At 38.9% G+C, this 1,153,433-nt stretch overlaps 3 protein-coding genes, 1 non-coding gene and 2 pseudogenes across 7 annotated transcripts; 1 reads left to right on the top strand and 5 right to left on the bottom strand.

Moving 5' to 3' along the window:
- Positions 1–107,636: 107,636 nt before the first annotated feature.
- Positions 107,637–158,657, top strand: LOC126081575 (magnesium transporter NIPA2-like; annotated as a pseudogene).
- Positions 158,658–227,584: 68,927 nt separating this feature from the next.
- On the bottom strand, positions 227,585–231,959 carry FZD1 (frizzled class receptor 1). The gene has a single exon (XM_049894165.1). The coding sequence runs from the start codon at positions 231,542–231,544 to the stop codon at positions 229,592–229,594; it is 1,953 nt and encodes a 650-aa protein (XP_049750122.1). The 5' UTR covers positions 231,545–231,959; the 3' UTR covers positions 227,585–229,591.
- Positions 231,960–278,416: 46,457 nt separating this feature from the next.
- On the bottom strand, positions 278,417–971,668 carry CDK14 (cyclin dependent kinase 14). 2 transcript variants are annotated; one of them, XM_049893961.1, is made up of 15 exons: positions 971,363–971,668; positions 963,395–963,426; positions 794,565–794,810; positions 778,893–778,987; positions 735,845–735,924; positions 654,071–654,165; positions 609,706–609,768; positions 593,536–593,659; positions 560,195–560,315; positions 528,840–528,933; positions 465,389–465,452; positions 433,735–433,783; positions 390,169–390,308; positions 383,364–383,507; positions 278,417–281,789 (listed from the first exon to the last, which is right to left on the bottom strand). In XM_049893961.1, the coding sequence occupies exons 1-14, from the start codon at positions 971,451–971,453 to the stop codon at positions 383,392–383,394; spliced, it is 1,410 nt and encodes a 469-aa protein (XP_049749918.1). In that variant the 5' UTR covers positions 971,454–971,668; the 3' UTR covers positions 278,417–281,789; positions 383,364–383,391. The 2 variants fall into 2 exon arrangements, with proteins under 2 accessions (XP_049749918.1, XP_049749919.1); XM_049893962.1 differs by lacking the exons at positions 963,395–963,426; positions 971,363–971,668 and adding an exon at positions 827,337–827,484.
- Positions 395,987–399,438, bottom strand: LOC126081831 (protein tyrosine phosphatase type IVA 1-like; annotated as a pseudogene).
- Positions 971,669–1,023,008: 51,340 nt separating the features above from the next.
- LOC126082311 (U6 spliceosomal RNA) lies at positions 1,023,009–1,023,113 on the bottom strand. The gene has a single exon (XR_007518548.1). It is a non-coding gene; the product is annotated as a U6 spliceosomal RNA (small nuclear RNA).
- A 118,929-nt stretch (positions 1,023,114–1,142,042) lies between these two features.
- CLDN12 (claudin 12) lies at positions 1,142,043–1,152,905 on the bottom strand. Of its 3 annotated transcripts, none has more exons than XM_049894099.1 (3): positions 1,152,819–1,152,905; positions 1,151,077–1,151,164; positions 1,142,043–1,146,810 (listed from the first exon to the last, which is right to left on the bottom strand). In XM_049894099.1, the coding sequence occupies exon 3, from the start codon at positions 1,145,514–1,145,516 to the stop codon at positions 1,144,782–1,144,784; it is 735 nt and encodes a 244-aa protein (XP_049750056.1). In that variant the 5' UTR covers positions 1,145,517–1,146,810; positions 1,151,077–1,151,164; positions 1,152,819–1,152,905; the 3' UTR covers positions 1,142,043–1,144,781. The 3 variants fall into 3 exon arrangements, with proteins under 3 accessions (XP_049750056.1, XP_049750055.1, XP_049750054.1); XM_049894098.1 differs by having other exon boundaries at positions 1,142,043–1,145,549; XM_049894097.1 differs by lacking the exon at positions 1,151,077–1,151,164 and having other exon boundaries at positions 1,142,043–1,145,549.
- Between the last annotated feature and the right edge of the window lie 528 nt (positions 1,152,906–1,153,433).

Below are 1,153,433 nucleotides of genomic sequence, written 5' to 3'. Positions count from 1 at the left end.
GATTGGAGGAAGACTCATTAACAACCTGCATTATGCGATGACACAACCTTCCTTGCTGAAAGTGAAGAGAACTTGAAGCACTTACTGATGAAAATCAAAGACCACAACCTTCAGTATGGATTACACCTCAACATAAAGAAAACAAAAATCCTCACAACTGGACCAATGAGCAACATCATGATAAATGGGGAAAAGATTGAAGTTGTTAAGGATTTCATTTTGCTTGGATCCACAATCAACACCCGTGGAAAGAGGAGTCAAGAAATCAAAAGACGCATCGCACTGGGCAAATCTGCTGCAAAAGACCTCTTTAAAGTGTTGAAAAGCAAAGATGTCACTTTGAGGACTAAGGTGTGCCTGACCCAAGCCATGGTGTTTTCAGTCTTCTTATTTGCATGCAAAAGCTGGATGATGACTAAGGAAGACAGAAGAAGAATTGACGCCTTTGAATTGTGGTGTTGGAGAAGAATATTGAATATACCATGGACTGCTAAAAGAATGAACATATCTGTTTTGGAAGAAGTACAACCAGAATGCTCCTTGGAAGCAAGGATGGGGAGACCGTGTCTCACATAATTTGGACATGTAGTCAGGAGGGATCAGTCACCGGAGAAGGACATCATGTTTGGTAAAGTAGAGGGTGAGCAAAAAAGAGGAAGGCCCTCAAAGAGATGAATTGTCACAGTAGCTGCAACAATGGCACAAGCACAGCAACGATTGTGAGGATGGTGCAGGACCTGGCAATGTTTTGTTCTGTTGTGCATAGGGTCACTATGAGTTGGAATAGATTCAAAAGCACCTAACAACAAGAACAACAACAACTACCTGTGAGACTAAGTCTGAAATTTCTCTCTAGGTAGCTCTGGGGCCGTATAAGTTGTCTTTTTTTTCCCTCCCACAACTCAATATTTAATGTTATGTTACTGTTTGTCATGAAATAGATGTAAATTACAGTTAACACACATAAGATGGCTCCTGCCTGTGGCCAAAATGAAAGGCATAATTAGATTTATCACATGGTCAGATGCTGAGGAAAGCTAGGAAAGGCAGCATAGTGGGTAAGTGACTTGGAGGAAGAGAAAGTCCTATTTTCTGAAAACAAAGCCAGTGAGACACAGGACGTAGGCTTGGAAATATTAGGGGTCATCTGGAACTGAATTTCTTCTGAGAATTTAAGTTGTTTTGCAAACGTAGATCAATCATCATATTATTATTTTTTAATTAATTTGAAAATTAATTTTTTTAACTTGGCTATTGAGTAGTATCTTATACTACAGAAAATAATGAAAAGAGTATTGTCAGTTCTCCTGTCTCTGTGATGGGGCAGAACAGTTCTCAATCTTAATTCTTTCAGAAGGAAGATCCATAGTCAGTAATATCTTAGGCTGGGTTCTCTAGAGGAGCAAAACCAGTAATGTGTATATATATATAAATATAGAGAGAGATTTATCTCAAGAAAATGGCCCACTCAGTTGTGGAGGCTGGCAAATCCCAAATCTGTGGATCAAGTGTCAAGGTCAAGGTCAGATGTTAATTTACATTTTATGACTAGAGTTTTTCCCTACCAAATTTTCAGAGCACTTTGAGATGATAAAAGTTTCCTTGCATCAGAATAAAGTCGAGACTCCAAGAGAATATATATTTGGATGTTTCATTCCCATAACATTTTAATCCTTCAAACAAGTCTAATGCAATTGGATTCCCAACAATGTAAAAACAAAGCAAGCACTGCAGAGAGCCCTAAAAAGCCCCCGATTGTCAAAGAGGGGAAATTCCTTTCTTTTCTCCAGAGGATCAATTATCCAGAAATGCCTTTTCTAAATACCGTTAGCAATGAATTAATCGTTTACCTAAAACAGTGCTTCTTAATGCTAGGGTATTTTACTTTCTCCTTGAAGCCTAAGTTATCCAACTGTAAATCACATCAAAGAAAATTCAAGGTAGTAGGTAAATATTCTGATTTAAAGGTTCTTCAGAAACCTGTATCATACAATAATTTTCTTGAAATGTGCATGTTATATGCATGCAGTATTTCACTGGCTTTAAATAATTTCTATTTGCTTCATTGGCTTGTGTCAGTGACGTTCATGTTTTAAAAAATAGTAGCAGCAGAAATAATCCTATCCAAAACACGCGTCCAATTTTTTTCTTACAACAGCACCTATTTATTTTTCATTCTAAATAACTTTAAAATTTATTCAAGCAATAAGTATCCTGTGGGGAAATACTAGAATATATAGGTAAACAGAAAGAAGAAAATTCAAATAATCTCAAAAGTGGTGAACTAAAGATAACCAGCATGTGCATTTTGCCATGTAGCTGTTCAGATGCTTTTCTGTTGGCATATATATATATTTTTTTATATATGCATGTGAAGAGGTATTTTAGTGGAACCTTTGCGTACGCCTACATTTTGTAGCCTGCCTTTTTATTTTCAAACTTAATATAATATGAACATCTTTCCATGTCAATACATGTACATCAGTTTTAATGGTTACTTTTAGTCCTTCAAAGTCCTTGGATCACATTTTCCTTGTAAACTCCCTTGGAGTTTCTTCTTTGACTCATTGGTTGCTTCAGAGTGTGCTGTTTAACTTCCACGTATTTGTGAAATTTCCAATTTTCTTTCTGTTACTGATTTCTAGTTTCATTCCAGTGTGTTTGGAGAAAATACTTAGTATGATTTCAATCTTTTTAAATTTATTGAGACTTGCTTTGTGACCTAACATATAGTCTATCCTGCAGAATGTTCCACGTGGACTTTCAAAGAAGGTGTATTCTGTTGTTGGGTGGTGTTTTGTATATGTCTGTTAAGCCTAATTGATATTTAGTGTAGTTCCAGGCCTCCCTATTCTTATTGTTCTTCTTTCTAGTTGTCATATCCGTTATTTAAAGTGGGGTATTGAAGCCTATAACTGTAGAACTATTTCTCCCTTCAATTCTGTCAATTTTTGTTTCATATGTTTTGGCTCTCTGTTGTTAGGTGTGTATATATCTATAATTATGATATCTTCTTGATGTATTGACCCTTTTATCAACACATAATGTTCTTCATTGTCTCTTGTAAGAACACTTGAGCTAAAGTCTATTTTATCTGATTATTAGTATAGCCACTCGAACTCTCTCTTGGTTACTACTTTAAAGGAATATATTTTTCTATCCTTTTTCTTTCAACCCATTTGTATCTTTGGCTCTAAAGTGATTCTCTTGTAGACAGCATATAGTTCAATCATATTTTTTTAATAGAGTTTGCCAATCTCTACTTTCTAAAAAAATTTCTGTGTTATATTTTTATTGTTAAATATGTATGCATATAATACAATATTTGCCAATTCAACATTTTTTCTTGCATAAACTTTAGTGATACCAATTACATTAATCATGTTGTGCAACTATACCCCATAATCATAGTTAAATTTCCCATTACTGTAAGCAGAAACTCACTATTTCCTAAACAATTCCTCTCCTTTTTTCCCTCTCTTCCATCTCTGGTAACCTCTAATAAACTTTGGTCTCTATATATTTGCCTATTCTAGATATTTCATATAAGTGGAATCATACAATATTTGCCCTTTTGAGACTGGCTTATTTCACTCAGCATAATGTTTTCAAGGTTCATGCAGGACATCATTTCTCTTTATGGCTGGGTTATAGTCCACTGTATGTCTGCACCACATTTTGTTTATCCATTCATCTGTTGATGGACTTTTAGGTTGTTTCCACCATTTAGCTGTTGTGAATAGTGCTGCAATGAAAATTGATGCATATGTATGCGCCATCACTGCTTTCGAGTCTCTTGGGTCTATACCTAGGAGTGTAATTGCTGGGTCATATGGTAGTTCTATGTTTAACTTTTTGAGGAACTACCAAACTGGTTTTCACATCAACTGTGCCATTTTGCATTTCCACCAGCAGTGGATAATGGTTCCAATTTCTCCATATCCTTGCCAACATTTGTTGTTTCCTGATGTTTGGATCTTAGCCACCCTAGTGGAAGTGAAGTGATCTTATTGTGCTTTTGATTTGCACTTCCCTAGTGGCTAACAATATTGAGAATCTTTTCATGTGCTTGTTGGCCATTTGTATATCTTTAGTGTAATGGCCCCCCACGCGTCTGTCAGTTTGTCATACTGTGAGGTCTTGTGTGTTGCTGTGATGCTGGAAGTTATGCCACCGGTATTCAAATACCGGTAGGGTCACACACAGCAGACAGGTTTCAGCTGAGCTCCCAGAGTTAGACTAGGAAGAAGGGCCGGCAGTGTACTTCTGAAAAGAATTAACCAGTGAAAACCTTATGACTAGCAGCAGAACATTGTCTGATATAGTGCTGGAAGATGAGCCCTTCAGGTTGGAAGGCACTCAAAATACGACTGGGAGAGACCTGCCTCCTCAAAGTAGAGTCGACCTTAATGACTTTCAGGACCTTCATTTGCTGACGTGGCATGACTCAAAATGAGAAGAAATAGCTGCAAACATCCATTAATAATAGAAACCTGGAATAGACAAAGTATGAATCTAGGAAAATTGGAAATCATCAAAAATGATACGGAACACATAAAATCGATATCCTAGGCATTAGCGAGCTGAAATGGACTGGTGTTTGTCATTTTCTATTGGACAATCATATAGTCTACTATGCCGACAATGACACCTTGAAGAGGAATGGCTTGCATTCGTCATCAAAAAGAACATTTCAAGCTCTATCCTGAAGTACAATGCTGTCAGTGATAGGATAATATCCATACACCTACAAGGAAGACAAGTTACTATGACTATTATTCAAGTTTACCCACGAACCACTAAGGCCAAAATGAAGAAATTGAAGATTTTTACCAGCTTCTACAACCTGAAATTGGTCAAACATACAATCAGGATGTACTGATGATTGCTGGTTATTGGAATGTGAAAGTTGGGAACAAAGAAGAACTGGTAGTTGGAAAATACAGTGATAGAAACGATGTTGGAGATCACAGGATTGAATTTTGCAAGACCAATACCTTTTTTCACCAATATAAATGGCCAGATGGAATACACAGAAATCAAATTGACTGTATATGTGGAAAGAGATGTCATCAGTCAGAACAAGGCCAGGGGACAACTGCAGATCAGACTATCAATTACTCATATGCAAATTCAGGTTAAAACTGAAGAAAATCAGAACAAGTCCACGGGAGTCAAAGTACAATCTTGAGTATATCCCACCTGAATTGAAAGACCATACCAAGAATAGATTTAAGGTTTTGAACACTGATGACCGAAGACCAGACGAGTTGTGGAATGACATCAAGGACATCATCCATGAAGAATGCAAGAAGTCATTAAAAAGACTAGAAAGAAAAGGCCAAAGTGGATGTCAGAAGAGACTCTGAAACTTGCTCTCAAATGTCAAGTAGCTAAAGCAAAAAGAAAAAATGATGAAGTAAAAGAGCTGAACAGAAGATTTCAAAGGGTGGCCTGAAAAGACAAAGTATTATGATGACATGTGCAAAGACCTGGAGGTAGAAAACCAAAAGGGAAGAACATGCTCAGTATTTCTCAAGCTGAAAGGACTGAAGAAAAAATTCAAGCCTCAAGTTGCAATACTGAAGAATTCTATGGGAAAATATTAAATGATGCAGGAAATATCAAAAGAAGATGAAAGGAATATATACAGAGTCAGTATACCAAAAAGAATTGATCAACATTCAGCCACTTCAGGAGGTAACATATGAGCAAGAACCAATGGTACTGAAGGAAGAAGTCCAAGCTGCGCTGAAGGTAATGGTGAAAAGCAAGGCTCTGGAAATTGATGGAACACCAATTGAGATGTTTCAACAAACAGATACAGCACTGGAGGTGCTCACTTGTCTATGCCAAGAAATATGGAAGACAGCTTCCTGGTCAACTGACTAGAAGAGGTTCATATTTATGCCTAGTCCCAAGACAGGTGATCCAACTGAATGCAGAAATTATTGAACTATATCATTAATATCACATGCAAGCAAAATTTTGCTGAATATCATTTGAAAGGAACTACAGAAGTATATCAACAGGGAACTTCAAGAAATTCAAGCCGGATTTAGACGAGGACGTGGAACCATTGATATCATTGCTGATGTCAGATGGATCCTGGCTGGAGGAAGAGAATACCAGAATGATTGTTGTTGTTGTTAGGTGTCGTTGAGTCGGTTCCGACTGATAGCGACCCTATGCACAACAAAATGAAACACTACCTGGTCCTCGGCATCCTTACAATTGTTGTTACACTTAAGCTCATTGTTGCAGCAACTGTGTCAATCCACCTCGTTGAGGGTCTTCCTCTTTTCTGCTGAACCTGTACTTTACAAAGCATGACATCCATCTCCAGGGACCGATCCCTCCTGACAACATGTCCCAAGTATGTAAGACGCAGTCTCACCAACCTTGCTTCTAAGGAGAACTTGGGTTCTACTTTTTCCAAGACAGATTTGTTCATTCTTTTGGCAGTCTATGGTATATTCAATGTTATTTGCCAACACCACAATTCAAAGGCATCAATTCTTCTTTGGTCTTCCTTATTCATTGTTCAGCTTTCACATGCATATGATGAGATTGAAAATACCATGCCTTGGGTCAGGCGCATCTTAGTTTTCAAGGTAATATCTTTACTTTTCAACACTTTAAAGAGGTTCTTTGCAGCAGATTTGCCCAATGCAATGTGTCTTTTGATTTCTTGACTGCTGCTTCCATGGCTGTTGATTGTGGATCCAAGCAAAATGAAACCCTTGACAACTTCAATCTTTTCTCCATTTGTCATGATATTGCTCATTGGTCCAGTTGTGAGGATTTTTATTTTCTTTATGTTGAGGTGCAATCCATACTGAAGGCTGTGGTCTTTGATCTTCATTAGTAAGTGCTTCAAGTCCCTTTCACTTTCAGCAAGCAAGGTTGTGTCATCGGAGTACACAGGTTGTTAATGAGTCTTCCTCCAGTTCTGATGTCCCATTCTTCTTCATATAGTGCAGCTTCTCAGATTATTTGCTCAGCATACAGATGGATTAGGTATGGTGAAAGGATACAACCCTGATGCACAAGTTTCCTGAATTTAAACCACTCAGTATCCCCTTGTTCTGTCCGAACAGCTGCCTGTTGATCTACGTAAAGTTTCCTCATGAGCACAATTAAGTGTTCTGGAATTCCATTCTTCTCGATGTTATTCATAATTTGTTATGATCCACACAGTTGAATGCCTTTGCATAGTCAATAAAACACAGGTAAACAACCTTCTGGTATTCTCTGCTTTCAGCCAGGATTCATCTGATATCAGACAAAAAAAAAAAAAAAATGATATCCCTAATTCCACATCCTCTTCTGAAACCAGCCTGAGTTTTTGACTGTTCCCTTTTGATATACTGCTACAGCCTTTTTTGAATGATCTTCAGCAAAATTTTGCTTGTGTGCAATATTAATGATGTTGTTGTGGAATGACATCAAGGACAACATACATGAAGAAAGCAAGAGGTCATTAAAAAGACAGAAAAGAAAGAAAAGACCAAGATGGTTGTCAGAGGAGACTCTGAAACTTGTTCATGAATATCAAGCAGTTAGAGCAAAAGGAAGAAATGCTAAAGTAAAAGAACTGAACAGAAAATTTTAAAGGGAGGCCGAGAAGACAAAGCAAAGTATTATAATGACATCTGCAAAAAGCTGGAGGTAGAAAAACAAAAGGGAAGAACATGTTCAGCATTTCTCAAGCTGAAAGTACTGAAGAAAAAATTCAAGCCTTGAGTTGCAATAGTGAAGGATTCTATGGGGAAAATATTAAACGATGCAGGAAGCATCAAAAGAAGATGGAAGGAATACACAGAGTTATTATAACAAAAAGAATTGGTCGATGTTCAGCCACTACAAGAGGTAGCATATGATCAGGAACCAATGGTACTGAAGGAAGAGGTGCAAGCTGCACTGAAGGCATTGGCGAAAAACAAGGCTCCTGTAATTGAAGGAATATCAATTGAGATGTTTCAACAAACAGATGCAACGCTGGAGGTGCTCACTTGTCTATGCCTAGAAATATGGAAGACAGCTTCCTGGTCAATTGACTGGAAGAGATCCATATTTACGCCTATTCCCCAAAAAGGTGATACAACTGAATGTGGAAATTGTAGAACAATATCATTAATATCAGAAAGATGTTTACCTGTTTTATTGACTATGCAAAGGCATTTGACTATGTGGATCACAACAAATTATGGATATCATTGGAAAGAATTGGGATTCCAGAACACTTAATTGTGCTCACGAGGAATGTGTATGCAGATTAAGAGGCAGTTGTTCGAGCAGAACAAGGGGATGCTGCTTGGTTTAAAGTCAGGAAAGGTTTGGGTCAGGGTTGTATCCTTTTGCCATACCTGTTCAATCTATATGCTGAGCAGATAATCTGAGAGCCTGGACTGCATGAAGAAGAATGGGGCATCAGGATTGGAGGGAGATTCATTAACAACCTATGTTATGCAGATGACACAGCCTTGCTTGCTGAAAGTGAAGAAGACTTGAAGCACTTACTGATGAAGATCAAAGACCACAACCTTCATTATGGAATTACACCTCCACTTAAAGAAAACAAAAATCCTCACAACTGGACCAATAAGCAACATCATGGTAAACAGAGAAAAGAGTGAGGTTGTCAAGGGTTTCATTTTACTTGGATCCACAATCAACAACCATGGAAGCAGAAGTCAAGAAATCAAGAGATGCGTTGCATTGGGAAAATCTGCTGCAAAAGACCTCTCTGAAGTGTTAAAAAGCAAAGATGTCTCCCTGAAGAGTAAGGTGTGCCTGAACCAAGCCATGCTGTTTTCTGTCGGCTCATATGCATGTGAAAGCTGGACCATGAATAAGGAAGACCGAAGAAGAATTGATGCCTTTGAATTGTGGTGTTGGTGAATATCTGTCTTGAAGGAAGTACAACCAGAATGCTCCTTGGAAGCAAGGATGGCAAGACTGCGTCTCATATACTTTGGACATGTTGTCAGGAGGGATCAGTTCCTGGAGAAGGACATCATGCTTGATAAATTAGAGGGTCGAAGAAAAAGAGGAAGAACCTCAATGAGATAGATTGACACAGTGGCTGCAACAATGGGCTCAAGCATAGCAACAATTGTGAGGATGGCACAGGATCGGGCAGTGCTTTGTTCTCTTGTGCATGGGGTCACTATGAGTCGGAACCGACTTGATGGCAGCTAACAACAACAACAGTGTAATGTCTGCTCAAGTCCTTTGCCCATTTTTTAATTGCGTTGTTTGTCTTTCTGTTGTTAAGCTGCAAGAATTCTTTATATAGTCTGGATATTAAACCCTTGTCTGATATATGGCTTCCAAAAATACTCTCTCATTCTATGTGTTGTATCTTCACTTTGTTGTTAAATTCCTTTGTTGAACAAAAATTTTTAATTCTGATAAAATCCAACATATCTATTTTGTCTTTTGTTGCTAGTGCATCTGATGTCGAATCAAAGAATCCATTGTTAAAAACTAGGTCCCAAAACCATACCCATCTAGGAATTTTATAGTTTTATTTCTTATATTTGGGTCTTTGATGTATTTTGAGTTAATTTTCATGTATGATGTCCAGCTTCATACTTTTGCATGTGTTCAGCTTCATACTTTTTGTATGAGTTCAGCTTCATACTTTTGCATGTGGATATTCAGTTTTCCCAGCGCCATTTGTTAGAGACTATTCTTTCCCCTTGGCATGAATTTAGCACCCTTGTCAAAAATAGGCCAATTGAAATTATCCAGTCTGAGGAGCAGAAAGAAAAAAGAATAAAGAAAATAAATAGAACCCCCAGAGACTTGCAGGACACGCCACCAAGCATACCAATATGTGAATAATGGGAGTCCCAAAAGGAGAAGAGAAAGAGAGAGAAAGGCTTCTGGATGTGGGAATAGGAAATGGACATAAATTGAGTTAAGATTTGATTAGAATTGGTTTGCATTCCTCTGTCTACTTCTTTTAATTCACACTTGATCATTAGTATCAAGCTCAAATTATCTTTTCAAGGGCATTGTGTATGAGAATGAATGGTTATGTCTCCCAAGAAAAATACGGCATCATTTACCAAATATCCAACTCTATCCCCATTTATTCATCCATTCATTATTTATGAATTGCCTATATACACCAGGAATTGGGGTGCATGGTGATGAAAGAGGTGTGTGTTATTTTCAGAGACTGTCATATCAGAATTTCAAGGTCAGCGTGCTTCTGCCAGATACCATGGAAATAATCAAGACTATGTCTAACCTTATAATCTTCTACAAATGAATTCAATATAAATAAAAATGCACAAATATTTTTAATTCACTCAGATTGTTCTCTGTGTAAGAGTAAAACTTGTTTTAATTTTTTACTTTTCATTCAGTTATTTTGGAAGCACTTATCTCAGCCTTAGTCTGAAATGTGGAAGCTAAGAGTCTTAGATGTGCCAATTGGAAGTGAAATCATTTTGTTCTTGCATTAAAATCTTTTTCCTACTGGATCAGGTATTCCTGCAAACGATTTCTCAATGAAGTATGTACTCACTGAAGATTTTCCTGAATCACAATTTAAAAAGATTTAACAGTTTCTTCCTTTTATTCTCCAATTTCTGGCATGAGTTCCAAAAATTTCAAGGAGGGCTTACAGAATCACAGCTCACCCAGAAAAAGAAAGCACCATAAATCCTCTTAGGAAAGTGTATTCTTGCTGATGCAGAAAAATTCAAATTTTGGCTCTTTGCATTTGTACCCAAACATTACAGAGATTTTTGGAATACAGTTTCTAAAACCTTGGGTGGTTCATTCATCTTCAATAATGGCGTTAAGATTTACTGAATGGGCTAGCCAGAGGCAGTGGAAAGAAGTTGCCCACAATTTTGCTCAGCATTTTTGGAATGGAGAAAGTGTCAAGTTAGAAAAATCGTTGGTTATGAAGTTGCAACATGCTTTTTCTCTGTAAATAAAGCCCAGTGTGACATTTTATATAAGCTACATTTCAGAAAATAAGAAAATGGCATCTTTTATCTCTAACTAGATTCTGGGATTAATTTGCTGGTTTTTACTTGTATCAATATATTTGTCCTCCAATGGTATATGCTTCATCAGGGCAATCATGTGGGAAACTCAGACACAAGAAAGTGTTTCTTGCACGAGAAGTGTGAACAGGGCATTAATGTAATTTTGATGCCAGATAAAGTACTTTGTTATAGCAGAGAGCATAATAATAAGAGACATACAGATGGCCTGGGTTTATTGGTTGTTAGGTTGGTTACTTCTATGGTAGAGCAGTAAAGTTGGCTTAACCATATCATAAAGCTGGGTATATTGTAAGTATTTTTTAAATTATTTTCTCCCTCTGAATTGCTATAATAATTTCATAAAGTTTTAAGGATTTAATAAAGGATTTTGCCATGCAGACCTGGTTCAATAGGGTACCAATAATGACATGCAGTTGCTTTTATCTTGAATAGTTTTTAATATGGAAGATACACTCCACAATGAAGTTCATCAGCCTTTGGGATGGAGGATAAACCTATAGAATAATTTATAGCTACGCTAACAAAACATTATGCCTGAAAACGGGAATTTATATGAGTGATTCAGTTCCTATAGACACAGTACAAGAAAATAAATATGAAGATAGTGGCAATATTTTGATCGGAATGAGGTTATGAGGGCTAATCCACACATATTTCAGCATCGTAAGAAAATCAGAATGGTGAAAAAGAAAGATCAATGGCTGAAAAATCAGGAGACTGGATTCTAACGACAATCCAATAACTGAGCTACCAAGACCAAGTGACAGTGGTAAAGTAGGTATAATAATGGTTTTTCAAGTTACTTATGGCAGTTGTGTGCATTTGATGTACTAAATAATGATAAAGTTCCTTGATAACTGGAATTTACCATCAAGGCAAGCTTAACAACCAGAGATGGACAGATCTTGCTAGCCTAATCTAAAAAAAGAAAAAGTATACTCTATTAATGCATATGATTAAGCTAAAAAAAAAAAAACCCAGTGCTGTTGAGTCGATTCCGACTCATAGAACATTCCACTAAAATATAAGCGGTAAAAACAAACAAACAAACAAACAAAACCATACCACCTACTAAATCTAGGACTGTTAACTGTGGTATCTTACGGTTTCATATTAATATTCAGATTAAATGTATACTTCTATGCAGTTTCTGACATCACAACTTCATTTAGTGGGAGGCTCAAAATGTAAGCTAAAGGAAAATCTGCTCTTTTTGTGCACTCTGTGAATTCAGCTACATGGAAATGCGGTGGAAATATTTTAGTAAGATCTTCACTGTCAGGCTGCTTCCTAAGAGATGACTGGCCATGTGCCTCAGATGATTCATGGATGGAATCATACACCTGGTTAAAGTGGAACTAAATTGAAAGATACTCAAATTTAATGAATTAAGTGGAATTATTTTTAAAAATCAGATCTTATTACTTTCTAAGAAAATATTTCAATTTGAAGACTTATGGTTCAAGATAGAGTAATTATCAATCAAAACGTTGCCAAGTTGAGACTCTGGTGGGTCTGCTTTATTAGTAGAAATGAATAGTTTATAGTCAGCTTATTAATTAATACTCATTTCTCTGTTGTGTTCAAAAAGAGCGTGTTGTCTGGTAAGTATAATGACATGATATTTTAGTTTTACTGAGTTTTCTTAACAACCTATTCATTAGTCAAAGATCAACTTCTACCTAGCTTCTGCTGACTTATTTCTAAATCCCAAATTAATGGAGCTCAAACCTTTCCCGGTAGTCTGCTGAACTTTAGAATATAGGAAAATAAAATGCATCATCATTTTTCATTCCTCCAAAATTTGGCTGATTCTATGATTTTATCTTACTTTTCAATTTAGAAAGACAGTTATTTAAGAACCAAGAGAATGGTTCTTTTGACAATGCTTTAGTCTAGGGGTAGACTAAACATTAAGCAAGGTACACACGGGCTTACTTGTGTTTAGTTACTAATCCGTAGTGCATAATTTCATATAGATTTTACCACATCATTTGATGAGGTGAAAAACAGGTGAAATTGTGCACTAGAGATTAATAAGTAAGCCCATGTATACCTTGCTTATTGGGTAATCTGTCCCTGCTTTGGTCCAACAGGAAGCTCTATAAATACCTAAATACATCCCACTCCTCAAATGTTACCAAGACTTTTTGCAGATCCAAGATATTGAGATAGTCATAATCAACCTAATTTCTCACATCCTTTGGCAGTCAGAGCTCCGGCTATAATAAAATATATACATAATAAAAAATGAAAAGTAAAAAAATAATTTTAAAAGGCAGGAAAAGAGAAACAATGAATCATCAGTTGGGTCAGGAAAACCTTAGTTGTTTATCCTGCTGAAACCTCTATAATTTTTCATTTTCTTTGAAAGGTTGCTGTTGTTGTTAGGTGCGGCTGAGTTGGTTCCAACTCATGGCGACCCTATGTACAACAGAATGAAATACTGCCCAATCCTGCACCATCCTCACAATCACTGCTATGTTTAAGCCCTTTGTTGCAGCCGCTGTGTCAATCCTTCTTCTTGAGGGTCTTTCTCTTTTTCTCTAACCCTCTGCTTTACCATGCATGATGTCTTTTTCCAGGAATTGGTCCCTCCTGATAACATGTCTAAAGTAAGTGAGACAAAGTCTCATCATCCTTGCTTCTAAAGGGCATTCTGACTGTACTTCTTTCAAAACAGACTTGTTTGTTCTTTTGGTGGTCCATGGTATATTCAATATTCTTCACTAACATCATATTTCAAATGAATCAATTCTTCAGTCTTCCTCATTCATCATCCAGCTTTCGCATGCATATGAGGCAATTGAAAATATCATGATTTGGGTCACGTGCACCTTAGTCCTTCAGGTGACATCTTTGCTTTTGAATATTTTAAAGAGGGCTTTTGCAAAAGATTTGCCCAATGCAATACGTCTTTTGATTTCTTGACTGCTGCTTCTGTGGGCATTGGTTGTGGGTCCGAGTAAAATGAAATCCTTGACAACTTCAATCTTTTCTCCATTTATCATGATGTTGCTCATTGGTCCAGTTGTGAGGATTTTTGTTTTCTTTAATTTGAGGTGTAATCCATACTGAAGACTGTAGTCTTTGATCTTCATCAGTAAGTGCTTCAAGTCTCCTTCATTTTCAGCAAGCAAGGCTGTGTTATCTGCATATTAAAGGTTATTAATGAGTCTTCCTCCAATCCTGATGCCCCATTCTTCTTCATGTAGTCCAGCTTCTAGAATTATTTGCTCAGCATACAGATTGAATAAATATAGTGAAAAGAATACAAAACTGATGCACACCTTTCCTAACTTTAAATCACACCGTATCCACTTTTTCTGTTGGAACAACTGCCTCTTGGTCTATGTACAGGTTCTGCATGAGCACAATTAAGTGTTCTGGAATTCCCATTCTTTGCAATGTTGTCCATTAATTTGTTATGGCCCTCACAGCTGAGTGTCTTTGCATAGCCAATAAAACACAGGTAAGCATCTTTCTGGTATTCTCTACTTTCAGCCAGGATCCATCTGACACCAGCAATGATATCCCTCATTCCGTGTTCTTTTCTGAATCCAATTTGAATTTCTGGCAGTTCTCTGTTGATGTACTGCTGCAACTGTTTTTGAATTATCTTCAGCAAAATTTTACTTGTGTGATATTAATGATATTGTTTGATAATTTCCTCATTAGGTTGGATCATCTTTCTTTGGAATGGGCATGAATATGGCTCTCTTCCAGTTGGCTGGCCAGGTAGCTGTCTTCCAAATTTCTTGGCATAGACAACTGAGTGCTTCCAGTGTTGCATTTGTTTACTGAAACATCTCAGTTAATATTCTGTCAATTCACTGAGTTTTATTTTTCACCAATGCCTTCAGTGTACCCTGGACGTCTTCCTTCAGTACCATTGGCTCTTGGTCATGTGCTGCCTTCTGAAATGGTTGAACATCCACCAATTCTTTTTGGTACAGTGACTCTGTGTATTCTTTTCATCTTCTTTTGATGCTTGCTGCATTGTTCAATATATTGCCCAAAGAATCCTTCAATATTGCAACTAGAGGGTTAAGTTTTTTCTTTAGTTCTTTCAGCTTGAGAAATGCTGAACATGCTCTTTGCTTTTGTTTTTCTAACTCCAGGTCTTTGCACATGTCATTATAATACTTTGTCTTCTCAAGCTGCCTTTTGAAATCTCCTCTTCGACCCTTTTACATGATCATATTTTCCTTTTGCTTTCGCTAATCTACATTCAAAAGCAAGTTTCAGTCTCTTCTGACATCCATTTTGATCTTTTCTTTCTTTCCTGTCTTTTTAACGACCTTTGCTTTCTTCATGTATGATGTCCTTCATGTCATCCTAGAACTGGTCTGGTCTTTGGCCATTCATGTTTGATGTGTCAAATCTGCTCTTAAGATGGTGTCTAAATTCAGATGGAATATGCTCAAAACTGTACTTTGGCTTTCTAGGACTTGTTTTAATTTTCTTTAGCTTCAATTTGGACTTGCATATGAGCAACTGGTTGTCTATTCCATGGTTGGCCCCTGTTCTTGTTCTAACAGATGACATTGAGCTTCTTGGTGGTCTCTTTCCATAGATGTAGCTGATTTGATTCCTGTGTATTCCATTCAGTGAGGAATGCAGTGAAGCGGGGACAATAGATTGAAAGACTGATATGAGTCAATATTCTGGCTTCTACTTTTTGTTGCCCTGTTCTTGCTTCTAGCCAAATTTCCCCCTCAACCAAATACTGAGATTTGGAGTGTATTGTTGGGTGAATGTTTATATAGGCTTAAGATTCTTGAATTAAAGGTGCTATAAAGGAAAAGAATATTATTGTTATTACTCATGAGAAATAATTTTAATGCTGGTTTTGTCAGAGGCTGGCTGTCTCAGTTGGCTGATAAAGGAAAGTCAACACAGATTCATCAAGCCCATTTCTCTGCACTAGGTATTAACAGTATATGAGCTCCCAGGATGGATTTTAAAAATACTTCCTTTAGAAGCTGATAATTGAGTATGAATAGTCTTTCTCATGACAATAAAACAATTAATCTACCTACTCTTGGTTAAATTCCTGGTAATATGCTGGGCACTAGTAGACAATAAAGACTTGTTGAATGATTTTTCCTTTAAACCTGGCTAACTCCATCCTTTATCCAACCCATCTAAAGCAGAGTAGATTACCCAGCAGGAGTCTTTATAAATAATTATTATTTCTCTGCTCTGAGCACCACATTTCCCGCTAGAGAAGTTTACAGGGAATAACCATGTTTCAATAGCTAAATGCTTCAAAGCATTTTCACAGAAGAAAGGGTGTGAGGATGGTTTACCAAGTATAAAGTTAGAGTTTCTGTCACCCAAAGTTTCAGCTAGACATGCTCAGCTATAGGTAATAGGAAACCCCCATTCAACAGGCTTAAATAATTTACTATTTCCCAGGGCTTTTTCTCCACCTATCTGACACTCCTTTGGTTCTACAATGCTTCCATGCTGGTTTACTTCTTAGGTGGACATTGATGACTACAGCTGTTCTAAGTGTCACATCTAGATATGGCTGTGTCAAGAGGAAGTAAAGGGCCCATATCTTCCTTCTGAACATTTTAGGAGCAAAGAAATCTTTCCAGAAGGCCCAAACCCACCTAGCTGCATCATTGGCCAAAATCAGATCACATGCCCTTCCTAAACCTAAGAGGTAGGCTGAATGGGATTAACATGACTGGTAGACTAATCAGATGGTGGAGAATTAATGCTGGGAAATTGTCAACATGACACCTATATTTGAAGAGTATTCGGTTTAATTTTTCTTAATGTAAATCCCCTGAAGTACAAATACTATAACATGTCAATCCAGAAAATACTCTAATTTTAGCAGAGGCTTGAAATTGCTTTTTTTAAGTAACCAAGGCATTAAAGCACCCACTACTAAGAGTTCTTCTCCATAGAACCAGTGTTTTATGGATTCCACAAGAAAGAAACTAAAGAAAAAAAAAAAACTGAAAGGAAAAAACAAAGTGCTGTGAAGGGTCCACAGCTTTAAATATCTTCACTACAGGGCCTGGGACTTCTCATCCAATGCCACCTCTCAAATGCCAAAGCAAAAAAGAGGATAGGAAGGGCAGGTGAAAATAACTATTCCCATTTTAACTAAGGCCTTCAATCTCTCAGTGCAAAAAAGCATCTTTATCAGTCATATTAATTGAACTGAAGTAATGAAAAGAGCCTGAATAGGGACTTGGGGAACTTAGATTCCAGAGTTTTGCTATATGTGGATGTGGCCTGTTGTGACCAAGGAGGTTTCCTCTATGTGACCTTGTGCTTGGGTAAAAAAAAAGGGCATGATCTGGGGTCTCTAATGCCCTTTTTTCTAAGAAAATATAACTTTAACATCCTTTAATTTCTATTATCTCTCCTTGGAAGAAGGTGCTAATGAGGAGATAAATTACCTCAAAACAGACAGCCCAAGAGAAGACAAACCCTGCCAGACAGGACTGGGCCTATCATCACTGGAATAATTGAGTACGGCATCTCAGAATGAGCCCATGACTGAAAGCATTGTAAATTATAAGTTTCAGAAGAAACACAGTAACTGGATCGCAAATATCTTTATCAGTATGTATGTGAGAGAGAAACAGGGGAAGGGAGCATCTTTTATGGGAAAACATAAATAGAATAATATAGGAAACTTTCCAATTTTTTTCCAACTCTCTTCAATTTATGAAACATTTCTATTTGCTCATTTGATCTTCATCACAAAGTGGTGACGTAGAAAGAAAATGTCCTCATATTACAGATAAAAAAATAAAAATAAATAGAAGACTCAGAGAACCAAAAGGTATTAAATATCTTCACTACAGGCCCTGGGACTTGTCATTCAATGCCACCTCACAAATGCCGAGGCAAAAAAGAGGATAGGAAGGGCAGAGGAAAATGTCTATTCCCATTTTAACTAAGGCGTTCAACCCCTCAGTGCAAAAAGGATCTTTATTAGCTGTATTAATTGGGCAGGACCCTGAGCACTGGCTTTGCCAGTTTTGGATGTTTTCAATTGGATGTGTCTTTCAGAGATTCTACCTATTTTTTAAACCATTAAGATGCTCATATTTTTAAGATACTTTAAAACTCTAGGGATTGTTAGACAGATTCTAATTGAATTTTGGTTGGTTGGGTTACACATTCCTCTGTTCAATTAATATTTATTGAGTACCAACATTGTGCCACCCATGTTTAATGATGTCTCCATATTGAAGTATGTTTATTCTTATCTCCTGGATCTTCCCTCTTGTTCGAAAAGCTTTCTGGTTGACTGAGATATTTTGACCTTGAGTTTAAATCTTTTCTATGATACTGAGTTAAGTGATTATTCTGACCTTTCTATTCTATGCCTTTAAAACAGGAAATAGAGTGACTAAAGAGCAAGGCATTTGCCCCATTTCATACTTAAATGTCTTCTTGGCAGGGTACCTAGTGGAGCTTTTCGCAAACTACCTCTGCAGTCAGAGATAGAAGCAGTCTATGTTGCTTCAAGGCCTTTCAAGTTGCTGCACCTACTCTGCTGTAAAATTCTTGGGGCAGACGAACACTGCTTTTCCCAGTTATCTTCAACACCGTTATTCCTGCTCTTTTAACCTATAGTCAGTTTGGCTAGGCAAGTTCATCAATTTGTTTCATTATTATGAATTCATGCATATGCCAGGCAATTAAATAGCAAAACAAAGCTTTCAGAATGATGATTTAACCCCTCTTATTCCAAGAAAAAAAATGCCTGGGGAAAGGATGGAAGCAAGTCCCAGCAGGTAACAGTAAAACCAATGTTTTCTTCGTAGACCATCATGATGCCTGTAATTACTGTCACCTAAATCAAATGATTGAAGTAGAATCCTGTCCTTCCAGATGCTTAACATATACCTCCTCACAGTAAATTAAAGTCACGATTAAGCACACGAAATGCCTATAATTTGAACCACAGCTGTAAGAAAAGTCACTGAATTGTGAGTTTTTTAGACCATATTTTATTGCACCAAATGTAGGTTTTCCTTCCCAAGATCCCTATTGCCCCCGCTGGGATAATTTTTAAAAGAATGACATTTACTCATGTTCATAGCTACCCCATGACTAAAAGGTGGTAGGTTAAATAGGAAAACAAATCTACTTTGGCAAGTAACAGCTTTTAAAAATAGAATTAGTCCCACGTTTCAGATTTGGACGGTTGAAAGTCTACTGTTTATTATAAACCACCTCTCTCTCCTCCTCTACTCCTTACACAAACATACACACTTACACACACATACATCAATAGTGCCAAGATGTGGAGAGCTTGTTATAAAAGATTTTAGGATAATTATATACCCATTATTTATTTATTTTTATCCTTAAGATATTTTTTATTCTAGCATTTTTTAAATAGAGACATAATTTACATAACAGTTCAAAGGGTAGTTCGGTGGATTTTAGTATATTCAATATGTTGTGCAACTATCACCACTATCTAATCCCAGAACATGTCCATCACCCCAAAAGGAAACTCCACACCCCTTAGCAGTCACTCCCCATTCCCCTCTTCTCTCAGCCCTTGGCAACTACTAATATGTTTCCTGTTTCCATGGACTTGACTATTCTGAACATTTCATATAAATGGAATCATACAATATGTATCTGGCTTCTTTCACTTAGCATAATGTTTTCAAGGTTCATCCATGTTGTTTGTTGTTGTCGTTTAGTGTCATTGAGTGGATTCCAAAACATGGCCACCCTATGGAATAGAACTGCTCCATAGGGTTTTCAAGGTTGTGATCTTTCAGAAGTAGATTGTCATCCAAGGCACTTCTAGGTGGTTATGAACCACCAACCTTTTAGCTAGTAGTCAAGTGCTCAACCATTTAAGCCACCCAGGGACTTCTTATCCATGTTGTAATATGTATCAGAACTTCATTTCTCTTTATCAACAAAACCTGTTGCCTTCGAGTTGATTTTGACTCATAGTGACACTATAGGACAGAGTAGAACTGCCCCATAGAATTTCCAAAGAGCGCCTGGTGGATTCAAACTGCTGACCTCTTGGTTAGCAGCTGTGGCACTTAACCACTACACCACCAGGTTTTCCTTTCTCTTTATGGCTGAATAATATTCCATTGTATGGATATACCACATTTTATTTATCCAATGATCTGTTGATGGACATATGAGTTGTTTCCACCTTTTTATCTATTGTGAATAGTGTCTCTATGAACATTGATGTACAAGTATCTGTTTGAGTCCCTGCTTTCAATTCTTTGGGTATATGCCCAGGATTAGAATTGCTAGGTCATATGGTAGTTCTATGTTTAACTTTTTGAAGACTCTCCAAACATTTTTCCATTTTGGCTGCACTATTTTATATTCCCAACATAAAACATATTTTTTGTTCCTAATTTCTCCACATCCTTGCAAACACTTGTTAGTTTCCAATTTTCTTTTTCTTTTTAATTTTGTTTTAGGCGAAAGCTTACAGCGCAAATTAGTTTTTCATTCAAAAAATATGTATATAAATTGTTTTGTGACATTGGTTGCACTTCCCGAAACGTGTCAGCACTCTCCCCCTTTCCCTTTCCAACCTGGGTTTTTCATGTCCATTCTTTCAGTTTTCCTGTCCTTTCCTGCCTTCTCGTCCTTGCTTTTGGGCAGGTATTGCCCATTTGGTCTCGAATACTTGATTGAACTAAGAAGTACATTCCTCATGTGTGTTATAGTTTATTTAGAGGTCTGTCTAATCTTTGGCTGAAAGGTGGACTTCAGGAGTGGCTTCAGTTCTGAGTTAGCAGAGTGTCCAGGGCCATAGTCTCAGGGTTTTCCCGAGTCTCTGTCAGACCTCTGAGTCTGGTATTTTTTTTGTGAATTTGAATTTTGTTCTATATTTTTCTCCCACTCTGCCCGGGACCCTCAATTGTGATCACTGTCAGAGTGGTTGGTGGTGGTAGCTAGGCATCATCTAAGTTCTTCCAGACTAAGTTTGGTGGAGGCTGTGGTTCATGTGGTTCATTAGTCTTTTGGACTAATACTTTCTTTGTGTCTTTGGTTTTTTTTTCATTGTTCTTTGCTCCAGACAGGATGGGACCGATAGATGTATCTTAGATAGCCACTCACAAGCTTTTAAGATCCCAGATGCTACTCACCAAAGCAGGATGTAGAACATTATGTTATGCCAATTGACCAAGATGTCCCCTGAGACTATGGTCCCCAGTCCTCAGCCCCAGTAACTTGGTCCCTCAAGGTATTTGGATGTATCTGGGAAGCTTCTATGACTTTGACTTGGTCAAGGTATGCTGATTTCCCCTATATCCTGTGTTGTCTTTCCCTTCACCAAAGTTAATATTGTCTACTGTCTAGTTAGTGATTTCCATTCCCCACCTTTCCCTCTCTCGTAACCAAAGATTGTTTTTGTGTGTGTGCAAACCTTTTCTTCAGTTTTTATAATAGTGGTCTCATACAGTATTTGTCCTTTTGTGATTGACTTATTTCACTAAGGATGATGCCCTCCAGATTCATCCATGTTGTGAGATGTTTCATGGAGTCATTATTCTTTATTGTTGCATAGTATTCCATTGTGTGTATGTACCATAATTTGTTTATCTATTTATCTGTTGATGGGCATTTAGGTTGTTTCCATCTTTTTACTATTGTGTGTAATTCTGCATGAACATGGGTGTGTATATGTTTACTGCTGTGACGGCTCTTATTTCTCTAGTTTATCTTCTGGTGTTTGTGCATTGTTACAGTTGTGTTGTATTTATACCATGTATTAGGATGTCCCCCTTTTTTCCTGTATGATCTTTATCGTTTTATCATCTTTGACTCATTTCGGATTAGTTTTTTTTTCTATAGTGTGGGGTATGGGTCCTGTTTCATTTTTTACAGGTGGGCACCCAGTTTTGCCAGCACTGTTTGCTAAAAAGACTGTCTCCATTTAATGGTCTCCGTTAATAGGTCAATGGGTTTACATCTGTATTCTCAATTCTGTTTTGTTTTTCTATGTATCTGCCACTGTGTCAGTACCAGGCTATTTTGACTACCGTAGTTGTATAGTAGGCTCTTAGATCAGGTAGTGTGAGGCCTTCTACTCTGTTCTTCTCCTTCAATAATACTTTGCTTATCTGGGGCCTCTTTCCATCCCATATAAAGTTGGTGACTAGTTTTTCCATCTCATTAAAGATTGGGATTTTGTATTTGAATTAGGATTGCATTGTGTCTGTAGATTGCTTTGGATAGGATTGACATTTTCACAGGTTGAGTCTTCCTATCCACAAGCATGGTATGTTTTCCCATTTATGTAGGTCTCTTTTGGTTTCTTGCAATAGTGTTTTGTAGTTTTCTTTGTATGAGTCTTTTATGTTCCTGATTAGTTTTATTCCCAAGTATTCTACCTTTTTAGGGGCTATTATAAATGGTATTGTTTTTCTGATTTCCTTTTCAAACCTCTCTTTGTTCGTGTACAGGAATCCAACTGATTTTTTTTTTATGTTGGTATTGCATCCTGCTACTCTGCTGAATCTTTCTATTAGTTCCAGTAATTTTCTTATGGAATCTTTCAGGTTCTTTATGTATAGGAAGGATCACATAATCTGAGAATCAGGATAGTTTTAGTTCTTCCTTTCCAATTTAGATGCCCTTTATTTCTTTTTCTTGCCTTATTGCTCTAGCTAGCTCTTCCGGCACAATGTTAAATAGGAGTGGTGATAAGGGGCATCTTTGTCTTGTTCCTGTTCTTAAAGGGAATGCTTTCAGTCTCTCTCCATTGAGAATGATGTTAGTTTTTTATAGATGCCCTTTATTATGTTGAAGACTTTCCCTTGTATACCGATTTTATTGAGAGTTTTTATCAGGAATGGGTGTTGGACTTTATCAGATGCCTTTTCTGCATTGATTGAGATTATCATGTGATTCTTTTGTTTTATTTATGTGGTGGATTATGTTGATTGATTTTCTAATGTTGAACGATCCTTGCATACCTGTGGCCTGTGGTGAAGGGGTGGGAGTGGGATACAGGACTAGGTGGAAAGGAGAAAGAAAAAGAAGAAAGGTAATGAAAAAAACAAAGTCAAAAAAAAAAATGTGGCAGGAGCTGGTGGGTGGGGGCAGGTGGACCTGGGGTGATGGTGGGCCAGTAGCTTTCTAGCTGAGTAGCATGGCATGGCCTGTGGGGAAAGCGTAGGGGTAGTGTGTGGGGTTAGGTAGGAGAAAGAAAAGGAAGAAAGAGGAAAAATAGCTTGGCAGGAGCTGGAGGGTGGGAGTGGGATGGACCCAGGGTGATGCTGGGCCAGTAGCTCTCTAGCCAAGCAGTATGGCATGGCTTGTGGGGAATTGATAGAGGTGGTGTATGGGACAGAAGGGTGAGCGGTGGGAAAGCATGTTTCTGTGCTTGCTGGGTGCTCTGTCTTCTATTGAGAGCTCTGTGAAGTCGTCTTCCCATACTTCTTTCCAGGGCTTTTGCCAGGGTTGTTGCCGACTGTGCTCCAAGATGGCAATGCAGTGCCATTTTAGTTGGCAGGGACCTCCTCTCCATATCTTTCTTCATTCTCTATTTTCCTTTAGTTTCTTCTTCCATTCGGTGTTTGATCTAGTTCTTTATCCCTTATTTGATGCTTAGGTTTCCAGGATTGATGTTTGTATATGTTTTACTTAGTTTTTTGGGTCTTTGTTGCAGAGGGATGGCATGATGCATCTGTCTAGGGTGCCATGCTGGTTCTACCCTCTAAATCCACTATTTAAATAACAATTTCCATTTATTTCCACAGATAAAGCTATTTGCAAGTATCCAAGTGAATAGGTTTGTTAACCATGACCTGCTTTCTTTCAAGTGTCCAAGCTTCTCCTCCAATGGAGAAATAGAGTAATGGCTGTCAGACAACCAAAGGAACAAGAGAGGCAGGGCAGTCAAATAATCCACAAAGAGAATAATTGTTCTTTGAATTACCAAATTTGATTGTACTTCTGATTAGCTTAAACTAATACTAAAGAAACTCATGAATTTTGTTAGTGATTCACTAAAAACTAGTGCAGGAGGTTCTTCTATAGTTTCCTCAATCATTTTAGAGCCTAGAAATTAAATTGCTTCACGGATAGACCATCAAGAAAGAGTCAACTTCTTAGCCAGCTAACTCTATTATATAAAAATGGAAATTTGTACTAGTATGAATTCAAAATGGATTCAAAACTGTTTTAAAAAATTTAAAAAAAGCAAGTGTGTTCTGATTTTTTTTTTTTTTTTTTTTAGTCTCAAAAGGTGGTATATCTTACATGCATTTTTAACGGTGGGGAAAGCTGGGACTGGTTAATGAATATTTATTCTTCATAGAAAATGACTAATAATTTGGCAAGTCAAGTCATTTATTATATCTTTCTAGGCATCTCTTCCAACATTTTCAATGTCTAAACCATAGTCCAATAATCAATTATGCTATTCTTAGAGATCAGAGGCCAATTTCCATCGAGACAGAACTGCAGACTTCTCCTTCAATAAACCTTCTAAAGCCCTGGTTCTCACACCAACTGCACATTACAATCAGTTATAAAGCTTCTAAAAAAATCCCAGTGCCTGGGCCCAATCACACGGGCAATTAAAATGACAATATTTGGGAATGTAACACAAACACCAGCATTTTTTAAAAGCTTTCCAGATGATTCTAATGTGCAGCCAAGTTGAACAGCTCTGATTTGGTCTAACCGATTACTTTATGGATGAGAATATGCGAGTTCAGAGAAGTAAGGTGTCTTGTGCCAGGTAATACAACTTAGTTAATGTCAAGAGTTAGGACTAGCACTCAAGTCTGTCTGCCTATATACAGCCAAATTGTTACACCATGTACAATGTCACCTAGCATGTCTGATTTTTTAAGTAAATGTTTTAAGGTATAATTTACATACAATAAAATTCACACATTTTAATATGCAGATTGATGTGTTTTGACAAATGTGTATAATTTTGTAACCACCCCTCTAATCAAGATATAGAGCATTTCCATCACTCCACAGCCTCAGCATCTTTTGCAGTCAATCCCATTCTACCTCCTGCCCCAGACAACCACTAATCTGATTTCTATTGCTACAGATTATTTTTGCGTGTTCTATGTGCCTTCATATAAACAAGGGAAAAAAACAAAAACAAAAATAGTATGTACTTTTTTGAGTCTGACTTCTTTCATTTAGTATAATGCTAATATGTTTACCTACTTATCTGTTGATGGATATTTAAGTTGTTTCCAGTTTGGGACTATTATGAATAAAACTGCTAAGAATATTGGTGTAAAAGTCTTTTGTGGACATGTGTTTTCTCTTCTGTGTAAATGCCTGAGTAGAATTGCTGAGTAACAAGGTAAAGTTTTTATTTAACTACTTTGTTTTCCAAAGTGATTGTATGATTTTACATTCCCACCAGAAAGTATGAGACTTCCAGTTTCTCCCTATTCTCAGCAGCACTTGGTATCATCTGTCTTTTTAATTTAGCCATTATAAAATTGTGGTTGTAATTTGCATTCAGAGGAATGATGAATAATGATGTTCAGCAACATTTCACATGCTTACTGGCATTCTGAAAAGTTGGTGTAAAATTCGTAATATTTGGGAAGGTTTAATTACAAAGTTTAATATAAATTCATATTACAAATTCCTTGAAAAACTCATCTAACCAAAATTGACTCAAAAAAATATGAACAGCTCTACAAATACATGGCTATTCATATTTTTTGAGTCAATTTTGGTTAGATGAGTTTTTCAAGGAATTTGTCCATTTCATTTAAGTTGGTGAATTTATTGCCATAAAGTTACTCATGATATTCCCCCATGAGTATTCATTCCTATCTGTAGCGATATCTCACCTCCATTTCTGATATTGATAATTTGTGCTTTCTCTCTCCCTTTCTTTAATCTTTTATTTTTTTTTCATTCCTTTTTGCTCTTACCGTTATTATAGCCTTCCTTTTACTTACTTTGAGGCTATGTTGCTCTCCTTTCCCTAGTTTCTTAAAGTTGAAATTTAAATAATCAATTTTTAACCTTGATTTTCTAGTATAGGCATAAAATGTACAAATTCTCCTCTAAGCGCTACTTTAACTGTCTTGCATATTTTGATATTTTGTTTTTTCATTATCTTTCAGTTTGAATTGTTTTTTATTTTTTTCTTTAACCCCAAAGTTATTTATAAATATGTAATTTTATTGCCATTTTATTGATAGCTTATTTTTATTTATTTCTGAGGTAATTACTGCATGGTCAGAGATATACCTTGTACGAATCTAATCTTTTGAAATTTATTGAGATTAATTTTATGGCCCAGGATGTCTTGGTGAGTGTATCATGTGCACTTGGGAAGAATGTATATTTTACAATTATTGGATATAGTTTTTTATTAATGTCAATTAGGCAAATTTGCTTGTTGGTTTGTGAGGACATGTATCCTTACTGATTTTTTTTTCTATTTGTCTCATTAGTTACCAAGAGATATGTTCTAAAATCTCTAAGTAAGATTGTAAATAGGTCTATTTTTTTTTCTCTCTTAATTCAGTCAGGTTTGTTTTATGAGTTTTGAAGCTGTCTTAGGTGCATGAATGTTTAGGAATTTTAGGACTTGATGAATTGTCAATTTTATCATTATAGATGTCTTTCCTTCTTTATCTGTTATAATACTTTTTCTTTTGATGGTTCATATTTACATCATCTGATATTAAAACTGCCATGATAGTTTTTTTATGTATACTATTTTTATGGCATATCTTTTTCCATCCTTTTACTTTTGTGTATTTAAGTGCATCTTTTATGTTTTTATATGCATTTATTATAGACAGCATTTTCCTTGCTGTTTACAAGAAATGCATATAAATATATTTCATATTTTAAACATACTTATGTGCAAATATATAAATGTATTTTAATATATAAACACGTTTACAAACATTTGTAAAGTATGTAAAACAATATATATTTTACATATGTTGTTATTTCTTTTTCTTGTCCAATTTCATTGCCTAGACCTCCAGTAAAATGTTGAAGAAAAATGGCAACAGTGTACATCATTGTCTTATTCTTGACCAAAGGAGGAAACCTTAAAAAAAAATTAGATATAATGTTGTAGAGTTTTTATTTTTATTCTATCAGGTTAAGAAGTGATACCTTTATTCCTAGCTTGCTCTCTGTTTAGCTTTGAACTGTCTTACTTGATAAATTACCATTTAGGAACAAGCCTATCGTATTTCTGATATAGTATCAAATGTAATCACTCAAAGAATGCAGAGCACGTTCTATGTGGTCGGTACTATTTTAGACACCAGGATCCAAAGGCAGATAAGACACAGTCCTTGTCCTGAACCACCTAGTAGTCTAGTAGTACAGACAGACATGCAAAAAATAATATATTACTGTGATAATAGAGTTATGTACAAAATGTTATGGGATTGTTGAGAAGAGAAAAACTCACTTTAGTAGGGAGGATTCAGAGAAAGTAATATTTGAGCTAACTGTGCAGGTAGACAGCTAAGAAAATGACATACTGGTTAGAAGTCACAGCTTATGGGATTATTGAGAAGAGAAAAACTCACTTTAATAGGGAGGATTCAGAGAAAGTAATATTTGAGCTAACTGTGCAGGTAGACAGCTAAGAAAATGACATACTGGTTAGAAGTCACAGCTTAGAAATGTGAAAGAACATGGAGTACAAGATGACAATATTACCCTGTATGAACAATGAGGAAGGATAGTGGGACATGAGGCCAGAAGGGCAGGTCAGGTAGACAATAGAGTTCTTATGATCATGTTAAAGGGTTTACACTGAGTCCTTTGGTAAAAGGAGCCCTGGTGGTGCTGTGGTTAAAGAGATCAACTGCTAACCAAAAGGTCGGCAGTTTGAAACCATCAGTGGCTCCACGGGAGAAAGATGTGGCAGTCTGCTTCTGCAGAGATTTACAGGCTTGGAAACCCTATGGGGTCATTATGAGTTGGAATCAACGTGACGGCAGTGTGTTTGGTTTTTTTTTTCTTTTTTTGTAGACAGAAGGGAGCCATCAAAGTGTCTTAGAGAGAGAAGTGACATGATAAGCTCTGTATTTAGGAAAGATCATTTTGCTGACAGTGTAGATGATGAAATAGACAATGAAAGAGATTACAGTTGGAAACTAGTTAGGAAGCTAGTGGTGGGGACTGAAAATAGGGGATATATGTTCAAGAGGAAAGGATGGAATATAGTAAGTTTTAGGAAGTAGAAACAACTGAACTGATTTCCTAAAAGAATGTAGAGAGTAAGAGAAAGAAGTATTAAGGTTTCTGTCCTGGCTACCTGGGTTGTTGGTAACTTTAACAAAGTTATGGGGAATGAGAAAGGGTGACTATGCTGGGCTTAGTTTTACACAGGCTACATCTGAGAAAGCCCACCCAAGTGGATGTCAAAAAGGCAGCCGAAAATGTTGGCCTCACACTCCTGGTTACTATTTAAGAGCAATCCTGGTGATATCTCTGACTCAAACAATGAATTATTAAAATAAGTCTAGGATTGGTGCTAACCATTTGCGGGATTTATAGCTAGCTGTAACTTTAGAAGGTTGCCAACCCTATGCTTTCCCCTATTTAGGAGTCTTTAACCATATGTGGTATGGCCATCTGAGGGTACTGAGACCCATTATATCACTCTTTTCCAGGCTTAGGCACTGAGTTATTTTGACCTCTGTACTTTGAATCCCATCTATCCTGATCTGTGTCTGACTTCAACCCAAACATGGAAAAGCCTCCATGAGATCTGCTTTTGCCATCAATACAACCAATACAAATACAAATAAAATTCTAGAAGACTTCGAGGAGTTATGTGGCTGTCTTCTGTAGGCATTCCTGAATGAGAGGCATGGACTTTAAACAGTGCACCACACAGCAAAGCATCTTAAAATTTCTTTTCAATCATTCATCGTGCCAAATTCTCTACATCAACTGCCTAAAAAAAATTCTCTTCCCTCTATACCTCCCTCATACTCACCCTCAAAACCCACATTCCCACCCCTGTAGTCTGCTCCCTACCACTCTGGGATCTATTTCTATAGGGATGGATTAAAAAAAAAAAACACATATGCTATGAATCACTACTGATCCCCAAATTTCTCACCCAATGGAAGGAAATAAGACATGTGTACATGTAATTGAAGTGTAATAACTGAATATAGACCAGAAAACTGGACTAAATTATGAATTAGCTAGGGCGAGCAGGAGTGTTGTGTAGAAATGAAAAAATTGGCAACATTTGGAATTACAGGAAAAGGAAGGCTGTTGAGAATGGGCAGTGAAGGTACACAAGAGGAGGACGGTCATGCCAAACAGCATAGCTGTGATGTTAGGCTTTGTTGGACAGAAAGGTTCACAAAGAACATCAAGGATGAACTTTAAAGATATAACCTGAGACTGATACAGTCCCATTTTTTGTCTCTCATAGTTGGTAGTGGGAAGAAATCAGGGAATTTTGTCTTGCTTCTCAAATAGTCTTGACCACAACTGACTCAGTCCTTCTGTGATGATCAATAATTTGTGGAGATGTGGGTGGTTGGTGGTCAGAGAACCCTCTAGAGGTGATTAGGAAGTTGAGACTCTTCCTTTCCCCAGTGCTTCTTGCCTTTCTAGTCTTCCCCAGACCAAATACGAACAGTAGAATTCAAAGAACACGAACACATTCCTTTAAAAAGATTACAAAGGTCTCACCAAGCAATACCACATGGCTGTTGTTCTTGTTGTTAGGTGCCGTCGAGTTGGTTCTAACTCATAGCGACCCCACATACTACAGAATGAAACACTGCCTGGTCCTGCACCATCCTCACGATAGTTGCTATGTTTGAGCTCCTTGTTACGGCCACTGTGTCAATCCATCTCATTGAGGAGTTTCCTGTTTTTCACTGACCCTCTACTTTACCAAACATGATGTCCTTCTCCAGGGACTGGTTCTTCCTGACAACATGCCCAAAGTATCTAAGACACAGTCTTGCCATCGTCCCTTCTCGGGAGCATTCTGGTTGTACTTCTTCCAAGAAGGATTTGTTCATTCTTCTGGCAGTCCATGGTATATTCAGTATTCTTCGCCAACACCATAGTTCAAAGGCATGAATTCTTCTTAGGTCTTCCTTATTCATCGTCCAGCTTTTGCATGCCTATGAGGCGATTGAGAATACCATGACTTGATTGAAAATACCATGACTTATGTCAGGCACACCTTAGTCTTCAAGGTAACATCTTTGCTTTTTAACACTTTAAAGAGATGTGCAGCAAATTTTCCCAACTCAATATGTTGTTTGATTTATTGACTGCTGATTCCATGGTTGTTGATTGTGGATCCAAGTGAAATGAAATCCTTGACAGCTTCATTCTGTTCTCCATTTATCATGGTATTGGACCAGTTGTGAGGATTTTTGTTTTCTTTATGTTGAGGTGTAATCCTTACTGAAGACTGTGGTCTTTGATCTTCATCAGTAAGTGTTTCAAGTCCTGTTTGCTTTTAGCAAGCAAGGTTGTGTCACCTGCATATTGCAGGTTGTTAATGAGTCTTCCTCCAATTCTGATACCCTGTTCTTCTTCATATAGTCCAGTTTCTTGGATTATTTGCTCAGCATACAGATTGAATTAAGTATAGTGAAAGGATACAACCTTGATGCACACCTTTCCTGATTTTAAACCACACATTATCCCCTTGTTCTGTTAGAACAACTGGCCCTGGTCTATGTACAGGCTCCACATGAGCAAAACTTACTGTTCTGGAATTCCCATTCCTCATAATGTTATTCATAATTTGTTATGGTAACACCAGATTTTCTGGTTCTCTCCTAGCACAAAAAGTTGTGAGGAACATTGACTTAAGCTTTCAGAAGTAAGGTGTACCCCCCATGGACTATTCCTCTTTTCAACCCTCTTTAACTCTCCTCAATTTCCTCTCCTGTCCTCTCTTATCTCTTTCTTTCTAGACCCTCAACTCAGTGCCCTATACCCATTTTTCAGGAACCTCCATCCCTCCCCATTGAAAGAAGAGTTTCCTCTACTATGTTCTTTCTGGTGTCATGAACTCAAGCTCCTAAGGATTTGCAGACTGAAAAGGGGGAAAAAAAACGGGTTCTGGATCCATGAGTTGAAGAGACAGAAAATGCCTTAATTCAATTTTTCCATTAGCAAGAGCTGTGGTTGATCTCCTCTGGCCCTAAGAAGCAGGCATCTCCATCACAAGAAGCAAGCATTCATTTCCCCTTGCAACCTCCACCCCACAGTCTAGTCTCATATGAAGAGAGCATATTTCTTGGGAGATCATAACCTTGACATCAATATTCCAAGGAGCATTTGACCCCTTCCATTATGAGAGTCACCACTTGAATGCGAATGGCTCCATCTGCAACAGATAGCTCTAATTCCAATTAGATTCTTATCTCATGTGGAAGTAGATCAGTATGTGTGTGCTGTGTCTCAGTTGATTTTTCAACAATAGGTGCCATGTATTTTTGTCATGCACTTTGCAAACTTAATCCTATGTAATAAATGACCCAGTAAGGTTCTTGTCTTAGGCTGGACCCTCTAGAGAAGCAAAATCAGTGAATATATATATAGATAAAGATAGAGGTTTATAGCAAGGAAATGGCTCAAGTGGTTGTAGAGGCTAGAAAGTTCCAAGTCTGTGGGTCTTGGGCATCAGGTGTCAGGCTTCAGGCTGGAGGCTTCTCCTAACTTACATAGCTGCAGGGGCTGATAAACCCAAGATTGGCAGGTCAGATGGTAGGCAGCTGGCTCAAGTTCCGAGAACTGGAGGTCAGATGATGATGAGCCAAGTGCAGAATCCAGAGCAGACCAAAAGCCAACAAGCTTTGCCAGAAAGTCCTTATATATTAGATGAAGGCCATATCCCCAAGGAAACTCCCTTTCAACTGACTGGCTGCTCATAGCAGATCTCATCACATAGGTGATTAAACTTTATCACATCTCATCATGGGAGTGATTATATCATCATGTAGCTGTCAAACTACATCATAACTGCCAAACCACTGAGAATCATGGCCCAGCCAAGTTGACACACAGCCTTAATTATCACAGTTCATGTAGGAAGAAACTGAGGATCAGTGAGTTAGAACATTTCCCAAAGCCACACTGATGATGAAGAATGCAGCTGATATTCGAGCCCAAATCTATCTGCCTCCGAAGTCCATAATATTCTCACAGTATTGTGCCATCTCTTAACACGAGGTAGGCAGAGATAAAAAACAAAAGAAATATCACAGGATTCTGAACTTTTACACTAGATGCCCATGGGCTTGTTAGCTCTTACAGGGAGAACTAAAGCAGAATACTTTCTCTCTCCCCCTTCTCCTTCCATCCCTCCTTCTCTCTTTTCTCTCCCTTCCTCCTTGCCTCCCCCTCTCTCTCTTTCTTTCATTGTGAAACCCCAATAATAATCATAGAAAAATCAGAAATTATAGAGCGTAAAACTGCCTCAAACTGATGTCCAGGTAAAAAGCCATGAAAATATTCTATTGTTTTATGACCCCATTTAGAGTGAACATTATATTTACAGCCTTTCCCTTGAATACACTTTAAGGTAATACTGATCTTTTGGTAAAAATTATACCCTACATCTGTGCTGACAGCTCGTTTCCTGCTCACATATCTTTATCTACTACTTTCAGCTTTCAATATTTTCTCCAAAGAAGTAAGTTAGGACATTAAAAAGTCCAGAAAGAAATGTAAAACAGATGGGACTAGATTTTTGTGGGAAGTGGCAGCCATATTGAATTTAATGCAAATGTAACCAGAGGGAGGCCTGAGAGGAAAACCCATGAAGCACACACAGGGAGGACCCTTGCTTGGGATGGAATCTCAGGAGTATACATCTAGCTTACTAACGTAGGTTGTCCTTGAAGTTGGATGTTCTTTAAGATGGAATAAGAGATCGGTTGTAGGCCCTTTCTATGACATGAGGCAAATATCTTTGGCCATTGAACAGTACTGATCTTTTGTGAGTTTAGCGTTGATTCATTTTACATCCCAACCTGGGCAATTGAAGAGCCTGGGGCTCTGACCCAGAATGAGGCCCCCCAGATCCATGATTAGGTATTGGCTGTTGCTATGGTCTTGGAGCAAATTGGAAGTGAGTTTGAAGGTCTGAACTGAACTGATTGCAGGAAGCAAGAGACCAATAAAGTCTGAAGGATTGTCGAGAGGCTTGGTCAAGACGGAGGTTGTTGGTTCAGGAGGCTGAGCCTGGAGGCAATGCTTGGCAGAAAGAGGAATCTTTTTCTGTAGTGTCTACTGATAGCCAAGAAAAAGTAATGCAAGGAGTCTGAGCCTGCAATTAGTATAAATTTATACCAGCAGCAGTGTGCATTCTTGGACAATCTAGCCAGTGAGCCTTTTTCTTTCTTGTGTTTTTAATCCCATCCCTTCTACTGGATAATTCCCATCATTATTTAAATATCATCTAGTCTCTCCTCCTTAATAATAAGAAAAGAAGTCTCATTTAACATCACTTTCCTTTTGACTATCAGTCTTCACAATAAAATTTGTCAAAACACTCTAAATTTACTTTCTCCATTTCTTCACATTCCACTAACTCCTCGAAGACCAATTTCATTTTGGCCTTTGTTCTTTAACAAAATGGCTTTTACCAGAGTTACCTGTGACCATCATATTGCTAAATCCAGCAGGCAATTTCCAGTTCTTATCTTATTTGAAACTGAACAGCATTAAATCCTCACCACAGATCACTGACTCCATCTTGAAACACTCTTCCCTTGGCTCCCCTTACCTCCCCCTTTTCTTGTTTTCCTCTTACCTCTCAGGCTGCTCTTTGCCAGTTCTCCTCCAATCACTAAATGCCCATGACCTGGATGACACCAATGGTGATGACATCCCTCTCCTCTGAGCTCTAGACCTATATCTAACCACTTGTGCGACATCATCATAAGTGGATGAAAGAGTCTCAAACTCAATATAAGTAAGACTAAATCCATTACCTTTTCTTTCACATGTGGTTTTCTCCAGTGCCATCTTTCTCAGTGAATAGCATTACCATTCACCTAGTTGCTAAAAGCTGTATGGAAGTCACTCTTGATCCTTCTTCCTTTCTTGCACCACATACTTGATTCATTAACAAGTTGCCTAGATTTTTACCTCCTAAATATGTTCGAAATCCTTTCATTTCCATTCTCCTCCATGTTCACAGCCAACATCCTAATCCAAACTACCATGAATTCTCACCATGGACCACTGCAATAGCATCCCAACTTATCTTTTACTTATCTCCACATGCAGCCTGTTCTCCATAATGCAATCTATGTGTCTTTCAAAAACAAAAACCTGACCATATTCCTGCTCTCTGATCTCCCTGCATAGTTAAAGCCACTGAAAGGCCCTTCTCTACTTTCAGGTTAAAGAACAATATCCTTAACACACTCTATAAAGCCCTGCATAATCTGCACCCTGTCTAGCTCACCCCTTTTCCAGCTCCACTCTCCCTTCTGTGCTTTATTCTTCAGCAATGGCATTCTTTCAATTTCTAGATCCTTCCATGTTTTCTTTTCCTCCAGGCCTTCGCTCCTGTTTTCCCTTTGTCCTAGAACATGCTGCAGTCACCCTTCACTTGTCCACAGGAGATCATTGCAGAAAACCAGTATGCGCTTGCAAGCTGTACTTTGAAGAACTGAAATACTGGTCCACGCTCTAAACTAAGCCTATTGTCCTGAGTGAACCTCAAGTAGACACACATGACTTTAATAATGCTCAGGCCATTCCTTCCTCAGATAAGTTACCAAATCAAACTTAAAAAAAGAAAGTAACATAAAACAATAAAACTTCCCAGAGTTTTATTAACTTCTCCATATTTAACAGACTATCACAGATTAATGAAGATTTAAATTGTATTACTCTAACTAGATAATTGGGAAGTTTCAAACCAGTTGCTCGGAGGTATGAAATGACTATCTTATAGCAACATTTGCAATAAATGTTATTGTTATTGCTTTTTCTTAGCACACTTTTTAAAATGATACTGACAGAAGCAGTACAACAAAACCCTTGGTCTCTGGCCCTCTTGATACCAGGCAAGTTGAAATAATAGGTCTTGGTCCTAACAAAAAAGGCTTGAAGTAGGCAAGGAGAGTGAGTTAATGAGATCTTGTAATCTGATCTCCAGCCGACTTGAACTGCTGTTCTCACAGCCCTAATGAACCCTACACCTTCACAGATCACTGCCTGGCAGAACCCGACCCTGGTGGGCTCAGGCAAGTCCCGACACCGTGGAAATGGCTTTGCTTCTCTGAATAACAGGGATCTGTTATCATGAGATTACCCGTCTGTAAAATGCCTATTTATCTTCATTACATTGCCTTTTGGGGATAGGAGGAGGGGCTGAGTGTTAGCGTGTGAGATGACGGAATTAGGAGAGGAGAAAGATGTCTCCGACCTATAGTGAAACCTGCTTTAACTCAATGGGTTTCTTCCACAGAAGAAACCCATTGAGTTAAAGCAGGTTTCACTATAGGTCAGAAGAAGTCCATAATGCTGAATTACTGGTGTTGAGCTCCCTTTAGCACTACAAACTAGTTTCTTGAAAAATAATGTAAGGGCAAATTCAATGAAATTCATTGGAATTACAATGCCACACTTTGCGAATGAGAATAGGATGGTAGTATTCAATCTGGTTTCCTTCCTTCCTTCCTCCCTCCCTCCCTCCTTTCCTTCCTTCCTTTCTCCCTCCCTTCCACCCTTGCTCCCTTCCTTCCTTCCACCCTTGCTCCCTTCCTTCCTTCCTTCCCTCTCTCTCTCTTCCCCTTTCTCTCTCTTTCTTTCACCAAATATTTGAGTGACTACTACATACCAGGCACTGTACTAGGCAAAGGCTACAGAGTGGTGAATAAAGTAGACTCTGTGCTTGTCCTTATGGAGATTTAAGTCTAATTGGGACAAACAGACAACAAAATAATCAAATAAACATGTCATTATAAATTGTGATAAATTCTACAGAGTGGAAGAATCAGGTACCATGAAAGAGAGTAACAGGACGAACTTGCTTCAGAGAGAGAAATGGCTTTTAAACTGACATGTGAACAGTAAACGAAGTCAGCCATGCAAAGAAGGAGGAGTCTCTGGGGGTTGCAAATGGTTAAGTACTGGCTACTAACCAAAATGTTGGAGGTTTAAATCTGCCCAGAGGCACCTCAGATGAAAGTCCTGGCAATCTGTTTCCCAAAGTGGTGGTGGTTGTTGTTAGGTGCCATCGAGTCACTTCTGACTCATAGCTACCCTATAGGACAGAGTAGAACTGCCGCATAGGGTTTCCAAGGAGCAGCTGATGGATTTGAACTGCCAGCCTTTTGGTTAGCAGCCGAGCTCTTAACCACTACACCACCAGGGCTCCTCCCAAAGGTTAAAAAGCTTACAGCCGTGAAAACCCAATGGGGCCCGGTTCTGATCTGTAACACATGGGGTTGTCATGAGTTGGAACTGACCCAAAGACAACTGGTTGTTCTTGTTATGCAAAGAAGGGGATGGGTGGGGGTAGCATACTATACCGATGAATCTCATTTCATATTTTAATCCTGATTTTAATATAACATTTAAATATGAAATGCAATATACTTATGAAATACTCATTTAACCAAAATCAAATAATGCCAAAGTATATAAAGTAAAAAATAATTGCTTCTTGTCTGTCTCCCTACAAAAATCCCATTCCCTGGAAGAAAGTGTGGTTAATGGGTTGGTGTGTTGAGGAAATCTTACCTGATTATTTCCCATCTGTGGAAGAATTCAAAGGGCAAGACTCTTCCTTCGGAAAGAATGAGCAAACTGGCTCTAAAATAACAAAAGCAGCCTATTATGAATGTCAGAGCATCTTTGCAATATCCTAGTGTGTTTTCAATTGAATGATTATTTGCATCTGTGAATAATCAGTGTACAGAAGGTTCTGTACAGTCTGCATTCTGATCGTCACATTCCCAGATCTTCTGGAAACTTACTCGAAATAAAGTTTATAACGGTTATCTGCCTGACAATCAGAGCTTGTAAAAATTGTTTTACTACTTGTTTAGGCAGCTCAAATCTTAGTTTTGAGTCATTCAACATGCCTTTGTTTTTGCTCACATTCGAATGATTTCTGCCACAATGGTGAATGCAGAAATAAAAAAGTCGCCAAAGTGGACACATGCGGCATATCATATTACCATATGATAATAAACAGATGACATTCAGAATATCTGATCAATAGCACCCTGTATTTCAGTAAATAAAAATATATACTTCAAAATCTCCTGGATTCCTTTTTTAAAGTACAGTAAAGAAGTCAATTACAGACTCATGATATATTCCATGAGGAGAAATAAGTCCAAATTTCCAAAACAGAGAATGCTGAGCTAGCTCAGCTTCACATGAAATGAGAAGTATCTTAGGACCAGGAGTTACACTTATTTCTTAACATTGGAGGTGTCCCATCAAGTGCTACACGCACAGAGCCTAAAGTATCAGGAGTTCGGGGCCTCAGGAGAGCTCGGACCACAAAGAAAGGGAAACCATGGTGTACCCTGAGCCCCTGAGAAAAAGTGTCCAATGTGTTCGATTTATTTTTTTTAACTGTTTAAGAAAACAAAACCAAACCCAGTGCAGTCAAGTCAGTTCTGACTCATAGCAACCCTATAGGACAGAGTAGAAATGTCCCACGGGGTTTCCAAGGAGTGGCTGGTGGATTCAAACTGCGGACCTTTTGGTTAGCAATCATAGCTCTCAACCACTGCGCCACCAGGGCTATCTGTCTGTCTGTCTCTCCAGCTATCTACCCATCCATATCCGTCCATACATACATATATGTCCTGGTGGGGCAGCAGTTAATGGCTTGCTGGTAACCCAAAGTTATGCAGTTGGAACCCACCCAGTAGTTCTGTGGGAAACAAACCTGATGATCTTCTCTCGTAAAGATTACAACCAAGAAAACCCTATGGGGCAGTTCTGCTCTGTCACATGGGGTTGCTATGAGTTGAAAATCCACTCAACAGCACCCGACAACACTATATATATATATATATATATATATATATACACATACACATATGTAATTGATTTTTAGGTGATGATTTTCATATTCAGCAAACTTGCTAAGTTCTTTCATTAATTCCAAAATTTTATTTGTATATTCTTTAGGCTTTTTAGGTACAGAATCATTATCCTCAAATACTGATATCTTTATTTCTATTTAATCTTTGTACTATGTTTGTTTTTTTTTTCCCCCATTCTTTACTGCCCTAGCTAGAACCTCCAATACATTTGATTAGAAATAGAACATTCCTTTCTATTCCCAGGGTACTGAATTTTAAAAATCATAAATAAGTGTTGAATTTTATTAGATTTTTTTTGTACCTCTGTTGAGCATCAGTTTCTCTGTTATTCTGTTAATGTGTTAAAACTACATAGATTTTCAAACACTAAATCAATGTCGCATTCTTAAAATAAACCCAAGATTTGCTTTGCTGATTTTGTTTTGCATCCCATTCTTATGAAATTGTCCTTTTCTCATGTATCCTTTTCAAGGCTGACCTCACAGGATGAATTGAAGAACTCCCCTCTTTTTCTATTCTCTAGATAGAAATAATAAGTTTGACAAAGTGTAAGATTGGACTTACCTTTCCTTGAGTGTTTGTAGAACTTGCTAGTGAAGCCATGTGGACCCAGGTTGTCTTCGTGGCAAGGTTTTGATCACTGATTCACTTGATTTAAAGGTTATAAAACTACTTGGGCTACCTATTTCTTTTTGAGCCAGTTTCGTTAAATAAATATTGTTTTAGAAATCTGTTCACCTCATCTAAAGTTCAAATACACACATAATTTAAAAACTGTAACTTATTTTCTGTTAATATCTTGAGAATCTGTGGTGATGTCCCCTTTTTTATTCCTTATAGTGGTTGTTTATATATATTTTCCATCCCTTTATTTTCTTGATTTGTCTTGACAGAGGCTTATCAATTTTATTAGTCTTTTTAAAGAACCAACGATTGGCTTTGTTTATTCTCCCTTCATTCCACTTCTTTGCATTTATTTTGGCTATCTTTTCTCTACCATCTTGAGTTATATTCTTAGCTCACACATTTTCAGGCTTACTTTTAATTAGTAGTAGAAGAGTGTCACTTAGCTACATTTTAAGTGAAAAAATTATGAGCTCTCCTTTGGGTAAGGTGGTGGGGAGCTGGAGGGATTGAATGTCCAGCTACCTTGTGCTTTCTTTCTTCTTTCTGCAATTACAGGACCTGTTTGGATAGTATTTACTTTTGTGTGAATATTATTACATATAAGTGGTTAGTAGTAACATAGTAGTTACAAAAAAATACAGCTAATATTTATTAAGCTTTCCTTATAAGCCAGGTACTCTGCTAAGTACTTTATATACATTATTTCATTTAATCCTCATGATAACACTATGAGGTAGCCCCCATTACTACCTTTTTTTAACAGATGAGGAAACTAAGGCCTGGGTGGTTTAATATATTCTAGTTTATTATTAATAAATTCCCACAGGTGGTAAGAGGTGGAACCAGGTTTTAAGCCTAAGCAGTCTGGTGCCAGAGCTTTTACTCTTAATTGTTAAATTAAATATAATCTGATTTGGCTGTGAGAAGAATCATGCATACACTTCCGAATATTTTGGTGTTGTCTTAAAGAAAATTTAATGCTGTATTAGTATTAGAGTGTTTTAATTTTTGTTGGACAAGTCATTTTTAGAAGACCTTCAGGGCAACAGGTGGGCTCCTTGTAATTGTGGACTCAACTCTGAACAGGGCTAACAGAGCCCTGTTCCTTTTAAGTCAAATGATGGAACGTGACCCACATTACAGACACCTACCCCAGGTATTTGTCTAGACTGGTAGGTGGAAGCACTGAAGGATCACCACTGAGCTGCTGTGGTATTTCCTTCCTCTCCTTTCACAGGACGTTGGGTAGCCATCTGTTTACCTTCTAAGTATCCAGTATTTTTATCAGTGATGTATGTGGAGGGAAATGTAGTCAGTGACTCTCTGGGGAAAAACTCTGCTCTCAAAGTTAAAAAACTACTGGACGAATCATGTGTTCCTATTGCATACCCCCACTAGGCTGTTTCAGTGCACGTGGAACGAAAGCTGGTCTGAATCCAAACACTATTACGGGAATCCTTACAGATCCAGCATAATTTAGGAAGAAATTCTTCAAAATCTCTAGCAATCACAGGAAGGTGACATTGCCTATGGTTCTTCAAATGAATTGCAATAGCTTCTCTTTATCTTTCAGGCCAGGATTAAAACGTTGTCTTTTAAAAGTAACTATACCTTTGTTGGGGAAAGCTTTTCGTTAAAGGTACCACAGAGTTATTAAAGAGTCTGAGGGAACAATGATGAAATGAAGCTACCCATAAAAATCCTATAATTTTTTTTTTATCTAAAGGATTTCTCTCTTCAGTTCCCAAACTGTGCAATCTACATTGCCTTTATGAGCAAGTGCCATTAAGTTTTTCTCTACCTGCAGTACCATTGAAAATAAACCATTGTAGTGTTTCCACAGTGAAACCATTAGAATCCTATTCATTTCTAAGCCTACGCTATTTGTCACCTTCCCAAGCTACCATATAAAGATACTCAAAATCCATTTTTACGTGAGCATACTCTATTACTCTCCTCTTGTCATGGATTTTTATTCCTTGCTGTGATGCTTCAGTTTCTTCTTAGGGAAACTCAGTGCAGATAGCCCAAATACATGGGTCCTATTTTAGACTACACTACCAGTTGCATTTACCACCCATCTGTCAGTTTGTCATCCTGTGGTGACTTGTATATTGCTATGATGCTGGATACTGTGCCATCAGATTTCAAATACCAGCAGCATCACCAATGGTGGACAGGTTCAGCAAAGCTCACATACTAAGACAGCCTAGGAAGAAAGGCTTGCAATCTACTTCTGAAAATTTGCCAATGAAAACCTTATGGATTGCAACAGAACATTGTTCGATTTACTTGCATTGGACATATCCTCAGAAGCAATCAATTGCTAGAGGAAGGCACCATGGTTGGTGAAGTAAAGGGGCAACAAGGGCGTGGGAGACTCTGGGTTAGATGGATTGGCGCAATAGCTGCAACAATGGACTTGAACATGCTGGTGATTGTGAGGATGATGCAGGAGTGGACAATGTTTCATTATGTTGAACATGAGGTTGCCATGAGTTGGAGTAAACTCCATGACAGCTAACAACAACCAGTTGCATAACTTTGCCTTGCTTTTCTTTCCTGTGAGACAAAGGAAAACAAAGCCAGCCAATTGTGTACTAAGAGATTTAAATATCTATTCCATCTTCTTGCGATCTTGGATTTCCTCTTAACTAAGTTTCCAGGCAAGAGGCAGATAAGCCAGTCAAACACATGGAGGATATTAGAATCCACAAGTGGAATGAGATGAAGGGATGAGTCAGCCCTGTTGGGCTCATATAGGAATGTCTCACGAAGCAGGCAGATTCAAGAATCATCATTAAAAGTAACCACAAGGGAGAGATAATGGAGTTGGACGTTGTTCTGAAACCATACATTCTGACCTAGGTTTACACATAACCTTTTCTATAAGCAGTCTGTCACCGTGATCTTTTCAGCAACATATTCTTGGTAGCTGGGTCATGGCAACAACTGGGTATTTTGACTGTTAACTGGCCAAATAGAATTGCAACACACTGCAGTGATTTTATTCCAAGCCTTCTCATTTGGGAGAGGCACAGCCACATCCTCTTCAGTAACACAAACATGTTGAGCATAACAGCATCTTAGGGTCTAGCACGATGCTTGGTGCATAGTGGAAACACCACAAATGTTTACTGAATGAATGCATGACTGACTGAATATATGAAGCAATGAGATTTGTTTTTCCCAAAGATCCTCTGGTTCTGTTTGCTCTTACTGACTCCTGGTGTGAATTGTAATTTGATTGAAAGATTTCCACTCTACTTCCCTAGCTGCTCAGTCCAAGTCTAAAATCCCAAAGGGGGTCAGGACCAAAAAGATCATCACATAGGGCTGGCCTGATGGAGGGAGCCCTGCTCAGAGATGTAGTGTATTCCAAAATCAGTGGACTGGGCTGAGCTCAGAGTTGGAGTGGGAAGAGCCTATTTGTTACTTTCTAGTAATCCAGAAAGAGGAATCAGAATAAATGCATCAAACCAAGGATCAGGAGCAGGAGTGTATTAACCAGTTAGCAAGGTTTACTTGTGTTTACTTACTAATCTGTAGTGAACAATTTCTCATGGGTTTCACCATGTCTTTGCTGTGGTGAAAACAGGTGAAATTTCTCATCACAGATTAGTAAATACGTGTGTACCTTGCTTACTGGGTAACTAGCCCTGGTCAGGAGTGGATGTGGAAAAGATCAGAAAAAGATAAGAATCAGGAAACCAGAGTCAAGAAAGGGGCAGAAGTTCATGAGTGAGCAGAGGTCATGGATAATTACCTAGATAGGCTGTTGTCTGAAGCTCTGTGTGTGCCTGATGTAGTGTGGTGAGAGAAGGGTTCCCCAGCCTGGCAGCCTAAAAACAAGTGACAGGTAACAGGACTTGCTTTACTCAGCACCTGGTCTTAGCAACTTGAACTGTGAACCTGGATTCTGTTTGTAGCTCAGTGGACACGGGCTTGGTGGGATTCCAGATCTAGAATCAGACATCTTTCCATCTAGAATGAGGAAAAGCAACCTGACCCTCATTCCTTCATGAGACTGAAGGGAAAATATGATGAGATGAATGTGAGTGGGGAGGAGAATGAAATGAGCTATTGGTGCCTAAGATGGATGACAGCGTAGGCTTATCACCCTAGATGTGTTTCACCAAAATTCAAAAATCAACGTTTTTTTATTTCTTAAGAGGAAAAGACAATGAAAGCTACAAATTTAGCAGTTTTCCTAAACTAATTCACTACTTGGAAATTAATGAACTAAAAGTTGAATTCTTTATCTCTAGCTAATTATTTATTTGGTGAATTTTCTATGGCTCGGTTTCTTCCATGTAAAACTACCCACTACGCTACTATGAAGCCCAATCCAGTACACACAAATTATGTAGACTTGTGGTGGTGGTGGGGGGGGGGGGCCCGAATTACTGTTTAGTAGAAGTGCTAATTACTCAGAAAATAACAACGATGCTCATAAGGAATCATTTTGTGGGAAAAAAGGGAAATCCTTCAAAGATTAGCAAGAAATAAGCTACCTTTCCACTTTGTTGCAGAAATAGTTCTGACTTGGGACATTTGAGGACTCACTTGAAGCCTCCCTTTCTCTTGTGTGCTTTGGCCCCTCTCCCCACCCAGCACTAACAGTATGTCCAGCATCTCCAGGTGGGACCTTCTCTGGGATTTTTTGGCCAGATAGTGCGACTTAACTTGGCATCTGTTTACCAGTTCCCTGTAGGGTAAAAGTAGCTTCCAATTCCCATCATCCTTAGCCTTGCTCCTCATGGCACCAAACTCAGCAAGGAAATGAAACTGCCTATCCATGTTTGATTCTTAAATTCTCTACATTTCTTCAAATGTGTGAACAGAATGAGGGACTCCATTTGTCTAATTGATTAACACCCCCAGCAACATCGTGCCTTATTAATTCCCTGTTGATAATGCTATACTTGGCAGATATGCCTTTTTTTTTTTTTCTTTCCTAGACTTGTTCTTTTTCTTCTCTTCTTTGTATAAAGGGTATGTACTGGCTTTGTGAAATCCCTGTAGCAAGTTGTGAATGATGTATGAAGTGAAAAGTCTTTACTTGGGGCACAGTAGGAATACAGAAAGCGCTGTGCCTTTACTGCTGGGCTAGTTTTGACTGTGTGCTGTAGTCACAGACATCCGCATTCATCCTACTCTGCCTCAAAATCCCTGGAGCTCGAGACCAGGTGGCAAGGGGCACAGTCCTGCAGAAAGGCAGAGAGATGAATTTATTAACCTCCAAAAGTCTTTCTTGGCACTGTGATTCTGCATTCCCTACAGGTAGGGTTTTTCCCCCCCTCCCCCGGTAATTTTACAAAAAGAACTAGAATAGGAATCCAGAGTCTGAGTCCAGAGTATAGAAAATAAACCTACTCTCTGGCCTGTGATATGGGAAGATGGGGGACTGGTGGTGGTTGTTGGCGCTTTGCAGGCAAACATCACTTGGAGAGGGTACATCTCTCCTCCCTGCATTGAGAGAGGAGCCAGAAGAGATTTGGTCTTGCATTTTATGCAATATCTTCCTCTCATCCAGGAACCCGGAATTCTTTGGGAATCATCACAGTTTTCCTGTGAAGTAATTGTCATATTGGTAGTTGTTGTTCGTTGCAGTCGAGTCTGCTCTGTGAACTCATGGTAACCTTATGTATAACAAAACAGAATTCTGCCCAGTCCAGTGCCATCTCCATGGTCTTTGATGTGTTTGAGCCCGTTGTTGTGGCTCTTGTGTCAATCTATCTCATTGAAGTTTTCCCTCATTTTTGCATGATGTAAAATTGTCCCATGTTTTAAAACTAGATGCTTAATTATCCAACAAATATGCAATCCATCTAACATTGTTTAGTGTTGAATTAGCTGATTTATAGATTAACTGTGGTTCATGTACAGCAGGGATGTGGAGCACACCACTTCTATGGGAGGGGGAAGCTGAATAATTAGTCAATGGCTGATTATTGCTAATTTTAACTTCTTTGGAAGATGAATGAAGGGAATGAGCAGAGGTATTTTGGTGGATGCAGAGGGAACAGAACCCTCCCACTCACTTGTTTCTTTCTCCCAACAGGAAGTCCAGTCTCAAGCCTTGGCTCCTCTCTTTTGGGCGGAGGGTGGAGTAAGAACTAAGCACCCATTCCTTAAGTGTTAGGCAGTACTCAGGGTGAGTATGTCATACGTGCTGCTCCTTAACCACACTACACTAATGCTGAATAATTGAGTAATGACTCTAGTTTCATTTTTATCTTTGATTTTATATTTTCCATGATGACCCTCTCATTCCCACTCCAATCTCACTCACTCAATCCAGTAAGGGTTTACTACTTTACCTCTCTAGTCTCATAGGACAAGCAATTACTATCCAAGTGGATAGACCAACATTCTAATAGAATCACTGACTTTCCAAAATTTATCTTTTCTTTTTTCCAGTCTCTCTAAGCATTTATAATTAGATTTTAGATCTTCAATTCAAGTCAGACTATATAGACTACTTGTTACACATACACACACACATACACATGACTGAGCAAAAATAAACTGGTGCTTGTCATAGTCTCAGCCTTCTACTTGAATTACCACATTCCATACTCTCATTCACAGTACGGAGTGTAGTGAACCTTGGGAAGACCCATGAAGGAGCAACAGGCCTTAAGTAAAGCTAGGTGAAGTAAATCGTGGGCCCTTGCATCTGAAAGAGAAGAAAGCAGAGACATAACAATGGTTTTCAAGCACCACAAGGAAAGAGATCCCAAAGACTATGGGGAGCATCTGTGTTGAGATCATTCTGGAAAGAGGGAACAAGTTCAATTTACATCTAGGGAGATTTGTGGAAGAGTCATTATGAAAAATCCACCTAATTCTTACAAGCTCTTGCTTTTGCTATGGAGAGGTTTTGTTTTATTATTATTATTTTTGGGTCAATTTTTCAAGCTAGTTAAAAATAACAGAAAAGGCTCAGTAGAAAAATACATCGCAGAATAGATGGGTCAAGACATTCAGGAATGGTATTGCTTCTCATTGTCTAAGGGTTAGGACAGAGAGTAGATACGGCTTCTAGCTCCAAAAAGTTTGGTAAGTCTGCTTTGGGAAAACAAGTACTCTCCATGCGTGCACGGTTTTCTGAGTTGAAGTAAAATGGTATTATGATATTTCAGGTTCCCATCTCAACCTTTTCTTGCCCCTAGGCCATTTACCCACACCTTTCCGAATTAAGCCTGGTGCCTGCAGGGTTCTCAAATATGCCTCTGGAATTCTATTTCCTATTTTCTCCTTGTATGTCTATTGGTGGCTATTGGTTACTCATTTATCCATCCATTGCTGGCAAACATTCCAGCCACAAAAGGCATAAACCAAAATGGCAAAAAGGAGGAGGGGGTGGTAGTAGGGAGGCCTGCCATTTAAGTTAAAACAACCTATTTTATCTCCAAAGGAAAGATCCAACCTTAGGCCTCCTTTATGCCTACGAATGTATTTTCCTACTGAGACTTTTAAGTAGCCTGAAAAGAACTGGTCCAAGGCATAAAATGAAAATTCTGTATATCAAAAGCAAGAGCCTTAAGCAAAGGTGGTAACAAACCCTGAGATGCTTAGGTTTGTATGAACTCCAAATTCAGCAGGGTTCCCTCACTCAGAATGTCACAGAAATCTGAATCAGGTTTTGAAAATAAAGACTGTGGGCTCTGGATCCATTAGGAGCATATTAAACTGCTGAGATACAAAACATTTTTCTCTCTAGTAGCAAAGATCAAATAGAGTCCCTAATGCAAATTTACCCTATCTCTTCACCATCAGATCATGTCCAACAACTAGGCAAAGCTTGAGGAAGCAGTTGAAAGCCAACAAGCTTTAGGAAGAGTGGTGTCCTAACTGTAGTTTGGGCTCCCTGTGACAGTGAATTCAACAAATTTCATGCTTATTTCTAGCATTATTCTCAAAACATTCACTGCGGAGACCACATTCTCCAAAGAATGTTACTTAGTAGAAGTACAACCTATTCACACCCTCAGTGGCAAGAGTTTGCTACCGTCCATGGCATGCAATGTGCAGAGCGCTCCCTCACACCAGCCCTCGATGATTTCTCACAGGTATTTACTTTTGCACATGGCATATAGAACATTAAAGGGGTTTTGCAAAATCCCTCAGTGTTTCAACTTCTGAAGGATTATTAACTTCAAAGTCTGAAGAAATGTCGCCCTTCTATCTTTGGAAATGCCAGGAGCCTTTGCATATCCTTACCACAGTACCAAGCAACCCCCAGCAGAGAAGAACGATTACTGCCTTGGTGGCAAGAGGATGGCTTTTGATCTCTTAACATATTGGAAATTACTTAAAGGTAAGCCATCTGCTAGCTGAGGAACAAAAACAGATTACATCACACCCTGCTAGAAAGATTGTGTTAAATCCTGTATATCAAGGCTTTTAATAATTCTATATTAAGTCAGCTAATAGGATTAGGTACACATTTTCTTTAGGGTTATTTTCTCAAATATTTAAAAAAAAAAAAAAACGTTTTGTGTGTGTCTGACGATCTACAACATTCAAGGGTATTCCACTGTGAGTAAAAAGGGTTCTTTCAAGAAGGAAGCATTTCTTCAGATCGCCACTGCTCTCCAAAGAGATGCACAGCAGAAATGCTTCTCCATAGCAATTTGTTGGGGAGGGAAAACCAGTGCACTTCCGTTATTGCCAATGTGACTCATCGCCTGTGTGTTATAGACCTGCCTACAAGAGCTTCATACCTCCAGTGTCCTTTTCCAGAGGTTCAGGAGTGGGATCTAGGCAGGTAGAGGAGGTGAAGGTGCCGTTCCCCACCCCAATAATAGCAATTAATGGTAACCATGGTGACAGTCCACCAAAGTTGGTGTGGTGCAAGTATTAGCGATGATAAAGGAATGAGTCTTGATTCATGAAGGCTTAAAGCATCTGCAATGCTGGGAAATACTTGAGAAATCTTGTGTTCTAAAATTATGCTATATAATCTACACCATGCCTAAATCAAACACGTTGTCCTCCCTATCTGTGTCCCCCACGTCAAGGGAGTACTAGAATATATTCACTTGTTGACACCTGAAGGATGAAAAGAAAAGGCCTTCTTTAACAATTCTTCACCATTTCTTTCACTAATTTGTTTAGTGTTCTTCTAAAATTCCAGAGCATTAAATATACACATGATATAAAAGACCCTCCACTTACTGCTTTTAAATCTTGTATAAGAGGTTCATTTACTCTGTGTTTTGTACATCACTTTGGGATAGTGGGAGTTGAAAAAAGTTATAGCAGTGATAGCAACAAGCACCTTTATCTTTCATTGGTCCTTAAAATAGGTCTTTAAAATAAACAAACAAAAAAGTCAGTTTTCCTATGATGAGGTCATTCTTAACTTGCTGACGTAGGAGCCAGAGTTCAGGCACTCTACCAGGCGTCGTCCTGCTCTTCATTGCATTTCCCATAAGATTTCCAAGGCTGTAAATCTTTATAGAAGCAGATTGCCACATTTTTCTCCCATGGAGCAGCTGATGGTTCGAACCACTGATCTTTTGGTTAGCAGTCCAGCACTTAACCACTGAACAACCAAACCAAACTAAACCCAACCTGTTGCCATTGAGTCAATTCCAACTCATAGTGACCCTATAGGACAGAGTAGAACCGCCCCATAGGGTTTCCAAGGAGCAGCTGGTGGATTCAAACCGCCAACCTTTTGTTTAGCAGTTGAGCTCTTAGCCACTGAGCCACCAAAGGACTCCTTAAATCTAGTATTTGTACCCATTGCTGTCAAGTCAATTCTGACTCATAGCAACCCTACAGGACAGAGTATAACTGCCCTATTGGGTCTCCAAGGAAACCCTGGTGGTGTAGTGGTTAAGTGCTACAGCTGTTAACCAAAAGGTCAGCAGTTGGAATCTACCAGGCACCCCTTGGAAGCCTATGGGGCAGTTCTACTCTGTCCTATAGGGTTGCTATGAGTCAGAGTTGGTTTGGTTTTGGTGGGTCTCCAAGGCTGTAATCTTTATGGAAGCAGACTGTCACATACTTCTTCCACTGAGCAGCTGGTGGGTTTGAACCCATGTCTTCTCTGTTAGCAGCCAAGCCTTTAACCACTGTGGTACAAAGGCTCCTTCCTTAAATCTAACAATAGGTACTATCGATGGAGCCCTGGTGGTGCAGTGGTTAAGTGCTTGGCTGCTAGTGGAAAGGTCAATGGTTCAAACCCACTAGTGGTTCCGCAGGAGAAAAGACCTGGCAATCTGCTTCTGTAAAGACTGCAGCCTAGAAAACCCTATAGGGAAGTTCTACTCTGTCCTATAGGGTCGCTATGAATAGGAATCGACTCAGTGGCACACGACAGCAACACATATTAGGTATTTTGTTCATTAGCACTTTGAAAACACTACCTCTAATCCTTAACAGCATTTTGACAGCTGGATATTATCACCCCCTGTTTACTGATAAGGAAACCGAAATTCAGAGTGGTTTAAGAGAACTTGCAGTGAATGGAAGAGTGAAGATTCGAATTAGGGTCTGATCCCAAAGCCTATGTCCTTTCTGCCTAATTTGGCTGCTTCCAAATTGGTAGGGGCCAAAGTCAGGTGTAGTCCTGCTCTTCATTTGGTGATTCAGCTCAGCTTTCTTTGTGTCAAATCTTTGAAAGAATGGCCAGGTGATGCCATTTCCTGTGAGATGCTCAGAATTCCGTCCAGGGATCTTACATTGTTCCCACTATGTTTCTCCAAGATAGATAGTGATGCCCCTTCTGCTAATTAGTTTGAGGTAGCCAAAGCAAAGTACTGGAAGTCTTCCCCCGGGTCAGAGAATTTTTTTTTTTTAGAGCCAACATTAAGTTTTCAAATTTAAGCTTTTCTCCCATATTTTTAAAAACTTTTATTATCTTACTTGTTTGCTGTAGAATCCTAGTAAAGGACAAAACAAACATCCAAACGAACAATAAGAGAAAAGCTCAGAAATGTGGTTCAAAATATCTTACACATTACCAATTGTTGAAATGAGGAGACCTCTATTTGTAGTAACACGATCATATTATCTGCTAGTAGAATTATTCCTAGGGAAGAAGGAATTAAATATATACTACTACTATGGGGCAGTTCTACTCTGTCCTATAGGGTCACTATGAGTTGGAATCGACTCTACGGCACTGGGTTTTTTTTTTTTTTACTACTCAAATAAATATTTGTTGACTATATATATCAGTACATGTATTAGTTAGGGTAGTATTAGCTGCTGCAGTGGACAAATCCCCAAGTTTTAGTGTCAACTTTATTTGTTGCTCATGTGGGATTCCAAGGAGGGTGACCTTCCAAGTAGCCATTCAGGTTCATGGGTTATTCCCATGTTATGGTAAAGTTGTATCAAACATGTGGCTTTAGAATCACCAGGGTCATCTAAATGTAGGTGGAGAAAGGGGAAGAAGCATGGAGGATACCTCAGTCGGAGATTTCTACGGGCCGGGGAGGTAGTGGTATCTGTCACCTCCACTTAATTTCCATTGGCTAGAATTCAGTTACACGACCACATCTAACTGCAAGGGAGGCTGGGTTGCAGCCTGTGTACTCAGGAGGAAGACATAGGCTTGGTGATCAGCTGGCAATCTCTGCCATGGTATTCCCTAATAATCTGTAAAGAGAAACTAGGCTTCCAGGTGCTCTGAAATGTGAATTTCCTTGAGAATGAAAATGTAGAGCTATAAGCATTATTAATGTTGAAATTCCTGCCCCAGATGGCCATTTGTATTGAATTGCAAAAAATTAGAGGAATTACCATAAGCGCAAGGCCATTTTGATTTGATGAATGCTTTTTTTGGGTGATGAAGGATTATGAGTTGGAATCAACTCGACAGCCACAGGTTTGGATTTTTTTTTCCCCCTTTGGTGTTTTGACTAAGGAATAAGAACTCCTTCTAGCTATGCTGTTTATCCCTTTATTATTATTATTTCTTATTTTCTTCAACTCCATCACCTAGCACAATTCTAGTACCAAGGACACATTCAATGAATGTGTCCTCAGTGAAAGAATGAACTTTTAGAATTGATTATACATTGGATAATGATTATGGCCCAAATATCACAGTGAGTCAACTCTACTTTTGTTGTCGTTGTCGTCGCTGATTCAGCCATGCTCTATGGCAACGGTCTTAGTATAATACATTCACTGCTCCAAAAATGCACATCAACTCTATAACACCTTCCAGTAACATGTAGGATTTTATTAAAGTATGCCATTGATTATCTAGACCCTTGGGAGTGAATCAGCAGCCACGTTGTATGGTGGAGAGAGTAGAGAGGAACCTAGATTGATTACTACCTCAGCCTTGTCTTAGGCTTTACCCTTTTCTCTTTGAGACTCAATTTCCTCATATAAAAAGTGAGCATAGTAACACCCACCTTGCAAAGTTCTAAGTACCAACAATTTGTAGATAAAAAACCTAGAACGAAGTAGGCACTGAATAAATGGTAGTCACTGTCATCATTAACAACAATGATTAATTGTTCATAATGTTAGCATTCATAACAAAAATTATAAACATCACTCAGTTTCATTTCCTGTTAGATGTATTAAGTAAGAAAGCGCTAACATTCAGAAGAATAATTATGACAGAATCCTAATTGGCGCACAAGTCTTCCCAGCCCCCTCCTGTCAGCCCTATTGAGCAGATACATCCCTGAGGACAGATGGCCATCCATCAGAGGCCATATCAGTTCAAATCTGGAGCTGCCACTTTCGCCTCTATTTACGTTGGATTGAGTCAATCTGCTTTCACCTTCCACCAGAGTAAACAGCCAGCAAACCAACGAAGCTCCTATGACTCATAGCCCCACAGAGCCTCATTAAAGGATCCTACCTATTTCAATAAGGAGCCCAGGTTGTTCAATGGTTAAGCACTCGGCTGCTCACCGAAATGTCAGTGGTTTGAACCCACCAGTTGTTCTGAGGGAGAAAGATGTTGCAGCCTGCTTCCATAAAGATTACAGCCTAGGAAACTCTGTGGTCAGTCTTACTGTATCCTATAGAGTCACTATGAGTCAGAATCGACTTAATGGCACCCAATAACAACAATAACAACCTATTTCAATAACTGCCAACAGGTGTAAAATATTAGAATGTGTGCCCTGGGATTGACTGCTGTCTTGAATTAGCAACCTTGGCTCAGAAATGACATATGTTGTATTTAGAAAGAGCAGAAACCTTTTTGTTCTCTCTTCACTGATGCATAACATTCTAAAAGGCAGGAATGGCCTTCAGCTAATACAGATCAATTTCCATTCAACTTCAATCACCATTTAATTACTGTTGGTTTCTATAACCTTTTCTCGCTTCCTTTATGGATTATATTTCTTTCTGCTCTATTGCCATTTAGTTTATTTTTTGACATAATCAAACTTGAAATTATGTGATAAGGTTTCACATTCTTCCTTTTTCATGACTTTTTTGAACTGGATTTTTTTTTTTTTAATTCAAATTATTTCTAGAAGAAGGAAAAATTTTAATAAACTGACTTTTTACTTTATATTCGCCTCGTCTATCCTAATGTTGTAAAAGAACACACTTCGATTTCCTCCATGAAAAACATTTCAAGATGATGAGAGCCTACATAGGTCCCTGGAAAAGAGTCTGCCATTCCCTTTAATATTCCTACAATATTTACTTACATACATAATGCACTGCATAATAAATTGCAGATTAAAAAGAAAAGCTAAATTTTAAGGTGAAAACTAACTGTTGATAGCTCAAAACGGGTTATCAGAATGATACGGGAAAAGGGGTTGTCTTCTTTCTGAGCACTTACTCTTATCATCATCGATCCAGGCCAAAAGATGTAGGGGAAAGAACTTGCACTTTAGAGTTAGACACTTCCTGGTTCAAAACCTGGCCATGCTACTCATGAGCTGTATGTTCTTTGTCAAGTTCCTTGACTTTTCTGAACTTGTCTAGAAAATACAAATAATTATTCTACCTTTCAAGGTCATTATCATGGATTGAATTTTGTTCCTCTAAAAAATATGTTGAAGTTTTAACACCTGTACCAATGAATGTGACCTTGTTTGGAAATAGGATTTTTCTTTTGTTATCAGTTAAGTTGATGAGGCCATACTGGAGTGGGGAGAGTCCTAGCCTTAATTCTTTCTGCGTGGTACTTATAAAAGAGAAGAACAGACATGGAGAGAGGGTCACACACAGGGGAAAGAAGATCCATCTACAAGCCAAGGAATGCCAAGAAACACTTGGGGCAAACAGAAGCTGGAAGAGACAAGGAAGGATCTTCCCTAGGGTGAACAAAGAGAAACTTCCTGAATGTGGGCTTCTGGTGGTACAATATTTAAGCACTCAGTTGCTAATCTATAGGTTGGTGGGTCGAACCCACCAGTAGCTCTGCAGAAGAAAGACCTGGTGACCTGTTTCCGTAAGGATTATAGCAAAAAAAAAAAAAAAAAAAAACCCATGGGACAGTTCTATTCCATCAAAAGGGGTCGCTACAGCACCCAACAACAACAGCTTCCAGAATATGAGAAAACAAATTTCTGTTCTTTAAAGGCACACATTTTGTGGTATTTTGTTATGGCAGCAGTAGGAAACTAAGACAGTCATTATGAAGATTAAATGATATGAAATATGTAAAGTGCCTGCCATATACATTCTCTCCATCTAAGTAAGTACATTTGAATTAACCAGTGGAACGGCAGCCTTAGCCTGAGTTCTCCCAAAAAGCGGAGATCTGGACAAGGGTTTCTGAACTAGTATTTTCTGGGGCAGAAAAATCCCAGGGAGCTGGAGAGAGGCTCAAAGAGAATGAAGCAGGGATGGAGAGCCAATATGAGTATATGTAATCCAGAGAGCTGCCACTCAGTTAGTATTTTGATACTGGATATATCCCTCCCTGTCTGCATTCTGAAGCAACAGCTCAAACTCCCTGTGGTAATCAGGGATGATTACCAATTCCAATACAGTAACTCCTTTCTTTGCCTGCTGGTCCACTGGTATGAGGAGTCCAAAATGTGGTAGTTGAAAGCTTCAAGTTTCAGTGAAACCCTTTCTGTGTACTTGTGGAAGTGCCCCTTCCTTTCCCCTACCTGCAGTGGAAACTAAGACCTTTAAATTGTGGTGACCAAAAGTACAAATTTCACAAGTGTCATGTGTTACCGATTGAATTGCGTCCCCCAAAAATATGTGTTGTAAATTCTAACCTCTGTGCCTGTGGTTATAATCTCATTTAGGTGGGTTGTCTTTGTTATATTAATGAAGCAGGATTAGTATAGGGTCAATCTCTAGTGTGCTGAGTTAATCTCTTTTGAGATATAAAAGAGATTAAACAAGCAAGTGAGAGAAGCAGAGATGGGGGAAGAGAGATGCCAAGCCACATGAAGACAGCCCAGGAATGGAAGCTCAAAGAGACAAGGACCTTCCTCCAGAGCCTGCAGAGAAAGAAAGCCTTCCCTTAGAGCCAGCACCCTGAATTTGGACTTCTAGCCTCCCAAACTGTGAGAAAATCAATTTCTGTTTGTTAAAGCCACCCACATGTGCTATTTCTTATAGCAGCAATAGATAATAAAGACAGTGTGCTATATCTACCATGTGAAGGTAAATTTCTTTTTATCCTCCCTTTTTATGGGCATTGAGAAGAACACAATCACTGTATTGTCAGATACCAAGAACCAGGGGCTTTGTTAATCCACTCCCTGTAAAGATGCCATATTTGGCATAGCAGAAATAATTGGGGCTGACACCTAGTTGGTGGGTAGATAATGGCTAGTTCACCATCAACCACATGATTACTAAGGATTTTTCAGGGCCAGACAGGTGAATTGAACCAGGAATATGATGGAGACATCATATTCTTCATGTCTTTGATAGCAGTGTTAATCTCTGCAATTCCTCCCAGAAGGCAGTGTTGCTTCAGAATTATGGTCTTAGCCAGGGATAGAGGCTGTTTCCAGGGCTACTCTGTGACCCTTCCTACCACAATAGCCCTTAAACCACAGATCTGAAAACCAGTGTGAAAGTTGTATCAGCCGACAAGTATATTTATTATCCCAGTTGTGTTCTCTGGGTGCAGGAAATAACCTCGGGATGGGTCTGTGAACACTTTGGACCCACTGTGAGACAATCTTGGGCCAAAACTTCATTATCACTGTGCCCCCAAGAGCTTCCACCCTAACTGGACATCCTTGATGGCATTTCACATCTCACAGTACCATTTTTAGCCCCAACTCTTTACTGACAGACTTTAAAAGGTCTAGATATCCCCCTTTAAACAGCGCACAGCTACTGTAACAAATGGTCACAGATACTTTTGGGGGAGAATAAGAGGAATATTTACTGTATATACTTGTGGTGGCACTGAAGGATCCTTCTTCAAGAAACCCTGGCTTCCTCATCAATCACTGGATTCTGGGTCTATGAACTATGAACTTTGGGTCTATGATCTGGAAACTGTGTGATAAGCCACGATTTTCTACCATGGTGATAGATGGTAGTATTCCTTTCATCAAGCTTCAAGACCAATATCAACAGACTATTAGGACTGCCAGAAGAATGAACAAATCTATATTGGAAGAAGTCCAGTTAGAATGCTCATTAGAAGTGAGGATGACAAGACTTCATCTCACATACTTTGGACATGTTATCAGGAGACCATTCCCTGGAGAAGGACATCGCGCTTGGTAGAGTAGAAGGTAATGAGATGGATTGGCACAGTGTCTGCAACAGTAGGCTCAAGCATAACAACCATTGTGAGGATGGCACAGGACCAGGCAATGTTTTCTTCGTTGTACATAGGGTCACTATAGTTGGAATCTACTGGACGGCACCCAACAACAGTACCATTAGGATTGGGTACAGGGGTTCTTTGTAGAACATTGAATCCTGATCATGGATGTGTGCCCCATGTCAATAAGTTTTCCTCCTTCCAGACTCATTATCCGACTTCTTCAGCCCAGTCCAAGACCCTCAAATTCTATGCCCACATTTGTAGCCTCTATTCTTGTGTGTCGTCAAGTCAGCTCTGACTCTTAGCAACCCTGTAGGACAGAGTATAACTGCCCCATAGGGTCTCCTAGGCTGTAATCTTTATGGAAGCAGATCACCAGTGCTTTTCTCCTCCAAAGCTGCTAGTGGGTTCGAACCACTAACGTCTGGGTTAGCAGCCTAGTTTACCAGATTATATTAGCTAGTTCCTGAAATTCTTTTGGCATGTAAGCTGTTTCTGATAGAACTAGTGTTTGGGCTTGCCTGAGACTTCATATTATTGGTTAACAGTCTAGAGGCAATGAGGAGTGCTGGGGGCAGGTCTTAAGGAAAAAAAATTACTAACTTATGAGGTACCTGCCTTAGGGGAAGTCATTGCAGCCACTTCTCTCCTCCGGTAGGGGTCAGGAGGATTTAGTGGCATCTGGGAATTCAAGATTTTCAGCCTGGTTTACCCAAATATTCCTATCAGTCTTTTTCTATCAACATCCTGACTTTGATAGAGGAGATCTGTAGAGGCTATGTGTTCACTCTTCTTTGCAGTTCTGCCACCTGTACAAGTAGATTCTGGGGTTGATCTTTAGGGTGGCCTTCCCTGTGGTTCCTGGAGATGATGGTCTCCACTCAAGCTGCAATAGAACATTTCTGGCTTTAACAGCATGATTTGAGTTGGCAGTTGATTTCCCTGAGGTTTTTTTTTTTTTTTCCCACAAGGCTTCCAGTGCAGTTAATAGCAGTCATGCCCATTCCACAATTTCTATCATTATATATATATTTTTTAATAATTTAACCTCCTCATTTCAATTTGTCATTCTCAGCATAGTAGACCAGATGATTATCTGATGCAAAATGGCCAATACCAGTCCATTTTACTCACTAATGCCTAAGATATCAATCTTTATGTTTTCATTTTAGTTTTGATGACTTCTAGTTTTTTAGATTCATACTTCCTACATTCTATGTTCCAATTATTAATGGATGTTTGAAGCTGTTTCTTCTCATTTTGAGTCATGCCACCTCAGCAAATGAAGGTCCCTAAAGCTTTACTCCACCCACATCATTAAGTTGACTCCATTTGAGGAGGCAGCTCTTTTCTTCCCCAGTTGTATTTTGAGTGCCTTTCAACATGAGGGGCTCATCTTCCAGTGCTATACTAGACAATGTTCAACACTGTTCTTAGGGTTTTCATTGGCCAATTTTTTCAGAAGTAGACCAACAGGTCCTTCTTCCTAGTCTGTCTTAGTCTGGAAGTTCAGCAGACACTTGTCCACCTTGCGTGACCCTGCTGGTGTTTAAATACCAGTGGCATAGCTTCCAGCATCACAGCAACACACAAGTCAAAACAGTATGACAAACTGACAGATGCACTGGGAAATTAGGAAGTTAAATTATCAAAAAAAATTATAGTTATAGAAAGCCATGGTATTTTCCTTTTTTTATTGTACTTTAGATGAAGGTTTATAGAGCAAACTAGTTTCTCATTAAACAGTTAGTACACATATTGTTTTATGACATTGGTTAACAACCCCATGACATGTCAACACTCTCCCATTTCAACCTTGGGTTCCCTATTTACCAACTTTCTTGTCCCCTCCTGCTTTCTAGTCCTTGTGCCTGGGCTGGTGTGTCCATTTAGTCTCATTTTGTTTTATGGGCCTGTCCATTCTTTGGCTGAAGGGTGAACCTCAGGAGTGACTTCATTACTGAGCTGAAAGTGTGTCCGGTGGCCATACTCTCAGGGTTTCTGCAGTCTCTATCAGGCCAGCAAGTCTGGTCTTTCTTTTTGTTAGAATTTTGTTCTATATTTTTCTCCAGCTCTGTCTGGGACCCTCTATTGTAATCCCTGTCAAAGAAGTCAATGTTGGTAGCCAGGCACCATCTAGCCATCTAGTTGTTCTGGGCTTAGTCTGGTGGAAGCCATGGTAGATGTGGCCTGTTAGTCCTTTGGACCAATCTTTTCCTTGTATCTTTAGTTTTCTTCATTTCTCCTTGCTCCTGAGAGGGTGAAACCAGTGGAGTCCTAGATGGCCACTTACACGCTTTTATGACTCCTGATGCTACTCACCAAAGTAGAATGTAGAACATTTTCTTTATAAACTATGTTATGCCAATGGAGCTAGATGCTCCCCAAAATCATAAAGCCATGGTATTTTCAATTGCCTCATATGTATGCAAAAGTTGGTCAATGAATAAGGAAGACTGAAGAAAAAGTGATACCTTTGAATTATGGTGTTGGTGAAGAATATTGAATATACCATGGACTGCAAAAGAACAAACAAATCTGTCCTGGAAGAAGTTAAAGCCAGAATGATCCTTAGAAGCAAGGATGGCAAAACTTCATCTCATATACTTTGGACATGTTATCAGGAGGGACTAGTCCCTGGAGAAGGACATCATGCTTGGCAAAGTAAAGGGTCAGCAAAAAAGAAGAAGATCCTCAACAAGGTGGATTGACACAGTAGCTTCAACAATGGGCTCAAGCATAGCAATAATTGTGGGGATGGTGCAGGACTGGGCAACATTTCATTCTGTTGTACATAGGGTCACTATGAGTGGGAACTGACTCAACAGCACCAAACAACAGCAGTAACCTTCTCGTTTACCAACAATTAACCTTCCACCTGTCCCTCGGCCCAATTAACCACATTTACTGGTGCGACAGATAAGCACTAGGCTGCACACCTAAAGGTTGGCAGTTTGAACCCATCCAGTGGCTCTGGGCGAGAAAGGCCTAGCAATTTGCTTTCATAAAGATTACAGTGAGAAAATTCCTATGAGGCAGTTCTACTCTGTCACATGGGGTCGCTGTGAGTCAGAATCAACTTGAATTCACCCAACAACAACAACTTGGGTAGAAATGAGCTATTGCCTAATTTACCCAGAAAAGCATTTTTTGGGTGCACCATGCAGCTGACTCATCTTTTGCTCTCTGTCTAGAAATCCTCATGAATTTTACCTTCATAAACATAATACCATAAGACATACATCAAAATGAGCCTGGAAGCTACTCTATAATAAGTTGAATGTTAAGACATTTTTTGTGGTGTTCTATCTTCAGTTTTACCCCCTTCGGTCTGCGTGTTTGTTTTGAGACTGGAAGGGACTTGAGTGTGGGAAGCAATTGAGGCTGGCCAGACATCAACCATGTCTGTAAGTCCTGTCCTGCCATTTGGATTCAGCTTATTCCTTCTGATCATTGCAGAGACATTACTCCAAAGTCTAATTCAAGGAAAGAGCTATGCCATTTGTCCCCATATTTTCTTCAGCCTCTAGGAGATATCCAGACACAGCAGCTCTTCCATACAACTTTGTTGAGGGAATACATAAAGAGGCCTCCCCAAAGACAGACAAGATGATCCTCCCCTTTGCAGAAGGTAATATATTTTATTAAATGCCCTTTGCCAAGTGAAGCAATTTTCAATGAGTAGAGTCACCTCAGACATTAGGAAGAAAATTAGGGAGGGCTTTGTATATGTTATAAAGTCCGCCCGTGGGTTTCATAACACCCTCTTAATCTTCTTTTCAAAATATCAAGTACTCACATGATGGTGCCAGGCAGCTAAGGAAATACAAAGATTCAACTGCCTTTTCTGTAATAGCCATAATAATTTTGTGGCAGCACTAAAAGCTTCCTCTTAGGAGAACTTGTAATTTACCTCTGTATTGGGCACATGAGACTGGTATCATTAGCCAGTGCTTCCCTGTGTGACTTGTACCATTTATGTGATATCACCTTTGTGGTAACAAGGCCCAGGAGTGGGAACTACTAAACATACTTACCCAGCAGTTAATCGCCACTATGCTTCCTACTTCGACTATAGTAGCCAGTGCCAAGCAGGCGAAACAGGGGTCATGAATTGTTCCTAAGGGTTGAGGCCAGTGCTGTCACTAGCATTGGTGTCACCCAGTGCAATAACTCATGGTGTTACCCTCCCCATTGTATCTCCTCTTGTACCAAACCATACAGAATCCTTAGTAATGTTTTTTTGTATTAATGTTACTCGTAAATCATAATTCCCCAAAATCACTCCTTCTTTTTCTTTAATTACTACTTCATTCTCAAAAAATTTATTGATATAGGTCTATAAATATTAATTACCACAGTATTGTAGCTAAAACACCAGATAATTTGACAAAATCAGCTACTATAAAAACACCGGCAGCAACGAAAACAACAGTGTGTGCTTGCAGACAAAAACCATGTAATTCGAAGTGTTGTTGTAATTGGGTAATAATGACAGCTCTGATGGGAGTGCACTGGAAGTTTCAACAAGTAAATTAGCATAAAGTTTCAGCCTTGTATGTGTATTGATACATGCAAGCTGGTGTCATGGATTGAATTGTATCCCCCCAAAATCTCTGTCAACTTGGCTGGGCTATGATTCCCAGTATTGTGTGATTGTCCACCATTTTGTCATCTGATGGGACTTTCCTATGTGTTGCAAATCCTATCTCTATGGTGTTGATGAGATGGGATTAGTGGCAGTTATGTTAATGAGGCAGGACTCAATCTACAAGATTTAATTGTGTTTTAAGCCAATCTCTTTTGAGATGTAAAAGAGAGAAGCAAGCAGAGAGACAGGAGGACTTTATAACACCAGGAAATCAGCACTGGGAGCAGAGTGCATCCTTTGAACCCAGGCCATTGAGCCTTAGAAGCTCCTTGACCAATGAAAGATTGATGAAAAGGAGTTTCCTCCAGAGCTGACAGACAGAGAAAACCTTCCCCTGGAGCTGACACCCTGAATTTGGACTCATGGCCTACTAAACTGTGAGAGAATAAATTTCTCTCTGTAAAGCCATCTTCTTGTGGTATTTCTGTTATAACAGCACTGGAGGACTAAGAGAGCTAGGCTTATGAAATATGTTTTTGATGTTATAAGTAACTACAGGGATATTTTTATAGAGAGTCATTTTGGTGTCGCCCCCTCTGACAGTGTCACCCCATGTGGTCCACACCCCTGGCATCCCTCTAGTGATGCCACTGGTTGAGTCATGATGAGACACTTGGTTTCACCAGAAATTTTTTTGTTATTTTCTTTTTCTTGATAGATATTTTCCAAGACTTCCCATCAGTCATTAAGAACACTTAAGTTGGGTGAGGACTGACCTATTTTCCCTAAGCTATTGTGAGGTATTGAAACCTTCAGCACCAGTCCTAAACCTATGCAAAGCATGCTGGTGTAGGTTGGTGACTAAAGTTATGTGATCGGGAGCCTGATTATCTGGGTCCAGATTCTGCTTCTGCCACTTACCAGCCGTGTGATAATGGGCTTACTACTTACTGTTATGGATTGAATTGTGTCCCCTAAAAATATATGTTGTAAATCCTAACCTCTATGCCTATGGTTATAATCACATTTGGGAATGGGTTGTCTTTGCTATGTTAATGAGGCAGGATTAGTGTAAGGTGTATCTTGAATTAGTCTCTTTTGAGATATAAAAGAGCTTAAACACAAGCTAGAAGCAGGGATGGGGTAAGATAGATGCCAAGCCACATGGAGATCTCTAAGGAACAAGGAGACAGAAGCTGAAGAGACACAGAGATTTTTCCAGAGCCAACAGAGAGAGAAAGCCTTCCCCTTGAGCTGGCACTGAATTTGAACTTCTAGCCCCCTAAACGGTAAGAGAATAATTTTCTGTTTGTTAAAGTCATCCATGTGTGGTATTTTCATTACAGCAGCACTAGATAGCTAAGACACTAAACAAAACCAGTAAAGCATATAAATATATATGGAGAGAGATTTATGTCAAGGAAATGGCTCACATGGTTGTAGAGACTGGAACGTCCCAAGTCTGTGGGTCAGGCTGGAGGCTTTTCCTGATTCACATCGCCGCGGTTGCTGGCGAACCTAAGATCGGTAGGTCAGAGAATAGGGCTCTTGCTCACAGGCTGCAAAGATCGACAAATCCCAAGATTGGCAGGCAAGACCACAGGTAAGCTGCTAGCACAAGTCCCAAGAACCAGAGGTCTGATGAAGAGGAGCCAGCTGCAGGATCCATAGCAAGAAAAAGTCACAAGGCTTGCAGAATGTCCACTTATATTTGATGCAGAACACATGCCCAAGGAAACTCACTTTCAACTGATTGGCTACTCACAGCAGATCCTATCGTGGGGGTGATCACAACATCATATGACTGCCAAACCACTGAGAATCATTGCCTAGCCAACTTGACACACAACCTTAACCATCATAGAAACTTTCCCTCTCTAAGCCTTAGTTGCCTCAACTATAAAATGCAGATAAAAGTAGCGTGTACCTAATAGGATCATTGTAAGAAATAAATAGATGAATCCAGGTGAAACACTTAGTCCAGTGCTTGACATGTAAGTACTCAGTTAACAGTTGTTGTTGCTAGGTGCCATTGAGTCAGTTCTGCCTAATAGTGACCCCATGCACAATAGAAGGAAACACTGCTTGGCTCTGCGCCAACCTCACAATCATTGCTATGTTTGAGTCCCCTTTTTTGCCGACCCTCTACTTTACCAAGCATGATGTCCTTCTCCAGGGACTGGTCCCTTCTGATAACATGTCCGAAGTACGTGAGAGGAAGCCTCACCATTCTCACTTGCAAGGAGCAATCTGGCTGTGCAATTAATAGTATTATTATTGGCCATTGTAAGCTGGAATAACTACCCCAAACCTGCAGTGACTACCTTTGAGAAATGGTCCACAAAGAACTTTTCTCAGATAAGATGTGGTTGTAAGAGGAGCACATTCCTGGAATTTCTTTGAATGTTTCACGTCTCATGGAAACCCTGGTGGTGTAGTGGTTAAGTGCTACGGCTGCTAACCAAAAGGTCTGCAATTTGAATCTGCCAGGCGCTCCTTGGAAACTCTACGGGGCAATTCTACTCTGTCCTATAGGGTCACTATGAGTCAGAATCGGCTAGATGGCAGTGAGTTCGATTTCACATCTCATATCTTCCTCCTACAGGTACCATTCATCACAAATCACAGAGGGAGTTTAAATGAACATTTCTTTATATTTCCTCAAAAGATCAGCCCTTATTTGGGGTAAGTGCTAGATTCCGGCTAAGAAAATTCTTTCAGATTGGCTCACTCTGTCTCTATGTTGAATTGATACTACATATAGTTCAGTCACTATAGGCTCCCACCAGACTGTGAATTATTTTCTCAAAGATGAGAGCAACAAGAGGACAAGGTCAGTGTTACTCAACAGAGTAGTTTTTAGTGATTATTCTTAGTAACACTGTTACTGAAGCAGCTTTGTTTAATAAAAGCTCACATCTTGAGCCAAACAAACCATGCCTTTATTTATGGCTGCATTTCTCATGTGGTCCACATGTATGACCTCTGAATCAGACCCACAACAGTCTGGTGTGTCTAAAAGATATGCAAGAAAAAATTAATACTTAAACGCTCATAACAAATACTTATAGATCTGTATGTACATGAATAGTACATATGCATATATAATATACCTGCCTTTTTACATATAGAGAGAGAGTTGGTCTTATATTTTGCTTGCAGCAAATTCTTATCTATACTTTGGTTTAATAATTAAACAATTAAGCATCATTTATGATAATTACACATTACAATAAAGTGGTAAATAGGCATTAACTCACACGAGAAATATGTTCTAATTTGAGCCAGTCCAGCATAGCAGCCAAAGTCAGGAAAGCATTAGTGCTTGTCACATGGCTCAGTGTTAGCATTTATAAGGATGACAACTCTCCAGTTACTGAACTCAAAATGGGAAAGGCCTCATGATCAATCTGAACTGGCAGCGCATAATGGTCCCTCTCAAATGTTGTCTTTACTCTGTTCATTCCACTTAAAAGTGGTTCTGTTGATGGTGATGGAAAATTGGGCAAGCGATATTGGTGATGGTTGTACAACATGATTAAAATAATTCGTGTCACTAAATTGTGCTTGTGAAAAATCATGAATTGGCAAATGTGCCATATATGTCTTCAAAAAAAAAAAAAAAGTTCAGGAGCTGTCAATTCTTATGCCCTTCTTGGGGATTTAGGTAGAGCACGCACATTTGCTCAGTTCCGCACATGTTAGAAAATGTTCTTCATTTATCTTAAATCCAGTCATGTGGGATTTTAAGACCATTAGACGTGAATTAGAGAAAGGAAAATCCTGCTTACCTGCTTATCCTACACTGAGCTTAAAAATACCCCCATGAGTCTCAGCTTTGCAACTTGAGAGATTCAGGCTGCACTGCCATATGGCTCCCAAGGGAAAAGGAAGTAAGGGATCTTTGAGTTGCTACACTCTAGCCCTCACCACCTGGCCAGTTCTTTCTAAGCTATGTGTTGCCCCATCCCTGCAGGGGGGGATTAACCAGTAAATACGGTATCCACCAGCTTATCCACCAGCTTACAGTAAGCAAGGCACTCAGGGACTTGTGTTTATTTACTAATCTGTAGTGCACAATTTCTCCTGGGTTTCACCACAAGTAGTCTGTTCCTGCATCCCTGCCAGCAACTTGTGACTGATCAGAGCTGAGTGCCTCCAAGGGCCATGAGCAGGCCCTGCCCTCAGTGCAGGAGAGGTGAGGCATTAGAAGGATTGAAAAAGTCTCAGCAAGATCATCATTCTAAGACAGTACACAATATTGGGAAAGCCAGCACGACCTGCCTAAGGCAAGGTCATGGAAGCTCCATAAACACATCCAAACTTCCTGAGGGACGAAATTGCTGGACTGAGGGCTGTGGGGACCATAGTCTCGGGGAACATCTAGCTCAATTGACATCACGTAATTTATAAAGAAAATGTTCTACATTCTACTTTGGTGAGTAGCATCTGGGATCTTAAAAGCCTACAAGTGGCCATCTAGGATACTCCACTGGTCTCATCCCCTCGGGAGCAAGGAACAGTGAAGAAAACTAAAGATACAAGGTAATGATTAGTCCAAAGGACTAATGCACCATGTCTACCACGGCTTCCACCAGACTGAATCCAGTACAACTAAATGGTGCCTGGCTCTCACCACTGACTGCTCTGACAGAGATCACAATAGAGGGTCCCAGGCAGAACTGGAGAAATATGTAGAACAAAATTCTAACTCACAAAAAAAGACTAGACTTGCTGGTCTGACAGAGACTGGAGAAACCCTGAGAGTATGGCCCCAGGATACCCTTTTAGCTCAGTAATGAGGTCACTCTGGAGGTTCATCTTTCTTCCAAAGATTAGAAAAAAAAAAAAAAGATTAGAGAGGCTCATAAAACAAAAATGAGACTAAAGGGGCACACCAGCCCAGGGGCAAGGACTAGAAGACAGGAGGGAACAGGAAAGCTAGTTATAGGGGGCCCAACGTGAAGAAGGGAGAGTGTTGACATGTTGTGGAGTTGTTAACCAATGTCACAAAACAGTATGTGTACTGTTTAATGAGAAGCTAGTTTGTTCTGTAAACCTTCATCTAAAGTACGATTAAGAAAAAAAAAATCACACCCTCATTGGTCTGTTAAGAGACATAGAAATTTTCACATTCCTCACATCAGTTAGGAGCCCTGGTGGCACAGTGGTTAAGTGCCCAGCTTTTAACTGGAAGGTCAGCAGTTTGAACCCACCAGCTGCTCTACAGGAGAAAAATGTGGCTGTCTGCTTCTGTAAAGATTACAGCCTTGGAAACCCTATGGGGCAGTTCTATTCTGTGCTGTGGGGTCATTATGAATCAGAATCAACTCAACAGCAATGGGTAGAGATGCAGAATTCACAAATATGGGTTTTGTTGTCTAAACATCATCATTTATTCTACTCAAAACCAGAGATGTTATGGGTGTCAAGCTCCCATAATGGTGGTTTGTCCAAGACCGTCATCACCACCAGCTGAAAGAAATTACCAGACAGCAAAATGACCACAGGCTGACTGCTGATCGAAGACTATGAAACTCGTGGTCTTTGCCCTTTCCCGTAGAAACAAGTAGAACCTAAAGCAGGAAGATGTCTGTCTTTCACTTAATGTGAAACTAGAACTCAGGTGGGTGGATCGTTCTTGTTTGCATCCTTTAGAAAGATCTCAGAAATAGGGCTGAGACGAGGAGAAGTGTTGGGGTCTGCAGAGCACATGGCAATTCCTACTTGGCCTTTGTCTGCAGACAGGGGTAATTTGGTTTGAGATAACCAGGATTCTTTAAATGCCTTCCTGGAGCCAAAATATACCCCATATCAAATATGAAATCATCAAAATTGGACCGCACGCTCTCTCATTTTAAAGCTTGTATTATGTAAATGGTATAGCTGGAATTTTTGGTCTTTAATAAACAATTCCAACCAACATTCAGAAAGAATTTAAAGCAGACCAACTAGACAAGGGAAAATGGATGTCGGTACAGATAATACGAAAGAAGACAAGTCCTGCTATAAGCCCTCTACAAGCCTTGGATTAATAGACCTGCTGGTCCTAAAAGAAAGTCCCACTCTAAAAGGATCAATGAACTACTCAGTTGCTCCATTCTCAGTTTAAATTCAAAGCAATTGAATGTGAAAACCTTTTTTTTTTTTTAAACCTCTGATTTTTGAATGTCCAACCGACATTTTTATTGTGATATAACATTCCATGCTTCAAAATAGCTTTGAGAAATTAATGTTTTGCCTCATTGTTAGATTGCTGATTTGGGGCAGGGTTGAAAGGATAGTAGCCACTGTTGTTGTTAAGTGCCATCGAGTAGGTCCCAACTCATAGTGACCCTGTGCACAACAGAACGAACCACTGCCCAGTCCTGCCCCATCGTCACAATCATTGCTTTTTGAGCTCATTGTTGCAGCCACTGTGTCAATCCATCCCACGGAGAGCCTTCCTCTTTTTCGCTGACTCTCTACCAAGCATGATGTCCTTCTCCAGGGACTGGTCCTTCTTGATAACATGTCCAAAGTACGTGAGATGAAGTCTCACCATCCTCCCTTGTAAGGAGTATTCTGGCTGTACTTCTTCAGAGACAGATTTGTTCTTTCTTCTGGCAGACCACGGTATATTCAATATTCTTCACCAACACCATGATTCAAATGCATCAGTTTTTCTTCAATCTTCCTTATTCATTGTCCACCTTTTTCATGCATATTAGGTGACTGAAAACACCATGGCTTGGATCAGACACACCTTAGTGCTCAAAGTTGTATCTTTGCTTTTCAACACTTTTTTAAAGAGGTCTTTTGCAGCAGATTTGCCCAATGTAATACATCATCTGAATTCTTGATTTCTGCTTCCATGAGTGATGATTGTGGGTACAAATAAAATGAAATCCTTGAAAACTTCAATCTTTTCTCCGGTTTATCATGATGTTGCTTATTGGTCCAGTTGTGAAGTTTTTTTGTTTTTTTTTATGTTGAGGTGTAATTCATATTGCAGGCTGTAGTTTCTGATTTTCATCAGTAAGTGCTTCAAGTCCTCTTTGCTTTCAGCAAGCAAGGTTGTGTCATCTGCATATCACAAGTTGTTAATGAGTCTTCCTCCAATCCTAATGCCACATTCTTCTTCATACAGTCTAGTTTTGCGAATTATTCGCTCAGCATACAGATTGAATAAGTACGGTAGAAGGATACAACCGTGATGAACACTTTTCCTGATTTTGTTCTGTTCAAATGACTACTTCTTGGTCTATGTACAGGTTTCACATAAGCACAATTATGTGTTCCGGAATTCACATTCTTCACAACGTTATCCATAATTTGTTATGATCCACACAGTTGAAAGGCTTTGCTAAGTCAATAAAATACAGGTAAACATCTTTCTGATATTTTCTGCTTTGAGCCAAGATCCATCTGACATTAGCTGTGACATCCTTCATTCCATGTTCTCTTCTGAGTCCTGCTTGAATTCTGGCAGTTTCCTGTCAATGTACTGCTGCAATTGTTTTTGAATTATCTTCAGGAAAGTTTTACTTGCACATGATATTAATGATATCATTTGATAATATCTGCATTCTATTGGATCACCTTTCTTTGGAATGAGCACAAATATGCATCTCTTCCAGTTGGCTGGCCAGGTAGCTGTCTTCCATATTTCTTGGCTTAGATGAGTGAGCGCTTCCAGCATTGAATCTATTTGTTGAAACATATCAACTGGCATTTCGTCAAATCCTGGAACCTCTTTTTTTTTTTTGCCAATGCCTTCAGTGTAGCTTGGACTTCTTCCTTCAGTACCATTGGTTCTTAATCATGTGCTACCTCCTGAAATGGTTGAATGTCAATCACTTCATTTTGATACAGTGACCCTGTGTGTCCCATCCATCTTCCTTGGATGCTTCCTGCATGAGTCAATATTTTGCTTGTAGAATCCTTCACTGTTGCATCTTGAGACTTGAGTTTTTTCTGCAGTTCTTTCAGCTTGAGAAACGCTGAATGTGTTCTTCCCTTTTGATTTTCTAACTCCAGGTCTTTGCACATTTCATTATATTATTTTACTTTGTCTTCTTGAGCCACCATTGAAATCTTCTTTTCAGTTCTTTTACTTCAACATTTCTTGTTTTTGCTTTATATTTTACTTACAAGAGTAAGTGTCAGTGTGTCTTCTGACATCCATTTTGTTTTTTTTTAATTTCCTGTCTTTTTAATGACCTTTTGCTTTCTTCATGTGTGATGGCCTTGATGTCATTCCACAACTCATCTGGTCTTCAGTCACTAGTGTTCAATGCATCAAATCTATTCTTGAGATTTTGAATCAAACAATCATATGGTCTACTGCATTGGAAATGATAAATTGAAGAAGAATGGCATTGAATTCTTTGCCGAAAAGAACATTTCAAGATCTATCCTGAAGTATAATACCATCAGTGATAGGATAATACCCATATGCCTATAAGGAAGACCAGTTAATAAGACTATTCAAATTTATGTGCCAACCACTAAAGACAAAGATGAAGAAATTGAGGATTTTTACCAGCTTCTGCAGTCTGATGTTGATCAAACGTGCAAACAAGATGCATTGAAAAATACTGGTAATTGGAATGTGAGAGGTGGAAACAGAATAAAGACCTGTAGTTGGGAAATATGGGCTTGGTGATAGAAACAACACTGTAGATTGCATGACAGAATTTTGCAATACCAGCGACTTCATTGCAAATACCTTTTTTGAACAACATAAGTGTGGCAACTACACATGTCGACCTCATGATGGAATACACAGAAATCAAATCGACTACATCTGTGGAAAGAGACGATTGAAAAGTTCAATATCATCAGTCAGAACAAGGCCGGGGGCTGACAGTGGAACAGACCATCAGTTGCTCATATGCAACTTCAAGTTGAAGCTGAAGAAAATTAAAACAAGTCCATGAGAGCCAAAATATGACCTTTAGTATATCCTGCCTGAATTTAGAGACCATTTCAAGAATAGATTAGATTTTGGTGGCCACAATGCTCACCTTTAATCCAATCTAATAATTAGGATATCATGTGAAGACAGTTATTTAACATGATTCAAGTCCCAATGACGTTGCAAGATTTCCCTCAGCAGAATCAAGTAGGAAAGGCCATTGGGTAGTTTGCCAAGAGTCCTGGGTTGATTGTTTCACATTCCAGATGGGCCTCAATTTCCTCATTCATAAAATGAGACAAGGATAGTTTCCCTTATGTCCCTTTCCAAGTCTGTAGCATTCATCACAGCCACCAGTTTTTAAAACAGAAAGTGTTTAAAAATTATTGTAGTATATTCACCTGAATCTTTACAGCACCTCTTTTTGAGGAGTCCAAAACATAATTTTCATTCATTTCTGCCACTTAAAAGATAGGTTAGGTTAACAACATAACCCCATTTCATAGAGTGAAATTGAGAGCCAGCAAGTTTTCCAAGTGACAGAAATAAAAGTAGGAGGCAAGACCAAAATACTAAGTAACTCAGTTTTTGTCCTGGGGAAAACTGAATCAGGGAAAATCCATCTCTGGCCTCTATTTGGAAACCCTGGTGGTGTAGTGGTTAAGAGTTTAGCAGCTAATCCCACTTTGGAGAGTGGCTTCTCAGGTCTTAAACACTAGCAAGCAGCCATCTAAGATGTCTCAACTGGTCTCAACACACCTGGAGCAAAGGAGAATGAAGAACACCAAGGACACAAGGTGATTAGGAGCCCAAGAGACAGAAAGGGCCACATAAACCAGAGACTACATCAGCCAGAGACCAGAAGAACTAGATGGTGCCCAGCTACAACCAATGATTGCCCTGACAGGAACACAACAGAGAACCCCTGAGGGAGCAGGAGAGCAGTGGGATGCAGACCCCAAAGTCTCATAAAAAGACCAGACTTAATGGTCTGACGGAGACTAGAAGTACCCTTGTGGTCATGGCCCCCAGACCTTCTGTTACCCCAAGACAAGAACCATTCCCAAAGCCAACTCTTCAGACAAGGATTGGACTGGACAATGGGATAGAAATAGATACTGGTGAAGAATGAGCTTCTTGAATCAAGTAGACACTTTAGACTATGTTGGCATCTCCTATCTGGAGGGGAGATGAGAGGGCAGAGGGGGTCAGAAGCTGGCAGAATGGACATGAAGAGACAGTGAAGGGAAGGAGCGGGCTGTCTCATTAGGGGGAGAAAAATTAGGAGTATATAACAAGGTGTATATAAATTTTTGTATGAGAGACTGACTTGATTTGTAATACTCTCACTTGAAGAAATATAAAAATTAAAAAAAAGAATTTAGCAGCTAAACAAAAGGCCATCAATTCAAATCCAACAGGCGCTCCTTAGAAACCCTAAGGGGCAGCTCTACTCTGTCTTACAGGGTTGCTACGAGTCAGAATCAAGGGATGGCAATGGGTTTGTTTTCTTTTTTGGCCACATTTGAATCCCACTTCTTGTTTGTTTTTTCTTTTCTACAGAAAGGGTAATGTTCTCTGTTACAGTAGTGGTTTTTAAAAACCCCTCCAAGGAACGTTGTATGCTAATAGAGGAGTCTAGAAAGTGAAAAAAAAAAAAACCTTCACAATCCAATTGTGGGACCTCAGGTAAGAAAGGTATTTTGGTTAAGACTCGGGTCTACTAGCAACTGTATAGGCTACTACACTCTGCCTTCATGTCTCAACTTGTCTTCATGAATAAATTTAAAAACAACAATTGGAAATGTACAAAATACAAGACTCCAAAACCCTTCCCTTTCCTCCCTGTAACAGCTTCTGAGGTTGGTGTCATGGATTGAATTGCTCCCCCCCAAAAGCATATGTCAACTTTGTTAGGCCATGATTCCCAGTATTGTGTGGTTGTCCTTCATTTTGTGATTGTAATTTTATATTAAGAGGATTAGGGTGGGATTGTAACACCACCTTTATGCAGGTCACCTCCCTGATCCTGTGTAAAGGGAGTTTCCCTTGGGTGTGGCCTGCACCATGTTTTATCTCTCAAGAGATAAAAGAAAAGGGAAACAAGCAGAGAGTTGGGGACTTCATTCCACCAAGAAAGCAGCACCAGGAGCAGAGCGCATCCTTTGGAAACGGGGTCCCTGCACCCGAGAAACTCCTCAGCCAGGGGAAGATTGAGGGTAAGGACCGCCTGCCTCCAGAGCTGACAGAGACAGAAAGCCTTCCCCTGGAGCTGACACCCTGAATTTGGACTTGTGCCCTACTGTGAGAAAATAAACTTTTCTTTGATAAAGCCATGCACTTGTATTTCTGTTACGGCAGCAGTAGATGACTAAGACAGTTGGCAACTCACTTCTCTCTGAAACTACCATGATAAAGAATGGATGCCAGTATCTGGGACTTTCTGTCTCATATGTTTTCTGCCTCCATCTTCCAACATTCTTTCGAGGTTTCTGACTATGACTTGTTGCTTCTCTAAGGAGAAACCAATCTTTGTGCAATTGATTCCAACTCATGGCAACCCACATGTATGTCAAAGTAGAATTGTGCTCCACAGGGTATTCAATGGTTGATTTTTCAGAACTAGATTGCCAGGACTTTCTTCTCAGGCACCTCTGGGAGGATTCAAACCTCCAGCCTTTTGGTCAGCAGCCAAGCATTTAACCATTTGCACCACCCAGGGTTCCCTCCAAAAAGAAGCTATCCCAAATGGTAACTTAAACTATACTTGACCAGTGCAAATGTTATTAATTTCATTAATCTACTTCTAATAGACTTTTGGATTTATGAAGGGAGCATCAAAGCTCTGGAAAATACACTACAAATAGCCTCACAATAGTAGCAGGATGATATTTCAAAAGAAGGCATCAAAGAAAGCTCACCAACAGTGATACTTTTTCCTAATGGTTCTGGAAGGATAATTAAGTTGTTTATCACCTTTGATGCTTAACACAGGTGTTCCCTGGAAACCAATTAAAAATACTTACAACTGATGAAGAGTGCCTTTCAGCTCAACAAATTTACTAATAATTCCAATCCCACTTGGAAAAGAATCTTGTCAGGTCTTTTGACACCAAAAGACAACTTTCACACTCATTTACACTTCAGTGCCTATAGTGATAAGCACACACAGGGTATTTACTCAGCCTCCCTTGATCTCAATAGAATAGTCCTCCAGAAAGCTTCCCTTGGCTATTGAATAACAACTGTAGTTTGAAAGTATGAATTACGTTCAGTAGTGTGGGGTTTCCTGTGGAAGGAAATGGACTAGGATCTCTCAGATGGTATCTTTGCCAAATTGTCGGGAAATGGTGGGGTCTTGAATCTATTTTTCTCATTTTGTAATCTTCAGTGGATATCAACTTGATTACCTTTAGTTTCTTTGAGGACTCATGGAAGAGCGAGAGGGTTCCTTGTAAAAATCGCAGTGGCAAGAGGTGGCTCATGTGGCAGAATCATAGAAGGTGGAGCCTCAGTTGGTAGTTTATAGTCAGGACCCATTGGTTTCCTCATATACTGAGGAGAGTTGTCACACCAGGCCTCCAGCCCTGGCCTGTCCATGTTCATTGACTATTATGATAGTGTCTGTCTATAGAAGGCCTTTTCAACCTGGTTGAAAAGTTCATTGACAAGGTTTTCAATTCTTGTAACTGAAGGTTCACTAGTTGTCTTGTGGATGTGTTTACCACTGGGTTTATGGGTTGGTTTCAGCTCATCTTCCCCAACCTCATTCTGATCAACTCCTCTGTAGCTTTAGAACTATGATGACCCACAGTTCACTTTCTTTTTCATTAATTGTCCTCTCTTCAGCTGGGGCAAGAACCCTGACTTTGGATTCCAGCACTCCTAACTCTGCTGCTAAATAGCTGTATAACTTTAGGCAGTTCCTTTTCCTCTCTGGATTCTTACTTCTTCATTTTCTTATTTGGGGGAAGGAATTAGATAGGATATTATATAAAGGACCTGTTCAGCCCTAAGTTTATATAATATTTTTATATTGTATAGATTTTCTTGTTCCTTGCAAATGAAACATTATTTCTCATCACTTATGCTCTTTAAAACTAGTTATTTTGCAGTAAATTCTAATCAAGCCTTTTAGACCTGAAAGTATAGTTATATTTGAGAACTGATCCCTGGCCAGTATGGCTGCAGTTGAGAGAATGAGAGAGAGAGGTGTGAGATAACACAGGAAACAGACGATGGGGTCACAAAGGAAACTAACGAAGAATTGTAAGCAAGTGGAGAAATCACTTTAGCTGTAAATGTGAAGACAGATGGGAAGGAGGCCTGAGTCACTGAATGTAGGTCTTTTGGTTAAGAAGCTATTGCCATGGTCTAGCAAGAGGTAATGCTCCTTCATACTAAGAAACTATGGAAATGAAGAGAAACTAATATATTCAAAAGGCACTTGGGAGGTAAGGGAGTTGAGGATGGCAGTTTTCTGTCTTGTGCTATTAGATGCATGGAGGTGTGGAACAATGGAAGAGGACCAGGTTTAGGGTAAGCAGAAAAAAAAAAAATTTTTTTTTTTCTTCTAAAGATGTCTTAATTTCAGTCTTAGACAGTTTGAGATAACTTTGAGACATCCAATGGACAGGCCAAGTAGGCAATTGGATATATATGTTTGGAACTAAGAGGGGAGTTTGAGGCTGGATATTAAAATTTATCAGCAAATGAATAGTCATTAAACTATGGGCATAGATAAGATCATCTGTGGGAAGAACAGGGTAAAAGGAGAACAGGGGCTAGGACTAACTCCCAAATGTAATGGTCTGGTAGAGGGGGACAAACAGGAGCGATTATAGAGGTAGAAAGAAAACCAGAAGAATTCCCATTGCCAGGGAGACAAAAGGCACAGTTTCACAAAAAAGTGAGGGAGGCAAAAAATGCCCACACAATTTAATAACACGGAGGTAATTGATGACTTTAGCTAGAGCTGTTTTGGTGGAGTGAGGAGAGCAGAAGCCAGACTGGAATGGGTAGCAGAGGAAGTGGGAGACGAAGTAATGGGGACAGTGAGTGTTAAGCTCTTAAGAAACCTGGTTCTAAAGTGGAGGAGAGAGTTGGAGCAGTAGGTCCAGGGAGACTGTGGGGTTGACTGACAATTATTTTCAAATGAAAGAGACTCAAACATTTATTTATTCATCAGATATTTATTGAACACTTACCTCATGCTAGGCACTGTTTTAAGCAATGAGGATGCAGCAAAGAATTTTAAAAGTTCCTATTTCCATGGAACCTAGTGGAGTGGGGTGGGGGGGACAGTAGAGGAAGACAAACAAGAAATAAACATATAAATATATAATATACCAGGAGGTGATAATGTATGAAGAAAAATCAAGTAGAACAAGAGGGATAGAAAATGTTTGGAGGGGAATATGTTGTTATACGGTGGATGGGTTGCCAGATTTAGTGGAAAAAATGCCTAGTTAAATTTGAATTTTATAAACAACAAATGATTTTTCAGTGTAAGTATATCTTATGCAACATTTGGGACAAACTTATACAAAAATTATTTGTTGTTTTTCTGAAATTAAAAGTTAACTAGATGTCCTGTATTTTATCCAGCAAGCCTATTCTGGTGAAATAACATTTTTGATGTTTAACGACATTGAGAACACTCCACTTAAAAGGGGTCCGTTGGATATAAAGGAGAGAAGGGAGGTTATACTTGAGAGTGGAATAAAGTTCCTAAGAACTCATTGAGGGTGGGATCCAAAGCCCAGATGGAGGGGTGGTTTCTAGATAGGAGAAGTAAGAGAGGTACATGCTGATGGGTGTAATTTGTTTCCTAGGTTACCATAACAAATTATCACAAACTTGGTGACTTAACAGAAATTTATTCTCTCACAGTCCTAGACGGCAGAAATATGAAATTAAGGTGTTGTTAGATTGGTTCCTTTTGGAGGCTGTGAGGGAGAAGACATTCCATTCTTCTAGCTTGTGGCAGTTGCAGGCAATCCTTGTTCCTCGGTTTGTGGCTGCATTGTTCCAATCTCTGCCTTTGTCTTCATGTTGTTTTTTCTTCTGCGTGTCTTTTCTCCTCTTTTCTTGCAAGGACACTTGTCACTGATTTTAGGGCCCACCTTAATCCAGGATGGCCTCATCCTGGGGTTCTTACTTTAATTATGTCTATAAAGTCCCTTTTCCCAAATAAGGTCACCTTACAGGTTCTAGGTGGAGATATATTTTGTGGGGGCCATAATTCAGCACACAATGAGGAAAGATTTGTAAGGATCATAGGGTGACGGAGAAGGGCTCCTGCATGATGTCTTTGATGTTTCTCTGTGAATATGAAGCAAAGATAGGAGGTGGAAGAGAATGGAGATATGAAGGTACCTGCAAAGAGGAAGAACATGAGTTGGCCTGACAGATTGAGAGCTCTAAGGCTGCTATGAGTCAGAATCGACTCAACAGCAATGGGTATGGTTTTTGGTTTTAAGGTTGGGGACATGAAAGAAGCCGATTGTTCAAAATCCCTGTTATCACTACTGAGTGGCCTAAAGGTGTGAGAGGGGAAAAACGCACTCTGCTCCCCCATTCTTACCTGTGGCTCCCATAGTGACAGAGGCTGTCGAATACTTACTCACAGCTACTTACTGCAAGGGGTTAATGAACAGCAGCATCTGCAGAGAACTGGGCCCATTAAGCATTTAAGCTGTCTTACTTTAGTTGGAAAGATTGTTGCTACTGTAGAAGCAACTTTAATAGCCTACTTTGGAAAGATGAATTTGAAGATAACTTCAAAAGAGCCATTTATGAGGCATCTAGTTTTGACAGAAGCTCCGTCTACACAGAGATTTGGCAATTAGCCTGCTGATTTGAACAATATTGACAGCTAGTCTGGACAGACGATACATTGAACTTGACTTTTTGATTTTTGGCTCATGTGTCTGTCATGTTCAGATTTCTGCCTTTCACACACTCCTTCAGTGTGGCATCGTTCCTGGTTTTGCTTGCATACATTGCATTTTAAGAAAGAGGCAAATAATTTTGGACAAGTTAAAACTCATTTTATTCATTATAAACACTTTACATTTCATAATCACATTGTTGCATTCTTAAGCATAATAATTACTTTGCATTATTTCATCTATATGCAGAACATTTTTATGACATGTACCTTCATGTTTTATAAACACAAGACTAAATACAGAACTCAGGATTCCAAGGTGAGGGTAACCTTTCGTGTTAAGATTAGCTCAGTGGACCATTACCACTGTGTTACTTGTGTAAAATCAAAGTGGCGTTTAGTGACACTTGCTTCTACAATCATTTAGGGGCACATGAGATCAGTTTTCAATAGGACAGGTGTAAAACTTCACCAGTTGGCAGGGAAGCATTACATGTAAACAGCCTTCCCTTCTCCCACGGTGAGGGCAGCACTGGAAAACTTCAGAAATACATTTTGGGTGAGTTTAAATACAGAGAAGGAGGCTATTTGTTAAAGACATTTATTCAGCAATCTAAAGCCCAAAAAGAGTGATGAGTATGAGGGAATTTGATATTCAAATATTTGACATTTGGCCTCGTTGGCTTCCTTGGGTCCTGTCCTCTACTGGCCTTTCCCTGGATGAGTTTTTATGTGAAAAAGAGCTGGATTTCTACCTATGGTCCATAACCATCTCATACAAATGCAGTTTTATGCATAAACAAGTGAGGAGGCAAAGGGAAATTTTCTCTAGGCCACATGTTAGGTGTGGGAGAGAAAGCCCACTTCTGAGCCAGGCTTCTGGATGTTTCCATACAAAATCATTCTGGTTGATCAAAGCACCCTGAAGAATTGGCACCTGATCGTGGCTGCGATATTTATCGCTTTCATAGAGTCAGAGAATTCAGATGTGAAAAAGACCTGAATAGTTACCTTGTCCAGAGGTCCTGAGCCTTTACACTGGGATATGTCAGCAACAGTGTTTGCACATTAGAAGGATTAAAAATTATCCCTATGTTAAGGCCACTTTCCCTCACTTGCATTCTGATGTGTTTCCTTGACTGGGAAAGGAAGTGAACCAGCAGTTTGTTGTTGAGTGGATTCCAACTCAACAGAATGTGTCAGGGTAGAACTGTGCTACATAGGGTTTTCAGTGGCTGAGTTTTTAGAAGCAGATCAGGAGGCCTTTCTTCCCAGGCTCCTCTAGGTGAACTTGAACATCCAGCCTTTTGGTTAGCAGCCAAGCAAGTGAAATGTGCCAGGAATTTTGCCTTACAGTACTTCCAGTAGCCTGTGGATGCCTGAGACCCCCAGCTGTGCCTGTGAACATCCACCAGGTATGATATGGAGGAATAAAGGTTGAGAACCGCAGCCACATGTCACCATCAGCTGTGACTGTGTCGCATCCAAGCAGGTGGGGCTTCAGCCTCTGCTGCAGCATTGGTGATGCTCCTTCTACTTGGGCCCTTGTTCTCAGAGGTCTACAGTTTTTTACTCTGCCAGAGTGGGGGGCAGTGGCAGAGGCCACCTACCTTTGAGCCTGTCTTTCAGCCCTCAGATACCAGGGCTGCAATGGGTTGTTTGGGGACTGCAAACCATATAGCCCACTCTTGTCTTTAGCAGAGGGTCCCAATAGTTGTCACCACTTTCCTGAGGTCACTGGAGTAAGGCAAATTCTGTTGTGTACCTCCTCATATGCTTTACACAGATAAAATGGAGTGAAGAACAGTCCAATCAACCAATGCTAATTAATGCATATGAGGAACTTGGGAAATTAAGGCCAAGAGCTACATATTCCCCTCCAAAGCAGACTTGTTGGACTTACAGTGTACCCAGGTGAGAACTTTATTGCTCCATTTCACTTTAAATTTGTAGAATGTGTATCAAGAATAGAAAAACCAGCTTTAATTTTCTTAGTAAAAATTTTAATTTTTGTTTCCTGACAAAACACCTGAGAATGCTCCAGTTCTAGTTAGGGGCAATTTAAAAGAAAATAAAACAAACCTAACACAGGCACACGTAAGACAAACAGACAAACAGCCCCTCTCTAGTCTGTGTATCTGATGATATCAATACATCTTTCTCACACATGTTGCTTTATAGTTCCTAACCTTCCATTCTTATTTACTTACAAGACTAAGGTGTAGGATTAAAAAAAAATTATTTTTATTTTAGAATATAAGATGAATAAATAAAGTCTACTCATTGGTGAATCAAATATCAGATGAATAAATAGAGGCTACTCACTGGATAGAAATGGATTTTCCCCTCTGAAAGAAGTCAGTAGATGTAGCATTGTACATTCAATCATCAACAGTTCTTCCTAGATCCATGAAATAAATCGAATTTTCACATAATATTGGTGATTCCTATTCTACAAAGTGTTAAATATTTTGAGTTTAGACGCTAAAAGCAACACAGGTTTTTCATATGTATTTGGTCAATAATCAGAATAATGCACTATATTTAAACCATGACTTATGGTTTAAAGAAAAGTTTATGTATTATCTTCTTTGGACCTTACAAAAGACCATTAAAAAATGAATTGTTGAACAAATTACGTAACTCCCATGGAATGGACTATTTTGCAAAGATTACAACAGGGTTAGTACGAAGTGGGATGATGCCATATTTTTAAGTAAAAGAAGTTTCAGAACAATAGGTACAGCATGATTCAAGTTTTTAAAAAAAATTAAAAATATGAGTTTTGCATAGACATAAATAATAATACGTACTTGTATGAACTGGAAGGATATGCATCAAGCTTTGGGGTGGCACTAGAGGAACAGAGAAGAGACGCTTCTACTTATTATCATTTAAACTTCAGAAAGTACAGTGGAATTATGGGTTATTTAATATTTTATAGTTTTCTGCATTTTTCCACATGAAAATGTGTCATATCACCTTCATTTTGAGGATAAAAATCAAGGCTCAGAGAGTTTAAATGACTTTTGAAAGACATGTAGCTTAATCCTGGAATCCAGGCCTCTGGGTTCTTAGGCTGCTCTTGCCACCATATCCCCAGAACAAAGCATGTGAACTGTACACTACGTTGGCAAGAAATCACAAGCTTCAAACCCCACCCTTTGGTGTACTATCACATCAAGACTTCCTGGACTACAGCAGTGGTGTCATAGCCTAGTTAGCATATAAAAATATGAGATGAAAGTTGCTAAATGCTTGTATTTTCTCTTTCTGGGAAGAAGAAGGCCTAGTTACCTGACTCTCCTGATGGAAATCTGGAGCTTTGTGTTCCTACCCTCATCGTCTGTGGTGGGCGAACCACCGAACACTGTGTGTCTCAGTTTCCTCACCTGTGAAAATATTGTGCTGACCTACTTTCTCGGGAGAGCTGGGTGGGCTACTTCATGATTTAAACTACTTTGAAAATACAAAGATCCATTGAAATTGTTTGTCAAGAGTTCCTCCTGGCTGACAACTTTCTTCCTCCTCATGCCCCTCTCTGGCATAGAAGCCCTGTAGTCTTGGTATTTTTCTATGTCTGATATAAAAGTCTACAAAATTAGGCAGTACTTTTCCAACTGGAAATGTGTCCTCTGATATTTGGTGCAAGTGAGAATGGAATTGGCAAAGGGTTATTTCTCCCAAACCTGAATGGAAAATGTGGGCGGGGGGGCAGTGGGTGGGCACGTGTTTAACACGCTCAGGTAGAAGCCCGTTGGGCCTGGAGACAGTCTTGGATGCTGGCATCACGTGGGGATGGCCCTCTGGCTTCATTTGGCATTGTGAGGCTTACATCAGCTGGACAGGCAGCATTAGTGGCACAACCTAAGGGGGGAGAGGAGGCAGAAACCATTATCTCTTTTTTCTACCTTCTCCCCTTCACTTTCCCTGCCTGTCAGTCTCAGGGAAAGCCAATAAGGCCGCATGGAAATAAAGAAGAAGGAAAAGAGATCAGCGAAGCAAAGCCAAGCATTTACATGAGCTATTGCTACCAAATAAAGCATTGTTGAGTGAAAGTAAAAGCCTACACAAAGAGTTCCTCCTCATTGTACCCCACCTCAAACCCTAACCAGAACCGAGGGGTGAAGTAGAAGAGGATGTGGGTTGTCATATTATAGGCCCACACCAGTAGAACACTTAAACACACATATGAAAAGGATCCAGGGAAGCCAAGCCTTTTAAGTTATGTCAGGAATCCTTTTCAATTGCTCCCTTTTCTTTGATATTTGAATATTTCCAAAAACTTCCTCACTGTTTACCTTAAAAATTTCTGGTTAGTAGAAATGTCTTTCTCCATATATATTACACTTTCCTTGGGTCATAAATATCTTGTAACTCTCCCAATACCTACAACAGTGCCGTGTACATAGCAGGCAATTCAGGATGACTAATAAAAAAATAGTTCTAAAGGAAAAATTGTTCTAGATGCTGCCCAGTGTGTGGTGACTGTTGTGTGAATCTGGGGTTGTATCTCCAGACTCCAGACAGTTTACTGTGGCAATATGTATGTTTGGGGGGCTTTTTTTGGGGGGGGGAGGTTAGTGATCAAAATCATGCTGGTGCCCCTTAGCACATTCACAAAGAACCCACAAAATTCACCTTCTAAGAGAAGAACTTAACTTCCTTCCTCTCTGACATACTCCTAGATTCTTTTAGGTTGTGTATGTGTGTGTTTAACTTTTGAGGAAGAAAGTAATATCCATGATCTTCTAGCCCACTCACCTGCTGGCTTTCCAAAGTGCCTCTCAAATTCTCTGTGAGGTGCTCTCCCAGCCTCTGGCTGAAGCCCACCAGAGACAGAGCCCACAGTTCCACCTGGGGCAGCCCTTTCCCTCTTTGAGCATCTATGTCTGATAGAAAAATCTCTACCATACTGGGTGGAAATATGTCCACTCTGGGGCTTTGCCCCATGTGATTATGAAGAATAAGCCTAATCTCTCTTGAAGATAACTCTCATGTGTCTCCCCCATCTTACAAACCATCCCCACATCTTCACTCCTTCTAGCAAACCAGTCTTGCTTTCTTCCAGCAAACAGCTGCATGGCTGCTGCAGGTGTCATGCCTGATGGGAGAGACATGAAATCCCATGATCCCCAGAACCCTGGAGCAGACCTATTTTATGAAAGAAATGTGTGCATTCCATACCTCCTCTACTTTTTGCTTGATGGGTCCATGGCCAGTACAGCAGTTGAGGGTGGGCACTCAGGAATGTGCCAGGGAGGATGGCCTCCCCCCGCCCCCGCTGCCACCCACCCACCCAAATGTCCCTGGGAAGCAGGCCAGTGCATACTTCACACCTGATCCCTCCGCAAGGCCTGGACAAGACCGAAGGTTGGTGTGATGACTGCAGATAGTAACACTAATGCTCCAAATTCTCATTATTCCACAGCTTAAAAAACAAACAAAGAAACCAAACCCGTCGCCATCAAGTCAATTCTGACTCACAGTGACTCTACAAGGCAGAATAGAACTGCTCCATAGAGTTTCCAAGGAGCAGCTGGTGGATTCAAACTGCCAACCTTTTAGTTAGTAGCCGTAGCTGTTAACCACTGGCTCCACAGCCTGGAAGCTCATAATTCAGAGTGTGAGGAGAGTATGTTCTTTCTCTAATGTAAGCATAATTACAAGCCATTTGAATGTTTTGGGTATGGTGTACATCTTGGTGAGGGAGCCTTATGTTCTTCATGACTGAAGATATTCATAAAGACAGCCAGGGGGAGCAAACCAGGACTGAATAAAGCCAGGCTAGTGGGGGTTTTGTTTCTGGTTTGGTTTTAAAGTTAGTCATAGAATTATGGCCTGTGGAGATTAAAGCAACTAATCACGTCACCAAGTCCATTCCTTAACTAATGAAGGAGAAATAATTAGGTAGTACATTCTATTCTCTTCAGGCTCATGTGGTAAACATTTTGATTTAGGATGGTTTGTGTAAGACCGTGGTAGGCATATTCAAGTATTTTATATGAAGTATCCTGTAATCTTTAATCCTGTGGGAAACATGTTGAGAATTATCTAGAGCTGGAGCTACCTAGAGCAGGAAATTAAAGCTCTGGTCTGTAATATTCAGCCAATCCAATTCTCCTGATGTCTTCACACCAGCAATGCCCCTTGGCAGCAAATCCAGGTAAATTGCAAATAACTAAAATGTTTCCCATCTGCCCTATTTGAACTATAAGAACAAATGCCAAAAAATTATCCCCAACACACATACCCACAACAACAAAATCTAAAAGTGTAGTATGGAATCAACTTTGGTAGATCCTTTGGTGCATTTCCTTCCTTCCTTCCTCCCTTCCTCCCTTCCTTCCTTCCTACCTTCCTCCCTCCCTCCCTCTCTCCTTTCCTTCTCTCCTTCACTTATCAAATATTTCTTTAACACCTGCTTTTGCCAGGCATTGTGCTGGAGCACTTGGAATTCCAGATGAGCAAGACCTGACCTCTGCCTGCAGGGACCTCATAGTTAACCCAAACCCATTGCCATGGAGTCAATTCCAAGTCATAGAGACCCTACAGGACAGAGTAGAACTGCCCCATGACGTTTCCAAGGCTGTAATCTTTATGGAAGCAGTCCGCCACATCATTCTTCTACAAAGTGGCTGGTGAGTTTGAACCATCAACCTTTCAGTTAGCAGCCACGCACTTAACCACTGTGCTGCCAGGGCTCCTCTCATATAGTTGAGGTGGAGTGAAAAATGAAAGACAGACAGGAATGAGCTATTGAAATCCAGTGTGCTGACTGCTAGAACAGAAGGTGCTGAGAGTACACCAGGAAGGAAAAAGAAAGGGGCTGAGTAGTGAGGGTAGGATGGAAGGCTTTGGGGTAGACTTTGCTCATGAACTGAATCTTGAAGGATAAATAGGAGTCAGCCTGATGGATGAAGTAAAGAAGGTCATTAAGGGAGGAAAGAATAGCATATGCAAAGGTACTTTCAGGGAGGTAGGAGGAAAATCAGAAGCATGGGGCGAGAGATAGGAAAACTAGGAAAGAGAGATGATTAACAGTGTCAAATGTCACTGGGGTCAAGATTAGGACTGAAAAGTATTCCCTGGCTACTAGGACGTCATGAGACTCCTGTCACCATATACCATATACTAGCCTGTCACAGTTAGAGCATTTGTTGCATGAAATTGCATAGAGTTGGGAGATATCTTGAAGCTCCTGAGGTCCAGCCTCCCTTCCAGTGTGTGACTGGGGCCTTCAGTCTAAGTCTGATCACTTCCAGAGTCAGGGAGCCCCACCTAACCTCATGGCCAGGCCAGCTTCAGTGGTTAACAAGTTCTTTACACAGACAGTAGGCGGGCACTTATATTTGAGAATAGCTACCCTGATACTGTGTACCTACTTGAACTTCAGAATATGGCTTTTCCCATTTCATCTTAGGTCCACAGTACCTGATAATCACAACCGTTACCATTTATTGAGCACCTATTATATGCCAGACACGAGAACTGTGTTAGGGGCTTTATATATACTTTCTCATTTAATCCTTTCAGAAACCCTGTTAAGGTAGGGGTGTAGTTACAGTTCCTTGTTTTTGTAAACCCCACATAAACTGATTCAGTTAACTGAAGCAAAAACCCAATCTGTTAGAAGAACATGAGGTTGCTCATGGACTTGAAGAAGAAACTGAGCAGTCAGGCTCCAAGACGCACAGGAATCTGGGTGGCTCAGGAAAGTCAGGCCATAGGAAATGATGGACAGTCCCTTCAGGGTGCTATCTTCAGAAAGAATAAGCTCCAGTAATTTTCCATCCTTAGGTCATTCTACTCAAGATTAAAATTCCAGGGAGGCAACATTTGATTGTCCAGGGGTAGGTAGGACACCATGACTGACACCAGGACTCTACTTGACCTGGCAGAAATCAAGTTACTTTTACTAGGGCAGAGAGAGAGAATGTTGAATGGACAAAAACAACAGCTGTTCTTTAGCACAGGACAAATTATCTCCATTATACAGATGAGCAAACTGCAGCTCAGAGAAGCCAAGCAAATCTCCCAAGTTTACACAGATAGTAAATGACAGAATCAAGGTTTCAACCCAGACCTTCCTGACTCCAAAGCCCATGTGCCTTCCTTTCCTCCATGCCGCCTGATTGCCTAACTGCACATGGATATTGCCTTTGGACTCAAGCCATGCCTGATAGGTTGTAACTTTGCTCTCAGTGCCAGAGCTGAGTCAGCTTCTCATTTCCCACCCCAGTTCCTAGAGGATAGCTCCAGAGACAGCTTCCTGTCCCCCCACATGAGCCTATCTTGCTGTAAGGAAACAGCCATGCTCTGCTGCCTGAGTGGGAAACAAGAGACTATTAAACCCCAGTTTGTCTTTCCAGTGTCTACCCCTTCACCCTATTTTGCCCTTGGGAACAACACACAATACTCCCTTCTTCGTATGCTGACCCTCCAAGTATTTGAAAAGAGCTATCTGTTCCACCCAGGTCTTCTCTTCACAAGGCTAAATATCTCTGTTTCTCTAATGATTCCTCATACTGCTATCCCGTATGACCACATGGGGATAATTTCCATATGTCGGCTAATTCTCCAAGACTTACATCAGATGCGATTCTGGCCCTGTATGAAAAGAAACCATTTCCCGTTGCTTTCTCTTTCTTATTCATTAGATTTCACATAAACCTTCCTGATGACTACCTGCTGTTTTCAAATTCAGCTGCAACCCAATATGACTCACTAGGCAAAATTCTCATTCTTCCAACTTCATCATTTCCCACCAACCCAAGGCTCCAAAAAGCACCTTTGGAGGCCATAGCCAATGGACAATATGCCTCCATGAAAAATATCAAGTTTTGATGCCTTGTCATTTTTTAGTTTATATATAGTCATATGACTTTTTAAATCAAGTTTTTGTTCAATGTAAATAATTTTAAGTTTGAACAGCTGTAATCATATCCTCCAAAGAAAATACTCTGAAAGCTGATTAAGCGTGTTGTATGCCAGACCCTGCCCCTAAAACTCTCTTTAATTTTTCTTTTTCTTTTTTTAAGAAAGTAGGGATTTGAAAATTATCTTGAGGTTTTGAGTATTTGCAGGGCATTTTCTCACAAAGGCGTCATTTGTGCTATTTCTGAAACAAAATGTCTGATTTTATAAACAGTCACGGAGCCTCAAAGTTTGAGTAGGAAGAAAAGGAAAAATAAAGGACAATTGCAAATGTAGGGAAAGGAGTTTAGGATTTTTCCTTTTGGAATCTTATAGCTAGGTAACTCTGAAGACATGGAGATGGCACACTGAATTAAATAAATACTGGAAGAGTCGGACTGAATGAATCCGTGTCATAGGCTAGGCACATGACTCAGACACAGTCAAATATTCCCATGCTACTGCTATTCAGGCCATAATTCAAAACTCACCATTCACAGATCTGCATGCCTTACAAAGAGAATTGTACTCAAGCTTTGGAGCTTATTGTCTGGGCTTTGCCATCAATGAATTATGTTCTTTTAAAAAAAATCACTATGTTATTTTGAAAGTCCCTTCCACAAAATTCTCGGTCAAGCGATCATCTCTCCAGAGAATCTCTCCAGAGAGATAACCATATCTCCAGAGACATGATTTTAAGAATGAGCCTGTGGTAAGAGGAAGGGTTTCAAGTTAGCTCAGTTATGCAGGAAGTTTCTGTTGCTATACTGTGTTGTTCCACCTGGAACAAAGGAAAAGAAAGTAGGAGAGGCAGACTCTCCCAGTTTTATGCTTGACTTACCTTAGTGTGTTCATGCTAAGGAATGAGTTTTGAAAAGAATCTGGTAGCTTCTATAGTCACTGGCCATCAGTTTAGTGAAATCATAGAATCTCAGAATTGGAAGGTTCATTAGAAATCATCTGCTACAAACTTTTGCCTGATACAAAAATGACTCCACAAGAGCCTTATCATTGGTGTCTAAGATAGTGACTGTTTGAACACATAGGGGTAGTGCTTTTGTCACCTTCCAAAGCAGCTCACTCTGTTCTGAAATGGACAACAGCTACCATATTTTTGTGTTTTAATTTGAATAAAGAGAACTGCCTGTCTCTCTTCCAGGAGGAACCAGGTTAGACTTACTTAAAGGCTAGTAAGTTATGCTTTAACATGTTAAACTACGTGGAAGCATCATTGCCAGGGAATAATTTAGGAACTTGGCAACTTTGGCTTAACATGTATTGTACTGATATTTTCAAGTGCCTTTGTAATTCATTAACTTTCTTAGATCTTTTGATTAGTAAAGGAAATATTCATAAATTAGCAAAAAAAGTAACTGGTGCTTTGACTCAATACATTAAGTAATCATCTGAAATCTGTGTAAAATTATCTCTGATATGGCACCTGGCTATACAGCTGAACTGGATAATTTACTAATTACTTTGGTGTTACTGTTCTAAGTGATTTTCTAGTGAATGGGTGGGTGGGGGACTCTAGTGGAATGAAACAAAGCTGTTGAGTTACTTTTGATCCCTTGAAAAACCCTGTAATTTTACCTCAACATTTGCAGCCTCCATGACCAGACGTTGGCTTGGGCCTTGACTAATAGGGGATCCAGGTTATGTCTCCACAAGGGCCCATTTGCAAGGTATGACTTGACTCTCTGAAAAGTGCTGTTGACTGGCAGGCATGTCCCTCTAAGGACAAGAAAATCTGCTAGTGGATTTATCATCTCTCTCACCACTTCCGGTTTTAGTGAAACTAAGTTAACGCGAAGATATTTTTCATGTTATCTGGCACTGTCTTGCACAGAACTGTATCTGTTTCTGTGTATGTTTGTGTGTGTGTGTGCATGCACACGTGTAGACATGTCACATTCTTCCATCATATACTTTCATAAATAGCCAGGTGACTGCAGAGGGTATGGCCAGTCAGCCTTCCAGTTCCTGGCAAGGAATTACAAACTCAAGGAGATCAGCTTTAAAAGCTTTTTTGGCCCTTGGCATCATTACTAAGCTAAAGCTAACCAGGATATTAGGGGGAGAAAGGAAGCAGCATACTTTCCAAAGAAACTAGCCTGAAACTATTTAGAGACATGGTATCTATAATTTCTATTAAAAGAAAAAGATTCTTCAATACTTTCTTCTCTTTCTAAGACTGGAAATCATCCTGAAAGCCAAGATATTTACAGCATTTATTTCCAGTCATCTTCTACTTTTTAGCCTTCTCCAATCTCAACCTCACATATCCCCCACCACCAGAAACCACCTTATTTAAACTAAAAACAACTACCGTAAAACAAAAAGGAGAGCAAAGACTCATATATGAGTCTAATTCTTAGCAAAGATGAACAGTTTGTTTCAGAAGGATAGAAATTAAATTACTAACAACAAAATCTGTTCTTTACTTGGTGGTCCTGGACTGACTTTTTCCCAGTGTTGTCACTGAGAAGGGGATACCTATTGAGGGACAAGATTTTGTCCATAAAAAAATTATGATTCACAGAGCAGATTAAATACTCACCAACATGCTTTTCATCTTTCCTAAACTTTTCAGACCAAAAACCTCACTAGACGTTTTTCCAGGAACTCCTACACGAGGATTTCACCAGGAGCCTAGGCTGTCTTCTTTTTCGTTCCTATTATACCTGTTGCTGTCGATTGGAATTCTCCACTGCTGAGACTTGACAGTTTTGCTCACTCTAAGGACTCAGAAGATAGGAGTCACCACATTATGAAGTTCAAGGCTTCTGTAAGAGAAGGAAGGTCAGACTGCATGACCACAACTAGTTAAATAAAGGTCCAGAGAAAAAAGGCAAAATAATTCTGGAGAAAACTCCCAGGTTTTACAGAGGGCTTGTTGATTTTAGTTTTCCTTTTTGTTTTTATTCAAATAAAAGGTTTAGAGTAACGTGTTTACATGTGGCTTCTTGACCTTCCAAGTGATTATTGAAAAGTATGCAGCGGGAAGACTTTAATCCCAAACTACCTATCTCTACGGCAGCAGATCGTTAAAAATTTCTGGTGCAGAGATGACAAGCAGAGTAGAACACTCCGTTGTAATGAAATTTACAGTCATGCTTTGCTTAACGTCCGTGATATGGTCTGTGAAATAGGACGTTACGTGATTTGGATGTTGTGTGAACATGCCTAACTCAAGAGCAATAGCAGTCACTGGTTTTCCACCTTCGTGTTGTTTGATAACATTTTGTTTCACTTCCTTTGCCTTTTGCTGCTTCTGCCACTAGACTGGTTTTGCTGTGTTTGGGAGCCATGATGTACTTCATGTACTATTTCCTAAAGAAAATTAAACAGAGAGATAATGCTACAACACTCATGAGACTCATGATATACAAGATTAGATGCTGCTGCCTACAAGTCAAATCATACACTGTTACATGGTAAACTTTTTATTTGTAGGTAGTGAAAGTTGACATTAAAATAACAATAGAAAGTACAGTTCAGCACATAAATAAGCCAGTAGCATAGGTGTTTATTATGACTATCAAGACATATGTATTATAGGTTATATATATATATATACATATATATATACACTGTACCACTGTATGCCTGGCAGCACAATAGCTTGTGTACAAGCAACATGAGATACACGTGTTGAGCGTAGGAAGCTGTTGCAGTCTCTACATCAGGTTATGCCCACTCTGTCCTGTTCTCTAATGGGGATTTCCGAACTCTGTTATAACTATATGGGACCACAGACATATATGAGATCAGACATTGCCCAAATGGACATTATGCAGTGCATGACTGTACTTGTTATTAGGCCTGTCTCTCCCTTTCAGCTAGAAACTTTATCAAAGACAAGAACTTGCTCTTTGCATTTTTTTATCCCGAAATCCTCATTTGGTGCCTGGTGGCACATGGCTAATAATTATTTTCGAGTAAATCCATAAAGGTACATTGAAAGTATTGCATTAGTGTTAATTGTTGCTATTGGCAAGACCTTCCGTAGGTGAGTAAACAGTCCCGCTAATGGCCCTGGTAACCACAGTGTGTTTCGAGGCCCAATGTTAAACCCCTTTTCATTCTCCTTGCCAAGCATGGGGCCCATGAAGGCCTAGGTTGGATTTCCATATTTGGATCATGCTGAGTGCAGACCCCAGCTCTATAATCCATTTCTTTCTAAGGCTGTTGGCATCTCTGAAGTCAGGAAGTAACATCTGTTCCAGTGAGCTGATTGCCAATGAGAAAAAAAAGAGGTAAAGGCCAACATTAGGTGGGGTCTGGCTTAGCTTCAAAGCAAGCATATGGCTTGTATCTTAATGAGGGAGTTTGCATATTCAGAAAAGATCCATCTGAAGGGCGAATTAAGTGGCTCAAGAACTGAGTACCTACATACAGTGTTGCTGATCAGATTGCCCTGAGTCAACGGACATTGTGTCATAAAAGCCTCACATTGATGCTCCCTCTAAGCTCCCGCTGCATCAACCTGGTTGGAGCCTTGCTTGCCTCAAACCTGGATTACTATAGTGGCTCCTCACATGGTCTGCCTTTGCAGGATGTCTCTTTATACTAAATCCTGCTCCACAAACTAGAATGTTAATATCCTAAAACACTATTTTCATTTGCTCAAAAACCTTCAAGTTTTCTCCTCTATTCCTGGCATTGAAGTTTCTCCCTGAGGGCCTGATCTTAATCCACTTTTCCATTTTACCTCGTAACAGGGTTCCATTCCAACGCTTCATTTTACCAGCCGGGTTCACTTACTCATACACAGTTCCTTGTTTATTTCTGCTATGTTTGTTTGTGATTCCCTGTGTGTACAAAAATCCTGTCCACATGGTTTCACTATCCCAGTTCTACTCACAGTGCCAGGTTCAGTTTAAGTCTCATCTATTCCATAAAGCCAACATCCTGGTCCTCAACAACACTTCTTCCACTCAACAACCGTAGAACTATCAGACATTGGGAAGGTACTAATGTGTATCTATATTTTAAGCACCCTTTGATTCAAACATCATTCAGCACAGGTTTTTTAGAAATCACAATGTCAGCTCACAGAGTGTTCAACATGGGAGCCTCCTGTGGTGCAGTGAACAGAAACTAAAAATAATGAGATGAGGGAAGTATGGCAAGATGAGGTGCTGTCCCTATGTCCTTCCCTTTGTTGCTCCACATCATGTTCCTTTTAACCATAACAATACATTAGTGTCTTGAGGAATGAGCAGTATTATCCAGAGAAATGTTTTTGTCTTAAGAGAGCACCACTTTGAAGAAAGGGAGGATCCAGGTGAAAAGAACTTGTGGATTTGGATCTGAGCAGCAACAGTTTGAAGTGGGACTTGTTGGCTTTATATGGAGTAGTGGCAGAATGAAGCTGAGGTCCTCAGAGGGAAATTGGTAGAAAAGGATGGAGGAGGGGAACCCAAGGGAAAGGGGTTTCCCAGGCATTAATGCAAGGCAAAGATAGCACAGGAGAAGGTAGCTTGAAGAAAACAACAACTATAACAAACATCTGCTCTAGAGTTCTGGAGGGCTGTGAATAAGATTGGGTTGTTTCTGGTGGTAGACTGATCGTGGATCCCATTTACAGGAGATGCAGAGAATGAGAGCAGTGATATTGCCACATGTAAGGGACTAGATCTTGGGGCCCTTGACAGAGAGATTCCCTATTAAAATAGGAAGAGACTGGTGGTGGCGGTGGTGTTGGAGATGAATATGACATCAGAGGAATGTCCAGCTGATTGGTTCATGCAGCCATAACAAAATGGAAAACCATTACCTAGTGGCAGCTACATAAATTTTAGTGGAAACGCTTAGAAGAAAATAACCTCTAAAGTGCTAGACTTCTAGCTTAAAGCCTAACTTTTGCCACTTATCCCATGGGCACTCTTGACATTTATAATGTATAAGACCTTGTTTTTTTTAGAGCATGTTTTTCAAACATTGTTGTTGACCACCCACAGGGAAAAATATCTTACACAGGCTAATGCTGCATGAAATAATACTTATTAAGGATAAGTAAGACACATTTTGGTGTTTTCTAATCTTGTCTGGTCTTTTAATTCAAAACAGTGTTGGTCAAGACCTACTAAATTAATTTCACAACCCACTAATGAAAAAAACCAAGTTAGAGCAATTAGGCATGGCTGACTTCAAATATCACAGGACAAGAGCTGGGAGAGTCCCAGCCAGTCTAGCTCCATGTATGTTCTGAGGAATTTCCAGGGATACTGCTGCTAGAAGATTTTAAACATTTCTTATAACTTTTTAAACTTTATCCTTTATTGTTTTGACCCTGTAGCTGCATGTAAACATCTTAAGAAGTCACACAAAGATCAAGGGCATACTTAGGGATAAGGTAGTAACCTAGAATCTGATAAGCTGTGTCTCATCCCACAGTTATCCTTGGAGGAAGAATAGATGGTCACAGAAGACCCATCCCAGAAGCCCACGAGGAGAAAGAAAAGAGGAAATGGGGGTGGGGTGACATGATACCAAAGAGTTCTGATACGACACCCAGTTTCCCTCACCCTTCCATCTTCCCCCAACCCCCTCCTATTCTTCCCACCCTCCTACCTGGCACAAAATCTCGAGGCAAGGCTGCATGAAGGAAGTGCTCAATAAAATGTTCAATCGGACAATTTGAAATTAATAAATTCTGGAAAAGTGGAGTTTAACTTTTTAAGCATATTCTCCCCTTTCATAATCATGTGCACACAGTTCTGATCATATACCCCAAGTTTCTGATACTATACCCTCTTCCCCTCTACTCCTCCACTGATGAATGCCTGCTTTAGAAGATGAATAGAAGAGAAAATGAACATTGTTGCATTAAGCTTCAAACACATAGCATAACTTATCTCATTTAAATTGTTTTATGAAGCAGGTATTATTATCCCCATTTTAGATGGAGAAACTGGAGCTCCATGAGGTTAAGAGATTTGACTAAGGCCACAGAGCTGGGGTGTACCAAAGCTAATTTATCACACCCTCTTGAAGTAACAAAATACAGTTACAGCTATTAAACAATCTTATACTTGAAATTCATGTAGGGAAAAGTATTTAGTTATGGTCTGAAGCAAAACAGCCACAGCCTCCTTTTTCCCATTGAAACCATTGTTTTTGTAATACAGGTTTTCTTAGGGAGTCAATGATTATATTCTAGAAAAACAGGTTATATTTTGTTCAACAAATATCTGCTAAGTATTCTGCATGTGTGAGACACCAGACTTGAACAAGACATGGTCTTTGCTCTAAAGAGCTAATAAGAGAGACAATGAAAGCCAATAATGAAATAGCACAATCTAGATATATAGAGCTATAAGTTAATTTGAAATGGAGTAAAAGCTCAGAGCGAGCTTTATATAAACTTAAAAACCAAAAACCTACTGCCATCTAGTCGATTTCAACTAGCAGAAAATCTATAGGACAGAGTAAAACTGCCCCCTAGGGTTTCCAAGGAGCGACTGGTAGATTTGACCTGCCGACCTTTTGGTTAGCGGCTGAGCTCTTAATCACTGCACCACCAGGGCTCCATATATAAGCTTAATATTTATATCTTAAGTAATAGGTGGTGATTACTTCTAGTTCGGGGAGTGAGGGTATGGAAGACTTTGGGAAATGCAGAAAGACTCAGGAAGGTGGCACGTGAGCTGAGCCTTTGAAAGATGGATATTATTCAGACTTATAAAGAAGATAGTAATAATACATGATAGGCAAAGAAGGCAGTGAGAGAAAGGCACTGAGTGGGGTGTGAGTTAGAGTGAGTAGCTCTCCCCAGTGAGGATTAGCAGTTTACAATTACATTGTTTAAAAAAAACAAAAAACCTTTCCAGCCACAAACAGAAAATCCATTATAAACTGACTCTAAAATGTGAGTCATTCATGAATATTAGCTATTTGAGTAAAAAGATACTACATACAAACAATTAAGCAAGATTGAGAATACCCAATAAGAATCTCCACTTCTCTGAATGTACGACTTACCAAGGGGGATAATGAGAAATAATGAGAAACAGAAAGCTCAGCAGAGGCCACGTAGTGATGGACTATCAATGTTAGGCAAAGGATTTTGGCCTCAACTCTCCAGGCAGTGGAGTTCTGAAACAAAGCTGTGGCAAATTGCAGGATCTCTTGCCTGTTTGATATGGATGGATCTAGACTTTGTCCCCAGAAGGACTTGAGGTGGATGGAGGCTCTTTGGAAGGCTATTGTCCAGGCAGGAGTTACGTTTGCCTGAGCTGTGATAGTGGCTGGGGGAACTATAAGGAGAGAACGAATAGGAAATGTATTGCTCAGAGCAATGGTTGGGATTTGATATGCTTCATGTCAATCATTTGTAGCCATAGCCCATCTGTTTTAACAGCAATTCCCCTCAGGAAAGTAATTTGTAAATCATTTTTGATCGTAAATAAACATAAAATTATTTAGTAAATACAAGCTGGCTTCAATCCCTTGATTTCCAAGTACTGGCTATTGCACTGCCCCATTTTCAGAGCTGGACAACACCTTAGAGAGCAACGTGCTCTATAGTTTCAAAGCTATCTCAGCTTCCACTCAAGCTGTCCCATTTTTATTTCGTTTACCTATTGGGCTGCTATGTACAATTTCCTTTGTGCAAAGAGTTCCAAAGCTATAGACTAGTTTGAAAATCATTAACTAACCCCAGCTTTATAGATGAAGGAACTGGAAGGATACACTGATTTCTGGACTTCAGGTCAGATCATGAAAGAAAGAGATAATAAACCTTTTTTTCAATATGATGAATTCCCAAATTCTCTTTCAATGCTCTAACCCCCTCTGTGTCATTATTGCTGTGTTATTCATCCTGGCACAATATTAACATCAGAGCTGGTTATAGATTTATCAGTATTCAGATGTAGAGAAATCAATCATTTACAAAAAGAATGCCAATGTCTAATGGAAAGCTGCGGAGCCACAACTGTGGAAGAGGAGAGATTCTTGCCTGAGTGTTTTTTATCTTGTTTAATTAGTTGTGTATAGGACCTTTTAACTCAGATAGTTAATATTCAATTAATAACTTGCATTATAGAGTTGGGTTATGACGGGTTTTCTGTTTACCAGTAGAAAGTTTGTTTTTTTAAACAAAATATTTACAACCTGCTAATCCTCATTGGAGAATGTTGGCATAATCAAAAGATAATTCAGAAATCAAAAAAGGGGTCTGAAGAATCAAAGTGAAAAGACAAGTAGAAATTATTATCCTTTTAATAAACTCACACTCTCTCCAGAAATCTGAAACCAAGCTAATATTATTATAAAAAATACAAATTACTAAATTTCTAAGGAGGATTAATGGAATGCAGCTTTGGCAAAATTCAGTTGAGCTCTTCTGGTGCGCCACATTTTGTGACAACTCTATCATGTGTTTTCCCCCCTTCTCCTCACACTGCACCAGGGCTTCTCAAACTCAACTGTGCACACAGATCATCTGGGTATCTTGTTAAAAGGCAGATTCTATTTCAATAGGAGCTGAGGTTGAGTCTGAGATTCAGGTGATACTGCAGGTCCAGAGACTACACTTTGAGTAGCAAGGCTGTGCATACTTTCTTGTTCTGTCCCTGTGGAGTCTGGCCAGCCTCACAGGGTCTCCTATGTCCATGCTGCAGACAATTTTTTCTTAAATGGTGTTCCCTGAAAATCTAGGCATTGCTAAGGGGAAGAAGTTGGAGTCCAGAAAGAGACTCACAAAAAAGAGCTCAGGCTCTATACCACTTCTGCCAGAGCAACTACTTTCGTGGGTTTTACATATAGCCTCTTGTTTGAAGAAAGAGCTCCAGTGCTTAAAAAGGGAGGAAAAATCTGGAAGTAACACCTCTAGGCTTTTCCATCGTCTCTTCTCTTCATCGGTGGAAGCTAACACACAAAAATCAATTATGCTTTTATATACAATGAAGACCTGGGAACCAATGTTTTTTAAAGACATACAATTTATAACAGCTCTAAAAACAAAATATCAATACATGTAACAAAGCATGTACAACCACATGCTGTAGTTGCTATAAGTTCAACTACAAAATGCTTATGAAAGAAATCAAAGAAGATCTAAATAAACAGAAAGACATACTGCGTTCCTGAATCATAAGACTCAACACAGTAAAAATGTCGATTGTCCCAAAGTGAGCTATAGATTTAATGTAACACCAATCAAAAGCCCAGAAAAACTTTTGTAAGTATAGATAAACTGATTCTAAAATCTATATGGGAGAGAAAAGGAGCTAAAACAATTCTGAAAAAGAATAAAATTGGAACTCTTTTGGTGTAAGTTTTTAAATATTTACTATCCAAGTTATAGTGTGAAAACAGTCTGGAATTGGTAAAGTGGTAGGCATATCAGTCAGTGGAACAGAATAGAGTCCAGAAATACTTACACAAACATTTACAGTAGTATAAAAGATATAAAAGACTTAGGGATAATGCTCACAAAACTATAAAAAAATACAGAGAAAACTTTAAGGAGGCTTGAATAAATAGGTAAACATACAGTATTTACAGACTGGAAGAATCAATACTGTTAAGATACCAGTTTTCACTAAATTGATGTATAGGTTCAACACAATCCAAACTGAAATCTCAGCAGGCTTTTTTTGGACAACTTGAGAAGCTGGTCGTAAAAATTTATATGGAAATGCAAAGGACTCAGAATAGCCAAAACAACTGAAAAGAAAGGATAGGTTGGAAGACTTAACACTACCTGAATTCAAGGCTTATTATATTGCTAAAGTAATTGAATAGTGTGGCATTGGCATCAACATAGAAGTAGATCAGTGAAATAAAACAGAAGGTCCAGAAAGAATCACTATTCAGCTATTATTTCATGAAATATTTCTTCTTTTTCTCTCTTCTCTTTCTGGGATTCATTTTTACATCTATTTTGGCTCACTTGTCATTGAGACTCTGTTAATTTCTTTCTAATTTTTTCCTCCTGTGCTTCAGTTTGGATGACTTCTATTGATCTGTCTTCAAGTTCATTGATCTTTTTCTTTTTTTTCCCGTTTTCTCAATTTGTCATCAATCCTATTTATGATTTTTTTTTTTTATTTCAGATAATTAATTTTTTCAGTTCTAGGATTTCTGTTTGGTTTCTTTTCACAGTCTTCGTATCTATCCTGAAATTACCCATCTCTTCACCTATTTATTATCTGTCTAAATCTACCTGTCTATCTCTCTCTTTCCTGTGACCCCCTTAATATAAATATTATAGTTATTTTAAAGTCTTTGCTCATTCCAATGCCTGGATCACTTGTCAGTCTGTTTCTACTGACAGATTTTTCTCTTAACTGTGCATAGCATTTTACTTATTTATTTGCATATCTAGTAATTTTTTATTCCATACTGGACATTGAGAATGATACATTGTATAAACTGTATTCTGTTCATTTATTCTGGAGAGTGGCAAGTTTTGTTTAAGTAAGTAGCTGAGTACTAACAGATCACCATTAACTTGTGGAGTCTTGGTTTTGTTTTGTTAGATCTATTTTTCTTTTCCCTTAGTCCCAGGGTAAATCCATTGGTTCTGTTATATGGGCCTTTACTCTTAAAGTCCTTCTTGTTTTCGATGGAAAGTCCAAAGTGTTCCTTCCTGTTTTCGATGGAAACCCCAAACTCTGTTACCCTGGTGGTGGCAGCAACTGAAATCTTTCTTCAGCTCTTTTCACCTCCTAGATATCATTTTCCCCTTGGGGTTTTGGAAGTCCACTCATGTGTGCACTACTCAGAAGTCAATTAAGGATTTGAGGAGAGTTTATATGCAGAATTTAGGGCTCCTCCCATGGCTTCCTCCTTTCAAAGATTCCCCCACCCTCAATTTCCAGCCACTCTGTCTGTCCCACACTCTGTTCTCTGTCCCTTTAGGACAAGAAGGCTGTGAATTTTTTGCTTGAGTTATAGAACCCCGGGCAGCATGCACACTGGGGATATCTCAGAGGAAAAGCTTCGTACTTTCAAAGGTCAGATGCTCTTCAGATGCTCTTATGCATCTGCCTACTTCTGGTCACTCTCCGGTGCCTTCAAGCTGTTGTTTTTTTAATGTTTTTTCCAGAATATTTAATTGTTATCTACAAGAGCATTAGCCCAATAAAAGCTACTCTGCCCATGCTGGAAACGGAACTCTAATATGCAGTTTTGATATCAATTGCCCTGATTCCTTTACAGTATCTTCTTCTAGGGATCTTTTTCTACCCCTGGTTCAAGGGTTGCTACCTAATGGTTTGTGAAACTGCTCCAAACTCCTTGCAACCTTCAAACCAGTTATTTTGTGTTATAAACAATTACTTCAATGACATTTTATCATTTTTTATTTTTATTTTAAAGGAACATATTATACAACATAACTCAGAGAGTATGTCTGAAACAAGGCTCCAGCAACTCAGAGAAACTATCTTTAGGCACAGCAGCTCATTTTCAGTATATAATATTTTGAATTATGAATGAAGATTTTATTTCATTCCACACTAAGGGCAGTGTGGAATGAAGAGTTAGCCCAATTCTCAGACTTCTATCTGACAGGTAGTAAATGATCTGTCTTTCTGAGTGTGGAAAGGGAAGGAAGATAACGTTTTGGCATTCTCTCTCCACCAGTTTAGCCTGTTCAGGATAAAATAAAGATTCCTCTACAAATCAGAGTCTTTCTTGCTACAGAAACACCACTTCTTTCAACCTCGTTGAAGATTGCAGAGTAAATTATAGGAGGAATAAGAGTTGGGAGGTGTTTGTAACTGTTATTCTTGGCTATTCTGCAATTGGAAGAGTAATAATATGAGATGGAAACCCAGGGTGTCATCTGAAAGGCAACACAGGGTTGTGGGAGAGGAGTTGACTTGAACTTGGGAGAACCAGCTATGATCTAAGATCCATCATCAGTGTGGTTGTTGGTAAGTCACCCTCTACAAATTTTCTTTTTCTCTTATCTCCAAAAGGGGGACAAATAATACACTTTAGAAGGTTGTTTTGAAGATTAAATTAAAAGACAGATGTGAAACCATTTTGGAAATTATCAGGCATTAAACAAAGGTAATGTATTATTTTATTGAAAGTATCTTTCCCATTCTAAAACATACCTTATTGGGCTAGCAGAGGAAAAAATAAATCTGATTTTGTTAGGAAAATAATCTGAAGGTAAGGTGGGCCTCCATCTTAGGTATTTTATCACAAGGTCACCAATACCTTGACCAGAGTCACCTGGTCAATTAGGTAATGCATCTCAGTTAGGTCACATGATAGCTTTTGTAATGATTGGGTCACATTTTTGCAAGAGTAATTCACAGTCCGTTGCATCCAGCCACTTTTTCAATCTTCACAGTCTGGTTTGCTGTTGACTCAAGGGAAAATACAACCATTTTTCTGCTTCTGAAGTTTCTTAGTCATTTCCTTCACGTTCCCTCTCTTGTGAAATTGGTACAGCAAATCCATGACAACAAAGCCACATAACCTCTCTAAATTGTAAGATTGAATGGGTCAAATATGGAACAAGAGGGCTCTGGGAGAACTATCAGCGGACAGTTGCCTGAATTCTAATCAGTTCTGTGGTGATTCCTTCAAAAACACTGTTGAAAACAAAGCTATGCTGATCCCTACCTTCCCCCTCCTTCTCCCCCATCCAGACTGCTTCTTGTCCTGTATTTTTGTTTTCAGTAATGGGTTATATCTATTGGGTAGAAAACTGGACTGGGAAAATATTAGCTACCAAATATTTTTGCTATTGTAATGACAAATTCAGATTTCAGTATGGGTAAACCAGATGATTTGGGCCTTTCCTTTAAATGTAAAATAATTCAATAGCTATTTGTCAGGCCTCCTCTATGTCTCAGTTTTTTCACTACGTTTTCTTTTATATAGGAAATTGAGGAATTTCAAGCACTTCTCCTCTAATCCACAAATGACTTTTCCCCATACTATTAACCTGGAATAGATGGTCATAAGAGAATGCAGCCATTTCCTCCCAGAATCAGGTGATCTTTGCTAGCATCTCATTCATCCCCTAGTGCAGGGATGAGATGCAGGACGGCTGTAACGTTCCATATTAGAGTAACTTTGCAGAGACAGCAGCTAGCCCATTTAAAGGACTCATGAACAAGCAAAGTGGACAAAAGAAATTCATACGTTGTTTAACTGTTGGTTGGTGTGGAATGCTGTAAATCAAGAGGCCTGGGTCCTAGTTCAGGTTCTCCCGTTTACTAGACGTGTGACCTTGGGCAGGTCCTTCAAGGACCTAAGGCTTGGTTTTCTTGTTTATAAAATGAGAGAGCTGGTCTCAGTTATTTTCACAGTCAGTTCTAAAGGAACTCTGTTATATGTGAAAATGTGAACCCGTAAGAACTGTCTGACACTCCTCAGCTGAATTGAAATACAAGGGAAATATTATTATTTAGGTAATTGATGAAATAGAAGTTCTTGTTTTTGATCACGTTGCTGGGACAAACTGAAGTTTGCTTTTTGAGAAGGAGTCTTGTACATTTTGATGGATATTTTAAAAAATTGAAAAGATGTTAATAAAAGATTAATGTAAGTTTCAAGTTAAGAAACCCACAATAACCCTAATAAGAGTTGTACACATTTAGTGGCACTATAAATAAATAAACAAAAGAAAACCTGAAGTGTTATCAATTATGGCAGAATTAATTATAATCAATAATGTCCTTTCCATGTGGCCTGGGGGAAATCAGGATATGTCTAGAATAACTATGTACTTTCTCCTTTAAAAATAGGACTTTCCAATTACTGTAGATCCTTCAAAACACTGGTATAACCTGTAATAATTTACCACTAAATTATTTTCAAGAATGTTCTCCTCTAGGCTTCTTTTCCATCTCTTCTTTCCTAACTGTCTTTTAATTCAGGGATCAGACATTCCTCCTTCAGACACTTCCCTGATCCCCTTCTCCTCCACAATAACCTTGCCTAGCTTTTTTATTGCAGTTATCACATTGTTTCAATAAATGCAAATTCAAGGCCGTGCTGGCATCCCCTGAGTTTTTATAAGCAGTGTTTTGTGGTCATTCAGTTCTAAATATTTCATAAGTTCCATTGCTATTTCTTCTGAGACTCATGAATATGTATAAGATTATTTTTGTTTCCAAACATATGGGGGATTTTCAGGGCTCTTTTTGTTGTTGTTGCTGGTGTCTAATATTATTGCATTGTAGAAAGAGAATGTGGTCTGTGTTATCAATTCTTTGGTATTTCTTGGAACTTCTTTTGTGGCCTGGTATGTGGTCAGTGTTTTCAATGTGTTCTTGAAAAGAATGTAAATTTTCTATTTGAGGAATACAGGCTTCTATATGCATCTCCTTTAATCTGGCTTGTGAGTTATGTTGTTCAAAATGTCTATATCTTTACCAATTTTCACTTCTTAATCCATTTATGACAGAGGAATGCAAAAATGTTTCCCATTAAGGCAAATTGGTCAATTTTATTTTATAAGTTTGAAGCCTGTTTTGCTAAGACCAGAGATTCAGCATTACTATCACTTTCCTGTGAATTGTTCTTTAATCATTAAATCATGACCTTTATTCCAAACGATTCTCTCTCATTCTCCGCCTCTTTTGCATTAATAGTGCTTCTACAACAACATTGGGCTTTATCTGGTTTATCTTTTCCAGTCCCGTCAATCTTTTAGGTCATCATGCTTTAGATATAACCCTTATAAACAGCACCTAGATGGATTTTGTTTTTCAAAAATAATCTGAGGATCTCTGCCTTTGAACAGACTAATTTAATATGTTCATATTTACTGAGATTACTGATATAACTAGACTTTTTCTACTATATTGCTTTGTTTTATTCTATTATGCCTTTTGTTAGCTTTTTTAAATTTTCCTTCCTGCTTCTTGGAAACCCTGGTGGTATAGTGGTTAAGATATATGGTTGCTAATCAAAAGGTCAGCAGTTTGAATCCACCAGGCGCTCCTTGGAAACTCTATGGGACAGTCCTACCCTGCCCTACAGGGTTGCTATGAGTCGGGATCGACTCAATGGCAATGGGTTTAGTTTTTTTTCGTTTTTTTGGTTTCCTGCTTCTTATTAAGTCAATCTAGTGTTCTTTAATCCTTTCTTTTCCATGTACTTCTCTGGAAATTATACATCTTTCTCCTATTCCTTTAGAGGTTATCCTTAAAATTTTAAGGGCATACTTGCTTAAACTGTGAAGTAAAACTGTCTCTATCTTCCTCCTGAATAATACAGTGAACTTGAGCTCCAGAGAGCCCATTTTCCTTGTCCATGTTACTGTCATCTAGCATTTTAGTTTCTTGTTATTTGACCAACACCTAATTGTTCTTCTTTTTTGTTAAACAGTGCTTCCTCAGATTTGCAAACATGTTTACAAATTTCTTTGCTTACCATTCCATCTTGCACCCCTCTTTTTACTTTGGGGTTAAAAATGTCTATTTTCCAAAGGAAATCCATTAATAGTTCTTTTGATAAGGAGCTAAAGCTGATAAACTCAATCTTTGTTTCACTGAAAATGTATTTCTTTATTGCACTGCACATTTGAATGATAATCGAGCCTGGTGTATTTTTCTAGGTTAATATTTTCTCTCAGCATTTTGAAGATCTTATTTTGTTATCCTGTGGCATCTGTTAATGCTAACGGGGAGTCTGATGCCTATTTAATTAGCAATTTTTGCATAGATAATCACATATTATTTTATAAAGTTTTCATAATTCTTTATTCCATATAGAAACCCTGGTGGCGTAGTGGTTAAGTGCTACAGCTGCTAACCAAAAGGTTGGCAGTTTGAATCCACCAGGCACTCCTTGGAAACTCTGTGGGGCGATTTACTCTGTCCTATAGGGTCACTATGAGTCGGAATCGACTGGACGGCACGGGGTTTTGTTTTTCTGGTTTATTCCATACATCTCTAAAACAGTGTTTCTTAACTGTTTTTGGAAAAGGAGATTAAGAGAGTCCTAGGAGAGTCTGATGGTAGAAGTTATCCCTGTGTTCTACTCCATACAAGATCTGGAAGCTCAGGGACCCCTGAAGTCTATCTTTGAATCCTGATAAAAATCTCTGCTTAGAACTGCTCTGAAACAAATAAAGTGCTCAAAAAATATAGGTTTGTTAAAATAGTTAATGACTAGAAGGGCATGAATAGATGTCGGCATGAGTGAAGCAATGAATGCTGGGTAAATGCCATTTGGAGCACTGGTGGCGCAGTGATTAAGAGCTTGGCTGCTAACCAAAAGGTCAGCAGTTCAAATCCACCAGCAGCTCCTTGGAAACTTTATGGGGTAGTTCTACTCTGTCCTATAGGGCTGTTATGAGTCATAATAGACTCAGTGGCAATGGGTTTGGTTTGGATTTTTGGTAAATGACAATTAATGCTAGGCAAAAGTGGAAAGACCTGGAGTTAGAAAACCAAAAGGGAACAACACACTCAACATTTCTCAAGCTGAAAAACTGAAGAAAAAATTAAAGCAAGTTGCAATATTAAAAGATTCTGTGGATAGAACATTGAACGATGCAGGAAGCATAAAAAGAAGATGGAAGGAACATGAACTCACGGTACCAAAAAGAATTGGTGGATGTTCAACCATTTCAGGAGGCAGCATATGATAAAGAACCAATGGTATTGAAGGAAGAAGTCCAAGCTGCACTGAAGGTGTTGGCGAAAAACAAGTCTCCGGGCACTGCCAGAATACCAACTGAGATGTTTCGATAAATTAAAGCAGTGCTGGGAGCACTCACTCGCTTATGCTGGGAAATTTGGAAGACAGCTACCTGACCAACTGACTGAAAGAGATCCATATTTGTGCCCATTCCAAAGAAAGGTGATCCAACAGAATGTGGAAATCATCAAACAATATCATTAATATCACACACAAGTAAAATTTTGCTGAAGGTCGTTCAAAAATGGTGGCAGCAGTGTATCAATACGGAACTGCCAGAAATTCAAGCCAGATTCAGAAGAGCACATGGAACCAGGGATATCATTGCTGATGTCAGATGGAAACTGGCTGAAAGCAGAGAATACCAGAAAGACGTTTACCTGTGTTTTATTGACTATGCAAAGGCATTTGACTGTGTGAATCATGACAAATTATGGATATCATTGCCAAGAATAGGAATTCCAGAACACTTAATTGTGCTCATGAGGAGCCTGTTCACAGACCAAGAGGAAGTTGTTTGAGCAGAACAAGGGGATACTGCACAGTTTAAAATCAGGAAAGGTGTGTGTCAGGGTTGTATGGTTTCACCATACTTATTCAATCTGTATGCTGAACAAATTATCCAAGAAGCTGGACTATATGAAGAAGAAAGCTGCATCAAGACTGAAGGAAGACTCGTTAACAGCCTGTGATATGAAGATGACGCAAACTTGCTTGCTGAAAGCGAAGAGGATTTAAAGCATTTACTGATGAAGATCAAAGATTACACCTCCACATAAAGAAAACAAATATTCTCACAACTGGACCAATAATCAACATCATGATAAGCTGACAAAATATTGACATTTTCAAGAATATCATTTTACTTGGATCCACAATCAACACCCTTGGAAGCAACAGTCAAGAAATCAAACTACATATTGCATTGGGCAAATCTGCTGCAAAAGACCTCTCTAAAGTGTTAAAAAGCAAAGATGTTACTTTAAGGACTAAAGTGCACCTGACCCAAGTTATATTTTTAATTGCTTCATATGCGTGAGAAAGCTGGACAATGAATAAGGAAGATCAAAGAAGATTGATGCTTTTGAATTATGGTGTTGGCGAAGAATATTGAATATACTATGGACTGCCAGAAGAAAGAACAAATCTGACTTGGAAGAAGTTCAGCTAGAATGCTCCTTAGAAGTGAGGGTGGCAAGACTTCATCTCACATACTTTGGACATATTATTAGGAGGGATCAGTCCCTGGAGAAGGACGTCATGCTTGGTAAAGTAGAGGGTCAGCAAAAGAGAGGAAGACCCTCAACAAGATGGATTGACACAGTGGCTACAGTAATAGGCTCAAACATTGCAACAATTGCTAGAGTGGTGCAGGGTCAGGTGCTGTTTTCATTCTGTTGTGCATAGAGTTGCTATGAGTTGGAACTGATCTGATGGCACCTAACAACAACAAGAACAAATGCCATTATTTCAGGCATTCTTGCCTGTCTATTCTGTTATTAGAAAGCTGAAGATATGCATAACCTACAACCCAGGAATTCTACTCCTAGGTATAGACACAAGAGAAAGGTGTGCATACATTTATCATGAAATATGTATTACAATATTCATAGTAGCTTTATTCATAATAAACCCAAAATGAAATTATCCAAACGCCTATCAACAGTAAAATGGTAAATAAACTGTAGTGCTTTCACACAATGGCATGCTATAGAGCAATGAGACTGAACAAATGGCAACAACATGGATGAATTTTACAAAGGTAAATCTTACAAACAAGCTGTTGAACGAAAACAGCTAGATACGAAAGAGTTCACACTACATTATTTCATTTAAAATGACAACAAAGCAGGTAAAATTAATCTCTGCTAATAGAAGTCAGGTTAGTAGCTACCCTAGGAGGGAGTAGAAACCAGAATGGGGACGAGGGGACTATTGAGGTCCTGGTAATACTGTGTTTCTTGCTCAGGGTGCTGGTTACGTGAGGGTGTTCAGCTTGTGAACTTTACAATTGTGATATATGTACTTTTCTATATGTAGATTTACATCCAATAAAATTAAAAATACTTGTCTGTGCCCAAACTTAACAACTTAAATATGCATGTCCACGCAAATATGCATATTAGTTATGTACTTGTCCATTATGAAGGGATTTGAAGGCCTTAAATAAATAAATAAATAAAGTGAGTTACTCTTCTTATCTACCAGCTGTAACTGGAAGCTGTGCCTTTAACTTGTTCTTTTCATGAGATATTATGTTAGTGCTTTCCCAGCAAACCATGCTAAGATCAGTAAAGGAATTATGTAAATACAATAGCCAGCCCTGATGAAACAGCGATCGTGTATCTTAGCAGCTGTGTGCTTCTGCTCATGACAGATAATTAGCCAGAAAATTGTTTGCATAATTATTTTATGGAGCATTTGGTGACTTAACCATTTAAATCTGAAGGTTGATCCAAAAGTCATTAAACAGTTTAAAATGGTAGAGATCACAGTTGGTGTTGTTTCAGCAAACTTAACAAAACCCAAATGGCTTCAGAATTCCATGGATCTCTTCTGTGTAACCAGCCATTGCAGCTGGCAGGTCCGAGCTAGCTTTTGCTTTTTTTAATTTAATTTTTTCCTCTTTAAAGGACATGTGCATCAACTCTTTTAAAATGATATACAACCAAAATGAGTTCTTGGGCCTGCCATTGCTCTTTCTGATTAGATGAAAGTATACATGAATCACTGCCTTAGTTATTGAATCCATGTGCTTCACTCCTTGTTTGTGAATAGGAAACACTGAGAAAGAGAAAGTCGAGAGAGGATGCAAAATGTGGGGAGGGGAGCAAAAGTGAAGTAGGGAAAATTGACCTTGGAGATTGGTTTGGGAAATTCTCCTGGCCCACAAAAAGTATTGTCAGCCTTATAACATTTTAATAACCTTTATACACATTACTAATGGCATAATAACAATATATTTGATGACATGATGCTTCAATAGGTAAAATTTTTAATTTTGTTTGTTTAGCTCAAGAAATTGATTCTGTGTATCTGGCAAGATGCTAAGGTAAGTCATTGATGGACTGACAGAGGCATGTTACCTGGTTATAGCATAGAGTTTGGGGCCCAAACACTTGCATTAAACTCTAATTAGGCCCCTCCCATAATATGTGACCTCTCAAAGCCTCAGTCCTTGCCTCTAAAATTAGAACACTGGAAGCAATTAGAGCGGTGCTTAAAGTTCACATTGGAATCAAACTGCATATGTTCATATCTTAGCTCTGCCTGTACTAGTTCTGTGACCTTGGACTAGTTGTCACTTAACCTCTCTGCATTTCTATTGCCTTGTTTGTAAGATGGGGCTAATTGTACCAGTACCTGTCTCATCTAGCAGTGGTTAAGCGCTTGGCTGCTAACTGAAAGGTCAGCAGTCTGAACCTACCAGTTGCTTAGTGGGAGAAGGAGCCACCCCCTGGCTCCTTCCATAAGGCTGGCTCCTTCCATAAGGATTTATGGTCTTGGGGAGGTGGGATGGAGCCAACATCATGCTGTGGACAGACATACCACACCATCCCTCTGCAGCAAAGACATGAAAAACTAAATTAAACAGTTAAAAACATCAGTCTAGGACCCCTAAGCATCAAATGAAGGGATAAAGAACTAGAGCAAATATCAAATGGAAGAAGAAACTGACAGAAAACAGAGAACAAGGAGAGATACAGAGTGGAGGTTCCCTGCCAAGTAACATAGCACAGGGTCATGATCTTGGAGCACAGTCAGCAACAGCCCCAGACAGGGAGTATAGGAAGGCAACTTCATGGAGCTTCCAACAGTAGACAGGCACATGGTAACCACAGATGCACATTTTCCTACCACTCACCCTTCTACTGCATTAGCCACCATCACTTCTTCCCAACGGGCCATGCCATATGCACTGCTTAGCTAGAGAAACACCATCCCGCCGCCAGCCCAGGTCCACCCCATCCCCACCCGCGGATCCTGACATGCCATTTTTTCCCCCTCTTTCTTTCTTTTCTTTCTGTCTCTCACCTAGTCCTCTATGCCACTTCCACCCCTCCCTGCCAGGCCACGCTATGCCACCGTGGCTAGATAGCCACCAGTCTGCTGCCACCCCAGGTCCACCCTCCCACCCATTGGCTCCCGCTGTGCTGCTATATATATATATTGCTTTCCTCTCTTTTCTTCCCCCCTACCCAGCCCCATAAGCCATCTCCCCTCATTTTCCACAGGACTCTGGGTCCACCCCACCCCACTCACAGGATCCCTCTGTGCTGACATTATTATTTTTTCTTTTTTCCTTTCATACTTTTCTTTCTCACTCCAACCTAGCCTCATAAGCCACCTCACCACCCCTGCTCTGGATGGCCCCTGCCACGCTACTGCAGATAGAGTGCCACCAGTGCACCAGCCCACTGCTGCCCCAAATCCACTTTGCCCCACATGATGGCACATCACACCACCATTTATTTTATTCTTTTTTTTTTTTTTACCTACCACCTAGCCCCATAAACCACTTCCCATCCCTTCCCACCAGCCCTCAGTTCTGCTTCACCACCACTTACCTTCCCCCACCGTGCAGCCGTTTTATTTATTTATTTATTTTCATTTTTAATTTATTTTTCTTTTTTTCTCTTTCTACCTCTTCTTTCACCCTCCCACATAGCTCTGTATGCCACTTCCCCATCTGCTGGACCCCACTGCACCACCACGGTTAGAGAGCCACTGGCTCATCAGCACACTCATGCCCCAGGTCCACGCCACCCTACCTGCAAACCCACCATGCTGCCATTTTTTCTTCTTTTTTTTCTGTATATCTTTCTCTTTCTTTTCTCTCTTTTCTATCCACCTCCCACCTAGCCCAGTACATCACTTCCCCTATCTTCCCACTGGCTCCTGGGTCTGCCTCGCCGGCACTGGGCAGCTCCCACCACACCATCAATTATTTTATTCTTTATTCTTTTTTTTCTGCTTCCTGCATAGCCGCATACACCACCTACACCCAGTTTTCACAAGCCATCAGGTCCACCTAGACCCACTCAGAGCTACCTTTCTTTCTTTCTTTCTCTCTCTTTTCTGTTCGTCCTGCCTACCACCTAGACCCATACACAACCCCTCTTCCCATCTGCCACAGTGGCCAGAGAGTTCCCAGTGCACAGACCTACCACTGCACCAGGTCTGTGCTACCCCACCCTCCCCCCACTCAAGTAGCTGCTGAACAGTAGGAAGCGAGTCCATACCACTCCCTATCTGACACCCTCACCTATCTGGCAAGAGACTATGGATCCTCCCAAATTGTTGGACAGCATTGGGAAGCAGACAGCACCCACCCAGTCCTCCCTCAGCCACCTCGCCAAACTAGTGTACAGCAAAGTGCACTTACCATGCCTGCTGCTGCCCTGCCCACTTGAAGAAGGTGGTGACAGCTATCATGCCCATAGACTAGCAAGCAGAAAAGCACACCTGGCCCACCCATCCTGACATATCAAAACAAAACAAGCAGGATTAGACAAATATACGATCAATAATAAAGAAATTATTACCTTAATGAATGTCTCAGAGACAGAAGACAATATCAAAACATATAGAAAAAATAAGGCAAGGCGGCTCCAGCAAGTGACCAAAATAAAGAATCAGATGACATTCCAGTAGAAGAAAAGGGAGTGGAACTACCCATTAAGGAATTCAAAAGACTAATATTTAGGGATCTCCAAGAGATTAGGAAAAAGATCAAGGTAAACACAAACAAAATCATGGAAAACATGGACAAAAACAATGAAAACATAGCCAAAATCAAGGAAAACAGAGACAAAGCAATTGAAGAATTGAGGAAAATAATACAAGAACAAAGAGTCAAAATGAATAATTAGAAATCAAATGAAAACAACAACTAGAAATGCAAAAGACAAACAACGAAATTTCAGAAATGGACAACTCATTAGAAGGTTTTAGGAGCAAATTTGAAACAATGGAAGACAGAATCAGAGACATTGAAGACAAATCCATGGATGCCACTTTGAGGAAAAATCTGAGACAGCAATGAAGAAAAACTAAGAATTACATGGGACACAATCAAAAGCAAAAATTGGCATGTGATTGGAGTTCCAGAACAGGTAGAGAAAATGCAAAACACAGAGAAGATTGTTGAATAATTTGCTGGCAGAAAACTTCCCAAATATCATGAAAGATGAAAAGCTGACCATCCAAGAAACTCGAAGAACCCCGTATAGGATAGGCTACGAAAGAAAGTCACCAAGATATATCATAATCACATTTGCCAAACCAGAGACAAAGAAAGAATCCCGAGAGCAGCTCAAGAAAAATGAAAAGTCACTTACAAAGGGGAACAATAAAATTAAGCTCTGGTTAAATCAGCAGAAACTATGCAGGCAAGAAGGAAGTGGGATGACATATACAAAATCTAGAAAGAAAAAACTGCTAACCAAGAATAATATATCCTGCAAAACTCTTTCAAATACAGTAGCAAATGAGGACATTTCTGGATAAACAGCAAACAAGGGAATTTGTAAAAACCAAACCAAACTTATAAGAAATATTAAAGAAAGTCCTTCAGTTAGAGAACCAACATCAGACAACAACCAGAGTCTAGAACACAGGACAGCATCAGCCAGATATCAACCTAGGTAAAGAACTCTCAATAATAAAACAAAGCTAAAAGACATAAAGCAAGGAAACAGAGGTGTCAGTCTGTAGATGATGACATCAAAACAATAAAAGGAGGAATAAACAGTGTAGGTAAAGGACTTTCAAATGGAGAGGAAGACAAGACAATATCAAGTAATAAAAGACTGGTTCAAACTTAGGGAGGCAAGGGTAAATTAGGTAACACAAAGAAAGTTAATAAGCCTACTCATCAGAATAAAAAAGAAGAAAAACATAAAAACTCAGTAAATACAAAATCTATAGTAACAAAAGAAAATCCACAAACAAAAGCAACTCAGCACAGGAAAGTAAGAGGAACAAAGAAAATGTTAGCACCAAAAAAAAAAAAAAAAAAAAAGCACAGCAATAAACTCATACCTATTGACAATCACACTGACTATAAGTGGCTTAAATATGCCTATAAAGAGACAGAGAGTGGAAGAATGGATTTAAAAAAGTACAAGAGACATCTTAGACACAAAGACATAAATATATTAAAAATCAAAGAACAAAAACAAATATGTCCAGAAAATAGTAACCAAAAAAGGGCAGGAGTGGCAATACTAATGTCAGATAAAATAGATCTTAAGACAAAATCAACCATAAAAGACAAGGAAGGACATTATATAATGATCAATGGGACAATCCACCAAGAAGACATAACCTTAATAAATATTGATGCACCCAACGACAGGACTCCAAAATACATGAAACAAATTCTAACAGCACTGAAAAGAGAAATAAACAGTTCCACAATAATGTTAGGAGGCTTCAACACACCACTCTTGGTAAAGGAAAGAACATCTAGAAAGAAACTCAACAAAGATACAGAAGATCTAAAGGCCAAATTCAAACAACTTGGCCTCAGAGGCATATATAGAACATTCTACCCAACAGCAGCAAAGTATACATTCTTTTCCAATGTACTTGGAACATTCTCCAGGATAGACCACATTTTAGGCCACAAGGCAACCCTCAATAAAACCCCAGACATTGAAATAATACAAAGCATCTTTCCTGATGACAACAACATAAAAGTAGAAATCAATAACAGGAAGATGAAGAAAAAAAATCACTTACATGGAAACAGAATAACACCTTGCTTAAAAACATCTAGGCAATACAAGAAATCAAAGAGAAACAAATTTCCTAGAATCAAATGATAATGAAAACACATCATACCAAAACCTTTGGGACACAGCAAATGCAGTGCTCAGAGGTCAATGTATAACAATAAATGCACATATCAAAAAAGAAGAGCAGGACAAAATCAAAACACTAGTACTACAACTCAAAGAGAAAAAGAACAGCAAAAAAAAAAAAAAAAAAACCCAAAATGCACAGCTATAAAAAGAAATGAAATAATAAAGATTAAAGCAGAAATAAATGAAGTAGAGAACAGGGAAACAATAGAAAGAATCAATACAACTAAAAGTTGGTTCATTGAAAAGACTAACAAAATTGAGAAACCATTGGCAAACTGACAATAGAAAAACAGAAGAGGAAGCAAATAACCCACATAAGAAATGAGACTGGGGGCATTACAACAGATCCAACTGAAGTAAAAAGGATCATAACAGAATACTTTGAAAAACTGTACTCCAACAAATGTAAGAAGCTAGAGGAACTTGACAAATTTCTGGAAAAACACTACTTAAACTAACACAAACTGAGAGAAACCCATAATAAGAGAAGAGATTGAAGAAGTAATAAAAATAAATAAATAAAAACTCCCCTGCAAAAAAATCCTGGCCTGGATGGCTTCGCTGGAGAATTCTACCTAACATTCATATATCTCACACCAGTACTACTCAGACTATTTCAGAGCATAGAAAAGGAAGGGGTACTCCTGGATTCATTCTATGAAGCCAGCATAATCCTGATACCAAAGCCAGGAAAAACACCATAAAAAAAGAAAATTAGAGACCAAAATATCTAGTGAATATAGATGCAAAAATTGTCAACAAAATTCTAGCCAATAAAATTCAGTATCATATAAAAAAAAATACACCACGACCAAGTGAGATTCATACCAGGAATGCTCAACATTAGAAAATCAATCAACATAAGCCACCATATAAATAGAACAATAGAAAAGAATTACCTGATCATCTCAATCAATACAGAAAAGGCATTGTTATAGTCCAACACCCATTCTTGATTAAAAAAACACTCAAAAAAATAGGAATAGAACAGAAATTCCTCAACATAATAAAGGGCATCTATACAAAACCAATAGCCAACATCATTCTCAATGGGGAGAGGCTGAAAGTATTCCACAGGAAAATGGGAAAAAGACAAGGATGCCCTTTATCATCACTCCTATTTAACATTGTGCTGGAAGAGCTAGCTAGAGCAATAAGGCAAGAAAAAGAAATAAAGATCATCCAAATTGGAAAGGAAGAAGTAAAACTATCCCTATTCACAGATGATATGATCCTATATGTAGAGAACCCAAAGGTTTCACAGGAAAACTACTGAACTAATAGAAAGATTGAGCAGAGTAGCAGGATACAAGATTCAACATACAAAAATCAGTTGGATTCCTATACACCAACAAGGAGAACTTTGGAAAAGAAATCAGGAAAACAATACCATTTATAATAGTCCTTAAAAAGATAAAATACTTAGAAATAAATCTAATCAGAGACATAAAAGACCTATGGGAAGAAAACTACAAAACATTATCACAAGAGACTTAAGTAAATGGAAAAACATACCATGCTCATGGATAGGAAGGCTCAACATTGTGAACATGTCAATTCTATCCAAAGTGATCTACAGATACAATGCAATCTCGATCCAAATATCAACAGCATTCTTTAATGAGATGGAAAAAGTAATCACCAACTTTATATGGAAAGGAAAGAGTACTGGATAAGCAAAACATTATTGAAGAAAAAAAAAAAAGTAGGAGGTCTCACACTACCTGATCTCAGAACCTACCATTCAGCCACGGTAGTTAAAACAGCCTGTTACTGGTACAACAATGGACACATTGACCAAAAGAACAAAATCGAGTACCCAGACATAAATCTATCTGCTTATTGTCACCTGATCTTTGACAAAGTCAATCAAATAAAGACTGTCTTTTTAACAAGTTAAAAAAAAAAAACCCAAACCCAGTGCCGTTGAGTCAATTCCGACTCATATCGGCCCTAACAAATGGTGCTGGCAAAACACATGTCCATATGTAAAATAATGAAAGAAGACCCACGCCTCACACCATACACAAAAACTAACTCAGAATGGATCAAAGACCTAAATATAAAACCTAAAATGATAAAGATCATGGAAGAAAAAAAAATAGGGACAATGCGAGGGGCCCTAATACATAGCATAAATTCAATACAAACCATAACTAACAATGTACAAACACCAGAAGACAAACTAGATAACTGGGAGCTCCTAAAAACAGTTGAGCTCATCAAAAGACTTCACGAAAAGAGTGAAAAGAGAGCCTACAGACTGGGAAAAAATTTTGGCTATGACATATCCGACAAGGATCTGACCTCTAAAATTTATAGAATACATCTCAATAACAAAACGACAAATAATACAATTAAAAAATAGGCAAAGAATATGAACAGACACTTCACCAAAGAAGACACTCAGGCAGCTAACAGACACTTGAGGAAATGTTTGAGATCATTAGCCATGAGAGCAATGAAAACCAAAACTACAAAGGGATACCATTTCGCCCGGGCATTACCGATATGAATTCAAAAAAACAGAAAATAACAAATGATGGAGAGGTTATGGGGAGACTGGAACTCTTATTCACTGCCAGTGGGAAAGTAAAATGGTACAACCACTGTGAAAAATGATGTGGTGCCTCCTTAAAAAGTTGTAAATAGAAATACTATATGATCCAGCAATCCCATGCCTAGGAATATATCCTAGAGAAATAAGAGCTGTCACGGGAATAGACATGTGCACATCCATAACCACTGCAGCATTATTCACAATAGCAAAAAGATGGAAACAACCTAAGTGCCCATCAACAGATGAATGGAGAAACCAATTATGGCACCTACACACAATGGAATATTAAGCAATGAAAAAAGGCAATGATGAATCCACAAAACATCTCACAATATGGATGAATCTGGAGGGCATTATGCTGAGTGAAATAAGTCAATCACAAGAGGACGAATTTTATATGAGATCACTATAAAAATCCAAGAAAAGGTTTACACACAAAAACAATCTTTGATGGTTACAAAGGAGGGAAGAGGTGAGGTGGGGAAATCACTAACCAGATGATAGACAAGTGTTAACTTTGATGAAAGGAAAGACAACAGGCAATATTGGGGAAGTAAGCACAACTTGACCAAGGCAAAGTCACAGAAGCTTCCCAGATACATCCAAACAGCTTGAGAGATGGAGTTACTGGGGCTAAGGGCTGGGGACCAGGGTCTCAGGGTCTCTAGGTCAATTGGCATAACATAGTTCATAAAGAAAATGCTCTGCATCCTACTTTGGTGAGTAGTGTCTCGAGTCTTCAAAGCTTGTGAGCAGCTGTCTAAGTTATGTCTACTGGTTCCATTACCTTCAGAGCCGAGGAGAATGAAGAAAATGAAAGACACGAGAAAAACATCAGCCCACAGGAACCACAGCCTCTATCAGCCTGGGCCCAGAACTAGACAGTGCCTGGCTACCCCCACCAACTGTTTTGACAGGGAATACAATAGAGGATTTCATGCAGAACAGGGGGGAGCGGGGAATGTAGAACAAAATTCAAATTCACAAAAAAAAAAAAAAAAAGACTAGACTTACAGGTCTGACAGAGATTGGAGGAACCCCCGAGACTATTGCCCCGACATCCTCCTAACTCAGAACTGAAGCCACTCCCAAAGTCCACCTTTCAGCCAAAGATTAGACAGGCCTATAAAACGATGACACACAGGAGGAATGTGCTTCTTAGTTCAATCAAGTATAAGAGACCAAATGGGCAACACCTGCCCCAATCAAAGACAAAAAGGCAGGAAGGGACAGGAAACTTGAATGAACACAGGAACCCAGGGTGTAAAGGGAAAGGGGGAGTGTGCTGACACATGTGAAGATCGCAACTAATGTCAGAAACAATTTTTGTGTAAGTTTTTGAATGAGAAACTAATTTGTACTATAAACTTTCACCTAAAAGACAATAAAATTAAGACAAAAGAAAGATCTAGCCTCGGAAACCCTATGGTACAGTTCCACCCTGTCCTATAGGTCCCTGTGAGTCGGAATCAACTCAACGGCGGTGGGTTTTTGGTGTTGTCTCATCTGCTGGTTGAGGATGAGTTAAGCATGTATGCGATGTGCTTAGAACTGCCCGCCACAGAAGAAGCACTTTACAAGTGATGGCTACTGTTGTTATTTCTGCGGTTGTTTGAGACATAAAAATAGCACTTTGTATGTGAAAGTGCTACTTGAGATGTAAATCCTAGAAAAGCTGATTCCCACAATCCTGTTATTTCCTGATGATGACCCATTCACAATTCTGTAGGGAACAGGTCAGAAGTAATTCAAAATCAAATTTGCTAAGCTCAAGTTCTAGTTAGTGCCCCTATGGGAGAACACCCAGCTGCATAAAACCAAACCAAACCCGTTGCTGTCAAGTCAGTTCTGACTCATAGCGGCTCTAAAAAAAAAAAAAAAAAAAAAGGCACCATCAATTAATTAAGCCTTCACAGAGAGCCCACTGCAGACAGAGCTCAGCTGGAAGATAGTGGCTGAACAGTGAAGTCCAGGGAAAGAACAAAAGATATGCAACCATTTCTCAAGAAACAGAGAGTCTGCCGTTTTAAAACTACCCCTCGAGAGTGACTGTTAATTGGTACCGGCTTTCTTTTGGGGTGATAAAAACGTTCTAAAATTGTGTGTGGGATTGTTGCACAACTCTGTGAATACACTAACAACCATGGATTTGTACACTTTAAATGGGTGAATAATCTGATATGTGAGTTGCATCTCAATAGAGTTATTTCAAAACAAAACAAAACTATCCCTTGAACTTCAATTCATACCACAGTTTTCTCAAAAAAAAAAAAAAAAAAAATTTAAAAGCGAATGCATTTGCCTGCTTCTGGAGTGGAGTGTGGCGGCTGGCTCAATGCTAGGCTCAGCAGCTTCAGCACTGGCCACCTAAATGACTCTGGCAGGTATCTGCAGGCCCTGGCAGCTTAATAGCCGCACAGGACCCTGGGCAGACAGAAAAGAATGTCAATTTCTTTCTTCCCTGCCACTCCCCACCAACTCCTATTTCTTTCTGAGTAAGAAAGCACAATTTGGAAGAAAAAGGCCAACTGCATTTTTTTTAAGGATGTATTCCCACTGCCCCTGTCAGACATAGGGGTGGGCTATCCCTCCACATTCACAGGGTAGGAATTGGAGGGGAAAGGAGCTGGGGTGAGCACCCACAGGACCATGGTGGGAAGACCCCCAAATGGGCAGGGACTTCTCCTGAGAGGTGTCTGTAGTCCTTATGGTACAACTTTTCCCAAGCTGTTTGCATTTTTGTAGGTCTCTTCAAGAGTAAAAAGCCTGAATTCTCACATGGTGACAGGAGACCTTCTTTTCCTTTCCAATGGCCCCCTACTGACCCTCACTCTAGTCCACGAGTTCAGACTCAGGGCTCAAAGCTTAAGTTCCTGCCAGAGAGGAAAGTTAGCGATTTCCAATGTAAACAATAAGAAGCCGTCGTAAAGAGATCTACAGACATGAAAAAACTAAAGCTCTGCAAACCCCTTCCCCCCCAAACCAACCACCAGCCTGCATTCTCAGGGATGGGAATAAGACGGGGAAAGGAGATTTTCTGGAGGCTGGCACTGAGCCAGTTTGTCCCAACTGCCAGCCTGGAGGGCTGTTTAAAAGATTTCTCTCCCAGTGGGAAAGGAAGGAATCTTTAAAGACAGAGAGAGCTCCAGAGACACCCAGAGAGAACAAGGCTATGTCATGGGCTTCCTCCTATGCCTCAAAGTGTACCCTTCTCATATATGGCTTTCTAGGGAGACGAGCTTTAATTAACAGTATATCTGTGTTCTTTTTAGCCAAAAGTTACCAAAAGGGGCGAGTTTGATAATATTTTTAAATCTTGAATATAAATCTAGTGGGTCAAAGTTTGAGGAGAAGCCTGATACTTACATAGTCTCAAAATATCTCCTTACAAGATTTTTATTATGAAGAGAAAAATAGCATCACAGGAATAAGACAAATTGACATCCAGGGCCTCCTGATACGATACACTAAGAAAGACTTAACATGTCTTCTGTGCCATTCCTGCTGAAAGGCATAACCTGAAAATGGTTATGAGGAAACATCAGACGACCCCAATTAGGGGACATTCTGCAAAATAACTGGCCTATAGCCTTCAAAAATATCAAGGTGCTGAGATGCAAAGAAAGACTGAGGAACAGTTAAAGATTGAAGGAAACTTAGTTGCTGTAGAGTTGATTCTGAGTCAGAGACCAAATACAATGCCTGATCCTGGATTGGATCCTTTTGTCATAAAGTCTATCATTTGGACGAGTGGTGAAATTTGAATAAGGTCTGAGGAATAGATAATAGTGTTGTAGTGGTGTTAATTTCCTGATTATGGTAATTGTACTGTGTTTATGTAAAAAATACATACTGAAGTATTTAGGAGTAAAGAAGCGTCAGCTCTGCAACTAGCTCTCAAATGGTTTAGAAAATAGTAATGATTATAATTATATATAATTAGAGAGAGAGAATGGGGAAGCAAATGTGCTAAAATGTTGAGATTTAAGGAATCTGGGAGAGGGTATATAAGAATCATTTGTACTCTTATTGCAACTTTCCTGAAAGTTTGATATTATTTTAAATAATACCATTTAAAAAACATTAAATTTCCAAAAGAAAAAAAAATGAAATAAATCCTACGTGGGACACTGCTCTGACTTTTGTATGTAGAAAAAGGGAGGATGCTGATTTGGATAAAGAGCTACTTAATGGAGGCTCCACATTCTGGACTCTATTCCGGCTGGAATTTTGGAATTCCAGAGAAGGCTCTTTAACGAGACTGCTCTGCGGGTTGCAAACCGTCCCTTCCCAAAGGAAGCCAAACTGTTTCATGGTCAGGAGAATGTGAAACACTCCCTTGACACTGAACATTTGGAAATAATATCTAATGTGTGATAGAGAGGCCAGGGACCCTGTCCAAGGATATTATTTCCCATCCTCCTTCTGTGTGAGGCATTGAAGAGCTGTTGTTTTGGGTTATTAAGATAATGAGATGCAGATGAGAACTTAAATTACAATGCTATAGACTCGAAACTTATTCTTACTCTCTGCTACCCCCTCCCTCTTCCTGTCCAATTTTCTTTTTATCTGTTTTATGTTTACTAGAAGAAGGTCATTAACTGCTAGTCCCAAGACACTATAGGAAGAACCTTACGACTTTGTAATTCATAGTTTCCATCATCTATCATTTGCCAACTGCTTTTAGGAACTTCAATATCACAGCATCGCCCATCCCCAAGTTTTGTTTCTAATTGGTGAATGGAAAGAAATAGAAAAGGAAAGGAAGGGAAGGAAAGAGAAAGGAAGAGAAGTAACAAGTGATTACACCAATATCATTTAACTCTCACACAGTCTTAGAACGTAGGTACTAACATCCAGTGACAGAAGGAGACAGAAGTTCAGAGAGGTGAAGAAACTCCCCAATGCCATACAACTCATAAGGGGCAGAATAGAGGTTCTACATCCAGGTTTGTCTAATTCTGGGACTATTTCCACTCTACCATTTAATACTAATGAAATCTGATTTGTTCGTTTCTCTTTAAAAATAGCATTGTGTTCTACTTAAAGGGAGATTACATAGCAAAAGCATAGAAACCTTACAGAAAAAACACAGTAAAAAATCCATTAATCCTATCACCCACAGTGTGATGGTTAACGTTCTGTGTCAGCTTGGCTGGGTCATGATTCTCAGTGATTTGGCAGTTGTCCAATGATGTAGTTTGACAGTTATGTAATGATGTACTTATCCTCCATTTTGTGATATTATGTAATCCATGATGCAGTCTGATAGGATCAGCCAATCAGTTGTAAAGAAAGTTTCCTCAAGGGTGTGGCCTGCATCCAATATATATGGGTGTTCTGGCAAAGCTCACTGACTTTTGCTCACTCTGGATCCTGCATCTGGCTGGTCATCATCTGACTTCCAGTTCTTGGGACTTGAGCCAGTGACCTGCTGTACTGCCTGCTGATTTGGGGACTTGTTGCCCTCTGAGCCTGTGAGCTATCGGTCTGCTGTCTGACCTGCTGATCTTGGATTTGTCAGCCTCTGTGGCAATGTGAGTCAGGAGAAGCCTCCAATCTGATGCCTGACCCACAGACTTGGGACTTGTCAGCCTCTACCACTGTGTGAGCCATTTCCTTGAGATAATCTCTCTCTATATATACAAACGAGTTACTGGTGTTGTTTCTCTAGAGAACACAGCCTAAGACACACAGTCAACTGTTTGTGTTCTTGATTGTTTTAATTTAAAAAAATCATTTGCAAATAAAATTTTTGGGTAAAGACTTAAAAACAAATTTTGTGTCTGGCAGTGTTATGATAAATCAATACACAATTATTTTTCTATATTCTTATACTATCATGTGTACCATAAATAAATTTTTAGAAACTAAAAAAAAAAAAAATCTAAATTTCCTTTCTGTATATCTTCAGTAGTAAGATATTTTTCTTAATAATCCTTCAAAATCATGGCCTCACTGAGATGAATTATATGGGACAATTCATACATCTTGCAACTTGCTAAAAATGATAAAATTAAAGTTTATATAAATACAAAAGACGTTGATAGTGGCAAGTGATAATCACAGTCCATTCTTGATCTTCAGCGGCTTTACGTCTGTTTCATCAGATTTATTTTTACTTCCTATTTTAAGTACCAAGTCCTAGAGAAACTAAACAAAGCATCTTCTCTGACCATAAAGCCATAAAACTGGAAGTCAATAACAGAAAAAATCAAGGAAAAGAAATCAAACACATGGAAACTGAACAACACTTTGCTTAAAAACAATTGGATTATAGAACAAATTAAGGATGGAATAAATAAGTTCATTGAATCCAGTGAGAATGAAAACACTTCCTATCAGAACCTTTGGGACACAGACAGAGTAGTGCTCAGAGGTCGATTTATATCAATAAATGCACACATACAAAAAGAAGAAAGGGCCAATATCCAAGAATTATCACTACAACTTCAACAAATAGAGAGCAACAAAAGAAACCCTCAGGCACCAGAAGAAAACAAATAACAAAAATTAGAGCAGAATTAAATGAAATGGAGAACAGGAAAACAATTGAAAGAGTTAACAAGACCAAAAACTGGTTCTTTGAAAAGATAACAAAATTGATAAACCATTGGCCAGACTGACAAAAGAAAAACAGGAGATGAAGCAAATAACCCGAATAAGAAATAAGATGGGCGATATCACAACACACCAAACTGAAATTAAAAGAATCGTAACAGAATACTAAGAAAAATTATACTCTAACAAATTTGAAAACCTAGAGGAAATGGACAAATTTCTAGAAACATATTACCTACCTAAACTAACACAAACAGAGGCAGAACAAACAGCTAAATAAACCCGTAACAAAAGAAGACATTGAAAAAGTAATTTAAAAACTCTCAACAAAAAAAAGCCCTCACCCAGACGGCTTCACTGGAAAATTCTACCAAACTTTCAGAGAAGGGTTAACACCACTACTATTAAAGGTATTTCAGAGCAGAGAAAAGGATGGAATACTCCCAAACTCATTCTATGAGGCCAGCATAACCCTGATACCAAAACCAGGCGAAGACTCCACAAAAAAAAAAAAAAGAAAATTAGAGACCAATATCTCTCATGAACTTAGATGCAAAAATCCTCAACAAAATTTTGGCCAATAGAATTCAACAACATATCAAAAAAAAAATTATAATTCACCGTGACCAAGTGGGATTCATACCAGGTATGCAGAGATGGTTCAACATTAGAAAAACAATCCATGTAATCCATCACATAAATAAAACAAAAGACAAGAACCACATGATCTTATCAATTGATGCAGAAAAGGCATTTGACAAAGTTCAACACCCATTCATGATAAAAACTTTCAGCAAAATAGGAATAGAAGGAAAACTTCTAAACACGATAAAGGGCATTTATACAAAGCCAACAGCCAATATCACCCTAAACAGAGAGAGACTGAAAGCATTCCCCTTGAGAATAGGAACCAGACAAGGATGTCCTTTATCACCACTCTTATTCAACATTGTGCTAGAGTCTTAGCCAGAGCAATTAGGCTAGATAAAGAAATAAAGGGCATCCAGATTGGCAAAGAACAAGTAAAGGTATCTCTGTTTGCAGATGACATGATCTTATACACAGAAAAACCTAAAGAATCCTCAAGAAAACTACTAAAACTAATAGAAGAGTTTAGCAGAGTATCAGGATACAAGATAAACATACAAAAATCAGTTGGATTCCTCTACATCAACAAAGAGAACATCGAAGAGGAAATCACCAAATCAATACCATTTACAATAGCCCTGAAGAAGATAAAATACTTAGGAATAAATCTAACCAGAGACCTAAAAGACCTATACAAAGAAAACTACAAGACACTACTGCAAGAAACCAAAAGAGACCTACATAAGTGGAAAAAACATACTTTGCTCGTGGATAGGAAGACTCAACATTGTAAAAGTGTCTATTCAACCCAAAGCAATCTACAGATAAAATGCTATCCAAATACCAGTGACATTTTTTAATGAGGTGGAGAAACAAATCATCAACTTCATATGGAAGGGAAAGAGGCTCCAGATAAATAAAGCATTGCTGAAAAAGAAGAACAAAGTCGGAGGCCTCACACTGCCTGATTTTAGAACTTATTACACTGCCACAGTAGTCAAAACAGCCTGGCACTGGTACAACAGATACATAGACCAATGGAACAGAATTGAGAATCCAGACATAAATGAATCCACATATGAACAGCTGATATCTGACAAAGCCCCAAAGTCTGTTAAAAGGGGAAAAGACAGTCTCTTCAACAAATGGTGCTGGCATAACTGGTTATCCATCTGCAAAAAAATGAAACAAGACCCATACCTCTTACCATGTGCAAAAATGAACTAAAAATGGATCAAAGACCTAAATATAAAGTCTAAAATGATAAAGATCATGGAAAAAAAATAGGGACAATACTAGGAGCCCTAATACATGGCATAAACAGCATAAAAAACATTACTAACATTGTACAAACACCAGAAGAGAAATTAGATAACCGGGAGCTCCTAAATGTTAAACACCTATGCTCATCCAAAGACTTCGCCAAAAGAGTAAAAAGATTACCTGCAGACTGGGAAAAAGTTCTTAGCGATGACATTTCCAGTCAGCATCTGATCTTTAAAATCTACGTGATACTGCAAAAACTCAGCAACAAAAAGACAAATAACCCAATTAAAAAATGGGCAAAGGATATGGACAGGCACTTTACCAAAGAAGACATTCAGGCTGCTAACAGATACATGAGGAAATGTTCATGATCATTAGCCATTACAGAAATGCAAATCAGAACTACAATGAGATTCCATATCACCCCAACAAGGCTGGCATTAATCCAAAAAACACAAAATAACTGATGTTGTAGAGGTTGTGGAGAGACTGGAGCACTTATACACTGCTGGTGGGAACGTAAAATGGTACAATCTCTTTGGAAATCAATTTGGCACTTCCTTAAAAATCCAGAAATAGAACTGCCATACAACTCAGCAATTCCACTCCTTGGAATATACCCTAAAGAAATAAAAGCCTTCACACAAACAGATATATGCACACCCAAGTTTATTGCAGCACTGTTTACAATAGCAAAAAGATGGATGCAACCAAGGTGCTCATCAACAGATGGATGGATGAATAAATCATGGTATATTCACACAATGGAATACTATGCAACGATTAAGAACAACGATGAATCCGTGAAACATTTCATAACATGGAGGAATCTGGAAGGCATTAGGCTGAGTGAAATTAGTCAATTGCAAAAGGACAAACATTGTAGGAGACCACTATTATAAGAACTAGAAAAATAGTTTAAGCAGAAGAAAATATTCTTTGATGGTTACGAGGGCGGGGAGGGAGGGAAAGGGATATTCACTAAGTAGATAGTAGACAAAAGTTTTTTTAGGTGAAGGGAAGGGCAACACATAACACAGGGATAGTCAGTACAACTGGACTAAACCAAAATCAAAGAAATCTCCTCAGTACATCCAAAAGATTTGAAGGCCAGAGTAGCAGGGACAGGGGTCTGGGGACCATGGTTTCAGAACATCTAGGTCAATTGGCATAACAAAATGTATTAAGAAAATGGTCTGCATTCCACTTTGGTGAGGGGCGTCTGGGCTCTTAAATGCTAGCAAGCGGCCATCTAAGATGCATAAATTGGTCTCAACCCATCTGAAGCAAAGGAGAATGAAGAACACCAAAGACACAAGGTAAATATGAGCCCAAGAGACAGAAAGAGCCATATAAACCAGAGACTCCATCAGCCTGAGACCAGAAGAACTAGATGGTGCCTGGCTACCACCAATCACTGCCCTGACAGGGAACACAACAGAGGATCCCTGATGGAGCAGGAGAACAGTGGGATGCAGATCTTAAATTCTCATAAAAACACCAGGCTTAATGGTTTGACTGAGACTGGAGGAACCCTGACAGTCATAGTCCCCAGACCCCTTGATAGCCCAAGATTGGAACCATTCCCGAAATCAACTCTACAGACAGGAATTGGCCTGGACCATAAGACAGACAATGATGTTGGTGAGAAGTGAATTTCGTGGCTCAAGTAGACACATGAGACTATGCGGGTGACTCCCATCTGGTGGTGAGAAGAGAAGAAGAGGGGGACAGGAGCTGGTTGAAAGGACATGGGGAATACAGGGTGGAGAGGAGGAATGTGCTGTCTCATTAAGGGGAGAGCAGCTGGGAGTGCATGGTGGGGTGGGTATGGCTTTTGGTATGAGAGACTGACTTGATTTGTAAATTTTCATCTAAAGCACAATAAATAAATTTTAAAAAAAGAAAGAAAGAAAATATAGCTCCATAGACCAATCCCAGAGTGCTGTCAAGGTTTTAATAAGATATGAAAGATAAATGAAAATTCATGTGTATTATTGCATATTATAAAATTATTAATAACACGGGCTTGAGTTATATTGTTCTAGGTTTGAACTGTAGGACCAACACTTTCTGGCTGTATGACCTTAGACAAGTTACCTAACCTCCCTGTGCCTCAATTTCTTCCTCTGTGGAATGGGGGTAATGATAATACTTACTTTATAAGGTTACTGTAAAGAAGAAATTATATGTATTACACATAAAGCATTTAGTGTTAATGAATGATAACTGTTTTATATTTCTAAAATAAAGCACAAAATTTAACAAAAGTCTAGTTGATAAATAAACCAAAGAGAATTAAAAACACCTTGCATCTGTCAGGAGCCATGGTGGTGTGGTAGTTAAACTGTTCAGCTGCTAACCAAAATGTGGCAGTTCAAACCCATTAGCTGCTCCTCGTGAAGAAAGATGTAGCAGTCTGTATCTTAAAAATTCACAGCCTCAGAAAACTTATGGGGCAGTTCTACTCCATCCTTTGGGGTCACTATGAGTTGGAAATAACTCAGCAGCAGGGGTTTTTTTTTGTTTGTTTTGCATCTGTCAGTTTGTCATACTGTGGTGACTTGTGGGTGTTGCTGTGGTGCTGGAAGTTATGCCACTGGTATTTCAAATATCAGCAGTGTCACCCATGGTGGACAGGTTTCAGCTGAGCTTCCAGAATAAGACAGACTCAGAAGAAGGACAAGGTGGTCTACTTATGAAAAAATTGGCCAGTGAAAACATTATGAATAGCAGTGGAACATTGTCTGATATAGTGCCAGAAGATGAACCCCTCAGATGGGAAGACACTCAAAATACGACTGGAGAAGTAAGCTGCTTCCTCAAAGCAGAGTCAACCTTGATGACGTGGAAGGAGTAAAGCTTTCAGGACCTTCTTTTGTTGATGAGGCATGACTCAAAATTTAAAGAAACAGCTACAAACATCCACTAAAAATGGGAATGTGAAATATATGAAGTATGAATCTAGGAAAATTGAAAGTCACCAAAAGTTAAATGGAATGCATACAGATCTATATCCTAGGCATTTGTGGGCTGAAATGGACTGGTATTCATTCATTTTGAACCAGACAATCATATGTTCTACTATGAGGGGAATAACAAATTGAAGAGGATTGGCGTGGTATTCACTGTCATAAAGAACATTTCAAGATCTATCCAGAAGTACAATGCTGTCAGTGATGGGATAATATCCATACATCTACAAAGAGGGCCAGTTAATACGACTATTATTCAAATTTATGCACCAATCACTAAGGCCAAAGATAAAGAAATTGAAGATTTTTACTAACTTCTGCAGTCTGAAATGGATCAAACATGCAACGAAGATGCACTGATAATTACTGATGGTTGGAATGCAAAAGTTAGAAACAAAGAAGAAGGATCTATAGTTGGAAAATATGGCATTGGTGATAGAAAGAACACTGGAGATTGCGTGATAGAATTTCATAAGACTAATGATTTCTTCATGACAAATACCTTTTTTCACCAACATAAATGGTGACCTCACCACCTGGAAAACACAGAAATCAAATCAACTACGTCTGTGGAAAGAGACAACAGAAAAGTTCAATATTGTCAGTCAGAACAAGACCATGGAAGACTGCAGAACAGATCATCAATTGCTCATTAGCAAGTTGAAGCTGAAACAGAAGAAAATTAAAACAAGTCCACGAGAACCCAAATACGACCTTGACTATATCACACCTGAATTTTCAGACCACCTCAAGAAGAGATTTGAATACATTGAACACTAATGACCAAAGACCAAATGAACTGTGGAATGACATCAAGGACATCATACACTAACAAAGCACAAGGTAGTTAAAAAGACAGGAAAGGAAGAAAAGACCAAAATGGATGTCAGAAGAGACTCTGAAACTTGCTCCTGAATATAGAGTAGCTAAAGCAAGTGGAAGAAATGATAAAGTAAAAGAGCTGAACAGAAGATTTCAAAGGGCAGCTCGAGGAGACAAAGTAAAGTACTGTAATGAAATGTGCAAAGACCTGGAATTAGAAGACCAAAAGAGAAGAACACAATTGGCATTTCTCAAGCTGAACTAAAGAGAAAATTCAAGCCTTGGGTTGCAATTTTGAAGTATTCTATGGGCAAAATATTGAACATGCAAGAAGTATCAAAAGAAAATGGAAGGAATACACAGAATCACTGTACCAAAAAGAATTGGTTACAGTGCAGCCATTTCAGGAGGTAGCATGTGATCAAGAACTGAAGGTACTGAAAGAAGACGTCCAAGCTGCACTGAAGGTATTGATGAAAAACAAGGCTCCAGGAATACCAATTGAGATATTTCAACAAATGGATGCAGCACTGGAGCTGCTCACTTGTCTAAGCTAAGAAATTTGGAAGACAGCTACCTGGCCAACTGAAGGGAAGAGATCCATATTTGTGCCCATTCCAAAGAAAGGTGATCCAACAGAATGCAGAAATTATTGAATGGTAGCATTAATATCACATGCAAGTAAAATTTTGCTGAAGATAATTCAAAAACAGTTGCAGCAGTACATCGACAGGAAACTGCGAGTAATTCAAGCTGGATATTCAGAAGAGGATGTGGAACAAGGGATATCATTGCCGATGCCAGATGGATCTTGGCTGAAAACAGAATAGCAGTATTTTATTGACTATGCAAAGGTATTTGACTGTGTGAATCATAACAAATGATGAACAACATTGTGAAGAATTAGAATTCCAGAACACTTGGGTGCTTATGCATAACCTGTACATAGACTAAGGAGCAGTGGTTCAAAAAGAACAAGGAGATACTGCATGGTTCAAAATCAGGAAAGGTGTGTCAGGGTTGTATCCTTTCACCATACTTATTCAATCTGTATGTTGGGCGATTAATCCAAGAAGCTGGACTATATGAAGAAGAATAGGGCATCAGGATTGAACAATGCAAGAAGTATCAAAAGAAAATGGAAGGAATACACAGAATCACTATACCAAAAAGAAGACTCATTAATATTCTATGACAGCAGATGACACAACTTGCTTGCTGAAAGGAAAGAGGACTTGAAGTACTTACTGATGAAGATCAAAGACTACAGCCGTCAGTGTGGATTACACCTCAACATAAAGAAAACAAGAATCCTCACAACTGGACCAATAAGCAACATCATGATAAATGGAGAAAAGATTGAAGTTGTCGAGGATTTCATTTTACTTGGATCCACAATCAGCAGCAGTCAAGAAATCAAAAGATGCATTGCACTAGGCAAATCTGCTGTAAAAGACCTCTTTAAAGTGTTGACAAGCTAAGATGTCACTTTGAGAACTAATGGGTGCCTGACCTAAGCCATGATATTTGCATGCAAAAGCGGGACAATGAATAAGGAAGCCTGAAGAATTGATGCCTTTGAATTATGGTGTTGGCAAACAATACTGAATATTCCATGGACTGGCAGAAAAACCAACAAGTCTGTCTTGTAAGAAGTATAGCCAGAGTGCTCCTTGGAAGTGCGGATGGTGAGACTTCATCTCACTTAGGATGTGTTATCTGAAGGGACCAGTCCCTGGAGAAAGATATCATGCTTGGCAACGCGGTGTCAGTGAAAAAGAAGAAGACCTTCCATGAGATAGATTGATTCAATGGCTGTAACAGCAGGCTCAAATGTAGCAATGATTGTGAGGATGGCGTAGAGCTAGGCAGGGTTTCATTCTGTTTTTCACACAGTCGCTATGAGTCAGAACCTACTTGAGGGCATCTAAAAACAACAGCATAGTTGGTGAGAGATGAGAGCTAAATCCTCTACAGCACAATGGGATTGAATATGTCACTTGAGGGGATCCTGTAGCAACTGTCACCACTGGTCCCATGCAGCCCTCAGAACAGAGGTTATTAGCATGTTCCTTTCTGAGAGGAGAGGGCGCTTTCTCAAGCCTCCCTGGTCTTGAGTGCATTGGCCAAAAGCCCAAACCAAGATGGCCCTGTCACACACACCAAATCCAACAAGACAGTCTTACTGAAGGAGAAGTTTTAAAAACAAAGACAAGGCTGTTTCTAAAAACTTCCTTTCTACTTCTGTGTCCAGACCTATGATCACTAATTTTGTACATAGGTGGCTCAAGTAAAATGATCAAAGCTCTTTGCCACGAGCATTTGGAGTCTCCTGTCATTAATGAAGATAGCAGCACCAGGGAATGAATTATTCAGAAGTCAGGGCTAGTTAAAAATTGCACACATTTATCAGTATTAAGAACCTAAATCTGATATTGGCCACCTTTACTCTTCCAAGTACAACAAATTTCAGGTGAAAAAATGCATTTTGGGTAAACAGGCTGTAACTCTCATTTCATGCATGAGATCACCTCCATCTGACAGGGATAGGGAAACATAAACTTCGTGAACTAAAAAATAGTTGGACTATTGTTACTGGGCGCCGTCGAGTTGGTTCCAACTCATAGCAACCCTATGTGACAGAGTAGAACTCCCCCCATGAGGTTTTCTTAGTTGTAATCTATTCAGAAGAAGATTGACGGATCTTTTCTCCCTCAGAGCCACTGGGTGGGTTTGAACCACCAACCTTTTAGTTAACAGCTGAGCTCTTAATCACTAGGTAGACTAGATGACTCCAAAGGTCCTTCTCATATTTTATGATATGAGGGTCTCCATTTGTGTATATTTGTTTCACTGTGCTGCTGACCTGGGTTTCTAAAAGTGGAACTCACAGTTTTTCTGTGTCCAAAAAGGTAACCATCAAAACTTCTACCAAGTGATGAAAGAAAATTTTGAATATGGTACCAATCCATCTGTCGTTCCCAGCTCCCTTGTCTAAACGGCACTATAGAGTAGTTAGGAATATGGGCTTTAGAATCAGATAGTTTTGGTACTGAGTTTGAGTTCTACTGCTTTTTAGCTGTGGGACCTTGGGAATGTTATTAAATCTCTATACTTCCTTCCCTCTTATGTAAAATGGAGGTAATTTTAAATAATAATTGAAAATAATTCATTGAGGAAATGTATGTAAAGTGTTTTGCACAGTACCTGACACACAGTAAGCATCTAACAAATGGTACATATTATTATCAAGAAATGCTGATATCGATGTGGCTTTCCACATCCTATAATGAAATAAGTGTAGGTTCCTGAGTAAGACAGAAAAAGGTCAAATTTTAGCATAGTTCTTTTACTTACTAGCTATATATAATCTTGGGCAATTAAAGAACTCTAGGGGCCTCAGTGTCTCATTTGTAAAATGTAATAATAATGATTGAAACTCAGGTTCGTTTGACTCAAAAGCTTGTGTTCTTGGCTGGGGACCATGGTCTTGGAGGACATCTAGGTCAATTGTCATAACATAGTTTGTAAATAAAATGCTCTATATCCTGCTTTGGTGAGTAGCATCTAGGGTCTTAAAAGCTTCTGAGTGGCCATCTAAGATATATCTATTGGTCCCATCACATTAGGAGCAAAGGAGAATGAAGAAAACCAAAGACACAAGGAAAATATTAGTCCAAAGGACAAATGGACCACATGAAACACAGCCTCCGCCAGCTTAAGACCAAAAGAACTAGTTGGTGCCTGGCTACCACTACCAACTCCTCTGACAGGGATCAAAATAGAGGGTCCCAGACAGAGCGGGAGAAACATGTAGAGCAAAATTCAAATTCACAAAAAAAGACCAAACTTAATGCTCTGACAGAGACTGGAGGAACCTCCAAGACTGTGGCCCCTAATACCCTACTAACTCAGAAGTGAACCCACTCTCAAAGTCCACCTTTCAGCCAAAGATTAGACATACCTAAGATAAACAGTAGCAGATACGAGGAACATGCTTCTTAGGTCAATCAAGTGTGTGAGACCAAATGGGCAACACCTGCCCAAAAGCAAAAATGAGAAGGCAGGAAAGAACAGGAAACCTGGACAAATGGACATGGGAACCCAGGATGTATAGGGAAAGGGGAAAGTGATGACACATTGTGGAGATTGCAACAAATGTCAGAAAATAATTTGTGTATAAATTTTTGAACGAGAAACTAATTTTCACTGTAAACTTTCACCGAAAACATGATAAAATTTAGAGAAGTCAAAACCATAAAGACAGTGAAGAGATCAGTGGTTTCCCAGGGGGAAGGGGAAAAGGGGGAGGGACGAACAGGGGCTTTTTTAGGGCAGCGAAACTATCCTGTAGGATACTGTAAAGGTGGACATTTGCAATGAAGCATTTGCCAAAACCCATGGAATGTACAACACGGTGAACCCTAGCACGAGCATAGACTTTAGTTAATAATGACCTATCGATACTGAATCGATTGTAACAAATGTAGCACAGAAATGGACGATGTTAATAGAAGAAACAGTGTATGGGGGCAGGGGGAAAAGGGGAACCCTGAGTACTTTCTGCACAATTTTTCTGTAAATCTAAAACTGCTCTACAAAATAAAGTCTATCAAATATATTTTTTAAAAAAGCTTGTGCTTTCAACTACTATGCTGCAGTGGTAAAAAGGATTCCTGCAGGGTAAAAAGTGACTCCTAGGTAGGATGAACTCAATGTTGGCACACACGGTAGTGATAGTAGATGTACTAGTAGTTGTTATGGCTGTTGTCACACTTTTGCTCATCATCATCGCCCTCCTTCAGCTGTATAGGATGATACCGAAAGGTAGAAGCAGGCCTGCCTGAGAAAGTGGTTGGGGTTGAACTCGTGGAGACACAGCACTAACATGGCCCTGGGGGCAGAATATGGCCAGGCTAGCTCTCCATACATTTAATGAAGAGGAGATTACTTATCCTATGTTTGCTTGTGTGTTTATGTGTTTGTGTGACCTCCCCTAAAGAGAGAAAAATGGCTTTGAAAACCGTGGAGGTCTCTTCTAGCGTTTGAATTCTCAAATTGAATATCTAATGAAATCATTTAGGATAACCTGGTTCTGAGCCACTTAACCAGTTCGAGTCTGTTTCCTCATCCATCAAATGGTGATAATGCGACCTACCTCCCAGCTCCTGGCAGGAACCATTTCTTCCCCTGTGTATCCTGAAGTCAGTGCCTGACTCTGGGAGGAGAACCCAGGCCCATGCCCAAATGCTGAAGAAAGAAAGGGAAAGAAAAAGACAAGCCCCAGCGTAGGCATCTGTCCATGTACTGAACTCCATTCAAATGAATCACAAGCAGAGCAGAGGTCACTCATCAGATCTCTGTGAAAAACCTGCAGCTCCTCACAGGGAAGCTCCCTTAAAAGTGGAGAATGCCAAGGGGACAGGAGCAAGCAATAGAGGAAACGGGCCTGAAAATTTTGGAAAAAGATGCAAAAACTTAGCACTGCAGCATTCCACCTGGAAGATGCCTGCTGAGCCTCCTCTCTTGGTGCTGTCCAGATGGGAACACGACACCCGTGAGGGGGCGGTAAGCTTGACCTTGATGGCCAAGTCCAACCTCCTTAAGTGTTTCTCCATGCTGCCCACCACACCCCTACTGGGGATATTTTTCAGCATTAATGAAATTATAGCTTCTAGTTTTATGCTTCCACCTCACATTCTCCCTTCCTCTCCAGCTCACATCATCATCATTCATTGCCTTTATTAAGCGCACATCTGCCTGACCTTTGGCATTTGATGCACAAAAGTGAATATAGGTGCCACTCGTGTCCTAACATGATAAGAAACTGTTCCCCACAAATCCTAGGCTTCAGTGGTCCCCATCACTGGATTTACCTTGTTTTGATACCCTCTCCCTACCACAAGCACACGTACTCACACGTGCGCGCACATGCACACACACACACACACACAGACACATACTTTCACTCACAATTCACTATTTTCAGTCAAAGGGTAGAGAGCTGGTTAATATGCACATGTTACTGGCGATTTAAGGACTGGGCTGCTAAACAAAAGGTCAGCAGTTTTAACCCCCCTGTTACTTTTTGAGAGAAAAATGTGGCAGTCTGCTTCCATAAAGATTATTATAGTCTTGGAAACCTTATGGGACAGTTCTACTCCGTCCTATAGGGTCTCTGTGAGTTGGAATCAACTCAGCAGCAATGGGTGTGGTTTGGGGAAGGGTTACTGGAGATTTAAAAAAAAAGTCACCATCAAGTTGAGTCTGACTAATGACAACCCCATGTGTGCCAGAGTAGAACTGTACTCCATAGGGGTTTCAATGGCTGATTTTCCAAAGTAGATCGCCAGGCCTTTCTTTCAAGGTGCCTCTGGGTGGACTGAACCTCCAACCTTTCGGTTAGCCCGTGAGCATATTAGTCATTTGCACCACCAGGAACTGGCGGTTGAGACAAAGATCTGGAACAAGAAGCAGGCCTAGAATACACCACTGTGAGAGGAGTTGTGATAGGGTCTTCAAAATCATCCTGCTTTTATCCAGACTCGGCCTGTCTCTTCCTTCTAGATATTTGCAATGATACTATTGCTGGGTTCTGTCAAGTTGATTCTGACCCATAGTGACCCTATGTTTTAGAGTAGAACTGCCCCATAGGTTTTCTTGATTATAATCTTTACAGAAGCAGATCACCAAGTCTTTCTCCGGAAGAGCCTCTGGGTGGGTTCGAACTACTGATCTTTCAGTTAGCAGCCAAATGCTTAGCTGTTGTACCACCAGGGCTCCTTGATATTTGCAATAGGACCAAGATAATTATCCCCAAAATTGAGCACAAATAAAAAATGGCATTAAAAATAAAAATGTGAGCAATGACATTTCTTGGGTAAAATCTTCTCCACCAGAAAGGAGGGTGTGTGTCTCTGTAGCCCAGGCCAGGCACAGCTGTGGAAAGACAATGCTCACGCTGAGTCCACTGCCCATCCACTCTTACCTCTGTACTTGGCAACAGCCCTGAAGTAGCCAAGGGCCAATGGGGAGCCCCCTGCTGGTTTGACTTCACCCTCCCAACACCATGCAGTAGTGTCAGGTGTGGAAAGGAAGGGAAAGGCAACACTGACAATGAGAAAATACTTTCTCCTTGAAAGAAAAAATGTTCTCTACTGAACAATTCTTAGAGTGTCAGCAATCTTGTTATTCATTTCCTGCAGCAAAACCTTGGGTCCTAGTGCTTTCGTTTCTACTGTGGCCTCATGATCCTCCCATACCACTTCATCTGGATGGGTGGCAGTGCCATCTTAACCCTGATTTCTTAATGACATATTTCCTATTCTTGCCCTTATGTGAAATGACAGTTTTCTTTTTGGCTGCATTTCCAAGGAGCCGGAAATGCTGCTGTCTGACTTCTTGAACTAACAAGTTCACTCTTGGGACAGCACAAATAAAGACTGGTGCTTGGGACATCTTGGCTCACTTTCGAAGGGTGTTGTTTATGAGAGCGTCTTAAACAGTGATCAGAGAAAGACAGCAGAGAGCTATAAAAAGAACTATGTATAGTCATCTGGGGTAGAGAGACGGGAAAAGCTCAAATAATCTTACTTGAGAAGTCCCTAAACAAGATTACTAAGCTTCAAATGTACAAAGACACTCAAAAGAGTTGATGTTTTAAAGTCAAAGAGAAAACAAACTAATATGGGAAAATGTTTGAATGAGGAGGTATTGTATCTGATTGTGCAAATGACTTTCAAGATTCTGAAGATGGAGAGAGTGGGAATTGTTCTTTTTAAGGTTTTAATTTTCTTCTTGGTGTTCTTGTAAAGGGAAATCAAATCTGTCCTTGGGAGAACTTGTAAGACAGCCTTCTCTTTAAAAAAAAAAAAGCTCTGAAAACAGTTAAGTGCCACAAAACTTTGAAAGAGCTAAGATCAACATGGTGTTTGACAAAGCTAATATAAGAATGGTGATCAATCCCTTGGCAATGGAAATTTTAAATTTAAAATTAGCTTCAACAAAGCCTTTGAACCTTCAAACACTTTATCCTTAAGAAATTAATGGGTCCCTGAAGAAGTCACATTTCCTTTCCTGTCTTTTTAATATATACTTCAATTACATTGATCAACAATGCAGCCAAATAACTGACACCAAGCAACTGCCAAGACTCCTTCCAAATGCTCCTTCTCTTCAGCGAAGACTTAGCATTTTCAAATAGCTCACTGAGGTTTATATAAGCACAAATAAATGTTTGGTGAAGCAGAATTTCCTAGCCTATTGGTACCTTTTCTCACCCCAGATTGGTTTTCTACCCTTTTTTCCTTCTACTACCATTTTTGTTGAATGCTGAAGAAGACATTAAGTTAAAACTTTCTTTCAATCACAACTACCACAGCCTCCACCAGACAAAGTCCAGAACAACTAGATTGTGCCTGGCTACCACCACCACCAGCTGCTCTGACAGAGATAACAATAGAGAATCCTGGACAGAGCTGGAGAAAAATGTAGAACAAAATTCTAACTCACAGAAAAAAAAACTGACTTACTGGTCTGACAGAAACTGGAGAAACCCTGAGAATATAGGCCCTGGACGTCCTTTTAACTCAGTACCGAAGTCACTCCTGAGGTTCACCCTACAGCCAAGGATTAGACAGGTCCATAAAACAGACAATAATACACAGAGTTCAATCATGTACATAAGACCAAATGAGCAGACCAGCCCAGGGACAAGGATGAAAAGGAAGGCAGGGACAGGAAAGCTGGATGAACAGAAAAAGGAAATCCAAGGTCAAGAAGGGGAGAGTATTGACACATTGCGTTGTTGGCAACCGACGTCACAAAATAGGCGTATTAATTGTTTAATGAGAAACTAATTTGCTCTGTAAATTTTCACCTAAAGCACAATAAAAAAAAAATTAACAAAACAAAACCTTGTTTTGATAGTAACTAAGGAGCTGCTGAGATACCCATCAGATATGTCCCGATTTAAAACCAATTTTGTGAGACATTTTGTTTCCCTCATGGAAAAATCAACTGAGGGGTTCCTGGTGCTCTGTGCTGTCCTCTGCTCTGGACAAAATAAAAAATCAAGTCTCGTGACACCCATCCTTTGAAGATGTGATCTTCCTTGTAAATTGGCTCTTGCTTTTTATTATTATTTTATTATATCTACCCTTGAATCTATTCCTAGCAGAGTTTTGACTTCACTCAACTTTCCTCATGAGTTGTAATCGACTCGATGGCAACAGGTTAAATGAGTTTAAATTTCTTCAGAGAAAGTGACTCCAAGATTTCTGTTGCTGTAGTTTTTTCCTTTTTGATTCTCTCTCCCCTAAAAGTGGAAACCTTAAAAATAATAGGTTCCAAGCTTTAATTCTATATATGTAGTATTCTAGGAAAAAAACCCTAAATCTTAAATTTTCCATTTGCGTATTTACCTCTTTATTTGGGGGTGATAATATCTCTCCAGTGGGAGAACATTTCTCCTTTAACAAGTAGTCTATAAGAGAACTGCATCTCGGACTTTTCATATTGTTAAGACGATCAGTCTTGCTTTGGAGCTTTTTCAGCCCCCACTGGAATTTCACATCTACTGTCTCCTCTCTGCTGCGTGTAGATACTGAGTCCATTTCCATGAGGCCCTTGCTCTCGGATACTCACTGTCTTAGAAAACAGTCTGAAAAATTTACCCCATCCGAAATTGAATTTACCTCTCCCAGGGACTTTTGATTTTAATGGGGAATCTTCTAAGAAAAAAAAAAAAATTTTTTTTTTTTTTTAATGGTGGAATTAACTGCCAGGTCACTATAAGGGATTTTTGGATGGGTTGTGGAATAAGGTAGCCCTTTAAGTCATATAATTTCAGCAGTGTTTTTAAGCCTACGCATTTGCAAGGCTCATCCTTTGTAAAAGTAATTATGGATTATCCATTATTTCAGAAGTGCCATTATTTATAGTTCAGATATACTGAAAGAAAATTCTGTGTTAAGGGAAATGTAACCTGTGGTTGAGACTTCAAAGGTTACTCATCTTGTTTTCAAATCTGGATATTTGGTACCACACAAACAAATCGTCTGTACACTTGGTTAGCTGTTTTTACTTTGCACATTGGCATTTTAGTCAAAGAGCCAAAGACATGGAAGTTCATGGTTCAAGCTGATAGACCTCTCTGCAATCTTACCTTGCCTCTCTTTCCTTTGCTGGAATTAAGGTATTTGAATGCCTTTCCTCTACCACCTGAGAGTGAGAAGGGCTTTCATGTGCTCTTTTCTTCTTACTTTGAATATGACTTCTGTTGTGGCACACACGTGTTTTGGTGGCTTTCTTCTCTTTAATAATTTGTATGTGGTAGTACATGTAAATAGGCAGAGCTGGATGAGAATATCTGCCCGCACAACTGCACACAAAGAGGAAGTGTTGGGTACAGGTCTTCACTAGAAATGGAAACTGGAATTCAACAAGAGGCCTCTGTGTACTGATATGGGTTCAAGCCATAACCAGCGTTCGGGCACCCCGGGAGGAAACACTGCACATTCAGCTACTCAACTTGGCCACAAGCACTTCTTAAGGAACCGCATGCTCGACTCTTCTACAATCTATGGGAAAATGAGATGTTACATGTTCTTAGCAGGAGCTGACAATTAAGCTGAAGGAACAATCATGCGAGGCAGGGGAGAGGGAGTTCATGCTGGTTAGCCTCATGCCTCAGGTGCTGGGTTGAGTGTGAGGCCCAGGGCCAAGTGCTTTCAACCACCCAAGAAGCCGGGAATCCTGAAACCTACCACCCTATGGCATGTTCCTCTGTTTATTATCCTGGAGACGGCCCCGTTCCTTCCAATGATTTCCTCTGGCATGATAAGGATTTTGTGAGGTGCCAGGGGAGATATGATTCATTAGAATCAAGTAATGATTTGTAATACTTAAACTATTCCATTAAACCAGGAAGCAGGTCAGAAACTAACCTTTAAATACAGCCAAGGGAGAAAGTCAGCCCAGCAGCTTAAAATATATATCTTTCGCAGGAAGCATGGAGTATATAATTAACTGTAATTTCTGCAACTGCAGTCAGGAAGCTTTATTTTTTGGCTGATAGGCAGTGTTATCTCCTGATGGCCTGGGAAACCAAATCCCAGGGTTACATTCCTGGCTCCCGCCTAGACTCTGGTGGGTGGCTTTTAGGGGAAACTAGGCAATGAGAGGTGCAAGGAAAAGGAATGGGCAGGGTGCGGCCCAGAGCTGGAGGAGTTGTGGGGAAGAATCAGAGTGATAACCTCTTTGATTCTTTTGTACGGAGACTCTGGAGTTTTGAGAATTATATTTAAACATATTCTGATTTCCAGCGTGATCATTTCCCCAGGACATTTTTAATGCTTAATATATGGGCAAAAGCTATCCTCCTTGGCTCCTGCTGTTAGTTGTGGAGAAGTTAAATGTGCTACTGTTAGAGGATTGCTTTTAATTTTGGCTGCTGCAACGAGCAGAGATTTTTCTTTTCCAGTGGGCAAGACTCAGTCTGGTAGAGGCATTAAGAATTAGTAAAGGTGGAAATGCTTTGAAACATTTGATCTCTTCTCAGGGAAGCTGAGCAGAGGGGAGGGGAGTCCCTCAGGAAGCCTTGTTGTGTGGAAACATACACACCAACAATGAGATTCTGTTCAATACCTCCTCTGACCTTGAATTCTCCCCTCTAGTCAGGCACCAACAAGACGGCACCAAAGTGGGGGAAAAACCCAGCCCTCTTCTCTGACATTTGATCTCAATCTCCTGAAGTCACAGGAGAGGCCAGAAAGGCTCAGATGGGGGACAATTGAGCAAAAACAGCAACATGTAGTACCTAAATCGGATTTCTGTCCACCCCAGCTGAGGCTGGTTTGTTTTGCTGGGAAAGTGAACGGTCTTGCTTCTGTTTTTCTGGAGACTGTCAAAGCCTGATCAACCTTGCCCTCTGAACCACACCAACTAACTAACCAACCAACCAACCGACCAACTACTCAGCCAACAATCAATGAACAAAAATCTACCCTGTCCTTAACAAAAATGACGGGAATTGGAATTTTTAAACATCATCTCTCCCAGTTATTTGCAGTGCATCAAGCCTCTTTCCTAATTATTTATAAAAATTGTGCAGTCCATTTGGGAAAGAAGGAATATGATTTTAAAGAATTTCATCTTAAAAATAAGTCTATCCTTAGCCTAAAAAACTAAAAAAATATCCTTAGCCTAGCACCAGAAAAATCCAAATATGATTTCTCGCGTCTGCTTCCTGGGATGATCTCCCTTTGATGGGGATCATGTTCAGATGTGTATTATTCTGATGGTCTCCAGATAACACGTCTTGAATTACAAACTCGGGCCATCTCCCAGGTACTGAGGAGGAGAGGATAAAGCAAGAAAGTGAACACTCAGATGAGAAATGGAAAAGCAAGAGGGCATCTTTCCAGAGACTTCCATCACCAGCATTTATCCTACAGCATCCACAGTATACAAATAATTGCCTCCAAGCTCGGACTGTCAGATAAATCTGCTCACTGCCTCCTAGAAAATAGCCCGAGACACTTTCTCGGAACACTTGCATCTCTTCCCCAGCAGCTGCTCATCTCTAATGTAACAGTGCTGTGCTGTCCTCCAGAGCAGAGCTGCATTGTCCCAGCTATGAATAAATCATTAACCCTATTTTATTAATAAGGCTCAGCTAACAACACTCCCAACCTGGCCCTGCTCTTCCTTTCCTGCAGTGCCTCAGAAACGTGTGCTATTCGGCTCTTCCTGTGCTGAAAGAGGCTGTCAGCCTCAAGGATGCAACTTGTGGGACCTGGAGTCTGCAACAGGAGCCAACTGTTGGTGGATGAGACCTATCTCTGAAGCCTCGGAGGATTGCAGCTGATAAGACTGGGGTTTAAAGACAGCAGTTTCTCTGGGATGCCCACTGCTTCTATGGTACCACCTGAGGGAAGGGAGCTATGCAGTGTCACAGGGAAAGGTTGGGTAAGGGGGCCGAGAGGGGAACAACTTATCCTGATGTCGGTTTTTATAAAGAAGGAACTGAGCGTGGGGTTTCCCCCTCTTAGGAAATAATATTTCTATGTAGTATCCCCTCATATGGTGACTGACTTCAAATCATTTGTTTTTTTGGAAACAGGTAGAAATAAATTATAAACTTTGTTGTTGTTGTTGTTGTTTTTAATGCTATCAATTTATAAAAGATCTTGCTTTGTCATTAATTCAAGTCTGTTATAATGCTATGCTATTTGCTGAGTTTTCTTATTTTGCTCGGAACTGTTTTGGAGGCAAATGACAGAAATTCAACTTAATTTAAGCAATAAAAAAGGAAGAGAAGTTGTAGACTCAGGTAATGGAAAAAGTAAAGGGGTGGTATGGACTTTAGGCATGGCTGAATCTAGGAGTTCAAAGAATGTCACCAGCTTGTTCTCTACCCTTCTCCATCTCTCAAGTTAGACTTCATTTTCAGACAGACTTTTTCAGATGGTGGCAAAGATGAAGTTTTGGGACAAGCACCTGCTCTCTGGAGTAGCTGGGGAACTGGCTTGGAAGAACTCTACCACTTAAAATTTCCATGGGAAATCTGAGGAGGAACTCAATCCTGGGAACTCGTGAACCCCCAGACCTGCCCTTCTCTGAGTCTCCCCACTCTGCCGATGATAACCGATATCCACCTGGCACTTTACCAAGAACCTTGGGGTCATCCTTGGTTCCTCCATTTTCTCCACCCTTATCCTCCAATCCACTAGCAAGTTCTGTCAGCTCCATCTTTGGAATGTGTCCTGGGTCCAACTATTTCTCACCATTTTTTCTGTCACTACCCCTACCAAGACTGATTCACCATCATCTCTTGCCTGAACAGTGCAGAAGTCTCCTAATGTGCCTCCCTACTGTCACTCTTGATCCCCTAAAATCTATTCTCCACAGTTAACTATAGTGATCATTTTCAAGGGATTGTAAGTGAAACCATGTCCCTATCTGCTTAAAACCTTCAAATTCTTCTCATTAAACTATGAACAAAATCCAAACTCCTTACCTTGTAAATCCAAGCTACTTACCTTCTTCCTCCCACTCTGACTTCACATATTTGCACTTTCTTCCTGTTCACTCTACTCCAGTCACACTGGTCTTCTGGCCATTTCTCATACACACCAAATTTATCTTGCCTCAGGGCCTTTGCTCTAGCTATTCCATCTACCTAGGCTGCTTTTCCCCCTGATTTTCACTTGGCTGGACCTGTCTTGGAAACCCTGGTAGAGTAGTGGTTAAGTGCTATGGCTGCTAACCAAGAGGTCAGCAGTTTGAATCCACCAGGCACTCCTTGGAAACTCTATGGGCAGTTCTACTCTGTCCTATAGGGTCGCTATGAGTCAGAATTGACTCGATGGCAGTGGGTTTGGTTTTTTGGGGTCTTTTTTGACCTGTCTTTCCATTTAGGTCAGCTGAAATATTATCTCCCCAAAGAAGCCTTTCTCAACTGTCCTATTTAATACTATGTTCCCTTTAGTGTATTACCCTGTTTTAGTCTCTTCCTAGCATGTATGGCTACTGAAGATTATATTAACAATGTATTTATTTATTGGTTTACTTGTTTGTTGTCTGTCTCTCTCCCTATAGTGTAAAGTACATGAAAGACTTTGTTTGTGGGCCATTTATGAGCCCAACATTGACTGGGCCTGGTGCTTTTCAGATTCCATGTCTCTCTGTTTGGAATTATTTTCCATTCTCCACAGCTTAGGCAAAATTTACCTCTGCCGCTGTCAATCCTGAACAAATAATCATTCTTCTAACTATCTCAAGAAAATAAAGGTCATTCAAACTTTTCTTTATTTTAAAATGTCTCTCTCCTCTGGCTTCTACCTCTCAACTTCCAAAAGAATAAGGTCTGTACATCTCTTTTCATATAGTGACATAATCCTGTCCTTACATGGGGTACATTTTCAGGATGAGAAACCCAAGTCTGCCCTCACTTAATTCTTTGCCATGAATCTTAGTTACCTAGTGCTCCTATGACAGAAATACCACAAGTGGATGGCTTCAACAAATAGAAGTTTCTTCTCTCACAGTCTAGTAGTCTAGAAGTCTAGATTCAGGGCATCAGCTCCAGGGGAGGTCCTTCTCTCTCTGTTTGCCCTGGAGAAAGGTCCTTGTCATCAATCTTCCCCTTGTTGAGGAGCTTCTCTGCACAGGAGCCCTGAGTCCAAAGGACACACTATGCTCCTGGTGCTTCTTTCTTGGTGATATGAGGTCCCCCAGCCTCTCTGTTTGCCTCTCTCTTTTGTATCTCAAAAGAGTTTGGCTCAAGACACAATCCAATCCTATAGATTGAGTCCTGCCTCATTAACATAACTGCCACCTATCCCACCTCATTAGCATCCTAGAGGTAGGATTTACAACACATAAGAAAATCACATCAGATGACAAAATGGTGGACAATCACACAATACTGGGAATCATGGCATAGCCAAATTGATACACATACTTTGGGCAGACACAGTTCAATCCATAATACCATGTAAAATGTATTTCAGGATTCTAAATAATCCTTATTCATGTACGGGTATAACTGTTTGTATTTTGGGGGTGGCTGATGCTTATGTACTATTTAATTGCTTTAGTCTATTTACGACTCAGCTCTTTTCATCTGCCTGAGCTCAGAGCTCAATTTCTCTGACTTTTTGTCACTGGTATTACCTTGGCTGTCTATGGTATCTCATCTCCACAATGGCCCTGATGAACCACACCTCCAAGTAGTCATATCTTTGTGTAGCCCCCTTCTCTTGAATCAGAACTGACCCTACAACTCACTTTAACCAACAGAATATTGGTTCAATTGCTTGTACAATTTGAATTTCTTTTTCGGGAGCTTCTTCCCAATCTTTTGAGACTCAGCCCTGGGCTGCCATTCAAATATTTGCCAATGATCTTATAATTTTGGCAGTTGTACTTTGCCTGATGTTTGTCTAGGCCTCATTTATATTTAAATTACTTCAATATGGTTATAGCAGTTGTGGTCTAAAACACAGAAAGTCATTTAAAATTAATGTGTTTTGATTGCTATGAATGCCTTGTCTGATACTGAGGTAGTTCATAAATGACACACTGAGACCATTCCTCCAGGATTTCAGGCTGTCCCATCAGTATGTTATTTCTAGCAATGTGCTGCAGGTTTTTGAAAGTAATAGTCTATGATGCATGCCAGGGGAAATGCCAATTTGAAGAATTGAAAGAAAAGTATAATAAACTACCGTATTTCATAACATTTTGATGTACCAAAATCTTTGTAAAATTTCAAGTGCAATCCATTTCCTCAAGCCTGTACATACCAATGTGGTAACATTATAAATCAGAATTCATAGGCTTTTGCCTGTGGAAACACTCCCAAAGAATTTCTGGAGTCCTTAGTGAGGGTCTCATGCCTACTCTACCTTGGGCCCCCATTTCATTGCCATCTTTCACCCAAGCACCTTGTAGTATGGTGATGAACTCCTAGAATGGCTGTTTTCCCCTCAGCTGAGGCACTGGAACCCTCTGCTTGATAAAATGTTCAGTGTTCTGTTTTATTTCATACTCCGTTAAGTAGACCTATAGCTGTGCTTCTTGGCACAAAGTTTTGCAAAGTTTTCTTGAAATAAAAAATTCAAATGTACTCTGTTTCCCTACTGACCACAGGACTCACATATAGACTCACTGGATCTGGAAGGTGGGGCAGGAACAGCTAGTCTTTTTTTGGGGGGGGTGGGGGGAGAATCTAGGAATCAGCTTTAATAATGGGAAAACTGTGACATGAACACAAAATACTTTGTTTACTCAAGTACCTTTGTGTGCTAAGAAGAAAGCTCATTTTAATAACCAGCAAAGTAGACAAAGAACATTAGTTAGTTAAATGATCAATTAAGGATAGGTTTGTTCTGGGAAGTCTTTATGTATGATATCCCAGATTTATTATTTCTTGGAGGGGACTAGTCTTGATGGACACGGGGCAACAGACACCACCCTGTCCTCTAAACTACCCCCTCCCACTTCCCACCCCTAATCCTGAAGTTTTGTAACCAGGTCATACTTATTGAGCTGCTTCTTGCCTTTGGAAGAGGCTTTCCAAGTCCCTCTATTCATCTAGTAGACAGTCTTCTGGCCAGACTGACTACCAGCTCAGAAATGTCCAACTCATCTGAACACTAATTATATAAATTCAAAGTAGGATTCCAACCACAAAAACAGAGTAACTAATTGCATGAGATGCTGAAGACCTGAAATGTAGGAGTAAATAGTTCACTGATGGCTCCGTGGCAGGGAATGCAAAGAACATGGAACCTGGAAACAAGAGGCTAGCTATCTTCCTACCTCACTTACTTACTTGCCGGATAACTCAGACAAATTAGTGAACCTCTCCTAGCCTCAGTTCTTAGAGGATTGATTTCCAGTGATAATGGCTCATAATTTTGTCTGATGATTCAATAGACAATAGACACGGTTTCTTTCTCTCTATGCGAGAACACACCTATCTTGGAGACGGACGCAGGCTCAGCAAAGCCATCGCTAATAGTGTGATGATATAGGTGAATAGCCTAGGCCTTAGGGGTCAGCATGGAAACAGTGAAGCAACAAAATGCAAGTACAAGACAAGGAACCTTGACTTTCTTTTGTAAACCAAAGTGTAAAAAAATGAAAAAGAGTCATTCCATTGAAACAAATAAAGATAACATTTCTTGAACTTCCTAGTGGGCTAAAATATGACATTCTTTTTAAGATTAAGATGGAGAAAAGTTATTCCCTCAGGGGCATAAACTGAAGGGGTCCTTCTCAAGACTTCTGTCAAGAGTAGCTCCGTTTGTTTGCCTAAGGCCAGAAAGACTCTACACAATAAAAACAGCAGCTAACATATGGAACACTTACTACATGCCAGGTACTGTTCTAAGCATTTTGCATATACTGATACATTTGATCATGACAACAACCCCATGGCATAATATTACTATTGTCATTCAAGGAAACTGAGGAATAAAGAAGTTAAGTAATTTACCCAACATCTACAGCTAGTAAGATGCAGAACCAAGATTTGAATTTAGGCAATTTGGAGCAAGAGTATTTAAATCTTGTGACTCCAGGGTTTCTGAACACCCACACTATTGACATTTAGGGACAGATAATCATTAATTTTAAAGCAATCGACTGTTAACCAAAAGGTCAGTGGTTTGAAACCACCAGTAGCTCTGCAGGAGAAAGATGTGGCAGTCTGCTTCCATAGAGACTCACAGCCTTGGAAACCCTATGGGTCGCTATGAGTCAGAATCGACTCAATGGCAGTGGGTTTTTAATCATTAATTATTTGTTTTCAGGAACCTTCCTATGTTTTGTGGGATGTTTACTAGCATTCCTGGTCTCTATCCATTAGGTGCCAGGAGCCTCCCTCTAGTTGTGACAGTCAAAAATGTCTCCACACATTGCCAAATATCTCCGGGTGGGGGGAGGGAGGAGGGTGCAAAATTGCCCCCTGTTGAGAATCACTGTGTGGCACTAAAAGTCCCCACAGTCTGACAATGGATGGCCCCTATTGCAACTCTGACCAGTAGCCCCCATCCTCAGCTTTCTTGACATTATAAAGGAAGTGGCGCACAGGCATTTGAGTTAATATAGTAAGTACATGGTAAGCACTAGCTAAGTGTTAGCTATTATTATTGCTGTTGTACTTTGTTGTTGTCATGACAGGAAAGGCAGCAGAGTTGTGTGGGAGGCTTTAATGGACAGTGGGAGTTTTGGGGAGTGATTTTCCCCCCTGTTGGGCTATCAAAACCAGGGTTCCAGTGTGTGAAAGACCAACCAGTCAGTGACCAGCTCCTGCAGCCATGAAATGGTCAGTGATAGGAGCTTTGTAAACACAGGAAGACATTAGTCTTGTCCAGGCAGAAAATAAAATCATCAGGAAAAAAAATTACTTTCAGGGAGTTTTTATTAACAAGTCATTCTGAGTATAACTTCCACATTCTTGTAATTAATCCTTTTTACTGGAGTCTTGGGTATCTCCCACCTTGATGCAATCAGCCATTGGGCTTACTGAGGAACGTGTCTCATGTCAAACAGACAGTGGCTAGGTCTGTGTAGGAGCAAGAAAAGAAGACCAAGTTGATGTATGAAGGGGCAAAACAGTCAAGGGAATCATCATATTTTCTTGCCTAGTTGTCCATAGAGAATGAGTTGACAAGTAGGCAGCCATCTTTAATTGATGACACGGTAAAAGGAAACAGATTAAGTCAGGGAGGCTAGAGTGTTAACACACCTATGTGAGTTAAGCACCTGGACTCATTCCAGAAGCAACCACAAAGGGCTTTCAGGAAACGTGGAGATGCTGAGATGGTAAGTCACCCTCAAGACAGCTTGTGAAGTGCTAGCAAAATCCACCCTACACCTTAACAGCTAAAAATAAGATGGACAGACAGGATTCAATGGCAGCAATTACTTTAAAGCAAGAAACATATAACAGCAGGGAACATGAGAACACAGCGCACACGAAAAGATTTTGCCATTTTCATTAAAAGCATCTTGTCAACTTGATAATGCTTACAGACTTTGAAAAGCCAGGTTGGGGCTTCATAGGTCAGGGTTGTGAAGATGTCTGTCCACCACAGTTAAATGGCCACCTTGCCATATATCCAACTTAACCTCCCTGCATCTCAGTTTCTCTATCTGAAATCATAAGCAATGTTATGTATGGTTTTATCCTTTCACATGTAATATTTAATTTATATTATCATAAGTAATATAAGTTACTCTTCTTAACTAACATAAAATTATGACTCAGAGAGATTAAGTAATTTACCTAGAGTCACATGAACAGTCCTAGATATACCAGACTCTCATAAGTCCTGTGCTCTTTCTAGCATCCCGCTCCTGAAAAGCAAACACTGTCTCTCCAAGGCCTCTTTCAGTTTCAAAATTCATGACTTTATGGGCCCTGTTATTTTTTAAACATATCTGGCCCTGTTTAAGAGCCCTGATGGCACAGTGTTTAAAGTACTCAGCTGCTAACCAAAAGGTTGGCAGCTTGAACCCACCACCTGCTCCATGGGAAAAAGATGTGACAGTCTGCTTCCATAAAGATTTACAGCCTTAGAAACCCTATGGGGCAATTCTACTCTGTCCTATAGAGCTGCTATGAGTTGGAATCGACTTAACAGCAGTGGGTTTTTTTGGTGGGGCCTGTTTACTCATCATCATCCTAAGCCCATTGCTGTTGTGTTGATTCTGACTTAAAATGACCCTATAGGACAGAGTGGAACTGTCCCACAGGGTTTCCAAGGAGCAGCTGGTGGACTTGAACTGAACAGAGCCTGTTTCTCTTCTATCCACTGCCTGTCTCTTTTTGCCCCACCCCCAAGAGGAGAAGAACTGGAAATGGGCCCCAAATTTCTGTTTTAGGTAAATGTTTATTTAAATAAAGAGGCTTACCTCAGAAAAGAAACATAGAGGGGAGGTTAGCTCTGGGAAAGCATACTTCAGACTGATGCTGAAAAGAGTCCAGCGCTGACAGGGAACACTCTGGACCTTGTGGCACTTTAGGAGTGAATGGAGGGTAGAGCAATACAGTTTTGAAAATTAGATGAGTTGCTATTCCCTCTGAAACAGCTGGGAAGAGGCTGATATCTTCCATATCCAGCCAGTCCTTCACACAGAATCTTGTGGGAAAAAAAACAAACTGTGTTACTTTTTGACTGAAATGTCTCCTTGGGGGTCTCAGTAACTTGGAGTAAATCCAAAATCCCAAACACTGCCTTCAAGACCCTCCAGAACCTTATTCCAAGTTCCTTTTGTGGCTTTAACTCCCCTGCATGTCTATGCTCATATCATAATGGAATCTTGGATATTCTTCCAACAAGTTGTTCGCTGTGCTGGGAGAGGCTTGTCCCAACTCTTCACCATGTGAGATACCCCAGCCTGCAGGATCCAGCTCAAGGTCACCTCCTTCTCTTTAGGCACTAGAGTACTTTGATCCTACCTTTAGTAAAACTAGCTACTTTGGATGTCATTATATTTCTTTGTCTTCACCATGGGTCCTTATCTTTGTCTTCTTGCTGTGGTGCAAAATATGTGCTCAGTAAGTGTTCAAATAAATGTAAAATGTTTAGAGATGGTCAAAGTAAAGTAGTAATAGAAGATAAGATCATGTGCCCTCATTGCACTTTATCTTCTTTGCCTTTTTTTTTTCTTACTTTTATTTTGGTATTGGTTTATTTGCATTAGAATTAATAGTATTGGTTGATTTATGCTAGACTTCATTCATTGCTTTAGGTTTTATATGGATCAGGGACTGTCATGTCTATCCTTTATAGCCCCTACAAAGTCTCTTCTACATAGAAGTGCTCAAAAATCAATTTCTACTTGAAAAACACTAAATGATGCTGGTAGAATCACAATAATTTTTGGTTTGGCACTCATGTCATGCACTTCTATGCATCTGTCCACAAAGAGCTGCTCTCTGTAATCTAAGAACCTCTCTTTTACTTTCTCCTCCAATCCTACGATGAGCCTCCATGGATGGTTTCCTAACCTGAATAACTCACCTACACAGCTTCCAATCCCTTAACGTTCAACTTCTAAATAGTTCTCAAAGAGATCACTAATCAGTGGGGATAATACACAAATGTGAGAAGCTAGAGAAGACCCCTCCCTATTCCCACCGCACTCCAGGACTTTTTCCTCCCCTCCAGCTTTGCACTTTTCAAGAGCAGCCTTCTGGAGTTATCCCTCTTTTCTTTTTACTGCCCCCAATAATACAGCATCGGACAATGCACATTCACAGCCAGACCAGATGAGGAAAAACATGCGGGTGAAACTTACAGATTAAAGAGGAAGCAGAGCAGCATCCCAACAGGCCAGCAGAGAGAGGTGGGATGACCCAGGGTGCACTGGAACACGCGGTTTGGCAGGGGCCCTCATATGCACCAGGCAGACACAAAGATCGATATTATTTGTACAGAGCATAATTCGCTTCTTTTGTTTAAGAAAAGTATTTATGGATCAATAATAAAAATAATAAAACCTGTGTTTGAGTCCAGGCTCCACTACTTTCTCACTTTGAGACCATGAGTGAATCATTTAACTTTTCAAGTCCTCAATTTCCTCATATGTAAGATGGGTACATACCTCATAGGATTGTGGTGAAGACTAAATGAGATAATACAAAGTGTTAGCGTGTTACAAGGAGTAAGTGCTCAATAGATTTTAACCATCATCATCATCAACGTCGTTATGACTGGCTTAAGATTCAAATCAGGGTGAGTAACTTGCAAAGGGGATTTTTAAACCAGGAAAATATTCCCTGATCTATTTCTTCCAGATTAACCAAAGCATAAGATTACTTCTGAAATATGCTGAGAATTAATTGAACATATATTCAAACCATTTCACATTGTTTGGGCACTATTTAAAAAATAAAAATAAAAAACCGTGGCTACCATGAAGAACAATTATGTCCCAAGGCTGCTTGTCATTGTTCTGTGGGCAGCTGATATTTTGAGTCATCTCAGCTGGTCTGGCTGTGAATGTGCATTGTCTAATGCTACACTGGGGGCAACCAATTGATGCAGTTTAGATGGAAAGCTCTCCTAGGGCAAAGACCAAGACCTCTTCTCTTGCAACCCCTGTGATGCAGAGCATAGAATAGAGCAAAAGTATGTGAGTAAGAAACACATTTTAAAGCAATGTATGAGTTAAATGAATATTGTTATGAAAATTCTGGACCTGATTCTCTCCAAAATAGTGATTCTATGATGCCAATGAGAAATAAGGAACCCCGAGAACTCTGCTGCTTTTGTGTGCAGCTGCAAGAGAAAAGTGCATAGCTTTGGTTTCCTGTTAACTTGCTCTCCAAATACTAATAGACATACGTCAGGCAATCTAGCTTCTCTGAATCTGGATAATACAATTCATCTTATAAGACTTTGTCATTGGATGGTTTCACATATGTAAACAATTAACACAAAGCCTGGCCCATATTAGGTGCTCAGCAAATGGCAGAATTTTTTTTCACCCTTTCCTCCCTTCTACATAACAAAACAAAAGAGAATGAGAGGCAAGGAAAAATATCCCTCTGGAATGCAGTTCAAAATGGGCCATTTAACTAGGGAGCAGAGCCAAAATGGTTTGCAGGGTTATTTTAGAACATAACATGGGTTCTTAATTCAGCAAAAATCAATTTTGTAAGCCATGAAGACTATCTTGAGGTATGTATTTTGGACTTAAAAATTTTTTTAATTTTGCCTTTAAATTAAATGCCAAGATTAAAATATTTTCAGAGTACAGTGATGGTTCACTGTTAGAATGATGGAGGGGTGTACGCATAGCCTGTGGGCTCCATAAATATTAATGAAGTACCCAGATAACAGATGATAACCCCAGTGGTGTCTTATGTTTGTACCCAAAGGGGTTGGCTATGATTTCACATTTAAAGAACAGGGCTTCATGATACAATATATCAGGCTCTATGATGTATATCTTCCTACTACTGAACAATGAATTCTATAAACTCACAGTCATATATATATACACACTGAAATCAGCAAAAACCAAAGTGGTTAAATTTGTGCAACTATTTATTCTGTGTCTGAGTTTCAATTTTTGCCACAGGGACTAAATGTTTTGCTTCAATCTGATTCTTTTGCTGATGTCTAAAAAGCCTGGATATGTTGGTTTCTGAGGAAGGTAGCTATTGTTCCTGGCTTTTCCCCACTCTATCCCAAAGTTTCCCATACTTTTCAGCTGCAATAATTCCTTTACCACCTCCCCACCAACACATGACACTCAATTCTGTCCTCTGTTTATTCATAAGATTATGGATACAGTCCTTTAACAATGAATTAAGAACCCTTTCACCTATATATGTGTGTGTCTTCACGACCTAGGTCTTCACATGTACACAGGCCTGAACACATATACTACTTGCTGCTGGTCAGGTGGTGAGATACCATTTTCAGGCTGAATGGGGAGACATAGCCTCCCTTGTCTTGCATCCACACTACACAATCCATAGGAATCATCTAGATGTTTTATAATATAAACTCCAAAGCAAACTCAACACATATGCTTGCCTTCTGCTATTATACAAACCACCCAAAAGCCACTATGCCCACACAAAATAATTAGCTTGAAATCACAAATTTATAACTGAAAATTGCCAAGTAGGTGAAAAAATGACCATTCTCAATTGTACTTTTTAACAGCAAATAATAACTTACATCCTGGAACTGCAAAAAGATAATTTGACAAGAAAATCATCTGCATATAGCATGACTTTTCATTTCTAGGAGGGTCTTAAATTATAATATTTCCTCTGTACCATGGGAATGGGAAACCCTGGTGGCGTAGTGGTTAAGTGCTATGGCTGCTAACCAAAGGGTCAGCAGTTTGAATCCATCAGGCTCTCCTTGGAAACTCTGTGGGGCAGTTCTACCCAGTCCTATAGGGTTGATATGAGTCGAAATTGACTGGACGGCACTGGGGAATGCAGGAAATATGTAAAAACCCTTAAAAACAAAAAACCCACAGATACATTCATGATAGTTACTACTGATATGACTTTCTAGGAGACAATATGAGAACACGCATCCGATTTTAAATGCACAGAAATTTTGACTCAGCAAGTTCACTTCTAGAAACTTATCCTAAAGGTGTTGTAAAAGTGTGCAAAGATGTAGCCACAAGTATCTAAGCTGCAGAATACTTTCTAACAATAAAATAAGAAACCATACAATGAATTCTAGGAAACAATTTGAGAGAATAATATAGAATTATGGACATGAAAATTTGGATGTGATATGTTTTTAAATAAAAAAATAGATTTTTGAAGGAACGTATTGTTTTTTATGCTGTGTGTGCATGCACATACATATATAGAAGAAAATCTAGACAGATGTTTACCAAAATGTTTTAATGGGTTATCAGTGGGTGATAAGATTGAGGGTTATACCAAGGACGCAAGGCGATTACAAGCCCAAGAGACAGAAAGGGCCACATGAATCAGAGACTACATCATCCTGAGACCAGAAGAACTAGATGGTGCCTGGCTACAACCGATGACTGCCCTGACAGGGAACACAACAGAGAACCCCCAAGGGAGCAGAAAAAAAGTGTGGTGCAGAACTCAAATTCATGTAAAAAGACCAGACTTAATGGTCTGACTGAGACTGGAGGAACCCTCAAAGCCATGGCCTAAACCCAGAACTAAAACCATTCCCAAAGCCCACCCTTCAGACAAATATTAGACTGGACTATGAAACATAAAATAATACTTGTGAAGAGTGTGCTTCTTAGTTCAAGAAGACACATGAGACCAGATGGGTAGCCCCTGGCTGGAGGCAGGATGAGAAGGCAGGAAGGGATAGGAGCTGGTTTGATGGACACAGGAAATTGGGGGTGGAAAGGGATAGCGTACTGTCACATTATAGGGATTGCAACTAGTGTCACATAACAATATGTGTATAAATTTTTGTATGAGAAATTAACCTAAGCTATAAACTTTCACCTAAAGCACACTTATAAAAATAATAATAATAAGATTTGATAAATAATAAATAAATATAAGGGGAAGTACAATGATAGGAGGTGACCCACAAATATTAATGCCAAATTAAAATATATTAAAATCTACCATCAACATCTGTAACCACAAAATATCAGGGGCCTACTGTAGTTATTGAAAACCCCCTCTGTGTTCACCCGTAGCAACCCTATGTACAACAGAACGAAAACCTTCCTGGTCCTGCACCATCTTCACAATCATTGCTGTGCTTGAGCCCATTGTTGCAGCCACTGTGTCAATCCACCTCGTTTAGGGTCTTCCTCTTTTTCACTGACCCTTTACTTTACTGGGCATGATAGTCTTCTCCAGGGACTGGTCCCTCCTGATAACATGTCCAAAGTACCTGAGACAAAGTCTTGCCTTCCTTGCTTCTAAGGAGCATTCTGGCTGTACTTCTTCCCTCTGAATTACTTCCAAGAAATTCAATGATGAATGAGGTAATAATCAAATAAACAGGTACTAAATATGCTATTGGATTTTATAGACTTTTCCTCCACTTTTCAGAAGGGAATTTCTATTACTTTCACCTGTCATGTATGTTATCACGTGTTTGAGAATTACAAAGGGGAAAAATAACTCTAGAAAGAACAAATAGCGCTTACCATGGACTGATACAGCAATAATAATTGGCAACAACAACCACAGACATTAACCTGCAGTGCTGAGCCACACAGAAACGAGTGAAATTAGTTCCATTTCAGTTGTAATAACAACAGGAACCAGGCCCACATGTTTGTATATTAGGGAAAACAGGGAACGGATCGCAAAGCAAGTCTAGATTCAATGATCAGACAGGAATGAAGCCCTCCTCCTGAAAATCAAAATGAAATAATTGCTAGTGGCAGCTTGCATGGGTTTTAAGAGTTAAGAGGCAATGTTTTTGCAAAAGGAGCCATAGGGAAGCAAAATGAAAATAAATTGCTCCAGTTGTAGGCATTCTTGTGCCTGGGCACTGGCTGTCTCAGGCACAATCCTCAGAAGAATGAGTGGTTCAAAAACAGACAAAAACAAACAAACAAAACATAGAGCATTGGAAGGGCAATATTTGTGTGGCTCTGAATGAAACAGATCAAGTCTTCTAGGCCTTGAAAACCCTATGGAGCAGTTCTACTCTGCATACATGGGCCATGAGTCAGAATTGACTCGATGGCAACTAGCAACAAGAACAAATCTGTTGTCTATAGTTTAATAAAGACTATAGAATATACACTGTAATTTTTCTAGCTCTTTCTCTCTACAATTGAGTCAAAAACGCAAAGAACCCAAGTTGTAATAGAAAGTTCTAAATTACTACCAGAATAATAAAAAAAAAAGAAAGAAAGAAAATATAAATCAATATTGGTGACTTTTTAAAAAAGTGAACGTCTATCTTGCTTTTATTAAAAAACAACAAAAACAGTTGTCATCAAGTTGATTCTGATTCATGGTGACCACATGTGTATCAGAGCAGAACTGTGCTCCACAGGGTTTTCAGTGACTGATTTTTTGGGAGTAGATTTCCAGGCCTTTCTCCCAAGGTACTTCTGGGTGGACTTGAACCTCCAACCTTTTGGATAGCAACTGAGCATATTAACTGCTTCACCTAGGGATGTCTTCGTTTTTATATCACCCTGAAAACAAGCAGCCTGGAGAGGTCTGCTCACTTGGATTTGAGATCTGCCCTTCCCACTTCTGCCAAGTTAATCCTCCCCCTCCTTTCCACTCCCACTCTCTGGCCTTTTATGATTTCCTCCCTCCTTTACACCCAAATGCAGAAGTGAAGTGCGAAAAGCTGTTCAAGTACTCTTAACTTACTGAGAGAGGAAACTATCTGGCCATTTTTTTATATTTCATGATATTAAAGTAATTCATCTGAGTTTGCACTAATGACAGTAAATCTCTCATGCTGACAAGCTGTGGACAATTATCCTTTCTACAGCCTTTTAAATCCAAAGCACTAGGAAGTGCGTCAGTATTGGAAACTTGTGGCTTACTTATTCAAACTGAACGGCCAACCAACTTGAGCAGCTCCCTAAAAGGTGCGCCACCACGCTCCTAGTCCCAAAACAGCTCTCTCAGGGACCTGCAAATGCTGGGACGCTTCCGCTGGAATTTATGTCCATGGAGGATGCTGTTTAAATAAAGTGGTGTGTCATTTATCCCTATAATGAGTAGTTAAATAGCAACAATTAGGAAGGAAATTCTACAAGCCTGAACTCCAGTTACTTATTACTGCCACTGAAAGTCAATTAAAGTATCTATGTAATTACAGGCGTTGGGATCATCTGGCAAATCATACTAGAGGGAAGAGCCCCTTGGTTTGTTCTGAAAGTATGTGATCTAGTCTCCATTGTGTTGGTTAATTTTCGGACAAGGGAGCATGTGAGGGGGCTTGCCCTAAACATCTGTAGATCTGTTCACCTGGAAAAGCAACAGAAATGTAAGTTGAATGTCCATGCAAACTCAGCAGCTGTACAAAGAGCAAGTTAGACAAGTAGTGGATGGGGAGGGGGGTGCCTATTCAGCTAGATCAGTCACCCAGAAGACTGCCCTTCAACTCGAGATTCTATAGCGGCTCCTTGTTGCTGACTATACCAAGTCCTTAGTCCCTTTCCAGCTTCAAGGTCAACCTACTCCCCTACCAGTCTCCCATACCTCATCTCAATCAGCTCACTGTCTCACAAACATTACCATCATGATTTAAAATGTTTCTATGCTTTTTCTCAGCATGTTGCATAAGATGTTTTCTTCCCTTCTCTTCTGCCTACCCAAATCCTTTTCACCTCAGAGCTCAGCTCTGGTCAACTCCTCCTGGATGCCACATCCAATACCAGACCTCTCGTCCATGAACTGTCTATGGTATCGGAAGTTTATCACTCAGTGGTTCTCAGGTTGTGAACACCTAGCAGGGCCTAGGAAACCCTGGTGGCAGGGTGGTTAAGAGCTACGACTGGCTGCTAACTTAAAGGTCGACAGTTCAAATCCACCAGGTGCTCCTTGGAAACTCTATGGGGCAGTTCTACTCTGTCCTATAGGGTCGCTATGAGTCAGAATCAACTCGACGGCAGTGTGTTTGTTTTTTTTTTTTGGTTAGCCGGTGCTATGCCTTCAGTCAGCTTCCCGCCCAGCATCTGGGTTACATTATGCCCCCAAAGTGATAGCTTTCTGATTGTTGGTTTCTGTTGGTATACTTTAGTCTCACATTTTTGGTGACTCGTGTTAATCAGGCCTAGCTGGCTTGCCTTCATTTTTTCACTCCTTTATTCATTCAGCAGCTTGTTCTGAATGGCTCCTCAGTGCATGCACAGCACCAGAACCATTGCTTCTGGGTCTGATTCTGGTATTTCCTCCTCTACCACATTGCCTCAATGGGAAACTGCATTTACTCATACCCTGGACAAATCAAGGAGTCATCATTTCTTCACCACTTGCTTATCATTTCTTCACCACTTGCTTATCATTTCTTCCTCAGCCAACACTTACAGGGAAATGGTTATAAAATCACTTATAAATATAGGAAAAGTGAGTTCTCTCCCCTGCGGTTCCACACAGCTCTCCTCAGAGGTCTCTCAGAACAAACCAGAAGATAAAGAGAAGAAAATATTTTCAAGTGATCTTTCGAATGACTCTGGGGGTTACAGAAGGTTCAGGTTTGGTTCAAGGGCTGGGCAAAATCTTGGGTCAGCCAGCTATGCTAGGGCCAGCCAAACCTTGGGGTCAGCCAGCCACATCTGGGTTGAATCCAGGACATTTGCTATTCTTCACATCCCAAGACAGATTTTAGAACTTTAACTTGCTTTCTTGCAGCCGCTTTATGTTTTAAGCATTCATCTCAACTTGGAGGAGGCTTCCCAGAGGATCTCTTTTCTCACTCGCCCCTGTCATGGCTGGTGCTTTGGCACCTCATGCTCTCCACATGTGATGTTTAGACTTCATATCCCCCAGAGTCATATCCCCCAGAGGTGTAACTAAGGTATGAGAGGAGGGGCACTAATGAGCAATTTCTATTGGCCATGGGCTTTCCATCACCAGCTGTGAGAGATCATTCAGTAATTTAAAACTAATTGCCATCGATGCTTTTTCCATAGATAGGCCCCTGGTATCTCCACAACTATTTGCCCCCACATGCTGTTTGTGTAAAAATGAAGATGCTATGTGTGTCCAAAGAAATCAACCAGGAGGAAACAAGAAATCTGACCAGTGGGAAGATTCATAAAAAATTTTTTTATTAAAGCTTCTTACTATTTTTTGCAGGGGATATTGTCCCTATCAGTGCATTAAAAATAGGATCTTCTCAGGCAACAAATATAAAGGCAAGAATGACAAGTTCAACAACATCTGATCATATCGAAGGACTGCTTAAAACCCTTCAACCTCTCTTACAGTACTCAGCACATTGCACTGACACAATTGTACCTACCTTAGACCACCCACACCAACAGTTAGAGCACAAGTTCCATCAGGCCAGGATTGTGCTGAGCCTCTCCCTGATGGCTGTGCCTGGCACAGTCTTGAGAATGATGACCTAGGTTAGCTCTGTGGGACAAACAGCAACAAACTATTAGTCACCATTATGTGAATAGCCAATACATTCAGGTCCTTCTCTTAGGTTCTCTGGGAGAGGCAAAGTAAGAAGTAAACACTGCCTCCCTTCCCCACTCACCCCCAAGGATGACCCTAGGGGAAAGAACAACTACAGGGACAGGCTCTCTCAGTGATGGCAATTAATGAAGGTTATTTTCTTATAATATGTTATCTTGGTATTCTAGTGCTGCTGTAATACCATAAGTGGGTGGCTTTAAAGAACATAAATTTGTTTTTCTCACAGTTTAGGAGTCTAGAAGCCCAAATTTAGGGCACTGGCTCTAGAGGAAGGCTCTCTCTGCTCTGGGGGAAAATTCTTGCCTTAGCTTGTCTATTGTTCTTACCTGGAGTTCCTTGGAGACTTCCATGTGGCATCTATCTTTCCTCCATTCATGCTGTGCTTGCTTTTCTTGGTGTCTGATCTGCTTTTTACACATCTCAAAGGTGCTTAGCTTTAAGACACACCCTACATCCATAAGGGCTCATTAACATAACAAGGAAAACCCTATTCCCATATGGGATCACATCCACAGGTAGAGAGGTTAAGATTTCAACACATATTTTGGAGGGACACAACTCAATCTATAACTTATGTCTTACATGGAAAATAAATAAACTGACAAAACTGGCAAAGCTGATCATAATGGGCGGAATAAGCTTGGGTCATACTTCTCATGGTCTCTTGGTAGGGACCACAGAGTGACCTCGACAGCAAACCAAATGCAATTCTCCAACTGAACCTGATTCCTGAATTCCATCCTGTTGCCTGTTTCTGATTGTTACCTAGCCCTCTTTGCTTGACTCTACTATCTGCTGTATGGTTAAGATAACTCATTAAAGGATTTATTCCACTATTATATAATCCAATATAACATTAACAGCGCATTTGACAGCAATCAGATGAAAATTTCTGCTGCCTTTCTGGATTAGTAACTCGGCAAGTTTCATTTTGCAACAACAAGCTGCCAGAGAACAAGGTCAGCAAAAGGCGTCTTCATTTTCTATGCAGGTACAGGACCTGAAATTTATCCCTGCCACATCCTGACAGGAAAAGGCCAGGGGTTCAATAGTGTGGACACTGAGCTAGCACATCACTCAGGGACACGGTCCCTTAAGGTGTGTCTGAGAGACAGACACGTGGCTCAATGACACATACAGAGAACTTGTCCTGACCACAGAAGAAGGGAAACAAGTCCTAGAAAAATAAGCAGAAACAAGTGAAAGCTTTTAGTGTGTAATAGCCTTGAAATTCTGCTTGGAAGTGTTTCTGGGAGAAGGACCATTTTATCTAAGTTTAGCGAGTATTTGGCCAGGTTTTGGTTTGTTTTTCCTCTCAGAGACAACCTTCTTCTATGTGGTGGCCCCAGGTATTATCAGAGGAAGGTAGGCAGGGTAGGGGGAGAAGAAATGGACTGACCAATAAAAAACCAGACCAAACCCAGTGCCATCGAGTCGATTCCAACTCATAGTGACCCTATAGGACAGAGTAGAACTGCCCCCAGAGAGTTTCCAAGGAGTGCCTGGAGGATTTGAACTGCCAACCCTTTGGTTAGCAGCCGTAGCACAAAACCACTAAGCCACCAGGGTTTCCAGTGGACTGACAAACATGCCTAATCTTTTATCAGAGCATAGTTATTCAAGAAAATACACCTGCTGGCCATTATTTCCTTACAGTCACAATTGGAAATTAACAGTTCTAAAAGATTGTTTTGAAGAAGGTGGCATTTTTGGATGACTCTCCCCTTACTGTCTCTTGGATTAGGAATCCTGACCAAAGCATACTAAAAAAAGATTTTATTGGGCCCACTGAATTTTACACATACATGTACAAATCCAGAACACCTCTTAAGTAATCAGTATGGGAGACTGGAGCTTGGTGGTGCAGTGATTAAGAGCTTGGCTACTAACCAAAAAGGTCGGCGGCTCAAATCCACAAGCCGCCCCTTGGAAACCCTATAGGGCAGTGACAGCAATGGGTTTTTATAGACTATGTGCTTGATGGGAGCCCCCTCCTTATAAAATGAGCTTCACAGCTAAGGACACATGAATTTCAACCACGAAATACATATTTATGGATGTCTATTTACTTTTTTATTATTACAAGAGGCTCAAACAGTTAAGTGCTCAGCTACTAACTAAAAAGTTGGTGGTTTGAATCCAACCAGAAAGGCCTGTCGATCTACTTCCAAAAAATTACTGCCTTTGAAAACCCTGTGGAGCACAGTTCTGCACTAACATACATGGGGTCACCTACTCTGATACACGGGGTTTGCTTTGTTTTGTTTTTAAAAACAAGGCTCAGAACTAGGTACTGATCTCGATATAAAAAAGACACCATCTGATGCTGGCAGTGGCATCAAAGGTGGCCAGGGATCATTCTGGGAGATTCAGCTTGGTGTTTCCCCAAGGAGAAGAGCCTAAATGCAGCCCTGGAAATGCTCACTTCCCACTGGACGTAGATGAAGAAGGGGCAGGAGGGGCCTGTGGTGGCTCCTGCAGCCTGTGTAGGGATGGGAATGTCTGAGATTTGAAGACTGAATCACACTGCTTTCAATATCAAGTCTCTCTTCTTCTCTGATCACTGTGATACACAGGAGCTTCCTAAATAGCAAGCAAAATAATGAGCCAGGGGGATAGAAACTATGATGTAGGTCTGGTATTGACTATGAGCTCCACCATTTTGTTTGGCTGGAATTGCGTTTCTTAAATTAACAAAAATAAGACCTCCTGCAATTTGCCAGTGCAGGTTCCATAAGAGCAGGTCAAAGTGTCTATGCATATCTTAAAGGATGGCTGTGGTGGGCTGGACTGCTCCAATTGGGAGCTGGTGAGTTCACCAACTGTGCTGTGTCTGCATTGGAGCAGCCACTTAGCACCTCAGCACCTCCATTAGGAGCTCTCATTGTCTCATAAGTGTCTACATTTATGGTCATTCATGCTCCAAAAGAAAAGGAAAGACCTTAAATGAAATGCCTTGCAAGCTAGATGATCCATGTTTTGTGGTTTTTATAATACTTGGAATCATTACATCTTTGTGTTAGGACCTCACCATGAAAAATAAACATTCTTGGTACAGAAAAACTGGTTTGTAAATGGAGCATTTTTGGTCTGTTATGTTAAATGCCTGGGCATTACTTTAAAGAAGTTTTTGCTGGAAAAAAAAGAAGTTTTTGCTGGAAAGCCTCAGCAGAGATATCCCTTAACTTGGATTCCACTGCTAAACTTCACAGGCTGTGTAAGCACAAAGATTAATTATCTAAACAGGGCCCTGGATGTATGGAACCCTTCTATAATGTTGACTCCAATGTAGTTGACTCCGATGTATTATGTATTCTTTACAGCATCAGTTCTTTGGCTCTTCTTTTTAAGGAGGGTCAAGACATGCCTGTTTATGGCATTATTGATGCATTGAGTGACTTCCTTAAAATCATGTGGAGATATCATTCGTGCATGCCTCTAAGGTATCTGTTTGTTTTTAGTCTAGCAAGACTGCCTGTGTCTTTTTGAGAAGATGAAAAAACAATGAACTGCAATCTCTAATATTCTCAGTAATAATGACTAAAGTTTCACCTGTGGAATTGAACATGTCTTAGGCTGGGTTCTTCAAACTCATCCTTACAATTTTGTTTCTCTAGAACCACTATCAGTACCAAATGTCTTAGGCTGGGTTCTCTAGAGAAGCAAAACCAGTATAATATATATACAGAAAGAGAGAGATTTATATCAAGGAAACAGCTCACATGATTGTAGAGGCTGGAATGTCCCAAGTCCTTGAACCAGGATAGAGGCTTCTCCTGATTCATGTAGCCACAGGGGCTGGTGAACCCAAGATCAGCAGGTCAGAGAGCAGGACTCTTGCTCACAGGCTATGAAGATCCATGAATCCCAAGACTGGCAGGTAAGCTGCTAGCTCAAGTCCCAAGAACTGGAGGCCAGATGGAAAGGAGGCAGCTGCAGCATCCAGAATGGGTAAAAGCCAGAACATCCACTTATATTTGGATGCAGGCTACATGCCCAAGGAAACTTCCTTTCAACTGATTGGCTACTCACAGCAGATCCCATCATGGGGGTGATCACATATAAACACCAGGAATCATGGCCCAGCCAAGCTGATGCACAATTTTAACCATCAAAAACATCCCAAATAACTGGTAATTTGACGGTTTTTTGAGAAAGATTTAATTAAAACATTATTTTGTAATTCTGCTACAAAGAAGAGTTTGAATTTCAGAATGTGCCTGAAAACAACAGTCCTCTTAATTAATGTTCTCTAGAGAAAACCTTTTTTAAGATTTCATTAATTTGGATATTTAAATTATGGTAACTAACTAAAATGACCTCAGTCTGTGGCTGGTTTCAATATCTATTTACACAGTATTAATGTATAGGAGTTTTAAGTTTTGATTTGTCCACAAAGAACTAATACATTAATGACAATTCTAAATGTAACAAATAAATGCTTTAATCCCTCATCAGTGAAAATAAAGACACACGACCCAGCCCGCATGCAACCTACTAGTAAAATGACAGTAGAACTTAAAAAAAAAAAAAAAAAGGTATTATTGCAAATCTGTGTTTGTTCAGGGGGAATTAGTTTGGGGAGACTTTTGGAAATAGTCAAATGATGTGCAAACAGTTTGGGAAGATAAAGTGGATTATCAAACTTGGTAATAACGTTTTGAGTGATTTGTGATTATGATGAAAAGACGAATTTTCCTTCTGACTCAAAGACAACTTTTCCAAAGGGAAATTTGGAAAATGTGTGGAAAAAGGGCAGTACCATCAGAAGAAACATGTACTAGGGTAAGTCAAAAAGTATTGCTACTAGGGTTTCAGTTCATACATGCACAGGTTTATTCCAAACAAAACCAAACCAAACCAAACCCAGTGCCGTTGAGTCGATTCCGACTCATAGTGACCCTAGAGGACAGGGTAGAACTGCCCCATAGAGTTTCCAAGGAGTGCCTGGTGGATTCAAACTGCTGACCCTTTGGTTAGCAGCTGTAGCTCTTAACCACTACGCCACCAGGGTTTCTAATTCCAAACAAAGCTTGTTTAAACATGTCTCTGCAATCAGTGGATAGCTGCAGACAAGTTCACTCAGGAATACACTTGTCTTAGTCTCATTAGAGTGTCTTCAAAAAAAAAAAAAAGAATACTTTTTGTGCCATGGGAAAAATAAATGATTTTTAGGCTAGGGCTTATCATGGATTGAATTATATCTCCCCCAAAATGTGTGTATGAACTTGGTTAGGCAATGATTCCCATTGTTGTGGGTTGTCCTCCATTTTGTGATTGTAATTTTATGTTGAGAGGATTAGGGTAGGATTGAAACACCACCCTTACTTGGGTCACCACCCTGATCCAAGGTAAAGGGAGTTTCCCTGGGGTGTGGCCTTTACCACCTTTTATCTCTCAAGAGATGAAAGGGAAGCAAGCAGAGAGTTAGGGACCTCATTCCACCAAGAAAGCAGCACCAGAGCAGAGCACATCCTTTGGACCTGGGGTCCCTGCACCTGAGCAGGTCCTAGACCAGGGAAAGATTGATGACAAGGAATCTTCCTCCAGAGTTGACAGAGAGAGAAAGCCTTCCCCTAGAGATGATACCCTGAATTTGGACTTGTAACCTACTAGACTGTGAGAGAATAATTTCTGTTTGTTAAAGCCATCCGCTTGTGGTATTTCTATTACAGCAGCACTAGATGACTAAGATGGGGCTTATACCAAATTTTTAACAAAACTCAAGTGGACATCTTTCCAAATCATTGAAGCTGTGCAACAAGTTAAGGGAAATGCTGCCCCACATAAAATAACCATTTTTGATGGATCAAAACTTTTAAGGAAGGTCAGGAAGATCTCAAAGATGAGCCAAAAGAGGGAAGACCACTCAGAAGGTTATGGCGACAGTTTTTTGAGATTCTAAAGGCGTAATCTTGATAGATTTTCTCAAAGGACACAGGACAATCACAGGAACTTATTATGAAGAGTTTTAAGAAAACTGAAAACTGCACTGGTGAGAAAAAGGCCAGGAAATTTGCACTGAGGAATTTTTTTCCATCATGACAATGCACCTGCTCGTTTTTTGAGAGTAACAAGGGCTGTCCTACGAGAATTTCATTGGGAAACCTTACCCTATTCACCCTACAGCCCTGATCTTGCCCCTTCAGACTTCTTTTGTTTCCAATATCCAAAGAACATTTAAAAGGAACACTATTTGAGTCCCTTAAGGATGTCAAAACTGCCATTTTGAAGTGATGTAAAATGAAGAGCACAAAATTCTTCAGGGAAGGGTTAGAGAGATGGAAAAACCACCTTCAGAAGCATATAGACCTAGATGGAGGATATGTCTAGAAACAATAGCTTCACATTTTGATATTTTTGTTAAATAAAAGTTTCCATGATTTTGTAGCAATATTTTTGACTTAGCCTCGTATGCTCTCACCACGTGACTGGCTTAGAGGTAGCTCTCATTTAAACTTAAAGATTCTGAGATGTTTACTTAAAAATCATCAAGTTCAAGAATAGGATGGGAGAGGTCATGTTTAAAATATCTGATTATTAAAGGTGAGCCATTTTATTGTTTAAGAAGATAAAAACACTTTCTTTTTTTCCAAACAATACCAGAGAGAAAAAAAAAAATTTTTTTTAAAGAGAGAGAAATTATTCTAAAATCGCATCTTGGGCAAGGAATCTTTTTTATTTTCTAGGTTTAAAAAAAAAAATCCCACACACCCAACATTTACCTCTATCCCTACAAGATTAATTTCTCAGCGCTGTGGATGATATCAATGAGGTCATTCTGGGGTTAATCAAAAAATTTAATGCAAGAGATATATGATATGGGAAAGCTGCTATATACATGCCGCGATTAACTAAGAAGTGTTTTCTTCGCAAAAGTAACCATCCATTAAAACCTTAAAAAAATCACCTCCACAAGCAGCATAATGAACATGTGTTCATCCTTCACCCTCAGAAGCTCCCTTATGCCCCTTGCTAATCCCTCCTGTACCTCAAACTCTCCCTTCCCCAAATAATCACTAATTTCCTTTCTGTCACTAAAGAGTAACTTGAATGTCCTGTAAACAGAATCATACACAGTCTTCCCTCTCTTGCCTGGCTTCTTTCATTCAGCATGGCTATTTTGAGATTCACCCATGTTGTTCTATGTATCAGCACTTTATTCTTTTTCATTTTAGAGTAGAATTCCATTATATGGACCTACCGGAGTTGGTTTATCCACTCACCTGTTGATGGACTTTTGGGATGTTTCCAGTTTTGAAATATTATGAATAAAACTGCTATGAACATTCATGTATAAATACTTGCATAAACATATGATTTCTTTTCTCTTGAGTCACAGGTATGTGTATGTTTAGCTTTTTAAGCACCTGCCAAACTGTTTTCCTCACAACTGGACCGATAAGCAACATCATGATAAATGGAGAAAAGACTGACATTGTCAAAGACTTCATTCTACTTGGATCCACAATCAATGCCCATGGAAGCAGCAATCAGGAAATCAAACAACATATTGCATTTGACACATCTGCTGCAAAAGACCTCTTTAAAGCACCAAAAAGCAAAGATGTCACTTTGAGGATTAAGATGCACCTGACTGAAGCCATGGTATTTTCAGTCACCTCATACTTCTATGAAAGCTGGACAATGAATAAGGAAGACTGAAGAAGAATTGATGCCTTTGAATTATGATGTTGGTGAAGAATACTGCATATACCATGGAGTGCCAGAAGAACAAGCAAGTCTGTTTTGGAAGAAATACAGCCAGAGTGCTCCTTGGAAGTGAGCATGGCGACACTTCATCTCAAGTGTTTTAGACATGTTATCAGGAGGGACCAGTCCCTGGAGAAGGACATCATGCTTGGTAAAGTTGAGGGTGAGCAAAAAAGAGGATCTCCGTGGCTGCAACAATGGGCTCAAATGTAGCAGCGATTGTGAGGATGGCACACAACCGGACAGTGTTTCCTTCTGTTGTACGTAGGGTTCCTAAGAGTCAGAACCAACTCGACAGCACCTAACAACAGTTTTCTAAAACAAAGCTGTACCACTTTACATTCCCACCAGTAGTGTTTAAGAGTTTCAATTCTTTCATATCTTCTCCAATACTTGGTGTAGTTGGTCTTTTTTAATTTTAGCCACTGTAGTGGATGTGAGGAGCCCTGGTGGTGCAGTGGTTAAAAGCTACAGCTGCTAACCAAAAGGTCAGCAGTTCAAATCCACCAGCTGCTCTTTGGAAACCCCATGGGGCAGCTCTACTCTGTCCTATAGGGTCATTTTGAGTCAGAACTGACTCAACAGCACCGAAGAACAACAACACAGTGAGTGTGAAGCCAGGCAGATTATCCAATAGACAAAGCAAGCACAGTGATTTCCATGATTACCGGATCATCTGTAGTGAACAATTTCACATGGGTTTCACCACATCAAAGATCTCATAAGACTAAGAGAAAATTACCCAACAAAAATGGGAAAAGAATTTGAACAGACACTTCACTAAAGAAGAAATATAGATGCCAAATAAACACATGAAAAGATGTTCAACATAATTGGCCATTAGGGAAATCCAAACCCAAACCAAAATGAGATATCACTTCAAACCAGGGGCAGATTATCGCATAGGCAAAGGTGTGATGAAATCCATGTGAAATTGTTCACTACAGATTTGTTAGCAAGCATAAGTAAGCCCATGCTTACAGGTCATTCGCTCCTGTCAGGGATTGTAAATTTGGAAAGAGGCTTTGATTCTGTAGGAAAGTGCTGTGGGGTTGGGAGAGAAACAGATGCCAGCCATACCTAGAAGCAGAATCTCTGATGTGGTGAAAAAATGTGAAATTGTTCACTACAGGTGATCTGGTAAGCACGGGAAGAACCACGCTTACTTTTCCTATTGGATAATCTGCCCCAGGATTGAAGTGGTATCTCATTTTGGTTTTAATTTGCATTTCCTTAATGGCTAATGATATTGATCATCTTTTCATGTGTCTATTTGGCATCCGTATTTCTTCTTGAGTGAAGTGCTTTTCAAAGTCTTCACTCATTTCTGTTGGGTTATTTATGTTATTCCTGGGTAATAAGAGTTCTTTATATAGTCTAGATAAAATCCTTTTGTCAGGTATATGTTTTGCAAATATTTTCTCTTAGGCTACGGCTTGCCTTTTCCTTTTCATAACAGTTTTTTTGAAGAGCAAGCATTCTTAATTTTGATGCGTGATTTTCTGAAGATCATTCATTAAGACTGTGGCAGAGATAGACTAGAACCCCAGTCCCCTGAACCTCCACTTCACTTGTTGCCAGTTACTACTTAATGCTGCGCTACAATGTGTCCAGAGTTAAAATCGCCACGTGCGTTGGTACAGAACAATTTTAGAAGAGACATATAGTGATTTCCTCACAAAATTATTACTAGTGGACTGAAAGGGTTAGCAAACAATCTTCTAGCAAATAAAATTGAATTCTTTATAGGTAGCTATTAAAATATTTGGAGGTAAATGTGAGGGGTGAATTCATAACATTTATTGAGTTTTAAAAGTGAATAGAAAGAAGAAGATATTTATGTATTTGGCTATGTAAAAAAAATCTCAGCCGATCAGAAGACATTATAAACTAAACTTTTTAAAATGAGACAAATTAGGAAAAAATGATAGGCTACGTGATAAGCAATGCATAGGCTAAATGATAATACGTTATCATATATTATTACAAATCACCAGGAAAACTGTGAACACCTCAGCAAAAAACGGTCAAGTGGTATATATAAGCATGTCTCAGATAAAGAAATGCACATAGCCATTAAACAAAAGGAACGATTCTCAAACTCAATAGTAATTAAAGAATCACATCTTAAAATAATGAGTTTTTTTTTACCTCTAAGATTACCAAAGATTAAAAAAAGCAATACCCCTCACCTTGGTTAGGGTGTGGGAAAAGTCACCTTTTCATATATGCTGTGAGCATAGTATTGACACAACTTCCCTGCAGGGCAATTGGGCAATTTGGACGAAATTTCTATGAAACTTCTATGAAATGGTTGACCTAGAAATGCCATTGCCATGAATTTATCTTATAAAAATACTTGCACAACTGCCTGAAGATATTTTTTTTTATAAATGTATATCATAGGCTGGGTCGTAGTATTAAAAATTGAGGAACAAGCAAAATATCCACTCATTGATGAATAAATAGAGAAATGATACATTCATATCACATGCTCTGTTTAAAAAAAAAATGAAGTTATTCTAAACACATTACCTGGGAAAGTGCCAATGACACATTAAGTGAAAGAGCAAGCTATAGAACAAAATGTATAAAATGATGCTATTTTGTAAAAGTGTGTGGAGGTGTTTGAACATCCATGGAAGAAAGTCTTACTCAAGAACCTTAGTTATAAGTGACAGAACCCAGCATAAACTAGCTTAAACCAAGAGAGATGGTTCGGCTCTGGTCCCTGGGAACCCATGGGTAGAGCTAACCCCAGATGCAACTGGATCTCAGGGCTCAGGTAATGTCTCTCCATCAACTCTGCTTCCCTCTGTTTTGTCTGAATTCTCTCTCTTTTCAGATAGCCTCCACCCTTGTGTAGCTAAAAAATATGGCCACTGGTAAACTAACTTCAGATCTTAACTAATAGAATGGTCTACAAAAGCAAGTGATAGGATTTCCCACTAGCTCTAGCAAGAAGCCTGGAGAGAACTCTGAAAAAAAGTTTGTGACCAAGTCCTTCCCTGAAGCAATTGCTGGGGCTGGGGCCAGGACTCATTCTCACTGGCCAGTGAGGCTCCAGTAGGAGCCCAGAGGTTGGCAGTTCAAATCCATCAGCCGCTCCCTGGAAGCCCTATGGGGCAGTTCTACTCTGTCCAATAGGGTCGCTATGAGTCCGAATCGACTCAACTGCAACAGGTTTGGTTTGGTTTTTTTGTTTGCTTGTTTGTTTCCCAAAGGAAGGGATTCTGGTAAACAACCTATATCCACTACACACTCCACATCTTTAATAACAATAATTTTATGCGACTGGCAGCCTGCCCACTATCTTGAATAATCAAAGGGCTGTGCGTGCTATCTTCTGTGATATAAGAACTAACTCTCCGTCTTTAATCTATCTCCTTATTTAGGTATGATTCCTGTTTCTGGCCAAGTTGAGGAAAACAAGAGACTGGGGTTGCAGGACCAGCTGACACTGGCAAGAACTAGATCTGGTCCGCCTGACATGCACAGAACCATCAACCCCATCCTCTGGATGACCCTGGAACTCTCCTTCCACCAGTCAGAACCAAACTTTAGTGGCTCAAGATTGAGGGAAGCCTTCAGAAGTGAGGGAACCAAGCCTAAGATCTGGTTTGAGAGAGTCCCCCTTTTTTAGACTGAGCAAGTGCAGAAAGGCCAGGCTGCCCCAGAAATGTCTTCTTGGGCCAGAGCAGTCGGCAAGCTGGTCCCACCTTGAGGCGTTCCTGAAGACACCAGGCCTAATTTACTTCACCCATATAAACCCCTTGGGCTATTTTTCTGGGACCCATCTTGGAGACAAAAGTCCTATTGTGCCCCTTTGTTTGGCCAATCAAATAAACCTTCTTTCGCTTTCACCCATTTCGTGTGTCTATGACCAAGCTAAGCAGGCCTGGAACAGTCCAGTTACATTTAGGGAGTTAGTTACTTCTAATTAAGAAATGCAAATGCTGGGGCTGCAGAAAATGGAATTTAAAGAATACAGACAAAGCCACCAAACCTGAAAGTCCACCTCATCTCTGTTCTGATCAGGTGCCCCCTTTCACAGTTTAATAGAACACACACACACTTTTCTATTATTTGATCAAATGATGGACTATGTATCTCTTGGCAATAAAGTGGTTACCTTCTCCTGGAAAGAATCTGGGAAAGGATTTTACTGAGGAGGCTGAGTCAACCTTTTCTATGAGCAGAGACTTTCTTAGCTTTTGTGAGATAACTGAGGGGAACTTACAGGCCCATGTGGGTGAGTGCCTCGAAGGCTCTGTGCAAGCTTGTCCTGCAGATCCCCTCAGGCAGGAGAACTTGAGGGCAGGGCCAGCCTCGTGGCTCTACCACAGTCCTGGGGGCTTCTGAAAGCTTCTCACTGAGCTATAAAGACCTCCAGAATATAATTTCTCTCTAGATAAGCAGTTTGTCCACTCTGCGCCACACTTTTGGCTGAGTGCCTTCTTTTCTCAGTAAAGGCATGTCAAAGAGAAACCAGGAATGTAAGACTTAACAGTTAACCTCATTAATCTGGAATCCATAAATGTAGAATTTGAGATAAATTAGATTGGAGCTATAATCAACTTTCCCTATCTACTATATCTGAATTAAAGATTTATTTTGAAAATTATAGACTAAGTAAGATTATAGAGGAATGGGGAAAACTATTTTTCAAGCACCCTTCACTGTTGCAGAAGCATCCATCAATAGGTCATCAACTAATAAACCAATTACTATTATAAAACACTACTATCTAGTGAATCAAAAATTTTTTTTAACTTCTTTCGATCTGGTTCCTAGTTACAGCATATATCCTACAAAGTAATTAAGCAGGGTATAATTTAGAATGTTTTACTTATTCAGATTATTAGATAGTTTTTATTGTAGGATGGCTAAAACCAGTTTTCAGAGGTGATATCTAACATAGTCGTAATGGTTAAGATCTCTGACTTTTGATTCAGACAGGTCTGGTTCAAGTTCTATCGTTTAATATGATCTTTGGCAAGTCACTTGCCTCTATAAACCAGTTTTCTCATCTGTATAACGGGATAACAATACCCACCTTTGGGATTGTTGTGAGGATTCTGTGGGAAAATAATATAGACAAATATAAAGCTTGGCACATGGTAATCCATCAATAAATACTTTAATGTTTTTAGTCAGACATTGTGTTTTAAACATGACTGACTTTCCTATGTCCCCAAGACATTAACTTTTCAAAATTTTAGTTTAGTGAGAACAGAATAGGGTCTGGCCCTAAACACATGTGTCTTCCAAGTACTGAACACCCTCTTTGTTCAGTATAGCAGGTCATATAGGCTCTGATGAAAAAAATCGATCATTCTGAATCAATCTGTCAACTTCTCAGTTCATTGATTTCCCAGGACCTGTCAATTCTCTCTCTCTCTCTATATATATACATACATACTTTTTTATTTGGGTAAAGTTATACATACCCAAAGATATACCATTTCAACAGTTTCTACATGTAGAATTCAGTGATGTTGATTTACACTCTTCAAGTTGTGCTACCATTCTTGCTCTCCTTTTGGAAATTAATCCACTACAATTATCTTAATCTCACTACCCCCTAAGTTTCCCGTCCAACCTTTTGAGTGGCCATCGTCAATTTCTCTCACATCAATTATTCTTTAAAAGAGCACAACGCTGAAAGCAGACGCACTTTACTAATTAAGATAAACTATTTTTTGGTTCAAAGAAAACTCCAGGGAATAGTTTTGGTAAAAGGTTTAAAGTTTAAAAATTATCTCAGGGCAATAGTTTCAGGGGGTTATTCAGCCTCAATGGCTCCAAGAAGTCTAGATTCCATTGAATATTTGAAATTTTGTCTTGCATTTTCCCTCTTTTGATTAGGATTCTTCTATAGAATCTTTGATCAAAATGTTCAATAATGGTGGCCAGACACCATACATTACATTGGGCAAATCGGTTGCAAAAGACCTCTTTAAAGTGTTGAAAAGCAAAGATGTCACCTTGTGGACTAAGGTATGCCTGATCCATTCCATGGTGTTTTCAATCGCCTTATATGCATGTGGGAAACCTGGTGGCAGAGTGGTTAAGTGCTACAGCTGCTAACCCAAGGGTCGGCAGTTCAAATCTGCCAGGTGCTCCTTGGAAACTCTATGGGGCAGTTCTACTCTGTCCTATAGGGTCGCTATGAGTCAGAATCGACTCGACGGCACTGGGTTTAGTTTTTTATATGCATTTGAAATCTGGGCAATGAGTAAGGAAAACTGAAAAAGAATTGATGCCTTTGAGTTGTGGTGTTGGTGAAGAATATTGAATATACCACAGACTGCCAAAAGAATGAACAGAACTGTCTTGGAAGAAATACAACCAGAATTCTCCTTAGAAGCAAGGATGGTGAGACTACGCTTCACATACTTTCAACATGTTATCAGGAGGGATCAGTTTCTGGAAAAGGACATCACGCTTGGTAAAGTACAGGGTCATGGAAAAAGAGGAAGCCCTCAACAAGATGGACTGACACAGTGGCTGCAATGATGCTTTCAAGCATAGCAACAATTGTGAGGATGGCACAGGACCAGGTGGTATTTCATTCTATTGTGCATAGGGTCACTATGGGTTAGAACTGACTCAGTGGCACCTAACAACAACAACAACAGGGACCATCCAGTTCTTCTGGTCTTATGACAAAGAATTTTGTTCATGGAGGCAACCAGACACACGCTGCATTCTTTTTTAAGGCAGCAAACTTCACTAGTATCTTGTACCATTTCTCTATTAACGAAAAAAAATTCACATTTCCTCCATAGAGTTAGGTAGTATTTTGATCTATTCAACCTCGAGGGAACCCACCAACATAAATCACTCCCATTTCAACAACATTCTGGTTCAGGGGATATGTAGGCAGTGTTTACTAAGGGATAGCACTGAGTGATGAGCCAGGAAACCAGGAAGAAGAACAAGCAACTTGATAAAGAGGAATGAGTGACCACAAAGCAAAAACACAAGTAACAGATTGGGAAAGAAATACTTGCCACACATATTGGAAGCAGAGGCTAAAAAATATGAACAAAAGAATGCAATTAAAAAAAAAACTTATTCATCAATCAGAAAAATCAAACAATTCAACAAAAGAATCAACCTAGGTTATTTTAAGCCAAGTTATAGAAGAAATTCAAAGGGCCAAGAGCATATGAAAAGACACTGAGTGTAATCAGGAGTCAACGAAATTCAAATTAAAGCAACAGTGGCTCACCATTTTTGACTATAAGATTTGAAAAAGTTAAAAAAAAAAACTGATAATATTTAATGCCAAGAATTTTTAAAAATAGGTATTCTCTTACACTAATTGCAATAACTTTCTATTGCTGCCATAACAAATTTCCATAAACTAAGTGGCTTAAAACTAATTTATCATCTTACAGATCTGAAGGTCTGCTGTCTGACAAGTGTCTCACTAAGCTAAGATCAAGTTGTCATACTGGGCTGGTTTCCTTTCTGAATGATCTAGGGTAGAATCTATTTCTATGTCTTTTCCAATTTCTAGAGGCCACCTGCATTCCTTGCCTTGGGATCTCTATCTTCCATCTTCAAAGTCAGCAACATTGCATCTATCTGTAGTCACAACTCCCTATCTGACCACAGCTGGGAAAGGCCTATCTGAATAATCCAGGTTAATCTCCCCATCTCAAGGTACTTAACTTTAACCACATCTGCAAAATTCCTTTTGCCAAGTATTCATGAGTTCTGGGGATTAGGACATGGACATCTTTAGGTGGTCATTACTCTGCTTACCACAATTGAGAAGATAACGCAGCCTATTTGGAGGACAGTTTGGCAGCATTGATCAATATTTATAATATGCATACCCATTGACTCAGCAATTTGACCTCTGGGCATCTACCCTACAGAAACAGTTGCACTTGTGCACAAAGATGCATATTCAAGGTGGCCATTGCAGCATCATTTGTGAAAGCAAGAAATTAAAACAGTTAAATATGCTTCAGAAAAGGATGGTAAAATAAATCATGATTTGTCCATGTTATGTTACCAGGTAGTAGTAATTAAAAATAGAAGTAGATCTCTGCGTGTTGATACCACAAGATCTTCAGAATATACTGTTAAGAGAAAAAAAAAGTTACAGATATATCTACAACACAAATTTATATGTATAGTTAAATTTATAGTTACTTTGGGAAATGTCTGTAAGGAGGGAGTGATTATCTCTGAGAAGTGGTACAGAATTGATATGTGTATGTTCTATACATATCTGTGGAAACCCTGAAGGTATAATGGTAAGTGCTATGGCTGCTAACCAAAAGTTTGGCAGTTTGAATCCACCAGGCGCTCCTTGGAAACCATATGGGGCAGTTCTACTCTGTTCGGTAGGGTCACTATGAATCTGAATCAACTCAATGGCAATGGGATACGTATCTGTAATGCTTGAATTTTTACAAGAGTATATTTTACACATTATTTGTTTTTCTTTAATATTAAATTCTTTAAAAACAAAGCGGACTTCAAGTCATGGGCACAGCTGTGTAACTTGGGTTACTCATTTTATCCCTCTGGGATTGAGTTAACTAGTCTATAAAATTAAGGGTTTGGACACAAGGATTCCAAATTCCATTACAACTCTAGGCTTTATGAACAGATGCAGCAAAAAATAAAAATAATTACTTAATCTAGTAACAAAATCTGTATTGGAAGAAGTACAGCCAGAATGCTCCTTAGAAGCAAGGGTGGCAAGACTACATCTCACATACTTTGGAAATGTTATCAGAGGGGATCAGTCCCTGGAGAAGGACACTGTGCTTGGTAAATAGAGGGTCAGCGAAAGACAGGAAGACCTTCAATGAGATGGACTGACACAGTGACTGCAACAATGGGCTCAAACATAACAATTGTGAGGATGGTGCAGGGCTGGGCAGCATTTTGTTCTGTTGTACATAGGTTTGTTATGAGTTGGAATCAACTCCACAGCACCTAAAAACAACAACAGCAATATTTTGGTTATCTGTGAAAAGGGAACCAATAATATATTGACCTTTTAAATCATGTCCTAAATTTTCTGGAATAATCTTGCTTTAAAGTAATTTTTACTTTTGATCCTGTAAATATATTAGTACTCGTCAAATTGTATTTCTCAGTTTAATTCAGAAGAGGCTGCCTGTAGAGATTCTAGTGATAATGTACATTGATACAACCTTCCTGAAAAGCAAATCACAATAGGCAAAAGCTTTAATTTTTGACCTGGTAATCCCACTTTTAGAACTCTATTCTTAAACGTCAAAAAGTAGGAATATGGAGGAGGCAGGGCCAAGAAGACAGAGCAGTCAGATGCTTCCGGTGAACCCTCTTACAACTAAAAAAACCCAGTGAAACTAAGACCTGAAAAAACAAGTGAAAAGATTATATTTATGACAAGCTGAGAGCTCTGAACATCAAAGGCAAAGTTAGGAAACAGACTGAGCGGTGGGGGAGAAAGAGATGGTTCAGAAGTGGAGAGGAGTTGTGGGACCTGAATTGCCAGGAACCCTCAGGCTGCGGTGGGCTGGTGGTAGCATTGGGCTGCAGTTTCCTCAGGGAGAAACAGCCAGCCACATAGCCTACTCACACCTCCAGAACCAGAGAAAAACGTCACTCTCAGCAAAAGCTAAGTACTTGCATATATTTTCCCATGCTCCCAGGCCCCAAGCCAGCTTCAGTAGCTGTCAATTTCCCTGGGCCTGAGACAGGTTCTGCTGCATGTTCTGAGCCATTCTCTGGCCTTGGAGAAGGAATAAACTCACAACTGGGGAAAAGATAATCTGCCAGCTCCACTAACCTGGGGAGCTCAGGACAGAAGCAGCTTCTATCCAGGCATAAATGGTCCATGGACTTTGAATACATTTCCCTCTTGCATGGATCTGTGTGGGCCTATTTCAGGAGAATAGGCCCTTGTTGGCAGGCTGAAACTGTTTCAGCTGTGTGGTGGAGAGGTGGATGTTTGATGTTTGACACTGCTTTGCCTATTAAAAAAAGTCCTCACCTACCCACATGAGGGGCCTAAGGACTGGTGGCTGCACTCAGGTCACCCGGCCACCCATGACAGGGGTCCAGGGATAACTGGTACCTCACAGTCCTTGCAACCAAAAGCATTGGGTGCCCATGGTCCATTTGTAGAACTTACCCACTTGTGAACTCTAGGGAACAGGGATGCGCTTTCCTCACAGACACTCAGGGAATGGTTGTCAGCCCCCTGCCTTGTTCAGAGCGTGACTCCCTGCTGCAACTGGATACTGGCACCTACATCAATCATCCCTGCCCTTCTAAGACTGTAGGACAGAGCCTGTACCACACACTTGATGACCAACTACCTGGACACCTGAGCTGAATCCATACAAAAAAAGTGAATGGACTCCTAGGCTCATATGCCTGATAACAGCTCTAACCATCTGGTGACAGGGCGTTAGAGCTCCAAAGGCAAAAATAATCAAGTTAGCTCACTCAAGCAACCTATTTGGACATCTCAAAACAAAACAAAGCAAGAAGCTAGGATACAGTAAGCAAACATAAAACAAACTAATTAGTAACTTATAGATGGCTCAAAGACAACAGTCAATATCAAATCACATAAAGAAGCAGAACATGACAGCATCAACAAGCCCTCAAAACAAAGAATCCAGAGATCTTCTGGATGAAGGTCCCTTCCTTGAATTACCAGATGCAGAATACAAAAGATAAATATACAGAATTCTTCTAGATATCAGGAACAAGATCAGGAAGGAGATCGGGCAATACGCAGAACAAGCCAAGGGACACACAGATAAAGCAGTTGAAGAAATTAAAAAAGTTATTCAAGAACATAATGAAAAACTTAATAAGCTGGAAAAGTCCATACACAGCAATCAGAAATTCAGAAGATTAACAATAAAATTACAGAATTAGACAACTCAATCAAGTCAGAGGAGCAGAATTGAGCAAAGCAATGCAGAATTGGTGAGGCTGAAGATAAAGCACTTGGCACCAATATACTTCAAGGAAAATCACATAAAAGAATTTTTTAAAAATGAAGAAACCTTGAGAATCATGTGGGACTCTTTCAAGAGAAATAACCTACAAGTGATTGGAGTACCAGAACAGGGAGGAATAACAGAAAATAAAAAAATAATTTTTTTTTTTTTTTTACAGAAAATACAGACAGAAATATTGAAGATTTGTTGGCAGAAAACTTCCCTGATATCGTGAAAGATGAGAAGATATCTATCCAAGATGCTCATCGAACTCCATATAGGTAGGTCTTAAAAGAAAGTCACCAAGACGTATTATAATCAAACTTGCCAAAACTGAAGACAAAGAGAGAATTTTAAGAGTGGCTAGGGATAAAAAGTCACCCACAAAGGAGAGTCAATAAGAATAAACTCAGACTACAGAAACCATGTAGGCAAGAAGGCAATGGGATGACTTACATAAAGCGTTGAAGGAAAAAAATTGCCAGCCAAGAATCATACATCCAGAAAAACTATCTTTCAAATATGAAGGTGAAATTAGGACATTTTCAGATAAACCAAAGTTTAGGGAATTCATAAAAACCAAACCAAAACTGAAAAAAACACTAAAGGGAGTTCTCTGTTTAGGAAATCAATAATATCAGATATCAACCCAAGACTAGAACACTGGACAGAGCAATCAGATGTCAACCCAGGCAGGGAAATCACAAAAATAAGTCAAAATTAAAATATGCTCAGAACAGGGGAACAACAATGTCATTATGTAAAAGAAGACAACATTAACGCAATAAAAAGGGACTAAGAAATATAGCCATAGATCTTTAATATTGACAGGAAGACAAGGCAATACAAAGAAATAAAAGTAAAGGTTTAAACATAGAAAAATGGGAGTAAATATTAAGGAAACCACAAAGGAGACTAACAATCCTACTCATCAAAATAAAATACAAGAAAAAAATAGAGACTGAGCAGGAATAAAATCAACAACAACAAATAAGAGGAAAAGACAATATATAAACTACTCAGCACAAAAAATTAAGTGAGAAAAAGAAACTGTCAACAACACACAAAAAAGGTATCAAAATGACAGCACTAAACTCACACCTATCCATAATTATGCTGAATGTAAATGGACTAAATGCACCAACAAAGAGACAGACAGTGGCAAAATGGATAAAAAAAATACTATCTGTCTATATGCTCCCTACAAGAGACCCACTTTAGACTTAGAGACACAAACTAAAACTCAAAGCATAGAAAAAAATATATCAAGCAAACAACAATCAAAAAACAGCAAGAGTGGCAATATTAATTTCTGACAAAATAGACTTTAAAGTTAAATCCACCACAAAGGATAAGGAAGGACACCATATAATGATTAAAGGGACAATATACCAGGAGGATATAACCATATTAAATATTTATGCTTTCAATAACAAGGCTGCAAGATACTTAAAACAAACTCTAACAGCATTGAAAAGTGAGATAGACAGTGCCATAATTATAGTAGGAAACTTGAACACACCACTTTCAGTGAAGGACAGAACATCCAGAAAGAAGCTCAATAAAGACACAGAGGATCTAAATGCCACAATCAACCAGCTTGACCTCATAGACATATACACAACATTCCACCCAACAGCAGCCAAGTATACTTTCTTTTCCAATGCACATGAAACATTCTCCAGAATAGACTACATACTAGGTCAGAAAGCAAGCCTTAGCAGAATCCAAAACATTGAAATATTACAAAGCATCTCCTCTGATCATATGGTCATAAAAGTGGAAATCAATAACAGAAAAAGCAGGGAAAAGAAATCAAACACTTGGGAACTGAACAATATCACATGCAAAAATGACTGGGTTATAGAAGACACCAAGAATGGAACAAGAAATTCATAGAATCCAATGAGAACGAAAACACTTCCTATCAGAATCTTTGGGATACAGCTAAAGCAGTGCTCAGAGGTCAATTTATATCAATAAGTGCTCACATCCAAAAAGGAGGAAGGGCCAAAATCAAGGAATTATCCCTACAACTTGAACAAATAGAAAGACAGCAACAAAAGAAACCCTCAGGCACCAGAAGAAAGCAAATGATAAAAATTAGAGAAGAATTCAATGAAATAGAGAAGAGAAAAACAACTGAAAGAGTTAAGAAGATGAAAAGCTGGTTCTCTGAAAAAATTAACAAAATTGATAAGCCATTGGCCAAAATGACAAAATAAAAACAGGAGATGAAGCAAACAACCTGAATAAGAAATGAGATGGGCAATATTACAACAGACCCAACTGAAATTAAAAGAATCATATAGATTAGTACGAAAAATTGTACTCTGACAAATTTGAAAACCTAGAAGAAATGGATGGATTTGTAGAAACACACTACTTACCTAAACCAACACAAACAGAGGTAGAACAACTAAATAGACCCATAACAAATGAAGAGATTGAAAAGGTAATCAAAAAACTCCCAACAAAAAAAAAAAAGCCCTGGCCCAGATGGCTTCACTGCAGAGTTCTACCAAACTTTCAGAGAAGAGTTAGCACCACTACTACTAAAGGTATTTCAGAGCATAGAAAAGGACAGAATATTCCCAAACTCATTCTATGAAGCCAACATATCCCTGATACCAAAACCAGGTAAAGACACCACAAAAAAGAAAATTACACACCTATATCCCTCAGGAGCTTAGATGCAAAAATCCACAACAAAATTCTAGACGATAGGATTCAACAACATATCAAAAAAGTGATTCACCATGACCAAGTGGGATTCATACCAGGTATGCAGGGATGGTTCAACATTAGAAAAACAATTAATGTAATCCATAATATAAGTACAACAAAAGACAAGAACCACATGATCTTATCAATTGATGCAGAAAAGGCATTTGACAAAGTTCGACACCCATTCATGATAAAAACTCTCAGCAAAATAAGAATAGAAGGAAAATTCCTCAACATAATAAAGGGCATTCATACAAAGCCAATAGTCAACATCATCCTAAATAGAGAGAATCTGAACACATTCCCTTTGAGATCCAGTACCAAACAAGGATACCCTTTATCACCACTTTTATTCAACATTGAGCTAAAGGTCCTAGCCAGAGCAATTAGGCTAGCTAAAGAAATAAAGGGCATGCAGATTGGTAAAGAAGAAGTATCTCTACTTGTAGATGACATGATCTTATACACAGAAAACCCTAAAGAATCCTCAAGAAAACTACTGAAACTAATAGAAGAGTTCAGCATAGTATCAAGATACAAGATAAACACATGAAAATCAATTGGATTCCTCTACACCAACAAAAAGAACATTGAAGAGGAAATCACCAAATCAATACCATTTACAGTAGCCTCCAAGAAGATAAAATACTTAGGTAAAAGACCTATACAAAGAAAACTACAAGACACTACTGCAAGAAACCAAAAGAGACCTACGTAAGTGGGAAAACATACCTTGCTCATGGATAAGAAGACTTAACGTTGTAAAAATGTCTGTTCTACTAAAGCCATCTATAGATACAATGTGATCCCAATCCAAATTCCAAGGACATTTTTTAATGAGTTGGAGAAACAAATCACCAACTTTGTATGGAAGGGAAAGAGGCCCTGGATAATTAAAGCATTACTGAAAAAGAACAAAGTTGGAGGCCTCACTCTACCTGATTTTAGAACCTATTATACTGCCACAGTAGTCAAAACAGCCTGGTACTGATACAACAACAGATACATAGACCAATGGAACAGAATTGAGAATCCAGACATAAATCCATTCACCTATGAGCAGCTGATATTTAACAAAGGCCCAAAGTCAGTTAAATGGGGAAAAGACAGCCTCTTCAGCAAAAGGTGCCGGCGGAACTGGATATCCATCCACAAAAAAAATGAAACAAGACCCGTACCTCACACCATGCACAAAAACAAACTCAAAATGGATCAAAGACCTAAATCTAAAATGATAAAGACCATGGAAGAAAAAATAGGGACAACACCAGGAGCCCTAATGCATGGCATAAACAATATATAAAACATTACTACGAATGTAGAAGAAAAACTAGATAACTGGGAGCTCCTAAAAATCAAATACCTATGCTCATCCAAAATTACCTACAGAATGGGAAAAAGGTTTTAGCTATCACATTTCCGATCAGTGTCTGATCTCTAAAATCTACATGATACTAGAAAAAGTCAACTACAAAAACACAAATAACCCAATTAAAAATGATCAAAGGATATGAACAGGCACTTCACTAAAGAAGACATACAGGCTGATAACAGATACACGAGGAAATGCTCATGATCATTAGCCATTAAAAAAAAAAAAAGAAATGCAAATCAAAACTACAGTGAGATTTCATCTCACTCCAACAAGGCTGGCATTAACCCAAAAAACACAAAATAATAAATGTTGACGAGGTTGTATAGAGACTGGAACACTGATACACTGCTGGTAGGAATGTAAAATGGTACAACCACTTTGGAAATCAATTTGGTGCTTCCTTAAAAAGCTAGGAATAGAACTACCATAGGATCCAGCAATCCCACTCCTCAGAATAGATCCTAGAGAAATAAGAGCCTTTAGAAGAACAGATATATGCACACCCATGTTTATTGCAGCACTGTTTACAATAGGAAAAAGATGGAAGCAACCAAGGTGTTCATCAATGGATGAATGGATAAATAAATTATGGTATATTCACACAATGGAATACTATCCATTGATAAAGAACAGTGATGAACCTGTGAAACATTTCATAACATGGAGGAACCTGGAAGGCATTATGCTGAGTGAAATTAGTCAGTTGCAAAAGGACAGATATTGTACGAGACCACTATTATAAGAATTTGAGAAATAGTTTAAACAGAGAAGAAAATATTCTTTGGTGGTTACGAGAGCGAGGAGGGAGGGAAGGTTTTCACTAATTAGATAGGAGATAAGAACTATTTTAGGTAAAGGTAAAGACAACACATGATACAAGAGAGGTCAGCACACCTGGATTAAACCAAAAGCAAAGAAGTTTCCTGAATAACCTGAACACTTCGAAGACCAGCGTAGCAGGGACCGGGGTTTGGGGACCATGGTTTCGGGGACATCTAAATCAATTGGCATAATAAAATCTATCAAGAAAACATTCTGCATTCCACTTTGGAGAGTGGCGTCTGGGGTCTTAAATGCTAGCAAGCGGCCATCTAAGATGCATCAACTGATCTCAACCCATCTGGAGCAAACGAGAATAAAGAACTCCAAAGACACAGGGTAATTATCACCCCAAAAGACAGAAAGGGCCACATAAACAAAAGACTACATCAGCCTGAGGCCAGAAGAACTAGATGGTGCCCAGCTACAACCAATGACTGCCCTGACAGGGAACTCGAGGGTGAACCCCTGACAGAGCAGAAGAGTACTGGGATGCAGACCTCAAATTCTCATACAAAGACCAGACTTAATGGTCTGAGACTAGAAGGACCCTGGAGGTCATGGTCCCCAGACCTTCTCTTAGCCCAAGACAGGAGCTGTTCCCAAAGCCAACTCTTCAGACAGGGATTGGCCTGGACTATGGGATGTAAAATGATACTGGTGATGAGTGAGCTTCTTAGATCAAGTAGACACAGGAGACTATGTGGGCAGCTCCTGTCTGGAGAGGAAATGAGAGGGCAGAGGAGTTCAGGAGCTGGCCAAGTGGACACGAAAATAGAGAGTAGAAGGAAGGAGTATGCTGTCTCATTAGGGGGAGAGCAACTAGGAGTATATAGCAAGGTGTATATAAGTTTTTGTATGAGAGTGGCTTGGTTTGTAAACTTTCATTTAAAGCATAATAAAAATTAAAAAAAAAAGAAATAATCTATATACTGAGAAGAGCTATATACACAAAGATACTTATCACTATATTCTTATAATAGCAAAGAGATGGAAATAAACCAAATGACAGAGAGTAGAAAAGATAGTAGAGGAACTGTTAAATAAGATGTGGTATATTCACTTGTAGAATTTAAGTGGCTATTGTCAATGATAATTACCAAGACAATAGAGTAAACTGAAAAAAATACTTAGGACATAATGTAAAGTGAAAAAAAATCAAGATACAAAGTTAAATGTATACACTGATTATAAATAGTAAAATATCGTGCAACAAAAATACAAGAAAAAAATAGGGATATGGTTCTATAAATTATGCTGTATGCATGAAAAAACCAAACCAAACTCAAGGCTGTCGAGTGGATTCCTACTCATAGCGACCCTACAGGACAGAGTAGAACTCCCCCATAGAGTTTCCAAGGAGCGCCTGGCGTATTTGAACTGCCAACCTCTTGGTTAGCAGCCGTAGCACCTAACTACTACGCCACAGGGGTTATTATTATAGAACTACTGAAAATATCTCAAAGAAGTTAATGATGTGTGGAAATGTTTACAATCAAATACAGGTATCTCCCACTTTTTTTAAAGTTCAGTGTATGCCGCTTCGTCTACATCAAAGACCTGCATAAGTACTGCTTTCGATAACCGAAAGAAAGCAGAAGAGGATTTTTGCTTTTACAGAAAAAGGCAAAGAGAGGAAATAGGGTTCAGTGTTTGCCTTGAGTTGAGCCATTAAAGAGGCAGTGTGCACCCCCAGCAGCGAGACTGGTGTCACCAAGCTCCTTCCTTGGAACCTACACTCTGAATCTTAACGTCAAGCCGTCATAGCCTTGAACTATGTGAACATCTGTGTTTTATCGCGATTTATTTTGGTTTGATTCGGTAGGTTATTTTTTGGGTCTGGGAATGCTCAGAAATTTTTCCCAGAAAATTAATGGTAATTGCTTCTTCACTTCACCCCGTTTTGGCTTATGAAAATTTTCGTACTTTCAGATACAAGGAAAACCTGTTTTGGGTGAAAAAATATAGAGAGATATGTATATATCATATGTGCTCTACCGAGGTTTTTTTTTGAGCCCTATTGGTGCAGTGGTTAAGACCTTGGCTGCTAACCAAAAGGTCAAGAGTTTGAATCAACCAGCTACTCTTTGTAAACCCTGTGGGGCAGTTCTTCTCTGTCCTGTAGTGTCGCTATTAGTCAGAATGGACTCCACCGCTACCGAGTTTATACGGGTTTTATGCACATGGGCCAACAAAAAAATTTTTTAAGGAAATGTACCAACATGTTAATGACTGATAATTCCAGGTTGTGATTTTTTAAATGCGTTTCTACAGTTCCCAGCCTTTCCACAGCAAACTAGTGTTGCTTTTATAATCAGAAAATAAAAATTTTAAATGTTCTCTGAACTTACAAATTAAAATAAACTCTTCAAATAAAAAAATTTCACTGAGGATTTGTAGAAGGATCACTAATCTTTTCTAACAGACAATAACCTATTTTTCTTTTTCTGAAGAAAAAAGTTCACTTCATTTTAAGTTGAACGTGGGTTTGTGGTGGCTGAAGTTTATTCAATTTTTGGCTCCTCTTTGAAAAATAATACAAAATTACCTATGAATGTGAATATTGATTTAGAATAAGAAACCATAACAAATTAAAAGTTTTTAAAACCTGATAAAGACCACCATCACGATTCTAAAAAAAATAATATACTTTTATTATCTACCTGAAACACTGTATTTATAAAAATTTTTATTGAGATATAATTCATATACCTTATAATTCACTCTTTTAAAGGTACATATCAGTGGTTTTCAATATATGCACAGAGATGTACAAGCATTATCATATCTAATTTTAGAACATTTTCATCATCCTCGAAAGAAATCCCAGTCCTATTAGCCGTTGCTCCATATTTCCCCTCTCCCCTCCCAGTCCTGTAAACCCTTAGTCTACTTTTTTTCTCTATAGATTTGCCTCTTGTACAAATTTCATATAAATGGAATCATATAATATGTGGTATTTTGTGACTGGCTTCTTTCTCTTGGCATAAAATTTTTAAGATTTGTCCATGTTGAAGCATGTATTTGTACTTCATTCCTTCTTATGGCCAAATAATATTCTATTATATTGCTATACCCAGGGCTGCATTAAGGCATGTGAGACCCCTGAACCCTGATAATCTGTGGTTCCCCCTCCTCTTCTTACTCATGCATCAAATGGGATATGTGCGTTTTATACATATACATGTATATATGTATATATATATAACTCACATATGTGTATGTATACATGTGTATATGTGATGTATGTTGTCACTATCCATGATGTAACCTCTTTTTAAATGTGACTATAATATTAGCAATTGGACACAAAAATAGCATATGCCATTTTAGCAGAATGAGATGAACTGAGTTATAAAATTTTTAGTGGATGCTGGGTATAAAGATTTTTACTATATACCACATTTTCTGTAAAAAGAATTTCAAATATTCTACAACAAAGAAAATGAATTTAGTTGTTTCAACAATCAATGTAAAATTCTGTTGATCTTAATTGTGATGAAAACATTGAAGAAGTTTTAAGAGCAAAGAATAGAAATAAATATTCTTAATTATAACATATTAGAGATGAAAGATCTATCTAAAATTAAATATAATAATTTGTTGTAATGTTTGTTTTCTGGTCATTAAATTTTCTCTTATGATGTCTTTTCATTTGTTCATTTATAATTACAGCATTTATTATGAAACAAGTATCAAAATAACTCATCCTTGCCCAGTAATGAGCAATTTAAAGAAAAGTTGATGAAAGTTTTTCACTGTGATTGAATTCATTGCAATGACTGACTTATTTGAGTTCCCTCACTTTTGCATGTTATCTGGGACTGGAGTTCCCACTGGTTGTTTAGCAGGATGTGCACAAGAGCATACCCTTGTGTGTGTATCATGGTCCTCCTGGCTGGAGTTGGTGGATCAGCAGACATGGATATATAAGACAGTTCTCTCAAAATGGGTCAGAGGCATGTTATCTATTAATATAACTCATCCTTGCCCAGTAATTGCTCATGTTGGATCCAGTTGCATATTGGGTGAATGTAGCAAAAGCTGGACTCAACAGCCCGCTTCCACCTCTTGTTTATTAGAAAGAAACTGTATACTCCCAAGAGACCCGATGAGATAAGGAGTTTCAATTACACGGGAGGGAACCATAGGAGACAGTGTCAATGAAGGTGTCGAAGTGGTAGGGTCCTCATAGCTTAAACAACCTTGTGCATGGGCCCCCTCATAACCCTGCGTGAACTCTATTTCTGGCCGGCACGTACACACACGCTGGAGCTGGTATCAATTTCATTTAGTGCCCTGCCAGTTTTCTTCCACTGCAGCCTTCGCTTTTTCTTGTGTCCTCTCTGTTTGACATCTATGGGTCTTTGATTTAGAAAACTGGTGCCCCTGTTTTGTTGATGCCCTAAGCAAGTGCTTCACTTGCTTATTGGGTAATGTGTCCCTAGCTATACCACATTTTGTTTATCCATTTTTATTCAAGCACCCAACCATTATTGTTGTCTTTATTCACCTTTCAGTTCTGCCAGTTTTTGCTTCATGTATTTTGGAGGTCTGTTGTGCAAATATGTTCGTAACTGTATGTCTTCTTGATGGATTGAGAGAGATTATCAATTAACACCTGAGAAGTTCAGAAGCAAAGTGAAATTCTCTTGTGTCCCAAGGTGGAAGGAAGAAAGACTTGAGACGGACTCTGATAGGTGAGTAGGAATCAGGTCAGCTGCAAGGAGAGGGTACAGGTTTGTGTTCAGGTGGGAGGGAGGGCAAAGGAATCATGATCAAAGTACCCACAGCAAGACAAGCCAATCAAGGCCAGAAAGGAGGATTGTGTCCACCTTGTAGGGAGCTCTGAAAGCCAAAGGAGCCACTTTCCTGTTATATAGAGACAAGGAAGTCTTACAATCCAGTCTATGAACTTGACATACACATAATTAGCAACCTAATTTATTAAATCTGACTGACTGGAGAAAGCACACAATGGGGGTAGGGGGAGCAAAGTAAATTTAGAAAGCTCAATTTACATAATTTTCCTCTCAGTATCAAGCTAATGCAGTGACTCCTGAGCTTTCACCACAAGGATGCCTTGAATTATTTCCCTTTACAATCTAGAGCTTCCATAATTTGGATCTCTTTATCAAGTAAGTATTAATTTGCTTCCTCCCTTTTTAATTGTTCAGACATATATAACCACAGATACTACTGAACCACACATATCAGGACTTTTCGCTACGTAGGTATCATTCCAGCTAAAAGCAACAAAAACCAATTTAAGCTGTATTACCATGGGTTAATATAGGACATCTGGAAGGCCTTTAAAAATAGTTCATGGGTACTTGTTAGTGTCATCCAGGACTTAGGGACCCAACCTGGGAACTGCCAAGCATACTGAGGAGATAATAGTCCGGCCTCAACCCTTCCTATGTCAGAAGAGTATATTCTTTGACTCCTTCCTGCTAGCGCTGCACTAATGACATCTAACTTTCATTAATTCCCATGTCCTGGAGAACTTCTAATTTCTATTTAGGAATGAAATGAAGAGATAAAATAACCAGATTAGCTCTTTAAGCAGGAAACATGGAAGCTTCATTTCACATAGGAGTTTTTGAAAGTGATGCCCGTATTCACTGAGATTTCCCCAGTTTTCATTTGGCAGCTCATAAGGTGATTTTATGTGCAACCAAAAAAATGTAAATACTGCTTCCCACAGTGCTTTCAACAAGCCATAATGCATTTTCAGATACCAAGGGCTGTGGGGAGATTTCCTGACAAGCTTGAATAAAGGTGGGAATTTCAATTTTTTATGAGATTCTTTAAGCATTGACTTTAAGGCAGAGCAGGCTGGCTCTTGCTGGCAATGAGCACGTTGTCAACACCCTAGCTGAAGAGGGGTAAATGAGAATTCCAGGGTCTGCAAAATGAAAAATACATATGCAGTTTATGTGTCACAGAAGCAATTATTCCTCAAGCTTTAATATCTTCAGGAAGTGAGAAGGGCAAACCACCCTGTATGTACACATTCATATACACAAATTTATATAATGTATAACACACCACTTTATATTGCAATGGCTTATTTAGCCATGGACTGAAATAGAAAGTGTGGTTGACATATAATAATTTCTATACGGCTTTCTTAAACATGTGTATCAGTTCAATTCAAAATAGCATGGTGTTAGGCAGATCTGAACTTGAGTCATGGTGCTGGTACTTACCCTCACTGTAACTTGATACAAGTCATTTCATCTCTCTAAGCCTCAGTTTCCTCACCTGAAAAATAGACTTAATAATAATATTGACCTTACAGAGTAATTGAGATTATGAATCCATGTGCTTAGCACAAGGTTGATACATATTAAAATATCAATAAAAGAGAGCTATTAATAAAAAATTATAACAGCAACAATTCTGACCACCTGTTACATGCAAACCAGTGCACCAGGACCTAAAGACAAATGAGTAGATGGAACATATTGAACCCAAATATGCTTCCAGGTAAATATGAGAAGTAAGGAATAATAACACACAGAATGTTGATGCAGATCAAAGCAAATCTCAGTAGAAAGGGAGAAATAGAATTGAGGTTGGAAAATGCCTGCTTAACTGATTGTCAGCTTAGTAATGAAAATAAGTTTTTTTTTCTCCACTATACTTGTACTTTCTTCAATACACTGAAGAAATACTATTAGTATTGGTTGGTCTTTGAGCTCAACATAGATTACCTTCATTATTAAAAGAGATGTTTGTTTAAAATTATATGTAAAAATATTTATAAAGTAAATCATGTTTTAAATGGTTCAAAATAAGCTTTGTGCTTTCTAGTTATCATACTTTTGTTCATTTCACTCTCTACTTAAAATATCTTCCCATCTCTTCTTTGCCAACCCAAATCCTACCCACTCTTTTAGGGTCGCCACTTCTTCTCTGAACCCTTGAAGGCCAAGCCAATTCTCAGTTATTTCTCACCCATGTGAATTACTATAATACCTGCCTTTAATTGCGAAGAAACTCAGCAAGTAACAATGAGCCAGGTACTGGATTCAGTGTTGGAGATGTAAAGATGAAGAAGACACAGTCCCCGCCCTGCTCTCCTGGGACTTAGAAGCAGTGACAGGAGACAAACATATTAAAAGAACCATTATCCAAAGGAATACTTTTTATAAAATAATGAAGGACAGATTTATAAATAACTACATCATCAAAAAGAGAACAAATCGCCCAATAATTTTTTTGTTTGTTTGGTTGGTTGCTTTTCTTTTTGGTCAATCTGGGTTTTCATCTGGAGCATGGTGCTCAACCAGGCTTTATTATTATTATTTTCCCAGAGATGAAGAAGTGGTCATTTAAAAGCAATTTTTGGTTTTCTGTCTCTACAGATAGAGAAAAAAATTCACCTTGATAGGAAGGCTTCAGTTTTTATCTTGAGAAAGTATTCTAATATTTTGATTGCACAAAGGTAAGGTCTTGGAGTGGGGACAGCTGGGATACTAAGTAGCCAGACTGCTCTGCATAGCGATGCAAACATTTGACTTTACTGTGGGCACAGTTACATCTTGTATTAATCAGCTTTTACCACAATAATGGTGCATAACAAGCAACCTCAAAACTCCATGACTGCAAACAATTATTTTATTCTCACAGATCTGTGAATCAGCTGGGGTGATTATGCTTCACATTTTAGATCTGCAGGTCTGGGTCCTCCCCACATGTCTCTCGCCCTCTTTGGTCCCAGTGGACTAATAAGTGCACTCTCAGGGTGATGCCAAAGGCACACCAAAGGCATGCCCAACCACACCAGTGCCTCTCAAGCTGCTTTTTGCATCACAGTTGCTAACAAACTACTGGCCACAGCAGGACACATGGCCCAACCCAGGGTCAAGAGGCAGGGAGGTACACTTTGCCTTTAATAGGAAACCCCAAAAAACCAAACCCCGTGCCGTCGAGTCAATTCCAACTCATAGTGACCCTATAGGACAGAGTAGAACTGCCCCATAGAGTCTCCAAGGAGTGCCTGGCAGATTCGAACTGCCAGCCCTTTGTTTAACAGCCATAGCACTTAACTACTACGCCACCAGGGTTTCCCCTTTAATAGGAGACAATGCAAAATTACAAGGGAAGGGGTATGAATATAGACAGTAATAAAGAATTGGTTAGCACAAATGGTTTGCAATTGACTACTAGCCTAAGGTTTGGCAGTTTGAACCTAATCAGCCGCACCCATTATCTCACCTGCTGACTGAAACCTGGAGGTTCTAATCCACCCAGAGGCGCCTTGGAAGAAAGGTCTGGCAATCTGCTTCCTTAAAGATTACAACTAAAAAACCCTAGGGAGTGGTTCTACTCTGTAATCCATGAGGTCACCATGAGTTGGAATTGACTTGACAGTAGTGGTTTGTTTGTTTGTTTTATGATGGATCATGATAGAGGAGAGCTACTTTCTATTGGGTTGTCAGGGAAGGCCTCCCTAAAGAAGAATCTTTTGAACAGAGCACTAAATAAAAACCAAAACAAATCAGGTGCATTGAGTCGATTCCAACTCACAGCAGCCACATATGTGTCAGAGTGGAACTGTGCTCCTTAAGGTTTTCAATGGCTGATTTTTTTTGGAAGTAGATCACCAGAGCCTTTCTTCCAAAGCAGCTTTGAGTGAACTAGAACCTCCAACCTTCCGGTTAGCAGCCAGGTTCGTCAACCATTTGCACCACCCAGGGACTCGAACTAACAAAGGAAAATAATTGTGCAAGGATGATCAAAGGCAAGAGCAAGAGAGGCAGAGGGAATAGCAAGTGCAAAGGTGCTGAAGTGGGCATGATGTTGGCAATAGGAAATATCAGCTCATAACATTTCCTCTCATCACTTGCTTAATTTAATAAATCAGATTTTAACCACTCATAATGGAAAGAGTCAATGACTACTAGCCCAAGGCTCATTATGTTTCTTAATATTTTTCAAGGTGGCACTATCTTTGAAATAGATTTTGAAGACAGTAGAATAAGACTGTGTCTGACATTTTGGAAATTTAATACAATTAAAATAAAAGAATGAAATGTACCATGAAGTTGCAATTCTAAAAGAATGGAGAAGCCTTGGAACTACTCCATCTTGTTTCATCCTTTCCTTTCCTGTTCTTCACTTCACACTTGAATTGGACAAAATCACCTCTTCATGCTGAAAAACAGCCCAAGCAGCAAACTTCCCTCCTTTGCTTACTTTCTCTAAACTTGCTGCGGAGTACACTTTCCTAAAGATACCCCAGGCTGGGAAGAAGAGGGCTAGCTGAAGAAGATGAAAAAGTTCTTTGGAAATGCTAACTTACCCCAGCAGTGAGGACTAATACCAAAACTCCTACTCTTCTAGCTCCTATAGGACTGCAGATTGCTAGAAGAGCTTCAGTTAGGAGTGGAGGGGTCCCTGAAAAAGTGGGTAATGACCTACAACTGAATAGTTTCTGGCCCACAGCCTACCAATGACAGCTAAAAGATCTCCACTATGGAGCCCTGGTGGTACAGTGGTTAAGAGCTCGGCTGTTAACTAAAAGGTCAGCAGTTTGAATCCACCAACTGCTCCTTGGAAACTCTGTGGGGTAGTTCTACTCTGCCCTGTAGGGTTGCTATGAGTCAAAACCAGCTGGACAGCAATAGTTTGTGTTTGTTTGTTTGTTTTTAATGAACCCACAAAATAGACACTGTATTTCTAGGTAACTGATTTTAGACTTTTTAAGTATGTAAGACAGTATCCTGCACAAAGTAAAAAAAAAAAAAAAACACAAAGTAGGCACTCATAATTATTTGTCGAAATAATGAATGAATGATTAAATAAGTGAATAATTCCATCGGTGAAGAATGTGGAAGTATGTTAAAATAAAACGTAGGATCACAATAAGTAACCCCAATGTTTTCACTGTTCAAACTTTCTTTTTGCAACCTAAGAGTATAACCATGCTAGTTTCTTATTCCAGATTTCCTGACTCCATCCTCAGTCTATTTCGGGCCAACTCCACTAAGCTGAAATAAGAGGCTTAAATGACTAAGTCATGTTAAAAGAAAATCCATGGGACTTTAAACAGAAGGCAAAAAAACAAATCCAAAAACCAGTTATGCCTCTAGCAGGGAAAAATTTTAAGAATGTTAATTGGAACAAATTGTATATTGTAATCTTTTGTCACATTGTGAAATAATTCCTAACCTACTGCAGGGATTCTGTTACTCAGAAAGCATTGTTGTTGGCAAAACTTGGGTGTAAGGAGGATAATGATTGTATTCATTTCATTTAAGGAAATTGAATTGATACTTGCATATGGAAAAAGATGGCAGATTCAAAAAAATATTATGTACAGTTTAAAACTTATTTCAAAACTAAAGTAGGCAAAATAGTAGTCTAAGGGATTACTCTATAGACTACCATTCTTATTTCTGGTTCATTGAATATGTAAAGAATATGAAGAGCCCTAGTGTACTAAATCCTAATAAATTTTGAAGGGAAGATATCATGCCATGTCCTCTGATGACAAGTCAATTAAATTAGAATTCTATAGTAAAGCAATAGGGGATGTATAACCCACATATTAAGAAACAAAAATGCATTCCTAAATAATTCATGGGTGAAATAGGAATTCTCAAAGGAAATTGCAAATATTTGGGGATAAATAATAATAACATTACTAAGTATAAAAAATGTGCAGATGTAACTAAAAATTCCCTAGGGGAAAATTCATAAAAATGTATTAGAATTCGTTAAAGTCAATAAATTAAGTAGTCAATACAAGAAGCTAGAAAAATAAAAACAAAGGGTAAATTTAAAAAAATAGAAGGGAACAAATGAAAAGAGCAGATATTAGTAAAATAGAAAACATAAAGCAGTTGAGATGATCAAGGAAACCAACATCTATTTGAAAAAGCTAAAAAGAAAAAACAGATCTCCCACAAAACTGATAACAAAATAAACAGTATTACGATAAACGGGCTAAAACTACAACTAAGCACAGGGTCACTTGAGTTGGAACCTACTCGATGGCACATAGCAACAAAGAAGCAGAAATTTATAATCATAAAAGAAACACTATGAACTGTCTAATAGCAATAATTGTGAAAGCTAAGATGGACAGTTTTCCATAAAAACATAACATACCAAAATATTTTAAAGAAAAATTATTGCTGTTGTGTGCCATCAAGTCAATTCCAGCTCAGAGCAACCCTATAGGACAGAGCTGAACTGCCCCATAGCGTTTCCAAGGAGTGGCTGGAGAGTTTGAACTGCTGACCTATAACCACTTGCACCACCAAGGATATAGATGAGAAAGTCCAAATTAATACATTAGCAAATGGGATTCATCAATTTATGTTATAAAAATTGATTATGATCAATAGGATTTAACCCATGACTTCAAGGTCAGTTAGATATCAGAAAATCTGTTCAATCTATTACATTAACAGAATAAATAACAATGCAACATATATAGAATAAGCATTCAACTTGCTGGCCTAACAGAGACTGGAGAAACTCCTAGAGTATGGCCACCGGATACCCTTTTAGCTCAGTAATGAAGTCATTCCCAAGGTTCACCCTTAAGCCAAAGATTGGACAAGCCCATAAAACAAAACAAGACTAAAGGGCTACACCAGCCCAAGGGCAAGGACCAAAAGGCAGCAGGGAACAGGAAAGCTGGTAATAGAGAACCCAGGGTTGAGAAGGGAGAGTGTTGACATGTCATGGGGTTGTTAACTAATATCATAAAACAACATGTGTACTGTGTAATGAGAAACTAGTTTGTTCTGTAAACCTTCACCTAAAGTACAATTAAAAAAAAAAAAGCATTCACTAAAAAAAAGTAAGGATTAAAACTTTAAAGATCTATGACAAACATGATACATAATGATAAAATTTTAGAAAGATTTCCATTACAGTGGGAAAAAAAGATAAGAATGTCCATTATCACCTGTATTTTACAATATTGTAAGGGAAGGGTTGTCAAAAGAAAAAGAAATGAGATAGAGAAATAGAAAAGAAAAAACAAAGTTCAAATAATTTTTAGTTGATATAATTGTCTACCCAGAGAGAGAGGTTGAGTTGTGATGATGTCCTAAAGAAAGGCCTCAGCAACCCCCAGAGAGTGCTGGACCTAAGATGGATCTTCAGAGTTGTGCTGAGCTGGGGCAACAGGGTTGGGCCTTTATACCTCCACCTTAATCAGTCACTGAATGTGGCTTCTCCTGGATGGATAAATGTATGACATTAGTCAGAGCAATTTTCTTCAGTAGAACTCCCCGCGGGTGAGATACTAAGTCTTTTCTTCCCAATGGTAGATCCAGGCTGCTTATCAGAGTATCCACCATAGTCCACTCCTTGCACCACACAGATCTGCTTTTTTGTAAAGGATCTTGGAGCAGTTTCTCCAGGTTTCCAGTGGACCTCTCTTCGTGGAGGAAACTTAGACAAAAAAGTTTACAGAACTAACTACAGCCCACAGCACTGAAGCTGGCCTCATTGGTGCCACAACTGATACTCATTATCTCTTTCTTGTTCTCCATTCTAGATTCCCCTCACCTCACCCAACCTCTCTACTGGTCTCAGTGACTGACCCAGCAGCATGACCCAGACCCTCCTCCTTAAGGGCCCCTGTATCCCAGCACTCCCTACTTCTCTTCCTTCTCCTGTAATATATCTCTGTTCTCCTGAGAAACCGGTACCCTGCTCCCCTGGCTACCCACTGCCCTTCTGGGGCCTGGTCATCCTTGTTGCGGGATTCAATAAAATACTTCTTTTATTTTCCTTTTATGTTCCCCAAATAAGTAAAGTGTGTTAATATTAAAGAGGCAGAGTAGTTACTTTGTTCAGTTCCTCTAGCCCTCACTCCTGCCTCCATTTTATTCTTACCTCTGCCATTAAATTATAAAGTAATTTTTTTAACACTGTCCATCAACTAGGGGGACAAAAAAAAAAAAATATGAAACTCTGATTAAAGCAGATTGGGAGAAATGATTTTAAACAGCTACAGAACAGCGTGCCCGCATGTGTCTGGTTGCTTACGAGGCAGTTTGCTTTTCTTAGTAAAACCCTCCCTGGGCAAATGGAGCCCCATTTCTGAGTGTTCCTTGACTAATGCAGGTGTTTGTTTAGTAGTTGCCCTCTCCCGTCTTCCTGACTGGATTCAACTGCTTTCATACTTGAAAAGAACTCCCTTAAAACCTCCCTTGTTTTTTCCCAACAGATTAGTGTATTTGGAGTAGTAGCATGAGTCCAGGCTCTGGGACATGTGGTGAGGGCGAAGCTTAAACTGACTTCTTAAAACTCAGTTTTCAGTGGAAGTTAAAAACAAACCAACCTAGTGATGGAAATACATTTTGTATCTGAGGAAAATATAAATGTCATCCTTTCTAAGCTGTGCAGAAAATGCAGATTACAATCTTCTCAGTCAGAAAAAGAGGCATTTCCAACATGTGACCTCTAGACATAGTCATTTACAAAGGTTAGGTATCTGAGGCTTTTTCTAGAACATTTATTCTCCTACCATTTTATTTTCTGCTTCCCTTTTCACCATCAATCTCCCACCATGTCCACTGCAACCCATGACCATCCATGCTCTAATCCACAGATTAAAATGTTTCAGTTGGGAGTTATATATATTCCACAAGATGACAGGAGTTCACTGCTGAAGTTTATGTAGCTGAAATATCCAGATGCTTGTCATAATTCTTCCCTTTACTTTTTAGTATACCTGGCTATTCTTTTTCATTTTATCTATCATCAAAGAGTTTTGAAAGTCACCCTCTCCAGAGAATTGAAAAATGAAACTTACAAGTAGTTTATTCCAAACCAAAATTAGAAATTACACTTAAAATCAAAAAGCAAGTTTTTAAAAACAAAAATTGACTTAAGTAAGGTTTGTATTTTCTCAGGGAAGCAGGATGAAGGACCACCAACTTGACTTTCCAGATTTACATGACAGTAAAGATGGGGGAAGGAGATACTGGAGGTTTGAGGAAAGGCAAGGAATCAAACAGTAAACAAATGGGACAGAGAATGGGCTAGAGAGGCATAGTGTTATGGATTGAATTGTCTCCCCCCAAAATATGTGTTGAAGGGTAAGACAGTACACAATACCAGGGAAGCCAGCACAGCTTGTCCAAGGCAAGGTCATGGAAGCTCCATAGACACATCCAAACTCCCTGAGAGACCAAATTACTGGGCTGAGGGCTGTGCGGACCATGGTCTCAGGCAATATCTAGCTCAACTGGCATAACATAATTTATAAAGAAAATGTTCTACATTCTACTCTGGTAAGTAACGTCTGGGGTCTTAACAGCTTGTAAGTGGCCATCTAAGATACTCCACTGGTCTCAACCCATCTAGACCAAGTGAGAATGAAGTAAACCAAAGACAGAAGGGAAAGATTAGTCTAAAAGACTAATGGACCACAAATACCACAGCCTCCACCAGACTGAGTCCAGCACAACTAGATGGTGCCTGGCTACCATCACCGACTGCTCTGACAGGGATCACAATAGACGGTTCCGGACAGAGCTGGAGAAAAATGTAGAACAAAATTCTAACTCACAAAAAAAAAAAAGGCTAGATTTACTGGTCTGACAGAGACTGGAGAAACCCTGAGAGAACGGCCGCCAGACACCCTTATAGCTCAGTAATGAAGTCGTTCCTGTGCTTCACCCTTCAGCCAAAGATTAGTCAGGCCCATAAAATAAAACGAGACTAAATGGACTCACCAGCCCCGGGCAAGGATGAGAAAGCAGGAGGGGACAGGAAAGCTGGTAGTAGGGAAACCAACATCAAGAAGGGGAGAGTGTTGACGTGCTGTGGAGTTGGCAACCAATGTCACAAAATGATATGTGTATTAATTGTTTCATGAGAAACTAGTTTGCTCTGTAAATCTTCATCTAAAGTACAATAAAAAATTAAAAGCAAACAAACAAAAATGTGTGTTGAATTCCTGGTCCTTGTACCTGTGGATGTGATCCTGTTTTGAAATAGAGTTTTCTTTTGTTGTGCTAATGAGGCCATACTAATGTATGGTGGATCCTAAATGTAATCACTTCTGAGTGATATAAAGACACAGAGACACACAGGGAAGACAGACACCATGTGAGGATTGTTTACACCCCAAGGAATGCCAAGGAACCAAGAAGCACCTGGGGCTACTGACAGGGAAGGAATTGACACAGTTGAGATCCTGATTTGGACTTTTAGCCTCTGGAACTGTAAGAAAATAAATTTCTGTTCTTTAAAGCCACCAACTTGTAGCACTTGTGATACAACCCTAGGTAGCAGCCCTAGGTAATTAACATGTATAGTATGATTATTGTGAACACTAAGGGCTCACTTGAGCTTGTGCTTATGAATTTAAAGTAAGACCAATTACCATGGCTGTGCTCTTCTCCAGCCATGTTAAACTGCCCAGGTGCAGGTACAGATTAGGCACGAGAGCTGGATTTAGCCAGTGTTGCAATTTTGTCAAAAAGGACAAACCAGAAGAGGGTCAAGGAAACTGAAGATGTGTGCCACTGTGATTTTTGTGGATGGAATTCAGCTAGGGAAGGAAGGGAGTGAGAACATGAAAGGAGGAATAGCAAAAAGGTGGTAGAAATATTGGAGGTCCCAGTGGGGTCAAAGGATTATAGTCAGGATTCAAGAGAAGGTAATCTGGAAAGTCAAGAGAAGTTGATCAGAGAGTGGGCTAGACGACTTCGAGTGTGATAATGAAATGGTCTAGCAGGTCCTGCCCATGGGAGTAGGTGAATGAAGAGAGGGAGGATAATACCAGTAGGAAAAAAAGAGGTCAAGGAACTGAGAACCCAGGGCATTGGAAGGATCTTTCATCTGCATATTGAAATCACCAAGAAGTTAAAACTCTAAATGGCAAATTATGGTAAACAAAATTATGATACAACTGTATGATAAAATATTATGCAGTCATTAAAAATAAGTTTTTGAAAAAATGTAAAGACATGAGGAAATGATGAAAGGATGCGAAGGGGGGAAATCCAAGATACATAATTTTATTAGCAGTATGATCCCGTTATTTTAAAATATATCCTTATGCGTAGAGAAAAGACAAGAAGAATACAAAATAAAATGTCAAAGGGGTTTATCTGTAGGCGAAATTGCATGCAATTTATTTTTTCCTTGTATCATTTGCCATTTTCTAAATTTCCTACAAAACACAGGAAAAAACATATTAACAAAATGACACAAGAAAGTAAAACATTATATAACTAGGGTATTAAATTCCCTAAGAGCATTTTTCACACACAAAAAAGAAGAAATTTAGTCACAGTTTCCAGATTTTCCACTGCCACCGACATAACAGTTTACTTAGATTATGTGAAATGTAAGACAATTTTGTGGCTAGAGTTTGAATTTTCTTTCATCTTCAGAGGATTTTTTTTTTTTTTCATTTATAAGAGAATTTTTCAGTCAATTACAACCCTAGCAAGTCACCTTTCCGTCCAAAACTTTTATAAATGGATGCTCAAATTTGAAATTATCTTTCCTTCTAGATCGGACAAATGTCTCTTCTCAAAGACATGGGAAAACAGTAGCTAGGTTTCTAAAGTGTAAGCACCTAGATATGGCACAAGGAAGCAGAATGGCTATAAAAGGTTACTTTTGTAAAGGTTGCTACCACTAGGGGTTAAGTCAGGAGAACAAAACGTCTGCTATGGGGCAGAGTTTTTGGCCCTTCTGAAAGTATACTGTGGCTAGGTATGTGTAAAGGGAATGCTAGTTGATTTTAAATTTTAACTAAGTCCGGTTCAAAGTAAAAGCAAACACACATATACACACACACTTTTCTTCACCCAGGAACAAATACATGTTTGTGTTTATGGAACTAGTGCTTGTCTTATGTTGTTTCACTTTTACTTCTAGCTTTTCTCAAAGCATTTTTTCCTGACCTATTAAGGGAAACTCCACAGGGGATAAGAAACAGACCTCTTCTTGTCTCTCAGCCAAGTAGATTTCTACCAGTCCTTATCTCTAACACCCTCTGTAGCCTCATGTTGACAACAGAGGAATAGGTTAGGAAGATATTATAAGAAAAAATTCAGGGTCAAGTAATATGACATTTCAGAAAACATTAATCTCATACTGACCCAACCTGAGAAACAAATTCCATTTACCATTTTAAAGATTCATTTTCTTTGCAATATGAAAGGCAAAGAGGAAAACTTATTTTTACTTTAAAGGCAATTTACAATACAGTTGACAAAAGAAAACGAAAAAGAAAAAAATGATTGAAATTTAACCATCGAAAGCTTGTGTGTCTGATCTTCTCTGCAGAAAAATCTCTGGTGTAATTTTGAGAGGAAAAAAAGATTTCTAAAAGCTGAAAAATATCACTTTTAAGCATGAAATTTGTTAAGTCATGAGGGCCTAGAATCACTTGGCTATTTCCCTGGCTACTGAATCCTTCAAATCCTTGACAACCTGTCACAGATTGAATTGTGTCCCCAAAAAATGTGTGTCAACTTGGCTAGGCCATGATTCCCAGTATTGTGTGATTGTCCTCCATTTTGTGATCTGATGTAATTATCCTTTGTGTTATAAATCCTAACCTCTATGATGTTATTGAGGCAGGATTAGAGGCACTTATGTTAATGAGGCAGGACAAAATCTACATGATTAAGTTGAATTTGAGTCCATCTCTTTTGCGATATAAAAGAGAGAAACAAGCAAAGAGAAGAGGGGCCTCATACCAGCAAGAAAGAGGATCCAGTAGTGGAGTGCATCCTTTGGACCTGGGGTCCCTGCGCTGAGACACTCCTAGGCAAGGGGAAGGTTGATGACAAGGACCTTCCTCCAGAGCCAACAGAGAGGGAAAGCCTTCCCTTGGAGCCTGCACCCTACATTTGGTCTCCTAGCCTCCTAGATTGTGAGAGAATAAATTTCTGTCTGTTAAAGCCATCCACTTGTGCTATTTCTGCTATAGTAGCACTAGATAACTAAGACACTGTACCAAAACCTAGTGCCTACAGTCTGGCCAGCGTGGGAGGCTGGAGTTCATGCCTGCAAAGTGTTGCCCGTATCTATTTTGCCATTGCCTCTATTCCTAATTACAAAGCCAAGGCAAGTGAGGGGAAAAAAAAAAAAAAAAAAATCCTGTTTCTACACCAAGTTTAAATTAAACCTTCAATTTAAAAATAAAAAGTTTGAAGCCATTAGGGAACTTACAACCTCTTCTTATTCCACTTTTATGGTACAATAGGAAACCTGAAGGAAGGAAAAAAGACCTGAGAGGTAATCTAGAGCCTACTTTTGCAGAGTAGGAAGGTACATGGCTTACCCAAGGTCATGTGGCTAAATGTTGTTAGTTGCCATCAAGTCAGCTCCAACTAATGGTGACCCCATGTATAACGGAAGGAAACATTGCCCAGTCCTGTGCCATCTTCACCATCATTGATATGTTTGAGTCCATTGTTGCAGCCATTGTGCCAATCCATTTCATGCAGATTTTCCTCACCTTCACTGACCCTGTACTTTGCCAAATTTTATATCCTTCTCTAGTGATCAGTCCCTCCTGATGACATGTTCAAAGTAAGCGAGTCAAAGTATCAGACGATATTTGTGATTCATAGGGTTTTCATTGGCTGATTTTTGGAGGTAGATTGCTAAAATCAAGGCCCCAAAATTAGGTACTCTTATGTGTGTATATCTGCAGTATAAATTCTCTCCTTCTCACACACGCACACGCACACACACAAACACGCACGCACACATATATTTAAAGTCTTCAAATATCTCTATATTAAGGATCAAAAGAAGTAAAAACTAAAAACTTGGTTATCATTACCGACTCAGCCATTGCTTACTATAAATTGGAATTCCTTCTTATTTAAATGTAAATTTCAATTGCAAGAGTTTAGATACTTTGTATTCTGAACAATCCTAAATATACAAATATTTCAAAATTTTGTGTTAAGTAGAAAAACTTGTCTTTAGTACATGAACATTGAATTTTCCAATTTCTTCTTATGCCAGTTCATGAGATTTCTATTGATTTTCAATAGAGTAAGAACTAGGCTGTGCCATACAAAAATGCTAAGCACCTCTGGCCTGCACGACTAAGGTAAATGGAAGGCTGACAACCAACATAATTTTGGCAAAAAATAACTTTTTATTAAAATAGCTATATAATTATATAAAGAAGTTGTGTTAAAACTAAAATCAACAGCAGTAATAACTAATATTTACTGACTGATTATTATGTGGTAGACGCCATGCCTAGTATTTTACCCATATTATCTCATTTAATGTTCCCAACAATCCCACAGAGTAGCTACTGCTATTATGTTCATTTTACAGATGGGGAAACTGAGGCCTGGAAAAATTGTCAAATTTGCCAAAATAACAAGCTAGTAAGTAGCAGAGTTGAGATTGGAACTCAGGCAATCTAACCAATTCATCCATCAGGATAGCATAGAACAGTTATTATCAAAATAGAAAAGTATGCCCTTGTACAAATTTCAGTTCTCAGTTAACTGATGAATGACACTGTGATTAGCTTTGGAAATGGTGTTTGTCAAGCAGAGAGAAGTAAAATGTTACATTTGTGAAGTAACATGTTGTATTTGTGCTTGCTCTTCTATTCTCAAAGCTAATTAATGTCTTAAATACCACTGATATGTTAAGACAGTAACAAGGAAAGAATTAAATAAACAAACCTCTAGGTTAAGAGTCTACACAAGCATGGCCTACCAATTTCCAAAAAATGGTAGAAATTTGTGGGTTGATGGACTTTAACCATTGCATAAAAACAGCCCAAAGTGCCATTGTAAATCATTGTTGAAGTCATTACTCATTACAGATTGTGCTTCTCGTTGTCATGCCACATGTAAAATCTCGACGAGATTTGCCCGAAATTCATGCTGGCTCTTACAGCTCAAGCAGCATGCTTCCCGGTGTGTCTGCAGGTATTTCTCTATCACAGTGAATAATTACATCAAGCAAAGACAAGAAATATTCTAACGCTGACAAAACCACACATCTGAAATCTGTATTTCTGACCTTGGGAAATTAAAATCTACATGTATAGGAGCTTCAGTGCCCATGTCTTGGGGCCATTGCAGGTTTATAAAGAAGAGTTTATTCTTTAGGAGCCCATGGATTCCAATAATATGGGAAATTAAACTGTATTTATAGACTGGACACCAGCAGGCCAGCATGCTTTCTTAGCTCTCTGTGTCTCCTAACAAAAATAAAAACACTAGCAATCAAACGGGTGAGCAAGAAATGACAAGTGTTTTGACAGCTCTAGAATACTTTGAGGTATTTTTAGCATCTTTCTGAGTCGTATTAGCTTAACCTGTAACAGAATATAAATGAGCCCATATGGCACAGATGTAATTATGCCCCATGTGAGAAATCCCTGCAGTAGGTTGGGGAGGGAGTGGGGGAAAAGAATACGCCAGCCGGGCCTCCCTCCCCACGTTCTCCCTCTCACCACGTGTGCCTTCTGGAGGGCACGGTTTACACATCATTTGCATTGAGAAGAATATGAAGAAACACAATGCTAACAACACAGCTCTGAAAAGGGCAAGCCAAAGATTGGGGATCCCTAGGGGTGCTGCTCTCTGTGACTGACATCCAGTTTGGAGTCGAGGCAGCTGCCCCTCGGGAGCACATTTGACGAAGCGATCTTTGATTATGTGGGCACAGCAATCAGAAGGCGTAATTATTATTACTGCAAGAGAATGGGAAACAAATCTCCGGGGAAAGCCTCTGTCACAGACACTTTGCTGGCGCAGGCTGGAAGCGAATGTTCTCCCAAGGATCATTTTCATTCCAACCTGATATTTAGCTGAAGCTTCTTTGACTACTAGTCATGAAACATTAAATATAGATTAAAGCCAGAGAGATGTTGAAAGTTGAAATTCACCGGAGGTGCACGCCGGCGTCCTTGAGAGACAACCCCGAATGCTGCCCAGATGTTGTAGCATGGAGGCGGGAGGGTCCCGAGCCGCAAGGAGAGGGGATGCTTAGCATTCCACCGGCCTTCTGTCGGGTTTATTTGTACTACATTAGTTTTGCAGTGAATCCTAACAGGCTGTTAGTGGTAGATGTTGCGAAGTGTTCACCACCCCGAAAGAATGAAGAAATGCTTTTGCTCCAGGAAAGGGAGTCATTCAAAGCATGTAATTGATTTTCTACAGTTGCAAACTGTGAGAAGACTAAGGTTAGCAAGAGAAACATATGTTAGCAGTTTCTCAATGAAACAAAGAGAGAGAGAGAGAACCCCCAGAACTAGTAGATGGTTAACTTGCTTTGAACATCTCACTAGATATTAACAGACACTTGCAGTAGAATTTGGAATAAACTGATCTGCTGGGGAGCAGTTTGCAGAAAGGCAGCTGTGCTGTGAGAAGCAAAATTCATACCCAAGTGTCTGGTGGGAACACCTCTTCTGTTTCCTCAATGAATTGCGTGGGAGTGCTGCGTTTACCTGGGAGGCTCTGTCTCCCAACGCCCACCCCTCCAACCTCACCTGCTTTTAGCAAGGCATGATCAGAGGGAGACTCTTTTGGTCTAAGTTAGAAGCATATAACTGGCTTCACACGGGGAAGACTCTTGCTCACTAGCAGTCCCAGTAAACCAGAGATATTACACCAGTTGCCCTGGAGGAAGCTTACCAGCTGTTCTTTGTGTTCACAGGAAACTGAGCTGGAGGAGATGAGGACAGGAGCAGCAGGCAGGATAGGAAGTGAGAACTAAGAAAGAATTCCTTGCCAGTGAGGGCTGACAAGTGCTGGCTTGGATGAACAAAGGATTTTTCACTCCCACAGACCTTTAGAAACAGGAGGTACTGGTTAGTTCCTTGGGTCTTTCTAGAAGCAAAGAGCTGGATTAGATGACATGCTGACCCCCCTTTCCAGCGCTAAGGTTTTACTTTTCTATCAAACTATCTCACTGAATTGCTAAATCTCTCTCCCACCAAAAAAGGGGAAAACAAAAGCTCTGTCTAAAGTTGAAACAGTCACTGGGGGTCTCTGTTCATTGTGCTTCAGGACCTAAGGTGATCATTAACAGTCAGCAAGGCAAGCGCCTGGAGGCACGAGTAGGTTGACGGCTGTCATGACTCTTACCTTTTAAACATTCCTCCCTAGCTTGCCTTAAAGGCCCCTTCTACAATGCCAAATCTTGTGTTTATATTGATAGTGGAAATAAATTTGTATGGAATAACCTTGAAGACGTGTTAAACAAACTCAATTCACCGAAAAGGGGGAAGAAGCCAGTTCCTGACAATTTTCATCAGTCTTTGCCCCATTTATATAAGAGCCCTGGTAACTGGGTGAAGCACCACCAGTCTATCAGTTTGTCATACTTGTGGCTTACATGTTGTTGTAATATTGGAAGCTATGCCACAGGTATTTCAAATACCAAGAGGGTCAACCATAACAGCTAGGTTTCGGCAGAGCTTCCAGACTAAGACAGACTACAAAGGAAAGCCTGGGTACCTAATTTGAAAAGTTAGCCAATGAAAACTCTATGGATCACAGAATATTGGTCAAGACTTTGAGTGGCTTAGTTTGGATTAGTCATCGTGAGGGACCAATTGATGGAGAAGGACATCCTATTTGGTAAAGAAGAGACCCAGTGAAGAGGAGAGACTCCCTCAATGAGATGGCTTGACACAACGACCACAACAATGGACTCAAACATACCAATGATCATGAAGGTGGTGCACAGTCATCCAATGTTTATACTTTTGATCCAACAACTACACTTGTCAAATATATCCTAAGGAAATTACCCAAACTATTTAAACTCTGTGCAAAGATATGTCCACTGTAGCATTAATTATACTGGGAAAAAAAATTCTAAATGACCAAAAATTGAAGCGTGGTTAAATTATTGCTTTAGACATACTGTTAAGCAGTTACATAAAAGAACAAAAGAAGAGGCATAAGAATTGGAAAAGGGGAGGCAAAATGGCCATTACTTACAAATGATTTGGATGTACATGCAGAAAACACCAAGGGAATCAACTGAAAAACTACTAAAAGCACTAAGAAAATTCCATTAAAGGATAGATTATACAATTTGTAAAAAAAAAAAAAAAAATGACAGTTTTCTTACATACAATGTACAACCAGTTAGAAAATATAATACAAAAAAAAAAAAAAGAACAAACTCCTTGTCTAGAGGACATAAAATGATTGAATAAATAAAAAGGTATATTCTAATTGAAAAAAAAGTTTAAATACACTATTTTGGGGAAAGATGACTCAATTGTACAAAAAAAAAGTCAATCCTGTCTAAATTAATCTACAAATAGCATGAGTTCCCCCAATAAAGATACCAGCAGGTTTTTTTTGGTAGTGACGATTTTTGTTTTTGTTTTGGATTTGGATATGCAGTGATTCTAAAGTTCATGATGATGGGGTTAAGAGGTGTTGACATTCAATAATAGTCTGAAACTTTTTATAAAATTAAAAAAATAATGAAAAGGGACTGGTCTTATTTGCCATAATATTTCAGTAAATAAAGCCCTTAGGCACTGGTAAGTAAGTTCACAGCCAGATCAGTGGAAGAGAATAGAGAGTTCCGAAATAGAAGCAAATACATACTGGAATATTTAGCATCTAATAAAATAGTCCAGCATTGGTATGGTCTTAAATTCTGAGGATGTGAAAGTCACTTCAGAAGCTGACTTGTGGATTTTGAGTAATTATTTGCCTACTGGAGAATATTATAATTTGGTTCAGTTCTTTACACTAGGCAGGCGTGGAAGTATACGTTTCAATACATTTATTTTTGCCAATTGATCTATATCAGTAAATACACGAATAGCTATATATATTCCCTACATGTGTATTATAGTACAACCTGATATCTAGTGTGCACCATACTTTGACATTTTTGCTTAATGCAGACATTCCTGGGCGCCCAGAGAAATTAAGCCATTACGTTATCATCTTTAGCAAAAGGTTTGATAGGTGAGGCACTTAAAACTTCTGGCAAAAATAAGGTTTGGGGATTATTAACAGATTTAATTTCTGCAAGCCAGTCCCATGACACATTACCATGGCTCGCTAAGCATTAACTGGATTTTCCATTCCTTTTTCCATATTGTTGGGCTCAACCTTAACTTGTCAGCTTGGGCAAATCCCTTAACCCCCGTAAGCCTCAGTTTCTTCCCCTGTCAAATGAAGGCGTTAGGTGAATTGATCCCTCCGGGCCCTTCTGACTAAAAGCTTCTGTTATTCTGGGTACAGCAGCCCACTGCTGTACTCTGTTGCATGAAGCATAAAATGAAACAAAAGAAGTGTGCTTAGCCAAAAACAGTACATGTTTTAATGACAGTGGTTATCAGTAAGAACAAGTTTCCAACATATTTTGAACTTGCAGTTTTGTGTTTAAAAAAAAAATGTTTTTCAATATTCATAAATATACTTAAATATTATACACATTTACAGCTATATATGTATTAGGGCATACTGTTGTTGTGTTTCATCGAGTCAGTTTTGACTTCAGTGACCCTATAGAAGAGAGTGGAACTGCCCTAATAGGGACCAAGGTATTTAATGGCAAAAACAAGAATCTTCTCTAGGATTTTGTTTTTCAGTATGTTAGATGCCATCAATTAATGTGTGGTGGAGAGGCAGTCAAATACGGTAAAAAGAAATTCCTGAATGTGAAGTCAGAAAACCATGGTTTGAATCCCTGCACTGACAATTGGTGGACCACCAACAAAAATGCCACCTCCATGTCCCCAGGGGCTTCCACAACCATGCTTGTATCTTAACTTTTGGTGCCTTAGTTTCTTCATTTGCTAAATACAGTTGATATTGCATACCCTGAGTACCTGGCACTAATGTCAATTATAAAAATTATCAAATGCACAAATAGTATAAATTCCAACCCAACTTAATTTAACCTTCTACAACCTACCTGATTCTTACACACACTTAAAAAAAAAAAAATCTTACATTAGTAAGACATCTAATTAGGCAAAGAAACTGGGTTCAAAAGTTTTCTGAGAATAAAATTGAGATTCTCTTCTTAGTGACATGATTTATTCCCAGATGTTTTTGTTGGTTGTCATTCAGTCGATTTTGACTTATGGTGACCCATATGTTACAGAGTAGAACCGCTCCATAGGGTTTCTTGACTGTAATCTTAGCGGAAGCAGATCTCCAGGTTTATCTTTCATGATACTGTTGGGTGAGTTCAAACCACCAACATTTTTAGATTAGGAGCTGAGCACATACTGTTTGCACCACCTAGGGACCTTATTCTCAGATAGACAATAGGTATTTTGATCACAGGGCCCTCTTACCTGTTCTGCTCACATTCTGCTACTTCATCCCTCAGCAGTGGCCACCCAGCAGCTCACCACTACGGTGATCCTCCCTGGCAGGACTTGGTCAACCCATCTTGGGCACCAGCTCATGCTCTTTCTTTCTGCCTCATCATCATAATTTACTTGCCTGTGGCCCATTCTCTCAGAACTTTGAGGTCTCATCTCCAAAATAACAGTATCCTTGTGAAATTGTGGTGGCATAGTGGTTCAGAGCTACAGCTGCTAACCAAAAGGTTGGCAGTTCAAATTCACCAGGTGCTCTTTGAAAGCTCTATAAACCCAGACCCAGTGCCGTCGAGTCGATTCCGACTCATAGCGACCCTATGGGACAGGGTAGAACTACCCCGTAGAGTTTCCAAGGAGCGCCTGGAAGCTCTATAGAGCAGTTCTATTCTCTATTATAGGGTCTCTATGAGTTGGAATCCAGTCAGCCGCAATGGGTTTGGTTTTTGGTTTTTTTGTGCAGATGATATAAATGCTATTCACTGATGATAGGTTAATGTGTTATCTCCCCCACCTTCCCCAGGGCATCTGCATTTTAATAGAGAATAGATACCTGAACATACAATGTCTTAAGTCAAATAAATAGCGAACTAATGGTTGAATTGTAAATGAGCTCCTCAGGGCCATTTGACTTTAGCTCTCACCTCATTGTCCTTGCCTCTGCTGTTTCCAGTTTCTGCAGAGCTCATTGTTGACCCCAACCCCATATCCTTGCAGTCAAATGCAAGCCTGTCCCAGGAGGCAAGGACTACAGCATTCTGAGCAACTGCCTTTCTCCACAATCAGATGGACCAGTATGAACCACTGTTATTGCTTCTCGGACTCAGGGGTGCCCCCTACTGGGCTCCTTCATTGTTCTCCAGTCTTCCAGGGTGTCGACCTCTCTGCTTGCAACTGAATGTAGCTGGCATTTATTGAACTCTTGCTATGTGTTGGAGCCCTGGTGGTGCAGTGGTTAAGAGATTGGCTGCTAACCAAAAGGTTGGCAGTTTGAATCCACAGCCACTCCTTGGAAACCCTATGGGGCAGTTTTACTCTGTCCTGTAGGGTTGTTATGAGTTAGAATTGACTTGACAGCAATGGGTTTGGTTTGGTTTTACTATGTGTCGGGTCCTACTGTAGGTGCTTTGCACATATTAATTCATGAAATATTTGAACAACCCTGTGACACTGAAATTATATACCAGAGTGGAAGCCAGCTGAATATCAATCCCAGGTACGGGTATTATTGATATCCACATTTTAAAGATGATGAAATATTATTTTATTTATAAAATATTTTTGAGCTTCTACTATGAGATAGGTACTGTTCCAGGTCCTGGGGATACTCCTGTAAACAAAAACACAAAGATCCTTGCCTTCATAGTTTAGATTACAACGAGGATCAATGAAGAGAATTTCTAGAAAGGCTTCTGTCAGAGATCTTAAATCAGACCAGATAGTCAGCTACTTCTCCTGCTGGGCCTTGCTTTTTATAATCGACAGCTACTTCTCAACTTTTCTAGAACTATCAGAGGTATAGCCATCGAATCGGCAGCATATCTGCTGTCATATATGTCATCGACTCCACTTTTATTTGTACCTTTGTGGACTCTATAAGCTGCGTTGCCAAAGTCTTGTCTCTCTAATAATGCATTAGCTGAAGGAATTAGGCTGAGACAATGCCAGGAGAGTGCATAGTTCGATCTGTACCTGCCCTAGGGACAGAGGAAGAGTACAATTTCTCAGATGCTGAAATTGTTGAAAAGTTATAGAGCCACTTGGAAAGAGTTTAAAACAAAACAAGTACACTTTGCAGTGGAAACTTCCAGCTAGATGTTAGAATTCACTAACATCAAAACCTCGACTTAAAAAAAAGTCAACTTTTCTTTGTGAATTAGGAACAAATTAAATTAGGATTTCTGTCTCTATTTATAAAGGAAAATATACAAATACTCTAAACATACAGTAAAATCTGCAAAAGCCAGAACCTGTGTAAGGTGGAAACCTGTCAGACAAGGAAAACGCAAATATTTTCCACTAAAACAAGCTATAGAAAAGTGGTAAACTGCACCCTGTCAAAGGCAGAAAATTTGCAAGACCCAGAAAAACAAAGCAGTCCTGTCGAGTTCTGGTTCTCACAGGTTTCGCTGTACACAGTATATCTAGAGAGAGAGAGTACCCATAACCCTTTCATATATATTTTATTTATAAAGAAATGTTCTGTCGGTATCTTGACAGAGCTGATGTGGCTGGCTGAGATGAGGAAGCATTGTTTTTCTAAAGTTGGCCCCTAGATATTTTTCTTTTTTAAACAGTTTTATTGAGATATAATTCACATACCATACAATTCACCCATTTAAAGTGCACAATTTAACGATTTTTAGTATATTCACATATATGTGCAGCCATCACCACAATCAATTGAAAACATTTTAATCACCTCAAAAAGAAACTCCCTACCCTTTAGCTGTATCCCTGCCCTCCCATTACCCTCTCCCCCACTCCACTCTACCCCCCACCCCAATGCTCCGTCCTAATCTACTTTCTGTCTCTATAGATTTTCCTATTCTGTACTTTCATACAATACATGGACTTTTGCGGCTGGTTTCTTTCACTTAGCATAACATTTTCCGGGTTCATCCAAGTGGTAGCATGTATCAGTACTTCCTTTTTATAGCTGAATAATATTCCATTTATGGATATACTAAATTTTGTTTATCCGTTTGTCTGTTGATGGCCATTTGGATTGTTTCCACCTTTTGGCTATTATGAATAATGCTGCTATAAACATTCGTGTACCGGTTTTTGTATGAGCATATGTTTTCATTTCTCTTGGATATATACCTAGGGGTGGAATTGTTTGGTCATATGGTAATTCTCTATGTAATCATTTGAGAGACTGCCAGGCTATTTGCTAAAGCAGCTGTACCATTTTACATTCCCACCAGCAGTGTATGAATATTTCAGTTTCTCTACATCATAGCCAACGCTTATTTTCTCATTTGTTTTATTATTTCTATTATTCTAGCCATCCTAGTGAGTGTGAAGTGGTATCTCATTTTAGTTTTAAATTGCATTTCCCTGATGGTTAATGATGTTGAGCATCTTTTCATTAAATGTGTATCAGATTCTTTGCGTCTTTTTTAATTGGGCTATTTGTCTTTTTATTATTGAGTTATACGAATTCTCTATATATTTTAAATATAAGTTCCTTATCAGAATATATGATTTTCAGGTATTTTCTCCCATTCTGTGGGTTTTTTTTTTTTATTTTCCTGATGGTGCCCTTTGAAGCATAAAACCTTTTAATTTTTTTTTTTAATGTACTTTAGATGAAGGTTTACAGAACAAACTAGCTTCTCATCAATTAGTACACGTATTGTTTTGTGACATTGGTTACCAACCCCACAACATGTCAACACTCTCCCTTCTCCACCTTGGGCTCCCTATTACCAACGTTCCTGTCCCCTCCTGCCTTCTAGTCCTTGCCCCTGGGCTGGTGTGTCCCTTTAGTCTCGTTTTGTTTTATGGGCCTGCCTAATCTTTGGCTGAAGCATGAACCTCAGCAGTGACTTCATTACTGAGGTGAAAGGGTGTCTGGGGACCATACACTGGGGGTTTCTTCAGTCTCTGTCAAGCCAGTAAATCTGGTAAAATCTTTTTAATTTTGAGAAACTTCAATTTATCTATTTTTTCTTGTTGTTGTTGCTTATGTTTTTGATGTTACATCTAAGAATCCTTCACCAAATCCAAACTCAGAAAAAATTTACTGCTATGTTTTCTTCTAAGGGTTTTATAGTCTTAGCTCTTACATTTAGATCTTTGATCCACTTGAGTTAATTTTTATATAGAGAGTGAAGTGAAGGTCTAACTTCATTCTTTCGTGTGTGGTTGTCTAATGGTCCCAGAAACATTTGTTTAAAAGAATATTCTTTCTCTATTGAATGCCTTGGCACTGTTGTCAAAAGTCAATTAATCACAGGTATATGGGTTTATTATCAGGCTCTCAATTGTATTTCAGCGATCTACATATTTATCCTTGTGCTAGTACCACACTGTCTTGATTACCATTTCTTTGTAGTAATTTTGAAATCAGGAAGTGTGAGTCCTCTTACTTTTTTTCTTCTTTTTCAGGATTATTTTGGCTATTCTCTGTCCCTTGCAATCCCATATGAATTTTAGAATCAGCTTGTCAATTTCTCCAAAGAAATTAGCTTTTTCTGCATCTGTTGAGATGATCATGTGATTTCTTTTGTTTTTTTGTTCTATTGATATGATGTATTTCATTAATTGATTTTTGGATATTGAACCAACCTTGCATTCTTAGAATAAGTCCCACTGGTCATGGTGTATAATACTTTTGAACCAATCTTGCGTTCTCAGACTAAATCCCACTTGATCTTGGTGTATAATACTTTTTATATGTTGCTGGATTTGGTTTGCTAGTATTTTTTTGAGAATTTTTTAGTCCGCATTCGTAAGAGATATTGGTCTGTAGTTTTCTTGTAATATATTTGTCTGGTTTTGGTATCAGAGTAAACTGGCCTCAAAAAATGAGTTGGGAAGTGCTTCCTGACCCTCAGGCTTTAACATGCAAAATCCGTTTGGACCTTAGAAGGCTACTGTCTCAGAGGGAAGACAAGGGAGACAGTAAAATTAAATAACTAAAATGGGGCACAAAAGAAATACTGGGGCTATGTGTATGATCATGCTAAGCCAGGTGGACCACTTTGGGATTACCAGTTGATGATGAATGTTTTAAAGACATAATTTCCTAGACTAGAATGTGGGGGTGGGATGTTGGGGACTAGGGTCACCATAACAATGCAAACGTGCTTCTATCTTTGCCCTGTCACTCCCTGGGATTTCTATTCCCTTTCTTTCATTTACATATGTAAGTTACATAAATTTACATATTTTCTGATTAAAAAAAATATATGCTTAATATAAAACTTCAAATATTTCACTGTTGTCTCCTAGCCATCAATAAGTTATTGTATTTATTTGCTTTATGTTTGCTTACTGTGTCATAGCTTCTTGTTTTGTTTTGATATGCTCAAATAGACTGCTTGAGTGAGCTAGTTTGATTATTGGTGACTTTGAAGCTGTAACATTCTGTCACCAGGTGGTTAGAGCCATTACTAGGTATGTGGGCCCAGAAGTCCATTCACTTTTCTTGTATCGATTCAGCTCAGATGTCAAGATAGTCAGTCACCAAGCGTGTGGTGCGGGCTCTCACCTACAGCCTTAGATGAGCAGGGATGATTGGTATAGGCACAAGTATCTGGGTGCAGTAGGAGGTCACACACTGAGCAAGACAGGGGGCTGACAACTGCCCCTGAGTGTCTGGGGGGAAACATGTCCCTGTTCCCTAGAGCACGCAGGTGGGTGGGTTTTGCATCCGGACTGTGGGCACGCAATGCTGTTGGCTGTAAGGACTAGAAGTCACCACTTATTCTTGGACCCCTGTCATGGTGGCTAGGTGTCATGGGTGGAGCCACCAGTCCTCAGGCCCCTGATATGGGTAGGTAAGAAGCCTGCTTAATAGACAGAGCAGTGTCAAATGTCACCCACTTGCCTCTCCACCATGTAGCTGAAACAATTGAAGTTAGGCTTCAGGTATACACCCTGTTGTACAGTGCTAATGAGGGCCTACACTGTTGAAATGGGCCCACACAGGTCTATGCAGGGGTAAAAGGTATTCAAAGCCCATCGACCCCTTATGCCTGTGCCTAGGCAAAGGAGCTGTTTCTGCCCTGAGTTCCCAGCATAGGGGAGCCAGCAGATTATTTTTTCCCTGTTTGTTAATTTGTTCCCTCTCTTTTTTTTCCAAGGTGGGGAGAATGGCTCAGGGCGAGTGCAGGGTCTTTCTTCCAGCCCAGGGGATGCAGCTGGCTGGGACCCAGCGTAGAGCTGGAAGGGAGAAGGTAAGTGGGAGAGAGATTTTTCCCAAAGGGGTATTTTTTGATCACAGTAGGTTAAACGCAGGTACTTACTGTTTGCCAATTGTGGGTCACTTCTTGCTGGTTCTGGAGGGTTGAGCAGACTCTCCACCTCTCGTTCTTTCTCGGTGTGGAAAACACATCCTGAGTGCCACTGTATGGAGCTTCTGTAAAGCTACACTTGTGACCCCTCTGCTGCCTCCGTAGGCACTGGGCCACCTCCATTTACTGTCAAAGCCAGTCGGCCCCACCTGCACTGATGATGCAGTAACATGATAGCTCTACTGAAACAAATGCACCAAAATTACTGAAGATGCCAATGATCCAAACCTTTCAGCTCCTTAAGGTAACAATGGATTCTCCAGTGAAGTAGGGCATCCCTTTCATGGTGCAGTTTTTTAGGCTGATTCCAGTGCAGTGTAGCAGTGTGCTCTTACTGTCTCTAACAGATCTTTCTGAAAACAGGTCTTTTAGCATTCATTCTTAGACTTCCTTCTTGTTAAGGTTTAGGCATGATTCCATGAGGACCAGTCCAAGGGTACTATGCATGTACACACCACTGCTGCTACTCCAGCACTAATCTTTCACTAAGCTGGGGTGATATGACTCTCAGCCTATAAAGTGAGCTGTTTTCCAGGGGGTGCCTTGGTCCCTCATTAAAATAGAATTCTGGTAGTCCTCTAGATATGCAGGCCTGTTTGAATCATAGAATGATGTCATTTGTCACATGTAATCACTTTTTGATCTATGCATGTTCTTAGTCCTTGTTCTCTTTATCTTTAGCCTCATTTGTTTTTCCCCCTTCCACATTTTCTTGACAGTTTTTTAATCCTTATGGTGCTTTTTTAGTGTAATGTTTTTTTCATTTTCTTAATTTTTGTACTTTAAATTTTTTTTAATAGCGGGGAAGAAATCTTTCTTATCTAATGTCTATTCAACGGTAAATTTCTAGAGTATGCATATAGATTCTTAATAACTTCTGCTATGACTCAGAAAAGAAAACTGGGGATTTAAAATAAATGTTTCATTTTATTCACTTTTTGACGAGCATAAATGTAGATGTAAAGATATTAAAAATATTGGGTGAGTTCAAGAAATAGAGATGTGTTTTATTTTTCATGGCAACCAATAGCTAACCAAAAAGATAGAAAGCAGACAGGAACAGTATTTTTGTCTCCTTAATAGAAACCCAAACCCATTGTCTTCGAGTCGATTCCAACTCATAGCAACCCTATAGGACAGAGCAGAACTGCCCCCACAGAATTTCCAAGGAGCACCTGGTGGATTTGAACTGCTGATGTTTCGGTTAGGAGCCATAGCTCTTAACCACTGCATCACTAGGGCTTCCTTTGTCTCCTTAGGATCTGCTAATAAGAAACCTACTTTTCATGAGGGTTGCTCACGTGAATGTATATTCAGCAAACAATATCTGAAAAACTTCAGTTTTGTTAGCTTTCCACTTCCTGCATTTTTCAGTTTTGGTGTTCCAGAAGTTTCTCTTTCCAGGCAGCCAGTGACTGGCTGTTGCATTCTGATGATATATTTAAACGTAAGAATTCAGTGCAAGGTCATCAAAAAAGAAGGCTCTCTGAGAACTAGAGGGGGCGCCCACAGCCTGCCCGAATTCCTGTATACAACCGCTCTGCATTCCCCAAGACCCTGGCTTAATTTCCCAAACGGGACAAGATCATTTCAAGCAACCATAATTGCAGTGCAGCATTTTGTTGAAGGAACTGAAATTCTGTGCTAATTAGGAATATTTACATCGTGGGGATGCCTTACAGAGTGGAATTTTTAAAAATCAAATTATACTGCATTCTCACCATAACACTCTCCTCAGGTTTCCCACTGTGGGACCTCCTTCGAGGTGTGAGTGGCTTTTAATAAGATCCTTTTAATGTTTCAGGAATAAAAACCCTTGAATCGTGCCTAAGGTGCCCCAACTGACTCAGCATTGCAGCCTAGAGTCACGTACAAGTTTCAAGGCAAAAAATAAAAATAAACCTTGGAATGATTAAATTTCAAATTAATGTTTTATTTATTGATAAATGGTTATAGTCTACATAATAGATTTTAAATTTTGCTGAATATAATTATTTAATTTGTTGTGGTAAACTGAAAACGATCCTATCAGAGAAATAATTTAATCTGTTGGCTGCCTTAACCGTCCCTGAAATTGTTTCTCTTGTTACTTTGAGCTATAAGTGTGCTCCTGTTTTAGTTACTGACACAATGGTGGAACTTTATGAAAGAACATAGTACTTATACATATTATATACAAGGAGCCCTGACAGTGCAGTGGTTAAGTGCTCAGTCACTAACCCAAAGGTTGGTGGTTTGAACCTCCCCAGCGGCTCCTTGGAAGAAAGAACTGGCGATCTGCTCCTGTAAAGATTACACCCAAGAAACCTCTATGGGGCAATTCTACCCTGTCATACAGGGTTGCTATGAATCAGAATCGATTTGACAGCATGTAACAAACAAACAGCATATTATATAATTGATCTGAAGTAGATTAGACTCAAATAAAATTTTAGCCAGGCATTTTGCTAGGTTATTGAAATATTGAGTACAGCTAAGTTTGTAGACTGATAAGGGAGAAGGTAAGGGAGAAAAAATACGACCAACATATTCCATAGAAGTAAGGATGGTGAGACTTTGACTTGCTTACTTTGGACACATCTTTAGGAAAGACCAATGGCTAGAAAAGGACATAATGTTTGGTAAAGTACAGGGTCAGGGAAAATTAGAGAAACCCTTAATGAAATAGACTGAGAGAACAGTCACAACAATGGACTCAAACATACCAATGACCATGAAGATGGGGAAGGACTGAGCAACACTCATTCTGTTATAAATAACAGAACCATTAATCAGAGCCGGCTCAATGGCATCTAACAACAACAAAGGGAGAAAGACAATTATACAAGCTATTACATAAAATGTGGCAAGCTCTTTGATACTAGAGGTACAGGAAGTTAAGAATGGATAGTATGGGCACATAAGCTAGTCTTTGGGGATCAGGGAGACATATCAGGCACGGAAAAAAAAAACCTGTTGCCGTCAAGTTGATTCTGACTCAAAGTGACCCTATAGGACAGAGTAGAACTTCTCCACACAGTTTCCAAGGAGTGCCTGGTGGATTCGAACTACCGGCCTTCTGGTTAGCATACATAGCTCTTAACCAGAGGCAGAAAACACATATATTAAATGATGATGTATCATTTTCCAAGGCTAGCTAAAGAAAATCCATATACATCTTTGGAAAACATGTTGGGGTGGGGAGGGACAATATTTTAGAATCTTGAATTAGAAGAACAAAAATTTCTCAATAAATAACTAGACATACTGGATTTTCTTCTTCCCCACTAACACAAAATTACATTAAATGGGCAAATGTACATATTTTACATTGTTCTCCTCCTAAAGTCAGGTGACATCAAACTGGGAGATATAGTGAATATATATCAAAACTGAAATTTATCCTTTTAGTCTGAGAAGATGAAGTTATCTCTTTTTATTCAGGAAAGAAGATTCTCTTTAGCAGGGTACATATACCCAAGACCTACATTTAGATTCAGAAGTAGAAGCTGAGGAAAATCAACTTTGTCTAAAAAAAAAAAAACCAGTTTGGCAAAGACTTCTGTGATCCTATAGGGAAAAGGCCCTGCAATCAGCTACTGTATCGAGTCAATTCCAACTCTTAGCGACCCAATAGGACTGAGTAGAACAGTCCCATAGAGTTTCCCAGGAGCAGCTGGTGGATTCGAACTGCTAACCTTTTGGTTATCAGCTAGACTGTTAACCACTGCACCATCAGGGCTCCCCTGTAAAGACTACAGCCTAGGAAACACAAAGGGACAGTTCTTCTCTGTCATATGGGGTCACTATGAGTCAGAATTGACTCTATGGCATCCAACAACAACATAGTGAATGCTGGGTGGTGCAAAGAGTTATGTGCTCGACTAACAAAAGGTTGGTGGTTCGAACCCACAGAGGCGCCTCAGAAGACAGGCCTGAAGATCTGCTTCCGGAAGTTTTATTGTCCTGCAAAAGACTTTATTTGATTATTACTTCAACTATCTCTAATTAATTCAGAAGCTTTCTGTTGTAACTTTTTTTTAAGCCTCATGAAAGTGAATTTTGTTTGTCTTAGCCAATTTGTTATTTGGAAGGAATGACTGTTAAGTGACCATCTAATAGTCAACTCTTTCTTTTTTCTGAAGAGTTACAACCTGACCTTTGAATTAAGTTGACAGATTATTAATTAGATCTGATAAATACTTTATCTTTGAAATTCAATATCCATCTTTAGATAGACAATAAAAACATATTAACAATAAAAAAGATTGATCAAAACTTGTTTTCCCATATTCCTTAGCTAACATGGCACTCTATGTACCTGAAGGAGGTATTTCTTCCGGGTATATTCCACTGGCCAGTACAAAGAAGAAGGTGCTGAAAACTTTCTAAGCTACAGTAAGTTCTATGGAATAAAACGACTTCATTCTAAAAAGATTTTTGACAGTCCTCTCCTCTGCACTCTGATTTTTTCCTATGAATCAAGTTCTTAACATGCTTAAGACAACATGAGTTTAGATATCTCACTTTTGGATTTTTTTTTTTTTAATCTCGTAAAATCAGTTGGGATATATTTTAGTCCTGTGTTACTCACATTTCCTAGTTACCTGGATTAATTGATGTGAACAAGAACAATGGCGCTTTGAAGCGCTCGGGTGCAACAGTGGAAATGATCACATTTTTTAGTTAATGAATGAATTGCTCTTTCATAAGAATGTGTTTATGGAACTCATTAGAGTATTGCCTTGATTAATGAATTCCCTGGGAAGGAAAGGCCTTCTAAGAAGTTGGTTGTATTAAAAACCTAAACAAACAAAATGCTCAGAAATGATGGGAAGCTGAGCTGCCTGTGAAGCCTCCATGCAGTCTCTGCCAGCGGCAGCTCCCCTGACAGCACAGACAGCCCACCCTCGGGGAAAAAGGAGGCTTTTGAAGTCCCTCCCTTGTCTGCCTAGCAAGCCTCCACCTGCTGCACTGTCTCCCTCTCTGTGGACGCTATTAGAAGTTATATCTGATCAAGAGAGAATCTGTATCCTTCTCTTTCACTATTTGGTGGTCAGTTAACCTATTCTACTCTGATAGTCTTCTAACAAAAGGGATAACTCTAAGCTAACCTCTAGTTGTGGAATGAAACCAACCCATTTTTTTTTTTTTTTAAATGAGTGTTAGAATTTAAACCTGTTTTTTTTTTTAAACTTAACTCAGTGGAGTTCCTACGTGGTATGAATGGTTGATGCACTCAGCTGCTAACCCAAAGGTTGGATGTGCATATCCACCTAGAAGGGCCTCAGAAAAATAGGCCTGGTGATCTATTTCTGAAAAATCAGCCTCTGAAAACCCTGTGGAGCACAGTTCTACTCTGACACTCATCGGATGACCATGAGTTAGAATTGACCCCACAGTAACTAGTTAAGCCTCTCTGCGGCCTTGGAGAGGGGCCTGTCATACACACCAGGCTGGCACTTGGCTGTTCCTGATTTACACTTTGCAAGGACAAAGTCAGTAAGTGCAGGTAGGACAGGTCTGCTTCCTATTGAGGGTCCTCACAATTGGTTGTCATAGTTTTCAGGCCCTGAAGAACCTATGTCCAGTAACGTTTCCAGAAAATCTACATGAGGGGTTTGCCACTGGGAGGCACAGCTAGGTTTGCTAAACACTCCCAACAACCTTGAAAAAGATCAATTGTCCCTGTGAAAACTGGGGAGGGGCCGATGGGGTGAAGGGCCCTAGTGTCACTGCCACTCCTATGTACTTTGTCACCAGTTCTACCCAGGAACACCCAGTTCCCACCAGGGCACTCCACCTTAAGACCATCTCCCCGCCCCAGCTGAGTGCGTTGGAGTCCTTTTCCCCTTCCCTAACTTTACCTAACCCAGGGTTCCAAAGAGCAATTCAGAAACCTCCAGCATCTGAACTGCCACAGTGGAAATTCCTGAACCCCTCCCTGAGCCAAAAATCCTCATATTTAACAAACTCCCTGGGTGATTTTTATGTGCGCTCAATTTTAGAATTCCTGTTGCCACATCTGACAAATATTTTATATTTTGGGGATCATCCGGTTTTATTTTAGTTAGCATTGGACAGAACTTATCTGAGATCCTTGAACACAGCCTGTACCACCTACACTAATTCTATACCCTACACCTCCTCCAGTCAATTGGTTCTAATGAAGCTGTAAGGAGCCCTGGTGGTGCAACAGTTAAGTGCTCAGCTACTGACTGAAAGGTCTGCTGTTCTAACTCCCCAGAGACTTCACGGAAGGAAAGATCTGGTGATAGGCTCCCATAAAGATAACAGCCTAGGAAACACTATGGGGCAGTTCTACTCTGTTTTACAGGGTGGTTATGAGTTGGAACTGACTTGATGACACACAACAACAACAGTGAAGTTGTATATTATTAAAATGCATCCTCTTTATAGATCTATTACTGAATTCAAGTGACCTCTGATCTGTTCGTGAATTATCCCTACTTGGAAAAAAAAGCTACAAAGTGGGTGAATGATGTAAAAATTTTAAAGAAAGATAAATGATAGCAGCACTAGAAGATAACTTTGTAAGCATACTTTAATTTACTGCTGATTTCTAGAAACTTTACTACGTATCAATGTAATTCCTCCAAATTCATATACTTGAAAATAATGCATATTTGGGGGTAACTATGAACATTTTGGAGCCCTGGTGGTGCAGTGGTTAAGAGCTTGGCTGCTAACCAAAAGGTCAGCAGTTCGAATCCACCAGCCGCTCCTTGGAAACCCTATGGGGCTCCTGGGAAACTCCATCCTATAGGGTTGCTATTAGTTGGATTTGACTCGATGGCAATTGGTTTGCTTTGGTCTGGTTTATGAACATTTTAATTCTTTCTTCTTAAATAACTGCTGAAAAGGGCACATTTTTTTCAGACAGGTTTATATGTAGGTGGGAGGAAAATATATACTTTTAGCCATAATAGTCTAGATAGGAAAAAAAAAAAAATCTTACAGCTGGTTTCTAATGTAGATTAGAAGTTACATTTTATAGAATATTTTTGAGGATGCATTTGGAATGCTAGAAATTTTTCTTCTCCAAAAATGTCAACATAACATTTTAAACCAGGGCAGGCGTATTCGTTACCTAAATTTGTATAAACTGCAACCGAGGCAACTGGGATTTTTCTCTTTTTTGACAGAACATTTAAAGATTATAAAAACGTTTTCTTTATGGATATGCTGGTAACTTCATAAACAATTAAAATCTCTAAATCACAGCTCGAAATACAGATTGGATTAATCAGAGATGAGATGAACTATGTAGAATATCTTTTAACCCAGCCCCTCCCCAAAGGGCAAAATGCAGTCATTTGACAGGTGCATTTCTGATGAAAGCTATATTGTTATATCACCCGTAGTGAAAAATTGTGGGATTGTATGTGCTCACTTGGGAGAAGAAGGCTGACTTTAGTCAGTCTCCATCTTTTCCTGGCCTATTTCTGGGACAGACACAAAATGGGAATCTAGAGGGATATGTACTGAAAAAAAAATGAGAAGGGTAGCAAAGGAGTAGCTAGGTAGCCGGGAAGAGGAGGAAAGATGACATCTGGAATATAATGGAAACTGGTAGGGTTAGAGGATTGGGACTGATCTGCAAAATTTTTCAAAGAAAATAGGGCAAAGGGAGAAGGGGAATCAATGAGGAATTGACCACTGACAGAATGAAATGGAGAACAGAAAAAATTCAGGAAACCAGTTTTTTTTTTTAAAAAAAATAAAACTATAAAAAATGAGAGCATGGTGGGAATGCTTCTAAAAGAAAAATATTCTAGCTATTTCCAGTAGCTGAATCTGGGTGTGTTTGGCAGAGGGGTTAGGCAGAATAATGGTCCCCTCAAAATGTCAGTGTTCCAATCCCCTGAACCTGTGAATATGTTACCTTACTTGGCAAAAGGGATTTTGCATATGTGATTCAGGTAAAGGACCTTGAGGCGATTATCCAGGATTAATCTAATCATGTATGCCCTTAAAATCAGGGAACCCTTCCCAACAGGAGTGATTCGGACAGCGAGAGAAAAAACGATCCAATTTTGTTGGCTATGAAGATGGAAGAAGGAGGCCATGAACCAAAGGCTGCGAGCAGCCTCAAGGAGCTGGAAAAGGGAAGGAAACAGATTCTGCCCTACAGCCTCTAGTAAGGAGCACAGCTCTGCCAATACCTTCGTTTTAGCCCAGTGAGGCCTGTGGCAGACTTCTGACCTACAGAAATGTAAGATCATAAATTCATGCTGTTCACTTTTCTGGTAATTTGTTACAGCAGCAATAGAAAATGAATACGCTAGACCGTGGGGAGGACCAAGGCGGCACAATGGCCAGCTGCTTTCTGTATCAGAAAATAATGTCAAGACCAATGGTCATGGATTCAATTGTGTCCCCCCAAAATATGTGTCAACTTGGTTAGGCCATGATTCCCAGGATTGTGTGGTTGTCCTCCATTTTATGATTATAATTTTATTTTAAAGAGAATTAGGGTAGGATTGTGTGACCTTACGCAGGTCACATCCTGATCCAGTATAAACGGAGTTTCCCTGGGTGTGGCCTGCACCACTTTTTCTCTCTCACGGGATAAAAAGGAAAAGGAAGTGAGCAGAGACGGGGACCTCATACCACCAAGAAAGCAGTGCCAGCGGCAGAGCGCTTCCTTTGGACCCGGGGTCTCAGCACAGGGAAGCTCCTAGTCCCCAGGAATGTTGATCAGATGACCGACTGTGAGGAAAAAAAATTTCTCTTTGTTAAAGCCATCCACTTGCAGTATTTCTGTTATAGCAGCACTAGGTAACTAAGACATCAATCGACTGCTTTATTATAAGCCCTAACCCTGTTTGACTTCATGTGTCAAAACATATTCAATACCTATGTGTGTATCAAAGAAACATTAGAATAAGCTGCCTTCGACAATATAGTCAACAAGGACAAACAAAGGCTTCCTGTAATTCTATTTGTTATCAACCTGACAGAGGAACATATTTCTGAAAGGAAGCCATAATGCTTTTCCCGGTCATGATTTAGAGTGGCCTGAAGGCCCTGCTGCCACGTTACCCGCGTGTACAGCCTACCAATTAGGTCAGAATTGTCAGCAGCAGTAAAGGAATTGAATTTGAAACAGTGTATCCCAAAGTGTGCATGAGTGCATTTGTACTTTGAGAGCAATATCACAAGCTGATTAATATAAAATACATTATTTGTGTCATTTAACCTCAAGGTTACCCATTAACTTGATCTTTTATACTAATAAGCCTTGCAAAACACTTTAAGCCTGAAAGAGGAAGCAGGAAAACTATGACATTAGTTTGCAACAAGGCCCTTTCAATTTTCATCAGTGATAATGGTGAGGAAGAGAGGCGAGAGGGAAGTTGCAGAAGAGAAAAGGAGGGACGAGAAGATAAGAATAGGGAGAAAAGGAAGAGAAAAAAGAAATATATAGGAGGAAGATTTATAGATGACTCTAGTGCTAAAAACACCATCAAATACATTATTTCTTTGATCCTCCCATCAGCCATGTGAATTAGTGAAAAATTGTTATTACCATTTTAGATAAATGGATCTGAGGCTAAGAGCCAGTGGAGACTCAAGCCAGGTTTTACAGGTCCAACATTGTTTCCAAGATGACATTCAACTTCTCTCTGTCCAGTTCCCTATTATCTTGAAATTGATTTTTTTTTTTTTTTTTTAAGAAGAAGAAGAAAGGAGGTTATATGTACAATTCAAGGTTTTTTTTTTTTCCTCTATTCTAGAGACATTTCCATTCAGACCCCTCCACTCACTTCCACCAGGGCTAGCCCCAGGAAAGAGTATTTGACTTTGGTTTTCTTTATACTCCTTTGTCCACGTTTTACTCCTTCAAGTATCAAATGACACCAGTGTGTCTGTCTCCAGGACATAATGCAGTCCCCAAGCTGCTCCTCACAGCTACCCCAACTTATCAATGAAGAGTGAGCTAAAACAGCTCCTGGGGTATTGGGCCACTCGGTGAGGACTCTCAGTCCAGAATGTCTGCCTGAATTCACCACATTTGGGCCTAGAACATACACACTTGGTTCACCTCTCCCCTGACCTGAAAATATTCATGTAGCAGAATCCTTGTCCCAGAAGAGTCCTCTCAAACATGCGCCCCCTTCTCTTAACTAGGACTCAACCTCATTCAAACTGCACTGTAGCTGCACTACAGGCTGATTCATGTTGAATTTCACTACTGCCTCATAAAGATGGGCAAAAAGTTTAGGTGTGTCCAGGAGAGCCCAAGTGCAGTGGTAAAGTCAGGGGACAGGTGGCCAAGAAAACTATGGACATCTCCCAGTCACCTGAGTCACTTCAGAAACTGGAACTTCCTTTTCTAAAGGAAAGGCATCCCAGCAGAGGCCATCGGCCCTCTCAACTTACACCTTAACTGGCTCAATGTGAGCGATAAAGAAAAATCCTCACATTTGTACAGAGCTTCACTGTTTATAAAAGGCTCTCGCATCCATCAGTTCATTAGTATCCCCACTTGATTCATGAGATCCTGAGGATCAGGAAAGTTGATGGAATTACCCAAGGACCCTGAACCTGATAATTAGCTGTTATGGATTGAATATGGGGCCCTGGTGGTGCAGTGGCTAAGCTTTTGGCTGCTAACAAAAGGTCGGCAGTTCAAAAACACCAGCAACTCCTTGGAAACTCTACCCGGCAGTTCTATTCTGTCCTATATATAGGGTCACTATGAGTCAGATGTGAGTCAGAATAGACTCGATGGCAATGGGTTTGGTGTTTTTTTTTTTGGTATTGAATGTGTTCCCCAAAAAGATATTGAAGTCCTAACTCGCCATACCTGTGAATGTGACTTGTTTGGAAATAGGGTCTTTGAAAATGTTATCAGTTAACAAGAGATCATCCCGGAGTAGGGTGGGTCCTAATTCAACCTGAGCAGTGCCTGTTAAAGAGAAGACCCAGATACACAGAGGGAAGAGTGCCATGCGATCACCAAGGCAGAGACTGGGGTTAGGCTGCAGCTGCCAAGGAACAGTTAGCACTACCAGAGCCTGGGAAAGACAAGAAAGAATTTGCCCCTAGAGCCTTCAGAGAGAACGTGACCCACCGACATCCTGAATTCAGACTTCTAGCCTCCAGAACTGTGGGAAAATAAGGTTCTGTTCATTAAGCCACTTAGTTTGTTGTACTTTGTTACACCAGCCCCTGGAAACAAATACAGGACCCCAGTCAAGACTGGAACCCAGGTTTTCTGTCTCCCGGGACAGAGCTCTTCCTTCCCTTCAACTATGCAGGGAAATGCATGTGTAAAAGAAAACGAAAATGTGGAATGTGAAATATAATAGCATAATACTAACAAACACCTTTAAGAGAGTTTTCAGTGAACTCATTGTCTAATGTTATTTACATATTTTCCACTGAAATTATGATACTGTATGACAGGGGTTGCTATGAGTCAGAATTGACTCGAAGGCATTGGGTTTGGGTTTGGCTTTTTTTATGACAGGGACATACTGTGTGACCAGGAAACCCTGGTAGAGTAGTGGTTAAGAGCTACGGCTGCTAACCAAAAGGTTGGCAGTTTGGGTTTCTTTTTTATGTCCCTGTCTAAAAAAAAAAAAAAAAAAAAAAAACTGTCTAGATTTAAGTAATAAAAGCAGATTTATTTTATTGACTATTATGCACTATCAGGAAGCCCTGGTGGTGCAGTGGTTAAATGCTAGACTGCTAACCAAAAGGTCAGCAGTTCAAACCCCTCCAGCTGTTCTTGGCGAGAAAGGTGTGGCAGTCCGCTTTCTGCTTCTGTAAGGATTTAATAAAAAAAAAAAACAAAAACCTTGCTGTGGAGTTGATTCCGACTCATAGTAACCCTATAGGACAGAGTAGAACCAACCCATAGGGTTTCCAAGGAGTGGCTAGTGGATTCAAACTGCCAATATTTTGGTTAGCAGCCAATTTCTTAACCAACAGCCTTGGAAACCCTATGGGGCAAATCCACTCTGTCATATAGGGTTGCTATGTGTTGGAATTGACTTGAAGGCACACAGCAAAAACATGCAATATCCTTAGGCTATTCAATTTAAAACAAGAAATGCAGGTCAAAAATAAAGCTTATGCTGTGTGAATACACAGTAAATCCATATTTTTCTCAATTGTATTTTATAAATTTAATATATTTTACTATTTAAAAATGTATATTTCACAATTTTAAGTATTTTTCTACAGCAAGGTTTCTCAGCTTTAGCACTGTTGACTTTTTGGATCAGATAATTCTTTGTTGTCAGGGGCTGTCCTGTACAGTATACAACTTTAGTAGCATCTTGGCTTCTACCCATTAAATGCCAGTAACAAAAAAAACCAAACCTGTTGCCATCAAGTCAATTCCAACTCATAGTGACCCTATACAACAGAGTAGAGCTGCCTCTTAGGGTTTCTGAGAAGCAGCTTGCTAGATTCGAACTGCTGACCTTTGGGTAGAAACTACCAAATCATGACAATAAAAAAATATGTTCAAATATTGCCAAATGTGTCCTGAGAGGCTAAATCACCCCCACTGAGCATCACAGCTCTAGATCCTAAAGTGTAGGTACCTCCTAATGTAATTACATTATCTGTGTGTCTTTTTGCTTACAATGGTTTTCATTATCCTTAATTAAAAGATAGCAAGATAGTATTGTGATTTCAACAACAAAAGCAGTAAGATTTAATGTGCATTTGCAAGAAGGATGACAGCTGAATAGGTTTGAAAAGCCAACCTTTCGGTTAGTATTCAAGCCCAAACCATTTGTGCCACCGAGGGACCTTTGATATCAAAAAGGGTGGACCAACTCTAACCGAAGAGTTTCGTGTGTATAGGTGAAGGCCATGCATTGCATGGTCTGCATCCTACATTCTAGAATTCTCTGTAATCACAGTAGAATATTAAGACCTAGTTTATTCTTTTCTTTTCTGTAGGATGACTCTCCATTTAGGAAAAAGTATGGGTGCTAAACCTACTCACTTCTGAGAAAAAGTATGACAATTAAATCAGGTGTCGATACAAAGTCATTTGGATCAGCCCATGCTTGAGTTTGTAATCTAACTTCAAAGAACTGTATTATTATGCAGGAAAATAAAATAAATACAAATACATACACAAAACCCTAATAGTTCCTTATAATCTGATAAATTTTAATATCAAGTTAAAAAAAAAAAAAAACCTCTCCTCTATTTCTTCCAAGGGAATATTTTTGAGTCTTTTATAAAAACAGTTACTTAACCAAATTTCATAAGTTGCAAGAACAGGGCTTGGTGACCAGTTGGATTCCGACAATCTATGTCCCATTTCTTCTGGAGGAAAAAGACTGAAGGCAGAATGGCTAAAATAACCAGTGTGATTTGTTGTATTATATCTTCATGTTCCACTCAGCTTCTGTTTATTAATATGCACTGTGAAGACCAATGAAAAGGATTGTGTTAATTGGCTTTTCATCTGGCAATGAAAAAGGTTAAAGCTACGGTGGAATACTTTGAATGCTGGACCAGTGACCAACATGTACGTTTTTACTCTATTTTACTGGAACACAATTTAATGTGTGGAACAGGGTGACTCACTATCTCAGTTTGTCGGTACTTCCCTGGTTTTAACACTGAGTGTCTGATGTCCCAAGAAACCCCTCAGTCTTGGGCAAACCTTGACAGTTGGTCACCCTGAGTTACGAGTTTTTGACAGAGTATTTGTCGAAGCTAACTTCTAAAAATGTTTTCTAAGAGTTGGAAAGATAGGGTAAAAACCATTCCCTAAAGCAACCTTTTTAGAGAAAAAAATGATTTTTACTGGTAGGAGAAAGTAATCAGGTAACACTTGGCGTTTGGAATATGCATCTAACTAGCAGTGAGGGCCTGTATGACTCCTAGGTATTTGCTGCTGCATTTGTGGAGACAAGCATTTCCAAGGGCAAGAGAACAGTGTGTCTCCAAGTGCTTCATTTAAACAAGGACACGCTGCCAACTTGAAAGGAAATAAAGCCCACACTTTGTCTATGGGGGGATCCTGCAGTTATTCCCCTGCAAATTTAATTCAAACAGGTATTGAGATCTGAAACATGGAGATATCCACAAATTAGAGGGTCCTTGGTTTTTAAAAAGGAAAGAAAAGAAATCCAGGCCACAGAGAGCTATCTCAAAGCAGTACTAGTTTCTTTTCATGTTAATCACTAAATTGCTATGAACATGTTTTGAAAGTATATACTGTGAAAAAAATTTCATGAATCTTTATAAGAAATATGCATATTATACATTTTGCTGCTTAAAAATTTTTTCAAGGAATTCTATTTAATTAAAAAAATAACATAAGTGTGCAAAATGTGCAAATCAATGCTATTGCCATACTTTGCTTCTAGAAGTATTAGTTACACAAATATGCCATTCGGCTAGTGTATTAATGAAACCTAAAGAAATTGTTATCATTCAAAACCACACCTCTTCAGAATACTACCACCTTAAAATTAAAGGATTTACTTAAATCTCTACTGGAAAATGGTATATTTCCAAGCAGTTAAAGAATCTACATCACTCATAAAACTGGTGATGACCCTCAAAATATTTATTATATGTTCACTGTAGGATGTACTCACAGATCGTACTCAAGCCTATTCACTACATATGAGAGATTTCTGTGAGAAATCATTTTTATTTGACTTATTATGATAGGGCCCAACTCTACCTATAAACAGAAGTCCCTAAAGGAAGTGTTACTATATTTAAATACAAACTTAATTCTGCAATGGAATAGGAACACTTGTCATCACAGATTACGACAAAACTTAGGAAAATTAGTCTGGAGGCTGTCTTCTAATTACCAAGTTCTAAGTAAGCTATTTTGTCACTGTAATTGTTATGGCTTAAACTGTCCATTGTCAAAAGATGTGATCAATGGGAATAAAAATATTTAAACCCAAAATGTTTAAGGGAATTCTGAGTCATGATATAAGCTCAAGTACTGTTTTTCAAATTGTATGTGCTATTGGCATCTGCCAACAGTTTAAAATACATAAGTTACCAAAATAAACTTTACCTTTTCAGCACTTCCCTTGTAAAACCCCATTTCAAATGTAAGGGTTTTAAGATAAAAGCTTTTAATTTAAGGTAGCATTGAATTCCTTTTTAGTAATGTAACTGACGAAGTTTACATTCCATGTAGACCATATCTTATTTCAGATCCTACAGGGTTAATCCTACAAGATTTTGACAGTAGTGTATTCTGCGAAGTATTTCATAACAAATTCAGTAGTGACCACCTCTAGACATATGAAATGGCCACATTGTATGTCTACCCTGAAAGGTCCAGTTACACAGAATATTATAATTAGAAATATCAGGGATACCCAGTGTCATGCCACTGGTTTTAATTAGTTACATGTAGATGACATTAACATGGCCTAAAGCCAATAGATGGATTAGAATGAAATAAAAGAGTGGCTGAAGTTAAACACAAACACACAAACACAGAAAATATGGCACCATATCTTGAAAACAAATGCGTAACAAGGCTGAAACATGGTATCAGGAAAAGTGATCTGAAGCCATGTCCTGAAGTGGTTTGTGCTTTAGAGGATTTTTTACCTAATTGGTCAACAACTCTTCACTGTGGCTTCCTTCTCTAGTTAAATCCTGGACTGTAGGAATGATACAGCTTCAGGGGAAGGCTTCACTGCTCCGTGGAGACCAAACAAAAGGACCAGCACTATCAACTCAGGCTGACAAGTGACTACCCCAGGACCAGCTGAAAAATCCAGTTCAGCTCTTTTGCATAAACTTGCACTGACTGGCTTTGAAATTAATTATATGACTCTGCCTCTACAAAGTTTAGGTTTAAAAAAAATTTTTTTTTTGTAAGAGCATCAGAAAGCTTTTATACTACATATACACTTACTCCAAAAGCTGAACCAAATTGACTCCAGTTGATAGCTGGTTTAAAAAAAAAAAATTGGCAAATCCAGCCATCTGAAAACAGGGCTTGTCAAAGGAACAGCATGCTAATGTGACATTATCCCTAGTAGCTTTATGGTTTTCCAGGCAGGTCCAGTTTTGCCACCAGTATTGTAAAAAACAAAAGAATACACTGGTTTTCTATATGCTACATAATTTAAAATAGTTTTCTAAAAACAAAGTCTGATAGTATTTAAAGATCTTTTCTAAAACTATTTAAATCCAAAATATAAACCATTCTGCATCAAATTTATAGCCACACTATGCTAAAGACACCCACAGTTTAAAAAAAAAAAAAAGCAGCTTTGATATTTGTTCTTTAGGGGAAGGCTAATAATCTTTAAAAAAAAAAAAAAAAACAAAACTTTTTTCCCCAGAAATTATTAAATCAAATTAACCTAGTGAGGTGGCTTGTTTTAATTTGGCCCAAGTATTACTATTTTGGGGTTCTATACAAAACCGTTTTGGGTATCTACTATGTTAGATTAATCTAACAAAGACAAAGAACCTAATAATTGCATCTTGCTACTTAAAACTGAAGGATATATTTGTTTTATCAATTAAATTTTTTTTCATTTGCCTTAAAATGAATAACGATAATGACTTAAAATCATAAGACAAACTACCTTGTAAACATGAAAGTAACTCTATTGTATCAATGATTTTCATTTTAGGCCCTTGTCATATTACCATAAAATGTTTTCATGGGAAATTTAACAAAGATATTTTTATTCTGTAAAGGAATAAGAGACTTGTTTGCCAAAGCTATTTGAGGTTTTCCATCTGTCATTTTCCATTTCTCATAACCTTATTTCCATATTACAAAATGTACAAGTACACTTTGCCTTTCTATTTTAGAAAGATTGGTGTGTATACTTGTGTGTGTGTGTATGTATCTACACATATACATACATCCATATACATAAACTCTAAGGGCAGACCAATTAGATAAGTCCTCTGGAGAAGGCTCTCTGAACGGTATAAAATGGCATCTTCAGAAGCAAACAACAAAACAGTTTTATAACCCAGCTGCTGCTAAAATGCTTATAAACAGTCACTTAACCATTTATTGCCTATTTATGTTTTCAGAATATCCAAGATTATAGAAAAACTTAAGACAATATCTCATAAAAATCGTGATGAGTGATGGCTGATGATTTAAAAATAAACCTCCATATTATAAAAAGTCATGTAAATTTACCTTTGAAAGAAAAAAAAAGTTTTACTATTAAAATTAGAGTTCTTTTAATAATCCTCTTTGAGTAGAGAAATAATTTTCAAACTTCTATTTTCCACTGTCATGAAAACCATCTTTTCTTGGGACTTGACAAGGTGAATTACAACAATGCAAACAGAATAATTCTTTGGAAGGGCTGGTCTGAAGGTTTAAGTAGACTTTCATTGAATTCCTGAATTTTTATGCTGTGAGATTCACTTATGAGACACTGAAATGTAAAGAATAGTGCAGACAGTTCAAACTATTATTTTCAGGCACAAAAACCACATAATTTTGTACAAAACTTTGATTTTTTTATTTGCGAAATTAAAAATATGGTATTTTATATATATAAACTTCTATTCCTCTATAAATATAGATGATCTTGTGACAGTGAACAGAATAAATGCATACCAAATTCAAAAACCATAGTCATTTTAGGGTATGACACATAAATTTAGTTCCTAAGTACCGCGTTTGATAAACTGTTGAAGTCTAAAACAATACAATCAAGAGGATTGTTTTTCTCCTCCTTTTCACAGAGAACTGAAAAGAATATTTTAAATGGCTTTGAAAGATTTACATTTGACAAATTTCTGTAAATCTGTAAAAGGAGCACACAGGATTGAGCGCAGCAGACCAGCATATATTTTCCTTTAGCATGCATGTCAATATTTTGTTCGTCTATTCAAAAAACCTAACCCCATCAATTTTTCCCTCTCCTTTACCTCCTGTAATATTACCAGGTTATTATTTGTGGTGTCTATTTTCCCTCCCTAGGGGGTGTGTTGCTGAATAACAACCATAATAATAAGTTGAAAGTGTACTACTTTTACATTTTAAGTTTGTGATATATGTCTCATTATTGTTTTATTAAAAACAAAACAATAGCACTTCATTTGAAGGAAGTCCATTTCACTGAAATCTTAAAGTTTTCATATCCAGTTTGTTTTGCTGTCCTGTTAATGAAGGCAAAAAAATCCACTCCTTAACAAAGCTTCCCAGGTGACCTCAATATTTTCATTTTACGGAAGGGTAAAATCTAAATGCTTGGGCTGCCTATCCTAGAGGCTGGCTGCCAGGCATCAGTACGCAATTAGAATTAACATTTTATAAACCCCATCTTCAGTCTATCCCAACGCACACAAAGCAAAGTACCTCTTCACAAATCTCAGTAACCACATCTTTCCATGATGCTGGCCAAAACCATACCATGTTCTACCCATTGCCAGTCAAGTCGACTGGACACATACAGACCCTGTAGGACAGAGGAAAACTGCTCCACGGGGTTTCTAAGGCTGTAAGCTTTACAGAAGCAGACTGCCACATCTTTCTCCTGGCTGGTGGGTTTGAACCATCCACCTTTCAGTTATCAGCCAAGCGCCTTAAACACTGCACCACCAGGGCTCCTATCCCAGGTTTTAGACACTAGGAACTGAAATGACCTCATGCTCCAAATTTTAGACTTTAAAAAGTTTGGCATTGGTTATCCTACTCACCCTCTAACTTACTTAGGTGGAGGGAGGGAGTGTCTGGGCGTTGGAGGCAGCGAGAGGAAGGCTGGGACTGCCAGCATGCAAACCCCTGGGCCACTACAGAGCTGGGAGAGAAAGTTCTAGACATAGAAAAGTTACCTTCAGAAAATCAAAGGGACAGGCCTTCAAAATCTGCCACCCAGGCGAGGGCGGAGCTGGGAGGGAAAGGGAAACACCCCGGACTTTGGAAGCTTTGCGGAATTCTGTACCTTAAGAGCCCCCACCCCAAACACTGAAAGGAAGGAGGAGGAAAGAGGAGGCAGGAAGTGACCCCATCAGAGCGGCCCAAGCTGCACCCCCGCAGGGCTGGACTCGCCCTGGAGCAGGTCTTGGGCAGACCGAAGGATGCACCCTGCGGCAGGGAGGGGTGCGAGAGCAACCAGCGAGTGCAAGGGGTGGATGCGCTTGTTTTTCCCCTCTGTAGAAATCTGAAAAGGGCAAGAAGAAAAGCCTCAAATAGATAAACTGCTCTAAATAATTAAAATTAAAAAAAAAAAACGCGTGATCGGCTGTCATTTAAATACAAATATACTTACAAAAATCTTACACAGGGTATTTACAACCATGAAAGTGTACAGTCCTGGTAGGAGAGTGAGAGCAAGAGAGGACAGTCCATCTCCCGTCTCAGCAGTCGGGCCCCTTGGGCCCTCTGCCCCCAGGGACGGATGCTTTTGCAGGAGCTGCGTTGTTGAAAGAAGACTGTGAAAGTGAGTATTCAGTGAGGAAGCCGGGCTTGCAATGGACTCCTCGGGGCCAGCTTTTGGGGAGTGGCTGGGACCGGGCTGAGGGCTGGGAATGGGCTGAGCTCCCTGGTCTCAGACGGTGGTCTCCCCCTGTTTGCTGTTGGTGAGCCTGGTGTAGAATTTCCTCCAGGAGTTGAGGGTCTTGCCCGACCAGATCCAGAAGCCTGACGTGATGCCCACGATCAGTGTCATAAGGTACTTGATCATGAAGACTGTGAAGTCTGGGCTCATGGGCGGGTGAGGCGGGGCGCCCCCACCCGCCTGGAGGTGGGGGCAGGGGATGGCGTAGCTCTTGCAGCTCTGGGCCACCCAGCTGCGCTCCCACTGGTCCCGGAAGGCCTGCTCATAGAAGTAGCAGGCAATGACGATGGTGGCTGGCACCGTGTAGAGCACGCTGAAGACCCCGATGCGCACCATGAGCTTCTCCAGCTTCTCGGTTTTGGTGCCGTCGTGCTTCATAATGGTGCGGATGCGGAAGAGCGACACGAAGCCAGCCAGCAGGAAAGACGTACCTATGAATAAGTACACGAAGAGGGGCGCCAGCACAAAACCGCGCAGTGCGTCCACGTTGTTAAGCCCCACGAAGCATACCCCGCTCAGCACGTCGCCGTCCACTTGGCCCAGCGCCAAGATGGTGATGGTCTTGATGGCCGGCACCGCCCAGGCGGCCAGGTGAAAGTACTGCGAGTTGGCCTCGATGGCCTCATGGCCCCACTTCATGCCGGCCGCCAGAAACCAGGTGAGTGACAGGATCACCCACCAGATGGAGCTGGCCATGCTGAAGAAGTAGAGCATCATGAAGAGGATGGTGCAGCCCTCCTTCTTGGTGCCCTGCGCCACCGTGCGCGCTCCATCCTCGGTGAACTTGTCGTTACACACCACCCGGTCCTCCAGCAGGAAGCCGGCGATGTAGGCCACGGCCACAGCCGTGTAGCAGCCAGACAGGAAGATGATGGGTCGCTCGGGGTAGCTAAAGCGCCGCATGTCCACCAGGTACGTAAGCACCGTGAAGAGTGTGGAGGCGCAGCATAGTACCGACCAGATGCCGATCCAGGTGCGCGAGAAGCGCAGCTCCTCCGGCCCAAAGTACATGAGCCCGTACACCTTGGTTGGCTCACAGGGCGCCCCGCAGTCCTTCTCCCCCAGAAAGTGGTAATTGAGGTACGAGGGTACCTTGAGGGCACGAGGGCACGAGAACTTGCCTCGGTCCGACGCGCCGGCGCCCCCCAGGAAGCCGCCGCCGCCGCTGCGGTGGCCCCCGCCGCCGTACTGGGGATTGCTAGTCCAGAACTCCGGCAGCAGCGAGGGCGTCGGAGTGCCTTTGTCGGACGTGTTCTGGCCCACGCACAGCTCGCCGGCGCCGTGCACCGGGAACTTCTCGCACTTGAGCGTGTCGGGCCACTGGAAGCCGAACTTGTTCATGAGCGCCTCGCAACCCTGGCGCGCGCGCTCGCACAGGGAGCGGCAGGGCGGCAGCGCCTGCTCCAGCACGGTGCACACGGGCGCGTACATGGAGCACAAGAAGAACTTAAGCTCAGCGGAGCACTGGACCTTCACCAGCGGATAGAACTGGTGCACCTCGAGGCCTGCGTCCTCCTGGTTCGTGTGGCCCAGCAGGTTGGGCATGATGGTCTGGTTGTAAGCGATGTCCGTGCACAGCGGGATGGAGATAGGCTGGCAGTAGCCGTGGTCCGGAATGGAGATGCCTCGCTCGCCGTTGTACTGTTGCCCGCTCTGCTGCTGCTGAGGCGGCGGCGGCGGGGGCTGCTGGCCTGGCCCGGGCCCTTGCCCCGGCCCCTGGCCCGCCGCCTGAGCCTGGACCCCCAGCAGCAGTGGAGCCTCCAGCAGCCAAAGCAGCAGCAGCAGCCGGCGCGCCAAGCGCCCGGGGTCAGACGGGGGGCGGCGACCGTTGCCCCTGTCCCCGCTCCCCTCCGCCGCCCGCCGGGCAGGGAGCGCCCCCACACAAAGTTCCCAGCTCCCGCCGCCGGCGGCCGGGGACTTCTTAGGCGCCTCCTCCTCAGCCATACTTTTTCGGCTCCTTTCTTGGCGCCGCTCCGCTAGAGCTGGCGGTGGAGCGGCGGGCGGCGGCTCTCCTTGCGCCCGGGGCGATCTCCTCTGCGCCGGTGCCCTACGTCGAGCCCCAGCCGCACTCGGCCCGCTCCCCCGGCTCCCGCTCCGCGTCCCGCAGCCGCCGCCGCCGCGGAAACTTGCGATTCATGAAGCGCGGGCGGCGGGGACAGCCTGGGTGGCTCGGGCGCGCCGGGGTCGCGTCCTGCCTTCCTGCCCCTCGGTTCTCGGGCTCCTGGCTGGCGGCGCCGCGCTAGTGGCCGCGGCCGGGTAGGGCGCACAACTCTGGGCAGCCCAGCGGCCTCGGCTCCCCCCCGCGCCTCCGCCTCCTTCTCCGCCGCCGCCGCCTGACCATTTGTGTCAATCCCTCAACTCGCTCCCTCTCCTCTCTCGCGCGCGCCCTCGGACCAGTTTCCAGGCGCCCCGCAGTCTGTCTTTCACCAGGAGGGAGGAGCCTTGAAACCGACGCGGAACTGGAGGCTCAGGGACCGTCCCCCAATCGCGGCACCGGCTTTCCGGCGCAAAGGGCACCAGCCGCCTACTTCCCTGGGCGAAAGCCGGCTACCGGCAGGAGGAGAAGGAGGGGAGAGGAGGAGGGCGTAGTGGTGATGCAGGGGCACTGCTCAGGCACAAAGAGCAGGTTTCCTACGAAGCGGGACAGGCTTGGTTGCTTTTGCTTTTGCAGAAGAAAGGGCACTAGGACAAGTAGGAGAATGGTCCCATATGCTGCTGGAAATAATGAATAGGAGCCGGCGGACCGCGCGACTTGGCTTTTCTTTCTTTTATGCGTTTTCATGTTTAAAAATCCTGCTCTTCACGCTGGTTACAAACTGCAAACCGAGCGCTGCGATCAGAACAGATGCCTTTAACTTAAGGAGCGCACGGCTTCCCTTTGGGTTCGTGTCTGTCGAGGTTTTGTTTAAAATATTAGTCCAATAAATCCTAGAGCCCCCAGCCTGGGTTTGGCGGGCTTTGGATGCGCCATTTCCCCCATGGAGAAGTTATCGGGATCCTGCCAAGGGAAGAAAAGCAACACCCACAACGAAACAAACACAAACTTTAAGAAGAAAAGTCAGAAGTGCGGTCGCTACGATCCTCCTTGTAGTCAAATTCTTTTTTCTCCTCTTTAGTCAACTCAGACACAAAAGCAAAGAAAACTATACATTAAATATTTATAGATAAAAACTTGAGAACACGACGAGGAGGTGGTGGGGGCGCCTCTTAGAAAGAGTCCTCCTCCAGCAAGGAGGAGAGACCCCAGAGATGGCGCTGGCCAGAGCCACGCACGCAGGCAGCCCGGGCCCTTGGGGAACTGCTAGGAGCCTTCCGGGAGCCCGGGGGACGCCCACCGCTCGGTTGAGACCCCTGAGAGTGTTTTACCCTGGCCAGTAGGGTTCCACAGGCTGGGCTGCTGCAAGTCTTGGACCGGTAGGCTGGGCTGGGGACGCCAACTTCTAAAAAACGGAGTTAGAGAGCAAACTGCTTATTTCCTTCTTAGTCCCAAAGTAACACTATCCTTCTAAGGCAGACTTACATTCTTCTTGTTGGTGTTTCCGTGTAGGATTTTTAAAAATGATATTTTAGCTACGTGACCCAATTTTATCAGTAAAGTGCTGTTATATTATTAATTGTACCAAGAATTTGTTGGCCTATGATTACAACTCTATCTCGGGATACATTTCTCTATTTTCTATCATTCGTTTATACATTGTTTTAAAAATAAAAATTTACCAGAAAAGCCAAACGCATTGCTGTGGAGTCAATTCCCACTCATATATAGCAGGGTACGAAGACGAACAAGACATGTCCCCAGCTTTAGAGGAAGGCGCGGTACAATGGGGCACAGACCTGTAAACTAGTTGTCACCATGCTGGCCCCAAAACTGACAGAGCACAGGGGAAGCAACCACCTAATGTGGAATCCAGGTAGGAGTGGGGGCTTTAATGGAGAGGTGAGTGAATGGTGCAAAAGATGGGAGCTCAAATGTTCCTAAACAGCTGAACTTGGGGCAGGGGGGAGTGGCTGGAGAGGTGAATGTGGCCAGGACATTGTGGGGAGAAGAAGCAGGAGAAAGGATCTCATCCCATACTAAAAAGAATTTTGCATCAAATTATATAGACAATAGGAAGCTATTAAAAGTTAACTTTTCTCAGGTAAGCAAGCAGTTTAAGAGGATAAGATTTATACATTGGAAAGATAACTGGCTTCAGAATGACTGAAAAGAGAGAGCCTGGGGCAGGCTGTCACTGGAAAGCTTTAACATTAGTCTAGATATAAAGGTCACTAAAGATGGGTGTTACTTGTAAGGCATGCTAACACAACACTGAATTTCATCATCATGCATTCTCTCTAAAGAATGTGTAGTCATATCTTTACCTGTTAAAATGACATTTGTCCCAGATACATGTATTATTGTTTTTTAATATCCATATATGTAAGCCAGTTTCCATTGAGTTGATTCTGACTCGTAGTGATCCCGTGCGTGCAGAGTAGAACTGCGCTTGTTAGGGTTTTCATAGCTGTGAACTTTTGGAAGCAGAGCCCCAGGCCTTTCTTCCAAGGCACCTCTGAGTGGATTTGAATCACCAACCTTTCGGTTAGTCACCTAGAACTTGCTAATTCATTAAATGCGTATTTGTTTTAAAGCATTTCTGAATTCCTAGTTTTTTAAAAAAGAAAAAGCAGCACCGTTTCTAAATGTACAACAGGTATCATATGTGAATGTGTGTGTGTGCGCACACGAGCACATTCACACACTGGCAGTAATCCATGAAACATTTTGATGTCAAAAAGGATGTTGGGAAGCACAGGTGCTCTCTGAGGTCCTTTTGAACACCTACATTGCATAACTCCGTTCGTTTTACGCTTCAGCATCCTGACCCGTAGGCTCCCATGGACACTTTTTCTCTAGCTCTCCACCCTACTGCTCCTTCCTCTCCTGAACAGCACGCCATGCTTAGGAACTTTCCTGAGCCATCTTCCTTCTACCACCCCTCTCTCATAAAACCTTATCTGTCTCGTGTTCTGTCCTCTAAAGGCCATTCTACGTGCCTGGGCTGGCTGAAAAGTGAATTGATTCTAATGTATTTATTACCAAGGGTAATCACATGTGTTGAGCATCCCTCCCCATCATCACCTCAGTTGCTTCCCTATCTCACCCTCCCTGTGGGGGTAGAGATATGCTGCACCCCCAGGACCTCCACCCGCCACCCTAGGGGCAGAATATTCCCTGTGGTAGGAGTGCCAGTTCTGTTCCTCAGAGGAGGCAATACTCAACTGGTTCAAAAGCCCATCTGTTGAAATTCTTGAGCTTGTTTTCTCTTCTACCCCACAGTGAAGTTTAGAGTGGAGGCTTAAGTAGTGACCTTGCCAGGGTTAAAAAGAAAAAAAAAAAGTGTGTGTGTATATATATATATATATATATATATATTTTCCCCCCCTACCAGATCAAGATGCTGGAAAGAACCAAAGACATTATCTAGGAACTTGTTCATTTTATCCCATTTGTAAAGAAGAATACTAGGCCCAGAAATGTTAAGGGATGTGCCTCGAGTGGAATGACTTTGTTTGGTTTGAATTTTAATTCTTTCCATCTTCATTTTCAGGAGCCCTGTTGGTGCAACGGTTAAGTGCTCAGAAGCTAACCGGAAGATGGGCAGTTTGAACACACCAGCCACTCCGCAGAAGAAGGATGTGGCAGTCTGCTTCCGTAAGGATTGTTGTCGTTCTCGTTGTTAGGTGCTGTGGGGTCAGCTCTGACTCATAGCGACCCTGTGCACAACAGAACAAAACACTATCCGGTCCTGTGCCATCCTCACAATTGTTGCTGTGCTTGAGCCCACTGTTGCAGCTACTGTATAAATCCATCTCGTTGAGGCCCTTCCTCTTTTTCGATGACCGTCTTCTCTACCAAGCTTGATCCCTCCTGATAACATGTCCTAAGTTTGTGAGACGTAGTCTTGCCATCCTTACTGCTAAGGAGCGTTATGGTTGTACTTCCTCCAGAACAGATTTGTTTGTTCTTTTGGCAGTCCATGGTGTATTCAATATTCACAATTCAACACCACAATTCAAAGGTGTCAATTCTTCTTCTGTCTTCCTTATTCATTGTCCAGCTTTCACATGTACTGTAAAGATTATAGCCTTGGAAACCCTGTGGGGCAATTCTACTCTGTCTTCTAGGGAAGCTATGAGTCAGAATCGACTCAACAGCACTGGGCTCATTTTGTCAGTTATGTTCCTTTTTGTAACTATTGTTCTTTTATTTTAAAAATATCAATTTCTATACATGATTCCCTTCTATGGATTATATTAAAAAAAGACCTTGTAAAATAAAAAAAAAAAAAAATTCTTTTCTGAGAGCTGTCACCCAAAGCTTTATAAAAAAAACTAGACTTTCTATAAAATAATATTTCATATATCAAACGTCTGCAATACAGGGGAAGCTATTAAAATCAAGAACAGCTCAGGACTGTAAGCAACAGCAACCAGTGCTATGGAAGGTGTTCTTTTGGGGAGGTAAGGAGGGCATTCGGTAACAAAATATTACAGGAGAAATATGAGCAGCATATTTTTACTTTAGACAAAAATGCGTTATTTTCTCAGGATCTAAAAAGGTTTGTGATCTACAGACAAAAATTACTAAATAAGTGTGAACTCTTATGAACTTTGTAAAAAAAAAAAAAAAGGTTTCAATTAGTCAAACTGTAAACATAGCCTGAATTCTACTTGAACTTGGTTCATCAAGTATTAGACCTGTGTGATCTCAGTCAAATTCTTATATCAAAGATCTTGTCTTATCAGGCCTTTCCCAAATCTTCTGAAGTTTCTTCAGACAAATATGTTAGGCTGAATGTGGATAATTACCAAGGATAGAGATCCAATTCCAATTAGATTCGGTTGAGTGCACATAGACACACAAGTACTCAGGTGAATGCTTCAACTATGACTCCTGGACCTTAAACTTTTAGATGAATTGTTCTGCTGCTGGCTTAAGGATGGCAGCCTTAAATTGTCTTTGTCGAATAATACCTATTATAACACAGGTTCGACTATATTTTTGAGCACCTACCGTGTGTACTTAGCATTGTTTTGCTTAATGTACACTAGGTAAACATGAGGCATTGGTGGTTCAGTGATAGCATTCTTGTCTTCCACGCAGGAGATCCAGGTTCAATTCCGGGTCAGTGCACCTCATGTACAGCCACCACCTGTCTGTCGGTGGACTTCTGTGTTGCGATGATGCTGAACCAGCTTCAGCAGAGCTTCCAGACTAAGACAAACTAGGAAGAAGGGCTTGGTGATCTACTTCAAAGGATCACCGTGGTGCGATTCTCAACGGAGCGGTGTGCTTGAGGCTTGCTCAGTGGCAGCTAACAACAACAAACACTAGGTATACATACCTTGTATCATTCTTTGAGGTAGGTGCTAACATTCTCCATTTAATAAATGAAGAATCCAAGACCCAAAGCAGTGAAGTCATTTGTCCAAGATCCCACAGCCGGTAAGTGCAGAAGTAGGCCTGTGTTAGGCCAAAGTCCATGGATTAACTGTGTAATAACACTATGTGAACATGTCTGCTCCTAAAAATTATACAAGAAAACTATGTTTCTGAGTATAGATCATGATGACTTCTTAGTATTTAATGTAGTTTTCTATCTCAGGATGTGTATGGTAGAGAGATATGCTGGGACTCACTGATGAGCTAGACCACCATTTCCCAAATTGTGTTCTGTGAAATACAGTGTCTCCTCCAAGGGTGTTTTGGGAAATAAATTTGTTCAGATAAATTCAGAAAAAGGCCATACTGTATGTCCTTATTGGTGATTTGCATTAGCCTAATAAAATCTGAAAGAAGTCATTATTACACAAATCTGTTGTTGAGATTGGTGAGATAGTTCTTGGATTCACTCACACAAAGCTTCAATTTATAGACTCTCTTTGAAAGGGCCATCATATTTCAACAGTTAACTTTCCCTACAGCAATTTATCAAAAGAGATAGTTTGATTATCATGACTTTTATCACTTACAACTGATTCATATCAAGATCTTAAACTTACTATTTTTTTGAGTCAGCCCATAATTTGTTAAAAACTACATGTTAAACATAGTGAGACCCAAAAAATGAATATAGGTGGGTGTGTTTAGTAAGTCTAAAAATGAATCATGGATTACTTGTACATAAATCTCATGAAACATTCTTGTGAAAAAAATACATAGAGATGTGAAAGGAAAAAAAAAATACCATTACTGAGCTACCAGCAACAATGTTGGGTAATAATTACCCAAAATTTTCTTATATTTCAAAGATTAACCTATGAAAGAAGATACTGCTAAATATATTACTTAAATCTCAGTTTCTCAAAACCACCCTATCTCATGATTCTGCTTTAATTAGGTCTGTTGTCACTGTACAGTTGGAAATAGCATATACTCTCTGGGAAAACTTTTGCAAAACACAGTTATTTGCATTAGACTTAAATCTGTACTGCCCTGGGAAAGAAATACAGATGATCCCTTGTAAATTAAAACCTTGTGCCTCCTGTGCTTGAAGAGTCCTCTCTGATTGGCTATGCTGTGGGGAGCTGAGTTTGGAGTCATTTTGGTGCAGAAAGAAGTTTTTAGGAGACAAAGTCAGACTTGTGCCTCTGTAAGTGAGCATTTCTGCTATCCCTTCTAGGTAAGTTGACATTTCTTGTGTATGGGGGGAAATAACGTTATACATCTTTTAAAATCACTGCCTGATCAAATTGTTTTCTTTTTGTTTGTTTCTTGCTTTAACCTGAAATCCCTTGGCTGAAAGTAGCATGCAAGGCAAGCCATGGTTTCTAGGGCTTTGGTATGATTTCTTCTTGAAATAGCATCTTCTGAATTATGATTAAGAACAAAGGGAATTGAGTATCTGTTTATAGTAATGGAAAACTTGGCAATGAATACTGGTGATGGTTGCACAACATGACTGATGTAATCGGTATCACTGAACTGTGATGTAAAAAATGTCGAATTGGCAAATTCCATGTTGTATATATTTTTACAACAATAAGAAAAAAGAATAAACAGAGCATGCATCCAGGCATTTTCAGATATGATAGTATTTCCTCTGGCCAGGGTGAAGAAAAGCATTGAGTATTTCTACTTTATTAGAAATCTAAAAGAAAGAAAATAGTGTTTCCCATGAAAGTTGTCATCATATCATGTTGTTGTGAGTTGCCATCACGCCTCTGTGTTCAGCATCACAACAACACATAAGCCTCCACTCACAGCTGGTGGCTGTGCTTGAGAGGCATTGGCCAGGAATGGAACCTGGGCTTCCCATACAGAAGGGGAAAGTTCTACCACTGAAGCACCACTGCTCCCATTATCGTATTGTCGTGCCTGACTTAATCTTCACAACAATGCTAACTTGGGTAGCAGGGTGATCATCCTCACTGAAGATGCGCAAGGAGTTTGTTTGCTCGCACATCCTGTCAGAGGGACAGCCAGGAGTCACAAGCAGTTACCACACACATTACCACAACTGTATGCCCAGGGAAAGGATATAGATTGTACCACTTTTTTAATCTAATTAAAGAAAGTTCATTAGGAAATACAAAATTCTTCCAAGAACCTGACTCTAAGATATTCATTTGGATCTTTTAATGTAAAGAATGTCAAACACCATACGGGCAACGTCAGATGGCTGGCTATTTCTTAACAGCTGTTACTGTTCGGTGCCATTGAGTTGGTCTCAACTCATAGCGATTGCACGTGACAGAGTAGAGAACTGCCCCATAGGGTTTTCTAGGCTGTATTCTTTACGGTAGCAGATTGTTAGGTCTTTTTTCCCACAGAGCCACTGGGTAGGTTTGAACCACCAATCTTTTGTTTAGCAGCTGAGCTTTTAACCACTGTGCCACCCAGAACTCTTTCCTTACACTACACATGATAAAAACTCAGGGTATCATGATGAATCTCAGTTCAGGGAAGGTGTTTCCATAGGGAGGTAGATGTAATATAGCTTTCCTGTGGTCTGACTTGATCCAGGGTTACTGACCTTCAGGGTAGAAGATGCATTCACCTTTCTCACATTTATTTCTGCATTAGAAGAAAGGTCTGGACATTGAAGAATTCTTTGGTGTTGGGTAAAAGGCATTGTTGTTTCTTTTACCATAATGAGTTTTCCTGCTTTTCTGAGCCTCAGTTTATAAAATGTAGAAACTCATTTATAAAATTAGGAAGATGTATCTTGGTAGCTTTAATATACTGCAGTTCTAATCACAGCAAAGAGGTATGCTTGCTTGTATTTGAAAGTCAGAATATCAATCAGTAGGTAAGTGCATTTGATAAAACTATCTCAGCACATTGTTTTTAGGAATCTCTACATTATTGATCTGATAGGTTAGAATGCAATTGGGGGATCTGTTTAAACCAAAGGCTTTTATTTTCAGCTTTTATTTCCCCTAAGTTCTCTCAAGAACAGAAGTTAAGAGAAATGTCTCTCTACCTAGGCTGGTGTGCCTCCCCTGGGGACCTCCCAGTCTGTGGAGCTCATATGGCATTCTGTTTCCTGCATGCCCTTCAGATTAACACAGAGTTTTCAGCTTTGGAAAAAAACAAAACAAAACTTTGCAATCGTTAGAAACTAGATATATATTTGACAAATAGGCACACAGATCACGATTAGATCTAATGACTTTGAAATGGTTAAATTTTCCCTTTTATTCCATCATTACCCCCAAACTGAATTATTTTCTAAATATTCCATCTACCTATTGCTTCATAGAAAGAGTCCTGATGGCACAACAGTTAAGAGTTCAGCTGCTAAATGAAAGGTTGGCAGTTCAAACCCACCCAGCAGCTCCATGGGAGAAAGACCTGATGATCTACTTCCAAAAAGATTACAGCCAAGAAAGCCTTAGGGGGCAGTTCTGCTCTGTCACATGGGGTTGCTATGAGTTGGAATCGACTCAGCGACACACGACAACAACAAAACAACAACATTGCTGCATAACAAACTACCCCAAAATTACTGGTGTAAAATTATAATCATTTTTTGTCTTTTACACTCATGGATTCATGGGGTCAGGAATTTGGACAGGGACAGTGAGAATGACTTGTCCTTGCTCCACAATGTCTAGGAACTCAGCTGGGAGGACTCCAACAGCTAGGGGTGACTTGGGCAGCTGAAAGCAGAAACAGCTGAGGCTGGAGGATCTACTTCCCAAATGCCTGGCCCCTTGGCAAGGATGGCTGAAATCTGATGGGACTGTCAGCCAAGTGGCCACTCCAGCATCGTAGCCATAGGATAGTCAGACTTCTTATAGGGTGGCTTAGTGTTCCAGCAAACAAAGCAGAAACTGCATGTTCTTTTATGACCCATCCTTGGAAATCACAGTGTTACTTCCAGCATATTCTAATGACCAAAGCAATACAAGCCTTTCCAGATTCAAGTAGAGGGGACATAGGTGTCCCCTCAATGGGAAAAATATAAAGGAATTAATAATGGCTTTAAAAAACTAAAAAACTACCACTTTAAGTAATCTGAATTTATAAAGTAATAGTGTTATATTATGGGGTAAAAGGCAGCTGTAAAAATGACATTGAGTGGGAGCTTACTATGTCCTAGTTAATTTTCACAGCAATTCTGTGAGGGATCCTTATTATTATTCCCATGTCACAGAGGAGGAAAGTGAGGTTTAGCGAGGTTAAGGAACAGGTCATACCCTGAGGAACAGGAGAATAGAGGTTTGAACCAAGACTGTCTGGCTGTAGAGTCTATAAGCGTAAGCACTGGGCTATGTAATTCCTCCATGGCTAACTAAAGATTTTAAGAACTTTTAAACAAAAATTTTAAAGGTATGGGCTTTTACTAGATACTAAGAAAAATTTAAGATAAAATTGTTACTAAAACAGATTTGGTGGTCTCAGCCCCATAGCAATTGAACAAAATGTCTCATCTCTACATAAACCCACTGCCTTCAAGTCAATTCCAACTCATAGCAACCCCATAGGACACAGTAGAACTGCCCCATAAGGTTTCCAAAGCTGTAAGTCTTTACAGAAACAGACTGTCACAGTTTTCTCCTGAAGAGTGGCTGGCGGGTTCGAACCACTGACCTTGCAGTTAGCAGTGGAACAATTAACCACTGTGCCACCAGGGCTCCTTTCACCTCTACATAGACACCTGTATGTTGGCAGAGTATTTTCCTGACAGGATTGGACAAGCTCAGACTGGCAGAACTCTAAGGTTCCCCAAGAAGAACAAAGTGCGTCATGAGCCCTGAGGGTTGCTGTACTGTGACTGCTGACTTGGGAAATCAGGCTTTCCTCCTTGACTCTTAGATGGATATCATTCCATAGTTCAGAGATTGTTTTGCTTCCAGAATTTGTCAGTTTTTAAGACACATTCTAATGCTAAGTTGTTTCATCATTCAGGGCAATTAGAAAGTCGAGAACTAAAGCACAGAAATTATAATGTTCCCATTTTTGGAACTCAATTTTCACACATCAGACCAAGTTATCTAAGCAGGTTGGTGTCCTACAAAATCCTATAAAAGTACAAAGAAACACACCCCTGTAATGAATTAAAAACTGCTATCCCGCTATGGTACCACTTCTTACTACAACAGCTCAGCATATAGCTGAGATAGTGTAACCCTGGTGACACCAACCTTGGAAGTGCCAAGAGCTTGGGGAGGAAGGAGCAACCTCAGAACTCTGTGGCTTTAGAACCTATTTAGATACTGAAATTTCAACTTTGTCAGCCCTATTTCCAGTTCTCCTCATATGTGGCAACTGGTGTACATAAGACGTGGGACCTCCCCTACCTCCTCATTCCCATACTCTTCCAGTAGCTCTCCCTGCTGCATATGGCCCAGTCATGGCTGCTCCAGGGGCTCTGCCAGGGTTATTCCTGCTATACAACTGTATGTAGGGCCCACTGCATCCCAGAGCTACTATCCTCCCCTCCCAGACTGCCCAATTTTACAGAGATTTTCCCATCTATGGTAAGAAAGGAGTCCTGGTGGTACAGTGAGTGGTTAAGGGCTTGGCTGCTAATCAAAACGTCGGTAGTTTGAATCCACCAGCCGCTCCTTGGAAACCCTGTAGGCTGTTCTTCTCTTTCGTATAGGGTTGCTATGAGTTGATTCCTTGGAAATCCTATTGGGCAATTCTACTCTGTTAGAACGGTTAGTCAGAATCGAGTCAAGGGCAATGGATTTGGTATGGTAAGAAAGCTCCTTCAGCCAATCTTGGCATCCAAAGTAGACAGAGCTTTTATACTTTACTCTTTCTGCCATCAGATAATATATGATGATCTCCAAAAGTTCAGCTATGTGACTACATGAGCAATTCAATCTGACATTTCCATTCAAAGCATCTCTCACCACATGGAATCCATACCCAAAATTGTCCCTTAGCCCTCCCATCCAACCATGGTAAGGTCTCACTGTTTTTCAGACACTTCCCAGAGTTGCATAGTTGCATCATTCTTGAACTTTCATTTATTCATTCATTCAGGAAGTATTTCTGGAGCGCTGGTAATGTGCCACGCACTTTGCTTGGTGCTCAATGTATAACAAAAAACAAGCCAGACACCTTCCCTGTCTTCATGGAGCTTACATTCTGGCCCTGAAAAAAGAACATAGAACAAATACTTACACCATTCACTCACACATGCATGCATGAGTTCATTCCAATTGGGAAAAATTTCATTAAGTCTTTTTATGGGAATTATAGACAACTCTGGATAGCTTCATCAAAGGAAAGAATGAATGCATGGGAAAGTCACGGAAGTGTCTCAGTCAAAGAAGATATAAACAAGCGCAAGAACCAAATTAACTCCCTTCGTCAGGGCCTTGTGGAGCTTCCTTCTCATGTGCTTCCAATATTGTGACTTAATTGTCAACAACTCCAAGTCTTTCAGTTCCAAACAGCATCTCTTTTGTCCACACTGAGGGTTTGTTTGCCCCTGAACTCCTCGGCCAGAATCTGGGAAGCTGGCCTTAAGATACGGACATGGCTATTGGGGGCCAGTCCTGAGTAATGGGTTCAGGTCCCAGAGAAGGAATCAGGCAGCTTCCGCAAAACTGTCTGCACAATTCGTATGAGTTACCCCAAAAGCATCTAACCCAATTTTGAGAAGGGGGGGTGGGAATCAAAGAAAGTTTTCCTACGGATAAGAAATATAATCTGAGACCTTTAAGGATGAAAAGGGGTTAGCTAAGGCATAAGGGAAAGTGTGGGAAGGAGAGAGTGTGGAAAATCGTGATAAACAGGAACGGTGTATGCAAAAACTCAGAGGCAAGAAGAGTAAGATACATTTGAGGACTTGTAAAAAGATTTGATGATAGCCAAAGACGTAACTCTGATGAACTGGAGACCTCATCTCCAGCCCCAAATCTCTCTCAGCAATTCTCCCAGGGAGCCATTGAGACTCCTGGTGGCTGTAAAGGCACTCCCGAGTTCCTGGGTAGAACATCCAGAGCAGGCCCTTCCCTAGTGTTGGTAATAATGTGAGCTTACATCTCCGATTTGTGATTTTTTCTGCCTTCTGGAAAAACAGAGCTTCATTATGGAAACATACTGGCTTTTCTTTTAGAAAAAAAGGTTGACTAAAATTCACCCACTTTCTCCAGATTTTGTAGATAAGCCACCTGATCTTTGTATCTCTAAAACAGATCTATATAAATTCTAGCAGAATTTTAAATAGTTTTTAAAGAAGCATTTGAATTTTAGGATTTTAAAATTAAATTTCTATTAACCTGAGGCCAGAAATTGAACTGTTCTTATTATTTTTGACAAACAGTAACTACTAGGAGTTGTATAAGATGAGAATCTGACCCAGATTTATTAAACGAATAATTCCAAATAGATATCGTGAGAACTGTGGTGATTTGAGCCAAGCAAATGTGGAAGTCTGTGGTGTTAAAGATGGGCATAAACTCTTTGCCATTCTTCCCAACAAGAGATGGGATCTGTTTCTTCTTTTCTTGAATCTGTGTTGATCTTGAATCTTGCTTTGATTATTTGTAGAATGAGGAGGAAATGACACTGTATTGATTCCAGGCCTAAGCCTTTAAAAGGCAGGCAGCTTCTATTTTGTGGTCTTGGAGGCCAGTTGCTATGCTGTCAAGAACCTCCAGGGAACTGCTGAATGGTGAGAGGCCACATGGAAAGGTCCTGGAAGTCAAAGGACCATATTGAGCATACCAATGTCAGTTGTGCTCCCAGCCAAATATAGCTGCCTGAGTGATCTCAGCTACACTCAGTGGAGCAGAACTGCCCAGCCAAACCCAGTCAACCCGCAGAATTGTGAGACATAATAAATTGTTGTTGTTTTAAGTCATTCAGCTCTGGGGTAGTTTGTTATGTAATCATAGACACTGAAGCAGCTTCCATGTGGATTCCTTTTCCTTTTCTTTAGGATGCAGTGGATTCCCCACCTCCCCTCCCCCCCCCACTTAGGATTTTTGTTTGTTTGTTTTACTAATAATTTTTACTAGTAAAAATTCTATTGTTTTAGTAATAATGCAAAAAAAAAAAAAAAAAAGCTTCCTCTTAACCACTTCTCTTATTTTCCCTTAGCCAACCAGTTCCACTCCTAGAAACACTACTTTTGGCAGTTTCTCAAGTATTTAAACATGCTTTTTTTAATCATATATATTCCTTTGTTTTTCCTTTTCACTTCTTTTTAAATGCAGATGGTAAGTTTCCATATACATACTTTTACATCTTCCACTTACCAATGTATTTTGGAGGTAGTTCTATAATCAACACATATAAAGCCTCTGCAGTCTTTTTAATGACTGCATAATATTCCACTGCATGGTATACCACAATTTATTTAATCAGTTCCCTATTCATGTGCATTTGCTGCTAAACATTTATTATAAATAAAGCAACAATAAATATCCTTGTACCTACAGAATTGTGCACATGTGCAAGTACATGAATGTATTCCTAGAAATAAAATTATTGGGCCAAAGGGTACGTGCAGTTTCAATTTTGATAGCTGTTACCAAATTATCCTTCATATAAATTGTATCAAATCATACTCTCCCCAGCAAAATGTGAGGATACCTGTATCCATATACATTAGCTAACACATCTAGACCAAACTCTTTCATTACTTGTTATAGTTTTATAGTTTATTATTTAAGATTTTCTGATAGTCATAATTTTACCTCTTTTTCTTTGCTATTTTATTTTAGGCTTCACTTTTTTCTCTTGTTTACTTGTGTTGGCTAGTGCTTTCAGAATAATATTTAATAATATTGGCGATATTGACCATATTTGTCCTATTCTTGATTCTAATGAGAACATGTCTATTGTTTGCCCATTAAGGATAAAGCTAACTTTTAAGACGAGAGAAATTAACTTTATCGTGTTAAAGAAACAGCATCCATGTGTTCCCATCTTATTGAGAGTTTTTAAGCAAGAGTGGATATTAAATTTTATCAAATACCAACATCTATGGAGATTGTCATATGACTTTTCTTCATCCTTTTAATATGATGAATTGTATTAATAGACTTGCTAATGCTGAGCTTTTCTCCCATTCTTAGAGTAAACCTCATATACTCGGTCATATGTATTAGCCATTTGATGTTCTTCCGGTTCCTTTTCTAAAATTTTAATTTAGGGCATTGCATTTTTGTCTTTATCCATAAAATGAGAGTGATCTGTTGTTTTAAAAGAAATATTCATTCAGACATAAGAGTAATAACAATGTGAATGAATACATCACCAAATGAGGAGATGTGGAGAATAGAGAAAAGGCGAAGGGCAAAAAGTCAGGAATTCCTATGTTTTGGGGTAAGAGCTGGATGATGAGTAAATGAAACAGAGAAGAGCAGAGAGAAGAAAGCCAGACTTTAATGTCTTAGAAGCTGAGAAAGGAGAGTGTACCATAAAGGACAGCATAGTATTGAGGAACAGAAAAGATTTAAATCTGTTCGTGGGTAAGGGGATGTATTCCAGTAAAGAGAGAAAGATTGAAGTACACAGTGGGATGAAAATGGTGGGGGGAACTAACTAGTTGCCATCAAGTCAGTTCTAACTCATGGTGACCCCATGTGTGTCAGAGTAGAACTGGGCCCCAGAAGGTTTTCATCGTATCATTTTTCGGAAGAGGATTACCACAGCTTTCTTCTGAGGTGCCTCTGTGTAAGTTTGAGCCTCCAACCTTTAATTTAGCAGCCGAACACTTAAACCATTTGCATTACCCAGGGACTGTATGTTGGGGAAGGGAGTGTTTGTAATTGATGGAGCCAGCTCTCAATGAGTTGAGAAGAGACAGTTTTTCTAGAAGAAGTGGAGGTTTTATTTAGCCTTGGAAGGGCAGCGGCCACCTCTTCCTGTCAGAAAGGGACTGGGAGAGAAAGCCCAGGAAATTCTGAGATGGCAGAGAGGGAAACCAAAGAAGCTCACATCAGACAATTGGATCCCAGTCAAGTGGAGGCAAAGATCTTATGCAGAGGACGGAAACCAATGGTTGCAATAATGACCTATTTGGAGAAATAGCAGATCACATGTATAATAAATAAAGAGGCAAACTAAATGTAAAAAATCTTACATTGCAGTATTTTTTATACAGTAAATATAAAAAAATTTATTGCAGTGAATAAGTGGTAATTCGCTGCAATTTTCACAGCCACTGGAAGAGAGAGAGAGAAAAAAAAAAACATTTAAAGGAGAAAGTAAGAGTTGGCAGATTTGACCTTCAGGGTCCAACACCCAGCCCATACATTACTCATTCAAGTGAATTGCCTTTTCACTTCTTCTTTAAAAAAAAAATAGTGGGGTGATTTCTCCAGCACACAGGTCTATACCAAAGGAGAAGGAGCATGTTCGTCCCCAGAATGAGGAAGATGGCTCTTTTTGGGACCTAGAGCTGGCCTTCACCCAGGCAGTGGGCACTTGGGAGATGAGTGGACAAGTAAACAAGTGAAGTCCCAGATTTGGTGGCAGCAGCCTTATGGAAGTCTTTCTCCTTTCTTTGACCCTGGGCAGCTTATTTTATGTCCTCTCAAACAGGAGATGGAAACTGAACCTGGAAATCATTAAATGTTCCCAAGTGTCCTGAATGTCTGCAACCCTGAGGAGAAATCTCTTTGACTTTTATTTGTTTAAATGGATGATTTTAGCAATGATGTCACCAGAAGCTATTAAGCTTAATGTGAGATGAGATCATTACAATGCTTCCTAACATATGACAGTAGATACACCACACTCTGCTCCTGTAGCTCATTAGATGGATGACTTTGGACAAGTTTATTTAATGAACTTGAGCCTCAGTTTTCTCATCTATGAAATGGCTGTCATAAAATAGCTTCCCTGGTTACCTCACTGGCTGTTGTGTGAAGATCAAATGAGATCATGAATGTATATAGCATTTTGGAAACCATAGAGCACTCTCCAAACACAAGTATGTTGCGTAACTTACTTGTGAAGAATATGTTTGCTTACTACAACAAGTCATCCCAATTCTGGGGCAAATTCTGGTGGGAGAATTTCACTCCTTTTCCTTTCCCAAAGAACAAATGTAGAATGGGTTTTCTTTCTCTTACAGTTTTGAGTGGTGCCCTGTTGGACTCTGAGTGGAATGGACTGATGAGCAGCTGAGCTTCTGATACCCTCTTTTGAAATCTCCTTTCCCAGCCATTCAGAGTACCAGCTAGTCACCTACCTAGGACAAAGCATAATCAGAGGAGTGAGGATCATTGGCTAAATGGCAAGATTCTGCCTGGAATAGGGTTAAAACATTAACCAGTGGCATAGGCAAAAAAAAGCTTTGGCTAGCACGAGAAAGAAATAGAACATCTTTGACAAATAACTATGAAAAGCCTGATGAATGCAGAATATTATGTTTAAGGGCATGAACTCTGGAGCCAAACTGTGTGGAGCTGATAACTTGCAAGTTATCTAACTTCTCTGTGCTTTAATTTCCTTACCTCTACAATAAAGAAACAAACAAACAAAAAAAAAATCCAACCGGTGCTATAGGACAGAGTAGAACTGCCCCATAGGGTTTCCAAGGAGTGCTGGTAGATCTGAACTGCTGACCTTTTGGTTAGCACCCAAACGCTTAACCACTGCACCACCAGGGCCCTACAGCAAGGAAAGTAATGGCAAATTCAGCCATTCATAGGGTCATTATGAGGATTAAATGAGTTAATATTTATAAAGCACTTGGAACAGAACCTGGCACATATAAGTGCTACATGCAGATTTATTAAGTAAGTACAAACAGATGACTCCAGTCCGGAATTAGACTGCTATGATTGTGATTATTGCTAAGTAGAGAAGGCACAGACCATTGATTCCACACTGAATACACGGTTCAAAGATTCTCCAAGTGTATAGACCTACATGTAAAACGTTTTCAGAGACATTTTCAGTATTTAGTGTGAAACCCCCACACAAACACATTTTGGATACTTTCTTTAGACAACGGCAAGCCGGGCTTGAGATCTGTGATTTCAGATGTGATCTTGGATTGGGCAACAAACTTAACCTCTTCATGTCTCAGCTGCTCTCTCTGTAGAGACGCAATGAACAAAATGCTGGCTTCTCAAGGGCGTCGTGAAGATAAAAAACGAGATAACATTTGTAAAACTCTCAGTGCTTGCAGAGAGGCGCCACCTAAATGCAGATTGTAATTATTAACATCATCTCATATCCTAATGGAGCCCGGCTGGAATGTCATTATCTTATTAAATGACTAAAACCAATCTTGGAAATTACAACGTTGGGGGTGGGGGATGAATAGTTAGGAACGTAATGCCTGGCAGCTTCCCGCAGGAAAGAGGTTGCAAAGGCGTCACCAGACTTCACTGAGCTAAAACTCACTTGTAGCCCTCCCGGATTTCCCTGGGGCAGACCCTAAGAGGAGCTTCAGCAATTTGCAAATATGGCTCTCTCTGAGTTCCCTTTGTGATTCATGAACCTCGCCAAGCCCACAGGAATCTGGATCGGGAAGATTTGGAACCTGAGTTTCCCCCCTGAAGTTCATTAGCTACTTTGGCTCACAAAGCTCTTTAGAGTAGCTTAAAAGCCTTTGTGGAACTCCGTGATCCTAATCTTCTGCCTGTTCTATGTTTATCTGGGTAGATAGTAGTTGATGAGTACCCAACCAGTAAATTAAGAAGCTGAGAGAGGTAGAAAATCTTCTTTTGAAATTCTGCTGCTCTTGGGAGTAGAGTATAGCAAAATGGGGAACACATACAATTGGTAATAAGCAAGACGATTTTAGGTAGAACACAGATAGTGTACACACACACAGATACATATATATGTATATATATATATATATATATATATACATGCCTATTGCCATGGAGTCGATTCTGACTCACGGTGGCCCCATAGGGCAGAGTAGAACTTCGTGACAAGGTTTTCTAGGCTGTAATCTTTACAGAAAGGAACCTTGGTAGCACAGTGGTTAAAGCAATGGGCTGCTAACGGAAAAGTTGGAGGCTCGAAACCACCAGTGGCTCCTCAGGAGAAAGATGTGGCAGTCTGCCTCCGTAGAGATTAACAGCCTTGGAAACCCCATGGGGTCGCTATGAGTAGGAATGGACTCCATGGCAGCCAGTCTGGATTTGGCTAATCTTTACGGAAGCAAACTGCTACCCCTTTCTCCTGCAGAGCAGCTCGTGGGTTCAAACCATCCATCTTTCGGCTAGTAACTGAGTGCTTTAACCACTGTGCCACCAGGCTCCTTATATGTATGTATACATATATTAAATACCAGGACAGCAAACTTGTGTATTCATGGATATAATAATAGGATAAAATTGGTAGTTGAAAAAGATGGTTGGTAAGAAAAGAATGTATTTGATTTAAAAAGATTAGGTAATGAATAGCAGTAAGTAATAATAATGATTAAAATTAGGGAAACACAGCCTTAGAAAAAAACAGTCCCTTGGTTTCAAATGTCTGAGTATGGGATTTAGATCCCAGGGCAGGATTTAGAGGACGATAATTTGTTACATCGAGAGTGGTTGCCACCGTTTGTAGGGTACTTTTACATGCTTTCACTCTTTTTCAAGATAGGTGTAATTATTTCTGTTTAGTTGCTGAGGGAAAGATACTGTGCCCTTGAAGGGCTGCACGATAGCTGGTTGGCAGGTGAATAATAATGTACATATGTGGTGACACTGTTTAGGGAAGAGAATCACAGATTAAGTGGTTTTTACGAAGCGGAGAACTATTTACTAAAACTAGTGATCCTTCATTAAACTTTTCGAAAACTTAAATTTCTCATGGGAGTCCTGTTTATTCAGCATCGTTCCTCTACCAGTGAGCTTGGCTGCTAATCCAATGGTCAGCAATTTGAACCCACCAGCTGCTCTTTGTCGTCAAGTTGATTCCTTTTGATTCCAACTCATATCAACCCTATAGGTTAGAACTGCCTCATAGGGTTTCCAAGGACCGTTTGGTGAATTCAGACTGCTGACCTTTTGGTTAGCAGCCAAGCTCTTAACCACTGTGCCACCAGGACTCCCCATAAAGATCTACAGCCTTGGACATCTTATGGGGCAGTTCTACTCTGTCCTACAGGGTCACTATGAGTCGCAATGGATTTGATGGCAGAGGGTTTGGATTTTGGTTTTCCTCTACCATGTGCCAAGCTTTGTGCTTGGAGGCTGAGGACTCAATGGGGATCACCCATCTGTTCTTTCAGGGCTTAATTCTGGACAGAGGTAGCAGCACACTGCTCACTCAGGGATCAGTTAGGGTTCCAGTCCTGTTTTGCTTGAACGGCAGAATGTTAAAGATTAAAAGAAATGTGTTGTTAGTATTTAAGAATCTCGGGATTTCACATAAAAATCTGGCTGCCTGGCTTCTCCTACAACCATGTGAAGCTGTGGCAACACCAGGTCTGGGTTCCTGCTCAGCTAGCTTTTGACGGGGCTGTGTACCCCTGCAGACCAGCATAGCTCTCCTTGGCACAGTCCTTGGTGGACTCTCTGGACTCGTATCTTTCACTCACTTACGTTGGAAGCCCAGGTCCAGTTGTAAGGCAGACAAGCCAGCAACTCTTACAAGTCCGCTCACATTGTTGTTAGCTGCCATCAAGTTGCCTCCAACTCATGGTGACTCCATGCACAACAGAATGAAATGTTGCCCAGTCCTACGTCATCCCTGAATCGATTGTGGATCTGAAGGTTGTAATCCATAGGACCCTCATTGGCTGATTTTTGGAAGTAGATCACTAGGCCTTTCTTCCTAGTCTATCTTAGTCTAGAGGCTCCACAGATACCTGTTCAGCATCATAGTGACACGTAAGTCTCCAACGACAGAGAGGTGGTGGCTGCACATGAGGTGCGTTAACTCGAAATAGACCCTGGATCTCCCAAAAGGGAAGCGAGAATTCTACCACTGAAACAACACTGCTCCCATATTAAGCAAACCAATTGCCACGGAGTTAATTCTGACTCATGGTGACCCCACCACATGTGTCAGAATAGAACTGTGATCCACAGGGTTTTCAATGGTTGATTTTTCGGAAAGTACATTGCCAGGCCTTTCTTCCGAGGAACTTCTGGGTGAATTGAACTGCCAACCTTTTGGTAGGGGACACAGGAGAAATTAGCACAGAAGACAGGGAGAGTAGCCCAAGTTGGGGGAAGTCACATTATCTGTAAATTATGTTTACTGCTTTGGCTATTTACAAAATTCTCACACATCATTTGTCATTCTCACTACAACTTTGAGAAATAGACAAGGCAGGAATTGCTATCCACATATTACTGATTAGGAAACTGAATGTCTAAAATCAAACAAGTTTCCCAGAAGCAGAGCTTGAAACAGGGATTTGGGTACAGGCCATTTCTTGAGAAGTGCTCCTTAGGGAAATTCTGTGAGGGAGTGAAGCAGGAGAGGGAAGGGGAAGGCTGGGGTCTCAGGTACAGTCTAGCTTTGGCTCCACATGGGGAAGGCTCTGAATCATTAACTGCCCCCATAGAACTGGTCCTTGTTGAGGCTGTCCTTTTGTACCCCACATCAATCAGTCATTGTCTGTGACCTTCCTGTTCCCCTCAAAGCTTCTAGGGTTAGGTAAAAAAAAAAAAAAATTCTAGGGTCAGGTGGCTCCTATTAAAAAACAAAAAACTGTTGCATTGGAACCTGTTCCAACTCATAGAGACCCTATAGGACACAGTAGAACTGCCACATAGCGTTTCCAAGGAGCAGGTGGATTCAAACTGCCGACATTTTGGTTAGCAGGCTTAGCTCTTAACAATTTTCCCGAAAGAAAGCCTTGAGCAGCCAACACTCACAACACTCAGAGCAGCTGGGGGCGGGGACACCAGCCCAGTAAACAGGATCCAGGAGGGGCGCCCAAACAGCATCTTCCACAAATACTGAACACCCAGCAATTCAGAGAGAACCACTGAGGTTCAAGTAATAGCACTCTCTACCCAGGCAGCTACACGTGAGCGCACACACACCCCCCAACACACCTCCCCCATACCCCCCATACCCCCACACACACCCCCCCACACACGCCTCCTCCCACACCCCCCCACCCACTCACCACAGTGTGTTTCGGGGGGTGGCAATTTAAGGAAATATACAAGGGTTCCTTCCAAAACCATAAAGTTCTCAGTCTACATTTTGAGGCTTTTGAGAGGAAATGGCACTAATTTTACTCAATCCAGTTTCACAGCTTATTCTGAGCAAAATATAGAAATAACTGATAATTAAGCCTAAGATTTTATAGGTAGATATGGATACACACATATACACACATAGAATATATTTGTACAGATATATAATATATGGATGGATGGATGGATATGTAGATACAGATATGATTATTAATGTTTGGGAAAAATAATCTTGCCCCAGAAAGTGGAAAAGCTTTGTATGCAAAGCTCTTAGAAAATAAATTCTCCTTCCACGGAGCCTAGCCCCTTGGGATTTATCATAAGAAAGAAGAGAATATCGAAGAAATAATCAGATTGTCCTTCTGGCATATTCCTACTTTGTTCTGAAACAATTTGAGCTCAGCCACACATTTCATTAAGTATAGAAGCATAGGTTTTGCTAAGTGTGAATTAAAAAAATGGGAAAGGAATCTAAGGTGGTACGAAGCAGGATTATATTTCCAACCTTTTAAGAATTTCTAGGTAAGATATTTTATAGAATTCTTTTTATTGAAGGATGTCCATTACATGTACATCCTAGATGATGCGAGACTGTCAGTATTAGCAATTGTGGCACATTAGGGGAAGCTTGTATCCTGTTGGTAAAATAAACAGGCAAAAGCGCAATTTATAATTTTATTTCTGCCCTGATTTCTTTGCATAACACCTTCCAGAGACTATTCCAAAGCTATTATTGTAACTGGCTGTTTTACATAATGGGAAACACAGGCCCCTCAGATCTTTTGCATGACAAATGCTTAATTAGAAAAGTAATAGAATGGAAATGAAATTTGTATTTACTATGACTGGAACAGAGAATTGTCCTGGAGAAGAAAATTTGGTTTTAATTCACCAAAGGCAAAAGGCAAAAGGAGAAAAAGAAAAACAAAAGTAAGCAAGCAAGAAGAGAATGTCACACAATGAATGCAGAAAACAGATTAGAGACAGAAGTGTATGGCTTGTGCCTGTAACTGGGGGGTGGAATCTCCTTCTCTGTTACACACACACACACCCCACAAAGCCTATCACAATTAAAAAAAAAAAAAAAGAATGTGATGTTAAAGTTTTTAGACTAAAGAAGTCCTTTTCAATTGCTCTTGAAAAATAGGCCCTGTAAATGTTGCATTTCCTTGAGACTAGATACGGTGTGTATCAAATTAGTGTATCGTCCAATTCTGTACGGCATTAGCAGCCTCATTATAACTGTGAAATAATTCAGTGTGGAACCATGTGATAAAATACGGTAATTGCTATACTATGGTTTTTGAAGAATAAGTTGTGTTCCCTTGCGTCTTTTTGAGTCATTGTTGGTGATTTGTTGCCTGTGGTCAGTGAGTCAGAGACCATAAGGTTCCTTCCTTCTCAGCACAGAATGTAAGAATTTTGTAAGTTCCTTTGCATTTATTTGCAGATCTTTTCTTCTTTAATGGGACATCTTGTCATCCAAAAAGCTGACAGGGCTCCACACAAGTATTTGTTCTCGAATCCTTTGTTCATCTCAGTCCTGCTGTTCTGGGTGGTGGATGTGGAGTGGGGCTTTTGGTTACACAACGTGCTGTCATTTCCAAGGTGCTTCGTGTAAAAAAAAAAAAAATTTTTTTTCTTTTTTTTTTTTCGTGTAGAGGGACAGGGTCTGGTTCTCATGAACTGTCATCCTCAAGCAGGCGGGCACACCTGTCTGTAGGGGTGGACATTGTAAGCTTAGTGCTCTGTGGTAGACCCAGCCGCTGGTGCAGAAAAGGGAACCAGTAAGAGAGGAGAAGGAGCTGTAAAGATGCCTTCTGTACACCTCAGCCCACAGCAGGTCCTTCCCCCATCCCAGCCCAATCCCACGACTCACTTCCCGGGCCACAGAATTCGTGTAGTTGAGGGACACACAACTGAGTGGAAAGTCTCGGGTATCTCTGTGTGTGTTTGCCCAGTGCAACTTGCACCATGCCACCAGAGTTTGGCCCAGTTTTTATGGGCTAGGAAATTTCTCTTTTTTAGGTAAACAGTCTGAGGTAAATAACTACTTGGTGTCAGTCAGTGTTCTAGTGTCAAATTCAAGTCAGAGGAGATGATGATAGTACACATCAATGAAAGAGTGTCTGCACAGTGACAACCAGATTGCTCATATCTCAGGCTTAATAAGAGCATCTGGCTTTATGCATCTCCCTTGAATGTGGGCAGCAACCGGTCTGCAGTGGTCAGGGCATGGATCTTGTTAAACAGGAGGGAAATTGGAATCAGTTCATTCAATCTTCCATTCAGCATTCCTTTCCTGAGTGCCTACACCTGTACTGTGATACGGAGTAGGGTGGGGGACTCAGATAAGTTTGAAGGTCCAAGATCAGAAGGAGCCATTGTTGTTGTTAGGTGCTGTTGAGTTGGCTCTGACTCATAGTGACACCATGTATGACAGAACAAACCGTTGCCTGGTCCTGCACCATCCTCACAATAGTAAGTATTACATTTAAGCCCATTGCAACAACAAAAGGAGTCATACTCCAGGGCATATGAGTCTCAGACAGGAGCCCCATGCCGTGGATCCCGGGCTATAGGTGCAGGGACAGAGGGAGGCATTCAGCAGATGGAACCACGTGGGAAAAACAGTGGAAAGTCCTCTTTTTCCTTCCCTAACGTCCAAATTCAGGCCAATATTCCCTCTTACCAGAACTACTGGAATAGGCTTCCAACTGATCTCCCTGCCCCAGTTTTATCCTCTCAAATGCATCCTTGCAGCTTCCAGGATCGTCTTTCTAAAACACAAATCAGATAATTTCTCAAACTTACTTAAAATCCTTCAGTGGCTCCCCTTTGCCTTGAGTACCATGGCCAGGCTCATCAGCAGGGCCTGCATGCCCTGGCCCTGCCTACCTCTCTCCTCACTTCACCCCACACTTCATGAAACCATAAAACCAAACTGTGAGTGCCCATCGCACCTGGGCACTTTGGGTGCCTCCATGTCACCCAGCCCGTGGTTAAGACCCTGGCCCTTGTGCCAGACAGCTTTGGGCTTGACCACTGGCTCTCCTGCTACCTGGCTTTATGACCATGTGTGAGCAATTTTGCTTTTTCAGCCTCAGTTTGTAAAACCAACCAGTTGCCTTTGAGTTGATGCCGACTCATGGAGACCTTCTGTGTGTCAGAACTGTGCTACATAGGGCTTTGAGTGGCTGATTTTGGGGAAGTAGATTGCCAGGCCTTTCTTCTGAGGTGCCTCTGGTAGACTCGAACCTCCAACCTTTCAGTTAGCTGCCAAGTGTGTTAAATGCTTACACCGTCCAGGTACTCCTCAGTTTGTAAAGTGGGATGATAATAGAATGTGCTTCATAGGATTGTTGTGAAGATTAAATTAAATAACCAATCCTTGTCATAGTTCCTGGCATATAGTAAATGTTCAGCATATTTTACCTATTCTTACTATTATTATTGTTTGTTTTTTTAGTTTTTTATTTTTAAGATTTAGCTTAGGCATAACGTTCTTCAGGAAGTTTGGCCTGACTTGCCTCCAGTTGACCAGGCTGTATTAGACGTTCCTCCTAAGTGGCCCTACCCCCAGGAATAGCCTCTATTGTAGTGTACCTTACCTTCAGTGATTGTTTCAGAACTCTCTTCTTCAAGACCGTGAACCTGTGAGGGCAGGGACCACGCGGTAGTCATCCCCAGATCTGCAGTGTCTGCCCTGTGCCTAGCACAAAGCGGGAGCTCTGCATGTGTTTGCACACAGTGGACACGGCCCCAAGAAGACAGTTGAGGCAGGAAGGAGCAGATACGTGCTTTGCCCATACAGAAGGGATGCTTTGTAGCCAGGAGATGGGGTCGCAGAGGGCCAGGCACCGTGGGAGGTACCCAGGTGGGAAGATGACAGAATCCATCATCTGAGCCTGGACAGCAGGCCCAGGACACAGAGGCGGGGCAGTGAGATGGAGTCTTAGTGAGGCAATGTCTCCCTCTTCTCCTTCTGGCAAGGCCCAGGGCCATGGAGGCCTCTTAGGTTCATCCTGGCTAGACTTGGGAGAAAGAGCCCTGGCAAAGCAATGGTTAAGTTCTCGACAGCTAACCAAAAGGTTAGTGGTTCAAACCTATCCACTGGCTCCAAGGGAGACCTGGTAATCTGTTCCTGTTAAAAAAAAAAAGGGGGGGGGGCAACAAAAGGCATTGATATTGAGTTAATGCCAACTCATAGGGACATTGCAGGACAGAGTAAAACTGCCCCACAGTGTTTCCAAGTCTGTAATCTTTCTCCTTTCTCCTGTGGAGCAGCTGGTGGGTTCAAACCCTGACCTTTTGGATAGCAGCTGAACACTTAACCAGTGCACCACCAAGGTTCCTCCTATAAAGATTACAGCCTAGAAAATCCTATGAGGCAGTTCTACTGAGGCACATGGGGTCACCGTGAGTCAAAATGGTCTCAATAGTACCTAACAACAACAGACTCGGGAGGGGGGCAGGAAGTAGGGCAATTGTTCACAACAGACACTGGAAAAAAAAAACAAACCAAAAAGCTGGAAAATCACCAAAGCTTTCTCTACCCAATTAACATTTTCATTTTATAATTTGCAAAATTGTGGAGAAGATGTAAATTTTTTTTTGAAAATTCTACAAAGAACCCAATTGGTGACCTGCAGAAAAATGGCCATCTCAGTTATGTGTCCCACATTATGATTTTGTAGATCCATGTTTCGACCTCGAAGAAGGAAAAAGACTTCTGACATTGTTCATGGCCTTTGCAGGTGCCCTGGCTTAGCCTTAACCACACAGAACAGTGTAGGGCAGGGGGCTTATACTGGGAAAAGAAATCTGACATTAGCAGAGACAAACTTCTCTTCTCCCGATGGGTCACAAAATTTGTGTGACTCTTTCATGGGCAGGCCTGGTTTTGGCATATTTTTCATGCGACCCACAGAAAATAAACAGAAAGTCAGATGGACTGAAAGGCAGGAAGTTCTGAGAGAGGCTTTATGGTTATTGTTACTAAGGAAACCAATTCTTTAGTATTCATGTGTTCAGGGGACAGCCGCACTGAGTCTCTAAGGCTAAGACGATATCACAAAATGGTATGAGGGAGAAGGGGAGATGAAAACAGTCAAACAGATAAATATGTAAACTGTTTAAAAATATGTTGGTAATTTAGCCACCAACTATGGTTTCTAGTGGCTATAAAAATGAGATCACTGTCAGCATCAGATAATGTAAGGAGTGATCAGAAGCCTGTCTTCCGACGCATTTATATAATCGTATTCACATACCATCGCCATCCTGGGAAGAACAGCCTCTTCAGAGAGGACAAAGCTCCTTGAAATGTGGTTCCATTTTGAGAAAATCATTATTGCGTGAAAAAGGTCTCTGAAATTTGTCTGTTCTCCCTATTTCCCAAATCCTTTACTTTAGTATCTAAAAATGGAGGTGCCAAAGGTATTGCTAGTCACCTCAAAGCCAACACTTTCTCTAGCAAGAGAACGAGAGCAGTTAGTTATTGGCTGAGCATCAGTCTCAAGATATATAAGAGAAGTCATTTCCACAGAAGTCACCCACAAAGGAACCCACAATTCCACTGACCAGGCAGTAGGTACTGATAAATTAATGGGAGGCAAAGGCCTTCAGAATATGAAAGGGCAAAGTCGGGGAACAAGGAACCCTGCATGGCTGATCACAGAATCTTTGGGTGGGAGAAAAAAGCTGGAAGGAATTGGGGAAAGAGAATTACTTACCACGCCTTTCCCATTTCACTCCCAAAGGATAGGAATAATGTTCAATGAGTGTTGCAGTAGAGATTGTGACCAACTGTTCATCCCTCTGATGAGAATTTGAGCATGGGGACAGCTAAGAACTCTTTCTCCCCTAGAGAAATTATTTTCTAAACTAAAACTTTTCTTAAGAGGAAAAGAGCTTCCTGGCCCCTTCAGTTCTTACCTGCTCGTCCTGAGGGAAATCACTGAGGATTGTTGGGGGCTCTCCTGGTTTGGAGACACAAATAGCCACTGAACTAGACTACCATTAACATTCCAGTGCAAGGTCACATCATTTAGGTTCTTTCCACATATTAAATCAATATTAATTGAGCACCAACTGCATTCAAAGCCCTATGATGGGTGTGGTGAGCTGTAAAAATGAGTATGATTCAGCCCGGACCTCAAAGAGCCCACAATCTGGTGAATAGTAAACAGGGTAAAAAAGGTTATTCTGAGCAGATCACATCCGTCCTTAATATTCTTTAAAATTCTGTAAAATGGCCTGAATTTTCTTACATGATCTGGTCCCTGACCAACTTCCTATCTTCTTATCCATGGTCCCACTGGCTTTTTTCAGTTCTTCCCAATCCCGTCTTGTCTTCTCAGCCTTAAGATCTCAACTCAAAAGCCACTCCCTCAAGGAATGTATTCTTGATTCCTCAGGCCAGGCTCCCTGCTATATCTTATCATAGCACTTTCTTTCGTCTTTCATTGCAGTAATCACAGTTTGATTATATATCTGTGTGATTATTTGATATTGTCTGTACCCCAATTAGACTCTGAAGCGGAGTTCAAGGCAGCTTTTGCTCATCACTGAGTCTATGGCTCCTATCATGTTGTTGTTGTGTGTCGTTGAGTTGATTCTGACTCATAGTGACCCTACAGGACACAGTAGAACTGCCCCATAGAGCTTCCTAGTTTGTAATCTTTATGAGAGCAGATTGCCAAGTCTTTTCTCCCACAGAGCCACTGGATGGATTCAAATTGCCACTGGCAGTCAAACACTTACTCATTGAACCACCATGGCTCCTCATCGTAGGCCTGGTATATTTCTTGAATAAATGAGTAATTGTCATGGATTGAATTGTGTCCCTCCAAAATATCTATCAACTTAGCTAGGTCACGTTTCCCAGTATTGTATGATTGTCTACCATTTTGTCATCTGATGTGATTTCCCTGTGTGTTATAAATCCTATCACTATGATGTAATGAGATTGATTAGTGGCAATTATATTGATGAGATCTATAAGATTAGAGTGTCTTAAGCCAATCTATTTTGAGGTATACAAGAGAGAAGGGAGCAGAGAGACATGGGGACTTCATACCACCAAGAAAGCAGTGCTGGGAGAAGAGCCTGTCCTTTGGACCTGGGGTTCCTGCTCTGAGAAGCTCCTAGTCCAGGGGAAGATTGATGACAAGGACCTTCCTCCAGAGCGGACACAGAGAGAAAGCCTTCCCCTGGAGCCGATGTCCTGAACTTGGACTTGTAGCCTACTAGATTGTAAGAAAATAAATTTCTCTTTGTTAAAGCCATTCACTTGTGGTATTTCTGTTATAGCAACACTAGATAACTAAGACACTGTCCATAGTAACATAAGCTAGAAGGTAGAAACAAGGTTCTTGAAGCAGAGGGCCATTAAATGTTTCTCTCCCAAACATTTGCTATGTACACAGTGCCCTGCACATAGTATATTTGTGGAATGAATGAAATTAAATTAATGAATGAATGGTGAACTGGGCAAAATCATCTCTCATTCTCTTTTGTTTGTTTGTCCAGATGATTATACTTTACATAAACAGTAATGCTCCAAAACCCATTTTGGAGGACCCCAAAACTTTTTAAAGAAATGATTCAGGAAAAAAGGATAGCCAATCAAAAGTCCAGGATCCACCTTAGCAACATCTTTGCCATTTCCAGCAAAAATAGTTTCTGGCCCATATGCATCTGCATTGCAACACAGGATAACTTCAATTTTTCAAAAAAGAACTTCGCTTTGGCAGTGAATACTGATAAGATTCTGTCTCATATATCCTTAGAGCGGGAGCTACACTTCATTGATTCATTCAATACACATTTATTGAGTACCCATCATATCCCAGTTATTGAACTATGTGCTATGTGCAGGGAAAAAGATAGTCCAGACCTCTCGCCTGAGGGAGCACAGTTTACTGGAAAAACTTGATCTATAAAAAGATGTCCCCAGCCAAGCATGAGAATTGGGAAACATATGCCTTCAGCACTAGGTACTTCCCCATTTGGAGCACTAGTCAGACTTATTATCCCACTTTCACTGGTTATGAGCTTCAGTGAAAAAAAAAACAAATAAAAAAACAAACCCATTGTCATCAAGTCCGTTTTAACTCATAGTGGCCCTATAGGACAAAGTAGAACTGCCCCATATGGTTTCTAAGGCTAAAATTTTTACAGAGGCAGACAGCCACATCTTTCTCCCCTAGAACGGATGGTGGGTTTGAACCACCCACCTTTCATTTTTCAGCCAAGCTCTTTAACCACCGCACCACAGGGCTCCTAGGGCAAGCCTGCTTCTGTCTTATTCACCTCTTTACCTCCAACAACTAGCACTATCTCTGGCACCTAGAGGGCTCTCAAGGAATATTTAACAATTGACTCAAAACAGCTAACATGTATTTGTATTATATGAGCCAGTCATGTGTTCTGCATTTAACATGCATTGCCTCATTTAATCCTCATATTATTGTACAACGTAGGTACTATTATCCCCATATTACGCATGAGAAAACTGAGCCATAGAGAAGCTAAGGAGCTAAGATCACACAGCTAGTGAACAGCAGGGCCTGTTCTTGGTCTCTCTCACATTGAGGCCTTTGCTGTGTACCCTTTATGCTTCACTAGAGCATAAAAACACCACATTTTAGTGTAATTGTAGGAGAGCCAGTATTCAACTCAGATCTCTCTACATATACCTACTATGTGCTCCTGATTTTCTATAAAATTGAACCATAGGAAATTGTTGATATTTGATGCTATTGACCTACTGAAATGGCCAAATGTGTAAGATTCACCCTAATAAAAATGTTGTTAGGTGCTGTAGAGTTGGTTCTGTTGAGTCGGTTCTGGCTTATAGCGACCCTATGTACAACAAAACGAAACACTGCCTGGTCCTGAGCTATCCTCACAATCATTGTTATGCTTGAGCCCTTTGTTGCAGCCACTGTGTCAGTTCATCTCGTTGAGGGTCTCCCTCTTATTCACTGACCCTCTGCTTTACCAAGCATGAAGACCTTCTCCAGGGACTGATTCTACCTGATAACATGTCCAAAGTATGTGAAACGAAGTCTCGCCATCCTTGCTTCTAAGGAGCATTTTGGCTTTACTTATTCTAAGACAGATTTGTTTGGTTTTCTGACAGTCCATGGTATATTCAATACTCTTTGCTAACACCGTAATTCAAAGGTATCAATTTTTCTTTGGCCTTCCTTGTTCATTGTCCAGAAAACCTGGTGGTGTAGTGGTCAGGAGCTGCTAATCAAAAGGTCAGCAGTTCAAATCCACCAGTTGCTCCTTAGAAACCCTATGGGGCAGTTCTACTCTGTCCTTTAGGGTACCTATGAGTTGGAATTGACTTAACAGCAACAGGTTTGGTTTGGTTGGTTTATTCATTGTACAGCTTTCGCATGCATATGAGGTGATTGAAAACACCACGGCTTGGGTCAAGCGCACCTCAGTCTTCAAGGTGATGTCTTTGCTTCTTAACACTTTGTAGAAGTCTTTTCCAGCAGATTTGCCCAATGCAACGTGACATTTGATTTCTTGACTGCTGTTTCCTTGGCATTGATTACGGATCCAAGTAAAATGAAAACATTGACAACTTCAGTCTTTTCTCCATTTATCATGATGTTGCTTATTGGTCCAGTTGTGATGAGATAAAATATGTGAAAAGATAAGGGTGAAGTGCTAGGGGAGAGAAGAGGGGCAAAAGCCAAGCATGGCTTCCTGGGACAGCCTTGCACGGTGGCCAGGAATTAATTGGAATTTCAGGTGAAGGGAAGGAAGCAGCATGGGGATTCCTCCCTCCCTCAACACATATTTGTCATGGGCCCACAGTGTGCCAGACCCTGTGCTCATGCAGAGAGCAAGTAGAGCTTGGAGTCGGGCAGAGAGGACAATTACACTAAAATGTGGTACTTTTTATGCTCTAATGAAGCAATGTGGTTAAAGCACTTGGCTGCTAACTGGAGGGTCGCTGGTTCAAATCCACCAGTTATTCTGTAGGAGAAAGATGTGGCAGTCTGCTTCTGTAAAAACTATAGCCTTGGGAACTTTATGGGGGTGGTTCTATCCTGTCCTACAGGGTCACTATGAGTCGGAATTGACTCAACAGCAAAGGGTTTTTAGTGAAGTAACGAGTGCCCTGAGAGTACAGAGCAAAGGCCCTTGATGTGACAGAGACCAAGAACAGACCACTGGTTGTCATGGAACAGAAGTGGAACATTAAAAAAATTAAGACTGTTCAGCAAAAGGCTGTATTCTGGTTAAGGGCATAACCATAGATTTAGAAATGTTCTTTAAGATTCTTTGATCAAAAACAGGATTGGCCGTCAGTCCTACCCTGACCATAGTTAAGGTAATCTGTTAACCTGATGGCTCTATATGGTCATGAGCAAACCTTTTGGATACAGGTGGCCAGTGGTAAGATCCTCAGCTCTTATCCTGGGAAGCTGAACAGAAAGGAAGCAGTGGAGTAGCTAATTGTAACTTTCATTCAAACATTAGCATTCTGCTGCTGTTGTAATTCCCACGATCTTAGCCAACAAAATTCCCCCAAAACAATGAAGCATCTTAACTTCCTGAAGGTGAATCTAAAAATCGCCTTTGTGGGAAATAGTTACGTCTAAAGTCCCATCCACAGCAGACAGCAGCAGTGCTGGGAATCCTCCAAGAAAGGATTTATGTTGCCATCTGTCTGCTAGGTTTAAATGTTTATGTCACCATTAGCTGTAGGATTTTGGCAACAATATTGTTGATACCCACGAAGGAAAGATGTGATTGCAATTAGGAGACTAAGAGCTAGAACTTGATCTGATTTGAGATGATATTTTGTTATCATCAAAAAACAAAACAAAAACAAATCCCAAAAAACCAAAACCAGTTGCCACTGAGTTGATTCTAACCCATGGTGACCACATGTGTGTTAGAATAGAACTGCACCTCATAGGGTTTTCATGGCTATGACTTCTCAGAAGCAGATTGTCAAGCCTTTCCACCAACCTCCCCCACTCATCTAATCTATACCAGATCAATGATCTCTGAAGTTTACCTTGGATGAGTCTTTATTTCCATATCAAAAACATCATATTCTGTAAACAACACTTATCAACAGCAGAGAGGAGAGAGTGAACAAGTTGGCATTCAAGGAGTCCTGGAACAACGCATACCCATGTTCATTGCAGCACTGTTCCCAATAGCAAAAAGATGGAAACAACCTAGGTGACCATCGACAGACAAATGGATAAACAAATTATAGTACCTACACCCAATTTTTTTTTCTTACACACAATGGAATAGTATGCAATGATAAAGAATAATGATGAATCTGCGAAGCATGTCACAACATGGATGAATCTGGAAGGCACTATGCTGAGTGAAATTAGCAGTCATAAAAGGACAAATATTGTATGACACCACTATTTTTTTTCTTTTTTAATAATTTTTATTGTGCTTTAAGTGAAAGTTTACAAATCAAGTCAGTCTGTCACATATAAGGTTATATACACCTTACTCCATACTCTCGCTTACTCTCCCCCTAATGAGTCAGCCCGCTCCCTCCTTCCAGTCTCTCCTTTCATGACAGTTTTGCCAGTTTCTAACCCTCTCTACCCTCCCATCTCCCCTCCAGACAGGAGATGCCAACACAGTCTCAAGTGACACCACTATTTTACGGGAACTCAAGAAAAGGTTGAAACACAGAAGAAAACATTATTTGATGTTTATGAGGATGGGGAGGGAAAGAAGAGAATTCACTAACTAGATAGTAGACAAGAATCATTTTAGGTGAAGGGAAGGACAACACACAGTACAGGTGAAGTCAGCACAACTGGACTAAACCAACAGCTAAGAAGAGTCCTGAGCACAGCCAAACACTTTGAGGGACAGAGTAGCAGGGGCTGGGGCCTGGGGACCATGGATTTGGGGGACATCTAGGTTAATTGGCGTGACAAAGTTTATTAAGAAAATGTTCTGCATCCCACTTTGGTGAGTGGCATCTGGGGTCTTAAAAGCTTCCAAGCGGCCATCTAAAATTCATCAATTGGTCCCAACTCACCTGGAGCAAAGAAGAACGAAGAACACCAAAGACAAAGGAAAATACTAGCCCAAGGGACAAAAGGGCCACATAAATCAGAGACTCCATCAGCCTGACATCAGAAGAACTAGGTGGTGACCAGCTACCACCCAACGACCGCTCTAATAGGGAACATAACAGAGAGTCCCTGACAGAGCAGGAGAAAAATGTGGAGCAGAACTCAAATTCACGTAAAAAGACCAGATTTAATGGTCTGACTGAGACTGGAGGAACCCTCAAAGCCACGGGCCCCAGATGCTCTGTTAACCGAGAACTAAAACCATTCTAGAAGCCTACTCTTCAGACAAAGACTAGACTGGACTATAGAACATAAAATAATACTCGTGAAGAGTGTACTTCTTAGTTCAAGCAGATACATGAGACCAAATGGGCGGCTCCTGTCCGGAGGCAGGATGAAAAAGCAGGAAGGGACTGGAGCTGGCAGGAAAACCAGGGTTGGAAAGGGGGTGTGTGCTGTCACATTATAAGAATTGTAACTAGCGTCACATAACAATGTGTATAAATCTTTGTATGAACTTTGCCATAAAGCACGGTAAAAAGAAAAAAAAGAAGCTCAGGAGCAATAGAACCTCAGCAGTCAGAACAACAACAACATTAACAAAAAACTTTGAAAGTAAATTTCACCTCACAGCTCTCTCCAAAGCTTTGTGTACTTCAATCATTTCTCTTCTGGTCCAACATACAAACTGCAATAACTTTGGATTACTCAAATATCTTTCACATTTCTGCACAATTTATTTTAATATAGATTATTCACTGAATGAAAAATATATATGTTATTTTCTCCTGAGCCACTTACTCTCCCTAAGGGTATGAACAATGGGATCTGTGTTCAGGCAAGTTGTTAAAAATAAGTCCTAGGCTTTAAAAGTGAATCACATGTGTCTCAGTTATTTAAAAAACAAATTAATAAATAAAGTCCAGAGAGAGGGGACAGAAGAAATATGGCTTAAGGGGTAAAAGAACAAATAATGTATTTTTATTAACTGCAGGAAGACATAGTATACATACAGGAAAGGATACTCCAGTCAGCTCTGAGGGTAAAACATCACTCCCCTGGGCCCCTCCCACATCCACCTCCACACTTTCCTTTGTCAGCCTGCAAAGAACCATCTCTGCACCCCCAGAATTTCTTTACATTTGGGAAAATTGATTGTATACTATTCTAGCTATGTTCACAAAACTTAACATTTCACAGAATCAAAAGCTTGTAGATTTTGTTGCGTTGGATGAGGTGGGGTTGAAAACTAGACTGTCTGTCCCAAAAGGTGTTATTTTAGTCTCCTGTGAAGCATTTAAAGCTAGACCGTTGCTTATTTAATTCTTTGGCACTGTGGGGTGTTTAAAAATTAGTATTAAAAAGCTACTTACCGAGGCTGATAAGTCAAATCCAAGTATTAGCAAGTCTTAGAGACGAGGGGTAGGGAGTGCTCCCTGTTGGTTGCTTGATGAGGATTACTTTTCCTTTGGGACAGTGGCTGTCTGGCTCTGGAAAGTAGGACACTAATGAGGGGCAGAGAGCAAAACTCCTCTGATCACATGTGGTTTCTTGTGATGCAAGTAGGAGGACTTCAGGCAGTTATCACCTCACGGTTCAAAAGCAATAAGGTAGGCAAAGGTTTCCCAACTGCTTATGGGGGATAACATTCAGCTGTAGGTAAGTTTAAACACAGGTCACTGAACTCCCAGAATTCCAGGAAGAGCACAGCCTGGGATTTTCTCTCCAGTGTACCAAACTCATTCTGATTAGCAAGCAAACACACATTAGGGTGTGACCTCTATGTTGTTCTACCCCAGAGGTGTGGTGGTTTTAAAACATGTCTGTAAATTATGTGAAGCACATCCTATCAGGAACCAACCAACCTGTTGCCATCAAGTTGATTCCAACTCATGATGACCTCACGTGTGTCAAAGTAGAACTGTGCTCTATAGGGTTTTCAATGGCCGATTTTTCAGAAATAGATTGCCAGGTCTTTCTTCTGAGGTACCTTGGGGTGGACTTGAACCTCCAACCTTTCAGTTAGCAGTTGAGTGCATTAAATCTTTGTACCACTCATGGATTCCATCAAGAGGTGGAGTCTAATTTCTCTCCCTTTAAATATTGGGCTGTCCTTACTGACTCACTTCTAATAAAAAGAAGGTAGCAGACACCATTCTTTGTAAATTTCAAGGCTAGTTCATAAAAGGAGATACATCTTCTGCTTGGCTCTTGCTTGGGGCATGTTCCCTTGAAGCACAGAAATTACTGTGCTGGAGAAATTACATTGAGAGATCACATAGAGATGTCAGAAGAGACCTAGCAGTTCCAGGCCCAGATGTTCACATCTCCCCAGTCCAAGTGCCAGATGTGTGAGTGAAGAAACCTTTGATTTGACCCCAGCCCCAGCAACATCTGACTGCAACTTCATGAAAGCTCGTGAGCCAGAACTACTCAGATGAGCTGATCTAGAATATTGGATCCACAGAAGCCATGAAAAAAAAAGAACATTGTGTTTATAAGTCACCAACTTTGAGGGTGATGTGTTTCACACCAGTGGATGAATGGAACATTTTTGGTATCTAGAAGTTAGGTATTGCCATAACTACATAAAACATGTGGCTGTGGTTTGGGGACTGGTGGAGGGTGGAGGTTGGGAGAGCTTTGCAGAGGCTGTCAATGACGGATGAAAGGAAAGCGAGGAAAATTTATTGGAAACTGGAGCAAAGGAGATTCTTGTTATGAAGTGGTGAAAATCTAGAAATATGGTAACAAGGACAGTAGAAAATATGTCTAAAACACTCATAATCAAGTAAGGAGTTTCCAGGAAGAGTGTTGAAGGTGTTGTCTGGCTTTTAGCTGCTCATAGTAAAATACGAACTCCTGGAGGTCTGCTGTGAGATGCTCTCATAGAAGCTGTAAAAACCCACTTGTAAGTATTGGTCCACATTTGCAGACTTCCTCCAGGTTACTCTTGTTTTCACCTCCGTTCTCTTTGCTACTTTTCTACCTTGATTTCATGTGACACCAATCCTCAAGTCTAATCCCTAATACCTTGGCTTTACTAATCTCTTTTGGATGTTCTAGCCTAGTTCACCCGGGGATTTCTCCCTAATATTACCCTGATAGACACCCTCTAGCATTGTGCCTAAGAAGACAACAAATGGAAGCCCTTTCTATCTTCATTTCCAGCTCTTCCCTGTACGATGAGGGACCTCACGAAGGTGAGACAACCCTAATCCACACATCCAAGTTACATTTCCCTGCCACGTGAACAGCTGACCCTGGCCTACTCCTCAGGTATAGGAGTGCACAGAATGACAGCAGACATGGTCTGCCTTCAGGAGAACAGGAAAGAGGCCCAGGCAGCTCTGGGAGGGCTCGTGCTCTTGCCCTTTAGAGTCCTCACATCATGGGGAGGGGCAGGCCAGAGAAGGGCTGGATCATGGCTCTCTCAAACATAGGGCCCAGGGTAGAGCCCCTGGTTTCCCTGTGTTAAGGGAAGTGCTGCCCAACACTACCCACTGAGAACGTGGATGAGCTGCACATCTAGTGGTCCCTACTCTCTAAGGCCCAGCTGGGCTGCTTAGCCAGAGTCATCCCCTGTTCCTGAGAGCAGAGAGGATGGCCAGAGACTGGCTTCAAGCGTAACAGAGAAACTTCAAACACATCATATATCTCCTGACTTCTGAACCAGCTACTTGTTCTCTACAGTTTTTGTTTATATTCAGAATTCCATAGTCCAAAAAAAAAAAACAACCTAGCTCTAGTAAAGTCTGGAGGCTTGAAGTGATCCTCCTAAGGCCAGATAATTTCCTTAGTTAGAGCCACAACTCAAGGGTGCCCATTCATAATATCTGCCAAAGAGTTTAAATATAATGCTGAAGCCATCATAAACAGAGGACTGTAGCTTGAAGACTTGACTGTAGTTTAGCTTAACCTCCAAAATGACTAGACCAAGGCCTTATTTTCATCGCTTAACTAGTACTGTGACCTTGGCAATATGCATCTTTCAGGCATAAGTGTGCGCTTAGAGGGCTCCCAAAGAAACTGCCTGTGCTAAACAGGAAACTACCCATGCCAGCCAAGCTGTTTACCCTGGTCAGGACCTCGGACCAGCAGCCTATGAGCTCCGTGGAAAGACGGCAACATTCTAGTCAAGATGCACCTACGTTCTGAGGGTCCACAAAATGAGATAATTTAAAATCCCAGGATTGTGATAACAAATTTTGAATAAAACTTGAGTGTTAAATGACATAGGGTGATGAGCAGTAGTGAGGGTCCTTAAAAGACATTTATGGAGTACGATGTTGTGTTCTCAATTCTGGTAATGACTGAAAACATACAACCTCACCTGGATGCTAATGACCAACAGTAGAAAAAAAAAAACCTGCTCTCTCAGCCTGCTGTCAATTCTCTGGTACACTTGGCAGATGATTGACATGGAGGTTGATGAAAAATTCAGCCAGAATGTGGCTTTCCTCTGGGGCTTCAAGTTGGCAAGCATATCAGAACACACTGCAACTCCAGTTCCTTATCAGAGGTACATACTGGTTCACAGAAAACAGGAAAGGATTGGGAATTTCATTTTTTCTCCCATGAAGACATGGGAAGCAATTTGTCAATAGACCCTCTTAGTAAGTTTCTATGTGCTTAAAGTGAATCTTCCCTACTGTACCTCAAATATCTAGAGATAACTGAATTGTGTTGTGTATAAGCTACCAAAATGAGATGAGTAAGAGTGGATCTCCACCCTTAAGGAGCTCAGGGTCCTGAGTGGGATCAGAGAAGTACTGCCTTAGGCGGACAAGGAAGAGGTAGAGCTTATGCAGAGTATGCAGAATTCTCTGGAGGTATTTATTATTTTTTAGGAGATCTGGTGGCACAGTAGTTAAGAGCTCAGCTGCTAACCAAAATGTTGGCAGTTCGAATCCACCAGGCTCTTCTTGGAATCCCTATGGGGCAGTTCTACTCTGTCCTATAGGGTTGCTATGAGTCGGAATCGAATGCAAGGGGTTCTTGTATTCATTACAGGTTAAGAGACACTTTGAATTATACTGCCTAGTCCTGATAAATTGGGAAACCCTCATGTTTGTACTACAGAAATCTGGAATTGGGGCTGAATTAACACGAGAGGAATACGTGCCACTTTAGCCCTCTATTTGAATTTACTTGTCCGTTCATCAGGAAAGCCTACCATGTTCCCTGAAAACTCCTGTATGTCCTTCAAAATCTCAAAGGGTATTAGCCCTCTGGAAAGGGCTCTGAGGACATCCTCCCACCCAACTCCCATCTCTTGCCTTGGAACACAAGCAAAATATCATACCTTCTTTGTACTCTTTCCGTAACACTTACTTACGTCTTCTGCTGCATGGACATGTCTTTGGAGCTGTCTCCCCCAGCTAGACTGTGAGAGAAAGGCAGTGTCTTATTGGTTTACGTACCTGCAGTGCCCAGCACAATACCTGCATATTGTACACATTTATTTTATTTTTTAAAAGTTTTTATTGAACTTTAGATGAAGGTTTACAGAACAAATTAGTGTCTCATCCAAGAGTTAGTACACACATTGTTGTATGACATTGGTTAACAACCCCATGACATGTCAACACTCTCTCTTCTCAACCCTGGGTTCCCTATTACTAGCTTTCCTATTCCCTTCTACCTTCCAGTCCCCGCCCCAGGGCTGGTACCCCTTAAGTCTTGTTTGGTTCCATGGTCCTGCTCTATCTTTGGCTGAAGAGTGATCCTCAGGAGTGGCCTCATTACTGAGCTGAAAGGGTGTCCGGGGGCGATACTCTCAGGGTTTCAGCAGTCTCTGTCAGGCCAGTGAGTGTGGTCTTTCTTTTTGGGTTAAAATTTTGTTCTACTTTTTTCTCCAGCTCTGTCCAGGACCCTCTATTGTGATCCCTGTCACAGCAGTCAGTACTGGTAGCCGGGCACCATCTAGTTGTACTGGACTCGGTCTGGTGGAGGCTGTGGTAGATGTGGCCCATTAGTCCTTTGGATTAATCTTTCCCTTGTGTCTTTAGTTTTCTTCATTCTTCCTTGCTCCCAAAGTGGTGAGGCCAGTGGAGTATCCTAGATGGCCGCCCACAGGCTTTTAAGACCCCAGACACTACTCACCAAAGTAGAACATTGAACATTTTCTTTATAAACCCTGTGATGTCAATTGAACTAGATGTTCCCTGAGACCGTGGTCCCCACAGCCCTCTGCCCAGTAATTAGGTCCCCAGGGAGTTTGGGTGTGTCTATGGAGCCGCCATGGCCCTGTCTTGTACAGGCTGTGCTGGCTTCTCCCTTCACCAAAGTTTCCATTTATCTATTGTCTATTAAGTGTTTTTCCATCCCCGTCCCTCCCCTCCCTTGTAACCATCAAATATTATTTCTTTTTGTATGTAAACCTTATCAAGAGTTTTTAGAGTAATGGTCTCATACGATGTTTGTACTTTTGTGATTGACTTATTTCACTCAGCATAATGTCCTCCGGATGCACCCATGTTATATGATGCTTCACAGATTCATCATTGTTCTTTAGCGTTGCATAATACTCCATTGTGTGTATGTACTAGAGTTTGTTTATCCATCCGTCGATGGGCGTCTGGGTTGTTTCCATCTTTTTGCTGTTGTGAACAATGCTGCAATGAACATGGGTGTACATATATCTATTTGTGTGACAACTCTTATTTCTCTAGGACATATTACTAGGAGTGGGATTGCTGGATCATATGGTACATATTGTATACATTTAACAGATGTTTGTGGAAAGGAAAAATGGTAAGCAACCTGTGCCAAAGTGATTGCTTCCAAAGCAGGGCTCAGATTGTGCCATTTTCTTGCTCTACAATTCTAAGTGAATTTCACGCTCCTGTAGTCTGGCAACCCAAGGTTTCATGGCATGGTTTTAATTCTTACTATTCTTTTTCATAGGAGTCCCTGAGTGGCACAAATGGTTGAGCACTCTCCACTACTAGTCAAAAGGTTGGCTATTCAAACCCACTCAGAGGCTCCTCAGAAGAAAGGTTTGGTGATCAACCTCCAAAAAATCAGGCACTGAACACCCCGTGGAGCCCAGTTCTATTCTGACACACATGGGTCACCATGAGTCAGAGTCAACTAGAGGGCAATCCTTTTCACAAACCTTGTGCTCCAGCCAAACTGGAGTTCCTAGATGTTTCCCCAAATACTCTGCATTTCTCATATTTGTATCTTTATTCCTGTTCCTTTATTCTAATATGTTTTCTGCCCTAATTCAGCTTGTCTGTTAAAATAGTAACCCATTTCTGAAAAGCTCAGCTTAGATGACACCCTCCATGAGGCCTTCCCAGTTACTTTCAGCTAAAAGAGATGTCCTCCTTTTTTTTACTCTTTCCTACGTTATGTCTCATAGCCCCTGTCACATTACACCTTGTGACATCATTCGTCTAGCTGACACTTATTGAAAATCTGCACTGCACCAAGCTCTGATCTAGGAACTAGAGGTGTTGTTGTTAGGTGCCATTGAGTTGGTTTTGACTCAGAGTAACCCTATGCACAACAAAATGAAACGCTGACCCGCCCTGGGCCATTCTCACAATTGTTATGCTTGAACCCATTGTTGCAGCCACTGTGTCAATCCATCTCACTGAGGGTCTTCCTCTCTTTCACTGACCCTCTACCTCACCAAGCATGATGTCCTTCTCTGGGGACTTGTTCCTTCTGATAACATGTCCAAAGCATGTGAGATGAAGTCTGCCATCCTAGTTTCCAAGGAACATTCTGGTTGTACTTCTTCCAATACAGACTTGTTCATTCTTCTGGCAGTCCATGATATTATTCAATGCTCTTTGCCAACACTATAATTCAAATGCATCAGTTCTTCAGTCTTCCTTATTCTTTGAGATAAAGATGAAAAAGATCCAGTCTTACCCTCAAAAACTCAATCTAGTGTGAAAGGCAGACGCATAAAAAGGTAATTATAATAAAAAGTACAATGGTAGAGATGCTTAGAATTTCTTCATTAGCACTTACCACTACTTGAAATTATGTTGCATATCTTTAACATTTTTCTATCTCACTACGAGAGAACAGTGCCTGACACATGGTATACCAAAACCCATTGCTGTCGAGTTGACCGTATAGGATAGAACGGCTCCATAGGGTTTCCAAGGCTGTAAATCTTTGCAGAAACAGATTGCCCATCTTTCTCCTGCAGAGAGGCTGGTGGGTTCAAACTGCTGACTTTTTTGTTAGCTGCTCAATGCTTAACCACTGGGACACCGGAGGACATAATGGCACTCGATAATTATGTGTTGAAAAAATCGGATTAGGATAATTTTTTGAAGTAATTAAGTAACTGTGGTAAGCACAATAATAGCCCCTAACATTGTGCACGTCCTAACCTACAGAACCTGTGAATATGTTAGGTTATGTGGTAACAAAGAATTAAGATATCAGAAGCAATTAAGGTTGCTTATCAGATGGTTTTGAGATGGGGAGATTATTCTGGATTATCTGGGTGGATCCAGCGTAATCACAAGTATCCTCAGAAGTGGAGAAGGGAGGCAGAAGAGAGCAACAGAGCGACAGCATCATGAGATGGACAAGGTCGACCTTGCTGACTTGGAAGATGGACGAAGGCGGCCATGAGCCAAGGGGTGTGGATGGCCTTTAGAAGCTGGAAAAGGCAAGGAAACAGAGGGACAGGAGATAAGGCTGGAAAGAAAGGTAACAGGTGGCAGTGGTATGCTGGGGAGCTTGTTCTCAAAATAAATAAAAGAAAGAAAGAAAGGTTTGATTTGTTGTGTTTATCAATTTCTGTGGTGTAAATACTCCCAACTTATTTCATACTATCAGTGGTTGCAGAACTGGCTCACAAAATTCCTAAATATTTAACTATTGGTTCTTGTGAGCTTGTACCAGATGGCTCCAGTATATGATTAACAGGAAGCCAGAACCTTTAATTCCAAGAAATGTTCTGAAAAAAATATTTTGCCTTTGCCTCAGAAGGCTGCTGTCTCATATTATGGTGGGACTTGTTTCTATGAGGCTCCAACCACCCACCAGTAGTGCCTTTAAACCCAAGAGAGAGGGACCCGTGTTTTAGTTCTCATGCTTAGAGGGCCCCTGCTCTAGAAGTCCCCCGCAACTCCCCTGCAGAGGATGAGGCCTCTGTGGTGCTGTGCTCATCAGGAACTTACCTTTCCTACCTTTACTCCATGCTCTAGATGGCCAGTACCATGGAGTTCTCCCAGAAAATGTCGTCCCCCCCTCCCCAGTTCACCCTCCCTGAGGGTAGGCACCTGATTCCCAAGGGCTGGCCAAGAAGGGGCTGTTTGTTGAGGGCACAGATGAAGTATACCAGAATACAGGTGTGAGGGCCAGGATGTCCACACACATGCAGCCCCTCACATTGAAGGTGGAGCTGAGACTTTGAAGTGAAAAGAAAGGGGTGGGTCTGGAGCAGGACCAGCTCTCTCCACAGTGCCATGTTTTGGTGAAGAACTTCTAGGAGTCCAAGAATTCTAAGTACATAATGGCCTTCCAGGTAATTTTGAAGCCTATTTGTCGAGGTAAGAGAATAGAACATATTTAATATTTTGTCAGCTGGAACCACACTTTTAAACATTTAAACAAATAGTATCTGGGTTTCTGTTTTTACTCTTACAGTAGGCCCTGCAAATGAGCCTAGTCTACCCTATGGCCATTGAGTGAACTTGGGCTCATAGTTACCCAACCTGTGTCAGAGTAGAACTGTGCTTCATACGGTTTACAATGGCTGATTTTTCTGAAGTAATTGCCGGGCCTTTCTTCTGAGGTGCTGGGTGGACTCGAACTGCCAGCCTTTCACTTAGCAGTCAAACATATCAACCGTTTGTATCACCCAGGGACTCCATTCTTGTTGTTGTGTGCCATCTAGTCGATTCTAACTCACAGCAACCCTATATGACAGAAGAGAACTGCCCTGTAAGGTTTTCCGGGCTGTAACCTGGAGCAGAACACCAGGTCTTCTCTCCTGTGGAGCTTGGGTGGATTTAAACTACCAGCCTTTTGGTTGGCAGCCAAGCCTTAATCATTGCATCATGGCTATATTCTAAGCCAGGGTCAGCAACAAGTACAGCCTCAGGAAAATTCCTGTCCACTGTTCATTTTTATACCATCTGTGAGTGAAGAATGGTTGTTAGATTTTTAAATTGTTTTAAAAAATCAAAAGAAAAGAATATTTTATGGCATTTGAAAATTACAAAAAGCTCAAAGTTCTATTAAACTATTTCGTTGGAACGCAACTGCACTAATTCACTTACAGGTTGTGTACGGCTGCTTTCACGCTACGAAGGCAGGGTGAGTTGTGATAAAGACTGCATGGCCTGCAAAGCCTAAATTATTTCTTATCTGCCCTCTACAGAGAAAGTTTGCCGGCCTTTGCCCTACAACAAGCAGGCAGGCAGGAGGAATGGAAGAGTGTAGCAGTTCTCATCCTGCCTGCACACTGGGATCACCTGCTGAGTTCTCAAAACAGACAAAAGCCAGAGGTCCACCCTCAACACTTCTAGAATGAACTGGTCTGGGGTGGGGGTTTGCGCATGAATGTTTTTTAAACTCCCCAGTGATTGTAAGAAGAGTCGGTACTGAGAGCCACTGGGCTGAGGATACAGATAGACAAAGCACTGTTTACCAAATGTGCAGAATGGTTGCGGGTTCCTCTGCCCTTCCCAATGGTCCTAGTGGACTGCACCATTCCTTTGAGGAAGCGAGGTACCCCATTACCAGATTTAGTTGGAGAGGAGAGGGGGAAGAGTCCTGTAGTGTGGCTTATAAAGCTAAGTTTCATTTTAACCTCTCCAAACCCTTGAACAACTGGTTCAAACACATGTCCCTGGACTTCCTCAGCATTGTCTGTATCTGTTGGCAGTCACACCTTGGGCTGAGCAGCATATACCTTTGCAGCGACCCCCGCTGGGTTCCCTTCTCAGAATAAGCTCCAACAGGGAACCCTTACCCCATCTTTGCAGCGCGCTCTCCGTAATTATTGGTGGTCTCGCAGGGAAGGAAAAAAAAGACAACTCTATCAGAATCCCATTCTCCACTAGCACAGCCAGCGCCATTGGCAGAGGATGGCTCTGGGGCTGCAACGCTGCTCCAAGCTATTATTGTGCCTGGCTCTCTCTCAGCATGACTCATCGCAGACAATATAGCACACCACAAGCATGGGGGATGAACAGTAAATACGAGGCCCTGGATTTTTTTTTAATCTTGTCAGTTTTTCCCTGATTTGTGTCCTTTATCCTAGCCCCCTCTGCTATATAAGCGTCTCAAAGCTAATGCCCATAACACCACCACCCACTGGTAGCAGCAGGCTGCTGGGCCACTGTGGGGTTCTCATTGCAGAGACTTACAATACCCGCCATTATTCAGCAACTGCACGTGTTAACCCAGTGGCACAAGGTTGCTCAAACACCTTCCCCTCTGGTTTCTTTTTACTCTGGGGGCCAACGGCAACTATAGGAACGGTGCCCTCCTGACTCTAACTGCTTGGCTCAACATACACACATCACATCCTCCAACCTGGCAGAGCCTGAATAGTTCCTGCTGAAAAAGAAGGAAATGTTGGGCAATTACAGAACTGAGAGGGAGCTTGTCATCTCTACTGCCATATTAAACTAGGTAAGAATATTTTTTTAAATGTATTTCTTTGGCTCCTTGCACATACCAACCCTTCTTTCCAATCCCTTCTTCCTTTTATTAAGAGCTTGTGTGATTAAATCATCACGGGCATACAATCTCTAAAATATTGTGCCCTTACTGCTGAGGCTGCTGGGAAGGACCTCATAAATGGGCGTATGAGCTACTGGAGCTGTCTGAAATAGGGAAATGGCATTTTGCTACCTGAAAACAGTTCTGAGGAACAAGTTATTCTTTTCGCACTTCTGTTAATTCTAATCAGCTTCCAGGATAATCCATGACTCCCACCCACTCCCAACTACTGATGACAAACACAGCCTGAAAATGTATTTGTCTTTGGCATAGATGACTTCTTCAGGAGAAACAACAGGGGTGGTTGAGGGCTGTGGTGGTTCTCCTGAGATTTTTCTAGAGTGGAAGATGTATTAGCTAGGAACACTGAAGTTTGGTTTTGTAAGAATGTTACTCTGTGAAGGGCTTTAAAACCACAGAGGTTACACGAGAGGAGGAAGGGAAGAGAAACCTGAGATGGTTGCTGCTGGTGGATAAAGACTCATGGAAAGCCAGGGGTCCTGGGTCTCTAAATATGGGACTTGAATTTTGATTTTGATTTTCAGAGAAAAAAAAGTTTTTTAACCTCTGGTGAGACTAAAAAAATTTAAAAAAACTTTTCCTTTTAATTTACTCTCTTATTTTTAAAGCTCATGGCTTCACTGTAAAGGTTTTAAACCATCAAATATCCTATCTATAAATTGGTGACTTTATCTCCCCATAAGTGTTATTAGCAATTTAGAAACCACATGAGTAACCATGATGAAGTTGACAAATCCCACAAGAAAGAGGTGATGATAGAACGGCACTGGCCTCCCCAGCTGAACATTGTCAGTTGAAGTACTGGCATCCAAGAGTATCCCATCTACTTAAGTGCAAGCACCCACTTTCTACAGGGTGTTCAGAGAAATGTCTCAGCATGGAGAACAGTAACACTTAGCGTGGGATGTCAGCACGCTGAAGCTTTGATTTGTATTCAGTCGAGGGTAACCTACTCATCTCATCTTAGGATATGTGCAAAAAAACAGACAAAGAGCCAATAAAAGATTAATAGAATCGTCATTAAACAAAACCAAACCAGCTCCAGATGCACCTGAGACAGGAGGAACATGTGGTGAACATCAGGAGGGAGCCAGGGGAACTGTGGAGATTCTGCAGCTCACGGATTTGTTTTGCAAGGCCTCTACTCCCTTACCTAGATTTGGCATAGCAAATGAAGTAAAAGGAAGGGTTTAACAGACTCCTGGCAAATAAAAGAAAGGGGAGAGTCCTGGAACATTCCAGCCAACTCACTCCTCCCTACATCCAAGAGTATTGTGTATTTGGTCTCTCATTTCACCCTTTAAGAATGGTTGTGTCTAAGAGTTTTTTAAAGAGATGTTTCTTTAATGGAGTGTACGGTCTTACTGGGCATCCACCAAAAAGATGTATGGAGATTCTGCTACACTTTATTCCATATCATGTTACAAGAAAACAACAGTGACAGTTGACAAACCATTACATCTTTCATAATACAGACAAATTACAATCAGTAACAAATATGCAACATGTATTATTCCATTCTCCTTACTATGTCTCACTTTGAAGTATAATAGTTTTCTGAATGATGCTAGCACATCTCGTAGGTACCAAACCCCTGTTCCAAAGTACACATCTCAGTGTAACATACAAAAAAAAAAAAAAAAGAAATAAGAAAAACAAAAAATCCACTTCTGACTAGAGAATGTAGATTTTACATGTGCCTCTAAAATATGCTATTGTGAGGAGGAGGAATGAGAAAGGGAGATTGTTTAGTTTATTTGAGTCGTGTGTGCGTGTGTGTGCATGTGTGTGGTGTATGAGAAAACTGCAAGGCAGTAACATATACAGTTTCCTCCGTCTACCAGCCAGTAAGGGAGAAGGAAGTTCTGCACAATTATGTTGCACGTTCCTATGTATAGGGGGTAAGCAATATTCTACCCCAGTATGTACAGCCTAAACATCCTCTTATATAACAAAGATTACAAAACCAATAATATTCACAGGTGAGTATCTTATACAGAAGCATAACCTACGGTACTGATTAAACTGGCTGTCATATACACACTGAGGAAAGGATACCAAGAGGACTTGCTTTCTCTGCAAGTCTGGAGGCTCCCCTGGAAACTTTTCTAATCACTCTTGGGAGGTAGAAAGACCTTCTCACCCTTGCATCTGTGGATGGACAGCCACCCCTATCTTACACTCCCTATTTTTTGCTGAGCATTGCAAAAACTTTTTTTTTAATGTCCTATGTATCTTGTATTTTTAAGTCAACAAAACTGTTCAAGAAAATGGAAATGAAGTCCCAAATCTCCTTGCAGAGTTCTACGTGTGCAATGATGCTATGTTGATATAATCACCATGCTAAGGTGTTCTTACTGTTCCAGCTGCTTGGATTGAAGCTATTCCTTCATATAAAAATAATCTCACAGAACATTCCAGTGGTTTCTCTGTAGAATAATAAATCTGCTAATGAACACGGTCTGTAATGACTTTTGTGACTGATTTAAACATGAAAACCTCAGAGAGGGGAGGAGGGAAAAGAAGGGAAGAGAGACTATGATTGCAAATGGGAGCAGCAAAGAGAGAGAGAGAGAGAGAAACCACACTTTGGATTTTTTGTATCAGTGGCGAGGATGGGGAGTGGAAAAACTCCTAAACACAACTTTCTGAAAAGTATTTTTTTTTCCTCCACTGAGTAGTATTATATTTCATTTCTGAGAAGATGCCTGTGACAGGGACATATATCTCTGAATGACCCTAAGGTTCTAACTGAAGTCTTTCCACATTCAATCTTTTCAAATTAGAAAGTTTATTTAAATGGCAAGATTTAATTATCAGTTGCTCTTGATTTAAATTTAGTAGAGTATGAAAGTTATGCCTCTCCCTCAAATGAACGATTCAAAACAAATCATAGAAAAAGCAGTTTTTGATTGCATGTAAAGTTTTCTGCCCATTTTTACTTAAAAAAAATCCTTATTTAAGTATATTCTAAATCATAATACTCCTAAAGACTTCCCGTGGGTTGGAATGTATGAAAGAAGAATGGGAAGGGTTTCTAGGTAGGAAACAGTAAACATTCTAGCCTGGGGTAACTTTTACTCTCTTGAAAATCAATCAGTTAAGAATTCCTCACTTAGCAGTTACTATAAGCTTGCAATGAATGTGACATCTGCCCAGGAAGAAGTGTGATCCTGACGTAGATCTCACACCCACTCCAGGAAGGATTCTCATGTTTAGCAATTCTGGGTCCAAGCTCCCAGGTATATTGGGTTTGACTATAGAAAAGCTTTTCCCTCACCCAACTCTCAGAGAAAGTGCTTGTCCAACTGGCTCATAATTCCTAGTCCTGATCCTAAAAAGTATGACATCTTTCAAGCACTCCTTCCTTCCAACAGGAAAATGTAAAACCATGTGCAGGAAAGTATTTATGGGAATTTGTGTCCTGAGAAACTATGTTTCAGGCTTTAGATGAAGTTCCCTAAGTGCCCCCTTGGCCTCAGTGTTATCTGGGAATCTGCAGTGAGGCAACCCCACTGGGAGCCGGCCTGAATCAGGCGGCTTTACCTCCGGATCAAAGTGCACGCCTGCCCCGTCCACTTTTCCTTCAGTTTTCACATGCTAGCATTCATTCTCTGAGGTCCCTCAACTCCTTAAACAAGGGAAGCTGGACCTTGCTTTTTCCTTTTTCCATCTTTAAAGCAAGACTCCTGCATTATTCCAAAAGCCTGCATTTGAACAGCTATTCCAGGAGACTGTTTAAGGTAAGGTACCCAGAGACATCTTCCGATCAGCTTGGAACGTCTTAAAAAAAGTAACTGAAAATGCTTTGGTGTGAATGAGCTAACCTGTAACTCTGGATAACTCTGTAGTTGCTTTTTTACACGTTAACCAGCAAACGCTGCTTCAAGGCTCCGCCAGCAAATACATTCTTTTGGACCCAACGTTCTAAACATTCTGTTCCTCGCTCTTTTCTGCATTTAGAAAATACTCACAAGGTGTAACAGAGCAGATGGAAAAATATGATGTCAACAAGACCCAGAAAACATGTAAAAGGTCACCTCAATCTCCAGAGCTTAAAAACTAAGCAAGCAATTTATCCCTGTCTTTGTACTTAATGACTGAGATTTTTTTTCTTCGCTTCCAGCTGACTCTGAAAACAGTCATGTGGCTTGACAATGCAGATTATGATATCCTATGTAAATGTGCCATTGTGTCGTAGAAAAAAAACCCACATATGCAAATGTCCTCAACAGGTACAATAGGTAGGGTCCCACGGCCAGGGACCGAGTTGTCAAGTCAGTCAGAGAATATGGGTTTGCTTTAGCTAAACATTTCCTTCCTAGTGGCTGCAAAATGTACAGTGCTCTCAAAGAAAACACACATTGTTTTATGCCACTATGTGGCTTTCATGTAGAGACATTACTGAAGAAGTGTGAACACCAAATGTGTTGTCTTAATGTATTTAAGACATGGCTGGTGAAAGCATAAAAATCTTTGCAGGGATGCTGTGGAAATCAAACAAAATCAAACACAAAAGACTGAAGAGAATACATGCCATGTATCAGTAAGCAAAGCTTAATCTTCACATAGTTCTTGGAAATCACAAGGTATCCAAATTCGTGCAAGGTTTTAAATAAACTGCAGAGAAAACAGGGTCTTGCCAGCTTCAATTTTCTTGTAAGAGAAATCCACCGCCAGGAGGGGAAGGAAACTGATCCATGATTTCCTTCGTATTATCGGCCACTTCATTAATTTTTTTTTTCTTTTCTTTCCAGAACAATGACAACTTAATCCTGGAGGGAAGAAAAGAGAAAACTGTTACGTTAAAACAAAACTAAACCAACAAAAAAAACCTGAAATCATGCATTTTCCTAAATTACATAAGACATATAAAAATTGGTCAGGCTAAATGGAGTCCATCCATTTTCTCCACAGTGACCCCAAGTTCATATATCTGAGGCAGCAGAGTCTCCTTAACTAAAGCAATCCTTATAAGAGATATAAAAATGTTCTGAGTGTCTTTCCCTTCAAGGAATTTAACTCCATCGATTTAAATGGTCTAACCTTCTCTTGGATTATTTAGAGAGAAATTCAGCAAATCTCCTTCACCAAATCAGTAGTGATATTGGTCTTAATTCAGTGCCTGTAGCATCATATGGACCACTAAAAGGACATAATGCCGTGTTCATTTTTATGAACATGAAATAGAAAAACAGATCCATATGTGCTCTGAAAAAAAAAAAAAAATCCAGCTGTATGTAATCCCTCAGTTGCCTATTTCCAGACCTAATTTCAGCAGGAGGAAATTGGGCAGCATGACCCGCACTGGCAGCCTCTTCCCATCACCTTGCACATGACTGGAGTAGATGTCAAACGTTTCCAATGGTGCCTGCTTAAAACGCAGTAACTACTTCCAGGTGAACAGGTTAGGAGGAAGTAGGTTTTTTTTTTTAGGAAGGTTCACTCTGATCCTCTCCACACTTTTTTTTTTTTTTAGCCTTTAAGCATTGGGTCCCTAGGATGGGAAAAGAATGTCTTGCCAGAAGGGTGAAAAGAAATGCTGCCAGGTTCAAGTTGCACAGCCAAGGAACTCCTTGCATCAGCTCCATCATGTCCCAGAATCAACTCATCATCTAGACTTGAAAGCTTTAGGCCACTGAGACCTAGTTAGGCTTCTGGTCTCCATCTACAGTGCCACGCTATCATCTCCCTGGACACAGAGGGAACCTGGGATAAAGCCTGACCCCATTAAGCTTTGGCCTTCTGCTCACAGTGTGGTCCAATCTCCTGCTGCTCACGTAGGCTGCAGCACTGAGGGCGTCACTCCTGCACAGCAGCCACCTGGCAATACCTCGACCAAAAGAGCAAAAGGTTCCAATCTTACAGTTAAACATCAGTTAAACAGCATTCTTCTGCCCTCTACTCATTTCCCCACTTAACTATGGAGATTTTTTAGAATGTTAACCGGCTGTTCCTGAGAGTTCTCTATCTTCAATGACTAAACCGAAAGTAAATAAAAGCCCTTAAGTCTCTGGGAAAGGTCTGGGGATAAGGGGACCATACAAAGCCCTTTGCTGCCACTGAGTCCCAAGTTCTCAGGTGTTGCCTTAAATATCTGCTGCTCCTGGGCCAGTCTCTGTGTGGCTCACTTGGCCATACTTCACGCCTACCAGGTTACCCAGATATGCCTTTATCAAACCTTCAAGAAGTCACCGTGCTGGCAAAATTAATATATAGGAACAAACCCCATAGACCCCATCCACCCTTGCTCTTCCAGAGAAATCAAGAAAAGCCACCTGTTGTTATACCTGAGCTCTTGTTCAAGCGCACATTCTGATTTGGGAACTGACATCTTTCCCCAGGCCCCTGATGCCAAGGAGACACTTGTTCCCACAGTGTTGCAAGCACACCTGCCCACAGCCATCTCCATACATTCCCTGATCCCACTACCAACCTCAACATTTTAATTAAAGGGATGACAAACATGCCATATCTCTTCCATATGCCTTAAACAGCAGCTGAGATTCCAGCTCCTCCAGGAACCTGTGCACCCTGGCCAAAGGGTTGCTGTGGCCGATACCTGCCAGCCTGGGTATGGAGCTCCTATGATTAAACCTGGAAGATGCAGTCATATACGCTCTTGGTTAAACTCGGTTTTGTTGACCGCTGTACCCCCAGAGCATAGCCCAGGCCTGGCTCAGGTACTCAGTAAATTGTTGTTGAATGAATGGGAAGGGGAAAGGTAGAATGTGAAAACCTGGGAGTGGAACATGTTTCCAGATGTAGAGGTTCCCTGGAGGCACATCTGCCGAGGGCCAGCTCAACACCTGTGCTCTGGCTATTCCTGCAATTGCCAGCACAGGGCAGGCCAACCACAAATACGCCATTGGCTAAGGATGCTGAGTATGATGAACACTTTCCTGGAGGCCAAACATGTTTCATTTTGTTTGTTAGTTTTTACTACATGACATTCCACTTGAAAGGAAGGATTTGATATCCAGTAAAAAAAAAAAAAAAAAAGTTTTTTTTTTTATATGTGTTTTTATGTAACAAATAATTTTGTTGTTAAAATAGCCCATGGCCTGTTACTGTTCCATTGGGTTGATTTAATTAAGACTTTTATTTAGCCACTGATGGTGTGCATCCTGGCCTTTCTCCTGATTCTCTGATTGTAATCTCTAGGAGCACCTCACATACATACTCTAGGATATAAGCAGAATTGGATAATAAAGGATAGATAATGATACTGGGATAATAAATGGTGAACACAGTGATTATGGTAAGTCCCTTACTTGGGTTTGGGCTCAGACATTTAACAGAAGGAGCCAATAATAAGAAAAAGGCAGTGTCAATGAGAGCTAAGATTTTTTCCAATCTCTCTGAGATGACTCCAAATAGCCTAAATTGTGCCACCCACCCTGCTTGGTATGGTTCACCAGCAGCACGGGGTGTCCTTTCTCCTCCTTCGGGCAGCATTGGCATCAGCTTCAGCTCTCACGGAGTGCATATAAGCCATTTAAAATTTAAAATCAACATGTAATACATCTGATGGAGATCTAGGTGGAAGGAGAGGGTATGCCACATTCAAGGGGTGTGAAATGTAATATCCATGTAAATCTTCCCCTTGTATTCAATTAATAGTTAAAATACACTGCATACACAATACAAATGAACAGCGAGTATGAATTATAAGCTCAGCTATGTGCACATCCACTCATAGGTATACAAATCATAAGATTAATGGATGCCATTTTTATCTTGCTTTCTGCTTTTACAATGTTCTTTCTCTAGAAATGAATGTTTTAAACCAGAAATTGGATTTTATTGATAAAATCCTTATTCAGAAATATCTACATAGAGCTTCTCAGCTATAAATATTAATTAATTGGATTGCTGGTACCCATAATGCAACTTTGTTCTGACCCATGTGCCCTATGAACTAGATATTTTTTGGATTCAATTTTCTTAAAACCAACTGTCAGCATCATGTGATGGAGGAGATGAAAAATGAAAATGAGCAGTCCCGCTGTGCAGGTGGGTGACCTGTGGGAGAGAGTCTGCCTGGTAGGATTTTTACAGGAACCATCAGACACAGACCAATTGATTAGATCATCTCATACCCGCCACCAACTAGGCTCAAGAGACTAATTAGAGAGAGTACTGCCTGCGCAGGCACCCCATTGACACCTAATTTGCTCAGCCAAAGCCTTTGGGGAAAATGTATTATCTCTGCAGCTGCACTTCATGCATTTCTGATTCGAGGCATAAGCAAGGAGTGCTTCATCACTCTTTTGAGCAAACTGAATGTAGAAGCCCTTATGTGCTAAACGCAAGCAAACAGACCAAATTAAAAACGGGCTAGGCTCTTTCCAACTCCCTGTGTGCGCCCATTAAATCTGTGTGTACACACACACACCCACATACCCACACACTCACCCCTACACACACATACACAGTTTACATGCTGGAGGGACAACAACTCCCAGGACCCCACTTGGGTGCTTCAATGTGATCAGATAGTCTGTCTTGCTCTGGCCTACTTACCCACTCTAAGGTTTTGAGGTTTTGTTTGTTTTATTCTTTATTTTTTCTGCTATACTACCCCTCCTCAAATTATTATTTTTTTTACAAAAGAGTTATTTTTACAGGGAGACTATGACTCATTTTTTTCCCTTTCTAAGCCTCGCTGGAGAGAAGTTAATTCTGTTGGTTCCAAATTAAAACAACTCTAGGTTTTCCTTTCATTGCGTAAACGTTGAACAGGATATTCACTAGGATGGACAAGAGGCTGTAGGGTAATCCACTCGTTTCTGTTTGAGAGACATCTTTGTAAAGATGCCTAACAAAGAGGGAAGAAATATTAAAATTGGGACAGATAGAAAGCTACCTCACCACAGCAAAGACAGCATAGGATGATAAAAAAGTTTTCTTCGATAAAAACAATTTCTATCATTTGACCAAGATTAGCTTTATCTGTTTCTAACACAGAATAAAGCAAATTCTCAACCTCCTTCTCCTGTTATAAGGAGGCATTTAAAGACAGGTACCTAATTACTTACATGCTTTTAAAAAAAGGGGGGTGGGGGAAGGACAATATGGAAGAATTGGGGTATCTTTTTGTCAAATCTAGTGGCTACAGGGCATGGATTTCCATAATGCTGGAATTAAAAAAAAAAAAAAAAGAACTTGCTCACGGCGGTGTTCTCGAGTGGATTTGCTGATTTTATGCCTTTCCCTGCACATGTTGGATGAATTATTTTATCCACATGTTCTGGGGTATTACAATTCTGCTTTGTAATTTTTCACATTTACCTCGTCCTTATGAATTTAATGAAGGCTCTTTTATCATTTTAGCTGTCTACTTTCTAAGCCAGCATTCGAACATGGCCTAAACTGGGCATCCAGACAGAAGGTCCTGTACATCTGAGTGAATGGCTCTCTGAAGGTATACAGAGAGTGGCTGCAGGGCAGATGCTGAGAACAGCTAGAAAATCAGGGCCTTTACTGAAATGTATCACGGATAACCATTTAAAGGGTTTATTCTCCTTTTCTAGAAAACAAAAGTCCAGAAAACTTTCCCTTCCCAAATACCATATTTATAATATTTCGTGTGAAAAATGTCCAGGAAAAAAAAAACCTATAAGCTGTGTCACTTTTCGATTATGATTTTCCTAAAATACTAACAAAAACAAATCTTTTGTACCACATTCACTCTCAAGCAGCGTGATACTGTAGGTAATCAATTAAGTCCACAAGTAAGACTGCTAAATCCCAAAAAAAAGCACCTAGGAAAATAGACGTTCCTCTGAAGTACACATACCATACATGTATGCCTGTGTTTGTGTATGTATAGACACATATACTCACATTTTATACTGTAGATTGATATTCAAAATGGTAAGTTTTAAACTTTATACTGTATTCAAAAATTCTGGAGACAGCTTAATTTTCTCACTTTTTTGAGGGTGTTTAGTGATGTTATGATTTGGCTAGAAATATGAGTTTTCTTTTAGCACCTCTGAAATCAGTGTTTCCCAGGTATTCTGACACTGCACTGAGGCTCCTTGGGTGGGTGGGGTGGGGGGGGGGCACATAGGGAGAAATGGAACGAAACAGAAGTAGAAAATTAGTTAAACCTACTTCTGTAACTTATTTCTGATTTATGATAATCATGCTTCTTCCTCCCAGAAGAAAACACATCTTTGAGGCCAGCAAGGGAATAGTAATTAAAATGAATGAGGAGATAGACATGCTTTGTTTTAAGCTTAACAGAAGGTTCACCATTCAACATAGTCCAAATCCTTTAAGTTGAAAGCTGTTTGGTAACACCCATATGGATGCACAATGCACTAATTGCAGCAACTTTCACATTTTAAGCTTCATGCCAAAGTGGTTATTTTAATTAAAAATTTTTAGGCAAAGCTATGTCTAATATTTCAAAACAATGCATTTCTCATAAGAGGGGACCGACTTAACATATCATTGTAATAATCATCATTATCAACAAACACTTACTGAAATCCTCATTAAAGACCAGGCATTATATAATGTGTAATTAGCCATGATTGAAAGAATGCTCTATTTTAATGGCTTGACTGTTTAGTAAATCAGATTTATGTAAATGCAAAACATTGGTTATATTTAGACACATGTAGACTAAAGAATGGCAATTCTGAGAGTATTTCCTGTCACGGCGAAAGCCACAAAAAGTGCACGGAAGATACTGATCTGGCTTTCTCTCAGTACCACCAAGACATAGTCTTGTTTTTTTAAATATATAATTTAAGAAATTTATATATATATGTATATATAAACCCATTGCAACTGAGTCGATTCTGACTCATAGCGACCCTACAGGACAGAGTAGACCTGCCCCACAGGGTTTCTAAGGAGTGGCTGGTGGATTTGAACTGTTGACCTTTTGGTTAGCAGCCTGAGCTCTTAACCATAGTCATCAGGGCTCATATATATATATATATATGAGCTGCCATCAAATCAATTCCAACTCATAGCAAGCCTATAGGATAGAGTAGAACTACCCCATAGCGTTTCCAAGGAGCAGCTGGTGGATTCAAACTCCCAGCCTTTAGGTTAGCAGCTGAACTTTTAACCACTGCACCACGAGGCCTCCTGCACACACATGCGTGCACGCGCACATGCGCGTGCGCACACACACACACACACACACACACTGTGAGGTTGGAAAAAACTCACTAAAATGGTTTTACTGACAATGTTAAGAATAAAAGGTGGCTCATTTTTTTCAAGGTTTTCATATTATTCGAAGGTTTATTTGCTCAGCATACCTTTACAACTGACTGGCTCCCAAGTAGGCATAAGTTAATTAAATAGAATTCTGACCCTTTAACTCTCCTTATACGTTAGTCTTACTAAACCATATTTAAACAAACCAAATACAAAGAGATATAACCCGGTGTTGTGTGCATTTTTTTACAGCTTAAGAAACACACACACAAATCTCATGAACCCACTTCTGAGTATTTAGCAGTCAAACATAAGGGCTCATGTCAAAGAAACATTAAAAGATCTGAGAGGAGATGTGGCTCCACTTTGGATAGACTTTTTCAAATTAAAATTTGTCGAGTATTATTGTCCCAAGTGTTAAAGCACAAGTTTCTGTGCTTAGAATATATGTGATTACCTACAATTCTGAACGTGTTTTGTGAATGTTTTTAAGTTTAAGTTTACGCAAAGCTAAAATGTGTCCATGTGGAAGGCGTACACAGAGTCACTGTACCAAAAAGAATTGGTTGACATTCAACCATTTCAGGAGGTAGCATATGATCAAAAACCAATGATATTGAAGGAAGAACTCCAGTTCTGTCTTGGAATTGTCTATTGTGCAATTTCTTCTTGGTTTTTTATACATTTTGCCCTTTCATCCAAAGTTCAGCAGCCTCAACCCTTCCATCAAGCTTCTACCTGTAAATTGTGCCAGTCTTTTTATTTTTAGTACTTTTTTGAGTGCTATGGTTACCAAATTAAATACATTTTGAGTGGGTCTGAACTTTACCTTTCCCATAAGCCCTGCAGTTTTTACTGTGTGATCTTGCTGAACGCAGGTAGGAGCACAGATACAATGTTATATAGAAATGTGTATTCTTGTGAACAGTTGCTGATACTGTCACAAGAGGACACATTGTGGGCACTACTACAGCACATTGTTTTCACAAGGAAATGTCTGTAGATAGTGAGGAGGGTCCAACAAGGCCCTGCTGAGGATGCAAGACGGCCAGCTCAGGTCCCCACCAGCTCACTGCATTATAGCTGCTTCACAACATGAACATGAACAGCACCTCAGCAAAATGACAAATTGCTGAAGGTTGATCCATGAAAGTTAATGCTCTACCTACATGTGAAGTCGTCTGATATGCATTCATTACAAAATTATAATTGGTTATTTTATAGTGTGTTGATACTGGTTATCTCACCACAACAAGTTGTCTGTAATGCTCAAGATAAGTTCTGAAAGACATAATTACTGAACATGTGTCTCATTTCGAGGAATAAATACTGGTATTTCATGCTCATGTAGCATTTTCCCCTATTCAAAATACATTCCCATTTATTCTCCTAATTAATGAAAGTGCTTGAAAAAGAGGACCATGACTGTAAGGAGAGAGAAGATTTTATAAACTGTAATTTTTAAAAATAATTCTTGTCCTTTTAGTCACCTATTAAATGCCCTCTGGAATACCAGCAGTAGGAGGTATGTGGTGAGTTTAAACACCCATTCACTATAGGAACCACAACCTTTACAGGAACTAGAGATACCAACTGTCTTGGTTTGCCCATACTGAGGACATCCCTAGGATAAGGGACTTCCTGTTTAAAACCAGGGCAAACCAGGATGAGTTGGTCACTAGCAGGAATAACAGGATTAATGCGTAATGATATCCAAGTCTATCATAAAAACGGGGCCAGCAAGCTTGGCAGTTTGTTACATGAACTAAAGTGAAAAATATGCTGATGCTCCAATCTCAAAATGTGAGTCACAAAAGAATTACAAATATTAAACCCCAAGTAAGGCAAAGGGTTTGTTGAAATGAAGATGGGAACTAGGCCAGCAGCCTTCTCTCTTCTCAATCTCCCAGACTGTACAGGGACTTTCCACTTTTCTCCTTGGAAGAGACACAATCTTGACTCTGTGTTTTAGGCTTTCTTAAAAGGCTTTTTAAATTGAAATCATGGTAGATCACATCCTGCTCTAATGGGGTGGTTGTTCCTCACCTCAATTCTCAGCTGCATTTTCAATTAATTCTTCCGTTTAAATTTATACAAGCCTGTGTGGAGTGGCTTGGAGGAGATGGTTAAGGCCACTGTTCTCCAATGGCAGGAAGTGCAAAGGGTGCAGTGGACCACTGTCAGAAATGACCTCTGTTCCAGGCAGTGCGGGAGGACCCCAGCTATCAATTGGCCCACATAATTCAATTCAGGAAATATTTACTGAGCACCTATTTAAGCAAAGTGTGATGTTTAGGATTGAAGAGGAAAGTAATATAAAGACTACTAAAGCAAGTCCCACTGGTATTCTAGAACTGGCTTGAACTTGCTCAAGAGAGCTGAATGTTAAATTTTCAGGAATTTTGCAAGCTGGTTGTTAAATGCAGTCACCCTTGAAATCGGCCATAGTGGGAGTTTTTATTCCACAGGACGCAGGCAAGCATGATCAATCAGAGCTCCTCTATTTTCTTTCTAGATGGCTGGCTGTTAGCCATTTGCCAACACATCGCTGCTGTCCCTAAGGTGCTCAAGGATTTGGAGGCAGAGATGGCTGGGACAACAACTTTCTATAAGTCAAAAAGAAAAATATAAGTGCTATACAAGAGGCACCAATACAGCGGGGGAAGAAGTGGGCCTTGAAAGATAAGTAAATGTTAAATATGTAGAAAAGAGGGATGAGAGCATTCTCTACACAGCAAGGGCTCTGGGAAAGGGCTCCCAGTGCTGGGCAGCAGTGAGTGGTTTGTGGGGCAGGCACTATGTGCATGTCAGTATACAGATGAAGGAGAACCTGAAAGGGTAGCTGAAGGCAGTGAAGTGGAGGGCCTGAAATGACCTCCTCAGGAGTTTGGGCTTTATTGTATGCACTAAAGAGTGTTGGAAGCTTTTGAGCAGGGAAGTTCCATGTTCCAGTCCAAAGGTGCCAGTGTTCTTTCACGGAGATGTGTTCTCTAGCTGCTTCTGTGACGTCTGTGGATAAACTGGTGTCTCCTTCAAGATGTCATCAAATCAGGCGATGCAGCTGGCTCTTCAAATAACTACTGTGACTGCATATACTGTAGCAGATTTTGTACAATTTAATGTGAAAACATCTTCTCCTGCCTGTGTGGAATACTCAGAATGTTCTGGACTAATGATGACACAGAAACTAAGCTTCTTTCTAAGGACTGAATTTTTCAAAACTTAGCCCACGGGGGCAATTTGGACATTTCCAGGCACCAGAAATATGCCTTAGGCATTTGATGAATAGTTTGTTCACTTGTCTTTCTTATATTTGCCCATGCATTTAAAAGGAAAAAAAAAAAAAGAAGAAGATGCATTTGTAACTCCTAACTTTACTATTCCACTGTCCTTCATAACTCAAACATGATTTACTGCTTTTGATTAACACACAACCTCAGACAGGCTTCCTAATTGCAGCATTTGAAGTTCTAAAATACTATCAAGTCTTTTAAATAGCAGCTGCCATAAATCAGACAACATTGTCACTACACCTCTGTCTTTATTCACTGTGGTTGCATGTCTTGGACCAGCAGTTTCAGCTCATTAAAAATGTGAAGCCTGTAATGTCTGATGAATAAGACATTCACATCAACACAGTAGGTTTCCTCCTGGTATAAAACAATTAAAGTGCCAACAGCTCAGTGGTGTAGTGGCAGAGCAAAAACAGTGGTTGCAGGTCTGAGGTCAATCTCTTACTTCCATTGCCAGCAGAGCTAGAGAATGCCGTGAGAGTAGCCAGCACGCACCAGGCTCATGGGATTAAGGGCTGCTTCATGCTTTGTTAGTGTCCACTTGTGGCAGACTGAAACAAAAGTGCCAATGAAGTTCACTGAATCGAGCTCTTACTGTGAGAGTCCATGCAACACCCTCTTGCCTTGCCCCAAATCAGAATCCCACACACAGTGTGGTAGGTCAGGAATGCAGCGTCTTCTCTTCCACACCTGTGTGGCGGGGGTGGGGGGGTGGGGAGCACATCCGAGAAAGATCTTATTTCCTCTTCATATGGATGCTAAAGAACAAAGTCATGTCTGTCTGGGTTATGCTGTTTGTTTTCCAGTCTGCTGGTGTTAAAACTGCACCCTAAGCACCTATCACATCTCATAATGCTCCATTAAGTCCTTTTAAAAAATTCTGACTTTGAAGGCTGTTGTCATTTTGAAGGGGGGAAAAAAATGTAGTGACTTAGTCATTTTATGTTATCACAGAGGAAAAAAATCACAGGTCCATGTCAACATAATAATTAAATAGAATGTTTATTGTGCCAACTATACCAATGTGGGGGAAAAAAATCACACTTCTATAAGCTGTTTTGGTTTTGTTTCTTTTGCAATTTCTAGATTCAGTTGCTCTGCATGACATGTTATACATAATGAGCAAGGGTCTGAGATGCTAAAGTGGAAAAGCTCTATTGTTTTTTTTAATTAATAACCTCCTAAGTTTTAGTGCCAGAGTTTATGGAGTTCTTATATCAAATATTGAGTATTTTGGTCCATAGAGGGTCAGTGAAAAAGAGGAAGACCCTCAATGAGATGGACTAACATACTGGCTACAACAATGGGCTCAAACATAACAATTGTGAGGATGGTGCAGGACGAGGCAGTGTTTTGTTCTGTTGTACACAGCATTGCTATGAGTCGGAACCAACTTGATGGCACCTGACAATAACAGGATATAAAACCACTCATGCTTGGATTGACACAATAAAGCTAAATCTTGTCTCTGTCAGTACTTCCTTATTAATACAAATTCTAACAGACAGATTTTTAAGGACTGATGTACATCTAGTAAAATGGGAAAGAGAACGCAGCAACTCTTGTCTTTAGCTCTCTGGGATGTGGTTTGGATTGTCATGAAACTAAAAAGGTGGGTGATCAGATAAGAGAGACATATCTGAATCAGGCAGGATAGAGGGGAATTACTAAAATGAATGGTGTGAAATCAAGCACAGAAATATCTAGAGACACTTAGAAAACAACTGATGGCAAGAACAATTTTATGTTTGAACAGTGTTCAAACAAAACTGCAAACACTACTGAATTAGGAAAAGATACACAATGACAGCCACTGCTTAGAGGGCTACTTTGCTAAGCACTTCACATATATCATAGTAATTCCCTCTTGATCAAAAATTCTTTGCACTTGAAATTCTAAAATATGTCGATTGTCTTAGTCATCTAGTGCTGCTATAACAGAATATCACAAGAGGATGGCTTTAACAAAGAGAAATTTATTTCCTCACAGTAAAGCAGGCTAGAAGTCCAAATTCAGAGTGCCGGCTCTAAGGGAGTCTTTCTCTGCTGGTTCTGGAGGAAGGTCCTTGTCATCAATCTTCCCTTGATCTAGGAGCTTCTCCAGACAGGAACCTCAGGTCCAAAGGAAGGGCTCTACTCCTGCTGCTGCTTTATTGGTAGTATGAGGTCCCCATGTCTCTCTGCTCGTTTCTCTCTTTTGTATCTCAAAAGAGATTGGCTTAAGACACTATTTAATCTTGTAGATCTCATCAATATAACTGACACTTATCCATCTCATTAACATCATAGTGATAGAATTTATAACACATAGGCAAATCACATCAGATGGCAAAATGGTAGATAATCATACAATACTGGGAATCATGACATGATCAAGGTGACAGATATTTTTGGGGGATACAATTCAATCCATGACATAGATTTACCTCTTTGTACTCAAAGATTGCCTCCAAATTGAAATACTGAATATATTAAATTCTGAAACCAACTTCCATTCACTTCCTTCCACCCTTGTCCTGTCTGCTAAGCCACAAAACAGCTGTATGTACTCTAGATGTTACGATCACACGTTTTTCCAACATTTTATTGATATTTTCAAACACAAAGAAAAATCAAAGAATTGTACAATAAACACGCACATATTCACTGTGTAGATTCTACAGTTTACACTTTGAGATATTTGCTTGGTAACATATCTATCCATTCACTAGTCAATCCTATTATTTTAACACATTTCAAAGTAAGTTGCATGTATCTGTACACTTAACCCTTAACCATGCATACCACTAACTGGAGTCCAACAGATATTTATGTCTATGCACCATGTTTCCTTGAAGAGAGGTAAAGCCTGAAACATTCTAGCTGATGAAGGAGACTGCCACCAGGAGAAGCATGTAGGCTGTGGAGCCCTCTTTAGATGATCCGGAGATTGTGAGGAGCTGAGCGGAAGACTCCTCTTCCTGAACACAATTCTTCACCCCCTCTCCCTTCTTATCTATGGAAGTCGTTATCAGCATACCAATATTAATGCAGAATTATAGATAAATGGAAATTAATTCCCTAGTAATCATTTTTACTAATTGTTGTTGTTGTTAGGTGCCATAGAGTTGGTTTTGACTCGCAGCGACCCTATGTACAACAGAACAAAACATTGCCTGGTCCTGTGCCATCCTTAAAATCATTATGTTTGAGCCCATGGTTTCAGGCACTGTGTCAATCCATCTTGCTGAGGGCCTTCCTCTTTTTTGCTGGCCCTCTATTTTACCAAGCATTATGTCCTTCTCCATGGACTGATCCCTCCTGATAACATGTCTAAAGTATGTGAGACTAGCCTCGTTATCCTTGCTTCCAAGGAGAATTCTGGTCTTATTTCTTCCAACACAGGTTTGTTTGTTCTTTTTGGAGTCCACAGTATATTCAATATTCTGCCAACACCACAATTCAAAGGCGTCAGTTTTTCTTCAGTCTTCCTTATTCATGGTCCAGCTTTCGCATGCATATGAAGCAATTAAAAACACCACGTCTTGGGTCAGGCGTCTTGGGTTAGTTTTCTAACTCTAATTTACTAATTATAATACAGTAAATATCATTAATAATCATTTCACTTGGTATGCTGTCATATTCTTTGTGAAAATAAAAATCATTATACAGGCTTCTCATAGCTTTGTGCTTGACCTTCAACTTTTCAAACACAACATCAACCAAGAAATTCCAATTGATCTTAATATGGCCACCTGTGTTTTATCTCTCAGGAGGAGCTGTGAACAAATAATCTAAGCAGTTGGGAAGGATCTACTGTGCCACTGATCCTCACAGCAATCTTTCCAGGCAGGTGTTTTTATTCCCAGCTTATACCTGAGAAAACTCATGCTCAGAAATACATGTAGGAAAAGCACTTCCCATTCCTACTCTCTGGACAAAGCTTTGTTTTTCTTCTCAATAATTGTGTCTCTGTTTATCATCTGAAGATCAGTTCATGGTCTTCTAGCTGTTCTTCACAAACCGATTTGTCATCATTGTTCTTACCTTGGTTCTGCCATTTCAGAACTGTGGCGTACTTGGACTTGGCCTGGAAGCTTGGCGTTCTGATGATTCTTGCTCACTTTTATCTCCCTGATTAAAACTTATTTACACTTGTATGCTGTTCATCCTGGGCACATGAATTATTGCCAGGCCACCACCGTGTCCTGTCAGTTTGTTGTACTGTGGTGGCTTGCATGTTGCTATGACGTTGGAAGCTATGGCACCAGTATTTCAAATACTAGCAGGGTCACCCAGGGTGGACAGGTTTCAGTGGAGTTTCCAGACTGAGAAAGACCAGGGAGAAAGGCCTGGCAATCTACTTCTGAAAATTAGCCAATGAAAAACTCAGGGATCACAAGAGAACACTGTCTGACTTGCTTATTTTAGCTATGTCACCAGGAGGAATCAATTGCCAAAGGAGATGTTTTAGTTATCTAGTGCTGCCATAACAGATATAACACAAGTGTGTGGCTTTAACAAATGGAAATTTATTCTCTCATATGAGGCTAGCAGTCCGAATTAAGGCACCAGATCCCAGGGGATGCTTTCTCTCTCTGTCTACTGTGGGGGAAAGTCCTTGTCATCAATTTTCCCTTGGTCTAGTTGCTACTCAGCACAGGGACCCCAGGTCCAACGGACATGCTCCACTCCCACAGCTTTTTCTTGGTGGCATGAGGTCTCCATCCTCTCTGCTCAATTTTCTCTTTTATATCTCAAAAGAGATTGACTCAAGATACAACCTAATACTGTAGATCGAGTTCCATCTCATTAACATAACTGCCTCTAATCCTGCCTCAATAACATCATAGAGGTTAGGATTTACAACACATAGGATAATCACATCAGATTACAAAATGGTGGACAATACTGGAAACCATGGCCTAATTCAATCCATGACAGGAAGGTATTATGTTTGGTGAGACAGAGGGCCAGCTAGGGTGTGGGAGACCCTTGGTGAGATGTACTGGCACAACAGTTGAAATGATGGACTTGAACATGCTGGTAATTGTGAGGATGATTCAGGAGTGGGCAATGTTTTGTTCTGTTGTATATAAGGTTGCCATGAGTCAGAGTAGACTTGACGACAGCTAACAACAACAAGCCTTGCGAGGATTGAACCACCTCTGGTTACATGGTTTCTCTGTGTGACCTGCCTTGGTAGCACCAACATTCTAAGGACTGTGACTCTTTAGGAACCAGTTAAGATGGAAAAAGGAAAACATGGACTCAGGTATAAATCATGAATGCCCAATCGTATTCCAATCAGCCTACGGTTGCCATAGCAATCACACCGAACAGTCCCTCTGCCTTGCTCCTCCCATTGATCTGCTGGCTTGGGTGTTCAAGGTAATTTGCACAGTACTGCTTCAGTTCTCTGATCCACATAATTGTAATTTTATACTATTTAATCGTATAACATTTCCTCTCTGAACATTTAAAAAAAAAGAGAGAGATGGAGTTTCAAAATCGAAGTATATATACGTTTTCCAGTTGCAGTTTCCCACCTGATCAAATGCAACCAGTTCATTCCTCACTTCCCCTTTTTGGAGCTTGTGACTTTGCCTTACATTTCCGTTTCCCTTTTCTGCCCTTCCCTCAACACTCACACACACATAAACACTCCAGACACACCAGCCTTTGAATGTCTATCCATGATATTCTGAACATTCCGAAGATAAATTTTAAAAATATATATATAGGATCCTAAGCATTTTGCAGACTTGTAACCCTTCCATATATAAGCCAAAGTAGGGGGCATTTAAGAAAAAATGGAACTTGGTATAATAAAATCTAAACTTTTTGGTGCTTGCTTTCTTTTCTTTAACCCCTTTTCATTTCACATGTCTTCTTGCAAGTAATTAGGGAGGCTCCTTCACTTTACTTTCAAACGCCAGGAAAATAAGATGCTTTCTAGTGGTTCTGAGGGGACAGGGAACCTTGTCGTGACTGTTTTAGAGGCTTGTGAAACCAGGTGGCCATAGTGTTGCCGACACTGAATCAGTATGGGATCTTTACAATAAAGAATCAACAGGAGGGGCACAAAGGTCAAATGCAACACCTCAATGCCAACAGTGAGACCAGAAACCAGGGGCAATGCCAGGAACTGAGCAAAAAGATGGGGTTAAGTGACTGTTGGGTCATCTGTGTGGGGCAGACATCACACATCTGATGACACACAGGGGTGGCTAAGGAAGAGTTCACTCAGGCTGCAGTCTGCAGCCTTTGTTAGACCTAGAGTCTTCAGCAGTGTGGGACTCAATCTCTAGTTGGACATCAGACTATTAAAAGACATGGGCAGAAGATTCACTTTTGGAAACCAACGGAAGAGAATACGATAAGGTAATGAAACAAATACCACAGGCCATACAAGAAAACCCATTCTTTTATGCTCAGAATTGAATGATAGGACTGGATACACACGGTAAGTTTCACGGAATCTTATTTTTGCTTGTGTTTCTACCTTCCAGCAGTAGGATAGTTTCCAGATAATTTGGTAAAAAAAAAAAAAAAAAAATTGAGATTCTCATAGGAATATCACTCTCAGGTTCGGCAAATTGAACTTCATATAACTTGAATCTGAGTAAAATTCAAGAAATAATACTCTTTGAAATTATAAGGCATGAAATGTTATGCCTATTAAAAGGGATCTGAAAGGATACCCACCAACTATTAATAGGGACTACCTCTGGGATGAGGAACAGGATTTTTTGCAGGGTGGGGAACTTGAAGGTTTTACTAGACATTCTTTTGTGTTATTTGAATACTTTATAACAAGGAAGCATTTATGAATTACTTGTGCAATTATCACATGCAAAACATGTGATAACAACTGCTGATCCCATAACTGTAAGTGAGGTGGCAGCAGTACTTGGCAATTGCAATGAAAAACTAGACATGTTTGGTGTTTGGCTAAGCTGATCAGTGTTGTTTAGGGCTTTGTTAAAGATTCTTCCATTTTAAAATTGTTCAGAGAGGAAGGAAGAAGTGAAAAATCTTTCATGGTAACACTGTATATCCAAACAAGATTATTTTTTGTCATTACATCTATTGAAGGCATAAACGAATAACTGAAATAATTAGAAGGAAAAAAGACAGAATATGCTATCTCTACGCATCTACTACACACTCTGGTAATTACTCTGATAATTGCTAAATTAAAGATGAGCCCTTCAATTTTAACATGATTTTATTCTATCTGCTTATTTATAGAATTAAAACTAGGTTTGAATCATTTATTTCTAAATTGATAAAAAATTACCCAGTGTACGCAGCCACACCTTATTTTGAGATATGAGATTATGTTGGCAATAAAGCAAGCGAATTATTTTCCTAATCAAATGACTAGTTTTCCCATAACCATCTTATCTAATGAACACTAAGACAAATGATTTGAACTTGGTAATTTTTACTTAAAACTGTAACTAGAGATTCAGATCTTACTCTGAACAGCATAGTGGTGGCAGGTTTCTTATTATATCTGTCATCTATTTAGCCATCTATCCATGTACGCATCTATCACACTCATTCTCTACTTTGGTCCTGAGATTCTAGCTCTTAGGCTGGTGACCTCCAGGAGAGGCTGATAACTAGGAACAACTCCAAGGGATTACACACAAACACTGAGGGCTTAGTTTTGGCTGGATACTGCTTTCACTTGTTTAGCTTGGGAAAAAGTAGGCTCTAGACTCTCTCTACTACCTCTTCCAGTTTCCTCTCAATTCCTTTGAGGGCCAATTAACGCTTGCACTGCATTACATCGTTCATCATCAATACTGAGGAATGTTTAAACAACAGTCCTAAAAATTTTCATTTAATTACTGGAAATCAAATTTCTTAAAAAAAAAATTAATTACATAGTAAATCTTAGCACCCAGAGACTACTCAACAAACATTGGTTCTCTTGCTCTTCCTGATTTGAAAATTATTACAATCCTTAGGAAATAAAACGAATGCCTCAATAAAGACAAAGAGAACTGGGGGATTAATGGCGATAGTGGAACACGCTGTGTTCAGAAATATGTTTGGAAGAAGTTGCTGACCATCTGTCTTAAGACATCCCCATGTACTCCTTGTGATATTTTCCTCCACTAAAGTTTGGGTTTAACGCTAACACTGAAGTGGCTGTTTATTGATGCCTATGTGTCTTGACTGCAATATGAAAAAGAGAAGAATGTCTTAATTGTGGCATATGGCAACCAGCTTACCAGAGGAGTACTTAACAGTATTGAACAACTATATTTTTTTTAAATAAAAACAGAATACCTCATAACAAGGGCAAAGAGTAATGATTATATTTAAATTGATTACCACAAGATTTAAAGAGATGGGATGATATGACATAATTATGTATTGTTTTTAATAACTGAATGGTTCTCGTTTTTCGAAATCTTGATCCTATCCTCATGTTTTAATTGAACTAATAGCCCACCTTTAATTGAACTGATAGCCCACCTGTAATCTTTTTTGGGAGGTATTTCCTTCTACAGATTTCTTGTAGCTCCATTATTTTCAGGAATGTTATCAAGTATAAAATCTCACGGGTATAATTTTCCCTGGGAAGTGTGTAACTAACTAACCTTAAAAGAGAACGCTTTAATAATCACAGATTCTGTGAGGTCAGTAATAGTCCAGCATTCTTCATACCTAACTTCAGGCTCTTTCCCTGCCTCAGAGTCTAAGGAATAAACAAACAAAACAAAACACCCTAGAGACCCATGTGATTGCTGAAAGAGACTCTAGTCAAATGTGTCTCTTTGGTAAAGAACATTACCCATATAAATAATATTTTTCCCCAAATAGAAGGGGACACTCAAAAGCAGCTTTTTAGGCCTTATTGTAAACTTGCAAGACAAAGCTTTTGTAACTTGCACATATATAATGAATTGAGCATTAGTAGTTATCTGGCCTACATCAGATTGGAGACAGCTCCACCTCTCAAAAGAACACAGAAGAATCATCACGTACTGCTGGTGGGATTGTAAAATGGTGCAGCCACTTTAAGGTTTACAGCAGAGTACTCATAATAGCCAAAAAGTAGAACCAGCTCAAATATCTATCCAATGAGGAATGGATAAATAAAATTGGCATAGCCATACAATGGAATACTACTTGGCCATAGAAAGGAATAAAGCACTGACACATGTATGTTACTTCTGTAGTCAGAAAAAAAGTAAAGCATTGGGGTTTAAAAAAATTTTCTAGGTAGAAGCTCTGGAGAAGGAGCTCAACAGCGACTATAGACTAAACCAAGGAGGGAGGTTGGAACTGAGCTTGGTCTTGCAGGATGGGTGGAATTGAATAGAGACAAGACCAAAAGAAGGGCATCAACCTTTAAGTCATTCATTTACTTCTGGCATCATTACTTACTCGCTCTGGACTGTAAGGGTCAAGATGTGTCTGATTTATATGGCACTGAGTACCCAGGGTCTGGGACATAGGGAGAGCTTGATAAGCTTTAGTTAAATAAATGAAAAACACTTGTTGCCAGAATCCTTTCCCTAAAATACAAATGACAACTGGGGCCAGCAATAGCAACATATGCATGCCTTTTTGCAAATCAGAAAAAGGCATCTCTTTTTTTTCTGACAGTGAAAGGAGACTAGAACCACTGGGAGCAGAGTGAAGCCATGCATGAGGAGAGGAAAGCCGAGAGATAGCTGACTTCTAAGGGGAGATGAACCCAAATTTGGATATCCTGAGTTGAGAAGGCTGGTCTGCGTGCACATGTGTGCTTGTGTGACTGTCTGGGGATACAGATCCTATGCTGTTCCATTAAATCCCCCCTGCCACAACTCCCACCCCCACCTCCCACCCTGCCCACCAGCATTAGTTTCCGGCCAACAAAAACAAAATTCCTCATAAAATTAATGGAAACAATCTGCTTTTTCCTTGCTATAGAAAGAATTTTTCTTAATTACTTTTTTTTTTTTTTGGTGATTTGAATCATATATCCTGTTGCTTGATTAAATCCCTTAGATGTCAACTAAGTATTAGAGGTTTATGTGAATCTCAGAGCTGGTGTTTACTTGTTGCATGTAAACCAATATGCTTTGCAAAGCTTAATTTCAATTATGGTAATGCACGCATGCTTTCCTTCTCTGGGGCAAAATTTATTCCTCAACATTTTCAGGGAAATAGGATCTGGTTAAAATGTTAATAAAAACTGGGTTTGGGTAATCTCTCAATGTGAAGTTAGGTTTTCGAATATGGACTTCTTATATTTGTATAGGTCTTTTCCTTTAAAAAAAAAAAAAGCGATTTCCATCCATATTTTTTCCTCTATCAAATTTTCCTTGAAGGAGGCATGGCAACATGGCAGGTGGTATAATCCCATTTGAAAGATGAGAAAACTGAGATATCAAGAAACTTTCCTGATGGTTTGGCTTGTAAGGATTTCAGCTAAACCTCCGCTGCCAAACAAAGTTCTCTCTACTCGGCCAAGCTCCCTCTCCCTAAATCCCTGAATGCAAAAGTGTCAAAATATTTTTCTGCAATGGGGAAAGCTGAGAGAAATCTGGGACAGAGTCCACAGACAATGGGGCTCTGGGACTGCATACGCAGACCCTAACCTGTCCTCTTCCAGGTAGTCATTCCCTTTGCTTATGGTATGGACGGCATGGGGTCTAGATCAGTGCGTGCCATGGACCTAGAGCTTCGTGGCAGGTGGTTCACTTCTGCCTCTAATCCTTCCTGGTTTCCCAGCAAGAACAGAATTTGTCGTCAGAGAACACAGATCTGAATCTGGGCTGATGTGAGTACGTGGATGGGTGCCTGCCCATTCCTACTGGTCGGATTACCTCTGTTCTGCCCTCCAGAAATGATTGTAAGGGAAGCAGGTTCTCTTGTTTGTATAAATAATCTGTTCTGGTACTCACAGCCCACTGCCTCAGACTGGAAACATGCAGTCATCCCAGGGCTCGATGTCCTGGTCTGGGGGCAGAAACAGACTGGGCCTGGAGAAAAAGGCAATCTTTTTCCTACTTGTGACCCCAGTGCTGAGTCTTCCTCACCTTACACAGCACCCTCTGCTCAAAACCCTGTAATGGTTCCTTCCTCCTGCTTGTGGGGTGAAGCCCACACTTCCAGGCTTGGCAATTAAGACCCTCCCCAATTGGGCATCTACTCAACGTACCTCTCTCTTCATTTCTATCTGAATCTTCAAGTCTATTCATATTGCTTCTCTTAAGTGTATGTAGTGTACATAGAATGGTACAAAGGGGGTCCACAAATACAGGTAGTCATTTGTAGCTTATATTAAAAAATGAAAGGTAAGCCAGAAATTTAAAAAACAAAAACCATAGGGAGAGGGAGAGACAGGGATAGAGGCTAGACTTCTTTGAATATACATTGTTTTATAGTCCTGACTTTGGAATTATAAATATATTTCACAATATTATGAATCAAAGAATTTTAAAAGGCTATCCCAAAACTAAACAATTTTTTTTAGAAACCATTTTATCTAGATCGAGGGGGAATTAATTTAATCCAAGTGACTTTAAAATGTAACAATTGGAGTATTAGACTATATAGTAATTTGGCTATATAGTATATATAGTATACAGCAACCCTATTGGACAGAGTAGAACTACCCCATAGGGCTTCCAAGGAGTGGGTGGTGGATTTGAACTGCTGACCTTTTTGGTTAGCAGCTGTAGCTCACTGTGGGTCTTAACCATCGTGCCCCAGGAATCTGTATCTGTCTCTGGAATATTCTAACTGAAACAAGAGTTGCAAAAAGAAGAAAAAAATCTTAAAACCATCTTCATTAATCATATTGTCATTCAGAGGCTGCTGTGTAAGCAGTGTGGGATAAAGCAGATGCAGAATCCTTTGACCATAATTTTCAGCGAGAAGAAAGGGGATATTGCTCTAAAATCAGTGAAGTTAAGTAAAAACTCCATAATCTTGAATTTGAATTGTAACTATCAATACAAACTCATGGTGTGTTTCTTCTCTAGAAGAAACACATATTCCATACTCTTTCTATTGAAAAGGCCTAGAAACAATAAACAACCCAGTATCATTGTGCACCCCTAAGCATTCAAATTGTGATCTCACTGTAGAAAAAGTGGATTTCAGGTCTGGGGCAGAAGAAATATTAGGTAAGTGTGCAACATCTTGACATACCAGAAAGTAAGGAAACTATTAAAGATTATTAGGGTCTTGTCAAAAGGAGTCAGAAGTCAATGTGAATAGGCTCCCAGTGGCCAGAAAACAAGAAGCCCTGGTGGTGCAGTGGTTAGGCGCTGGGCTGCTAACCAAAAGGTTGGCAGTTTGAACCTACCAGCTGCTACGTGGGCAAAAGATGTGGTAGTCTACTCCATAGAGATTATCCACCACCATTTAGTCTCTGACTCATAGCAGAATTACCCCATAGGGTTTCCAAAGCTGTAATATTTATGGAAGCAGACTGCCACATCTTTCTCCTGCAGAGCTGGGGGTAGGTTTGAACCACTGACCTTATGGTTAGCAGCAGAGCACTTTTAACCACTGAACCACCAGGACTCCCTCCCATAAAGATTACAGCCTAGGAAACCCTATGAGGAAGTTCTGCTCTGTCCTATAGATTCACTGTGAATTAAAATCAACTCAATGGCAACAGTTTCCTTTTTTTAAAATCCCTGGCAGACTATTATTTATTGCTAGAATGAGAATGGGTGTTTTGATTTAAAGAGGCTTTCTGGGAACCTATACATGGATCTGTCCTTTTGTTTAGTACTTGAAGGCTTGTACAGCTCAAGACAATGCTATGTGGTAAGATTGGGCTTGATGAGGGGATGCTTTCTTTGGTACAGGGGAAGAAGGGCCATTGGGAAAGGAGAAGCAGCAGGTGTTCTCAAGCAGATGAATTTTGGAAAGGAATAGGGAATTTAGGAAAGAGTCTGGATGTACAGGGGTGTATGCATCCTGGTATGAAAACCGTTGGAATGGGATGTGATCTAAACCTCATAAAACCTCATAGGGATTCATAATTTCATGGAGGAGACGTATAAACAATAAAAATAAAATTTAGTATAAATACAGTAGTAAGATAGAAGATCACAGAGTTAAGAATATTACCTCTTCCTGGAAAAATGAAGAAAAGCTTCTTAGAGGAATAGGTCCCATAGAATAGAGAGGGAGGGCAGTTCTAAGCATAGGGAGATAGGCCTGGAGGAGTGGGAGAGTAGGGAGTGTTTAGCACCCCATGCACCTCCTGGCTGGAGCTGCAAGCAGGTTTGGAGGATTAGGTGGGAAGATCAATCAGGGCCAGAATATATAGAAGTCTGTATTCTTTACCCTCTGGTCAATGGGACCCACTGGAACATTTCTAGCAGGGAGTGACTGACTAGTATTTTGGAAAGAGAACTCTGTGAGCAGTGAGAAAGATGGATGGCATCAAGAAACAGCACTAGAGAAACCAGAGGCAGGGAGACAATTTAGGAAGAAGATGAGGGATGAAGAGGGCCCCAGCTAAGCCTAGAAGACAATGGGGAGTTGAGGAGAGAAAAAGGATTTCAAGAAAATATTTAGAAGGTGGAGTAACAGGACAAGTCATGGAGGATGCTGAGCTTTCAGGCTTGGGCAACTGCATTGATGGCGACAAATTAATAGACATGAAAGAGAGTGCAGAATTTTCCACTGAAGGTAGAACCCATGCCTTGCTCATGTTTGTTTCTACATCACCTAACAGATGTTGCTGAATAAATGAATAAATTGATTCTGCATCTGACCTCACTAACTCCAAGCTCAATAACAAGATGGTACCTCTAGGAAGGATTCAAATTTTATTTTAAAATTTGTGGACAACATACAGTTGACCCTCAATAATAAATGACAATTTTAAATCTACTGCAAATGCTGAGAATAATAGTATTTATTTTAAAAAGGCAGTATTAAATATGCCATTCAGTGGAAAATGGCCAATAATTAAAATCAAACAGTTTGGCATAAAATTATAGTGTCAAGAAGGGTAATTCCATGCATCATTATGTGTTTACACTTGAAAGGGACTACAGTTTTAAAGAAGCATTTTCTCAAAGATTAAGAAAAATTTTTATTTATTCATAAAAGCATCTTTTAGCTCATACAACAACACTAGCCATGGCAAATATGAAAATAAAGCCTAATTACATTGAAAACCACTTAAAAAAAATAACTGGATTGAATAACCTAGAATTTAAAACCAAGTTTTTCATAAATGTTACTTGGTTATATAAAAAAAAAAAATCATTCATAATTATCCTTCTTTTTATTTATTATAGTTTTCATTACAAAAAATTGAATATAAGCAAATAAATTAGTTTTAATGGACAAACCAATTTTCACTAAAGGGCAATCGTATATCCCCACTTAAAAGTTGTTTTCCTTTGTGGATAGTACCAAGGTGTCTAATATTATGGTCTTTAAACCACTCCAAATATTATCTTAAGATTCTTATTAGAAAACCTGAAAATTTTCAATGTATGTTACAATCATTTATACGCACGCACACACACTCACAGTCACTTACTTCTGTCATCATCAGAACCAGAGGGTAGATTCTGACACACTTAGACTAATCATTCGTGATACTGGAACAATAAAATACTCAAAAACAAAATTTTCTCTCTACAAAATGAATACCTATTTTACTTTTTAAAGACCCCCACCCTCACCCCAAGCCTAGTATCTCAGGAAGAAATATGCTAAGACAAGCACTTATCATTATTTTTAGGCTTATTATGACATTTGGATTCCAGCCCTTTCTGTATCTGTGAACACATAGGGAACAACTTCTCATAGCATCACTATTTGACCTCTAAGGAACAGCTCGTGTCATCATAGAGCAAAAGTGCTAGTGAAACATTTATCTAGATGAAAGACCTCAAGCAGTTAACCTGCTCAGCAGAGGCAATGCAACCAGGCAACAGGATAATGACCTCTATCCAAATGTGGAAGGTACATCAATTTAATACCCTGACAGCTTGACAAAAGATGACGGCAGCTCAGCAGGAAAACATTAGCCATGATAACGTAGGGTACTGTATGTGAAAAGAATGAATTATAAAGCACAATGCTATTTGGGCTGAGATAGGAATTTTTTTTTTAACCAACTTTATATTTAGGACGGTAGTCATGCCTAAAGCCTCCTTCCATTCTTTTCTACCTGAAGAATATCCTGATAAAAGCAAAAAGGCCATGTGGATTAAACTGACAGCTTAAACACAAATGGAGTTTCCTAACTAACCTAGGAAATGCTGCTCCTTTTGTCAGCAGGCTTGCTACTGGTTTCAAAGCAGAAAAACCTGAGCATTCATAAACTGGCTTAATCCACTTGAAAAAGGTAACACAAAATAAGTATGGCCAAGACTTGGCTTAGTGTATGTGTGTTATTTTTATTATTTTTAAAGGGAGAAGGCACTAGGCACCATTTGGGGTGCTTCAGATCTTCAGCTATAAAATTTCCCTACTGGAAATTCAGTTTAAAAACAACAACAATTTTAGAGTAGTAGCGTGATCATGCTTGTATGTTTGTTCAAGGACCTTTACTCTGAGACAGGGCTTCAGACTGTGAGGTTTTCTCTACACATGGCAGGCAGCTGTCAGAACCAGTGTGAGGGGTGAAAGGGCAGACCGGCTGCTCTGTTAAATCATGGGGTTCCATCAACATCTCAGAATTCCTGCCGAGTGGGAGCTGGGAGACCACAGATTAGAGTACACTGGAGTGTGTATATCAGGTCACTCAGTGTCTATCAAAGCGATATCACGCCGGTGAGCTGTACGCTAGATTTTACTGTGTTCTGTTCAAAGACAATGCAAGGCAAGTGGACATGTGTATAGTAGACCACAGCTGAACACTGAATTATTGTCATTAAATGGATGGATTTATTAACCACAAGATGAACGAAGAACAGGGGCAGAATCAACAGCATTGAAAAACATGTAATGGTGGTGGTTTCCTTCAGTTCCTGGAAATGAATGTTCAGTAGAAGCATGATGGAGCAGATAAGCCCAGCTCATCCCTGGGGGGTAGGGTCCTGGCCAGTGAACCTGCCTTATGACCCTAGATGGCTACTTCACCTTAGTTTCACGAACTTCTGTGTCCTCATTTGTAAAACTTAGATAATAATACCAATTTACCTCCCAAAATGGGTAAATAAAATGTATTTGTAAATGAGAAGAGGACTTTGTAAAAAAAGCTAAATAAAATGTAACATGACGGTAGAATGTGTAATATTTGAGAACTATCTATGAAATAAAATTTGTGTTAACAGATGGTCTACATATAAAAATAGAAAATATCTACTCCAAGATATTTGCAAGACCAACGATGTCTTCATTGCAAATACCTTCTTTCAGCAATATAAACAGTGACTACACACATGGACCTCACCAGATGGAACACACAGAAATCAAATTGACTACATCTGTGGAAAGAGATGATGGAAAAGCTCAATATCATCAGTCAGAATAAGGCTAGGGGCCGACTGTGGAACAGACCATCAATTGCTCATATGCAAGTTCAAGCTGAAACTGAAGAAAATCAGAGCAAGTCCACGAGAGCCAAAATATGACCTTGAGTATATCCCACCTGAATTTACAGACCATCTGAAGAATAGATTTGACGCATTGAACACTAGTGACCGTGACCAGATGAGTTATGGAATGACATCAAGGACATCATCCATGAAGAAAGCAAGAGGTCATTGAAAAGACAGGAAAGAAAGAAAAGACCAAGATGGATGTCAGAGAAGACTCTGAAACTTGCTCTTGAGCATTGAGCAGCTAAAGCAAAAGGAAGAATTGATGAAGTAAAAGAACTGAACAGAAGATTTCAAAGGGCCTCTGGAGAAGACAAAGTAAAGTATTATAATGACATGTGCAAAGAGCTGGAGATGGAAAACCAAAAGGGAAGAACTGAAGAAAAAATTCAAGCCTCGAGCCGCAACAGTGAAGGATTCCATGGAGGAAATATTAAACGATGCAGGAAGCATGAAAAGAAGATGGAAGGAGTACACAGAGTCATTATACCAAAAAGAATTAGTCGATGTTCAACCATTTCAAGAGGTGGCATATGATCAGGAACCGATGGTACTGAAGCAAGAAGTCCAAGCTGCTCTGAAGACATTGGTGAAAAACAAGGCTCCAGGAATTGATGGAATATCAATTGAGATGTTTCAATAAACAGATGCAGTGCTGGAGGTGCTCACTTGTCTATGCCAAGAAATATGGAAGACAGCTTCCTGGCCAACTGACTGGAACAGATCCATATTTATGCCTATTTCCAAGAAAGGTGATCCAACTGAATGTGGAAATTATAGAACAATATCATTAATATCACACACAAGCAAAATTTTGCTGAAGATCATTCAAAAATGGCTGCAGCAGTATATCGACAGGGAACTGCCAGAAATTCAGGCTGCTTTCAGAAGAGGACGTGGAACCAGGGATATCATTGCTGATGTCAGATGGATCCTGGCTGAAAGCAGAGAATACCAGAAGGATGTTTACCTGTGTTTTATTAACTATGCAAAGGCATTCGACTGTGTAAATCATAACAAACTATGGATAACACTGCAAAGAATGGGAATTCCAGAACACTAAATTGTGCTCATGAGGAACCTTTACATAGATCAAGAGGCAGTTGTTCAGACAGAACAAGGGGATACGGATTGGTTTAAAGTCAGGAAAGGTGTGCAGCAGGGTTGTATTCTTTCACCATACCTATGTAATCTGTATGCTGAACAAATAATCTGAGAAGCTGGACTATATGGAGAAGAACAGGGCATCAGGATTGAAGGAAGACTCATTAACGATGTGCGTTATGCAGATGACACAACCTTGCTTGCTGAAAGTGAAGAGGACTTGAAGCACTTTCTAATGAAGATCAAAGACCACAGCCTTCAATATGGATTACACCTCAACATAAAGAAAACAAAAATCCTCACAACTGGACCAATGAGCAACATCATGATAAATGGAGAAAAGATTGAAGTTGTCAAGGATTTCGTTTTACTTGGGTCCATAATCAACAGCCATGGAAGCAGCAGTCAAGAAATCAAAAGATGCATTGCATTGGGCAAATCTGCTGCAAAGGACCTCTTCAAAGTGTTGAAGAGCAAAGATGTCACCCTGAAGACTAAAGTGCACCTGACCCAAGCCATGGTATTTTCAATTGCATCATATGCATGTGAAAGCTGGACAATGAATAAGGAAGACTGAAGAAGAGTTGATGCCTTCGAATTGTGGTGTTGGCGAAGAATATTGAATATACCCTGGACTGCCAAAAGAACGAACAAATCTGTCTTGAAGGAAGTGCGGCCAGAATGCTCCTTAGAGGCAAGGATGGCAAGACTGCGTCTTACATACTTTGGACATGTTGTCAGGAGGGATGAGTCCCTGGAGGAGGACATCATGCTTGGCAGAGTACAGGGTCAGTGGAAAAGAGGAAGACCCTCAACAAGGTGGATTGCCACAGTGGCTGCATCGATGAGCTCAAGCATAACTACAATTCTAAGGATGGCGCAGGATCAGGCAGTGTTTTGTTCTGTTGTGCATAGGGTCGCTATGAGTCGGAACCGAATCGACGGCACCTAACAACAACACAACAACAGTTTCTTTTCAACACTGTAAAATTTATATTCCCAAGGAAAGCATGTAATCTTTAGCAAGATAATGCAGATCAAGTGAATAACACCATAGCTAATAAATACAGTGAAATTTTAAAAAGTTGAAAAAAAATTGTTTATATTTTAACTTTGTAATTATGACTTACCAAAGGGGTTTCTGGACTACAATAAAGGTTCACCTGAATTTATATTAATAACAATAGCCAAACCTAACAAAATGTTTACTAAGTGCCAGGTGCTGTTTCAACCACAAAATTTGCGTAAGAACCATCCTATGAGATTTGTTGCTGTTAGGTACTGTCAAGTCAATTCCGACTCATAGCGACCTTATGTGCAACAGAACAAGACACTGCCTGGTCCTGCGCCATCCTCACAATCATTGCAATGTTTGAGTCCATTGTTGCAGTCTCTGTGTCAATCCATCTCATCGAGGGTCTTCCTCTTTTTTAATCACCCTCTACTTTACCAAGCATGATGTCCTTCTCCAGGGGCTGGTCCCTCCTGATACCATGTAAGATGAGATGTTAAATGTGTGTACAGCTACCAAGTGGAAGACCTAGGATGTATACCGAGGCAGTGTGGCTCTTATCACACTGTGTTGCTCCACTAGAGGCCTTAAGCCAGACTAGGAGTCCCTGGGTGGCACAGTTAACACACTCAGCTATTAACCAAAAGGTTTGTGGTTTGCACCTATACAGAGGTGCCTTGGAAGAAAGGCCTGGTGACTGCCTTCCAAAAACACCAGTCATTGAAAACACTCTGGAGCACAGTTCCACTCTGAGACACATGGGGTTACCATGAGTTGGAAGTGACTTGACAGCAACTGTTTTTTGTTACTGTTTTTTTTTTTTTTTTTCCAAAGCCAGTCTATTATCTGGGTAACCTTCTTTTGTCCACTTGACCGATTTGGAATCCAAAGCTGAGATTCAGATCTAATTGTTGCTGTAGTTAGTTGCCATCCTGTCAGTTTCAACTCATAGTGACTTCATGTGGCAGAGCAGAACTCCCCCATACGGGTTTCTATGCTGTGATCTTTACAGGTGCAGATGGCCAGGTCTTTCCTCCCACAGAGCTGCTGGGTGAGTTCCAACTGCCAGCCTTTGGGTTAGCAGCCGAGTGCTTAACCATTTGGCCACCAGGGCTCTTTTCAGATCTAATTAGTTACCCAAAAAATAGCTCAAACATGCAATGGGGCATTAAGGCTGGATTTGCACTAGAAACAGGCCTTGTCTACATCATAGCAATCACTGGGTAGTTAGTCGTTCTAGTATAAACACAGCAACTGACTCCATGCCAAAAACGTACCTCCCAGAGAAGGAGGCTGAAAAGATACCTCACAGCCCCATGTCTACATTGATCCACGTGAACTACAACTTGAAATGTACTCCCCATGTTCACCACTGTGAACGTGGGTTGATGTCATATAAGACAAATGTAGGGCCTTTGTCTATTCTCTTCTTCCTGTTTTTCTAAATTAGAAATGTTTTTCATCATTGTTTGGAAATGAGTCCTTGAAGAAAATCTTTAAAAAGACAGTAAAGAGATTCTTAGACTGAATTCTATTTTGTTTGTTTGTTACTGAGAGGCAAAAGAGAGTGTGAAATACAAACAGGCAGACAGAAAACTGCATGTAACAGCATTATAATAGCTTTCCCTGAACAAAATCAGAGATTGTCTTTGTATCCAGTGACCTTTTGGAGGGAATTCAAAGTAAAAAATCAAAAGACTCAGCACAATTTGTCAATATCAAAGACCCAGTTATAATTCTGAACTTCATCTTTTATGTTTACTTCTCAAAATTCATCTTAGGTGAGCAAAAACTGTAAAGTATTGTTTTTCTAGATAATATCACCAAGTGATGTGAGTCACTGGGTGTTTCCTTGTGGATGGTTGCCCTCACTGGTGACTGATGCTTTAATGAGCCTCACCAGCAGGCCCAGGAGCACAGAGAGTGCCCAGCTCTTTAAATTTCACTAGGAATCAATTTGGATGCTGATTCGGATTGAGCTGTGCTGTTAGGGTGGGTCCAAGGGACCACTGGCCAATATATTCCATGAATCACAAACGCTAAAATTGAGATGCATTTACAAATACATTCACACATATTTATGAATAAAAAGGAAAACCACCAAGACGAATTAGCTGGGTAGTAAAACTGGCCCCAACTATCAGATTCTAGGGCACATCGGCTTTTTATAAAAAAAAGAAACAAAACATAAGGCTCTGCATTATAATCTCATACAGGCTAAATACATTTTCTAGTCTTGCAAAATGTGAACAGGCCAGCTACCTTCTACAAAACAATTTCATTTCAGTTTTACATCAGCAGGGCAGCCAAAGGCTGCTGCAATGCTTTAAAGAAAAACTAATTTAGAAGCACTTCAAGTTTAGCCTCTTCACAAGGCCATCCTATTTATTTATAAAATTTATTAATTCTGAAGTCAGTTGCTCCTCAATGGTGTATTTATGTTCAACTAGGTCAGGTCCGCTGGGATGATATTTGGTCTTTCACGGCAGACACATAGAGCCTGTATGGACACCCAGGCTCAAGCTACCAAGCACATTTCTTTTCCTAAGATTTAACTACATGAATTTGTTAGGCATTTGTGAAAAAAAAATACATTTCAAAATCCACATACGCATTTCCTAAGTCTCTCTACATGAGACCATCTACGTTAAGCCTACTGGTAACACGTTGCATCTGGCAAACAGTCCATCTATGATATTTACGTAGTCAAGCTGTGGGGCTGGGCATAGTCAACAGTGAAGGGTATGCACACAGATACAGGTAGAGGGAAACACGGAAAACGGCTTTTCATGATATGTTTCGGGATTGCTCAAAAGTATGCATTTACTGACCAAACCTACAAACATTTTTTTTTACTATACTGTACTGCAATAGAATAAAATTTAGTATAATGAAGATTAGGTGAGATGAAAACAACAAAACAAAAAACCATTCATGTATGTAGTAATAATGGGGTGACTGACTTTGATAATAACGATGCTGTAGAAATAACTTAAAAACAATGCAAAGGAGGTGGAGCCAAGATGGCGGAATAGACAGATGCTTCCGTGGAGACCTCTTTACAACAAAGACCCGAAAAAACAAGTGAAACAAGCATATTTGTGACAAGCTGGGAGCCCTGAGCATCAAAGGCAAGCTTAGACAACAAACTGAGGGGCCTGGGAAAGAAGAGACCTTTCAGAAGTGGAGAGGAGTTGCCGGACCTGAATTGCGGGGAGCCCTCAGGCACCATTCCTGGAGCGACGGGGGTGGCGGCGGGCTGGTCCTAGCATTCGGCCGCAGTTTCCTCAGGGAGAAACAGCCAGCCACACAGCCCACTCACGCCTCCGGAACCTGAGGAGAAGGGCGCTCTGGGCAAAAGCTAAGTACTTGCGTATATTTTACAGTGCCCCCCACCCCCCGCCACCTCTAAGCCAGCTTCAGCGGCTGAATCCCTAGGCCTGAGATAGACTCTGGTGAGCATATGGGGCCATCCTCCCGGCCTTGGGTAAGGAAAAAATTTTCAACTGGGAGGAAAAGATAATTTGCTAGCTCCATTAACTGGGGGAGCTCAGGACAGAAGCAGCTCCTGTCCAGGCATAAACCCTCTGTGGACCTTGAGCACCTTTCCCTTCTGCATGGACCTGTGTGGGCCTATTTTGGGAGAATAGGCCCTTGTTGGCAAACTCCAACCATTTCAGCTGTGCAGTGGAGAGGTGAGCATCTGACGTTTGACATTGCTTTGCCTATTAAACAAGGTCCTCACCTACCCATGACAGGGACCTAAGGACTGGGTCGCCCAGCCACCCATGACAGGGGTCCAGGGATAACTGGTACCTCCCAGTCCTTACAACAAAATCTTTGGGTTCCCATGGTCCCTCTGCAGAGCCCACCTACCAGCACGCTCTAGGGAACAGAGACACGTTTTCCTCAGAGACACTTGGGGGTCGGTTCTCAGCTCCCTGCCTTGTTCTGAGCGTGACCCCCTGTTGCAAACAGATACGGGTATATACGCCTATCGCTCCTGCCCCTCTAAGACTGTAGGACAGAGCCTGTACCACACGCTTGACATCAGCTACCTGGAAACCTGAGCTGAATTCATATAAGAAAACTGAATTGACTCCTAGACTGATATACCTGATAACAGCTCTACCCAGCTGGGGACAGGACACCAGAGCTCCAAAGGTGAAAATAATCAAGCTAGCTCACTCAAGCAACCCATAGGGGTATACCAAAACAAAACAAAGTAAGAAGCTATGACATAGTAAGCAAGCACAAACTAATACAATAACTTATAGATGGCTTGGAGACAACAGTCAATATCAAGTCACATAAAGAAACAGACCATGATCACCTCAACAGGCTCTCAAAACAAAGAATCCATGGATCTTTTAGATCAAAGTGCATTCCTGGAATTCCCAGATGCAGAATACAAACGTTTAATATACAGAACCCTTCAAGACATCAGGGAAGAAATGAGGCAATATGCAGAACAAGCCAAGGAATACACAGATAAAGCAACTGAAGAACTCAGAAAGATTATTCAGTAATATAATGAAAAGTTTAATAAGCTGGAAAAATCCATAGACAGACAGCAATCAGAAATTCAGATTAACAATAAAATTACAGAATTAGATAACTCAATAGAAAGTCAGAGGGGCAGAATTGAGCAAGTAGAAGCTAGAATTTCTGAACTTGAAGATAAATCACTTCACACTAATATATTTGAAGAAAAATCAGATAAAAGAATTAAAAACAACGAAGGAACCTTAAGAATCATGTGGGACTCTATCAAGAGAAATAACCTACGAGTGACTGGAGTACCAGAACAAGGAGGGATAACAGAAAATACAGAGAAAATTGTTGAGAATTTGTTGGCAAAAAACTTCCCTGATATTACGAAAGATGAGAAGATATCTATCCAAGATGCTCACTGAACTCCACATAAGGTAGATCTTAAAAGAAAGTCACCAAGATATATTATAATCAAGCTTGCCAAAACCAAAGATAAGGAGACAATTATAAGAGCAGTGAGGGATAAAAGAAAAGTCACCTATAAGGGAGAGCCAATAAGAATAAGCTCGGACTACTCAGCAGAAACCATGCAGGCAAGAAGGCAATGGGATGACATATTTAAAAAATTGAAGGAAAAAAATTGCCTGCCAAGAATTATATATCCATCAAAACTGTCTCTTAAATATGAAGGTGAAATTAAGACATTTCCAGGTAAACACAAATTGAGGGAATTCGTACAAACCAAACCAAAACTACAAGAAGTACTAAAGGGAGTTCTTTGGTTAGAAAATCAATAATATCAGGTATCGACCCAAGACTAGAACACTGGGCAGAGCAACCAGAAGTCAACCCAGACAGGGAAATCCAAAAAACAAAAACAAAGCAAGATTAAAGAAAAAAAAAGCACAACACAGGGTAACGGCGATGTTATTCTATAAAAGTAGACAACATTAAAATAATAAAGAGGGAAATTTTTTTTAAGAAATGTAATCATACACCTTCCACATGGAGAGGAAGATACGGCAATACAAAGAAATAAAAGTTAGTTATAAATTTAGAAAAATAAGGGTAAATAATTAGGCAACCTCAAAGGAGACAAACTATCCTACTCATCAAAATAAAATACAAGGGAAAAATACAGACTCAGCAGAAACAAAATCAACAACAACTAATATGAGGAAAGGACAATATATAAAGAAAATCTGGGTTACTCACCACATAAAATCAAGTGGGAAAAAGAAGCTATAAACACACAAAAAAAGACATCAAAATGATAGCACTAACCTATCCATAATTACCCTGAATGTAAATGGACTAAATGCACCAATAAAGAGACAGAGAGTGGAAGAATGGATTAAAAAACAAGATCCATCTATATGCTGCCTACAAGAGACACACCTTAGAGACACAAACTAAAACTCAAAGGATGGAAAAACAAGCAAACAACAATCAAAAAAGAGCAGGAGTGGCAATATTAATTTCTGAGAAAATAGACTTTAAAGTTAAATTCATCAGAAAGGATAAGGAAAGACACTATATAACGATTAAAGGGACAATACACCAAGAAGATATAACCATATAAAATATTTATGCACCCAATGACAGGGCTGCAAGATACATAAAACAAACTCTATCAGCATTGAAAAGTGAGATAGACAGCTCCACAATAATAGTAGGAGACTTCAACACACCACTTTTGGTGAAGGACAGGACAACCAGAAAGAAGGTCAATAAAGACACAGAAGATCTAAATGCCACAATCAACCAACTTGACCTCATAGACATATACAGAACACTCCACCCAACAGCAACCAACTATACTTTCTTTTCTAGTGCACATGGAACATTCTCTAGAATAGACCACATATTAGGTTATAAAGCAAGCCTTAGCAGAATCCAAAACACTGAAATATTACAAAGCATCTTCTCTGACCATAAGGCCATAAAAGTGGAAATCAGTAACAGGAAAAGCAGGGAAAAGAAATCAAACACTTGGAAACTGAACAATACCCTGCTCAAAAAAGACTGGATTATAAAAGACATTAAGGATGGAATAAAGAAATTCATAGAATCCAATGAGAATGAAAACACTTCCTATCAGAACCTTTGGGACACAGCAAAAGCGGTGCTCAGAGGCCAATTTATATTGATAAATGCACACATCCAAAAAGAAGAAAGGGCCCAAATTAAAGAACTATCCCTACAACTTGAACAAATAGAAAGAGGGCAACAAAAGAAACCCACAGGCACCAGAAGAAAACAAATGATAAAAATTAGAGCTGAAGTAAATGAAATAGAAAACTGAAAAACAACTGAAAGAATTAACAAGACCAAAAGCTGTTTTTTTGAAAAACTCAACAAAATTGATAAACCATTGGCCTAACTGACAAAAGAAAAACGGGAGAGGAAGCAAATAACCCGAATAAGAAATGAGATGGGCGATATTACAACAGACCCAACTGAAATTAAAAGAATCATATCAGATTACTATGAAAAACTATACTCAAACAAATTTGAAAACCTAGAAGAAATGGATGAATTCCTAGAAACACACTACCTACCTAAACTAACACAAACAGAGGTAGAACAACCAAATAGACCCATCACAAAAGAAGAGATTGAAAAGGTAATCAAAAAACTCCCAACAAAAAAAAGTCCTGGTCCGGATGGCTTCACTGCAGAGTTCTACCAAACTTTCAGAAAAGAGTTAACACCACTACTACTAAAGGTATTTCAGAGCATAGGAACGGACAGAATACTACCAAACTCATTCTATGAAGCCACCATATCCCTTATACCAAAACCAGGTAAGGACACCACAAGAAAAGAAAATTATAGACCTTTATCCCTCATGAATGTAGATGCAAATATCCTTAACAAAATTCTAGCCAATAGAATTCAACAACATATCAAAAAAATAATTCACCATGACCAAGTGGGATTCATACCAGGTATGCAGGGATGGTTCAACATTAGAAAAACAATTAATGTAATCCACCATATAAATAAAACAAAAGACAACAATCACATGATTTATCAGTTGATGCAGAAAAGGCATTTGACAAAGTTCAACACTCATTCATGATAAAAACTCTCAGCAAAATAGGAATAGAAGGAAAATTCCTCAACATAATAAAGGGCATTTATACAAAGCCAACATCACCCTAAAAGGAGAGAGCCTGAAAACATTCCCACTGAGATCGGGAACCAGACAAGGATGCCCTTTATCACCACTCTTATTCAACATTGTGCTGGAAGTCCTAGCCAGAGCAATTAGGCTAGATAAAGAAATAAAGGGCATCCAGATTGGCAAGGAAGAAGTAAAAGTATCTCTATTTGCAGATGACATGATCTTATACACAGAAAATCCTAAGGAATCCCCCAGAAAACTACTGAAACTAATAGAAGAGTTCAGCAGAGTATCAGGATACAAGATAAACATACAAAAATCAGTTGGATTCCTCTACACCAACAAAAAGAACATTGAAGAGGAAATCACCAAATCAATGCCATTTACAGTAGCCCCCAAGAAGATAAAATACTTAGGAATAAATCTTACCAGAGATGTAAAAGGCTTATACAAAGAAAACTACAGTACACTTCTGCAAGAAACCGAAAGAGGCTTACGTAAGTGGAAGAACATACCTTGCTCATGGATAGGAAGACTTAATATTATAAAAATGTCTATTCTACCAAAAGTCATCTACAGTATAAGACCACTATTATAAGATTTTGAGAAATAGAAAAAACGGAGAAGAACACATACTTTTGTGGTTACAAAGGGGGGAGGGAGGGAGGGAGGGAAGGAGAGGGCTTTTTATTGATCAATCTGTAGATAAGAACTGCTTTGGGTGAAGGGAAAGACAACACTCAATACAAGGAAGGTCAGCCTAATTGGACTGGATTAAAAGCAAAGAGGTTTCCGGGATAAAATGAAAGCTTCAAAGGTCAGCGGAGCAGGGGCTGGGGTCTGGGGAACTCGGTTTGAGGGGACTTCTAAGTCAACGGGCAAAATAATTCTATTATGAAAACATTCTGCATCCCACTTTGAATCGTGGCGCCTGGGGTCCTAAATGCCAACAAGCGGCCATCTAAGATACATCAATTGGTCTCAACCCACCTGGAGCAAAGGCAAAGGAAGAACACCAAGGTCACACGACAACTAAGAACCCAAGAGACAGAAAGGGCCACATGAACCAGAGACCTACATTATCCTGAGACCAGAAGAACTAGTTGGTGCCCGGCCACAATCGATGTCTGCCCTGTCAGGGACCACAACAGACAACTCCTGAGGGAGCAGGAGACCAATGGGATACAGACCCCAAATTCTCATGAAAAGACCATACCTAATGGTATGATTGCGACTAGAGGAATCCCAGAGACAATGCTCCTCAGACCTTCTGATGGCACAGGACAGGAACCATCCCCGAAGACAAATCATCAGGCATGAAAAGGACTGGTCAGTGGGGGGGAGAGAGATGCTGATGAAGAGTGAGCTCATTAACTCAGGTGGACACTGGAGAGTGTGTTGGCAACTCTTGACTGGAGGGGGGATGGGAAGATAGAGAGAGAGGGAAGATGGCAAAATTGGCACGAAACGAGAGACTGTAAGGGCTGACTCAATAGGGGGAGAGCAAGTGGGAGAAGGGAGTAAGATGTATGTAAACCTACATGTGACAGACTGACTGGAATGGTAAATGTTCACTTGAAGCTTAATAAAAATTAAAAAAAAAAAAAGTGATCTATACATTTAATGCAATTCAGATCCAAATCCTAATGACATTCTTTAATGAGATGGAGAAACAAATCACCAATTTCATATGGAAGGGAAAGAGGCCCCAGATAAATAAGGTATTACTGAAAAAGAAGAACAAAGTAGGAGGCCTACTTTACCTGATTTTAGAACCTATATACCGCCACAGTAGTCAAAACAGCCTGGTACTGGTACAACAACAGACACATGGACCAATGGAACAGAATTGAGAATCCAGACATAAATCCATCCACATATGAGCAGCTGATATTTGACAAAGGCCCCAAAACAGTTAAATGGGGAAAAGACAGTCTTTTTTAACAAATGGTGCTGGCATAACTGGATATCCATCTGCAAAAAAATGAAACAAGACCCATACCTCACTCCATGCACAAAAACTAACTCAAAATGGATCAAAAGCCTAAATATAAAATCTAAAATGATAAAGATCATGGAAGAAAAAATGCAGACAATGTTAGGAGCCCTAATACCTGGCATAAAAACAGTATAGAAAACATTATAAAGAATGCAGAAGAAAAACTAGATAAATGGGAGCTGCTAAAAAATCAAACACTTATGCTCATCCAAAGACTTCACCAAAAGAGTAAAAAGACTACCTACAGGCTGGGAAAAAGTTTTTAGCTATGACATTTCTGATCAGCGCCCGATCTCTAAAATCTACATAATACTGCAAAAACTCAACTGCAAAAAGACAACCCAATTAAAAAATGGGCAAAAGATATGAATAGACACTTCACTAAAGAAGACATTCACGTAGCTAACAGGTATATGAGGAAATGTTCACGATCATTAGCCATTAGAGAAATGCAGATCAAAACTACAATGAGATTTCATCTCACTCCAACAAGGCTGGCATTAATCCAAAAAACACAAAATCATAAATGTTGGAGAGGCTGTGGAGAGACTGGAACACTTCTACACTGCTGGTGGGAATGTCAAACGGTACAACCACTTTGGAAATCGATTTGGCGCTTCCTTAAAAAGCTAGAAATAGAACTACCATAAAAAACAAAAAAAAAAAACAAAAAAAAAACCCCATAGGATCCAGCAATCCCACTCCTTGGGATATATCCTAGAGAAATAAGAGCCTTTACACAAACAGATATATGCACACCCATGTTTATTGTGGCACTGTTTACAATAGCAAAAACATGGAAGCAACCAAGGTGCCCATCAACAGATGAATGGATAAATAAATTATGGTATATTCACACAATGGAATTCTATGCATCGATAAAGAACAGTGAGGAATTTGTGAAACATTTCGTAATACGGAGGAACCGGGAAGGCATTATGCTGAGTGAAATTAGTCAGTTGCAAAAGGACAAATATTGTATAAGACCACTATTATAAGAACTTGAGAAATAGTTTAAACTGAGAAGAAAACATTCTTTTGTGGTTACGAGAAGGGGGAGGGTGGGAGAGGGGTATTCACTAATTAGATAGTAGCTAAGAACCACTTTAGGTGAAGGGAAAGACAGCACACAGTACAGGGGAGGTCAGCACAATTGGACTAAATCAAAAGCAAAGATGTTTCCTGAATAAGCTGAATGCTTCGAAGTCCAGTGTAGCAGGGGCAGGGGTCTGGGGACCATGGTTTCAGGGGACATCTAAGTCAACTGGCATAATAAAATCTATTAACAAAACATCCTGCATCCCACTTTGAAGAGTGGCGTCTGGGGTCTTAAACACTAGCAAGCAGCCGTCTAAGATGCATCAATTGGTCTCAACCCACCTGGATCAAAGGAGAATGAAGAACACCAAGGACACAAGGTGATTATGAGCCCAAGAGACAGAAAGGGCCACATGAACCAGCAACTACATCATCCTGAGACCAGAAGAACTGGATGGTGCTCGGCTACAACCAATGAGGGCCCTGACAGGGAACACAACAGAGAACCCCTGAGGGAGCAGGAGAGCAGTAGGATGCAGACCCCAAATCCTCATAAGACTAGACTTAATGGTCTGACTGAGACTGGAAGGACCCCGGTGGACATGGCCCCAAGACCTTCGGTTGGCCCAGGACAGGAACCATTCCCGAAGCCAACTCTTCAGACATGGATTGGACTGGACAATGGGTTGGAGAGGGATGCTGGTGAGGAGTGAGCTTCTTGGATCAAGTGGATCCTTGAGACTATGTTGGCATCTCCTGCCTGGAGGGGAGATGAGAGGGTGGAGGGGGTTAGAGGCTGGTGAAAAGGACACGGAAAGAGAGAGTGGAGGGAGAGAGCAGGCTGTCTCATTAGCAGGAGAGTAATTGGGAGTGTGTAGCAAGGTGTATATGGGTTTTTGTGTGAGAGACTGACTTGATTTGTAAACTTTCACTTAAAGCATAATAAAAATTATTTAAAAAAAAAAACAAAACAATGCAGAGACATCTGACATTTTAAATGCTGTTAACACTCTTGCTGCCCCTTATAAAAAGCTATGGCTGCTTTACTTTGAGAGCTATTTGAGCCAGCCGCAGTTGACAGGTAAACATTAGATGGGACGTCTACTTCCTTGGTCTTCCTGCTCTCTGAGTTTACTCAGCGGAATGTGATGAACGTTACCCCCTTTCCAAACTGTATTAGCCAGAACTCATCAATGACTTAGCGCAGAACAGTAGAGTTGAAAGGGTTCTTGGACACTCAAAACTATCATCATTTTACAGAAAGGAAACCCGAGGCCTGATAGGTTCAGCATGACCTTAACTGATACACTCAAGGTCACAGGTAGTTGGTGACAACATTAGGTTTAGTCCAAAACTCCTGTCTTTAGACCCCTGATATGGTACTCATTTGCTCCATCACACTAAATGTGATGAAAGATAGATATATGACACCAGCCAGTTGTAATTCCTTACAGTTCCTATGTCAGCACGTGATTATTGGATGCATGCAATTGACTCTGTGTGTTCTCTGAGGCTGGAAGAAATGTGGCGCCATCTAAATGTCACAGGCCTGGAAGTAATCAAAGGGAAGCCGAACGTTAGTTACTACTGTGCATAATGCTCGCAACATATCTGTGGTTGGCTGCAATGCATTATTATAGCCTGGGTTTTGTTGTGACTGTATGAACCAAGCTGCACAGGGAATGCTGAAGAGTGATTACAAAAATACCTTTCTTTCCCTACTGTCCCTCAAGCAGCAGGGATCAAATAACCGTTTCTCAGCTGTCTGTCTTTTAAACAAAAAATATCTCCTTCACTCTACATGTATCTGTGGCAAGTTGGTGTCTGCTTCCTCCTCTCTGTTTTGTTCTATTTTTTAGATCCCAACCTTGGATCACCAGGGGATACTGGGACTAGAAAGGGCCTGACATGATGTTTTACAAATTTATCTTGGATTCCTTCAGTACGTCACAGTTTGTGTTCAATAAAGGCAGGCACTGTAGTGCAGGCAGGCAGAAAATAGCCTGCAATTGGATATTCGGGGTGTAGGCTCATCTGTTGCCAGTCCTGGTACCTGGAAGGGTTTTTACTCTGAGTATGGCAGCTTTCAATTGTTTTTTGGGCCAGCTGTTTTTACGCCAACAATGTAATATTGGTGTGTTTTATTCATCTGCAGCATAGCTGAATCTATATTTGTCTAGGAAATCATCGAGCTACATGAGACTTACAGGAGCCATATTGAGACCCTCCTACTTCCTCACTGTGCACAAATTCCCCAGTACCTTTCCCCTGATTCTGGTCTAGCCACGTACTAGCTGGGGGGGATGGGGGGGTCGGGAGGGGAGCAGACCCATTGCCATTAAGTTTATTCCAACTCATAGTGACCTTATAGGACAGAGTAGAACTGCTCCATATTCAAGGCTGTAAATCTTTACAGAAGCAGACTGCCACATCTTTTTCCCACAGAGTGGCTGGTAGGTTTGAACAGCTGACCTTTCAGTTAGCAGCTGAATGCATAGCCACTAACCCATCAGGGCTCTTTCACTAGCTGGACATGTTTCTTAATCTCACTTTGCTTTAGTACCCTCGTGTGTACAATAGGGATAATAACGGTAGCTCACTCTTAGGTTGTTGTAAGGATTAAATGAGTAGTTATATGTGCAGGACTTACATAGGATCTGGCATATAACCCATGAGTCAGAATTGACTTGACGGCAAAGGGTTTGCTTTGACACTTAAGTACTATATAAATATTAGTTAATACACTTATTATTTCCACTCCACAAAGTTAAGATCTCAGAGTTTTGAACTTCAGCTGGCTGTAATCATTCTTACGTCAATGAAGAAATAGCTTGTTAAGCTAACATCATAAGGCTGTATCATAATTTATTCAACCATTCCCTTATTGGACATTCAGTATGTTCCCAATGTTCCGCTATGTAATTAATGTTGTATGCTATCTGTCACTTCTAGCAATCTATCCTCACAGCTTCCTCTGTGGTGGATGCTCTCAATACTGCCATTTTCCAAATGAAATAGCTAAGACTTAGACAATAAAAATACAATACGAACCGCGTTTGATAAAAGACATGTAGGGAATTAGTTAAGTCTTTGAGATCCAACAGCCTGGGCTTGATTTGCACATATATCACTTAATAGCTGAAAGATCACATTGTATTCATATTGTCTAAATCTAAAATTTTCTTATGTGAATCAGTCACCTCACTCCTCAATAATTCAGAATAACTGAGGTATTATTTTCCCCCTGAATCCAAATTCCTCAGTTTAAAACTCCTGACCTACTACTAGGAATGCTTACATTGCAAAACCACCAGAAGCTTCATAAAACCTTGTTCTGGCTTCTAAGGGACCTGTTCACTTTCTTACACCAATTCACTCCAGATAGCTCGGGCCAACGACACACAGAGTGGACCTGAGGAGCAATTTCACGGGCCCAAGGAGATGTTCTTTGTTGTTTTCACCTGCTACAGGCTTATAAAAAATACAACACATTTAATACAATCTAAGTACTTCGTTGGTGAAGGGGGAGGTTCCTGTCATCACTATTGCGAGCAGTGTGAATGAATCACACAGGTGCTAGTTTTAGGAACATGCAGATGAAATTTTTTTTTAAAGGTAGAGATGAGAATTGAGGAACTATGTAAGTATTCTAAATGCATGATTTATATTACCGTGCATTTAGGGATTACAACACTTCTCACATTCAATCTAAGGCAGTCCTCTCTGACTATGTGGCCCTCATCTAAGAGGGCCTCTAGCTATAATAATAGCTAAAATTTACAGACCACTTACTATGTGCCCGACACCATTCTGAGTACTTTACATGTATTGTTGTTTTTAGGTGCCATTGAGTTGGTTCCGACTCATAGTGACCCTATGTACAACAGAACAAAACAAAACACTGCCTGGTCCTGCACCATCCTCACAATCGTTGCTGTGTTTGAGCCCATCATTGTAGTCACTATGTCAGTCTATCTCCTTGAGGGTCTTCCCATTTTCTGCTGACCTTCTACCAAGCATGGTGTCCTTCTCCAGGGATTGGTCCCTCCTGATAACAGGTCCAAAGTACATGATTATATGTATTAACTGCATTTAATCCTCACAACTATCCTAGGAGGTAGAGACTACTACTACTACTACAATTATTTCCTCAGTTTTACAGATGAGGAACCAGAGGTGTAGGAAGGGTAGTAAGTTCCCCAGGTTACAGAGCCAATAAGTGAGTGGTAAGGCTGGGATCTGACCCTGGGAGTCTGACTCTGGGGTCTTTGCTTTTCAGCACTGCCTTAGTCTACAGTGCCCCTGGTCCCTAGCTTCCCCTCTGCCCAGTTTACACTAACCTTCTCTGGTTCATTCCTCCCATTTGCTCCTCACTTGGCACCTTCAAGGGCCAGTCCCCAAGGTTTGACTCCCAAGTGTCTTATCTCTACTAAGTAAACCACCTTCCTATATAAAAAAGGCCTTTCTGTCTGCTCTGTGAAGACTTCTCTGAGAGGAAGAAATTAAATGTGTCACGAAAAAAAAAAAAAGAAAGAAATCACTTCCCTTCAACCTAAAGCTTAAATAATACCATATTTTATTCAAGTAACATGTGCATTATACTTTTTTTGCCAACCACTCTGTGCCAGAGCTGTTCTACTTAATTTCACCATTTCTGAGCATTATATGTGTGGGCACATTATTTGTGAAAAAATATGATACTAGGAATAGACGGACAAGCCATATTTAGGACAGCCAATAAAAACCAACCGTCATTGACTTGATTCTGACTCATGGAGACCTCCTGACTGCCAGAGTAGGGCTGTGTTCAGTGGGATTTTCAATGGCTGATTTTTTGGAAATAGATTGCCAGGCCTTTCTTTTGAGGTGTCTGTGGATGGATTTGAACCTCCAACTTTTCAGTTAGCAGCTGAGTGCATTAACCACTTGTACCACCCATAGACTCCTTATACTTAGTGTAAAACAATGAAAAAGTACTGAGAAGTGCAAACACATAGCTTTAGAAAAATCAGTGCTTAAAGACAGCATTGCAGCCAGTGCAGTATCTTGTACGTAAGAGGCAATAAATAAATATGTATTGAGTGAGTGAATGAATGAAGTCAACTTTGGACTAAGGAATTTGAATACAGGGTTAGTTTGCTTTGAGAAGGTATTCTTCCGAAAGACCAATTTTGTTAGAATATACATAGTCTAATACTTCTACATGTTATAAAGTCCTTCATTGAGGGTTTTCCAACAAGTCTGTCCATACTAATGCCATCTGCCTGCCAAAGAAGGTAGTGACTGTTCTCTTTTTATGTGCCTCTCTTTCCCACGTTTTTAAAAAATAACAAACATTTGAGATACCAAGAGAAAAGTTAGTCTAAGTGTCAAGCTTGGAGACGGTAGAATAGCTAATTTGCTTCCTCAACTTCTGTGGAGATTTTAATACTTTAGTGTTGTTATATAAAAAAGCACTTATATTTCATGTTAACATCCATCTTATGAACTGTTAATAGAAATTACTGACTCACAAATTGAAGGAAAAGCTAAGGCTCCTATTTTATTTATGTTCTAGCCATGTGCTGAGTGCCAAGAAGAATGCAGCAGTATCTACAGTTTTGCCGAAGAGCCCTGGTTGTGTAGTGGTTAAAGCGCTAGGCTGCTAACTGAAAGTTTTGTGGTCCCAACCCCTCAGCTGCTCGGTGGAAGAAAGACGTGGCAGCCTGCTTCTGCAACGATCACAGCCTTGGAAACCCTACGTGCAGTTTTACTCTGTCCTATAGTGTCGCTATGAGTTGGAACTGACTCAGTGGCAGTGGATTTGGCCTTTGGTTTCTGATAGCTTTGTTGCTTTTAGTATCCAGCTTAACTATTTATTTTGCAGTCATATCTGAAGAGTCATTTTAGGCTTATTTGATTTCATTTATTAAATAGCAGTTATCTGCCGCAAATTGTTTTGGAAAAGTAAAGGGAAGAATTTATTAATAAGGGAATATAATTAAAATTAAAATTTGAGGTTGTTGGTGGTTTAGTGGTAGAATTCTCACTTTCCATGAGGGAGACCTGAGTTTGATTCCTGGCCAACGTGCCTCATGCACAGTCACCACACATCTGTCATTGGAGGCTTGCATGTTGCTATGATGCTGAACAGGTTTCAGCAGATTCCAGACCAAGATGGACTAGGAAGAAAGGCCTGGCAATCTGCTTCCAAAAATCAGCCAGCGAAAACCCTATGGATCACAGTGGTCTGATTCACAACTGATCACGGGGATGGCACAGGACCAGGCAGCATTTCATTCCATTAGGCACGGGGTCTCAGAGCTGGGGCTCAGTCGATGGCTGCTAATAACAACAATTAAAATAATGAAGAGGTGGTGACTTAACTGCAAAAGCACGGTATTGGTACTTTCACTCCACAGCCCTTTTAGAATTAGCCTGTCACAGAAATAGTTATGTTGTTACCTAGAATCAAAAAATGGAGTTATTTCTCATTCTGCTCTGGTATTGCTAAAAAATGCACTGCTCTGAGCAAAACACCTTGCATTTCGGGAACCTCACCAGTCAAAATTTTCTCTGGATATGCCATAAATTATACAGGGCATGTCCTGATTTCCGGAAGGAGTGAATTGCGTTTTTCAGCTTTACCTCCCCACTCTCTCTCTTGGAAGCCCACTTTCTAGCCATTTGCCTGTGCTGCCCTCAAAGCACACCCTGCTTTTCCCACTACTGAGCCTGTGTTGGGTAGCTCCTCCAGAATCTTCTCTGCCCACCCCCACAGCCCACTTCTTCTCCGGTACATTCACATCAATAGTCAAAAACCTACCAACCCTTCCAGGTCCAGGTCAGATTCCACCTCTACCATGAGCCTATAAATATAATGAAGTTGACCAAAAAAGGAAACATAAGGTATGGGATATAGTAAAAGGAATGTAAAATAAACAATAACAACAACAATATATATATATATATATATATATATATATATATATAGCCTATAGTGAATGACTGTGATTATCTGTAAACCTGGACAAATAAAATCCTAAGATAAGTACAAAATAAATTTTGGCTACAGGTTTCAATCATCTGTTGATCTGAATATCAAAATAGAAATATTTATAGTCTTTTATTTGGGTTTATTTCCTCTCCCTGTCATAGCATAGCTTTTATACGTGTATTACCCAGACGGTGACTGGGATTTTTCTGCCCTTTAGGTCTAGGTAAAACTGGCAGGAACCCTGCCAATTCCTCAGACCTTAGAAGTCCATTAAAAAAAACCCATTGCCATGGAGTCAATACCGACTCATAGCAACCCTATAGGACAGAGTAGAACTGCCCCATAGGGTTTCCAAGGAGTGGCTGGTGGATTCAAAGCGCCAACCTTTTGGTTAGCAGCTGAGCTCTTAACCAATAGAGACACCAAGATTTCTGTAAATTCCAGGAGGGGGTGCTACCTGTGCTCTCAGGGCTTTGGACTCCAGTGCTCTTCCCTCCCCCATCCCCTGCTGGGTAGGACAGGATGTGTACAATGGAATTTATCTCCCAAAAGATGCCTTTAGGGGAACTGCTGAAGATTTGGGGAAGGCAGCGCCAAGACAAGGTATGATACGTTGTCTTTTGCCACCCAGATGGTGCCTTTCTCCCTATTTTTCTCCTTTCCTTCCTCTTCATTCTCTCCCTCCTGGACAAGGTAATTCAGATTTCCTAGAGAAAATCTTGGCACCATCTTATTCTTCCACCCTAGAGTAACTCTCATTTTTAAATGTAATCTCTAATCAATATTTTTTTCAGACAGAATCCTTGAGATTAATTCTGATCCTAGCTGTTAAACACTACAAAAACGTCTTCACGTTACACTCAAGTGTTAAAATAACAGTACATGGTCAACAAGATGAAAACTAGAAGAAAACCAGGTGCTCATCTGATCTACTGCTGTGCCTCTGCCACCTCCCTCACCATCCATAACTCAAACTGAATGCCACCATGAGAATATTCCAGACCCCACCTCCAAGTCCCACCTGAATCTCCTGCCTTAGGCGCGCTTGTATTAGCTTCTAGGGCTGCTGTGACAAATTACCACAAATTGGTGGCTTAAAACAACAGAAATTTGTTCTCTCACAGTTCTGGTGGTTAGAAATTAATGTGTTGGCAGGACCAGGCTTCCTATGAAAGCTCTAGGGAAGTAATCAATCTTCTTTGTCTCTTCCTAGCTTCTGGGGTCGCCCGGCAATCCCTGATGTTCCTTGGCTTGCAGTTGCACCACTCCAATCTGCCTCTGACTTCGTGTGGCTTTCTTCTTCACATTTCTATGCCTCTGTGCTTCCTCTCCTCTTCTTATGAGGACACCAGTCATTGGATTTAGGGCCCACTCTAATCGAGCATGACCTCATCTTAACTAATTACATCTATGGAGAACCCATTCCAAATAAACTCACATTCTGAAGTTCTAGGTGGACATGCATTTGTAGAAGACACTGTTTAACCCACTGAGGTCCCTGAGCGGTACAAATGGTTTGCACTCAACTACTAACCTAAAAGGTTGGCAGTTCAAACCTACCCTGCGGCACCTTGGAAAAAAGGCCTCTGATTTGCTTCCATAAAGATGACAGCCAAGACAATCCTAAGGAGCAGTTCTATTCTGTAACATATGGGGTCACCCTGAGTTGGAATCAGCTTGAAGGCAATGGGTTTATTCAACCCACTATGGCTGGTAACCCCAGCTTTGGTTTCTCTAGATTGCTGGTTGTGATGCAAAGCTCAGGCTGCTGCCTCATGTCCAATCTTATATTCTTCCCTGTCTCATTGAGACCACCATGATCTTCAGCCCACGGGCCAGTTTCACTTCCCCGGCTCCCAGTACAGCCTCTCAGGTTTCACCCAGCACGTCTGCTTCCACCTGTACAGACAGCAGGCTTAGGACCAAAAACTGGTTGCTGCCGAGTTGATTCCGACTCATAGCAACGCTACAGGACAGAGTAGAGCTGCCCCATAAGGTTTCCAAGGAGTGGTTGGTGGATTCAAACTGCCGACCTTTTGGTTAGCAGCCACACTCTTAACCATTGCGCCACCAGGGCTCCACAGAAAATATGGATTTTGATTAGCAGGCCTATGAGTAATTGATATTTAGATCTATTTTAGATTTTACATATTATTTTATATATTTACATATTATTTCTAAAATTCCAAGTGTTCATGATTCTCATGATGCTAAATTCTTAATCTCCATAGAACGCCTCATTGAGGCGATAGGCAGAAAGGGAATTAAGTGACTATATCAAGAAAATAACAGCAGATGATAGCATTACCATGCAGAGTCATTTCACCCAGTTAGTAAATCAATTTACAGCCATGATGCTGTTAGATGTGAGCAGACAGAAGTAGTTAGTTCCATACCTTCTAACCACCTTCATTTTTCTTGGCAAAACTGTCTCCACAATTGGTTTTTAGTTAGAAAACACAATATCCAATAGTCAAGCCAGCATTTTCTCTGTTGCCAGTTAAAGGAAATATAAAGATGCCAGAAAATATCTGCCCAAACAGTGCTTTTTTCATTAAAAGCGTACCTTTAGAGCCTAATTACTGTACTATCAACTCTATATTGTTCTATTTCCATGAAGCACAAAATTGAAAAAAGTGTTTTTTCCCTATCAGCAGCATATCACATTTGTTAGGTATTAAATAAAATGTTCACAGACATTAAAATGTTGTCTCCTCTTGAGAAAGACACATCATTGAAATACAACAAAATTTTCATTCTCCTTTATAGTCCTGAAGGGTGTAGTTTAAGATCCTAATATTTCCAAGTTGGTTTTAGAGAACTAGGGCATTAAATACCCCCACAACCCAAATGTATCTACGCTGGAGAAGGACGTCAACCCTTTGCTCATCAGTTCTTTACTTCTGTCACTCATTCACACACATGCCCTGAAATGGCCTCTCACTGTTCTCCTTTTCTACAGCAATTTTCAATATCATATAACTTATCTTGGTAAAGGACATATTGCTTTGCAGAGAAGACTGCTGGGGAATTACAGAATGTTTCACGTTACATTAATATGTACGTTGGGATGAATTCCATATCTCCAAAGTAACAAGTCTAGACAGCCTAATTGGATTTCAAAAACTTCTGTTTGGCAAATGGCTACCATCAAAGAAAAAGAAAGTTCCTTGGTAGCTGTGGAACTCTTCATGGCTTTGGAGAAGTACAGCTTCGCAGATGGTAAGTGCCAGACCAGATGCTCCTGTGGCCATAACGAACTCCATCGTGATGGACTAGGGATGCCTAATCAAAAGTACTCATCATGTACTCCACATTTGATTAAGGCTAGATTTGAAATCAGCAATAATAAGAATGATAGTAGTAGCATCTATCACTTATTATTTGTTCGCGATGCGCCAGGAATCACAGACTTTAATGTCCAGTTGCCTGCAAGGTCAGCATTTGAGAGTGCTGAGCACTTCCCATGTGCCAGGCAGGTACTATTCTAAGTGTTTCTCATGTGTCACCTCATTCACCTCTCACCACAGATCTGTGAGATGCGAATAAGTTTAGTGTTGCTGTCTAGATGGAGCTACTTTCCCAAGGCCACGAAGTTTGTAAATGTCAGTACTGGCATTCAAACCTAGACTGTACTTGAAACTGAGCTAGCAGCTACATCTCGATGCCTCTCAGGTAATGTGATATACCTCACATCCCTCCTCTCTCATTTGATTCTCACAGCAGCTTTGTGAAATCAATATTACTATCTACATTTGGAAATGAAGGAAACGAGCCATGGAGAGGTTTCATACTTGCCCACGATCACACAGTTAGTAAGAAGGGATGCCGCCAGGATTTGAACCCGGGTCTGTGCGAACCTGAAGTACACCTACTAGTACCACGCAGCCTCTGAAAGAAAAGCCACAGCGAGCTTCCTGCTCATCGTGGATAAACGCTGACTATGGCCAGGGTTTAGGTGCTCATAGCCCCAAATCTCAGCAGACATGAGATCATTTTAGCTAGAAAGTGCCTTTCCTTCTTACACACATCCTTTCTCTTTCTAGAGAAACAGAGAAAGCATGAAATGTGTGATTAGCAGCTTCTCTAATGAGCCTTATCCTTTATCCTAATCTGGACTCAAATTTAAACATCTCTTTCCACATGTTTCCCTGTTTTAAATGCTTTTGAGCACTTAAGATACCTTAGTTACAAGGGTAGAAGTTAATCGCTGGAGACATGTAATGCACAAAATATGGAAATGATAGCTGCTTAAAATAAAATATAGGCTGTATCATCCAAATGAAGGCTGATGCAAAAACTGCCTTTTAAACCACTAACATTTCCTTAAATGCTATTTGCATGTTCCTTAGTTTTGTCTACAGCGTTTATCATGGGTCTGTTCATGCTCCAAGTGCAGGCCGTGCCAAGAGCTCAGCATAAATGGTTTCAAACGCACAGAATATGGGAATCTCATCTGAAACCATATGGCATCACACTAATGCTCCAAATGACCACTACTCAAAGGTAGAAGATTTTAAAAATAACCCTGCCACCATTAAAAATAGATGAATAAATAAATGACGACAGTGGCTTTCTTTTCCCCACTGGATTCATGGATAGGTTGGGGTGTATGAATTGCTTCTGCTCTGTGGCTGATTTTCAGCTCAGATAACTCATCTTTTTTCATTTCCTTTCAGTCATGATAAGCCATATTGAGAGCAGCTGCAGGCAAGAGGGGAAAAAAGGACCTCCCCAGCTCCCGCCTCCAAATCATTGTCAAACAACTGTTATAAAGAATCCATCTGGGCTCAGTGCTGTGCTGGGCACCAAAGAAATAATAGAAAACAGGAGAAAAAAAGTTTAAGCTGAGCCTAACCAAGAGATTTTAAAATTACTCAGCCGCATGTTTTGGAGAAAAATCAACCTCAGAATGATTTAATGCAAAGTCAGGTAGACCAGGCCTAAAGGGAAATTACCCTTCAAATTACATTAAAAAAACCAAACAAAGCAAACTGTACTTTACAGGTGATGGGAAGCATCATGAAGCAGGTAATGATAGGTCTGGTAGCCAATTCCAATATGAGTTACACATAAAGTTAGAAGCTGGTAAGTGAATCCAATGAGCCAAACCTTAAAATGTAAGGGGAATAAAATGATCATAGGAAAACAACCTGCACAAAGGGGAATGAAACAAGAAATTGTTTGCATTAGTAATTGAGTTTTTATAAAAGTATTTCCAGGTCTATGCCATAAATGAATTGGAGGTCAAAACTCAGTTGTGTGTGTGTTTTAAGTTGGAACCAAGGATGATTATTTTTTGGATCAAGCTTGGTCTGAGCAAGGAAGTAAATGCTTTTAACATTTTATTTAAAATGATTTCATCTGTTTTACTATATAAACCCAACAGAATCTTTTTTATGGATCATTCTACCATACTTCAATGACATAAACATGGCTTTGGTTTCAAAGCGAGACTTGGTGAGTGATTACTGCGAAAAATATTGCAGTCTTGTTTATTTTAAAGCATTTCTTGTTCGTGTGTTTTTAACGGTTACATGACCCAACTGCTTAGGCAAGTGTGCAGAAGATGATACAAACGAGAAACAAAGATCAGTTATAGGGTGAGTGAGAGGACTAACTACTTCGCACATTTCTTAAAAGTTAACTTACAGAGTAAAAAAGAATTCTAAGTTGTGTTTGAATATGACCAAGGAAACATAGTGACTAAATGCACAAAGAAAATTTTGAGAAGCTGGCAGAAAAATCAACAAAAAGAACTGATTATCCTAAAACACACAAAGAATAATCAAATTTTCTTAACTACAATTTACTAACTAGAATCAGTAATGGAATTCCACAGTCTTCATTCCCCACCTTCTCTGAACTCTTTGCCATTCAAAATTGCTGTCTAGCTTCTCCTTTGTGACATTAACCCTTCTGTGGTTTCTAAAACTTTGATTCTCTGTCCACCTCTGCAAAGGCTCCTTTTCTGTCTCTGGCTGGTTTGTCTTCCTCCCTACCACTCCCAACCCAACCAGTTACAGCAGCTCAGGATCCTAAGCTTGCTCTCTCAGCCCTTAACTTTTACTGGGAGTCTAGCTACTGCCATGACAACAGGTCAATTCTTATCATTCCCAAATCAACATGTTCTTCCTCATTCTCTACCCTGTAACCTACCCACACTACCCTGTATCCATCTTCCACTGTGTCAACCTCAGCACGGCCAAGGCCAGAGGCCGCCTCCATTGATGAAAAAAATCACTCCTCCAAGCTTCAAAACTTTGACTCATTTTTTTTTTTTTTTTGTCTTTCTTTCCTTTGGCCAATAAAGCCAATCAGTTACTGAGTCCTACTGATTCTTTAAAGATTTTTCTTTCTGTGTTTTTCCTCTCATTGACTTAATCTAGGCTCTCCTCACTTGAAACCTGAATTATTGCCATAATAATAGTAGTAGGATTCAATAATGTCAGCTTTTATGTGCCAAATACTGTTCTAATTGCTTTGAAATTATCTCATCATATGTGAAGAAACCAAGGCACAAAGAGTAATTTATTTGACTGAGGTTGCACAGCAAGCTGAGCCAGGATTTGAATGCAAGCCATTTGACTCTAGAGTTCTTCAGGGCTAGAGATTGAATTGCTCCTCATAGAATCATTCATCCAATCCACCATGAACACTACACTCACTTCATTTTTCTAAAATAGCATTTTAAACATGGCAACATATATCAGCAACCTTCATTATACAAGTTTACCTGTTGGCTCAAAATTCATTTTAACTTAAAATTTCTTGGAATTAATCCTAAAGAAATAATTAACAATGTATACAAAGATATATATATATACAGGGATCTTCATTGTAGCATGATTCATAATAGTTCAAAATTGGAAACAACTTTAATGTTCAATGCAAGTTAAATATAATTTTGGAACATTCATAAGAGGGAATATATATCATAAAAAGATGACATTGTAGAAGACTGATAACATGGGGAATTTTTCAAGAGTTACTAACTGGAAAAAAAAACAGATCATTAAAGAGTTGTGTAGAATAATGCAGAGTATTGAATCTAATTTTGTGGGAAAAAAAGCAAAAACAAAACAAAACAAACTGGAAGGATATATACCAAAATATTAATTGGAATTATTTCTGAGGTACTAAGACTCTAAGGTATTTTTTTTTTTTTTCATTCTTTTCCAAAATTATACAACAACCCCAAGACTATGGCCCCAGACACCTTGCTAGCCCAGAACTGAAGCCACTCCTGAAGTCTATCTTTCAGCCAAGGATTATTCAGCCAAGGATTGTACAGGCCTATGAAACAAACAATAACACACAGGAGGGATGTGCTTCTTAGTTCAATCAAATATATGGGACCAAATGGGCAACATCTGCCCAAAAGCAAAGATGAGAAGACAGGAAAGGACTGGAAAAATGGACACAGGGAACCCACAGTGGAAGGGTGAAAAGTGCTGACAAATTGCGGGGACTGCAACCAATGTCACAAAACAATTTGTGTTTAGATTTTTGAATGAGAAACTAATTTGCACTGTAAACTTTCACCTAAAGCACAATATAATTAAAAAAAAAAAGAATTAAAGAGAGAATTAAAAAAAAATTATACAATGAACATAAAATGCATTTTTAATCAGACCCCCAACCCATGATAAATGTCATTTAAAAATAATATCCAAATCCCACAGCTTCTATAATGTTATTTCCCTCAAGGACACAACAATATTTATTGCCTGTTGGATTAGATTGAAAGTTTCTCTGCTTAGAATTCAAACTCAGGCCCCTTTGTCTAGGGCTTCTTGTTGGTTCTTCAACTTCAACCTTTCTTCTTCTCTGCAGAATCTTTGACACCAGCCAAATTGGTCTCCTCACTACTTTCTGCTACCACCCTCTCCACTTAACCCTGCAGTTGGTCAAAGTTCAAGCAGAGCCTGACTCCATCACTCACGTCTCACTGATACCCAAGCAGAGCCTGACTCCATCACTCATGTCTCACTGATACCCATGCAGAGCCTGACTCCATCACTCACGTCTCACTGATACCCAAGCAGAGCCTGACTCCAACACTCACGTCTCACTGATACCCATGCGGAGCCTGACTCCACCACTCTCGTCTCACTGATACCCATGCGGAGCCTGACTCCATCACTCATGTCTCACTGATACCCACACAGAGCCTGACTCCAACACTCACGTCTCACTGATACCCAAGCAGAGCCTGACTCCATCACTCACGTCTCACTGATACCCAAGCAGAGCCTGACTCCATCACTCATGTCTCACTGAGGCCCAAGCAGAGCCTGACTCCATCACTCACGTCTCACTGATACCCAAGCAGAGCCTGACTCCATCACTCACGTCTCACTGATACCCATGCAGAGCCTGACTCCATCACTCACGTCTCACTGATACCCATGCGGAGCCTGACTCCATCACTCACGTCTCACTGATACCCATGCGGAGCCTGACTCCACCACTCTCGTCTCACTGATACCCATGCGGAGCCTGACTCCATCACTCACGTCTCACTGATACCCATGTGGAGCCTGACTCCATTAGTCACATTTCACTGATGCCCAAGCAGAGCCTGACTCCATCACTCACGTCTCACTGATACCCATGCAGAGCCTGACTCCATCACTCACGTCTCACTGATGCCCATGCAGCGCCTGACTCCATCACTCACGTCTCACCGATGCCCATGCAGAGCCTGACTCAATCACTCACCTCTCACTGATGCCCAAGCAGAACCTGACTCCATCACTCACGTCTCACTGATGCCCATGCAGAGCCTGACTCCATCACTCACGTCTCACTGATACCCAAGCAGAGCCTGACTCTATCAGTCACGTTTCACTGATGCCCAAGCAGAGCCTGACTCCATCACTCACGTCTCACTGATACCCATGCAGAGCCTGACTCCATCACTCACGTCTCACTGATACCCATGCAGAGCCTGACTCCATCACTCACGTCTTACTGATACCCATGCATCAAACTGTCCCTGGAACTCTTAAGCATGTAACTTGGATTATTTATTATTTATAAACTGGTGCTGCTTTCTAGTTTTGCTGTGTGTGGAAAATGCTAACCCAAATGTTAGTGGTTTGAACCCATCCAGTGGCTCCACGGAAGAAAGTCTCGGCAAACTTCTTCCGTAAGGATTACAGCCAAGAAAACTCCACGGAGCAGTTCTATTTCTCTAACACATGAGGTTGCCACGAGTCAGGGGCCAACTCGAAGGCAGCTAAGAGCAACACCATGAGTGAAATTCAACACCAGTACCAGAAATGATTAAAATCTCCACGAATGAAGCTGTTAAAGCAGGGCTTCCAACCAGTTTGAACTGGTTCAGTTGCGGCTGATAAGCAAAATCAGAACAGACCCAAATTTTCACAATTTGGGTGACCTGGAATGATAACTGGAACAGAAAAAATTACAGGTTGAATCCCTGGAATGGGAGACTCAGAGGAGGCATAGCGAGCCCTTTAAGGAGCCTGATGCACGAGATTGGATTATTGGCAGGACCGTGAAAAGCGACACATATTCAAAGCAGCGCGGTCAGCAGCCACTTTTGGTGGGGGAGGCACCACTGTTTCTGACTCTGCTCAAAATTTGATAGGCAAGAAACTTGGTTGCTATGCAACATGTGCACTGCCCTTGTTTTCTAAGAGGGCTTCAACCTGTAATCTTTCCTGTTCCAGTCATCATTCTGGTTCACTCAAATTTAAAAAATTCAGGTCTGTTCCGGATTCACTTCCATGGCCATGACTGAACTGGGAATAACCAATCTGAAGCCCTGTGTTAAAGTCAAAGAATATGTCTCAAGTCCACTAGTTTTGCTAGATATCTAAGATATGGCATAAATGTTAACCTGAAAATGTAATTGAAGTCTTACCCATGATGTTAATTTCCTATATTACAAAATTATTCTTATTAATGATTTAGTGGTTAAAAAAAAAAAAAAAGGCGAGGGAGGAGGAAAACAAAGAATTTTACTGATTGCAAATATTCCTAAGTGCTAATTTCAGTTGTTATTTTTTTCACTATACTCTAAATTACATTTAAGTTGTTACATATCTACGGAGACCAAAGATCATACCACAATTCACAAGACACAACATATGTATGAATAAGTGGTGTATATGGGGAGCTATAATTTTTCTGTGGGATTTTGGAGAAGTTGTAACCACATGAGGAAAGTCTGACTGGTTTATGTAGCCAACCAAACCCATTGGTTGCATTTAATAATACCATAATCCCAAACACACAGGTTTGGTTTTATATAATGCATGGGTATGACTCCAACAGAGTCTGCATACTCCAAGGATTGACCCATCTCCCACTGGCCCTAATTTCCATTCTTTTAGGCTACTTCACTTCTCTTTTTGCGCTCTATGGGCCATCACATTACATCATAAGTGGGCAAAACTGAGACCCCTCTCTCCATGTCAGTGACTGTAAAATTTAGCTACCAACAGATTCTCTCATCCACCTAGGCATGAGCCTGGATCAAAGAGGGAATACACAGAGAGGAAAAAACAAACAAAAAACCAAACCCATTGCTGTCAAGTTGATTCTGACTCATAGCAGAGAGAAAAGGGAAGCATTTTCCTGTTCTGAATCTATGGGATAATGAATAAAAGTGCCCCTTTGGAACCAAACAGGGAACCCCAAAAGGAAGGTCACTCCAAGCCAATTTTTATTTAGACAGTTATAAAAGCATTGCAAGTATTGTTTACAATAGAATTCTTAAGAAATCGAGAAGAGAAACAAAAATCTAGAAATGAAGAAAAAAAAAAAAAAAAAGCACAGGATTCTATGGTACCCCATCATTACTCTGGAGCTGGAGAAACTCAGGTCCAGCCCTCACATCATAGGCTAACCACATTCCCTCGGCTTTGCACAGGTGAAGTTATATTTTGCATGAATAAGAGTGCAACTAAACTTGTAGTTATCTGAATTTGCATAACAATGAGCCACTTTTAATAGGGCTACTCTGTAACAGGGATATGATCTGAAATGAATGGATTTTATAGCCAGGATATTCCCATAGGACCTGCCACTATTTTCATATCTGACTCACTTTGGAACTGGGGATTTCTCTGTCCTAAATTGTCAGAAAGCCTAAAGACTGGGGTGTGGCTGTGAGAGGGGTGAGAGCAAGAGGCTGAAACTAAAGCAGAAGCAAATGGGGTATTCTCCATAATGGACCTCCAGGTACAAGAACACATTATGCCTGCTTCCTGGGATATACAATCCTTGGGACATTGCAGGTATTAAATAGGAAATATTATACTAATGACTTCTGTGTCCTTTAGCAGTGAGTTCTCCACATAAACACAATAAAAATACTTTAGTGCATTAATGAGGCACACAGGGCTTACCTTTATCAAACAGACCTTCACTGGCTCACTTGGACTTAGCATATTAACAGTAATTCTAACATGCTTGAAAACAGTTTTCTTAAATAGGATAAACAGTGACCTTTGTGTTCCTTTTCAGAATCCCTATTGGTTTAGCAACTACTTTTCATAGATGTAGGAAAGGCCAAATTCACCATTCTGGACTTAATAAAAATTATTATATACTAGAAGTTTAAATGTTTAAGAAACTGAATAAATTTAGCAATGATGACATCCATGTGTGAGTGTGTGCACACGCGCACACACACACACAATATGAGCACGTATCTTTCTAGTTCTGTTAGACCAACATGTAAAAAAATCACCAACTCTTTAAAAAATAATGTAAATGTATGAGAGCAGCAAAAGTAAATGGACTTACTAGCTAGATTTCATCTAAATAGATAATTAACTAGTTGATTTAGTATATTTTAATTTAAAAGAAGACTTGGAAAGGAGTAGATTAAAAAAAAAAATGTTTTAAACATAAAATATCCCCTTGTAAATGGCCAGCAAGCAGGAAGTATACATCCCTGGCATCAAAGGGATTAATGGCAACACTAAATATCTCTTCCACTTCCTCCGACCAGAGGATGTTGTAATTTTTTGGATTCATGAATTGGCCAGGCCAGTCAGCGTCTTGAGCACAACAGACTGTCTAGATCTATTCCTTACCTGCTGGGAAGAGACAATTCCCCTCACACTTGGAACCCCGAAGCCCTTTAAGCTGCTTGCTCTGTAACCGTGGCAGCTGGGCCCTACACAATTCTTCATCTCCTGCCACTGGGCCTCGCTAAATAAAAACTATGGTGCCTTGTTAGCCAACAACTGAGCGTGAAATTACTACATTGCAATCCCCTGATCTCTGAGTCAATCAATTCCCCCCCCCTCCCCCCCGTTATAGATCTGGATGCAAAGGGTCAATACAGAGAAGAAAAAAAAAAGTGGAATGGAATAAAATGAAACGTATCTGGGCAACCGGAGCATACCCAACAGTCATACTTAATTCCATGTAGTGAAATTAGTGTGTGCATATAAAAAAGTTTGGAGCCAGCTAATAAAACCAAAACGTGTGCTAGTTAATGTCATCATCATGCTTTGAACTTGCACATGCTGTAATGGAGAGAACTGTAGAGACAGATATATGGCCACAAACAAGCTTTTGTCAGGCTGAAAATTGCTAACAGATTAGAATGTGTTTGACAAGACACTGAGATTGTAACATATGTTCTTTTTAAGGAGTATTAACATTTTATGAATTAGCTCCATGCTAACAGAGAGCGCCTGCACTGCTAAACAATTAGAATGTCATTTACAGTCCATCAGCAGTTCTCTACACTCAGAATCCCGCTTGTGGACGAGAGGATGGGAAGGCAAGGAAAGTGGTATGAAGGGGAGGAAAGTCAAAAGGAAAGAATGTGAAGAAGTAGGCTGTAACATGTGCTGAATGCCATGTTAACTTTTTTTTTTGTCAGGAGCTCCCAAGGTGGAGGGCGTGTTCTGCCAGGATTTCAGACGAGAGAAGGAATGTTTCAAAATAAAGTTCTTACCAACTTTTCTTCCCAACCAAATATCTTGTATCTACGGTATCACTTCCAAGGATATTTACTCAGTATTCTGAAATAAGCACTTTATTTATAGTTTCCTGATGATTCTTTGTCAGGGGGGCAAAATTATTTTGTGGTAAAAATCAGAGTGTTGAATGAATATTATTAAAAATGAACTAGGACCATCAGGAGCACTCTAAAATCATTAGACCTCTAATACAGGGCACAGTCTCCCTAATCAGAACTTTGCACATATGGTAAGTCACATTTTTGTATAAAATTTCAACAACTGTTGCTGTTTGTCTGCAGAGCCCTTCTGGGCAGTGGCTGTATCTTGTCTCCTACAGTGCCTGGAAGATAGGATGGATTCAGTAAATATTTGCTGAATTGGATTGACATGAAGGAAATGGAGAGCATAAAATAATACTTAAATGGAAAGAGTCCAGTTGGCAGCCTCATTTACATCCCCTCTCAGGGCTTCCCTGGGACTCTGGGTGGCCCTGCCACAGGGCTCATTGCTTTGACAGGTTTCATAGATTGTGGTTTGTCCCCCCATAAAACTCAATAGTCTTAAGGGTAGAGGTTACAGCTCACTTGACCTTGTATTCTAAACACCCAGGGCAGGACTGGATTTATAGGGCACACTCCATTTTCTACCTTAAGGCAGAACTTCATACCTGCCAAAGTAATTATAATCATATCTTATCAGACAGGCTGGAAATGAAGTGTTCCTAATGAATAAAATGTAATTATATGACATTGTTATCTGATTTGAAAATTCTCTTTTAAAAATGAATTTTTATCTCATTATGCAGTGTAATTTTATTATTTATATATTACCCAGAATCTCATAATTCAGAGGTAGCCATTGACCATATATGTACATATGTATATGCATGTGTCTATGTATATATATCCCTCCTAAGTTTTATACACACACACACATAAACTGTATACACACTCACACATACATGTACATATAGTGTGTATATGTATGTACACGCTCACACACAGATACACATACTTTTAACTCTAGGTCTTCTTCTAATTCTTGACTAATTCCATGATGATGATTTTAATGCTAAACATCTAATTTTAATGCTGAACACAGCAGAAACAAAGATTAGAAAAATGAAAACCATGAAGTATTATAATACCAAAAGAGAAATAATTTCAGAATGAGCTGTTATCCTGGATTACCTAGGCACCTATCCAAATTTTTACAGAAAACAAGAGTTCAGTTTGGATCCTGAGACTCAAAGCCTCACTTCATATATGGCAAACTGGTGGCATCTATAATGAGGCATAAGATAATTATGACATGCAATCATAATCTCTTAGGGGAAAGGCAACATGGTTTATACGGACAGAGGCCAGGTCTCACCAACCTTCTTGAGCTATTTGAGAGGATAAATAAGCAGGGCATATACTTTATTTAAACTTTCAAAAGCCCTTTGACAAGGTTCTACATCAAAGATGGTTTATAAGCAAAGATGAGAAGATAAGGGGCAGGGAAACTAGAACACTGGAAAGGGAACAAACAGAACACAATTAAAGAGAATGTTGACACACTGTGATAAATGTAACTAATGTCACTGAACAATTTATGTGGAAACTGTCAAAGGGAAATCTAACTTGCTGTGTAAACTTTTCACCAAAAACTCAATAAAAATATTACTTTTTTTTTTTAAAGATGGTTTATAAAAACGGAGTTAACATGGGAAGGGGAGGGTGTTAACTATAGAGAGAGAACTTGACTAAAGATGAGGAAAAAAATGAGTAGAATCAACATTTTTCTATCAGAGAAGTGTTAAGACAGTCCCCAAGTAGCCAGCATTAAGTGAGTTTTCTTTCTAATATTAAAAATTATCTTGGAGAAAGTGCACATCCCCAAAAGTGTGAAACTATCTGCCTCTTTTAGATTGTAAAATATCTAAAACCAAAGGAAGATCTGTGTGAGAGAGAGAGAGATAGAGATGTACAGGTAGGTATACCCAGTGCTGGTAAAGATGGGGCTGTTGGGGGACCTGGAAAGTGATAAGCAGATGATGTCCTACTCTTGCACCAAATAGGCTTATCTGCACTCACTCAATATGTGCAATTTTGATTACTATTTTCTGCAAGTTACATGATTAGCAAAGTCCAGGGAAGTTCGGGAAATAAAATATTCCAAGTATTACAAAAGAATTGAAGGGGAAAAAAACCTTCATGCACGCACGCACACACACACACACACACGCTCATCCAAAGAAAAATGAAGGCTGACGGAAGGATAGAAAAGTGAGGTTATTCTGCATGAAAAAACAGAAGTGCGGGGAGCGGACAGGCAAAGTTTACAAAACCACAAAGGATACACATAGAAAAAAAAAATTTTTTTTTTTTTCCTACACATAAAAAAAAAAAAAAACAAAAACACATATGGCACCCATTAATTCACTGCTTGGAGACTAAAACCAGGTAAACCTCTTTGAAGTTTAAAAGGCTGTTTTGGGACACATGGCAACTTTAAGCAACAGTTGGCTCTTCAGGAGAAAGCCCTAGTGAAAACTGAAGTGGGCTTAAGGAGTTTGAGATATTCTAAGAGGTAAGATCCTTAATGGATTAATGAAGAAAATTAGGAGTTTCTAGTTACATCTCTTACTTTTTGAAACTTTCTTCGAGAAGGATAGTCATGCTCCCTCCCTGAATTTCTCTCTCCTCCCCTTATGGTCAGGAGCTCCAGTGGTCAGCCTGGTATGTCATTTCTTCCGTTTGCCTCCATTAATGCAGAAAATTGAGTGTGGATTATGAATGTTGTATTAGCTACTATTGTTGTCAACACCAGGCACTAATGACCCAAATGGAGGGAAGAGGGGTAGAAGGGAGAAGTTTCCAGTCAAACACCAGTACTGTTTATTAGAAATGCAAAACATCCTTTTTGAGGTAATTAACATTTTGGGGGCAACTTTAAAGATTTCCTTTCTTATGTGCAGTGTGGCATAGGACGCTTGTAGGCTGCAGATCAATAAATTCCAGTTAACTTTCAAGTCATGTCGGCATGCAGCTCTGGCTGGTTTATTAATTTAAGTTTCAGTCCTTTAAAAAACAGTTATATCTAAAGAAATAAGGCACTATATGGATCGCAGTGAGATTGCTCATTGAGAACAGGTCTTTACATACATTGGTTATCAACATCAATAGGAAATCTTAAAACACTGAAGAGAATAGGTCACCCCTCTTTCTGTCTCCTTCAGTTAGAATTTTTCATAGGAACCTTTGCACCATTCCTTTTTGTTTTTAAGATCACTTGATAACTGAGCAGCAAGGACCTCTGTCTTTCCTTGCACAAGCTTCAGCAATTAGCTGAGTGAGAATAAAAAGGTGCAAATGGAAGGAGAGTGACGGCACTGGGTTTCTGGGTAGTTTGATCTCAGTGTTGAAGTCTCTCAGTGTTGAAGTCTCTATCTAGGAAGGTATGTCTCCCCTTCTTTCTCCTTTTCCTGCCCTATGTCCCCAATATCTATCTAACCATGAGGCTATAACCTGAAAGCCTGATAGTAAAATGAAATGCTAGAAATCGCCTAGGTTTCCTTTCAATCTTCTCTCCTTTGCATGTTTTATCTTTGATTCCTTATGTTGTTTATGTTTTAACCATTTTTGTAAAAAAGCCATCGCATATATGTCAATGGATTATACCTTTTGTGGACTTGCTCCAGCCATCAGGACATTCTACAATTCCTGCTCCCAACTGGATAATACTTTAAGGAATACAAATTAATTGTACTATTAGACAATGCCCCGGATTACTATGACAGTAATGCTGCAGCCCAAACAATACATCCTCAAACTAAACGACGCCTGGATTACCTGTGTCACTTCTCCCTTGTGCTAACATATATAGGTGAGAGTTGCTTGAACGTATTAAAGCTGGTCAGAAACTAAAGCTGGAGTTCAATGCTACTAAGTACTATACCTACTGCATTTTAGATCCTGAAAGAAACACTTATGAATTGACAATACCATCTAAATACAGTCCACAACAGTACCTTGCATATATGTTTTTTACAAAAATGAGTGCTACAACTATCACCACTACTTCCCAAGGTGGATAGGTGATAGGGTGCATCACACACTTGATGACCCAAAATCAGATTCTACTCAAGAATAGTGAATGGACTCAGGCATATATATCTGGTAACAGCCCAAACCAGCTGGTAATAGGTCATAAGTAAGTCAAGGGCTACAACAATCAAGACAGCACAATCTAGTAGCCCATCCACGTATATTGAAAGAAAACAAAACAAGATAAGACTGAGTGAGCAAATATAAAATAAATCACTACAATATCTTAGTGATGGCTCGGAGACAGCAGTCGATATCAAACCACATAAAGAAGCAGACCATGACTGCTTCTACAACCCCCCAAACAAAAGAATCAAAATCTTTCCCAAATGAGGATACAATCCTGGAATTATCAGATACAGAATATAAAAAACTAATTTACAGAATGCTTCAAGACATCAGGGATGACCTCAGAAATGAAATAAGGCAATCTGCAGAAAAAGCCAAGGAACACACTGATAAAACAGTTGAAGAACTCAAAAAGATTATTCAAGAACATAGTGGAAAAATTAATAAGTTGCAAGAATCCATAGAGAGTCAGCATTCAGAAATCCAAAAGATTAACAATAAAATTACAGAATTAGACAACGCAATAGGAAGTCAGAGGAGCAGACTCGAGCAATTAGAATGCAGAGTGGGAAATCTGGAGGACCACGGAATTAACACCAACATAGCTGGAAAAAAAATCAGATAAAAGAATTAAAAAAAATGAAGAAACCCTAAGAATCATGTGGGACTCTATCAAGAAGGATAACTTGCGTGTGACTGGAGTCCCAGAACAGGGAGGGAGGACAGAAAACACAGAGAGAATAGTTGAAGATCTGCTGACAGAAAACTTCCCTGACATCATGAAAGATGAAAGGATATCTATCCAAGATGCTCATCGAACCCCATTTAAGATTGATCCAAAAAGAAAAACACCAAGACATATTATCATCAAACTTGCCAAAACCAAAGATAAAGAGAAAATTTTAAAAGCAGCCAGGGAGAAAAGAAAGGTCTCTTACAAGGGAGAATCAATAAGAATAAGTTCAGACTACTCAGCAGAAACCACGCAGGCAAGAGGGCAATGGGATGACATATACAGAGCACTGAAGGAGAAAAACTGCCAGCCAAGGATCATATATCCAGCAAAACTCTCTCTGAAATATGAAGGCAAAATTAAGATATTTACAGATAAACACAAGCTTAGAGAATTTGCAAAAACCAAACCAAAGCTACAAGAAATAGTAAAGGAAATTGATTGGTCAGAAAACCAATAATATCAGATACCAGCACAACACAAGGTCACAGAACAGAATATCCTGATATCAACTCAAATAGGGAAATCACAAAAACAAATTAAGATTAATTAAAAAAAAAATGCTCAAAACAGGGAATCATTGAAGTCAGTATGTAAAAGATCACAATAATCAAAAAGAGGGACTAAATACAGGTGGCACAGAACTGCCATATGGAGAGGAATACAAGGCGATATAGGACAATACGGGTTCGGTTTTTACTTAGAAAAATAGGGGTAAATATTAAGGTAACCACAAAGAGGTATAACAACTCCGTAACTCAAAATAAAAACCAAGAAAAACGTAACGACTCAGCAAACATAAAGTCAAATACTATGAAAATGAGGAACACACAATTTACAAAGAAAAATGTCTCAGCACAAAAAAAGTAAGTGGAAAAATGAAACTGTCAACAACACACATAAAAAGGCATCAAAATGACAACACTAAACACATACTTATCTATAATTACACTGAATGTAAATGGACTAAATGCACCAATAAAGAGTCAGAGAGTCTCAGACTGCATAAAGAAACACGATCCGTCTATATGCTGCCTACAAGAGACACACCTTAGACTTAGAGACACAAACAAACTAAAACTCAAAGGATGGAAAAAAATATATCAAGCAAACAATAAGCAAAAAAGAAGAGGAGTAGCAATATTAATTTCTGACAAAATAGACTTTAAAGTTAAATCCACCACAAAGGATAAAGAAGGACACTACATAATGATAAAAGGGACAATTGACCAGGAAGATATAACCATATTAAATATTTATGCACCCAATGACAGGGCTGCAAGATACATAAATCAAATTTTAACAGAACTGAAAAGTGAGATAGACACCTCCACAATTATAGTAGGAGACTTCAACACACCACTTTCGGAGAAGGACAGGACATCCAGTAAGAAGCTCAATAGAGACACAGAAGACCTAATTACTACAATCAACCAACTTGACCTCATTGACTTATACAGAACTCTCCACCCAACTGCTGCAAAGTATACTTTTTTTTCTAGCGCACATGGAACATTCTCTAGAATAGACCACATATTAGGTCATAAAACAAACCTTTGCAGAATCCAAAACATCGAAATATTACAAAGCATCTTCTCAGACCACAAGGCCATAAAAGTGGAAATCAATAACAGAAAAACTAGGGAAAAGAAATCAAATACTTAGAAACTGAACAATACCCTCCTGAAAAAAGACTGGGTTATAGAAGACATTAAGGAGGGAATAAGGAAATTCATAGAATGCAACAAGAACGAAAATACTTCCTATCAAAACCTCTGGGACACAGCAAAAGCAGTGCTCAGAGGCCAATTTATATCGATAAATGCACACATACAAAAAGAAGAAAGAGCCAAAATCAGAGAACTGTCCCTACAACTTGAACAAATAGAAAGTGAGCAACAAAAGAATCCATCAGGCACCAGAAGAAAACAAATAATAAAAATTAGAGCTGAACTAAATGAATTAGAGAACAGAAAAACAATTGAAAGAATTAACAAAGCCAAAAGCTGGTTCTTTGAAAAAATTAACAAAATTGATAAACCATTGGCCAGACTGACTAAAGAAATACAGGAAAGGAAACAAATAACCCGAATAAGAAACGAGATGGGCCACATCACAACAGACCCAACTGAAATTAAAAGAATCCTATCAGATTATTACGAAAAATTGTACTCTAACAAATTTGCAAACCTAGAAGAAATGGATGAATTCCTAGAAAAACACCACCTACCTAAACTAACACAATCAGAAGTAGAACAACAAAATAGACCCATAACAAAAAAAAGAGATTGAAACGGTAATCAAAACACTCCAAACAAAAAAAAAAAAGCCCTGGCCCGAATGGCTTTACTGCAGAGTTCTACCAAACTTTCAGAGAAGAGTTAACACCACTACTACTAAAGGTATTTCAAAGCATAGAAAATGACGGAATACTACCTAACTCATTCTATGAAGCCACCATTTCCCTGATACCAAAACCAGGTAAAGACATCACAAAAAAAGAAAATTACAGACCTATATCCCTCATGAACATAGATGCAAAAATCCTCAACAAAATTCTGGCCAATAGAATTCAACAACATAGCAAAAAATTAATCCACCATGGCCAAGTGGGATTTATACCACGTACGCAAGGCTGGTTTAATATTAGAAAAACCATTAATGTAATCCACCATATAAATAAAACAAAAGACAAAAACCACATGATCTTATCAATTGATGCAGAAAAGGCATTTGACAAGGTCCAACACCCATTTATGATAAAAACTCTCACCAAAATAGGAATTGAAGGAAAATTCCTCAACATAATACAGGGCATTATACAAAGCCAACAGCCAACATCACTCTAAATGGAGACAGCCTGAAAGCATTTCCCTTGAGAATGGAAACCAGACAAGGATGCCCTTTATCACCATTCTTATTCAACATTGTGCTAGAGGTCCTAGCCAGAGCAATTAGGCTAGACAAAGAAATAAAGGGCATCTGGATTGGCAAGGAGGAAGTAAAATTATCTCTATTTGCAGATGACATGATCTTATACACAGAAAACCCTAAGGAATCCTCCAGAAAACTACTGAAATTAATGGAAGAGTTTGGCAGAGTCTCAGGTTATAAGATAAACATACAAAAATCACTTGGATTCCTCTACATCAACAAAAAGAACATCGAAGAAGAAATAACCAAATCAATACCATTCACAGTAGCCACCAAGAAGATAAAATACTTAGGAATAAATCTTACCAAAGATGTAAAAGACCTATACAAAGAAAACTACAAAGTACTACCCCAAGAAACTAAAAAGGACCTACTTAAGTGGAAAAACATACCTTGCTCATGGATAGGAAGACTTAACATAGTGAAAATGTCTATTCTACCAAAAACCATCTATACATACAATGCACTTCCGATCCAAATTCCCATGTCATTTTTTAATGTGATGGAGAAACAAATCACCAACTTCATATGGAAGGGAAAGAAGCCCCGGATAAGCAAAGCATTACTGAAAAAGAAGAAGAAAGTGGGAGGCCTCACTCTACCTGATTTCAGAACCTATTATACAGCCACAGTAGTCAAAACAGCCTGGTACTGGTACAACAGCAGACACATAGACCAATGGAACAGAATTGAGAACCCAGATATAAATCCATCCACATATGAGCAGCTGATATTTGACAAAGCCTCAGTGTCAGTTAATTGGGGAAAAGATAGTCTTTTTAACAAATGGTGCTGGCATAACTGGATATCCATTTGCAAAAAAATGAAACAGGACCCATACCTCACACCATGCCCAAAAACTAACTCCAAGTGGATCAAAGACCTAAACATAAAGACTAAAACGATAAAGATCATGGAAGAAAAAATAGGGACAACCTTAGCAGCCCTAATACAAGGCATGAACAGAATACAAAACATTACCAAAAATGACGAAAAGAAACCAGATAACTGGGAGCTCCTAAAAATCAAACGCCTATGCTCATCTAAAGACTTCACCAAAAGAGTAAAAAGACCACCTACAGACTGGGAAAGAATTTTCAGCTATGACATCTCCGACCAGTGCCTGATCTCTAAAATCTATACAATTCTGTCAAAACTCAACCACAAAAAGACAAACAACCCAATCAAGAAGTGGGCAAAGGATATGAACACGCGCTTCACTAAAGAAGATATTCAGGCAGCTAACAGATACATGAGAAAATGCTCTCGATCATTAACCATTAGAGAAATGGAAATTAAAACTACGATGAGATTCCATCTCACTCCAACAAGGCTGGCATTAATCCAAAAAACACAAAATAATAAATGTTGGAGAGGCTGTGGAGAGATTGGAACTCTTATACACTGCTGGTGGGAATGTAAAATGGTACAACCACTTTGGAAATCTATCTGGCGTTATCTTAAACAGTTAGAAATAGAACTACCATATAACCCAGAAATCCCACTCCTCGGAATATACGCTAGAGAAATAAGAGCCTTCACACAAACAGATATATGCACACCCATGTTTACTGCAGCTCTGTTTACAATAGCAAAAAGCTGGAAGCAACCAAGGTGTCCATCAACGGATGAAGGATTAAATAAATTGTGGTATATTCACACAATGGAATACCACACATCGATAAAGAACAGTGACGAATCTGTGAAACATATCATAGCATGGAGGAACCTGGAAGGCGTTATGCTGAGCGAAATTAGTCAGAGGCAAAACGACAAATATTGTGTAAGACCACTATTATGAGATCTTGAGAAATAGTATAAACTGAGAAGAACACACACCTTTGTGGTTACAAGGGGGGGAGGGAGGGAGGGGGGGAGAGGGTTTTTTACTGATTAGTTAGTAGATAAGAACTGCTTTAGGTGAAGGGAAGGACAATACTCAATACATGGAAGGTCAGCTCAACTGGACTGGACCAAAAGCAAAGAAGTTTCCGGGATAAACTGAATGCTTCAAAGGTCAGCGAAGCAAGGGCAGGGGTTTGGGGACCATGGTTTAAGGGGACTTCTAAGTCAATTGGCAAAATAATTCTATTATGAAAACATTCTGCATCCCACTTTGAAATGTGGCGTCTGCGGTCTTAAATGCTAACAAGCAGCCATCTAAGATGCATCAATTGGTCTCAACCCACCTGGATCAAAGGAGAATGAAGAACACCAAGGTCACACGATAACTAAGAGCCCAAGAGACAGAGAGGGCCACATGAACCAGAGACCTACATCATCCTGAGATCAGAAGAACTAGTTGGTGCCCGGCCACAACAAATGACTGCCCTGATAGGGAGCACAACAGAGAACCCCTGAGGGAGCAGGAGATCAGTGGGATGCAGACCCCAAATTCTCACAAAAAAGACCATACTTAATGGTCTGACTGAGACTAGAGGAATCCCGGTGGTCATGGTCCCCAAACCTTGTGTTGGCCCAGGACAGGAACCATTCCCGAAGACAACTCATCAGACATGAAAGGGACTGGACAGTGGGTAGGAGAGAAATGCTGATGAAGAGTGAGCTATTTGTATCAGGTGGACACTTGAGACTGTGTTGGCATCTCCGGTCTGGAGGGGGGATGGGAGGATAAAGAGAGTTGGAAGCTGGCAAAATTGTCACGAAAGGAGAGACTGGAAGGGCTGACTCATTAGGGCGAGAGCAAGTGGGAGTACCGAGTAAGGTGTATATAAACTTATATGTGACAGTTTGACTTGATTTGTAAATGTTCATTTGAAGCTCAATAAAAGTTAATTAAAAAAAAATGACTGCTTATCTAGAAATCTCAGATGTTCTCAGACTAAGTGTGCCTTCATGAAATTCACATGGAACATTATCATTTCATTAATAACTAAATTGTGACATGTATTTGAAGAATCAACTGAAACAATATGAAACTTGTGCCACATTTTCATGTTGAGAATTTAAATTACAGACAGATTTGCACTTTTCATTTCTGAGTGCATTCAGTTTTAATCAAGGTTCCCAGCGTTCCTCCCTAACAGTGAAATTGTATTTAAATGGAGCCTTTAGGGTATTCAAGTTACAGATTAATTAACTCCATTTGGACAGGGTTTGGGTGGCACTACATTTCTCACATCTCTAATTTTATCTCCAGAGGTAGCCAAAGCTCCTCTAAACATTAGCAACTAAATACTTGCTTACGCTTAGGTTGATTATGATAGAAACTTCTAAAATAAAGCAGGCTTGCCATAATTCATAATAAAATGACCAGTTCTGAGTGCAATGAGATGACCTTCTACTAGTTTACATTTCCAACCCATGGCTGAATTGGGTTAGGAATGCAGCGCCACCACTTCTTAACTGGGGGAGACTGGGTAGTGAATGAACAGCTCCTGCCTTAGTCTCCTTTGCAAAATGGCAACAAGAACAACACCTACTTGCGAGGGTTATTTTTTGTGAAGATTAAATTAGATTACTCATGGAAAGTGCTCAACACAGTGCACGGCACACAGTAAGCACTCGGTAAACGTGAGGTATGGAGCCCTGGTGGCACAATGGTTAAGTGCTCTAACTAAAAGTTTGGCCCTTCAAACACACCCAGTGGCTCCATGGGAGAAAGACCTGGCGATCTGCTCCCATAAAGATCATAGCCTACAAAACCCTATGGGGCAGTTCTACTCCTGTCACATGGGGTTGCTATGTGTCGAAACAGACTCAACAGCACCTAAAAAACAAAAACGTGAGGTATTATATTACTAGAATGCATTATGGCATGGCAGAATTCTCTAAAGGTAAAAAGCAAAGGGAAAAGGTTATGGCAGGGTAGCTTGCACTTGTTCTGACACTATACGAATGGTCTTTGGTCACACTTTTTGCGCTGCCTTTTCCCAAGGACCTGTGTTCCCACTCACACACCCTGCTGTCTAGGCCATTACATTTTTCACCTGGCTTCAAATGCACTCTGGACTTTCTAGCCTTTGTTTGTGTTTTGATACCCCTCCCTGGAAGGCCCTTCTTTCTCATCACTACCTATAAATACCCCACCTAGCGTTAAAATGTTAGCTAAAATACTATTTTCTCCACGTATTCCCTGACTCCATGAGTTCTGTACCTGCTCTCTTTCCACTGCATTTTATTTATACTTGTATAGCAGTACTGTGCACATTTTATCCCAAGCTAATCATCTGTATTGGTTATCTTCTACTGGACTGTAAACTGCTTGAAAGTAGGGACCATGTCTTGTGCATCACTGTATCTCTCGTGGAATCTATCTCAGTGATTTGCTGGCATTTGATAAAGTTTGCTGAATTGTCCTCGGGGTCTCATTCATGTAGGCTGTGTAGTTCCATGATGATCTTTCTTATCTGTATGCTTTGTTACACTCATTGGCTTCATTTGCTCCTGGCTCTCCAGCAACTGTGTGCAAATTTTGTAAGCATTATGCTAGATGCTCTGGGGTATAATGACTCTATCTCAAGAAGCTTTATGGTCTCCTTGGAAATGCAAGGTAAGCACATATAAAACTAAACTTGGTTTAATTATTAAGCAATTAGATAAGATCTTAAGAGGCCCAATGAAGGGTAAGAAGGTAACCTAAATGAATTAAGTGGGTTAGATTATATTAAAAAAGTTGCTCTGTTCAATTCTCGCAACACAAAGCTCTGTTGGGTTTTTACATTTGCCGTTTATGACGGAGACCTGGTTATAAGAAATACTTCACTTTTCTTATAACAAGATAAACAGCAAAAAGGAGTCAAGAAGGAGTGATAGGGATTGTGGTAAACTTCAGCCTTTTCTAAAAGGTGGTAGCCGCCCCAAACCCAAGCTGATCACTGCTGTGTGAAAATGTCCAAAGTGTCTCAACCTTCCACTTATTTTTATGAGATTAAGAAAAATCTAGATTTTTTAATGTAAAATCTACACAGTTTTAAATGTTGACTATTATCTTAGAGATTCAGAAACACTGTTTTAGGTAAATACAATGTGTCTGGGTAGTATCAGTTAAAAACTTCTGGGTTACAACCTCTATGAGTGTTTTGAAAATTCAGAAAGAGACAGGATAATTGCAGGTTGGAGTGTGCTGGCTTGGTTTCAGGGAGAAGACGGTAGCTGGGATGCACCTATAACTTATTTCTGTCTCTTTTACTCAATTTTCTCTCTTTGTTGCCTGAGCTGACCCACAGCTTTTGAACCTTTACGTTATCTCATCAGAGCACTATCGTGCTAAAGGCTTCCAAATCTTCAGTTCTGATTTCTGATTTTTCTCGTTCTCTCTCCAATACAAACTAAAGAGCACTTCTACTACACACCCCCAGACTTGGCCTCATCATCCTCACCTGCTGCTTACCCATTCTGAGTTCTTGCAGGCCACCAATGGAAGTGCCATCTGGACGATTCACCAGCCTCGCAAAGTGGGAGGCAATTTTAATTCTTCTCTTGTCTATCACCTCCCACTCCAACCACATGACTAAATCACATCGATTACTTCTTTGCAAGGGTTTTCAACAACCCCCTATTGAGGGCCATGAAACTTGAATAATCTTCCTCAAAGACTGCTTCTTTCTTTTACTTCCCCCAAGTAAATGCTTGTCCTCCCCTGCATACAACACATTCAGTTCTACTTTTGTGCTTTTTCCTGATTAAAGACAAACCTCTTGAAAGTCTTTTCCCACTTTCCACCAATCCCTTTTCTTCAACTCTTTAAAGGATACCAGAGCAAGCTCTGGGTTGCTTCTGTCATAATTATATATGATGTGTACCAATTAATTGTTGTATTATCTGTATGCTGAACAAATAATATGAGAAGCTGTAGTATATGAAGAAGGACAGGGCATCAGGATTGGAGGAAGACTCATTAACAACCTGCGTTATGCAGATGACACAACCTTGCTTGCTGAAAGTGAAGAGGACTTGAAGCACTTGCTGATGAAGATCAAATACCACAGCCTTCAGTATGGATTACACCTCAACATAAAGAAAACAAAAATCCTCACAACTGGACCAATGAACAACATCATGATAAACGGAGAAAAGATAAGGCTGTCTAGCTTATTCTGTTTATGTTAGGTAAGGATATGGAAAGACAAACAGAAAAACGGCTATCATAAAAATTTGCAAATACATTTTTCTTCTGTTTAGCATGGACTTCAATGAAATTTCGTATATATAACAGTTACTGAATACTTGCTATGAACCAAGCAATCTCAATCTTCACAATAAGCTGATGAGATAGGCACTATTACTATTCCCAATTTACAGATAGGAAAACTGAGGCTGAGAGGCTGAATGACATAGCCCAGGTATTGTACCCCTGGTAAATAGTATAGTAAAGCCACAAAGCCCAGGATGCTGGCCTGCACCAGAGATCTTAATCCCCACTCTATCCCCTTCCTTGAGTGAGAGAGGGGTACTTGCAGTAAGTGAAGTCTACTGCTAACAGGACCACGTTTATGTAATGAATTACTAATAAAAAGTTCACTAACATAAGGAGAAAATAAAAGAAGCCCTTAACCGTTTCACATATTTTTTTGCAAACAGGCACAACAGAATTGACAATTCAAATAATTCCACATAAGATGCTGGCTTTCAGGACTATCTGTGTCACATAGATTCCTTCACACAAGTGAGACCAGGACAAAAAAAGTCACTGCTAAACTTATCTCGACTTCCCAAAGACAGCCATACAAAACACACTTTTAGGGAAGCCAGCTTGTTTTCTTATTCAGTCTTTGTTCTCATAATACTTATTTCTACTAAAGAGATTGCCTCTCCCCGCGATCCTCAGTTCTCCACAGACCTCATTCGGGAATGTGAGAAGGCTGCCCAAATCCTTCTCTCTCATGTCACCATGGCTCACTTCTGCCTTTCATCCTTCCCTAAACAACTGAACAGGGAAAAAAGTATGGGAAGAAGGATTTGCTGCTTTTTTAAAAAATTGTAAGGCTTTTTAAAGTCTCATTCAGAGTTAGTGTTGTCTTGGTTATATGCTAAGTTTCAGAGTTTTCTATGGGATTAAATAGGGAAACTGCCTTTCAACTTTAGGGGGGAAATAAAAACTAAGGGTTGGATGGTTTCCCAAGAACTTCCTAGGACAGAGAACGAAAGGAATGCTCAGTCTGGTGCTGGTGGCTACTGTAGTACTTAGCTCTAAAAATCCCAAAAAGGGACCAATTGAAATTATTTATTCAAACTTTTGGCCACTGAATCCTCTGTTTAAAAAAGGTATTTTAGGTGGAAATGTAAAGTGTAAAGCAGATTAAAGTTGAGCTACTTCGATGGGAAGGGTGATAGGGCTGGAGACCTGCCCAGTCTTCCCTTTCCTCTCCCCCTGCTTCCTAAGACAAACCTTGAAAGGGATCTGAGGAGCAGTCACTGGCTTTTAAGCATTTTTAAGCCACAATTTCCTGTAAGAAATGCATTTTCTTAAGTGGCCCTGATGGCACAGTGTTTAAAACCAAATGGTCAGCAATTCGAATCCATTAGCTGCGACTTGGAAACCCTATGGGACAGTTCTACTCCGTCCTACAGGGTCACTGTGAGTTGGAATTGATCTGATGGCAATGGGTTTAAGTGGCTCAGTATATGCACACATGTGTTCATACACACATACACATATACCTGAAACAAAAATTTCAGGAAAAAATACTTAGTACACGTCATCACTTCTGATATTTTTCTCTCCATTCTAGCCTATTTTATTTAAAAAACAAAAAAACCTATCTCCAGTCTACTAGATTGGTATCGTTACACGTTAGGAAGCTGAAAAACACTGCATTTTCAATGACCTAATCCTCAAAATAATTCTACAGATGAAAAAAAAAAATCTTGCTCATGTTTGTATTTCTTCCCTCTCTACAAAAAGCATTAAGGAAAAAGTGTCACAGGAAGTGGTAAGGGAAGGTGCTAGAATGAGGACCAAGAACTGATCCCTTGCCCTAAGAAGGGCAGAGTCCCTTTGTAGGGAATTGGGAATGTTGACTTATTGATGTCTGGTCTCTCTTCTGATGGCAAATCATGGGACCAGTGATCCTGGAAACATTCAGTGGCCATAGCTTCTACTGTATGGACAAAAGAAGAAGGGAAAGCCAGAGTCAAGACAAGGAAAAAATAAATAAACAAAGATGGAGAAAGAGAGAGACCTTGTCTGTGCTTGAGTCTCTGCTTCTAGATCACGACCAAGGTCAAGTTTTATCTTTATGCTTGGTCCCATAAAACACCCTACATCTTGGTAATCTTCAATTTTATTAAAAAAAAAAAACAGATGATGAAGAAAGGAAAAAAACTGCAACACAGTCATGACAATAAGTTCTAAGTTATTTCTAATATACATAAAAATCTACTCATGCTACAAAATTACCACCATAATAAGAAAAAATACTCCCACCTCTTTTAATACAACAATACAGAAAATATTTCTGGTGGGGTTATAAAAAGGGAAAGAGAGTTTGCAGAAAGAATTCCCAATGTCTATTACTTTTTAACCCTTAGAAGTATTCATTCACTATGTCATCCCCATAGCAGTCACAGGATTTAAAGATTTTACTGAATTTTCCTCATTATCTTAAGAAATCTATCTCAAATGTCTTCTATTCAACTGTGTCCATTTTCATCTTTTCTTTTAGCAAGAGGATCTAAGAAATACACCTTTTTAAAAATCTAGCCACTATAAACCCATAAACAAGTCTTCAAACATATGTACTTCAACACCAAGTCACAAAATAGGCTTTTATAAATTTCTTTTTACAAAAATAAATAAGGGAAAGTAATAAAAAAAGATAAAGCTTTCATACAGAATTGCAGCAATTATATCCCCACAGCTACACTATAACCCAAAACTTGGCAAAAGGCTTTGATTATTGAACCATGGCTGAAGTGAATAATTTGCCTTTCACTAAGAAAACAAGCACATTCATTCTTTCCACAATGGAGAGAAGCAGTTTTAATTAAACCTTATCAAAAGATGAATAAAGAATAAACTCAATACCCATTCCACAGAACTCTATTTTCATCTGTTTAGTTTAAGCTTGCCATATTCATGCACTAATTATCCCCTGTCCAAGGAATGCCAGAGTTGTGTTAATGTTGGTAAAGATTTAATTAGCTCAATTATCTGGAGAGCATTGAAGGGAGGCTCAGCACAGTACAAATTTCTGCAGGCTTTCTACATACCTCTGATCAAAATATATGCAGCTGAAATCTAAGTGAACAAAGGACGCTTACTTCTCCAATTCTGCTATTGAAACAGTTCCACACTTCATAATTTTATTACTCCAATTAAAAAAACACACACATGCAGCACAAGTCTTTAGAAGTAGAACTCATAAGTGAAGGCTTATCTTGGTATGAGAGTGTGTGTGTATGTGTGTAATGCATATAGTAACTTCTTGAATCTGTAAATATGTCCTTATAAAGTTAATTATATTTGCCTCCTGGATAATTATTAACACTCTTAGTTCATTCCTTTAATTTTTTTTTTTTTTTATCTTTTCAGAGTTGTCTACATATTTTACCTTTTTCCTGGAAAGTGAGGCATTTAAAAAGCATTGAAAGCACAGTAACACAGACAACTGTTTCAATCTGTCAGACACCAGGGACAGAGAGTAGGGTTCAATTCTGAAGACAGATTGGCCCCCAGCGGCCTGACCTTCCTGGTGGGAAAGAGAACACAGAGCTGTGCTTGACAAGTTCAGCAACAAAGAGGTATATTCAAGTCCCCCCAATTCAGACACACTTCTCACAGAGAAAAATGCAAAGCAGGCGAAAGAAATTTACCACTTGCAGCAAAGCAGAGTTTACTTAGATCAGAGACATGTATCCCAACCATAACAAAAAATAACACATTTAGGAAAGTAGCACACCATTTTATACACTCATTTATAACTTCAGAAAGTTCTTAGCTGGCCATTGTCAATGTCTTAGCTTCCTATTTCAGCCATGATCTATGCCCACTAACATTATAATATCAGTGGAAGCCCAAAATATGATTATCCTGATAAAAGATTTCCTAATTACCAATGAAGAGGGCATAACTTTTCTCTCAGAAGCTGGCTCATGCTAATTTCAAAGTAAGCCTTCTCTTTGTTTTTACATGCAATGAATTTTGCCTTTGTTTTGAAACTCAAACAGATATTTTGTTGTCTTTGTAGACCCTCAGATTTGTCATTACTTAGTTTTATTCTGCATTTGTATAGGGTCTTCTAAGCAGGTCTTGAAATTAGTCAAAAATCTAGTAAAAGGATCAACAATTTAAAAAATTGGTAAAGCAATATTCTTAACAAAACAATCTCAGGATATATTAATTACTACATATATACTTTTTTTTAACCTCCAATGTTAAGCTTTATTGTATAACCTACTTGATTAGTTACAAGAGATGTTTAGCTTATATGTCTTGAATTACACATATATGACACCACATATTTAAAGCATTAAGCTCCAAATTGAAGGTTATAAATTTAAAGAGCAGAAGTTGAAACTGCCCATATTACCTTTGGAAACAAGTCTGCTGCTATTTTTTTAAACTCAAGTTTTTTGTTTTTAATACATATTTTAATTTTACTTGGATCCACAATCAACGCCCATGGAAGCAGCAGTCAAGAAATCAAAGGACAGGATGTATTGCATTGGGTAAATCTGCTGCAAAAGACCTCTTTACGTTGTTAAAAAGCAAAGATGTCACTTTGAGCACTAAGGTGAGCCTCACCCAAGCCATGGTATTTTCAATTGCCTTATATGTGTGTGAAAGCTGGACAATGAATAAGGAAGACTGGAGAGGAACTGATGCCTTTGAATTATGGTGTTGGGAAGGAATATTGAATACACCACAGACTGCCAGAAGAACCAACAAATCTGTCTTGGAAGAAGTACAGCCAGAATGCTCCTTAGAAGGGAGGACAGTGAGATTTCGTCTCACATACTCTGGATATGTTATCAGGAGGGACCAGTTCCTGCAGAAGGTCATCATGGTTAGCAAAGTAAAGGGCCAGTGAAAAAGAGGAAGACCTTCAACTCGATGAATTGACATAGCAGTTGCAATGATGGATAGGCTCAAGTATAACAACAACTGTGAAGATGGCATAGGATTGGGCAGTGTTTGTTCTGTTGTGCAGAGGGTCACTATGAGTTGGAACTGACTTGATGGCACCTAACACCACCACCACATATTTTCCTAAAATATGGGGATTATGGATACTTAGGTTCAAACCAACTAATGAAGTTGAAACTGTCCCATAACTATCTAAATGACTTACTATATAAGCAGGTATCATAGATAATACAGTCTTCAATATAAATGTGTAGATTATTAGGAAAACATTCAGGGGAGAGTAGACCATCTCAGACTACACAGCACATCATGTTTTAGAAAAGGCGGCATAGTTTCGAAAATGGGACAACCCGCAGAGTGCAATCATAAACTCATGTTGTCTGATAAAGCATCAGGTGATGAGAAAACTTGCACTGCAGTGGTCCCTCAACCTTAGACTTAGAAAAACACTTCTATCTGAGAACATATTTTACAAAGAAGTGGGGCTAAAATGATCCCTGCCAACCAAAAATTGTTTTTTACCTGTCACATTTTTTTAAGTAATCTTTTTTGGGAAGTACATTAAGACCTCATGTGAGCTGGCAAAAAAAGACACAAAAGTGGGTTGGTTTTACTGTTTTCCAGCCTGCAAACACTTGTATGGTATGGCTGGCTCACTCAGACTGGCTCAGAAAGACATCCTTGGAACTTCACAGTATTTTGTACAAGAACAAAGGGTGCTCGGGTTCAGTTTGCAACTCGAATCATTTTTACCACACAAATTCCCAGCTTTTATGCTTTCAGCCCTTTGGGTTTAGAAGATCTTCAAACAGACAATAGTGTGCAAACAACCCTCAAGAACATAACTTTATTAGAACAACCTCAAGGCTGAGACCAAGGCTTTGAGAAAGACTCCTTCAGCAGATTTCATTCTACTCTTCACCCTGAACAAAGCCTGCTTGACAATACTGAAATCTCCTTCTTTCTTTGGATTAAACCCCCTTTGCAAGAAAAGTATGCAAATGCTGTACATGGCTCCCTTGTCAGGGGCTACTCTTATCCAGCTATCTTTTCTCTGTCTGGCTCACCCCAGCAGACCATCTACTGCCTGACAGGGAGACCAGCCTTCCAATTCAGCATCTTTCACAGCTCTGACAGTCGGATCCCGAGTCTGCCACTGCCTCTAAAAGGGGATCATTTAGTTGTAATCAACTATTCCCTGCATATTTCCTAAGGTATGGTAATTGTGCTAAAAGCCACAAGTGAAGCATTCATTCTGGTTCTCAGTAACACTTTTTTTAAAGATAATTTTCTTCAGCAGTCTTCCTCCCTCTGCCTTCTTTTCACCTCACGTCTCCTCCTCACCCTTTTCTCTTTTTGTCTCCTCCAGGCTAACAGTTCAAGTAGAGGGACTGGAATGATGGTGGGGACTGGAAATTACAGAAAAGCAGTTCAAAAGGCCAAGGTCACTGCATAATGAAGCATCATACGGAAAGTCACAAAGCAAGTGAAAGACAAAAAGGAAACAAGCTGTTTTGATGAAATACACACACACACACACACACACACATAGCCTTGGGGGAAACCCTGGTGGTATGGTGGTTAACAGCTATGGCTACTAACCAAAGGGTCGGCAGTTGGAATCCACCAAGCACTCCTTGGAAACCCTATGGAGCAGTTCTACTCTGTCCTATAGGGTTGCTATGAGTTAGAATCGACTCAACAGCAACGGGTTTAGTTTTGTTGTTTTATGTGTGTGACATACAATGGATATGTACATGTATCTGTATGTGTATGCTTGCCATGGTCATGTAATAAGCTGACTTTGGGTCCCAAGATATGTTTGTCTATACACGCAATATAAAATTCTACACATTCCTTTTCTTAACATATACACTACTTTTCCGAAAACTTATTTGCAGCCTGCCTTACAAATAAAAGGTAATGGTTTTGTCTCACTAATCTCTCTTCTTTACCCCTAAACTGCAGACAACAAGATAGAAATAAGGTCAATAATCTAATTTCTGACCTCTTACAAATGATTTCAGGTCCAGGCATGTGGGCAGTGGACTAGTGAAGACCGTATTACATTACACAGGCAGATCAACACTATTATGATCAAGACATATTTGGGGATGGGTAAGATGTTAAAGAAATTGTTAACCCTTGAGACTTTCCGTCAGCCATGAGCTGTTTAGCTTTCATTAAATGGATCAAATTAGAAAACAATCATTGCTTTAGTGCAACATTTCATTCTCTAAACACACAAAGCCACTAACTAGTACAGTTAACCTTAATATAGGAAAGTAGTAATGTTCCATTAAAAAAGACTCAAAAACAAGCTTTTTGAAAAATTTACTTAGATTAGCAGTAGGTGAAGGATCTAGAGTCCCAAATTCTTATTCTAACACGATTACTTTAGCTTTTCTATTTACTTTTGGCTAAATTATGTTTCCATGCTTTCTCTTAATCATCTGGAGAGTGCCCTTTCTAGTACTAATTTACAAGCATATCTCAGGGGAGGCAGAAAAATTTTTAAATGTTAAACTATGAACTGCTCTGTAGGAGTAAAATGAGCTTCGCTGGCTAGGTATCTGACTCTTACTCGTACACCACTATCTACAGAGGAGAGTCTGAGTAATGAGACTGAGTCAAAGACAATTGGACCCATCCCTGGGGGCTCTGAGATTGGAATTATAGTGAGAGTACTACGGTGATAAAACTGTAAAGTAACTTTCTCAATTATACAATAAAACTTGTAAGATCACTTTTTCTGATAAACCAGTGATGTATCGGTTTAGCGTACTTTCTTTCAGTCATTTTTTTCCTATATATAATTTTTACATGCACAAACAGCATATTTCACTTTCATCATTACGCATTACCACATGTATTTCTCCATGTTATTTGCCTTTATAACTATAATTTTAAAGACTGTACAATATTCCATCTAGTTCGGTGCACCTTAATCTACTTAATCATTCCTTCTAAAAAATTTTGAAGTGACCTACTCTATTCTTTAAAACTTATATTTAAGGTGCCTTAAATTAGTTGTCTCACATATAGCATTGTCACAATCATTATAAAAAAAAGTTATTGAGTTATTAAGCATTACGGGGTTTAAAAAAATTGGTTGTTGTTGTTGTTAGGTGCCATCAAGTTGATTCCAACTCACAGCGACCCTGTTGGTTAGATATACTTTAAGATCTTCAAATACTTAACAGTTTAATATTTTTTTTCAATTTAAAAAATTATGCTAGATTTTTATCACTGGAAAATATTAAATTAAAATCTAAACTCTTTAGCATGTCATTCAAGACCCTTCACAATCTGGCTTTAAATTACTTTTTCAGTTCCATCTCTTCTCACTCCCCCACTTCCATGCCCTTTAGCGCTACAAGACCATTCCATAGAGATGCTATACTTTGTTACAGGGCTTTGCTCTTAGTGCTTCCTCTGCTTGAAAACACCCTTCTTCTCTTTTTTTATGCCCAAAGAAAATCCATATCTTCCTGTTGCTCAAAATCACTTCTTCTGTGAAGCCTGCAAATCCTCTGGCAGAAGTAATTTTCCCTTCATTTGTCCTGTCCTGTAGCTTCATGCAAGGTTCTACTAAAGCCTTTACCACTCTGAAATTTAAAGGGTTGCATTTGTGTCTCTAGATTGTCTTGAAACTAGAAACTGTCTTATTCACTACTGCCTAGTACAGCACGAATACAGTAGTTGCTCAAAATTTATTTGCTGAAAGAGTGAAATATTAATGGTATTGTGAATTGGTTGGGTATTCATTAATTCAGTGAACAAAAAATATGTAAGGGGCATAAATTATATGCCAGACTAGGGGATGGAGATAAAACAGAGAAATGAGAATAAAATAGTAAACAAGATCTTATATTCTGAGATTTCAATTCCGGTGAGGGAGACAGACAAATGAACAGGTGAATGAAAGAGCCATATAATTTATTCATGTTCACAAAATACAGTTCACACCATCTTGCTAAACTCTACCACTGATCCTGAGTCAGGGGCTGGAATGTTTCAGGATTTTTAACTCAGACACTCGCCTTTCTTTTCTGCCTATTTCCAGACAGGAGGTCTTCCTAGACCTGTCCTCAGTAACCTGGCTTAAGGTACTTCCATTTGATTGAGAACCTGTCCCTGATCCCCTATTTTTCTGACTTTACTTCCTGCGAGTTACCTGGGCTTTAAAACCTGATCTGTCCTAACCAGATCATCAAGGTTAACATCACCAGTGATAAGTCATGTGAATATCATGTGTCCTTGAGCACTATGTGATGAGAAGTGTGCTTCATATTGGTAGTATTCTTCTCGAAAGCCCACAACCATAGTTTAATCATGAGAAAACATCATGAGGGACCTTCTAGAAAATACCTGAACAGTGCTCTTCAAAAGTGTCCAGATCATGAAAATAATGAATGACTGAGAAACTATCACAGACCAGGGGAGACTAAGGAAACAAGATGACCAAATGTAATATGGTGTCTGGATGGGCTTTTAGAACAGACAAAGGGCCAGTTTATTAAATAAAGTCCAGAGGTTAATTAATAGCATGGTACCTATGTTGATTTTGTAGTTTTGATAAATTTGCCATGGTTAATTTATTAACATCTTATATACGATGTTAGTATTTGGAGAAGCTGGATGAAAGGTAGAGCGCTCTGTAGTAGCTTTATACATCTTATGTATATATAACAGTATTTCAAAATAGAGTTTAAAAACAAAAAACCCTGGCCTGATTACCTACAGACTGAGAAAAAGTTTTTAGCTATGACTTTTCCGATCAGCACCTGATCTCTAAAATCTACATGATACTGCAAAAACTCAACTGCAAAAAGACAAATAACCCAATTAAAAAATGGGCAAAAGATATAACAGACACTTCATTACAGGAGGCATTAGGTAGCTAACAGATACATGAGGAAATGCTCATGATCATTAGCCATTAGAGAAATGCTAATCAAAACTACAATGAGGTTTCATCTCACTCCAACAAGGCTCGCATCAATCCAAAAAACACAAAACAACAAATGTTGGAGAGGCTGTGGAGAGACTGGAACACTTATACACTGCTGGTGGGAATGTGAAACAGTACAACAACTTTGGAAATCGATTGGGCACTTCCTTAAAAAGCTAGAAATAGAACTACCATATGATCCAGCAATCCCGCTCCTTGGAATATATCCTAGAGAAATAAGAGCCTTTACACAAACAGATATATGCGCACCCATGTTCCTTGCAGCACTGTTTACAATAGCAAAAAGATGGAAGCAACCAAGGTGCCAATCAACAGATGAATAAAAAAATTTTTTTTTATGAATAAATAAATTATGGTATATTCACACAATGGAATACTACGCATCAATAAAGAACAGTGAGGAATTTGTGAAACATTTCATAACACGGAGGAACCTGGAAGGCATTATGCTGAGTGAAATTAGTCAGTTGCAAAAGGACAAATATTGTATAAGACCACTATTATAAGACCTTGAGAAATAGTTTAAACTGAGAAGAAAACATTCTCTTGTGGTTACGAGAAAGAAGGGGGAGGGAGGGAGGGTTGGAGAGGGGTATTCACTAATTAGATAGTAGATAAGAACCACTTTAGGTGATGGGAAAGACAGCACACAATACAGGGGAAGTCAGCACAACTGGACTAAACCAAAAGCAAAGATGTTTCCTGAATAAACTGAATGCTTCGAAGGCCAGCAAAGCAGGGGTGGGGGTTTGGGGACCATGATTTCAGGGGAGATCTAAGTCAATTGGCATAATAAAATCTATTAACAAAACATTCTGCATCACACCTTGGAAAGAGGCATCTGGGGTCTTAAACGCTAGCAAGAGGCCATCTAAGATGCATTAATTGGTCTCAACCCACTTGGATCAAAGGAGAATGAAGAACACCAAGGACACAAGGTAACTACCAGCCCAAGGGACAGAAAGGGCCACATAAATCAGAGGTTACATCAGCCTGAGACCAGAAGAGCTAGATGGTGTCCAGCTACAACCGATGATTGCCCTGACAGGGAGCACAACAGAGAACCCATGAGGGAGCAGGAGAGCAGTGGGATGCAGACCCCAAATGCTCATAGAAAGACCAGACTTAATGGTCTGACTGAGACTAGAAGGACCCCAGTGGTCATGACCCACCGACCTTCTGTTGGCCCAGGACAGGAACCATTCTCAAAGCCAACTCTTCAGACAGGGATTGGGCTGTGGACAATGGGTTGGAGAGGGATGCTGATGAGGAGTGAGCTTCTTAGATCAGGTGGATACTTGAGACTATGTTGGCATCTCCTCCCTGGAGGGGAGTTGAGAGGGTAGAGGGAGTTAAAAGCTGGCGAAGCATGGACACCAAGAGAGAGAGTGGAGGGAGGGAGCAGGCTATCTCATTAGGGGGAGAGCAATTGGGAGTATGCAGCAAGGTATATATAAGTTTTTGCGTGAGAGATTGTGAGAGATTGGCTTGATTTGTAAACTTTCACTTAAACCACAATAAAAAAAAAAAAACAAAACCCTGGCCTGACTGATGCTTATAGTGAGTGGTTTGGTTTAGACTCTGAGCCCAAAAACACACCCAAATTTCTATGAGCTACCTCACGGCAGACAGGCAGGCAAAGATCTGAGTCCCTTCTCACAAGAAGTCACATCTACAGTGTGTCTGCTCAGGGTTCTGTATTGAAAGTCCTCCTGAGTCCTATAAACAACCTATGAAAATGGCCATATTATTTGATGTCATATGGTCAAAGCCTCTTCCCACAAGGTCAAACATAATGCATATAGAAGAGGGAAGGTCACAGCTCAAAAAACTAACATATAGCCAAAGTCTCTTAAGAGTTGGTCTGCTAATCATTAAAAACCTAAAGCCCACTGCTGTCAAGTCGATTCTGACTCATAGTGGCCTCACAGGGTTTCAAAAGCTGTAAATCTCTACAGAAGCATACTGCCACATCTTTCTCCCATGGAGCCGCTGGTGGTTCTGAACCACTGATCTTTCAGGTAGCAGTTGACTGCTTTAACCACTGAGCCACCAGGGCTCCTTACTAGTGATTAAAGAGTGTAGCAAAGGGCATTCTACTGTAATTTTTAGATGGTACCAGTGTGAACATAAGACTAGGAATTTTATCTCATTTCCCACAAAAATTGAGAGAGTAAATCAGATGGATAACTGGAATTATCTTATATAACAAAAATAAAATATTTACAGTGACTAGTAATTTCTTCAAGTGACTAGTAATTTCAAGTGACTACTAATTTCTTCAAGGGGGAAAATGTTATCAACATAATTAGCATGATAAAATTAATACAAGACATTACTGATACAGAGTAGTGGTTCTCAGTTTTTGGTCTTAGGACCCCTTTATAGTCTTAAAAATTATTAAGGATCCCCAAAGAGCTTTCATTTATATGGATTATAGTTATTGATATTTACCATATTTGAAATTAAAACTAATAACTTAAATATATTTGCTTATTAACTCATTAAAACAATAATAAACTAATTACATAACATAAATACATTATTTTAGTAAAAATAACTATATTTTCCAAAGAAAATTAGTGAAAAGGGTGGCACTGTTTACAATGATACAATTTTTTGAAAAAGTCTGGCTGAATAGAAGATAGCCGGATTCTCATATATGTGCTTCTGCATTCAATCTATTATATGTTATTTTGGTTGAAGCAAGTGAAGAAAATATGGCCTCTCACAGATATGTACTTTATTTTTATGCAAATAACACGTACCTTCTACGTTTGTTTGTCAACTGGTCCCTCCCCTCTCGAGGTATTTTCGTAAGTATGCTATGCTAATTTTTTTTACAGCAACATGTAAAAGAAAACTGGCGTAGTGGCACTTATGAAAATATCTCGTGGTGGGGGAGGGAATAGTTGGCAAAAAAATGTAGAAGGCACATGTTATTTGTATAAAAATACAGTAGGAAAATAAAGCCCTTTCAGATAATTGTGGATATTCTTCTTTTATATTACAACAAAACTCATCAAGTGGTAGTTTCTTAAGGGTTAGCTGTACTGGGAAATCTGAAACACATCAATGAATTTCTTTGTACTCTGTTAATTTAAAATCTATTGGTTTGGTTTATACTTCCAGTGATATTTTATTCATGTATGATTTTCTACCATCATGCATTGACTATCTGGAAAATACTGATTCACTGAAATGGCTGGTCTTCCGAACGTTGATGCATCTCACTGTACAACATTTAAAAATCACACTGATTTATATCACCACCGTTCTTATCAGAAACATCTTCGGAAAGCTGTCACGCTCAGAGTGGCAGATAATATTTTTCTGTAGTTTCTCAAGATTCCAATTTTCTCTTGAAAGTTCTAATTTTATCATTGACAGTAAACCATCAGCGGTTTTCCTTGGCAAAAGACTCATTTTGTTCATTTTTGAGAAAGCCTGACAAATACCCACGTTTGAATAACCACAGTTTGTTAGTCATTCTTCCAAGTAAAAACAGGTAGCTCAGCTTTTAACTCAAACACATACACAGGATCTCTTTCCTTGGGGCATCAGAGTGATTAGGTATACAGAAGAAATGATTTCTCAAACTTCCCATTTAATCACACAAAATATTAAAAAGACATTTACTCAAAAGTCAAAATTTAAATTAATAAATTTTACTTCTTTATAAAAAACATTAAGTGAAATTGGCTTTTTTTTTTTTTTTTAAATAAAACTGTAATTGTGTGGTGGTATGACCAGGAACGCCATTTGTTGCCACTGCCTTGATTCATGCTAACGAGCCAGTAGTTCTACCCACGAATGCTTCTGTACCATTAGTGCAACCGTTAGACCACACAGTGAAAAAGGCAAAGAACATCTCAGTATTATTATGAAAATAGTTTTGATACTGTGGAGCCCTGGGGATTCCCAGAGAATACAGGTCACTCTTTGAGAACTGATGTAGAGGAAAATTATAAGGGTGCCATTTCTTTTCTTTAGAACCTAGGACCTCATATGAAAAGGACACACACTCCTGAAGGTGAAACTTTTAACAGCATGGTCACTCAATCCATAAAGACTCAACAAAGGAAATGATAAATAGAAGAATGTTAATGTGTAGCACAGGCTATCATAGTTACGAAGAGGAGACGAATTGAGACAGGTGCGAAATAGTGTAGAGTCTGCAAAATCCGTAAACGCAGAGCTGACTTTGGAAGGCTGAGTTCGGAAGGACAGAGGATGGAGAAAAGAGTGATCAATGAGACCAAGCATGCACAAACACCACCATTCACCTCCTGCTGTGCTTGGCCAAACTCCTTTGGACTGACCATCAAGAAAGGTAAGGGCTTCTTAGAGCTAGTCTGAAGAGTGGGAAACCCATTTGTAGATAACCCAACCTAATTCATTTCTTCTTATTCTTTTTATGGACAATCTTTTCTCTCAAAATTATTGATTTATTAATTTACAATCAAAATTATTGAGTCATAAACCTGTCGGTATTTTACAAATTGGGTTTCTGGGGAAGAATAAAAAATCTTAACTTTAGTGAATTTTTTCCAATAATATTTCATAACATTTTTTTCAAGGCCAGCTTTGGGGCCACACGATAAAATTCCAAAATGAGGGGACACAGAGATTCACACTGATGTTTAAATTTTTAGATTTGACTAAACTAATGCAGTATTGGGAAACCCTGGTGGTACAGTGGTTAAGTGTTACAGCTGCTAACCAAAGGGTCGGCAGTTCGAACCCGCCAGGCGTTCCTTCGAAGCTCTATGGGGCAGTTCTACTCTGTCCTAATAGGGTCGCTATGAGTCGGAATCGACTCGGCGGCGCTGGGTTTGGTTTTTTGGTTTTGGAGTGCAGTATATCTTGACAGCTATATACCGTAGCTTAACGTTAAGCTTTTTACGCTGAATACAGAATAGAATGAATTTTCCACCAATGTTTTGACTAGGAGGTTTTAAGATTCCTATTCACATTAGACAGCAGTCTGAAGCTGCCTGATAAAACAAGCCTTGGCTATTTCAAAACTGTCTCATAAAATGTCTCAATATTTAAGAGACAAAGGAAGCTCAAGGCAAAGACATTTTGAAAATATATGTGTTAGCCTGAATCCGGATGCTAAGTAAACATCCTTTAGAGTTCAGCCAGAAAGACTTGCAGCTGTGGCATTTGTGACTTAAAACAAGATGAAGATCTCCACGTAAAAGATAAATGATATTGCAGAAGTTTTTTATCAAAAGGAAATCCGTTTTCTGATGGAATTTATGTAGGAAAAGGCTTTCCACTAAGGCCTGTTTGATACACTGTAAAAACACTGGTGGTTCCAATCGGGAGCTCAGTATGAATAGATGCTGGGCAATATTACTTTCCCTTTTGCAACTACATCCTCTTCTTGTGAATTGTAAATAATTTTTTCGATAAGACCTTTTTGTTTATTTTGTTCCTTGGTAAATATGGCCACGCCAAGTTGTTAACTTTATATTAGAATATCAAATTTCAGATGAACTGATAACCAGGCAGTAAAGAAATTGGAGAGCTTCCCCTTTTAAAAGAGACTAAATTTTTAACAGTGTACCACAATATGATAGTCATATTCAAATACATATATATATAAATATATATATGTATTTTTTTTAACACAGACTGTTTCTAAATCTCTCAAAGAGCATATGGCCTTCTCTATAAATGAGATCGCATGTGAGCCAGGAGTCCCAGTTTGATTTGTGCAGCCTAGCTAACCACTGAAGATAAACACCAGCCCTGTTATAATTCAGTACACAACTGAGCTAGTCTTCCACAACAGCAGAGGGAAAAAAAAAATCTCTTATTTTCTAAAGTTGTCCGTCTCTCTTGTTTCTGTTGAATGGCCACAATCGCCCAGATAAAACATTTGAAAGTATGTCAGCTTTAATTAACGTAACGTGACCTGATCATTTCCACAGTTAAGAATAAAGAAGTTTGCATTCTTTAAACCCAAAGCTCAACCTGCAGATTATGCTAAGTCACCTCATTCATAGTCCACACTCCCCCGCTCATGTCAGAAGGACAGCATTTGTCCCCTCTAGTGATAAACAAATTATACATGAAATCAATTCCACTTCACAATCATTTTCCCTATTGGGTATTATCTTCCTTTCCCTGCTCCCTCCAGTTAAGCCCGCATCCTGTAACTTGCTAATGAGCTGGGGGCTTTCTGTTCCAGGTGGCACCCCCTGCCTGGAAGTCATGACATTTCCCATTTCGAATGCTGCTGGCATTTTTCGACAGCTCCTGCTAACTAGCCTTTTTGACCCGCACTAAGAGGAACTCATCTGATCGAATCCTCTAACCTGCCAATCATTCCAGCCAATGATCTTCACAGTCACTCCCAAGGCAGGAATGGGGGGGAAAAAAAAAGAAAGAAAGAAAATCGAGTGAGAGAGTGAGGAAGTAGGCAAGCGGGCAGCCTCTGCAGCTACCTAATGAGAATACTTTAAGTCTCTGAGGCAGCTGAAACACTGAAAAACTGGTGGGAAAATTAGGACACAACTGAATGCCTGGCTCTGTAATTACTCGTTTCTTTCCACCCTGAGATCATTTCGAGAGCAACACCTCTGAGATGTGCCAGTTTCTAAAGAACACAAGAATACCCTACCTTATGCAGAGAAAATAGATTTATTTTTCCTGCCACTATCAATATGCAATTCTCATAATCCCACTCTGTCAAACAGCATCCTTTGCAGAATTAATTACGTGCTAGTGTGCATGTGTAACTAGGAATGATTATAATGTTTGCCATAGCGAAGAAAGGAATCTTTTTTTTTCCCAGACACGTTTTGAATGCTGCCACCATTTAGGGATGTTGATTTTTACACAGCCACAGAAAAACAAACAGGTATGGTGGAGGTTGGTACTGGGTTCAGGGAGGATTACATTCTTGACATTGACAGAATAGGATACTCTGGGCATTTTTATTAATGAAGGTAAAATAATTATCTTTTTTGCTTCCAGATTTTGCTTGCCTGTGCAGAACCAGTTTATTTAATGACATTTAAACTTGGTGGGTCCCCAGCTCAGAGAATGATCCAATTACCTTAGGAAGAAAAATCCACAAGGTGGTTATTTGGCAATGGATCATAACTTTGGGTATCTTAATACCGAATAGATTTGTTGACCAAGAAATTATACAATATAATTATGTGTTATCATTACACAACTGTATGTAATAATGTAAAATAAATACTGTACATGATTTAATTGCACATGATAACCACACGTATTTCCCCGTTTATAGTAATTAGCCCAATAGCCCCATTTACGGTAATTATTATATGTAACTGAGGGCATTTTACTAATTGCATTGAAAACGATAATCCAGAGAAATTAAAAATCCAAGGGCAGTATACATAATGCAGACTACATTCAACGAATGGTGATAATTTAAAGTGAAAAAATTCAACCAAGTATGGAAGTTAACAGTAAAATATTTGATTCTATATTTGGCATACGTGGTAATATCTATCATGAAGTAAATTTCCATCAATTTCTCTAATTTTTTTGTTGTAGACCTTGCACATTATTTCCTTAGGTGGAAAAGTAATCATTTCACCAATCTATGATGCTATTCTAATAATTCAGGACTGTTGAGAAATTACTGTTTGGCTGTGTGAGTATATTGAATGTGTGTGTGTATGTAGATTGGAGAGGAAGCAGCTCTACTAAATTCCAAAAGAGAAGCATTAAATTATTCATTTACACAACCAATTTGATGTTCTTAAAAGCTTTATTCATAGAGACATCTCAGAGTATTGCAAACATTTTGTTAAATATACTTGTAGTAATTTAGCTAAAATGTTTAACTCTGTTAGAATTGAAATACATTTGGGTTGTGGTTTTCATTACATTTGCTGTCTAGAATTTTTAAGGACCTGAAGCGCTGGCTTTTGTTCTATCCCTCCTGGGTTCTACTCCCTGTTTGTATCCAGACAAAGCTCCCACGTGAGGAATATTCCAGGAGGAGTGATGAGCACCCGTGGGACAATGGGAATAGTTTCGAGCTTCTTTTTGCTTTCCCTTCTCGACACTGTCATTTAGACATTGTCCTCCATGCATTCAAATGTCATCCCAGACCCTCAGCCCACTTCAACTCAAACAGCCTCCTTTTATGCTCAGACACTCCTTTTATGCATCAGCAGACCACAAAGGCCGTCTAGTGGGACTCAGCTGCTATCCCGGTATTAATAATACAATACAGTACACTTAGGGCATTGATGATTCCCTCTGTATCCCAAATTCATAGGAATCAACATTAAATGAAAAGGAAAAATACAGCACCTGAACTGATTATAACTACTTGCTATATGTGACTGCTAACTTCAAAATGGTCTGGTCAAGCACCGTAACATAACTTGTTTACGAGCCACATCTCATCTTGCACCCATATTTATAAGAAAGCTTCACTCCTATTAATGTTGCTGGCTAAACAGTCTCTAAGAAATGAATTTGGGTTTTAAAAAGGCAGAAGATACAAGTTGCAGTGCTATTTTACCCCCTAATTTAAAAGCTCATCTGACCTGGAAACACTGAATCACAAAAATATAGTCAATTTTCAAGGAACCATGGGCTGATGAGCCTGTGTGTGGATCATCCAACGAGCTTCTTTTCTTTTAGTTATTTTGCTTTTTTAAAACCTTCAATCAGAGGAGGAAAAAGGAAAAGCAAGGGCAAAAAACTAGTATTTCAATTAAAAAAATTACTCTGAATTCCTCATTTTTAAGGAATTATTTAAGGGGAAAGGGGCATCATCTGTGCAACATACTTGGTTTAGATAAAAAATGTAACACACACAAATACACACATGATCAATCAATTGATCGATCGATAGATAAAACAAATGGGATAAAGAACATATAGTATATAAAATGTTAACATTTGGGGAAGTTGGGTAAAAGGTATCCAGGAATTCTTTGTACTTACTATTTTTGCAACTTTTCTGTAAAACTGAAATTCTGTCAATGTAAAAAAACCCATTAAACTTAAAAAAATTCCACTCTGGATGAAGCATGATGTATTTAACTTTATTTTCATTCTGCTTGGTGACAAACCCAGATGCGCATATTTATGTAGATTAGGTAGTAAAGGCCTTAAAGTCCTTTGCTGACCTGTTCATTGGTTGGGATGACCAGAGTCCAGTTCACAAGGCCAAAAAAGGAAGGGGTGGAGAGGCACAGTGGGGAGAGGGAGGAGAGAAGAGAGAAGCTTTCTTAGGTTACTATTTTGCATCAGAGTTTGAAGGAGAGAGTAGACTCTCAGAGTAGAGAGACAGCTAAGAAAAGCGGTAGGGGTGGGGGGTGGGGGGAAATAAACAATATTCCAGCCTCTTTTTAATTGAGTATTCATAATATGCACTATGCATTAGTGGTGTGAAGTACTGTCAAATTCCCCCAAATGACAAATTTTAATCTGCAGTCATATAGGGTAATGACAAAAACCAGGGACTCTTTCAGACAAAACCTGTGAGCAACACTAAGATGTGCTGCCACCCTCTGCCTGTTTTGTTCACAATTACTGTTGACAATTACATAAAGCAGCAGAGAAAATAAAATTACAGTTGTCTGATACGGAAAAAAGTTTCAAAATTATGAAGAAAATAGTTCTTATAAGAAAAAACAGAAACTGTCCTGCTTACTGGAAGAAAGCCAGATCTAGCACTTGAATTTCTTACGTTCAAAAACGTACTAATGGGTGTTGTCTCCTTTTGTGTCTATAGTTGAGAAAATGCAACATGCCTTAAAAAGACATTTACTCAATGCCAGAAAATATTACACAACAAAGATGTTGTTACTCCATTTAAACTGGAATTTCCCCCTGTATATGTCTGTTTTTTCTTCTGTAGTATACAGGCCAGTCAAGGTGTCTTCCAGCTATACTGCTCACTTAATAGACGCTTCAGAGACTGCTAAGCTCAAAACTCTCTTCTGAAAATTTCCTTAAATAAAAGGTTGCCATCCAATTGACAGCTCAGTTGACTGGATCAGGGCTCAGTGCCTGACCCAGAGGTGGTCACAACAGCCCTGCCCAAAGCTTTGCTTTCTACTTCATGATGGTGGCTATACTAATCAACTGTGGGGGCAGAGGATTGGTCTAAGACAAAAAGAGGGAGTTACTAGGTAGCTGACTGCCCCAGAAATAGATGGACAAAGAGAAACCACAGTAAGCAGGATCCATGAATAAGCAGAAACAAGCCGGGAGAGACCATGAGGTGAAGAGAAGAAGCAATATTAGTTGATGCAGACACAGAAGAAATGAGCTGTTATAATGTTAGAGTGTGGAGGAGAGCAAAAGATGGCTGTTTCTCAAGGAGCCAGATTTGAGATAGTAGTTGAGATGGTGGTTGAATTAAAGCTACTATTGGATTCTGACTGATATTCCAGTCTTTGTGAGGCCTGCCTACAGCTACTTAGACTGTCAACCTTTTCTTCCTCACTTCCCAGAAGAGTCTCATCACAAACCACTGTTAACAGAGGAAACCTGACCGTGTCTTCTTCCCCTGCAACTTGAAAGACCCCAATACCCACGTTCTTGTCATCTCTCCTGTTCCTGTGGGCTCCAGTCTTGGTGTGTCTCCACAGCTCTTCTTGTCATTCTGTTTTCAGTTTCTGTCTCTTTCACTTTGCCACCTGACTTTTCCATCCCTTGCATATTTCTCTCCCTCACACGCTTTGGTCTTCTCTTAAGCAGCTATAAGCTAGAACTGAAATATATTTTTACTTAGTTTTTACTGAGTTAAACTTTCCAGATTCTTCTTTTAAAAGGCAGAAAGGAGAAATGTTCTTCATCAGAGCTGTCCAGTAGAACATTCTGTAATGCTGAAAATGTTCTATATCTGCATATACAACAGTCATTGGTTACGTGTGGCTGTAAAAAAAAAGAACTCTTGAAATGTGGTACTGCTATGGAGGAATTGAATTTTTAATTTAACTTTGTAGTTGTCATTGCTGTGTGCCGTCGAGTCAATTCTGACTCATACCAACCCTATAGGACAGAGTTGAAGTGCCCATAGGGTTTCCTATGCTGAAATCATTATGGGAACATATCATGGGAGCAGATGAACTCGAACTGCTGACCCTTGGGTTAGCAGCCGAGTGTTTAAGCATTATGCCTTAATTTCAATTAACTTAAATTTAATTTTAAATAATCACTTTTGACTATGGGCTGTAGAGTTGGACAGCACAAATCCCCTACAGTTTCTTGAGAGAAAGGAAGGGACGGAGAGAGGGAGGGAGGATGGAAGGAAGGAAGTTAAGGAGGGAGGAAGGAAAGAAGGATGAGAAGAAGAAATTGCTTTATTTTATATGATAGAATATTGATTTTTCTAGTTTGCCTTTTTCCAGTGCTGATCTAAATAAATTGATTATTTTACTTCATAAATATTATCCTACTGAATATTTACTGAAGGAGTTGATTGCATGTGGTCCAAAGACTATCTGCATCAAAATTCCCCAGGATGATTTAAAATACAGATTCATGGGCCCCAGGTATCTGGATTAAAACAAAACAAAACTCGCCAGGGGTTCTGTCACCAGGGTATGAGAGCCACCGCTTCACTGAATATTCAGCTAAGGGCCTTACCTACCAATGCACTGTATCCTGCCTGGAATTTGTTTTTTTTTCATAATTCTTTATCTTATTTAAATAAAATTTCTTAAGCAACTTATGCACTCTACTCTGTTTACCTGAGCCTACTTTTAGGAAATCATTGCCTTGATTACTGACCCAAGCAGATAGAGTCTAACACAGTTTTTTCATTATCATACAATACTTAAATAATGTTGATTATTGATAATTATAGATAACATGCTAAAAGACAAGAAGCCAGCCAAGCCAGTTGCTGTTGAGTGAACCCAACACATAGTGACCCCATGTGCACCACAGTACAGCTGTGCTCCATGGGGTTTTTCATAACTGATTTTTTGGAAGTAGATGGCCAGGCCTTTCTTCTGAGGTGCCTCCTCCAGCTTTTCAGTTAGCAGCCAAGTGAACACCCAGGGAGTCCAAAAGGCAAGGAAAAGGTGACCAAAAATATGCATGCAGTTAAAGTCTTGCATTTAAAACAAAATTATTTCATGCAATAGGCAGATATTTGTATATTTATTGTGGATTTAATAGGATCTGAAGACTGATAGATTTCCTGAAAAGAGATATTCCATTATGAGCACATTTCAGAAAGATTATAAAGCTGATGTCTAAAAGATGAGAGGACATTCTTATCCCTTGTACTCGGCAAAAGAAGAAAAAGAGCAACCTGGTACTTCCTGTCTTGGTTTAAAACGGCTGGAAAATTAGACTCAACATAGGAGAGTGTTTGGTATCACTGTATGCAAATATAAGTAACACTAATGGATGTGGTACTCAATATAGGTTTTGGTCTTACCCTTGAGGAAAATTTATATGCAGGTTTAAGGCACTCTCTCAGACTTTCTGATGGTCTTACCCTTCAATGCTGATGGAAAGATTGGGAACAACCTATGAAAATGTTATTCTACTAATATCATCAGAAGATTATAAAATGTAGGAAGGAGAGTATTTCCATCATCCAGTAGCACCTATCCCATTTTTAACTTAGATACTTGTGGGTTTACTTTCATTTAATTTGGTCACAAGACTTTGAAACCAAAATTGCTTTCCACTGTAAAGCAAAATCCATCTCATTAGCCTTTCCACTAAGGCCAATTTATGCAAATCCAGCATAATTAACTAAATAATTGGAGTGACCTTTGCATTCAAGTATGGAAATAATTTGGCACTGAGGTATGGGAGAAAAATTAGGACCTGAAATAATTCTGTCTGCTCAGTCGTCCATCATAGCAAAATCAGAAGCGATACAATGCACTTTCACATCACCTCTGTGTAACTCTCCAAAGAGAGGTAAAAGTGCTCTCCATAGTCTTAGCCTCTTTAATCCCCAACCCTTTCCTCCTCCTTCTCCTTACCACTCTCTCTGTTTCATGAAGAACTGAGACATTTGGGGGAAAGTTAAGATGCTTCAGCCTGCTCTATGCAGCTAACTAATTTAAAAACAACAAAATCAAAGTTTAGAGATTTACATGTTTTTCCCTTGAATACCCTTACTTAAGTAGACCTTTTGCTGTATAATGTCTACAAATTTGATATTCCGATATTGGTCAGGATGAGACCACTGCATAAGATGTATCAGGCTAATATATGGGCTATATTATTATTGGACCTCTAGGATGACCCCATTTGATAAACAAAACACATAAAATGACAATTAAAATGATTTCTTTTTCGGCTGACTGACAGAAAATTCATAGATTTTAGCTTGCCTCTAACTTTTCTTAGAAGCAGATTGAAAAAAATAAAGGAAAAGGTGTTTCACAAAAACTATGAAATATTGTACTCCAACAAATTTGAGAACATAAAGGAAAACAGACATATTTCTAGAAATATAATACCTATGTAAACTAACACAAACTGAGATAAAAAATCTGAATAGGCCCATAAAAGGAGAGAGATAAGAGGTAATTGAAGCCCCCTCCCCCACAAAAAAAAAGCCCAGGTTCAGATAGCTTCACTGGAGAATTCTACCAAACATTCAGAGAAGAGATCACACCAGTACCACTCAAACTATTTCAGACCATAGGAAAGGAAGGAATACTCCCAAATTCATTCTATGAAGCCAGCATAACCCTGATGCCAAAGCAAGGCAAAGATACCACAAAAAAAGAAAATTACAGGCCAATACTCTCATGAATATCATGCAAAAATTCTCAACAAAATTCTAGCCAACAGAATTCAGTATAATATCAAAAAACAGGTATGCAGGGATGGTTCAACATTAGAAAATCAATCAACATAATCCATCACATTAAAAGGACAAAAGAAAAGAATCACATGCGTTTCTCAACTGATGTAAAAAAGGCATTTGATAGTCCAATAGCCATTCCTGATAAAAATTCTCAATAAAATAGGAATAGAAGAGAAATTCTTCAGCATAATGAAGGGTATCTATACAAAACCAACAGCTGACATCATTCTCAAGGGAGAGAGGCTGAAAGGACTCCTCCTGAGATTGGAACAAGATAAGGATGCCCTTTATCACCACATCTATTTAACATTGTGCTAGAAGTCCTAGCTGAAGCAATAAGGCAAGAAAAAGAAATGAAGGGCATCCAAATTGGAAAGGAAGAAGTAAAACTATCCCTATTGACAGATATGATTCTATGCATAGAAAATCCCAGAGAGTCCACAAAAAAACTACTGGAGCAAATAGAAAGATTCAGCAGAGTAGCAGGATACAAGATCAACATACAAAAATCAGTTGGATTCCTATACACTAACAGCGAGAACTTCGAAAAGGAAGTCAGGAAAGCATACCATTTGTAATAGTCCCTAAAAAGATAAAATACTTAGGAGTAAATTTAACCAGAGATGTAAAAAAGCTATACAAAGAAAATTATAAAACACTACTATAAATGGAAAAACATACGATGATCAGAGATAGGAAGACTCAACATTATGAAAACGTCAGTTCTACCCAAAGCCATCTATAAATATAAGGCAATCCTGATCCAAACTCCAATAGAATTAACAAGATAGAAAAACTAATCACCAACTTTATATGGAAAGGAAAGAGGCATCAGACAAGCAAAGCATTATTGAAGAAAAAGAACAAAGTAGGAAGCCACACGCCTCCTTATATCAAAACCTACTATAGTCATGGTAGTCAAAACAGCCTGGTACTGATACAATGACAGACAATCAAACAGAATCAAGATAAACTAGGTAACCAGGAGCTCCTAAAAATTAAACACTTATGTTTATCAAAAAACTTCACCAAGAGAGTAAAAAGAGAACCTACAGGCTGGGAAAAAAAATTTGGTTATGACATATCTGACAAGGGTCTAATCTCTAAAATCTATAAATTACTTAAACGCCTCAACAACTAAAAGACTAAAAATCCAATTAAAAAATGGGCAAAGGATATGAACAGACACTTCCCCAAAGAAGACATTCAGGCAGCTAACAGACACAGGAAATGCTTGTGATCATTAACCATTAGAGAAATGCAAATCAAAACTACAATGAGAAACCATATCACCTTGACTTTACTAACTGGCATGAATCAAAAAAATAGAAAATAATAAATGTTGGAAAGGCTGCAGGGAGACTGGAACTCTTATGCTTTGCTGGTGGGAATGTAAAATGGTACAACCACTATGAAAAAGAACACGGTGACTTCTTAAAAAAGCTAGATATAGAAGAACCATATGATCCAGCAATCCCACTCCCAGGAATACATCCTAGATAAGAGCCGTCACATGAATAGACATACACACACCCATGTTCATTGCAGCATTATTCACAATGGCAAAAAAAGGTAAACAACCTAAGTGTCTGTCAACAGATGAATAGATAAATTATGGTACATACACACAATGGAATACCATGCAACAATAATGAACAATGACTCTGTGAAACATCCCAAAACATGGATGAATCTGGAGTGCATTATGTTGAATGAAATAAGTCAATCACAAAATGACAAATATTGTATGAGACCAGTATCATAAAAACTCAAGAAAAGGTTTACACACACACACACACACACACACACACGAAAAAAAACAATCTTTGGTTACCAGGTAGGGAAGGGGTAGGAGAAGGGGAAGGAAATGACTAGATAGTAGACAAGTGTCGACTTTGTTGAAGGGAAAGACAACATAAAATACAGGGGAAGTCAGCACAACTTGACCAAGGCAAAGTCATAGAAGCTTCCTAGATACATTCAAACACCTTGAGGGACCAAGTTGCTGGTGCTGACGGCTGGGGACCATAAACTCAGGGGACATCTAGGTCAATTGGCATAACATAGTTCATAAAGAAAATGTTCTACATCCTACATTGGCGAGTAGCATCTGGGGTCTTAAAAGCTTATGAGTGGCCATCTAAGATACATTTATTGCTCCCATCCTGTCTGACACAAAGGACAATGAAAAAAGCCAAAGACACAAGGAAAATATTACCCCAAAAGACTAATGAACCACAGCCTTTACCAGCCTGAGTCTAGAAGAACTAGATGATGCCCAGCTACCACCACCGACTGCTCTAACAGGGCTTACAATACAGAGTCCTGGGCAGAGCAGGAGAAAAATGTAGAACAAAATTCAAATTCACAAAAAAGGACCAGACTTACTGGTCTGACAGAGTGTGGAAGAACGTCTGAGGCTACAGCCCCTGGACACTCTGCTAACTCAGAACTGAAACCACTCCTGAAGTCCACCTTTCAGACAAAGATTACACAGGACTATAAAATAAGCAATAACACATATGAGGAACATGCTTCTTAGTTCAATCAAATATATAATACCAAAAGGGCAATGCCTGCCCCAAAACAAATTCGGGAAAACAGCAAAGGACAGGAAAACTGGATGAATGGATACGGGGAACCTGAAGTGGAAAGGGGGAGAGTGCTGACACATTGCAGGGACTGTAATTGATGTCTGAGAACAATTTGCATATAAATTTCTGAATGAGAAACTAATTTGAGCTATAAACTTTCACCTAAAGCGTGCGCGTGCGCACACACACACACACACACACACACACACAAATTAGATGTCTCCTCAATAGTAAAGTTGAACCAAGCTGAAATATTTGGATTTGGAAGAAAAAAATACAACCAAAACTATAACAATTATAATACTATGAAAGCTATAAAAGTTGATGTGAAAGAGACAAAACTCATAGAAAATATTAGTATTGTTACCAAATCTGGAGGAATAGTTTCCACCATGAAGATATAATATTAAATCTAGTTAAAAAAAAAAAAAAACTGCAAAGAAAATATATTTTTGGAAAGGCTTTCAAATACTGATGGTTAATTCTGAACATCCTTCTAAAAATCTCTTTTCAGTTGGCAATTTTAGAGACCTTGTTGGCAACGAAGCCCTGGTGGTACAGTGGTTAAGAGCTACAGTGAACTACAGCTGCTAAACAAAAAGTTGGTAGCTCAAATCCACCAGCTGCTCCTTGGAAGCCCTATGGGGAATTTCCACTCTGCCTATAGGGCCGCTGTGAGTCGACAGCAATGTTTTTTTTTTTTTTTTTTTTATTGGTAATGCTTCTGTCTAGTGAGCTTGGTCTGACTTTACTAGGAGGAGCTGATCTGAAACACGTTCCAGTGGCTTTGACCGGCCGGGCTCAGATTAGCGAGATCTCAAAGAGCAAGAAGAAAGGATGGACCCCTGTGATTGAAATTCAAGCTTGCTTGTGTGTATAAAGTAGCAACATAAACAAAGTCTACTTTTAGTTTTGTTCTGCTGAATTGGATAAGGGATTGATAAAGCCAGGAGGCCCTCATTACGGTAATGCAGGTTAAATACTTTAAAAAGCAGACACTGCCACCCTCATGAATTAAAACCATCCTCAGATCCAGGAGGTAACTGGTCAAAAACAGCTCCAGTCTTTGTCTGATCAACTGAAATTCAGAATGGGAGTACAAATGCTACGGAGTGAGTAAAGTCATGCTTCTAGATTGTTTTTACCCAATCAGGAGAAAAATAACCTGGAGAATGAAGACCCTCACTCTTACCTACAGAATGGCAACTTAGTAATAGCTCCTGAATGGCATTTACACACCACCTTTCATCTGGGTATCTTTTATCTTCAAATTATTCATAAATCACCACCATACTCTTGAGAGGCCTAAAATGGCCCCCACCTTGACTGTGTGTAAACTTGAGGTCCAGAAATAGCTCACAATACTGACAAATCATCCAGTAATTTGTTCTCCTTGCTATGGTATCAATTTAGCCTGTTACTGTAGTTCAGATTAAGAGAGGGAGAAAGGACGATGGGCTCCTGCAAGAGCAAGGTTTAAGCATTCACTTGTCTTTACGGAATGGCACGTGAAAAGTCTTCCCCACAGTTAAGTTTGTTCTCTATCTGCTTCAGAGTTATATGTAAGGAAAGGATATATGTAGGCACAGAATTCCAAAAAACCCAGACATTTCCATCTGTCAATAAAGATAAACACAGACTTCTCAGGTGTTGCCATATGAGGCTCATTACTATGAAGCATGTGCAATGCCAGGGACAGGCTGACGTTCCCACAGGTTGTCATGTTTAGATTATGCTTCTCATCTGTGGAATGGTAGAGGTCAAAGAGTAGGATAGCAAAAAAGAAAAACCTCATCACCATAAGGTCTCTACTAGGGGCTAGGCAGGAATCAGAAACGAGTGAAGTGGACCATGTGGCAACTGAGTTAAACTTTGAAGCATAAGTCCCCTCCAAAGGAGGCAGCCACGACTCAGTTACACACAAAAACTTCTGGCAGTTTTTGACCACAGTACTGCCAGGGTTCCTGCTTTTTCAAAAAAAGAGCCAAAAATCCAGACTTTAAATTCTCTTCATTTTTAAAGGCTAGCAACTAATTTAAAGAAAAAAAATTGTGTGGACCAAACAGAGCAGGTCTGTGGCTTGGTCAGTAATCTTGTTCTAACCTCAAGAAAAATGAGTGAGTAGTGATTTTCTTGTGCCTAAGCACACAGAAATGTAAGGTAAAATACGATATTGGTTAGAATCCAGTAAAAAAAAAAAAAAAGTAGGTGCCTGAAAATATGGACATAACTGACTTCCATTCTGCCTCAGTAGAAACTATGATGAATGTCATGATAAATACAAGAGACTCATCAGACACTTGAGAAAAACTGATCTGAAATATTTCATTTAAAAGATCTATTCAACATCACATTCCAAGCAAAACAGGTCATCTTACCTGCACTTTCTTGAGAACTTTGTGCTTGTCAGTGCTTGCTATTTGATAGACTTTTGCCATAACTATTGTTTTTCCCAAAGGCCCGCATGCTTTCTCCAGTTTCTGGTTGCAATCTTACATTTGGGATGGTAAAAATAGAAGACACTGTAAACAGAACAAAAAGTTTTTATTTATATATTTGCAGATGTATTTATAGTCTTTTAAAAATAGAGATTGACATGAAATTCTGGATGTCCAAAACATCAAATATTATGGTATGTTTTGGTCTTTGAAATGTCCAGTATTCACAATCACACACACATTTTACATAAATGGGTACACACATGATAGAATAGCCTGCTTTTGCCTCAGAACCACATCTCAGTTGACTCTCACACTTTTCTGACCTAGAACTATTAACTTAGATTTAGAAACAACATACTTTGCCCTTTCTTCATGCCATTCATTCACTGGAGAAATAGTTATGGAGCCCCACACTGTTTTAGGTATTGCAGAATCCTGCAGTGAACAAACCAGAATGAAAAGAAATCCATGTCCTCGTGAATTTCAGTGGGGGAGACAGATAATATAAACAACCAAGCAAGTATAATATATAATATAATATATAATATAATATATAATATAATATATAATATAATCTAAAATCTATAATCTATAATAAATAGTGATAAGTGTTATAATGAAAAATAAACCAGGGAAGAGAAACTGGAAGTGCTGGGGTAGAAGCGGTCAGCGAAGGCTTTCCTGATCAAATGCATTTAAGCAGAGTGCCAAAGGAGGTGAGGGGACAAGTCAGGCATGAAACTAGAGGAAGAGCTAGTACAAAATGTAGAAAGAGGAAGCAGCAAGAGCTGACTCCAAGGAGGCAAGAACAGAAGCAGGTAAACTAGCTAGGAAGCTATTAGAAAATACAGGTGGAAGAAGACAGTGGGTGACGTAGGGCAGTGTGATAACAGCGGAGGGGGTGAGAAGTGGTGTGATTCTGAATATATTCTGAAGGGAGCACCAATTCTTCTGTGGAAGAATTGGAGAGGGAGTGTGGCCAAACATGAGTAGTCAAGAAAGACTCCAAGGTTTTTCACTTCAACTGGAAGAGCAGCACTGCCCTTTACTGACAAAGGAAAGATGACAAGGAGGAGCCACTCTGGGGGAAAGGATCAGAGTTCAGTTTTGGTAATAATGAGATGTCTACTAGACCACCAAAAGGAGATGTTGAGCAGTCAGTTGGAGATGCAAGTGTGGAGTCAGGGAAGGCAGGGCTGGAGATATATATAAATTTGGAGGCTGTCACCAGTGTATAAAAAAGTGTGTAAGTGATATTTAAATCATGAGATTGGATGAGATTGTTTAGGCTCTAGGGAATGTATCAGATAGAAGGATCTGAGGATTAAGCCCCAGGGCACTCTGACAGTGAGACTATGGCAGATGAGAAGAAATGAGCAAAGAAGACTAAAAAGGAGAGTCTAGAGAGGCAAAAGAAAAACCATGAGAGAATTGTGTCCTAGAAGCCAAGTGAAGGAAGTGTTACAAGGGAGAGCTAGTGGTCACTTGTGTTGAATTCTGCTGATGGATCAAGATGAGTGCTTGGAAGAGACTGATGGATAGAACAGCATACAAGTCACTGGAAACTTTGACAAAAGCAGTTCTGGAGGACTGGGAGCAGAAGCATGGGTGAAAAGGACCTACGAGAGAATGGAAGATTAGGAACTGGAGGCAACAAATATATTTGAAATATTTGTAAAGAGATAGCATTGACCTACATGGATGACATAATGCTGTTTTAAAATAATATATTAAAAAAAAAATAAAGGAGATGCATAGAATTGTTACAGAGGTCCTGAGGGATTACTGTGCCCATCTCCCCTATTTTCTACATGAGAAATCTGCAGTCCAAGGAGACTAGGGACTTGTTCCAGGATGCCTGGCTGCTGGCAGTGCTGAGGCTGGCATAGAGGTGGTCTGATTCCCAGTTCAGTGCTCTTTACACTGTACCAATTTGTTGGACTCCTTTCAGTGAAGATTTGAGCTTTGTGAATTAACAAATGAATGTAATAAAATCAAGGACTCTGTGCTATGAAGTGTATTTTGTTCATTTACTTTGACAAGGTTAGTTCAGCTTCAATTATTTATGTAACTTGATAGTATACACAGGAGAATGCTCTGTGGTGTATTTGGGAAAAGTAATGAATTTCTTCTAAATCAGCCTTAACTTACTTCCCTGCAATTAAATCTTTGTGAAGAAGTGGGGCAAGGCTGTTGGGGTTTCAGAACAGAGGGAGAATGGTGACAGGGTGCTACCAGAATTAGCCAGCTTTAGCTGCCAGCTCCCCAGGTAACTGGACCACTATTCTTGCTTGATACATTTATAATTCCTGCTTCTATGACACATGAATATATTACTTCTAAATCATTCTGCAGATCATATTTAGAAGCTCTTAAAATTGACCTATACATTAGCATGGGGTCTTGTAAAAGCCCACCATATGACAAATGCCAGCAACAGCCCCCTCACATGCCACCTTTTCAAAGACATTTGGAAGGAGGTCCAGCTGGGAATAAATGTTACAGAACCAGTGGATGGATTATTTTAGCTCCCAAGTCATGGTAGAAAGTAATCAATTCCAGTGATTTTATATTTTTGAAGCATGTCCCCAAAAGGGACTTATGCAAGGAGGAAGTAAAACCAGGCTAAAAGGAGAAGATTGGGGGCCAAAATAAGTTAAAAGTGGGTTTGAATCTTCTTGGCCTACTTTAATATATCAGACCCTGAAAAGAAGAACGTCGAATGTTGTTAGAGCATTGATACCACAGGGTACCACAGTCATTCCATGGATGAGTGTAAAAATGAAGTTGTATGCTTATGGCAGACTCTTACTTGCTATCTTAGTCATCAGGTGCTGCTATAACAGAAGTACCACAAGTGGATGGCTTTAACAAAGAGAAGTTTATTTCCTCACAGTAAAGTAGGCTAAAAGTCCAAATTCAGGGCATCAGCTCCAGGGGAAGTCTTTCTCTCTCTGTTGGGCTTCTCATCACCTTCCCCCGGACTAAGAGCTTCTCCTCACAGGGACTCCGGGTCCAAAGGACATGCTCTGCTCCAAACACTGCTTTCTTGGTGGTATGAGGTCCTCTACTCTCTGCTTGCTTCCCTTTCCTTTTATCTCCTTCAAGATAAAAGGTGGTGCAGGTCACATCCCAGGGAAGCTCCCTTTACATTGGATTAGGAATGTGATCTTAGTAAGGGTGTTACAATCCTACCCTAATCCTCTTTAATATAAACTTACAATTACAAAATGGAGGACAACCACACAATACTGGGAATCATGGCCTAACCAAGCTGACACATATTTTTGGGGGATACAATTCAATGCATGACACTTGCTTTGGAAGAACACATAACAATTGAATATCTGTTTTTATTGTATTATTCCTTAAAGCCTCATCAGTTTACAAATCAAAACCAAAACCAAAAAAAAAAAACCAAACCGTTGCCATGGAATCCATTCAAATTCAGAGACCCTGCAGGATTGAGTAGAACTGCCCTATAGTGTTTCCAAGCAGCTAGTGGATTCAAATTGCTGACCTTTTTGGTTAGCTGCCTGAGCTCTTAACCACTGTGCCACCAAAAACCCCAAAAACCAAACCCATTGACAGCGAGTCGATTCCCACTCATAGCGACCCTATAGACAGAGAAGAAAGACCCTGTAGGGTCTCCAAGGGGCAGCTGGTGGATTTGAACTGCTGACCTTTTGGTTAGCAGCTGAAGTCTTAACCACTACATCACCAGAGTTTCCACTGTGCCACCAAGGCTCCTTAATATTAACACACGAGGTACATTACAGTGGTTAAGCACTTGGCTGCTAACTGAAAGGTCAGAGATTTAAATCCACCAGCTGCTCTGCAGGAGAAGGATGTAGCATTCCGCTTCCATGAGAGCCTTAGAAGCCCTATGCGGCAGCTGTACTCTGTCCTATAGGGTTGCTATGAATCGAAATCAACTAGACAGCATTGGGTTTGTTTTTTTTTTTTTGGTTTGTAAACTGATGAGGCTTTAAAGAATAGTACAATAAGCAGAGATATTCAATTGTTATGTGTTCTTCCAAAGCAAGTAAGAGTCTGACAAAAGCATACAGCTTCATTTTTATTCCCATCCATGGAATGACTGTGGTACCCTGTGGTATCAATGCTCTAACAACACTCAAAACGTTCTTCTCTTCAGGGTCTGATATGTTAAAGTAGGCCAAGAAGATTCAAGCTCACTTTTAACTTATTTTGCCCCCAATCTTCTCTTTTTAGCCTGGTTTTGCTTTCTGCTTGCATAAATCCCTTTTAGGGACATTCTTTAAAACTATAAAGTCACTGGTTGATTATACCATGACTTGGGTGCTAAAATAATCCATCCATTGGTTCTGTAACATTTATTCCCAGAGGGACCTCCTTCCAAATCTCTTTGAAAAGGAGGCACATGAGGACGCTGTCGCTGGCATTTGCCATATGATGGGCTTTTACAAGGCTCCACGCTAAGGTAAAGCTTAATTTTAAGAGTTTCTAAATGTGATCTGCAGAGTATTAGCCTAGAAAATGGAGTCACCGAAACCAGGCATCCACTTAAAGGAACTAGTTCCCAAAATCTCCAAAGTCTGGGAGTTCTTTGTTTTGTAAACATGTTTACAAGTACAGCCACATTGTTCCAAATGGCAACGACTGTAGTATTTAATACTGGGATTGTCCTTTCTCGTGACCGGATTTACGCTTCATAATGATTATCTACTAGACACAGCAATAGCATTTCTGTGACTCAAAATTGTTACTGGAGGCGTTTAGTGGAATCTTGCTTTAAAAATAAAATGATTTTTCATCTTTATTCTCCCCCCCCTTCAAAAGGTTTCACTGCTCCTGATGTTTAACGTTATGCAAAGACGTGTTTCTGCCAATGAGTATCGCCTTATGGCTACGCTTCTGCAAATGGCCTGCTGTGAGCTGATAAAGGGATTAATGCAGCCAAAATTCTTAATCTGTGAAATTACAAATTAAATTCTCATATTAAAAATACCACCCTGAGGTATTTTTTGTGGTTTTAATTCCCCTCGGTGTTCTGCATACACTGTGCTTGTTAATGACAGGGACAAGTCTGTCTCCGCTGGCAGCCTGCTGTCGAGTGATAATGTGTAGGCATTTATTCACTGACAGAAACTGGATTTAACTACTGGCTGATAAACTAAGTGGCAAGTGGGTAATAAGTCTATATTAACAGAAAAGTAGTACTACAGAATTCAGAATTCATAGGCCATCAAAATCCTGGCTTAAACTCAATCATCAAGTCAGATGGGATTGAGATGTCACCAAGGAGGAGTGATATCAAGTTACAAGTTACAGTGAAAGGAAAACAAACTGTATGTTTGAGTTTGATGAGCCATAAACTAATAAGTCTATTTTCATCATTTTTTTTCAGTATAGAAAGATATGTAACCAATTAATTATTTTTCCATAGGGATTTCAACTTTAATTTTTTCTTTTTAATTGGGGGTAGTGGTTGTAATGGTCAGTGGGTAAACTTTTAGAAAGGAAGTAGAGCAGAATAGAGAGTAAATAATTGGCTGGGAATATATAAAATGTTAAAAAGGATTTGCTAAGTGTAGGAGGAATAGGTTAATATACCTGTAGTCACGTCAGTGTAGAAAAAGTAATTAGAATTACGTTTGGGGCATCAAAAAGGAGTGGTTACTTGGGATTTAGTTCCAAAATACAGGATTATTGTCAAAAAGAATTCAATACTGCAGTGGGGTGGGGTGGGGGGGAGGAGGGAGCCTAAAATGCAACAGACTAAAGAAATAACTTTATGGATGTATATTGTAAGTGATGTATAACCAAAGATTAACAGACATCACATAAATATTTGTGCATATACGCAATATGTTAATTTTTAAGGCAATCAGAAAAGAGTCTGAGAAGAAATACCTCTAACTGGCATTTGGAAAGAGTGTATCACCATTGAATAAAAATTTTCTTACCGGAATAGTGTTTGCACAATTTCATAAGAATTCTGTTTCACACTTTGGAAGAAAGATGAGATCTTCCCAGCCATAAATCCTTGACCAAATATTTAAAATGTAATTGAAAAAGCCTGTGTAAATATGAACGCTTTCGTAAAAACAAAACGAAAACCCACCCTGGAATGTGTTTTGTTTTAAAAAGATTCGGAGATGAGCTGTGTGTATGAATACCAAGAGCATTTGTAGTTAAAATGAATTACATGTCTTCAGTTCTTACATGTCAATTCAGTGCATTAGCCAACTGGCAACTCTGTTCTTCAGCTCACTACATAGCAGCCCTTTTTAAGGTTATTGTTATGACCAAGATGGTCTCTGAGAATCAAACAAAAATGAATCATTTCTCATCTGTGTACTGCAGCCAGTTAAAAAGTACTATATGCATAAAGCACTAAATATGTAAATCATGTTTTTCTTTTCCTTTATGACTGCTCAGATCATTTTTTTGGAAACACACATAATCAAATACAAAGACACGCAGCTGCAGACTGCAGAGCAGAGATAGCAAAAAAAAAAAAAAGAGTATCCATTTTCTTCCCGTGTGGGGTAAGCCAGCAATTGAATGGCAGGATTCCACTAAATATATACATCTCCCCACCTCCTCATTCTCTCTCTCTCCACATACACACAGATACTGATAATGCATACACAAACATCTTACATCTATACATATAAACATGTGAATCTCTGTGCATGTACGTTATACATAGTGATGTCCCTGCTTTGACTGACTGCTGCTGATTTGCCATACTCACTATCGGTCAGTTCCCATAGCCGTGGGGGCAGGTCACTAAAATACTCGTGGCTCAAGGCTGCCTGTGCTGATAGTCTGTTCTTTGGAGAACACTGTAGGAGCTTGGAGGCCAGGTCTTCTGCATGGTTCACATAGCTGAGCCTGAACGTATAAGCAAAAAAGAGAGAAATCAGACCAAACGAGAAAATCCATTAAAATAAGACTAAGGCTCCCCTAATTTTTCTGGGCTTCCTAATTTTTATTCCTGGCCAGGAAAACAATTTAACGCCTTCTTTTTTTAAAAAAATTTATTGCGTTTTAGGTGAAAGTTTACAGCACAAATTAATTTCTCATTCAAAAATTTATACACAAAATTGTTTTGTAATACTGGTTGCAATCCCCACAGTATGTCAGCACTTTCCCCCTTTCCCTTTCCACCCTGGGCTTTCCCTGTCCATTTGTCCATTCCCTTCCTGCCTTCCTGTCTTTGCTTTTGGGCCAGTGTTGCCCATTTGATCTCGTATACTTGATTGAACTGAGAAGCACGTTCCTCATGTGTGTTATTTTTGTTTTATAGGCCTGTCTATTCTTTGGTTTGAAAGGTGGACTTCAGAAGTGGCTTCAGTTCTGAGTTAGCAGGTTGTCCAGGGGCCACAGTCTTGGGGAATCCTCAAGTCACCGTCAGACCAGTAAGTCTGGTCTTTTTTTGTGTGAAACTGAATTTTGTTCTACATTTTTTCTCCTGCTCTGCCTGGGACCCTCTACTGTGATCCCTGTCAGAGCAGTCGGTAGTGGTAGCTGGGCTCCAACTAGTTCTTCTGGGCTCAGGCTGGTGGAAGCTGTGGTTCATGTGGGCTATTAGTCCTTTGGACTAATATTTTCCTTGTGTCTTGCTTTTTTTCAGTCTCCTTTGCTCCGGACTGGATGGGACCAATAGATGTATCTCAGATGGCCACCTGGAAGTTTTTAAGAGCCAGATGCTACTCACCACAGTAGGATGTAGAACATTTTCTTTATGAACTATGTTATGCCAATTGACCTAGATGTCCCCTGAGACCACGGTTTAAACAAACTTTTGAAAATAAAGAGAAGTAGAATTTATGTTGGCTCTTCTTAGAGAATCTGTTACTCCAAACTGGCTTATCCTCTTGCTATCCTAGTATTGTTGATTTTAAGTATTTCTCCTATTTAGCAAAGGGTTGAGACTTGCAGAATAGACAGAAGTAGGTCCAGAGGCAGGAAATTTCAGAAGACAATTTATCAAACAGTTGCAAGAATTTGTTCATAGCAACTATGTACTGCATACACATCTGGACACATTTATAGGAAAATTAATGCAAAATAACTAGGAGATTTAAAATAAAACTGCTATTAAATTCTCTAGTTACTAAAGTTACATATACTCTAAGAATCTGAATTCTCTTACACTGAATATAAAATTATTGGAATAAGTAACCTGTCAAATATCAACAATCATACTATTAACATTGAGGTTAACAAAAGTAATATGCTTAAACCACATGGGGCTGAATCAATTCAAGATGACCTTTAATACAACAGTAGATAGAAAATATGTATCTCAAGATTACCAAGAAGAGCAGAGAAGTAAAGTCTTCCATGTGGTGTAAGCTTTCAAGTGGTAGCAGCACCACACAGCCAGCCTAGCCCTGCTTTTCATGAAATATTTCACTGCTCAGATCTATCAAGTTCAGGTAATTAACATAATAATGAAAATAAAAGTATTTCTATTAGTGTCTACCATTTAGGGAGAGTTGAACACGTGTCAGGCACCTTCTTAGGCACTTTACACAAACTCTCACATTTATTACAGTCTGACAAATGAGCTCTTTCTGCTCCCATATAATGGCAGTGGAAGCTAAGGAATGAGCCACAGAAGACAGTGACTTATTCCGTTTGCAGTATGAGTGGGCATTTAAACCCATCCAGAACTACCTGACTCCAAAGGGGCTTGCACATGCTATTCTCTCTCTCTCGTTCATTTCTAAAGATTTTTACTCACTGATGTCTGAGTTTCTACAGTAGAGCACAATAGGTGCAATGACTCTCAGAAGTAGCCAGATGTTTAGCACTTGCCTGGCATATCTTTTGCCATCCTCTTACTTTGAATGCTCCATATTAGTAATTTTTAGGTGTCTCTCTCATAATCCTTATATGTTGTTGTTGTTAGGTACTGTCCAGTCGATTTCGATTCATAATGACCCTAGGTGACAGAGAAGAACAACTGCCTCATAGGGATTTTAAAGCTGTAATCTTTCGGAAGGAGCCCTGATGGCACAGTGGTTAAGGGCTCAGTTGCTAACCAAAAAGTTAAGGGTTCGAACCCACCAGGCATTCAGCAGGAAAAATATGTGGCAGTCAGCTTCTGTAAAGATTACAGCCTTCGAAACCCTAGAGAGAAGTTCTATTCTGTCCTCTAGGGTCACTGTGAGTTGGAATCAACTCAACCACAATGGCTTTTTAATTTACAGGAGCAGACTGCCAGGTCTTTCTCCAGTGGAGTGGCTGGGTGAGTTTCAACCAAAAATCTATCCGTTAGCAGCCAAGCGCTTAACCGTTGTGCCACCAGGGATCCTTAATCATTATATTCTTGTTGTTGTTCTGTGCCATCAAGTCAATTACAACTTATTGTGATCCAATGTGACCGAGTACGGCTTTTTTGGATGACCGAGTAGAAAAGTCCCATAGGGTTTCCTAGGCTGTAATCTTTACAGGAGCACATTGCCAGGTGTTTCCTCTTAGGGACCTACCGAGTGGGTTCAGTCAACCTTCCCGTAAGTGGCCAAATGCTTAACCATTGTGCCGCCCCCAAAAACCAAACCCATTGCTGTTGAGTCAACTCCGACTCATAGCCACCCTATAGGACAGAGTAGAACTGCCCCATACGGTTTCCAAGGAGCACCTGGTAGATTCAAATCGCCGACCTTTTGGTTCGCAGCCATAGCTCTTAACCACTGCGCCATTAGGGTTTGTGCTCACAGGGCTCCCTAACCAAATAGCTGTGCTTTATTTTAGTTTTTATCCAATTAAACAATCCCTGTCTTCCAAGAGAAACCCTGGTGGCATAATGGTTAAGAGCTACAGGTGCTATCGAAAAGGTTCGCAGTTCAAATTCACCAGGCTCCTTGGAAACTCTGTGGGTCAGTTCTACTCTGTCCTATAGGGTTGCTACAGGGTAACTACAATTCAGAATCGACTAGACGGCGATGGGTTTTAGGTTTTTTTTTTTTCTTCCAAGGAGGAGCCCTTGTGGGGCAGTGGTTAAGAGCTATATTAAAAGAGTGCCTGGGGGCCATACTCCAGGGGTTTCTCCAGTCTCTGTCAGGCCAGTAAGTTTGGTCGTTTTTTTGTGAGTTAGAATTTTTTTCTACATTTTTCTCCAGCTCTGTCCAGAACCCTCTATTGTGATCCCTGTCAGAGCAGTAAGTGCTGGTATCCAGGCACCATCTAGTTGTACTGAACTCAGTCTGGTGGAGGCCATGGTAGTTGTGGTCCATTAGTCCTTTGGACTAATCTTGCCCTTGTATCTTTAATTTTCTTCATTTTTCCTTGTTCCCTAAGTAGTGAGACCAGTGGAGTATCTTAGATGGGTGGTCACAGGCTTGTAAGACCCCAGACGCTATTCACCAAAGTAGAATGGAGAACATTTTCTTTATAAACTATGTGGCTTTTTGTTTTTTTCATTTCATTATTCATTTATATATTTAAGCTCTTTTTGTTGTGTTGTTAGGTGCCATTGAGTCTGAATCACAGTGACCCTGGGTACAACAAAATGAAACACTGCCTGGTCATCCACCATCCTCACAATCCTTGCTATGTTTAAGCCCATGGTTGTAGCCACTGTGTCACTCCATCTCGCAGACAGTTTTCCCCTTTTACACTGACCCTCTACTTTACCAAGCATGATGTCCTTCTCCAGGGACTGGTCCCTCCTGATAACATGTCCAAAGTATGTGACATGAAATCTCACCATCCTTGCTTCTAAGGAGCACTCTGGCTGTATTTCTTCCAAGACAGACTTGTTGGTTCTTCTGGCAGTCCACAGTATATTCAATATTCTTCGTCAACACCATAATTCAAAGGCTTCAATTCTTCTTCAGTCTTCTTTATTCACCGTTCAGCTTTCACATGCATATGAGGTGGCTGAAAATACCATGGCTTGGGTCAGATGCATCTTAGTCCTCAGAGTGACATCTTTGCTTTTTAACACTTTAAAGAGGTCTTTTGCAGCAGATTTGCCCAATGTAATACGTCCTTTAATTTCTTGACTGCGGCTTTCATGGGCTTTGATTGTGGTTCCAAGTAAAATGAAATCCTTGAAAACTTCAATATTTTCTCCATTTATCATGATGTTGCTTATTGGTCCATTTGTGAGAATTTTTGTTTTCTTTATATTTAGGTGTTATCCATACTGAAGGCTGTTAATCTTCATCATTAAGTGCTTCAAGTCCTCTTCACATTCAGCAAGCAAGGTTGAGTCATCTGTGTATTACAGGTTGCTAATGAGTCTTCCACCAATCCCGATGCCACGTTCTTCTTCATATATTCCAGCTTCTCAGATTATTTCCTTAGCGTACATACTGAATAAGTATGGTGAAAAGATACAACCTTGATGCACACCTTTCCTGATTTTAAACCACACATTATGCCCTTGTTCTGTCTGAACAACTGTGTCTTGGTATATGCACAGGTTCTGCACAAACACAACTGAGTGTTCTGGAATTCTTACTCTCTTCCCAATGTTATCCATAATTTGTTATGATCCTTCATAACAATTCAATGCCTTTGTGCAGTCAATAAAACACAAGTAAACATCTTTCTGGTATTCTCTGCTTTCAGCCAAGATCCATATGACATCAGCAATGATAACCCTCATTCCATGTCCTCTTCCGAATCCAGCCTGAATTTCTGACAGTTCCCTGTCAATGTACTGCTGCAACTGTTTTTGAATTACCTTCAGCAAAATTTTACTTGAGTGTAATGTTAATGATATTGTTTGATAATTTATGCATTCTGTTGGATCACGTTTCTTTGGAACGGGCACAGATATGAACCTCTTCCAGTCAGTTGGCCAGGTAGCTCTCTTCCAAATTTCTTGGCATAGATAAGTGAGCACCTCCAGTGCTCTATCTGTTTGTTGAAACATCTCAGTTGGTATTCTGTCAATTCCTGGAGCCTTCTTTTTTGCCACTGCCTTCAGTGCAGATTGGATTTCTTCCTTCAATACCATCAGATCTTGATCATATCCTACCTCCTGAAATGGTTGAACATAACCAGTTCTTTTTGGTACAGTGATTCTGTGTATTTCTTCCACCTTCTTTTGATGCTTCCTGCATCGGTCAATGTTTTGCCCACAGAATTCTTCAAAATTGCAACTCGAGGTTCGAATTTTTTCTTCAGTTCTTTCAGCTTGAGAAACGCTGGGCTCGTAGCTAAATATAAAATTTTTCAAGCTGATTAACAATGATAAATTATTCCTCCTACAAAAGTATAACCACGCATTCCAGACAATGACGCACATCATCATTTTATCAATTGCATAATAAAGCGAAATACAAAGTATCCAAATATTAGGTTACACAACTCAAGGACATAAATCACACCTTAAACAAAAATAACTAAACAAATTTGAATAGATACAGGGAAGAATTACAAAATTTACAGAAATTTTATGATTAAGAATTGTGTTAGCTACAACAGCAAAGGATCTCTACCTTTAAAAATATTTTTAATATTCTTTAAAAATTAAAAGGCATATTCTATACATCCTGCAGAAAACAAAGGCAATATTTTACTAAAAATATTTAATAGATCTTCTCATTCTTTTTTTAGACTCTCTCTTTCAAGTTGAGTCCCAAAGTGCAAACATTAAAGTTTAACTGTAAGGCTTGTTTTTTGTTTTGGCCTGGAGACATTAAAGACATATACTCCTGCACAATGCAGGTTTTACATGAATTTTCAACCAGAAAAATAAAAAACAAAAAAACCCCCACAAATCCAGTGCCATCGAGTCGATTCCAACTCATAGTGACCCTATAGGACAGAGTAGAACTGCCCCATAGAGTTTCCAAGGAGCACCTGGCGTATTCGAACTGCCAACCCTTTGGTTAGCAGCAGTAGCACTTAACCACTATGCCACAACCAGAGGACTGTGATTTTCAATGTGGAGGTCTTCATAACATAAAATGAGATTTATAGAAAAACATTAAATAATTATCATAAGACATGGTAAAAATCTAACAAAATCAATGGTTGCAAAACTCTGATGTACATTGGTATGAATACAGAAGATGTAACCATAATGTTGCAGGCATATAACCATACAGGCCCTATTTTTAATGTTTGAAATAACAGAAGGTATAAGCCACAGAAGGTCTAGAATGTTGTTCAGTTCCTCGTTTTTTAATTCTGCGTGATACTAAAAACACACAAATGTCATGTTGGGTATCTTGGCACCTAATCTCTCTAAATTTCTTATATACCGATAAAATTCTGATATTGAAATAGATCTGACGAAGGGTTATAACCCAATGCTGCATGATTTCAGGAAAGGTCACTTGATAAAAACTGATAAGCACATTTTAAATGCTGAACAGCAAGAATCTTTTGTTAAGTCTCCAAATAGGCTGAACGTAGTACAAACACAAACGCTGCAATTCTGTCAAGCTTGTGGCCTGGTGAGACTGCTTATCAATAGTTTTATGAAACATCGTTAGGCTTATCATTCACCAAGCCTACATGTTGGCTAATATGTATGATAAATTAGGTCCTGACTCAGGTTACACTTCCAAGGCAATAGCATCAGCCAGCCCAGTGTTGTTTACTGCAGCCTTTGTTTTATGGTCACTGGAGTCTTTGAAGTGAGCCACGTTTTAGGACAAAACTTCAAATATAAAAGTTGCTTATTTTTAAAACCTCCATGCCATTTTTGTCATGAACTTTACTGCATCTTCATGCTTCATTCCACCTTCAATTAATGCTGGAACTCTCTCAGACCTGCACCATGATGAACAGCAAAATATCAACCAGGTTCTTCATGAAACTTAACTTTTGTGAGACTTCACCAGTCATCAACAGTCTAGTTGGATGGTAGTGAACCATCACTGAAGAATAATTCAGAACCTATATGCCTTCTTTCTCCACAAGAGCAATGTTTTAAGTTGCTTCATGTATTCTTACTATTGAGGCAATGCTATACTTTTTAAGTTCCTCTATAAATTTGTTTAGGGTTGTATTGGTTGGATTGTGTGTAATAAGAAATCTCATGTCCTGTACAGGAGCTGGGTGGTTCATTCCAGCCATGTTAATTTATATAATAAAAACAAATTAGGAGAAGATTAACATATTTGAATTCAGAAAATTATTTCTATTTCAACATAAAAACAAAACAGAACCTGTTGCCGTCGAGTTGATTCCAATCCATAGTGACCCTACAGGACAGAGTAGAATTGCCCTATAGGGTGTCTAAGGAGCATCTGGTGGAACTGAACTGCCGACCTTTTGGTTAGCAGCCATAGCACTTAACCACTACACCACCAAGGTTTCTGAAATTCTCAGTGCTTTGAATACAAAGTTAGGAGTAACGGTGAATGAAATGAATCTCCTAACATGAAGCAGCAATTCTTCAATCAACACTGAGGCAACAGAAAGGATTTACTCTGAGGTTTACCTAATGCAGAACAGAATTCTTGTAAAGTGCTCTCTTGATTTAAATTCAACACCCCTAAATACAAGTTTGGAGGACCTGGTGGTGAAGTGGTTAACAGCTCAGCTGCTAACCAAAAGGTTGGCAGTTAAAATCCACCAGCGCTCCTTGGAATACCTGTGGGGCAGTTCTACCCTGTCCTATAGGGCTGCTAAAGGTCACAATCAACTTGATGGCAAATGGTTTGGGTTTGGTTTTTTTATATACAGGTTAACCTCTCTTATGAGTGCTTCTTCATGTTGTAATGGATTTATAAAGTTCACTTGTCTGCACAGAGGTTGTGCTGGGCCTTAAAATTATCTCCAATGCCCTTCAAGCAGTGATCAGGAATACCACAGAACTGACTGAAGGTGGGGCCAAGATGGCGGAGTAGTCAGATGCTTCCAGTGAATTCTCTTACAACAAAGACTCGAAAAAACAAGTGAAATGATTATATTTATGACAAGCTAGGAGCCCTGAACATCAAAGGCAAAGTTAGAAAACGGACTGAGCAGGAGAGGGAGGGAGAGACGGTTCAGAAGTGGAGGAGATTTGCCAGATCTGAATCACTGGGAGCCCTCAGGCACCATTCCTGGGAGCGACTGCGGTGGGGCTCCAGATGCAGATTCCTCAGGGAGAAGCAGCCAGCCAAACAGCCTATTCACACCTCCGCTCTCAGCAAAAGCTAAGTACTTGCATATATTTTACTGCACCCCCAGTCCCCAAGATGGCTTCACTGGCTGTTGATTTCCCTGGGCCTGAGATAGGTCCTACTGCTCGCCCTGAGCATTTCTCCTGGGCCTGGAAAAGGAATAAATTCACAATTGGGGAAAATAATCTGCCAGTTTCACTAACCTGGGGAGCTCAGGACAGAAGTGGCTCCTGTCCAGGCACGAAAGGTCTGTGGACTTTGAATACCTTTCCTCCCTACATAGACCTGTGAGGGCCTATTTCAGGAGAATAGGCTCTTGTTGACAGACTGCAGCTGTTACAGCTGTGCAGTGGAGAGGTGGGTGTTTGATGTTTGACATTGCTTTGTTATAAAACAGGGTCCTCACCTACCCACATTAGGGGCCTAAGGACTGGTGGCTCCACTCAGGTCACCCAGCCACCTGCGACAGGGGTCCAAGGAGAACTGGTACCTCCCAGTTCTTAAAACCAAAAACATTGGGTGCCCATGATCTGTCTGCAGAACCCATCCACCTGTGCGCTCTAGGGAACAGGGACGCACTTTCCTCACAGACACATGGGGGACGGTTGTCAGCCCCTTGCCTTGTTCAGAGCATGACCCCCTGCTACAACCAGATACCTGTGCCTACACCAATTACCCCTACCCCTCTAAGACAGAGCATGTACCACACACTTGATGACAAACTACCTGGACACCTGAGCTGAATCCATACAAGAAAAGTGAATGTACTCCTAGGCTCATACACCTGATAACAGCTCTAGCCATCTGGTGACAGGACGTTAGAGCTTCAAAGGTGAAAATAATCAAGCAACTCATTCATGCAACCTATTTGGGCATCTTAAAACAAAACAAAGCAAGAAGCTAGTATACAGTAAGCAAAGATAAAATAATACAATAACTTACTGATGGCTTGGAGACAACAGTCAATATCAAATCACATAAAGCAGATCATGATCACTTCAACAAGCTCTCAGAACAAAGAATCAAGAGATTTTCTGGATGAAGGTGCCTTTCTGGAATTACTGGATGCAGAATACAGAAGATTAATATACAGAACTGTTCAAGACATCAGGAAGGAGATCAGGAAGAAGATCAGGCAATACACAGAACAAGCAAAGGAAAACACATATAGAGCAGTTGAAGAAATTAAAAAGGTTATTCAAGAACATAATGAAAAATTTAATTAGCTGCAAGAATCCATAAAGAGACAGCCATCAGAAATGCAGAAGATTAACAACAAAATACAGAATTAGACAATTCAAAAGAAGGTCAGAAGAGCAGAATTGAGCAAATGAAAGCCAGAATTGGTGAGACTGAAGATAAAGCATTTGGCACCAATATATTTGAAGAAAAATCAGATAATTAAAAAAAAAACCTTAAGAATCATGTGGGACTCTATCAAGAAAAATAACCTACAAGTGATTGGAGTGCCAGAATAGGGAGGGATAACAGAAAATACAGAGAGAATTGTTGAAGATTTGTTGGCAGAAAACTTCCCTGATATTGTGAAAGATGAGAAGATATCTATTCAAGACGCTCATCGAACTCCACATAAGGTAGGTATTAAAAGAAGGTCACCAAGACATATTATAATCAAGCTTGCCAAAACCAAAGATAAAGAGATAATTTTAAGAGCAGCTAGAGATAAATCAAAAGTCACGTACAAAGGGGAGCCAATAAAGATAAGCTCAGACTACTCGGCAGAAACCATGCAGGCAAGAAGGCAATGGGATGACATATTTAAAAAACTGAAGGGAAAAAATTGCCAGCCAAGAATCATATATCCAGCAAAACTGTCTCTCAAATATGAAGGTGAAATAACGATATTTCCAGGTAAACAGAAGTTTAGGGAATTCGTAAAAACCAAACCAAAATTACAAGAAATACTAAAGGGAGCTCTTTGGTTAGAAAATCAATAATATCAGGTATCAAACAAAGACTAGAACACTGGACAGAGCAATCAGAGGTCAACCCAGACAGGGAAATCACAAAAATAAATCAAGATAAAAAAATTCTCAAAACGGGGAAAAAATGTTATTATGTAAAAGAAGACAACACTAAAGCAATAAAGAGAGCCTAAGAAATGTAGTCATAGATCTTCCATATGGAGAGGAAGACAAGGTGATAGGAAGAAATAAAAGGTAGGTTTAAACTTAGAAAAATAGGAGTAAATAATAAGGTAACCACAAAGGAGACTAACTACCCTACTCAACAAAATAAAATACAAGAAAAAAATAGAGACTTAGCAGAAATGAAATCAACAACAATGAATAAGAGGAAAAGAAAATATATTAACTACGCAGCAAAAAAAATTAAGTGGGAAAAGAAACTGTCAACAACACACAAAAAAAGACATCAAAATGACAGCACTAAACTCAGACCTATCCATAATTACACTGAATGTAAATGGACTAAATGCACCAATAAAGAGACAAAGAGTGGCAGAATGGATAAAAAACACAATCCGTCTATATTCTACCTACAAGAGACACACCTTAGACTTAGAGACACAAACAAACTAAAACTCAAAGGATGGAAAAAAATGTGTCAAGCAAACAACAACAAAAAAAGCAGGAGTGGCAATATTAATTTCTGACAAAATAGACTTTAAAGTTAAATCCACCACAAAGGATAAGGAAGGACACCATATAATGATTAAATGGACAATATACCAGGAGGATATAACCATGTTAAATATTTATGCACCCAAAGACAGGGCTGCAAGACACATAAAATAAACTCTAACAGCATTAAAAAGTGAGACAGACAGCGCCACAATTATAGTAGGAGACTTCAACAAACCACTTACGGTGAAGGACAGGACATCCAGAAAGAGGCTCAACAAAGACATGGTTGATCTAAATGCCACAATCAACCAACTTGACCTCAGAGACATATTCAGAGCACTCCACCCAAAAGCAGCCAAGTATACTTTCTTTTCCAATACACATAGAACATTCTCTAGAATAGACCACATATTAGGTCATAAAGCAAGCCTTAGGAGAATCCAAAATATTGAAATATTACAAAGCATCTTCTCTGACCATAAGGCCATAAAAGTAGAAATCAATAACAGAAAAAAAAGGAAAAAGAAATCAAACACTTGGAAACTGAACAATACCCTGCTCAAAAACCACTGGGTTATAGAAGACATCAAGGATGGAATACAGAAATTCATAGAATCCAATGAGAATGAAAAAACTTCCTGTAGAACCTTTGGGACACAGCTAAAGCAGTGCTCAGAGGTCAATTTATATCAATAAATGTATACATACAAAAAGAAGAAAGGGCCAAAATCAAAGAATTATCCTTATGACTTGAACAAATAGAAACAGAGCAACAAAAGAAACCCTCAGGCACCAGAAGAAAGCAAAAAATAAAAATTAGAGCAGAATTAAATGAAATAGAGAACAGAAAAACAACTGAAAGTGTTAACAAGACCAAAAGCTGGTTCTCTGAAATAATTAACAAAACTGATAAACCAGTGGCTAAAGTGACAAAAGAAAAACAGGAAAGGAAGCAAATAACTTGAATAAGAAATGAGATGGGTGATATTACAACAGACCCAACTGAAATTAAAAGAATCATATCAGATTACTATGAAAAATTATACTCTAACAAGTTTGAAAACCTAGAAGAAAAGGATGAATTCCTAGAAACACACTACCTACCAAAACTAACACAAACAGAGGTAGAACAACTAAAGAAGCCCACGACAAGAGAAGAGATTGAAAAGGTAATTAAAAAACTCCCAACAAAAAAAAAGCCCTGGTCCGGATGGCTTCACTGCAGAGTTCTACCAAACTTCCAGAGAAGAGCTAACACCACTACTACTAAAGGTATTTCAGAGCACAGAAAAGGACGGAATACTCCCAAACTCATTCTATGAAGCCAGCATGTCCCTGATACACAAACCAGGTAAAGACACCACAAAAAAAAAAAAAGAAAAGAAAATTATAGACCTATATCCCTCATGAACTTAGATGGAAAAATCCTCAACAAAATTCTAGCCAACAGAATTCAATAACATATCAAAAAAATAATTCACCATGACCAAGTGAGATTCATACCAGGTACGCAGGGATGGTTCATCATTAGAAAAACAATTAATGTAATCCATCATATAAATAAAACAAAAGACAAGAACCACATGAGCTTATCAATTGATGCACAAAAAGCATTTGACGAAGTTCAACACCCATTCATGACAAAAACTCTCAGTTAAACAGGAATAGAAGAAAAATTCCTCCACATAACAAAGGGCATTTATACAGCCAACAGCATCCTAAATGGAGAGAGTCTGAGAGCATTCCCCTTGAGATCAGCAACCAGACAAGTATGCCCTTTATCACCACTCTTGTTGAACATTGCGCTGGAGGTCCTAGCCATAGAAATTAGGCTAGATAAAGAAATAAAGGGAATTCAGATTTGTAAGGAAGAAGTAAAAGTACCTCTATTTGCAGATGACACTATCTTATTCACAGAAAACCCTAAAGAATCCTCCAGAAAACTACTGAAAACTAATAGAAGAGTTCAGTAGAGTATCAGGACACAAGATAAACATACAAAAATCAGTTGGATTCCTCTACACCAACAAAAAAGAACACTGAAGAGGAAATAACCAAATCAATACCACTTACAGTAGCCCCCAAGAAGATAAAATAATTAGGAATAAATTCTATCAGAAATGAAAAAGACCTATACAAAGGAAATTACAAGACACTACTGCAAGAAACCAAAAGTGACCTACGTAAGTGGTAAAACATACCTTGCTCACGGACAGGAAGAATTAACATTGTAAAAATGTCTACTCTACCGAAAACCATCTACAGGTACAACGCAATTCTGATCCAAATTCCAACGACATTTTTTTAATGAGTGGAGAAACAAATCACCAACTTCATATGGAAGGGAAAGAGGCCCTGGATAAGTAAAGCATTACTGAAAAAGAATAACAAAGTGCAAGGCCTCACTGTACCTGATTTTAGAACCTATTATACCGTCACAGTAGTCAAAACAGGCTGGTACTGATACAACAACAGACACATAGACTAATGGAACAGAATTGAAAATCCAGACATAAATCCATCCACATATGAGCAGCTGATATTTGACAAAGGCCCAAAGTCAGTTAAATGGGGAAAAGACAGCCTGTTTAACAAATGGTGCTGGCATAACTGGATATCTATCTGCAAAAAAATGAAACAAGACCCATACCTCACACCATGCACAAAAACTAACTCAAAATGGATCAAAGACCTAAATATAAAACCTAAAATGATAAAGATCATGGGAGAAAAAATAAGGACAATGCTAGGAGCCCTAATGCATGGCATAAACAGTATATAAAACAATACTAAGAATGCAGAAGAGAAACTAGATAACTGGGAGCTCCTAAAAATCAAGCACCTATGCTCATCCAAAGACTTCACCAAAAGAGTAAAAAGATTACCTACAGACTGGGAAAAAGTTTTTAGCTATGACATTTCCGATCAGCGTATGAGCTCCAAAATCTACATGATACTGCAAAAACTCAACTACAAAAAGATAACCCAATTAAAAATGGGCAAAGGATATGAACAGGCACTTTCACTAAAGAAGACATTCAGGTAGCTAACAGATGCATGAGGAAATGCTCATGATCACTAGCCATTACAGAAATGTAAATCAAAACTACAATGAGATTCCATCTCACTCCAAAAAGGCTGGCATTAATCCAAAAACCACAAAATAATAAATGTTGGAGAGGTTGTGGAGAGTCTGGAACACTTATACACTGTTGATGGGAATGTAAAATGATATAACCACTTTGGAAACCGATTTGGTGCTTCCTTAAAAAGCTAGAAATAGGATCCAGCAATCCTACCCCTTGGAATATATCCTAGAGAAATAAGAGCCTTTATACAAGCAGATATATGCACACCCATGTTCATTGCTGCACTGTTTACAATAGCAAAATGGTGGAAGCAACCAAAGTGCCTACCAACAGGTGAATGGATAAACAAATTATGGTATATTCACACAATGGAATAGTATGCATTGATAAATAGTGATGAATCTGTGAAACATTTCATAACATGGAGGAATCTGGAAAGCATTCTGCTGAGTGAAATTAGTCAGTTGCAAAGGAGAAATATTGTATGAGACCACTATTATAAGATCTCGAAAAATAGTTTACACAGAGAAGACAATACTGTTTGCTGGTTTCCAGAGTGGGGAGGGAGGCAGGGAGGGGGAGGGATTTTCATTAATTAGTAGACAAGAACTATTTTAGGTGACGGGAAAGATAACACACAATACAGGAGAGGTCAGCACAACTGGACTAAACCAAAAGCAAACAAGTTTCCTGAATAAACTGAACACTTCGAAGGACAGCGTAGCAGGGGCGGGGGTTTGGGGACCATGGTTTCAGGGGACATCTAAGTAAATTGGCATAATAAAATCTATTAAGAAAACATTCTGCATCCCACTTTGGAGAGTGGCATCTGGAGAGTAGAAGGACTCTGGAGGTCATGGTCTCCAGACCTTATATAAGCGCAAAACAGGGACCGTTCCCCAAACCAACTCTTCAGACAGGGATTGGACTGGATTATGGGATAGAAAATGATACTGTTGAGTGAGCTTCTTGGATCAAGTAGACACATGAGACTATGTGGGCAGCTCCTGTCTGGAGAGATGAGAGGGCAGAGGGGGTCAGAAGCTGGGTAAATGGACATGAAAATAAAGTCGAGGGAAGGAGTGTGCTATTTCATTAGAGGGAGTAGAGGGAGAGCAACTACGAGTATATTTGAAGGTCTGTATAAGTTTATGTATGAGAGACTGACTTGGTTTGTAAACTTTCACTTAAAGCACAAAAAAAAAAAAAAAAAGGAATACCACAGAACTGCCGATTTACCTGCTCAGGGCACTGCAGCCAGCAGTGTTCTCTCAAGGTAAGCTGGTTTAATGTTTTATCCCAGCAAGGATATTGGAAGGAACATCCATACTTCACACCTTAACCCTCAGTTCTCCAAGTGGATGGTCCCGTAAAGTTTTAGCATGTTAAAAGTTCAGAGTTTATCTTTAATGTCCTGCTGACCAATACACAAACATTAGAAGACTTTAATTATGATAATACTAGTTCCATCTCTCATGCTATTATTGTCTAACATTTACTTTCTACTTTGTATGAATTTTAAGGACACACATTGGGAAATGTTATTATTATTTCAATTGATCTTGTTTACCAAGTTCTTTAATCCCCTTTCTTCTCATGTTTCAGATGTTCCTTTTCAGATTATTTTTCTCATACCTGAAATACAACCTTCAGAGGTTGTCTCTATGAGGATTATTTAGCGGCAAACTCTCTATTATGTTTGAAAGTGGCTTTATTTTTCTCCAATCTAGGACAACAGTTTGGCTGGGTATTTAAGTCTAGGATGAAAGTATTTTTCCTTAGCCCCTTGAAGCTATTACTCCACAGGTTATTACTCCATAGGCTTTTGTCTTCAATCTTCCCCTGGACTAGGGCCTTCTACGCACAGGAACCGCAGGTCCAATTATGCACTCTGCTCCCAGCACTGCTTTCTTGGTGGTATGAAGTCCCCAAGTCTCTGCTTGCTTCTCTTTCCTTTTATCTCTTCCAAGATAAAAGGTGGTACAGGCCACACCCCAGAGAAACTTCCTTTACACCGGCTCAGGGATGTGACCTGAGCAAGGGTGTTATACCCCACCCTGATCCTCTTTAACCACAGGCAGAAATTATGATTTATAACACATAGGAAAATCACAAAATGGAGGACAACCACACAATAGTCATGGCCTAACAAAGTTGGCATGTATTTTTAGGGGACACAGTTCAATCCATGACACATGTCTTTCATCAATTGTGGAAAAAAAATATCAGCCATTAATCTTTGAATATTGCCTTTTCCCAATTCTCATTTTGTAACTCTAATGTAATACCATCTTCCTAAATCCCCCTTATGTCTTTACTCTTTCACATTTTCCATCTGTTAGTCCCTCTGTTTTGGATTCTGGATAATTATTTCAGGGCCATCTTTCACGTCAACCCATTCTTTAATTAGCATTTAGTGTTATTTCCCCTGTTCACTGAGTTTTTACTTCAATGATTAGATTTTTTAGTTTTTATAAGTTCTTTTTAATTCTTTAACAAATTTGCTTTTTCAATTTTGATGATCTTTCATTCAAGTTTTTAATTTGATCTTTTATTTCTTTACATTCTAAAAATAGTCATGTTCTAAACCTGATAATTCTCAATATCTAAAGTTCTGGATGAGGTCTGATTTTGTTGCCTTTGCTACTGACCCTCACCCAGGATGATTTTTTTCTCATATGTTTTATAATTTTAGATTGAGAACTCATGCTCTGCTACTGTTAATCTGTGGGGATCTTGAGGGGCTTGGGTTGAGAATCTGTACCTCCACAGGGGTTTTCTATGTTCCTGCCAGGTCCCAGAGACACTCTCAATACCTGGGCACTCCAAATTCTTGCCTTGGTTTCCTAAATCATGCAATATGTGTAAATTTCAACCTAAACATGTAGAAATTTTCAGAGGAGACTTTTTCATCCCCACCCAGAGCCAAGGTTGAGACAAACAACTGTCCTTGAGGCCTCTCTTTGCTAGAAGCAGATTTTTTTTTTTTTTGAGCCATCCCATTATTGATGCTGAAGTGCTTTGAGGGTCCTAAATTTATACAGAGAGTCTCAGCTTCTGCGTCCTACCTTTCTCATGTTCGAAGCCTTGTTTCCTGACCTCCAACTAGCTCTTTATTCCTGTTTTAAATAATATCTCCAAGGCACCTCCAACTTTAGCACTTATCACTTTGGTTTTCCCTCTTTTTTCATTGTTGCCCCTTGGTGATTTCACTTGTAGTTATCTACACTTAATTTTTTTCGGTCTTTTCTCTCAGTAATAATCACTAAATTGGTGTTGTTTCCTTGTCTTCCTTCCCTCTCTCCTCCTTCCCTTCCTTTCTTCTTACTAATTCCATCAAGTCACCTCTATCAGGCCTCAAAATCTAGCTAATTGAAGTTGTTTCAGACTAATGTTCTTTCACCCCACAACTTTATGGGTAAGTCTCAAATAAATTATGCTAAGTCAAAGAAGAAACCATATTCCAAAGGCTACATATTTTATGATTCCATTTATATGACGTCCTGGGAAAGGCAAAATATAGAAAGAGAAAATTGATCAGTGATTGCCAGAGGCTGGGAATGGTCAGAGAGGTTGACAAAGGTGCACAGGAGAGTTTTTTTTCCAATGATGCAATGGTTCTATATCTTGATTAAGAAGGATGGACCCTGAGACATATAGACATGTGAGAGGGCAGGGTGAGGCACCTGTCAAGGAAATCCAGCAGAGAAAGTAGTTTAGAGATGGAGTGTTGCAACTGTTTCAAAAGGAATATTTTTTTTTTTTAAGAGTGAAAAGTTGGCCTCCACTGAGTGGTGGAAACTGGACTTCCATGTCTTAGGGGGATTCCTGGTCCTGATGCCTCAAGGGGATTGCCCCTCTCCCCCATGCCTCAAGAGCTGTTCCAATCCCTACTGAATTCAGGGTATGCGTGTGCAAGGAATTATATAACATGAGTAACTTTTAAGCAAATACTCTTAATGCAGTTGAAAATAATGGTATGTTGCTATTCCAACCATAATTAATTTTCTCAGTCCTTTTTTTCATCTATGCAACCGGCACACACATGCGCGCGCGCACACACACACACATATACACACAGGCTTTACTTACATTTTAAAAAAGAGACTTGAAAGAAGACAACAAGGCAGTGAAAAGCAGCCTTAAACCACGAATATAGAACAGGATATTCTCTTTATTCCTTGGACAGGTCAGGTTTTAAGGATTTTTCCAGCTCTAACACTGCTTTTTTTTTAACACTGCAGATTCTCTGATCCAGGAAGAGCCTGATTGTGAACTGGGGGCAGGGAGGGTGAGCACAGCTGTACTTATTAGCATGTCAGGTATGACCTACTAGTACTTTTTTTCCTGTCACCAAAGACATGATCAAACAGTGGCTCTCATTTCTTTCCACTTACCCTTTCAACTAACTCCGCTTCAGAGGCTCACCTAAATTCCTAAGCCTACTTGAAAACAGAAAAACAAAGGGCAAAACAAATTCAGAGTTTTTTTTTTTTGGCCAGACTAAAGAAGGCTGTCAAAGTTGAAAAGAGAGACCTGGAAGTGGGGGCAGGGGGAACTCAAGGAGGACAAACAAGAGGCTGGGGAAATAGGAAGAACAGGGTTGCTGGGCTACTGCAAAGTGAAAAGGGCTCCTTCCTGCAAAACCTAGCTCCTGGCACAAAAGGAGGAATGCAACATTTGTTGAATGAGTGGGTGTTTGCTTGAGGAATAAGTACCTTCAAAAGCTTTTCCTTACCTGAGAAACGAGAATCAAAAAAAACAAAAACAAAATCACTTTTGACCAAAAACATCTTAAGTTCGAATCCTGATCCTTAAGGAACATCTTCAAAACACATAACCCCTGGAGGATGTCATTTTCTTTGCTTTTTGTTTATTTTTTTTTGAAATAGGAAAGAAATTCGTCCCTGCCTTTTGTAAAGCAGTTTATAAGCTTTTTACCACAATGTAGGTCCAAAATGGTTTCCCTAAAACTGACAGTACATCTGTTTGTAAAACAACTAAGGCAAGTTACAAGAATTGACTTCTAAATATCTCCATAAAAATCTTCCTTAGAATTTATTAATGCCTTATCTTATAAAATTTGGTCAGAAAGTACAGAGGTGTAGTGGGCTCAATTTACTCATTAGAGCATTCAATAAAGATACTGAAGTTCACATAAAAGCTTAGAGATAAAAGTGATGAGATGAAATTACATACACAGTGGGGTAGAGCCTGAAGCATAATAGTGTGTTCTGTCTAAGAGACACTGGAAAGAGAGCAACCTGACCTGAACCATGCTATGTTCAAGTTTTGCACACTGTCACACTCTTCCCAGAGCAAAGCCATGGGGCTGGAGGCCTGCATCTATTTATTTGACAGTGCACATGTTGTCACCTTGCCAAAGACACCAACACAGGCACTGGGCAGTGGATTATAAAACAACTGATTTCTTGAAAACTATTTGGGTGATTTGTGCGGACATCTGCCCTTCAATGCAGATAAGTCTGTTTCCTCAACCATGCTGAACAGAACCTTCAGATGGAGCACTCCTCCTTGTCTACATGTCAAAAACAAAATGCTCTTTTAACTACCTTCTTACCAAAGCTTTTTGCCTTAGAGAGAGTATGTGGCTGTAAAAATTTATTTTTCAAAAAGTGACTTATTTGTAGAAAATAGGTTTAAATTTATTCATTTTATAAACGAGGGTTAGTAACTGGTCAAGCAAAATATGACTGGAATCCCTGACAATGGAATAAACTCTTGGGAACACAAAAACTAACATAAGGAAAGATTTAGTCCTACACAGTAAACCTTCTCAAACCCAAACCCCTCCCCCCGCCAAAAAAAAACCAAACCCATTGCTGTTGAGTCATTTCTGACTCATAACGACCCTACAGGACAGGGTAGAAACCATAGGGTTTCCAAGGAGGGCCTGGTGGATTCGAACTGCCGACCCAGGTGTTCAGCTTATGCAATGAACTGAGAAGCAAGACTCTTAATTACATTAATAATGAAGCCACACAGAGTTGATTAACACTGAGATTTCCTTTGTCAATTCACTGCTTGTCAAAAAAAAAAAAAAATGAGATTCTTCTCCTCAAGGTAAACAGATAACATTTTTATATTAGTTTCCATAAATAGGCTGTGTTTTTGTAGTACACAGAAAATTACCCAATTGTCATTCACTTATTGTAATGAAATTGTTTAATGCCACAATCTCCCTGGCAGTCATTCCTGTAATGGTCAGCTCATTTAACTGCCAAAATGCTAAATAACAATAATGCTATTTGTAGAAAACACTTAAGTTTATAAAGTGCTTTCATTTGATAAAGATGATCAAAGGGTCATATTTACAAAATGGAGATTATTCAGACTTCTGACTCTTAAATCTTAGCGTCCATCACATGCCATGTCAATGATTTATTGCTAAAACATGTACATACCAGGCTGTATGTAACCCAGTTAGTAAAGAGGTAAGACAGTTATTCCTAAAGCTTTCCTTAAGGACGCTTTATATGTTTCTATATTTCTCTCTCTTCCTTTAATTCTGAACTCTTTTTCTGTAGGGACTATTCTTGTCAATATCTCCACTGCCCTATATTAAATAAAGACAGCACTTATAGTCCAGTCTTAACATGGACAAGATGAATAATTTCCAAAATCTGTCATACGAAATCTGCCCCGCTGGGTCTCTCCTTCAGACAGAACTCTTCCTCAACACAGTTACCCTTGCAGTCAACTCTACCTGGTGGAAAAGTATAGAAAGTGCTGAAGAGCCCTCAGCAGGATCTGAATGAATCAAGTTTTTGAAAATGTTAACAGTGACGCTCTAAAGGGTATTATAAAACTGCCCAAAAAATAGGCCAGGAAAAGGAAAATATTAAATTCTTACTTAGAATTTCACACTTCAGCTAGATAATATTTAACCCCAATTTTCTAGCTTTGATTTTATTTATTACCATTTTCTATGCTCCCTGGAAAAGGGGTGTCTTTGAATGTTTAAATTTATTCTGAAATCAAATAAAGAGTAGTCTGCTTTAAAAAAAAATAAAAAGGCTAATTTATGACATGATTATAGTAATCTTTTCCATGTACTAATATAATGCTATAGATTTTCATATTTACATTTCATAAATCCACTGACGAGACATTATTATGAAATATTCATGGAGAATAGCTAATGTAAGTGAAATTATGTTCTTTTCAATGAGAACCCTCATGTATTTAAACTTATTTTCATAAAACTACCATAAATATAGATCATGCTTTCATCCTGTTTATAGGAAAAACCAAAACCAAAACCAAACCCAGTGCCATCCAGTCGATTCCAACTCATAGCGACCCTATAGGACAGAGTAGAACTGCCCCATAGAGTATCCAAGGAACTCCTGGCAGATTCGAACTGCCAACCCTTTGGTTAGCAGCCATAGCACTTAACCACTATGCAACCAGGGTTTCTGTTTATAGGAAAGAATCAGTTAAATACTTTGCTACATTGGTTTTGCAAAAATTTGCCTTTAATTTCTTTCTCTAATTCTTCCCCATTGCCTAGTGGCAATGGTTTTTTGAGCTGTAAAATGCTATTTTTTAATAGCATATATAAAAATACTATAATTATACATGACTATAACTTTTAAAAATTACTCTAAGATTTGTTAAAGCTTGCCAAACATTATAACATTTTTCTTATATAGGATAGAACATATGTGTCGGGCATTACACTGCTGCCTTAGTTATATTTAGAAAAGATTCCGAGGTTTACTGGGCTAGTGATCACACGACTCTGTGACTTTTGTTCGTATTTTACTTTAACAATGTGAGTCTTCACTGCTTGGTTAACAGTACAGGAGGTACCAACAGTTGCTCTTTAACCTTCTGACTGGGAGACATGATAGAAGAAGAGGGACAAATTTTATTTTAGTAAAACAAAAACACTTTATAGTAATTAACCCTTGTAATCAGAAGGATCAGGCCTTGCAGAATACTTAAAAGAAAATTCTAAACTCACAAGTTAGTGCAGAATACCCTCAAAACCCAAAGATGTGCATTCAACAGAACGATTACAACTTCCCAATTATTTACAGTTATATCCAGGCAACCCTGGTGGTACAGTGGTTAAGGCTGGCAGTTCGAACCTACCAGACCCTGCTTGGAAACTTTACGGGCAGTTCTACTCTGTCCTATAGGGTCACTATGAGTTGGAATCAACTTGATGGCAATGGGTTTGGTTTTTTTGGTTTTCTTATATCCAGTCATAAGCACTGTTGTTGGTGTTAGTTGCCATTGATTTGATTCTAACCCACGGTGACCTCATGTGTGCAGAGCAGAAATGATCCATAGGGTTTTCAAGGCTGTGATCTTTCAGAAGCAGATTGCCAGGCCTATCTTCTGAGGTGCCTCTGGGTGGGTTCAAACCATCAATCTTTTGGCTAGTAGTCAAGCACTAAACTGTATGCGGCTCTTGCATGCCCTCCCTGGTATGAAATTCCATTGTTACCTGGAGGACATCAGGTAACTCACAACCTTTCTGACTTCTGGATATAGATCAGGATAAAATTAACAGCCCTCTCCTACTTCAAAGACTGCTTTGACGATTGACCTTTTTCTGCTGTAACTTGCTTAAATCAATTATAGGCACCTTATCACTTCACATAGTTCAACAGTTTCTAAAACATTTCAGGAAATTAAGAGTGAAGCAAATGTTATATCCCTGTGATGCTTTTGATATTTACACTATTTAGAGAATAAGGATTATCCTATTTTCCCAAATTCAAAGTGGTTGATTAGAGCATTATTTCACTTGAAACAGACAATCCTCATTTCTGGTGATAAGAGATGGCACTGGAAGTTTAAATTTAAATCTTCATTTATCCAAAAAAAAAAAAATAAAATAAATCCATATTAAACTTCAGGAATGGCTTATGCTTCATATTTCAGATGGATCAGTTATAAATATTTAGGCCTAATTACATGGATAGCATGAAAAACATTTTCACTACAAAAGGCTCCTGCAAAACAGTTTAGTTTATTGGTGCATCTGTATTATGGTAAAACAGAGTTAATAGAAAACGGTAACTCCATAACCTTTCATTCCCCTGAAACCCTACAGAAGTTACAAATCTTTAGTATTATGGTAAAACAGAGTTAATAGAAAACGGTAACTCCATAACCTTTCATTCCCCTGAAACCCTACAGAAGTTACAAATCTCAGCATCAGAGGTGGGTTTTGGAGGGCTGATATCTGCTTCACAGGCATGGAACAGTGTGTCCTTTGACTGTAAACAGTACTAAAAATAGCTCCTAAAAGGCATCATTTTATTTGATATTATTTCACCGAAAGAGAGGAAAAATATATCTTTAATCCTGAACAAAACCTCTTCAAAGTTTACGTTCTCAATAAACCTTTCACTGAGAACTGAAAATATAACTTAGTAATGCAATAAATGCCCTAACAAATATATCAGATTTTTCACTTAATGCTTTTTACAGGCTTAAACCAAATGCAGTAAAAGAAAATCACCTTTTACAGTCTGATTCCTACAGGAAGAATGTCTTGCTGTTATGCTTTTTAAAGAAGGCATGGTGAATTTATATCAACTTTGGTGAATCTTGGGGCATGATAAAAGGAAGAAAATACCAGTGCAGTTAACGTTCCATAGAACTCTTTCCTCACACATTTCTTTCTTTATGGAAAGGACAAGAACCAAGATAAGAAAAAGGTAAATATATGTGCGTGCGTGCACGTGCGCGTGTGTGTATGGAGCCCTGGTGGCCCAGTGGTTAAGAGACTGGCTGCTAACCAAAAGGTCAGTAGTTCAAATCCACCAACTGTTCCTTGGACACCCTATGGTGTAGCTCTACTCTGTACTATAGGGTTGCTATGAGTTGGAAATGACTCAATGCCAATGGATTGTTTGGTTTTATATATATATATACACACACACATATATATACACATTACAGATACACACACACGTATATATACACATTTAAGACAAAAGACATACCGTATGCTGATATAGTAAGAGATAATGTTTCCTTGGGGAAAAAAAAAAAGAATTGTTTTCTTGTAGATTAAAGATATTAAATGGCATTGGGATTAAAGAAAATTACAAAAACAGTTCTCTCAGTTAAATCAATGTGAAAGAAAATTTGGTTAGGAATATCAGTTGTGTAATATTCCATTGGGCTACTGAAGTTTAGTTCAAGGTAATTTAAGAATCTATTTGCTAGGAACTTTAAATTTCTTGATCTTATTATGACATTGCATCTGGAAATTCAAATCCACCATCTCAAGATGTAAAGAGGAACTGGCCCGAGTGCTTATGTCTAAAACAAGAATTGGATTACAGCTATTAATAGTTGGGATGCTCTTTAGGAAGAAAATCAAATCCCCTTACAATGCTTATTCTCCTACAAGGAATCTTCCTTCCATGTGTCTTCCATATCACACATGTCTTCTAGGCTGCACACTGAACCAACTATATGACCCCTCATTATCACGAAAGACCAGCCAGCAAACTGAACCCTTTTTCTAAGTACCATGGAAAGTTATGCAAAGGAGAAAGAAATGGTTGTTGACCAATTATTACGTGCTAGATATTTTTCACATGTCATCTCCCTTATCCTATATACTTGGCCAATGAGGCCATCAACCTTTACAGACAAGGAAGCTGAAGCTCAAAGAGGAGATCTCACAAAGTGAGAGGCCGAGCATGTTAGGTGCCTCAAATGCTGATACTCTTTTCTCTATATCCTCCCATTTAAATGCACTATTTATATCTTATCTTTCTCTCATTATAAAAGACTTGATCACTGTAGAGCATTTAGAAAATTTTGAAATATTACAGAAAATAAAAACAATACATAAGTCAGTTATCAAGAGATAATTTTTCTCAAATAGATACTGTTGTGCTTATATATATAGGTCAGAACGAGTATATAGTTTTGTCTTTATCACTATATACATTTTTTTTCCCACATGATGAAATTTCTTCCCCACATGATGAAATTTCTTCCCAAACCTGAATTTTAAAGGCTTTCCTTAAGTTCATGAAAGTCAGACTTGAGTTCATATTGAGGACATACTAGCTTTTTGTTTTCCCTCTAGGGAAGAAAAAGAAGATTTTATAATCAACAAACGCAGACATCCATAGTGGATATATCCCGTTGAGGGTACACACTTTTCTTTTCAAATGGGGTGTTTACTATGATTCTCATTTTGCCACTCATTATTCCCTTAATAATGTAACTAGTTTTATCAAATTTCTTCCATATGCAAAAACATGGCTACCAGCATTTAATATTAGACCAAGGTCTAGCGATGTACTCAGATTTGTGACCCTTGTACTGTGTGCACCATGATGAAAAACGATACATTTCACATTATTACACAGCTCTCCTTTTAATGCACTTGCAGGCATAAGGTTTGCCACACCCAGAACTTTCATTAAAAGAGGAGAAAACAAGACTTCAAGGACAGGTAAAAAGCAGTTCGTATTTACTGCATACCCATGAGAGGACAGCTGTAGTGGGAGTGGAGTAAGACGGAAAATTTTCTATTTTTCTTATTGAAATGATACAGCCAAAATAGTAAACATGCTTGCAAAGTAGAAAACAATCACTCAAAATTCTGCTACCTAACAACTGTTTTCTTTTTGTATATTCCATTCCAGTCAGTGTTTGCAGATGTATTTTTACAGTTATTATGTCAGTATGCATATACTTTTTTATTCCACCTTTTTTCCGTAAACATATTAAGTATCTCCTGCTGAAGTTTATGAGATCATTCTTCACCTGGCCTTTGCTTCTACTTTCCAATCTCATCTCATCTTAGTCTCTGACACTCACTATCCTCTTGCCCTTAAGCTCTTTCATTCTTTAACAATTTCTTTATAGAGTGTTCACAATATGCCAGGCTCTGCTCTAGGTGTTAAGATACAGCAGTGAACAAAGCAGACAAAATCCTAGCCTTCATATGGCTTACAGCCTGCAAAAACATCATCCTGGTTCTTTGTCTCCATGTACTTACCACTTGCTGAAATTACCTCGTTTGTTTTTTGTTTATGTCTTCCTACTTTAGAAGGTAAGCTTATAAAAGCAGGAACCTTGTCGGTGCAACCCCCAGCACTAGAACATTTATGAAAAAACAAAAACAAACCGAACTTGTTGCCATCTTGTCGATTCTGATTCATATCGACCCTGTAGGACAATGTAGGACTGCCTGATACGGTTTCCAAGGAGCAGCTGGTGGATTTGAAATGCCAACATTTTGGTTAGCAGCTGAACTCTTAACCACTGCACCATCAGGGCTCCACTAGAACATTTAGATGATGGTAAATCGATACTCGTCAATGTGCCATGAATGAATAGGTTCGTGCCTCTTAATACGTGTTTAACGTTGTTGACCAGTTTGCAATGCCACCATCGATAAATGAATGGGCCCATTTCTCTATAAGCTCACCAGCATTAGTGTTTAAGGAGGAGGTTTTGGATCTGGTGTTATGGTTGCTAGTGAATGGTAGTTTGATGGTGAGCATAGAATAGACTGAAGCAATCTTTCGATACTTTTAAATATTGCATTAAATGTTATTCATCCTGATCACTGAGACTTTTTGGCACTCCCTTAAATTTTGAATCTGAGGCAAAGGCCTCACTTACCGCATCCCAGTTCCAGCCCTGTTGTTGCTAGGTGGCACAGAGTCAATCGAAACTCCATGTGACAGAGAAGAACTAGGCTATAACCTTTATGGGACCAGACTGTCAGGCCTTTTCTCCCACCGAGCTGCTGGCTGGATTCAAACAGCCAACCTTTAGGTTAGCGGTCAAGCACTTAACTGCTGTACTACCAGGGCTCCTAGTCCTAGCCCTACAAGGTATAAAATGACAAAGGAGGAATATATACAGTTATAGATCTGCTCTTGAGGCTACAAAGTGATTGAAAACATGAACATAAACTTTTTGAAATAAGCTGAAATGCCCCTATTTGAAAACTATTTGAGGGCTGTTTTCAGGATTAAACGGGAAAATGCACACAATGCATTTGGCATACAGGGAGGTACATGTATGCACACGATAAACAAATGCAGCTGTTGGTATTTAATAATAAACACTGCCACTTCTCCACTACTTGTACCCATGTAAAAAATTAAGCTGATCCTACTAAGTGCAGTAAAAATAAGGCTTATAAGATTGTAATATTCTCTCTCAAGTCAGTTTATATCCTGGAAAATCCTTTGGTAAAAGACAACTCATTGGAGGATTTAAAAATTAATGGAAAAAACAGAGTGATGAGGATTGAGATAATGCAATACGACCTCATACATATTTTCAAATGTTCCCTAAAATAAAACAATGATGTTATTATTGTTAGGTGCTGTCAAGTTAATTTTGACACCTAGTGACCCCACATGACAGAGCAGAACTGCCCCTTAGGGTTTTCTACGCTGTAAATTCACTGGGTGAGTTTGAATTGACAGCCTTTCTGTTATCAGAAGAGCACTTAACCATTGCACTACCGACCAAAAAAAGCCCAAACCCATTGCTATTGAGTTGATTTTGACTCACAGTGAACCTACAGGACAAAGCAGAACTGCCCCACAGGGTTGACAAAGAGTGGCTAGTGGATTTGAACTGTCAACCTTTTGGTTAGCAGCTAAGCTCTTAACCACTGTGCAACCAGTGCTCCATTGTACCACGACAGCTCCGCTATGATTAAAAAAACACCAAACCCTCTGCCATGGAGTCAATTCCAAATCATGGCAACCCTACAGGATAGAGTAGAACTGCCCCATAGCATTTTCAAGGAGTGGCTGGTGGATTTGAACTACTGATCTTTGGTTAGCAGCCAAGCTCTTAACCACTGAGTCACCAGGGCTCCAATAAAAAAACAAAAAACTATGATAGAGATGATAAAGTACCAGAAATAAAAACATTTTCAATATTATTTTATATGCAGGAAATTAGAAATATTCTTTTTAGATATATTTCAGGATCCACCTCCTAATTCTTAAGGGGACTTTTGTGAATGTGTTTTGCTGTGACACATACAAACGGGTATACTGTCCGCTCTGCCAGTTCCCCCTTTACTCCTGCTACATTTGTTCCTCTTTCTAAATGTCCAATGTTTTCTTCATTTTATGGCTCAGCTTGATTTGTTCCTGTTTTCCTGGCCCATCTTATTTGTCTTGATTTCCTCGTGCCTAGCTGGCAACAAGGTGCTCATGTCCAGATTTATCAAGGCCACAGCACAAAAACATGTCTTCTTCTTGCCCATCCTTCTCCTCCTCCCTCCCAAACCTTCTGTTCAAATGGACCCTATTGTGGGTTGAATCGTGTCCTCTCAAAGAGCATATGTTGAAGTCCTAACCTCTGGTACCTGTGAATGTGACCTTATTTGGAAATAGTGTCTTTGTAGATGTAATCACATTAAGATGAAGTTATGCTGGACGGGCTCTAATTCAGTATGACTGATGTCTTCTGAGAAGAGACACAGATGAACACAGAGGAAACATGGTCACGTGAAGATTTAGGCAGGGACTGGAGTTACGCTGCCACAAGTTAAGGAACACCTGGGGCTACCAGAGGCTGGGGGAGGCAAGGCAGGGGCCTCTCTTAGAGCCTTCAGAGAGAGCACGGGCCTGCCAACACCTTAATTTTGGACTTCCAACCTCCAGAACTTTGAGAGAATAAAATTTCTGTTACTTTAAGCCACGCAATTTGTAGTAATTTGTTACGGCAACCATGGGAAAACTAACAGAGTCCCCAAGCAGAGCGACTCACAAACATTTGAACCAGCGTACTTGGAGCTGCAGAAACAGCAAAATGACGTCTACAACCTGTAGTTGGGAAGGACTTACTGTAATTCTTTATGTGGCCAGGGGCTAATGGTAAAGTTAGTATGAAGAAAACATTTTTCATTGTGTTGGTTTTGGTTCTGCAGGTCGATATGTGGAAAATAATTTATTCTACCCTATGTGTGGTACGAATATGAGAACCCTTCCGAGGAAAGTTTTAAAAATTTTCATAAAATTTTTTTACGTTTGTCTCAAAAGACATCATTCTCTCCTATATTAGAACATGTAATTTAAGGAGTGATTTTTAGCATCAAATTTGCAGGGTGTAAAAAAAAAAAAAAAATTTTTTTTTTCATTCTAACTATGTAATGAAGAAGAGTTAAGAAGTAAAAACTGGTACCTTGCATTCTCCTTCTAATTCCATGCCCTTGTCTTTGAGCTTTCATTTTTTCTCTGTATATCTATGTGAACTGCATGTGATTATGTGACCATTATTAAATAGCCTAAAGCACAATGGAGTTTGCAAATGGCTATTCCCGACACAGAAGTAGTTGCTACACTACAGAGACTTCAGTCTGATGATTTCTCTGCAGAGAACTCATATGTCCCTTAACAGAAAGCCTACCAATCTCAGAAAGGCAGGGAACTGGCTTCCTGCATGATATTCCAGTCCTAAAGCCCCTTACTAAGAAAGCATTGACAAGAACGTCACGATCCCTCCCCATTTTGTTCTGTCATTCTTTGTGCTATGGGAATCCCTAGTCTTTTCCAAGAGGCTGGTCTCTTAAAGAATAATGTGACATACCAACCAGCCTTTCATGCCTCTCTCTATGACAAAAAATGAACATCATATGGAGGAGGGTGTGGACCTGGGAGCATGGGAGCTGAGAAGAGTGGCTTGATAGTGAGCAGAGAAAAGGCTGAGACTGTCTTATACTAAAACTGAGCACAAGCTTTCAGCTGCACATTCTTTTACTCCTGGAAGTGTCATCTGCCTTTAACTCGCCATCTGGCTCTTAATAGAAAATGAATTGTAATGTAAGAATGCCACGCCATATCCATGGCTTAAAAAAACCTTAAAACTGACATAATTGCTAGAGCTGCTTGTCTTCTTGAGCACTAATTCTATCTTTGTAACTAAAGCCAAAGAAAGACAAATGAAAAAATAATTTAAAAGATGTACATTTAGTGTCATCTGGGGTCCAACTAATTATAATTTCCAGGTGTATGAAGGTAAGGGTGTTTTCAGGCATGTCCTTAACATGAGACAGGTACGTGACACATACCCTTAAAGAAAGCGTGCTTATGTCTTAAAACCAACAGTGTCAGTATAATGTAGAAACCGAGGATATGCATTAACAGAACGTGTGTAAAGATGGGAGTATTTTCAAAAATGAAAGAAAACAAATCTCATCTGATTACTCGGGAACTTAGAAGAACATTAAAAAAAAATATTAGGTCACTTCAGAATAAAACTAAACCAAACCCGTTGCCATCAAGTCTATTCCAACTCATAGTGACCCTATAGGACAGAGTAGAATTGCCCCATTGGGTTTCCAAGGAGTGCCTGGTAGATTCGAACCACTGACTTTTGGTTAGCAGCCATAGCTCTTAACCACTACACCACCAGGGTTTCCCACTTCAGAACAGCTGGTATAAAAATAGGCTTCATTGTAGTAGATGTAAATAGCTGTTTCATATTGAAATACACAGCCTGACGCATACTAGCACATTTCCTAATTGGCTTGTATCCGTAGAAAACACTAGATATAAATAGGCTGACTGAGCTTAGACTGTGAAACAGACAGTGCCCAGCAAAATCAGTGCTGCCAAAGTGCCATGCTTTGAAACTCCATTCTGGACATTCAAAAGAGAATGTTCAATATTCAATAAAATCAAAAAATTTGAAAACTGAAAATCTCTTACATGCTCTGAGATAAAGTAAATCCCAAGGCAGAGTCAGAGGATTTGGATTTAAGCTCAGACATATATGAAAAATAAGTTAGTCAGAAAATAGAAGCCTGGGCAGTAGATTTTTAGCTGCAAAACCTAGTCCACCTGACAATATATGCTGGGCAAAAATTGTTTTATATTGATCAGAAGTCATGCTCTATTCTGCACTGCCCAATTTGGTAACCACTAGCCACATGTGGCATTTAAATTTATGAAAATTAAATGAAATTTAATATTCAGTTCCCAGAATAAATGGTACAAAAATAAGCTTTACTGTAGCTGATATTAACAGCTGTTTCATACATATGTGTGTATATACATATATATATCTATCCGGAAACCCCGGTGGCATAGTGGTTAAGGGCTACGGCGGCTAACCAAAAGGTCAGCAGTTCGAATCCGCCAGGCACTCCTTGGAAACTCTATGGGCCAGTTTGACTCTGTCCTTTAGGGTCGCTATGAGTTGGAATTGACTCGATGGCAAAGGTTTTTTTTTTTTTTTTTTTTGATATAGCTATTTCAAGTTACTCAATAGCCACACGTGGCTACTGGTCACAGTACTGGACAGTGTAAACCGAGAACGTTTCCACCACTGCTTAAGGATCTACTGGATGGTGCTGCTCTATATCCTTAAGAGATTTACTGAAGCTTCTAGAAATTCCTAAAGTGTTTTAAAGGAATTATGTAGTTTATATACCAGGAGGATTGAGTATTGATATGGGCAGTAGAGACTGGAATGAGAAAATAAATGAATGTGGCTATTGAAAAGAGGAGGGTCAGGAATTTACATCAAAGATGTGCTGGTCACAAAGATGTTCTAGTCCACAGTGGCTGGAAGATTTGTGGAAATGTTTTTCACTTCCTTAGGAAAATAAGAGACAACAGAATCCTTTCAGGGGTCACAACCTAACAGTAATGGATGTGTGGTAGCAGGATTCTAAGAGAGGGGAGCAAAACATCATGTGATCACCAAATAAAACTAGAACTGGAGGTACACTTCAACTCAAATTCTAAACCCTAGCCAGGGTGGTAAAAAATTACAGGCAAATGGAAAATCCCATTTTGAATTCATCTTCATAAATAAAATGATGCATTCAGTTCCATTTGGAGGCAAAAACAAGGAACCTGGTGTAATCCTTCTTAATTAAGTAGCTTCCAAGGTAGCTGAACCGATTCACGAAAATATTCACCATCCAGATACCTGAAGTGGCAGATGGGAGCAGACAATCAAAACATGAGGCAGTTTTGGCTTTTCTATCAGAGGTATTTTATTTGCTGTGTTAAAGGGGGAAAAAAAAGTGAGCTGCTTATCTTGCATATTTTATGGAGATAAGCAGCTGTCTTCTAACCCTTTTTTTTTCCCCAGAACATGCTGCCCTCTGCAGGCCATATAGATACATACACACGTAAGATACGTATAAATAAGAGTTCAGTCATATCCAAATTAATAGGATCATTTGTGAAGGTGTGATGAACAAGAAGGGAGGCAGCTGATTATATCTGTGGATCTGAAAGGCTTTAGGATCAAGATGAGAGGCAACATTTATAAGCCTTTATTGGAAACTCTATGGGGCAGTTCTACTCCGTCCTATCAGGTCGCTACGAGTCCGAATCGACTCAACAGCACTGGGTTTTTTTGGGTTATTAAATCATAACTCTTCAGCAGGTATACATATAAGAAATCATAAATAATGCTATAGTCTTATCATTGCATTTTCTCCAAGAAACTTACAAATATGCCAACAATCAATTTCCCTTTGTTTTAAGCAGGGAGGAGAGGGTTTTGAAGAAAGAGGAGGAAAAATGGTTGATGCGGTTTGACGGCTTTTACTAACATCTCCAGAGTATATCAATTTTGATTTAAAACTCAATATATTTAAATTCAGCACTGAGTTGGGAAATAGAAGCCAAAGCATATGAAGAATATACATGATTTTGCCTCTGCTAAGACTTTAATCTTTTTAAAGCTGCCAGCAACGAAGTGGTCAAAAATCTGGCCTAAGAAATGAGAACTATCCTTCATTCTTACTTCAAATCGATTCTTTCACAATAGTCATGGCACAAACACACACACTCACAAATGAACACACGCACACACACACGTGTGCACACACACAGCTGGTATGTTTACTGGTTTAGTCACTAAAGGATTTAGCTGGACAAACATCACAAAGAAGATGGCTGATTTAATTGAATTTATGATCAAATGTTTTCCATTGCAGGAAGACTAGGAAATCACTTATTGGGGGATTTGAATAATTTAAGGGAAGTTCTGTATTTGGCATTATGTTTGTATATCAAGTCTTGAGGGATTAAATACAGCTGAGGACTAGCAGAGAATTCATATGCGGATACACAAAGATATGCTATATACCAGCGCAACTAGGACCAGAATATTGATCCATTTGTGTTAACATTTCTAATCATTTATATCGCATTTGTAGTCTGAGCAAGAACATCCATATATATATATGTGTGTGTATGTATATATATGTAGATGAAACTTCCATTGTAAACTTCTAGATTTTCTTGAGACCCCCAAAATGTCAAAATGACCTAAAAATGCTCTTTCAAATAAGATAGAAAATATTTGACTTGGGGACTGTGTATGTGTGTGCTTAAGGCATTTTTGTATGTTTCTTTTTGTTAAAGACATAATAAAAATTTATTGTGAAAGTCACTACCGCGAAGGATGTAACAATCTAATATGCAATTTCTGCCTCACGGTATGATTTGGTTCAGCGTCTGAGAGAAAAGACCAACTACCTTTGGAATTCTCTGCCCATTCTCCTCCCCACCTAGTGGTGACAGGTGCACCAAGGCCATGCACTCAGCCTTTCCTTTTAGTGTTTCCAGAGATAAATCGTCTAAACTCCCCATTAAACACTGTGAATAGCAAGAATAGTTTCTTCTAGTCTAACCATTAAAACCACCTAGTCAAGTGGACACCAGACCCTACACACTTGGTTTAGGTTTAACAAGTAGTCCATGCACAGATCGCATCTGAGGAAGAGATTTAATGAGTCTTTGAACTTGGTGACTTGTCTATAGGTTTCTTTCAATCCAATTAGGAAAACTGTCTAATAGATGTGTTCCGACTTAGGATAAATCACAGTTTTACATTAATTATCTACAATGCTATCTGTTAACATCTCACTCTTAGGAAGAAACTGTTGGGGGAAGCGGGGATCTTGTTTTTACACAAAAAGTATTAAAAAAAAAATGATTTGGGTGACCAAGCATTTTAGAATATGTACCTAAAAAGGTATAAGGAATATTCCAGAAGATGTCTGGGGACTCTGTACAGAAGTGGTATTTGTGTTCAAGGACAACTGCTTATTTGGAACTGAGTGAAAAGCTCTGGCTGACAAGGAAGGGCAGGGGTGCTAAAAAATGAAGGGAGGTGAACTAACATTTGCCAAAGGTCTGTGCTTGATAAGATGCCAGGTAATTTACATCCATGCCTTATTTAATCCTCACAATAATCCTGCCAAGGAGTTATTCATATCCCTGTTTTAAAGATTGGAAAACTGAGGCTCAGAGAGGTTAGTGAGCTTCCTGAACATTATATGGTTCAGTAGTGGATTTGAGATTGGAGTTGGACCCGTCTGATAACAAAGATCATGCTGGTTTCAAGCATTTTCTTGCCATTGGTGCAGCCTCCCTCCATATTTTCTGTTTTTTCTTGATGCATATCAACAATATTTCACCCATTGCCACTGAGTCAATTCTGACTCACAGCAACCCTATAGGACAGAGTAGAACTACCCTATAGGGTTTCCAAGGCTATCATCTTTAAGAAGGCACACTGTCATCTTTCTCCCACAGAGCAACTGGTGGGTTCAAACTACTGACCTTTCAGTCAGCAGCTGAGTGCTTAATCACTGTGCTCCCAGGGTTCCTCCTCAAAAGTATTTAGTGACTGTATTCTCAGGTCAGTAACACTGCCAGGTAAACAGCAGATGTCAGATGTGTGTGTCAATAAAAATAGTCTATTTACTGTATCCTCACAATGGGTGTAAGCTGAAACCTAGTTTCAGAAAAGATTACCCAAATTATGAGGAGGGGGGATGCTCTGCTCTGACCCCACCACACCCCTTGTCCAGCCCTAATTTTCATGACAATCAACCAAAGTAAAAGGTGAAGAGGGTGGCAGTGGATACTGAGGATGATATTGTTATTAAGGTCATCATTTTTACCAGTGACTTCTTACGTTCATCCCTATTTTGAGGCAGATAATTCACCAAATTCATAAATATTTGACTAAACAAACAAGAATGAATCAAATAAGTATTGAGGAAAGGGATCACATATCTAATGCTTCTTATCAATAAACAGCAGTAAAACCTTCTGCATTTTTGTTTATACTTCACTGTCTAAAATGTGGCAATTTTCAGTGTTCTGATGCCTAAGAATTAATATATGTATCCACAGGGGCCTGCTGAGGACGACCTGGCTCTCCATCTGGGAGGCTTATTTAGAAAAAGGAGCCCCTCTCAGTAGCATCTATGTGGTGAAGAGAAATTGAGCCTTTACGATATTTTCTGAGTAGAGTTAGGGGAGATCAAGGGGATCGGGAACAACAGCAGAGAGGTGAATTCTTAAGGGAGTTCAAAAAGGGTAGAGAGCTGTGTGTCTAACCCCTAACAGTTCCCAACAGAAGAGAGAGAGAGAGAACACAAAAAGGAGAAAGGCATAGAGACGCCTGCAACAGGCAGTGCCCCTCAGGAGGGAACAGCGTGGCTTCTGGAGGGGAGGCAGTGGGGAGGGAGTGCCTACTTGATGTTCTTTGATACTTCTGCTATTCCCCCTGCGGATATATTATACTTATTGGAGACTCCGGAGCCATTAGCTTCTCAGAGTATTTACAAATAAAAGATGGGGTGAATAGTGGTGATGGTAGCACAACAAGGCAAATGTAAATAGTCACTGAATTGTATACATAAAAGTGGTTAAAATGGCAAACTCTTTGTTATAATTTTACTATACACATACACACAAAATAGGGGTGAGAAGGAAAAATAAAAAGCAGATCTCTAAACATTTGAGTGCAAAATGCAAGGGCCCTTTAGCTTCATGTTTCCAAAGTTCCAGACGCCCACACTTGTATTATACTTGTAAACACATTAAAAAAAAAAAAAAAAAAGTATGTTCCATATGGTGATCTAACAGCTGTGCTGCCCAATACGATAGTCACTAACCACATGTGGATATTTAAGTTTAAGCCACTTGAAATTAAATAAAACTTATGATTCAGATCCTAAGTCAAACTAGCCACATTTCAAGTGTTGAATAGCCACCTGGAGCTAATGGCTACTGTACTAGACAGTGTAGAAACGGAACGTTTAAATCAACGCAGAGAATTCTATTGAATAGCACTAATCTAGGCAGCACAGAAATGCCAGGCCAAACTTTCAGTTACCTCAGAGACCACTAGCCTTCCTGAACACAAACTCTTTTTCTCTCCGCTAGGGTTGGAACATGGTTTCTTCCTTATACCTACTGTACCTATTGTGAACCATGCAATGTGGACCCAACAGAGTCTGAGGCCTATGGCTGTTATCTGACGGGCCAGAGTCCAAGCAAAACATGTGTCTGGCCTGCCTGGAGCTGGGTTTGCCCCCCTCCGTTCTGCCTCACACTATGACTCATCACCCACTGATGGTAGGCAGAATGGCCTCCAAAGATATCCACATCCTAATTCCTAAAACCTGTGAATAGGTTAGTGTCCTGGCAAAAGCACCTTCACAGATGTAATGAAGCTTACAGACCTTAACTGAGGGAGATTAACCTGGATTATCTAGGTGTGCCCAAACTAATTGCATAAGCCTTTAAAAGCAGAGAACTTCCTCAAACTGGAGGCAGAAGAGATGTGGCACAAAAGCAAGTCAGAGAGATCTGGAGCACGAGGACACCTCTACTGCTGTTGCTCACTTGAAAGAGAAAGAGGCAGCATGACAAGGAATGCAGACGGCCTGAAGCAGCTGAGGAAGCCTCCTAGTGGACACCAGGAAGGAAACGAGAGGCAGTCTTAGAGCCACAAGGACTGGATTCTGTCAACAATTTGCATAGCCTGAAGGCAGATTTTCCCCAGAGCCTCCAGATAAGTGCCCAGCCCTACCTACCCAGACCAGAGAACCCAGCTGAGCTCATCCAGACTTCTAACCTACACAACTGTGAGATAATAAATTTTCCTTGCTTTAAGCTGCTAAGTCTGTAGTGATTTGTTACAGCAATAACAGAAAACAAAACATACCACTTTACATTTAGGAGAAGCAGAAGGGTTTTAGTTCATCTTTCCAGAATCTGTTTTGAGGAAGAGTTCAAGAAAGCCTAATTCTATTGTCCTCCTTTCAGGGAAACAAGTAGCCCAGATGTTCCCAGAAGCTCTGTGCCACTTCAGAAGCATACATTTTATTCCTTAATAGGTGGAATGGCAGAAGATAGGTATTAGCTGTCCCACAAGCGTGTCCTCCTGGATGAGGAGTACAATACGTAATCTGAAAGGATGAAAAACAATGGCTGTTGCCAACTCCCACAGGTGGCACATACTGCCAGTTAGTAAGGGGAACAAAAAACTTGCGCCCGACAGATAACAAATGGCATGGGGCCTTCCCTTGGCCATCACGAGGGATTACTAATGACGATGAATTCTTTGCTACAAAAAGAAACATGTGGACAAGAAATCTGGCAATAACACACAATGATGGAGGATCAACTCCCCAGGCAGCAGGAGTGGTGGGAAAGGTGACAAGTCTCACTAGCAGAGCTTGTGTGAGTGGCTGGCAGGCCTGTCACCTCTGCACTTAGATGGCCACAAACCCAGCCTTTAGTCTAATGGTGCATTACATAGCAGTGGTGTAGGAGCAGCCGAGTCCACGATGCAGGTGGTCGGTCTGCTGCAAACACTATTTTCCCCAGGAGAGAGGAAGCCACATTTCCACTCTGTCTCAGCACTCCTGCTGCCTAAATTCTGAAGCAGGAATGACCTCAGTTTCCAGAAGAGATCTCCCTACCCAGTGCTGCTGTTGTTTTTGTTAGGTGACGTAGGGATGGTTGCGACTCATAGAGACCCTACGTATAACAGAATGAAACTTTGCTTAGTCCTGTGCCATCCACACAACCACATCCTCACGGTGCTGTAGTGGGAACAAAATAAAATCATATATGGATAAACCCACATGAATATAAGGGCTTTTAAATCAATAGTATGAGGCACTGGTGGTTCAGTGGCAGAATTCTCATCTTTCATGCAGGAGACCTGGGTTCAATTTCTGGTCAGTGCACCTCACATGTAGCCACCACTTGTCTATCGGTAGAGGTTTGAGTATCACTATGATGCTAAACAGGTTTCAGTGGAAAGTCTAGACTAAGACGGACTAGGAAGGAAAGCCTGGCCATCTACTTCCAAAAACCAGCCAATGAAAATCCTGTGGGTCACAATGGTCCAGTCCACACCTGATCATGGAAATAGTGCAGGAGCAGGCAGTGTTTCATTCTGTTGAGTGTGGGGTTGCCACGAATGAGTGGCTGACTGATGACAGCTAACAACAACAGCAACCAATTAATAGTATTTCTTTCATAACACTCACTGTGGGGCACACATTATGCATTACAATTTTCAATAGCATTTGAATTCAGCATTTTCTTTTAATCTATAAAAAAAAAAAAAAGAGAGATAATAAAATCTGCCCTGACTACTTCAAAAGATTGCTGTAAGGATGTGGGGATGTGACAATATATATGAAAGCATATTTTGTATTGCTGTTCACTTATTAATTACCACTCCACACCCATCACAATCACTGGTGATCATTTACGGAGCAATGAGTATATGTCAGGCCTTTGACCACGCACACTGCATGTCATCAAATTGATGCTGCTGCTACTAGTAATCAGGGTTGGGCCCTCGCAATATGTCAGTTTCTCTTGGATAGCTTTCTCTTTGTCCTCCTGATAGCTGCCACAACTGGTGTCTTTGGACAGACCTTTATTTTGTCTTCTTTGAGGAACTCTAAAACTCCCAGCAGGGCTTGGAAAGCATCTTCTATTTTAGGTCCTCTTTTTCCGTTTATAGAAACCCTGGTGGTGTAGTGCTTAAGTGCTACGGTTGCAAATCAAAGGGTTGGCAGTTCAAATCTGCCAGTTGCTCCTTAGAAACTCTATGGGGGCACTTCTACTCTGTACTGTAGGGCTGCTATGAGTCGGAATTGACTTGATGGCAACGGGTTTTTCCTTTTAAGAATCCAACCTGTGATTTCCTACAACTGCTCTGTTAGATGGCAAGGGGACTTAGTAGGTTTGATAAACATCACACCCACATACTACTTTTCAGTAACTGAACTAAGGTTCATTTTTATTAAAACAAATGTCCCCAGAAATTACTCTGAACCTACAACTGTCAAGCAGACAGGTGAGCTTCTAGGGCTTCCAAAAAATACCGCATGTGGGTGTCCAAGGTCAGGGGCAAGAGACCTGATTGAATCTAACGCTCATGTGTTGAAAACTACATGCTCAAGGAAGCAGGATGTGGTGAGGAGCTACACGCCACAGAGCCTCTAATGCTGGATTCAAATTCGCAGAGCTGGGCAGTCAACAACTGTGGCTCACCCTTTGGATTCAGAGGCTGAGATTCCAAAATGTCATCTTTAGTGTGAGTCTGTCACCCCCACTTGCCAAGCTCACCTCTAAAAAAGTGATGTAAAAAAAAAAAACTTTGAAAATATTGTGAGAAAAAATTTCCAGGCACTAAATGAAGTGAAACTGTTACTCTGAAGTAAATAGATTTATAACAAAAAGGATCAACACTGAAAAAAAGTGGAAGTGGAGAAAGATGATTTAAAGAACTGGCTCAACTCAACTGCCTCTCCTAGTGTCAGTGTTCTTACATCCCTCTCGTATTGCCAAATAACTGGCAAAGAAATGAAAGCTCTACCTCACTTTCTCATACAACATTATTTTTTAAAATTTTAGCTCAACTTAGAACAATAAGGCAGAGTGGAAAACAGGACCTTTGGTCTTCTTGAAAAGGAACTGATTTAAATCTTAATGGAACACTACAGATATGATAACAAGAAAAATACAGTAAAAAAATACAGTAAAGAACTACCTGTTTTTGTTAGGTGTCGTCCAGTCAGTTCCAACTCATAGCAACCCTATGTACAACGGTACGATACACTGCCCTGTCCTGTGCCATCCTCATGATGGTAGTTATGCTTGAGCCCATTGTTGCAGCCACTGTGGCAATCCATGTCGTTGAAGGTCTTCCTCTTTTTTGCTGACCCTTACCTTATCAAGCATGACGTCCTTCTTCATGAACTAGTGCCTACTAATAACATATATAAAATAGGTGAGGTGAAGTCTCGCCACCCTCCCTTCTAAGTAGCATTATGGCTGCACTTCTTCCAAGACAGATTTGTTCATTCTTCTGGCAGTCCATGGTATATTCAATATTCTTTGCCAACACCATAATTCAAAGGTGTCAATTCTTCTTCAGTCTTCCTTATTCATTGTCCAGCTTTTGCATGCAAATGATGCGACTGAAAACAAAACGGCTTGGGTCAGGCGCACCTGAGTCCTTTAGTGACATCTTTGCTCTTTAACACTTAAAAGAGGTCTTTTGCAGCAGATTTGCCTAATGCAATATGTCATTCGATTTCTTGACTGCCGCTTCCTTGGGCATTGATTGTGAATCCAAGTAAAATGAAATCCTTGACAACTTCAATATTTTCTCCATTTATCATGATGTTGCTTATTGGTCCAGTTATGAGGGTTTTTGTTTTCTTTATGTTGAGGTATAATCCATACTGAAGGCTGTAGTCTTTGATCTTCATCAATAAGTACTTCAAGTGCTTCAACATATATATACAGAATGAAATTTATGTCATTCCTCTATAGTGTTAAACACATTGTTTTATGCACACGTAACACAACTATCTAGTCAAGTCATCCTTAAAATATGTTTGGAAGTTAAACATTGAATTGGATAAAATATTCTAAGGGAAGTTTAAGAACATGAAGTTAGGAAACATTTCAAAATCTCCTACATTAGGGTTGTGACTCTGTTAGGACATTTGAATATCCATAAGCAACTGTTTTCTTCTTCTCCATTTTTTTTGCATTACTGTAAAGGTAGCTTCATAACAATGTCTCTGTATTGATGACACACTGTAAAGTATTAACTACTATAAATTCTTAGGAGAAGTCCAGCTGTATTTAAGTAAGAAAAAGGAATATAAGTAGAACTAGAGGAAGTGGGTGGAGCAGACAGGAGAAGGTTAACCTATACCTAGTCAATTCTGTGGACAGGCTTTGCTTTACCAGCCCCGATCTGACTATACTTTCCAGGGCTGTCTTCTGTGACTCTGATGGCTTATCCTCAGTTCTCTATTTGCTACTTTCAAGCCTCCAAAATTGTTCAGCTGTTAAAAAGTTCCAAAACAAGCAAATGTGTTCCTGGAATCTCATCCTTAACTTTGCTGGAGAGCATATACTATGACCACTTCTCTAGCCAAAATAATAAAAGATCTTTTAAGTGGCTAAAATTCTTGGTTCGTTGCGCATATGTGCCAATGTCAGACAACTATAAATAGAGAGATTTGGAAGAAAAATAAGGAGAGTCTTTATAACTCCAATGAAACAAACTGAAATTTTTAAAGCAGTAAGAAAACAGTGCATGTTTTTATAAAATTAGGATTTGTCTCCTTTTTATCCAAAACCCCCTTTAAGCAGGAAGAACCCATATGGATCATGTACTTCCAGTATAAGAAAATAAAAGGTCTTTCTCTTCTTTATTAATATTATTCTGAATATTAGTATTAATATAATACTATTCTGAATCTTATATTTAAGATTTCTTCCTCATATTATCCTTTTGTATTTGGATATCTGCTGGGTCTTTTGATAGTTCTCCCCCATCACTGCTTTGTTTTCCCAGGATACTAAAAAATCTTTCAAAAGACAAAATCATGACCACGGTTACTTATATAAATGAAGTCAGCTGGAAATTGCATGGGTGTTACCTAGGGCAGACTTGGCGCCGAAATAAATCAAGTCATTCCTTAAAACCATTCAAAGGGCCTTAAGGGTTCCTTTCTCAAGAAAGTCCTATTCTCTGAGGTCAGTTAACACGTCCACTAGCTTTAAGCAGCTGGGTTAATACATACTTTTAAGAGCATTGCTACTTAATTTTGAACAGCCACTTACTTTCTTATTTATCCCACTCAGATTAGCCCATTTAAATTGAATTCAAATTAGTTCTTGTAAATTAGTTCACTTTATTATGAACCTATTACCATTGTACAAGACAGCTTACCAATTGCTTCAGTTCAGTAATTGTTCTGTAGACAGACAAATTATCTAGCTGCAATGGAGAAAGCTAGCACTTGTTTAATAGGGTTCGAATGTAATTATTCCGAACCTAGATCCCGCTCCTGAATGTGCGAGATGTTAAAATGCCAATGGTGGTTGCAAGGTCACAGGTCCATTTGGAGGAAAAGTCAATAATGTAATTAATGTCTCCGAATTCTCAGTTCTTTCTAAATTACATTGGGTTCGAATTGGCTGAAGGCTGTGGGTGTGGCTCTAAGGATTCAATAGTTAACACTGGACTACCAGAAAGTACCATTTTAATATTTTTAGTGATGATTTTATTATTTAGTGTTTTCTGAAATAAACCCTTAAAGCAACAAAAAATAAGACTTAAAAATAGCTTAGTTCTGAACAACTCATGCTTACACATTCAAAATCTCTCCTCAAGCTCAGCATTAATATTTAATAATCTAAGGGTAGGACTGAGTTTATTAAGTGACTTTGATTACTAATGTTAAAAAAAGCATATGTAGGTGGTAAAGATTAAAAAAAATATTAACTACAATTCTGCCAACTGATTAAAAAAGCCTCACATAAAAATGTAATACCTCTTTACTTACTTGAGGTTTTATTTTTTATTAAAAAAAATTTATAAATGCTATGTTCTTAGAAGGTGTCTTTAAGACCTTTCTTATTTTGTGAAAATCATATTCTGGAGAATTCTTATTGCCCTCAAAGTTAAAAGCTCATTTATGGACATCTAGGTGCCTTGGAAGAAAGGCCCAGTTATCTACTCCCACCACAGGGCCTTTGAAACGTGCTCAAACCAAAAACCAACAACTAAACCAGGGTTACTTGCTTACCCTGCTTTCCAACTTTCAATGATTTACTAATAGACCCCTGAAGAACTTGTGAAAGCCAGCTCTTCAGTAATGTAATCAAATTTCAGAACCAGTAACTAAAAACATTTCAACGAACTCAAATCAGAGAATAGAAATTAAACAAATGGAGTGATGTACACTTTCAGTGATGCATGTACCTCGCTTCCTAATAAAGCTGGCGAGGGGGACAGAGATAAACTGACAAAATCTGAAATATCAATTTTATCTAGTTCAAAGTTTGTCACCAACATTATTTAAATTAAGGAGCCACTCAATACATTTAACAAATGGCATTTTCCTGATTCTAAAACTTTTCTTGGAATTCAGTTACACCAAGATGAACCATGATAGATTTTAGAATGTACAACCCTAAAATGATGCCACATCACTCTGGAAACAAAAAACTCACATGGTTTTTGGTGTAGGCCTACATGGTGTAGGCTCAGGCTAACCACGTGTCTGGCACACAGTTACAGTTTCATAATTGCTTAATGGTTACACACATGCATGAATGAATAACATGACACACTTATCAAGACAGTTTTAAAAATTAAAAGAAAAAAAACTAAAAGGGAGAGAAAGATAGCACGCATGAGCGCAATCTATATGAAGACTTACTTATTCCATGCTTGTCTCAGGTTTTTAGAGCTGTACACGGTAAAGCGTTCTGAAATAAAAAAAAGAAATGACAATCTTTGTTTCAAATGTGTATAGTGCAAGCATGTTAAAAAAAAAAAATCAATTTTAAGAAGACATAGTTACATTAGCCATAGTAAGGTCTTTACCTGTAGGATGTATAACCAGCTGTTACAAAGAGTAAAACAGGAAAAACATAATATTTTAAACAAGGAAGCATTGTCTTCTTTTGTCTAGAATGATTTATTTCATAATCTGGTTTTCCAGTAATTATTTCTTAGAATACCAAGTTTTTAATTGAGCTGAGAAAAGAAGCTCAAGTTCCAAACTTCCAAACTCTGAGTAGATTAACAGAAGAAATATTGACACATTCACCAAGTGAGACATGCTGTTTCCTTTATGAAGACATCTACAACCAAATACAGAAATATTAGTTCTGCTTTCCTACATTATATGGTATTTACAGGTGCTTACAACCAAACCACCAATGTCATATAATGTATATTTACTTTAATTGCTTAACAAACTTTATCAGATTTTTTATTTAATTAAAAAAGTAGCCTTTTTTTTTTTTAACAAAACCAAAGCAGCTGCCATTGAGTCAATTCAACTCATGTCAACCCCATGTGTGCGGAGTAAAACTACACTCCACAGATACCTGTTTCCAAGGCCGTGGCCTTTCGGAAGCAGATAGTCAGGACTTTCGCAGATAGTCAGGACTTTCTTCGGAGGGATCTCTGGTAGATTTGAAATGCCAACCTTTCAGCTAGTAGTTGAGCACTTAATGACTTGTGCCACCGAGGGAAAACAGACAAATAATCTTCCCTGTTGCCTCCCGTTTATTACTCCTGATGACATAACAACGGTTTAATGGCTTGGTATGTCTCTTTCCACATGTCTTTATGCTTATAAATACACACTCTATAGTATATATAACCATGTTGTTGTCGTTGTTAGGTGCCGTTGAGTCAGTTTCGACTCATAGTGATCCTATGCGTAACAGAACGAAACACCGCCCGATCCTGAGCCACCCTTACAATCGTTGTTATGCTTGAGCCCACTGTTGCAGCCACTGTGGCAATTCACCTTGTTGAGGGTCTTCCTCTTTTCCACTGACCCTGTACTTTACCAAGCACGATGTCCTTCTCCAGGGACTGATCCCTCCTGACATGTCCAAAGTATGTAAGACGCAGTCTCGCCATCCTTGCTTCTAAGGAGCACTCTGGTTGTACTTCGTCCAAGATGATATATAACCATATATACTATTTAAATTTTTAAAATGTAAATTGTAGAATAAACATTTATCTGAAACTTTTTTGAAGGCATTTAATAATATGTAATGAATAATCCCTCAAATCAAGAAAACAGATGTAGTAACTTTTTAATAATTGTATAACATTCCACTGAGTAGAAACATCATGATTCAACTATTCTCCTACTCATCCACATCTAAGTACTAGTTTCTTCTCCCACACAAGCATCCTTCAGTAAAAATCCTTGTACATTTACGTCTCTCTGCAAGGCTTTTATTTGTGTCAGACAGATTCCCCAATGCAGGACTGCTTGGCAAATGATACGCACATTCACAGTTTAATAGAAGACAACACATTACTTCCCAGTTTTCCACCAGCAATTAAAAGAAAGAATGTCCCTTTCTCCATATGCTTTCCAACACTGGTTGTTATCTGTGTTTTAAATTTTGGCCAAACTGAAGCCTGATAAACCTTACATGGCTTCTTTTCATGTTTCCTGGACATTTGCATTTCCCTCTTCTGTTTCAAATTTTGCTTTTCACAACTGCTACCAATTTTAATAAGGTTGTGGGCCCTTTATCAGTTTATAGGAACTCTTTGTATATGATCTCTCAGGTCATATGTATCTTTTTGCCTTTATCTATGGGGAATTTTTCCTTACAGAATTTTAAATTTTTATTTGGCAAAATCAGTCATTATCTTTTGTGTCTTTTGGCTTTCTTGTCTTGCTTTAAAAAAAAAAAAAAAAACCTGACCCTGAAGTTATACAAACAATATTTTTACATTTTTCTCCTTTTTTTTTTTTTTTAAATATTGCGTGACACAGTTCTAACTTTGTTCAAGGAAGATAGATAATTATGCTAGGATTATATAATACATCATTCTTTCTCCAATAATTTCAAATGCTACACCTTTATCTTATATTAATTTCTAAAATATCCTTGAGTCTGCACTCTTTTTTCTTTTTGTTCATCTATTTACGCCAGTGTCATCTTGTTTTAATTAGAGTATCTTCTATTATCGTTTAGGAAACACACTTTTTTATAATTCTTTTTTTTTTTTGAAAAAACTTGAGGCAAGTTTTGAATATTGCTTTATTCATTCATTCCACAAATGCTTATGTGTACCTAAGGATTGCTCTCATGCTGAGAAAACCGACATGAAGAAAACAGAAAAAGTTCCTCCCTCACGGAAGTGGGTGAAAACAGACAATAAAAACATAAACACAACCCCTACCACGACCAGCGACAACAAAACGAACAAGATAATTCTGGAAAGTGGTAAGTGCTCTAACAAAATAAAACAAGCAGATACGATATGGAGTGACCAGTGTGAGAAGGACACTTTAGGCTGGGTGATGAGGGAAGGACAGTTTAAAAGAAAACGAGTTCCCATTGGAAGTCTGCTTAATACATCTGTTTACAGGCAGTCTACACGTTACAAATGAGATCCGTTACTGCGTCTTTAAGTCTTTATATTGAATTTGTAGGTAAGTCGGAACAGGGCCATAGAGTTCTTACGGAGCCTTACTTCAGTGCAAGAAGAGGCTGGAAGCCTTTCCAATGATTTAAAAGCTACACATGCAGCACGTGAAGGTGATTGTGATGAAGAATTTGTTTCGAGTAGAGGTTGGTTTAATCATTTCAAAGTGAGGGCAAATTGACATAACATTAAAGGGCAAGTATGATTTGTCTGTAAGTCAGACTTTCATAAACCAGGGACTGCCTGTGTTTTAAAAGGATGACACAAAATCTCTGCACACAGGAACCTGGTGTGTCTCTTCATTTACGCAGTAAAATTAAATGGTTTCTTATTCATATTTATCTCCTTTCTTTTTAATACTTTAAAAGTTAATGACTTAATTTTACTTAATATTGGTTGGAGTCTTTTGTCAATGTTGTCTGCTTTTAATTTTAAGTTTTTACAGGGGAGTACCAAAATGATTTTTATTGTTTCAGTATGGTATCATGTATAATATTATCATTTGATAAGAAGAACAAATAGAAAAAAGCTGAAAAGATTCAGCTTCCTATCTTTAAAGACAGAGTTTATTCAACGGAAATGACTGAGAATACTATGCCCTGATTCACTCACTTATTTAACTACCATTTATTCAGGAAACTCCTGTGTGCCAGGTAAATTTCTCAGTGCTGAAGATACAGGAGGAAACCAAACAAAAAACCTTCCTGTCTACCAAAAACTGAACTCAAACCTAGTGCCATTGAGTCAATTTCGACTCATAGAGACCCTGTAGGACAGAGTAGAACTGCCCCATAGAGTTTCCCAGGAGCACCTGGTGGGTTCCAAAGGCCAACCTTTTGGGTAGCAGCTGTAGCACTTAACCACTACCCCACCAGAGTTTCCTTCCTGTCTACAGGGAGGTCCTATTCCAGTAGGAAGTGTGCCAGGAGGCAGGGTGGCTGGAGCTGACAGGGCCCTAACAGAGCGCATGCAGGGTGAGATAGAGACCGCAGATCAGGGCAGGGAAAGACTTTGTGGCCATTAAGATATGATCAAGCCTCTTTTTTTAAAGGTTGACTCTGGCTTTTGTTTGGAACACAGACCAAAGGAGGAAAGTTTGGAAGAAGGGAGGTGAATTAAAGGTGTTGGTGACAGTTCAGGAAATAGACAATATGAACTGGGTTATGGTAACAGAGTAAATGCAGTGAGAAGAGGTGAGAATCTGAAAATATTTTAAAGGTTACAGACAATAAGATCTATTGATGAATTGGACTTAGGGTATGATGGAAACAGGAATCACAGGTGACTAGTAGAGTACCTGTTGTTGTCGTGTATTATTGAGTTGATTCTGACTCATTGTGGCCATATATGACACCAAGTATAACTCCCCCATAGGATTTCCCAGGCTGTAATCTTTACAGGAACAGATTGTTAGGTCTTTTCTTCCTCAGAGCCTCTGGTGAACATAAACGCCAAACTTTTGGTTAGCAGCCGAGCGCCTAACCATTGTGCCACCCAGGCTCCTAGTAGAGTACTTACTTATCTCCAATTCCCAGGTTTCAAAGACCTGGAATTTATACACAAGTCAAATATTAGCCTGAGAACAAATTAATCATTCGTGATAATTCAGAAGGTATTTAAAGTTTGCATAGAGTTTCAAGGTCATCAGTTCAAGCAGGGATAAATGTCAAAATATTTACAAACCTGTAATGCATGGGCAAAAGAGTCCTGGTAGTACAGTGGTTAAAGCACTCAGCTCATAACCAAAAGATCAGTGGTTCGAAACCACCAGCCACTCCAAGGGAGAAAGATGTGGCTGTCTGCTTTCATAAGGATTACAACCTCGGAAACCCTACAGGGCAGTTGTACCCTGTCCTTACAGGGTCACTATGAGTTGGAATCGACTCAATGGCAATGGGTTTTTTTGGTTAAGGAATGGGCTTTGACCAATCAGAATAGAAACTAGCCATTATGCCCGCATGCACTAGCTGAAGATCAGCCCAGGTTAAAAACACCCATTGTTCTGTAGTTACAGGCAAAAGCACTCACGAAGAGTGATGTATTTATTTGTCTCAAAAGAATGTCTAATTTCTGAGTGTATTCTCTGCTAGACTGCATTATATAAGATAAAACATAGATCAGACAGTTGGTGTAGAATGGACAAGTAAAGGCATATTCTAGGTTTGAAGATTCACTGACAAGGAAAGAAAAAATGGAAAGAATAGTTCTCTTTACAAGTTTTTTAATTGTTATTATCTAAAGTCTGGAATCAAAACAGCAAGAGAAAAATTAACTACATCAAATATCTTTGTAAAACAAATTTGATTTCTTTAACTTTGTACTCCCCACAAAGCAATTTTAATAATTTGCTATGATTTTGGGAGGAACAAGAATTTTATTACAGATAACAAAATTAATGCAATCTTGGCATTTGTTGTTAGGTGACACTGAGTCAGTTCCAACTCATACAGACCCTATGTACAACAGAATGAAACTCTGCGCTGTCCTGTGCCACCCTCATAATCATTACTATGTTTGAACCCAGACACTGTGTCAGTCCATCTCATTGAGGGTCTTCCTCTTTTTCACTGACCCTCTACTTTTCCAAGCATGATATCCTTCTCCAGGGACTGGTCCCTCTTGATAAGATATCCAAAGTATGTAAGACAGAGTCTTGCCATCCTCGCTTCTAAGACGAATTCTGGCTCTACTTCTTCTAAGACAGATTTGTTTGTTCTTCTGACACTCATGGTATACTCAATATTCTTTGCCAACACCATAATTCAAAGGCATCAATTCTTCTTTGGTTTTCCTTATTCACTGTTCTGCTTTTGCATGTATATAAAGTGATTGAAAAAACCATGGCTTGGGTAAGGTGCAGCTTAGTCCTCAAAGTGACATGTTTGCTTTTTAATACTTTAAAGGGGTCTTTTGAAGTAGATTTACCCAATGCAACATGTTGTTTGATTTCTTGACTGTTGGTTCTATGGGCATTGACTCCGGATCCAAGTAAAACGAAATCCTTGAAAACTTCAATATTTTCTCCATTTATCACAATGTTGCTTATTGGTTCAGTTGTGAGAATTTTTGTTTTCTTTATGTTGAGGTATAATCCATACTGAAGGCTGGGAATTCCAGAACACTTAATTGTGCTCATGAGGAACCTGTACATAAACCAAGAGGCAGTCATTCTAACAAGACAAGAGGATACTGCGTGTTTTAAAATCAGGAAAGATGCGTGTCAGGGCTGCATCCTTATACCATACTTACTCAGTCCGTATGCTGAGCGAATAATTCGAGAAGCTGGACTGTATGAAGAAGAATGGGGCATAAGGATTGGAGGAAGACTCATTAACAACCTGCGTTATGCAGATGACACAACCTTGCTTGCTGAAAGTAAAGAGAAGTTGAAGCACTTACTGATGAAGATGAAAGACCACAGCCTTCAGTTTGGATTACACCTCAACATAAAGAGAACAAAAATCCTCACAACTGGACCAATAAGCAACATCATAATAAACAGAGAAAAGATTGAAATTGTCAAGGATTTCATTTGACTTGGATCCACAATCTTGTATTTACAAGTAAATTATTATGCTTAGCAATTAATGACTGCACATAAATATTTGTGCTAGGAATTGCCTTTATTTAGAGCTTGATGGATATGCTAATAGAATTCTTTTTTTGAGAAATACAATGTGTCAAGCTTAGCTGTGCATAAAAGAGCCAACACTGATAATTAAATTTTTTTTTATGAAGTACAGAAAACAGAAAAGAATAAAATCTCATTCTCAAGTTTGCTTTCCATGACTATTCATTTAAACGCTTGTTAATTCTTTTAGCAAACACTGAGTGGGCTCCCACCTGTGTGTCAGGTACTGCACTGGACAATGGGCATATAAAAATGAATCAGCTGGGGTTACAGTGCATTGACATAGAAATGTATTTTGCAATACAGGGTAAAAAGTGCTACAGCGTGGATACGGACACAGTCCTCTGAGAGCAGAGAGGTAAAGCCATTGACTGCACCTGTTTCTTTTCCAAATGAAGACTGGATAAACATGAACATCTAAAGTTAGCTCCTTCACCAAAAAAGACATTCAGGCAGCTAGCACATACTTGAAGAAATGCTAGCAATCATTACCACTACCCACTACCACTGCCGTCGAGTCGAATCTGAGTCATTTTAGCCATTCCAAAACCAAACCCAGTGCCGTTGAGTTGATTCCGACTCATAGCGACCCTATAGAATAGAGTAGAACTGACCCATAGAGTTTCTGAGGAGCACCTGGTGGATTCGAACTGCCAACCTTTTTTTGGTTAGCAGCTGTAGCACTTAACCACTACACCACCAGGGTTTCCACATTAGCCATTAGAGAAATGCAAATCAAAACTACAATGAGATACCATCTCACTCTGAGAAGCTGACACTGAAAAAAAAAAAAACAGAAAATAATAAATGTTGGAGAGGTTGCAGGGAGGTTGGAACTCTTATGCATTGCTGGTGGGAATGTAAAATGGTACCACCACTATGGAAAACAATGTGGTGCCTCCTTAAAAACTAGAAATAAAAATACCCTATGATTCAGCAATCTTACTTCTAGGAATATACCCTAAATAAGAACCAACACATGAATGGACATACACACACCTATGTTTATTGTAGCACTATTCCAGTAACAAAAATTTGGAAATATCCTAAGTGCCCAACAACAGATGAATGGATAAACAGATCATGGTACAATACACACAATGGAATACTACACAATGATAAAGAACAATGATGAATCCATGGAACATCTCACAACATGGATGAATCTGGAGGGCATTACGCTGAATGGAATAAGTCAATCATAAAAGGACAAATATTATATGAGACTACAATTATAAAAACTCAAGAAACAGTTTACACACAGAAAAAAATATTCTTGGATGGTTACGATGGATAAGTTTGTTTAAGAACTGAGTTAATACACAAAGTGCCTTTAGAACTATGTCTGCTACATAGTAAATATTTCACAACTACGTTATTATCATTGGAAACCCTGGTGGCACAGTGGTTAAAAGCTACGGCTGCTAACCAAAAGGTCGGCAGTTCAAATCCACCAGGTGCTCCTTGGAAACCCTACCGGACAGTTCTACTCTGCCCTTTAGGGTCACTATGATTTGGAATCAACTCAACGGCAACGGGTTTGTTTTGGTGGTTACAAAAGCAGAGAGGATGGGGAGGGGAAATCACAAACTAGATAGTATATAAGTGTTAACTTTTGTGAAGGGAAAGACAACACACAATGCCGGGGAAGTTAGCACAATCTGACCCATCTAGAAGTTTCCTAGACACATCCAAACACCTTGAAAGACTGAGTTGCTGGGGCTGAGGGTTAGGGACCATAGTGTTGGGGGACATCTAGGTCAATTGGCATAACATAGTTCATAAAGAAAATAATCTACATCCTATTTTAGTGAGCTGCATCTTGAGTCTTAAAAGCTTTCAAGCAGCCACCTGAGATACATCTATTGGTCCCATCCCATCTAGTTGTTGTTGTTGTTAGGTGCCGTCGAGTCAGTTCCGACTCATAGCGACCCTATGCACAACAGAACGAAACACTGCCCAGTCCTGCGCCATCCTTACAATTGTAGTTATGCTTGAGCTCATTGATGCAGCCACTGTGGCAATCCACCTCGTTGAGGGTTTTCCTCTTTTCTGCTGACACTGTACTCTGCCAAGCATAATGTCCTTCTCCAGGGACTGATCCCTCCTGACAACATGTCCAAAGTATGTAAGACACAGTCTCACCATCCTTGCCTCTAAGGAGCATTCTGGCCGCACTTCCTCCAAGACAGATCTGTTCATTCTTTTGGCAGTCCATGGTATATTCAATATTCTTTGCTAACACCACAATTCAAAGGCGTCAACTCTTCTTCAGTCTTCCTCATTCATTGTCCAGCTTTCACATGCATATGATGAGATTGAAAATGCCATGGCTTGGGTCAGACGCACCTTAGTCTTCAGGGTGACTTCTTTGCTCTTCAACACTTTGAAGAGGTCCTTTGCAGCAGATTTGCCCAATGCAATGCGTCTTTTGATTTCCTTGACTGCTGCTTCCATGGCTGTTGATTGTGGATCCAAGTAAAATGAAATCCTTGACAACTTCAATCTTTTCTCCGTTTATCATGATGTTGCTCATTGGTCCAGTTGTCAGGATTTTTGTTTTCTTTATGTTGAGGTGTAATCCATACTGAAGGCTGTGGTTTTTGATCTTCATTAGTAAGTGCTTCGAGTCCTCTTCACTTTCAGCAAACAAGGTTGTGTCATCTGCATAATGCAGATTGTTAATGAGTCTTCCTCCAATCCTGATGCCCCGTTCTTCTTCATATAGTCCGGCTTCTTGGATTATTTGTTCAGCATACAGATTAAATAGTTATGGTGAAAGAATACAACCCTGCCGCACACCTTTCCTGCCTTTAAATCAATCAGTATTCCCTTGTTCTGTATGAACAACCGCCTCTTGACCTATGTAAAGGTTCTTCATGAGCACAATTAAGTGTTCTGGAATTCCCATTCTTCACAATGTTATCCACAGTTTGTTATGATCCACACAGTCGAATGCCTTTGCATAGTCAATAAAACACAGGTAAACATCCTTCTGGTATTCTCTGCTTTCAGCCAGGATCCATCTGACATCAGCAATGATATCCCTGGTTCCACGTCCTCTTCTGAAACTGGCTTGAATTTCTGGCGGTTCCCTGTCGATATACTGCTGCAGCCATTTTTGAATGATCTTCAGCAAAATTTTGCTTGTGTGTGATATTAATGATATTGTTTATAATTTCCACATTCAGTTGGATCACCTTTCTTGGGAATAGGCATAAATATGGATCTCTTCTAGTCAGTTGGCCAGGAAGCTGTCTTCCATATTTCTTGGCATAGACGAGCAAAGGTAAATGAAGAAAACCAAAGACACGAGGAAAATGTTAGCCGAAAGACTAAAGGACCACATGAACCACAGACTCCACCAGCCTGCGCCCAGGAGAACTAGATGGTGCCCAGCTACCATCACCAACCACACTGACAGATATCACATTAGAGGGTCCCAGGCAGAGCAGGAGTAAAATGTAGAACAAATGCACACAAAAAAAGATGAGATTTATAGGTCTGACAGAGACTGGAGGAACCCCCAAGACTATGGTCCCCAGGCACCCTGCTAACTCAGAAAAGAAGCCACTCCCAAAGGCAATGTATCAGACAACGATTAGACAGGCCTATAAAACAAACAATAACACATGCGAGGAATGTGCTTCTTTGTTGAGTCAAATATATGAGAGCAAAAGGACAACTCCTGCTCAAAAGCAAGAAAAGAAGGCAGGAAGAGTCAGGAAAACTGGAGGAACTGACATGGGGAACCCAGGATGTAAAGGAGGAGAGTGCTGTCACATTGTGGGGATTACAACTGATGTCACAAAACAATACATGTATAAATTTTTGATTGAGAAACTAACTTGAGCTGTAAACTTTCACCTAAAAAAAATAAAATAAAATTTAAAGTACATAAAGTTAGTAACTGGAACACACAGGACCTGATCTCTTGTATCCAACATCATGTAGATCTTAACTATGACAGTACACAATTTCAAATAGTCATTTTCAACATTTTCTGCAATGAGCATGCATTACATTTATAATTAGACTAAAAAATTATCTTTTGAAAATCTACTCCCATCGTGAATACAGGTAGTTTTCTATAAGAATGAGAACAACATAATTAGCCTTGTGAGTTGTAAAAACAACCTGTTGTTGTCAGTTCTGACTCATGGCAACTCCATGTATTACAGAGTAGAACTGTTCCACTGGGTTTTCTTGGCTATAATCTTTAAGGAAGCAGATTGCCAGGTCTTTCTTCTGCAGTGCCACAGTTAGTGGTTTTGAACCTGCCAAACTTTAGGTTAAGTAGTCCAGCGCAAACCCTTTGCAGAATCCAGGGACCTTTTGAAAACAAAAGATATTTAAATTAATGCCTCAAATCAGTATGAGGTGTATTTAATAAATAGCTATCTAATTGTCTATGACTACTTTTACCAGATTATTCTAGTATTTGCATATGAAATGTTTTATATTGTTCTTCAGTTGAGTGTATTCTCTCACTTACTACTTTAATATTAACTTTCTCTTTCCAATTAGGTTAAACTAGAAGTTTGGTATGTCATTATGAAAAGTTTTGGCTAACTCACAGCATAACTGAGCAGTGCAATTAATTTAAACCTGCAGGCTGATTTTCACCTTCTCCTCTTATTGCAGGGGCACTGAAGAGAATGCTTACAACGCAGTGGGGAGCCAGGGACAAGAACTTCTAGAGGAGAAAGCACTTGCTATGCACGAGACATGAGGTGGGGGACAGAAGGCTGGAAAGGTTTTCTCTCAAATTGCCATGCTCAGTGCTGCAATTTATTGAAATTTCACAGGAAAAACTGCTGGAGAACAATTCTACATATTGGAAAGTGTCCCTGCTTAAAAGAGCTACGATTTAAATGGCTTGAGGCACTGTAAAAAGCTTTATAACCTATATGAAGATAAAACCTAAAGTGGAATTTATTCATTAGCTTATAGATATGGACTGTATACTCCAGGCGATTAATATTACTATTTACCCTCCTCCCTCCCTTCTCACGGTTGTCTTTGTGTCTTACGAGATACTGCTATATTCCTAACTCCACTAACAGAATATTTGAGTAAAAAGTGAAATCAACCAACTAACAAAAAACCACAAACACCCCAGGACTGCAGAGGCTACACCAAGATTTGTAAAATGAACACTTTGTTTTCTTTTTTGGGGGGGAGGGTGGGGAGCAGGTAAGAGGTGGCGATGAAAAGGAGATCATAAAAAGGCTCAAACTTCAGCGTATCTTTTACACACTGATTTAACATCATCATCCAGCATAAATGATATCAAGCTATGAGTTTGCAAGTCAATATGAAAGCAAGTATGTACTAAATGACGTATAAAAGGCTATCTGTCAAAAAAATAAAAGGCTAGATGTCCTTCATAAATAACTCCCCTGCACCATATACCCAACAAGTACTTCAAATTCTTTAGGATTATTCTGCATTGTAACAAAGGCATTTCCTTTTACTTGCTTAGTAAGAAAGTAGTAAAAATGTAATCAAAGAGCTAGGGCCATGGTAAAGGACGCCCTTTCAACAGGCAGAGATGCTCAGCCTAATGGCATTCGCACGATTGTGTCAGTGGAGGAAAAAGGCTCACGTCCCTTACAAGGTTGAAGAGTTGCTATATTCATGAATCACTCTGGTTACATTTCAAACAACCATTGTAATTATTTGTTCACTTAACAGATTAATTTCCGCGAATCCTTTTAGATAGGATACAGGTATTTATTCATTCTACAAATATCTATTGCAAGCCTGCAATTTGCCAAGCACTATTCTAGGCACAAAAGGAGCCCTGATGGTGCAGTGGTTAGGAACTCAGCTGCTAACCTAAAAGTCAGGGGTTCTAACCCAACAGCTGCTCCTCAGGAGAAAGATGTGGCAGTCTGCTTCCATAAAGATGTACAGCCTTGGAAAGCCTATGGGGCAATTTTACTCTGTCCTGTAGGATTGCTATGAGTTAGCAATTGACTTGATAGCAAGGTGTTTTTGGAATTGTAGACACAAGGAGCACTGGTGGCGCAATGGGTTAAGAGCTTCTCTAACTACTGAAAGGTTGGCAGTTTGAACCCAACCAGCAGCTCCATGGAAGAAAGACCTGGTGATCTGCTTCTGTAAAGATTACAGCCAAGAAAACCCTATGGGGCAGTTTCACTCTGTCACATGGGGTCATTTTGAGTAGAAAATGATACAATGGCATCGAACAACAATATTCTAGGCACTTTTTTTTTGCGGAGGGGATACAAGAGTGAACAAATATAGCTTTATGAGGTCATAAGGGACCTACAATAAATGATGCAAAGCTCTGGTAAAGGGGCCTCAAAAGAGGAAATTATATTCACAGGTATTTTTGTGCAAACTTTACTTTCTTATATTTATTAGGATAACTGTCTTAGGCTGGGTTCTCTAGAGAAGCAAAACCTGTAAAGCATATAAATCCATATACAGAGTGATTTGTATCAAGGAAATGGCACATGTGGTTGTAGAGGCTGGAACATCCCAAGTCCGTGGGTCAGGATAGAGGCTTCTCCTGATTCATATAGATGCAGGGACTGGTGTACCCAAGATGGGTCAGAAGCAGGGCTGTTGCTCACATGCTCCAAAGATCGATGAATCCCAAGATCGGCAATGAAGATGGTAGGTAAGCTGCTAGCTCAAGTCCCAAGAACCGGAGGTCAAACAGAAGCCAGCTGCAGGATCCAGAGTTAGCAAAAACCCGAGAGCCTTGCTAGAATGTCCACTTATATTTGATGCAGCCCACATGCCCAGAGAAATTCCCTTTCAACTGACTGGCTACTCACAGCAGATCCCATCGTGGGGGTGATTACATTATATCTAATCTCAACATGGAAGTGATCACAACATCATATGGCTGCCATACTACATCATAACTGCCAAACCACTGAGAGTCATGGCTCAGCCGAGCTGACACACTACTTTAACCATCACAATAACCAAGCCAGCAAGGAACATTTTAGTTGATAACCTGATCAAATTATAAAAAGCTGGATTTAAACAATGTTTAATCTTCGAAACTGAAGTAAAGCAGGATTCATGTACAGTAGAAGAGGGTTTACCCTGAATATAGAGGGCCAGACTTGTTCCAGAATCTGGGCAAGTTTGAATTTTAGGTTATCATTACTCCAAAGAAGCACAGCGATCCTAAAAGGCATTTTACAAGTTGGAATCAACTCGATGACAAGGGGATTGGTTTGTTTTTGGTATGTACATTATACAATTGCAAGTCACAGCTTCAAAACATTTGATATCTCCAATATATATAATAGCTGGGATTTGACACAGTCCCAGTATTACCAGTGAGAGGCTTTGATGTGACATATCAACGCTGAACAGAATTGCACTGCCTTGTCCCTGTTACCCAAGGGAGCAATCTCAAAATGCCAACCAGCCATCTTCAGTCCTGAAGTTGGGAGATGACAGCATCCAAACCTGCCTTGACTGCAACAAATGTTCTGCTACATTCATTAGACAGTCTCACTGGTGACGGCATTTGGTTTCCCTAACATGCATACGGATGTGGGTCTGTGAGTGCATATTTCCGAATGAGATCTTCGTACTAGCCATACTAGGGGTCTAAAGTCCAGGGTCATAGAACACTTCTCTTTCCATGGATATTTTTCTCTAGAGAAGTGTAATCAACTAGATATTTATTAAAGTCTAAAGAGTGCGATTTACAACTAAGAACAAACCTTTACAGTGCCCAGAAAAGAGAGTGTAGAAGGTTTTTGTGCCTCGTTCTCTGTGCATCCCCATCTACATTCCCCTCTCCCATCCAAAGTCGCTGACAGAGAACAGGAAGGGGTGGGGATCAGGTAGTCTAAGCACTTCATTTTACAAATGACTAAACTAAGGTTGAGTTGCCTGAGGACATGATGCAGCCTAGCAGCTGAGGCTGAACTAGGACTCTTCCAGAAGACTATTATCCAAGAGCTGGGATATCCAAGTTTCTTATTTAACAAACACTTCCTGGGTCCTATGTGATTTGCAAATATGAACTCTAATACTCCTGACAATACTATTGGGTAGGGGCTACAATTATCTTCATTTTATACATGGAGAAATTGAGGTACAGAGACACTGGGTAACTTGTCCAAGTTTCACAGTTCATAAGGGGCAGAGCTATGATTTGAACCCAGACAACCTGGATCTGGAGTCCATGCTCTTAACCACTCTACCATGACACCTCTCTGTGTCTGTTAGGAAAGACTTAAGTTTCACTCTCAAAACACACAAAGCCAGTGGCAGAATAAACAAGTTAAAGCTCTTTTAGCCAGAAATTAAAAAAAAAGAACATAAGCAATACTCTCAGCACCTCCCACTCCCAGTTCCATTCCCACCTATTGCCAGAGTACCTTGCCCTTTTAAGTTTGGGGGAACAAATCTGTCTTGTGCTCAGAGGAGATGCCAACACTTGTCTTCCAAGTTCTGGTGAGTTACAGTTGGTTAACCATAACCTTAGACATATTATTTAATCTTCCTGTGCTTCAGTTTTCCCCCATCTTACACATGGTTTACCTCATAGAGGTACTGTGAATATTCAATAAGAAAATGCACCTAAAGAGCTAATAAGACTGTCTGACACATAATAAATGTGCAATACCTGTTACCTGTTGGAGCTCTGGTGGCGCAGTGGTTAAGAGATTGGTTGCTAACCAAAAGGTCAGCAGTTCAAAACCACGAGCTGCTCCTTGAAAACCCTATGGGGCAGCAATTCTACTCTGTCCTATAGGGTCGCTATGAGTGGGAATCGACTGGATGGCAATGGATTTTTTGTTTGTAATATATTACTACTGCTATCACATAATAATAATGGGCTTGAAAAACTCAGGATCTTGTAGACTTACGTTATACATATACAAGGGAGATATATGGAATATTGAAAGCAGTATTACTCCAGGTAGGGTAAATGTTTATGCTATCCAAAACTACTCCTTTTGAGGCAACAATTAAAGAAATGAATAAAAATCACAGATACTTCAATGCCCTTCTAACTCCTTATATGTAATTCTGTGATGCTAATGTACTAGTGGAGAGTTAGGGTTGGCATTCAGACTGAATATCAATTATCCTTCCTCTTTATAGTCGAGAGATTATTGATTGGATTTACAAAGCTGGGTCTAGAGGTACAAGCATCTGATTACTTACACGCTTATGTCCATTCTAATAATCACCACAAACATCACGGTCTGTTAGCTACAAAGGCACTGCACAAGGACAGGTTTAAATGAGGGAAATGTCATCAGATCTTACGAGTGATTCTATCGTTGGCCAGTTTACCGTTTCGTTGGTCTGACTTGGATATTTCGTGGGGAAAACACTCCTTACACCTTAAGTGATGAAAACCCAATTTTTTTCTTCATCTATATGCTAGCATAAGAGTTATTATTTCACTATTGTGTATTTTCTTGAAGGAGCCCTACAATAATGGTCTCAAGGAGTGTTTGCAACAATTCGAATTGCTTATTTTAGCCAGAGGTATCTGGTAAGCCAACAAGTTAGAAGATGATTAGACTGTCAGATTATTATTCAGCAAATATTCACTCCCTCCCACCTTCCCACCTCCAGGAGAAGGGTACACTTCTCTGTCCTGATATTGTGTGTGAACAATGTATCAGTCAGTGATAATGACATAAGCAGAGGCTTGAAATGTGCCTGTGGGGTTAGGTCTGCTCTCCTGTGCTCCTCCGTTTTGCCATGAGGTCTGTTATGGATTGAACTACGTCCCCTAAAAACATGCGTTATAAATCCTAACCTCTATGCCTATGGTTACAATCCCATTTGGGAATGGGTTTTCTTTGTTATGGTAACGTGACAAGGTTAGTGTAGGGTATGTTTTCAGTTAATCTCTTTTGAAATTAAAAAAATGAGATTAAACAAGAAAGCAGAGTAGAGATGGGGGAAGAGAGATGCCAAGCCACATGAAGATTACCCAGGAGCAGAAGCTCAGAAGAGACAAGGACCTTCCTCCAGGGCCCTAGAGCCAACACCCTGAATTCGGACTTCTAGCCTTCTAAAGCCGCCCATTTGTGGCACTTCTGTTATAGCAGCACTAAACAGAGTTTGGTACCAGAAGAGTGAGGTGCTGCTCTAACAGGTACCTAAAATGTGGAAGCAGTTTTGAGTAGAGGCTAGAAGGTGTCTAATAGTAAAAGCCTAGATTGCCTTGAAGAGACTGCTAGTAGAATTATGGACCAAACCAAAAAACCAAACCCATTGCCATTGAGTTGATTCTGACTCATAGTGACCCTACGGGGCAGAGTAAAACTGCCCCATAGGGTTTCCTAGGCTGTAAATCTTTTTATGGAAGCAAACTGCCACATTTTTCTCCCACAGAGCAGCTGGTGGGTTCGAACTGTCAACCTTTCACTTAGCAGCCACTCACTTTAACCACTGCATAACCTGGGCTCCTATCATAGACATCAAAGAATTACAGACATCAGAGGCAATCCTGGGGCAGGCTTCAGAAGGAAGTTAGAAGAGCTATAGAGAAAGTCTCTGCTGTCTTAGAGAATATATATGGCACCAGCAGCACAATGTTGCTAGAGATGTGGACGTTAAATGTGCTTCTGGCAAGGCTTTAAAAGAAAATGATGAACACGTGATTGGATAATAGAGGTAGGGCGATGCTTTTTATGCAGTGGCGAAGAACTTGTCTGAATTATATTCAAATGTTTGGTGGAAAGTAGAATTTGTAAGTGACGAACTTGTATATCTGGCTGAAGAGATTTGTGAGCAAGATTTTCAAGGGGCCATGTGGTTTCTCCTGGCTGCTTATAGTAAAATGTGAAAGGAAAGATATAGACTTAAAAATGAACTGTGCAAAATGAAAGCAAAACTTAAAGATTTGGGAAATTCTGTTGTACAAACTAAGGATACATGTCCTAGAATGCTCACCACGGATTTGGCTACACAATCTTTTGTTAAAGAAATTAAGCCTTTGACTCATCGATCTAACCAACTACCACAGCAGAAAACCCATCAGTTTAGACTGAAGGGGACAGAGAAAGAACGAAAGGAAAGAATGTTGTCTGCCTCTAGGAATTCTATAGTCAGGAAACAGGCCAAAGGAGCTACATCTGTTGTTCTCCAAGAGAAGAAAAGGAGCACCCCTGGAGAAGCTAAGAGATAAGCAGAACTGTTGGAAGGAGCGAGGGAAGCAGGGCTTTCTTGGTTTCAAACGGTAGAGCCATGGTCTCCTGGATCTTAAAGGGTAGGGCCACAGTTTCTTAGGTTTCAAAGACTTGGATCTTTGCCAACTCAATTTCAGAGCGTGGGGCTACCACTAAAGTGTGCCAGGGGGATAGGCCTCCCCACCCAAAGCTGAGGGAACAGGGCTTCCATGCCCAAGGGGCAGAAGAATGGGGCCTGTCAGGGCCGAGGGGGTAGGGTCATCACTCAGATGGACTAGAACAGGGCCACCCAAAGCCAAGCGAGCAGAGTTGCTGTCCCGGTGGGCCTGGGAGGCCGAGCTGAAATCCAGGGTCAAGAGGTGTCCATCTAGAATCCAGACAGCGTGTCCATCTAGAATCCAGACAGCATGACCAATACCCAGAGTCTGGGGGGCAGGGCCATTGCCTAGATGGTCACAAAGAACAAAGGATTATTTTCAAGTCTTGAGAATTAATGTAGTTTGTTCTGCTGGGTTTTGGACTTGCTTGGTGCCAATTACCCTTTCTTCCCCTCTAATTTCTCCCATATGTATGTAATGAAAATGTACACCTGTGCCTGTCCCACCATAGTATTTTGGAGGCAGATAATCTATATTCTAGATTTCACAGATTCTCAGATGAAGAAGAATTTTGCCCCAGGATGGAATATGCCTAACACCTCACTCATATTTCATTTAGATGTTTCAGAAGGTGAGATTTTGGACTCAGAGTTGATTTAAGACTTTTGGGATTATGTGACGGTGTGAATGTGTTTTGCACATGGCAAGGACATAAATTTGGGGAGGTCAAAGGGTGGAATGCACTGAATTATGCCCCAAAGAAAAATGGGTTGTAAATCCTAAACTTCATGCCTTTGGTTATAATCTCATTTGGGAATGGTTTGTCTTTGTTATGTTAATGTGACAGAATTATTGTAGGATGTAAGAGAGATTAAACAAGCATGCAGAGCAGAGTTGGGGGAAGAGAGATGCCAAGCCAGATGAAGACTGCCCAGGAGCAGAAGCTCAGAAGAGACAAGGATGTTCCTCTGAGTGACACTGAGAGAAAGCCTTCTCCTAGAGCAGGTGCTCTGGATTCAGACTTCTAGCCTCCTAAACTGTGAGAAAATAGACTTCTGTTTATTAAAGCAACCCATTAGGGGCATTTCTGTTATAGAACCACTAGATAACTAAGACAAAGTTTTTGGTAGCTGCTTTTCCAAGGAGGATGAGAGATGTGTGGAACAGATCTGAACCCAGCCTCCCACTTGGAACCAAGCCCAGCAGAATCCACGAAGACCAGCTGACCTCAGATGAGTCATCTCTAAAAGCTTACTGTCATATGGCACTAGCTTTGGGATGGTTTATTTGGACATTACCATGGCAGAGTTGACCGCTACATCCAGGAAATAAAAGGTATGTTTCCTCACTGAGCTTCAGCTTCATCCACAAATGAATATAATGTCGTCTTCCCTGTCTACCTGCCCTGTTATGAGGACCCAGTGAGATAATATACGTGAAATACCAAAAAAAAAAAAAAAACCCACTGTCATCGATTCCAACTCATAGCAATCCTGTAAGACAGAGTAGAACTGCTCATAGGGTTTCCAAGGCTGTAGTCTTTACATAAGCTGACAGCCACATCTTTTTCCCATGGAGTGGCTGGTGGATTCGAACCGCTAATCTTTTGGTTAGCGGTCGAGTACTTAACCACTGTACCACCAGGGCTCTTTAATGTACGTGAAAGTATTTGTTAAACAGCAGAGAGTGATACAATGCAAAGCAGCATCACTACTAGCACTTACAATTGTTACCAGCCAGCTGGCACTTAAAACTGTTGCCAGTATTGTTGCTAAGAATTTTCAAAAGCTGAAAAATTCACACGAATTCTCAGATTATTAAACACTATGCTGTTTTCTGTGCTTCCAATGTCCCTATGGACTGAGTAAAGAAATACCTTTTTTTTTTTCATCCTACCCCTGGTTCAATCACTGACTTGGTTACGAATTCCTCACAGTGGGGTGGAATCCCTGCTCAAGATGATCAGTCATGCAAACCTACATGGCAAGAATATGGCCTTGTGGAGCCCCACTTCTTCCCTGGAGATAGTAGTCAAGACCTAATCTGAGTATAAAGATCATGGTTTCTTATTGAAGATCCAACATCCCGTCTTCTCATCCCTCTTCCTAGATTTAGATTTTTTTTTTTTAAATCTTGGGAAAGGGGCCTAAGTTCAGGATTAGGAGATATGGAGGACTTTTTATACTGCACAGGTTTCTAGTTACACGTTTTCTGTAATTTATTTCTGAGAAGGATAAATTTAAAATATCGAGTTACAAATTAAAGAAAGTAATGAGATATGTATGGCAAGTTTATGGTAATGCCATTGTTATGTAATAGGTCAATTAAATGTCTGATTTTAACGAAGATGAAAATTCTTAGAGTACTAGAAACTATCCAATTATCCATGTCTTTATTTAATTCCAATCTCAATTCTTAGGCTAAAATTTTAATTTTTTTCTTAGATATAGTTTTAATCAAATCACACAAGTTGGACAGTATGCCAGGTTAATCCTTGGGGTGTGTTTGGGGTGGGGGAAATCCTGAAGAGATACAGAATTATTTGATGATTGGCATTACATATTAACTTTGGTGAGGTGAAGTGTGGATAACTTCCAAACTGAAATTTACAAAATCCCAGACAGCAGGAGTAATGACACCAGATTTCTTTATTTTTGATAAGCTTGCAATCAGAACAACTTCATTTATCCTTGAATATTAGTTTTATTACCAAGGGCGGATTATCCAATAAGCAAGGTAAGCATAGTGCTGACCTTGCTTACCAGATCATCTGAACTACAGCCGAGTAAGTAAACACAAGTAAGTCTGTGCTTACCTTGCTTACTGGGTCATCTGCCAGTCAGGGATTGTAAACTTAAAAAGAGGCTTTGATTCTGTAGGAAGGTGCTATGGGGCTGGGAGAGAGACAAATGCCAGCCATACATAGAAGCAGAATCTTTGATGCAACGAAAAAACGTGAAACTGTTCACTACAGATGATCTGGGAAGCAAGGTGCTTACTTTGCCTAGTGGATAATTTGCCCATTTATCATATCTCTCTGGCATTTTTCTAGACACTCTGCTAGTCTCTGTCATTATGGATGCCCTCTAGTGAAAACAAATGGGATTCTTCAACCAGATACAATCAGTACAGATTGTACCGGCTTTGCACCGAAATGGGTTTCTACTATTCATGCAGATATTCGTTCCCCATCCATCTCATATGTCTGCCTATTGTATCAGTTTACATTTTTGAGCGATGGTCAAGGTTTTTAGGTATTTGTTTATTTATTTATTTTTATATCACTGGCCATATCTACGATTTATTTGGTATCCGATCCCTGGTTAGCTATGGACCCCCAGGTCTGTGGCACCACTGCTAGCTGTGTGAGCATGATTCCTACTGATCCAGTGCTTGCCTTTATAGACTCTCTCAGCCCAGAGCTCCAGACACAAACTACCAGTCAAGAGGAGTTCACGCTTAAGATGAAGCCAATTTCCATCTCTGAAATAGGTCCATGACTTTTTGTAGCTAGTAGGCTCTTTTGAAAACATAAAACACCAATTTCCTCCTCTGCTCAAAACCCTCCAATGATTCCTCCCACATTTCAAACAGAATTTTAACTTCTTACCTCAGCCTTCCAGGGCCCACCTCTCTGAATCATCTCTTGCTGCTCTTGCCTCTCCAGCCACACAGTAACTTGTAATTTGTTTATTATAAGTCTCCCCTCTAGCATGCAGGCTCCAGAAGGGAAGGGGTTTTGTCTGCTTTGTTCAGGACTGTATCTTCGGAACCTAACATATAGCCTGGCGCCTCACAGGCACTCAAGAAGAATCCCAGCTCATGAGTTAGCATGCTTACTGCTGACTGAAACACAGACTCTCAACTTTAGCATTCTCTTTCCAGCTCGCCACCACCAGCCACCTTCCAGCCGAACTGCCACAATCAGAAAGCACAAAAGACAGCCTACCCTTTCTGTCATGTTGACATTTTTTACTTCGTCTTCTCTATAAAGTTCACATATTTCATAAATTTACTAACTGCGTTTTTCACTATGTGACTACATTGGCACAGGGCTTTGAACTGGTTAGTTCCTGTTAGACGACTGTAGAGAATTTGCATTTCCACCCCAGATATACTGAATCAGATTCTACAGTTTAACAGGATCCCCAGGTGATTTTTGGGTATAATAAATTTTGAGAGCCACTGCTCTACTTGTGGTTCTCAGAATTTGTCCTTAACCAGCAGCATTAGCAACACCTGGAAACTTGTTAGAAATGCAAATTCTCGGCAGGGGTTCAGACCAGGAGGAACCAGTTCAAAGCACTGGACTGACATTTATCTGTGAGAGGAGGGATAGCAAACTTGAAGAAGGCCATGGCTGATGATGGGTGGAGTGAGATCAATTTGCCCTAAACTTTGGATCAAGCAGACTCACAGGCTTTTAACAATAAAATGTGAGATAAAAGCCAGATATCTGCATAATAATTTTTGAAGTCCATTTTTATAACCATCAAATAGTTACACCCTTGTGTATTTAGACCTAACCCATGACCTCTACAGTTGCTAATAACAACAGAAAAAGTCATAAAAAAATTCCTGAGGAAAAGCATAAAAGACAAGTGGGAAAGGAAATACCAGACAGGAAGGACACTGTATAAATGGTAAAAATGTTATTTTGTAGTTATGCGCCGTAACAGTTTATAAACACTTTTGCATCGATTATATCAGCTTGCTCAAATCTTCTTAAAAACAGAGTATAAATAAATAACAAATAATGAGGAAACTGTAAAGCCAGGTTTTTCTCATTTAATCTCTATAGGGATTCTGTAAACTGATGGAGTGGGAATATTTATTCTAGGACAGTAAAGAAGGTATCTCTGCACTTCACAGGCATCCCCTCACCACATCTGTGGTCTGTGAGGGACAACATCGTGGCATGAAGGCCCCCTCATCGCCCCCAACAGCAGAAATTGCTCTTCTATCATTTTCTCAAAGACTCAAGCAAAGCCAAGAGTGTGAATAAAAGCTAAAGGTTCAAACCTCCTTGGGTCTGCAAGTAATGAAACTGGGCAGTTCCCATAATATGTACTAAGGACTATACACCTGAGGCTAAACATCTGCAGAGAAGGCTTTGGAGTCGACAAATTATCAGAAGCATAGGTTTAAGGGGCTTAAGAATATGCCCATACTTAGGAGGTGGAGGGATGGTTCTGATATCTACAAGAAGATATAGGTCTTTTCTGAGCTGCCAATACAACGCATTGCTGAGAAGAATCTGACAGTCTCCCCTCATAGTTTTAGGTCTGTGGACAGGGCAGCTATCTTAAAGAGAGATGCAAGCATCATTGAGAACACGAGCCTTGGGATCTAAGGACCTGGGTTTAAGTTTTGGCTCTGCTTCCTTGAAGTATAGACTTGAGCAAGCCACACAATCTCTCTGAGCCTCAGTTTCCTTGTCTGTAAAATGGGTTAATAACATTAAAAAAAAAAAAACCAAACCCGTTGCCATTAGGTCGATTCTGACCCATAGCGACCCTGCAGGACAGAGTAGAACTGTCCCATCGAGTTTCCGAGGAGTACTTGGTAGATTTGAACTGTCACCCTTTTGGTTAGTAGCCATAGCACTTAACCACTGTGCCACCAAGGTTTCCAAATAACATTAGGATAACAAAATTGTAATAACTAAAAGTCATTCTAAATATCAAATGAGACAATAAAGTGATTCGTAAATAATAAAATGCAACATGAACTGTAAAGTGTTATTCCCATGGCAGTCTATTTCTGGAATTTACTTCTGCCCTCTGAAATTAAGAAGTGTGAACCAACTTAACTTGGGAGCCCCAATGAGATCTGTGAATAGGCAGGACTTGAGTAGAAGTCATTTTTTTCACGGCATTACAAAGCGTTAGTACAACTAAGTCCATATTTAAATGTTGCCTTTGACGTCAATGTGTCTACAGGCTTAGCTTTGGGCATAGTTTGTTTAGAATACTATGCTCATGGTATGAGTTAGAACCTACTCAAGGGCACCTAACAACAACATGTTTAAAATATTACCAGTCTGCACTTTGTCCCCAATGTCAAATTCTTCTTTATTTATCTTACTTCATTCATTGTAAAAAATTCCATCTTCATAAAACTTTTCATTAGTCAAAACGATCTCTTCTATTTGATAACTTCTCCTTAGGAACAGTATAATCAGTTTTTGTTGGTATTGATAGTAGCTGATAAGTTGATGATAACTCATGGTGACTCCATGTGCTCAAGGAGAACTGCTCCATAGGGTTTCCAAGGCTGTGACCTTTCAGAAGCAGATCGCCAGGCCTGTCCTCCAAGGCACTTCTGGATGGGTTTGAACCGCCAACCTTTTAGCTAGTAATTGAGAGCTTAAACATTTGTGTCACCCAGGGACTACTATAATCACTTCGGAAATGCTCTATTCTCTTGCTTGGTTTTAGAAAACAGAATTATTTTATTATAAATTTTACTACATTCAATTGCTTTTTTTTTTCTTTCTCTGAATTTCAGTGTCTTTTTGAACTCTGGAACAATGTCATTAAATTGTTGTTGGATGTCCCTTTTGTTGGAAAGATTTATGAATGAAAGTATCATACGTGGCGTCTACATGTTACGTGGAGCCAAACCATTTAAGACACAGTGACATTTGTGGTTCTGTGTATGTATTTTAACACACAAAGGTCAAATCCACTACTTTTGTAATATTTTCTTTATAGACTAATTGTCTTAGTCATCTAGTGCTGCTGTAACAGAAATACCACAAGTGGATGGCTTTAACAAAGAGAAATTTATTGTCTCACAGTCCAGGAGGCTAGAAGTCCGAACTCAGGGCACCGGCTCCAGGGGAAGGCTTTCTCTCTCTGTTGGCTCTGGAGAAAGGTCCTTGTCATCAATCTTCCCTTGATCTGGGAGCATCTCAGTGCAGGCGCCTCAGGTCGAAAGGACACGCTCCGCTCCCAGTGCTGCTTTCTTGGTGGTATGAGGTCCCCATGCGTCTCTGCTCACTTCTTTCTTTTATATCTCAAAAAAGATTGGCTTAAGAGACTATCTAATCTTGTGGGCCTCGTCAATATAAGTGCTGCTAATCCATCTTATTACATCATAGTGATAGGATTTACAACATATGGGGAAATCATACCAGATGACAAAATGGTAGACAATCATACAATACTGGGAATCATGACCTAGCCAAGTTGATAGACATTTCTGGAGGACCCAATTCAATCCATGACACTACTGTTAATAAAATGTTCTTTAGAAGAAGGTATCCAGAAGCATGATCTATAATGTCTTCTGTTGGAACAGGGACACTGAACTGAGACTCAGGGGACATGGGTTCTATTTCTACCTCTGACACTAACCTTAGGGAAGTCCTTTAACATCTCTAGACCTCAGGTTCCTAACCTTAGAAAGGAGAGAGCAGGACTAGATGTTCCCCAGGGCTTCTGCTGGGTCAAACATCCGATGTGCTCATACAGTTACAGCACAATCAACCACCACCTGCACTCCCAGCTCAAGCAGCTCTGGGGTACTCTTTGGCCACAGGAAACTTCAAACTCTTTGCAGACTTCTCCATCCAGTCACCATGATTCTACTAGTCAGGAGAACCTCAAATGTTCACTTGTATTCTGCCCTAATCTAGGGTTACCACAATTCTACAAAGTCCAAATAACCCCTCAAAGATGTGCACAATACGGAATTAAAAAAAAAAATGTTAATGCTAATATGTCCTATACCAAAAAAATTTCCAGCATCACTTCACAGAGATACATCAGGTAGTACGTCTACCTCTGATGATGTAATGTGGAGCATGGAAGCATGCAGGAGAATGTGAACCCGGCATTCACTTGGTGAAGCCTCTTATGAACCCAGAATGAAATTGAGGCAGAGAGTATTATGTAAAGTTATCCTGTTAATAACTAACTATGAAAGAGATGAAAGAAAACATGTCTCAAGTTTACAGTGGGCTCTTACTTTCTGTTACAGATTGGGGTTTGATTTGTAATGAATCATCTATGATGACAGAATTACTGAAGTACTAATAATACCACAGGGTAACCTCTCACCTCCAAGGCTGTCCTACAGGAAGCTTCCTGAGAACAGTGATACAAGGAGACTCCGGTATATTACAAAGAGAGACAGAAAGAAAAAAAAAAATCCTGCTTTTAAACTGCCATAAACCATAACCCTATAGTAAAGAAAAAGAAGGAAAGCAATCAGGTTCAAAGCAGAAACTGACTCACTTCTTCTAAGAGAAATTTAAATAGAAATAAGTGATGGAAAAACAGCTACTTCCAAGGTTGGCCTCCTTATTATATGTAACACACTCACCCCACCAGTACACAAGTGTATGTAAACGTATATATATTTTAGGAAGGTGTGGCCTGTCGTGGCTGCGTGGTTGCCATGGGAATAAGTTGAGGTTAAGAAATTTTATGTTGGCATAAATGTAAGTGCAAAAGAGGATATATACAGGCTAAATACAAAAAAAAAAAAAAAATCAAAACTCTGTTTAATTGCTCTTTAAATATTTTAAAAATTGATTTTAAAATGTTTCCCTAGTTTTTAAGGGGAAGTCATGCTAAATTCTGAGCTAAAATGGAGAAGTTGAAATGGAAGGGTTATTTTATTCATGATACATTTAAACATCTCTCCCTAGTCTCCTGTTAGAGCCTCTTTACTGGTTTCTTTGCTTCTCCCTTGGCCCCCAGGTCTCTCTGCACAACAGCCAGTGTGATCTTATTAAAATGTAACCCAGATCAAGTCCAGCCATGCTGGGAGCCTTCCAGCACTTTCTTTCTCACTCAGAGTAAATGGCAAAGGACTCATAGTGGCCCTCAAGGTCCTGCATGACCTGCCTCAGCAGTTGTTGCCTCTGACCTCATTTTCTGCCTCCCTCTCCATGCCATCTCAGGGCCTTTGCACTTGCTGTTTTGTCTGTCTGGAAAGCTCTTCCCTCAAATACCCTCATGGCTCACTTCTTCAAAACCTTCAGTGGAATGTCACTTTTTCAGGGAAGCCTTCCCTAATCATCCTATCTAAGTCATCTCTTCCCTGGTCCTCCCGGAGCCTTTTCTTGCTCTATTTTTTTTCATAGTATTCATCACCACCTACAATGCTGTATATTTTACTTACTACACATCTCTCCTACCTATCAGTGATCACCGGTGTTTTGTTCACCAGTACGACCAGTCTCTTAACATTTAAAAAAAAAACAAAAAAAAAACCTGTTGCCAAACATTTAAAAAAAAAAAAAACCCATTGGCATCGAGTTGATTCTGATTCATAGTGACCCTACAGGACAGAGTAGAACTGCCCCATAGGGTCTCCAAGCAGTGCCTGGTGGACTCGAACTGCCGACCTCTTGGTTAGCAGCCAGAGCTCTTAACCGCTGTGCCACCAGGGTTTCCTCTAAACATATAAGAGGTGCTTAATAAATACTGCTGAATTAATAAATGAATTTAGCTTATTCTACAGAAATTAACTATACAAATAATTTAATTTACAACAACAATAACAAAAAGGCCTAACTACATGGCAATTAGGTGGCTGTTGTTAGGTGCAGTCAAGTCGGTTCTGATTCATAGCAACCCTGTATCGACCCCATAGGACAGAGCAGAACTGCCCCACAGGGTTTTCAAGGAGCAGTTGGTGGGTTTGAACTGCCAACCTTTTTGGTTAGCAGCCGAGCTCTTAACCACTCTGCCACTGAGGCTCCAGTAATTAGGTTAGGATACGTTAAAACCAAGAGATTCAGCTTTATAGCTTTCCTCATAACTTAGTTCATAACCATCAAATCATCCATTTGAAAACACAAAATGTTTTTTCTTACAAAGATTTGTATACATAAATTTGTATATTTACATCTATAGGAGCCCTGGTGGTGCACTGCTTAAGAGCTATGGCTGCTAACCAAAAGGTCAGCAGTTCAAATCCACCAGCTGCTCCTTGGAAACTCTATGGAGCAGTCCTACTCTGTCCTATAGGGTAAGTTAGAATTGACTTGATGATAATGGGTTTTTTTTTTGGTAGGGGGGCATATCTACAAGGAGCCCTGGTGGTGCAATGGTTAGGGGCTCAGCTGCTAACTGAAAGGTCAGCAGTTGGAAACCATTGGTGGCTCTGCAGAGGAAACGACCTGACAATCAGATCCCGTAAAGATTACAGCTTTGGAAACCCTATGGGGCAGTTCTACTTTGTTCTATAAGGTTGCTATGAGTCGGAATTGACTCAATGGCACACAACAATGACAATATGTATCTATAATAGGACTGGTTGTTTAAAAAAAATTCATGACTGCACTATTCTAAAAACACCACGGGGCTTCTTTTTTTTTTTTCTCTTGAGACAAGATTTATTTAGTTAAAGCAAATCAAGTAAGATATGAAAGTGAGGATTCTTTTTAAAAGTGCTTAAAAATTAGAAAGGATCATTTTTCAAAATCCCCAAGAAGCAAAAGCTTTTCATAGACAAAACCAAAAACCAAACCTGTCACCGTCAAGTTGATTCTGACTCATACCAACCCTACAGGACAAAGTAGAACTGCCCCATTGGGTTTGCAAGGAGTGGCTGGTGGATTTGAACAGATGACCTTTCGGTTAGCAGCTGAGCTCTAAATCACTGTGCCACCAGGGCCTCACAAAGGGATAATTAATATAAAAAGAACTCCCAGAGGTCAATAAGAAAATGATGCACAACTCAACTATAAATTGAGCAGAAGATATAAACAATTCACAGAAAAGGAAATACAAATGGTCCTGAAACATAAAAAGATGCTGAACTTCATTCATAAAAAGGAACATGCAAATTAAAACTATATTGAGGTTTCTTTTGCTACCTAACAGAATGGCAAAACCCAAAAGTTTGGTAACATAGAAAAAGGTGTGGAGAAGAAGCACTTTCATGTACTTCTGGTAACACAGCCAACTGGAACACACCTTGGGACAATTGGACACCCCTCTGAATACTCTGCAGGAGTGTTCAACGTTAGAATTGTACATACTTGTTGACCTTGTAACCCTACTTTTGACAATTTATCCTTCAGATACATTGCATATGTGTGATGTATTTACATATGCACAAGGTTATTCATTGTTTTAACATTTATAATAAAAAAAGGCTGGAAACTACCTAAATGTCCAAAGTAGGGAACAGGTTAAAGCCATACAATGGAAACCGTGCAGCTGTAAGAGAGAAGAAGGAAGCCACACTGGTCTTCTACACAGTGACATGAGAAGACCTCCAGGATGTACTAATGAAAAAACCACGACGTGGAACTGTGTTTAATATTCTTACAATATAAGGAGTGTATTGTGTTAATAAAAATAAAAGTATATATTCATAATTTCTTATATTTCCATAAAGAAAAGAAATATAAGAATACTGAAGTAGGAGCTTGTGGTGAGGGTGGTAGTACTGTGGGAGTAGGCATATGGGGGACAGGGTTGGAGAGAAGGCCATGATATTTTTTTACATTTTTTGAATCATGTAAATTTATTATCTACTCAAAAATTAAACAAAGTTATGTCCTCACGGCTCAAACCTTTTTTTTCCCTTTGTCAGGCTTCTTAAGGCACTCTTTAGGTAGATTAAGGAGGTGAAGAGTAAGGGTGAGGACAGGTAAAGCTTAAGCAGTTACTGTCAAGTCAATTCTGACTCATGGTGATCCCTTGTATGTCAGAGTAGAATTGTGCTCCATAGGGTTTCAAAGGCTGATTATTTGAAAGTAGATCACCAGGCCTTTCTTCCACGGCACCTCTGAGAGGACTCGATTCTCAAACCTTTTGATTAGCACTCTAGAACTGATATTTTCCTCCTCTGGGAATGTGTATTTTCTTCCTCTGGAGTATGCAGTCCGTGAAGAAAGAGACCAAGACTCTTTCGGGTGGTCTGGTTAAGTGCTGCACTCACAGATTTGCATCCTTTGCCTCAGTCTATTATCTAGTCTCCCCTTGACTTTTCCCAAGCCAGCTCAGGAAGCACTTATCATATCTGCCCTTATCCACAGGCCATGCCAGGAATATCTTTCTGGCTTGTCAGCACCCATGCGTACACCATATAAACTGATATTCTTCTGGTCTCCCATTGCCTTTCATGCATTATGAATCCTGAATAGTGGTGCTTATACATAGTATTAATAACTTAACATAATATATCTTCATTTATATTTACCAGAAGTCATATAAACAATGCCACATAAGTAATGCCAATGTAATTGAGATCAACAAACATTTATTGAATACCAAACACGCACCACCCCTGGTCTCACAAAACTCACAAGTTAGCTTAATTTGCAATGCATGATAGCACTTTCCAGAACACACTAATAAATGCTTTTAAATGTTCCTGGTGACGAAAAATTCTATTCACACTAAAATGAACAAATTATTCCATGTTTTCTAGTACAGAAACTTGGCAGACCAAATGAGTGTCTCAATTGTTCTCTTCTGTATCTAACTTTATTCACTTAAAAATTTTTTCCACATTTTCCGCTTTTTTTCTCTTCCCCCTAGGACTTAAGATCCTAACACAGGGAAGCTAATCTTCTTTAACAGCCCACATCTGGAACCTTTATAAACTGCTGTGTTTTTCACTTAGACTCCATTAGGAACAAGTGGACCAGTTAGAAGATGCGTCTTGCTTGGTTTAAAACAACAACAACAAAAAACCTCCCATAAATTTAAATTTCTAGTCTTTTAGGACACAAGTCATTTAGAGTTTTCAGTAAAAGTACAAACAGTGTTTTGGGAAGCAGAGGAAGATAAAAGAATTCTCAGCATACTGTATATGTCCAGAAAAAATATTAAGAATAAAAATAGCTTTCCAACTCATTCTTTGGAATTGATAATTTATTCTGATAGTCCCCCAAAGGGGGGAAGGGGAGAAGGAGAATATACTTGGCTCCCCTCACAGAAATTATTCATCACCATTTCCCTCACAGAATAATGGAGTATGAGCTCTTCCATAAAATTCCTTTCAGTAATTTTATGATGTGTCTGCATTTCATAATCCACCTTTTTGTAACCACGAGAAGAAAAAAAACAGCCAACAAGAGAATCATTGTATAAGAATTCATTCTGCTGATTTTATTAAATTTCTAATTCCAAACCTTTCAACCCTCCTATAAAAATTAAACTGTTCTTGAGACTCCTCTTCTATTAAGAGTAATTATTAAGACTGCAAGTTTCATGGCTGCCACCTACTGGCCAGGAAAAATGTGACAACAACTTAGTTTTAAAGTTCCATATTTTCTCTTGGGTTTTCCATTTCAGTGGATTTTAAATGTATTACATTAAAAAAGGATTGAATGCTGCATAATAGGACATGCAGAATATTTACATCTTTAAGCTCAAATTAACTGACCATATAGTACTAGTTTTATAAAAAAGAAATTAAAATTTGATGTTTTTATATTTTCATGCTTTTCCTCATTTTATTACAAGAAGTCACACAGATGGGTTGTAATATCAATTTAAATTTTAGTCTTATCTACATGGATGCTGGTCTACCTCATGAGGAAATGAATGGCTATTTCACAATTAGCTAGTGAAATTAAACAAAATACATACAGTGAAGATCTCTCACGAGGGATGCCATTAACTATCTTAAAAAAAAAAAAAAAAGTTGTTTTTAAGTCGACTCTGACTCTTGGTGATCCCATGTGTGTCAGAGTAGAACTGTGGTCCATAGGGTTTCCAATGGCTGATTTTTTTGCGAAGTAGATCACCCACCCTTTCTTCCAAAGTGCTTTTGAGTAGACTGGAACTGCCAACTTTTAGGTTAGCAGCCCAGTGCTTAACTGTTTGCACCACCCACGGACTATTCTGTCTTTACAGGCAAAGGCAAATAAATTCTGATGGCACACGGGCAACTCTGCTGATACACAGAATACACAATTGCAAGAGTAATCAGAATTTCTTCGAGGTAGTGTATTAGCTTGAGGGGGAGCATTTAAATATTCACTCTTTGCATACAGGAAGCACTTAAGCATGTGTAATTAATGGAACATACCTGGTTTAAAATGTGGTAAAGAATGGACTCCAGGCCATGTGTCCTCATTTGGTGTTCCAAGAACCTAGTGGAAAGCAGGAAATTGTGGGAACAGGCTTATTATTTCCAAAGCACTCAAAATTCTCTAGTATAAAAAACAGTACACTGCATATTATGAAACTCTGGATTTTTTTCCATTGTCACGTGCCAGGGATTTTATTTTAGTGAAAACAAACCCAGCTACAGAGCCACCCAAGATGAATCGCTGTGTTTTAACAAATGCAGCTGAATGTGATAAGTTAAATCTGCTGTTTTATCAACTCCAAGCTTTGTAAATAGGCTTAGGACTCAAACGATAAGCTGTCATCTTCATATCATGATTCTTTCATGAGCTTTTGTCCTTCCTTCCAGTATCACGTCTCCTCATTTAACGATTCTAATTCTGTCAAGTCTTCCCCCAAATCCTCTCTTCTGAACATCATAATATTTCAAAGGACCAGGATCAACGGCCTTGACTACTCAAATTCTCTATTGGTTGCAGTGCTCATTACAGATAAAATCTTTAATGATGTCATTTATTTTTTCTCGTTGCCAAAATATTCTTCCTACACTTTTTCATTTTTGTATCCAAACTTCCATCGTCTTCCCCTGACTACTTTTCTATCACCACAATGCTTAAGCTGGCCAAGGAATTAAAGGGGCAATTCTATCTCACATGTAACTGGGCATTTTCCATCTCATTTCTCAATTCTGTGATCTATCACTTTTATACTCAATGATCACGGTAAACCACCAGTTTAGAAACATGAAGTTTAATGGAGAACTATGAAGTCCCCAAATCCTGGAGACACACTCCTTGGGTTCAAATCCTTGCTCTACTGCTTACTAGCCATGTGACCATAAGCAAGAAACAGCTATGCTCATTCATAACTATGCCTCATTTGTAAAATGGGGGTGATAACAACACCCATCTCATTTTTGCTGAAAACACTGCTTAGCGCATAGTAAGCACTATGTAGATAGTAAATATTTTTCAAAGCACCCATAGAAAAATGGGTCAGGCCAAGGATGCGGGGGCCATGTTGGAGAATCTAATCCACCCACTTCTTCCGCAGTGACTCCCAGTTCAGGGGAGCCAATGTTAGAGGCTGTAACTCAAACTATGATGGATGAACACGTATAGTCAAATGGGTTAAAAAGGGTGGATGAAACTGGAAGCTGGCAAAGAAAGAGGAGGAATGACAGGTATACTGGAAGGAAATGAATCATATGACGTTCTCTCTGAGAAACAGCAGGCACTTCTAGGCAATAAAGCAATACAGAGCTCTAATTACTTATGTGTTATTTATAAGGAGAGACAGGGCTGTGTCGTCAGAGGGTGGCATCCACACAGTGAGTACTGTACTGACTGCTTCCTACTCTGGTGAATCAGGGTTAAATACACGTGTTTATGTTCCTCACTGATCAAGAAAAGAGACAACACAATTGCTTCTTTAAACTATAACGGGTTATTTTTCCAAGCACTAATTATTACCAACATCAGTAGCTATATCTACCCAAACAAGGTTCCATTCTTGATGGGCTGGGTGGGTACGGGAAGGAGACAGGGGAGAAGACTGAAAGGATTATAAGATAGAAGAGACAAGGACATTGTCTCTGACATAAACAACTGTGATATGAGCATCTCAATAAGAGGCATTTCCCCCTTTCTTTTAACCATCATTCCAAGAGAGGAAGACAATCAAGTTTGTAAGCAGCAAACACAGCTTATCTGGGGAATATTCCACTTTGTTCTCATGATAAATTTTGCATGAAGGGTGAAGGGGTACAATAGTACTAAAATTTAGCAATTAAAGAGTGGAAATTTCATCCACAAAATCACAACTTGAACACACCCAATTCATTATATATGGAATAGACCTTCTGAAAGGTTTATAAACAATGAAAAGTCGAACCAGAACTTGAGCCTTGATGTTACTCTGGCTGTACTGGATTCTAAAGGTCTGTTAACAAAAGTCTTCTATGGATACTGTCCTCATGCACTTTCAGTGTTTCTGTTTTAAAGAGTTGTTAAACATTTTTTCAGAGCTAAGAGTTAAAATGGTTTCCTGGGTCAAGAGCCAAACACAAATCAGCCATTTACAAGAAACAACAGGCTTCCCTTATCAGCATGAGTTAGCAACTCATCCAATTAAGACAAGCCAGTTTAGCCTCCAGTGACCAACTTTCCCAAAACAAAGGGACAATTAAATGTGATTAACCGATCAATACAAAGGACAAGATACAGGTATGCACCCCATAACGTCCAAACACTTGTGTTAAGGAGGTGGAATAGAGAGGCTAGCTTGGAAGGGCAACATACCTGTACCTTCTTATCTATCTAAGCTTTAAAAAAAAAAAAAAAAAAAGCTTTAAAAGGGCCTCGTAATTGTGTAAACTCAGTTACTATCTTCAGTGTGGGGTGCTCCCTGTTTCTGAACAGTTTACTCAATTAAAAAAAACCCTGTTAACACCAGTTGATTTTTTTTTTTATCTTTATAGTGACTATCAATTATTATGGCCATCTCATAAAAATTAATGGGGAAGAGAAAATACATAAGTGTTTTTTTTTTTTATTTTTTAGTGATTGCAAAGCAGACTATTTGGATTCCAAACCCCAAATTCTTCTCCTGCCTACAGTCCTGCATCATTTACATAGGAAATGCAAAGGGGGCAGAAAGTGGGCAGAGGAAAAAAAGAATTAAAAATTAATTTTGATTCCTGTAAAAGTCTTTTTGCGAAAGGCAGTTGGGGTCAAATGTGTGGTTAGAGACGACACGCCTTCTGTGCACGAGGGAACGTGGGCCTGAGCTGCCTCTAGATGTCAGATCTTCATTTGTATTAATTAATGTACTCATCAATTCCGCAAGAAGGAACGAGGTGTTCTCTAAAATTCAAAAATAGTCTTTTGCAAATAAAATACTGAAAAAGAAAATTGCATCTGGTTTGCCGTGAACATTTAAAATGAAATGTGGCTCTCATATCTGCAAATACGCAGGCTTATCATTTTGGAGGTCATTTTCAGTCTTAAATTGACCTGCTAAGATACGCAAAAAATTCTTAAGTACCTTCACCTAAATCTGTGCACGTGGCTTGCACATCTCCCTGCTCCTTTACTGGTTCATTCCTTCATTTGGCTAACACTTATCATGTTTGTCACATTAAGGTATGAGGATGAGAATTGGGCTCTGCCTTGAGGCCTCCCAGTCTGCTGAGAGAGATGAACAGGAGCTGCCGTCAATATAACAAGTGTTTTCTCGGAGGTGTGGGAAGAGCTAGGTGAGAGCTCCGAAGAGGGAGTGCCTGAGTCTCAACCACTGCACCACCAGGGCTCCTTGGGGAGAAAGGCAGGGGAGGACAATTTAGTAAGGAACACTGTGTACTGGTTTGCCAAGTAAAGAAGGGGTGGGAGTGACAGCAGAGGATTCTTGTTATAAACAAAAGACTTAGGTCAAAATACCTTCAGTTGTGCAATTTATCACGCTGCTGGTGCCCCCATGCCTTTGCACAGTGTTTTCTTCTCCCTGAATGCCCCACCCCGACCCTGACCTGGCCAGTTTAATTCCTGCTTGTTTTCTAGTGTCATTCAGCTCAAGGGTCACCTTTTCCTGAAAGATTTCCTAAACTCTTTGGTCCAAGTTACAGCTGCTTCTTTGTGATCTCCGAGGGCTTTCTGCAGGAATTATTCTTGAAATCAAGAACACAGGAGGTAGAGCAAGTTTGGGGCATAAGGTCAATGAGTTTAATTCTGGACATATTAAAAAAAAAAAAAAAAAAACCTTTGCCATCAAGTTGATTTTGACTCATAGCAACCCTATAGGACAGAGTAGAACTGCCCCACAGTTTCCAAGAAGCGCCTGGTGGATTCGAACCACCAAGCTTTTGGTTAGCAGCTACAGCACTTAACCACTATGCCGCCAGGGTTTCCCTGGACATACTAGCCCCATTACCCCCAAAAAAAACCCATTGCTGTCAAGACATATTACATGTTAGAAATAAATGCTTGCAGGTCACCAAGATAGAGATATGTAAAGGGCAGCTGGAAATAAAGATGTGGGTCTTGGGAGAGGAATTTTGGATAGAGGAATTCCTTGGCATATATATGGTAGTAAAAAGTAAATGCTAAAATATGAGCTAAAAATGGTTTTACTTCCTTTTGTTCATACATAAACAGTTCCCATAGGGTGTCTCTGTGATTTCCTGGACTACACAGCATCTGTTAAAGAAAATAAGGGATGATCTCATCAGTAGAGGCTTACACTGCCTGATCCCAATGAACTACGACTCTATGACCTCAAACTTACGAACTCCTCCAGGCTCATCTGCATGCCAACAAGTATGGCACCAATCCTGCCCCTCACGCCAGCCTCTATGTTGGGCACAGGAAGATGTGAGAAAAAGAGGTTCTCTTTGCTGGAATATCTACTTTACGAATAAGAGAAAAAAAGGTAATTCTAAATTTCTGGAGCCCAGGGCTCAAATATACACCTCCAAGGACAAGAGTTTGTCAGAAATATCTACACACCCCTCCACACTATTAAAAGTCCTACCAATTCTCAAGTTTCCTAGTCTTTGCTTTTATACAGGCCTCAGGAAGGAGTCCATGGGCTTTCCCTGAAGAAGCCCTGTAGTTTAAGCAGAACAATGACTGCTAATAGACCATCTTGGGTCAAAGAGACAGGGAAGCCTTTAACAGAGACTCCAGCAGAGAGAGGCTTCCAGCAGAGAGGAATACTGCCCTATTAAATGCAAATTAAACTGATTCATACAAGTATGTACTAATGATGTGATATGGAAAGTGCTGGGTTCCCACTTCAGGGTTTTAAGTTTTATGAGATGGGTGCTCTACAATAGCACTGATGACTTTAAACTGACAGCTATGAATTCCACGGGAATGGAGAACAATTGAATAACTTTTATGATTTTGAAACTGAAACTCTAAAAGTACACATGTATTACAACTGTTAAATAAGTACAGCTTCATTCCTGTACTACTTTAGGTTCTGGAATTTTTCTTCTGGTTCCTCAGTGAGAAGTTCTTAATGAAACTTGTGAAGTAGCTCAGTAGACCTCAGCTTCAGTATTCTATGCCTCACCCTGGAACGGATGGCATAAAGTTCATAGATGAGCCAGAGAGAATGCAGAACTTCCTAATTTTATCCTGCTTGTGCTCTCTCTACCGAGAAAAACAACTACCAAGTGGAAATGCAGAAGAGCCACAGTTGATAGGTACTTGGGCTTGAGTTGCCTAAAAGCAGTACAATGAATGTGCTGTGGACAGCAAAGGTGAGAAAGAAAGGTTTGTGGGTCCAATGGCCTCAAGCATGGTGATGAGAAGGAAATTTTAAGATGAGGGGAACAGTGGGAGCAAGGACAGAGGCTGAAAGAGGAGAGTGTGTTAAGTTGTGTATGAGAGCCTAAAATCTAAAGCGCTTGGTTTGTGGAAGGCTGCAGTGTACAGCTGGAGCCCTAACTCCATATTGAGTCTTGATATAAGTTCAGGCTCCATTTTAAGTTCTTTAAGTTACTTTCCTAATGCCTGCAGACAATTAAACAAACAATGTGGCTATGCTTAGATAAGTCCCTGCAAGTCCAGGCTATGCTTAGGTAAATCCACCCAGGGAGGGATAGCTTGCTCTCAGGAAGAATGCGGTTGAAGGTAGACTAACTAGTATGCAGGAAGGTGCTTACACAAGGAAGTTCTCTGGCCATGTCCTTCTTACACAAAGAACTTGCCTGGACATGTCCTTAATGATTTACTGAAAACAGCCAATCAGGAGAACTTACTTTAGCTAGCCAATCAGAGTATTTTCACTGTTAGTACCTGATATTTCAATATTTAAACCTCTGACTGGTGAAACACTGTGGTGAGCGCCTCTTGACCCTGTGTTTCCCAATTCACAAATTTTCTCCCTTAATAAACTTCTTTGCCTGAACTTCAAACAGAATTTGAGTTTTTCTGCTCATTAACAGTGGGGAACGGAAAGATGTAAAGAGAAGGAAATGAAGGACAGGGAAGTGACCAAAGGGAGCACATTTCATAGTGGAAATCCTCAGAAATGCCAATTACATACTTGAATCAAATATTCATTTTCTCTCTTTCTCTAGATACTCTCATTACTAGGTGTCTTAGTTATCTAGTGCTGCTATAACAGAAATAGCACAAGTGGATGGCTTTAACAAACAGAAATTTATTCTCTCACAGTTTAGGAAGTTACAAGTCCGAATTCAGTGTGCCAGCTCTAGGGAAAGGCTTCCTCTCTCTGTCAGCTCTGGGAGAAGGTCCTTGTATACTTTCAACGTCTGTAGGTCCAGCGTTCCTTGGAGATCTCCATGTGTCTTGGCATCAATCTTCCCCTGGGTCTAGAAGGTTCTCAGCACAGCCATCCAAAGGACATGCTTCCCTCTCAGCTCTCCTTTCTTGGTAGTAGTGAGGTCCCTCTCCTCTCTGCGCATTTCTCTCTCCTTTTATCTTTTAAGATAAAAGGTATGACTCAAGCAAGGGTGTGACCTGAGTATGGGTATGACTTGAGTAAGGGTGCAAATAAAGACCCACCCCACACGAATCCTGCCGCATTAATATACAGAGGTTTAGGATTTACAACATATAAAATGGAGGATAATTATACAAGACCACGAAATGGAGGACAATTACATCAGATCATAAAATGGAGGACAATTACACAAATACTGGGAACCATGTCCCAGCCAAGTGGACACATATTTTTGGAAGACACAATTCAATTCATGACACTACATACAGGATACCTTAGAAAGAAATGAGTAATGATCTCTGTGGAGGGTAACTGGGTGGCTGGGAATCGGGTGAAAGGAGGCTTCACTTTTTACTGGATATTCTTTTGTACCTTTAAATTTTGTACCATACACATGTTAACATTCATACATAATTATATTTTCCCATTTATGTAATGAATAGAAGTGTACTGAAATATGACAACATGAACAGCCCTTTCCTAGGTATAGAAATTTAAAGACAAAAATCATAAATGTCTGCCTGGGAGTTGTGCAATCTGGAGGGAGGGACTAGTGTGCAAACCAGAAAGACAGATTGCTCAAATGAAGGGTGTGAAAAGTACAGTGGGAGCCAAGGAAGAAGGGATACAGGGTGGCTTAAAAGAAAACAAACCATCAAAAATGAGACTTCAAAGATGACTAGAAACACTCATAGAAGAGATAGCACGTGCAAAGGCACAGAACTATGTGCGTGTGTGTGTGTGAGAAAGGGAGAGAGAGAGAGATTCTAAGCAATCCACTATTGTCTTCAGAATGGTGGAGCAAGGAGAAGGATGAAGTAGGGACCAGAGAAAGAGGCAATAGCTATGTCAAGAGGACTTGTATAATAAGCCAAGTTTAATTTTGTGCCACAGACAAAGGGCAGTCACTCAGTTGTTCAGTAGGGGAATGACGAGACCAGATTTGTGCTTCATAAAAATCAAGAAACAGGGCTGGAGGAGAAGCAGAGAAGCCAATAAAAAGGCTGCAGGGAAGGGTTGAGGCCAGGGTTCTCACCTGATGCCCATGGGAACCACCTGGAAGCCTTCAAAGCAGTGACGCTCAGTCTTCATATAGCCAGTGTCAGGGCTTTGAACCCATTCATTCCGGTTTGAACCACTTCTGAGAATTTGCATTTCTAACAAGTTCCCAAGGGATGCTAATGCTGTTGGTTAGGGACCAATTCTCAGAACCATTAGCAAAGCAGTGGTTTTAAAAATGTATTATATATAAGAATTATGTATTATGTACAAGAATTATCTGGGGATCTTGTTAAAATGTAGATTATGATTCAGTATATCTGGGGTGGAAATGCAAACTCTCAGCAGAGGTTTGAACCAGAATGAACTGGTTTGAAGCCCTACCCAATGCCCCCTTTGTATAACACATCTTTTATAACACCGTTTTACTGTCCAGAAATGGAACTCACAGATATTGCAGATATTACAAGCTACCTACACACAATTGTAAAAAAGTAAAATCAATATAATACTAAAACCATTGCACAAAGAACACATAAATGTACTTCATGAAAAAAATATGCATTTTAATAGATAACCACTCAAACAGGATTACGATAAAGGGTAAACTGAAGCGACTGCCACAGCTACAAATAACTAATTTAACTGGGTTGGACTGGAGACTCAAATATCATGAGTAGTATTGCTGCTAATGATAAAGTCTTCTGAAACTACTGATAAAATTTAAAGACATATATATATACTGTTCCCTTGATTAACACATAGTTGGATACCTAGAAAATTCAGTGTATAGTAAAACTGAGCAAAAATGTTTTCTGGTTATATGTAAAACAGTATTTATATGTATTCGGCTTATTATGTTATTTATATCTTATATTTATACGTAAATCAGATATATTAAGTAATTCTGGTCTTGGATAATTATAAGGAGGTATTTCACTAACAGGAGTGTCTGGTGGGCCATTTCCTTCTTCACTGTGGAGAATATCCACAGAGTACTGAGACTGTAGCACCCCTAGCCATCACCCACTAAATGTCAGTGTTGTTGTTAGGTGTCATTGAGTCAATTCTTGACTCATAGTGACCCCATGTGACAGAGGAGAACCGCCCCATAGGGTTTTCCGGGCTGTAATCTTTATAGGAGCAGATCACCAGGTTGTTCTCTTGCAGAGCACCTGGGTGGTTCTGAACCACCAACCTTTCAGTATTACCCCCTAATCAAGGTGAAAACTACAAATACTCCCAATGGTTTCCAAAATGGCCCCAGGGTGTTGTACTGCTCCCATTGAGCATTAGTGTTTTAAAATGATCTCTGGCTTGGTCCCAGCCCAGAACCATTAAATCAGCTCTTTGTAAAAGCTGCCCAGGTGATTCTAACTCCAGCAGCAGAAGTATTGGTCTAAAGCAGCTTTTCCCAAAGTGTGGGATATATATTTGTCATGGCTTGAATTATGTCCCCTAAAAAATGTGTGTATTAATTTGGTTAGGCCATGATTCCCAGGATTCTGTGGTTGTCCTCCATTTTCTGATTGTAATTTTATGTTAAAGAGGATTACACTGGGATTGTAACACCCTGATCAGGTCACATCCCTGATCCAATGTAAAGGGAGTTTCTCTGGGGTGTGGCCTGTACCACCTTTTATCTCCTAAGAGATAAAAGGAAAGGGAAGCAAGCAGATGTTAGGGACCTCATACCACCAAGAAAGCAGTGCCTGGAACAAAGCCCATCCTTTGGACCTGAGGTTGCTGTGCTGAGATGTTTCCAGACTAAGGGAACACTGACACATTACAAGGACTTTTCTTCAGAGCCGACAGGGAGAGAAAGCCTTCCCCTGGAGCTGGTGCCCTGAATTTGGACTTCCAGCCTATGGGCTGTGAGAGAATAAACTTCTCTTTGTTGAAGCCATCCAACTGTGGTACTTCTGTTACAGCAGTGCTAGATGACCAAGACAACACACCAAAGATCATTTTAGGACATAGATGAGGCATTAAATAATATTTACATTATAAGAGTTATTCCCTTTTCCATTCTCTTCCAATACTTTTGAGAACGTTAAAGAGAAAGTCTCAGCTTCTCCTTTTTAAGACCTCTCTAACACTTGCTAGGAGTCGCTGGGTGGCTCAAGCAGCTAAGGCCTTGCCACTAACTGAGGAGGTTCGAATCCATCCAGAGGCGCCTGGGAAGATCTACTTCCAAAAGATCACAGCCACTGAAAATCCTAAGAAGTAGTTCTCCTCTGACACACGTGGGGTCGCCATGAGTCAGAACTGGCTTGAGGGCAACTGGTTTTTTAAACCCTTGCTAACATCCCTCCATGTACGCAAGAAGATACAGGCAGGATTTAGTAGTAATGCTGACTCGTTTTCATTTCATGTATTTTTACATTGATCTTCTGTTTATGGAAAATCATAAAGGCTTTCCACTTTCTGTAGTAATTCAAACAAATGAAGTACTTTAAATGAGTTGGCTGAAAGGAAAATACTGTCATTAAAAGTATTGGTGCCACGATGCTATGGCAAAATCAGACAAGTGGAGTAAGAAAGCTGCTTGGGGGGGCCCCCTGGGCTAGAGAAGGAATAGAAGAGGCTGCTGTTCTGGGGAACACCAAGTGGGCACCTGAATGGGCACTCACTGACTTCTACACTTCTGGCCTGGTTGGCTTTTCTGATGAAATGACAGGAAAGGGGAAGACCAGATACACCCACCGTCAGGGTTAACGGTAAAGAACAGGAGGTTGGGGGCTTCTTGCAACTACCTCAGAACCAGACAGACCAGGCTGAAGAGCTCCAATGTATGCTGAGTTTAGCCAAGACTTGACAAAACAAGCTATCATTTATTAAACACTTACTGTGCTGGGCGGAAACCCTGGTGGTGCAGTGGTTAAGAGCTATGTCTGCTAACCAAGAGGTCAGCAGTTCGAATCCACCGGGCACTCCTTGGAAACTCTATGGGGCAGTTCTACTCTGTCCTCTAGGGTCGCTGTGAGTTGGAATGACTCAGTGGCAACAGGTTTGGTGTGGTTTTTTTTTTTTTACTGTGTTGGGTGCTTTTTCTTTACAGTTTATTCCCTGTGAAACTGGTTGTTCAAGGTTGCACAGGTAGAGGCTGGTAGAGCTGGAATTCAAAATCAGGTAGGTTTGACTGGGAAGACCATCCCTTAGGAGCAGTACTAACTTACTGCCAGGTGGATCAGACCTGAGAAATGTGGCTTGAATGGCATTAAACGATTCATAGCCAACTGATCAGGTTCTAGAAGGAGGCTTTATATTAGGAACATGGCTTTGTCCACTTTCTCTCTCTCCCTGTCAACACACACAAACATACACTAGGTACCATCCTCTTCAGAATTTTCATCAGTGATGTGAAGGAAGGGTTGAAAGACATGTTTTACAGTTTCAGATGACACAAAATAGGAGGGATGTGTAATATTCTGATGGCTGAGCCAGGAATAAAAAAGACTGTCAGGTAGAAACAACTGGCTGAACCTAACAAAGGGAAATCTGATAACAAAATCTGGCACTTAGTTTCAATCAATTGTTCAAGATTAGGAAGATGTGGCATGGAGCAATTTGTGTAAAAGACACTCATGGATAATAGCTGAGGGCAAATTCTATGAGACTACCCACTAGAAATCAAAGGATACTATGGCAGACAAACTCTAAGGTGCCCCCATGATACCAGCCTCCTGGTGTTCACGTTCTTGTGTAATCTGGCCCTGTTAGTGTGGGTGGGCCCGGGACTTGCTTCTAGCCATATTGCAAAAGTGATGGTATGTCACTTCTGTGATTACATTACAATAGATATAAACCCCCATTTTGCTTTGAGGAAGCAAGCAACCACACTGGGAAGGCCATATGGCATGGACCTAAGGGTAGTCTGTGGCCAGTAGCTGGCAAGAAAGTAAGGCCCTCAGTCCAGTAGCCTGCAAGAAACCGAATGTTGCCAATAACCATGTCAGCCTAGAAGCAGATCCTTCCTCAGTTAAGCCTCAGATGAGACTGTAGCCCAGGTCACACCTTGATTGCAGCCTTGTGAGGCCCTGAAGAAGAGGACTCAGTGAATCCCTGCCCAGATCCTGATCCACAGAAATTGTAAGATAAGTGTGTGCTATTTTAAGCTACTATGTGTTTGGTAATATTGCTATGCAGCAATAAAACATTAATATAGATGCAGTCACTGAATCATACCATACACCACCTCAGACATATTGGGTTGTTGTGCCATAACCAGGGAATGTACACAAAGAGGGCCAAAAATAAGGTGATGTTCGATAAAATGTATTCAGAAAGGACGGAGGTCATGGCCCCACGTTCCATGAGGATGACGGTTCTGGGAATGTTTACCTTTGAAGAGAAGGAAAGAACGGGAGACATAACCACCAAGAGATAAAGTACTGCAATAGGGATGGAGGACTGCCTTATTTTGTGCTGAAGAAAACCAGAAACAAGCGTAAAATGTTAGTTTACAACAAAAAAGAGCAATCTAATGATGTAATACTACAGTAAAGCGTTTTGGTGATAAATTGAGATCATACAAATACACTTAGCTTTGTTTTCACTTGGCTGTAGTTATGATTTAAGGCATAGGGAAGGAGAAGTGAGTTGATAAGGAAAAGGGTATAAGAAGGAAGGCAGAGTAAGTTTGGATGAAGCTTTTCTTCCCCTTTTTCCATCCAGAGTATTATCGATGCTAATTATTTTGCAGGGAGCTAGCACAATTATATGCTGCTATCAGAATGTTTTCTAGTAGCGAGATAGGAAAGGTAGGTGCGCGTGTGTGTGCGTGCGTGTGTGTGTGCGCGCGCACATTTCCTGCCTTCCATCTCTCCCCAAGCTTAACTCAACTACCACTAGATAAGGGATCACAGCGTTCTGATTGTTGATTTTTGGCCATGGCATACAGGTTGGAAGTGGGATTAAAAAACTACTTTAAAATGCTGTGATTCTGGGTTGTGTTTTAAAATGCAGAGAACAGCAGTGAGGTTCTGTGGTGAACTCTGCCTCCGAAAGGCCAGCAGGGGGAGCCATTGAATCGAGAAAATGAAAAGTTGCCAGGGCTTCGGAAAGCTGCTTGAAGATTAAAACAGCGGTTCAGCTGAAAATGCTGGATTGAAGGAGACAGTGTTTCTAAAATATTATGCAGAGTTTTGAACACAGCAAAGGTTTAAATGAAGAGGAACCCAAATAAGTAAAGGCCAGCTCTTAGAGTTTTATTAAAAATGAGTTCAACTCACCTGTTTAGAAGGTAAAGGACTCAACCTTGGCTGAACACAGGAATCATCCCGGGAGCATTAAAACAATACTGATGACTAGGACCCACCCCAAGATTCTGATTTAACTGGTCTGAGGTGAAGCCCAGGTATGTGGGACTTTCTAAACCTCCCCGATGAGTCTAACGTCAGCCAGGGTCGGGAGCACTGACTGGTCCAATTTAGGCAATCTCTCTGAGTTCTCTCAGTTCAGTTAGATGGTTTACAGATTTTTTTAAAAAAAGGTCTTTGGCCAAGATCCAGAGGGCCACAAAAGATTTCAGTACATGAACGAACACTAGAGGAAAATTCAAAAATGCATTTGAAATTACTCCATAAAATGGTCTTAGCTTGCATAAGCTGGAAAATTCTGTAAAGAAAGCAGTTCATTGCAAATGTTTTCCCTCCAACTGTATTTTCATTCTTTTCCCTCTTTTTCCTCTTACTGTTTTCTATTTTCACTTCTGCAAAAACTCTTTTTCCCAATAACATAACATTTACAGGTTCCAGGGATTAGGACATGATATTTTGAGTGGCCTTTATTCAGCTTACTACAGAATAAAAAAACCATTTACAAAATATTATTTATAAGTGATACTCGGAAAGGATGTATACATACGTATATATATGAAATAAACAAAAGGCTGTGGCAACATGTCTACTGACAGCAATAACTTCCCATAAAATGTTTTACCGTTTGCATTTTTTGCACCCATTATTTCATACAAGTTGTGCGTTATCCCAATGAGACAGGACAATAGCTGCTACGTTGAAGATGAGAAAACCATAGCACAAAGAGGGGGCCTGCCTAGGAGCCTCAAGTAAACAGGAGCAGAACCAAGACACGATCCATATTTCAGACCCCTTGTCTGGACCCCTCCCCACCTCGTTACTCAGATGTATTCAGTGAAACATTGTTAATAGGCCTGTTATTTCATCTCAGTTGAATCCTAAAACTGCTTACATACCAAGGCCAGCAAAGGCTGACAGGCTACAACGGAGTGGTCGACCAGGCGACCTCACAGCTAAGTGTTGCCATGCTTCTGCTGACTTACCAGATGTAGTTGCGTTTCAAAGTCAAGGACTAACATTCATATATACCTATCCCGGCAAATGTAACAGAAGTGTTTATCCCTCAAACCAAAGAGAAAAGAAAGTATTATTTTTTCTTTCTTTGGACCAGGTGCACAGAATTTTGTTTTAATTCATGTGATAACCACCCATGAACTTGCAACCCCATACAAGCACAAGGTCATTTACAGCAGCCCACCTCTAACCCTGTGGCTCAGGCCTCATGCGATCTCCTGGCCTCCCCACCTGAAGGAAGCTCCGTCCTGAATCACTGTCATTAGTCTCTCCCTTTCCTTTTTATATAAATTATACTGTCCTCATAAAGATTATAAAAAGAGTATTTTTATTTTCGTTATTTTAAATTTTATATAAAAAGATATAATTCTGTAGGCTATCTTTGGTAATTTTTTTTTTTTTCACATAACATTCGGTGGCTGAGATTCATCCAACCCCTTGTGTGACTATTCCATGGTATGAATGGAATGTTATCTATTCACTCTAGCACTGATAACACCTGTGCTGTCTATAAGTTTATGCCCATGATTACCCATTGCCATTGAGTTGGTTCTGACTCATAGCGACCCTATAAGGACAGAGTACAACTACCCCATAGAGTTTCCAAGGAGTGCCTGGTAGGTTTGAACTGCGGACCTTTTTTTGGTTAGTAGCCGTAGCTCTTAACCACTACACCACCAGGGTTCCCCATCCATGATTACAGAAGGAAAACTGCATCATGTAAAAATGACAAGTTACAAGTGCAGCATGGACCTTATTATCTCTTTACCAAACATAAGTAAATAAGTAAATAAAACCAAACTCATTGACACTGAGAGTTGATTCCGACTCATAGTGATCCCACAGGACAGAAGAGAATCGCTCCACAGAGTTTCCCAGGCTGTAAATCTTTTTTTTTTTTTTTTTAATACTTTAGATGAAGGTTTATAGCTCAAACTAGTCTCTTATTAAACAATTAATACACATATTGTTTTGTGTCATTGGTTGTCAACCCCATATCATGTTAACATTCTCCCTTCTTGACCCTGGGTTCCCTATTACCAGCTTTCCTGTCTTTTCTTGCCTTCTTGTCCTCACCCCTAGGTTGGTGTGCCCATTTAGTCTCATTTTGTTTTATGGGCCTGTATAATCTTTGGCTGAAGGGTGAACCTCAGGAGTGACTTCATTACTGAGCTATAAGGGTGTCTGGGGGCCATACTCTTGGGGTTTCTCCAGTCTCTGTCAGACCAGTAAGTCTGTTTTTTGTGTGTGTGTGTGTGTGAGTTAGAAGTTTTGTTCTACATTTTTCTCTACTTCTGTCTGGGATCTTCTACTGTGATCCCTGTTAGGACAGTCTGTGGTGGTAGCTGGGCACCATCCAGTTGTGCTGGACTTAGTCTGGTGAAGTCTGTGGTAGTTGCTGTTCATTAGTCCTTTGTACTAATCTTTCCCTTGTGTCTTTGGTTTTCTTCATTCTCCCTTGCTCCAGGTGGGTGAGACCAGTGGAGTATGTTAGATGGCCACTTACAAGCTTTTAAGACGCCAGACGCTAGTCACCAGAGTACAATATAGAATATTTTCTTTATAAAATGTGTAATGCCACTTGAGCTAGATGTTCCCTGAGACCATGGTCCCCAGAGCCCTCCAGGCTGTAAATCTTTACGGAAGCAGACTGCCACATCTTTCTTCCTGGTAGAAGTTGGTAGGTTCAAATTGCCCACCTTTCAGTTAGCAGTTGGGCAGTTTAACCACTGTACCACCAGAGCTCCTTCATTATCCCCTTACCACTGTAAAATTCCATAATGCCTTTGGTGAGTAATGTCTGATATCTTAAAAGCCTGTGAGCAGCCATCTAAGATACTGCACTGGTCTCACCCCTTCAGAAAAAAAGAAAAATGAAGAAAACTAAAGATACAAGGGAAAGATTAGTCCAAAGGACTAATGGACCACAACTACCACAGCCTCTACCAGACTGAGTCCAGTACGACTAGATGGTGCCCGGCTACCACCACTGACTGTTCTAAGAGAGATCATAATAGAGGGTCCTGGACAGAGCTGGAGAAAAATGTAGAACAAAATTCTAATTCACAAAAATAGACCAGACTTACTGACCAGACTGGAGAAACCCCAAGAGTATGGCCCCTGGATACCCGTTTAGCTCAGGAATGAAGTCACTTCCGAGGTTCACCTTCAGCCAAAGATTAGACAGGCCCATAAAACAAAATAAGACTAACAGGGCACACCAGTCCGGGGGCAAGCACTAGAAGGCAGGAGAAGACAGGAAAGCTGGTGACTGGAACCCAAGGTTGAGAAGGCAGAGTGTAGACATGTCATGGGGTTGTTAACCAATGTCATAAAACAATATGTGTACTAACTCTTTAATGACAAGCTAGTTTTTTCCGTAAAAGTTCATCTAAGATACAATAAAAAAAAAATCCATAATGCAAGAATAAAGTAAACCCGGTGCCGTCGAGTCGATTCCGACTCATAGCGACCCCACAGGACAGAGTAGAACTGCCCCATAGAGTTTCCAAGGAGTGCCTGGTGGATTCGAACTGCCGACCCTGTGGTTCACAGCTGTAGCACGAATAAAGTATTGGTACCTAAAATCACCTAAAACGAAGTTGTGTTCCAATAGTTTGAGCGCTGTTAGGAACCAGCAATATATTTTTCCAAAGAAACAGTTCTCTACATAGTGATTAGTCCCCTGGCTGGTACATAAAAGATTGTTTAATTCATAATAAACCAAAAAAGCACGACAGAGCCAAACCACCCTGTACAAAAGCATTTCCAAAAGAAAATGCATCCACCGTGGAAAGCATAAAGTTCTTTCTACGGAAGCGGCCAGCCTGGAGCAGCTTCCAAGCCCAGGGAGATGTTGGGATGGAGGCCAAGAGTGGAAAGAGAGCTATGAATTGGAAGAAGTGACAAAAACTGTAGTGGAAGGGTGAGGGCTGGTTAAAAGTGAATGGTTTTCTTTGCATTTTTAGTGCCAGCCAAAGGGGAGCAACAACAGGGGGCAGGCAGGAGGCTGCCCTAGGGGGTTTCTTCCAAGCAGCAAGCTTGAATTTTCTTTCTCTTCTTCACTCCCTTTTTATCTCTTCCTTTCCTGGAGGTATCTACTTGCACTTAGGATGGGCCATATGAGAGGCAGAATATAGGCCTCAGTGAAGAAGTGAAGGGTATTAAGGGAAGCCCCCCATGCTGCAGCGGTGAGGGAAGGAGAGCGGAACAGAGCCTCGAGGTGCAGGGAGGTAACTAACGATTCGTAAAGGCCGTTACTATATTAGGAATATGTAGGCCAGGGCCTGCATACTGAAAGGAAATCCATACATTTACTTCTTCTAAAAAAAAGATGCTGTTATTTTTAGAGCTTGGAATAAGGTATGCAGACATGTGTGAGTTACAACTAAATCTCTGGTAAGTTTGCTGGCAGAAAGTGTTCAAAAATTTAGGTCAAAACAGTTCTATAGAATGTGATAAATTCACAATATTTTATTATAGTTTTTAGAAATGTGTACACATACTGTTTTGACATATACAGTTAACAATTTCAACATATTAGCATATTGTTACATATTTGTTCATTCGTTCAAAAAATGTTATCAAAGCCTATTTTTGCCAAGAACTGTGCTAGAAACTACAATATAAATATGGGAAAGACAGTGTCTCATGAAGGGTGATGGTCATCATGGGTTCCAGGTCCTCCAGGCTCCGTCATGCCTACTCCCAGTGAAGAACAGACCCCATCCCCAATGCAATGCTCAGCTGGCAATTGGCATGCAATCCCAGAGACTTTCACCTACAAGTCAGCCTCAGTGGGTCAAAAATTACTAAAATTTGTTACTCACAATCTAAATTTAGTAAGTTACTAGAGTTGAAAATGAGGCACTCTCCCAGGAAGTATGGCTGCTACTCAAGTCCTGACAACTTTGGAACACTTTGAAGGGCCACTGGCAAAGACAGTTGGGTTTCTGCAATTCTCCAGGCAACCCTGAGCATATCAGCAGTGTTACAAGGAGTTGGCTGTGACTTGCAATTACTGTTATTCTTCATTTTAAGTTATAAACTAGCCTCATCATCGCTAGCTTTGACTATCCTGAGCTATCTGGCTGACTTAACAGGATATTTTTAATGAATTTCTGCATCAATAGCATAGTCGGTGAATTATTTTCTAGTAAGTAGAAATTAAGATTGTTATGAATTGTGGATTATATATGAGTCAGCTAAGAGACTAATGCTAAAGCAGATACACACCTAGTTCCTCCCTACTTCTTAGTCACTGCATTTTCACACGCGTTACATGTTTTTTTTTGTTGTTGTTGTCAACTGAGCAACCCCCTCATGCATTATTTTCACAGGTGTGCCATGTGCGTTATATGTGGGCATGTTATTATGTGGATGGGTTATTTGTGAAAATAAATACGGTAGTCATTTTTAAACAATGACACTGCCACCTGCACAGTTAAATAAGAAAGGGTGCAGTAGGTTGTCCAAGAGATCTTTTGTCCGCCTAAATGTACCAAGAAAAGGAAAGTGAGAACCCATCCAAGGGAGCTCCAGGCAAGAATGATGCAAGCATGTAAATTATCATGCATCATGACAGATTGGAAAGAGGGTTGAAAATGCTTAGATAAAGGAATAGCTAATATTACTGAGGGGTTGGAGGGGGGCTTTAACATACATGAATATGAAATGGGGGCACCTGATTTGGGCAGAGATATACAGAAGGTGTCTGGAACACTTTGAGTGACTAGCCAAGTGTCACACAGATAACGGTGGCTGATGGAGGGAGGAGAGGACACGGTCTCTGGACTCTAGCAACAGTCCCATTACACCATGTCAAAAAGAGAATCTAAACACCTATGTTGACCTTTAAGGAGATTTTTCTTCTCATACGAAGGTCAACATGGAAGTTGGGCCAACAAAGGGTATATCTTCCTATTCTCCATCATACTTTTGTAAGTCCATCTGTTTTGTTACTTCCTGAAAAATTGTTTTTACTCTGGATTATCAACGTACCACAAAAACTGCCAAAATCGTTTATTATTTTCAGTAAAGGATAAAGTTCCCTCAAAAGTTTGGTAATCTAGACAGTTGACACAGTGTGGCCTCTTTACCCGGCAGAAACTGTCAGCAGCTCTCTTCCTCTGATCTCTCAGGAAGGTAGCATCTTATCATTCTCCCTGTGCTCCTGCTGACAGTTACAAGGGAGAAAGGACAGCCTCACAACACTGCCTGTCAACAACACAGGGGCAAAGGACCACTCCAACCAAAGTGGAAAGCCTTCTAATGACCATGCTCACTAAGAAGACAGGTAACATGGTCCTCTTAAAAAGCTCACCTAGATTTTTAATTTTCAGCCACCTTCATTTTGCTGTTTCTTATAATTAAAAGAGGATCTCTGTCAAGGTAGAGATCGAAGGTGGGCAGGCAATTTTTGAAAGATAAAAAATTAGAATTTTCACCAGTGGTGCTGCTGCTTAAGGGCCCTGAGGACTCATTCTTTTACAGCACATGCAATTAAATTCAAGAACAAAGGGAAGGCTCACTGTCTGTCTTCTCTTCCTACGTTGCTTTAGAAACAGCACACAAGTAGTTGGCTCAAATTCTTACTTTCCCAAGGTGATTCTCAGTAGATGTATTTTCAGACCACACTGTAATTCACAAAGAGTCACTGGCATCTTTCTTTCTCCTACTAAAACCAAAAAACAAACAAACAAACCCATTGCCGTCGAGTCAGTTCCGACTCATAGCGACCCTATAGGACAGAGTAGAACTGCCCCACAGAGTTTCCGAGGAGCACCTGGCAGATTCGAACTGCCGACCCTTTGGTTCACAGCCGTAGCACTTAACCACTACACCACCAGGGTTTCCTTTCTCCTACTAGTCTCGTCAAAAGGAGGCAAGAGCCACATGATCAAGGTCACCCAGAACCCGACTTCAGTCCAAGAACAATCACCATCATTTTCACTTTCTCATTCATGTACCATACCTGCACCAGTGCAATGTAACGAGAGTTAAGTCATAACACTCACTGTCCTCTACTAAGTTATTCACTGAGTAAGCCTTAACCCCCTCCTAGTTGGACTGACAAGCTACGTTTCCCCAAGATGCCCTTTAATAGTTATTTTTTTCTTTTTGGGCAACCCCCTGGTAGAAACCTATCTCTACCTTAATAGGCTCTTTTGTGGCTGACCTTGGAATTTAGATCTAAACAAAGTGGCAGGTACAACTGTGGTCTAGTGCAAGACAGTCCAATTTTGTTACGCTGTGTTCTTGATATTAAGTAGACTTTGGTTCTCTTATTAACATGTGTAACTAGATTAGAAACAAACAATTCAAATTTACATAAACCCTCCGACACCTGACCAAGAAGACCTCAACTATTTTTAAGTAATGTCATTGGTTCAAGGCAGGTAAACGAACAAAAAACCTAAAGACATATCTTCCAGATTCTTAAATTATTTAAAAATTATTCATCACTATTTGTATTTGAGGCCAGGCTGCACTGTGGAGTGAGAGGAGGGTAGAAACCTCTTGGTTCGGTATAAGAAATGTTAGCAGTTTCAAACTCTAGGATGGGGCGTGTGTGCCAGGTTCTTCTGAGGAGGTAGGTGGAGGTGCTACTAGAATCTAGTAAGAGGCGCTATTCTGCCACACTGCCAAGTGCTGCATGTGGGCTGCATGTGTTGATACATCACCTTGTTTAAACCTCACAACAATGCCTTCAGGTAGGTCATATTCCTTCACATTACAGATGAGAAGACTGAGACTTAGAGATGCTAAGGGACTTGACTAAGGTCTCACCAGCAACCTGAAGAGGCAGAACTTAAAAGCAGCTGTGTCTGTCTCCAAAGTCCACACTCCTTACTGTTTCTAGGTTCTAGGCTCAGCTCTGCAGCCTGTATTCTCCCTTCTGGAGTAGGTCTTCCACCTCCGCCTACTCACTTTTCTGATTGAGAGGCTACCACCACAACATCTGGGAGAGGGGGGAGAACCTACTACTAACATTATGAGTGAACTCTTTCCATTTCTTCCTTATCCCCTTGTCTTAGCCATCTAGTGCTGCCGTAACAGAGATGCCACAAGTGGATAGCTTTAACAAAGAGAAATTTATTTTCTCACAGTCTAGTAGGTTACAAGTCTAAATTCAGGGCATCAGCTCCAGGGGAAGGCTTTCTCTCTCTGTCAGCTCTGGTGGAAGGTCCTTGTCCTCAATCTTCCCCAGGTCAAGGAGCTTCTGAGGCGCAGGGACCCCGTATCCAAAGGATGCACTCTGCTCCTGGTGCTTTCTTGGTGATCTGAGGTCCCCAACTCTCTGCTTGCTTCCTTGCCTTTTATCTCTGAGAGATAAAAAGTGGTACAGGCCACACCCCAGGGAAACTCCCTTTACCTTGGATTAAGGAAGTGACCTGAATCAGGGTGGTGTTACAATCCTACCCTGATCCTTTTAATATAAAATTACAATCACAAAATGGAGGACAACCACACAATACTGGGAATCATGGCTTAACCAAGTTGATACACATATTTTTGGGGGGGACGTAATTGAATCCATGATACCCCTATAACTTCTGTTGTTTGCAATTCACCCTATATAGCTCTGAAGATCAACAGTCACATCATGTACTACAAGAAATTTCATCAAATAGATACTATTAATCAGTTAACTATACTTCTAGTGATTAAGAGAATGTCTACCAGACCTGGGTTTGAGTCCTGGTTCTGCCACTTACTCGCCAACTAGCTGATGAAATCAATCTATATTCATTCAAATTGCAACTTAAATATTTTGAACCCTATAATTTAACCTCTTTTATACTAGTTAAACTCCCTGTGCCTCAGTTTCCTCTTTGGTAAGATGGGGGTAACAAAGACTACCTATTTCATAGGGTTCTTGGTAAGAAGATAAATAAGGTAGTACATATGAAGTACTTAAAATACCACCTATCCCATCATCAACATCACGATGATAACCATCATCATTTTGGATGGATTGCTTAGCTTCTTATAGTCACACCTACCTTTTATGGGATATGAGATAATGACACTTCTTTCACAGTGTTGTTTAACGAGACAATGCACAAAAAAGTGCTTAGCAAAGTACTTAGTTCATTGCCAAAGCTCAATCAATATTAGCTAATGTTAGGACAGAGTAGAACTGCCCCATAGAGTTCTGAAGTCTCTGGAATCTTTATGGAAGCTGACTGCCCTTTCTCCTAAGGGGTGGCTGGTGGTTCAAACCACTGACCTTTGGTTAGCAGCTGCGCGCTTAACCACTATGCCACCAGGGCTCCTTAATAATAACAACAGTAGTAGTAATAATGATAATAATAAAAATAATCTGCCTATTCATCTATTCTGCTATTGTAAGACCTTCTTATTTAGAAATTTTTATGTCCTTTTGACCATTTAGCAACTCTGAGGAATCCAGTTCTGAGTCAAATGGTATGGACATTTAAAAATTCTTGCTAATTTATTCTGTAGAATCATTATATCAATTTATAATCCCTTCAGGAATATAAAAGTACTTACTTCATCTTGCCAAGAGTAGGAACTATCATTTTAGGAAATCTGCCCTGAGTGAGTATGTATCTTGCTGAACCAGCAAAAATCAACTTTATGTGAAAAGCACTGCCATCACTATCCCCACCAAAGGCCAAAATTCAATTTTATGGTACTATAATACAGAAAACAGATTTATGGGGTAGCAGAAACAGCAATGCATTTATTATGAAAAGCAGTAAATCATGCTTACTGATAAATGAACAACGCTTGATATGAACGTCCTATTCCACTGCACAATAAGATGGTGCTGGGATGTTGGAAATACATCATGATGTACGTTGTGTCCTCAATAGCACAAGGTAATCTATAAAAACCATAGTTCACATGCTCGGAACCAAAAAACAGGTGTTAGTACTTTCGAAGGATTCAGTTGTTTCATTAGATGAAAAATGTCTACTCCGAGGGTTTAAAATATTGATGCCCCAAAGAGTTCTTTCTTACTGCCATGAGGCATCAGTCTTAAAAGAGATCACAGTGAGAGGCTCCAGAGGCCAAAGAAGTAAGTTAAGAGGACATGGTTTCTCACTGCGTAGGAAATAATTCTTCTTGAGAGGCAATACATCAGTACACAAAGAACTTTTAAAAAAAATACCATGGAAACAAACTGCGTAGATTCATTCCAGTCATTTTCTTTTCATCTTAAAAAATGAAAAAAAGATTGCTTGTAAAACACACATTTGTGTGGCTTATAATAACAACACACCCATATTTGTGTTTATATAAATTTCAGTGCAACCTCTTATGATTTGAATAATCTATATTATAAACCCATTACCGTTGAGTTGATTCCAACTCATAGTGACCCTACAGGACAGAGTAGAACTGCCCCCTAGGTTTTCCAAAGTTGTAACCTTTACAGAAGCAGACTGCCACATCTTTCTTCCGAAGAGCAGCTGGTGAGTTTGAACCACTGACCTTTCAGTTAGCTGCCTAATGCTTAACCACTGAGGCACTATGGCTACTTAATCTATATTATAATCCATAAAATTTAAGCATATCTAGACTCAACCTGTAGTTGATGAGCTGACTCTGGATCAGTTAACCCCAATCAACTGGTGGTTGTCAATTATTTTCCAAAAACAAGTAATTAAGATCATTATGAACTGTGGGTTATATATGAATAAGCTAAGAGCATGTGAACAAGAATAAATAACTGAAGCCACTGGGTTTTGAGGTGGTTTGCTCTGCAGCATTAGCATGAATTAGGAAGAGGGGCCAGTCCTTTGGACTTCTAATCCAGGGATATAGCCTTCCACTTCACTCTGAGGCCTTACCAACAGTATTGCACAGCACTGACATTCTGGGAAAGAAAGTCACAGAGGAGGGTAGAATCACACAATGCTTTAATAATCCTTTTATTTGGCCAGAGTAGTATGTTCTGCAACCATTATGGTAAAAGCAGCTTTTAGGATAGAAGACATCAAAGATCACAATTATAACAAAACCAATACATAAATATGCACTTCTGAAATTAAGATATTACAAATATATATATATATATATATATATATATATATATACACACACACACCAGTATTAAAGGAAGAATGTAGGTGTGAATTGAGCCAGGAATTCAATAGCCAAGAAAGCCCAAGTCAATGAAGAACTAACAATGGTCAATCACCTACTTTCAACATCTGAAAAGACTAAAAAGATTTAAAATTTTTGTAGCCTAGAGCCTCTGAGCTATACTTTAAGACACAGTATTATGTTCATAATTCAATCAAAATTGAAAATAGATCAAAGCCAGATATATTTTGTAAAAAACACTGATGACGCAGTGGTTAAGTGCTTGACCATTAACTGAAAGGTCAGCGGTTCAAACCCACCAGCCACTCTTCGGGAGAAAGGTATGGCAGTCTGCTTCTGTAAGATTTACAGCCTTGGAAACCCTATGGGGCAGTTTTACTCTGTCTTACAGGGTTGCTATGAGTTGGAATTGACATGACAGGAGTGGGTTTTGGTTTTGGGTTTAAGGATACAGTAGGAGAGTCAATGCTTAATATTACGGACATGAAAGAACAAGTCTCATGAAGCTAATATTTGGATGGAGGTGTCTATTCACAAAGCCCAGCCAGCCCACAGAGGCTGAGGCAGACGATGCGAATGGAAGCCAGCCTAGAAGAGTGGCTGTTGCCTCTCTGCCCATGAGAACAACAAAGTGATGTTTACTTAGGGACACCTACTATATGCTCTCTCTACTAGAAACTCTCTCTGTATATATTATCTTCAACCGTTACAATGATCCTAACAAATCAGGTACTCTTATGTTCATGATATAGATAAAGCTCAGAGAAGTGAAGGTTGTTGTATGAGGACACCAGTAGCTGTTGAGCTGACTCCGAGTTATGGCGACCCCATGTGTGTCAGAGTAGCCCGGTGCTCCAAAGGGTTTTCAGTGGCTGATTTTTCAGAAGTAGATTGCCAGGACTTCTTTTCCGAGGTGCCTCTGGGTGAATTTGAATTTCCAACCTTTTGGTTGGTAACCTTTTATACCACCCAGGGACACCCGTACAAGGACAAACAGCTAATAAATGGAGGATAAGAAAACAGAATAGAGGTTCTCACCTCAAAGCCTATATTCTTTCTACATCATACTGCTAATCAGGTTTCACAACAAAGACGACTTTCTTTCATTTCTATTTCTTCTTGAGTCCTTCGTACTGAGGATTTAACATTAATCCAGTCTGTGTATATTCATTATTCATGTCATGAATTATATACAAATTCCCTCTGAAATATCACTATACCTATCCCTCTGTTTAGGATACACTGCCACATTTATGTGTCTACTGTTTGCTAGCACAACCTCTGGCTGATGCAAAGCCAATCTAATTTGGTTACATCCAAACCCTGAAATTGGATGAAGCTGGTTTAGTAGCAGCATTCTTTAGTTATGGAAATAATGTGGAAGCCTGGCAGACATTTGTACTCTGGTGACACCATTATTCAAAACACCCTGTTGTCACGCTGCACAGACTCACCTACTCATAGAACAAGAATAATAATACAATACTCGACTGCTGGCCTTTCTGAACAGAACTCTGTGAATGCAGAGCCCTTCCAAAAGCTCTGACACTCAACCATCACGAAGCACTGCCCATTTTTCCTGCTTATATCAAGCACAAACACGTATTTAGACATCTGAAGTAATCAATAATCACAATACTTGGGTTTCGAATATTGCCAAATAAAAATTCACAAGGGCAGGAGCTCTAACTTGCGGGCACTGATCGGCAGGTGGGGATTGGCTGTTGAGCTGCTTTTCTCATGGGCGGCTCTCTGCAGCTCCACATAGCAACCTCCTGTGTGACAGCAGCAAGGAGCTATTTATTTATTGATGGTTAATGCAGGCATTGCTCACGTTAGATCAGTATTTCACTTCTCAAAATACAATGTCCTGCATGGAAATGCTAACTGAAAGCCTATCTCCCATTACTTCAAATGAGAAACATGTCTGATATGCTACATGTAAGGAGACCTGGTGGAGCAACAATTATAGTAAGTGCTCGGCTGCTAATCGAAAGATCAGCTGTTTGAACCCACCCAGTGGCTCAGTGGAAGAAAGACTTGGCTATCTGCTCCTGTAAAGAGTACAGCCTAGAAAATCTTAGGGGGCAGTTCTACTCTGTGACATGGGGTTGCTATGAGTCAAAAACAGACTCAATGGCACCTAATACCAACATGTCAGGCCAAAATCCCTAATCCATTTCCCAAAATGTAATTTAAGTGTAATAATTTGTTCATACATAAGTAACCAACTATCACTTTAGGATGATCCTGCAAATCAAACAAATATTTTATGGACATTCGTATATATTTTTCACATACAAACACAGAACTCAGTCTTACCTATATCCCACAAAGAGATGTTCTACCGGGAAAAACTGTTAATTGAGAAGATCGGTTTTGCAGGATTATCTGCAATGACTGTGAGTAATGCTGAGGCCATCTGGCATATAGGATAAGTACAAACTGTGTGACCTGAATTGGGGGTAAAGGGTAATTAGAAAAGGAAGAGCTTCCTGAGGCTGCAGACCTCGCAGGGCCTTTTGCTGTCCCATTCAAGTGTGCATCATTGTAAATGGTCTGTTCACAGAGCAGGGCGAGTGGGTGCTCAGGTACTGCAACCTGAGCCACACTGTCTCCTCACACTTTCTGAGGGCATAACCCACACTGGGATTTAATACTCACATCTCAAACCAAACAAACCTCTACTACTAACAACACAAATGACCTGTATTGACAACTAACCTAGCTTAAAGACTATTAACTTAGGTAAGTTTGTCTAAAATGTTAGCTTCTTTAATGCACACGCACATCATCTCTACACTTGGTTAGTACTATTGATACCTCCACATCACATTTATCTTGGTGACAGTACATGGTCTTCTAATAAAGATGAGAAAAATCTGTGACCATTGTGTGTGATGGCACCTTTAATGCTGTAGAGCTGGTAACATTAATAAAAGTGTTGGAAACAGAATATGGGCTATAACATCACTCGAAACATGAGCTCATGTTTTGACTCCAAGAAAGAAAGTGAGAAATTCACATATTAACCTTATTTCTCTTCTGGGTTACCTTTGTGTTTCGGTTTTCCCATGTCTATAACAAAGTACTGAGTTGCAAAAGACAAAATCCTGGAAGATTAAGGAAGCAAAGGGAGCCAAAGAGTAGACAGCTTCATCTAAGCAAAAGGAAGTTTGTTCTGCAGTTAAATTATGCTCCCTTCTTGTCCCATCTCCAGCTCCCTTCCTACTAGGACTCTAAGTATTAAAACTTCGGTTCAGTTGAAGCATGACTTCAAATTTTAGCACCAGATTATAATGTACTGAAGGTGAAATCTGGTGACGAACCAGAAAAAAGACTAGAGATGTCACTTGGTGTCATGTTTTAAAGTTCCTGACAGCTAATAAAAATGTCATCAGTTCAAACACCAGAAGAGTTTGTGAGGTACTCTCAGCACATCTGTAACTATAAAATAAATAAAATTAGGCTACCTACATTGCAGTCCCATTTTCCAATTTTGAATACTTATTTCACTAGTCACACAGACTCATGCAGGGGTGGAAATGCTCTCTAGCATTCTCTCCTGTGCAGACCTAAGCCTTTTTAGAACTGAGTCTTAATTACAAGTTACCTCAAATTAATCCTGTTATATAAAATTTGTGATTATTATGGTCAGACACTAAGATTCTCCTAACTCAAAACCACCTTTTCTTACCTCAAGGCAAAGAAAAGAAAAGAAGTGGTGGGGGGGGGGGAGGGGAAGCACAAAAATAATGACACTGCATGGTCTGCGGAAACCTTTACCTTAAAAACCACTGGTAAATTGCCTGGATAGGAGCCTCCCTTTTAAACCATGCTGGAGTTATTTAAGTTCTATGTAGAAAATGGAAACCCTAGTGGCGTAGTGGTTACGTGCTACAGATGCTAAGATGTTGGCAGTTCAAATCTGCCAGGCGCTCCTTGGAAACTCTATGGGGCAGTTCTACTCTGTCCTATAGGGTCGCTATGAGTCAGAACTGACTCAAAGGCAGTGGGTTTATGTAGAAAATAACCTGGCAATTTCCTTTGATGATTTCTAGAATGTCTTTCTTTAAAACTTGACTCAATATGTGGGCTTAGAAAATTTTGAAAGCTTATAAAATTTTGTAATAAAGTAAAATAAAAACAAATTTTAATAACTGCTAGAAACAAGTAAACCTAACTAAAGAATAATCTACTTCCAGAAAACAGAACCCAAAGTAGAAAAACAGTGAGAAATAGGTTTGTTCAACTCCGGTGATACGGGCGCATCTGCCTCCCTAAAAAAGAGCGATTGGAAGCCTTGGTAAGACCTTCCTGAGGGAAGCACTGGGCAAGAACCCGGGAAGAGGAAAGGAAGAGAACAAAGGAATAAGGAAATTTGAGTTTTGCCTAATATGGTGAACTGTCTGTGTTTGGAAACTTTGACTTGTTGCCTCTCCCAGTGGCCCTGATCAATCAGGTTAGGTAATAAATAAGTAGTTTTATACCCATGTCATTTCTGTTATTAAGCAGCACTAGAAGAAGGCAAAACACAATCATACTGGTGCTCTGAGTGACTGGCCTGGGGTTAGAGCAATCCCTGAAGGTCCTCTCACAAATTCTCTCTTGTCCCGTGTTTCCTACTTACGGTCATACCTCCTCAATAAATTACGTATTTTTCTTTAGGTTACACGCTCTCCATTATTTGTATGTGGATCTGTGTAAGCTACTCCTTATGCTTACTCTTTGAGGTGTATTTACTATACAACTAGCAGCATGCTAGATGCTAGAGGAACATGAACAGTCACAACTTTCCCTTCCTGCCAAGATTACTAATAGAGAATGGATTTACCCTCCCTCCTCAAACAACTAAAACACCAGAGAAGATATATGAAATAATGGTTCTCAAGAACTTAAATAGCACACAGTGAAGGACAGCAATCTCTGAAAGACAGGAAACAAATGATTACTCCAACTTATTGCCTGGAGAAAATTCCCAGGTTGCGATGCAGGGGAAGTAAAGTCAAGCAGAACCTGGCAACCTCTCTGAGTTAAAGATGCATAACTGGGAGCCCAGGGAAGTCAAAGCTGCCAGAATTCAAAGCTAAGGATTAGAGAGGAGAAATCCACATAGAAAGAAAACTCTGAAGATCTACAAAAGATCCCTCTTGATTATTCAGTGAAGCACTGATCAGTGTGCACAGATTTGAGGAAACTATACTGGTGGAACAATGGTTAAACGCTCACCTGCTAATCAAAACATTGGTGGTTGGAGCCCAATAGCCACTCCGCAGGAGAAAGATGTAGCAGTCTGCCTTCCTTAAATATTACAGCCTTGGAAACCCTCTGGGGTAGTTCTACTCTATCCTGTAGCGTTGCTACGAGTCAGAATTGACTTGATGGCAATGCCTTTTTGTTTTTTTTCTTAACCCAAGGTTAGGAAAAGAACCACCCAAAAGGATTAGAAAGAATAGTGCCTAGAGCTCACGGAGAGCTGAGAATAGTGTCTGTTCCCAATAGCCAGAGCAGAAAATGTTCTAATTCACAGAGCATTGTTTAGAGTACTAGGTAGGACCTTGCTTCAGCAGTGGTGGAATATTTGCCCTAGACTAAATGTAGCTTGTGTCCTGCCTCTCAAAGCCTAACAGCAACACCCAAAAAGAACTTGACCATGTCACAGAACAAGCTGAAGAACAGTTTTAGGAATATAAAAATATCCACCCCGACAGAAAAAAAAAAAATCAAAATATAGAGCTGCTAATAAAAAAATTATGAGGCATGAAAAGAAGGAAAATAAAACCTAAAATGAGAAGAAAAATCATTCGAATCAATCAAGCAAAACTGATCCAGAAATGGGACAGATACTAGAATTTGTAGAAAAGGATATTGTCACTCAGGCATTCCATAAGTTCAAAAAGCTAGAGGAAAGAGTGCACATGTTAAGATGACAGAGATAAAAAACAAAAACAAAAACAAATTTCTAAAACTATAATACCAAAACCAAACCCGCTGCCATCGAGTTGGTTCCGACTCATACCAAAAACTATAATATATGATGAACAATATGCTGGATGGGACTAAGAACAGAATAAACATTGCAGAAGAAAAAATCAGTGAATTTGAAGATGTAACAACAGAAACTCTCCAAAATGAACCATAGGGAGCAAAAAAGACAGGGAAAAAGTGGACAGAGTGAGTCATGTAACAACCAATAAATCAGGTGGTCAAATTGACATGTAATTGGCATCCATCAAGGAGGAGAGCAGGAGTAAATGACAGGAAAAAAAAATGTAGATGTAATGTCCAAAAAATTTTCAAATTTGATGAAAACTATACACTGACATCCAAAGGTTTAATAAGCCCCAAGCAGAAAAACATGATGAAAAATACACCTAAACGCATCATAATTACTTAAAATTATACCAAGTTACTTAAAACTAATGATAATTCAAATATCTTAAAAGCAACCAGAGGAACAAAGATAAGTGACAGCAGATTTTTTTCTTTTTTTTTGGTCAAAAATGATGCAAGATGATAAGGTCATAAATCGTATGCTCATCTCAATCGGTGAGAAAAAAATTTGACAAAATCCATCATCCGTTCCTAATTAAAAACTCTCAGTAAACAAGGATTAGAAAGGAAGCTCCTCAACCTGATAAAGAGCATCTACGAAAACCTTAGAGCTAACGTTACATTTAATGATTAAAGCCTGACTGCTTTGTCCCTGAGACCGAGAGCAAGGCAAGGGTGTCCACTCTTACCATTTCTATTCAATATTGTGCTAGAGATTCACGACACAAGATCAATACACAAAATCAACTGTATTTTTATATACTAACCCAAAAAAAACCATTATATACCAGCAATGAACAATTAGAAATTTAAATTACAATGTGCCACTTACAATGGCTTGAAAAAATAAAGAAAACTTGCCAAAAGATGTTCAAGAAGACCTAAATAAATGGAGAGATAGATATTTCAAGATTACTAATAAGCTGATTATCTCCAAATTGATCTAAAAATTCTATATAATCCCATTCCAACAGGATTTTTGGCAGAAAATGACCAAGAGATTCTAAAACTCATATGGGAATGCAAAGGATCCAGAATAGCCAAAGAACTTTGAAAAAGAAGAACAAAGTTGAAGGACGAACACTACCTGCTTCCAAGACTCACTATAAAGCTACAATAATCGAGACAATGTGATATTGGCATCAGGATGGATCTGTCTAGAAATATACATATACGGTCCACTGATTTTCAATAATGTTGCAAAGGCAATTCAGTGAAGAAAGGATGTCTTTTTTAACAATTGGTGCTAGAACAACTGGATATCTATTAGCAAAAAGAAAAGGAAAGAAACTTTAATCTACTCATGGTACCATATACAAAAACTAACTAAAAATGGATCATAGACCTAAATTTAAAACTTAAAATTTCTAGAAGAAAATATAGAAGAAAGTCTTTGTGATCATGTGATAGGCAAAGATTTCTTTGGACTTCATCCAAATTATGTACTTCTGCTCTTCAAAAGAAACTGAATGAAAAGACTGGGAGAAAATATTTGTAAATCATATATCTAATGGAGTTCTCTAACCATAACACAGAAAGAACTTTTAAAACTCAACAATCAGAAAACAACTAAAATTTAAAAAAAAAAAAGAGCAAAAAATATGAATGCTTCACTAAAGATGTATGGCTGGCAAATAAGTACAGGAAAAGATGCCGAACATCATTAGTCACTAGAAAAATGCAAATTAAAACCACTGTGCAATATCAGAACACACATATCAAAATGTCTAAAATTAAAACGTTTGGTAAAGTAGAGGGTCAGTGAAAATGGCAGAAACCTTCCATGAGATGGATTGACACGATAATCACAACAATGATCTCAAACATAACAACAATCATGATGCGCAGTATTGAATATTTCACCCTGTTGTACATAAGGTTACCATGAGTCTGAGCCCACTCTCTGACAACTACAACACCACCACCACCAACAGCAATAAAATTAAAAAGACTGACAAAACTAAGGGTTGGCAAAGGTGTGGAGAAACCAGAACTGTCACCAACTGCTAGTTGGAATGTAAAATGGTATAATGACTTCGGAAAACAGTTTGGCAGCCATTTCACTCCTAGGTATTTACCCAAGGGAAAGGAAATATGTCAAAAACAACAAAACTGCAAATGATCAAAATGCCCAACAACAGGTAAACGGAGAAATAAATTGTGATACATCCATATAATGAATAACTCAGCAATAAAAAAAAAAAAAATGAACTACTGATACCAAGAACAACATGGATGAATCTCAAAATAGTTATGCTCATTGAAAGAAGTCAGGTCAAAAAAAAAAAAAAGGAGTACATGTCCTGTAGTTCCACTTATACAAAGTTTGAGAAAATGCAGATTAATTATAGTGACTGAAAGCAGATCAGTGGGGGAGGGGGGCAGAGGAGGGATAAAAGGATTAGAAAGAGTCACAAGAATTTTGGGATGATGTATATGTTCACTATCTTGATCGTGGTGACGGTTTTATGGGTGTACATGTCAAACATTTCAAATTGTACTCTTTAAACACACAATTTACAATATGTCAATTAAAATTTTTAATGAGACAACCTCAAAGAAGTGAAAATTCAGTGCAAAAATATAATGTAGTGCTTTTGTCCTAAGGTGATATTTCTAAAACTTTAGTTAAAACAGTGCCTGCTTTTATTAAACATAAAATTCTTATGCCCTCCTTTAACATTATTTAAAATCTCAGAAAAAATTATCTGGGCAGGAAAAAAAAAAAAACTTTCCAAATTGCAAATCCTTTTACCTTCACTTTGATATGTCTCAATCCACTTGAGATTATTTTAAAGGTTTGAAGGAGGAGCAAAATTAAAAACAACAAACAAACAAGGAACCTCAAATGCAGTCTGAATTTAAGAGTTTAGATTTGGCCCTTATTCTAAGCTTGGATCAAAAGCTACAATACCTATTTGGGTACCTGTTTGTCTCTTTTTCCTAACCTGTCTTTTTCTCACCCTTGATTATTCTGATTATCCCTTCAGCCACACTAAATTCATAATTTCAGGTGTCTAGCTGGCTTCACCTTGACTCAGCAGAGCTTTGTGAAAGTGTCAAACAGCAAATTCCTGAGTGGAATTACTGCAGCTAATGCCACCACCACTGTGCCTGTTTTCTGGCCTTCTCCCCACCCTAGTTCACGTTCTTGGTCTGCAAGGCTCTGGTGTGCCCAAATTGAGCAATCCCAGTCCTATAATAGGATAAAGAGGCTTAAGTCTTTTCTGGGGAGCTGCTACCACCCTTACACACGCTGGCCACAAGGCTGCAACTATTATGTGAAATATCTAACAAAAGGTATTATTTAAAGCAAAAAAAAGAAAATTAGAACTTAAAATTGTATTCACAAAAGGACTGCAACCACATAAAAATACTGGCAAATGGATAAAAATTAGAAGGACGTGTGTAAAAATGAAAATAAAATGGCTGTTGTTAGGGCAGTAGGATTAACTTTTTTTCTTTTCCAAACTTTACTGATGCTATATTGTCTTTATAGAAAAAAAGAAAACACAAAACCAGTTTATTGACAGCTGCTAGCTTGAAGGCTTTTTCATTCTATCCAGCTGAAATGAATCTGAGGCTTCTATTCATCTGGGAGAAAAGGAAAAATAACAAATTTATTTTGCTCCTATGGTGGGTGGTTATAGCTGGGGTGGATTTGTTTGACTGCCAATTACTGGTAACAGTTATCTGATTGTTATACGTTTATGAATGTGTCTAGCAGTGTTCTGTCTGGAAATGTATAAAAAAAAAAAAAGGATCATAATTTAATCCCCTATTCCACTGGATGAAGAAAACTGACCCAGGCCAATTTAATGATGTGGCCCACACTGCAGGACAAGCGGAGATTATAATAACTCCCAGGAATGTCTGGTTTGAATAGTGTCCTCAGGGAATGATGCTACTGTGGTAAATTACCTAAACTGGGTTTATTCTATCTCAGGAAAGCAAATCATAGACTGAACAAGAACAGTGACTCAAGTGCCAGCCAGCCCAGGCAGAGAGCAGCTTCTAGGAAGCAGTTAGTAAGCTGCAGGTGGCCTGCAAGGGCACAGTCATCACTGTTGCTGGAAGTGTAGGCTGTTCGAACATTTCTGGAGGATTGTTTGTCAAAATATATAAAAGTTTTCAAAATGCACCTAGCAGTCCTCTTCTAGAAACCTTTTCTGCAGAGACAGTGCATAATATGAGTCCACAAGGCCCTGGAGATGAACATGGATGCTATCAGGGCAGGCTCTTTCTTCTATGATCATAAAACTCTGGGAACAACCTAACTGTTCAGGACTAAAAAAAACTGTTCAGGACTAGGAGGGACAAATATGTAACACTCACATAATGGGTCATCACACAACTGTTCAAATAGAATGGAAGATTTACATGAAATGACTGGGAAAGAGGTCCATGACCACTGTTAGGGGAAAAAAGCAAGTTGAAAACAATGTTTATAACATCTGTTGGTGAAACATACACCATTCTCAAACACCTGATGTCTATGTGAATGACTGTACAGGCACAGAAGAAAGGATATGCCCTGAGTCGTTAATAAATGTTAACAGGGAACGGATCGCAGTGATGGCTGGCGAGAACTTTAACTTCTAAATTCACATGCTTTCAAAATATAGTGGAATTGTGACTCCTTTATATTTAGTAATTAAGGAAACACAACAAAATAAAATAAATCTAAGAGAAGTAGAAAAAGATATTGGTATAGAAAAGAAACGATAAGAAAACTCGGATACAATCAAATTTTTAAAAGGAAGTTTGATAATACAGGTGTTGGTAGTAAGAAATTCCTATGAGGGGAAATACATAATGTTTTTCTAAAAAAAACAAAACAAAACCAGCACCTGTTAAAATTAAGTGATTTTCTGCTACCCACATAAACTAGACAAAATACAAGTTTCTGGATAAAGGCGGACAGTGTAGCAGTTATTGTTATTAGGTGCTGTCAAGTCGATTTTCAACTCCATGTGACAGAACAGAATTGTCCCATAGGGCTTTCTAGCCTGTAATCTTTACGGGAGCAGACTGCCAGATCTTCCTCCAGCTGAGCCACTGGGTGGGTTTGAACCACCAACCTTTTGGTTAGCAGCCAAGTGCTTAACAAGATGGAATACTAAACAACAATGTAAGGAGGGAACCTTTGGAAAATGATAGTATCAACATTAATTAAGTTATATCTTTAAGAACTAAAGAGAGATATGGGAAAAAAGGAGGTAAAAAAAAAAAAATCCCTCCAAGTTCTTTTTCAGATTAAAACAGGCATGGCTATGCTAATTCTAAACAAGGCCAGCAGGCCCAAGCAGGCTGGGTTCCCAGCTGCCTGGCAGTCCAGGGCGCTGCCTGTCTGGATGGTCGGGCAGCGTCTGCCCACAGGACGGCTGACACACACATTTCGTAGCAGACTCGCCTGGGTGAGCCTGTAGCCATCACCGCCTTGAGGGTGGGAGGAGGACAAGACTGGGTGTCTTTATGAACCACTTCAGATCTTAAACCACAGCCGCCCACATTGCCATCTGTTTAGTGCCATGTGGACCCTAAAAGAAAAATCCGGTTTGGTCCTAAAAATGCTATTTGCCTCAACAAGTACTGTTTCCTATGGCTCTGCCTCAAAAGCCTCTGTTTTATATCACATCAATTAGAGATGCTAATTCCGTGTCAGAATGGAACAGCAACTGTAACCTGGAATGTGAAATTGTAAACCTTAAAATGTTGCCAAAATGTATCATTTTATCCAAGAGTAGCAAACTCATTTTTAAATTGCTTATGTTCCAAGGATCCCTGACCAAAAGTCAGTTGGGGTAGGGTTGTACTCTTGCTCGTCCTTTGACTCACAAAGTGTCAGATTGCTTTTTTTGTTTTGTTTTTTAATTTTACAATAAAATTATATGTATTCACATGTGATTTAAAAGAAAATAAAATCTTGGAAAGTTTTAATAAGTCCTTGAGTAGAAGTTAAGAACTGTTTCAGTTACCCATGGAATGATTCTCAGCTCCAAATGCATCCTTCATCGCCTGCTTGTGATACTGGAATATTTCTCTTTTGCCTGCAGGCACAATGTTAAATTTTGTCAGCAGATGGTGCTAGAGGGACCCTGGAAGAGGAAGGATCTTGACTTCATCCAGGAGCACGTAGCTCCCATCAGTGAGCTGAATATCCAATGGCATTTACCTTGTGGCTTTCGAGCCTTAGCCTGCCAGTGCCCATTGATTTCCTGCTTGCAATGCCTGGCCCATCAGCATTAGTCCACTGGCACCCCAGAGGGAGGCTTCCAGCTAGCTAGTGCTGGCCCGAAGCTCTATGCCACCTGCGGAGCAGCTCTGCTATGGGGCAGCCCAGTGAGCTTCTCCACATCCAGTGGGCTGCAACCACACCTTCTCCAGTGAGGTCGGAATCCCAAACTCAACAGGCATGTTGCAGACATGTTCAAGGTCTCCAGTGGTTTTCACAAAGCAGTTGTTAAATTTGTTGATGTGCAATTTATCAATTTTCTCTTGATGGTTCATGCTTTAGGTGTCCTGTCTAGAAGTTCAAGTTTTATGCTTACTTTTAGATCTATAATTAATCTAGAAGTAATTTTTGTATATAAGGTCTGAGGTCCTTTTGGGGGGGGGGCCTTGGCATATGAATATTCAACGTTCCAGCACCATTTGTTGAAAAGAATATCCTTTTCTCATTGAATTATCTTGGCACTTACGTCAAAAATCAATTGACCATGTATGTGTGGGTCTATTTCTGGACTCTTCTTTCTATTCCATTGATCTGTATATCCTTAAGCCAACAACACACTGTTTTGATTACTAAAATTTTTAAATTACGTAGTGGAGTACACCAACTTCGTTCCTGTTCTGTAAAATTGTTTTGACTATTGTAAGTCCTTTTGAATGTCCACAGAAATTTTAGTATCAGCTTGACAATTTCAAATTTAAAAAAAGAAAAATATCTGCTGGAATTTTTATTGGGATTGGAATGAATCTGTAGATAAATTTTGGGAAAATTGACAATACTGAGTTTTATAACTTATAAACCTGTTCTATCTCTCCATTTATGTCTTTAAAATTTTTTATCAGCAATGTTTTATAGTTTTCAGAGTACAAATGTTATTATTATTTTACTGACTCTATTCCTAAGTATCTCATAATATCTAAAAACAATTTCAACTTCCACTTGTTTGTAGCTAGTACCGGTAGTCCCTGACTTACCACGTATTGAAGTATGATGAACCATACTTACAACCTCCATTTTTGGGGTACATTTTATGGTTAGTAATATGTACTACATACAGTGTTGCAGCATGTAATTTCGTGTTATTATTGTTCTCATGTCAACCACCAAAGACAAAGATCAGATTTATAAAGATACTGGTAATAAAAAGCAATAATAATGAAAACTAAAAAAAAAAAAAAAGAGGTATCTGACTTATGTCAGAACCGATTTATAATGGAATCCCCTAGTAAGTTGGGGAGTCTTGAATGGGCAAATGCAAATGATTTTTGTATACTGCTCACTCTAGCAGTTTTGTAGCTTCCTTAGGATTTTCTACATGGCTGATGACATTGTCTGTGACTAAGGAGAGCTTTACTTCCTTGTTTCCAATCTTTATGCCTTTCATTTCTTTTGCCTTATTGCACTTCCTTCCAGTAAGATATTGAATAGGCATGGTGGGAGTGGCCATTTGTTTTCTTCCTGATTTTAGATTTAAAGCATTCAGAATTTCACCATTAAATTAGCTACAGGTTGTTAAAACACCCTATGGAGCAGTTTTACTCTGCGCTTGTGGGGTTGCCATGAGTCAGAAAGAAAAGGCTTGACGGCAACCTACAACAACAGGCTTTTCACAGATATTCATTATCAGGTTAAGAAAGTTTTTTACATTCCTTAGTTTGCTGAGAGTTTTGATCATGAATGGATGTTGAATTTCAATTTTTTCTTTCTCTATTGAGATGATCATGTTTTTGTTTGTTGTTGTTGCTGTTTATTCTGTTGATGTGTTGAATTACACTGATTTTCTAACGATGAACCAGCCTTGCATGCCTCGGGTGAACCCTGCTTGGTTATGATGCATTATCCTTTTTATACTGTTGGATTCAACTGGTCAAAATTTTGTTAAAGATTTTTTTTTTTCCAACACTTGAGGTATATGAGGTATATTAGTCTTTCATATTCTTTTCTTGTGACATCTTTGTCTGGTTTTCCTATCAGGGTGATGGTGGCATCACATAATTTGGAAAATGTTACTTCTTCCATTTTTCTGGAAGAGTTTTTGTAGAACTGGTATTATATCTTCCTCAAATGTTTAGTAAAATTCACTGGAGAAGCCCTGTGGACCTGCTGTTTTCTTTGTGGGAAGATTCTGAACTACGAATCCAATTTCTTTAATAAAGACTATTAATTCTCTGTATCTTCTTAGGTAAGCTTTGATAATTTCTATACGTCAAAGAATTTGTCCATTTCATCCCGTAGTCAAATTTACTGGCAGAAAGTTATTCATAATACACCTACTCCTCACTTATTGACTATCTCGTTATCCAACATTTCACATTTATAACAACAGTAAATAATCTACTATCTGGCTATTATCCATATTTAGGAAGAGGGAGCAGCCCTCCCCCAAGGAGTGAAGCTGGGCTGCACTGCCATGCACCCTCCGCTCCCTCCTGCAGGCTGGATGGCCTCTTGAGGCCACGGCTTCCAGACGGATACACAGACATCACTGAGCTAGTGGGCACCTGTTCTGGATTCCCAGCTTCTATGTGGCCTGAAGGCCCTGCAGTTCAAAATTGCTGTAGGGCGGAAAGGGAAGAAAGGGAGAGGCATTGGAGAGGATGTTTGAAAGAAATGTGTGAGTTTAATGACATCACAAAGTGAGCCGAACAGGGCCTGCAGCCTCCACCTCTGTGGGGCCGGGGGCACAGCCAGGTTCCTGGTGCCCTTGCAGGAAGCCCTGAGCCTCAGTGACTCCCCAGTCCCAGAGGGCAGAGCAGGGCTTGCTGGGGTGGGAGTGGAGCCCTGGAGGCAGATCCAAGAGGGAAGCTCTGACCAGCACTGTAGGAAGAGGGAGGTGAAGTGGTTAAGCCATGGGCCTTCCAGTCACACAGCTTTATCCAGCTTTGTCTCCTCTCAGCCTCCTTCTCTATAGAGGAATAATCCATAACTAGACTTCTCACAGTGATGAGCACATAAGTAAATCTTAGCTATTATTTCTGTGATCATATTTTCTAAATGAAAAAATCAGACAAATGGATGGTCTGGAAAAAAAAAAAAAACCCTCCATTTTAACATAATGCTGATTTTCACATAATGACCTAGTCTTTGGAACCTAACCATGTTGATAGGTGAGGAGTGGATATATTTCCTTATTATCCTTTTAACATCTTCAGAAACTAAAGTTTTGTCACCTTTTTCTTTCCCAATGCTATCAATTTGCATCGCCCCTTCTTTTCTTGATGATTTTGGCTGGATGTTTGTTTATTACTCTTAGTGATCATTTCAAAAAACCAGTTTTTGTTTTCACTGATGTCCTTCATTTCTTTTGTCTTCTTTCTGCTTGCTTTGAGCTTAATTTGCTTCTCTTTTTCTAGTTCTTATTATAGAAACCTAGACAATAAATTTGAAATATTTATTTTCTTCTAATATAAGCTTTAAATGCTAAATATTTCCCTCTAAGCACTACTTTAGCTGTGCACCACTCATTTTGATATGTTGTGTTTTGCAGAATTTGTTGGTTGTTGTCATTTTTAATCTAAAGTACAGTGCAAAGTCAGTTAAGAGGTGTTAAAGTGAATTACCATTACCCGACACTTCAAAATAATCATTCTGGGTGGCAGAATTTATTCACTGACCCACAATAACCATTCCCTACTCTCTCCATTTAAGGATCAACCCTCCTGGATTTTATCTGGGTATGTGGTAACCCAGCAAGCATATTTCCCAGGCTTATCATCTTTCCTGGCCATGTGCCAGGGTTCCAGACAGAGAGATATATGTGAAAGCTTGCAATTTCTAGGTCATGCCTTCAATCTCCTGGAGGCCTAGAATTCGATGTTGTGGTGGTGAGCCAACTTTAACTATGTGGATGATGGCACTATCCTAGGAGAAATACGAGCTACAGATAGAAGAAAATCAACACCCTGGATGACTTCATGGAACATCTACCAGTTTGTACCATACATGAGGGAGAAATACGACTTCTTTAAGACATGCTATTTTTTGTCTCCTTTAAAGTAACCAAGCCAATATAACTAATATATTTTGAATTCCATTTGAAAGTTTTAGGAGTATTTTCTAGGAGGAAAGGAGAGGTCAGATGGAGGTGAAATGAAGGGTACTGAGGTGACCAGATGAGACATAATGGTGACTTGGACTTGGTGGAGACTTGTGGATTAAATAAAAAACTATTTTAGAACTAGAACTAAGAAGACTAGCTGATAAATCTGATGCACAGAATGAGAAACGGGAAGAATTCAGAATGGCTCCTAAATCGCTGGTTTGAGCTACTGGGTGAGGGACAGTGCCAATTACTGGAATAAAAAGACTCAGGGAGGAACTGATTTGAGTAATTTTGTTTGCAATATCTCAAAAGCCATGATTCAGATGGATTACATCTGATACTCTTATTTCGCATCCAAGAAGATGGATTAATCGGAGCCAAGACACATGAGGCTGGAACTCAGCACTTACCACACTGTGTAATGATCTACTTCCTTTTCTTTCTGCCTGACCCAACTGTGAGGTCCTTGAAGGCACAGATCATGCCTTATTTATTTTTTACATCCTAGGTCCTAACACAGTACCCAATATAAAGCAGATATTGAAAAAATATTTGTACAATTAGTCCAGGAATCTTTAGTTTCAGTAAAAGGAAAATTCACAGTATAAGCTATGAAAAGTAAACAAATAAACAAATTGCTATGTGATTAAACAACATATGTCTAATACACAAATGATCAAAATAATGAAATAACTAAAGGAAATCAGGAGATGAGGTAAATATTTTAATGAGGCAATACAGGTTTTAATTTCTTTAATTAATAAATAAATGAAACCTCATGACATTAACTTAAAATGTATGAGAGACATAATAACTATTGTGTTGAAAAGTGAAAAATTTTGGAGACACCATAAATATCATCTGGTATAGTGGTTCTCATATGATGCTCCTCCCAGCCCTACAATTTCTTGGAGGCACACCGGGGCTACTGCAAGGTGGGGGGAGGTCAAGCAGGTGGATTTTGGCATCTTGGGATAAGTGGTGAGATTTCATTTCAAAAAAGAATTATACTACTAAAAAAAAAAAAACCTAAAAAAACTTTTTATCGTGCTTTACGTGGAAGTTTACACTTCAAGTTAGTTTCTCATACAAAAATTTATATACACATTGTTATGTGACCCTAGTTGCTCTCCCTATATGACAGCACATTCCTTTCTACCCCGGATTTCCCATGTCCATTAAACTAGCTCCTGTCCCTTTCTGTCTTTTCATCTCACCCCTGGAGAGGAGCTGCCCATTTAGTCTCATGTATCTACTTGAACTAAGAAGCACACTCTTTCCAAGTATCATTTTATGTCTTACACTCCAGTCTAATCTTTGTCTGAAGAGTTGGCTTTAGAAATGATTTTAGTTTAGGGCTAACAGAGAGTCCAGGGGCCATGTTTTCTAGGGTCCCTCCAGTCTCAGTCAGACCATTAAGTCTGGTCTTTTTACCAGAATTTGAGTTTGGCACACCACTTCCACTCTGTCAGGGACTCTCTGTTGTGTTCCCTGTCAGGGCAGTGATTGGTGGCAACCAGGCACCATCTAGTTCTCTGGCCTCAGGCTGATGGAGTTTCTGGTTTATGTGGCCCTTTCTATCTCTTGGGCTCATATTTTCCTTGTGTCTTTGGTGCTCTTTATTCTCCTTTGCTCCAGGTGGACTGGGACCAATTGATGGCCACTCACTAGCTTTTAAGATCCCAGACACCACTCACCAAAGTGGGATGCAGAACATTTCCTTAATAAACTTTATTATGCCCATTGACCTAGATGTCCCCTGAAACCACGATGCCCAGATTCCTGCCCCTGCTACTCTGTCCCTTTAAGTGTCTGATTATATTCAGGAAACTTCTTAGCTTTTGTTTCAGTCCAGTTGTGCTGACTTCCCCCGTACTGTGTTGTCCTTCCCCTCACCTAATTCTTGTCTACTACCTAGTTAGTGAATACCCCTCTCCCTCCCTCCCCAACCTCGTAACCATCAAAGAATGTTTTCTTCTGTGTTTAAATTCTTTCGAGTTCTTATGATACTGTTCTCGTATAATATTTGTCCTTTTGTGACTAATTTCACTCAGTATAATGCCGTCCAGATTCATCCATGTTATGTTTCGTGGATTCATCATGGCAGAGTATTCCATTGTGTGAATATGAAATAATTTGCTTATCCATTCGTCTGTTGATGGGCACCTAGGTCGTTTCCATCTTTTTGCTACTGCGAAAAGTGCTGCAATGAACATGGGTGTACATATATCTATTTGTGTGATGGCTCTCATTTCTCTAGGATATATTCCAAGAAGTGGGATGGCTGGATCATATGGTACTTCCATTTCTAGCTTTTTAAGCAAGTGCCAAATCGAGTTCCAAAGTGGCTATACCATTTTACATTCCCACCAGCAGTGTATAAGTGCTCCAGTCTCTCCACAACCTCTCCAACATTTATTTTGAGTTTTTTGGATTAATGCTAGCCTTGTTGGGGTGATATGATATCTCATTGCAGTTTTGAGATTTGCATTTCTCTAATGGCTAATGATCGTGAGCATTTCCTCATGTATCTGTTAGCCGCCTGAATGTCTTCTTTGTTGAAATGCCTGTTCATATCCATTGCCCATTTTTTAACTGGGTTATTTGTCTTTTTGTTGTTGAGGTTTTGTAGTATCTTGTAGATTTTAGAGATCAGGCCCTGATCAGATTTGTTGTAGCCGAAATTTTTTTCACAGTCTATAGGTTGTCTTTTTACTCTTTTGGTGAAGTCTTTTGATGAGCATAGTGTTTAATTTTTAGGAGCTGCCAGTCATCTAGTTTCTCTTCTGGTTTTTGTGCATTGTTAGTAATGTTTTGTATTCTGCTTATGCCATGCATTAGGGCTCCTAGCATGGTCCCTGTTTTTTCGTCCATGGTCTTTATCAACTGAGATTTTATATTTAGGTCCTTGATCCATTTTCAGTTAGTTTTTGTACATGGTGTGAGGTATGGGTCTTGTTTCATTTAAAAAAAAAAAAAAAACTGGAATTTTTAAAATCTGTGGATACTCTAGCCTCATTCCATAGGTGGAAAAATTGAACACTGCATAGGAATGCCTACTTAGAAACAGACAAGACTAGAAGTCAGGTCTTCCAGCTCCTAGTCCACAGGCTATGAGCTAAATCTAAATTTTTAGATAAATCCCAGAATTTATCTAAAAAATTACTGACACACTTTCATAGTTACCATCTATTACCTCTTGGAATCCTAAGTTCCATAAAGTTTATTACAGATGGTTAGACTATAACACTTGTATTAGGCTTAAGCCCAGGATATGAAAAGAGTAATAGCTCTGAAAATGACAATTGGGTTTAATCTCTATTGGGTATGGTTATATGAGAAGAGGTTTATATAAGTAAAGTTAATGGCAGCAGCACAGGACATTCATGTACACCAACTATGAAACTCAAACACTGCTAGGAAGTGAATATACAAATGACTACAACACATTCTAATCTTTCTCCTGGGGTTTCAGGGGAATTAAATACTAATCAGAAATAAGGGGTAAAGTTATAAAACTAAAAAAAGAAAATTAAAAAAAAATTCTACAAACACATTTCCTAAGAAAGGAAAAAATAAAGAGCAGGGTCATTACCGAAGGTTCACTCATGCTATGTTTCCGTTATCACTGTGTTATATTTATCCAGCAAGTTAAGCTGCCGCACACCGTTGATAAAAATCTTTTCATTTGTCTTCTTTCTTTTCTGAGTGAATTTTTTTTTTTTCATCTTATCATCTGTCTTAGTTATCTGGTGCTGCTATAGCAGAAATACCATAAGTGGGTGGTTTTAACAAACAGAAATTTATTTTCTCACTGTTTAGGAGGCTAGAAGTCCAAATTCCGGGTGCTGGCTCTAGGGGAAGGCTTTCTCTCTCTGCCAGCTTTGGAGGAAGGTCCTTGTCTCTTCAGCTTCTACTTCCTGGTTCCTTGGAGATCTCCATGTGCTTGGCATCTATCTATCTTAACCCACTTCTGCTTCTAGCTTGTGTTTAATCTCTTTTCTATCCCAAATACACTAATTCTGTCTCATTCACATAACAAAGAAAAAACCATTCCCAAATCAGATTATAACCACAGGCACAGAGGACAGGATTTATGGAACATATTTTTGGGGAATACAATTCAATTCATAACATCATCTGCAAAGGACAGGTTGGTATCATCAAAGTTGTATACACTGAGTGTCAGTAGCAGGACTAAAAGTTCCTTTTTTCATTATTTTAGGTGGAACACACAGAACCATAGGAATAGGCTATCAGCACTGATATGTCTTTAAATTCTTACTCGGCTCCCTTAAGGAGAAAAGAAGGTAATTTATCTGTCACCAAGGCAATGTACTGTTCATCCACAATATTTAAAAGCATACTTCACTGGACTAAAATTTTGTCATCAATAGATGAACAAAGCAAAGGAAGCATTTCTAACAGAAAGGTGCTGAACAGCAACTTTAATTCATCCTGTTTAGTTTTCAAAAATTCTAAGACTAAAAAAAAAAATCAGTAACAACAATAACAAATAAAAACATATATTTGCCTGCAGATTTTTTTTTTATTTCCATTTGCATTTAGTTACATATTTCCTAAAACTGGTCTACCAGATTATTACAGTGAAGACCAAATATGAATAAAAAGATTTAGATATGCATTGATTTTTAGTACATAATCCTCTTAGTTAATATGCCGATCTCTTGATAGAGTTCCTCAGATCATGCAGAAGCATCCAGCATCATGCCCCTTTACGAACTGCCTTTCAAATTGTACTACATATGAAGAACTCACTGAGAATGTTTTCTTTTTTAAAGCTTTGGAAAAGAGCCTCTTAAAACAAATTCTTGTATTTTGTTTTTTTCTCTTCTACTTACTAAAATGTGTCCTAAATATAGTCACAGGCAGCCCTGAAGCATAAAAAGTCATTAACGAGCAGACGGGGATATATGAAGGGGCGGGGGGAAGTACCTTCTGTCTTTGCGGCAAGACCTTAGTGAACTCCTTATACCAAAGTGAATCTCAGCATTTTTTGGGTACCTGCAGGAGTAGCCATGTTCTCCTAATACTTTCTTGGATCCCCTCCCGGTGCCATACATATAAGCCTTGGCTCATGAGGCCTGGCTGACATCAAGTGGACACAATCTGGAACGAGCATGCACAGCAGGAAGTAAAGCACAGTTGTTTTTTAAGCAGGATCACACAAAATAAAATATTGAGCAGTGAAATAGAAGTAACCTATAGAACACTCACTGATTTATAGTTCTCTTTACTTTAAAATAACCAAAAAAAAAAAAAAAAAAACCCAGTTTGCCATCAAATCAATTCTGACTCATGGAAACCCCATGTGTGCAGAGTATACTGAACTCCACGGAGTTTTCAAGGCTGTGACCTTTCGGAAGCGGACTGCCAGGCCTTTCTTCCAAGATGCCTCTGGGTGAGTTCAAACCGCCAACCTTTTGGTTAGTGGTGGAGCACTTCACCATTTGTGCCACCCAGGGACTTGTTAATATAAGGTTTTGAATACCATACACAAATTATAGCTCTTAGCTATTTACTTTTCAATTGGCAAACATGAAATGTGTTTAATACTGAATTTTACCGTAAAGTAAAAGGTTCACTACTTTCTAGCAAAGTCACTGAGTTTTGTGTGGTAGACAGTAAGGTGTTGTGGCTCTTATCTTTTTCAAAGTGACGCTGACACAGTTCTGCACAAGAAAATCAATGTTCCCATTTCAACGAATTCATACCAACTTAAACACATAGGAAAAGGAATCATCAGCAATGTCCCCCAATCCTATTCCCTACCTCAAAAGTACTTCTGTTTTTTTTTTGATCCCATTACTATACTGTTAGCGCCTTTGCTTCAGAGTCTGGTATTGACTCATCTTTGCACCTCCCTGCCCCACCTACCACTGCTTCCGTTAATTTCTCAGGCAATAAATATTTTTATTGCTCAAGTGTCCGTTCTTTTCCATACAGTTGCTCACTTACAGAAAAAAATATAAAGTTCCTAAATGAGCAATCTTACTCTTGACTCAAAAGAGGAGAATGGATTTTACATACAGTATTTTGTCTCAGTCTGGGTATGGCATGTTTTCTTGTTTGCAAAAATTAAGTTTACTGTTTGGAATGATGAATGAAACCTGCATTACATTCATTTAAAATTCTTTTGCTAGAAAGAGGGTTATAATTTCATTAAAAGTTAATGCAGTTCCCATTTCACATCTAATTTGACATTGTGGGATCAGGAATATCAAAATTATGAAGCGAGCCATTCTATGTATTATCTAAGTTATTTATGTCTAAAAGGGATTTTCACTATAAGGAAAAAAATTAGTAAGGCACTGGCAATCAAATTTAGAGTTCCCTTCTGATTTTAGCTTCCTAATTCCCTCAGGGTGGCGTTTTCAGTACTAGAAAGAAAATTCAGTGAGAATTTCACCAAATTTCTTCAAAATAGAAATTCACTGAAGCCCACTGCCAGGCATTTCACAGGCACTTACACCTGCTGCGTGAACTGAATCACATCCCAAAAGTCAATAATTAGATTAAAATGTGCATACTCACTATTCTGTATGAGAAAGGAGCAATATTTCATCTTATCCAGAAAAAGATGAGATCCAAGAAATAAGCTTAAAATTATTCTCCAAAACAGGTTTTATTGACATCTCTTTAACTATTTACTTTTCACTTGGCAAACATGAAACATGTTTAATACTGAATTTTACCAAGAGCAAGTTGAACTTGAGTATCTGCTTAGGAATATATTCTTCAATTTGTTCTATTGAGTGTCAATAAAAGAAACTTTGCATCTGAATGTTAAATGTTATCCTCCATTAGGGATTTGCATATTATTAGACCAAGGAACTGCAAAAGAAGAAATACAGGAAAATATGAACTCACATCTATTTTTAAACAAATGAAAGAAGGAAAACCATGTTTAATTTTTTAACTGGCACTTAAAGGCATCCCCACAGTTTCCAAAAAGATGAGTTTTAAAAGGAACACAGAATCAGGTGGACACTTGAGACTGTGTTGGCATCTCCTGTCTGGAGGGGAGATGGGAGGGTAGAGAGGGTTAGAAACTGGAGGGAGGGAGCAGGCTGACTCATTATGGGGGAGAGTAAATGGGAGTATGTAGTAAGGTGTATATAGGCTTATGTGTGACAGACTGACTTGATTTGTAAACTTTCACTTAAAGCACAATAAAAAATTATTTAAAAAAAAAAGGAACACAGAGTTCAAGAAATGTCCTTGACCTCAGTAATAATTTTATCATCATGAACCAATCAATACTGAGTAGCGTCAGGGCGCACACTAATGCTTACTCCATGAAGTACTCTGCCCTCACCTCACACCCTGAGAATAATAAACTCCATTAGGGGAATAAGACCAAAAATAACTGTGGTGCAAGGCAGAAACTGAATGGACACAGCAGAGAGTTTAGAGTAAAGAAACCAAGAGGTTGAGAAGGAGAGAGAATTTCCACCTGGGGAATCAAAATTCACTAGAGGATGAAACATTTCAAATATTAGAAGGATGGACATCAGAAACAGAAGAAAGGAATTCCTGACAGGTGTAAAAGTACAGAGGTTTGAAAGCACAGGATGCAAGACTGAACTAATTCTCACATACTTACCAAAGACTGACCAACATTAAAGGTAAAGTATAACAAGACTGATATTTGCTCTCATACTGGAGAAGAATATATTCCTAAGCAGATACTCAAGTTCGCTGACAATTCAAAATGAACTGAATCCTGAGTTTGTACTAGGTGCTATACTAAGAAAAAATTCATTGAATGGTGCATTTAAAATAGACAGCTCTCAACACTTTTGCCAGTACAACTAAACATAAAAATAAAGAGATTTTTGGGAAGAATACAAAATGCTATAGTCTACACCCTACCTGGAAAATGTATGCCTGTCATTGTCAAAACAGACAAGTGAGTTAGAGGGTAAATTCAGCGCCAAGGTCAGATGATCTGTTACCTTGACTTAGGATGAAACTGTTCCCTAAAGGACATGTTCCAATGAGCTGGGTAGATGATTTTACATGATAAATTTTAATCAAACAGTCATAGATTTCGATCAAGAGATGTAATGTTGAGACATTGAGATGAATTTAGGATAGAATTTGTTTGGGGGAGGTATTTTTTTCTTGCAGGATGTTGGATAGGAGATGATACAAGGTCAGATTTTAAATGAACCCATGCCTCACAAAAGGATTCCCAGCTGGGACAGATTTATCCTTGAGGGTAAAGTCTTCCGAGGAATAAGAAATGGAAGACTGAAAAATCAGAGTGGGCAACAGAAGGCTAATCAAGTGATCATGCAAAATAAGAAGTTACAGTGCTGGGATGTGATGATCACAGGTCTTCATTTGCTTGTGTATACGATTCTAATCACAGTCATCTGATATTATTAAGTCAAAGGCATGTGAAAGAAAGCCTCAAATATACTCATTATAAGGGCAGGTCCGTCGAGGGCTATACCAAAAGCATATCAGTTAGAAACTTAGTCTGACAGAATATGATCTCTTTATTCTGGATGGTGTGTCTGCATTATCTAAGTTTTTAAGTGTTACCACACCAGACCAGAATTCAAAACCCACACAACATTTCAGGGAATCACACGTGTACTTCAGAATAGAGGTTCTTGACTAGAGGACTAATCGACCAAGGCCTGCTTATTTGTTATTCCAGGTCCATAGAGACACTGATTCACTGGGCCTAAGAAGGTGAATTTCGGAAAAAATTCCCAGGTTATTCTAATAAAAAAGAAGCAAAAACCAAAGCTGGTGCCATCGAGTCGATTCCGACTCATAGCGACCCTGTAGGACAGAGTAGAACTGCTCCATAGAGCTTCCAAGGAGCGCCTGGCAGATTCAAACTGCCGACCCTTTAGTTAGCAGCCATAGCACTTAACCACTACGCCACCAGGGTTTCTGGTTATTCTAATACACACTCCTAATTAAGAATGAGAACAAAACAAATAAATACAAAAAAAAAAAGAGTACTTTAGTGGAAGAGTTGGCAGATGTAGGATTTAGTCTCAGTTCTGGCATTTACTTAAGTATGTCTTCTTAGACATGTTCATGCCATCTCTGAAGATCAACTTCCTCATACGTAAAACAAGAATAATAGTGCCTGTGCTTTCTTCATCATAGGACCAAAAAAGATGTGTCAGTTATCTATTGCTGTGGAACAAGTTATCTAAAAATGTATTGGCTTTAAATAACAAATAATTATTATCTCACAGTCTCTGTAGGTCAAGATTCTGGGCACCACTTAGCTGGGTGCCTCTGACTCAGGGTCTCTCACAGGGCAGAAATTAAATATCAGTTATGGCTGTCATCTCCAATGAAAGCTCAAATGAGGGAAGATTCACTTCCAAGCTCACTTACATGGCTGCTGCCAAGCCTCAGGCCCTCACTGCTGTTGGCTGGAAATATCACTTCCTTGCCATGAGAGTCACTCCACAGAGCAGCTCCCAACATGGCAGCTAGCCTCCCTCAGAGTAAGCCAGTGAGAGAAAGAGAGAGAGAGATCAAGAAGGAAGTAGTAATCTCTTTGTAACCTAAAAATCTCAAAAGTAACAGCCCATTACTTTGCCATATCTTATTTATTAAAGGTAGTCATTAGATCCAGCCCACACTCAAAGTGAAGGGATTACATAAGGGCATACAAAACAGAAGTTAGGGATCATTGGGAACCATCTTAGATACTGCTGACCACAAGAGATAACACATGTGGTGTTCTGAGGAATAAAAGACTTATGTGTGGGAGCCCTCTGCAAATCAAATGAAAAAATTTAAGGCAAAATTTGAGTTATAAAAATCTAAACCTTATGGACAACATTCTGAGAATTTGCTAAGAAAGGTCACTACCTCCTCACTTACCTCAGAACTGTCACACTGCAGCAGTATTTCACCATCTCTTTCAGTCTGACACATCTGAGAACTTATTAATCCAAAAAGGAAGCAAAAGAGGGTGAGCTAATGAGGGACCTCATGACCCACCAAGTAACACTCTGTGACAATTCACACTTTTGTATTTATAGCATGGGACACAGTGTTATACAGCTGTAAGGAGTATGTGGAAAACCACAAAAAATTTAGGAGATGGATAAAGTTGTTTTTAGGATTTTTATTTGTTCCCAGCAAAGCTGTTTATTGCCTGGACTTGGTGATATGCCCTAACGAAAATTTACATGGTCAGTGTGTCAGTTTTAAAACATGGTCCCAGCATTTTTGATACTCCTCTCATAAAACTAGAGTCCACGTCCCCTCCCCTTGACTCTGGATAAGGGCTTCGGACTGCTTTGACGAACAGAGAGTCACTGCATGACTTCCGAGGCTAAGTTAGGAAAAACCATGCAGCTTCCATCTGGTACTTTTGGGACAGCCCCTCTTGGAACCCAGACGCCATGCTATGAAGAAACCCAAACTAGCAGTGGAGAGAGTACATGGAGAGACCCTAATACTCTATAAAGAGAAAGAACAAGATGCATGGCCCGCCCCCAACTGCTCTATCCCCCATTAGTTCCAGCACCAGCACCACCTGTCTACAACCACATGAGACCCCAAGTTTGAACTGTCTAGTCTAGCCCAGAAACCATAAAAGATAATAACATAAATGACTATTGCTGATTTAAGCCACTGGGTTTTGAGGTGGTCACATGACCACAGATAATTGGAATGGCCAGTAAGTAGTCATATACTGCCAGTAAAGTCAAGCACAAAGAAAATGGTAATATAAAACAGGTATATATTAGGTAAAAATAAGGTTCAAAACACTGAAGACAACTGCAGCACAGAAGTGAACTAAACAGCCTCCAAAAAAGCTACTGTAAAATCTGCTTCAACTGGGAGATATTTACAGATTGCATGGATATGCCTAAAGGCACTCATATCTTAGTAAGAAAGTAAATAAACTACTGCAAATCAGAGAACATGGAAATACAGCATTTCAATGCCTATAATAATGTGTCAGAATCAGCAAGATTAAAAAGTATGGTCAGCCAATTCCTTGCTCCTCATGTTGTATTATTGTTACAGATTATTTGGTACCACGACATTATTGCAAATATTATGTATTCCCCTAAATATCTGCCCCCATATGCACATCACTGTGCTAAGCCATACCTGCCACCCTTTCATTGAAGAATCATGCAGATCATGATTGCTTGAAATTCTTCCTCTACGATACTTATTTAGATCTTTCCCTCTTCCCTTCTTCTTAGTTTTCAGAAAAACTTTTCATCTACACTTTCAATGCGCCATCTCAATTATCCATCCTCTCTTGTCTGCTCCAATACCTTGATCCATCAAATCTATCTTTTTTATAACTTCAGTGACCTTTATCTTACAAACATCTTAGTCTTCATTATCCCAAAAATATTACAAAATGTATAAATATTGACAAATAAACATTCTTAACCTGGCATCCTAAGCTCTTCACTCACTCGATTCTCAAAGAATTTTCTATAATCAATGTTTCCTAATTCTTCCCTATCCACTAGATTTTTAAACCTGTTGTAACCTATCTTTAACTACTCAACACTCAACTATTTCCCTAAAGGTTACTGATGACTTTAATCACCAACCAGTGGTCTTTGCTCAGCACCATTCTCAACTAACTTGCTGTAGGATCTGATACCGCTGATAAATCTTTCCTCCTTGAAATTATTCTACTTTTGACTTTCAAAAAATGTGCTCTTCTGGCTCTCCTTGTTCTCTGGACATTACTTGTCTTTTTTCTCCTCTCAACCATCTTCTACCTGATCTCCCAAACAGGAACGTTTCCTACATTCTTCTGTCTACACCAACTCATGGTGAACTAGTCCAGAATGCCCAAATCTCTAGCTCTGGCAAAATTCCACTGGCAAGATGCACTCAGGTGTACTTCAAACTCTCTCTGCTGATTTATCCCATCTAATGTCTGAATAGCAACAAATAAAGGAACTTCAAGTTCCACACAAACCTAAGACTTCCCACATAAGACTGTAAAAAAAAAAAAAAAAAACTATACAAAGGAGGTCAAAATGACAAGAATATCATAGATTTCCTCAATGCACTGGGAAGAACAATCCTTAATTTAAGATATTCAAGCTTGAGAACTCTGATTTTAATATTACCATTAAGCACATACATGCTGTCTTTTCCTCAGCCAGAAATGCTGTCCCCTGATATCTGCATGTTTTGCACCCTCACTACCTTCATGCAATGAACAAGTATCAGTTTATAAGAGAGACCTTCCTAGACGACCTTTACACCAAATGTAAAATAGCATCTCTCATAGCACTACTGCTACATGACACATTATATATTTATTCACTTACTGTCTATCTTCCCTCTTTGAAATATATAAGTTCCATGACAGCAGGAACTGTGTTTTGTGCACTGCTGCCTCCCTAGAACACAAAAGAATATTTAGCCCAGAGTAAGAATGTTCTGTTGCACATAGGGTCACTATGAGTCAGAACTGACCTGACAGCACCTAACAAAAACAACAATGATAAGAATGTAATAAATATTTGCTGAAAAAATGAAGTTTAATGGGAAAATGAATACAAATGTTCTCTTTTCCATTTACAGAAAGTCTCTAATGCTGTAATGCAAGAATACTCAGGGCAAACAGTATTTGTTTCACCATATGAACTAATTCAAATTTTGTCTACTTAAACCAGTTAGCCTTCTAATAGCAGTTTCTTTGCAAATAGAAATGTGATTAGCTCTTTCATAGTGGAATATACCACCTTGTCTTTTTCTTAAGACAAATGACCCTACTAGAGTTTGCTGCCAACATTTCTATTAGCGTAGAAGCACAAAACTTTATTAGAGCATTTATCTAAAGTCTCCATATATCAGTCACTCAACTTTTCCTTCTCTAACATCTTCATTTTTACATCTCTTCAACATTTTTCTTCCACATGGATTTTTTAAAAATAGAATAGCAGTGGAATCTATTTTACACACAAAATAGTAATAAAAACAGAGCCAGAAGTGAAGAGCCTCGGACAATGCCTCCCCTTTCAAGCTACACTGTCCTTACCTCTAGCATTCCTGGGACATCAGGAAGAATCATCAGTCTCCTTTGAAAACCAATGAAACTAAATTTTCATAACTAAGCACAACATGTGTGGTCTGTGTCAACTTGTCCATTTTTCCAGCAGAAATGTCTTCTCTTCCTGTGGGCTAAAAGCATTTATTTACTGAGTGTGCTATGTACTAGGCAGAGTGAGGAATAAGCTGAGGAAACATACGAAAGGAAGGGCTCTGGACTTACAACGTTCCTGTCCCACCACTTAAACACACTGCATTGATCTATAATCTTCCTTGCGTGAGGGATCTTTTCTCCTTCTCTACTGCTCATGCCCCCCTTGACTTTTGTGTCACTGTACTGATTCTCTCCTGGTCTAGCACTCCCCGAACCATCCACACATATCAGGAGCATCCCTGAAGGTACAGGCAGTGGTCAACTGCATTTCCTCCATCTATCTTCCCATTATCTGAGAACTAGTGTAATTTGGGGACCATCCTTGCCTCCTTTCAATAGATGACCCCTTGATCTCCCTCTTTTCTTGATTCTGTTATATATGCATCGTGTACTGAACTTATCCCTGGGATCACCTGCTATCACATAAAGTCCAGTACCTTGAGCTCTCTTTCCTCCGTCCACTCGCACTCCTTTTCAACACACACATATTTTCAACATTACCAATCACTTAGTTTCCCAACCTTGAAACTTTTAAGTTATCTTCCATTCCTTTGTCTTCCTCGTCATTTATACCCCAGGTGTATCACAACAGTTTTGTAACACCATCCTTCTGCTCTGACTTTCTGGAAACTATTCAAATGTACCTGAGCCAACAGTATTTTTAAGACAAGCAGAGACTGTGTCTGTTAATTTATCACTACTTTTTTTTTTTCTAGGCACAGTGCCTGGCACAGGATTTGTTGTTGTTGTTGTTGTTAGGTGCTGTCCAGTTGGTTCTGACTCGTAACAACCCTACGTACAACAGAACGAAACACTGCCAGGTCCTGTGCCACCCTTGCAATTGTTGTTGTATTTGAGTCCACTGTTGCAGCCATTGTATCAATCCATCTCCTTGAGGATCTTCCTCTTTTTTGCTGATCTTCTACTTTACTAAGCATAATGTCTTTCTCCAGGGAATGGTTCCTCCTGATAACATGGCCAAAGTATGTGAGATGAAATCTCACCATTCTCACTTCCAAGGGGCACTCTGGCTATACTTCTTCCAAGACGGACTTGTTCATTCTCCTGGTAGTCCACAGTACAGTCAATATTTTTTGCCAACACCATAATTCAAAGGCATCAATTCTTCTTCTGTCTTCCTTATTCTTTACCCAGCTTTCACATGCATATGTGGCAACTAAAAATACCATGGCTTAACATGGAATAAAAAATAGACAACACTAGGAGCCCTAATACACAGCATAAACAGGATATAAAACATAAGTAATGATGTACAAACACCAGAAGAGAAACTAGATAACTGGGACTTCCTAAAAATCAAACACTTAAACTATGCTCATCAAAAGAGTAAAAAGATAACCTACAGACTGGGAAAAAAAATTTGGCTATGACATATCTGATCAGGGCTTAATCTCTAAAATCTAGAAGATGCTGCAAAACCTCAACAACGAAAAGATAAATAACCCAATTAAAAATGGGCAGAGGATATGAACAGGCACTTCATCAAAGAAGACATTCAGGCAGCTAACAGATACATGAGGAAATGCTCATGATCGTTAGCCATAAGAGAAATGCAAGTCAAAGCTACAATGAGATACCATCTTACCCCATTAAGGCTGGCATTAATCCAAAAAAAACACAAACTAATAAATGTTGGAGAGGTTGCGGAGAGACTGGAACACTTATACACTGCTGGCAGGAATGTAAAATGGTATAGCCACTTTGGAAATCGATTTGGCACTTCCTTAAAAAGCTAGAAATAGATGTACCATACGATCCAGAAATCCCACTCCTTGGAATATATCCTAGAGAAATAAGAGCCATCACAAGAATAGATATATGCACACCCATGTTCATTGCAGCACTATTCACAATAGAAAAAGATGGAAACAAGCTAGGTGCCCATCAACGGACGAATGGACAAACAAATCATGGTATATTCACACAATGGAATGTTATGCAACGATAAAGAACAATGATGAATCCACAAAACATCTCATAACATGGATGAATCTGGAAGGCATTATGCTGAGTGAAATTAGTCAGGAGCAAAAGGATAAACTTTGTATGATACCACTATTATAATGACTCAAGAAAAGGTTTAAACACAGAAGAAAACATTCTTTGAAGGTTATGAGGGTGGGAAGGGAGAGGTGAATTCACTAACTGGATGGCAGATAAGAATTATCTTAGATGAAGGGAAGGACAAAACACAATACAGGGGAAGTCAGCACAACTGGACTAAAACAAAAGCTAAGAAGTTTCTTGTACACAATCAAACACTTCAAGGGACAGAGTAGCAGGGATGGGGGTCTGGGGACCATGGTTTCAGGGGACATCTAGGTCATTGGCATAACAAAGTTTATTAAGAAAATATTCTGTATCCCACTTTGGTGAGTGGCGTCTGGGATCTTAAAAGCTTGTGAGTGGATATCTAAGATTCATCAATTGGTCCCAACTCACCTGGAGCAAAGGAGAATGAAGAACACCAAAGACGCAAGGAAAACATGAGCCAAAGAGACAAAAGGGCCACATAAACCAGAGACGCCATCAGTCTGAGGCCAGAAGAACTACAGGGTGCCTGGCTACCACCAATGACTATCCAGACAAGGAACACAGCAGAGAGTCCCTGATGAAGCAGTAGAAAGAAGACCAGACTTAATGGTCTGACTGAGACTACAGGAACCCCAGAAGACATGTCCCTGGGACTCTCTGTTAAACCAGAACTAAAACCGTTCCTGAAGCCAATTCTTCAGACCAAGACTAGACTGGAATATAGAACGTAAAATAATACTTGTTTAAGAGTGTGCTTCTTAGTTCAAGCAGATACTCGAGACTAAATGGGCAGCTTCTTTTCAGAGGTGGAATGAGAAGGCAGAAAGGGATAGTAGCTGGCTGAACGGACAAGAAAATACGGGGCGGAACCGGAGTGTCTGCTATCACACCATAGGGATTGCAACTAGGGTCACGTAACAATATGTGTATAAATTTTTATATGAGAAGCTAACTTGAGCTATAAACTTTCACCTAAAGCACATACACACACAAATACCATGGCTTGGGTCAGGTGCAAAGTGAGGACTAAGGATGAGAACCCACTGTCGTTGAGTCGATTCCGACCCACTGTGACCCTATAGGACAGAGTAGAACTGTCCCACAGGGTTTCTAAGAAGCAGCTAGTGGATTCAAACTACTAACCTTTTGGTTAGCAGCTCTTAACCACTGCACCACCAGGGTCCCAGGACGAAGGACGGCTGCCTCATAATCCTTGCTGAATGAATGAATAAACTAATGAGGTAAAAATATGGGATGTTTACTACAGCATAAAAACTGCAAGAATATTCCTTAGTAATAAGAGAAGATGTTAGTAAATTTTGGCACATTTATAGGATATTGTAGCATAATTAAAATATTTTCAAGTATATATTAATGGCTTGAAAATCATTTCCTACTTAATGAAAAAGAAGCTGGATAAAAAGCCATAAATGTTTTGTGAACTCATTTGTGAAAATACAAAAAAATGTTTAACACTGATTATCTCTGAGTGTTGATCTTTACTTTCAAACTGTTCTTAAATTTTCCTGTTTTACTTTTTTAAATTTGTGATAGTTAAGATTGTGTGTCAACTTGGCTGGGCCTGATTCTCAGTGTTTTGGCAGTTGTATAATGCTGTGATCACTACCCTGTGAAATCTGGTACGTGATCACTCCCTACAGGGTTACTATGAGTTGGAATTGGCTCAATGGCAACGGATTTTAGAGGGGCAAGATAATATTAAAATCATTTAGTTCAGCATTTCCCTTTACGGAGGCTAAAATGCAATTGCTGTATTGTGTGTTGTCTTTCCCTTCACATAAAATAGTATTTACATACTAACTAATTAGTGAAAACCTCTCTCCCTCCTTCCCTCCCCACTGTCGTAACCACCAAAGAATATTTTCTTCTCTGTTTAAACTATTTTTCGAGTTCTTATAATGTGGTCTTCTACAATATTTGTCCTTTTGCTACTAACTAATTTCACTCAGAATAATGCCTTCCAGATCCCTCCATGTCATGAAATGTTTCACGGTTTCATCATTGTTCTTTATTGATGCATAGTATTCCATTAGAAATGGAATACTATGAATACTATGCATTTCAGTTAGAAAAGGTGACTTGTTCAGGGAAACAAAGAACCTAAGATTAGAACCCAGTGGTTAATACTGGGAGTCCCTGGGTAGTACAAACTGTTAACAGCACTTGGCTACTAACCAAAAGGCTGGAGGTTCGAGTCCACCCAGGCGCATCTGGGAAGAACTGCCTAGTGATCTACTGCCAAAAAACCAGCCACTGAAAACTCTATGTAACACAGTCCTATTGACAACAAATGTATTTTTTTTTAATTTTATTTAACTCTTACAGTTCAGTATTTTAAATAATGTAGGATCTGTTATTATCTGCTCATTAATTCCTCAGCAATTGTTCATGATTCTGTTCTTAAAGATATGTCTTTCCTGTTCTAGTTGACTGTCACTGTCATTTTCTTCAGGGCAGACACAATGCACAGGATTCCTTTACACTTCCATTGTACCTAGTGCTGCAGAGTGAATGCTGGAGAAGTATGGCAGGCATGACCTGAAGCGAATCGAATAACACTAGTAATGATACAGATCCGTGATACCAATCTTCCATCTTAAAATTCTGGCTGATACATCTAGTTGGATGGTAATAACTACTGAAGGAGGTACTGTCAGCTTCCTCTAACACTGTACAAGGCTGCCCTAGCCAATCGTGAAATCTCAAGATTTCAGTTCAAGTAAGACACCGGAAACAGAGCCAGGATAGAGAAAGAAAGGCAGGAACTAGATCGTCAAGCTATGTCTCTACAGTCTGTAAAATCTGACTCAAAAGTCAGGCTGAATAGTAGCTTTCAAAGTTGCAAGTGGCTCTTTTCACATACACACAAACACACAAACATTTTAATTCTGAAGGACATATATACAGATGAATGACATAGATATTGATGAACAGAAAAAGCATTTTAACAACTGTACAATCAAATAATGTGCAATACGTTACCCAACAACCATTGGATGAAATTCTATTGCAAGTCAGAAGACCCTGGGAAAAAGGAGGTTCTCAGGGTCATCAACGTTCAAAGGCAGGGAGAACAAGGACAAGCATGAAAGACCGAATCCTGCCAGCCCCTCTGTCATGACTGCTATGCACTGGGCCATGAGCCACACAAACTCAGAAGCATCTGCCAAAGGTTTCAGACAGCTGTGCAAGCATTCTCTGCCATTTGTTCAGCTGTTTTGAAGAGCGATGCATATTCCCAAGGTTCAACCAAGTAGACTTCTTTTTCAACTCAGAACAATGTGATGAGAATATGAATTTTCTTATTAGTTCTGATTTTGTCACTTTGAATATATATTCACTGGGATGAATCCATCTATCGCTCATTTTTGTAACTAATAGAGGTGAAGAGAATATACCATGCCACATTAAAAAACTGGTAATGCTGAAGAAATGAAAATAAATCACTCTTTCAAGGTAAGAGCAGAGTTACTACTCAGAGAATTAGGTGCTCATTTACCCGGCAATTCAAAATGTCTTAAAAAAATGATTTGTCAAAATCCCATCGGCTTCTTTCCTTTCCTGCAATGAGCATCATAATTTCAAGGCAAATGATTTAATGTTGAAATCTTGGAATGTAGCATAGCCAGCTCAACTTGTATATATCAACACAGTTACTATGTTCCAGAAATGAATTCAATGGACTTGTTTAAAAAAAAAAAACTGCTCTCTTCCAAGAAAGCAGGGAAAGAGAAAAAAAAAAAAAAGGAAAGAAAAATTTCAAAAGAAAAATATAAAGGCTTTTACTGACTGATCGTTGTTGCGTTTCACATTCATTATAAAGGCTCAGTGTGGGGGAGTTAATTATATTAGTAAGCTATTAATTTTGTGCTTCAAAGTTATTAACCACCTTTTGGTATACAGTTCACAGGCGAATGAATGGACTTAATCTCTGTATTAAAATACAAAACAAACAAAATAATCCCATGTTTCATGACTTTTCAAAGTTGATTATCTCCTTGGCAAGGCTTTACCAGAAGGTAGATATATAACTGCTGCTTTAGTAAAGAGTCTCTGGCTGTTTATATTAGGAGCTTTCAAAGTGCATTTAATCACACTTTAATAGTCATTCCTTTTCAGGCCAGACATAAAAGGTCACCGAGGGAAAGCATTTTTTCCCAGTGATTCAACCATACAGGGTTTGTAAAATCTCGTCTTCCAATGATCACACATGTCCTGAGAGAGTTTACTTGTTTAATATGATACAGAGTTAGCATTTGAAAATTTAAACACTTCAGTAGAGAAATAAAATACTTAAGATGGTAACCATCTACTGTCAAAAGAAGTTTGTAGATTTCTTTTTTTGGTCATGTCTGAATTCTTTAGGGCAATATAATATCATTTAATCTTACAGCAGCAGTTTTACATAGACGATCTTTATCTCCTGATTATCAAAGGTTCTCTAAACTTGTAAAAAGCATTACACATGTGATATAATTACAGTAAATGAAAAAGTTATTACCATAAATCACGATGGTTATCTGCATTTAAGGGTATATGTGCTCTAACAATTTAGTATATCTTTATTCCAATGAGAAATTTACAATGATTTATTTCTCTGACTTATTAAAAGCCTAGTCATAGCTCAGAGGTCTCCAAATACCCATAAAATTAGGAAATTATAGCCATAAGATTAAGAAATAATAGCAAAAACTCCATCTAAGAAACAATCTAATAAGACATTACCTATTATGAAACAGTTAAGGATAAGGTATTTAAAATGAAAACTTTTAACTAAGCTTTGTCAGTAATCTATGCTTTCATGAAACTCATTTTTTGGCTTCACTGCTATATAACTATACTCATTGATATACTCATTTCCCTTCCTTTTAAATTCATGCTAAAATAACGTGTATGTGGAGATATTTCTGTCTGTATGATTCCCTTTTGAAGTTTTCTGATTTCAAACACAGCAATTTCATGATTTTAGCATAAGATAAATAAGTATTTCACAAAGTTACGTAATTACTGTTCAACAGGTATAAGAGAATGAAAGGTTAAGTGGAATCTCAAGTTTAGGCCATTGTTTTCAGAATATATTTCAACGTTATAATTACTATTATACTTTAGCTTTAACCAAATTAAAAAGATCAATATTTTGAGATATGTTTTCACATAAAAATATATTTGATACAAATTATGGCCCATTAAAATGATCTCTCCTGCTATTTTTCCGTGTCACCATAGGCTGAAAATTTAATTAGATTTTTAAGAAAATAATTGTAAAAAATTATATAAAATAATTGAGTGGAAATAAAAGTTTGAATAGAAAATGAGAAGAAAATATGTTACATTTGTGCTATGGGCCATAAAATATGAATACAGGAAGAGATATAATTTGTTTTGAGAAGGGAAAGCTCAATTTCAGAAGCGTCACTTCCTGCTAATATAATCTATAGATTCAGTGAAGGAAAAACATTTTCTTGGGAACAGAGGAAAGGAAATATTTCAAGTTTAAGTGAAGGTATGGATGTACAAGGGCAGTCAACAAATTTTGGAAAATTAAATTTTATTGAACTAAAAACTTTCAATTATAGTAATTATTTTTAACTAAAAGGGCAACTTTGCAAAATAATAGAGAAAAACTGTAAACAAATTATCAATACAGGGCTGGTTAAGTGAATAATGTCTCATCTATACAATGAAACTCTTTCAGGTCATGGTGATGAGTTTCTGGATATTCTGCAAGGAAAGGTGTTTGTTATGTATTGTAAAGGGAAAAAGGCAAGTTATAAAGTAGTTTTTAAAATATGATGTGATTATTTTTAACATATAAAGAAAAAATCTATGTAGAATATGCATCAAAATATTACTCGCTGTTTTCTTTCAGTAGCAGGGCAAGGTGATTTTCAGTGTTTGTACTTTTGGCATTGTGACTTTTTCATAATAAAGATATATTATTTTTGATAATCATAAGAAATTATTTTAACACTGTATTTTAACATGTGGGTTTTTATGGGTAATAAAAAACAAGCAAAATTGAAAGGCTGTGAATCAACTGGATTCTAGGAAAGGAAACCAACAGAACCAAATTTTGAGGAAGGTTTCCACAATGTTAGGGACTTTCCTGTTTATCCATCTAGTGTGACTATAGTGGGATGCTTTGGAATATTGGGTACTATATGGATGAGTCATGTGTGCCTTAACTTCCTAGTTTCCAGTCTTCTTTTCTTATCATTTTACTGTTGACTTAAAGGTAAGGCGAAGATGCGGTAGTGAGAGTCTTAAGTCATATCACTCTATCCTACTGCAGTCTTTATACTAAATATGAAAGCAATGCTTTAATGCTATAGTTGCATAATCTAAATGAATGATAAACCAAGAAGCACATCTCTTGACATCCCACCCCAGTGCCATCGACACAGCCATACTAAAATCTGCCCTAGCGATTTCATTTGGGAGATTTATTTTAAAAGAAAGGAAGTATGACAATATGATTAGCTGCTATAATGCATGTAATTTGAATCTTTTTAACAATACTATGTTTTTTTTTTTAATACTATGTTTAAAAAATAGTTTATATGAGTATGAGCTAATGTGGAAATTTTATTGAATAAAAATATTTTGCACAAAATAATGAATAAAAATAGTCTGCATAAAATAATTTAATAAAAATAATGATAATAACATATTTATGGAATATTTACCATGTTTTTTTTTAGCAGGCAAAGTGCTAAAAGCGCTTGATGTGATTAAGTCAATTCTTCAGCGAACTTGCTTATGAGGTAGATGCTATTATTATTCCATGAAGAAAGCAAGGCTCAGATAGCTAAATCCCTTGCCCAAGGCCACACAGCTAAAAAGTGACAGAGTGCGGTACTAATCCCAGACAATCTAATTTTGGAACACTTTTTTTTTTTTTTACTTTAAATAAGCATTTAATTTTAGACTAGTTTTAGATAAATCTATAAATAGAAAAATGACAAAAATACTATAGATAGTTTCTGTCTGTCCCTCACCCAGTTCCCCCACTACCCCACTACTGATATGTTACCAGGTACATCTCTGACAACTAAGGAGCCAACACTGGTACATTACTATTACTAAACTCCACACTTATTCGGGTTTCACCAATTTTTCCGTAACGTACATTTTCTATCCCAGCACTCCATCCTGAATACCACATTACATTTAGCTGCCATGTCTTCTTAGCCTCCTCTGGGCTGTGATGGTTTCTTAGACTTTTCTTGTATTTGATGACCTTGACGGTTTTGAGGGATCCTGGTCAGGTATTTTGCAGAATCTTCCTCAATTTGGGTTTCTGGGATGTCTGTCTCATGATTATACTGGGTTATGATTTTGGGAGGGAGACCACAGGGGTGACTTGCTGTGCTTATCACATCAAGTGTAAATGTTATCAACAGAATTTACCATTGATGATGTTAATCTCAATAATCTGCTCGAAGGAGCATTTGCCAGGTTTCTCCACTGCAAAGCTACTATCCCCCGTTTCACTTCCACCATTTTTCCATACTCTGCTTTTTGGAGGAAAGCTACCAAGTGCATCCCACACTCAAATGGGGTGGGGGGCAAAGGGGCAGTGGGAGGGAGTTAAGCTCTGCCTACTTGAAGTGGGGATATCTACATAAATTATTTGGAATTCTTTTGTCAGAGGCCTCATTTATAACCCATTACTCTACATTGCCTCTCACATTCTACCCTTTCCTATTATATTTCCATATTATTCATGTATAATAGTTTAAAAACAATTCTTATCTAATTTTTTGCTTTTTCAAAGGTTTGAAACTGTCGGAGCTAAATGTGACAACAAATAAATTTGTCTTAAATTATTTCTCCACTGACCACTGCAGAATTTGTCACTGGGTGACTAATTATAAACCAATTCTTTTCAAAAGCACTATTTAAAGAATTTACCAGAAATATTCGTTCAAGTTGATCCTGAATGTCTTTCATTCCTGGAAAAGCAGCAACCCCTTGGATCATTTCTACAAAGATGCAGCCGACTCCCCTAAAGAGAGAAGAAAGGATCGTTACAAAAACTTCCATATATTCTGCTTAGAATATGAAATCTGGAATTAGAACACTCACTCCTACAGAGGAGAGGCCATGAGTAATATTCTTAATGAGACACCAAGAGCTGTACCACATATACCTAGACACATAAATCCACCTTGCAACTTTCCTTCTCACCCCCGTGCCCCCCCCACCTCCCCACCCCCCAGTCTACTGCCCTCAAAGGACTCTGAATATATACAAATATACTGGGGTCTGACAATAGTGGAACCCCATGAAATAGTGAACCTTGGTGGCTCTACCTTACCTACAGAATAACGTTGAAACTTCAGAGCCTGATACAGAAAGCCTCTGAGTCTTATTCTAACATACATTTTCATTTGTATTTCACGAAGTCATAATGTATCACACTCTCTACCTGTCTAAAAAAACCTGTTGCTCTCGAGTCAATTCCGACTCATAGCAACCCTACAGGACAGAGAATTGCCCCATAGGGTTTCCAAGGAGTGCCTGGTGGGCTCAAACTGCCAACTTTTTGGTTCACAATCATAGCTCTTAACCACTACACCACCAGGATTTCCCTCTACTGTCTAGTGGTTCTCAGTCCTCTCTTTGCATCATAACCACCTGGGGAGCTTTTAAAAGCTCCAAATGCCTTGACCACAGCTCCCAGAGATGCTTTTTTCAGTCAGTCTAGGCTGGAACCCAGGCCTTGACACTGGGCTGCTCAGGTGATTCTAATGAGCAGTTAACTGAGGATCACTGAACCAGACCCATCAACCCATGTACCAAGCATAAACTTACACAACTTGGCTCAATTACTCCACTACCTAGAATACCCTCCTGCTTCAGTTATGTGCTCTTACTATCTAAATCCAATTCAACCTCTATGATCCAGTTTAAATGTCATCTGCTCTGCAAAGACTTCCATGAACATTCCGATAGGCTATCTCCTTTTCAAGAACTTATTTATTAAGCCCTTATTCAATATATTAGCCCTGATGGTGCTGTGGTTAGAGCACTCGGCTGCTAACTGAAAGCCACTATGCAGAAGAGAGATGCAGCAGTCTGCTACCATAAAGATTTACAGCATTGGAAACCCTATAGCGCAGTCCTAGTCTGTCCTGTGGGGTCACTATGAGTCAAAATCAACTCAACCACAATGGGTATTCAATGTATTAGCCACCTACCATGCTCAACATCTTCTCCTATTTAGCCTGTCATGCTCACTGTTCCTAGCAAGGCTTACAGAGTGCCTTGCCTCCCAGGCTGCAGCAGCCTGGGCCTAACCCAACAGGAATAACCAATTCAGACTGGGCAGAAAGCAAATCAAATTCCTCTCCTAGGACTTTTGGTAGCAGTATGGAAAGAAACTGACACATGTGAATGAGATAAGACACATTAATGACAGAGAATTAGCATGAATGGCCATATATTCCAGCAGCTGAGGTCCTTGCCTTCCTGAGATCTGGATGTTCAGAAAATCCAGGGTTTTAGTTAGATACCTCTAACCTTCTGATAATGCTCCAGGATTAAACATATTGCTATTATACTACATAATTTCTACTTCATAATCTCTATCCAAACTAAACACCAATGGGATATTGAGTCAAGATGACTAAAAACAAATACTACTTCATGTCATAAAAAATAGTTTCATTTAACTAGAAAATTACTAATTTCAATTCAGTATTCTAGACACCTGGGTGTTAACACAAGCTGTTTTCATTTTAGATTTGAGAAACAACATAGGTATCAAAAGAATTATTTTATTAGCATGTTAAAATGTAATTATACACTTATAAATCCTGGGGGTTCAGATATTTGTTTAGAATTTCAATTTCGTGGTTTTCCAAACTTTTCTGCCATGAATTCTTTTTATAAAACTACTGGCCTACATTTCTATTATCTTCTAATTTAAGTTTTCATAAAATATCTTGGATCTTAAGGTGCTACCTGGACTTTCCTTCTTTTTACATTCAGAATATTCTCTCTATTCTCCACCACTTGGTTTTTTATAGTCTTTTTCTCCATAAGTTGCAACTCTGTGATGATCTTTAGCACAAACTACATTGTTCACACAGCTAAGCCAGCTGATGAGGTAACCACCACACTGTCAGAACTACCTACAGAAATTCTTTCATCACTACGTTTGTTTGATCTATAATATGATACTCAGGAGCATTTAAAATATAAATGCATGCTGCAATCCTATTCAGTTGGAATGAGATGATACAGCATTTGTATGGGCTCCTATAAGGGAGATAAACTTTTATTTCTAATGGATGGTTCCCAGAACATCGTCTTTTCAAAGATGCTTGAGGGTGTGCTAAAGAAGCTGAATTATATTTAAAAGACTTTTCAAAAGAGATATAAAGCAAAAGAAAATATAAAAGTAGAAATACAGAAAATAAACACATTCACGTAGCAAAATGCTTTATTACTGGAGCTGTCTTACTGCCAAACAACAATTAAAGTCCTTCTATTTACTATGAAAGGGACTGTTATGCACTGAATTGTGTCCCCCGAAAATGTGTGTCAACTTGGCTAGACCATGATTCCCAGTATTCTGTGGTTTTCTACCATTTTGTGATCTGATGTGATTATCCTATGTGTTGCAAATCCTAACCTCTATGATGTTAATAAGGCAGGGTTAGAGGCAGTTATGCTAATGAGGCAGGACTCAATCCACAGGATTAGGTTGTATTTTGAGTCAATCTCTTTGGAGATATAAAAGAGAATCCAGAAAGGAGAGGGACCTCCTACCAACCAGAATGAAGAACCAGGAGGTTCTGTGAACCCGGGGTCCCTACGCTGAGAAGCTCCTAGACCAGGGGAAGATTGATGACACGGACCTTCCCCCAGAGCTGACAGAGAAAGAAATCCTTCCCCCAGAGCTGGCACCTTGAATTTGGCCTTTTAGCCACCTAGATTGTGAGAGAATAAATTTCTTTTTGTTAAAGTCATCCACTTGTGGTACTTCTGTTATAGCAGCACTAGATAACTAAGAGCAAACCCTGGTGGTGTAGTGATTAAGTGCTATGGCTGCTAAGCAAAAAGTCAGCATTTCAGGTCCACCAGGTGCTCCTTGGAAACTCTGCGGGGCAGTTGCATCCTGTCCTATAAGGTTGCTATGAGTCGGCATCGACTCTACCGCAATGGTTAGGTAACTAAGACAGCTAGTGCTGTCTGCTTTCTTTTTTTTCTCTTTTTCCTTTGCTTTCTACTCTCTATTAGCTTCATGCTTCCTTTTGCTTACTGGGTTAAGGAGAATTCCCACAGTGGTTTCCTGAGAAAGAATTCATTCACTCAGGCACTGTAATGATATATAATCTTATTTCAGGAAATGCCTCCTTTACTTTGATACTTTTTTGTGGAATTTCAATAATTATATAATTCTCACTCAGTCTAAATATTTTGAGAATAAGACTTGGTCACCAAAGATTACAATGAAAGGTGTCTTAGGATACAGTGCATTTGAACTCTTATTTTAGAATCAGTTACCTGGTAGGGTAATATATAAAACAACCATCCATGCTCACCCATCTTTCAATTCCCCTGAATTCCAAATGTAATTTATGCTGCAGGTGTGTAAATTATTTTTATCACAATTTGAAACATTTCACGGAGAATTAGAAGTAGTAATTTTTTGTCAATATGAGCAGAGAAAGGTGTTTTTTGAGGCCTGAAATGCATACAATTTAGTTCTCTTTGTGAAAAAGAATATGAAACTATTAATAAGAACTGGATAAAAAATGAATTTAGAATGAGATAATAAATCAGAACAACCACACATTTTTAAAAGCTGACAAATAATATAAAATTAAAAAAATAACACAATGTATTTCTTAACTTTTTGACACACCTCTCTAATACTTTTTTTCTAGCTGCATAATCTTCTATTACCTCTTCATACAACAAGAATTTTATATCATTTTCTATAAAGAGAATAGAAAGATAATTCAGACTTTCATCCAGCACAATTATGATCTTTGTGGGTGTTTTTAAAAATTCTGATAGTTTAGAAAAGTTTTCAGCTTCATTTCTCATTATTGATTATGTCATGTAGTCATGTAAATTTTAGGATTATTGTCAATTTTGGATAACAGTCATTTTAATATATTCGGTATAATACAATATATTTTATTTTACATATTTCCAATGACTGGATACAAATGGAACACAGGGAGAAAATGTCTAGCTCAGTGTGAAGGGTGAGGGAGGACAGGTACACCTGAAACCTTAAACGGCTAGGAAACTTGAGTCTGATGGATAATGGGGTGGCGGCACTGGAGGGGAAGGGGGTGGGAATGAGACACTTCAGGTAGAAGAAGCTTCGGAAAGCCAAGTGCTGTCATGATGGCTCTGCATGGTAAATGGAAGAAAGGGTCAAAAAAAAAAAAAAAGTAACAGGTTTTATCCCTAGGCTAAAAGGTCTAGATCTTTTTCAGCTTTCCAATACTCATTATAGATGAAGCCCACCAGCTGGACATCCCCTCTACTCCACTCCCACCCCCCCATCTGTGGATTAAAGATTACAGGCTAATCAGGGTATAAAGTAGCTCTCAAGAAGGAGCAATTACAACCACTAGTTGTAAAAACTCATTTCATTCTTTCCCAGTCATGACATCATAATGGCATTCAAATGACTGAGACTAACAGTAATTGCATTGGGCAATTACCAAAATATTGCATTGGGCAAACCTGGCCAAAAGACCTCTTTAAAGTGTTGAAAAGCAAAGATGTCACTTTAAGGAAAAAGGTGCGCCTGATCCAAGCCATGGTATCTTCAACCTCCTCGTATGCATGCGAAAGCTGGATAATGAATAAGGAAGACCAAAGAAGAATTGATGCCATTGAATTACAGTGTTGGCGAACACAACTGAATACACCATGGACTGCTAGAAGAACAAACAAATGTCTTGGAAGAAGCAATGCCAGAATGCTCCTTAGAAGCAGGTATGGTGACACTTCATCGCACGTACATTGGACACGTTATCAGGAGGAATGAGTCCCTGGAGAAGGACATCATGCTTGATACACTAGAAGATCAGCATAAAAGAGGAAGACCCTCAATGAGATGGACTGACACAGTGTCTACAACAATGGGCTCAAGGATAGCAACGATAAGGAGGATGGTGCAGAGCCAAAGTGTTTCATTCTATTGTACACGGGGTTGCCATGAGTCGGAACTGACTCAACTGAGAAGTACATTGGGGGAAATAGAGTGATCTTTAAAAAAGGTGCTTGTATAAGTAGTTCTATAAGAGTTGATTGTCTTTTCAAAATAGATTTGATGAGTTGATATGCATAATGAGGGCTTGAAGAAGGAGGATTGATTTTTATGAACTTTTTAAAAGCTTTTGTTGTTTTCAGAAGACAGAGGAACCACGTCTGATTGTTTGGAAGTGCTTGCTGCCTTTTACTTTTATAAACATTAGGAAATTTCATCTGATAACTGAAATTTTATAAATATAACATTGCAGGGCTCTCTAGCAATTTCAGGGTATTTTCTTTCCTTCCTGTACCACGTACTACATTGGGGCCCCCATGATGATAAAAACAGAGGACGCAGATTTTTAAAAAAATTTTACACACACACACACACATATAAAACCAAAAAGAAAAAGAAAAACAAAATCCATTGCCATCAAGTAGATTCCTATTCATAGTGACCCTAGAGGACAGAGTAGAACTGCTTCACAGGCTTTCCAAGGCTGCCATCTTTATGGAAGCAGACTGCCACATCTTTCCCCAACAGCTGGTGGGCTTAAACTGCTGATCTTTCCATTAACAGCCGAGCACTTAACCACTGTGCCACTAGGACTCCACCAGGGTGTATACACACACACACACACACACACACACACACAGAATAATTTAAACAATTAAAAAAAAAATCAAGACTGGAGATTGGAGGGAGTGAGGGCCTCAAATATTAAGCCTCTTGCCTCACTCCCCATTTCCCTTCACGCCTCTCTCCACTGGATTCCCTCTGCCATACTGCTCTCCTGTCTCTTCCTAGAACATTACACTTTTTTCAATTTCAGGATCCTTGCATGTTGTTATGGGTTCATTTGTGTCCCCCCAAAAGATATGTTCAAATTTTAACCCCCCTACTCTGTCCTAGAGGGTCGCTATGAGTCGGAATCAACTTGAGGGCAGTGGGTTTTTTTTGGGGTTTACCTGGGAACGTGACCTTATTTGGTAATAGGGTCTTTGCAGATGTAAGAGTTAAGGTGAGGTCTTTAAGGTGGGCCCTAATTTCTTTTTGACTGATGTCCTTTTAAGAGGAGAAGAGACACACAGAGAAGAATGCCAGATGACCATGCAGACAGAGACTGGATGTCCGGTGCCACAAGTCAAGGAATACCTGATGCTACCAGAAGCTGGAAGAGACAAGGAAGGATCTTCCCCTAGAGCCTTCAAAGACAGCATGGCCCTGTCAACACCCTGAATTTGGTTGTCTAGCCTCCAGAACTCTGAGAAAATAAATGCTGTTTTAAGCCGTCCACTTGTGGTAATTTGTTAAGGCATCCCTAGGAAATGAATACACATCTGTTGTTGTCCTTCTGCCTGGAATGCACCTCTCTCACTCTGTGCTTGGATAACTGCTTCTCATTACTCAGGGGTCAGCTGATATGGCTCCTGTTAGAAAGGTCTTTCTGAGCCACCATATAAGGCAGGTTCCTCCTTGCTGCCTAGCCTTTTGCTGTCACCCTCCTTCCTCTAGTTTATTTCCTTTATAGCACTTAAAGAATGTTAACTTATCTTTGCTTTTGTGAGGGTAAGTCTCCCGTGGAATGGAAGGTCTAAGAGATTAGGGACAAGGTCATGGTCATCACCTTGGCCCTGGGCACAAAACTGTGTCAGGCACATAGTAAGGGCTCAATGATATTTGTTATACGAATGAATCAAGAGCAACACAATCTCTCCCCACCCCCGGCCTCAACTATGTGTAGTGACTCGTTTCCAAACAGTAGAGTATGCGATGGGGCAAGAAGGGAGGAAAATACCAACTTTACAATGAAGAAACAAGGCAAACACTACCTCAGTTACTGTTTAACATCGTCAGTGGTAAGTCATGTTGATAGCAGGTATCCTTGATATGAAGTGATGAGATACCTCCTCACCTCTGCAATCTTCCTCCCAAAAACCCAACTTTAGGGACATTCCACAAAATACCTCCAAACTGCTCACACCCCCCAAAACAAGGAAAGTCTGAGGAAGTGTCACAGCCCAAAAGAAGCTAGAAAGATATAACAAATAAATGTAATGTGGTATCCCAGATGGGCATATTAGGGAAAAATAGAAAAAGCATATTAAGGAAAAACTAGTGAAATCTAAATAAATTTGAAGATGGGTTGAAGGGTATATGGGAACTCTCCCTTATTTTTGCAATTTTTCTGTAAATCTAAAACTATTCTAAAATTTAAAGTTTTTTTTAAAAAGGCAAAATGAGGACGGACAGTATCTCTTTGGGACTTGTTATGGATTGAACTGTGTCCCCCTAAAATATGTGTTGTAAATACTAACTCCTATACTTGGTTATGGAGCCATGGTGGCACAGTGACTAAGATTGCAGCTGCTAACCAAAAGGTTGGCAGTTTGAATCCACCAGCTGCTCCTTGGAAACCCTATGTGGCAGTTCTACCCTGTACCATAGGGTCCCAATGAGTCGGAATCAAGTTGATGGCAAAGGGTTTGGTCTGGGTTTTTTTTATACCTGGTTATTCCATTTGTTATGTGAATGAAGCAGTATTACTGTAGGATACATCGTGAGTAAATTTCAGATATAAAAGAGCAGATTAAGGAATCAGAGATGTGGGACAAGAGATGCCAAGCCACATGAAGATCACCCAGGAGCAGAGACCACCACCTTCCTCCAGAGCTGACAGAGACAGAAAGCCTTCCCTTAGAGCCGCACCCTGAATTTGGACTTCTAGTCTCCTGTGAGAAAATTAATTTCTTTTTGTTAAAGCCACCCACTTGTATTTCTGTTACAGCAGCACTAGATAACTAAGATAGCACTGTATATAGATTTAGTCATTCCAAGCAGAAAAACCATGGCATCTTGAATTTCTTCTATATGCACAAAAAGAACTTCTGCGCATGCTGATAAACTTTTATATGCCCAGAGCCATCTAAAACTACAGGCTCAGAATGTGAAATGGCAGTTAAGCTGCAGCCTTAAATAACTTGGGCAGCAAGCTCATTAAATATTAATTAAGTTTGATGGGAAGGTATTTGAAAACTGATATACACACTCTTATGGCAAAGGAGTTCAAGATGAAAAATTTATCTAAACTATTAAATGAAGAGCAATGGTGAAGCTGGGGAGGGGAACTACAGAGAAAAAAATGGAACTCACAGGAAAGGGGCAAGAGCTCTTCTCCATTACGGTAGGGAAGAGGCAAGTTCAAAGTCACTTTTTTGGGAAGGCTTCCTGTTCTCCCAGACACGGTTCGGTCCTTGCAATGTGCTCTCCATGCGACTTCCTATAACTACAATTTATTTACTCACTTGTAAACGTACAGCTATCACTGCTTTCCTCAGAATGAGGAATCGAACTTTTAAAGAAAGTCCAAATGAGTTGCAGGCAGTATGGCAATATGGCACCTCTCTTAACCTGAATGAAACAGGGTTAGGTCATTAAAGTTACCAGCTAATATACATTGTGACACACCTGCTTATTAAAGTCCTGGTAGGATTTTATGGTGCAGAATAATTTTAGACGTTTCAACTAAAATTGGGATTAATAAGATCCATCAACACTCATACTTAAACAATAACTGCATTTGACACATCACATTTCAAGTGAAGTGTACTCAGTCATGGTCAATTTTCAAATAAAGATATTAGAGTTATGATATGCTAATTAACCTAATAAACATATGAACGAGCATAAAATAGGACCTAGAGGTTACTGTTTATCTAGCTGACATTAATCTGTGTTTGGTCTTAGCCAAACATATCAAAAATATTGTTCTCAGAGGCGGGGCCAAGATGGCGGACTAGGTAGATGCTACCTCGAATCGCTCTTGCAACAAAGACACGGAAAAACAAGTGAATCGATCACATACATAACAATCTACGAACCCTGAACAACAAACACAGATTTAGAGACGGAGAACGAACTAATACGGGGAAGCAGCGATTGTTTTCAGAGGCTGGAGCCAGCGTACCAGTCAGGTACGGCACAAGCACAGAGAGCTGTTCCACCCCCTTGAACTAACACCAGGAGGGGGCCCAGCCGGTTCACGCGGGCGGCGTGGCAATGCAGCCGGTGGGAGAAGTCCCCGGGAGGCAGTGCCTGGCCTTGAAACGGGGAGAGCAGCACCCCAGCCGGGGAACCGTCCCGCTGGGATTTGGACTGGACGCAGGCAGCTTCATTAACAACCGAATAGCCTAAGCCAGAGGGAGAACTCTGATAGGGATTTGACTGCATTTTTTTTTAGAGGATTTTCTGGAAAAACTAGTTTCCCAGTGATGGCTCGGAGACAACAATCCATATCAAACCACTTAAAGAAGCAGACCATGACAGCTTCTCCGACCCCCCAAACAAAAGAATCAAAATCTTTCCCAAATGAAGATACAATCCTGGAATTATCAGATACAGAACATAAAAAACTAATTTACAGAATGCTTCAAGACATCACAAATGAAATAAGGCAAACTGCAGAAAAAGCCAAGGAACACACTGATAAAACTGTTGAAGAACTCAAAAAGATTATTCAAGAACATAGTGGAAAAATTAATAAGTTGCAAGAATCCATAGAGAGGCAGCATGTAGAAATCCAAAAGATTAACAATAAAATTACAGAATTAGACAACGCAATAGGAAGTCAGAGGAGCAGACTCGAGCAATTAGAATGCAGACTGGGACATCTGGAGGACCAGGGAATCAACACCAACATAGCCGAAAAAAAAATCAGATAAAAGAATTAAAAAAAATGAAGAAACCCTAAGAATCATGTGGGACTTTATCAAGAAGGATAACCTGCAGGTGATTGGAGTCCCAGAACAGGGAGGGGGGACAGAAAACACAGAGAAAACAGTTGAAGAACTCCTGACACAAAACTTCCCTGACATCATGAAAAACGAAAGGATATCTATCCAAGATGCTCATCGAACCCCATTTAAGATTGATCCAAAAAGAAAAACACCAAGACATATTATCATCAAACTCACCAAAACAAAAGATAAACAGAAAATTTTAAAAGCAGCCAGGGAGAAAAGAAAGGTTTCCTTCAAGGGAGAATCAATAAGAATAAGTTCAGAGTACTCAGCAGAAACCATGCAGGCAAGAAGGGAATGGGACGACATATACAGAGCACTGATGGAGAAAAACTGCCAGCCAAGGATCGTATATCCAGCAAAACTCTCTCTGAAATATGAAGGTGAAATTAAGATATTTACAGATAAACACAAGTTTAGAGAATTTGCAAAAACCAAACCAAAGCTACAAGAAATACTAAAGGATACTGTTTGGTCAGAAAACCAATAATATCAGATACCAGCACAATACAAGGTCACAAAACAGAATGTCCTGATATCAACTCAAATAGGGTAATCACAAAAACAAACAAATTAAGATTAATTAAAATAATAATAATAATACACTTAACAGGGAATCATGGAAGTCAATAGGTAAAAGATCACAATAATCAAAAAGAGGGACTAAATACAGGAGGCATTGAACTGCCAGATGGAGAGTGATACAAGGCGATATAGAACGATACAAGTTAGGTTTTTACTTAGACAAATAGGGGTAAATAATAAGGTAACCACAAAAAGGTGTAACAACTCTATAACTCAAGATAAAAGCCAAGAAAAACGTAACGACTCAACTAACATAAAGTCAAACACTATGAAAATGTGGATCTCACAATTTACTAAGAAAAACGTCTCAGCACAAAAAAGTATGTGGAAAAATGAAATTGTCAACAACACACATAAAAAGGCATCAAAATGACAGCACTAAAAACTTATTTATCTATAATTACGCTCAATGTAAATGGACTAAATGCACCAATAAAGAGTCAGAGAGTCACAGACTGGATAAAGAAACACGATCCATTTATATGCTGCCTACAAGAGACACACCTTAGACTTAGAGACACAAACAAACTAAAACTCAAAGGATGGAAAAAAATATATCAAGCAAATAATAAGCAAAAAAGAAGAGGAGGAGCAATATTAATTTCTGACAAAATAGACTTTAGACTTAAATCCACCGCAAAGGATAAAGAAGGACACTATATAATGATAAAAGGGACAATTGATCAGGAAGACATAACCATATTAAATATTTATGCACCCAATGACAGGGCTGCAAGATACGTAAATCAAATTTTAACAGAATTGAAAAGTGAGATAGACACCTCCACAATTATAGTAGGAGACTTCAACACACCACTTTCGGAGAAGGACAGGACATCCAGTAAGAAGCTCAATAGAGACACGGAAGATCTACTTACAACAATCAACCAACTTGACCTCATTGACTTATACAGAACTCTCCACCCAACTGCTGCAAAGTATACTTTTTTTTCTAGTGCACATGGAACATTCTCTAGAATAGACCACATATTAGGTCATAAAACAAACCGTTGCAGAGTCCAAAACATTGAAATATTACAAAGCATCTTCTCAGACCACAAGGCAATAAAACTAGAAATCAATAACAGAAAAACTAGGGAAAAGAAATCAAATACTTGGAAAATGAACAATACCCTCCTGAAAAAAGACTGGGTTATAGAAGACATCAAGGAGGGAATAAGGAAATTCATAGAAAGCAACGAGAATGAAAATACTTCCTATCAAAACCTCTGGGACACAGCAAAAGCAGTGCTCAGAGGCCAATTTATATCGATAAATGCACACATACAAAAAGAAGAAAGAGCCAAAATCAGAGAACTGTCCCGACAACTTGAACAAATAGAAAGTGAGCAACAAAAGAATCCATCAGGCACCAGAAGAAAACAAATAATAAAAATTAGAGCTGAACTAAATGAATTAGAGAACAGAAAAACAATTGAAAGAATTAACAAAGCCAAAAGCTGGTTCTTTGAAAAAATTAACAAAATTGATAAACCATTGGCTAGACTGACTAAAGAAATATAGGAAAGGAAACAAATAACCCGAATAAGAAACGGGAAGGACCACATCACAACAGAACCAAATGAAATTAAAAGAATCATTTCAGATTACTACGAAAAATTGTACTCTAACAAATTTGAAAACCTAGAAGAAATGGATGAATTCCTGGAAAAACACTACCTACCTAAACTAACACATTCAGAAGTAGAACAACTAAATAGACCCATAACAAAAAAAGAGATTGAAACGGTAATCAAAAAACTTCGAACAAAAAAAAGCCCTGGCCCGGACGGCTTCACTGCAGAGTTCTACCAAACCTTCAGAGAAGACTTAACACCACTACTTCTGAAGGTATTCCAAAGCATAGTAAATGACGGAATACTACCCAACTCATTCTATGAAGCCACCATCTCCCTGATACCAAAACCAGGTAAAGACATTACAAAAAAAGAAAATTATAGACCTATATCCCTCATGAACATAGATGCAAAAATCCTCAACAAAATTCTAGCCAATAGAATCCAACAACACATCAAAAAAATAATTCACCATGATCAAGTGGGATTTATACCAGGTATGCAAGGCTGGTTTAATATCAGAAAAACCATTAATGTAATCCATCACATAAATAAAACAATAGACAAAAACCACATGATCTTATCAATTGATGCAGAAAAGGCATTTGACAAAGTCCAACACCCATTTATGATAAAAACTCTTACCAAAATAGGAATTGAAGGAAAATTCCTCAACATAATAAAGGGCATCTATGCAAAGCCAACAGCCAATATCACTCTAAATGGAGAGAACCTGAAAGCATTTCCCTTGAGAACGGGAACCAGACAAGGATGCCCTTTATCACCGCTCTTATTCAACATCGTACTTGAAGTCCTAGCCAGGGCAATTAGGCTAGACAAAGAAATAAAAGGTATCCGGATTGGCAAGGAGGAAGTAAAGTTATCACTATTTGCAGATGACATGATTATATATACAGAAAACCCTAAGGAATCCTGCAGAAAACTACTGAAACTAATAGAAGAGTTTGCCAGAGTCTCAGGTTATAAAATAAACATACAAAAATCACTTGGATTCCTCTACATCAACAAAAAGAACACCGAAGAGGAAATAACCAAATCAATACCATTCACAGTAGCCCCCAAGAAGATAAGATACTTAGGAATAAATCTTACCAAGGATGTAAAAGACCTATACAAAGAAAACTACAAAGCTCTACTACAAGAAATTCAAAAGGACATACTTAAGTGGAAAAACATACCTTGCTCATGGATAGGAAGACTTAACATAGTAAAAATGTCTATTCTACCAAAAGCCATCTATACATACAATGCACTTCCGATCCAAATTCCAATGTCATTTTTTAAAGTGTTGGAGAAACAAATCACCAACTTCATATGGAAGGGAAAGAAGCCTCGGATAAGTAAAGCATTACTGAAAAAGAAGAAGAAAGTGGGAGGCCTCACTCTACCTGATTTCAGAAGCTATTATACAGCCACAGTAATCAAAACAGCCTGGTACTGGTACAACAACAGGCACATAGACCAATGGAACAGAATTGAGAACCCAGATATAGATCCATCCACGTATGAGCAGCTGATATTTGACAAAGGACCAGAGTCAGTTAATTGGGGAAAAGATAGCCTTTTTAACAAATGGTGCTGGCATAACTGGATATCCATTTGCAAAAAAATGAAACAGGACCCATACCTTACACCATGCACAAAAACTAACTCCAAGTGGATCAAAGACCTAAACATAAAGACTAAAACGATAAAGATCATGGAAGAAAAAATAGGGACAACCCCAGGAGCCCTAATACGAGGCATAAACAGAATACAAAACATTACCAGAAATGATGAAGAGATACCCAGTAACTGGGAGCTCCTAAAAATCAAACACCTATGCTCATCTAAAGACTTCACCAAAAGAGTAAAAAGACCACCTACAGATTAAAAAAAAAATTTCAGCTACGACATCTTCGACCAGCGCCTGATCTCTAAAATCTACATGATTCTGTCAAAACTCAACCACAAAAAGACAAACAACCCAATCAAAAAGTGGGCAAAGGATATGAACACACATTTCACTAAAGAAGATATTCAGGCAGCCAAGAGATACATGAGAAAATGCTCTCGATCATTAGCCATTAGAGAAATGCAAATTAAAACTACGATGAGATTCCATCTCACTCCAACAAGGCTGGCATTAATCCAAAAAACACAAAATAATAAATGTTGGAGAGGCTGTGGAGAGATTGGAACTCTTATACACTGCTGGTGGGAATGTAAAATGGTACAACCACTTTGGAAATCTATGTGGCGTTATCTTAACAGTTAGAAATAGAACTACCATAGAATCCAGAAATCCCACTCCTCGGAATATACCCTAGAGATACAAGAGCCTTCACACAAACAGATATATGCACACCCATGTTTATTGCAGCTCTGTTTACAATAGCAAAAAAGAAGCAACCAAGGTGTCCATCAACGGATGAATGGGTAAATAAATTGTGGTATATTCACACAATGGAATACTACGCATCGATAAGGAACAGTGACGAATCTGTGAAACATTTCATAACATGGAGGAACCTGGAAGGCATTATGCTGAGTGAAATTAGTCAGAGGCAAAAGGACAAATATTGTATAAGACCACTATTATAAGATCTTGAGAAACAGTAAACCTGAGAAGAACACATACTTTTGTGGTTACGAGGTGGGGAGGGAGGGCGGGTGGGAGAGGGTTTTTTACTGAATAATCAGTAGACAAGAACTGCTTTAGGTGAAGGTCAGCTCAATTGGACTGGACCAAAAGCAAAGAAGTTTCCGGGATAAAATGAATGCTGCAAAGGTCAGCGGAGCAGGGGCAGGGGTCTGGGGAACATGGTTTGCGGGGACTTCTAAGTCAATTGGCAAAATAATTCTATTATGAAATCATTCTGCATTCCACTTTGAAATGTGGCGTCTGGGGTCTTAAATGCTAACAAGCGGCCATCTAAGATGCATCAATTGGTCTCAACCCACCTGGAGCAAAGGAAAATGAAGAACACCAAGGCCACATGACAACTAAGAGCCCAAGAGACAGAAAGGGCCACATGAACCAGAGACCTACATCACCCTGAGACCAGAAGAACTAGTTGGTGCCCGGCCACAATCGATGACTGCCCTGACAGGGAGCACAGCAGAGGACCCCTGAGGGAGCAGGAGATCAGTGGGATGCAGACCCCAAATTCTCATAAAAAGACCAAACTTAATGGTCTGACTGAGACTAGAGGAATCCCGGTGGCCATGGTCCCCAGACCTTCTGTTGGCACAGGACAGGAACCATCCCCGAAGAGAACTCATCAGACATGAAAGGGACTGGTCAGCGGGTGGGAGAGAGACGCTGATGAAGAGTGAGCTAATTATATCAGGTGTACACTTGAGATTGTGTTGGCAACTCTTGTCTGGAGGGGGGATGGGAGGATAGAGAGAGAGGGAAGCAGGCAAAATTCTCACAAAAGGAGAGACTGAAAGGGCTGACTCAAGAGGGGGAGAGCAAGTGGGAGTACGGAGTAAGATGTATGTAAACTTATATGTGACAGACTGATTGGATTTGTAAACGTTCACTTGAAGTTTAATAAAAGTTAATAAAAAAAAAAACATACTTGTTGGCACAAGAAACAGTCATGTTTAATATAACTTTTCTTAACTGGAAGAGAAAAATATAGAAATTGAAGGATCTTTTGCATCCATCTTCATAGAAGGTGTCGAATAAATAATTTTGGAAAATCAAAAAATATATATATATTGTTCTCCTTCTCTAATTCTCAGGGCAAAAGTTTGGTCCAGTTGCAGCAGACTTGTAGATACACTTTAATATTTTAAAATACAGTGCAATTAATAAACAAACAAGACAAATAAACTAACGAACCAAAAAAACTTCTTGAATTACAGCTTCTAACTTCATCCACTTATTAGCAAAGGCTTGAGATTCCTTAGGGTAGAGAACTTTAAGCAGAAGAGCGACAGTTTCACTCCCCAGTAGCAGCACTGACCCCACAGAGCCTGGGAAGAATCATCACCACCCAGGACACCTTGTACATTTGCGTATGTGCAGAGCGACAGTGACATCCCAACTTACACTGTCACCATGTGGGGAGACGTACCCCCTTCTCATACGTGCTTCCCGAACTGAAAGTTGTAAGAGGCCTCTATTCAAGGTCAGAGAATTATTTAGAGGCATTCAAACCATCTGCATTGTCAAAACATTTGGAAAGAGGGCTGGAGATAAAGACAGTGTCAAGCTGCTTTTGACAGGAGGAAAGCAGATGCACAGAGCCATAACTCACTGCAAGTTACTTCTGTTGCCTTTCTCCCTTTCAACATCATGCTGGCACCAGAAATTCCTTCAAAGCTAAACCAAAAAAAACCAAACCCACTGCCGTCGAGTTGGTTCTGACTCATAGCAACTCTGAAGGACAGAGCAGAATTGCCCCATAGAGCTTCCAAGAAGCACCTGGTGGATTAGCTGGTGACTTTAGTGACCTAACCCTGTTTCATTCAGGTTCAAAGAGGTGCCATATTGCCATACTGCCCCCAACTCATTTGGGCTTTCTTTAAAAGTTCAATTCCTCATTCTGAGGAAAGCAATGATAGCTGTACGTTTACAAGTGAGTAAATAAATTGTAGTTGCAGTAAGTCGCATGGTTAGCAGCCATAGCACTTAACCACTATGCCACCAGGGTTTCCTCAAAGCCTAAGTGTCCATCAAAAAAAGCAAGGCTTTTCACCCTTTAGTGTCTACGCCAATCACGTGAGGATATTGTTAGGTCTAGGTTAAGGCTTGAGCTTTTGTATTTCTAACAAGCTTCTGAGTGATGCCGATGCTACTGGTCTCAAGACCCGACACTGAGTACCTCTGTTTTTAAAGGAGATTTATAGTTTTGTTTAATTCTCTGGACACACACACACACACACACACACATGGTCCATCCAAAGGAATAACAAAGAAGCACTAGAGAAGTAAAGCATGTTAGATTAAATGCTAAACGCAATCTGAACTTAACACAAAGGGATGCAATAATAACTCAGGAAGGTTCCACGTTAATTAACCTAATAGGTAATTTTATTTAGCCACGGTTCACTGAAATGCATCATTATGTAGTTAAAGCTACCACTATTTGATTCTCCAAGCTAGCCATTTATTTATCTCACTTTTCTCTGATGGAATGTATATATTTGTAAACTAGACCAAAGAGTTTCATTCCCTAGGAGGTCAGCTTCTAAAAAATTTTAACAAAAAATTTTTTTGCTATAACCTGTGGGGAAAATTTATTACGCATACCAGACATAATCTTTTCATGTTGGTATTTGCAATATTTGAAAAGTGAAAGATTAAAAAATTACATTCCATATACCCTTGGTGAGTACTGAAGGAATCAAATTGATTAAACTGCCACTCATCATTTACCGTGGTTAGTGCTTCATTAGGCACAGATAGGCACAATGTATCTTAGTCAAATACTTCTATCAAGTACTTAGCTCTAAAGGAATGAGACAAAATAAAACAAAACCCTGCCTTTGGGGTAGAAGCCCATCTTAGAAAAAATTCAAAACAATAGCCTTTTTATTTAAGAAGGAAAGTTCAAGGTTTACTTTTGACTATGAAATAAAATTCTATCTCGAAGAAGTTGTACTTACAAATTAAGCATATTTATAACGGAAGAAAAATTAAACAAAAGAAAAGAATGAAATACAGGAAGCTGATGTTATTCAGCAGAGCCAAGGCCCAGGTGGCCAGGTGTGACTTGGCAGGGGGCACCAAGGAGGCCAGTTAAAGTCCCCTTATCAGCAACCACGTCTGCAATCAGACAATGGAGGAAGATCAAGAACCCAAATACCTTAGAGTACTGACAAGCATGAATGCTCCTTATAGTCCACTGATAATACTTGTTCAGACACTTTAAGTGGTAAATATATATATATATATATATATAAATATATATAAATATACATGTATAGGTTACATATACATATAAGAAGCCTTGGTGGTACAATGGTTAAGCACTTGGCTGCTATGGAAAAGGCTGGCAGTTCTAACCCACACAGCTAGTGGTTCCACAGAAGAAATACCTCCCATAAAGATTTCAGTCAAGAAAACCTTATGGGGTAGTTCTACTCTATCACACGGGGTCACTATGAGCCAGAATCAACTCAACAACACACAACAACAACATATATACATGTATTTTAGTATATACATACGTTTTTTTTTTATGTATATACACATACACACACACACTAAAAAAATATTTATTTTTACTCAGATCGTAAGGTTGTGCTTCTGTTTTCTTAGTTACCTGAGCCAGAATCTCAGAAATAATCTGAAACCCTTGTCATTCCCCTACTACACACAGCTAGTCATCAAGTTTTCACATTCTAATTATTCCACCATTTTGAACTCCAACCACTTTTCCCCTTCCCTTCCTTTTTTGTTCCACCTGTTTCAGAGACCCTATTTATCACTGGTGCCCAGAAATATCAGCTGTTTCGCCCCTTAGTGGTACCTTTCTCCATAAAATGGCCTATGTATCATTCAACTCCATTGTTGTTAGATGCCATGCAGTCAGTTCTGACTCAGAGCCACCCTGTGCACAACAGAAAGAAACGCTGCCCAGTCCTGTGCCATCCTCAAAATGAGCCCATTGTTGCAGCCAGCTGGGTCAATTCATCTCTTTAAGGGTCTTCCTCTCTTTTGCTGACTCTCTACCAAGAATGATCTCCTTCTCCATTGGCTGATCCCTCCTGATAACATGTCCAAAGTATATGAGACATAGTCTCACCACTCTTGCTTCTAAGGAGCATTCTGGTTGTACTTCTTCCAAGACAGATTTCTTCATTCTTCTGGTAGTTCATGGTATGTTCAATATTCTTTGCCAACACCACAATTCAAAGGCATCAATTCTTCTTCAGTCTTTCTTATTCGTCGTCTAGTTTTCATATGCATATGAAGCAACTGAAAACACCATGGCTTGAGTCAGGCATATCTTAGTCTCCAAGGTGACATCTTTGCTTCTTAACACTTTAAAGAGGTGTTATGCAGCCAATGTGCCCGATGCAATGCATCTTTTGATTTCTTGACTGCTGCTTCCATGGGTGTTGATTGTAGACCCAATTGAAAAAGATGGCTTTGATAAATCAAGCCGGGTAATTAGCACTTGGTAAAGCCTTTCCTGAGCCCACACTTCTGCTCAACAATCTACCAAAGCTGAATTTATCAGCTTCACTTCCGAGCAACCACTGTACTAACCGTATCCCTCTGTTACTGCTTGCCACACTGTTTTTCCCTCTGTGCTTAAGGACATGGATGGATCTTGCTCATCTTTGTAGCCTCGAGGCCTACGGCAGTGCCTGGTATGACACAATTGCTCAATAAATACCTAGATATCAATCAATCGATTGCATAAATGAGCCTCAGGAGCATAAACAAGAGATAGCACTAGAGAAAGGAATATGATTTAGAATTAATATTCTCATATCGAATTAAAAAATAAATTCAGAGATTTCATCAAAATATCTAAACTCTAACCTCATTTATAAGACACCATGAAGGAATTCCAGCAGTCTCCATGGAAACCTCTGGTTCAACAGTTTACTCATATGTGAAAATTTAGAGGCGGAAGGAACCTTAGAGGCGGAAGGAACCTTAGAGGCGGAAGGAACCTTAGAGGCGGAAGGAACCTTAGAGATAGAAGGAACCTTAGAGAATGCCTAAGACAATGCTTTGCCTTTTACCAGAAAGGGAACTGTATTACACGTTTAAATGTCTTAGTATCAGTCCCAGAACTATGTCTCCTGAATCCTGGGCTACCTCCCTGATTAGAGCAACACATCTTCATATGGTCAGCTTTGTCAGATTGAAAAAGAAAAAAAAAATAGGAATGGCAAGTTTGTTTTCTCTCCAGGTGACACAAGTGCTGGCAAGAATAAGATAAAACTGAAATTAAGTCTCCAGAATCAGAGATTTGGGCAGAGAACACAATGAAACTATCCTAGAAAAAAAACCAAAGTCTACTGCCGTTGCTAGGGCATTAAAAATGAGATGATTGTCAATGCTTACAAGTGCTTGAAAATTCAAAACAGGCTCCCATGGATAATGAAGACTCCAGAGAAAGAGTCTTAAAATAACAACCACAAGTTTTATGGATAAGCAGGAATATTCAGCCTGGCAACATCCAGAAACTAGTCACAATTAATACAAAAATGTAAATAGGGAAGGCTCTTACTGAGGACCACTGTAAGAAAAGAAAAATGTAAAACTCAAAATATTGCAATGAATGGCAGAGAAATATTGTTCCTTGTCCTATGGAACAATGAAGGCAGAGAGAAGTGACATGGATAAGTCAAATTTAAAACAGTGCCACAGAATGTATTTCTCAAGGAATAACTGTAGATCAGGCAGAGAAAGAAAAAAACTCAAGTGCATAAGCCTTGCCCATTTTTAATTTCTGTTCACATGACAGCTGATACAGAATGAGGAAGTCATATCTTAAGGTTTCCTGTTGCAAATATATTAACCCTCCCACAATCATCTGGGGAATTAGGGAAATTTTGTTCACAGGTAATTATCTTAAAGATCAGGGCAAATGATACATTCATCAAGCAACCTTTTTACAGTAACCATGTCTGGAATATCACCAAGAGAAATCACTGCCAAAAAATTTTGTGTAAATTACTCTCATATAAAAGGAGAATTCTGAACTTCAATACACAGTCTGTTAAATTGATATGTATTTAGTTCCAGCCATCAAATGGCATAGACGGACTTTGATGGACTGTGATTACAAATGCTGAAATGGGAGCCATTAAGATATATGACTGGTTGGCTGATATTTGACAGTAAAATATTTGATAACCATCTGATATCTTAGACAATAATTGCAAGGTTTAAAGGCAAAAACCTTCCCATTATAAATGTTCATTGTTTGTCTGTTTTGTTTTGTTTTTGGTGAAGTCTGTGGGCTCCTTGAGATATTCTCAAAGGCTTGCCCTGTGCTGTATGCAGAACACCCCCTGTGGCTGTGCAGACTGGACGCTGCATAAAGACTACGATACGAATGGTGCCCTCTGCAGTTGTGCCACGCACCAGCTCTAGGGGCTGCTACTTGAGGGCAGGTCTTTGCCACTCTTGTACTTCTGGGTGGTCTGTAAGGTTTTGCTGAATGAATGAAGAGATTCATTTTGCTTAAGGGAGATTCTTGTGAAAAGGGTGCTTCCCTGGGAGTCTAGAGGTAATAGTTTTTTCTGTGCCAACCAACCAGCTAGTGTTGGCAAAAGAACCAAGCACCTTTTGGTTTTCTTAGGTATAAAATGGCCACAAAACAGCAATAAAAACAAAATTATCAATTGATTTCACAGGGTTGCTAACATTCTGAAAAGGTTTCTAAATTGAACATGTTAGGATTAGATGTGACAAGTAGATGAAAAATTTATATAGTTGATATAATGAAGTTTTTTTTAATCTGGTGAGTTTCCATTAGGCTATGAATATATTCTGCTTTCAAAAGCAAATATGGTAAAAGCTAGCAATAGAAATCAAGCAAGAACCATTAGAATTATCAATCAGAAAGAATAAGAAAAGCCCTGCCAAGCTATACGGAAAATGCAATTATGCAAACATCCCTCTCTAGGATTCTACCTTTTCCACATGGAAACACAGAGAAATATAAAATGCCATAGTAAAAGCCGAACTACCCACATGTGTATAAGAACAGGAAGCTACTCCGATTCAATCATTAGTAGTTACTAAGAGTCTGCCACATACTATGAATAAGTGTTGTTTTATTTTTTACTGGAATTTATCAGGCTGTTTTTCAGCAACTGATAGGTTATTTTAGTTACGTTTGATTTTAACTCTTTTTCAACTATTGTTTTATTTTCTTTTTTTAAAAATGACATCTTTTACCAAAAAAGAATGAAAGAACACTACAATCGAAGAACAAAACTGAAAAACAGCAAATATAAAAGTTTACAGATTTTATGATATATATCTAAAACAATAAAAAGAAAGCTATTAGAACATTTAAATTATATGAATTCTTACAGCTGACTACCAGTAAATGAAAATGTCATTCTTCATTAAAATAGGCCCCAGATAATGCAGTGTGCTGAGGAATCCCCAAATCCCACCATATCACAAGTCCCACTTCCCTTCTTCAAGAGATTCCTGGGCCAGTATGCCATGCTACCTCCCTGATTGTCACAATATATCTTCATATGGTAAGCCTGATCAGATTAGAAAAGGAAAGAAAAAAAAAAAAGAACACAAGTTTCTTTTCTCTCCAAGTGACACAAAGTCTAGCAAGGATAATGATAAAACTGAAATCAGGTCTCCAAAATTGGAGATTTGGACAGAGAAGTAGATAGCCTAGTGCCTTTACTATTGCTTCACAAAGATGTTTGAAGGCTTCTAGTTTCTCTCTAGCAAGCCAGCCAGTCATACATCTTAGTGGCTCATATTTCAGCATTTCTAACCATAGTCCCTACCAAATTATGGATAATATTGAGAAGAATGGCAATTCCAGAACACTTAATTATGCTCATAAGGAATCTGTACATAGATCAAGAGGCAGTCGTTTGGACAGAACAAAGGGATACTACGTGGTTTAAAGCCAGGAAAGGTGTGTGTCAAGGTTTTATCCATTCACCAGACTTATTCTATCTGTATGCTGAGTGAATAATTCAAGAAGCTGGACTACATGAAGAAGAATAGGGCATCAGGATTGGAGGAAGACTCCTTAACAACCTGTGATACGCATATGGCACAATCTTGTTTGCTGAAAGCGAAGAGAACTTGAAGCACTTACTGATGAAGATCAAGGGCTACAGCTTTCAGTGTGGACTGCAACTCAACATAAAGAAAACAAAAATCCTCACAACTGGACCAGTAAGCAACATCACGATAAACGGAGAAAATACTGAAGTTGTCAAGGATTTCATTTTACTTGATCTACAATCAATACCCATGGAAACAGCAGCCAAGAAATCAAATGACGCATTGCACTGGGCAAATCTGCTGCAAAAAAACTCTTTAAAGTGTTAAAAAGCAAAGACGTCACTTTAAGGACTAAGGTGCGCCTGACCCAAGCCATGGTGTTTTCCATCACCTCATATGCATGCGAAAGCTGGACAATGAATAAGAAAGACTGAAGAAGAATTGACACCTTTGAATTATGGCGTTGGTGAAGAATACTGAATATACCACGCACTGCCAAAAGAACAAACAAATCTGTCTTGGAAGAAGTACAGCCAGAATGTTCCTTAGAGGCAAGGATGGCGAGACTTGTCTCACATACTTTGGGTATGTTATCAGGAGGGACCAGTCCCTGGAGAAGGACATCATGCTTGCTAAAGTGAGGGTCAGTGAAAAAGAGGAAGACCCTCAACAAGATGGACCGACAGTGTGGCTGCAAGAATGGGGTCAAGCATAACAATGATCGTGAGGATGGTACAATGTTGCGTTCTGTTGTACATAGGGTTGCTATGACTTGGAACTGACTTGATGGCACCTAAGAAGTTTCTCTCCAATCACATCTCTATTCAGTAATGTTTTTCCAGTTCACTTTCCACCTTTATTTGATTAGAATCTATCCTTTGGCTGGAGCATTTGGCTGGAGAGGAGAGTAGAAAACGTATCTGGAGGTAAATGGAGAATAACCAGTTCAGGGCCCACAACAGGAGAGGAGTAAAGGGAAATCCCAAAATGTCAGCTGTTTAGAAGTCAGACAGTTGAGAGAGAAGTTTCAAGGAAAATACTCAGGGAGAGAGAAGTCAGGAGAAAGAAATGTAACTGATATATTTGCTAGTGTGCTTGAGCATTTGGAAAATATTTTTTCATAGGTAATTGACAAATCTGTTCCACCAATAAATAATTAGCAACAGGAACAAAAAAAAAGTAATAAAAACCAGGCAATTATTACGTCTAGAGAAAGCAACAGGTTGTATAAGAAAGTATACATCGTCATGAACAACAGTTGCATAGTAACTTTTTAAAACGTGATTCTACATGGGGAGAAGGAAGTGAAGGGTTGGGGGGAGGTTGATGGAAGAAAGTTAAATCCTCACTACCATTGTAGCTTCTTAGTAGGTAATGTCTAAAACAGTAAATCAAGAAATAGCAAGACATAAGGAAACAGATATCCAAAGAAACTGCTCAACGAATTTAAAGTAGTTGCTTCCGGGAAATAGGATTAGAGGGTATTGGTGCAGTGGTTAAGAGCTCGGCTGCTAACCACAAGGTTGACAGTTCAAATCCACCAGCCACTCCTTGGAAACCCTATGGGGAAGTTCTATTCTGTCCTGTAGGGTTGCTATGAGTCGGAATCAATTAAATGGCAATAGGTTTAGTTTTGGTTTTGGCTTAAGGGTAAGGTAGAAGATCAGTGTTTTTGCTATTGTTATGTTGTGGTAGTTTTTAGGTATTGATCATACTTGCAATAGGTTTTATTGTCACATTTTTCTGATTAGGAAACCAAAGATAAGGTAGTTCAGGGATTTGGTCAGGTGAGGTCACATAGCTAATGAGGTGCAGAGAGGGAACCTAACCTAGGCTTTCAATCCATTTTTTACCACAGCATTGCCTCTCCTTTACCCCATAAAGTTCTGCTAGTGACATTTGTGGAGAATGGATTTCTATAGGATTAAATATACAACTTAACCCATAATAGGCACTTGGCTACACTCAATATTTAGTTCTAAACTTTGAACACTAATCTATAGATTTATAAATTAAAAAAAAAAAAAAGTAAAATGAAAATATCCTGGGCTAAAATTTCCCCATAATTCTCTAGACACAGAAGGTTTATTAATCCCCAAAAAGCAAACACAGTAGCTTCCATTTCTTTTCTATATCCCATGGCACCTTTGGATGCTATACCCCAGTAGAAATGCAATATATTTAGCTTGGCTACTATTTTTGCCATGTCTGCAGTCTTGTATTTCTTAAATAATTTCACATGTACCACCTCTTGATACTGTCATGAAACAGCAAGGCAGATGAGGTACACCTACTGTAATATTGTGAAACTTAGTTATTTGGGATCCGCTGTTAAAAAAAAAAAAAAAATCCCAAAACTAGTTTGGGTAGCCAATTACTTTGCCAACATACAATGTCTTATTTTATGTTATCATTCAGCTAATTGGTCTGTAGCAAATAACCAAAAATATTCATTGGAAACACACATATAATTTTCCTCACAAACACAATCAATGATAAACAATAATGGAATGCAAAAACCATAACCACACTAGACTTTGGAATGAAAATGAGAACTGCTTCCCCTCAGCACTCCAAAACCATCACTGAATTGAGCACTTTGGCAGCACTACTCTACAATGCCATAATAATCTAATGTTAGAGAATTGTACTTACAGAGATAATTCATTAATTAAAAAAAACTATCGCCATCGAGTTGATTCCAACTCACAGCAACCCTACAGAACAGAGTAGAACTGCCCCATAGGGCTTTCAAGGAGCATCTGGTGGATTCAAACTGCTGACTTTTTGGTTAGCAGCCGAAGCTCTTAACCACTACGCCACCAGGGTTTCCAGTTCATTAATGGGCAATGTAAAATGAGTTTTCAACAAGGAATTTGAGTTTGTAGCCAGCAGTTTTCAGGTGTGAATTAAGCACTCAAATGCATTACCTCTTTACTGACCACTAGTATTTAGCAAATTATTGCTCTGCTGCATTGAGAAAGGCGATTCCATGTCCCAGCTTAACCCCTGTTTTACACCTATTGTCCTGGCAGAATTACTAATAATTCTCAAAGGTGTCCTGCTATGAATGATAAACTATCTGGTCACATTGATTTTAGGTGCCTTCTGTAGTGGGGGTGGGCTGAGGAATGGGCTGCCACCATGAGCTCAGCCTCAGCCACCAGATCCCTTCTGACTGTCCTGGGCTCTTTTGTTATATTTCATTTCATTATCAGTGGCCATGCCAACAAGCCCTTAGGATAATGTATTATTTGAGCAGCTCTCCTGAACTCTTGAAGAGTTGTTAACTTTTGACAATGACCAATTCATATCCTCCTTGGTCTTTTGACCTGATTAATTAGAAAATGTGCAAACAGTCTTGACAGATGACTTTATGTAGCTTGTGAAATCAAACACATTCTTACTAGCATTCTTTTTAAAATAGACTCATTTTAAATAAGTAATGGCTGGGAATTGGGAAAATATATGCCAGCACAGATTTTGGTCTCATGAAAAACATGTTCAATCCAATGATTCCTGTCTTAGTTTGTTTCAAAGAAACTCTTCCTTGAATAAAACTACACAGTAGAATCTGTTAGAATATTGACATCCAGAAGAGAAAAGCAGTCAACAAGACCTCTGAGTGAGAGCGAAGGCCAACCACTCTCTTTTAAGCATGCAAAAGATCTAACATGGCATAGGACATAACCTAAATTACATACTAAAATTTTTACTCGTGTTTTAGAGTCTCTTTAGTAGCACAATAAAGGCAAATTTCTTATAAATCATCTTAAGAGATTATGCAATACGTTGTAAAGACAGAGTTTGAATGCAGGCTCTGTTATTTCCTATATGACCTTGAATATACTACTTAGTCTCTCTGGGTTTTGTTTTCTTCCTCTGTATCATGGTAAAATAGGTAAGTAATTAGAATGCTTTACACATGTCTATGGTTATTTGTTCCATAAAAGTACTTACTAGTGTCACTATTATTATGCGAGACTCAAATTTAAATTTTATGTCCTCATATAAAACACATTTATTATCGGGGGTGGTATGAAGTGCAGCTCATTTGTAATCATCTCTCTTGAAACCCGGTTAAATAAACCTGAGCCTTAACCCGTAACTAGTTGCCTTGGAGTCGACTTCAACTACTCAACCCCATGTCCGTCAGAGTAGAATTGTGTTCCACAGGGTTTTCAACGGCTGCTTTTTCAGAAGTAGACCACGAAGGCTTTCTTCTGAAGTGCCTCCGGGTGGACTAGAACCTCTAAACTTTTGGTTAGCAGCTGAGCACATTAACCATTTCAACCATCCAGGAACTCCACCTGAGTCCTAAGAAAACTTATTACATAAATGTCCCTTGATTCAGGAGAGAACATTAAAGATGGTGGCAGAACCCTGTATAGTGTCAATATGTATGATAATTAAGCTTATTTAATAAAAAGGAATGTTAAATGGCCTTATAATATCCAACAAATAGGTAATTTCTTTTCTGATATATGCAAAATCAATTTTGAGGAAGGCATTTTTCTATATATCAAGACTGGTATGATATTTTCTTTCTAACCACCCAGCTGCTACAACATTAAATAAATTTTAATCTTAAATCAGAGATGCAGTAGAGAAAAGGGGGATTTAATATGCAATCTCATTACATTTGACAGGCTTATTTATAAATGATTTTGCCCTGCACTTTGACAAGCATAGTTAATATGTTAATTAACTTTTAAAAAGACAGTGGAAGAAAGAGACTGACATCCTATCATTCTCTTTACTGTGCTGGAGGACACTGTAGTTAATAGCACAAGGTAGTGCTACTATATATTTTGGCCTCTCAAAAGCACTGTGATCTTGATGAGATAATTATTTACTAGTTATTGATAACTTTATCATCCTATGTTAAAAATTAGTCCCTGAAAATAATCCAAAGTGATCTGCTTTAGCAAACAAACGCAGTTTCAAACATATTTATAAGCTTCTATAAAATAAGGAGCCCTGGTGGCACAATGGTTAAGTGCTCCACTGTTAACCAAAAGGCTGGTGGTTCAAACCCACCAGCCACTCCATGGGAGAAAAGATCTAGTGATCTGCTCTTGTAAAGATACAAACTAGAAAACCCTATGGGGCAGTTCTACTCTGTCACATGGGGTCTCTATGAGTCAGAGTCAACTCCACAGCACACAACAACAACGTAAAGGGAATAAAAGGCTTATTTGGAGCATGACTTCAACAGCTAGAGGAGAGCCCCCTGGCAAAGAAGGAACTACATAGATAAGCTGCTTTTTGCATTAGCACTTCTCTGAACACAGTTTTCGGTACTTTGTAAGCCTTTTTAAAGAAGCTTAAAGATGATTTCCTAGGCCTTGACTTTCAAAGAGTTGTAAAATCCAAGAATTAAGAAAAGTTATACAAGAGGCAATGTGGAATTTGATTCCTCTGCTTAAACCCTCCCTTAAGGAGGGAGACAAACACTAGCTTTCTTGATGAATTCTCAAATAGCACAGTGCTTATTCACACACTGCCACGGTGCTGGAGACCTCAAGCAGTAAATCACAACGCGTCGAGCTCTGACTGCCATCACTTGATGACAACGTTAATCCATGTGTCTTCATTAATATTTTTATTGCCTGTGGCTATTTAAACAGAATACTGGAAAATGTAACACTGGGTAGGGATTATTAGTTTTTAGTTACCACACTACCACCCACCCCACAATGGTAAATGAACTGTAAAAATAGCCTGAAACCACTGCCACCTGCCTCCCTGCTATTGTCCATAGGTTAATATTTGCACTTTTCCTTGGTGCTGCTAAGCCATGACTCAATTACAGTCCCATTTCTAGGTCTTTGAATACCCAGCATTGATACCATTGATTATACAAAAGTCAGCACCCTGTGGACTTCTCCCTAACTGGAAAGATACATACATTTACCTGACTCACGGGATAATAACAAAATGGCTTGAAATGAAATCAAATTCAGAATGACAGGCATAGCACAGACATAACTCAGATTTTAGGGTTTGGAAGTAAAAAGCCAATAAGCATGGGAAGTAGCTCAAATATAACATATTTGTTTTTGGCAACGAATAATCTTGGCATATAGACAAAAGGGCATTTGGAGTCTACTATTTTCTATCAGTTTTCCTCCCTTCCGTTTAAGTAACAGTCATCTTCTTATGCTTCCATTATGCCTCCGTTCAAAGCAAACTGGCAGAATGAACCCAAGCTTTCTTCCTTAAGAGGAAATACGCCCGCATGCGCACGCACGCACACACACACACACAGAAGAAAAAAGGAGGTCGGGGGACAAGGCACAGACTAGAAATCAAATACTACACATCAGAAACACATTAGCAAATCACAGTCTATGTGGTTCTATGCGTTTTAAAGAGCACTTTTAAACGTTTGGAAAATATTAACCACTAGCGTATAAAAACAGCTTCTCCTGATTAGTGAGGGTACAGTCTTACTGAACTGCCAAGCACTGAGACAAAACTGGCTCCAAGCCACAAATGTTTTCAAACTATGTTTTATTAGTAGAGTCCTTAAAAGACCTCACTGAAAGACAACCTAGAATTTCTATACTCAAAAAATGGACAAAAACACCCATAACTCAAGAATATTACGTAATGATTATCTCTAAAGCCAACTTTCACCTCTAAGTCAGGAAGGTGAAAGTGGATGAGATAGCTAGTCACTGATACTCTAATGCATTCATTGATCTTTATTTACAGCCTTTTTTCCACTAAAATTAATGGTCTAAATTTCTATTTTGTCCATGCCCTTGCATAAACCAAATCCACTGCCATTGAGTCAATTCTGACTCATAGGAACCCCATAAGGTTTCCAAAGCTGTAAATCTCTACAGAAGCAGGCTGCCTCATCTTTTTCCCTCAGAGCCGCTGGTGGTTTTGAACCACCGACATTTTGGTTAGCAGCTGAGCTCTTAACCACTGTGCCACCAGGGCTCCTTTTTGGTTTGGCATGCTCTGGCATAGCCTTATGAAAAAAATCTAATTATGTAATCGACTGTCCAAAAGAAAGCCAGGAAATGTTTATGAAAAGATAGATTAGCTCAGCCCCTCAATGACAGGCCGTCATTTTTATTTTCAGTGTTTTAGAATATGGAATAAAATGGCATTAGATTTATTATAAGGCAACACAAAATTGACCGTAATAAATCTCAGGCTATTTGAGAACCCAGACTTTTTCATAGCTCTATGAAAATCTATGGATCTACACCCCATAAAAATAAATATACTCATGTATATACAAAATATTGCATATATTTTCAGTGGCTTTTCAGATCCTGAAACACCATCCTTAGGGAGGTGCTAGAACCTAAATTAAGAAAATCTACACTGTGCCCTACTTTGCAAGGAACTTGATTGTTTTCTCACCATAAAATTTTTGGATCAAAAACATCAGGGAAGAAGCCAGGCCTCATCATAGCCTAATTTACTAACAGCCAAGATAATTGAGGGTAGAGCACTGAAGTAAGCACACAGCAGTAAGACAAACAACACATGCTGTAATTTTATTGGGGTCATAAACATTATATGAACATGATGCTGAAATCTGCATATGGGGGCATAATCATTCAAGAAAGACAATTCCTGTTATAAAACAGCGATGTGCTGTGTGAACTGGTTTACTTTCAACATAACTGTGAGTCTAGAAAAGGGATTTTTCTATCAATAAAAGACATTTTCCATAGTCACTGGTAAGCCTTTTTTGAGTGCGAAAAATATACTGTTTCCTTATTTGATTATTTAATTTATATCACACTTGATTTGGAATGCAGCATAGCTTACCATTAATAATAATTACGTATTAAATCTTGCCAGTATTTAGGCCTGATAAAATAGATTTTTAAGCTTTGCTAAATTATATGAAAGTGAAACTATGCTGAAATTAACCACAATATTTAAAAAAAATAATTGTTTTATTCCATTTTGGATAATTGGTACCAACAGGTTTGAGGCATATACTGAGACCTAATCTAGTACTTAACCAGTGGCAGCAAAATAGACTACTTATCTGAGTTTTGTTGTGAATTTAACATGTTCCCTGCTACTTCCAATCTATACTGCTTCCTTGTTATAATAAAAGTGGTAATACGAGGTAACAAATTAAGAACCTTAGGGAGAAAAATCACAGGCCTGACAGTTGGAAAAATGTCTCTGCCCCTGTCCATCAAGAATCATTACCAGACACCATCTGCAAGGGAGACTCTGATTAGGGAACATTCCCAATCATGTTTTTAAAAATCCAAGACTATTGCCACACACAAGCAAACACTCCTGCGTCATTAATCTTCATTCAAGCTGTTAGGATGTTTGTTTAGGCTTGACCCAGACTAAGCACTACAGATAGATTAGCTCCCATTTCTCACCACATGTCAAGGCAGGTAGAATATTCTGTCGAGCCCAGGAGGACATCTGGAGGTCTGTACCACAAAGTAACCACTTCATTGGAGTATGTGTGGCTAGGGACGGATTTTGCTCTTGCAAGACCTGTGGGTTATATGAAACATAAAGAAGTTTAATGGGCATTAATCAAACAAGGGAATTTAGATTTGGATGTTCACATTTTAAAAGGTCAAACACAACATTGCAATACAGGAGCCTGAATGCAATAACAAGGTTAATAGAAAGGTTGGGAAAGCATATCGTGGTTTATCTGTTTCAAATGCATGGTGATAACCAATAAATCACTTACATTTCATAATAAAGCACTGCAGTCATGAATCTAATACAGGACCAGTAAACATATAATTTCATAAACTACAAGACATTACAAGGAAGCTTGGAAATCTCTTCAACTTTGTAAGACAGGGCTCATGGAACTCTAGTTCTGAGAGTTATTAAGCGTTATAAGAAAGAGTTTCAAAGTCAAATAACTTTGAGAAAAGATGGATTTAACATGATGGGTTTTAAGAAACTCTATGTACTAGGAGATTTCTGTGTCGTTCATTTTTCTAATGTGTGTTGGAAATCTCCAAGAAGAGAGTCTGATACTTTTCTCAAAGGTTTGTCTCAAAGCTTCTTGTAGTTCCACTGTTCTACAAAACACTCACTAGGAAATGTTTATCTGGGAGGCTCATATGAATGGTGCTAGGGGCTGTCAGGTCAGTTCCGACTCATAGCAACCCCATATACAACAGAACAAACGTTGCCTGGTCTTGCAACATCCTCACAATTGTTGCTTTGTTTGAGCCCATTGCTGCATATGAATAACACACAAAAAAATAATTTGCCAGTCAATAAATCTCATACATACAGTTGACGAAATAGTATACAACAAGTTAAAAGGTTCTCTAAGAAATTTTCAAGGTTGGGGAAAATGGTCACAATAATATAAGTGAAATAGTATATGCAGCTTATAGTCATACACACAGAAAAAAGATTAGCAGAAAATATATGATTTTTAAATGTCTTCAGTAGTTATCTCCAGAATATGGGATTATATATTTTTCTATTTACTAAATTTCTCCCAAGATTTTTCTAAGTTTTGTACAATGAATATGCATTTCTTTTAAAAATCACAAAATCCAGATTTTTTTTCACAAAAAAAAAAAAAAAAAAACCCGTGTGATATCTTTCCGAGTATATTCAGTACAGACAAGTGTAGTCTTATTTACTTACCACTGTAATGCTCAAAATACATAAATAATTTTTACAGTGAGCCTACCATGATTACACAGTCATTCTAATTTTATAATTATTTACATTTTTATGTAATATTTAGCAACATGACTTTTTTCTGTATATTAAACACTAAGCATTCCATTTTCTGTGTTATACGTAAATTTTAAAATTCATAGGACAGCTGGTGAGACAAAGAATTCCTAATTAATTCAACTACTGTTAGTCACTGGGTGTTTTTTCTACAACGCAGTTTTTATAATACTGCAAGGGCATATTATAAATTCGTTAACATTTACAAATATTCTGTATTAAAATGTACAAATTACCCATATGCACATATAACATGTATTGTTACCAATTTTTCTGCACATAGATGTTATAACTTTTTGATAATGGGTTTTTGTAATAACTTTATTCTTTTCTCTACAACATTTTATCCTACCTCAATTTAGGCACAAATGAACACTAGATAGGATAATCAGGAGAGCTGAGCGTCTCCAGATTTGGTAATCCCATCAAAGGGTCTGGTTTCTCAAACAACCATATTTCCACACAAGGATCAAAGAGCTAAGCACAAATCCTGAACTAGGGTCCGACTCGTTCCATATGTAATTGTCACGTCAGATGGAACACAAGAAACATTTAGGTTGACTCCTTGGTTTTCCTGAGGCTGTGTTGTCAGAAAAGAAAGCTACTCTAGAGGGACAGAAGAATAGAAAAATCTGAGATTTTCTTTGACAGCTCTGATGAGCAGGCTAGTTATAGATATTGTGACATTCTTAGTTTTAAAGGGAGAACAAGAACTCAAAATAACCTAGAAACAGTACAAATCAAAATACGTACATGTGATTTCAGGTCCATTATGTTCACTCAAGGAGCCCTGGTGGCAAAGCGTTTAAGCAGTACGTTGCTAAGCAAAAGGCTGGTGGTTCAAAACCGTCAATAGTTCAGTAGGAGAAAGATGCAGCAGTCTGCTTCCATAAAGACTGTACACCCTTGGAAACCCTATGGGGCAGCTGTAACCTGTTCTACAGAGTCGCTATGATTTGGAATTCAAGTCCATGGCAATGGATTGTTTGGTTATGTTCACTCTGACTGTGAATTTGCTCAACTGGTTATTAAATATTTCTGGAAAATATAAATAGAAAACGCTTTTCATCTATAAGATTCTCCTCCTTCCCACATATTTAGGTCGAGGATTGCCCAAGCTCCATTCCGATGGGGCACACACCTCCCAAAACAACAGGGAAAATGAGATTTTCAATATGTAACTGAGATTAAGTGTTAAGACTGAGTTTCCTAAAATGGCTTGCATGTACAAACATGATACAGGATGAATAATGCTACCATGTTTTTAAGGTACATTCTTCTGCATCACTTGAGAAAAAGTCTTTCATTATCATACTTCAATACAGTCAATTAAAACATTTGCTTGTGGACAGCATCCTGTATATTGAGGAACAAAAGGTTTTCATCTTAAAACTGTATGTTTGGTTGAAAAGATAAATCCTAAATTTCTTCAGGGATGAAGCAAATTATTAAAACAAAAACTCAAAAACAAACAAACAAGTATACCTTGAAACCTGAATATGTAACTACTTTTTTTTCCCCAAATATTTTCAGCAAAACTCACACATCCAAACATGCTTACTCATGCAAAATTTATTAAACTGCATCTTCCAGCTGAAGGAAAACCATAGGACAGGATTAATTAGCACAGCATGTGTGAAAGCTTTCTTTCTCTGTTCCTTGTCAGTTGCTATGGTTACACTACAGGAAGAGAGTCACTACCTTTTAAAAAGGATGAAGCTCATGGATTATTATCAAAACTTCTTGTATTAATGTTTAGTTTGAATTAAAAGTCAAAAAGCTAACCAGATGAGTACAGGTTATCTGCATGCTGCTGCTCTGGCTGCTTACCTATGAAAGGCTGTATGTGCCTATGGGCAACTAAAAGGGCTCACCTAACAGCTCAATGTATCCAGCTTTAAGGTGTTACCCTTTCTAACTCATAAAGACCCCAGAGTAGAAAAATCCTGCTATTCAAGCCTTACTCCCAATGTCTCAAAAGTTGGGCAGCTCTGATACCAGAATAATGGAACCTTACATTTCCAGAGGAGTTAAGAAGCTTTATATTTAACCTATTCATAAGGTTTTCACTGGCCAATTTTTTCAGAAGTAGACCGTCAGGTCCTTTTTCCTAGTCTGTCTTACTCTGGAAGCTCTGCTGAAAGCTGTTCACCATGGGTGAGCCTGATGGTATTTGAAATACCGGCGGCATAGCTTTCGGCATCACAGCAACATGCAGGCCACCAGAGCACAACCAACTGACAGAGGTATGGTGGTACTGGTGAAGAACATTGAGCACATCGTGAACTGCCAGAAGAATGAGCAAGTCTGTCTTAGAAGAAGTACAGCCAGAGTGCACCTTGAAAGTGAGGATGGCAAGATTTCGTCTACTGCACTTTGAACATATTATCAGGAGGGAGCAGTCTCTGAAGAAATACATCATGCTTGGTAAGGTAGATGAAAAAGAGGAAGACCCTCAACAAGATGGACTGACACAGGGCATGGAACAATGGTCTCAAACATAACAATTGTGAGGATGGCACAAAACTGGGCAGTGTTTCATTCTGGGGTATACAGGGTCGCTGAGTCGAAATTGACTGGAGGGCACCTAACAATGTCAGTTTGTTTGAAGATTACAATTATAATATCCTTTCCTCTTCTTTGAATGAAGCATCTTTATTTTGTCTGTCCAGACTTCTACTTTAACAGACACTACTCTTTATACAATACCAAAATCCCTTAAAAGTGTTTTGAATACCATTTGCCAGTCATTACATTGAATGAAAGTAAGCTCTGAAAACAAATTCTAACAAAATGAGATTATTTTGCAATGGTTTTATTTAATTATCTCTAAATTTGTAAAGAAAATCATTTATGCCTAATTCCTTTCCATCCTAAAGGCTCAGAGTTTTTCCCCATCTTTTAGGTTAAAATAGTAGAAATAATAACATTTCAGTGTAGACATCCTAAAGAAGAAAATATTTAAATAATTAGCTTTCATTTCTAGGAAGACTTCTTTCTTTTTTACATAGAAGATAAAAACAATATACTTCTTTTGGATATATTTTAAGTAAAACTAAGAGACGTAGGAAGGCCAGTTATGCAGAATTACTTGGCTGCATAACATCTGAGAATACGCTTTTGTTGCTGGTTAGTAGCCTGCTTACTACTATCAGGAGGCTTGTGATATGGCAAAACTAATAAAATGACGGTGGTTCTTACACCAACGAGCTAGGTGTGTCTCCTTGATTAAGTCAAGAAGCTCTCTGGCCTTGGTTCTGCTGTGCGTAAAATGGCGGGGCTAGGTCAGTGGGTCAGCAAATCTGGGGACTGAGAGCTGATCACCTGGTTTGATAAAGAAATTCTGTTGAACACAGTCACATCGATTCATTTGCATATTGTCTAGGGCTCCTTTCACAATACAACAGCAGCACTGAGCAGCTGGTAGATAATAACCCTCAAGCCTAAATTATTTCTTACCTGGCCCTTACAGAAAAAGGTTGCTGATACCTGGGCCAGGCTAAGGAAACTTTAAGGTATATCCAAGCTCAGTGATCCAAAGAAAATATACCAAATCTTGCTCATTAAATGTATGAAGATCATATATGCCCAAGTTCTTAAAAAGCACTTCAAATAAGTAATTCCACCTCAATGATTCCATCACATCCCATCCACATTAGCAGAGAAAGCATAATCATTTTCAACAGTGTATATGCGAATATATCATTATTTTCATAGTTCACTGGCTTACATTTCATTTTCTAGTTTCTGCTTCTCAGTTAACGAAGCTCACAGTTATTACTCCAATGCTAGATAACAACGCAATGTAAAAAACGAATTCCATAACCTGACTAAATTGGCAATTTTGATGCATTTCCATATTCATGATGATTCATTTCTAATTTTTAAAAACATAAGGTAAAATACACTACATACGTTATAAGAATCTAATTTTTAAATCAAGACATAATACTCAGAAATATAAATCAATGTTTAGGCCGTTTTCACAGATATAAGTATTAATATAAACCGAAAACATTTTATTATTATGCACCTATTATGTGTGTTAAAGACAAAATATTTACAGAAATAATCACAACTACAATTAGTTAAGATAAGAATAATTATGATTTTATGCCAGATGTATGCTCTGCACTTGACAGGAAGGAAGCCAATGTATAAAGATAAAATTATTACATAATATTTGAAATGAAAATACATGCTCTCTTTAGTGTGTTAATTTGTTTAGCCAGATTTAAAAGAGGATGTGGAATAAGGAATATCATGGCTGATGTCTGATAGATCTTGGCTGAAAGCAGAGGATACCAGAACACTTAGTTGTACTTGTGAGGAACCTGTACACAGACCAAGAGGCAGTTGTATGAACAGAACAAGGGGAAACCACATAGTTTAAAGTCAGGTAAGGTGTGTGTCGGGGTTGTATCCTCTCACCATACTTATTCAATCTGTATACTGAGCAAATAATCCGAGAAGATAGACTATATGAAGAAGAATGCAAGCATCAGGGTTGGAGGAAGACTCATTAACAACCCGCGATATGCAGATAACACAACCCTGCTTGCTGAAAGTGAAGAGGACTTGAACCATTTATTGATGAAGATCAAAGATTACTGCCTTCAGTATGAATTGCAACTCAACATAAAGAAAACAATATCCTCACAACTGGACCAGTAAGCAACATCATGATAAACAGAGAAAAGACTGAAGTTGTCAAGGACTTCATCTTACTTGGATCCACAATCAACTCCCAAGGACGCAACAGTCAAGAAATTAAACGGCATATTGCATTGGACAAATCTGCTGTAAAAGACCTTTTTAAAGTGCTGAGAAGCAAAGATGTCACTTTGAGGGCCAAAGTACACCTGCCCCAAGCCATGGTATTTTCAATGGCCTCATATGCATGTAAAAGCTGGAAAATGAGTAAGGAAAACTGAAGAAGAAATGACATCTTTGAATTACGGTGTGGGTGAAGAATACTGAATATACTATGGACTGGCAGATGAACAAACAAATCTATCTTGGAAGAAGTACAGCCAGAATGCTCTTGAGATGCAAGGAGGGTAAGACTTCATCTTAGGCAATCTGGATATATTATGAGGAGGGATTAGTCCCTGGAGAAGGACATCATGCTTGGCAAAGTAGAGAGAGTGTCAGCAAAAAAGAGGAAGACCCTCAATGAGATGGACTGTCACAGTGGTGGCAACAACGGGCTCAAGAATAACTATTGTGAGGATGGTGCAGGATCGGGCAGTGTTTCGATCTGTTGCACATACAGCTGCTATAGTTGGAAGTGACTCGACAGCACCTAAGAAGAAAAAACATCCTTCTTAAACCACCTAAACATTTAAAAAATCCCTACTTGGTCTGTTATAGATAATATTACAATATGAAAATCAGTGACTATGCCAGTGCTTATAATACAGAGCAAAATTAATGAGAACTGATTGAGCAATTGTAATGTGTTAGGTACTGTTAGTCTGGTGAGACAGAAATAAAGGCATGAGGTTGAGGGAAGGTAGGCAGATGAGAAATGAAAGAAAAGAAAAGGAAAATACAAGCCGTTGTTTACTGGAAGGAGGTTCTAAAACTATGAGCAAACTAGGGAGGATGAGTGCTGTGGTCTACAGAGCTTCACTGAACAATCAGGCAAGAGCCCTCATGGAAATGAGGACTCTGATAAGGAAGTACAGCAAAGAAATGCTTAAGAACCTTTAAGCTGGGGTCTCGTTGTTGAAATGAGAACAGTTTTTATTGGTTAGTTGTTTATTTAAAAAACCCATTGCTGTCAAGATGATTCCGACTCACTCATAGTGACCCTACGGGACAGAACAGAACTGTTCCATAGGCTTTTCAAGGAGTGGTAGTGGATTCAAAATGCTGAACTTTTGGTTAGCAGCCGTAGCTCTTAACCACTGTGCCATCAGGGCGGTAGTCCCAGAAATGGAGCACTTAGGTAGAAGGCTGTGATACCTTGGAAAGTGACAGCTGGAAATGGAAACTGTTGAAAAATAAAAGATCTACTTATCTTACAGGACCCCCAGGCCCATTAATTTCAGATACCCCAAAACAGGGTGTGGTCAAAGCTAATCTGAAGGGATATAATACGTAATCCAGAAAGAAAAGCTTTTCTGAGATGACCTTACTAAAGTGAATTTTTAAGAAGTTCCAGGAGATAAAAATAGGCAATTATTGTCAAAATTGAACTAAGAGGTTTTTATCTTTTTATAACAGTAAATGCCCATCTGAATCAGTGCAAATTAATGAAGCAATTATTGAGACAATTCAAGGAAAAAAGGGTTTGGTCATATTGAATTATTGTAACAGTTTTTGTTTGTTTGTTTGTTTGTTTTAATGGCTGCTGCCCAATATTTTCTGAATTATCTTCACCTGGTTTTTTAGTTTTCTCTTGTTATCCTATTTGAGAGGCCAAGTTACATTTTTGGTTTCACCATTGTACTCAATACAGAATTCTTCAAATCTCCAAAAGGAGGTGCACTGAACATATTTGGGAATACATTAATTCCATGAAACACAATCACTTCAAAGAGTCACAGTGCTTTCAAGCTGGAAAGGATCTTAAGGTCTGTATCTTCTATGACATTATAATTCATTTTTAAAGGACAAAGAATTGAGGCTCAAAATTAGGTCCTCCTCTGGAAGGCTACAACTCTCTCTCAGTGGTTCCAGAACCAATACCTCTATGCTGCAAGGTGAGGGTGATAAAGCTCTCCAGTATTGCTCATCCTTAACCCTGCCCACAGTTTCACAAATAGTCCCTTCACCAAAACACCTCAATTGCCCCATTTGAGTTGTCCTTTGTTTCTTTCTAGAATCCCTGATACAATGAGCACACTTGACTCAGTATTTTTGCAAATTAAATGAGATAATGTATGCAAAATAATTACTAATACCTTGGCCTACAGTAATACTCCACCACCATTCTGTCAGCTTGTTCAACTGTGGTGGCTTTAGAGTTGCTATGCTGGTGGAAGTTATGCCATTGGTATTTCAAATACCAGCAGGGTCACCCATAGTGGACAGGTTTTAACAGAGCTCCTGGACTAAGACTAGGAAGAAAGGCCTGGTAATCTACTTCTGAAAATTAGTCCATGAAAACCCAATGGATCACAACGGAATATTGTCTGATATAATGCTGGAAGATGACACCCTACATTGAAAGGCACTCAAAATCCACAGTGTCTGCAACAATGGATTTGAGCATACCAATGCTTGTGAAAATGGTACAAGACTGGGCAACGTTTCTTCAGACTCCACCACCTGGAGCCAACTCAACGGCAACTAGCAACACAGTAACATTCAATACATTTTGGCAACTTGCACTGACACATCTAAATCACACTAACCGTACCGATACTGAACTCTTTGCTGCATTCTGGTATAAATGTTGAGTGCTCTGACTATTTATTGAGGTCGAGGGCAGAAGTTCTAGTACTGAGGCTGAGGATGAAAGGCAGAAGCCAAGATCTGAAATTGAAGCTTCCAGGAGCCTTAGATTTTCAGGAGGAGGGAACTTTCTGTTAGGAGTCTTGGGGTTGTGAAGCCTGGATTTCAGGTAGCATCTGCTGGACTACACTCAATTTGGGGAGCGAGAAGCCAGGCTTCGTCAGAGAGTGATGAGCAGGAGTTAAACAGAAAGGACTCTTCTTCCTGCACTGAGGATGGGCCTCTAAATCCTGAGTAGGAAAGGAAAAAAGAATGGTATAGTATCCCTGTGTTGCCCCGCTCTATCCTTCCCTAAACACCCATTCTGCAGAAAATCTTGCTGCAGATGATAGCCTGGTGTCAGCTACCTTGCAACAGCCTAAGAGAACAGCTTATTTTGCCTTTCGGCTGATGGTAATGGAGGTTGGAATGGTCATGGCAGTGGAAGATGCAAAGGAGGAACCAGGTGTGCTATAAGGGTCATCATTAGAGGCACTTCTACGGTGGTGCCAAGAGAACGAGGAGAGTGCAGGGGCATGAGACATCTGTTTCTTAACACACGGAAAACAGTCACGCAAATAACCAGGGTCCATGCCAAGGGACATGGACATCCTGCGAGGATCACTGTAAAGAAAGAAAGGCACAAAGACATCTGAGGGAAAGTATATCAAGCTGAGGGTGCAGCAAGTGCCAACACCCTGAGGACTGGAATGTCATCAGGTCTGGTGAGGGGCCCGTGAGGTGGAGTGTAGAGTGCTCTGGATGCCCACTGGTTTTGGCACACCCATGCCCCCACACATTCTCCTGGCATGCCCTTCTCTGCCACTTCCCATTTCTAATTCTAATTTCAACCATCCTCAAATTCTTGATTGATCCCCAAGACCAGAAGTCTTTCTCCCTGGTCTGAACTTCCAGAAGATTCAGCTGCGCTTTTGCGTTGAAGCCTAGCACTTAAAGCATCATAGTCACTGGAGAGGCCCTGTCTGATTCCTGAAAGCCCCTAGGGCCTGCGCCGGGCCTAGAATGAGTAATGAGTTCATTGAATTGGTTGGCTGAGCTGAACTTGGAAGTAGGTGGTTACGTTTTAGAAGCTTTAGAGAGTGATCAATGGCAACTTTTATTCCAGGTGTTTATCCTATACTTATACACACAGACTTATGCACATGGATATTCACTGTGGCACTGTTTGTAGCAAAATACTAAAAATAACCTCAAATTCTAATAGGGAACTAGCTAAACAAATTATGGTACAGCTAGCCAATGAGGCCATTAATCTATATGTACTAATATGGAACCAATTAAAATATGCTGTTAAAGCAAAATAAACAACCACGAGTCTGTCATGTACTGATTGTATGAAAAAGCATGTGGTTATATATGCATACTGTATCTCTGGGAAGAAAAAAAAAGAAAGAAAAACCTGGTAAAAGTAACTGCCTGTGAGGAAAACAACAAGGAAACGGGAGGGATAACTTAATCTTCATGTGACCGCCCTCCCCCGCCCCCCGCCTTTTGTGTTCTTTGAAATGTCTTTTAGCACTCATATTACCTACTGAAAAAAATAAAACAATTGTTTTTAAAAGAAAGCAAGGAAAAGGGTCAAATAATTCCTCGTGCAACCCTGTGCAGCCTCAGCATTGCCCCCAGGACTCCAGCTTAGTCCTTTATTGTGTTGTCCTAAAATAGTCATCCATTCTAAACGACAGGCTTGCCTGGTGTGGCAGAGAAACTGGTGGCTGGTAGCAGTGACTTAATGACTACGTGGAGCACGCCAAAATAAACTATTGTTTATATATCGTCACTGCCACAACCAAGTTGCCTTCTAAAATTCAGGCCTGTCTGTATAATAGCTAGTTTAGCTACAAAAGACCTGGGATAAACTTGCAGGAGCAGTGTGAATCATCAGCCAATTTTCCAGTTTAAAAAAAAAACAACAAAAAAACTTCCTTGAAGTGAAGCTTACTCGTAGTATAAAACTTATGACAGATTATAAAATTTATAACAGATTTCCCTAAAATGAATATGTCAAAACTGCCCATGAGCTATGATCGTTTTACCTTTTTACAATTTATACAATGAATGTTTCATTTACACATCTAATTTAACCACATGAAGCCATGCTGCTTTAGATAATCAAGGATTAACGGATATAAGAATATAGTTGGATAGATTTTGAGGAGTTCAAACTAAGAATGAGCAACCTGACTCCCTATTTATCCTCACTTGTCAGCAAACATCACACATGCTAAGTTTTAGAGGACCAAAAATGTTCCAAGGCAGAATTCCCAGAAGACTGCCATGGTTTTAAAAGACTTGTCAGGAGAAAAAATGGTAAACTCATCTTGTACTATACAACGGTCTTATCCTTTAAGAATTACAGACAGAAATATAACATCTAAAATGCATGTCCTAGTTCTTTAGGATATGTTAAATATGCCTGAAATATCCCCATCTTGTCAGTCCAAATAATTCGTTCTTTAAGGTATTTATCTTCTCCAATAAAGCTGTATTTGAAATCCTACAATGTAGCTGAAGACATTTTCATTTAGAAACTTCTTTCAAATCCAATTCGAGTTTCAGAATCATAAAATGCTCTCTATTTTGATAATTAAAAAAAAAATGATAGCCACCCCTTTATTGATCAGACTGTTTCTTTCATTAAATATTTCATTAAAGGTACAAATGAAGGAAGCTTTTTTACATTTGATATGTATGTCTGAAAATCAATTTACATTTAATACGTACAGCACCAATGGTTTACATTTGACTGCTACCCTAAAGGTTAGCAGTTCGAACTCACCCAGCAGTACTGCGAAGGTAAAGGCCTGGCAATCTGCTTCCGTTTGGATTACAGTCAAGAAAAACTCTATTGAGCAGTTCTACTCTTAACACATGGGGTCACCATGAGTCAGAATCAATTCTATGGCAATTTACAACAACAATACATATAGGTTAATTAATCTTGAAGTCACTGGATCGATTAATCTTGGAATCATGATTGCATATTAAAATTCAAAAGTACAAAATAGTAACTCTTGAGCACTAAATTATTCTAAATCTACTACCTGGCTTTTAAAAATGACATATCATCAAAAGCTGTGAACAAATACAGTATATATTTCTAAAAATAAATCTTCCAAACAAAGCAAAACAGACAAAAAAAAAAAATCTACGTTTTTGGAAGGATATCTTTTAAACTGTCAATCATTTTCTATAAACCTTTTTGTTTCAATTTTTGATGACTTTATACACTACTTCTAAGTCAAAAGATAAGCCATTTTATACAATACTTTTTCCAAAAATATTTCTCTGTGTTGATGTCATTTTTTTTTCAATATTACTATCATGAAGTCACAACTGACTACTTTCTATAACAAATGATAAGTCCATTCTTTGCCAAATGCGTGAAGTAGTAAGTTTGGGATGAACTCTTTACTAGATTCAAAAAAAAAAAAAAACCCTGTTGCCACCGAGTGGATTCTGACTCATAGTGACCCTACAGGACAGAGTAGAACTGTCCCATAGGGTTTCCAAGGAGCGCCTGGTGGATTTGAACTGCCGACCTTTTGGTTAGCAGCCATAGCTCTTAGCCAGTATGCCTCCAGGGTTTCCTTTTACCAGATTACAAGGTTTTAATCCAATTAAGGTTTGGTAAAGAGATCCAAGGAGCCCTGGTGGTACAATGGCTAAGTGCTCAGCTGCTAACAAAAAGGTTGAAGGTTTGAACCCACCAGCCACTCTGCAGGAGAAAGATGTGGCAGTGTGCCTTCCTTAAAGATTGTTGTTGTTGTTAGGTGTCGTTAAGTCGCTTCCAACTCATAGCGACCCTATGTACAGCAGAATGAAACACTGCCTGGTTCTGAACCATTCTCACAATCTTCGTTATGTTTCAGTCCATTGTTGCAGCCACTGTGTCAATCTATCTCCTTGAGGGTCTTCCTCTTTTTCACTGTCACTCCACTTTACCAAGCATGATGTCCTTCTCCAGGGACTGATCCCTCCTGATAACATGTTAAAAGTGTGTGAAACAAAGTCTTGCCATCCTCGCTTCTAAGGAGCATTCTGGCTGTACTTCTTCCAAAACAGATTTGCTTGTTTTTCTCGAAGTCCATGGTATATTCAATATTCTTTGCCAACACCATAATTCAAAGGTGTCGATTCTCCTTTGGTCTCCCTTAATCATTGCCCAGCTTTTGCACGCAGATGAGGCGATTGAAAACACCACAGCTTAGGTCGGGAGCACCTTAGTCTTCAAGGTGACATCTTTGCTTTTAAAAACTTTAACGAGGTCTTTGGCAGCAGATTTGCCCAATACAATGAGTCGTTGATTTCTTGAATGCTGCTTCCATGGCTGTAGATTGTGGATAGAAGTACAATGAAATCCTTGGCTACTTCAATATTTTTTTCCATTTACCATGATGTTTTTTTTTTTGTTTATTGGTCCACTTATGAGGATTTTTGTTTTCTTTATGTTGAGGTATAATCCATACTGAAGGCTGTAGTCTTTGATCTTCATCAGTAAGTGCTTCAAGTTCTCTTAGCTTTCAGCAAGCAAGGTTGTGTTATCTGCATGTTGTAGTTGTTAATGCGTCTTCCTCCAATCCTGATGTTGCATTCTTCTTCATAGTCCAGGTTCTCGGAGTATTTGCTCGGCATACAAATTGAATAAATATGGTGGAAGGATACAACCCTGATGCATACCTTTCCTGACTTAAAGATTACAGCCTTGGGAATCCTGTGGGGCAGTTCTACACTGTCCTATACAGTCGCCATGAACTGGAATCTACTCAATGGCAATAGGATTTGATTTGGTTTAAAGAGATTCCAAAGATTATAACATTAGCAATTTGGACTTTGGAGGAGAGAAGAGATGGATATGGCAAAGGATATGTTCAGAAAGTAGAACTCCAATGTGCAAAAGTACTCCAACCATGGTCTACATATGTGCTCAACCAGCCCAACAGGTGATATTCTTCCACAACAGCTCTCAAACCCTCAGGATTCAGTGGGGCTGTTCAAATGGTTATGATACACCCACAAAACAAAGGTGGACTGTTCAGTCAAAAAATCATGCCCTTTAATGTAGGAAATTAACTGTACTTCCCGGTATTACACAAAAAGCTTGTGAAAGAAGTCAATGTTTTATAAGTTGGCAATATGATTTAGGATCTTCAATTTACATTTTAGTTTTTAATACAAATATAAACTGCAAATTATTGTTTTTTTTCTTTTTGTTTTCATTATCCCTTCGCTACTATTAATGGGCTACTTTAACTTACTCTATTTGCACACGGCAGGCCTTTGGGGTACTGTATATATTGAATACTTTCAGAAATCATAACTTTCAAAAAGATAAGTGTACTAAATTTAAATATTACAAATTCTTTCCTTGAATTTACTTTTAAAAGTACACTTTCTGAAAATATTTTCTTCACCTTTCTTCTTCATATTATCTAGTTACAGTCATTAGAATAGTCAGATTAGGAAAGAATACAAAATCTCCATTCCAGATAAGGCTGGCAGTCACAGCAACTCTGTATTTATTGAGTTTCATCAGTTTTTCATGGGCCAAGCACAAGTTTACTTTGAAGTTGGCAAAAGTATTTTTAAGAACATGACCACAAATTGTGTCATACACAGCAGTGTTGTTAGGTGCCATCGGGTTGAATTCAACTCATAGTGATCCTATGTGGCAGAGGAGAACTGTACCACAGGGTTTTCTAGGGATGAGCCCTGGTGGTGTAGTGGTTAAGTGTTTAGCTGCTAACTGAAAGGTAGTGGTTCGAACCCACCAGCAGTAAAAAGATGTGGCAGTCTGCTTTCATAAAGATTTATAGCCTTGGAAACCCTATGGGGCAGTTCTACTCTGTCCTAAAGGATCACTGTGAGTCTAAATTGACTTGACAGCAAACAACAACAACAACAATTTTTATAGGAGCAGATTGCCAGGTCTTCTTCCTGCAGAGCCATTGGGTGGGTTTGAACTGCCAACCTTTCAGTCAGTAGCCGAGTGCTTAACTGTTGCACCACCAGGGCTCTATCTAACATATGGTAGAAAACATAATAAACTTACCTAAGAGAACAATTTTCGAAAAACATTTTAAAATATTTAAACCTGGAATTTAAAGCTTAAAGATCATTTCATCCACTTTTTTTTTAATTCAGAGAAAACAAAACTGCCCATTTAAGTGAATTTTTCAAGGTCAAACAGCTAATTAGTGACAAAGATGCCACACTACTGGTACTATGTTATTTTTACTAAATTTCACTGCTAAATGAGCCTGCCCCTCATTGCTACTTTCTCTGCACAAAGGAGGGACTTCCAGGGAAGACATGCATGTCCTAACTTTTCTGCCCCTGAGCCTTGACTGTTACCCTCCTCCCAGCCCAGAGGATTGGTAAACTAGCCCAGGACTTACTCCCTCAGTGGCCTCCCCCAGATCTGTCAAATGATAGAGAGGATGATTAACAGCCGGATGCAGGTACCTGGCTCTATGCCCTGCCATAGTCCTGCGGGTCTATCTGGGCGGGGAATGGACCTGGCCCAGAATCTGCCTGACTGACAACAAGTTCTAGATGAGCTGAGGTCAGAGGGACAGGAGCTGAACCCTTCTCACTTTCCAACTCTACCCCCTCAAGGCCGCCTCTGCACTGACTGCCTTTCCAGATGCGCCAGCCCCCACTGTAGAAAGGGCAAGGAGTAGATGGAAACGAGTCTGCCTAAAACAGCTTGCAGGCTAAACAGGAATAAAGCAAGTGAACTATCAGATCAGCAGATGTTTCAGAGCCATTTTGGGAAAAGGTAAGGGTAACCAAAAGAGTTGCCATCTGCTGCCATTGCGACCGTCACCTAACTGACATTTAATCGACTTTCTGGCTTTGCTATCCATATGTCCACCAGCATCTCCTCCTGTGGCTAAACAGTAAAAGCTCTTACCTCTGGCATGTTAGAAGTAGAGGGACTGCAAAATATTACCACTACCTAAACCAACCTACCTTTACTCACCCTGGGCCCTTTGTCCCAGAACCCTCAAAAAATTCTAAATGAAATTCAAAGGAAAAGACTTCTTTAAGTCCTTCCCTTTAATTCTCTCAGGCAAAAAGTGTGGTACTCTTTTCTGGGCTCTTATTATGTATAGAAGTCACTTGTCATAAAATATTATAGATAGTAGTATAAATTATTGGAAACCCTGGTAGCATAGTGGTTAAGAGCTATGTCTGCTAACCAAAAGGTCGGCAGTTCGAATCCACCAGGCACTCCTCATATGGGGCAGTTCTACTCTGTCCTAAAGGGTCGCTGTGAGTCGGAATCAACTCGAGGGCAACTGGTTAGTATAAATTATTAGTCTTCTTAGTGAACTCTTTGAGAACAACCAACAGACCTATAACAAAATAACTCCTTAAGCCTCTATTTCATTATCTGGAATAGGTGGGTTCTGTGAAGATTAAGTAATATATTACAGGCTAAGTGCTCAACACATGGCTGACACGAGCACCAGTCAATAAGGATTGCTTATTAACATCATCATTATCATCACTATCCATACCCTTTATAAATCTTTACACTATAACATAGTGCCTGACACACAGTAGATGCTCAGTTAACTGTTATTCTTTATGGGGTATCATATAATGCAGTATAAACACCATTAGATAATTTGACAATGCTTTTTATACTAACAGAGGTTGGCAGACTCTGAGGTTATTTCTATGACCTCCACCTCCTACTAGTGGTGCTTTTGTGCAATCCCCTCCTCCCTTTTGTGCGTGTATAACCAGTTACTTGCTTCTAACCAAATGAATGTGGCAAAGGTTACGGCTATCATTTCAGTGACGAAGGTCTATAATATTTAACCTTCATCTTGCTGTAGACCCTCTTTATTGCCTCCTTGATTTGCGTTTTGATGACACAAGCAGCTATGATGGAGAGGTCCAGATGACAAGGACCAACAGCCAGCTTAGAACTGAGGACCTCAGCCCAAAAGCACACAAGGAACTAAATTCTGCCAACAACCATATGAGTTTGGAAGCAGATGCTTCCCTGGTGAAGCCTTCAGATGAGGCGAGAAGGGAAGACCTGACTGACGCCTTGATTGTACCCTTGTGAGAGACCTTGAAGAAAAGGACCAAGCTAAGCCATGCTTAGAATGAAATTCCTGACTCACAAAAACTGTTAGATAATCAAAAAGAGCTATGAAAGTACCTCATAAACTCTAAAGGGCTGTTATTATTATTTAGAAATGACTGTGGCCGTGAATCAGTTTCATTTCCTAAAAGCAAGCTAATGTTAACTGCTTTAGATCAACACCTAGAATGCTTCCAAATGTTGAATTCAACATTCAAAAATACAGACGCTTTCCGACACTGAAGTATAGAAAGACCTATGCATCTTATACCAGGCAAAATGCTCATCCTTTGTGTCAATGTTGCACAACAGAGATGCCCACATTCCAATCAACAGCAGACGGGTCACACACACATTGGAAGTACAGAATCATTTCTCAAAAACTGAGAAGTAACTCAGGTTGCTACCCATAGCCAAGGCTGACAAAACAAAGCGTTGTATTATTTTTATTGATATGAAGGATACCCACCATAAAGTGTCTCATTTATGAATGTGCAAGAAATCTACATCCCACCATTATCTCAAATTATCCCATTTTGATGATCTAAGCATGCTTTTTCTTAAGGTTACAAGTGTAGTCCTTAATTCGTGCATATTTCCAGTTGTACAATTTTCCTCTTGTGTATTTACAGAATGGTCAAATGAACTTTGACATCAATCCAATGTCAGTAACAGTGCCTCGGAAGTCCCAGAAAACACGATATAATGATCCTATATGTTTTCTTATAAACTAATTTCACTGTTTTACAGAGTATCAAACCTCTAAAGACTGACAGAAATCAATATACCATTTTACATTTGGATTTCTGAGTTACCTGATAATCTGAAAGCAGTACCTGCAGCAAGACCCACTCCCAAGAGATTACCCACATTGATTCTGGACAGTAGAAGAACTCATTCTAGGTGAGGGCTTACTCTTTTATTGTTAATGAGCACAGTAAGGTATAATTTTATTTTTAGGACTGATTTTTCTTGTAACTCACAGGATTTTTCTGTCTCAAAGGTCTCTCTTAGTAAAAATGCTGGGAAAAAGCAGTCAGTCATTTCTGAGGAGAAAATGTATAACACCAATGGATTCTTGGCTAGCTACCAAAGTGTCCTCCCTCTTAAATGGATTAACACGAAGTAGAATTTTGGTCTCAAAGCATTTTTATCACAAGAATGATACATTTTTACTAACTTGTCCTTAGTGCTTATACCAGGGAAGCTAAATTGAAAAGTACTTTGATAAATATGCATCATGAAATATGAACTACAAGCAACAGAAAGGTGTTAACAATTATTTGTAGATAATTATTTTTAAAATCCAACCTGGCTCAGTAATTATCCTTCAAAAAGAGATGTACCTAATTCCATAAAATATACAAGATAAAGATTTAAGAATCAGAACATTTTTTAAAGGCTCATTAGTCTTCAGGGGTATCACTGTATAATACAATAAGCGACATTCAAAGCAGTGACTCCAAGGCTGTAAGGAAATCTTACATTAGGAGTGCAGAAACTGTGTCTCCTTGACTTATCACTGTATACACAGCTGACTTATCACTGTATACTCAGCTATTAGCACAACGGGCACATAGTATGTACTCATTAAAAGTCTGATGAACGAACCATGGAATTAAATTATACATCCTCTGTTCAGTAAGGCAAGAAGATATGTTATCCATCTCAGAAAAAAAAAAAAACAGATAATGGTTTGAACATCTAAAGGGTATTTCAAACACCAGAAGGGTGACCAATGATGGATAGGTTTCAATAGAACTTCCAGGCTACGACAGATTAGTAAGAAGGACCGGGCATTCTACTTCTGAAAAAATTGGCCAGTAGAAAGCCGTATAAATAAGTAGAGGTACACTGTCTGATATAGTGCTGAAAGATGAGCCCCTTAGGTTGGAAAGCACTCAAAATACAGCTGTGGAACAGCTGCCTCCTCAAAGTAGAATCAACCTTAATGATGTAGATGGAGTAAAGCTTTGGGGACTTTCATTTGCTAATGTGGCACGACTAAAAATGAGAAGAGTTGCAAACATCCATTAATAATTGAAACATGGAACGTACGAAGTATGAATCTAGGAAAACTGGAAGTCATCAAAAGTGAAATGGCAGGCATAAACATCAATATCCTAAGCATTACTGAGCTAAAATGGCCATTTTGAATCAATCATATAGCCTACTATTGCAGAAATGACAAATGGAAGAGCAATGGCATTACTTTCATCATCAAAAAGAACATTTCAAGAACTATCCTGAAATACAATGCTGTCAATGATAGGATAATATCCATACAACTGGAAGGAAGACCAGTTACTACGACTATTATTCAAATTTATACACCAAACACTTATGCCAAAGATGAGGAAACTGAACATTCTTACCAACTTCTGCAGTCTGAAACTGATTAAACATGCAATCAAGATGCATTGATAGTTATTGGTGATTGGAATGTAAAAGTTGGAAACAAAGAAGAAGGAACAGTAGATGGAAAATATCACCTTGGTGCAGAAATGACACCGGAGATCGTGTGATAGAATTTTGCAAGACCAATGACCTCTTCACTGCAAATACCTTTTTTCCACAACATAAATGGTGACTATATATGTGGACCTCACCAGATGGAATACACAGGAATCAAACTGATTACATCTGTAGAAAGAGACGATGGAAAAGCTCAGTATAATCAGTCGGAACAAGGCCAGGGGCTGACTGTGGAACAGACCATCAATTGCTCACATGCAAGTTCAAGCTGAAGCCAAAGAAAATTAGAACAAGTCCACAATAGCCAAAGTATGACCTTGAGTATAATCCACCTGAATTTAGAAACCTTATCAGAAATAAAATAGATTTGACTAATTAAACACTAATGACCAAAGACCAGGCAAGCTGTGGAATGACATTTAAGGACACCATATTTAAAGGAAGTAAGAGGTCATGGTTAAAAAGACAGTAAAGAAAGAAAAGACCAAAATGGATGTCAGAAGAGATTTTGCAGCTTGTTCCTGAACGTGGACTAACTAAAGCGAAAGGAAGAAATGAAGTAAAAGAGCTGAACAGAAGATTTCAAAGGGTAGCTCGAGAAGACAAAGTAGAGTATTATAAGAAATGTGCAGACTTGGAGTTAGAAAACGAAAACAGATGAACACACTCAGTATTTCTCGAGCTGAAAGAACTAAAGAAAAATTTCAAGCTTCGAGTTGCCATACTGAAGAATTCTACAGGGAAAATATTAAACAACACAGAAAACATCAAAAGAAGACGAAAGAAATACAGAGTCACTGTATCAAAAGAATTGGTTGACGTTCAGTCATTTCAGGAGGTAGCATATGATCTCAAACTGAAGGTACTGAAAGAAGAAATCCAAGCTACACTGAAGGCAATGGCATAAAAACAAGGCTCCAGGAATTGCTGGAATACCAGCTGAGATGCAAATGGATGCAACACTGGAAGCACTCACTCCTCTATGCCAGGAAATTTGGAAGACAGCTACCTGGCCAGTTGACTGGAAGAGATCCATTATTTGTGGCCATTCCAAAGAAAGGTGATCCAACAGAATGCAGAAATTATTGAATATCATTAATATCACACACAAGTATAGTTTTGCTGAAGATCATTCAAAAATGGTGGTAGCAGTACATCGACAGGGAACTGCCAGAAATTTAAGCCGGATTTAGAAGAGGACATGGAAGGAGGGATATCATTGCTGATGTCAGATGGGTCTTGGCTAAAAGGAGAGAACAACAGAAAGATGTTTACCTGTATTTTACTGATTATGCAAAGTCCTTTGACTGTGTGGATCATAACAAATTATGGATAACATTGAGAAGAACAGGAATTCCAGAACACTTAATTGTGTTCAGGAGGAACCTGTACATAGAACAAGGAGCAGTCTTATGAACAGAACAAAGGGTTACTGTGGGGTTTAAAATCAGGAAAGGTGTGTATCAGGGTTATGTCCTTTCACCATATTTATTCAAATCTGTATGCTGAGCAAATAATCTGACTATATGAAGAAGAATGTGGCATCAACATTGATGAACGCTCATTAACAACCTGTGATATGCAGATGACAAACTTCCTTGGTGAAAGCAAGGAGGACTTGAAGCACTTACTAATGAAGATCAAAGGCTATAGTCCTCAGTATGGATTATACCTCAACATAAAGAAAATAAAAATCCTCACAACTGGATCAATAAGCAACATCACGATAAACCAAGAAAAGATTGAAGTTGTTGAGGGATTTCATTTTACTTGGATCCACTATCAATGCCGATAGAAGTAGCAGTCAAGAAATCAAATGATGTATAGCATCAAGCAAATCTGCTGCAAAAGACCTTCTGTCGCTATGAGTCGGAATCGACTCGACGGCATTGGGTTTGGTTTGGTTTGGTTAAAGTGTTGAAAAGCAAAGGTGCCACTGTGAGCACTAAAGTGAGCTTGACATAAGCCATGGTGTTTTCAATCACCTCATACGCATGAAAAAGCTGCACAATGAGTAAGAAAGACAGAGTTGGTGCCTTTGAATTATGGTGTTGGTGAAGGATACTGGACTGCCAGAAGAATGAACAAATCTGTGTTGGAAGAAATACAACCAGAGTGCTTCTTGGAAGAGAGGATAGCAAGACTTCATCTCACGTACTTTGGACATGTTATCAGGAAGGATCAGTCCCTAGAGAAGGACATCATACTCGGTAAGGCAGAGTGGTAGTAAAAAAGAGGGATATCTTTGAGAAAATGGATTGACACAATGGACGCAATGATGGACTCCAACATAGCAACAATCATGAAGATGGCACAGAATCAGGCAGCGTTTCATTCTGTTGTATATAGGGTTGTTCTAAGTTGGAATCGACTTGATGGCACCTAACAACAATGACAAAGGGTGTTAATAATAAAAGTGGCATTTATATGGACTCTCTATAAACCAGGCACTGTTCTCAAATGATTTATAAGTATTAGTTTATTTAATTCTTCCAATGCCTTTGTGAGTCACACAGTATTATCACCATGCTGTTTTCAGATGGGTAAATTAAGGCAGAGAAAATTTTAAGAACTCATCCAAGAATACACAACGTGTAAGTAGCGGAGCCAGGATTCAAACTCAGGTAGTCTGGATATCTAATCTGCACCCTAACCATCCTGGGATTATTTTACTTTTCACAAGAATACATTTTCTTCTATGCAAAAAGCTTTGTCTTTCAGATTTATGTTTCTACTTCTTACATCTTTTACAGCTCCACCTGCCCTGGAGTTGTGTGCTGCTTACTTCCAATCATTGGAAAAAGTAAGATGTGAACAGAAAATTCCTCCCACTTAGAGCCAGCAAGGGTGTGTTTTCAGCTACTGCCCAGCACTGCTGAGTTGTAATGCGAACATTGTTAAAACCAATTCAGCCTTCATCACCCCACAGGGCTTTCTCACTCCTTTAATTTCTCCAAGGAATATAATTAAAAAGGGTGGTTCCTTCTAATTCATAAATTACCAAGGCTCCATTCAACTTTTATTTCCAACGAGGTTTCCTACAGGTTTTCTGTGAGAAACATTCTTTATAATGTTTCTTGCTGTTTCCTCAAGACTCACATTCCAGTTTCGGTGTTTAGTACTTATGAATCACATCTAGTATTCCAGGTTCTACCTTCCTGACAGGAAACTCGCTGTTCAGCTGACAAAGATCATCAGATCAGCAAGAGTTACAGTGAACTAGACTTCTGGTTAGCCCTCCTACCTTCTCAATCATTTGATAAGTTAGGCCTGTGTGCATATGTTAAATACGTTATTATGAGTCTGCTGGACACTACATTAGGGTTCTAGAGACATGGGTATTAATGATATTAATAACTTAATACTTTTTGATCACTTACTAAGTAACAAGCAAATTGTTAACTTATTTTCCATTTCTAAGCCAAAGAGTACACGTTTTTAAAATGAGGGGATTTTAACTAGCCTCTGAGGTTCCTTCCAATCCAGGGGTCGCTAAAATTTTAAGTAAAATTTTCCAAAAATGTGAACATAACATTTTTTAAATCCCGGAAGTTTTCCTCTTTTTTTTTTTTATATAATTATAACTGACCAATTTGTACTTTCCCCTCTTAGATTTGCTAACTTTATGCTGAAAAAGAAAACACTTTCCCAATGCCATGATTCTATCAACAACTGGATGACGACTTCAACAAAAACAATATATCCTGCTTCCAATTCTTTAAGCAAAATGCGACTATGGTAAAACCTGTGGAAGCTGGGACCTGTGTAAGGCAAAGCCCTGTCAGAGAAGGAAAATGCAAATATTTTCACTAATAGAGAGCAATAAAAAAGTGGTAAGACTGCACTCTGTCAAAGGTGGAAAACTTGCAAGACCCAGAAAAATAAGACAAGATACTCCCAAGTGATTTTAAGATACCCTAATAGTAATCCTAATGACAACATTTTAGAAACCATCACAAGCATATAGCCCTGAAAATTTCCAACTTTTTCCTTTCTTGTGGCCATGCCTCTTGATGTTCTGTTCTCACAATGGGCCACCCACTTTAGCCAACGAATGAACTCCTTTCATTCACTGCTCCCCATTCTGTGACTTCCAGACTGACTTTAAGTCCAGTTTCCACACTTAATATTAGCTGGTCATTGTCCCACACAGTAGATTTCTTTAGCTGACAACTTTACGCCAAAACTGGGATAAACTCTTCAATCTGTGTTTTATATCAGCACCCTTCATAATTGGAAACTGGAATGCCTAGTAACTACAAAGAGATGTCCTATTTCCAAAGTTTGAATTTTTGCAACAAGTTGTATTATTTTAGATATGTAAACCTGGTTATTCACATTAGGGTTATTTTTATAGTATGCGGTAAATAAACATAGACATGTATTTAAAACTCCTAAATAGCACAAGGAAACCTTGGTGGCAGAATGGTTAAGAGTTTGGTTGCTAACCAAGAGATCGGCAGTTCAAATCCACTAAGCGCTCCTTGAAAGCCCTATGGGGCAGCTCTACCCTGTTCTATAGGCTCGATATGAATTGGAATCGACCTGACGGCAAGAAGCACAAATCATTACGTCTCAATTGTTTTTTTGTTCCTATCTCTCCAGTGGAAGCCCTGGTGGTGTAGTGGTTAAGCGCTATGGCTGCTAACCAAAAGGTCAGCAGTTCGAATCCATCGAGCGCTCTGTGGAAACACTATGGGCAGTTCTACTCTGTCCTATAGGGTTGCCATGAGTCCGATTTGGCTGCAATGGTTTTCGTTTTTTTTTTTAGTCTCTCCAATACTCTCTTCTTTCATTAAAAAGAAAAAAGAAAAGTCCTAACTTTACCTATTTCAACAGAAGAAATGATTTAAGGTGAGAAGAAAACTTTGCAATATTAATATAAATATACAGAGCCCTGATGGTGCAGTAGTTAAATACTCAGCTGCTAACCGAAAGGTCTGTGATTTGAACCCACCGGCCACTCCTTGGGAGAAAGATGTAGCAGTCTACTTCTGTAAAGACTGTACCCTCGGAAACTCTATAAGGCACTTCTACTCTGTCCTATAGGGTCGCTATGAGTCAGAATTGACTCAATGGCAACACGGGACTATAAATATGTAATATTTCAAAAGGAAATAAATCAACACATAGGCATTAAAAAAAAAAAAAACCTGAAGCACAAAAGAAACCAAGCTAGTACTGAATTGATAGTGCTAAAGTGAGAAAAAAACTCAAACATTCCAATTTTTTAAAAGGATTTCTAACTTTAGAATTTACAGTATATCCCAGATTTCCCATAGTAGCCAGTTAGTTTTTCTTGCTTCCAGTAAAGACTGTAGAAAACATGTACATTAGACTACAATGACTCACTATCGTCCAAGATTCTTATATGTTATCAGATGTACTGACTACATGTTACTGGAGTCTGGTTTTAAAATGTGGCTTCTTGGAAGGTAAAGAGCAGGACATGGGGGAGGATCCATAAAGAAGGAACATTAGTGAATGGCTAAACTATAATCATTCTTTTATACTTATCTATATGTTTGGTTTTGGGTTTTTTATGTTAACAAACTCATGTTCCAGTGTTACTCACTGCTGCCTTGAAGAGTACGTGTGTGTTACATAATTCGAGGGTCCATTTCATTGCTATTCTTCCTACCCTAATCTATATTTCTTCTACTCTTGTTATCACAGTCAGCACTTAGGCTTTGAGCCATTCATACCCAGATCTTTTCTTAAGATACATGGTTATACTTCAATTCATATCCTACATCACTTACCTGATTTAAACAAACAAAACCAAACTCTGCAGTTGAGTTGATTCTGACTCATACCAATCCTGAAGGAGAGAGTGGAATTGCTCCATAGTGTTTCCATGCCAGCAAATCTTTATGGAAGCAGACTGCCACATCTTCCTCCCGAGGAGCGGCTAGTGGGTTCCAACTGCCCGTCGACCTTTTGGTTAGCAGCTGAGTGCTTTAAGAACAGCACTACCAGGGTTCCTATATCTGATTTACTGTCAACATTTATGCCTTCCTATTGTGTGGGAATAAAATATAATATTTTTACATATTGAAATCCCTGTTCTGCATTTAAAGATGTCTCCTTACCTCACTTAGGCATGATTTGCCTAATACTGAGCTCCTCTTTTCTGTGACGTTTCAAGCTTCTATTCTTAGCAAACTACCCTTATCCACGCTGCTTCAAACTGATTTATGGAGACTGCCCAGGGAGGTTTCTCAAAGATAAGAGATTTCTCATACAGTAGAACATGCCTATTAGTTGTAGCTCATATATACTCTTGTTCTCATTTCTGGTTTTTAAAAATTTATGTATTAAGCTATTCAACATGGCTGGTTACACCGACAACATAAAGGTTAAACACAATATGATTAAATTAAATATCATCATCACCACCATCATTATCCCTCCTGAAAGGGAAAAAAAAAAAAAGAACATTTATGGCAATGAGAGGGAAAATTTAAACCATTTAAATCAATTTAATTTAAATCAACAGAATTTAAATGATGAAGCTAAGTGAATTCAAAATCAGGGAAAAGACAATTTTAAATATCAGCATTCTTTTTCAGAAGGGTTACTACATCTTTAAAATAATGAGTCAAGGGGAAATAACTGCCTATTTCGCTTGTCAAATCAAAGTAATTTCTAACATCCAATCTTGATAATCTATTTGGTAGATTTTAAAGTATACACATTTTCACTTAGAATTTTAATGAGGTCTAGAGAAAAGAATGAAAAATCAGTCCTCTCTTTAGTTCACATTGTAACATCAATTATTGTAATATATTCTTTCAGCTTCCGGATCTACATGAAAGCAACTGCCTCAAGTTTACATTAAAATTACTTCTATATTAAACTGTTCAAAGGGTGTTTTAGAAGTGGAGTGATATCTTCTTGAGTAATAAAGGTGTTTTTTTGTTTGCTTTTGCTATTACAAAATATATTCTAAAACAAAGATACAGAAAAATTCTGGCCAACAGGCCATGACGAACGGACTTATTTCTAACTCTGAATTTCTGAGTTCAGTGGTGAATTCTGTATGCTTATGATTAAAAAAAAAAAAAGTTAAGGGCCTGTACCTTTGGGGCTAACAGGCTTTTAGATTTTATATTTATCAAACTGACAGACTCTACTCTGCATGTGAGCGAAGTTGATTTCTTTCTGTTTTCTACTCCCTACGTGAATGCTGAAAAGCGCATAACGAACCATGCACATGCCATGTCCTCTGCAGAGTCACATCTTTGGTGTGTTTCGTAAATTAATCTGAAATGTGATTTGCAACAACTTCCTTTCTCAAATCTAGACAAGGAACAGCCTGGAGGAAGAAACTACCAGCATTAAACCAAAAAAAAAAAAAAAAACAAAAAACCCACTGCCATCGAGTCAGTTACCGGCTCACAGTGACCCTATAGGACAGAGTAGAACTGCCCCATAGAGTTTCCAAGGAGCGCCTGGTAGATACCAACATTAGGAAGGTAATATTTTAGACCTTTGGTGGGAGAGAGACCTGTGTAATTTTACTTGATTAAAACCACAGAGCTGTTTAACTTGGTTCCGCATTAGGAAAGTCAGTAAAACAAGCCATGACCTTAAATGCTTATATTACAGAGATCCTGTGGTCTGTCTTTGCAGGCGCAAATTTATTCCAGCTGGTATTCAGTATAGCTAGGCCATGACCCTTAAAAATAGCAGAAGAATGCCTGAGAAATGTAAATGACACCAACATCATCTTGCAGGAATTACAGGAAACTGCAATTCAGGCTCATCAATTTTGTTCTAATCTCCATTGTATGGAAAAATACCTTTAAGTTTTCATAATATTATACTGCAAATGAACATTATTTTCAGTGAATTTATTTATGCATTTACTTGTCAAACCTCAATAATTTTCTTTTAATGTGATCTCAATGCACATCATAAATGCATGGCTCCTATCTAGAGGCTAGAATCAAAAATCAGATTCAAGGGAGGAGAAGGTAGAACACTGATTCCAGATTCAATAGACTGATTTTTACCCACCAAGAAATATCTGGTTATTAGGAAACTGGTTAATGATTTCAAAAATATACAACATAAAACTTAGCACTGAAAAGGACCTTAGAAAATATCTGTTTAATGCTCTTAGTTTTCAGATGAGAAGTTCAAGGCTCAGAGGGATTAAATGATTTCTTGAAATCACAAGCTAGTTATAAGTGGTGTCAGATCTCCTAATTCAATGTCTAATGCACTGTGCCCTCAACAACAGTAGCAGTAGACAAATCATTTAGGGTCTTCAGAGTGTGAAGTTCCTATCTTACACATCTTTTGTATGTACTTACATTTCCTCAGTGATGATTATTTTTGCAGCCTGACGTTATGAAAATAGTATATATTCAGTAGGTGTGTAAGGCCCGTATGTAAAAGCCTCACAGTTCCTGCACTATCCAAGGTCATCTAATTCCATCTACACTCTTGACTGTGTACAGACAGGAGAGCACCAATGAAGAGAATATTAATTTACTAACTGATAGTTTGCCAAAGCTAATCAAACACAAATCAGTATGTTCTGGTAGGTCTTAGTTTTCACTCAACTCAGTCACCCATATTGATGTATTCATTCAACCAATATTCACTGAGCCCGTCTGTTGCACCAAAAATAGTTCCAGTCATAGCACAGACCATAGGAAGAAAGACAGGCCAAGTCCCTGCTCTCACAGAATTCACAATCTAGTAGGGAAGACAAAAAATAAACAGATAAACAAACAGACAAAATAATTTCACTGCACTAAAAGTTCTATTGAAGAAGCTAATCTGGGTGACAGTAATGGGAAACGTTCTATTTTTGGAAAGGCGGCCTCTCTGAACAAGTGACATATGAACTATGACCTGCATGATGAGAAAGAGGCAGCCACCCAAGAAGCAGGGGGAAGAGCACTCCAGGAGCAGCCAAGTAAAAGGCTCCGATGTGGGAACAAATCTGGGGCTTGGCTGCAGCACAGTGTGGGAGAAGGAGCCAGGTGCTGGACAAACGGGCTGGATAAACCAAAAACCAAAACCCAGTGCCGTTGAGTCAATTCTGACTCATAGGTCGCTATGAGGCTGGATAAAGGTTTTGAAATACTTTTCCCCCAGATAATTTAAAGATGAGCCTTCTTTTAGAAAACGAGTGCACATAATTTTCATTATTTCATTATATACATATATATATATACAGGCGGGAGTTCTAGACAAACCTCTGCATTAGAAAAGCCATAGCGATTCTAAGTCATGTGTAATTTACTCATTCAAAGTGCATATGGTAAGTAAGGCTCAGGTAAGTGCTTAACTATGATTTTGCTTACAAAAAATAATAATTACAGTATCGGACCACCTAAGAGTTAGTGGATGGCACAAACGATTAAGTGCCTGACTACCAGCTTAGGTGCCTAACTACCAGCAGAAAAGTTGCTAGTTAGAACCCACCTAGAGGCATCTCAGAAGACAGGCTTGGTGATCTGCTTGCAAAAGGTCACAGCATTGAAAACCCTAAGGAGCAGTTCTCCTCTGCATATAAAGGGTCACCATGAGTCAGAATCGACTCAATGGCAACTAACAACAGATTTCAGAACTGTATTCTGTTTAAACCAAATGGTTCTACCAATATACCCTCATTCGATTTATCTTGTGCCCAGCGTGCAAAATCTCTGAAGTACTAAGGTGTTGACTTCACTCATTACTATTAAATTAGTCAAGTAACAAAATGTTCTTTAAATTATGTGAGCTATTTTTTTTTAATTGTGCTTGAGATGCAAGTTCACAAATTAGTTTCTCATTAAAAGATTAATACACGTACTCTTTTGCGACACTGGTTGCTGACCCTGCAATGTGTCAACACTCTCTCCTTCACCTCGGCTTCTCGATTTCCATTTGTCTAGCTTTCCTGTCCCTTCCTGCCTTCTCATCTTTGCTGGTATGTCTATTTAGTCTTGTACACATGGCTGAAGTTTGTGTGTTATTGTTTGTTTTATAGGCCTGTCTAATTTTTGGCTGAAAGATACACTTCAGAAGTGACTTCAGTACTGAGTTAAAAGAGGCCATAATCTTGAGGTTTCTCTAGTCTCTGTCAGACCAGTAAGTCTGGTCTTTTTTTGTGAGTTTGAATTTTGTTCTACATTTTTCTCCCACTCTGTCCAGGATCCTCTATTGTGATCCCTATCAGAGCAGTCAGCAGTGGTAGTTGAACACCATCTAGTTGTGCTAGACTCAGTCTGGTGGAGGCTGTGGTAGTTGTGGTCCATCAATTCTTTCGACTAATCTTTCCTCTGTGTCTCTGGTTTTCTTCAATTCTCCCTTCCTTGCTCCAGACAGGGTGGGACCAGTAGGCTTAACTTAGACGGCCATTCACAAGCTTTTAAGACCCCAGATGCTACTCACCAAAGTAGGATGTAGAACATTTTCTTTATAAACTATGCTATGCCAACTGAGATAGACATCCCCTGAAACCATAGTCCCCAGCCCTCAGTCCCTCAGGGAGTCCAGATATGTTTATGAAGCTTCCATGACTTTCTCTTTGTCAAGCTGTGCTGGCTTCCCCAGTATTGTGTAGGATCCTACCCTTCACCAAAGTTACCACCTATCTATTGTTAGACAACAAAGACTGTTTCTTTCTGTGTGTAAACCTTTTCATGAGTTTTTATAATAGTGTTCTCATACAGTACTTCTCCTTTTGTGATTGACTTATTTCACTCAGCATAATGCCCTCCAGATTCATCTATGTTGTCTGAGCTATTTTTTAGTCTTACTGGAATCTGTTTTCATAGAATGTGTTATATTTGCTATACACAGAACACAACATTTATATATATATCAAATGATGAACATTTTACTAGGTTAGGCATCCCTGTAAAGTAAAATATCTATGTGTGTAAATATAAAGACCCTGGCCCACCTGAGACTGAAGGATATGGATCACACATCTGAATCACAGCTTTGTAATCAGCTACCAGTGTTACCAAACCTGGGCAAGTTTCTTACCCTCTCTGACTCTCATGTCTCACTCAGCAATATAAGGATATGCCCACCTACCTTACTAGGTTGAAGAGACAACGGAGCAAGTATCTGGCAAACAGAATACAGAGCATTTAACATACAGGAACTCAAGTCATACAAGATTATATCTGTCTCTTTTAATCAAAATGTTATGGTATTGTTCACGTAAGAGAAAAGAAAAAGAAACCATTTCTAAAACTCTTCATATTACCTCATGTTTCTAATTGTTAGGCTACCTAGCTCTATCCTATTTCGACTGGTTAGCTTCTTTAAAACTTCCGTTGTGTGTCCTTCATCTCAGACACACACATGTACAAACACAGTAAATCACATTTAATTGCATATCTTAAATTAAAAGAAAAAACTAATGTACAATTAATTGGGGGAAACAGTTGGTGAATGAGTCTCCTTCATTTATACTCTGTGCACAGGAAGCACGCCAAGTGCATATTCCAAGATACAAGATTCAGTCCATGACACTGATAGGATGTATATGGGAACACCCTTTCTGCAGAGCATTCTCGTCTGAAGAAGCAAAATGCTTTAAGAAACTCAGCATGCCAATTGCAGGATATATCGCTTTCTCTACAAGGATATACAGGACTCTGAGTAATAGCAAACAATTAGAGCCACAATATTCATTGATAAGGTATTGAATACAGAGACTAGTATTGGGCAATTAATGAAAAAATCTAAGCTATTCTAAATGATTTTGTCATATTTAGTTACGTGAGAAAATGTTTATGAAATATTATGTGAAAAATGGTTACAAAATACTGTTTCTTTTTTTGAGATATATAACATGTTGTGAAAGAAGCAAGAAAAGAGAAAAAGGAGGAGGAGAAAGAAGAAAGATATTGCGGAAATACACAATAAAAATGGTAACATTTGTCACCGCTGAGTTGTTAATACTTTTTAAATTTTCCAATTTTCTAAAAACTGTAAGTTTTTAAATTACATTTCAATTTCTTTCTGAATATGACACATAAAATGTCAGTTTATCTATAATAATCTTTAAAATGAACTTACCTATTATAAAAAAAACTTCAACATAAAATTCAAAATTAATAAACAATTCTCAGTGAGCACTTACATACAGTCCCATTGTATGTCTGTCTACAGACAAAATCAACCTTATAAAAATGTATTTTATAAATATACAAAAAAAGTTCAATACAATGAAATGTCCAATACAATCACTGATTCCAACATATTCCTCTATAGAGTATTAACACACCATAAAAAAATTTACTGTAAATCCTTGTTAAATTATTGAGAGAGGAAAACTACATAATATATTTATATTAAAACCCATAACCTTGAATTTGAGGAACTATGAAACTTATTCTTTCCTTCATCCACCTGTCCTCCCATTATTTTCTATATTGTGATAAAAAGATTTTACATTTAGCCACCTGGTATGATTCTGATGCTAAAATCAGGCAATAAACAACATATACACACATATACATACACACACATAGATTCATCATTTTTACCAAACTAAATGAGGAGACGACAAATGACAAAGTTTGCCAATATATCAACAGTCATGCTAACTTTTGTTTTATTTCATTTTTAGAAAAAAAAATAATGTGCAAAACCTAACACTGTAGATTTATTCCAAAGGTATTCAACAGTCTACTAACCTTGAACAGATATAAATATTTTCTGCTCTCTTTTATTTATTGAGGAATAGGGTGGGAAAAGATAATCACATTTCAGCAAAAGTCCATGTCTCAACCTCAGACATCTTACGTCCCAAGGGTAATATTTTCATTCCAGTCCTAATAGAGCAAATTTCTAATCAGAATATATACTCAAAAATAATTGAGGCAATGCAATATCAGCACCTCAAGCTGCAAGCATTTCTCTGTGCTGGCAGTCAACGTGCTCTCTGGTATGGCAGAGAGCTAAAGCAATTCAAAAAAGTCAGACTTGATCAAGGAGGGTACAACTGTTTTGCCCCCTCTACTCACAGACAGGGTTTGGAGGAAAGCTTTTAAGCTGAAAGAGGCCAATGTTAAAACTTCTTTGAAGGAATGACTTATAATGGGGCCAGGTCAGGAGCCCCAGCTTTTAGAAAGTTTTCGAAAATTCTTGAAACGACAGTCACTCTGGAAAGGTTAACACTGGTCCTGGATTTTTAAGCTATTACAGTCTTAGGGAAGGAGTCCTGGCACTGCAGTGGGAAGCACTTGGCAGCTAACAGAAAGACCGGTGGTTCAAATCCACCAGCAGCAAAAAGATGTGGCTGTTGCTTCTCCAAAGATTACAGGCTTGGAAACCCTATGGGACAGCTCTACTCTATCCTAAAGGATCACTATAAGTCAGGATCGACTGGACAGCATTGCGTTTTTTTCAAGTAAAGCCTTAGGGCAACACATTCTGTTGAATATATTCTGTGATGCTCTGAAAAGTTCAGAGGCTTAAATTCAGGTTTCTTCAAATCTGGCAACAGAATGATAATTGTTGAAGCTGGGCGATGAGTGGTGGGGTATATTATACTACTTCTTCTGTTTCTGAGTATGCTTGCCATTTTCCTAATAAAATGTGGAATAATTACATTTCTTTCAATATAGTTTATGTTCAAAATTTTACTGGCCACTGAATTATATGCACAAAAATGGTAGAAATGGCAAGTGTTTTGTTATATATACTATCACAATGAAAAAGAAATACTGGCTTCTCCTTTGGCTATATATACACATACATACACATAAAATCTGACTTATGCTAATGATTATTTAAAATTAAGTTTGAAATTTGAAAATTCTACCAACCATTATGTTGAACTTAAAAAAAAAAAATTCTTTCACTTCAAAAAATAATTTACCATGGCTATGAAGACAGAGTAAGTGCACCTAAACAAACACAATGCCACCATCTGCCTGGCATTCTCACAGTGTGACAAAATAGACTGGTAATTAACTGCTTTCCTACCGAAATCTGCCAGCTTTAACTCCCCCGTGTCACTGATCAGAAGGTTCTGTGGTTTCAGGTCTCTGTGCAAAATATAACGCTGGTGGATGTAAGACAGCCCTCGCAGCAACTGAAATAAAAACAACTGAAAAAACAGGGAGACAAAAGTTAAAGTCTGAACACAGATAAATACTAGTTTCTTCATATAGTCTACCAAATACTTGTATTTAGTGAAAATGAGTACTTGTCATTAAATTTTCTATCAAATGACTTAAGTAGAATCTGTAACATAAGCATAAAAAACCAAAACCAAACCCAGTGCCGTCGAGTCGATTCCGACTCATAGCAACCCTATAAGACAGAGTAGAACTGCCCCATAGAGTTTCCAATGAGTGCCTGGCAGATTTGAACTGCCAACCCTTTGGTTAGCAGCCATAGCACTTAACCACTATGCCACAAGGGTTTCCAAATATAAGCATGTACATCCCTAACTCATTAAGATGTAAATCTTAGAACTTCTAACAATCTGCTATGTCAACTAAGACTTCTTCAGTCAGAGAGATCCAATCTGTGTTCTATAAGTTAGGCAAAATGTAAAGAATCAATTGTTTATAATATTCTATTTCTTCAGGCCTAAACTGTCATTTCACAGAGTGAAAAAAACCTATTCATAACATTATAAAGATAAACAGATTTGTTTATCAAGTTTATGTAAATGTACATATAACGCCATAAACATGGTATCCATGGATTTACCCATCAACATGTTTTAAGCAATGGAAAGATAAGATGATCTGAAATAATTAAAACAAAAACAGTCACATGGTCTAATTAATTCACCATTGTAATTACATTGCTTTTGCGCATATGGCCACAGAGATTAGGCTTTTGCCTAAAGACAGACATGCCCCTTCACTAATTACCGAGGAGATTCATCCTAAAGGGGAAGAGAAGTCAGAAAAAAGACAAACAGTAAAATCAAGAATTCAAGATCGATCAAGACTTTGGCAAGAAATAATTTAAGAAGTGACTGATGGCCTTCTCTGTGAAGTTTAACGTTGGATCATATAAAATGTTTCTATCTTGAAAACAGAAAAGCGTGATTTGCTGGGATTTCCCGTATTCTGCTTATTAAAAAGAGAATATGTTTAAAAATAATTTACTTGCCAAAATAATCTTATTTGACACAGTTTTTCCTAACAATCTCCTAAAACAAAAATGAAAACACATGTTCTTATTTTTAAGTGCCACCAACATGCTATTCTACATAACCAGCTAAAAAAAATTTTTCAGGGAAATTTTAAATGAGTTATTTGTCAAAGACTGATGGTATAGGAATATTCCAGAATATTCATACGGAAAAGACTGGCAACTGCTTGAAGGTCCTGGGAGCTGGCATTTCTGGAATATTTTCCAACTATCTAAAGATTATGAAAGTCAAACAAACTTTTTACAGAGAGCCTACCTTTGAAATAACAGTAAGATGACTTCATTTCAAAAGTTTGTGCATGATAATATTCTGTGGGGCACAGAAGGTCTAGATCATTATTTCTAGTACCTAAGTACCAAAAAGTAGAAGTCTGTTCTGTGTTAGCCTGGATTACAATACGGGCTCATGAAACTCAAGAAGTAAACCTCTCTAGACTTCTCCTTGTCACAACCCACTTGCACAGCAGATGGAATGACCTGAGTTGGAACTATCACTGGCAGCTTCTCTCCTCATTCGCTACTTCTATTACCCCTGCATCCTGAAGCCCAAAGCTTACAATTTCTATGAAAACCCATATTCTTTCACTTTAAAAGGGAGAAGGTGTGAGCAAATAAAGCCACTGCATGTTTTCAAATTATTTTTATTTTCCATTGAGACAAGAGGAATCCTGATGGCACAGTGGTTAAAGTACTTGACTGCTACCAGAAAGGTTGGTGGTTTGAACCTACCAGCTGCTCCTCAGGAGAAAAACGCGACAGCCCGCTTCCATAAAGATTTATGCCCTTGGAAACCCTATGGGGAAGTTCTACTCTGTTCCCTGGGTCGCTATAAGATGGCAGTGGGTTTGGTTTGGTTTTGGTATGTTTTCAAAACCTTTCTTAAAAAATTAAAAATACACAAACGCAGACTACACAGCAAATAAAATGAATTTCAGAAATAAACTGACTTTGAAAAACAAAACAGTTTGGCGTTGTGCAAGGCCTAACAGACTTGACAGAATGCCACTATTTAACTGCGATAATGCATTTTAATAATTTAACAAACACATGTGGCACTTATGCCAGCTGTTGTTCTACACATGATACAAATATTACCTCATTTAATTATATAACAATTTTAATGAGCTAAGTACCATCATTATCTCCATATTACTGATGAGAAAGCTGAACACAGTTTCTCAAAATCACACAGCAATTAAATAGCAGAGCCAGGACTCAAATCCAGGCAGCCTGACTACAAAATCCAGGTTAAAACATGCAAAGCACTTAGAACAACGTGCAGCCCATTGTAAGCACTCCAGTATTAGCTATGATATTGTTTATAGCATAACACCCAGAACTCACTGCCATCGAGTCGATTCCGACTCATAGCGACCCTATAGGACAGAGTAGAATATTGACTGTTTTTTTTATTATCACCCTTTCGCTGATTCCTCTTCCTAGTTTCCTTATCTCAATTAGTGGAAACACCATTGGCCCATTACCCAAGTCTGAAACACAGGGATCATCCTTATTTTCCCATTTTCTCTCAGGGCCTACCTGTAACCTTAACCATCAAGGCCTGCTGATTTCACCTCCTCATAATCCCTTTCATCTGTTCCCTTTTTACCATTCCTTCCATCCCAGCCCTCACTCCATCCTTCCTAGATCCTCCTCCCTGCTCACCTGGACTGCTGAATTAACCTCCAAGCTGTTCTTCCCCATCTCTTCATGTTCTCCTCCAGCTTGACCCTAGAAGACTATATGTAAATTGGATAATATCCTCCCCTGATGAAAATGCTTAAGTGGCTCACTCTAGCTGGCAGGATAAAACTGGGCATCTAATAACATGGCCCTCAAGGCCACTGAGCTGAGCCCTGACTCCAACAGTGTTCTCAGACATCATTACTCAACATTGCCTGACTCCAAGCAGCTTGACCCACCCCACACCCACAGTGGGCTGCTCTTCACCTCTGTACCTTTGTTCTTGCCTCTTCTCTGTCTAAACCAAAACACCCATTCCCATCAAGTCAATTCTGACTCATGGCAACCACGTGTGTGCAGAATTAGAACTGCACTCCATAAGCTGCGATTTTTCCGGCTTTTCTTCTGAGGCACCTTTAGGTGGGTTCATACCATCAGTCTTACAATCCAGCCTCCCTGGAGCCTTCCCTGACCACCTTCCCAGGCCTTCACCATTTCTACAGGTCTGTGTGAAGTACTCCTTCTCTGTCCTCTAGGGGCCGATTCTACATACATCACAGTGTGGTATTTTTCCTACCTCCCTTACACTGTATGCCTTAAACATCTTCATAGTCTGGGTACATAGTTGGTACCCACATGCCAGTAATATGAACTGAATCTGGATGGGTGCAGATAAAAAAATAAATAACAGAAAACTCTAGAATGGAATTCTCTGGAAGCTAGTGGCAGAAGTGGATAGATCAAGTAGTCCCAATGGGCTCTTCTCTTAACTAATTAGTGCAAATATATAATCCTCATGCTAATCCAGAAGCTATTCAAATAGTATATCACATTAAAGAAGATTAAGAAATCAATGTTAGAAAACGATGCAACTACACACTCCAATTATAATTGTATACATGACAAACTAAGCCCCAAACATGACAGTTCATAGCCCAAACAATAAAAATTGTTAGCTCTTTCAGCGACGCAGAAAGTTAAGTCAAAACAAATTTCCAAAGAATCAATTCATTCAGGATTTCTTAAGTGCCACCCATGTGCCAGGTGCAGGGTCATGCAAGAAGTATGCAAAGATGACTAAGATGTAAGAAGTGGTTCCTGGACTCGAGGAACCCAGTGCCTACTGGGAACAACAGACACATAACCGATCCCTGCCTCTTAAAGGGAGCTCTGCATTGTAACTGCACAAACTGAGTGGAAAGAAAGCACGGAGGAGAGAGAATTTAACCCAATGAAATACTAGAATTGATCTTGCCATTATACAAAGAGTAGCCTGTAAGAAGAGAATAAGTCATAGGAAACTTGCAACTCTGAGAACAATTTAGAACACAAAAAATTTTAATAGAAACCTGAGTTAAACATTTGCTCCTACAGCGGATTATTCAATAAGTAAGGTATGTACAGGCTTATGGTGAGCAAGGTATGCACAGGCTCGCTTGTGTTTACTAATTTGCAGGGCACAATTTCACATGGGTATCTGTTTAGACAACTGTACAGGCTCCAAATGAGCACAACTAATTGTTCTGAAATTCCCAATCTTCGCGATGTTATCCATAATTTGTTATGATCCACACAATCAAAATGCTTTTGCAGAGTCAGTAAAACACAGGTAAACATCTTTCTGGTATTCTCTGCTTGAAGCCAAGCCATCTGACTACAGCAATGATATCCCTCATTCCATGCCCTCTTCTGAATCCAGGCTCAATATCTTGCATTTATTACTCAGAAGAACTACTGGCACCTGCAGCGAGCCACAAGTTTTATACCTCCCTCACAGTCTTTGATGTGTGATGTGTCATCAGAGGTTGTTCATCCCAATATCTAAAGTTCTTAGCTTCCATGAATGGTCTGAAATAAATATAACTTTTAATATATGTGGTTCCACTTAATATAAGACCAAGCACAGTAAACATCCTGCAGTAGTATGAGATGTGGGTCAACTTCCTTAAAATGTGTAGGGTCTCTTAAGGCATAACCCAACGACAACCAGTTGCTGTTAAGTAGATTTCAACTCATGGCAACCCAAAAAAAACATCTCTAGTATTATTCAAGGTGAAAACCTGTATGAATCCATATTACGAATAACAGACATGGAAGGAACTCTACAAATCAAACAACTGTAATAACGGACATTTCTTGAGTACTTAACATAATGTTGCTGTTGTTCAGTGCCATCAATTCCTACTCATAGCGACCCTATAGAACAGAGGAGAACTGCCCCATAGGGTTTTCAAGGAACGGCTGGTGGATTCAAACTGCCCACTTTTGGTTAGCAGCCAAGCTTTTAACCAGTGCACCACCAGGGATGTTGTATTAACTGCTTTACAACCATTGTTGTTGTTGGGTGTCGTCTAGTTGGGTTCAACTCATAATGACCCTATGTACAACAGAACAAAACACAGCCTGATCCTATGTCATCCTCAAAATCGTTGCCATATTTGAGCCCATTGTTGCAGCCACTGTGTCAATCCCTTTCATCTTGGGTTTTCCTCTTTTTCACTAACCATCTATTTTACCCAGCATGATATCCTTCTCCAGAGGCTGATCCCTCTTGATAACATGTCCAGAGTATGAAACTAAACCTCACCATCCTCACTTTTAGGGAACATTCTGACTGTTCTTCTGGCAGTCCATAGTATATTCAATATTCTTTGCCAATATCATAATTCAAAGGCATCAATTCTGCTTGTCTTCCTTATTCACTGTCAAGCTTTCACATGCATATGAGGAGATTGAAAATACCATGGGTTGGGTCGGGGGCATTTAGTCCTCCAGGTGTTATCTTTGCTTTTAACACTTTAAAGAGGTCTCTGCAGCAGCCCAGTGAAGTATGTCATTTGCTTTCCTGACTTCTGCTTCTATGGCCATTGATTGTAGATCCAAGTAAAATGAAACCTTGACTTTAATATTTTCTCCCTTTACCATGTTGCTTATCAGTTTAGTTGTGAGGATTTTTGTTTTGCTTATGTTGAGATCTAATCTATACTCAAGTCTGTAGTCTTTGATCTTCATCAGTAAGTGCTTCAAGTTCTTTGCCTTCAGCAAGCCAGGTTGAGTCATCTGCATATCTTAGGCTGTTAATGAGTCTTCCTCCAATCCTGATGCCTCGTTCTTCTTCATACAGTCCAGCTTCTTGGATTATGTGATAGGCATACAGATGCAGTAAGTACGATGAAATGATACAACCCTGATACACACCTTTCCTGACTTTAAACCATGAACTATGGCCTTGTTTCGTTCAAACTACTGCCTCTTGGTCTACATACAGGTTCCACATGAGCACAATTAAGCATTCTGGAAATCCCATTCTTCTCAATGTTATCCATAATTTGTTATGATCCACACAGTCAGAACACCTTTGCATAGTCAAAAAAACAGAGGTAAACATCTTCCTGGTATTCTCTGATTTGAGCCAGGATCCCAGCAATGATATCCCTCGTCCACATCTTATTCTGAGTCCCACTTGAATTTCTGGCAGTTCCCCTGCTGATATTTGCTGAATTATTTTCAGCAAAATTTTACTTGTTTATGATATTAATGATATTGTTCAATAATTTCTGCATTCTGTTAGATCACCTGTCTTTGGAGTGGGCACAAATATGGATCTCTTCTAGTTGACTGTCCAGGTGGCCGTCTTCCAAATTTCTTGTTATAGACTAGTGATCACTTCCAGTACTGCATCTGTTTGTTGAAACATCTCAATTGGTATTCTGTCAATTCCTGTAGCCTTGTTTTTCACCATTGCTTTCAATGCAGCTTGGACTTCTTCCTTCAATAACATTGGTTCTTGTTCATATGCTATTTCCTGAAATAGCTGAACATCAACCAATTCTTTTTGATACAGTGACTCTGTGTATTCCTGCTTTCATCTTCTGATGCTTCTAGCAATGTTCAATATTTTGCCCATAGAATCCTTCAATATTGCAACTTAAGGCTTGAATTACAAACCCGTAGGGTGCAGAAATGTTAAATTAACTATATATTCAACTTTCTAGAACTGAAAAATAATTAGAAACTTTGAATCCCAAAAATATCTAATGAATGTCTAAATATTTTCTAACATGCACCACATTAGATGTGCAATATTAAGTCTACTTCAAATTTGTAAAAGCCAGAGTGATTCATCATGATTCATTTCATTTAGCTGAGTTTTGAGACAGCAAATGCAACATATAAAATCTAATTTTTAATAAATGTATATAATACACAACCAAGTAATTTCTGTTTTACAAAGCATCATTGATGTTTTACGTATGGACTTTTTAAAAAGATGATGTATGTTTTGTTATGGATATTTTCCCCATAACTAATAAAAGAAAGAATACTTAGAATTTTATACAGAGTTATAAAGGAGACAGAAATAAAACCCTAGCTATCTAATATTATGGTATAATTCACGTGTTACTTTGAACATATTTTATAATACTCAGTGTGCTAGTGGTATGGTAAAGAGACAAATATGCACACCAGGGCATCAAGTCACAGATGAAACTCCTCCTTCTGCTGTGTACTTCAAGTAGGCCCAACTTTTGGAAAATCTGAGTTGTAGGGAAGTTTGTCTTGCCTCTTTTCTGCTATGTTTGAGTTTTCCCATCTAACTTTCTGGTTCTTCGTTCTACTCCCTCAAGGTCCTGAGATACTTAACATGTTTCATTATTTCTACATCATATAATGACAATTTAATTTACATCCCCATTTAAATGTTAACATGCTATTCCTAAAAAATGATAACTTTCTAGAGAGGAATAACTCAAAATATGAGAGTTTCAGAAACCTGGGGAAGCTTCTTGGGAAATAACTTTTTGAACAGTTTTAAAATCCTTTCCGTGATCCTTGAGCTTACCAAGTAAGTCAGCCTTCCACTCTGTCCTCTCTTCCTGCCTCAATACAATGGTGGTTACAAAAACAAGCAGTTGTTCCATTTGTCTAAAGAGCAGGCAGATTGAAGCCATGGGATCTAGAGCTGGGAGACTTAAGAGGAGCCAACAGGCCTGTAAGACATTTGTGTTTTTTTCAAATTCTGTAAAAGAAGATCTAGTATAGCAAGTAGGTTTCCAAGTTATTGAAGTTTGTATATATAATGAAGAAAGTGGAGGGAGGGATGGAGGCCAAGAGTCTTCTCTTTAATAGAGTTGATTATCAGTCTAAAATTGTATTAGAAATAATTTCTACATGAGTGGGAACTCTTGGAGGCAAGGTGATCAAATTTCAGCTGTTGTATTTAATAGTTAATGAATACAATTTCCAAGAGAAAAACTGAAATAGTAGTTCCGAGGAATTCAAATAACAGTCTTCTTAGGACCTGTCATTGTCAAGTTTCTGTCTGTCAGTCTAATTCAGAATTATACAATTGACTTGACTAACACATGCTTTTTAAAAATAAAAAGAAATCACATGAGACACAAATTGGTGAAATGAGAGTCAGCACATTCTTTCTACTCAACTCCATTTGTGGATGTATGCTGTACTCCCCCAATTATTGCGGCATTCTTTTTTAAAACACACTTAAAAGGAATAAATATTCACAGTTTAAAATGGTTTTACTGACTAAAGTTATATCTTAGACACTACATCAACCGAATTTTCTTAATATCAACTGAGATAGCTAATGTAACTTAAGACAGAGAGAGGTGTAGACTGAAAAACTGACAAATATAATAAATTCTCAGCCAAGGGGTCTTGGAGAGAACACTTGTGCAAACTACACCAAAGGGAAAAATAAATTTCACATAGAATGTGGTATTTAAAGACATGTGAATTTAGATACAGATGAACAACAAACCTCTCTGTCTTCTCCAAGAGGTCTCTAGTAAGGGGAATTTATAGATTAATCAGGAAACCCCAATGAGATGGGATTGGCTGGTCATATGAAAGCTGCACCTGTCCCTGGTAGTTTGTGCATACTCTATTATTTAGGCTGATTGCCCTCCTGAGTCCTCATGTCATCTTGGAAAACATGCAAGTAAAAGGGTTATGTGCAGGATTCATCTTAAACTGGAGAGAGGTAATATGAATGGCTTGAAGCTTGAAGCCCAGGAAAGTGTGTTTCCCATCTTCCCGCTTTAACACCACAAGCTGGATACTTTCATCTTACAAGTAACATACTTCCAATGATTTACATTACATCATTCTTTGAGGTGATTTCTTTTCAATCTGGGTTGTAAAGCATCTCTAGGAAAGAGTCTGCTTTTTAATTAGCTGGCCTTGATTCCTTTGTCTGATCCAAATTGTTACCGGCAGATTAGCAGATGACACCAGCAATGCAAAAGGCATCTTCTAAATGACTGAACTCAGCTCCACATCTTAACCAGTAAATTCATCACTCAGATTCCCTCTGCATATCCAACGCAGTATGAACTGACACACTGAATTGCATTTTCTTTTATTTTTAATTCTTCACTTTCCAGATACAGAAAATCATTTTGGTATAACAAAAATAAGTCAAAAAGATTCAGAAGCTCAGACAGACACCTAGATCTGGTGTCAAATTTTTAAAGCACTCTTTAATGACTTCATGAAATAATCATACTTCTCAACATATAGAGTGAGGAAAGGCTGTATAATATTCACAGTAATGCATAGTAGGAAATCACTACCAGCTAAATGAGAGCTCTAATGTGGAATATGGAGAACATCAAGAGTCATCTGATTTTCCATCTGAACATTAGAAAGTCTCATTTAGAAATCAATTCTCAGTGCCATCTGTATAAGACAGTCTTAATTTGGCATAACATTATTCTGTCTGTTATACACCTGCTTGTTCTCTGGACTACGAATGAAAAATAGCAACTTTTCAAGCATAATAAACCTCAAATCCTTTTAATTAGTATATCTATTGAAATGTAAAATAAAAATCAGCTTTATGCCAATGGGACTTCAGATAGCTCAGAGAATCAGGTAGAGAAATCAAAATTACTTTGGTCATTTTCAATTATTCCCAAACAGTTCCATAAAAACTGGCAAATGTGTATTAGCAAGAAACCTTCTTAAAAAAGTCATTAAGATAACACGTAAGTGGAAGTACATTACATAAAGACGGAATGCAGGAAGATTCAATCCCATCATGGTAATAAGATTCAGATATCTAACATTTCGGAATATCAGCCACAGACAGCATCAATCTTTTTTTTTAATGAACCTTAATTTTCAGTCTCTCATGCATATCAATTTTTAAAGAACACATGAAAAACTAAACGCAGAGGCAATTTAGACAGTGATGGTCATATTTTAAAATTCAGTGGTCAATCTGTAAATCATTAAGATTTTTTAAATGGAGAGCTAACACAAGTTATGCATTCAAATCAAGTATGAGAGCCAAAACTCAATAGCAAATATTAACAAGTTTCTATATACCAACTATCATGTTAAAAAAAAATCAGTTGCTGTACCTTTAATCATCATAAATATTTATAACAAGGCCAATGTCTTCAGGCTTTTGGTTCAGATTTTAAATCACCCTCCAAGCAATTAACTGCTAAAATTACCCATTTGTCAAAAATTGATATTATGCTTACAAAGAATCCATTAGTTAATCTTGAGTATTACAGAATACCATATTGACAATGGACACACTCTGTAAGCAATTAAAATGGTAAAGTAATTCTAGAAATTTAGTTAACATTGACATTTTTCCTTATGAGTTTATTCCAGTGCTTACAAGCAATATATATTGCGAAAGATAAAACTTTAACAGATGTTTTGATGTGAATTAGTACAAAATGACCTTAGGGTATTCCATACTTTACTATGAAACCAAGAGCTGTGTGCTGTTCCATTTACTCTTCTTTTTTTTAATTTTTAAAAACCTTTTCCTTCATTCTTCAATTCTAACTGATCCCCACTAGGGAATAATCTCTTTAGTTCTTAAGCGCATGACATCTCATGTTTTATCATAAACAAGTTATATATAAAACATTTTTTAAAAGTCTGCTTTTGGAGTTAAAAACGTTTCTATATACCACCATGCGATGTAGTGACAGGAACTCTGGTGGCATAGCAGTTGCAAACTTGGCTGCTAACCAAGAGTTCAGCAGTTCAAATCCACCAGGCGCTCCTTGGAAACTCTATGGAGCAGTTCTACTCTGTCCTATAGGGTCGCTATGAGTCAGAATTGACAGCAGAGGGTTTCATTTTTGGCTTTTGATGTAGGGTGAACTAAGAGTTCAAATTACCAAACGTAGAAACAAAAGAATTAATCACTGTGCTTTCCTTCTGTTTACCATAATAAATATTCACTATTTATTACATTCTGATCATTCAATAATCTATGAAATATCCAGCCAAACACAGAGCTTTAAAGTTATTAAAAGGACATGTTCTTCTAAAGAAAATACCATATCTACCTGTTTTTCACATCTCCTTAAATTTACAGAGAACCATCAGTGTCTTATTTTAGCTCAGCTGTTTTTGTTTTCTTTTTTTAATTAACATCTAGCACAGCATTATGAACAGCTGTTAACTTAGTAAATATTAGTCTGATGTTCTTCATTGTGCATTCATAGATTTAAGTGACAATAAATATCATCACAAAAAAAAAAAACAGCATGTCAAAATATCAAGCAGAAATACCCGGAGGGCATCTGTCACTATGTCAGAGTCAGTCCTCCTTGAGAATAATTTCACCTGCAGTGCAGATCCTAACTGTAACCCTGGAGGGGTGCCTTGTCTCTAAGCAGACAAATGGTAAGGAAAAGTCAGTGCATAATTAGGTGAGTGGCCTCCCACAGAAACCCACATGGTAATAAGGGCCGTCTGCTTCCACGTACTGTAATTCCGATGCCAAAATACATGGAATCAACAAGCTGCATTCTATTTTTGAACCTCACAGAAGGTAAAACTATTATCTTCAGTATGAAAATGATGACAAATCTATGTGACTGAGTGCACGTAAAGCCACAACCAAGTTTATTATCTGAAGTATTAACCACGTAGTGTAAAAAAAACTGGACAAAAGAGTCAAGAACCCTTTCACAAGTTCCTTAATCTCACTGGTCCTGATCTTTCTTTCATATGAAATAAGGGGTCAGGGGAGAGGCCTAGAATGGATCACTGTTCTGAGATGCTGGTCCTGGAATGGGCTTGGCTACATCACAATCGCTTAAGGACAGGTAGTTTTTTTTTCTGTTAATTAGGTCACCATACAGTGTTCATATTATTATGATCATGTAAATGCTATTTACAGCTGAGGTATGAGGTTTACTATAACTCTTTTTCATTTTTTTTTTCCTGCATAACAATTTGTTTTTCTGGTGTTGGTAAGAATCTATTTTTTCCTTTGCTTAGTTTTCTCTCCTCCCATCTTATGAATCTGCACAAACACATTTGGTATTCTAGTATCAGTTTCATCTTCTTGAGGAAATCTCTCCTGGAGCCTTCTGATCTGCTCCAATCTGTACTGGTTGGTTGCTTTCCTAGCCTGATACGTAACTGTCATCCTGGGATCCTCTTCACCATCATCCTGGGGGTTGTCCTTTACCTCTCTCCTATGGTGAACTATTACCTGTTCATCTTCTCTTCATTGGTTTATTCCCTGAGTTTTGGTAGAGTGAATCCTTGAATAGTTTCCTGGGAAAGCATGCAAATACACGAAATTTTCAACTCCTTGTACACCTGAAAATGATAATTTTACTCTCACGTTTCATTGATAGTTTGTCTTAGTACAGATCCAGAGCTGGAAATCATTTCTACGTTAGAACTTTCAAGTCTTTGCCCTGCTTGCCTTCTCCTTTCCATCACTGATATTGAAAAACCTAATGCCACTGTAATTCTTAATATTTCGTAGAAAACACTTCTTTCCTTTTGTAGATGTTTCTGTGAAGCCAGTGCTCTAAAACTTCACAACGATGAATGTTACTGTCATTTTTATTTCATTCGTTTTTCTGGACCTTAATAGACTTAATCTGGAAAGTCACATCCTTTAGATCCAGAAAACTGCAGTTTAGTGATACCTTTAGTGAGTCTCACTTCTGTATTTTCTACCATTATTCAGATATTGGATCCCCAGGACTGGTACTCTAACTTTTTGATACTTTCTTTTCCATTTTTCATCATCTTTATCTTTTTTGCTCTACTTTCCAGGAAATTTCTTCAATTTTATCTTCCGTCCTTAGCTAATGCTGTTGTTTAATTTCTGTGATCAAATTTTTAATTTCCAAAACCTCTTTTTTTGTTCACTAAATTCTACTCTTTAAAATAATATAACATTCTCATTTTATGGCTACAACATCTTCTTTACTTCTTGAAAAGTATTAACAATAGTCTGGAATTTATTTTGAAGTTTTCTTCACTATCTTTCCTTGACTAATCAATGCAAGCAACTTTGCTTCTTCCAAGTTACTAATTTGTCAACTGGGGTCTTTACTGTAGAGTTTGCCTGGACTCTTTAGGTCTATTCTCTTGGACTGATCAGATTCTCCACAGAAGGCTCTTCCATTCTTTTGTCTGAAGGCATTGGTTTGCCACTTGTATTCTGAAAAGCCCTGGGTCAGTCCCTATATCTTACCCTCTTCCCTCATACTCTACCCCTACAGTACCCCCACTGCCCTCTCCATCCCAGCCAACCTGCCCACACCTTATTCTAGAATGGCCCTTGCAAGTCCCCTCTCACCCTCACCTCCATCCCCTCCGCTCTATGATGGGACCCAGAAACAAGCAGTTTCGGCATAGGATGTACTCCAAGTTCACCTCTGTGCCACAGCATGCCTTGGAAAACTGCAGGCTGCAGAAGCACAAAAGGCCATAAAGATGGTGGTCTATGCACCCACCAGGCAAGAGAAAAGCCAGGCAGGCCCTGGGTGATAGAGAGGCCACCAGCTGGTCTTAAAGCAGTGCCCAAGACTCTCGGCCCTGATTCTGAGCAAAGCCTAATTTTAAATTTGATTGGGACTCTAGGAGGGGAGGAGAGTATTTGAACTGTGATGAACAGCTATGGGATGAAAGAAAAGCTTGGCGAAACTTAGCTGAGAACTACTGAACGACTGTTACAAGAAATGCAGCCTAGTTGCTGAAAAAAATCAAGACAATAATAAAACGAAAAAATAGCAACCCAGAGGGCAAACTCCTCGTGACCACTAGGAGATAAGGAAAAATAAAATGGAACAACAGAGGCAGAATTTACAGTTAAAATGCTACAAAAATCACCTATGATCCTGACCTGAAGGCAGAGAACACAGGAACAATCTGTGGGATGTGTTTTGTTTCACCAAAAAAATTTTCACCAACACTTGTTCATAACTAATGAAACATGGAGCGCTGGTAAGAAAACCAAACAAGGAAAACAAAAATCCAGTGATTACACAGCCCTTCGGAAAGGTTCAGCCAGTTCTTTAAACTCCATCCTACTGTTGAATTTGACAGTCTAGAAGTCAAAGTTAACTTGGAGTAGCTCTTAATTTCCACTAACAATGGTAGGTCCCTCCGCTCCTCAGAGCAAAAGGTTTCAAGTGGTAAACAAGAACAAGGATGTCAATTGTCCTGTTTGTTTTCAACCCTATGAAGAAAACACAAGGACACAATTTGTCTGAAAAATTTTCAATGTAAAAGAAAAAAAAAGAAATTAGGCTCATGTTATTATATTCATGTTTACAGGTAAACCTGAACATCGGCAAGAAAAAACAAGCCACTTCACTTGTTAATATTTCCTCACCAATTTGACTGTTTAAAAACTATTTACTTCAAGTGACACAGATTTTTAAGAAAACTGAAGTCAAAAAATTAAAGAAAAATTTGTCAAAAAAGAAAAACCCACAACAAGAGATATGAGAAATCAACAAAGACTATAACACCATACTGCTTCTATTATTTATTAAAAATCAATGTTTTGTGAGAGGTCATACATATCTTGTGAAGAGTTTTTTTTAATGTACAACATGTCTGCCATAAAAATTTTAATGATTAATGCCCTAAATATTAAAAAGCTCTTACAATAAAGAAAATCAACCCAACAGAAAAATTACAAATGGTCAAGAAACATGAAAAAGATGCCCAGTATCACTAGTGGTCAAGAAAACCACCAACTGAATAGACATTCCATGTTTACTTGTTACAACAGTAAAAGTTAAAATGATAAATTACAGTCAACGTTAGTTGGAGTAGAGGAAAACAGTCCTCTCATACATAGCTGATGGACTGTAAAGGACAATCTTTTGGGTAATGTTTCAGTCGAGTCATTAAAATTAAAATCATACCTCTTCCTTAAGGAAGGAATTCTATTAAATAGATATCCAAGAAAAAATAAAGCTTTTATGTTAATAATTACTGCAGAATCATTTATAATAGCAACATTCTGGAAAAACACAAAGGTCCATGAATAAACATTTGAAAAAACTGTGGTATATTCACACTACGGAATAATAATGTAATTATTAGAAAGATTGAGCTACACAGTTAAGTCTTGATTTAGAAAGATGTCCATGATATAAGTGAAAAAAAAAAACTAAGTTATATCATATTACATATATTATTTTTATAAACACATAGCATCATGTGTTCATATAGATTTCCAGAAGCAGAGGGGAGAGTATTAAAGAAAAAGTGTGCCATGTTGCAAAAAGTGGTGTTGATAATGAAGGGAATGATATGAAAACTAATAATTTAACTTCATAATAATTGGTTCTCAGAGTCATATAATGTAATCATTTGAATTACAAAATGTAAGCAAACCATTAAGCCTTCAGACACAATTTTCGTATCTTCTAACTACCCAATACATGCCAAAAAAGAGTCTCTTGTTTCAAGCTTAAAACTTGGGGACAAGTTCTCAAGATGCTTGCTAGGTCAAATCTTAGGAACACTTAGTTCTTTTGACAATAGTATTCAAATTTTGAGTGCAAGAAATGAAGGAGTAGTAGAATGTAAAACCATTTTTATCTGTTGTGAGTACAAGCGAAAAAATATACACTGGAGACTGACCATAACATTGTTCTGGAGGTCATAACAATGAATACTGAATACTGAAACGAGCTCGGTATTTCAGTATTGGGCTCCGTGCTAGAGCTATCTGAAATGTCCCTCTACAAAAATAGTATTAAAATAGGATCCCAGTGGATCTCACTCAATATTGATGCAATTTCTTCCACGAAGAAAAAAAAATAGGATAAGAAAAAAAAAATCCAATGAAAATGATGTTTAATGCTAAGAATGGTTTACAGCCAGTAAACTGAAGCAATGGCTATGGCTTACTTCTGTATTACTTCATTTTATAAAAGGATTAAAAACAAAAATAGTTATGGTAGATATGTTAGTCTTCAACTCAGAAAATGTGCACGATGAATGCTAACACTTAAAAAGATCTTTTCCTACCTTCACATTGTCTGGATGCAGCCCCCCAGGGTGCTTGTCCATGTACTGACATAAATCAGTGTGCTAGAAGAAAAAAGGAAAAATGTATTAACGTCCCTCTGGCTATAACATGATGAATCAATATTTTTCTACTTCAAAGTCACCATTACCTCTGAACAAAGCAAATATAAGAATAATGGGTAGATATCTCCGTGTACACAGTTGCATGTCCGCCTGCCCATTTTTAACTACAATTGAATCATTATCTTTACTTCTAGGCTCTGTTTTATGTTAAATATGTCTATGTATTAGAAGGCATACATGTCCATAATTTGTTAAAGAGTTTAATTTCTTCCTCATTGAATATATATTCCCATACATTAACCTAAAAAAGTTTTTTAAAGCAGAATTAACAAATCCAATTACAGTCCCATTATCTTTAATTTTTTAAGTGCAAATGGAAGTTATGATTATTTTATATGTGATGAAAAATTACAAATATGCCACAGTAATAAAATTAAGCATTTGGCTTATTTAAATTCTAATACCTACATTTTTGGGCAGTTCTACTCTGTCCTATAGGGTTGCTATGAGTCGGAATCGACTCGACGGCACTGGGTTTTTTTATATTCATAAATAATGATTTTTATGTTTCCAGAAGTTCTGAATATGTCTGAGTAAATATACTTTATAAATTAATAGCAATACTTCCAAAATTATAAATTAGGACAATGCATCCAGATATAAGTTAAACGGAATATCCCGAGATACCATCTTAGGATGTTATTCTTTTACATATACCATGCTCAATTTGACCATAATCGTGTATTTTCTTCTTCAAGCTTTTTCTGTTTATATTAAGCACTACATGGAATTTTCAAGAAATATGTAGAGTTGCTCTTCAAATTTTTCTTCTCTTATGAAGATACCGAAAGATTTGTAATACTGAAACATTTAGTCATTCTGCAAAATCCAGTAAACATGGGTAATTGTGTCCCATTATCAGGCTTGAGAAAACCCTGGTGGCATAGTGGTTAAGTGCTACGGCTGCTAACCAAGGGGTTCGAATCCGCCAGGCGCTCCTCAGAAACTCTATGGGGCTGTTCTACTCTGTCCTACAGGGTCGCTATGAGTCAGAATCAACTCGATGGCACTGGGTTTGGTTTTGGATTTTTGGTTTATCAGGTTTGAATCGTTGAAGGACTCCATACAAGTTTTATTTAAGAATCTTGCTTTAGCAAATGTGACAATAGTTCAAATTCATTCACTGAGTTTTATTGCATGACGGGTGATAACTGCTGAGGATACAGAGCATAATTTAGAATTTATTCATTCATTCTTCAAGGATCTCTTGAGCCCTTATTATGTTCCAGGCACTATACTCATCACTAAGGAGATGGAACTGAATGGAACAGATGCAATAGAAAACAGACACTCCAGTAGTACCAGTAGAGTACGTTGTATAATATTTTAAGACTGTACTGGGTAACGTTTGAAGATATAACAAGGGAACCTAATATGATCCAGAAACTTCAGCAAGCCTCAGGAAGAAATTACTTCTACGTATTAAGATAAGAGTAGAGGCTGAATGAAGTGATACATCCATTTAAAGGTGAAGAGAGAAAAGGGGACAGAATAAATGCTCTTAGATATATTCTGAGACAAAATTGCCTTTGTCTTAACCCACATCCAAGGTATTTACCTTCTAAAAGTCAAAGCGCCATAAGGGCAGAAACTATGTTTGATTTAGAAATTAATTGTATCTCTACTGTGAGACAAAATGTCAGACACAGAGAAGAAGAAACTAAATAAACACAGGTGTAAACATGTTTAGATATAGGATAGCTCCAAAAACATGACCCTAAAATATGATTATAATGCGTCCCATGGAGTTTTTCCTCAGTAACTATTTAAAAGTTTTATCTCATATATTTAAAAAATGGAAGAATATGTTCTGAACCCCCAAATGCCACTTCATAACTCCATATTATTGACTTTCTTATCATTTCAAATATGGACAATGTCTCCCTTGGAAAATATTTTTGAAGACCAGATAAGACACTACCTGTGAAAGTTCTCTTTACCTATAATGTAATACACAAAAATAAGGTATCATTTAAAATACTGCCTACTACACAATAAGAAATATAAGGGCAAGAACTGTACCTAATTTGTTCAATGCTTCACACACAACAAAAACAATAGGAAGTACAACCAATCATATCAATAATCACATATTCATGATGAGTTAAAATTTTTACTAAAAATATAAAGTCTCAAAATAGGTTAAAAAGCAAAGAAACAAAATCAAATACACACTGTTTACAAGAAAAAAAAACATAGAAAGCTTGAAAATAAAAAATATATATATTGATATTACATTTTATATTACATATTTCTATTTTGGAAAACCTGGTGGCATCGTGGTTAAGTGCTATGGCTGCTAACCAAAAGGTCAGCAGTTCGAATCCACCAGGCGCTCCCTGGAAACTCTATGGGGCAGTTCTACTCTGTTCTATAGGGTCGCTATGAGTCAGAATCGACAGCAATGGGTTTGGATTTTTTTTGGCTTTATTTCTGTTCTATGTTACTTATATTACAACTCGATGGCACTGGGTTTGGTGTTTTTGGGTTTATATTAAAAATGACTCAGAATCAACTAGATGGCAACAGGTTTGGTTTTATACTGAAAATACCAATAAAAAGAATCAGATATACCAATGTAAATATTAGACATACTAGAAAATTATTAAGTATTTTTGCACCTAATAACATGGCACAACAAAAGCTAAAATTGACAGAACTAAGAGAAACTGACAAATTAACAAGATCTTGAAGAGTTAAGCTAACTTCTTCCAGAAATCAACAGATCAAATTGGCAATAGAAAATAAGGCTATAAGGAATATGAAGAACGCAATTAAACACCACGTCTAATTTGTGCTCAATAAGCTCATGCTATGCATGCTTTTTAAATACAAATGGCATATTCACAAAATTCACAATGTATTAGACACAGAAGAAATCTGAACAATTTCCAGAAAGCAGAAGTCATACTCCCATGCCCTTCTCACAGCTAAATGACATTAAAAATTAATACTATATTTCATCAACTCTAAGACACACTATTCTTTTCATCTCCGACACTGAAATACATCTTATAATTACTATTAGCTGAGCAGTAGCTGGAATACAGTTGTCATTGCCTATGTTTGAGCAAACTTACTTGCTACTTTGATGGCATGACTGATCAACAAAAAACTTAAGGACCATCTGAGGAGAAAGATGGAAAGATGAACACTAACCTGTCATCTGGAAACCATTTATTGAAATTTTCAGGTAAGATAAACAAATAAGTAAAGGTACCAGAATTAAAACTTACACAGCTCCTTCAATAAGCATAAAATAAAAATTCTAAATGATAAGAAAGTACTGGATCACAACTTAGTTGAAAGCACTTCCTTGGTAGTTGTCTTAGTTATCTAGTGCTGCTATAACAGAAATATCACAAATGGATGGCTTTAACAACAAAAAATTTATTCTCTCACAGTCTAGTAGGCTACATCCAAATTCAGGGTGTCAGCTTCAGGGGAAGGCTTTCTCTGTTGGCTCTGGAGGGAGGTTTTTGTCATCAATCTTCCCCTGGACTAGGAGCTTCTCCTCGCAGGAACCCTGGGTCCAAAGGACACGCTCTGCTCCCAGCACTGCTTTCTTGGTGGTATGAGGTCCCACTCTCTGCTTGCTTCCCTTTCCTTTTATCTCTTGTAACATAAAAGGTGGTGCAGGCCACACTCCAGGGGAACTTCCTTTACATTGGATGTGACCTTAGTAAGGGTGTTACAATCCTACTCTAATCCTCTTTAACATAAAATTACAATCACAAAATGGAGGATAACCACACGATACTGGGAATCATGGCCTGATCAAGATGATACATATTTTGGGGGGACACAATTCAATCCATGACAGTAGTGTATAAAATTTTTCCTCCAGTTGATAGTGGCTAGAGTACAATGGAAATAGGAAGGAAAAGAAGGAAGAAAGGAAAGCAAAAGGATGGAGAGAAAGAGAAAATAAGAAAAGAAGCCAGAAAATCTATTTTCTAGGAAAATAAAAAAATATTTTAAAATATTTTGTAAAAATATTTAAATTTCTAAAAGAAAATTTAAATCATTTAAAAATTAATAAGAACATTATATTTCAAAGCAATGAAAGTGGTCACAGTATTATTCACAGGAAGATTCAGAGCTTTAAAGGCATTTACTGTAAGAATGACTGAAAATAAATAAAACAACCAGTAAACTCAAGTTAGAGAATATCAAACAATAAAAAGACTCAGAGTAAAGGGGTTCATGCATTTAATAATAGAAATTAATTAAATAGAAAAACTAGAAAACAACAGGATTGATCAATAAAACAAAAACTCACTTTTCTGAAAAGTCCAATAAAAGACAAATCTTCAGGAAGTCTGATTTTTTAAAACAACAAGGGTTTTGCCAAGATGCAATCAACATTAAGAATGATAAAATGGTATAACTTAAAATGTGGAGACTAAAAACATAAGAGAGTAACCCCATGAGACAGAGTAGAACTGCCCCATAGGTTTTTCTTGGCTGCAATCTTTACAAAAGCAGATCACCAGGTCTTTTTCCCACAGAGCCACTAGATGGGTTCGAACCACCAACCTTCAGGCTATCAGCTGAGTGCTTAACCATTGTACCACCAAGGCTCCCTATAAACATCATTAAACCAATAAATTGGATATCTAGATAAAATTGAAGATTGAAGTCAAGGATTTCATTTTACTTGGATCCACAATCAACAGCCACGGAAGCAGCAGTCAAGAAATCAAAAGACGCATTGCATCGGGCAAATCTGCTGCAAAGGACCTCTTCAAAGTGTTGAAGAGCAAAGATGTCACCCTGAAGACTAAGGTGCCCCTTGACCCAAGCCATGGTATTTTCAATCACATCATATGCATGTGAAAGCTGGACAATGAATAAGGAAGACCGAAGAATTGATGCCTTTGAATTGTGGTGTTGGTGAAGAATACTGAATATACCATCCACTGCCAAAGAACGAACAAATCTGTCTTAGAAGAAGTGGGGCCAGAATGCTCCTTAGAGGCAAGGATGGCGAGACTGCGTCTTACATACTTTGGACATGTTGTCAGGAAGGATCAGTCGCTGGAGAAGGACATCATGCTTGGCAGAGTACAGGGTCAGCGGAAAAGAGGAAGACCCTCAACAAGGTGCATTGAAACAGTGGCTGCAACAATGAGCTCAAGCATAACAACGATTGTGAGGATGGCGCAGGACTGGGCAGTGTTTCGTTCTGTTGTGCATAGGGTCCCTATGAGTCAGAACCAACTCGACGGCACCTAACAACAACAAGGTAAAATTTATGCTTTTTCTAAGAAAACATGCTATTAAATTAGATTCTGGAAGATGGGAATTGAAGAGCTATACCTAAAAAAGGCACCAAGTTCAGGCGGTTTTAATGGAAATACTCCAAATCTTCAAATAGCAGATATAAGTTACTTTATAGTACAGGAGCCCTGATGGCACAACGGTTAAGTGCTAGCGAACCAAAAAGGTCGAAAGGTCAGCAGTTCAAATCACTCAGTGGCTCTGAGGGAGCAAAGTCTGGTGATCTGCTCCCTTAAAGATTACAGCCGTGGGAAACCTTATGGGGCTGTTCTACTCTGTCCAATAAGGTTGCTATGAGCCGAAATCGACTGGATGACACCTAACAACCAAGCTGGAGGACAGATAGGCTACTCTACAAAGAAAAAGATAAGAAGTCTCCCACACCCTCTTTTAGGCTACAATGTCAAACAAGACAAACGGGAGGGAGAAAAAAGGGAGGGGAAGAACTAAACCAAACTCTCATATGATCATAAAAAAGCCAAACCCATTGCTGTCTAGTTGATTCTGACTAAAAATAATAGCAGTATATTATAAAAGATTAACATACCAAGACCAAACAAGGTTAATCCTAGGAATAAATAGTTTGACGTAAAAAGATCTATTACTGTGATCCTCTCAAATGAACAAATTAAAGAGTAGAATGGCGATGGGTATAAGAACTTTTGTGGTAGTATATTTCTGACATATATTTATTAACCGCTAATTCTGCAAAAACAAAGCAGAGTCCCTGCTCTTATGGAACTTACAGTCTGTGAATTTTATATACTTGTAAATTAAATTTTTTTTCTAAGAAAGGTAAAATAGTCAAGCTTTTTGTTTAACATAAAGAGAGAGAAAACATCAAGGTGGAAACAAATTCCTGGTCCTCAAGCGACACATGATGTCCTTCTGAGGACAAGATGTCCAATGACATCAATACCATGAATTACAGACAAGAGTTCTTCTCCAGAAATAAAATCTTGAAAAACTTAATATAGATTTTTCAAAGCTTTCAAATTTTAAAATCCATATTTCCTTAGGTGTATGGCATGAAAATGAGATGCACGTACGTGTGTGTGCACCCACACATATATCACATGCGTGCACACGTGGCTGTCACTAACTGTGTAACCTTGGGCAGGTGATGTAACCTCTGTATGTCAATATCCTAATCTTTATAGTAAGGATAATCCTAGTACCTATCTCATATGGTTACGGTAAAAATTAATGAGTTAATACCCATGAAAGCTTCAGAATATTGCCCAGGACATGGTACATGCTATAGATGATGATGAGGTGGTGATAATGAAAATGCTGATGAAGATGATGATTTCCTGTGATATGTTTAGGGCTAGAAGTCGGGAAAGACACTTGGGAGGACTGCAGTAAGAAACAAGAATGAAAGATACAGTTGGGAAACCGTAACTCTTAGGGGTGGCATTTCCTACTTACATATATGGTCTTCTTGTCTGTGTGCCCAGCCATTCTCATTCATGCTCTACTGCTCTCTACACACAACCAGTGAAAATATGTCTGCCAAATATACCATTAACCTCAGATGGCTCTGAGTACACAGTGGCAGGAATGAGAGGATCTCAGATGCAGGAAGGGGCAGGAGGTAGTACAAGCTATACAGTTTTCCCTTAGTAGTATTTTTCACAAACTTCTATTTTACCTAAGATAAATGCTGTTTCTTTCCCTTTTCTCTTTTTAATGCACAGTACTATGCCTGGAACTGCATTAAAAAAAAAATTTTTTTTTTTTAGACGTATCTATATTCCAAATTTCATTATGTCTTTTCTTTCTTTTTATTTCTCTCCTGAGTTCTAGTTATTATCTGGCCCTTATGATTTACACTGGTCCAGAATTACAGAACTTAACAATAATGCCAGAAGGTACTTTTTAGTCATTGCCTTTGTTAAACGTCAGCCTAGGTATCTAAGTTCTGAATAAAAGGTCCCTAAGCCACATGACCAGCCGGTCACTCTCCTCTGCTGAGATATTGAAAATCTCAGGTCCATCTGGCTTCATCCGCAGCTATTTCTTGTTCTAATACCAGAAGGAGCACCTATACACTGGATGCCAGGTAACTGTACATCAAACAAAACCACTGTTTCTCCTCCAATCTCCATCATGGTTCAGGCTTACATCTCCTCTTTCCCCACTACATTATGCCTCACTTCAGCTTCCCATATCACCCCTCTTTTTCACTCCATCACTACTGCCGTTCTTCATCGTAAAGCCATTAGAATCATTTGTGTCTGACAAGTTTGTACCTGAACGCCTAAGAACAGCACATCCAAGGAGTGGGTGGTTTTAAATGAAGCTTATCAAATGTGGCTAGAGTTATGACCAAGCCGAAGATGGAAGTGAAAACAGAAGGGACTCCAAAAGGCTCAATCCCTATACTCTACATTCCTCTCAAAATCAAGTTCCCTCTTCTTCATTATTGACTACCCAGCAAGTAGCTTTTATTTGGTTATTTACATAGGTGCAAGGGAGTTCCTAAGGAAAAGAATTTGAGGAAAGTATCTGAAATCATAGGAAGAAAGGTCTGGAGTCTACTTCCAAAAAATCAGCCAATGAAAACCCTGGGGATCGTAACAGTTCAACCCACAACTAATCAGGGGGATGGCCCAGGTCAGGGCAGCATTTGCTTCTGTTGCACATGGGGTTGAGGCTGACTCAATGGCAGCTAATAACAACAACGACATCTGAAATCATAACCCCCTAGAGGCTAAGTGTTCTCTATAAAAAAAGTCTGCCAACTAGGGAAGCCAGGACAACCTGTTCAAAAATAAAATAAATCAAAAGTTTGCAAGGTTTATAACTGGAGTTTCCCCATACTGATTTGATTTCTCTGTGAATGGATCAATTTAGAAAGCAGGAAAGAAATCTCCCTTTGTAAAAAGGCAAGACATGGGAAGACCACAGAAAATTAAAGAGTTTTTACTCATAAGCCCTTTCAGCACATTAGGGTCTGAGTTAATTTTAATTACATGTAGACCTGAGAACTACTGGACTAACATTAGTCATGTGCTGCACACAGCCATGACACTTAAAGGGAAAGACACAAAAGATAACAACAAATTATGAACATAATGCCATTTTTAAAATAGGCCTGAATGGAGAACAGTCCTTTAAGAGAGGACCAAGAGAGAAAGGTCAGCAGAAGAAACAGACGAGAAACAAGCTGGACTCTGACATTTCCCTCTCCATTCTTTATCCTTCATGAACTTAATCTTGAATCTGGAGAAAGATGTAATATCCCTTCACCTAAAGCCACTGGTGCTATGCGTGGTAAAAATGGTTAACACTCTTGGCTACTAACCTAAGAGTGGGAGGTTCAAGTCCACTCAAAGGTGCCCTACAAGAAAGGCCTGGCAACCTACTTCCAAAATATCGGTCACTGAAAACCCTATGGAGTACAATTTCTACTCTGACACTCATGGGGTCGCAATGAGTCAGAACCGAATTGGTGGCAACTGGTACTGGTAAAGCCACTGGTAAGAAGGCTGCCTGAAGTCCACAAGTTCATAGAACCTCTTAAACATGAAGTTCTGTCCATTTTCCAGGGCAGAAACAAGTACAAGTCAATTTTCAAGTAGGCTTGAGCATTTGGTATGTGCTTATGTTTCTCTTTAAGCTATTTATTATCCATGAAATAAGGTTTTCCAATTGTTAACCGCTCAAATGAGGAAACCTCCTATAAAGAGTAAGTCTGCTTTTGCATTAGCATCAACTTGAAGATTGGACTTTTCTCATTAAGCAGAAGTCCAAATAAAGTCCCTTCCCAAACACATGGGTTTGTTTCCATTCTCCTATAATATTAAGCATGGTGTCCACAATACTTGCCAGCTAATTTTGATGTTCTTTAGAAGCACTGCCAAAAAATGATGTTGAAAATAACACAGCCCTGTTTTTAGCATCTAGTCTAAGGAAATCTTTCTGTGGAGATGACCAAAAGAAATTCTTCTTTTGAAGTTTTATGTTAAACATAGCCTCTACATCCTTATAATTCCGCTCAATCTAGTTTTTCATTTTGACAACGAGTGGAAAATCAGTATATTCAGGCTTGGTATAGTTTTCATAACTTTTTTCAAATTGCTTCACAAAAATAATATAGGAAAATTATAGAAGATAACAAAGCCAAGTCTCAGTTTCTTTATCCTTAGTATGTTGGTGCCATGGGTTGAATTATGTCCCCCAAAAAACATGTGTATCAATTTGGCTGGGTCATGATTCCCAGTATTGTGTGGCTGTCTTCCATTTTGCAATTACGATTTTATGTTAAAGAGGATTAGGGTGAGATTGTATCATCCTTACGAAGGTCACATCCCTGATCCAACATAAAGGAAGTTTCCCTGGAGTGTAGCCTGCACCACCTTGTATCTTACAAGAGATAAAAGGAATGGGAAGCAAGCAGAGAATTGGGAACCTCATACTACCAAGAAAGCAGTGCTGGGAGTAGAGCATATCCTTTGGGCCCAGGGTCCCTGGGCAGAGGAGCTTCTAGTCCAAGGGAAGACTGACAAGATGGACCTTCCTCCAGAGCAGAGAGAGAAAGAAAGTCTTCCCCTGGAGCTGACGCCCTGAATTTGGACTTGTAGACTGTGAGAAAATAAATTTCTCTTTGTTAAAGCCACCCACTTGTGGTATTTCTGTTACAGCAGCACTAGATGACTAAGCAGTAGGCTTATTTTTTTTTTAATGTTGTTATTGGTTGCTGTCGAGGTGGTTTCAATTCATAGTGACCCTATGTATGGCAGAATGAAAAGCACCTGATCTTAAGGCATGTTCACAATCGGTGCTATGTTTGAGCCCATTGTTGCAGCCACTGTGTCAATCCATCTCATTGAGGGTCCTCCTTTTTTTTTGCTGACCCTCTGCTTTGCCAAGCATGATGTCCTTCTCCAGGGACTGGCACTTCCTGATAACACGTTCAAAGTACGTGAGATGAAGTCTCATCATCCTTGCTTTTAAGGAGCATTCTAGCTATATTTCTTCCTAAAACATACGTGTTTGTTCTGTGCTTTTATTTTGAAATTAAAGAAAACCTGATGTATAAAGCCGACATTTAAGTGGAAACATGTGATTTAAAAAAAAAAAAAAAAGATAGACTAGGTTATGAACTGATAACGTGTGAATGAGAGGCACAGTAATAAAGGGCCCTCTTTTCTCTGACTAGCCTTTGAAATAAGATTAACAAGCCCCCCCAGAAGTCTGATTTCACCTAGAGGTGCCTCAGATGAAAGGCTTGACGATCTGCTTCTGAAACACTAGCCACTGAAAACCCTGCAGAGCACAGTTCTACTCTGATACACATGGGGTCGCCAGGAGTTGGAATCTACTCAACGGCAACAGGTTTGGTGTTTTTTTAGTCCTTATCTAAGTTTGATTCTAGATAACTCAATCCCCTCCAGGTAAGCAACCCCCTATAAAGAACCTTTAAATATACTCTTGATGGCAAAAGACAATAACTGATTAAGAGATCAGAACTCAAGAAAATTTCTAATTTCCGAGGGACAAAGGCAATGATTCCTACCGTTTGGTGGTACCTCATATGCTACCAAAATTAATGACAAGGATGGTTAAGTGTTCGTATGGCCAAGGCACCTTTGTTACCACCGTCCCATGTCTGGAATACATCACACATCCCACATGCATTCTGACTAAAAGCACTCTTGAAGGGTATCTAAAAGTTATGAACTTTGGTAGAACTCAGTATCAGTTTAGTTGTTAATCTATTTCACCTGTAGCTCACTACACTCATCAAACTTATCACAGAATACTTACTGCTAGAAGCAAATGAAGAAAACTTATAGAAATACAGCCCTCCTCTCTTCTACAGCAATCAATGCCATTTTCTTCTAGATATAATTTCTGTATTAATCAGTCTAAATTGCTGTAAGAACTAAAGCACCAAACTACTGAGGAGTTAAGTTCAAACTGCTCTTATATCAAGTCCACCAGTTTAAACTGACTTTGAAATTGCATTTTTCCTGCGAAGCTTTATAGTATTCATCTATTTCATTCCTAAATCAGCCCAACACATGGGCGTTATTCATTTATAAGAAAAAAATAAAAGAAAAGAAACATTAACCAACTCTTTCATTAAAACAAAACTACAGGCATTTAGGATGCTTATTAGACAAAGTTTGTACACATGATATATCAAAGTGGTTCATTTTAAAAACAATGATTAAAAATAAAACTTATTTATTTATTTAATGTTATTTAGGCTTTATGCTAATACAATAATCTATGATCTTTAATGGCAATAACAAGATATTCATAAAAAATTTTTTTTATTCATAGGCAGTATAAAATGTTCTCTTTCCTCTGAAGTAAAAATTCTAATTGCAACTAAAATATTTGTGCCCCAAATTGCATCATAAGACTTGATAGGATAGTAGAGACAATATAATCTTCCCATCTATTCTATCATCACCCATTTAAAGATGTTATTCTCATACATGTCCCACTATTCCTGCACAAACTTATTTTGCATATTATAAAGATTATTTCCAGGTTATTTTATTTTTACTCAGTTTTAAGCCACTAAGGAAATGCTCGAAATTCTAGCAGTAACCACATACACACAATGGCTTATATTACATAAAAATCTTCCCATAGCAATCACAGTGCTGTAGTTTATTCCTAATTAAATTAGCCTTTTTTTTTTTTTTTTTAAACCATATAACCTATCTTCATCTTCCTCTTTGGTCATAATAAATCTATATGTAACTTAGCTGTCCCATAATTCTACCTAATAGGTTTCAGCTGTCAATTTTGAATTCAAAATGCATGGGCAGCCTGGGGCTGGTGACTGGAACAGGGAGCATTTCCAACCACATCTCAATCATGTAAAACCAGCAACCTGAAAGATCTCTTCCATTAAAACAAAAAACTTACTATTTGGCTTCTGGCAATGACATCACGGGCAGACAGATTGTATAGCTCTGCCAAAGCAGTAAGACTACTGCAAGCCATTCTTCTCTGATTAAAAAATGCAGACATTCATGCTTCAATAGTTCAAGTGTTTGAAGTAGTTTCAATATTGTAGGGGCTATAAATATATCTATCACACAACTTACATCAACTCAAGTTTTTACTTGTGTACAACTTATTAACAGCAATTACATTAATCAGCTACCCTTAATCAACCTGGTTTTTTAAAAAATGACAAAAAAGAAAGTAGTTGCTGAGGCTGCTTTAAAAAAAAAATATTGTAGGGACTAATTCTTAAACCAAAACACATATCTATACCAATCTATCATTCATTTTATAACATTTCTAGCAGGTATATATGATCTTCATTTTTTACACCAAGTTAATTCAACATATTATTTTTAGGTAGTTTCAAGAAATTTAGGGAAATATTCTAAAAGTGGAACATTATAATGCTATAGAACCATATGAAATTCAGACTTTAAAACAATGTGTAAAATGTGTTCCCTTGAAACAGAGGAGGAGAGGGCTACCCAGTATGGTATATATATCCTCTGGCAAACCATTCACAAGCTGAAACTATATAATAAACTTTAACAAAGCCAAATGCCACTTTAAAAAGATGGTCATACTATTTTAGAACCTGGTTCATTTTTTTGAAGAAAAAATAGCCAATCAGATATCAATAATTTTTAAAATAATATTTAACAAAGTAGGTCATGTAAAGTTTAACAGATTCAAAGCTTGAGTTGGAAGAGGAAAAAAGACATTGGAATAGTTGTCATGAATGTCTTCACTCTGAAAACACCTTTTGGAGATGCCCTGCTTGAAATACGAAAGGTCCTGAAATTAAGCGGGGAGGCAGCATGATGAGTGAGAAGAGGTGAAAACAGAGAACTAAAGAGGAAGAGAGGAAAGAAAGGGGAGAAGGGGAAGATAAAGGAATTAATGGTAGCCATCCTGCTTCCATAAAGATTTACACGTTGCTGTTGAGTCAATTCCGACTCACAGTGACCCTATAGGACAGATTAGAATTGCCCCATAGGGTTTCCAAGGAGAGGCTGGTGGATTCCGACTGTCGACCTTTTGGTGAGCAGCCAAGCTCTTAACCACTGTGCCCCCTACACCTTGGAAACCCTATGGGGCAGCTCTACCCTGTCCTATAGGGTCACTATGAGTTGGAATTGACTCAATGGCAATGGGTTTGGTTTGGGTAGGTTATCCTGGAATAACTTTTGCTGTCTACAAAATAGGAGGATAAACCAAAAAAACAAACTTGTTACTTACTGAATCGATTCTGACTCATAGCTACCCTATAGGACAGAGTAAAATAGAAGGATAAGGAAGTCCTTCTTTATAATCTTGGTTCCAAGGGGTAGAAGTAACCCAGGAACGGATTACCCAAGAAGCAAGGTATGCACAGGCTTAACTGTGCTTACTTACTTATCTGTAGTGTACAATTTCACATCTTTGAAAAATTGGTGAAATTGTGCACCTCAGATTAGTACACAAACACAATTAAGCCCCTGTGTGCCTTGCTTACTGTAGGTCTGTGCATACCTTGCTTACTGGTCAATCCATCCCTGGCAATACTCACATAGGGACTAACCAACCCAGACATGTAGTTCAGAAAACTCGACAAATTCTCCTGTAATGACCTTCAGATAGATGTTATTTTTAATTAAAATGATAGTAATTCTGCAACACATACTCAAAACAAAATCATTAACAATTATAATCTGTAAATTATGTCACCCCATCTTATCTGATACACCAACTAAATATATATATATATATATACATATATATATATATATATAAAATACACACGCACACATATATTTCAAACTCTTATAATGGGTTAGGTATTGCAAACCACATAAATACAAAAGTATTCACTATTAAGGAGCTTACTGCTGGCTAGGTGAAAATAAATGATAATCAAATAAATGTTAATATATTTGTTCCTCTTCTTACATAAAATTCATAACCTTACAACATTTGGCTCAGTAATAATGATTTCAGGAGGTTATTTCTAAAGAAGTAAAGAGGGCTCTATTAGAAGCAATGTTATTGAGATTTTACAATTCAAAATACTACCGTATTCTTAAATGTGGTCGTGAATGTCTGATTATTTACGGGGAAAGGGTTGTAGGCTACAGATTCCAAGACATGATAAATCAAAATCTCAAATTGGAGAGACAGTTTGAAAAATATTTATGTTACAAGTATAGAGCTCATCTAAAGCTTTCTGGCTGGTGAAAATATGCAAAATATAGAATGAAAAAGTGTTCAGAGAAAGTCTTGGAAAAAAGCAAAGTATATGACATGGTCGTTACATATGATTAAAAGGAAATTTATATTGCTACTTCTGTAGCACACCTCAAATGTAAGCAGTTTCAAGTAAAGTCTCTGCTTTTTAAATAACATTTTATTTTTTAATTATTTCAGTATAGTATATGAAACCCTTGCTGTTTGAGTACTGTCAAAAGTTCAAATGGCCTAGAAATTCAAAAGTATCTCTTTGTCATGATCTACACACAAAAGTCAAATTGATGACTTACCTGTCATAAAAAAATTTGCCAAAGATCAAATCATGACTCTTTTTCTTTTTGCTACTGCTGCTGTTGTCAGGTGCCGTCCAGTCAGTTCCGACTCATTGAGAGACCCTACGTACAACAGACTGAAACACTGCCAAGTCCTGAGCCATCCTCATAATCGTTGCTAGGCAATGCTACTAGTTTTGCTTAATCCATGGATAAAGAAAATGTGATTAATTCCTTGCTGTGGTTGGATATGAAGCTAAAGATACACTGGAAAAAGAACTTTTTTTCCCCTCAAGCGTTGTTGTGTGCTGTCAAGTTGATTCTGACCCATAGAGACCCTACAGGACAGAGTAGAACCACCCCACAGGGTTTCCAAAGCTGTAAATCTTTACAGAAGCACATTCCCTCATCTTCTCCCTCAGAGAGGCTGGTGGATTCCAACTGCCAATCTTTCGGTTAGCAGCTGAGTGCTTAACCATTGTGTCACCACTTGCAAACTTGCAGAGGTAATAACTTTCCCAGCAGCCTGACATATCTGTCAGATATAACTGATGTTCTGAATATGAATCCTTCAATTTCAAGAGGCAAACACTGTTATTTCTCTTCATAATATATTTTAAAAGCTTTTATGCCAAAGTCCAGCTATGTATTCAGTGAATCAGAGCTAAAACTATCCCTTCATTGTCTTGACCTGGTGCAAGTCAGACAGAAGGGCTCCTGCTCACAGGCTGTGAAGATTGACAAATCTCAAGTTCTGCAGGCAAGCGGCCAAAGAACCAGAGGTCAGACAAAGAGGACCCAGCTGCAGGACCCAGAACAAGCAAAAAGCCAGAATGTCTGCTTATGTTTGGACACAGGCCACACGTCCAACGAAACTGCCTTCTGACTGATTGGCTACTCACGGCAGACCCCATCATGGGAGTGACCACATATAAACACTGGAAATCATGGCCCAGCCAAGTTGACACACAATCTTAACCATCACACTTACTAAAGGGTCAAAATGTATTTATAAATTTATCATTCTGACTCTGTGTCACAGGTCGGGTTCTCCAGAAGGAGTCTGGGTTACAATATATTTACTAGGTAAAAGAATTACAATGTTTATTAGGTGAAAGAAAGAAGAGTGAAGCAAGATTGGACAAAGGACGTCAAACTGCAATGCAGGTCAAAAACACCTTGGCCAACCCCCACCAGTTGTCCTGCATTAGACGAAAATGGCCAGGCCTTTATTTTCCCACCCCGCCACAGTCACCAAATACAGATGTCCTGGGAAAGGCGTGACTTCATTCAAAATGAGTCTCTGTGGCTGAGAAAGATCATAGAGGAGCTCCAGCTGAAGGTACTTTGTAGACAATATTCTCTGTATCTGGACAGCAAGTCTATGAGGGGGAAATATCTGCAATATCTCTGTGTCAATCATATTCTGTAAGAGTGTTTTAATGATATCTAAAGAGACTCTTCAAACTGACACCTAAACTTTGAAAAAATGACTCTGTATTCTGTCACCACCCCCCACCTCCATGTTTGATGCACATACTCTATGGAAGTAACAAGATCAATTTGGCAAAGATTTATAGAGTATCCTCTGCAAATAGTACTGTAAGGGACACAAAATGAGAAGCCAGTTACTGCCCTCAAGGAGACTAGCTGCCCATCATTCTTACGCAGATGTCATGATGGTCACTGAGAGCTCCCTTTAAGCCCTTTACAAGACACCATTCAGTTCATGCTATTTTTAGTCAGGTGCAACCTGATAAACAAGGTTCCAGTCCTTTCCTTTCTTCTAATAAATACTCTGTTACTAATCATCTTCTCCCCAGTCCTCTTTCCTCTAGCATGGCAGGCTTTCTGTCTTGTTAGCTTTAGATATCTTTCCTCAATATACTTCTAAAAATTCTAGTTAGAGTACTCAACATTTCGGCTTTCCTAGCTGCATCTAACTTTCACATCCAGTGACAAGGGTAAATAAATAAAAGGGGGAAAAAGAGAAACAATTCAATCTTCTAACTGTCCCCTGGCAATGGCTAAAATGAAGCTTATAACTGAGATCCAAAGCTTTAAACTAAAGATAACATATTCAAGAAAAAAGAAAAACCCACAAGATGAAGAATTTTTACTTAGCAAATAGCTGCCATGACAAATTAGTTTTTCAGTTCCTAAATTATGAATTAGAAATGGAGCACGTGCATCTGTTGGGGATTTATAACTGAGCTTGTATCTGCCAGTGAAAATGGAGTAAATTACTCACTTGGAATTACATGTCAACTCATGTGAACACTGAAGTTCGTTTTCTAGAAGGTGGTCTTCAGTAATACATAGCAATCAAATACATAACAAAACTGCAAAATGAGTCATCTATATACTTTTAATAATTAAGTTTTAAAATGAGAACCTTTAACACTGTATACTTCCTTGTACATACACTTACATTTAAAACATGTTTTTAATATTCAAATGTATGTGTGTGTATTTCTGGAAACCCTGGTGGCGTAATGGTTAAGTACTATGGCTGTTAACCAAGAGGTTGGCAGTTTGAAGCTGCCAGGCACTCTATGGGCCAGTTCTCCTCTGTCCTATAGGGTCGCTATGAGTCAGAATCAACTCGAAAGCAGTGGGTTTGGTTTTTGGTTTTGTGTATGTATTTAGGCAGTGTAACAACATGCAAAAGCAAAATTAAATCATCGTAACGAAATACACACAACAAAAAAAGACTAACCAACCAATTAACAAGTCTAAGTATTTTTCATCAAGATAGGACATCCTAATCGAAGTACATTCACACTTTCAACGCTGCTTACATCCCTAAAATTGTACTGACTGGACAATAATCTGATAACAGTTATTTCAAATATCTTCACTCCCACTAGCCCTGTCACATTTGATAAAATCTGACAATTGATAAACAGCAAAGATTTTATAGACTTTTCAACCATTAATGTGAAAAAAATTATCTAATTACACACTGGTTTACACAATGACAAGCTCAAGCATTTGTTCGTATTTAAACTTACTAAAAATGGATGAGATTCCAAGGTAAAGATGGCAAACTGAACTTATGCATCGACTTTTACTCTCCTGAACTCCCACTCACCAAATTTGGAAGCTCCAAAACAGATGGTAGAAGTTTAACACAGCAAAACACAAGCAAACAAACAAAAATACAGTACAACCAAAAGGCTCAGGGATTGGCAGCACCAGAAAGTGGGAATGAACAGGTCTATATGTGGAATCTAAATTATGCAGGATTGGTTGAAAGTCTTTTAAATAGCAATTTAACCCCTAGAGCCACTCTTGTACTCTGTTACTACAAATAATTGTCTGTCCTCATCCCAGAGGGGGTAAAACAGAGGATGTCTCTACCCAGTTAGAAGTATGGGTATCATCCTGAGACAGGAGAATGAAGTAACTCAACTTTCAGAATATGGGCAACCAGGCCTCTATCCTCCAGTCAGAGGTTTAGAAGAATTTGCTTTGGGAATCTGACAACCCTTATCAAGCATTTCTCAGTAAAATGCTTGGTCAATTGATTCTACACTGAAATTCATGATGAACAAGCCACCCACCCCTGGAGCTTCTAATTAACTTGTTGGTGCACCACTTAAGTATAACCAGAAAGCCAAGACTCACCATTAGTTACAATAGGCAAAAACTGGAAACAATTAAAGTGTCTATCAACTAATGAGAGGATGAATAAAATGTAGTATATACATACAAGGAAACCCTGATGGCGTAGTGATTAAGTGCTGTGGTTGCTAACCAAAAGGTAAGCAGTTCAAATCTGCCAGGCGCTCCTTGGAAACTATATGGGGCAGTTCTACTCTGTCCTATAGGGTCACTATGAGTCAGAATTGACTGGACAGCAACAGGTTTTTTTAGGTTTATATACATACAGTGGAATGTTAATCAGCAATAAAAGGGAATGAAGTATTGATATATGCTAATATTTTACAATATTGATGAGCCCTGAAAATATGCTAGGTGAAAGAAGTCAGTCAGAAAAGGACACATAATATGATTCCATTTATATAAAATGTCCGAAAGAGGCAAGTCCATAGAGGGAGGAAGTAGATTAGTGATTGCAAAGGGCTGGGGGGATAGGGAATGAATGAGTGGCTGCTAATAGTTATGGGCTTCACTTAGGAGTGATAAACATGAACTAAAATTAGATAGCAGTGATGGTTGCACAACTCTTTGACTACAATATGTTAACCGCATCCCAATTCATCTGTTATAAATAACGACAACAAAAAAGAATGGCAGGACACAGTTTTCAGATTGAAAAGGTTCACGCAATGCAAATAAAGATACACTTTGGTCTCTTTTTTGCTTCATCATGAAAATTTCAGAACACTGGAAATAGAAATATTTTAACAGAAACACTGGAAAAAAGGCAACAATGAAGCAATTTCATTGAAATTTTAATGGAATAACTTCCAGCCAAGTATCTATACCTAGCCAAAATGTCAATCACGTGGGAGTGCAGAACAAAGATATTTTCAGAAATGCAATGTCGAAAAAAATCTTCTACACATCCTTTCCTAGGAAGCTATCACAAACTGTCTTCCCCAAAACAACAGGGAATGGACAGGAAAAGAGCTCTAACACAGGAGATAAGGGAAGGGTAGCCCAGGATTTCAGCAAAGGGAGATGAAACTGGCAGAGGATCAATAAAGACAGGCTAGGATGAATGACAGAAACAAAAAACAGAAAATTACAAACTCCAGGGAAACAAAAAATTGGACAGTGCAAAACAATCATAGGATACTTACTACATGTCTCTGCTACAACAACCATTTACATCCACACGATAAATGTTAAGCACTGAACTCTAATCCAACCAAGATGATAACATAACTATATTGAAAGGATGGGAGGGAGGTGGGGTAAGAAGGGTCTATTAGTTTGAAATATATAAAGATTAAAAAAATAAATTTAAGTTCCCATTTTCCATTGAAGGAAATCAATGAATGATGCCTAAAGATAAATAATCAAGGAATGACAATAAAAGAAAGTTTTATGAGAGATTCAGAGTATAATCTGAAAAAATTAAACAGTTGAAAGCTGAAGGTGAAAACTTGTTTTTTATAAGAAATTACAGAACTAACTGACTCTTGTTCGGTGGCGTTCATTCAATTTCAACTCACACCATGGATAATAATACAATCACATCAACAAAAATGAAAGATTTAAGTCTGGACTGGTTTAATATTCCTTTACAAAGCACAGATGCACATTAAACTAAAACATTATGTGGCTAAATATTCTTGGAATGCAAAAGTATATGTAAAAGTCGTAAGAAAGAATAAAAAGAAACACAGAATGATTACTAGAAGGGTACACATTTATCAAATTACTGATTCTGAAAATTGGTGAGGAGTGGAAGCCACTCCCTTTTATATGACATATAATAATGTATACTTTCTATCTTAAAGCTTAATTTCCTAATGATTTTTTTCTCCGATTACTTAATGACGTATTCAAATATAATGTGCAGGTAACTAGAATTACTGATCTCATCTTTATCCTAATCTTGGGCACTTTTATCAGAACAGCAGGTTTTTGTTTTGCTTTGTTTTTTTAACCTTAACTGGAACTTTTCTCTAATTTCTCCAGCTGAACATTGTTGTCAGTCTTATTATATTTTATATACCACTCCCCTGCCTCCTTTCACCTTCTGAAACATGCACAGTTTTTTCAATTATTATTTTCTTAAGAAGTATATGGCAATAATTCCAGTGAGAAAAAAACAAAATATGAAATAGTGTCTCTCTTCTCTAAAGAAATTATCTTTTTATTACTGCTCTTACCTTCCCTATTATTTCCCTCCATCAATAAAGCACTTTTATCATTCTATCCTTTATCCACTAAAGACCAAAGACCAGATGAGTTGTGGAATGATATCAAGGATATCATACATGAAGAAAGCAAAAGGTCATTAAAAAGACAGCAAAGAAAGGAAAAGCCAAAATGGATGTCAGAAGGAACTCTGAAACTTGTTCTTGAACATAGAACAGCTAAAGCGGATGGAAGAAATGATGACGTAAAAGAGCCAAACAGAAGATTTCAAAGGGCTGCTCAAGAAGACAAAGTAAAATATTATAATGAAATGTGCAAAGACCTGGAGTTAGAAAACAAAAAGGGAAGAATATGCTCAGCATTTCTCAAGCTGAAAGAACTGAAGAAAGAATTCATGCCTCAAGTTGTAATACTGAAGGATTCTACGGGCAAAATGTTGAATGACACAGGAAGCATCAAAAGAAGATGCATGGAATACAGAGTCACTGTACCAAAAGGAATTGGTCAATGTTCAAACATTTCAGGAGTTAGCATATGATCAAGAACCGATAGTACTGAAGGGAGAAGTTCAAGTTGCACTGACGGCATTAATGAAAAACAAGGCTCCAGGAACTAATGAAATACCAATTGAGATGTTTCAATCAATGGATGTAAAGATGTAAAGATGCCAAGAAATTTGGAAGACAGCTACTTGGCCAACCAACTGGAAGAGATCCATATTAGTGCCCATTCCAAAGAAAGCTGATCCAACAGAATGTGGAAATTATTGAACAACATCATTAATATCACACACAAGTAAAATTTTGCTAAAGATAATTAAAAAATGATTGTAGCAGTACATCCACAAGTAACCGCCAGAAACTCAAGCCATATTCAGAAGAGGACATGGAACAAGAGATGTCACTGCTGATGTCAGATAGCTCTTGGCTGAAAGCAGAAAATACCAAAAGGATGCTTACCTATGTTTTATTGACTATGCCAAGGCATTTGACTTCGTGGATCATAACAATTTACAGGTAACATTGTGAAAAATAGGAATTCCAGGACACTTATTTGTGCTCATGTGGAACCTGAACATAGACCGAGAGGCAGTCATTTAAACAAAACAAGGGGATACTGTGCGGTTTAAAATCAAGAAGGGTGTGCAAGAGGGTTGTATCCTTTCACCACACTTATTCAATCTTTGTACTGTGCAAATAATATAAGAAGCAGTACTATATAAAGAAGAAAGCAGCATCAAGATTAGAGGAAGACGCATTAACAGCCTGCGATATGCAGATGACATAACCTGCTGAAAGTGAGGAGAGTGTGAAGCACTTACTGATGAAGATCAAAGACTACATACAGCCTTCAGTATGGATTACACTTCAACATAAAGAAAACAAAAATCCTCACAACTGGACCAACAAGGAACATCATGAAAAACAGAAAATATTGAAATTGCCAAGAATTTCATTTAACTTGGATATACAGTCAAAGCCTATGGAACCAGCAGCCAAGAAATCAAACGCATTGCATTGGGCAAATACGCTGCAGAAGATCTCTTTGAAATGTTAAAAAGCAAAGATATCACTCTGAGCTTTAAAGTGCACCTGACTCAGGTCATGGTATTTTTAATCACCTCATATGCATGCGAAAGCTGGACAATGAATAAGAAAGACCAAAGAAGGATTTGCCTTTGAATTATGCTGTTGGCAAAGAATATCAGATATACCATGGTGTGCCAGAAGAACGAACAAATCTGTCTTGGAAGAAGTACAGCCAGAATGCTCCTTAGAAGCAAGGATGGCAAGAGTTCATCTCACATACTTTGGATATGTTATCAGGAGGGACCAGTCACTGGAGAAAGATACCATGCTCGGTGAAGTAGAGGGTCAGCAAAAAGGAGGAAGACCCTCAGTGAGATGGATTGACACAGTGGCTGCAACAATGGGCTCAAACATAGTAGTGACTGTGAGGATGGCACAGGACCAGGCAGTGTTTCATTCTATCGTACACAGGAACCAACTAGACAACACCTAACAAAACTACATCCTGTACGAATAACATATTTTATATCCCACCTTTCCCATTAAACTACATGTCTGTAGTCAAAATGAGGAAATTCCGTATGAAATTAAGAAAAAGAATTAAAATTAGAAAAAACACACAGAGGCATAGTATATTCTTGTGAAAATAGTGTGATCTATAGCAGGCCGTATTCATAACTGAGTTTTTCGGTGGATAATCAGGTAGTTACAATACCAACAGTTAGATATCAGATATGCTTCCATCTTAAGGAAACCCTGGTGGCATAGTGGTTAAGAGCTACGACTGCTACCCAAAAAGTTGGCAGTTCAAATCCACCAGGCGCTCCTTGGAAACTCTATGGGGCAGTTCTACTCTGTCTTATAGGGAGCTATGAGTCGGAATCAACTCGAAGGCAATGGGTTTGTTTTTTTTGTTTTTCCATCTTAAACCATGTGAATTAAAATAGTGGATTTTGATTAGTACTGCCCATCAAGGATGGCAACCATATGGAATAACACTGGAACACAGAAAAACTAGGTATCATGTAAAGAGAAAAAGTAAACTAAAATCTGAGCACCCAGCAAGATAGTGGAGGCAAAAAAAAAAAAACTGTTAAAAATGACTAAAAGAAACCATGATTCCTCATTAGATGACAAAAACTCATTAGGGAAAGAAAAGAAGCTAATTGGCTTTGTCCTATCAATTAGAAAAAATGAGAAGTTCATAACCAAGCACTGATTGAAAACTAGCTTGTTTCTTTTTTATTTGTTTAATTTCTCCTTATGGCTCAGAATTCTTTGGTCTCATGCTGCCTGCACATTCAGTCAGCCACTATGTTTACATCTGTTCAAATTCTGTACTTGGTTATGAACGACGACCTCCCACTCAGAGTACAGAACCATAGCATCATACTGTCTATCTAGTTCACCACATCTGAAACAAAATATCCCTAAAGTGTTTTCTCTAAAGTCCATGAGTCAAATTTTTCCATTATTTTTCCTATAACTTCCAATTATTTTCACTAAAATATAATTATGATCCAGCCCTAAGACACAGATCTGTTACAGCAACTTATAACTGAAATGGATCATGAGTTATCTATCTGCCCTAAAATCACAATCCTGAATAAGACTTCGCACTCTTTAAATGCAAAGTCTATATATTTGTATTTCTAGAACCTACACATAGTGCCTGGCAAAGAGAAAACAGTCAATATCTTCTGAAGGAAAAAAAAAGAAAATAAGAACAAGTGAACAAACAAACAACCAAAACAATCTGTGTTTCTGCTTCCAAAAATTTTGTCAAATACAGTAGCTTACACAACAGTTGGAAAAACCTGCGCAGACCTTTTCTATGTAAACTTGTGGTTATCTGAATTCGTACTCCACACATAGACGATATGACACAGCTACCAGATAGGGTTCATGGAGTATCTGACACCTTAGCCTCAACTGCAAAATGGAGGAGGAACCAACTTCATGGTTTCAGCTGGGACCCACATGACATACTATATCTAAAATCCATATTTCAATGCCATGCATACAGTATAGTTAGGAACCCTCCACTTAAATGCTTCATCTTCTACTTCATCTTCTACTTGAATACTTCTAGTGATAATGTGCTCACTTCAAGGCAATAAATTTAATTTACAGTTAACATAAAATATTTGGACATTCTTCCCAGGATTAAGTCAAAACCAGCCTCCCCAAAACTTTCACACTTGGCTCCCTCCTCCCATCTGGAATACATATATTACCTTTTCTCTCGTCTCCTGAATGTTTTATTTTTCCTGGATAAATATTCCTGGCACCCTTATGGGTCCATGTTGAACATTTTATTAGTCCTCCTCTGTGTGCAGTCTTGTTTGTCTCAGTTTCTGCCAAAACACAGCACCCCACACTGTCTATAGTGCTTGTAGATGAGGCAGGATAAGTTTGAGTACAGTGGGGTTCTCGGGTCTTTTGCTCAGGACTTGCATTAGCGTTTGTTGTGGTCATATTTCAGTGTTGGCTCATGCTGAGTCAAATATATTACTAACCTTTTTTACATGAACTGTTTTTGAGTTAACTTTCCTGGATTCTGTTTTCCTGTAGGTTGAGATGTTTTTGTCTGTTTTCTTAACCTATGCACGTCTTTACTTATCATCCCCAAGCATTTCACCTTATAGGTTAAGGCTTATCATTTCATCAGATTCTTCTTTGACCCTTGATTCTGTCACCCCAAGTGTTAATTATGGCTCCTAGCTATGACACACACACAAATAGGCCAGGCACATTATCACCAAATCTTCCTCTGAGTCATTAATAAAGATATCAAATAGGACAAGGTCAAGGACAATGCCCTCTAGTACATCCCTATAGACTTTTCTCCATGCTGATGTCAATACATTCATCAGTAGGCTTTGGGTAAAGTTGTTCAACCAGAGATAAACTGAAAAAAATAATAACCTTCTAACAATTGGCCTTCATTTCTATTGTTTATAAGGATTTCATGAAAGTCTCTGTCACAAGCTTTGCTGAAATTGAGAAATAATACCATTTCTTACATAAGGGGAATGAAGATTATTAGACCTTGAAGTCTACAGATCTACTTTTTAATTTCCCTAATGTTCTATATTAAGCTTCTCTGTCTATGGATTCAGAGGTTTGTTCTCCACCATCTTTTAAAAACCAGCACTCTATTTCCCATCCGAATTCTCAACAATTTCCCAAAAGCTTATAAACGATGGTTCCATCAATATACCACCTGTGCTTCTTTCCACACTCTGGTTGTAACTTATCTGGGACTTAATTCTAGTGGAGGTTTACAAGGTGTTTTGATTTTTTGGAGGAGAGGGAGAAAAGCAGGAAAGAGAAGGAAGTGTGCCTACATCTGAATGTACTCTCTATGCTGGGAAAATGCCCTGCTTTACGAACCTTGGTGGGAGGTCAGGCCCACCTGTCATAAAAGCCAAAAAGCCAGGCACTCTTTCTCAGGCTTCTGTATGGTCAAAACAGAGCATTTGACCTAGTCTCAGTCAACCAAACACAACCAATCCTGACAGAGTTAAGAACTAAGAAGTCAAATAAGCAGGGACAATGTAGACGCCATTCTGACATATCAGCAGAAGCAAAGACAGTCACGCAGGGCAGCTGGGCTGGTGGAGTCAGAGAAAATGTCTGGTGCCAATACTCCTAGAAGCAGCAGGTCTTCAGTGCACAGTTCCGTGGCATGATCTCATCTCTGGTTCTAGCTACCCAGCTTCACGCTGCTCCTGCTCATTTTTAAAGTTTTCCCAACAGTTCAGCCAGCTACGCAATAGCCTTGCGATAAACTTTTCTGATTAAATCAGTCAGGTACAATTTCTGTTACTTGCAGTGGAGAACCCTGGCTGGTTCTCCACTCATTCAGAGCAGCCAGATAATTTAAACCCTTTGACACAACTAGATGGTCTTTGACAATCCCTTTCTCTGAGGTCTGTCAGAATTACTTTAAAGTCAGATTTGTTTTAAATCATCTACTTGAAAGAGCATTTGCTTTGATAGAGAAAATAAGGGCAAAATTTGAGTTAAGTAGTTTTTTTTTTCTCTTAGTTATTTGCCTTAAGCAATAAAACTATTATCATATCTTATTCTTCCCACTCCAAATATCCCTCATTCTGCTTCCAAAACTTTTGTCAAATACAGTAAGTGTACACAACAATTGGAAAAACCTGGAAAGACCTTTTCTACGTAAACTCCAGACTCATATATCCAACTGCCTTGTGAAATCTCCACCTGCACGTATAATTCATTCATACAAAAAGTATTTGCTAAACCCACATTTGCTAAACATCTACTATACGCCAGGCATTCTGCTAGGCACTGGAGAGACAGCTCTGTGAAACTCACAGACTATATTGCTCGGAGTCTCAGATGAAATAGTTTCTGAGAACAAGGAAAATCTTTTTCCTTATTGACTGTTTCTTTTCAACATCCTTTGTTGTTTTTTTTTTTTTTTTTATCACTGTGACCATTAGTTTGGGAGTGTCCCAGTGTTGAGTCCATTTTCTATGTTCATTCACTCAACTGCAGTGTAACAAATTAACTAAGGCTCCAACAACTCAGCTCAGCTCCACATTAGATCTGTGAATTTGAAATGACCTTTTTTCTCCCCACCAAGATGGCTTCTTCAGTCATATGCCTGATACATTAGGATGGCTAGGCAAATTGCCTGACTGGGGTTATATGTCCAGGGCCCTCGTTCAGTTGTCTGCTGGGTTCCTCACTTCTCTTCCATGTAGTCTCAGGGTCTCTCCCTTTCCATGTGGCCTCTCCACATGGTTCCTCGAGCAGAATAACTGGATATTTAATGGCTGTTCACGGCTCCCAGGAGTTTAAAAATAGAATCTGTCAGGCCTTCTTAAGGGTAAGGTCCAGAATTGGAACAGCATCACTTCCACCACATTGCTTTATTGGTTAGATGCAGGGGCAAAGATTGCACAGTGATGTGAGCAACAAAAGGCATGGTTCACTGAGGGCCACCAATGTAATAATTACTACACATGGTGATCTAATCCAATCCTCTATTTTTAAATAATATATATAACCCAGATAATTTCTAAATCTCCAGCTCGGGTCTCTTTCCCAAACTCTAGACTCATATATCCAACTGCCTCGTGAAATCTCCAGCTGCATGTATAATATGCATCTTTGTTTAAAACTGAGTTCCATCTCTGCCCATACTGCTCCTCCTGCAGTACCCCCCATCTCTCCTCACAACAGCTCCACTAGTCTAGTGGTTCAGGCCAAAAACTTTGGGACCATCCTTGACTCCTCTTTGTCTCTCAAATCTCACATCAAATCCTATCAGCTCAACCTTGGGAGAGAAAAAAAAAAAAAAAAAACACTGCCATTGAGTTGGTTCCGACTCATAGGGACCCTATAGAACAAAGCAGATCTGCCCTATAGGGTTTCCAAGGTTGTAAATTGTTACAGAAACAGACTGTCACATTTTTCCCCCATGGAGCAGCTGGTGGGTTCAAGCTAGCGATCTTTCGGTTTGCAGCTGAGCACTGTAACCACTGCACCACTAGGGCTCCTTCAACCTTGGAAATACATCCAGAATCCTACCACTTCTGAGAACCTCCACTGCTGACATCATCTCATACCTAGATTACTACAATAGCCTTCTAATTGATCTCCCTGCTTCAGAACTTGGCCACTTTTAGTCTATTCTCAAGAAAGCACACACATATTTTCTCACTGGAAGGCAGAAAAAGATTCCACTGCCCTCAGGATAGTTTTATTCTGAAACCAGAATAATGATAGAGAGCCAGTTTTTGAGAGCAGATATGGTATAAAATCATGCAAATTAAAATATTCTTCATAGATTTAGATATCAAAATGTATGAGGCAGAAAAACCAAATTATGAGGCAAATTTTATGGCAGGGTAAAAACATGCAACATAATCAGCTTCTAGTCCTATATGCTAACATCACACATACCTGAGACCACCATATAAAACTTTATGAAGACAGTTAATACAGGCAGGCAGCAGAGTAAGTACGAAAGAACAGGGATTTAGGCACAGAAAACTTGGGCTAAAGTCTCATCTTCACCCTCTTAACTTAGCTGAGTGATTTTAGTAAATCTGCTATAAATTCTCAAAGTAATATTTTTCTCATTAGTAAAAACTGGATAACAATAATACACACACTGTCTACCTCAAAGTGACAAAGGCAGAATCTAATGGGATAACATTTGGAAGAGTACTTTGTAGAAAGTAAAGACCTACATATAATAAACTCTTTATATGTATTTGGAAACCCTGGTGGCGTAGTGGTTAAGTGCTATGGCTGCTAACTGAGGTCGGCAGTTCAAATCCGCCAGGTGCTCCTGGGAAACTCTATTGGATAGTTCTACTCTGTCCTATAGGGTCACTATGAGTTGGAATCGACTCGAAGGCAGTGGGTTTGGTTTGGTTTTATATGATTTTTTTTTTTTCTTCATGTGGAGTACAAGGTTTTTATTTTATATAATGTTTCACATTAGCTTGGAATATTTCACTAGTTTACTGCATTGCTCCTCAGAAAATCATGATTAGCTCTAAGTTTGTTCTTGCCTTTCTTCTTACACATAATTATTAAACGTGCAATGAGAAGTGCTATTACACATGTTTTACTCTCATGTAATTTAAAATAGAACAGAATAGTTATGAGCTTAACTATTACCAACATATATTTACATAATCATGTTCATTATTAATATTCTTATTTTCACTTATGGATCCTGTTATAAATTTTTCAGCGTTGTGTTAAATAACGTGATGTGGCACTTATTTGCCTTTGGCACACACACATACATACATACATGGCTTATCTTTCTGTTTAAGTACAAGAAAAATTTTGTTAGATTTTTTACAACTAAATATATTATGGGAGCCAATGATTCTGAGCTATTTTCTGTATTTCTCTTTCAAATCTTAAACTTATGAAGAAAAAGCAGATGGCATAAATAGTTAAGCACTGGGCTACTAACCAAAAGGTTGATAGTTTGAGTCCACCCAGAGGCACTTTGGAAGAAAGGCCTGGTGATCTACTTATGAAAGATCACAGTCTTTGAAAATCCCATGAATATGCAGGTGTATAGGCATATATGTTTTTCAGGTAGGTCCAGGTAAGTACATATGTATGCACAGATAGAAGTATCTATATGTACATGTACACACAGATATGTGTGTGCACGCAAATATATTCACTGAGGACACAGTTACAGATACTTCTCAGACATAAACAAACACCTTGCGAGAATAGTTTTCTGGGTTTGAAGGCTTTGTACCTTACTCTCATAGAACTCAGTCAACTGGCATCGCGAAGTTCATGTTCTACATCCTAATGAGGTGAGTAGTGTCTGGGGTTTTAACAGCTTGCAAGCATCTATTTAAGATACAATTACCGGTCTCTACTCATGCGGGGCAAAGAAGAAAGAAGGAAACCAAAGTCTCAGAGAAGCTAACAGCCCACACAAACCACAGCCTTATCTACCCTGAGTCTGGAACATGATGGTGCCCAGCTACCATTACTGACCATTCTGATTAGGGCCACAATAGAAGACCCTGCTACAATGGGAGGAAAACGTGGAACAAAACTCAAATTCTTAAGAAGTTCAGACTTAATGGACCAGTTGAGATTAGAGGACACCCTGAGACTATCGCCCTGAGATACTTTTTAAACCTTGAACCAAAACTATCCCCTAAGGTCACCTTTTAGTAAACTAACAGATTGTCACACAAAATAAAGGATATTATCCACGAGTTCAGTGCTCCATTAAATAGTCATCTACATGAGACCAAGAGGTCAACAAGCAAAGATGAGAAGATAAGGGGGCAGAGAAACTAGAGTTTTAGAAATGGAACAACCACAATGAAATTAAAGAGAATGCTGACACATGAAAAATGTAACTAGTACAGCTGAACAATTTGTGTAGAAATTGTCAAAATGGGAACCTAATTTGCTACGTAAAATTTCATCAAAAACTGTCAAAATGGGAACCTAATTTGCTACGTAAAATTTCATCAAAAACACAATAAATATTACTTAAAAGAAAAAGAAAAAAGCCCTATAGAGTACAGCTTTACTCTGAAACACACTGGGTCACCATGAATCAGAATTGACTCAATGGTAAATGGTTCTGTTTTCTATTTTTGTTTGTTTTTAAGAACAACTTTAGACCATTATGAACACAGATTCCTTTTCAAGCTAATTCAGCCATTCCTTGCTTAAAGATGCTCCTTTGCATTTGACAAAGGTTGGGGGAAAGCAATCCTCAAAATACCATGCATTGCAGGGGCCAACATGTTACATAATTGAGACATGAGCTACCAGGAGAGCACATTTTCCAGCATGTTCCCAGCCCTGCAGCTTCCAGATCATCATACGCACATGCTTTCAAAGAACATAAGAATCTAAACTTCAGAACCTTTCAGGAGCTTTTCATAATACTTAAGAGAAAGCCTGCCCTATCAATATCCTATTACGCACTGAGTCACTTTAATAATGACCTCGAAAATAATTTTCTGAAGTATTTTTTCACATCACTAAGTCTTCATCACTTATTACATTACTCTGGCCCTCAAAAGGCTTTTATGTAACCTAAAATGTCATTTGTGGGAATAATATAAAGCAGCTAGGCTTAGAGTGCTCTTTTAAAGAAAGGAACAGAATATATATATATATATATATATGTATGTATATATATGTATATGTATACACACATTATCATAAATATGAAGCTTTCACTTTATAGAACTGGGCTTACATATACCTCAAAAAGCACTTGAACTCTTAAATCTGAAATCAAAATGAAAAAAGCTAATAGGACCCAATGAATCTTAAATTTACACATTACTTTCCTTCTTCATATCTAAGGGGTTTAATGGGCATGGGATATTGCTTTTTCCTATACTGCTTAACATAATCTGTATCCTCCCTCAAAAAAAGGTACAATTAACTACATGGAACTTAGAAAAGAAATCAATGCTTTTTGGAAAAGAACATTTGAATTTGATGTCAATAATTCTGAAATATGCAGTATGCTTTTAATGGAAATATCATCATTAAGTTTAAGCAACTTTAGATCAAAATGTTTCATACAGATTTTAGGACTTGCAAAATAACAAAGTTCTGTGCTTGTGTACCATGTGTGTTTAAATAGGGAAACTACAGGGTGACAGTGTAACTTGTAAACATGTTTTGAAGACACAGAAAACTTCTTAATTTTAAATGGCTAGATTTTTGACCAGCTTACAAAAATTATCTGAACTATAAAGCCATTGAACTATACTTAGAAATGATGTAGTCTGAACTCAGGATTTTAAGTACAGGATAGCAAGGAAGAAGGAAGGTTTGTGGAAAGAAAGAAGAAGAACGTTTCCTTTCTCTCTTTTCACCAAAGGCTCAACCAAAGGAAAATTGTAAAAAGCAAACAGAAGATATAATATTTCAATTAGGATTCATGGTAAGACAGGCCTAAGGTTATCTTACTTGGAAAAAGACCTTGAAAAAGACAATCTTTCCAAATCTCAAGTATCTGCCCTGTACAGTGGTGATATTCATAGTCCTAAGAGGCTGATAAGAACATCAAACGTAACAATGCATGTAAACCACAGTGCCCCATCTAGAGTAAGTTTTCACAAACTCTAGGTGTTCATTTTTTGTACTGTGGTCATACTGGTCTTAAACACTCTTTCACCTCCCTTTCTGCATCCTTCACTCATCACTCCAAGCCCACAGTGCTGTCAAGGTACCCTATGTCCCTCACTTAGATCTCCTTTAAATCCTAACGTATTTCATGCTTCGAAATTACTATCATCCTTCCATTACTGTGTAACATGCAAGAAAAGAGTGGCGTTCATTTCAGTAAGATACTGTATGAAAAACAATCTGATTAAACTAATCCAAAAAAGTATATTATAATAGCCTTATATAACGCTCCAGCTAAAAACAACATTATATACATTCTATGCTTGTACACACAGATCATTCTCCAGGATAGACCACATGTTAGGTCACAAAGCAAGTCTTGATAAATTTAAAAACAGAAATCATACAAAGTATTTTCTCTGATCACAATGAAGTGAAGCTAGAAATCAGTAACAGAAAAAAAAAAAAAGGAAAATGCTCAAACATATGAAAATTAAATAACACACCATTAAATTACCAATGGGTAAAGGAAGTAATCAAAAGAGAAATCACAAATAAAAATGAAACCACATTATACCAAAAGAAAGATTTCAAATCAACAGCCTAACTCAACAACACTAGGAACTAGAATGAGAAGAGCAAATTAAGCCTAAATCTACCAGGAGAAAGGAAATAACAATGATCAGAGTAGAAATAAATAAAATTGAAAACAGAAAAACAATAGAGAATAAAACCAGAAGCTGGTTCTTTGAAAAGACCAAAAAAATTGACAAACCATGAGCTAGACTGGAAAAGCTACAAATAAGCAAAATAAAAAGTGAAAGAGGGGACATTACGACTGATCCAACAGAAATAAAGAGAATTTTGACAGAATATTATTAACAACTGTACCACAACAAACAGGATAACCTTGATGAAATGCACAATTTTTTAGAAGCATGCAACCTATACAAACTGACTCAAAAGGCAATTGAAAGTCTAAACAGATGCATAATGAGTGAAGACACAGGATCAGTGATCAAAAACCTCCCATCAAAAAAAAGTCCTGAAACAGATGACTTCACTGGGGAATTCTATCAAACATTTAGAGAAGAATTGACACCAATACTGTTTAAACTCTTCTAAAAGATAGAGAAGGAAGGAATACTTCTTAATTCATTCTATGAAGCAAACATAATCCCGATATCCAAACTAGACAAAGAAGCCATAAAAAGAAAATTACAGGGTAATGCTTCTTATGAATACAGATGCAAATATCCCCCCCCCAAAATACTAGTGAATAGAACTCAACAGCATATTAAAAGAATTACATACCATGACCAAATGATATTTATTCCAGAAATGCAGGGATGGTTCAACATTAGAAAATCAGTCAATATAATACACCACATCAATAGAACAAAGGAAAAAAACCACATGACCATCTTCATAAATGCAGGAAAGGCATTTGATAAAATCCAATGCCCTTTCTTCATGAAAACTCTAATGACGATTGGAATAGAACGGAAGTTCCTCAATATGGTTCAGGGCATATATGAAAAGTCAACACCAACATTATACTTAATGGAGAAAGACTAAGAGCTTTCCCCTTGAAATCAAACAAAACAAGGGTGCCCACTATCAGTACTTCTATTGAATGTTGTATTAGAAGTCTCAGCCAGAACAATAAGACAAAAAATTAAAAGGTATCCAGGTTGGACAATAAGAAATAAAATCATCTCTATTTCCAGGTGATACGATCCTATGTATAAAAAATCCCAAAGAGTTCAAAGAAAATTTCTAGAATAGAGAAATTTGGCAAAGTTGCAGAGTACGAGGTCAATAAACAAAAATCAGTTGGGTTTCTATACACCATCAAGGAGAAATGTGAAAGGGAAATTAGGGAAACAATTCCATTTACAACAGCATCTACGAGAATACAATACCTAGGAATAAATCTAACCAAGGACATGAAGGACTTAAACAATGAAAACTATAAAACACTGCTGAAAGGGATTAAAGAAGACTTAAATAAATGGAAAGATGTTCCATGTTCATGGACTGGAAGACTTAATATTGTTAAGATGTCAATACTACCAAAAGCAATGTATAGATTCAATGCAATCCCAATCAAAATCTCAACAGCCTTCTTTACAGAAATAGAAAAACCGATCTTCAATTTCATATGGAATGGCAAGAGGCCTCAAATACCTAAACAATGCTGAAAGAGAAAAACAAAGTAAGAGGGCTCACACTTCTTGATTTTAAAACATATTATACAGCTACAGTAATCAAAACAGCCTGGTACTGGTATAACAACAGACACATAGACCAATGGAATAGAAGGAACAGAACTGAAAGTCCAGAATTACACCCACACATCTATGGTCAACTGACTTTTGACAAGGGCAGTAAGTCCATTCAATGGGGAAAGAAGAGTCTCTTCAATAAATGGTTCTGAGAAAACTGTATTTCATATGCAGAAAAATGAAACAGGATCCATGCCTCACATCATACACAAAAACAAATTCAAAAATGGATTAAAGACCTAAATGTGCAAACTAAAACCAGAAAATTCTTAGAAGAACAAGCATGGGTGACACTTTCAGGCCTAGCTTTCAACAAAGGATTATCTAATATAACAAAAGTACAAAGTGAAAAAGACAAAATATATACATGGGACCTGACAAAAATTTAAAACTTCTGTTCACCAAAAGACTGCCAAAAAAGCAAAAAGACAAGCTATCAACCAAGGGAATATCTTAGAAAACCATATATCTGAGAATCTAATAACTAAAATTGATATAAAACTTCAACAATTTAACAACAAAAAGACATATAGCTCAATTATAAAATGGGCAAAGGACCTGAATACACATTTCACGAAAAAAGACATTCAAATGCCACCAAACACATGAAAAGATGCTCAGTCACTAGCCATCAGAGATATGCAAATCAAAACCACAATGAAATACCACTTCATTTTTGTTTTTTAGGGTGGCTAAGATAAAAAAAAAACCCTGAAAATAACAAACGTTGGTGAGGATGCGGGGAAACTGGAACCCTTACTCATTGCTGGTGGGAATGCAAAATGGTACAGCCATTGTGGAAAATAATGTGGCAGTTTCTTAAAAAAACTAAAAACAAAACTACTGTATGACCCAGCAGTTATACTCCTGGGTATGTACCCAAAAGACTTGAAAGCAGAGACTCAAACAGAAGCTCGTACACCAATGTTCACTGCAGAACTATTTACAACAGCCAAAAGGTAGAAACAACCTAAATGCCCATCAACAGATGAATGGATGAGCAAAATGTGGTACATACATACAATGGAATATAACACATCCAGTAAGAGAAGTGAAGTCTTGATACATGTACAATATGGATGGACCTGAAAGACATTATGCTGAGTGAAATTTAAAAAAACCCCACCGCAATTGAGTCGATTTAGACTCGTAACAACCCTAGTGCAGATTAGAATTGCCCCATAGGGTTTTCAAGGAGCGCCTGGTGGATTCGAACTGCCAACCTTTTGGTTAGCAGCCATAGCTCTTAACTACTATGCCACCACTGAAATAAGTCGATCACAAAATGACAAATATTGTATAATCTCACTTATATAAAAAGACAAAAAAGGCAAACGTATAGAGAACAAAGGTTATTAGTGGTAACGGGTGCAACAGAAGGAGAATGGGAGGCTACTGTTGATAGAAATATCACATTGATTAAGGGCATGGTTGCACAGCTGGTTATTTAATTGTTATTAATAAGCTGTATACCTATAGAAAGTTGAATTGGAAAAAGCTGTGTAACAGATATATTTACAACAAGGATAAATAAAAAAAAAAAGAGTAGCTACTGAGGCTGTTTATATACAACTGAAGTCCTCATGGGATTTGGTTTCTTGGTTTGGAGGTTTAGGGTCATTATTTCATGTGATATCCCAGTTAATCGCCTAATAAACTTTTTATGGCTTCTGTTCTACCTCCTAGTTTGCTGCATAACACTGGGTATCTTAAAAGCTTGCAAGCAGCCATCCAAGGCACAACAATTGGTTTCCATTCACCTGGAGCTGCAGCAGAAGAAGAAGAGTCAGGAATAGGAAGAGGATATGGACTGGGTGGCTAATCACCTCCACGAACAACTGTCTCCTTTGAAGAACTAGATGGTGGCTGGCTCTCATTACTGAACATTTTGATCAAAGATTCTACAGAAGAGTCCTAATCAAAGGAGCGGGTAAATGCAGAACAGAATTTCAAGTTCTAATAGACTCCAGGTTTCCTGGAACCATGAACACTGGATGAAACCCTGAAACTATTGCCCTGAGATAATCTTTAAAACTTAAACAAAAAATATCCCCTCAATTCTTCTTAAAACCAAAAAATATTTACCCCAACATTACTGACACTAATCACAAAAACAGAAAATAACAATTGTTGGAGAGCTTGTGGGGAGACTGAAACTCTTACACGCTGCTGGTGGGAATGCAAAACGGTACAACCATTTTGGAAAATGATGTGGCACTTCCTTAAAAAGCTAGAAATAGAAATACCATACAGTCTAGCAATCCCACTCTTAAGAATATATCCTAGAGAAACAAGAGCCGTCAAATGAATAGACATATGCACACCCATGTTCACTGCAGCATTATTCACAACAGTAAAAGGATGGAAACAATCTAAGGGTCCATCACCAGATGAATGGATAAACTATGGTACACAGACATAATAGAACACTAGGCAATAATAAAGAACAATGATGAATCTGCAAAGCATCTCACAACATGGATGTACCTGGAAGGCATTATGCTGAGTAAAATAGGTCAATCACAAAAGGACAACTGTATGAAACCACTGTCATGGATTGAATTGTGTCCCCCCCAAAATATCTGTCAACCTGGCTAGGTCATGATTCCCAGCACTGTATGATTATCTATCCTTCTGTCATCTGATGTGATTTCCCAGTGTTGTAAATCCTATCACCATAATGCAATGAGATGGATTAGGAGCAGTTATATTGATGAGACCTACAAGATTAGATAGTGTCTTAAGCCAATTTCTTTTGAGAGAAAAGCAAGCAGAGAGACATGGGGACCGAAAACCACCAAGAAAGTGCGTCAGGAAAAGAGCACATCCTTTGTACCTAGGGTTACTGTGCAGAGAAGCTTCTACTCCAGGGTATGAATGATGACGAGGACCTCTCTCCAGAGCCAACAGAGAGAGAAAGCCTTCCCCTGGAGCTGATGCCTTGAATTCGACTTCTAGCTTACTGGACTACAACAGAATAAACTTCTGTTTGTTAAAGCCACCAACTTGTAGTATTTCTGTTACAGCAGCACTAGATGACTAAGACAATCACTATCATAAAAACTTAAGAAAAGGTTTGCACACAGAAAGAAACAGTCTTTGATGGTGAAGCAGTGGGGAGGGAAAAACACTAACTAGACAATAAATAAGTGGTAATTTTGGTGAAGGAAAGACAATACACAATACTGGGGAAGCCAGCACAACTTGACCAAGGGACAGTCATAGAAACACACATCCAAACTCCCTGAGGGACCGAGTTTCTGGGCTGAGGGCTGGGGACCGTGGTCTCAGGGGATATCTAGCTCATTTGGCATGACAGAGTTTATAAAAAAAAGGTTCTACAACCGACTGTGGTGAGTAGCATCTAGGGCCTTTAAAGCTGCAAACAACCATCTAAGGCACGTCTACTACATCTATTACACATCCCAGCTGGGGCAAAGGAGAATGAAGAAAACCAAAGACACAAGGGAAACATCAGTCCAAAGAACTAATGCACCACAAATACCATGGCCTCTACCAGACTGAGCCCGGAACTAGATGGTGCCTGGCTAACACCACCAACCGCTCTGACAGGGATCACAATAGAGGGTCCCAGACAGAGCTGGAGAAAAATGGAGAACGAAATTCAAATTCACAAAAAGGAAAGACCAGGCTTGCTGATCTGACAGAGACTGGAGAAACTCCAAGAGTGTGGCCCCCAGACACCCTTTTAAACTCAGTACTGAAGTCACTCCCAAGGTTCACCCTTCAGCCAAAGATTAGACAGGTTTATCAAAAAAAGAAAAAAGAAATTGCCATCAAGTTGATTCCAACTCATAACGACCCTAGAGGACAGAACAGAATTGCCCCACAGGGTTTCCAAGGAGCACCTAATGAATTGAACGACTGACATTTTGGTTAGCAGCCAAACTCTTAACCACTATGCCACCAGACAGGTATATAGGGCAACCAATAACACATGTAAGGAATGTGCTTCATAGTTCAATCGTGTATGTGAGATTAAATGGGCTCACCAGCCCAAAAGCAAAGACAAGAAGGCAGGAAGGAGCAGAAAATCTGGATGAATGGAAACAGGGAACTTGGGATGAAGAGAAGGAGAGTATATACACATTGTAGCTTGGCAACCAATGTCACAAAACAATTTGTGTATTAACTGTTTAATAAGAAACTAATTTGCACTGTGAACTTTCACCTAAAGCACAACAAAGAAAAAACAGGAGGTGAGGCCAAGATGGTGGAGTAGTCAGATGCTTCTGGTGGTCTCTCTTATCACAAAGACCTGAAAAAACAAGAAAATGAATTATATATGACAATCTAGGAGCACTCAACATCAAAAGCAAAGTTGAGGACTAAGTGGCAGGGGGAGGGAGGGACGGTTCAGAAGCAGTGAGGAGTTGCCAGACCTGACCCAGTGGGAACCAGCACCCTGCAGTCCAGATCCGCTGGCACAACTGAGGTGAAACATGCAGTGGCGTTTGGGACACGTTTCCCACACTGGGAGTGACCAAGTGGTGAAGAGTTCACTTAGGCCTCCGGAATCAGTAAAAAGCGGCGTTCTCGGCATAAGATAAGTACTTATGTCTAATCTACCACAAGGACCAAAAAACACCCCTTTGGAAAAAACTTTCACATTTAACTGACTCCTCCCCACTCCGCACCGGGTCACAAAAAGGCTTCAGTGATAGCTGCTTTCCCTGGGCTAGAAGTAAGATCTGTCAGGAGCCCTGAGCCATCCTTCCAGCCTTGGAGAAGGAACAAATTAACAAAAGGGGAAAAAATAATCTGCTGGTTCCTTTAAGCTAGGAACTCATGGCAGAAACAGCTCCTTTGCCTAGGCACAGGAATAAGCAGTCCATGAGCTTTGAATGCCTTTCAGCCCTGAATAGCCCTGTGTGGGCCCATTTCAACAGCACAGGCCCTCATTAGCACAGCACAACAGCATATATACCTGAAGTCTAACTTCCACTGTTTCAGCAATGTGGTGGAGAGGCAGGTTCGTGACGTTTGACACCACTGCCTATTAAGCACGGTTCCTCACCTACCCACATCAGGGGCCTGAGGACTGGTGGCTTCACCCATGCCACCTGGCCACCCTCGACAGGGGTCCAAGGATAAGTGGTACCTCCCAGTCTTACAGCCAACAGCGTTGTGTGCCCAAAGTCTGGCTGCAAAACCTATCCACCTAGGCACTCTAGGGAACAGGGACATGCTTTCCTCACAGACATTCAGGGTGGTTGCCAGTCCCCTGCCTTACTCAGAGCTGACCCCCTACTGCAGCCAAACACCTGTGCCTACACCAATCACCCCTGTTCATCTAAGAGACTGTAGGTGAGAGCCTGCACCAAAGACTTGGTAATCGACTACCTAGACACCTGAGCTTAATCCATACAAAAATAGTAAACAGACTCCTGGGCTCATACACCTGGTAACAGCTGTAACCACCTGTTGACAGGACATTAGAGCTTCAAAGGTGCCAATAATCAAACTAGATCACTCGAGCAGCCTATTTGGGCATATCAAAACAGAACAAGAAGCTAGGACACGGTAAGCAAACATAAATAAATTCAATAACTTATTGATAGTTTAGAGACAACAATCAATATCAAATCACATAAAAAGGCAGACCACGATCGCTTCAGCAAGCTCCCAAAACAAAGGAAGAAAAAAAAACAATTTAGCTTAACTAGTAAAAAAATGTCTGCCTTGTACATTATGCTCTTTTAAGAACTATCTGTATGGGATCAAATTGACAACAGCAACTTGAAAGATTAGATAGAAGCCTTAGGGGGCAGTGAATTTATGATAATGGGAGAGGTACGGTTCAGAAAAATGATGGTGAGAATGGTTGCTCAACGGGAATAATGTTAACTAACGTCTCTACATGGTACATGTAGAAACTGCTGAATTGGTGAATATTTGGGTGTGTATCTTTTTTATCTTCTAAACAACAACAAGTTTTTTTAAATGTATATTAAAGGCCTCATTCTCCTTGAGATACCTGCATATTTGCAAAGAGTAAGTGAAAAACATGTAAGAAAAATTAAAATTTTAAGCACTATCCAAAGAAGTTGTTTTTGTACTGGTCAAATTTCACAAAGGCAGGCTAATCCTGTCAAGGACTCTACTCCTTCCCCATCCTAACTGAGAAAAACTGAGAAGGCTCTCACAAAATATTCCTACATCCCAAAGCTCTTCTCTTCCCAAACTCTAATTGTGTGCATTTATTAAAAAGTCTTTTACTTCAAACAAACCAAATCTCAGGTGTAGCAGCAAAACTGTACTTAACCGGGGAGCAGGTGGGAGGGGAGTACTTAACCAGAGATTGTAAAAGGACAGGAGGTGAAGGCAAAAGAAAGAGAGAGAGAGAAAAAAAAAAAAAAATTCACAAAAACAAAACAAAAAGACCAGGCTTGCTGATCTGACAGAGCCTGGAGAAATGCCAAAAGTATGGCCCCTGGATACCCTTTTAACTCAGTAATGGAAGTCATTCCTGAGGTTCGCCCTTTAGCCAAAGATTAGACAAGTATATAGGGCCAAAAATAACACACGTGAGAGACATGCTTCATAGTTCAATCATGTATACAAGACTAATAGGCACACCAGCCAAAAGCAAAGAGGAGAAAGTAGAAAAGGACAGGAAAACTAGAGAAATGGATATAGGGAGCCTGGGGTAGAGAAGGGGAGAGTGTTGACACATCGTGGGGTTGGCATCAATGTCACAAAAAAAATTTGTGTATTAAATACTGGGGAGGCTAGCAAAACTTGTATAAGGCAAGGTCACGGAAGCTCCAAACCCAAAACCAAACCAAACCCAGCGCCGTTGAGTGAATTCCGACTCATAGCGACCCTACAGGATAGAGTAGAACTGCCCAATAGAGTTTCCAAGGAGTGCCTGGTGGATTTGAACTGCCGATCCTTTGGTTAAAAGCCATAGCACTTAACCACTATGCCACCAGGGTTTCCAAAAGCAACTGTTTTGGCCCCGTTTTGAACCAGGGACCTCTCACATGTGAGGTGAATGTGATAACCACTACACTACGGAAACCACGCTCCACAGACACATCCAAATTCCCTGAGGGACCAAATTGCTGGCTGGGCTGAGGGCTGTGGGGACCATGGTCTCAGAGAACACTAGCTCGATTAGTATAGTTGTATACAAAAAAATGTTCTACATTCTACTTTGGTGAGTAGCATCTGGGGTCTTAAAAGCCTGTGAACGGCCATCTAGGATACTCCACTGGTCTCACCCCTTCAAGAGCATGGAAGAATGAAGAAAACTAAAGACACAAAGGAAAGATTAGTCCAAAGGACTAATGGACCACACCTACCACGGCCTCCACCAGACTGAGTCCAGTACAGTTAGATGGTGCCCGGGTACCACCACTGACTGACAGGGATTATAACAGAGGGTCCTGGAAAAGCTGGAGAAAAACGTACAACCAAATTCTAACTCACAAAAAAAGACCAAACTTACTGGCCTGACAGAGACTGGAGAAACCCCAAGAGTATAGCCCCCAGACACCTTTTTAACTCAGTAGTAACGAAACTCAGTAGTAACGAAGTCACTCCCAAGGCTCACCCTTCAGCCAAAGATCAGACAGGCCGATAAAACAAAACAAGACTAAAGGGGCACAAAAGCCCGGAGGCAAGGACTAGAAGGCAGGAGGGACAGGAAAGCTGGTAATAGGGAATCCAAGGCCGAGAAAAGAGAATGCTGACATGTCGTGGGGCTGTTAACCAATGTCATAAAACAATATGCATACTAACTTGTTTAATGAGAAGCTAGTTTGTTCTGTAAACCTTCATCTAAAGCACAAACAAAAAAAAAATCATTTAAAAATTTTATGTATTAGCTGTTTAATGAGAAACTAATTTGCTCTGAAAACTTTCACCTAAATCACAATAAAAAAATAAAGAATGTAAAAAAAAAATTGCAAAGATTTAACAAATCCACCATCCTAACTGAAGATTTTAATATATATCTTTTAAGAGCTTATAGATGAAACAGTTAAGTATATAAAATATTTTTCAAATAAAAATTAAAAAGTTTATTTTAATAAAAAAAAGAAAGAAAAAGGTAGAATGGTGGACGGCAAAGAAACAGTGCGGAAGTAAAAAAAGGAGTGGAGAACTAAAGAGGCAGGGCAGTCTTAAACCATGAATGACAAAAGCTTGCCTCATTCTCTAAAAGAGTACACTATAATCTGTAAAAAAAAAAAAAAAAAAAAAATTTTTTTTTTTTTTTCATGTCCTAATTCCCCCCAGAGAAATTAGGAATGAAATGCTGGCAGTAGAAGACAGCATTAGCCAATGCCATGGTGTGGTTGATTTAAGATGCTATGGGATGTTTTCACAGGAATCAGGACTAGAGAAAATTTCACTATACACAAAGAAGAATGATTATATTTAAAAGTCGGTCTTAATGATTTAGCAAATATTGAAGGGCAATGAATTTCTTTCCTTTTATTTGGCAACTTCCATATAATATAAAACCATCAAATGATGGCTGGTCCAATATGCTTATTTTTAGGCATACAAATGGCTTATTTTTCTTTTAAACTTTGGAGGACATATTTTCACATTGTTTTTGTTTGTTTCTCTATCACTGTTAACTGATTTTAGGGCCCAAACTCTTTTTCTTCCTTTTAGTTTAATTATTTTTAAGGGTAGGGGCAAGGACATTTTTGAAATCTCTTTTCTAGAAAACATTATAAAAAGTCAAGTACATTAAGAAAAAGCTAGATTTATTCAAAATATATAAATAGACATACTATCAAAAATTCAAATTCTAAGCCAGCTGAACACATTATTGACTCCAAAATCATCGGTTAAACAAAAGAAATTATATTTGCATTGACGTGTGAATCTGCATCCATTCTTGGTAGCATGTAATATATGCAACTGCTCAGCTCTAGCTGTCCTTGTAGCCACATTACCATATCATTCAAATGTATGTACCATTTATATGTAAATAGACAAGATGAATGCCTTCTCCATAAAAAAAAGACAACAATTTTCAAATGGCAAAGACACAGGCAGACATTAGCAAGAGAAAAATGTTGCAAATATTCACTCTATTATACATTTTTAAGGAAATATAGAAAACTCAAATTTTCAAAAAACGTAGTGTGGTAATTACAAAATAGGATCTTAATACAGTCACAATACCAACAACCAACAGCTATTTTTCTCAATAAAAGTCTCCACCAATGTCATTTGTATCTTATAAATTACATGTTCTCAGATCCATCTGTGACAATTGGGAAGTTAATTATCATGGTCACATTTCACGACTCCACTGTTAAATGCTGAAGTGTTGCTACACAAATGCCATATGTTTTTCTAAGGGAAACGGAGAAAGATTAATTATGAGTTCAAGTCCAAGTCTTCTAGCAGTAATACTCTAAAACACATTAAGATCACTACACTGTGTGCTATGCAAATTGTAAAGTTTTAATTAATAGCTGAAATACCAACTGAGGGGAAAGACTATGAAGTCTAAATTTTAAGTAGCAGGCTTTCCTCCGCAAAATACATTCTAACAAGGATGCTTTTGAGAAACCAAACTACAAGTCCAAAGAAAAAACATTTTTATTATTGTGTGAACTTCCTTTGACAAAGTGATCACCATCATGATGTTTAATCCTACTTAATAAATCTAAAATTTACCGGGTATCCTAGTAACAAATAGGTCATAAGTAGCTAATACATCTGATGAAAATTCAACTTAGCATTTTTCTCAAATTTTTTTTAAAGATACATATCATCCAAGTATCTCTTACAGAGCCTTTATTTTCTACAGAATTGCAAGTCTAATGTACTGAAATTAAATAGTTACTTAAGGATAACCAAAAAAAAAAAAAAAAAACCCAGTTAGCAACCTAAAAATGGAACTCTTGATAGTCATCACATTAGGAAAGGAAGTTCACCCAACAATAAAAATGTTTTTTCTTTGGGCTTGTAAATTGGTTTCTCCAAAGCATCCTTAAGGACCTCTGGTGGAGCTGGGCTGCTAAATGAAAGCCATCCAGAGGCTCCTCGGAGAGAAAGACTTAGCTATCTGTCCCCACAAAGATTACAGCCGAGAAAACCCTATGAGGCGGTTCTACTGTCACATGGCTTGCTGAGTTGAAAACCAACTCACTGGCACCTAACAACAACAATAATGACAATACTAGAAGAATTTCATTAATACCTAAATAGCCTGAATTCTTATTTTACTTACCACATATTCAAACACAAGCGTCAGCGTTTCCTTGGTATGGATGATGTCATGAAGCAGCACTATGTTAGCATGTTTTAGTCCTTTTAACAGAGAGGCTGTAAAACAAAGTAGACATAGAGACAATTTATCACCGGTAACAACTAGTATGTTTCATTATCATTTTGGCACACTGTCAGATAAAAGATACCTACTCTCCCATATTCCAAGTCGATAACAAATCAGAATAAAGGGCAGAGAAAAAAGGTTTTCATTTAGATGAACTCTCCCTAATTATTTTACCTGTCATTTGTTATTAATCTCTAGTGAAATTCTATTATGGTCAGCATATTTTATGTAATTTCAATTCTTTTTAAATTTGTTAAAGTTTGTTTTATTATCTAGGATATGGTCTATATTGGTATATGATTATAGGTACCTGAAAAGAATTCTTTGTATTCTGCTGCTATTGGGTGGAGAGTTTTATAAATGTCAAGTAGATCCTGTTGGTTGATGGTTTCATTGAGTACTTCTTTATCCTTGATTATTTTCTGAATAGTGGTTCTATCCATTACTGAGAGACAGATGCTGACATCACTAACTTTAATTGTAGAGTTCTTGATTTCTCCTTTCAGTTCTGCCAGTTGTTGCTTCTTATATTTTGATGCTCTGTCATTTGCTGCATAAACATTTAAGATTACTATGTCTTCTTTGTGAATTGACCCTTCTATCAATGCATGACATCACTCTTTGTCCCTGGTAATTTTCTTAGCTCTTAAGTCTGCTTTATCTGCTATTAGTATAACCACTGCTGCTTTCTTTTGATTCGTGTTTGCATGGTATACCTTTTTTCATCCTTTCTTTTAACATGCCAATATCATTATATTTGAAGTGAGTTTCTTATAGACAGCATATAGTCAGGTCTTGTGCTTTGTTTTGGTTTTTATTTATTTTTAATCTATTTTTCCAATCCCTGACTTTCAATTGCTTGGTTGAGACCATTTATATTTATTGTAGACATTGATATGTCAGGTCACTTGTCAGTTGAACCTATTTTTCCTTGGGCACCTTATAATTTAATTTTCATTTCTGATTGATTTTATTTTTTCTTCTACCCCTACTCCAAGTTCAGTTAACTCTTGTTTCATTTTTTGGTCCATTCTTCTTAGAGTTTCTATTTCTAATTCAAAGTGTTTTCTGTTTCATATCCCAAAAAACTTAAATGGGAATATTTAATTCAGATTACAGTGTTGTATTACAATTTTGTTTAATTTTATGGAGTTTTTTGAATAAGGGTTTTTATCAGCTAAAATGCATTAATTCATATTTTCCGATTTTTTGCAGCAGTTTTATATGAATGTGGCCTGTTTTGTCCTAGTCCTATTCAGTTAATGAATTGGGTTCCTCTTGTCTTCTGTCAGTTCTGTTCTTTTCTATGCAGTTTTTATGACGGTGCTGGTGGGAAGAATTTGGGGTGTCTGGTTTCTTTTTAATCTCTACAAGATACTTAGTTTTCCCCTTTTATTTCCTTTTTTCCTGTCACTGCCATGCCTTCAAAGGATACGACCCTTTCTTTATATGTCTGAATCATCCCCAGAAGCAATGCTTTCCTATGGCTGTCAGCTCTGGTTCCATTCATTTTCAACCCCCTTTTCTGTAGCTAGTGCTATGAGCCACAATGAGTTCCAGTTTTCTCTTTCTGGAATGATTTTGTCTGAGCTTTGTCTATATACTCAGTGCTCATCTACTCTTATTTAGACCCTAGGTTTCTCTTAAGCTTCCCCTGCTCCACTCTGCAACCACAATTTTACTGATGTTCCCTAGTGCTGTTGAAGATTTGGTTCATGTATGGTTTTATTTCCTCTCCCTGTTGGACTTATGGCTTTGGCGGGGGGAGGGGGGGTGCTATGCTAACTTCATAGCACCCCCAAAGCTGTGGTTCAGAACACCAGCTACAGGAGATTCAAGAACAGGCAGCCAACATATATTGTTTTCTAAACCCCACCAAGCCAAAAACCAAACCCAGTGCTGTTGAGTCGATTCCAATGCATAGTGATCCTATAGGACAGAGTAGAACTGCCCCACAGAGTTTCCAAGGAGCACCTGGTGGATTTGAACTGCTGATCCTTTGGTTCGTAGCCATGGCACTTAACCACTACACCATTAAAAAAAAAAAAAATTAGGGACTACTAAACCCCATAGGAACAGGAATTATTTTTTTCCATTGATATATCTCCAGTTCCTAGATCAAGGCCTGATACACAGCAGGAACTCAATAAATTACTGAACATCATTCTTTTAGGTTCCTCAGAAGCATATGCATATATGTATGTATGTGTGTCTGTATATATATATACAAAAATACATATACATATGTACTGAGTCAGAATCAACTTGACGGCAATGTACACACACACACACACACACACACACACACACAATTTCTTGAAAGAGAAAAGTAGGTGTTGCTGCTACCTGGCAGCTTTCTAAATTTTGATCTATCTTCCTTTCAGTCTGAGACCAGCGGTAGCACCAAACCTCAGCTGATGCCAGACATTTTTAACTGAAGGCCCCTTGATATCTACCCTTCCGCTAATCCAGAGAAAATCAGCTATCAATATTGGCAATTTCAGATCTGTGCAAGAAACAGTTGGTTTAGAGGAAAAAAGGATAAGACACCCTCCTCCAATAATGAGACTTATTGTAATACTGCTCATTAACTAATTAAAAAAATAATATAGATTATTTAATATTTTCATTTTTATAAATACTACTACAAAGGATATAATGGGGCATTTAAATTTTTATCTCTTTAGGATTATTATATGAATTGTGGAATGTGAAATTACAGAGTACATGAACATAATTACAGGACATTTCTAATTAATTAAATTTGAGTGTTGATTTAGTCTTCTACCTTTCTAACTCCATGTAAGAAAAGAAGAATTGTGGAAGATGAGGGGGGGGAATGCACTATGGAAGTAATCCATCTTTCCTATCTCATAATCTAAAACCTTATTAAGTTAATCCATCAACAGTTTACATACTCATAACCACGAGTATTAAATTAAGGACAACTCTTCTTCATCCCTTAGTAAGAAACGAAAATGATCAGAATGATACCCCCTACAGCAATGACCATTCAGGTTGAATACTCAAAGAATAAAACCTCCCTCTATCTTTAAATTTTTTTTTTCTATCTTTATCATTTATTTTAGTAACACTGTATCTTCACTTTTGGCTTTTAGTTAAGAATCTACACAACTTGAAAAGAAAAATATTTTGCATGTGTTCTGTCAAGAACTTGTAATCATTCACTTACTCATCAAATATTTATTTAGAACCTACTGCAGGTACTGGTGCCCCTGGGCAAAATGTGAACCCTTGAAAAATAGTAATACTGCAAGAGAGCATATTTAAAAAGAAATTTACTCTTGCTTTTGAATACTTAAAAGAAAAAGCAAATCTAGATTATTTAATATTTCACTCAAATAAAGTGGTATTTTAGGTAAGTATTCCCCAGAGAAGGCAGAGATTAACCACGTAGACTCTTAGTTCTAGTATCACCTCAATGAACGCAGGCACCTTTTATTAAGGCTATTTGTTATTGATATAAATTTCAATTGACTCCAGGCAAGCCTACTGCAGGACAATATATGATATTCTTAATCTCATGATGAACTTTATGAACAAATATTTGGTCAAAAGAAGGCCATTCGGATTGAGAATTATTTGGTGTGGCTGTAACCAACACCAGCGCACATGTGCTACCCACCGATATTCTAATGCCACTGAAGACTAGGCTAACTATTGTGGGAATGCCTTTTCTTTTGTCCCACCTATATGTGCCGACTTCACACACTCAATACCTCATAGTAGAAATACCTACAAACTTATTTCATCTGAACTTTATAAATTAGCTTGAAGGTAATGAAGTAATTACAAAAATTACAATAACAATAAAATCACCGCATATGAAGTTCAAAAAAACAATCATTGCACAGAATTACTAGAGTTTAATATTGTGAATTTAAAAATCTTCCTCCTTTTAATAATTCAACTAGCACATCACCCTTAAACAAATAAGGCTTTAAATAGCTAGCTTTCAGCTATTGCTCATTTCGAAAAGGACACTCGCTCCAGCACTTGTCTTCTGAGGCAGACATCCTCTGGTAGCAGTATTTCCACCCACGACACAGTATTTGGAAATGAAGGCCACACCTAGCCTGTGCTCGGAGAAACATTTATGGGTGAAATAAACTACAGGCCTAATGAATATCATATTCTAAGAAAGGATAGTGACTTTGTGAGGCTTTTTCCCAATGTATTTTGTAACATTATTTGTAATTTTGTCCAATTTCATTTTTCAAGATATTCCCTCAGGTTGTCAAATCCAGTGATGATCCATCCTTATTGGTAAAACCCAGTATTGGGAACAACTCCAAAAAGGTATCAAAGCTTTCACCTCATTGTCACAGGACTTTTTTTTTCCCCCTTTTTCTCCATTATCACCTTTCTTCTCTCACTGCTTACACCTAAATTGTTTTTCATTTCTCAAGGTAATGTTTTCACACCCATCATTTCCTACCGTGTTTTTCCTATAATTTCAGTACAGTCGAATTTCAGGCATCATTCATCTTGGGGGGTAAAAAATTTCCTGATAGTGACTATATTATATAAAAATGTCATTTTCTCTGTTTTTGACTATTTCCACATGAAGCCTCAAAGCTTTCTCGTATCATTCTAGTAAGTTCCACATATCACAGATTATAGATTTCAGAATATATTTATATAAACATTTAAAACACACTGTCAGTTAAACAAATACCAGTATCTTGTCTGAAAGCAAGCTCTCTTTGAAATTAACAAATGAGTTCACATTTAGAAAAGGGGAAAGCCACTAATTTCAAGGCTGATGTCAGGAAAGAAATGGCATTAATGGGCAGAAGGTAGTCTTCAGTATCTACTTTTTTTTACCAACATCAGGGTATGTGACAGACCTCACTAACCTGGAGGCTGCCAGTGCAGCAGCCACTGGTCTCCGCAAGCAGCCAGTGCTATAGTTCCTGCTGTTACCAAGACAGTGTGCCCTGGGCTGCAAGTCAGTACAGCGATTAGCACCTACAAGTCCTAGAGCCAGTATATTTCCCTCTTCAAGACAGACCCTGTCAAAATAACACTCCACTTAATCTAATAATATCATAAATACACCATGTTATTTTTTTGATCATTAACATACAAAACAAATCCTGCAACACCGGCTTCAGTAATTCCAGCATGCTTGGTTTCCTCACAAATTTTAGGCAAACATATGGCAACATTTTAAATTCATTTCACTGGTGAGGTTTGAAAGGGTACAACTGTACATGATGTAAAAGACTTGTAACTAGGGTCGAGGATGAAAATTGTAACAATAGCTTTGGGGCTGTGATGTTGAAACAATAATAACACACTCTTGCTAATGAAGATAACTGGGCCTTTGACAAAGACAAAGTCCCAGTAGGACTGAGGGACACAGGGAGCCCTCCCTTAGTTTGGCAGCAGGATTCAGATATCTACATATCAGCCATATTCAAACCTTAGCCTCGCATATCAAGAATAAACATCTTAAGTTTCTGCTCCAAATTGGAAGAGAGAGATTTCATCAAAACTCCAATTCTATCACGATTAAAATAAATTTTGAGTGCACAGAGAAATTCAGGCTAACCTGTTGTTGTCAAGTCAATTCCAACTCATAGGGACCCTACAGGACAGAGGAGAGCTGCCCCATGGGGTTTCCAAGGGTGTGAATCTTTATGGAAGCAGACTGCCACATCTTTCTCCCGCGGAACACCTGGTGAGTTCGAACTGCTGACCTTGAGGTTAGCAACAAAGCGCTGAACCACTGCACCACCAGAGAGGTTCTCTAGGTCATTATTTGACATTCTATTAGAAAAGGAGAGATCAAAAATACACACAACCCATCCTCTCTCGTTTCCCGTTTAGCCTGGAAAGAAACAGTGCATTCACATTTTCCTTTCATCTTTTTTAGCCCGGTAGGATGCAGAAGAGGGACTGTTGCCAGTTTTGCAGAAGACAAGAATTACTACTTATTAAACCTAAAGAGTCCTTGAGTAGTTTAAATGGTTAAGTCCTTGACTGCCAGCTGAAAGACTGGTGGTTCAAACCCACCCAGAGGCACCTGTCATAGATTGAATTGCGTCCCCCAAAAATATCTGATTCCCAGCATTGTATGACCGTCTACCATTTTGTCATCTGAGGTGATTTCCCTACGTGTTGTAAATCCTACCACTATGATGTAATGAGATGGATTAGTGGCAGTTATATTGATGAGATTAGAAAGTAACTTAAGCCAATCTCTTTTGAAATATGGACCTCAAACCACCAAGAAAGCAGTGCTGGGAGAAGAGTGTGTCCTTTGGACCTGGGGTTCCTGTGCAGAGAAGCTCCCAGGCCAGGGGAAGACTGATGACAAGTACCTTTCTCCAGAGCGGAAAGAGAAAGCTTTCCCTTGGAGCCAGTGCCTTGAATTCAGACTTCTAGCCTACTAGACTATGACAGAATAAACTTCCCTTTGTTAAAGCCCTCCACTTGTGGTGTTTCTGTTATAGCAGCACTAGAAGACTAAGATAGCACCTTGGAGGACAGGCCTGGCAATCTCCTTCCAAAGGGTCACAGCCTTGAAAACCTATGGAACAGTTCTACTCTGCACACATGGGATGGCCATGAGTCAGAATTGGCTCAATGGCAACTAACAACAATAAAACCCAAAAAGTTAACTATATCTTAAGCTACAGTCATAACAAATTCTTATTTAAACCCACAGCTAGACAGTTCTAAGGGTGGGGAAATTCACTTTATACTACAAATAATGAAACTACTTACTTTCAAGTTTTAGCTCATTTATTTGCCAGTGAATTCTGAATATTTTCATAGCTAATATATTCTGAGTAGGGAAATCTTAAGGGAGAACTGAAAGCATGCAGGGAAAGGTACATTTGCTTTTTTAACTGTGTCAGTGATGGAGAGGTGGTTTAGCCCATCTAGTATGTACGGCAAGGACTGAAACGCACCTCCAGCTCAGTCGGTGCACTGTTCTGTAAGGTGTGCTGCCACATGTTCGACAACAATCATAAATGTTTTAGGTCTACTCAGTTCTGGACCTTCCCCTTAATTATATCTAATACTACATAGACACACATACATACACCCACACCCAGGACCATAAACTGATAAGTGAAAGACTCAGATTAAAAAATGAAATTGTATCACTGATCTCGTTTTTGCTTTTTATACTTTATGAACACATACATATACACAGTCCACTCTGTGTTATGGGGAAAGTTAACCTAAAACACAAGGTTAAACTAACACGTGGTACCAAAATGATGTCATGTGAACTTAATTTAGCTAAAATCACATTTCGGATTTAGAGATACATTTTTATTCACCAGATGTTTACCAAATGTGGAAAATTAATACAACAGGTTACGAACATTTTATAAATATCACATAAATTGTTTTCTATCAAAAAGCCTGCTGTTGTTTCTTAGCTGAGTTTTTCTATTTTGGGATGGGCAAAAATTCAATCCGTACTACATATTCTTCTTGCTTTCTCCCCCAATTTCCTCAACGTCACGGGCCTGAAATGTGGTGTTGGAAATTACAGACCCAAACATCCCTACTTGTCACCAATACCTGGTCACCCACCACTTGACTGGCAAGAGTGGTCAGTCTGGGGCTGTTTCCACATCACAGCCTCACGTGACCACGCCCATTGCTCGCTAAAGGCACTTCAAAGAACAAATGCCTTGAATAACACAGCTTACCCACATGGAACTGCCAGTATTTGACATTTTTAACCTACTAACACTTTTTTTTTTTTTTTTTAACACAGCCATTTCACATGGCTCAACCTAACAGAGTTTACCTGGTTCAAAGCAATTTTAACTTTTTCACAAACGCACTGTTACTCTTTACCACTGTTAATATTTAAACCAGTTAATCTGTTACCAAACGGCAAAGAAATGACTGCATAGAAAAAAAAAATAGGAAGAATCTATCAATCAAATTACGGTTGTAGCTGAGGCAAAGCATTACAGAAACAATTTAATTTTTTACAGGTGCCTTTCTGTATCATTTGCATTGTTCATGACAGAGATATATTACTTTTTATAATAAAAAATACATTTGAAAAAATTCTTTTTTACAAGTGGATTTGTTGAAGAGAACTAAAACAACACTATAAAATCAAACACATATGGATGTTTCATTACACAATTAATATGCCTGTAACAACTATAATAATGAAACACTGTAACTGCAGCATGTTTCTTCACTACTAATCCCTCTTCATTGGGGTATTGGTGTGAACACTTGAGCTCTGAGGGTTCCTTTTCCTCTCCTGGTACTCTGTAGGCTCTGCATCAGCCTCTAATTTGGTTTCATATCACACGCTAATCCAAGCTGTTGAAATGGTTTCTTGTCTAAATAGTTACTTCCCTGCATTAGAATTAATTTACTCACTACAAAACACTGTTAGTCTTAGCATTTCCAATCACTCAGAGTTCACCCTGTAAATGATACATCAACTGCCCATTAGTACTCCAGCTAATTTTGTTCCTATTTGCCACTGGAAAGATCCATGCAAATGCTGGTGCTACATAGATGCTAGAACTGTGGTTCTTCTCAAATTCAAACACCTTACTAGTAACTTCTGCTGAAACGAGACTTGCAAAGTAACGGGTGGGAGTGGTAGTGGCTACACTCGTGTGGTCTTTAGCCAGAAAAGAGACAATCTCTGGGCTGAAGGCTCCTGGAAGACTTGAAAATGGAAGTTATTATTTTTATTATCATTATTATTTCTGGTCTGGCTATAAAAACTAGATTTAAAAGCTGTGATCTGGTTGCATTGAAAAAGTATTGTTTTAACTATTTTACACTTTATTACACATGGGTTACATGTACAGTCAGCAAGAACACTACAAAGCACACAGTAAAAAGGGGCACATGGTTTGGCACCAAGCCCCTGATGTCTCCTAGTTAAGAAGAATAAACATTTACATCATACTAGCTATCACTGTTTGACTAGCCTTAAGTCAATCTACTCTTTACCCAAAAGTATGTGACTAGCCATTACCGTTTTCTTTTAAAGCCAAAGTATTTTCTTTGCCACAGCTGCCAAGTCCTAGTCCTTGGAGGTCTGCTCCTTGTAAGACACCAGTCAAGTGGAAGAACACTGTCAGACTCTTCCACAAAGCAAGGCAGTTTCGAGCATATTCTGAGACACAGCAGATTCCATCCCTCCCCCTTTTCTCAGGAGGTAGCCTCTTAAGTTCACAACAACAGGAGCCACAGACCACCACACAGTACTTCTCAAAGTGTGTTTCTCCAACCACCTACATCAAAAACTGATATAAATGAAGATTCACTGGGCCCTATCTCAAACCTACCAAATCTGTATCTATGATGGTGGGACTCAAAAATCATTAAATATATTTATTTAACATCTATTATGTACCAAGCAATAGATGCTGGGGATAAAGCAGGAATCGAACACAGACCAAAACAAGCTTATCCTCATGAAGCTTATAGTCTCTATTTTGACCAAACTTCCCATTCAATACTTATGCATCATAAAGTTTAAAAGTCACTAGGCAATGGCTTTGACATAGGGACAGGGGAGGTGGGATTATGATGTGTATGTATGGGGCAGAGGGGAGTTGCTTAACATTTCAGTTCATTCACTGTTCCAAAAGCAAAATAACAGAAACAGTCCATGACTTGCCTCATTCATCCAGGGTCTGTCTGTCTGTGTCTTTCTCACTCTCTCTCTCTCTCTCTCACACACACACACACACACACACACACACACACGACTGCCACTGGACAGATTCCACTGAAAGATATACAGTCTTGAGGTAGAAGGCAGAAGGGATTCTTCAGTCTGAAAATCTGATGGTATTTTTATGTATGAGGTTTTTTTTGTCCTATTCAGTTCAAACCCCCACCAAAATGTCAGCTCATAAATTTTTTAAATATGAATAAAATGTTGATAAGGTCATGATTGTGTGGCCTTTTCAATCCCAAAACCACTTCTAAAACCTGTGAAAGAGTATGATTTTATGTACTATGATTACAATAAGCACTGCGTCAGAACCAGTTCACGTGGGGCAGAGATACAATCAGCAGTCTGGAGATGCTGCCAACAGATTATGAGCACAGTAGAAAGTGAACTGAGAGATACAAAAAAACGAGTACAAATTTTGGTTGGGCTTAATTCCTACTCTAGAAAATGACCTGAATTGAAATTTCAAATATGTTACTTTTTCGTGTGACTGGATAACGAAGTCACTGCTATAAAAATGACAAATTACAGCATAATTCAGTGGAAAGGGCACAGTCCCAGAGCCTTGTATTTCTCCCTGAGTCAGTTAACCTTAAGGCAGTCATGTCAACCTCACCCCTACCTCGCTCACCATGAAACTCAGTAAACTGTCCCTGCATATGGGCAAGGCCTTAAAACTCTTTGTTTCTCCAACCACCAACATCGAAAACTGATATAAATGAAGATTCACTGGGCCCTATCTCAAACCTACCAAATCTGTATCATCTCAAATCTGTATCATCTCAGTCCTGAGTGAGCCCTGCATTTATGTTAAGGGCACTAACACACTGAGTTCTAACGTCCTCCTCCAAGAGGGGTGCCCTTCCTCTCTGTCCAGTAATGCTCACCCACTAACAACACAGTGCCTGGCTCACTCTAGCACCATTCAAATTTGAGGATTTTTCAGATATTTAATCTATGGATTAGGCCAGAGACTGCCCTCCAACCATATGGTGGCAAGGATAGGGTGAATCCCACCCTCTGCATGGTCTCATTTCTCTCCTGCTTTACATTATTATGGCTAATGCTGTAGTTTAAAGAGTCTACATTTAAAAATGCATAAAAGCTAGATACAAACACAAATACATATGAAGGGGAGAGTGACTCATCTCAATTGTTCCATATTCAGAAGCCTGTGATGATGATAATAAAACGGTTCACGCAAAATTGCATGGGTCAAAATGTTACTTAATGAGTTTGAGACAATCTCTTCCCAACCTTTTCTGAAAATGAGGACTTCTCAAATTTCCTTGACACTAGAGAATCCACTCAGGTACAAAATATTAATAATAATATAAATAACTGAAAATCTTTTTGTTTGAGTCTCATATTATCTCCTTCAGTCTTTCCTTATTCTTGAAAACTGACAACACCTTAAACCCGTTGCCATCAGGTTGATTCTGACTCATAGCAACCCTACAAGATGGAGTAGAACTGCCTCATAGAGTTTCCAAGGAGCACCTGGTGGGTTCAAACTGCTGACCACTTTGATTAGCAGCCGTAGCTCTTAACCACTACACCACCAGGGTTTCTAACAACACCTCAGAGGTGCCATATTTCAAGTTTAGCAAAGTACTGTGCAACTGCTTACAATAAAACATTTAAAAGTATAATCTACTACTATACGAGTATATACAAGTAATTTGTTCATTATATAGTTTGTTTCTATATTAAAAAGATGACTTCAGATTGCCATGTGCAACAAAGCAAAGAAACAAAAAGCCCAGCTATCCAAGAAAAAGACAAAGAGGAAGAAAATCAATTTCTCCACATCGATCTCAACTTCTCAAGAAATTTTCCATCTCTATCTCCACCACTGCCAGCCAGAGGGGTTGGGAAAATGTCCGACCATATATTCATGTAGGCAGAAAACTGACTCTTCAACTTTGAGCTTCACACTTTGTGAAGGTAGAGGGAATTTCACAGTGTCTCTGCAAGGGGCACTTGTGATTGCTGCTGACAACAGTTCCTGTTCATACAGCCTGCCTTTCCATATAGGACATGTAGCTCCCAAGAGCGAGGACAAACATCCATCAAATGTATTCAACCTTCTATTGGCCCATATTTCCAGTTCTAATAAAATTTAATCTTGCTTTATATATATTATACACTCACATACAGAAAACCTCAGCGCATTAAATACAATTGTGATTTGACTTATACAAGGGTGACTGATTGACCATGCACAAAATAAAATTAACCTCATAGACTTGTAAAGCTGAGTGTGACCTTCAAGAGCATCTAATCCAACTCTTCATTTTACAATTGAGGAAGCCAAAATACAGAATGGTTTGGCTATAGGTCTCAAACTCTGGCCTTCTGACTCCTAATACAGGGCAATTGTGTTTTTGTAATCAAAAGGAGCATTTTCTGCTTCTCGCTCTGTCTTAGTTTTCTTGTCTTGATTCCCAGTCTTTGGCTGTGGCTATGGTTTTCCTTTCATCTTCCTCTCTCTTCACGTGTTAAGGGCAGAAAATCCTGAGGCTAAGAATACTAGGAGAACATCAGATATAATTTATATACATTGAAAACTGTTCACTTGCAGCATCACCACCTGGACTAAAGGGGAAACTGCTATTCAAATTGGCTTTTCAAAACTGCCTTCATCTGATGAAGTCATTTCCCTTCTTAAAACCTTTCAATAGCTGCTTAACAGGGTTTACAAGAACCTGCACAATAGCGACCATGAAGTGAGCTCTTGCCTCAGCTCCCCCCACACTCCTTGCCATACACTAGACATCAACCATATGGTATGTCTCTCAGATCTCCAACTCACCCTGCTCTCAGACCTCTGAGACTCTGCCCCTTCTGTTCTCTCCCCAACACCCTCTGGGCCTCACCAATTCCTACCTTCTCTTCAGAGCTTAATTTAGCGATCACTTCCCCCAAGGTTCGAACTAGATGCATTTTCTCTTGTGCACCCCGTCACCATGTTATAATTATCTAATGACCTATTTCTACCTGCTTGTATCTCCCACTCATTCATTATTTTCACTTACTCTCACTGTGCTCATAGCATGCAATTCAGTACTAATAGAAGATAAGATGTTTATTAGATGCTGGCTGCATAAATGTATGCATGAAAGAGAAAAACAACATCCTTAAATGATCTTCCACAAGACTGCTGGTCCCGGCCTACCCCTGCTTGCTTAGAAGCACCACACCTCCTGGTACTGCACTCTGCTGTAGACAGACAGGTTATCTTGTTACAATTTATTTAATTCAGCTTGGATGTGATAATCAAAATAAATTCATTCTCATGTTTATAATAATTGACAGACATACTGGGGCTGTATATTTCACTGAATTTTAAAAAGAAGCTAAGGGATATCATATAGCATGTCATTAGGAGGTTTTCCTTTCATAGGTGGGTGAAATGCTGGATACTACAGCTATATTATTTTATAGCATTATTTTATTTCCACTAATATTGGCAGCACAGTAGTTAAGAGCTCAGCTGCCAACCAAAAAGTCAGCAGTTTGAATCCATCAGCCGTTCCTTGGAAATCCTATAAGGCAGTTCTACTCTGTCCTATAAGGCCGCTATACGGTTGTCATGAGTCAGAATCGACACAAGGACAATGGGTTAATATTTCAGATTATGGAAAGATGGTAAATGGTTTGCCTTGAAGCTACTATTTATTTCTAAAAATCTTACTTTTTTTAACTGAGAATAAATCCAAGAATTGTACCCAGAAAGAGATAAGCTTATAAAGAGTATCAAGAAGAAAAGGAAGAAGAGGTTCTAAATCATATGTGAGTTCACCGCAGTGCCAAATACAACCCACACACTGGTTAGCTTGGACTGTGCAATGTTTTAGAAGTGTATTAGGTATTTAAAGGTCAGACGATTTCACATAAGATGCAGACTTTCAGTTTTTCTAGAAAAATCAGAATCCTTGCCATTCTCTCAATTCATTATGCGGGCAAAGTTGTTTTGTGGTTGGAGCTACATGTTGTATGGTCGGAGCTACTGGCCAGTTCAAAATGGGTTTTATGGGTCCAACAAATCATGAAGCAAAGTAAGAAGAGGGACTAGAAGGAGAAAAAGGAAGAAACTCTTAATTTGGGAAGACTAGGCAGAAACAAAATTGCAACCGTTTTAAATTGTTCACCTCAAAGCCCCTACTAGGCCCATCAGGTGGAACAGAAACCCCTTAGTGCACGACTTGTTTTGTTTCAAGTCACTTGGAGGACTTTTAGTCCAACTGATATACCTCATATACCTTTTCAGATGAAAATACTGAGGTCTCATGAAATTGTCAAAGGTCGAAAACAACTTGGTACATCTCTTCCTCTCTCAGTCCTCAGATTCCCTGAATTCGTATTTAAGAACTGTAGGCATTAAATTTCTAATTTTCACACCCAAGGAAAATGCGAAATAAAGGAACAAAACAGAATAATGAATAACAACAGAAAGGCAGCGCCAAATTGAGCCAAGGGCCAAGTTTCCAATTCCCAGCCCCTGGTGCCAGACTGCTACGGATGAAACTGCAGAGATTAAAGTCTGAGAAAATGACTGGACAATGTGTATTGTATAATGGCCTGACGAACACCAACCCACCCACACAAATGGAACAGAGTGGAGAGAGGGGTATCACCGGAGAAGAAGCCTCCTACATGAAATTCACAGCAAATCAATCCAAATAAATATTTAATATTGACAAAGATGTGAGAAAGAAATACGCTCATAAACTATTAGAGGTCAGAGCGTTCTTGAGGAGGAAGGGTAATTCGTCAACATCTATTAAAACGTACAATTTTCCTCATACCCCTTGAACCAGCATTTCTCTTGGGAATTTATCCTTATAGACACAGTGGCATAAATACACAAAGACACATTACAAGGATGCTGGCTTCAGTGTTGTTAATAATCAGTGAAAGCCTAAAAAATAATCGAAAGTATCATTCACTGTAGTCTGGTTAAATAAAATATGGCACATTTATACAATGAAAACTTGTACAGTCCTTAAAGAGCATGTCATAGATCTATAAATACTAATACTGAAATGTGACTAAGATATGTTTAGTGGGGAAAAAACATCTAATTGAGAGCAGCATATTACTATTAAAAAAACAATAAGTAGGAGGAGTAGAAATACTCAAAACACTATGAACAGAGGTTACATTACCTCTGGTGAATGACAGAGAGGTCAGATGATGAGGTGGCGTTGGGGTAGGATATTAATTTTTACTCCTCTAGTAATAATAAAAAAAAGTAATAAAAGGCAGGCAAGAAAGAAAAGACCAAATGGGATGGCAGAAGAGACTTTGAAACTTGCTCTTGAACATACAGTAGCTAAAACTAATGGAAGGAATAATGAAGAAAAAGAGCTGAACAGAAGATTTCAAAGAACAACTCAAGAAGACAAAGTAAAGTATTATGATGAAACATGCAAAGACCTGGAGTTAGAAAACCAGAAGGGAAGAACACGCTGGGCATTTCTCAAGCTTAAAGAACTGAAGAAAAAATTCAAGCCTCAAGTTGTAATACTGAAGTATTCTATGGGCAAAATACCGAACTACACAGGAAGCATCAAAAGAAGATGGAAGGAATATACAGTGTCACTGTACAAAAAGAAGTGGCTGATGTTCAACCATTTCAGGAGGTAGCATATGATCAGGAATCGATGGTACTGAAGGAAGAAGTCCATGCTACGCTGAAGGCATTGGTGAAAAACAAGCCTCTGGGAACTGACAGAATACCAATTGAGATGTTTCAACAAACGGATGCCGCACTGGATGTGTTCACTTGACAATACCAAGAAATTTGGAAGACAGCTACCTGGCCAATCAACTGGAAGCAATCTGTACTGTGGCCATTCGAAAGAAAGTGTGATCCAACAGAATGCAGAAATTATCGTTAATATAACACGCAAGTAAAATTTTGCTGAAGATCATTCAAAAACATTTGCAGCAGTATATCAACAGGGAACCACCAGAAGTTCAAGCCAGATTCAGAAGAGGACATGGAACTAGGGATATCATTGCTGATGACAGATGGATCTTGGCTGAAAGCAGAGAATACCAGAAAGATGTTTACCTGTGTTTTATTGACTATGAAAAGGCATTCAACTCTGTGGATCATAACAATTTATGGGTAACACTGGGAAGAATGGGAAATTCAGAACACTTAATTGTGCTCATGAGGAACCTGTACAGAAACCATGAGGCAGTCGTTCCAACAAAACAAAGGAATACTGCGTGGTTTTAAAGTCAGGAAAGGTCTGCATCAGGGTTCTATGTTTTCACCATGCTTATTTAATCTGTATGCTAAGCAAATAATCTGAGAAACTGGACTATATGAAGACAACTGTGGTATCAGGATTGGTGAAAGACTAACAACCTACAATATGCAGATGACACAACCTTGCTTGCTATATGTGAAGAGGACTTTGAAGCACTTAGTAATGAAGATGAAAAACTACAGCCTTCAGTATGGATTCGATCTCAACACAAAGAAAACAAAAATGCTCATAACTGGACCAATAAGCAACATCATGATAAATGAAGAAAAGATTGAAATTGTCAAGCGTTTCATTTGACTTGGATCCACAGTCAACACTGATGGAAGCAGCAGTAAAGAAGTCATTTGCATTGGACTAATCTGCTGCAAAAGACCTCTCTGAAGTGTTAAAAGCAAAGATGTCACTTTGAGGACTAAGGTGCACCTGACCCAAGCCATGGTATTTTCAATCACCTCATATGCAATTGAAAACTGGACAATGAATAAGGAAGACTGAAAAAAAATCAATGCCTCTGAATTATGGTATTGGCAAAGAATAATAAACATACCATGGACTGCCAAAAGAATGAACACATCTGTCTCGGAAGAAGTACAGCCAGAACAATCCTTATAAGCAAGGATGGCGAGATTTCATCTCAAGTACTTTGGACACATTATTAGTAGGGACCAGTCCCTGGAGAAGGACATCATGCTTAGTAAAGTAGAGGGTCAGCAAAAGAGAGGAAGACCCTCAACAATATGGATTGACACACTGGCTGCAACAATAGGCTCAAACATAGCAATGACTGTGAGGATGGTGCAGGACCAGGCAGTGTTTCATTCTGTTATACCATAAGGTCGCCATGAGTCAGAACTGATTTGACGGTACCTAACAAAAACATAAAAGTAATATAAGCAAAAATCATACTACATTTAGGTCAACTACAACATGGACAAGCATCCAAGAATAACTTCATATTGCTTGGTATGAACTGGCTAGAGAAATGTATTGATAAGTACAATTACAAGCCCTGCATCCCTAAGCAAGATAAAGTAGCTGAACCAAAAATAAGTAAGTGTCCTTGTAACCCCCTCCACCCACACCCAAAAATCTTCTGACAGGATCTTGGGAGGAAAGAAGGCAATGAGAAAGAAGGCCCTGCTCACCACCCCCTACTCCCTTTTATATATAACAGCTTTGGCAGAAATGAACAAGCCAGAAAGGGTAAGCAGAGAGTGGAGGGGGAAGTGGCAGGGCCATGAGGTGTGTGTGTTGGTGGGGGGAAGTCTATACAAAGGCTGGGCCCCAGCATAGAAACACTGTGAGCCATTTTGGTTATTCAGGTAAGGCTCATTTCTTTCCTAATGAACCACCTCGTAAAACCAAGGCCAGCAATAGGCCAGACAGGGTGATCACACCCACAGCTGGCCACACCAATCTTCTGCCCAGATCAGGGACCTAAACTACCCAGACTAAGAGACTGATGCATTTTTATCTTTTTACTCCCCCACCCCACACACACACCAATAAATAATTTCTGTGTCGCTTTTAGGCACTTGAGATACTATTCAGCTTGATGGAAACATGAAGTGAATGACTTTTGGCAAACTGAGATGGCTGGGTACAAATATTACTAAAGGTGGTTGAGAGGGTGTTCAGTCACAGCACAGAGTGTGGCATCTAAACAAAGAATCTTATCTAGATTCTTCCTTTCAACAAATATCCTACACTCAAATGAGTAAGAGTACACAAATAACTTTACTACCTCAGAGCTGTATAAGTGCCACAAGAGAGTAACAACCAAAATACTATGAGGATGAAGTGGAGGGAGGGTAACTCCCAAGGCGGGTGAAGTGAGGAACCACATAACACAGGCACAGGCAGTATTTGAGCTGTGCTCTCGAAGAACGTATGCTATTGTCAGGTTAGCTGCCTTATGCCTTCACATCAGCTCCTATTCATAACGACCTTATTTACAAAAGAGCAAACTGTTGCCCAGTCCTGCCTCATCCTCACAATCGTTGCTATATTTTAGCCCATTCTTGTAGCCACTGTGTCAATCTATCTTATCAAGGGTCTCCCTCTTTTTTCCTTGACCCTGTATTTTGCCAGAAAAATGTGTGGATGAATCATAATGAGATGGGGTATCCTAAGCTCAAGGAACTTGAGTGCCAGGAAAGTAAAAGAAGGGTCATTAATGAGGAAACATTATGTAAGTTTTTTTGGCGAGAAGCAAAATATCTGAAGGGAAGGAATGGAAACAAGGTTGAAGAGAAAGGTGTGAGTCCTGACTAGTCAGATTCTTATGGAGTTTTTTTGGTTTTTTAGATACATAAAAAAGGGGAGGTTAAACAGAAACTGAGCTTCTAGACTATTAATCCAGCAGGAATACACAAAATGGATTGCTGTAGAAAAAGAGGAAGTCCTCTCACATAAAATAACCTACATGAATGTACTTTTCGAGAGACAACTTGACAAAACACCAATTAATGGTCAAAAGCTATCCTAGCTCAGTGACAGAACAGTGTCACCAAGGGGAAAAAACAAGTTTCATCTGTTTTTTCAGAAAAGTTTATACAGATGTTATATTAACTGAAATGAAAATGTACATGTCTAAGAAAAAGTTAACACTGAGTGGTGTCTGTTGCTTGTCACATGAATAATAAAATTTTCTTCAAGCCTTATATGAAGGTTCCTTGGGAAAATATTCAAACATGAGTGGCACCAGAAAAGAGAGCTAGCAACAATAATCTCTGTTTGTCTACGTACTGTACATTTGAAAATGGACATTTTTGTTTCTGCTAGTTTTAAATTACCATTTCATTTTTAAGGAAAATGGATTATAAGAGATATTTAAATAAGGGGCTTACTCAATTTTCTGAACAAAATATTCCCTCCAAAATAATGTCTTCATTAAATACTTTAAAAGAATCAAGAAGAAAACAAAACCTTTAGGACAACTGGGATAAAAACGCTGATGTTCAAAAATTTTTAAACAGATTTGCATAATGTAGAGTAACCTGTATCATTTAAATACACTCAAAACTATAGAAGATGAAGCTCAAAGAAATGATTTAATAGTTGCTTTTTTTTAATATAATGTTAAAGGAATTCATTCATTTGACAAATACTTACTATCTGAGAGGTACAGTGCTGAGCACTGGAGACTCGGAAGTGAACAAAAGACAAAAATAAGCAAAAATTCTGTCTTCATGATGTTTATATTCTGGTGGAGAGAAACAAGCAAAAAAAAAAAAAAAGGTAAAATTCATAGTTTGTTAGAGTGTGATAAGTGCTAAAGAGAAAAATAAAGGGCTTTCCTCCTTCATGTTTGAGGTTTCTCTCTTTCCTTTCTGGACCAATCCAGGGAGCACCTAGTCACTGGCAGCCATTTTGTGACTGCCTAAGAGCTACCATTTTAGAATGAACATTAAGGAGAGCACAGCACAGAGGTGGGAGGAGTACCATACAGTACCTGGAGCCCACCTTTTCTCTGGATACCTAATTACGTGAGATAATACATGTTCTTTTTTATTTAACCCATGAGTGAAGACTGTCTGTGACTTGCTGCTGAAATATCCTAATAAAATCTCAGCTAATGACACTGAGACATTCTTACCCATCAATTGTTGACTTTAGACAGGGTTAAGGTTATATGAACCACAGATCTGGGGCTTAGAACTGAAACCAGATCATTCCCACCATCTTTTTGCAAATATGAATATAAGCCAGAAAATACATAATTTCTATCTAGAAGTTCTGAGAAGATAATCTAGCTTCCTCCTTCATTTTAAAATAGAAGAAACCAAGCCCCAATATAAGAATTTAGAAGTTCTACCTCCTAACTCCAAGAGCTATGTTCTTTCCACCACCTGTCCTAGAACAATACAGTGTTAGCTGAAAGGAAGCTTACAGATCATTTAAGATAAACCTCTCATTTTGAACATTAAAAATTCTGTCAAAAAAAGTTTTTTGAGATTCTGGGAAGTTAAATTCCTTGACCAAAGTCAGGGTTTATCAAAAACAGATTTTGAATTCTTCTTTCCTAACTACAAATCCTAACTGTACTTCCACAGGCAGCCTCCCGGCAGGCTCCAACAGTAATTGCCTATGCAATTAGCTATTCAAGTGCTTTTCTAATATTTCAAAATCTTTCTGGCTGAACTTGTAGAGCTCATATCTGTTGCTAAGGGCACACCAAGGAGCAATGAGAATTGCTTTTTTTTTTTTTTTTATCCATTATATTTTAAATAACAAAACCGTAACTTGGCATTTCTGTAAAAATAGAGTGGAAACCCTTACCTTTTCCCCTGTAAAAATGTTCAAGATGCTATGTCAATAGAAGATGGTGCATGGGCTATATTTCAGTAGGAATTACAATACATTATATGCTTCATAGTCAAAAACTCCATTACTTGAAGAAGAAATAATGTAGGAACCAACCAGATTCATTCCAGTTTCTTTTGCATAGTACCTTTGCAAGGATTTTCCTCCCTCAAACAGGGAAGTGAACTTTGGCCTGAAAGTTCCCAAGACTGTTCCTGGCTCTCTTATGCACAAACAAAAGACCCAAATCCATGGCTGTAGAGTCAATTCTGACTCACAGCAACCCCACAGGACAGAGTAGAACTGCCCCACAGGGTTCTCAAGAAGCAGCTCATGGATTCAAACTGCTCTTAACCACTGTGCCACCAGGACTCTTACTGTCTTATGCACCAAAAAAAAACAAAAAACAAAAAACCGTTACCATTGAGTCAACGCAGACTCATATACAGGGGAACTCATTTCTAAAGAATTAGACCTCCACCCCAGGAAGCCTTGCCACAAGCCTAAGTCCAGAGGAATTTCATGGGCCCTGTCACAACCAGCATTAAGGAAATCAGAGCTTCAGGAATCACTTTCATGTCCACAATGCTTTTTTCCAAGGATTTGATTAGATACATTGTTTTTCTTAACAACTATTGTCCTTAAAATTCAGAGCTGTACAAATATGCCTCATACATACAAAGTTAACCTAGCGAGATAGAGACAGTTAATCTTCAATGCTTAATGCTGTCAATTAACTTTAATGAATAAAATAATCATCCTTAGTCAATTTTCTGATAAAGCTACAAAATTAATCTAAAAATAGCAAGATAAATCACTACTTTTAAAATCGAAACTGGTATTTCTCTCATTGTGACAAGTATATATGAGTTACATTAAACTGTAAGTATATACTTTTTGAAGGAAAAAAGAACGGAGCCTAAATGACAAGTGAGCCAAAACACTGGAACTAGAAGAGAAATAACATTATTCAGTGCAAAATATTTGGTTTATATCAAATTCATATGACCTCTAACCAAACATCACTTGCCCCTATTCTTAATGAAGATAAGAACTTAAGAAGGTATCACAATTTATCTCATCTACTTAAAACAAGTAAACTAAATAACTAACAGTAGAACAAACACTCTTTATGAGCACAATAATAATATCTTGGTCCTAGTAAAACCAAGTGGAAAAGTTTCCATCACTGTGCAAATTTCTCCAACACAAGCACCATGAACAAAAGGCTGCTTGATATCCCTGTGAAAGGCCTGTCATGCCTTTCTATTAGCCATAATCCAACTGCTAATCCCCCTAGCTCCATTTACTCTACTGGGGAGGCTGATGCCTGTTTATGTACAATGAAATACTGTAATTCCATCAGAAACTTTATATGTAAGGGCTGATGTAGTTCACGAAGTCTTGTAACAGAGGCAAGTCAGCAATAATGTCATTTACTCTGATTATGAAAATAAAATACACTCATTACAGCAAAGAAACAAGTTTATCAATTTCAAAAAAGTAAAAAGCAAATAACAAAGACCCATCATAATCCTACTGGTCAATAACTACCACTTGGTGTCTTTCCTTCAAGGTTTTTTTACTCGTATGCTATCGTGTACGTACGTACTTTGTGCGTGTGTGTGTGCGCCTTCTTACTTCACATTTTAATTTAAACAGACACAGTATCAATGAAAAAGTAAAAGAAAATCTCTTAGAATTTTCACAAATGAAGTGTTGGTTAAACCTTCCAATGGAGACCTGTTATAGTCCTTCAATATATGAGCTTGCATTTGGTAAGTGCTGTGATTCATCTTCTGTCACAAATATAAAACCTAATTGTTTGTTTGTAAACAGGGACAGCATCGAAATGCATGTGAATAAAAGAGAAGAAAGGATAAGGAGAAATGGCGCTGTGGATTATTTCTCACTTTAAATTCATACAACTCTTCCAGAGCTGCTGTGTTGTTTTACCTTAAAGTCACAACACAAATTTCCCAATTATGTCTTCAAGTCTCCTCCCACCAGCCATCCCCCAGCTAAGCAAAGGATGAGAAGGTCCACAGTTAAAAGACAAGAAATTATTTTAATTCCTGTTTTCCTTGCCTATCTAAGTCTTAAGATTAAGAGGTTTATCGTTAATTTTATAAATTAATTGGTTTTTCTGTTGGATATTCTTGGCAGACCACTAAAGCTTTAGGAACAAAAAACTAAAAAGTATTCATATGTTTTTATTTTTAAGGAGCATGAACTTTTCAAACTTTATGGCTCAACTGACAATAAGACTTGAGCTCTGCTCATCCCTTGATTCTGAAAATCACTCTGCCAATCTCCCATCAGGGATAACTGTGCCCGCTATCTTTTTCATCATTTAAAATAAAACAGGGCTTTGAAAAGAAGATAGCGAGTTGCTAAACTAGAAAAGATAGGAGAAAAAAGAAAATCTTAACTGGAAAGGCCAAGAGCTGCCAGTGACAGTGACAAGGTAATAAGACAGCCAGTACTTCTTAGAAGGAAAATAGAGGTAGCCTGTTCTCTGAGGTAAGTTATTTCTAGTTTCTCGTCCACCTATGTAAAGTTTAAATGATAATCAGCCTAAGTCTAAACCTTCATTATTTTTACATCCTTTCCATATGTCTACACAGTAGGCATACTATAAATGTTTGCTGCATTGAACTTAATATCCCAGTAAGCAAACCTGTATGTAATCACCATAATGCTAAGATACAATTTCAAAAAGGAAAACATTTCACTATTCACAAGTTTTGGGTAACATATACCACTTCAGTTCTCAATGAAAATCATACATAAAACTCTGCTATTTGAAATGTTACATTCCACTAAAACCAATGGATGATATACAGGAGAAGTGAAGCATAGCATTCAATGATGCCATATGGAAGAAGTCTGAAAAATGACCAAGAAATACACTTATTTGTTGTTTACATATAATATATTGTTTCTACAGGACCTTTCTAATACCCCTCAGGCACGAATTTGCCACTAGTTTCTAAATCTTGAGAAATACAGTACAGCAAGTAGAGACCATTAAAGTACTTTATCGCGTTACTTCTAGGGAAAAGAACAGATGGGAGTGGGAGGAAGTAAGCAAATAGGCTTCCCTGCTTTACAACCTTTGTCACAAGAAAGCTATCTTGCTGTGAATTCCAGCAAGACTGGAACAGCAAGACTGTTCATTATGGCTAATGAACTTCTCTGCAGGGAGGCAAGGGGCATAAGCATAGTGGGCAAATCACAGGCTTAGAACTCTGGAGACCGAAATACAGTCTCTGTTCTACGCTATTAGCTTTGCAACCCTTAGGTTGCAATTAACCTTTGGGCCTCAATTTATTTCCTCACGCCCTAAACATTTTTTTACCCAAACCGTTTACAAAACTTTCTCACTTGATTCCCAGCATATCCCTCACAGCTAAGAGAATTTTCATCAGAGTTATGTTCTGTAATGTACAGAAAGGAAACAACAGACATACTCTAAGTGCTTTTTCAAACAACACATGCTTTCCCCACCCCACTGTAATTCCGACGCGCAACCCACCCCTGCCTTGAAAATTACTGCACTAGAAGATGTCCAATATGCTTTCTGACACTAATGTTTTGAGAATCCATAAATCTAAGATTCATCCTACCTGGGCACTGTAAAACTCAGGCACATCCACAGACCTCAGAGCACAGTTGGAGCCCGTCCCTTCCTCTGAATGTGTCTGCCCAGCAGCCCCTCATCAGAGCAAACAGGAACCAAAAAAAGGCCTAATCTAGTAGCAAAAGTCAAAAAACAGGTTCTGCTGTGCTTCTGAAGCTACCTCTGATACTTTGGCCATGCTCCTCTGGGCCCAACATGCCTTTCTCTTCTATAAAGATGACACATCCAGCCTTCAACTATAAAGACCTACCCACTAAAAAAGACAACAAAAGGGGTTTTTATGGGAGCGCTAGAGGACCTTCTCTAGCTTCCTCTGTAATCTGTAACGGCTCTGCAATTATACTCAAACATACTGAGCATATCATTCTACTGTTTCAAATTTCACTTTATTCATGAATAATGCTAAAAAATACATTCTTTCTGCAGAAGTGGAACATATCCGGAAGCAAACTTTTTATGACGTAGAGACTTTCTCTCACATAAACTTTGCACTTGATCACAACATCCAGGCAAAGTCATTGCTGTTCAATCCAAAAGGTCCAGTTACTTCATTAAACTCTAGAAATGAGTCTTATTCTGGGGGCTCCAGGCAAGCACCACGTGTCCAAGAAACCCCAAAAATGTGTGCTCATTTTTATGATTTTGCATTTTCCTGAGGGAGGAGGATTGATTGCTTATGTCTGTTTTTTAAAGGGGTCTACCTGCTATTTTTTTTTTTTTACCTGCTATTTAGTGACTGCAAACAACATCTATTGGAGAAACATGACCAAAAAAAAAAAAAAATGCATAAACAAACAAATGAATAAACAAATCAATAAATTTGTGTGTGTGTGTGCATGCACGCACACGCGTCCATGTGCTTCTGGCACAGCTTTATAGGAAACGAGAGAGAGGCAGGAGGAGATATGGGAAACAGGCAGTAATAGTGGAAGTACTTGTAGAATGACAGTATCCTTTCACATTTATACAGTATTTTACTGTTAACACTTTGATTTTCATCATCATTGTCTTGTGTTCAGTCCTGCATATAGTAGGTGCATCTGTATTCATGGCTCTGCCATCCACTGCTCACATCAAGGGCAAATAATCATCTGTCATTTGACTTCCTTCAGCACTTATCTCTTTTCTCTGGAAAGTAAACGTCTTCCCTTTCTATTGGTTCATTCTCATCAAACATACTCTAGCATCATCTTAAAAAGTTCTCTCTTGACCTCAAGTTCTCCACCCACCACTGCCACTCTTAACATCATTTCTCAATTACTCTTCAGTGGGATGCCAATATTCACTAAACTCCTCACATCTTGCTTATTCCAGAAACCCAAAATCCCACTGCCACTGAGTTGATTCCAACTCATAGCAACCCTATAGGACAGAGTAGAACTGCCCCCACAGGGTTTCCAAGGTTGTAAATCTTCACAGAAGCAGAGTACCTCATTTTTCTCCCACAGAGCAGCTGGTGGGTTCGAAATGCCAACCTTCTGGTTAGGTGTCCATTTCCTTCATCCTTTCTAATCATTATCTGTCTCTCTAAAACATCTGATAAATTTGGCTACTCCTTCTTGAATTCCCTTAATCTCTTGGTTATCTTGTCCTCCTAACTCACTTCTAAAACACCTTTGTTGCTTTCTCCTTCTCTCCTGACTGACAGCTAAACGCTGGATCTGCCCCAAGCCCTCTTCTCTGCCTATATGCGCTCTGTAGACTATCCCATCTGTTTCTGTGGCATTAAAACCATCTAATCACAGGTGAACTCGCAGTTTGTTTGTTTTTTCCCCTCTATCCTGGGCCTTTCCTTGAGCACCAGGTTTATACATCTACTGTCAAAAAGACATCTTCAATTGGATGACTGATAGACATCTCAATGTACCCTTGATTTTCCCAAATCTGCCCCCAAGCTTTTTACGCCACAGTGTACCACATTTCAGTAAATACTATACAAATAAAACAGAGGAGTTGGCTTTGATTCCTATTTTTCTCTCATTCCCTGGGCTAATCCAGCAGTAAATTCCATTAGTGTTACTTTCAAAAATACACTCAGGCTCCTTCACTCTTATCCACCTCCACACTTGTCTTAGTCATCTGTGTTGCTATAACAGAAACACCACAAATGGATGGCCTTAACAAAAAGAAATCTATTCTGTCACAGTCTATGAGGCTAGAAGTTCAAATTCAGGGTGCCAGCTCCAGGGGAAGGCTTTCTCTCTCTGTCAGCTCTGGGAGAAGGTCCTTGTTATCAATCTTCCCCAGTCAAGGAGCTTCTCAGCACAGGGACCCCAGATTCAAAGGACACACTATTCTCCTGCCTCTTGTTTCTTGGTGGCAGGAAGTCCCCCTGTCTCTATGTTCGTTTCTCTCTTTTATATCTCAGATGAGACTGACTTAAAACACAACCCAATCTTGTAGATTGAGTCCTGCCTCATTAACATAACTACAGCTAATCCTGCTTCATTAACATCATAGAGACAGAACTCTAAATACATGTGAAAATCACATCAGATGACAAAATGGTAGACGATCACACAATATTGGGAATCATGGCCTAGCCAAGTTGACACATATGTTGGGGGACACAGTTCAATCCATGACAACATTGTTACCCTAATTTATAATACCAATATCTTTATTCTCAGTTCATTAAAAATCCAAACACAAAGTGCCATACCACTCCCTTGCAAAGAAACAAGCAAACAAACCTCCAGTTGCTTCCTCATTGCATCCATAATTTTTCAAAAAATCAAAAAGCCTTTTACAAACAAGGCTCTACTTCAGCTGGTATCTGCCTGCCTCTCTAAACTCAAATCCTGCACTCCCCACTCTGTCTTTACATTCCAGCCTCAGTTGGTTTTTACGTTTCTTCAAATAAATGCTGATGTATTCACATTGTTTCAGCAATGTGAACTTATGTGATAATCATGGTTTTGTTCTCAGACAATAGCTATTAGCATTGTTAATCAATATAATATATTAATTATATATGCGGAAACCCCAGTGGCGTAGTGGTTAAGTGCTACAGCTGCTAACCAAGAGGTCAGCAGTTTGAATCCGCCAGGCACTCCTTGGGAACTCTACCGGGCAGTTCTACTCAGTCCTATAGTGTCGCTATGAGCCAGAATCGACTTGCCGGCAGTGGGTGGGTAATTTCATACGCTTAATGAGATACACGAAATAGAGCAACAATTTCCTCTAATTGAATTTGTCTTATTTTCAATCATTTACTTATAAAAGTCCTTACAATAAAGTTTCAGAAAGTCACTGACCTTGCTGATCATAAGAATAGAAGAGGGCAAACATCAAGGGCTAGTAATTGATGTCATCACCACCAAGGGGGGGTCTTTTAGTCACTGTCTGAGCAGTTTTCTAATAAGGCAATTGGGTATATTGGTTTAAATGGTTTTAAATTGTTCATAATTACATGAGAAATACTATGCAATATCCAAAGTTCAAATTCTTGAAGAAATTTGAAAGAAAGTACAAATCCCATTTACAAAAGGCTGTGGATTTTTTATGTTCATTTTCACAAAAAAAGACAAATGTAATCAAAATGCTTGGGTCTATTTTTAAGTCCCTCTTAAAAAATCTTATCAGCTTTGAGAAAGTAGAGGGTGGCGTATTAGGTACATAAATGGTATTTAGCATGACAAAATCTTTGAATTCTTACTAGTGGTTGATATACTAAAATAAACCTGACTATACCAGTCAAATGGAAACCCTGGTGACATAGTGGCTAAGCGCTACGGCTGCTAACCAAAGGGTCGGCAGTTCGAATCCACCAGGTGCTCTTTGGAAACTCTATGGGGCGGTTCTACTCTGTCCCATAGGGTTGCTATGAGTCGGAATCGACTCAACGGCACTGGGTTTGGTTTTTTTTTTTTTTATACCAGTCAAAGGATGCACTACACTGGGCAAATCTGTTGCAAAAGGCCTCTTTAAAGTGTTAAAAAAAGAAAAAAAAGCAAAGATGTCACCTTGAAGATTAAGGTGCACATGACCCAAACCATGGTATTTTCAACCACCACATACACATGCAAAAGCTGAGCAATGAATAAGGAAGGGGGAAGAAGAAGTGACTCCTTTAAATTATGGTGTGGGTGAAGAATACTGAATGTTCCACTGACTGCCAAAAGAAGGAACTAATCTGCCTTGGAGGAAATACAGCCAGAATACTCCTTAGAAGCAAGGGTGGTGAGACTTCGTTTTACATACTTTGGACATGTTATCAGGAAGGATCAATCCCTGCAGAAGGGCATCATGCTTGGTAGAGTAGAAACCAAAAAAAAAAAACCCAGTGCCACTGAGTCAATTCCAACTCATAGCGACCCTATAGGACAAAGTACAACTATCCTATAGAGTTTCCCAGGAGTGCCTGGCAGATTTGAACTGCCAACCCTTTGGTTAGCAGCCATAGCACTTAACCACTACACCACCAGGGTTTCCAGTAGAGTAGAAGGTCAGTGAAAAAGAGGAAGATCCTCAATGAAATGGATTGACACAGTGGCTCCGACAATGCACTCAAGCATAACAACGATTGTGAGGATGGAGCAGGACTGGGCGGTGTTTCATTCTGTGGTACGTAGGGTCGCTAGGAGTTGGAACCGACTTGACAGCACCTAATAACATCAGTCAGTCTATCTGGTTCTTTTCTATCCACACTCTCTAACTCAAAGTTACCTAACCACATGCTGTCTTATCTAGACTCCCCTCCATTCACATCAATCAATCAAACAAAAACTAAACTAATTACATTCATGCCATTCATGTTCATTTTCTAAATAGACACAACTCCTTCATAGCAGAAACTACACCTTATCATTGTTGTTTCCACCAAAGAAGTGGTTTTAAACATAAAAACACATCAAAATCCTTGAGAAACTTAAAAATCAAGATTCCTATACCTTGGCCTCAACGATTCTAATTCAGTATTCCTGGGGTATGCCCAGGAATCTGTGTTTTATAAATGTTCCCGATACTCCCCAAGGGATTCTGCTGTACAAGTATGTTCAGAAATCACTGCCCCAGAGCCCTTACATGGCATCCTTACCTTAGCCACTGTTGACTAATTGTCCCATAAATTTTAGAAACGAGCTGGCATCCACTTTCAGTCAATTTAATGGTCAGGAAGTGTTATTCCCATCTTTACAGAACATAAATGAGACTTAAAATGATGTGACAGTAAGTGGCAGAGCTGAAGTTGCACCCAGGCTTGGTGAATCTGAACCCCAAGGAAAAGGCAAGAGCAAATGGAGTCAAGAGCTAAGTACTGATGTGGCTGATGGCAAGGTGAGGCCTGGGGATGGGAGCAGATGGCTACTAAACCAAAAAACGAAACCCTCTGCCACTGAGTTGATTCTAACTCGCAGTGACCCTATAAGGCAGGGTAGAACTACCACATAGGGTTTCCAAGGAATGACTGGCGGATTTGAGCTGCTGACCTTTTGGTTAGCAGCCGATCTCTTAACCACTGCACCACTAAGGCCCCAGATGGCTACTAGCATGTGAAAAGATTGTACAGAGACCACTGACGGCTCTGTAAATGTTCACAAAGGCCCTAAGCTTTCTCATTTCCATTGATCCACCCTAGAGATTAAGACCCACTACTCTGAGTAACTTTCTCTAAAAGAAGTTCCTCAAAGCCAAGTCAAAATTGCCTCAATGGCAACAGGTTTGATTTTGTTTGTTTGTTTTTGTTTGTTTGTTTGTTTGTTTTCTTGACCTATGATCTTAGGTTAAAGTATTTTTTTCAAAACTGATCTCAGGCCCACACCTCCTCGAAACGATGCAGGGGAAATTGCTTTGTACGCTGCACAGCACCGTTCAAACGCAAGGGCTTATTCTGTCCTCAGTGCTTCTTCAATATTTTTCAACAGTCATTTTTTTCATCTTGGCTGATATTTAAAAAATTCAAACTTATTTAATGGATTTTCAGATGTATTGCCTTTAAATACACTTAGGCTCTTTTAAATACTAGATATTTTATTATAAATTACTCCATATGTAAAGTAGCTTTTATCAAATAAATGGCAATTTCTAATGTAAATTCCACGCTAAAGGGGACAAATTAGTAACTTCAAGTTTCCAAATAATTTTAAGTATTCCATTTTATTTTCAGCTTTGTACTTGTACCACTGATTTTACTTCTCAATTTCCATAACACAAAGATGTAGGACAAAAGGAAAACCAAATCAATCATGTACAGGCCCAAAGACAAGTGTTTTAATCAGGTTCTTTTAGGTGTAATTTACAGAATACTCCCTTAGCCATTCCATCACTGGGGAGGGGTGCAATAGCAAGGGAGATGAGGAACAAGGAAATTTAAAAACAGAAACTGAAATGTCTCACAGAGATATGAACCCAAATCAGTCCATAATTTATTCAATAATATTTATCGAGTGCTTGCTATCTGCCAAGCACTGGAGATATAGCCATAAACCAGATAGGCAAGGCCCCTTCTTTACTGGGCTTACATTCTAATGAGGGAACCATTCAGTCATTCATTTATTCAACAATTCATTCACTTATTCATCAAGTATTTGTTGAACACTTACTAGTGCCAGGAGCTCTTTTAGGTATCGGAAATACACAATAAACAAATCAATATTCAGGATAATGCCAGCTATTATTAAGTACCATGAATATAAATTAGCCAGTGAAGAGAACACAAAGTGATGGGATTAAGATTAAGGGTGAGTGTGTTTGGGCAGGTGGGGGATGTTAAATCAGAAAGATTGGTCAAGTGTATTCCCTGAATACACGGCAAGAAGGTGATCTTTGAGCAGAGATCTAATTGAAGCAAGGAAGATGACTATGCTAATATCTAAGAATAGAGAATTGCAGGAAGACGCATAGTAAATGAAAGGTCTTAAAACAGAACCTCATGTATGCTGTACAGTCAATGAACAACAAAGCCAATCTGGCTGAAGAAACATATAGGAGATGAGGTTGGAGCGAAGACAGGAACTAGAACATGTAGGTAAATAATTTAGAATGTTAATCTAGTATAAATGAAATCATTTGGACAGCTGATAGTGTTAGGATAATAATCTGGTGTATGTGTTAAAATCAAGCCAACTGTAACATGGAAGATCAACTGTAGGGGGGCAAGTGTGGAAGCCAAGAAGACCAGTCACAGGCTATTTAACAGCAGAGCCCATGCTAGCGATAATGACAGTCAAGGAAGTGGTAAGAAGTTTTGATATTCCAGATACATTCCTCAGGTAAGGCCAAGAGAATGTATTGATGGGCTAGATATGGGGCTAAGAGAAAGAGGAAAGTCAGTTCTAATAACCTAATCTAAAAATTGTGAAAAGTCTTTAGCTGTATTTGAAACTCCTTCTGTCACTTATAGCATACATTTGGATACAACATAAATTTCACACAAGAGCTCAAATACCTGAATTCTAATGAACATTATTTCTTTACCTTTCCTTAATAAGTATAATTCATAGTCATTGTCCAGGTGGTGAGTCATTCAACACGTAGATGCATTTCTCCATCAGAAATTGGGTCAGACTTTAGCTATAGACAGAGAGAAATGCACAGAATATAGAAAATTCAACAGTATTAGATTAAAATAGCTTTCAAAGTTCTCACCTAACGATACAGGAAAAGTATGAAAAAATACATAGAATTTAAGAAGTGAAGAGATCAGTTAAAGGAAGTTAACTGCATATTGATTTGGAGGATCACTGATTCGACTGAGACAAAGAATTACTTAAAAGATATGGAGTCTCCCAGTTGTGATCCTGACAATACAAAATGGCACAGCATGTCACTGGGTGGCTGAGGGAGAATTCCCCTGGATATCAGCGGCAGCCTTCCATCAGGTCTCAGTTCTGTGGCTGATAAGTTACCTAACTTACTGTACATAAAAAGCCTACTCTTCCTGGGATGGTACCTCTAAATCACCCTGGATGATAAAAACTCTGGGGATGTTTAATTTTAAATACAGATATAATGATTAAATCAATCCCACAGTATAAAAATTTGATGTTAAGCTTTAAAGAATCAATGCGTAATCATTTGGACAAGGTTCAATATTTAGTTTATAAAGTTTTTATTATCTGTAAGATAGTTTGATATATTAACAGATTATGCTTAGAGTTTCAGTGTAATTTATCTTAAAGTTGTGATTTTTAATTAAATTTTTATCATAGTGAAATATATATAACCAAACAGTTGCTATTTCAACCATTTTTATGTGTGCAATTCAGTGACATTAATTATATTCAGCATGTTATGCAACCATTAAACCTGTGATTTTAAATTGAAAGGAAAAAGAGAATATTACTAGGATCCTACCGAGGTTGGAAGGCTTAAGGTGAACTGTATTTATAAACATAGCTTTATTAGGTTAACACGAATAGTTTAAGTATTCTAGTAAGTTTTGGTTGTTCTATCAGGCATTCAAAACACTTAAAAAGAAGAGCAAATATATTAAATTTATAAATATGGTTTAAAAGTATTTACAGGAATTTAATTAACTGGGACTGATTAAGATTATTTAGTCCATACTCCTCCACATTGCTCTAAACTAACCAAGCAGGAAAACTTTCTTCCAGTACATCCTCAGTGTCCACTTGTTACTAGCATAAGACAGGCTGCTGTTTTCAAACTTTTGCAGACCACGTTTTAAATCTTTTTTTAATCAATCAGTTCCCCCATGCCTTCTAACGCCATAGGAATGGTGCATTCATCTTGATCCTTATCTATCTACTTAGTGTCTATGTACTCTCACTGCTAAATAAAAACAAATTAAACTTTTTTTTTTTACCTCACCCAACCTTGCCTTCCTACCCAGAAAACTGACATCCCAACAGAGATGGCCGACAGTGCCAGGTACACTCAGTTCTTCAAAAAAAAAAAATGAAGAAGCCAATGCTTTATTCAAGAATTGTCTCAAATCCATTCAAAGAAGAAACTAGTCCATGGAACTGATAGCCCACGCAAACCACAATCTCTTCAAACCTGAGACCAGAACTAGATGGTGCCTGGCTACCACTACCAACAATTCTGACCAGGGACACAACGGAAGGTCCCAGATAGAACGGGAGAAAAATGTAGGACAAAACTCAAATTCCTTAAAAAGGCCAGACCTACCAGACCAAAAGAGACTAGAGGAATTCTTGAGATTATTGCCCTATGATACCCTTTGAACTTGGAATTGAAGCTATTTCTGCAGGTCACATTTCAGCCAAATAATAGACTAGTTTATAAAATAAACAATACCACCCATGAGCAATGTGCTCCCTTAAACAATTAAGTGAGACCAAACGGTCAATAGTTACCCAAAAGCAAAGATGAGAAGAGAAGGGGGGAAGGGAAGCGAGAGCAATGGAAACAGAACAAACAGAGTGGAAATAATGTGAATGCTGATACATTGTAAAAATTATAACCAATGGCACAGAACAATCTGTATAAAAATTGTTAAAGGGGAACCTAATTTGCTGTGTAAACTTTCACCTAAAACACAATAAAATATTATTTAAGAAAAAAAAAAATGCATCCACTCAAATCCAGCAGACTAATACCCTACAAAGCTTTTCAGTTACAAAATTATAGCATTTAAGAGTCTTCCCTTAAGTTACTGGAGTTTGAACTCACAGTCACATACAATTCACTCCAACAGCTGGAATTAATTGGCATCCTTGTTCACTTTTTCTGGAAGGAATTCCTCCAGAAAAAAAAAGATAGCTATAATTGCAAAAGCAATCTCTTTACAGTTCTATCCAGAGGACTAATCCAGTCTTTCATTTAAACAATAAACTGCTAAGAGTTTTCAGTAACAGAGGCATAACTACCACACTGTATGCGGTCCTTTTTATGTTAATCTGCCTTCAAAGAATCCTTTCCAAAACATGAGTAATAATATTTTTAAACAATGATAAATTTCTGATGCAGAAACTCCGTCAATCAGAATTAGTCTGATTAGAAAAGCAGCTTATTAGAAACAATTAACATTTATTTCCAAATCCCTATCACCCAAATCATACTACCTAAAAATTCTCTAAGAATGATATTTAAAAAAAAAAAACTACATTTGTATATTGAACTATATGAAAATAAATATATATATAGTTATCCAAAGATTGTATACAAACATCTCTACTACACATACCACAGCAAGGCAGGTACCAGGGCAATGACTGTTATTTGTATGAAATCAATATTTTACTAGCTCTGAAGAAATCCCTCTACAAGTTTTTGAATTTAACTAAAAAAAATAATTATACTATGGCTTCAGTGGTTTCCATAAAGTATTTTACTTAAAGAGATGCTTTTACAAATGACTAAAATGTGGCCATTACATCTCATTTATACAAAACTTTTATTGGAAGGCCCTATGGAGTCTTTTCCAAATCTCGATTGCTAAATTGGAGTCATCCTCCATTAAATCAGCAATCTCCAGCCAAAGTCAGATGCTCACTTAAATATAAACATCATCACAGACCCACAGATGGCTACATTTCAGTCTGTGAACAGAATACAGTCTCAATCTCTTGGCCACACCGTGAAACTCAAAGTCTCTTTAGTTATGTACATAATCCTATTTTTTATGAATAGGCCTCAAGTGATTCAGATGTTAATTTGTCCATGAATTCTGAACTGAAGCCAAAATTTCAGCAGTGTAGGCTGTACAACTAAAGGTAACCTTTCATGATTTCCTGAGGAGAATTTAATTGCTTGTTTGAGCCAAGAAGGGCATAAACGGCAAATGTACCAAAACAACTTAATCAGCAAATACCTGAAATATTGCCAGCAAGGGGCAGTTCAACCCGTGTGACCATCTGACTCCAAGCAACTACTATCTCTTTCTACTATTATTATTATCATCATCACATTATTACTGTTGTTACTATTATTATCATCAATGCATCTATTGTTTACAGTATTAAAACTATTTTGTAGCACTTGGTAATTTCATACACCCAGTAGATGATTACAACAGTCCTGTGAAGCAAAATGGCAAAGTACATTATTTCTAGACCTTTAAAGATATTTTAAAGTAACGAAGGCTCAGTTCTCCTGAGTAACTTGTGCAGGGTCTCATGGCAACCAGCTCAACATCCCCATTCTGTCCACTGCACCACACTACCTTTTATTAATTATTACTCTGCTGAGATTTAAGAGAACAGAAGTAGAACTATTGATTCTTCACTGACTCACAGCTCCCCAGAGAGCAGTCACTGCCAAAACTATTTTGGTATTATCCCCTACAAGTATCAGGTAAACTCCTGTGATAATGCAGGCAGCTACAAGAGCTTGCACTCCTTCACTAACCTTGTGGCTCTGGGAAAATTACATCACTTCTCCCAGAGCTTTGGTTTTCTCACCTAATATGGTGATTTCAGAGCAAAGGACAGCCCTGCAGAAGGTGAAATCAGGGCCTTTGAAATGGATCATGTCAGGGGCCACTCAGGAGAACAAGGCAGATAATAACAGCCTGACCCCTTTGCTTCAGTTTATAACAACTATGAAGGCCCATCCCAACTCTGGAGCACTCTGTAGGATCAGCTGAGGCTATAGGTGCAACTTAACATCAGGTCAACTTCTCTATCTGCCCAACACTGCCTTCCTCACTTCTTACAGGTGTATCTCCTGAGAGTACTCCTCATTAAACTTGTAGGTAACTCTACCTGAATCTGTTTCCTGGGAACCTGACCAAAGACTCTGCTCAATAAGGCTTAATCTGGTGGCAGAATGCAGGGCAGAATAAAAGGAGGGTCGCGCAAGCCAGAGGGGCCCAGGAAGGAAATTAGTTTCAAGGACCTGCACTACTTTACATCTGAGAGAGGATAACAGCAATGGAGATGTAAAGGAATGGGTAAAAGTGGAAGCCATTTTGATGAAAACCCTACGAACGTTTTGACAGGTTACTTACAAGCATAGAGGAGTCTACATGAACCGGAACAATCTGAGAGACAGACTTCTTTCAGACAACAACAACAACAAAAAAGTTACCTTTGAAAGCAATGGGATAACTGGTCCAGCGCATTCAAGATACAGTCTGCCTTGGTCGTGCTGTGCTGAGGAGAGCAGTCAAGCCTAGAGACGTGTACTGGAAAATCGGCATGGAAAAGTGGCAGCTGGTATCACAAAAAGTAGATGAACTCTCAGGAGAAGGGGAAGGTCAAGACTGTGGATTTGTGGGATGCCCACAAGAAGCAGAAAGAGAAAACCTTCTTGAGAAGAAGGGGGGCTTCAAGGTTTCAGATTTAGCAAATAACAATACAGGACGCTCAGTAAAATATCACAGTCATACTGAAAAAGTATTTGTTGTTTGCATGAAATTAAAATTTAACTGGGCATCCTGTATCTTATCTAGCAACCCTAGGAACCTGGAATATAAAAAGGCAGAAAGAAATGTAGAAATGTGTGGTACAACAGAAACTAAGGGAGGGGACAATTCTTCAATGGGAGCAGCAAAGTATGTTCAATTACAACATGGTGTTAAGGATGATCAAAATTTTGAAAAGGTAATGAGTTTTGGCTAAGTGGAAGTCAGTGGCAACCTTTTTAAGTGAAACATTCTAATTTTATTTGAAAATTGTATATAAAATTAATTGATTCCTATGTTAGAATTAGTCTGTGTATGCTTTCTTAATTTGATTTCTGATTGAATTATTCTTTTAACAAAATTGTCTCAAAAGGGAGAATCCCATTGGCCTTCAAGAGAAAGTGCAAATGTTCAACATTAGAAATCCTCCTCTTCCTACTTCTGGAAAGTTAACATTCCTCACAAAACCAGACGTTCTCAAAAGACAGGTTTTCCACATTAATATATGTATTTTAAATCACCATTTAAAACCTTAAATGTTTTCTCTTGCTTTTCTAAAAGCTACAAATTGCTTTTAGGGATTCCATGAACTCAAAGGACCCACAGCAATTAAAAAGAAGACTGTTTCCTACATTTTTATTTCCATGGGGAGGGGGCGGGGGAGGATCTCTGGTCACCAGGGAAATGGGAAACACAAATTGCACTTATTACACATGAGTTATTTAAAGTAAGCATTTAATTTGCAGGAATGCATCGATGTATACATCCATATGCATATATCCAGAAAGGGCTGTATCCTGGAAATACCAGTATTAAAGAAAGCTTGCTAGATACCCTCTAGGACACATATGCATCGCAAATCATTTCAGTTGCTACCTAGTAAACAAAGAAAAATAAACATTCTTCAGAAGGTTAGAAAATCGCAGCTCTTGAGCATCATCTCAAATTTGCTTTTGCATTATGCTTCGTATCTGAAATACAAAAGGCCATACACTACCCTCCAATGACACATAAAGCTTCTACTAACAACTCCATGTGCAAACCAAAGCAATGCATCACTGGACTTAAGGATTTGCTTAGACGGTTTATGAAACCCAAAACCAATACACAGGTTTATCAAATCATTTAAATAATATGCCTACAAACTTCTCCGGTCATAATTTTACTCCAAGTACAGTAACATATATAGTAATATGGCAGGAAATGAAAAGTATGGGTAACAAAATATGTATTATATACATATACACACACTATATATATACATGCTATTTGTTTTAGGTGGGTTATAAGATTTTGTTTTTCTCAAAACATTTTAGATTGAATTTTTTATCACTCAATGCCAGTAATTTTTTTTTTTATTGTACTTTAGATGAAGCTTTACAGAGCAAACACATTTTTCACTAAACAATTAATACACATATTGTTTTGCGATACTGGTTGCCAACTCCTCGACGTGTCAACATTCTCCCCTTCTCGACCTCAGGTTCCGCATTACCAGCTTGCCTATCCCATCCTGCCTTCTCATCCCTGCCCCTGGGTTGGTGTGCCCATTTAGTCTCATGCCAGTAGTTTTTCCATCTCGTGCATAAACTTCAAAGTTGAGGGAAAACTATTCCTAACAAACTAAGTTTACTATCACTCCCCTGCTCAGAATATTTTTATAATTTTATTTTTAATAGCTTAGGGAAATCTGAAATTGTAAGAGCATGGGTTTGTTAACCAAGTAGTCTAATAATCTACTACTGAGAGAGAATCTCCTGGAAATGTAAGAATTATCTAGATTTATAGCTCTTCAGATTGTAATTAAATTTCAGAGGTCCTCAGCTCTGAAAACATTAAAGCATGCATTTGAAAAACAAAATTGTGTGATAAACAGCTTTACTTTCATATTTTTCAATTTTCAGTTTGATTTAGTTCCCTGAAAGAATGACACTTTAAACAATATTTTCTTTTGCACTAATTATTCCACCACGTGGTGTAACAATAAGTTCCACTATATTAACCACCTTATGAAATGCCTAGTATTTGGTTAATCTATTTTTCCAAGATTTAATTGGGTTATGGTTGAATCCCCGCCAGGCAAGTTTTGATTGCTTTCATGATTCAGCTAGAGAAGACTGTGTGGGTTAGGCTAAGAAAGGAAAATCTGAGCAAAGTTGGAGTACTGGTCTGCAGTTCTGGTCCAGTGAAGTAGTAAGCTACTTAATGGTTAACCCTGCCTCTGGGAACTAGTATACGTAGTGTTAAGAGCTGGGCTTTAGAGTTAGACGGGTCTAGTTTTGAATCCATCTGGCAATCAATTTTTTGGGTTTATAATATGCTGGTTAGAATAGGTAGGTGCTGGGAGTTACTGGTTCCTTTAACCACCAACAACCATCTGCAATAATCCAAAGGTATTAACGTTAAGAGGAGCAGAGGGAAAGACCTTACCCCAGATCCAAATAAACTCTGGGGAGGTCCTTGAGAAGGCAGAAATGTTTAACCGCTTCCCATAAGGCTTACAACCTGCTGGTTAGAATGGGTAGGTGGTGGGAGTTATTCATTCCCTTAACCACTGACAACCATCAGCAATAATCCATATGTACTAACATTAAGAGGGGTAGAGGAAAAGGCCAACTCCAGATCCAAATAACCTCTGGGGAGGTCCTTAAGAAAGCAGAAATGTTTAACCGCTTCCCGTAAGGTTTACAATCTTTATAGTTTAATTAAAAAAAAAAAAAAAAAAAAGGCACTCAGAAATCAACATCATAGGCAAACATTTATGAAACGACTATTGTGCATTTAGAACTTTTAAACGGTATTACCCAGGTCACCTTAAATAAGCAAACCCAGTAATTCTGCTGCTCATCATAGAAACTAGACCAAATCTCTGGCAAAAAAAAAAAAAAAAAACTCCAACAGAAAAATTAATCTGGTCTCTATCAATAAAATTTTATAATCATAACTACTTCTGTAAAACCAAGTCATCATCATTAACACTGACCCCTGCTGCTGGTTCCTGCCCACACCAGCCCTAAACTTCAGAACAGAAGGAAGGAGTATCAGCTCACAGATGATGGAACCACTGCCAAGTTCTTGCTTATTATTTCCTTTAATTCTTTTTCTTGGGTCCAGTTCAAATTGTTGGGGCTTTGGAAAAAATCCTATTATCAATTCTTATGATTATACCCAGGGACTTGACCCAGATGGCTTGTGTCCAAAATATATAAATGTCCTATATTAAAATTTCCTTTAACTTTCTACTTCTAATCTCTTCCCACAATATACTATCTGGTACATTTTTTTTCCCCCACATATGCTATTAATTTGCTTTAAAAAAAAATCTAAAATAGACATTATTTGAGTCTTTTGAAGTGTCCCAGCACATCCCAAATCATCAGAAGAGAAGGAAAAATATAGAGAAACCTGACTGATGTAATTTTTTGGCACTTCACTTCAAAGTCAAATTGAATCTGTGGTCAGAGCTCCCTCCATCTTATAGATGTGATTCACTGCCAGGTCTCTGGTCATCTTCTCCACAGTGATGACCCCCATGGCTTTCAATCCAAGCCTAAACAATCCTGATCTGGGTAATTCAAATCTACTGAATATTTCTCTCTAGTGCTCAGTTTATTCTTTTGTAAAAGTAAGGAACTAGATTATGTAATCACTAAAACTCTTCTCAGCTCTAAAATCTTACCACTCGTGATTTCTCCTGGGATAAATGACTTTTACAGAAAGTTCAGCATATGTAACAGCTCAATCACTTCGACCCTAAAACTGCTGCCACTTCTGACTGCCCTGTTTCTGTACATGGTTCTATCAGTTGCAAACTCATCCTGGCTTAAGACACATATCATTCCCGGCTCCTTATACTACACCCTCAAACTGGACACATTGTTTTGTTTCAATGTCTCGTCCTATCTCTTCTTTCCCAGGCTTCATGACACTTTCTTACAAATCCCTAGGCCTTCTGCTTTTCGCCTCATCAGTCATCTCAGATGTCCATGCTATATTAATAATCCAGCATGAACACTTAAATCCATGCTATAGAAACATACTACAGTAACAAAACAAAAATTCAATACAGGTCCTAGAAACTAAGAACAATACCCTACCCAGAATGTCTTTTTAGCAGAATAACAATGAGCACAAGAGTAGCAAATTATGATAACGAGAAAACATTTAAGAGCAACCCACACACCCAAATCCCTCTATACCAACCAAATTAGTGCATGTGGGGGGGGGGCGGGTAAATTAGTGGATGTGGGGGGGAGAGGGGGGTAGGGAGTGATACTTCCTTCCTCAGCCAGCTACCCTAGGAGGCATACCCTTCTCTATTCACATCTCCTTATTTGCATCCTGCCAATCTGCTAAGGCTCAGCCCAAATCCCATTTCTTCTATACCTGGTATCTCGTCTCCTCTTAACTTAGAAAATACTGTGGACCTTTTCATTTCTGTTCACAATCTGTTAAAACACTAACTAGAATCTGTATTAGTTCCATTTTGGTGGCAGTTGGGAAAGAGTTTGGATATGCCTTGTTTTGGTACTTGCTTCCTACCACAACCCTCAGAATTAACTTTATAAAATGAAGCATTCATTGTATGTCTCAGATGGACCACTCAGAGAATATTAAAAGGAGCTAGATATCATCTGTGCTCCAAGAAATTATGAATGGTTTACAACTGAACACAGCTAACTGTAATAGGAAGTATAATGTAGTAAGTGCTAAACAAGGAGTATATAAGACAAAAAATAACCAGGGACATTTCTTCCTCTAAGATGTAGCTTTTTCTGGCTGCTTCTACACTATGGAATCATAAAGTTCAACCTGTCAACTGTCACTTACAATCAGCTTCTTGACTGCATGAATTATACAAAGATTTTTTTTGCTTGTTATTCTACCTCACTGAACAAATAGTGTGTTGTGATTAAAGCTATTTGTTAAAAACCGAGAGAAATGAAACACAGCTTAAATAGGTTCTTTAGTGCAACCTTATAGGCTATCTCTTTCCTCTACCCAAGTGGTTACCAAAACCAAACCTACTGCTGTTGAGTTGATTCCGACTCACAGCAACCCTACAGGTCAGTGCAGAACTGCCCCACAGGGTTTCCAAGGCTATAAATCTTGACAGAAGCAGACTGCCACGTCTTTCTTCCACAGGGTAGCTCGTAGGTTCAAACTGCTGACCTTTTGGTTGGCAGCCAAGTGCTTTAACCACTGTGCCACCAGGGTTCCTTAACCAAGTGGTGATGCCAGGTCAATTCAGCATATGATGGGTGCTCCTACTCCTTGTTTTCTGCTATTCTGGAAGGATGAGGGTAAATTAAGACATCCCTGATGTCAACGTTGTGAGCTAGAGGACCTAATTTCTGACAGGTGAGTAGGAATGATGATTTTTTTTTTTAAGTGCTACAGTTAAACTTGACCTGTGTTTCCTGTAATGGCATGACAGGCTGGGTAGCATCAATAGGAAACAGTCAAAACCTTACTATCTGATTGCAACCTTGCTCAAGTGCCATCTCTTTAAAGGGTTAGACTTACCAACAGTTTCCATCTTACTCTTCCCCTCAATAAGCTTTCTTAATTGTAGTTCTATAATTCAATTGACAACACGCTTACCTTTCTCCACTAGTAAATTTTAAGATCTTTGAAGATGGGAGGTATTAGCTCTTTCATTCAACAAAATAAGTTTTATTTCTGATACTAAAAAGTAACATAAATTTACTCTAAAGAATTTTGAAGAAATAGATAAAGATTAAATCAATTGTGTTAACACATTGATTTTCTTCTTTTCTGGATAAATGTTTAAGTACAGATTTTAATAAAATTAAGAGAAAATTTAGTGGAAGTATAATTTACAAAACATATACCCACTGTACATACAAAATTAAATGACTTGTAGCAAATATATAGAGTTCTTCAATTATTACTATTTCATTTTTAAGTATTATAAGTCTAAGAATTCTTCATATCATACTAACATTACTCACTTCTTATAAAATAACTTTATCAAAGTATAACTTACCAAAACAAACAAACCCGTTGCCATCGAGTCAATGCTGACTCACAGCAACCCTCTGGGACAGAGTAGAACTGCCCCATAGGGTTTCTATGGCTGTAATCTTTACGGAAGCAGACTGCCACATCTTTCTCCCATGGAGTGTAGGGGGGGTTTGAACCTCCGACTTTTCAGTTAGTAGCTGAATGCTTAACCACTGCACCACACGGGGCTCCTTGTATAACTTAGACATAATGTCAAATTCACCTATTATAAGTATAAAATTCAACAAAACCACAATCCAGTGTGGGCAAATGTTCATCATACCATAGAGCTCCCTTCCAACAGCTTGTAGTCAATCCTCACTCCAAACTCAAGCCCCAGGCGAGCAATAATCTGTTTTCTGTCTTTATAGATTTGTCTCTTCTGAAATTTCACGTATATACAACCAGCATTATTTCACTTAGCATGCTGTTTGTGAGGCTGAACCATGTCATCACATGTTACTGGTAGTCAGTGCTTCTTATTTCTGAATACTAATCCACTGTATGGATATACCTCATTTTGGTTTTCAACAGATGATAAACATTTATATTTTTCCCTGTTTTGGGCAATTATGAATAATGAATGTTAGAAACATCCTTGCACATATCTTTGTGTGGACGTATGTTTTAATTTGTCTTGGGTAGATGATACCCAGAAGTAGAGTTGCTGGGCTGTATGATAATTTAATATCTAACTTTAAAAAAAATAACTGTCAAACTGTTTTCCAGAGTAGCTGCATATTGCATTCCAACCAACAATGTATGAAGAGGGTTCCAGTTACTCCATATTCTTACTAACACTTGGTGTTGTCAGTCTTTTTGATTATAGCCATCGTGTTGGATATGTAGTGATATTCATTGTGGTTTTAATTTGTATTTCTTTCAAGACTTATGAAATGACTGAGCTCATTTCACGAGTTTATTTGTCCTTGGTATACCTTCTTTGGTGAAATGTCTATTAAATTGCCCATTTTGAAATTTTCTTGCCTCCCCCTTTCAGTTATTATTCTCATATATACTGTATCTATATATGTTTTAAATTCAACCATATAGTGTTATAATTATTGCTTTATACAATCCTATGTCTTTTTACAAATTAAGCGAAAAAAAGAAAAAATATATTTATGGAGTCCATATTTACCATTTCTGGTGTTCATCTTTTTCCTCTGGAATTCAGTTACTATCTCTATTTCAGCCTGAAGGACTTCCTTTAGTATGTTTGTGAGACATACCTGGGAGCAGTGAATTCTCTCAGTCTTTGCTGACCTGGAAAGGTGTTGAGCCTTCATTTTTGTAGGATTTTTGTTGGGTACAGAATTCTTAGTTGACAGCCTTTTTGTTGTTCTGTTTTAAGCACTTTGAAAATGTCATTACATGACTTTCTTGCCTCTACTGGTTCTGAAGTGAGCTTTTAAACATAATTGTTCTCCTTATTTAATGAGTTATTTTCTGCAGTGCTTTCAAGATTTGCTCTCTGTCTTTGGTTTTCAACAGTTTGGAAATGGTGGGTATAGGTATAGATCTCTTTATGTTTCTCCTACCTACAGTTCATTCATCTTCAAATAATAAATTAATCTTACATTACTTCAAATTTAATAAGTTTTTGGCAATTTTTCTTCAAGGTTCCCTCCTTTCCTTCTCTCCTCTCCTGGAACTGTCAAATGCCTTTCCTGAAAGTGTGTTGCCAATATAAGAGATGTACCTTTTTCTTTTTTTTTTAATGAACACTCAAAAGTCTCCTAAGTTGCTATCTTCCTTAGACGTTCCTTAGACATTTGAGGTAATTTACTTCGGTCTAGAACTTGAGGATATATAAAACACTAAATCCTGTCAGTGGTCATGACATTGGTCATGGGTTGTCATTTATAATTTGTCATCATTCAACTATTTCTAGACAAAGACATAGCTCAGGCAGCAAAACAATGTAACAGCTTTTTGAAATATTGAGAAGTAACAAAGGTACAGCAAGAGGATGGATTTTTATAAAGCAACTTGTAGTACCTATGGTAATTAATATTATGACAAGCAGATGATATAGAGATTATGAATTCCCATCACTTTTTTAAAATTAGCTAAGAAATTCTGAAGGGAAGAATACATCATCTTTGGAAGAATTACTTCAGTTAAAAGACCCCAGCTACTAATAGTGTGACACAGGGCAATTTATTTAACTCTAGCCCTCAATTGCTTCACCTGTAATTTGGAGATATTGGTACCTATATACAACGAAGGATTATTTTGCGAATTAAGTGAGGTAACATTTTTTCAAAGTTAGCAAGGTGGGTAACGAAAAAGCCCATAGCGATTATAATCCAGTTATATAATGCTCTCAGACTAGAACTGCTTACATACCGAAACCATTCTAAAAGTGTCTTAAATGTAAGCTGAATTTATATTGTCAGTTACAAAACAGGACAAAAGGTAACAAAAAAATTTAAAGCAGCCAAGGAATCAGTTACTTGGTTAAAAAAAAAAGAAAAACTAAAAATAAAGACATGAAAAAGAAAATATGATTTTCATAGCTTTTAAAGTCACATGATCTAACAGAATGCAAATTTTTTTGTCGGTATCAACTGGCAGATACCCACCAAATTACTCAGACTTATAAAAAATAACAATTGTAGCAATTTACATAAGCTTGCTTAGAATCAAAGTCGACCCACAGATTTTTATCTTCCATTTATAAAATTTTGCCTGTCAATTGTAAAATGCTCTGAAGCAATTCATGTTAATTTTTGCAGTGACAGACAAAAAGGGTTATTATTAGATGGTTTAAGAGAAATATTTTTAATATAATAAATGTACATCACGTTATAGCATGTATGTAAGAACAGGGACAATACAATTACAGATCCTTTATCCAGGTAAAGATTCATGCTGGTACCGTTATTTTAATCACGAAGCTCCAAGATCAGTCCAACCCTTTCATTTCAAAGATGCGTAAACTGAAACTGGAATATGTTATGTGACCAGCTCATGATCACATAGCTTAGTGGCAAAGCCACAGTCAAGACTAAAACTTCCTGATTTCTGTAGGGTACTTTACCAACTTCATTCCTCTGCTTCTTGTTTCTGTTGTTGTTAGCCAACGTCAAGTCGAACCATGACACGTGGTGACCTCCTGCACAACAGTATTGGACCGCTGTGATCCATGGGGTTTTAACTGGCTGATTTTCAGAAGTAGATTGCCAGCCCTTTCTTCCCTGTCCATCTTAGTCTTAAAAAAAGCTGAAATCTGTTCTGTATCATAGCAACATACAAGCCTCCACTGACAGACAAACTGTGGCTAAACTTGAGGTACACTGAACAGAAATTGATCCCAGATCTCCTGCACAGAAGGCGAGAATTCTACCATTGCTTCTCACTAGCCTAAAAAGAGTCTATGTACAATTTTGATCATATGAGATTTGGTCTCAATAGTAATGAAGCATTGTAGGGAAAAACAAAAAGGATTTGAAGTTCATTCACTCATTCATTCAGAATGTTGGGAGGGCCTGCTCTGTGCCAGGCATTGTTCCAGGCACTGGTTGGAAGATCCATGCTGAACTCCAGAACTGCCACTTAATTACTTGTGTGACTTTTGACAAAAATACCTTTAGACCTCAGGTTCTTTATTATTAAAATGAAAATTATAATATCAATTTTTCTCACAATGTTAAAGGATTAAAAGAGATCACCTATTTGAAAACCCCTAAGAAGGTGATCAATTTAGGTGCAACTGACTAAACAAATGCTACATGAAAGCCAGGTCATAACCTTAACATGCCTCAAATTGAACTCATTATCTTCCCCCACTAACCTCCTAAAACCAAAAAAACCAAACCCAGTGCCGTCAAGACGATTCTGACTCATAGCGACCCTATAGGACAGAGTAGAACTTCCCCATAGAGTTTCCAAGGAGCGCCTGGCAGATTCGAATGGCTAACCCTTTGGTTAGCAGCTGTAGCACTTAACCACTATGTCACCAGGGTTTCCATTAACCCCCTGCCCCTGCCAAATTCCCTTTCTTATTATAGGCTCCTCCTGATTAAAAAAAAAAAATTTTTACTCAGGCCCAAATCCTGGAGATCACCCTGAATATCTCCATCTCCATGAAGCACCATGTCCAGTCAAACACTAAGCCCTGCTAGGTCTCCATCTTAAGAGATTCCCAAACACATTTGTTTCCTTTCTCTCCCTACTGCCAAGGCCTTTCTTCATTTTTGCCTTAATTACTTCAATACCTTTTAGTCCCTCCAGACTAGCTACGTGACCTGAACTAAAAATAGGGAAATTCAATACAGCTTTATGCATCGAAGGGTGAGACATCCCCTACCCCTGTCTCTTACTCAGTTCCCCAGAATGTGGATAGCAAACTTAAACCCTCTGGGTAGAAGACTAAGTAGCCATCTGCCGTAGAAACTAAAGGATCCCCCCATGCAAAGACTCTCATTTACTGACATTTGAAGGACAATGATGAAAAACTGGGTAACCCATTCCCATTGCCCTACAGTGAACTCCACAACAAACATTCCCTACCCAAGTACCCAGAGCTTCCAGGCAGAATGTTAGTGCCTCACTTTTAAATATGAGATGACAAGAGCCCCAGACACCTGAAGGATGCCCCCAATAAGAAAAAGAACAAAACAGACAAGTAGATACAAGTAAATAGAAATAATACGCAAGAAAATTCAAAGGTACTATACCATCTATCCTCAAAAGGAGAAGATAACTATCTTCTTTTGGAAGATTTCCTTGAGTTTGCCATTGAAATCTTCTGCATTATTAATTTCTGCTAATATACTTTTTTATTTCCAGAAGATTGTCATTATTTCTTGATTATTTCTACTATATGGCCTCATGTTCATATTTAATGAATACCATATCCCAACAACCCTATGAGATTGGTAGTATTTTTATCCTCCTTTTACAGATGAAGAAACTGAGGCACAGATAGTTTAAATGACTCACTCAAAATCATATACTTAGTAGGGAATGGAGACCAGATTTGAATCCAGGCAATCAAACTTCAGAGCCCTGGTTTTTAATCACTAGAAAACTGTCTGGCCACCAATCCAATTTGTTAAATACATCTTAATGCTCAAACATGCAGCTTGAGTACCACAAGTTTAGGATTTAGAAGCCCCTGAACAAGATTATCTCTAAAGTCTGATTTAGCTCCTAAGATAACTCATTTAGGATTAATATACTTCATACAACCATGGCACAATTAGTGCCAATAAAATGACTGAATTCAGGAATGTCTACGCTGAGCACACAATTACAGAATCCTAAGAGTTAAAGACCCTTGAAAGATATCTTATTTAACCTGTCAACCACTGCATAGGGCCAGACGTTACATTAACATACGGCAAACCCTTACTAAAAATTCTGTTAATAAATGTACTTGTTAAGTTAGAAACTATTACAAGATAGTGAACAATGCAAAACACCAATAATTAATAAAATACAAACAGGAAACAAACGATTTCCTTCTATCCCCCTGCCCAGCACTATGCTCCAGTTGTGTTACAGAAGGAGCTTATGCCCTAGGAACCCCCTTCCCACCTGCGCCCACTCTGTCCACATAGCTTACAGAAGCCTTAGTACGAAAGATTCCAGCTCAGGTAGGAACGGAAGAGTGGAAGGCCTGATTGGTATGGCAGATTCCCTCTCTCAACTGAGGTGAGGAAGGTAATATGTATCTTGGTATCCAGACATTTGGAATAAAAAATCATCTTGTCAAAGAAAAGGTATTATTTCAACGGACAGAGTAGCACAGGCAGGGGTCTAGGGACCATGGTTTCAGGGGACATCTAGGTCAATTGGCTTAACAAAGTTTATTAGGAAAATATTCTGCATCCCGCTTTGGTGAATGGCGTCTGGGGTCTTAAAAGCTAGTAAGTGGCCATTTAGGATGCATCAATTGGTCCCAACCCACCTGGAGCAAAGGGGAATGAAAAACATCAAAGACACAAGGAAAACATTAGCCCAAGAGACAAAAGGGCCATGTAAACCAGAAACTTCATCAGCCTGAGACCAGAAAAAGTAGGTGGAGGAGGCGGAGCCAAGATGGCGGACAAGGCAGACGCTACCTCAGATCCCTCTTACAACAAAGACACGGAAAAACAAGTGAATCGATCACATACATAACAATCTACGAACCCTGAACAACAAACACAGATTTAGAGACGGAGAATGAACTAATACGGGGAAGCAGCGATTGTTTCCAGAGCCTGGAGCCAGCGTACCAGTCAGGTACGGCACAAGCACAGAGAGCGGCTCCACCCCCCTGAACTAACCCTGGGAGGGGGACCAGCCGGTTCCACGGGCGGCGTGGGATGGAGCCGGTAGGAGAAGTCCCCGGGAGGCAGTGACTGGTCTTGGAGCAGAAAGAGCAGCGTCCGAGCCGGGGAACCGTCCCGCAGGGATTTGGACTGGACGCAGGTACGGCATAAACACGGAGAGTTGCTCCACCCCCCTAAACTAACCCCGGGAAGGGGACCAGCTGGGTCGCGCGGGCGGCGTGGGACGCAGCCGGTAGGAGAAGTCCCTGAGAGACAGCGACTGGCATTGGAGCAGGGAGAACAGCGTCCCAGCCGGAACACTCGGTCACGGCACAAGCACGAGGACCTGCTCCACCTATCTGAACTAACCCCGGGAGGAGGCCCAACTAGTTCTCGGGGGCGGAACGGCCACGCGGCTGGAGGGACGAGAAGTCCCCCGGAGGCAGCGACTGATTTTGGAGTCGAGAGTGCACCGTCCCAGTAGGGGAGCCTTGATGCTGGGCGTGGGGCTGGAAGCGGAGGATCTGACCGTGACTCCAGCGGGCCAGACCCCCCGGGGGCAATCTCCACACAGCCAGCACACATAGGCGACGCGCCCCGCGGAAGTCTCAGATATAATAGTCATTCCAAGCAAGACAAGCAACTCTGGCTGTATTCTGAGGTGCTACTCTCCTATCTCTCTGTTCCCTCCCCCACCCTCCCCAGGCGGCTTCATTAACATCTGAATAGCCTGAGCCAGAGGGAGAACTCTGATAGGGATCTGACTGCATTTTTTTTTTAGCGGATTTTCTGGAAAAACTAGTTTCCCAGTGATGGCCCCGAGACAACAATCCATATCAAACCACTTAAAGAAGCAGACCATGACAGCTTCTCCAACTCCCCAAACAAAAGAATCAAAATCTTTCCCAAATGAAGATACAATCTTGGAATTATCAGATACAGAATATAAAAAACTAATTTACAGAATGCTTAATGATATCACAAATGAAATTAGGATAACTGCAGAAAAAGCCAAGGAACACACTGATAAAACTGTTGAAGAACTCAAAAAGATTATTCAAGAACATACCGGAAAAATTAATAAGTTGCAAGAATCCATACAGAGACAACATGTAGAAATCCAAAAGATTAACAATAAAATAACAGAATTAGACAACGCACTAGGAAGTCAGAGGAGCAGACTCGAGCAATTAGAATGCAGACTGGGACATCTGGAGGACCAGGGAATCGACACCAACATAGCTGAAAAAAAATCACATAAAAGAATTAAAAAAAATGAAGAAACCCTAAGAATTATGTGGGACTCTATCAAGAAGGATAACCTGCGGGTGATTGGAGTCCCAGAACAGGGAGGGGGGTCAGAAAACACAGAGAAAATAGTTGAAGAACTCCTGACACAAAACTTCCCTGACATCATGAAAGACGAAAGGATATCTATCCAAGATGCTCATAGAACCCCATTTAAGATTGATCCAAAAAGAAAAACACCAAGACATATTATCATCAAACTCACCAAAACCAAAGATAAACAGAAAATTTTAAAAGCAGCCAGGGAGAAAAGAAAGGTTTCCTTCAAAGGACAATCAGTAAGAATATATTCTGACTACTCAGCAGAAACCATGCACGCAAGAAGGGAATGGGACCACATACACAGAACACTGAAGGAGAAAAACTGCCAGCCAAGGATCATATATCCAGCAAAACTCTCTCTGAAATATGAAGGGGAAATTAAGATATTTACAGACAAACACAAGTTTAGAGAATTTGCAAAAACCAAACCAAAGCTACAAGAAATACTAAAGGATATTGTTTGGTCAGAGAACCAATAATATCAGATACCAGCACAACACAAGGTCACAAAACAGAACGTCCTGATATCAACTCAAATAGGGAAATCACAAAAACAAATTAAGATTAATTAAAAAAAAAAAATACACATAACAGGGAATCATGGAAGTCAATAGGTAAAAGATCACAATAATCAAAAAGAGGGACTAAATACAGGAGGCATTGAACTGCCATATGGAGAGTGATACAAAACGATATAGAACAATACAAGTTAGGTTTTTACTTAGAAAAATAGGGGTAAATAATAACGTAACCACAAAAAGGTGTAACAACTCTATAACTCAAGATAAAAGCCAAGAAAAACGTAACGACTCAACTAGCATAAAGTCAAACACTATGAAAATGAGGATCTCACAATTTACTAAGAAAAACGCCTCAGCACAAAAAAGTATGTGGAAAAATGAAATTGTCAACAACACACATAAAAAGGCATCAAAATGACAGCACTAAAAACTTATTTATCTATAATTACCCTGAATGTAAATGGACTAAATGCACCAATAAAGAGACAGAGAGTCACAGACTGGATAAAGAAACACAATCCATCTATATGCTGCCTACAAGAGACACACCTTAGACTTAGAGACACAAACAAACTAAAACTCAAAGGATGGAAAAAAGTATATCAAGCAAACAATAAGCAAAAAAGAAGAGGAGTAGCAATATTAATTTCTGACAAAATAGACTTTAGACTTAAATCCACCAAAAAGGATAAAGAAGGACACTATATAATGATAAAAGGGACAATTGATCAGGAAGACATAACCATATTAAATATTTATGCACCCAATGACAGGGCTGCAAGATACATAAATCAAATTTTAACAGAATTGAAAAGCGAGATAGATACCTCCACAATTATAGTAGGAGACTTCAACACACCACTTTCGGAGAAGGACAGGACATACAGTAAGAAGCTCAACAGAGACACGGAAGATCTAATTACAACAATCAACCAACTTGACCTCATTGACTTATACAGAACTCTCCACCCAACTGCTGCAAAATATACTTTTTTTTCTAGCGCACATGGAACATTCTCTAGAATAGACCACATATTAGGTCATAAAACAAACCTTTGCAGAGTCCAAAACATCGAAATATTACAAAGTATCTTCTCAGACCACAAGGCAATAAAACTAGAGATCAATAACAGAAAAACTAGGGAAAAGAAATCAAATACTTGGAAAATGAACAACACCCTTCTGAAAAAAGACTGGGTTATAGAAGACATTAAGGAAGGAATAAGGAAATTCATAGAAAGCAACGAGAATGAAAATACTTCCTATCAAAACCTCTGGGACACAGCAAAAGCAGTGCTCAGAGGCCAATTTATATCAATAAATGCACACATACAAAAAGAAGAAAGAGCCAAAAGCAGAGAACTGTCCCTACAACTTGAACAAATAGAAAGTGAGCAACAAAAGAATCCATCAGGCACCAGAAGAAAACAAATAATAAAAATTAGAGCTGAACTAAATGAATTAGAGAACAGAAAAACAATTGAAAGAATTAACAAAGCCAAAAGCTGGTTCTTTGAAAAAATTAACAAAATTGATAAACCATTGGCTAGACTGACTAAAGAAATACAGGAAAGGAAACAAATAACCTGAATAAGAAACGAGAAGGACCACATCACAACAGAACCAAATAAAATTAAAAGAATCATTTCAGATTATTATGAAAAATTGTACTCTAACAAATTTGAAAACCTAGAAGAAATGGATGAATTCCTGGAAAAACACTACCTACCTAAACTAACACATTCAGAAGTAGAACAACTAAATAGACCCATAACAAAAAAAGAGATTGAAACGGTAATCAAAAAACTCCCAACAAAAAAAAAGCCCTGGCCCGGACGGCTTCACTGCACAGTTCTACCAAACTTTCAGAGAAGAGTTAACACCACTACTACTAAAGGTATTCCAAAGCATAGAAAATGACGGAATACTACCCAACTCATTCTATGAAGCCACCATCTCCCTGATACCAAAACCAGGTAAAGACATTACAAAAAAAGAAAATTATAGACCTATATCCCTCATGAACATTGATGCAAAAATCCTCAACAAAATTCTAGCCAATAGAATCCAACAACACATCAAAAAAATAATTCACCCTGATCAACTGGGATTTATATCAGGTATGCAAGGCTGGTTTAATATCAGAAAAACCATTAATGTAATCCATCACATAAATAAAACAAAAGACAAAAACCACATGATCTTATCAATTGATGCAGAAAAGGCATTTGACAAAGTCCAACACCCATTTATGATAAAAACTCTAACCAAAATAGGAATTGAAGGAAAATTCCTCAACATAATAAAGGGCATCTATGCAAAGCCAACAGCCAATATCGCTCTAAATGGAGAGAACCTGAAAGCATTTCCCTTGAGAACGGGAACCAGACAAGGATGCCCTTTATCTCCGCTCTTATTCAACATCGTGTTGGAAGTCTTAGCCAGGGCAATTAGGCTAGACAAAGAAATAAAAGGTATCTGGATTGGCAAGGAAGAAGTAAAGTTATCACTATTTGCAGATGACATGATTATATACACAGAAAACCCTAAGGAATCCTCCAGAAAACTACTGAAACTAATAGAAGAGTTTGGCAGCGTCTCAGGTTATAAAATAAACATACAAAAATCACTTGGATTCCTCTACATCAACAAAAAGAACACTGAAGAGGAAATAACCAAATCAATACCATTCACAGTAGCCCCCAAGAAGATAAGATACTTAGGAATAAATCTTACCAAGGACGTAAAAGACCTATATAAAGAAAACTACAAAGCTCTACTACAAGAAATTCAAAAGGACATACTTAAGTGGAAAAACATACCCTGCTCATGGATAGGAAGAGTTAACATAGTAAAAATGTCTATTCTACCAAAAGCCATCTATACATTTAATGCACTTCCTATCCAAATTCCAATGTCATATTTTAAGGGGATAGAGAAACAAATCACGAATTTCATATGGAAGGGAAAGAACCCCCGGATAAGCAAAGCACTACTGAAAAATAAGAAGAAAGTGGGAGGCCTCACTCTACCTGACTTCAGAACCTATTATACAGCCACAGTAGTCAAAACAGCCTGGTATTGGTACAACAACAGACACATAGACCAATGGAACAGAATTGAGAACCCAGACATAGATCCATCCACGTATGAGCAGCTGATATTTGACAAAGGACCAGTGTCAATTAACTGGGGAAAAGATAGCCTTTTTAACAAATGGTGCTGGCATAACTGGATATCCCTTTGCAAAAAAATGAAACAGGACCCATACCTCACACCATGCACAAAAACTAACTCCAAGTGGATCAAAGACCTAAACATAAAGACTAAAACGATAAAGATTATGGAAGAAAAAATTGGGACAACCCTAGGAGCCCTAATACAAGGTATAAACAGAATACAAAACATTACCAAAAATGATGAAGAGAAACCCGATAACTGGGAGCTCCTAAAAATCAAACACCTATGCTCATCTAAAGACTTCTCCAAAAGAGTAAAAAGACCACCTACAGACTGGGAAAGAATTTTCAGCTATGACATCTCCGACCAGCGCCTGATCTCTAAAATCTACATGATTCTGTTAAAACTCAACCACAAAAAGACAAACAACCCAATCAAGAAGTGGGCAAAGGATATGAACACACATTTCACTAAAGAAGATATTCAGGCAGCCAACAGATACATGAGAAAATGCTCTCGATCATTAGCCATTAGAGAAATGCAAATTAGAACTACGATGAGATTCCATCTCACACCAGCAAGGCTGGCATTAATCCAAAAAACACAAAATAATCAATGTTGGAGAGGCTGCGGAGAGATTGGAACTCTCATACACTGCTGGTGGGAATGTAAAATGGTACAACCACTTTGGAAATCTATCTGGCGTTATCTTAAACAGTTAGAAATAGAACTACCATACAACCCAGAAATCCCACTCCTAGGAATATACCCTAGAGATACAAGAGCCTTCATACAAACAGATACATGCACACCCATGTTTATTGCAGCTCTGTTTACAATAGCAAAAAGTTGGAAGCAACCAAGGTGTCCATCAACGGATAAATGGGTAAATAAATTGTGGTATATTCACACAATGGAATACTACGCATCGATAAAGAACAGTGACGAATCTCTGAAACATTTCATAACATGGAGGAACCTGGAAGGCATTATGCTGAGCGAAATGAGTCAGAGGCAAAAGGACAAATATTGTATAAGACCACTATTATAAGATCTTGAGAAATAGTAAACCTGAGAAGAACACATACTTTTGTGGTTACGAGGGGGGGAAGGAGGGAGGGTGGGAGAGGGTTTTTTATTGATTAATCAGTAGATAAGAACTGCTTTAGGTGAAGGGAAAGACAACACTCAATACATGGAAGGTCAGCTCAATTGGAATGGACCAAAAGCAAAGAAGTTTCCGGGATAAAATGAATGCTTCAAAGGTCAGCAGAGCAAGTGCAGGGGTCTGGGGAACATGGTTTGCGGGGACTTCTAAGTCAATTGGCAAAATAATTCTATTATGAAATCATTCTGCATCCCACTATGAAATGTGGCGTCTGGGGTCTTAAATGCTAACAAGCGGCCATCTAAGATGCATCAATTGGTCTCAACCCACCTGGAGCAAAGGAAAATGAAGAACACCAAGGCCACACGACAACTAAGAGCCCAAGAGACAGAAAGGGCCACATGAACCAGAGACCTACATCATCCTGAGACCAGAAGAACTAGTTGGTGCCCGGCCACAATCGATGACTGCCCTGACAGAGAGCACAGCAGAGGACCCCTGAGGGAGCAGGAGATCAGTGGGATGCAGACCCCAAATTCTCATAAAAAGACCAAACTTGGTGCTTTGACTGAGACTGGAAGAATCCCGGCGGCCATGCTCCCCAGACCTTCAGGTGACACAGGACAGGAACCATCCCTGAAGACAACTCATCAGAAATGAAAGGGACTGGTCAGCGGGTGGGAGAGGGACGCTGATGAAGAGTGAGCTAATTATATCAGGTGGACACTTGAGATTGTGTTGGGGACTCTTGTCTGGAGGGGGGATGGGAGGATAGAGAGAGAGGGAAGCCAGCAAAATTGTCAAGAAAGGAGAGACTGAAAGGGCTGACTCAAGAGGGGGAGAGCAAGTGGGATTAGGGAGTGAGATGTATGTAAACTTATATGTGACAGACTGATTGGATTTGTAAATGTTCACTTGAAGCTTAATAAAAGTTATTTAAAAAAAAAAAAAAAGTAGGTGGTGCCCAGCTACCACCAATGACCGCCCTAACGGGGGACACAACACAGAGTCTCTGATGGAGCAAGAGAAAAGTGTGGGGTAAAGCTTAAATTCACGTGAAAAGACCAGACTTAATGGTTTGACTGAGACTGGAGGAGCCCCAGAAGACACAGTCCTCAGACTCTCTGTTAACCCAAAACTAAAACCACTCCCAAGGCCAACTCTTCAAAGATTAGACTGGACTATAAAACATAAGCATACTCCTGAAGAGTGTGCTTTTTTAGTTCAAGCAGATACATAAGACTGAATGGGTGGCTCCTATCCAGAGGTGGGAAGAGATGGCAGAAGGGGATGGGAGCTGGTTGAATGGATACAGGAAATGCGGGATAGAAAGGTGGAGTGTGCTGTCACATTACAGGAATTGTAATGAGAGTCACATAATAATATGTGTATAAATTTTTGTATGAGAAATTAACTTGAGCTGTAAACTTTCACCTAAAGCACAATAAAAAATAAAAAAGTAAAAAAGAAAAGATAGTATAAAGGAAATTTTGGCTCTATTTAACTGTAAAACCAGAAAAACCAAACCCATTGCCACTGAGTCAGTTCTGACTCACAGCGACCCTAGAGGACAGAGTAGAACTGCCCCATAGGGTTTCCAAGGAGCGCCTGGTGGATTCGAACTGCCAACCTTTTGGTTAGCAGCTGTAGCTCTGAACCACTACACCACCAAGGTTTTCTATTTGGCTGTAAGTGCTATATAGTTGTGCAACTGCGTATCTGAATTAAAAAAAAAAAAAAGTCTATGAGACAGCCTAGAATTCTAATTAAAATTTAAAATATTTTGCCTTTGAATAAATGTATCTGAACTCCTAACAACCAATTTACAAAATTGTGGAGCAGAGCTTTGTCATTTCACATTTACTAGCAGCTTTGGGGGCCTCCACTTTATCAGTTTTCCTTGCTTCTGGCCCCAGACTAACTACCAATGTCTCAATCACACTTGCTGCCTTGAAAGACTTCATCTATCTCTACACAAGCCACAGTTCATGAGTTGTTCAATTATCCAGGAGGGGTGGTGCTTTTCTTTAAACAAAAACAAAAGCAAATGAACAACAGAAACAAAAGACAGCCAACTTAGATCAATCAAAAACAACTCACCACCTCTGAAAAGGTAGCGGGGTGAACAGGTCTAAGACCCTGAATCTCCCCAAACTAACACCAAGAAAGCAAGCTAGAAATCATAGGATCATAGAATACTATATGATCCCACTTAGATGAAATATCTAGAATTGGCAAATGTATAGAGACCAAAGGTTATTTGTGGTTACCAAAGGTGGGAGGGAGGGGGAAGGGGGGGCCATTGACTAGGGGCACTGAGTTTCTATTAAGGTTGACAGAAACATTTTGAAATTGATAGTGGTGATATAGTTGAACAACAAGATGAATGTGATTCATGATACTGAATTGTACACATAAAAAAATGCTGAAATGGCAAAAGGTTTGTTATATATATATATTTGAACCACAATAAAAATAATAATAATTAAAAAAGATCAAAGTAAACAAACTCACCTTGGAGAAAGTTCACTCATTTTTTCATTATAAATATGTAATATGAATAAATAAGCTCAGCAAAAGGAAAACAGTATGATCAAAGCAACTATATGATACATTTTCTCCTAAGTTTTCCAAGATCCCAGTCCACTACAAATCTCTCCATGAAATAAAGAGGAAAACAAAAAACCAAACTCATTGCTGTTGACACCCAAATATGAAATGTAAAAGTGAAACTTGTATTAATTACTAATTGAACTGTAACTGAATTAAGTATCAAATCTAACATTCCATCTTCAAAACCAATTTCATCAGATAGCTATAAAGAAAAGAGATGTTATGCTTAAGAAAAAAACAACAAAAATAAATATAGGAGCTATAACATAAATAGAAAAATGTGATGAAGAAAGTCAAGTATCAGAGAAATACCAAATGTTTTAATGGCTCACTTAAAATCACTCTTATTTCTATTTCATAACTTTAGTAAGTTTATAAAAATAACTTCGATAACAGACAATTTATGTACTAGAGTTACTGCGTTATTGAAAATATTTTCACTATACAACTCAAACATAAGAATAAAAAAAATTATTAATTAACAATTAGTCATTTTGCAAGTAGTTTAACTATTTCCGAATATCTAAAATATTTTTTTTTAAAATAAGGGGTTGTCCTTTTTTTTTTAAACCCCCTTCTCGATTACTATCCAAATCTTCGCTCCTGTGTACCTTACTTTGGATTAGAAACTTAAAATGTTTCTCTAGAATTCTAATAGAATGAATAATGAAAAAAAAAATCATCTGAGGAATAAACCAAAGAAAAGTTTCGGTTTTCAATGAGCTTATTTTTCGGTACACAGAGAAAAGGTCGGGAAAGGGAGAGAGAGAAAAGGTGACTACAGCATTGGAATACTCAGACGTGTATTTAAAAGAATATACCCAAATGAAGAGTTCAATACTACACCTAAAAACCTGAAAAAAAAAAAAACCGCTGCCGTCGATTTCAACTCATAGCAACTCTATAATGGGTCCATTTTATTTCTTCTTTATGCTTTCTACTTCTCCTTAGCTACACTGCTGAACCAATTTTTCCTGTCCCTTTCTGGTCCTTCCTTGTCCTACAGGGATGCCCCTATCTTTATTGGAAAATGTGCCATTGCTTTTATAAGTGAACTTTTTCCCTACATCTTTTTCTAAAAAAATTCTCCTGTTTTACTTACCTTGAAAAAATGGTAGTAACAATCCTCTGCATGAAAAGGAAATGCAGCATACGTTCTTTTTTTCTTTTTTTTTCATTTTTATTGCGTTTTAAGTGAAAGTTTACAAATCAAGTCAGTCTCTCACACAAAAACCTATATACACCTTGCTACGTACTCCCAATTGCTCTCCCCCTAATGAGACAGCCCGCTGCCTCCCTCCACTCTCTCTTTTCGTGTCCATTTCACCAGCTTCTAACCCCCTCTACCCTCTTATCTCTCCTCCAGGGAGGAGATGCCAACCTGGTCCCAAGTGTTCCCCAATCCAAGAAGCTCACTCCCTACCAGCATCCCTCTCATCCCATTGTCCAGCCCAATCCCTGTCTGAAGAGGTGGCTTTGGGAATGGTTCCGGTCCTGGGCCAACAGAAGGTCTGGGGGCCATGACCACCGGGGTCCTTCTAGTCTCAGTCAGACCATTAAGTCTGGTCTTTTTACGAGAATCTGGGGTCTGCATCCCGCTGATCTCCTGCTCCCTCAGGGGTTCTCTGTTGTGTTCCCTGTCAGGGTAGGCATCGGTTGTAGCCAGGCACCATCTAGTTCTTCTGGTCTCAGGGTGATTAGTCTCTGGTTTATGTGGCCTTTTCTGTCTCTTGGGCTCATAATTACCTCGTGTCTTTGGTGTTCTTCATTCTCCTCTGGTCCAGGTGGGTTGAGACCAATTGATGCATCTTAGATGGCCACTTGTTAGCGTTTAAGACCACAGATGCCACTCTCCAAAGTGGAATGCAGAGTGTTTTCTTAATAGATTTTACTATGCCAATTGACTCAAATGTCCCCTGAAACCATGGTCCCCAACCCCCCACCCCTGCTACGCTGGCCTTCGAAGCATTCAGTGTATTCAAGAAGCTTCTTTGCTTCTGGTTTAGTCCAGTTGTGCTGACCTCACCTGTGTTGTTTGTTGTCTTTACCTAAAGTAGTTCTTATCTACTATTTAATTAGTGAATGCCCCTCTCCCATCCTCCCTCCCTCCCCCCTTTCGTAACCATCAAAGAATAGTGGTCTTACACGATATTTGTCCTTTGCAACTGACTAATTTCACTCAGCATAATGCCTTCCAGATGCCTCCATGTTATGAAATGTTTCACAGATTCATCACTGTTCTTTATTGAAGCACAGTATTCCATTGTGTGAACATACCATAATTTATTTATCCATTCATCCGTTGATGGGCACCTTGGTTGCTTCCATCTTTTTGCTATTGTAAACAGTGCTGCAATGAACATGTGTGTGCATATATCTGTTCGTGTAATGGCTCTTATTTCTCTAGGATATATTCTAAGGAGTGGGATTGCTGAATTGTATGGTAGTTCTATTTCTAGTTTTTTAAGGAAGCGCCAAACCGATTTCCAAAGTAGTTGTACCATTTAACACTCCCACCAGCAGTGTGTCAGTGTTCCAGTCTCCCCGCAACCTCTCCAACATTTATTATTTTGTGTTTTTTTGGATTAATGCCTGTTTTTTTTGTTGTTGTTGGAGTGAGATGGATATTTTTCTCCTTAAAATCTATCACAGTATAATGTAAGTGTGGGCTCTGGAAAGCAACTACCCAGGTTAAACTGTCAGCTCCACCACGCGCTAGCTGTGACCTTGAACAAGTAACTTCACCTCTCTATGCCTCACTTTCTTCACCTTGAAACAGACAGATCTTAGAGGGCTCTATGAGAATTAAACAAGACCAGGACCTGGCTGTGTACACATATTATGTAAGCAGACACTAAATACTGTCTATTGATACTATTTTTTTGTTTTTACTATTAGAGTATCCAGATTTCTATTTAAACTTCGCTTTCACCTAAGGAAGCAATCAGATATTTAGGAACTCATAAAAGGAAACAATTGGTTTCCTCACCTTCATTCTTGTCAGGGAACATTTCAGCCAAATTACTGGGGGCATCAAGAATATAATATCATACAGTAAAGGCATACACACATTGAGGTTGTTTTAAAGATGGGATATGCTATGGTATTTCATACACTTGATTTCAAACTTCTCCTTCATCTCCTAACCCCTTATCAGTAATACCACAAACCAAGATCATATTGTACAAGAACTGAAAATTAAAATAGAAAAGCTAGCCCTCAGCATTGGTACTTAAATTCTCTAAGGTGCCTTCAAGAGAATGAGTTTCAAAGCATCAGCAAATCTGAGAGGGCATATGTCTGGTTTTCTGAACTTGAATTAAGCTACTAAGCACTCTAGCTCAATAAGATAAAATCCAAAGTCCATCTTTGGACATAAATATAAGTACAATTAGGGTTGCTTAAAAGTATTTCCACTTTAGGGTAAAATTATGTATTAATACACAAATTCCGAGGTAAGCCGGGAAGTGGCAAGCAGCCACTTGAAAACTACTTTACTACGCACAGTGCTTTCCTAGTTTGAAATCTTCCTTCTGTTGACATTTTGTGAATGAGGAAATTAACCAAAACAACAGGAGAATGGCAACCTCAAATTCAAGTGCAGTTATCTCAGCTGAACCAGTCATGCAACTCTCTCATCAATGTAAAAATGTAAAAATGAACGTATCCCAAGTATCTCCTACCCACATCATAAATATGTCAAGTTCTACCACTAGGTACCAGAGGAGTTACTGTACGTGGATTTCTACAAGTATTAATAGCAAAAGATAAAAAAGCTGAGAAATAGTGATACCTTTCCTTCCACACCTAAGAAGCCGAAAAATAAGGCCATAAAAGGCAGAGATAAGAAGGCAAAAGAAGAACAAATACCCAAAACTGACCAACAGTTTAATTTTTCCTCTTACTAATAGGTCATTTATCTCTAGTTAAATTCACACATAAGTCGTTTTTTATTTGGAAAACACATAATGTCTCAAGAATTTTTTTTTTTTTTTTTATTAAGCTTCAAGTGAACATTGACCATTCCAATCAGTCTGTCACATGTAGGTTTACATACATCTTACTCCCTTCTCCCACTTGCTCTCCCCCTATTGAGTCAGCCCTTACAGTCTCTCGTTTCGTGCCAATTTTACCATCTTCCCTCTCTCTCTATCTTCCCATCCCCCCTCCAGTCAAGAGTTGCCAACACACTCTCCCGTGTCCACCTGATTTAATTAGCTCACTCTTCATCAGTATCTCTCTCCCCCCCACTGACCAGTCCTTTTCATACCTGATATTTGTCTTCGGGGTTGGTTCCTGTCCTGCGCCATCAGAAGTTCTGGGGAGCATTGTCTCTGGGATTCCTCTAGTCGCAATCATACCATTAGGTGTGGTCTTTTAATGAGAATTTGGGGTCTGTATCCCATTGGTCTCCTGCTCCCTCAGGAGTTGTCTGTTGTGCTCCCTGACAGGGCAGACATCGATTGTGGCCGGGCACCAACTAGTTCTTCTGGTCTCAGGATAATGTAGGTCTCTGGTTCAAGTGGCCCTTTCTGTCTCTTGGGTTCTTAGTTGTCGTGTGACCTTGGTGTTCTTCCTTTGCCTTTGCTCCAGGTGGGTTGAGACCAATTAATGTATTTTATATGGCCGCTTGTTGGCATTTAGGACCCCAGGCGCCACAATTCAAAGTGGGATGCAGTGTGTTTTCATAATAGAATTGTTTTGCCCATTGACTTAGAAGTCCCCTCAAACCAAGTTCCCCAGACCCCAGCCCCTGCTTCGCTGACCTTTGAAGCTTTCATTTTATCTCGGAAACCTCTTTACTTTTAATCCAGTCCAATTAGGCTGACCTTCCTTGTTTTGAGTGTTGTCTTTCCCTTCACCCAAAGCAGTTCCCATCTACAGATTGATCAATAAAAAGCCCTCTCCCTCCCTCCCTCCCTCCCTCCCCCCTTTGTAACCACATAAGTATGTGTTCTTCTCCGTTTTTTCTATTTCTCAAGATCTTATGATAGTGGTCTTATACAATATTTGTCCTCTTGCAACTGACTCATTTCGCTCAGCATAATGCCTTCCAGATTCCTCCATGTTATGAAATGTTTCAGAGATTCGTCACTGTTCTTTATCGATGCGTAGTATTCCATTGTGTGAATATACCACAATTTATTTACCCATTCGTCCGTTGATGGAAATCTTGGTTGCTTCCAGCTTTTTGCTATTGTAAACAGAGCTGCAATAAACATGGGTGTGCATATATCTGTTTGTGTGAAGGCTCTTGTATCTTTAGGGTATATTCCGAGGAGTGGGATTTCTGGGTTGTATGGTAGTTCTATTTCTAACTGTTTAAGATAACGCCAGATGGATTTCCAAAGTGGTTGTACCATTTTACAATCCCACCAGCAGTGTATGAGAGTTCCAATCTCTCCGCAGCCTCTCCAACATTTATTATTTTGTGTTTTTTGAATTAATGCCAGTCTAGTTGGTGTCAGATGGAATCTCATCGTAGTTTTAATTTGCATTTCTCTAATGGCTAATGATCGAGAGCATTTTCTCATGTATCTGTTGGCTGCCTGAATATCTTCCTTAGTGAAATGTGTGTTCATATCCTTTGCCCACTTCTTGATTGGGTTGTTTGTCTTATTGTGGTTGAGTTTTGACAGAGTCATGTAGATTTTAGAGATCAGGCGCTGGTCTGAGATGTCATAGCTGAATATTCTTTCCCAGTCTGTAGGTGGTCTTTTTACTCTTTTGGTGAAGTCTTTAGATGAGCATAGGTGTTTGATTTTTAGGAGCTCCCAGTTATCTGGTTTCTCTTCATCATTTTTGGTAATGTTTTGTATTCTGTTTATGCCCTGTATTAGAGCTCCTAGGGTAGATTCTATTTTTTCTTCCATGATTTTTATCGTTTTAGTCTTTATGTTTAGGTCTTTGATCCACTTGGAGTTAGTTTTTGTGCATGGTGTGAGGTATGGGTCCTGTTTCATTCTTTTGCAAATGGATATCCAGGTATGCCAGCACCATTTGTTAAAAAGACTATTATTTCCCCAATTGACTGACACTGGTCCTTTGTCAAATATCAGCTGCTCACACATGGATGGATTTATATCTGGATTCTCAATTCTGTTCCATTGGTCTATGTGCCTGTTGTTGTACCAGTACCAGGCTGTTTTGACTACTGTAGCTATATAATAGGTTCTGAAATCAGGTAGGGTGAGGTCTCCCACTTTCTTCTTCTTTTTCAGTAATGTTTTGCTTATCCGGGGGTTCTTTCCTTTCCATATGAAATTAGTGATTTGTTTCTCTATTCCCTTAAAGTATGACATTGGTATTTGGATTGGAAGTGCGTTATATGTATAAATGGCTTTTGGTAGAATAGACATTTTTTACTATGTTAAGTCTTCCTATCCATGAGCAGGGTATGTTTTTCCACTTAAGTATATCCTTTTGAATTTCTTGTAGTAGAGTTTTATAGTTTTCTTTGTATAGGTCTTTTACATGCTTGGTAAGATTTATTCCTAAGTATTTTATCTTCTTGGGGGCTACTGTGAATGGTATTGATTTGGTTATTTCCTCTTCGGTATTCTTTTTGTTGATGTAGAGGAATCCAAGTGATTTTTGTATGTTTATTTTATAACCTGAGACTCTGCCAAACTCTTCTATTAGTTTCAGTAGTTTTCTGGAGGATTTCTTAGGGTTTTCCATGTATACGATCATGTCATCTGCAAATAGTGATAGCTTTACTTCCTCCTTACCAATCTGGATACCCTTTATTTCTTTGTCTAGCCTAATTGCCCTGGCTAGGACTTCAAGTACGATGTTGAATAAGAGCGGTGATAAAGGGCATCCTTGTCTGGTTCCCTTTCTCAAGGGAAATGCTTTCAGGTTCTCTCCATTTAGAGTGATATTGGCTGTTGGCTTTGCATAGATGCCCTTTATTATGTTGAGGAATTTTCCTTCAATTCCTATTTTGGTTAGAGTTTTTATCATAAATGGGTGTTGAACTTTGTCAAATGCCTTTTCTGCATCTATTGATAAGATCATGTGGTTTTTATCTTTTGTTTCATTTATGTGATGGATTACATTAATGGTTTTTCTGATATTAAACCAGCCTTGCATACCTGGTATAAATCCCACTTGATCAGGGTGTATTATTTTTTTGATGTGTTGTTGGATTCTATTGGCTAGAATTTTGTTGAGGATTTTTGCATCTATGTTCATGAGGGATATAGGTCTAAAATTTTCTTTTTTTGTAATGTCTTTACCTGGTTTTGGTATCAGGGAGATGGTAGCTTCATAGAATGAGTTGGGTAGTATTCCGTCTTGTTCTATACTTTGAAATACCTTCAATAGTAATGGTGTTAAGTCTTCTCTGAAGGTTTGGTAGAACTCTGCAGTGAAGCCATCTGGGCCAGGACTTTTTTTTGTTGGGAGTTTTTTGATTACCGTTTCAATCTCTTTTTTTGTTATGGGTCTATTTAGTTGTTCTACTTCAAAAAAAAAAAAAAATTTTTTTTTTTTTGTTTTTTTTTACTTCTGAATGTGTTAGTTTAGGTAAGTAGTATTGTTCCAAGAATTTATCCATTTCTTCTAGGTTTTCAAATTTGTTACAGTACAATTTTATGTAGTAATCTGATATGATTCTTTTGATTTCATTTGGTTCTGTTGTGATGTGGTCCTTCTCGTTTCTTATTTGGGTTATTTGTTTCCTTTCCTGTTTTTCTTTAGTCAGTCTAGCCAGTGGTTTATCAATTTTGTTAATTTTTTCAAAGAACCAGCTTTTGGCTTTGTTAATTCTTTCAATTGTTTTTCTGTTCTCTAATTCATTTAGTTCAGCTCTAATTTTTATTATTTGTTTTCTTCGGGTGCCTGATGGATTCTTTTGTTGCTCACTTTCTATTTGTTCAAGTTGTAGGGACAGTTCTCTGATTTTGGCTCTTTCTTCTTTTTGTATGTGTGCATTTATCGATATAAATTGGCCTCTGAGCACTGCTTTTGCTGTGTCCCAGAGGTTTTGATAGGAAGTATTTTCATTCTCGTTGCTTTCTAAGAATTTCCTTATTCCCTCCTTGATGTCTTCTATAACCCAGTCTTTTTTCAGGAGGGTACTGTTCAGTTTCCAAGTATTTGATTTCTTTTCCCTAGTTTTTCTGTTATTGATTTCTAGCTTCATTGCCTTGTGGTCTGAGAAGATGCTTTGTAATATTTCGATGTTTTGGATTCTGGAAAGATTTGTTTTATGACCTAATATGTGGTCTATTCTAGAGAATGTTCCATGTGCGCTAGAAAAAAAAGTATGTTTTGCAGCAGTTGGGTGGAGAGTTCTGCATAAGTCAATGAGGTCAAGTTGGTTGATTGTTGTAAGTAGATCTTCCGTGTCTCTATTGAGCTTCTTACTGGATGTCCTGTCCTTCTCCGAAAGTGGTGTGTTGAAGTCTCCTACTATAAATGTGGAGGTGTCTATCTCACTTTTCAATTCTGTTAAAATTTGATTTATGTATCTTGCAGTCCTGTCATTAGGTGCGTAAATATTTAATATGGTTATGTCTTCCTGATCAATTGTCCCTTTTATCATTATATAGTGTCCTTCTTTATCCTTTGCGGTGGATTTAAGTCTAAAGTCTATTTTGTCAGAAATTAATATTGCTACTCCTCTTCTTTTTTGCTTATTGTTTGCTTGATATATTTTTTTCCATCCTTTGAGTTTTAGTTTGTTTGTGTCTCTAAGTCTAAGGTGTGTCTTTTGTAGGCAGCATATAGATGGATCGTGTTTTTTTATCCAGTCCGTGACTCTCTGTCTCTTTATTGGTGCATTTAGTCCATTTACATTCAGCGTAATTATAGATAAGTAAATTTTTAGTGCTGTCATTTTGATGCCTTTTCATGTGTGTTGTTGGCCATTTCATTTTTCCACATGCTTTTTTGTGCTGAGACGTTTTTCTTAGTAGCTTGTGAGATCCTCATTTTCTTAATGTTTAACTTTGTGTTTATTGAGTCGTTACGTTTTTCTTGGCTTTTTTCTTGGGTTATGGGATTGATATTCCTTTTTGTGGTTACCTTTTTATTTACCCCTATTTTTCTAAGTAAAAACCTAACTTGTATCCTTCTATTTCACCTTGTATTACTCTCCATCTGGCAGTTCAATGCCTCCTATATTTAGTCCCTCTTTTTGATTATTTTGATTGTTTATCTATTGATTTCCATGATTTCCTGTTGTGTGTATTATTTTGTTTATTTATTTATTTTTTAGAATTAGTCTTAATTTGTTTGTTTTTGTGCTTTCCCTATTTGAGTTGCATTTATATCAGGACGTTCTGTTTTGTGACCTTGTATTGTGCTGGTACCTGATATTATTGGTCATCCGGCCAAACAATCTCCTTTAGCATTTCTTGCAGTCTTGGTTTAGTTTTTGCAAATTCTCTAAACTTGTGTTTATCTGTAAATATCTTAATTTCTCCTTCATATTTCAGGGAGAGTTTTGCTGGATATATGATCCTTGGTTGGCAGTTTTTCTCCTTCAGTGCTCTGTATACGTCGTCCCATTGCCTTCTTGCCTGCATGGTTTCTGCTGAGTAGTCTGAACTTATTCTTATTGATTCTCCCTTGAAGGAAACCTTTCTTTTCTCCCTGGCTGCTTTTAAAATTTTCTGTTTGTCTTTGGTTTTGGCAAGTTTGATGATAATATGTCTTGGTGTTTTTCTTTTTGGATCAATCTTAAATGGGGTTCGATGAGCATCTTGGATAGATATCCTTTCGTCTTTCATGATGTCAGGGAAGTTTTGTGTCAGGAGTTCTTCAACTATTTTCTCTGTGTTTTCTGTCCCCCCTCCCTGTTCTGGGACTCCAATCACTCACAAGTTATCCTTCTTGGTAGAGTCCCACATGATTCTTAGGGTTTCTTCATTTTTTTTAATTCTTTTATCTGATTTTTTTTCAGCTATGTTGGTGTTGTTTCCCTGGTCCTCCAGAAGTCCCAGGCTACATTCTAATTGCTCGAGTCTGCTCCTCTGACTTTCTATTGCGTTGTCAAATTCTGTAATTTTATTGTTAATCTTTTGGATTTCTACATGCTGTCTCTCTATGGATTCTTGCAACTTGTTAATTTTTCCACTATGTTCTTGAATAATCTTTTTGAGTTCTTCAACAGTTTTATCAGTGTGTTCCTTGGCTTTTTCTGCATTTATCCTAATTTCATTTGTGATATCTTTAAGCATTCTGTAAATTAGTTTTTTATATTCTGTATCTGATAATTCCAGGATTGTATCTTCATTTGGGAAAGATTTTGATTCTTTTGTTTGGGGGGTTGGAGAAGCTGTCATGGTCTGTTTCTTTATGTGGTGTGATATGGACTGCTGTCTCCGAGCCATCACTGGGAAACTAGATTTTCCAAGTAGTCGGCTAAAAAAAAAAATGCAGTCAGATCCCTATCTGAATTCTCCCTCTGGCTCCAGGTATTCGGATGTTAATGGGGTCGCCTGGGGAGGGTGGGGGAGGGATCTGAGAGCTAGGAGTGTAGCACCACAGAATATAGAGCTGAACACCACGTTCACGCTCCGCCCCCGTTCGCCAAAATCCGGGCTGGACGGGTCCCTGGCTAGGACACTGCTTTCCTTGCTCGGAAACCAGTCACTTCCTCCTGGGGGCTTCCTCCGGTGTGCGGCACCACTCGTGGGCATTGGGTGGGCGTTTCCCGCACGAACGGGTGGGCCCGCCCCCGGGGTCTATTCAGGCGATTATAATTGGGTCCCGCGGTCACGCCCCGCCCGTGCGCGCACCCAAATCCCAGCAGGATGACTTCCGGGTTGAGACGCTGCTTTCCCCGTTCCGGAACCAGTCACTTCCTCCCGGGGACTTCTCCTTCCGGTGCGCCACACCTCTCGCATGAACTGGGTTGGCGTCACCTGCACGGCCAGGTGGGCCCGCCCCCTGGGTCAATTCAGGGTAATAAAAATGGACCCCACGCTCACGCCCCGCTCGTGCGCGTGCCCAAGTCCCAGCAGGACGGCACTCCGTCTGGGACGCTACTTTCCCCGCTTCGGGACCAATCACTTCCTTCCGGGGGCTTCTCCCTCCGGTGTGCCACACCTCTCGCGCAAACTGGGAGGGCGTCACTCGCAGGACCAGGTGGGCCCGCCCCCTAGGTCAATTCAGGGTAATAAAAATGGACCCCGCGCTCAAGCCCCGCCCGCGCGCGCGCGTGCCCAGATCCCAGCGGAATGGCTCCCCGTCTGGGATGCTGCTTTCCCTGCTTTGAGACCAGACACTTCCGGGGATTTCTCCCTCTGGTGTGCCGCGCCACACGCGCAGACTGGGTGTGCGTCCTCCCGCACGAACGTGTGGGCCCCGCCCTGGGGTCACTTTAGGGAAATATAGTTGGCCCCCCCTCCCCCGCTCGCGCCCCGTCGGCTTCTCGCCTAACTCCCGGCGGGACGGCACCCCAGCTGGGACGCTGTTCTCCCCCCTCCCAGATCAGTCACTGCCTCCTGGGTGCTTCTCCCTCTGGCTGCGCCTCTACGCCGCCCGCGCCAACCTGTTAGACTTCCTCCTGGGATGGGTTCGGGGGGGAAGGGGTGGGCCCCCTTTCTGTGCCGTCTGCCCCCCTGGGCTCTGCCCCAGATCGGGCTCCGAAGGTCACCTGCCTGGTGCGCTGGCTCCTGGTTCTGAAAACAGTCGCTGTCTGCCCGTATTTGTTCGTTTTCCGTCTCTAAGTCTGTGCTTGTTGTTCAGAGTTCGTAGATTGTTATGTATGTGATCGATTCCCTTGTTTTTCCGAGTCTTTGTTGCAAGAGGGATCCGCGGTAGCGTCCACCTAGTCCGCCATCTTGGCCCCGGGCAAGAATTTTTTTTTTAATGAAAATAGAATATCATTTTGTGATCATTCCCTCCAGCCTCAACAATCGTCTGACATTCCCTAACATCTAGAACATTCAAAATCTGACTGTAAAAACTCTTTGGGAAATCAAACCAATAATAGAGGCAGATATTTCCTAAGATTCAGCCCAATTATTTTCTGCAAGTACAGTTACTAGAACTGAAAGCCATCAGGTAGCTTACCTTTTTTTGTATGTAACAAAAAATGTCAGGATCAAAATCCACATTTCCAGGAAATAGTAAAGATCAGAGGAGAAATAAATGTAATACAAAACAGAAAAATAATACAAAGAATCAACAAGACTAGAAGTTGGTTCTTTGACTGGATCAAAAGAACTGACAAACCACTGGCCAAATTGACAAAGCAAAAAAATGAGAAGATTCAAATAACCAAAATAAGATAGATGGGTGACATTACAACAGAATCAACTGAGATAAAAAAAAGATCAGAACAGAATATTACAAAAAATTATTCTCCAACTGTCATGGACTGAATTATGTCCCTCCAAAAATGTGTGTATTAACTTGGTTAGGCCATGATTCCCAGGAGTCTGTGGTTGTCCTCCATTTTGTGATTGTAATTTTATGTGAAAGAGGATTAGGGTGGGATTGTAACACCCTTATCAGGTCACATCCCTGATCCGATGTAAAGGGAGTTTCCCTGGGGTGTGGCCTGCACCACCTTTTATCTCTCAAGAGATAAAAGGAAACGGAAGCTAGCAGAGAGTTGGGGACCTCATACCACCAAGAAAGCAGCACTGGGAGCAGAACGTGTCCTTTGGACCTGGGGTGCCTGCGCCTAAGAAGCTCCTTGACCGGGGAAAATTGATGACAAGGATCTTTCTCCAGAGCCAACAGAGAGAGAAAGGCTTCTCCTGGAGCCAGTGCCCTGAATTCAGACTTCTAGCCTACTAGACTGTGAGAGAATAAACTTGTCTTTACTGAGGCCATCCACTTGTGGTATTTCTGTTATAGTAGCACTAGTTGACTAAGACACTAATAAATTTGAAAACCTAGAAGGACAAATTCCTAGAAAAACACTACCTACATAAATTAACACAAATAGAGGCAGAAAATTTGAACAGACCCATAACAAAAGAAGAAATTGAAGATGTCCTTAAGAAAACTCACAACAACAACAAAAGATCTGGCCCAAACGGCTTCACTGGAGAATTCTACCAAATATTCAGAGAACAGTTGACAACAATTCTACTCAAACTATTCCAGAACATACAAAAGGAAGGAATATTCCCTAATTCATTCTACAAAGCCAGTACAAACCTGATACCAAAGCCAGGCAAAGACACCACTAAAAAAGAAAATTATAGGCCAATATCTCCCATGGATATGGATGCAAAAATTCTCAGCAAAATTCTAGCCAACAGAATTCAAAGGAATATCAAAAAAATGACACATCATGATCAAGTGGGATTCATACCAAGAATGCAAGAATGATTCAACAATAGAAAACCAATCAATATAATTCACCACATAAATAAAACAAAGGAAAAGAACTGCATGATTACCTCAATTGATGCAGAAAAGGCATTTGATAAAATCCAACACACTTTCCTGATTAAAACTCTCCGCAAAATAGGAATAGAAGGGAAATTCCTCAATAAAATTAAGGGCATAAATGCAAAACCAACAGTTAACATTATTCTCTACAGGGAAAGATTGAAAGCATTCCCCTTGTGAATGAGAACAAGACAGGGATGTCCTTTATCACCACTCTTATTCAATATTATACTGGAAGTCCTAACTACAGCAGCAAGAAAAGAAAGGAAAATGAATGGTATCCAAATTTCAAAGGGAGATGTAAAACTATCCTTGTTCACAGAAGACATGATCCTATACACAGAAAATCCCAGAAGCTGCACAAAAAAGTTACTGCAACTTAATGGAAGGATCCAGCAAAGTGACAGGGTATGAGATCAACGGACTAAAATCACCTGGGTTCCTCTATACTAACAAGGAGGACTCTGAAAAAGAAAACGGTACCATTTACAATAGCCTCAAAAAGGATAAAATACCTAGGAATAAACCTAATGGCGTAAAAGACTTATACAAGGAAAACTATAAAACACTAATTGCTAGAAACTAAAAGATATCCACATAAGTGGAAAAACATTCCATGCTCATGGAAGACTTACCATTGTGAAAATGTCAATACTACCAAAAGCAACCTACAGATATAATGCAATCCCAATCCAAATCCCAAAAACATTCTTTAATGAAACAGAAAAATTAATTTCCAACTTTATATGGAAAGGAAAGAGGCCTTGAATAGCTAAAGCAATACTGAAGAAGAACAAAGTAGGAGGCCTCACTCACTGATCTCAAAACTTACTACACAGCCATGGTAATCAAAATAGCCTGGTGCTGGTCCAATGACAGGTACATAGACCAATGGAATAGAATTGAGAACCCAGAAGTAAACATCTATCTACGAGCAGCTAGTCCTCAACGAAGGGTCAAAGTCCATTCAATGGGGAAGAAACAGTCTCTTTAATGAAAGGCTGTTTTTAAAACTGGATATCCATATGCAGAAAAATGAATCAGGATCCACACCTCACACTGTGCACAAAAACTAACTCAAAAATGGATCAAAGACCTAAATATTAAAGCTAAAACTATAAAGTTCCTGGAAGATAACATAGGGATAAAACTAGGGGACCTAATTTTCAGCATTAATAGTCTATCAAACACAACAAAAAATGCACGAATGACAGAAGACAAATTAGATAAGTGGGACCTCCTAAAAATTAAATACTCATGCTATCAAAAGACTTTACAAAGAGAGTAAAAAGAGAAACTACAGACTGGAAAAAATCTTTGGCAATGATATATTTGATAAGGGTTTAATCTCTAAAATATATAGAAAACTTCAACAACTCAACAATAAAAAGACAATCCAATCAAAAAATGGGCAAAGGACATGAGCAGACACTTCACCAAAGGGGACATTCAGGCGACCAACAAATAGATGAAAAGGTGCTCACAACCATTAGCCATTAAAACCAAAAGAAAGGTGCTGCCATCCAGTTGATTTCAACTCATAATGACCCTATAGGACAGAGAACTGCCCCACAGGATTTTTGAGGAGCTGATGGATTCGAACTCCCAAACTTTTGATTAGCAGCTGAGCTCTTAACCATTGTGCCACCAGGGCTCCATTACAGAGATACAAATCAAAACTACTATGACATACCATCTTACTCCTACAAAAATGGTAATGATTGAAAGAAAACAACAAATGCTGATGAGGTTGTGGGGAGAGTAGAACTTATACATCACTGACGGGATTGTAAAATGCTATGGAAAATGGTACGGTGCTTCCTCAAACAGCTAAAAATAGAAATACCTTATGATCCAGCAATCCGACCCCTAGGTACATATATCCAACAGATATTAGAGCAGTGAAACAAGCAGACACATGCTTGCCTATGTTCACTGCATTATTCACAATAGCAAAAAGATGGAAACAACCTAAGTGCTCTAGTTCTAGCATTTCTTTCTCTATCAATGAATGAATGGATAAGCAAATTGTGGTACATACATTAAAAGAAATACTATGCAACCATAAAGAATAATGAGTCTGTGAAACATAACATGGATGAATCTGGGGGATGTTATCCTGAGTGAAATAGGTCAATCACAAAAAGGGAAATATTGTATGGTCCCATTATTATAACAAGTCAAGAACAGATAAAAACATAGGAAACAAAGCTCTTCAATGGTTACCAGGGATAGGAAAGAGAGGGAAGGAGAATTGCTAGATAGTAGACACTTGTTACTGTTGGTGATGGGAAAGGCAATCCCAAATATGCATGAAGTCAGCATAACTTTGCCAAGATAAGACACAAAGAGGCACATGAGCAAAAGGGACAATTTCAGTAAATGCTATAAAATATACAACTTTGCAACAGTTAAAAACAACCAAAAACCATGTGCATAGTTACACAGGTAGCTATGGCTGCATATATCTGTAGAGGAAGTCATATGCAAGTAAATGTATGTATATGTTTAGGCGTATTTGTAGGCATATGTATATACATGTTTGTGCTGCATATATATCCACATACATAACAAACTACATACGGGGCACAGTTACGGAGGCTTCCTAGCCATATCCAAATAACTCATGGGATTGGTTTACAGGATCAAAGGGCTTGGGACCACACTCTTGGAGGACAACTTAGTCAACTGACATAACATAGTTCACAAAGGTAATGTTGTACATCCTAGTTTGGTGAGTAGTGTCTGGGGTCTTAAAAGCTTGCGAGTAGCTATCTAAGATACAACTATTGGTCTCTGCCCGTATAGAGAAAAAGAGAATGAAGGAAATCAAAGGCACAAAGAAGAAACTAATTCACGGAACTAACGGCCCACATGAACCACAGCCTCTTCTAACTTGAGACCAGAAGAACTAGATGGTGCCTGGCTACCACTACTGACTGTTCTGACAGGGACACAACAGAAATGTCTAAAACCCAAATCAACCACTACAAAAAGCCAGGATGACACTGTTTTTGAATCTAAGAATGTCTAGGTACAAGATCTAACTCCTTAGACAAGTCATCTACCCTCTTTGAGCCTCAATTCCATACCCATAATATAAATCTTATAAATACAAAGTTTATTAAAAAAAAAAAATACCCTTCAAAGATTCAATTATATATAACAGCCCTTTCAAAATCTGTGCAATCAGAAGCTATTTCTCTCTATGGCACAATTTTTGTACTCATTCAAGATCAAAATCATTGATATTTCTTTCTCCTTAATCATTTATGGAAACACTGGTGGTGTAGTGGTTAAGTGCTACAGCTGCTAACCAAAAGGCAGGCAGTTCGAATCCACCAAATGCTCCCTGGAAACCCTGTGAGTCGGAATTTACTTGACGGCAATGGGTCTGGTTTTTTAATTGGTTAATCATTTATAACCAATAATTCACCTTTTTTTTTTTTGTGAATTATTGGTTATAAATGATTAACCAATTAAATAATTCACCTTTTGTTTTTTGTGAATTATTGGTTATAAATGATTAACCAATTAAATAATTCACCTTTTGTTTTTTGTGAATTATTGGTTATAAATGATTAACCAATTAAATAATTCACCTTTTGTTTTTTGTGAATTATTGGTTATAAATGATTAACCAATTAAATAATTCACCTTTTGTTTTTTGTGAATTATTGGTTATAAATGATTAACCAATTAAATAATTCACCTTTTTTTTTGTGAATTATTGGTTATAAATGATTAGCCAATTAAATAATTCACCTTTTTTTTTGTGAATTATTGGTTATAAATGATTAACCAATTAAATAATTCACCTTTTTTTGTGAATTATTGGTTATAAATGATTAACCAATTAAATAATTCACCTTTTGTTTTTTGTGAATTATTGGTTATAAATGATTAACCAATTAAATAATTCACCTTTTTTTTTGTGAATTATTGGTTATAAATGATTAACCAATTAAATAATTCACCTTTTTTTGTGTGTGAATTATTGGTTATAAATGATTAACCAATTAAATAATTCACCTTTTTTTGTGTGTGAATTATTGGTTATAAATGATTAACCAATTAAAAAACCAGACCCGTTGCTGTCAAGTAAATTCCGACTCACAGGGTTTCCAGGGAGCATTTGGTGGATTCGAACTGCCTGCCTTTTGGTTAGCAGCTGTAGCACTTAACCACTACACCACCAGCGTTTCCATAAATGATTAAGGAGAAAGAAATATCAATGATTTTGATCTTGAATGAGTACAAAAATTGTGCCATAGAGAGAAATAGCTTCTGATTGCACAGATTTTGAAAGGGCTGTTATATATAATTGAATCTTTGAAGGGTATTTTTTTTTTTTTTTAATAAACTTTGTATTTATAAGATTTATATTATGGGTATGGAATTGAGGCTCAAAGAGGGTAGATGACTTGTCTAAGGAGTTAGATCTTGTACCTAGACATTCTTAGATTCAAAAACAGTGTCATCCTGGCTTTTTGTAGTGGTTGATTTGGGTTTTAGACATTTCTGTTGTGTCCCTGTCAGAACAGTCAGTAGTGGTAGCCAGGCACCATCTAGTTCTTCTGGTCTCAAGTTAGAAGAGGCTGTGGTTCATGTGGGCCGTTAGTTCCGTGAATTAGTTTCTTCTTTGTGCCTTTGATTTCCTTCATTCTCTTTTTCTCTATACGGGCAGAGACCAATAGTTGTATCTTAGATAGCTACTCGCAAGCTTTTAAGACCCCAGACACTACTCACCAAACTAGGATGTACAACATTACCTTTGTGAACTATGTTATGTCAGTTGACTAAGTTGTCCTCCAAGAGTGTGGTCCCAAGCCCTTTGATCTAGTTCTAGCATTTCTTTCTCTACCACATACTCATTTTTTTTGTTTTTTTCTTTTTTGTCATTTGCCTTCCAAAAAACCCAAGCCCTTGTTATTTCAAAACTAACACTAATTTGAATGACTGATTTATTGGCTTCCAGGTTCTTACTGGAAATCCTGGTGGTGTAGTGACTAAGAGCTACGACTGCTAACCAAAAGGCCGGCAGTTTGAACCCACTAGGTGGGACAGTTCTACTCCGTCCTATAGGGACACTGTGAGTTGGAATCGACTCAATGGCAATAGTAATGGGAGGTTCCTCCTTATGTAATCTATATCATAAGATCCATCTTCACATACATCCATCTCAAAAGTTGTTGCAGTTCTTCAATCTCAAACAAAAGTGTCCAGCATTCTAAGACACAACGGCAGTCCACAGACAGCTCCTAAGCTCAACTCAAGGCTTATTATGAAGTCGTGTTGCCAAGCAGACTAGCCACCAGTGTGCCAAGGATGAGCCCTGGACATCCATGGGGCCACCATTCACTACATTCTCTGCTCATCTGGTGACCTTGATACCCACCCCATAATGTGCCCAAGGGTCCAGCCTCATACCTTGTCAGTGTGAGCAGACAGATCACCAATAACTTCAATTTGATCCTACCTGTTTGTTCCCTTGAATCTCCCACTGATGGACCCACCTGTCACACTGGATCCCATGCCATTATGAGCTTGCTCTTAACCTTGAACCTGGGCTAGTGCCAACAGCAGGGTTAAACAGCAGGGTTAGGTTAGTTAATCTCAGTGCATACTACAAATGCTAGGAGGCATGTCTATTGCCCAGTTTCATATTTCTCCTGCTTCCCTGTTGGCCCAGCATCTCTAAGGTCCTCTCCTACTCCTTCACATCAGAGTCAACCATAATCTAATTCAACAGCTCTCTTAACCTTGCCTTCCTCCATACCTCAATAGGAACCCACTATTTCATCTCAGCTAATGATTTCCCATGCCGCCAAACCCAATGCGCTCTTTACATAACAAATATTTTATAAAACTGACCTTATGATTATGAAATGAAATTCATACATAAGACCTACACACACACATAATTCAAAAACTTAAGTATATGTGTGTGTATATGTATAGATATATATGCACACACATATGTATGTAACAAAAACACATTCTGACTCATAGTAACCCCATCTGACAGAGCAGAATTGCCCCAGGGGGTTTCCAAGGCTATAATCTTTACAGAAGCAGACTGCCATATCTTTTTCCCATGGAGTGGCTGGTGGGTTCGAACCACCGGCCTTTTGGTTAGCACCTGAGTGCTTAATCACTACACAAACTGGGCATCCTTGCAGATGACACAAACTTGTTTGCTGAGAGTGAAGAGGACTTGAAGGACCTAGTGATAAGGATCAAAGACTATGGCCTTTAGTGTAGATTGTACCTCAACATAAGGACAACAAAAATCCTCACAACTGGATCAATAAGCAATATCATGATAAATGGAGAAAACATTGAAGTTGTCAAGAATTTAATTTTACTTGGATCCACAATCAATGCTCATGGAAGCAGCAGTCAAAAAATCAAAAGACATATTGTATTGGGGAAATCTGCTACAAAAGACTGCTTTAAAGTGTTAAAAAGCAAAGACGTCACTTTGAGGACTAAAGCGTGCCTAATCCAAGACCTAGCATATTTAATCACCCATATGCATGCTAAAGCCGGACAATGAGTAAGGAAGACCAAAGGAGAACCGATGCCTTTGAATTATGGTGCTGGCAAAGAATACTGAATACACCATGGACTACCAGAAGAATGAACAAATCTGTCTTGGAAGAAGTACGTTCAGAATATTCCTCAGAAGGCAGGATAGTGAGACTTGGTCTCATGTACTTTGGACATGTTATCAGGACAGTTCAGTTCCTGGAGAAGGACATAATGCTTGGTAAAGTAGAGGGTCAGTGAAAAAGAGGAAGACCTTCAACAAGATGGACTGACACAGTGGCTGCAACAATGAGTTCAAATGTACCAATGATTGTGAAGATAGTGAAGGACTGGGCAGTGTTTTGTTCCATTGTACATAGGGTCACTGTAAGCTGGAACTGACTGGGTGGCACCTAACAACAACATACACCTACTTCTCACTTACTATCTCATTATCCAACATTGAACATTTACGAAAACAGTAAAAAATCTACTATTTCACTATTTTGCACGTTAACAACGTGCATCTGGCAGTAAATGCCAAGGCATAAGGTAACAATAACACTGGCTATGATAGTTAAGGTATGTTTCAACTTGGCTGGGCCATGATTCTCAGTGCTTTAGCAATTATGCAATGATGTAATTTCATAGTTATGTGATGATGTAGCCATCCTCCATTTTGTGATCTGATGTAGTCATCCTTCATTTTTGCATAACTCTGCTTTTCACATAATGACCTGGTCAGTATGTGAGAAGTGAGTGTATGTACATATATAACTTCAAATATAATATATCCATGTGTAACTAAAATACAAAAGAAATAAAAAAGAAAGTAATTTATAATAAAATCGTATGTTTTGCAATATAGTCAGCCACATCTACACTGAAAGACATAATGAAGAATGGTGTTCCCATCTATATACAGAATTAGCATGAATACAACCAATACAAACACAGACTGATCCTGTATTATGTTAGTAACTTAAATTACACAAGCAGTATCCATATCAGTTACGTAATTTTCCAGAGGTATGAAAAAGTTGTAGTAAAGTTTAAACAAACAAAACACAATTTTCCCTTGATTTACACTGTAGTAGTCTTCCTGGGGGAAAAAAAAAAGTTGTTTTTTTTTTTTTTGCTTTAGTCTTCCTGGTAGCATAGTGGTTAAGAACTTGGCTGCTAACCAAAAGGTCAGCAATTGGAATCCACCAGCCATTCCTTGGAAACCCTATGGGGCAGTTCTACTCTATCCTATATGGTTGCTATAAGCTGGAATCAACTCGACGGCAGTGGGCGTGTTTTTTTTTTGGTTTAGTACTCCTGGAAAATCTGGTTCATATTAAATCTGTACAGAGCATACTTTGTGTTTATCCGTGAGATAGCTGGGTTAGGCTCAGATGAATATAAAGAGATTTTTCACCTACATGAATGCCAATAGGACATTCAAAAGGCTTGTGGGGCATGAGACAATTATTCATTGTATTAGAGAAGGCGTTGGCAATTTTTCTCTGTAAAGGGCCAGACAGTAAATACTTTTGGTTTTGCAGGCCATCAGTACTCTGTGAAGGCAGCCAAAAACAACAGATAAATGAGTGGAGATGGCTGTGCTCTAAAAAAATTTTATTTACAAAAACAGGCAGCAGGTCCTGGGCTACAGTTGGCCAGCCTGTGAATTAGGGCATGTCGTGTATTACAGAATGCCCAGTTCTCATACCCTAAGTGACAGATGTGCTGTCCAATCACTATGATGAAAAAACACCTCCTATGCAGCAATTAGAAACCCTGGTGGTGCAGTGGCTAAGTGTTACAGCTTCTAACCAAAAGGTCAGCAGTTCGAATCCACAGGGTGCTCCTTGGAAACTTTATGGGGCAGTTCTACTCTGTCCTACAGAGTCACTATGAGTAGAAATCGACTCGATGGCAACGGGTTTGTTTTGTTTTGTTTTGTTTTAATGGAGCAATTACCACTCCACCTTTCCACCTTCAAACATTAAGAACTTCTACTCTGAACTATTTTCCTTCAGTGCACTTGGCAAAGACATAGAACTTTCTGATATTTGCAACTTTTCTGTATCAGTTTAGAACGCACCTTCCCCCTCAATCTACCCTTTCTTGTTTATTTATCTTATGACTAATTTAAGGCCCAGCTGACACCTTACCTCCCCCTTCACCAAAAGATGAATTTCTTTCTCTACCATATAGTCATTTTTTCTGTCATTATGTTTTATGGCCTTGATATGACAGCTCGTCTTATCCTTCAACTTATTACGTTCTATCTCCCACGTAGAAGACAAGTTCCTTGAGGACAGAGACTATACCTAATACCGTCTTATCTACAGAATCTGGCTAAATGACTTTCATTAAGTCACTCACAAATATTATAGTGATTACCATGATGGGTGCTGAGGATACAGCAGTGAACAACCAGACAAAGTCCTTATGCTTACTAAGATTATTACTAATAGGGAGGAGAGAAAATATTTCTCATTGCAATAAGAACTATAAATGAAATAAACAGAGTGGTGACATACCAAGTAAAGGAGGGAAACATGATGCTCAGATGTTATTTTAGAAATAGAAATATAGCCACAGGAAACTTCTCTAAAGAGGAGATATTTGAATTGACACCTGACATATGAGAAGGGAGGCAGGGAAGACCATTCCAGCCAGGGGAAAGAGCATGCGTAAAAAAAAAATCTTGAGACAGGAAATTCTATGGTATGTTTGAGAAAAAGTAGGTCATACTGAACTTGACAATGTTTTAAATAATTAGGGAAGTGAAATAATATGATTTAGGCTCTTAAAATGATTATACTGGTTAAAGAATGAAGAAGGGATAATTAGGGAAGGTAAGAGAACAGGGAGTCTAATTAAGAAGCCACTGTAGAAGCGCAAGCAAGAAGTGACAACACCCTGGCCCTGGGGGTTGCAGTAAAGAGACAGAAAATGGACAGATTTAAGATATATTTAAATGAAGTAACCAATAGGAATTGTTCATGGGCTAGGTTTACAGAGGGGAAGAAATAGGTGCTTCCATTACTAATATGAGGAGAAAATGGTTTAGGTTGCGGTGGGGGAACATGAGATCTATTTTGGGTGTATTATAACTGAGATGAATGTTATATATTAATTAATTTTCCATGTTGAACCAGCATTGCATTCCTAAAATAAACCTCAATTGCTTGTGATTTATTATCCATTTTATATAGTGCTGGATTCAAGAGGAGATGCCAAGAAGTCACACGGATATACAAGAACTGAGACAGAAACATTTTAGCTAAAGAGATACATGTGTAGGTCATCGGCTCATAGCTGTTTGATAAAGTCACCTACAAAAGACTTCTGATAAAGAAAAGAAGACTGTGCCTGTCCTAAAATTGCCTAGAAAAAAAGTGAAAAACCTTGCTACTTGGAAAAGCTGGTGTCACAAAAGAGAATGTTTCAACCATGTACAGTCTGCTAAAAGGTTGAGTAAAATAAAGACACGGAAGTGTCTATTGATCTGGCAATAGGGAAGTCACTGGTAAAGTTGGTAAGAACAATTTCATCTAAATAGGAAAAATGGAAATCAAACTGAAGTGAAATGAAAAGGAGAATGAGAGATGAGAAAGTGGAAGCAGAAAGGAGACTTCTTCAAAATATTAACTGTCAGTCATAATGATGGTTTAGTGGTAAATTCAGTAATACCATGATAATACTCTAATATTTATCTTGTTGTGATTCCTTCAATGCAAAAATAAACTGAAATCTTATGTCAAGATAATTTGTACTTTTAAAAATGTAGTAGAAGAAAAGTTACTGATACTGAAATTTCCAAAATGCTTATTAATAAGGTCCCACTAATAAAAGAAAATATTTTATTCTTTTGGAGCAGAGAAACTTTTCTAGGCAGCAAGTAACAGAGCAACAGATAGAGCAATCTTATTCCACAAAATCTAAAAACATATATAACAAACACCTACATTATAAAAGAAATTTTTAGAAATATGACAGAGTAGAAGAAAATATTGTAACATAAATGGCCCTAAAATATAGTGTCTATAAATCAATAATTAAGAAAAGCCAACATAAAAATATATAAAGGCTAGGAACAAACAAATAAGAAGAAATACAAATGACTAATAAGATAGCATAATCCCCCATTTTTATGGACTTCCCTTAAAAGTTAAGAACAAAGAATAATGTTAGATCAATGCTTCTAGGAGCTATGCAAATAAAATCAGACATACAAATTCCTAGATTACCTACTGATGCTGTCATCAACAATACACAGCACTTACCCCACATATGAGTATACAGAGCAGTAGTCTTATTTAACACGATGTATCACATGACTACAAGAGGTATTGCTTTTTAGATTTCAGTGTATGCATTCCAATGAGAGATAAAATCATGTAATTTTTAAACTCAGCAAATCCAGATGTGTATAATATTTATACAGCAAAAGGCACCATGTAACCACAAAGATAAGAATAAATGCCTACCTTCCCTGATAGCTGTGAAAGGTGTGCCTTCTTCTTCCTGCAGCCTGATCACCTTCAGGGCTACCAATTTCCCATTGACCCTGGAAGAAAACAAAGAAGAGAGAAGCAAATTAGTGAAAATATGTTCCTATTATGGTTTTAATTATCTTCTTTACAAATTATATTTTATATGCTTTCACACTGCAAATGTCAGAGACTCAATTACGCCATCAGAGCAAGATAAATTTCAGTAAGGTTGGGAATTCGACATCATAATAAATATTCACATTTTAAATATTCACACTTGCATAGTCCAAGATTTAACTGCAGTTTTCTATGATTCACTCTATGTTCCTTCCAGAATGAAACTAACCCAGTGCCGTAGAGTCGATTCCAGGAAACTAGAGCTTAAAAAAAAAAAAAATCAGCATGCTTCTCCAACTATTCTCAGATTAACTTAAAATCAAGCAATCAGGATAACTCTCTCTTGTTTCCCCAATACAGTGTTGTTCCTTCTTTATTTCATTTGCTGAAATGTCTTTGTCTTCCTGTCTTTAGTTTGAGGGCATTTGATCCCGAAGAACAAACACTTGACACTCAGTCCTCTCTCTCCTCTTTATCTTAAGATCACCCATTTCCCTTTGGTCCTCCTTTTTTTTTTTTCCCTAGAGTCTCCTAAATTTAGATTTGGTCTGGTTGGGTTTATATTATGAAAACAAAAGTTATGAATATTTTTCCATCATTAGACCTATCCAAAACAAATGGTTTTTCCAGGCATACTCTAAGTGTGTATCAGCTCTTATTAAATGTAAGATTATGCTATGGAGGTAACTGTTATTCAGAGTCAATTCTGTCAACAATCGAAGACATGACCATATTGGTCTTTTCCTTGAGTACTCTATTTTCTACCTTTGCTGGGCCTAGCAACATATTTTTTTCGGTCAGTTGATTAGTTTAATTAAAATAGGTTAAAAAAAAGCACACATTAAAAATCTAAAAGGTACAACATATTTGATAAAAAGTAAACGTCCCTGCCACATACTCTTTAACCATCCACCTCCGTTCTTTTGAGGTTACCACTAACCATTATTCATGTATACTTTTAGAAAATATATATATATTAAAACAAAAATGTTCTTATATCATGAGAGTACATTAAATATTGTTTTCACCACTGAAGAATATATTTTGGTGACTTACTTATAAATTTAATAATACCTATATTTTCAATTGCTTCATATGCATGCAAAAGCTGGACAATGAATAAGGAAGACCAAAGAAAAATTGATGCCTTTGAATAATGGTGTTGGAAAAGAATATTAAATACACCATGGACTGCTAGAAGAATAAACAAATCTGTCTTGGAGGAAGTATGTTCAGAACCTTCCTTAGAAGCGAGGATGGCGAGACTTCGTCTCACATCCTTTGGACTTGTTATCAGCACAGGCCAGTCCCTGGAGAAGGGCATCATGCTTGGTAAAGCAGAGAGTCAGCAAAAAAGAGGAAGACCCTCAGCGCGATGGGTGACACAGTGGCTGCAACAATGGGCTCAATCTGATTGGTCAAAAATGTGTCTTATTGTAATTTAATTGCTGCAAAAAGGCTTTTAGAGACTAAAGAACCAGCAAAGGAGAACTCACGTGGCCCAAAGAACCCAGTGCCTATATCTGAAATAATCTGAGTTTCTTTTTAAAAATTACATCTAATTGGACTATTTTTGCCCAAAAAACTGCCGCAGCCACAAAACCCGAAAGGCCAAGCAGCTGATCATGGCCCAGCTGTCTGAGGGCTTTCCTCATGGAACTGACTGTTGAAATACATTGGTTATAGCCACTGGATAAGGGCATCTGATTATATAACTTTACAATATGCCAGTTTCTTCAAAAGTAGGTGTTGTTTTATTATTTTTTCTTTTGTTTCAGCCGGGAGGAAAAGCCTGCTGCTTTTTGCTCTGCAACTCCTGTCTCCTGGGTTCATTACCTTGATTTTTCTAATCCTGATTGTGTTCTGGGTACCCAGGTGCACGCAAAAAATTAATATGCACATGGGGTTCAGCTGGAGCTGTACCTTGCACTCTTCACTTGTCCTTTAGGACTACAGGAGGCCTTTGGCAGGGCTGGAGGCTGAGACTCAGTCACTGCTGACATCTGCACGGATTTTTCGCAGCCCAGTTGAGCTCATCACTGGCTCCCCGAGGAGGCAGTAACTGATTCCAGGAACTGCTTGGAATTTTCCCTTCATTTACAGATATTTTCCCCTCACCCATAAAAACATACACATAAGCCTCTTCCCACAAAGCTTTTCCATCTCCCTTGCGAACGTTAACTTCTGTGTACCCTGAACTGCATTTTGGAAGGCAGGACCTCATGTTTCTGAAGGTATATACTTAAAACATGCTCTCAGACCACATAACTATAATTGCCCTGTAACACACTGAGAGAAGACAAACATAATTGAACCAACACTCTTTAAATAAACTAAAGATGGAATCCCTAGAAGTCATCTCATGGATTATCTAATTTGCATTATTTTCATCATGAAAAAAGCATATTTTTTACAAACATTTTATATCACAGCTGCTTATAAGAACACGTTCCAGTTTCACAGAATTGTGATTCTCAGGCATAATTCACCATGAATTCAATCTCCAAGTATTAGTTTCTTATGTCCACAAAAATCACAACAGTTAGTGGCATTGAGATTTTATGTAATACATTCACATGAAACTTAAAATTGACTTAAAATTCATTCTAGAATATAAGCTCCAGGAGGAAAGGGACACTTTTTTCTCTTCTATTCACTGATGTATGCTTAATGTCTGGACCCAGCTGACCCTAGAGAAGCCTCTCAAAATATTTCATTGAATATTGACACTGTTAAGATATGGGCATTTTGCTCCTTGTGTCTATAAAACTAAGTCATGAATAAAGTATATAAATTATTGGTTCCAAAAATTTCAGAAATTCCAAAATTATAAATCTTTCAACGTCTTATTTTCTGTTTCCTTTAAATATTTCATTTCCTTTGTTCAAATTAAAGATGTAGTTGCTTTGTTTTTGAAGCATGCAGATATAGCAGTTTCCATTTCTTTCAAGTTGTACAATTTATAGAATGCTTTATTAACCTTCTTGCACCCAACAGACATGTTTTACAACACTCACTATCTTTTAATAACCTGAGCACAGACCACTAATCAGCATCTCCCTCTTCTCCAATTGCTTCATTGGTTTCCCACTAAGAATCATATTGATTATCAAATTGCTCTTTTAACCTAAGAGTCGTCGTGACTTTCTCTTCTCTGAATTTCTTAATGTAGTTTTTCTCTACATGTCTAGACACTCTTCAACTACAAGATTCATCCTCAGTTTTTAAAGCCTAGTAAAATGTGAAGTCACTGGTTTCTTTCACCTTTGGAAAAGATAACTTTGGAAAAAATAACATTTTCCAAACATGAGTATGGGGACTGAAATAGGTGAAATATCAAAGTTACTAACTCATTAAAAAAAACTCAGTTTTTAAAGGCTTAAAAGAGGGTATCTATTATTCCATGAAAAAAAAAAAATACTGTATCTTCTATTTAGCTCGTGGGTTTAAGCTATTTTATCAAAGGTTCAAAGCACGTAATTCAAACACTGATTTGAGTAACTTAAAATGATTATAAATTTCATATTGAATCAATAAATTAGAGCTGTTTACAGGAAAACATTGAAGATTCTTCCTCTTTATCAAGTTGTATTAATTAAATCAAAGGCTAATGAAGAGGAGGCAATCAAGGCTTGATTGCCAATGCAGGTAAATAACGTGATAGGAAAATAAATTGTGCTACTATCACCACAGAATCTTTTACTGGAGATAATGTATTGCTAAATCTGCTCCCTACCTGCTCTATGTTGTACAGTGTGCAATTTTTAATTCAGTGATTCTTTGCTATTCTGTTCTGCTGCTCTCAGCCTCAGAAGAATGACCTTGGCCTGACTACGAGGCTTGCTTCATCCCTCTAACTAAGATTCCTGCCCAAGGATGACTGACTCAGTGTTCTAGTCTGCTCACACAGGACAAGCTGTCAAGTGCAGCATGAGGGAGAGCCGGGGGAATTTCCCTGAGTGGACTCATCCATACGCGGAGACACAAGGGGTGGGTGTGACTGGGCAGAGCCATGGTGAAGTGGGTTCAGGCTTTCAGGTGGATTCTAGCCACAAATCCAAATTCCTGCAATGCAGAAACTCTATCCCCAATTCTGTGTGCCTGAAATTTGTTAATAAAAAATTTTCTTGTGAGAGTGAAGCAAGGCCTAGGAGTTCAAATGAGGAACACAGCCTACTCATTTGTTCATCCATTAGTTCATGTATTCATTCAACATTGCGTGAAACCTATGAAGGAGAACTTTCCAGTTAGCTCAGGGTAAAACCTACAGTTTCAAAGAGAATTTCCTCATGGACAAACAATTCTCAAAGGAAAGCCTAAAGGTTTTCCATTCCATTAGTTACCTCAAATTAATAGGATAACTTAGTACAATAAAACAAAATCACAAATATTATCTAGGTCATCTTTGAAATAGTGTCCATGTGCTAACACCTAGAAGAAATTACGCCTAGAGAATAAAAAGGAAATTAAAGCAATATACCTAAAGAAATTTAATATACTCTGGGAAATTTAATATATTCTGCCTCTCTCTTCCATTTTGACTTTGTCTCAAGAGAAACTGGTAAGGAAAATAATACCAAGTGCAGGCAGATACAATGTTTTTTTTCCTTGCTGTCTTGGTACAGAAGCAAAAGAAGGAATTATAGATACTAGGGAAGGAATGACAAGAGCAAGCTGGAGTAAATAAAGGACAATATATGGGCTGAATTTATAATCTAGTCTAATTTATTAAAAATATTAGAGAGATTACATTAATAATGTTTCTTTTCTAAGTTCTTCTAAAGACACTAGTTAAAGTGCTGATTATACTGTATTACTTACACATTTCAAAACTTGAAGACTTAACTAAATCACTATGGCCTTGCTATTTTCATCTGAATTCAACTTTTTTAGATTATTCAGGTGTGAGAAATCATTCTAATACTATTTAACCTGTGCTATTAAAAAAAAAAATTTTTTTTTTTTTTATTCCAGAATAGTGTAACAGCTATTAGGGTGTGGCTAACAATGCAAAAAGTCTGAAGATTTAAAGCAATGAAATTACATAGAGCAAAAGGTATATTCAATCAACAATTACCTGTAAAACCAAATGACTGCTACAAAAGCATAATTTATCACCATCAAAGTGTTATCAAATGTACAAACTCATAATACTTTGAAATATAGTATCAGAATGACATATAATGGTCATGGGATAAAACATAATAGAATTATGCACACTGCAACAATTTTAAACCAGCCATCTTTTTTATCTTTCCAAAAATAAAATCTATTAACAAAGGATTTCAGTCTTATTTACCTTGCCAAAAGGTGAGGTGGTTAAGCACTTGACTGCTAACTGAAAGGTCAGCAGTTCAAACCCACAAGATGATCCATGGGAGAAAGATGTGGCAATCTGCTTCTGTAAAGATTACAGCCTTGGAAACTCCATGAGGCAGTTCTACTTTGTCCTATAGGGTCGCTATGAGTCCGAATCGACTCGAAGGCAAACAACAATATTGCCTTGCAAGTAGAAGTAACCTCAGTGATTATTCAGGCTCCTCAGTAGAAAAAAGATTCTTACTAACTTGACTGCCTATAAGTTATCTTTGTACTCTCACAGCCTGGAAAAAAGTAGAGCTTCAAAAGATGTTGGTAGAACTCAAACTCCTCGAAGATACCCCAAATTAGTTCCTCCTTATATTGAACCAAAATCTGCTTCCTGTAATTTTTACTTTGATTCAAGTTCCACATCCACAAAGGCTAAACTAAATTCTCTCTCACAAGCCTTTCATTTAATTAAGTTTTGATATCAACATCCCATCCTTCATTCAACAAATATTTACAGACTATGACCTGCCTGCTTCTGTGCGGGCTAGTCAAGGAGACAAAAAACACGTAACTACAAGGACAACCAAGACATGTCAAAGAGAATCAAAAGTCCCCCACTTGTCAACAGTGGGACACTTTGAGTAGCACTAAAAATAATAACAAATAAAAAATATCAATTATGTTTAAATCATAAGTTCATAATGATACTAAAAAATTTACTGGTCATATCTGGAGGATTCTATTCCGTCTCATTATTTTTAAATCTATAAGTAAATAGAATAAATCAAGCATTTATTTTCCCTCTCCTTATACAAATTACTTCAGTATAACCAAGTAGTTGATAATGAAGTTTCTCTTTATGGATGCACTGCCATGAAGAAGGAATGACAGAGTTTGAATATGACTGTTTTCCTAACCATAATCACTTAATGGATTATCAAAGACTGCTTAAAAAAAAAAAAAAAAAAACCTACCAGATATTATGTGCCTCCTAAAGAAAAGACCATCCCACGCTATGGAATAAATCCCATCTGAATCTGACCATGTCTGTATCTACTTATACCCTTTCAAGATCTAATTATTTTCTGCTTCAAATTTTTTGTTGATACCATGTGTTTTCATTAATGTAAGCATGCTGAATCATTGAGTGATGCTGATTTTTTGGTAAGTAGCATAGTTTTGTTTTGTTTTGTTTTTTTACCCCCACCAACAATCCTACCCTCAGAGTCCCAAGGGACATTTGTTGTACCACTAATTCTACACCCAGACAGCCCTAGAGTTCAGAGGGACATATGGTGTCCCAAAGAAAATTTTTCAAAATTTCTATGTTTCCTACCAAAACTGCACATGCCTCATACAACACCCTGTAGAAACAGTGATTAGCGCACACCCATTTTTCTCGTTTCGAACAGTTAAAAGGCCCCTGCCTTGCAGCAGCATGCACTGTCAATGGGAAAGCAGCTTCCCAATGAACCTGAGAGGCAGAAAAAGTGAATGGGTGACTGTGTATCCCAAAAGTCATGAAAGGGTTATTAAAAGACTTAAAGGTACATTTTAAGTAATGCCATTGGGATACAATTAGAAAAATTCAGGCTACAGGAAACTCTATAGGATAAATGACTGTTTTTTCACCAAGTAAATTCAAAGAAAAAAGAGATTCCAACTCACAACAACCTGTAAGACAAAGTAAACTGCCCCTGGACTAAAATCTTTACAGGAGCAGATAGCCAGGTTTTTATTTTCTGCAGAACAGCTAGTGGGTTCAAATGGCTAATCTTTCAGTTAGCAGCTGAGTACTTAACCATTGCCACCAGAGCGCCTTTGAAACAGATATACCTAACTGCAATTAAATGCAATATATAGACCTAATTTTATCTTGATTCAAACAAATTATATTTTAACAGCGACAATATATTTGCTATTAAAAATCTGTTACTTTTTTAAGATTTAAAAATGGTGTTCTGGTGATTTTTTTTTCAGAGTCCTTATCCTTTAAAGGATAAACGTACTATGAAATAATATGATGTTTGGGGTTTGTTTCAAAACAGTGGAGAAGGTATGTAGATGAAACAAGATTAGCCGTAAGTTGGCAGTGTTTGAAGTTAGGTGATGAATAAGTGGGAGGTTATTATAACTATTATTTTTCCTAATTATTTTCCATAGTGAGTTCTTCAAGTAAAAAAACAATAATAATTGGGATAAATGTAAATAAGGAAAATCACAGAGTGTTATGAAAGAGATAAAGAGGGAGAGCCATTTTAGATTTTATTCAGATCAGGCAATGATTCTCTGAAAAAGTGACATTTAAGCTGAGACAAATAAGATAAATGAGTAACTAATAAGCAAAGAACATTCCAGGGAGATGAAACAACCTTTACAAAATCCCAGAGGCAGAGAATGTGATGTGTTTAACAAAAATATAAGAAAGAAAGTATGGCTGGAACTAGCGGGAAGGGGAGATGCAGGAATAGAGAGAGGGACAAGAGCCAGATCATGGAGGTCTTTATGGGTCATAGGAAGGCCTGATAAGAAACCAATGAATAATCTTAATAAAGAGAATGGCATGATTCAAAGTATGCGTCTGCAGCTCACTCAGTATGGCATGGAGCATTGGGTGGAGGGGTACAACAGGGGGAAGAGGGAGGAAGGTCAGAAAACTGACTCAGTGGTCCAGGAGAAAGGTGGTGGCCATTCAGACAAGGGTATTAGTAAGAGCAATAGGAAAATGGAAAATATCTTCTGAAGACAGGTTCAATAGGCTGCCATGATAAATTAGGTTTTGAGTAGGGAAAGGTACAAAGGATGACTTCGAATTTTCTAACTCCAAATTTTCTGACTTGAAGCATCTAGGGATCATGGAGGTGTCATTTACTAAATTGAGAAAAACTGGAGAAGGGAGAAGTTTAAACAGAGAGTACCAAGAGTGCTGTTTGGGAAGAGTTTACTCTTGAAGTCTGAGACATCCAAGTGGAGACATAAAGGTGGCATTGGTATTTATCGGTCTGGATCTCTGTACAGAAATCTAGGCCAGGAATATAATTTTGTGAGTCACTTGGAGGACAGCAAGAGAAGTAATAACCTTAGGGGAGAGGCAATTTTCTGTTAAGGCAGAAGTAAAGAAAACAGGTAGAGACTTTGCTGACCAGAGAATGATGTTCTAGATCTAAAAGACACAGGGCAAGAGCATGAAGGATGGATGAAAGAAACAATATACGGGATATATTGAGAAAGATGGGGATTAGGTTTGAGAGATACGGGATGATAAGGGAGTTTTATACCTTGGATAGTGCCTGGGATATAGAGTGATGTGAGCCAGAGCCAGAGGAGATTCCATTCTGACAGTCTCTCGAAAGCAGGTGGCACAGGTGCCTCAAGTCCTGGCTGCTGATCAGCTTAGCTGCTTCTATCTGCATTAGACAAGGCATGCAAGGGAGATGGGGCTCCTCTGCAGCTATTTAGAGGATTAAATGTAGAGGTTCTCAACCCTGATTACAAATTAGAATCACCTGGGGAGCTTTAACACCCACTAATGCCTGGTCCCATCCTTGATTTAATTGCTGTGGGGTGGGGCCCTAGCATCTGCATTTTTTTTTAAACACCTCAAGTGATTCAAATATGCAAAGAGGGGTGAGAACCACTGTGAGGCCTTCAGGTTCCTACATGGCCTTCTCATTGCCTCTCTTCCTTTGTTTGGTCTCTCTAACATTAAAGTCTCCTTTTTACTATAAACATTCAAAATTTTTCAACCACTTTAAGTACCTCATGGTCTGTCTTAGTTATCTAGGGCTGCTATAATAGAAATACCACAGGTGGATGGCTTTAACAGAGAGAAGTTTATTCCCTCACAGTCTAGTAGGCACAAGCCCATTCAGGGTGTCGGCTTCAGGGGGAGGCTTTCTCTCTCTCTGTGTTGGCTCTGGAGGAAGTACTTGTCATCAATCTTCCCCTGGATTAAGAGCTTCTCCATGCAGGAACCCCAGGTCAAATGGACGTGCTCTGCTCCTGGCACTGCTTTCTCAATGGTATGAGGTCCCCCTTCTTTGCTTGCTTCCCCTTCCTTTTATCTCTTGTAAGATAAAAGGTGGTGCAGGCTACATCCCAGGGAAACTTTATGCTGGATCAGGGATGTGACCTGAGCAAGGGCGTTGCATCCCACCCTAATCTTCTTCAACATAATCTACACTTGTCTCATTAACCGTAGGCAGAAATTAGGCCTTAAACACATAGGAAAATTATATCAATCACAAAATGGAGGACAACCACACAGTACTGGAAATCATGGCCCAACCAAATTAATACACATATTTTGGGGGGACATAATTCAATCCATGACATGGTCTTAGTTGTAAATTTCTTGGTAAGTCTCAGCTGATTAATCCCCTTTGAAATGTCATTTCTGGGATGTACACAACACCAGATGTGGTCTGATAAGTGCTGAGTAAACTGGGATAGTTCAAAAACGGACCTTACACTAATGTGACTTAAGCGTGTGTTAGACTATAACAATCACAAAGCACTGTAAATTCACAGTGAGCTTGCTAACAACTAAAATCTTTGAGTTGTTTTTCATGGGCCCCATAATCACACCATCTCTAACCTGCCCTATGCCTAATAACTTACTTTTTAAACAAGGTTTCAGGAGTCTGATTTGTACCTGATAAAATCCAACTCATTAGAGGCAACCAATTGTTCATGCCTCTAAAGTCTACTTTAAATTCCACTCTGGTTTAGGACATGGGCAGATATGACCCACCCTATCTTTCTACATATCCTCATTCAAAGCATAAATGAAGACACTGAACAGAACCAGATCCAGGGCAGTGATCTTTGGCACCACACTCTTTACCCCATCTATCTCTTTGGGGACTGATCATCATTATCTTCTCCTTCCCCCTGTCTCCCTTACCTCCTGTATCCCTCTGCTTTCACTTCCAAATTCTGTGATCCAATCTTTCCTCACCGTGGCCACTCGGTCAGGCCTCAGCCCCTCTGTCGCAGACCACTGCACTGACCTTCTACCTGTACTGCTGGACAATTCAGGAAAGCAGCAAAGGCTAAGTGGTGAACAAATGACTTACTATCCAAAAAAAAAAAACCAAACCCAGTGCCCTCGAGTCGATTCCGACTCATAGCGACTCTATACTATCCAAAAGATGTTAAAAACTGCTTCTACTAGAAACCCTTCCGCTCCTGGGTACAGTTAATCTGTCTGTTATGAATCCAACACCAGCTACATCATATCATCCAAAGACCTTATCACCCTTCTCATCTATCAGAACATAATTGGTAACATTTACCAACATTTAACAATTGTTGTTGTTAGGTGCCATCAAGTCATTTTTAACTCATGGCAACCCTATGTACAACAGAACAAAACACTGCCCAGTCCTGTACCATCCTCACAATCCTTGTTGTGCTTAAGCCCATTGTCGTAACCACTGTGTCAATCCATCTTGTTGAGGGTCTTCCTTTTCTTCACTGACCGTCTACTTTACATGATGTCCTTCTCCAGGGACTGACCCCTCCTGACAACACGTCCAAAGTATGTGAGATGCAGTTTTGCCATCTTTGCTTCTAAAGAGTATTCTGGTTGTACTTCATCCAAGACAGATTTGTTTGTTCTTTTGGCAGGCCATGGTATATTCCATATACTTCGTCAACACCATAATTCAAAGGCATCAACTCTTCTTCCGTCTTCCTTATTCATCATTCACCTTTCACATGCATATACTATATCTACCAAAAACCCACTGCCTCTGAGTCAATTCCAACTAATAGCGACCCTATGGCCTCAGCAGAAATGCCTCACAGGGTTTTCAAGGAGCAGCTGGAGGATTCGAACTGCTGACTTTTTGGTTAGCAGCCAAGCTTTTAACCACTGCACCACCAGGGCTCCCTTAAAGCCAGAGTAGTCAGCTTAACAATCTGATCAGGGAAAGAAATTAAGGTTATTTGAGCATGACATAATTTATTATTAACTCCTTTGGATCACTATTTTGCCTTCTAATATCTCATAAATCATCTGAATGAACTGTCCTAAAATTTTCCACGAGGGGGTGGGTGAAAAGAGCATGCAGGGAAAGGTCACACCATTCCCCCAGCTCTAGTTCACAAATCCATCTTCTGTGAACATTTGGACATCTTAAGGCTACTAATGCCTCTCCCATTTTTCACAGTCCCTCAAAGGTGACGGAGATGGAACAATCTCAATTCCAAGATTCTTTAAAATTATGTGCAATAGTCATCTTTTCTCTTAAATCACAACTCCTTAGAGAACTACAATACTATTAAACTTCCTGAGATACTGAATAATTTAATTCACTCCTGTGAATATTTGACCTGCATTTTCATCCTTGAAGCTAACTCTCCTTGGCAGCAAAGGATGTAAACAAAATAAAAGGTGAGTAATTTTACTTGTTCTCTATCACCTTTCATTCCCAGTAGCATCTTTTATGTGTGAACTACAAACAGAGCTCATCCTTGGTCTCCAATACTACTCCTACCCCCTTCCTTACTGAACTGATGTTTGGTTTTGAGAGATTTTTATTATCCATTTAGATACATTAGCCTTCCACAATTTTAGGGCTGGGGATTGTACTTCTCAGGACCTTGAAGAGAACCTCCTAGATGCAAGGAAGTATCCTGGGTATAACCAGAAGTAATCTGTATAAAGCCCTTAAAGAGATTACCTGCTGAGAGAGAAGGTAAGACAGTATCAAGCAACTACAATACATGATGAACAACGGTAAGTTTGTAAAGATCAGTAAGACAAAGTTATCGAAGCCCAGGAAGGGAAGAGTTGCTAGCATATCAAGAGAAGGCAAAGCATAGAAAAGATGACGAGGATACCCCCAAATGTAAAGGTAGTTTGTTGCACATGCACCTCAAATTACTAGACAAGGGCTATGTTGACCTGATGGGATTACACGGTTTCATAAAAACTTAAGTAAAATGTAGCTTATTATGGGGAAACTTGAAACTTACTGCATTAATTAGTTCTACAACTTTTGTACATTTGTTTCTATAAACATGTAACACCTATATGCACTTATATGTACTAAAAACTAAGAATGGAGGGATGGTGTGAAGGCAAAGAACCACCAAATAGAAAAAAAGAAGTAGTAGTTGGGATTTTTGTTTTGTTTTGTTCTTGACTAAGCCCACTTTCAAGCACACTTGTCTGGGGAAACACATTACTGAAGACTCTGAAAAAGCTGTATTTTAAATTTCCAGAGAAATCAAATTCTCTCCTTCTGAGGTCAAGTTGCCACTTCAAATAGATTCTTATCTTCAGTAGCTCTTTCTTCCCATAGAAAATGCTCTAAAAAAGCAGAGGGAAGTAGTTATACTTCTTGATGATATTAACACTTTTCCCAGTCTCTGGATTACTTACTATTTTCCTGAAAATTCTTATATATTCTATCTCCTTTTTCCTGGTTATTTCCTGGTAATGGACTTTGCATAATTTTTGAACTTCTTCTACTTGTCTATATTTTCTAACAAGTATATAAGGGGAATGAATAAAATTTAGGTCAGAGTCACTCATTCAAAAAAATTTTTTTTAATGTCTGCACCATCAAAAACACAGTAAGCCCTTGTGTTTGAGCTGGGATTAAAGGAGAGGATAAAGTCTGATGTTTAACCTTATACCATTTCAAATTTCCAGATCTGTCTTAGATATCTAGTGGTGCTATAACAGAAACAGCACAAGCGGATGGCTCTAACAAAGGGAAATTTGTTCTCTCACAGTCTAGGAGGTTAGAAGTCTGAAATCAGGGCGTCAGCTCCAGGGAAAGGCTTTCTTGCTCTGTTGGTTCTGGGGGAGGGTCCTTGTCATCAATCTTCCCCTGGTCTAGGAGCTTCTCAGCACAGGGACCCTGGGTCCAAAGGACGTGTTCCCCTCCTGGTTCTTCATTCTTGGTGGCGTGAGGTCCCCCTCTTTTCTGTTCAATTCTCTCCTTTATATCTCAAAGGAGATTGACTCATGCACTATACAACCTAATCCTGTAGATTGAGTCCTGTCTTATTAACATTACTGCCTCTAATCCTGCCTCATTAACATCATAGAGGTTGGGATTTACAATACATAGGATAATTATATCTGATCATAAAATGGAGGACAACCACATGATAATGGGAATCATGGCCTAGCCAAGTTGACACACATTTTGGGGGGACAAAATCAATCCATAACAAGGTCCAAACATGTTTAAACCACCACATGCCCATGTCTCTAGCAGAGCCATAAATGCCCCCATTCCTCTAGTAGAAGCATAAATATATGTTCAACTGCCTAAGAGAGAAGCAATGCTCCCATTCTCAGGAAAAAAAAAAAATCCCCAGAGAGGTTAAACGAGGCACAGTGAAAAAGCACATCACTAATCCATCACAAAGTTTTAAGGAGTCCCCAAATACTCATTGCCAAGTAGTGTTCACCACAGAGATCTCAAATTTCCTATTCAAAAATAGCCATACAATATTAAATGAAGCTTGGAACAGCATGATAAAACAATTAAAGCAGCCCTGTTGAGTCATTAAGGCAGGGGTATTTGGAGTTCAGACTATTCTGAACCAATTCTAATAAAGATTAAAAAAAAATTTTTAAAGCCTGCAAGTTTGCGTTATAAGCATGAGAGCAAGCTAACGTGCTATGTGCTTTATTTATTTTGGTTTAACTGTGAAGGCTCTTAGAGACGGAACAAGAAAAATTATTATAAATACACGGGACTGACCAGAAGACTAGAAGACTTATATCAAGAGGATTATGGAGTGATTTTTATTTCCTCCAATAAAAATGTGTTACATTAATAATTATTTTTAAAAATGTTATTGTTACATATATTTAAAATGAAATTAGAAAATATCAGCCAAAGCCAAATTTATTTATTTTGATTTAAAAACCTTTTACAACAAAAAACTTTAGAGAACAATGCTATAATATCATGAATTACCTAAATCTAAAAGACTGCTCTCCTAAAAATAAAAGTGTCACTTAAAACCGATTGCTCATAGGAAGAGTTTCAAAGTAAAAAATTATTCAGTTAAATATAAAGTTGAAAAAAATCTACCTAGACATGTTGAAGATCAGGGTTTATACTAATTCATATATTATCAAAGAGCTGATTAGATAAAGAAAAGCCTTCTAAAAATGACTGGTATGATAAACTCAATGTTTTCAAAATCTAGCAATACAGTCAGAGTAAAAATAGTTAACCTGATTTGGAATGGAAATTACTTTATACACAGCTAGTAAGTTTAACATCAAGATAGTAGTCTTCAACCCAAAAACAGCCCAATTGTTGAATACCACTATTGTTGAAATACCTACAATGTGGCAGGCCCTAGGCCAAGTACCTCATTTACATTGTCTCATTTAATCCCTACAAGATCCCTATGAGACAGAAACTATTATTATCTCCACTTCATAAATAAAGAAATTGAGGCACAGGGTGGCTAAATAATTAGTTCTAAATCACACAACTAGGAAGTGGAGATCCACAACGTAGACGGAGAAGTCAGACTTCAAGGCCCACACACATACACCCTCTGTGGGGTAGCAATAATTAAAGCACAAACCACAGAAGAAAGGAGTGTAGTCCACACTCTCATATATGCCTCTTTCATGAGACCAAAAAAAAAAACCAAATCCATGGCCATCGAGTTGATTCCAACTCGTATCAACCCTGTAGGACAAAGTAGAAATGTCCCATAGGGTCTCCGGGACTGTACTCTTTACAGAAGTAGACTGCCACATCTTCTTCCCACGGAGCGGCTAGTGGGTTACAACTGCCAACCTTTTGGTTAGCAGCCAAGTGCTTAACCACTGTGCCATCAGGGATCGTGCCATTCATCAGAAGCAGTCTGCTTATCACAGTATTTCTTCTATCAGGCCCTCATGATCAAATGGCTTTCAAAAGCAGTGTCATTTACTCTTCCCAGTTCCTAACAATTTTTTTTTACAAATCTCAAATAAAAATATCGTAGAAATGACATTAATAATCATATTCTAATTAAAAAAGTAATACACTCTAATGGCAGAATAACTGGAAAACACAAAAAAATTTTAAATCAACAATAACCCTACTATTCAGAGATAAGTTCTTCAATATGTATAATATACCTTCTAGACTTTCTTTCTATAAATAGATTTTTTTTTTCCAAAACTGTCATGTACCCAACTTTATATTTGGTCATCTACTTTTTTGTTCTGGTTTACTAATATATCCTTTTACTGCACTGGGTGAAAGAACAGAACAGAAAGCCTCAAGCTCCCACCAACCACACACTTACCTTTGAAGAAAAATAGCCCCAGTACTTCTTTCTTTCATAAAGTTTCATGACACCTGCACTGGTTTATTAATGAAGATAACCCTGCCAGTGAAGCAATACAGGACTGATTAAGAAACCAGTATATGAGTCTGACAACTGCATGCGGACAGGACCTATGGGGCATGTGGCCTCTGCGTTGGCCTGGCTGGAATTCCTCCCAATGGGAGTGCTCTACACCCAGCGATGGAGAAAAACCAATCAAATCATCTCCAGAACCAACTCACTAGAAATTTTACTCTATGAATCCTCATACATAATCTTAGACTTGGAAGAACTGAGACCCACAGTAATCGAATGAACAGCTGGAAAAATAGCTTCCATGGCCTGGTTGCAAATCTCCAACCCCAAGGCCATCTGTCATGGTCTCTGCTTGCCACACTTAAGGAGCCTGATCAGAGCATTTCTGAACATTTCTCCCTATCATTATATAATTAACATTTATTAATTGAGCATCTATTAACAGCACTGTGGCAAGTGCTAAACAGTAACTTATATACACATGAGGGTGGAAAGAAGACAGGAAGTAAGGTAGCAACTTCATCATGCAAGAAGTCAAGAATTTTTCATCGTATCAGTGGGACTAGAGTGGGACCTTAAAGAATGAAGAGGATGTGGACACATGAAAAGAAAAAATAAATTACTTAAATACCAAGGGATCTGTCATAAACAAACACGCAAAAGTGAGGAAAAACTAAGCATATTTAAAGCGTAGTGAGCAGGAACTAGTGAAGCAATAGGGCATAGGGAAGAAAAGCAGATTTAAGGAGGATTTGGAGGCCAGGTTCACTACAAAATTGATCGAGTGTGGTAATTAGATATTTGATCTAGCTGGACATCAATGTTTTTATTACCTACTATATTTTTCCAGGGCAGTACTCTGAATGAAGATAATTAGAAGTTAGTGAAGTAAAAGCTAACATATCATCAATAATGTCCACCCGAAGGCGTTTAATATACATTTTTAATCCTGATCAATAAAGGTATATTAACTGAGGTTATTAACTACGCCTCACGACATAAACAGATTTAAAAAGACTATAAAATTAATGTTTATAAATATAAATTTAAAAAGACTAAAAAATTAATAAACTTCCAATGCTTTAATGCTCTAGTAATATATAACACACACACACACACACACAATAAAATAACTGGTGGCAAATCTTTAACATAGCTACAAAGAAATCAGAACACACAATTTGTTACATCCATCTATGCTACTTTCAGGGCCTTGCAAGCAATAACATGTGTCTTCATCACCATCAAATGGGGCATTAGAATCCCTTTTCACAACAGCACAATCTGTTCTGCTAGGTTCAATACTGCAAAATGAGGATAACTGACATGGTCTTAAACACAGTGCTATTTAGTACTGTTAAGCCTCAGCCACCAAATTTAGCTTCTAATAAATAATCTAATTTTTTTTCACGTGAGATGAAACAATTAAGCCACTCTGAGAAGAATTCAACTTATATGCCTTTTCCTTGCACTAAATGCCTTTCACGGTGTCTGTACTGCATGATGAATGAATGAAGTCAACAATCACAAACAAGGAATAAGCCAGTAAATAGCAATAAACAAGACAGATTCTATCAGTCTTCTCAGTTAAGAGAAAAATTAATGTAACTAAGAAATCGCAGAGTCAGTTTTCCTAAATGTCTCTCCTTTGTGTAGGTCAATCGTCTCTGTCATTAACTGATACAATTTTTCATTCAAGTTAGTAAGAAAGTTAGGATCTGAAAATAAAATTGAGAAAACAATATCATTTACAATAGCATCAAAAAAAAAGTATTTATGAATAAACTTTAACCAAGGAGGTGTAAGACTTGTACACTGAAAACTACAAAAGGCCTAAATAAATGGAAACACAACCTATGTTCATGGATTGGAAGACTCAGTATTGTTAAGATGGCAATACTATCTGTGATGGTTAGTTAGTTTTATGTGTCAGCTTAGCTAGGCTATAGTATCAAGTTATTTAATCAAACACTAATATAAGTGATGCTGTATTTTGTAGATGTGGTTAATATCTACAATCAGTAGGCTTTACATTAAGGATCTTTGATAATGTGACTGGGCCTCATCCAATCAGTTGAAGGCCTTAAGAACAAAAACTGAGGTTTCCCAAAAAAGAAGACATTCTTCCTCATGACTGCAGCATTAACTCTTAGTTTCCAGCCTCTGTTGACCTGCCCCATAGATTTCACACTTGCCAGCCACACAACTGCATGAGCCAATTCAATATTCTATTTCACTGAAGAACCCTGATTTATATACTACCCAAATCAATCTAAATGTCACCCCTATTAGAAACGGAAACATGAATTCTCAAATTTATATGAAATTACAAGTGACTACAAAGAGTTAAATCTACCTTGATAAATAACAAGTTGGAGGACTCACACTTTCCAATTTTAAAACTTACTACAAAGCTATAGTCATCAAGCTAGTATGGTTCTAGAACAAGGACAGAGATGTACATCAATAGAACAGAACTGAAAATTTGGGTCCACAAATAAACCCACGTGTTTGATTTTCAACAAGGGTGCCAAGATCATTCAGTAGTCTTTTCAACAAATGATGTTCGGACGACTGGATGTTCACATTTAGGAGAATGACCTCTATCTCATACTACATACAAAAATAAACTCAAAATGGATCAACAGCCTACATGAAGAGCTAACATTATAAAATTCATGAAGAAAACAGAGTAAATCTCCATGACCTTGTTTTTGACAATGGACTCTTAAAAATGACACCAAAAGCACAGGCAATAAAAGAAAAAAATGGACAGACTTCATCAAAATTAGAAACACTTATGCATCAAATGACACTATCAAGAAAGTAAAGAGACAAACTATAGAATGGGAGAAAATATTTGCCAATCATGTACCTGGTAAGGATATAGTACCCAGAATATATAAAGAACTTTTATAACTCAACAACAAAAGGATAAACAACTCAATTAAAAAATAGGCAAAGGACCTGAATAAACATTTCTCCAAAGAAAATATACAAATAGCTAATAAGCATATAAACAGATCAGATGTTCAACTTCATTAGCCACTGGAGAAATGCAAATCAAAACCACAGAGAACATTTCATTCCCACTAATATGGCTATTATCAAAAAAGATGAAAAATAACAAGTATTAGCAAGGATGAAGAGCCCTGGTGGCACACTGGTTAAGTGCTCAGCTGCTAACCAAAAGGTCAGTGATTCAAACCCACCAGTGTCCCATGGCAGAAAAATGTGGCAGTTTGCTTCCATAAAGATTTACAGCTTTAGAAACACTATGAGGCAGTTCTACTCTGTCCTGTTGGGTCAATATGAGTCGGAATCAACTTGACGGCAATGGGTTCATTGGTGGCAAGGATGTGGAAAAATCAAAACTCTCATACATTACTGGTAGCAATGTAAAATGGCACAGTTACTTTTGAAAATACTTTGCAGTTCTTCAAAATGTTAAATATAGAATTACCTAATGACTCAGCAATTCTACTCCTAGGCATATACCATAAAGAAATGAAAACAGGTACTCAAACAAATTCTTAAAAACAAATGCTCACAGCAGCAATACTCACAATAACCAAAAGGAAAAAAAATTAAACGTTCATTTACATTTAAAAGATTAACAGATGAACAGATAGGAAAATGTGATATATCTATACAATGAAATATTATTCAGCCATAAAAAGGAATAAAGTACAGATACATGCTACAACATAGATGAATCTGCATAAGATTATGCTAAGTAAAAGAAGCAAGACACAAAAGACCACATATTGTATGATTTGATTTTATGAAATGTCTAGAATAGGCAAATCAATAGAGACAAAAAGTAGATTAGCGGTTGCTAGGGGCTAGGCACAGGAAGAATGGGCAGTGATTGCTTAATAGGTACAGAGTTTCCTATCAGAGTGATAAAAATGTCTCAATAGGGGTGATGGTTGCACAATATTGCGAATGTACTAAATGCCATTGAATTGTATACTTTAAAATGGTTAATGGTTGATTTTATCTTCTGTGAATTTTACCTCCATTAAAAAAAAAATGTAGAGAAATAAAAGCAGACCATAAATAAATCCACAATTAATTTTACATCCTGCGTTTTTCTAAGGAAACAAAAAATGATTTCTAATGAAATGTCCAGAACAGACAAATCCAAGGAGACAGAAAGTAGATTAGTGGTTGCCAAGGGGTAGGGGGAGAAGGGGATTAGGAGTGAGTGCTAATGGGTTCAAGGCTTCACTTTAGGGTAATAGAGATGCCCTGGAATTAAACAGTGGTGATGGCTGCACAACAATGTGAATACACTAATAACCACTGAACTGTATACTTTAAAATAGATCAAACGGGGAATTTTATTATATGTAAATTTTATCTCATTTATGAAAAAATATCTACCTGAAGGAAAAAAAAAAATGAATGTTACAGTAGTAAAGTCCCTGGCTTCAGGGGCAACATATATTGGAAAAAACTCTATATTTGCTCTATTTTCACCCAAAATGAGTAATAAAAAGAACTGCCGTGACTCTTATCCAACTGAAAAAAAAAAAAACCAACTGAAGCAGATGGGAAATCATGAGTGTCATCCAAACGAAGAATTCTTCCATAACAGCACCTTACATACAGATTCTAGCCCAGCAGCTCGTGTAATATACTACCTTATAATGAGTTTTTTTTTAAATGAACAGTATATCATGAATTCAGTAAACTGAATACATATGTCTGAATCCTATGTCAAACCTCTACAGATAAGAGTTTAAATCACTGGTTAGTAATTTTCTACTATTGGTCTCTTTTCTAAGATTTCTTTATAATTTTTCCTTGTTAAAAAAAATGGACACTATTAAACTAATGTCCTGTGTCCATGGTAAAGAAATAATTTCACCTGGTTATAACACAGAGAACTATCTTTCCTTTTATTCTTTGTTTTTAAATACTCAAAATTTAAAAGAAAATATATCATTGTCTTCTTTTTACCGTGATCTTAAAAATCCAGACCACTAATTAGTCAACTGGACTCACAAACTGCAAATTTAAAAAAGTGAGAGAAGATGTAAGCATCTAACCATGGTGCTATAAAAACTCAGCAGTTTTCGAAGATAAGGAGAAAATATGATTTTTGTAGGATATTTGAAAAAAGAGAGAGCTCTAGTCATTTCAGGTAAATAGAATGGCTCCAGCTCTAAAGTATAGTAACAAGACTGACGGATGAGAACTTGAGACACCTAAGTTTCAGTCTAGTTCTGCTACCAATCAGGTGTGTAAACTTAGACACATCATTCAACCTGTCAACTCTGCTTTCTTCAGCTTCCAAGACAATCTCTGCAACCGCTGCATAAATAAATACATACACATGAAAAAGAAAACTGCCTCTAAGACTGTACACAGAAATCCTGCCTGACTTTCCAGTCTGCCAGTCTATCCTGCAAATTTCAGACCTGCCAACTTCTTCCGTGGTTTCATTTCTCTGGAGAACTCCGACTGATAAAGATTGTAGTATATTGGTATGTATATCAAGAGAAAGGTTTTAAAAAGTAGAAAGGGTAACAAATACACAGGCTTTTAAGTAGCTACCAATATTGTCTCTAAATAGAGACCTAGACCTTCAGGAATTGAATGTGTGATATTAGCATCACTTATATAACCACGTTTATTAGACAAAATCTTAAATACAGTTTTTCTCTCCAGGTCTTCTCAATTAAACAAGCCCTCCTTTTTTTTTACAGATAGGTAAAGGGTAAATTAGCTAACATCATATCAATTATCACAAGTTAAAGTCTTATCTGAGTTGCTGGAAATAAATACATACAAACAATATATGTGTGCCTACACAGGTACAAACATACAAGAAAGTGACTAAGAAAAGAGAACAAAGATCTTGAAGACATGGCAAGGCTTTCAGAAAACACAACCGGTACTGAGATAATTTTCTCCTCTTAACTCAATTTTGAACATTTGACTACATTCATAGCTAGTGCTGGAACATACTTTGGGTGGGAGAAAAACAGTGCTTAGCTTCTCGTTTACTCAAAAACTTATTTGAAAGAATTTTGTTTTTTGTAGTTCTTACTATAGCATTACTTATTCCTTTATTTGTAAGGCGGATAAAAAGGCTGTAAAGGTGCTGGTGGATCAGGATTTATATTTGCTGTATGAGTACAATCAAAAGGTAGTAGAAGAAATGGGTGCCATCAAGTCTTGGGCTGAGGTCCACAATGAGAACGCCACAACGGAATAGAAAACCTTATTCAAAATAAGTCTATCCAAAAGACAGGAAAGGGGAACAGTGCTCTATTTCAAGCAGACACCTACTTTATGGAAACCCACAAATCACTTCGTAAAATAATGAGGAAAAAACCATGGTCTCACTGTGGAGTTGGCCTGGAACAGTGGAGAATGTTGTCATTGTTGTTAGGTGTCATCGAGTCAGTTTCGACTCACAGCGACCCTATGTACCACAGAACAAGACACTGCTCGGTCCTGTGCCAACCTCACAATCATTGTTGCAGCCACTGTGTCAATCCATCATGTTGAAGGTGTTCCGCTTTTCCACTGACCCTGTATTTTACTAAGGATGATGTCCTTCTCCAGGGACTGATCCCTCCTGACAACATGTCCAAAGTATGTAAGACGCAGTCTCGCCATCCTTGCTTCTAAGGACCATTCTGGTTGTACTTCTTTCAAGACAGATTTCTTTGTTCTTTTGGCTATCCATGGTATACTCAATATTCTTTACCAACACCACAATTCAAAGGTATCAATTCTTCTTCGCTCTTCCTTATTCATTGTCCAGCTTTCACATGCATATGATGCGATTGAAAATATCATGGTTTGGACCAAGCACAACTTAGTTTTCAAGGTGACATCTTTGCTTTTCAACACTTTAAAGAGGTTGTTTGCAGCAGATCTGCCAAATGTAGATCTTGATTTCTTGACTGCTGCTTCCATGGGTATTGACTGTGGATCCAAGTAAAATGAAATCCTTGACAGCTTCAATCTTTTCTCCATTTATCAAGATGTTGCTTATTGGTCCAGTTGTGAGGAATTTTGTTTTCTTTATGTTGAGGTGCAATCCATACTGAAGGCTGCGGTCCTTGATCTTAATCATTAAGTGCTTCAAGTCCTCTTCACTTTCAGCAAGGTTGTATCATTGCATAACGAAGGTTGTTAATGAGTCTTCCTCCAATCCTGATGCCCCGTTCTTCTTCATACAGCCCAGCGTCTCAGATTATTTGCTCAGCATACAGACTGAATAGGTATGGTAAAAGGATACGATCCTGACACACACCTTTTCTGACTTTAAAACATGCAGTATTCCCTTGTTCTGTCTGAACAACTCCCTCTCCATCTATGTACAGGTTCCTCATGAGGACAATTCAGTGTCCTGGAATTTCCATTCTTTGTAATGTAATTCATAATATGTCATGATCCACATAGTCGAATACCTTTGCATAGTCAATAAAACACAGGTAAACACCCTTCTGGTACTCTCTGCTTTCAGCCAGGATTCAGCGGACATCAGCAATGATATCCCTGGTTCCACATCCTCTTCTGAAACCGGCCTGAATTTCTGGCAGTTCCCTGTTGATATACTGCTGCAGTTGCTTTTGAATGGCCTTCAGCAAAACTTTGCTTGCGTGTGATATTAATGATATTGTTCTACAATTTCTGCATTCAGTTGGATCACCCTTCTTGGGAATAGGCATAAATATGGATCTCTTCCAGTCGGTTTGCCAAGTAGCTGTCTTCCATATTTCTTGGCATAGACGAGTAAGCACTTCAGCACCACATCCGTTTGTTGAAACATCTCAATTGATACTCCGCTAATTCCTGGACCCTTGTTTTTCACCAGTGCCTTCAGTGCAGCTTGGACTTCTTCCTTCAGCAGCATCGGTTCCTGATCATGTGCTACCTCTTGAAATGATTGAACGTCAACCAATTCTTTTTGGTATAATGACTCTGCGTATTTCTTCCATCTTCTTTTGAAGCTTCCTGCATTATTTGATATTTTCCTCATAGAATCCTTCACTATTGCAACTCGAGGTTTGAATGTTTTTTTGTTCAGTTCTTTCAGCTTGAGAAACACTGAGTCTGTTCTTCCCTTTTGATTTTCTATTTCCAGCTCTTTGCACATGTCATTACTTCTTCTTCTCAAGCCACCCTCTGAAATCTTCTGCTCAGTTCTTTTACTTCATCATTTCTTCCTTTTGCTTTAGCTGCTCGACATTTGAGAGCAAGTTTCAGAGTCTCCTCTGATATCCATTTTGGTCTTTTCTTTCTTTCTTGTCTTTTCAATGACCTCTTGCTTTCTTCATGTAGATGTTCTTGATGTCATTCCACAATTCGTCTTGTCTTCAGTCATTAGTGTTCAATGCATCAAATCTATTCTTGAGATGCTCTCTAATTTCAGGTGGGATATTCTCAAGGTCATACTTTGGCTCTTGTGGACTTGTTCTGATTTTCTTCAGTTTCAACTTGAACTTGCATATCAGCAATTGATGGTCTGTTCCACAGTCAGCCCCTGGCCTTGTTCTGACTGATGATATTGAGCTTTTCCATCATCTCTTTCCACAGATGTAGTCGATCTGATTCCTGTGTATTCCACCTAGTAAGGTCCATGTGTATAGTCACCATTTATGTTAGTGGAAAAAAGTTATTTGCAATGAAGAAGTTGTTGATCTTGCAAATTCTATCATTCGATCTCCAGCATTGTTTCTATCACCAAGGCCACATTTTCCAACTACTGACCCTTCTTTGTTTCTAACTTTCCCATTCCAATCACCAGTAATTATCAGTGCGTCCTGACTGCATGTTCGCTCAATCTCAGACTGCAGAAGCTGATAAAAAATCTTCTATTTCTTCATCTTTGGCCTTAGTGCTTGGTGTGTAAATTTGAATAGCAGTCATATTAACTGGTGTTTCTTGTAGGCGTATGGATATATCCTATCACTGACAGCATTGTACTTCAGGGTAGGTCTTGAAATGTTCTTTTTGACAATGAATGTAACCCATTCCTCTTCAACTTGTCACTCCCGGCATTGTAGACCATATGACTGTCCAATTCAAAATGACCATTTCAGCTCACAAATGCCTAGGATGGAAACCCTGGTGGCATAGAGGTTAAGTGCTACAGCTGCTAACCAAAGGATCGGCAGTTCAAATCCACCTATGATATTGATGTTTATGCATTCCATTTCATTTTTGACGATTTCCAATACAAATGACAAATGACTAAAGAGAAATTACAATACTGGCACAGAGGGAAGATTTGAGTGAGAATCATAGGAAACATTCGTTATGCCCCCTTAGGGTTAATAATGAACAAGTAAGGGAAGGATAAGAATACTTTTTTAGAAATCAAATTTCTCATTTTTTTTTTTTTTTTAATAAAAAGAGATAATGATTAAGAACTCAGCTCTGAAGTTAAACTGACTAGATCTGAATCCTGGCCCTACCACTTAGCTGGGTAATCTTGGGCAAGTTACTCACCTTTTATAAGCCTCAGTTTCTTTATCTGTAAAATGGGGATGATAATCTTTTTCTAAAGCTTTTTAGGATTATTATAAGAAACAAAGGAAAAATAATAGTGGACACTGAATAAACATGCACTATTTTTTTTTTTTTTTAATAGAAAAGACCAGAGCTGCCCCATAGGGTTTCCAAGGAGTGGCTGGTGGATCTGAACTGCTGACCTTTTGGTTAGCAGCTGAGCTCTTAACCACAGTGCCACCAGGGCTCCAGAATGCTCCTTAGAGGGAAAGATGGTGAGACTTTGTCTCACATACTTCGGACATGTTACCAGGAGGGACCAGTCCCTGGAGAAGGACATCATGCTTCGTAAAGTAGAGGGTCAGCAAAAGAGACCCTCAATGAGATGGACTGACATAGTTGCTGCAACAATAGGCTCAACTATAACAATGACTGTGAGGATGGAAACGGACAGTGTTTCACTCTGTTGTACACAGGATCGCTGTGAGTTGGAACCAACTCAATGGCACCTAAAAATAGACGAAACAATGTTCTAAATACTCTACATGTATTCCTCAAAATAGTATGAAATCAAATCTATTTTACAGGTGAGTAAATGAGGCTTAACTCAGTGACTGGTGCATACTTAAAACCAAAACAAACAAACAAACTGACAAACCTGTTGCCTTCAAGTTGATTCTGACTCATAGTGACCCTGTAGGACAGAATAGAACTGCCAAAAGAGTTTCCAAGGAGTGGCTGGTGGATTTGAACTGCAAACCTTTTTGTTAGCAGACACCACCAGAGCTCCAGTACACACCGTGGGCTCAATAAAGGCTAGCTTTATTTTGTAACTTTAAATTACAGTGTGAAAAGTAGTATCAAGAAAGAGATGATTCACAAAAAAAACAGATGGTTTTTAAAAAATCACAACTAGTATCAATGAAGAAAAAGAGGCCAAGAGGACAACGTACTACACAGAGAATTCAGTGACATATTTGAATCTCAAAAGAGTAGGAATAAACAGAGAGATGAGACATGTAAGATGGATAATATTCTTACGGGTCCCAGATCTAAATGAGAAGAAACTCACAATAAAAAGAGGTATTTCAGAACAGAAAGAGGGAGACAAACCACCAGGTACAGATGGAATAAAGTTCAAGTGACAGAGAAAAGTTTTTCAAAGTTCTTTATCAAAAATACACTTCCAGTGTTTCCTTCATAATTCTCTTTCTACTGACTCCTTTGCCACAGCCTACATAAATACTCAATTCTTTTCAATTTAGCTTAAAACTAAAACAAGGCAAAACCTTTTTCTCCTTTCTTCTTGTTCTCCTTTTCTTCCCTTCCTCACTCCAAACAACAACTTGCAATTTGGCCTCTGTTTTTTCACTTCCCTTTATCTTTTCAACCTAAAGAAGAAATTAGGTCTCCATCCCCACCAACTCCCTGAATGTACTAAAAAATTTAATTGCCAAAATTTGATGGATTTTTTTCAGGGCTCATCTGATTTGACTTTTCTGATATTTGACATAATCATCCACACACTTGTGATATCTCTTCCTTTGTTGGTACTTCCCTGGTTTTCTTCCTACCTCTTTGGCAATCCCCCTCATGTCCTTTGGTCTTCTTTTGTTCATCTCTAAATATTGGCATTCTGTTATTGCACCTTTTCTCATTCACTCGGAGGTAAGATAAATTCGATTTTAATTAAATAATAATAATCATCATCTATGCTTTACTTTCTTTGGGCATAGTCCCAGGCACCCTCAGTTCTCCAGGGCTTAATGTTGAAACTTTCCCACGAGCATGAAGTATTAAAAAATAAGTGTCCTTCGTTTAACCTAGTCCATCACCTTCTCATTAGGAATTCAGCTTCCTTTGGGGTCCCCAATAGGCCTCGTTTGTAACATTTATTTGGTTTCTTAATATCTCAGTTTCCCTATTCTTTCTTCTAAGAGGTTTGATCAGACATACAACAAAAGCCATTGGTTCCTCTTGTGCTTTCTCAGGGGCCTTTTTCGTCTATCAGCCTGTGCTGGCTGCTAAACTACATCAGAATTCACTCTCTTGTCTCACCCATCAGGCCAATTAGGAATGAGTTCTATCTTATTCTCCAAAGAGTTAGGACAGGGCTTTCAACTATTAACCAAAGTTGCTAATGTTTACGATTGTCCCTCGGCTCAGACAATGCTACAGATCTGTACGAACACTGATTCAAATTCTGAAAACAGAGATAGTTAAAAATACAGCAATCCCAAAGAGACTATTCTAGAGACAGAATTATCTTTTAAATTTTCAAAGAATTTGTTTATACAAGAAAACGTATGTCCGTTGCCTTGGAAGCCTAGAAGGAAGGGAGCACATATTTACTCAGTAATCAAACATTAAGCATGAAAAATGCCTCATGCCTGAGATCTTTAAAATAATTTTTTTTCTGTCTGAAATTTTTCTAAACTCAGATATTTTTCTAGATAAAAGCCACTGGCTTTGTATTATCTTTTCCATTTTCAGATTCCACTGGCAAAGGTAGTTATCACTCTCCAGTACTTTAAGGGGAGGTAAAGAATAAGAGCCTAAAGTTGAACTTCCTTGCTAATCCAATCACACTTAGGAAAAGGTTTATATCAAGTCCCACTCACTCCATTCACAATGCCTTCCTTTTTTGACTCCGATCTTCCCAATATTAGCAGTCACTACGATACAATCCTGTACTTAACAACTCTATGCAATTTGAAGTCCTAGATTTTTCAGATGTATGCCATCTCTCCATTAGAATAATTGTTCCTAATGGTATAGTATATTTCTTTTGTAGGAGTCAGTACTAAATCGACTAAGCATTTGACTAAAACTCGTTGACTCTGCAACCAACTGGCTGTTAGCTGAAGTAACACTTGATTTCTTGAGAGTGCAAACATAGTCATTAAGTTTTGTTTCAAATTTCCAACTACTTGGGCCTATCATTTATGTTTTGAGTAGTAAAAGATCTGGATAGATCATCTGAATTTTAGACTGATCAGTTACTATTTCACAAAAATCGTAAAGTCTAGTCTTCACTCATTGCTGAGCAAGAGTATATTCTAATACATAAAGCTTGTTGACCTGCCATGAGAGTTTTAAATTAATCAGCAATTCTGCACTAAAGGTGAACTGACAATAACAAGCTACTCAACAATGCTCCTCCCCAAAATCACTGAAAGTAATGCTTCTAAATACTCAGTTGAATCTCATAACAAAACATTCTAATGTATACTTGAAAAGTTTTATTAAGTTTCCAGAAGAATATAACATTATATAAGTGATCATGTAAATTATCATCTAAACAAGCATACTAATAAGAATGAAAAGAAGCACTATTAATAATCACACAAAGGCAACAAGCACAAATCAGGGCTGTCCCAGGAAACCGGGACATAAGGTTCCCCTCTACACAAAGCAACATATACCTTCTCAAGAACACTGTAAGAAACATAATGAGGGCAATCCAAAAGGGAGTCATTAATAAGTGGTCAGAAGAGTAACTGAAAGAACTCAGTACAAACGTTAGGACAAAGATTTAATTCCCAAGAAATATAAAATTCAAATTCTCTTGCAGGGGTTTTAAAACATAGCACCAAAATTCTTTGAAACCCTTCTCATTGAGATGTGAAGTCTATTTCCCCTGCCCTTGAATGGGAGCTCTTTGACCATTTGATTGACAGAGTGGGTGAAAGGACACTGAGCCAGTTCTGAACCCAACCTTAAGAAATTGACAGCTTCCACTTCCTGTATCGTGGTAGTGCTGTTCAAGTCATCTAGATCCTTAGTGATTTTCTGCCAGCTCAATCTCTCAGTTGGAGCCCTGGTGTTACAGTGGTTAAGAGCTCAGCCACTAACCAAAAGGTCTGCAGTTCAAATCCACCACCTGCTCCATGGAAACTCTATGGGGCAGTTCTACTCTATCCTATAGGGTAACTACAAGTTGGAATTTACAATAACAAGTTTTTTGTTTGCTTGTTTGATTTTTCGATCTCTCAATTACTGACCAGAAGGTATTGAAGTTTCCAATTATAATAATGAATCTGTCTATTTATCCTTCTAGTTTTATCACTTTTTGATGTGTTGCTGTTAGGGGCTTCAACATTATGAACTATCATGTCTTAATGAAGAACAGACCCTTTAAAGATCTCAAGTTAACAGCCTAACTCGACATCTCCATGAACTAGAAAGAGAAGAGCAAACTAAGTCTAAACCTACCAGAAGAAAAACAAAATAACAAAGCTCAGAGCAGAAATAAATAAAATTGAAAACAGAAAAGCAATAGAATCGATTAACACCAAAAGTTGGTTCTTTGAAAAGATCAATAAAATTGAGAAAACCTTTAGCTAGACTGACAAAGAAAAGATGCAAATAATCAAAATAAAAAATGAAAGAGGGGACACTGCAACTGACTTTATAGAAATAAAGACAGTTATGATAGATTGTTATAAACAACTCTATGGCAACAAACTGGATAACCTAGACGAAATGGACAAATTCTTAAAAGCACACAACCTACACAAACTGACTCAAGATGAAAGAGAAAGTCTCAATAGACTCATAACAAGTGAAGAGGTAGAATCAGTGATCAACCCCCCCCCCCCCCCGCCAAAAAAAAAGTCCTGGCCGGATGGCTTCACTGTGGGATTATACCAAACATTTAGAGGAGAATTGACACCGACATTGTTTAAACTCTTCCAAAAGATAGAGAAGGAAGGGATACTCCCTACTACATTCTATGAACCAAACATAACCCTGATACTCAAACCAAAGACACCATAAAAAAAAAAAAAGAACTACAGGTCAATATCTCTTATGAATATAAATGCAAATATCATCAACAAAATATTAGCAAACAGAACCCAGTTGCATAGTAAAACAGTCAAACACCACAACCAAGTGAGATTTATTCCAGAGATGCAGGGATAGTTCAACATTTAAAAATCAATTGACATATTACGCCACATCGGTACAGCAAAGGAAAAGAACCACATGATCATCCCTATGGATGCAGGAAAAGCACCTGATAAAATCCAACATCCTTTCTTGATGAAAACCCTAAAGAAGACTGGCATAGGAGGAAAAGTCCTTAATGTAATTCAGGGTATTTATGAAAAGCCAACAGCAAACATTATATTTAATGGAGAAAGACAGAAAATGCCCCTTGATTTTGGAACAAAACAAGGGTGCTTGCTCTCACCACTTCAATTTAATACTGTACTAGAAGTCCCAGCCAAGGCAATAAGAGAAGAAAAAGAAATAAAAGGTATCCAGACTGGACAATAAGATGTAAAATTATCTCTATCCATTGATGATATGATCCTATGAATAGAAAATCCCAAAGAGTCCACAAGAAAACTTCTAGAGCTAATAGAGAAATTTAGCAAAGCAGCAGGGTACAAGGTCAATAAGCAAAAATCATTTGAGTTTCTATATACCAGTGATGAGAAATCTGAAAGGGAAATTAGGGAAACAATTCCATTTATAATAGCATCTAAAACAATAAAATACCGAGGAATGACTCTAACCAGGGACATGAAAGACTAATACAATGAAAACTATAAAAACACTGCTGAAAGAGATTATAAATAAATGGAAAGATGCTCCATGTTCTTGGATTGGAAGACTTAATATTGTTAAGTGTCAATACTACTTACAGTGATCTATAGATTCAATGCAATTCCAATCCAAATTCCAACAGCCTTCTTTACAGAAATAGAAAAACCAATCCTCAACTTTATATGGAATGGCAAGAGGCCCCAAACAGCTAAAACAATGTTGAAAGAGAAGAACAAAGTAGGAGAGCTCACAATTCCTGATTTTAAAACATATTATACAGCTACAGTAATCAAAACAGCCTGGTACTGGTATAAAAACAGACAAACAGACTAATGGAATAGAATTGAGTCTAGAAATAAATGTACCTATCTATGATCAACTGATTTTTGACAAGGGTGCTAAGCCCATTTGACAGAGAAAGAAGAGTCTCCTTAATAAATAATTGGTGCTGGGAGAACTGGATTTCCATATGCAGAAAAATGAAACAGGATCCATGCTTCACACTGCACAGAAAAACAAATTCAAAATGGATTACGAACCTAAATGTGCGAACTAAAACCAGGAGATTCCTAGAAGAAAAAGCAGGGGAAACACTGTCAGGCCTATTCAACAATGGATTATCTAATATAATAACAAAAGCATACACAGCAAAAGACAAAATAATTAAAATGGGGACCTCGTAAAAACTTAAAACTACTGTTGATCAAAAGACTTTACAAAAAAAGTGAAAAGACAAGCTTCCAAATGGGAGAATATCTTTGGAAACCATATATCTGACAAAAATCTAATAACCAAAATACATATAAAACTTCCACAATTGAACAACAAAAAGACAAATACCCCAATCATAAAACAGGCAAAGGACTTGAATAGACATTTCACCGAAGGAGACATTCAAATGGCCACCAAACACATTAAAAGATGCTCAGCTTCATTAGCCATCAGGGAGATACAGATCAAAACCACAATGAATACCATTTCACTCCCACTAGGATGGCTAAGATTTAAAAAAAAAAAAAAGCCCTGAAAATAACAAATGTTGGTGATGATGTGGGGAAATTGGAACACTTATCCACTGTTGATGGGAATGCAAAATGGTACAGCCATTGTGGAAAACAGTGTGCTGGTTCCCGAAAAAACTAAAAATAGAACTGCCATATGACCCAGCAATTCCACCCACAGGTACCTACCCAAAAGACTTGAAAGCAGAGACTCAAAAAGAGACTTGTACCCAATGTTGATTGCAGAACTATTCATAATAGCCAAAAGGCGGAAACAACCTAAATGCCCATCAACAGGTGAATGGATAAAGGAAATGTGGTACACACCTACAATGGAATAGTACTTAGCCAATATGAGAAATGAAGTCTTGATACATGCTACAGTATGGATGGAACTTGAAGACATTATGCTGAGCAAAATAAGCCAACCACAAAGGGATAAATATTTTATGATCTCACTTATATAAAAAGACAAGAAAAGACAGATGTATGGAGACCAAAGTTTATCAGTGGTTACCAGGGACAGAGGAGGAGAAATGGAGTTAATGGTAATGGAAAAACTGCACTGAGTAAGAATACTGCACAGCCAATTGTTTAATTGCTGTCAGTAAGTTGTACACCTGTAAAAAGTTGAACTTATAAAGGTTGTGTGACAGGTATATTTACAATGACAAAAAATAAGAGTAGCTGCTGAGGCTGCTTATGTACAACCAAACACCTCATGGGATACGGTTCTTTGGTTTAGAGGTTTAGGCGAAATTCAAGCTAAGTGGCCTAATAACATGTTTAGTGCTTCTGTTCTACTTCCTAGTTTACTGTATTATATTGGGGTCTTAAAAGCCTACAAGTGGCCATCCAAGGCAGAACAACTGATTTCTATTCACCTGGAACAACAAAAGAAGACAGTCAGGAGCAGGAAGAGGATATGGAATGTGTGGCTAACTGCCTCCATGAACAACTGCCTCCTCTGCCATGAGACCAGCAGAACTGAATGGTGCCTAGCTACCATTACCGAACATTTTGATCAAAGATTCCATAGAAGAATCCTCATCAAGAGGGGGGACATGCAGAACACAATTTTAAATTCTCATCGACTCTAGATTTTCTGGAGCATGAAAGGTGGATGAATCCCTGAAACTACTGAGAAAATCTTTACACCTTAAACCAAAAATATCCCCTGACATCATCTTAAAATCTCTGGAGCATGAAAGGTGGATGAATCCCTGAAACTACTGAGAAAATCTTTACACCTTAAACCAAAAATATCCCCTGACATCATCTTAAAATCAAACAATAGCTTAGCCTAAAAAAAAAAAATCCACTACCGTCAAGGAGGTTCTCATAGTGACCCTATAGGACAGAGTAGAACTGGCCCATAGGGTTTCCAAGGAGCAGCTAGTGGACTGCAACTGCTCACCTTTTGGTTAGCAGCTGTACACCTAACTACAGTGTACACCTAACTAGTAAAAAAGGCTGCCTTGAGCATTTTATGCTCTTTTGAGCATTACACTTTTTTAAGAACAATTTTTATGGGATCAAATTGACAAAAACAACTTGGAAGATTAGATAGGAACCTTAGGGGGCAGTGACTCTATGTTAATGAAGGAGGAACAACTCAGAAAAAGAGGGTGAGAGTGGTTGTAAAACTCGAGGAATGTAATCGGTGTCAAATTGTACACGTAGAATCTGTTGAATTGGTCTATGTTTTGCTGTGTATATTCTTAAAAATAACAAAATAAATAAAATTTAGGGAAAAAAAGAACAGACCCTTTATTGTTATGTAATGTCCTTCTTTATCCCTAATTATTCTGAAATCTCCTTTGTTTTAAATTAACATAGTTACTCCAGCCTTTTTTCAATTAGTGTTAGCATGGTATATCCTTCTTTACCCCTTTATTTTTCACTTCAGCCTTTATATTTAAAGTGGGTTTCATGTAGACAACATAGTTTGGTCTTGTTTTTTATCCGCTCAGAAATTCTGTCTTTTACTTGGTATATTTAGACCACTCGCATCCAAAGTGATTTTGATATAGTTACACTAATATCTATCATGCTTATAACTTTTCTATTCATTGTATTTGTTCTTTTTTTGTTTGCTTCTCTCTTTTTCTGCCTTCTCTGATTTTAATGCTTTGTATGTGACCGCATTTTATCTTCTCTTAGTATAACAATTATACTTTTTGAAATTTTGCAGTCATTGCCCTAAGGTTTATAATATACATTTTTAGCTAATCTAAATTCACTTTTGCATAACACTACACCACTTCACATGTAGTCCAGGTACCATATGACAGAGTATTCTGAATTCCAACTTTCCATCCATTGTGATATTTCTATCATTCATTTCACTCATACATATTCGATAATTACCCAAAACATTGTTATAATTATCGCTTTAAATAAAAAGTTCTCTTTCAGATGAATTAAGAACAAGGATAATAAAAGATTTTATTTTACCATTATTTATTCCTTTATTAACTGTCTTCCTTTATGTAGATCCAAGTTTCTAACAACAAAAAGAAAACCAAACCCATTGCCACCAAGTCAATTCTGATTCATAGTGATCACCACTCCACCAGACTCCTTCTGACATATCTTTTAACATTTCTTGCAGGGCAAGTTTACTGGTGATGATCCCCTCAGGTGCTGTTTGTCTGAGGAAGTCTTTATTTCTCCTTTATTTCTGAAGGATAATTTTGCTGGATTTAGAATTCTAAATTGGTATTTTTGTTTTCATTCAACACTTTAAATATTTCACTAGCCTCTTCTTGTTTGCAGGGTTTCTGATGTGAAAGCCACTTTATTTCTTATCATTGTTCCTCTCATTTTTTTTTTTATAAGTAAGGTATATTTCTCCTCTGGCTTCATTCAAGATATTCTCTTTGTCCTTGATTTTCTGAAGTTTGAATATGATATACGTAGATGTGGGTTCTGGGTCTGTTTGTTCATCTGTGTTGGGTGGTTTTGTTTGTTTGTTTTGTATTTACCTACTCGGTATTCTCTGAGTTTCCTAGATCTTTAATTTGTTATCCGTCATTAATTTTGCAAAGTTTTCAGCCATTATTACTTCAGGTACTCCTTCCTCATTCTTTCTTCTTCTGAGATTTCAATTATGCGTGTTATACCTTTTGAAATTATCCCACAGTTCTTAAATATTCTGCTTTTATTATTATTATGTTTTCTTTGCATTTTAGTTTGGGAAGTTTATATTGATCTATCTTCTGGTGCGCTGATTGTTTCCTTAGCCGTTTTGAGTCTACTAATGAGTACATCAAAGCATTTTCATCCTGTTTCACGTTTCATTTTGTTTTTTACGTCTAGCATTTCCTTTTGATTCTTTCTTATAGTTTCTGTTTACATTACCCATCAATTCTTGCATGTTGTCTATTATTTTCCTTAGAGTTCTCCAAACTAATCACAGTAATTTTGAATACCATTCGATTACTCCAAAATCTGTGTCACATCAGAGTCTCGTTCTGATAACTGCTTTGTCTCTTCAGACTGTTTTTTCTTGCCTTTTGACATGCCCTCTACTTTTTGTTGAAAGGCAGACATGTTGATTCAGGTGATAGGAATTGAGGTAAATAGGTTTTTAAATGTGAAGATTTAGAAGCTGGGCGATATTTAATGTGTGCTATAGCTACAGGTGCCAGAGGCTTGGAATTCCTCTAAGGTCGTTGTTTTTGTCTCTCTTGACTTTGGGCTTCTCTAAGAACTTTTCCTCAGAGAGAGAGAGTTTGTGCTTTCACAGTTCTTCCAACTGCAATCCACTGTTATTACATTGGAACCCTATAGGCATGGTGGTAAAGAGTAGGGAACTGTGAGCATTCTATCATCTTCTGAGCAAATATCAATACTTTAAGTGGGCTCACAACTCTGGGTTGTGACCTTCACAAGTGTTTCTCCACTTGTATAGCTTTTTTTTCCTCCCAACCCCCATTTCCTTCTCTAGCTGTAGTATTCTCAATCAATTCCCTTGAAGCCCTGACAACTGTTTTTGTTCCCCACCCTCCCTCAGGAAAGACAGGAAGGCTGGAAAGGATTGTTGTTGTTGTTGTTGTCGTTAGGTGCCATCCAGTCAGTTCCGGTTCATAAGGACCGTATACACAACAGGACAAAACACTGCCCAGTTCTGCGCCATCTTCATAATCATTGTTAAGCTGGAGCCCATTGTTCCAGCCACTGTTTCAGTCCATCTCGTTGAGGGTCTTCCTCTTTTCTACAGACCCTCTACTTTACCAAGCATGATATCCTTCTCCAGGGAACGGTCTCTCCTGATAACATGTTCAAAGTATGTGAGACGAAGTCTCGTCATCATTGCTTCTAAGGAGGATTCTGGCTGTATTTCTTCCAAGACAGATTTGTTTGTTCTTTTGGCAGTCCATGGGTACATGCAATATTCTTCACCAACACCACAATTCAAAGGCATCATTTCTTCTTCAGTCTTTCTTATTCATTGTCCAGCTTTCACATGCACATGAGGTAACTGAAAACATCATAGCTTGGGGCAGGCACACCTTAGTCTTCAAGGTTACATCTTTGCTATTTAACACTTAATAGATAATCTTTTGCAGCAGATTTGCCCAAAACAATGTGTCGTTTGATTTCTCAACTGCTGCTTCCATGGGTGTTGACTGTGGATCCAAGTAAAATGAAATCCTTGACAACTTCAGCCTTTTCTGTTTATCATGACGTTGCTTATTGGTCCAGTTGTGAGGATTTTTGTTTTCTTTATGTTGAGGTGTAATCCATACTGAAGGCTGTAGGAAGGGTTAGAAATTTAGAGTGTTAGAAATTCCCTTCCACTAGCTGGTATAAGGATATGGCAAATTCTTTTCCCTAGAGAGTATTGTTGTTGTTGTTAGTAGCCATCAAGTCAATTCCAATTCATGGTGACCCCATATGTGCAGGGTAGAACTGCTCCACAGGATTTTCAAGGCTGTGACCTTTTAGAAGCAGACTGCTAGCCAAGCCTGTATTCCAAGGTGCCTCTGGGTATGTTCAAAGCTCCAACCTTCTGGCTAGTCATTGAGCACCTAACTATTTGCACCACCAGGGACTCCCCTAAAGAGTAGGCCTTTATTATGGAAAATGCTCTGGGTGTATTTTACAATGATTACTCTTCCCTCTTCACTGCCAGGGACACAAGGAAATATTTTCTGGATCTTCACTGTGAAAACTTAATGGAGTTCATGGAGGTAAAGCTCAAGAAAGTATGGGACATCCCTAAGACTGTGGCCCCTAGTCCATGACAGTGAGAATTCAGCAATTCACTAAAATTACCATTTAAGTGTTCCTACAGTTTATGGCTCCAGTGGCTTTCGCTCCAGGTAACAGATCTCAGCTGTGTCTATATGGATGCATCTGTCTCTTCAGATTGTGAGACGGTTGTTTGCTGGGAAGTTCTCTGATGAGTCGAAGACAAGCTGGTGCTTTTTGGTTTGTCAAGCTTTTTCTGGTTGTAAAAAATGTGAGTAACATCTTTCAAGCTCTTTACATGTCGGAGCTAAAATGAGAAGTCTCAATTTCTATGTCTTGGGATCTTCTCTCTGAGAACCTGGTTTTGTTCCCCACTATATTTCCACTGCCAGGTCCAGTACACAGAACACAGTAAGTGCTTAATAAATACTTCTAAAAGAATGAGCTATTTTAGATAGGCAGTGCCTCCATGCACTCCTTGTTCAGACCAAGGTTTCTCAATCTCGACACTATTGACATTTGAGATGAAAAATTTTTTGTTGTGGGAGGCTGTCCTATTCTTTATAGACTGTTTCACGACATCCCTGGCCTCTACCCACTAAATGCTTAGCCCCATGATGTAAAAACCATAAATGTATCAGAACTGCCAAATGTACCCTGAGGTGGGGGGGAAACAAAATCACCCCACTTGAGAACCAATGATTTAGGCCAGAAAGATGCTACCTCTTTAATCCTGGTTTAAACTAAAAGGGTGACTATAATACTGCGGTAACTCAAGCATGTGAAACCAATTTTATCACCGTATCCTTCCCCTGGTTCTTCTCAAAACCACTTAAACTGAACTATATGAGGAAGATTCTAGAAGCCTGGATTTGATGACTTTTAATCTTTTTAATAATTAAAAATTTCCACACTGATTCATTCAAAACATTCTTCCACTATCCAAAGAATGCTCCAGTCTCACCAGTTGGGCTTTGATGATATACGATCAAAATTTAAAAAAAAAAACAAGTGTCACCAGTTAATTTGAGGATTTCCTAATCAAATGATGAAAGAACTTCAATATTAAAAATGTGTAACAAAGGCCTATAAACTTAAACATTGTCTAATAGGAAAGTTATTTCTGTACAGTTTAGTCTAATAACTGAAAGCATGTCTCTTGCTTAAACAATATCCACATTCTCACTTTTGTGAAAAAGATTAGGCACTGTTTGTTTATCTAATGCAAGCTAAATGAAACCAGCTGTACCAATGAACCAGCCTCTCACGCCTGCATTCTTCCTCTAAAGTTAAGGCTGAACGTGCAATTTGAGTAGGCTTTCAGGTTTTTAAAAATAAAATTAGCAGATGTTGGTGGGTGGGAAATTATCTTCCTTGGACTAGGTAAGGATAAGAAGCCTACTTTTTCAACTTTCACCTACACAAAAGAACATCACACCTGAATATCCCAATTACTCCATTTACTATATCTGCTTTTTAAAAAAAATCAGTTTCTCCTATTGTAGTTTGTAATGCCATGCTTTATGCATTAAATTACAAAACTAACACTCTTATCATAAGATGCTGCCATTTTCATACTCTGTGACTAATAGTGTAGTTACAGGCTTGATCTCTGAAGTGGGCTGTGATAATAAGCTTTGGCCCACAGACCCAAAGTCTAAAAGAAATCAGAGCAGACCTAATGAGAAACAGAGGGTGGGCCTCAGGAGCATTCTGCGGCTGAGCTTGTAAAATGTATTCAAGTTTGCCTCTCTTTTTTTTTTATGAAGAGTTCCCATTTGTAGGTCCCTGGCTTAAGAGCTATGGCTGCTAACCATAAGGTTAGAAGTTCAAACGTACGAGGTGCTCCTTGGAAACTCCACGAGGCAGTTCGACTCTGTCCTACAAGGTCACTATGAGTCAGAATTGACTTGACAGCAGTAGGTTTGGTTTTTGGTCTTTGGCTGGTAAATGGTTAACATTGCTTAGCTGCTAATTGTAAAGTTGGAGGTTTGAATCTACCCAGAGGCACCCTGGAAGAAAGGCCTGGTGATCTACTTCCAAAAAATTAACCACTGAAAACACTATGGAGTATAGTTCTACTCTGACACACAGGGGGTCGCCATGAGTTGGAATCAACTTGATGGCAACTGGTTTTTAACCTCTCAAGACAATGGAAGTCAGCATGACTATCCAGGTGTCAAACTTCAAAGAACCAGAAGCCCAGCGTTTCCATCTGGGGATTTCTAACTTTTAGAAAGCAGAAAGAACCAATCTTTAATTTCACATACTCTGAAAAGGTGGTTAACTCCTGCTGCCTTTCTTCTTGCTGCTGCTTGTTTTAATTAACAGCATTTCTTCCTCGTATTTCTCCTGAGGCTTTGAAGAGCTCTTTGAAATGTATTTAGTATATCTCAGTCTTGGTTTGGCCTGGTCTCTCAATTTATAAGGTCGTTTAATTCAAGTTCAATTATTTAGCACAAATTGGCAAAATGAAATGCTAAAAGAAGATTGGCACTTTCAATCACATAAATCTCATGTTACATAAAGTTAGCAAATTTCTCCATTGTTCTTACTGACCTCTGAGATAACAATTTACAGCTGGCACAAACCAGTGTGGGCAGGCTTCTGTGTTTAGCAGGCTCCCATAGGAGTAAGGCTTTGGCATCTTCAGCTCAACAGGCCCAAGAATCAGGATCCTCTGTGAGACAACTTAGTCTGATTAAGTCCAATACTCTAGTTCCAGAGATGGAACAATAAGCAGGTTCTTCTCCCTCTAAGTGACACTTGAGGTATGAGAAAATCAAAAGCAAGCAGTTTCAGCTTCACAGCTCCTCTAGCTTTAGTAGGAGGGAAGGAAGAGGATTCTATCCCAGGTGAGAGGAAGGGTTCATAGCTTCTCACCAGGGTGCAAAACTCTAGAGGCAGGGGAAGGATTCAGGCATCTGGGGGCACTTGGGTGTATTCTTCCAGTGGATCCCAGTGTAATAAATTATAAAATACTAAAAATAAAAATGAAATAAAATAGCCAGGCATTCATAAGTGTCTACACACAAGCACCCCACCAATCCTTCCAAATTTTACTGCTTAAAGACAATCCCACTTTAAAATTCAAACACAACACTTTCGCCTAACGAAAATTTACACTGAAATCAGTTTGATTTTACTTTAAGGCTCTGAGATTTCAACAAATTTAATGGAGAGTCTGGTAACCAAAAGGTGAAAATCTCATTATGTTTACCTGCGGAACCATCCCCAAAAGGGAACTGTACCAAGGATGCCTAAGAATACATACGGTGGTGAAGGAGGGCCTGATTTAAACCACATGAGGCTGAGGCTTTTGAACTCTGTCAGCCACCACTGAAGAGAACACATCTAAAATACTTAACATCGTCTTCTCTTTTTACTTTTGAAATCCCACACCATTTTATCTAGGCCTTTCTTACAGCACTACATTCTAACCTAACATAGAATTATTTATGTATATGCAACGTCTCTCTTCAAGATTAAGTTTCCTGACCACAGAATCCACAAATGATTTATCTCTTTTTAACAGGAGTATAAAAACAACATTAAAAAAAAAAAAAACTCATCATTAGTTAATTAAACACCAAAAAAAAAAAAAAAATTAGCATGCCTCAACGTACAAAACTCCTGGCAAACCTGGGTAAAACGGTGATTTTAAAGTGCTTAAAAAAGACATTTTTAAATTGTCATAAATTTAGAAAATGCATTACACAATGCATAGTGTTTTTTTAAAAAAAGCTGTACTAAATGTTACAGGAGTAAAGTACAGAGAACATAATGAGGAAATCAAACCAGGAATAAGTAGTCAGAAGTGATGATAAATTGCTGCCTCCCCTCCACCCCCCCAATTATATAAACACACATACACAAAGTACAGAAAGAAGCTGGTGAGTACTGGTCAAAACAAAAACAACCAAGAATAAACCTCTATTCAAATACTTTTTTCAAAATAATGAAAGCTAATTTGTGAGTGTTTTGGGTTGACATTCTTCAGACACAAGCTCATTGCCAAGGAAGGAATTAGAGTATAGGAATCTCAGTAAATTTTGTCCCAACCCAAATATGAGACCCAAGAGAATTCGGAAGTAATGAAAATATTCCTCCTCAGGTTTCTAAACTTTGCTAATAGCAACTATACCAAAATCAAGAATTACACAAACCTCTTGATGGGGCAAATACTACTTGTTTATATTTTATTAAAAAGAACCATCAGATATAGGATGGCTTATATAAGTCATAGGTAGAAAAAGAATATTATCTTGAATGCAATGCCAAATTAGTGAGACTTAGAATTAATGAGCTTCATGGTAAAACCGAAACTTTAACCCAAAACCAAACCCACTGCTGTTGAGTAAATTCTGAGTCACAGCGACCCTGCCCCATAGAGTTTCCAAGGCTGTGATCTTTAGGAAAATAGGCTGCCAATCAACATATATATGTAAACTGCTGACAAAGTGACAAATCAGTGTGATCAACACAAATGCCAGGAGCTTTACGGCTAGATAATTACAGCTGTTCCTGGGGAGGATGCTAACGTTTAGAGATGGAAACACGGGTGCAGACATTTCTAGGAGAGTACTGAGGAGTACTAGCATGTCAATCCCAACATCATCTGGCTCTTTAAATTATGCAGGGCTTCAAGAGAAACAGCAAACCAACTCAGCTCTCAAGTCCTGTTAGACGGCACATAACTGCTGTTGTTCTGCCTGACCTTGCCACCTCAAAGCAAGCAGGTACGGGCAGCCTGTCATCTCTTAAAACAGGTGAGTGGGCAATGGCTTTCACATTCAGCTGAAGGAAATTTAATACCACATGTGACCAGCAGGCTTGAAATTGCTCAAGAAATGCTGACAAAATACATTTAGACCTGCTGGAGTGAAAACTATCTACTGTCCAAAACCATCATTCTCAAAAGATTGCAGGTACTTTCTTTCTTTGACTCAGGCATAATAAATGGAGAATCTTTCAACTATCTCCAAGGCTTTGATATAAATCTTAAAGTTAACATTTAATAGACTTACTAACTTACTTTTGGAAGAGATCAGCTGAGCACATCTTTTGGGGAAAGGCACTTCCCAAGTGCTGGGTTTATTTCCTTATAAAGAGATAGTAGGTTTGCTTCTGTTTGGTTCACAATTAAAACAAGTTACAGTATATGTGAGAACCATCTGGAATATATGGAAAGGATCAAATGTTCCCAAGCCCTTATCCTGTGGAAGCAGGTTTCAAGCCAGGCAGACATGAGCTGAAACCAAGCTTTGCCACTTACTACCCATGTGAACTTGAGCAAGTTTTTAAATCTCTCTAAGGACCAAGTTTCCTGGTTGGTCAAATGGGGGTGGTAATAATAGAACCTATCTTACAGGGTGTTGTGAAGCATAAAGAAAATGGAAGTACTGTACATTAGGCAAGTAATTGTTTAATACATTGTAGCTGTCATAATGATCATTAACACTAAATGTGCAAGTATTTTTTTATACAACAAAGTACTGCTGTTTTTCTTTAGGAAAAAATACGAAAACTTGGGAAACAACCCAGTTGTTGAAATTAGCTCAACCGTTTAGACATTCCATATTAGGAAAAAAAAAAAAAGGAAGTGTGCAGTTTTTTGAACAAAGTGACTTCTGAAAGATGGAGTAAAAGTTCAGTTTAAAAAGACATCAAGAATAGCCAATACACTTGGCTTTTTCAAATCAATACTCTTCTTCTTAACCAAACATTAAGCCTCCATGAGAAATTAACCACATCATTTACCTGGAAATGAATTCTCACTAGAGGGTTTCACATCCAGTGAGAGAAAAAGAAAAAAGCACTCAGGAAAAGGGGGTGTTGGACAGAAAACATGAACAGGACAAGCATGCAAAACCAATAGCAAAGAAAACCAACTCCACTGATTCTCATACTTGGTAAAAATTTTAAAAACCTCCATTGTACATCAAATGAAAATTACATAAATGTACTGTTACTTAGTATTAAGAAAGCAAATATATTTCATATGTGAAACACCTTTTGAAAAATGAACTTACTTGCTTTTCCCTTTGTAGACTGTAGCATAAGATCCTTCCCCTAGCTTTTCCAGTTTTTCGTATGAATCAGCTTTTCCAAATTTGGGACTTGTTGGCTAAAATGGGAGGAGAGGGTAAACAAAGCAGATTGAATTAAGCTAATCAACAATAAATACTCTGATTCTGCTGAGAATGTACACATTTTCTGTCACTGTTTCTATCTCATTTTTTACTCTGATTATAATGCTTATTTTTAAAAAACACAATAAACATCCAAGGTACAAAACTCAGAAAATACAAATCAACAGAACATAGAAGCTTAAATTTACCCATAATCTGGCCACAAAGAGCTATGGCTGCTAACCAAAAGGTCAGGAGTTCAAATCTACCAGCTGCTCCTTGAAAACCCTATAGGGCAGTTCTACTCTAGAAACCATTGTTAATATTTTGATATTTCTTCTTCCAGTGCTATCTGGATGCTGATGATTATTTTTTATAATATGGGATTACACTGTATGTATAATTTTGTAACCTGCTTTTTTTCCCCCACTCAATATACTACAAAATTTTTTGCATGTTATTGTATCATCTTCTAAATCAAGGGTCAGCAGACTCTGGCCAGCCAGCCAAATCCAAACCACCACCTGTTTTCTGACAGTTCATGAGCTAGAATGGTTCTTACTTGTTTAAATGGTTGGAGGTAAAAATGAAAAGAAGAAGAATTCTTCATGCCATGTGAAAAATACACGAAAATCCAATTTCAGTCCCCATAAAGTTTTACTGAAACACATTCATATCATTCATTTATGGATTATCTACGGCTTTCACACTACAACAACAGAGTTGTAGTTCCAACAGTGATCATCAGGGCCAAAAAGCTAAAATATTTACTGTTTCTTTTTTTTTTTTTCTGTTCAGAAAAAGTTTGCTGATCCCTATTGTAAATCATGACTGTATAATATTCAACTATATAAAGGTTCTCCTCCAATACTTTTTAATTATAATGTAAACAGATAATCAAAGACCTACCTTTCAGGTATTACTAATTAACACAAAAAAGAACTCCCATACCTATATGTAAACCATCCTTAAGGTTTACCTGCAACAAGGTTACTCTTCCTTAAGAAATGGTATACAGCGTGGTGAACAAGAAAGTGCTAAAGCTGAGTGGCCTCATCTCTCCTGCTGTGCCCAGCTCCCACTCCAACTTCAAACAGAGAGCAAGAAAAAGGGAGAATTGTTCTCCAGGGAGAGAACCATTTACCTTTTATTTCACTAGGAAATTATCTATTACTTTAATGATACTGTAAAAGGGTAAGAGCAAAATATATTTAAAAAGGATAACTGTATAAGGAATTAGTTCAAAACACAATAGAGTATCTGATAATAGTTGTAAATAGATATATAATAACTGAGGTTGAAAATGATTGTGTTCCTTCATAAATAACCAATTTTAAAAGCTTGGCAAAAGAACTGCTTGGAGAAAACACACAGAACACTATTCTTGAGCATGTGCTCTTATTCCACTTATGAAAAAACACACAACATATTGGCAATGAATCTAACTCCCACCACTTATAAGGATTCTAGCTGGCAGGTTGAATACATGCTTCTTACCTCCTTCCTACTCAAAATGCCATGTAGTAACTGAAGAGACATTTTTCAAAAATAATAAATCGAAATGAGGAATGGAACGTCCAATCAGAAATTTTGAGGAATTCAAAGACAGAAAATAATCAGGATCAAAACTGCAGAGTAAAGACTGGAGGAATCTAAAGCCCCACCAACATGTAGGAAGAAACTATTACAGGCAAGAGAAGCAGGAGCCTGTAGATAAACATAAGAGTAAGCAACACAGCTGAGCAAGTGGCATTCTACTGGTCAGGACAGACTGCAGATACTGATTAACTCCAAATGTAATAGTTTAATCATGTTTCTTAACTCTTAGGAGGTAATCCCAGAATAATATAAATAAGATGTACATATTCCAAACAAACTGATAAAGAGAAATTGGTGGCAGTGGGGGGAGTATAAGAAAGGTTAGAAGAGGGGAGATAGTAAGAAAGCATGATAAATAGGAAAAAAACAAACCATAAAATAAAAAGGAAAGATTAAGTCCAAATACATCAATGATTACATATCAATAAATGTAAATTTCACCTAGTAACAGAAAAGTTCTCAATTGGAAAGATAAAGGAAATCTAGCAATATGCTATCGAGAAGAGATATAACTCAAACAAAAGAGTGAATCGGAAAATATAACCAAAAAAGTGTTTTTTAAAAAGTGCATATAGCAATATTGATGCCAGGCGAGATAGAATTCACAAATAATAAATTAGGATATTCCATAAAATGAACATTAACCAATGTCATAGAACAATGTGTGCACTATTTGATGAGAAACTAGTTTGTTCTATAAACCTTCATCTGAAGTACAATTAAAAAATTAAAATTCATCAAGAAATCTAATAACCATAAACTACTAAGTATCAAATAACACAACTATAAAAAGTATAAAGCAACTGTTGGTAACAATAAAATGAGAAATTCTCAAATCTAACATACATAGCTCAACATCAACAGAGTAAGAAGATATCTAATAAGTAAAGCTATCTGAACTTGAGTATTAACATTTTAATCTAATATACTTAATATATATTCTTTACAGGTACATATTTAACATTCACACACACACACAAAAAAAGACCATAGATTAGGCCACAAAGAAAATCTCAACATTGAAAACATCAGAAACATTTCTAGTTATGTTTTCTGAATAGAATGCAATAAAATTAGAAAGTAAGAATAAAAAGGAAACTAATTTAGCCACTTGTGTTAAAAAGAAAATCAAAACTGAAAATACATAAATAAGTGTGTGGCAAGGAGGCCATTACATTTTAAGACTTGTGAGATGCAGCCAAATCAATACATAGAAGAAAATTCGGAAATATATGCATATACTAGAAAAGAAGAAAGGTTGAAAGTAATACGATTTAGACTCTTCAGCTAGAAAAGGAACAAAGACGCAGTAGAAAGGAATTCAGACAATGGCAGACGCTCCTGAGATATAAAGCAAAAATATTATAGACATGATAAACCAAGTGCTGTTTATAAAGCAGGTAATTCTCTGGCAAGTCTCATTAAAAAAGAGAGAGAGAACAAAATATATATTAGAAATATAAAAGAGAACATGACTCAATATAAAAACACAGATTTTTGTTGTTAATTAACCTGGAATACTAAGTAGAGATTTATACAAAGATATTTGAAAATTTAAAAGAAGTACATTAATATTTTATAAAAATATCAATTATCCAAATTGACTTAGTCAAACACACAAAAAAAATGAACACAAAAAATTTAAAAGATCTACACTTAAAAAAATACAACAGGCTTTTATGGATAACTTCTACTAAAATGTTTTTTAAAAGATAATTATTAAGTTGTGTAAGAGAAAATGTGGTAACTTCAATAAATCCTAAAAAAGAACTTGAAAAACTCAGTATCATATTGGGGGTTGGGGGTGGGAGGACCTCTAGAATCATGTAACCTGGAAACACAGGAAAAATTTCCTAATTTAAGAGAGATTATTTTAAAGAAACCTATAGCAAGCATCATATTTAATGGTGAAACATTTGACTCATTTTAAATTCAAGAACAAGACAAGGACACCCCTTAACCTCCACTATTTAGGAGTCATTAGTGTTACCTAGGAGCCCTGGTGGCGCAGTGGTTAAGAGCTTGGCTGCTAACCAAAAAAGGCCAGCAGTTCGAATCCACCAGCCACACCTTGGAAACCTTACGGGGCAGCTCTACTCTGTCCTGTAGGGTCACTATGAGTCAGAGTCAACTCAATGGCAAAGGATTTGGTTAGGTGGCACCTCACAACAACAAGCAAGCATTTAACTTGCTTTAGAAACTAACCTCTTCCATAAAATAAGAACCCATTATCTTGTTTAATTTTTACAGCAACAAATAAATCTCTATACATGTCTGAATGTTAGAGACTTAACTAATGTTACACAGACTTCAGAAAACAGATACACATTAAACTTTTCCACTATCCTCAATTCACCTCTAAAACTGGGTTATGTTAAAGGGCAGTGGTTGAGGACCTGACCATCTACATACTAACTTTGATGTTGTTGCTTCCTTAATTAAGAGCAGCTCACTCTGTGTAATGAAAAAGAACAGAACTAGTTGTGTGGGGTACTAAATGCTTCACAGAACTTAAAATCAGATGAGTACTCCAAAAATGTGTGTGTGTGTGTGTATATATATATATATATATCTCAGGTGGTAACTTGAAGGTCTACACTATTTTATGGGGTCGCTATTAGTCACAATCAACTCGATGGCAATGGGTAACTTGAAGCTATGCATACTGAGTGAGTTTAATCATGCAACTTATTTCTGCTACTCATTATTAATGCGCTGGAAAGTTGATTTCTGAGAGTTCCGAGTATTAATCCAATATATCTCCAAATAGTGATTAAACACTTGCATCAGAAGAATGACACTGATAAAAGCAGAGACAAGTGCTAGAAATTTTAATAAGTATTGCAAAAATGATTCCAGGGTCAAATACACAATCCGCACAGAGTTAGATAACATATTATCAGTCCATTTCTTAGCCAAAGTATCCTAAACAGAGATGGATTCCTCCCAAATCCCAGGATTACATATTGCTAATGTCATACTGAAATACAGAACAATAACAGAATTCTTGACTTCACAAACTCAGAGGTCCTAAAGCTGTACAACACTTTCAGTATTATCTACTCTAATAAAAATGTACAAATATGAAAACCTCCCAGAAAGACTGATTTGCCCAGGTATATAAACTCAGTTTTAACTGAATACTTTTTTTTCCTCAATGCAAAAACCATCTATTTAATCTGCTTTCACTTAGCACTCAGTATGCGGGGAAAAAAAATAGTGGTCAAGTTTTGCAATTAATGATGTTTTAAGCACACAATGGGATAATACTATGCAACAACAAAGAATAATGATGAATCCACCAAACATCTCACAACGTGGATGAATCTGGAGGGCATTATATTGAGTGAAATAAGTCAACCACAAAAGGACAAATATTGTATAAGACCATTATTACAAAAAGTCAAGAAAAGGTTTACACACAGAAAGAAACCTTCTTTGATGGTTACCAGGAATGGAAGGGAGAGGGAGGGAAAGTCACTAACTAGATTGTTTTTTGTTTTTTGTTTTAACTAGATTGTAGACATGTGTTAACTCTGGTGAAGGGAAAGCCAATACACAATAGAGGGAAAGTCACCACAACATGCCCAAGGCAAGGGAAGACACCAAGAGGTATCCAAGTACGAAAGGCAACTACAGTAAATACTGTAACACATACAATCCAGCAAGGTCTGAGAAGGCATATGGAAGTACATCCACGTGCATATATAGGTTTGGCTGTGGATATTTCTACATATATGTTTGCATATGCTGCAGGCATAGTCATATATATAATAGAGTACACGGGGGGAAGTCATGGAAACTTCCTAGACATAGCCAAACACCTCACAGGACTAAGTTACTGGGCTTGTAAGTCTAGGGATCATAGTTTCAAGGGGCATCTAGGTCAACTGGCATAACACAGTTCATAAAGACAATGTTCTACATCCTACTCTGGTAAGTAGCAAAGGATCTTAAAAGCTTGGGAGCAGCCATCTAAGATACAACTACTGGTCTCTTTCTGTCCAGTACAAAGGAAAGTGAAGAAAACCAGACTCAAGGAAGCAATTAGTCCAAAGGACTAATGGAACACATGAACCACAGCCTCCACTAGCCTGAGACCAGAAGAAATAGATGATGCCCAGCTACCACTATGGACAAACCTCTCTGAGCAGGATCACAAAAGAAGGTCAAGTTAGAGTGGGAAAAAATGTAGAACAAAATTCAAATCTATAAAAGAAGACCAAACTTATTGGTCTGATGGAGACTGGAGGAACCCCTGAGAATACGGCTTTTAGATACACTCCTAACTTGGAACTGAAACCTCTCCCGGAGATCACCTTTCACCCAAATAACAGACCAACCAAAATAACCCGTTGCTGTCAAGTCGATTCCTTTTCATAGTGACCCTACAGGACAGAGCAGAACTGTCCCATAGAGTTTTCAAGGAGCGGCTGTGGATTCAAACTGCTGATCTTTCCTGGCTAGCAGCTAAGCTCTTAACCACTGTGCCACCAGGCCACCAAAGTAATAGACAGGCCTATAAAATAAACCATAACACACGTGACGAAGGCGCTCCTTAGAACAATCATCTATATGAAACCAAAAGGACAACATCTGCCCAAAAGCAAAGATGAGAAGAAAGGAAGGAGCAGGACAAGCAAACAAATAGAAACAGGGAACTTAGGTGGTAATGGGGAGAGTACAGACAATCTCTATATAAATTACTGAATGGGAGACTAATTTGCTCTGTAAACCTTCATGTAAAGCACAATAAAAAGTTTCAAAAAAAAATGTTTTAAGAAAAGATCCTATCCAAATAACCATGGTGTGTGTGTGTGTGTGTGTGTGTGTAAATTCAAGTAATCTAAAAGAGAATGGAATGACAAAGCTATTTCAAAATTTAATATAGAAAGGAAGGAAGGAAAGAGGGAGGGAAGTAGGGAGGGAGAAAACAAGAAGAGGAATGGGGGTAAGAGTTAAACCATAGATTTCAATGAAGAGCTTTTGAGTACTTTAAGCATTTTTTTTTTTTAAGCATTACATTTATTTAGGACCATCTAATGTTTTTCTTCAAGAAATTTACATGATACAAACCACGTGGAGAGCTGAATCAAGTAAAATTTAATGGAAAATTACATTCAAAGTCGCCTGACTAGTCCTGTGTGGGTTATGTTCTCATGCATTTTTCATCACTGGGAAACAGCTTGTGAACGTCGCACTTTACCATCACCCTCCTGAGCCCAAGTTTTAAATAGAAATTTTAAACCCTATATTAATCTTCAGTAAAAAATGATCTTTAATGGGGAAAATATTGTGCTCACAGTTCCACTCTAAATTATTTAAAATCAGAATGGGAGGTCTGTATGTTTGCTTTTATGCTCCTTTAAGAAGGAATCCAATTGACTTTAAGCAGAAAAGCAACAGCAGAAAATTACCTCTTTACTCCTATTAGGAGATAAACAGCTAATGCATATTTAGAGCACGTGTAAGACACAGTCACCACCAAATTGGTAAGAGACTAGGAAGTCAGTATTTCTCTTGCTGGAAAGGCACAAATAATTTTCTACAAAGGTATTTCACTCTTCACAAGCTGCTTTACATAGCAGTCAATGTTAAAAAAAAAAAAAAAAAAAGGCCAATGTAATTGTTTTAAGACACACACCGTACTTAAACTTGCTGCTTGAATAAACTGAACTAAGGAAATTAGAAAAAACAATATTCTTTTTATAAAAACATACCCCAAGAAAAACTGAGCAAGAGAAAATGCTAATGGTACAAAGTAGTCTATTTATCTAATTAAATGGATTGGGATGTATTAATTGCTGGGGTTCAAGTATATCGCATTAACACTGAGATGGCAGAAAATTAATATCTTGCCACATCTGGGGGTAAAAGCAATCAATGTTGTTTGCTCAGTGAAACCAATATGTAGACATTGCGGAAATACACGGTAATTCACAGATCAATCATTCTGGCTCTATATAAAGGATCAAAACCATATAACTCAGTTATATCTGGGATAGGGAGCAGAAGTTTTTCTAGTCTACAAACAAACACACCTATGACATAGGTTATGTCTATGAGAAAGTCTTGATTTTGAGAGTTAGATTTCCATAAAGTCATCTCCTATTTTAAATATGCATAAATGTTCTGATCTGTAATTACTATGCATACAAACAAGGAATCCAAATGCCAAGTCTTTAAAGAAGCCAATAATAAAATCCTTCCTATCAAATGAACAAACTAAAAAAATCCAGAATGACAGATCCTTATTTGATAATTAAGGTTCAGGACTTTGGTTTACTTTTTTATTTTTTTCAACTTTATTAAATCACCAAATTTAAATAAAGATGCTCGATCAAACCAATATGTAGTGAACCCTAAACATTATCTTTGGTTCTTTGATGTCAGGTGCACGAACTGATGAAAACAGCTTTACGGGAAAGCTATAGTCTCTGGTTATCGCTCCCATACTTAGAAAGCACGCTTGAGATAGTACTTTAGGGAACTGAAAATATAAGAGCTAATCAGCAATTACTAACAGACACCAAGTGCATAGAGATGTGGAATTTAATGGCATAATGTTAATAATTTTTTTTTTTTTTTTAACAGAATAAAGGTACAGAGAACCTTCAATTGCCTGGACCAGTAAAGGGGAACATTATCATGGATAATGAAGAAGTGAAGCCAATCTTCCAGGGGAGCAGTGGGGCTTGCCACTTTGACATGAAGGGGGTGTTCCTGGCCCTGGATGGCCCCAGTCTACTGTTTGTGTAGTAGTAACAACAACTACCTGATACGGAGTGTTTACTATATGCCAGGTTTTCAGCTAAACACTTAATATACTTTTTTAAATTTAATCCCCATAAAGCCCCCATGAGGTTGGTTCTATTAGTGTCCTCATTTGAAGATGAAGAATTTAATGGTAACTAATCTAAGATCCTACAGTTAGTAGGAGAACTGGAATTCAAACCAAGTTGATCAGAATCAAGAGCCTATTTTCTTTACCACTGCTACACTGAATATATCTCTCATGAAGACCTAACTCCCACCCAAATGCATAAGATTAATTCTACTTAAGTCTGTCATCTACTGAAATTCCATTCTAGAAGCAGAGGCAGATTTTTGAACATTTTTATAAACTGCACAAGTTCCTCAGTACTCGCTGTAATGATATCATGATATGGCGATAAGAACATCCATATTTAGTTTCATACTGAATTCATCTAAAATTGATTTTAACCTGCATAAATTGCTGGGAGCTGGGATGTAAAATGGTCCAGCTACCTTGGAAAGCTGTTTGGTAGTTCCTTAAACAGTTAAACATAGATGGAAGGAAGTAAATTTGGAAGAATTTGAAATGTGTAGAGAACCTTAACCTGAACACAAACTTCTGAAAATATGTTATCTTTAAGCTCAGCTTAGGACAGTGCGACTCAATGAAATTCACTCTAAATTCGGCTAGCAAGACAGTCTCCTAGAGTAGTTTCAATAGTTCTAGCTATTAAAGAACACAGCTGGGTTTGGGGAAATAGTAAAAAAAGGGGAAGGTGAGGAAAGGTTTGTCCTGTCAGTGCCAGTATTAAACACTACTCTAGGACTAAAACAGGCACTCAAAAAATGTCTGAAACAAACAAACAAAATCTGCCAAACATCCCTTGAAATAAACTAATTTAAATAAAATCACATTCTTTATATTCCACCTGAATTTTTAAAGAGTGGCTGTCTTAAAAAAAAAAAATCAAGATGTGATCACTGAGGTCCAAGTATTCACTGTGCCTTGATTTCAATGATGGCTCATAACATATACAATGACCAGTACATATATAATTGAGGAGGCATGGCATTTTATAATAGTTTCTACCACAGTATTCCAAGGATTAAGAATAGCTAACCCGTTTTCCTCACTAAAATAGGGGCTGCAAAGCCACATTTCAGTGACTTTCTCCCTTCTTTTCAACCATAAACTTGCTGCCTATTCAAGACAAGTAATAAACTATTTTAGAATAAATAATAATAAAGACATTAATCTTGGTGGCCCTTAGGTAAAGGAAACTTTTTGGTGTTTATCAGCATTTTTCACATCATTTAAGGACCTTTAAGAATAACAAAATCTGTGTTCCTAAAACTCCCATGTCAGTGGATATGAGATGATCAGCCCATACACTGTTGCAGGAGATGTTAAATGGTGTTAGACAAGATGTGTCATCACGTCCATTTTCTGCCTAATGGGGAACCTTTTCACAAAAAGAGAGTAATAAAGTATCTCTTTCCATGACAACATGGGAGGGCGCGGGGGCAGGGGGGGACATAGCAGTAGCAGGCAGAAAGAATTCAGAATTAAAGAGAATATCATAGCATACAACTAAAAGGGAAAATAAATCATTTCCAGCTTGATAAGAAAAGAGCAAAGATATTTTTCCAAGGCATATCAAAGGGAAGCAAAAATTTCTAAAATTAAAAGAAAGCCATTTCCACACAAATATAAGTGCCTTAATATATAACAAAGACATATCAAGGTAGACCAGTAAAAGATAAGCCCAATACGAAACTCAGTAAGGAGGCTCTAAAGGAAGTTAACACAATAATGAGGAGACATAGAGAGGGTTTCCAATTAAACATGGTTGCTTGACCACATGTGTTTCTCTCTCCCCCTCACCAGAATATAAAAAATGATAGTAAAATTATAATTCACAAGGACAAATAGAATGAGTGAGAAAAAGCTGCAGACAGATACAAACAAAAATCTGCAGATGGGAGACAAAAAGATGAAAGGTTACTGACTAGGCCAAGTGAAGAAAGCTTGAAACTTAAATGACCAAAGAGATAAGCTAATAAGAAGTGAGTGAGTTCACAGTTCAGAATCCTAGAAACACTCAAGACCTGAAGGCAGGAGTTCAAGGTAGTGCTAAAAACAAAAGGACGAGCTGAGGGTTTATGGAGAAATTGGGCACCCCAGGCCCTTTCCCCCAGACACTACTAACCAGGTGTTTTCCTCTCCAATCTGGGCAGAGGCTTATTCTCTGAAGAAGCTGAAGCAGAGAGGCTCAGAACTAGGACACCCGGCACAGGTGGAATCAGGGTAAAGAGTCATACTGAATGGAAACAAATCAAGACAAAATCTGCATAGAGAACAGTGAAGCCCTCAGCCCCCTCTTGATCATCTCTTAGAATAAAGGCAGCTAGGCTTATATATACACTTAAAAATAGATTGGTAATTCTGCTTTGGGGAAACTAACTAACTAAGAAAAAAGATGTACAGTATTTTTGGTGACTACTCCAATGAAATGAGGCCTACCAGTTGACAAGCCTGCCCAGGCACAGACAGCTTCCAACCAGCTTTTTAGTACATTACTCAAAATATGAATTGAGACCCAACAGTTCTATCCAACAGATACAACACCCTCTCGAAAAATCTCAACAGGCAAGACAGAACACCAAAGCAAATCAACACATACAAGGAGCTCAAAGGAAACTCACAGATGATTCAAGCAGTACACACACACACATACAAACACACACACAACCCTAAAATTCCCCAAGCTACATTTAGTATCCTCAGAAACATATGAGAAGATAAATTATTCATGGAAAAAGAACAGGATGTTTTTTCAAAGAGAACATTCAAAGAATAAGAAAGAGCTCTTGGAAATAAAATATATAAAAGAACAAAATAAAAATTAAATTCAAGGGTTAAAAATTAAATTTAATAAAGATACCTATAAAGCAGAAAAAAAGTATGGAAAATAAAAGAGAAAAGAAAATTAGATGATCAAACCAGGAGAGATGGTATCCACCTAATAAAAGTTTCAAAAAATGAAACAGAGAAAACCAAAAGAACAAATTAACAAAGAAATAATACAAGAATATTTTCTCAAACTAAAGGAAATGAACTTTCAAACTGAAAGGACTCACTGGGTACCAAGAAAAAGGTCCACACAAAGGATAAAAAGAAAGCACTACAAGATTCCACAAATAAAAAAGCAGGTAACAGGGAATTCAAATTAGAGTAATCTAGGACTTTCAATAACAACATAGGAACCTAGAAAACAACAAATCAATGTCTTCAAAAATCATTTCCAAACCAGAGTCCAATAACCACTCAAGCATGAATAAAGACTTAAGTCATGTGTGCAAACTCCCCCTCACCCTCTCTCAGGAAGCTACTGGAGAGAGTGCTCCTGTAAAAGAATGAAATAAACCAAGAACAAGAAAGACAGGCACAGGTATACAACACAAAAGAGAAGGAAAAGGACATTCTCAGGGAAATGAAGGGAAGACTCCCAACGGCAGGCTTGGAGATGAGCCAGTCCAGGTTAGATCAGGACCACAAGGAACTGCCACAGCATTCTAAGTGGGTGAGAGGCAAACTGACAGATGACTTGATTCTGACTTGTTTCAGAGGATTTGTATAGTTTTGTCCAATAGTTTAGGTCCTGAATTTGTGATTGAAATTATACTAATGAGGGACAAAAGAGGAAGCAATTACAATTACGAAATCAAAAAATTGAGCAAGTAAAGAAATTTAATCATAATATACTATGTAGCTTGGCTATTAACAGTATTTACATCATCGTAAGGTTGTAAATACTGTATATTGATTTAAGCCAAAAAGATGGAGGTAGGAGAAATGTATGTGTTGATGGAGAATACAACATAGGAAGTCCTCTCTTGATGTATTTCTTTGGACTCAGTACACCGATAGTTACGTTTAGAGGCTTATTCAGATTCAGGTTTATTCTACTGGCTACACTACTTCATAGATAATTTTTGCATTCTTCCATCAGGACACGATAGCATCTAGCTGTCTCTCGTTTGGTGATGTTAGCAGCTATTGATAATTATTGCTATTTAAGCAATTAATTCATCAGGGCTTGCAAAAAAAAGGTGATTCATGTATTTATTATTCTGTTTTATTAGTTGGGATACTTCTAAAAGAGACATTTCTCCTCCTCAACACTGGGTTATCACAGGGTAAATTTCATAAAAGAATAGCAGAAAATTAAATACTTGTTCATTTGCTTTATTTACCAATTTTCAAAACTGATCGTTGTTTGTTCATATACAGGCTATTAGTCTTTATCTGTTATTTTATAATCTGCTACTGATGAAATTCTTTTATAGTTTGTAGTATTTCCACTGATTCTTTCGGATTTTCCAAACTTTTCATCATGCATCTAAAAACAGAGATAATTTTAACTCTTTCCGGCATGGTTTCAATATCTGCAGAGATGTTATTCTGCTCTTTGTTCTCTTTCTTCTCACAGTTTCACATGAGATTCAACGGTTCTTCTTTCTATTGCTTATTTATAAGTAAAATGAATTTTTTGGTAGTTTTATGAGAGAGAGGTGTGGCCAAATAGCTTCATGAAATAGAGTTCCCTTCTCTGTTTTCATGCAATGAAGGGCAGGGGTCAGCAATCTCCCATACTCTGAGATATTCTCATGTTTCCCTCTCCAACATTTCTTTCTGGACCTATTTCTTTCCTTTGCTCCTATTGAACCTGCCCTGCATAGAACTCTATTCTAGCATTTTCTATTCAGTGTAAGGCTTTGTCCTAGAAGGGTGCTTCGATTTGTCATTTTAAAGAAATCACAAGAAAAAGATGGTGTACCACTAAAATACCATTAGACCTTTCCATGGTCTCCTTCTACTCACCCATTCACGAGAGCCATCAAAGTCCCGTCCCATTTGCTGCTGGTATTCTCAGAATGGCCTACCAGCCACCCATGTGTACTCAATGGCAATTTTGGGGTTTTCTGGCTCTGAGAGTAGTCACGTATCCCTTTGCATTCTCCAACCTTCTTCCTGCACATTTTCTGATACCACATACTTCTTGAAACTGCCCCTGGTTTGTCCCCACCACTCTAATTTTGAGGCTCACAGAAATATGTTGTTACCTATATTTGCTGTAGATGTTATCTGTTGGTTTTTGTTTTGGTTACTCTAATTATATGAGGGGTTTCAAAATGGATGCCACTGCCATCCTCTCAGAATCCTCTCCTACTGGTCTTTTAAGCTATGTTCAACTATTACTTTAATAAAAATCAACATAAATCACATCACACAGATTAGTCTCAACTTTCCTTGATAAAGATTTTAATTAATTCACTATTAGAAATTAAGAATGAATATCATAATCCCACAGTTATCATTTATACTATGATGTATATTCTGGCTTTTAAAAAATAAGACTCCCCAGTAGCAGCAAGCACACTCGGCACCCAGATCTTGGTTTCTAAATACCATCCTCCAGCAACAGGAACCAGAACTCTTTGGAGAAACAGCTAATTCTATTGCTGGGTCAGGGAAAACAGAAAAAAAAAACCTCTGGGCATCTTGTAGGACCAGCAAGCAAGGAAGTGCTCATAAAACAAAAGAATGAGGGCATTTCAGAGAGACACAGGCATCAGCCTAAAAGAGCTCCCAATGGCCAAAGCAAGAACAACTTGAACAACAAAACGAATAATGCACCAGTGAGTTATAACTAGGAATGCCAAATAAAATACAGGACAGCCAGTTAAATTTAAATTTCAGATAAACACTGAATGCTTTTTTAATATGTCTCATTATGTCATGGGGAAGGACATCATGCTTGGTAGAGAGTCAGAGAAAAAGAGGAAAACCCTCAATGAGATGGATTGACAGTGGCTGCCAACAATGAGCTCATGTATAAAAATAATTGTGAGGATGGTGCAGGACCGGCCTGTGCTTCTTTCTGCTGTACACAGGGCCTCTATGAGTCAGAATTGACCCAACAGCACCTAACAACAACATGTCTCACTGCAGTATCTGAAAGTCAAATTTCTGTAGATCACATGTAGGTTGATGTATGTGTATATCCTATATAAAATAAGTTAACTGTATAGTAAAATATATATCATTCTCTTTGTACAGCAAGGGTTTAATCATTCTCAACAACTTTCTTTATTCTATACAGTACTAAATCTAAAAATTCTCCCAAAAATTAGTGACGTATCTGTGACCTAGGTGAACCCTACCTTACGATCACAGTCAGGATTATGGAGGTCAGTTGGGAAAAGCCAGATAATCAATTAATGTTACATTACTAATATTTATTTCACTTTCATTAACAAAGTGACACAAGATATATCCAGTGTCATACAGATTAATTAAAGTGTCAATATTCTTCTAGCACTCAACATTTCCTGCTCTGTTTCAGCCCTCATGAAATTTAAAATTTGTGATGTGGCATGTGGTTCTAACAAGATGATAGAATCAAATTCTCTGAGCATTCTCCTCATGGCTTTTAAACTCTTAGAGTATCTGTGTCAAAAAGTCATAAGTGTTACATTAAATCAGAAAAGTAGCTGATTTTAAAAGGTCAAAAGGTTTTTTACAATGTTATATGCAAGCCAGTCTCAGAAATGTAAGTTTCAGTAAAAAATTTTACAGCCAAAGGCAAGAATCAGACTCAAAACTGTATATTTCATAAGTTCAAAAGTCAAGAAATACCTTAGTTTATTTTGTTTAGAAGATTTCATTATGATGAAAAGAATTTCTCTTTAAGATGATCAGTTTCAATGTCTAGTACTTAAATTTTTTTTAATTTACATTGAAAGCAAAGAGCATAAGACAAGTGGACAAATATTGACATTTACTCTAAAACAAAATTGTGAATTTACCCAACTTCTAAACTATCCTTACTGTCTGAAAACACAGTAAAGTTCTCCAAGGATTTAAGATACCAAAGGACTTTCAATAATTAATTCCTTTAACTAAAAACAACTTGAAAAAATGTTTTTTCAAAAAAAGTTGAATCGTTTCTCATTTGCTTTCTGGGTGCTTACGAATACATAACCTGTGTGTAATGTGCTCTTTCTCTCTCTTCCAACACATTAAACCACCCTGAGAGATAATGCATAATAATGCACTGATAAAGCCACCTGCTGTCTTCCAGCACAGTGTGCCGATATTATAAGAGCCATACTCCGCTGCTGACCCAGGGATAGAGAAGAAGGCTCACTTACCGAGCTGGGGCTGGAGTGCCTTCGAACTTTAGGCGACTCTTTCCCAGAGGAGGAGGACTTAAAGTTAATGCAAGCATTGTTCTCAGAATGTACCCTCTTTACTTGATTAGCTGGCTTCTCAAATGGGTCGAAAGTACTCTGTGTCCTCTGAACTCTGACTTTTTTATCCTCAGGAATTGTGTCCAGGGGTTTGATCACTGAGTCCATTCCCTGGCAGTTCCGTGTAGACATCTTCGTGACACATATCTGGGAAAAAAAAAAAAAATTAAACTCGACTCTGTACTGAAACTTTAATATCACTAAACATGCTGATTTATTGCCAATTTCAATTTCAGAAAATACCCAAAAAAGTCCATATTCTAAAAGCTGTATCAGCTTAGTTTTGTTTTGTTTTTTAATTCCAAAGACAGTGGATGAAAAGGAATAATACCATAAAAGACAAACATTTCAAAACTGTGTTTACATCATTCAACTATTTGCTTTTGTACATCGCCAGTCATTCTCTTCTGCGCAGTCTGCCCGATTTTCTCATTTCAATTTATTAAGGTCTCTGTCTTTTTCTCCTTGTTTTCTACTTTATGTTCTAACTCTTTTTTTCTCCCTATACTGTTGAAGTTTTGTTGTCCTTATTAAGTAACTATAGCCTCTAGCTTGTCTGAAAGGCTACGTAACTTTATTATTCTCTCTAGAGAAAAGCTAGCCCTAAATGAAATTGCTTTGAGAATTATTTTTCTTCATATAAAAAGTTTCTACATGCCTATATGCTATCATAAAGAGACCTTGGGTGGTGCAAACAGTTAAGCATTTAACTATTAGCCAAAAGATCGGAGGTTCAAACCCACCCAGCGGCACCTCGGAATACAGGCCTGGAGATCTACTTCCAAAAGGTTACGGCCTTGAGAAACCTATGGAGCAGTTCTACTCTGCACACATGGAATCAACTCAGCGGCAACAAATAACAGCATATGCTATCAAAAGCAGAAATACAAATGATACTTAAGAAAATCTCATATTGTTAAAATAAAAATATTAAGTTTCAGTGTAATACATATAAAATGATTCCATATGGGGAATAAACGGATCTGTGTACATGGTTAAGGTATATAGCGAGATGGAGATACAGATATAGACATACATATAGATATCGGTACTGTATGAGCATAGGGAAAAGTATAGAAGAAAATATACCAACTGTTAACTTCGGACACCTGCTGCCATGTGGAACTGAAGGTCAAAGGGTAAGATTATGAATATTTTTATACAACTTTGTATTGATTGAACTGTATAAGAAACATGCTTTACTACGTAATTTTTTAAAAACACCACTAAAGTAGAAAAGTGGTTAAGCTGTTTGAAGTTACTGAAATGGTAAAAAGTTTTCATTATCTATCAAGTATCAAATCTATTAAGAGTACGTCTCAACTACTAATGCAGGTTCAATTCTACAAAAAAAACTAAAGTTATCTTTAAAAGACTCAAAGCAGAATCCCCTACTCACGATCAAATCTAACAATTTATCACAAATAGGTTGTTGTTGTTAGGCGGTATCAAGTCGGTTCTGACTCAGTGATCCTATGTAATAAACAACAAAACACTAATCAGTCCTGCTCCATCCTCACAATCATTGCTATGTTTGAGTCCATTGTTGCATCCACTGTGTTAAAACATCTCATTGAAGGTCTTCTTCTTTCTCAGTGACCTTCCACTTAACCATGCATGATGTCCTTCTCCAGGGACTGGTCCCTTCTGATAACATGTCTGAAGTACATAAGATGCAACTGGACTAAACCAAAAGCTAAGAAGTTTCCTGAATACGACCAAACACTTGGAGGGACAGATAGCAGGGATGGGGGTCTGGGGACCATGTTTTCTGGGGACATCTAGATCAACTGGCAAAACAAAGTTTATTAAGAAAATGCTCTGCATCCCACTTTGGTGAGTGGCGTCTGAGGTCTTAAAAGCTAGCGAGCAGCCATCTAGGATGCATCAATTGGTCCCAACCCACCTGAAGCAAAGAAGAATGAAGAACACCAAAGACACAAGGAAAATATTAGCCCAAGAGACAAAAGGGCCACATAAACCAGAGACTCCATCAGCATGAGACCAGAATAAGTAGACGGTGCCTGGCTACCACCACCGACTGCCCTGACAAGAAACACAACAGAGAGTCCCTGATGCAGCAGGAGGAAAGTGTGATGCAGAACTCAAATTCTAGTTAAAACAACAGAATTAATGATCCGACTTCAACTAAAGGGACCCCAGAAGACATGGCCCCTGGACTCTCTTTTAGCCCACAACTAAAACCATTCCCAAAGCCAACGCTTCAAACAAAGATGAGACTGGACTATAGGACATAAAATGATACTTGTGAAGAGTGTGCTTCCTGGCTTGGGTGGATACATGAGACTAAATGGGCAGCTACCATCCAGAGGTGAGATAAAAAGGAAGAGAGGGACAGGAGCTGATTGAATGGACACGGGAAATACAGGGTGGCAAGGAGGAGTGTCCTGTCACATTACAGGGAGAGCAACGGGGGTCACATAAAAATGTGTGTATGAAGTTTTTGTATGAGAAGCTAACTTGAACTGTAGACTTCCACTTAAAGCAAAATAAAAAAAGAAAATTCAAGGTTACCTGAGATAAAGTCTCATCATCCTCGCTTCTAAGGAGCATACTGAATGTACTTCTTCCAAGACAGGTTTGTTCATTCTTCTGACAGTCCACAGTATAGTCAATATTCTTTGCCAATACCATAATTCAAAGGGGTCAATTTCTTCTTCAATCTTCCTTATTCACTGTCCAGCTGCCGTGTACAAACTAAGTCATAAAAAATATCATGACTTGGGTCAGGCACACCCTACTCCTCAAACTGACACCTTGTCTTTTTCAGCAGATTTGCCGAATACAACAGGCCATTTGATTTCTTGATTGCTGCTTCCATTAGCGTTGACTGGGGATCCAAGTAAAATGAAATACTTGACAAATTCAATCTTTTCTCCATTTATTATGCTGTCGCTTATTTATCCATTTGTACAGATTTTTGTTTTCTTTATGTTGAGATGCAATACCTACCGAAATGCTTCAAGTCTTCTTCACTTTTAGCAAGCACAGTTGTGTCCTCTCCATATTGCAGATTGTTAATGAGTCTTCCTCCAAAGCTGATGCTACATTCTTCTTCATATTCTCCAGCTTCTTGGATTATTTCCTCAATGTATAGATTGAACATGTACGGTGAAAGGATACAACCCTGGCGCACACCTTTCCTGACTTTAAACCACACAGTATCCCCTTGTTCTGTTCAACGACAATCTCTTGGTCCACATTCAGGCTTCTCAAGAGCACAATAAAGTGTTCTGGAATTCCTATTATTTGCAACGTTATCCATAATTTGTTATGATCCACACAGTCAAGTGCCTTTGCATAGTCAATAAAACACAGGTAAACATCTTTCTGGTATTCTCTGCTTTCAGCCAAGTTCTGACATCAGTAATGACATCCCCACGTTCCACATCCTCTTCTGAATATGGCTTGACTTTTTGGCAGTTCCCTGCGGATGTACTGCTACAACTGCTTTTGAGTTATTTTCAGCAAAAGTTTACTTGCGTGTGATATTAATGATATTATTATTCAATAATTTCCACATTCCGTTGGATCACCTTTCTTTGGAATGGGCACAAATACAGATTTCTTCCAGTGGGTTGGCCAGGTAGCTGTCTTACAAATCTCCTAGCACAGACAAGCGAGCACTTAAAGTCTTGCATCTGTTTGTTGCAACACCTCAAATGGCACTCCATCAATTCCTGGAACCTTGTTTTTCACCAATACCTTCAGTGAAGCTTGGATTTCCTCCTTCAATACCACCAGTTCTTGGTCATATGCTACCTCCTGAAATGGTCGGATGGTGACCAATTCTTTTTGGTATAGTGACTCTGTATATTCCTTCCATCTTCTTTTGATGCATCTTGAGTCATTCAATCTTTTGCCTGTAGAATCCTTCCATATTGCAACTTTAGGATTGAATTTTTTTCAGTTCTTTCAGTTTAAGAAGTGCCAACTACGTTCTTCCCTTTTGGTTTTCTATCTCCACGTCTTTGCACATGTCATTATAATACTTTGTCTTCTCGAGCCCCTTTTGAAATCTTCTTTTCAGCTCTTTTACTTCATCATTTCTTCCTTTTACTTTAGCTACTAGACATTCAAAAGCAAGTTTCAGAGTCTCTTCTGATAACTGTTTTGGTCTTTTCTTTCTTTCCTACCTTTTTAATGACTTCTTGCCTTCTTCATTTAAAATGTCCTTGATATCATTCCACAAATTATCTGCTCTTTGGTCTTTAGTGTTCAACATGTCAAATCTATTCCTGACGTGGCTTCTAAGTTCAGGTGGGATATACTCAAGGTCATACATTGGCTCTCGTGGACTTGTACTAATTTTCTTCAGTTTCAAATTGAACTTGCATAGGAGCAACTGATGGTCTGTTCCACAGTTGGCCCCTAGCCTTGTTCTGACCGATAATACTGAACTTTTCCATTGTTTCTTTCCACAGGTGTAATCAATTTGATGTCTGTGTATTCCATCAGTTGAAGTCCACGTTTACAGTCACCATTTATGTTAATGAAAAAAGGTATTTGTGAGGCGGAGCCAAAACGGTGGAATAGACAGATGCTTCCACCTAGCCCTCTTTACAAAAAAGACCCAAAAAATAAGTGCAACAAGCATATTTGTTACAAGCTGGGAGCCCTGAACATCACAGGAAAGCTTAGACAACAAACTGAGGGGCAGCGGGAAGAAGAAATTGTTCAGAAGTGGAGAGGAGTTACCGGACCTGAATCGTGGGGAGCACTCAGGCACCATTCCTGGAGCAGCGGTGGTGGCAGGCTCATAGTAGCGCTCGGCTGCAGTTTCCACAGGAAGAAGCAGCCAGCCACACAGCCTACTCACACCTCTGGAACCTAAGGAGAACAGCACTCTTGGCAAAACTAAGTACTTGCGTATATTTTAATGTGCCCCCCCCCACCCCAAAGCGGCCTCAGCGGCTGAATTCCTGGGCCTGAGATAGACCCCAGTGAGCACCTACAGCCATCCTCCCAGCCTTGGAGAAGGAAAAAATATGCAATTGGGGGAAAAGATAATTTGCTAGATCCATAAAATGGGAAGCTCAGGACAGAAGCAGCTCCTGTCCAGGCATAAACCATCCATGGACTTTGAGCACCTTTCCCTTCTGCATGGACCTGTGTGGGCCTATTTTGGGAGAATAGGCCCTTGCTGGCAAACTCCAACCGTTTCAGCTGTGCGGTGAAGAAGTGCGTGTTTGAAGTTTCACATTGCTTTGCCTATTAAACAAGGTCCTCACCTACCCACATCAGGGACCTAAGGACTGGTAGCTCCACTCAGGTCACCCAGCCACCCACAACAGGGGCCCAAAGATAACTGGTACCTCCCAGTACTTACAACCAAAAGCTTTGGGTGCCCATGGTCCCTCTGCAGAGCCCACCCACCAGCACACTCTAGGGAATAGAGACGTGTTTTCCTCAGAGACATTTGGGGGTCAGTTCTCAGCCCCCTACCTTGTTCAGAGTGTGACCCCTTGATGAAATCAGATACCAGTACCTACACCAATCACCCCTGCCCCTCTAAGACTGTAGGACAGAGCCTGTACCACACACTTGATGATCAGCTACCTGGAAACCTGAGCTGAATTCATACAGGAAAACTGAATGGACTCCTAGACTGATATACCTGATAACAGCTCTAGCCAGCTGCGGACAGGACACCAGTGCTCCAAAGGTGAAAATAATCAAGCTACCTCACTTAAGTAACCCATAGGGGTATGCCAAAACAAAACAAAGGAAGAACCTACGACATAGTAAGCAAGCAAAAACTAATACCATAACTTATAGATGACTCGGAGACAACAGTCAATATCAAGTCACATAAAGAAACAGACCATGATCATCACCTCAACAGGCTCTCAAAACAAAGAATCCATGGATCTTCTAGATGAAAGCATATTTCTGGAATTACCAGATGCAGAATACAAAAATTTAATATACAAAACCCTTCAAGACATCAGGAAGGAAATGAGGCAATATGCAGAACAAGTCAAGGAACACACTGATAAAACAACTGAAGAAATTAGAAAGATTATTCAGGAACATAATGAAAAGTTTAATAAGCTGGAAAAATCCATAGACAGACAGCAATCAGAAATTCAGATTAACAATAAAATTACAGAATTAGATAACTCAATAGAAAGTCAGAGGGGCAGAATTGAGCAAGTAGAAGCTAGAATTTCTGAACTTGAAGATAAATCACTTCACACTAATATATTTGAAGAAAAATCAGATACAAGAATTTAAAAAAATGAAGACACCTTAAGAATCATGTGGGACTCTATCAAGAGAAATAACCTACAAGTGATTGAAGTACCAGAACAGGGAGGGATAACAGAAAATACAGAGAAAATTGTTGAAGATTTGTTGGCAGAAAACTTCCTGATATTATGAAAGATGAGAAGATATCTATCAAAGATGCTCATCGAACTTCACATAAGGCAGATCTTAAAAGAAAGTCACCAAGACATATTATAATCAAACTTGCCAGAACCAAAGATAAGGACAGAATTATAAGAGCAGCGAGGGATAAACGAAAAGTCAACTACAAAGGAGAGCCAATAAGAATAAGCTCTGACTACTCAGCAGAAACCATGCAGGTAAGCAGGCAATGGAATAACATATTTAAAAAATTGAAGGAAAAAAATTGCCTGCCAAGAATCATATATCCAGCAAAAATGTCTCTTAAATATGAAGGTGAAATTAAGACATTTCCAGATAAACACAGGTTTAGGGAATTCGTAAAAACCAAGCCAAAACTACAAGAAATACTAAAGGGAGTACTTTGGTTAGAAAATCAATGAGATCAGGTATCAACCCAAGACTAGAACACTTGGCAGAGCAACCAGAAGTCAACCCAGGCAGGGAAATCCAAAAAAACAAAGCAAGATTATTAAAAATAAAAAAGAAAGAAAGAAAGAAAAGCCCAAAACAGGGTAACAGTGATGTTATTATATAAAAGACGACATTAAAACAATAAAGGGGGACTAAGAAATGTAATCATACACCTTCCATATGGATACGGCAATACAAAGAAATAAAAATTAGTTTTAAATTTAGAAAAATAGGGGTAAATAATAAAGTAACCACAAAGGAGACAAACCATCCTACTTATCAAAATAAAATACAAGGGAAAAATACAGACTCAGCAGAAACGAAATCAACAACAACTATGAGGAAAGGACAACATATAAAGAAAATCTCAGCACATAAAATCAAGTGGGAAAAAGAAACTGTCAACAACACACAAAAAAAGACATCAAAATGATAGCATTAAATTCATACCTATCCATAATTACCCTGAATGTAAATCGACTAAATGCACCAATAAAGAGACAGAGAGTGGCAGAATGGATTAAAAAACAAGATCTGTCTACATGCTGCCTACAAGAGACACACCTTAGACTTAGAGACACAAACAAACTAAAACTCAAAGGATGGAACAAATATATCAAGCAAACAACAATCAAAAAAGAGCAGGAATGGCAGTATTAATTTTTGGCAAAATAGACTTTAAAGTTAAATCCATCAGAAAGGATAAGGAAGGACACTATATAATGATTAAGGGGACAATACGCCAAGAAGATATAACCATACTAAATATATATGCACCCAATGACAGGGCTGCAAGATACCTAAACTCTATCAGCATTGAAAAGTAAGACAGACAGCTCCACAATAATAGTAGGGAACTTCAACCTGCTTTCAGTGAAGGACAGGACATCCAGAAAGAAGCTCAATAAAGACACGGGAGATCTAAATGCCACAATCAACCAACTTGACCTCGTAGACATATACAGAACACTCCACGCAACAGCAACCAACTATACTTTCTTTTCTAGTGCCCATGGAACATTCTCTAGAATAGACCACATATTTGGTCATAAAGCAAGCCTTAGCAGAATCCAAAACATTGAAATATTTCAAAGCATCTTCTCTGACCATAAGGCCATAAAAGTGGAAATCAGTAACAAGAAAAGAAATCAAACACTTGGAAACTGAACAATACCCTGCTCAAAAAAGACTGGATTATAGAAGACATTAAGGATAGAATAAAGAAATTCAGAGAATCAAAACACTTCCTATCAGAAACTTTGGGTCACAGCAAAAGCGGTGCTCAGAGGCCAATTTATATCGATAAATGCACACATCCAAAAAGAAGAAAGGGCCAAAATCAAAGAATTATCTCTACAACTTGAGCAAATAGAAAGAGAGCAACAAAAGAAACCCACGGGCACCAGAAGAAAACAAACAATAAAAATTAGAGCTGAACTAAATGAAATAGAAAACAGAAAAACGATTGAAAGAATTAACAAGACCAAAAGCTGGTTTTTTGAAAAACAAAAAAATTGATAAACCACTGGCCAAAATGACAAAAGAAAAACAGGAGATGAAGCAAATAACCCAAATAAGAAATGAGAGGGGCAATATTACAATAGATCCAACTGAAATTAAAACAATCATATCAGATTACTATGAAAAATTGTACTCTAACAAATTTGAAAACCTAGAAGAAATGGATGAATTCCTAGAAACACACTACCTACCTAAACTAACACAAACAGAGGTAGAACAACTAAATAGACCCATAACAAAAGAAGAGATTGAAAAGGTAATCAAAAAACTCCCAACAAAAAAAAAAAAAAAAAAGCCCTGGTCCGGACGGCTACACTGCAGAGTTCTACCAAACTTTCAGAGAAGAGTTAACACCACTACTACTGAAGGTATTTCACAGCATAGAAAAGGACTGAATACTGCCAAACTCAGGGATATGAAGCCACCATATCGCTGATACCAAAACCAGGTAAAGACACCACAGGAAAAGAAAATTATAGACCTATATTCCTCGTGGATGTAGATGCAAAAATCCTCAACAAAATTCTAGCCAATAGAATTCAACAACATATCAAAAAAATAATTCACCATGACCAAGTGGGATTCATGCCAGGTATGCAGGGATGGTTCAATGCTAAAAAAACAACTAATGTAATCCACCACATAAATAAAAGACAAGAATCACGTGCTTTTATCAATTGATGCAGAAAAGGCATTTGACAAAGTTGAGCACCCATTCATGATAAAAACTCTCAGCAAAATAGGAATAGAAGGAAAATTCCTCAGCATAATAAAGAGCATTTATACAAAGCCAACAGCCAACATCACCCTAAATGGAGAGAGCCTGAAAGCATTCCCACTGAGATTGGGAACCAGGCAAGGATGCTCTTTATCACCACTCTTATTCAACATTGTGCTGGAAGTCCTAGCCAGAGCAATTAGGCTAGATAAAGAAATAAAGCGCATCCAGATTGGCAAGGAAGAAGTAAAAGTATCTCTATTTGCAGATGACATGATCTTATACACAGAAAACCCTAAGGAATCCTCCAGAGAACTACTGGAACTAATACAAGAGTTCGGCAGAGTACTGGGATACAAGATAAACATACAAAAATCAGTTGGATTCCTCTACACCAACAAAAAGAACATCGAAGAGGAAATCACCAAATCAGTGCCATTTACAGTAGCCCCCAGGAAGATAAAATACTTAGGAATAAATCTTACCAGAGATGTAAAAGACTTATACAAAGAAAACTACAGTACACTTCTGCAAGAAACCAAAAGAGACTTACATAAGCGGAAGAACATACCTTGCTCGTGTCTATTCTACCAAAAGCGATCTATACATTTAATGCAATTCCAATCCAAATCCCAATGACATTCTTTAATGAGATGGAGAAACAAATCACCATCATCATATGGAAGGGAAAAGAGGCCCCAGGTAAATAAGGCATTACTGAAAAAGAAGAACAAAGTGGGAGGCCTGACTTTATCTGATTTTAGAACCTATTATACCACCACAGTAGTCAAAACAGCCTGGTACTGGTACAACAATAGATACATGGACCAATGGAACAGAATTGAGAATCCAGACATAAATCCATCCACATATGAGCAGCTGATATTTGACAAAGGCCCCAAAACAGTTAAATGGGGGGAAAGACAGTCTTTTTAACAAATGGTGCTGGCATAACTGGATATCCATCTGCAAGAAAATGAAACAAGGCCCATACCTTGCTCCATGCACAAAAACAAGCTCAAAATGGATCGAAGACCTAAATATAAAATCTAAAACGATAAAGATCATGGAAGAAAAAATAGGGACAACATTAGGAGCCCTAATACATGGCATAAACAGTACATAAGACATAACGAATGTAGATGAAAAACTAGATAACTGGGAGCTCCTAGAAATCAAATATCTATACTCATCCAAAACTTCACCAAAAGAGTAAAAAGACTACCTATAGACTGGGAAAAAGTTTTTAGCTATGACATTTCTGATCAGCACCTGACCTCTAAAATCTACAATGATACTGCAAAAACTCAACTGCAAAAAGACAAATAACCCAATTTAAAAATGGGCAAAAGATATGAATAGACACTTCACTAAAGACATTCAGGTACATGAGGAAAAGTTCACGATCATTAGCCATTAGAGAAATGCACATCAAAACTACAATGAGATTTCATCTCACTCCAACAAGGCTGGCATTAATCCAAAAAACACAAAATAATAAATGTTGGAGAGGCTGTGGAGAGACTGGAACACTTATACACTGCTGGTGGGAATGACAAATGGTACAACCACTTTGGAAACTGATTTGGCGCTTCCTTAAAAAGCTAGAAATAGAACTACCCTAAGATCCAGCAATCCCACTCCTTGGAATATATCCTAGTGAAATAAGAGCCTTTACACAAGCAGATATATGCACACCCATGTTACTGCAGCACTGTTTACAACAGCAAAAACATGGAAGCAACCAAGGTGCCCATCAACGGATGAATGGATAAATAAATTATGGTATATTCAAACTATCGAATACTACGCATCGATAAAGAACAGTGAGGAATCTGTGAAACATTTCATAACATGGAGGAATCTGGAAGGCATTATGCTGAGTGAAATTAGTCAGTTGCAAAAGGACAAATATTGTATAAGACCACTATTATAAGAACTTGAGAAGTACTTTAAATGGAAAAGAAAACATTCTTTTGTGGTTACGAGAGGGGGGAGGGAGGGTGGGAAAGGAGCATTCACTAAGAGCTACTTTAGGTGAAGGGAAAGACAGCACACAATACAGGGGAGGTCAGCACAATTGGATTAAATCAAAAGCAAAGAAGTTTCCTGAATAAACTGAATGAAGGCCAGCAAGCGTAGCAGGGGCAGGGGTCTCAGGGCCATAGTTTCAGGGGACATCTAAGTCAATTGGCATAATAAAATCTATTAACAAAACATTCTGCATCCCACTTTGAAGAGTGGCGTCTGGGGTCTTAAACGCTAGCAAGCAGCCATCTAAGATGCATCAATTGGTCTCAACCCACCTGGAGCAAAGGAGAATGAAGAACACCAAGGACACAAGGTGATTATGAGCCCAAGAGACAGAAAGGGTCACATGAACCAGCAACTACATCATCCTGAAACCAGAAGAACTAGATGGTACCCGGCTACAACCCATGAAGGCCCTGACAAGGAACACAACAGAGAACCCCTGAGGGAGCAGGAGAGCAGTGGGATGCAGACCCCAAATTCTCATAAAAAGACCAGACTTAATGGTCTGACTGAGACTAGAAGGACCCCGGTGGTCATGGCCCCCGGACCTTGTGTTGCCCCAGGACAGGAACTATTCCCAAAGCCAACTCTTCAGACATGGATTGGACTGGACAATGGGTTGAAGAGGGATGCTGGTGAGGAGTGAGCTTCTTGGATCAGGTGGACACTTGAGACTATATTGGCATCTCTTGCTTGGAGGGGAGATGAGAAGGTAAAGGGGGTTAGAGGCTGGCGAAATGGACAATAAAAGAGAGAGTGGAGGAAGGGAGCGGGCTGTCTCATTGGGGGAGAGTAATTGGGTTTATGTAGCAAGGAAAAAAAAAAAAACATACCCACATTGGAAAGGAAAAAATAAAACTGACTGTATTTATAAAAGATATGATTGTCTATGTGGAAAAAGTCCAATTAAATTTACCAAAAAAGCCACTAGAATTAATAAATGAGTTTAACTAGGCTGTAGGATACAAGATCAACATGTAAAAATAATTTCCATTTCTGGATGCTAGCAACAAGCCATAAGAAATTTAAATTTTAAAAACACTATTTACAACAGCATCAAAAAATATAGAACATGTAGTGATAAATCTAATATACAGAAACTACAAAACATGGCTGAGAGAAATTAAGGGACACCTAAATAAATGGAGAGATGTATTATGTCCAAAAGAGCAATAAGAGAAACCTCAATGCTGTTAAAATGTCAGTTCTCCAAAAACTGATATATAGATTCAACACAATTCCAATGAAAATCCCACCAGATGTTTTTTGTTTGCAAAAATTGACAAAGTGATTCCAAAATTTATGCAGAAGCGCAAAAAGTTACCAAAAACAACTTTAGAAGACAGGAACAAAGTTAAAGAATCTACTCTACCTGATTTCAAGACTTATTATAAATAAGTTACAGCAATTAAGAGAGTGTAGTAGGGTTTGGTTTGGCTTTTTTTTTTTTTTTTTTAGTATTAGTTCCTAGACAAAGAGATCAATGGAAGAGGAAAGAGCCCAGAAAGAGAAGACACTTAGGCACATATATAGGTAGCTGATTTTCAGCGAAAGAACAAAAGTGATCCATACACAAAAAAGTCAAGTTCCATCTATACCTCATAGGTAAAAATTAACTAAAATGAACCTTATATCTAAATATAAAACATAAAACTATAAAATTTCTAGAGAAAAAAATTATGACTTTGGGATAGGCAAAGATTTCTTAGAACAGTTAAAGCACAATTCATAAAAGAACAAATTTATAAATTGGACTTCATCAGAATTAAGAAGTTTTGATCTTTGAAGGAATGAAAAAACAAATATTTGCAAACCAAGTACCTGAATAAGAAATGGTGTGTCCACATATATAAAGAATTCTCAAAACTCAATAATAACATTTAAAAACAGGCAAAGATCTACACAAACACTTCAAAAAGAGACATACCTTAAATATAAGAAAACAGGAAGTTTAAAAGTAAAAGGTTGAGCAAAGAAAACAACGGATCCCTGGTACAATGATAGCTTATCTAAGCCAGAGTCAAGACAGACATATTTTCGCTTCTTACACCCAGCTCCTGGCTTTACCCATTCCTAAATGAAAAGGAACTGTTGTCAATAACAAAAACATACTGTGTGTTAGACAAAGTTTATTGTAGGGTTTTTTTTGGGGGGGAGGGGGGAGTTAAATTAGGCATAAATACGGTTTCCACTGGCTAATTCTTTTTAGAAGTAGACCACTGGGTCCTTCTTCCTAGTCTGTGTTAGTATGGAAGCTCAGCTGAGACCTGTCTACCCTAAGTGACCCTGCTGATATTTGAATGCTGGTGGCACAGCTTCCAGCTTCCAGCATCACAGCAACATATACGCCACCACAGTACAGTAAACTGACAGACTACTTACTATCCATTAAATACTACGTGACTACTAGCATGACAATGCATTAAAAGTTTCCTGTACACTGTAACTCCATTTATTGATATAAAGCCATGAACAGGTCTTCCACACCAATTACACACAATGTGTGCTGGCCTCCACATTACCTGGGTTTGTGTGAATAATACCAGTATCAGCACCTGCTTTGTGCATGAGTTTTCTTTGTCCAGGAAAGTAATCTATACTTGAGTTTTCCACTTAGGGCAAAGTGACTGTTCTGAGAAAGTTTCAAGTTACCAATATTTGGGACAAGCTACTGGAATGTGATCTGGCCAGTTCTACTAACCACAAGCACGACAGAAAGCTGAATCTAGGCTCAAAATAAAGATATGGGGAATCAGTGTTGCTGACCTCACAACCTTGTCAGGGAACTTCCCTGTGAATGCTGAACAGAAGAAGGAGGGGTTAGATGAAGAGAACGATTCAGGCAAAATTAATAAGAACTGTGATTATTCTCCAGAAAGCAGTAATTTCTTGCAGCTCCTAGAATAGAATAGAATTATTGAGATACTCAAGCTGCATGAAGAGAGGACTGAGCAGACTGGGGTCCTACCAATGAAAGGATTCTAGGGGACAGGTTAGACACTGGTGCTGCTCCCCAGAACCCCAGTCTTCATTTCAATCCTTCTATCAACCTGTCAAAAATCCAAATAAACACTTTCCCTCCCCAAAGAGAATGTGCCTTTCTTCCCACAACAAAGTGCTACGGTCAATGCAGTAGAAGGTCGTGGTGAAAGGTGTAACTCATACTCTAACTAAAGGACAGAACCTTGATATGTCAAATAGAAAAAAAAAAAAAAAAAAATTCAGTAGGAACACACAACCTCAAAAAGATAGATTTTTTTTTCAACTACCACACAGTAGCCCTTTGATCCACTAACTTTCATGCAGACCCCTAGCCCAGATTTTGGTCAATGTTAAATAATTCTCCACTAAGAAGAAATAGGACCTTTTGGTAGGCAGCTGATTCCATGTCATGGAGACAGAGTCACAAAACAGCTGTGGAGCATCCCACCGTTACCAGAGAACTAGGATCCTTTCAAAATTATCAGTGATAGTGCTAGAAGGACAAAGGAATCTGCCTTAGTGGCTCTCACCGGCCAAACTATGATTACTTATTTGAGCACTAAAAGGAGAATAAAATTATAACTAAATGCAGCAAACTGTGTTTTGAAAGACCATGAGTCCATTATTATTCTCAAAAGAAAAAAATTAATATAGAGGGTAAATGTCAGTTGTAATAGAAAAAGAAAGAATATAACAGGATGGCTTTAACACAGGAATTGTGAGTAAGCCAAGTAGCAACAGAAAAAGTGGGAACTGTACCAAGAATAGGAGGAGCTGATGAGGGCCTGTGAAAAGAGTGTAGACAGAAGAGAAGCATAGCATATTCCAATGATAACAGACCAGGTCAGTGTAACACAGAAACAGTCGAAAGGGTATGGAACATTGCCTAAGCAATGTTTTACAAAGTGCACATCTGGTGGAGAGACAAGGTTCCAAAAACCTATTTGAAATCAATGTTAAAGTTGTGCTTTGAAAATTGGTTAATTTTTCATAACATAATGGAAACTTAATCCTTAAAAAGAAAACTCAGTTAACTGCTAATCAATGACTCAGATCTGAATTACTTTGGGAAAAGCAAGCAAGACCCCAACAGTCAACAACTCAGATACTGTAACACTGGCTGGCCCAAGAAGGCATTATTTTACTTGTGGCTTTTTAAAGATTATATAACCCCAGGACTATACAAACAAAATGTTATACTGAACCTCTAGAAGGTATCTAAATAAGTAGATCTATATATAACCCTTAGAAAGGAGCCCTACTGGGGAAACAATTGCTTTGGCAGTGCTTGGCAGGCAAAAGGTTGGCAGTTTGAACCCACCTAGTGGCTCCCCAGGCAAAAGATCTGATGATCTGCTTCCATAAAGATTACAGCCTATATAAGAACTGGAGAAATGGTTTAAACAGAGAAGAGGATATTCTTTGATGGTTGCAAGAGGGTGGAGTCAGGGAGGGAGGGAAAGGGGTGTTCACTAATTAGATAGTAGATAAGTTTTATTTTAGGTGAAGGGAAAGACAATACACAATACAGGAGAGGTCAACACAACTGGACTAAACCAGAAGCAAAGAAGTTTCCTGGATAAACTGAATGCTTTGAAGGCCAGCGTAGCAGGGACGGGGGTTTGAGGACCATGGTTTCAGGGGACATCTAAGTCAATTGGCATAATAAAATCTATTAAGAAGACATTCTGCATCCCACTTTGGAGAGTGGCATCTGAGGTCTTAGACACTAGCAAGCAGCCATCTAAGATGCATCAATGAGTCTCAACCCACCTGGATCAAAGAAGAATGAAGAACATCAAGGACACAAGGTAATTATGAGCCTAAGAGACAGGACCACATAAACCAGAGACTACATCAGCCTGAGACCAGAACAACTAGATGGTGCCCAGCCACAACCGATGAGTGCCCTGACAGGGTACACAACAGAGAACCCCTGAGGGAGCAGAAGAGCAGTGGGATGCAGACCCTAAATTCTCATAAAAAGACCAGACTTAATGGTCAGACTGGGACTAGAAGGACCCTGGAGGTCATGGTCCCCAGACCTTTTGTCAGCCCAAGACAGGAAGCACTGCCAAAGCCAACTCTTCAGACAGGGATTGGACTGGAATATGGAATGGAAAATGATACTGGTGAAGAATAAGCTTCCTGGATCAAGTAGACACATGAGACTATGTTGGCATCTCCTGTCTGGAGGGGAGATGAGAGGGAGATGAGATGGTAGCCAGAAGCTACCCACATTGTCATGAGGAGAGAGAATGGAGGGAAGAACCGTGCAATCTCATTAGAGGGAGAGCAATTAAGAGTGTATAGCAAGGTGTATGTAAATTTTTGTATAAGAGACTGACCTGATTGTAAACTTTCACTTGAAGCACAATAAAAATTAATTAAAAAAAAAAAAGATTACAGCCTAGAAAACCCTATGTGGTAGTTCTGCTCTGTCACACACGGTCACTGTGAGCTAAAATCGACCCAACAGCTCCAAACAACAACAATAAGCCTTGGAAGGTATAAATATAGAAGTAATAATAAAATTCATTAAACTCACCGTGTTATCAGCTTAAAACTGGATATAAGTAAGTACAGTAATATAATTTGTAATAATCATATGTGTGGATGTTTTCTTTGTTGTTTAAGGTGCCTGAAACATGTTAAAATAATCAGTCATACTAAATTAGTAATTGAAATTAAGGGACTTTAACTGAGTCTTTAATCAATGCATAAATAGACTGAGAAAAAATTGCTTTTCAAAATTACATTTGTTAGCTATACATATTTTTAAGGGCATGGGCACTTGGCCAAGTACAAAGGCCAGTAGTGGTAGATGATCCAGGCACAGAAGATGCTTGGACATTTCCGATGCCATCATCTCTCACTGCCCCTCACCCTGAAAAGCCTTCTTCCCATACCAAGCCATGGAGGTGCCACATCATGCAAGACTTGTCTCAAAAATCACCTTTGCCCAGAAGCCCTTGTTTATCAAATCCCACATCACTCAGACCACTCCTTTATTAAGAATTCACCTCAATGACTATGCATTTAGCCTGATCCAATATTTGGCATAACTTGGATTGTAGTTATTCTCTTTCAGTGATACTTTAATCACATCCTCTATAGGGCAAAGACTGTGTCTTCTATTCATTTTGTAGCCTTCAAGACAGCCTTGTTCTTCAAAATGGCCCCACAGAATTTCCAAGGAGCAGCTGGTAGATTCGAACTACAGGCCTTTTGGTTAGCAGCTGAGCTTTTAACCATTACGTCACTAGGGCTTCTCTCTGTTTGAAGGGTCTAGCAAAGGTCTGCTGATCCATGGAAAGTAAGGTATTCCACAAGTTAAAAATGTTTTCTTGATTCATGGAGCAAGAAGAAAACACTTTGGATACGTTTGTCCAAGGCCAGTCATAGTACATGACTATAGTATCAGCACCACCTGAAAACAAGACATTGAATTATTAATAAGAACTGAGGATCTGTTTTCTCCCTTTCTCCTTTTTTTTTCCACACTTCCTTGTTCCATTTATAAACTGAAGTGACAAAATCACATAAGCAATGTTGTCTCGTGGTATTCGAAAACAAATAAAAAGAAGAAATCATCACAAATGCCAAAATAAACATCTGTTCTTTTATTTCTTCCAATAAATTAATAGGACCTAGAAGTTCAAACAAGCTTAGAGATGTGCCCACACATCTGGGTCCTCATCTGAATCAGTTATTTTGGTTCACTCATTGTTAAAAGGGGTCTGTTCATTAACTGGCAGATTCAAAGATCAGTAAAAATTGTTAGACATTCAAGCAGTGTTAGAGGCTCCAAAAGTCACAGTTTGGCCTCTGATTTTAGCTTAAAATCCAGACAACTGTCAATGAATCTCACAGCTGTGGATTTGCAAGAGCACAACTTAATTCAGTTAAGGTTATTCAGTTAAGGTCGGCATTCATTTCAAATGAATTCAGTCAGGCTGGAAATTGTCCTTTTGAAACAACCATTTTCTGGTTATTGGCATTACTGGGTTTTGGGTGTGATCTTCTCTACTTCTTCACCCCACACTCTTAGTGAAGACAGAGACTGGGAAAAAAGTTGACAAAGACTCAGAGCTGACCCACAGCAAATATGCATTTTGCATCAGGCAGTAGCTAGTCAAGGTCTTCTAGCATTCACGAAAGGAACGTCCAGCACAGGTCCAATGCAAAAGCGTTATTGTTGTTAGGTGCCAACAAGTTGGTTCCAACTCCTAGTGACCCTATGGACAACAGAACGAAACACCGCCAGGTTCCGCACCATCCTCACAATTGTTGCTATGCTTGAGCCCATTGTTGCAGCCACTGTGACAATCCATCTCATTGAGGGTCTTCCTCTTTTTTGCTGACCCTCTACTTTACCAAGCATGATGTTCTTCCTCAGGGACCGATCCCTCCTGACAACATGTCCAAAGTATGTGAGACGCAGTTTCGCCATCCTGGCTTCCAAGGAGCATTCTGGTTGTACTTCCTCCATGACAGATTTGTTCGTTCTTTTGCCAGTCCACGGTATATTCAATATTCTTTGCCAACATCATGCTTCAAAGACGTCAATTCTTCTTCAGTTTTCTTTATTAACTGTCCAGCTTTCGCATGCATATCATGTGACTGAAAACACCACGGCATGGGTCAGGAGCACCTTAGTCTTTAAGGTGATATCTTTGCTTTTTAACACTTTAAAGAGATCTCTTGCTGCAGATTTGTCCAATGCAATGTGTCTTTTAACTTCTTAACTGCTGCTTCCATCGGTGTTGATTGTGGATCCAAGTAAAGTGAAATCCTTGACAACCTCAATCTTTTCTCCTGTTTATCATGATGTTGCTCATTGGTCCAGTTGCAAGGATTTTTGTTTTCTTTATGTTGAGGTGTAATCCATACTGAAGGCTGTGATCTTTGATCTTCATCATTAAGTGCTTCAAGTCCTCTTCACGTTCAGCAAGCAAGGTTGTGTCATCTGCATAATGCAGGTTGTGAATGAGTCTTCCTCCACTCCTGATGCCCTGTTCTTCTTCATACAGTCCAGCTTCCCAGATTATCTGCTCAGCATACAGATTGAATAGGTATGGTGAAAAGAATACAACCCTCACACGCACCTTTCCGGACTTTAAACCATGCAGTGTCCCCTTGTCCTGTTCAAACGACTGCCTCTTGATCCATGTACAGGTTCCTCATGAGCACAAAGCAAAAATCCTGACATCCAAACAACCTTTAATATTTGTCTTTTTTCCCTGGTCCATACCCCCTGTGAGGGCCTAATGGTTTTCTCCTTCCTGTTCAGTATCTTCTCTCAAAATCTCCCAATACAGAACTGTCATCAGTCATTTACAACTTGGGGGGCCCTTAAATCAGTACGTTAATGCACTTGGCTGCTAACTAAAAGGCTGGAGGTTTATGTCCACCCAAAGGTGCCTCAGACGAAAGTCCTGGTGATCTACTTCCAAAGAAATCAGCCACTGAAGACCCTCGGAGCACAGCTGTGCCCTGATACACACGGAGTCACCACGAGTCAGGATCACGGTAATCGCAACCGACTGACGAGCTGACCTGTTCACACACAGAAGAATGTCAAAATGATGTGGCGGGGCAGCATCTGACCTCCTCTAACTTCATGAGGGGGAGAGAGCATCACCATCAGCATCAGCCCAAGGCTGATTCCTGTAAGCGGAGGTCAAACATACTTCCACCCTCCAACCATTTCACCAACTCTGACACAACCCATCCCACCCGTGGCACTTTCTACTTCTCTGCTGGGTTCAATCATTCACTGCAAATGGCCACACAGAACCCACAGACCGTACTCACAGTGATGGGATTTATTAGGGAAGTAATAGGTTATAATTCAGGGTACAATTCTTTGATCAAGGCACCCTCTTCTCAGTCATGCCCACAGGCAGGCCTCTCTCTGACCCTCGGCCCCTCAGCCCAAACTCTGCCCTTCTCGGGCAAGTATAACAAAACACTTTAGCTCTGCCAGTGAGTACCCGGAGGCACCCCACTTCAGGTGCCAGTGAGCTTCGGCCCAAGAGCACTTTCTTGTTGCATGGGCTGGGAAGCTCATTGTCCTGCCTCCTGCTGGTCACCTGGTTCTGCTGCCTCTGCTGCTGCCATTTCTCTGCCGCTGCTTCTCGCTGTCTTGCCGTCTCCAGAGTTTCAGCTCTCTCTGTCTCCTCAATATAAGAGGGTCTCAGCACAGGGTTCTCAGGTCCAAAGGAAATGTTCCACTCCTGTCTCTCCTTCTTGGTAGTAGTCAGGTCATCCATTCACCTCTGGAATGGCTCATTTTAAGCCTAGCAGGATGGCGAAACTAACCAATCCCCTTGTTAAGGTTCTATACATTACTACTACTACATGTTCTTCATTATGACAAAAGCAGTACTAACAGCTAAGGAACAAAAATAGCTGCCCTTAAATATTACAGAACTGCTCACAGTGGTGCATTTCACTTGCTAAATGTGAAAGCAATGACTGGGCCCTAAGACCGAATGCAGGCATTTGAGTCTTTTGAAAAGTACCACTGCAATGTATTATTCCTTATTGCAAAGGCACTATTTACTATTCACAAGCTTGAAAAGCAGGGAGCCAGTAACACATAGAAACAATGAATGGTATCAGGGAGAAAATGGCCACGGTGACTGAATGACACCATGTGTTTGTCAGTTTGTTGTACTTGGTGGCTTGCACGTTGCTGTGATGTTGCAACTTATGCCACCAGTATTTCAAATCCCAGCAAGGTCATCCATGGTGGATAGGTTTCAGCAGTGATTCCAGACTAGGAAGAAGGACATGGCGGTCTACTTATGAAAAAATTAGCCAGTACAAACCTTATGAATATCAGCAAAACATTGTCTGGTATATTTCCAGAAGATGAGCTCCTCAGGTTGGAAGGCACTCAAAATATAACTGGGGAAGAGCTGCCTCCTCAAAGTAGAGTCCACCTTAATGACATGGTTGGAGTCAAGCTTTCGGGACCTTAATTTGCAGATGTGGCATGACTCAAAATGAGAAGAAACAGCTGTAAACATCCATTAATAATCAGAACCTGGAAAGTACGAAGCATGATTCTAGAAAAATTGGAAGTCGTCAAAAATGAAACGGACTGCATAAAGATCAATATCCTAGGCATTAGTGAGCCGAAATGGACTGGTATTAGCCATTCTGAATCAGACAATCATATGCTCTACTATGACGGGAATGATAAGCTGAAGAGGAATGGCATTGTGTTCATCATCAAAAAGAACATTTCAAGATCTATCTTGAAGTACAACACTGACAGTGATAGCATAATATCCATACGCCTACAAGGAACATCAGTTAATATGACTATTATTCAAATGAATCCACCAACCACTAATGCCAAAGATGAGGAAATTAAAGATTTTTACCAACTTCTGTAGTCTGACATTAATCAGTCATGCAATGAAGGTGCATTGATAATTACTGGTGATTGGAATGAAAGTTGGAAAGAGAGAAGGATTGGTAGTTGGAAAACATGGCCTTGGTGACAGAAATGACACCAGAGATCCTATGATAGAATTGTGCAAGACCAATGACTTACTCACTGCAAATGACTTTTCTGAACAACATAAACGGTGACTACACACGTGGATTTCAACAGATGGAATACACAGGAACCAAACTGACTACATCTGTGGAAAGAGACAATGGTGAAGCTTGATATCATCAGTCAGAACGAGGCCAGGGCCTGACTGCAGAACACACCATCAATGCTTATATGCAAGTTCAAGGTGAAGCTGAAGAAAATTAGATTAAGTCTACGAGAGCCAAAATATGACCTTTAGTTTATCCCACCTGAATTTAGAGACCTTCTCAAGAATAGATTTGACTCATTGAACACTAATGATCGAAGATTAGATGAGTTGTGGAATGACATCAAGGACATCATACACTAAGAAAGCAAAAGGTCATTAAAAAGACAGGAAAGAAAGAAAAGAATAAAGTGGATGTCAGAGGAGACTCTGGAACTTGCTCTTGAACATAGAGTAGCTAAAGCAAATGGAAGAAATGATGAGGTACAGGGCTGAACAGGAGATTTCAAAGGGGGATTGAGAAGATAAAGTATTATAATAAAATGTGAAAAGACTTAGAGTTAGAAAACCAGAAGGGAAGAACACACTCAGCATTACTCAAGCTGAAAGAAGTAAAGAAAAAATTCAAACCTCGAATAGCAATCTTGAAGGATTCTATGGGAAATATATTGAACTTCACAGGAAGCATCAAAAGAAGATGGAAGAAATACACATTGTCACTGTACCAAAAAGAACTGATCAACGTTCAACCATTTCAGGAGGTAGCATACGATCAGGAACCGATAGTACTGAAGGAAGAAGTCCAAGCTGCACTGAATGGAATGTCAAAAAACAAGGCTCCAGGAACTGATGGAATACCGAGATGTTTCAGCAAACAGAGGCAGCGCTGGAAGGGCTCAATCATCTACGCAAAGAAATCTGAAAGACAGCTACCTGGCCAACCTATTGGAAGAGATCCATATTTATACCTACCCCCAACAAAGGCAATCCAACCAAACGCAGAAATTACTGAACAGTATCATTAATATCACACACAGTAAAATTTTGCTGAAGTTAATTCAAAAGTGGTTACAGTAGTGCATCAACAGGGAACTATCTGAAGTTCAAGCCAGATTCAGAAGAGGACACAGAACAAAGGATACCATTGCTGATGTCAGATAGATCCTGGTTGAAAACAGAGAATACCAGAAAGATGTTTACCTGTGTTTACTGGCTATGCAAAGGCATTTGAACTGTGAGGATCATAACAAATTATGGATAACATTGAGAAGAATGGGAATTCCATGCTCACCAGGAACAACTACATAGGCTAAGAACAATTGTTTGAACAAAACACGGGGACACTGCATGGTTTAAAGTCAAGAAAGGTGTGCGTCAGGGTTGTGTCATCTCACCATACCTATTCAATCTGTATGTTGAGCAAATAATCCGAGAAACTGGACTATATGAAAAACGTGGCATCACAACTGGAGGAAGACGTATTAACAACCTGCAATATGCAGATGACACAACCTTGCTTGCTGAAAGTGAAGAGGACTTGAAGCACTTACTGATGAAGATCAAAGACTGCAGCCTTCAGTGTGAATTACATTTCAACATAAAGAAAACACAAAAATTCTCACAAGTGGGCCAATAATCAACATCATGATAAATGGAGAAAAGACTGAAGTTGTCAATGATTTCATTTTATTTGGATCCACAATCAGCACCCATGCAAGCAGCAGTCAAGAAATCAAACGGCATATTGAAATGGAGCAATCTGCTGCAAAAGACCTTTCTGAAGTGTTGAAAATTAAAGATGTTACTTGGAGGACTAAGGTACACCTGACCCAAGTCATGGTATTTTCAGTCACCTCATATGAATATGAAAGCTGGACAATGAGTAGGGAAGACGTAAGAAGAACTGACACCTATGAATTATGATGTTAGTGAAGAATATTGAATATACCATGGACTGCCAGAAGAACAAACAAATCTGTCTTGGAAGAAGTACAGCCAGAATGTTCCTTAGAAGCAAGGATGGTGAGATTTCGTCTTAGGTACTTTGGACATGTTGGAAAAGGACATCATGCTTGGTAAAGTACAAGGTCAGTGAAAAAGAGGAAGATCCCCTATGAGATGAACTGATACAGTGGCTGCAACAACAGGCTCAAGCATAAAGATGATTGTGAGGATGGAGCAGGACTGGGCAGTGTTTGGTTTTGTTGTACAGAGGGTTGTTACGAGTCTTTACAGCTCTAATTATAAAATCTAGGCAGCAGTTTACAACTTGCAAATTATTTCAAGTAGGTCAACCTGATGCTAAGGCCAGACAAATAAATACTCTTCTTTGTGCTTCCTTTTAGGTTCTGTTTTCCCTTAGGGTTTTACCATTTAGAAAGAGGCAAATTGGTACACACCACGAGCACTTCTCCGTCTTCATGGATCTTCTTTAACTCTGAAGTTCTGGCATTGTTTCTTATTGAAGGTGCCCGAACATTTGGCTGAGGAATTATTTGTGTGCCACACGGCCCTACACATTTCAGGATGTTTGGCAAGCCTGTTCCTGCCTACAAAATGCCAGTCATGACCCTAAGTCACTGTCACAACCAAAACTGTCCCCACTAAGAACTACATCATTTTTAGATTATGCCTTATGATCTGTCACTTAAATATATGTTGTCTGATAATTTTAGCCACTCTGACATTTCTTTTCATGTGTTTGGTTTATTTAGCTGGGGTCGGTGGATAGCGTTTCTTCATTTTGCTTTGTTTCTCATGTGTTACGTTTCCGTGACCAAACTTTTAACATCCTGAGCACAGAAACCATACCCTCCACTTTTTCAGTGTACCCAAAGCACATCAGACTGTGCATGAAAATGGTATTCCGTTAATATTTACTCAATGATTGACTGTCTTTCTTCTTATAAGCCTTCCCCTTTAACTAAACACAGGCAATTTAAAAAATTATTCCTAAGAGAAACTACATAACAATAAGGCACCTTCTGAGTCAAGACCTTTTCCAAAGAAAAAGCTTTCAACCCACTGTTCCCACTCAAAATTCAATGTCTAATACTATATTTTAGTTCAAAAATTCTTATTTCTCTGTTGACTGGCTTTTTTGGAGTCTGACCTAATTTCATCAAATCCTGAATCCATCAGCTAATGGACACCATTGAATGGGGAACCCTTGAGGACATTACATTCCTTTATATACTGTTTCAGTGACTTGTAGTTTTGTTACAGCCCTTACTGAGCTTCAATAACTACCACCTACAGACTTGATAATTGTTTTGCTAATTTTATTACAAAATATTGAAGTGGTCTTCCCAGCAGCTTAAGCTTTAGTATACATTTTAAAATAATTTTATTTAGTTGCTTTCCCTTCTGTTATGATTAGACACTTGAGATTAAATATACAAAAGACACAGTTTTGCTTACAGGTTTATACAGATGCATATGTTTACCGACCCCTAGGTTCTTTATTCTGTCCAAATCATAATGATAAGTTTAACATAAGGTTTATTAACACTTAGACTAAGGGTGAGGAGCCCTGGTGCCACAACGAATGGTTAAGCACTTGGCTGCTAACTGAAAGGTTGATTCGAACCCACCAGATGCTCTGCAGAAGACAAATCCTGGTGTTCTGCTCCCATAAAGATTACAGCCTAGGAAACCCTATGCGGAAGTTCTACTGTGTCCTATGGGATCACTGCGAGTCAGAATAAACTCAATGGCACACAACAACATACTGAGGTTGAGGGCAATGGTGGTTCAGTAGTAAAATTCTCACCTCCTATGCGGGAGACCCAGTTTCGATTCCTGGGCAATGCACTTCATGGGCAGCCACCACCTGTCTATCAGGGGAGGCTTGTGTGTTGCTATGATGCTGAAAAGTTTCAGTGGAGCTTCCAGACTAAGACGGGCTAGGAAGAAAGGCCTGGCAACCTACTTCCAAAAATCAGCCAATGAAAATCTTATGGATCACAACAGTACGAACTGCAACCAATCAGGGATGGTGCAGGACCAGGCAGCAATTGTTCCATTTTGCACAGGGTCATCATAAGTCATGGCCAATTGGACGAAGCTAACAACAACATTAGTTAAGGGTAGAAGTACCATGTATATTATTGGTTGTGGACTAAATAGGTTTCCGAATGTAGTTATCTTTGGAGATCAGGATTTCACCTGTGATGTTCTTTAAGCCTTGCTGCCCCATCGTGGTCCCACTGAGACAGAATCTGCATTTTAACGACATCCCCAGGTGATCAATGCCCATCAAAGTTTGAGACACACTGCTCTAAACCATGTAATTGATAGATTCTACTATTATGGTCACTATTATGGTCAAATAAGAGAAGAAGATTGTAGGACAGGTCAAGGGTTTTAGAGGAAAAATTTGTCTCTAGGTACAATATGAATGCTAATCATGTTAGTATTCCTTGGGTATCATTTTTTTGCTCAAACTTTCCACCAAAGATCATGGTAATTTCATATGATTCTTTAGTATAACTTAGAGCTCTGATATAAAATTTCTCAATAATTTCCACATAATATACTTATGAATATTCAAAGTACTAGGACTGGAAGGGAATGTAGAATAGAGAAAAAAGAATATACATGGGTTATATCAGCATATGTGACATTACATTCCTGAACAGAAACTTACAGATTTACTTGTTTCTAATACAGAAACATTGTTTTGCCATTGGACACAGTATGTATAAAACATTAAGGAGAACTGAACCCAGAACCTTGCTTTGCTCTATATTTGCCAAGGCTTATGTGGTACCTTTGAAAAGGAAAATTAGAATAAAGTTGCTTCAGGATCCGGAAATGAAATTTAAAAGTGAATTTACATTTGTGAAAAGTACTATGTTTCCTAAAACAAGTACTCCCATGGGAAAGAAAGCACTTTGCTTCCATGGCATAAATGAACGTTTCCCACCCTGAGATTGGACAAAGGACATGAAGTCCTACGCCCATTCAGAACGACAAGGTGAAACTGCGGAAGTGCGGGTGAGACATCTTTCAGTTGCTGCTTCCACAAAAAACTTACTAAATATCCCCAAAAGGTCAAGGGGAGAAGGAAGAAGATACGCAAATTTCCTGACTCCCCTTGACATCGATACTTATATGCTAGTTAAAATTCCATCATGAAAAAAAAAAAAGACAGAGTTGGGGTAAAGCATTTATAGCACATCACCAAATGGGTAGACAGTATTGGAGGTGAAATATTAGAACTGACATCTATATTCTTCCCTATCCTCCTCCCATTTATAGCCAGACGGTTCAGAAATGGGGCACATGAAATGAGAATCCCCACACACAGCAAGGGAGTACCCTTGTACCGAGATTCCACAAAGCAAAAAGCCTATTCCAACCTACAAAATTCCCAGAGCTACAGTGGGGAAATGGAAGACCCATTCTCGAGGAGCAGAAATGAGCTACACAAAGTGGCTCACACTGCATGGCTAATTAGTTTCTTCATCAGGGTACTACTATTCCATTAAAGCTCTTATTCTAGAAAAGAAAAAAGTCTGTTCTACAAACAGGAATTCCCTTCCTCATAGAATTTATGGTTTTATATATAGATTTTTTTTTAATTTTGTCTTGAGTCCTCAGGACCTGAGTATATTTTCGAAGGACCCCACCCCATGCAAAGGTATATAATACCCTGGGGCAAGGGGGGCTGACTAATAATAACTACAACAATTCAAAAACGACTCGATGACATACAACAACCACCATGTCAGAAGCATGAGTAATTAAGAACTAATAAGCAGATCAGGCTAAATTCTGGTTCATAGACGTCTGAAATCAATAACACAGTCCAGGATGTTTCTACCTATACGCGCTTCATAAATATCCTAAAGATTAGAGAGGCTGTCATTTGTCTAAAGGCTGTGCAAATGATGGTTTCAGGTGTCTTCTGAATTCTGTTTTGTTTGTCTTCTGAGTTTCACTGCACTACCCTAGCTTCTTTGTACTAAACCAGGCTCAGTTCTTCCTTCATGTTTATGCCTTTCAAATATCTGTAGCTTGCTATGCTGTCCCTCATGTAAGATAAACCATCCAGAAGGTGCAATAACATTAAAAGCAGAAACTGAAAGGAAGACACTATTGGAGGTACTGTCTGATCCACCAGGATCTGAATTCTTTTTCCCCGGTAACCATATGAACAGCATTTAAACATAAGGATTATAAATATTTTTAAATTCCTTCCCTGAAGGAGAAATAAAATTGTTTACTATCTTCCTATCCTGAAACAGATGGCTATGTAAATAAATACAACTTACATCTCTTCACCTATAATAATCATCTTTTTAATAAAATTTAAATGTATTATTAATGTTTAGGTAATAATTTAGTCATTAATGTCAATAGAGATGTTAAAAAGTTTAAAATTTAATGTTTTCACTCTAATAAAATAAAATAAATCCAGGTGCAAACCCCACCAAAGAACTCAGAAAAATATAGGACATCAGTCAATGTAGGATTGACTTTTGAAGCTCAAAATTTTCAGAGAATCATATATGGGTCACTAACCACACAGAGCTTATGAAGAGAAACACAGTGAACAATGAACCTTTAGGGAGAAAACAGAAGTACCTTTCAATGCAGCTTTAACAACTGGTCCATCTACTGTAAAGAGCTAAATTTTCTGCAATAATAAATCTGACAGCAAACCATTAATATTAAGTCCTCACTGATCTCATAAAGACTGTCTCTGTAAACCTTCCCTAGGATGGAGAAAAGTCCATAGTGAATCCTAACTGAGATATCCAAGATGAATAGAGCAGAGCGGTGGGGTGCACATATCCTGCTGCTTCTCTGCCACCTGAAAACAAACCCCAGTGCTGCCAGAAGCATTTCACTGTCAACTTCTGTATTTTTAGCAAGACCTCGTTTAGCTCAGGAATACGCCACTGGGGCAAACATGTAGCAATTGCACAGGACAGTAAGTCTGTAGAACACACACCCTTCCAAAGCCTGCCAGATGATAAACAGAACACAAGAGCATTCTTATCCACTCAAACCCAGTAACACTAAGAAATTGTCATATATTTCAATAATGAAGCCAACTAGAGGAGGATTTTGGTCAAGATATAATGAAAGTTGATAGAAAAGAGATGGAGATTAGGATTTTTAGATGATGACTGCTAATATTTAGTGAAGTCTTATTACTAACAATTCCTATGAAAAATGCTTTTTAAATATGTTCTCATTTAATCCCTACAACAATCCCATTATGTGAGTACTATTTTTTATTATTATCTCCATTATAAAAATCATTATGTAAATTGAAGCACCCATGAGTTAAGCCACCTGTGCAAGGCCATGCAGACAGTAAGCAGAGGAGAGAGAGAGAGAGGAGCCAGGGTTTATTCCAGAACTCCTGACTACAAAGCTTGAGCTCTTGACCACCATGTGTTGTCTTCCTTACATTTCCCCTGAGATTTATATTCCAGGAGAAATAAGCAAAGGACAGATCTGACCTGCAGTGCTTCTTTCCATTCTCTCTTCAAATGATGCAAAAGAAAATCACTGTTAAAGCTGAGCCAATACTCACTCTGTGATTAATTTTTTCTGATCCATCCTTCTTCTTCCACTCCCCACACCCAAATTTCACATGCATTTGATTAATCTGATTTTGAGTCAAGCACATATCAAAAGTCAGGCCTCAACAGCAAAGTAGTTGGGGGGAGGGGGTGAAGAAGGAGGCAGACAGGAATAAGACTCATTGAGACGGACCGGGCCAACTGGGAAGATGGGATGACTCAAGTACCAGACATTGCCATGTTGAATCTGCATCCCCCTATATATGTTTGTGTGCCCTAGACGACGTGTTAAAGGCACTGATATAAACTGCTGACTGGCCCAGTCTAAGAATCATCAAATCAGTTGATGACCAATAAATGGACGGCTCTGGAGCCTTTAAATTTGGCTTTCTGAAAAGGATCCTGTATCAGAAAAATCACCTCAATTTAAGAGAAGCAGTATCAGGAAGAAATCCGAGAAAGAGAAAGCTATACTGTATTGACGAAGCTAGGCTTACCTCATCCAATGGAAAGCTGCTTAATATCAAGGTTACACCTGTTCCCATTCCTCTCTGGTTAGCTCAGGGGATAGCTGGGCTTTCTGGTTGTCTAGTGAAAGTAGCAGTGGTGAGTGAAGGGAACCCTGGAGGGGGTGAGTCTCGTTCTCCCACTGGTTAAATGTTGATAATGAGTAAATTAGATAATACGATCTCTTCTCAAGTACCTGCCAGTTCTAAGATTCTCTGATTCTGTAAGAGCACCTCAAAATGATCAGTCTCGGCTTATAAAGTTAGGTCAAGTAAGAGACTGGAGGCAGAGGGCGTGAAATTCAAATGTTATTAGTGACAAAAGCCACAGTCCAGCTTCCCGTTGAGTATTTCTGCTGATTGTTGCTCTCTATCGGCAAAGAATTAATGTGCTTAATCTGTGAAAATCTTAGTAGCCCAATTATCATGCTCAATTACCAGGCCAGATAAAGGTTCCACATATAATACAACCATAGACCTTTCCTTTGGTGCATGTCTACTCCTTAATCCTTGCCCCACCCTATAGGATTCCATTCTGAGTCTCTCCAAATTCTCTATTATGGTGTCCATATGGGAACTTGATTTAGTGACATCATATAATTAAGGGGGGAAAAAAACTACTGTCTTTTCCACAGAAAAATCAAGACATATAGTATTTGTTTCACAATTACTAAAACTGAAAAAAAAAAAAAAAATCTTGCCCCAAAATGTCTTCTTGGAATATTTTTAAGAGAAGTAGATTTTACGTTCCATGAGGACAGGGACCAGGTTTGCTCTTCTTACCACTGCTGCACAGTAGACTTTTCAAAAGTGTTTGTTCAGGAACTAAATGCTTAAAAGAAAGTAGATGAAGGTTTCTTCTAAGCAGAAAATATAGTATTTTAAGTGCATCAAACTTACTAAAAAAATTTACTAGCTGTAAGAAAGTATAATGAAGCAGAGTCCAGGGCAAAATAACCACTACTACTATTAGCTCCTTCAAGGAAGGGAGTACACTGATTGCACCCGTACTTCCTCCACAGCATGTCTTACAGTGTCTTACCCAAACCAAAGGCCCGTTGCCATCAAGTAAATTCCACCTCATAGCAACCCTATAGCACAGAGCAGAACTGCCTCACAGGATTTCCATGAAGCAGCTGGTGGATCAGCACTGTAAACCTTTTGGTTAACAGTGGAACTCTTAACCACTGAGCCACCAGGGCTCTGTCTTACACATAGTAGGTGGTTAATAAATGTTTGTAGAATGCAACAAATTGCATGATTATAAAATCCATGTCATATTGCTGTTACTATTCACCTATGCACAAATCATCCACTTTTTGCAAATGTACAATTCCTTTTGTCACAGGATGAAAAAATAAACCTCACAGTTTACACAAAGTGAAGGTAAAAATATAAATAGCTAGAACACATCACTCTCTTTTAGAAAAGGAAACAGCAGACACCGGGCACATCATCTAAATAGAAAAAAGTTAAAAAAAAAAAAAAGAGCAACTGAAGTCTGGAAAAGAATAGGTTATAGTTCATCTTCATTTTCTAGGGAATATTAAATGGTCAAAATAAAAGAAAATTTGAGCTCTCTTTGGAAAAAACTCAAAACATTCATTCCCAAAAATCAACGTCCAGCCTTTACAATAAATAGCTGAGTGCATACAGTAGCACATTTAAAGTTCCCTGAACCCCTCCAAATTTTTCAATTGAAGGGAACACTAACATTAAAATGTTATCAACATTTCTCTCAATTAGCCTATAATCAGGTATTCTTTCCTATGTCACAAAATTACACAGAACTGGCATGTGGCCAAGATGCTACAGCAACTTATTGAGGATTTTCCCTACTAATATTCACTATCTACACCGCTGCATTGTACATGCATTACTGAGTTAATTAAAGCATACGTAAGTAGCATATTTATTTTTAAAGCAAAAAAAAAAAAATATATCAAATGCTGACATGAGTAACATCCAGCACCTACCTAATAGATGGATCCTTATAAACTCACCAGGACCACACATTAGTCTCACTTTGAACAAGACTAAAACATGTCCTTCAACTTCAAACCCCACCAACACTGTGTGCTAATTAACAAAGGAAACAGAAATTCAACCTCTGCTGATGTCCAGGTTTCCGTTTCTATCACTTGATTTTTACCTTCTTCAAGAGCAGGTAAGCATCACTGGGGAGTAACCTGTCTGCTGCCCCAGTCCTTCATGAACGCAGGGGTTCTCCATTAGCATCCAAAAAGCTAAGTGTCCACTATTAGAGCCAGCACTTCAAGCAGAGCGGCATGAAGGATTATCACTTCTGTGCATGAAACCATAACCACTACAGGTGTAATGATGCAAAATACCGGCACCCTGACCTCTGCTAGGCAGCATACACTTAAAGCAGGTGCATTTCTGCACTCCAGAAGGGAAACGGGAGCAGAATGAGCAGCGAGGAAGCCCCAGATCCCTAATGTATTAGAGATGTTTTTCCACTCAGACCCAATCCAGCTAAATTCACAGACATCAGTTTACCCAGATGAAAAAAGTGGTCTCCGTCTTTCACTTGCTTCACTCAGAAGGCATTCAGCCAAACCTAGCCAGGCAAAACAATCCAAAAGATCTCTTTAAGCTATAGTAAATAAGACTAGTTTCAAAAGAAATAAGACTCAGCTGTGGCAAACAAGCACAGTCGTTAAACCTCTTCCTCATCTTATCACTGTTACCGGTGTTTACAAACTACAAGCAATAGCCTCGGGGAGCCTCAAGAGACTCTCCCTGGAGTAACCTCCCTTAATTTAAATACCCCCTTTCTCAATCTGTGGTGCTTTCGGCAGTTAAATAGAAGAGGGTGAGTAAAATGATGTGCATAAATGAATCCTTTTCAAGTTGTAAATGAGTGAGTCAGGAATCAGATGTGCAGAGATCCTCCAAATTAAAACCCCTGCTATAATAATTTTAAGCATGCTCCGTCTTACCGTTATGCTGTTGTCTCTCTCAGGCTCGATTCACCTGGAACTCTTTAAACATGTCTCTAGCAATGTGTTTGCACCAGGCCAGGCTCATACAGCAACTGAATTCACATCTTCCTGCACTAGCAAGCTGAAATGGTACGGCTGTACTACAACCAAGAAAGGGGGAAGCATAAGCAAAAAAAAAAAAAAAAAAAAAAAACCTCCAGAAATCACCCAAGAGAAGCTAATCTCTGTGGAATACAGCCAAAAACGGTTCAGAGGAACACAAAGGACATGCTAGCACTCGTTGTGAAGAGCTTAACAGTTCGATTCTTTTTCCCAGAAAAAAAAATCTATTTTTTTTTTTTTCTCCAAACACGATGGACTTGCCTGTGGAGTTCCCAGGAAGGCAGAGTACCCGGGCTCTGCAGCAGCATTGCAGCCAAAGTCACCGTGCATGTGCCGCCCGGGCAATTCACAACACACTGTCTCTTTAGAAAGATATTGATTTGCAATTCAGGGCAGCTTCAAAAGAAGACAGAATGGGAGCCAAACAGCTAATGGTGACTGCATAGGAGGAAAAACATTTAATCAAGAGGATGCATCTAATCATGCTCAATTCAATTTTTTAAAAGCACTGGAAGAAACCAGTAAGTGTCCTGAGTGACAACCCCATTAAACAATTATCTGAGGCCCTATAGAAGGCCACGTTTAGGCTACTATCAGTCATGCTGCAAAAGCCACTAAAATGGTTTAATGTCTATGTGCACCTATTTATCATTTGCAAACAAGACATAATGGGCAATCTAAAATAATCACGCAGCAGTAGATGAGAAGAAAAATGCCCAGGTGCAACACTTACAGAACCAAAGTGATCAAATACATAGTTATGAGCTTGTAGACTTCTCAGTGGGCTTAGAACTCATACCACCCTCGAAATAAAATACCAGCACAAACCAGATGTCACCATCCTTGGGCAAATCGTGCCAAGTCATGCCACATGATGCTGGGTAGCAAAGGAAAGATGCCAAACTGATATTCTCATAGCGACCCCTAAAGGAGAGTGGGTGATCTACAGTTTATATTTCTTTTAAAAGATCTCTCTGTTCTCAGAAAACAAAACCACAAAAGAGCAGAAATTAGATTAAGAAACAAGCCAACAACTGAGAAATACATTCATCGAGAAATAAGAAAGGCAGGCATGTAATCTGTCCTCATAAATATTCATTTCTTTAACAAGAGGAGGTAACTAGTGTGTCAATACTGAATGGCCAATATTCCCATAGCTCTTGAGATTAGGTGTACACTGATGACCAGGCTGGGTGCACATGAATTATCTCCACCTTCCCCCAGCCCTCGACTTGTAAATCCCCTCCACCTTCGTCATTTTGAACGATAACTGTGAAGATACTCAATTTTATTTCTTTCACAACACAAAATCTCATTCAAAATCTCACAAAAAGTTCCTTCAAACACAAACATTACCTACCAAAGCCAAGCGAGAAAGCTATCTCCTTAATATCTGAAAACCAGAATTATATGAACATCGTTTCTGCAGGGCGGACTTCATTGCAACGAGTCTTGCAAGAATTTGAGGTTTTGTTTATGATTGCTCATCCTTCCAGCCCACAAAGGCTCTCCTTTTGCAGAACCGACAGCACTTATTATTTGTATCATTTAGGATTTAATCACATGCCACCTCATAACACTCTCTTGTATCGTTGACATACTCCCTATTTTAACGTCCTTGAGAGACAGACAATATCAAATGCATCTTCTTTTTAATTCCCCCATAGTATGTAACATAAAGCTAGGCATCCGGTAAATACTTAAAAGAATTGATTAATTTCTCAACTTCATACTTTAGGGCTAAAGGTCGTTTTTACGTAATCTCTCCTCCCCTACCATTCAATGTTCTCTGAAAAAAATTTACGTTAGAAGTGTAACTTTAGTCACCTCATCTACGTAGTTCCAATATCTTTTTTTCTATAAATTTATCTCATAGGTACATGTACAGTGTTTGAGTTCACTAAGGTACCTATATATATACCAACAAACCTAGTTCTCTAAATTTCCTCCTTTATACTTTCATTTGTTAATTCAACAAACAGGTGCTGATGTGCTTATCAATGTGAAGACCCATACTCTCTGTATTTAAGGAAGTCGATGAGTAGTTAGAAACAAAGCAAGTGATCACAGTACACTTTCTTTCCTTGGATGGCTCAGAAAAGGCTTCCAACCAGGAGGAAGCTTAAAGCTGAGGCTTCCAGGCACTGCCCAGAAACGGAATGTCATCTGAGGAACAGAATGACAGGAGTGAAGACTCAGAGGCTTGAAAATGAAGCTATCTGAGGAACGAATCCAGGACACACAGTGGTGGCTGCTGTGAAGGCTGAGAAAAAGGTGGGCGAATGTCATGGCATAAAGAACCCCATAAGCGATGGTAAGAAGTTAGGAATTTTATCCTACAAGAGGTTGTCACTTAATCCTGTAAGGAAGGTACCAAAGGATGCAAGGCAGAAGAGTGACTGGATGGGATTTTTCATTTTACAGTGGGGCAATGGTGTAGAAGATGCATCAGAAGGTGAGGGATAAAAAAAAAAAAAGAGGTGGTAAAACCACTTGGGAGGCTAAGACAATAGTTCAGACAAGCAATGATGAGGCCTTGAACTAAGGCAATGGGGGTGGAAAGACAAAGGAGTTGAAAGGCATTCAGTATGACTTACTTGTTAAGTGATTAGACATGAGTTCTAGTGGAAAGAGAAAATCCAGCCACAACAATGAATTCTTTGACATAACCAGGTGAAAGGTAGGCTCATGAACGAAAGGAATAGGTATAAGAAGAATAAAAGTTTGGGAAGAAGGAGGAATTACGATGAATCCAATTTTTATCTCATTAAATTTTAGGTATTTTTGAGGCATCCAAGCAGCCCTAGTGGCACAGTCATTAAGCTGCTAACCGGAAGGCCAGCAGTTCAAATTCACCAGCCATGGTCCACAGGAGAAAGATGTGGCTGTTTGCTTCTGTAAAGATTACAGTTAAGAAACTCTATGGGGCAGTTCTACTCTGACCTATAGGGTCACTATGAGTCGGAATCGACTAGACAGCAACAATTTGTTTGCTTGCTTGTTTGTTTTGTTTTTTTGGGACTTCCAAGTGGACTGGTTAGGCAGACAACTAAATAAAGGGTCAGAAGCTTAAAAGAAAGCTCAAAGTTTGCATGTGTGTCTTAAGTCAGTCTTCTCTAGAAATAGCTGAGCCAGAATTTTTCTTCAGCTAATGTATTGAAGGCATGCTCTCAGAGAAAAGGAATGAGGATGTGGAAAAAGTCAAGGAAGAAGGATCTCAGGTGAAACAAGTGCACCCAACATTAATTAGCTCCTCTTGAAGCAGGAAGAAGAGTTTTTCACATCCATGTGCCCGGTCAGTCAGCAATCCAGGCCTGGAGAAGGTCAGCATCCATTTAGCCCAGATGCTATACTGACCAAGGGAATCTGAGCAGGGTACCCACAGCATCCAACACACTTTGCTTTGGCCACGCTGGACAATTTTTATTTTACTCAAAGTTGATTCCTCCCTCCGGAATCTTTGTCTTTGCTGCTCTCTCTGCCTAGAATGTTCTTCTCCAGGTAATTGCTTGGCCAACTCCTCATTGCTCAGTTGGTGCTCAAGCTTCACTTCCTCACAGTTCTTCCCTGACCTCACTCTTCTGTTATTGTTCTTCCCTCCCCAACCACTCCCTATCATATTCCACTGCTGTTTTTCCTCAACTATCTAGTTTACTTTATTTGTCTTCCTCCTCGACTAGAATGTAAACTGCTCTAGACCATGGACTTCTATTCATTTGTTCTGCTATCTTTCTCTAGCCCCTACAAAAGCACTCAGTATTTGTTGAATAAATAAACATTAGGATGTGTTGCTGATGACAGTAATATAAACAACTTGGTGGACTGGTAATAGGTGGAAATGTATGGGGAGCTTGAGAAATGTATGGGAAGAAAAAAACTGAATAAACAAATGTACACACCTATACAAGACATTTAGCCACAGAGCAGAGGTAAAAGATGGTGGCTGGAGGGCAGAGCTTCAGGAAGCTAGTCATTTTGTTGTTCTTGTTACACCGGATTCACGAGCTGTTAAGAATATCTTTATGAGGGGACAGTGAGATGTATTAGAAACCACACCATAGAAGAAAAATAAAAATAGAAGAAAAATAGTAGAGGTTAAAGTAAAGGCTCTATCTTCAAAGAAGAGAAGCAAAGAGTCTTTTGTAAAAATTTCATCTCAGTGGGTATAAAGGAAAAGATAAAAAGAAGACAGGCTGACAAAAAAAGCTAGAATCTGACTTCTACTTAGGTCATTTTTGCAAGTAAACAAAATTGATCCCTTGAAGCGCCTGCCTGTTATATGTAATTTTTAAAAATTCTAAAATTGTGTTATATACTCCTCCGACTTATTAAATAGAGTATAATAAACATAATTTAATCATTAATTGATGAGATCAATTATGAACATTAGTGACAGCCCTCAGGGCTTAACAGTGGATACAAAAGACTATTGGCTCCTAGTATCAATAACTCACATCTATGTGTTTCTCTGCTTCATTTTTATGGTTCTTTCTCTGTTGGTATCAGGTTTTCCTTCTTATGGCTTGAAATGTGCCTCCTCCTTATAACACTACCACACTTCTCAGTCTTACCACAAGCTCTTCAACATCCCTACAGTAGGCAATTAGATAATCAGGCTTACTAGAAGAGTGTATGAAGAAAAGACTGGTTTGAGTGAACAGGCTAGGTAAAAGCAGAACTACGAGCTTTCTCCTGCAGGAAAAATATATAGGTTTTACCCCCTAGGCTTTGCCATACTTCTCATCTATGCAGAAACCCTTGTTTCACGTCAAGCCACCTGATGCTATCTTAGACATATGAGATTGCCAAGCATCTGACCTTCATGTAAGCAGGCTCTCACAGACAGGCAGGGCCAAAAACAAACGAATCTAGAGAAAGAAGAAAAGGATGGAATAAAAGCTTTAAAAAAAAAAAAAGGGCTAGAAAACAAACATTTTGGTGAAAATTAGGAAAAGAGTAGGAATAAATAGAGGCTACTTTATACATATGAAACTAAATACAGTAAGTCATCTACTTTGTTAATTTCATTAAATCTTTAAAGTCTAAAGGAGGGAAATAGAAAAAAAATTAATTTCATTTTGAAAAGTGATAGAGAAAAGATAAAAAACTTCCCCAAAAGAAGTTAGTTTTCAAAGGATTATAATTCCACATAAACTGAGAAACTTTTGTTTGCCATAAACTTCTAAAGTGAGATGCTCATGGTATACAGTATATTTTAGTAAACAAAGGCCCTAATTTTTTTAGTAAATCCTAAAAGTTTTACCACTTAGTTCTTCTCCACTGATGCCATTCATGATTTACACGCCCATATATTTGCAGAAATGTTATTGACTTAACATACTTTCTCAAAACACTGAAATCCTGGAGGAGTTTGCACTGAATGTTTTGAAGCCATTTCTTAATCATAATACCAAAAAAAAAAAATCCATATAGCATTCATTGTGTTCCCTGAAAATATAGGATTTTTCTCTTATTATCATACAACTTTGAGTGTTTTCTGGGTTCTTGTGGGGAGGAAGCCTCAGAGTAATTTCACTAGTAAATACAGGTGATTCTATCACAACTACATGTATTTGTTCATGAAATGGTCATATGCATCATTAAAGAAAAAAGCCTAGATGTAAGGTCAGATACAAAATGGGTTGACATTTACATGGCCCAGGATGGTTTTTCCTATTCACATTCTAGCAGAAACACAACAGGATTTGTGTGTGAAATGGAGCAGAAGACCCAGGTATAAAAGTCATTTTATTATGGCCACATTCACAAAAGAAAAATGGTATCAGACAGCTCCTGATATGATCTGAGAAATGTGAATTAAATTATCAGACTTCAGTGGTAGACACACATCCTCAGGTAGCAGCAAGAAGAAAGGCAAAAGGCACTGAGAAAAGATGTGAGGGTTTTCTCTCTTCCTGATGTTAGGATACCAGCGAGGACAGAGGCGACAAATCTGTGACTATCAAAAAGCTTCCGAAGGAGGTAAGACTCATTTTTAAAAACTTACCTAATTCTGAGTTAACTATGAAAAGAAAAGAAAAAAAGTTTTCTAGCAAGCTTTATTACTTTTCCAAACTTTACCCCAGCTTTTTAAAATTTCACTTAGTTGGGAAATCATGAAAGTCCCAAAAGGAAGAAAACGTTCATAAAAAGCCTGTTAAACAGACATAGAGAAATAATTTTTTTTAACTACATTTGATATTTTTTAATCTAGAAAACTATGTCACGGATGTACACTATGTACTTTAAAATAATTTTTAAAAACTTATTAAATAATTGGCTTCCTTTGTCTCACTCTATACATCTAAAAAATAAAATATAGAAAAGAGGGCCATGGGGGAAAATGAGTAACAATGCTGTACATTCAAGAATAATATTCATGATAGTGAAAGAATAACCAACTGTAAAAACTCATATCTAAAACTGAAGTATGTTTCGGCTTTTGCCTTTCTAAGCTAACAATGGTACTAATTTAGATCATTCTGAAAGTACCTGTACATCACACTCAAAGAACACGAAGCAAACAAAATTAGGCATTTGTCTGAGGAAGAACATCATACGATCATATAACCAGTCCAATTTGGTGTAACAGAGGATCAGGTTCACAAAAAAAATGTGTAAGTAATAGAGAAATTAACAGTGCTTTAATTTTCTCCTACATTCCCTTTGTATCCCACACAACAATGAGAGCAGCTGTACTCAAACACTGGCTAAATTCTTTCTGCCATTTCTTCTGGGACATTTTTCTCAAATGATCATGAAAGTAGGGTAAGTTTCTGTTTCCAAGGAGTAGAACCAATTGTCCTGAATGATCAGCACACCTTTTCTCTTCTCTTGGGGAGTGGCTCCTCCCCTACTCCATCCACTGCAGTCTAGCGAAGGCTGCACCCTGTTGAGGATTAGGTGAGGGACCCAGCTTAGGCCAGGCTTTCTTCCCTGAGACTTTTCCAACCAGAGCTGGGTCTGTACCTCACCCCTCCATCCCTACTGGTAGCAAATCTGGGAAAGCATGAGCATAAAAGCTGCCAGTGGTGGTGTCTCTAGCCATGTAGGGCAGCTGGACTGAGATCCTAAAGCCACCAGATAAGAAGAGATGAAGGCAACCAGCACACAGCAATGACATCATCGAATTCCTGGTTCGAGCCTCTGGGGTCCTCAGCACTGCCTGCCTACCTGACTTTCCAAAGCGTGGTTGTTCAGCCCTTCTTTCTCTTTTGACACATTGTCCTTCCAATGGTTAAGTACTCAGCTGCTAAGCAAAAGATCTGTGGTTCAAACCCACCAGCTACTCTGCAAAAGAAAGATGTGGCAGTCTATTCTCATAAAGATTTACAGCCTTGGAAATCCTATGAGGCAATTCTTCTCTGTCCTATAGTGTTGCTATGAATTGGAATTGATTTGATGGCAATGGGTTTGTTTGTTTGTTTGTTTGTATCCTTCCAATAACCAATAAAACCAAACCCGTCGCCAATAAGTCGATTCCGACTCATAGCAACCCTACAGAACAGAGTAGAACTGCCCCATAGAGTTTCCAAACAGTGCCTGGTGGATTCAAACTGCAGACCTTTTGGTTAGCAGCCGTAGAACTTAACCACTACACCACCAGGGTTTCCACAGATCCCACATATTTCTTTAGCTAGCTCAAGTTGATTTTTAGTTCCTTGCAATCAAGAGACCTTGTAAACATGGGAATATATGTACAAAAAGGATGTGTGGCTACTGTGAACTACTAATACCAGAGTTGGTGCTAAGTAACTCACAAGATGTGATACTCTACGCCTAGGAGAAGGGCATTTAAGGTTCATTTTGACTAATGTCATAGTAGGAAAGTATGGGCTGAATTACCCATTGCCAAGTTGAGTTGATTCCAACTCATATGGACCTATAGGACAAAGTAGAACTGCTCCATAGGGTTTCCAAGGCTATAAGTTTTTACGAAAGCAGACTGCCACATCTTTCTCCTGTGGAGCGAGTGGTGAGTTCAAACTGCAGACCCTTCAGTTAGCAGCTGAGCACTTAACCGCTGCACTACCAGGGCTCCTTACAGGTTAAATAAACCAAAACCCCTTGCTGTCAAGTCAATTCCGACTCATATCGACCCTATAGGACAGAGTAGAACTGCCCCATAGAGTTTCCAAGGATTGCATGGTGGATTGAACTGCTAACGTTTTGGTTAGCAGCCATAGCTCTTAACCACAATGCCACCAGGGTTTCCTATGGGTTAAGGAGGGGGTTAAAGAGGGGGTCAAAATTTTGTACAAAGCTATTTCACACACCCAACTACATAACCTATTGCCATCGAGACCATTCCAACTCATAACTATCCTATAGGACAGAGCAGAACTGCCTCATAGGGTTTCCAAGACTATAATCTTTACAGAAACAGACTACCACATCTTTCTCCCCAGGAACAGCTGGTAGGTTTGAACCATCAACCTTTCGGATAGCAGCTAAGCATTTAACCACCATGCCACCAGGACTCCTGTGCGTGTGTGTATGTGTGTGTGTATTTATATGCATACCCACCAGTCGCTCCACAGGAGAAAAGACCCGACATTCTGATCCTTTAAAGATTTCAGCCTATGAAATCCTACGGGGCAATACTACTCTGTCCTCAGAATCGACTCAACAGCACATAGTGACATATACATATACATATAAATTAATATTTCTATAAATCTCTACTAAGCTGAGTATCACATATATGTTAGAAATGTGTGTGTTTCTTCTTAGAATTTATAGAGAAATTGTGCCACTGCCATAAGCCATGGAGCATTAGCTATTAATCAGTTATATGTTTTTTTTAGGAGGCCTGAATACTGGGACTACTTGGTTTAACCAGGTACCCCAGCTGCTATGGTGGCACATACTCAAACTGTAGGCACAGTATCCAAAAGGAAATAAACTGACTAGCCTTGCAGATACCGCCTATAAATTGTTGGTAAATATCACCACCCATAAGTAGCTAAGAAGTCATAGAAATTATGAAAGTGAAATCATTTGTTGCACCAACCCTGGGCTTTAAGGACTCCTGGCCATGAAGGAAAGAGGGTTATTAAAAATTAAAGAAGTAACAGCAAGGGGATTTTGGAAAGAGCCACAAAAATACACTAGGGACTTGCAGAGTATGTAAAGAAAGCGCTAAGAAGACATTATAAAGCAACTATGTTTTCTGTGTTTCATGACTGAAGGATTTTTTTTTAATGTTCTATTCATTTACCAACCATTTATTGAGCTTTGTGTTAAGCACTATAGGGGGTACAAAGATGAATGGGACACAATGGCTGCTCTCACAGACACTTATACAAAAAAATATAATACAAGAAATAATTACCATAGAAGAGGTAAAAGAAAATACTATAGGAGTTCAGAGTGAATGAGGCCTCAGAATGACGGATCAAGCAGAACTGGCAGATTTTCACTTTAGGGAATCAAAGTCTGAATACTAGAGCCACAGAGAATTCAACAGTAGTTTAAAAAAAAAAAATTTTTTTTTTTAAAAAAGACTATTATGTCCAAAGACTAGCAATGATCATTCTTAGTACGAGAACTGTTATCTATATCTGGATATAATTTGATAATTTAACAAAGAATCTTTGTAATATTATAGGAACACTGCCTAGAAGAGCTGAACAATTGCTGTGGCTCGGACCCTCGTGAACAATGGTTCTTTTCTCCCCTCTGGTGGAGGATCGTTTGGATGAACTCCAGGGCCTGCAAGTACACCACCTGCCCATATGGTTCAAAGATGTGTTTTTTCCTAGTTGCCCTGGACACAGCTAGACAACCAAACTCTTTTCCATATTCCTTAAGGAAAATTTAGTTTTGGGAATTGTTGCTTCAGCTAATCATGGGGAACTTGGAGACTCACCTGTACCTCACTATTTCTCTCCCCAGTATGGAATCTATGTCAGGGAAGATGAGGTTTTATTAGAAGCCCTGGTGTCACAATGGTTAAGCACTTGGGTGCTAACCAAAAGGTTGGTAGTTCAAAAGAAGAAAGATACAGCAGTCTGCTTCTGTAACGTTTACAGCCTTTGAAACCCTATGGGGGCAGCTCTACTCTGTCCTATAGGAGTCAGAATCGACTCCATTGTTATGGGTGGTTACAAGTAGTGATGGTGTTTTATTACTCACAATACCAAAGCCAAATCAACTAACTAAATTTTTTTAATTATTGCCTGAAGCACTTAAGAGTCTAATTCCCACCATAATCACTATTTCTCCTAATGATTCAAAGAAGATTCACTTCACAGAAAACCCGGTGTAATTTCCTGACTGAGCCCATCACAACCAGCTCCTTCTGTGGGCAAGTGGTGGCTAGAGCACCAGCACGGCTGCCCACTCTCAAGGAACCAAAAAACGCCGCGAATCCACCTTGGTTCAGGTATTTCAGTGGTGGCTAGAGCACCAGCACGGCTGCCCACTCTCAAGGAACCAAAAAACGCCGCGAATCCACCTTGGTTCAGGTATTTCCTTTCACGCGCACCAAGATTCTTTTCAATGCAGAACTTTAGAGGGAAAAAATAGGCTCAGTCACAGATGAAACCATATAAAAGGGTACACTGAAGTGTTAATTTAAATATAAGTTCAGACACAGAAGAGCAAGATGGAGAACATGAGCTCAAGAATCGGACAAACCTGGGTTCCCGATCCAGGCCTTGTGCCAGATACCTAACTTCTCTAAATCTTAGTTTCCTCAAATATAAAATACATATAATAATAGTTCTTATACCTCAGAGGGTCGTTGTGAGGCCAGTGATATACCTAATATTTATTTAGGAATGACCAGACACTAAGCTTTTTGGCACCACAGACACCCCTTTATCCTGGGGTTCGTGCTTCTGCATGAGGTCTAGTACCGGTCTTGGTTCTCTTGGCTCAGCTCAGCCCAGGTACTTCCTTTTACACTACCCACAGGCTGCCATTTTTTCATTTTCTCAGTCACTCCTTAGGTCCCTCAGTTCCTACTGATCCTTCTCCTACGTTGCTTTTGCACAATTTCATGAATTTCAAGCACTGTTTTAGCATTTTTTATCAGCCATTACCCCACAGTCCTTCTTGGTATTTCCCTCGACTAAAGGTAGGAGCTATTTATAGAACGCTAAGCGTTTTAATGAGAAAGTATAGGTCTCTCGCTCTCTTTCTCACTATCATATATCCCCACTGTAATTACAAAGTTGCAGGTTATGAGTCAACAGAGCTGAAAACTCATGGTTACATAATGAAACTTCAAATCCAGGGTTTATTGATCAGATTAGAATGATGACAAGAGATTTTACCACCATCAGGACACAGAAAGGAAATTTAGTGAGTAACTATTAAAAGACGAGAGGGGAACTTTACATTTACCAACAGGAACATCAGACACCCACATATTGACAGCTGACTGCCACTTGAAGCTCTGGACAAAGGAAGATTAACAAAAAAAAACTTATCATGAGTCCATTTTGCCAGTAACAACCAAATAACTTTTCATACAAACAATTCTAAATTGGCAGGAACACATTTCTAAAAAAAAAATGTGGGAGTGTTTTAAGATAATTGCTGCCAATCAGGAAGCAGGACTCTGTCTTCTGAGACTGCACTAAACAAAATGTTCTATCTCATCAAAGAAGGAAGAAAATTCTGAGGCATCAGCTTTCAAAACATACACAAATAATGGCTTTCTTAATAAAATGTGGTGAGTGATCTACGATGGTATCTTTGCAGAAGCCTCATCTACCCACATATGTCAAATCTCAATCAAAAGAAGCCACCACATTCAGCTCTTTCTCTCACTTACCAAAGCATTTTATCTCTATGTGCAAGCAGCATAAAGTACTGCAACGAAGAAACTATATTTTAATAGTACGAAAATTTACAATAATTGTTCTACTACCACTGCAATTAGGTTGAAATTACCATGAGAACATAAACACTAATAAAAGGTAATTAGTGTTACAGCAGTATATACAAGCACAGGTGAAAACCTCACCACCATAGGACTCAGCCAACGTCATCTTCTCCAGGATATTCCCCATAAACACTGGAAGGACTCAGTAAGAGATGCACAGAATCGTGTGGGCGATTAACTTTAACTAAAATTAACCCTATCTGATCAAGTAGCAAGTGTCAGCTCACTTTCTACACGTTTTTAATTTTTTTTAACAATTGGCATGCCCAGGCAGCACTTCTTCTTAACTAGAAAATAATTAATCTGGAAAAATGATTGATTCAACTTCATTTAAATATTCTAAAAAGAATTATAATACAACTTTCACCAAATTTGCTTTAGACAGAAAAAATACCTGTTCCCATCGAGTCAATTCTGAATCATAGAAACCCTATAGGACAGAGTAGAACTGCCCCATAGGGTTTCCAAGGAGCGGTTGGTGGATTCGAACGGCCAGTCTTTTGGTTAGCCACCTGGGCTCTCAACCACTGCACCACCAGGGCTCCTCATACATAGAGGTCCTCTCTAAAATTTTTATTCCCAAATGACTTGGGGGTTTATAGAAAATATCTCATAGGGCAGCTCAGCTTAGTATCAGTTAAAAGACATCATATCACATCTGAAAAGTTAAGGGAAAAAAGAACATTGTGAATGCTCTGAAATCTGATACCTCATAAAAAGGATTTAGCACCATAGAGAATTAATAAGCTCCATCACTGTCAATGAAAATCTCATGTTTACACACACACACACACACACACACACACACACCCGTTGACTTGGAGTGGATTCCAAATCATACAGCGACCCTATAGGACAGAGGAGAACTGCCCCATAGGGTTTCCAAAGAGTGGCTAGTGGATTCAAACTGCCAATCTTTTGGTTAGCAGCTGTAGCTTTTAACCACTGTGCCACCAGGGCTCCCTCATGTTTATAGGGACTGCAAATATTAGTACTAATGATTTCTCCACAGCATGTCTATTTTTTGTTTAACAAAAAATGGGGGGAGGGGAATAAGATTATAGTTACTTCCAAAGTTATCTTCTACTTTAAATTTTTCTTGATCCCTCAACCCCTTCCAACTACAGCTCCATTTCTGTTACCCTTTATACCAAAATTCCTCAAAAATATTAGTTGATCCCAACTGTCTCCACCTCCTCACCTCCCATTCGCTCTTGAAGCCATTTCAATCAAGCTTTTGTCCTCTCCTCTCTACTCCACTAAAAGTAAGCAATGCCTCACCAATGCCAATTCCAGTAGGCAATTTCCAGACCTCATCTGGACTTCTCAGCAGCATCTGGACACACTGGACCACCACCACCCCCCTTCCTATAACTCTTTCTTCACTTGGACTCCAGACACCACACACTCCTAGTTTTCCTCCTAGCTCATGGCTTGGCCCTCTCAGTCTCCTTTGCTGGACTCCTCCTTTCCTAACCTCTAAAGACTAAAGCGTCCCGGGGCTAGAACCCTGGACCTCCCCTCATCTCTGTCTCCACAGATGATATCTATGGTTTAAATACCATCAATACACTGAGGGTTCCAAAATTTTTATCCCCAGGTCCTACATTTCCCTCAACCCTAGACTCATATATCCAACTACTTATTTGACAACTCCTTTCAAATATCTATCGGTTACCTCAAATTTCTCAAGTCTAAAACTGAATTTTTGATCCCATAACTTTCCGACTCTTCTGGCTCCCCACCTCAATAAATGATTCTACTATTAACTTACTCAATTTCTCTGGTCAAAAACTTAGGAATCCTTGATTGTTCTCTGATATTCTACACCAATCCAACAGCTAGTTCTCTTGACTATATTTTCAGAACATATTCCAAATCCAACCATTTCTCAGCCCTCGGCTATTTCCATCCTAGTTCAAGTCACCATCATACCTTACCTGGATGCTTACAACAGTCTCCTATCTGGTCTTTCTGCTGCCACTCTCCTACTTTCGTCCCACCCCCAGTGATCCTTTCAAAAGTATCACTGTCCTGCTCAAAACTTCTAACAGCCTCTAAGTGAGAATAAAACGCTATATACTAACCATGCAAGTAAGGGGCTACTTCTCTGACCTTCTCATCATGGTCCTGATTTTCACTAGCCACCCTGGTCTCCTTTCTGTTTCTGTAGACTATCAGACCCTGTATACTTCAAGGCCTTTGCACATTCGCACCCTCTTCCTGAAACTCTCTTCCCCCAGATACACCCATGGTTTGCTCCCTCCCTTCATCCAGATCTACACTCAAATATTGCCTCAGAAATACGTTCCCTGACCATTTGTATCAACACCCTCACCCCATCTCTCTTTCCCCTTTCCTTGCTTTGGTTGACATTCCTTGCACTTCTGCCTGATGTTATATTATGTATCTGCTTATTATCTGCCTATCATCCCAACTAGAGTAAAATGTCCATGATGGCAGGGACTTCGTCTATCTCGCTCAGTCTTAAACCCCCAGGGCCAAAAACAGTGCCTAGCAAAGAGTAGGTGCTCTGTAAATCTTTGTTGAATGAATATGTGAATAAATGGTTTCTACACTCTTGCCCATTACTAAGGCAAAGAATATGTATTTCAATTGTTTATTACTTTAATACATATGGTATAATGCCAAAAGGAACCATTAAATGCTTTTCAGGTTTATAAGTTTTAGAAGCTCATAACATTAGGGAGTTTCTAGTTTTTTTTTTTAGGCAGAAACAGCAGCATGGGCAAAAAGTCAAGGTAAGAAATACTATATTTTTGGAAGTATAGTTCCGCACAAGAAAGATGGGGAAAGTTGGGGAGAAGGAGGCAGAATTGGTGAAAGATGAGGCTTGGGATAAGCAGACAGGAGACAACCATGAAGGGTCTTGTGTGACAGCCTGAGTTTTGAATGTTATCTGGCAGGCAACGGTGAGTTGTTGAAAAGCCGTAAGCAGGGAAAGAATAATCAGAATTTCATTTGGGAAAGTTATTCTGGTCACATAAGATTATATAACCCACATAAACTTGTCAGTTCTTAGTTGAAGTAGCAACTTAGGTGCTCCAGATCTGCAGGGAGATAAGACAAACAAGTATAAAATCTTAAATGATTATTTAACCCCTTATCGTTCATACCTAAAAAAGTATTCCTAGCTTCTTGCTCACAAATCTTTAACTGATGAACTATCTCATTAAAATATTTTCTCAGCATGTTCCAATCCAAACATTTTCAACCAATTAGCTCTTCAACAACACTTACATGACAGTCTTTAATTACTGCACAGTGATGCCTGCGTCTGTATCATGAATCAATTACTTATTACATTAAATGTTACTACTACACTGGGTAGTGAAATATTCAACAAGAAAATTCAATTATGGTTATTTTAATTAGTAAAAAACTGTCATCTAATTATTCAGATGCCAAAACAAACTAGAGTTTATACAATATAAATGTCAAATTAAAGTAAGAGAGTTCAGTTGGTCTACTAGACAAGAGACACATAAAAAGTCTTGTCTTTCTAAGCTTAAAAATGTAGGTTTGATTTTAATATCCACTAAGGTAAAGAAAAGGAGCCCTGGCAGCACAGTGGTTAAGTCACTCAGCTGCTAACCAAAAGGTCTGCAGTTCAAACCCACCAGCCATTCCACGGGAGAAAGACGTGGCAGTCTTTTTCCTTGGAAACCCCATGCGGCAATTCTATTCTGTCCCATACGATCACTATGAGTCTGATTCGACACAAAAGCACTGGGTTTGGTTTTGGTACATGTACAGAAGCTTAATATAGAATGCACAGTTAACACTAAGTTTCTTTTCTAATCAAATTATTTTCAATGAAAGTCAAATGGGTTTGTTTTAACTGATATTTTAAATCATTATTTGCCTTCTATTTCTCTTGGCTTCCTTTGCTTCCTTAGTATTTATAACATAATCATTACTTTTCCTTCTTACCTTAGAGCTTATTCTGAACGCCGCATTTGGCAGCTACGCCATCTTTGATTGCTTCACAAAAACATACACTGAACACCTACTACATGTCAGGCACAATGTCAAGCATAGAAGGTGCAAGAATGAAAAAGATAAGATCTTCATCCTCAAGTAGTTCTTGAAGACAGCAAGCCAGTATTCCTTCCTTTCTTCCTGCTGGGCATGTAAAATGGTGTGGAGTATACTTTTAATTTATATGACCCATCTATGGCTGTTTTTATCTCCTTAAGCAAGTAACTTAATGACATACTTGTCCTTCCTCAATGATCTTTCTTGTAATAAATGTAGTTTCTTACATTTATTACAACTTCATACAAGTCTATTTTAAAAAGCAAAACAAGTCAGATAAATAATGTACAATATCCGAACCGTCTCAAACAAACTTTTCTCCACTCAGTAAGCAAGCTTACAGTTAATGCCAAATCAGAGAGGATCTAGAAAGAGAATCACTAAAAAGAATGAACAACAGCAGAGGACCTGAAGAACATCCAAATGGATGTTCTCTCACTGGCACCTCTTCAGAAGTGTCTGGGATGACAATGAATTGACTCTAGGGTCAAAGAAGCAACACAGCACAGTTATTCTGTAGCACAAACAAGTTCAATTTCTGCCCTCCGGATACACTTTCCTAGTAAGCCTTTCCTGGATGTCTTGAATTATGTTCATATGTTTGGTGAAGGTAGAACTTATAAGTGATGAACCTGGATATCTGGCTGAATGAGATATCTAAGCAAGATGTTAAAGGGGCCATGTGGTGTCTCCTTGCCACTTACAGTAAATTGCAATAGGAAAGAGATGGATGTAAAAGTGAACTGCCCAAAATGAAAACATTAAATATTTTGAAAATTCTGTTGTACAAACTAAGAACACATGTCCTAGAATGTCCACCAAGGATGTAGCTACACAATCTTTTGTTAAAGAGATTTAGCCTATGGATGGGTCTAACCAACTACACAGCAGAAAACCTACATCTTAGACTGATGGGGAGAATGAAAGAATGAAAAGAAACAGCACTGTCTGCCTCTTTAAATTCTAGAGACAGGAAACAGGTCAAAGGAGCTACATCTGTTATACCCTGGAGCAGCTCACAAATCAGCAGAACTGTTGGAAGAACCAAAAGAAGTAGGGCATTCTCAGTTTCAAAGGGTGGGCCATGATCTCCTGGATCTCAAAGGGTGGGTCCACAGCCTCCTAGGTTTCAAAGAGTCAGATCTTTGCCAACTCGGTTCGAGTCTGTGTGTGAAGTGTGGGGCTACAGTCAAGGAATGCCAGGGAAATGGGGCGACCACAAAAAGCTTAGGAGGCAGGGCTGCCATGCCCAAAGGGCAGAAGAATGGGGCCTGCCAGGGTTGAATGGGTGGAGTCACTACTCAGACGGACTAGGAGAATGGAGTTGTCTAAAGCCAGGGGAGCAGAGTTGCCATTCCAGAGCGCCTGAAAGGCAGAGCTGAAGCCCAGGGCCAAAGGGACTCCACTCAGAATCCAAGGGACATGGCTAACAGCAGAGTCGGAAAGGTGGGACCATGGTCCAGATGGTCTCAGAGAACAGAGGATTATTTTCAAGACTTGCGAGCTAATGTAATTTTTGTTCTGCTGGGTTTTGAACTTGCTTGGCCTGTTATCCCTTCTTTCCCTCCTATTTTTCCCATTTGTAATGGGAATATCTTCCTCATACCGGTTCCAGCATTGTACTTTGGAAACAAACAACCTGTATTCTAAATTTCACAAGTTTACAGATGAAGATGAATTTTGCCACAGGATGGAATATGTCTAACGTCTCACCCATATTTGATTTAGATGATTCAGGAGATGAGATTTTGGGCTTGGAGTTGATTTAAGACTTTTGAGATCATGTGATGAGGTGAATGTGTTTTACATGTGGTAAGGACATGAATTTTTAGGGGCCAAAGGCTAGAACATTACGGATTGAATTGTTGTTGTTGTAGCTAGGTGCCACCAAGTCAGTTCCGACCCACAGCAACCCTATATACAGCAGAATGAAACACTACCCAGCTCTGCACCATCTTCACAATCATTGTTATGTTTGAGTCCATTGTTGAAGCCACCACGTCAATCGAATGATGCTCCCAAAAAAATACATGTTGTAAATCCTCACCTCTATGCCTGAGGTCATAATTCCATTTGGGAACGAGTTGTATTTGTTAGGTTAATGAAGCCAGATTAGTGCAGGGTGTACCTTGAGTCAATCACTTTTGAGATATAAAAGAGATTAAACAAGGGAGCAAAGGAGAAATGGGTTAAGACAGGTGTGAAGACACATGGAGATCTCCAAGGAACCAGGAAGCAAAAGCTGAAGAGAGGACCTTCCTCCCAAGCCGACAAGGAGAAAAATTCATCCCCTAGAGCCAGTGCTCTAAATTCGGCCTTCCAGGCTTCTAAATTGGGAGAAGATAAATTTTTGTTTGTTAAAGCCACCCACTTGTGGTATTTCTGTTACAGCAGCACTGGATTACTAAGACAGACATCAACATTAATATTTACATTCCACAGAAAGTAGACACATTGTAAATACCTTTGGGAAGAATACGCAGAGAAACAATTTCGAAATGGAAAAAAATATATATACAAAGTCTGAAATACTTCCTAGAACATCATGAAAAAGAAATCTGGCTTTTCACACACAGGCTAAACAAATTACTCTTTTGTTCATGTGCCTCACGTTTTTAGGCACCTTTTCCTAGTACACCTCACAAGCTACTGGGTCCTGCTGGCGAAATACTTCTCTCTGGAGAGGGTTTAAAAAAAAGCAGGATAGAAGAAATGCCCTGAATTTAAAGCAGTTATTCTTTCTCATCATAAGAGCACAGTGACCTCTATGAAAAACATAATGAAAAATGCAAGTCAATGCTATAAAGCAGAAAATGAAACCTAGGTTTCTGTCTACCAAGATATAAGATCTGTAACTTTAGAGTTCACACAGCTAAAACAAAGAAGATATAAAATAATCCTATGCAGGTAGAAACTTCTCCTGAGAGTGTTATCTCTCAGCAGAGACCCAGACATTACTGGGGAGTCAGTTCTCATTAGGAGCCTTCTTCCAAAAACTTCCCTATTGTCAACAGAGACATATAGTTGGTGGAGTCAAAATAAAAGAAAAAACAACTAGTACAGCCTATGTTTCTGGCCCACAATAAATTCAGAAAGTATTTAAATAGAAAGGGCACCGAACTTAGATTCAGAAAGAATATGTCCAGTCTAATTCTGCTAATTCATGGGTTTTCCCATAAACACTTATCAACTTGACTAAAGTGCTGTATGATCGTGAGGAGGGGGGTCTAAAGATTATTGTCTCTCCTTCAAAAAACTGACTGATGCAGCAATAATGAGTGCTCAGTAGCTGACTTCATGATCTAGGATGTAGCAAGGAAACATAACCACTGTTCCCTTCCTCCAAGACTGGGAATGGTAGCCTAAAAAGCTGAAATCTAAGGAGAGAATCTCTTCCCACAACTATAAGAAAGATCAGGAAGGAGGGTACATGCTTCACGCCCAGCCTGAAGAAAATGGGCTTTATCCTGAAAGCTATGGGTAGCAATAAAAGGGATTTCGCAGAGAGGGGTATGGTCACGCTTGAGTTTTAGAAAGATCACTGGCAGGAACTTTGAAGATGAATTTTAGTGGTATAAAAAGAAAAAAAATTGCCGTCAATTCTGACCCATAGTGACCCTAAAGAACAGAGTAGAACTGCCCCATAGGGTCTCCAAGGCTGTAATCTTTACAGAAGCCGACTGGCACATCTTTCTCCCATACAGCGGATGGTGGGATTGAACTGCTGACCTTCAAGTTAAGAGCCGAGCGCTTAACCACTGTGCCACCGGGACTCCTTCTTAAGAGATACAGAAGGCATCGATGAAGCCAAACAAGACACTATTATAATCGTATATGTGAAAGGCGACAGGAACAGAAAAAGAATTTGAGAAATACTTAGCGCACGAAATCAACAAGATGAGGCTGTGCAGGAGAGGAAGATGCCTCTGTGACAATGATGACTGCAACTACTGCTACTTATACTAACATGAACTGAGAGCACCACTGTGTCAGTCATGGTACTGAATACTTGTATTCTCTCATTTAATCCTACTGACTGACTATCCTAGGAGGTGAGTACTATTATTTTCTCATTTTACATACAGGAAAACCGAAACTTAGAGAGGTTAAGTAGTATGTCCCAGGCCACATGATAAGTGGGGGAGCCAGGATTCAAGCCTGCATCTATTGATGCCAAAGTCTACAGGCCAAAATTTTTCCTAAGCTCCCGGCGTCTCAGGATTCTGGTGTGGGTGACTGGAAATCACTATTTACCTAAAACCATGGAAGCAGCAGTAAAGAAATCAAACAATCCATTGCACTGGGCAAATGTGCTATAAAAGACATCTTTAAAGTGTTAAAAAGCAAAGATATCACTTTGAGGACTAAGGTGCGCCTGACCCAAGTTAAGGTGTTTTCAATCGCCTCACATGCACGTGAAAGCTGGACAATGAACAAGGAAGACTGAAGAAGAATTGATGCCTTTGAATTATGGTGTTCGTGAAGAATACTGAACATACCATGGACTGCCAGAAAAATGAACAAATCTGTCTTGGAAGTACAGCCAGAGTGCGCCTTAGAAGTGAGGATGGCGAAACTTCATCTCACATACTTTGGACCTATTATCAGGAGGGACCAATCACTGGAGAAGGACAACACACTTGGTTAAATAGAGGGTCAGCGAAAAAGAGGAAGATCCTCAGCGAGATGGATGCCTACTGGCTGCAACACAGTGACTCCAACAATGGGCTCAAACATGGCAACGATTTTGAGGATGGTGCAGGACTGAGCAGTATTTTGTTCAGTTCTACATAGGGTCAGTACAAGTCAGAGCTGAGTTGATGGCACCTAACACCACCACCTAGTTCATATAATAAGAAACTTAATTCTGTACCATTTGTCATATTCTGGTTTCTAAGAGTATCTTGATGGCACAATCCCTCACAGTTATCTTAGTCTCTCCTGCACATAGCACATGGTGGGTGCCATGCTGGCTTTCCCAGTTGAGGTCTGTGGACTTGAAGCTGTAGCTGTTCTTTTACTAAATGGTGTAGAGTGTTCTAGAAGGCACACTTCATAGCCTATGAGGCTTTTCATCTTTCTACAAGATGATATAGAATTCTGGGTAATTCTGCGTATTTATCTATAGATCTACCAGTGTGGGAAGGACCCAAGCATGAAGCATTCTGGCACACTCTAATGTTTATATGCACATATTAGGCCTTCACAAGGAGAAAAAACAGACACTCCAAGTTGAAGGCATGAAGATTTATTTCATCTCAAGTGCCCTCGATTCCACTTTCTCTCAGTCATACAGTGGATGGTTACCAAAGTGTTGGTAAGGAACTAAAACGGAGGCTGGCGTAATCCTGTACCAGGGAAATCTGCTAGACTTTGATTAATAACAGATACGTTCAAGACATCTGCGTTGTTACACCTCCTGCCTTGGTGTCACGCTTAGCTACAAATGAAAACAAACAAAAAAACCTCATTGCAATTGAGTCAATTCTGAGTGATATCTCCCAGGTTAGTGCCAAAGCAGATTGGTCTGTGTCTGCTTTTGAGATATCTAAAGAGCCTTAACTACACGACAGGGGGTCCTGGCTCCATGACCGTTACCTGAAATCTAGGAAAACTCCTGCTCAATATTCCTACTTTCAGAGCGCAATAGCTAACCAGCTTAGGGCAGGTTCATATTTTCCTTTTTTAGCATCTTTAAATGTGTAATTTGATAAGGTTTTTAATTTGCTGCTTTTATTGTACCAGCACCAACACAGCCAATATTTCTCTCTGTCATATAGACTTCTATTTTATTTAGAACCTTATAGTTACTCCACAAACCTTTTCATGTCTATTATAGTTCAGATAAAGACTGAAACATATAACATGGTTATGATGGAACACAGCAGTAATTCTGGTATGAGTAACTATTTTAAGTATAGTGGCCAAGATCATGGACTCTGGAGCCAGACTGCCCAGGTTCACATCATGACTCTACCACTTATGAGCTGAGTGATTCTGAACAAGTTCCTTACCCTTTCTGAGAACGTGGGGATAATATCACCACCGTCAGAGGATTGTCGTAAGAATTAATCTTTATAAAGCACTTCAAACAGTGCCTTGCACATAGTATACACCATATATTTATTTATTACAAAAGTAAAAATAATCCTGGCTAAACTCTGAGTTTTTGCCAATGCACTAAACAGTGAGGTGGAAAAACCAATTACAATGTACTCAAAATCTAATTAACCTTCAAATAAAATGTCTTATACATGTATACATATGAAAAATATGCTCCAGTTAGAAAACTGTGCTTTTATATAAATGCCTTATTCCCTGATAAAGATATAGAGATTTTTAAAAATGCTAAATCTATATAATGTTTAGAAAACAAACACGTGGAGGAGTCGGTCTATTCTTGAGAAGACTACAAATAAGCGGACAGCCTTAGTTACCCTGTCTGAGAAAACAGAAAATAGCTCTTGTACATTTTCACTTACCTATCTCAATTTGTTTAGTCACATGAAAACTAACGATTTAAACTTATTCTTGAAAAGTAACCAGGTAGTAATTCATCACTGAAAACTTTTATGGAAAAGTTCTACATCAGATACAAAAATACACAGATATCAAACCTAGAAACTATAAAGTCAGAGTGGTTTTTTTTATTTTAAAATCCATTTTTAGTAATAGAATCCATCAAAAATTATTGTGGTCAGCAAGAACCACACAGCTATTTTTCAAGAGGCCCACATCTCTAAAGCAGGCATAAAGCAGTGAAAGGAAGGTAGTAACAGAAAGAAAAATGTGCCTGAGGGGCATATGTTACTATTCTTTGGACTTTTTTGTTCTTCTTTACTTTTTTTTATCTTTTTAAGATAATCTAGGTTAAAGGGATGTGATTATATATTTTGAAGATCTAAAAATGCAAAGATCTTCTTTAATCACAGTAAATTCTATTCACTATATTTCTATACAAGGTTTCATTGAACATTGAATTCTGTGTTCCACTGCATATTGTAGTTTCATATCCACACACAGCACCATCATTTAAAAAGAGCTTTTAAAACATTTTATACCCAGCCTTGTTCCAGAAATGATTTTAAGATTACAATATACTTACAATATATCAAGATAAAATAAAAATCTAAATAGCTAAATGGAACATCTGGTTAAACATGGGAGATTAACCACTCAGCCCCTTTATCTCCTCCTCTCAGAATGCACGCCAGTAAAGGAATAAAAAGGATGTAAACCCACCGGGACAAAGAGAAAGGTAGAAATATTTCAAACCATGGTGGCAAAGTAATTGCTGGAATGGCAGAGCAGAGAAAGCTACTAGTTATGTGCCTGTCAGTGGGATACCCAGACAGGCCAGGTAAACCAAGGACAGAGAGTGAGGAGTAGAACTAAAAACAGAAGAGCTATTGGAGCAATTGAAACCTCCAGGGTTCCCACTCCGACTCGATGTAGCCAGGCCATTCTCTGGACAAACTGACCTCTAGAGAATTAAGGATCACACTTCTCATCAAGGGAAAGTAGGCTGAGAATCAGGACTACACTGAGAGACTGAGTGAAAATTTGCAAACTGAACAACAGTCAGACCCTCAAATCCACTCCCTGATCTGCTGCCACACACAGGGGTCAACTTCCCCAAGAAAAGACCAGAAGAGTCTCTTCTGGAAAAACTGAGCCTCTCTAAGAAAAAGTCCTCACATACTGACATTTTTGATGTCCCTAATAAAGCAACTTGCTTGCCACTTTATCACCCCATAGCTAAAAAAAAAAAAAAGCAACCTACTAATAAGCCTTACACACAGCGAGAACTGCTAATCCTTACGTCAGGCCTCATGCTTAAAAAGCACTAGATAGTGAATAACCACCATATATTTAAGAAAAACCGCCGATATATAAGAGCAACATAAAAAATAAACAGGAAAGAAAAATATTAATTTTACAAAAAAAAAAAAATGAACCTATAATATTCCCCAGAGAATCATTTAAGTAGAGGAAAACAAATAGAACTTTGATTAATATCTTCAGAAAGAGAAGATATCACATATATGTAAAATACAAAGAGAGCACTATGTGAAAGAAAATATCAGCAAAAAAGATTACTGACATTAAAAATATGACAAATGAAGATTTAAATCAAGAAATTAGAAAGCTAAATCAAGGGAATATCCTAGAAAGTAGAAACAAAAGACCAAAGGATTAGAAATGCAAGTGAACAAATAAGAGTATTAGAATACCCAATATCTGTTGCTGTCAAGTAGATTCCAACTCACAGCGACCCTATAACCAAAAAACCAAACCCATTGCCGTGGAGTCAATTCTGACTCATAGCGACCCTATAGGACAGAGTAGAACTGCCCCATAAAGTTTCCAAGGAGTGCCTCATGGATCTGAACTGCCAACCTCTTGGTCAGCAGCAGAGCTCTTAACCACTGCGCCATCAGGGCTCCAGCAGAATATCAATACAGTAGATCTAAAATCTAACTAACAAGACTTTGAGAGAGTATAAGGAAAAACTGAAGAAAGGTGACTAGCAAAGTAGTAATAAAACGAGAAAAATTTTCAGAATCAAAAGACAAAAGTCTCCAGGTTCATCCCAGAACTAAAGGTCACAAATCTTCAAAGTGCCCACCAAATACTCAGGCCTATGAACAAAAATAAAGAGACATATTAAAAGGTAAATTATTATGAAACTTGACCATCCTAGAATAATATAAAAAAGATCCCAAGAGCTTCCAAAGAAAAAAATTAAAAACACATAACACATTAGCAATTAGAATAGCAAGGCCTTCTCAAAAGTAAAAATTGAATCTAGAAAACAACAGAGCAAGGATTTTAAAATTCTGTGGGAAAAATATATTTCCAACCTAGAATTCTATACCCAGCCAAACTACTCTTCAAGTGTAAAAGTAGAAATAAAGACAGCTTCAGCCATGAAAGTATCATAAACTTAATCTCCCATATTCTTTTCCTTAGGAAGTATGGAAGGATGTGTTTAAGAAGGCATACACAAGGCACAGGACATTGATTCAGGCAATCTAACACGACAGAGCACTGAAGGAAGCCCTAGGATAATGGCAGTTCTTCAGGCCTAAGGAATAAGCCATCCCAACTAGAGCTGGGGAAGTTGGAACTATAAGACAGAAGTCTCCAAATGCATTTAATCACTTGAAAGATTGTTAGCACATCTGGGGGGAAAACAGTACAAAAATAAGCAGTAGGGAAAAAGAGTATTAATTATCAACTTAACTTGAAACAAAAAACTGTACAAGCCCTGAGAGTATGGCCCCTGGACACCCTTCTAACTCAGTGCTGAAGTCACTCCTGAGGTCCTTCAGCCAAAGATTAGACAGGTCCATAAAACAAAACGAGACTAAATGGACACACCAACCCAGGAACAGGTCAGGAGGCAGGAGGGGGCAGGAAAGCTGGTAATGGGGAACCCAAGGTCAAGAAGGGGAAAGTTTTGACATGGCACAGGGCTGGCAACCAATGTCACAAAACAATATGTATATTAATTGTTTAATGAGAAACTAATTTGCTCTGTAAACCTTCATCTAAAGCACAATAAAAAAAATAAGTTGTACAAGAAAGAAAATATATCACAGTATACCATTTCACAGGGAAATGAATACTGATTACATAGTCTTCACAACAAAAATACACACTACTGATTTAAATAAGCTTTGTGATATAACCTTAGAGTACCTGAAAAACAACAAAAAAGAAGAAAATAATAAAAATGTTAATGTCATTGTCTAATAGATTAGAGTTAGCATATGGAGCTGCCCGGAAAACAGGAACCTGCTTTTTTTTTTTTACAATCACCCATTTAGTATGATATGACATTTTAAAGCTCGATGCATGTGTTTGTTAGAAAAAAATCAGCATGAGAAAATTCAAAAGAAAAGCATTTCACATTTACTAGACAACATATTCAACTATAAGCTTATGAATAAAGCTTAAAAAAAAAGTCATTACCTCAAGACAGCATAACTAATCCTAGTATGGGTAATGAACAAAAATGTGTGGCAAGGATTTCACTAAAGATGACACAATATAATTAAAGAATATCCCTTTTAAGCAAATAACAATAATATGTATCATTCACTTAAAAAGTATTCCTTGGGAGGAAATAAATTTTTAATATATAATCTCCATTTTCAGAGAATTAAAAAGATATTAAATGCCTAATAACGGTTCCTGCTGATCGCTGCCTCCCTTGGCCTGGTAAACTCCAAAAAAAAAAAAACAAACCTGTTGCCATTGAGTTGACTCCAACTCATAGCAACCTTATAAGTCAGGGTAGAAGTGCCCCATAGGGTTTCCAAGGAGCGCCTGGTAGATTCGAACTGCTGACCTTTTGGTTAGCAGCCATAGCTCTTAACCACTACACCACAAGGGGTGGAAACCCTGGCCTGGTAGGTAAGAGTATTCACAGTGCTAGTCAGTCCTGCGGCAGGAGGCAGAGGAGAAGGGGTCAGCCCTTATCCCAAGCACAGTCTCTACCAGGCTGAGCACTAATGCACTCTCATTAGTCCATATCATTAGTCTACTGATGAGTAAAAGACCTAACTTGGCACATGAAAGGCTTTGGCTTATCAACGTACAATGTGACAAAGCAGAGGTTGTATAAAAGTCAATGTAGAAAAATTGACAACTCCTGCAAGAATAAATTTCCTGAGTGACTTATAAGCTACTTTCTGAGTTAATATGAAAACAGAATTCCAAAAATATAAGCAATTGCAGCATTGTTTTGGAATAAGCATACAGCTATCCAATGTAGATAATACTTGAATGATAGGTCCCTAAAAGACAGATAATACATATTGGAATGTTTAAGTTTGGGCATATTTGCCTAAGAACCAAAGCAATAAAATATACGCTCTTGGCTTATATAAAGATAAGAGGCAAGCCAGAAAATGAGTTCCCAAATATTTGTTATATTGACTGTATCTTTAAAGCAATCGCAAATGTAAAATGCATACTTGACTATACCATATCTCATCTTCCTTTATTTTTTATACTTTTCCATTTAATATGCATGTGTTATTGAACTATACATAGAAACCTGAACCTTTCCTCTCAAACTCAGCACATTTGAAATAAAACTGCTGATCTTCCTCCCCTCAACCCTGGAACCTACTACCCATTCAGGCCTAAAGCCTTGATGACTCTAATTTGATATCCAATCTATTACCAAATCCTGTTGGCTCTACCATCAAAATAAATTAAGAATGCAATCATTTCTCAATATCTCCAGGACAGCCACTCTACTTGGATGGTGGTCAGATTCATCACTATCTCTTATTTTATTGCAAGAGCCTCCTCCAAGTAGTCTCCTGCCACTGCCCTTGCTTTCCTATCATCTTTCCTCAGCATAGCTGAAAGAGTGTTCCCCTTAAAATGGAAGCCAATTACATCACTCTGCTCAAAACCTTCCAATGATTTCACATCTCATTTGGTGCAAAAGCCAGTTTTACAGCAGTATACAAGGTCTTATACAATCAGGCTTACATTTCTGACCGCATTCCTACTACTACTTCCCTTGCAGACTCTGTTCTACTCAGAACGGCCTTCTTGCTGCTCCCTCTACCGGAAACACTCTTCCCCCACGCATCCAGGTGGTTTACTTCCTCACCACCTCCAAGTCTGGTCAAAAGTCACTGTTTCTATTACATGTTCCCTAACTATACCAATTAAAATTACAAATTTTCCTATCCCCTCTGTTGCTTTATTTTTTTTTCCATACCACTTACCACCACCATCCAAACAAATTTTACCTATTTGTTTATTCCCTGCCTCCCTTCACAGTTTAGTTCCATGGCAATGCAGGGATTTTTGTCTGGTTTACTGTTGTATTCTTAAAGCTAAGCTAAACACATACTACGTGTTCAATAAATATTTGTTGAATGAAAATGATTTCTGTCTAAAATCAAATCACATTTGATCAGAGAGTACATTCTAAAGTTTTTAAAAAGTACATCAAGTAATTATTACTGTGAGTAAAAGTAAATTAGAAAAATCACAATACAGGGCACATTGAAGAATTAAATGTAACCAAGGAAACATTTGTTAACTTTGTAATTAAACTTAGAGTTTTGTTGTTGTTGTTGTTTGCTTGTTTTACCTTGCAATTGTCTGTAATTCTAAAGCAATCTTAGTCAAAAAGAACCCTTACAAGTATATTTTCTAATACATGTTTTTGATGCTCTTAATATATCTTTTTGATGCTCTTAAAATATCTTGGTGCAAAAATCCTTTGATCATAACTGTGTGGAAAGCCTTATGGATTTGGTAATACATCAAATTTTTTAATTCTGTGTTAATTTCATTTTAAAGTAATGTATGTCATTACTCATAAAATGACACACAGCTAAAGGACTCCTTATTCTGTAGCTAAAGAACGCCATCTGGCTCAATGTGAGAGAAACCACACTATTATGTTAAACACTGTTATAAATGCAGAATTTAGTGTTTCTAAAGGAACTCACTCCTAAAATGAAATGAACTAAGTTGTGGTATTTTATTTAATTCATTTAAATAAAATTTCTAAATAAAATTAAATGGCATAGTGAAACAAATTCTTCATCATCATAATACTGGATACAGTTCTATGTACTTTACGTGTATTGTCATATTTAATCTGCACAACAATCCTTTGAAGTGTGCAGGTACTACCGTTATTCCCATTTTACAATGCAGAAACTAGGGCACTGAAAAGATAAGCGACTTGCTGGGACTCCTAGTAGAGCTCACATGTCTGCTTTTCAGAGCATGAGATACAGGCCAGACTGAGACTTGTCTTACAAGGTTTATGGTCTAAAGACATAGGCCTTCATTTTTGGTGGTATGTTACTTTATAAAAAATTAAAGGACCAGGAGAAATGGTCAGATTATTCTAATGTAGTTTCATATGTATCCACAAGAAAGCTCGTAACTTTAAAAAAAAAAAAAATTTTTTTTTTTTTCAGCAAAAACTAAAAATGTTGTCTTAAGCTTCAAACAAGTAGTTAGATCACATAATATGCCTCTTCAATCATGGAATCCTGAGATCATATAAAAATTTTTCTCAAAGAAGACCAAAAATCTGACTTCCCATTGGATCACTAAAGCATTATACGCAAGTAATTTGCAACTTATTGGCAAATTTAATATCAGCAACTTATTTCACTCATTCAGCAGAACCTACCTAAGGAAGGATTTGAATTATGTTTCGTGTCTTCAACATTTTAGCGCAAACTCCATAGATTTTCAAACACAATTTTGACGTCAAAATTTCCTGAGTAATGGAACTCTGTTTATGTTGGTCTTTCTCCATCGTTTGAGTGGGTCTGTCTGTCCCACCAACGAAAACACCGCTTTGCTACCCTGCCCCAAAGGGACAAACTTCTAGACAACAACTAAGCTACTCCGTGTTATCCGTTTCCCCTAGAGGCCAGAATGGGAAGATCTGAATAGTAAAAAAGTTTTCAGTCTTTTCTTCTTCCATTGTTGCTGTTGTTAGTTGCTGTGGAATTGATTCCGACTCACGGAGACCCCATGAGTAGAAATGTACTCCATAGGCTTTTCAAGGCTATGATCTTTCAAAAGTAGACTGCCAGGCCTGTGTCTGAGGTATCTCTGGGTCAGTTAGAACCACCAACCTTTTGGGTGGTAGTTGAACACTTAACGGTTTGCACCACCCAGGGACTCCACTCCTTTTGCCCTAGAGGAGACCATGTATTCACAGATCAAAACTCAATTAATTAAATACTGTAATTTTCATTCATGCATACCCTTTCTCCTTAATCCCGCTCCTCCATTCTCTGTCATTTCTTTCCCAACAACTTAAACTGATTCTCTGCCCACACCCAGCAATCCTGAATATTCCCTCAGTCCATATATAAAAAATAAAAAAAAACATAATCCTGATGAGAACAGATCAAAATTAAGGTAGTGTTTAACCTGTACTAAGTAAAAAAGAAAACAGTAAATTTTGAGGTTAAATTAACCATCATCCTCTATGGCTCCTGAAAGTAGCGTAAGTCCCATTAAGAACTCCATCAGTTTTTCTACCTTTTCAACCACATTTAGCCACATGTGCTTCCTCTTGAGCACCAATTCAAGACAATTATATAAATAATTCGAGTCTTCATATTGGCCCTATATTTTAACTGCCTATTCATTTGTCTGAAAACTGGGGGCTGAGGGTGGAAGAATGTAGAAGGCAGAGTTTAAGCTCCAGAAGGTGAACCTGGAAGGGCAAGGGACTGGTGTACCTTGTTTATTGACTGCTACAACCCAACCCTGAACACAATGTCTGGTAGATTTTAGGAATACAGTAACTTTGGTGGATGGGACAAAGAGAGGGATATGGGAAGGGAAAAAGAGAAGAGAGAAAAGGAAAGGGAAGGACTTTGCAGTTTTATTATGGCTGGTGGGATGGTGAAGTAAGACAATCACACTGTAAACATTGTTTCTGTTTTGGAAACTGTCTCTGAAGTCAAGCACTGACTACACTGCTGTAGATTAAATTTAAGTCCCCTGTTTTAGAACACTGTCTCACTGGGTCACTTTAACAGTTTTTATTACATTACAATAATACACTTCTAATATCTTTCTTATTTGCAATATTTCATGGGCCGTGTTTTCTGGTTTACTTTTGAAATAATCTGTTAGTAGCAGTCTTGTGGTTAACAGCTGTTACTGTCATTGCCCATGAATTATTGAGCTGGTGCTTTAACACACATTGTTATTTCATTCCTCTGTGTTCTACAAACAAAGAAAAACTTTTTTTATGAAGCAGAAATTATTAAACAGATTTTTTAATCACGTAATTTAAGTATTAATGGCATGTACAGAAGGCTAATTAAGAGATAAATCTTAAAAAAAACACAAGTCTTCAGATTGTCAGTTTTTTTGTTTTTTTAATGTGATCATGAGAGGGCATGCTATTTCCATTTTGTTTCCATTCCTTATTTAGCTTCTAAAGTGTCATTGCTGACTTCCATTAGAAATGTGAATTCACTGGTCTATGACTGATCCCAAGTACCAAAGCCAGATATTGGATATTTACAGAAATCTTTGAAGCAATAATTTTATTCAGTTCATTTTAGATGCAGGAAAGGGTCATAGGAACGTGTCATATATGCCCATCCTGGCTGCTCTGTGATTACCACACTCAACCTTCATTTCTTGAACTTCCCTCCTAATACTTTCTTAAGGCCTGAACTTTTTCCTTTATACTTTGCCATTCTAATATTGTTGGTATTGATTCAAGTGACATTAAGAAAAGAAAAATCATAATTCTAAGTCACATTTCTCCACTGTCAAATCTGGTGGCTTAAATCAATTATTTATTGGCTGTCTTTTCTGTCCTTAGGATAGTTATCATTGCTTTTAGCTGCAGCAATTGTCCCTATTTGTTTTAGGTCATCAGCAATAGATGACACTATTCCACAATTTTATTTTTCAAGCTAGCTCAGACATTGCTTTTATAATCCAGGTTTTCTTCATAACTAATGATGCCTTTACTTTTCAAATCCCTTTGGAAGAAGTTTAATTTTAAAGGTAAAATGCTATGCTTTAGTTAACTGCCTAAATCCTTCCTTTGGAGGACTGTTACCCTAAGTCACCTAAAAATCTTCTGCCTAGTTATCAAGACCCTCCAAAAACCTAGCACATTCCTCCCTCATTTCCCCATCCCGTTACTCGCTTAGTCCTTAATATGCATCTATGTCAGTTCTTGCTCACACCCATAATTATTTCTACTTTCTGTACCTCTGCTACCATCTTTTCCTCTTGCCCAAAAAAACTCTTCCTTTTCCACCTTTTACACAACCAAAACCCTGCTCACAGCAGCCCTATGCACAACACCTTCTAAATTAAGCTTTTTTCCTCATAAATGTTGTTTTAATTAGCCTCCCTCAACCCAAAATTCCAGTAGTCCAGGACTTCTTTATACCCAGCATGGTTTCCAGACCAGCCCTGAATAGATCCTTAACACTGGTTGATAAATGTCGAAGATGATTTTTTTAATAATATATTTATTGAGATACAATTCACAAACCAGAAGATGATTTTTTAGGTTTAAAAAAAAAGAACACATTTCACTATTCTAGACTCCTTTAAAACTTCCTACTTCTTCTGTTTATATGGGGTTTTGCTGTCCACCCAGATCATGTGTTACGAAATACTGAAGGCCTTTTAAAATAAATTCTCTCTTTTGTCCCAATGTGGATTGTCTGATCTAGTCACAAGTTAAAACTTCTAAATTACATAAGTCACAGCTGCTGCTTTGTTGCTGCTAAAAAAAAAAAAAAAATTCATTCATCATTAGCTCATGCATTCACATACTAGTAGCAGTCAAGATGAATGGGTTTTTAAGTCTTTCTTCCTCCCTGGTCTTTTTGTTCACCAACAATTTGGTATTTGGTTACAGTGTTTCATCTTCTCTTGTTTACATAATATAAAGAAACCACATTAAAACCACATTACCCACTTAAAATTCACTTTAAGCACATTAGAATGCTTACCATATGGAAAAATGTAATTGAAGGCTGTCTTAGTTATCCAGAGCTGCTATATTAGAAATACCACAAGTGAATGGCTTTAACAAACAGAAGTTTATTCTCTCAGAGTCTAGGAGGCTAGAAGTCTGAATTCAGGGCACTAGCCCCAGGGGAAGGCTTTCTCTCTCTGTTGACTCTGGGGGAAGGTCCTTGTCGTCAACCTTCCCTGGGTCAGGAGTTTCTCAGTGCAGGGACCCTGGATCCAAAGGACACACTCTGCTCCCAGCTCTTCTTTCTTGGTGGTAGGAGGTCCCTTTCCTCTCTAGTCACTTCTCTCTTTTATATCTCAAAAAAGAATGACTCAAAATACAATCTAATCTTGTAGATTGTGTCCTGCCTCTTGTAGGCTGTGTCTTGCCTCATTAACATAATTGCTTCTAATCATGCCTCATTAACATCATAGAGGCATGATTTACAAAAGATAGGATAATTATATCAGATCACAAAATGGAGGACAACCACACAATTCTGGGAATCATGTCCTACCCAAGTTGATACACCTTTTTTTTGGGGGGGGGCCATAATTCAGTCCATAACTAAGATAAAATAACATTCCATTGCCTCTCTCAACAAATCCCTATCCCAGTAATAATATCCACTAGTCACAATTGTGATGTAGCTTTTTCCCCAAACTTCTTTCAGAAAATAATGACAGAAACACTCATATCTCACCCTGTGGACTCCATTTAATTTTTGGTTAATTCATTTATTTCACAATATTCACCAGTATCTATGTAAGGAGATCCTTTTCTTTTAAAAGAAATGTTAGATCTCAGTTTTTAATTAAGACAAAGGTATCTGTCAGATGGACAGAGCTAGATGATGAACCAGTTAACAGGTTTTACATTTTAAAATTTTAGAAACTGGCCAGTCTGACAATACACTTTTCTTACAGGCTATGTCTTCCAGGAGCATCTTAATGAAATAAATATATATATATTATATAATTCATTTTTCACAAGTTAATTCTTCAAATTCATTCACATTAGAACATGCTTGACATTTTGATCAGTAAGTCAAAGGCCATTGAAAATAATAATAGTCCAAGACACCTTTTCCCTGAATTAAACACATTTTCGAAAGGCATTTTAAATCTTACCTAACTGGAAAGAGAAGGCAAAATATAGAAATGAAATGACTGAATATTTGGAAACTAAAGAAAATCAATGGGGGGAAAAAAACTAGAACAAGAAAATTTAGTAGAATACCCACTATACTCATTGCCTTCGAGTCGAATCTAACTCACAGCGACCATATGGATGGAGCAGAACTGCCCCATAGGGTTTCCAAGGAGTGGCTGGTGGATTTGAATTCCCAGTCTCTCGATTGGCAGCCATAGCTCTTAATCACTGTGCCACCAGGCCTCTTTTCAGTAAGATAGCCTGTAAAAATCTAATAAAAAAATAATAGCAACTGACACTTGTTGAGAACTATGCACTAATTTCTTTTACAATACTCTCTCATTTAATCTCTAAACCACCTCTATGAGACAGCTACAACTATTATCTTACTTTAAAGATGAGAAAGTAACTCGCCAAGGTCACAGATTATATATTATAGTTTCTTGAAATTAATATACTGAATGCAACAGCTTTCTTAAATGCCAAATATTAATACAAGCAAAAAATATAGTTGAATAAAAAGCTCAGTCAAAACATCAAAAAAAGAAAACATAAAGTATCAGGGTTAAGTATCTTTTAAAAAATCAGTGCCCCATAAAGAAAATTAGAAAATACAAATAAGAAACAAAGAATTGAAGAGATAACTTGTTTTTGAGCAGAAAGACTTCAATTTTATAAAGATACCAATTCTCCCTAAATTAATTCCTAAATTCAATGCTATACTAATCAAAATCTGAATAGGAAAAATTTTTTTAATATAGTCTAAGATTTACTGAAAGAATAAATGTATTATCATGCTTCAATAATTAAAAGAGGATGATCCTGGCACAGGAAAAGAAAGACAAATCAGTGTAATATCATCTATATTATGACCAAAGTATATATTGAAAATTTACATAACAGTGGCACTTCAAAGTAGAGGGGAAAAGATAGATTATTCAATAAATGCTATTGAGACAACAGGAAAGCAGTTTGAAAGAAAAGATGGGAGTCTCTACTCAATCATTATACATAAAATAAATTTTTGATCTAAAATGTAAATGTAAGTATTATAATGATCTATCAGAAGAAAATACAGGTAAATATTTTCCTCCCATTATTACGTAAGAAACCTTTATAAACATGATCCCAACACTAGAAATAGGATTGATGGATTTGATTCCCTGAAAATGAAAAACCTACACAGGAAAAAATAACTTATGTATATATATATTTGAAAGGAAGATGACAACCTGGTGAAAAAATTATTTGCAAAATATATGAAAAGCAAGATTATTTTCCCTAGTTATGCTCATAAAAAATAGCAAGGAAAAGATAAGTTGGCAATGAATAGGAGCAGACTATTCACACACAGACAAACACACAAGCAATGGCCAATAAGCATTTGAAAAGAAGGATAACCTCACTAGAGCCCAGAGTAATGTGAATTAAAAGCTAAGTTTTCACCATATTAATTTAGACAAAGACTAAGAAGATCCAGAAATTGCAGTGTGGGACTCCCATAAAATTAACTAGGCACAATCTTTCTGGAAAGCAGTTTGGCAATTTCCATCAAAATACAACTTTACATTACTTAGAAATCCTCTCAATATATTCTGAAGGCGCTAATACATGGAAAAATGATATACATAACTATACCTGATTTATACAGATATAAGCCACGTCTGGACTTTAATTGGAAACCCTGGTGGCGTAGTGGTTAAGTGCTATGGCTGCTAACCAAAGGGCTGGCAGTTCAAATCCGCCAGGCACTCCTTGGAAATTCCATGGGGCAGTTCTACTCTGCCCTGTAGGGTCACTATGAGTCGGAATCGCCTCTACGGCACTGGGTGGGTTTGGACTTTAATCGCAGGAAAAATAAAAGAATTTAATTGTCTATCACTAGCAAATCAGCTAAAAAACTTCTGATGTATCACGATTTCTCCTCAAAAATGATGAGGGATTTATTGGCTTTAAATGATGCCCACGACATTTCTGATGATCTCTAAACAGCAGATCTTTAACTACTATAACCAAAAAAAAACCAAACCCAGTGCCATCGAGTCGATTCTGACTCATAGCGACCCTACAGGACAGAGGAGAGCTGCCCCATAGAGTTTCCAAGGAGCGCCTGGCGGATTCGAACTGCCGGCCCTTTCTTTGGTTAGCGGCCGTAGCACTTAACCACTACGCCACCAGGGTTTCCAATTACATTATTATATACAATGGAATTCATCCCCCCACCAAAGCAGGAGTACAAATAATGGGTTCAAAATGAAAAAAACATAAGTGTAAATTAATGGGTTCAAAAGAAAAAAGACAGGTGAGACATCTAGGCCAAAACTTTTGAGGGGAAAAAAATGAGAGGAAAAACTTCTAAAATCTGCCCGTTAAAAAATACAGAAAACCAGATGCGCAAGATGCTTAATGAGAAAGGAGATACAAGCACAGTCCAGAAAAACTAAAATATTTTAACAGATTACTATAACTACAAACAACCCCACATTCTACTGAGTAGGTTTGATCTGTGAGTTCATGCCAATAATAAATGAATAAGAAAACAAAGGAATGAGGAGAAGGGAGGGCTCCTGCTTCGAAAAGAAAGCTAACTGCTCCCTGATAAATGTGGGGAGAAAATCAGTACTTTGCAACTATCACAGTAAAGATTGGTTCAGGCAAGGCTCGTCAACGGGTGCTACATCTAGGGAGAGAATTTCAGATGAGGACCAAGATATCTGTACGCAACTAAAATGCTTCCCACGGATTGCCTATTAGAAACTGGAGAACACCTTGACTGGATAATCAAAATTAATGTCAACACTGAGGGACAGATGGACACCATTGTGCCTCCAGATGTGATGCCCCCAAAAATACACATCAGTTATATAATGGTCTGGCTGGGAATGCAAAACCTGAATCTAGACAATAGGAAGCCTCATACAAACATAACATGAGGGGCATTCCATCAAAAAAAAAAGTATACTCTTTAAAAATGTCAATGTCATAAAAGACATATGAAAGCTGAAGAAATGCCCAGATTGCGCTGCTGTTGTTGTTGTTGTGTGCCACTGAGTCAATCCCAACTCGTAGTGACCCTATAGGACAAAGTAAAACTGCCCCATAGGGTTTCCTAGGCTGTAATCTTTACAGGAGCCAGTCACCAGGTCTCTTCTGCCACAGAGCCACTGATGGGTTTGAACCAACAACCTTTTGGTTAGCAGCCAAGTACTTAACCATTGAGCCACCGGGGCTCCTGTTCCAGATTAAAGGAAACTAAAAAAAGCACCTGACAACTAAATGCAATATGTGATTCTAGACATGCTTCTGCAATGGAGGGGGAAAAAATGACATAAAAAGATATCATTGGATCAACTGGCAAAATTGAAAAGTGGGCCATAGATTTTACAGAAAGTATTGTATCTGTGGTAAGTGCACTTAAGAATTGATAACTATACTGTGGTAATATAAGAGAATATTTTTATTCTTAGGAAATATGTATATCTTATATGCAACTTACTCTCAAATAGTTCAGAAAAAGATTGTGTGTGAGTATCTATAGAGACAGAGAACAAATAATATTATAAATAAAGGATACTTTAATATTTGTACTACTCTTAAAACTTTTCTGTAAGTTTGTTATTTCAAATAAAAACTTAGCTTGCTTCTACAGAAGGGAGTCTTCTTTTAGACATTTATACAGTCTCTCTAAACACATTTTTATTACTCTGTTTTCTAAAAATTACTAATTATGAAAATGCAAACTTTATTTGGGACCTATATCTGAATTGGAGCCCTGGTGACCCAGCAGTTAAAGCGTTAGGCTGCTAACCAAAAGATCGGCAGTTCAAATCCACCAGCTGCTCCTTGGAAACCCTGTGGGGCAGTGCTACTCTGTCCTATAGGGTTGCTCTGAGTGAGAATCGACTCAACTGCAATGGGTTTGGTTTTTTGATTTATAACTGAATTCCACCATCCATCAGTCAGTTTGTTATACTGTGGTGGCTTGTGTGTTGCTGTGATGCTGGAAGCTATGCCACCAGTATTCCAAATACTATCAGGGTCACCCTGGGGGACAAGTTTAAGCAAAGCATGTAGTCTAGGAAAGACTAGGAAGAAAGACCTGGCAATCTACTTCCAAAGTTCAGCCAGTGAAAGACCAATAGATCACAACAGAATACTGTTCAACTCACTTGCTTTAGACACATCATCAGGAAGGATCAGTAGCTTGAGGCAGACAGCATGTTTGGTGAAGTAGAGGGCCCATGAGGGAGACCTTCACTAAGATGGACTTGCACAAGAACTTCAACAATGGACTTGAACATACCGGCAATGGTGAGGATGATGTAGGACTGGGCAACGTTTCATTCTTGATGTTGTATTTAAGGTCTCCATGAGTCAGAGTCAACTCGACCGCAGCTATCTATATATGTCTATATCTATTTATATATGAATTATTAAAAATAACAAATTAATGAGACTCAAATATAACCTCAGTATACAAAGACAGGTAAAGAAATATAGAATGTAACATAATAATTAATCACTATTAATGCCATGGATAATACCACCAGTAAATGAGCACAGCAAGTGTTATTTAAAGTGGCGGTTCACAGAAAAATTGTAAAACATGCCTTAAACTTTTTATTTAACTCATAAATGGACATTCATTCAAGTATCTTTTGAAGTGAATGAAGGCTTTTTCTTTGACAACGGTCCAGGAATTCTGTTTTCTTTTTTTATTTTCACATTAACCATAACCATAAAGCATCATCTACAAATTCCAGTTTCAGGTTTCATAAATGGAGGATTTAAAGACACTTGGGCTAATTTTTTTCACTGGGCTAAAGCCTTCTAAATGTGTACCATTTAGAGTTGTCTCTCCCACACCTTATTCCATAGGGGAAAAAAAAACGTTTAGTAGCATGCCTGTATCAAATATTTCAATGCATTTAACTTTTCATAGAAACAACCATTCTTTATGCATTTATATTTTATTATTTTATTGTTACATAATTATGTCATTACAAAAACAAATATGAAGAGAGCAGCAATGCCCGGGCATCCTTGAGGGTAGCTGATCCATCAGGGACACTCAGGGTGCACTGAGCCTCGCCAGGCAGCTTGTTCTCAGAGAGAATGGAGAGCACCTGTTAATCCCACACGCCTGCTAAGTGGAGGTCAGTAACAGAATGTCTACTAGATACCCAAATGAAATCACCTCTACCAAGTTTGTAATGAAAATATTTGTTTCAAACAAGTGTTGTAAGCACTTCTTGAATGGCTCTCTCAGAAGTGGGCAGGGATTAAAGTGACATTTGATCAGGTTGACAGACAGCCTCAATTTAAGCGCTTCCCTCTTTTCTTACAGGCCAAATGTGAGAGAACAAGAAATACCTGGTGCCAGATAATACACAATAGTTTGAAATTTGTGCCCCAAGTAGTCAAGTCTTAAATAAAATATTTCATTAAAAAAATAAAAAACAGAAATATACAAATCAAAAGGGAGTAACAGAAGAACACAGGGCAAGGGGGGAGAGCTTTTCACTGTATGTTGACACTCTGACCTCAATCCTCTCCTGCAAAATAAATCACAGCTTCCATACTTTGCAACACATACATTACTCCACAATGCACTTTTGTCACTTCAAAAAAATCCATAAAAGAAACTGTTTCATTTTTCAACAGAATTGCTGGAAAAGATGTTCATTATATAAAAGGGATGTTCTAAAGTATACCCAGGTATGGCCAAACTCTGGTCTGCTCCACATGGCTTTAAACCACAAAATATTAAACAAATATAAATGAGTACTTTGGTCAGCTAATTTACGATCACAATCATGTGTTCATTAGAAACAGGCCACTAAAAAAAATGCCAACGCTTTGGGGTAACCTGAGCAGCTGATCTGCATTATGTATTATGCACATCTGATACATGATGACAAGATGCTCAACTTAATGTACCATCTTAAGTTATGAAGTACCCGCAGAAGGAACTTGGTGAATCTGCCCAAAAGATTTCCAACATATATCACAGTGTCTTTGGGAGCAAGACAAATAGAAATTCATTCTGTCTGACCCCAGGGTCTCATCTGGCTTCTTCTGCATCAAGATTTTAAATTTATCACTCATGCCATATTTTATCTCTCCAATAATTGAAGAACTAGTGTTCTTCCACCCACATTATTTCATATATGCAGAAATTTACCTGTAGTAAATTCAGTGAACTAACATGACCTCTGAATATTTTTAATCAGATATCAGAAAATACATTTGGTGATACAATAAAAATCAACTTCACTTCAAGAAGTTTGTCATAAATTCTAAGGCAGATATAAACTCATGTCCTTCTAACTGTCATTAGCCAAACAAAAATTTTACAATATAAAGGAATTCAGATGTTATACCAGACTCCTACCTTAATAATGCAGACATTATCATCTCATTTAGTCTACAAATTACCATAAAGATTTTAAATGAATATACACACACATACACACACACACACACACACACACACACTATTAGGTCACTATGAGTCAGAAATGACTCAATGGCAATGGATTTATATATACACACACACATATATACATAAAGGTAAAAAACATTTTTTTTTTACATACACACATATAAAATGGTATAATACCAATACCATAACCCCCTCATACTTGATTGCACAGAATCATTTTTATCGCATCTAAAGCACCAGGAGAAAAGTAATGAAGACGATGGCCTCTGAGAGCCACAGCACATTTCTGATCTGTAGACATCCACCCTCAGGACTTTGAGACAGACTCTTCAGCAGCCTGAGGTAGCTATGAATCTACAGCAAGAAAGCAGGAGGAGGGGGAGTCATTCTTTCTTAAAAATGAGGAACCCAAAGATTTATACAGTAAATCATACAACGCAGCTGCACTTACTCCAGCAAAAATGGATTGATTTGTGAAAAAGAAAACTACCTTCTCTGATTTAATAAAACTACTGGGATCAGTCGACAGCTTTCTTGCATAGCCACAAAGTACAGAGTATTTCAAGAGATTAAAAAAAAATTATATCACTAGTATTTCTCCATTGTTTGCAATATTATTCATAATTCTCTTTTAAAATAAACTACTTTGAGGACTGGTGTATTTAAAGGTGTATTTAAAGGAAAACATGATAAATAATTTGACATATTCATTTCTTTAACTAGAGACAGTTTCTATTAGAGGCTATTAAAGAGACAATATATTATCTACCTTAATAAATCATTAGTAATATTATAAAACACAAATAGAAATGCTTTAAAGTATCAGAAAAAAATTAATAAGTTGTAAAATGTTGTGCTTGAATATATAACTCAGATTATTTCATTAACTCAAGTTGCAATCAGCTAACACATTTTAAACTGATCACACAATATTATCTCTAAACTAGGTTTTTTTAAGAATTATTGTCAACTCTACAATTCTTCTGAATATATTTCCTTTGGAGACAATTATATATAGGTGAATAATTATTCTCTCTTTTTTTTTTTCTCTCAAATAGAGTCTGTGGTCTTCTTTTAAGGATGCCGATTACGTTGTGTTTTGCATTGGCAGCATCAAAAAAAAAAAAAGACATAAGCAGAGCCCAATTCATGTCTGATGAATGAATCAAAGAACAGACTGATGTACAATGAACCAATGATGACTTCTGGGTTTACATAAAAGTAACCCTGCTCTATGCACTTATGTAACCCTTCCTCATTAAATCCCATACCTTTAAAAGGAAGAAAGTGATGTTATGCACTGTGGGCTTCTCAGACATCTGAATAACCAGTTGCCCCAAAACTGAAAAGGCTTAAAAAATGGCATATTAAAAAGAGAAATTAATCCTATCCTTCAGTTCATTTCAATAAACCCTGGTGATAAAAAATGAATAAGCATGAACATTGCCCTCAGGACATCCACAGTCTAACGGGGGAGACATCGCTGTTGTTAGTTACTGTCAGAGATGGCTCCCAATCATAACGAGCTTATGTATAATAGAACAAAGCGGTCCTTCGCCACCTTCGTAATTGTTAGTATGTTTGAGTCCATTGTTCCGGCTACTGTGTCAATCCATCTCATTCATTGTTTCCCTTAGTTTCAATGACCCTCTCCTTTACCAATCATGATGTCCTTTTCTAGCAACTGGTCTTCCCTGATGATCTGTCCAAAGCAATTGAGACAAAGTCTCACCATCTTCCTTCTAAGGAGCTTTCTGGTTGTACTGTTTCTAAGACTTCTGGCACTCCATGGCATATTCAATATTTTTTACCAACACCACAGTTAAGATGCATTACTTCTTCTGTCTTCCTTTTTCATTGCCTAGTTTTCACATGCATATGAAGTGACCGAAAAGACCATGGCTTGGGTCAGGCGCACCTTAGTTATTAAAATAACATAAACTTACATAGACATAAACAAAAACAAATAAGAATACAAGCAGTAATTCATCCCTTGGTTCTTGCTATTATTCTTCTCCTCTAAAGCTCTGGGTTAGGTTTATTCATTCAAGCACCAATTGCAATGAGTGTGAAGGTTCTAAGCAACCAATACCTTGCCTTCACCACAAGCACTGGCCAAGGGTGCCAGGCAAACCACTTCTCCTCTCTCCTCCTCTCCTGGTCCCTCTGCTCAGCCCTGTAGATCCATCCAAACAATCATCCAACGCCATAGCTGCACTTGATATTTGGGATATAAGTGGCTTCCTTTAAAGCCCCTATGTCATATGCTTCTAATAGCAGTCTTCTCCACCAATGGCTACGGCTTCCTCCACTTCACTCTTATCATTCAAACTGAACAAATATTTACACTGAGTCACAGCCTCTCTGGCCTAACTGTTGACTCTTCTAAAGAGGCACCACCATGGTCTAGCTGTTTGCCAGCCACACAGCTGGCACTGCTGGGCAACCTCCTAATCCATTCCCCTGGCAGCTTAAAGAAACAAAGCGCCCTGGAGTGGGGCACTAATACATCAACCACAGAGGCCTGACATTCATAACACTTGCCCCGCCTCCCCCTTCCATGGACAAAGGGATAAGATTCACAAATGTCACTAAAACGGAAAAATCAAGTCATCTTAAGCACCAACCAGATGAAACAGGCTTGATTATACATGCATCAGGGCGCAGCTGGTAGACCTTCCTCCTCCTATTCACAAGGAGAAAGAACAGCTTCCAGGGAAATATTATGTATTCTTCCCGTCACTTCAAAAAGACAAAGTGATTTGGTGTTTTCTCCTTTAATGAAAACATACAAGAAACCACAGTGAAATGACCACCAGGTTAAGTTTCTGGAACTGAAATCATGATTTTACGAACTTCACTCTATTTCCTTTAAATAAGCGAATAACCAACAGCCAACAATACGATAAAGATGGTGTGAAAATGACGACAGGGCTTTGGCAGCATAATTTTAAGGCACCTTTGTCTGGAAAAAATATATAAAACTAGTCTGAAATTGACTACTCCAAGCAACTCAAGTTTCACAGTAGATTTTATAGGAACCCGTAAATTTACAGGGAAAATTGGCAAGTAGGTGACTGACAAGAAATTATATTTCAGGGATCATCATTTAAGCTGCAACTCTGACTGCTTAAATAAGATTACAAACCACAGAGCTCACCATTTATAGCACAATGCTCTTAGCAGGTATTTGTCTATGTGTCTATAACGACAAGTGGGCCCAGAGACATCTTTTCTTACTTGCTTCTAAAATAAACAATGATGCGTCAAATTTAGAATTACATTCCAAAATGTTTGCTGAAATTTCAAAATGCTCTACGTCAAAGTGAATATTTTAAAACATGTAATCTTTTACCTACACACACTGTTACTTCTCTTTATTCTTCATAGTGTTGGAAACTCTGAGCTCAAAAACCTTGATATACAATGGAATAAATGTGTGAATGGTACAGCAAGGCTAGTCACTTTAGTTATATTTGTGGCCCTGTCCTTTCTTATCAGAAAGCCTTGAAACATTTAGGACTCATTCTGGACATACACATGCTAACCATGACCCGCCTCCTACCACTCTACCCACATTCCTTCCACCCAGCCCCACCTCCCTGTCCCTTGTACAAGCACACCAGGGCCCTTGCGGTGGCTGCTCCCTCTGCCAGAAACCACCTTCCCCACAACATCCCTCCAGCTTCTTCATGACTCAGGCCTTCCCTTCCTAAATCAGTTTCTCAGTGAGTCCCTCCTTGACCATCCCATCAACAGTTTCTTATCTCCCTTCCCTGCTTTATTTTTTCTCCTTAGCAATCATTGCTAACATTCTATATATATTTTATATTTTGCTAATTGTTTATCTCTCCTCAACTGAAATGTAAGCTCTATGAGGGCAGGGATTTGGGTCTGTTTTACTCACTACCGTATCGTTGTTTTGTTAGGTGCCATTCAGTCAATTTTTGACTCATAGCGACCCTATGTGACACAGCAGAACTGTCCCATAGGGTTTCCTAGGCTATAATCTTCACAGCAGCAGATTGCCAGGTCTTTTTCCTGTGGAGCTGCTGGGTGTATTCAAACTGCCAATGTTTCAGTTAAGAGTCAAGCACTTAACCATTGTGCCACCAGGGCTCCATATTACCAGTGACTAAAAAAGTGTCACCACCACCATTGTCAGTTTATCATACTGTAGTGGACTGCATGTTGCTATGAGGTTGGAAGCTAGGTCACCAGTATTTCAAATACCAGCAGACTCATCCATGGTGGATAGATTTGAATGGCACTTCTAGATTAAGCAAGACTAGGAAGAAAGGCCTGGCAATCTACTTCTGGGAAGTAGCCAATGAAAACCCTATGGCTCACAACAGAATATTGTACACTACAGCACTGGAAGATGAACTCCCTAGGCTGGAGTCCACTCCAAATATAAAGTGGCCACAACAATAGACTTGAACATACCAATGATCATGAAGATGGCACAGAACTGGGCAATGTTTCATTTTGTTGTATAAGAGGTCACCATGAGGAGTTCTGGTGGTGCAGTGGTTAACAGCTCAATTGCTATCCAAAAGATCAGCAGTTCGAATCCACCTGCTTTTCCTTGGAAACCCTATGAGGCCGAAGTTCTACTCTGTCCTTTAGGGCCACTAAGAGTCGAAATCAACTCGACGGTGACGGGTTTGGTTTGGTTTTGGTTTTGGTTTGAGGTCACCGTGAGTCAGAGTCGATGTGAGAGCAACTACCAACAACAACAGAGTACCAAGCATATAGTAGGTGCTCAGTAAATATTTCCTGAATTAATGAATGAACCTACCCCAAGATTGTTCTCAGGCTGGTCTCCAGTTTGCCTTCTTGATGAGCTGTAAAGTTTGCTAACTCCAGCTTGGGTGATTTTGCCTAGCCAAAAGTTCCTAATAGAGTCTCACCTTCTATCCTTTCCTCTTACTTCTAGTTTCCTTCTTCATTCCTGTATTCATTATTACAGGTCTTTTTTAAACAGTACTGTTAGTGCAAACCACCTGAAACCATTGTGCAAGTAAGCAGAAAGTGAAGACATCAGTAAGTAATTCAAAATCATGGCCGCCATGGCCTGTTTTCTCTCTCTTAGTTTTGCATGATTTTGTAATCTCTGAATCACATTATTATAAGCTCACTGTGAGGTGGCCGGATAAACTGATGTGGAAAACAGCCCATTTGTATTTCTGTTTGCATTTATACAAAAGAGAACAGATTACGCCCATAGACTGAATCGGTTCTATTTCTGAGGGTAATTCAAGAAGGTGCTGTTTAAAAGTTAAGCATATAAATCCTTTAATAGAATCATAGTTGGCTGGTTATTTTATAGAGCATGTCCCTTCCTATCCACTTTATGATACCCGAAATTAACCACTGAGACTTTGCTAGCATTTGCCAAAGTTATATTTAAATAAAAAGTCCAATTCTATGCCAACTTTTTTTTCAAAGGTTTTTCTTCGAAACTTAAAAGCAGACATTTAAATAGATTAAAATAGTTTAAAATTTTTTGAAAAAAATGAGTACGGGGTCAGACTAGCCATACCAGACACTGGAATGTATTATATGGTTACAATTTTTTAAAAAGCACAGTTTGGCACAAGAATATACAAGCAGACAAATGGAAAATAATACCCCAAGGGGGGAAAAAAATTCCTACTATATAGAAAAGGTTAATGTATGAAAAAGGAAGGCCAACTGAGCAGGATTTTAGGTTCTCTGATCCTCAAAATCATCCCCAAAGGTAAACCATTTCAACACTAATCAGACCCATGGAGTAGATAAGCCAGTACAAAGTCCCCCTATGTTTACCATAGTCAAACCACCACCGAATAACGGAGAACTAGTCAATAATCAGGCCTGCTAACACTATTTGTGGAGGGAGGTAGTCTATTTAAATCTTCCTTTACACCATATGTCAAAATATATTCTTGATGGGCAGGGCTGGGCCTGGCTCCACCTTCAGGCTGGACTAGGATGTCCCTCTCCATTAGGGAAGGAGATGTGAGAGAAGCACCTGGCTTGGTCAAACAGTCACACCGAGGGTGTGGGAGAAGGCAGAGCTCCCTGGGTGGTGGCAAGTGTGTGACAGTAGTTTTCGCTCCTTATTTTTAAAACTGCCTCCACAAAACTGTTTCGGAAAAAGATGTTTGCACAAACCATAATTACGTATTTTATAAAATGTCTTAGATCTCTGAAAAGAGAATCCTCCCTAAAATGTCTATGACAGTTTAAATTTTTTTTACCTTTCCATTTCCAAGCATAATTATGGATGCAAATTAAATTGCTGGGTTTGGTCTATATCTCATTTCTCTTCTCTGCAGAAATCAATCTTTTCCTACTCTTCAAGAAGACTGTGTGGCCCCACCTTTCCTAACGATCATCCTTTCTCTAGCTATGGCTGTCCTCTCTCTAATTCAATGTGGCTTGCTCAGGCTTTTAAACTTCCAACCCAAGCTTGGACAATCCAACCAGTGGTCACCAACCAGATATCCATCCAACTCGGCCCAGATTCTCCCTAAGGATCCTACCCACATTCCAGTAACTAATACATGGGTTGTTTTAAAGGATATGTTTTCTCCTTGTTAAACATAACCATACTCTTCAAAAATACTTTTCCCTCCTTTGAAGCAGCCTTTTCAGAAGACTCATTCATAACTTCTGTGCAATTTTATATCCCATTCATTATGAACAATAGACCATTTCACTATGGAACTAGGGTCCAACACAGACAGCTTAGTTAAATGCCCAAACGTCAAATAATGTTTCTATAACAATATATTCATCCCAATGCAATCAGCACTATTGAACATTCTATAAAAGCAGTAAATGGTGCCTATGTGGAGCAACAAACAAGATGTTAATTCAGTGTATTAGACCCTTAGTATCTATGTAAAAATAAACTTTAACCTTTGATATAATTCAATGGATGTTAGAATACTCAATACTTAAAAAGCACATAAATCATAATATTCTGTTATTTCATCGGTCAATAAGTAGTAACCATAAAAGCAAAGAACGGCTATGTTGCACAACAAATAAGGCGTAGTATTTAAAGTGCTGTGATTTATAGAAGACGGATTTGTAGTTACGCGCGTGTGCATTTTTTTCAGTATAACAATGGGCATCAGATTGATTATCAGGTTGAAGTCAGAAGACCACAATTCTAAAGAAAGTCTTGTTAATGGGCATAATCTACTGCCCCCTACCCACATCACCCCAAATAACATACAAAATAAGAAAATAGGGTCTTGCTATCCAAATGAAACTTCAAGACAAGTCATCTCAACACAAACAGGCTTCCCCTTCTAAATCTGTCCCACGTAAAGATTCTAGAGCTTCACTGCAAAGGACCAAACATTAGCATCGAACTTTGCCTTAAAAAAAAAAAAAAACTTTATTCATTTACTCACATCTTAACATTTTCAGACATACTCCCGATAACCTTTTTCAAAGCTACAGTGAGTGTATATAACCTTCTTATTATGGAGGCTGTAGAGGGTAGAAGATGATGCCTCAGTGAAGAAGACCAAACAAAAAAAATAACTCATCTCTTGGAAGGTAGGAAAAAAGAATCTGTGAGTTCCAACAATTTCTTGAGCTCAAATTCACCCAGTCTTGAATGCTGGAAAAAGGTGTGCTGATGGTCTGCACAAGGACCACAACTTCCTGCCAGATCTAACACATGCAGGGAGCACCATCCGGATGAAAAATGGCACCCATCCCACCCATCCAGCCATTCCAGTGGAGTGTGGGTACCAAGCTCAGAAAAACGAAAACATCCAGCTGTCAATTTGCTAAACAGACTCATCTGCATAAAAACCTCCTTTATTCTTTATTTTTTTTCCTCAAAAGTTTTCCTGTAAAACTTCACCAGGTTTTGGTTCTTAAGGGTTTTTTTCCCTTAAAACACCAGCCTCGATTACGACAAGATATGAAACTGCAGAAAGACTGCACCAAGGGTAAGGAAACCAAGATTATAATGCCAGCCCTGTTATGTGACTCTGGACACATTTTGTAGCCTACCTAGGCTACAATTTTTTATCTGTGAAATGAATGAGCTGGACTAAATGATTCCAAGTCTACACAGTTTACATCAGCTTAAAACAAACTACTACACTGGGCCTTTACCTCAAAAATATACTAAAATAAAACTGCCCGGAAACCTTAATGTCATTTCCCAGGCTACTAATATTTTGATACTGCTATAGTTAGTTCTTGCCTCCTTTTCATGGCTATGAGAAAAAAAAGCCTTTGTATGGGCCATCTGATGGTCATCCATGACTGGTAAAGCATAACAGCACATCTACGAAGTAATGGAAATGAGGCTGAAATGGAAAAATCAATTTCATTGTTTACAAAAAGAATTAGTGAATGCCAATTCATCTTTCAACCAGGAATTACTTGTTCTGATGACTTTTTCCTGATATTTCAGCTTCTAATCCCTCCCAACAGTTACCTACTTCTTTGTGCTCTCAATCTCATACAGGTGTCTAGTCTTGCATTTGTCATGTATTTATTGTTTCTGTGTCATTTATTCCATCAATGTTCTTACATCAAAACCCTTCTATGTCCTTATGCATTCTGGAACTATGTCTATGAAAGAGTCACAAATCTTTTAGCCTCGAGCCTAAAAATACATATATCTGAAATATCCAGAAGTCAGTCTAGTTTCAGGCAAAGACAGATTCAGTTGTTCAAATGAAAGTTAAGAATCTATCTCTTGTCATCTCTCAGTTCATTTCTCTTCACATTGGCTTTATACACTGGCAGATAACCCCCCTTTATGATGGTCATACAACAGTATTTCCAGGCTACGCCCGGTGTGTTGGTTTTTTCTCCCACTAATTGCAGGTTATCTCCCTCATGACCTTTTTTGGGTCCGTATTCAACCCTGAACCAATTGCTGTGGCTCAGGAGATATGATCCTCATTGGCCAAGTTGGTGGGAGTGTGTGTTGCAAGACTGGCCTATAGACAGAGAGTATGGGAGAAGGATTCTACAAAGAACAAACTAAGTCCCTTTCCCAGAAGAATAAAAAGTATAGGCAAGGAAGGCAAAAACAACAGATGGCCACTACAACCTGGCTGTTTGCTTAATTAAATGCAATTACATTTGTAATAGAGACTTTGTCCTCTCATAGACTCTGATTGTATTACTCTCTACTGCACAAATAGATTCTGATAATGTATCATGGCTGAAGACAAAGGAGTTGCGGTGGAAGGGAGCACAAATGGGTGAATGCAAAGAGTGAATAGCTATCTTTCTAGATTACTCTGAAAGTTGAAGCTAAAATTCTACTTTTAAGAGTGTGGGCCCTACCTCATACCATATATAAAAATAAACTCAAAAATAATCCAAGCACTAAGAGCCAACATTATATAACTCCTGGAAGAAAACAGATGTAAATCTGCATTACTTTGGATTAGGTAGTGGTTTCTTAGGTATGTCACCAAAATCACAAGCAACAAAATAAATAAATAAAACAGATAAACTGGGTATCTTCAAAAGTAAAAACTCCTGTGCTTCAAAGGATACCATCAAGAAAATAAAAAGGGAGGCGGAGCCAAGATGGCGGACTAGGCAGACGCTACCTCGGATCCCTCTTACAACAAAGACACGGAAAAACAAGTGAATCGATCACATACATAACAATCTACGAACCCTGGACAACAAACACAGATTTAGAGACGGAGAATGAACTAATACGGGGAAGCAGCGATTGTTTCAAGAGCCTGGAGCCAGCGTACCAGTCAGGTACGGCACAAGCACAGAGACCTGCTCCACCCCCCTGAACTAACCCCGGGAGGGGGACTAGCCGGTTCCACGGGCGGCGTGGGACGCAGCCGTTAGGAGAAGTCCCTGGGAGGCAGTGACTGATCTTGGAGCAGAAAGAGCACCATCCGAGCCAGGGAACCGTCCCGCAGGGATTTGGACTGCACGCAGGCGGCTTCATTAACATCTGAATAGCCTGAGCCAGAGGGAGAAGTCTGATAGGGATCTGACTGCTGTTTTTTTTTAGCGGATTTTCTGGAAAAACTAGTTTCCCAGTGATGGCTCGGAGACAACAATCCATATCAAACCACTTAAAGAAGCAGACCGTGACAGCTTCTCCAACCCCCCAAACAAAAGAATCAAAATCTTTCCCAAATGAAGATACAATTTTGGAATTATCAGATACAGAATATAAAAAACTAATTTACAGAATGCTTAATGATATCACAAATGAAATTAGGATATCTGCAGAAAAAGCCAAGGAACACACTGATAAAACTGTTGAAGAACTCAAAAAGATTATTCAAGAACATACTGGAAAAATTAATAAGTTGCAAGAATCCATAGAGAGACAACATGTAGAAATCCAAAAGATTAACAATAAAATCACAGAATTAGACAACACACTAGGAAGTCAGAGGAGCAGACTCGAGCAATTAGAATGTAGACTGGGACATCTGGAGGACCAGGGAATCAACACCAACATAGCTGAAAAAAAATCAGATAAAAGAATTAAAAAAAATGAAGAAACCCTAAGAATTATGTGGGACTCTATCAAGAAGGATAACCTGCGGGTGATTGGAGTCCCAGAACAGGGAGGGGGGACAGAAAACACAGAGAAAATAGTTGAAGAACTTCTGACAGAAAACTTCCCTGACATCATGAAAGACGAAAGGATATCTATCCAAGATGCTCATCGAACCCCATTTAAGATTGATACAAAAAGAAAAACACCAAGACATATTATCATCAAACTCACCAAAACCAAAGATAAACAGAAAATTTTAAAAGCAGCCAGGGAGAAAAGAAAGGTTTCCTTCAAGGGAGAATCAGTAAGAATATGTTCTGACTACTCAGCAGAAACCATGCAGGCAAGAAGGGAATGGGACCACATATACAGAACACTGAAGGAGAAAAACTGCCAACCAAGGATCATATATCCAGCAAAACTCTCTCTGAAATATGAAGGCGAAATTAAGATATTTACAGACAAACACAAGTTTAGAGAATTTGCAAACACCAAACCAAAGCTACAAGAAATACTAAAGGATATTGTTTGGTCAGAGAACCAATAATATCAGATATCAGCACAATACAAGGTCACAAAACAGAACGTCCTGATATCAACTCAAATAGGGAAATCACAAAAACAAACAAATTAAGATTAATTAAAAAAAAAAAATACACATAACAGGGAATCATGGAAGTCAATAGGTAAAAGATCACAATAATCAAAAAGAGGGACTAAATACAGGAGGCATTGAACTGCCATATGGAGAGTGATACAAGGCGATATAGAACAATACAAGTTAGGTTTTTACTTAGAAAAATAGGGGTATATAATGAGGTAACCACAAAAAGGTATAACAACTCTATAACTCAAGACAAAAACCAAGAAAAACGTAACGACTCAACTAACATAAAGTCAAACACTATGAAAGTGAGGATCTCACAATTTACTAAGAAAAACGCCTCAGCACAAAAAAGTATGTGGAAAAATGAAATTGTCAACAACACACATAAAAAGGCATCAAAATGACAGCACTAAAAACTTATTTATCTATAATTACCCTGAATGTAAATGGACTAAATGCACCAATAAAGAGACAGAGAGTCACAGACTGGATAAAGAAACACGATCCATCTATATGCTGCCTACAAGAGACACACCTTAGACTTAGAGACACAAACAAACTAAAACTCAAAGGATGGAAAAAAGTATATCAAGCAAACAATAAGCAAAAAAGAAGAGGAGTAGCAATATTAATTTCTGACAAAATAGACTTTAGACTTAAATCCGCCACAAAGGATAAAGAAGGACACTATATAATGATAAAAGGGACAATTGATCAGGAAGACATAACCATATTAAATATTTACGCACCCAATGACAGGGCTGCAAGATATATAAATCAAATTTTAACAGAACTGAAAAGCGAGATAGATACCTCCACAATTATAGTAGGAGACTTCAACACACCACTTTCGGAGAAGGACAGGACATCCAGTAAGAAGCTCAATAGAGACACGGAAGATCTAATTACAACAATCAACCAACTTGACCTCATTGACTTATACAGAACTCTCCACCCAACTGCTGCAAAATATACTTTTTTTTTCTAGCGCACATGGAACATTCTCTAGAATAGACCACATATTAGGTCATAAAACAAACCTTTGCAGAGTCCAAAACATCGAAATATTACAAAGTATCTTCTCAGACCACAAGGCAATAAAACTAGAGATCAATAACAGAAAAACGAGGGAAAAGAAATCAAATACTTGGAAAATGAACAATACCCTCCTGAAAAAAGACTGGGTTATAGAAGACATCAAGGAGGGAATAAGGAAATTCATAGAAAGCAACGAGAATGAAAATACTTCCTATCAAAACCTCTGGGACACAGCAAAAGCAGTGCTCAGAGGTCAATTTATATCAATAAATGCACACATACAAAAAGAAGAAAGAGCCAAAATCAGAGAACTGTCCCTACAACTTGAACAAATAGAAAGTGAGCAACAAAAGAATCCATCAGGCACCAGAAGAAAACAAATAATAAAAATTAGAGCTGAACTAAATGAATTAGAGAACAGAAAAACAATCGAAAGAATTAACAAAGCCAAAAGCTGGTTCTTTGAAAAAATTAACAAAATTGATAAACCATTGGCTAGACTGACTAAAGAAATACAGGAAAGGAAACAAATAACCCGAATAAGAAATGAGAAGGACCACATCACAACAGAACCAAATGAAATCAAAAGAATCATTTCAGATTATTATGAAAAATTGTACTCTAACAAATTTGAAAACCTAGAAGAAATGGATGAATTCCTGGAAAAACACTACGTACCTAAACTAACACATTCAGAAGTAGAACAACTAAATAGACCCATAACAAAAAAAGAGATTGAAACGGTAATCAAAAAACTCCCAACAAAAAAAAGTCCTGGCCCGGACGGCTTCACTGCAGAGTTCTACCAAATTTTCAGAGAAGAGTTAACACCACTACTACTAAAGGTATTCCAAAGCATAGAAAATGACGGAATACTACCCAACTCATTCTATGAAGCCACCATCTCCCTGATACCAAAACCAGGTAAAGACATTACAAAAAAAGAAAATTATAGACCTATATCCCTCATGAACATTGATGCAAAAATCCTCAACAAAATTCTAGCCAATAGAATCCAACGACACATCAAAAAAATAATTCACCCTGATCAAGTGGGATTTATACCAGGTATGCAAGGCTGGTTTAATATCAGAAAAACCATTAATGTAATCCATCACATAAATAAAACAAAAGACAAAAACCACATGATCTTATCAATTGATGCAGAAAAGGCATTTGACAAAGTCCAACACCCATTCATGATAAAAACTCTTACCAAAATAGGAATTGAAGGAAAATTCCTCAACATAATAAAGGGCATCTATGCAAAGCCAACAGCCAATATCACTCTAAATGGAGAGAACCTGAAAGCATTTCCCTTGAGAACGGGAACCAGACAAGGATGCCCTTTATCACCGCTCTTATTCAACATCGTGTTGGAAGTCTTAGCCAGGGCAATCAGGCTAGACAAAGAAATAAAAGGTATCCGGATTGGCAAGGAAGAAGTAAAGTTATCACTATTTGCAGATGACATGATTATATACACAGAAAACCCTAAGGAATCCTCCAGAAAACTACTGAAACTAATAGAAGAGTTTGGCAGAGTCTCAGGTTATAAAATAAACATACAAAAATCACTTGGATTCCTCTACATCAACAAAAAGAACACCGAAGAGGAAATAACCAAATCAATACCATTCACAGTAGCCCCCAAGAAGATAAGATACTTAGGAATAAATCTTACCAAGGATGTAAAAGACCTATACAAAGAAAACTACAAAGCTCTACTACAAGAAATTCAAAAGGACATACTTAAGTGGAAAAACATACCTTGCTCATGGATAGGAAGACTTAACATAGTAAAAATGTCTATTCTACCAAAAGCCATCTATACATTTAACGCACTTCCGATCCAAATTCCAATGTCATATTTTAAGGGGATAGAGAAACAAATCACCAATTTCATATGGAAGGGAAAGAAGCCCCGGATAAGCAAAGCACTACTGAAAAAGAAGAAGAAAGTGGGAGGCCTCACTTTACCTGACTTCAGAACCTATTATACAGCCACAGTAGTCAAAACAGCCTGGTATTGGTACAACAACAGACACATAGACCAATGGAACAGAATTGAGAACCCAGACATAGATCCATCCACGTATGAGCAGCTGATATTTGACAAAGGACCAGTGTCAATTAACTGGGGAAAAGACAGCCTTTTTAACAAATGGTGCTGGCATAACTGGATATCCATTTGCAAAAAAATGAAACAGGACCCATACCTCACACCATGCACAAAAACTAACTCCAAGTGGATCAAAGACCTAAACATAAAGACTAAAACGATAAAGATCATGGAAGAAAAAATTGGGACAACCCTAGGAGCCCTAATACAAGGTATAAACAGAATACAAAACATTACCAAAAATGATGAAGAGAAACCCGATAACTGGGAGCTCCTAAAAATCAAACACCTATGCTCATCTAAAGACTTCACCAAAAGAGTAAAAAGACCACCTACAGATTGGGAAAGAATTTTCAGCTATGACATCTCCGACCAGCGCCTGATCTCTAAAATCTACATGATTCTGTCAAAACTCAACCACAAAAAGACAAACAACCCAATCAAGAAGTGGGCAAAGGATATGAACACACATTTCTCTAAAGAAGATATTCAGGCAGCCAACAGATACATGAGAAAATGCTCTCGATCATTAGCCATTAGAGAAATGCAAATTAAAACTACGATGAGATTCCATTTCACACCAGCAAGGCTGGCATTAATCCAAAAAACACAAAAGAATAAATGTTGGAGAGGCTGCGGAGAGATTGGAACTCTCATACACTGCTGGTGGGAATGTAAAATGGTACAACCACTTTGGAAATCTATCTGGCGTTATCTTAAACAGTTAGAAATAGAACTACCATACAACCCAGAAATCCCACTCCTCGGAATATACCCTAGAGATACAAGAGCCTTCATACAAACAGATATATGCACACCCATGTTTATTGCAGCTCTGTTTACAATAGCAAAAAGTTGGAAGCAACCAAGGTGTCCATCAACGGATGAATGGGTAAATAAATTGTGGTATATTCACACAATGGAATACTACGCATCGATAAAGAACAGTGACGAATCTCTGAAACATTTCATAACATGGAGGAACCTGGAAGGCATTATGCTGAGCGAAATGAGTCAGAGGCAAAAGGACAAATATTGTATAAGACCACTATTATAAGATCTTGAGAAATAGTAAACCTGAGAAGAACACATACTTTTGTGGTTATGAGGGGGGTAGGGAGGGAGGGTGGGAGAGGGTTTTTTATTGATTAATCAGTAGATAAGAACTGCTTTAGGTGAAGGGAAAGACAACACTCAATACATGGAAGGTCAGCTCAATTGGACTGGACCAAAAGCAAAGAAGTTTCCGGGATAAAATGAATGCTTCAAAGCTCAGCGGAGCAAGTGCGGGGGTCTGGGGAACATGGTTTGCGGGGACTTCTAAGTCAATTGGCAAAATAATTCTATTATGAAATCATTCTGCATCCCACTTTGAAATGTGGCGTCTGGGGTCTTAAATGCTAACAAGCAGCCATCTAAGATGCATCAATTGGTCTCAACCCACCTGGAGCAAAGGAAAATGAAGAACACCAAGCCCACATGACAACTAAGAGCCCAAGAGACAGAAAGGGCCACATGAACCAGAGACCTACATCATCCTGAGACCAGAAGAACTAGTTGGTGCCCGGCCACAATCGATGACTGCCCTGACAGGGAGCTCAGCAGAGGACCCCTGAGGGAGCAGGCGAGCAGTGGGATGCAGACCCCAAATTCTCATAAGAAGACCAAACTTAATGGTCTGACTGAGACTGGAGGAATCCCGGCGGTCATGCTCTCCAGACCTTCTGTTGACACAGGACAGGAACCATCCCTGAAGACAACTCATCAGACATGAAAGGGACTGGTCAGCGGGTGGGAGAGAGACGCTGATGAAGAGTGAGCTAATTATATCAGGTGTACACTTGAGATTGTGTTGGCAACTCTTGTCTGGAGGGGGGATGGGAGGATAGAGAGAGAGGGAAGCCGGCAAAATTGTCAAGAAAGGAGAGACTGAAAGGGCTGACTCAAGACGGGGAGAGTAAGTGGGAGTAGGGAGTGAGATGTATGTAAACTTATATGTGACAGACTGATTGGATTTGTAAACGTTCACTTGAAGCTTAATAAAAGTTATTATAAAAAAAAAAAAAAGAAAGAAAATAAAAAGACAGAGGCGGGGCCAAGATGGCGGACTAGGTGGACGCTACCACGGATCCCTCTTGCAACAAACACTCGGAAAAACAAGTGAATCGATCACATACATAACAATCTACGAACTCTGAACAACAAACACAAACTTAGAAACGGAAAACGAACAAATACGGGCAGACAGCAACCGTTTCCAGAACTAGGAGCCAGTGTACCAAGCAGGTGACCTTCGGAGCCCGATCTGGGGCAGAGCCCAGGGGGGCAGACGGCACAGACAAGGGGCCCAGCCCTATCCCCCCGAACCCATCCCGGGAGGGAGTCTAGCTGGTTGGCGCGGGCGGCGTAGCGGCACAGCCGGAGGGAGAAGCACCTGGGAGGCAGTGACAGATCTTGGAGCGGGGAGAGCAGCGTCCCATCCGGGGAGCCGTCCCACTGGGAGTTTGGCAGGAAGCGGGCGTGGCGTGAGCGGGGGGATCAGCTATATTTCCCTAAAGCGACCCCGGGGGGGGGCCCACACGTTCGTGCGGGGGACGCCCATCCTGTTCGCGCGTGCGGCGCGGCGCACCGGAGGGAGAAGTCCCCGGAAGTGACTGGTCTTGGAGCGGGGAGAGCAGCGTCCCAGCCAGGGAGCCGTCCCGCTGGGATTTTGGCGAATGCAGGGGGGTGTGAGCGCGGGAATCAGTTATATTCCCCTGAACTGACCCAGGGGGCAGGCCCACCTGGTCGTGCCGGTGACGCCCACCCAGTTCGCGCCAGCGGTGCAGCGCACCGGAGGGAGAAGTCCCGAGGAGGAAGTGACTGGTCTCGGAGTGGGAAGAGTAGCGTCCCAGCCGGGGAGCCGTCCCGCCGGGATTTTGGAGGACGGGGGTGGAGCGTGAACGCGGGGATCAGCTCTATATTCTGTGGTGCTACACTCCTAGCTCTCTGATCCCTCCCCCACCCTCCCCAGGCGGCTCCATTAACATCCGAATACCCTGAGCCAGAGGGAGAATTCAGATAGGGATTTGACTGCATTTTTTTATAGCTGATTACCTGGAAAATCTAGTTTCCCAGTGATGGCTCGGAGACAGCAGTCCATATCAAACCACATAAAGAAACAGACCATGACAGCTTCTCCAGCCCCCCAAACAAAAGAATCAAAATCTTTCCCAAATGAAGATACAATCCTGGAATTATCAGATACAGAATATAAAAAACTAATTTACAGAATGCTTAAAGATATCACAAATGAAATTAGGATAACTGCAGAAAAAGCCAAGGAACACACTGATAAAACTGTTGAAGAACTCAAAAAGATTATTCAAGAACATACTGGAAAAATTAATAAGTTGCAAGAATCCATAGAGAGACAACATGTAGAAATCCAAAAGATTAACAATAAAATTACAGAATTTGACAATGCAATAGAAAGTCAGAGGAGCAGACTCGAGCAATTAGAATGTAGACTGGGACTTCTGGAGAACCAGGGAATCAACACCAACATAGCTGAAAAAAAATCAGATAAAAGAATTTAAAAAAATGAAGAAACCCTAAGAATCATGTGAGACTCTATCAAGAAGGATAACTTGCGAGTGATTGGAGTCCCAGAACAGGGAGGGGGGACAGAAAACACAGAGAAAATAGTTGAAGAACTCCTGACACAAAACTTCCCTGACATCATGAAAGACGAAAGGATATCTATCCAAGATGCTCATCGAACCCCATTTAAGATTGATCCAAAAAGAAAAACACCAAGACATATTATCATCAAACTTGCCAAAACCAAAGACAAACAGAAAATTTTAAAAGCAGCCAGGGAGAAAAGAAAGGTTTCCTTCAAGGGAGAATCAATAAGAATAAGTTCAGACTACTCAGCAGAAACCATGCAGGCAAGAAGGCAATGGGAAGACGTATACAGAGCACTGAAGGAGAAAAACTGCCAACCAAGGATCATATATCCAGCAAAACTCTCTCTGAAATATGAAGGAGAAATTAAGATATTTACAGATAAACACAAGTTTAGAGAATTTGCAAAAACTAAACCAAGACTGCAAGAAATCCTAAAGGAGATTGTTTGGCCTGATGACCAATAATATCAGGTACCAGAACAATACAAGGTCACAAAACAGAACGTCCTGATATAAACGCAACTCAAATAGGGAAAGCACAAAAACAAACAAATTAAGATTAATTCTAAAAAATAAATAAACAAAATAATACACATAACAGGAAATCATGGAAATCAATAGATAAACGATCACAATAATCAAAAAGAGGGACTAAATACAGGAGGCATTGAACTGCCAGATGGAGAGTAATACAAGGCAATATAGAACGATACAAGTTAGGTTTTTACTTAGAAAAATAGGGGTAAATAATAAGGTAACCACAAAAAGGAATATCAATTCCATAACTCAAGAAAAAAGCCAAGAAAAACGTAACGACTCAACAAACATAAAGTTAACCATTATGAAAATGAGGATCTCACAAGCTGCTAAGAAAAACGTCTCAGCACAAAAAAGCATGTGGAAAAATGAAATAGCCAACAACACACATGAAAAGGCATCAAAATGACAGCACTAAAAACTTATTTATCTATAATTACGCTGAATGTAAATGGACTAAATGCACCAATAAAGAGACAGAGAGTCACAGACTGGATAAAGAAACACGATCCATCTATATGCTGCCTACAAGAGACACATCTTAGACTTAGAGACACAAACAAACTAAAACTCAAAGGATGGAAAAAAATATATCAAGCAAATAATAAGCAAAAAAGAAGAGAGTAGCAATAGTAATTTCTGACAAAATAGACTTTAGACTTAAATCCACCACAAAGGATAAAGAAGGACACTATATAATGATAAAAGGGACAATTGATCAGGAAGACATAACCATATTAAATATTTACGCACCCAATGACAGGGCTGCAAGGTACATAAATCAAATTTTAACAGAATTGAAAAGTGAGATAGACACCTCCACATTTATAGTAGGAGACTTCAACACACCACTTTCGGAGAAGGACAGGACATCCAGTAAGAAGCTCAATAGACACACCGAAGACCTACTTACAACAATCAACCAACTTGACCTCATTGACTTATACAGAACTCTCCACCCAACTGCTGCAAAATATACTTTCTTTTCTAGTGCACATGGAACATTCTCTAGAATAGACCACATATTAGGTCAGAAAACAAATCTTTGCAGAATCCAAAACATCGAAATATTACAAAGCATCTTCTCAGACCACAAGGCAATAAAAATAGAAATCAATAACAGAAAAACTAGGGAAAAGAAATCAAATACTTGGAAACTGAACAGTACCCTCCTGAAAAAAGACTGGGTTATAGAAGACATCAAGGAGGGAATAAGGAAATTCTTAGAAAGCAACGAGAATGAAAATACTTCCTATCAAAACCTCTGGGACACAGCAAAAGCAGTGCTCAGAGGCCAATTTATATTGATAAATGCACACATACAAAAAGAAGAAAGAGCCCAAATCAGAGAACTGTCCCCACAACTTGAACAAATAGAAAGTGAGAAACAAAAGAACCCATCAGGCACCAGAAGAAAACAAATAATAAAAATTAGAGCTGAACTAAATGAATTAGAGAGCAGAAAAACAATTGAAAGAATTAACAAAGCCAAAAGCTGGTTCTTTGAAAAAATTAACAAAATTGATAAACCATTGGCTAGACTGACTAAAGAAAAACAGGAAAGGAAACAAATAACCCGAACAAGAAACGAGAAGGACCACATCACAACAGAACCAAATGAAATTAAAAGAATCATTTCAGATTACTACGAAAAATTGTACTCTAACAAATTTGAAAACCTAGAAGAAATGGATAAATTCTTGGAAAAATACTACCTACCTAAACTAACACATTCAGAAGTAGAACAACTAAATAGACCCATAACAAAAAAAGAGATTGAAACGGTAATCAAAAAACTTCCAACAAAAAAAAGTCCTGGCCCGGACGGCTTCACTGCAGAGTTCTACCAAACCTTCAGAGAAGACTTAACACCATTACTACTGAAGGTATTTCAAAGCATAGAACAAGACGGAATACTACCCAACTCATTCTATGAAGCTACCATCTCCCTGATACCAAAACCAGGTAAAGACATTACAAAAAAAGAAAATTTTAGACCTATATCCCTCATGAACATAGATGCAAAAATCCTCAACAAAATCCTAGCCAATAGAATCCAACAACACATCAAAAAAATAATTCACCCTGATCAAGTGGGATTTATACCAGGTATGCAAGGCTGGTTTAATATCAGAAAAACCATTAATGTAATCCATCACATAAATAAAAGATAAAAACCACATGATCTTATCAATAGATGCAGAAAAGGCATTTGACAAAGTTCAACACCTATTTATGATAAAAACTCTTACCAAAATAGGAATTGAAGGAAAATTCCTCAACATAATAAAGGGCATCTATGCAAAGCCAACAGCCAATATCACTCTAAATGGAGAGAACCTGAAAGCATTTCCCTTGAGAACGGGAACCAGACAAGGATGCCCTTTATCACTGCTCTTATTCAACATCGTACTTGAAGTCCTAGCCAGGGCAATTAGGCTAGACAAAGAAATAAAGGGTATCCAGATTGGCAAGGAGGAAGTAAAGCTATCACTATTTGCAGATGACATGATTGTATACATGGAAAACCCTAAGGAATCCTCCAGAAAACTACTAAAACTAATAGAAGAGTTTGGAAGAGTCTCAGGTTATAAAATAAACATACAAAAATCACTTGGATTCCTCTACATCAACAAAAAGAATACCGAAGAGGAAATAACCAAATCAATACCATTCACAGTAGCCCCCAAGAAGATAAAATACTTAGGAATAAATCTTACCAAGGATGTAAAAGACCTATACAAAGAAAACTATAAAACTCTGCTATAAGAAATTCAAAAGGACATACTTAAGTGGAAAAACATACCCTGCTCATGGATAGGAAGACTTAACATAGTAAAAAATGTCTATTCTACCAAAAGCCATCTATACATATAATGCACTTCCAATCCAAATACCAATGTCATATTTTAAGGGGATAGAGAAACAAATCACTAATTTCATATGGAAGGGAAAGAACCCCCGGATAAGCAAAGCATTACTGAAAAAGAAGAAGAAAGTGGGAGGCCTCACTCTACCTGATTTCAGAACCTATTATACAGCTACAGTAGTCAAAACAGCCTGGTACTGGTACAACAACAGGCACATAGACCAATGGAACAGAATTGAGAACCCAGATATAAATCCATCCACATATGAGCAGCTGATATTTGACAAAGGACCAGTGTCAGTCAATTGGGGAAAAGATAGTCTTTTTAACAAATGGTGCTGGCATAACTGGATATCCATTTGCAAAAGAATGAAACAGGACCCATACCTCACACCATGCACAAAAACTAACTCCAAGTGGATCAACGACCTAAACATAAAGACTAAAACGATAAAGATCATGGAAGAAAAAATAGGGACAACCCCAGGAGCCCTAATACAGGGCATAAACAGAATACAAAACATTACCAAAAATGATGAAGAGAAACCAGATAACTGGGAGCTCCTAAAAATCAAACACCTATGCTCATCTAAAGACTTCACCAAACGAGTAAAAAGACCACCTACAGACTGGGAAAGAATATTCAGCTATGACATCTCAGACCAGTGCCTGATCTCTAAAATCTAGATGATTCTGTCAAAACTCAACCACAAAAAGACAAACAACCCAATCAAGAAGTGGGCAAAGGATATGAACACACATTTCACTAACGAAGATATTCAGGCAGCCAACAGATACATGAGAAAATGCTCCCGATCATTAGCCATTAGAGAAATGCAAATTAAAACTACGATGAGATTCCATCTCACACCAACTAGACTGGCATTAATCCAAAAAACACAAAATAATAAATGTTGGAGAGGCTGCGGAGAGATTGGAACTCTCATACACTGCTGGTGGAATTGTAAAATGGTACAACCACTTTGGAAATCCATCTGGCGTTATCTTAAACAGTTAGAAATAGAACTACCATACAACCCAGAAATCCCACTCCTCGGAATATACCCTAGAGATACAAGAGCCTTCACACAAACAGATATATGCACACCCATGTTTACTGCAGCTCTGTTTAGAATAGCAAAAAGCTGGAAGCAACCAAGATGTCCGTCAACGGATGAATGGGTAAATAAATTGTGGTATATTCACACAATGGAATACTACGCATCGATAAAGAACAGTGACGAATCTCTGAAACATTTCATAACATGGAGGAATCTGGAAGGCATTATGCTGAGCGAAATGAGTCAGAGGCAAAAGGACAGATATTGTATAAGACCACTATTATAAGATCTTGAGAAATAGAAAGAACAGAGAAGAACACATACTTTTGTGGTTACAAAGGGGGGAGGGAGGGAGGGAGGGAGAGGGCTTTTTATTGATCAATCAGTAGATAAGAACTGCTTTGGGTGAAGGGAAAGACAACACTCAATACAAGGAAGGTCAGCCTAATTGGACTGGACTAAAAGCAAAGAGGTTTCTGGGATAAAATGAAAGCTTCAAAGGTCAGCGGAGCAGGGGCTGGGGTCTGGGGAACTTGGTTTGAGGGGACTTCTAAGTCAATGGGCAAAATAATTCTATTATGAAAACATTCTGCATCCCACTTTGAATTGTGGCGCCTGGGGTCCTAAATGCCAACAAGCGGCCATCTAAGATACATCAATTGGTCTCAACCCACCTGGAGCAAAGGCAAAGGAAGAACACCAAGGTCACACGACAACTAAGAACCCAAGAGACAGAAAGGGCCACATGAACCAGAGACCTACATTATCCTGAGACCAGAAGAACTAGTTGGTGCCCAGCCACAATCGATGTCTGCCCTGTCAGGGACCACAACAGACAACTCCTGAGGGAGCAGGAGACCAATGGGATACAGACCCCAAATTCTCATAAAAAGACCATACCTAATGGTATGACTGCGACTAGAGGAATCCCAGAGACAATGCTCCCCAGAACTTCTGATGGCACAGGACAGGAACCATCCCCGAAGACAAATCATCAGGCATGAAAAGGACTGGGCAGTGGGGGGGAGAGAGATGCTGATGAAGAGTGAGCTAATTAAATCAGGTGGACACTGGAGAGTGTGTTGGCAACTCTTGACTGGAGGGGGGATGGGAAGATAGAGAGAGAGGGAAGATGGCAAAATTGGCACGAAACGAGAGACTGAAAGGGCTGACTCAATAGGGGGAGAGCAAGTGAGAGAAGGGAGTAAGATGTATGTAAACCTACATGTGACAGACTGATTGGAATGGTAAATGTTCACTTGAAGCTTAATAAAAATTAATTAAAAAAAGAAAAGAAAAAGACAATCCACAGAATGGGAGAAAATATTTGTATTTCATATATCTGATAACAGACTTGTCACGAATATAAAGAATTCTTACAACTCAACCATAAAAAGATAAATAATCCAATTTAAAAACAGGCAAAGATATGAATAGACATCTCTCTAAAGACATAAGCACGTCAAAAGATGTTCAACATCACCGGTCATTAAAGAAATGCAAATCAAAAACACAATAAGATACCACTTCACACCCAGTCCGGAATCAAAAAGACAGAGGATAATAGACATTGGTAAGGATGTGGAGAAATCGGAACCCCCAAACATTGTTGCTGGGAATGTAAAATGGTACGGCTGCTTTGAATAACAGTTTGGCAGTTCTTCAAAGAGTTACCAAAACCATATGACCCAGCAATTCCACTCTTAGGATTATACTCAGAAGAAATTGAAATCTACATCCATACAAAAACTTATACAGGTTGTTCCTGACTTACGAGGGGGTTCTGTTCCAAGGACTAGGTCATAAGTCAGTCTTGACATAAGTTAAATGCTGTATTTTTTTTTTTTTTTTTTAGTTTTCATTATTATTGCTTTTTATGATGAGAATCTTTATAAATCCAATCTTTATTTGTCCTTGGGGTGTGGCACGAGAACGGTAACATTAGCAAATTATGTGCTGCTACATCTCGGAATCGACTCAACGGCACTGGGTTTGGTTTTTTTTTTTTTTGGTTACATTGTATGTAGTATATATTACTAATGATAAGATGTACAAAAATTTAAAAAATGGACATCATAACTCGAATATGTTGTAGGTCGGGGACTAGCATACATGAATGCTCACAGCAGCTCTATTCACAATAGCCAAAAGATAGGAACAATCCAAACGTCCATCAACTGATGTCTGAAAAAATAAAATGAAGTATATCCATACAACAGAATATTGTCAGTAAAAAGGAGGTACTGATACTTGCTAAAACATGGATAAATCTTGGGAAAAATTATGTTACGTGTAAGAAGCCAAACACGAAAGGTCACATAGTATCCAAAATAGGCAAATCCATGTTATTGTTTTTGCTTTTGTTGTGTGCCATCAAGTCAATTCTGACACAGTCATCCTGGAGAAAGAGCAGAACTGCCCCATAGAGTTTCCTAGGCTGTAATCTTTACAGGAGCAGATCACTAGGTCTTTTCTCCCATGAAGCCATTGGTGGGTTTGAATCGCCAACCCTTTGGTTAGCACAGCCAAGTGCTTTAACCACTACACCACCAGGGCTCCTTGGCATAGCTACAGAGACAGAAATTAGTAATTGCCAGGGGCTGGGCGAAGGAGGGAATGAAGAGTGACTACAAATGGGTATGGAGCTTCTTTTTTGAGGTGATGAAAATATTCTGGAATTCCATAGTGGTGACAGTTGCATAACTCTGTGAACAGACCAAAAACCACAGAACTGCACACTTTAAAAGAAAAAAATCCATGGTATGTAAATTATATCTCAATAAAAAAACTTTGAATGTGGATGGGTATTAGATACTATCAAGGAATTATTGTAATTCTGATAGATGCAGTTGAGATAATATAAGAAAACATCCCCTTTTGTGAAGATGCACCTTACAGTGTGTTAAGAGTGAAATGTCCTGTTGTCTTGGATATGCTTTAAAATTGTTCAGCAGAAAAGCAGAGGATGTGAGAAGGAAAGAACACGATGAAATCATAATAACTGTTGAATTTGGGTTACAGGTATACATGTGTTCAGCATATTCTTCTCTTTTGTGTTTGAAATTTTTCAAATAAAAAAATTGTTAAAAGGTATCAGGAAACAAAATTTGCATTTCTTGTGATTGGACCATGTGGCAATTAGACCAGCCATGGCTTTAAATAGTCTCCACTAATAATTACATAAAAATTGAAATACTGAAAGCAAGTTGTAGAATCCAGTCAAAGAAACAGACAAACTCTGTCCAGTATTTCCATTACTTCTAGGATAGTCCTTCCTAAAATATTTCCTCTTAGTACCCAAAACCATGTTTTAAGGCAACATTTTCCCTATCTACGTTTTGTTAAACAGACACTCCTCAAGATATTAATAGATGTTCTCACACAAACTGCTCCATTGTCACATGTATTTGAGAAACACTGGGAGAAACAAAGTTGATGTGTTTACTACTTCAAATTTACTATACCGAATTTCTGGGTATGGAGCTCTGGTGACACAACGGTTAAGTGCTCGGCTGCCAACCAAAAGGTTAGTGGTTCAAACCTACCCAGTTGTTCCACAGGAACTAGACCTGGTGATTTACTTCGATTTAGATTACAGCCACTCTGTCACACTGGGGTCGCCATGACTGGAAATCGACTTGACAACACCAGCTAACAACAATTTCTGAGTATTTACTAATTCTCAAAGCCCCTGATATGCTCATGTGCACTGTGATTCATCCAAAAGGGCTATACTATGCCTTATTTGGGAAACTCATGTGAATCCCTCTGTATCTACAACGTATCAGTTAACCTCATGAAATGCTTGATGGAGAACTTTAGGTTTTACAATCCTGGCAGAACATCAGAATCACTTCCAGACCCTGAGACAAATATAGTTTTTGTCTGTTTTTTGAGATCTGTCCTGAACCAGGATTTATGAAAAGCTGGCTTAGAGGTAAGGAAGTTTCTGCTTAAGAAGAGATATTTGAGGTACATCTGGAAATAAGAGAAACTAACCAGCCAATATACCTCAAGCACAGCCCCCAGTCGTCTGTCAGTGGAGGCCTGTGTGTTGTTGTGATGCTGAGCAGGTTTCAGCAGAGCTTCCAGACTAAGATGGACTGAGAAGAAAGACCTGGTGATCTGCTTCTGAAAATCAGCCACTGGAAACTCTGTGGATCATGACAGTCTGATCCACAACTGATCATGAAGATGGCATAGGACCACGCAGTGTTTCATTCCACTGTGCATGGGGTCACCATGAGTCAGGGACCAACTTGATGGCGGCTAACAATAACAACAACCAGGCAATGTAGTATTCAAAGCAAAGGTATAGTAGGTGCAGGGATGAGAAAGCAAGGGCCCATGAAGCAGCTGGGAACTCACCCAAGCCTTCTGTTACTAGAAAGTGAGAAGCACGTGAGGGAGGAAGCTGGGAGAAGATGAGGCTGGAGGGGCAGGCAGGGGCCAGGCAGGAAAGACTTTGTCAGGCTACTGGGTTTGAAGTGTGAACAATGTAATGCCGCTGAAGAACCAAACAGAAGAGTGATGTGGTCAAACTTGCATTCCTTTCTGGTGTCCCAAAATAGATAACACATCTACCCCAAGCATGGTGATTTGCTATGGATAAGGCACATATTCAGATCAGAAGTGATCTACTAAACGAAATGGCTTTCCTGTCCACCTTTGTTATTATTCAAACTTCAGTGAAGGTATATTTCACTCATGCAACACAATTCCTCCAACTAGCTCCACTATTGGCTGCAAATGCAACAATTTTTAAACCTGTGATTCTCCTATATTGTGTACACTGCAAAGTATCTCTCCAAAATCCCTTTTTCTTCCCTGATGCTTAGATTTCTAGACAGAAGAGAAAGCTTCCAGGATGTGCTGTCACTTGAAAGAACTTCCCTTCATTACTTAAAAGCTACTCCATGGTCATTTCCCATGCTGTACTTTCGATTATCGACCCTGACTGCAAATGAGGTTAAAAAATGTCCCCTAGCTGCCTGGCAAGGAATTTGTTAGTATAATTGGTTTGTTTGACATCCACCATGCTCTTCAAAAAAATTTTTTAATTAGCTGCAAACATTTAAATATCTAGTGATTTTACATAAAAATCTGGATTTCTTGAGTAACTTGATATCTTGGAAGATTTGACAACACATAGCTTGGACTCTGGTAGGACACAATTAGCTGGAGATGAAATTAACTGTCCTCCCCACCCTACCACACACACTCCACCCCCTAAGATGAGCCTTCCAAGTACACCAAGCATCCCACCCTGCACTTTACTCATTTACATTCATGTAATAGGGATTGCGACACCTGGTTTTATTTTTATTACATGAGGATTACACTTATTATTGTCTGGGTGGTACAAATGGTTGACACTCAACTACTAACCTAAAGGTTGGCAGTTTGAACCCACCCAGTCACACCTTGGAAGAAAGATTATAGCCAAGACAACCCTACGGAGCAACTCTACTCTGTAACACAAGGAGTCACCATGAGTTGGAATCAACTCAATGGTAATATAATATACTTATTATAGAGGGTTATACTTTAAAGTTTATCCAAAAATGTTTAAGCAATTTGACAAACTAAATACATAAAATAGGATAATTAACAATAAAAACAACACCCACCAATTAAAGGAACAAGAAAATAGATTTTCCAGGCATCTGGTAAACATCAGTTACTGCAGACAAATCCGGATCTTGCCTAAGTAAAATATTTCAAGTTATTTTTCCTTGAGTGAAAATTGTAGCATTCCAAGACAGGACCGAGCTGTTCACCAACTGAGATATAAAAGAATTTTCCCGCTAATGGTAGATTCCCTTCAACTAGCTTTGCCCTTCAGATTTTTACAAGCTCTCTCAAGCACAGAGCAGAGTTCATATTGCTACGATCTTGCTTATGGGTCATCAATCTGATCCATATAGGTAATGTCTCATAGAAGATAAAGGACAAAAATCCTTTATGACTGACAAACTTTATCAAAACGTATTAAAAACATATTAAGTTCTACCAGCTCTTCCTGTATCTACTTCAGTCTTAGTCATCAATCCTTCTCTCAAAAAGAAAAAAAGAAAACGTTTACACTAATGTGAGTATAACAAAAACACTAATGTGAGTATAGCTTTCATAATACCATCAAGTTGTGGTGGGGGGGAAGGGACTTGAAGGAACTATTTGCTTGTGCTTTTTCCTTTAAAAGGGTGACTGTCTAACCATGATAACCCACCACTATCATTATTAGATAAATGTCTACAGCCAAATAAAGGCATCTAAAATTTCATCTAATTAAATATGGAGTTGTCTACTTCCTAATGGAGTCAGAACATAAGAGTTGCCCCTACTTGTAGTCTTCTATTTTCTAGGAAGATGCTTTTTCCTTCCCTTGCTTTACCTCACACTGGAGCTCAAACACTGTGCTCCAAGGGGCTACACTTGCAGTAGATGTCAGAGAGCTGCAGGAAAATGTCGAAGATCCTCGGAGTTTAGTGACACATAAAGTTTGGAAAAATAAATTATTATAGTCCTTGCAAAAGTAAACAATGATAAAAAAAAAAAAAGTACATTCATTTTGACCTATTTTCACAGTTCATCACATGTTGAACAGTTTTTTCTTTTTTTTACTCTTATGATCATCATGATTAGTTTCAGTGTTAACACAATTTAGCCATTTTTTTGTTGACTCTAACCCTTCCTTCGCCATTCCTTCATTCGCGGGCTATTTTTCCCTACTCTCCACTAGATTATCAACTTCCCAAGGGCAAAAACCAAGTTTTCCTCATTCATCACTCTATTCTCAGAACCTAGCACAGTACTTGCCATAGAAGATGCAATAAATATGGAATGAATAAATGCTTCTTAAATATTAAGGACAACATAATTTGTAAGCAACACTTAAAGAAAACAATCAACTTAGTAACGTTTTTAAGCAAATTAAAAGATGAAAAATGTAAAATTCAATTACGAAAAATGTATTAGAAAATATTGCATTTTAAAAGCTTCCAAATTGATGGCGTAAACAATCTTCACTGGCTTCAGAGTCTATAACTGCAAACAAAACTCAGGATTTTTACAAAGCGATTGCTAGCCTTCAGAGGAAAGGTGCTATAAAATGCAAGCATTACCAAGAAGCTCTTGAACCATGAAAACAAAAGGAAATTTGTTTTTGTTTTATGAAAGTTAACGGTGGGCTGAAGGCTGCGATGAATTTTGATAGTAACATTCTGAAAAGAGCAGTGTGACCATAAACTATATGGAGACATTTCGCTAATAACAATGCAATGCTTGGAAATGTTTCTAGTTTCTTGCAATGTAAGGACAGAGACAAAGGAATAATGGCTTCTCCTCAGAGATCAGACACAGAAACCACTAACACAAAGGTACTGAGATTCAAGAAAAAAAAATCTGAATAATGTAGATTCTGAACATACAGCCGGGAGAAGCCCCCACGTCTTGGTCACTGAAATGGACTCATCCATCAACAGTTCCTTACCACATGCTAGTGCGGGTTCTAAAATAAGTACAAATCTTAACATTTTTTTCTCAAGAAACCCTGAATTTTGTCAGAGAGATGAAATGAATACACAATAATTGTACTGATGAAAGATGAAGCAACAATTCCAGGCAATAAATATAAAGTGAAGAAAAGTCAACACATTAAGGCTATGCAGATGTGTTTATACGGAGAGAAATTTATGAAAGTTGGAGAGTGGTATGCAGGCTTCATAGAGAAAATGGAGCCCTGGCGTCACAGTGGTTAAGAGCTTGGCTGCTAACCAAAAGGTCAGCAGTTCAAATCCACCAGATGCTCCTTGGAAACCCTACAGGGCAGTTCTACTCTGTCCCATAGGGTTGCTATGAGTCAGAATCGACTCAACAGCAACGAGTTTGGTTTTTTTGGTTTATAAAGGAAACAGAACTGCACTCAGTGGTGGGGTGGGGGCATTCCATTCCATCCAAAGGGGGCAAAAACTGCCTCCCACCTGTGTGCTAAGGTTGGGTTTCAAATCCATTTCCTATAACCTTCCCAGTAAGGTGTATATTCATACCCCCACTTTACAGATGAGCAAACTGAAGAGATCAACTGAGCTCTCTTCAGGTCACACAGCTAGACAGTGGAAGAGCCTGGATTCAAACCCATGATTCTCTGGTGCCAAAGACTGTGCCCTTTTCATACTCAATATGAGCAAGGGTCACAAGATGATGACCGTTTAAACTTTTCCAGGAATACCTTATCTCTTTCTTATACAAGGGCTTAAAAAAAATTAAAAGGCAGCTTTCAACACATAATCCTAATAACAAATGGTTGCAGAGCACCTGCTGCGCACCAAGCACTGTTGCAAGCCCTCTGCAAGTACTAGCTCATGGCATCCTCGCATTCTGTGAGGAACGTACTACTGAGAGCATGATTTTACAAATTAAGAATCTAAAGCATAGAGGGGTTAACTACCCATGGTCACTCCTCTAGAAAGTGACAGAGCCTTTTTATAAACATCATTCCACACCATGCCAATAAAGTGCTCGAATGAAAATCATCCTGATACATAGAGGTTTTCCTTAAAGGCACCAGGCAAGACTCTAACTTCCCCAGGGGCATCTGACTAGGGAGAGAATGGGACAGCCAAGCAGGACTTGTATTTCACTGGCAGTGTGATCTAGTGCTAGTTTGTGTTCTGCCACCTGTCAGCTCTGTGACCTCGCACAAGTTACTTGGCTTCTCAGAGCCTCAGCTCTGTCACCTGTAAAATAAGGAGCCCATGATAAATGATACCAGAATTTCTTCCAGTTGTAAACACCAGTGGCTTACATTCATAGAGCGATACTCATAACTACCAACTATACGGAAAAAGAAACCTGGGAATGTGCAATAAGCAATAAAATTTGTTGATGAGTAAATATGAGCTCATAATAATCTGTTTGTACAAAATATACGATTCTGGTTCCAGTCACCCCAAAGGTAATAGAGTTACTTTTTTTTAATTTCTCTAAGTTAGGATCGCAATCTTAAAGTATTCCTCAAAATACCTACAAATTGTTTAAAATAAATAACTCTTTGTCCTGAGCGAAGTAACCTCACAGGGCTAAGTGCCAATTTTCATATTCTTTTGTTGAAACACAATTTTGTTTTTCTTTCCTGGAAGTAGTCTGACTCCTGCCAGACAGAGCTCTAGCAAGCAGCACACTGTGAATCTTTCTGTAATGCAGGGCAGTGCTTAAACTGCTCCTAGGGCAGCTATTGTAAAAAAACAAAAAAGCTGCTGTAAAAGCCAGCACAGAGAGCCGGAACCCCAGCCAGCCTCGCTGTATTAAACATGGCAGCCTACCGCACACAAGCATGGACACATTTATAACCTCCAGACCTTCAAGTGACAAGAGAAGGATCAATCCCAGCAACAGCGGCTATAAAGACACAAAACCAAAACCAAAAACCAAACCATTGCTGTCGAGCTGATTCCAACTCATAGTGACCCTGAAGAACAGAGTAGAACTGCCCCTAAGGGCTGCCTGCTGGATTCAAACTGCCGATCTTTTGGTTAGCAGCCGTAGCTCTTAACCACTACGCCACTAGGGTTTCCATAATGACACAAGCCAGCCTTAATGTGAAGAATGCTAAGTCGCCAGCACACAAGGGTAAGAAATCCCTTAAACCAGTCACCAGATGACTTACGGTGAGTGATAAGGCATGTCATAACCACCTGGGCGATAACAGAGAGAATTTGGGTTAATGCCACCAGACACAGAAGACTCGTGATTAAATATAAGGGTTATAGGAGTGTTTGCAGTTCAAGACCCTGTTCAGTTAAAGCTCCAATTTCACCAATGAGATCAAAAGAACTTATAACAACAGGTTCTAAGAACTTGATTAAGAGCCACATTCAGTGCCAGGACCTCCATTAGCAGCTGAGCAGGGTATGTACTGTACGAGCTCAGAGGTGCAGCCCACATAAACCGTGTATGAATTGTGTCCCCTGGAGGTGTGCTCTGCAGTGGCCCTAGTCAGCTCTCCGTAAGACAGCAATGAAGCTACAAAAGAACACGAGTAGTCGTGGGTAACTTTTTGCCAATGCAAAGTTTGCAATGGGGTTTTTATTATTACTTTGGCTTAAGTAGGCCTCATCAAGCCAATCTCAACCTCTCAAACGTTTTCACAGGAATCCTGTAGCAGGCATGGAATTAAATGCCTGTGCATGTTCAGCGTCTGTGATGGGCCCCACCACCACTGATTAGACCAGGCAGAGGTGGACAGCTGAGAAGCAGGGCCACTCAGCTTCATTCACCAGTGATTTGGAAACCTGATACAACGATTCTAGTTTGTCTCTGAAAATCTTGACCTGAGAGGGCCTGAACAGAACTGGGACTGCCCCAGGTTTGACCCATGTGCACCCAGAGCCAGAGAAAGGCAGTCCACAATGAGGACAGAGGACAAGAAGGGAGGGGAAATGAGGCAGACATTCAGAGGGGGAAGCTAATCAGGGAATGCAGTCTCTGAAAGAAGGACAGTATTATCACATTTCCTCATGGATTTCCAGGTCTGGGATTAAACAAAGTGGGAAGGGAACACAGCTTAATAGTCTTTCCCAATGTTAGGTAACCAGAGACCCAATTTTTATGAAGCATCCACTTGCATCACACAGCACATCTTTAACCCAACTTAGGAAACAATGGTCTAACTTAAGAGTCAAATATGGCCCATTTGGTTCAAAGTCTGAACTAGAGAGCATGTGATGTAAACTTCTATTATTTTTCAGTTGTTTGAAGAGATTCAAATTGGTTTTAAGAAGTCCACTGGATTGCCTACGGTTTTTAAACAGCAAACTAGGCAGAAAACTGCACCTACCTATACTAAAATTGTTTGTATATTATGTATCTATAAATGTTATTTTACATGCTACTGTGCAGGATTATTGACACCAGAAAGTTCCTTATATCTCCCCACTGCACTTAGCACAGTGCCAGGAATATAATAATAGGTAGCACTTAATCAGCACTTATCAGGTACGAAGCATGAATCCAAGTATCTTGTGTGTATTAATATTCAATCCTCACGACAATGCTAAGAGGAGGCAAGATTATTATTCCCATCTTACAGAAGAAGAAACTGAGGCTCAGAGAAGTTAACCAACTTCATCAGCTCACTTAGAAAGTAAATGGCAAAGCCTAAATTTGAACTCTGGGAGTTTGACACCAGAATCTATGTTCCTAAACATCACACTACTTACTCTGTCTCAATACTCTATGTGCTCAACAAATGTTGAGTCTTTCATTAAAGAAGTACTTTAACCACTGTGGTTGCTGTTGAGTCGATCCCGACTCAGGGCCACCCCACTAGTTAAGCACAGAACTACTAACCAAAAGGCTGGCGGTTCAAACTCATCCAGAGCCACCTCAGAAGTATGGCCTGATGATCTGCTTCCAAAAGGTCACAGCCTTGAAAACCCTATGGAGCAGTTCTGCTCTGCACACATGGCGTCACCATGACTTTAACCATTATCTTCTCCCAAATAGGTCAAACATTTATTTTATGTCATTTATGTCACTGATTTCCTTAGAAAATCTTCTCTAAACTTTAAACTCAATCCCTGTCCATTTCCTAATTAGTCGAGTTGAAATCAAAAAGGTTTTGCCTGATGTAAAGAATTCATGCAAAAGATTTATGTATACACATACACTATGTACATATATACACATGCACACGCGATTGTGTGTGTAAACCAAAAACCCATTGCCGTCGAGTCTATTCCAACTCACAGCAACCCTGTAAGACAGTAAAACTGCCCCGTAGGGTTCCCAAGGAGTAGGTGGTGGATTTGAACTGCCAACTTTTTGGTTAGCAGCTGATCTTTTAACCACCGTACCACCAGTGTTCTGTGTGTGTGTATATATGTATATCTACACATACATATATGCATATGTGCATAAATATATATATATATAAATACTCCTCAGCTCCAGGATTCTACCCCCTCCAAGGACCCCAACTACTGAACTCTTTCCAAACTACCTGGAACTTTCCCACAACCTTTTGTGCCATTCTGGGAGCCCTTTCTTCACTTCTGCCCTATATTATTGTTTGCATACACTCCTTGAAGACAAGAGCAATATTATACAGTTTTACATCCTCCTTATCATCTAGCACAGAGGGATATCTCGATATCACAGGAAATATCCAGATAAAATAGGGAAATGAGGAAAATATCACAAGTGTAGGCATTTTTATCCTAGGGTTTTTTGTTTTGTTTTTTGAAAACCCTGGTGGTGTAGTAGTTAAGACCTACGTCTGCTAACCAAAAGGTCGGCAGTTCAAATCCACCAGGTGCTCCTTGGAGGCTGTATTGGGCAGTTCTACTCTGTCCTACAGGGTCGCTATGAGTCGGAATCAGCTCGACGGCAATGGGTTCAATGGGTATACTGCAATTTAGGGTAATATCTTTGTAGGCCAAATACATCGTATCCCTATTTTAATTAGATTATTTCTGGCAACATTTACAGAATTAAATGATGTGTATTTTTATGTAATAGTTTCACACTTCCGTCATTTCAGCAAGAAAAATGTATTTATTGAACAGAAATGCTACGCTGCCTTAAAATTTTGCTGTTTCTTGCAGACAGATCAGCAGGGAGGCATGTAGTCCAACCCTTTGGGTCTGAATGTAATAAAAAGGCCTCGGAAAATTCCATAAACTAAAAGTGACTATTGTCTTATTTTGGGTTCATAAAATTTCCCACCAGATATCTTTAATACCTACTCAAAAGTGCAGTGCAGTGAATTACTTCTTATGGCCCTTCTAGCCATAGTTTTCACAACTCCCACCAAATGACCTGGTAGGACTATGCAAATGAAGTACTTGTGGCCCACCCTTGTGGAGGTAAGACCACGCAAATAAAATATATAAAACCCTGATGTGGGAATGGAAACCCAGATGGCATAGTGGTTAACTGCTATGGCTCCTAACCAAAAGGTCAGCAGTTTGAATCCACCAGGCGCTCCTTGGAAACTCTAGGGGGCAGTTCTATTCTGTTCTATAGGGTCGCTATGAGTCAGAATCGACTTGATGGAAGGTTTGGTTTTTTGGGTTTAATGTGGGAATTGGTCAGTTTTGCGATCCCACTAGGCTTAAAGAGAGACACAGAGAGAGGGGAAAAGAGAGGAGCTGTAACACGGAAGACAGAGACAGCATGGCAGCAGAACCTGGACAGAGAAGGACTGTGACACCAAAGAAGGCAAGAAGCAGTACCAGAGAAATGGCGGCAGCAGAGGCAGCAGAACCAGGAGACCAGCAGGAGATGGCTCAGTGGGCTTCCCGGCCCACAGAGTGAGAAAGCTGAGTGCCTTGGGGCATAAGGCTCACTGGCAGAGTGGAGTGCCTCCAGGCACTTAGCAGCAGAGCTAAAAGAGCTTTGTAACACTTGTCGGAGCAAGGTAGAGGCCTGGCCAGGGGGCCGAGGGCCAGACAGAGACCTCTTACAAGTACAGCAAAGAGGATGTCCTGATCAAAGAATACCAAAACGAAACCAAACCCAGCGCTGTGGAGTCGATTCTGACTCATAGCGACCCTATAGGACAGAGTAGAACTGCCCCATAGAGTTTCCAAGGAATGCCTGGCAGATTCGAACTGCCGGCCTTTTGGTAAGCAGCTGTAGCACTTAACCACTATGCCACCAGGGTTTCCGATCAAAGAATAGTATCCTAAATATTTCCTGATCCTGAATTATAGCCTGTTACTTCTCTAATAAACCCCATAACCGTGAATATGGTCTGTGAATTCTCTGTGGTCACTGCAACGAATTATCAAACCCAAAAGAGAAGTAGTGAGCGCCACGGGAGGGCCAGTTGGTGTCAGAATTGGTAAAGATATAAGAGAGAGGTAGTATATCTGATTCTGCCTCATAGAAATCAGTCTTGGGCTGTTGATCTTGATTCTCCTTCCCCCTTGTGATATTTGAGAAGGTCAGACACCCCGCCACATCATTTTTACACGCAGGCTTTTATTTCAACTGATATTCTACCAGCAATCTGTGGACTCCTGCTACCCACATTACATTGGGAATGACACTTATACAAGCAATGACCATCTACATTTTTCCAAACAAAAGTATGAAGACATAAGACTGTTATACATTAAAAAAGTCTGACAGTACGTGCAGAAACCCCAAAACAAGCATTATTAAAAAAATAAAATAAAATAAGGTTTAACCTAGAACTAAAGGACAGTACAGATACATTGTTGTTCTTCAATTCTTGCTATCTTGAATTTATACTCCAAAGTCCTTATCACAGTTAATCTGAGCTGTTGAAAAAAGCACTTGCAAAAATATAAAGCTATGGTAATCTCGTGTTACTACAAAATGGAAAGAAGAATTAAATAAATGAGAGACTACAATCTCTGAAATCAACCAATGTTTGTGACATTAATTTCTCATGTATAAATTATATTTTTTAGAAAATAGTTTTAATATCTATTTTCTGCAATCATTTCAGTCCACAATTTATGCAGTTGATGTCAACAAAAGGAGGTTTCAATGAGCAGAGTTGTGCTGTATTTCAGCTGAAGTCATTTTATATGAAACAGACTGGCTTCTCCATGATTATTATTTGTGTGTGTACATGTGTTTTATACGAATATACACATATTTTTCAAAACTTCTTGTTTATGATTTTTATGAGTAATTAAAAGAAATTAGAAAGCCATTCCTCAAGGTTTCTCACTTTTACTATCACCCTAGATGCTCTGAACTACATGGAGAATTCTTCAGACTGGAGTGCTTCCATGAAGCACGTGCAACCAGATCAAGAAGCTCTAAGTGCTCTTTAGAAACATGATGGAGAAGCACCTGTCCACTTTAACTTAGGTTAGGGAAGATTTTCTTGGCCACTGTGTACAGAAGCAGTTAGATTCAGACACGAAAATAATAATGGATCCAAACCTATGATCGAATACTGAATAATAATTAGAATATTTCCCACCGCAACTCAAATATTTTCACATTCAAGATACATTACCCTGAACAATGAGCCAAATGGAGTCCCTGGAAGAAAAGGGTGAGCCTTTAGCTTTAGCGTGAGTGCATTTTGCTTACTTTACTCCAAGCGGAATGCCCAGTAATTATGCCTGGAAGCTGCAAAGCACCTTCCCCTAGGGAGCTGTAAGTGCTTTAAAAACATGGGCTAAACTACCTTTATAAAATCCCTAGGCAGCAGAGAGGCTTGATACTCTCTAAGACACAAAAAAGTTGAAGTTATTTTCCTAAGGATACAGGCTCAGAGGATTTATGTATTCTGGCCCAACATCCACATACACTGAACCATAAGAGTTAAGCAGACCACTGGAAGCTCTAAGGGTGTTTCAGCATGAGTCGACTCTCAACAAAGTTTGGCAAAATCCCAGGATGTCAGTCCATTGGCAGAATTATTGGTGGCCACAAGAAGTCTTGAAAGAATGGATCTTTGCTTATTCAGAGGCAACCAATAACCACATTAACATCCCAAAAGTGTGTTCATATTTTAGACACACATTTGTGATGTGTTTCGTTTCTTAATCTGAAACAAAAGTCATCAGGTAAATTGCTCATACAAAATTATAAAATAGAGAAGTATTTTATACTTCTGTCAGATAGTCTGTATTTCAACTCTGATTCTCAAGTTGTACACAAGTATGTGATTAATTAAGCCTAAGTGTGTCTGGCAAGGAAGCCAGTATCTGCCCTTGGCGCTGACTAGCTCAAAGAAACCCCTTTTCAGATTAGAGACCGAACTCTGCCTATGAGAATGGGTAGTTTACTCCAGAAATACTTCCTTTTCCTGTTTTACCTTTTGATGTCATGTTCTTGCCTTAGTGCTTGTCTAATCATCCAAGCCATTATAACAGAGCAAGAACCGAGCACTGGCAGAGACTCAAGCTACATTTTTCCTGGCTGTTAAAAAAACCTCATAGACCCTCTCAAACGCCACATACATCTTAAATCCTGGGACAACGGTCAAGAATTTTATTTGATGGAGCAACTTTTATGGTGAGATTACATAGCTAGTGAACACGAGAGTTGTAAAAACCAAACTTCCAACTTATCATTTTAATTAAAAAAAAAAAAAAACTTTAACCAGCCCCTCCCCACCCCCACCCTTAGTGTTGTTTTAGTAAACTAAACAAAGAAAAATGAGTTTTTGCAAAATTCTGCTCAGGGAACAAAACAGCTGCTAACCAATAGGTCAGCAGTTGGAATCCACCACGTACTCCTTGGAAATCTTATGGGGCAGTTTTACCCCATCTTATAGGGTCACTATGAGTCAGGATTGACTCAATGGCAAAGGGTTTTAATAGAAAGAATAAGCAACCAATTCCTGAATTGCTCACTGCATTTCACATTTAGTAATCAACTAATTTCATGTGCTAGGTTCTCTCTTCAGTCTCTCCACTTCTCAAGTACATTACAATAATTTCCAATACGATTAAGCAAACTTTTTTTTTTTACTGTGCTTTAACTGAAAGTTTACAGAGCAAATCAATTTCTCATTAAACAATAAATACACATATTGTTTCATGACATTGGTTGCAACTCTGCGACATCTCAACATTCTCCCCTTCTCAACCTCGGGTTCCCCATTTCCATTTGTTCAGCTTTTCTGTCCCCTCCTACCTTCTCGTCCTTTCCACTGGGCTGGTGTACCCATTTAGTCTCGTGTATATGGTTGAACTACATGTGTTATTGTTTGTTTTACAGACTTCTGTATCTTTCGATGAAAGCTGAACCTTGGGAGCCACTTCAATACTGAGTTAAAAGGGTGTCCGGGGGCCATAATCTCAGGGCAATTAATCAAATTTTAACTTATAAATTCCTTGCGGGAAGGGATCATACCTTAGCTATTTTTTATCCTCTACACTGAGCAACTGAGCATAAGGAGCCCTGGTGGTGCAGTGGTTAAGCACTTAGCTACTAACTGAAAGGCTGGCAGTTTGAACCCACCAGCTACTTCACGGGAAAAAGATGTGGCAGTCCACTACCATAAAGAGTACGGCCTTGGAAACTCCATGGGGCAGTTCTACTCTGTCCTGTAGGGTCTCTATGAGTCGTTATTAACTCGACAGTAATGGGTTTTATGCTGAACATATTGAGAAAGGAAGGAAGGCAGAAAGGGAGGGAATAAGCAAGGGATTCTTTACAAAAATTTCCCCCATCAGTCAGGGTCTCAGTAGGAAACTCGTGACACACTCAAATTGGGTATGATACATTCAAATTGAGTTTGATCAACAAACAACTTTTATTAACTAGTAAAAAATTTGTGCCTTGAGCATTAAGAACAATCTATATGGGATCAAACTGACAACGGCAACTTGAAAGATTAGGTAGGAACCTTAGGGGGCAGTGAATTTATGTTAATGCGGGAGGAACAACTCAGAAAAGGAGGGTGAGAATGGTCACGCAACTCGAAGAACGTAATGTCACTGAATTGTACGTGCAGAAACTGTTGAATTGGTGTATGTTTTACTGTGTACATTCTCAACAACAACAAAATAAAATTAAAAAATAATAACTTTTAAAGCTGTCCTAGGAGGCACAAGAGATGGGAGTGATTCCTGGAATTCCAACAAAGAGAGAAAGAGCATGAGCGAGCCATATGACGCTAACAGGGGATCCAATGGAGAGGAGCTGGGGCAATAAGCACGAACATGATTCTCCACCTGCCCTCAAAATCCCCTGAGTTAAATCCATCTGAAAGCCAAAGAGCTAGGGTGTTTGCTGGTATAATAATCCACACAGGTCAGCCACCCAGGGCACAGTGCAGGATGGAAAGGAATCTCAGGGAGCAAATGACAGATAACCAGCACATCTCAAAACACACATACATGAATGCAATCTCCACTTCTACCTATCATTGTCTTTAGATTCAGGCCTACCTGGGGTTTAAGTTCTAACTTCTATCACTTTGTAGATGTGTGTCCTTGGGCAAGTGATTTAACCTCTAAGCGTTAGATTCATCAGTTACCAAACAGGTGTTATTAACAGTAATTACTGCAGAGTTGTAAAGGTTAAACGAGACAACGTAAGTGTTTAGTGCTTGTATACAGGAAGCACCGCTATAATATGCACCACAATGCACGCTTAAAAACTGTTTATACCACATCATCTTACACTTATTTTGGTTCCTTAGCTAGGTAATGTATATATTCATCTCTCTAGGTAGATATTAAAGTCTTTTAAGACTGGCAAGAGCCAGGTCATTTTGCTCTTTTGCTATCCCCCAATGCACCTACCTGATACAGTGCTGTGTAAACAGAACACCAAAATAAATGTTTACTAAAGAAACACACAGCAATCCCTCTAGTAAAGCAGGAAGGCTTAGCTGATTTATTAACCTGCAGAACAGAAGCACCATTAATGAAATCACTAGCTGTTTTCCTCTGGACTATAAAATGCTCATTTGGTTCATAACTTGATATAATTATGCTTCCCCATACAGGCATTCTCCTTACATAAAATTCAAGCAATTCAGCAGGTACCCTGAATTTTTCAAAGTGCTTTTCAGCAAGTGCTTTGAATTTTAATATAGACAAATCATGAATTACTCCCAACTGGAGAGAATAAGAAAAGGTGGGAACTGGGGTTTGAGAATATAAAAGAAAAATAAAGCAGATGGCAGAGCAGGAGTAAAAGTCTTCGAAAAAATACAGGAAGATGAGGGAAAGGAGGTGCAGGTCCTGGGCAGTGTCTGCGGAGGGAGATCATTAGGAAAGATGGAGAAGAGGCTCAACCAGCAGGTGCTCAGGCAGGACCTGGCAGAGCCAAGGAAAGACCCTGTATACCCCTTTGTACTAGGAAATGGATGGGAGAAGTCCTTCAGTTAAATAGATTAAAGGAAACTACATCTCAGGCATCCCAGATAACCTGTATCTCTGGGACCACTATGGACCAAGAAAGCAGGATCCTAGAAGTCTGCTCCATGAGGCCAGATTCATGATATGAAGTCAACTACTATGAATATTAAAAGTAAGCAAAAACTGAACATTCGGACAAAGGATCGCATGGAGAAGAACAGTGGCACCTTGGTATGAATATCATCTTGCAAGAAAGAAAAATTATCTTATAAACATGTCACTGTAATTACGAGAGACGGTGTTCACAGAAACTTCAGTAACTGTTTCAGTCAGTTGGAAAGCAGAAACCTCAGACGTTAGGTATTTTAAATGGCAGGGATTCAACACAGGAAATTGACTACACAGACATTGAAAGGCCGAATAAGGAAAAAGGGGACACAGAGGCAACCCAAACTGCTACAAGCAGCTACCAACCTTAGGGCTGAAGAAACAACAGGGAAGAGGTGGGGTTACTAGAACCTGACTGCTCAAAGGAGAAATTGTTATAGTCTCTGAAGGGGGAAAAGGGTATAGTATAACTGATACTTGGACCTCATTTAGGGTCATAGCAAGGTTGGTGTTGAAAGTCCCTAAAGAAACTACAGGCTAGAGGTATAATAGCTGGCCTCTACCACAGAGGAACGCTGACACAAGTGGAAAACAGCAAAGTCCTTTCTCCCCCTTTCCTCCTACATGTCAGTCTTCCGCCAATGCCTCCTACTGCCAGAAACTAACAGGAATCCAGCTGGCAAGGGGATCTGGGAAATACAGTTTGCAGAGCTCCAGCCCCAGCCTCACAAAACAAAGTATAAAATGGTGGGCTTGAAGCTGAGACCAAAAGTAAATAGCCAGCACAGTTTGATCACCATATTTTCCCTGTTAGGTTTCAAGTTCCTTGACTCAGAACTCTCCCATATGGGTTTTCCAGGAACGAAACCCTCTTGCTTGAAAAGTACTGTCATGAAACTTTTCTGGCTAAGGATAAAGGTGGAATACTATACTAGAACTCCTTTCCTCTGTTAGGATTAGAAATCTATTTTGTATTTATTTGTGCCAGCCGTTTCATAGGATATGGCATAAAGAAATGCTTTTAAAATTGAAAACTCTGCCCAAATCCATCAATTTCTTCCAGCAAAAGAAAATTAATACAAAGATTCCAAGCATTTCCAAACTCTGTCTAAATATCTCCTAGTGCTCCTACGCAAAGAGTTAGCTTCTGTGTTGGGATGAGACTTTCAGGCGCTGGGAGGAGTGAGTGTACTCTATTTTGCAGGTGGGAGGGATGTGAATCCGTGGGGCCCAGACGGGAGCGGATCTCCAAGAAAGGTCCGAAATGATCCCCACCTCCCAGTATTCACACTCTTGTTCAGTCTCCTCCCACACTGAATAGGGTTGACCTGTGTCAACAACGGGATATTGCAGAAATGATGATGTGTGACTTCAGATGATAAGCCACAAGAGACACTGCAGCTTCCATGTTGCTTTCTCTTGGATTACTCACTCTGGGAGAAGGCAGTAGCTCAGCCCTGAGGACACTCAAGCAGCCCTATATAGAGGTCCACATGGCAAGGAACTAAGGCCTTCTGGCAATAGTCATGTAAGTGAGCCTTAGTGGAAGCAGATCCTCCAGGCCCAGTCAAGCCTTCAGATGACTACAGCTCCAGACAACATCTTGACTGCAACCTCTGAGACACCCAGAGACAGAACCACCACTCCAAAATTCCTGAGGCACAGAAACTCTGTGAGATAATAAGTGCTTATCACTGTTTCAAAGCACTAACTTTTGAGGTAACTTACTAAAAAAAAAAAAAAAAAAGTACTATGCAATAATAAAAACTAGTTAACTAATATTTCCTCAAAGAGCCCTCCTTGGTTATATTCTGTCATTCAAATGGATAAGATTCACTGAAAACACACTGATCCTGGCCCCTGGTTTGGGTCTGAAAGAATCTTCTAGCTTCGTAAATATGGTTTATTTAAAGAGTACAGCTGCTTCCACCCTATCTATTCAACTACTCTCTGAATGTATATTGAGTTTTCTGTCAACTGAAGCCAGAGGAGGAATTAGAAGCCCATGGTTCTGAGTCCCTGAATACTGGAAGCATTCAGGCAAATGATCAAAGACTGAGTCGCAAAGGTCCACTTGCCCGTGTATAAAGACAAAAATCCTGTAAACAACCTAAATGTTCACCTGTAGGAAAATGGGTAGAGAAATTACAGTACATCTATACAAAGAACAGCATGTAACCTATAAAAAGAATGAGGTAGGTCAATATAGGTGCTGATATGAAACACCTTCCAACATATATTGTTAGGTAGAAAAATAAGATATGCCTCATTAGTATATTAAAAAAAAAAAACTGTAAATGTTCAGAAGGAGTTTTTAAATACTGTTGATGACATTATCTCTGAGGAGGGGTACTAGAGACGTGGAAGCAAGAAGACAACTTTTTATTGTATGCTCTTTTGTACTGCATGCATACATTCTACTTTTCATTTTTTTAAAGGAAAAAGCTTAATGGGAAAAAAAGAACACGAGAAAAATTAAAGGCTAAGTTATAGCTACTTTTCAACTAATTAATACTGCAGTCTATCAAAACACCCAGGGTCTGGCTTTGCGCTTAAGGCACTCACAAGCACATTCAACCGTTAAAAATCATCTCTAGGAGAAAAAAGGTCCCTCACACCGTCAGTGTGCCTGTCACTAATTAGGGAGCAAGAGCTTTCACTGCCATTTTTATGCAAACCACTAACTCAACGATTATAGGCATCTGGGAGATGAACATCTTCCTGCCCCAAGCTTTGTGAATCATGAAATGCTTAGGCAAACAGTGGCAAGGTTAAGGAAATAAAAAGAAGTCAGCATTCATTTCACTAACTGGTAGGAATCACCCAGAGTACACACTGCTGTCAAAAAGGTGGCTGGTCTTACCCACTGGTCCCACCCATAAATGTCAGCTGTGATTTTCTTCTCCTGTTGACCAAACCCTTTCTGAGACTAAGTGAGCGCTTCCCAGATCAGTGATCTGCTTAAAAGAAGTCTAGTAAGTGGCTGTTAATTATTCTCAGTGTGTGTGACCATAGAAAGGAAATTAAGCTAGAACAACATGCTTTTAAAAAGAACATTTCTTTTTCTCCTTTGTTCAACATGTTAAAGACTAGTGCTTTATGTCTTGAAATGGGCTTGTATTTATTTGGTAACAGAAGGTTAGGGTATTTTTGTTCATGTAACTATAAATAAATCATAGCTGTCTCAAAGCATTCATTTTAAGTGTTATCACATGTGTTATAATCTATTTTAAAAAAGGAAGAAAATACCTAGAGTTTTCTTCTATAAATTATATAAGAAATACCATCAGAGACTAGACGGAAAACACCCAAACAAGCTTACCAAAACCTTTTAAGTTATCCATACGCTCAGGTTCCTTTTAAATGAAAACATGGCAAATGTTCAGATTTTTAAAACTGCTTTTAAGATATAGGAAAAGTCTTAAAAAGAGCCTGTCTCTTTATGTATTTTCATCATTTTAGATTGTTTAAAATCATTTTTTAATAATTACAAACAAAATTCATTTGTAAACTGATACACTGTAAGCCAAGCATTTGTCCAAAGTTAGTTTTCTATAATCAAAATATTAATGCCCGGGAAATATGAGGACATATGGAGAAAATGCCAAGTTGCCCAAAGCAATGATATGCAGAAAACCTTCTATCTATAATAATTTGTGGGGTTATATATAAACATGCTGAAAAAAAATCACATTTAATTCTTAATTAATTCCCACACCTCTGTAGAATGTACGTGCTACAAGAGGAGGGCCCTCATCCATTCTGCCACATGGTAGGTATTTAATAAAACTTGTTGACTGAATAAATATGACTCTGTGTGTGCATATATATGTCAGTTCTAATGTAAGCTGAATACCTAATTTTCTTTGTTTTCATTATTATTGCCTTTTATTATTATCAGCATCTTTATAAATTTGATATTTGTCTTTGGGAGTTGGAAATATTACATCTGAAAATGGTAACATCAGCAAATTATGCTTTGCAACACTGTATGTAGCTCATATTACTAACCATAAGATGTACAAAAAAAAATAGTCATAAGTGGAACAAGGCCACAACAGCCAAAGTACGACCTTGAGTATATGCCACCTGAATTTAGATATCTCACGAATAGATTTGACACACTGAACATTAATGACCAAAGACCAGACTACTTGTGGGATGATATCAAGGACATTACACATGAAGAAACCAAAAGGTCATTAAAAAGACAACAAAGAAAGAAAAGACCAAAAAGGATGTCAGAAAAGACTCTGAAACTTGCTCTTGAACATTGAGCAGCTAAAGCAAAAAGAAGAAATTATAAAGTAAAAGAACTGAAATTTTCAAAGGACGACTCAAGAAGACAAAGTATTACAATGAAATGTACAAAGAACTGGAGTTAGAAAACCAAAAGGAAAAACCGCTCTCAGCATTTCTCAAGCTGAAAGAACTGAAGAAAAACTTCAAGCCTCATGCTGCAATACTGAAAGATTCTAGGGGCAAAATACTGAACGAAGCAGGAAGCCTCAAAAGAAGATGGAAGGAATAAACAGAGTCACTGCACCAAAAAGAACTGGTTGACGTTCAACTACTTTAGGAGGTAGCATATGATCAAGGATCGATGGTGCTGAAGGAAGAAGTTCAAGCTGCACTGAAGCCATTGGCAGGAAACAAGGCTTTTTTTCCACAATACCAATTGAGGTGTTTCAACAAACAGGTGCAGTGCAGGAACCAACCACTGATCTATGCCAAGGAATTTGAAAGAGAGTTACCTGTTCAACTGGCTGGAAGAGATCCATATTTGTGCCCATTCCAAAGAAAACTGATCCAACAGAATGTGGAAATTATTGAACAATATCACAGGCAAGTAAAATTTTGTTGAAGATAATTCAAAAATGATTGCAGCAGTACACTGACAGGAAACAGAAATTCAAGCTGGACTCAGAAGAGGATATGGAGGGAAGGGTATCATTGCTGATATCAGATGGAACTTGGCTGAAAGCAGAAAATACCACAAATATGTTTACTTACCTGTGCTTTATTGACCATGCAAAGGCATTTATTTGGCTCTGTGGATCATAACGAGTTATGAATAACTTTGTGAAGAACAGGAATTCCAGAACACTTCACTGTGGTCATAAGGAACCTGTACTTAGACTAAGAAGCATTCATTCGAACAGAACAAGAGGATACTGTGTGGTTTAAAGTCACCAAAGGTGTGCATCAGTGTTGTATCCTTTCACCATACATATTTTATCCATATACTGAGTAAATAACCCGAGAAGCTGGACTATATGAAGAAGACTGTGGCACCAGGATTGGAGGAAGACTCATTAACAACCTGTGATATACAGATGACACAACCTTGCTTGGTGAAAGAGAGGAGGACTTGAAGCACTTACTGATGAAGATCAAAGACTACAGCCTTCAGTTTGGATTACACCTCACCATAAAGAAACAAAACTCCTCACTACTGGACCAATAAGTGACATCATGATAAACAGAGAAAATACTGAAGTTATCAAGGATTTCGTTTTACTTGGATCCATAATCAACACCCATGGAAGCAGAAGTCGAGAAAGCAAATGAAGTATTGCATTAGGCAACTCTGCTGCAAAAGACCTCTTTGAAGTGTTAAAAAGCAAAAATACCACTTTGAAGACTAAGGTGTGCCTGACCCAAGCCATAATATTTTCTATTGCCTCATATGCACGCGAATGCTAGACAATGAATAAGGAAGACTGAAGAAGATGGTTTTGGCAAAGACTACTGAATGTACTACGGACTCCCAGAAGAATGAACAAATCTGTTTTGGAAGAAGTAGAGCCAGAATGCTCCTTAGAAGGGAGGATGGCAAGACTTCCTCTCACATACTTTGGACATGTTATCAGGAGGGACCAGTCCCTGGAGAAGGATATCATGCTTGGTAAAGTAGAGGGTCAGCAAAAAATGAGAAGACCCTCAGCAAGGCGGACTGACACAGTGGCTGCGAGGATAGGCTCAAACACAACAAGGACTGTGAGGATGGCGGAGGACCAGGCAGTGTTCCGTTCTGTTTTACACAGGGCCACTATGAGCTGGAACCAAATCAGCACCTAACAATATAACAATGAAAGGCTTATACAAAGGCCAGCCCCACGGAGGTGAAAGGGGACCTCACTACCATCAAGAAGAGTCTGGACATAAAAGGACAAATATTACATAAGACCACTATCATAAAAACCCCAGAAAAGGTTTACGCACAGGAAGAAACAACCTTTGATGGTTACGAGGGTGGGGAGGGGTGGGAATGGGAAAACACTAACTAGATAGTAGATAAGTGGTAACTCTGGTGAAAGGTAAGACAATACACAATACTGGGGAAGTCAGTAGAACTTGGCCAAGGCAAAGTCATAGAAGCTTCACAGACACGCCCAAACTCCCTGAGAGACCAAGTTACTGGGCTGAGGGCTGGGGACCACAGTCTCAGGAAACATCTAGCTCAACTGGCATAATATAGTTCATAAAGAAAAGGTTATACATCCGACTGCTGTGAGTAGTATCTGGGGTCTTAAAATCCTCCAAGCAATCATCTAAGATACATCTACTGATCCCATCCCAACTAGAACAAAAAAGAAAGAAGAAAACCAAAGATACAAGGGAAATATTAGTCCAAAGGACTAACGGATCACAACTACCACAACCTCCGCCAGACAGAGCCCAAAACAATTAGATGGTGCCTGGCTACCACTACCAACTGCTCTGACAGGGATCACAGAAGAGGGTCCCAGACAGAGCTGGAGAAAAATGCAGAACAAAATTCAAATTTACAAAAAAAAAAAGACCAGATTTGCAGGTCTGACAGAGACTGGAGAAATTCTAAGAGTATGGCCCTTGGACACTCTTTTAACTCAGTACTGACATCACTCCTGAAGTTCACCCTTTAGCCAAAGATTAGACAGGTCTCTAGGGCAAATAATAATACACAAGGAACATGCTTCATAGCTCAATGATGTATACGACAGTAAATGGGCACACCAGCCCAAAAGCAAAGACGAGAAGGCAGGAAGGGACAGGAAAACTGGGTGAATGGACAGGGAACCGGGGTGAAGAAGGGGAAGCAACCAAAGTCATAAAATAATTTGTGTATTGTTTAATGAGAAACTAATTTGCTCTGTAAACTTTCACCTAAAGCACAACTAAAAAAGAATAGCCAGGAGCAGAGTGTATCCTTTGGACCAAGGACCTGGGGTCCCTGCACTGACAACCTCCTAGACCCAGAAGAAAGCTATTACCCTGAAAATGGATCAAGATGGTGGGAGACAGTGATGGTGGGCTTGTCAGTCCATGAAGCAAGAGCTGAGAGCCTGCAGGCAGGCAGCTTGCCAGTAGAGCTTAAAGAGTTGTTAATGCTGTGCAGGGAAAGAGAAGGCTGAGAGTGCCCCGTGCACGGGTTGTACACCTCCCACCTTAGGCAGCATGGGCCTGGGTACCATGCTGGTAAGGGAGCCCTGTAGGCTGGGGTAGTGAGGCAGAAGCCAGTAATAGAGGCCAGCAAGACCCAGAAGCCTTGGGTACCCTGCATGCCTCCCACCCCACCCCTAATAGCTTGGTGGTAGCCAGAGACAGTGGTGATGTGAAGCCAGCATCTGACATCTGATCTGAACCACGGTGCCCCTGCCCAGCAACATAACAGATAGGGGAATTTGGGGAAGGGTAAACTATAAGCAGTACTCTTTTCAAGAATCTGTTATTATTGTTCACCATTTGCATTCTATAAATAATAATAATGGCTTTCACTTTGGCAACACTGAGTAAATGTTTTGTACGTCCAGCTCAATCACAGATTAATGTAATTTCCGTGGAATGGTTGATACCAGTGGATGTAGGTGCCTCATTCCTAGTAGCCTTACGGCTGCCTGGAAGTTTGAGGTACAGCCTGCCTGCAGATAGACAGGCAATGCATATATATAGTATGCAACTTGCTTTTTCCACTTAATATATTTTAGAAATCACTCCAACATCAGTATATACAGAGCCTTCCTGATTTTTTAATGCCTTTTTTTTTTTTTTTTATAGTATTCTAACATGTTATTGTGCCTCTATTGTCAGAATTTGGAGCTCTGGTGGCTTAGTAGTTTAAGAGCTACAGCTGCTAACCAAAAGGTCTGCAGTTCAAACACACCAGCCGCTCCCCGAAAACCCTATGGGGTAGTTCTACTCTGTCCTATATGGTTGCTATGAGTCAGAATTGACTCGATGACAGTGGGATCGGTTTTCAAGTTTTGGTTAGAATTTAATTTCCAATCTTTTGTTATTAAGAGCAATAGCGTGCATGCTTCATGTTCTAAGAACTGTGACTATGTAACAAATGACCCTGAAACTTGGTACTTAAAACAACAATCATTTGTCATTTCTTATGATTTCTGTGGGTCAGAAAATCAGGAGTGGCTGGGCAAAGAGGTTCTGGCTCAGGGCTTCTCATGAGATTACAGTCAGAGACTAGCTGGGCAGAGATCATCTCAAAATACACAACTTTTTCACTCTCCTATGTTGCTCCTAGGAACACTCAAACAGCCAGGATCTAAAACATTTGGGGCTCCTCAGGCATCTCTCTAAGTGGTCTCTCCACATGGTCTCTCCAGCTTGGTGGTATCAGGGTAGCTGGATATCTTCCACGGCATCTCAGGGCTCCAAATGTGCACAATCCTGAGAGACAGAGCTAGGTGGAAGCTGTATTACCCTTTATAACCTAGCCTCAGAAGTCATGACCAGTTCTAAAGAGACGAGGCACAGGCTCCACCCCTTGATGCAGAAGTGTAAATGTCAAAATGGAAGATGAGCATGTGGGTAGGAAGATACTTGTGCAGCCATCTTCAGAAAATACAATCAGCCACACTCCCATTACCCACATATGGGAGTTTATCAGTTGGATAAATTCCTGGAACCCGAATTACTGGATCAAAGAGTCTGTACATTTGTAATTTTAATAAATATTACCAATTTGTACTCCTACTAGCAATAAAATACATAAGAAAATCTATTTGCCCACACCTTAATCTATACAACATGTTATCAATTTTTTCTGATCTTTGCCAGTCTAACTAGATGTAAATGGTATTTTAGTAGAGTTTTTATTTTCTCTTATCCTGAGTAAGGCTTGTCATCCTGTCATATGCCTGGGAACCACTTTTATTTCTTCTTGCTAGGGGAAGTATCTGTCCATATCCCTTTGCCCATTATTCTCCTGGGTTGTTGGTCTTTTCTTTATGGTTTGTAAATATTCTTTATATATTAAAAAAATGAGTTGCAAGTTGCAAATACCTTGCCCAATGTGTACTGTGAGTCTTCATCTTTCCTCTACTATGAGGTCACAAGTATGAATACCTACCCAGAAACCAGGCAGGTAACAAAATAAGTAAAGAGGGCTGAAAGGCAACAGGGAATGGTAGGAACTCTTACAACTGGAGAGTGAACAGATGATCAAGAAAACCTAAAAATCCAGAATTTTAAAATGATGTCTACTGTAGGCAATTAATTCTAATTTCAAAATGAATAAAAAATATCACTTTATGAGCCTTCAAAAAACAAAGTGCCACAGCAACCGTTGTTCAACAGGAACAAAGGTAGGCAATGGGTGAAAGACTTAGAAGGGAGCCCTTAATGGCTTGCTCATTCGTGCTATTAGCAAAAACAGAAACCTTAACCAAAACCTTTAGGAAAAAAAGGAGGAGGGAAAGGATCCCATTGGTGAGGCTGGATTTAATTCATTTAGAGTGGTAAGAAAAATACATAAATATATAGGATTGAACAAATGGTGGAAATGTCAAGGGAAGTCGGCAAGCCAAACCTGGGTCCTTCACAAGAACTGCTAACTGCTGACCCAACTACCTACCTACCCCTGATGGTACTATCCACAGGGTTTGCTGTCTTCACTCCCTCCTGTACCAGCATCACCAGCACCTTGCCCAAGGATAGGAACCACCACGGTAGCCAGGCCCACTCCAACTGACTGCCAATATCGGGGAAGGGAGACAGGAGAGCCCAAATTCTACTTCTCAGGTTCGATCACCAGCAACTGAAAATGAAAATCTATAAGCTCCCCCCCCTTCCCCTCCCCAAAAAAGTAAATGTGGTAATTAGGTTTCTAAAAATATTCCTGGGTGCAATACTGACACATGAGATACATTACAAATTAAATACACCTTTGGGGGCCAATTCAAGAACCTAACAGCCACTCTGCGCTCCACTTCCCATACCGGTGTCCATGAAACATTACTCCACAGCATATGACTAGGAATGCCCCTAACTTGTGTGCCCTGAGAAACAGAGGTAAACTTAAACAGATTTCTTCACTGCAGGAATTCTCAGAGCATTGACTATTAAATGTTGTTAGGAGCTCTCGAGTCGATTCTGACTCATAGCAATCCCATGTGACAGAGCAGAACTGTCCCATAGGGTTCCCTAGGCTGTAATCTTTAATGGAGCAGGTCACCAGGTCTTCTGCAGATCAGCTGGGTGGGTTTGAGATGCCAACCTTCTGGTTAGCAACAAGCACTTAACTGTTGTACCACCAGAGCTCCTTACTTAATGTGCATCCAGTAAGAAAAGGATGTAAGTTTCTCAAACATATTTGAGCTAGAAACACTTTGTAATCTACATGAGGTTTTTTTTTTTTCCTCAAAATATGCAGATGAACTCTATGAAGTTGTTTCATCAAATTGTACACGAACTTAACAGGGATCCACAGATTCACCTTCCCAGTATTGAAGCCTGAAGCAAGTTACTTAATCATCAGATTCACCTCCTATGAAATAGAAATAAAGATATGACTTAACTTACACCTTGCTGAAAGGAAATCTAAAACTGATATATGTTAAGCAATCAATAATTATTATTATCATTATTATTGCTCTTCTATCTGATTTCCATCCTCTCACTCTTTAACATCTACTATACTGTGGAAAGACTAAAAATTCAGACTGTTGAGAAGTGTATAGGTTTGTCAACTTACTGCTGCCACAGACCCACAAAGAGTAAGGTTATTTGTCTGGCTCTTTAGGTCAATGGAATAAACCTACCCTGAGAAGACAGGCAAGTAAAGAGACAACTGTCCTTTGGCTTCCTGACTCAGTTATCGGAGTGTGCTGAGCGTTCAGCATCATTACAATGGAGTGGTCAGACATGGGAAGGGCTTGGGTGTGGAATTATGAACCCTATACACATTCTGCATCACCCCTGGTGGCACAATGGTTAAAGCATCTAGCTGCTAACCAAGAGGTCAGTGATTCAAACCCACCAGCCGCTCCACTAGAGAAAGATGTGGCAGTCTGTTTCCATGACGATTACAGCCTTGAAAACCCTATGGGGCAGTTCTACTCTGTCCTATAGGGTCACTATGAGTCGGAATTGCCTTGAGAGCAGTGGGTTTATACACATTTTACAACTCTTCTCATCACTTAGCGGGGAAACCATTCTTAGAAATAAGATTTAGCTAGTGTAAAAAAACACCAGTGAAATCCATAATTTTACGAATGAAGATGTTTCTATATGGTGCACGTCAACACAAATAATCATAGCCCTATGTAACCAGAATGTTTAAGTTCAGTATGACAACTAAAACAAAAGGTCAAAAAGCAGGCTAGGGGGAAATGTTTGTCTTAACATTACTACTACTGTATGGAATGCTTTGTATAGAATGCAAAGAACTCAAGCCTAATGACAAGAATGAGGAGAGAGAGAAAGGAAGGAAGAGAGGGAGGAAGGCAGGAAGGGAAGGAGGGACAAAGAGAGACAAGAAAGCGAGAGAGAGAGAAAGAAAACCTGCATGTACTAATGAGTAAATGGAAAATGAACCACATTTTCCACATTTGAAGAGTTCCACAACTCTTCAGCCTGAGGGAAACTCTGGAATTCCTTACCCACATCACAGTGTCTGATAGGCTGCATCCAGAATTCTCTCCTTGCTCCTTATTTTTCCTCCAGGGAAAGGCCTAATCATCTCTCAAGCTACACACATACATCACGTCTTCTCCTATCCCGGCCACATCCTCCAGGCTCCATGTTACGGGCAGAATCGTGTCCTTCAAAAAGTTATGTTAAGTCCTAACCCCTGTGTCTTAGCTAAAATGGAAATACCACAAGTGGATGGCTTTAACAAAGAGAAATTCATTCTCTCACAGTCCAGTAGGCTAGAAGTCGGAATTCAGGGTGCCGGCTTCAGGGGAAGGCTTTCTTTCTCTGTTGCCTCTGGAGGGAGGTCCTTGTTCTCAGTCTTCCTTTGGTCTGGGAGCATCTCAGCACATGAACCTCAGGTCCAAAGGATACACTCTACTTTCTTGGTGGTATGAGGTCCCCCCTCTCTGCTCGCTTCCTTTCCTTTTTAATCTCTTGAGAGAAAAAAAGGTGATGCAGACCACACCCTAGGGAAACTCCTCTAACATTGGATCAGGGATGTGGCCTGAGTAAGGGTGTTACGATCCCACCCTAATCCTCTTTAACATAAAATTACAATCACAAACTGGAGGACAACCACACAATACTGGGAATCATGGCCTAACCAAGTTGACAAATACTTTTGGGTGACACAATTCAATCCATGATACCCTGGTACCTGTGAATGTGACCTTATCTGGAAATAGAGTCTTTCCAGGGGTAATTAGTTAACATGGGGACACACTGGAGTACGGTAGGCCCTACTATGACTGTTTCCTTATAAGAAGAGAAGAGACACAAAGACAGGGAGACACAGGGGTAAAACAGCCAGACACGGGGTAAGACAGCCATATAAAGACAGACGCAGAGATTGGGGTTATACTGCCACAAACCAAGGAACATCTGGGGCTACAAAAACCTGGAAGAGACAGTGAGAGATTTTTCCCTAGAGCCTTCATAGAGAGGATGGCCCTGTCAACATCCTGAATTTGGACTTCTAGCCTCCAGAACTGAGAGAGAATAAATTTCTGTTGTAAGTCACCAAGTTCGTGGTAATTTGTTGTACCAGTCCTAGGAAACTAACACACTCCTCCTGAAACGCCTTTTTATGTTTTGACTGAAACCCTCATTTTACCTCTGTAATTATTTCCCCGTGACATGTGGAATTTCTTGACTGCACACACTAAGGCTTTCTCATCTTTGTATCTCCAGTATCTAGCACAAGGCCTGACAAAGACTGGTTGTTCAGTAAACATCTGCTGAATACATAAAATACTTCTTCATTCATGAGGCAGTAAGAAGAAGAAGAAACAAACGCACGTTTAAAACATTTGGTTAGGTAGTCAAAGAAATACAATGTAAAACAACTTTTACTACGGTGGGTGTTAGGGACTGAACTGTGCCCCCAAAAAACATGTGTCAACTTGGCTAGGCCATGATTCCCAGTATTGTGTTATCCAACATTTTTGTGATCTGATGTGATTACCCTATGTGCTATACATCGTACGTAACTTCTGTGATAGTAATGGGAAACCCTGGTGGCGTAGCAGTTAAGAGTTCTGCTGCTAACCAAAAGGTCTGCTGTTTGAATCCACCAGGTGCTCCTTGGAAACCCTTCAGGGGCAGTTCTTCTCTGTCAATAGGGTTTCCATGAGTCGGAGTTGACTCAACAGCAATGGGTTGGGTATGATGTTAATGAGGCAGGATGAGAGGCAGTTATGTTAATGAGGCAGGACTCAATCTACAAGATCAAGTTGTACCTTCAGTCAATCTCTTTTGAAGAGGTACCTCATACCACCAAGAAAGAAGAGCACGTTCTTTGGACCCAGGGTCCCTACACTGAGAAACTCCTAGACCCAAGGAAAAATTGATGACAACAAGGACCTTCCCCCAGAGCCAACAGAGAGAGAGCCTTCCCCTGGAGCTGGAACCCTGAATTTGGACTTCCAGTCTCTTAGACTGTAAGAGAATAAATTTCTGTTTGTTAAAGCCACTCACTTGTGGTATTTCTGTTATAGCAGCACTCGATAGCTAAGACAGAATTTGGTACTGAGCGTGGGGCAACATTGTGTACTTAACAAAACTAAGTAAAATTTTGTTTTGTATGACAAAAATTAGTTCAACCCTTCAAAAAAAACATGGTGATACCTATTAAAAATCACAGCAATCTGCTCATTCCAGTTAGCTAGAATTTTGTCAAAATGAAATAGTCAGAAGAAAACAACTAACAGATATTTTCATTATTTAGAATGTCAATATTATGAATTGAATTGTGTCCCCCAAAAATATGTTGTAAATCCTAACCTCTATGCCTGTGGTTATAATTCCATTTGAGTGTAGCGCGTATCTTGAGTCAATCTCTTTTGAGATTAAAAAAAAAAAAAAAAGATTAAACAAGCGAGCAGAGCAGAGATGGGGGAAAAGAGATGCCAAGCCAGATGAAGACTGCCCAGGAGCAGAAGCTCAGAAGAGACAAAGACCTTCCTCTAGAACCCAGAGAGAAAGAAAGCCTTCTCGTAGAGCCAGCACCCTGAATTTGGACCTCTAGACTCCTAAACTGTGAGAAAATAAATTTCTGTTTGCCAAAACCACGCATTTGTGGTATTTCTGTTGTAGTGGCACTACAGGACAAAGACAACCAAAATATGAGAAAATACTTACATAAGAAAAGAATGATTGAAACATACTGCATCAACTCAATGCCATATTTACACAACGGATTAAAACTGATCATTTAAGACTGCAGAAACATAATTTTTTTTTTTTTAAGGTAACATCTGGTATAGTTCATATGTTTAAGGAATGCAAAGTATGTCTTTTCTGGCATATTGCAAACACTGACATTTTAAAAATAAAACTATTGTACTGTCGTCCCTTGGTATTCGTGGGGGATCAGTTCCAGGATCCCTGCAGTTATCAAAATCCAAGGATGCTCAACTTCCTTCTATAAAACGGCATAGTATTTGTATATAACCTACACACATCCTCCTGTAGAGTTTAAATCATCTCTAGATTACTTATCATACCTAACATAATGTAAACGTTATGTAAATAGTTGTTTCATCACAACTGAAGACTGGCTCTGGAAAGTAGCCTTTCTGTTCTATGAGTTTCTTGAGCTCTTCTGGGAACGCTGATCCTGCCTGGGCACCAGCAGATGCCGATTCTCCCATGATCTTGAAGTTCCCGAGGCTGTACCCCTCCCTAGCCTCAAACTCCTTCCTCTCGCTCGCCTCAAACATGTCATGCTTAGCCTCCAGAGGATTGCTTTGACCACTTAATTGCTTTTCGGGAGCCACTTTTCCACAGAAACAAAAGGTGCACACAGCACAAGGAGCGAATGAATGAGATGCGAGGTGAATGATGCTGGAGAGAGACTGAGGACCTGTGAAATGGCGGGAGGCTGCAACGGGGGATGCCTACGTATCACCTCATTCGCGCGGATTCAGTGTAGTGCTCGACGCACAGGCAAACTGAAGTTTTGTTTTTTGGAACTTCCCCCCCCCCCCCAAATATTTTCGATCTTCAGTTGGGTGAATTCGCTGATGTGGAATCCATGGATATGGGGGGTCGACGATAGATTTTAAACAGCTTTGTTGAGGTATAATTTACACAGCATTCAATGTACCCATTTATAGTGTACAATTCTATGGCTTTTAGTATATCCACATGGTTATACAATCATCATCACAATCAATTTTAGAATATTTGCATTACCCCAAAAAGAAACCTCATATCCCTTAATCACCCAACTCCATCCTTCCTCCCCCCTACTCCTACTCCTAGTCCTAGACAACCATTAATCTACTTTCTGTATCTACAGATTTGCCTATTTTGGACATTTCAGATAAATGGAATCATACAATATATAGTCTTTTTTGACTGGCTTTGTTCACTCAGCATAATGTTTTCAAGGTTCATCCGTGTTGTAGCAAGTATCAGTACTTCATTTCTTTTTACTTACAAATACTCTTCCATTGTATAAATATACCACATTTTACTTATTCATTCATCAGTTGATGGATATTTGAGTTGTTTTTATTTTTTGGATATTATAAATAATGCTTCCCATGAACACTTGTGTAAAATTTCTACGTGGACATATGTTTTCATTTCTCTGAGATATACACCTACAACTTCTGGATATGGTAACCGTTTATTCATTTGATTAATTTCCAGACTACTTTACCTTCCCAGTGTATGAGGCTTCTGATTTTTCCACATCTTTGGCAACATTTGTTATTATCTGACTTGTTTTTATTAAAAAAAATGGTGGGTATAAAATGACATCTCATTGTGGTTTTAATTTGCATTTCCCTGATTGCTAATGGTGTTGCATATCTTTTCACAATATTTTGGCCATTTGTATATCTTCTTTGGAGAAATGCCTATTCAGATCCCTTGTTCATTTTTTAATTGGGTTATTTGTCTTTTTATTATTGCATTGTAATCATTCTTCATATATTCTGTATACTAGTCTCTTACCAGATATATGATTTCCAAAAAATTTTTGACATTATTCTTTTAAATGTATCCAAAAAAAGAAAACTAAATACCATGGTGACTTCATTCCCACCATAATCCACGTAAAATATGTATGAACAAGTACTATGAATTTTACATCATACCCTTTTCTCCTTGAAATATTTCATTCTTCTTCTCTTTCAGAAATTCACCCTAATATATTTATGCCTGAAAGTCTTTTACTGATGTACACAAACCCTATCATACTTCTCTGCAACAGAACAATCCATATATACTTTGAAATTTATAATGCCTTTGATTTCCTGTGACCACAAAACTCTTAAGCTGTAATATTTGTCTTCTAGATTCATTTATTGTTATAATTATTAGTAGTACACAAGAAGCGTAATATTTACTTTAATAGTTATTAAACATAACTAATAAATTTTATTGGTAAAAAAAGAAAAAAACTTCTTTTTTTTTTTTGTAATGCACTGCTTAATGAGATGGATGAGTAGAGGATGGTTGATGGGACCCTAAGATTTTCTGACATGAAACTATGAAATGAGCTCTTTGTTGGATGATCAGAGCTTTTAAAACCTTGGGTCAATACGCCATGGTAAGAGTACGGATATGGGAGAATGTTTTTTGTAAACTAGAAGAAGGCTATGGTGGGAAGAAAGATGGAGAAGCAGATTTTGCATGTTTCCCAGATCACAGGTGTGTTTTCAGGCACATCAATTTTCAGATAGAATACATAAGAAGCTGAGGATCAGAAAATAGATTCCCTTAAAACCATCCAGGGTCCACATACCTCTTGGAGTAAGTGTTTCCCAGTTGGAAGACATCTGATTTAGAGGACCTCAGGGATGATTACATTCCGTTGGATGATTCTGCATAATGTACACCTGTTACACTGCACAAAGTCTCTCTTCTCGCTTTGCTAATACCTCTTTTTACACAGGGTAGAGACAGTGTGTTAGGTGCAGAATGAGTTTTTTTGTTTTAATATTTCATAATAAAATGGGATCGAAGAAGTCAAAACAATACAAATAAGGTTTTTGTTAAGCAGTTGGTAAGAACAGATCCAAATGCTGATTTTATAACATTTTATACCTTTTATTCTAAAAGTTTGGTAGCTTCAAATCACTTGCCACCCTAGTCAGTGATATACAAATAAGCCTGAAAGAGCTACTTTGAAAATCAAACTTACACTTGACATGATCTTATGACTAAATTAATATTGCTTACACTCATCTAAATGTCACTTTGACAAACTAAATGTTTGTCTTCATGACATCTCCCCCTAGGCATATGGTGCTCCTATTACCTCCAGTGTTACCTCTGTAGCAGGAGACGTCTCATTATTTTCAAAATATTGATAATTTACAAGGTCTCTCTTTTGTCATGATTTATAATTGCTCATAATATTGAGGGTAAAAATTCCTGCACAGATGTTATCCAGTGTCTTATGTGGTTTTTTTTTTTTTTAATTATCGTTAATTTCAAAGAACTGCCATGATCCAAATTTTAAATGAAAGTGTTACCTTATAAAGTATAACACAAAAAGGTTGTTAGTCTAAAGTTTATAATGGTAACCTTGGGGGACTCAGAGAAATGTTACAAAAATGAAATCATGAAAGGATATAAATTCATAATATTCAACAATTCCATTCAACAAAGCCCACTACCCAAAACCCACTGCAAGCATTTATTAAAAACCTACCTTACATAAGCCCCTGTGACAGGAATTGTGGAGGATAAACATGTTTCAGCCCTTGAAAAAAATTCTATCACCAAATTAGCATCACAAAATCCACAAGAATCTGCATATTACAGGAGACTCTCGTATGATCCAAATATCCCCAAACTTAGATTGTAATAACTCAAAAATATTCTTTAGAGAATTGACCATCTATAAAATCAGTCACACTCAAATATTTCTCCCTATCTGTGCTCCCCACCTTCAGTGCCATGAAAATTCAAACAAATCAACTACAAATCCTGCAAAATAGACAATATTTCATGAGGTTTCACATGATTTCTGAAAACCGCTTAAATCTTATACAAGATGACATAAAATGAGGATCTTTAGGATTCTCTTTATAATCAGCAATTGAATATGAGAAAAAAGTCTATGGTTCTATAGACACATTAAAAGATAGTGAAATAAATATCAAATATTAAAAACATCCCCTGGAAGAATTAAAAAATAGGACCCTCTGCATAATTATGCTTAAACACAATATATCATAAAGCTGTCCAAAAATTTATTGCAAAAAAAACCTTAATTCATTTTTTGTTCTAAGAAATAGCATGTCATCGTAAAAAATAAATAACCTTATTTTTATGATTATTATTTTCCAAAAGATTAAATCCCAGTCAAACCTTATGTACATAATAACCATGAAATGTCTTTAAGTGGATTGACCTCTAGTGACCTTTTCTCAGTGACTGCTACTCTTGAGCTTCCTATATCCTCCTAATTCCAATTAATGAGCAACTTTCTTGCCAGATTTAAGCATACTTGAATTATTTGTGCTGGAAGGGGCTTTCTACTGTGAAAACCACTTCCATTTCCCCTCAACTCAGTCCCATGAGCCTCTGTTGGCATCAACTGTATACAACTCTTTGGCCTTTGGTCTTTAACATTCAACCCAAGGTGGCTGTTAAATGAGACACAGAAATTTCCCAGTCCATGAGTCTTGATAGATTTTGTTATTAAATACTCTGGAATAAACACCATGTAATAAAAATAATAAACATGTGATTATTAAAAAGTCCTTAGAGTAGTGGCCCCTGGTCGAAGATTCTTGACTTCTTCCTAGAAAGCTAAAACATACTGTTATTCATTGGAAGAACTTGAAGTTATAACACATTAAGATTGGCTCCTAACACCACCACCCCTCAACACACCACTCCACTTCATACCTCAGCATTAGCCATATCCCTTCCTCCAAAACGGCCTGTCTTCCCAAACGGAAACCAACTGAAGCAGAACACTGGGTCTCAGGTGGGCAGTTTGCCTTTCTGAGGTGCTCCAGGCAAGGGGATGCCAAGTAAGCTAGGACATTCTACCACATGTTCAGCCATTCATGAAACATTTATTATAAATAATCACCAATAATAATGTAGATCATCTACTAAATTCAGAGGAGTTAAATGAGCACCTGAGAGAAATATGCCAACAGAAAGCAGGAATCTTTGATTCCAATCTGCTTATAGGAGAATAGAGGCTCTCAACCTCATCAGACCAGTGCCACCTTTTGACAGCCAATGTTTGTAACCCACTCTTTGGTATCCTGAAATGAAGTCCCTAGATAGTGTGTACATACACATAAACACACAGTATAAAGCCTAAACTGTAATTAAAAAGACAAAATAAACGGAAAGCAATTTTTATTGTCTTTATAATGCATGCATATTTCAAGATGTAAATAATTAAGCATGACTACACTAAATGATCTAATGATGTAGCAAGATGCTTACAACTACTTTTATAAATTTGGATTTAAAAGAAGTTAAAAAAGTTTATCCTATTTTCAACATATTTATTGGCTATACTGAAATAGGACCAATTGTGTATGTGATCTGAATTCATGTTTTGGGATATGTTATCCTACAATTAGTTTTTCTAACCAAGTAAGTCTCTGTAGATATTCATTAATTATGGGCAAAGACATGAGACACAAACTCATGCCTTTTTTCTAGGCCACTTTGATGGGAAAATAATTGCTAGTACAGTGCAATGCCTTTTCAAGATAGAAGAAAAGTTACCGTATAGATCTGTGCTGACCAATATGGTGGCCACTAGTCACATGTGGGAAACCCTGGTGGTGCAATGGTTAAGTGCTATGGCTGCTAACTAAGGGGTCAGCAGTATGAATCCACCAGATGCCCTCTGGAAACTCTGTGGGGCAGCTCTACAGGGTCGCTATCAGTCAGAATCAACTCAACGACAATGGGGTTTTTTTTTGTTGTTGTTGTTTTAGTCATATGTGAATTACATATTTGAATTACTGTGTTGCCGAAGAATGTTGAATATACTACAGACTGCCAGAAGAATGCACAAATCTGTCTTGGAAGAAGTACAGCCACAACACTCCTTAGAAATGAGGATGGCAAGACCTTGTCTCACGTACTTTTGACATGTTATCAGGAGGGGCCAGTCCTTGGAGAAGGAACATCATGCTTGGTAAAGTAGAGGGTCAGCAAAAGAGAGGAAGACCCTCAAGGAGATGGATTAACACACTGGATGCAACAATGGGCTCAAGCATAGCAATGACTGTAAGGATGGCTCAGGACCGGGCAGTGTTTTACACAGGATCACTATGAGTCAGAACCGACTGGATGGCATCTAACAACAGCAGCCACATGTGGCTACTGAACACCTGAAATATAAGTATATAAATAGATACTGGATTTTAAAGAGACTTAGTACAGAAAAAAAAAAGGAAAATATCTCATCAATAAATTTTATATTGATGACATTTTCAGATGATAGTATTCTGGGTAAACTTGGTTAAATAAAACATATTATAATTCAGGTCACCTGTTTCTTTACTTTTCTTAATATGGCTACCAGAAATTTTTAATTATGTGTGGTTTGCACTGTATTTCTTTTGGACAGTGCTGGCCTAGAAATTGATTGGAATTATATATGCATCAACCTTGAGTTAAAAAATTAGATACATGGATAGATAAATCCTAAAACCTTGAGAAAAACCACACATATACATACTAAGTTTGCCCAAAATATTATCAGCAGTAGCATTCAGCAGTCGATCTTTTCACTTTAACATCTGCTGAATGAGAGCCCTTTCTGAAAAGTTCTGCCTGGGGGTCCCTAAATTTACATCCAAAGTACAGGGAAACATCAAGTATTTAATAAATATAAAGCTGAGAGAGGAGCTGATTCAAACTGAAGTGCAATCGCGGAGATTAAGAGTTCTCTCAGAGTCCTGGAATGTAAAGGAGTAGAAAAGATAAACAAATTCCATTGACAATAGCCAATAATTTCCTGGCCTAAGCTATTCAAATAACTAAACTTTCCCATCCCTAAGTAAAATGGGGAAGGTAAACCATAATCTCAATATTTGCAATACAGTCCGAAAAGGAACAATGTGGAAAACACAGCCAGAGGTTGACTATATTAATTTATAGAGGTACAACTATAAATTAAAGTTAACACACTGTTCTTCTTCCACAGTATAAGTAAAAAAAAAAAAAAAGAAAAAAAATCTACAGACTTAAAAACTAGGTTCACAAATCTTTTTTTTTTTTTTTTAATAGCAAAACCTTCGCCTTACAGGTGTGAAAACAGCATCCCCAACATTGGAAAATGGCAGTGGGTCAGAATTAGTTTGGGAATGAGACTATGCATACGAAATAAGCAAAGTAGCTCAAGCCATCTCCAATCTGGGCAGATTCCTCTCATTCCTGGCCCCGGGAACAATCCCATCACTTAGGAAATCTGGATCTCTGCCAAGGAGCTGCTTCTGCAGCCTGCTGGGGGATGGGAGAGAGGATGGAAATGTCTGGGCAGCTGGCTTTTATCACAAAGCCTTCTCTCTTCTTCGAAAGGCTTACAATGAATATCCTAGACATGATATAACACATTATTTTAAGCGATTAATGCAGCAAAAAAAAAATCTCATTTTTAAGAAAAATGTCCAAGGTGTAAGAAGCCAATAACTACATGATAGGAATCTGATGCAAATTTTAAATTTATGTTCTAATGATTTTTAAATTTCTCTATTAGTCCTTACCCTCAACACATCTATATAGAAGAGAGAGAAATTAACACATCGAGAGGTTAATATAGGCACCAGGTACTTCCCTACGTTATCCCATTTAAAAACAACTAACTCTTAATAGGGAACTTACTGTGAGCCATTCACTGTTCTAAGGGCTTCGTGTGTGCTATACTAAAACTCATGTGATTCTAAAGACCCTATGAGGTAGGTATTATTATAATTCCTGCGTGAGATAAGGAAACCGAGGCACAGAGTGGTTAAGTATCACACAGCCAAGAAGGGCTGGAGCCAGGACATGACTGCAGGTGTACAGTGGGCAACTGAGCTCTAGTGCCCTAACTTCTCACCCAATCAACAAAAACTGCCTCTCAGCTTTCTCTCTTGGGGAGGGGCGGGCAGTTTAAGCAGTTTTCTGTTCAAGGTAACAAAGTACTAAATGGTGGAGCAGAAAAGTTTTCACCAAACCTTTGTCCCAGTTTGTAATGCTGTGTCAGAAGTATCTTATTTTCTCCTTATTTTCAAGGGGACGGTTGCTAGCCACTTACTTTTCTTTCTTTCCTCTTGGTCAAACTGCCAATATTTCTACCGTTGTTTGAGCTCTTGGCTCTTGAAGCATTTAAGACTACAAAACGGGATTTATACTTTCCACAGCTATGTAACTAAGTATTCAGGTCTGTAAATCTGTCAGGGAACATGGAAAATAATACGCTTCCATTTGAATGAACAAATTAGTGATTTTTTTTCCTCTTTCATAATGCTTGTCAAGAATATTGTAATATTCAGGATATAACTTTCATTTTGAAATCAACATTACTAGTGTTACCAGGTCACCAAACCAAACCAAACTCACTGCTGTTGAGTCGATTCCAACTCATAGTGACCCTGTAAGACTGAGTACAACTGCCCCATAGGGTTTCCAAGGAACAGCTGATGGATTTCAACTGCCAACATTTTGGTTAGCAACCGGAGCTCCTGACCACTGTGCCATCAGTTCACACACCTTCCTAAATCCTGACTCCCTCAGGTGAAGCAGAATAAAGGGGTGGGTGGAGCTGGGGGGCAGGATACCAGTTTCCAGACACAGCTTCGCTATGAGAACAGAAAATTGTAGCCTGGGGCTTGGCACTCACCTCCTCTGAATGGCAATCTCATCTACAAAACAGAGATGAAACTATTTAACCACTACTTCACACGGTTGTTGCAACAATTCACTGAAATAACACCTGAAAGTGTTTTGTAGACTCTGAAGCCCTTTAAATGTTACAAATGTGCAACTATACTCTTGCCTGACATTAGCCCACATGAGAAAGGGTTTCAGGGCCTCTTACAATGACAACACGGGAGAAAAACATGGCGGTCTGCTTCGTAAAGATTTACAGCCTTGGAAACCCTATGGGGCAGTTCTACTCTGTCCTATAATGTCCAATGAGTCAGAATCAACTTGATGGCAGTGGATTTGGTTTTTGGTTTTGGATGACGACAAAGAGCAGACAGCAGCAGTCTGTCCTTCTAATCTCACACGCCTAGTAATTCAACCTTCCAGATGACATTATCAATGGATTTTAAGGTTGAGAAGCTATGTTTTTATGCAGCAATGAGTTAATAAGCACTGATTTAAATAAAAAGTTTGAGAAACCTCCAGGAAGGTACTATTACAATCACAACTCTAAACCTAATCAAGTCTCCCAGGATGTCTGAGGACACTCAGTGCGAGCTTTGCTAAACTTTCTGATCAAATAAGATGGTAAAAACTGTACCTAAAAATCACTTTAAAATGAATTGACATCCATAATTCATAGGTGTTCTACTTTCTTTTAATAAACTGAAAAAAGAAATTAAGAAACCAAACCCAGTTCCATGAAATTCAATGTTCAGAAAGCTTCAGATTTTCCTTTTCAGATGTGTTCTTTTCTTCCTTGTTCTACACTAACCATGCCAGTAACCCAGGCTGGTATTAAATCCACTGGATACTATATCAGCTCTACCAAAGAGAGGCATATGTGGAGACTAGCCCTTTAAAGAGAAGAGCAAAATAACTAAAGACCTTTACATTCAACTACAGAAACAGCTGCCCGCCTCCTAAAATAAAAGATGTCTAATTATTGGTATTCATGTGGTCAGACTATAGCCTCAGAAGGGCAGATCCACTCTTTCAGTTCACAGCAGAAATCCTTTTAAGCCATTTGACATCGTGTACTATGCAGCTTCAAACCCAACATTTGTCATGGTTAGTGGGGGGAAAAAAATCACATGGTCATAAACTCTAGAAAGAAAGAAATTAAAGAAGACATAAAGAAAGATGACAAAAATTTTTAAATAAAGAAAGAAAGCTTTTTTAAAATGATAGCACAAGAAAGGCAGTAAGCTGACAAATGGCTAACTCCTCTAATAACAGCACCATGAATACTCATTACACAAAAGTCATAAATAGAATGAAGGAAAGCCAGAGAATGCAGACAGGGCAAAAATGCAGAAAGCTTGAAAAAAAAAAAAAAAAAATGCAGCCCTAGACAATACTATTTAAGTTAGGGTCCCTGGGTGGAAACTTTGATCTAAGATAAGATAGGGCAGTAAAGAAGGAATTTCCTTACACAAGGGTAAATAAATAAACAGTATAAACTACCCAGACTGACAGGAAGAGCTTTCAGTAAAAATACAATCAGGGTACTCATTGCTTAGGATGTCTGGAATAAAAATGACACATCTTTCCAATGACTAATGAGGTAGCACGTATTGCCCCATCTTCCCATACCCCCACTCCTCACTTAGAAAAAAGAGGAGATAAAAATCCAAGGCACTTATGTACAACCTCAAATGTTTAATTTTTATATATCTTGGGAAATAGGAAGAAAAATCAAAGATGCAAATAGAATGACCTCAAAACATTTTGGAATTACAGTTTGGTTTTCCCCCAATTCGAAGCTGGGGACTTCTGGGAAAGGTTACTACACTGGATCAACAGTTTTTCTAGGCGTTAGTTTCATCATAAGTACAGAAAACCCATAAAACCAAGCTGATGATATACATATCCACTGAGCACAAACACTACCATACAAGTTGTCAGTGATTTTTTTTTTTTAATGCACAAATTCTGAATTGTTGTTTCCAAACAGATTGTTGTTGTTAGGTGCCATCAAATCATTTCCGACTCACGGCAACCCTATATACAAAAGAAGGAAACACTGCCCAGTGCTGCACCATTCTCACAATCGTTGCTGTTTGTGCCCATTGTTGCAGCCACTTTATCAACCCATTTCATTGAGAGTCTCCCTCTTTTTCGCTGACCCTCTACTTTACCAGGCATAATGTCCTTCTCCAGGGACTGGTCCCTCCTGAAAACATATCCAAAGTATGTGAAACAAAGGCTCGTCATCCTTGCTTCTAAGGAGCATTCTGGCTGTACTTCTTCCAACACAGACTTGTTCATATCTTCTGGCAGTCCATGGTATGTATATTCAATATCCTTTACCAACACCATAATTCAAATGCATCAGTTCTTCTATGGTCTTGCTTACTTATTTATCCAGCTTGTGTATGCATGTGAGGTGACTGAAAATATCATGGTGTCTTAGTTATCTAGTACTGCAATAACAGAAATACCACAAGCGGACGGCTTTAACAAACAGAAATTTATTTTCTCACAGCTCAGGAGGCCAAAAGTCCAAATTCAGGGTGCCAGCTTTAGGGGAAGGCTTTCTCTCTTGTCAACTCTGAAAGAAGATCCTTGTCTCTTCTGAGCTTCAGCTCCTAGACAATCCTCATGTGGCTTGGCATCTATCTTACTCCATATCTCTCTTGTTAGTTTGTGTTTTTTCTCTTTTTATCTCAAAAGAGATTAACTCAAGATACACCTTTTGCTAATCCTGCCATATTAACGCAACAAAGACAACCCATTTCCAAATGGGATTATAACCACAAATGTTGTGGTTGTTGTTACTGTGTGCTCTGCAGTCCAGTAGAGCTCTGACTCATAAGGACCCTATAGGACAGAGTAGAGTTTGCCCCAAAGAGTAGCTGATGGGCTTGAACTGCTGACTTTTTGGTTAACAGCCAAGCTCTTAACCATTACGCCACCAGGGCTCCATAACCACAGGCAGAGAGGTTAGGATTTACAACATATGTTTTGCGGCGACATAATTCAATCCGTAACACATGGCTTGGGCAGGAGCACCTCAGTCCTCAGGCTAAATAATTGACAATTCACAACATCTCATTTGTACTTTTTAATTAGATAAGAAAGTATCCTTAAGGCAAATGCCACAGGATTAATAGAACTACTCTAAGCAGGAAAATCAATTGGTTTGCTGCACCTTCATTTCGTACTTTGTTTCTCAATTAGGCGCACAATCACAGGCTACCCTAATACACTTATAGCATTAATTTGCAACTTAAAAGTCACACAATTCCACAGTTAAGTGTAAGGACATCTCAATGTTTCTGTTCAAAGACCAACAATCCAGCAGATCCCTTCCAGATGCTGCTTTAGGGTACTGTCTGGGTCACCCCAGCTCTGCTGCTGTGACTCCGGGCTGGTTAAGATGCTTAACTACCATGAACCTTAGTTTCTCCATCTGTAAAATTAGAAACATTAACATCTACGTTGCCAGTTATCAGGAAGATTTTTAAAAATCCACATAAGAAAATAACATTTCATGGCAGAATCTACTTCTCTCAGGTTATAGTACTGAGGTCCCTAGTTTCTTAAATAAATAAATAACATTTCAGATAGTTCTCATCCCCATCAATAAACAACTGGTGAATTCCCATGGCATTCTAAAAACAGAGAGAGACAGACAGACAAAAAGAAAGTCTTATGTCTGAGTCAAGAAATCAAACTCTTCATAAGGCCACTAAAATGTTACCTGTGTATTCTTTCATTTACTCATTTATTCAGCACCTCCTAGGTGCAAAGCACTATGCTGAACAAATGAGGCATTAAAGAGGTAGAAATGCTGCTCTCTGTCCTCAGGAACTTTACACAATTGTAGGGGAAATAAGAGGTGATTTTTTTTTAAGATGCAAATATCTGCTCAGACAACAAGTTCCAGGATCTCAACAATAAAAGCCTATAAAGGGAAAACATCCTGATGGAGAGAATCACCCAATTCCTCAACACATGGGCACAGGACACAGGGGGCGTGGGAATACTGGGCTTCCCCTGTCAAGACCATGACCATGTTCCTGTACAAATGTCGGTAACCAAGAAAGAGAACGAAGCAGATGTCATCAAGGGAGCCTACCAGCAAGGTAACAACCAGAAGTGGGAAAGCACAGGAAGGCTCTGCCTCTCTCCTGGGGTAATCAACATCTTTCTGGAAATCCCTATCACTATATGCACAGTGTAGACATGACATATGCAAATGTTGTTTTCTTCTAAAACATTGGTGAAGAGCTACAACAAAGGCAGAACTCCTGACTGTCTTCTAAGATGTAAAATCCCACCCCCAGAAAACCAGCTAGCAAGCAAACCTCACCACTGGATATTCCTTTCTGCCAGATCCAGTCAGCACATGGTCATGGCAAGGCTACCTGGGGAAAAGAGGGCAGAGGGACAGTGGTGGGAATAAGCCTAGATTTGGACTTCACAACCTCAGTTTCCCCATCTTCAAAATGGGGGTGGGTTCCTAAAATTAGACCATTGGTTGTCCCATGATAAAGCCAGTCAGGCATTATGTGGCCCTCATCTTGTGCCTCACAGATGTGAGAGCTCACAAGGAAAGAAGGATGACATAAAAGTCATGTTCCACACCCCACTAAGCATGAGGAGTGCTATGAGTGGCACAATAGAGCCCTTGAAGTGGGGACTGGGGAGATATATTTAAAGGTGAAGAAAAATGGCATCTACTGAGTTCCTGCTATGCACAAAGATCTATGTTAAAGGGTTTAGAAGCTTTATCTTATTAATCCTCACAAGGATAACTTTGCCAGGTAGAGATTATTATCTTTGTTATATTGTTGTTGTTAGGTGTCCTGAAGTTGGTTCCAACTCATAGCAACCCTATGTACAACAGAACAAAACACTGCCCAGTCCTGCACATACAGATAAGGAAAAGGAAGCTCCGATGAGAGGTCACATACATTGTGTTTTAAAGGGGAAGGGACCTAGCTGGAAAACGGATGAGCATGATTCCAAAGATCATCCACCCATCACCCTGCTTCAGAAGGAACTCAAGGTGGAGAAGCACTGCTTCACGGCTGCCTGAAGGCTCAATATCCAAAACTACGAAGTGTTACAACCAAAGACAGCAGCGTTGCTGCCTCCGATAGGCCAATGGCAATCAATCACCTCAATAAATAAAAAACAAAATACCCAACCCAAACAAGAAAAAAAACCCACTGCCATCAAATCAACTCTGACTCATGGCAACCCCTTGTGTTACAGGGTAGAAATGCTCCATAGGGTTTTGGCTATAATCTTTACAGAAGCAAATAGGCAGACCTGTCCTCTCAGGTGTGGATGGGTGGGTTTGAACCACCAACCTTTAGGTTAGTAGTCCAGAGTAAACCATTTGCACCACCCAGGGACCTTTGCCAAACAGGCCAACTGCTTAATCATTAATTTCTGCTGACACCTCTCTGCCTCACTGATCTTTGACAATTCCCACCCTCTGTACAGTTTCCCGAAATGATGGTACTTGCCCCATTAAAAATTTATAAATATTTCTTGGGATTCTGAGTAAACAAAAATATCATGTGCTATTTGCAACCTCACGTGCAACACACTCCTGGCTTTCATTACAGGAGCATTTAATACGCAAACTTTTAAAAACAAAGGTTTTTAAATGTCAAGAAGATAAATACTTAAAAAGCAGGTATCTTTTTTTTACACCATAAATTAAAATTTTTCTCAAAAAAGTCCTCAAATAATCAAACACAATTGGCAGTTCTCTAACATACCAAAAACGAAACCCATTGCCCTTGAGTGGCTCCTAACTCCTAGCAGCCCTAAAGGACAGAGTAGAACTGCACCACTGGGTTTCCAAGGCTGTCGCTCTGAGTAGGAATTGACTCGACAGCAATGGGTTTGACTTTTTTTTTTTTTAATCTTTACAGGAGCAGACTGCCACATCTTTCTCCCATGGTGCAGCTGGTGGGTTCAAACCACTGAGCTTTCGGTTAGCAGCCAAGCACTTAACCACAGTGCCACCAGGGCTCCTTCAAAGAAAAAGAACAGCTTTGATTTAGAAAGCTGCAAGAGTCAAGAGAAAGAAAAAACATAAAACTGCTTCATGGAATACTGGAAAGAAGATGAAAAAAGTCACTGTTTGCAGCTGACTTGATTAAAAAAAAAAAAAATTTTTTTTTTTTTTTTACATACCTAAAAACTCAAAGGAAATCTCTGAGAAATTGTTGGAACCAGTAGAGTTTGGTGAAGTAGCAAAATATAAAATAAGCATATAAAATTCAAGAGGAACAGAAAAAATAAAAATTGATTGTCATTCTTAATTAGCAATCAATTTTAAAAAGATGTCTAGAAATAATATTAATGACAAATGAAAAGAGTAAGTCACAAAGATTAAGAAAGCTACAATACTTTACAGAGACCTTTATTAAAAAGAAAACATGAGTTGAGAAATAGTGGGATAGGCCACGTTCTTGTATAAAAAAGAAACCTATAAACTGAAAAGAATATTCTTTTAAAAATAACAAAATATAATCTTTGAGTTTCCAGGCTGTAGCTTTAATCAAATTTCTAGTTTTCTTAAACACTTCATGTGTCAAAAAAAAAAAAAAAAAAAAACACCCTGTTACCGTTGAGTCGATTCCGACTCATAGCGACCCTGTAGGGCAGAGTAAAACTGCCCCATAGGGTTTCCGAGGAGCATCTGGTGTATTCGAACTGCCAACCTTTTGGTTAGCACCCATAGCACTTAACACCATGCCACCAGGGTTTCCTTCCTGTGTCAACAAGACTATTAAAGTTTAAAAGTACTAGGAATGTTATAAATATCATTCAATCAAGATTGAGCATTAGACACAGAGAAACATGAAAAAAGTTGACTTTGCTTCATTTCTTTCCCTTCCTTCACTCTCAGTGTAATTTGAAGGAAAAAGAAATAGATGCTACAACTGAGATTAGCACATCATACTTAGCCTCAGGCTTCAGAGGTGAAGTGCTCAAATGGCAGTGGAAACTCCTTAGAGGCTCTCACATGTAACTTAAATGCTTCCCAAACAAACAGCAGGAAGGGCTGGCAAATAGACGCATTTTAAAAGTAAGTATTAACTTAAGGAGCTTGGTGACTGGAAAACTGACTCTGCTATCTTAAGATTTTCACATCCCTGCTCTTTCTCATCAAAAGAGAAAGAAAAGAAAATACTAATAAGGCACGAATTCTCTACCTCAGAGCCCAACCGGTACCGAAGAAGAATCTGAGATCATTCATTCTTTTTGTGTATGTCCTCAAAACTTCCCAGTCAACCGCTGGTGCAAACAGAAGACACAGTAAATCAAACAATACACGTGCCAGAACTACTCTGTAAAATCAGCGGGGTGCGTAAGGAAGTCCAATTCTTTTTTTAGGGGCATAATTCTACTTTCTAATTGCAGGATAGGGGCCAATCGTTATAAAACATCTGCATCTCCTGCCTACTGTTTTCCCCTTCTTCTTCCCTGGCCTTCAAGTAGACAGTAGAGGATCACAGTCCTGCATCAGAAGAGTATTACCTCTGTCACAGTGGAAGCATAGCACAAGCAGCCAATAAGTCACTAAATTCACTGGAATCCTGTACGTCAGTGTTCGCTGCTGCATTATCTACAATCGCTAAAGGAACACTATTCAGCCCTAAAGAGAAATGAAGTTCTGACAAATGTTACAACATGGATGGACCTTGAAAGCATTATGCTGGGAGAAATAAGTTAGATACATTGTATGACCCCACTTATACAAAATAGCTAGAGTAGGCAAATGCAAACAAAATTTATCAATGGTTACCAGGGTTTAGGCATGAGGGATAGAATGGGGAGTTACTACTTAAGTGGTATTTAGTTTCTATTTTATTGTTGTTGTTGTTAGCTGCTGTTGACTCAGGCCCCCAAACCATTGTCACCCATTGGTTTTTCACTGGCTGATTTTTGGAAGTAGACCATCAGGCCTTTCTTCTCAGCCTGTCTTTGTCTGGAAGCTCTGCTGAAACCTGTTCTGCACCACAGCAACACAAAAGCGTCCACTGACAGGTGGTGGCTTCACATGAGATGCACTGGCCAGGAATAGAAATCAAGTCTCCCATGTGGAAGGTGAGAATTCTACCACTGAACCCACCAATGCCCCCTCTGCTTAGGGGAAGTAAAAACATTTGAAAATGGATAGTGGTGATAGCTGTGCAACTTGGTGAATATAATTAATGTCCCTGAATTGTACACTTAAAAATGGTTTTAAAAAAAAATCGTTAAGAGGGCAAATGTTCTGTTATGTATATATTTTGCCACAAAAAAAAATTACTGGAATCAGTGTCTGGGAAATGAAAGAGCTCAGGGGAAAAAGGGACACGTGACTAGCAGCTGAACCATCAGGACAAGATAGAGCTAACTATCCCCACCAAGTGAGCCCTGGTGGTCCAGCGGTTAGGAGCCACAGCTGTCAACCAGAAGTTCAGCAGTTCAACTCTACCAGCCACTCCTTGGAAACCCCATGGGGCAGTTCTACTCTGCCCTACAGGGTGGCTATGCATCAGAATCGACAACTGCAACAGGTTATCCCCACCAAGACTAAGCAGTTTCAGAAAAAAAGGGAAGAAGAAAATTCCATGAGATTTGAAGCACAGATAAAAGGGCTAGCGGAGGGCAGAGAAAAAAACTGATCCATTTCTTTCCGTACTCCTCTCTCAGCACCCACCCTCCCAACCAAAAAAAAAAGGATAACGAAGTGCTCAATACCTCTCACATGACCACCTGTAAACAGTAAGCTGTAAATAGTAAAAAGATATGCCTGCTTCTTCCATATTTTTAACTTTCACAAAGATTTCTGTTGTCACAATTTGAAACAAAAATGAAGCTAGAGTCACTTCACATGCACAAATTAATAATCTAAGGGTACATATTCCGAAAGAAAAAGAATGAATTTATTATCTGACGTTTTCTGTTCAATATTAACCACTTTGCCTTGTTCAATGAAGGTAATTTACACCTAATGAAAAATGTTCTGACATGCTGTTTTCTGAACACGCCAGTTAAAGCACATACCAACATCACTCTCATAATGCCTCCCAGCTTGAGACCGTCTGTAGGCAGACTGGTGATCTGTGGGGCCTCAACCAGCATTTAACCTTCCATAACCTTCACTGTCTGCAGAGCCCGAAGGTTCAGCTCTAATTTTTAATCACACAATTAGTACTAGAAGGATCACGCTTATATCTCACCAAAGAATTCCATTCAATCCTCACCCAAATCCAGATTAAAATAATAAAAGCATAGTTGTACCAGAAGCATGAAACTCACATCTAAAATGTAAGGAGTAATTTAGAAAAGGACCTTCATTCATCTCACACTAACCAAACAGGCAAGTTCCTTTTGGCAAATCATTTAACTCTCCCTGGGACTCACTTTCTGCAAAATGGGTGTAACTTGGCTGAAAAATTACACAGACCTATTGCAGGCATCTTTTAGGTTCACTAACTGTTATACCTTAGCAGTAAAAAACCACTCATGTTAGAATTACTACCGAATTCCAGTTGCAAGAGCTTTAGGGGTCCTTTCCCTGTCTATAGAATGTACCTCACACTCAGAGTACCTGCTTCCTTAAAGGTAGCCTAGTAAAATGTTAAGCACACATAATTTGGAATCAGTGAAACTAGGCCAGAATCCTGAATTGAAGTACTTTCTAGCTGAGAGACTCTGAGTAACTGACAATTTCAATGAACCTCAATTTCCATTATTATTCTTTTGTTTTATTTATTTTTTTTTTCAGATGTTTCCACATGAAGAGGACACCTATGTTTTACAAAGCTGAGATGATATTCTATATTCACTTTTTTTTCCATTTAATACTGATTTTTATCTCTGTTTTATGCTGTTTTGGCATTGTATATATTTTCTATAATGGGCATAATTATTTTCTTATTAGCAAAAAATACAAAATTATTCACTGAAAAATATGCCAAGTGTGGTAAAAAGAAAAATTCTAATACTGAAAAAAATCCAGAGTGAATTCAACATGTCTGACTGTATTACCCAAAACAGTATTCAAACAAACAAAACAAGTACTTATAAAACAATATAATAAGGAAAATAAAAGGAATCCTGATGATAGTAAAAGTGAGTCATTCAAAATTGTGGTCATCCAATTAACATCAGTCATATGTGTTTTAAGATTTTTATCTTCTAATAACTATAGTGAAATTACTAATGTATGTCAGCAAAGTGCTTTTTTTTTTAACCTTTTATGGCTAAAGCACCTTTTTCTTGCACATGTAACACGTCATTTAGATAAAGTAATGCAAACCTCTTGGGGAAAGTTCTAAGCTCAATTAGGGTATCTGGGGATAGGCCATATGTTACCAAGCCTTTCGCACACCTGAACCCCAATATCTAATGAATCAAGGATGCTCATTTATAAAATCAAATAGTGTTCCTTTTAAAAGAAGAGAACCAAGCACTATAGCAGTACACTCTCTGTCATGTTCACTTGAAGACAGTATAAAGAGACCTACAGGGCTGATGATTTAAAATAAATGAGCACCTATAACACAAAAGAATTTATAATACATGCCCTGAATGACTGCTACTAATACACAGTTCTCTCTCTTCAGGCTTAAAAAAAAAAAAAATCATTAAAACTCAAAAAATAATCGTGAACTGCTCCTACTCATTTTTATCTGTTGTAGAATGATGGTCATAAACAACGCGAAAAAATTTCTATATCGTCGTTTTAGTTTTTCCTTTGGCTATAAAATCTGGAATATCAGTGAGATACTAACAAATAGGCAACTATATAACTAAGACCATTATTTTCTGAACCAAAAATCAGAATGTACGATCTGAAATCAAGAGCTATTCCAAAAACTTCAGGCCTCACGTGACTGTACTAATAATCTTCGTCAGCTCCTAAGAGTTCAGTAATAGATATTTTAGAAGAGTGGTTCTCAGTTATTTCCATCATCCCAACACACTTGAGGGATATGACAAAAACTAAAACCAAACTCATTGCTGTCGAGTCAATTGCAACTCATAACGACCCTATAGAACAGAGCAGAACTGCCCCACAGGGTTTCCAAGACTATAATCTTTAAGGAAGCCGACTGCCACATCTTTCTCCCTCAGAGCGGCTGGTGAGTTCAAACCATTGACTTTTTGGTTAGCAGTCAAGCGCATTAACCACTGCATCACCAGGGCTCCCTGAGGGACATACATACTCCAAAAAATAACTCTGGCTAACTACAGCAACAGTATTCTCAAAATGTTGATTTTCTTTCTTTCCTTTATTTTTTTTTTGGGGGGGGGCGGGAAGGGGAGGTGGAAGGAACCTGCACCAAAATCTTCAGAAAGTATTTAGAAAACTCTCACCCTCCACCTGCACAACAGCCCAATCACTGTTTTATAAGAAGATGCAATTTCCTTTTTTGAAAAGCCTTTAAAAGAGAACAAATAATGGTCTGAGACAACTAAGCTACAGTTACAGTCCTGACCTAAGGCAAGGAAAAGGCTAGAGGAACATCAGTTCAGTTTGCTTCCACCAAGACATATGTCACGGGTGATAATTTCATGCTTGGCACATTTTCATGGGCCAACCCCGGAATATGCCAAATTGCTCATACTCTAACTGCAAGGAAGCCCCTTTCTTTCCCATTCAAAATATATCCAAACACAATTGAAGGACTGACATCCAATCTGCTCTTGTCTTAGTTGTCTAGTGCTGCTATAACAGAAATACCACAAGTGGATGGCTTTAACAAACAGAAATTTATTTTCTCAAAGTCTAGAAGAACAGAAGTCCAAATTCCAGGCACCAGCTCCGGGGGAATGCCTTCTCTCTCTGTCAGTTCTGGGGGAAGTTCCTTGTCATCAATCTTCCCCTGCTCTAGTAGCTTCTGAATGCAGGGACCCCGACTCCAAAGGATACGCTCTACTCCCGGCACTTCTTTCTTGGTGGCATAAGGTCCTTTGCCTCTCTGATCAATTCTTTTATATCTCAAAAGAGACTGACTCAAGATACAACCTAATCCTGTAGGCTTAGTCCTGCTTCATTAACATAATAAAAAAAATTTTTTTTTTTTTTACATAACTGCCTCTAATCTTACCTCATTAACATCACAGAGGTTAGGATTTACAACACATAAGATCATCACATCAGATCACAAACTGGTGGACAACCACAGAATACTGGAAATCATGGCCTAGACAAGTTGACATACATTTTTGGGGGATACAATTCAATCCATAACATCCCACCCTTTAGCCCCCCAACATTCATGTCCTTGCCACATGTAAAAACATTCACCTCATCATATTATTCCAAAAGTCTTAAATCAATTCCAAATCCAAATTCCAAAAATTCCTCTTCATCTGTGAAATCAAGACTACAAGCTATCTGCTTCCAAAGTACAATGGTTGAGAAGCACAAGATAGACATTTTCATTACAAACGAGAGAAATCAAAGGGAAAGAAAGGATAATAGGCACCAAGCAAGTCAGCAGAACACATTACATTAGTTCTCAAGGCTTGAAAATAATCCTCCGTCCTGTGAGACCATTTAGGCAATAGCCTGGCCCTCCAGATTTTAGGTGCTGGCCACATTCTCCCGATCCTGGGTGAAGGCCCCTCGGCCCTGGGCTTCAACTCTGCCTTCCAGGCTGACTGGAATGGCAACTCCACTCCCCTGGCTATGGAGTCCCATTCTCCTAATCCGTCTGAGTGGCAACCCCATCCCCTCGGCCCTGGCAGGCCTCACTCTTCTATTCCTTGGACATGGCAGCACCGTCCCCTCAGCTTTAGGCAGTAGACCCAAACCCATCCTGCTGCCAGTTGGCACTTGTGAAAGGCAACCCCACACTTCAGAACCCAGCTGGTGCATATCTGACTCTTTGAAACCTAGGAGCTATGGGCTCACCCAGCGGGCCATGATTCCACCCCTTGAGACCTGAGACGTCTTGGCCATATCCTTCGAGACCAAGGCAACTCTGCTTTCTGTGCTCCTTGTCTCTTCAGCTTCTGCTTCCTGGTTCCTTGGCCTCTTGGGCCTCTTGGGCCAGCCAGGCCTCTGCCCTACTTGGACAAGTGTTCCAAAGCTCTTTAACTCTACACAATTTAACCCACAACAGCTCTATTTTTTTTTAAAGGGAATTATTTGCATGCTTTAATATTTCAGCTGATCAAAACACAGAGTGGTAACATCAGTGTTTGAGATCTGCTATGAGCCGAAATCAACTTTACGGCACCTAACAATGACAACAATGACTAGAATGGTAATTCCCAAATTCTGAATATAAAGATATCTTCTAAACATCAGGCTTTACAGACAGCTCACTCTAGGGTATCTACGTACAGATTAAGAAAACACACATGAACACGTAGAGTTGGAGTCTCCATACTTCACCAGGTTCTCTGTCCAAGTCCAAGCCTCTGTCAATACTTGTATGATTTGACAGGCTCAAAAAATGTAATTTTATTACCAAAAAGTCAAATAAGTACCTTACTTCATGTATTTTAGGCTGGGGACACAATTACATGTTGAAAACATTTTTCTCCACTCCATTTTAACTACAGGATCATAATAGCTATAAATTTTTTTCAACACATTCCTTACCCATACATATAAGGATTAACATCATAGAATTTAAATTAGGTACTTAAAATATGAAAAACTTTTTTGTGCAAAGAAAATTAGCACATAATTGTTTAACTGCAAGACAATGTAATACATGGCACTGCCATACTGTCGGGTCATAAATAAATACATAAATAAATAAGAAAACTCCCAGCTTATATGCTTAAAAGAATAGTAACTAAATAATAAGTAGAATTTAAAAACTGAATATTCAAAGAATAACTGGAACCAACTTTATATACTGAAAATAAAACAGATTCAGTGGGTAAAGTGAGTATTACTTCAATCATTGTCTTTAAATGGTGAAAAAGTTCCTTTAAGAAACCCAATACAGTGACATGTCTTGAAGAAATTAAACTTGCAAACTTGAGAATAAACTGCTGATTTCAATTTGTTAATTGTGCCTTTTGTAAATTTTATGCCTTAGCATAAGAAAATAAGAAGAGTTAAGTCTATTGTGGACTACAAAAATTTTTTAATAAATGTATCAGAAAAGGATAATTTTAAAAGGTATGTCTAACATATTGAACTAAAGGTCATGACACTCCAGATCAAGGGTAGACCATGGACTCTGGCTCTTTTCAGGAAACACTGACTCCCTGGCTTACCTGATTTTAGTTATCTTTATGGCTCCTAGGCTGAGAAACCATCTCAATGGTAATCACACAATTTAAGGATTTACAGATTATAAACCAGTGGCTCAAATTTCAGTCAAAAGAAAAATGGGCATAATGTACTCCCTGTAGCTAGGCCCATTTTGTACTTGTTGAAGCCAACTGTAAGTAGTTAGGCAGTACAGAGAGGCTTCCTGCCAGAGGCCAGCTTTCTACAAATGATTTCAAAAATGCAAATCAGAGCACTACCTAGGACTTTCCCTAACAGACTAGCAGGCTGGCCGTCAGAAGAAGCAGTACACACCAACAGAAATAGGACATACTCATGCTTAAAATTTCTGTAACATTCTGCTTTTTGAGAATCAGGAATATGAAAGTAACTAATTCTCCCAAATCTCATACATTATGCATTTTGTGATATGCCCTTCCTCTCAGAATTTTTACAGCACTACCCAGACATTCAAGCCCCCGTATGGGGCTAGACATAATTATGGTAATTATGTCTACCATAATTAGGGAGATGGTAAATGTAATCAAACATTTATAGAAAGGAAGAGCTGAAGTATAGAAAGTTTTATGCATCTCAAAATTTAAACCAAATTTCCAATGATAGAATTAGAAGAAAGTGAGGTTCTTTTTCAATAATCCAAAACGTTAAGTTTTAAACATAATGATTTGCCACATTACTGGCATAATCAGAGTAAGAGAGAAGTCTGTAAATTTCTAGTACTCCTGCACAGTATGAATTCATATAATCCCAGGTTTGTAGACATGACCATGGTAACAATAAAAAAGGATAGAAAGTAATGTAAAATCTTGCTATAAGAGAGAAATTAACTTTTTGCCCAGGCCCAACACTGCAAGACTCTAGGAGCTGGCCAATCCATAAATACTAGGAGCACTGAATTCTGTGAGGCTGACTAGATTGAGAGAGCCAGGCCTAGCACCAGACATAAAGTAGATGGTCAATAAACACGTGATGCATCAATCTTTGAAGAAGGGAGTATCATGACAAGAGTGATGTTTGGGAAGGCTAGAGTAGAGAAGTCAGAGATGGAAAAGTGAAAGTGGTTACTGAGATGAAATGATTGAAAGTGACTGTCTCAGTTATCTAGTGTTGCCATAACAGAAACACCACAACTGGATGGCTTTAACAGAAAGAAATTTATTTTCTCACAGTCTAGTAGGTTTTTTCTTAGTAGGTTACAAGTCCAGATTCAGGGCATTAGCTCCAGGGGAAGGCTTTCTCTCTCTGTTAGCTCTGGAGGAAGGATTCCCCTGCTTGAGGAGTTTCTCAGGAGCAGGAACCCCGTGTCCAAGGGACGCACTCTGCTCCTGATGCTGCTTTCTTGGTGGTATGAGGTCCCCCGTCTCTCTGCTTGCTTCTATCTTTTATATCTCAAGAGACTGCCTCAAGACACAATCCAATCCTGTAGTTTGAGTCCTGCCTCACGAACACAACTGCTGCCCATCCTCCCTCATTAACATCATAGAGGCAGGGTTTATAACATACAGGAAAATCACATAATACCGAGAATCATGGCCCAGACCAACTGATACACATATTTTGGGGGGGACATAATTTAATCCATGACAGTAATGAAGTCCTGAACTGAGGTGGTGGCAGCTGGAATAATAATGAAGGGACTAAACTAAGAGGCTACTATATGAAAGGAGGCCCTAGATGATACAAATAGTTAATGCACTCAGCTGCTAACCAAAAAATTGGAAGTTCAAGCCCATCCTGAGGTATCTCAGAAGACAGACCTGGTGATGGTGATCTACTTCCAAAAACATCACCCTCTGAAAACCCTATGGAGTGCAGTTCTACTTTGACAGACTTGGGATCGCCATGAGTCGGAATCACCTCAACAGCAACTGGTTTTTGTTGCTACGTGATAAGGATGGAAAGGTAGGCAGGAGACAGATCATAAAATGCCTTGAAAGCGAAGCTAGGCACGTGGACTTAAACGTGGATCTGATGGAAAGTTTCAAGAGTATTAAGCAGAAGAGTAATGTGATTTGTATTTCAGATCCATCACTGCCGGAATGCGAGGCAAGCTGTAGGCAGGAAAGCCAGTTAGAAGGCATTCAGGCAAGAGATGATGAAGCTCAATGTGTGCCTTAGCAGGGAGAATGGAAATAATGGAAGGGAAAACAAGAACACATCAATGCTTAGACGTGGGGTTTGGAGAGGTTTAGAATCACATCGCGTATTTACCATAAAAAAATCACGTGGGGAGAAAATTCTCAACAAAAATCCTAGGTAACAGAATTCAGCAGCATATCAAAAAAAAATACATCATGATCAAGTGGAATTTGTATTAGATAGACAAGGATGGTTCAGCATTAGAAAAATCAATGTAATTCACCACATAAATAAAACAAAGGAAATGAATCCTATGATCATCTCAATCGACACAGAAAAATTCATTTGATAAAATCCAACACTCTTTCCTAATAAAAGCTCTCAGCAAAATAGGAATAGAAAGGAAATTCCTCAACTTCATTAAGGGCATATATGCAAAACCAACAGCCAACATTATCCTCAACGGAGAAAGCCTAAAATCATTCCCCTGGAGACCAGGACTGAGACACAGATACCCTTTATCACCACTCTTATTCAATATTGTACTGGAAGTCCTAGCCAGAATAATAGGGCAAGAAAGGAAAATAAAGGGTATCCAAATTGGAAAGGAAGAAGTAAAACTGTCTTTGTTCACAGATAACATAGTCCTTCACACAGAAAATCCCGAAGCCTCCACAAGGAAGTTACCGGAATAGAAGGATTCACCAAAGTAGCAGGGTACAAGATCAACAACAAAAATCAGTTGGGTTCCTCTAGACTAACAAGGAGGATTTCCAAAAAGGAAATTAGGAAAACAATATCATTTACAATAGCCCCCCCAAAAATAAAATACCTAGAAACAAACCTTACCCGGGATGTAGAAGACTTACACAATGAAAACTATAAATCACTACTGTAAGAAACTAAAAGAGATCTACATAAACGGAAAAATATCCTATGTTCCTGGATTGGAAGACTTAACATTGTGAAAATGTCAATACTACCCAAATTGATCTATGGGTATAATGTAATCCCAATCCATATCCTAACAACATTTATTAATGAAATGGAAAAAACTAATCTCTCACTTTATATGGAAACGAAAGAGGTCCCAAATAGCTAAAGCATTACTGAAGAAGAAAAAAGTAGAAGGCCTCACACTTCCGATCTCAAAACTTACCATATGGCCTCGGTAACCAAAACAACCTGGTACTGGTTCAATGACAGACACACAAACCAATGGACTAGAATTATTGTTGTTGTTGCTATTGGTAGGTCCCATCGAGTCAGTTCGGACTCACAGCGACCCTATGCACAACAGAACAAAACACTGCTCGTCCTGCTCCATTCTTACAATCATTATGCTTGAGGCCATTGTTGCAGCCCTTGTGTCAGTCTACCTGGTTGAGGATCTTCCTCTTTTCCGCTGACCCTGTACCTTACCCAGCATTACGTCCTTCTCCAGGGACTGATTCCTCCTGACAACATGACCAAAGTATGTAAGATGCAGTCTCACCATTCTTGCTTCCAAGGAGCATTCTGGTTGTACTTCTTCCAAGACATACTTGTTCGTTCTTTTGGCAGTGGATGGTATATTCAATATTCTTCACCAACACCACAATTCAAAGGCGTCGATTCTTCTTCAGTCTTCTTTATTTGTTGTCCGGCTTTCACATGCATATGATGCAATTGAAAATACCATGGCTTGAGTCAGGCGCACCTTAGTCTTCAAGGTGACATCTTTGCTCTTCAACACTTTAAATAGGTCCTTTGCAAAAGATTTGCCCAATGCAATGAGTCGTTTGATTTCTTGACTGCTGCTTCCGTGGGTGCTGATTGTGGATCCAAGTAAAATGAAATCGTTCACAACTTCAATCTTTTCTCCATTTATCCTGATGGTGCTTACTGGTCCAGTTGTGAGGATTTTTGTTGTCTTTATGTTGAGGTGTAATCCATACTGAAGGCTGTGATCTTTGATCTTCATCAGTAAGTGCTTCAAGTCCTCTTCACTTTCAGCAAGCAAGGCTGTGTCATCTGTGTAATGCAGGTTGTTAATGAGTCTTCCTTCAATCCTGATGCCCCGTTCTTCTTCATATAGTCCAGCTTCTTGGATTAGTTGCTCAGCATACAGACTGAAAAGGTATGGTGAAAGAATACAACCCTGACGCACACCTTTCCTGACTTTAAATCAATCAGTATCCCCTTGCTCTGTCCGAACAACTGCCTCTTGATCTATGTAAAGGTTCCTCGTTAGCATGATTAAGTGTTCTGGAATTCCCATTCTTCGCAGTGTTATCCATAGTTTGTTATGATCCACACAGTCAAATGCCTTTGCATAATCAATAAAACACAGGTAAACATCCTGCTGGTACACTCTACTTCCAGCCAGGATCCACCTCACATCAGCAATGATATCCCTAGTTCCACATCCTCTTCTGAATCCAGCCTGAATTTCTGACAGTTCCCTGTCAATATACCACTGCAGCCGCTTTTGAATGATCTTCAGCAAAATTTTGCTTGCATGTGATATTAATGATATTGTTTCATAATTTCCACATTCCACTGGATCACCTTTCTTAGGAATAGGCATAAATACTGATCTCTTCCACTTGGTTGGCCAGGAGGTTGTCTTCCATATTTCTTGGCGTAGATGAGTGAGCACTTCCAGCGCTGCATCCATTTGTTGAAACATCTCAATTGATATTCCATCAATTCCTGGAGCCTTGTTTTTTGCCAATGCCTTCAGTACAGCTTGGACTTCTTCCTTCAGTATGGTCAGCTCCTGATCATATGCTACCTCTTGAAACGGCTGAACATCAACAAATCTTTTTAGTATAATGACTCTGTGTATTCCTTCCGTCTTCTTTTGATGCTTTCTTCATCGTTTAGTATTTTCCCCATAGAATCCTTCACTGTTGCAACTCAAGGCTTGAACCTTTTCTTCAGTTCTTTCAGCTTGAGAAACGCCAAGCATGTTCTTCCTTTTTGGTTTTCTATCTCCAGCTCTTTGCACATGCCATTAAAATACTTTGTCTTCTTGAGCCGCCTTTTGAAATCTTCTGTTCAGTTCTTTTACTTCATTATTTCTTCCTTTTGCTTTTGCTTTAGCTGCTTGACGTTCGAAAGCAAGTTTCAGAGTCTCTTTTGACTTCCATCTTGGTCTCTTCTTTCTTTCCTGTCTTTTCAATGACCTCTTGCTCTCTTTATGTATGCTGTCCTTGATGTCATTACACAACTCGTCTGGTCTTCAGTCATTAGTGTTCAATGCATCAAATCTTTTCTTAAGATGATCTCTAAATTCAGGTGGGATATACTCAAGGTCATATTTTGGCTCTTGTGGACCTGCTCTGATTTTCTTCAGTTTCAACTTGAACTTGCATATACGCAACTGAAGGTCTGTTCCACAGTCGGCCCCTGGCCTTGTTCTGACTGATGATACTGAGCTTTTCCATTGTCTCTTTCCACAGATGTAGTCAATTTGATCCCTGTGTGTTCCGTCTGGTCCATGTGTACAGTCACCATTTATGCTGATCAAAAAAAGGTATCTGCAATGAAGAAGTCGTTGGTCTTGCAAAATTCTATCGTTCAATCTCCAGCATCATTTCTATCACCAAGGCCGTATTTTCCAACTACCGATCCTTCTTCGTTTCTAACTTTCACATTCCAATCACCAGTAATTATCAATGCATTCTGACTGCATGTTCTATCAATTTCAGAATGCAGAAGCTGATAAAAATCTTCAATTTCTTCATTTTTGGCCTTAGTGGTTGGTGCATAAATTTGAATAATAGTAGTATTAACTGGTCTTCCTTGCAGGCACATATATATTATCCTATCACTGACAGCGCTGTAGTTCAGGGTAGATCTCAAAATGTTCTTTTTGGCAGTGAATGCAACACCATTCCTCTTCAAGTCTGTCATTCCCAGAACAGTAGACTGTATGATCGTCAGATTCAAAATGGCCAGTACCAGTCCATTTCAGTTCACTAATGCCTAAGATACCAATCTTCAAGCAATCCATTTCATTTTTGACAACTTCCAATTTTCCTTGATTTATATTGGGTACATTCAACATTCTGATTATTAATGGATGGTTGCAGCTCTTTCTTCTCATTTTGAGTCATGCCACATGAGCAAATGAAGGTCCCAAAAGCTTGACTCCATCCACATCCTTAAGGTCGACTCCGCTTTGAGGAGGCAGCTCTTCCTCAGTCATCTTTTGAGTGCCTTCCAACCTGGGGGGTTCATCTTCCGGCACTATATCAGACAGTGTTCCGCTGCTATTCATAAGGTTTTCACTGGCTAATTCTTTTCAGAAATAGACTGCTGGGTCCTTCTTCCTAGTCAGTCTTAGTCTGGAAGCTCAGCTGAAACCTGTTCTCCATGGGTGACCCTGCTGGCATCTGAATATTGGTGGCATAGCTTCCAGCATCACAGAAACACCAAGTCCCCACAGTACAACAAAGTGACAGACACATGGGGGAACTAGACTGAGAACCCAGAAATAAATTCATCCATCTGTGGATATCTGGTCTTCAACAAAGGGTCAAAGTCCATTCAATGGAGAAGAAATAGTATCTTTAATAAATGATGCTGGCAAAACTCGATAGTGATTTGCAGAAAAATAAACAGAAGCCACACCATGCACAAAACTAACTCAAAATGGATCAAAGACCTAAATGTTCAAGCTAAAATTATAAAGTTCCTGGAAGATAACATAGGGACAAAGCTAGAGGAGCTAATTTTCAGCATAAATAGGTTATCAAACACAACTAAAAACACACAAATGACAAAAGATAAATTAGATAACTGGAACCTCCTAAAAATTAAATACTTATGCTCATTAAAATACTTTAACAAGAGAGCAAAAAGAGAACCTACAGACTGGGAAAAAAATCTTGGCAATGACATCTGATAGGGGTCTGATCTCTGAAACATATAGAAACCTTCAACAACAAAAAGACAAACAATCCAATCAAAAAAATGGGCAAAGGACATGAACAGACACTTCACCAAAGAGGACATTCAGGCAGCCAACAAATACATGAAAAATGCTTGTGATCATTAATCATTAAAAACTCACTGCTGTCAAGTCGATTCCTACTCATAGCAACCCTATAGGACAGAGTAGAACTGCCCCATAGAGTTTCCAAGGAGCGCCTGGTGGATTTGAACTGCCAACCTTTTGGTTAGAGAGATGCAAATTAAAACTACAATGAGACACCATCTTACCCCCGTAAAAATGGCAATGATCAAAAAAACCGAAAGCAACAAATGCTGGCCAGGTTGTAGGCAGACTGAAACTTTTACATTGCTGGTGGGATTATAAAATGGTACAACCAGTAGGGAAAACACTATGGCACTTCCTTGACAAGATAGAAACAATTACCATATGATCCAGCAATCCCACTGCTAGGTATACAGCCAAGAGATATAAAAGCAGTGACCCAAACAGACATATGCACACCTGTGTTCATTGCAGCATTATTCTCAACGGCAAAAAGATGGAAGCAACCTAACTGCCCACCAACAGATGAATGGATAAACAAACTGTGGTACATACATACAATGGAATATTACACAACTATAAAGAACAATGATGATTCCTCAAAACATCTTATAACATGGATGAATCTGCAGGACATTATGCTGAATGAAATAAGTCAATCACAAAAGGACAAATACTGTACGATCCCACTACTATGTACACTCAAAAAGCAATGTTCTTTGATGGTTACCGGGGATGGGAAGGAGAGGTAGGAGGAAACACTTTCTAGATAGTAGACACATGTTATTTTTGGTGATGGGAAAGGCAATACCAAGTATGGATGAAGTCAGCACAACCTGACCAAGATAAATTAAGACACTAAGAAGCACACAAGAACAAGGGACAATTTTGGAAAATGCTATAACATACACAATTTTGCAACAGCAGTTTCAACAACCAAAAAATACGTGTACGGATATGTAGGTAAATATGTATGCATACAGATGTACAGGAAGGTATATGTAAGTAAATTTCACACGCATGTATAGGCACATGTATATACAATGTTTATGTGTGCTTCATGCATATCCATATATAACAAAGCACATAGAAGGCACAGTTACAGAGCCTTCCTAGATGTATCCAAGCAACTCGTGGGATTGGTTTACTGGGTTAGAAGGCTCAGAATCATCGGGAGACAACTTAGCCAACTGACATACCATCATTTATAAAGATAACCTTCTACATCCTAGTTTAGTGAGTAGTCTCTGGGGAGTGGCCATCTAAGATACAACTATTGATCTCCACTAGTATGGTGCAAAAGAGAATGAAGGAAATCAAAGACTCAAAGAAGAAACTAGTCCACACAACTGATAGCCCTCAAGAACCACAGCCTCTTCTAACTAGATGGTGCCCAGCTACCACTAACATTCTGACCAGGGACACAACAGAGGGTCCCAGATAGAATGGGAGAAAAATGTAGAACAGAATTCAAATTTCTAAAAAAAGGCCAGACCTACTGGACAGATAGAGACTGGAGGAAACCCTGAGACTACTGTCCTAAGATACCCTTCAAACTTGGAACTGAAGCTATTTCTGGTGGTCATCTTTCAGCCAAATAATAGATCAGCTTATAAAATAAACAATATCAACCACGAGTAACGTATTTCCTTAAAAAATCAACTATATGAGGCCAAATGATGAATATTTACCCAATAGGAAACATGAGAAGGCAAGGAGTGGAAGGGAAGCTAGAGCAATGGATAAAAGAACAAACAGGATGGAAATGATGAGAATGCTGACATGTTATGAAAACTGTAACCAACGTCACGAAACAATCTGTATAAAAACTGGTCAATGAGAACCTAATTTGGTGTGTAAACTTTCACCTAAAAACACAATAAAATACTACTAAAAAATTTTTTTAAATCATACAGTTGGTGGAACCAATTGCTTAGATAGAGAAGAAAGGAATAGGGACTAGGTTTGAGGAAAAGGAATTAATAATATTTTGTGTGTACTGAGATTGAGGTGATGTGAGACTTGCAGGCAGCAATGTCTATTAGGCAGCTGGCTATCTGGGTATGGAGTTCAGAAAAGAAAACTGAGTCAGCCACACTGATGTGAGTATAATAAGATAGTAGCCAAAAGCAAGAGGTAAACGAACTTCTCAAGGAAAGGATGAGAGACAGAAAAAAATGATCACAAAAGACAGAGGGCTTCAGTTATGATGGGGGAGATGTGAGCATGTTTAAATCCCGTGGCAAAAAAAAAAAAAAAAAAAAAAAAACCCAAAAAAGGAAAAGATAGAAAATATAGAAAGAAAAGAAATCAGTTACACAAGCTTCTAGAGTAGAAATGAGAAGAAGGAACTGAGAGGGACACATCTTCCTCAGAGACTGGAAAGAAGGGAGTAAAGCTGGAGAAAATGAAGATAGTGTGAGGTCAGGGTGTTGACAAGGAGTTGATGTCTAACTAATACTGTAGTACTAAGCATCCAAGAAGTTGGAGGGAAAGCCATCTGTGAAAGGAGGGACAGGTGGATTCGGCTAGTTAGAAGGTTTGAGGGGGATGGGAAAGGTTTCAGCAGGAAATAGACCAGCGACATCATGAAGGATTGTGCAGTTGCCCTGAGGTCCAGCTAAAGCCGGAGATGATAAATTTATTTACAGAGTGATTTTCTCAAGCAGCTCTTGGCAGCTGCTGCGTAAGAGAGGAGACGATGCCAGGTCAAAATCGAGGGCTGGCAGAGTAGATTACAAGAGAAGTACAAAGGGTAGCCCCACTGAGGATACCAGCAAGAGAGTGATGTATCACGAGTGAACAGAGAAGGGACAAAGAAGGGAGGATGGACCGTGGCTGGGAGAATGGAATGGAGCAGGCAGAGGAAGGGTCTAGAAACTGGAAGCCAGCAAAGAAGAGATACAGGAAGTAAAGAAGAAAAGAGAGAGCAAAAAAGGAAAGACTGTTACTGGGATTTAGTATTTTAGATTTGGGACCATCTCAGTGAAATGATCCAATTCCTACAGAAAATGAATATGTGTGAAGCCAGTGGCATCACTAGGGGGGTACAGGGACTACAGACCACACTGGGTGACACTGCCAGAAGGGGTGACACCAAAATGACTGCCTATAAAATTTCTGTGTAGTGTTTCAGCAGAAAGTTATTATTTTTTTATAAAAATGTCCCTGTAGTTAGGTATAACAAAAAAAATTTTTTTCCTAAGTCCAGCTTGCATGTATCAATATACCTACAAGGCTAAAACTCTATGCTAATTTACTTTTGAACCTTCTAATGCACTCTGGTCAGAGCTGTCATTATTACCCAATTACAATGAGGCTTGGAATCATGTGGTTTTGTCTGCACGCACTACAAGCACGCGATGTTGTTTTTGTTGCTGCTGGTGTTTCGATATGGTCTGGTACAGGAGGAGGTCCATGGCGGGGAGGGGTGACGCCATCCCTAGTGGTGCCACTGGGTGAAGCCACTAGGAGATAAGAAAGTCAAGGAACTCTGATTCTACCTTACTGTGTACAATGTATACTGAGGCTGCCCATGATGATGGAGAAAAGACAATCTGCTTCCACACGTCTACCAGCCTCAATGAATAGGACAGAATGACCAGGAATGTCCCCAAATTACATCTGTACCTAACCCCTAGACTTTCGTTCTCATAAAAATCTCTGCTGTATTTATCATTTCGGGTATTATGGGAATATCTCTATATAAAATAACAAAGAGGGGACCAAAAGCAAAGAAGTTTCCAGGATAAACTGAATGCTTCAAAGGTCAACGGAGCAAGGGCGGGGGTTTGGGGACCATGGTTTAAGGGGACTTCTAAGTCAATTGGCATAATAAACTCTATTATGAAAACATTCTGCATCCCACTTTAAAGTGTGGCGTCTGGGGTCTTAAATGCTAACAAGCGGCCATCTGAGATGCATCAATTGGTCTCAACCCACCTGGATCAAAGGAGAATGAAGAACACCAAGGACACACGATAACTAAGAGCCCAAGAGACAGAAAGGGCCACATGAACCAGAGAACTACATCATCCTGAGACCAGAAGAACTAGTTGGTGCCCGGCCACAACCGATGACTGCCCTGACAGGGAGTACAACAGAGAACCCCTGAGGGAGCAGGAGATCAGTGGGATGCAGACCCCAAATTCTCACAAAAAGACCATACTTAATGGTCTGACTGAGACTAGAGGAATCCTGGCGGTCATCGTCCCCAAACCTTCTGTTGGCCCAGGACAGGAACCATTCCCGAAGACAACTCATCAGACATGAAAGGGATTGGACAGTGGGTAAGAGAGAGATGCTGATGAAGAGTGAGCTATTTGTATCAGGTGGACACTTGAGACTGTGTTGGCATCTCCTGTCTGGAGGGGGGATGGAAGGATAGAGAGAGTTGGAAGCTGGCAAAATTGTCACGAAAGGAGAGACTGGAAGGGCTGACTCATTAGGGGGAGAGCAAGTGGGAGTATGGAGTAAGGTGTATATAAACTTATATGCGACAGTTTGACTTGATTTGTAAACGTTCACTTGAAGCTCAATAAAAGTTAATAAAAAATAAATAAATAAAATAACAAAGAGGGACAGGGACTAGAAGATGAGATTCATGTACACTGTCCTCACCCATCTCACAGAATTAATAAGTACACAGTAAGCAGGTTAACCTGTTAGAATGTATTTGGAGCACTTACTGATCAGATGTAAAAAATTTATGTGCTCTTACACAATTTTCCTAGGATCAAAAAGTAATGCTGGAAAATGCCAAAGTAAATGCTGGTTCAAACATGAAATAATTGACCAGAGCACAGAACGAGCGGGAAACTCATGAACAATCACCCATTTTTCCCCCCCAAATAACGTGCTTAAGTGTCTGGATTACATACCACGTACAAATGAAACTCTCTGCATTTCAAAGATTTATCCCAATCCCTAAAATTTTTACGGTTCTCATCAAAGAGCCAAGTATAGTCAACATTTCGTTCCGGCCACTCATCTGAGCTAAATAATAGAGGCATGAAGCAGAACTAAAACTACAATTTAAACTTCTAATTTATGCAGGAGGACAATTTACGAGTTGCTGTGGTTTTAGCCATTTCCTACTACTTCTATACACACATATTTACACTTGATTGGAGCCTTCTGCTTCCAAAGTTCAAAATTTTTTAGTTATGGTAATTTTACATTGGTGGAAACTATTTTCTAACTTGTATATTTTAGGCACCATTGTAATTTTTTAAAAAATAGAATTCAAAAATTCAACTGAAGCCTTAAGCGTAGCTACTGCTCACAAAATCACTATCCCAGGAAGAAAGAGACCACTCAAGGGACATGGTGTGGGCATTTACTGGGGACAATAGACTAGAAAGACACTTGGAAAGTTCTGCAATAGCATCGCAGATATGAAGTTCACGCTTACTAGAGACTGTCATCACAATGTCACCAAAACCACCGTGTCCATTAAAAACTATGACATAAAATAACAATCTTCTTTCACCTTTCATTCCACCTTAATCAACTATTAATCCAACCATTATGTATTTAGCGCCTCATTTCAGCACCTCAACTCTGTACCAAACCCTGAGATTCAAAGATCAAGAAGTTGTGTGGAAAAAAACTAAAACCAGTAAGATTTTACTTGGGATACCCTTACAAATAACGAGTCCATCCTGAAACCACAGCACATAAAATGACTGATACCTGAATTAGAACCCCGATACACTACAAATGAAGGGCAAAATGATCGTTCACAGTCTCCTCTCCAGAGACGATGGGCTTCAACAAAATTCCATACAGTCTGCCTATCGCTGGTGGTGCAGTGGTTAAGCACTCAGCTGCTAACCAAAAGATCAGCAGCAGTTCAAACCCACCAGCTGCTCCACAGGAGAAAGAAGTGGCAGTCTGCTTCCATAAAGATTTACAGCCTTGGAAACGCTGTGGGGCAGTTCTACCCTACCACACAGGGTCACCCTGAGTCAGAACTGACTTAACAGTAACGGGTTTGGCCCTCAGCAGTTAAATTCTAAACTGCCTCATTCTCCTTCTATAACAAGCATTAGCCCACAGTTCCTGAATATACTTTCAGGCTGGTTTGAAAAGTAAAAGTCATGGTATTTCAGTCTATTTAAGAACAAGTAAGTAAATGTATCTATCAAAGAGGCCTCTATTTTTTTTTTTTTTTCCCTCTGTTCAAGGTCAAACACCACACCCTAGAGGAAACATGTGCACAAATCAGGGAGTAGCAACTAAACTCCAGCTTCAGGCACCCTCTGTAGGAGGCCACTCCTTGAGACAAGGAGCCCTCCAGTTCATAAATAAGGGGAGAGTTGCCATATCTTACTGCAGATCTAAGAAGCTGACCCAGCCCCCAAGTTTCAAAACTCAAACCTGAATTGAATTCCAAAGGACTGGAGACTCCAACTCCTGAAGAGGAAAAATGGAAGACCAAGAGTTCAAGAAGCCTTCTACCACTATAATCTGAAGATGATCACAGGAGAACTCAGTTGCTTCCTGTCTACGTAACCACTAATCTGATGCCCTTTTCCAGTCTTGGTGCAATTGTAATTTTATGCTGGTTGTTATGTTGGTCAGAATGCTGCATGCAGAGCTAGAAAGCAACTTGAATATCATAATACAACTGATTTATTTTACAAATAAAAAAATTGATGACTTGGTAATTTAAATGACTTGCCCAAATACCTAGGAAGTAGCAAATGAGACTCTTCATTGCTAACACTTCATTCACTGCTTTCTCTACTCGTCTGGGACAGATATTTGCTCATCAACAGATTATTTATTGACTGTTAACCATGTACAAGACACCCCAAGGATTACACAAAGATGAATGCAGTCATCCCCTCAAAGAATCTAAAAACTGCTGGGTTTTAGACAATATTTTCACAGTTTCATTACACAAATCGTTACACAAAGACTTACATGAAATTTTAGAGAAATATCTGAAACTATCTCTCCTTATGGCACCAATTCTTCATTCTAAACTGAATTCTTCCACCTTCCTTATAGCCCATCCACTACAGAAGGAGGGTGTCATGGTGAGAGCATCGATGATGATGACAATGATACTACCAATGACAAGACACTGACCGCATGCCAGTCACACTTGTGGAACTTTTACATATATTAGGTTGTTTAATCCTCTCAACTACCTTAAGAGAGAGAGGCTATTATAATTTCTATTTTACAAAAGGCAGAGAAACAGTAAGTCAATTGCCCAGCTAGTGGGTGGTCAAGTTAGGGTTTATACCCAGGCATGACTTCTCTATCACTATTTCCCAGGCTTCTGGCCCTGAAGTTGGCCCCAGATTAGTTGGACATTCATTACCTGGCTCCTCTGGACTTCGATTTCTTCATCTGTGAAATGACGGGATGAGCTATATCATGTCGACAGCATCTTCCAGTTCTAGCACTCTGTGATTCACTAATTTGAGGTATAAGTAGTCCCCCACTTAATGACAGGGTTCCGTTCCGACGACTCCATCATAAGTCGGTTCTGACATAAGTCAAATGCCTCATTTTTTTTTTTTCCATTATTATTGCCATAGCCTGTTACACAGCCGTGTTTTGACAGTAAATCATAACACTGAACAGCTGGAGTGACTATCTGAGAATGATAACATTAGCAAATTATGCACTGCAACACTGTATGCAGTACATATTACTGACGATTGACGTTCTGGTGGTGCAGTGGTTAAGAGCTCGGCTCCTAACCAAAAGGCTGGCTATTCAAATCCACCAGCCACTCCTTGGAAACCTTATGGGGCAGTTCTACTGTGTCCTATCAGGTCGATAAGAGTCAGAATTAACTCAGTGGTAATGGTTTGGTTTTTTTGGTTTATTACTAATGATAAGATGTACAAAAAAAAAAAAAACTAGACAGTTGTAAGCATGCCTCCTTATAATTCAGATACATTGTATGTTGGAGACCACCTGTATTTAACCAATCTCTTGTGATGCAGAGTAAGGAAAACACTTAGTAGAAGCTCAGGATGGCCTATGACTATGCAGAGGTTTCAGGGGAGTGAGTTGAAGATTTTATATATACGCCCTTAACCTTTACCTAGGTTCCAGGCTCAGAAATATTTAAAACTAATGGCAGAGCCACATAACAGAACAACATACAATCATTAATAATGGCGTTTAAACAAAAAAAGAAGTTTTAAAATTTTTAGTGATGCTTCAGAGGAGCTTGCACTAACACGGGGAAATATCACGTTACGGGTTTAAAAAAAAAAGCAGGAAGCAGTATGTGAACCACGTTATTCAAAACATGCGGAAAGAAACAGGAACATTCAACAGTGGTTGTATCTGGATAACAGAATTGCGGAGGCTTTTCTTTCTCTTTTTCCTTATTTTTTTTGGTTGTAAGCTTAAGTTACCAGGATAATTAGAGAGGAGACCTTTCTTTACAAAGAGAGAAAAGGTGCCCAATGTCCTCAGACTGATTCCCCGAGAAGAAAATACTCTCCTGGAAACATCTCAGTAACAGTACGGCGGAAATTCCAGAAATACAGGTTTGAAGAAAATCACCATTATTACCTACTATAGATGGGAAGGGAAATCCTGGTAGTATAGTAGTTAAGAGTCCAGCTGCTAACCAAAAGGTTGGCAGTTTGAATCCACTATGCACTCCTTGGAAACACTACGGGCAGTTCTACACCATCATATAGGGTCGCTGAGTCGAAATCGACTCAACGGCAAGGGGTTTTTTTTTTTTAGTACAGATGGGGAAGAAAAGATTCCTCTATTGTTTCAGGTCTAAAATAACTAAGTTTTAGAGGTTGTTACAGGAATGCTGGCAGGAGAGCTTGTTTTGGAGGCCAGGGACAAGCAGCTTTGTAGAGCTCAGCCCGGGAAAAAAGAACAGGTGCAGCAGAGGAAGCAGCAGACTGTGAAAGCCAAACGACGCAGGCCCATCCAGAAATCCCGGCCTGGAGCGGGTTCTCCTCGAATGGCCCTGCTGCGCACCATGGCCAGAAAGCCACACGGCCAAGGGGACTTCCCATGAGCACAAATGCCCTCCCCTCACTGCAGCACCACAGCAAAGGGAGGACAGGTAGCATATGTCACAGAATCTGCAACTGTTAATACAAATAAAACAGCCACAAGCAAACTGGCCTATGCTTTTATGCAGCCTGGAGGGTAAGCACAATGTGTAGACACATTTTTGTTCAAACATAAACCCACTACACACACACACAAACACACACACATACACACGGCTCATGTACATATTAACAGATCAATTACTGTGGCTTCGAATGGTTACAATGAAACACTTCACTCTGCAGCATCCTTGAGAACTTTTGTAAACACACACATATTTTTTCTAATGAGTCCCACTTATACTACAAAAAAACACAGGAAAGGGTACAATTCAAAAATCATGTTCAGGACGCTATTCATTACACATAAACCCTCTGCCTTACCTGAGCAGGCTTCTTTGCTACTTTGTGGCAAGAAGATAAAGGCGTATCTGATATACAAAGAATAGGAAAACTAGAACAGGAAAAGTCAGCCTCTCCTTTGGGAGACTGACAATGTGTGGCATCAACACCGCATCACAACACCACCTCAAACCCTGATTCAGTTGAGGTCTGCAAGGAAGCCTTTATACCCAGCTTACTGACAACTCCGGGCTTGCCTAAAGCACACGCATATCGCCTTGGACTTCTCCAGCACTAACACCACCAAGAACCAACAACACAAAGGTCGTGTGTGTCTTTTAATTTGCTTATTAATTTAAAGAGACATACTTCTATTGACTGCTATCAGAATTCATTTATAAGATTATTTAAAATTTGAAAATAATACAGTGAAACTAAAAAAAAAAACCCTAAAAAAAAACCTTTTTTTCTTCTGTTTCTAAGTGTGAAGTCGGCACCAATTGACTTTACCTGCAGTAATTAAACACCTCTAACATTTTTTTTTTTAACATTAGATAAAGAAATTTAACCTACCTCATCAAAGGTGGTGTCCTCTTTCTTCAAAGCTACAAAACAAAAAGGGAAAGGAAAGTTACTACGAAACATCTCAAAGAATCTAAATCCTAGAAAACAAAGCAGTTTGGTGTTTGCATTTCAGAAAGCAAAACTGTACCCCAACGTGAATAACAACGTTATGATACAAATACGAGAACTGCAAATAAGACAGAGAATTGCACAGCATGCATCTTTGTGAAACACTTTTCATAAATATGTACATGGGACAATCCTCCCAAGTATGGGGAAAAAGTACGCACATCTTTCTCCTATCTCTTCTTCAGGAGAAAAGTGTTTTAATGAAGTGTAACAGAATCACAAAGCAATCTTTTGAAAGAAATTTCCCTTAAACTCCTGGTTTTTGAGCACATATCATCACGGGTATTGTATAAATCTCCCCAACCAATTGTTAGAATGACACCCACTCTACATAGTGCCCTGAACAACTTTTTCATACTGCGCAAAGCTGAAGTACAGCAGTATAAGACCAAGTGTGTAAAAGAAGGATTGTAGAGTAAAGACATTACTTCAAACAATATTCTCAACATGATAAATTTTATAACAGAACATAGTACAAAGAAAACCATGTGGTTGTTATGGAAGTGGTTGTAGTATGCCATTCAGTCAATTACAACTCATAGCAAACCTACAGGACAGAGTAGAACTGCCCCATAGGGTTTCCAAGGAGCAGCTGGTGGATTCAAACTGCTGACCTTTTAGTTAGCAGTTGAGCTCAACCACTACACCACCAGGGCTCCAAGAATATCTAGTAGGAGCCAGCAAATACTTTAAATATATTTGAAACATGCGTATCTTGAGAACTAGAATTTTATTGAAGATAAAGAAGCATTTATGTATAGTCTGCAAACATCTAGTTCCTTAAATCCTACTTGCTTAAATGGTTCATATTAAGGAGAATGCACAAAGTAGCTAATTTAACTAGAACCACCAGTTGGAGAAATGTTTCAAATTTACAGAATTATATTTTACAGGTATATATTGGACTATACCGGACAGTTCTATTCTGGATGGAAGCTATTACTTTGGAAAGCTATGATCTGACAAAAGTAGTGGAAAGCAAATTATTTTGGCAATTAAGCTCTGAGAGAACTAATGTGCTTAGACTTAAGCTATCACATCAAAGCTGTCATGGATTGAATTATGTCCCCCCCAAATATGTGTCAACTTGCTGATTCCCAGTATTGTGTGGTTGTCCTCCATTTTGTGACCATTATTTTATGCTAAAGAAGATTAGGGCGGTATTGTAACACCCTTACTAAGGTCATATCCCTGATCCAATGCTAAGGGAGTTTCCCTGGAGTGTAACCTGCACCACCTTTTCTCTCTCAAAGAGATAAAAAGCAAAAGGAAGGGAGCAGATGGGGGGACCTCATACCACCAAGAAAGCAGTGCCCAGGAGCAGAGTGAATCCTTTGGGCCCAGGGTTCCTGCGAGGAGAAGCTCCTAGTCTGGGGCAAGATTGCCAAGAAGGACCTTTCTTCAGAGCCAACAGAGAGAGAAAGCCTTCCCTTGGAGCTGATGCCCTGAATTTGGACATCTAGACTATAAGACTGTGAGAAAATAAATTTCTCTTTGTTAAAGCCATCCACTTGTGGTATTTCTGTTACAACAGCACTAGATGAGTAACACAAAAGTTTATAATACATAGTCTAGCAATCTTGAAAAGGTTATTTTCTTTGTTTCATACTGTAAATCTGTCATTTTAAGGGAATCAAGAAGGATATGGTTGTGGTCATGAGTTAAGGGAGGTGAGGGGAAGGCAAGGGAGATAAAATGTTCCCGAAAACTGAATACAGAGTCTTTCCCTTTTGCTTAAGAAACTGATCTATGATAGATTTCTTCACTTCTTTATCAGAAAGCAATTTCTTCTGAACAGAAAATGAAAAGACAGTCCTTTGTCCCCAACTCAAATGGCTTATCTTACACTCAATTACTTGCACATATTTTATTTACATTATTTATAACTTACATTAAATACAAAATAACCCATTTTGATAAAAAAAGACTCTAAGACTTTAGATGATTTCTCATGGCTACATGTTCACTAGAATTTAAAGTTTCTATTCTAGAAGGCTTCCTTTAAATAGTCAACAATGTTACTAAACTATACTCCACAATCCCTTACCCAAGGCACATCCTTTACTTAACATTTTTAACCAGTAACTCCGTTATAAAATATTAGTGATCTACATAAATATAGACAAGTTACTCCATCTGAAAAACTTTTTTTTAATAAGTAATGATTATCTGATTGATTTCAAATACAAAGTTACACATTAGCAAATTACCGTACAGCCTCTCATAGCTGGTTCATTTAACAAAGATTAATGGAACGCATACTATGTGACTGCCAGGTAAGATGCAAAGCTTGCCATCTGTAGCACAAACTTTTAGATATATTTTCTTTATTCTGGATGTCATAAAAGTTCTAGAAATTTAGTCATGTTTTCTTAAATAAAATATTCCAGCAAGAGTGACAGCTGATACTCCCTCTTAGGGAACCGCAAACATGGAATGCAGGCCCTCAGGTTGATAGATCGTGACAGCAGAAAGCTAGAACGTCTTCAACACTCAGACTGAACTAGTTCCTTCTAGGCCCCTACCTACCAATTGCCATCAAGTCAATTCTAAGTCATGGTGACCCCATTTGTGTCAGAGTAGAACTGTGCTGCATAGGATTTTCAGTGTTTGATTTTTTAAGAAGCAGACTGCCAGGGCTTTCTTCCGAGGTACCTCTGGGTAGGCCCAAACCACCAACCTTTCTGTTAGTGCAAACATGTTAACCATTTGCACTACCCAGCGACTCCTTTAGCCCCCAAATTCTGCCAATTCCTCAAACATTCTGGATAAAGAGGTGAGTCTGTAGGTGGAAAGAGGAGGAGAAAAAAGAAGAGGAAATCACAGGTGTATTTTGAAAGATGTGAGGATCAGGAAGCCAGATTCAGTCTCCTGCATACTACTCTCAGCCCCAGAATACCATACCAGTGTATGTTTTAAGATCAAGAAGCCCATCTTCACTGAAACTCTCCATTTCCAGGTTGACACCTTACATAGTTTCTTCTAAACACTGAATCCTTGCCTGGAATAGCAGTTAATAGTGACAACAAAGACCAATTAAAGGTGTCTTTGTCAGATACTTATCAGATCATTGATGAATAAATCCTGACCTAAACAAGCACACAACATCTAGTTACTGATTACATCCCCTGTCATTAATCATTCATGTAAATATAAACCCACAGTTGTCTTCAATGATATCATGGAATAACAAACATATTACATTACTCTGTATTAACAAAGGGTAATATATTAAACCATTTATGATAATCATTCCATTCAGTCTTCTGGTGAGAGCGAGCAGTGCCGGCTCTACATTCTCCAACAGCAAACTGCACTAACCTCCGTGGTAGAATTTGTAACTCTGTATTGTCATTGCTCATTGTTTTGCCTGTCTTCCTCTAAAGTCCTTGGGGTCAAGGATTAGTTTCACTGGTCATGGTATCTGAGTACCAGCACAGTGTCTGGCACATAGGAAGTACTCAGTAATTATTTGCTGAATTATTGAGTTTTACTTAACTGGTGAAAGAACAGTATCTTATATTTTTGAGACACACTAACATTTTGGCATATGAAAACCATAGCTGTTCTGTCTTATGAATGGATCATAGATAAAAATTTCATTTCAAACTAAAATCTTTTGGAAATGCACTGGATAAAGGATATGAAACAATAGTTGAGCTTTGTGCCTAAACCACCTGTAACTCTTTTCTGACAGAACGAATCCATCAGATGACAACTAGAATCTAGAATTACACACTTGCAGCGTAAGAGAACAAATGTAAAAATTCAGTGTAACCACAGCATCTCCCTTTTATTCAGTTCTCTCACAAACTATGTCCTTGAAAGAAATAGTATGCATGGGGTTCACCTCAAGTATCACAGAGTATAAATGCCCTTTCTCTAGAAAATAAATCAAATAAATGTGAAAAAATGCATTCAAATGAATGTGAAGAAATGTCAGTTTGACCTTAATCGTACACAGGATATTACAGAAAGCTTTTCCCCTCCTAACTATCTTTGAAAAATAAAAAGGAAACAAGAAGGGAAAAGAAGAAATGGATGTGAATGTATTTAAATGACTAACAATTAAGTTCCCATTTGCCTGTATATTCAACTAAATTTTAAAAAACGAACATGTGTGAGACAACAATTTAAAAAAAAAAAAAAAAAACCTGTTGCCATCAAGTCAATTATGACTCAAAGTGACCCTATAGGAGAGAAGAACCGCTCCACAGGGTTTCCAAGGAGCAGCTGGTGGATTCGAACTGCTGGCTTTTTGGTTGGGAGCCGAACTCTTAACCACCAAACTGCCAGTAATTCCTAAATAAGTGACCACACTGATGCTATTTGGCAGAAAGCCATAAATAGTCACTACTGAAATCAATGGGTGACTTTAAAATTCAATTACACCAGTCTTATAAAAGAACCATGGTTGTATTATAGTCATTCCCTGGCAGATGTTGTAAATTAGAATGCTGTGGCTTGAAAGCCAATGTGTTTTATTAGTCCTTTTATAATGTAGTAATCTCAGATCAGCTGTATTTGGGATGGGGATCAACAGGATCTTTCACTTTTGGATAAATTAAACATTAACATGTATACTTTCTTCTATTTAGAATTATTATTAATAAACATTGATTGGATACCACATATTTTTAAAGATTGTCCTCATTTTCTGTAGGTGAGTAATTTTTAATGGCTGAACAATGATACTGTACATTTCATCACGAAACAAACTATACTTCTGAAACATATCAAAAAGCAAAATAAAGCAGTATGTTTATTTCAATAGCCATCTTAGATTGGTTAGAGAAGACAAGTACATTGAGATGTCCGATTATTCAATGGGAATAAAGCATTTCACTTTGATCTCCCCATGAAGTACCAATGAAAAAAGGAAAATATGGGAGAAATGGAGAAATTGGAAGGAATAATAATAGGCTCCAGTACTGATCTTCAACATGTGACAGATACTGGACTAGACAGTTTATGCATTGTATCTGATTCAGTCTTTACAACAACCTTATGAATATTAACAGATGAGGACCCTGGGGCTTAAGGAAATTCTCCAAGTTACCCAAGGCACAGAGCAAGCAAGGAAAACAGGGTTCAAACCCAGACTTGCCTAACTCCAGAACCCATCCTGTTTCCACGCTGGCCATACTCTTGTCTCCAACCTGTAAGATCAGCTACCTCAGTATGATGTAATCCCTAATAATGACAACAATAATATACTGTGAAGGTTTATTGAGTCCTTATTATATCACAAAGAGCATCATATGTATTATTTCCCTAAGTGCAAAGACTTAGTTGTACATGAAAAACTGAAGTTCAGAGCAGTTGAGGGACTTGTCCAGGGTCACTCAACTAAGAGTAGCAACACCTAGAACCCCCAGGCCAGACGCACAACGGGCACCCTTAATCCATGCACTATATAATCCCATAGTAAAGCCTTAATTCAACAGCCTCCAGTGCCTTAAAAATCCTGAAATAATCAGAATTATTTCACTGCTTTTGATTTTACAAATAAAATATGAAATAGCAATAAAATAAATAAATAACAGAGATTTATTTTCCTGTAATGAATGTCCTGGAGTTGGTATACAATCATAGTCACTTAGAACTTCTGTATCTTCTTTTAGAGTGCTCCACAATGATATCTGCTACTCAGAATCGTTACTGAATTCTGCAATTCATTACTGCAGTTTCCTACTGACCCTCCATCAATAAAGAAATAATCAGTCATGTTCACTGCACTGTACACCGCTTCCTAAAGACAGGAAGGAAAATCTCCTAGGAGGTCTTAGAAGACATTTTAACAAGCATTGGAATCAAAGGGAGTTTCACATCACTAAATCTCAGTAAGCTAGAAAATTCAATTAACCATAATTCTCCATTTGCCAGCCCTGCAGTTAATCCAAATTTTACTGATTGTTGATTAAAACTCTGGAATTATTTAAACATAAGGAATTTTTATATTAATGTCTTTGGTTTCTTACTGAGACTCAATTGCAATGAATTATTTAACACAAAACTGGAGGGGCTCCAACAGAGTCATTAGCATTAGTAAATACACAGTTAATGTCTTTTAGAACAGGAGCCTAATGGACTCCAGGATCTGCATATGTGATGGTTTGGGTTGGTGGCTAAAACATCCTACTTAATAATGTACACCAGCTCAACACCTTGCTCTCTCCCACTTCTTGGCTGCAAACTTCATTTGAATTTAGGAACTCCCCACATGTATTCCTGACTCTGAAGAGTGAAACTACAAATATCCAACACATGCCATAAATAAAACCAGGACTAAGTATTGGGTACACACCATAACTTTACAGTATCTTGGAAAAGATTTGGTTTACCAATACAAAATTTTAAATTAAAAGACAAAGAAAGCTCGCCTAAATTTTGATGCTTTTTCTCACTTGATGAAAGTTTGCATAATTTAAGGTGCACTTATAAAATGATTTTTAAAAGAATGGATGGAAGGATGACTATAATATTCATCTGCACTTTTAACAGCCCAGGGTTTTATTTTGTTTTAAGGTATTAAGCACATTTACACTTAATTTCCATTAACACCTTCATTAACATGGATGGCATGTTAAACAAGTGAAACAAAGGCTAGAAGGCTCTTAGAGTCTCTAAGGGGTTATTTTTCATGCTCCTATGATTTTCTTGCTGAGCACAGTTACCTGTGTAAATAAAAGTTATGACAGTAAAGAAGGCGCTACCTCTTATTGTTAAATGGGGTTTTCTATGGTCAACACTCGAAATCTAACAAACCCATTCCACGTGACACCGTTGTCACCCTGTTATAGCCTGTGACATGGATTTATTCTTAAATGTCCTAAAATTTCTAGGTCGGTTTTTATTGGTTGATTGGTTGGTTTAAAGACAATAGCCCCCGTTGTTGTTAGGTGCAGTCGAGTTGGGTCGACTCATAGCGACCCCATGTACAGCAGAACCAAACAACGCCCGTCCCACAATCGTTGCCATGTTTGAGCCCATTGTTGCAGCCACTGTGTCAATCCACCTTGTTGAGGGGCTTCCTCTTTTTCACTAACCCTCTACTTTACCAAGCACGATGTCCTTCTCCAGGGACCAGTCCTTCCTCATAACATGTCCAAAGTACTTAAGGCAAGTCTCGCCACCCTCGCTTCTAAGGAGCATTCTGGCTCTACGTCTTCCAAGACAGATTTGTTTGTCCCTGAGCTCTCGTAAATGGAAGAAGTTCGGGAGACTTATTCCCAAATGTCCAGACAACTCTACAGCGCGTTCTCTAGAGCAATGGGAAGATTCAAAGACCACAGGACTAACATCCCAATTTCGCTTTCTAGGACCCAGAGTACTGAACAAAAGGTCCCAAGATATCTATCCCACTTCCCTTTGGGTTGGATGTGCTAGACAATACCAAGGCACAACTCAACGTTTCACCAATTTCCAAAGCTAAATTATTGACACTCTATACCAAACCCTGCGCGTAAAAAATACAAGTGACCCAGGAGGCGGCGCAGCCCCGGGAGCGGTGGGGGCCAGGGCGTCCCTTCGCTGATCCCCCGCGGGCGCGAAAGTCCGAGCGCTAGGGGCTGAAAGGCGGAACCCAAATTGTAGACTAGAAATTGTCCATAAATGAACGCCCAGGTCCTAGGGAAAAAGGTGTCGCTCCTTAACGCGTCGCCGCCCTCCCCCAGGTCCCGGGCACTGTCCCCTCCTACCCGCCTGTGCAGTGCAGCACAGCGCACCCCACGACAGCTCCGGGTGACCGCTGCATTGCTAGTGCCTGGAGCGTGGCAGGGCTCTGGGCCGAGGGGAGCCGGCGACGGGGGCGTCGAGCGGGGGAGCCTGGGGCAGAGCGCTACTCACCAATGCGGCTGAAACTCTCCGACAAAGTTCTCCGCAACTTCTTCATCTTGCCGATCTTCTCGGCCGGCTGCGGCTCAATAAGGTCGCACATCTGGGCGACGCGGGGCCGGGGCAACTTCCCTAAACTGGTCCAGAGTAGAGCGCAGACAACGGCGAGGGCGCGCGGCACAGGGAAGGCGGCGCCTCCTCCTCCTCCACCTCCTCCTCGGGCCGGGAGGCGACGCGCACGGCTCGGAGACGAACCGCCGGCGGGCAGGCTCCGCTCGGGCCTGGGCCCCGGCAAGGCGGGCGGGCCGGGGCGTTCTACGTGGTGCCGGGGGCGGCTGCGCTCGCCGCCGCCGTGGTGGCCCCGCGCCGCGCCGCCGCCGCCCGGCTCATTTTCCCTCCTTTGTAACTGAGAGAAGCGCGGCTGGCGGCTGGCGACCAGCAGGGGGGGCGGCGCGGCCGGAGGCGAGGGCGGGGGCGAGACGGGGACAAGGTGCGGTAGTAGGGGTCGCCGACCGCGCAGAGCTCGGGCCGAGCGGGGCGGGGAGAAGTTCTCAGCCTCGAGTTGCGGGCGCTTAAGAGAAAGAACCGCAACGCGGAATCGCCGCCCCCACCGTCCTCAGCGCCCCTCCCGCCGCCGCCCCGCCTACTCCTTGCCGGAGGCCCGGGGCGCGGGACCCCGGCGAGACCTCGGCTACCCGCGCGGTGCCCGCGTCCTCTGCGGCCCTCCCGGCCAGGCTCGAGCCCAGACGGCGCCCCCTCTCGGCTACCCTCGCTCCTCTCCCGGCCCTGCCTGCCCCGCCCCGCCCGCGCTCTCAGGGGCCCGGGCCGGCGGAGGGAAGAGGCTGGGCCGGGAGCGGGCCGCCTCTCGGGGGCTGGGGGCGGGGGGATCCACTGAAGGGGGAAAAGGGCTGAGTCCACTGCCGTGAACGGGTGCTAAAAGGGCGCCGAGTTGGGTGGAGGGCGGCTGCTACCACTGCCCCCCAGGATGGAGAGGATGGCGGTAAGGTCTCCGGAACGCGCTTGGGTTTGAGAGTGACTTTTTTATTTTTTCCCCAATCTTGCCGAGGAAGCTGTGAAGTGAAACATTCAAAGGGAAAGGTGGGCTCGTTTTTTTGAGGGTCGAGTGCAGAAGTGGAAGCTCCAGCTGTAACCCGCTGGAAGGCAGGACCCCTCATTCCTAGCTCTGGTTCCCTCATTCCTAGCTCTGGCTGTGGGCGACAGAAAGGAAGGTGGATCTAAATGATTTCCGATATGAATACCCAGTTATGCAGTGAAGAGCAAACCGAAATCCTTGATTATTTCTTTCTCATTTTTACAATATATTTCTGAATTGTAAGACTTAGAGGCCAAAAGGAGCCCTGGTGACGCAGTGGTCAAGCGCTTGGCTGCTAACCGAAAAATCAGAGGTTCGAACCCACCAGCCGCTCTGCGAGAGGAAGATAGGGCAGTCTTTGGCAGTCAGCGTCCCTAAAAATTATAGCCTTGGAAACCCTGTGCGGCCGTTCTACTCTCCTATACGGTTGCTTTGTGTCGAAATCTATTCCATGGCAATGGGTATAGAGGCCAAAAAGATTTTGCCTTCCTTTTCCCTCACCTCCAAAAAAAAAAAAACTTTAAAAAGGAGTGAGGGCTTTTTAAATCCCAGGATAAACAGTTCAGGCAGCAAACCCACATAGTCTTCATTCTACTGAAACTTGGTGCAGCAAACGCTCTCTCCAGGGAAGAGAGAAGGAAGATGGGGGAGGGCCAGAATGTGTTGGTTTGGGGCCAGCAAACTCTTATGAATAGAAATGTTAGCAATCTTGAGTCATCTGGCTGCGTAAGTAGTAAGAGCTTGTGAGAGTGACAATACTGTCTGGGTTAAAGGAAGTTTTGGGGAGTTTATGTTTGGTTAAAAGATTTCTATCTTAAAAAAAAAAAAAAACTAGCCCCCTAAAAAAAAAAAAATTCCTTAAATTGGGAGGTAGGACACTTTTTGTTCTACCCTGCTCTGAGCACATTGTAGAGTCTAAATGGATTGTAGCTGATAAAAGACAGGAAGTTAAGCCAAGAGGGGAACAGAGGAGGGTGGGGAATTCTTCAGCAAAGTGGGCCGGAACTAAAGTACAAGGATGTTTGGTCCCGGTGGCCATATCTGGCTGGATATTACAGACAGCCCCAAGTGTGGTCTCATACAGGAAAGAGTTTGACTTTTACCACTTCCTCAGGTTAGTTAGGGAGAAAGTTATCAGCAGTGGTGAATGAAATCACCAAGCAACCAGTCAAAACACTGATGGGTTCTACAAGTCAACAAAGGCGAAGAAATACTCATTTTAATAAAATTTGACTGTTATATGTATGTGGCGATGCTGTTATTCACTCTGACAATGACTGTTTTAAAGATGCTTTTATTAAATATGGAAATCCTGGTGGTGTGGTGGTTAAGAGCTATGGCTGCTAACCAAAAGGTTGGCAGTTCAGATCCACCGGGCACTCTTTGGAAACTCTATGGGGCAGTTCTCTTCTGTCCTGTAGGGTCACTAATGAATTCAAATCAACTCATCGACAACAGGTTTATTAAATATATCCTTGCTTTACCTCACCAGTATTTCTGACTTTAAAGAAAAAAAAAGGTAACTTCTGTTTAAATAAATTATGGCATATGCACACAAAGGTATAGTATGCAACTATTTTAAAAAATGAGATAAATCTATATGTATTAATATATAAATATATCTAGGATATAGTAAGTGAAGAGACATGGTCAATATTATCCCATTTGTAGAAAAAGATACACATAGGTATGATTCTGTATGTATGGAAAATTTCTGGGGGAAAAAAACTGTTATAAGTGGGTACCCAGAATAGACAGAACGTTTCATTTTATACCTTTAAGTACAGTTTGAATGTTTTACCCAAAGAATATATTACTTTATAATAATAATAACAATATTCAGACATCAAAACACTTGTGTTTCCTTCTTCCCTGACCCCCTCCAAAACTCCAGCTCCTCCACCTCCAAAAAAATCTTCACCTAAATACAACAGCCCCCACGTGTCTGTCTCTTTTTCGTACTGTGGGGGCTTGGGTGTTGCTGTGATGCTGGAAGCTGTGCCACCGCTGTTCAGATACCAGCAGGGTCACCCATGGCAGTGGGTAACATTGTGAAGAATGGGAATTTCAGAACACTTAATCGTGCTCATGAGGAACCTGTACATAGATCCAGAGGCAATTGTTCAGACAGAACAAGGGGATACTGTGTGGTTTAAAGTCAGGAAAGGTGTGTGTCAGGGTTGTGTCCTTTCACCATACCTATTCAATCTGTATGCTGAGCAAATAATCCGAGAAGCTGGACTATATGCAGAAGAACGGGGCATCAGGATTGGAGGAAGACTCATTAACTACCTGTGATATGCAGATGACACAAACTTGCTTGCTGAAAGCGAAGAGGACTTGAAGCACTTAACTGAAGAAGATCACAGACCACAGCCTTCAGTGTAGATTACACACTCCACATAAAGAAAACAAAAATCTTCACAACTGGACCAATAAGTAACATCATGATAAACAGAGAAAAGATTGAAGTTGTCAAGGATTTCATTTTACTTGGATCCATAATCAACAGCCATGGAAGCTGCAGTCAAGATATCAAAGACACATTGCACTGGGCAAATCTGCTCCAAAGGGACCTCTTTAAAGTGTTGAAAAGCAAAGATATCACCTTGAAGACTAACATGTGCCTGACCCAAGCCATGGTGTTTTCAATCGCATCGCATGCATGAGAAAGGTGGACAATGAAGAAGGAAGACCAACCGAAGAAGAATTGATGTCTTTGGTTGTGGTGCTGGTGAAGAATATTGAATATACCATGGACTGCCAGAAGAACAAACACATTTGTCTTGGGAGAAGTACAACCAGAATGCGCCTTAGAAGCAAGGGTAGCGAAACTGCGTCTTTCATACTTTGGACATGTTGTAAGGAGGATTCAGTCCTTGAAGAAGGACATCATGCTTGGTAAAGTACAGGGTCAGCAGAAAAGAGGAAGACCCTCAATGAAATGGATTAACATAATGCCTGCAACAAAGGGCTCAAGCATAACAACGATTGTGAGCATGGCACAGGACTGGACAGTGTTCCATTCTGTGGTACATAGGCTCACTGTGAGTTGGAACTGACTTGAGGGCACCTACCAACAACAACAACAATTACAACAGTGTACTTGGCAGGAGAAACAGTTGTTAGCCATGGACCAAATAAATCTCAGTAATTAAGAATAATCAACTTAGCATTATATATGCTTTTTCTTGTGTACATATCAAGATAGCTAATTTTGCAAGCAACTGAGATACAAAGAAAAAAAAAATCCCAACTGGATGCTTATATTTACACACTTTTCAAAATTCAACTCTTTGTGTAGTTATTTGTTTCACATTTGCCTACATCTTAGATTGTAAGTTCCCTGAGAGCAGGATCCCTGAGATAGAAAAGGCACAGTACCTATTTCATATTTCATAGTGGATGTAAATTAAATGCTTGTCAAATGAATATAAAATGGATTGCTGCCACTGATAATTGATGTATCGTCCCTTCAAACAAGATGATTCTCCAGCATCTATGTGCCATGTGTATTTTCAGTGGGGGGATGGATCTATGCCAGTTCTCCATCTGAACTTCTGGTTCACAAGGTTATAGTTTTGGCTGCCCTGACTTAAAGGTGCAGCATCTGAATACAAACAGATAAGCTTACCTGGGGACTGAACCCAGAATAGTTGACTTTAACCAAGTTCATCAGTTAAAGCATGTACATGCATTAGGCCTAGAGTATTAGCAACAGTGGCTGGGAACCCAGGACCCATGGGTTCTAGTCCCTGCTCTATCACTAACTGTTGTGTGGCCTTGAACAAGTAAGTCATTTACCCACTTATCTATAAAATGAGGAGCTTGAACTAGATAACCTCTAAGATCATCTATAGCTGCAAGTTGAACAGTGAAATTGCCCGTTTTGCAGCTTATACACTGAAAGGCATATATGTCAATGAAGAATAATTCATAGACACATAAAATAGACAAAGATCCCTTGACAAAAAGTATATAAAATTTATTTTACGTTATTTCCAGTCATACATAAATTATGCTTTTTTTATCCATATAAGAGTACCAGGCTAATATGCTGGTAGTAGTTTTTAAGGGAGAGAATCCTATTAATCCAAATAAGGTGAAATGTAGGAGATTTAATTAGAATCCAAAGTGCCATCAAAAGCAGACGCAGATTTGCTGACCTGAAACAGTATGAAAAGATGCTATCAGAGAACAAAATCCACAAAACATGAATGTCAGGGACGTGGAAAATAGGGTTGGAAGTGAAGTTAAAAAGAGGAAAGACATATTTATTAGTGTAAAATTTTAGAATTTAGCCAAAACATAGATAGTTAAACATTAAGACATACAGCCCGATGTAATTATTGAAGTGGTGGAAATTTACATAATGAAATATCCTCTTAGAACTCTAAACATTCACCATAGTTAATTATTTTTAGGATCAAATATTATTCTCCTTTGGTGATCACATCCAGGAACTGAAGTAACATGAGGTTAAGTGACATACCAAGTTCCCAGTGAGTCATCAGTGAATTTGGTACATGGAATACAAAACTCTTGTCACTGACTTTTACGTTCCAACTGTTGGACAGTGTCCAGTCTTAAAGGTTCCTTTTTTTTTTTTTTTTTTTTGGCACAGAGCAAATTGAAATGAGAAAGGGGAGGAAAATGAATGGTTGAGGAAACTAGTTTCATGAATGGAGGCTTCCCCATCTCTCATCCTCTCCCCATCAGCCCTGTCCACTGCCACCTCCCCCCTCCCCCCCAAAAAAAAACCTGTTGCTGGGGAGTAGATTCTGACTCACAGCGAGCCTATAGCACAAAGTAGAACTGCCCCATAAAGTTTCCAAGGAGCAGTTGGTGGATTTGAACTGCCGACCTTTTGGTTAGCGGCTGAGCTCTTAACCACTGCCCCACCAGGGCTCCATCCACTGCCCAGTCACCCCTTATTTGGATCCTTTTCACACTTACAGAAATAGCCCCCTGCTGACACAAACTTCCAGGTGCCCTCAGTAATGACGCCTACATTTGTGTGACAATTTTCGACATTTTTTCCATCATATATTTCAAAAAACCTAGAGACCTGAGTAAATTGATCTACTTGCAGATGACCGTAGGAAAAGTAAAGAAGTTGCGAAAACATCCAAATGATGTCAAGCATAAATTAGCTCAGAATAGTTTTGAAGAAAATAAACTAGTAGGTCAAAGCATGCCCTAAAATTCTGGTAAATTCCCTGGTCCAATGAGACCACACTTAAATATTATATTGGCATATCATTCATGTTATTCACCAAGCTATATAATTTGTACTGTAGGAGTTTTTATGAAAAAATATCCACCACAATATCTAAGATGAAACTAACTCCCTTAGTTATAATCTGTTAGTGTTACTTATATATATGGTATAGATGTGCCATTAACAAAGGATCCTCGTTTACGATTGTCGTAAAATTCAACGTATTATGCTGCATTCATCAGAATTAAGCTTCAGGAGCCACATCTGTAACTGAATTCAAGACACGGATGTGAAGTTGGTCAGAAGCTAATCCTTTAGTGAACTAAAACCTTATTTATGCCTTTTGGTCAGCCTAGACAAGTCCTGTTAGGAGCAATTAAGTGCAGAAATGCAGTGCTTCTATCAAAAACATTCCAGTCATTCCTCCCAAGGCCCTTGACAGTTCATCTGCATTCATATGTCTGTTCTTATCAAGTAGTTACAAGCCAGAAAAAGTATCCAGAGGATAATTATACTGATGCTGTCATCTCACATATCACATTCCCTAGCTAAAATGATTTACTATTTGTAATTTAAAAATGTAACTACAGTGTTTTATGGTTTTATAACAGGCTGTAAATTGATGATCTCATTTTATTTTTAAACCATACTACTCCAAGAGACATTATCATCATCACTATGTTATGCAGGGAATAGTTTTAGAGATGCCAAGAGACCATCTCCAAGATCACCACACAGGTCCCAGTTTTAGATTAAAACATACTTTTGGCTACCTAAAAGTTTTCTTTTATAAAGTATTTCTGTAGCATGATATATGTCATTTTCTTTTTCCTTTGATATACTTTAGGTAAGGAGCCCCAGTGGCACGATAGTTAAGTGCTCAGCTGCTAACCAAAAGGTCCGTAATTTGAACCCACCAGTAGCTCCGCAGGAAAAAAGACCTGGCGATCTGTTCCCATTAAGATTACAGCCTAGGAAACCCTCTGGGGCAGTTCTACTCTGTCATCTGTGGTCACTATGAGTCGGAATTGACTCTATGGCACCCAACAACACAACAACATAACTTAGGTATAATTGTTGTTGTCATTATTATATAGAAAGAACCTATTCTGAGGCTGAGAGTTCAAGGAACTGGCCAAATTCAAACAGGTTAACAGATGGATCAGAACTAAATCCCAGCCCTGTATTTCTGCCTTTTTCCTATCTCACAGAGAACAAGTTAAAAGTGGGGTATCAAAAAATGTACAATTGACTTTGAAAAAGAGGATCCTTTCTCCTCTGATTGGTGGTTGTAAATGAACTAAACATTTTAAAACCATCATGTGTTGAACCACTACTACATGATAGGCACTCAGAAACGTCACCTCTAATCTCACCGTCATGCTGTGAGGTGTATTATCCTATTTTACTGATGAGAAAACTAAGGCTTAAAACCACTTTCCTGATTAACAAGTGTAGAAGTTACAGCAGAAGTACAAAATCACAATTTTGCAAACCTCAATGTACTAATTGATTGAGGCAAATAAATCACTGGATGTAAAGTTGTTAGATAACGTGTATTCATATAGTAATAATCCTCCAAGGATTATATTTTACAGTGGAGAGATTGGCTATTAGGCCCTTACCCAAGTGACCAAACATAGCTTCACCAAGAGGAGACAACCTGAAACCATGTACTCCCTTCTGTAAAACAATAACAGATACCCATAAAAAAAAAAAAAAAAAAAAATACCACCTGTTATATTCTTGCCAAAAAAAAAAAAATGTTTATCAGACAAACTCAAAATGTGAGACCTTCTAAAGACTACTGACCCAGGTTTTTCAAAATACTTCCTGTTATGAAAAACAAAACAAAAAAGCAGGGGATTGTTCTAGAATAAAACAGATTGATGAGACATAGCAACCAGAATTTAAGCATGAACATCAACTGAATCCTGTTTTCAAAAATAAAATAAAGTCACACAGTAATAAAATGTATTTTGGAGAATGTGAAATTTAAATATCAACCACATATTAGAGATATTATTAAAGTTTATTTTCTTATGTGTGACAATAGTATTTATGGATAAAATGTCATGATTTAAATTCCATTCAAATAGTTCATCTATACATATATATCGAGTATATCTAATAGTTCAACTACACACATCTGTTCTATATATAGATACATATACACATATATATGATTTTAGTACTTACATATGTATGCATATATATTTATAGAGAGAGGGAGAGAGAGAGAGGTATAGATATGTATATGTAGAGAAAGAGAATAGCAATTGTTAAAAATTGGTGGATCCAGGGGAAGATTATATGAGTGTCCATAGTAGTATTCTTTGAATTTTCTGTAGTTCTTTAAATTTTTAAAAGAAAAAAGGCAAAATGAAATAAAACAACTTGGTCAATTAGGTTCTAAAGCTGGTATTAGGTGCATATTTTCGATCCACGTTAACTCACCACCTCCACATATGAGAGAAATAATATGAAGTCCTAGGAAAATGTAAAAAGTACTAAAGTCATGAATGGATTAATAAAAGGCAGCTTGGTCATAATTACTCTTTAGTCCAGTATTCCTCACCTATGGAAATACATCATATCAGAATTACTTATGCAACATTTTCAAAGGTCACTCTGGAACATGCTAGGCAGAGTCTGAAGGGACAGGAGGAGGAAGAGGCAGGTGTAAATTGAAAAGACTTCTGAGGTGAGAGTTACCTCCACCAGTGAGAATTGCTAATTTTATTCCTTAAATTACAACATGGGGGTAGTTACTGAAGAAATCAGATACAGAGGACAACACAGAGATAAACATGGAGTGCGAAGGACCACGGGGTTGGAGAGGTAACATCCTAGGTGTGTTTCATGAAACCCAAGAAAACAGGGTTAGAAGTCAAAATCTATTAGTTCTTAGTTCTAGAACCTTCTCTTAAGACCTGTGTATTATTACCAGTTCTCTGCTTCCTCATCAGTAAAGTGGAGATGGACAATTATCCTGGCCCTACCGTCTACAAATTTAGGGGATCCTTATCTCCTTTTTTCAATTTGGAGGTACATAATTACAAGCCAAGAAAACACTGATAGGCAGATATAGTTGAGCAGAAAGGATTGGGGGAATCAGCTTCTACTGCTATATTCTTTTTTCTTATCATAAGCAAGTAATTCCATTTGTCTTCATTTGTTTATTCATCAAATAGATATTGAGCACTTACTGTGGTAAGTGCTGGAGGTAATGGCAGTGAATGAGATGGGCTGTAGTCACATTCTTTGCCTTCACACAGCTTATAGTCTAATGGGAGAAAATTATATTGAAATCACCATTTATCACAAAGGGTGAAACACTTTAAAATAAGAGAAAGACTGGGTGCTATGGTTGCCCCATAGTAGGGAGATTTAACCCTAGTCTGAGGACAAGGAAAGTCCTCTCTGAGCGATCAGCAAATAAACTGAGACCTGAAGATCCGTAGAGGTCAATAAGGTGGTAAGCAGAAATTCAAAACAGAAGGAATTAGCATTTGTGCAGGCCAGATGGCAAGAGGGAGAACGTGGTGCATTCAAGAAATTGAAAAGCAGCTGAGGTATAGAGTGGACATGAGATGAAGCTGGCAAATTTGGCAGGAGACAAAGGTAGACACTTTAATAATCCTGTAGTAAAGATTGTATATACTTTAACTCCTGTTAGAAATGTCAGACAGTGCTCAGAGTAGTTTCCGTTCCACATGAAAACTCACTAAAGTTATAGTAAATGGGTGTTTTAGAAGTAGTAAGTCCACAGGCACGTAGAAAATGGAAGACGGAACAGCAGCAACTCAGTTTTGGAAGTCAGAAAAATGGTCGCTGAATAGTAACTGACTTGTCAGTCCCAAGAAAGGTGAATTCTAAGCTAATAGTTGGCAAGGCTGAAAGGCAACCTGCTGAAAGGCAACCTACTGAAAGTTTATGGTTGAATGTTGAGACCCTGCTAGACTTCTTCCCTCACTTTCTTCCCATAGTTCTAGCCACTGGATCACTCTACAGTGAAACCTATAGTTGACAGGCCCAACCATATAAAATTGTGTTTCCAAAAAACTTTTAGGACCTCCAGACAGTCGATGGAACATTCAAATAGGAAAGGTAGAAGCCAAAATAAGGTAACATAAGAAAACAACTAGGAAGAAACAAAGACTACACGGGAGGAAAGAAATGCCCTTTTATTAATAGTATCTTCAAAAATTTAAGGGTAATGAGATATTATAACATATTGCAGCCATTAACCAAGAACTGGATGCTATAGTTTGTTTTTCTTTTTAACAAAATAGCATCCAAAGGACCCAAAAAATGAAGTCTTGGATATTAAAAATATCGTAGTATAAAAGAAAACTTCAAGTTCAAGTTTAAAATATAAAGTCAAAGGAATCTTCCAGAAATTACAGCAGAAAGATAAAGCGATGGAGAAAGAATAAGAGAAAAAAAGATAAGAAAATAACAGACTAACCCAGGAAGGTCAAAATCTGAATAATAGGAGTTCCAAAAAGAGAGAACAGAGAAAATAAAATGGAGGAAATTATCAAAGAAACAATAATAGAGTGCTAGAATGCAGAGCTATTTTAGATCATTTGACCAAGAAGGCCTTCCTGAGATGACATTTTAGCAGAAACTTGAATGAATTAAGGATTGAACCAGGAGAAGAGGCATTCAAAGCAGAGGGAGGAGGAAGTGCCATCACCCATAAGCTTGATTTAGCATACAAGAAAGCCTAAGGCTGGGGTGGAATAAGTGAGGCCTTGAAGTTGGTAAGGGAGTTAATGGGCTGTATCATGTATAGTCTTATAGGTAAGAGTTTAGCTGTTGTTCTAGGTGTGATGAGAAGACTTTGGAAGGTTTTGAGTAAGGCATTAACAAATTCTGACTCATACTAGTTTGTGACAGAGCCCAATCTTTCAGTTCTGTGATCCATTATTTTTTCCATTATTCTCTAGAATTTGGCTGTTCTGTGGCTACTAAGCATTTGAAATGCAGCCAGTCCAAATTGAGATATGTCGTAAGTGTAAAATGCACACTGGATTTTAAAGACTTAGTACAAACAAAAGTATGTGATACATCTCGTTAACAATTTTTATATTCACTACATGCTGTAATGATACTATTTTAGATACAAAATAAAATATAATATTCAAAATTAATTTCACCTGTGTCTTTTTCCTTTTTTTTAGTGTAACTACTTGAAAATTTTGAATTACATATGTGACTCACCTTACATTTCTATTGGACAGCGCTGGTCTAGACAACTTCCCTTCTGCTCTCATCTTCAGAATGCTACGAAGACAAATGAAATATCTTGTGTAAGGCTTTTTGAGTTTTCTTAAGGAAACACGTTATGTAACAACAGATAAATTATTGAGGATGATAGTCAGCCAAAATCTGTACTGTTCTCTACCAGCCAAAGATGATGTTACTGACTGGATCGTGGTTTTGTGTTGTTTTTCCTATGGTGGTGATGAGTTTGCACAAAGTCATCTGTAATATTTCTCTCCCCAGCCACTCCACCCACTCCCTGGGCTCCCTTATGACAAAAACAGCATGTTTTTCAAATACCTGGCCCAGGTTAAGAATGCAGTTCTCTAGCTATGGAAACTTTTTTCTCTGTGCAAAGCACTTGGTCCCGTATACACTGAACCTTAGCCTATTTAACATGATATTCCAATTATCTACTCAAGCAAGCAAATTCTAAATGTCAGTAATTATATGTATAGTCATAATTATAGAATATTCTTAGTTCTCTTATTTTACTTCTAAATATGGTCATTTAGAATGTGCTTATAGTGAAAAAATTTCAACACATGCTCTGGCCAAGGAATTTGTTTTTCTTTGTGAATTTATAACTATGGAAAGTTGGTAGTGCTGCAAATTAAAGCATATTTTGATTTACACATGGCAACATTTTTAAGAATATAATTACAAGACATTAAAATTATTGGGGACAATATATTACTCTATCCTAGGCCTTGAATATCAGTCAGAAAACTAAAGCAACAGATGGAGCTTCCCTCATCTTTCCCTACTCACTGCTGCTCCCACTTTGTCCTTTTCCCTTGTTACTGGAGATGACAGGCCTTCACTCTATATTTTTAGCCTCTATTCTGGTTCCAAAGCAGTTGACTGCTAACCAAAAGTTTTGCAGTTTGAATCCCCCAGCCACTTCACAGGAGAAAGATGTGGCAGTCTGCTTCCATAAAGATTATAGCCTTGGAAACTCTATAGGCCAGTTCTACTCTATCCTGTAGGGTTCTATGAGTCTTGACTCAACAGTAACAGCAACGGGTTTGGTTGTTTTAGTTTTTTTGTACTCTGGCTCCAGTCTCCTTCCTCCTCAAGGCCTTCATGGCTTCACTTAAACCTTCTCTCTCCTACATATCAATGTCTTCTGCTCTGCTGCATCACTTCCATCACCATATAAGCAACTTTAGAATATCCCATCTTTAAACAAGCAAGTAAGCACACAAACACCTCTCTTGCCCCATATTTCCCTAGGTCTACAGTTTTTCTGCTCTTGACAACAAAAGCATTCAAAAGAGTTGCTTATGACACTATTTCCCTTTTTTTTTTTAAACCTCCCAAACATTCTTCAACAGAATACAATTAGATTTCCTTCCCCCGAAAATTGCTCTTGTAAAAATCAAGCTAAGACTTCATGGGACCAAATCCAAAAGACTTTTCTGTCCTCATCTTACAGTGATCTCGAAGTACATGGTATAATTGGTCACTCCCTCCTTGAAACCCTCTTCTCTTGACTGTCTTGATAGTAAGCTCCGGTTTTCCACCAATTGGCTACTCATTGTCAATCTCCAGCCTAACTCTTTTCTTCTACCCAACCTCTAATATTGGGGATGCTGTGAATTCTTCAGCCCTTTTTTCTTAATCTCCCCTCTCCCTAGGTGATTGCAATAATTCTCATGACTTTAAATGTCAGCTAGATGCTGATAATTCCCAAAAGTCTATCTCCAGACTAGACTTCTCGTCTAAGCTCCAGGTTCATATAAACATGTATAGTTGAATCTCAACTATATGTCTCAAACTTAGCATGTCCAAAAATGAAATATTGTTCTACTCATCCCTTATAAAAAAGAAGGAGAAGAAGACAAGAAGAGGGAGGAGAGAAGGAGAAGGGAAGGAAAGAAGGAGCAGCAGGAGGAGGAGTAGAAGAAGAAACAACTAGTATGTGTCTCTGTTCTAGCCAAAAGTCTAGTCTCAGCTCTCCAAATTTAACCATATTGAATTCATCAGCAAGCCATGTCTAGCCTATATATTTCAAACCCTTCACCTTCAAACCCTGCCACCATTTTAGAAGGAGACATTATTATCTCTCACCTGGACTGCAATGTCCTCCAAAGTGACCAACCTCCCTGCTTCTGCTTTTGTACTTGCTCAGTTCATTTTCAGAACAATCAAAGTAATCTTTTAAAACCATAAATCAGTTAATGTAACTCCCCTATTTAAGCTGTTTGATGGTTCAAGAATATCCCATTGCACTTTGAATGAAACCCAAACACCTGACCATCTCACAGGGCTCTGTATGATTTGACCCTTGCCTATCTTGTGCTGGGTCTCATCTTCTGCTGCCCTCACCCCTGCCCCTCCCCCGTACTTTTTTCCCCATCTTGGGGCCTTTATATTTAGAATGCTTTTCTGCTTCCAAACTCCTCCCCCATTTGAATGACAAGCTCCTTTTCAACCTTCAGGTCTTAGTTCAAAAGTCACCTTACAGATGCCTTGACATCTGTACCCAGAGTACCCATTTCAAAGCAACCCCATCCTTTTATTTTTTCACAAGACTATGTTTGCTTCCTTTCTAGTATTTGCTACAATTCTAACCACATATTTGTGTATCCTAATTTGCTTTCTTGACTCTCAGTGCCCACCTTCCCCATACTTACCAACTTCCAAATAAGAGGACTGCTATAGTGGCTGGCATAAAACACTGGGCTCCTCCTTTCTCCCTTCTCTTGGAAGCCAGCTTAACTGGAGTGTGCCTCTGTCTGCATGCCTTTGTGGGGAGTTCCACAAGAACAGACCTGTGTTGGTTCAGCACTGCCTGTGGCTAGGTGAGAGGTCCAGTTCAGGCCTGAAATATTAGGAGCCTAATGGAAACCCTGGTGGCATAGTGGTTATCAGCTACAGCTGCTAACCAAGAGATAGGCAGTTCAAATCTGCCAGGCACTCCTTGGAAACTCTACGGGGCAGTTCTACTCTGTCCTATAGGGTCACTATGAGTCAGAATCGACTTGATGGCAGTAGGTTTGGTTTTTTTTTATTGGGGTAATACAACTGAATCATGTCCCCAGCAGCTCTACTGGTAGAACACTAACATTTTGATCTTGATTTTGATTGCTTCAGAAATCAGGGAGAGAAAATAGAGGTGCGATGTATTGCCTTCTATAAACACTAACATCTTTTTCATGATGTTAAGTGAGGTACTTCTAGGGTAGTGGCTTTTCATCATTTTAAACAACAGTATTCTCCCTACAAACCATGTAGGTGTGAGTCCCGATATATAAAAAATAACAGTAAAATAAAAGTGGAGATGTTCAGATTATTGTGGGTGATTATATCAATTACCCCTTTTATGTAGCAAATAAAAGGAAACTAAACTCAAACTGACAATAAGGAAAATTCATTGGTTTATATAACAGAATATTTATTAGGGGATTTACCTGGATCAGGTAGAGACTGACATAGAGCTGAAATGACCAGTTTTTTGGTTTTTTTTCCTTTCTCACCACTTCTTGGTTGTGCTTCATCCGTGTTGGATCTATTTTTTAAGTAAGCTCTGCCTTATGTTTGCAAGATGGCTACAAGAGGATTCTGGGGCTGTATCTTCCTCATTCACATCCAGCAGGAAAGAAGGCATCTCTGCAGGTAGCATCTGCCAAAATATATTTTTTTTAACATTTACTTGCCTCTTAAAGCATGGGCAAAATCTCTTGGGTTGAGTCGCTTATGTGCTAACCTCGAATCAATCAATTTCTACAGACTACTGATTGGCCTACATACACTGATTGGCCTAAATCAACCAGGTCATGCTCCAAGATCAAAGCCACGTGATGAAGAATGGGCTGGGGACAGGAGTACTCTTACGTGAGAAGTGAAGAATAAATGCTGAACATAGCCAACCAATGCCCCTGCAAGCCTGAAAGGCCTGAATCCCAACATGCTGATACACCATGTGAAGCCCCTCAATACAGAGTCAGCCTCTTATAATTTTGCCACGAGTCAGAGTCCACCGGATGGCAACTGGGTTGATTTTTTTCCCCCTCTGTCTTTGACAGTATTTGTGATCTTTCTTTTTTCTAATTAGATTGGCAAGAATAGTTAAACTTTGCACACAATGCTGTCTTACCTACAAGGCCCAAAGAAGCTTTCTGCAGAGCTTTAATTTTAAGAAAATATGTACTAAAGATGAAAAAAAAAAAAAAAAGACATCCCACATGACAGATATAAAACACTAGTCACAACTTTTATCAACAGAACCAGAGTGCTAAAGTACCAAATGAACTAAGGCTGGAAAAAACAAATGCTAGAGGCCAGAGGTATTTAAACTGGGATACATGAAGTTGTTGTTGTTAGCTGCCCAGTGTTACTACGTGATAAATGAGACCAGATTATTTCAAATGAATCTGTTTCCAAACACTGGTGTCATAGTGGTCAAGAGCTACGGCTGCTAACCTAAAGGTTGACAGTTCGAATCCACCAGGCCTTCCTACTATAGAGTTGCTGAGTTGAAATTGACTCCACTCAATGAGTTTTTGGTTTTTGGTCTGTTTTCAATGGATCAAACCAAGAAAGTTCCTATTCTCAAAAGATAGGCCTATTTCTCCTTTCCTATCAACCCTGAACAATCACTTTCTTCCACCTAATAAAAGAAAGGCATGCCTCACACCCATTCCAAAGCTATTAAAGCATCACCTAGGATGTAAAACCTCTAGGGCATCCAAGATAAAAGAAGTGAATGACTCTAACAATGGAGTAATTAAACTAATTGCAAGTCAGATGAATTCCAATTGTCTGCTCTCAACAAAACTGAAGGACATCTAAACAAGTTATCAGATGAGAGATCACTAAAAATAATCTTGATGATAGATTACCATGTAATTTCTGGTATATTACTGAGGAAGAATTCAAAAAGTTGAGATTCATTGCTTTAACAAAGCTCCATTTCCATTCATTTATTTAGGTGAACGGTTTCTTGGCACCTACATCTATCAAAACATAGTATTATGTTATGTTTATCCCTGGATACATGGAGCTTTACCCATCTCATTAAGAACCACAATTCCAAGATAATTTTACATTTTCTGTTTAGTAATTATTTATCAATATTTTAAATATATGTTGTTTTGAGAAATTGTGTAGAATTTCTTAATACTTAGGGCTTTATGGTCACAGGAAATTTAAAAATTATTTCCACTTACTTAAAAATTTTTTGCAGAAAAGTATATTATTCATGAGATATTTTAATGTATAAGATATGGTAGGAAATTGAGACAGGCCGCAGCCGGAACTAAGCCACCTTTTCCACTCCATCATGGCCCCAGTGCCACTGTGCTGACCTGATGATGTCAACGTCATTACAGGAGCTGTCCACCAATCCTGATGGACCATGCCCCTGAACATGCCTTGAACACTGCGTGAAGAAGAGCCCACTCCTGCTCTGTTTTCTCCCCATATATAACCCCTGTGCCTGCTGATCAAAGAACTGTCTTGGCGACATGGATCCCGGTGTGCTCCTTTGCTTGGCCAACCAAATCAAGTTTTTCTTCTTTCACTTTCACCAGACTTGGGCCTCAGTGTCTCACCGAGCCAGACCTTGAGGTCTGGTAACATATTTTGGCGAGCCAGCCAGGAGCTCCATTTGGTGTTCGGGGCATGCTGGTCCCGACCTGACAAGGACCTCAGCAGCCAGCAACCAAACCACTTATTCTGTCTGGGCCCCTCTTTGAGCTCTGGGTCGATGCAATCTGAACCAAATGGCGACTCTGTAAAGTGGGGGAAGAATCAGCAATAATCAGGTAAGCACTATTTCTGGTGGATTTGAATCCTACGGGGCCCATGAGGTGGTCCATGGTAGATAGGACTACAGCCCTGCATCTGGTGGGCACCCCTCTGGGTTGAGGGGACATCCTTCTGTCTGAGTGCACCTGGAACCGGTGTTCTTTGTCTGTCTGTCTGTCTGTCTGTCTTCATGCGAGTGTACACGAGTAAGAACATGGGTAATACTAAAAACATTCCGAGTATTCACCCTTAGGGTGTATTTTAAAGAATTTGGATAAATTCAGCTATGATCCCATGAAAAAGAAGAAATTAATTTTCTTACGTAATACTGCTTGGCCCCAGTATTGTCTAGGGGACAAAGAAAGACGGTCAGTGAACAGATCACTGGACAGCAACACCATCCTTCAGCTAGATTTATATAGCAGAAGAAATGGTAAGTGGGATGAAAAACATTATGTGGAAGCCTTCATGTCATTGTATAATGATAAGGAAACTCAGAAAAAGCCCACCGTGCTGCCGCCAGTGCTAGTGGCAGATGACTCTTTCAACCCCCTAGGGCCGCCACGGGCCTCCTCCACCTTACCCTCCTCTTTTTACTCCTGCCTCAGCTGCTGCAGCATCCCCCAGCAGTGTGCACAGCTCTCCTCCTGGACCTGCGGGGAGCAGGAGAGCGGCAGACAGGGTAGGGAAGAGTGGGCCGGAAGGGAGGGGTGGGAAGTGCACTCCAGCCCCCTTCTCAGCAACCGTACCTTCCCAGAGCCTGGGGGACAGGGTGGAGAACTGAACAGGAAAGCAGGGCCAACCAAATGTCCTGGAATCTTCCCCTGTCACCACCACACACGACAGGGGGAGATACCCTATCAAGGGACAAATATGGCCCAGGGTGCAACAGAACCAGGACAGTGCCAACAGGGAAGGCCAGCCTGCAGCCAGTAACCCCTCCACCAAACCCCAGAGGTCGATGGGTGCCTGGGTCGGGTTCATGCTCCCCTTAGTACAGCGGACCTGACAGCGGACCTGATTAACTCGAAGAATTACACCCTGAGGTATTGTGAGGACCTGAGAAAAATGTATGAACTGTTTACTACCATCTTTAACTCTTTTGATCCCACATGGGCAGCCTGTCAATCTCTCTTAAACACCCTCCTCTCCCCAGAGGAGAGGCGGATGGTCCTAGACAGGGCCCAAGAGGAAGCCCAGAGACAGTATGACGCTCAGCTGACTGAAGATGCAGTTGATGACATCTTCCACCTTTGAGACCTCTGCTGGGATCACAATCACACAGTGGAGGATGGCATGCTCACCTGTTATCAGGACTGTCTCTTAGTGGGTCTTAGAAATGGAATACTTAAGCTCTTAAATTGGAATAAGGTATATGAGATTAAACAGCATAAAGATGAGGATTCTTCAGCTTTCCTTGAAAGGATTTATAGTCTTTAGACAATACACTGATCAGGATCCAGAGGACCCAGCAAATGCTTGGATGATCAATAGTATTTTTATAGGACAATGTGCCCCGGACATTGGGAAAAAACTTCGTAAGATAGATGGGGCAGTAACTACGAGTATCGGATACCTAGTCGAGACGGCATTCAAGGCCTATAACAACAGGGAAGACAAAGAAAGCACCAGGTTGCCCTACTAGCAGCAGCAGTACAGGCTAGGCCCCACAAAAGAAGACCTGTGGGCCCTGGAAGGGCCCAACCCTGGCTCCCACTAGGAAAGAACCAGTGTGCATATTGTAAGGAAAAGGACCGCTGAAAAACAGAGTGTCCCAAGAAAAAGATCAGGCAATAAACGAGTAACTCAAATGCCAGCCCTCATTCTGCACGAAGACTCTGACTAGGATGGACAGAGGGCAGTACCTCCACCTGAACCTCTGGTTATAATGAATGTGGAGGGAAAAATCTACTCAATTTTTAGCTGATACTAGAGCTATACTCTCGGTCCTCATCAAACCAGTCGGACCTCTGTCCAGACATCAGATACCAGTAGTTGGGGTAGCGGATAAGGAAGACACCCACCCATTTCTTCAGCTCCTTATCTGCTCCCTACCCAGCAAAGTGAGAACTCTGACTCACTCTTTCCTGGATATGCCCCATTGCCCTCAGGCCATTGTTGGGCTGAGATTTATTAAATTTTAGAACTCCTTGAGGCAGTGTAACTCCTCACTGCTCTGGCCGTGGTACACTGAAAGGAACATCAGCAAGGACATACAACAATGGCCCAGGGCAATTGAAGGGTCGACTTCGAGGCCAAACTGTCGGCAAGAACAATGACCCCAGTGGTAGTTGCTGCCCTCTTTCCACACCCTAGCTTGCCACAAGCCACGGAAGACCCTGGTTCCAGTGAAAAAGACCTTTATGTGGCCGAGCGGTGGCAGCTCCAGAAAAAAGATAAGTGGTTCTGCACAAGAGATGGGAGGCTATTCATCCCACAATGCAGGATTCCTGGCATCCTAAAGCACCTACACAAGGCCACCCACTACAGGTGGGAAGCGATGTATGATTGGGTAATGAGACACTTTGTCAGCCAGAATTTGTAGGCCATTATCAGAGACGTTACTAGACAATGTGTCACCTGTCAGAAAAACATCACCAAGACCTTCTTGGCCGTGCCAGGGGGAACCCAGTACCAAGGATATATTCCAGGAGAAGACTGGCAGATAGACTTCACTGAGAGGCTCCAGGTAATTACAAGTATCTGCTGCTGTTTGTAGACACCTTTTCCAATTGGGTTGAAGCATTTCCCTGCAGGACTGAAAAAGCCATGGAAGTTGCCAAAAGACTGCTGGAAGACATCATCCCCAGGCTTGGCCTTCTCCAAACCACTGGGAGTGACAATGGAGCACACTTTACTGCTGAGGTTATACAAATTGTAGCCCAACAGCTGGGGATTAAGTGGTGTCTTCACAGCACATGGAGACCCCAATTCAGTGGAAAAGTAGAAAGTATGAATCAGACTATTAAAACCCATCTGGCCAAATTTTGCCAGGAGACCAAATTTACTTGGGTTAAGGCCCTTCCTTGGCTCCGTTCAGGATTAGAGTTGCACCTTGAACCAAATTTAAGGTAAGCCCCTTTGAGCTTATGTACAGGCATCTGTAACTTTTGGGAGGACTTAAATACTTTAGCTACTGAAAACACTCTGGAGACTGAGAACATGCATGAGCAAGGCCAGCTCACTATTAAACAATATTTGTGTTCTGTGGTGGGGGTGCCTAACTCTCTTCACGGGTATGAGACGTGGCAGATTCTTCCAAAACTCAAAGTCCCTCTCCATGTTTTGAAGCCTGGTAGCCAGATGTATGTCAAGGCCTGGAATGCCACAGACCTGGCAGAAAAGTAGAAAGGACCTTTTGAAGTGCTGATGTCAACCCCCACTGCAGTCAAGATGGCCGGAAAGGGCGTGTGGATCCACCACTCTCGCACCAAATGGGCTCCCACTCCCGATATCGATCAACAAACCCTGCAAAACAGTAAGAATTGGCAAGACAGTGATAATTAGGAGACAGCCTTTAGAGCATTTAAGGTGATTGTCTAAGAGGAAACAGACAACGTAGACAATTGTGCCAGTTGATTGTCATCCCCTGATGGCTGTGCAGGTTGTTTTAGCATTATTGGTAGCTATTTTCTGGCTTGTATGACCCGGTGCTTGTTTCCTGCTGGGCTCAATGACTGTCAACTAGCTCTGTTCATAACTCTGTTCATGCTTTGGGCTGTGTGTGCTGCCACCCACATATCCTGTTTGTTTATTTCCTATGTCTCCTTGAGGGAGAGGCAAGACCTCAGATCACAAGATAACTATCTCCTAAGTACCTCGAATGCTCTCCACTTAGAAGATTCCTGGGTCTGCTTAACCCCCCACCCCACCAGAACTAAAGACGATGTAGAAGCAGTCCCAGTCATCAATTACACCCAAATACCGCCACCGACTAAAAATACCACCAGATTCCCCATGGGCCTATCTTTCACCCACTCTCATATATGAGATTAACATTTCCTGGTTGAGAACCAAACCTACTCTGTCTGTTCACAACCCATTGACCAAGAGTTTAATTCCTCTAATTACAATAAGGACTTTGTCCAACAGACTATCCGGAGTCTCACTGACTCCAATGCTAAAACCCCAGACAACTGGAATGAGACTACTTGTATCCAAACTAATCTGACCAAGCAAATCTGGTGCACAGTGGCACCAACCAAGGGAAGATATCGAGGAATTTCCCAAGAACTTTTTATTTGCTCTCTAACTTTTGCTTGCCCTACCACATGGAGCTTACAACCCCAGGCATACTCCATCAAGAGAATATCAAAGCCCCGCATGCAGAGTATACCAACCCGAACCTTATTTTCCCCAAACTTGCAGAGCAACACTTGGCTTCAGCAAGCTAACACCACCCTCAGAAACTGCACCATCATTGAATCTTTATGTGCCCCCAGTGGATATGTCTGGATCTGTGGATCCGCATCATACCCAAATAGATGCAGCCCAGCTTATCACCATCCAAGCTATGGATGGGCAATTCCTTGCATTGACCCTGTCACTACCACTGATCAATGTTCCCTAGGATTTTTTCCCCGTCAGGCACCAGTGTCCAAATATACAAGGCCTCCAACCGAAACTCAAGTTAAAGACAAAAGAGAATACTAGGTTTAATTCTGGCTAGGGCAGGTGCGGTAATAGGGCTCCTGGTCCCCTGTCTGTTGTGAAGCCACTCTCCATAATCTGTCTTTGTCCAGAGAAAATACTGCACAGTCCACTGCTGGAGCCATCGAAGATCAACAAAGAGCCTTGACTCCCTAGAGAGGGCAGTCTTAGACCATCATATTGGTCTGGACTACCTGCTAGCTGAACGGAGGTGTCTGTGTAGTAGTCAATACCTCTTGCTGCACTTATGTCAACACCTCAGGAGAGGTGGAAATAAATGTGAAAAAGATTTACGAAAAAGCTAAATGGCTACACAAGCTCAACCAAGGCCCAGCCTCACAGACTATCTGGGATGCAGTAAAGGCTGCAATCCCGAGCTTAACATGGTTTTTTCCCCTTCTAGGACTCTTGATTGCAGTTATCCTGCTGCTTGTATTTGGGCCTTGTATGTTTAACCTTTTAGTAAAGCTTGTGCTTGTCAGGCTCCAGAAGTTCCATCTACAGATGATGCTACAACAGGGATGTTGCCCTATCTCCCCCAAATTGGTTACAGCCAGAGTCCAGTTTTACGCCAGTGCCCCTAGCCAGCATGAAGTAGTTACAGAATGACCTCTGGCCCATGTCCCCATCTGGCCCAGGATTTGGACCTTATATGGGATCCAAATCCTGAAAATAAAAGGGAGAGTGAGATGGACAGCTGCCACATGGCAGCTGGATGTAGCTAAGTCACCATTTTCCCTCCGTCATGACCCCAGTGCAATCGCACCAACTCCGTGACACCGGCATCACTACAGGAGCTGTCCACTAATCCTGATGGACAATACCCCTGAACATGCCCTGAAGAAAAGCCCACTCCCACTCTGTTTCCTCCCTGTATATAAACCCCTGTGCCTGCCGATTGAGGAGTCATCTTGGCAACACAGATCTCAGTGTGCTCCTTTGTTTGGCCAACCAAATAAAGTTTTTCTTCCTCGCTTTCACCCAACTCGTGCCTCAGTGTTGTGCCAAGCAAGACCTGGAGATCTGGTAACAAAGTGCCAACCAAGAACAATATACCCAGCAAAACTGTCTCTCAGATGAAACTAGGGCATTTCCAGATAAACAGAAATTAAGGGAATTTGTAAAAACCCAGACCAACCTTAAAAGAAATATTAAAGGAAGTCCTTCAGACAGAGAAACACCAACAGACAACAACCTGAGATTAATAAGACACATGACAGCATCATCCAGATACCAACCAAGATAAAGAATTCTCAAAAATAAAATAAAGCTACAAGACTGAGAAAAGAGAACCAGAGATGTCAACCTGTAAACAATGATAACCTCAAAATAAAAAGAGAGAATAAATGGTATCGTTACAGAACTTCCATATGGAGTGGAAGTAAAGGCAATATCAAGATATAACAGACCGTTTTAACCTTAGGAAGATAAAGGTAAATTTCAGGGTAACCACAAAGAAGATTAATAAATCTGCTCACCAAAATCAAAAAGAAAAAAACCATAAAGACTCAGTAAACAAAATCAACAATAATGAAGGAAATGAAAAGAAATTCCATAAACAAAAAGAACTCAGTACAGAAAAGTAAGCAGAAGAAACCATCAACACACACACACAAAACACAACAAAATGACAGCAGTTAATCTATACCTATTGATAATCACACTGAATATAAATGGGTTAAATGCAAGAGACAGCAACAGAGTGGATTAAAAAAAGAAAGGCCCATCAATATGTTGTCTACAAGAGACACACCTTAGACGCAAAGACATAAAAAAGCTAAAAATCAAAGAATGGAAAAAATATATATCAAGCAATCAGTAACCAAAAAAGACCAGGACTGTCAGTATTAATCTCTGATAAAATAGGCTTTAAGGCAAAATCCACCAAAAAAAAAAAAAAAGCAAGGTAGGCAATTATATAATGATTAAAGGTTCGGTTCACCAAGAGGATGTAACCATAATAAATATTTACTCACCCAGTTACAGAGCTCCAAAATACATAAATTCTAACAGCATTGAAAACAGAAATAGACAGTTCCACAATAATAGTAGGAGACTTTAACACACCATTTTCAATGAAAGAACAACTAGAAAGAAACTCAACAAAGATACAGATCTAAACATCACAATCAACCAACTTGACCACTACTCCACCAACAGCAACACAGTACACATTCTTCTCCAATGCACATGGATCGTTCTCCAGAATAGACCATATTTTAGGCCACAAAGCAAGCCTCAATAGATTAAAAAATATCAAAATAGTACAAAGTATCTTGTCTATAAAATTAGAAATCAATAACAGGAATAACAGGAAAAAAAAAAAAGACAAATATATGAAAACTGAATAACACCTTGCTTAAAAACCACTGGGTAATAGTTGACATTAAAAACAAAGTTTAAAAACTCTGAGAATCAAACAAGAATGAAAGCACAAAATACCAAAACCTTTGGGACACAGAAAAAAATGGTACTCAGAGGTCAATTTATACCAATAAACACACACATCAAAAAAGAAGAACGGGCCAAAATTCATGCCTTAAACCTACAACTCGAGCAAAAAAAAAAAAAAAAAAAAAGAGCAGCAAAAGCAGCCCACAGCCACCAGAAGAAAGGAAATAATAAGGATTAAAGCAGAAATAAAAGAATCAGAAAACAGAAAAAAACAATCAAAGAATAAGACTAGAAGTTGGCTCTTTGAAAAGAACAATAAAATCAACAAACCACTGGTGAAACAGACAAAGAAAAAGAATGAAAAGATGCAAATAACCAAAATACAAAATGAGTGACATCACAACAGAACCAAAAGACATAAAAAGGATCATAAGGGAATATTATAAAAAATTGTAGTCCAAAAAATTTGAACACCTAGAAGAAATAAACAAGTTTCTAAAAATGCACTACCTACCTAAACAAATACAAATTAAAGTAGAAAATTTGAACATTCCCACTATAAGAGAAGAAACTAAAGAGGTCGTTAAAAAAAAAAAAAAAGCCCTGGCCCAGACAACTTCACTGAGAATTCTACCCAAACATTTATAGAAGAGTTGACAGCAACACTACTCAAACTGCTCCAGAACATAGAAAAGGAAGGAATACTCCTACAATCATTCTATGAAGCCAGTATAACCCTGACACCAAAGCCAGCCAAAGACACCACTAAAAAAGAAAATTACAGACCAATTTCCCTCATGAATATAAATGCAAAAATTCTCAACAAAATTCCACAGCATATAAAAAAAAAATCACAACCAAGTGGCCTTCATCCCAGATATGCAAGGATGGTTCAACTTTAGAAAATCAATCAATGTAATCCACCACATAAATAAAACAAGTGACAAGAATCATATGATCATCTCAATCTATGCATAAAAGGCATTTGATAAAGTCCAGAACCCATTCTGGACAAAAACTCTGAGCAAAATCAGAATAGAAGGGAAATTCTTCAATATAATTAAGGGCATATATACAAAACCAACAGCCAACATTATTCTCAACGGTGAGAGACTGAAAGCATTCCTTTGAGAATGGGAACCAGACAAGGATGCACTTTATCACTACTCTTAGTCAATATTGTCCTGGAAGTCCTAGCTAGGGCAATAAGGCAAGAAAAGGAAATAAAGCACATACATATTGGTAAGAAAGAACTAAAACTGTCCCTATTTGAAGATGACATGATCATATACATGGAAAATCCCAGAGACTTCACAAGGAAACTACTGGAACTAATAGGAAGATTCAACAAAGCCGCAGGGTACGAGATCAACACACAAAAATTGGTTGAATCCTCTACACGAACAAAGAGAACTCTGAAAACGAAATCAGGAAAACAATACCATTTACAATAACCCTCAAAAAGATAAAATACTTAGGAATAAATCTAACTAGGGAAGTAAAAGATTTATACAAAGAAACTACAAAACACTACTGCAAGAAACCAAAAGAGACCCACATAAATGGAAAAACATACCATGCTAATGGAGAGGAAGACTTAACATTGTGAAAATGTCAATATTACCAAAAGCAATCTACAAATATAATGCAATCTGGGTCCAAATTCCAACAGCATTCTTCAGTGAGATGGAAAAACTAATCACCAACTATATATGGAAAGGAAAGAGGCCCTGGATAAGCAAAGCATTATTGAAGAAAACAAAGCAGGAGACTTCACAGTCCTCGATCTTAGAACCTACTATACAGTCATAGTAGTGAAAACAGCCTGGTACTGGTACAAAGACAGACACATAGACCAATGGAACAGAATTGAAAGCTCAGAAGTAAATCCATCCACCTATGGACAGATGATCTTTGACAAAGGGTAGAAGTCCATTAAGTGGGGGAGAGGGTCTCTTCAACAAGTGGTACTAACAAAACTGGATATCCGTTTACAGAAAATTGAAACAGGATTCATATCTCACACCAGACACAAAAACTAACTCAAAATGGATCAAAGACCTAAATGTAAAACCTGAAACTATAAAGATCATAGAAGAAAAAATAGGGACAACACTAACCAAAACCAAACCAAACCCATGGCCATTGATCCACCCTATAGGACAGAGTAGAACTGCCCCATAGGGTTTCCAAGGAACACCTGATGGATTCGAACTGCTAACCTTTTTGTTAGCAGCCATAGCACTTAACCACTACACCACCACAGTTTCTGGGACAACACTAGGGCCCCTAATATATGTCATAAATAGAATGCACAAACATCAGAAAAGAAACTAGATAACTAAGATCTCCTAAAAATTAAACACTTAACACTCATCGAAACACTTTTCAAAAAGAGTAAAAAGACAACCTAAAGACTGGGGAAAAAATTATTGGCTACGACATATCTGACAAGGGTCTAATTTCTAAAATTTATAGAAAATTTTGAGACCTCAACAACAAAAAGACAAACAATCCAATCAAAAAATGGGCAAAGGACATGAACAGACTTTTCAACAAAGAAGACATTCCAGCAGCTAACAAACACATGAAGAGATGCTCACGATCATTAGCCATTAGAGAGATGCAAATCAAAACTACAATGACATAACATCTCTCCCCGGCAATAATGGCACTGATCAAGAAAACGACAAATGCTGGTGAGGCTGTGGGGAGATTAAAACTCTCACACACTGCTGGTTTGAATGCAAAATGGTACGAGCACTTTGAAAAATGGTATGGCACTGCCTTAAAAAGATAGAAATAGAATTACCATATGATTCAGCAATCCCACTTCTAGGTATATATCCTAGAGAATTAAGAGCTGTAACATAAATAGTCATATGCATATCCAGGTTTGTTGCAGATTATTCACAATAGCAAAAAGATGGAAACAACCTAAATGCCCATCTACGAATGAATGGATAAACAAACCATGGTACATACACACAATGGAATACTACTCAACAATAAAGAATAACAATGAATCTGCAAAACATCTCACAATAAGGATGAATCTGAAGGCCATTATGCTGAGTGAAATCAGTCAGTTACAAAATGACAAATATTGTATGATACCACTACCATAAAATGTCAAGAATGAGCTTACGCACAGAAAGAAAGATTCTTTTATAGTTACCTGGAACGGGAGGGTGAGGGCGGGGGGCAGGAATCTTTAGCTATATAGTCAAAACCAAAACCAAACCCCTTGCCGTTGAGTTGATTCCTACTCATAGCAACCCTACAGGACAGAGTAGAACTGCCCCATATGGTTTCTAAGGAGTGCCTGGTGGATTTGAACCACCGACCTTTTGGTTAACAGCCGTAGCTCTTAACCACTACACTACCAGGGTTTCCAACTACATATAAATGTTAATCACAGTGAAGGCAAAGGCAATATGCAATATGGGGGAAGTCAGCAAGAATAAAGGGCAACTACAGTAGATGCTATAATATATGCAATCCTGCAACAACAGTAACAACACACAATAATAAGTGAGCAGATACATAGACTAATATTATGCTAAATAGGTGAGGGAGGTCATACAGGAGTACACCCACTGTCATGGATTGAATTGTGTCCCCAAAAATATGTGTATCAATTTGGCTAGGCCATGATTCCCAGTATTCTGTGATTGCCCACCATTTTGTCATCTGAAGTGATTTTCCTGGGTATGGTAAATCCTACCTCTGTGATGTTAATGAGATCAGATTAGCAGTAGTTATGTTAATGAGGCAGGACTCAATCTATAAGACTAGATTGTGTCTTAAGCCAATCTCTTTTGAGATATAAAAGAGAGAAACGAGCAGAGAGACATGGAAACTTCTTACCATCAAGGAAGAAGGACCGGAAGCATAGTGCATCCTTTGGACCCATGGTCCCTGCACTGAGAAGCTCATCCACCATGGAAGATTGATAACAAGGACTTTTCTCTAGAGCTGACAGAGACAGAAAGCCTTCCCCTGGAGGCGACGCCCTAAACTTGGACTTGTAGCCTGTTAAACTGTGAAAGGATAAACTCCTGTTTGTTAAAGCCATCCACTTGTGGTATTTCTGTTATAGCAGCATTAGAATAATAAAGAACCCATGTACATATATAGGTATGGTTGTGGATATTTCTACATATATAACTTATAAATTCTGCATGTACAATTATACATATAATAGAGCACATAGGGGGCGCAGTTATAGAAACTACTTAGACATCAGGACTGAACTACTGGACTTGAAGGCTAAGGACCAGAGTCTAGGGGAACATCTAGGTCAATTGGCAAGGTACAATCCATAAAGATAATGTTCTACATCCTAGCATGGTTGGTAATGTCTGGGGTCTTAAAAGCTTGTGAATGGTCATCTAAGAAGCAACTATTGGTCTCTTCCTGCCTGGAGCAAAAGAGAATGAAGAAACCAAAGACTCAAGGAAGCAATTAGTCCACAGAACTAATGGCCCACATGAATCACAACCTACTCTAACCTGAGACCAGAAGAACTAGATGGTGCCAACCACTCTGACCAGGATCACAATAGAAGGTCCCAGTTAGAATGGGTAAAAAGTGTGGAACAAAATTCAAATTTCTAAAAAAAAAAAAAGACCAGACTTACTGGTCTGAAAGAGACTGGAGGAACTCCTGAGACTATTGCCCTAAGACAACCTTCTAAATTGAAACTGAAGACACTCCCAGAGGCCACCGTCCAGCCAAATAATCAGGCTATAAAATAAACAATAACACCTGTGAAGAATGTGCTTCTTAGAACACTCAACTATACAAGACCAAAAGGGCAACATTTGCCCAAAACCAAAGATAAGAAGGAGGGGAGGGACAGGGAAACTGGACTAACGGAAACCGGAGGAAATGGAAAGAGTGCTGACACATTGCAGGGATTGCAACCAATGTCACAGAACAATTTGTGTAAGAATCAATGATTGAAAAACTAATTTGCTATGTAAACTTTTACCTAAATCACAATAAAATGTTAAAAAATAAATAAATAAAAAGATGAGAATCCAAGGGGCAGGGAAACTAGATTATCAGAAACAGAGCAACCAAAATGAAAATAATAAGACTGTTTATGCATTGTGAAGAATGTAACCAATGTCACTAAACAATTTGTGTAGAAATTATTGAATGGAAACCTAAACTGCTATGTGAACTTTACCAAAAGCACAATAAAATATTGTTTAAAAAAAAAAAGAGTTGACTCTGAATTATAGCAACCCCATGTGTTTCAGAGTAAAACTACAGTCCATAGAGTTCTCAATGGCTGTGATCTTTTGGAAATAGGTCACTAGGCTTTTTTCCAAGGCATCGCTGTGTCGATTCGATCTGCCAGCCTTTTGGTTCGTAGCCAAGTGCCTAACCATTTGTGCCACCACGGACTCCTGGGAAAGCACCACCCATCAAAAATTGTGGCTTTTGTTGGAGGAGTGCAGCCACTGTCGATCAGAGCCAGCCACATAATTTGACAGGCCGTGAGCAAAATGAAAAAAGCAAGAAAGAAGTTGGGTTAAAGGTGCTAAAATATAAAGCTTTCTCTTTTTCTCAACTTGGCATGTTGGGGTTTTTTTGTTTTTGTTATTTAATGCTTTCTAGCACTATTTGCTCCATAAATTATTCACACAAATTTTACTCTTCACTTTTATATTGTGCAATGTCAGTTTTAAATATAAGAGCATTATACAATTGGTATTTTATAGTTTGTGTTACATGTATATTTTGTTCTTACCAAAACGGTGGAAACACTGCACAAAACTAACTCACCTGTCTTTATTTTGCTTCTTGATAAACACACACTGTACCAACATGTTCTGCCTTTCGCTTACTGATGAATAAGAATGGACTGAAAGGAAAAGGAATTATGGCTGCCTTACCTTTTCCTTTCTTTCTACAGCATCATTTTCAGTGTAAGTGGTTAGCTAATACAGGGAAGTAACATGAACAAGAAAGGGTATGATAGAATTCCTTGGTCATTCATGTTTCAGAGAATGCCATCGCCTTTTTTCTGAATTTGAAACAAGTTTTGGATTCAAATAGAAAGCGTGGCATGTCAGGGCTTAATCAGCTGTAGATGTAACATGCTTACCTTGTACTCACTTTGAGTCTCACTGAACTCCCTTGCTTCGTGTGTGCACGGGAATTCTATGATCATGGAGCATCAGAAATGCCGTGAATGGGACAACCAGGAAAGGCAAATATACATACATACATACACACGGCATGTACCTCCTCTGCTCACACACATGCTGCATTGTCCCATCAGACTTCACTTTACAAAACACATGTTCAAAGATAAAGTCTTAAGAATTCCAGGACTGTGACAGCAAAGCATTAAACCAAATGTGGGGCCCTCTGTGACTGCACAGGTTGCCTGCCTATGAAGCTGGCTCTGTTGCCAACTCATGGCCAGACATGGAGGGAACCAGGGGAATCAATGCTCTTTCTTCCAGTCCTCTCCTCTCTTGCATGTGCCCCCAATGGTGGACCCCAACCAGTGACCTGTTGGCAAAAGAGCCAGGGACACAGTCCAGAGAAGGTAGCCTCCTGGGCTAGACCAGGGGAAAGAAGGGTAGGGAGTAGATCTGGAAAGTGAACAGAACATCCAGCACAGGCTGCTAACCTCAAAGTCTCTTTCCGATAAATTCCATTCCTTTGTAATGTATCAGCTAGAATCACAAGGGACAGGCAGGCCCCCGAGAGGCTCCAGACGTTTTTTTTGTAAAGCCTGATGTTTATGTGATTTTGTGAGCACTCTACAAAAATATATATATATATATATATATACAAATTAGGGGTGAAACTCATTTGTTTAGAATGAGAAAGGAAATTATAGTAAAACTGGATCCTGGGAGGTTCAGGTCCCTTTCCTTTTGTGGTCTTTAGCAAATTTATCAGAAATGCCTGTACAGATATGCTTCCTCATTGCACCTTGGCTTCCCCTGCCCACCTAGAATGCTCTACACCTAGAAGCAACTCCCACCACCACAGGGGCCCTGGGAAGTGAGGGGTCCTGAAGCTGAAGTAACTGGAGCAGCAAGCATTCCCTAACAAGGTAAAAGGGTGGGGGAGGGGAGTGTCCTTGAGCAGTGATGTGACCTCTTCTTCTGCCAGGCACACCAAAGACAATGAGCCACAGTGTTAGACTCTGATTCTTCACTGTAGTCGGAAAATTCCACCGAATTTCAGGCACATTATATAAGGAACTAGAGAGGCAGTCAGTAGTCATGGTGCTTCTTTGTGTCCTTGATTTCTTATCTATCCCTTGCACTGCTTGTTTGCTTGGTGGAACAAGCCAAAGGCAATGTCACCTTAGGAGAGAGACATTATTCTCACCCACCTTCAAATACTAACCAGACTGTGCTCTGGCCTAGTCAACAGGTTTCTCTATAGACATAAAATACTACTAGGTTTTCCTTATAGCTGCGGAGGCAACAGCGGAGGCAGTTTAGATTCAGAAAAGAGAAGGAACAGGACAGTTAGATGGAAGAGCTGCCCTGGATGGGGTTCCATGGTGGGGCTTAGGATGGCCAATATATGGAAGAAATGTGGACAAGGGCAAAAGAAAGAAATGATGGGCATATGTAGGGAAGTGGCAAGATGCTAAAGAAAGATTTCAAACATTGCCTAAGGCCCTTATGTCAGTAAACTCACTATTCGCATTTTATAAGTATGGGGGAAACTGCTGATACCTGAATTAAGAACTTGTGCTTAACATAAGAGCATTTGATCTAAATGAGATAGAAGAGAGAAGAAGTCTTGCAAGCAGCTCTACTGGAGAAAGACCTGGCGATCTGCTCCTATAAATATTATAGCCTACAAAACCTTATGAGGCAGTTCTACTCTGTCACATGGGGTTACTGTAAGTTGAAATTGACTCTACGACACTAATAACGACAGTGCTTGAGAGAAGGAATCCAACTCTTTACCTTATTCTTCAAAAGCTCTGCTATAGAGAAAGAAGAGCTATAGAGAAAGTCTAAATACCTACAATGTGGAAGTGTTCTTGGAATTGGGTAATGGGTAGATGCTGGAAGAATTTTAAGGTACCTAATAGTGAAAACCTAGATTGCCTTTAAGAGACTATTGGTAGAATTATAGACATCCAAGGCAATTCTGGTGAGAGCTCAGAAAGAAGCGAGAAAAGTTATAGAGAAAGTCTGTATTGTCTTAGAAAATATATATGGCACCATGGACAGAATGTTGCTAGACGTGTGGACGTTAAATGTGCTGCTGGTGAGGCTTTAAAAGAAAACGATGAACATGTGATTGGACAGTGGAGGAAGGGCGGTGCTTTTTATCCAGTGGCAAAGAGCTTGTCTGAATTATGTTCCAATGTTTGGAGGAAGGTAGAAATTATAAGTGATGAACTTGGATATTTGGCTGAGGATATTTCTAAGTAAGATCTTCAAGGGAATATGTAGTTTCTTCTTGCCACTTATAGCAAAATGTGAGAGAAAAGAGACGGACTTAAAAATGAACTGTGCAAAATGAAGAAAAAAAACCTTAAAGATTTGCAAAGTTCTGTGTACAAATTCTGTGCTCTAGAATTTTCACCAAGGACATGGCTACACAATATTTTGTTAAAAAGATTAAGCCTGTGACTGATGGAGCAAACCAACTACCACAGCAGAAAACCCACCAGCTTAGACTAAAAGGGATAGAGAGAGGATGGAAGGAAAGAACACTGTCTGCCTCTTGGGAATTCTACTGGCAGGAAACAGGCCAAAGCAGCTGCAGGTGTTGTCCTCTGAGAAAATAATAGGACCACCTCCAGAAAAGTTTGAAGATCAGCAGAACTATTTGAAGAAGCAAGGGAAGCAGGGCTGACTCACTTTCAAAATGTGGAGCCATGACCTCCTAGGTTTCAAAGGTTGGAGCCATAGCCTCCAAGGTTTCAAAGAGTCAGATCTTCACCAATTTGGTTCCAGAGTGTGGGGCTGCCCTTCCTGTATGCTCAGAGGATGGGGCTGCCACACAAAGCTGAGGGGGAGGGGCAGTCATGCCCAAGGGGCAGAAGAACAAGGATGCTGGGGCCAAGGGGGTGGTGTTGCCACTCAGATGGACTAAGAGAATGGGGCCACCCAAAACCGAGGGAGCAGAGTTGTGGGCCTTGAAGGTGGGGCTGAAGTCCAGGGCTAAGGGGTTTTTAGCCAGAATTCAGAGAGCACGGCCAACACCCAGAGTCTGGAGAATGGGGCCATTGCCCAAAGGTCTCAGAGAACAGGACTATTTCCAAACTCTTAGAGTTAATGTAGTTTGTTCTGCTGGGTTTTAGACCTGCTTGGTGCCTGTTATCCCTTCTTTCCCTCAGATTTCTCACATTTGTAATGGAAATGTCCACCTTGTGCCTATTCTACTGTTGTACTTTGGAAGCAGATAATTTGTATTCTATATTTCACAGGTTCACAGATTAAGAAGACTTTTACCCCAAGATAGAACACACCTAAAGTCTCACCCATATTAGATTTTGATGATTTAGAAGACAAGATTTTGGACTTGGAGTTGATTTAAGGTTTCGGGGATGATGTGATGGGGTGAATGTGTTTTGAATGTGGGAAGGACATGAATTTTGGGGGGCTGACAGGTGGAATGCTATGGGCTGAATTGTGTCCGCTCCAAAATATGTGTTTAAATCCTAATCCCTATACCTGTGGTTATAATCCCATTTAGGAATGAGTTTTCTTTGTTATATTAAATCCATATCAATTTGTATTAAATCAATTACTTTTGAGATATAAAAAGAGCAGATTAGGACAGAGGAGCAAGAAGAGATGGGAGAAGATCACCAAGGAGCAAAAGAATAAAGTCCTTCCCCCAGAACTGACAGAGAAAGAAAGTCTTCCCCTAGAATGTGTCATGGATTGAATTGTGTCCTCCCAAAATATGTGTCAACTTGGTTAGGCCATGATTCCCAGTACTGTGTGGTTGTCCTCCATTTTGTGATTGTAATTTTATGTTAAATAGGATTAGGGTGGGATTGTAATACTCTTACTAAGGTCACATCCCTAATCCAACGTAAAGGGAGTTTCCTGGGGATGTGGCCTGCACCACCTTTTATCTCTCAAGACATAAAAAAGGAAAGGGAAGCCAGCAGAGAGGGGGGACCTCATACCACCAAGAGAACAGTGCCGGGAGCGGAGCCCGTCCTTTGAACCGAGGGTCCTTGCGTGGAGAAGCCTCTAGTCCAGGGGAACATTGATGAGAAGGCTGACAGAAAATACCTTTGCCTGAAGCTAACGCCTTGAATTTGTACATTTAGCCTACTTTAAAACTGTGAGGAAATAAGTTTCTCTTTGTTAAAGCCATCCACTTGCAGTATTCCTGTTACAGTAGCACTAGATAACTAAAACAAGCAGGCACCCTGAATTTGGACTTCTAGTCTCCTAAACTGTAAGAAAATAAACAAATTTCTGTTTGTTACAGCCACCCACTTGTGGTATTTCTGTTATAGCAGCACTAGATAACTAAGACAGGGGCTTACCTCATAGTGTCATGTGAGAATTAAATAAGTTAATACTTACAAAGCACTTAAATAGTTCTTGGTACACAATTAACACTCAATAAAAGTGAGAAATTATTATTATAAAAATGCCTCCAAATGATAACATTTAAAATATTTGAGCATTATTTAAAGCTGTAAAACTTCCACAATAGATGAGTCTGATTCATTTTTACTGTCCAAATTTTACAAAAATTATCATTTTGGATGGATTTTTTCATCCTTAATCTCTATCCAAAGATAAGTATTGTGAAATTTTTATAAACAAAACACATTCATGTACGAACTTTTCTTACCAAAAGACCAAGGTACATTTTACCTTTTATACCTTGTAGGTAAACTGATCTATTCCATTATCCCCAAATGTCAAGGAAAGGTTTAGGTTTTGTTTTGTTTTGTTTTGTTTTTAACCTCGGCCAATTTATATACAGGCATTCCTCAGGTTGCATAGAATGAGATCAGTTCCTAACTGTGCCATTAAGTCTTTAAGCTGAATTTGCAGGTAAGTCGGAAAAGGTGCATACAGTACTTACTGAGCCTTACTTTCATGCAAGAAGAGGCTGGAAGCCTTTTCAATGATTTAAAAGCTGCACCTGCAGCAAGTGAAGGTGATTGTGACGAAGAATTTGTTGCGACTAGGGGTTGGTTCTATCATTTCAAAGTGAGGGCAAATTTATGTAACGTTAAAGGGCAAGTATGAGTTGTCTGAAAGTTTGTAACCCGGGGACTGCCTGTACTAACATAAGGAGATTAGATGGAATCCCAGGTCTCATTGAGCAAATAGCTAGGTGGGGTACTTTCTTCATTAAAGTTTGATTAAATTAGGTATTTTAGAAAATGTTAGGAGACATTGTCATCAGTCTGGTTTGCTTCTAGAGGTGAAGTTGAAATAAAATAGTAAGAATCAGCTGTCTGGATCCCTGTGCAACTCTGAACAAGCACATTATGTAACTTCCCAGAGTTCCGTGTCCTCATCCATGAAAGAATTGTGGGGCGAGGGTTGTCCAGCCTAATCTCTAAGGTTCTTGTGAGGATACAAAAAAGGAAAAAAAAAATGTTGTTATAAAAACTGAAAAACTAAAGAACTCTATTAATTAAAAAAGAATTTACTAAAATAACTTTCTTCTTACCCAATTTCTTTTCTGCATGTGATTCAAAAGCAGGTAGACTGGCTATCTGGCAGGTGCAACCGTCCTGAATTAGTCCCATTCTCGCTTATCTGAAGTGCTCTCATCAGCATCTGTAAGACAAAAATCATGACTGATTATCAACTGGAGTTCTTTAGTGTTGGTTGTAACAGGGCCTGGTCAATAGTAGGTACTCAATAAATGATTATTGAATCAATTTAGAAGTGCCATAATTTAAAACATTTGACAAGATTCCACTCCCATAGCTGTTTAAAGTCAAAATGATGACTAAACCAACTCAGTTACCCAGAGCATAGCGATAAATGCTCTTCTGGCAGAATTAACAATTGTGGTGACTGTCTGGCAGGGATGCCCAGCGTTTATATAAAAAGAAGGGTGCAAGGTAAAATTTAAAATTTGAAGATGGCATTAAACACTTCATTGTAATATATCACAGCATAATATTCAGCAAATAATGCACGTGGATTTCGTAAGCTCTGTGAGTAACCAGAGCATTTGCGATGTGCACGGCACAGAACAGTGAATGGTGGTGGGGCGGGGGGGTATAAGGAAGAGAGAAATAATCTTAATTGATATACTCAAGACCTAGAAAAGGGTTGAAGAGTCATTGTAAATTCAAGATACCAGCAAATGCCGACGACAATCAGGAAGAAGGTTGGGAAGAATAAAGAAGATTCCTTCTTTATCATTATTATATTTTGCTCTCTTTTGGACAGCTTTATTGAGATATAATTCACAACCATACAATTCGCCAATTTAACGTGTACAACTAACTGACTTTTAGTATAGTGCAGAGCTGTGCATCCATCACGACAATCAATTTTAGAACATTTCATTAGCCCAAGAAGGTGCTCCATACCTCCTTGCTGTCACCTCCCAACCTCTGCAATGCCCCCTTCCTTTGTCCTAGGCAACCACTAATCAATCTACTTTCTGTCCCTACAGATTTGTAAATTCTGGACATTTCATAGGAGCCCTGGTGGAAAAGTGGTTAAAGTGCTCATCTGATAACCAAAAGGTCGGTGGTTCGAATCTACCAGCTGCTCTGCAGGAGAAAAATGTGGCAGTCTACTTCCATGAGGATTTACAGCCTTGGAAACCCCATGGGGCAGCTCTACTCTGTCCTGTGGGGTTACTGTGAGTCAGAATTGACTCGACAACAATGGCTTATTTCACTTAGCATAATGTTTTCAAAGTATCTATGTTGTAGCATGTATCAGTATTTCATTTTTTTATTGCTGAATAATATTTTATTGTAAGGGTATACCACATTTTATTTATTCATTTAACAATTGAGGGACACTTGGGTTGTCTCCACGTTTTGACTGTTATGAATAATGCTGCTATGAACATTTGTGTATAAGTGTTTGTGTGGGCACATTTTTTGAGTCTTTTGGATATATACCTAGGAGTAGAATTGCTAGATCATATGGTAACTCTATGTTTACCTTTTTGCATAATTGCTAGACTGTTTTCCAAAGTAACTGCCCATTTTACATTCCCACCGGCAGTAGATGAGGGTTCCAATTTCAATACATTCTCATCAATATGTGTAATTGGCTGATTTTTTGCTTATAGCCATCCTAGTGGGTGTAAGGAGCCCTGGTGGGCAAAGTGGAAGTGGTACCTCATTGTGATTTTGAATTGCGCTTATCTGATGGCTGTGTCTGCTTCACAAAAGTCAACCATGCAAGGTGTGGATTTAAATAACTAGGACTAGATGCTCTTCACCAGTATAAAAACACCCAAAGAAAATAACCCATCTCTCAAGCACACTCTTCCCTCACCATATACTGTACTGTCACTCAGAGAAGCATTCCATTCCTGCTGATGGACAGAATATTGGTTGATTCCATCCATTTTTTTATAATTTATACTTCGTTTTAAAAATCAAAGTGAAAGCATACATATGGTTTACAGAAACAGATATGGTTTCAAAATGTATTCTGAGAAATAGCAATCTCCCACCTCCACATTCTCCCACCCATTTACCACTCCTTAGATACAACCATCCTTTTTTATTTTTAAAGTCATATCATCAGAGGCTATCTTCTACCGTCTCTCTCTCTCCAACATTTGTCTCAATACTTTTATAACTATTTTTTCTCCTTTTTAAAATTTTATTAACAGTATTACTGAGATATAATTATGTACTATACAATTAACCTATGTAAAGTGTACATTGCACCTTGTGTATTCACAAGTTTGTGCAATTATCACTACCATCGACTTCTAGAACATTTTCATCACGCCTAAAAAAAATCCCTGCACCCATTAGCAGTCACTCCTCATGCAATTCCTTCCCACCCTTGCAAACCACTAATTTACTTTCTGTCTCTATAAGTTTACCTATTTTGGATATTTCACACACACAATAAATGGAATCATACAATATGTGTTTTTTTTTATGACTGTCTTATTTCATTTAGCATAATATTTTCAAGGTTAATCCTTGTTGTAGCATGAATCAGTGTTACATTTCTTTTTATTGCTCAGTAACATTCCATTGTATGGCTATACCAGGTATTACTTATCCTTTCATCCATTGATAGACCTTTAAGTTGTTTTTACTTTCTCACTATTATGAATAATGCTGCTATGAACATTTGTGTACAAGCTTTTGTGTGAGCATATGTTTTCATTTCTCTTAGGTGTACATCTAAGGAGCGACATGGCTGGGTCACATCGTAACTCTGTGTTTAACTTTCTTTTTTCTTTTTTTTAATGAGATATAATTTACATATCATAAAATTTACCATTTTAAAGTGTGCAATTTAGTGGGTTTTAGTATATTAGCAAGGTTATGTAAGTATCACCATCTAATTCCAGAAGATTTTATTTGTATTTTTTGTTTATTTTGCTTTAAGCGAAAGTTTACAAATCAAGTCAGTTTCTCATACAAAAACTTATACACACCTTGCTATGTTCTCCTAGCTGCTCTCCCCGTAATGAGATAGCACACTCCTCCTCTCCACCCTGTGTTCCCCATGTCCATTCAACCAGCTCCTGTCCCCCTCTACCTTCTTGTCTTGCCTCCAGACAGGTAATTCCAGAAGATGTTGACCACCCCATACCATCAGCACACACTCCACATTTCTCCGTCTCCCCAGCTCCTGGCAGCCACTAATCTCTTCCCTGTACTATGGATTTGCATATTCTGGACTATGTTAAACTTTCTGAGGAAGAAAAGAGGATTCTTACACTGTTGTCTATTAACCACTTCATTTCTGAAGCATAAATCATTTGATTATACACACACACCTATTTCTTTTGTCATCACTGCCACAGTCACTTTCCCATACTCTTAGCACAGCTTTGTACCTGTTAAAATACAAAACTAGGGAAAAATATTGGCAACATACAGCAAAGTATTATTATACTTAACAGAGAGAGGGGTTTACTGATCAATAAGAAATACATCATCTTCCCAGTAATCATATAATTACAACTAAACCAAGATAATTTTTTGAATTGAAAAGATTCTTTTCAAAAGTGGATTTAAACACTGTAATACCCAGTATTGCTAACGGTGTAAGAAAACAGGCACTCTCATATTCTGTCGGTTACAGTTTAAAGTGGTATAATATTTCTTAAGGCCAATTTAGTCAAAAGTATAAAAAAATCTTTAAAATATACATACTCCTTGTTACAGAAATTCCATCTTAATGAATTCATTCTAAATAAATAATCTTAGGAGCACCTAAAGCTATAGGTATAGGTTCGTTCATTATCTCATTGTTATTTATAATAACAGGCAACAGGAAACGATCTAAATATTATTTAAAATGAGGTAAGTTAGTTCACTTACCAAACAGCCATATATGATCAAGTATCATGCTACAGTTAGAGAAAATATTTGGTGACAGGAAAATGTTCATGATTCTTGGTTAAGGGAAAAAAACAAAACAAAAACTGACTAGAAAGCAATATTGACTATTATCCTAATACAGTGAAACCTGTGAGCGCTGGAACTCAACAGGACTGCCTTGTCTTTCCGGGTTTCGCAAGTTTTTCATCTTTGATGGGGGGCAGTCTGACCACTTCTCTATTACTTGTTTTAGTGGAAAATATTTGAGTTTTTCTTCTTTGATAGGTTCTGGCCTTACACAGGTTCCAGCTTTTGCAGGTAGTCCCTGACTTACAATGTATTCAAGTTATGTTGAACTGCACTCGAGACCTACATTTTTTTTTCCTACCTCCCAATACAACAGCTCTGATTCAGCCTATGGGTCAAGGTGCAATCACTACTTTCAAGGCATACTATCTACTGACTACATTTGCTCAGGCAATAGTTGCAATAGATGGAAGTACAGTAACATGAAATTTCTAGAAGATTTATATTCTTCAGTGTATCCAGAACATGTCATCTTCCTGGGAGGCAGTTATGGGAAAACATAGGCAGGGGATTTTGAAAACATTTCTGAGTTATGTGAACACACTCTAAACATTTGATCAGGATAATATCATGAAGGAGATTGGTGGAAAAATCTCCCATATGGTGAGAAGGCTGAAATTTAGAACTAACCAAAAAAACCCAAACCCGTTGCCGTCCAGTCAATTCCAACTCATAGCGGCCTTATAAGATGGAGTAGAACTGCTCCATGGAGTTTCCAAGGAGTGCCTGGTAGATTCAAACTGATGACCTTTGGGTTAGCAGCTGTAGCTTTTAACCACTAAGCCACCAGGGCTTTAGAACCAGATATCACCAGTGTGGGACGGCATATAGCTCATGAGGAAGGGGAAATGACAAATCAGGATTTAATGGATTTTGAAGAGGAAAGAAATGCTGAAGAAGAAATAAGTAATGAGGAAGAGGAAGCAGAGAAGTTTCACAGTGAAAGGATTAGCTGCATTTTTTTCTGAACTAAATCAAGAGCTTCAGTTGCTTGAAAACAAGAACTGAATGCTGATCACTTTGCTAAAGTCGATAGGCAGAATCAGGAAGCAGAGAGATGTTTCTGCAAAATATATGAAGAAAAAAAAGGAAAGGACCATACAGATAACTCTAACTTTCTGACTAGAAATGCCTTCCCCAATCCCAAGGATAATCCAGATGATCCAGAACCTTCCACAAGTGAAGTTATTATCGCGATTGACAAAATGCCAACTTTGTCCAACTCTTCTTCATCGTCGGAGTATATTTTTATAATTTGTGTATTTTTATGTATGTATTAAAATATATCTGTAAGTTTATATGTGTTTCCAACCCTCACAGACAAAGATTGGATTTACAAAGATACTGATAATAAAAGGCAATAATAATGAAAAATAAAAAGAGGCATTCGACTTATGTTAGAAAAGACTTAAAATGGAGTAGTCAGAACAGAACTCCTCTGGGGACTACCTGTATAAAAATTTGGTGTTATGCATAGAAAAGAAAGCTCACAAAACTTTTATGAAATTTATCTCTAGGTGAGAGAACTTGGGATGGTTTTTGCATTGTTGTTGTTAGGTTCTGTCGAGTAGATTTCAACTGATAGCAATCCTATGTGACAGAGTGGAACTGCCCCATTGGGTTTTCTAGGCTGTCATCCTTACAGGAGCAGATACCAAGTCTTTCCCCAGCTGAGTCGCTTTCCGGTAACAGACAAGCACTTAACCATTGCATTACCAGGTCTCTCTAATTTTTGTATAAAAATAAACCAAACCTAACCCATTGCCTTCAAGTTGATCCAGACTCATAGTGACCCTAAAGGACAGGGTAGCACTGCCCCATAGAGCTTCCAAGGAGTGTCTGGTGGATTTGAACTGCTAACTTTTTGGTTAGCAGATGTAGCTCTTAGCCACTACACCACCAGGGTTTCCATATAGGTACTACGAAAGTCAGGGTCATAGCTCAGATATGTAGAAATATTATTTATTGCTCTAAACTGAGTGAAACTTACTATGAGATTCCATTTCCGATGACAGCAAAAACATTTAATCTTGATAATTACAGGTAGCTTAGTCACTTGCAGCATAAAATTGAATACCTTTTGGTTAATAGACCCAGTCAGAGTTGGCTTACTATTTTATCACTTCAAAGTTTGATATCTGTCCTGATTTCTCAAGGTTTCTTCCCTTTCCCTGCCCCTCTTCTCAGGATCTCTGGGGAGGAGTAGTTTTCATAATATAATGGCACTGAGGGAGGGCCTCTGGCTCCTGGTCCTTCCTTGCTGGCTCCTGCTGACGCTAGTTGAGGGACAGCTTGCCAGCCTGTCTTCACTGCATATGCCCTTTGAGTGTCTGAGGCAACGTGACTTCTGCTGTCTTCACTGTTAAGGCCCTGTGGTTATTCTACTTGCCCCACCAGGGGACCCTCTTCCCTACTCTATCACTCCACCACGTCCTTGACTTGCTTCATCTCAGCCCTCTTGGGGAGGTTGGTTTTCCTCTGCCACCTAGTTCCCAGTTCTGGCTGATTGCCTTGCAGTGACTCCTGGCAGGACACTGGCTCAATCCTCAGCACCCCAACCCCAGCATGTGGGAACTTTCGTATCTTCTCTTTGCCTTTTGCAGACTTGAAGGAACTAGAATGGGAAGGGGTGGGAGAGGTGAGACTCTCCAGCCTCTCTCTTTGCTGAAGGATGAGACACTGACAATTCTACTCTGCTTAGGCTGTCCTGTGCTGCCTTAGGCTCTCTGCATGGCATTCTCTTAGAATCCCAAATGGAAGGAAGACAAGCCCCCAGGGCCGATGGATGCCAGAAAGAACTCTGGTAGTCTCCATTCTCTTCCTCACAGCTTTTTTTTTTTTTTTTTTAACTTTTATTGAGCTTCAAGTGAGTGTTTACAAATCAAGTCAGACTGTCACATATAAGTTTATATACACCTTACTCCATACTCCCACTTGCTCTCCCCCTAATGAGTCAGCCCTTCCAGTCTCTCCTTTCGTGACAATTTTGCCAGCTTCCAACTCTCCCTATCCTCCCCTCCCCCCTCCAGACAGGAGATGCCAACACAGTCTCAAGTGTCCACCTGATACAAATAGCTCACTCTTCATCAGCATCTCTCTCCTACCCACTGTCCAGTCCCTTCCATGTCTGATGAGTTGTCTTCGGGAATGGTTCCTGTCCTGGGCCAACAGAAGGTTTGGGGACCATGACCGCCAGGATTCCTCTAGTCTCAGTCAGACCATTAAGTACGGTCTTTTTCCTCACAGCTTTTAAGGAGGAGAGAAGATGGGGAGTAAACCCTACTGAAATAATCACTCCTCTTTTGTCCTCTCTTTACTCCTTCTCCTCCTCCTGCCTCTCCTCCTCTTTCCCCTCCCTCCCCTACACCCCCCCTCCAGGCCCCAGTTTCTCCCCTCCCCTTCCTCTCACCTCCTCACCTCCTCCCAGCCAGGGGCTGATATAATCTTCTTCCTGAATGTACCAAAATTGTGCCCACACTCTCACCTCATACTCACTCCCCATTGGGAATAAGTAAAAGCTCTAGGTTTGTTACTCATGGGGATCCATCCATAAATTCTTTTTTTCTCAGCAAACCCTGCCTGCTGCAAATTAAAGCCTGACTTTTTAGGTTATCATTGCTGTTTTTAAAAGATTTATTTTGAAAGTTAAAACTAAGCAATGCTGTTTTCTTTTTAGTGGAATACATACTTTTTGAGGAACAGGAAATATCTGAGTGACAGTGGGTGCAGAGCTGCAGTACAATAAAAAAAAAAATTTTTTTCTTTTTTAAAGCTTATCTTAAAAAACACAGTGAGTTTTTTAAATTTTTTTTTTAATTTGAAAAACATGATCTTGCTATTTCATTAAGCTAGATTTTCTAGATTTTCAATAATGACTCTGTATTACTTTGGTGCTTGGGTTATCTGAGTATGTTTGAAATTTTCCCAGTTCTCCATCTTATTATAGTTCCCCAGTCCCTATCACCTCACGTCTAAACTCCTCTCTGCTTTTTAATATTTCATAATCTGCCACAGAGCCACCTAACCAGGCTTCTCTCCCACTGGTCCCAGTACATATCTCTTTTCCAGTCAGGGCAGTCTCCCAGTACTTATAAAAAAAATTATAGCTGAGCCAAAAAGAGGCATGTTAATCACGAGTCTAGCGGCAAGAAAAGAAGCCACAGCATGAGCCAACACGTGGAGCAAAAGGAGGAGGAAGAGTGGGAGGTGGATGAGGCTAAAGAGCTATCCAAGGGTCTGTGTTGGAGAGCTGTGCCCACGATGCCGGGAAGCATGGATTTTATGTGATGTAGTAATGTTTCTATTTACCTTTCAGAAGCATTACTCTGGAGGAAGTGTGGAATAGGAAAAACTGGATAAGGATATGCTTGAAGCCAGGAAGATGAGTTAGAAGTTTATTGCAAAAGATGAGGCAACCTGCACTAAGGCAATTGTATCCAGGATGAAGAAGAAAGAGTGATTCTATGAGAGAGGTTCTAGGTGGTTGGGTAGAATATGGGGTGGAAGACGAAGGGAATGGTCTAGAGTGACATGCAGGGTTTTGGCTGCAATGCCTGTGTGACTGGTAGTGTCAGTCACAACATGTGGAATGTATGAGGAAAAGTGGATTTGAGAAGAAAAACAATTCAGTTTTGGTCATATTGAGTTTGAAGTGGCTGTGGGTCACCCAGATGGAGACAGAAGTCTGAAGTTTTGGGAAGCAGTCAGGGCTCAAGGTACAGATTTGGAAGACATCTGCATAGAGGTGATGGATGAAGCTACAGGGCTTATAAGTGAGACAAGATTATGGTCCAGGGAAGAGAGTCCTAAGGGTCATTTATTATTAAGAAGCCACAAGAGTGGCTATAAATTTTCTCCAAAAAACTCTGGCATATTACAAGACAAATATCATAAAACCTGTGAAAGAGGAAGGGCTTCATTTTTAACTTTGTCAAAATGTAGTTCCTGAACAGCACTAAGGCTTCAGGGAGGGAAATGAAGTATGATGAACCCCTTATGTACTTTTTCACCATCATATTGGCCAAAGGGAAGAGTTGAGGAAGGCTGGCCATCTTTTTGTAATCAGGATGGATGGATGGATGGATGGATGGATGGATGGATGGATGGATGGATGGATGGATGGATGGATGGATGGATGGATGGATGGATGGATGGATGGATGGATGGATGGATGGATGATGGATGATGGATGGATGGATGATGGATGGATGGATTGATGGGTTGGAAGAATATATTGAAGGCAGGAAGAAATTGCTGCTGAAAACATGAAAATATGCAACTGTCTCTGGAAAAGTTACTCTCTTAAGAATTTACAGTTAATTACTTAAGTGCTGGGACACAGAATAAGATGACAACACTTATTAGTAGCTGCTGCAAGACTATTTCTTAATTTTCACTGTGAATTCCATTAAATTTGGAAAGAAATAAGCTAATGGTACCAGTTCCTTCTTATACAAGGGGCACTGACAGAGTGCTGACAGAGAGGGGGAAACAATGATTTCTGGTCACAACCCAAGGTCCCATATTATTTAATTTAATATTGGCCAGGTTGTTTAACCTCTTGGCCAATTTTGCTGCCTCTCCTTTCCAAAAAAAGGAGGGGGCATAATTTTAATTTTAATTCGCATTTATGTTTGAAGATTAAAAGATGAGCATTTTATATTTATATAAATATATGTTATATAAAATATAATAAACACGTCCAACTCAGAAACATTTGTTTTGATTGAAATTTTAAAATAATTAAATGTGTCCCTTTATTTTCACACTTTTCCTCTGTATTTGTAATAGTTGACCTACGGAATTACTTTTAAAAGGTTATCCCTACCATATTGTTTTAAGTATTCCATCAATATTGTATTAAGCTGCCCTCTGGTGGTTTTTAATTTAGTAAATATCTTTAACAATCTCGATATCTGATGTGTAGTATATTTAAGATCTTGTAGTTTGTTTAATACTATATTAATTCTTACTTTCTACTTATTTGACAGGGCCTTTGAGTTATGTTCATTTAATAATAATGGACACTGTCTAATATCCGGAGGAGGGAAAGATAATTAGCAAATTCATGAAGCAGGGATTGTATGTCTACGGTAACAAATCACTGCTATTCGCATAGTTTCTTTTAGTTATTAGAGTACAGAACTGATTGATAATGGGCTTCAGTCAGAATGTACAGAATATAGCAACCAAATACACCTGAAAATTAAAGTATGTTTATGTAGTGACGCTCCCTGGTGACTTTATTAAAAACTCTCACATCAAACAAAACCATATAATTAGCTTTCAATAAATGTGTAAAAATATCCTCATTAATGAATTGGCTAAATGTTTGTTGCTGCTCCAACTAATTTGAAATACAGAACTATCTTTTAACCTCCTACCAAGACATAAGCATGATATGCTTGTTGAAAACAGATAATTCTCTTCAAGCCAGTTTCTTTTCTTTTGATAATAAAATGGAAACCGTCAATCACTGCTGTTTTATTTTGCTGAACTTTCTCCAGTGTAACCATAAATTCAGGGGAAGGAGATACACATTATTTGAGATTATCGAGATTTTTGAGATTCAAATGCTTTATTTAGGCATTTGAGTATCTGTACCTGCTGTGTGTCTAACTCCGTGTGGCTTGCACTCTGAAAATTAAGACCATTCCGTAAAACAAGTTCCAAATACATCTTGAGCTATTACATCATCACAGGAATTAGTGTTTAAGAAAATAAAAGTGCTTCAATAATTCAGGAAAGAATTGAGAGCTTTGTTAGCTGCAGGGCGGGGGATAAAATCTTCGTAGAGGAAATGGCGCTTGAACTCGGCTGTGATAGACTGATAGGATTTTCATGCAAGGAGTGAAATGTTGAAGACATTTCAGATGGGAAAGTGAAGATGAACACAAATATGTAAGGGAATCGTGTTGGTGAAAGCACTGAGGGAATTTAGCTTGAAAATCAGTCATTTTCTAAAATAAATTTAGAGTATATTATAATTATGTATGTTAAAATCTGACACAGTGGCTGCAACGATGGGCTCGAGCTTGGCAATGATTGTGAGGATGGTGCAGGACTGGCCAGTGTTTTGCTTTGTTGTATGTAGGGTTGCTATGAGTTGGAACCAACTTAATGCCACTTAACAACAACAAACTAAATCTGCAGCTATGTTTAGCAAAATTCAGGAGGTTTGTAGTAAAAGCAGTTTTATCTAAGTAGACAACACAACCAGCTACTCACCACTACCACTGAGTGATTGACCACTATCAGTACTTGAGTTAGTAGGATGAATGGACCAATAGTTATAACAGAGGCTAAATACAGTTATTACATTATTTTAAGCTATTAATTTTTTTTTTAATTGAAATATCATCTACATGGAGGGGAATGAACAGCGCTTAGGTATACAGTTGAACTGGTTTTGACAAAACTGACACACATATTTCAATTTTGATACCCACGTAATCTAGAATATTATACCATGGCATTAATTTCCCTTAGCCCCTTTCCAGTCATTCCCCCGAGCTTCACCACCCCCTCAAGCAACTACTGTTCAGATTTCTGTAACTACAGATTAGTTTTGTCTATTTTTTTTTTATTTATGTTTTTATAATAGTGGTCTCATACAGTACTTGTCCTTTTCTGATTGACTTACTTCAGTCAGCATGATGCCCTCCAGATTCATCTGGGTCGCGAGATGTTTTGCAGACTTGTCACTGCTCTTTACCATTGCATAGTATTCTGTTGTATGTATGTACCATAGTTTGTTCATCCATTCATCTGTTGATGGGCACTTAGGTTGTTTCCATCTTTTCACTGTTGTGAATAAAGCCACAATGAACATGGGTATGCATATGACTATTCGTATGATGGCTATTTCTCTAGGATATATTCCTAGGAGTGGGATTGCAGGATCATATGGTATTTCTATTTCTAGCTTTTTAAGGAAGCACCATACCATTTTCCAAAATGGTTGTATCATTTTGCATGCCCACCAGCAGTACATAAGAGTTCCAATCTCTCTGCAGCCTCTCCAACATTTGTTATTTTCTGTTTTTTTGGTTCGTGCCAGTAAGGTAGGGGTGAGATGGTATCTCATAGTAGTTTTGATTTGCGTTTCTCTATGGCTAGTGATTGTGAGCATTTCCTCATGTGTCTGCTAGCTGCCCAAATGTCTTGTTTGGTGAACCATCTGTTCATATCCTTTGCCCATTTTTTAATTGGATTATTTGTATTTTTATTGTAGAGGTGTTGGATTTTCCTGTAGATTTTAGAGGTTAGACCTTTGTCGGATTTGTCATAACGAATTTTTTTTCCCCAATATGTAGGTCCTCTTTTCACTCTTTTCGTGAAGACTTTTGATGAGCATAAGTGTTTAATTTTTAGAAAATCCCAGTTATCTAGGTTGTCTTCTGGTGTTTGTGTATTGTTAATTACAGTTTGTGTCCTGTTTAGTCTGTATATTAGGGCTCCTAGTGTTGACCCTGTTTTTTCTTGTGTGATCTTTAGTTTGTGGTTTTATATTTAGGTCTTTGATCCATTTTAATTAGTTTTTGTGTGTGGTGTGAGGAATGGGTCTTGTTTCATTTTTTTACAGATGGACATCCAGTTTTACCAGCACCATTTGTTAAAAAGACTGTTTTTCTCCATTTGATGGACTTTGGGCCATTGTCAAAGGTCAGGTGGCCATTGGTAGAAGGATTTACATCTGGATTCCCTATTCTGTTCCATTAGTCAAAACGTGTCTGTTGTTATACCAGTACCAGGCTGTTTTGACTACTGTAGCTGTATAGTAGGTTCTGAGGTCAGGTAGTGTGAGGCCTCCTACTCTGTTCTTCTTTTTTAATAATGCTTTACTTATCCAAAAAAAAAATTTTTTTTTTTTTTTTACTTATCCAGGGCCTCTTTCCTTTCCATATAAAGTTGATGATTAATTTTTCCATCTCTTTAAAGAATGTTGTTGGTATTTCGATCGAGATTGCACTGTATTTGTATATTGTCTTTGGTAGAATTGACATTTTCACAATGTTGAGTCTCTCTATCCATGAGCATGGTATGTTTTTCCATTTATGTAGGTCTCGTTTGATTTCTCGCAGTAGTGTTTCATAGTTTTCTTTATATAGATCCTTTATGTCCCTGGTTAGATTTATTCCTAAGTTTTTTTTCCTTCTTCAGGGGATATTATAAATGGTATTGCTTTCTTGATTTCCTTTTTGTTGTTCTCTTTATTGGTATATAAGAATCCAACTGATTTTTGTATGTTTATCTTGTATCTACTACTCTCCTAAATCTTTCTATTAGTTCCAGTAGTTTTCTTGTGGAGTCTTTAGGGTTCTCTATGCGTTACTATTAAACTATAGTTTTACTTCTTCTTTACCAATTTGGGTACCCTTAATTTCTTTTTCTTGCCTTATTGCTCTAGCTAGGACTTCCAGCACAATGATAAATAGGAGTGATGATGAAGGGCATCCTTGTCTTGTTCCCATTCTCAGGGGGAATGTTTGCAGCCTCTCTTTGTTGAGAATGATGTTGCTTGTTGGTTTTGTATAGATAACGTTTATTATGTTGAGGAATTTCCCTTCTATTTCTATTTTATTGAGAGTTTTTATCAGGAATGGATGTTGGGCTTCATTGAAAGACTTTTCCGCATCAATTGAAATGATCTTGTGATTCTTCTCTTTTGTTTTGTGTGGTGGATTATCTTGATTGATTTTCTAATGTTGAACCATCCTTGCATACCTGGTATAAGTCCCACTTGGTCATGGTGTATTATTTTTTTTATATGGTACTGAATTCTATTGGCTAGAGTTTTACTGAGAATTTTTGCATTCATATTCATGGAAGATATTGGTCTGTAATTTTTTTTGTGTGTGTGATGTTTTTGCCTAATTTTTGTACCAGGGATATGCTGGCTTCATAGAATGAATTTGGAAGTATCACTTCCTTTTCTATGTTCTGAAATAGTTTGAGTAGTACTGGTGCAAGTTCTTCTCTGAACGTTTGGTAGAATTCTCCAGTGAAGCCATCTGGGCCAGAACTTTTTATTGTTGAAAGGTTGTTTTTTTTTTTTTCCTTCACCTTTTCACTCTCTTCTCTTGTTATGGGTCTGTTCAGATTGTTGACTTCAGTTTGTGTTAGTTTAGGTAGGTGGTATGTTTCTAGAAATTTGTCCATTTCCTCTAGGTTTTCAAATTTGTTGGAGTACAGTTTTTCACTGTACACTGTTATGATCCTTTTTATTTCAATTGAGTCTGTTGCAATACCCCTCAGGTCATTTCTTATTTGGGCTATTTGCTTCCTCTCCTGTTTTTCTTTTGTCAATTTGCCAATGATTTGTTAATTTTGCTGATCCTTTCAAAGAACCAGCTTTTAGTTTTGTTAGTTCTTTCTATTGCTTTTCTATTCTCTATTTCATTTATTTCTACTCTGATCTTTCTTCTGGTGGCTGTGGGTTTCTTCTTTTGCTGTTCTCTTTCTATTTGTTCAAGTTGTAGGGCTAATATTTTGATTTTGTCCCTTTTTTTTTTTTATGAGTGCATCCATTGCTATAAATTGACCTCTTGGATCTGCCTTTGCTGTGTCCCAAAGATTTTGGTGTTTTCATTTTCATTTGATTCCGGAAAATTTTTTAGTCCATCTTTGATGTCGACTGTTACCCTGTGGTTTTTATGCAAGGTGTTATACGGTTTCCATGTATTTGATTTTTTTCTTGCTCTTCCTGTTATTAATTTCTACTTTTATAATGCTGTGATCAGAGATGATGTTTTATATTATTTCAATGTTTTGGATTTTGTTGAGGGTTGTTTTGTGGCCTAAGACGGAGTCTATTGTACAGAATATTCCATGTGCATTGGAAAAGAATGTATACTTTGCTGTTGTTGAGTGGAGTGTTCTATATATATTTATGAGGTCAAGATGGTTGATTGTGGCCTTTAGATCGTCTCTATCTTTGCTGAGTTTCTTTTTAGATGTTCTGTCCTTTACCAAGAATGGTGTATTGAAACTCCTACTATTGTTGTGAAACTGTCATTTTCTCTTTTCAGTGTTGTTAGAGTTTGTTCTATGTATTTTGGAGCCCTGTTGTTGGGGTCATAGATATATATCATGGTTATGTCATCATGGTGCATTTTCCCTTTAATCATTGTATAGTGTTCCTTCTTGTCTTTTATGATGGATTTTGCCTTAAAGCCTATTTTATCTGAGATTAGTATTGCCATTCCTGCTCTTTTTTGGTTGCTGTTTGCTTGATATATTTTTTTCCATCCTTTGATTTTTAATATATTTATGTCTTTGTATCAGAGGTGTGTCTCTTGTAGACATCACATCGATGGGTCTTTTTTTTTTTAATCTCTTCTCTCACTCTGTCGCTTTACAGGTGCATTTAAACCATTCACATTCAGTGTGATTATCGATAGGTGTGAATTTATTGCTGTCATTTTGTAGTGCCTTTTTTTTTTTTTTTGTGCTAAGATGTTCTTTGTTCCTCTTACTCTCCTGTGCTGAGTTTCTTTCATTTGTGTGATTTTTTTAGTCTCTTTTGTTATTGTAGATCTTGTGTTTACTGAGAACTTATGGTTTTCTTCTTGATTTTGATGAGTAAGTTTGTTAACTTTCTTTGTGGTTACCTTGAAATTTAACTCTTCCTAAGTTTGAGCTAGTCTTTTATTACTTGATATCACCTTGACTTCCTCTCCATTTGAAAGTTCTATACAACAATATAAAATGCTTCATGAATTTGTGTATCATCCTTGTACAGGGGTTTTGCTAATCTTCTTTGTATCGTTCCAATTTTAGTATATGTGCTGCCGGTGAGCATGCTAAGTTCTGTTTGAAGGCAGGTAATTTTTGTTTGCAGGGTTGGGGGCTAGGAAACCTTCAGTGGATCTTTTGACTATGCAAAGATAAAGTCAAAATCTTTTCTAGTTTGAAGGGTTTTAAAAACTCCAAGAGGCTAAACTGCAAATGATACACTAGGTTGGGAAAGGTTTTAGACCATGGTGTAAGGGGGAAACTGGATTTTTTTCCCTGTCTCTGTTCCTCAGATGAGATGGGAATTTGTATTCAGGGTAGGCAGGAATTTGGAGGAAGGCATAAATATGGGGTAGAACGCAGGGATGGAGGGTAAGGGAGATCAACTACATCTTAGCAGCATGTCAAGGAATAAAGTCAAAGCTCAGAGCTGAGCTCCCCTTGGGAAGTGAACTCCTGAAGCACTTGTATCCACTGGCTGCCCTTCTGCAAGGTGTTTACATTCTCTGGACCTGAGTCTTTGGTTGCTGTTAGTGGCAAGGCTAAGCTATACCCAGTATTGCTTTAGATCATTAAGAGAGCAAGAAAGGCTGCCTTCCTGCTAGGAGTGAATCTGGAAGGGAAGGAAGCAGAAACATGCAAAATAGCCTAAAGGGTAAATTGAAAAATTTTGCAAGTGGAATGCGAACCACAGAGAGAATACCAAGTGTTTGGTTTAGATGTAACATTATATTCCAAATAGATGTGAAGCACCATGTATTTATTGTTAGAATTTCTGGGTTTTCAAGAAAGAAATTCAGATCAAGTGAAGGATTAATTAATTAGGCAAAGGGTAGGAATACATACAAGATTAAATTCTTTTTTTTTTTTTTTTAAATCAGTTTGAAAAGATGAAGGCTAAGTGGGGGTATGACAGTAATTCTACAGCATAAAAGTTGTATTCAATAGGGGTGAATTTGGAATTTTCTGATTTACATAAGATCATCTAAACACCATTTCTTAAACTTTAACATTCAGAGAAATAACCTGAATAATAGGGTGAAATGTAGATTCTAATTTGGTAAAACTGGGAGGGGACCTGAGAGTCTTATTTTTAACAAGCTCTAGAACAATGATTATCAAAGTGTGTTCTTTGGACTAACAGCATCAATATCATTTGGGAATGGGTTAGAATGCAAATTGTTAGGCTCTGGGTTTAAAAGGAGGAACTGGTGGATTTGAACTGCCCACCTTTTGGTTAGCAGCCAAATTCTTAACCACTCCACCACCAGCGTTCCACTTCAGAGCTACTATATTGGAAGCTCTAGAGGTGGGGCCCAGCAATCTGTGATTTTTTTTTCAGGTGATCCTGATCTACATTCAAGTTTTAGAACGACTGTTCTAGCGTCGCACTGTTGATAGCCACTACTCACATGTAGCCATTTTAGTTATAAAAAGTTCAGTAAAATTAAAAATTTACTTGTTCATTCACACTCAGGGGCAGATTAACCAGTAAGCAAGGGCTTACAGTAAGCAAGGTAAACACAGGCTTACTTGTGTTTACTTACTAATTTTCACAAGGGTTTCGCCACATCTTTGAATGTGTGACTCACGCAAGCCACATTTCAAATACTCAGTAGCCACATGGGACTAGTGGCTACTTTATTGGCCAGCACAGATACAGAACATTTCCAACATTGCAAGAAGCTCTATTGGACAGTGCTGCTCTACAGCACTTGTTCCTAATCCTAGCTTCCCATTAGAATCACCTTGTGACACTTTTTTTTTTTTTAAGTACTGTTGCCTGGGCCCCCCAAGGCCAATTGAGTCAGTCTCTGGGGGTGAGACCTACACCATCAAAAGATCCCACTGTGCTGAATTCTTGCCTCAGGTTATGAAGATTGTAAGCAGCAGGAGAAAAGTGGGAATGTGAGGTTGGGGAGATAATCCTATCTACTGCAGTTTCAAGGGATGGGAGATGGGTTTTTGAAATCCTACTTTGGAACTTTGAATGTTTTACCTCCATAAACTCCTCCTTCCGTGCTGTGATACAGTCATGAAACAGAAACAGTTTCTTCCCTCAATAGTTTATAATCTAGCTTGGAAGTCAGTCCCCAAATAAGTAATCACAATAAGGGGAGCAAGAGTTATGATATGAGATGTGCTATGTGTGTTAGAAGAAGCCCTGGTGGCACAGTGGTTAAGTGCTCAGCTGCTACCTAAAAGGTCAGCTGTTCAAACCCACCAGCTGCTTCACAGGAGAAAGATGTGGCAGTCTGCTTCTGTAAAGATTTACAGCCTTGGAAGCCCTATGGGGCAGTTTTACTGTGTCCTACAGGGTCTTCATGAGTTGGAATTGACTCAGTGGCAATAGGTTTTTGGCTCTGGTATTGTTGCCAGTGCCTCTACGTCTTCAGTTAGATAAGGTTCTTTCCTCTCACTGGTCAAGAATGAGCAGGTAAGGCACGGAGAGTTTTCTACACAAAGTTTTATTGAAGAGGCAAGCGGAGACGAAGAGGGCCTAGGCAATGCTTACCCCCGTCTCACAGAACAAAGGATTTGCATGGATTTTAAAAATTCTTGAGCAGGAAAAAGATTCATGTTTATTCAGAGGCATAGGCGGGATTTTCCAGCAAGTAGCCCATTTAGGGCAGGGATAGGTTAACTAAGGTGCGGCACAGCTGCTTTCTAAGATGGCTCCTGTCCTGGAGGCTTCCGGGATTCGTAGCAGGACTTATGGAGTGTTGTGCCTGCGCAGTCTCTCGCTCGCTGAGTTTGATTCCCCAGCTGCAACTGCAGCCCCTCACTGCCCCTGGTGGAAGGTCACACAGCAGTCACAGGTGGAGGTTCTGCGCATGTCCCTGGGGCTGGTTTCATCCGGCTGCTTCTGAAAGACAACTTTAAGGAAGTTTCCGGGCTGTTTTCTGATATCCTGCCCCATTGTTCTGGGGAATGGCTTTGTTTCTGCACCCTGGCCCATTTCCTGTTACTTCACTAATTTGTTTATGTGAATTGCAGATTTGGGGGCCTCTCTGTTCCCTGTCTTAGAATGTGCTTTAGAAGCCCATAGCAGAGATCTTTAAAGATCAGGAAAAATCTCTCTGGACAAGGGACATCGAAGTAGAGACCAGAAAGATGAATCAGAGTTGTTTTTTTTTTTAAATTGTACTTTAGATGAAGGTTTATAGAGCAAACTAGCTTCTCATTAAACAATTAATACACATACTATTTTGTGGTGTTGGTTGCCAATCCCACGACATGACAACATTCTCCCTTTTTCGACCTTCCGTTCTTCATTACTAACTTTCCTGTCCCCTCCTGCCCTCTAGTCCTTGCCCCGGGCCAGTATGCCCATTTAGTCTCGTTTTGTTTTATGGGCCTGTCTTATCTTTGGCTGAAGGGTGAACCTCATGAGTGACTTCATTACTGAGCTAAAAGAGTGTCCAGGTGCCATACTCTCAGGGTTTATCCAGGCTCTGTCGCACCACTAAATCTGGTCTTTTTGCATGTGTGTGAGTTAGAATTTTGTTCCACATTTTACTCTGGCTTTGTCCAGGACCCTCTATTGTGATCCCTGTCAGAGCAGTCTGTGGTGGTAGCCAGGCACCATCTAGTTGTGCTGGACTCAATCTGGTGGAGGTTGTGGTACTTGTGGTCCATTAGTCCTTTGGACTAATCTTGCCCTTGTATCTTTGGTTTTCTTCATTCTTTCGTGCTCCAGCCAGGGTGACACTAGTGGAATATCTTAGATGGCCGCTCACAAGATTTTAAGATCCCAGACGCTACTGACCGAAATAGAATGTAGAATATTTTCTTTATAAATTATGTTACACCAATTGAGCAAGATGTTCCCCAAGACCATATTCCCACAGGCCTCAACCCAGTAATTTGGCCCCTCAGGGAGTTTGGCTGTATCTATGGAGCTTCCATGACCTTGCCTTGGACAAGTTGTGCTGGCTTCCCCAGTATTGTGTACTGTCTTACCCTTCACCAAAGTTACCACTTATCTATTGTCTATTTAATGTTTTTCCATCCCTACTCCCTCCCTCCCTCATAATCATCAAAGATTGTAAGCAAACCTTTTCATGAGTTTTTATAGTAGTAGTCTTATACAATATTTGTCCTTTCATGATTGTCTTATTTCACTCAGCATAATGTCCTTCAGATTCATCTATGTTGTGAGATGCTTCGCAGATTCATCATTGTTCTTTATCATTGTGTAGTATTCTGTTGTGTGTACATACCATAGTTTGTTTATCCATTCATTTGTTGATGAGCACCTAGGTTGTTTCCATCTTTTTGCTATTGTGTAAATAGAAGTTTTTCAGGAGAAGAGGAGGGGCGGGAAGTTTTCCAGACAAATGAAACAATACGTGCAAAAGCCCAAAAGCAAGAGAGATTATGATGAGCTCAAGAAAAGGAGTGAAGTTTGCAATGGTTGTAGTGTATGATACATAAGAGATGGCTGGAGAGTTTTTCAGGGACCAGATCACTCAGGGCCTTATAAATAAGGTGACCTTGCATCCCATTTTTCCAGACAGTCTCAGTTTACACACCTGTCCCTTAATAATTATTAATAGCACTCACTTTCACTCTCAAAAGTGCCCCATTAGACAATAACTTAAATGTCACACTACCTGTAAGCTCTGATATACAACTTTGACTTTATCCTGGGGGCAACAAGAAGATATTGAAGAATTTTAAGCAGGGAACTGACATTTTCTAAGTGTTATAGTGTCTTTTGGAATGATCCCTCAGGCTGCAGAGAGAATGAGCTTGTAGTAACTGTTTTGCAGACCAGTTAGAAGGCTGTTACAGTTATCCAGGTAAAAGACAACTCTCCTGGGCCAGAATTGTGGGATTGTGAATGGAGAGAAGTGGATAGAACTGTAAACTATTTAGAAAGTAGAACAGATAACAATTGGGTACAGGAGTCAGGTTGAATATTCTAGTTGGGGAAAAATGGCCAGGTATTAGTATCATTTATTATTATACATAAAGAAGAGGAGGATTAAGTGAGTGGGTGTGGGATGTTAATGATAAGTTTAGTTCTATATTTGCTGAGTTTGAGGGGAGTTGTTATATATATGTCTGAAGCTCAGGAAGAAGCTAGGGATATCAATTCAGGATTCTTTAGGAAGTGACATTGCCCCACTAGAGTGTGTAGAGCAGGAAGCTCAGACAACCTGGAGCTGAATCCTGAGAGGCACAAGTTTTTAGGGCAGAGTAAAAAGAGTCTCCAGAGGGTAATGCAAAATGGTACAGTCACTGTGGGAAAGAGTTTGGCGGTTCCTCAAAAAGTTAAACATAGAACTACCATACGACCCAGCAATCTCAATCCTAGGTATATTCCCAAGAGTCTTGAAAGCAGGGACTCAAACAGATACCTGAGCACCAATGTTTATTGTAGCATTATTCACAATATCCCAAAGATGGAAACAACCTAAGTGTCCATTAACAGATGAATGGATAAATAAAATGTGATATATCCATACAATGAAATATTTATTCAGCCATAAAGAGAAATGAAGCCCTGATTCATGCTACAACATGGATGAACCTTGAAAACATTACATTGAGTGAAATGAGTCATACATGAAAGGACAAGTATTGTATGACCCCACTTATATGAAATATCTAGAATAGGCAACTGCATACAGACAAAATTTATTAGTGGTTACCAGGGGCTGGGGGGGAGGAGAGAATGGGAGTTATTGTTCAAAGGGCACTGAGTTTCTGTTTGGGGCAATGTAAAACTTTTGCAGATGGATGGTGGTGAGTGATGGTAGTACAACATGGTGAAAGTAATTAATGCAGGGGTGGTGCTTACCTTGCTTACCAGATCACCTGTAGTGAAATTTTTCATTACAGATTAGTAAGTAAGCACAAGTAAGCCCATGGTTACCTTGCTTACTGGGTCATCCACCTCCATCAAGGACTGTAAATTTAAAAAGAGGCTTTGATTCTGTTGGAAGGTGCTATGGGGATGGGAGAGAGAAAGGTGCCAGCCATACTTAAAACAGAATCTTTGATGTGGTGAAAAGAAATGTGAAATTGTTCACTATGGACAATCTGGTAAGTAAGGTAAGCACAATGCCTGTTGGATAATCTGCCCCTGAATTAAGGTCATTAAATTGTACACCTAAAAGTGATTAAGATGGCAAACTTTTTGTTATATATTTCACCACTCTTAAAAAAAAAAAAAAAGAGCCTGCAAAGGAAAGGAAATGGAATGGTCTGAAAGATAGGAGGAAACAGGGGAATCTGGTATATCAGAAACGAAGGAAGGAAAACATGTTTGAGAAGGACAGTTGGTTAACAGTATTAACTAATAAAGAAATGTCAAGTAAGATATGGTCTGGAAATTCCCAGTGGATTTAATAGTCTGCATGGTTTTGAAGATGTTGGTGAGAGAACTTTCTGTGGAATTGATAGGAGTAAAGCCTACACACCAGTGAAATTAGGAGGCAGATGAAATGGAAGAGAAATGAAGACAGTAAATGTAGATACTTCAAGAAGTTTTTTACTCTAAAAAACCAAAAACAATTGCCATCGATTTGACTGTGACTCATGATAAACCCATATGTGACAGAGTAGAACTGTACTCCATTGGTTTTCAATGGCTAATTTTTTGAAAGTAGATTGCCTGCCTTTTCTTCGTGAGCCTCCAATCCTTACGTTAGCAACCAAGGTGCATTAACTGTTTGCAACACCCAGTAACTTACTGTGAAGAGGTGGGGAGAAATGGGGAGTAGCTAGAAGGGAGATTGGAATTGAAGGGCTTTTTTTTCTTTTTTTTTTAAAATAGTGTCCCCCTCTCCCATGTTTAATTGCTGATTAGAAGGAGCAAATAGAGAAGATTTGAAGATGTGGGGAAAGAGAGAAGCAGGTGGGAAGGATCTAGAGCAATAATGAAGGTTATATTAGACATCTTTGCTATATAACAAACCACCCTAAAATTTAGTGGCTTAAAAGAGCAAACATTTATTATCTCACAATTTCTGTGGATCAGGAACCACGGCTTAGCTTAAACGGGTACATTTGCCTCAAAGTCTGTCATGAGGTTGCAGTCATGCCATCTGCTTCAGCTATTATCTCTTCTGAAGGCTCATCTAGGGGGGAGGATCTGCTTCTAAGCTTGCGTTGTGGTTGTTGTCAGCTTTCAGTTCCTCACAGGTTGTTGGACTGAGAGCCTCAATTTCTTTCTGGGTGTCAACTAGAAGCCACCCTTGGTACCTGAACCTCTCCATAGAGCTACCCACAACATAGGAACTAGCTTCCTTCAAAGTAAGTGAGAGAGCAAGAGAGAGCTAGAGAATGACCAAGGCAGAAGCCACAGTCTTTTTGTAATCTAACCTTGGAAGTGACATCTCATTACTTTTGCTGTATTCTGTTCATTAGAAGTGAGTCACAAAGTCCAAGCACATTCAAAAGGTGGGCATTACACAAAGACATGAATCCCAGGAGGCAAAGATCACTGTGAGCCATCTTAGAGGCTGTCTACCCAAAAGAGATAGTAAATATAAACGGGATACCTGTTCTATGGTAATAGAAAGAAAGGGGCAAGAGTTGGATTTGGATTAGAGTAGTTTTTTACAATTAGAGTGTGAAATAAAAAGAGAACCTTTCAGGTGACTCTGTCTTCTACATGTCGTAAGTAAGATATATAGTCTTTCTCTGAGGGTAAGGAGAGAATTAAGGTGATTGGAGTTTTTTTTAATTATTTATTTATTCTTTTTTAATTAAAAAAATTTTTTTTATTGTGCTTTAGGTGAAAGTTTACAGCTCGTTTTGTGACCCTAGTTGCCTTCCCTATAATGTGACAGCACACTCCCCCTTTCCACCTTGCCTTTCCCGTGTCCATTCAACCAGTTCCTCTCCCTTTCTGCCTTCTCATCTCACCTCTGGACAGAGGTTGCCCATTTAGTCTTGTGTATCTACTCGAACTAAGAAGCACACTCTAATCTTTGTCTGAAGATTTGGCTTTGAGAACAGTTTCAGTTTTGGGTTGACAGAGAGTCCAGGGGCCATGTGTTCTGGGGATCCTCTAGTCTCAGTCAGACCATTAAATCTGGTCTTTTTACATGAATTTGAGTTCTGCATCCCACTTTTCTCCTGGTCCATCAGGGATTCTCTGTTGTGTTCCCTGTCAGGGTGGTCATTGGTGGTAGCTGGGCACCATCTAGTTCTTCTGGTCTCAGGCTGATGAAGTCTCTGGTTTATGTGGACTTTTTGTCTCTTGGGCTAATATTTTCCTGGTGTTTTGGTGTTCTTCATTCTCCTTTGCTAAGGTGATTGGAGTTTTGATGGCAGAGAAGTGGAGAGTGGAGTGAAGGTAGTGGAGAAGGTTTGAAACAATCATTGTGAGAAAGAGAGAGGTAAGTCAGAAAATGGATAATAGGCTAAAAATATTGTTGGCCCAGCTGAAGGGGGTATCCATAAATTTATAGTGAAATCAATATGCCCAATACAGCAGTTTTTCTCCAACAGCACTTGGTAATAGGCAAGAAGTTTTCCATGGCTTGGAATCTAGACTTTCTGGAGCCATGAAAAATGGATGAACCCCTGAAATTATTGCCCTGAGATAATCTTTAAACAGTAAACCAAAAATATCCCCTGAAGTCATCTTGAAACCAAAAAATAGTTTAGCTTAACTAGTAACAAAGTCTGCCTTGAGCATTATGCTCTTTTAAGAACTATCTATACAGGATCAAATTGACATCAGCAACTCTAAAGATTAATGTCTTAGTCATTTAGTGCTGCTATAACAGAAATACTGCAAGTGGATGACTTTAACAAAGAGGAATTTATTTCCTTACAGTAAAGTAGGCTAAAAGTCCAAATTCAGGGCATCAGCTCCAGGGGAAGGCTTTCTCCCTCTGTTGGTCTTCTCATCAATCTTCTCCCAGACTAAGAGCTTCTCCTTGCAGGGATCCTGGATCCAAAAGACATGCTCTGCTGCTGGCACAGCTTTCTTGGTGGTATGAAGTCCCCCCTCTCTGCTTGCTTTCCTTCCCTTTTTATCTCTTGAGAGATTAAAGGTGGTGTAGAACACACCCCAGAGAAACTCCCTTTACATTGGATCCGGGTTGCAACCTGGGCAAGAGTGTTAAACAATCCCACCATAATCCTCTTTATCATAAAATTACAATCACGAAACAGATGACAACCACACAATACTGGGAATTGTGGCCTAACCAAGTTGACATATATTTTGGGGGGACACAATTCAATCCATGATAATTAGATAGGCACCTTAGGGGGTAGTGAGTTTAGGGTAATGAGGGAGGAACAACTCAGAAAAGGAGAATGGCTGCACAACTTGAAAAATGTAATCAATGCCATTGAGTTGAACATGAACAAACTGTTGAATTGTTGTATTTCTGTTGTGTATATTCTCAAGAACAACAAAATGTATTTAGGAAAAAAAAACCATAAACCAAAAAAAAAAGTTCTCCATGGCTACTTCCTAATCATTGCCTATTGCCCATTTGGGAAAATTGCTAAAGATTTATATAACCATAAAATTTAACAAAATAGCTGCCAGTTTCAGAGTCTAAAAAAGGAACCTGTTATACAGAAAGTTTCATTAGCCAAATAATTCAGATCAGGTTAGCACAAAATAGGTCAGACTGCTAAGTTACATGCCATAAAGTTTTCTCTTTAGCTTCCTTCACTGAATTCATGCTTGCTTGATTCTTTGGCTATGAAACTCTCTATATCAGAGGTTCCTTTTTTAGACTCTGAAAATTGCAGTGATTTTATTAAATTTTAACAAATAAATAAATAATCAACCACGACTTATCTATCAGTTTGTCATACCGTGGTGGCTTATGTGTTGCTGTGATGCTGGAAGATATGCCACCAATATTTCAAATACCAGCAGGGTCACCCATGGTGGAAAAGTTTCAGCAGAGCTTCCAGAAAAGATAGACAAGAGGCGGAGCCAAGATGGCCAAATAGACAGACGCTTCCAGCGAGCCCTCTTTATAATAAAGACCCGAAAAAACAAGTGAAACGAGTATATTTGTGACAAGCTGAGAGCCCTGATGTTCAAAGGCAAGCTTAGAAAATGAACTGAGGGGCAAGGGGAGGAAGAGACCATTAAGAAGCGGAGAGGACTTACCAGACCTGAATCATGGGTAGCCCTCAGACACCATTCCTGGAGTGGCTGTGGTGGCAGGTTGGTACTGGCATTTAGCCGCAGTTTCCTCCGGGAGTAGCAGCCAGCCACACAGCCAACTTACACCTCTGGAACCTGAGGAGAACAGCGCTCTCAGTAAAAGATAAGTGCTTGCGTATATTTTACTGTGCACCCCCCACCCCCAAGCCAGCTTCAGCAGCTGAATTCCCTGAGCCTGAAATAGGCACTACTGAGCACCTAGAGCCATCCTCCCGGCCTTGGGGAAGAAAAAATTTTGCAATTTGGGGAAAAGATAATTTGCCAGCTCCACTCATCAGGGGAGCTCAGGACAGAAGCGGCTGCTGTCCAGGCATAAACCTTCCGTGGACTTTGAGCACATTTCCCTTCTGCATGGACCTGTGTGGGCCTATTTTGGGAGAATAGGCCCTTGTTGGCAGACTCCAACCATTTCAGCTGTGCAGTGGAGAGGTGGGTATTTGATGTTTGACATTCCTTTGCCTATTAAACAAGGTCCTCACCTACCCACATCAGGGACCTAAGGACTGGTAGCTCCTCTCAGTTCACCCAGCCACCCGCGACAGAGGTCCAAAGATAACTGGTACCTCCCAATCCTTACAACCAAAAACTTTGGGTGCCCATGGTCTGTCCGCAGAACCCACCCACATCCACGCTCTGGGGAACAGGGACACGCTTTCCTCAGAGACACTCAGGGGTCAGGTCTCAGCCTCCTGCCTTGTTCAGAGTGTGACCCCCTGCTGCAAACAGATACCGGTACCTACACCAATCACCCCTGCCCCTCTAAGACTGTAAGACAGAGCCTGTACCACACACTTGATATCAGCTACCTGGAAACCTGAGCTGAATTCATACAAGAAAACTGAATGGACTCTTAGACTGATATACCCGATAACAGCTCTAGCCAGCTGGGGACAGGACACCAGAGCTCCAAAGGTGAAAATAATCAAGTTAGCTCACTCAAGCAACCCATAGGGGTATACCAAAACAAAACAAAGCAAGAAGCTATGACACAGTAAGCAAGCATAAACTAAGCAAGCATAAACTAACACAATAACCTATAGATGGCTCGGAGACAAAAGTCAATATCAAGTCACATAAAGAAACAGACCATGATCAACTCAACAGGCTCTCAAAACAAATAACCCAGGGATCTTCTAGAAGAAAGTTCATTTCTGGAATTACCAGAGCCAGAATACAAAACTTTAATATACAAAACCCTTCAAGACATCAGGAAGGAAATGAGGTAATATGCAGAACGAGCCAAGGAACACACAGATAAAGCAACTGAAGAAATTAGAAAGATTATTCAGGAACATAATGAAAAGTTTAATAAGCTGGAAAAATCCATAGACAGACAGCAATCAGAAATTCAGTAGATTAACAATAAAATTAAGGAAGTAGACAACTCAATAGAAAGTCAGTGGAGCAGAATTGAGCAAGTAGAAGCTAGAACTTCTGAACTCAAAGATAAATCACTTGGCACTAATATATTTGAAGAAAAATCAGATAAAAGAATTTCAAAAGATGAAGAAACCTTAAGAATCATGTGGGACTCTATCAAGAGAAATAACCAATGAGTGATTGGAGTACCAGAAAGGGAGGGATAACAGAAAATACAGAGAGAGTTATTGGAGATTTGTTGGCAGAAAACTTCCCTGATATTGTGAAAGATGTGAAGATATCGATCCAAGATGCTCATCGAACTCCACATAAGGTAGATGTTAAAAGAAAGTCACCAGGACGTATTACAATCAAACTTGCCAAAACCAAACATAAAGAGAGAATTATAAGAGCAGCAAGGGATAAATGAAAAGTCACCTACAAAGGAGAGCCAATAAGAATAAGCTCAGACTACTCAGCAGAAACTATGCAGCGAAGAAGACAATAGGATGACATATTTAAAAAATTGAAGGAAAAAAACTGCCTACCAAGAAGAATATATCCAGCAAAACGGTCTCTTAAATATGAAGGTGAAATTAAGACATTTCCAGATAAACACAGGTTTAGGGAATTCGTAAAAACCAAACCAAAACTACAGGAAATACTGAAGGGAGTTCTTTGGTTAGGAAATCAATAATATCAGGTATCAACCCAAGACTAGAACACTGGGCAGAGCAACCAGACGTCAACCCAGACAGGGAAATCCAAAAAAACAAAGCAAGATTATTAAAAAAAAAAAAAAAAAAAAAGCTCAAAACAGGGTAATAGCGATGTTATTGTATAAAAGAAGACAACACTAAAATAATAAAGGGGGACTAAGAAATGTAATCATACACCTTGCATATGGAGAGGAAGATATGGCAATACAAAGAAATAAAAGTTAGGTTTAAACTTAGAAAAATAATAAGGTAACTACAAAGGAGACAAACTATCCTACTAAAAAAAAAAATACAAGAAAAAAATAGGGACTGAGCAGAAACAAAATCAACAACAACAAATATGAGGAAAGGACAATATACAATCTACTCAGCACATAAAGTGGGAAAAAGAAACTGTCAATACACAAAAAAAAGACATCAAAATGATACCACTAAATTCATACCTATCCAGAATGGATTAAAAAACAAGATCTGTCTATATGCTGCCTACGAAGGACACACATTAGACTTAGAGACACAAACAAACTAAAACTCAAAGGATGGAAAAAAATATATCAAGCAAACAACAATCAAAAAAGAGCAGGAGTGGCAATATTAATTTCTGACAAAATAGATTTTAAAGTTAAATCCACCAGAAAGGATAAGGAAGGACACTATAAAATGATTAAAGTGAAAATACACCAAGAAGATATAACCATATTAAATATTTATGCACCCAATGACAGGGCTGCAAGATACATAAAACAAACTCTATCAGCATTGAAAAGTGAGATAGACAGCTCCAAAATAATAGTAGGGGACTTCAACACACCACTTTCGGTGAAGGATAGGACATCCAGAAAGAAGCTCAATAAAGACACAGAGATCTAAATGCCACAACCAACCAACTTGACCTCGTAGAAATTTACAGAATACTACACCCAACACCGACCAAGTATACTTTCTTTTCCAGTGCACATGGAACATTCTCTAGAATAGACCACATATTAGGTCATAAAGCAAGCCTTAGCAGAATTGAAAACACTGAAGTATTACAAAGCATCTTCTCTGACCATAAGGCCATAAAAGTGGAAATCAATAACAGGAAAAGCAGGGAAAAGAAATCAAACACTTGGAAACTGAACAATACCCTGCTCAAAAAAGACTGGATTATAGAAGACATTAAGGATGGAATAAAGAAATTCATAGAATCAATGAGAATGAAAACACTTCCTATCAGAACCTTTGCAACACAGCAAAAGTGGTGCTCAGAGGCCAATTTATATCAACAAATGCACACATGCAAAACGAAGAAAGGGCCAAAAATCAAAGAATTATCCCTACAACTTGAACAAATAGAGAGCAACAAAAGAAATCCTCAGACACCAGAAGAAAACAAATAATAAAAATTAGAGCAGAACTAAATGAAACAGGAAACAGAAAAACAATTGAAAGAATTACCAAGACCAAAAACTGATTTTTTGAAAAAAATCAACAAAATTGATAAGCCACTGGCCAAACTAACAAAAGAAAAACAGGAGAGGAACCAAATAACCCGAATAAGAAATGAGATGGGCAATGTTACCACAGACCCAACTGTAATTAAAAGAATCGTATCAGATTACTATGAAAAATTAAATTTGAAAACCTAGAAGAAATGGATGAATTCCTAGAAACACGCTACCTACCTAAACTAACACAAACAGAGGTAGAACAACTAAATAGACCCATAACAAAAGAAGAGATTGAAAAGGTAATCAAAAAACTCCCAACAAAAAAAAGCCCTGGTCCGGATGGCTTCACTGCAGAGTTCTACCAAACTTTCAGAGAAGAGTTAACACCACTACTACTGAAGGTATTTCACAGCATAGAAAAGGACAGAATACTGCCAAACTCATTCTATGAAGCCACCATATCTGTGATACCAAAACCAGGTAAAGACACCCCAAGAAAAGAAAATTATAGACCTATATCCCTCATAAACGTAGATGCAAAAATCCTCAACAAAATTCTAGCCAATAGAATTCAACAACATATCAAAAAAATAATTCATCATGACCAAGTGGGATTCATACCAGGTATGCAGGGATGGTTCAACATTAGAAAAACAATCTCCATCACATAAATAAAACAAAAGACAAGAATCACATGATTTTATCAATTGATGCAGAAAAGGCATTTGACAAAGTTCAGCACTCATTCATGATAAAAACTCTCAGCAAAATAGGAATAGAAGGAAAATTACTCAGCATAATAAAGGGCATTTATACCAAGCCAACAGCCAACATCACCCTAAATGGAGAGAGCCTGAAAGCATTCCCACTGAGATCGGGAACCAGGCAAGGATGCCTTTTATCACCACTTTTATTCAACATTGTGTTGGAGGTCCTAGAGAGAGCAATTAGGCTAGATAGAGAAATAAAGGGCATCCAGACTGGCAATGAAGAAGTGAAAGTATCTCTATTTGCCAAAAAAAAAAAAAAAAAACCAGTGCCATCGAGTCAATTCCAACTCATAGCGACCCTATAGGACAGGATAGAACTGCCCCACAGTGTTTCCAAAGAGCACCTGGCAGATTTGAACTGCCAACCTTTTGGTTAGCAGCCATAACACTTAACAAGTACACACAGATGACATGATTTTATATGCAGAAAACCCTAAGGAATCCTCGAGAAAACTACTGAAACTAATAGAAGAGTTCAACAGAGTATCAGGATACAAGATAAACATACAAAAATCAGTTGGATTCCTCTACACCAACAAAAAGAATATCGAAGAAGAAATCACCAAATCAATGCCATTTACAGTAGCCCCCAAGAAGATAAAATACTTAGGAATAAATCTTACCAGAGATGTAAAAGATTTATACAAAGAAAACTGCAGTACACTTCTGCAAGAAACCAAGAGACTTACATAAGTGGAAAAACATACCTTGCTCATGGATAGGAAGACATAACATTACAAAAAATGTCTATTCTACCAAAAGCGATCTATACAAAAACATAAAAATGCAATTCCGATCCAAATCCCAACGACATTCTTTAATGAGATGGAGAAACAAATCACCAACTTCATATGGAAGGGAAAGAGGCCCTGGATAAATAAGGCATTACTGAAAAGAAGAACAAAGCGGGAGGCCTTACTTTATCTGATTTTAGAACCTATTATACCGCCACAGTAGTCAAAACAGCCTGGTACTGGTACAACAACAGATACATAGACCAATGGAACAGAATTGAGAATCCAGACATAAATCCATCCACATATGAGCACTTGATATTTGACAAAGGCCCCAAAACAGTTAAATGGGGAAAAGACAGTCTTTTTAATAAATGGTGCTGGCATAACTGGATATCCATCTGCAAAAAAATGAAACAAGGCCCATACCTTACTCCATGCACAAAAACAAGCTCAAAATGGATCAAAGACCTAAGCATAACATCTAAAATGATAAAGATCATGGAATAAAAAATAGAGACAATGTTAGGAGCCCTAATATATGGGATAAACAGTATACAAAACATTATTAAGAATGCAGAAGAAAAACTAGATAACTAGGAGCTCCTAAAAATCAAACACCTATGCTCATCCAAAGACTTCACCAAAAGAGTTAAAAGACTACCTACAGACCATGAAAAAGTTTTTAGCTATGACATTTTCTATCAGCGCCTGATCTCTAAAATCTACATGATATTGCAAAAACCCAACTACAAAAAGACAAATAACCCAATTAAAAAATGGGTGAAAGATATGAATAGACACTTCACTAAAGAAGACATTCCGGTAGCTAGCAGATACATAAGGAAATGTTCATGATCATTAGCCATTAGAGAAATGCAGATCAAAACTACAATGAGATTTCATCTCACTGCAACAAGGCTGGGATTAATCCAAAAAACACAAAATAATAAATGTTGGAGAGGCTGTGGAGAGATTGGAACACTTCTACACTGCTGGTGGGAATGTCAAATGGTACAACCACTTTGGAAATCGATTTGGCACTTCCTTAAAAAGCTAGAAGTAGAACTACCATAGGATCCAGCAATCCCACTCCTCGGAATATATCCTAGAGAAATGAGTCTTTACACGAACAGATATATGCACACCCATGTTTACTGTAGCACTGTTTACAATAGCAAAAGCATGGAACCAACCAAGGTGTCCATCAATGGATGAATGGATAAATAAATTATGGTATATTAACGCAATGGAATACTATGGATCCATAAAGAACAGTGAGGAATCTGTGAAACGTTTCATAACATGGAGGAACCTGGAAGGCATTATGCTGAGTGAAATCAGTCAGTTGCAAAAGGACAAATATTGCATACGGCCACTATTATAAGAACTTGAGAAATAGTTTAAACTGAGAAGAAAACATTCTTTTGTGGTTACAAGAGGCGGGAGGGAGGGAGGGTGGGAGAGGGGTATTCACTAATTAGATAGTAGATAAGAACTACTTTAGGTGAAGGGAATGACAACACACAATACAGGGGAGGTCAGCACAATTGGACTAAACCAAAAGCAAAGAAGTTTCCTGAATAAACTGAATAATTCGAAGGCCAGTGTAGCAGGGGCAGGGGTCTGGGGACCATGGTTTCAGAGGACATCTAAGTCAATTGGCATAATAAAATCTATTAACAAAACATTCTGCATCCCACTTTGAAGAGTGGCATCTGGGGTCTTAAATGCTAGCAAGTGGCCATGTAAGATGCATCAATTGGTCTCAACACACCTGGATCAAAGGAGAATGAAGAACACCAAGGACACAAGGTAATTATAAGCCCAAGAGACAGAAAGGGCCACATGAACCAGAGACTACATCATCCTGAGACCAGAAGAACTAGATGGTGCCTGGCTACAACTGATGCCTGCCCTGACAGGGAACACAACAGAGATCCCCTGAGGGAGCAGGAGAGCAGTGGGATGCAGACCCCAAATTCTCATAAAAAGACCAGACTTAATGGTCTGCATGAGACTGGAAGGACCCCGGTGGTCATGGCCCCCGGACCTTCTGTTGGCCCAGGACAGGAACCATTCCCGAAGCCAACTCTTCAGACATGGATTGGACTGGACAAGGGGTTGGAGAGGGATGCTGGTGAGGAGTAAGCTTCTTGGATCAGGTGGACACTTGAGACTATGTTGGCATCTCCTGCCTGGGGGGGAGATAAGAGGGTAGAGGGGGTTAGAAGCTGGCGAAATGGACACGAAAAGAGCGAGTGGAGGGAGAGAGTGGGCTGTCTCATTAGCGGGAGAGTAATTGGGAATATGTAGCAAGGTGTGAGAGACTGACTTGATTTGTAAACTTTCACTTAAAGTACAATAAAAATTATTTAAAAAAAAAATCCCCCCCTCCCCCAAAAAAAAACAAGGTACAAGGACCTGGAGGTTTATTTCTGAAAAACTGGGCAGTGAAACTTTATGAATAGCACCAGAACATTGATATAGTGCCAGAAGATGAGCCCCTCAGGTAGGAAGGCACTGAAAATACAACCGAGGAAGAGCTGCCTCCTCAAAGTAGAGTCCACCTTAATGATGTGGATGGAGTAAAGCTTTCGGAACCTTCACTTGCTGGTGTGGCACGTCAAAAAATGAGAAGAATCAGCTGCAAGCATCCATTATTATTAAGCAGAACCTGGAATGTATGAAGTATGAATCTAGGAAAACTGGATGTTGTTAAAAATGCAATGGAACACATAAAGATTGATATCTTAGGCATTAGTGAGCTGAAATGGACTAGTATTAGTCATTTTGAATCAAACAATCATGTAGTCTACTAAGCTGGGAATGGCAAATTGAAGAGGAATGGCATCGCATTAATCATCAAAAAGAACATTTCAAGATCCATCCTGAAATACAATGTTGTCAGTGATAGGATAATATCCATAAGCCTATAAGGAAGACCAGTTAATATGATTACTATTCAAATTTATGCACCAACCACCAATGCCAAAGTTGAAGAAATTGAAGATTTATACCAATTTCTGCCCTCTAAAATTGATCAAACACAATCAAGATGCATTGATAGTTGCTGGTGAATGGAACACAAAAGCTGGAAACAAGAACAGTCCATAGTTGGAAAACATGGACTTGGTGATAGAAACAATGACGGAAATCCTATGATAGAATTTTGCAAGACCAAGGACTTCTACATCACCTTTTTCAACGACATAAAAGGTGACTATACACGTGGACCTCACCAGATGGAATACACAGGAATCAAATTGACTACATCTGTGGAAAGAGAAAATGGAGAAGCTCAGTGTCATCAGTCAGAACAAGGCCAGGGGCCAGCTGCAGAACAGACCATCAATTGCTCATATGCAAGTTCAAGTTGATGCTGCAGAAAATTAGAACAAGTCCATGGGAGCCAAAATACAACCTTGAGTATATCCCACCTGAATTTGGAGACCATCTTAAGAATAGATTTGATGCATTAAACACTGAATGACAGAAGTCCAGATGAGTTGTGAGATGACATCAAGGACATTATACAAGAAGAAAGCAAAAAGTCATTGAAAAGGCAGGAAAGAAAGAAAAGATCAAAATGAATATCAGAAGAGACAATGAAACTAGCTCTTGAACATAGAGTAGCTAAAGCAAATGGAGGAAATAATGAAGTGAAAAAGCTGAGCAGAAGATTTCAAAAGGGGATTGAGAAGACAAGCAAAGTATTATACTGAAATGTACAGACCTGGAGTTAGAAAACCAAAAAGGAAGAACATGCTTAGCATTCCTAGAGCTAAAAGAACTGAAGAAAAAATCCAACCCTTCAGTTGCAATTTCAAAGGATTCTATGGGCAAAATATTGAAAGATGCAGGAAGCATCAAAAGCAGATGGATGGAGGAATACACAGAGTGACTGCACCAGAAAGAACTGGTTGATGTTCAATCATTTCAGGAGGTAGCATAAGATCAAGAACCAATGGTCCTGAAGGAAGAAGTCCAAGCTGCCCTGGAGGCATTGGTGAAAAACAAGGCTTTGGGAATTGATGGAATTCCAATTGATATGTTTCAACAAACGCATGAAGTACTGGAGGTGCTCACTTGTGTATGCCAAGAAATTTGCAAGGCAGCTACTTGGCCAACTGACTGGAAGAGATCTATACTGGTCCCCATTGCAAAGAAAGGTGATCCAACAGAATGCATATATTATTGAACAATATCATTATTATCACATGCAAGTAAAATTTTGCTGAAGATAATTCAAAAACAGTTGAAGCAGCACATTGATAGGGAACTAACAGAAAGTCAAGCCAGATTTAGAAGAGGATGTGGAACGAGGGATATCATTGCTGATGTTAGATGGATCTTGGTTGAAAACAGAATACCAGAAAGATGTTTACCTGTTTTATTAAGTATGTAAAGCCATTTAACTGTGTGGATCCTAATAACTTATAGATAACACTGGGAACATGGGAATTCCAGAACACTTGATCATGCTCATGAGGAACCAGTACATAGACCAAGAGGCAGTCATTTGAACAGGAAAAGGGGATACTGTGTGACTTTTAAATCAGGAGAGGTGTGCATCAGGGTTGTATTATTTCACCATACTGGATTCAATTTGTATGCTCAGCAAATAATCCAAGAAACTGAACAATATGAAGGAGAACAAGGCATTAGGATTAAAGGAAGACTCATTAACAGTCTGCGATATACAGATGACACAACCTTGCTTGCTGAAGTGAAAAGAACTTGAAGCACTAACTAATGAAGATCAAACAGTACAGCCTTCAGTATGGACTACATATTAACATAAAGAAAACAAAAAAATCCTCACAACTGAACCAACAAACAACAGTATGATAAATGCAGAAAAGATTGAAGTTGTCAAGGATTTCATTTTACTTGAATCCACAACCAACGCCCATGGAAGCAGCGATCAAGAAATCAAAAGATGCACTGCAATGGGCAAATCTGATACAAATGTCCTCTTTAAAGTGTTGCAAAGCAAATGTGTTACTTTGAGGACTAAGGTGCACCTGGCCTAAGCCATGATATTTTCAATTGTCTCATATGCATGTGAAAGCTTAGCAATGAATAAGGAAGACTGAAGAAGAATTGATGCCTTTGAATTGTGCTATTGGCAAAGAATATTGAACATACCTTGGACTGCCAGAATGAACAAGCTTGTCTTGGAAGAGGTACAGCCAGAGTGCCCCTTGGAAGCAAGGATGGTGAGATTTCATCTCATATACTTTGGATGTGTTTTCAGGAGGGATCTGGAGAAGGATATCATGCTGGTGAGGTAGAGGGTCAGCAAAAAAGAGCAAGACCCTCAATAAGATGGATTGACACACTGGCTGCAATGATGGGCTCAAGAATAGCAACAATTGTGAGGATGATGCAGGGCCAGGCTGTGTTTTGTTCTGTTGTACAAAGGGTCGCTATGAGTCGGAACCTAACAACAACAAATGTAATCAAACCAATCAACCACAGGAGAGAGTTAGAAGTTTCCCATTGATTATTTTGGAAGAGATTGTCTTATGAAAAGTTCTTAAAATGAATTCTTTACACTCATTTACTCCACCTTCTGAGTAAAACCTAATTAACTTTGCTTTTGATACTTTCATTTCCAACATTTAAAACTTTCCCCTATCCCAAAAAGAATGAGATAGCTAACCTCGACTGAAGACCTGGCCAACTTTGAGGGAATTGATGGCACTCTTCTGTCGGCTCTGACCAGATGAGCTAATCACTGTGCGAGCTGCCTGGATGATGCTTGCCCACTGCAGTGGAGGGAAGGCCCTGACAAAAAAACTGGACTAACACGCAATACTGTCTCCCAGCCCTGTATGTATGTATTGTTGGATTGGGAAGATGAAGCTATTCAGACACTGTAGCCTGACTTCACCCAGTTCTGCCTCACCTATTTCTTTATAGTGACACAGCCTAGTGAACACGGCCGTTCAAAGATTGGAACATAAAAAGGCAATTTAATGCAAAAAGAGATTAAATTTTACTACCCTCAAGACACCTTAAAGCCAAGGTACAAACATGAAGAATATAAGCAGTTAGATTTCTCCATAATTGATATTTTCTAAAAGAAGGATTTGAAGGATAAAGAAACAAGGAAATTTAGGATTAATCAATAAAAGAGTGGTTGATAACATTGGTTCTGATAGGGTAGGACATGAAGGCAGGAGGGGCTGAGAGATGTGGAAAGAGCAGAATTGTTGCTGGGTAATCGTGGAAACTCTCTGGGGGCAGTTCTACTCCGTCCTATAGGGTCACTATTAGTTGAAATTGACAGCAATGGGTTTAGGTTGTGCTGATAAATGCAGATCAGATGTGCTGAGAGTGATTAAACCACTCTTGTTTGCATACTGCCAGATTGCTTTTCTGAAAACTCATAACCAGTTACGCACTTAACAGAAGTTTATGAAAATGCTCATCTCACCACAGTTTCATCAGTATTAGGATATTAAATCCTTTTTTAATTTTATGGGACAAAGGTGGTATCCAGTTTTAATGTAGATCTCTTCCAATTACCGATGAAGTTAAACTTTTTCTGTTTCTGTTTCCTTTCCTTTTTCTTTTCTATTGGGGGCAGTTACTGTATTTGTAAAGATTTTTTGAAAATTTTTAGAAAACTTTGTAGCAAATTTATTCATATTCCTTCCACCCCTGCCCCCCTTTCGCTAGTCTTGTCACTTGGCTGTTTCTACCTAAGTTCCTTCATTGGTTGCAAGGTTTTTTGTTCTTTTGTGTGTGTGTTTTGTTTTGTTTGTGTGTGTGTTTTGAGTCTTGATATCATAATTAGTTCCATAGGATCAATTTATAAATCAGTAGGATAGAAAGCAGATCAGTTAGAGCTTTTGGGTTGAAAGCAACAGGAACCAACTCTGGTAAACTTATTAAGGAAAATGGAATTTCACCAGAACTTATAGAATCTATGTGAATCTGTGGAGGACTAGGCTTAGTGGTCAGAGCACCAGAGTAAAAAAAAAAATTAGCCAAGTTCTATCTCCTAGTGCCATCTGGTTATTGAGTAGAAGGATTTGGTCAAAGAGTCTTCAAAGGCCCAGTTCTCATCTATAGTAGGAGACTTGTTGTTGGGTGGCGTCAAATTGATTTCAACTCACAGATCCCAACTGACAGCGTAGAATTTCCCCGTAGGGTTTTCTAGGCCATAATCTTCTTCTTCTTTTTTTAATATTTTATTGTGTTTTTGGTGAAAGTGCACACAGCAAAATTAGGTTCCCATTTAACAATTTCTATACATATTGTTCAGTAATATCAGTTACATTTTCCACATTGTGTCAACATGCTCATTATTTCCATTTTGGTTGCTCTGTTTCCATTAATCTAGCTTACCTGCCCCCTCCCCCAATCTTTGCTTTAGGGTAAATAATGACTGTTTGATCTCTTATAGATTTTTTTATTATTTTTAAAGAAGCACAGTACTCATGGCTGACATTGTTTATTTTATGAGCCAATCTGTTATTTAGCTGAAAGGTGACCTCTAGGAGTAGTTTTCCAGTTCAAAGTTTAAAGGGTATCTCAGAGTGATATGGAGCACTGATAGCACAGTGGTTAAGAACTTGGCTGCTAACCAAAAAAAGGTCAGCAGTTTGAATCTACCAGCTGCTCCTTGGAAACCCTATGGGGTAGTTCTACCCAAGTCAGTTAGACTTGACGGCAATGGCTCTTTTCTCTCTCTTCAGAGTGATTGTCTCAGGGGGTTTCTCTAGTCTCCACCATTACATTAAGTCTGGCCTTTTTTTTTTTTTTAAGAATTTGAGTGTTGTTCTACAATTTTCTCCCATGCTATCCAGGACCACCTATTGTGACCCTGGTCAAAACGGTCAGTAGTGGTAGCTGGCACCATCTAGTTCTTCCAGTCTCAGGATAGATAAGGCTGTGGTTTGTGTAGGCTCTTAGTTCTGTAGACTAGTTTCTTCTTTGACTCTTTGATTTCCTTCTTTCTCTTTTGCTCCAAATGAGTAGGGATCAATAGTTATATCTTAGATGGCTGCTTGCAAGCTTTTAAGACCCCAGATATTACTTACAAAACTAGGATGTAGAACACAAACTCTATGGACTATGTTGTGGCAATTGACCAAGTTATTCTATGAGATTATGGTCCTAAGTCTTCAAACCCAGTAAACCAATCCTGCAAGGTGTTTGGTTATATCTGGGAAGTATCCTTGACTGTGTCCCTTATGTGCTTTATTAAAAATATGTGCAGCACACACAAACATGTATATGCATATGCTTACAGATACACTCATAAATACACACATATATACACACATACCTTCCTATACACATATATGCATACATATCTACCTGTGTAACCAGTCATGTATTTTTTTGGTTGTTACTGCTGTTGTTACAAAATTGTATATCTTACAGCATTTACCAATAATGTCTCTTATTCTCGTGTACTTCTTAGTGTCATCAGGTTGTGCACACTTTACATTCGGTATTGCCTTTCCCATCACCAAAAATAACAAGTGTCTACTGTCTAGACAGTGATCCCTCCCCCCCTCTCCCATCCCTGATAACCATCAAAGAAAGAACATTGATTTCTGTACGTATACCTATTTTTGTCTTGTTATAAAAGTGAGATCACATGTTTGTCCTTTTTTGATTGACTTATTTCACTCAGCATAATGTCCTCTAGATTCATCCACGTTACATTTCACAAACTCATCATTATTCTTTATAGCTATATAATATTCCATTGTATGTATACACCACATTTTGTTTATCCAGTATCCACTGATGGGCACTTAGGTTGTTTCCATCTTCTTGCTTTTGTGATAGACTATAATCTTTACAGGAGCAGATTGCCAGGTCTTTCTCCCGCAGAGCTACTAGGTGGGTTTAAACTGCCAACCTTTCAGCTTAACCCTTGCAGCATAAGGATTCCTTTTAGTGGGGGGAGATGTACCTGAATTTACCATTTTACCAAAAGTATTTTTAAAGCAGAAGAAGTAATTTCCCAAAGGAAACTGGCGTGCTGTTAAGAAGGAGTAATAATGTTGGGGGGCCAAAGACCAAACATCTCTAGGCAAAATTTAGCAGTCTCAAACTAACTTTCACAGACCTTGATTACAGAAAGAACAAACTTTGGGAGTCCCAGTTTAGTGTTTTCTTTTTTTTTTTTAATACTATAAGTATTTTATGAACCATCACTTAGAAACCTATCCAGGAAACATATAATAGAAATGAATTTCCCTATTAAAGTTTTATGAGGTCATCTGACCTTCATGGCTTTCAGAACCACTAGTAAATGACTACTGTTGTTTGGGATGCTTTGTGTGCATTTATAATATTATAGAGGAACGTCTAATTGCTAGAAAACTTTACGATACTTTTGGTAGCAATTTCTATGTGTGAAGCCTTTTCTATGAGGACAATTTCTTTAAAAGAATGTTTTTCTAAAAAAAATAGAAGGGTTTAGAGGTTTGGCAAGCCCACCAGTAACTTTCAGCTGCTTTTATATGTATACCTTCCTTTGTGGTTACACACTTAAAATATCAATGTATTTTATCAAGCAACTGTAGTGCTGACATTTTGCCCACTAGCTATTACGGCAATGACTTTCCAGTGAGAAAAGGCAACAAGACCTGGTTTTCTGAATTGCTGGTTGAAAGCAGTTCCTCCTTGGCAAGTAAGTGGGCATTATAAATAGAAAAGTCACTTTGAAAAGAAACTAAAACCTGAATTTATAAGCAATTTAGGATAAAAAGAAAAGGAATAAGAAAGTGATTCATGTGCTCCATAACACAAGGGATTAAAATCCAAACCTAAAAGCTTTGGGGAACACAGGCAGCTTCTTTCTATTTTCCCTCACTCTGGACTTTCTGTCTCTGTGCATCTCCATTTTTTCCATCTCTTTCTTTATGTCAGCCTTTGCTGTTTCTGCATATAGTGCGTGTCTTAGTTTCCTAGTGCTACCACAACAAAATGTCACAAAGTGGGTAGCTCTAAAAAACAGAAACTTATTGTTTCACAATTTTGGAGGTAGAAGGCTGAATTCATGGCATTGGGAAGGCCAAGTTCTCTCTGTCCACTCTAGGGAAGATTCTTCCTTGTGTCTTCCAGCTTCAGGTAGCCATGGGTATTCACTGGCTTGCAGATGCATCTTCACATGGCGTTTCCTTCTGTCTTCCCCCTGTGTGACTCTGTTTCCATGTCTGTTTTCCCGTTTTATGAGACACCACTCAGAAGTGATTAGAATTAGTACAACCTAGGGTTGCTATGAGTAGGAATTGACTTGACAGCACACAACAACAACAGCAAAACATCTTCAAAGAAAAACCCTATTTCCAAAAATGTCACATTCACAGGTACAGGGGTTAGGACTTCAACATATCTTTTTGGAAGACATAATTCAATCCATAACAGTGCTCTTTTCTCACTTACTACACTATGTAGAGTTATTGCCTGTTTGTGGTCTCTGTTCCCATTAATTGTCCCCTAATATCCATTCAATTTTCTCATATGCATGCAAAAGCTGAACAATGAATAAGGAAGACCGAAGAAGAATTGAAGTCTTTGAATTACAGTGTTGGCGAGGAATATTGACTATACCATGGATTGACAGAAGAACAAACAAATCTGTCTTAGAAGAGGTACAGCCAGAGCGCTCCTTAGAAGCGAGAATGGAGAGACTTCATCTCACATACTTTGAACATGTTATTAGGAGGGATCAGTCCCTGGAGAAGTACATCATGATTGCTAAAGTAGAGGGTCAGTGAAAAAGAGGAAGACCCTCGAGGAGATGGATTGACACAGTGGCTGCAATAATGGGCTCAAACATAGCAAAGATTGTGAGGATAGTGTAGGACCAGGCAGTGTTTTGTTCTGTTGTGCATGGGGTTACTACAAGTCGGAAACAACTTGACGGCACCTAACTTGCCTATTTTCCACAGTAAACCATTTTTTAGCTAGGACTATGACTACTTTGAGAAAGACTACATTTTTCAGGCTTCCTTGTAGCCAGCTGTGCATTTGTGACTCTCTTTTCACCAAAGAGATGAACAGAAATGATAAGTGAAACTTGTAGGTCATGACCTTAAAAGAAGTATGCATTTCCCTTCCCTCTTTCCTGCTGGGTTGTGATGTGGAGCAGATGGTGAGACCTGGAGTAGCTACCCTGTACCCAGAGAGGAAACCAGTGCTAGGAAAGCACAGCCATCCTGTAGGCCTGGGCTCTCCACCTCAGGACTCTCATGTGGGAGAGAAACAAAATTCCATCTCTTCTACTCTGGGTCTCTTTGTCATAGAGGCTTAGGCAGTACTCTAAATAAAATAACCCTTTCATTATTTGAACTTTTATGAAGGTGGGTGGGGAATATTTCCTTTTCCCAGTCTTTAGAACAGCACATATTAAACCAAACCAAACCCACGGCCATTGAGGCAATTTTGACTATTCATAGAGACTCTATAGGACAGAGTAGAACTGCCCCATAGGGTTTCAAAAGAGTAGCTGAGGGATTTGAACAGTTGACCTTTTAGTTAACAGCCAAACTGTTAATCACTTTGCCACCAGGGCTCCCAGCACATATTAAAATTTTTTTTTTTTTTTTAATATGTGCTGGGAGCCCTGGTGGCAAAGTGATTAACAGTTTGGCTGATAGGGACATTTTTATAGAAGTTTGTTTTGTTTTTTAATAAAAGAAAGACTGAGGAATTAGTCATGGTTAGCAAAAATGGGCAGATAGAAAATGTTTCTTTTCTCTGACTCAAGGACAACTTCAGTTTGTGCTAGAATCACTTAGATATAAAAAAAAAAAAAATAGAGACCTTTAAAACCAAGAGATAACATCCAGTATCTTCAAGCTTGCTGACTGAGTCAGTAAAAGCTTTAACAATTGATTTAAAATCTAATTACTGCTGAAAATCGGGAGAAAGATCTTTACTTTAAAATTCCAAGAACATTGCAAATTGTACCACTTGCATCATCCACAGTAAAATAGTTGTTTCGAATATTTTTTTTTATGTACCAGAGCAGTATATTCTTGTTCAAATAACTGCAGAATTTCAAGATGTGCTCAGACCACAAAAAAGATCACTCTTAATATTTTCTTTAGCCTAAAGCTCAATGAGCTGAAAATCTATGACTATACACAAGTTAGAATATAAGTATGTGTCTTGTTGTTGTTAGGTACCATTGAGTTGGTTCCAACTCATAGCAACCCTATGTAAAGCACAACGAAACACTGCCTGGTCCTGCGCCATCCTCACAATCATTGTTATGCTTGAGCCCATTGTTGCAGTCAAGGTGTCAATCCATCTTGTCAAGGGTCTTCCTCTTTTTCACTGACCCTCTACTCTACCAAGCATATATCCTTCCCCAGGGACTGATCCCTCCTGATAACATGCCCAAAGTATGTGAGATGTAGCCTCATCACCCTTGCTTCTAAGGAGCATTCTGGCTGTACTTATTTCAAGACAGATTTGTTCGTTCTTTTGGCAGTACATGGTATATTCAATATTTTTTGCCTACACCACTATTCAAAGGTGTCAATTCTTCAGTCTTCCTTATTCATCGTCCGGCTTTTGCATGCATTTGAGGCAATTAAAAACACCATGGCTTGGGCCGGGCAAACCTTAGTCTTTAAGGTGACATCTTTGCTTTTCAACACTTTAAAGAGATCTTTTTCAGCAGACTTGCCCAATGCAATGAGTTTTTTGATTTCTTGACTGCTGCTTCCACGGGTGTTGATTGGGGATCCAAGTAAAATGAAATCTTTGACAACTTCAATCTTTTCTCCATTTATCATGATGTTTATTGGTCTAGTTGTGAAGAGTTTTGTTTTCTTTATGTTGACATGTAATTCATACTTAGGGCTGTGGTCTTTGATTTTCATCAGTAGGTGCTTCAAGTTCTCTTCACTTTCAGCAAGCAAGGTTGTGTCATCTGCATATTGCAGGTTGTTCATGAGTCTTCCTCCAGTCCTGATGCCCCATTCTTCTTCGTATAGTCCTGTTTCTTGGATTATTTGCTCAGCAGACTGGTATGGTGAAAGGACACAAACCTGACTCACACCGTTCTTGACTTTAAACCATGCAGTATCCCCTTGTTCTGTCTGAACAACTGCCTGTTAGTGTACAGGTTCCTCATGAGCACAACTAAGTGTTCTGGAATTCCCATTCTTCGCAATGTTATCCATAATTTGTTATGATCCACACAGTTGAATGCCTTTGCATAGTCAATAAAACACAGGTAAAAATCTTCTTTATTTTCTGCTTTCAGCTATGGTTCATCTGACATCAACATTGATCTCCCTTGTTCCACGTCCTCTTCTGAATCTGGCTTGAATTTCTGGTAGTTCCCTGCCAATGTACTACACCAACCACAATGGAATGACTTGTGTGTGATATTAATGATATTGTTTGATAATTTCCACATTTTGTTGGATCACTTGTCTTTGGAATGGGTACAAATATGGATATCTTCCAGTTGGTTGGCCAAGTAACTACCTTCCAAATTTCTTGGCATAGACGAGTGAGCGCCTCCAGTGTTGCATCTGTTTGTTGAAACATTTCAATTGGTATTCTCTCGATTCCTGAAGCCTTGTTTTTTTGCGATTCCCTTCAGTGCAGCTTGGACCTCTTTCTTCAGCATCATCGGTTCTTGATCATATGCTACCTCCTGAAGTGGTTGACCTTCGACCAATTCTTTTTGGTATAATGACTCTGCATATTCTTTCCATCTTCTTTTGATTTTTCTTGCGTTTTTAAATATTTTTCCCACAGAATCCAAGAGAAGCTGGAACCAGGAACTGAAAGCTTTCAAGATCCTTGGCTGTACCTCTTGCTCTGTGTATGTGAGAGTCTCTCTCTAGGCCATTTTGGTCTCTCATCTCTGCTCCTTTGTACATTGGCTTCATTTCCCAACCCCCTCTTCCTTTCTACCTCTCTGTAGGACAGTTTTTACTGCTTTTGTATCACATGGTCAAATGGTCATCCCCCCAAAATAGTCCTTAGTGTCCAGGTTCAAGCAACCAGACCAGACTGACTAGAAGTCCCTAGGTTCTAATTCCAAATCTTATGATTGGCTGCAGGCAAACATCTTACAATCATGAGGGTAGAAGTTAAAAATGGTAAGTGCCATAAAAAATAAAGTATTGCTAACATTCAGACTTGAGAGAGATTATTTGTGGCCAAATTTATTGGAAAAAAAATATCACTTAAGATAGAAAGTGAAGAGTTGGTTAGTTTCCATAACTAGAATAAATTCAACACACACAGAAGAGAACAGAGCCAAACCCAGAAATGGAGAAAACTGGGTTATGGTTTCATCATATGAGTCTCCACATAAGCCACACCTAAAGCCAACACAATCCTTGGACTTTCCAAGTCTATGAATAATTCATTCATTTTTTTTTTTTTTGCTGAAGCCAACAAGGAGAAAAGAACAATTTATCTTTAACATTTTGCTTGATTTTATATTTTTAAAATATTTAGAACATGGTATTCAAGCTTCCACTTGTTCTTTTGCTCTGGGACCTGCAGGTCAAAACTGCTACAGTTGCATATTTTGGGTTTAAATTTAATCAAGCAAGAGCGAGAACCCATCCTAGTACTTTAAGATAAAGTCCTGAGAGTTTCTCTGATTGGGTCATTATAGGTTATGTACCCACCTCTGAACCAATTACTGAGGAAGTAGGCTATTTTGGGTCCTCAGTCCCATCCCCTATGACTTAGAATGGAGGTCCACCCAGCCTACCTAGTCTAAAATGGGGGAAGGATAGATCCCACAAAAAAGTTGGGACTGATGCCAGAAGAAAAAGGAATGAATTTTTAAGTTAAGAGGCTGTTTTGGTTTGATTTGTATCTGTTCAAGTCCTAAAACCTGGTACCTGTGAGTATAACCTTATTTGGAAATAGTGTCTTTGTAGACAATTAGTTAACTTGAGGTCATACCAGAGAATGGTAGGCACTAATCTGTCTGGTGTCCTTATTAGAAGAGAAGAGACAGAGAGGAGAGAGGAAGAGGGAGGCAGAGATTAGATTTATGCTGACACAAACCAACTGATGCCTGAGGCTACCAGAAGCTGTAAGAGACAAGGAAGGATCTTGCCCTAGATCTTTCAGAAAGAACATGGCCCTGCTGGCAACTGGCATTTGGATTTCTAGCCTCCAGAACTATGAGAGAATAAATTTCTGTTGTTTTAAGCTACCCGGTTTGTGATACTTTGTTATGGCAGCCCTAGGAAATTAATACAGAGACCAGATATAGTCCTAGAAAATTCTGTCTGGAACTCAGTTCAATGACATTGACGGCTTGTTTTATAAGGTGGCCTGGCAGAACTTGGGTTATCCTAGGGGGAGAGGAGCCACTATTAGGTAAGGAAGGCAAGACTACAGACAGGGCAACTGTGCTAGAAACTGTATCCATGGACAAGCCAACCCAAGGTAAGTGGGGCAAAAAAGATGCTAAACTCAGAAGCTGCCCAGGGATCCTGGGCTCCACCCTGGCACAGCAAAGGCTCGAGGCTTGTCAGAAGCAGATACTCAAGGGAACAGTCCAGGGATCCATGCCTGGTATGATGAGTTAATTCTAAAAACCATGCAGATAGGCTGAGGAACTTATGACTGGACAGAAATGATGGGGAATTGCGCCTGTGGGTAGAGGGCATTTGTGGAAAATGCAAAGGCAGAGGAAATGAGGCAGGAGAGTGAAAACAGAGGCTTGCTTTCCTTAACATTATTTCCAAAGAGAAGGAAAAAAAAAAAAAAAAAGCTGGTCACTTGACTGATGTTTGCAATGTTAGAGCCATTATGACCCAAAGAGAGTTGATATACTTTTTTAAAAGGATTAGGTGAGAACATTATCACTGTTAAAATTTCCAAATAATGTTTATATTTGTCCTACCCCAATTCATAAAATTTTAGGCCCTTTATAAATAGGCGAAAGCATTCAATTTATCACTGTTATATGGATGTGGAAACTAAGGTACAAGTTAATTTAAGGCATGAGTTGGAGGATTTACTTTCCACCCTTTCCCACCACTGTCCCTACCACTTGCTTCTCTTTCTCTAGGGTTTCTGGAGTGATGTTTACATTTACATAGGCTTAATTTTTTGGCTATAACTTTGTGCTTTTTGAAAGAAATGAAAGCATAATACCTTGTATATTGTAGAGACTTGTCAAATATCTGAGTTATATGGGAGAAAGTAAAATAGCTTATACTAATTTGCTAATTTACGTTCTATTGATTCATGGAAATTTGGGCCTAGAAAAAATTCTGAGAGCGCTCTTGTCTATCTTGGCTCTTTTTGACAGAGAAGAATACTGTCTCGGAGGGTAATTAACTGCCTCATGGGGACCTGTCAAACAAAGGTATTGGGTTAATAGGAAATATTCTAGGGTTCCTGAAAATCACTGCTTCCTACTCTGTCTACACATAAGGCTGGATTTAAATGGATCAAGACTAAAGAAGCTTCCTTTTATATCAATAACTTGAAAATATTAATAGTTGTTTCTAAAATAGAAAAAAAAATCATTTGGGAGAACTTTTACTTCACAGTCTTCTCATAGGTGGGATAAGACCTTGGAAATCATAGCTTAAAATCCCATTTGATGCAAGAATCTTCTTTAGTCCCATTTTGCCTTGAAAACAAGTAACAGTAAACTATTTAAAGTATTAAAAAACAAAGATGTCACTTTGAGGACTAAGGTGTGCCTGGCCCAAGCCATGGTATTTTCAGTCACCTCATATGCGTGCAGAAGCTGGACAATGAATAAGGAAGACCAAAGAAGAATTGACATATTTGAATTATGGTGTTGGCAAAGAATATTGACTATCCTTGGACTCCCAGAAGAATGAACAAATCTGTCTTGGAAGAAGTACAGCCAGAATGCTCCTTAAAAGCGAGGATGGTGAGACTCTGTCTCACGTACTTTGGACATGTTATCAGGCAGGACCAGTCCCTGGAGAAGGACATTGTCTTACTTATCTAGTGCTACTATAACAGAAATACCACAACTGGATGGCTTGAACAAACGGAAATGTATTCTGTCACAGTCTAGGAGGCTAGAAGTCCAAATTCAGGGCACCAGCTCCCAGGGAAGGCCTTCTCTCTCTGTCTGTTCTGGGGGAAGGTCCTTATCATCAATCTTTCACTAGTCTAGGAGTTTCAGAGCAGGAACACTGGGTCCAAAGGATGCACTGTGTTCCCAGCACTCCTTTCTTGGTGGTATGAGGTCACCCTCTCTGATCAATTCTCTCTTTTATATCTCAAAACAGATGATGTTCATCTCCAGGAACTGGACCCCCCTGATAACATGTCCGAAGTACATAAGATGAAGTCTTGCCATCCTCCCTTCTAAGGAGTATTCTGGCTGTACTTCTTCCAAGACAGATTTGTTCATTCTTCTGGGAGTCCAAGGATAGTCAATATTCTTTGCCAAAACCATAATTCAAATGCATCAAGTCTTCTTTGGTCTTCCTTATTCATTGTCCAGCTTTCAAATATATATGAAGTGATTGAAAATACCATGGCTTGGGTCAGGCACACCTTAGTTCTCAAAGTGACATCTTTGCTTTTCAACACTTTAAAGTGGTCTTTTGCAGAAGATTTGCCCAATGCAATGCATCATTTGATTTCTTGACTGCCAATTCAATGGGCATTGATTGTGGATCCAAGTAAAATGAAATCCTTGACAACTTCACTTTTTTCTTCTTCTATCATAATGTTGCTTATTGGTCCAGTTGTAAGTATTTTCGTTTTCTTTATGTTGACACGTGATCCATACTGAAGGCTGTAGTCTTTTATATTCATCAGTAAGTGCTTCAAGTCCTCTTCACTTTCAGCAAGCAAGGTTGTGTCATCTGCATATCAAAGGTTGCTAATGAGTCTTCTTCCAATCCTGATGCCACATTCTTCTTCATATAGTCCAGGTTCTCAGATTATGTGCTCAGCATACAGACTGAATAAATATGGTGAAAGGATTTAACCCTGACCCACACCTTTCCTGATTTTAAACCACACAGTATCACCTTGTTCTGTTTAAACCACTGCCTCTTGGTCTATGTACAGCTTTCACATGTGCACAATTAAGTGTTCTGGAACCCTCATTCTTCAAAATATTATCCATAATTTGTTATGATCCACACAATCGAATGCATGGTCTTTAAAACACGGGTAAACATCTTTCTGGTATTCTCTGCTTTCAGTCATGATCCATCTGACATCAGCAATGATATCCCTCATTCCATGTCTTCTTCTAAATCTGGCTTGAATTTCTGACAGTTCCCTGTCAATTCACAGATGCAATCATATTTGAATTATCTTCAGCTAAATTTTACTTTTGTGTGATATTAATGATGTTGTTTGATAATTTCTGCATTCTCTTGGATCACCATTCTTTGGAATGGGCACAAATACGGATCTCTTTCAGTCGGTTGGACAGGTAGCTGCCTTCCAAATTACTTGGTATGGACAAGTGAACACTTTCAGTGTTGCGTTCATTTGTTGAAACATCTCATCTGGTATTCCATCAATTCCTGGAGCCTTGCTTTTCACCAAAGCCTTCCGTGCAGCTTGGACTTCTTCCTTCAATACCATTGGTTCTTGATAACACGTTACTTTCTGAAATGATTGAACATTGACCAATTCTCCTTTGTACAGTGACTCCGTGTATTCCTTCCATCTTCTTTTGATGCTTTCTGCGTCCTTGAATATTTTTTCTATAGAATCCTTCAGTGTTGCAACTCAAAGCTTGAATTTTTTCTTCAGTTCTTTCAGCTTGAAAAATGCAATTGATGTCTGAATTATGGTGTTGATGAAGAATATTGAATACACTATGAAATGTCACAAGAACGAACCAATCTGTCTTGGAAGGAGTACAGCCAGAATGCTCCTTAAAAGCGAGGATGGCAAGACTTCATCTCACATACTTTGGATATGTTATCAGGAGGGATCGGTCCCTGAAGAAGGACATCATACTTGGTGGAGGGACATAGAAAGAGGGTAAGATCCTCAAAGAGATGAATTGACATAGTGGCTAAACGATGGGTTCAAACATAACAAGGATTGTGAGGATGGCACAGGAACGTGCAGTGTTTTGTTCTGTTGTACATACGGTCGCTATGAGTTGGAACCAACTTGACTGCACCTAACAACAACACTGTAGTTTGCATTTTCAAGTAGTTGGTATAACAGAATCATGCAGTATATTCTTTTTGGTGGCATCCTTTACATAATTATTTTGAGATTCACCCATGTTGTGTATACAATAATATGTTCCACTTTATTTCTAAGTAGTATTCCATTGTATGAGTATACCATAATTTGTTTATCCATTCTCCTATTGATAGACATTTGAGTTGTTTCTGTTTGGGGTTATGACAAAGTTGCTATGAACAGTCATGTAAAAGTCTTTGTATGGACATATGTATTCATTTTTCTTGTGTAAACATTTAGGAGTAGAATGGCTGGGTTTTATGGTAGGTATATTTAAGTTTTTAGGAAACTGTTAAATAATTTTTCAAAATGGTTAAGCCACTTTACATTGTTTACATCTGTGTGTGAAAATTATAGTTTCTCCACATCCTTACCAACACGTGGTTTGGTCAGGTTTTTTTTAAGCCATTCTGGTGAGTATTCAGAAGACCTTTAGTGGTGCAGTGGTTAAAGTACTTGGCTGCTAACCGAAAGGCTGGCAGTTGGAACCCACCAGCTGCTCTGTGGGAGAAAGAGGTGGCAGTCTGCTTCTGTAAAGAATGACAGACTTAGAAGCCTATGGGGCATTTATACTCTGTCCTTTCTATAGGGTTGCTATGAGTTGGAAGCTATTCAACGGCAATGGGTTTGGGGTTTTAGTGAGTGTGTTGGAGCCCTGGTGGTGCAGTGGTTAACCACTAGGCTGTTAACCAATAGGTCAGCAGTTGGAACCCACCAACTGCTCTGGGAGAGATGTGACAGTCTGCTTCCATAAAGATTTACAATCTCAACTTTGGAAACCCCATGGGCCAGTTCCACTCTGTGTTATAGGGTCACTGTGAGTAGGAATCAACTCGATGGCAACGGGTTTGTTTTTTTTTTATAGGCTAGAAAAGTAAGTTTATGCAAGAGGACATGGAAATATCCTATTAGTCACAATCTGTATCTATACCAAGTGATGTCCAAAAGCATTATGTTATACTATTTTTGTATGCAAGGTTGTTATTACAGTAATTTTAAACAACCTATAATGCTTTGTGGAGCCCTGGTTGCTAACCAAAAAAGGCTGGCAGTTCAAATCCACCAGCCACTCCTTGGAAACCCTTTGGGGCAGTTCTACTCTGTCCTGCAGGGTCGCTATGAGTCAGAATTGACTCAACAGCAACGGGTATAATGCTTCACATACAGAAAGCCCTCAAATATTGTTAATTAGGAATAAACACTGGATACAAAACCATTCCTCAAAATGGGATCTGATTCCTTAAGTGTTTATAGTATTTGATTTCCAGATAGCTAGAAGATGGCCTTCAATAAATTTCTTATATGCTTTGGGATTTTCACAGTGATGAACCAAGTAAATCTTTAGGCTTGAAATCACTGGAAGAATTTGAACCAAATAAAAAGGTAATTAAAAGTAAACCTGTCCATAACTTTAAAACCACATATTGATTTTTCTGGTTGAATGATGGACAGTAAAGAAAGAATTTTCCTCCAAAACTGTTCAGTATCACTGAAAGGGAAGTATTTTCTGGAACAACAAACTCTTTATTGAATGATTTTAAGCAAATTCAAAGGAAAAGCTGGATCTTTCATCTCAAAGAGAAACAGCTTCCTAAGAGGCAAAAGTGGTGTGCGTCAAGTCTTAGCTCCACTTCTTAAAACCATTTTACTGGTCAGTTCATTTGCCTTGGCTGGTGTACTTTTTTTAAATGCTTACCTATGATTTAGAAGTCAAGTGCCTATCTTTTGCCTTATTCTAGAAAATTAGAAAATCATCATTTTCTTGAAGTAATATGTCAAGATCACAAATAAATTAGTGTCAGAGTTGGCCTAGGTCTCCTAACTCTACAACTTGGTGTCCTATTCTAAGCATACCTCTTGATCTCTTGAAGTAAAATATAAAGAAGCTTGGGTAATTGGTATGAAGTTTAACCTAGCAACTGATATTAAATTGGTAATTTTTGGCCTCTCACCAGATTGTAGCTTCCTAATATGAAAAACACGCAAAAAATTGGTTAAAATGGTGATTCTCTCTGGGTTTAGGCTCCTTTCTAACTTCACTTTGTTCCCCCTCTCCAAAGCTAAGCTTTCCTGGAGCCATTGTTGCTTCAGCATTATCTATGCAACTCAAGGGCTTTCAGAAACTCAACAAGGTACAGAAGATGTCCCTGAGGAAGAATCAAATGTGATAGTACAACGTGGGAAGTGATGTTTTTGGCCAAATTGGTTCTAGGTTTCTGGAAGAGTCTTAGAAAGAAGTAATCAGACTCAGTCTTAATTTATATGTTGTTTATTTTAAATTCCAACATGAATAGAATGGGCTCAGAAGTATAAATAAAAATCATAGTACATAAAATTTCAGTACTTCAAGGGCTGCCAGCATTTCCAAATGATTGATTTTCTCCTAAAATAGTCACCATGGAAAGCTCTAGGCCTTTTCAACAACTGCCCTAACCATTTTGGATTTTTCTTTCCAAATTGCTATTACAGTCATTTGGACCCCTCCTTTCCCTCCTTCCTTTTTCATTTTTCCTTTCCCATGCACACACCAAGTTCTTTGTAGCTCATCCTTGTCTTTGATCGAAAATTGATTATCTAAAACAATCAGTTACTTGTTCATCACATATGGCTATGAATGATTTTCTGCTATTTCAAAAATTAAATCTTTGTCCCCATTTTCCATCCATCCTTAAAGAATGATTAAACTACCACCATTGAAGATGTATACATTTTAAACATTCTGCAGATCATTTTTAAAAAGTTCAAAAGAAGAGGTCCAAAGACATTTTAAGTAATATTAGCAGCACTGAAATAAGTGAATAATTTCCAGTGGTGAAAACTCTCAAGGAGGAAAATTAATTTTGATACTTCATTTTAGTACATTTGTTAAAAGATGAGTCAGATTAAATTATAGCTATATATATATATATATATATATACATACACACTATACTTGTGCGTGTATGATCTTGAAATCTCTTGAATATCTTTAAAAAGATAGCTAAAATTGAAAGACAGCAGCAAAGGAAAAAGCAGCTTATAAAATGCCAAGGGAGGAAACATCTTCCAGAAAAACATAAATGTAAAACAGATGTGACAGGCTCCCTGCATAACTTTACCCAGCAAAGCAGTAATATTTAGGAATGAAAGTATGAAAAAGCAGTAGCATTTCAATACTTTCTTAACACATTTAAGGCTCTGGCCCCATAGTCAACATGTCAGGAATCTAAAAACCTTCAAGAGCCTTTTGTTTTTCTAATAATCAATTCCAATATGTATTTTACTCTATTATTTTAATTATGACATTTTAGTAGCAAGTTTAACTACATCAACTTTCAATTTTACATCTTACTGCTATACCCATAAACACTGCATTTACATTTTATCTAGATGTTTCATTTTGTTACATACTACTGAAAATTCAGTAATTAAAAATGCACTAACCTTTTGCTCCTAAAGCATGTACACAGCCACTCTTTAATAATTTAAAGAGCTTTCTATAATGATGAAGTCATATCATTGAGCTCAATAGGAAAATATTAATATTATTAAACATAACTCAAATTATTTACTGTGGAAATCAGTCATCCTGGAGCAAGAGAAATAAATTCTAACTGCTCAAAATATTTTGCTTTTTTTTTAAGTCAATGGATATTTCTTAAGTCGTAGTGACAGGTTTTTCCCTCTTTTGTTGGAGTACATGACAGCTATTCATATACTGGAGCAGGTGCAAAACATAAATGCTCTGCTATTAAAGTCAAGAATGTCAGCATTCCGTGTGTAATGATGGGCAGACCTCCATCATCTTTGCATAAGAGATCTCCTGGGAAAGCTATCACCAGACCTTATTACTACACTATCAATTTACTCTCATCTCAAATCATTATTCTTCAAAGGCAGCCAGCTGAGTTGCACTTTACTTTTTTTAGAGTTACTAATAGGTGATGAAGGAAAAAAAAGTAAAATAGGGCATAGAGAACAAGGTTATTAATATCATTTAGCATAAAATGACTGCAAAATCACTAGAGTGTGCATTTTGGAATTATGATATAACAATTTAATTGGTAAATCTGGCTATATAAAATATTATCTGACTGAGAAAAAAAAATCCAGCCAGTGAATGATTTTTGTAAATAAAGAATTATCATAGATTCTAAAATGAATTAAGGCCAGTTATGAAGAAATTAACAGAAAGAATTCTGTTTTAATTATAATAAAAATTCTTACTAAGGTTTATTTTATTATTTCCCTTGGCATTTATTTATAGAAGCCCTTTTTCAGATGATTTTTTCAGATGATTATAAATCAAGAGCCATACTCAAGTTGTGTAGTAATTAAAGGATGATTTTTCACAATTTATTGAAGGTGACATGACATTCTATGGAAAATAACACAGACTATATACTGAATTGTTTTGAACTAAGAAGCTAAATTGGAATTTGTTATGGTGGAAAGAGAAAAAAATGAAACTCCCCCAAATGCATCAATTAATGAGATTTTGAAAGGTATGAGAAAATGGCTGTGTGTAGAGAATTAACAAAATGGATACAGTCTTAGCATTCTAAAAGTTAGCATGTTTTTGAGATGCGAATCCCTTTAATAAAAAATAAGATGTATGATATTTAAGTCTGGCAATGGTAAACTTATTTATAGTCAATCAAATACTCCCTCTGGTTATTCTTCCTAATTTTTCTACATATAAACACTCCACCTCTCTCTAGAATTATGAGACAAGTTTAACAAAGCTTGAATACCCTGGGTCCCATCTAACTGTTCACTTTCTCTTAGAGCCAGCCCATTATCTTTCCAACTAAAGAATGAGGCTGATTGGATTCACATGGCGTATATAAGCACCAAGAAAGGAAATAAACTATCACGCACACAACAATAATAAAATAAAGACAAACCGAGAGTTCTGTAAGACATATTCCTTTGACAGCGAAGATCAGCATCCACTGTTAGTGATGGCAAACTCCAGGATACGAGCTAAGTTGGAAAGAAACAACTTGAGACAGAGAGATGAGAGCCTCAGTTAACTAGATGGCCTATTACTTCATGGGGAGAAGCCAGGAAGTTCTTGGATTCAGGTGGAACAAAGAGGTTACTTATTTCTGCATTGCTGTTTCAGTTCTTTAACCAAAGTCAAATTTTCTGCCTAAGTTAGAAATCAATTTTTGATGCAATGCAAGATCTATCTTGCTGAAGTTACAGCAACCTCAACTTAGATAAATTTTGTTTTTCTTTTATCGATTTTACTTGAGTCATATAATGAATTGGAGAGTGTTATATCTGTGCCATGAAAGTCTGATAACACCTACCAGTAAAACGATTTATGCTGATGCTTACATTGTGGGAAGACTTTTCTTTTTTTCTTAAATAAAGTATTTTCATACAATTAATGCACCCACTTTAAGTTTACAGTTCACTGAATTTTGACAAATGATACCCCAGTGTAACCACCATCACAATCAAGACAGAACATTTTCATCACCCCAAAAAGTTTCCTCAGACCTTTTAAAGTCAACTCCTCCCCCTATCCCCAGCATCAGGCAACTTGCTTTCTGTAATTATAGATTACTTTCCTTTGGTCTAAAATACCACATAAATGGAATCATAAAGTGTGTACTTTTTGGAGCTTGGCTTCCTTCCTCAGCATGATGTATTTGAGAGATTCTCCAGGATGTTGCACTTATTCAGTAGTGTTATTTTTTCCCCTGAGGTAAATTTCATTGTATAGATATACTATAATGTGTTTCTCCATTCTTTGTTGGAAGGTTTAAGCTAAGAATATAATTTATTTGATGATTATAGGACTACTCAGGCTTTCTATTTTTTCTTGAATTAATTTTAGTAGGCTATATTTTCCTAGAAATTTTTTATTTGGTCTGTTTTCAAATTTATTGGTTGAAAATTATTCATAGAATTTTCTTCTTATCTGATAAATGTCTGCTGTATTTTTTGTTTTAGCTCCCTTTTCATTTCTAGTATTCTTCATTTGGGCTTTTTCTCTCTTTTACTTGCCAGCATTTGCTGGTTTTACCAATCTGTTCAAAGATCAAACTTTTAGCTTTGTTGTTCCTCTCTACTGAATCTCTACTATCAAATTCATTCATTTCTATTCTTAACTTCATTATATACTTCCTGCTATTTTGGAAGAATTATACTGTTATTCTTTTACTATCTTCCTAAGCTGCATGCCAAGCTTCATGATTTCCAGCTTTTTTCTTTTCAAATATAAACATTTGAGGCTATTCCATACCAGAAAACCAAACCCGTTGCCGTCGAGTCAATTCCGACTCATAGCAACCCTACAGGACAGAGTAGAACTGCCCTATAGAGTTTCCAAGGAGCGCTTGGTGGATTCGAACTACCGACCCTTTGGTTAGCAGCCATAGCTCTTAACGACTATACCACCAGGGTGTCTCTTGAGGCTATTAATTTCTCTCAAGTACTGCTTTTTCTGCATTCCACAAAGTTTTTATGTATACAATATAACTTTTTTTTTAATGTGCTTTATGTGAAAGTTTACAGCTCAAGTTGATTCCTCATACTCTTTGTACATATATTGTTATGTGACCCTAGTTGCAATCCCTATAATGTGACAGCACACTCACTCACTTCACCCTGGGTTTTCTGTATCTATTTAACCAGCTCCTGTCACTTTCTGCCCTCTCATCCTGCCTCCAAACAGAAGCTGCCCATTTAGTCTCATATATCTACTTGAACTAAGAAGCACACTCTTCATTAAGTATTATTTTATGTTTTATAGTCTAGTCTAATCTTACTCTGAAGAGTTGGCTTTGGGAATGCTTTTAGTTCTGGGTTAACAGAGAGTCCGGGGGCCATGTCTTCTGGCGTTCCTGTAGTCTCAGTCAGACCATTAAGTCTGGTCTTTTTACGTGAATTTGAGTTCTGCACCACACTTTTCTCTTGCTCTGACAGATGGGCACCTAGGTTGTTTTCATCTTTTTGCTATTGTGAACAGTGCAGCAATGAATATAGGTATGCATATATCTATTCATGTGACAGTTCTTATTTCTCTAGGGTATAGTCCAAGGAGTGGGATTGCTGGATCGTATGGTACTTCTATTTCTAGCTTTTTAAGGAAGTGCCAAATCGATTCCACAGTGGTTGTACCATTTTACATTCTGACCAGCAGTGTATAAGTGTTCCAGTCTCTCCACAACCTCTCCAACATTTATTATTTTGTGTTTTTTGGATTAATGCTAGCCTTGTTTGGGTGAGATGGTATCTCATTGTAGTTTTGATTTGCATTTCTCTAATGGAAACCCTGGCGGTGTAGTGGTTAAGAACTACAGCTGCTAACCAGAAGGTCAGCAGTTCAAATCCACCAGGCACTCCTTGAAAACCCTATGTGGGCAGTTCTACTCTGTCCTATAGGGTCACTATAAGTCAGAACTGATTCGATGGCAATGGGTTTGGTTTTTTGTTTGGTAATGGCTAATGATCGTGAGCACATCCTCATGTATCTGTTAGCTTCCTAAATGTCTTCTTTGGTTAAGTGCCTGTTCATATCATTTGCCCATTTTTTAATTGGGTTGTTTGTCTTTTCGTTGTTGAGGTTTTGCAGTGTCTTGTAGATTTTAAACATTAGACCCTGATCAGATATGTCATAGCGAAAAACTTTTTCCCAGTCTGTAGGTAATCTTTTTACTCTTTTGGTGAAGTCTTTGGATGAGCATAAGTGTTTGATTTTTAAGAGCTCCCAGTTATCTAGTTTCTCTTCTGGCATTTGTGTATTGTTAGTTATGTTTTGTATTCTGTTTATACCATGTATTAGGGCTCCTAGCATTGTCTTTAATTTTTCTTCCATGATCTTTATCATTTTAGATTTTATATTTAGGTCTTTGATCCATTTTAAGTTAGTTTTTGTACACGGTGTGAGGTATGGGTCTTGTTTCATTTTTTTGCAGGTGGATAACCAGTTATGCCAGTGCCATTTGTTAAAGAGACTGTCTTTTCCCCATTTAACGGACTTTGGGCCTTTGTCAAATACCAGCTGTTCACAGGTGGATGAATTTACGTCCAGATTCTCAATTCAGTTGCATTGGTCTATGTATCTGTTGTTGTACCAGTACCAGGCTGTTTTGACTACTATGGCGGTATAATAGGTTCTAAAATCAGGTAGTGTGAGGCCTCTCACTTTGTTCTTCTTCTTCAGTAATGCTTTACTTATTCCGGACCTCTTCCCTTTCCATATGAAGTTGGTGATTTGCTTCTCCATCTCATTAAAAAATGTCGTTGGAATTTGGATCAAGATTGCATTGTATTTGTAGATAGCTTTGGGTAGAATTAATATTTTCTCAATGTTGCTTCCTTCACGTCCTGTCACCAGGTGGTTAGAGCTGCTACTAGGTATGTAGGCCCAGGAGTCTGTTTACTTTTCTTATGTGTATTCAGCTCAGGTGTCCAGGTCATTGGTTACTGAGTGTGTGGTGCAGGCTCTCACCTACAGACCTAGATGGGCAGGGCTATGTAGGGGTGATTGGAGAAGGCACAGGTATCTGGCTGCAATAGGAATTTATGTGCTGAGCAATGTAGGGGGCTGACGGCTGCCCCTGATTGTCTGGATGGAAGGTATATGCCCTAGAATGTGTAGGTGGGTGGGTTTTGCAGCCAAACTTTGGGCACCCAATGCTGTTGGCTGTAAGGACTGGGAGGCACCACTTATTCTCAGACCCCTCTGTTGGGTGGCTAGGTGGACTAGGCCCCTCATATGGGTAGGTGAGGACCCTGCCTAATGGGTAGGACAGTGTCAAATGTCATGAAACTACCACTCCCCCTTAGCCATTGCAGTTGAAAATAGGCTTCAGATATATACCCTGTTGTACTTTGCTAAAGAGGGACTATGCTGTTGAAATGGGCCCATGCAGGTCTAGGCAGGGGTAAAAGGCATTCAAAGCCGGCGGACCCTTTATCCCTGTGCCTAGGCAAAGGGGCTGTGCCTGCCCTGAGGTCCCTGCTTAGGGGAGCTGGCAGATTATCTTTTCCTTTTTGCTAATTTGTTCCCTCTCTAATGCTGGGAGAATGGCTCGGGATATGCGATGGGTCCCACTTCCGGCCCAAGGGGCACAGTCACTGAAGCCAGATGGAGAACAGAGCACAGTGGGGAGGAACTGGATAAATGAGAGAGAGGTACTTCCCAGAGGAGGAAGGGCTTTTTTTGATCCCGTGTGGTAGGTTAGATGCTTGTACTTAACTTTTGCAGATCTAGCATCATTTTCCCCTGGTTCTACAGGCTTGCACAGACTCTCCGCTGCTTGGTTTCTCCGGGTGTGAAAGATGTGTCCTGAGTGCTACTGTTTGCCTCAGCCTGCACGCACTGGCCAAACCAGGCTTCAGGGTGCCGGCCAGGTCAGGTCTGGCAAATCTTTGCTGCTTCTGAAATGTGTCTCTCTCTCCCCATGGTGCTCAGTCCGACTCCTCAACTTTGTCTTTGATGTTCAGGGCTCCTAGAATTGTCATATGTAATCAATTCACTTATTTTTTCAGGTCTTTGTTGTAAGAGGGACCACAGGAAGAATCTGACTACTCTGCCATCTTGGCCCTGCCTCCCAATAAAACATTTTTATTACCATTTGCTCTAAGTATTCTTAAATTTCCCATCATGATTTTTTATTGACCCCATATGTAATCCAGAAGTGTGTTATTTCCTTTCTTTTATAGGACACCACTCATATTGGATTGGGACCCATCTTGCTCTACTATGACCTCTTGTTAATTGATAACATCTTCAAAGGCCCTATTTCCAAACAAGGTCACATTCACACATACTAAAGGTTAGGATGTCAACATAAATTTTTTGGGGGGGGTACAATTCAATCCATAATAACTGGTGTGCTATCCTGCATTCTAGCTCTGGTATTTCCAACCTCGATACTTTGGGGGAAAATTTCTGATATATTCGGAATCAAGCTTCATTTACCCCCATTATGATGGTAGATCATATTCTTCACAATTTTTAATATCACTTACCTTCTCAGTTCAATTGAAGCCACATTAGTTTTATATCAAAATGTTTCAAGTAGGAACAATATCAAATATATGGTTATATCTTCTTTTCCAAAATTTTGTCTAATATGTGCAAGTTTAAGAAAATTGGTGAAACACACTTATTATTGAATATACCATAACATTACTGAATTTTAATGAAGAAACTCTTTCATTTTGAAACAAGTATATAAAAAAAAAAAAAGTATAGCACAGTTTTATTCTATTGAAAAAAAAATTCTCCAATGTTTTTCTGAAATGTGTAAAAAGTCTTTACCTCTTTTATTTGGGAAATAAAAATATCCACATATATAAAAATATATTATCATCAGTTCATTCAAAACGTCAACACACATTCTAATAATTCCAACTATTACCTCAAATTTACCATTTTAGGGAACATTCTGAATAGTGGACCTTTTTTTAAAATGAGAAATGTAAGCAAAATTAGAATTAGACTATTTATCTATTGTCTGATAACACTGAAGACAAAATAGCAATGTCTGACACAGTTATAGGGTAAAGGCTCTGATCCTTATTTCATATATAAACTTGCACTTCAAGTACTTGAACATTTTATATTTATACACTTTAATTTATGTTCAAAGGGAAGAATACTAAAATTATGGGACTAGCTAGGAAGGATATTTTTCAATTACTTTTTTAACTAACCATAAAATTTTATTTAAAGAGTTTTTTCAACTCTTATGATCTCAAAGTACTGCACAAGTCATAATGTAAAAGTAATGAAATACTACACAGAAATGTTCAATAGAACTTAACATTTTAACTTCAGGGAATTTGGAAGTTCATTCATTCTCAAAGAGGCTGTAAGGATGATTAAACTCCTGAAAGAAACCAGGAAGAAAAAGGACACAGTCATTATTAGAGATGTAACACAAGGCATCATGTTCAGACTAGAAAGCTGAAGTTTAAGGTCCATTACATAAATTTTTACCAACTCAGCCCATCCCTTGAAAAGCTGTATATGAGTAATAATGATTATCAACTCAAATTAGTCACACACACACTGAGGTAAACTGGAAATAAAAAGCCTCTCAATTACCTAACCTAGCATAAATGATATATCTCCTTCTGCAGACATGAAAGGGAATGAGTTAAATGTTCGCGGAGGATAGCATTTACCCACCCTGCACTAAGGTCAGAAAGATCACCCAGCACAAATATTCCCAGAAAGGGCTCAATTTGGCAGTAAAGAAACCACCTATTCCAAAGGTCACCACGTCAGCTTAACTTTTTATCTGCTATGAGAAAAATTCTGTCAATTTCTATCACTGTAAAGCAGCAGCTGTTCTGTAGAATGATACCCCCCAAAGTAGAATAATTTCTGGTGTTCTCCAATGCAAATCCTCCTCTTCATCAGACTGTCTCTTTCTTGTCTCCCCGATACGGTTCTTAGTCACAACCCCATATCCTTGCTCTTTTGTCATATATGTCTAACTCCAATTTCTTCTCTACATTTCACATAGACTTAAGCCCAGCTGAAATCACACCCTCTTAGTCAAGTTTTTTAGCAATCCAAACTCTTTATAACAGCCTATAAATCCCTGTATAATCTGATCCCTTTGTACGGTTTCAATTCCACCCCGAACTCACCCCAGCCACAGTGAACTTCTTCCAGTTTCTCCAACACATCAAGCTTTGTTTTGCCTCAGAGCCTCCTCCTGGTACATTCCTTCCCCTACTCTTCTTCTGGCCAACTTTTTATCATATTTCAGGTTTTAGCTTAAATTCTACTCTCTATGAGGCTTTCCCTACATATCTCAAGTAGGTTCCCCATGCCTATTTTTCCCAATTTCTGTTCCCTTCTTTTTTTTCCCAGTAGTGTCACAATTCAATTTTTAATTATTTTCCTGCCTCCTCATTTTTATTGAGGCTCTACTAGAATACAAGCTCCCTGAGGGCAAGAATCACCATCTGTTTTGTTGGTGTTGTATCCCCAATGCCTGGCACAAAATAAAAACTCAGTAAATGAATCAACCCCTTTCAATCCTGATCTATCATTTTCTAACCTCCTTGGTTAATATAGGATCCAGAGCAAAATGAACTCATCATTTATTCAATTTTGTGATTATTATTCAAGTCAGCATGTATACCTACTATACGCTAGGAACTGTGAAGTGCTGAAATAGCAGCAATTATTTATTGAGTGTTTATTATGAGCTAGGCACTGTTCTAAGTGCTTTACATATGTTATTTCATTGCATCACCACCACAAGCGTGTGAACAAGTTACTATTTTTATCCCCATTTTTCAGATGAGGAAACTGAGACATAGGGAGGATAATAATATGTCTGAGCTCTCAGAAACAATAACTGGTAGAGCTGGGATTCTGCATACTAGTGAATTAAACAAAATTTCTACCTTAAGGTAAGAACTAGGAAAGAAGCGGAAATAAATTGCACAGGAAATTCAAGAGGAAAGAGATGGTATCTGCTTTAAGGAAAGCAAGAACATTTGTTTGTAAGTGGAATTTAAAATGAGGTTAGGGTTTTGACAAGTGTCTTAGGCTGAGTTCTCTAGAGAAGCATGAAGTACCTATAGAAAAAGAGAGATATCAAAGAAATGGCTCACACGGTTGAAGAGGCTGGGAAGTCCAAAATCCATTGGTCAGGCTGGAGGCTTCTCCTGACTCACATGACTGCAGGGGCTGGCAAACCCAAGATTCAAACCTTGGAGGCTGGCAAATCCTAAGATTATCAGGCAAGCTGCTAGCTCAAGCCCAAAGAACCAGAGGTCAGATAACAAGAGCCAGCAGCAGGATCCAGAGTGAGCAAAAGACAGCAAGTTTTACCAGAAAGCCCACCTATATTGAATTCAGACCACACCCTCAAGGAAGCTCCTTTTCAATTGATTGGTTACTCATAGCAGATTCCATCATGGAGGTGATCACATTATATCAGATCTCATCATAGAGGTGATTATGTTATACAATTGCCAAAATACATCATAACTGCCAAACCACTGAGAATCATGGCTGAGCCAAGTTGACACACAACCTTAATGATCATAGTCCACCCCTTCTCAACTTGGCACCTCTACACATCTCCTTAAACGATACATAATCTCTGAATAAAGACAGTTATAAAGTCGTACCTATGCTTAACATGATATAACACGCAGACAACCAAAAATGCACTAGCCCTGATTGCATCTTATAAAACAAAAATATTTGATGCACACATACAAGGAAAAATACTCATAACTGTTACAGTCCTTGTTTCTGCAACTGATCATGTGTTTGTAACTGGTATTTAGAACTACCTTTTTCCACCACCCATTCTGTATTCCCTTTGACCTCAGCAAGCACCTCAGCTGGTTGTGGTCCTTTGCCTGGTGGGGTGGCCCAAACTTTCATTCCTGAAGGGTCTGGGCCATTAGTAGTCATGTCAGAATTGGGTTGCTGTAGTTCTCCGTTGACTTTAATCACAGAACATGGTAGTACTAAGAGACACCCTAAGGAATCTCCTGCATTCCAGACATACTCTTCTTTAACTCCATTATGTAATATCAGTCCGATTTCTTCTTGGCAATCAGGGTCAATCACACCAGACAATATGGTAACTCCCTTCTTTGCCTGTTGATACAAAGGCATAAGGAGCTCAAAGTGGCCAGGTGGCATTCTTAACTTCCAGTTCAATAGAATCAGTGATGTGTCTCCAGATGGGAGTATTCCTGCTTTTGGAACTAAGACCTCTAGACCTGCAGAACATAAGGTGTGGGGACAGAAGGCAAAAATCTTGCAAGTGGGCCACTAGGGGTAACAGTGAGTGGCGCCACTCCTATTTCCACCTCTTGATTCCTGGACCCATGAATCCTGGCTATGGGAGAAAGAACACCACATATTGGACACTGGTTTAGAGCATATACAGCCTCCTCGAGAACATTGCCCCAGTCCTGCAAGGTATTGCCACCTAGTTGGTGTTGTGTCTTTAGAAAGCCATTCCATTGTTCTATCAAGCCAGCTGCTTCAGGATGATGGGAAACATGGTAAGACCAGTGAATTCCATGAGAATGGGTTCATTGCCACACTTCATTTGCTGTGAAGTAAGTCCACTGATCCGAAGCAATGCTGTGTGGGATATCATGATGGTGGATAAGGCATTCTGTAAGTCCACAGATGGTAGTTTTAGCAAAAGCATTGCATGCAGGGAGGGCAAATCCATATCCAGAGTAAATGTCTATTCCAGTACGAACAAAATGTTGCCCTTTCCATGATGGAAGCAGTCCTATTTAGTCTACCTGCCACCAGGTTGCTGGCTGATCACCTCGAGCGATGGTGCTATATCAGGGACTCAGTATTGGTCTCTGCTGCTGGCAGACTGGGCACTCAGCAGTGGCTGCAGCCAAGTCGGCCTTGGTGAGTGGAAATACATGTTGCTCAGCCCATGCATAACATCCATCCCTACTACTATGGCCACCTTGCTCATGAGCCCATTGGGCAACGAGAGGAGTGGCTGGGGAAAGAGGATGACTAGTTTCCATAGAACATGTAATCCTACCCACTTGATTGTTAAAATCTTCCTCTACTGAGGTCATGCTTTGATGAGCATTCACATGAGACACAAATACCTTCACTTCTTTGGTCCATTCAGAGTGGTCTATCTACATACCTCCTTCCCACACTTCCTTGTCTCCAGTTGTCCAGTCATGTTCCTCCTAAGTCCCTGACCATCCACCCAAACCATTGGCCACAGCCCATGAATCAGTATACAATCACACATCTCGCCATTTCTGCTTCCAAGCAAAGTGAACAACCAGGTGCACTGCTCAAAGTTCTGCTCATTGGGAGGATTTTCCTTCACCACTGTCCTTCAAGAAGGTCCCAGAAAAGGGCTATAAAGTGCTGCTGCTGTCCACTTTTGACTGGTGCCTGAATATTGTGCAGAATCATCTGTAAACCAGCATGAGTTTTCTTTTCCTTAGTCAACTGATCACGAGGAACTCCCTATGAGGCCATAGGTGCAAACTGGGATGTGGAAGGTAATGTGGCTGAAGTGGAGACCGTGGGCATTTGGACCACTTCTTCAAGCAACTTACTTGTGCCTTCGAGCCCTGCTTGGGCCCAATCTCATATATACCACTTCCATTTAATGATGGAGTGCTGCTGCGCACGTCCAACTCTATAGCTCTATGAATCAGAAAACACCGATTTCATGACGGGCAGCCCAGGCTGCATGGTGAGTTGGTGGTCCATGGTTACGTGTTCAGCATCTACTAAAGCCCAGTAACAAGCCAAAAGCTGTTTCTCAAAAGGAAAGTAGTTATCTGCAGAGGATAGCAGGGCTTTGCTCCAAAGTCTGCACTGTGATTCACCAGTAGGGGCCTGCCAAAGACTCCAAACAACATTTCTATTTGCCACTGACATTACAAGTACCATTGGATCAGCCACATCATATGGCGCAAGTGGCAGAGCACTTGAAGGCACCTGAACCTGTTACAGAGCCTTCTCTTGATCTAGGTCCCACTCAAAACTAATAGCTTTTCAAGTCACTTGATAAATAGGCTGGAATAGGACACCCAAATGAGGGATACAACACCTCCTAAATCAAAAGAGGCCCACTAGGCACTGTGTCTGCTTTTTAGTTGTGTAAGTGGCCAGATGCAATAACTTTTAATTCACTTTGAAGGAATATCTCAATATGCACCACACCACTGAACCCCTAGAAATTTCACTAACGTGGGAAAAAAAAAATATGTTGCCATCGAGTCAATTCCAACTCATAGCGACCCTACAGGATAGAGTAGAACTGACCTATAGAGTCTCCTAGGAGTTCTTGGTGGATTTGAACTGCTGACCTTTTGGTTAGCAGCTGTAGCTCTTTACCATTACACCACCAGGGTTTCCAGGCGTCTGAATTTTTGTCAGATTAATTTCTCACCCTCTAGCACACAAATGTCTGTCAGTGTCACGAATTGAATTGCATTCCCCAAAAATATGTGTCAACTTGGTTAGGCCATGATTCCCAGTATTGTGTGGTTGTCCTCCATTTTGTGATTTTTCTATGTGTTATAAATCATAATCTCTGACTGTGGATAAAGGTTAGTGTGGGAGGTAACACCCTTGCTCAAGTCACATCCCTGATCCAATGTAAAGGGAGTTTCCCTGGGGTCTGGTCTACATCGCCTTTTATCTTAGAAGAGATAAAAGGAAACAGAAGCAAGCAGAGAGTTGGGGCCCTCATACCACCAAGAAAGCAGTGCCAGGAGCAGAGTATGTCCTTTGGATCCAGGGCTCCTGCATGGAGAAGCTCTTAGTCTGAGGGAAGATTAATGACAAAGACCTTCCTCCAGAGCCAGCGAGAGAGAGAGAAAGCCTTCCTCTGGAGCTGACACCCTTCTAGCCTACTAGGCTGTGAGAAAATAAATTTCTCTTTATTAAAGCCATTCACTTGTGGTATTTCTGTTACAGCAGCACTAGATGACTAAGACAGTGTGGTGTCTTGTGTGTTGCTGTGATGCTGGAAGCTATGCCACCACTATTACATATACCAGCAAGGTCACCCTCACCCATGGAGGACAGCTTTCAGTGGAGATTTCAAATTAAGACAGACTAGGAAGAAGGACCTGAAGGCCTACTTCTGAAAAAATTGTCCAGCAAAAACCTCATGAATAGCAGCAGAACATTGTCTGATATAGTGCCAGAAGATGACCCCCCAGGTTGGAAGTCACTCAAAATACGACTGAGGAATAGCTGCCTCCTTGAAGTAGAGTTGACTTTAATGATGTGGATGGAGTCAAGCTTTCAGGACCTTCATTTGGTGAGGTGGTATGACTCAAAATGAGAAGAAACAGCTGCAAGCATTCATTAATAATTGGAACATGGAATGTATGAAATATAAATATAGGGAAATTGAAAGTCGCCAAAATGAAATGGGCCACATAAAGATCAATATCCTATGCATTAGTGAGCTGAAATGAACTGGTATTGGCCATTTTGAATTGAACAATCATATGTTCTACTATTCTGGGAATGACAAACTAAAGAGAATTGTATTGTGTTTTGTCCTTCCCTTCACCAGAGTTGACCCTTGACTACTATCTAGTTGGTGATTTCCCCTATCTCTCCCTCCCCACCCTCATAACCATCAAAGAATACTTTGTTCTGTGGTTGAAGCTTTTTTTGAGTTCTTATAATAGTGGTCTCATACAATATTTGAGTTGAAGTAATTGCTCCTTATCGAGAGAAAAAAAAAAAAAAAAAAGCTACTTAAGTTTCTCCAGTCAAGAACTTTGATTTTAGAAGGCCACAGGTAAGGGACATAAAAAGTAAATGCTGAGTTGGATTATTCACTGAGGAGAATTCATGGTAACCACATTAACAAAATTTTAGATGTAGTCTCCACTGTTCTATATTAATGTAGTATGTTGCTCTTGTTGTTAGGTGCCGATGAGTCCGACTCATAGAGATGCTTTGTACAACAGAACAAAACACTGCCCAGTCCTGTGCTTTCCTCATAACTTTCAATTGTCTTCACACATTCCACTATTCCCATTAGAAAATTTATCTAAATTTCCAAATAACTAAAAACACACACTACTAAAACTTATATTTGGAAATAGCTATTAAAGGTGTGCGTATGATTTTCCCTTATTTACCCTATTGAATGCACTTTTTTTTTTCATTAATTGACTCTTAAGAGCCTAGCATTCATTTTCTTTACTAATCTGTTGTTGTGTGCCTTTGAGTTGGTTCCGACTCATAGTAATCCTATAGGACAGAGTAAAACTGTCCCCACAGGGAAAACTGTTTTGCAACAGAATAATGAGGAATCATTTGCCTCACGTTTTCTTTTTTACTTGATTGTGTTTGATAACTAGGTATCAAGAAATACAGAATTTAGAATTTTAAGAGTACCTTAAAAAGCATCTACATACCCATGTTCATTGAAGCATTATTCATAATAGCAAAAAGGTATAAATAACCTAAGTGTTCATGAACCAATGACTGGATAAACAAATTATGGTACATACACACAATGGAATACTATGCAACAATAAAGAAAAATGATGAATCTTCGAAACATCTCCCAACATGGATAAATCTGGAGAGTGTTATGCTGAATGAAATAAATCAATCACAAAGAGACAGATATTGTATGAAACCACTATTATACAGGTAAGGTTTATACACACATAAAAATAAACTTTGATGGTAACAAGGGAGGGCAGGGGTGGGAGGGGAAATCACTAACTCGATAGTAGACAAGTTGACTTTGGTGAAGGCAAATACAATGGACAATATAGGGTGTGTCAGCACAACTTGACCAAGGCAAAGTCATAGATGCTTCCTAGACACATCCATATACCTTGAGGGAAGGAGTTACTGGGGCTGAGGGCTGGGGTCCACGGTCTTGGGGGACATTTAGGTCAACTGGCATAACATAGTTCATAAAGAAAATGTTCTACATCCTACTTTCATGAGAAGCATCTGAGGTCTTAAAAGCTTGTGAGTGGCCATCTAAGACACATCTATTGGGCCCATCCCTTCCAGAGCAAAGGAAAATGAAGAAAACCAAGATACAAGGAAAATACTAGTCCAAAGAACTAATGAACCACAGCCTCCACCAGCCTGATCCCAGAAGAATTAGATGGTGTCCAGTTTCTACCACTGACCACTCTGACTTGGATAACAATAAAGGGTCTCAAACAGAATGGGAGAAAAATGTAGAACAAAATTCAAATTCATAACAAACTATCAGACTTGCTGGTCTGATGGAGACTGGAGGAGCCCCTGAGAAAATGGCCCCAAACACACTCAGAACTGAAGTGTGATGGTTAAGATTGTGTGTCAACTCGGCTGGGTAATGACTCTCAGTGTTCTGGCAGTCGTATAATGTTTGATCACTTCCCTGTTGAGATCTGATATGTGATTACCCCCATGATGGGATTTGCTGTGAGTAGCCAATCATTTGAAAGGAAGTTTTCTTGGGCATGTGGCCTACACTGAATATAAGTGAGCAGTCTGGCAAGGCTCAGAGGCTTTTTGCTCATGCTAGATCCTGCAGCTGGCTCCTGTTCCTCTGATCTCTGTTTCTTGTGACTTGAGCTAGCAGCTTACCCGCAGTCTTGTCTGCTGATCTTGGGATTCATCAATCTTCATAGCCTATGAGCTAGACTGCTGCTTTCTGATTTGTCAATCTTGGGTTCACCAGCCCCTGTGACTATGTGAACCAGGAACAGCTTCTATCCTGACCCACAGACTTGGGATGTTCCAGCCTCTACAACTCTGTGAGCCATTTCCTTGACATAAATCTCTCTCTCTATATTTATACACTTTACTGGTTTTGCTTCTCTAGAAAACCCAGCCTAAGACATGAAGTCACACCCAAAGTCCACCTTACAGCCAAAGATTAGACAGGCCTATAAAAGAAACAATAACAAAGTAAGGAAAGTGCTTCTTAGTTCAATCAAGTATAGAAGACCAAATGGGCAACACCTGCCCAAAAGAAAGTCGAGAAGGCAGGAAGGGACAGGAAAAGTGGACGAATACACGGAACCTGTGGTGTAAAGGAAAAGGGGGAGACTGCTGACACTTTGTGGGGATTGCCAATAACATCACAAAACAATTCATATATAAATTTCTGAATGAGAAACTAATTTGCACTGTAAACTTTCACCTAAAGCACAATAATAAATAAATAAATGCAAAAAAAAGAAGTATCTAAGCGCAGAGGCCAACTTAAGCACAGTATTCTCCACTCCCTCCGCCCAGGGTAGATATTGCTAACAGATCATAGTGCTCGTTCCCATGGAGCCTGGGCATTGCTCAGATTCCTTCTCCACAGGATGCTCCAGGAAGCCACTACTTTATAAGATAAAATATTTACTGTGTATGACTCTTCTCCTACTATATAAAATGTATACTGCAATGCAAGGCTCTTTGGAAAGCTATAATCTATTTTTAACTACCGAAGTACCCACTATTTAGCAAAGTGCTTTTTGGTACCTTGAAACATATCCTAACAGTTTAAAAGCAGTACTGCAGTTTACAAAAAGTACTACGTGCATGAACAAGTTTCGCCTGAGTCCTCCTGACCCCCAGTCCTATACCTCTCCCCTGACAGCACTACGTGTCCTGGCTCACTTACCCTGTGAATTGCTCCTCCAGCTTCTTAAGAGACACCATAACCTCCTCCCACACTCTAGATTAAGGCTATCCTGAAAGATCCTTTTCAGCCTTCTGTTGTTCCCACTACACTCTCCACACTGACACTCACCCACACCCATGGCTTCATCTTGACTGTTTCCTCATTAGGTCTCCAGCCCAAACTTCCTCAGTTCCAGACCCACAACCCCACCTCCTGCTCGGACTTTCTATATGCATGTCTTGCTATCACCACCAATTCAACACATCCAGAATTGAAACCATCACTCTCCACACTAAAACTTCCTTGCCCTTCCTCCAGTGTTCCTTCTTTATATTAACAGCATCACTATATCCAATCACTCAAGCTGGAAACCTTGTAGTCACCTTCAGCTCCTCCTTTTCATTCCCTACTTCTAAATGCTCACCAGGGATTCCCAATTCTAACTCTTAAATGCCATTCAAGTCTGTCTCTTCCTCTCAATTCCCAGTGCCACACCCCAGTTTGGGCTTTCATCAGTGCTCACTTTAATGCTTGGCAATTTCCTATCTTCCTGCCTGAAACTCCCCTCACTAAACCTTCCACTCATCCCACCTTCCTGTCCTCCTCAATAATGCCAACAAGATATATTTCCTCACAGATGTGATTTGTTATCTCCCACCCTCCCTAAAAAAAAAAAAAAAAAAAAAAAACCTCCATATTTCTTCAAAATAAAGCCAATGTCTCCCACCACATTACCTTTAAAATAAACTCCAAATTTCTAAGTGTGGATTTCAAGGCTCTCCACAAATAAGGGCTAGGTGTTCTTTCTTCACATAGCATCGTGATTTAAAATTCAGACTCTGGAGTCAGACTGCCAAGCTTTGTGACATTGAGCAAGGCCACTACACAGGTTAGTGTAAGCTGAACTCCTCATCCCCCAAAACACACACATCATGCATCTGACTGAGGGGTAAGCAGGAATGGAAGCGTATCCCACGATCTGCTTGGCTATCAAGCTGTGTGCTCTAGCACAGAGCTGCTACAGGCTCAAAGAAAGGGGTGCCATTTTCTGTTTCACATAAAGGCAATAAGAGGGTGCTATTTTCTTGTCTGTAAAGTGGGGGTAATACTAAGACTTACTGCATTGGTTTGTTGTGAGGATTCAATGAAACCTGTAAAAAACCCTCAGAACAATTTGAGGCACATGATAAGTACTCAATAAGTATTAGCTGCTAATTCCTCACTTTTACTCTTCCTGTTCCTTACACTTTAAATAAATAGCATTTATTTACTATTATTCCTGTAGAATCTGTGCTTTTTTTTACCTTCGGGCCTTTTATTTCTTATTATGCTTCCTTTCTTGAAAGTTCCCTCTCCTCCTAGCAGCTCCAGTCTGGGTCTGTTGATGACCTGTTTGTTCTTCAAGCTCAGTTTACGTCATTTAAGCCTTACTTTTTTTTTGTTCCCTACATATATGAGTTCTGTATACTTGAACTTAACTCTGGGGCACTTACCAACCTCTACTGTGAAACTTAAAAAAAAAAAAAAATTTTTTTTTTAACTTAACTCTGGGGCACTTACCAACCTCTACTGTGAAACTTACCATAGCATATTTTGTACTATCCATACCTATTCTTATCTCAAGGTCTTATCTTCCTATAAATTTTTAAGTTTCTTAAGGGTAGGCACCCTGTAAGTTTCCTCTCTATGTTTCCACAGTACCTGCAGAACTACAATGACATAACAGGTTTGTAACAGGTAATAACAGAATCATTTATTATTATTATTATTACTATGTGCTGGGTGCCGTGCAAATGCTTTCCATACAGCATTTGAGCTACTTCTCACACAACTTTTGTAGTATTAGTTCCTTTTTAGATAGGGAGAGTTAAGTAGTATAACTAACTTGCTTAGTGTGAAACAGCTAAGAAGTGGTGGGGCAGAGGTTAGAACCCAGACCTTGCTGGCTCAGAGATGGAGCTCTTTCTAATTCATGACGGTATCTTGCCTGGCAACTTGCCCTACTTGAGAGCTACCGTTTATTGATTACATATTATGTTTCAGGAGCTTTTCCTATGTTATTTCTAAGCTTCCCTGCAAAGTGATTATTATTATCCCCATTGTACAGATGAGAAAATCAAGGCTCAGAGAGGTTAAGATCTTGTAACTAGTAAATTCTGAGGTAACTTTTAAGTCCAACTCCAAAACCCACACAAACAAAGCTCCTTTCACATTTTAGGAAAAGTCCGTTGAGGGAAAACAGTTATTGTCTTCGCCACTATTATTATTACTCATAGGGCATTGTTTATGTGGTTCTGTTTCATTTAGATACTCTTTTGACAGAAATCATCACTAGGTACACTTACAGAAGAAATGTTATTCCTACATTATATTTTGGTCAACTTTTGTCTTCATATATTGAGTATTTAATCTTAACTATTACAACTAACTTGGGAAAAAATGCTGGTTTTCCCAAGAACTTGAGTAATTTTTACATAAAAATAATCTTAATATTAAAAAGATAAAAATAGCTGATATAAACAATTGCTTATATAAACACTAGGTTAGGAATATATTGAGGGATCCATATTTATTACTTATCATTACTAATTTTGCCAGATTATTAAGCTTCACCTGGTACTTCTATTGTACTCAAATTATGCAGAGGTTAAGAGAAAATACTATACCTGAAGAAATAAGTAGGTGCTGATATGAATATCAAAATGAAACGTGAACTAAATGCCATGCACAAAGAGTAGAGGAAAAACAAAAAAAAGGAAAATGCAGGATCAGAATTAACCATTAGATTTTGAAAGAATATAATTTTGAAAAGGTGAAATTTTCAGAATTATTTTACTGGAAATTAGTCTGACTTATAAGAAAACAGGACTTAATACCACACTGACATGTATGCAGCAACTGCTAAGATAATTAAAAGATTCTTAAAGCATAAATATTATTTAAACTTACATGACATCATTATTCGAATTTGCCAGTGCCCACTATTTGATTGGAAAAAAAAACCCTATTGGTTTTGAGAGTTAAAAATGTACAAGTAAAAATAGAAAAAAAAATTAATGAAAATAAAATCTTTAAAAGCAAAGAAATAACTCCGAAAGAGTAGCCTTCGTTATGAAAGCACTAGTTTCTAGGGCTCCCAGAGGGTTCTAAGTAGAGTTAGAGACACTTGCAATGCATTATAAATGTGTAATTACCATTTAAATGGAGGGAGAAAAGCTGGTGAGTGAAATGAGAAAAAGGCATTTTCATACTGCCAACCAGAAGCTGGCATTTCAGGCAATGATCATCTAATCTGCAAGTCAGGTTAACAAAGCTATTGTCATTCTGCCACTCACCTTCACCCTTTTAAGTGGCGCTCTCCTCTACCAGAAAGAAACTGCAGGTTAAGTCGTTCTCCGTAATTTTCAGTCACAATTTGCTCTAGCATGCTTAATATATAATTTAACAGCACATGTTTACCAAAAGACAGCCAAGAGGCATACTTTCTCTTAATTCTTATTTTCTCAATTATTTGGGCACCCGAATTATAAAATTAAAAATTCGGAGTAAATTTCTATTGTTGGCAACTCACCTATAGTCCAATAATGTCCCTGTTTCTGGATTTAGCAGGGCAGCTTGGATGCAGAGAATATTGCTTCATTTCAAAAAAGCATTTAACGATCTCTTCAAATGAGCTTAAAATTTATCATGGAAGATTTCAAAACTCTGGAGATGTATTAAATTTATTCTTACTGGATAACTGCATAATAAAACATAGAGGGTATATTATTTATTAAGCAGCACACAAACTAAGTGAAAATACCCCTGTGCCTGTTCCATGTGTCTCCCAGAAGTCTTTTTGGGTTACTGCTACATTTCTTATCATGAGATTAGCTCCTTATGATGTTTTCAGCAAAACCATTTGGATTTATCAGGGTGACATATGTTGGCTGGATTAATAGCTGCTTCTATCTCAAAAAACTGAGTACTTCTGATGTAAGAACATAAATGTAAAGCATGAAAAAAATAGTAAATCATGAAAAGAAAGGCTACATGTACATAATCAACCTGGTGACAAAAGTGATGGTATTAACGATTACATATTATCTACTTTATCCTTGCTTTCCATTTGTATCTTCTTTTGGCTATTTTATTTTATTTATTTATTTTAATTGTTATAAGTCTATTCAAGCTAGGCAATCACTGGCTAGCCATTCCATAGTCTTTTTCTAAACCAAGGGTCCACAAACTATAGTATGCAACCAAATCTGGTCCCCTGTATGTTTTTGTAAATAAAGTGTTATTGAAACACACTCATGAACATTCACTTATATATTGTCTATCACTGCTTTCACACTACAACAGCAAAGACCCTATGGCACCCAAACCCTAAGATATTTACTATCTGACCCTTGAGAGAAAAAGTTTGCCAATCCCTGATCAAACTATTTCATCTCTTATTGTTCTAGGTGGAAATTATACTCTCTGGTCACAACCTTCTACTTCTTCTATATTTGTCCCATTAGATCTGCTTTTTTCTATTTTACCAAGATATCTGTTTTTTAATCACCTTCTTTTTCTAGTAAATCCACTATCTTCTGTGTACATATTTTTCTTTTCTCAGTTACCACCTCAGTCAATTCCATTACAAAATTTATTTAATCTGAATATAAGAGTGGTCACGTGTGGCCCTGTATCTGCATTGGGTTAATCCAAAGAAAGATCAATTCAATAACAATGAAAAGATATAACTGAAAAAAATTTAGTTACTTAGGCTCTAAAGAAACTGTTAAAGGGGTGAGGAGGATTATGCTGTTCCACTCTGTCCTATAGGGTTGCTATGAGTCAGAATCAACTCAACAGCAATGGGGTTTTTTGGCTTTCATTGACAAGAAGCAGAATGGTACATTGGGAAAGGCAAGCTCCAGACTTTGAAACCAGAGTGCCTAGGTTTAAATTCTGTCTCTACCTTCTAACGCGTATATGATTGGAACAAGTTACTTAAACTTTTCTGAAAATTTTAGCAATAATATCATTCATAGAGTTCTTTGTAGATTTGTTGTTAATACAGTCAAAGCACTAGTAGCTATCACCATCATCATTATTATTTTATTATTATTTGTAGTAGACATCATTGGTGGCCTGCCTAAATCCCCTTTACCACACTCATGCTCCCAAACCCTATATACAATGAGTATTGTCTACTAACGGCTTACAGATACCTCTCTTCTTGGACAATTGCCCTTGAGTGGATGGAGACCACCTTGCCCATGAGGTTATTTTCACTCTGCCAATGACTGACTGACATGAGTTTTCAAACAGTGGGCACCTTTGCCTCAAGTCAGGGATGTAGTATTTTATTTTTTTGCCCAGGGATGCCCATGGTTTGGGTCAAGTATAGGCTTTAGCTAAGACCACATCACCACATCCTTGCTTGGCTCTTGCCCCTTACCTACCCTGAGTCCCTCACTCCTTCGCAAGATTTTCCTGAAGAGCAGACACTCAAAAAATCATGATCCAATAAATTCCCCCTTTCATTAAACTAGTTTTAGTTGTATATCTGTCATTTGCCACAAAAAGATTTGACTAATACTTGTCTAAGTCTAAAAAGTCTTCAAAGAGCAGCTCTTATCATTGCCCAGGGGAACAGCATCCCTAAATTGGTAATGCATAATTTAAGGAAAATTACATGGATTTTTTCTTGTAGCTAAGGAATATGACCCATATAAATACAAAGCCATGCCAACTTCAGACTTTTAAGAGTGTGACAACTGAGAAACCAACTAAAAGACTTTGGGGTGATAGTATTGCTCCATGGGAAAATTAGAGTACTCATTTTAGGGTAGAACTCTATTCTAATAAGCTTATATGGATAAAAAAAAAAAAAGTGGCTATTTTAATAAGCAAATTCCATTGAAATGAAAATATTCAGGAAGGAGGTAGGTACATAATAATGTTTAGTGGTTTGTTAATGTCTTAGTCTTCCAGTGTTGCTATAACAGAAGTACCATAAGTGGATGGCTTCAACAAAGAGAAATTTATCCTCTCACAGTCTACTAGGCTACAAGTCTAAATTCAGGACATCACTTCCAGGGGAAGGCTTTCTCTCTCTGCTGGCTCTAGAGGAAGGTCCTTGTCATCAATCTTCCCCTAGACTAGGAGCTTCTCCACACAGGAACCTTGGGTCCAAAGGACATGCTCTTCTCCCGGCACTGCTTTCTTGGTGGTATGAAGTTCTCCACTCTCTGCTTACTTCCCTTCCCTTTTTATCTCTTGAGAGATAAAAGTTGGTGCAGGCCACACCCCAGGGAAACTCCCTTCACATTGGATCAGGGATGAGACCTGGGTAAGGGTGTTAGAATTCCATCCTAATCCTCTTTAAAATAAAAGCACAATCACAAAATGGAGGACAACCAAGCAATACTGGGAACCACGACCTAACCAAGTTGAGACATATTTGGGGGGACACAATTCAATCCATGACGGTTAACATTGTATAAAACAAATGGATTAATGTAATACTGGCAGAGAAGTAGATAAGGAGTGTCATTATACACAGGTGGATTATAATGTAATGGGTGTTGAGACGATAAAAAGAAAATTCACTAGGTATTTTTGCGCAAAAGCACATAAGATACTGCGGAGGTTACACAGATGTATAAAGCACTGTTTTTACTTTCTAAAGGGTTAGAACTTAATTGGCAAGTAAAACGTGTGCATTTTCAAAAAAAGTAAATCTGTAAAAGGAAGAATATTATAATTTCAAATAGAGTGGAACAGGTACCAAGTGTAATAGGAGTTCAGAAGATAAAGTACTCACTTCTACTTGGAATAACAATATAAGATTTCTTTCAACGAATAGGCAGAATTTGGCCTGGGCCTGGAAGAATAGGTAAAAAAGAGGAGGGCCTTAGATACGGAAGCTATGGCAGAATTCCATCTGTTGTGGGAGGAGTGAAAATCTCATGTGGTGGAGTTTTGTGAATTAATTTGTAAAGGTAAATTTCTCTGACTGTGATGGGTTTTGAATGTCAAACTAAAGAATCTGTATTTTATTTTAACAATAGGAATTCCTACTAAATTATTTTGAGTAAAAAGGTAACACGGTGAAAGTGCCATTTTAAGACAATGAATAAGGCATCAGGAGGGAGAGGAGGGATTGGGGGTAGGAAGTCTATGACTGCTACGGTCAGAAGAAAAGAATGGAAGGATTGATAGGACTTGGTGAAACACATATGGAAAAAGGAAGACAAAGGAGACAAAGATTTTTAAAATTATGAATTTGGAAAAATATTACCAGAAATAAAGAAGTCAAGAAAATTAGCTTCACAGGGGAAAGTAAAATGATAAATTTAGATACAGAAATTTTTAGCTTGAGGTAATGGAAAACTATCCAGGTAGAAATGTCAATCAATCAATTGTGGATGTGACCATCAGACCCAGAGGACTGTTAGGTCTAAGGATGTGAATTTGGGTTTCCTTTATGTGCAGCTTAAAGTGATTGACTGCTAACCGAAAGGTTGGCAATTTGGACCACCAGTGGCTCTGTGGGACAAAGATATGGTAGTCTGCTTCCACAGAGATTTACAACCTTGGAAACCCTATTGGGTCACTATGAGTCAGGATCGACTTGATGGCAGTGAGTCTGGCTTTTGGTTTTTACGCGCAGGTAATTGTGGAGGTAATGTTGGTGGCTGAGATACCACAGAGGTGAAAGTACATTATTAAGAAATGCCCTTATTTAGGGTGTAAGAGAAAGAGAAGTTGGTGAAGGAGACAAGACTGGTGAGGGGAGAAGTAACATCAAGTGGATCACCAGGGAAGGAGGAAGTTCCCAGGAGTGAGTAACTGACTTGAAAAGGCTATTGTGTTCGATTATAGTCTTTTGTAACCTCTAAATCAGTTCACTAAGAATTAAGTCAGAATGTGTGATAAGAAAGCAGAGGTAGAATTTTACTACCTTTAGTTTTTTACCAGAGCCCTCAGCTGCTAACCAAAAGATTGGCAGTTCGAATCCACCAGCCACTCCTTGGAAACCCTGTGGGGCAGTTCTACTCTGTCCTATGAGTCAAAATCCACTCAAGGGCAATGGGTTTTTGTTTTAATTTTTAGTACTTTAGTACCTTAAATACTTCAATTTTAAGTACTTAGTACTTAATTTACTTAGCATTTTACTTAGTGCTTTAGTATCTTATGTACTTTAGTTCTTTACTACCTTAACTATTTTATCTACTCGAGAGAAACATGAAGAAGTTTTAATTTTTTCAATTTTGTCTGAACTAAGAAAGGAAAAAGCCAATGCAGTAGACTGAATTTATCATTGAGAGAATAAAGAAATGAGAAAGATTCTGAGTTTGTGACTGCGCATATATTTTTTAGTGTAATACATGCATTGAGGTATAGATTAAGAGATTATTAGCCTTGGAAATGAGAAGAGGCTTCTTGGTGAGAAAGAGAGTAGAAAAGACACTGAATTGGTTAAGAAGAAAAAGGAGGGAATTTGAACCAGACAGATAACCCTAAGTATCACAAAGAAAATCAAACTCCAGAAAGATCATGCCAACAGCAGGTAAAATGTTGGAAATAGTTGCCATGAAGAATAATCCATGGCACTGGTTCTCCCACTTTTTTTTCGACAGAGAGACTCTTGGACAGATGATAATCACATGGTCATTGGCACATTCAGATTCAAACCCATGGCCGTGCCCACCCTGCCCCCTTCTAGTACCCTAACACACACACACACACACACACACGCACACTTTCATACTTTCTCAGATAAAGTAAATATCTGTTATGGATTGAATTGTGTCCCCTCAAAAGATATGTTGAAGTCCTAACCTCTGTACTTGTGAATGTGACCTTGTTTGGAAATAGAGTCTGGCTCAGAAAATATTATCACCGTAAATTAACAAGGTTGTACCATAGTAGGGTGAGTCCTAATCCTTTCTGAGTGATGTCTTATATAAGAAAGGTCACAGAGACAGAATCACACAGGGGAAGGTGTCATGTGAAGATAAATTCACAAGCAGCAAAAGAAAGCCAAGAATTGCCAGCAGCCACTAGAAGCTAGGAGAGACACATGGAACAGTTCCTCTCTCAGAACTCTGAGAAGGAATCGACATAGCCGATACCTTGATTTGGACTTTTAGGCTCCAGAACTGTGAGACAATAAATTTCTGTTCTTTGAAGCCACCTACTTTTTGATATTTTGTTATTGCAGCCCTAAGAAACTAAGACAGTATCTAAGCAGGCATCTTTGTGGGATGTGAGGTGTGGCATTTGTCAACACACTTAACAAAACATATGAGTAATGGGCATTCCCTATGAAGTGTGCAATAGATAAAACTATGCTGTGGGAGATACAAAAATCCCAGTGGGCTTGCTGTAACTTCATTTCTTCCTCTCTCAACCAATAATCCATATCAGGATTCAATAAGTTAGAAAGATGTGATTATGGGGAAAATCTAAAATCTACTCTTTTTTTTTTTTTAAGTCAGCTTCGAAGTTCAGTCTTGTAACTCTTATCAGCAAATAAAATTACTTATGAGAAATCTCACCATTGTGACACCATGATGGAAAACTATTGTCCCTGGGATTAAACAGTGATGCATAATATGACCTTTGAACAGCAATGAAAGCTCAGGTGAAGAATCTTTAACCTTTCTTAGTTGGCATTGTTTTTTAAATTTTATTTTTAATGGAAGAAAAGATGACAACAAAAGTATGTTTTTTAATATACTACATTTATGAGTTGTATGTATGTGTGTTGGGGGATAATTTAGGAGGATAACATTGGAGCCACTATTCCCTGTCCTTCCATGTGACCCAGCTGGAGCTGAACTCACAAGGACTCACAGGACCCACAAAAAACAAAAAACCATTGCCATCAAGGACACATCAGCTGGGCCCTGAGGTATAAAGACAATACCTAGGACAATCTTGGAAAACATCTTTTAGGGAAGCTTTCACATAAACTAACCAAACAGAGCACAAAAGACCTGCATACTTTCCACTCTTATCCTTTTCTATTAGCATTTAGTAAAAAGTAAGATTTGTTAGACCAGTAAAGACCCTCCTGACTGACTTTACTGAAACCTGTACCAATGATTATTAACAAAAACAATTCAAGATGTAGAATCATGGTGATTTGGCAGTTTTTAGCCAATCTGTGAAATGGTGAAGCTCTCAATGATTTTACCCATTTATGGGGTTACTGGGTAATGTTAGTATATATTGATACTTCTGTAACGTTCCTCAGACTCAGACAGACTTGGCTCTGGCAGCATGCTTATCCGTTTTCCCACTTTTGCCTATTCTGTAATACTCCTTGGACTCAGACAGACAAGGCTCTGGTAGCATGCTTGTCCATTTCCCATTTTTCCCTTTTGGAACATATGCCAAATAAAATCTTTCTTTTTGCTTTACTCTAACTTCATGGTGATTTTAGCGTAGTGCAGGGGGTAGTTTTGTAAATGGGTTGCTTTTTATTGATCCCCTTGTTCGGTGAAAATATTTTCTAACTCTCGGAAGGCAAATCCTATACTACTGAATCACAAGGAAATGTTCCCAGTAGAATCTGAGGAAGGTTTCTTACAGTTAAGGATAACCATATAATTTTTCATTCAAACTGGAATATTTCTGAGAATGAAAAGGAGTGGTATAAATAATTTTACCAGGTCAATGCGCATAAACTGAGATACGTGGAGGGTAGGGGATTTTTTTTTCCAAAGGATGACACCCTAGGTCTATGTTGGTCATGTGGAATTATCTCTTAGTTCTGGGAACATTTATTAAATTATACTCAAATGCTTGGTGTTATGGAATTGTTTCTCCCAAAAATATGTATTGAAGCCTGGCCCCTGTGGATGTGATCCTGTTAGGAAATAGCGTTTTTCTTTCACTGTGTTAATGAGCTCATACCAATGTAGGGTAGGTCCTGGATCTAATCAATTCTGAGTTATAAAAAGAGCAGAAAACACACAGAAACACATATAGAGGAAGACAGATGGTGGAGACAGATGCTTCTATAAGCCCAGGAATGCCAAGGATTGCTTGCAGCTACTAAAAGGTGAAATAGGTAAACAAGGACCTCCTCCCCCTACAACCATGCCCTGAATTCAGACTTCTAGCCTTCTGAACTGTGAGAAAAGAAATTTCTGTTCTTTAAAGTCACCCACTTGTGCTATTTTTTGTTATGGCAGCACTAGGTTACTAAGACACACATGTCCCCAGAATTCCCATAATGTCTGTGTTTGGAAATTTTGTAAGATACAATTCTCTACCTTATTATATTATAGAGTGTATCAAATACAATTTAATCTTCTTCTAATAAATGGAGTTAATTCATTAGTTATTGAGTGCTTGTCGCATTCTGGGAAATGTGTGAGGTGTTAGGGATGCAAAAGTGCATTAAACACAGACCCTGACCTCAGGGAACAGAGAAGGGAGGAGAGTTGAACTTGTAAACAGTGTGTATAATACAAGTTACTATTTAAAAATGTACACATTCAAGATCCAAAACAGAAATATAGGTATATTCTTCTTCCTCTAAGAGGGAAAGGTAGTAGGTAAGGTTGGGTAGGAATGCCAATAACTTCATCAGCTTGAGGATGTGAAGGCTATACCTAGAGCCTCTATTTTTATCTATAAAATAAGAGACAAAGTCATTTGTTGAGGTTGAGGGGTTATGAGAAAATATTAGAATTTAAGAATGGTAAAGTTTTGGAATTGCTGCTGTGGAAATTTTTAGGAAATATTGCTAACTAAAGGCACACAATGAATAATTTTGGGGCCCAAAATGGTTGAAGACAGACCTTATTTGCCTCTTAATGGACAATTCAGCATGAAGTATTCCTGCCAAAAAATTAAATCTGAATCTGATCAAGCTTCCATATCTAAGTACTAGTTTACAGGAACAGAAGGGGAAAGAATGAACAGAGAACCATGATAAAGCACATCATGGGGATGACCAGTAAAATCCAAAATGTGTGAAATCCAACAAGACAAATATCCAGTTGTGATTTCTGCAACAAATAAGTTGTGATGAAGAAAGAAAAAGAGGAGAAGGACCATATAGATTAAAAGAGACTTGAATATATCAGCCAATTGCAATGTATGGACCTTATTAGGGCTCCAATTAAAATAAACTTAAAAAAAATTATGAAATAAGATAAATGTGATTACTCTCTGAATGCTTGATGATATTAAGAAGCTATTGTTCATTTTTAGGAAGATAATGGTATTGTAATATTTTAAAGTCATTAACTTTTAGAGGTATATACTGAAACACAGATAAAATGATATGGTACCTATATCATTATTTTGGTCCAAAATAATCCACTTTGGGGCATATAAAAAATGAAGTTGCCCAAGATGAATCTTGGGGAGTATAAAGTTTCATTATACTGTCTTATCTAATTTCATGTGTTTGAAAATATCCACTGTAGAACATTCAAAAAGACATGGAAGAATATTCCGCTCAAGTGAACAGCCACGAGAGTTCACAAGAAGGAAATGAGTCCATAGGAGAGGAACGATAATCTGAATGAAAAATGATGGGGTTAAAGAACTGGAGGATAGTCTTACCGAGGCCAAAGAGTAGGTACGGTGTGAGTAAAGGAATGAGACTTTAACAGCCATTGTACACTGTGATAGGGCGCAGGGTAGAAATAATTTCTTAACATAAAGGGTTGAGGAAGTCAGGACACTTTGATACAAAGTATGTCCGGGTCGTCACTGCAGCTGTGGAAAGCACTTCAGGCAATGGCAGGAGTTGGATGGAGAAGTCCGTGAGGCAGGAGCTCAGGTCCTCAATAAAGCAGAGGAGTGAAGTGAAGGAAGATAAAAAAAAAAGGGGGCAGAAAGTAGTAAGTCTGGGTCACTATGACAAGTATCAATTACTAGAGTGTGTCCTTTCTTAATAGTGATTTCTGTGTCTATGCCTTTGGTATTGTCAGTTCTCCAGTCAATATTGGTTATAATAGAATGATTTTGTAAGGGTTGTTACAAAGCTCTCTGTGGCACAAAGTAACACCATTTCCCTCATTATTTACAGGATTTCTGCTTTCTTTCAAATCTGAAATGAATAATGATGTCAAACTTCTAATCATCAAAGAAGGAAACCTGAGTTGCATTGTGGTTAAGGAATGCTGTGTCATCCTTTCTAAGCTTTAGGGATTAGAAGTGGTAAGGAAATTTTCACTGCCTCTCAAAAAGGCTTGTCTTTTCCTTTATTTATAAAAAAAAAACTTCAGTATAATTTTTTTTTTTAAGCAAAGAATTGTTTTCTTTTTGAAGTACAGTTTTCCAGGAGGAAGTGCCCATTTATACTAAATCATTTCCCTTGTTTATTTCTATATCCTCAAACAATGGTTTGGAATACAGAAATACATTTTAATAACTGTTATTAGTCATTGTTGTTGTTAAAAAATTGTGTAAAACAAAGTTTAGTGTATCTTTTAGACTGCAACAGGAAATTGTATGACTTTATAACATTCCCCATACGATTTCCTCATACTTCATTATCTTCTATGGAGGAGTAGCACATGCTACAAGAAAAAAAAAATTATGTAAAAAAGTGTAAATCCAAAGCCAATTTATTGCTCAATTTTATATAAAACTCCATTTCATTTAGTCATTCCTGTTTCAAGCCTTACTCATCCATGCCGCAGCATTTTACTTATGCTCATATATATAGACACTTTTTTCATCGGTACTATTTAAGTCCTAATTCTGTCTTTATCTCTTCCTGTTACCTGGAAAATGTGAAATGGCATCTGTCATGGATTGAATTGTGTCCCCCAAAAATCTGTGTATCAATTTGGCTAGGCCATGATTCCCAGTATTGTGTGACTGTCCACCATTTTGTCATCTGATGTGGTTTTCCTACGTGTTGTAAATCCTGTCACTATGATGTTAATGAGATGAATTAGCAGCAGTTTTGTTGATGAGATCTGCAAGATTAGATTTTGTCTTAAGTCAATCTCTTTGGAGATATAAAAGAGAGAAACAAGCAGAGAGACGGGGGACCTCATACCAGCAAGAAAGCAGCACTGGGAGCAGAGGTCCTTCGGAACCAGGATCCCTGTGCCTGAAAAGTTCCTAGACCAGGGGAAATGGATGACAAGGACCTTCCTCCAAAGCCAGCAGAGAGAAAGCCTTCCCCTGGAGCTGACACCCTGAATTTGAACTTCTAGCCTACTAGACTGTGAGAAAATAAACTTCTGTTTGTTGAAGCCATCCACTTGTGGTATTTCTGTTATAACAGCACTGGATAACTAAGACAGTGAAGCCTCCGCCAAGACCTCCCCCCCCGCCCCCACCCCGGCTCGCTGCTGTTCCCCGCCCCCCTCGCAGCCCACCAAACCACAGCTTCTAACTCGGGTTTGGCCCAACCATGCTGTGGCCCTAACCACAGTTTGAATTTGGTGCCAGAGTCCTGTGCATGAGGGAGCCAAGATTTTGGTACATACACAGGACCTGAAGAGCTGTGTCCTCAATCTGCCCTTGGACCTGAACATCACCAACACGGTTCAACATGCCAATACCCAAATGTGGACATGGGAGGGCTAGGGGCAGAGAATCCCAGGCACTAAACGCAACCCTCAGATGCCACTGGAAATAAAAAGCTCCCCAACCCCCTCAGACAGGGAGCCTGTGGCCTTATGGTCGCTAGACCCCGTGTTGCTCCTTGTCTGCACAGACAATAAATTTCCACTTTCTGTTTGCCTTGTAACTGGTGGTATGGCCTCCATCTTATTTAGATCAGCTAATGGGACAGAACAAGAACACTCGTTCAGTTACAACAGCATCATCCAACTTTGATTAGCCAAATAATGTCCAAAAACAACTGACAAAAAACAATAAGGAAAAACAAACTGGCAACATCACTGAATATTTAAAACATCATTCTTTAAAATACTCCTTTAATAACTTTTTTTGCTATTCAGCATAGTTTTGCCAATATATTTCTAGTTAAATAATTAACCAGGATATAAAAAATACGTATTTTAAAAATCATTATTTTTCAAAAACCCTCCCCAATTCTGTTTTGCTACAAAACTTTAAAAACTTTTCCCAAGACAGGGTTTTCAGTCTTCTTGCTTTATGAAAAAATAAACAGTATGATTATTATTATTTGAAAGTTCTACAGTGAAAAATATGAGTTTGGAAAAAAGCATCTTGATGACTCGTTTTGTTACTCCAACATCTCCACAAAGTAAATAGGGCCTGGAATTAATACTAAGGAGCCCTGGTGGCACAGTGTTTAAAGTGCTCGGCTGCTAACTGAAAGGTCAGTGGTTTGGACCCACCAGCCGCTGTGCAGGAGAAAGATGTGGCAGTCTGCTTCTGTAAAGATTACAGCTTTGGAAACACTACAGGACAGCTCTACTCTGTCCTATAGGGTCACTATGAGTCAGAATCAACTCAGTGGCAGTGGGTTTGGTTTTGGATTTAAAAAATAAAGTCACTCTATTATTTATCATGGGGACAGAGTCCACAGGCTCTGCGGGAAAGGTTAGGCCTTTCTACTTAATCCCACATTGATTGGATGTAGATCTGACTTGGCTCGGAAAAAAATTCATAACCTGGTTTTTCAAATTAAGTCCTATTGAATATTATTTCCTTTTACTCAAAAAGTATCCTTGAAGCATCCAAGGGAAAGTTAAGTGGAAGAAAAGGCAAGGTAAATAGGAAAGAGTCTACTGTTTCAGTTATGTCCAGGACAATTGGCCTCAGGCTTGCGATGGCTTGGTCGCCTCTGGTGGCAGGAGCAGGGAAACAAAAGGCACGTGATTTGGCCACTACTTTCCAAGATCTACTTGCCTTCCCCCTTCTTTAAATAAAGTTTTTATTCTGGAATAACCTTAGATTTATAGAAAAGTTTCAAATATTATACAGAGAGTTCTGGTACACCCCTGTGGGGTAAAGAGTTTAAATATTACCCAGAGAATTTGGTCTTTGTCCTTCGTTTCTGAGAGACTACCTCTAAAATCTTGGAATTTCCCCAGTGATTGACTTATTTGATGAGGCCTCTAGACCACACCTGAGGGTGTATGCTAACATGGTGTCTCTTGGGTGGGGGCTGTCAATGCTGAAACACCAACAAGTGGTAACAGCTGACCTCAGGGGGAAAGGAGAATGATTCAAGCTCCATGAGCTTCCTGGTCAGTGATAAACTTTGAGACACAGAAACTCTGTGTTCAGAACCCTTCCAGCCCTTGACCTATGGATCTCTTCATTTGTATCCTTTTTTGCTATAATAAAGCTATAATCATAAGTATAGCACTTTTCTAAGTTCTATGAGTCATTCTAGGGAATTATCAATCCTGAGGGAGTAGAAGAAGCCAGCAGGTCAGGAATGAGGGGGAGACCTAGGGACTCCAAGCTTATGACTAACATCCTGAGGTAGTAGTGAAAAAAAAAAAAACAAATTTGTAGCCAGCAGGTCAGAAGTGAGAGTATCGTGGGGAATCCCAAGATTACGGCTGGCATCTGAACTCCTGGGGAGACTTGGCAGTCTAAAGGGCTATGTCCTAAAACTTGTGAGGTTTGACCTAGCCCTAGGTGGTTAGGATCAGAAGAAGAACTGCTGCATGTGCAGCTGGTCTCGGAACAGAAGGAAATAGAATTAATATTGAACTGAATTGAATTGATCTTGTCACATTTGGTGTCAAAGAAGTGGGATTTAACTATCCTTGCAATCCCTCATCCAGTTTCCCCATTGCTAAATCTTACATTACCAGGTACATTTATTGAAACGAAGAAATGAATATTGGCACACTACTTTTAACTGAGCTCCAGATTTTACCAGTTTTTATATTAATGTCTTTTTTTCTATTCCAGGCTCACATTCAGGATACCACATTATATTTATTTGTCATGTCTCCTTAATGTCCTCTGGTCTGTGCCAGTTGCTCAGTTTTTCCTTGTTTTTCATGACCTTGGAAGTTTTGAGGGGTATTGGTCAGATATTTTGTAGATGTCCCTCAGTTGAGGTTTGTCCTGCAAAGCGTAAAAAACTCATACTCTGTTAAAACAAAAGCAAAGGATTTTATTGAGAGCAAGATTCAGTTTAAATTGGGTACATGCAGAGTTCACAAAGTAAGCTATGCACTCCAAGAAGTTATAGGCATCCAGCCAATATTTATATTATTAAACCAGGAACTAACAACAAAATATTCTGATTGGCTTATTAGTGATTTGTAAAAGTCAAACGTGCATTAACAAATGTGGAGGCTTTACAATGAATGGTGAATACAGCATATGTGGGTTTACATGATTGGTTTAAAGAGGCTTTGTGGATTAGTTACTACTTAGTGATATGTGTGCTTTGTTGATTAGTTACTGCTTGGTGATATGTGGGCTTTGTTAATCAGTTACCACCTGGTGGCCATAGGGAGTTCACAGAGAGGTCACAAAGCAATCACAGGACATTCTTTTCGCTAGCATAGCTTTCTTGTACACTGTGGTTCCTGGGAATGGCTTGGTTACAAAGAAAAGATTTTCTTAGATACTCGATTAAGTCTGCTTAACGTTTAACTTAGAGAACAGCAAGCTTTTCCAAAATGAGGCTTAATTTCAGACTCAGAGGCAGCTATTCTTTAGTTAAATCAAGCACCCCAGAAATTTAAATTTTAGGATCCTCTATCTCATTCTCCCCTTTTGATCAAGAAATTTTATGAAAATTCTTTGATTGCTCTTGAAAATTATGTATCCTCTTCACCTTGCATTAACTTAGGGTCTCATCTTCAGGGCATAGTGGTAGCCAATCTTATAGCCTTGCTGTTGTTCTTATTAGCTACTGCCAAGCTAATTCCAATCATAGTGACCCTATGTTAGTTAACATTAAAGCTCTTAAAAATTCTCATAAATTAACCCATTAAACTTTTATGTTGCTGCAAGTAAGAATTTTGACTATACCAAATAAATTCTCTTTTAATAAGCCTTTTTAATTTCTTGTCTTTGTTACATATCCCTTATGGTACAACCTTTAAGTGGCAAAAATGAGCACACTTATTATTAAACCTAAATATCAGGATATCCTTTTTTTCCTGTGGCATAAAAAGCAAGAGCCTATAAACTTCAATTATAACAAATATGTATTAGCTCAATTTGATATCAGTAAGTAATTCAAACAGGTTTGCTTTTAAGATTTGCTTTCAAGTTTGACATAAACATAAAAACTACTGTCAAAACAAATTTATTTTCATCAAATCCTGGGAATATTAAAACTAATTTAATAAATGCTTATTTATCATTAAACCAATCAGAGTAAGTTCTTTAAAGAAATATTATAATCTAATTTAATACCACCCAGAGGTAGGAAATTATTATATTTTTATAACCCTATCTTCTACAGAATAGGATGCAGCACTGGAAGGGCTCACTTGTCTGTGCCAAGCAATTTGGAAGACAGCTACCTGGCCAACCTACTGGAAGAGATCCATGTTTATGCCTATTCCCATGATAGGTGATCCAACCGAATGTGGAAATTATCAAACAATATCGTTAATAACACATGCAAGTAAAATTTTGCTGAAGATCATTCAAAAACGGCTGCAGCAGTACATCGACAGAGAACTGCCAGAAATTCAAGCCAAATTCAGAAGAGGACATGGAACCAGGGATATCATTGCTGATGTCAGATGGATCCTGGCTGAAAGCAGAGACAACCAGAACCATGATTACCTGTGTTTTATTGACTATGCAAAGGCATTCAACTGTGTGGATCATAACAAATTATGGATAACACTGTGAAGAATGGAAATTTCAGAACTCCTAACTGTGCTCATGAGGAACCTGTACACGGATCAAGAGGCAGTTGTTCGAACAGAACAAAGGAATACTGTGTGGTTTAAAGTCAGGAAAGATATGTGTCAGGGTTGTATCCTTTCGCCAATAACTGGACCAATAAGCAACACCATGATAAACAGAGAAAAGATTGAAGTTGTCAAGGATTTCATTTTACTTGGATTCACAATCAACACCCATGAAAGTAGCAGTCAAGAAATCAAAAGACGCATTGCATTGGGCAAATCTGCTGCAAAAGAACTCTTTAAAGTGTTCAAAAGCAAAGATGTCACTTTGAGGACTAGGGTGCATCTGACCCAAGCTACGGTGTTTTCAATTGCCTCACATGAATGTGAAAGCTGGACAATGAATAAGGAAGACCGAAAAAGAATAGATGCCTTTGAATTATGGTGTTCATGAAGAATACTGTATATATACCATGGACTGCCAGGAGAACAAACAAATCTATCTCAGAAGAAGTACAATCAGAATGCTCCTTAGAAGCAAGGATGGCAAGACTATGTCTTACATACTTTGGACATGTCATCAGGAAGGATCAGTCCCTGGCAAAGGAAAGCATGCCTGGTAAAGCACAGAGTCAGTGGAAAAGAGGAAGACCCTCAATGAGATGGATTGACACAGTGGCTGCAACAATGGGCTGGAGCATAACAATGATTATGAGCGTTGCACAGGACTGGGCAATGTTTTGTTCTGTGGTACATAGGGTCCCTATGAGTCAGAACCAACTTAATGGCACCTAACAACAACAACCAATTAAAATAAATGATCTATTATGTTTAGTGCCTTTTTTTTTTCCTAAGTTTACCAATTTTTATCAAATTTTCTCAAAGTACCCAGGTGCAAAAAGCACTTTTCCTTGGAAGAGAAAAGAGCCAAGAATTTAAGCAGCCCAATGAAAAACATCAGCCATGGTCTTCAATTTGATACAAGACTCAGACATAATATTCTAGACTAGAGGCAAGATCTCAGAACAAAACAGAGCACCAGTCTATGAGGCCAGCTGAAAAACCAGGCTTATACAAGACCACACAACATAAGCAACTTAGTTTCTTAGCATCAAATAAAAATTCCTCAGAGGAAGAGAAGACAATGCAGAATGGAAGAAAAACAAGTAGATAGAAACTCAGTATTTCTAAAGTTATCACTGCAATTCTAAATTACTTCTAGTATACTTAGCTTATAGTGTTTTTTTGCTTTTTTTTTTTTGGACAAAAGCCCCAAACCAGTGTCTTAGTAGGGGGAAAATCCAGGCTCATCTATCAAGGATGTCAAGAATAGGTTGAAACTTTGGTCTTCAGGAGTCAAATAAGATCCCTGGCAGAGAGTCTGCCACAGGGTTTGGTTAGTATTTTGCTTCACGAGGCACCTTTAAGGATTCTGGGATTCCTTTGTAACAACCATACAAAATCTGGTTTCATTCTTTCTGAACCTAATTAATTTTGCTGCCTAGAAACCTAGTCTTTCTAACTGAAAAGTACTTAAAAGTGGTATGTTAATTATGTACTGCTGCTATAAAAGAAATATCACAAATGGATGGCTTTAACAAAGAGAAATTTATTCTCTTACAGTCTAGGAGGCTAGAAGTCCAAATTCAGGATGCCAACTACAGGGAAAGTTTTCCTTCTCTGTCGGCTCTGGCCAAAGGTCCTTGTGATTAATCTTCTTCTGGTCTAGGACCTTCTCAGCACAGGGACTACAAGTCCAAAGGACACACTCTCCTCCTGGTTCTTCATTCTTGGTGGTAGGAGGTCCCTCTCCTTTCTGATCAACTCTCTATTTTATATCTCAAAAGAGACTGACTTAAGGTACAGCCTAATCCTGTAGATTAAGTCCTGCCTCATTAATATAACTACCTCTAATTCTGCCTCACTAATATCATAGAGATTAGGATTTACGACACATAAGATAATCACATCAGATCACAAAATGGTGGACAACCATACAATACTGGGAATCATGGCCTAGCCAAGTTGATACACATTTTGAGGAGACACAATTCAATCTATAACATGTAGCTACTGATTTAACAAAGTGTTGTGAGTTTAAACAAAAATCCAAATATGAACAATCAAAAATAGGATCTAACTGAGGTGATATAATTCAGAAGCCCTTAGATTCTGATTCACTGTGTAGAGAACTCAGTATGTTTAAGTCAAATGCTAAATTCCCCTTAGTAAGTACATGCCAGCAGTCAATTGGCACTCCCCATTTTACTAAGTAACCTATACATACAGAAAACTGGGAGCTGTACTATATCAACAGATGGAATCCTTATGTGCACTGAACCTGAATGTACACTAAAACCTTGATGTGCCCAAAACCTTAATATGTACACAAGAGGGCAAAATGAGCAGTGAATCCCAAGCAAGACTACTTTGAGTCACTCTTTAAGGAAAGGCAAGCAAAAGGGAGAAATTGAGAGTGGTTTTTTCACTGACCAGTAGATGGCTGTGAATACACACAGAAAAGATTTGAAGAGATAAACAGAAAAAAAAAGAAATGAAATCAACAATAAAATCTCAAGGAACTCAATGTAAAGAGAATGGAGTGCAGATTTAGAGACACGACCTCCAAGAGTCTGAGGAGGAAGTGAGCCAAAGGCTCTGCCAGCCAGGCTCATGTTCTCAATTGTCCCAGGGTTGTGGAAGGCAGTGGGTCTTCCATATCCCACTTTTGACACCAAGAAACGTCAAAGATAAAAAACTCATACTCTGTTAAAGCAGAAGCAAAGAGTTATATTGAGAGCAAGATTCAGTTTAAACTGGGGACATGTAGAGTCTACAAAATGCACTATACGCTCCAAGGAGTAATAGGCATCCAGCCAATATTTACATCGTTAAACCAGAAACTAACAACATAATATTCTGATTGGCTTACTAATGATTTGTAAAAATCAAAGGTGGGGTTAGCAAAAGTGGGGGTTTTACAGTGAATGGTGAACACAACATATGCGGGTTTACTTGATTGGTTTAAAGAAGCTTTGTTCATTAGTTACTACTTAGTGATATGTGTGCTTTGTTGATTAGTTACTGCTTGGTGATCCATGGGCTTTGTTGATTAGTTACCACTTGCCATAGGGGGTTCACAGACTGGGCACAAAACAATCACAGGACATTGTTTTTCTGCTAATATAGCTTTCTTGTATATTGTGGTTCCCAAAAATGGCTCGGTTACAAAGAAAACATTTTCTTAGATATGAGATTAAGTCTGTCTAAAGTTTAACTTCTTAAAGAGTTTTCAAAATGAGTTTTAAGTTCATACCCAGAGGCAGCCATCCTTTAGTCAAGTGCCCCAGAGATTTAAATTTTAGGGTGTTCTCAGTCTGATGTTTCTCTGGTGATTAGACAGTAGATTATATCAAAATGATTTTGATTTAATTTTTATATATTTTGGAGTCCTTGGGTGGTGCATACACCAGAAAAAGAAAGTTGACAGCAAAGGGCTGCTGCTAGCCTACAGGACACCTTTGTATGAACTAGAGAAAGACACCCTGTCTAGTCAGCCACAGCTAGGAAACCCCATCTGATGTAGAATACAAGTTGAGTTTCAGCCCTCATATATGGAACGCTTATTAAGAAATTTACACATAAATGTTTATTTGTAAACAATTAGATGAAGAAACAGAGTTCAGAAAATTCACCTCACATGTTCAAGTTTACTTGCTAATAGTGATCATATGGATTTGAGCCCAAGAAGTTTACTGTTTTGACCACCCAGTACCTCTCCCTTCTCCTCGGAAATACAATCCACTCTTCCTTTGCAGAACTACTCCATCCTCTGCTCTAGACATATGGTATGACTTGAGCTGCCCTCTTTTTACACAAGCTTCCTGGCCCCAATCAGTCATCTAAGCTGTGCACCTGAATCAAACTGGTTTAATCCCATATCCCACTCATTGGTCCAGCTAGAGTGAATATGACCAAGTCAGACCAATCAGAATCCTCCCCTATGATTTGCAAATTGGGACTCAGTGATTAAGGGGTGGTGAGGAGCAGCCCATGGCCATAGCCCCAGCCCAGAGGAAGAAGCCAGTCCTCTGTAGGAGAGAATAAAGTTGACAGGCAGAGAAAAACAGAGAAGATAAAAGGAGAAATCAGGGAGCAAATAAAATTCACTTATTTCTGAGGTCCATTATATTTCTACCCTTCTCTTATTTCAGTCAACTGTGACAAAACTACATTCCTCTCATATGCTTAAACTTAGTTTCTGACACTGCGTTCAAAAATATTCTGGCTAATATAAAATTCACAGCTTTGTTTCTTTCCACTAAATTCTGAGACTTTTCCTTTTTTTTTTTGTTCCTGTGATTCCATCATTCCTGCTAATTTTTTAAAAATCAAAACAGTATTATTGCCTTTATGTAGTTATAAAAGTTATACAATGTTCAATTAAAAAAAAAGTATACATTAAAACATCTACCAGAGAAACTGATTTTTCATCTTACTTTAGACAAACTATTTCAATGATCTGAACTTGGGTTTGACCATCATTCTAGATCATTCTACTCATGAAATCTTAAACTACAATAATCTATTCACTACCTAGAATCTTCTTTTCGTGTCTTTTCTCACTTGCATTTTGACATCATTCAAACTTTTACTTTCCTTGACCACTCCATTGTTTTCCAAGTCTATCTGTCCCTCATGGCCTCATTTCTTTCCCTTAACAGTCTGGACTATGTGAGTCAGTGACTGGCCTGACCCAGTTTCATCCCAGAGGTTTAAATTTAATTTAATGTTCATTTAGATTTAGCATTGATATAACTAACCAGCAATCTTTCTTACAGTCTTCGTTGTCCCTACTGGAGAATCAATGAAGGACCAGCTGACCTATATGCTACATCAACCAGTAGGTCCTTGGTTTTGCTCTATTCTCAAAGAATATCAGGTGTCAGATTCTTCCTTACCCTAAAGACCTGATTTTTGTATATTTGTTTTCTCTCTAGTCATTTCTTTCCTCTTGATTACATTTTTCATGATGTCTGCAGCATCATTCTGAGTTCTCTTGGAACATCTCTGGCCATTCTTTTTGTGTTTCCTTGACTGGATTCATTTCTTGTACCGACGTCTGTTGTTGTTAGGTGCTATCGAGTCAGTTCTGACTCATAGCGACCCTGTGTACAACACATAAAATATGCCTGGTCCTGTGCCTTCTTCACAATGGTTGCTATGTTTGAGCCCATTGTTGCAGCTAATGTGTCAATCCATCTCGTTGAGGGTCTTCCTCTTTTTCGCCGACCCTCTACTTTACCAAGCATGATATCTTTCTCCAGGGAATTGTTCCTCCTAATAACATGTCCAAAGTACGTGAGACAAAGTCTTGCCATCCTCGCTTCTAAGGGGCATTCTGGCTGTACTTCTTCCAAAACAGATTTGTTCATTCTTCTGGCTATCCATGGTATATTCAATGTTCTTTGCCAATACCACAACTCAAAGGCATCAATTCCTCCTTGATCATCCTTATTCATTTTCTGACTTTCATATGCATATGAGGCAACTGAAAACACCATGCTTGGCTCAGATGCACCTTAATCTCAAAGTGACATCTTTGCTTTTCAACACTTTAAAGAGGTCTTTTGCATCAGATTTGTCTAATGAAATACGTCGTTTGATTTCTTGACTGCTGCTTCTGTGGGTGATATACCGATATCTAAAGTGTTGTTATTCAATAAAATTCCATCCTTCGTCCTCATCTCTTCTCCCATGAAGGATCACAATTTCAAATGCCCAGAGATGCCAGATATCAAAATATATTACCCCAGATATCAAAAAAATTGGGGGGGGAAGAGGGATTGCAGTGAATTAATAAATTGATTTTTTAAAAAATAGAACAACCGAAGGGAAAAATTTCAAGAATATCTAAGAGGAAAAAAAAAAAAGAATGAGGGGAATGACATTTTACATGTTAAAATTATCTATACCGATCTGTTGATTTCTGATACAGGCATGTAAAATGAGTCCAAATGGTTTTAATATATATATAAACGTTTACTGAATACTTACCACAGGCCAGCAGGAGTTCTGCGTACTTAATATATTTTAACTCGTTTAATCCTTACAATAATCATTTGAGGAACTTACTGTTTTGTTCTCATCTTACTGATCAGGAAACTGAGGCACAGTGAGTATGAGCCTAGTAAGTGCCAGAGCTGGGAGGTTAACCCAGGCAGTCTGAGCCACTGCTCCTGACCTCTGCGCTCTTCCACCTGTCAGAATGAAATAGGTACTGTCATGGAGGTACAGCTAAGTATAGAATGAATGATACATTCTGATTGGGTGGATCAAAGAAGTTATCAGGAAATTTGGAATTTGATGTGGAGCCTTAGCCCAGTGGTTAAGAGCTATGCCTGCTAACCAAAAGGTTGGCTGTTCAAATCCACCAGCCACTCCTTGGAAACCCTACTGGGCAGTCTAGGTCTCTCAACATCAGAATTCAATTTTACATCAGAGCTCCTCTTTATCCATTTCCACTACTCATCTTTGGAACAAGGTGAAGAATAGGATACCCACTCAATTTGTTCCTCTCCCCCTCCAGGAGTATTAATGCAAATTCTTGGGGTTTAGTGGCTCACTAGTTACTTCTAAAGGGAAGTTACTTCTAAAGGGTGGTGGTGGCATTTGGAGCCTTGCCGTGCCGTTCTGTTCTGATCCAGAATCTTCCATTTTTTCCTGATTGCCACTTTTTGGATTATACCCCTTAGTTGTTTGGTTACTCCTGGTGAAAAAAAATTTTCTCTGCTTTTTAGTAAATTTTATTCATTCATTAGATATTAGGAAAGAAGATTCTTAATGCAAAGTTCCATCAAGTGTAAACTATAGTTTCTTAGTTCTTTAGGAACTAAGTTCTTAAATGTGAATGAACATTAGGGTTAAAACTCCTGGGAATCAAAGCAACCTGCTTAGTGGGAGGTCTCACCTGATGTGAGATCATTCACAAAGTCTTGTCAGTTGCCTGTGCAAAAAGCTATCACTCAGTACAAGCAAGGATGCACGTGGCGGTCTTGGTAAGGTGTTACAATCCTTTTCTCCATTTTGTAATGAAAGTGTCATCATGCTGTGAAGCCATATCCTTGTTGGATGGGAAGTTTGGATGCAAGCACAGGGCAGGGGGGCCTGTCCCAGGCTAGGAAGCAAACACTCAGGGGAGGTCCATAACCCATAACCAAGGTTTCTTCACCAAAGTGAAGCTGTTTCTTCTGAAATCTGTAGAACGGACCAGGGTAGTCAGCCTAGAACCAAGCTAGTAGAATCAGAAACATCCATTTTTAGAGGTCAGGCTATATTATCTATATGCTTGTGTTTACTTCCCCTTTGTTTTTCCTCATAATTTTAATAAAGTCTTTTGAAAAATTCCAGCCTGACTCCAATTTAATAGGTGAATGAAGGAGAGGATTTGTTTGTATGCTTGGGCCTGTGTCTTCAGGCATTTTTTGCAGAGAGAGAGGAAAGTTTGGCACTGGAATATTGCTCCCCTTGGAGTATGCAAGAAGGTGACAGAAGAGACTTAAAAAGAGAAATATAAAGGAAAGATGAAATGAAAGTAAACAAGCTAGGCCTTTTGATTCAGCCTCCCTCCCTTCCACTTCACAGTGGAGATTCTCCTTTCAGTGTGAAGCTGAGAGTTCTGTATTTGGTTTTAGTAAGGAAGACTGATTTGCTTATGATACAAACATTCTTTTATACTCCAGAACCAAGACAGCAGCAATTATTCTGTCTTATAGTCTTTGTAAAAACTGCAGTCTTAGCTTTACATAGCATATTCCAAGTACTTCAAATCCTGTCCCTTATTCTATCTATACAATTTCAATTTAGGAGACTAAAATCTTTATTTCTAGTTTTATAAACGCAACTCAGCATGACTTTTAAAATCTCAAAATGTCTTCAGTGGGGGCAGATAAACGAAACAAAGCCTCCAAACCAAACTATTTATTTCTTAAGAAAAAGCCTAAATTAGGCAATTTATTAACTAAGACCTTAAAACACTAAGAAAGACTGGCTGCCATTTTATTACCTTCAAAAATATTCTATACTGCTCGTGTTTGTTATGTTATCGGTTTTCTCTTTCTCTTCCCATTAGAAGATAAGCTCTAGAAGGTAGGGATTTTTGTCTCTTTTGTTCACTGATGCAACCCAAGCACTAGAACAGTGACTAGTACATAGTAAGTGTTCAATAAATATTTTTAATTGACCCTCTACCCCAAATCATTTATTACCTTAGTCCTGGTCCTATATCCCAAATTCTTTCTAGAAATAGCTGCCTGAATGTTCTTCAGATACCTCAAACTCAGTTTGCTCAAAGCCAGACTTATCTTCCCCATTGAATTTGTCCTTTCTTTTGTTTCCCAACTTGATTTGTGGCATCAATACACATTTAGTCACCTAAGAAAGAAGCCTCAGAGTCATTCCTTATTTTAAGTTTTGAAACAAACTTCTAGCCCTCCCCTAATATTAATTAAAAGCCATTTCATACTGATGCTGACCTTTTAGTCAGACAGGCAAACATCCCCCCACCCGTCTACCCCCCGCCCAACCCCTTGGTTACTTGTTCTAGTCTCTTGTAGATTACTGCCAATTGGATAGGCACAGCACTTCCCTCTCATCATCTTCACTCTTCGTCCTCCAGAAATATTCCTATCAAAAAAAAAAAAATCATTTATGCATGTGCAAACTTTGTTCTTTTCTTTCAAATCATCTCTACTATTGCCTTTATCATAAGCAAATGTGTATCTTTTAAAACAGTTTTTCCAGTGCTTGCACTATAATTGCACTTATCAGGCATGAATAGGGTGAATGTGTGTAAAACATTTGAAAAATGGATAAAAACATCCAAGACTCAAGAACTATTCATGGCCCTAAATAACTGAGCGTGACTGCTAATGCCATCTGTTGGTTGCAATAGAAATGGCATGTTTTCATTCTGGATAGTAGCTTTGTTTATATCTCATCCACGTTTACATGTTAAAAACTCGAAGGCCAAGGAACCTCTGTATTATTTTCCTTGATCTTCTGCATTCCTCTCTTTATCAGTCAAGAGCCCAGGAGAAAGGTTAAATCAAGTGAATTCAACGAAGGGAGTAAATACAGAAGTGTGGTCACGAGTAATGAGAACAAAGAAGGGGTGATGAAGCATCCCTGGACTAATAAAAAAGGGAAGCTCTTACCAACCTTGGAAACGAAGAGGCAAACTGAGGAGTGGAGAGGCCAGAATTCAGACAGAGCCGTAGCATTAGAAGAAGGGCTATCAAATAGGATCTGTAGTCATAGATAGAGGAAACATTGGTTGAGGGAGTAGGAGAAATAAATACCCTGACTTCTATCAGCTCCTACTATCTTTCCTCCCAAAGACAGAGGGGAAAAGAAACTTAGGCAATGCAATCTGTAGAGGTCTGGGCAGAGCAGAGAAGGGTGGAGAATAGATTTGGAAGGTCAACTGGTGAATAGCCAACATAACCACCTTCCCTTCACAAAATGAATTGCTCTTTCCTGCTTTACAAATTTACACGTTTACCTTGTATTAGGGATATTTATTTTATGCACTTAGCTCCTCATAAATTAACCCAAAATTGAGTTCTTAAATGTTTCGCTCATTTCAGTAGTAGTCCAGTATCCATTATAGGAGGAACTTTTAAATAAATATTTTTTTAATAAATAAATGAGTGAATACACATTTTCTACCCCCATGAATTAAAGCTTTTCTGGGTAAAAAAAGGACAAATGGGCCCTTTTTTATGTTATGTATTAATACCCAGTGAATTCCATCTGGTTTCTGAATACAGTAAAATACATCGATAAATCAAACAGGACAATTTTTTATGATTCCAGGTCATAAGTTTATGTGAGAAATTCCAATTCAGGATTCTAAGAGAATTCCCTGCCTTATCCCATCCCTACAATTTGCCTTTGAAAAATGAAATTTGCAGCATATTTTAAAATAATAGTAGCTCACTTATCCTTGCTTCTAGCTTTAAAAGTCCATGCAAAGGCTTTAAGTGGAAGTGAAGAATTGAGTTTATCTTCTAAAGAACTAAAGACACAATATTTGATGCCTTTGAATGTTGTCTAGCCGCTGAACTTTAGTAATGGAACAGCCTGTCAAAGACAAGCAGATATAATGTCTCCAGCACACTACAGATTAATTAGTGAGCATCGTTACAGCCAGGGTCTATGTCCCCTTTCCTCAAATACATGGAGAAATTACGCTTATGGTGACTAATACTCCTTTGTTCTAACTATTGTAACTGTCAATCACTAAGCTGTGGAAGGAGTTGTCTGATATGACATTTAAGACAAACATGCAAGTATATTCATCACTTGCTGTCTAATTACTACAGCTGGTTTAATGATAGGGTTTATCAATATTTTAGTAGTACTATCAATCTGAAAATCCTAGAGCAGAGAGTTTCTAAAATGTCTTCCTCCCTTGCACATGCCCAACCTGAGAAAAGAAAGCATGATAAAGATTGTTTTCTTGGTACCCTGCTGCTATAGAAAAAGGAACGTTTATAATCTAGCAGACATTTCTGAGGGGGCATATTACATGAAAAGGATATTTCAATGGAAAATATACATTTTGGCTGGTTATTGTTAAGTGCATTGTTCAGCAAGTGTCCCACTATATTGAGTTTCAGATATCAGTTGAATTATATTATGGTAAGATTTGTGACTAAAGTAAGCTAACACAAAATGACAAGCCAAGGGCTTTTAAAACCCACATTTCAATAAAATCTGACAGCACAAAAACAGCTGCTTTAAGTGTGCTCCTCTAATATTTCAAAGGAAGACTAGCAATGGATTTCTGATACCATATGGGCCAACTGCAGAAATTCTAGAACAGCCTGAGAGACCCCAGGTGAAAGGTCACACTCTGTCTTATACAGATGGCACACTTAATTATTAAAGAGCAATTTTATGTCAGAACCTGAAATGAAAGGTCTTCTCGGGTATCTCAAAGCTTGTTGCAACCTAAACTCTACTGTCAGACTTCTAAGGACCCAGTAAGTAGCATATGCTATTTCGTATCCTAACTTGATTTACATTCCCATATGAGCTGAAATTGTTTTTGCGGCTTTAAAAGACATTTCTTGGGGAAAAAATTTGAAGGTCATGTCTTTGCCAGAGACTTTCCTTACCCCTAGCAGGAAAATTAAATCTAAACCCTTGCTTCAGACTTAACTCAGACTCAAATTCCTCAGGAGGGCAGCCAAATGGCCCCTTCTTTAGCAGAATTGTTTGCAGTTCTGGAAAATTTGACATCTAACCTCAATTTTTTTTTTTTTTTAGAAATAGTCTGCTTAGCTTTTATTCATTACAAAAAACAAACAGCCCCAGCAAAGTGTCTGGTATATAATAAGTGTGCAATTTTTCGGGACTCCTCTCAGCAACTGCATGCATGCACGCATTCACAGGCATATGTTGGAATTCACATTTGTGTAATTTGGCAAGAACCAGTGGAATCAAATCAAGAATAATTCCACTAATCTTTAAAAGTAAAATTAAATGAAAATCTTAGGTTAGTACGTTCTTTAAATGAAGAAAACAATACTGTAACTGAACCAATACTACTAAAAACAAACAAACAAATCGTTGCCGTTGAGTTGATTCCGACTCACAGCACCTCTATAGGACAGAGTAGAACTGCCCCATAGAGTTTCTTTCCAAGGAGCAGCTGGTGGATTCAAACTGCCGACCTTTTAGTTACAGCTGAGCTCTTAACCACTGCGCCACCAGGGCTCCACCAATAATAAAAGCCAGTATTTACTGATAACTTACTATGTGTCAGGCACTGTGCTAAGTTCTTTACATGTATTATTTCAGTTAATACTCACAACAGTTCAATGAGGTTAAGTACTGTAATTATCTACATTTTACAAAAGAGGAAACTGAAGAACAGAGTGGTTAAGACACGTGACTAAGGTTTTATAGCTGCCAAGTGGTGGAGCGAGGCTACCAAATCAGGTCACTAAAATTTCAAAGCCCATGGTCCTGTCAATTCCTCTAGCTAAATCAGAAACACACCTGTAGTTGAAGAAGTTGAGTTGATTACTCGTTGCAGCAAGAGAGAATGCATGCCATGGGAAAACGTGGGATGTCTCAGTAAGAAGGTTTTTGAAAGCACTTAGTAGATTTGGTCTTGTTTTAGGTGATTTCGAGGAGGGCTTAAGGAAGAAGGACTTTTTTTCTGAATTGGATGCTATCAGAAAGTGGGAGTAATTCTATTATTGGATATCTTAATAAATCTTATTTAGAAAAAGAGAAGATTAGAGAGAGTCTAAAGCTGTAAATAGAAAAGAAAAAACAGTCACTCATATTAGCTAGCATAAGGAGCTATAGGAGTCCTGGTGGCATAATAATTAAATGATAGGCTGCTAACCAAAAGGTCAGAGGTTCAAATCCACCAGCTGCTCCTTGGAAATCCTATGGGGCAGTTCTACTCTGTCTTATGGGGTCACTATGAGTCAAAATCGACTCAACAGAAACAGATTTTGTTTTGTTTTTGTTTTTAAGAGGATATAGGATCACCTACGTAATAACAAGCCAGGATTTGAACCTAGGAGGCCTGATTGTTTACCTTCTCTACAGGCAAAGGCAGCTTGAAAAGCAAAACAAGTATGATGGGAGAGATGATTGAGGAAAAAACCTTGGCCATGTAGTCAAGCTAAGGAGTCACAGTGTGAGGCAGGCACCACACCACCTCCTTGGGGAGCTAAGTGCTCTAACAACTGTCTGAACTTAAAAAAAAAAAAAAAAGTGTCCCTGTAGGGGACATTTTTGCTTTCCTGGTCAGCCTACCAATAGTGCCATCAAACAGACTCTTCTCAGTTTTAAAAGGCTCATTTCCATTATCCATGTGTGTGGGTAAAGCTGCTTTCTCAGAGCAGACACAGGTCCATCCTAACAGCTCAGCGGACTTGATGAAAGCTCCCCTCCCAGCATTCTCTGGCCCACCTTCACTGGAGTCATCTCTTGTAGTCTTTGCGGTCTTTGGCATTACAGAGGTTTTGCCAGATGACTTCTGTTTTAAGTCTTGTTAAGAAAGGAAGAACAGATGGATATCTGTTGTGTCTTCAGGTACAGTAATCCCCCCCCCCCCCCTTTCTTGGGTATGAAAATCCTCCTTTCCCTTGCGAACTTCCCCTTCACAATTACATATGGTCCTGGTGGGACATGAGAATTCAGGTACTCTCCCAGCCTCCCTCCCTCAGCCCACCAACTTACATATTAAGGACAGGGCACATGGAACGTGTTGGGTAAATCAGTCTCTCTTTTTCAGGAGTTTGAATTTTGAGTGGAGTAACAAAGACAGGAATATGTATAAGCTGGCATGTGGCAGTTCTCCGAAGAGACTATTCGTTCCCGTTACTCAGATTCCCAGAGCTGTCCTCATCTCTTTCCTTCCTGGGACCTAATTGTTCAATATCTCCTTTGACTCCCTGAGCTACATAGAATATTTTCAAAAACTTTTTTGCTTAAATTAGTATCTATTGCTTATATCCAAAGAACTGTAATTGACACACAGAGTTTACTTGAAAAAATCTTCTATTGAGTGGAGTTTCGAGGAAAACATCCTTTAACAATGTCAGTTCAAAATAATGAGAAAGGACATATAATTAAAGCTCTGGCTCCCAGTTCACATGGAAACCATACTGCTCTCCCAGAAGACTCTTGCTTTATTAAGACAACTAGTCTTCTCCTCTAGCACTGATAGGTCAGAATAAATGGCCACAAAATGGGTTTTTGCCTTTGATTTTTATTATGTTACTCTTTATTTTCCTTGTCAGTTGATGGCAGTGGGTTTTGTTTTAAGAACAGATGGTGTTGAACTCACAGCTTCCCCAACTTGTTTTATTGAACAAACAAAAAGAGAACAGGTTTGTTTCAATTCCTTCACAAAGAAATCTGATTAGATGCTTCCTAAATCCAAAAATCACCTCTCCAAAAATTTCACTGTTCTATGAAATCCCAGGTATTCTTAAGTGGGATAATATGCTCTTCTGGAAATAAAAATCACCCATTTGCTTCCAGCTCTTTGACTTACGTTGCTCCATTTGAAGTCACTTCAAGCAATTCTCAGGGGAATAAAGTCTTTGGATGACACAGCGAAAGAACATGGTTATAGCTATATCTTTTGAAAAACATTCAGGATGGGGAATAGGAGGCACTTTCTGAATATCTGCATTGGAATATATGCTTGTAGACACTGGAGAGTAATTTCATTTTAGAAATTAGATATCCTGGGTTCTTATATACCAGTCACACTCAGAAAATGTAATTGAAACAAAGATCCCATTCATAAAAGGAATAAAAATAATAGTAATAAGTTTAATAAAAGATATGTAAAATCTTAAAAGAGAAAATTATAAAATATTCTATCAGAATATAAAAACAAGACCGTAGAAAATTAGAAAGATGGGCTACACTCATGGAGACAAAGACTTACTATTACAAAAGATGTAAAAACTCCCACACTATACATTCAACGAAATTTCAACTTCTAATCAAAACTCCAACAAGATTTTTCATGGAAGTGAATAAATTTTCCTTAAAATGCATACTGTTACCATTAAGGTTGTGTGTTAACTTGGTTGGGCCATCTCAGTGGTTTGGCAGTTATGATGTATTTTGGCAGTTGTATAATGATGTAATCACCTCCATGCTGAGATCTGATATAATATGATCACTTCCATGATGGAATCTGCTATGAGTAGCCAGGCAGGTGAAAGGGAGTTTCCTTGGGGGGTATGGCCTGCATCCAACGTAAGTGGACTTTCTGGCAAGGTTCGGGGGCTTTTGCTCACTCTGGATCCTGCAGCTGGCTCCTGTCCATCTGGCCTCCAGTTCTTGGGACTTGAGCTAGCAGCTTACCTGCAGTCTTGCTTGTCATTCTTGGGATTCACTGGTCCCTGCAGCCTGTGAGCTAGAGGCCTGCTGTCTGATCTGCCAGTCTTGGGTTCACCAGCCCCTGCAGCTACATGAGTCAAGAAAAGCCTCCAGCCTGACCCACGGATCTGGGACTTTCCAGCCTCTACAACCACATGAGCCATTTCCTTGGTATAAATCTCTCTCTCTATATATATATTTATACACTTTACTGGTTTTGCTTCTCTAAAGAACCCAGTCTAATATACATAAAAAAAAATATTGAGGTGCAAATGCTGAATAATGGCTAAATTTTGAGAAATAAAATAGTATAAAGAATAAGAGTAAATTATAAAACATATAATAAAGCTATAACTAAAATGAGGTGGTCATATAGTCAGATGATAAAAATGGTATGTTGGGAAGTCTTCCTTTATTAGTGCTGGGAAAGGTAAATAAGCCAAGGAAACAAAATTAAAAAGCCAAGAACAGACCCACACATGTATGGAAACTTGATTAACGACTGAGGTGGCATATAAATCAGTGAAGAACAGACTTTCCAATAAGTAGTCCTGGGATAGCTGATTATTCTTATGGAAAAATGAATAAAATTAGATCCCTTCTTCACACCATACACCAAAATATACTTTATAGACTAGGTTGAAATCCTAAATATTAAAAGTAAAAACAAAAACATTTTTAAAAGTATAAAATATAGGAAAATATCTTTGACTTTAGGGTTGATACAAATTTTTTAAACATAATACAGAGAGCACATATTGTAAAGAAAAAAGTTAGAAATTTGACTACATTAAAAAGGAAACCTTAGGTTCAATAAAAAGGACTATTATTAGGAATAAAATGCATACCACAGACAGAAGATATTTTCATCACATATAACCATATGAGTATTACAGTCCAGAATATGTAGAATGTTTACCAATAAGTAAAAGACAAACAACCCAATAGAAAATTGGACAAAGTATATGAATAAACAAGTCACAGAAACTTAAATGACCAATAAACACAAGAAGTGCTCAACCTCACCCACAATAAGAAAATACAAATTAAAATCACTTAATGGATTGTCAAAAATGAAAAAGCACAACACCAAGTGTTGATAAGGAAGGAGAAATGGGAACTCTCATATACTGCTGGAGGAATGTAAACAAAAAGGAATTTGGCATTTTTCACTTCTGGGTATACACACCAGAGAAATTCTTGGATGTATTCCCAAGGAGACAGATGCCAGAATGCTCCTTTTAGCATTGTTTGTAATAATGACAAATTTGAAACTACTTAAATTTCCATCAATAAGAGACTGGATCAAGAGTGGTATGGTCATATCATAAACATCCTTCTTCATAGATAGGTCTCTTCCACTCCTACAGATCTTGTAGGGTATGCCAAAAATGCAAGACCCTGGCTGCTATTTACCTTAGACCATTTCTCAAGGTTATGTTTGCAGCCAGCAACTTTGACGGATGAGGTAACATCCCTCCCCAAACAGCAGGCATGCTCATAGGTCCTAGAAAGTAGCAGGTTCCCCAGGTTCAGTGTTCCTTTTCTGTAACACAACCCACAGCATGTGCAAACATCCACCTAGGCCCACTTGCTTCACCCTATAAGAACTGGGACTAGGGATCTATCATATTCATGCTGATACTCTAGCTACTGCTTTTGCTGTGAGTAAATTGAGTAAGAAAGTCTTTTGTCATTGACCCAGGAGCCTCTTGTCTTCTATCAGCATCCATGAAACTGAATTCATTATGAAATTAATAATTAAGAACTGTCAGAACTAGTAAGGCAGTTTGGCAAATTTTCTTGATATCAAATTAACACATAAAAGCCAATCGTGTCCCCATCCATAACAAATCAGAATCATATCAAATAGAAAAAGTTGTGGGAAACAAAGATCCCATTTACAATACCATCAAAGCTAAAGGTATGAATCTATTAGCTATAAATATCAACATAAATCTCAAAACAATGTTAAATGTAAAAAAACAAATAGCGAAATGATAGATACAAGATGATTTATATAAATGATACCATTTATATATGGTTTTTAAAATACAAGAGTACTATGTATTATGATTAATATACAAAATTCAGGTTGCTGGTTACCTCTGAATAGTGCAACAAAAGAATGGGACTGAGGAAATATTATTCATGGAGACTTTACTAAAGAAAAAATACGAAGCAAATATATGGCAAAATGTTAAGGTGTTTTGTAGGTGAGTGGTAGACAGCATTATTATGCTTTACAGGGCATCATTGTTATTCTCTATAACTTCATGTTTATGCTTCATAATAAAATGTGTTAAAAAAGCTATTGTAATTATGAGGAAAAGACCAAAAAAAATTACTTATTGTTTTCTATCCCGAGTTGAGAATCTGAGAATGAAATAAAAATCAGTCTGAATGTGTAAATGGTTTTGCAGTGTTGTTCTTGGGAGACTTCACCAGCAATTTAGCCAGCACATGGTTATGCACGAACCACGTTGGAACCTACATGACCAGGGTTTGTGCTCGTTAGATAAACAAACTTCTGCATGTCCCCTTGTGGAGAAACTTCTCTCTTCAGCACTTTATCCCTCCAGCTTTTATACCACAGAGATCGTTATAGTGGAAACGACTCTAGACTGGGGCGGAGGTGGAGGGGGGGAATATCGTGGGTCCTGGGACCAATTTTGCCACTATTTGTGACCCTAGAGAAATTAGTTTCTCTTACCCTCTGCTTCTTTTTTCTAAATATGGGTGTATACTGTTTTCTGTTTCTCACCGGTTGTTGGGAGGGGTAAATGAAGTAATAATGTGTGAGAATGTTTACCGTGAAGCATTATACCAATGTCAGAGGATTATGTGTACACAGTTTCCATTGTTTTCCAGACTCAATTTCATAAAAAGTCAAACATAACAATGAGGGAGAAGTGCAAATACAATCAGTCTTTTGGGGATAATGGAGTCGGCACCACATAATTCTGAAGGCTCAATATCAGGAGAATGCTAATGCGGAAACACTATTTAATCCATATTCTCTATAAAAGAAATTGTAGAGATATCTTATTGTAGTGTTTTCTCCTAAGTTACTAGAGGACTTTATTTAAAGAATTTCATTATTTTCCTATTAGACTGGGATGTTTGGCAAAAATTAATATTTCTTGTATTATTTTTGTTGGGATAAGGGATATCCTTTGGGATTTATTTTAACTGGATAGTTTAAACTATTTTCTTATTTGTGTCCATAGATATAGAAGGGCAGCAGTTAAAAGCACAAACTCAGGAGTTAAGCTGCCTGAGTTTGAATCTGGACTTGGCTGATATAACTGAATGGAGCCCTTGGCCAAGTTACTTATGCTCTCTTGGCATCAGGCTCCTTATAACTAAAGTGGGAATAATGGTACCTACTGTTGAGGAAAGGCATTCATTCATACCTCGAGCCAGGGATCCAAGTTTTTTGGGGCCTGAAGCTTATAATTTTGGGGTTATCTTTAAGAAAAAGAATGTAAACTCATAAATACAAAATATAGGGCCTTAGATGGGGCCTGTGTAACTGAAGGGCCCTGAAAGCTTAAACTTCATTACCTTCGTGGTATATCCAACTCTGCCTTACTCCACTCTCCAAGCCAGGACCCACCTGAGAAAGTTAATACAGGAGGCAGACAGTTGGGGAGCAATAAACAGCCTAACAATCTCTTATCTACAATTCCAAAATCCAAAAAGCTCTAAAATCCAGAAGTGTTTTTGTCACTCACTTGGCAGCAAAACCTGACACAATCTGAACTCATTTGACAGTAAAACCTGATCCAAATTGGTACTATTTACGGTCTTCATTTCTTATACTTAGTGTGAATATTCATACCTTTTATTGCAGAAAAATTTTAATACAGAAATGTTTGATGATGGGGTTTTGTCCTACAACCTGTATATGACATTTCTAAAATCTAAAAATTCCTGAACTCTAAAGCCTACTTGGTCTCAGGAGTTTCAGATAAGGAATTATAGATGGTGCTAGGTTTAATATTGATAAAGTTGAATGGAGGAACACATCAGAACCACCCAGAAGTGCAGGGGCAGGAAGAGTGAACACCCTGGGCTAGTGCACACACCTCCCCAGAGGAGGGAGTTGTGGTTGCTGGGTTCCTTCTCCCAAAATTGTCAACTTTCTGAAACTCACCCTGAGAAGGAAGAGGTAAATAAGGGGGTAGAATTGAGAGGCCCAAATTGTGCCTCCCAGATGTTTACTTCCTAGGGAGTCAAATGGAAATTCTCCCCCGCCTCTGTGGAAATATGGAAATTAGCGGTAAATTGTTTCCCACTAACAATGGGGTTATTGGGAAGAGTAAATAAAATCATGACTTCTTGGTCCATAGTAAGCCTCAATAGATGCTGCTGCTATTACTGTCATACACTGGAGTAACTCTCTCTGGCCTCAGTTCCAAGCCAGTTTGCCCCTTCTAAACTCTGATATCTCTAGGCGGGGGCAAGGAAGCTGCTTGGATGAATTAGTGTCACACTCAAGAAGAGTGCTGGCTCTCGTCTTGTGATTTTATCTTCTCTTCTCTCATTTTCTTTGTCCTGATTTCTTCAGCCATTAATTTTACATTTTCCTTCACCTGATTACATTTTATTTATTTTTAAACTTTATATATTTTTACTAGTTGCCTTAAATTCTTTCTGGGATCAGGCTGAGTATAATTACATAAATAATTTTACAAGAATTCAAAGAGCCTCTCAAGTATTTACTACTTATTCCACATTAAAAAATAGATGAAATCAGTCATGAATGAAATTTGGTGGAAGAAATAACCTTACATGTCAGGTACTTTTGTATCCGATTATCTTCTGGATCCACAAACCAGAAATTTCTCCTTTTTAAAGGTTTTTTTTTTAATGAAGTACATAATCTTATTTTTTAAGATATGCCCAATGAATTAAACTTTAAAGGATGAAATAAGTCATTGCAGTGGGCAAGAGAAGGAAGGACAATATTAGGCCTTTGAGTAAGTAATAAAATAAGCTACACGAAATTACAGTTAAAATATCTGAGATCTATACACAGCAATTAATCAGTTCTGATATAATTTTTTTTAACTTTTTCTGATCATAAAAGTAATACATGTTCATTGTAGAATGTTTAGAAAATCCCTCCATTCTAAGATTGTTATAACATTTGGTATATATCTACCCAGTCTTTATTCTTTGCATGTTTTGTTGTTAGGTGCTGTTGAGTCAGTTCTGACTCATAGCGACCCTATGCACAACAGAACAAAAGACTGCCCAGTCCTGCACCATCCTCAGAATTGTTGCTATGCTTGAGCCCATTGTTGCAACCACTGTGTGAATCCATCTCGTTGAGGGTCTTCCTCTTTTTCAATGACCCTATTCTTTACCAAGCATATTGTCTTTCTCCAGAGACTGATCCCTCCTGATAACATGTCCAAAGTATGGGAGACACAGTCTCGCCTTTCTTGCTTCTAAGGAGCATTCTGGTTGTACTTCTTCCAAGACAGATTTTTTCATTCTTTTGGCAGTCCATGATATATTCAATATTCTTCGCCAACACCACAATTCAAAGGTGTCAATTCCTCTTCGATCTTCCTTATTCACTGTCCAACTTTTGCATGCATATGTTGCTGTTGTTAGGTACCGTTGAGTCGGTTCCGGCTCATAGTGACCCTATGCACAACAGAACGAAACACTGCCCGATCCTGCGCCATCCTCGCAATCATTGTTATGCTTGAGTTCATTGTTGCAGCCACTGTGTCAATCCACTTCGTCGAGGGTCTTCCTCTTTTCCGCTGACCTTGTACTCTGCCAAGCATGATGTCCTTCTCCAGGGACTGATCCCTCCTGACAACATGTCCAAAGTATGTAAGATGCAGTCTCACCATCCTTGCCTCTAAGGAGCATTCTGGTTGCACTTGTTCTAAGACAGATTTGTTCTTTCTTTTGGCAGTCCATGGTATATTCAATATCCTTCGCCAACACCACAATTCAAAGGCGTCAACTCTTCTTCAGTCATCCTTATTCATTGTCCAGCTTTCACATGCATATGATGTGATTGAAAAATACCACGGCTTGGGTCAGGAGCACCTTAGTCTTGAGGGTGACATCTTTGCTCTTCAACACTTTGAAGAGGTCCTTTGCAGCAGATTTGCCCAATGCAATGCGTCTTTTGATTTCTTGAGTGCTGCTTCCATGGCTGTTGATTGTGGATCCAAGTAAAATGAAATCCTTGACAATTTCAATGCATATGAGGCAATTAAAAACACCATGACTTTGGTCAGGCGCACCTTAGCCCTCAAGGTGATATCTTTGCTTTTCAACACTTTAAAGAAGTCTTTTGCAACAGATTTGCTCAGCGCAATGTGTCTTTTGATTTCTTGACTGCTGCTTCCGTGGGTGTCGATTGTGGATCCAAGTAAAACGAAGTCCTTGACGGCTTCAATTTTTTCTTCATTTATCATGATGTTGCTTATTGGTCCAGTTATGAGGATTTTTGTTTTCTTTATGTTGAGGTGTAATCCATACTGAAGGTTGTGGTCTTTGATCTTCATCATTAAGTGCTTCAAGTCCTCTTCACTTTCAGCAAGCAAGGTTGTGTCATCTGCGTTAACACAGGTTGTTAATGAGTCTTCCTCTGATCTTGATGCCCCATTTTTCTTTACATAGGTCAGCTTCTTGGATTATTTGCTCAGCATACAGATTGAATAGATATGGTGAAAGAATACAACCTTGACGCACTTTGCATATTCTTCTTTTCTTTTTTTTTTAATTGTGCATTAGGTGAAAGTTCACAGAGCAAATTAGTTTCCCATTTGATAATTTGTACATAAAGTGTTTCATATCCTTGGTTTCACTCTCCACAATGTGTCACCACTCTCCCCATTTCCACCCTGTGTTCCCATTTTCTTTTGTCCTGATTTTCTACCCCTTCCTGCCTTCTCATCTTTGCTTTTGGACAGATAATGCCCTCTTGACCTCTTATAATTGATTGTTCTAATGAGTACATTCCTCTTGGTTGTTACCGTTTATCTAATGTTCTTGTCTATTGTTTGGCTGGGAGGTGGTCTCTGGGAATGTCTTCAGTTCCACATCAGAAGGGTCTCTTAGGGCCATAGTCTTAGGAGTTCCTCCAATCTCCGTCAGACCAGTAGGTCTGGTCTTTTTTGTGAATTTGATTTTTTGTTCTACAATTTTCTCCCACTCTGTCCAGGACCCTCTGTTGTGATCCCAGTCCGAGCAGTTGCTAGTGGTACCTGAGCACCATCTAGTACTTCTGGTCACAGGGCTGGGTACGCTGTGGTTCATGTGGTCCATTGGTCTTTTGGACTAATTGTTCCCTTGAGTCTTTGGTGCTCTTCACTCTCCTTTGCTCCAGAAGGGTAGAGACCAATCTTGTATCTTAGACGGCTGTTCGCAAGCTTTTAAGACCCTAGACACTACTAAACAAAGTAGAAGGCAGAACATTGTCTTTATGTACTATGTTGTCCCAATTGAGGTATAAGTCTCCTGAGTCTATGGTCCTTTGCCTTCTAGGAACTTCATTCCATGAGGTGTTTGGTTATGTCTAAGAGGTTTCCCTGACTATGCCCCTTCTGTACTCTATATGAGCCACATCTACAATCATGTATACAGAAATATCCATGACCAAACCTATATCTGCCAGTGGGTGTGCTGCCACATCCTGCCACACTTATTTGTCCATTCTTAAATTATTGTTTGTTAATACTATTGCTGAAGGATTGTCTAAGTTATAAAACAAAAAAAGTTGCCCTTTATTCTTGTGTTCCTCTCAGTGACCTCTCTTGCCTTGGTCATGTTGTGCTGACTTCTCCCATCTTATGTATTATCTTTCCCTTCACCAGGATTACCTCGTGTCTTCTATCTAACTGGTAATTTTCCTTCCCTGCCCCTCCTATCCCTGATAACATCAAAGAATGTTTCTTGTTTTTTCCCTTTTTCCTGTATGCAGACTTTTTGTTGTTACTTTATAATAGCGGTCTCATACAATATTTGTCCTTTTGTGATTAAATTATTTCACTCAGCATAATGTCCTCCAAGTTTATCCACATTGTGAGATGTCTCGCGGATTAGTCATTATCCTTTATCATTGAGTAGTATTCCATTGTGTGTATGTACCAGTTTGTTAATCCATTCATCTGTCAATGGTCACTCAGGTTGTTTCCATCTTTTTGCTATTGTGAATAATGAACACGGGTGTGCACATGTCTATTCGAGTGATGGCTCTTACTTCTTCAGGGTATATATATCTAGGAGTGGGATTGCTGGATGATATGGTATTTCTATGCCTAGCTTTTTGAGGAAGTGCCATACCATTTTCCAAAGTGGTTGTACTACTTTACATTCCCATCAACAGTGTACAAGAGTTCCAATTTCCCCACAACCTCATCAGCATTTGTTATTTTGTTTTTCTTAGTGCCAGTAATATCTGGGTGAGATGCTATCTCACTGTAGTTCTGACTTGCATCTCTATAGCTAATGATCACAAGCATTTCTTCATATGTTTGTCAGCTGCCTGAATGTCTTCTTTGGTAAAGTGTCTGCTCATATCCTTTGCTCATTTAATTGACCTGCTTGTCTTTTTTATTGTTGAGATGTTGAAGCTTTCTGTAAATTTTAGAGATTAGTCCCTTGTCAGATATGTCATAGCCAAAAATTTTTTCCCAGTCTGTAGGTTCTCTTTTGACTCTTTTGGAGATGTCTTTTATTGAGCGTAAGTGTTTAATTTTTGGAGGTCCCATTGATCTAGTTCATTTGTGCTGTGCAATTGTAGTTATATTTGATACTCTAGTTACGCCATATATTAGGGCCACTAGTGTTGTCCCAGGAAGCCCTGGTGGTGTAGTGGTTAAGAGCTATAGCTGCCAACCAAAAGGTTGGCAGCTCAAATCCACCAGGGGCTCCTTGGAAACTCTATAGGGCAGTTCTACTCTGTCCTATAGAGTTGCTATGAGTTGGAATCAACTCGATGGCAACAGATTTGTTTTTTGGTTTTTTTTTTCATTGTTGTCCCTATTTTTTCCTCCATGGTCTTTATAGTTTTAAGTTTTATATATTTAGGTCTTTGATCCATTTTGTGTTAAGTTTTTGTGTATAGCGTGAGTTATGGATCCTGTTTCATTTTTTTACAAGTAGACATCCAGTTTTGCCCACCCCATTTGTTGAAGAGTCTATCTCTTGCCCCATTTAAAGGTCTTTAGCCCTTATTGAAGATCAGCTGACCATACATGGAAGGATTTACATCTAGGTTCTCAATTCTGTGCCATTGGTCTATGTTGTCTGTCATCGTACCAGTACCAGGCTGTTTTGCCTACCGGGGGGCCTTCTACATTGTTTTTCTTCAATATTGCTTTACTTATCCAGGGCCCCTTTCCTTTTCCATATAAAGATGGTGATTAGTTTGTCCATCTCAGAAATTGAACGTTGCTGGAATTTGAATTCAGATTGGATCACATCTGTAGATCGCTTTGGGTAGTACTGATATTTTCACAATGTTGAGTCTTCCTATCTAAGAGCATGGCATGTTTTTCCATTTAATTAGGTGTCTTTTGGTTTCTCGCAGTAGTGTTTTGTAGTTTTCTTTGAATAGGTCTTTTATGTCCCTGGTTAGATTTATTCCTAAGTATTTTACCTTTTTGAGTGTTATTATAAATAGTATTGTTTTCCAATCTCCTTTTCGAAGTTCTCCTTGTTGGTGTATAGTAATCCACCTGATTTTTGTATGTTAATCTTCTATCGTGCTACTTTGCTGAATCCTTCTATTAGTTCCAGTAGCTTTCTTGTGGAATCTCTGGAATTTTCTATGTATAAGATCATATTGTCTGCAAATAGGGATAGTTTTACTTCTTCCTTACCAATTTGTATGCCCTTTATTTCCTTTTCTTGTTTTATTGCTGTAGCTAAGACTTCAAGTACAATGTTGGAAAACAGTGATGATAAAAGATATCCTTGTCTGATTCCCATTCTCAGGGGAATGCTTTCAGTCTCTCTTCATTGACAATAATGTTGGCTGTTGGTTTTGTATAAATGTCCTTTATTATTTTGAGGAATTTCCTTTCTATTCCTATTTTGCTCAGAGTTTTTTTTTACCAGGAACAGGTGTTGGGCTTTATCAAATGCCTTTTCTGCATTGATTGAGATGATCACATGGTCCTTTGTTTTATTTGTGTGGTGGATTATGTTGATTGATTTTCTAATGCTGAGCCATCCTCGCATACCTGGTATGAATTCCATTTGTCATGATGTTTTATTTATGTATTTATTTTTAATCTCCTGTTGAATTCTATTGGCTAGGTTTTTGTTGAGAATTTTTGCATCTATAGTCCTGAGGGATATTGGTCTGTAATTTTCTATTTTTGTGGGGTCTTTGCCTGGTTTTGGTATCAGGGTTATATTGGCTTCATAGAAAGAACTTAAGAGTATTCCTTCCTTTTCTATGCTCTGAAATAGTTTGAGTAGTATTGGTGTGAGCTCTTCTCTGAACGTTTGGTACAATTCTCCTGTGAAGCTGTTCAGGCCAGGGCATTTTTTTTGTTGGGAGTTTTTTTTAAATTACCTCTTCAATCTGTTCGTTTGTTATGGGTCTGTTCAGATTTTCTCAGTTTGTGTTAGTTTAGGTAGTGTGTTTCTAGAAATTTGTCCATTTCCTCTAGGTTTTCAAATTTGTTGGAGTACAATTTTTCATAGTACTCTGTTATGATACTTTTTATTTCAGTTGGTTCTGCTGTAATGTCACCCATTTCATTTCTTATTCAGTTTATTTGCTTACTCTCCTGGTTTTCTTTTGTCAAGTTGGACCATGGTACGTTGATTTTGTTGATCCCTTCAAAAAAACAACTTCTGGTTTTGTTAATTCTTTTTTATTTGTTTTGCTCTGTTTCATTTATATCTGCTCTAATCTTTATTATTTCCTTTCTTCTGCTGACTGTGGGCTTCTTTTGCTGCTCTTTCTATTTGTTCGAGTTGTAGGCTTAATGTGTTGATTGAGTCCTTTTTTCTTTTTTGATGTGTGCATTTATTGCTATACATTGTCCCCTGAGCACTGCTTTTACTGTGTCACAAAGGTTTTCTAAGACATGTTTTCATTCTCATTTGATTCTAGGAATTTTTTTTTAATTTCATCTTCAATTTCTTCTATTACTCACTGGTTTTTAAGTAAGGTGTTATTCAGTTTCCATGTATTTGATTTATTTTCCTTGCTTTTCCTGTTATTGATTTCTATTTTTTATGGCATTGTGATCAGAGAAAATATTTTTTGTTATTTCAATGTTTCAGATTCTATTACAGCTTGTTTTGTGGCCTAAAATGTGACCTATTCTGGAGAATGATTCAAGTGCACTGGAAAATAATGTGTGCTTTGCTGCTGTTAGGTGGAGTGTTCTATATATGTTTATGTGGTCAAGTTGGTTGACTGTGGCAATTAGGTCTTCTGTATTTTTGTTGAATTTCTTTCTATTTGTTCTGTCCTTCACCTAAAGTGTTGTGTTGAAGTCTCCTACTTTTATTGTGAAACTGTCTGTTTCTCTTTTCAGTGCTGTTAGAGTTTATGTATTTTGACACCCTTTCTTTGGGTGCATATATATTTATTATGATTATGTACTCTTGGTGAATTGATTCTTTAATCATTATATAATATTTTTATTTATCTTTTATGGTGGATTTTGCCTCAAAGTCTATTTTATCAGAGATTAATATTGCCACTCCTGGTCTTTTTGGTTATTGTTTGCTTGGTAGATTTTTTTCCATCCTTTGAGTTTTAGTTTATTAAAGTCTTCATGTCTAAGGTATGCCTCTTGTAGACAGCATATTGATGGGTTGTGTTTTTTTAATCCATTCTGCTACTCTCTTTCTCTTTACTGGTGCATTTAAGCTATTTATATTCAGTGTGATTATTGATAGGTTATGTGTTTACTGCTGTCATTTTGTTGTGATTTGCATGTGTGTGTGCATGGTGTTGAAGATTTCTTTATTCTACTTAATTTTTGGTGGTGATTTTTTTTTTGTTTGTGGATGTTCTTCTCATTTCTTTTGTTGTTATTGATTTTGTGAATACTGAGACTTTTTTGATAAATAGGTTTTTACTTTTTAAATTTTTATCACATAAGTAATACATATTTGTGGTAATGTATTCAAATAGTAGAGAATTATGTAGAGACAAAAGTAAAATTCTGTTATCTCACCAGTATTCCATATTTGCTCCCTATGTTAATAGTTGTATATGTCCACGTGTGTGTATGGGAGCATATGCATGTATCCTTTCAGATATTTTCTGTGCCTTTGCAGGGAAATGATTTTTCTATATAAATGGAATCATAGTATCAACACTCTTCTACTCATTGTGTATTTTTTACATCTTTCCTCATCAGTATATACAGTTATAAGGTCCCCACGATTCAAAGCCAACTCACTGGCAATTAACAACACCACCACCTCTATCTTTATAATGCTACACTTAGATATATCCATCTCCTATAGACGGTCTTTTACATTGTTAGGGGAAAAACAAAGTTATGTATTCCTATCTTACTTATTTTACTAAAATATCAGATAGATTAAAGGCTTACAACGCAAAAAATGAAAGTACAAGTGTACTAAGAGGAAACACACGTGATTTTTAATTTTTATCCTCTGGGAGAGGAGATGGTCATTTTAAACATGGAATGAAACTGAACTTACAAAGGAAAACACTGATATACTTGACTACATAAAAATTTAAAAACGTCACTGAGCAAAAAAAAAAAATATATATTAAGTATAAACCATAAATCACAATCTAGGAAAAATATTTTAAATGTAAATGACAGATAAAGGACTCATTTCCTCAAAATGCAAAAAACCTCTTACAAATTAAAAAAAAAAAAACATACTCATGAACCACTAAATAAAAAAATGAGAAAAAGATGTGAGCTGACAGTTCATTGAGAAAGAAATATAAGTGGCCAAAAAAAACAACAAAATAAAAAACGAAAGAGAGAGAGAAGAGGCAGAAAAAAAAAAAAGCATAAAAGACTAACTAGCTCACCCGTAAAGAAATATAATTTAAAACAAAAACTAACAACTTTGATAATACTAATTGTTGGGATGGTATAAAGAGTTATTCTTTTACATGGTGGAAGTGTAAATTGGTGTGATCTTCTTGGAGGGCAAATTGGGAATATTAACCTTCTAAATACACATAAACTCTCACTCAGGAATTCCACTTCTGGCAATAATTAAGTAAATATAAAGATACATGTACAAGAATATTTATTACAGTATTTTTGAATAGCTACTTCTCAAATTTCAATGAATTTAATTTAGGAAAATAGCATGTGAAAACTATTCCTTGGAATAAATTTGATTAACCACTAGATGTCAGGACTGTTCCACAAAAAACTAAACCTATCGTCCAGTGTATCAGTTGAATTTGGAGATTGGAAAGAACTTCAGATATCTGGCCCCTTTGTTTACACATAATCAACTCGATGGCAACGGGTTTACACATGCCATCCAGTGCAACGCTAAAACGAGAACAATTTGCCACATCACAAAGTACTTTGCAAAACAGAACATTCCGGAGGCGGGGCCAAGATGGCGGACTAGGTGGACTCTACCGCGGATCCCTCTTGCAACAAAGACTCGGAAAAACAATTGAATCGATCACATACATAACAATCTACGAACCGTGAACAACAAACACAGATTTAGAGACAGAAAACGAACAAATACGGGGAGGCAGCGATTGTTTTCAGAGCCTGGAGCCAGCGTACCAGTCAGGTGACCTTCGGCGCCCGATTTGGGGCAGAGCCCAGGGGGGTAGACGGCACAAACAAGGGGCCCAGCCCTGGCCCCCGAACTCATTCCGGGAGGGGGCCCAGGCGGTTCGCGAACGCGGCGTGGCGACGCAGCCGGTGGGAGAAGTCCCCGGGAGGCAGCGACTGGTCTTGGAGCAGGGAGAGCGGTGTCCCAGCTGGGGAACCATCCCGCCGGAATTTTGACTGGGAGCAGGCACGGCATAGGCGTGGAGAGCTGCTCCATCCCCCTGAACTAGCCCCGGGGGGGGCCCAGCAGGTTCGCGCAGGAGGCGTGGCGACGCGGCCAGTGGGGGAGGTCCCCGGGGGGCAGCGACTGGTCTTGGAGCGGGGAGAGCGGCGTCCCAGCCAGGACGTGCAGTCACGGCACAGGCGCGGGGAGCTGCTCTGCTCGCCTGAGCTGACCCCGGGGGGGAGTCCAGCCGGTTCTCGGAGGCGGCGCAGCGACACGGCTGGCGGGACGGGGAGTCCCCGGGAGGTAGCGACTGATTTTGGAGTCCGGAGTGCACCGTCCCAGTAGGGGAACCTTGACACTGGACGTGGGGCTGGCAGCAGAGGATCTGACCGTGACTCCAGCGGGCCAGACCCCCCAGGGGCAATCTCCACACAGCCAGCACACATAGGCGAGGCACCCCGCAGAAATCTCAGATATAATAGTCATTCCAAGCAAGACAAGCAACTCTGGCTATATTCTGAGGTGCTACTCTCCTATCTCTCTGATCCCTCCCCCACCCTCCCCAGGCGGCTTCATTAACATCCGAATAGCCTGAGCCAGAGGGAGAACTCTGATAGGGATCTGACTGCATTTTTTTTTAGCGGATTTTCTGGAAAAACTAGTTTCCCAGTGATGGCTCGGAGACAGCAGTCCATATCAAACCACATAAAGAAGCAGACCATGACAGCTTCTCCAACCCCCCAAACAAAAGAATCAGAATCTTTCCCAAATGAAGATACAATCCTGGAATTATCAGATACAGAATATAAAAAACTAATTTACAGAATGCTTCAAGACATCACAAACGAAATAAGGCAAACTGCAGAAAAAGCCAAGGAACACACCGATAAAACTGTTGAAGAACTCAAAAAGATTATTCAAGAACATAGTGGAAAAATTAATAAGTTGCAAGAATCCATAGAGAGACAGCATGTAGAAATCCAAAAGATTAACAATAAAATTACAGAATTAGACAACGCAATAGGAAGTCAGAGGAGCAGACTCGAGCAATTAGAATGTAGACTGGGACATCTGGAGGACCAGGGAATCAACACCAACATAGCTGAAAAAAAATCAGATAAAAAAATTAAAAAAATGAAGAAACCCTAAGAATCATGTGGGACTCTATCAAGAAGGATAACTTGCAGGTGATTGGAGTCCCAGAACAGGGAGGGGGGACAGAAAACACAGAGAAAATAGTTGAAGAACTCCTGACACAAAACTTCCCTGACATCATGAAAGACGAAAGGATATCTATCCAAGATGCTCATCGAACCCCATATAAGATTGATCCAAAAAGAAAAACACCAAGACATATTATCATCAAACTCGCCAAAACCAAAGATAAACAGAAAATTTTAAAAGCAGCCAGGGAGAAAAGAAAGGTTTCCTTCAAGGGAGAATCAATAAGAATAAGTTCAGCCTACTCAGCAGAAACCATGCAGGCAAGAAGGGAATGGGACGACATATACAGAGCACTGAAGGAGAAAAACTGCCAGCCAAGGATCATATATCCAGCAAAACTCTCTCTGAAATATGAAGGCAAAATTAAGATATTTACAGATAAACACAAGTTTAGAGAATTTGCAAAAACCAAACCAAAGCTACAAGAAATACTAAAGGATATTGTTTGGTCAGAAAACCAATAATATCAGATACCAGCACAACACAAGGTCACAAAACAGAACGTCCTGATACCAACTCAAATAGGGTAATCACAAAAACAAAAAAATTAAGATTAATTAAAAAAAAAAATAATAATACACATAACAGGGAATCATGGAAGTCAATAGGTAAAAGATCACAATAATCAAAAAGAGGGACTAAATACAGGAGGCATTGAACTGCCAGATGGAGAGTGATACAAGGCGATATAGAACGATACAAGTTAGGTTTTTACTTAGAAAAATAGGGGTAAATAATAAGGTAACCACAAAAAGGTATAACAACTCCATAACTCAAGATAAAAGCCAAGAAAAACGTAACAACTCAACTAACATAAAGTCAAACACTATGAAAATGAGGATCTCACAATTTACTAAAAAAAAGTCTCAGCACAAAAAAGTATGTGGAAAAATGAAATTGCCAACAACACACATGAAAAGGCATCAAAATGACAGCACTAAAAACTTATTTATCTATAATTACGCTGAATGTAAATGGACTAAATGCACCAATAAAGAGACACAGAGTCAAGGACTGGATAAAGAAACACGATCCATCTATATGCTGCCTACAAGAGACACACCTTAGACTTAGAGACACAAACAAACTAAAACTCAAAGGATGGAAAAAAATATATCAAGCAAACAATAAGCAAAAAAGAAGAGGAGTAGCAATATTAATTTCTGACAAAATAGACTTTAGACTTAAATCCACCACAAAGGATAAAGAAGGACACTATATAATGATAAAAGGGACAATTGATCAGGAAGACATAACCATATTAAATATTTATGCACCCAATGACAGGGCTGCAAGATACATAAATCAAATTTTAACAGAATTGAAAAGTGAGATAGACACCTCCACAATTATAGTAGGAGACTTTAACACACCACTTTCGGAGAAGGACAGGACATCCAGTAAGAAGCTCAACAGAGACACGGAAGACCTACTTACAACAATCAACCAACTTGACCTCATTGACTTATACAGAACTCTCCACCCAACTGCTGCAAAGTATACTTTCTTTTCTAGCGCACATGGAACATTCTCTAGAATAGACCACATATTAGGTCATAAAACAAACCTTTGCAGAGTCCAAAACATCGAAATATTACAAAGCATCTTCTCAGACCACAAGGCAATAAAACTAGAAATCAATAACAGAAAAACTAGGGAAAAGAAATCAAATACTTGGAAAATGAACAATACCCTCCTGAAAAAAGACTGGGTTATAGAAGACATTAAGGAGGGAATAAGGAAATTCATAGAATGCAACGAGAATGAAAATACTTCCTATCAAAACCTCTGGGACACAGCAAAAGCAGTGCTCAGAGGCCAATTTAAATCGATAAATGCACACATACAAAAAGAAGGAAGAGCCAAAAGCAGAGAACTGTCCCGGCAACTTGAACAAATAGAAAGTGAGCAACAAAAGAACCCATCAGGCACCAGAAGAAAACAAATAATAAAAATTAGAGCTGAACTAAATGAATTAGAGAACAGAAAAACAATTGAAAGAATTAACAAAGCCAAAAGCTGGTTCTTTGAAAAAATTAACAAAATTGATAAACCATTGGCTAGACTGACTAAAGAAATACAGGAAAGGAAACAAATAACCCAAATAAGAAATGAGAAGGACCACATCACAACAGAACCAAATGAAATTAAAAGAATCATTTCAGATTACTACGAAAAATTGTACTCTAACAAATTTGAAAACCTAGAAGAAATGGATGAATTCTTGGAAAAACACCACCTACCTAAACTAACACATTCAGAAGTAGAACAACTAAATAGACCCATAACAAAAAAAGAGATTGAAACGGTAATCAAAAAACTTCCAACAAAAAAAAGCCCTGGCCCGGACGGCTTCACTGCAGAGTTCTACCAAACTTTCAGAGAAGAGTTAACACCACTACTACTGAAGGTATTTCAAAGCATAGAAAATGACAAAGGCCCAGTGTCAGTTAATTGGGGAAAAGATAGTCTTTTTAACAAATGGTGCTGGCATAACTGGATATCCATTTGCAAAAACATGAAACAGGACCCATACCTCACACCATGCACAAAAACTAACTCCAAGTGGATCAAAGACCTAAACATAAAGACTAAAACGATAAAGATCATGGAAGAAAAAATAGGGACAACCCTAGGAGCCCTAATACAAGGCATAAACAGAATACAAAACATTACCAAAAGTGATGAAGAGAAACCCGATAACTGGGAGCTCCTAAAAATCAAACACCTATGCTCATCTAAAGACTTCACCAAAAGAGTAAAAAGACCACCTACAGACTGGGAAAGAATTTTCAGCTATGACATCTCAGACCAGCGCCTGATCTCTAAAATCTACATGATTCTGTCAAAACTCAACCACAAAAAGACAAACAACCCAATCAAGAAGTGGGCAAAGGATATGAACACACATTTCACTAAAGAAGATATTCAGGCAGCCAACAGATACATGAGAAAATGCTCTCGATCATTAGCCATTAGAGAAATGCAAATTAAAACTACGATGAGATTCCATCTCACACCAACAAGGCTGGCATTAATCCAAAAAACACAAAATAATAAATGTTGGAGAGGCTGCGGAGAGATTGGAACTCTTATACACTGCTGGTGGGAATGTAAAATGGTACAACCACTTTGGAAATCTATCTGGCGTTATCTTAAACAGTTAGAAATAGAACTACCATACAACCCAGAAATCCCACTCCTCGGAATATACCCTAGAGATACAAGAGCCTTCACACAAACAGATATATGCACACCCATGTTTATTGCAGCTCTATTTACAATAGCAAAAAGCTGGAAGCAACCAAGGTGTCCATCAACGGATGAATGGGTAAATAAATTGTGGTATATTCACACAATGGAATACTACGCATCAATAAAGAACAGTGACGAATCTGTGAAACATTTCATAACATGGAGGAACCTGGAAGGCATTACGCTGAGCGAAATTAGTCAGAGGCAAAAGGACAAATATTGTATAAGACCACTATTATAAGATCTTGAGAAATAGTAAAAACTGAGAAGAACACATACTTTTGTGGTTACGAAGGGGGGAGGGAGGGAGGGAGAGAGAGGGTTTTTTATTGATTAATCAGTAGATAAGAACTGCTTTAGGTGAAGGGAAAGACAACACTCAATACATGGAAGGTCAGCTCAATTGGACTGGACCAAAAGCAAAGAAGTTTCCGGGATAAAATGAATGCTTCAAAGGTCAGCGGAGCAAGGGCGGGGGTCTGGGGAACATGGTTTGTTTAAGGGGACTTCTAAGTCAATTGGCAAAATAATTCTATCATGAAATCATTCTGCATCCCACTTTGAAATGTGGCGTCTGGGGTCTTAAATGCTAACAAGCGGCCATCTAAGATGCATCAATTGGTCTCAACCCACCTGGAGCAAAGGAAAATGAAGAACACCAAGGTCACACGACAACTAAGAGCCCAAGAGACAGAAAGGGCCACATGAACCAGAGACCTACATCATCCTGAGACCAGAAGAACTAGTTGGTGCCCGGCCAGAATCGATGACTGCCCTGACAGGGAGCACAACAGAGAACTCCTGAGGGAACAGGAGATCAGTGGGATGCAGACCCCAAATTCTCATAAAAAGACCATACTTAATGGTCTGACTGAGACTAGAGGAATCCCGGCAGCCATGCTCCCCAGACCTTCTGTTGGCACAGGACAGGAACCATCCCCAAAGACAACTCATCAGACATGAAAGGGACTGGGCAGCGGGTGGGAGAGAGATGCTGATGAAGAGTGAGCTAATTATATCAGGTGGACACTTGAGAGTGTGTTGGCAACTCTTGTCTGGAGGGGGATGGGAGGATAGAGAGAGAGGGAAGCTGGCAAAATTGTCACGAAAGGAGAGACTGAAAGGGCTGACTCAATAGGGGAAGAGCAAGTGGGAGTACGGAGTAAGATGTATGTAAACCTATATGTGACAGACTGATTGGATTTGTAAACGTTCACTTGAAGCTTAATAAAAGTTAACAAAAACAAACAAACAAAAAAAACAGAACATTCCACAAAGTGATCTTCAAATTTTCTTTTAAAAAATGTTTTTCTCATGAAGAAGTCTCAACGAGTTTTTATGTACTTTTAAGAGATTTTAATCCAAAAGGCGCCAAAATTGGGTAGGCTCATTTGTGTGATTTGGGGGCTTCCAGAAGGAACTCAGGCTTCAAAGAATCTCACCCTTAGCGTGCGCAATACCTGAAATGCCACCACTGAGGATTCATCTTGGGGAGCTTAAGAGTTTCCAATCTTTAAACCCGTTATTGTCATTTCCAACTCATAGCAACCCTATAGGACAGAGCAGAACTGCTCCATAGTGTTTCCAAGAAGCGTCTGCTGGATTCAAATTGCCAACCTTTTGATTAGCAGCCGAGTTCTTAACCACTGCAGCACCGGGCTCCTTCCAGTCTTCAGGAGTAGCATACTAAACTGTAAATACCTCTGGATAAAGTGACCCCTCAGCACTGTTACTGAATAGTTTTAAAGATTCATCGAGTTTTGAACAAGAACAAGGTCCACTGTGACTGAGACATAAGACAGGTGCCTAGGAAAAGGGATGGGGTGGGGTGAGAGCACACTAGGAGGAGGTGGTCTTCCTGGGCTCCCCATGTCCACTCTATTGCTCATTAAGCCAGGTATGACACAACTCAGTGTGATATTAGCACTGAGAATTTTAAATACATTGAGAAACCAAAGACACTAGATGACAGTTTATCAAAATTCATATTGTCACAGATATTTCCTAATGTTCTTTTATCAAGCTGCACACTCTAGACTGATCTAAAATAAGCAAGAAAACTGTATTAAGGAGACATCCCATGTGCATTTCCAGACTCATAAACTAATTGTTAAGTCAAATCCACATTTAGTTTCTGATTAAGGAGTTCCAAATATAAGAATTGCAATGTGGACACAGGGCTAAATAAACGTTTGGTCATAAAATAAGAATTTCTTCATCAAAGAAGAAGTAGAAGATGCAGGTAATAACTTTTAGAAATAATCACTCATTAATTTAGCTTTGTGTCAAGTATAATAAAATTATAATAATGCAAAGGGCTGCAAAGACCTCCCCTTGAGAAAACGAAACACAGAATACAAGATCTGAAAATGCAGCTGCTTTTTAAACAGATTTAGTTTGAAAGGAAACATAGTAACAAAGTGATATTTTTAGGTATATTTAGCTAGCGATATCAATCAATTCCAATTATTATTTTCCTGTGGTGCATTCTATCATTTTCAAAGCAGGTTTACATACATTCTTTTATTTGATTTTTTTCCTGAAGAATTACTTTTTGGGGGTTGATATAAAAAAATACTAACAGCCTATTATCAATTTTCTCTAGCCCGCCTATAACGTTCACTTAAATACTCTTTAACCTTCAGCGCTTCAAAAAGAGGCAAGTAGTCTAATTATTGAATTTGTGGACAAACTTTAAAAAGATAATAATGGCATCAATTGCCCAGTCCTCTACCCCTCACTTCCAATCCCTAGACCTAGAACGCCCTCACAGCTCTGGCGCTCAACTCCTTAGGATGAACATGGCTTACGACTGATGAAACATGAATGGCTTTCTCTGGACCACGGCTCATCTGCACAGGTCCTGTATTTCCTGCCCTAGAATTCAAAGACTAGGCCTGGGTCTTTATCCTAACATGATGGAAGCATAGTGTAGTAGCTCCAGGCTGGGTCCTTTGGTTGTGTCTTCTCCACCTAACCCAACTCATGTCCTTTAGAGCAAAACTAACTTCTTATTGCACCCCTCCCCAATGCTGTTCCATCAGAAGTGTTATTTTTCATTCACATATTTCCCTTAAAATCCTACTCCCAAAACTAGAAGTTGCTAAATTCATTTTATTTATGAAGGGCAATTTACCAGAAAATGGTTCTGGTTTATACTGTATTCTTTTGGATTCATAATATATTTTGGATGACACCATACTCACTATCTGAATCCACACAATGGTATGGACTTGGCTTCTCTGTTTTCCATGGGTAAATCAAACATCTACAGAGAAGGATTCTGATACACGATATGAAACTTGCTGCTGTTAGGTGCCGTAAAGTCAATTCTGACTCAGCAACCCTAAGTACAACAGAACTTAACACTGCCTGGTCCGGTGCCATCTTTACAATCGTTGCCATGTTTGAGTCCGTTGTTGCAGCTACTGTGTCAATCCATCTCATTGAGGATGTCCACTTTTTTGCTGACCCTCTACTTTACCACGTAGGATGTCCTTCTTCAGGGACCGGTCCCTCTTGATAACACGTCCAAAGTATGTAAGACAAAGTCTTACATTGTTTCCATGGGTGTTGATTGTGGATCCAAGTAAAATAAAATCCTTGACAACTTCAGTATTTTCTCCATTTATCATGATGTTGCTTATTGGTTCAGTTGTGAGAATTTTTGTTTTGTGTTAAGGTGTAATCCATATTGAAGGCTGTGGTCTTTGATCTTCATCAGTAAGTTCTTCAAGTTCTCTTCGCTTTCAGCAAGCAAGGTTGTGTCATCTGTATACCACAGGTTGTTAATGAGTCTTCCTCCAATTCTGATGCCATGTTCTTCTTTATATAATTCAGCTTCTCAGATTATTTGCTCAGCATACAAACTGAGTACGTATGGTGAAAGGATACACACCCTTCCTGATTTTAAACCACACAGTATTCCCTTGTTCTATTTGAAAGGCTTCCTCTTGATCTATGTACAGGTTCTAGATGAGCACAATTAAGTGTTTCGGAATTCTCATTCTTTGAATGTTATCCATAATTTGTTATGATCCACACAAATGCCTTTACATAGTCGATAAAACACAGGTAAACATTTTTCTGGTATTCTCTGCCTTCAGCCAAGATCCACCTGACATCAGCAATCATATCCCTCATTTCACATCCTATTCTGAATCCAACTTGAATTTCTGGCAGTTACCTGTAGATGTATTACTGCAATTGTTTTTGAATTATCTTTAGCAAAATTTTACTTGAATGTGGTATTAATGATATTGTCCGATAATTTCTGCATTCTGTTGGATTGCCTTTCTTTGGAATGGGCTCAAATATGGATCTCTTCCAATCAGTTGGCCAGGCAGCTGTCTTCCAAATTTATTGGCATAGATGAGTGAGCACTTCCAGCATTGCATCCATTTTTTGAAACATCTCAATTGGTATTCTGTAAAATTCCTGGAGCCTTATTTTTCGCCAGTGCCTTCAGTGCAGCTTGAACTTCTTCCTTCGGTACCATTTGTTCTTGATCATATGCTGCTTCTTGAAATGGCTGAACATCAACCAATTCTTTTTGGTACAGTGACTCTGTATATTCCATCTCTTGATTCTTCCTGCATCGTTCAATATTTTGCCATAGAATTTTCAATATTGCAAACATGAGGCAATAGTAAAGCAATACTTAAAAAAAAAAATACACTGTACATTCACAAAAACCCTTTGAAAGAAGAGAGGTATTACTGGTCTCGAAGATGTAGAAAATGAGAAAAAGGAACAGGGCATTTCAGACACATATCCAAGGTTCCCCACCTAGTAAAAGATCTCAGTTCTCCTGATTCCATGTCCAACATGCTCTCTGCTGCATCCTACTTGACAAGTTGATGAGAGACACAGTCCATGGGCATCTCAAACAATATACTGGATTCGTTTACTCTTCAAAGCTATTTAGGTAGTGGAATCTCAACATTCATATATTTATACATAATCTTGTATGTGCTGATTTGAGGTACATCATCTCAACCTGTGTAACTGTCAAGATCTATTTTGCTCTCTGTCCTCTTTCCACAGTGGGAACCACTTGAGCCCATCAAGAAAGTATTTAACATTTGGTTTGGGTTTGTGGGGTGTAATGGCTTGCTTTTTGCGTGGCCTTTCTAGCCATGGGCTTGTAACTTCCACCCAGGTGGTTGGGTGGGACTGTGTAACAGGATAATTGTGGCCCACTAAAGGGACTGGTCAGTTTTGCCATCCTGCTGGGTTTGAAATGAGCCACCCCAGGGGCAGGAAAGAGCCCACTACCACCAAGGAAGGAAAGACTCGCAGGACAGACCCGCAGCAGACAGCTTAGTGGGCTTCCTGGCCCACAGAGCTAGGAAGCTGAGAGCACCTTATGGGCAGAGACTGAGGACCAGGGAGAGGCATGCCTGAGAGCATGGCTGGGAAGAGGCTGTCCTGATGGAAGAACTGTATTCTTGAGTGTTCTTGGGCCTGAACTGTTAAACCCCATAATCGTGAGTGGTGAGTTCTGTGTGGCCATTGCAATGAATTATCAAACCCGGTAGAGAGTGCTATGGGAGGGACGGTTGTTGTCAGAATTGACACAGATGGCAAAGAGAGGAAGCTTTTCTGGCCTCTGCCTCATAGGAGTCAGTCTTGAGCTATTGATCTTGGTTTTCCTTACTCCTTGTGAAGTTACATGAGGTCAGACACCACCTCAAGACGTTTTTACAGTTTGGTAAATTGGTGTTTTGATATCACTCTTTCTTTCAAAGTAATGAAAAAGGACATATATTTCTCTGACTGCAACTATTCTGGGGCTGTTTAAAAGATGAGGGCCTGTTGCTTTGATAGTAAGAACAGTGAGGTCAGTGGGAGAATCCTTTGTACAAGGCTATCAGAAAGCGTACCATAACATTCTTTAATTGTAGTCATCTTCACATCCCTTTGAAGAAATAGGGAAACTGACTTCCTTGTTTCTGGAGCTGAATCTTGAAGAACATAGCTATTCTACAAGAAGTAGTTAATACTTAAAACAGAAAAATCAAACCAGGATCATTAATTTTCTTAACGCTACTACAGCTCCAATCGCAGTAGTCATAAGAATCATGGCAAAGATGATAGTAGTGGTGGTATAAGTCCATAAAAACCCAAAGTCCATAAGCCCCTGTAAAATGTGAAGCAAAAATAGAGATCTGATTTTATATACTTATTTTTATGACCGGCACTAACATCCTCTGGAAACCCTGGTGGCATAGTGGTTAAGTGCTACAGCTGCGAACCAAAATGTCTGCAGTTCAAATCCACCAGGCGCTCCTTGGAAATTCTACTGGGCAGTTCTACTCTGTCCTATAGGGTTTCCATGAGTCAGAATCAACTCAACGGCAACAGGTATTTTTTTTTTTAACATCATTTGGGTTGGATATCAGATAATAATAAAATAAATAGTAATTGTAGTATATACATAATATAAAAAACATACTTAACTAGGTGCTTTAGCTGCATTTTCTTCACAAGATTATTGGGTCTAATCTTCACAATAATAATCATAGAAGGTAGATAGCATTGCTCTTGTTGCAATTGAAAATCTGAAGTTCAGAGGTTAAGTAATTTTCCTATTGCCACATAGCGACAAGAAGGCAGTTTAGATAAGAATCCCAGGTCTGCCTGTCTCTAAAGCCAGTGTAATGTCTTCCCCAAAGTCCTCAGGCAGGACTGGCTACATAATTGGTGGCGCCCAGTACAAAATAGAAATGCAGGGCCCCTTGTTCAAAACTTAAGAATTTCAAGATGGCAACAACAGAGTATTAAACCAAGTTCAAGGCCCTTGTGAGTGCAGGGCCCTGCATGACTACACAGCACACCCATAAAGAAAGCCCTGCCATCATGTCACACTGCCTTCTAAAAGCCTAAGTCTGGCAGGAGTTGGGGGGAGCAGGTATGACTTATTTGTCCTTGGTATGACTTATGTCTTTGTCAACTTTTTAAGGTTAGTTTTTGTTACTTCACTTCTGGAAGCACTGCTAATTTCTCTTGGCAGTCTGAGTGTCTTTGCTTCTGACAAAGAATTCAGAGACATCTCTGGAAATGAAAACAAATACATAAAAATACAGAAAGACAGGCTATGTCATTGACAATGGCAGGGTTTTTCAAGTAAAATATGAGTTAAGATGACTTTTTATTTGTTGCCATTTTTCTTTTGGGGGCATCTTAAGTTTGATTTACTTCCTTACACTAGTTCAGCTTTCCTCTTCCAATCCTATCTCAGAACTGTTGCCGCAGGCTTTTATCTTGCTATTTATTTTATTATAGGAAGGCGATATTTCTCAATTCAACTGCTTGAGTCTTGCTGCTGTTGTCAGTCGCTGTAAAGTCAGCTCTCACTCACGATAACCTTAGCATAACAGAATGAAACACTGCCCAGTTCTGTGCCATCTTCATGACTGTTGGTATGTTTCAGTCTGTTGTTGAAGCTGTTGTACTGCCTTCCAACACTATACTGGACAATATTCTGTAAATGAGTCTTGGAATCAGCTATTTCCTTTCCTGCCTAGGAAACTATCAGTTTTATTTTCTTCCTGAAGAGGCTGACCCCAGAAATAGTTTGTTAGTTTGATAAAAACAAATGATATTTTGATGTTTTGTTTTTTTAGTAAGAATGCTTTATCCTTTGTTCCTGGTAACCATATGACAATATAACCACTATGTATATCAGGTCAATTTGACTGCAAAGTTATTTAACTTCTATTTCAAATTCCACATATGCTCAGCTTTCAATTTATTGCTCTGGTAACAAGGGCAGCTACTCATAATCTAACTAAAATTACAAAGAACTCTGCTCCCAACCTAAGTTTCTCACGTCCCTTTCCGCACACATACATTCTTCAGATTAGATTTCGAGAGAATCTGGGATCACGAGAGATGTTTTCTGATATGGAGCAAGAAAGCTAACAGTACTGCGTCATGGCATAGAAACAAATATTCCTCAAGACTGATCCCTGGTATTTGCTCTATGCTTTTTGTATTAGTTACCTTTGGCTGCATAAAAAATTACTCCAAAATTTAGCAGCTTAAAACAACAATAAACATTATCTCAAAAAGTTTGTGTGGGTCACGAAGTTGGCAGCGACTTAGCTGGGTGATTCTCACTCAGGGTCTCCTAATTAGGTTGCAAACAAGATGTTGGCCAGGGCTGCAGTCATCTGAACAGCTTGACTGGGGTTGGAGAAATCTGCTTCCGAGATAACTCTTATATGGCTGGCAAATTGGTACTGGCTGTTGGCAAGAGGCCTAGGTCCCTTCTATGTTAGCCATAGATCCGCTTGCATGTCATCACAATACAGTAGCTGGCTTCTCCCAGAGGAAGTGATTCAAGAAAGAGAAGGCAGAAGCTGCTATGTCTTTTATGACTTACAATCTCAGAAGCTGTACACCATCATTTCCACAAAAGCCTATGGGTAACACAGGTCAGCCTTGTTCAATGTTGGATGGGACCATACAGGGTATGAGTACTAGGAGGCAAGGATCACTAGGGGACAACTCAGAGGCTGGTTACCACATTCATCCTGCCACTTTTTTCATCATACAGGACATGGAAATTCCTTAAGTAAGGAATGTGACCAATCAGTCACTGAAAGGGAATATTCTCCATTACTTATTGTTGAGTTTGCACACTTCTTTACAGATTAGTCTATTGAGATATTGTTGACGTTAATAATCACTAAGTCTGACCAGCTTTGAGCACAATGAGAAAGATCTTCTAGACAAAGCTTTTATCTCTGTGATATGCTAGGCAAAATTTGCTTTTCCTCCATCTACATTCTTGGACATACTCCAGTGTCCTAGTGAGCAAAACCTTTCATTCAGACTTAAAGCAAGAGCTTAGATTCTGTTCTGATGGTTAGCTGCTGAAGAATTTTAATTAAGGTCATAATGGCATTTTATTATGATTATTCTGTTGTCTGTGTACAGGTTGAGTTGGCAGTAGGGAGGAAGATAGAGCAATACTGGAGATAGGGAAACCTGTTAAGAGGCTATTTCAGATAGTCTCTGAATAGGTTTGAATCACAGATAAAATTTTACAGCTCTCAACACTTCCCGAGACTCCTAAAGCTCAGCAAATTAATCACTCCTGACCAATGGTGTGCAGGTAAATGTTTAACAACCAACTCGAAATAAATAAATGGCCCTAATTTGTAGCATATGCCAATTTCTGTGGCATAAATACTCCCATCACGGCCAATTTCAAATTACCAACATTATGTCACAGAATGGGAAGCTGGGAAGAGATGTGCACAATCAACTCTTGGCAGACCTATAAGAGCTGGCTCCAACAATCCACTGCTATTTTGAGCTCTTTTAAAGCAGAAGCAGGTTAGCAGGTGAAGGTGAAGATGGCCTTCCTGGGGGCCTGCTTGCTCCAGAGACGGGTCACTAGGGCCACTAAAGCTTTTCTTCCCCCACTCACCCCATTTATTTATATCAGTATGCATATATAGATCTTTAGTCAATGGGCTATAATCCACTACTATTATTTGATACTCAAATTGTCCCATATTTGGCTGGTGGGAGCCCCTTCAAGCTGGCTCCTATGTCATTCGACATGTCCCCATCATTCTTTGAGCATTTCCTTACTTTCTGGCAGAACAAGTTGTTCTGGGCTCATCCTTTACTTTTTCTACCCCATCTCCGAAATCAGTTTTTTCTTTAAGAAGCTCCGTGCAGAGTATATTTTGAAATGCTGGTCTTGGATAGTGGTTGCAAGTAATCTGCAGTCCTCATTTCTGGTTGTTAAATCAGTCTCATCAACTGGCTAGCATGAAGGGATTCTCTAGCAGTTAGGCTCTCTCAGTGAACCAACAGAACTGAGAGATCTGGATCATGGTGCTTTGTGTAATCAGCTCAAGATGTCAAGCCCGAAGCAGTCTCTGACTTCCAGTACAACACATGGCTCTGTTGTCTAACACACTATCAGAGATCCATGGGCTTCAGTGTAATGTCAGAACTACCCCCAGGTGACCATAATCCAAAAATAAAAGTTCACTCCAAGTTTCACAGACTTTGAAGTGATATTCCTGTGAGGGCAACTTCTGGTAATCTCAAAGTTTGAAGACTAAGGAAGCACCCCCTACTTAACTATTTGAGAACACCCGATCGCCAAGATCACAAACCACTGGAAAACTCCATTGATGAGGCAAGTCTTACTTCACTGACTTCATTTGGTGTTTCTTTACAGAATGGTAGAACAGTTCAGTGAACTCCTAGAACCATTCTTAGGAATGGTTGGAGAGTCTTATTGCTTCTAGAATTCCATGTTTTCCAATTCCTATTCTATAGGGCTTTTTTTTTTTTTTTAATAATTTTTATTGTGCTTTGAATTTACAAATCAAGTCAGTCTCTCACACAAAAACCCATACACACCGTGCTACACACTCCCAATTGCTCGCCCCCTAATGAGACAGCCCGCTTTCTCCCTCCACTCTCTCTTTTCGTGTCCATTTCGCCAGCTTCTAAACCCCTCCACCCTCTGATCTACCCTCCAGGGAGAAGATGCCAACATAGTCTCAAGTGTCCACCTGATCCAAGAAGCTCACTCCTTACCAGGATCCCTCTCCAACCCATTGTCCAGTCCATGTCTGAAGAGTTGGCTTCGGGAATGGTTCCTGTCCTGGGCCAACAGAAGGTCTGGGGGCCATGACCACCGGGGTCCTTCTAGTCTCAGTCAGACCATTAAGTCTGGTCTTATGAGAATTTGGGATCTGCAACCCACTGCTCTCCTGCTCCCTCAGGGGTTCTCTCTTGTGTTCCCTGTCAGGGCAGTCATCGGTTGTAGCTGGGAACCATCTAGTTCTTCTGGTCTCATGTGGCCCTTTCTGTCTCTTGGGCTCATATTGCCTTGTGTCTGTCCTTGGTGTTCTTCATTCTCCTTTGATCCAGGTGGGTTGAGACCAATTGATGCATCTTAGATGGCCGCTTGGTAGCATTTAAGACCCCAGATGCCTCTCTCTAAGGCGGGATGCAGAATGTTAATAGATTTTATTATGCCAGTTGACTTAGATGTCCCCTGAAACCATGGTCCCCAGACCCCTGCCCCTGCTACGCTGGCCTTCGAAGCATTCAGATTATTCAGGAAACTACTTTGCTTTTGGATTAGTCCAATTGTGCTGACCTTCCCTGTATTGTGTGCTGTCTTTCCCTTCACCTAAAGTAGTTCTTATCTACTAAGTGAATATCCCCTCCCACCCGCCCTCCTTCCCCGCTCTTGTAACCATGAAAGAATGTTTTCTTCTCAGTTTAAACTATTTCTCAATTTTTTTTTTATAAGTGGTCTTATACAATATTTGTCCTTTTGCAGCTGATTTCACTCAGCATAATGCCTTCCAGGTTCCTCCATGTGATGAAATGTTTCACAGATTCCTCACTGTTCTTTATTGATGCATAGTATTCCATTGTGTGAATATACCATACTTTATTTATCCATTCATCCATTGATGGGCACCTTGGTTGCTTCCATCTTTTTGCTATTGTGAACAGTGCTGCAATAAACATAGGTGTGCCTATATCTGTTCGTGTAAAGGCTCTTATTTCTCTAGAATATATTCCAAGGAGTGGGATTGCTAGATCCTATGGTAGTTCTATTTCCAGCTTTTTAAGGAAATGCCAAATCGATTTCCAAAGTGGTTGTACCATTTGACATTCCCACCAGCAGTGTAGAAGTGTTCCAATCTCTCCACAGTCTCTCCAACATTTATTATTTTGTGTTTTTTGGATTAATGCCAGCCTTGCTGGAGTGAGATGAAATCTCATTGTAGTTTTGATCTGCATTTCTATAATGGCTAATGATCGTGAACATTTCCTCATATATCTGTTAGCTACCTGAATGTCTTCTTTAGTGAAGTGTTTATTCATATCTTTTGCTCATTTTTTAATTGGGTTATTTGTCTTTTTGCAGTATCATGTAGATTTTAGAGATCAGATGCTGATCAGAAATGTCATAGCTAAAAACTTTTTCCCAGTCTGTAGGTAGCCTTTTTACTCTTTTGGTGAAGTCTTTGGATGAGCATAGGTGTTTGATTTTTAGGAGTTCCCAGTTATCTAGTTTTTCTTCTCCATTCTTAATAATGTTTTGTACACTGTTTATGCCATGTATTAGGGCTCCTAACCTTGTCCCTAGTTTTTCTTCCATGATCTTTATCGTTTTAGATTTTACATTTAGGTCTTTCATCCATTTTGAGTTAGTTTTTGTGTGTGGAGTGAGGTATGGGTCTTGTTTCATTTTTTTTCCGATGGATATCCAGTTATTCTATAGGGCTTTAAATGGGACTCAATTTACATACATTTGAGACGTATTTCTCAAAAATTTCATCTTAAAGCTCTGAGACAAATGATAGAAGCGGAAACTTATAAAAATACATCTTTTAATAAACATCAAGAAGTACAGTACAGTTTTATCAAGGTTTTACATTGCAGTTTACAGCAAACATACTATCCATTATAGTGTATATTTAAAACCAAAGTAAAATCAGGGTTTTTTTTTTTTTTTTTTTCTCCCATGGCTGGATAAGCCAAATCTGCTGCATCGTATCACATTTAAGGTTGTTTTCCAAGCTGGCTTCTATAAAAGGCCTTTAACGTTAACAGGCATTTAATGACAAAGATGTTCCCCCTGATGAGTGCTCCAAAGTGCCTAAAAAGAATTGCAAATACTTGCTTTCCTTTGATGGCTGTGAAGAACAGCTATTGATAGCAACTCTGAAATATTAAAAAAGACAAAGGAAAACAGCTGTTTCCTTTGCCCAGTGAATTCATAATAAATACTAGTTTGAGGCTACAGATTCTGAAGCCAAAGGATTTTTGTAGGAAAAACTTAATGTTTATATTTATAATCCCATGGACAAAAACTGTCTAGTTAATGGCTAGATCTATTTTTAGCTTGTTTATACAATTAACAATGGGGTGGTGGAATTCCTGACACATCTGGACAAAAGCTCAGAGACAGAGGACTGAAAATTAGCAAAGGGGGAAAATTAATATTCATCTCAAAATTCCACCTGCCATTGTTTCGGAATGATCAAGATTCAGCTACACCTGAGAAGAATTAGAAGGAATCAGAAGCTGTAACTAAAAAAAAAAAAATATATAACTTCGCATGCTTTCTACTAGTATCTAATTTGATACTTAAAAATTATACAACTGGACTTATTTGCTATGTACATAAAGTTGGAGTTTAAAAAAAAAAGCTCACTACATATATCCACAAGTACTAGAGTCATACTCAGATGTGCAAAAGAGGCATAATAATCTGTTTACCATGCAACTAGCTTTTTGTAAAATCTGTAATGGTTAAAAGAACAAAATCCTTATGAAACGTAACACTAATATGTAGTAAGTCACACCAATAAACACCTCCAATTCATAAAGGTAAAGACCCAGTATCCCTGAATTTCTAAACTTTCACTGTAGTGTTAACATAGTTTCGTCTTATTGTTATCCCATTAGAAGATTTTAAAAACTTCTCGCTCCTCAATAAACCGTATTTTCAGAGGTGGATAAGGGAACCATAGAATTTCTCTCTCACTTTTGCCCATTCTTATGGATCTAATAGTGTTATTACAGAATCTAGGCTAAGGTAGGTGTTCTAAGGATTCAATGAATTGAAGTAAACTGAATTTCTAGGGTCTAGGATGTTGCTGGTGGTACGTGATAAACCTGCCTGCCAGAAAGCCATGTCTCTGGTTGAAATGTATTACTGCATCGAGGATTGAGAAGTTAAGGCTAGCTGTCCGGTGAAGTCAGACTGTTTCCTAATTGTCAGATAACAGTTTGATCTTCTATATTAAAGTTTCTTAGTGGATGGGACCAGATCTCACAGTTTTCATGGATTCTCTATGTTGCTGGTCTGTGCCATCAAATCAATTCCAACTCATAGTAACCATATAGGACAGAGCAGAACTGCCCCATAGGGTTTCCTAGGCAGTAATCTTTACAGGAGATCACCAGATCTTTTCTCCCACGTAGATGCTGGTGGGTTCAAACCACTGATCTTTCAGTTAGCAGCGAAGTGCTTAACCAGTGTGCCACTAGGCTCTTTGGATCCTCTATAACACCTACAGAAGTACTGGGCACAGATATATGCTTGAGGAAATAATCAGTAGCAGTGGCAGGAATTGAATCAAGTGTGAATGTGGTCATGGTACAGTCATAGGTTACTTCACCCATCACTCAAAAAGCAGTCACCAGTGTGCATCTCTGATGTCATCGTCACTGAAGAACAGACTCTGTTCTTTCCTACCACTATGTCTATAAGAGAACAAACCATGAGGGCCCCTTTCTTTGTCTTACCTACTAAGAAATTACATATGGACACGAATACCACTTTGTGGACTGTACCTGGAAGAAAGTTTTTTTCTGCTTCAGAGGAGGCACCAACCCATCACATGGCACATTTTAAGTCCAATAAAAAAATGTATAGAATCAGCAATTTTTTAATTATGTTAAATATTATCCATAACCAATAGATATTGGAAATGTTAGGCTCATTCTAATAGCACTTCAAATGCACTTTAAACACTGACATGAGGTAGAAGATAAGGAACTCACAAAAGAAAGTAATATTCAAAATACCTAAGCCTATTCAATGTAATTAGTCCCACAAAAGCAGTAAAACAAAAACTGTCAGACTGACTACTGTTAAAATATAACCCTTACCTAAAAGAAGTATCTTGTATTTGAAATTGCTTCCCCCTCCCATCTCCCAGTTTTAGGCACAGAAAAAGAACACTACATACTCTGAAATGTTCATAAGGATTGCATACAATAGTTTCTCCTGGCCATTTTTACTTTACCATGTTATTCTAAATCACCTCAATTGAAACCCAGATCTTTTTCACTTAAATAATTGATCAAATATCAATACAGAGATTAAAAATCCTTCCAGTGTAAGAAGCAAGAGAAAAGGAATGATTCACACTTACAATAATGTTCTTTTCATAAAAACTAGCAGCACTTCATTCTACCAAGACATACAAATTTGGCTTCATTGACTGGTCAGGAACAAAAGAAAATGTACATAGGTCAAAAAAAGCTCCTTCCGGTGGGTGGTACACAAGGGGCATGTGAGGCTACAAAAAGAGTTTTCTTTAACAATTAGCTCTTTTCCCATTAGGTGGTATGTGAAACTACTGGAATGTCAATTTCAATGGCTGAGAGGCGGGAGCGTGCTGAATAGGGCTGTGAGTAAGTATGCATACTGGAAGGATGGGAATACAGTGGTTGCCAGAAAGGAGAAGGCAAAGATTTGCATGCACAGTACCAAATAAACAGTAGAAAGGCAGTCATAAATAGGCCCCCGGCACTAGCAATAGTGACATACACTGCATAGTCAAACGCAAAGACTGGCTCGAACTTTTTGTTCAGATGTGTGTTATAAAAGATAACCCAAATGGATGGGGAGAGGCATACAGTACCTGCCAGGAAAAACAGCAGCCCAGACACCAGGTGACAGCCTGCACTATTGACTAGACACTTGGCCAGTTTGATGTTGGGCACCGAGGACCTGAAGGCTGTGTTACACATTCCAATCAGGCAGAGCAGCAGGGCACCCATTGCGATCAGGATGCTGAGGGGCAGGGCAAACTGGAGGACCCGCAGGTCCAGCTGGTCAACAGATGAGTACCAAGTAGTGTCGTACATCAGGCAGTCACTGCTCCCGTCGTAACGGGCACATTTCACCCACAGGCCTGTGTAAACGGTCAGGTTCTTCTCATTTCTGTTGAACGTGATCAGTCTTAATTTTCTCCAGTTGGGAAGCAGAGTCCCCGCAAAGAGGCCTGCCACAGAGGCGATTCCACACAGGAAGGAGAGGACTGTGGCTGCATGAACATCCCGACAGCCCATGGCCGGCAAGCGTGTGCAGTACGGTCAGTCAGACTGGGGGTAACACACAAGAGGACAAATCATGAGGGGACAACCGGAAAGCACAGCAGGGAGGCATGTTACCTATTAACAGAACTCGTGATGTAATATCAATGCCAAGAGGGCATTGTGTCCCTTGTTTCCTCTCGATGCCCAATATAAATGTACATAAATACATGTGAGTGTCACCTCAGAGCCTCGGTGCTATCACTGACTGGGTCATGTAGCAACAAAGCCTTTAGCTTTTTATTCTGCACATCTTATCGGAGGAATAATCAAAATAAGTTCAAATTCTCTTAACATGACATCTAAAATTCTCTTGGTTGTCAATAATCATTCACTCAACACACACATAAGTTCTTCTATGTATCAGGCACTCAAATATATAGCAGGAGTCAGAGTACTTATCAATCATCAGCTAGCCACAAACAACAAAAATTCAAACGCTCATGCAAATGTAAAATGAGACTAGCACGCACAAGTGAAGATGGCTCATAAAAGACAAAGGTAGGGGGCAAGAAGCACTAGAGGACAGCAGACTGAGCCAAATGGCTTGGGTTCCAATCCTCACTTTCTCACTTACTAGCTGAGTGACCCTCAGCCAGCTATGCAAACTCTCTGTGACTGATTTTCCTCACCTGTAGGATAAGAAAATAACAGCACCTATCTCACAGAGTTGTTCTAAGAATTCAATGAATTAATGTAAAGTATTCAAAATACTTCTGGCACATACTAAGTGCTATGCAAGGATTAACTACTTTCTTAGCATTCAGTGACCAGCCCAGTGCTTGGCACACTGGACTTCAATGAACATCTGTTGAATGATAGTTAAGTAAGAAAAAGCAAAACTGATCTCATTCCAGAATACTGTGTGTGCTGGAAAAATTATAAAACGTAAACGGGCTCATCTCCAATGAGTCTGTGAAAAGATGGGAACAACAAGGGTTCCTGAAATTATTCTACTCAGCTACTTCCTGGCCGATTCAAGGTTGCTTCAGTACATTTTAGGGAAATCTATAGCACTTGTTGGTTATTGTATTATTGCTGCTTATAAGATGAATGAACAGATTTTTTAAGTGAAGATGGTATCTCTACTAACGGTATTATGAGGAGGAAAAAAAAGCTGTGCCTAGGTTTGTCTTTCATGCCAAATTAAATGGTTGTGTTTTCTATATATGAAAAATTATAAAAACCAATATCTTACTCAGCTTTAATTTCTTCAAGGGAAATTCACTCACAAAACAACACTCTTTTTTTCTGTCTTCCATCCTGCCTCCTACAAGGCAGAAGAACATGAGGTAGTACATTTACTTTTTTTGCCCAGAGCACAGAGGGGTCAGGTTGAGAATATTTTTATTTCTGGATACAGTACATTGGTGTTTAGGGAATCTGTCATCCTTTGCAGAGTCAAATATTATCTATTGAGATGGTAGAGTAGCGCTCCCAGGAGTTCAAGGGTCAGAGAAAAAGACCATGACAAAAAGGCTCTAGGAGACTGTGTCAGGATGTGATTTTCTAACGCATTTGGAGGGCAGGGCATGATGTCCTTTAGAAAACAATATTACATGGTATATTTAATCCAACTATAAGCACTAGGAATAATTTTACTAGCAGAAAATATACAGCTCTGTTTTAAGTGTACAATATAAAAATCAGAGTTTAAGCACAAGTGACCACTTAAAAAAAAGTTAAGTTAAGCATGGTTAGTTCTAAGTTTCTCCAATAGTATTAGCTTACTGCTTGTTTATCCTATTATCTTCTATAGGTATTACCGGAAGTAGCAATAGTTGAAGAAAAGGTTTAAAAACATTTTATGGATGAAAAACTCTTTAAACAAAGAAATTATTGTCCTATCCTAGTTTTTTTCTTGCAACTTAGGAAAAGACAGTCTTGCTTAATTTAGCAACCAAACACTTTGGCCCAGCAATGGAAACTCTGGTACAGGTACAAGGATGTTTACACTGGGAAAGGCTACTAATAATGCCAAGCTCAAGAATTCAGCTCCTTCTTGGTTTTTGCTCATCTACCTGTCTGTCAACCCCACTACCTGTGAGCAACTTGCATAGTGTCCGACATTAGAAACATCTATTGAATAAATGACTACTGGGCCCTGTCCCAAGACCACAATAACTCACAAGGGTGGGCCACTGGTCATACAGACAAGGAAGTGGTTATTACAAAGCACCCATTATTTCAAGAGATGTCTACTTCAAGTAATAAAACATGTGAGACCTTCTGTTAGACCCTGGAGGGGCAGCGAGATCACCAAGATACACATACTGCTCCCCAATCTGTTAACAGTCATACTAAGGGAAATAATGTTAGAAATCTCATATTAGTGTTTCATACAAACTAAAAATGATGGTGGTACATCAGTTGTATGATTACTACACATCAAATGATTATTGTTAGGTATTAAGTGAACCAATGAGGCACCTGTTCACACACATGTATTGTTCAGGGTTAGGTTGAGACTGAGCAACAAAGGAGAATGATGATTTGATCAAAGTTGTAAAGGCATGAGAAAAAGGCTCCCCGTTTCTTTCAAAGCTTCAGAACTCCTTCAGATAACCCACAAAGAGTCCTAACTCAATCACAATCCGTGCTTTCAGAGGGAGGGAACAAATACTTGGAGTACCACCTTCACTGAGATTTCTCCAATCAAGCATGCCTGTGCCACTGATTCCAATGATGCAAAAGGTACAAGAAACCAGGTTAGAATGAAAAACTTCATTACTAATAAATTCCTATAATACTTAGCCTACAGGCTATCAAACAATATTAATGAACTGATTAATATTAAAGATAGGCCAATATTTATTTGAATATTAAGTGTGTTTACATCTATCCCACATCAAGATCAGTACAAGTATTCCATCGGCCTCCGAATCTGCTTTTCCTGAAGCGTTCTTGGGTCAAATACAGGGACTGACTGAAGTCCTGTCTACATGGGATCAGTAAGATACTACAGCATTTTTTTCAGAGGGAAAATACTATTAACCTTGATCTTTTACTAAAATTCAACATTGGTGATGGAATTAACGTCCTAGCTCCTTGTAACTTCCTTTGGGTACTTTACTTCTTATGGCCTGCTCTTGATTCGACATGCCTATGATTTTTTAAGTCATATAACCATAAAACCAAAACCAAACCCACTGCCTTTGAGTTGATTCCAACTCATAGTGACCCTACAGGACTATGCCCCCCAGGTTTTCTAAGGAGCACCTGGTGTATTCAAACTGCCGACCTTTTGGCTAGCAGCCATAGCACGTAGCCACTACACCACTGGGGTTTCCGTATAACCCACTGGAGGGATAAAATAAGTTTTTATAGGAATAGGCAGGAGAGGAATATATTTATTGATTAAAAGCTGGGAGATAATGTTGACTTCCCGGTTAGGATTTGTTCATACCGAGAGAGTAAAAAGAGAGTTCAGAATGATTTTTTCAAATGCAAACTTAATCATGTCACTCCACTTCTTCCCAATCAATGGCTTCCCACTGCCCTTATAATTATCTCTAAAGTCTGAAATCCTTCCCATAGCTTACACCATCTAGTCTACATAGCCATCTTGCTTTTAACTCCCCAAATGCGCCACTTTCTTATTTGGTTAAGGGCTTTCCCTCATGCTATTTTCTTCCTTCTTCCAAATCCGACCAAGCCCACTGCCACTGAGTCGATTCTGACTTAGAGCTTTCTTAATCTCATCCCATTCTTTGCTTGGCTAGTACCTACTCAAGAGCTTTCTTAATCTCATCCCATTCTTTGCTTGGCTAGTACCTACTCATCTATCTAATTTCAGCTTAAACAATCCTTTCCAGGGGGCCAGCCCTAAACCTCTTCCTCTGCCCCTGGTTTTATGCTCTGGTTGCACCTTTACACTTGTTAGTTGCACTGCTACCTTTGGTGACAGTGATCTTGCTTATAATCCCTTGTGCAATATTTATCTTTTCCACCAGACTGTGAATTCCTGAAGGACAGAGATCGTTCTGTTTTGTTTGCTGTGTTCAATATTGGCACACAGAAGGCACCCAATTACTTGCTGAATGAATTATATGAATGAATGAAGAAACAAATGAAGGGTCCATATGAGTCTCGTCAGGATATAGAAAGTTACAAATTGCTCCAGTATCAGATGCATTCAGTTTATTCAGGACAACTCATCCCATCCTGTGTTCTTCTAGACCCCTGTGTTCTGCTCCTTGTTGGCCAAATGTCTCTCCCATTTTTTAAAACAAAGTTCATTTTCTTCCCACAGAAACACCAAATTAGGGAAGACGAGGCTATTCCCAGGCACTTACACACGGATTATGCTTCTAGAAATACGTATCTACATTTGGCAACCCTGGCTGAACTTCAATGCTGGTTAGGAAGTCAATCGATTTCAATTTAATAGGAACATTATATATTGGATACACTCCTCTTTATTAATAAAAAAAAAAAAAAAATTTTTTTAATTAATAATGGTTAATATTTTTTTTAATATATCAAATTAAACCTTATTTATCAAAGTTAGTCAGTTCATTATATTCATATTTACATTTTCATTTTTAAATATCAGTGGGAAAAAATAACACTTTTTTTTGCCATTATGAAAAACCTGTATTAGGGATCATGGAACACATTTTAACAAATCTGATGATCTCTCATGAACACTACCCGGGTGACAGCTTAGAGCTGGAACATATGTACAGATGTGCAGGCTTGCTGTTTTCATCTGGGAGACAGCTTGGTATTGTGGCCCAGGAGGACAAAGGCCCAAATGCCAGTCATTACCTACCAATTACAAACTGAGCAAGTCACCTATCTCCTCTGAACCTCAAAATTCTCATATGTAAAATGACCCACGAGGTATCTGTAAGATCATGAATAATAAGGCCTTTTGTAAACCAGAATGTGGTCAGAAATATAAGCTTCTGTAATAAGTTAGTAAGTAGACTTATTTACTTCCTTTAGCTAGGAACATGCTTTTCTTCTTGACTGTGAGTAAACAACCACAGATAATTACAGTCATATAACAGTAATGACAGAACACTGTCTTTGGAGTAGTTACTGACCAAATCGAATGACCAACCACTTTACATTTGTCATTTCACTATCTGTTCCACAGTGACTTTCAGAGAATAAAATTTCAGATGGATAAAATTTGGTACACAATTAAAGGCTATCAGAGTTATCATTTTAAATAAAAATATTTTCAAAAAGCTATCGCTTCTATGGTTTTGAATTAGAGTTCAAAGAAGTGTGGATCAGGAATAGTGGTTAAGAGCTTTAGGAATGGCTAGGTATGTTATCAAGGACAATTCTGAGGAACAGCTATACGAGAATGCATGTCTAACAGCAGCTAAGTTAATTCTGGATGGTAACACTAGAAGTCTCCTCTACCTACAATTTGGGTTTTTAAGTCATCAATCATTGTACTCACAAGGAAAAGCTGTCCTATACCTTTACTTTTTTGGCCAAGAGGAAAAACATGTCATTACTGGATGATATATGGTGGCAGAAAGAAGGGAAATAAGATATAGTCAAAAGATGTACTTACCCTTTGAGATATATGATAATCTAAATAACTTTAATCAACTTAGAAGGAATATATGCACATCTGAATGCAAAGTAGAGACTCTGTGGGTCTAAAGAAATAGGAAAAATTAATATAGTTTCTCTAGAAACTCAATTTGAATTCACATGGAATTAAAAGAAATTAGCAATCATCCAAAACCAATAAAATGTTATGCCAAAAAATATAGGTCATAAGCTTAAAAAAGGAAGTTTATTCTTAAATTCATGCATTATTTATATGTCAGATACAGAAGAAAAGATTAACTCTCACTGTGATTTGAGAAAATAGGAGAAATAAGGATAAAAATCACTTTACTGTCTTGGAAATAAATTATCAACATTTAATGAATTTTTTAGATCCTTTTCATAATTATAGTGCAAGAAGAGGGAGGGCTCAGGAAACATTGTGCAGTTGTCTTTGAAGCACAAGAAATTATGTTTCTTTTCTACTTTTTACAAGGATGTTGTTGTTGTTAGGTGCTGTACAGTCAATTTTCTACTCATAGCAACCCAAAGTAACACAGTAGAGCTGCCCTATAGGATTTCCTAGACTGTAATTTTTATGGGAGCAAATCAACAGGTCTTTTCTCCTGGAGAGTGGCCAGATGGGTTCAAACTGCCAACCTTTTTGGCAACCTTTGGTTAGCAGCCCAGCGCTTAAGCATTGCTCCACCAGGGCTCCTTTTTAATAAGGATACTGACAACAAACCAGGCAAAACTGATCTGTGCTGTGCATCCTGATATTTAGAACTAGAATGTTTTCCTGAGTTAATATTTTCACCAGTGGTTCAGCCTGCCATTTTAAAATGTTTCCGTTTATCTTTTTCAAGCACAAGCCACTTCCTCTTCCAAACAGGTGGAATGAGAATAAGACTTGTAAATGCTGGAAAGCTTCCTGGTTTAAGGCAATTAGCACTAGTCTTATTATGGTCATTACACCAGTGTTGCCCAAAACAGTGCACAGAAGATATTTCAATTAAGTTTTTTGAGTTTTGTTTTCCAAATATGCGTTTCTTGAGCTGGTAACAAGCAAAACTACTCACTCCAAAATCAGAGAAAATCGTTTTACAATTACTAACACACAATAGGATCCCTGGGCAATCATCTTAAGTGGGGTTACCAAATCTGGCCTTTCTGTAACGTCCTGACCGGCTCCTTTAAGGCCTGTAACAGAGCTTTAAGCTTCAGAAGAAAAAAACCAAACCAAGCTTCCAAGGCAACCGGTATATCCCCTCCTCACCCCTCCTCTTCCTTTGAGCTGCGTCCTTAGGAACACTAGAGCTGACAAAAAAGGAAAAAAAAAAAAGCACTCCTGATTAGACCCAATGGAAAGAAACCGCAACAGCGACTTAATGCTCTCTGAGCAAGCCCATCCCTGCAACACTGAGTGGGTTTGAACCGGGAGTAGGTCATCATTACACAACCAGCGTCAGATGGTTATTCAAAAATAGCAACTTGCAGCTTCACACAGTAAACCCCCGCCAGCCAAGTTCCCAGCCCTAGGCTGCTCCGGTAAGACAACTCGACAATTTCCAAACTCCTGTGTAAAAAAATAATGTTTAAAAGCTTAATCAAGTAACTCCTCACTCAATTAATTCTCACTTCCGCTACTGTGGTTCGCATTTTTTCACGTCCCTGAAACCCCTCCATTTAGTTATTTTACATAAAATCCTCAACTACTTATGCAAAAGACCCAGAAATCAGAACATCCTTGACCACACCTACCTGCTTCTCACATGCAGCACATTTTACTCGCCCACACTGAGGAGCCTCTCACAGCGTCTCCCTCTTTCCGTTCCAGGAAGTGTGTTCTTACTGAGCCGCACCGGAGGCTTCTGGGAGCGTAGTCAGATTCTCCCGTGGCACTAAACCGGAATGCGCTGGGAGACTACAGCTCCCAGAATCCACTGGGCCGCGGGCCGCAGGTAACATCCTGCGACCACCTACCACTTGCAGCCATAGTTCCCCCGTCCCTTTTGAACTTTGCGTTCCGTGTAGATCTGGGATAGCAGTTTACAACAAGACAAAACGAAACAAAACTAAAAATAGCTTTGAATTGGGTTCCCAAGTAAATATTTTCTATTCACTGTGATTTGTCCGTAAGAAACTTTCTTAGCAGAAAATCTTAAATCCAGACTGTTTTCCCACAAAACATTACCGAAGCAGGAAGTGTGTAAGTGGCCAAACTTCCAGAACTAGACCGCGTAGGTTTATATGGGGTACTGTTACCTACATTTGGCTGACCCTGAGCAAGTTGCCTGGCTAGCCTGTGTCTGACGTTATTTGTAAAACGGAGATAATAAGATTACCTACATCATTGGGTTGTTCTGAGAATTAAGT

This window comes from Elephas maximus, chromosome 8 (genome assembly GCF_024166365.1).
Source record: "Elephas maximus indicus isolate mEleMax1 chromosome 8, mEleMax1 primary haplotype, whole genome shotgun sequence".
In the NCBI taxonomy this organism is placed as follows: domain Eukaryota; kingdom Metazoa; phylum Chordata; class Mammalia; order Proboscidea; family Elephantidae; genus Elephas; species Elephas maximus.
The sequence above is the reverse complement of the archived record's forward strand: the minus strand, read 5'-3'. Positions and strand labels throughout refer to the sequence as shown.

What these genes read in the sequence shown, in the direction of transcription:
- FZD1 (XM_049894165.1), bottom strand. Translation starts at nt 231,544, where the DNA reads ATGGCTGAGGAGGAGGCGCCTAAGAAGTCCCCGGCCGCCGGCGGCGGG.
- CDK14 (XM_049893961.1), bottom strand. Translation starts at nt 971,453, where the DNA reads ATGTGCGACCTTATTGAGCCGCAGCCGGCCGAGAAGATCGGCAAGATG. An exon ending in CGCTTGTGTTTGAATATGTG is followed by an intron (nt 609,769 to 654,070) that starts GTAAGTAAAATA and finishes TTTTTCTTCTAG; the next exon opens with CACACTGATTTATGTCAGTA. An exon ending in GTTAAAGCTGGCAGATTTCG is followed by an intron (nt 560,316 to 593,535) that starts GTAGGAAAGCAG and finishes TATAACCCACAG; the next exon opens with GTCTTGCAAGAGCAAAATCC.
- CLDN12 (XM_049894099.1), bottom strand. Translation starts at nt 1,145,516, where the DNA reads ATGGGCTGTCGGGATGTTCATGCAGCCACAGTCCTCTCCTTCCTGTGT.